This window comes from Gorilla gorilla, chromosome 4, assembly GCF_029281585.2.
Source record: "Gorilla gorilla gorilla isolate KB3781 chromosome 4, NHGRI_mGorGor1-v2.1_pri, whole genome shotgun sequence".
Taxonomy (NCBI): domain Eukaryota; kingdom Metazoa; phylum Chordata; class Mammalia; order Primates; family Hominidae; genus Gorilla; species Gorilla gorilla.
Window position 1 is genome coordinate 99,613,612 of NC_073228.2, and position 1,153,433 is coordinate 100,767,044.

Consider the following 1,153,433-nt stretch of genomic DNA (forward strand, 5'->3'; position numbering starts at 1 on the left):
AACTTAACTATAGGATATTATCAATTTATATTATCTTAAAAAGTAACATCCTGACGCTGCTGGTTTAGAAAAGCCACATACATAAATCATGTAACCACATATTTTCTGTACAATAAATATGTAAGTGTCTGAAAATATTTTTAAAACCACAAATCCAAAGTGACAGTTTTTTCAAGTATGTAAAGAGCTTAAAAAAATAGATAACTGTGCTTTCAAGTTTTAAAATTTGAAATTTAGAAATTATGTCTGATATTGACACTATAAAGAAAACAAGACACTATTTTTGTTTTATTTCAGAAAGTTCAAGTCTTTCCATCATAATTGAAGGAATTGCATGATCAATTAAATATTATCAGCATTATTTTCCATTAATGTTTTTAAATGCCATTCACACACCTGAGTGTTTGGAATTATATAAACATATCCATTAGAGTCTAGACTCATCAACATTTATATTATGCTTTTTCAACAGAATCGGAGATGAATCACTAGATAAATAGGTTACAAGATTATCTGGATTTTATGATGAGTTGGTTTGCCGAACTTTAGAATTCATAGGAGGAATTCAATCTTTGAATTTGATTTTTAACAAAAGAAAATTGTGCATTGTGCTAATCTACTTTTGCATATTACATAGAAAATGGCTATTAAGGCTTTATTGTAAGGGATTACAGTAAAAGATATTCTATTGTGCACCATGCAAGATGCAGAAAATAATGGTTTACAAATAATGTTAAGCAACCAAGGCAATAATGGTTTTCCTTTCATTCTGGTTTTCCCAAATTAAATTTTTTTTTTTTTCAGATTAAAATCAGGTCTGGAGGTAACAGAAAATTGCATTCCTAACTTAAAAACTTCAACTTCTCTAGATTCCTTTAGAAAAGGAATAAATATCGTTTAAAAAAATGTTGCTTTGGGTAGAAGTCTTGATTCATTGCTTCATTCTTACAGCTTTTTCTTTGCTTCCTTACTATAAAATAATCCAATGTTATTGTGAGGACAATCTCTGATTCAGTTCCAATGCTCTTGTATCTCCATGAGTTTTGGCATTGTTTACCAGCACCTACGGGAAATCACATACAGGAATGTTAGTATTTTGTTTATTAACAATATCTATATTTTGATTCATTGAAGCCAAGTAATCGAAGGGCGGCAGTCTTGAAAAGGCAATATCAAACTACACTAGGAAAAGTGACTCTGTGCAATCTTTCAGTCACTTTTGCAGATATAAATTGTTTAAATGAAGCTAACATCAGAGAGATGCACAATTCATTCAAATTAGTATAGATGCCAACATTCTGATTGCTTTTTTTTTTTTTTTTTTAGACGGAGTCTCGCTCTGTCACCCAGGCTGGAGTGTAATCGTCTGATCTTGGCGGCTCACTGCAACCTCCACCTCCTGGGTTTGAGAGATTCTCCCACCTCAGCCTTCCAAGCAGCTGGGATTACAGGCGCCCACCACCACACCTGGCTAATTTTTGTATTTTTAGTAGAGATGGGGTTTCACCATGTTGGCCAGAGGCTGGTCTCAAACTTCTGACCTCAAGTAATCTGCTGGCCTTGGTCTCCCAAAGTGCTGGGATTACAGGCGTGAGGCACTGCGCCCAGCCTGATTGCTATCATTATTAGCACTGCATAAAATTAAAGGTTTTGTTTGTTGGCTTTGTTAATAATACTGTCACCTCTAAACCCTTACTCAAAAAGACTACTTTATGCATAGAACTGTTCAAATGAAATTGCTCCTCTTTGAAACCACAGCTCAGGATCTAGGCTATAGGTTCTAGGCTTTATCAATAATTTTCCATGATTTTACCTATTTCACAAACTAGAAGATTCAATTTCAGCTGATCCTTCATACTAAAACATTTTTTGGTTGTTCATTGTCAAGCACTGTGAAGGGTCTGAGATTCTGCTCTATTTGGAAGCTAACAAGTTAGCCTGCCACAGTTCCATAGATACTGCCAGAAGATACAGGATTTTTAGGCCACAGAGAAAAGTCTTCATTATTCAAGGTACGGAAACAGCATGAGCATCAACATATTTGCCTCTGTTCTTGTCCTCTCAGCCTGTGACGTGGATGGACTGATATAGTTTCCCACATATGCAGTCAGTTGCATTACAAGAAGGGAACCCTAAGCCTAGGATGCTTAATCTTTTATAATGGACAGGAATATCTACCCTTTGTTCTGGAGGGAGATACTATCTCTGTCTTCCAAGGATGTTCACTATACGAATATCTTTGAAAAGATAGACTAGAACAAAGAGTAATCAGGCCTCCTGCTCACAGGATATTTAGAAATGCAAGAGATCCATGGCGAACTGTCTCCCAACATTCATATATGTTCTACCTTTTTGATTTGGAATATGTTGATTACAATGCCTTTCTCCAAGCATTGTTTTCTTTACTATTTCTTTCAGCTTTTACGTTTCACCAAAAGGTAAACAGTATTTCAAAATGCTGTAGGTACTGAAAAAGCTTTTCAGTGATTTTCATTGTGTTTTTAAAATTGTTGGCTAAAGCTATGAAAATTTTAACCCAGTACATTTGTATATTCTCTACATTATTCAAAATAATTTTGGATACATATATATTTAGATGCCAGAGCCATACCATGAGAAGTAGAGTAGAAACTGTCACATGTATTTTATAATAAAGGCAAGAATAAGGCAAACAATTTTTTTAAAGATAATACGAACATTCCATTAGGATTCTGTTACCTCTAACTCCATCCTATCTGCCTATTTGCCTCCACTGCAATGGCTGCAAAAATACAACTAACACCTAGCAGACCAAGGATGCTGCCAAATATCCAACATTGCACAGGACACTACCCACCCTCAACCCACACCTAAGAAAAAATTGTGCATTCCACAATCTCAGTAGGTTGAGTTGAGATCTCTGAAGATGAGAAACTCTGGGTTAAAAAGACTATAAGGGGTATATCATATCCTGGTTTCAGGAAAAGAGAAATATAGGCAGGCAAAAATAGTATAATCATTGTGATGTTAATACAAGACCAGTGACAATTCATGCATGGACATTCTCTCCTTTGGTTTACCAGCTGGCCATTTTTACTTAGCCTTGCTTCTTGCTTAAATACAGTTAAAACCTTCAACTTCTTTAGAGTCCTTTCTTTCAAAAAGAAAAGGAATGAATAACTATAGTTTTAAACAAATGTCGCTTTGGGAAAAAGTCTTGATTCATTGCTTCATTCTACGGCTTTTTCTTTGCTTCCTTACTATAAAATAATCCAATGTTTATAAAAAACTGGACAAAATATTTTATCCATCAATTTATAAAGAAATAACAACGGTAAATAAATAATATGAAAGAAAGTGTAGTTAAGTCGTTCCCTTCTGGCCAAAAAAGGGAAAGAAAATGTTGATTTTTGATACTGCTTTAGGTTGGGTTTAGATGGTCATATATTTGTATTGTTATAAACTTCACTAGGTAAGGGCTTTAGATCAGCAGTTCACAACTTTTTACAAACCTCAGTACATTTAATGGATGATTTTTAAACTTGTGATGTTCTCATTGGTTCAAAGATAAAGTCCTGCAATTAGACAAGCTCCTTAAAATTCTACCCTTCTCTTTCACTTAAAAAAGCTTATAGGAATGCATTAATAGAGAGATATATAAAAATATCCATGAATCTGTTATATTTTATTACTGAAAATAAAAAAGTAAAACCATTTGTCACCTCTGGTTAGTATCTAATTACTTACAACATGCTTCACAACTGATCACGATCCCAAGGTTGTTGGCACTCAAAAAGTGTCAGATTTTGGAGCATTTCAGACTTTGGATTTTTAGATTAGGGATGCTCAACCTGTATAGTTTCCCCATATAAAGGCATCTTGTACATATACAGGTTAAATCAACATTAAACTTTTTTTAAACACAGGTTTTAACAGTTCTGTTATTTATGCCAAAGAGCCCCAGCTTTTGATGTTCTAATATCGAAAGGAGAATGTCATAACTAACCCATGGTAAGATACAAACTGTATATTTAACCTTTAAACCATGTGCATAAATATTTCTCATTTTCAACAGATGTAACAGTAGACATTGTAGTCTTTTATTAGCCAAAAAATTACAGTTTTTAAAAATTCAATCATAAAAGTGAAGTAACTTTGAACAATAACTCTAAAACCCTTAGATCAAAGATAAAACATTTTAAATAAAATCAATGCCTCAAACATTTTAAATAAAATCAATGCCTTACATCAATAAGCTCATAGTCATCTTTGGCATATAAGTGTCTCAGTAGGTACCAACGTGCAGTTGATGCAATAGATTTGGGATACCCAGGCTGATATACCACTCTTTCCAAAAGACGCCGTGTCTCTCTGGAAAAAAAAAATTTACATTTAGTCCAAAGCATGCAAATTACCATAAGATATTTCCTATACTAATCTCACACACACATTATCTTTCTCATATTTTTGCAGATGTGGTGTCTGATTATGATTTTTTAATTCAGATAACAATAAAGGTAATAATAGTTAATATCTATTGAGTGTTTATCATGCACTAGGTACCATGCTAAATGTTTATACATATGGCTGTATTTAATGTTCACAACCTTATTAGGTAGGTAGTTATTATTCCCATATGGCAGAGAAGTAAATTATTCCAAGTTATTCTCATTCCAAAGAGAATAGAGAGATAGTCGCTATTTTATAATCTACTTTGAGTGCTCTACCTCCAATCTTTTTGAAAAGTAGGCAGAAACTAAATAAGTCACTAAATAATGCAAGGGTGATAAAGAGTGGAACAAGAAATATTCAACGTCTACATTACAGGCTATGTATATCATATCAGGCTTTTAGCATATGTTTTCAAGGATGTGTATGATAATGTAAACCCATGTAATAACAGGCTGATTTACAGCTGTGTTCTAATTTTTTCTTTCCTAATTTACTAACATCTATGACTCCAAAACTTCTGTACTGCTAAAAACAACATAAACCATTAGTATATTCAGAACTGCTAAACAGAAAGATCTTCTAAGTAGCAATTAGTTTGAAGCAGGAACTAAATAACTTGTCTTGAAGATGCTTTTGCAGAGGGATCACGTAGTAAGCACGTTGTTTTTTTCTTGGACTGCATTTTTATTTGGGCTAGGTTTTGAAGGCAATAAAAATTATGGGAGGTGTTAACAAAGATTATTGGGGTAGGGGGTGAAGGGGAGATAGTACTCTCTGTTACCAACACTGAGCATGAGCAGAAGTAGTTCATTAGGAAGTTTAAATTATAGCCTAAAACATTTCTTAGTGAAATTAGTCACACACAAAAATGGCCCCAAATAAATAAATGTTAATAAATAGTGCTGGAGTTGCTAATCAGCCATATGGTCTTAATCTTCCACCATCCCTATTTTGTGATGTGTCTTTTGCTACATATTTATATGTACTAACCTCCATTTCTACCGTACCTATTCTGTTCCAGTGATGTTTGCTCCTCAATCACTGCTTTACTTACAGATGCTTTGTATTATATGTAGTATATATTAGAACTAGATATTTTCAAAATATTAAAGTATTCTTGCCTGTATTTTTTACCCATATGATCTTTAAGTAATTTTCTTCAAATTTAAGTACACTTCTTCCAACATAAACATTGCTATAGAATTTTTGTATTTTAATCAGAGCAGCTTTTGGATTTTCTAGATAGGAAACCACATCATTTATAAACAACATGTCTCTGCCTTTTCAATATTTATTACTTTTTTCATAGCTTATTACAATAGCAAGAACTGATAATGTAGCCTTGTATTGGGGTCTTTTGGTTTTGTTTGTTTCTAGAACCCACATCACATTGTTGGTGCCTCCTAACACAGTGAAGAACAAAAACTCCAAGACCTTCTTCACTGGAAATGCTATCATGCCAAACCCCTCATGCCCTATAAATATGTATCAAATTGCCTTTTTAAACAAATACAAGGCTTTGTTTCTCCCTTACTGGATTTCTGGAACCAGTTCTTCCAAAGTAGATACAGATATATAAATACCTCCCAAAGTTTGTTAAATTGGTCTGTTACAAACTTTAAAGTTTATAATCTTTCCTTGATTATTTCCTAGAAAGATTTAAAGTGAAGAAGCATTTATAAGAAAAAGATGACGATTCTTCATACCTTGCCCCCATTTTGCGTTTGAATTGTAACAAAGCTTGTAAAAGAACAGCCAGAGGACAAAAGCAAAGCTTCAAGGCCTCAGTTGTAGCCTCTTGAACCAAAGATGGCCAGTGATCATTGGAAATGTTAGCCTATAAAAATATAAGACAAATATTAACTCAAAGATTTGGCATATTTATTTGAAAAGTATTCAATTCGATTCTTTTTCTTTTTTTTTTTTTTTTTTGAGACGGAGTCTTGCTCTGTCACCCAGCCTGGAGTGCAGTGGCGCGATCTTGGCTCACTGCAAGCTCCGCCTCCCAGGTTCCCGCCATTCTCCTGCCTCAGCCTCCGGAGTAGCTGGGACTACACGCGCCCGCCACCACGCCCGGCTAATTTTTTTGTATTTTTAGTAGAGATGGGGTTTCACCATGTTAGCCAGGATGGTCTCGATCTCCTGACCTCGTGATCCGCCCACCTCGGCCTCCCAAAGTGCTGGGATTACAGGCGTGAGCCACCGCGCCCCGCCAACAATTCAATTCTTATTGAGTACCTATTTGAGCAAGTCACCATATAAATAATACAAAGAGTATAATTACTACAAAGAGATTTAAGATCTGATCCCTGCTCTAAAGGAGCTACAAAATGGGGTAGACTGGGATAAAGGAGGTTTTCAAAGAGGAGATATTTAAAAAACACTAAAATATTTGTTTAAAGAAAATGCACTATTATACTACATAGGTGAATAAAATCTATCAGTCTTGTGTCTACCAAATATACAAAACTCAATTTAACATAATTGATTCTTTAACTGGTAGTGATAAATATAGAGTTCTACATTTCAAAAATTATCTAAGGAGAGAGGAAAGGCTGAAATAAAGTATTTTAATAAATTCCCAATATAAAAAAGTACAAAACAGATCAGAGATAAAGGTATTAAATCAAAGTAATCAGTACTAAAAACTTTTTAAAAATTTTACTTTATGGCTAAGATATTAATGTATCTATATATTACTTGAGTTACAAGCTTTATTCTCATATTAGGTACTGACTCAGAAATAACAAAGGTAAGTATTTCTGAAGAAACAGTAACAAACTAAAGTGATGAACACTTTACTGAATTATGTAAAGAGAAAAAAATGCATTAAAAAGTTTCATTTAAAAAATCTCAAATTTTGACGAAGATTTCATAACCACAAGTATCTAAAATATGTATTTAATAAAGTCAATATAGTGAGTCAATATATATAGTCTATTTCAAACACTAAATTATATAACAAAAATTAGAGCAATTATCTCTGAGTGCACTATAGGCAATAGCAATTTGTATAATCAAGTAAGAGGAAGCTATAATGAATGTGAAAATAGACAATAGTGGTTATGATGCATCTTCTATAAATAGTGGCTACTTTGGGTACATCTGACAAAGAAAGTAAGGCAAAGCACATTCTAATACAATTATTCTTAACATCTTATTAAAAACCAGTAACATAAAACTCTCACTGGATGCTTTTAATAATATACTCTCTAAATTCTATGAAATCATATAAAACACTCTGTAAAGTTAGCCCAAAGATGACTTTGTAAGGAAAAAGTTACTATATATACCTGGCATATTAAACAAAGTGATCAGAATGCACTTCTATTTTCTTTTCCTACTACCTGTTCAACATTTATTTGAGAGATACTTTTTCTGTGTCCCTGGATGTAAATTACATTAGGCCCCATGAGTCTTATTCCATTTTTCTTACATTCATCCACAAATAGTCTCAATTAGAATGTCCTCTTTTTTTTTTCAACACTTCAGTCTTTGCTGAAAAGTAATATTTGCACATACTTCCCTGCCCCGCCCCAATTCCCCTCAGCTCCCAGCATAGAGTATGGTTACAGGCAGTAGCGGGTGGCTGGTTCCTTTTCCCTAGTACTCCCAACTCCTGTGGCTAATTGTAGCTTCAGGACCCTACTGAAATACTAGAAATTTGCATTTAACTGGTGCCATTGTAAGGTGGTGCCAAGCTCTCCAGGGTTGACAGATATTTAAAGCTCTTTTTCTCAACCTGGCTTTAGCAGAGACTCCCAACTTCATGGGTAGTCTCTCATCTGCAGGCCCAGCAACATAAGCTGTGGGGCCCAGTGCAAAATAAAGTGTAGGGCCCTTTGTTTAAAAATTATGAAGAGTTTCAAGATAGCAACTACAGAACATTAAATCAAGTATGATGCCCTGTGTAACTGTAGAGGCTGCAAGCCCATGAAGCCAGCCCTGCTCATCTGCAGTTCCACTAATCTAGCAAATGTATTCTATTCTTCTCACTCTCTCCACATCCTCTAGCAATGTGGAAACTTCAGATTCCTTTCTGCTGACATCCCATCATCCCTCTAGGTGGCCTTAGTGAACAGGATCTAGGATAACTCCTACACCAACCCACTCTCACCACTGGCATTGCTCATTTCTGGATCTAACAAACTCTGAGAGTGTTGCTAATTCTGTCTGTAACAACTCTCCTTCATTCCTTCCTCCCTATAGCACAAGGAGATACTCCTGCCTACCCTTGGGATTAATCTACTGTTGACCATTCTCTCCCAGAAACATGGGATCACTTTCTAAAACGCTAGCAACTCTCCTCTTCTCTGTCCTAACACCTAAGACTGAGTGCCACCGTCTCTGAAACATGTTAGATACCTGTTTATATGCTTCTAGACACATGCTTCCAGGACCCCGGAGGACACAGATTGAAGCCTCCCTCTCTCTGGTAGGACCCCCTTCCTCAACTTTGTGTGTATCTGTCTGTAGAAACATGCCAGGGGGAAAATGGGTGAGGTAACAGCCCTCTCCAAAGAAATGTCTTCACAAATCCTTCTCTAACTCCACTCTCCTGATGCCTTTTTTTTTTTTTTTTAAGTTTAACTTCAGATACAGAGGATACACGTGCAGGTTTGCTCCATGGGTATATTGCATCCAGTTAGGGAGCATAATACCCAACAGGTAGTTTATCAATCCCTGTCCCACTCCTTCACCCTCAGTGGTCCACAGTGTCTGTTGTTCCCATGTTTATGTTCACGTGTGCTCAATGTTTAGCTCCCACTTACAAGTGAGAACATGCAGTATTTGATTTTCTGTCCCTGTGTTAATTCACTTAGAATTATGGCCTTCAGTTCCATCCATGTTGCTGCAAGGGACATGATTTCGTTCTTTTTTTTATGGCTGTATAGTATTTCCATGGTGTATATGTACCACATTTTCTTTATCTAATCCACTATATGGCACCGAGGTTGATTCCATGTCTCTGCATTGTGAATAGTGCGGTGATAAACACATGAATGCATGTATCTTCATGGTATGATGATCTATTTTCCTTTGAGTGTATACTCAGTAATAGGATTGCTGGGTCAAATGGTAGCTTTAAGTTGAGATATCTACAAACTGCTTTCCACAGTGGCTGAACTAATTTACATCTCCACCAACAGTATATAAGCATTTAAGCATTCCCTTTTCTCTGCAGCTTCACCAGCACCTGTTATTTTTGTTGTTATTGTTTGTTTGTTTGTTTGAGACAGGGTCTCAAGCTCTGTGGCCCGGGAGAGAGTGAGAAGGCAAGATCTCAGCTCACTGCAGTCCCAACCTCCCAAGCTCAGGTGATTCTCCCACTTCTGCCTCCCAAGTAGCTGGGACTACAGGTGCATGCCACTACGCCTGGCTAATTTTTTCTGTAGAGATGGGGTTTTGCCAAGTTGTCCAGGCTGGTCTTGAACTCCTGGGCTCAAGTGATCCACCCGCTTTGGCCTCCCAAAGTGCTGGGATTACAGGCATAAGCCACCACATCCAGCTTGTTATTTTTTGACTTTTTAATAATAGCCATTCTGACTGGTGTGAAATGGTGTTTCAGCGTGGTTTTTATTCGCATTTCTCTGATGATTAATAGGGATGAGCATTTTTTCATATGTTTGTTGGCCACTTATATGTCTTCTTTTGAGAAGTGTTTGTTAATGTCCTTTAACTGTTTGTTAATGGGGTTATGTTTCTTGCTTGCTGATTTACGTTCCTTATTGATTCTGGATATTAGACCTTTGTCAGATGCATAGTTTGTGAATATTTATTTCCCATACTGTAGGTTGTCTGTTTACTCTGTACATAGTTTGTTTTGCTGTGCAGAAGCTCTTTAATTAGGTCCCACTTTTCAATTTTTGTTTTTCTTGCAACTGCTTTTGGAGGCTTAGCCAAAAAATTCTTTGCCAAGGCCGATGTCAAAAAAGGTATTTCCTAGGTTTTCTTTTAGAATTTTAATAGTGTGAGGTCTTGCATTTAAATCTTTAATCCATCTTGAGTTAGTTTGTATATATGCTGAAAGCTAAGGGTCTAATTTCATTCTTCTGCAAATGACTAGCCAGTTGACCCAATGCAATTTATTGAATAGGGGAGTCCTTTCTCCATTGCTTCTTTTTGTCAGCCTTGTCAAAGATCAGATGGTTGTAGGTGTACAGCTTTATTTCTGAGTTTTCTATTCTATTCCATTGGTCGATGTGTCTGTTTTTGTACTAGTACCAATGAATTCCCTCAGTATTTGCTTGCCCTTCACTTATTTAGTTTAGTTTCGTGGGATATGAAATTCTCAGTCAGAATTTCTTTTCATTAAGGATGCTTCAAAACAAGAAAATAAAGAAAAGAAAAAAGAAAAAAAGGATGCTGAAAATAGGTGCCAAACTCTTCTGCTTCTAGCTCATAACATTTCTGCAGAGAGGTCTGCTGCTAGCCTGATGGGATTCCTCTGTATGTAATTTGACCCTCCTCTCTAGCTGCCTTTAAGACTTCTTCTTCTTTTGCATTCACCTTGGTAAATCTCATGCTATGTGCCCTGGGGATGATCATCTTGTACAGTACATAGCTGGGGTTTTCTGTATTTCTTGGATTTCTATGTCAACCTCTTTAGCAAATTTAGGAAAATTTTTGTGGACTAATATACATTTTCCAAGTTGCTCATCCTCTCTCAGGAATGCCAATGAGTTGTAGATTTGGTCTCTTTACATAATCCCATATTTCTCAGAGGTTTTGTTCATTTTAAAACATTCGCTTTTCATTATTTTTGTCTGACTGAATTGATTAAAAGAACCACTTTGTGAGCTCTGAAATTCTTTCCTCAGCTTGATGTATTCTTCTTTTAACGCTTCCAATTGTATTATGAAATTCTTGTAGTGAATTTTTCAGCTCTGGAAGTTCAGTTTGGTTCTTTCTTAGGATGACTATTTCACATTTCAGCTCTTGGATTATTTTACTGGATTCCTTGGATTGGGTTACAACTTTCCCCCAAATCTTGACAAGCTTCCTTGCCATCCAGATTCTGAATTCTATGTCTGCCATTTCAGTCACTTCAGATTGGTTAAGAACCATTGCTGGGGAACCAGTAGGCTACATTTGGAGGTACAGGGACACTCTGGCTGCTTGAATTGCCAGAGTTCTTGTGCTGATTCTTTCTCATCTGGGAGGGTTGGTGATATGGCTTGGATCTGTGTCCCAGCCCAAATCTCACGTTGAACTGTAATCCCCAATGTTGGAAGTGGGGCCTGGTGGGAGGTGATTGGATCATGGAGGCGGAGTTCTCATGAATAGTTTAGCACCATTCCCCCTTGGTACTATACACTGACTGAGTTCTCAAGAGATCTGGTTTTCAAAAGTTTGTGGTACATCCCCCCTCTCTCTCTTGCTCCTGCTCTGACCATGTAAGACGTGCCTGCTTCCCCTTTGCCTTCCACCATGATTGTAAGTTTCCTGAGGTCTCCCCAGAAGCAGAAGCCGCTATGCTTACCATACAGCCTGTGGAACTATGAGCCAATTAAAACTCTTCTGTTTATAAATGACCCTATCTCAGGTATTTCTTTATAGCAATGCAACAGACGAATACAGTTGGTGTTCCTTTAACTGTGGTATAAATTGAGTATAGTCAGTTGGCTTATTTCTGGATGCTTCCAAAGAGCCAGGGCTCTGTACAGGATCTTTATATGAAGGTGAATTCTTGCACTTGGTTTCACAGGCGTATACATTAGCAAGATAATTTTTGGTGTTGTAGTTTGGGCTGCAATCCAGTAGATAGATAGTGCATAAGAGTAACGGTGGGTAACTAGGCTAACACTTAGCCACATGGCTCTTCTGTACTTCTTCACATTCACAGGCATGCTCTTCAGTGGCGATGGCGGGGACAGGATAGAAAGGACCCCCTCACCAGCTCTGCTCCAGGGCCTTAGGGGAAGCCCCCTCTGATCATTCACTCCATGCCCACATTACTTTTGTTAGGTGATTTGGGTTGCGGGGTCCCCTTGTGCAGGGACTATGACAGGGAGATATGCCAAAACTTTTCTGGACTGGCCCTGCAAAGGGAGGCATGCCCCACTCTTGTCCTTGCCCAGGAACCCATGCATCTCACCCCTCTTAGCTCTTGAGGGTAGGGGCTCCTCCCCAACTCAAGTGCCAGCCACAGATCTCAGCTCTGTACTCCTAAGTTGAATGCCGCAGCCCTGGGGGCACTGGAATGTCCCATGGCTCAAGGCTGAGTTCAGGTTATACTGGAGGATTCTATATGCTACAGCAATCTATCTTGATCTGATATCTCACTTTGGAATCTGATATCTAGTATCTTAGCCAACTTGTCAATTTTACATCCAGATCACATATTATCACATACAATAAAACTTTCAAATAAAGACTTTTATAAATGTCTTATTTTAATATATCCATCCTCCCCATACTGCCAGCTGTTTACCATAGAAATATGGCATACCTTTTATTCCTTTATAATTATTGGATGTCAAATGTTTTTTCAAGAACAAATTGGATTGATAGCACTTTAAGGTTTACAAAGGCACGTGTAAACATTCCTTCATTATTCAAACAATGCCACAAGAAGGTAAAATAGGTATTCTGATCTCCACTACTAAGGGCTTTAAACAGTTTAACTGGCTGACGGTTTCACAGGTAGTAAATGGCAGAACCAGAACATGGGCTCTTAGAGAAAATACTTCCGTGGTGTAGTACAGGTAAAGGTGGGGTGGGGGATTCGGGGGGACAGGTATACATGGGTATTACTGAACTGCAAGCTAATTTCTTCATCTGTCAGATAGGGTTATTGTGATTATTAAATAAGTTAATAAGAGTAAAGCACTTATAACAGAACCTAGAGCAGACTAAGTGCTATAGTTCGCTATTATTAAAACTATTATTAATTTGTTCTATTCCAGGTCAGATTTAATTTCCCAGCATTAATAAAAATCAATAAATAATACTGAAAAGTAACAAGTAATAAGTTATGCTAAAAGAGTGTCTACTTCTCCAGTTCACAAATTGAAGGGCATGTTATAGGTACTATGTGCAGCTTCTGTGGCTCACCAGTTACCAAGGTCAAAGACCTTTGCTATATACAAATATGGGGCAAACAAAACAAAATAGTGAACTACAATTAGTTGGCCACATTATTATTATTTGTCCATTCATTCAAAACTATTTATAGAGAACCCCCTATGCACAAGGCAGACTGACAGAGCAAGGAAGCAAAAATGAACAGAAATAGCCCCTGACATAAGAATCTCTTAAATGTGCTCTACAGTAATGGCACCAAAGCCAAAAAAAAGGCCTAATTCTACATTTCATTATCAAATGCCTAGTTAAAGTGAATAACTAACATTCTCATGGATTACTATGGTAAAAACAAGAGTTACTTTAGGGCTGTCTAGGATAATTTCTTCTAACCATGTCAAACCAAAAGAATAACAATTTAACTTTTAATTACAAAATAATAAGGAACGACAAAAAAATCCAAACACTATCAAAAGATATAAAATGAAAAATTCTCCTCTACCATCCTTTAAAACCCCCAGTCCCCTTCTCCAAATAACTGCCATTATATTTCTTATATATGTTTCCATATAATTATATCTTCGTGCTTTAAGCATATGCACAAACACCCATGGTGTATTTAGAGATATACATTCTTAAAAATTCATACCACATATATGAACACTCCATTAGAATTATATCATACATCCTGCTCTGCAGTTTGCCCTCACTCCCACTTAAACATGTATCTTGACAAATTTTCCCTACCAGCATGTAAAACTTTCAGATTCATATACGTAAACTGGTATCAGAAAATAGCTTGTTAGGTCGTAAGTTACTAGAAATCCCTCTTAGAGAATGTTGAAATGAGAATGACCGAAATGTTCACTATTAACATTTTTGTCACAGTTGAGTAGTTAAATTTAATTCCAATACAATTTGTTTCACCAAGAAACAAAAATGTATATCCTAATATAACTCAACTTTTAAAACTGTAATCTTTTTTCCCCAAACATCGACAATATTCTGCTGTAGTCTATAGATTTATGTTGCTCTATGTCCATCACAAACCCAAAATACAAAGTGTATCAAGAAGCCACACTAGAAGACAATGAAACAACAGGACTTCAATTGAATATTACTATGTAAAAAGCCTTCACGTCAAAGAAAGATAAAAAATCAATTTTTCATGATCATAATTATAACATGATCTTACCATACAGACTTTTAATGCAAGTAGTGCTAGTCTCAACAGACTTGAGAGCTTCCCACTCCAACTGCCCTGTTGGGATGCCACTTGTAGACTCTTTCTGTAACACATCTCTGCAGCTCTCATCATTCCTTGGGATTGATACACATGTGCCAGCCACTAAGAAACAAAAAAGGAGAAGGAGGCAAAGGATTTTAGTTTACTATGCAGTCTGTTACCCCTACTTCCAATAAATTCAGTAAACTTTGTCGTAGTAAAAATGTTTTTAGTTATTGTAAGTTCTGTGCCCAAAAAACAATTACAGGTCAAAAAAGGGCTGTCATATTGTCAATTCTTTTAACAACAGCTGCCTATTAGCAAATTGACTCCAGCAATATATAAAAACAATAATATACAATGATCAACTAGGGCTTATTCTAAGAATGCAAAGTTGGCTTAATATATGAGAATCAATGTAATCTACCACATTAACAGAATAAAGAAAAAGATTAATAGATGCCATTAAAAAAGCTTTAATAAAATTCAAGACCCATTATTTTTTAAGAAAAAATTCTCTTAGCATATTCAAAGTAGAATCTTCTTAATCTGATAAGGATATTTATAAAAACCTATAGCAAACACCATACTTAGTAATGAAATAGTCAATGCTTTCCACCTGAGGTAAGAAGAAGACAAGAATGTTTACTTATCACCACTTTTGACATTGTATTAAAGGTTCCAGACAGTACAATAAAGCAAAACAAACAAATCAACAAAAAACCTTAACATGTAAATATTGGGAAGAAAAAAGTAAAAGAGGCATAACTATATACAAAATCCAAAACCTTTCAAAGAATAAGTGAATTTAGCAAGGTGCTGGAAAGTCAACGTATAAAAATCAACTGAATTTTTAAATGTTTAGAGATGATTTAAACACACACACACAATGGAACAACAACAAAAAATACCAAATACCTAGAAATAAATTTAACACAAAAGTATAAAAGACCTGTAGGTTGAAAATTGCAAAACAATGCTGTGAGAAATTTCAAACTAAATTAAATAGAGGAATATACCACATTTGTGGACAGAAAATATTCAGTAGAGTATTACTTTGTCAATTGTCCCCAAATTAAACTATAGATTCTAAACAATCTCAATTAAGATCCCAGCAGAGCTTTGTTGGGTGAGAATTAACAATTTACAGTAGACACTCTCCTTAACTGTGGTTTCAGTTACCTGTGGTACAACACAATAAAATACTCTGAGAGCAAGAGGGAGACCACATTCATATAACTTTTATTATAATATAGTGCTATAACTTTTATTATTAGTTATTGTTGTTAATCTCTTATTGTGCCTAATTTATAAATTAAACTTTATCATAGGTATGTATGTATGTATAGGAAAAAACACTGTGTGTGTGTGTGTGTGTGTGTGTGTGTATGTGTGTATAGTTCATTACTATTTGCGGTTTCAGGCATCTACTAAGGGTGTTGGGACATCTCCCCTGCAGATAAGGTAGGACTACTGCATTTGGAAATGCAAAAGACCTAAGACAAACTTGAAGGAGAACAAAAAGTTGGAGGTTTTAATGTTACCACATATTAAGACTAATTATAAAGCTATACTCAAGAATAAAAAAACAAAAGATTAAAAAATAGACCACTGGAAAATAAGGAGGCCTGAAGACCCATACATACACAGCTGATTTATGACAAAGGCATCACTGTAATTCAATGGGGACTGAATAGTCTTTTCAAAGATTGGTACTATGTTAATTACGGGTAAAAATAAACCTCAACTCCTGCAATATTCACAAAGATTAATCCAGGATAAATTATAGACCTAAACATGAAAAGTAAAACAATAAAATTTCTAAAACAAAATATTAAAAAAAATTCATGAACCTAGAGTAAGCAAAAAGTTCTTAAATAGAATATCCCAATAAAGCATTAACCATAATCAGACTTCATTAGAATTAAGAACTATTCATCAAAAAATAACATTAATAAAGGCAGCCATAGGTGTAAGAAAATATTTTCAATAAAAATATCCAAAAATGTGCTCAGATTCAGGAAATATAATAAATTCCAATAATTCAGTAAGTAAAAAATGAAAAGTCCATTAAAAATTATGCAAAGCACTTTACACAGAGGATATCCAAAGGCTCAATAAGCATACGAAAAGTTGTTTGATGTCATTAGATATCAGGTAAACACAAGTTAAAATCACTACAATATATTATTACCTACATATTCACCAAAATGGGGGAAAAACACAACAATCTAGCAATATCAGCACCTGGAATGCTCATGCACTGCTGGTGCAAGTGTAAACTGGTATAACCATTTTAGATAACTCTTTGGCAGGATCTACTAAATTAACCATACATATACCCTATGTACCACCAAAAAGCATGACCAAGAATGGTCACAGCAGCATTATTCATGCTAGACAAAACCTGGAAACACCCAAATGCGCATCAACAGTAAAATGAATAAATATTATCGTATGTTCATAAAATGAAATGAAAAAAATTATGGCTACATGAAACCACCAAATGAATCTCACAGACATCCTGTTGAGTGAAAGTAACCAGATACAAAAGAGTACTACTCCATTGATATGAAGTTCAAAAACAGGAAAAACTAAATAGAAGTCAGAATAGAGGATTTCCTTGTTTTGGGGTGGGGGGAGTCAAGCAAGAAGATCAACTGACAGAGGCCTAGGGGAAGCAGTTGGGTTGCTAGAACTGTTCTGTATCTTGATATGGGAGGTGTTAAACAGGTATGTCATATATAGAGTAGTACTTTTAAGATTTTTACACTTTATTCCTTGTGAATTATATCACAATATAAAAGAAAACACACACATACACACACACATGCAGTCTCTTAAGACTTTACTTACTGATATGGTTTGGCTGTGTCCCCACCCAAATCTCATCTTGAATTCCCATGTGTTATGGGAGGGATCTGGTAGAAGGTAATTGAATCATGAGGGGAGGTCTTTCCTGTGCTGTTCTCATGATAGCGAATAAGTCTCACAAGATCTGATAGTTTTAAAAAGGGGAGTTTCCCTGCACAAGCTCTCTCTCTTGTCTGCCGCCATGTGAGACGTGCCTTCCTCCTTCCATCATGATTGTAAGGCCTCCCCAGCCACAGAGAACTGTAAGTCCATTAAACCTCTTTCTTCTGTAAATTGCCCAGTCTCGGGTGTCTTTATCAGCAGTGTGAAAATAGACTAATACACTTATGATATAATTTATCCTTCAATTTTTCCCTTTTAGTTTGACAATGTATTTCTCCCTTTGATAATGAATATGAAATCAACAACATCTAGTTGTTGATTAAGTATCTAAGGTCAGCTAGATGTTCTGAGGTCAACTAGATGTTGATCTTAAATCCTAAATCTCATACAGAAAACTTACTCTAAGAAAGGGGAAAAAAGAATTACAGTAAAAGGGAGGCTTAGTTTTCATAATCCAGTAATTTTATGCTAGATAATTTTTTCAAATTATCTAAAGCAGGGATATAAAAAAGCTGATATAATAAAAGATCAGAATAAAAAACAAATTATAGTAAGATAATAAGTGTCTATAAATCTATATCAAAAAGCCCTTTTGATACTTTCTCTGGGGCACAGAGAAAATATAATAAATTGTATAAAATAATTATGTGCTTCCTTGTATTTTAATATCAATAAGAACAAAGCACACAGTGATCATTGTGCATTTGTCACTGTGGATAACCAGAGCCACCTGAAAGAGCAGATGATCTGTTGATTCAAGCATCAATCCTGAAAATAATTATTTCTAAAAGCACTAAATACAGGTTATCTGTAAAGTAGCTAGGGAGAAACTATACATATCTCCTCTAAAAGCAGAGTTAAACACCATTATGATACCCTTATTATAAAATGTCTATAACATATCAACCCATATAAAAGACAGTATTTTCATCACTGTTTTAAAGTGAGAAAATTTAGAATCAATAACTTAAAAAGCTTTAAATCATCATTGTAGCAGATCCGAAACTAGTATTAAACTTCCTTAGTTCCTCTAACCACAATACCTTTTAGATCTTGAAACTAAAAGATAACATGGTGAGAGTGACAGCAAGCCAAATAAAAATGGAGCATAGCCCTGACATTAACTAATATTATGAAGTGTTTTAATTGAAGACTCAAGTAAGAAAGGAGAAAACTTACCTGCCAAGCTGGAACAGAGGTTGAGTTGGACATGACTGTTTTTTGTAGTTCTTCAAGTACAGCATCTGGGAGTGGCTTTTGTGACTCCAGGAGTGGTTTACACTGAACTTGTCTCAAAAGTAAGATAACGGCTGGCTGATCAGGGTTACTTTTTAAATTCTAGAAATCAAATCCCAAAGAGGAATACATCAAATAGGTTCTTAAGTGTTAAAAGTAAAAGGCATTATTCTCCAAGTTGGGAAAATAAAATTCTGAAGGTTTATACCTTTTCTTATTAAAGAGAAAACAACTGCAAAAATTAAATAAACAAAACAATGAACAGCCTGTAAATATCAAACTTTACATTTAAATAACCTTTAAAATCAGTAATGCTATTACTGTAGTCTACATGTATTTCCCTTTGACTTAGTTTACTCTTAAGTGATATCCTGAAAAATTTAGGTTCTAAATGTAAGTAAATAGTTGAACTAAGAAAATATAAATATAAAATTAAGTGGGAATGCTATCACTATTCCATACTGGAATAAACTATACTATGTAAGAAGAAAAGAGGCATACATTTTTTTCTTTCTTAACCTCTTAACAAAGGTATTCACTCTACATGTCTTTCTTCTAGCACAGCCTTTTCAAGTACTGCGAGTAAGTAAAATGACCTATTTTCCCCATTTCCTTAAGCTACTGTTTATATCTTAAAATAATTACCTACATACATACATAAATGTATTGTATATACTTATATTCTCTGTATGTGTATATATTTTTATATATATGAAGAATTTCTGTAAACAAGTCCTCCCACTATTGTTTCAAATATTTCTTTATTGCTTGTCCCTCAATAGCATACTTTTCTATTTTTTACTCATTAGATCTTAAATGTATTTCTAAAATTTATTTGATTGCTTTCTTCTAAGTAAGAGATTGCAACAACAAACCAACAAGGAAAGGTTCATTAGGCATCACTTATTCTATCAGAGGGCACATAGCAACTGTCAATTTAAGCTTAGTAAACACTTACTGTGTAATACCCTGTCCTGAACTTAGATGGAATTCCTTAAATAAAAGAAAAAATGTATCACTCTGCTTTTCATAGAATTTAAAAACCAAAGAAGTCTTCAAAAGTCCATTCTTCTTTCTCTGTAAAATGTATACTGATCTTTCCAAAAAAATTACACAACCTCCATGGTAAGCAATTATGAAATAAGATGTTTTCAGGAAAAGTCACGTTCAAAACTCTCTTTAACCATTACATTATTTCTAAGTGAGCTTTGGAAACTAATTCATTCTTTCAGTAAATATTTATTGAGCCCCTACTATGTTCTAGGCAAGGTAATACACATTTATTCACAGAGCCTGCAAGCATAGAGCCCTCCAATCCTGGCATGTAAAAACAGACTACTGAGTAGATTCCAGTCACCCACTTGACAATCTCCACAGTCATTCTACGTGATCCAGAACTTTGGAAAACTGAAGGGATACTGGAAAATATAGCATTAAGAAGGAATCAATCAGAAATCAAAGGAAAATACTGCCTCTCTAATGACACCCAAATAAAAAATTTTTTAAAGACCTATAATAAGAGCTTAAGTCCTAGAGTCAGACAAATGTGAGTTCAAATCACAACTCTATCCACTCCTAATTGTAAGTTCCTGTGCACATTACTTATCCTCTTTAAGTCTTAGTTTTTCTCATCTGTAAAAATGAGGATAATAATAAATACCTATATATAAGATTGTTGTGAAGTTCAAATACAAAATGCTAAATGCAGTGACTGGTTTGTGGCAAGTACAGTAATCAATAAATTTTAGTTGTTATCATCATAATTGTCATCACCACCACTACCTGCTCTTTAAACAACATGCATTCCTCTTTTTTTTTTTTTTTTTTTTTTTTTTTCCAGACAGGATCTCGTTCTGTTGCCCAGGCTGGAGTGTAGTGGTGTGATCATGGCTCACTGCAACCTCAAATTCCTGGGCTCAAGCAATTCTCCTGCCTTAGCCTCTCGAGTAGCAAGAACTACAGGCATGTGTCACCAGGACCGGTTACTTTTTTAATTTTTTGTAGAGACAGCCTCTCGCTATGTTGCCTAGTCGTCTCAAACTCGTGGCCTCAAGTGATCCTCCCATCTCAGTCTCCCAAAGTGCCAGGAATACAGGAGTGAGCCACCACATCTAGCCTCATACATTCCATTTTTGAAGTTATTTTCCCAGTAAGATAAGAATCCATGAGTTTCAATGCACATTCCATAAAATACCTTTGTGCAGAGAGTTTCAGCTTCAGATATTCTTCCTGTGTCTATTAGACCAGTGACAGCTTGTGACAGAGACCACTTTTCAAGAGACTGGTTGTAATTTTCAAAGAATTTTTTGTCTTTAACTGTAAACAAAAAATGTCAATGTTACTTTCTTTTGCAATTTATAATGTGTTCTTAGAGGAGTAACTGGTTGCTAAAAAAATTACCGTTAGACTTATCATCCATACACAGTTTTTCAAAGTTACATGTGCCACATGTACCATAGACTATCCTGACAAGTGGCAGGTTTCTGAAAAGTTTCATGGCAGGAGTATTTGTGGCTAAATAACTCAAAGCCTCATATAATTGTGACTTCTAAAGAAACAATAAAATAATTTGCTGAAAACATGTAAAGATTTACTGTGATATAATTGATGTAAAATAAGCTGCACATTTTCAAACTATACAATCTGATGATATTTGACATGTATATCAGTGAAACCACAATCATGATAATGAACATATTCAGCATTATCAAAATTTTCCTCTTGTCCCTTTGTAACCACTTTTGTCCCCAACCTACTCCATCCTCCCTTAGCCTCTGTCCCCAGTCAGCTCCTAATCTGTTTTCTGTCACACAGGCCAATTTGCATTTCCACAAATTTCATATAAGTGGAATCATATAGTATAAACTCTTTGGCATCTTTCACAGGTGCTAATATGGCAAATTATATTCATTTTCAAATGGTACATCAACCTTGCATTCCTGGGATAAACCATAATTGATCATAATATATTATTATCATTTTTATGTATTGCTGGATTTGAATTGGTGAAGTTTTGTTATGAATTTCTCCATCTACCTTCACAAGCAACGTTGTTCTTTGCCTGGTTTGGGTATTAGGGTAATGCTGGCCTCACAGAAGATGTCAGAAGTGTTACTATCTTAGATTTTCTGAAAGAATTTGAGTAGAATGGGTATTATTTTTCCTTAAATATTTGGTAAATTAACTAGTAAGTGAATTTAAGATAGCTATTCAAGATAGCTGATTAGATGCATTTGGTGCTTGCCTCATCCATGGAAAGGAACCAAATAGCAAGTAGATAATCACACTTCAGATATATTATCTAAGAAAGCACACTGGACCTCAACAGAAAAGTGACAGGAAACACCAAAAGCAAGGAAGGAGAGGGGAGTGAGGTCGTCTTCTCAGCTGGGATCAGCTGGGAGCCTAGAAAGGCTCCTGAATGCAGGGAAAGGATAGGAAAGAGACCCCTAACAGTTTACATTCCTACCATGGACTCTTGATAATTCTAGCCATAAGACAACCTCGTGACCCTTGCAGGCCCTAAAACTAATATAGGGAGTACATAATAATGGCATTGGTCCAAAGTGGGAGCTCACGCTGAGTCCCACAAACCCCTGAGTCCTAAGCAGCTAGAGTGAGGCACTATTTTGAGAGCCCAGCCCTCTACCAGGCTGTGTCTTGCCATGCAGCCCAACAGCCCCTGTATCTCCACAGTCCTGGAGCCCCACTGATATTCCTTGCCCACAGCCACTGCTGCTGGAGCTGAGGTGAGAGCCACTGTCAACCACCATGAGCTGCTGGTAAGGAGCAGCCATGCATCTTCAAGTGCCCTGAGAACAAATTCCACTGCCCTGCAGCTACCACTGCATTGGAATACAGTAGAGCTGAGGCATGACTGAAGCCTGCAACCCTATGGCTGCTCACACTGAAAGCAACCCCACCCTACCTAGTAGCAGGGTCACAGTGCAGCAGCTGCTGCTCCCAACAAAGCATTTGCTGGCAGCCCGGCATCACTCTGCCCCTGCCTATCACAGCCAGGGCCCGCATGCACCACCAGGGAACCTAAGGACAGTCTACCTGGCCTGGCTCCATTCCCCAGAGTACCCAAGCATACCCTCCTGGGGCCTGGGGATTGCCCAGCTCAGACCACCACCATTAGCATTTGAGCACTCCTCTGGGGTCTGAGGCTGGGCCCATCCAATCTGCCACTAACACCGCAGCTGGCACTCACTTACATGTATCACATTGTTGGCCTGGAGACTGGTGTGCTCAGTCCATTGCAGCCACCATCAATGCCAGTATGGACTGCTTGGGTCCCAGAGGGTTGGTCCCACTGCCACTACCACCACCCACACCACGTGTGCTGCCCAGGGACTCAAGAACACACCCACCTACCCAGCCGAATTGTGATGGTTAATACTGAGTGTCAACTTGACTGGACTGAAGGATACAAAGTATTAATCCTGGGTGTGTCTGTGCGGGTGTTGCCAAAAGAGAATAACATGTGAGTCAGTGGGCTGAGGAAGGCAGATCCACCCTTAATCTGGTGGGCACAATCTAATCAGCTTCCAGCAAATATAAAGCAAGCAGAAAAACACGAAAAAGTGAGACCGGCCTAGCCTCCCACCCTACATCTTTCTCCCATGCTGGATGCTTCCTGCCCTCAAACATCAGACTTCAAGTTTTTCAGTGTGGGGGCTGGGACTGGCTCTCCTTGCTCCTCAGCTTGCAAACAGCCTGTTGTGGGACCTTGTGATCCTGTAAGTTAATACTTAATGAACTCCCCATATATATATCTCCTATTAGTTCTGTCCCTCTAGGAGAACCCTAATACACCAATGCTGCCATTCCTGGAACCTGGGCAATCCATCTAATAGAGGCACAAGAATGGGCCTGTCTAAACCCACTAACACCAGGACATTGCTCTGGCATCCAAGGACAGACAAGCTTAGCCAACTGCTGCCACCACTAGGACCCAAAGACTGGCCTATCTGGCATCCCAGGCCCCACCATAACTTCACCAAGCCTCCACTAACAAGTACATCCTAATAAACCAAAGAAATCACAAATATCACTGATGCTGTCTACAGCCAAAGAAATCAGAGACTACATTCAGTATCAAAGCCAAAGTGACCTATCCAAACAACACCATGGATACGTCTTCAGGAAAAAGTGCTCCCCTACGAAAGAAAATTCCAAAATTGGAAGTGACTGTTAGACTAGATATGCATATATCAATGTAAGGACAAAGGAAACAAGAAAAAGCAAGGAAATATGACACTTCCAAAGGAACATAATAATTCTACAGCAACAGATCTCAATCAAAAAGAAATTTATGAAATCCTAGGGGAAAAATTCAAAATATTGATAATAAAGCAGCTCAGTAAGATACAAGAGAATACTAAAAACCAGTACAAAGAAATTAGAAAAAGCAATTTAGGACACTAATGAAAAATTTACCAAACAGATGGATATCATAAGAAATAACCAAACAGAAATTCTAGAAATGAAGAATTCATTGAATGAAATACAAAATATATCTGAAAGCTTCAACAACAGACTAGATCAAGCAGAAGAGCCTCAGAACTTGAAGACAGATCTTTTCAAATAACCTAGTGAGACAAAAATGTAAAAGAATAAGCAAAGCCTACATGACATATGGAACACCATAAAACACCCAAATATTTAAATTTTCAGTGTCCTAGAAGGCAAAAAGAAAACACAATTATATTGTTTAAAAAACTATTTAACAAAATAATAGATGAAAATATCCCAATTCTAGCAAGAGATTTAGACATCTGAAAACATGAGGAGGCTTAGAGATGCACAAATATTTACAATTCCAAAAGATGTTCTCCATGGCACACTATAGGTAACCCATCAAAAGTCAAAGGCAGAGAATACTAAAAACATAAAGAGAAAAGCATACTACTCATAAATGAACACCCATCAGACTAACAGCAGATCTGTCAGCAGAAATCTTACAGGCCAGTAGAGAATAAGATAATATACCCAAACTGCTGAAAAGAAAAAAAAACTGTCAGCCAAGGACACTATACCCAGCAAAGTTATTCTTCATAAATGAGGGGAAAATAAAGTTTTCCCAGACAAGTAAAAGTTGAATATCACCACTAGACCAGTCCTACAAGAAATGCTCAATTGAATCTAAACCTAAAAGAGAACAGACAACATTTACCATCATGAAAACACACAAAAGTAAAAACTCACTGGTAAAGCAAACATACAAAAGAGGAAGAGAAAGAACACAAATGGTACAACTACAGAAAAGCACCAAAATACAATAACACACAACAAAGAGAGAAAGAAATAAAGAATATACCAAAAAAAAAATCAACTAATTAAACAACAGAAATAAGGCAACACACATCAATGATAACCTTGAATGTAAATGAATTAAACTTTCCGTTGAAAATATATGGATTAGCTGAATGGATTAAAAAAAATTACCCAACATATGCTGCATACAAGAAACTAGTCTCACCTATTACAACACATATAGGCTGGATGTGGTGGCTCACACCTGTAATCCCAATACTTTAGGAGGCCAAAACATGAGGACTGCTTGAGCCTTGGAGTTTGAGACCAGCTTGAGCAACATAGCAAGACCTCATTTCTAAAATAAAAAATTAGTTGGGCATAGTGACTTGTACCTATGACTTGGGAGGCTGAGGCAGGAGTATTACTTGAGCCCAGGAGTTTGAGGTCAGTCTGGGCAACACAGCAAGACCTCATCTCATAAAAAAAAAAAAAAAAAACTAAAATAATGATAGCAACAATGTATTTGATTATGTGTGCTTACGTGTGTGTGGATGTATACAGACTCGTATGCTTATGTGTAAGCAAAAGAGCAATGACATAAAGGACAATAATTAGGATTGTTTTACTATAAGGACTTGCACTATCCATAAAGCAGTATAGTGTTAGTTGAAAATGGAGTTGGATTAATTCTAAATGTATATTGCAACCAGTAAAAAAAAAAAAAAAAAAGTAGAAAAGGAAATACAACTGACATGCTAACAAAGAAGAGAAAATAGCATCAAATAAAATGCACAATTAAAACTACAAAACACAGAAAAATAGTTGGACAAAAATGGAAACAAAAAACAAAGGCAACAAATAGAAAGTGGTAAAATATATGATAGATACTAAACCAATTATATCAACAATCACTTCAAACACCTATAGTCTAAACATAACCAATGAAAGACAAGAGATTGTCAATGTGGATAAAAAATAAAAATAGGTAGATTGTTGTTTCTTTTAATCTGAAGAGCATGGCTTCAAAATAACTATGTTATAGGTATTTCTGAATTACCACTTAATAAATTCATTTTATTAAAATATTTCAATCTAATATAATCTAATACCATTAAACAAAAGCCTACTTTTCTTAATTTGCCCTAGTAGTCAAAAGACAGGCAGTAATGATGCTTAACATTTACTAAAAAATGATTAATAACCTAAAATTAATTCAGTGAAAAGCTAATGTCCCAAGACAAAAGTAGGCTAATCTATTTATTAACTTAAGTAGGTTAATCTATGTCACTTTTCAGTGAAGAAATTTATAAATTTACAAAACAATGTTAACTAAATCTGATTAGATTAACAGCTTATTCTGACCAAGACTCCCAGGAGGAATCATGGGACAATTTCAATGCTGGCTTCAGTAAAGGACTCTTTCCAGGTCACCTTTATCCTAAAATGCCGGTAAAGTCTCAAAGTAAGTAAATGCTACAAAACAAAGATTTCAGCTAACAGAACCCATTGGGCTTTTAAGCTATCTGGAAGAGAAAATACATATGCTTATCACACTTCTGTACAAACATTTTACTATGGATTTTTAATGAATATATATATACATTATTTAAATATATATATTCATTAAATAATGTATATATATTCATAAAAAATATATATATATATATTTTTTTGAGACGGAGTCTCACTCTGTCACCCAGGCTGGAGTGCGATGGCGCAATTTCGGCTCATTGCAAGCTCCGCCCCCCGGGTTCATGCCATTCTCCTGCCTCAGCCTCCAGAGTAGCTAGGACTATAGGTGCCCGCCAGCACGCTCAGCTAATTTTTTGTATTTTTTAGTAGAGATGGGGTTTCACCATGTTAGCGAGGATGGTCTCGATCTCCTGACCTCGTGATCTGCCCATCTCGGCCTCCCAAAGTGCTGGGATTACAGGCGTGAGCCACCATGCCCGGCCTAATGAATATATTTTTTATAACAACATATGCTGAAGCCGTTTGTATTCTGGATTTAACCATTCAAGAAATCTGAATTAAATCATGTATAAAGATGCTTTTTAAAACTTACTTGAAGCAGAAACAGCAGATAACAGTGCCAAGTATAAATCTATCCTCTTTGGCTGAGTGTTGTTCACTAAGGCCAGTTTATCATCAGCGTGACAGGCTGCCATTAGCCCAGCCCAGATAGCAGGATCACCTGAAAACAGGAAATACACAGTGATAAGTCTTGTTAAAATCAACATGTTGCTTAAAAACTATCAAAAATGAGATTAAGAGTTTACAAGTTAAAAAAAAATTGTATCTAAAAAAAAATTTCACTTTCTCAAAGGAAAATTAAATTGCACTTGTTTTCAGAGACACATTGCTACATTCATCTTTCCAGATTTGCCAATTTTTCCAAACATATCAGAGGATGATAAACATCCTATTAAGCTGTTCATCCATGGCTGGTTAGCTCAGCTGCCTAGAGTGCTGTATTACTGTGGAAAGGGCAATTAGATTCACTTTCACTGGACACCAAGGACAAGTCTCACTCATCTTCATGACTTAGTAGTTGCTGTTTTAAAGACTCAGTCCTAGACAAGGAAGATAACACAATTTTTCGGTTCTTAAGAAAAGTTTAAGCCAAAGGAAAGGCTCAAGATTTTAATTATATTCTAATAGGCAAGCAGAAAAGTCACTTCATCATTCCAAGTGAAGCATTTATATGACTATCTATCCCTCATTCATTTGATCTTTTCTTCTTTCCTTCATCCTTCACAGCAGCTTCAGGGTAGGGAGAAGGAGAAAAGTCCAACAGCAGTGAGTTGGAAGGGAACTTTTTATGCATAGAAAAGATTATGCATAATGACTTCTCTTTTTAAGAAAGCTGTGAAAAAAAGAAACGTGAAGGGAATATGGAATTTAGAAGTTTTTTCTTTTCATTTGTTTGGTCATTTATTTTTATAAATCTTATTTTGCCGTTTACTTCAACAAGTTAATATTTTAGTCCTGCTACTCTTAAAAAAACAAATGAATGCTTTTAACATCTCACAAGGGGGTGCTAGTTAACAATATAGTCACTTGATCATACTTATTAGCTTTAGTTTTCTATTTTTTCTTATCTGACCACCCCACCCAATATATGTTTCTTATCATATATCTGAAATATATATCTACTTCAGTTATAGGTGACCAGTATTATTGCTAAAAGTACAAAAATCAACAAAATTACAAGAATCATTAAAATCTTATGCAGATCAAATACTTTTACAAAAAGTTAAATGCATACCTCCATATTATGAAACAATTTCTGCTCCAAATAATAACTACCTTATTTTAAGGAACACAGACATCATCAAATTCCAGAATAAACAAATGGGGACTATTTCCTAGAATTTATGATGAAATCTGATTACTATATAAAGAAAGGCACATGACAGCCTTAGATCTGGGTTTCAGGTCTAGCCATGCCACTAATTAATGTGTGGTAGTTCTTCCTTTAGGATTCATTTTCCTATAAAACAAGACAACTAAACTAGATAATAGCTGAGGTGCCATAGGGTCTTAAATTCTATGATTCCAACTGAAGTGGACTCAATCTCTGAATATTAACTTAATCCTAAGATTAAGGGGATAGCTACTTTAGGGATCTTACAGTATTGTATAGTTTGCATTTCTGATTGGAGAATGGACAATAGCTGGCAGCAATTTCTTCTATCACAACACAAAATAATTACTGTTTCCATGAACTCTTCCATAGATAACCAGCAACCCAAATTCCCTATAAAGTGACTCTAAGATAATATATAAACTACAAACCTAAAAATTTTAAAATATAGCTTGCTAAAGATAACTTTTAGTATCACAGAAGCACTAATCGAGCAGAAATTGGATTTTTTTCCATTCAGTTCTAAATTCTTGGAATTATCTTTAAATTCCTGACAAGACTCCCTGGAATAGCATCTATCAAAACTGTGCTTTGTTCATCTAAAGATCTACAAGGACTAAGTGTACAGCCACTACACATAACTACAGTTATATTCATTTTCACTGGACTCGAAGGACAAGTCTCAAACAGGCACTCATCTTTGCCACTCAGTCACTGTTTTAGCATCTTATGTGATGTCTCTGCTTCCTTGAGTATGTATTTATCCAGATAATCTGGGAACATCAGAGATCATTAGAGAGGACCTAATCTGGGCAATCACACCTTTCTAAAGTTTATGTCCTTACACAATCAAAGGCTAATAGATCTTTTATCATTCTGGATCCACGATAAGAATTATTGAGAGTAAGTCTATCTAATATCTGCTTGAGAACTCTAAAAATAAAAAACCTACCAATATATATATAACATAGACAAATCAAAATGTTTAGTCGCTTTTTGTTTCTATGTCAAAATGAAAGAAAAGATAAACAACAGAATATTGACTTTTTTTACTTAGTTTACAAAATAATCCCTGAAATGTTAGCTATTTTGCCGCTTAATGAGGGTCTTTACAATTTATTGTGAAGATAACATTGAACTTGTTCTTGGTGTAATTTTTTTCCCAACAGTGCTTAGGCAAAAGCAATAGCATTCTGATCTAACCATCTGAAGAGTTAAAAGGGAATACATTTAATACATTATTTCATATTTAAAATAATATTATATTATGTAAAAATATACCTTATAACCCTATACTGCTAGACATTCCAGTCTTCTATGGCATTTTTCCAGTAGTGGTGATGGAACACGCTTAAGTAACATTCCTCAGTACCTTTGTGATCAACAGCCTACATATGACACAGTTAGCTCAGGTGAGGCCATAACTGTGGCATTTCTAACAGTTACCACACAAGATACATCCCCATCCTTCAAGAAGCTAACTACACATAAAAATATCTAAATATGTATGTTAAAAAATTTAGTAACTATAGGTAAAACTCTTTAAATCATATTGATGCAAAATGGAAATAAAACTGTTTCTTGAAAATATGTGTATAGTTCAGATTTTCAGTACCAGGTAATAAAGTATCATTAAGCAGACATTCCTTTAGGCCTCTTTCAATAATTGGTGCTCTCTTAATAATCAGTAGCCAAAAGCAGATAATCAAATGATATGCAAAATCTTGAAATATTTTCTTAAAATTCCCTTTTGCCTTATTTCATGGAAATATAAACTTTGCTCCTATAAATCACAAATAAATGCAAGATTGATAGAATCTAAATTCAAGAATATAAATGTACTGAATTATCACATGCACCTTGAAACTATGTAAATCTATAATCCATCAATTTAAAAAGTCATTTCTGATAGCATTATATATTGTATTAAACACTTACATAGTGCAAAATACTTTAATCACCCAAACTCCTGTTGTAGAAGATCTAAATTATGCACATTTTTGTCTGGTATACACAATGCCAATAAAATATATATTGTGTGCAAGATTTTTCCCCCACTTACAAAATATGTATTTAGAAAAAAAAAGAATTGGAATTAATGAAATAGATATTATATGCACCTGGAGAAATGAGAGCTGCCTTCTGAATGGTCTTTAGCGCAATATTTTTTTCATCTTCTGCTGAACTGCTTCCCATAGCCAACTGATTTACCGCAGTGTACAGTAATGCCTTCTAAATAAGAGAAAAGATGTTAGCCAATTTTCCTGATAGCTCCCTCTCTTTCAAACTGACTAAAAGACTCTATTTGATATGACATAATCCCTAAGACTATGAAAACTATTATTCTTTCATCAATATTATTTAATAAATTCAACATTTCCTTTGTACTAGGACAAACTAACCTTTCCATGATTTGAGTCCAGAATATGAGCCACATTTCCTGCTACAACACCTCCCTAGAACAGAAAATATTGATGATTTATACAAATGCAAAAACTTTCATGAAAAAGAAAAAATTAAGATTGATAAGACCTTTCCACTAAATCACTGGAAAGGTTCAGTTTTACCACATTCACAACTCCTAAACTTCCTAAAAGTATCAATTTATTATTGCTGTTTGAAAAGACTAATAATCTTGTGAAAGGAAATCTTTTCTACTATGACCAACTCTACTTTCAAAATATTCATTCGAAGGTTCAAAAGTTATATAATTTTACCAATGAAATGTATACATTTTCTAACAATATAAAATATAAAGACTGAGAGAGATCACAAAGATAAACTAACATGGCTTACTATATGAAAATACATAGTATTTTTAAAACTTACATACTCTAGTAAAATAAATAAAGTTCAAGGCACCGTGAAGCTCATCATTGCTTCAATAATCAACTCAATACTAAAAATAAGAAAAATACACGTAGCATCACAGTGTTTTCATTAGGTCAATTTGAAATCTATAACTTTAAATAATTGCAACTACTTCAAATGGCTGTTGAGATTATAAAAATCCTGATAGCTGACACATAATAAAGCACTTTATTCAGGTAATTTTGGAGTTGAGTAACAATGGTCTTCCAGGTCCTTTGAGCCAACTTACTCACTAAAAATAACTAAAAATATGAAATAAAACCCTGCTGATCAAACTGTGGCTTGTGCATCTGCAGCGTCCACACTCTCTAAGAGGTTGTTAGATGTGCAGAATATTGGGTCCCATCTCAAGCCTACAGAATTAGAAGCTGCATTTTCACAAGATCACCAGGTGACTTCAGTTGCACATTAAAGTTTGAAAAGCACTGAGATAAAAGATTTTAAAAACATATTCTTAAAAGCACTGAAAAATTGACAAGATATTAAGGACTTACCAGGCCAAAACTGAAAGGGAAAACTGGAATTCAGAGAGACAAGTGAGCAAGGAAGCCGCTTCTGCCATTTGCAAATGCTAACAATTTCTTTCTTTTTTTTTTTTTTTAATAGATGGAGTCTTGCCCTGTCACCCAGGCTGGAGTGCGGTGGCACGATCTCGGCTCACTGCAACCTCCGCCTCCCGGGTTCAAGTGATTCTTCTGCCTCAGCCTCCCGAGTAGCTGGGACTACAGGCGTGCGCCACCACGCCCAGCTAATTTTTGTATTTTTAGTAGAGATGGGGTTTTACCATGTTAGCCAGGCTGGTCATGAACTCCTGACCTCAGGTAATCCGCCCTCCTTGGCCTTCCAAAGTGCTGGGATCATAGCCATGAGCCACCGTGCCTGGCCCAAATGCTAACAAATTTTAATTTTAATCCTGAAGGATGTATGGGCTAGTAGGACAAAAATTAAGGCCCAGGTTAACACAAGGAGGGGAGTATAGAGGAGACCTACATCAGAATAAGCTGAGACCCCAACAGGCCACACCCTAAGGTTCAAGGTGAATCGGAATTACTCCAGGTCTCAAGAACTAGCAACCCAAGCACAAAGTAGCCTGCTTTGTCCAAAAACCCCAAGTTCTAAACTTTGTATAACGTAGTCCCAGATTGATGGACCTCCCAAGCACCCAGCAGAAGCAAGTACAAATTATTTCTGTAGAAAGGCACCTTAATTCTAGGCCTCAAATTATTCCTACAAATAATTTTCAAGTACACACAATTGGGTAAACAAAGAAACAAAGCCACCAACAATGAAAATCAGTAGGAATAAGGAACAAGACTCACAGACGTCAAACAAGTCTGTGGGTCTTGCAGACTTCAGATGTTGGAATCATTAGTCGTGGTAAGTGTTCAAAACATTAGCTATTACCATTATGTTTACCAACTAGTGAAGTGAACTATGAGAGGATATATTAACCACAGAAGCTAATAGAAGAATAGACTCCTGAAAATATCTGGATGCTACAAACTAAAATATAGTATATAATCCTTCATAGAGTGTCAGTGACTTCATATTTATAATTACATTTTTGTATATTAGCAGTGTTCTAGTTCTTACTGCCTTATCTTTAAGTTGATTTTAAATAAAATTATATTTTGGGATTCAAAAACACATAGCTAATGATTACTATACGGCAGTGTTACATTACTTTATCACATATCATTAACATAATCTGCATGTGTTCAAAGAGATCTTCATACTTCTTTGTAGCTCCCACTTCTTTGTACTTCTTTGTAGCTCCCACAACATCTAGAACAGTGCAACCGTACATGGAGAAAACTCAGTCTAGTATTCGTTGAATGACTAATGGAAAATTTAGTTAATAACAGAACTTTCTTCATTGTATAAATTATCTTGCAGAAGAATAATGCCATAGTTTAAAATTATCATATTTACCATATCACAAGTTATTTTATCTTTTTGCTAGAATTTGAAACATTACTTTACCTTTGCATTTCGTTGAGCATACTGTGCAACAACTCGAGACAACAGAGACCAAAGAGCAGGGTCACCAGGGTTGCTAAAGGAATCAAAAGTAGCAGGCTTAGGGACAAGTTACTTTAACCACAAAATGTACAAGCAACCAACAATTTATTAAGTTTAAAACCTTTCTTAATATCTAAAATAAGTTCATATTAATTGCGCATGTTTGGTTGAAAGTATTTTTAGAAAACATACTTTATATCACCTATATACACCAACAGTCTTTATGAAAATAAGAAGAAAAAAATCAACAATGGATGATTATAAAGTCATGAGATAATTAAGAAAAGTTAAGGAAATTTAACACACTGTGTTCAAGCACAGAGATTAAAAATTATAGGATAAGTAATACTGCATGGCAGGAATATGACTACTAATAAAAATGACATAAGGAATAAGCTTTATATTAAAATAACTAAAAAAAACCCCAGCAAAGATTGTTAATAAAAATGAACTCTAAAAGGAAAAGAGACTACAGACATGACACTTTACTGCTAAAAATAAAACATAATAATTAACCACTGCTACTAATGACAGCTTCCTTTTATTAAACTTTTGAAGAAATTAATGAATCTTTAAACGGCTGAAAATTACTAAAACCATCAATCTAGACAGTACCAGACAACAGACTAAGAATATTACAAACTTGGGAATTAAGAACTTTAATAGTAAAACAAAGTTTGGGCCTTAACCTGACTAAGGGCCAAATTTATCAATTGAATTAAAAAAACACAATCCTTATAGGTAAAATAATATATACAGTCAGTTACCTGGTCCTGTGTAAAATTTCATAATACCAGGGTTTGGTTTTCAAATGTATATTCTTACCTTATTTTATAGCATTAATAAAGTCCAAATGTCAAATGCAACCATATCAAGTATAATTAGGTTCCAAGTTCACAAATACAGAATTTACCTGTGAACAGCTTTAGATACTTGTTTTTGCACAGCCACACTGCGGCCTTGGAGTGCATAAATCGCTGATGTAAGAAGGCACCTCTGATAATTACTGTCTTTGTGTTTTATGTGCTTCAGTAACTCATTAAGTGCTGCTTTTGACAGTGTAGCATCCTGCATTGCCAACCCTAGAGCACACAGGGCTTGAAGGCTTTCTGTGGTTGGTTCCTTTAAGATAGAGCTGTAAAGGTATTTTAAAATTACCCATTAGTTAGTCTTTTTTTTTTTTTTTTTTTTTTTTTTTTTTTGAGACGGAGTCTCGCTCTGTCGCCCAGCCTGGAGTGCAGTGGCACCATCTCGGCTCACTGCAAGCTCTGCCTCCCAGGTTCACGCCATTCTCCTGCCTCAGCCTCCCGAGTAGCTGGGACTACAGGCGCCCGCCATCACGCCCGGCTAAATTTTTGTATTTTTAGTAGAGACGGGGTTTCACCATGTTAGCTAGGATGGTCTCGATCTCCTGACCTCGTAATCCGCCCATCTCGGCCTCCCAAAGTGCTGGGATTACAGACGTGAGCCACCGCGCCCAGCCTATGACTAAAGTAGTCTTTATCTGTAACTATTAAAACATTATTTAGTATAAAAAGCAATTTACGTAAAGAGTCACCAAACTAAACTCAACTTTAAGATTAATATGAAAGCAAATTTCTTGGTGGTTAAGAGATAGCAATTTCCCTGACTGAAGCAGTTAAAAGCATCAATGACTTTTCACAGACCAACAAAAGCCAAACTTATTTTCTGGTCATTACACCTAAGTGATATGGTTTGGACCTGTGTCTCCGCCCAAATTCCATGTTGAATTGTAATCCCCAGTGTTGGCGGTGGGTCTAGTGGGAGGTGATTGGATCATGAGGCAGAGTTCTCATGAATGGTTTAGCACCACCTCCATTTGGTACTGTATAGTGAATTCTCACGTGATCTGGTTGTTTATAAGTGTGCAGCACTTTTCTCTTCCTCCTGCTCTGGCCATGTAAAACATCCCTGCTTCCCCTTCACTTCCTGTCATGATTGTAAGTTTCCTGAGGCCGCCCCAGAAGCAATGCTGCCATACTTCCTGTACAGCCTGCAGAACCTTGAGCCAATTTAACCTCTTTTCTCTGTAAATTACCCAGTCTCAGGTATTTCTTATAGCAGTGTGAGAACTAATACACTAAGTTTTAGAAACAAATATAAATTAGCTTCTTTGAGTTTCAGCTCCAGGTAAGTAATTAGCACAATTTTGCTAAAATGTTGAGTTCCAATAAAATCTTAGAAGGTATAAATAATAAAAAAAACTCTTCAATTAAAATATGATTTTTATCTTTCTGATAAAGATTTGTCCTATTTGCTCTATGGTATTGAAACCAGCACTTTACATAATAAGTACAAATTGTCTCTATATCCACTATACTCCAAACGAGTATTTTTATAATTTAAGGATAATTTACATTTTATAGGTAAACATCTAGCATTTTTTTTCCTCTTTCAACTATAAAATCTGACTTAGCCTTATGGAGGAAAATTCATTAATGTTTAGGAATCCCAGTTAATTTAAATAAAGAAAATCTTAGCTCTCCACTAACAACCAAACTTATAAGAATTATTATGAATTTTATACTGTAATAAAAATAAAGGAATTTTTTTAAAAACTTTTTTTTTTTTACTTAAGTAGTTTTATTTTATGTGCAAATAATGAACAGATGTTGTACCCATAAATTCTACTTTCCAAAAACAGGAGCTTTTTAAAAGAAAACCACATAATAACTTTTAAAAGGCGCTGGGATTCCTCTGCTTCTAGATCATTGCTAGGCTAGAAAAATAAAGTTTGCTGTACCAGGAATCACAAGTTAGAACTGAGTATTCTCCAAAGCAGAAATTCTAGAGTGTAGTATCACTAGAGACAAAGACTATTTGGTTTTCATCCCTAAATTCCTACCAGAAGGGTTAAACCAGGTCAAAACAGTCCAGCATAATTAGGCTTCATCATACAATGTCATTATGCTCTTCTAAGATGCAAATAAACCAAAACAGGAAATACTAAAATCAAAATAATACCTGACACTGTCATACAAATCGTTAGTTCCTTGTTGTATCCCGCCTTCTATAACATTAATAAAGGGAATATTTTACTCAAAGAACATTTTATTTTATACATCACTAACCATGAATTTTTGCCATTAGTTATTATACAAATGCTGCCTAGTGCCATTATCCAAACGGCATAACCATTTTACGTCCACAATTCACTTCTATAGTTATAAGTAGAATTTTCATGATTTATATAAGTACATCTATCGGTGAAGATTTAACACTGAGATACAATCTAACATCCGTAATATCTGATGTTTTGTAGATGGCAATGTAGGAAAGATATATTTTAATCACTTTTCATTTAAATGACCTTATATAACAAATTAATAATTTAGCAGGTCTAAGTTTTAAACAATGCTCACTGAAATATAACAGAAATATTTATAACATTATAAAATGTCACATATCTACCATTACGTCTTTGGACTATTTTTGGAAGGGGGAAATTAAAAGTTTTGTACTTCATTTTGACAAACAGGTATCAAATCATGAATTTTCTGAGGCAGTTCTGAAGTAAACAGCTTACTTAAAGTATCTATAGTAGCTCTTTTTACAATAAGAGTTAATACATATGTGTCCAAATATGGAAGTACGTCAGTCAGTGTCATGTCTAGCAAATAACCACATGGCTAATGGGTACAACTAAAAAAGCCAAAAAGCAGATAGTAAAATATAAATTTCAATATTGATGACAAAAAAAAGAAATTCTACTTTGTGCCTTGCTTAAAGGAAAAAAAATCTACCTACTTTAATACTTACTAATAAACAAAATCTAAATTATGACTGAAATGACTACATTCTAGTATTAAGCAAACACGTGCTGAATGCTCAATATCTGTATGTTGTCTTTTACCATGTTCTAAGGATTTTACACATGGTTACTTATTATCACAGTCTATAAAGTTGGTAACCAGACTTTTTTCCCATAATGAACTTAATCCTATTCCCCTTAAATCAGTGTCTAGTACACTGCTCAGTTCACAACATATGAATGCCAAACAACAGCAATATAGACTAAGGAACTGAGCTTTTTCATAGAATGAAAATCAAACAAAATAATGCCAATGGGTAGAGGTGGAAGCAGTTGGTAGTGTCAAGTTTGGGTGAAGACAGGCAGAAAATCAAAAAGAAAGAAAGAAACATAAAAAACAAAAAACCTAGGCTTGGATCCAACAACATAAAACATCGGGGTAAAGGTTTTCCTTCACATAGGAGAAGGGGAAAAAAAGAGAAAAAAGATTGTATATATATATAATTTTTCCCACTTTCATTTCCTGTCTTAAGCAATAACCAAAGACTAATCTAATGACTCTAATATGGGGTTACTTTTGCCCTTGATAACTGCAGTAATCATGAGTATCTACGATTCTTGTCACCAAGCCATTTGCAAATTTAAGTTCTTGGAACATGTTATATATAACGATAGATACATGTTAAAATGATATAGCCATGCAAAGTGACAGGATTTTCTTTTAAATGGGTTGGTTTTTCCTAACCAGCAAAGAGGAAGAAAAAAATTGCTTATTTATTAGACAAGGAAATGACTGTAATGGCACAGGATAGGACAAAGGCATTACATCAAATAAACAAACGTAAAGTTTATCCTATAGAACTGGTTCTCAACCAGTACCATCTAACCATCTCCATCCCCCCACCTTTGGAGATGGGGTAGTTACAGAGGCAATTTTTCTGATGTCACAATGACTGAGGATTGCTAATATTAGCACTTAGTGGGTGGGAGGCAAGGATATAAGCTTTTTGCAATGGGAGGATATCTCTGTACCATGAAGATTGGTATCACTCAAAAATGCCAATAAAACACTCACTGAGGCCACTGTTTAATAGCATACATTAATCACTACTGCTTGTGAAGGAATTCAGGTCACTTTTCAAAAAACCAATCTTCAGTGAAGTTAAAAAGTATTATATAAGTAACCACAAATAACACAGGTCATTATTTTATTAACCTACTCCAAAAACACAGAAATAGTTTTAAGTTTTGTTACACATTTTTAAAAAGATTTACCTTTAAATGAACCTTTTAACAGGTTATCTTGAAAAGGAAAGAAGAAAATATCTCTTTGGGAATCCAAGAAGCCAAAAGACAAGCCTTCATTACAACTATCTTCATTAAAATTTTAAGATACTAATTATCAGGTGATCAGTTTCTCTTTTAAAAAAACAAATAATATGCAACGGAGTGATGAACAGTTTCGAAGAATCCAATAGATCAAGGGATACGAATTAAATCACAATCTATAGCTCCACCTGTGACTATCAATTCAGAACCAGGTGGGCCCAATCCCTTTTGTTCACCCAAAAGTTTCTAAAACATGAAGAACTTACATTGCTCCAGTTCTCAACCCAAATATCTAAGTATCTGGTCATGTTAAGTATTGATGTCAACTATACATACCATTTAAATAGCAATGTCTTGGCTACATCCATTTTTCCTTGTTTATATTCAGTTATTGCCAGAGCTGTCAAGATATGGGCTTTGTCTTGCTCCGATTCAACAATAGACAAGGCTCTCTCATAGGCTGTTACATAGAAGTGAAAACAGACAAAACAATATAAAAGCCATCCTGATTGATGAAGCATGGGATTTTTCCTTTCCAAATTTTTCAGAAAGGTCTAAATACAATTATATCTTTGTATTCTCCTGTTCTCAAGCAGATAGAATAAAAATTTATAATAATCTAACTTGTTTTCACTGTTCCAAGGTGATTCTGAGGTATCATTAGGATCATTATGTGACAATCCCTAACTTCTACATTCGGAATCTATATGGGGATCTAGGTCACTGTCTTTAAGAGCCAACTTGGGTCAGAAGCAGAGGCCTGCAGCCACTGAGATATCACCAAAACTCCCACGTGCAGCCCAGCAACTCCATCAAGCAGTAGATATTTCAATGCTCTATACACATGTGGGCTAAGCCCATATATGTGAAAATGCATCATATAACATATTTGGAGAGATCAAAATCTATTACTAACAATGGTTGAGGTCTTCATTTATCAGAAATTAACATCTAAGCAGTGTAGAGTAGTAAACATTTATTTTCAAATGCTAAGTCACATTATTTGCCATAAGTGATCTTGGGCCCCAGTTTCCTCATCTGTATAATGAATACTCAGCTCATAACACTACTATAAAGACTATTCATCATAATAACATTCTAAATGAGGTAACAGATAAAAAAGTGCCTAGTATCGCTGCTGACTCCTAGTCAGATTTTAATAAACATTGCAACCCCCACCCCATCTCATTATTACATCTTTCTGTATGTATGCTCATCATGATTAAACTCGACTCTAAATGTGTCCTTAGCTTCAGAGCAATATACTTACCTTTGCTGCTCTCTTTATAAAGCCCCTTCATGAATAAAGCCAATGCAAAACCTATGATGTCTTCTAACTCTTCAAGGGGTGTTGACTTAAAAGCCTGGATAGCTTTATCATATTCACCAATGGAACTAGGAAGTAAAGCACAACTTACTTTTAATATCAAAAGTAATTCTGGTGTGTATCATCAAAATACTGAGATATAATTACACTAAGTTGGGCCAGACGCGGTGGCTCACATTTGTAATCCCAGCACTTTGGGAGGCCCAGGCGGGGGGTGGGGGTGGGGGGTGGGGGGAGGGGGTGGATCACAAGGTCAGGAGCTCGAGACCAGCCTGGCCAACATGGTGAAACCCCGTCTCTACTAAAAATACAAAAATTAGCCCGACGTGGTGGCACATGCCAATAATCCTAGCTGCTCAGTAGGCTGAGGCAGGAGAATTGCTTGAACCCAGGAGGCAGAGGTTGTAGTGAGCCGAGATTGCGCCACTGCACTCCAGCCTGGGCAAGACAGAACAAGACTGGTCTCAAAAAAAAAATTTACACTAAGTTTCTTTTGATAATTTCATGTGTACTTCCTTTTTTATAGTGGTCTACTAAATTACGAAGTGTCTCTTTTTTTTTTTTTAACAAGCTTTAATTAAAATCCCAAATTATAAAAATAATTTCAAGTTGACTTTAATATGGATCTCTAATTTTTTTAAGCTGAATACTTAATTAAATATTACCCTATGAGTATGATTCTAGCATCTTTGCCAAGCTTAACAAGTCATAAAATGCCTAGTCAGAATCAAACCTATCTTTTGTGTAAACTGTGTATCTGCACATTTTTTTTTTCTTTTTTGGAGGGCATACAGATACACTAAAATTCCACAAACAAAATATTATTCTTTTTTTGTGTTTAAGGGAGAGGAGGCCGGGCACAGTGGCTCACACCTGTAATCCCAGCACTTTGGGAGGCCAAGACAGGGGCATCACTTGAGGTCAGGAGTTCAAGACCAGCCTGGCCAACATGATGAAACCCCATCTCTAATAAAAAAAAAATACAAAAATTACCCGGGCATGGTGGTGGGTGCCTGTAATTCCAGCTACTGGAGAGGCTGAGGCAGGAGAATCACTTGAACCCGGGAGGCGGAGGTTGCAATGAGCTGAGATTGCATCACTGCACTCCAGCCTGGGTGACAAGAGAGAAACTCCATCTTAAAAAAAAAAGAGGGAGGAAAATATAAACTGTAATATATACTAAAGTGCAATACTTATTAATAACAGAAAAATAACTTGTTTTTGCCTAAAGATAAAAGGAACTTGTATAAGCTCAACTGCCATCATCTGAAGAGAAACACTATATCTTTGAGATTCTTCTTTCTGGTATCCATCACTATAACCTGAATCTGTTTTTATTTTTAATGTGTTGTGGAAATCTTTTTATAAAATCTTTTTAATCTTGGAGGATATGAATGGGGGCTAAAAATATAGGCAACCTTCACTTCTAAATAAGTTTTATAAAGGTGAAAGGAATTATAAAATCAATACTCAAATTTTGATAAAGGAAAGAGGACTACCTTAGATTGTTTTTGGATACATACATATATATTAAAAGTATTTCTTTAAATGAACACTATCTTCTAAGATGTGCATGCTTTTGTGGAGAAAATAATGGAACTACAGAAGGGAATGTGGGTGCTTCAACAAATCTATCTGAAATTTTTTGGAAAAAGTAACCTGAAGGCCGGGCACGGTGGCTCACGCCTGTAATTCCAGCACCTTGGGAGGCCAAGGCGGGCGACTCACGAGGTCAGGAGTTCGAGACCAGCCTGGCCAACACGGTGAAACTCCGTCTCTACTAAAAATACAAAAAATTAGCTGGGCGTGGTGGTGGGCACCTGTAATTCCAGCTACTCGGGAGGCTGAGGCAGGAGAATCTCTTGAACCCCGGAGGTGGAGGTTGCAGTGAGCCAAGATCGTGCCACTGCACTCCAGCTTGGGCAACAGCACGAGACTCCGTCCCAAAAAAAAAAAAAAAAAGAAAAAGTAACCTGAAGCAAGCTGACAGAATTTTAAGATATAATTTGATTGGTGACTTTTCATTAAATGATTCTATTACTTACTGCATGTTTGCACATTTCATACATTTCATAATAAAAGTAAACTTTAAAAAATCTGTTTTCAGTGGAAGGTATATATTTTCTTCTAAAATACTTACATTAGTACTTAGATTATATAAAACATCAAAACTAAAAAGAACAGATACTTTATTCTATACAATATCTGTCCTCTGCTTCAACAAAATCTTGGAACTGACAGCTCTATCAACTTTTAAGTATTTTTTTCAACTTTTAAATTTAACAGTTTAAAATAATTGAAAGGAGAGGCAGTCAGAACAGTTCAATTTTCCAATTTTGGATATAATTCAGGTACACAATTATAAAAGAAAATAACTGGCTACCTAAGGTCTGCCAGGTAGCTCCTTAAAAGATGTAGCACTAATCCTAAGACATCAAAGTATAGTTCTAACAGTGTTTTTCAAACTGTACCATTCAACTTTAGGGCAGCTCTAGGATGCTGCCTTAACTTGAATCAAAAACCTTCCTCCTACAATACTTCTATTCTCTGGTCCTAGTTCTACCCTCTAAAACAATTGGTTCTTAATCTTTCTTTCTTTTATTCTTTTTTAGAGTTAGAAGTCTCTGAAAAACTGAGGAAAGATATAGAGCTCCTTCCCCATCCCCAAAAGGTACCCACACAACAATTTTTGTGTACTATTTCAAAGGGGTTACTGGACCCCTAATGTCCCTCCCCAGTTTAATAATATATAGCAAATCAGAATAAATCTAATTCCTCTTCCAATTAACGAGGCTTCTACTGTTAGAGACAGTCACTACCTCTCTTCCAAATGTTCTCATCTCCAGTCAACAAACCATGAGTTCTAACTCTGCTCCACATAAAGCACACTGGGGTTGGTTACCATTATAGGTATAGGAAACTGTTAACAGAGCCTGTTTCTATGGAAATTATGTATCCTACATGTACCAGTATTCTAGGAACTAGTCAGCATATCACCAGTCCCATAGCTTTCACCAGAAAAATACAATCAATTGACAGAATTAATGGAGAAAAAATACGCTTACCATAACAATCTGCCGTAATTTCTTATTGCAACATTGTAAGTATCTTGGTCTTCTGCAGTCTGTAACAACAAAATTGCCCTTAAAAAAAAAAAGGTATTTTAATTTATCTCTGTGCAATAGCATTCTGTTACCTTCCTCTTTAGCTGAATCCACAGATTTTTGTTCATTTAATTCTACTAATTCTTTGGTGCTAGTTACAATAGCTTATTCATATTTTATTAAGTTGGTACCACAAAAGTACTTATATATATTTAGATTTTAGACTTTCAGGAAAATAACATCTAAATAACCTCTTAGTAAGTGAAATCATTTATGACATTTGAGTTCTAAATATTCCAAAAATCTAAATATAGGCAATGACTATGTCACAGTTTAAAGTTTTGACATATTTGGAGTTTATAGAAAACACCCTTGAAACTATTTATATATTAGTAGTTTGAGTTAGGAAGCCAGGAAATTGAATGCTTTCATGTGCCCTTGCTTGTACATACAGAAAAATATTTAAAGAAAAGTAAGTTGAGGGAAGGGGACTAGTCACTAGAAGTCCCTCAAGGATTGGAATAAATAACCTGCTGACAACGTGTATTTCCTTCTCATGCTCAGTTCCCTATGGGCAGGCAGGGAAATGTCTTAATGACTAAAAAGAGTTGGATATTTAACAAGATTTTTGGTTTTTATTTTCTTTCCCATTTAAAGATGACTGGCTAGGGAGAAATAGCCAAGAAAGATTTTTTATCTCCCTGATGTTGCATGAAAAACAAGAATTTGCTAGAGAAGCCTAAAGACAGTATTATAGAGATGAAAAACTATACCCTTATTTAGATTTATGCCTAATTTGTGGCTTCAACCATCAAATAGTTGTTTAAAGCAGAAAACAGCAGTGATGATCAATCAAGAAAGTGGTACATACACCCAAGTGACTGTGGAGATGCCATTTTAAGCCTAAGGTGTAACCAATGTTAGATTCACAATATCTGCAATAATAATGATATGTACCAAAAAAAAAAAAAAATAGCAAACACCCTAGCTGCCTAGTTTTCTCTGTTTAAAAATCTTGCTCACTATTGCAGTCTGTCATATTTATACAGTTTACTGGTAAGTTTGTTGGCTTTGAAAGAAGCAAAATAGTGGTTTTTCATATACACTTATTTTCATATACTTCTTTCCATACACACCTGGAAAAATAACTTCTTGATTACACAGGCTCCAGTACCATCTAGTGATTACTCCTTTGAACTATGGAGAGATCCATAAAAGCATATGGCAAAGCATTCAGGACACCTCAATTATTTTTTACCTGACAAGGCTTCTTGTAAATATTTATTTAGATTTAGGGCAATAATGTGCCTCAGAGATTAGGCAACCAGGTCTTTTTACTTTTCATCTAGTAGTTGGTCATGAGATCAACAGTTATTTTCTTATCACCTATCCATTAATTTACATAGAAATTTATGTAGATTTCATTTCCTACCACACTCCAGCTGGTCATTCCATTGTAGCACACTGGCTTTCTTATTTTGTAAACATGCCAAATCCACTCCTCCACTTCTCCACTTCTCTTGCTGTTCCTTCTGCCTAGAATGGTTCTGCCTAGAATGGTCCTGCCTAGATAAACAAGTGGCTTGTGGCCTTAGTTCACTGAAGTCAGGCCTCAACTGCCTCCTTAGTAAATCTATCCATTCTTAAACTCACCTGAAATGTCACTTCCTGCCCTGCATTCTCTGGCCCTTTTCCCTACTTTAATTTTCTTTCTTAGCAATTACTATCATCACAGATGTTTATTAGCTTATCATGTCTCTTCAGCCACAGAACACATGCTCCATGAGAACAGGGCCTTTGTCTTTTTTAATTTACTGCAAAATAGCCAGTGCCAGGAACACTGCTTGGCACGCAGTAGTCAAAAAATATTTATTAAATGAATAAATAAATACACAGTAGATATTAAAGTCATTCAAACAAACACATCACAGTGTTCTCATTTCTTGTCTCATTGAACACATGTTCAAATCTAATAAAGCTAGACAAGTTCTTAAAAGACGGACTTTTCTAAAAATCTGAGATTTTTGTTTTGTTTCTTCTTTCTTTTCTATCGATTTCTCTCTCTCAATTTCTCCACCCCACCTCCTTAAGATGAGCAACAAAAACCAAAATATAGCTGAAAATTTGGGAACACATCTTTTCATCTTCTAAGATGTAATAATAGTATACAATGAAACATCAGGAAAGGAGTCAAAACAATTATTTAGTACCTTTTTCCCGAGAATGAAACTAACATTTGAAAAGATAACCGATAAACAATGATAACATTGCAATTGACGTAGAACTTTGTTCCTTAGTTCAGCTAAAACCGGGTCCTTGTCACACAACCAGGAAAAGTTAGGCACGCAGACACACTGAAGGGTGAGGGGAATGGATTTATGGGGTGAAAAGGAAAAAAGAAAAAAAACCTCTCAGCAAAGCGAGAGGGGTTCCTGCTAACAGGCCCACATCTCACAGATTGATTCCAGGCCACGCACCCAAGAACTGAAGAGGCCAGGCTCCTCCCCACCTGCAAATGGCGTGAACTTCCCCTGGCTTCACCTGGTTCTCCCAACGCACAGGCCAGTCAGAGATTCTCCAGGAACCCTTCCCCTCATCTTCCTCCTGCATCTATCACAATTAAATGTAGTTTACCTTTGGTATGCATTTGCTGCTTCCTTTTTCAGTTGTAGATGTTCGTTTAAGTAACCCAACATTGTGAAAGCTGGGGCATAATTCTGAATTCTTTCTAGAAAATGAGAAATACCTTCATTTTAAATATGCCTACTGATGGTATTAACAAAATATTCGTTTTATTTTTTCAGTATCTTAAATATCAGATTACCTCTTGAGATCACTCACACTGTTAAGAATAGTGGCCTGATTTTATCTTGAATATAATATGTCAGTAAAAACTTTATTAACTCTAATTACTGAATAACGTTTAATAGTTATATTTGATTTTTAGTTGTATTTTAGAATTTAAACATTTTTATGCCCAAAGGTATAACAACTTGAAATTATAGTTCTTGTTAAAACCAGTCATGAGATTTATAAAGATATTCAGTTCTTTGGCTAATTACTTAAGCCTTCCTGTGATTAAATTTAGCAATAATTTCTCTTGGCGGTTCTGTTCCAACATGTATGTATTTAAAAAAAATAACAAAGTCAGTATTGTACACTAGAAACAGAAGGTAAGTTTGGTACTTTCGGTGCAGTATTTTGAAATTTTAATGTCAAAAAACATAATGTATCTGAAACCACCATTTCAAAACTATAACTGAGACAGTGACAGAAATCCAACCTAACTCCATCTTGCTTCTAACCTCCATGCTGTCCTCGTTCATTCCTGGGCGCAGGCTAAACTAACTTTGGGAGGAACTTGGTTTATAGTTTATAGTTTGAAACAAAGATGACAACAGCCCTTTCCCAAAACAAACCCCCTTCTTGCCTAGCGACTAGACCTGCCTTTGCAGAACTACTGAATTAGTCAAAAGATTAATTATGGTTTAGGAGTTATACAGCTGGAGGCTACAAGATTCTGACCCTCCCCAAATTGCTCCTGGGGATAACATCACTATTCAGAGCCTGCACTTGATGGATCAGCTGGCATCACCCAGATTGATAAACTGGCTCATCTGATCTTGTGGCCCCCACCCAGGAACTGACTGCGCAAGAAGACAGCTTCAACTCCCTGTGATTTCATCTCCGACCCAACTAATCAGCACTCCCTACTCACTGCCTGCCCACCACCATCCACCAAATTATTAAAAATGCTGATCCCCAAATGCTTGTTCGGGGAGACTGATTTCGGTAATAATAAAACTCTAGTCCTCCACACAGCCGGCTCTGCGTGAATTACTCTTTTTCTATTGCAATTCCCCTGTCTTGATATATTGGCTCTGTCTAGGCAGTGGGCAAAGTGAACCCATTGGGTGATTACCTATCTATGAAGGTAAAATGTAGAAAAAGAAACGTATCTGATCTAATGTACTTAAAAGTAGTAGTGGAAAGTAAGCCTTCAAATCCTTTAGATTATTTAACAAAGTACACTGTAACCGTATCTTTTGTGATTGTTAGGTTCTAAGATCAACAACTAAGGTGAAAATCAAATAGTCAAAGTTATTCTTGAAAAATCCTTAAAGTCACAAAAGAAAGAGTCAACAAAATTGAGTCATAATAAGCATGAGGGCCAGGTACAGTGGCTCACGCCTGTAATCCCAGCACTTTGGGAGGCCGAGGCGGGTGGATCACCAGGTCAGGAGATTGAGACCATCCTGGCTAATACAGTGAAACCCCATCTCTATTAAAAATATAAAAAATTAGCCGGGCGTGGTGGCACGCACCTGTAATGCCTACCTGCTAATCGGAAGGCTAAGGCAAGAGAATGGCTTGAACCTGGGAGGTGAAGTTGCAGTGAGCCGAGATTGCGCCACTGCACTCTAGCCTGGGTGACAGAGCGAGACTCCGTCTCAAAAAAAAAATAAATAAATACAAAATAAGCATGAGGAGATCCATGCCTTCACATGCCACACCCACCCTAAGGCAAACCCCCCCTAAGTGCTGACGTTTGTAAATTAATTGCCTAGTCTAGTGCCTCAGGCTAAATGCATGCAGAGTGCCACAATCCCCACAATATCTACAGTGAGGCATTTTCTCTCCTGTTTTTCACAATTTATCTGATTCTTTATATTATTTGACTGCCAATATTTACTGTTTTCAGTATTCTTGCTTAAACTCCTTGCTTCTTTATTAGCATTTTGTCAAAAGTTAATGAAACTAACATTTCTTGAGCATCTAGGATATGCCAGGCACCCTGCATAACATTTTGTACAAATCATCTTGTTTAAACACTAAGCAATAAATACTTTCCTGTTGAGAATTTTGGTAGCATGCCCAAGGTTTCAGTCAAGGCTACTAAGTGGTGGAGCAGAGATTAAAACTCAATGGTAGTTTTATTAAAAAAGACGGAATTATTACAACAGATGGTTAATAAAATTTCACCACTCTGTCAACTTCCTAAACCTAAATGTATCTTTCCAATATCTTCAAGAAAAATTAGGTGTTAAGTGGGGAAGCTAAAGGCACTGGGTTTGGCACTTCATTTATATTATCTCATCTAGTTCTCACAACTCTACAATCCAGGTATTGTTATATCCACTATCCAGAGAGTAAACAGAAGTTAAGGGTGGTACAACACTTGGCCTAAGACTGCAGAGAAAGTTAAAGGCAAAGCGAGAACAGCAGCAACTGTTCTAGTGTATAGTGTATAGTGGAGAGTGTATTAAAGCCTAATACAGGCCGGGCGCGGTGGCTCACGCCTGTAATCCCAGCACTTTGGGAGGCCGAGGCGGGTGGATCACGAGGTCAGGAGATCGAGACCATCCTGGCTAACACGGTGAAACCCCGTCTCTACTAAAAATACTAAAAAAAAATTAGCCGGGCGTGGTGGCGGGCGCCTGTAGTCCCAGCTACTCGGGAGGCTGAGGCAGGAGAATGGCGTGAACCCAGGAGGCGGAGCTTGCAGTGAGCCGAGATCGCGCCACTGCACTCCAGCCTGGGCGACAGAGCGAGACTCCGCCTCAAAAAAAAAAAAAAAAAAGCCTAATACACTCTCCACTATAACAAGGAAATTACTTTTTTCTTGCATCATTAGGTAACAATTTTTATCTTTCTTCAAAAGCCTTTATTAAAGTTTACAAAGTAAAGACTGCTTCACTGTTGCAAAAAGAAGGCAAATTCATGTCTTAAAGAACACCAATATTTAATTTGAAATGAATTAATTTTTAAAATTATTTAAATTATTTCAATAGTTACTCAAATATTTTGCTATTATATAACAGGTACCTTACCTACATATTTATTCAAAATAACTTGTGCTGCTGGAATAGCATTCATCTGGAGGATGTTGTATTGGTACAGCTCTGTTTCTCTGTTGCTTTTATCTTGCAATGTTGTGCAGACCCAATACGCATAACCTAATGCTCCTTCGGTCTTTAAAAAAGCCAACATTAAGCAGACATAGGATAATAAATGTGTCAATAAAAATTATAATAAGAAGTAAAACAATGCACTTCAATACAATAAATATCACATCTCAGTGTTCTTTAAGTCAATTGTTAAAAGTACCTTTAAATGAAGGGTCACTATGATAAAACACAGCAAAGAACATATTGAAATTATTTGCTCCAATCCTAACGAGAAGAATCAAACGGGATAAAATGCAGAAAACAGAGCCTTGCCTGATGGGCTGGCTTTCCCTTCCTCAGCACCATTGCCAAAGGTCAGACCAAAAAAAAAAAATGAATTCTAAAACATTTTCATAAATAATCTAGAAATGTCTACCATGCCTACTTCTTATCTCATGTCTATCTTTTTCCTAGAGTCTCAGTTTCTAGTCTATTAATATATGACTGCTACTATATCTATTAAATCTCAACGTCATTTCTTCACCAGCTCTTGAAAGTTGTAGAAAAAAGAAAAATGGTAGTTCTTTAATTCAAGACAACTAATCTGTTTCTAAGAAAGAATAAAGAATAAAAAAAACTGATGTCATTAACATCTAATACCACTATCTATTCATTTTCTTTTTCCTTTTCTTAGAGACAGAATCTTGCTCTGTTGCCCAGGCTGGAGTGCAATGGCATGATCATAGCTCACTGTATCCTGAAACTCCAGGACTCAATCCTCCTGCCTCAGCCTCCTGAGTAGCTAGGACTACAGGTATACACCATCATACCTAGCTAATTTTTATTTTTTTTTTAAGAGACAGGGTCTTGCTATATTGTCCAGGCTGGCCTCAAGCAATCCTCCTGCCTTGGCATCCCAAATCACTGGGATTACAGGCATAAGCCACTATGCCTAGCCCAATATCTATTCATTCCCTTAACAAGGATAACACTTTTCTCATTAATGAATCCTCAAGAAGAATGTTCAGATTCTTACATGCATATTTAGTTCTGTAGTGTGCCTGAAGAGATCCATGGTGTCATAACTTCCAATTGCCTCAGCAATAAGAGCCTATAAAAGGAAAAAAACAGACTCTTAATGTGTTTAAAAGACAGTAACAATAATAATACAAAATGAAACTGTCTAGAAGAACCAGAGGTTTACTAGCTGAGCTTAAAAGCAAAGTTAACCTAAGTTTTTCATTTCTATTGTTATTATTTTAACTAAATCTTCCAGTTGCCTGCTAAAATAAATTATTTTTAAAACCAAAAATACTTTTAAAATAAAAATTAAAAAGTGATTCTGATAATCATCTAAGATCTACTGAGCTAGAGCAGTACTACGCGAAGTGAGGTCCCTTGGACCAGCCTCATAATCATCACTTGGGAGCAGTTAGAATGCAAATTCTTGGACTCCCTGGGTTCAATGGCTGACACAGAGGCTAGCATAGTAACGCCACTGCTCCCAGATGCTACCACAGTGAATGGGAACAGGAGTTTGCCTTTCTAGCTCTGCTTGCTTCACCAATTAACTAGAATTAGGCCCAAGAATCTAAAATACAACAAAAGATCTCTAAACCCTGATTAATAATTTTCTGATAAGCAACTGACTGCTTACTAATTCATTATAATTTCTCAACCAGGCAAGAACTTCGAGGCCACTCAGTCTAATCCCCTTCTTTTTCAGGTGAGAAAATTAAAATCCAGAAAAGTGATATGCTAAGGTAAAAAAAGAAAAAAAAATCAGTAGGTAACAGACTCAGACTAGTAACAAAGTATCCTGATTCCTATTTGGCAGTACAAAAATCTGAATTTGGGGGAGGAAAGAATACTCATAAACAAGTGACAAACCAAATATGAAGATTTTACAGAAACATAATATTCAAAATGATCTTTGTAAATGTGCATTTTCTTTGTACATGTGAGTTAAACAATAAGAGTTCTGGGTTTATTTTTTAGGCACAGTAATGTCAGACTGGTAAGTGTTCAAAGGCCCCCCAAGTCAGAGTTAAATCCTTACAAGCTACGTGGCCTTAGGAATGACACTTAGGAGCTCTGAGTTTCTATTTCCACAACTATAAAGAGAGTATAACATCAACCATATCTCAAAGAATTGATGATTGATAGATTAACTGAAATAGTGTATACAAAGAGCTAAGCACAGTGACTGGCACAAAGTAAGCCCTCAAATGCTATCCGTTACCATTATTATCACTGTTATGCATATTAGTCAGTTATTGATATCAACAAGCTTATTAGTAACTATATGTTATATTTCTTACTTGTCCAATCCAGCACATTAAATAAGATGGATCAAGGGATTGGGCCATTTTGAAAGCTTCATGAGCTTGCTAGGAAAAAAAGGCAAAAAATATTACAGCAAGTCATTTTATAAACTTATTAAACCGCTTATGTTTAAAAAGCATAAAATAAGTCAAACCTCTCATCATAAATATGTATGAACATAAAATTTCACTGTTTAAGCATAATTAGCAATGCTTAAAGCAGTGTTTTAACTACACAGTTCTAGAACACTCCTGGGTGCAACAGATTTCTCCCCAGGTTAGGAGTTCTGAACCCTAGCAAAAAAGGGTTCTACCTTGTCATCTGCAGAACTTTTAACCAACCAATCATCCATCCATTAGATAGCCATAGGTTTGAAGGCAATGATTAAATAAGGCTATCTATTCCCCTTTCTTTTAGCTTAACTGGGAGGATAAGAACTCACAACCAATGAAGTCCTAGACATGTGTATACCTGCTACTAGAGAAGGAGTGATCAACAACATAATTCTGCATTAAGCAATCAGGAAACTTCAAACATATCTAATTTGGACACATTAACTTGGATGCTTTTTTTTCTGCTACAAAAAATAACTTTTTATTACATACTGCTTTATACTATTTTCTCAACAATCTATGTATGGCAGGAAACAGTCTTATTTTCCCTATTTTTCAAAAGTAAGCTCATGGGCAAAAACTATCCCATGCTACAATAAAACCACATCCATAGCTTATTAAGACATTGTTTTATTTAAATTTAAAAAAGTTCACGTATTTAAAAATCCAAATTAATATTTTCTTCAATCTATTTACAATTTTCTAAATCCAGTCTTTTTTGCAGGGACTTAATGTATCCTTGAGAATATTGAGAAAGCTTTTTGGGATGAGATTCAATATACCGGCTGAAACACAAAACAGTTCAGACATGGTATTACCTATAGATTTATGGAAACTTTCCAAACATGACCTATAAACATACTCCCAGTCACTTTAGTTCTAATTGCCTAATGTATAATTGCTCAAGTATGACAAATTACACTTGCTATTTAAAGAGATTAATATCTACTAAAGCCAAAATGTAAAGCATCCAAGAAAGGTTAAATTTAAGCTGCTAGAGAGTACTAACTGTCTCCCTTGCGCTCATCCACTCCACCTCCAACACTATCTACATAGGACTTCTCTTACATGTGTACAGATTTAAAAAAATGCTGAATTGATTCAGAATCGAACTGTTTTAATCTCTAAATGAAAAACCAACATAATCACAAAACCAGAAGTTTCTTGAAGGTCATAAAAAGGAAAACAAATCTTACACATTAATTATTCGACATAAATTGAATATCATCAATTAACTAGCATACTGGAGAGCATACTGGCTAGATAACGATGTGCAAAAACATTTCTCCACAAGAAGCTGAGCTATTAAGGAGACGATAACATAGAAAACATTCTTTGTTTTAAATATGACAGACAGGCAACATATTTACCTCAATATTTTCATTTGTGAGGTATAACACTCCCAAGTTGGTCCATGCAACAGCATTCTAAAAAATATAACATTTTTTTCCTTAAAATAGGCCCCTTGTCTAGTTGAAAGTCTCAGAAAATTAGTAATACTAAATTTTGAAGTTCTTTTTCATAGACACATAGAATACTCACAATTTGTTCTGACTGGATTGATTTGATGAAACAGTGCTGAGCAAGGGCATAATTTCCAATACCTGAAAAATACAAAACTTGATGAAACTGAACTTTGTTTGAAATACACAATCTTCTAAAAATATTGAAGTGTTACTCAATTCTCACCACTGTAACATGCAACCACACCAAGAGCATTCCAGTATAAGTGATTATTACTGTCGAGTCTCACTGCTTTTTTCAGACACTGAAAAGAAGTTAAATTAGATTAATTTTTATTTCTTGGAATAGCAGCATGTATATCAAGATATATGTGGTTTTATGTGAAAACACTATTTACTTCATCCAAAACAACTTCGAGAAAAGCATTGTTTTTGAAAAAGTTTATAAAAAATTTATTTATACCATACATGTAAAGATTTCTCCAGCAACTCCTTAAGATCATTCATGTTGCTGCCTGTTTCTGCTAGATGTTGTGCTTGGCGATAATAATTAATTCCAAGTTCACACCATGTATTAGATGTAGACATCAGTTTTAATGCACGACCATAACACCTATGGGAATATAAAAGTGAATGTTTTTTGTTACAATGCCTTAATTCAATTCAAATGTTATTAACTGGCAATCTTTGCAAATTACCTTCCTCCAAGGTGGAGGAGCTCATTTTTCTTTAATACTTGTTTTCCTTCTTTCTGACCTAGAAGGACTCCTAAAACATGAACATTCACTTTAGATGGTGAGACAGCATACAGACAGGTACAAGCATCCCCAGCTAGCTTCCAGAGGCAGGACACATCAGCTCGATGCTGTAGAGCACTAAAAAAAGAAACATTGTGATTCTTACAAATTATTTATAAAAAGCATGAAATTTATCTCCCTGATTCTTACTTAAAACAGAAAAACTGTACATTAAGCACTTTACTAGCCTCCTCCTAACTGAATTATATCATATCACCTCCCTAATAGGAAGGGAAGAAGAAAAGGAGAAAGGGAAGGAGGAAGGGATTACTTTAAGTGCCAGAAATTTTGTGGACACTTTTTTTTGTTACTCTTCACCATTTTTATTAGAAGTAGTAGCAATCACGCAAATAAATAAGTAAGTTTTCCAGGACAAATTTCCTTTTAATATTAAAATGTTAAAACTATGCTTTTTGTGTTTAAGCAATGACCAAGGCAGTAAAGTTCGTAACTCTCTTACAACTGACAATTGTAAACTCAGGTTTTTGCTTTTAGATCTTCTCTCATGCTGTGTAGTTTTGACTACATCCCTACAAAGCTCATGAGTTGGGAACTCAACCTCCAGGGCAACAATGTTGAGAAGTAGGACCTTTAAGAGGTGATGATGTCATGAGGGCTCTGCCTCCCTAAATGGATTAATACTGTCATTGTAGGAATGGGTTAGTTGTCACAGGAGTCAGCTCCTGATAAAAGGGTAGGTTCAGTCCCATTTTTTTTCTCTTGCATTCTGCCCTTCTGCCATAGGATGACCCTCACCAAGATGCCAGCACCATGCTCCTGGACTTATCAGCCTCCAGAACCAAGTCAAATAAACTTCTGTTCTTTGTAAATTAACCAGTCCATGGTATTCTGTTATGGCAGCAAAAAATTGATGAAGACACCTCAAATAAAATATACCAAATATATTTAGTAAGATCTGAAAGATTTTTGTAAATTTTATTTTTTAATTGGCATAACTATATATATTCATGAGGTACAGAGATGTTTTGATACATATAATGTATTGTGATCAGATCAGGGTAATTAGCATATTAATCATCTCAAAGATTTATAATTTCTTTGTGTTAGGAATGTTCACTATCCTCCTTCTAGCTATTTGAAACTATATATTATTGTTAACTACAGTCATCCTACAATGCTACAGAACACTAGAACTTATTCCTCCTATCTAGCTGTAATTTTGTGTCCTTTAACAAGTATTACCCATATATCCTTTCCCCCTACCCTTCCCAGCTTCTAGTATCCTCTGTTCTACTTTTTACTTCTATGAGATCAATTTTTTTTTTAGCTTCCACATATGAGTAAGCACATATGGTGGTTAACTTTCTGTTCCTGGCTTATTTCACTTAACATAATGTCCTCCAGTTCTATCCAAATTGCCTTAAATGATAGCATTTCATTCTTTTTTATGGCTGAATAGTATTCCATTGCATATAAATACCACATTTTCTTTATCCATTCATCTGTTGTTGAATATCTAGGTTGATTCCATATCTCGACTATTGTGAATAGTGCTGCAATAAACATGAGGGTACAGATGTCTCTTTGATATAATGATTTTCTTTCCTTTGGATAAGTTCCCAGTAGTGGGGTTGCTGGATCATACGGTAGTTCTATTTGCAGTTTTTTGAGAAAACTCCATACTGTTCTCCACAGTGGCTACACTAGTTTGCATTCCCATAAACCATATAAGAGTTCTCTCTTCTCCACATCCTTGCCAGCCTTTATTTTTTGTCTTTTGAATAACAGACATCCTAACTGGGGTGACATGATACCTTACTGTGGTTTTGATTTGCATTTTCCTGATGATTGGTGATGTTGAACATTAATACCCTGAGACCCAAAAAAAACAAAAATCTAAACATAAAAATCTGAAGAACTACATTTACCGAAACAAGAGCAGACTGAATGAACAAGCTCAAAAAGCAAAGAGAAATATTAATTATGGTGACAGAGGGCAATCAATTCCTTTTAGAATGAGAAAAACTTCAGCTATACATTTTTCTTCATTTTTCTCTTCTCGAGATCTTATAAATAAAACATGGCAATTTCATTTAAGCCAAGTCTCAATAATCAGCTATCACAAGCTGCTATGTTACTGGCAGATGGAAAAGCAGATGGAACATTTTTCATAGCCTTTTCTACTCATGGAGTCCAGCCAAAAATAATTTTCCAATGTCTTCCTAAGAAATAATATTAATTATTGTGGTCATGACTAAAAGCCCACTGAGAATCTGAAAGAAGGGCAATATGATTTGGAGTTCCTTTGCCTAAATATCTTAGCAAAATTTCTAAAATTGACAGCAAAAAATGAGAAGAGAGGAAAAAAGTGAAACAGGCGATTTTAAGAGCCTAAATTCTTATTTTGAGTTCAATAAAAATAAAATATCTATAAATTGAGGTAACTTATATCACCCTTACACAATAATTGTGATAGTATTAACGCCTTGTAAGTCTGGAAGTAAATATACATTTGGAGATTATAATTGTTTTATATGCCACCTTCTAATGGGTTATGTTACATGTTATCCAGAATAACATTTCCTAGGCTCAGAGAGGCAGTATTTATAGCTAAGGTACTGTCACCCAAAGGTTCACATTTACTCTTAAATAGCAGTTCAAATAAAGCATGCCCTTTACACAGTAACTTTCTCTTTAGAAAGAACTACATTATGTGAGACTTGAAACGTAGCAACAAAATTCAGTGAGATAAAAAAGGGTTAGGTTTTCATTTCATATTTGGTTCATATGAAAAGCAATTCTGGAACAACCAATAAATACAAAACAGAGGAGAAACCAAGTAGGAAAAGAGGGGAAGTAGAAGAAAGATGTTTAAGAGTTACAAAAAATTCAAATGTACATCTAACTTGTGGACTTTTGGAAGTCATCTACCACAGATAACACTTTTTCTGACCTAACCAATGAATTCACAGTTCTATAAAATGCCAAATCTACTCAAAATTTTCTGATTCCTTTCTTGTTATTAGACACATCACTTTTTTCCTTCACAGTTTCTCCTCAGGAGCAATCAGATTGTCATTTCCCCTTACTTCAAGACCTACTAATAATCCTACAATTGGCTCTTACCACTGAATGTATAGCATATTGAGCACCTGAAGCCCTATTTCCCAAACAGTTCCAATTAAAGATACTCATTTCCAGGCCTACTGAAAGAGAACACTAACACATGGTGTCAGAGCTGCTGTTCCACTAGCAGACTGCTCCTTCCTTCCTATTCTTTCCTATGCATCTAGGATGCCAGCCACTACTAAGAGCAGAAGAAATTATATGTTTCCCCAAGTGCAAAATTAATACAACATGTATGTTATAGAATTGGCTTGTCTGTTATTCTTTATGTTTGACATTCTGAGTAATTGCTACATCTAGCAGAATACATAAAATGATATTCTAAATTTGGCTTCATTTTAATATTACAAAAATAAACAATAAATAATAAGAATAATACGAACCAAGTAAAATATTCCAGTGCTTTTTCTATGTAGTCTACGGCTTTTCCATCAAGATAATCAACTAGAGCTGCTTTTGCCATCATAAGATGGCATTCACCCAAACCTAAAATCAGGTAAGTTTGTCACTGTTATTAAAACATATAAAATAAACACTTAAAATGAACTTCAAATAAAGTTATTGGTGTTATTTTAAAGCACTTTCCAGAAAATAAAATGAAATGGTGTGTTATAAAATTATCTTAAAGCATGATCCTACATTCACTCAATAAGAAATTCAAATGGAAGAATTCTGTTGGAGTAAACATGCACTAGAAGTTATAAAAAAGTTATCTACAGAACCCAAGAATTTCCTTGACTTTGGGCAAGTTACTTACCTGCTAAAACTCTGGCTACAAAAAATGTCGATATTATCTATATGTTACTCTCCATCCTATTACTACTTATTAACTATTGTGAAACAAGATATGATCTTTTTATATTAAAATCTGTATAGCAAGCTATACTATAAGAATTAAACGAAATAGTGATTACCTAAAGTTCCTAGTAAAGATTTCTTAAATGTGAGTTCTCCTTCTCTTGAGGAAAGAGTTTTACAAAATTAAAAAAAAAAGTTTCAAGCCCTAAGTTATATGTCATTTACAATATACTATTTATGTGCTCACTTCAGCAGCACATATACCAAAACCGGAATGATAAACAGAAGATTAGCATGGCTACTGAGCAAGGATGACACAAAAATTCATAAAGCATTCCTTAAGAAAAACAAACAGAAAAAAAAAAACCAGTTTCTTTAAAAAGGAGAAGGAAGGAAATGGAGGAGAGTAAGCATATATAATGAGCTCCCAGCTTTTTTAATACAATCATTACAAATGTAGGTTATATATGGATGGTGGTATTTTATTTTATATTACCAAAAATAACTGAGATAACTACAAAACAATGCAAGTTGTCTCTGAAGTTTAAAAAAAATTTAATGAGCTTGTATAATTTACAAAGTAATTAAAGGTATTAAGATATTCTGGAGACATGATGAATTAATTATCGAAATGTAAGAGTAGGGAAACATGTTTTAGAGATCAATTTTTAGATTTAATAGTTATACTGTTTGTCTAAAAGTTAAATCTCTATCACATTACTATTTATTAACTTATGAAACAAGATTTGATCTTTTTATATTCAAATTTATATAAGCTATACTGTAAGAGGTTCATATGGATGCTTGCTGTTGACTAAAGAAGTCCTTTTCAAGTTATTCAATACATTTAGGCAGGAAATCTACTCAAGGATTTTATACTTCAGGATCATAAAAGTCAAAGGAGCTACTAAAAATAAATTACCTTTTAAAGCAGGCACATAATCTTCTGTCTTTTTAATGATCATCTGGTATTGAGCTACAGCCTCCTTATATTTGCCTAGGATTTGCTGTATTGCTGCAACCTTAAACACACTGTATATGGATTCTGGGTTCAGCTCACTGGCTTTTGTGAAGGACTTCAAGGCTGTTGTGTAGCCTCCTCTGCTTAAGTATGCTTCTCCTAACGATTCCCAACAATTGAAGTCCTTTGGGTCTGCTCTTAATGCTGCCTGTAAACTAAAATTTAAAAAACCGTAAGAGAACTAAAAGTATGGAACTATCTCCAAATCTGAAAGGAAAATATAAAATAAATAATTCAAGTAAATATATATATCTGTGGTTCCTTCTACTTATAAAAGTGCTATTTAAAGCAGCTAAATTTGTTGCTTTTATGATTAATTTTTTTAATGCTAAGAAATGTTATTTTAATTTCAGAATAAGAATAAAATGCTTTTTTTGAAAAAGTGCTGAACAAAATTTCTTTTCCTTGATTATCTCAAAGAACTCGAGTTTTCTATCCTACCAGGACAGGTGTCCATCTCAGTTTGTCACATCAGCCCATAATCCCCCACCAGCAATCCTTTTACCAAACAGAAATACCACAGTTAAAATATGGAAACAATAGGCATGCTTTAAATATCTGATCAAATTCCATTTCCGTGAAAATGCCTGTACTCTAGATACTAACATAAACCAGAAACAATTTTATCTTGATTCAAATACATTTATTTACATTTAAGTACTGTTCAAATCAAATGACACAAATTGATCATATATGAGCTGCTCCCAATACCCTTTAAGCTGCCAAATGTCTCCCTTGCCAAAAAGAATGTGTGTCAGCAGAACAACAAAGATATGTACCTCAGCTTCTCATCATTAAAATTTCTATTGAGAACTACTATACATATTTATTAAGACTTCAATTCACTAATCTGGCTATCTCCTCTACAACAGGACACCATTTAATCCATCTCTGCAATTCCACTGCCCTGCAGACAATAAACACCAATCAATCATAAAGTAATTTCTTCTCTCAAAATACAACCTGGTAAGAGACATTTAAAATGCTTAATTTAAGGAACCGTTATGCTTGTCTAACATAGTTTAAATACAGTAAGGTGCCTTACTCAGCCACTGCTTGAGAATGCTGACCAGCTTTCAAATAGTATAGTCCTCGCCTAAGCCAGGCCCATTTTGCCGTTCCAGCACTTGCCTTTTGAGTTACTGTTGTTAGGATAGCTAAAGCCATTTCCTAATAATAAGAAAATACTAATATTAGATATATTGAACATTATAAAAAGACAGAACGCTCATGTAAAGTACACAAACATATTTTCATTTCTCACTTCCGATTTTTTAAACTTACACTGGTATACATCAAATTACAGTTTCAACAATAAGTGGTTAGTAATTTAATATCTGCCAATGGAAAAAAACTTCACTTACAGAGGCAAAAATATTTATATTGCACCTATAGAAAAAAAACTAATGATAACTTTCAAGTATACATATATAAAAATATTTTCATTTATATACTCAGGATAAAAAAACAAAAAGCAAAAGTGATTATTAGACATACCATATCTTCAAGCTCCACACTTAGGTCAACCGCTGCAGCTCCAGATTCAGCATCAGTGTCATCTAATTCAAAGGCTTTCCTATAACATCCACGAGCTCTGTTTTTATCTCCCACTACGTCTCTATAATAATGACCTAAATAGCAGAAAACTTTGCCCATATATGTATCCAGTCTTGCAGCCTTTGAAATAAATATTGATAATAACAGAACATTAAAAGTTCATTTAATGAGTATCTTTACAAATACAGAAGATAAATACACAGATTAAAGAAAAAAGAAATAATTTCATTAAACATACAAAAATATGCCAAAAAATCCTTCGATGTAAGATTTAAAACAGACAGGAAAGCTGTCCCTCACTGCTTACAGAAAGTAAACGGAAATATAAAAATATTTTCTTTTTTGGTAAAGGAAATGTGAAATTAGAGCTGTTACTGAATTAATCTGCTCTTACAAGTCAAGATAAGAATGTAGGACTTATAGATGTTAAACATCTAAAAAAACAGGAATTTAAACATCTAACTTGTATGCTCATAAAACTACAGTGAAAATTACCTAAAAAGTATTGTTTACAAGAGATAATTATGTCTCGTTTTCTACAACACATGCTTTTCAAAAAGTAACTTTCACATTTTATGTTTTAATTTTTTCCTTGAAAACTCATATAACACCATCACAAAACCTGACATATGAAAGATAAAGCACAAAAAACAGTTCAGTAAAGAGTAATTGTAACTAATGTATATGATTATTATTTATGATTTTATAATGCCATTTCAACTAGGAATTGAATTGTAGCACTTGCTTTACCTTCAGAAAGTGGGTAAGAGCCTTTGTTTTATCTTTTCTTGTCTCTTCACCCATGAACCAGTATGTTAATCCAAGTTGGTAATGATATTCTGCAACTTCGGTATCTTTCTCAAGAGCTCTCTGAAAACTAAGTCACCAAAGGGTAATAAAAAGAAATAGTAAAACAAATACACACACACCAACACGCAATATAGGAGACTCCCAGTTGGAACAATCAAAGTTTGAGTGATTCAGAGGTGCCAAATTAGAAACCAATCATCACTTTAGGATTTTTATTATCATAAGGAAAAAAGTGATTTGTTTTTGAAGAAGAGGATCTTAAAAAAGCACAGTGGCCTTTTAGCACTACCATGTGCTAAGTGTTCAGACTATACTGAACATTACATCTGCTTAGTGAACATTATGATCAGCTGATTAGATTTTTTTTTTTATTTTTTGAGTCCGAGTCTTGCTCTGTCATCCAGGCTGGAGTACAGTGGAATGGTCCTGGCTCACTGCAACCTCCACCCCCCAGGTTCAAGCAATTCTCGTGCCTCAGCCTCCTGAGAAGCAGGGACTACAGGCATGTGCCACCACGCCCAGCTACTTTTTGTATTTTTAGTAGAGATGGGGTTTCATCGTGTTGCCCAGGCTGGTCTTGAATTCCTGTGCTCAACAGATCACCTGCCTTGGCCTCCCAAAGTACTGAGATGACAGGTGTGAGCCACCACGCTCGGCCAAGATCACCTACTTAGATTTGAAACCCATCATGTAATTTTTTATAGCTACTGTACTACATGCTAAATACATTTCTTTAAAATACTAAAACTTAAAGCCTACAAAGATCAAATTCATGAAAAATCAAATCTTCATCAAGCCTACTCATTTTGAATTTTTCAGAAACATAAAGAACTAAGATGTAAATGTTTCTATGAGCAATTTATATATCCTTACCATTTTTCTGCTTGTAGATAGTCCTTTTTGGTGAAATGAATCAAAGCCTCAAGGGCATGAACTTCAGCTAGGTCAGGGTAAGAAGACAGAAGGTCTTCCATAATCTATAAAGTAGACACCTGTCAATTCTATAGCCAAATAAAAATGCTTTTAACTCAAAAAATGCTCAGTTTGAACAAAAAAGCCAACCTTTGCAGCTTCATCAAATGAACCTTTGTTCCGATAGGCCAAGCTTTTGAGAACCAAAAGTCCTGGGATATTATCTGCATCAGAAATCTAGAAAATAATTGTAAAGAACTGCTATAAATCTCCTTCAACACAACCACAGCAATGTTTGCTTTAATTAATGAACGAACACAGAAAAGCAGGGTCCTAATAGAATAAAGAAATAGAGGTCCTGATTTCTATCACTAATAACACATCTTCACTCTTCATAACCTTTTTATTAAGGAAAATCTCATATACATAAAAAAATTACAGAAACTAGTATAATAAACCCACATGTACCCATCATCCAGCTACAAAACCACAAACTCACAAGCAATCATTTTTTTCATCTATACCTCCACTAATTTTACCACACTTCTGCCCAGATTATTTTGACACAAATCCCAGATATTGTAACTTTTTACCTGTAATACTTCAGCATCTATATCTAAAAGTTCATTTCTAAGTTGCATAACCACATTACGATTATCATACCTAAACAAAACCAACAAACATCCTTAACACTATCAAATTTCTCAGTCGTCTCATATTTGAACAATTTTAAAAATTAAAATCTAAATAAGATACATACATTTGAACTGAATGACAATGCCTTGTCTCTTTTAATCAATAAGGTCCCCCTCCTTCTCTTTTTTTTTTCTTCCTTACAATTTAACTGTTGAAAAATATGGCCTATTTGTCACAGTTTCTCAGAGTCTGGATTTTGCTAAACGTATTCTCAAGGTGTTTAACATGTTCCTTGGTTCCCTGTATTTTCTGTATATTAGTAGTTGGGTTCAGAGGTTTGAAGATTCCCAAGGATACTTCAGGTCTTCAGGTATATTTGCACTTGGTTGTGTCTGACTGTCTTTTTTTTTTTTTTTTTTTTTTTTGGAGAGACAAGAGTCTCGCTTTGATGCCCAGGCTAGAGTGCAATGGTCTGATCTTGACTCACTGCAACCTCTGCTTTCTGGCTTCAAGCGATTCTCCTGCCTTAGCCTCCCAAGTAGCTGGGATTACAGGTGCGCACCACCAAGCCAGACTAATTTTTCTATTTTTAGTAGAGACAGAGTTTCACCATATTGGCTGGTCTCAAACTCCTGACCTCAAGTGATCCACCTGCCTCAGCCTCCCAAAGTGTTAGAGGCATGAGCCACTGTGCCCAGCCTGATTGCCTTTGTGTGATGTTAGTAGCCATTAACCCTTGATGCCTAGATCTGTTAATTCACTGGGGATTGCAAAATGGTGATTTTCTGTCATTTTCTCTTATTAGACAGAATACTTCAACAAAGGCAAATTTCTCCTACCTTCGTTATTTCATTATCCTGAGGAATGATTCAGATAAAGGCAGGATAAATGCCTTTATTCTTCATAGTTGGGTTCTTAGCATCCCCCCAAACATTTGTTTTCTTGAGGACATTTGCTGAGTTTTCTGAATCATCATGAACACATGGATTTAAAATATTTGATGTGTTTCAATATACCACATTAGTAATGCCCTTTTTAGCCAGTAAGAATCTCTTTATGCTAGCTCTTGAGCCCTTTTGTAGTCTGAGCCCTTTTATAGTTTCTTGCTTTCTAGCATGACAAGGTGTTCTTGGTTCATCTTGTACATTTTCTATCTCAGACCTGGACTCTGCTAGTTCTCCAAAATAGCAGTCATTTGTTTTTTTGTGAAAACATTATTTGAAAAACCTTTATAAAGCATTCACACAAAACACATTATTGGTGGGATGGCAAAAAGAAAACAAGAAAATATTAATTGTTGAAGGATGCCGACAACGGTTCTGATTTTAAAGAAATATTATGAAATACAAAGCCCTCTGAAATACATAAAACTGATTTAAAAACTCAATTTTAATTTTAGACCAGTAATAGTCTTTACCTGACAAAAATCTTTAGGGCATAATGCTATAATTCATAATTTACCAGTTATAGTTTTTTTCACTATGGACTTTCAAATTGCTTTAACTCAAAACACTAAGAAATAGGTTTTATTATGAAATATTAATCTTTCTTTGAATGAAACAAATAAACATTCTCTACCATGAAGCTAACAGTGTCCTTAATTATTCTTGTCAAATCTGCAGAACACTTCCTGAAGGAAAAAATTTGGAATCTCAAATTAATAATAATCAAGTAGTAATAACCTAAGAGGGCAAAAGGAAGAAACGAGAATGAAGTCTAGAACTAACGAAATAGTCTTATATGATGAGTACTGTAAGTCCTTAATCAAAAAGCAAACAAATAACTTTAGAAGTTCCCAAATGTATGAATGACTTACAAAAGTGCAGATGTGGTGAATTCATACCTCTAACACAAAACCCATATAAGTAAATTTTGTGGTAGGCAGAGAATGGTTGTTGCCTGGTCGATTGGAAACTAACTAGAGTTGAAGAAAAAAACTTGACAAGACTACCTGATCAAGCGTACGAATTGCTTCCTCTGAAGAGTCATAATCTGAGAGTTTAATCAAAGCCTCTGCTTTCAAACGAAGACAAAGATTCCTCTGATAAAGACGGTTACCAGACGCACCAAGATTATCTATGATCTTCAGAGCTGACAAAATTAAGGGTATCCAAATGAAGACAGCCATATCACTTCTGTTTATTTTTTCTTTTTTAAGGATGACATATAATAAATTGCAGATACAATAAGCATAAATTTCCAAAACAATATACATGAAGAATAACTCAAAGCAAAATATAAATTCTTCCCTGACTTCCTTATGGAAAGACCTGAATTTAAAACAGAACATATCTGAATTTAAAACCTCTATCTTCACACAACATATAATAAAGCTGAATATCCTAAAAAACGACAATGGCTATCTATATTTGCTAAACAATAAAGGTTAGCCCACAACCAAAGCACCTGTAACAAATATAAGAAATTAAGGATACTGGAAGGGGAAAGCAGCTGAATTAGAATGGACCAAGGTGAACTGTTTCTTAGTTACAGGGGGCAAGCTACCAGGTGGGTCAGAAACAGTGAACCACTTTCATGATTTCCTATCCCCACCCCTCACCCTGTCACATTCAAATAGGCTCCAAGATGCCTAAGGTTTCCCCTCTCTATATCAGAGAAATTAAGAACTCATGTGTCTTGGACACACCAGAAACTTCCTTATTACAAAGACAGAGGACCTCCACACCCAAGCCTAAACTGACTATGTCAATATTCCAAATGCAGGAAAATTTTGCTAAATATTCATTGTCAGTTTAAAAATAAACACACTAGTACACATGCATGCAGACTTTTATTTAACCTCATTGAAATTAAAATCAGCAATTTAAAATACAAAATATAGCATTTTGGTTTTTAAAATCACTATCTTTGTCCTTTAAGATAAAAACAAATAGGATTGGTCACCCTTATGTGTCAACTCAAAAAGTATCAAAAATACCTTGACTGCATGAAAGAACAGCTTCTTTAGGTCTATGCATTTTGACTTGGGCTTCTGCCAGATGATACCATCCACTTGTGCAGACAGGGCTTTCCTTTAACCCTAAAAGGATAAAAACAATCACAAAAAACAAGGTTTCTGTGACTACATAGATGAACAGCACCAATGCCTACTCTCCAAATCAGACTCCTCCCCTCTTCATCTCTCATATCTCATCAGTCACAAAGTCACACTGATTCTCTGCCTCAATTCATTCCCCACCATACATTTTTCTCCATCTCCACGTCAGTTCAGACCTCCACCATCTTTATCCCAAATCACTACAAGTGCTTGCCATCCACCCCAATGCATTCTTTACACTGTAGCTAGAATATCTCTAAAAAGACAAATCAGATTATAAAATTCCCCTGCTAAAAATCTTTTACTGATTACCCACTGTTGTCAGGATACTGTGCAAACTCCTTACCAAGGTCTTGCTAGGCCCTTCTACAATCTCACTTCTTGCCCCCTCCTGTACATACACTTCATTCTCAAACCCTGGTGAACTACCTGCAGTTCTCTGAACAACAGTTTTCTTCTTAGCTCAGGCTATTTCACAGATTCATCTCTGCCTAAAATGTTCTTCCCATTCCCTTCAACCACCTACCTGGCTTGTATTTACCATTCAGATCTATAATTTGAATGTAGGTTCTTCCAGAAACATCATACCTAGTAAGACTAAGTTAAAGCCTAAGTTCCTAATGCATATATATCTACATGTCTGCCTTCCTCCCTCCCTCCCTCCCTCTCCCTCCCGATTTACTTTTCGCTTTGCTTTCTTTCTTTTCTTTTTTTCTTTCTTTCTATATAGATATACCTATTTTACAAATGAAAACACTGACACGCAGTAAGTTTAACTCTTCTGAGGTCTTGAAATTAGTGATAAGCGAAGTCAGAGTTCAAACCTAAGCAGAGTCCAAGGTATGCAGGTACATTTTTTTCCCTTCCACCTTAGATAGACATTCCTTAAAGAAAGACTCAAAGATAAATGCCTACTGACTGAATAATAATTATACTTCATGTTACATGCCATACACTGTACATTTACCTTCTGTTAGGTTCCTAACAGCATCTTCATACTTTTTGTCTTGTAATGCTTTAATGCCTAAGCCAATGAGGCCTGGACCACTTTTTGAATCCATTTCCACTAATCTACAACAATACTGCTGCCCCTCATCAGTAAGATTTCCTGGAATTAAAAGAAAAGGTTATTAGTATACATATATCGAGTTTCTAAATGCCCAAACCCATATTCTTAAATCTCAAAATCTGCCTTTATATTCTTATGCATTCTTCACCACATGCTGACTCCAGAAATTCAAAACTTAAATAGACCAGCAAATGCAGAAAATATTAACATTTAATTTAAATAATTATGATTTTTCATCTTCTTAAATACTGGAAGTAGAAACCACTTTAGGATTTCAGACAAGAAACCTGCTACTTGCCAGTAGACTAAGCCACATAGCCTACTGCTTGCCAGCTGTAACAATTTGGTTGTTAAATGAAGGAGCCCTTGTCAAAGCAGAGTGTCTTCCTCAAGTTCTCTTCCTGGGCAACCATGCGCTGCTAGAGATATGACAGTCAGATCCAGCAGACTCTTCCAGCATCCAAGGATCACAAGATAGGCGGGTTACTCATCAGGACACTGCACAAAGACTTAGTCACATTCCTCTTAAGTCTACAAATTTACCAGTACATTTCCACATTTTTCTAAAACTATCTTTTTCTATATAAGTGAATTGTGACACTTATGAAATAGTCATCCAATGCCTACATTTATTTTATTTTCAAATTTATTTTGGTAAAATAGTTTAGAAAACATTATATATTTTGTAATATTTCCATTTTCCCCAATCTCAATCCCACAAAAGCATAAAAACAAGCAAAAAATTGTAATTTCTATTTTAGAATAAATTGTGAATAGCATTCACAAGTTTAATAAATCATTTAATCACATAGGAGAATTCTTAAAAAGACAGACTACAACTTGAAGCAATAAATATGGGAAACAAAAAAAATTCCTGAAAAAAAAAGACCTGATGCTTTAATAACTATATAAAACATAGAAGCCCAAACCACATATAGAACCACTGTTTCAGTTACAGATGTCAAAGGTAAATTATTTGCATAATACCATGTAGCTCATATATTTCAAATTTTGAAAACCATTTGCAAACCAATGTATAATCCATTAGTAATATGTAGTAATATGTTATATACTGATTTAGAAATCCAAGTTGGCACCAAAAATGAAAAGAATTAATAATGGCTAAAGAGTTAAAACTTCAGTATATTTGGCAAAACATGAAAACAAATTGGAAGAAATACTACTTTGATTAGTAAGCCAGTGAAAAAGACACAAGCCTGCTACTATTATGCTTCCAGGCATGAACTTCCTTGTCAATATTTTCTCACCATAGCTTCCATAAACATGAATTCCAAAAATAGATATGTCTAGTTCCATACATCCTATATCCTCCCAAGAAAACTAGCGGCTTTTTCCCTTTTGATCCAGTGGTATTGTCTAAACTAGACATCGTCTGCACTATCAGAATCACTTGGAAGACTTGTTAAAACACAGTCTGCTGAGCCCTATCCCTGAAGTTTATGGTTCAGTAGGTCTGTTTAAGACCTAAGAATTTGCATTTCTAAGAAGTTACCAGGTGATGCTGATGCTACTGGTCCAGAGATCATACTTAAAGACCATAGGTCTACAATATTTGCTAATACCATATATGACCTTTACTATTAGTCTTATAACATGTATATTCTGCCCTTATTGCCTCTGTGGCTAAATGGTAACCTCTGGAGAGTACAGACCAGCATGGCATCTGATATGTGGTAGGTGTTCATTAAATTTTGTGATGATCCTTTAAAAATACCATTATGAACTGATATTCAAAAAGGCTTAGTCTGTTAATAGGTAACAGCTGAAAATTACTACAAAAAATTAAAAATCTTCACCATCCTAAAAAAAAAATAGCTACCAAACTCTTATCTTTTATCTCTACCCATCTCAGTCTAAACACCCTGCCTCCATAGAAACATTATTTATGACAGACTACCCTGACTACATAAACTACCTGTATTACAGGAGATATAGCTGGGATGAAAATAGGAAAGAAAAATCATGCATCTCTCCAATGAACATCCATATTTAGGGTAGCTTAAACAACACATAGGCAATCAAAGTGTGGGTTGGTACACGAAAATAGTTTCCAAAAGGCTGAGATGAACATAAACGACTTTAAAAACAAGGTAAACCTTCCTAACATATTTCCTTTGCTAAAGCCTGGGAGCATAACAATAAAAACAAAATAAGATTTGGGGAGACTATGTTCATGTTCGGCCCTGGGTAACAATTCTCTGCATATGACCAAGTGGCACTGAGAGGAATTTTCTATAGTGTTCCCAAAACTAGCAACAGTAATAACAACACTAATGATCCTTGTATAAAGAGACAACGAATATTTCAGCTTCAACTATCAATCCTTCTCTTATTCATATTTATTCTTGTTGAGAATACTAGGTAAATAAATACCTTGGTGGAGGACAAAAACAGAGGAAATAGAATTCATTGCTTTTGAATCCTATTCATTGCAAATGAATAGAAAATCGTTTACTTAACTGCTCTTTTTAACATTCAAAGGATTCTAAGGTTCCACATTTAACAACTTTAAAACAGTTAGACAATATTATTTTTATTTCTCAAAAACGCAAGCCAGATTTGGGGCTGATGAATGCTCAAATTCCAAGGGTAGAGGGTATTCTGAAGAGGTCCGTGTTGGATGCCGAGTAATAACTACGAAATTCTGTTTCTTAAAGTTTACTACAAAAAGTCGGTTTTTAAAAACTTAATTTCTGACATCCCAAAAAAAGCTGATCAATACTATATAATTTTTCTTTTAAATAAACTTAGCTTGAGGGGGGAAAAAAACATGTACAATTTGATGGCATTCATATTTATCTTCACCTGGATTTTCTAATAGTTTTAAAGCACCAAATCTTAAACCAGGTCTTTTCTGCTTGAATTTGAAGAACCAAGCTTTTTTATCCTCCCCCATTTCAGTAACAAAGCAAAATAAGATAAATAAAAAAGTCATTTAGCATGAAAAAAAATTTCAACAGATGACAACTGTGAAAGCCATTCACTACTTGTTATATGAAGCTTTATAAACTGAGTCATTTTGAAAATGAATTTTCAATTCTCAACAGGCAAAGCAGGACAAAGGAGAATGAAATACATTTGTTCTCAGTGGAGGAGAACCCAGTGATTAACTGCTGTGAAGTAGCAAATTCTGTATATACTGAAGTACTTTGTGGGAGGGCGGCTCAGACTTCAGAGACCTTACAGATTCTCAGAAGTTCTCAATACACTGAAAGTCGGGTTTAGAGGAGCAGTAAAAACAAAAAAGCACAGATTCCTATTGTCCTACATTAACTATTGAACTTCCACCTCAAGAATACTACTTTAACTTGAAATGTACCTAAACCTAAATTTCTCAGTTCCACAAATTCCTGCAACCAACAATTCAGAAGGGAAAGAACTCTTCCCTGGTTTTACCATATCTGTAAATATCCACATATACACTCTTTTTGCTGTGATACAGACCTTCTTTTCTTTCCATTCTACATAATACAAATCCAGAACCTTACTCAAAAATGATTTTTTTCATTTAAACCAAGACACTTTCTAATCAATCAGTATAATCCCTTCACTATCTCTTTATCAGAGCACTTTGTCAACCACTGAATTTATATGCAAAACTCTGTAGACTATTGTTGATCCTATTTTTTTCTATTATTTTGTAGGCTTTTTAGAATATAAGGACAAGTCTACATTATAGGTACATTTATGCTTATTGAGAAAGCATTCTGTCAGTCCTCAAAAAGAATTTTCAAAGTATTCACTGTGTCATTTGGCATGTGAGCAAGGCCAAGGCTGAGGTAATGGTGAAAACCGTAAATAGCTGAATAGGAAATAAAGAGAAAAGAGTGAACACCAGCCATTAATTTTTCAATAACAACAGTAACAGCAGAATAGGGAAAAAGAATTGGTACCACAGGCCATACAATAAAGAAAATCAGCCTACTTATCTTTGGAACACACTGCGTCTTATATTAAAATTGGAAGGATCTGGGTGATTTTAGAACTAAGCCTCCTATCAGGAAAAAAAAAAAAAATCACAAGACTTCCTAAGTATGCTCCTTGTGCTTGGTGTACCTCATCCTCCTCAGCCTCAGTGCAACACTCTCATAATGTTAACTATCTAACCTACTAACTATTTCTTCTTACACCACTCCTGCCAGGCAGCTATTGCAGTTCTTCTCCCACCCCTCTAAAAGCTTACTATCCCCTCTGTGGGCTTCACTTTCTCATCCTACTACTCCCTAATGCACTTAGTCAAGTCCACTTTCCTTTGTATGCCTGCTTTTTCCTATTCTTTCCCCGTCACTGTAATCTAATTCAATCACTTTCATGTAAAAAGATAGCCTTAATAAAAAGCCTCACAATCATAAACTCAGTTGGCTCAATCTGTCAAGACAGACCATAATAATCTCACTTCTGAAATGCTCTTTCCCTGTCGTCTTGTGTTGCTTCTCGTCAGAGTCCACTTTCTTCTCTGACCTCATCCCTTCTCTTCCTTCACTTACTCCCTTTCTCTTTTTCATCTCTTTCCCTCCAAGCCAGCCAGCACTGCCCAAAGTACAGTTCTCAGTATTTTTCCCTTTAGTCCTCCTCTGATGGCAACCATTCCACGTCATTTTCACCCACGTGCAAATGACTTCCAAACCATATGTCTACCCTTAGTATTGATCTCTCATCTGCAAACCACTGATGGGCATTTCCCATTAACTGCCCCATTAACATCTCCTCTCAATAACCTACATTTCATACAAATCATCATGCCATATTGGGCCAACTTTTCAGGAGAGGTGAAAGTTAAAATTGATTTTTCTCTCTCTCCCTCTAAGAAATCACTTTCATTTTTTCATTCATCTGTTCCTTTCTATCTTCACTATCATACTCCTCGTTCATTCAAACCTACTGTCACCTAGTCTACTGGAGCTAGTCCACCTTCTATACAATCTATCCTGCACACCATGTTAGTTTAAGACTTTATACTCCACTCACTATACTTTTTATGTCCTCTTTCTTCTTATGATAGTAAAAAGTACTCTCCTAAGTCTATCTTTGACTCAGTTAAAGTAAGGCAAAGGGCATCTGCTTCTACCAAAACCAGAGCTGAAGGTAACAGGAATTTTTTTTTTTTTTTTTTTTTTTTTTTTTTTTTTTTTTTTTGAGGAGTCTTGCTCTTTCGCCCAGGCCGGAGTGCAGTGGCGCTATCGCGGCTCACTGCAACCTCCGCCTCCCGGGTTCACGCCATTCTCCTGCCTCAGCCTCCCGAGTAGCTGGGACTACAGGTGCCCGCCACCACGCCCGGCTAATTTTTTGTATTTTTAGTAGAGACGGGGTTTCACCGTGTTAGCCAGGATGGTCTCGATCTCCTGACCTCGTGATCCGCCCGCCTCGGCCTCCCAAAGTGCTGGGATTACAGGTGTGAGCCACCGCACCCGGCCGGTAACAGCATTTTTTTATTCAGACACCAGGAAAAAAAAAAAAAAGTAAAAGAGGACTTTAAAGGAGAGTTAAAATGAGGAGAACTGAGATAGGTGCAATGGTCATTTTCTACCAAGGAATTTTCCTTCACAGTTATCTTTAGCAGTAGTTTTCAACCCTTTTTTCACTATGACACATGTGAGGGTCATTCACATACAAAGCATTCTCATGTATCATTTAGCAACAAAGTGAAAAAAATTAAATGGATTAGTAAAGCTCCACAATAATTGACAATCACTACCACACTGGTGTACATACTAATATTTCTATTTCAGTGACTAACTTCTGTGAATTTGTTCACCTCAAGAGAATAAGGCATGAAATTCAGGTTATTTAAAAAAAAAAATCTATTCAGCACAGATACTGACCAAAAGGAAAGAGGCTGGTGGAAAAACCGATATAGCCAACCTCTTGCAAACTGGTGGAATACCAGCCCTGGACACAAGACTTCCACAGCTACAGGTTAGCCAACTCCCAGCAAGCTAGTTGTCATCAGTTCTCTCTTCCTCCCAAACAAAGTACATGAAGATACAAGAGCATGAAGTATACACAGAGACAAATTCTCCCATTTGAATATGCTCTATTTCATTAAAAAAGGAGATTCAGGAATTTAATTACTTTATAATATTACAGTATTCATAACAGTCTTCTTATGACACTGTGACATAACATCAACACTGAGGCAGCTAAACTTTCCAAAAATCCTTTCTGTGATATTCATAGCTCTGTGTAATATAGCCTGACCTATTTAGCCAAAATATATCTTAGTTATTTCTTCCACTATAACAAGCAAACCTATTTTACCATTCCTAAAAAATGCACCTAGCTCCACATCTCTGCTCATGCCAGCTGGAATACATTTCCCCTACTCCTGTTTACCTAGTTTCTATAAAAAATTCAAGACCCCCTCCAATTCCCACCATTAAAAAGATTTCACTGACTAACAATAAATCTGGCAACTCATAATTCTTCTGTATTACTGTACTTTCCTATATTTATTAGTCTTTTCATATACACAAAGACTACACATTATACTTCTTTTTATGTCCAGAAACACAGAAACAACACCTTAAACATGGTAGACACTAAAACATTTTTTGATTAATAACATCACTCACATAATCACACACCTCTAGGACACACACTATAATAAGGAAGAAATTACCTGATTCAATTAAATGCAAACAAAGCACTTCTAATGGATACTGTACAGTAGGATAGATGTTTATCATTCCTTCACAGGCCTTCTTCAATCTAGCAGACTCATGAGGAAACTTGAAAATACAAAAGCAAAATACACTACATTCTAGTAGTAGTAAAATGTATTTATGAACACTTTCCTAATTAGAAATACATACAAGTCACATTAGAGATTTAAAAAATCAACTTACTTTGGATAAACTCTGAATGAAATGCCTATAAAGTACTTGGTGATCTTCGCTAGGAATCTTATCTGATAATCCCAGTGCATTCTCAAAAGCAGTAAAAAGCTGAAACAAATAAAAAAGCTATCATCTGTATCATACTTAAATGACAAATGATTAAATGTATAAGACTCTCTTACACAAACTACACGTTCAATTAACTGCAAATGTATTCTACAGTCTAACCCTGACAACTTCAATGAGGAAAAAAATGTATATGTAAGTTCTGGAATGCATTCTAACTCCAACTGGCCAGCAAACTGCACTCAACTGGTAAGTAACAACTATACATTAACAACATTAATTTAACAAAACGCACTTCCGAGTGCCTGCTGTCTCCTACAAAGTAGTCAACCAGAGTATAGTCTTATATGCTAGTATAGCTGCTACTGCTCACATATCATTTTTAAAACAATTCTGAAATCACTAGCACGTTCTTTGAAGTATCTTCAATGATAGCAAATCTTCAACCTTTAAAAAGCAGTTATAAAGTTGGGTGATACTTTTGGTAAAAGAAAAGCAGAGATATGACTGAAGTGTTATGAAATCACTTCTCTTATGCAGTATTAGCTGACTCTGAAGAATATTCCATCACTTCTCTTATGCAGTATTAACTGGCTTTGAAGGCCAACAGGCCTTCTAAATATGTCTGGAATAAGAACAGCAATACTAGAATCCAAGGCAAGTGGTATAAAGCACTTCATACCACTCAGCTGGCTACACGTTCTGCATTTTAAAATGAATACTCATGACTTAATACCAAAAAGCCATAATGTAATTCAATATCTCAAATTTTCTTTGGAAAGTATGGTATAAAGTCTATGTAAATAAGTAAAATTTTGCTGCCCTGATAAAGTTAACAATCTTACAAAGAAGGAACATAGCTCAAAACAGTCTAGCATAAAAGATTTTTTAAAACAGTAATAAAATTATTCCTAATGAAAAATCTGTAATACATTTTTTTCTAAATACTCAGTATTCAAGGTAGGTAACAATAAATCCCCTCATCCTTTTATCTGTTACTAACAGTTAGAAATCGATTCTTAAAATCATAAGTACAATTAATTCTCTCTCATGGAGGAAGGTGGGATAGACCATCCAAAAAGTTATTTTACTTATTTTGAAATGTGTTTGATATACTGGTAACCTAAACTATTTTAAGGAAAATAATAAAGTTATATAATGATATTATACAATTTAAGAGAAACTGCTAAGCTACCTAATTTTGTCACTGCTCAATTTTTTCCACAACTGAATCTATGCACAGATAAATCATGTTATCACACAAAAAAGAAATCTTATTCTCACATTTTTATCCCCAGCTCTTAGGACCCTGCCTGACACATAATAGGTAGTCAATAAATATTTTCTGAATAAACAAATTAATGGGTGAACAAATGAACACATGAACAAATGAACACAAAGAAATGAACTTCCTATCCTATATAGAGTCTATATTTGTTTATTTAAAAATTCCACTCAATTTAACAAGTGTACATTAAGTAGCTATTTACTATAATAAGACATTAAGTTGACTTTTAAAGTTACAAATAAAAAAAGGAGAATGATAGACATATTTTCCAAATGTGGTTCAAAACCAATTATTTTTTAGTCTTTCAAAAATTCTTTTCAATTACTTTAAAATCTGCACCATAAAGACTTTTTTCTAGGTGAAAAATACTAAATATAAATATACTAAATACTAAATTTACTCTAAATACTAAATATAAATACTCTAAACAGTGGAATTGTTAAACCTCAAAGTAATTCAGTACTCTTAGTTCAGAAGTGTAAAGAAACACACCTTTAAAGGTATAACTTTTTAGACACCATAAGCAGTTTTGTGAAAGCCAATTCAGTTTCTTTTTTACAGTGATTAAGTTACTGATGTATTGCAGATTCTTATGAACACAGGAGAATGAAATTCTGATACCATAAGTACCAATTCCACTCCATCCAGACTCCGTATGAGACTACAGGCCAATAATTCTGACTTTATCAGAAGAGCCTCTGTGAATTTAAAATTGTACATTTACAAAACACCTAGTCTAACATACAATCCTTTTTTTTTGAGCATCCATTGAATTATCATTGAATGTCCTATTTCCAATGTAATTCATGGACTAATATCCAGAATCAATAAGGAACTTAAACAAATTAGCAAAAAAAAAAAAACAACAATCCCATCAAAAAGTTGGCTAAGGACATGAACAGAAAATTCTCAAAAGAAGATATACAAATGGCTGACAAACATATGAAAAAATGCTCAACATCACTAATGATCAGGGAAATGCAAATCAAAACCACAGTGCAATACCACCTTACTCCTGCAAGAATGACCATAATCAAAAAATAAAAAAAATAGATGTTGGTGTGGATGTGGTAAAAAGGAAACACTTCTACACTGCTGGTGGGAGTGTAAACTACTACAACCATTATGGAAAACAGTGCGGAGACTCCTTAAAGAACTAAAAGTAGGCTGGGCTCAGTGGCTCACGCCTGTAATCCCAACACTTTGGGGGGCTGAAGTGGGCGGGTCACTTGAGGTCAGGAGTTTGAGATCAGCCTGGCCAACATGGTGAAACCCCATCTGTACTGAAAATACAAAAATTAGCCAGGCATCTTGGCACATGCCTGTAATCCCAGCTACTTGTGAGGCTGAGGCAGGAGAATTGCTTGAATCTAGGAGGCAGAGGTTGCAGTGAGCCGAGATTGCACCACTGCACTCCAGCCTGGGCAACAGAGTGACACTCTGCCTCAAAAAAAAAAAAAAAAAAAAAGAATTAAAAGTAGAACTACGATTTGATCCAGAAATCCCTCTACTAGGTATCTACCCAGAGGAAAAGAAGTCATTATACAAAAAAGATACTTGCACATGCATGTTTATAGCGGCACAAGTCACAACTGCAAAAATACAGAACTAGCCCAAATGCCCATTGATCAATGAGTGGATAAAGAAATTGTCATATATATATAGATAGATAGACACAGACACACACATACACACACAATGGAATACTACTCAGCTATAAAAAGGAATGAATTAATAGCATTCGCAGCAACCTGGATGGAACTGGAGACTATTATTCTAAGTGAAGTAACTCAGGAATGATAAACCAAACATCGTATGTTCTCACTCATACGTGAACATATGATAAGAACATTGTATGTTCTCACTCTAAGCTATAAGGACACAAAGGCATAAGAATAATACAATGGACTTTGGGGACTTGGGGGAAGGTGAGGGACAAAAGACTATAAATTGGGTTCAGTGTACACTACTCGGGTGATGGGTGCACCAAAATCTCACAAATCACTACTAAAGAACTTACTCGTGACCAAATACCACCTGTTCCTCAAAAACTTATGAAAATTAAAAATTAAAAAAAACTCCATAAAAAGAAACAAACCCAATAAAAAATGAGCAAAGATGTGAACACACACTTCACCAAAGAAAATATACAGGTGCAAATAAACACATGAAAACATGTTCAACATTACTATGGAAATGGAAATTAAAATGACAATGATCAATTATGTTTCCATTTTCTAAATTCAATTAAATGATCAATTTTCATGAACAAACTTGAGGAATAAATGAGTCAATACCAATTGCTGAGTTTCATTATTCTGGTCCTCTGTACTTTCAGCCAGGAACTGAGTCAATTTTCTCCATAGTTGATGAAGCTCTTCATTTTCTGCACCTTGTTCCTGCCGTGTTTTTATCAACTTGTGCCATGTTCGAGCCACCTATTAAAGAAGGAGATTTTAAATTATTTTGTCCAAAATGTAAAAATGCCAATAAAAATGTAAAATCTGCAAATAAAAACATTTTTAATTTGTTAATATATAAAAATAGCAAAAGCATAGAACCCCATCTATTTTATTTATTTATTTTTTTTTTTTTGAGACGGAGTTTTGCTCTTGTTTCCCAGGCTGGAATGCAATGGCACAATCTCGGTTTACCACAACATCCGCCTCCTGGGTTGAAGGGATTCTCCTGCCTCAGCCTCCTGAGTAGCTGGTATTACAGGCATGCGCCACCATGCCCAGCTAATTTTGTATTTTTAGTAGAGACAGGGTTTCTCCATGTTGGTCTGGCTGGTCTCGAACTCCCGACCTCAGGTGATCTGCCAGCCTCAGCCTCCCAAAGTGCTGGGATTACAGATGTGAGTCACCGCGCCCAGCCCATCTATTATTAAAAGAAGTCAGAAAATCATTCACCAACCTCTAGGTGTTTCTTTTCTTGGTAATACAGATCCACAAGTTTCTTGCAGACATCACACCACTTCTGTTTGTCAACACTTAGAACAAAACAAAACACACACACACAAAAGGATTTTGAATCTGATTAATAAAAATAACCAAGGACTTAAAACACTAAAATTTAAGTATTCCAATAATAATTTCAGGTACTATTTTAAATTAGAACTTATCTTCTTTCATACTACAGTAAAATTTTCTAAAATGAGCTCCTCATAAAAAAGAAAAGGTTTAAGAAATATTATCTTCTATTATATTGACTGAAAATAATATCAAAGTTCCATAATTAGTCAATCCTCTTACTAGTAGTGTTTTGATTCTATTTTAATCACAAAAGATTCTATGACAAATGTTTGAAAAAAAAAAAAAAAAGCTTCACAATTCCCAGTAAATGCTGGAATACTTCTACATGATTTTTAATCAGTTTATTAAAATTCAAGCTTTGAAAGAAACTGGCCTTTCCTCATACATTTCTTACCTCTCATAAAGATCCATGAGCTTTTGGTAAACACCAGGCAAGTCATCCTTAGCATTTATGTGATTATATTTCTCATACAAGTTTGCTAACCCCTAAAAGAAGAAGTACTCATGATTATTCTTTTTCCTAAAACATTTGCTGTTCTCACATTCATTTATTTTGCTAAATAATATAATAATCTATAAAGATTATTTCTGAAAAAGGATTGTTATAATTTACAAATGAAATGATCTGTCTGAGATTTGCCTCTAAATATAATAGCTGGGGGTCGGAGGGCACAGGTAAAGTGGATATTGTTGAGTATGGGTGACAGGAATAAAGAGGTATATCATTCCCTTTTCTTTTGAAAATTCATTAGAAGTGCTTCACAATAATAAACACTTTTAATGGCTATTCTACAATCTTACCATCTAAGATTACTATATGACACTATTTTTTTTCAATTTCAGCATGTGATTTAAAGTGTTTTATTGTGATATCATTGACATATAAAAATTGTATGTTTTTAAGGTGTACAACTTGATGTTTTGATATATCTATTCACTGTGAAATGACCACCATAATCAAGCTAACTAGCATAACCATGCTACGTAGTTACCACTGGTGGCGGGGGAGGCAGGGGAGAGGTGAGAAGATTTAATTTTAAGATCTATGTGACACTACCTTTATGATATGATCAAACAAAAAAAATCAAGTAGTCTGTGAAAATTGTCATTTTTGCTTTAAAGAACGATCAGATATCTTAAACCACTCAGTCCATTATAAAAGCAGCAATTTCTCTAAGTGTGTTACCAGATATCCTCAAGTTCTTATTCATATGAACCTGAGACAAACAGGTTCACACTCTCCAGGGCCTACTACATCGTATTAATCAGTTTCAAAGGTGTGACTGAGATACCAAACAAAGTTATTAAATGTGAAAAAGTTGGAGAATCTAAGTAAAAACATTAAGGCCACTAAGTAAGAAAAAAGAATTTAACTTGCACTCAAAGATAGAAACATTAACATTTTTATATTATTTTATTTTTAGGAAACATTAAAAAACATTTCTTTTTCCTCAGGTAAGCATAAAGAATAATATTGTGGATAAGTCTTTTATATGCACATATAACTAAGGTAGAGATTTATATCTGAGTGCTCACATTAGAAATAATCCATTAGGTAGGATATTAAATAGTGTTAAACAACATCCTTTGCGCCACTTTTTTTTTTTTTAGGTTTAGAAAACCAATAAATTTAAATTTTTTCTTACATGGGGCAAATGTAGGTTTAAATGCTTAGTTTAATGTTGAAACCTGTATTTTGAAAAATGCAAAAAAAAAATCCATTTCCATAATACAGAAAAAAAAAATTTCTACATACCTGCCAAGCTAGTAATTGGTCTGGCTCTAATTCAGCAGCTTTTTTATACGCACTCTGGGCCTGATCAGGTTGTTCTAGTTCAGCTGCAGCAACACCAATAAAAACCCAGGCATTATAGTTATTTTTCTCTTGCTTTAACACTGTCTGATTTAAAAAAAATTAAAAGAGCAGGTTAGTAAATTTTCGAAGCAAATGAACTAACAATAACAGAAAGTCTAGTAGTATGAGTCAGGAAATCTATATCTACCACTTAACAGGGCAAACTTCAGAATGCCATTTAACCTATTTGGTTTCAGTTTCCTCAGGGGAAGGAGTTGGACTGTATGAGTGACCGTAATGGCTTTGAAATAACAGGTGGTTTCTTTTAAAGCTGCCCGAGGGATACTGACACCTCCACCAAATGTCTCCCCATGCTCTTTGAGAATACCGGGTATAAAAAGAACAATAACTACTCAATCATCCTGCCTGTCTCCATACTGCTACTGGTCAAACTCAAAAAGCTGTTCTCCATCTCATTTCACTTAATCCAACTCTCATATTTTCCTTCACCATGATAGTTTCCCCATATTAGACATATGGATTTTTCTCAAGATTAAGACTAGGAAAGTAGATTCACCCCGGTGTGATTATACCAAATATGTTCAAAATAAATAGTGGCAATGATGTTTAAACAACACCTGCCAACTGCAATAAAAATTATATGTAGAGATAATTGCTTTCAGAAATAACAGCTACTTGCTAAGGTAAAATAAAATAGCTTGAAGCAGTTAGCAAATATGTTCTAGGGAAAGAAAAACAAAACCAATAGCTAAAATGAAATTAGCCTCTTAAGGTTTTACATTATTCCAGAGAAAATAAGAACATTTCCATGAGTTAAGCGAGTCATACTATTAGACTTCAGTGTATCCACATAACACTTCTAATAATCTGTCCCTAATATGCAGTACAAGCTCCATTCTATCTGTGAACACACTGATTACACAAATTGGGTCATTCTTGTCACCTAAGTCAGGTAAAGGGAGCACCACGGGGAAAAGGCACTCAGGCCTCATAGCACCTGCTCCAAGATTTAAATTTTCCAAAAGCCCAGCTGCTGAGAGGGCCTGCTGTAACCCTAAGACCAGTTTTCCCCAGTAGCTGCCATGACTCTAAGTCTAGTTTTACCTACCATCGTCACTCACCAATCAGAGCCTGCCAGCTCCCAAAAGCTTCTCTAGTACCAGTGAGCTTTCTTTCAAAATAATACATAACATTTTTCTTTCCAATAAAATGGCCAACCTTCTCTTTGTTCTTCAGACATACAAAAGACCACTTAGCCTGTGTGTGTATGCCCCAAATTGCAATTCTTGCTTCCCAAAATAAAATTCAATTTCAATATTCGCTTCTCTATTTATTTTGACTTCAACATAATAATGCTGCCTCCTAACAAACCACAACAATGATGTAACTACCAAAGTTAAGCTCTAAACACTGGGGCCTTATTAACGCTTATGTTCCCAACACCAGGTACAATGGCTGGCACTTAACAGCTGAACAAAATGCCATACTCAACCAGCAATTAGTTAAGTACCAACTATCTGCCTGATGACCAGGTTTTCAGAATCCGAAATGGATGTTTAAGAAAATAATTATCAACAATGCGGTGAAGGCAGGTATGAGATTCTGAAAGAACATAGAGAAAAAAGTACCGAACTCTGCACAAACTGGAGAAGGCTTCCCTGAAGGGATACTCATACCATGTGATAAAGTGCCACAGGCAGACAAGGTGATGATCAGACAAAACCACAGCAAATGCAACATTCCTTTACTCAAAAATTCATTTAGTCTCAACCAATATTCTGGGTTACTACACATTAGTAATCAGGCATTTATAACTGATTAGCTATCCATTTGCATTTTCTAATTGGGTCTCTCTAGTATAAATTATTAACTATTTGGTGGAATTAATATCTGAATTTTGCAGAAAGTCTACAGGAAGAAGACAGCTATCGTGGTGCGGTATATAACTGAAACATGCATCAATTAGATAAACCTAGTGCTGAAGGAAACAGTCCTTCTTCCCTTCTTGTATTCCATCCACAACCTGTCCCCACTTGGAACACACTGCCCACCTTCTTCTATATCAAGATTAATACTATCACGGCCTTGCATCCCTGCTGGGCTCCATCAGTCACCACCAGAAACCTAAACTTCACAAGGGTATCCTTTACCTGTTTACTCCTTAGACTCATCCTCATATTGCCATGTGTACTGCCCAGTCTTGCCCAATTCCCTCCCTACCACTCTTCTAAATTCTTCATTGTGCCCTCTGGAATTCCCAATCTGGGTCAGCCAAGTTCCTTCCATATTTTTAACCTTTCTTTTAACCACACCAAGTTCTGCCTCAATGAAAACATGGCTAATTCCCCTATACATCCTACAGATTGCAGATGACTACTTTTACAGCTCACATGCCACAGGCCTAGAAGGTGAGAAACTGCTTCTCCTTACTCACACCTACAGTCCTCTACCGCTCCTTCGTCCTTCAGCAACCCCACTACCTTTGAAGCTCAGGCCATCCAACTATACTACTAAAAATTGCCTTCTTGTTGCTACAGTCTACCAACTTCCTAACTCCCCTTCCCTTCAGTGAAAATTCTGTATCCTTCTTTTCCACCTCAGTGCCTGTATTCATTCTAACATTCATGTTGATATCCCGTTGAACACTCTGGCCTCTCAGTTATGTGACCGCCACACTACTCACCCATCCAAAATCTGAATTTCCAGCACAGTACTATTTTCTGCTCCTCTCTAACCGTCCCAGTTCAATTACTGTAGTGGTCCCATGGTAACAAATCTTTAACCTTTGGTTACTCTAATTTTTTCTATCCTAAACCCTTTTTCCATTGCCTATCAGCCCACCTCTCATTTCTCATTCCTCTTTACCCATCTTAGACTCCAGGGCTCACCACTGTCATCACTCCCTTGTCATGTCTTTCCTTTGCATGTCTTTCCTCTCATCTTTCTCTCCATCCATACTTGAACCCCATCATGCCCATCTCCAAACCTGAGAACCTGAATACAAAGAGAAAAACTACAGCGGAGTTCACTAATTTCACTTTAATAGCTTGAAACTTCAAATGGGCAATCACTAGGGCCTGCTAATCTTTCCAATCCTTACTAGCAAGTTTCTTTTCCCACCATGAGAAAAAAAAAAAAAAAAACCAAAGAAAGAAACTATTTCATACCTTCTGCTATCTCAAACCTCCTAACCAATAACCAAGTCTTCTCCCAGTCTCATCTTATACTTTGCCAAGAAAATAGAAGCCATTAGAGAAGAAAGCTTTTCCCAACACCAAATCTACAAGCCCAACACTGTATGGATGGGCACCTATCTTCTCTCCTGCTAAGATGGAAGAAGGATTAAAGGGCTCCCTCAAGCTCTGGATCCCAGTGTGTCTCTCACCTACTGATGACTTCACTCCTACCACTACCCTCTGTCTCTCCCCCAAGTCCAATTTCTCCCTCTGAATGGAAACATACCCATCAGCATAAAAATAAGCTTGATAATCTTGGTCCTCTCGTCCACAAACCAAATAGAAATAGAACACTAACATGCCATTAAACAATGAAAACTTTAAGATACAGTAGCATTCCACGATACAACCATCAAAAGACATTTATGGGATATTCAGGTTTTAAGAACTTGGTTTTGGTAAGTTACCAATACAGAGAAAATTAAGTTTGGCAGAGGTAGTTTATCCTGCTAACTGGAGGTTAAAAGTCCAACCATTCTAATGGTTCTACTAAATGGCCTTACCACTTTTGCTGTTTGGACAGGAAATAATTCACATATTACAAATCAACAATGTTTATAAATGGGTAACATACTTTCATTGTGGAAGAAAAAAATACTGGTTACCTTACAGTGTTTCAAAGCTTCTTTGTATTCTTTGTTTCTGATTGCATCTCTAGCACTTTTTAGAGCAGTCTTCACTTCCTTGCTGGACATTCTGTCAAGGCAGAAAGCCTGAGTAAATCTACAGTAATACCTACCCAACCGTAAATGTTCCAACAAACTTAGCCATCTGAAAAGGGAACCTGGAAAAGGAAAAGACTCCTTGTCTCTGGAACAGTCTTCCCTCTAGAATATACACAGTTTATTCCTTAACCTCTTCAGATCTGTACTCAAATGTCACTTCCTCAATGAAACCTTCCTTTGACATGCTATTTAACATTTTAATCTTGCCATCCCCCTACTCTCAACAACCCATTATTTCCGGAACCCCTTCCATTGCTTTATTTTTCTTGAAAGCATTTGTCACATTTAATATACTACATATTCTACTTATTTATCCTGTTTATTTTCTGGGTCCCAACCCCACAAGAAGGTAAGTTCCATGCAGGCAAGACTTTTTTTTTTCACTGCCGCATCCCCAGGACCTAGTATCTTAAATTATAGATGATCAATTAATAAGTGTTGAAATTGAGTTATATTTTATTTACATTCATTCTCTATATATTTTGGCTAAAATACAAATGATCTTGTTGATCAGGACTCAAAACACATACCAATCTCAATCCAACTCTCCCACTCTATACAAAGCAAGATCCAGTAGAATAAGCCCAAGTCACAGATAAAACACTAACACAAATAATTTCAGTGACTGTGATATGAAAGTTTAAGAAAGCATTGTTTTAATGCTAGTTTCTGTGAAACATAAATCAAGATATTAACTTTCTTCACAATAAGGATTACTGTAGGTTTATTACCTGTACTTTTTCTAAAGAAATACAATGTTTAAACTTGAATGGAAGCAATGGATAATGCAAAAGGGTTGTACACTAATTTCAGCCATAAAAAGATATTTTAATTAGTAGAGAAAGTATTTCTTCATTTAGTCTTAAGATATATTAATTTTAAATAAATTAGCATATTTTAAGATTACACAACTTATTCTGGCTTACCTATAAACAAGTCTAATTCAGTCATAAGTCAATGTTGAAAAAAAGAAATATTTGTATTTTCTGTCAGCTCCTCTAATCTCACAGAAAGGTAAAACAAAGCCGGGGTAAATATTAAGTATTTATAGGCTTCAGGTGCTCAAGGGAGTAAAATGTACCAAAAAGATGAATCACTGACATAGTACACTGACAGTCCTTTATATCCAAAGAAGAAGCTAACACAGAAGTATGAGACCAAAGAAGTTTGAGAAGTTAGATACATATTTTTTAATCTTTTTGACTTAAAAAATGTTAGGATTCAAAATAATAGAAAAATTAAGATACCATAAAATCAATTTATCTACAGCTAGAACCAGATTCCCTAAATAGGCAGATAAGTAACTTTTTTGCCTAGTTACAATAATTATATAATTTAAAGCACCATATTTCATATGTTCTTGCTTTAGAAACTACTACCTTATCTGAAATTATCTTGGTATATATTTATAGGTGAAAGCTTCAGAATGATTTTTTTGTAGTTTGCAAATCTTGATTGGAGTAGGTAACAAATTTCAATGCTGATTTCACAATTTTCTCAAACCAGTTTCCTTTGGTTAAAAAAAGCCCTGCAGACTAAAAAGAAGAAAATAACATCAAGGATGATGACAACTGATCTAGATCAATAAAAAGAGACAAAAAGAGACACTCAAGTAAAAAAATCAAAAGATGTCCAAGTTGAAAAGGAACAAAAACAGTCTCAAATTAAAAACAAACAAAAGACCACAACCATTACTTAAGGAGGAAGTTCACCATCTCTTCTATCACCCAACATTCATGAGGGTATGTATACAAACAAGGTAGGACCAACCACTACTAAACTACATGCAGCCCCCAAGCTATTTGCTGTGCATGATATAAAAAATATATAAAGAATATAATCTAAATCAAGAGAAAGACTTAAGACATATAAGTCATTCAATAATCAAATGCTAAACTAAGGGTAATGAGTGGAAGTGCAATAGGAATTTAGAGAAGGAAAGGTGTGTGGTGTGATGTTATTAATGGCTTCTATTAATAGAAGATGACAAGACTTAAAAATGGAGTGAAGAAGGAAAATTGCTCTACTCAGAGGCAAATGCATTAGCAAAGTGAGAGAAGTGGGAATGAGTTGTGGCAAGTATAGGAAACAGTGAGAAAGCCAGGCTGAATGGGTCAGAAGGGACTTATTAAAGAGAAGAAAATTAGGTTGGGTAGGTAAATAGAGCCTCAGATTACAGATCCTGAAAGTCAAACAGACAAGTGTGAAGTTAAATACAGCAGCAAATAGGAAGCCATTAGGAATTTTTAAGTAGGTTGTTTTTAAAGACCACTATATAGAAACAAACACCATTTTTCTCTTGGTAATCAATTCTAATATTAAATATCCTTCAGTATCTGTATGTCTCCATATGTAATTACAATTCTTCATGCTACAATGGAACCCTCTATTCTCTTTCAATTCCTTCTTCATCTGATGCAACATTTAACACAATACGCTAGCACTGAGGTCCTCTCTCACTCATGCATACACACATATATGTACGTAAGTTTCAGAAGGTTAATTTGTAAAAAGACAAAATAATCTGCCCCTTTTCAACCCTAAAAACTACTACTTCCTTTTTTTTTAATTTTTATTTTTATTTTTGAGGGGAAAGGGAAACATCCATTCACCAATTTTCTAAACAAACCCTTATTGAGATCCAACCATCTACTAGGTACCACTTAAACCCATTTTCCTTCCAAGGGTAAAAACCTACTACCCAAAATGATTCCACGTAACCCCATACTCCTCTATTTTGGATATTTCCCTTGATTGTAAGGATTTCTAACACGTCAAAGAAACATCTAGCTCTCTTGCAAGAGAGGGAGATGTCTTTAATATTCTTCCACAATACAACTCCCTATTAATTCTTTCCGCCTTATACCTCTCCTCCCACTATTCTCCTCAAACTCAACTGACTTTTTTTAAATAAGAGTATTCATTTTGTACGTTTTCACTCAAGTTTTTCTACTACCAACCCAAAATATTTTTATCCAACATAATTCAAGCATAAAAAGTGGCAACAACTGCACTTAAAAAGAGTTAGAAAGTGACAGTCATGCCATAAAGGCAATGATATTCCTCAAAGACAACATATATATAGGTATGATATATATGTCCCCAGTTGAGGCTATGAAACCTTAAATAATATTCCAATATGCTCATACAAAGATTCCACAAAGCTAAAACAACAATAATAATAAATAGTAATGATAACAACAATGGAAGCTAATTACAGAAAGGAAAAAAACCGATATCTTTAAATCTAATAACAAAAGGTATTTTGTAATGACCCATAGTCTGACATTAAAAAAAAAAACTATGCCATTAAATCTTTCTTCTGAAAGGAATGAGTAAAAACAATCATTAAGTAAAAATAGATTCCAATTTATTATTTAGCATTGTAGACACTTACCTTTTACCAGTTATTACCACCTCTATATTCTTCCCGAATTGAATTTGATTGTTCCTTACCCATTTTCCATCTAAATTAAACAAAAACAAGTATGAGACAATCATATAAAAAGGATGACACCCACAACCCAAAACCTTCTAAACTTTTTAATGCATCAATTTTCATAATTCATAATTTAAAACATGAGAAATAATTATGTATAATTTTTAGTATTTTTATTCTTTCCCAGAGAGACACTATTCTTAATCTCCAAACTTCTGAATTGGTCTAAACTATATTCCTAGGGCCTCAGATGATAAAAGGAAACTTCTACAAGAGATCAGAAGGATTTTGAGACACCATTTCAGAAACCCAAAATACACTGATGTCAATATAAAAAAATAGAGCCAAAGAAGAATATCTACTATTTCTGTGCCATTTTTGCTTTGAATCAAGGACATGCACAGACAACTAAGGGTACTTATTTACACCCAATTTGCAGCCTAACTATATTAGAATAGAACTTTTCTCTAAGGAACATAAGGAGTATAATATAATACAATTATATTAGTTTGTAATCTAATGAAAACAGAGAAATTTTTTTAATGTTAATAATGCATTTAAATAGTCATTAAAAATAGTAACACAACTACACATCTACAAATTCTAAGGGTATTTTGACAGCATCACTGAAGTGGCTTCTGTCAAACAAAAAATAATCTAGAATGGTCCCTGCAGAGAATGGAAGTGGTTTTGAAAAACTGAATAAAGTGAAAAAAAACATGCTACTTCAGAACTAGGAAGTAAACAATGTTTAGGTGAGGCAGGTAGGGATGAACAAGGAATGAAAAGTTTCCCTAACCAAAACACTCATTAGTGATCTACCTAAATAGAAGTGTCAGTCCAACAGTAGAAAGTCTTACTGGTAAGAAAAGAAAGTATGGTAATCCAAACAATGTTTAGGAAAGTAAGATAATAGTTAAAAAAGAAAAAAAAGTACAAACTTGACTATTTCACTGGCTTCTTTAGCCCTGCTAACACTTGGCTGCCCTCCTCACCCAATCTAGTTTTACCACTCAGTCACTTCAACTCTGTTCTTACAAAGTACCCTAGATCCTGTCAGCCCCTTTACTCTGTCATATCCACCCACCAAGGCTTACCCTAGTTGAGAGTGAGCTTAGGAAATCAAATGGATCTAGGATCAAAGCCATTAGGCCTTGGGTACATGACTTCATTACTCAAAGCCCATTTCCTCACTGGTAAAGTAAGAATTACATCACTTACCTGATACACACATAGATGGAGTACTTGGACATAATCTATACTAATAATGTCCTATCTACTGTTATTCTCTCAATCAACTTTGCTACTTGCCATTCCTAAAACAACTAGTGTGATAACTCAGTGTTAAAAATTTTCTCTACACATTCAAATCCCCAACCGTCCTGCAACCTCCTTCTTCCTTGCTCTCTCAAGAAGTAAACTTCCTACCTATACAAACGGCCCCTGACTTACAAATGGTTGAACTTACAATTTTTTGACTTTATGATGGGCTTATCAGCATATTAAATGCATTTTGACCTACAATATTTTCAAGTTAAAATGGGTTTATCATGGTGTAACCCACCATAAGAAGCATCTGTATTCCTCAAGACAGCTATCATCAAACATGAGTATCCTCTTCATATTAGTTACTACACTACATGAATACTAGAGTACAGCCTACAACAGGGATCACTCCCTCCTCCAAACCTCCAAACTGAGCTACTCAACTGGAACTTAACAATTATTTTTTTTATTATCCTATATAGACATAACCTGTCTCCCAATTCAATAAATTCTTAGACGTAAGTCTTATATTTTCAGAGCTTCTTATATATCCAGCACTTACTGGATAATACATATTCAATAAATAGCTAATGATCTTCCAGCTTCCAAGGCTTACCAGTGTTAACAAAAAAATGAGTGACTGAGGGAAGTGTCTCAATCAGTAGACGTTTATTGAACCATACTTTGAGCACACGCCTGGGGAAAAACAAGCCACAGAAGCATCTGTGACCCACACTTTCCAAAGAGGGCTTTGGGAACTCAGTATTCTAGAGGAGAGCATGCAGGAGTGAAAAATGGTGGGAGGGAAGTAGGCAGTGAGGCAAATGGTTACATTCTCTTGAGTACCTTTTCTGATAGCATAGAATTACTGATTAGCAAAAATGTTGTATGTTCACAAAAGAGTAATCAAAACAATGAGGAAACCTGAAATTATGAGAACTAGCTGAAGAAACTGGGGACTAGGAAAAATAAATAAATGGTGGCGAGGGAGTTGGGGGAAGGACTGTTGAAAGGGAGAGATTATCCATGTAAAAGTGAAGAAAAATGCACTAATGAATGGTTAAAAATAGAGGAAGATTAACTTCAACTTAAAATAGGAACTTTTAATGAGACCTATATAAATGTGGAATGAGGTACTCAATGGAAGTGTTTCCCATCACTGGAGATGAAAAAGCACAGGCTGGACAATCCACTCAGCAGGAATGTTTTAGGATAAACTGAATGTCAGATGGGAAGTAGGACTAGAAGCCTCTTAGATTCTTCCAGCACAACGTCTCTAAGGCTCTAAAATATCTGTCTTGCTCCAAATCACTGCAGCACCTGCTCCTATTGACACTGCCAAGGGGAGAAAGAAAAAGATGTATTCTTGTAAGCCTGCCATCAGAGTACATGTCCTGTGGAAACAAGGCTGTAGAGAGTAAGCACAGTTTATGGAATCAGACACAAAATTAAATATAACTTTTATGAATTTAAATGTCAGTCAATATTGTCACTATGGTAGAAAACACGTTCTACATTCCAAATTAACTCAAAACAAATTTGTTTTTATGAGAGAGCCCACTTGTATTACCTTCCATGCTGTATTATTATTTCATGTATGCTTGGTTTTGCTTCCCTGAAATCTAAACTCATGTAAACTGAGACTATTGTTTAGGGTTTTTTTTTTTTTTTTTGAGACGGAGTTTTGCTCTTGTTGCCCAGGCGGAGTGCAATAGTGCGATCTCAGCTCACTGCAACCTCCACCTCCTGGGTTCAAGTGATTCTCCTGCCTCAGCCTCCCTAGTAGCTGGGATTACAGGCGCCAGCCACCACGCCCAGTATTTTGTGTATTTTTCGTAGAGACGGGGTTTCACCATGCTGGCCAGGCTGGTCTCGAACTCCTGACCTTCGGTGATCCGCCCGTCTCGGCCTCCCAAAGTGCTGGGATTACAGGCGTGAGCCACGCGCCCAACACTGTTTACGTTTTTGCATGCTCCCGCAGATCTTTATCATGCTGCTTGAGTAACAATTCTGCTACACTAACAGATAAACTAACTGCAGACAGAGCATTTAGTGAGTTACGGCGCAGACTCTTCAATTTTCAGTCGTGCTCTGACTGGCTCCCTGCGTAAACTCAGGCCAGTCATTTAACCTCTCTAAGCCTGTTTTCCTATCTGCAATATGGTGAAAGTGAGGATTATGGAAAATATTCCATATAAAAGTACCTGGCATGCAGCAGATGCTCAGTAAATGCTCAGTATAACGCTCAGCACCTAAGTGCCATGTGAGTATTAAATAAACAAATCTGTTCCTTACTACAATTATCTTAGCCAAAAAAAAACTGCCAGATATTAGTATTCAGTTGACTTAAGTAGTATAACTCCTCTTTTAACTGTCAGAATATTAAAACTACTAGTGTGATGTGCAAATTATATACCCGAAACTAGATACAGAAATTGGAATTTGGCTTTGGGACAGAAATCTGCTTCTTCCAGAACTCTCCAAAGGAATTCAACAGTCAAAAGAGACCGGTTTTTATTCTGCAGCAAAACAATGATATTCTGAACCTACGTCAACTAACTGAACATGTCACACAGCCCATTTCCCCCTCCAGTTTCGCTTATCTCCTTTGCTCTCTGAAGGCAAGGAACAGCTATGCTTTCCCCTGCCTACAGCCTGAAACTTCTTACTAGGCCCCGCTCCTCGCCCCATGGGAGCACAGTAAATCCTGACTGCACGGGGTAAGAGAAGCAGTAAGATGAGACAGGCTAGAGATTTCCCTGGGAAGGTATTCGGGGGGTCTAAGGCATTCACGGCGCACCTGAGGCGGTCCACCCAGAGGCCCCACAAGGCACCGCCCTATTCAACTTAAGTGACAGCCGCGCCGCCACCTCATCGCCGCCCAGTTCACGTTCTCGCCGAACACTCAGCCACGCTTGCGCGGCCCAAAATGAACAGCCCCGGCCCCGATCCTTTCTTTCTCTAAGTACCATTTCAATCGCCTTTAGGATCCCTTGTGCAAAACCGACAGAAATCCGAACCCACCTGGGGCAGATGCTCCTCTTCTACAAACGCCGAGGCTGCAACGAGAGCGCATGCGCCTTTCCCAGGACTCATTCACGTGACTGGAAGTGGCTGGGTTCTGATTTGCTCGGTATTTGATTAAAAGGTCTTAACGTGAGTAAAAGCGGAGATTTCTCTGTTGCGCATGTGCGCGCTCTCCGCCTGATAGGAGTTGTAGTTCTGCGGGTGAAGCTCGGCGTTACTATCAAGCAACCAAACTGCAAGCCTTGGGAGTTGTTCGCTGTCCCTGCCCTGCTCTGCTAGGGAGAGAACGCCAGAGGGAGACGGCTGGCCCGGCGGCAGGCTCTCAGAACCGCTACCGGCGATGCTACTGCTGTGGGTGTCGGTGGTCGCAGTCTTGGCGCTGGCGGTACTGGCCCCCGGAGCAGGGGAGCAGAGGCGGGGAGCAGCCAAAGCGTCCAATGTGGTGCTGGTCGTGAGCGACTCCTTCGTAAGTACCGCGAGGCAGGGGAGGGGCGCCCCGCTAGGGACCGGCGACCTCCCCGCCGCCGCCTGTGCTGCAGGCTTTGGGGAGCAGAACCTGAGACATTTTCAAACACCTTTTACCCCGATGCAAAGAAAGAAATACATTTTATGTGAGGCCCCGTGTACTCACACGTACACCACATACCTATGCAAACATGTAAAACAATAGTGAAACACTGAAAACATCTTTGCAGATCTTTTTTTTTTTTAAATACTGACCTCGATTCGCTAAATTATTTTACCACGACTAATGAACTTTCAGTCCATACCCCCGTTTGGTTTAATTGTGTGGTAAAATAACATTCTGCATCTCCATAAAAGCGTGTTAGCTTTCCAAAAGTCATTTTCCAGTTCACCTCAAGTTTGCAGGAATTCATGTTTGGGTGAGAAGTGAAGAAAGTTTATTTTTATTACCCAGGTCTGTGATAATCCTGTTAGTGCTGATTCAGATGGAATCGTTGGTATAACTTGATTAACTCCCCCGTATTCCAGGAATGTGTGTATGTGTGTGTGTTGGTAATGTGGCTGAATCCCAAACTTAAACAGTTTTTGAAACTTTCCCAAGCCAAAGGTGCTACTGTCAACCTTACCCGATGCTTTTAGGATGATCCATATTTTAAAAAGTGCTGCTTAGACAATTGTTTGGTTATTAATTGTAATATTAGTTTATTATCACTCGGTGTTACTGTGGTCACACAGATGTTGGCGTTAAGCATATCTGGCACTAAAGAATGTTTGTAATCATATGTTGTATTTCCTTTCTCGTAGATTCCTGATGATTAAAATTACATAGTCTGAATGTGCCCATGGGATTTTTTGAAAATATTACTTAAAGTTATCTTTGTGATTTAAACTTAGAGAATGGGCAGTACTGGAAATTGACTAGATGGCATTTTATTACAGAGTGCTCTTGTAATCAAAGGCAAATGAAGGAAGCAGGATTGTGCAGAGAAGCTGAATTTTGTTGCCATCTTATGAATGACAGTTCTCAAACTAGTATGGTGCTTCAGAGCTGCTTTCCAGTAGGAGTGAGGAGAACAGACCTTTCCACCTGCATGTTGGATGGCCACTGGTTGTGGGCTGCTCCTAGAATGGGGCATGATGTTGGGCAAAGCAGCTGTCTTCAGCAGAGGCAATTGTTCATTCCTAAAAGGGAATCCGAATGTGGATCACAGCATCCCAGAAACTTCCAAAGATGACTGAGATATATAGGTTTGTTATTTTTTTTAGTGTAGTATGAATGCATAGATTTTTCTGTATTTGTGCTTAAATTTTTTGCATTCACGGCCGGGCGCGGTGGCTCACGCCTGTAATCCCAGCACTTTGGGAGGCCGAGGTGGGCGGATCACGAGGTCAAGAGATCAAGACCATCCTGGCTAACACGGTGAAACCCCGTCTCTACTAAAAATACAAAAAAATTAGCCGGGCGTGGTTTCGGGCGCCTGTAGTCCCAGCTACTCGGGAGGCTGAAGCAGGAGAATGGCGTGAACCTGGGAGGCGGAGCTTGCAGTGACCTGAGATCGCACTACTGCACTCCATCCTGGGCGACAGAGCGAGAGTCCGTCTCTAAAAAAAATAAAAATAAAAATAAAAAAATTTTAAAAAAATAAAAAATAAAAAAAAATTTTGCATTCACATACTTGTTAATATTCAAACTGTCCTATCTTTGGCCAGTGGAAGCCCCTTCAAGGGTGGTTCTGAGTCCTTTTGACCCATCCCCATTAGTATTTGACAGCTTGCTTTAACAGAGTTCCATGTCCACAATGTATATTTCCTGTCCCATCTTGTATTTAGAGACCACAGTCTGAGTGTTAGGGTGTTCATTGCATCTAGACCTTTCCAGTGGACAAATCTAGAAAGTATATATATTTTAGAACGAGAAAAATAAATTGTGAGATCATACTGATACTTTCCATTCAAATTTAAGATTACAAGTTTATTCTTTGATTTTTATACTTATATCTTTTTTGTTTTATGCCAAATATTTTGGTCTAAATGCATTAATGCAATTACTTATTTGCTTTATCCAAACATATAATATGTATATGTCAATGTGTTTGAAAATAAGACTGTAATATTACTAGAAATAATGCTAGTCCTGAGTGCAGCTTACAGTTTCTTTGAAGTTTTTGTTTTAGGTATATTCAACTATATAGTAAAAATGTTGGTCTTTAAACTTAAAATAATTCCTCTCTCTATGATTATACCAGTTTGGTATGCTGTTAGATTCTTGACACTGTGATTTATCATTTCTAAAACTCTGCAGGCTAAGATAGAGCAGTTGAGCTGGATAATAATTGTAGGAAGAAAATAGCACATTGGTTTTACTTTCAGGATAGCAACGCAAGAGATCAACTTTTTGCATTTGTAGATCAACTCCCAAGAAAACAAGCAAACCAAATGAAAACTCATTTTTAAACTATACATAAAAACTATTAAATATTTGAAACACTTAAAGTGTCTGGAAACTGTCCTAAGGTCATACACCAAATGAAGAAACATTTATTCAAGAAAATCTACGAAAACTTGGTAAGAATAGCAAGAAGGGTCTGTGGCAGTGAACTATAGTTTTGACAGAGGTTTCACTCAGGTGGGTGTGGCCAAGAAGATAGGACTACTCCCCCGCGGCTCCCAATCACCGGTTATGGTATCTCACCAAAAGGGACAGGCTGTGAGATTTCTCATCTTCTCCTAATCCAAGTTGGAGAGGTTAAATTCCTAATGAATGCAGCTGAGAAGTTGAGGGCTCCCTTACTTCAGTCAGCCCCCACTTACAGGACAGAGGCTTTATGCCAGGTGCGGAAAGTTGAGAATACTAGGGCCCTAATTGCCCTGGCCCTAGCTCTCTAGTAGGACAGAGCTTCCATACCAGGAGAGACAAGCTGAGAAGACCAAACAAGCTTCTGCAAAGCAAGCAGAATGGAGGAAATAATAAGGATTAGGGCAGAAATTAAAGAAACAGAGGATAGAAAAATAGTAGAGAAAATCAATGAGACCAAAAATTGGTTCTTAGACAAAATCAGCAAAATTGACAAACCGTAGCTATACTGAACAAGAAAAAAGACAAAAGAGCTAGATGACTAAAATCATGAAAGAAAATGGGTACATTATCTTAAGAAATAAAAGAATTACAAGGGAATACTTACATACAATAACTGTATGTCATCAAATTAGATAAATGAAATGGACAAATTGCTAGGAAGGCAGAAACTACTGAAACTGACTCAAGAAGAAATAGGCAATCTGAATAGACCTATAAGAAGTAAAGAGAGTAAACTGGTAATTTTAAAACTACCAACAAAGAAAAGCACAGACCCAAACGGTTTCACTGATAAATTCTACCAAATACTTAAAGAATAATTAATACTAATTCTTCATCTACTCTTCCAAAAATTAGAAGAGAACACTTCCAAACTATAAGACCAGTTTGGCCAGGCGCGGTGGCTCACACCTGTAATCCCAGCACTTTGGGAGACCGAGGTGGGTGGATCACCTGAGATCAGGAGTTCCAGACCAGCCTGGCCAACATGGCGAAACCCCGTCTCTACTAAAAATACAAAAATTAGCCAGGCGTGGTGGCAGGCACCTGTAATCCCAGCTACTCAGGAGGCTGAGGCAGGGAGAATTGTTTGAACCCAGGAGGCAGAGGTTGAAGTGAGCCAAGACGTGCCATTGCACTCCAGCATGGACGAAAGAGCAAGACTCCATCTCAAAAAACAAAAACAAACAAAAAAACAGTTCGTGTCTGATTCCAAAGCCACGCATACATCACAAGGAAAGAAACCCACAGACCAGTATCCCTTAGGAATATAAGAGCAAAGATCCTCAACAAAATGAATTTGGCCCTCCATATTCACAGGTTCTGAATCCGTAGATTCCACCAACCTCAGATAAAAATATATGGTATTTATGGGATGTGGAACTCACAGAACTTAACTTTTCCTATCCATGGGTTCCACAGGGCTGACTGTGGGACTTGAGCCCGCAAAGATTTGGTATCCTTGGGAGGTCCTGGAAACAATCCCCTGCAGATACCAAGGGACAAATGTACTAGGAAACCAAATTCATTAATATGTAAGAAGGATTATTCACCGTTACCAAGTGGAATTTGTCCCCAAAATGTACAGTGAGTTTAATATCTGAAAATCAATTAATGTAATACATCATGTTGACTGAATAAAGGACAAAACCCATGTGATCATCTCAATAGATGCAGAAAAAGCATTTGAGAAGATTTGACAATCCTTATGCATTCAACTGGCTAGAAATAGAAGGGAAATAAAAGGCATCTACAAAAAAAGCCAGAACTTTACACTGAACGGTTAAAAGAAAAAAAAAATCAGTTTTCTGACTAAGATCAGGAAGAAGACAAGGATGTGTGTTCTCACCACTGCTATACAGCATTGTGCTGGGGGTTCTAGCCACAGAATTAGAAAAAAGATTAAATAAAAGGCATTCACATTGGAAAGGAAGAAGTAAAAGTATCTATACTTGCAGTAATCTTGTATGTAGGATTCTACGGCTCCACTACAAAACTATTGAACTAATAAATTAGTAAGGCTGTATACCAGGTCAGTGTACAAAAATAAATTGTATTTTATATACTTAATTGATTAACACACTTATAGTCAAATTAAGAAAACAGTTCCATTTAAAGTAACATCAGAATGGATGAAATACTTAAAATAAATCTAATCAAAGAAATATAGTTCTTATACTCCGAAAACTACAAAACATTGTTGAAAGAAATAAAAGAACATTTAAATAAATGAACAGACATCCCCTTTTCATGGATCAGAAGATTTAATATTGTTAATATAGCAGTACTCACCAAGTTGATCTACAGATTCAATTCAATGCCTGTCAAAATCCCTAGAACCTTTTTTTTTTCTGCAGAGATGGAAAAAGCCATCCTAAAATTCATATGGTAATTCAAGGGACCCAGAATAGCCAAAAATACATCTTGAAATAAAAAGAACAAAGTTGAAAGACATATACCTCCCAATTTTAAAGCTTACATCTTAACTACACCAATCAATGTAGTATGTTACTGGCTTAAGGATAGGTGACATACAGATCAATGGAATAGAATCTAAAGTCCAGAAATAAACTCTCATATTTATAGTAAATTGATTTTTTAACAAGGGTGCCAAGACCATTTAATAGGGAAAGAATGATCTTTTAAACAAATGGTGCTGGAAAAAAAAATATGAATGAAGTTGGACCCTGCCTTGCACCATACACACACACAAAAAAAACTTTAAGTAAATTGATTGATTAATCAAATGTAAAACTAAAAAACTCTTACAAGAAAACATAGGTGTAAGTCTTTGTGATTGTGGATTGGGCAAAAGATCTTTTTTTTTTTTTTTTTTTTGAGATGGAGTCTCGCTCTGTCACCCAGGCCGGAGTGCAGTGGCACAATCTCGGCTTACTGCAACTTCCGCCTCCCAGGTTCAAGCCATTCTCCTGCCTCAGTCTCCTGAGTAGCTGGGACTACAGGTGCCCGCCACCACACCCAGATAATTTTTTTATTTTTATTTTTAGTAGAGATGGGGTTTCACCGTATTAGCCAGGATGGTCTCGATCTCCTGACCTTGGGATATACCCGCCTAGGCCTCCCAAAGTGCTGGGATTACCGGCATGAGCCACCATGCCCGGCCAAAAGATCTTAATAGATATTTCTTTATAGAAGATATGCAGATGACCAATAAATACATGAAAAGATGCTCAACATCATTAATCATTCGGGAAATGTAAATCAAAACCACAGTGAGACACCAGTTATACCCACTGGGATGGTTATAATGAAAAAGACAATAACTAGAGTTGGCAACAATGTGGAGGAATTGCAACCCATACCCTGCTGGTAGGATCATGCAGCCATTGGAAATCAGTTTGGCAGTTTCTCGAATGGTTAACCATAGAGTTGCTGTATAATCCAGCAGTTTTACTCCTAGGTGTATATTCAAGGGAAATGAAAATATAAGTCTACACAAAAACTTCTACATGAATGTTCATAGCATTATAATGTTCATTATACATAATGGCCAAACAGTATAAACAACCCAAATGCCCATCAATTGATAAATGGATAAATAAAATTTGGTAATATTATTCAACAATAAAAAATATGGTATATGCTACAATGTAGATGAAACTTAAAAAGATTATGCTAAATGAAAGAAGCTAGTCACAAAGGACCACATATTGTATGATTCCATTCATATGAAATGTCCAGAAAAAGCAAATATGTAGAGCCGGAAAGTAGGTTAGTGGTTGCCTAGGCTTCAGGAAAATAGAGAGTAATGGCTAAAGAGTGCAGAATGTCTTTTGGGGATGATGAGAACATTCTAAAATCGACTATGGTAATGGTTGCACAGCTTTCTGAATACACTAAAAACCATTGAATTGTACACTTTAAATGGATGAGTTGTTTAGTGTGTTAATTATATCTTAATAAACCCATTTTTAAAAGAATAGAAAACAGGCCAGGCACAGTGGCTCACACCTGTAATACCAGCACTTTGGGAAGCCACGGCGAGCAGATCACCTGAGGTCAGAAGTTCGAGACCAGCCTGGCCAACATGGTGAAACCCCATCTCTACTAAGAATACAAAAATTAGCCAGGCATGGTGGTGGGCACCTGCCCAGCTACTCGGGAGGCTGAGTCAGGAGAATCGCTTAAACCTAGAATACAGAGGTTGCAGTGAACCGAGATTGTGCCACTGGACTCCAGCCTTGGTGACAGGGTGAGTCTCTGTCTCAAAAAAAATAAATAAAAATTTAAAAATTAAATAAATAATAGAAAAGAAGCATCTCTGCCTGGGTCTTAAAGGTCAGAGGCATCTTCTGCATCCCCACTCCTACTCCTACCTCTACTCCCTGCCACTGCACCTGTATCAGTTTTAGTTTTGCTGAGGTTTCAGGAGTGGCGGGGGAGAGTAGGTACAGGAGTGTTTACTAGAGAGTCTAGTGAGAATCTCATTCAGTCTGATGGACAGATCTGGGAAGAACACTATAAGCAGTCTTGCCATGCTGACATGGCAAATCAAAGTTGCTGTTACATTCTTTTATTAGGATGATTAATTCAAATCTAAACTTCTCTGATTCTGCATGGCCCATAATGATAAGGAACCGAGTACAAGCCATGGTTCAGAAGGAGCAATCAAAATCACAAAATTGTATCTACAAGAAGACTTACCCACCCCAAGGGGGAAAGATGTGTGGACCCATGAGAATTAATTAACAAGAGCAGAATGCAGCAACTAAAGGCAGTTGGTACCATTTCTGTAACTTTTGCAGAAAGCCAATTAATGGGTCATTTTTATTTCTTAAATGCCCAATTTTAGAGTGCTTAGTTTGTTTGAACCATAGGAATGGCCTTGAGAAAATTGAAATGGGCTATTAGTAAGTTATAGAAGTTATACCAAAAGCCATTTTTCAAGATTTTCTCTCCCAACTAAATTTGACAGAACTGTGTTTTCACTTATAACTGGCTATCCATTGTAAACCACATTAACATACTACGGAAAACTTACTTTCTCTCTTTTTCATCAGCCAGCTGTGTTAAGATGCCTTTCAGTTCAGAATGAAATATTCTATAGACCATCTCCCATTGATACCATTATCAGCAGTACTAGTAGTAGCCTAGTTTTTAAATGATTTGTTAGTGTGTAAAAACTACATGAAGTCAAAAACCAAAACTTCTAGAAAATTTTTAAATATTTTCTCTAATAACATTTTGGTCTTCGTTTAGAGTATTATTGATATTTCTGACATTGAGAATATGTATATCATAATTTAAATATTTCCTAGGAACCAAATTTTGTGATTGATATGCTTAATCCAGTTTATTAAGCTTTGCAAAAATACACTGTTGAATTTTGAGCATAAATTTGTCTTCTTTTTTAAATTGAACAAATCTCTGGATTAGAGATTCATTTCATTTCATTCACTGAATATTTGCATACCGCTCACTGCCTTATATATATCTCAGACAGCAATCTTAACATAGATCACCTTTCACTGATGGAATCGTTGGGAACTTTCCCACATGAGGGCAGTTGCCCCCTCCCTTTCTGGTTATCTCTGCCACTCTATTTCAAAGAGTCCTGCTTTCCAGCCTGCTTTTGATACAGATAATGTCCCTGTACTAGTCATAGAGATGAGTCAATAAATCACTAACATTGATTTTAATCTGACACATTAGTTATTGATATGCTGCAGTAGTCATTTGCAGTGGTAGTTACACTAATTTGAACCTAGCCTGCAGGACTTGGAGTCCAAATCCCTATATGTGAATTATATAGCACGTTTAAGACAGTTCTACCTTGTGACCTTCTGCTCCATCCCCCAACCGGGTAAGCCTGGGTCTAGATTCTTACTTAGGTAAGCCTAAGTCTAGATTCTAGGCAGTGGCCATAAATTGTTATCTCCCCATGTTCAAAAGATTGTAACCATAAGACATATACACATTTGGGATTTGTGAGGATAAATTTCTGAGAATTTGAATTTAAGGGCTTAAAGAAATTCTCATGAGGGAGGGCTATGCACTTTTTTTTTTTTTTTTTTTTTTGAGATGGAGTCTTGCTCTGTCACTCATGCTGAAGTGCAGTGGCACCATCTCAGCTCACTGCAACCTCTGCTTCCCGGATTCAAGTGATTCTCTTGCCTCAGCCTCCCGAGTAGCTGGGATCACAGGCACCTGCCACCACACCTAGCTAATTTTTGTATTTTTAGTAGAGACAAGGTTTCACCCTGTTGGCCTGACTGGCTTTGAACTCCTGACCTCAGGTGATCTGCCTGCCTCAGCCTCCCAAAGAGCTGGGATTACAGGCATGAGCCACTGTGCCTGGCCACTATGCACTTTTGTCTTCGCCTTTCTAGCTCATCATTGAGGAAATCAGTAGTTATTTGCTTAGCATTCAATGATTACTCTTGCTAGAAGTGGTAATTTATTTTGACATAAGACATGCATAATTTTCCCCATCTTAAAAAAAGAACTGACTTTAATCCCACATTTTCTTCCAGCTAACACACCATTCTCTAACATCCATCCCGTTTTTCTGTTTTGCTTTGCAAAATAACTTCTCAGAAGAGCTTTTCTTTTTTCCCCCTGCTGCCTCACTTTCCTGCCTCCCATTCCTTCCCCTTTCCAGTTTAGCTGTTCATCTTTACCACCCATTGAAAGTGCTCTTGTCAGGGTCACCAGCTGTCTCTATACTGCCAATTCCAATGTGCATTTTCTGGCCTCGTTTCAGGTGCATTCTCAACACAGCAGATGTTACCTCTTTCTTGGCACACTGTCTTCTCTCAGCTGTCATGGCACTCGGTCTCCTCACATCTTCCTCCCTTGGCCGTTCTTTCTCAGTTTCCCATGCTGCTTTCCCCTCTTATTTGGGACTCCTTATAGCTTCCTCTAGACCCTTTTCTTTCCCCTCCTTCTTCTCTCTCCCTGAAAGGTTTTATTTAATCTCACAGTTTTCAAAACCATGAATATGTTAAATGCTCCCAAGTTTTATTTTGCCAAGATAGACTTCTCTCAACTCCAGATTCCTATCTGTATCCAACAGCCTACTTTATATCTCTATTTGGGAATCTCAGCTATCTCAGGGATTTAGATATATTCTGTATTTTGGGTTGGCTCATGTTCTAAACTGGAATTTATTTATAATTATGTTGAAAACATATAATAGATAGAACCCCAGGACTGGAACATTCTTTTTTCTGTTCTTGCTATTTACCAACGTGAGTTCTTCAATTCCCAGTTCATCTCCAAAATGCATATCTCCAGCCCAAACATCTCCTAATCTTCAGACTCACTTATCAAGCTGCCTAATTTTTTTTGTAGAAACAGGGTCTCCCTGTGTTGCCCAGGCTGGTCTTGACCTCCTGAGCTCAAGCTATCCTCCCACCTCAGCCTCCCAAAGTGCTGGGATTATAGGCATGAGCCACCACACCCCACCCCAGCTGCCTAATTGATATCACCACTTCCATCTCACAGATATCTCAAACTTTGTATGTCCTTTAAATTCTTTGAATAGCTGGATCCTGTTCATTCTTTAGGTCTCATACATCCCAGAGAAGGCTTCCCTGTCCACACGGTCTAACGTAGTTCTCTCTTGTCCTTCTGTATCTAGGATTTTTTTTCAAAGCACATGTCATAATTTGTAATTATTCATAGTTTATTTGCCAGTATACTTTTTGCCTCTCCCACTAGACTGTAAGCTTCATGGGGCCTAAGACTCTGTTTTATTCACCATTGCATCCTCAGATTTTGCACAGTGACTGGCACATAGTTAAGTATTCAACAAATACTTAGTCAGTTCATCATCCCCCAAAAGAACGTTCCAGGAAGTCCTTTATTTACTGTAGTCAAATGAATACAAGTGTAACACTGCACTGAATTCTAGCTATTTATGTACCAGATACTGGAAACACCCTCTATACTTGTTTTGTTTTTATCTTTGGAGGATTCTTAAAATCATATTGAAGTCTTCTGCTATTGTAAATTTTATGGTTAAAGAAAATAATTTTCTTCTTTGGTAATGTAATCAATTTTAATTAAATTTCTTTATTTCCAGGATGGAAGGTTAACATTTCATCCAGGAAGTCAGGTAGTGAAACTTCCTTTTATCCACTTTATGAAGACACGTGGGACTTCCTTTCTGAATGCCTACACAAACTCTCCAATTTGTTGCCCATCACGCGCAGGTATGAACATCCTTAATATGAATGGGAGAAAGTGGCTACACACTGAAAATATATTCACAGTTTAAAAGATTATACCTAAAAGTAGAATAGTTCGTTGTATTTGGCCTCAATAAAATTGTTTTAATATAAAAGATGTGCATTTTAAGGTATATATTGGCTATTGGGGTTGTTCAAATTGTATTTTTCAAGAGTAGGAATTTTTATCATTTAGAAAGGTGTCTAGTTCATGTGTTACCATTTTATTTCCTTGTGACTGGGGACTAAGAATCTTTTGACCATCCAAGAAAATGAGGGAATACTCATATTTCCTAGAAGAGTTCTGTTTCCAGGGAAATTTTTCAGTAATGGTATAGGTAATTGGGAGGACTTCTATGAACATTAGAGTATACCATAAAGTAGTTACAACTTATATTCAGATTTACCTGAATTTTTTCTTATTATTTCAGATTACATACTTTACCTCTTTCTTTCCGTCTCAATTCACTTTTATCCCAAGTCAAATTGTTCACTTTTATTATTATAATTTAACAAATAGGCATAGTTTTATTGGCAGAATGTCAGTGACATTAAGCCATGAATAATTAACAAATAGGAAAAAACTGCCATTTTTATAAATTCTGTCTATTGTCTGATGGTTGTTTTCCTTTTCCCCTGTCTTCTGGTTTATGTTTGTTGCCTTGGAACCCATAAATGGCACTCAGTGATTTGGTTTGTCTGTAAATGAGATGATTTTCTCTGTGATTTGAGTTATAACTTCTTTCACCTATATTTTCAACACTAACAACTATATTATTACCAGTGAATAAAAGAAACTAAACTATATTATAAATGATATTTCAATAATGAAGGACCAGGCATATTAAAAAACAGTTTTGTTAACTGTAAAGTAGAATGAGCAGTGGGCTAGGGTGAGACAATGACCTGGATGCTAATCCTCAAGCAAGTCACTCAGTCTTCTTATCTGCAAATTGCTGTGTATACTGTGTACCTCACAGGGTTGTTCTGAGCATCACATTAAATAACGAATGAGAAAGTGGCCAATGAACCCTAGATGTCTCAAAATGTTAGATGTTGTTTTTCCTGGAAGAAGTATATTTTGAAGAGTAAGCGAGGTCAAATAATTTGTCAAAGACCACTCAGTAACTGGTGTTATTGGGATTCAAACCCAGGTAATCCCCCATCCCACCTCTCAGAAAACATCTTGCTAGATGAAAACAGAAAGCTTATTCTAACTTTCTATTTATGTACACAGAAATGGGAAAAGGAAAAAAAGTGTTTATTGAATAAACAATCATAGTTGTAGAAAGTGAGAGATAAGGCATAACACACTACGTTTTTCGTGGAAAGCCAGCAAAAGGACAGGGAATAAGGGAAGATCCTTAAGGATGTTGGGGAAATGAGATCTGTACTTCAATTGTCTGATTTAGAAAATTAACCAATAAATACTTAGGGATTGTTTTTATGATTGAAAGAGGCCTCTAGTCACACATGCTTTGTATTTAATTCCAGCTGTATTTACCTTAAGTATCTTAAGCACTAAGCGTTAGTCAACTCATCTGTAAAATGGAAATAGTAACTCCCCACAGAGTATCACTCTGATAAAATGAAGTAACAATCAGAAATGTTTGGTAAAGCACCTAATCTGGGTACGTCTTATTGCAGAGCATGAGCTCTTCACTAGTGGACTGCTCTCTCAGAGTAATTGTCCTAATAGTTAAATTGTTAAGCTTTACCTTAATCCCAATTCCTTTTTTTTTTTTTTTTCTCAGCAATGTGGAGTGGCCTCTTCACTCACTTAACAGAATCTTGGAATAATTTTAAGGGTCTAGATCCAAATTATACAACATGGATGGATGTCATGGAGAGGCATGGCTACCGAACACAGAAATTTGGGAAACTGGACTATACTTCAGGACATCACTCCATTAGGTAAAAATAAAACAAAAATAATCATCATGGACTGCCCTCTGCCATAGCGTGTACATGTACTCTTTTTGACTTTAATTTTTTTATTTTTCCACAAAGGTGAAAGTAAGTCTCTTAATCCCTTCATTGTGTTAATTAGGCTGAAATTTTAGCTTTCTTTCATCTTCCTAAAACATTAAAATGGCTAATATACTAGTCATTTTGTTTTTCTTAAGCATTAAAGGTCTATAAATAGTGTTTGTAAACTCGTTTAGCCCATGCTTTATTTTCATTGAATTTCCTTTAATGGCTACTGTATTATTAATTTTAAAATCTGTTTTTAAAACCATAGCCTTCTTGCTGCTTTCGTTGGTCAGTTCTAACTTGAGTCTATTGTAACTTTTTTTTTTCTTTCATTTTACTAAGTCCTCAAAAACCAGGCAGCCAAGCATAGTGGTTAAGAGTAGAGGTCAAGAATCAGATTGCCTGCTTTTGAATTATAGTTTCTGTTTACTACTAGCATTGTAGTAGTCTGATCTTGGACACATTGTCTAAATGTTGACACTGTACTTTAATTTCTTTGCTGTGAGGCTTAAATGTATCAGTAAGTTCAGAAAAGAGCTAACATAGGAGGCCTGAGACTGCTCTGCTTAGAAAGGCCTGCTTGGAAGGTTGGCCCCTGTCTGGCATCTAGGAACTAGGATTTCTGGCGTATTCCCACTATTCCTTAACTGATAAGAGTGGCCTATTGTGTGCCTGGAGCATTTGTGCATTGTGGTTTATGCCGAATACCAGCTTTCCTTCCAGGAGTCTGGAATTTTGGTATGTGCGAAGTAGAGGGTGCTTATATAATCAGCACCCCCGCCTAAAAAACTTGGGTACTGATTCTCTAATGAGCAGAAACAACACTTCACATGTGTCGTCGCAATTTGATGGTGGAAGAATTATGTCCTCTGTGACTCCAACCGGACACTTGTGCCTAGTTTCTTCTGGACTTTGCCCGAAGCACCTTTTCCCTTTGCTGATTTTGCTGTGTATCCTTTTATGTAATAAATTATAGCCATGAGTGCAGCTGTATTCTGGGTCCTGCAATTCCTCCTACTGAACTTCGGTGTGATCTTGGGATCCCCCAACACTTGTGAACCCCAACATAAATACATATTAGGGATTAGAGTGCCTCTTTCTTACCTAGGCAAGTGCTAATTGAGGGTTATTTGTAATGGTTGTTGTGATGGTGATGATGATACTAATGATGATGATAAGTAATAATAAGAAAAAATTAAGTTAACAAAAATAGTGATGAATGTAGTGAGTTGAATAATGTTCCCCCAAATTTCGTGACCACCTAGAAAGAACTTCAGAATGTGATCTTATTGGAAAATAGACCTTATTTGCAGATGTAATTAGTAAGGATCTCCAGATGAAATCATGACTGCTGTCTTTATTAGAAGAGGAACAAGGACATAGGCACACAGAGAAGAAAACAAATGTTAAGACAGAGGCAGAGATAGTAGTGAGGCAGCTACAAGCCAAAGAATGAAAGATTGCCAGGAGTCACCATAAGTTAGGAAGAGGCAAGGAAAAATTCTGCCAGAGTCTTCAGAGGGAATGTGTCTCTGCTGACACCTTGATTTTAGACTTATAGCTTCCACAACTGTGGGAGAACAGGTTCCTGTTGTTTTAAGCCACACAGTTTGCAATAATTTATTCTGACAGTTCTAGGAGATGAATACAGTGAGTTATGGGTAAACAGATACTAAAATAATCTAAAATAATCTGAACATTAAAATTGCTCTCCTAGTTACTGTTTAATTTCTTCCCTTTTCTGTCCTCCAAAATCTAAAAGATGGCAGTACAGGAAATGCAGAAGCAATCCTGACATTCCTATTCTTTACTCTGTCTTCTAATGCATTGCCAAATGTAGTCAGTTCTACTTCTGAATTATTTCTCCAACTTACTCACTTCTCACTCTCTCCACCAAGCTACTGTCATCTCTTGCCTAAACTATTAAAATGGGCTTCTACTTGGACTCTTCTTACTCTATCTGACCCATTTTCTATAGGCAACCAGAATGATCTTTCTTAGATGTATGTCTGATTACATGACACACTTGCTTAAGATCTTTCAACGGTTTTTCTCTTCAGGTTAGTTATAATCCCAAATCCACAACATGATTTATGAGACCCTACATGATCTAGCCCCTGTCTACCTCCAGTCTCATTTCATACCACTCTCTCCATCCCTCAGTATGCACCTGGTCTTTTAAAACTTTCCTTAATATGCTTTTTACTACCTCTGGACTATTGCATGAGCTAGTTTCTCTGTGCAAAATCCTGTTCCCCTACTCTTCCCTGCTAATATCAGAAAGAAAGGGAGGGAGAAGAAGTACATGTAGGAGGAGGAGCACAGGCTTTGTGTCCATCAGAGCAGTCAGATGCCCAGCTTCCCTGCTCACTATCCTTGTAACCTTGGGCAAGTTACTTGATATTGAGTGTCAGTGTTCTATAAGAATTCTTGGGCAAGTTACCTGGCATTAAGTGTCAGTGTTCTGTAAGTTATCTGTAAGAATTATGATGCCTATCTCATTGGATGACTGTGTTTTATATGAGTTAAAAGATACTATACAAGGATTAAGCGGAATAATATAAAATATTTAACAGTGCCTGGCACAGAGTAAGCATTTACTCAATGGAAAGATTATTATTATGAAAATGGCTTAACCAGAATTGCAGTCTAACATTTATATAACCATCTTTTTTTTTTTTTTTTGAGACACAGTCTCACTTTGTCACCCAGGCTGGAGTGCAATAGCATGATCTTGGCTCGCTGTAACCTCCGCCTCCCGGGTTCCAGCGATTCTCCTGCCTCAGCCTCCTGAGTAGCTGGGATCATAGGCATGCGCCACTACGCCCAACTAATTTTTGTATTTTCAGTAGAGATGGGGTTTCACCATGTTGGTCAGGCTGTTCTGGAACTCCTGACCTCATGATCTGCCTGCCTTGGCCTCCCAAAGTGTTGGGATTACAGGCGTAAGCCACTGCACCCGGCCATAACCATCATTTTTCTAAAGTGCTTTGCATTGCTAGTTACTTTATGGAGTTTCACAAATTTCTCTTTAAAATCTTTCTCCTTTTTAGAATGTAAGCTTAATCTAAAGTAAGATACAACTGTTTATAATAAAAGAAATCTAAGATTGAATGCCATATATTCCCTGTAACTTTTATTCTTCTATGTGACATGGTTAAAATATGACCTGACTTATATTCCGCAGCAGGATAATTATCCATGCAGAGCAAAGACCTTATCTCTTCTTCTCTGCTTTATTCCCATTTGCCAGCATAGTGCCAGTATGCTGTAGGTTCACAATTAAATTTTTGATGAATGAAAAAGTTATTTTGAAGTACCTACAGTTTATTATTTGATAAACATTGATATTCTGTGTAACACAGGATCATATCACTTGTTCATTATTAGTATTTTGTATATATCTACAACTAATAGAGGATATCCTGTTTTTAAGTTTTTAAAATTCTTTAAATATTAATATTTAGGAATTCTTTCTTTGTCATGTGGAATTCTAAAATTAGTAGAGAAAAAAACACTTAGATGTTGATGTTTGGGATGTCAAAGATGGTTTTCAGTGCAATACTTGCTTAAAGCATATTTTCATTTACTCACACTCTCATCAGAGCTTAGGAAATTGAAATAAGCCACCAGGAGTATTTTTATGAGCGCTGTATGTACCCACACAGACATTTGGCTGACAAATAGGTCAAGGTTGCTGTTAATAGCATGTCTGAAGGTTATATGAATTATATAGCACATTATTTTTCAGCGTAAACTTAAAAATGGGTCTCAGAACAAAACCTGGTCTCTCAATATCAAATTTCATAAATAGGGGCATTCAGTCTTGTTGATAGATTGACTTTCAAAATCAAAATGCAAGTTATTATAATTCTTTATTACTGAAATTGGCCATTTTTGAACCTGCTTATATTTTCAGCCAGAATTACAGGTTTCTTTATTATTATAATACTTCCATCTGTCTTTTTTAGGCATTGGTGATGCTTCCTTCTTGTACCAGTTTAGGAACACTAATTTAATTAAGTGTCCCTTATTATATATGACACACCACACCATACTAGGATCTCTATGGGCTGCACAGTTGTTTCATCTGGACAGTTGTTAAAGAGATACTGGTAGTATTACTCATAAAAATGCCATTTACTGATGATAAGACCTTGAGCAAGTAATTTATCTGCTTAGAATCCCAGTTTAGTCAGATGAGCTTTCACTAGATGACTTTAAAAGTTCTACTCTGAAATTCTATAACTCCAATGGAGTACAGTTAAGTGGTTTATAAATTTCTGATACTCATCTGCCCCTTCACATTATATGTATTGTGTTATAACAGGTTTAAGTTCAAATTTGCTGTCTTCTTATTCAATTGAAAGGAAACATTTGGGCTGGGCGCGGTGGCTCACGCCTGTAATCCCAGCACTTTGGGAGGCCGAGGCGGGCAGATCACGAGTTCAGGAGATCGAGACCATCTTGGCTAACACGGTGAAACCCCATCTCTACTAAAAATGCAAAAAATTAGCCGGGCGTGGTGGCGGGCCCCTGTAGTCCCAGCTCCTCGGGAGGCTGAGGCAGGAGAATGGGGTGAACCTGGGAGGCGGAGCTTGCAGCGAGCCGAGATTGCACTACTGCAGTCCGGCCTGGGTGAAAGAGCGAGACTCCGTCTCAAAAAAAAGAAAACATTTTTATTTGCCTTCAGGTAAAATTTTGTTGCCTATCTATTCCTAGAGTAGTGGTTTTCAACTGAGGGCAGTCACCCCTCCCCCCCATACACCCCCACCTCTACCCCTTGGCTGCCAAGAAGACATTTGACAATGTCTGGAGACATTTTTGGTTGATAACACCGGGGTTATTTTGCTGGCATCTGGTGGGTAGAGGCCAAGGTTGCTGCTAAACAGTCTATAATGCAGAAAACAGCCCCTTCCCTAACAAAGAATCATCAAGTCCAAAATGTCTTTAGTATAGAGATTGAGAAAACATGTCTAAAACTAAATATTTTATGCTCGTCAGCCTGGTCTTAGGAATGTCACACTTAAAATAATTGCCTACATTTTAAATATTGTTTATTCTTTCATATTATAAGGGATCAAATCCACTTGACACTATTACATCAATTTTTTTTAGAATTAACAAAAAAAGTATAGAATTGTGTATAGAAAGTGTATAGAATTAGGAGGTAATTGATTTTATACGGAAAATTTTAAAAACTAAATTTCTAACATCAGTATAATAAAAATTTTAATATAGTATTTAATGTAGTATCCACTAAGCTAATATTTTTGAGCCAGCTACTATGTGCCAGACATTATTTTTAGATGACGCAAATACAATAGCAATCACAACACAAAATTCTTCATGGAACTTACATTCTAATGCTATCAGAAGAGAAATTAAACAAGCTGCTGTGTTGTTTTTCCTAGCTTCTGTCTGTCTTGTTGAAAATCTAAAATCAAATTCCCTATCATCTTATCTTACCATTGTAATTATGTATGTTGTCTGCTCTTGTAGGTTAATTTTTTTTTTTGTAAGCCAAGTCAAAATAAGCAGTATTTTTAATTGTTGTATGTACATAGTAAGTATATAGACTTAGGGAGTACAGGAGATATTTTGGTACAGGCATATAATGCGTGATGAAAACATCAAGGTAAGTGGAGTGTCCATCCCCTCGAAGCATTTGTCCTTTGTGTTACAAACAATCCAATTATACTCTTAGTCATTTTAAAATGTACAATTAAATTATTGACTATAGTCACCCTGTCTTATTGTCAAATATTAGATCTTATCCTTTCCATTTTTTTTGTACCCATTAATCATTCCCACTGCCCCCACCCCAACTATTCTGCCCAGCCTTTGGTAAACCATCATTCTGCTTCGATTGTTTAATTTTCAGCTCCCACAAATAAGTGAGAACATGTGAAGTTTGCCTTTCTGTGCCTGGCTTATTTCACTTAACATAATGACCTCCAGTTCCATCCATGTTGTTGCAAATTACTGGATCTCATTCTTTTTTATAGCTGAATAGTACTCCATTGTGTATATGTACCACATTTTCTTTATCCATTTGTCTGTTGATGGACACTTTGGTTGCTTCCAAATCTTGGCTTATTGTAACTAGTACTGTAAGCAACATGGAAGTGTAGATCTTTGATATACAGATTTTCTTTCTTTTGGGTGTATACCTAGAGAGATTGCTGGATCATATGGCAACTCTATTTTTAGTATTTTGAGGAACCTCCAAATGGTTCCTCATGGTGGTTGTACTAATTTACATTCCCACCAACAGTGTATGAGGGTTCCCTTTGCTCCATATCCTCGCCAGCATTTGTTATTGCCTGACTTTTGGATAAAAGCCATTTTAGCTGAGACAATATCTCATTATAGTTTTGATTTGCATTTCTCTAATGATCAATGTTGCTGAGCATCTTTTCATGTATCTGTTTGCCATTTGTATGTCTTCTTTTAAGAAATGTCTGTTCAGATCTTTTGCCCATTATTTAATCCGATTATTAGATTTTTTTTCCTGTTAAGTTGTTTGAGCTCCTTATATATTCTGGTTATAAATATCTTGTCAGATGGATAGTTTTCAGATGTTTTCTCCCATCTGTGGGTTGTCTCTTCACTTTTTTTTTATTGTTTCCCTTGTTGTGCAGAAGCTTTTTAACTTGATGTGATCCCATTTGTCTATTTTTATTTTAGTTGTCCGTGTTTGTGGGGTATTACTCAAGAAATATTTGTCCAGTCCAGTGTCCTAGAGAGTTTCCCCAATGCTGTCTTTTAGTAATTTCATAGTTTGAGGTCTCAGATTTAAGTCTTTAATCCATTTTGATTTGATTTTTAATGTGGTAAGAGATAGAGATCCAGTTTCATTTTTCTGCATATGGATATCCAGTTTTCCCAGCACCATTTATTGAAGAGACTGTTCCTTCCCCAGTATATGTTCTTGGCACCTTTGTCAAAAATGAGTTCACTGTAGGTGTATGGAGTTGTTTCTGGGTTCTCTGTTCTGTTCCATTGGTCTTACGTGTCTGTTTTTATGCCAGTACCATGCTATTTTGGTTACTAAAGCTCTGTAGTATAATTTGAAGGCAGGTAATATGATGCCTCCAATTTTGTTCTTTTTGTTCAGGATAGCTTGGACTATGCTGGGTTGTTTTTGTTGTTTTTTGTTTGTTTGTTTTTTCTTTTTTGTGGTTCCATATAAATTTTAGGATTGTTTTTTCTATTTCTATGAAGAATGTTATTGGTATTTTGATATGGATTGCATTGAATCTGTAAATTGCTTTCAGTAGTATGGACATTTTAACAATATTGATTCTTCCAATTCATGAACATGGAATATCTTTTCAGTTTTTTGTGTCCTCTCAGTTGCGTTCATCAATATTTTATAGTGCTCATTGTAGGGATCTTTTACTTCTTTAATGAATTCCTAAGTATTTTTTTGTAGCTGTTACTTTCTTCATTTCTGAAGGATTACTTCGTGGGATGGGATTACTTTCTTCATTTCTTTTTCAGATTGTTTGCTGTTGGCATATAGAAATGCTACTGATCTTTGTTTGTTGATTTTGTGTCCTGCAACTTTACTGAACTTATCATCTCTAATAGTTTTTTGGTGGAGTCTTTATGTTTTTCCAAATGAAAGTTTACATCATCTGCAAACAAGAATAATTTGACTCCTTCCTTTTCAATTTGGATGCCCTTTATTTCTTTCTCTTATCTTATTAGCTAGGACTTCCAGTACTATGTTCAATAACAGTGGTGACAGTGGGCATTCTTGTTGTGTTCCAGATCTTAGAGGAAGTACTTTCAGTTTTTCCTCGTTCAGCATGATACTAGCTGTGGGTCTGTTGTATGTGTCTTTATGTTCAGGTATGTTCCTTCTATACCCAGTATTTTTTGTGGTGGGGGGTGGGTAATCACAAAGGGATGTTGAATTTTATTAAAAGCTTTTTCAGTATCAGTTGAAATGATCATATGGTTTTCGTCCTTCATTCTGTTGATATGATGTCTCACATAAGTATATACTTTTTTTTTTTTTTTGAGATGGATTCTTGCTCTGTCACTAGGCTGGAGTGCAGTGGCACGATCTCAGCTCACTGCAACCTTCACCTCCCAGGTTCAAACTATTCTCCTACCTTAGCCTCCTGAGTAGCTGGAACTACAGGCGCGCGCCACTACACCCGGCTAATTTTTTGTATTTTAGTAGAGATGGGGTTTCACAATGTTTGCCAGGATGGTCTCGATCTCCTGACCTCGTGATCTGCCCGCCTCGGCCTCCCAAATTGCTGGGATTACAGGCGTGAGCCATTGTGCCCAGCCAAGTCTATACTTTCCATGTCTTCTATTCTGAGACTTAAAAATTGACTGAGATTTGCACTTAGTACTCTCAATATGGTGATCATTTTCATTAAGTTTTTTGGATTGGGACTGGGCGTGGTAGCTCATGCCTGTAACCCCAGCACTTTGGGAGGCCAAGGCGGGCGGATCACTTGAGCTCAGGAGCTCGAGACCAGCCTGGCCAACATGGTGAAACCCTGTCTCTACTAGAAATACAAAAAACTACCCAGACTCTGGGTCTTCTCAGCTATATCACTTCTAATCCCAACTTTGACCTGCCAGACCCTTTTTGGCTCAAGTTCCATCTCCCTTGTGACTCTTTCTCTACCTCGTAGCTGCATCTTAAAAACCTCCAGTTACTGGATTATTTTCTTTCTAAATTTAAATTCTGTAAATAAGGATGATAGGCCTAACTTATATTTCATGCAAGACTCCATCATAAGTTAAGTGCTAGTGCTTACGTTAGGTGCCCATACCTGGCCAGTCGACAGGCTAGAAAGGGAGTTAAATCCTACATAATGTGGCCAACTAGGTCACTCCTTCAGCAAGAGCTGTGGATATGGTGATGTGTCTGCTGCAATGACTGCTTAGTAAATTCTATTAACAACAGATAATCTGGCAATAACCCACCCGCTTTATTTTTTCAGATTTGATGGCATTTTGTCTGGGTTACATTTTCTGTATAATATTGAAAAACAAAGGTTTACAAAAATTGTAAATGTTATAGTCAAATAGATATGTTAATTACTTTAAAAGCATTAGAAAAATAATTTCCTTTTGGATATAAAATGGTGAATGTGATCTAAACCTTTTTAGATTCATAGCTGAAGTATTTTGTTACAGTTTTTTCCATAAAGTAGCCTTTGGCATTTATTTTTAAAAGTACAATAGTAGGAGAGTTTTATGTCTGAGTGATTATGAGGTGGTAATACCAATTTGTTAGCTTAGCAAGTCTCATTAAGCACCTGCCTGGATCAATGTCTTGCATGTAGCACATATTCATTATTTCTTTAATTGAATCAGAAAGGCTGCCTTTGTTTAAGCTCAGACTACATTAAACATGTATACTCTGTCAAGGGCTATAGTCATCTAGGAATTCAAAGTTGTAAATATTGGTGCTTCCACAATGATGAATTCACAAGCAGACCAGAAAATGGCTAGGTGAGATTTCACAAGATAAAATCCCTGAATACTCACCTCCACACACACACACATGCAAACAAAACTTTTCTTTGAAATATATTTACTATCATTATTATCATATAACCAATATAATTTGTGATATAATTAATATTACTGTTTAATAGAGAAAAATCTGTGATTTTAATCATATTTGCAAAGAAATCCATGAATAAGAAAAGATTAAGGGGCATTAGCTATTATAATTTTACCAAAAAATGAAACAGTTGGAATTAATAAAAGTAATAAATGTAAAAGCATGCATATTTTGAGCGTTTAAATAACGTATATTTTAAAATGATGTTCCAACCTGAATTTGCCAGGATAGATGTTATTCAGTCAACTAAAACAGACTGTTTTTGGGAGTGATCATATGTAAAGAAGATGGATGACAGCCTTGTAAATCCTTTTAAAAATTGTATATGTGTTTCTCTCAAATTTGAGAGAAGAATTTTTTTTAAGAGATGAGGTCTCATTTTGTCACCTAGGCTGGAGTAAAGTGGCAGGATCATAGCTCACTGAAGCCTCAAACTCCTGACCATAAGTGATCCTCCCTGGTCAGCCTCCCAAGTAGCTAGGACCACAGGCACATACCACCATGCCCAGCGAAGGATTTTTTTTTTTTTTTTTTTTGTAGAGACAAGGTCTCACTATGCTGCCCTGACTGGTCTCAAACTCCTGGGCTCAAACAATCCTCCTACCTCAGCCTCCCAAAGCCCTGGGATTACAGATGTGAGCCCCCACACCAAGTCCAGAAAAGAGCATTTAATGGGAATGAATATAGATTCCTTTTTTTCTTACAGAATTTATTATGTCGATACAGAAATTTGCAAGGGCGTTTTTCAGAATCATCGTTTTTCCAATTTTTTGATTGTGAGACTTACCAGAAACACATTAGCTGCTATAATCCCATCAATAACAATGAGAAAAAGAGAGAGATCACAGAATTCTAAGTCTGAGATAGTTAATCATCTTCAGTAGACTCTTAGGAAGCTGAAGGTTTATGTTTAGGCTCCTACTTCATGTGGAAAGAAAACTGTGATAGTCTCATCATCAATTTTAAGGTATATTTTTTCAGATATAATTGTTACTATGTAAACTAATCCTGTGCTACTTGTAAACTGATTGTATCCAATATTTTAGCAGTAGAATTTGGCACACTGCCACAGAAAACCCACACAGTAATGGCAAATATACAAATTTATGTAATAATTAGTTGGTAATATGTTAAGTAGTTTTGTTTTTCATTTCTATTAGTGAGGAGTTTTTTGTTGTTAAAAATAACTAATTTAACTGCTGATTGTTGGTTAGTATATTTGGCTATCACCTGTTTTCTGGAATTGAACCAAGACAGAATAATTCTCCTATTTATAGGCTACTGTTGAAGCTCCATTTTGATTATCCTCCATTTTGATTGAATTTTGATTAAAATTTGAGGATTTTTGCAGAAAAAAAATCTTAAACTGTGCATCTCAAACCTTAATATACACACAAATGACTTGGGCATCTTCTTAGATGCCTTTGTGATTCAGTGAGTCTAGGATGGTGTATTAGTCTGTTCTCATGCTGCCATTAAAGACATACCCAAGACTGGGTAATTTAGAAAGAAAAGGAGGTTTAATGGACTCACAGTTCCACGTGGCTTGGGAGGCCTCACAGTCATGGTGGAAGGTGAAAGGCACATCTTACATGGCAGCAGGCAAAAGAGAATGAAAAATCAAGTGAAAGGGGAAAGCTTTTAAAAACCATCGGATCTCAGGAGACTTATTCACTACCACGAGAACAGTATGGGGGAAACCATCCCCATGATTCAATTACGATGAGTCCCATCAGGTCCCTCCCACAACATGTGGGAATTATGGGGTCTCCCAGGAGCTGCTGATGTTGCTGGTCCATGGACCACACTTGGAGTAGCAAGGATATAAAGAACTGGACCTCTGGTGGAAGTAGGACAAGATTCACAAATTGTGAATATCTTTATCAGAAATGTGTGATGATTATTTGTATCCCTTTGAGAAGAAAAGCCCCTCTTATATTTCTATAAAGAGTTGAAGTAGACATTGGGCCACTTAAGAGGGGCATGATATAATGAAACACTGAAGCCTCTCTAAGTTTGTAGAGGACAATCTTCTTCAAGATAGGTATGCTCCATATCTGAGCTCCTACCTGAGGATAGATTAGAGTGGTCTCTTCCACTGCGCACTGTGTGTAATGAGAGAATGAGAATGAAAAAGGTAATAACGTCTTACTGTTATTACGACAATAGTTTTGACCTCATGAGCTCACTGAGAGTGTCTTGGGAATCCTTAGGGATCCCTGTACTACACTTTGAGAGATGCTGGCGTAGAGGAAACTATACATTGCCTATTGCAAGCAGCAGGGTAAATTTATATTGAGAACAGCCATTGAATCATAAAATATCTGAGCCACAGGTAGTTTTGGATCCTCCTCATTGATGCAAGTCCTTTTTAATTATCCTGATTGAAACCATACTCTTGGTATTCTGGACAAAATACATAGAAAGGGAATGGTAAAAAATTGGTTCAAAATACCCCCAGTGGTTAAGTAATTAGAAAGCTTTTATTTGGAAAAAGTTATAGCAATTACTGGTGGCAGGGAAGAACACTTAGAACGATGAGACAAAGAAGTAGCTCTGAGCATATGAGCAAAAGATATGATTTCCAGATGCAATAGTTTAGCCTGATTAAGAGACCATCACTCTTGTAAGAAGGGGCTGGATACATTGGTTAGTAGAGAGAATTATAATGTCAAAAGAGTTATCTTATTATTGTAATTGTAAAGATTATGAAGTTGCATATTCATATTCTCATTCCATATTTTACTCGTTGGACTCACTGACTGGAAGGTAGCATGGGCTGGAAAGAGGGACTTTCTGGACTAAGAATTGCAGCTCCTGTAGCAGCCTACTGCTTAGGCTGCATCTACTCCTCTTATTGTGTTTCATGATGGCCCAGGAAGGTTGGGCTGGCCCAGGAAGTAATGAAAGTAGAATGGAGAGTCATTGATTATAATTATTAATCTTTTCTGAATACATTAAACAGTGCTAAATGATTTTAAAGTACTGTAGTATATTCATCTACTGAATACATCACTTTATACTCATGTTCTTCCTCACTAAGTCACAAAGAAATAAATTGTTATTTTACACTTTAGGCACAGTGAACGTGGGTCAACTAATCAAAGAAGTGAAAAAGTTTGAGAAAGGTAAAAATACCTTTTGCCTTTAACCATAATCTTGTCTCTGCTGCCTTAACAGTGCTTGAAATCATTTGTTATAACTCTACTTAAGTACCAGCAGTTATGGGAATCATGCTAAAGCCATACTTATGAAAAGGCAAGAGAGGATACCACTAAGATAATAGAGAATCACGTATTATTTAGTTAGAGGACAATCGCATATTATTTAGTTATAAAGCCAAGTTTGAAATCTGGCCATAATGATTAGAGTAGGCCAAAATTAACTTTATTTGAGCCATTTTACACTTAAGGGGACCTTGGTTAAAAGAATCTCAGGAACACAGTTAAAAAAAAATAAGGAGAAGGCATAAATTTATTACCAGAAAGGTTAAATGATGTCACACGTAATCACTGTTGTAGCAAAAGATGCAGCAAGCTGGGTTCAATATAGCCATCTTTCAAGGCTTGAAAATCTTTCTTTGAGATGGTCTAGACTCGCTCATGGTCTAGACTACATCGTGAAGTCCAGTGGTTAGGTCAGTTAGCACCATCAGGACAATAGTCTAACCTGAGTTAATCCAAGGAGTGGCAACTAATTAGGTTGTATTAAAAGCCTGCTTGTTGTAATAGTTTCTCAGCCATATTTTCTCATGTAATACTCTCTGATTGAAAAGAAAGTACTTTGGTTCCTAAACATAGAATATAAATCTGTGTCCTATTCCTTCTCTCAAAATCTGAGTTCTACCACACATACTGCTGGTGTTATAAACCCGTAAAATTCCACCTCTGCAACAATACTAATAGTCACATATAGTAAGAGTTTAGCTATGATTTAAGCAAAAGATGAGACGCCAATGTCAGATTGTTTTGATAGTGTGATGAATACAAAACTTCCTATTTTAGGGTTTCCCATCTGTTAGAATTAATTAGAATCTGTTAGATGTAATTCTGCTGAAATTATGGTTTTTATTATTTTTATCAAAATATATTGAATATCTACAAAGAAAAATGAATTTTTATTATAGCTATTTAAATTTATATACCTGCATTCAGAAGTCAGGGTATAAAATTTTTCTATTTTAGCTTATATATGGGTGGTTAGTCATTTTGTATGAATTGCAATTTCTCTTAAGTGGAGTATTATGTTTTAGTATAAAATATTTTTTATTTGTGAGTTGGTATCTGGATTTTTAAAACACTTTTCTCAATTGATAGATCACTTCAGAGATACCTATTTCAACAGAAACTTAAAAAGCAAGCTTCCCAGAAATGCCCAGGACTGCTTTCTAACCAATTATGTCAGCTACATATACTTAGAGCTTGATTGAGAAAAATCAAGCAGTCAGATAAAATAAAGATTTAGAGAAAGTGAATTAATTGTTTGAGAAAGTGAATTAATTGAATTATTTAATTTGTAAATCAGTAATAAAGAAAATATCTCTGGTTTATAATGGATATGAAATTTGTATCACTATTAGCTTAGATAGCTCAGATTATAGTTAAAATTGTTCTTTTAATAAAAAAAAGATAGAGCTGGAAACAATTTAAATCCTGAAACTTCAGCAACACATGAAGTATACATGGTAGGTAGATTTTTAAAACTATAAATATTTAGTGATAAAAGGAAATTATAGTCGCTTTGGTTAGGAATAATATCTTCTAAGTGAAAAAAAGAAAAATATTAGAAAATTCAGTAAATAAGGAGAAATACTAGAATCTGAAACATTTTGTTTAAATATCTTGCTGTAAGAAAAGTTAACCATTCTACATAATCTTTCATAGTTTTAAAGAACATATAAGTGAATATTCAATTCTTGGCTTCTTTTCTATTTTTTCAATTTGTAATGCTCAATAACTTTCTTTTTGAGATTTAATATAGTTATTCTGAACATTTACAAGACTGAGTCTAAAAATTGTTTTCCATGTTGTTTTCTTAGTGTATGCTTAGTATGTTTTTAAAAGTTTTTAATATACCTGACAATATATGTGTCTTTTTGCTCCCTCAGTAATCGTGTGGAAGCGTGGACAAGAGATGTTGCTTTCTTACTCAGACAAGAAGGCAGGCCCATGGTTAATCTTATCCGTAACAGGACTAAAGTCAGAGTGATGGAAAGGGATTGGCAGAATACAGACAAAGCAGTAAATTGGTTAAGAAAGGAAGCAATTAATTACACTGAACCATTTGTTATTTACTTGGGATTAAATTTACCACACCCTTACCCTTCACCATCTTCTGGAGAAAATTTTGGATCTTCAGCATTTCACACATCTCTTTATTGGCTTGAAAAAGTAAGTAACTACATTGTGTGTGCTCAAAAGTAGATTTATGTATGTGGCTTATTGGTATTTGCTCATTGTTTCTTTTATTATCACTTTTAAAGAAAAATTTGAAAATTGTATATCCAAACTTGACCAATAACTAGTATGATAAAAACTAAAGGGACAATTTTACAGAAATAAGTGTTAAAAGTCAGAAGCCTGCTTCTGGATTGAATTCATTTGCTAAGGATATGTCTATAAAAAGAGAAACTAAAAGGCATTCTCTTAGAAATGTAGGCAGCTCTCACTTTGCACCATTCCAGATTGTAAAAATGACCGTGCAAGATGAAACCATATAAAACAACCTTAATAAATGGGGAAAATGACCATTTTCTGGCACTTTTAAAAACATTTATCAAAATATTTTGAATTATGTTACTTTTGGTTAAAAATTGAAAAAGAAAAAATAAACTAATATTTATGTAGTGCACTATAATGAAAACACTAGAAACATTGAGAATTAAAGAGGGAATTTTTTTGGTTAAAAAAACTTACCAGTAGATTGAAGAGTGCTTGCCTTCTCATCATAAACCGTATGATACAGAGAAAGCATCTTTTCCAAGACTTGGCAAATTGTCATTATTTCTTTCTAAATTTGGATTACCTTCCAACATTTTAACTTTTGCACTTTCAATGTAATGATATATCTCCAAGTTCATTTAATGTGAAAAATTTTGCCAATATCGCTTTCTGTGGGACATCTTTATCCTTTTCTTCACAACAGCCTTCCTCATTTATGCTCGTAAATGTGCCTTCACTAAGTTCCTCTGGCTACATTTCTAGTGTCTCTTGAATGACAGCAGTGTCAACATTCCCATCAGCTAATTCTTCTATAACTTCATTTACATTTGATTTGAATTTCACTTCCAGCCTTGTCACTTTTCCTTTTTTTACTGCATGTTCATCTTTGTTGACTTCTCTTCATTATCTGTTTTTATAAAGTGTCACATTAATTTATCACTAGGATACAAGTACATGCTTTGTTGTCTGTGCATGTACCAGATAACTAATCACTGACACATTTTAAAAGAAACAATATGATTAGTCACTGAATGGCATACATATCTGTTGCATGCTCAGTGATTTATACTAAAGAGCTAGCAGCATATCCGTGTGAAAGTTTGTACTGCTTGCAGTTATTCACAGTTAACATACCCTGGTAACTGAAGTCTACCGGGGTAATTTTGTTAGGGGACTGGTATTATTTAACAATACTGTGATAACTGAAATTCATGCATATCAAACCACATGATGCATGTTCTACCTGTATTTTGAAATGTGTAATATTAAATCAATTTTAAGTTACTTTAAAAACTAATCAGTTAATTCAACTAAAAAGCCTCTGCACAGCAAAAGAAATAATCAGCATAATGAACAACCACAGAGTTTATGAGAAAATCTTCGCAATCTATACATATGACAAAAGACTAATATCCAGAACCTACAAGAAACTCAAACAGAGTAGCAAGAAAAAAAAAATCCCATCAAAAAGTGGGCTAAGGACATGAATAGGGCTCACGCCTGTAATCCCAGCACTTTGGAAAGCTGAGGCGGGTGGATCACCTGAGGTCAGGAGTTCGAGACCAGCCAGACCAACACGGTGAAACCCTGTCTCTACTAAAAATATGAAAATTAGCAGGTGTGGTGGTGTGTATCTGTAATCCCAGCTACTCAGGAGGCTAAGGCTGGAGAATCGCTTGAACCTGGGAGGCGGAGGTTACAGTGAACCGAGATTGCACCATTACACCCCAGCCTGGGCAACAAGAGCAAAACTCCATCTCAGAGAAAAAAGACATGAATAGACAGTTCTCAAAAGAAGATATACAAATGGCCAACAAATATATGAGAAAATGCTCAACATCACTAATGATCAGGGAAATGCAAATTAGAACCATAATGTGATACCACCTTACTCCTGCAAGAATGGTCATAATAAAAAAATAATAGATGTTGGCGGGGATGTGGTGAAAAGGGAACAATTTCACACTGCTGGTGGGAATGTAAACTAGTACAACCACGATGGAAAACAGTGTGGAGATTCCTTAGCTAAAAGGCGAACTACCTTCTGATCCAGCAATCCCACTACATGGTATCTACTCAGAGGAAAAGAAGTCATTATACGAAAAAGATACTTGCTCTCACGTGTTTATAGCAGCACGATTCACAATTTCAAAAATATAGAACCAGCCCAAATGCCCATCACTCAACCAGTGGATAAAGAAATTGTGGTATATATACCATGAAATACTACTCAGCCGTAAGAAAGGAATGAATCATTTGCAGCAACCTGGATGAAACTGGAGACCATTATTCTAAATGAAGTGACTCAGGAATGGAAAACCAAACATCATATGTTCTCACTAATAAGTGGGAGCTAAGCTATGAGGACGCAGAGGCATAAGAATAATACAGTGGACTTTGGGGACTGGTTGGGGAAAGGTGGATAGGGGTGAGGGATAAAAGACTACGTACAAATTGGGTACAGTGTATACTGCTTGGGTGATGAGTGCACCAAAATCTCAGAAATCACCCTAAAGAACTTATTCATGCAACCACGCCTGTTCCCCAAAAACCTGTGGAAATTAAAAGTTAGTTTAAAAAAACTAATCAGAAACACGATTTAGTCCATCCTATTTTAAAGAAAATAATGTCAGTGTTTTAGATACTTTATATCTTCTTTAAAAGTTCTAAGTGGTTTCATCTTCAAAACTTTGTTTGGAGTTAGTACCAGCCAAATGACATGAGTTAAATGACTTTCAACCAAATACTAAGTAAATGTTTGAACTTTTTGAAAGTTACATGACTAAAATATATATGAATTCAAGATCTAGTTCTAATTTTTTTACCAACACTGTACATAAGCATTTATATGTGTTAAAGAGTCATATTTGTTTTTCACAAGTGCTTGGCTATCTCACTAGATATTGTCATTTTTACTAGTGAATTATTGGAGAAAAGGAGTCCGTATTCTGAGGTTGTTGATTCTGAAGTTTTGGTCACACAACTATATATTAAAGTGCTTGGATACTTTTCTGGATTAGCATGTACTGTCTAATATAGCTCATATTTTTTATTGGCCTGTATAATTTTTAAAAATTTTACCACTATCTCATGATATATATACACATATTGATATATACCTTTTGTTATGACAGTATTAACAATTTGTTCCTATTGATTTACTATTTTATTTACATATTTACACTGTTCTTTTCTAGTATTCTAAGTAATTAAACATTGTTGATTTCACCATACATACTTATTGGAGGAAAGAAATAGCACTATTTTGCTAGCATAACTAAGTTTTTTCTCCCCTTTTTAGGTGTCTCATGATGCCATCAAAATCCCAAAGTGGTCACCTTTGTCAGAAATGCACCCTGTAGATTATTACTCTTCTTATACAAAAAACTGCACTGGAAGATTTACAAAAAAAGAAATAAAGAATATTAGAGCGTTTTATTATGCTATGTGTGCTGAGACAGATGCCATGCTTGGTAGGTGGTATAATTAATAAGCAATTACATGAAGAAAAAGTATAATATTTTTCCAACAGTCTGTAATCATGCTGCTTGGTGACTTGCATGAACAGCCTCAGATATTTCTTACAACGGTTGCTTATAACTATAGGAATCTTGACACTTATCAAAACTTGATAACTTGCGTTATTGATAGAATGAAAAGCTCTTTATATCTTAATGATTCAGAAATTCTCAGATTCATAAATGCTCAGATTTATTCGTACATAAAGAAAGGGTCACAGAAGGCTATCATCTACTTGAAATGTTTTACTGTCCTTAAACAGGAATCAGTATTCAGCCAAGCACAAGTACACATGTGATGGGTAATTGTAAGGCAGCTTAGGTTTCTAGAGATGAGAAAATTTACTTGTAGAATCTTGTGACTCCCCAAAACTTATAATAACCATGAAACAAATTCATTCTCCCCAGGCCCTTTAGAGCATGGCTTAACTAAAGTTTCTCCATGTATATTCTGGTCCAGAATCATACCGAATTTTCTTCCCTCATTCAAGCTCAAGACCACCTCAAAACTAAACCTGCCTTCATCACATGACTGTCAAGAACATTTTGCCTGTTCACTTATAGAGCTGTGGAAGTTTCCAGTTCATGTGTGGAAAAACCCTGGTTTAAAAATCTGTTTTATAACAAAAGTTATTTTCATAAAGTAATGTCATTTATTTTGCTGCACTTAGGAATGAAGCATAATTGTACTAGTGAAGCGTAGGTAGCACCTCTTCTGTACAGAGTAAACTTTGGAAGTGACAAGTGAATGTTTTTTGTTAAAAAAAAATTCACTGGGTAAAAATAGAAAAGTATACAGCAAGAAGCAAAAAGGCCATATGGACAAATTATTTATAATATAGCAAGTATAAAAATGTATTGGCCAGGTGCGGTGGCTCATGCCTATAATCCCAGCACTTTGGGAGGCTGAGGCAGGTGGATCACCTGAGGTCAGGAGTTCGAGACCAGCCTGGCCAACATGGTGAAACCCTGTCTCTACTAAAATACAAAAATTAGCCGGGTGTGGTGGTGCGCACGTGTGATCCCAGCTACTTGGGAGACTGAGGCGAGAGAATCACTTGAACCTGGGAGGCAGAGGTTGCAGTGAGTGGAGATCGTGCCACTGTACTCCAGCCTGGGTGACAGAGCAAGACTACGTCTCAAAAAAAAAAAAAAAAAAGTATTTAAGGACTCATAAGGACTTTCCAAGTACTCAATGCAAATAAGATCTTAAGTAATTTTCTTTAATCATGAGCACATCTGTCAAATTGTATTTCATTGACATTCTCTGATGTTAGAGAATGTCCTCCCATTTGCATACTAGAAATTGCATTTGAAAGTTTATAGCCATTCATTCATCTGTATCTATTAAAATGAAAGAATGTTGCTGTAGGGAGTGTGGGAATACTACTCTTGATGTCTCTTCAGAGAAGAAAAATATGTAGCAACTCCCTTACATCAAGTTACAAAATTTATGGAATATATTGTATCTTAATTTTTTTTTTTTTGAGATAGAGTCTAGTTCTGTCTCCAGGCTGGAGTGCAGTGGCGGGGTCTCTGCTTACTGTAACCTCTGCCTCTTGGGTTCAAGCGATTCTCCTGCCTCAGCCTCCCGAGTAGCTGGGATTATAGGCACGCGCCACCACACCCAGCTAATTTTTGTATTTTTAGTAGAGACGGGGTTTCACCATGTTGGTCAGGCTGGTCTCAATCTCCTGACCTCATGATCCTCCCAAAGTGCTGGGATTACAGGCATGAGCCACCGCAACTGGCCTGTAAATTTTTAAATCTACACCGGTCTTTTCGCCAAATAGTATTTAATACTGTTCATTGTGTTTGTTAACAAACATTAAGTACCTACTAGCTGTCAGGCACTATGTTGGGCACTGGGGGAGTATAGTATGTTGAATACTATTAAGAAATCACTCATTAATTAAAGACATTTGTGGCTCACGCCTGTAATCCCAGCACTTTGGGAGGCCGAGGCAAGCGGATCACAAGGTCAAGGGATCAAGACCATCCTGGCCAACATGATGAAACCCCATCTCTACTAAAAATACAAAAATTAGCTGGGTGTGGCAGTGTGCGCCTGTAGTCCCAGCTACTCAGGAGGCTGAGGCAGGAGAATCACTTGAACCCGGGAGGTGGAGGTTGCAGTGAACCAAGATCACACCACTGCACTCCAGCCTGGTGACAGAGTGAGACTCCGTCTCAAAAACAAACAAACAAACAAAAAATTAAAGACAATCTAGTGCCTTTTCCCACCTCAAGTTCTTATATTTTGTTTCATCTGCCTGGAACACCCTTCCCTTTGCTTTCTACGTGGCTGGCTTATTCTGTCTTTAGATCCCAGCTCAGTTGTTACCTCCTCAGGGATGTCTTCCCCAGCCACTCTAACTCAGTGTACCAGCTCCATCATTCTGCTTGCTTTATACCTTGTCAGGTTGTTTACATAGTAATACTAATTATTCATCTGTTTACCATCTGTCTCCCTAGAAGAACACAAGCTTCATGAGGGCAGGGACATTCTTTTATTTTTATTTTAAGTTCCAGGGTACATGTGCAGGGTATGCAGGTTTGTTACATAGGTAAACATGTGCATAGGTAAAAGGTGGTTTGCTGCACCTATCAACCCATCACCTAGGTATTAAGCCCAGCATGCATTAGCTATTTTTCCTAATGCTCTCCCTTCCCTGGCAGGCCCCAGTGTGTATTGTTCCCCTCCCTGTGTTCATGTGTTCTCATTGTTCAGCTCCTACTTATAAGTGAGAACATGCAGTGTTTGGTTTTCTGTTCCTGCGTTAGTTAGCTAAAGATAATGGCTTCTAGCTCCATCCATGTCCCCGCAAAGGACATGATCTCATTCCTTTTTATGGCTGCGTAGTATTGCATGGTGTAGATGTACCACATTTTCTTTATCCAGTCTATTGTTGGTGGGCATTTGTGTTGATTCCATGTCTTTGCTATTGTGAATAGTGCTGCAGTGAACACACATGTGCATGTATCTTTGTAATAGAATGATGTATATTCCTTTGGGTATATACCCAGTAATTGGATCGCTAGGTCAAATGGTGTTTCTGGTTCTAAATTTTTGAGGAATCGCCACACTGTCTTCCACAGTGGCTGAACTAATTTACATTCCCACCAACAATGTAAAAGCATTCCTATTTCTCCACAACCTCTCCAACATCTGTTGTTTCTTGACTTTGTAATAATTGCCATTCTAACTGGCAATTATTTATTGCCAGTTAGACATTTATTGAATGAGTATAATCGGTAAACATTTATTGAATGAGCATAAATGCTAAGAATTACAATGTGTTGTTGTAACTACAGTAATATGCAAGTTGTAGGCATCCTGAAGAACAAAGTGATTTACTCTACATAGAAGAGCAGGGAATGGTGCTTTGCTAGAGAGATAATGCATGTTTGAGCTGGGTCATAAAGGAAGAATAGGAATTTGTCAAGTAGACTGTGGGAGAAAGGGCATTCACCATAAATGGCAGAGTATATGCAGAGGCAAGAAAGCGTAAACTAATATGGTGTGTGTTTAGGAGGTTCTGAGCAGGTTAGGATTGTTGAAAGGTAAAGGTCTAGCAGGTAGCCGAGGGTGCTGAGTGTGGAGAGTGGACAGGGGCATTGCTTGCTATGCTAAAGAATTCGACAGTGGGCAGCTATGAAAAAGTTTCAAGCAGGGATGTGACACAATGGAGTGATTAGGTAATTTAGAAAGATAGACACCAGGATAGTACAAGCAGGGGAAAGAGGAGTAGGGGCAAGACCGATTAGTAAGTAATTCCATTTGTCCAGTTGAAAAATCAAGAGAGTCTCAACTCTGCGAATAACTCCATAGAGCAGTGAATGTCAATCCTGATTACACCTCAGAATCTGTAGGTTTTTAAATTAATATACACTCTTCTACCCAGATTCAGGAACTGCCAAAATAGGGATGACCCCTCTCTCTGGCCTGTGCTTTCTTGTGATTCTCTTAATTACAGTAGGAGGAAGTTCGAGAACACTGAGACAGGAACTGGTCAGAGGAATTTTACTCTCCCATTATTCCCTATCCAAGAAGATGCTAAATCAGACTTGTACACTATCTGTCCTGCTTCCAGCCCTTCTTCAAAGGTGGGATTTCCATAATCCTCAGATAACTTTATGAGCATGATCTGGTGATTGCTTGGAGATTGGGGAGAAAAAGTAGCAGAGAAGAGGAGTTCTGACTGCTCTTATCACTTCCTGTTGCACAGAAACTGTGGGTCAGAGGTGATACCAATCTTTTTATCATCTGAGACATGTAAAGTGCTCATATCCGACTGATCTTTCTTTTCTCATTCAAGGCACTAGGGGAAAATTTTTTTCCCCTATTCCCTGATAGAAACCTAGAAAACAAGCTGGCATGATCTCCAGATAAGCAGCTTTGAGCAAGAGTTCCCATGGGTATTATATTTTCTTCTTCCTCTAGTCAGCTGAAGAGCAAGCAGTAGACAGACCACTGTCAACTTTAGACTTAACTTGAGAACAGTAGGTAATATTCAGATGTTAAGAAGCATAGTGACAAACTCTTATAGGGTAGAGTGGTTATAAACTTAATGTGATAGAATAAAACATGAACTGAAAGTTTTAATCGGTTTATCATGATTTCTATTGTAGGTGAAATTATTTTGGCCCTTCATCAATTAGATCTTCTTCAGAAAACTATTGTCATATACTCCTCAGACCATGGAGAGCTGGCCATGGAACATCGACAGTTTTATAAAATGAGCATGTACGAGGCTAGTGCACATGTTCCGCTTTTGATGATGGGACCAGGAATTAAAGCCGGCCTACAAGTATCAAATGTGGTTTCTCTTGTGGATATTTACCCTACCATGCTTGGTAAGTAATGTAGTTCTGTAAATATTTATTTGTAATAATGCTGGAGAATGCAGCTGAAGAGGTCAGTTAGTCAGTCTTTCAGTTAGTAGTCAGAGGCCCTGCTGACTTGTTTATAACCCTGAGCAACTCATTCAACTGTGAGTCAAATCTGTACTCTGAAGAATGAAGAGATTGTTTTTCATGTCCCTGTGGCCTTCACTTACTATAGTCATTTTCCCTCAAAAGATTTGTATTCAGGATATGACTGTAAAGTAAGCCATGTAAGATATTCGGGTTCATAACCTTATAGATATGATTTGTACATCATTTGATTGTCTACCACCACCTCCTTAAAATGTAAGCATTTCCTTTCTGAATTATTCTATCCACTTTGAAACTAGTATGAACATATTCCTCCTCAGACTCTTTAGATAGTTCTGTACTATTTGCTTTACTAGCTTCTTAATGTCTACAAGCATAGCCATATGTCTAGAAAAGCAACATATGGATAAGGGTAGTTAGCAGTTTTTGTTGAAGATACTAGAATAACGACATAATCAAATTCAAAGGAAATCATAGAACTAACTTCTAGTTTCTATCTCATTTAGCAAAGTACTTTAAATTCATTAGCATTTAAACACTAGTTTCTCTGTTCTAAGGCACCATCAATTGGAAAAAGTACCCTCAATTCATAAATTTTGGTGAAAGAAAAAAAAATAGCACAAGATATGTTCTCTAATTTCAGAAATGTTAAAATGTGAAAGAAAGATGCATCTTAAAATCAAAGGAATCAGAGTTCTTTTTATCTGCTTCCTTCTGCCACAAAGTTCTTCCCTTAATTTGACTAAATTTATTTAGAGTTAATTTAAACCAGCGTCCTTTCCTTTTCTCTTTTATTTCATATCCCTTCTCATATAATTACACATACTTCTTTCCAGTTCCTTTTTTGTGTGTGTGTGTGATGGAGTTTCGCTTTTTCACCCAGGCTGGAGTGCAGTGGCGCGATTTCGGCTCACTGCAACCTCTGCCAAACAGTTTCAAGTGATTCTCCTGCCTCAGCCTCCTGAGTAGCTGGGATTACAGGCGCCTGCCACCATGTCCAGCTAATTTTTGTGTTTTTAGTAGAGATGGGGTTTCACCATGTTGGCCAGGCTGGTCTCAAACTCCTGACCTTGTGATCTGCCCACCTCAGCCTCCCAAAGTGCTGGGATTACAGGCATGAGCCACTAAGCCTGGCCAGTTCTTTGAATTTTTAATCTCTTCTGTTTCTTAGTCATCATTTGCTGGTTTCCCTTTATCCCAAAGTAATGATCACACTCAGCCATATCTTGGCCACTTTCTCATTCCATTAGTTTCTAGCCGATCACTATTACTTTTCCTCATTTCTGTGTTTTTTTAAAGAAGTTTATATAGAATTGTGTATATTTGGGTCTCTTTTATTAGCATATTTAGAGTTTTATGAATATATATGAATTTAGAGTTTTATGAATATATGCCTATATTCTTTACAATTTCCTTCCTTAATTTTTCTTCATGTAGAACTCTCCCTACCCTCCCCATTCCCAAAGAAAATCTTCCTTGGGTCATCTTTGCTTGACTTTTTAGCCTCATTCTGTTTTCTTAAGGTATAGTGACCAGAACTGCAAAAAGGTATTGTAAAAGATTACGGAAAGCTGGGGTGATTCTTTCTCCATTTTTCCCTCAGTATATTTCATAGTGATAGTTGCCATTTTATCTATTTGACTCTAGCAGCTAAATAGTTAAATATCTTTAGGGAGTTGTCTACAGTGAGCCCTATTCAATTCTTAGACATTCTGTCATCATATATGTTAGTTAATTAAAATGCATGGTTTAAATCATTTTTCTTTAAACATTATTTTATATTTGCCACAATGCAAATTTTGTACTCTACAATCTTGAGAAGATACCATTATTACTTCTTGCCATTTTATACATCATAAAAGTTAAAGGTCATCTGCAAACTAGCAGATTTCATAATGTATTTAACAGGTCATATAAGAAAATACTAAATAAAATTTGTTAGAATGGGGAAATTCTCATGCATCTACCTATCACTGCCTAATTTATGTTACTTGCTAATAAGAATTTCTCTAGCTAAGAAAATACTGTCTCAGAAACTCCTCTAAATTCCGTCCCAACTCTTCTGTAAATGATGTAAATTCCCTGCACCTGTAGGTTTTTTCCTGCAATTTGTCAATTATTATAATTTTCTAAAACTATAGTTTTATATAGATTTTTATTTTTCATAAGATTCTTGGTAATAGACTCCTTCTAAGTCACATTTCCCTGCAGAATATGTTTTATTAACAGCATTTAGATCATGTGTTGATTAGACCTCCTCAGTAAGAGTAAAGGAAATAAAGTCAAAAATAAATCTCTCCAATTCTAAACTGAAAAATTAACATCTTCGTGGCTTAGCACAGTTTATAATGTGTTTCACATTGATTATTATTTTTATTATCAGAAGAGGGAAAGCTACATTTAAATGATTTTTTTAGTTGGGGAAGAGTGAGTGGAGGAGAATACCTATGGATGGGTCTTTATATAAAACACTGAAACATTCTATTAACCAGATGTTAACCAGTGATAATGGTAGAAAGAGAACAATGCAACAAGAGCCTTATGCTGGAGCCAGGAGACAACATTGTAACACATTTACTTAAATTAATCTTTTTATAAATGATAAAGGTTTAATATTCATAGAGCTCTTATAAATCTGTAAGAAAAAGAGGAATACCTTATTAACAGATGGATCAAAAGAAATAAGCAATTCACAATAGAAAATATACACAAATGGCCAATATATTTTTAAAGAATCAAAGTCAGTGGTCATAAAAATATTAAAACAGAAAAATATTTTTCTTTCACACACAAAGTTTACAAAGGTTAAGAAGAATTAGAAAATCTTATATTAGAAATAGTCCTTCTTGCTGGGCACGGTGGCTCACGCCTGTAATCCCAACACTTTGGGAGGTGGAGGCGGGTAGATCACGAGGTCAGGAGATCGAGACCATCCTGGCTAACATGGTGAAACCCTGTCTCTACTAAAAATGCAAAAAATTAGCTGGCATGGTGGCAGGCGCCTGTAGTCCCAGCTACTTGAGAGGCTGAGGCAGGAGAATGGCGTGAACCTGGGAGGCGGAGCTTGCAGTGAGCCAAGATCGTGCCACTGCACTCCAGCCTGGGCGACAGAGCGAGACTCCATCTCAAACAAAAAAAAAAGAGAAAGAAATAGTCCTTCTCATATACTGCTACTGGGAATATAAACTGATACAAATGTTTTGTAGGCAAATGTGACGTTACATTTCATATTTCTTAGAAATGTGCATACGTTTTGACCTAGAAATCCTAATTTTAGGAAATAACCTGTAGATATGCACAAATATTTATCTCCCTGGATATTTATTACCATATTAAGAATTAGAAACAATATGAATATCTAGTAGTAATGATTGGATTAAAAATAGTCAATTCTAATGCAAATCAAAACCACAATGAGATATCATCTCACAACAGTAAAAATGGCAATTATTAAAAAGTCAAAAAGCAACAGATGTTGGTGAGGCTGCAGAGAAAGGGGAACACTTATACAGTGTTGGTGGGAGTGTAAATTAGTTCAGCCACTGTGGGAAGCAGTTTGGAGATTTCTCAAAAAACTTAAAACAGAGCTACCATTAGACCCAGCAATCCCATTACTGGGTACATACCAAAAAATACATAAATCATTCTACCAAAAAGACATGCACTTGCAGCACTATTCACAATAGTAAAGGCATGGAATCAACCTAGGTGCCCATTAGTGGTGGACTGAATAAAGAAAATGTGGCACATATACACCATGGAATACTACAAAGCCATAAAAAATGAAATAATGGCCTTTGCAGCAACATGAATGGAGCTGGAGGCCATTATCCTAGGCAAATTAACACAATAACAGAAAACCAAATACCGGATGTTCTCACTTATAAGTGAGAACTAAACATTGGTTACTCATGGACATAAAAATGCCAACAAGAAACACTGGGGACTACTAGAAGGGAGAGGGAGAGAGGGAGGGAGGGAGGGGGCCAGAGGGCCAGAGGTTGAAAAACTGTTGGGCACTATGCCCAGTACCTGGGTGATGCAATCATTCCTATCCCAAACCTCAACATCAAGTAATATACCCAGGGAACAAACCTGCACATGTACCCACTGAATCTAAAACGTTGAAAAAAAAAGTCAATTAATTTTAACAAGTGAAATGTGTGAAAATTGCCCCCATGTATTAAAAAGAAAATGAAGGCTTTAAAACTGTACAAATTGATGTTTTTGTTTTGTTTTGTTTCCTTTTTAGATACTGTGTCCATCTAATTTACTGTCCAAATTAGCAGGTTTTTAGAGTACTATTAACAATTACACCAGCATTAACAGGCAAAAATTGAGGCTGTTCTTTATTTAACAGCCTTAGGAGCCAACAAAACAAAGATCATTCTGATGGTCTACGTTTAATCTGATGGATCATTCAACCTTTTAAGATAAAACTCCTCAGTGCTGGAACAGTTTAAAGCTACTTTATTAGTGATTAATTCTAAAATTAGACCTGTGAGACAGTATGTTCTACTTCACCTCTGCTTAATAAACAAACTTATACATATTTTGATAAAACATCTACAAAGGACTTCTTATTTTGTTCTAACCAGTTAGGAGCTTAAAATAGATATAAGCCAGTATCTATTCTTAGAGCTCTCAAAGTCCTTTCTTTATTAGTTTAGCTGTAGCTTTATTATTTTGTATGAATCCCATTTACACACACAGAGGAGAAGCTTATAAAGAAAAATTATATAAAGAGAAAAATTTGTTCTGAAATTGATTTTTCAAGGATAAACTTTGCTTATAGTGTATTTGTCTTTTAAAATATTTGAGTCTTCTGGAAACTAAAAATGAAATTAAAATCCTGAAATGTCTGTTAAACAGAAAAAAACACTTCTGGTATCAAAAAATATATATATATCTCAAGCCAAAACCTCAAGCAATATTTCCTCCTCACTTCCATTCTGTGGATCTTAGAAATGTATAAAAGATGGTTATTCTACCTTCAATAGAAAGATATTGAATAGGAAAAACCAATTGGAATTCCTGTTTTAATAAACCTATCTTACTATCAAGAGGCTGTTGAAATTTAAGATGCAACAATACTTTATTTAAAAGTTTGAATTTACAAGTCATTTTTTAAAAGGTATTTTAAAAGAGTGGTTTTTTTTAAATAAAATATTTTATGATAAAATAGGAAGAATATGCTTAGTTTATTTGTGCTTTTGGATCAAATAAACTAATTCTATCACTAGTGTGATAGGATACTATTACATTATCATTTCCTAATACCAGCAGGAAAATGACATTTATGAATAGGAATTCTTTATAATATTAATATTAAAGTTGATATTATTTCTGAGATTATTTAAAAATTACTTCCCGAAATATTTTCTTCTCTAATACCTGGTATCAGCATCCTTTAGCTCAGTAAGAACTAAAGGTGTCTCGTTTTGTAGTTAAAATTGTTTTGATTTTTATTTTTAAGCTTATTTTCATGTGAATTGTTTTCTGTAATAGTCTTTCTGTAAAACACCTGCCTTTCTCCGCTTAAAAGATAAGTCTAGTTTTTTTAATTTTGAGAATGTAATTATACAAAAATGCAGTTGTAGTTAAAAGAATATTTCATTGCTAGTGATTTAAATTTCAAAACCCTTCTTGTTACAGGACCTTAGTGGAAGCCTGGGGGTTGGCAGGTGTTTTGCATAGATTCTTGTGTTTTTATTGGCTGAGGAATATTATGAAGTTGGCTAACTACAGTAAGGCAAGGTTTATGGTGTAGTATTAAAAGTACAGAGATTGTAAGGTCAGACTGCCTAAGTTCAAACCCCTCTTTACTCGTTACCAACTGCGTAATCTTGGGCAGGTTACTCAACATGTCTGGTCTTCAATTTTCTCATCAATGAAAATGGGGATAGGCCAGGCGTGGTGGCTCACGCCTGTAATCCCAGCACTTTGGGAGGCCAGGGTGGGCAGATCACTTGAGGTCAAGAGTTCAAGACCAGCCTGGCCAACATGGTGAAACCCCATTTCTACTAAAAATACAAAAATCAGCCAGGCGTGGTGATGTGCACCTGTAATCCCAGCTACTCAGGAGGCTGAGGCAGGAGAATCACTTGAACCTGGGAGGCAGAGGTTGCAGTGAGCCAAGATTGCACCACTGCACTCCAGCCTGGGTGACAGAGTGATACTCTGCCTCAAAAAAAAAAAAAAAACGGGGGTAATAGTGGCTATTTCATAGCTCAGAACAATGCCTGGAACATGGTAAACAATTAAATGTTAGATATGGTTATCATTAATATGTTTCATTCTTCTTAGATATGCTCTAAAAAATGTGTATATTAGTTTGCATCATTGCCATACCACTCAAATCCATTATGTACTGATATGGTCAGGAAGAAATATAATATCATCTCTCTTCAGGAGATCATCACACATATCCAGGCCTGCATTTTTACCATTTGTTTACTGTTTTACATTTAAGTCACTCTTGCTTAAGAACCCTGCGGTTACTTCTAGTCTGTGCTTATACTCCCATGAAAGATGAAGCTTATTTAAAATGGAGTTAGAATGACAGGTTTGCCAGGAGAAATAAATATGCAAAATGATTTTAAATAAAAAACAGCTTTTTGAAAAGCAGTCTAAGCTAAAGTGCTTTTAAGGGAATTATTGATAAATATATGAAAAATGAAAACCCAATTTTCTGAGGCACAGAAAAACCAATAAATACTTGAAGTATTTATTAAATATTATGGATATTTCACATGGGTTTTATCAATTTACAAAGGTATTTTATTCTATCAATAATAGACTGGAATCCCAAGTTCCCCTTATCTCTTGCCTGGATTCCTGCAATAGCTTCCTAACTCTCTCTACCTTCTGCCCTTACCTACTTTTAGTCAATTCACCATTCCGTTGTTAGTGTCAGACTGTCACACCTCTGCTCAAAACCCTCTACTGATTTCCCATTTCACCTAGAGTAAAAATTCAGTGTCTTTAATTAGGCTTTGAGAGTCCAACATGATCTCTTCTCTTCCCCAACTCATCTCTTATAATTTTATCCCTCACTTACTCTACTCCAGCCAAACAGGCCTGCTTGGTGTTTGGGGAGTAAACCAAGTAGGTTCCTGCCTTGGGGACTGTACACTTGCTATTTCCCTGGGGGAATGCCCTTTCCCCAGATAACTGTAGGGCTCACTCTAGCCCCTCTTCGGGACACTGTCTAAATGTGACCTTCTCAGAGGGGCCTTCCCTGACCACCCTATATAAAACAGCACATACGCACATGCCTGCCATCACTCTCTATCTACCTTACCCTGCTTTCTTCTTCTTCATTGCACTTACCACCATCTGACACAGCTGTTTCTGTCTGCCCACATTAGAATGTTAGCTCTGGGAGAGCTTTTCTGCCTTGTCCAGTGTTGTTTCCCTACAGCTAGAACAGCACCTGGTTTGCTGAATGAATTTTAAAAATGAACACTTGAATGGACTCTTTCCCAGTTTACTAATGACTTCTCATAAACACAGGAGAAACATAAGTTTCTTAGTCTTCCAAGCTTCCTTAGGAAAATTAAGAATGGTTCTAAAATAAGGCATTTCTAAGTATTAAAGGTTATTAAAATGCTGAGTACAAGAACTTGCCATAGTCATGAGTATGTGCCAGTTGGTTCCTGCCTCCCAACCTTCCTTAAAGACTTCTTCTCTCTCTTCCCATGCCTTGCTGGTGGTGCCTCCTGATGACTGACACACAGACCACCCTTACCCAGCCTCTTCCCTCACAGCCTTCTTTCCACTGCTTACAGTAGGTAGTCTCTATGTCTTGGAGCACAGTTAGTTTCACCCAGGCAAGCCTTCTCTCCCGGGCACATCCTCTTTAACCTCTTTTCTCCTCTTTTTGTTTTTAACCAGTCACCTCTGAAATACTCCTCTCTTCTTTCTTTCCTATCTCTGAACAAAAAAGCCACTAATTTTGATTGGTTGGCAGAAAATTAATACTTGTGATAGTCTTCTTCCAAGGAAAATGGAAGATACAAACTTTTTTTATCAAGTTACATATGAAACAACTACCTTCAGAAGATTTATAGCGGTCTCCATCTACTTCCCTATTATCCTTTAATTAACCTGTTTTTGTCAAAGATAGTCAAGTTAAATTTCTTATTCAATTTGGTTTAATTTCTAACATTACAGATATAATTCTATTTTTCATTGGAAATATTTATACATAAAATATGAACATTGAAACCAGAAAAGGGCTGGGGAAGACAACTGCAGACTCATTTTGGAACAACCCTAATTACCCAGACATAATTAATGGTAATTTTTCTATAGGAAGAGGGAAGTTTAAGGTCTAATTACCTTGAAAGCAATTTTTAAAAGTATAAGCTATTTTTCAGTTGAACATTTCTCATGCTGTTGTTCTATATGTCTATATTTGGTAAGTTAAAAATTATTTTTCCCTTCCTAAATATAATCCACAATTCCTGAAAGCATGTTTTTCAAGATGCTAGTCCCTCAAGATGCTACTTGAGAATGTAAAAAGCTCTGTTATCACATAACTTTGGGGCACATAGCATACTATATACCACTCCTGAAGGTTTATCATATACATCAGCAATAAATTTACATCTACAACAAATTTATGTATTTAATTTTGTTTAACCATTGTTTTGCAAACATATAAGACTACTAAACCCCTTTCTTGTATAAGACTTGTTAATATCCCATGAAAGAAACTTTGAGAAACAACTATGATTATTTAATCATTTAGAGAAAAAAGGACTAGTGATATTAACTATTTGTTGAAGGCTCCTATCTGCCAGGCATTGTCCTCAGAATTCTTAGAATTTTACATAAAGTATCTTATTTAAACCTAAAATGAACCTAATAAATACAAGTACTGTGGTCATCCCCTTCTTACAGATGAGAAAACTGAGGTTGAGATAAGTAAATGACTTGCTGAAGTACACATGGCCAGTGGGGTAAGCATGTGAATTTTAGCAGCCTGTTTACAAAATCCATATACAATCTCCAGTCTCCATGGCATTTAATGGTATGAAAAAATGTGAATGATGATATTTGTGAATGTTCAGCTAATAAAAGAATGAGCTATTTTAAGATATTTGGTTATTTTTGTTACATAGATATTGCTGGAATTCCTCTGCCTCAGAACCTGAGTGGATACTCTTTGTTGCCGTTATCATCAGAAACATTTAAGAATGAACATAAAGTCAAAAACCTGCATCCACCCTGGATTCTGAGTGAATTCCATGGATGTAATGTGAATGCCTCCACCTACATGCTTCGAACTAACCACTGGAAATATATAGCCTACTCAGATGGCGCATTAATATTGCCTCAACTCTTTGGTAAGTTTGTTAATATATTTTTAAGTGTAATATTATGTGTAATGAACTGCCCTATGTAGCATTGCTCAAGATATCCAATAATCCTTGTTAAATAAATGCATATCTGCTGCTTCTCATGCTAGGACGATCTACAAAAGGTTGCCCATGTGAGGAACAGCCTCTTTGCAGATCAGCAGCTGAATTTCAGAGAAAGTGTCCTAAGGCTTTTGATCTGGGTCTCATGACTGAAACCAGTTTTCTCTGATCAGGGCATCTTTCAGTACTCATGGTTATCTTTCCCAATTTGAAGTCAACACCTCATTGTACCTCATTGTTCTGAAGGATTAACACCTATCTTATGAAGCCTGACATTTTACATGTATTATTTAATGTTCACCACAACCCCACAAGATAGTACCATTATCCTCATTTTACAGAGGAGTCTATGAGAGAAATTTGGATACCTGTGTGAGGTCTCACAGCTAAGAAGTAGCAGAACTGAGATTTCAATGAAGCTGTGACTGTAAAATTGATGCTTCTTATAGCTTCTAAAAAATGTCTGCCAGCTTCACTACTCTATGAATTAATTTTTAAGCAGCATTTTTAGATTCAGGGTTTTACTCATCCTTTGTCCCCATTTAGTATATAAAATATGTGCTAAAGCCATAAGTAATATTTATGTCTCCCTAAGGCTCCTTCCCAGTTACAAATAGCAAAATTATTATCAAAATAATACTTTGGGGGCCAAACTGGCCAACCCCCTTCACTTGAAGAGTGGAGGATTCTTGGCTGAAAAAGGAAGTCTTTACATTTTCATCCTGATGAGTAATGGGCATCTCTTGCTTGTTCATTGGCCATTGTCAAATGAAATTTATGGGAGGCCATTGTTTTGAACTGAGTTCCTACACCAGGCTCAACAGACCACATCAAACCAGAATGGGGTCACTGACAGTAGGTGCCCCATAATCAAACTGAACTTTAGAAAAAAAAAAAAAAAGAGAATCACAATAACCAATCCGAAGGGGCTCATTTTACCTGAACCAGCATAAGGAAGTCTCCTCTGTTTTTACTGGACAAAGAAAGTAACACTATAATGACGAATCTGCTTTTTGTTCCATGTTTCTGGGACTTTTTCATCAGCCTTTTTCTGCCTATAAAGCCCACCTCCTCTGCTCAGCTCATCAGAATGCCTTTTCTAAATCTTTAGAGGGGTTGCTGCCCAATTCAGGAATCACTAAATAAAAGCCAATTTGATCTTTAAATTTGTTGAAATTTTGTTTTTTATACCATGTTCTACCAAAAAACTGATGTGACTATCAAAATGTCAGAAGTGGGGAATCAGCCTTTTCTGTACTTTTTAGGGCTTATTGATTTCCCTTTCCTAAAGATGTACCATCTGGAAATTACCTAGCAAAGTCACATATCTCTTCAGGGGCCTCTTGGCTAATGTACTTAAGTAGGCCCATAGAGGTTTTTCCCTCAACATACAGTGTTCATTTACTATCTGAAGTTAATTGTCATAAGATCTCTGACTTGCTGTTTTTCCAGTTAGATTCGTATACTAGTTATATCCCTGTCTTCCCACACCATATCTAAAAAGTATCTTTATGGATCTGAAATATTTATCATTATTTTCTTGCTGGCAGTGATTGAGAAGTTTGTATTTCCATGGCTGTTTGTTCAAATGGACAGTACTGATGAATGTAACTTTCAAAACTCCAAGCATAAGATACTAATATATAAAGAAAACTAGGACTAAGTAAAGTTGCAGGAACATGACTTGTCTATATAAAGAATTTGTAGAAAGTTTGAGGCTGTTAAAATGGTACAGTATAAGCATTACTGTATTCATTTCTGCCTGTCAAAGTAGGCAGGACATCAAAAACAGGAAGAACTTGTTCTAAACCAGCTTACTAATGATAAAAGTTTGACTTTTTCTGGCATTTAAGAAAAGAAAAAAAAAGTGGGATAGCTGGACAATGGTAGGAAGGAGGGAATTTGGGCATGCAACATAGGGTGTTTAACTCCTGGTATGTTATTTTACCATTTATACTGTCCTTCATTTTATTACACTAACAGGAACTGAAAATCTAAAAAAAAAATCTAATAAATTACCTGTCATAATGACATTCTAAAAAAATTTTTAGCAGGTCACTATTTTGACAGATACTTAATTTTTTTCTTTCAGATCTTTCCTCGGATCCAGATGAATTAACAAATGTTGCTGTAAAATTTCCAGAAATTACTTATTCTTTGGATCAGAAGCTTCGTTCCATTATAAACTACCCTAAAGTTTCTGCTTCTGTCCACCAGTATAATAAAGAGCAGTTTATCAAGTGGAAACAAAGTATAGGACAGAATTATTCAAACGTTATAGCAAATCTTAGGTGGCACCAAGACTGGCAGAAGGAACCAAGGAAGTATGAAAATGCAATCGATCAGTGGCTTAAAACCCATATGAATCCAAGAGCAGTTTGAACAAAAAGTTTAAAAATAGTGTTCTAGAGATACATATAAATATATTACAAGATCATAATCATGTATTTTAAATGAAACAGTTTTAATAATTACCAAGTTTTGGCCGGGCACAGTGGCTCACACCTGTAATCCCAGGACTTTGGGAGGCTGAGGAAGGCAGATCACAAGGTCAAGAGATTGAGACCATCCTGGCCAACATGGTGAAACACTGTCTCTACTAAAAATACAAAAATTAGCTGGGTGCGGTGGTGCACACCTATAGTCTCAGCTACTCACGAGGCTGAGGCAGGAGGATCGCTTGAACCCGGGAGGCAGCAGTTGCAGTGAGCTGAGATTGCGCCACTGTACTCCAGCCTGGCAACAGAGTGAGACTGTGTCGCAAAAAAATAAATAAAAATAAAATAATAATAATTACCAATTTTTCATTATTTTGTAAGAATGTAGTGTATTTTAAGATAAAATGCCAATGATTATAAAATCACATATTTTCAAAAATGGTTATTATTTAGACCTTTGTACTATTTCTAACAATTTAGTGGAAGTATCAAAAGGATTGAAGCAAATACTGTAACAGTTATGTTCCTTTAAATAATAGAGAATATAAAATATTGTAATAATATGTATCATAAAATAGTTGTGTGTGAGCATTTGATGCTCGATGAGTTACTTGTATTTGATGGGATTGTTTGGATGTATTTGATGGGAGTATTTGGAGTATTTAACGGGATGTAAACCCTGGATGTACCTGATTTTGTTACTGTTTTATTTTAATAGGTAATATATATACAGGTCAAAAGCTTCAAATGGTACAAAAGGGTTAACAGTGATCGTGAAGTCTCTGTCCTTTCCCTCTTCCCTGCCATCCAGTTCCCCCTCCAGGAAGCAAGTACCGAAACCACCTGCTTACGCATTTTTAGAGATTGGCCACAAATTTATAAACAAATGTATATATTCCTTTCCCCCTACACAAACGGTAACATACTGCACACATTGTTCTGCATGTTGCTTCTTTTTCCTTTTTTTTTCACTTAACAGTAGATATCTAGAGGTGAAATTACTGAGTCAAGACTATATTTAGCAAAATTACACTAGATACTACAAATTACCTCTAAAGAAGGTATACTGATAATCTCACCATCAATGCATGTCTTCTTATCCTTTGCCAACCTAACAGATAAAAATGTTCTATTTTTATTTTTCTTTTTATGAGTAAGGTAGAGCATATTTTCATGTATTTAACAGCCACTGGAATCTGCTTTACCATGGCCTTTCCTATTTCTATTCTTTGCCTATTTTTCTGTTGGTTGTTGGTCTTTGTTTTGTATTACAGGTGTGCTTTAGATATTAGCTTTTTGTAAGAGATCCTGCAAATATCTTCTTTCCAGTTTGTCATTGTCATTTGTCTTTTGACTTTGTTCTGGTATTTTTTGATATGTAGAAATTTTTATTTTCATGTAAGCAAATTTATGAATCTTTGTACCCCATAAGTAAATACAATTATGATTTGTCAATTAAAAATATTAGTACAAAATTTACAGATCTTTGCTTTTGTGGCTTTTGGGATTTTGTATCATATTTAGAATGGCCTTCTCCACTTGTCAATTTTTTTTTGAGACGGAGTCTCGCTCTGTCACCCAGGCTGGAGAGCAATGGCGCAATCCCGGTTTCAAGTGGTTCTCCTGCCTCAGCCTCCCGAGTAGCTGGATTACAGGCACCCACCACCACACCCAGCTAATTTTTTGTATTTTTAGTAGAGATGGGGTTTCACCGTGTTAGCCAGGATGATCTTGATCTCCTGACCTGGTGATCTGCCCACCTAGGCCTCCCAAAGTGCTGGGATTACAGGCGTGAGCCACTGCGCCCGGCCTCCACTTGTCTTCTTTTATAATTTTATTTTTCACCTTTGGATCTTTGACCCAGCTGGAATGTATTAAACATATTAGAAATCTAACTTTGGTTGTTTTTTTAAATATTCCTACCCATTGATCTTTTATTGAGTAAACTGTCTCTTCTCCCATTCGTAAAAATGTCACTTCATCATATAATACCTTTGGTTGAATACATTATCTTTTCCCCCATTGATTTGCGATGCCATTTTTATCTATACCAAAGTCCCATTTATACTTATGCCATTTCTGAACATTTTATTTTCCACTGGACCATTCTATTTTCTTTGTTTCTGTTTTGTCTTTTGTTTTTTTGAGACAGGGTCTTCCCTTGTCACTCAGGCTGGAGTGCAGTGGCACAATCACTGCTCACTGCAGCCTCAATCTCATAGGCTCAGGTGATCCTTGCACCTCAGCCTCCCTAGTAGCTGGGACCGCAGGCCCACGCCACAAAACTCAGCTAATTTTTTAAATTCTTATAGAGACAGGGTTTCGCTGCGTTGCCCAGACTGGTCTTAAAGTCCTGCACTGAAGCAACCTGACTGCCTCAGCCTTGCAAAGTGCTGGGATTACAGGCATGAGCCACCACACCCAGCCAGACCAGTCTATTTTATTAGTCTGGTAGACAGTATCTGGTAGGACTAGTCCCTTTGCAATAGTTTTCTTTTTTCAGAATTGTCCTTCCTAGCAACTCTTGATTTTTCCATACAAATTTAGAATAAGTTTGTGTAGTAACAAAAATGAAAAGTCCTGTTGGCTTTTAAATGAAATCATTAAATGTATAACCTACTTTAGAGAGAATTTAATTCTTTATGATAGTTATTCTAAATAATTAGTATGTTTTTCCTTTTATTCAAGTCTTCTTTTATATCCCTCAGTAGTAGTCTAAGTTTTCTTCATATAGATCAATTTCTCTGGAAAAATTTTTGAAAAGCAGGGACTTTAAAAAATACCCCCCTAGGCTCTACACTACACCAGTTGATTAGAGCTTCTGAGACTGCCTGGGCCTGCTATGCTATTATTGTTGTCTTGCTGGTCAATCCCTCTAGCCATGATTCTAATATGTAGCCAGAAGTGGGTTTATTTCCAGTTGTTTTATCAGTTATTGTGATTTTAAGTGAATCTTCCTTCCCTTATATCCTCTAAGAGAAGATCTTCTTGTTTATATGTGCACTCCATTTCCACATATTTATTTTATGCTGAATCACTTCATAGTAATAGTTTTTCAAGTGATATATTATTTTCCAAGTAAAAATCTTACCTGCAAATAATTTTACCCAACTTAATACTTCTTCAAACTGTCTTTGAAGTTTTCTTCATGAGTAAGTTCATCTCCTTTATTTATTTGTTTATCATTCTTCAGTGAATTTATATGAGCTTATCTTTGTAATTATGAATTTCTGAGAAATAATTTTACTTTTGAATATATCTGATTTTTATTACATATGTATATACACATGCATACACAAACACACATATTCTGAAGTGAAACCCTTAAAAAGAAAGACTGAGTATTAAGGTTAAAATTAAACTATACAAATCCACCATCCATCTCCTAAATAAGCCTAAAGAACACAAGTAGCTAAAGTATGGGTATATATGCTAATCATAGAGAGAAAAGCAATAATAATAGAAATGTGGTCCTGAAAATAGGCTTGTGAAGATAAATCTACTTCATTCTACCCAAACCCTTTAAGATACACATTCATTGTAAGAATTTACCAAGCATCTGCCATGTTTTAAGCATATTAAGTATAGGATCATAATTAGGTACAGTTGAATATTCAGGTCAATATCTAATTCAGAATGGTATCTAACAATCATGAAAACCGAAAATTAAGAAAAACGTACAAAATCAAGACAATTATCTAATGCCAGAATCTGAGAGGAACTGACACTAATTAGAAGCTGGAATGAGAATAACCTTTGGGCTTCCATTTTTACTACCTCCACTACTAACTTCTTGTTCTAATCCACCATGATCTGTGCTTGGAATTTTGCTGTTGACTCTTAAGAGGTCTCCATGAGTCTGTCCTTGGCTTCCTTCAGTCTGTTCTCAACAGCAGCCAGAGTGAGCCTGTCAAAATACAGATCACACCCCTGGATACTCAAAGCTCCCACTGGTTTCCCATCTTTTTCTGTAAAAGCCAGAGTCATTACAATAGCCTATGGGCCCCAAATAATCTGGTAGCATGTTCTCTCTAAGACCGCTTCTCCTCCTATACTCCTACCTGATTTACTGTGCTCCAGCCACATGCATCCCTGTTGCTTTCCAGACAGACACACCAGGCATGCACCACCAAGACCTCTTTGCACTTGTCAATTTTTTCTGCCTAGAGTGCAGTTCTTCCTTCAGATTTTTTCATGGCTCACTGTTATTTCCTTGAGGTCATGGCTCAAATGTCACCATCTCACAAGGACTTTCCCGCTTTATTTTTCTCCATAGAAATTATTACCATTTAATTTAGTGTGTGTTTTACATAATTAATGTGTTTGAGCTGTCTTTTACCCTTTCTGACGGTACTAGAATAAAAGCTCCAACCAGGCATGGCATTTTGTCCTTTTTCTCCATAAAGTATCTCAAATGCCTAACACATAGCAGAAGCTTAGTAAATACTTGTTGAATTAATTTACTGGGAATTACAGCTTTTCAAATATCACATTAGTTTAGAAAACCAACAAATTTGGGCTGTAGCAGGGTGGGGAGTAAAATGGAGTAGGCTTTTTTTTTTTTTTTTTTTTTGAGATGGAGTCTTGCTGTGTCACCCAGGCTGGAGTGCAGTGGCTCCATCTCAGCTCACTGCAACCTCCGCCTCCTGGGTTCAAGCCATTCTCCTGCCTCAGCCTCCCAAATAGCTAGGACTATAGGCATGTGCCACCACATCCGGCTAATTTTTGTATTTTTAGTAGAGATGAGGTTTCACCATGTTAGCCAGGCTGGTCTTGAACCCCTGACCTCAGGCAATCTGCCAACCTCGGTCTCCCAAAGTGCTAGGATTACAGGCATGAGCCACCGAGCCCGGCCAAGGGAGTAGTTTTCTTAATAAAACAAAGCCTTCTAGAAACAGTAAATTGTAGCAAAATTTTGCACAAAAGAGCTAACAAATAGACACTATCCCCCTTTGTTTTATCTTTTTAAAATCGACACATAATAATTCTACCTATTGGCCACGTGCGGTGGCTCACGCCTGTAATCCCAGCACTTTGAGAGGCCAAGGCTGGTGGATCACATGAGGTTGGTAGTTCAAGATCAGCCTGACCAAGCCTCTGCATGTCTTAGTAGAGACATGGAGAAACCCTGTCTCTACTAAAAATACTCTGTCTCTACTAAAAATTAGCCAGGTGTGGTGGCGCATGCCTATAGTCCCAGCTACTCGGGCGGCTGAGCCAGGAGAATCGTTTGAACCCGGGAGGCGAAGGGTGCCATGAACCGAGATTGCGCCATTGCACTCCAGCCTGGGCACAAGAGCGAAAATCCATCTCAAAATAAATAAATAAAATAATTATACCTATTTATGGACTACAGTATACCTCTATACATGTATACAAGGTGTAATGATCAAATCAGGGTGATCAGCATACCAATTACCTCAAACATTGATCATTTCTTTGTGTACATTCAAAATCTGTTCTATTTGAAAATATATAATAAATTATTGTTAATTACAGTCACTCCATAGTACTATAGAACACTAGAATGTCTTCCTCCTATCCTACTGTACTTTTGTATTCGTTAACCAATCTTTAGCTGTTCCTCTCTCCCCTTACCCATCCCCACCTCTAGTAACCACTGCTCTACTCTCTACCTCCATGAGATCAATGCTTTTTTACGCTTCTGCTTGTGAGTAAGAACATGCAGTATTTATCTTTCTGTGCCTGGCTCATTTCACTTAACGTAATGTTCTTCAATTTCATCCATGTTGCTGCAAATGATAGAATTTCATTCTTTTTACGGCTAAATAGTATTCCATTGTGTATATATACCACATTTGCTTTATCCATTCATCTGTTGATGGACACAGGTTGATTCCATACCTTGGCTATTGTGAATAGTGCTGCAGTAAACATGAGGTGCATGTATCCCTTTAATGTACTGATTTCCTTTCCTTTGGATATTTACCTAATAGTGACGTTGCTGGATCATGATAGTTCTATTTTTAGTTTTTTGAGGAACAATTTTACTGTTTTCCATAATGGCTGAACTAATTGACGTTCCCACCAACAGTGTAAGAGTTCCCCTTTCTCCTCATCCTGCTAGCATTTGTTATTTTTTGTCCTTTTGATAATAACCATTCTAACTGGAGTGAGATTACACCTCATTGTGATTTTATCTTTTTCTATTAAAAAAAGGCTAGATACTAAATATTTTAGGCTTTGTGAGCCATACGGTCTCTTTCACAACTACTCATCTCTACCGCTGAAGTGTGAAAGCAGCAAGACAATATGTAAACAAATGAGCGTGGTTATGTTCCAATATAGCTTTGTTTACGAAAATGCAGGATTTGCCTTGTGGGCCATAGTTTGCTCAATGCTGGGCTAGAATAGTTCGCAACCTTGCTGCAAATCGGAATCACCTGAAGATGTTTAAAAACTATTATTGCCTGGCTCCTACCCCAGGCTGCAGGAGTTTTAAAGCTTCCCAGCCTGTAATCCCAGAACTTTGGGAGGCTGAGGCAGGCGGATCACCTGAGGTCAGGAGTTCAAGACTAGCCTGGCCAACATGGTGAAACCCCGTCTCTACTAAAAATACAAAAATTAGACGGGCGTGGTGGCGCGTGCCTGTAATCCCAGCTACTCGGGAGACTGAGGCAGGAGCATCCCTTGAACTAGGAGGCAGAGGTTGCAGTGAGCTGAGATCATGCCACTGCACTCCAGCCTGGGTGACAGAAAAAAAGGCTCAAAAAAAAAAAAAAAAAAAAAAGCTTCCCAGGTGATTCTAATGTGCAGCAAAATCTGGGAACCACTAGTCTGGAACCTTGTTATTCAAACCACCATCCTCAGGAAAGAAGGATCCATATCGACTAGGAGCTTTATCTTGTTTTGGTTTTTGTTTTTTAATGGATTTTGTATTCTTTCTACTGTTGGTGGTTTTTCAATTTATTAGACCCAGGAGATCCTCGTAAAAACTACTAGAATGGATGGAATTTGTTAAATGGCTGCATATACAAAAATCAACGGTCAGGCGCGGTGGCTCATGCCTACAATCCCAGCATTTTGGGAGGGTGAGGTGGGGGGATCACCTGAGGTCAACACTTCAAGACCAGCCTGGCCAACATTGTGAAACCCATCTCTACTAAAAATACAAACAATTAGCTGGGTGTGGTGGCGGGCGCCTGTAATCCCAGCTACTTGGGAGCCTGAGGCAAGAGAATCATTTGAGGCAGAGGTTGCAGTGAGCTGAGATCACACCACTGCACTCCAGCCTGAGCAACAAGAGCGATATGTTCACTCAACATATATCTATAAGAGGAATCACTAGGTAAAAACAGAAATTAGAGAAAATATTACATTCATGTTATCCTATACATATTTATTTATTTGTTTACTTACTTATTTATTTTTGGTACAGGATCTTACTTTGTCACCCAGGTTTGGAGTGCAGTTGTGCGAACATGGCTCACTCACTGCAGTCTCAACCTCCTGGGCTCAAGTGATCTTCCTGCCTCAGCCCCCTGCGTAGCTGGGACCACAGGTGTGCATCACCATGCCCGGCTAATTTTTAAGTTCTTTCTAGAGATGAGGGTCTCACCATGTTGGTCAGGCTGGAAAATACTTTACATTTTAATGAGAGCTATACAAACCTAGATTTTTAAAACTATAAACTTCTATTGAAGTATATAAACAAAATATGAATATGCAATGACAGCATGTTCTTGGATGGGAAGATCTAATCTCAAAATATCACTTCCCCAAAATTAATGTATAAATTTTGTGCAATCCTGATTTTATTCCAGAAAAGAGATATTTTTGTTTGATTTTTTAAATTGAATGAAATGGTCTTATAGTTTTTATGGAAAAAATAATGTCTGAAATAAGTAATAAAATTATGGGAAAATAATATCGAGGTGGGATTAATATTACTGGCTATTAAAACATACTATAAACCACTGAATTAAACTAAGAACTTGGTAATGAGAGGCCATGAAGCAAAAAAGAGATGACTCAACACAAACTAGGTAGAAGAAGCTCATGTGGAAAGCAGACCATCTAGACCCATATTAGAACTATTATCCCCCTTCTACACTGGCCATACTCATTTGTGTGCATACACATATATATTGTTTACAATTATGTATGTATTATTTACAATTATGTATATTAAACTTTCATTAGGTAGAATTTTTACCGCCAAAAAAATTTTTTTGGAGGCAGCATCTCACTCTGTCACCCCAGCTAGAGTGCAGTGGTGCAATCATAGCCCACTGCAGCCTTCAATCTCCCAGGCTCAAGCAATCCTTCCACCTTAGTCTCCAAAGTAGCCAGGAGTATAGGTGTGCGCCACCGTGCCTGACTAATTTTTTTTATTTTTCAGAGACAGGGTCTCCCTATGTTGCCCAAGCTTGTCTCAAACTCCAGGACTCAAGCAATCCTCCTGTCTCAGCCTCCCAAAGTGCTCAGGCTACAGGCGTGAGGCACAGAGCCTGGCCTAACCCAATTATTTTTAATTTTAACATTAAAAAGCTGAGTCTTAAAAAATTCTTGAGTCAAAAAATTATAATTATATGCTATTTTAAAAGTAATAAAAATGAGAAAATTTAGATCAGTCATTCAGGATAGCATGGCTACAGACAAAAATAAGAACATTCAGAAAAATATATGATACAACCAAAACTATACTCAGAATAATATTCTTAGCCTTAAACTTTTTATTATTAAAGGAAATTTTAAAACTCTTCAGTGTTAAAAGTTAGAAAAAATATGCATAAATTTTGCAATATTTACGGTGAAGTTTTGATATCCTTAAATAATGGTTTGAGAATTGTATTTCCACTTAGGATAGACAAAGATGCAAGGGAATCCTGCTCCCATGTTAACAACAACAACCAAAAGAAAAAAATAAAGCCAGAAAATCTACAAAATCAAAACTTTTCTTGAGCCTATCAGAGAAAGGAGATTGCCAGGCAACAGGTGAACTGAATTCAAAAAGGTGGCAAGCACCTCCAAGGACAGGTGAGACCTCTGACAGAACACGGGAGGAAAAACTCACAGCCAAAAAAGTGGGTAAAAAAGCAACTGATATTTTGACATATACTTAAAGGCCAAATGCATGTGAAAATAACAGTAGAAACTCTGGGAACCCCCCACACACGGTGTGCCCACTGACTAACCAGCTTTCTTTCATGGACTTAATATGGTACTTAAAGAGAAAGACTAGGGGCAGAGCAGAAGACCTGATGGAGCCCCCTTAGTGGGATGGGTGTACAGACAGAGTGGCTGCCTCTTGAGGACAAGCATAAAACCCAGGACTTTTTGTCATACAAAGCAAAACACATCTGCCACTGGGGCAGGATCAGAAAACACTCTCACCCCCAGTCCTCAGCAAAAGGTCAGCTGTCACTGGGGAGGGGTAGATTACAGCGAAAGCTATCACTGCTAGGCAAGATGAAGAAACCTATTCATGCCCAGAATCTTTGTTACAAAGCAAAGGTTTCTCACAAAAAGGACAGAACCAAGAAATTTGCTCTTGGAAGTTACAAGACAGAATTCAGCTGCCATAGAGGGAAGGGACAGGATTATGGAGAAACTCCCACACTTGAGGCTCAGGCCCCCAGGGCCTGAATAAGACAAAGGTTGGAACAGGAAGGCCAAGAAAGCCACCCTGCCCCCATCATGGGCAGCAAACAGCACAGAACTTCTGGGAGAGGGGCCAAAGCCTGGAGAGAAACATCCCCGTCCCCTCCCCCACTCTGGCGGCCAAGTGTGAAGGGCCAGCTGAAAGTTGGGGATGGAGCAGAAACACTGAGAAAAACCTTCTACCATTCCAGGCCTCATAGGAAACACAAGATGTCAGTATGGAGGAATATGAAGTCAATAGTATAATAATGATAACTGTAGTAACAACAAAATCTAAACCTAGCTCAACTACTGATTAGATTTACCACCCTAGTAGCCTGATGGGTGAAGAGGCATGGCCATTTTCAGAAGTAAACACTATTTACATCAGTCACTCTTATTCTTTTATATATAATGTCTGGCACTCAGTAAAACTTACAAGGCAAAAGAGTTAAAGAGAAAAAAAAAAAAGAAGAAGCCAATTTTCAAGAGATAAAGCAGTAAACAGAACCAGACTGAGAGATGGCCCAGAGGTTGAAACTGTCAAAGTAACTGTAAAAATGCTATGATTACTATGTTAAAGGATTTAGTGGAAAATGTGGACCACATGCACGAACATATACAGAATTTCAGCAGAGATGGAAATGATTCAAAAAAGAATAAATTGGATACACTAGACATGAAAAACATGTTATTATGGATGAGGAATTCCTTCAATTGCCTTATCAGCAGACTAGAGATAGAAGAAAGAATTAGTAAACTTGACTACAGGTTAGAATAGAAAATTTTCAAAATAAAATCCTGAATTTCAAAAGGTGGCAAGCCCCTCTGAGGAGAGCTGGAACAGAGAGGGGAAAAAAGAGAAAAAGAAAAAGTGGAGAAAAATAGAGCATCCAAGAGCTGTGGGACAGTATGAAATGGCATAATATACATGTAATTCAAGTCACAGAAGGAGAATAGAAAGAGATAAAATGTCAGAAGAAATAATTGAAAAGATAATTGCTGAGAATTTTCCAAAATTAAAAAAAGACAACAAATCACCAACCTAAATGTTTAGAGAAGCCCAAGCAGAATATATACAAAGGGCTAGGCCCGGTGGCTCATGCCTGTAATCCCAACATTTTGAGAGGCCAAGGCAGGTGGATCACCTGAGGTCAAGAGTTTGAGATCAGCCTGGCCAACATGGTGAAACCCCATCTCTAACAAAAATACAAAAATTAGATGGGCATGGTGGTGCATGACTGTAGTCCCAGCTACTTGGGAGGCTGAGGCATGGGAATCACTTGAACCCAGGAGGCAGAGGTTGCAGTGAGGCAAAATAAGAGGAAAATCTTGAATGCAACCACAGAAAAAAAGAAACACTCCAAAAAAAGAAACCAGCCAGGCACGGTGGCTCATGCCTGTAATCTCAGCACTTTAGGAGGCATACCTGGGCAGATCACCTGAGGCCAGGAGTTTGAGACCAGCCTGGCCGCATGTGGCACTCACCTGTAATTCCAGCTACTTGGGAGGCTGAGGCATGAGAATCATTTGAACCCGGGAGACAGAGGTTGCAGTGAGCCAAGATTGCACCACTGCACTCCAGCCTGGGTGACAGAGCAAGACTCTGTCTCAAACAAATAAACAAACAAAAAGATAAGAATTACATCATTACAAAGATGAGCAAAATGTATCAAACACTATGCAAACTAGAAGACAATGGTGCAACTTCTTTCAAGTACTGAAAGAAAAACTCATCCTAGAATCCTATATGCCCAGCAAAAGTATCTTTCAAAAATGTAGGTAAAATAAAAACTTTATATGACGAAAAAAAAAAAAAAAAGAAAACTAAGAGAATGTGTTGCCAGCAGATCTGAACTATAAGAAATGTTAAAGGACATTCTTTAAGCAGAAGGAATATGATCCCAAATGAGAAACTGCATCTACACAAAGGGAGAAACTGGAAAACTCATACAATAATGGTGGGAAGGGCCCAGTCTCTATGGAAAACAGCTTGGCAGTTCCTCAAAAAGTTAAACATGAAATTCACATATGACTCAGCAATTTCACTCCTAGGAATATACTCTAGAGAATTGAAACAGGCATTCGCAGAAAAAACTTGTACACAAATATTCATAACAGAATTGTTCACTATAATGAAAACAACCAAAATGGAAACAGCCTAAAATAGAAACAACCCAAATATCCATCAGCTGATGAATGGATAAACAAAATTTGCTGTATCCACATAATGAAATATTATTTAGCCATAAATAATGAAATACTGTTACATACTACAATGTGGATGAAACTTAAAAACATTATTCAAAGCAAAAGAAACCAAAAACAAAAGGCTACATTATGTGATCGCATTTCTATGAAATGTCAAGAATAACCAAATCCATAGAGTCAAAGGAGACTAGTGGTTTCTAGGTGCTGGAAGAGGAAAATAATGTGTATGGGTTTATTTTGGGAATGATTTAAAAGTTCTGGAATTAGATAGTGGCAGTGGTTGCACAAACTTGTAAATATACTAAAAAGCACTGAATTGTATACTTTAAAATTCTAGATTTTATGATATATAAAGTATATCTCAATTTTTAAAATGAAGAAATAATGAAGTGTTTTCATCTATGAGAATGACAAACGCTGATGATGCTCATATTGTTGGGGCTATGGGGAAAAAGACACATACGTTGCTTGCGTCCCTTGTTGAGAATAACTCAGTACTATATGTTAAAATGCATTAAAAATGCTTTAAAAATGCATGTGCTCAGCCTCAGCAATTCCAATGACAGGATTTTATCATAAGGGAATAATTGAATGCATGTGCTAGGATGTAGGTGAAGAGATGTTCTTCACAGAATTATTTATAAAGTGAAAATGAGAAAAACTTTTGTCTAAAAATAGGGGGCTATTTAAATAATTGTAATCCATTCAACATTAAACAGATAATTATATCATATTATCACTGACATGGGAAGTGAACCAAATACACTCTTAGGTGAAATGAAAGCAGGATATGAAATGTTGTATGCAGTGTAATCTATTTCTGTAATATACAGATCTGGTCATTATAGCCTGAAATATATATCACTGAGTATTAACAACAGTTTTCTTTGAGCAGTATGTTAAGTGTTTTTTGTATGTGAATATGCATTGTCTAATTTTTCTGCAATTAATATGTACTGCTTATTTAATTAAAAACTACTGAGTTTTCAAAACATACATGCCAAACTTAATATCATCTATATTGAGACAACATCTATATTGAGACAAAGTGGCATTATGCACCCCAGAAATGATACACTTTTGACAGTATTACCTATGTAATGTTCCTGCCAGAAAAGTCAAATCCAAATTTAATTATGTGGAAACAAATACAATTTTAAGGATATTCCGCTAAACATGTGTCATGGACTCTTCAAATGTCAGCATCCCAAAAAGAAAAAGACAGGCTGGGAGGCTATTTAGGTAAAGGCCACTAAATAAGTATTACAATTAAATATAATTCATTATCTTTGATTATGCCCAGCACATTAGATAAAAATAAACCTATAGAAAAACATTTTTGTAAAATTGGTTAGAAAAAAGAGAATAATAACAAGCTTCCAGAAAGAAAAAAACAATGATCATATCTAAGCAAAACATGAATCAGATGGCTTCAGTCTTCTCAACACAAACACTTAGAAGCCAGAAAGGGAATGGAGCAATGCCTTCAAAATTCAGAAGGAAAAGATTTTCAAAAATAGGATTCCAAACCCAGCCAAATAATCAGTTAGGCAATAGGGTAGAATAAAGAAATTTTCAGACATGTGGGATCCCAAATAGTTACCCTCTCTCAAGAAGTCACTGAAAGGTGCTTTCTTCCAAAGCAAGAAAATAAACCAGGAAAGAAAAAAATCCATTAAATCAGAAAACAAGAGAACCAGCATGAGATAAGTGAAAGGAATCCCTAGGACGATGCTGACGTGAGATGCCAGGATGACCGCTGGCCCAGAGGGCAACATGTCCAGACAGAATCTGCATGACTCAAGTAAGGAGTACAATGAGGTCTCTTACCACTTAGTTCTCAGGCTTTGTACAACCTTGTAAACCTTATGAAATATTAGATGATGTGTTCTACCAAAAAGGAAGAAATCAAGGAGAAAGACCAGAGATCCAAGAAACAGGAACTGCAACCCAAGAGAAAGGCAGAAAGTTTCAATGACGACAACAAATGGAGGTCTGCAGATGGTAGTTACGCAGTAGGCCTTGGGAGAAATTAGCCCAAATAAGAGAAAAATGAAAGTCTCTGGTAAAGAGGTTTCCGTGAAAAAAAATTGGAGCTGCTGTATTACGTTTTGAAACTGACCTTGTGGAAATTGCATGGGGGGACTATTTGAGGGTACAGGAAGAATTAGCTATGATAACGATGAAAAGTAAGAAAAGGCAATTATTAACTTTAAAAATAACAAAAAATAATATTCACAATATACAACTCAACTGTGAATATTTTTGTTTCATAATAATATAAACACCAAATATAAGTCTAACCCAAAATTACAGTATTGTTCTAATGGTATGGGAAATGGAAATAGTGACAGAGGTGAGAGAGATAAGTCTTTAATAAGAAGTTAACAGATAATATATCAATTTGTTAAATCAATGAATAGCATTACACATATATTATTTGCTATGAATTAAGTCAATGCCAGAAGAAACAGCAAATAGAGTCTAAATTGGTTCCCTCTAGAAAGAGGGGATAAAGAAGTGGAGATGTATGGGACAGGGAACTCTTTATGTTATCAGCCTTCTAGTTCCATTTGACTTTCAAAACTATGTGCATGTATAATTTTAATAAGAATTAGTTTAGGCCAGGCCCAGTGGCTCATGCCTGTAATCCCAACACTTTGGGAGGCCGAGGTGGGCAGATTCTTGAGCCCAGGAGTTTAAAACTAGCCTGGGCAACATGGCAAAACTTAGCCTCTATAAAAAACACAAAACTTAGCTGGGTGTGGTGATGTCTGCCTACAGTCTCAGCTAGTTGGGAGGCTGAGGTGAGAGAATCACCTGAGCCCAGGAAGTCGAGGCTGCAGTGAGCTATGATCATGCCACTTCACTCCAGCCTGGGCAACAGAGTGAGACCCTGTCTCAAAAAGGGGGGGAAAAAAAAGAATTTGTTGAAAATCAATGTTTTATCAGATCTTACTAAAGTTCTGTGAAATTTCACTATAGTCATTTTGAAATGCTAATATATAAGAGCATTTCAACAAATATGAGACAAATGATAGACTATCTTGAGAAACACTGAAATGATATTGGCTAGGAAAATCACTGAATGATGAACATTGCTCAGAGAAGGCTCCCTGGAAGAAGTGCATTATAAACTGGGATGATGTGTGTGCATAGAAAAAGGCCTTGGATAAAAAGTTCTAAAGGGAGAGTATGAGAATCAAACCAGGATTTTAGATTTTCCAAGGCTATCACTCTAGCTTTCTTAAATGTCCCACCAGGAACACTTATTCCTATGTCTCCACAGAGCTTCCTTGGGCTCCTCTGGACAATACTGGCATAGTATAAAAGGAATTTTTTCTTAGGTGATGGATTTATAGTCAAGGCAGGCATTTATGCTCGAAGGTATCTGAAAAGCATCGTATATCCACTAATTCATCAACTCAACACATACCCACTGATAACTACAACCTGTCAGACCAGAGCGAGGCACCACAGAGATGATGATGAAAATAACCAAGGTTTCTGGCCAAAGGACAACAGCTTGGGAAATGGGATTCCTACAGCAGCTGGCAGGACTATCATGGAACCCACCAAATCTTCCTAGGCCATGAATCTTAAAGTTCCAAATGTTTCCTCAGACTGGGAATGTGAACCCCAGACAACACTCATACCTCCCTGGCCCCCAGGCCAGGAAGTACAGGAAATTCTACTTTCACCATGATTAACGTGGAGGGTGCATAAAAAGACAAATTGATGCTTCCAACAGGGAAACTAAAATGTGTTTGTGAGGATGCAAGGCTAAAATGAAAGCAGCAACATTTAATCTAAACCATTTCCTGTGACTTGGATTTCTTTTTTAAAAAAATTGGCCGCCTTATCACTTTCTTAGTCACCTTTTCTCTAGGCTTATTGGAGGCGTAGCCCCTCCTAGCAACTTCCCATCTGCTGGAAAACAGAATCAAGAGAATGAGGAGTGTGATGACGCATCCTTCACTGGATGAAAATATTAGGAGAAAAGCAATAAATGCACTACCATTTGCATAAAACCTATTAATGCCCTCTTCAGACTAATGAAATGAATTTTACATCACCAAGAAAGCAGCTGTGACCCACTGCTCCTAGTAATGAGAAGTATTTGGAACGATCTGCAACATTGCCACTCCTAAAAGCAACATCATTGACTTTAGTACCCTCTAATTAAAATACTTTCATTCTTGGACAGAGAAGACACATCTTGATCAAAATTCAGCTAATAGGTCTCCTCTTTGCTCAAAACGCTGTTAGGTTTCTTGTGTTCCTGTTTTTCTCATGCTCGTGCAGATCCATGGCATTTCAAACCTTTAAAATAAAAACTAACGTCTTTTCTATTTTTTTCCTACTGGCAATCACATTGGGGTGGTGGGGGCGTGTGGTACAATCTCAGTCAAGAGGTCCTCTCTTGTGTGGGTGCTGGCATAACACTGGCCGTATACAATGGCCAAGCAAAGCGACATTCTGTCCTGCTGTGCTTTACACGTAAATAGAGAATGGATGAGGTTCTCAGAGCCCAGGGGTCCGCGGCTTCCGCGAGGGTAGCGTCGGGGGCCGCTGCAGAGATTGGAAGAGTACCCGCCGGGAATGGGAGGGAAGACGCGGGGAAGGTGGAGAATAGGAATCATGTGTGTTCCTCGAGTGTACAACCCACATTTGAGTGACAAATCACGAGGACAATCGACAAAAACAACTAAGCGCAAAGCCGCCCGAATCCATCTCCCTCTCTGTGCGTGTGCCTTTTCAACTAACTTTGGGAACTCGTATAGACCCAGCGTCGCTCCCCGCGCCGCCTCGCCTCCACTTTGGTTTCCCGCGTCCTGCCCGCCCTCTTCGGTGCCTCCTCTTCCTCCGGGGCAAGGATGGAGGATCTCTTTAGCCCCTCAATTCTGCCGCCGGCGCCCAACCTCTCCGTGCCCATCTTGCTGGGCTGGGGTCTCAACCTGACCTTGGGGCAAGGAGCCCCTGCCTCTGGGCCGCCCAGCCGCCGCGTCCGCCTGGTGTTCCTGGGGGTCATCCTGGTGGTGGCGGTGGCAGGCAACACCACAGTGCTGTGCCGCCTGTGCGGCGGCGGCGGGCCCTGGGCGGGCCCCAAGCGTCGCAAGATGGACTTCCTGCTGGTGCAGCTGGCCCTGGCGGACCTGTACGCGTGCGGGGGCACGGCGCTGTCACAGCTGGCCTGGGAACTGCTGGGCGAGCCCCGCGCGGCCACGGGGGACCTGGCGTGCCGCTTCCTGCAGCTGCTGCAGGCATCCGGGCGGGGCGCCTCGGCCCACCTCGTGGTGCTCATCGCCCTCGAGCGCCGGCGCGCGGTGCGTCGTCCGCACGGCCGGCCGCTGCCCGCGCGTGCCCTCGCCGCCCTGGGCTGGCTGCTGGCGCTGCTGCTGGCGCTGCCCCCGGCCTTCGTGGTGCGCGGGGACTCCCCCTCGCCGCTGCCGCCGCCGCCGCCGCCAACGTCCCTGCAGCCAGGCGCGCCCCCGGCCGCCCGCGCCTGGCCGGGGGAGCGTCGCTGCCACGGGATCTTCGCGCCCCTGCCGCGCTGGCACCTGCAGGTCTACGCGTTCTACGAGGCCGTCGCGGGCTTCGCCGCGCCTGTTACGGTCCTGGGCGTCGCTTGCGGCCACCTACTCTCCGTCTGGTGGCGGTGCCGGCCGCAGGCCCCCGCGGCTGCAGCGCCCTGGTCGGCGAGCCCAGGTCGAGCCCCTGCGCCCAGCGCGCTGCCCCGCGCCAAGGTGCAGAGCCTGAAGATGAGCCTGCTGCTGGCGCTGCTGTTCGTGGGCTGCGAGCTGCCCTACTTTGCCGCCCGGCTGGCGGCCGCGTGGTCGTCCGGGCCCGTGGGAGACTGGGAGGGAGGGGGCCTGTCGGCGGCGCTGCGCGTGGTGGCGATGGCCAACAGCGCTCTCAATCCCTTCGTCTACCTCTTCTTCCAGGCGGGCGACTGCCGGCTCCGGCGACAGCTGCGGAAGCGCCTGGGCTCTCTGTGCTGCGCGCCGCAGGGAGGCGCGGAGGACGAGGAGGGGCCCCGGGGCCACCAGGCGCTCTACCGCCAACGCTGGCCCCACCCTCATTATCACCATGCTCGGCGGGAACCGCTGGACGAGGGCGGCTTGCGCCCACCCCCTCCGCGCCCCAGACCCCTGCCCTGCTCCTGCGAAAGTGCCTTCTAGGTGCTTGGTGGTCAGAGACGGGTCATCTGTCGCTAAGGCGCAACCTCCAGGGAACTCGAGGCCTGCCAGGGTCTGTCCAGATCACAAGGGGCAGGAGAGTCTGTGAGAGAGTGACACTGAAGTTGTCCCCTTCCTCCACTCCCCTATTCCCTTCTCATGTTTACATTTCCCTACGCTCTTCCAGTTTCTCTTCTTCCCTGCAGTTCCTCTCATATCTCCCCATTTGGAGACAGCGAGCCACTGGAAAGTTGTAAAAACAAAAACAGTTATTTTTGCAGTTTTCTTTCACGCATTTATAGTGCTCTGGATAATGCCATTTATTTTTGCTGAATTACCCAACTTTCAGTATTTGCTGTGTTATCATCTGTATTTACTTATTTTGAATCGTGCTTAAATCAAATGTACCTTCAGCACCTGCAAGTTTGCCTTTTCTTTCCAGGAGGAAAATCCCCACGTTGCTCTCCCTGGGGAGTCTGAGAATTATACCAGTGCTGTCAGAAATGTAATCATGCTGTCATTTCAGAGCCACAGAGTATTTGTAAAATAAAAACCTTTCCCACGGAGCAATTGGGACTTTTTTTTTTTAACATAGTAATGTATTTTCTCAGAAGAAAATCAGTGTGGCCTTTATTTCCAGTCTAGTTTCCACTTCAACAGAAGCTGAGGTTGTAGGAAGGAAACAAAAGCTTGACTTGGTGTCTTTCAAATATACTTGGTTTCTGTTGGAAATCGTCCCTGTGCCCCCAGCAGCCTCTAAAGGTGTAATGCTGTGCCCAGATGGAGCCTCTCCGTACAAAGTCCCCAGCAAACCAGAGAAAGGAAGCTTCAAGGTGGTGCATATGGGTGGGGCTCAGTGTCCCAGATGGAGCCTCAAAGAGATTTGCAGCTAGGAAGGAAGTCAAAACCTCAGAATGCTGCATGTGTATATAAAACTCCCTTGTTAAAAAAATGAATTCAATGCCTGTTGGTGTGGATAGCTGAGAACAAGGTCAAGAGCGGATTTGATCAGTAACCTCTTCCTCTCAACTGTTCTTGGTTCTAGACAGAAATGGCAGCACTTATGAACAATATATCCATGGGTTTATCAGTGATTTTTATATGAGGATCTAAAGCTTTCCATTATAGTGTTTCTTGTTCATGCACAAATGCAGGCCTAAGATGCAGAAAGGGGAAATGATTGTTTAAAGCTCTTTGTAGAGCCAATGCTGAGGGCTGTTTTGTTCACTAATATATTCCAAATGCTTAAACAATGCTTGACATGTAGTAGGCTCTCAATATATATTTGTTGAATAATTCATCATGTGAGTTAGAGATAGAACAAATAAAAGATATACGAAAGAAAATCTTTACTAAGCTTTCTTTACCTTCCTCCAAAATTTTGACAGCAGATGTTCCAGAGTTGTAGCTTTTCCTTCCTCTCTTTGCTCCTCCTTACCCTGTTGAGGATGCAATGGTCTGCAAAATACCAGGAATAAATCAGCCAAAGAGAGGATACAGTTGTCTTCATGAACACAAGTCTAGATTATACCATTATTTATTCATTAATAAACATTTATTACCTGCTTATTTTGTGCCAGTTAATAAGCTAGGCATTGGAGATGCTGAGATGAATAAGGCACATTTTTCCCTCAAAGACGTTATAGTCAAATGTAGGAAACGATCTGACAATTACACTGCAGTGTCACCTGTGTTATAACAGGGGAATTCAGTCAGGGTGCCAGAAGAACTGAAGAGGAGAATCTGACAATCTTGGGGGACTATGAGGGGACATTAGGAAAGACTCGCCAAAAGAAGCTCTTGAAGGCTGGTTTGGGGGTGACCCTTCAGGTCAGGAAAGGTGTTCTAGGCAACGGGAATAGCACTGCAAAGCATAGAAGAGACAGAACATAGCATAGTCAAGTAATGACAATAGCTTTAGGGTGCCTTTGGGGCCTGACCTAATGAGATACGTGGTCAGAGGAATTCAGCCTGGCCCCAGTGAAGACAGGTCTGTGTGCCAAGCCAAGAAAGCAAAAAGTAGCCTTTGAAGAATTTAATCAGTTATAATTTGACGAAATTTGAATTTTAGAAAGGTCATCTCAATGATGGCATGAAGGATCACCAAATGGAAGGGTAGGGGGAATTCTTAGACGAGAAATCAAGGCAGAATCTCAGAGAGTCTTCAGAATACGATTCCTAATGTTGGACCACTTCGAATGCGCTCAAGAGAGATAATAAATTTAAAGCAGCTGAGACAGGTTTTCTGTTTTCTGCAGTTAAGACTACCCTAACAGAAAAGCTTACTCATCTGGCTTCAACTTATTATTTCACATGACAAGAAGTCTGGTGGTAGGGCTGTGCCAGGGTTGGTTAAGTAAGTAGCTCAACTTCATAATCAAGGGCTGTGATGGTTAATTTTATGTGTCAACTTGACTGGGTTAAGGGATGCTCAGATAGCTGGTAAAACATCATTTCTGCATGTGCCTGTGAGGGTGTTTCCAGAAGAAATTAACATTCACATCAGTAGACTGAGTGAAGAAGATCAATCCTCACCAGAGGTGGCAAGCATCATCCCATCTGTTGAGGGCCCACCCAAATAGAACAAAAAGACAGAGGAAATGTGAATCCTCTCTCTCTCTTCTTGGGCTGCGACACCCATCTTCTCTTGTCCTTGGACAGTTCACTTCTGTTCTCGGGCCTTCAAACTCCAGGATTTATACCAGCAGCACAAACCCCCACAGCCCCCATTCTCAGGCCTTCAGACTCAGACTAAATTTTACCACCAGCTTTCCTGGTTCTCCAGCTTGCAGACAGTATATGGTAGGACTTTTGGGCCTTCATGGTCACATGAGCCAATTCCCGTAATACAGCTCCTCTTATATATCTATATAAATGCTATTGGTTCTGTTTTTCTGGAGCAGCCTCACTCATACAAGGGCTCAGATCCTTTTCCTCTTTCCAGTCTGCCATCTTGAGTGGTGGACTTGACACTCAGGCCAGTTCCCCTTGAGGTCACAAAATGGCTGCTGCAATTCCAGGCATCACATTCAAATGTAACAATGTCCAGAAGAAGAAGGATTTCTCTTTTTTGTACCCTTTATAGAAATGAAACAACATGTCTCAGAAGTCCCCAATAGACTCTCCTAAATGCTCATTTGCCAGAACTATATCACATGTCCATATTTAGACCTATCATTGCAAGAGAAATGGGGCCACCATGATTGGCTTGAACATGGAACTGAGCATATGAATTGTATTGAGGGAGGGATGAAAAAACTGAGGCTCTACAGTAAACAAAGAAGAGGAAATGCTAGTTAAAAAGGCAAGACTAAAACTTTTAAACTATTGCAAAGTGTTATCTAGATTGGTTTTTACAATACAACAGGGGTATTCAGCTCATTGTTACCTAGAAATTTTGAGAATTCTTCATCTGGGTTGGAAATATAGAATACCAACTCAAGAAGTTAATTTGAAATCCAATTAAACTGATGTTTTCCCAGATTTTGTAGATTTAGTTAAGCCCAATTTATACGGAAATGCTTCTCTTCTTTAAGCAAGGAATTTCCTCTAATTTTAACCATATCTGAAACTTGAATACATAACTAGATGACTTGGTTCCCATCCCTGGAGGCATTTGTAGGTTAGGAAATTTGAGATATTTCCTCAGGATGGCCATCCTATTGGTGTTGACCCTAATCTGCATTTCTAGAGGCAACACAGAGATTCAGCTGTGTCCTAGTCAAGGAGGCCCCTGAAGGTTATTCAGATTTAGACTCTTGCTAGAGTAGAACATAATATTCACATCACACAGCAAAGGCAAATACACAGGTTGACCCCAAAATTGCTCTCTTTTCTAGGTTATCACCCAAATAGGAAACGACTAGAAGAGAAACCAGATCTACATACTTGCAGTTTGGAAGAAATCAAAGTTGCCCTATAAAATAGAGACAAACCATTCCTCTATTCTCTACATTTTTTGGAGTTAGATTTTAACCAAACTACTGCACACAGGACTTCAGGGAGCACTTTTCATATTGATGAAGATGTGAACATCACCAGCAGAATTGAGCAATGTGGTGGTCCTGATTTTATAGAACTTTAAAGACTAGATGCAAAGAATTCTACATCTTAAAGAAAAACCTCGGCCGGGCGCGGTGGCTCACGCCTGTAATCCCAGCACTTTGGGAGGCCGAGGCGGGTGGATCACGAGGTCAGGAGATCGAGACCATCCTGGCTAACACGGTGAAACCCCATCTCTACTAAAAATACTAAAAATTAGCCGGGCGTGGTGGCGGGCGCCTGTAGTCCCAGCTACTCGGGAGGCTGAGGCAGGAGAATGGCGTGAACCCAGGAGGCGGAGCTTGCAGTGAGCCGAGATTGCGCCACTGCACTCCAGCCTGGGCGACAAAGCGAGACTCCGTCTCAAAAAAAAAAAAAAAAAAAGAAAAACCTCAGTAACATAAGGCCAAAATAAGTAAATGTGACTTATGTTGTAATTTGAAATGCAAAGAATGCAGAAAACATCCAGGAGGAATAAACCACACTAGTGATTAGTTATAAACAATATTCAAAAAATAGAATAGTCTGGCTCATCTTGTGGAAGACAGATTTAAAGCATTTTTTTCTAAGGTATGTCCTAAGAAACACAGAAGATGTTAGAAAATTTGAGGAGTTTGCCTTCTATTCCTAAAAATGTTCTGACTTGATCAAAGGGAAAATATTCTAATAAAAATGAATTGTTCTTCTTAAATTAAAATATATTTTGCTGAGTTGGGAGGCAATATAATATTGTGAAAAGAGTAGAATATTCAGAGTCTAAAGACCTGAACTTGACTTTCATCTGTACAGTTAGTAGCTGTGTGACTTCAGGTGGTTTGCTGAATATTTTTGAGAGTCTTGGTTTTCTCATCAAGAAAACAGGAGTTAATACTATGTCCTTCATAGGATAATGTATGCAAAATATTTGATTGGGTGGAGGTAAGGGGAATCTAGGTTTGTTTCTTCAGATTCCCTCAATACATGATAGCTAGTGTTATTTTCTAATACTGGCTATGAGGGATAAAAATCCAATTGAATAATATTACATGAAGGAAAGCAATAGATCTTGGAGAATTGTTATGGAAAATTAATGCAGCAATGGTAGCACTTAAAAGTAGGGAGTTGGGCCTTACAGAAGGAGTAGTGGGCATTGTTCATTGCCTTCCTAGCATTTATTTCTCCTTTTCTGACAGTTCTTAGATTCTTATTAGAATGTCTATACCTTTTATAAAAAGTCAGCACTTTGAGGAAACCTCAGTGCTCTCCAACTCCAAGACTGTGACTTGATTAGTCCATGCCACTGGAGTAATTTCTCATCCCTCTCACCACCATATCTTGCTCAGGAATGGTCATGGGATGCAATGAGAGTGAGGGAAGTTTTTTAGGGAATCTAGGAAGGAACCTTTTAACTCTTCTGGGAAAGCCATAGAAGTTAGCATGTTCAATGTCTGTTCACACTAAAGGTAAATGAGGGAGCATGTAACCCTAATGGCTGCTGGCAGCCACTTCTCACCAAGAGGGAAGCCAGCCACAAGAGTAAGTCAACATCGTGGATATGGCAAAGTGGAGAGATGAAAAGAACTTAGGTCCTTAATGAACTCACTGTGCTGACAAGACCAAACGCTACTGAGGCCTGGCTACTGGATGTCCTAGGAAATAAGCCAATACAATTTCTTATTGCTTAAAGCAGTTGAGTTGAATTTTTTGTTATTTGTAGCACAAAGAAATCTCTAACTGAAGTAGAAGTTTGGCAAGAAAAAGAGAGTCCCATTTTAGCCTATTGCATAATGGCTCATGTTCTTTATCAAAAAATAGGAATATTCCAAATATACTTTTATTTAGTCCATCAACCAGTATGTACTGAGGCACTGCATTGGACATTGCATTGGGCACAATGGGACAAATCCGAGAAAATCAGTTACAACTCTCATATTTTAAAAGCTATGTATTCTACAAAGAACTGTATTTTTTATGATAAGCATTTTGTTGAGAAACCTCAACCTACAATTATTATTATTTTTATTTTTAGAGACAGGGTCTCACTCTGTCACTCAGGCTGGAGTGTGGTGGGGCAATCACATAACACTTCAGTCTTGAACTCCTGGGCTCAAGCAATGCTTCAGCCTCAGCCTCCTGAGTACCTGGGATTGCAAGTGTGAGCCGCTGTGCCTGGCTTCAAACTACAATTATTAATGTTACAGAATATTATTTACAAACTCTTTCTATTGCTAATTTTATTAATTAACTCATTCAATTATTTGATACTTATAAAGATTCATTCTATGCAAAGCACTATATGACCTTTATTACATACATAGATATATATCACTTATCACAGATACATGTTTCATTTAAAAGTAGCTTTTGAGTGAAAACTTAGGACCAACTATTGCTATTATGCTGCCCTTTTCCATGGCCAGATTGGAAAGTGACAATAATAAAATGTGATGGGGTAGTGTATTAGTTCATTCTCATACCACTGTAAAGAAATACCTGAAGCTTGGTAATTTATAACGAAAAGAGGTTTAATTGGCTCACAGTCTGCAGGCTGTACAGGGAGCACGGTGGGGAGACCACAGGAAACTTACAATCTGCTCCTGGGGAGACCTCAGGAAACTTACAATCGTGGAGGAAGGCAAAGGAGAAGTAGGCACATCTTACATGACTGGAGCACGAGCAAGAGAGAGAGTAGGGGAGGTGCTGCACACTTTTAAACAACCAGATCTCATGAGAACTCATTCACTACACAGTACCAATGGGGAATGGTACTAAACCATTCATGAGAACTCTGCCCCCATGGTCCAATAACCTCCCAGCAGGCCCTACCTTCAACATTGGGAAATACAATTCAACATGAGATTTGGTGGGAACACAGATCCAAACCATATCATTCCACCTCTCGCCCCTCCAAATCTTATGTCCTTCTCACATTGCAAAATATAATCATGCCTTCCCAACAGTCCCCCAAAGTTTTAACTCATTCAAGCATTAACTCAAAAGTCCAAAGTTTCATCTGAGATAAGGCAAGTTCCTTCTTCCTATGAGCCTATAAAATCAAAAACGAGTTAATTACTAGCAAGATACAATAGTGGTAAAAGCACTGGGTAAATATTTCCCTTCCAAAAGGGAGAGATCAGCCAAAAGAAAGGGGCTACAAGCCCCATGCAAGTCCAAAACCCAGCAGGGCTGTCATTACATCTTAAAGCTCCAAAATAATCTCCTTTGACTGACTCCATGTCCCACATCCAGAGCACATTGACGCCAGGGATGGGCTCCCAAGGCCTTGGGCAGCTCTGCCTCTGTGGCTTTTCAGGATTCAGCCCCTGTAGCTGTTCTTAAGGGCTGGCATTGAGTGTCTGTGGCTTCTCTGGGCACAGAGTACAAGCAGTCAGTGGCTTTACCATCCTGGGGTCTGGAGGATGGTGGCCCTCTTCTCAAAGCTCCATTAGCAGTGCCCCACTGGGGACTGCATGGAGGCTCCAACCCCACATTTCCCCTCTGCACTTCCTTAGTAGAGGTTCTCAGTAAGGGCTCTGCCCGTGCAGCAGGTTTCTTCCTGGACATCCAGGCTTCTCCATACACGGTCTGAAATCTAGGCAGAGGCTCCCAAGCCTCAACTCTTGCATTCTCTGCACTCACAGGGTTAATACCATGTGGAAGCCACCAAGGCTTACAGCTTGCACCCTCTGAAGCAGCAGCCTGAGCTGTGTCTGGGCCCCTTTTAGCCATGACTAGAGCTGGGGCAGCCGGGATGCAGGGAGTAGTGTCCTTAGGCCGTGCAGGGCAGGGGGACCCTGAACCTGGCCCAGGAATTCATTCAGTCCTCCTAGGCCTCTGGGCCTGTAATGGGAAGGGCTGCCACAAGATTTGAAATGTCTTTGAGGCCTTTCCCCTATTGTCTTGGCTATCAGCACTTGCCTTCCTTTTAGTTATGCAAATTTCTGCAGGCTGCTTGAATTCCTCCCCTGAAAATGGGCTTTTCTTTTCTATCACATGGCCAGGCTACAAATTTTCCAAACTTTTACACTCTGCTTCCCTTTTAAATATGAGGTCCAGTTTCAGGTCATTTATTTGCTCATACATATAAGCACAGGTTGTTAAAAGCAGCAAGGTCACATTTCTAAGCTGCTTAGAAATTTCTTCCAGTAGATACCCTAAATCATTACTCTCAAGTTAGAAGTTTCACTGCTCCATAGGGAAGGGGCACAATGCCTCCAAGTTTTTTGCTAAAGCATAACAAAAGTAACCTTTGCTCCAGTTCCCAACAGGTTCCTCATTTCCATCTGAGACCTCTTCAGCCTGGACTTCATTGTCCATATTACTATCAGCATTTTGGTCACAAAAGTCACTAGGGAGTTCCAAATTTTCCTTCATCTTCCTGTCTTCTTCTGAGCCCTCCAAACTGTTTCAACCTCTGCCCATTACCCAGTTCCAAAGCTCTTTCCACATTTTCAGGTATCTTTATAGCAATCCCCGACTCATGATACCAATTTTCTGTACTAATCCATTCTTGCACTGCTGTAAAGAAATACCTGAGGCCGGGCATGGTGGCTCACACCTATAATCCCAGCACTTTGGGAAGCCGAGGCGGGCGGATCATCTGAGGTCAGGAGTTTGAGACCAGCCTGACCAACATAGAGAAACACCAACTCTACTAAAATACAAAATTAGCCGGGCGTGGTGGCACATGCCTGTAATCTCAGCTACTTGGGAGGCTGAGGCAGAAGAATTGCTTGAACCCAGAAGGCAGAGGTTGCAGTGAGCAGAGATTGTGCCGTTGCACTCCAGCCTGGGCAACAAGAGCAAAACTCCATCTCAAAGAAAAGAAAAGAAATACCTGAGACTGGGTAGCTTATAAAGAAAAGAGGTTTAATTGGCTTATGGTTCTGCAGGCTGTACAGGGAGCACAGTGACTTCTTTTTTGGGGAGGCCTCAGGAAACTTACAATCATGGCAGGAGGTGAAGGAGAAGCAGTCACATTTTACACGGCTGGAGCCGGAGCAAGAGAGAGAGTGGGGAGGTGCTGCACACTTAAACAACTAGATCTTGTGAGAAATCACACACTATACAATACCAAGGGGGATGGCTTTAAACCATTCATAAGAACTCCACCTCCATGATCCGATCACCTCCCACAAGGCCCCACCTTCAACACTGGGGAATATAATTCGATGTGAGATTTGGTGGGGGCACAGATCCAAACCATATTAGGTAGATTATTACACTAATGGCCCCCAACGAATAACTCCTCCTAATATCCACTCTTGGGTAATCTTTCCTCACACGGAGTCTGAATTTGGTCATGTGACCTTCTTTGGCCAATGGGGCATTGTGTACAGTTGTTTCACAAGTAGGAACTCAATAAACATTTATACATGACAGCTTGCCCTTTCAGAAAAGCTGATGGGAGATTGTCATGCTATGAAGACCATGTGGAAACAGAAGCCTAACCACTCAGCCATCCCAGCTGGGCATAGCCTCCAACTGACTCTCCAGCTATTAATAAATGCACCCGCATGAGTGGGCCCAGGGGAGATCAACAGAAGAACTGTTGAGCTAACACACAGAACTGTGAGACATAATAAATCATTTCAAGCGGGTAAGTTTCAGGGTGGTTTGTTTCACAGCAAAAGGTAACTAAATATCAATAGACTGGTAAAATGGTGGTGAATGCATTTAAAAAGGGAGTCAGAAAACCCAGATTTCAGAAGACCTGGATTCTAGTCTCCAATAACATGTCAAATTGGGATGTTTAACTGCTTATCATATAATTTGATGAGATTTCACACCAATAATGAAATGAGAGAGCTCCAAGGGGAAGGTTAAATTCAAGGGATAGAGTCAGGCCCTAACCAAATCCCCTTTTTTTCTTGTGATGAAGCTCCTGCTATTGACATACTTTGGCAGTTCTAGTATTGTTGTATTAAGCAAGATATTCAATAGGAATAATAATAATTGTTAAAATAATTAAATAGGAAGCCATTAGACTGATGTGTCTCTGATGCCCTGGGTTCCTACTTAAGCAAACAAAAAGCTAACTTAGAATTTAAAAGAAAATGAAACTTGAGCTCAGCCAATTACAGGAGGCCAACTGGGCATTAGTCATATTGTCTTGAACTTCCCACTGGGATAATCCAAATGAGGCAACTGCTTAAACTTTTACCAATCAAGTAATTTCTTTGCTCTGCTTCTGCATTCACCCTATAAAGGGCTTCCCCTTGAACCCTTTCAGAAGAGCCCAAGCCACTGCCAGTTTGGAGCTGCCTGACTCATGAATCACTGTCTGCCTAAATAAACTCGAAAATTGTAATGTGCCAAAGTTTATCTTTTAACATAATCCTAATAGCTAAAATGTGTTAAATGATTTCTATGAAGCAGGTATATGCTTGGCACTTTACAACCATTAACTAATTTAATCTTCATAGCAACCTGAAAGGCATATATCATAATCATCTCCAGTTTACACATAAGGATACAGATAAACAATTGGGGCTAAAGATAACTTGCTCAGCCTGTGTCATGTGCTTCCCCACCTCCTCTGAAAAGATAATAGCCAAGAAGTCAATCGTATCTTAAGCTACAGGTCTTGCTTTACGACCCTATGTATCTGTTAAAGTCTCAGCCAGGACACACAGTGAGAGAGTATTGGATAGAACATGGCTACCTGAAGAGCAAAATGCATTTTAGAAAAACAGTATACAATTATGTTAAGCATTTTCATCATTTCAACCCCCAAACAATCCAAGTAAATGATTCATTTGCTGGAAATGGAGAAGAATGTCAGTTGTCCACCAAAATCCATTCTCTCTTTCTTATGCACTGCTTGGCCAGAGACTACATTTCCCAGCCTACTTTTTACTTAGCTATAGCTGCATGGCTCAGTTCTCAGCAACAGGATATGAGCAAAAGTTACCAGTGTGTTTTCCGGGCTTGGCCTCCTTTATGTTCTCTTTCCCTTTCCTGTTGGCCAGAACACATGATGTGACAGTCACACACTGTGGCAGTGACTCAGGTTCAACCATGCAGATGAGGACAGCGTGCTAGTGCTAGAGTAGTAGCCAGGCAGACAAGAACAGGGCAGGAGAGGCCCCCTGCCAGGAATGTCAGGTGATCATCAGATGATAGTCAGGTGTTTGTTAAGTTGTCTCGCTAAAATAATAATTGGGCACACCCACCACCAGGGAAAGGCAGTCTCTTAGCAGATAGAAAACACCTGAACTCGTGATCAGCCGCTTCCTGAAAAAGATCTCAGAAGTTGGGCAAGCGGGCTCAAGCATGTGCACTAAGGCAAAATGGGGGAGTTGAACTGATATAAGACCTTCCTCTAGGAACACCTGACTGGTACGGGAAAAATGCCTCAAATGAGCATGTGAACAACTTCAGTAAACACACTGTACATGCTGACAGCCTGCTCCAAGGAAAAATCAAGGGAGAAGAAACACAAATCTCAGAACCATGACAATGTATAGAAACCCCAAGTCAAGTGTCGAACAGAGCGCTTGGATCTCTCTCTCTCTCTTTTTTTTTTTATTATACTTTAAGTTCTAGGGTACATGTGCACAACGTGCAGGTTTGTTACATACGTATACATGTGCCATGTTGGTGTGCTGCACCCATTAACTTGTCATTTACATTAGGTATATCTCCTAATGCTATCCCTCCCCACTCCCCCCACCCCACAAGGGGCCCCAGTGTGTGATGTTCCCCTTCCTGTGTGCAAGTGTTCTCATTGTTCAGTTCCCACCTATGAGTGAGAACATGCGGTGTTTGGTTTTCTGTCCTTATGATAGTTTGCTCAGAATGATGGTTTCCAGTTTCATCCATGTCCCTACAAAGGACATGAACTCATCATTTTTTATGGCTGCATAATATTCCATGGTGTATATGTGCCACATTTTCTTAATCCAGTCTATCATTGATGGACATTTGGGTTGGTTCCAAGTCTTTGCTATTGTGAATAGTGCTGCAATAAACATACGTGTGCATGTGTCTTTATAGCAGCATGATTTATAATCCGCTGGGTATATACCCAGTAATGGGATGGCTGGGTCAAATGGTATTTCTAGTTCTAGATCCTTGAGGAATCGCCACACTGTCTTCCACAATGGTTGAACTAGTTTACAGTCCCACCAACAGTGTAAAAGTGTTCCTATTTCTCCACATCCTCTCCAGCATCTGTTGTTTCCTGACTTTTTGATGATCGCCATTCTAACTGGTGTGAGATGGTATCTCATTGTGGTTTTGATTTGCATTTCTCTGATGACCAGTGATGATGAGCGTTTTTTCATGTGTCTGTTGGCTGCATAAATGTCTTCTTTTGAGGAGTGTCTGTTCATATCCTTCACCCACTTGTTGATGGGGGCACTTGGATCTCTCAAGTTGCCCACTGGGCCCTTTTCCAAGTGTACTTCACTTCCTTTTGTTCCTGCTCTGCAACTTTTTAATAAACTTTCATTCCTGCTGTAAACTTTGTCTTGGCCTCTCACTCTGCCTTATGCCCCTTGGCGAAATTCTTTCCTTTGAGGAGGCAAGAACTGAGTTGCTGCAGATGCATATAGATTTGCCGCTGCTAACACTGGGAGCTAGCAGAGTAACAACATAAAAGGAGTCTGGATTACTCCAGGATTTTGTGGAGTGGAGATAGCCTAAACAGGCAAGAAGATCACATGAGAAAGAAATGCTTTCATATCTTCTTTAAGCCACTGACTTTTGTGGGTCTGTTTGTTACAACAGATTTACTTTTTTTTTTTTTTGAGACAGTGTCACTTAGGGTGGAGTACAGTGGCACCATCTCAGCTCACTGCAGTCTCAACTTCCCAGGCTCAGGTGATTCTCTCACCTCAGCCTCCCAAGTAGTTGGAACCACAGTCATGTGCCACTAGGTGCAGCTACTTTTTTGTATTTTTTTGTAGAGAGGGAGTTTTGCCTTGTTGTCCAGGCTGGTCTCAAGCCCCTGGGCTCAAGTAATCCTCCCTCCTCGACCTTCCAAAGTGCTAGGATTACAGGCAAGAGCCATCATGCCAGGCCCCAGATTAGCCTTCATCTCAAATAATATTTTAAGTTGTTAAATTCAGTGAGGGTATGGGTTTTTTCTTCAGTGTTTTGTGCCAGGGACCCTGTGTGTGTTCCAGGGCAGGTTGGTGTGAATTCAGGCGAAACCATGTCTACAATGTGAAACTTCTCAGAGGTGAGAGGTGGCTGTAGCCAAATCATGCCTGTGGGATATATCTTATATTTGCCCCTAAGGAAGTTATTTAACCTCAGGAGACACCTTTCTTTCTTTCTTTTTTCTTTTTTTTTTTTTTTTTTTTGCCATCTAAAAGCTGGGAATGTTAAAGAAACCTCATGTCCACAGATAACAGTTCAGGAGCAGGCATCAGAAATGTGGCAGGCTCTGTATTGCCCACGTTAGCAGCCATTACTCTCCTGCCCTGCTAACAAACCCTGATTTTATTCAGGATCAACGTGTTCAGTTATCCGTTGTTGTGTAGCATAGTATCTCAAACTTTGTGGTATAAAGTAACCACCATTTTATTGTGTCCATGGATTCTGTGGAGCAGAAGTTTAGACAGAGTACAGAAGTCTGGCTTGTTTCTGTTCCATGATACATGGGGCCTCGGCAGCGAAGACTGAAATGGCTGGGGCTGGAATCACCTAGGAGCTTCTTCACTCGTATGTCTGGTGCCTGGGCTGGTGTATTCAAAAGCTGGGCTTATCGGGAACTATCGACCAGAACACTTCCATGTGGACCTCCATGTGGCTTTGGTTTTCTCACTGCAGGGTAGCCTTGGAGGAGTCAAGCTTCTTATAAGGCAGCTCAAGTTCCCAAAAGCAAGTGTCCTAGTGAACAAGTTAGAAGCCCCCTGGCTTCGTATAACCTTGACTCAGAAGTCACCTGGCATTACCTCCTTTGCGCTCTTGGTTGAAGCAGGCACAAACCAGCTCAGACTCAAAGGCAGGGAACATACACCCCATCTTCTTATAGAAGGAGTGTCAAAGAATTTGCCATCGTAGGTTAACGCTACCACATCAACCCTTAGAATTAAAATGCTTATTTAAAAAGTAATTCCTGACCATCCCTTCTCACCTTGAGACTGTAAGCAGTTTTTACTGCAGGTTTCAAATATGGCAGGCAGGCCTGAGGGACTGGCAAGGGGCAATCTTCCAGGGCTTATTTGCATAAGGGACCTTCAGGTCAAGATTTCATCCTAAGGGGAGAGAAAATAGAGACCAGTAATACGAGGACCGGAGGTTAGAGGAGTGAGTGAGTCTAAATCAGTTCAATGTCTGTTGGTCAAATTGTGCCCATCCAGATCCACCATGGTATCTTCCTTGAGTGTTTTAGTAAAATATCTACAGAACCCCAAGACAACAGTATTAGAGACACACAAGTCAGCCACAGACATACGTGACTCCACCTGGGTTTATCAAGCTATCTTTGGAGGAATTTAAAGGAAAGCTAGTATTCTCTGAGTGGTGAATTTGGGCTGGAATGGCTAAGTAGATGCTTTAATAAAATAATTTTTTTGCAGCTAGACTTACAGGGCTGAGGAAACACGGATTACAGCTAAAATTTATATTGTATAGTACAAAAAGCAGGATACTTTATCCTATAAACAGCTGCAAAATTCCATGAAGATTATGTTGGTAGTTATAATAATAATGAAAGAACACTATTTTCCCCCCACAGTGGTCATATTAATTACAGTTCTTAATTGTATTATTTCATAAAAGTGATGAGGAAAATGCTGTTTTAAATGTTTTTACTATTACCATCACTGTTATTTGGCTATTTGAAGAACCAGTGCCTTTTTTTTTAAGTCACAAAAAATACTGACTGATACATTCAAATTTTGTTTTGAAATTGAAAATTTCAAATTGAGTGACTTTTTTTCTAAATAAAGAAATAGAGATGGAGTTTCGCATGTTGCCCAGGCTAGTCTGGGACTCCTGAGCTCAAAGGATCCGCCTTCCTCAGCTTCCCAAAGTGCTGGGATTACAGGCATGAGCCACCGCACCTGTTTTGTCACCAACGCATGCACCATCATGCCTGACTAATTTTCCAATGTTTTATAGAGACAGAGTCTTGCTATGTTGTATAAGCTGGTCTTGAACTACTGGGTTCAAATGATCCTACCACCTCAACTTCCCAAAGTGCTGGGATTACAGGCATGAGCCACCACACCTGGCCCAAATTTAGTGACTCTTTAAGGGGAAAATAGAAGAGAGTTTTCTATCTTTTCCTAATATAATTCAGGACTTTTTAGTTGTCATGAACGAAAATCCAGTCAACCTGACTTAAACCAAAAGGAAATTTATAGGTTCTTGAAATCAAAAGGTCCAAGAACATAAAATTGCTTCAGGAAGAGCTGGATCCAGGTGCAGAGAATATGTTATCAGGAATCCGTCTCTCCCCATCTCTCAGGTCTCCTTTGCTCTGGGTTGGCTTCATTCTTAGACAGCCTACCTCCCTAGTGATGAAGGGGCTTCCAACAACACATACAGCCAGATTAATGAAGCCAGTAGAAAGGAAGCGCCTTGTTTCACATAATTTAAGCAAAATATCTATAATTGACTGCACTGAATTGGGTGCATGGTCAGATCTGCGTTATGTGTACACTCTTTGTATATGAAAGGGTGGGGGCAGGGGTGTGTATGTGGCCCACCTAGACCATGTAGAAGAAGTGTTGCCCAAGAGGAATTCCCTAAAAGAAACTTTTACCAGAAAAAGAGAAAGTAGATGACATCCAAATCAACTATACATCCCCAAATCTCCACTGAAGGAAATCAAATGATACACATTTATAAATGCTATGGATTCAGATTAAAAGTATAAATAATAATTTCATTAATCTTATTCTGTGTACTTTGCATCAATTATGCCTGCAAATTTTTCTTTACATCTCTTCCTGAGAGTGTTCTAACTGATCTATTATTTCATGTAGTTCTTTAAGCACAGAAGTATACAGATTATTAAAACTTTAGGGCCGGGCGTGGTGGCTCATGCCTGTAATCCCAGCACTTTGGGAGGCTGAGGCGGGTGGATCACCTGAGGTCAGGAGTTTGAGACCAGCCTGACCAACATGGAGAAACCCAGTCTCTACTAAAAATATAAAAATTAGTCGGGTATGGTAGTGTGCACCTGTACTCCCAGCTACTTGGGAGGCTGAGGCAGGAGAATTGCTTGAACCTGGAGGCGGAGTTTGCAGTGAGCCAAGATCATGCCATTGCACTCCAGCCTGGGTGCCAGAGCGAGACTCCATCTCAAAAACAAAAACAAAAGCAAAAACAAACAAACAAACAAAACTTTAGCCTGGATCATCATCCTTGAGGTTATACTAAGAGAAACATTTTGGGTAATGCCTACTAGACATTCAGGAATCTTTGTGCAAGCTTTGACCTTCATCTGTCTGGTCAATGAAGTCACACCACTATGTCAAGAGTATTAGACCTGCTCTTTCTAAGTTATTGAGATGGGCTTTTAGAGTGAATTTTGAATTTTCAAGAATATTTTTATTTTTCACTTAGCATTTATCATTATTGTATATTTTTAAATATAGCTACTAAGAACTTGCCCTAGCCACAGAGTGTACTCTAAGAAGTAGAAGATGCTTAATGTATTAATGTTATTATAAGGGGAACAAAGAGTTTCATAGTCAAGTGTTTGGAACACTAGGTTAAATACGCTTCTTTTTCTTTAACTTCTTATTATAAAGTTACAGAAAAGCTAACAGTAACACAAAAGAACACCCACACATTAACCACTAAAGTTCAGCATTTTGCCATCTTCATTTATATATATGTATATAGTTGTTTTTGCTGGTGAATAACTTGAAAATCAGTTGCAGACTCATGATAACATTACACTTCGCCTCCAAATACTTGAGCATGCATCTCCTAAGACATTCTTACATAACCATAGAAGCATTATAACACTTAAGAAAACTAACAATAATTTTCCATAATACCATGTAATACCCAGTCCATGTTCAAATTTTCCCTTTTTTTCTCAATACTACTTGTATAGATAACTTTTTCTTTTGAACTAAAATCTAATTAGAGTTCACACATTGCATTTGATTGTTACGTCTGTTTAGTGCCTTTTATTTTGAAACAGTCTTCCTGAACTTTTTAAAAAGAGTACTGTGTTTTTTATGAGACCAAGCCAGTTGTCTTGTATTAATAGAATATTCCACATTCTGGATTTTTCTGAATGTCTTCCCTTGACATCTTCTCATTTATTCTTCCCTTCTCAACCAGGTTTCTTTACAGCAGAAACTCTCAGAGCCTTTAAAGGTCAATGGGCAAAACTACTCTGCAAATGGACACCTTCTAGCAGCCTCTGCTATCTTCACAATAACCTTCCACGCTCAATGAAGCACACACATGCCAGAAACACCAGCCCTAGCAGAGGGTCAGATGGAAATACGCATGCCTTACCCCTTGAGTCTCATGCGAAAGGACTTCAATTTGACTCCCACTCCTGGATGCTCTCCTCTGTTGGGGCTACAGGGGCCCCATTGAAAATGAAACAACAACAACTTAAAAACAAAAACCGAAAACATCATATCTGGGCTCTAAACTAATGTCTAGGGGGAAATTGAGGCTCAGAAATTAAATTCTCTTGCAAGGTAAAGCCCAAAGTTATCAAAATCTGAAGGGTCAAAGTTCGAAAATCAAAATTTTCTGCACTTCTACGAAAAAAATCAGAGCTTTTCCTGTTTCTGATTCTGCACAGCCTCAGCTAGGGGGCTCCTGAAGCCTTAAGCAGCTGCAGCTACAGTCTATCTCTGAAGCTGTATTTGTTCATTTTCCATTTTCTGAGGAGCCTCACTCTTTTAAAGTGTTAAAAGTCTCAGCAGAAGCCAGAACGTTATTGTAGCACTAGCCTCTCACCTACCCACCAAAGTTAGGAAACAAACCATTCTCTGTCCCTGGAGCAATTGCCAAATAAAGATGTACTTCTAGAACCCAAAAACTCTAGCATAGGCTTGGAATCTGAGAGGAGAGACTCTGTGTCTCAGCTTCCTCAGGGTGGCTGTCAGTCAGTCAGTGAAGGCAATCCAAACCTATATTCTGTGCAGGTAAACTATTTGGGAGAAATCTTTTCATGAGAGGTTAATTTGGGCATTGTGCTGAACAAATCTGGGGGACGGGTGGGCAGAAGGAGAGCCATTCATAGACACAGGCAATAGTCATTCTGCCTTCCAACAAGTTTAGAAATTTACAAAGGTGGAGGCCCCAGTCTCCAAGTGTCTTTCACATCTTACCAATTAAAATTCTCTTCATCGCCATTTCCATTCTGAGCCCTTGTACTTAATTGAGCAAGATCTCTATCTAGTGACATGGAGCTCTCTTGGGAGCGTGTTTTCAATCCTGTGCCTCAGTGGCTGTTTTCAGTGGCAGGCTAAACAATCTGCCTTGAGCTACACTTTCTCCAGAGCTCTCTTGACTCCATGGATGATGTGGAGTGACTTTGAGCATGTGGACGTACTACAGGAATCCAGCGTTTGTCCTTCCACAGTTCCCTGTCTGGCCCAGAAGGCAGAATGAAATCTGAAGCTGTGCTGCCTCCCCAACCCCACATAGACAATTTCCAGTTAGGCACACGCGGAGCTCAGCCGCCTTACATTTTAAATGCAGCTGGGTATAGATTTAGGTGACGATGTGGGGAAGGGTTCTCTTTAAGAAAAAGATACAAAACAATACATTTAAAAATATATGTAAAAGCGAATATTTAATTAGAAAGAATGATCACAAAAAATACAAATATTTTAAAATGGCCATAACAGCAAACATTAATTGCCAGATATACCTCTATAATACTTTTTGCCTACAGTCTTGTCTACTTACTCTCTAGTCATCCCTTCACACAATAATTTTATGATAATATTTTATATAAATGGAACAGATAGATAATTCAATCTTTCCTACAGTATTAATCTTTTTTTAATTGATAGGAAGCATAAAACAAACTTAGTTTGTAGACCCGGTACAGGTTTGTGTACTTTAGACATAGGAGTTCTGATAAATTCTATTTCACGTGATTCCCATCAAAAAAGACGTGGTGGGTTTATAGTTTACATGATGTCATTATTAAGCACATTTCATGTGTACTGTCAATGAGAACAGAATCCCATACTTACAACATTACCGAACATCTGATGATAGAATTTTCTACAGCCTAATTTCTGGCTCCATCCATTTCAAATCTGGCTTCTGCTCTAGGACTCACATACTTCCATGTCGGGCACTGTCCCACCTTCACATTTTGAGAGAACCCTTGCCCTCACCCTCATTTGGGCATACAGGGAGAGTCACCACAGTGGGCAACTGGAGAATTCTTGGAAGCTATAAACCATACAACTATATCCCACTAAAACCAAACTAAATGTACTTCCAACTCAGACGCCCCTTAGCCAGGTCCCCAAAATGTCTGAGTGACAGAAGAAAAACAGACAATGCCCTTGATTCACAGAAGTTAAATTACCTTGCTTTTACACATTTTACAAAAACATTATTATCATTATTCCTCCCTGTCTTCTTTCTCCTTTCTGAACAATTCAGTCCTAAAGCCAGTAGGTGGGACAGAGCCGGGTAGACACACATGCTGGCTAGGGGGATGAGAAGGAGGAGTGACCAAGGTGGCTCACAGAGGAGTGTCAGAGCCCTAGTGGGATAGATGGCAACATGGTGTAGTGACATAGCATGGCCAGCTCAAGCCCAGTGGGAAGGGAATCAAGGGGCAGCCTACAGAGGCTCAAAGTCCAGTCTCTGTGATGTGCCTTCATTACCTGAATCTAATCAGGAGGAAACATCAGATGAACTAAAATTGAGGGACATTCTACAAAATGAATGGCCTGTAATCTTCAAAAATGCAAATATCATAAATGTTAAAGAAAGACTAAGGAGATACCTCAGACTGAAGAAAGCTAGAGACATGAAAACTAAACATACAATCTTGATTCTGAACTGAATTTGAGGATTAGATGGTAGTGTGTCACTGTTAACTTCCTGATTTGGATGGTTGTATTGTGGTTATGTAGAAGAATGTCCAGATTTGGAGAAAATACATACTAAAGCATTAGGGACTGACGGGGCATCAGATTGGTACTATATTCTCAAATGGGTGTTTGGGAATAGAGTTTCCCTGTATTTTTCTGTATTTTTGTGTTTGTTACCAAATTATATATAATTATATATGTGAGGGGTAGGGGTGAGAGAGAGAGCGAGAGCATATGACCATGTGAACACATTACTGGTGTCCCTCAGGACCTCAGGATCTTGGAAAGGCCCCATGCAAGTATGGGAACCTGAAGCTTCAGTTTCATCAATATCACTACCTCTAACTGCAGCAAACCTGACTCTACCCACTACTGTCTGAAAGGCCAAAGTCCTTAAAGACATAATTTAGACCTTGTCTTAGTTATACCTGCTTTCTTAGGTCTTTGTGGCCTCCCTATCTCTGCTAACACTCAGTGTAGCAGAATGAATATGTTCTGAATGTTGTTCAAGGTCAAGGAGCAGCAGCTTGCTCCCGAGGCCCACATCACCTAAAGCTCTCTGGGGTTTGCCTTTGCTGGGCCCACATAGCTCTGTTGTGTGTATTTGCTAAGCCTGGCTTGGTACAAATGGCCGGTGTTTTGCTTCAGGCTCAAGGTAGGTTCGGTGGTATTTGCTGATCAGACTCTCTTCTCCACACCCCCACTTACGTCAGCTGTGTATCATTTGCTTAATGCTCAGGACTTGGAGTCCCACCAGGAAGATAAAAATCAGGAGTGAACAAGAAGTGTTTCAGCTATTCAAATCTCCAACCTTCACTCACTTCTCCTGGTATGCTCAGCTTAGCTCCTTTCTTCTTTCTACAGATTTGTGTACCTGTAGAGAGGGTACAATCTAGTCTGTCCGCTAGAGAGGACAGTTTGAAGAGAGTTTTGATACATAAGTTTAATTCAGGAGGCTGTTAGTCCCTTTGGCTGCATGTTTAAGCCACCCCAATTGAGATGTTCATAATTAAATAAAGCTCACACCTTGATCTCTTTCTGTGTCTCTCAACTGGTTCCAAACTCAGGCAGAAAATAAAAGAAAGGTGTTATTGGGCCCTCTCAAAGTCCAACACAAATAAAAGATGATGGTACCTTCAGGGTGGTGATAGCAGATAAGGTAAGAAGCGGTGTAATTTCGGATACATTTTAGGAAGAATTGGCAGGACTCAGTGCTGGATTAGATATGGGGGCATATCAAGGGTCCCTAAGACCCCCTTCACATTTGGAGATTCACTAGATTCTGGGACTCATTACAGTTACGCTATTACAGAAACGTAGTAAGGATACACAGCTGGATTATAAAGAAAAAGACTCAGGCAGAGCACGGAAGACTTCGTGTGCAGGATTCCTAAGTGTTCTCCCTCTCGCGAGGGGTCACACAGACTGCATTCTTCCTCCAGAAATGAAAATGTAGAAACATGCCTGCAATGTTTTTGCCCGGGAAAGACTGAGCCTCAGCAGCCAGAGTTTTTACTGGGCATTGGTCACAGGCACCTCTGCCTAGCAGGTACCAAGTTCTAGAATCTCAGAAGGAAAAGCAAGTGCATTGTTTGTACAAATAGCTTACGCACGGTGAATCACTTTTATTATTTAGGGAAAGCTTTGTATGTGTAGGTGTAGGTGTCGGGTAAACTCACCTGATAGTAATAATTTATGCATACCCTCAGAATGACCCCATATGGCAGATGCACCTGAATGTATGTTCTGAGCTAGGGAATCTGGGAGTAGCTAACCTGAAGAGTCATTCTTTATCTATGAGAAACATCTAATATAGGGGACTGAGGCCCTGAATTTTGGGATACGTGAAGGTTGCCAGGTGGAGATTGTTAGGGGGAGGGTATAAAGTGAAAATACCATATAAACTGCATGATGGTTGCAGGCGGTTGCAGTTTTCCTGCCCAGCCCACCGCCACTGGACTCTGTAAGCACCTAATAAAACACCATGTTTTGTTTGCTAGCTCTAGGTCTCTTCTTCGGCCTCTTGAACCTGGTTCCTTTCCTACTGAGGTTAATAGGGCTTTGGCACAACAGTAAGTGACTTTACCTGCCAAGTTCTCACATGTCAGCGAAGGGCCAACCTTACAAGCAGACCTTTTAAGGATAGCAGTCTCAGGTCAGCTATGCGAACTCCTTTCTGTACGGACGGGCAGGAAGGGGTGCGGCAAGGAAAAGGGAAGAGTCAAGGAAGACATGCAGATTTCTCCCTTAAGCCTGAAGATGGACAGTGTTGTCACTTATGGAGATGGAGAAGACAAAGAAATGCAGATTTATGGGCGAGAACTAGTGTTTCGATTTTGAACACAATGAAATTAGAGATAGCTATGAATTATCAGGTTAAACTATTGTATGTTATAATAAAAAACAACCTTAAAATTCCAGGGGCCTTAACATAATAAAAATTTATTTCTCACTTAAGTTATGTGACTTTCATGGCTTAGTGGAAGTTAGGAAATTGGTGGGGAGATGTAGTCTCTGTTCTGCATAGTCACTCAGGGACCCAGGCTGGTGGAGGCTCCACCATCCAGAATGTTGTTAATTCTTATGACAGAAAAAGAGGCAACTGGAGAAGTCTCATCTCAGCTTTTCTATGCTTCAGTCTACAGCCCATTGTTCAAAACTGGCCATGTGGCCGCAACAAACTGTAAGTGGAGCTGGAAAATGTGGGGTAGTTGATGGGATGTCTGGTGAACACCACTGTTTCTGCCACAATAGCCCCATACAAATGTCAAGTAGGCATCCCCAACAAACGTATGTCTGGAGACATTCATTTAGGAGTCATAAGCACATAGGTGGTATTTAGAGCCACACTAACTGTCATGTAATCTGAGTTCCAGGGCCTATTAAGGGCAGTATTATCACCCTTTTCTGGTGTGAAGGAGCAGGAAATCCAGGTTGGTAGACACCCTTCAAACTTCCCTGTAGTGAAACTAGCAGCACACGGGTGCCCTCGCTAGCAGTCAAGACAGATTTTGGCTTAGGATTGAAGGCAAGTTTTTAACTTCTCTAAGAGGGGAGTCTTGGTGCCTGAAAAGTCTGCCTAGAAACAGCCTGATGCTCACGGCAGACGGACTAGGCTCACAACTTTCAGTTGAAACCATACATGAAGATATTGAGAGCCAAAATCAGGGGGAAAGCTGGCCACAGGAACCACTAGGTGTCACTAATAGGCCAAAGTTAGAAGCGCGGAAAAGGAAAGGCTAAAAGAACAAATGAAGGAAGGAAAGAAAAGGTAGTGTACCTGCCCTAAGATGGCCACAGGTGAAACTTAGTGGTAGCATTGCTAACATTGTTCTATTTAAAAAAAAAAAAAAAAAGGCAAAATAACAGTAGAAATCATGAACTTTATTCTGAACAATAATGACTTCCAAATAGACTGGATGGGTACTTGCTGTTACCTAATGTGCATGCCTGCGTGTGAATGATTTTGTGCATTCGTGTGTGTGTGCACTTGGGAAGTGGAGAAGGGTAGTTTATTCTGACCTCCATTATAGCTTTCCAAACATCACATGACTAACCATATGAATACTTTTGGTAGAGATAAAAGAAAGTTTCTCTTCTTTCATCCTACTTGTGTGTATATGCATGTATAACTACTGAGGTCTTCAGTTTATTCAATATCAAATTTAAGGTCGATGGATCTAAGATGTGTCCTTTTTTAATGCCCAGAATATGACAAAGCAAAAAAGGATTTCTAAAATGGCAAACCTTATTTAATCCTTCGATGACAAGCTGTGGACTACTAACACCTTCCATGTGCCAATAAAATCATTTGGGATGACTAGCAGATAATGGAAATTACAATAAATCAAAATATATTTTATATCTTTGATAACTGATACATCAAAACTAGATAGTTAATTTGTGTTTGGGTCAGTGAAAAAAATGGCCAAAAGGGAAATGACCCAATAAAATATTATTGATCACCCTAAAACTGTACTGAAGAGAAAAAAATCAGAAGAAACTAGCACTGGAAGCAAATTATTCTGAGCTATTCAACTTCTCACATGTTGAGGCTCATTTAAAAAATGGCATTTATATAGCACACTGAGGTAAATGGACAAAGTTCCTGGGTTTCGGCTGCCCCAGTTCATTGGGCCACCCTAGAGCCTGAGATCACTATGTCACCATACTAAATACAAGTTGTAGTGTTCAACCTTGGGTTCACACTGGAATCACTCAGGAAGTTAAAAACATATATTGAATCTGCCCACGCCCTCCCCACCCCAAATAATCTGTGTTTTATTTTGTTGGTCTGGCATACAGACTGGGCATTATGACTTTTCAAAACTCCCAAGCGACTCTAAGGCATAGCTAGGGTTAAGAATCACTGCATTGGAAAGTAGTCAAGGAAACTTTTAAAAACTTAGGCTCATCTAGTTTCCCAGCTCAGAACACAAATATGAGGGTTTTGGTAGTTTTCTTTGTTGTTGTTGTTGTCAATTCAGGGAAGTACAATGAGAAAAAAGCAAAATTGCAAAGTTCATAATATGAAAGTGAAAACTCTCCATCTCCTCCCAAAGCAACCACTATTGTTTCTTTTGATTTTTCGAGAAAAAGTTTATGTACATACCTGCATGTTTGTATTTCAAAAAATAATTTTTGTTTACATTAAAGAGAGCACACCATATATAGTATTCTTCGCTTTGCCTTTAATATTCACTACATCATGGACCTGTCCTTTGAGTATACAGTACTGGGATTACAGGCGTGAACCACCGCGCCAGGCCTTAACATCCTTATACATGGGTTACCAGCATCGCGACGACCTTCTGCAAATATTTTTATAGGGTAAATAACTGAATGAAGTCGCTGGGCACATCTAAAATTTGAATAAATGTAATGAGATCAACAAACAACTAAAAAGTAAACTGATGCTATCCACATTTGTCAAGCACACGAGTATGCCTGCCAGTTTGAAGGTGCTTGCGCGGCGCTGTCGGCCAGAGATCTCTATCAACCAGGGTCATCTGCCGGCAATGCCATAGAGGCGGTCCCGGGGGCGGGCCTTCTTGGGTCACGTGGACGGCCTCGCCCCGCCCCGTCGAGGCGCCGCGCATGTCTGGAGCTCTGGCTCGTGCAGTATCGTCACGCGGAGGCGGAGCGAGGACTCGGGGACAGTAAGTTCTGTTCTGGCCGCGCAGGGGCGGGCTGGCGGGACCAGCTGCTTCCGGCTGGGCTGCGGGCGTGGACTCCGCATTCCGGCTGTGGCCGCGCCGCTGCGAGGCCTGAGGCCCTCTTGGGTTTCGGTTCAGCGTTAGTTAACGGTTAACCCGCCAAGGCGGGCTTCCGCCCAGGCACAGGAGACCCACCGAGCTTGTTCACCTTGAAACTTGGGCCACACCTGAGACCTGCCACCTAAGGGGGGTACGCGGGTCGTTTTTAACAAGCTTTCATGGCATTTGTGCCATGAAAGCTCTAAAGTATAGAAGCTGCTCCAGGGCTTCCGCAGCCCCGGCCGTCCTGGAGATACTCGTCTCCTGGAGTCTGTGTCGAGAATTTACAGCACCTGGACAGCCACGTGCAGTCTCAGAACTGCAGGCGGTCTTTACCGAAATGTTAAACACAACTTGAAGTTAGGCAGGATAACTGCCAGAGCTGGATGGACCTTAGAGGTGCCAGCTAACGCGCTGTGAGCGTTTTCTGCGGTTAGGCCTGCTCTAAACATTTGACATGTGTTAAAGCATTTATGTGCTTTACCCACACCCCTATGTGGCGGGCCCTTCTTAAAGTAAAAGAAACTGCAGCACAGCGAAGTTAAGCAACTTGCCCCAAATCACGCAGAACTGGGATGCAAACCCAGGTCTGGCTCACTCATGATCACAGTTCAACATCATACGGTGGTGCTGATTTCCAGAGCAGCTCTGTGACTTTATATAAAATTATTGGGCAAGCGTTCAATTGTAAACATTCGTGAACATAGCTGTTGCACATTAGCGTTCCTTTTTTTTTTTTTTTAAATTCAGGACCATCTTTGGTGACAAATATAAATATCAATACTATATATATCACCAATATACATATTTGCTTTGCTAAAAGGTTTCTATGTCTTCAGGATAGTTTACTTGCAAGCCCCATGTTTTTATAAAAACGTGGGTGCTACTTGAATAAAACTAATGCCTACCCGTTGGCGGTTTTGTGAAGACTAATGAACTATTATATTCTAAGGGTCCAAGCAGTAGGCATTTACTGAAGGACAGCTAGTTTTATCTATTATTATTATGCCATTCAGAGAGATACCAAAACTACTCTCTAAGGCATTTCTCTTCCCTGCATGTAAAAGCAAGGGTGTCATACTTGAGATAAGCATTCTGATAATGTGTAGGCAAAGTTTCCACACTTGGTAAAAGCATCTTAGTCATGGTTCAAGACGAGTGACAAGTAAGTACGTTTCACTTCATGTTTCTTTTATCTCCCGTGTCTTGTGGAAATTTGAGTTACACTAAATATTTTTTTAAATTCCACTTGAATTTATTTCCTTTGTTGGAAAGGGATCTAATAGTGACCGAGTATCCATTTAGCTAATTTGTAATTTTATATGGAGTTAGCACCTTTAGAAACCAATTTTAGGGACAGGCCAAAAATTTTTCTCGAAGAGAACATGAAACACAACGACTAAGTTTTTCAGGGGGATGTTTTCATCTAGCCCCCAAACTGTATGAGTTCTTTAATTTTCTGTTTCATTCAGTTAAGATTCTACTATCTTAAAGTAGACTTAAAATCGAAATATATTGGGAGTTTATGAATAGTTCATCAAAATAACGATAATTAAGGTGAACACGTGGGCTTTCCCTATTGTGTGAATGGATCATGATATTCACAATAGTAAGAATAATATGGGTGTTAAATGTAAAAAGTCATCAAATAGTATAAATAGTACCATTTAAGATACATAGAGGAAACTATTATTTGACATATAAAATTATACTTTTCTAAGCAAAATGCACGGCCATAATCATAGTTCTCTGAAACCTTTATCATTTAGCCCCAGTCTTCTCTGCTCCTTTTTTTTATCAGTCCCGTAAAAGTTCACCAGTTTGTCGGGTTGGAGGCAAACCTTGCAAAAACTGTAAGTTTGTAGTGACTCAAATTTGAGAAAGACCTGTATTTGGTTCTCATTTATTTGGGAGTTGGGAAAACATAATTAACTTTTGATATTATACTACATCTCTTGCATTTCGTTACTTTTTGATAGTAGTACTTTTTTTTTTTTTTTTTTGCCTGGAGGAAAAAAAAAGAACTATTCATTTATTTCCTCCTTTGGTGCCAAGTTTTGAAATTAGCTGTACAAAATTCTCAAATAGTTCATTCATGACCTATGCACAGGCACATTCTCTGAGGATAGAAAGGGCAATTTTGTTCCATTTTTCTTGGATTTGGGGTCATTTGCTACATAAATATACATTAGGATACAACTTAAATCTTGAAAAGAATAATTTTAATTATAAGAAAAAAGTAAATATTTTTAGACATTTAAGAAATGTTTATTATCCCCTTGCTTTTCTTGATATATTTACCCTATAGTACATATATCCATGAATAATATACTGTTTGGTTTTGCCACTTTTGTGATAAAAACGGAAACATATTCTGAATTCCTTTTTAAATTTTTCACTTGCAATTATGTTTTTTGAAATTAAGCCAACTTGATGTAGAGATACATTTTTCACTGCTGTACAGCATTCCATTGAATGAACATACACATTTTCCATTCTACTGTTGATGGGTTTTGTGTTGTTTTTGTTTTTTGCTGTTATAACTGTTCTTGTGTATGTTTCCTGGTGTACCTGTGCGCATTTCTGTGGCATATACCCAAAGTGGGATTATTATTATTATGTTTAACTTTACTAGGTAATGCCAAATTGTGGTAGCACTAATTTATGTTATCACTAGCAGTTCCATATTTTCACTAATACTTGGTATAATTTTTTGTCAGCCCGGTGGATAGAAAATAGTATCACATTAATGGCCTTGCTTTGCATTTCCTTTGCGTTTTCCTACTAATGAGATTGAGTGTCTTTACATATACTGGCCATTCAGATTTTTTTATTTGTGAAATGTTTGTTCATGTCTTGCCCATTTTTCTATGATTATTTGTTCTTTTTTTACTGGCCTATAGGAGTTCTTCACATATTCTGAATCTCAAGCCTTTGTCAGTTATATGTATTGCAAATTCCACATTTCTTTCTTTTCTTTTTCTTTAGCCTATTTCCCCTTCTTTCAGTTCATTCCTTTGTCTGTTCCCATTTTTCTTATTACCCCTCTGTTCTGTCACAAAATGTGATGAAGGCTGCATGCCCAACTCTGAAGGCAAATACTACCACCTGATCAATTTGTGTTCTTTGAGTACCTGCCAAAATCAAATAAAACCAGATGATCATTCAGAGATAGTATTCTTGCCTCCTATCAGCCATAGCTAACCCAGAAAATCATGGCCATGGTCCTCTTTGCCTTTGCTTTAAAATAATAAATTTTTGCTTTTTTATTGTGAGATAATTTTTAAAAACAGCATATGTATTACTTTTCTATCCCCCCCTTTAAAAAAAAATTAGAGCAGAATTAAAAATGCAAACTTCAGAGTACAAATTTGACATCCCTATAATTTTCTAAGCTTGATGTGTGTAATGCCTTCTTTTATACATTGAATATCTCCCCATCAACACACATGCACACATGCACAAACATGCACACACATATCTCTCTACCTACACCTCAATTTTGGAGCCCAGACTTACAATGATATCTGATATCTGTCTTCCACATGGCTCAGAACTATTTATCTCAAAATAGTGACCTCAAAAATTCTCTTTTTCTAAAGCTCACTCCTAACACACTAACAGAGATTTTACTCTTAATAATTTTTGTTTTATAAACTCACTTTTTAAATGAACCATGCTCTTTTTCTGCTAACATTTTAAAACTTCCAATCAGTTATATGGGATTAAATAAATATTTAGAGAAGCCATCAGGAAAATTATCTGCAGAAGTCCTAAAGTCACTTGGCACTTCCATGAAAACAATTTCCCTTTTTTTGGGAAGGGACTGGCCCATAGTGTGTAACCATTCTAAGCTAGGTACACCGAGGTACAAATGCCTTCTTTAAAGAGGTTGGATAGGGCCGGGCATGGTGGCTCGCGCCTGTAATCCCAGCACATTGGGAGGCCGAGGCGGGCGGATCACGAGGTCAGGAGATCGAGACCATTCTGGCTAACATGGTGAAACCCCATCTCTACTAAAAATACAAAAAAATTAGCCGGGTGTGGTGGCGGGCGCCTGTAGTCCCAGCTACTTGGGAGGCTGAGGCAGGAGAATGACATGAACCCAGGAGGTGGAGCCTGCAGTGAGCCGAGATGGAGCCACTGCACTCCAGCCTGGGCTACAGAGCGAGACTCCATCTCAAAAAAAAAAAAAAAAAAGAAGTGGGATATATGTGTTTTTATGTAAAATGGTAACCTAAGACTTGAGTGGAATTACAATGCAGATTCCTTTTGATCAAGGAAAGGTACATTATCATGTTGCTTAACTCCTGTGAAATACTACAGTATTACTATATTTGAAGAAGGTGTGGATGATGAAATATCTTCCTAAAGTTAGAATATTTATTTGAAGTTGACAACTGATTTGTAATTTTGTTAAATATTTGTAGACAAGTGTGTGTTTAATATCTTGAGCATTCCACAGCAAACTTCTTTTTTAAAAAAAATATTTTTAGAGACAGGGTCTCACTCTGTTGCCCAGGCTGGAGTACAGTGGCATGATCATAGCTCACTGAAGCCTCAAACTCCTGGGCTCAAGTGATCCTCCTCCCTCAGCCTCCCAGGCAGCCAACCTTACAGGCAAGTACCAACCCACCTGGGTAATTTTTTAAAAACATTTTTATGTAGAGCTGGGTCTCGGTATGTTGCCTAGGCTGGTCTTGAATTCTTGGCAATTGATTTTCCCACCCAGGCCTCCCAAAGTGCTGGGATTACAGGTGTGAGCCACTGGCCTGAGTCATTATTTTGATTCAAGGACAGGATCAAACCTATAATCCTTAAGCCTGTTCCTAAAAATGATATTGAGATATTTTTTAGTCTTGATTTTTTTCCCACCTTTTAATTTCTATATTTGGCCAAAAGGATATTAAAGAGTGGAATAGGAGACAAACTTTAGAAATACAGGGAAAAGAGAGTAGTAATGGTTATATTCTGAATATAAGCTCTTACTTGGATACTAATCAGTATTTGATTTCTAGGAGGGTGGATGTATAGGGAGTAAGTGAACTTACAAAGAGAAAAGGGTACAGGGTAGGCCCAACTCTTTATAGAACAACCACAGTTTCAGGACAGTTTCCTAAGAACCTCAAGTTTTCTTCATGTATTATTTATTGTTTAGTACACAGACGTGACCAGCATTGGAATTTATTTGGCCTCATTGCCTGCCTTTTTTTTTCCAGGTTACCACCTATTTGCAATTCAAGGAGAATATAAGACAGAGAAGAAAGCTGTGAATGAATTTCATTTGATTAGCAATAGATTGGACACTCTACTGATCTTGCCTCTCTACAACCTCTCTTCCACCTGACCTCTAAATGTTGAAGTGCTTCAGGAATTGTCTTAGACCTTCTTCCTTATCTACACTTCCTCTCCAAGTGAGTCCATAGAATTCTATGACCTGGAAACTCCCCAGTTTTTCTCTCTAGAAATTCTCGACTTTAGTCTCATATATCTGGTTGTTGACTTGACATCTCTACTTGGATGTCTCTGAGATACCTTAAACTCAATATGTGTAAAATGTATATAGCTCTTGATTTTCCATTCTGCAAAAATACCATTCATTTCTTGGCCTTTCTCCTCACAGTCTTTGGCACTACAGTTCACCTAGCTGCACAAACCTAAAACTTGGGAGTCATCTTTATTTATTTTTCTGTAGCATCTTCATTCAAGTTCATCAACCCAACTTCTCTGTACTATAAAATTAAAATAATAATACCTTTTTAGTAACATGGAGGATTAAAGGAGTTAATAAATAAATGTAGCCTTTGAATAGTGCCTGGCACATAGTTAACACAATATAATTGTAGCTACTACTGCTACTGTTATTATTACTTTTTATCCCCTACAGCATCAACCCCCTGCGGCAAGCCACCATCTTTTTCATGGACCCCTAGCTTTCTGATTTCTGGGCATCCATTGTTGTTTTGCTATAATCCATTCTCCATAGAGCCGGGGGCATTCTTTCAAAAAGAAATTAATTCACACTTTCCTGCTTTATACTCTTTAGTGGCTTTCCTTTGCTCTTAGAGTAAAATCCATACACAGCACTGCACAACCTGGCTCCTGCCTGTTTACCAATCTTGCATATTATGTTCCAGTCTTCTGGAACACATTCACCAAGACTTTTCTTTCCTTCAGGCTTTTGTATTTGCTCTTCTTTCAGTATGGAATTCTCTTCCCCAAGCTGTTGGCATGTCTAGTTCATTTGCATTTTGGGCATTTCAGCTCAGCTGTCATCTCAGTGACCAGTTTTTATCTGAGGTAAGAAAATGAAAGGTTTTCATTCATACCCACCTTCTCTTGCTGTAATAGCTATCTGGTTGTGCCTGTAAGAGCCAACTGTGTACTCCAGGCAAAACCAAGTGGACCACCTTAGCCAAGAGGCTGAAGACTATTCAGACAATCAAAGAATCCTGCCTTCAGCAGAAGGCTGAAAACAATGCAGATAACTGAATGTTGTTTAGTGTTGAATTTGATAGGAAATAAAGGGATAGTGAAACTTAAATCTCTATGTTTTACAAGTTCTGAAATTTCCTTCTTGACCTTGAAATGAATCTAATACAACTCTAGCCTCAGACTGAGGAATCCTCCCTAATTTTGGCAGTCTTTAAGAGTCTCTAACGCAAAGTAATGACTACCTACTTAATATAATCCAGTATTTATGGCCGGGTGCAGTGGCTCACGCCTGTAATCCCAGCACTTTGGGAGACTGAGGTGGGTGGATTACTTGAGGTCAGGAGTTTGAGACCAGCCTGGCCAACACAGAGAAATCTGTCTCTACTAAAAATACAAAAATTAGCCAGGTGTGGTGGTGGGCTTCTGTAATCGCAGCTACTCGGGAGGCCAAGGCAGGAGAATCCCTTGAACCTGGGAGGCGGAGGTTGCAGTGAGCTGAGATCGTGCTACTGCACTCCAGCCTGGGTGACAGAGTGAGACTCTGTCTCAAAATAATAATAATCTAGTATTTATAAATGTTTTATATAGCTACAGAAAGTGCCTCCATTAATCTTGAAAAGTCCAAACTATTCATTCTTATGGTTATCTCCATTAAGCTGGAACCAAATTAGTGAATACTTCTTGTAACTTTCCTTCTTTATGTTCAACTAGCATGAATCTTGATGGCTCTGCACAAGATCCTGAAAAGAGGGAATATTCTTCTGTGTGTGTGGGCAGAGAAGATGACATTAAAAAATCTGAAAGAATGACAGCTGTTGTCCATGATAGAGAAGTGGTCATTTTCTACCACAAGGGAGAATATCATGCTATGGATATTCGCTGTTACCGTAAGATTTTATTTTTCATTTGTGAAACTTTAAACCATGAAACTATCAAAATTTCAGTTTTTTAGTGACTGCAGGTAATATTCAATTCCTTTTCAGACTCAGGAGGACCTTTACATTTGGGAGATATAGAGGTATGTAAAATTAAATTTATTTTCAGCAAATTCAGCAAATAAATATATTCAAAAATAATTTATAATTGGTTTGAACTATATTTTAATGCTTTGAATATAATTTCAAGTATTCTGGGAATTCATAAGATAAATGAGAAATATGCATATCTTTTGACCTAGCAATTATACTCTATATCTATTCTATGGCCGTAATTGCACGGATGTTTAAGTATTTGTATAGGAATGATTCGTTGTAGCATTATTTATTATAATGAACAATTGAAGGCAACCTAAATGTTTTAACAATCGGAAACTGGTTAAATAAATTATGATACAGCCATGCTGTGGAATAACTGTACCATGCAATCATTAAATTAATGAGGCAGATCTATATGGGTATGGAGAGATGTGAACAATGTATTTGTGACTGAAGAAAGCACGTCATAGGATGATAATAGTCTTATGAGATCTCTTTTTTCATCAAAAAGAATATTCACTTTTTACTGTATACACTCTGCATAATTTGAATTTTTAAAATGAGTATATATTATTTTTATAATATAACAAAAATATACAGTATAAATATATTTTTAAAGAAATAAACCACACTGTAGTCTTAACTGAGGAGGAACGGGGGAAGTTGTCTTTGCTTCCTTGGATTCCAAAACTAGTCACCTAATTTCTTGTTTCTTCATGAAATTGGTCTCTCTCTCTCTAACCGATGCAAAGTACAAGCTTGAACTTAGCATTCCACTCTCTCTACACTTGATGAGTGTACACACCTGTCCTCATGTTAAAGAACATATGTGTGTTTATTTTTTCTATTTTTTTCCCATTGTCCAAACCCACATATGTGAATCTTTGCTGACAGTTTTATGTAATGTAAATTATGAAAATGTGAATCTTTGCTGACAGTTTTATGAAAGTACAAATCAGTATTCCTGCACTTTTGGATATAGAGGGGAAAATGAAAGCACCCACTTACATGTGTGAGCTGATAATAGTTCCATAGAATTTTCTCCAGTTTCAGTCCATAATGAGAGCTTGAAGACCTTGCTCCTCAAACTGTTGTCCATAGACCAGCAACTTTGGTGTCACATGGGAGCTTCTTAGACATGCAGAATCTTGTCACCCCAACCCCTTAGACCTACTACATTTAAACAGAGAGACATGCATTGAAACAAGATCCAGGTGCTTCCTATGTCTTTTAAAGTTTGAGAAGCACTTCACCAAGACAGTTAAAAAGTTGAGAATTAACTACTTTGGATCACAAATTGCTCTTCTATTATCATATGCACTCATGCCTTTAGTAACTCCTTTTGAATTTATATCTGAACCTTACAGTTCTTCTAGAAGCTAGTGAAAATTCCTATAGAAGCACTTGAAGTCCTTGCCCCATTTCTGTCAAGGAGGCGACATTAACATCTCATAGATAACAGCACAGCTGCAGTCACATGGTTTAGTTGCCTGAGCATGTCAGTCTTCTGATAGAGCTCTAACTGGCTTTCTAATCAACTGTAAAAGAGCTTGATGACTCTTCTCAGATTAGGATCTGCTTTATGCTGAATAATTTGTACATAGGAGGAAAAAAGAAAAGCTAACCTGTTTTTTAACCTGGTTCTTCTGCAGCAGACTCTTCAGAGTCTATCAAGAACATTTGACATGTCAGAATATTAAATGAGTTATTCTCTTCCCCAGGATTTTGATGGACGACCGTGTATAGTTTGCCCCTGGCATAAATACAAAATTACTTTGGCAACAGGAGAAGGTCTGTACCAGTCTATAAACCCTAAAGATCCATCAGCAAAACCCAAGTGGTGCTCCAAAGGAATAAAGCAAAGGATTCACACAGTGACAGTAGACAACGGAAATATTTATGTGACTCTTTCTAATGAACCTTTTAAGTGTGACTCTGATTTTTATGCCACTGGAGACTTCAAAGTAATTAAGAGTTCTTCCTGATAAAAAATATATAGAAATGAAAAATATTGTGTATGCTTGAAAACATTTTTAGAATAACTCTGCTTCAGTTTTAAAGGTGATGAAATTTTTCAACATAGGCACAACTGTTTAAAATTCATATACATTTGAGAGGTTTAAGAGCACACATACTTAGTATGATGTAAGGATTATCATCAGGATCAATAGAATACATTTTATCGAATCTTCTGGATTAATTAGAAACCTGAAGGTTATAGGTTTGGGATGTTCTGTTTAAGAAGGATGAAAATAAATTTGGAGTAAACAAATAATAGGTAAAAATTAAGGATTAGTAAGAAAAAATTTTTTAATTTAAAAAATTTAATTTTTAAAATAGGAAAAAAAATCCCTGTTTGATGTAGCAGACTTAATTCTGGAAAAGTTTTAGTATATACAAAGTAAACAGACTATATAATGAACTTCCATCACTCAGCTTTAACAGTTATCAGCATTCTTCCATTCTTGTTTTATTTATACCTCTGTGGATTTGCTACCTCTCCTATTTGATTGTTATTTTTACATTTTTAGGAAAGTTTAAATACATTGAAATGTTCACATCTGAACTGTGCAACTTTCCTAAATAACAGACTTTTTATACTTAAAAAATGCCTCCAAAAATGAGATAGGTTTACCTGCTGAACTTGAAAATAAGAAACTTAACCACTGTTAAGTGATCTGTGATCAAGGCAGATCTTGAAGTAAGGAAGCCAGACACAGCTGCTGCCCAGCCATGAGAGATGTAAAGTCTCCTATTCAGTGAGCCAATGTTCTTTGAATGCCTATATGAAATTTTCAAATAAAGATTTTTAAAAACGTTTTAGAACTTTGTGAATGTACGCACAACTAAGTGTCTCCTATAAATATTATAGAGAGGAGATCTAGGGTTTTGTTCCTTGGAGTTCCCGGGCAAGGTTGATGTTCAGTTGGTTCACCCTGGTTTTATCATGTCAGTTATTTATGGTCAGTACTGTTCAGTTGCCTGGTGCTCATACCGTACCAGTTGTAATGTATTTAAAATAACACCCCAAGCACCCACCACGCAAAAATCAGCAGCACATAGTGGTGATTTTTGCATGGTCAGTGCTCATGCAAAAATCACCACTATGTGGGACCAGAAATAGCTAAAATGAGTAGATGATGAATTCAGAGTGAGAAGAACTGTCAAGATTGGAACCTAGTCTCAAAGCACAGTAGTATTTTTAAAGGAATAGAATTAAGAATCTAAATCTAATACTTAACATTCTAAGGAGCTGACCTGGACTCTTTCTCTTGGTTATTATAAAAATAGTAAATGAGTAAGGTCTGTATAGTAAAGACTCTGCTTACTTACCTTTACTACATATTATTACACTTCCTTTTCTGTTGGAGTTTGGATAGCATGAGTAGCACTTGGTCCTCATTTCTCAGACAACCAACGAACCAGACTTGGGCTTTTTATAGATACTGTTTGTGGTAGCAGCTACTTACTAAGTACAGAAAATGTACTATCTCTCAGGAAGGTACATCCCAGTCTATTCTATCATGTGATAATCCTTCAATGCCCAGTCAGGTCTTAACACATGTCCAGAATATAAAGTGTACAGAAGAAATCAAAGTACTTTCTTCAGGCAAAAACTGTAGCCCTGGTTTGCAGGAATAATTACAGAAATATTTTCTCATAGGTGCCACTGGCAATAATGAGCAGTGTGCACTTGATTTTTCATTCTAAATTTGTATCTCTAAATCTAGAAATAAAAATCATATCATGTACTGTCTTCATATACAGAAATCTTCTCATCACATTGGTAAGTAATATTTTGTTTTATAAATTTATGACATCTGTGAATTGCAAATCCTTCATAACTTTACAAGTGATTTACAAAATAATAATAGGCAGACTCAAACTCTCCAGTCTGCATATAAAAAATAAATATTCTTTTATTTTGATATGCACCATCTTGATGGGGCTTTTTTTCCTCCCAAGTAAAGAATTAGACACTCAAAACAAGTCTTTAATAAAAACATTAATGTATTATAAATATGCTTATATTATAAACCACAGTGTAAAGTCTAACCTACCAGAGGATGGATTTTCTTGTTCATTAAAAGTATGTAGTCAGTACATATATTCCACATCAATATTCATTTTATTTACTCTATCATGTAAATACTAGAAAATGACATTTTAATAGTAGCCCCCTTCTCTTTTTTTTAAGAAAGCAGAGCAATTCAGAATATGTAAACTAGACTCTGAGTTTTGTCAGTGAAATGTGCCATTAAATAGATAACTCTTAAGTTCTGTTCAGTGATATCTGTATTCAGATTTGCTCATTCATTTCAGCTGATTGGTCAAACACAGAATGTAAAACTTGGATGTTATTACTCTGCTTATTAGCAAGAAGCTTGGGGTAATCTGAAATGTCTGGCTTCTCCGGCAATGACCTATAAGGTTTTGCTTTGATTTCACCTTCAGCAAACATAGGCTCCGAAAGCACAGGCTCAGAAAAGGCTTTTCTACAATTTTCACTCTCCTCTCTGTTTTGCCTTATGGATTCTTCTTCCTGTAAGATGTTCTTTACCTTCTTCAGCACAGCATTAACGCAGACTGCCTATACAATAAAAAGAGTTTGTAAAGTAAAGTTTCTTTTTAAGCTACTAACCACAGATTAAAAACATACAATATAGTGTTCCACATAAAGTCATTTAATCTACATAATCTAATAAAAAACACTTCTTTTCAGGACCTTCAGGTACATAATATAATAAGCATTGGGAGATTGTTCTAAATAATACAGTACAATCTAGAGAGCAATTTAAAACCTAGTATGCTTCAATAAATATATGTTTTACATCTTTTTCCCCCAATTCATTAGCTGTTTTACATCTTTATTCTCTTGATGTAATTAAATGAAACATTTTCTGAGAGATGGAATTTGTCCTCAAACATGGTTTTTCTCAAAGCAGTTTTTTTGTTTTAATTTTCTTCCCCCTAGACTTTGCTTATACTTACATGTGCAATGAAAGGACATCAACATATCAGTAAGAATTTAGTAAGCTACTATCAGTGGTTTCTGAGCAAATATGTGATCCACTGTCCCCTCCAAAAATGTCACTCCGTACTTTAAGGAGAGGAGTGTCAAAAATAAAACAGAGAAAAATAACTTCAGAAATTCAGAACCACTAAGGACTGCATTAATTAAACTTACTCTGTAAGTTTACTAATGATGAAGATGATGATGATGCTAAGTATTCAAGGCACGCAGTGAGAATGGAAAATTCATGAAATATGAGAAGACTTAAACCAGTTTATTTCACCAAAGAGATGCCTCAAGGTAATATAAAGGATTATAAACACTTAGAAGGTTTTCCCAAAGAGGTAACAGCAAAAGGATTGAGGTCCTCAGGCTTGAACAGCCTCAACTTCCTCTTGCCCTCCTGCCTCCTGCCTCCTCCTCCTTGCCTGCCTCTTGCTATAGAATTGAGGAACACAGACACTTTCCCTCACTTCCCTGCAGTTAGTTCATTAGCTACCCTGTAACTAATGAAATAAAATGATATGTCTGCTGGGATAGAACTCAGAAAGGATTTTTGGAAAAGTTTTTCCTCCTATATAGACTGTCTTTTCCCTCTACCTATCTCCCTCTTCCTTCTTTGAACACTGATAGTACTGTGATGCTTGATCATGAGGCAACAAACCTAAGGACTAAAAAGTTTTTAGAAGAAAAAGAGGGAAAGACCCTGTTGTCTTAGACTTTTAGGGCTGCTGTAACAAAATACCATGAACTGAGTAGCTTACAAACAATAGAAATTTATTTCTCACAGTTCTGGAGAGTGGGAAATCCGAGATCAAGGCACTGGCAGATTCAGTGTCTGGTGAGGGCTGGTTTTCTGTTTCATAGATGGTACCTTCTATCTATGTCCTCATATGGTGGAAGGAACAAGGCAGCTGTCTCAGGCTTCATTTCTAAGGGCACTAATCCCATTCATGAGGACTCTGCTCTCATTACCTAATCACTTCCCAAAGGCCCCACTTGCTAATACCACCACCTTGGGATTCGATTTTAACATAAGAATTTGGGGGAAGCACAGACATTCAGACCTGGGCTTTGATAACATGTTGGACCTAATTGTACAAACCTGGGAATTGCCTAACTCCCAACTTCTAATTAAGATATTTAAATATCTTTATCGATTAAGGTACTGTCATTCAGATATCCTTTGTTACTTGCACTTTTATGTATCCAGACCCAGCACTAGAAACCTTTAAAGTCATGACCTTTAGCTGTAAACAGCCTCATCCATTTATCCAAAATATGATCATTCTCTGTGAATTCATGTTGCGAAAAAGGTTGGAAAGTTCTATCCTATTTGAAACATTCTCTCCTCCCTCACCAACAAAAAATTATATCTGTGCACATTCTAACCACCTTTTTCCCAGTCTCAGGAATGAACGGTCTTGATCAAGGTCAGTATCCTTCTATCTTTGTTTTTAACCTACATCCTACCATCTTCTCTATCAATTATTCCTTGTCTCTTCGGCCTCTTTACTCTTGACTGGATCTTCCCCTGCAATCTATAACATACTTGAGTATCTTCCATCCTAATATTTAAAAATTAAAAATCTCTGGGAATCTGCTTCTCTATTGACTGCTACACACTCTGTCTTCTTAGTCAAACCAGAGTCTGTTTCCACGTTATTACCTTCTGTTCACTCTGAAACCTGCTTATTTCTGTCTTCCTTATCCAGTTATGCCGCTGAAATCATTTTTGAGATGGTTAACCTTGACATCTTTACTACTATATCTAATGGACACTTCAAATCTTCATTTTACTTGACTTTTTCTGCTTGTATTTGACACTTAACTACTCACAACATCCTGAGTCTCTATTTCCTTGGCACTATTTCTCCTGATTTTCTTTCTGCCTTTCTGATTGTTGCTTCTTGTCTCCCAAATGGATTCTTTTTTAGCTCACTTAAATATTGCTGTTCTTCATATTTCTGTTGACTTACCTGTCTTTTCTCTTGATATGGTTCCACTCGTAGGACATTAACATCTAACATATATATTGCTTTCAAAACCAAAATTGTAACCTGACCTCTCCCAGGCCTTACATACATATGTGACCAATTATCAGATCACCAAAAATTTGTTTCTGTTACCTGCTTATAAAGTTCATGGTGTGATAAATTGTGTGAGATGATTTCAACAGCCTTTGAGAAATTGAAATCTAATTTTTGTGTTAGTCTAGTTTTTATTTCCCCATAGACATGTCATCCTGTTCATTTTGTGCAATGTATTTGCATCCTAGCTTAGTTGAATGCCAATTTTGTATAAGATTCACATTTAAAATATTGAGCACTTCTTGAAAATTTAAAACAGTGGCAAAATAGTTGATAAATATAGTTTTTAAAAAACTGAATTAATATGTTTAAAAGTAAGTTCTACCTTTTTGCAAGGATATTTAGCTATTCTTGACCCTATGCACTTCCCTATATATTTTAGAACTATCTAGTCAACTTACATACACACACATACACACACACATGCACACACCTGCTTGGCTCTTAATTGGGACTTCTTGTATGTTTTGATATATTAACATAAATGTGTAAGAATGCTAACAAAAAAACATAAAAATGATTAAAAGAAATTAAAGAATACCAAAATAAATAGAAGGATATATTATATTCATGAACCGGAAAGAGGACTTATTCTCCCAGTTATTAAGATATAAAGCTCCTGTAATTAATACAGTGCTCAATTGGTACAAGAATAGACACATAGACCAACTGAATAGAACAGAGAATCTATAAACAGACCTACATATAAAGGACACTTGATTTATGCAAAAAAGAGTATTCTAGGACAATAGAAAAAGGGCTTTTTTTAAAGAAAAAATAGATTAATTGGATACTCATGGGGAAAAATTTGACTCTTACCTCATATTAGTTCCAGATGGATTATAAATCTAAACGTGAAAGGTAAACTAATAAAGCTTCTAGAATACAACAGGAGAATATTTTCATGACCTTAGGTGTAAGTCAAGATTCTCTTTGACACAGAAAGCACGTAACATAAAGGAAAAGATTAATAAATTGGATGACATTAAAATTATGATATGCTTTTATTTATTTTAAGACTGGATCTCACTATTTTGCCCAAGCTGGTCTCAAACTCCTGGTCTCAAGGTATCCTCCTGCTTTAGCCTCCCCCATCAGCCTCCTGAGTAGCAGGGATTATAGGCACACACCACCATGCCTGGCTAAGAATTTCTTCCTTAAAAGACATTATTAAAAGAATGAAAAGGCAAGTCACGGAGTAAGAGAAGAAATTTGTCCATATATAATCAAAAAAGGACAGGCTGCTAGAATATGTTTTTTAAAGTAAAAATCAAAAATTGTTTTAAGAAAGACATCTCTCAATAGAAAAGCAAGAAGAGATTTTAACAGAAATTAACAAAGAGGATATCGAAATGTCCAACTAACATATGCAGAGGTACTCAATCTCATTAATAGTCAAGGAGATGCAAATTAAAACCATAATGTGATTATACTACATGCCCACAAAAATGGCTAAAATGGAGAAGATTGACAATACTGTCAGTAATGATGTGGAGCAACTTGGACTTAAAACTGAGATTTGTGTTAATTGTTAAAAAACCATTTTAGAAAACTCTTTGGCAATATCTACTAGGTATCAGCACATGCATACCTTATGGCCTAGCAGTTTCACCAAAAGATATGTACAGGAATATTTATAGCAACCTTATTCATAGTAGCCAAAATGAAATAACCCAAATGTCCATCAGCAGTAGAATAGATAAATAAATGTTGATGCAGTCAATCAGTTGAATACTACACAGCAGTGAAAACGAACAAACTACTGCTACAGGCAGTGAATGATCTTAAAACAGTGTTGGGCAAAAGACAAACAAAAGAATACGTACTATATGACTTTATTTATATAGAATTCAAGCAGTCAAACTATCAGTAGTATTACAAGTCAAAATAGTGATATCCTGTATAGGAAAGGGTAGTGATTGTGAGGGGCAAGAAAGAGGCTTCTGGAATTATGGTAATGTTTTATTTCTTGACCTAGGTAGTATAGAGCTTAATAGATTTTGTGATAATTCATTAAGCTGTACACTTTCTTTTTTGTGAGTTACAGTTTTTTTAAGTGGCTATTAATAGAAAATAAAACCCTTATAATTAAAAAATCTTTTATATTTTTCTCATGCACAGCACTTGTAATCCAAAATACACTAATACCTGCGTTCCCCAAAGCGAGAAACCCCAAATGTTAGAATACTGAACTTTAGCCAACCATGGTACAATGGCTGAAAAAAACAACTGTAGCTAAATAACAGTAAAAATTCTTGATCAAAAATATTCAAGTGGTAATAAACTTTATAAAAATAAAATTTTAGTTATTTAAGCAAACTGGGTTTTGGTGGATTGACCTGGCTCATCAGAAAAGGAAATTTTTAATATAAAATTGTTTTGTGTAATGAGACTGTGAATGGTAACATTAAATATTGTACAGTATACTGCTGCACAGTATTATTAACATTACACAAAATAAGTAGATTTATTTCTAGATTCTAATAATTTTCTTAACTTACCAAATAAATTAGTGCTGCATATGAAGCATATATTATGCTAGTTAAAGCAGTCTTTGCTGGAAAGGAGATGATTTCAAACAAAGAACCCTTTCTGACCTGAAAAACAGAAAAGATTTTCTTAATAAACAAACATTTTCAGTGTTTCAATGTCATATTGTAAAATGTTACTGTAAAATGAGAATTTATTTTTTTCTAAAGAAAGTCATCTACTTTAGAGCTATCTGGGCTTTTTCACATTGTGAAAATTATTTTTCCTTTTTTAACAAGAAGACACTTTCTTGTGCTAATCAAAACCTGTGACAAATCTATAAAAATCTTGCATTTCTGCGATATAAATGACTAATTTTTCCCAATTACCAACTGTGCACACTAGGAGGTGCTGCTGTGCATATTAGAAAAACAGTCTTTCCTTTGTTCAAATTCATGTAATCATTCTTTACTAATTATTCACAACCTCAATTAAGTAAACAGCAATCAAAAGAATAAGCTTTTCCTAGAGATTAATGACCTGCTTGTAAATGTTAATCATGAGACTGCTGAAGGCCAGCATTAACCTTAGATGATCATTAAGCTTCAGAAAATGTTCTGTGCTCATATGCAACAGGCTCTCATGAAACACAGAGAAGTTTAACACCAATAATGAAGTTGCCTCTCCTGTGTTTCTAGTTTCTGGCAGTAGGTGTACCGGCCTGAAACATATCAGCTTAACATACTTAGTTATACTGTCTCATGGGCCACCTTTGTTGCCTTGAGCAGGGTATGAAATGAGGACTTTAGGAAATACATTCCCTTTCCATTCAGCAGTGAAGTGACAGTTAGCCAGGCTCCTCTGAAGTAAGAGCCAAGCAACTTAATGGCTTCGATGAACTTCCAAAAGGTACAGGCTGTAGCTGATAAAATCATATAAATGCATGGTAAAAACATGCACATAATGTTCATTAGACAACGTTCATTAAAGAGTTATAACATTGAAAAAACTAAAACAATGATCGTTCATTAAAGAGTTATAACATTGAAAAAACTAAAACAATGATTCCAGAATAGTTAGGAAAATTATGTTATATCCACTCAGTGGTATATTATGCAATCTTTTTATTTTTTCATACCTTTTATGTATTTTTAATTGACACATTATAATGGTACATATTTAAGGAGTACAATTTGATGTTCCCATAGAAGTCTATGTTATATAATGATCCAATCAGCGTAGTTAGCATCTGTATCACATTGTGCATTTATCATTTCTTTGTGGTGAGAACATTAAAAGATCCTCTCTTCTAGCTATTTTGTAATACATAATATTTTACTGTTAACCGTAGTCACCCTACTGCGCAGTAGAACACCAGAATTTATTCTGCCTATCTAATTGTAATTTTGTACCCATTTAACAACCTCTCACCATCCTTCCCTTTTCCCCTTTCCCTACCTAGTCTCTGGTAACCACTGTTCTCCTCTCTGCTTCTATGTACCAACCTTTTGTTGTTGTGTTGTTAAAATTTCACGTGTGGGTGAGATCATGTGGTACTTGTCTTTCTGTGCCTGGCTTATTTCATTTAATGTGATCTCCAGATTCATCCTTGCCATCACAAATGACAGAATTCTTTTTAATGGTTAAATAGTATTCAATTGTGTATATAAACCACATTTTCTTTATCCATTCACCTGTGGTTGGACACGTAGGTTGATTCTATATCTAGGCTATTGTGAATAGTATGCAGCCTTTTAAAAGGTACTTCTGGGCCGGGCACAGTGGCTCACACCTGTAATCCCAGCCCTTTGGGAGACCAAGGCAGGTGGATCACCTGAGGTCAGGAGACCAGCCTGATCAACATGGTGAAACCCCATCTCTACTAAAAATACAAAAATTAGCCAGGCCTGATGGCGCATGCCTGTAATCCCAGCTACTTGGGAGGCTGAGGCAGGACAATCGCTTGAATCTGGGAGGCACAGGTTGCAGTGAGCTGAAATCATGCCATTGCACTCCAGCCTGGGCAACAAGAGCAAAACTCCATCTCAAAATAAATAAATAAAAGGTACTTCTGAAGAACATGTGATAACTTTTTGTTGAACGAACACTTCCCGTTCAATGTACTTTATAAGTATTCACATTTAATTCTTAAAACAATCCTATGAAGTTGGTATTATTATTATCCTCATTCCACAACTGGAAAGCAGAAAAAAGAAAAGTAGGCAACTTGCCCCTGATAATATAGCTGATAAGTAGCAAAGTGAGGTTTAAACTGGAAATAGTACTCTAGGGCCCAAGTTGTTAACCTGATCATTAAGCTATGCTGCCTTGGGATACACTACTGCTCATGAAGAGTGGTAAAGGACTGCATTACAGGGATGGACTCTGGAGTAAATAGATGTAGTTAATTTCTAGCCCCAGAGTTCTTGAGTAATGAAATCTTGGACAAATTAATTCTTTCCTCTAAGCTTTGTTTCCCTCATCTCCAAATTGAGAATAATAGCTAATGTTTATCTCATAGATTTGCTGTAAAAATAAGAAAATGCTTGTAAAATTTTTAGTAAAATGTCTGTGCATGGGTAGTATTAAGGGACATTAATAGTCCCTTATTAGAGAGGGAATATTAATAATAGTAATAATAATAGAGAAAGATCAAGGTTCAAAATAGTAAGCATAACAAGTATGATTGATTCCATTTATATAACATACAAAAACAAGCCAAACTATGCTGTTGGAGGAAAAGGAAACAATTATCCTAGCAAGGGTGAGAATTAGTGACTGTAAGGCAGCATGAGATTTCTTGAGTGCTGCTTACCAAGATGTGTTCAATCTATGAAAATTTATGGAGCTATACACTTAATTTGTGCACTATTCTGTATACTTCAGTATAAAGCTTAAAAATTCTACATCCCATGTTTTTATGATTAAACACAATTAACATTGCATAGAAGAAGTTTGGACAGAAATGCACCAAAAGTTTAATTGCTGTTATGATTTAGTTATGTGGCTTTGTATAGTTAACATTTGTAGAACACTCATTACATGCTAGGTTCTATTCTACTGGCTTTCCTTTCATTCTCTCATTTTATCCTCTAACAAACCTATGAAATAAGAACACAGGTTCAGAGAAATTAAATTCTTTCTTGTTTTCTATATTTTCTATGTTAGGTTGAAAGTACATATGGTATTTTGTAAATGAAATTATTAAAATATGTGTACATCTTGTTCTAGTATGCTCAGTGTTCGCTTAGTGCTGCCACTACTGAATGCAGAACAAAAATGCCCACTGCAATTTCCTTCTTCCCTCTTAAGTGATTTACAGAACAAGGAAACCAAGAATAGGATCTAGCCTAGTAGCTAAGAGTGGGGGGTGGGGGTGCTGGGGGTTGGGGAAAGGCTGTTTTCTTTCTTCCTCCTTTCTCTTCGGGCCGTACTAACTCCTAGATGTAGGGATAGGTAGGGAAAGTTTCTGCCCACTCCCTCCATAGGTCACCTGCAGCATTTCCCAGAATTCCTGGCTTCTGGAAAGAGTTTCCAGGAAATGAAGCAGCTGCTGCTTTTTCTCTCTAGAAAGAATCAAATTGATAGCATGCCTTTGAATCCCACTTTTAGGCTACACGGAGACAAATATACAAGTAGAGAGCAGACTCTCTAGGAGGAAGAAAAGCAGATATACCTCCTAGCAGAGTGAAAAGGTTCTTGAGCTTGTGAATATATGAATTCATAGTGGGAGGTCCATGTTCAATCATTGGTAGGCCATATACAATAAAAATAAAAGTTGTGTTGTATGGGTTGGATCTGTGTCCCCACCAAATCTCATGTTGAAAGGTAATGCCAAATACTGGAGGTGGGGTCTGGTGGGAGGTCATTGGATCATGGGGGCGGTTTCTCATGGTTTAACACCATCCCCCCTTGGTGCTGTCATCAGGATAGTGAGTTCTCATGAGATCTAGTTGTATAAAAGTGTATGGCCTCTCCCACCTCTCTCTCTTCCTCCTGTTCCAGCCATGTGAAGTGCTGGTTTCCCCTTTGCCTTCCACCTTGATTGTAAGTTCCCTGAGGCCTCCCCAGAAGCTGATGCTGCCATGCTTCCTATACAGCCTACAGAACCATGAGCCAATTAAACCTCTTTTCTTTATAAATTACCCAGACTCAGGTATTTCTTTATAGAAGTGCAAGAATGGACTAATACGGGTGTCTACATGAGAAATTACTCTTTCTGTTTTATTACATCTTTCTTTCTCAGGTTTTGTCCTTCACCTAAAAGTAATTAAAGCTGATTAGTTTCAAAATAAATTATGTACTTGATATATGGTATGCTTCTGAATAATTAATCTTTATATTGTTTAAGGGTCATATTTAAATATTTTAATGCTTTTAATAATTACTTTTTATTCCTGTAACAAGAAAATATATTTCCTCCAAAATATATGTGGCTCCTGGCAAGTAGCCATTTTTCAACTTTATGATTCACTTAAAAAACATGTTTTTCATATTATAAACCATGCTGTTTCATTTTTGTCTTGCTTTGAGCAGAAATAGTGTATGGTAAAAGCTAAGATAAAAAACAGGAGAAATTTGGTAAGTGACAGTCTTTAGATGATCTTGGCCTATTTCAAAATTTTTATCTCAACCTTGTTATATTAATTTCACTTTATGTGCATATTTGAGTTAAAAAATGTCTTGGTATCAATGTTATGTTCATATATTTCTTTTTAAATTTGGTCATGTAAAACATGTAAAATATATGGATATTTGAGCAGTAAAAACATTTTGCACTTTAATTCAACTTTTTCCACATAATTTTGACTGCCTTATCTCATAAAAGAAGTATGTGTGTTCATTTTATTTTCACTATTGAGATAAATCACACAAAAAACCCAACAGTGAGCAGTAAAGATTCACTTATACATGACCTGAAGGTTGGAGAATTACCAGGCCCCATGTAGTTTACATTGTCCAAAACCACCCTGACGAGAGTTACAAGGGGAGTCATAGGGGAAATTCTAACTCTCAGACAAATGTTGCAGGAAACACTGACTGCTACTTATAGAGAGGTCCAGGAAAAAAAGTATTCCTGTTAAGTTTGGAAAAGCTGCACAAATGTGTCTTTGCTTAGCAACTCACAACACCTTTGAATACAGGAAAGACTCCTGACTTTAAAGAAAGCTACCTGACTTTATTAACCCCAGTGTTAACATTCTGTAGAACATTGTTCTTAAACAAGCTTTTAATCCAGTGGTCCTGTAAAGGCTCAAATGTCCTAATCCCTTTGCCAACGTGGAGGAGTACTGTATGTCTTCAAGAGCCCAGGAGTTCTACTATCTAGGAAATATCCTCTTTCCCGGGGTCTAGGTTATACCAGCCAAGTTAGCCTAATGGCAGGCCCATGTGGGACCTACAGAACTTCCTGATATTTATGGGGTTTATAGTTTAAACCCCAAATTGGAGTCTAACTTAGAGGGTGGGGTAAGGAAGAAACTTTACATAGGTAAGTTTCTGATCCTTATCCTGAAAAAAGAACACGAGTTCACTGGGATCCACCTTACAGCCCAGGCATTGTAAACGCTGAGGATTTTCTTCACTTTGGTCCCTATCTTATTCTATACCATGCCGCAGTATGTATACAAAGTAAAAACAGTCAACTCTAATGCCATTATAGGGATGAGTCTATCACAGGAAGAGCTCTTGGTCCTGTGGCTCTGCATTGGCCTGCCAGAATCAACAATGATGTCTGGGAGCTGACGTGTCTTGGCTGAAGTCAGCATTCAAGGCGATTATCTAGGTCACTGCAGTCTAGAGCAGCTGTGGACTCAACTCAGGCAGGCAACTCACAAGGCTAAGCAGATGCACCATTCTGTAAATACTGGCACTGGAGATGTTGAAAACTACCAGGAAATTCTCTACTAAGAGTTTTCCATTCCTGAGGCTTTTTATAGAACTAGCCACAATTCTATCACTGCAGTCTCATTCCTGCAGAACCTGGAGGGGTTTGAGGAATAATTTTATTCAGCATCCATAGCGCCAAGTACAAAAGAACCCTCTTCTAACAAGGTGGCAAGCTGGAAAGGCTTGACCCCAACCATCTGTGCACATGTCTCAGGCCATTAGAATCGCTTTAGGCCATTCCTGCCAGTTGGGTCTTTGGGAGGCTTCTATTTGGCACAACATTTCAATACACTATGACATATTAAGCATGCTCTAGAGCTGAACATCCAATCAGAAAGGCCCGGGTGGATGGCAGAGGGAGCTCCTGAGCCAATGTCCATTCTTCACCTAGAGAAGAACATTAATGGATGCTGCATTTCAGAGCTCCCCATGTCGAAGAGCTGAAACACTATTCTAGTTATTGTTTGTATCCTAATGAAAATGTTCCTCTATTTCTTTGTTTCCAAAGGAAGTCACCTGCCTCACTGGTATTCTCAGCCATATAATAGAGAGTTTTGGTAGAGCTATTTAAGGTGCTCCAGCTACAAATGCATTTTTTCATCATTTGTCATCCACAAAACAGTGACCAGACAGAACACATCCAGAAGATATTTGAAAGACACCTTCAGGTAAGTTAACCAGGCCACTTACCTTCTTACAGCTAAGTTTTCCTAGAGTGATATCTTTCATGCATCCACAAAGCGTATCCCCTTGCATGGTCCTTCCAGCTTTCACCCCTTTTACTTCCCCACACAAAGCTCCATCTGAGACAGGCAGTTTGACAATTCTTAAAGGAATTCATGCTGGAATCCACTCTGGGTAAGCTGAACTCTGTCTGATGTGGCTTCTCATACTACTGCACTTTGCTCTCAGCACACTCTGGTACCATGGATGCACTCCATTTACAGACCAATCCATTGACCTCTGCCACATCTCATACATTCCGGTTGTACCTTTGACTCTCCAGGCCATTGTCCTCATAGTCAGTTCTGTTTCTGTCCTCACTGAGCCTTTGAGATTTGAGAGATGTTGTTTACTACAACTTAGTTTTCCCTCACTGGCAATTCTGATTATCAACCCTAGCTACTCTATACTCCCCACGTAAAGCTTCTTCCTAACCCCAGCCCCCAAGGACCCTGGAACCTCTGACCTGGGACTGTTCTCACTTGTCTCACTCCAGCCATACAGAACTACTTATGTTCTCCAAATAAGTCATGTTCTCGCTCACCTCAGTATCTTCATATATACTGTTCTTTTCTTGGAATGATTCTCCTACTTCTCATCTGGCTAATTCCTCCTCCAAGACTCAGATACAGTATCCTATCTCTAGAATGTCTACATGGACCACTCTTTGGAATGCTATGTCTCTTCTTGATGTTTCTGTAGTGTACTTTGCATACTTTGATCATCCACTTGCTACATCCTACTGACACTGTTTGCTTATTTGCCTGTGAGCCCCACAGTCCATAGGGCAAGGGTGAGACATCTCTGAGTCCCTGGTACCTAATCTAGTGATTTTGCATATCAGGTTTTCAATAACTCTTTTTTTGTTTTTGAGATGGAGTTTCGCTCTTGTTGCCCAGACTGGAGTGCAGTGGCACGATCTTGGCTCACTGCAACCTCGCCTCCAGGGTTCAAGCGATTCTCCTGCCTCAGCCTCCTGAGTAGCTGGGATTACAGGTGCCTGCCACCATGCCCAGCTAATGTTTGTATTTTTAGTAGAGACAGGGTTTCACCATGTTAGCCAGGCTGGTCTTGAACTTCTGACCTCAGGTGATCCACCACCTTGGCCTCCCAAAGTGCTGGGATTACAGGCATGAGCCACCACGCCTGGCCGCTATTTGTTGAATAAATAAAAATGTACAAGTATATTTCACTTCCAATAAATTTAATCATCTTAAAACTTGGAAGATATTAAGAAGTAAAACTGAAAAACATCTGGTTCCATACACATGGCAGACTGAGCTAATGTGGAGCATCTCACACAAAAACACCTAGAAATGTTTTAGGGTACATGTACCCTAAAACTTAAAGTATAATAAAAAAAAGTAAAAAAAAAAAAAAAAACAGAAATGCTATAAAAATGAAGTTCAAAAGATGTAATACAAAACTGAGCTTACAAAAAGGAAAGGGACCTTTCCCCCCACCCCCAATGCCACGAACAAAAAGGGAACTAAAAGCCAGAGCAGCAAGTGTGTGAGCTTATATCCCAGGAACTCTGGAGATGTTACTGGACCCTAAAATAATGGTTGGGTGCTTGAGTATTAATACAGAGACTGGATATGAGACTTGGGTAGATGTGAGGTGGGGATCAAGCCTTTGCAGAACTGCAATTTCAGTGAAACTGGGACTCAAACAATTGCATCCACCAGAACAGGAAGAAAGGAAGCTGGTCTCCATGTGGGACTCCCATGAGAGATTAAAATTCCAGGCTTTCCCCTTAATAAAGGGATCTGAATTTACCCTATCAGTGTGATGCAGGAAATCCTAAGCTGAAAAAAACATAAAGATTGGTCTCAGGTTGCTGGAACCCCTGGAGCAACAAGCACAATTTCTCTAGAGGGACAGTTTCACCACCAAGGCCAAAAGAGGTTTTTTTTTTTTTTTTTTTTTTAAATAAACAAAACTCTGAAGTTCTTTTCTTTTCAAGTTTCAGTTAAAATTATAACATAAGAAAATTATAAGTGAGATGCAATATAGATCACATAAGATAATTAGAATAAGGGCAAAGAAGAAGAGAGTTCATAGTCATGGATTTTAAATTAATGTCAGAAAAGATAGTCACAGTTAACATCCTGACCTTACACAAGTCACTTAGTCCCTAAGCCTGTTTTTCTTAGGTTCCTGGAATAAGTTATCACACTTGATCTCTAAATTTACCTCAGAAACTCATTATCAGTCAAAGTAAAAAGGCAAACAGATTATGTCTCTTAGTTCTCATTACTGGATAAAAACACACAAATTCAACTGGAAAGACAGATTTTTTTCTTGCCACTGAATTTTCATGAGTGTTGGGAGATAAGTCTCCATGGATTTCTCTCATTCCTGTGCAGATTGGCCCTTCTGAGCAAAGGACATGTTTGAATAGCAAACAGCGTTGCAGAGTAGAAAAAGTATATCCTTCTAGAGAGACATGTACCTCCCTGAACATGTCATAGGCCACTAAAAATAAAGCCCTCTCCTTTTTCCCTGAAACATGTACTTATATTCCAGGGTAATGAATAATTAATCTCTCTCTCTTTCTCCCTCTCTCTGTCTCTCCATCTGTATATCTTTTTGGAGAGGAGGCTAGGGAGATGTGCCAGTGTCCCTATAAAAAGTCCCCAGGGTCTCCTGATTTCAAGGTTCCTCTCTCCTGTGATGCAACGTACTGTGTGCACAGGCAACATTTGGCCCACATCACATTGCCCTAAGGAATTCAAGCTTAGGGAACCAGCACAAGATACTGCTCTGGCTGACGCTTTTGCTGTGAATAATAAACCATGTGTTCGTGACCCAAGGCTCGTTGTGTGTGTGTTTGTGTGTGTGTGTGTGTGTGCATGTGCATATATGTGTGTGTCCAATTGTGGCAGGCTAATTTGTTAGCTTGTGGGTAGTGTAAGATCTCAGATCCTTCACAGTTCTGACTTAGTAGAGAAGCAAAAAGGAAGACCCTGAATAGCATAATGGCCTGTGTCTTTAAAGATTATTTCATATTAAATACAGAAGTATTCTTCAAAAGACATTTCTTCTGCCAACCCTCTATAAAAAACTATAGGTTTGACAATGCAAGGAAAGAAACATGAAGTCAAAACATTAGGTTTAGAAAGATATTTCAGTGGGGATTTAAGATAATATGGTTTAGCTTTGTTTCTTTTTTGCTTTTTATTTTCCTTTTTTTTTCTTTTTCTTTTTTTCTTTTTTTTTTTTTTTTTAGACAGAGTCTTGCTCTGTTGCCCAGGCTAAAGTGCAGTGGTGCAATCTTTACTCACTACAACCTCTGCCTCCCAGTTCAAGTGATTCTCTTGCCTCAGCCTCCTGAGTAGCTGGGACTACAGGCACACCACCATGCTGGCTAATATTGTATTTTTAGTGGAGACAGGGTTTCGCCATGTTGGCCAGGCTGGTCTCAAACTCCTGAGCTCAAAGGATCCGCCCGCCTCAGCCTCCCAAAGTGCTGGGATTACAGGCATGAGCCACAGCTATGTTTATTTTCAGTGATCTAAAGATATAGGATTAAGGCTTGTAGTTCATAAAGAATCCAGTGGTTGGCAAACACAAACCATTTTTTACTTTCTCAGACATCAGAAATTATAAAAGAGCCTTTTATGAATGCTGCTCTCAGGCAATTTGTAGCTGAAATATATGATGCTTTCTAGAAATGTCAAAATCTTTCATTAAAGAGAGACTCCAACATAAAGGGTACTTGTTGATTTCAGCTATCCAGGATCCATTTTTTACCTTCTTGAAGCAACCCAGATTTTTGAGGATTCCCCCATTCCACACCACTCTCAGGTCATGTGGTCTGGACAGAGCTCCAACCCCAGCTCTAGGGATAAGCAGGTAATCAAGTTCTAGGCCAATCAGTGCATCTCATGTCCTTGGTTTAGAGGTAAGCACTGAGAACACAAGCCATGCTCTTGGAATGAACCTGGAGACTTTCCCGTTGGGGTCAGGGGTTTTCTCTCTCTTTTTCTTCTGCTGGAATTGAACCTGGAAGAATAGAGCCAAGGAACAGCTGCAAATTATCTTGCAACTGTGAGGGGAATGTCAGCCTAATAATGGAGTCAAGACAGAAAGCAGAACCAAGACACTGAGCAAAAGCGAGAAAGGATCCAGAAGGTATCGTTTGAATACCTGTATCCAGCCATGTCGGGAATCTTAACAGCTCTGGGTTGTTTATGGGAGCTAATACATCTTCTTTTTTGGTTTAACTCAATTGGAGCCCCATTTTCTTCTCCTTCAACAAAGAGTTCAAATTAATTTGTCCTGCAGTTTAGATGCCAAAATTGCAAAATTCTGAATCTTTTGTAGTGACATTTAGGATGCTTTGTATAATGCCCAAATTGAAAAACTCTGAGTTCTGTGCCGTGAAGTTTAGAAAGCAAGAAATTGATTCCAAAAAAGTTTTAAGAGTTGTTGTCCTCAACAAAATATAACAGAGCCTCAATAAGAATGTAGAAAACATAATTTAAATTTATAGGTAAATATACTCAATATATTATGTCAAACAAAGGTTGCCTTGGAAACATAACAAAGTTATGAGGAAAAACGAACAAAACACAATAATTTTTAAGGCTAGTTGTAAGATTTCTGTTAGATTTAACATAAATGGTAATTTACATGCATATATTTAAGTTGCACCATTTGAAATGGACAGTTTCATGTAGTTCAATTAAACAATAAGGTAGAAAAAAGTCCACATTGCACTATATTTTAAAAAGGCCCAACCATTCATTTCTCTTATCCAAGTATATCTGTTTTACACAGGACAATCAAGTTCACCACATTTTATTTTTCAAGTTTTGCAAATTTAAAAGTTTCTTAAAAAGGGGTACTTGTGCATATGCAGTATTCCCTTACCTGCATGTTACATAGGGGTTGCCTCGGCGCATTAACTTCCCTCAGCAGACGACCAGATATGTCCCTTAGCTCTAAAAGTCTGCATGCAAGCTGAGGATGCAGAAGTTTGGCCACTGATTTGGAGGATCTGGATATGCTGTTTAATCCGCGAATTAATGTTGCTAGATTAATCTTAGCTAAAGCAATAGCCATCCTGATTTTGGATGTTTTCTGCGCAGGTTCTCTTTTCTGAAAAATAGGCCTTTGAAAAGTAACTGATGTGTAATCTCCAGTGCATTATTAAAACTACTTCCGGCAGAGACTGACTACTATATAACTACATTGTGCATGGTGTCATGCATATATTCAACATCCAATATTTCTGTCCCCCCATGAAACCCCTTGAATTCCCTGCCATGTACTTAAATCTTTTTTTTTTTTTAATAGAATTTCATTCTTGTGGCCCAGGCTGGAGTGCAATGGCACGATCTCAGCTCACTGCAACTTCTGCCTCCCAGGTTCAAGCAATTTTCCTGACTCAGCCTCCCGAGTAACTGGGCATACACGCGAGCACCACCATGCCCATCTAATTTTTATAGTTTTAGTAGAGACCGAGTTTCACCATGCTGGTCAGGCTGGTCTCAAACGCCTGATCTCAGGTGATCTGCCTGCCTCAGCCTCCCAAAGTACTGGGATTACAGGTGTGAGACACCACACCCGGACTTTAAATCTTTATATATGTATTTTTTTTCCCTGGGATAAATATCAAGAATTGAAGTAACTAGCCAAAAGATACAAATGTTTCATTTTCCTCGTAGATTTACATATTTTGTGTACTGAATTTTTACTTAAAAAATTATTTTTTAATTTAAATAGGTTTTTGGGGAACAGCTGGTATTTGATTACATGAATACGTCCTTTTGTGGTAATTTCTTAGATTTTGCTGCACCCATCACCCGAGCAGTGTACACTGTACCAAATGCACACTGAATTTTTAAAGAGCTATTAAGTAAACAAGAATTCTTCTTAACTGATTTCTCCATTTGAGCTCTACTCTTTAAATATATATCTTGCTTTTCTTTTTTTATTTTCTTCTTGCTACAGCCATGCCCATTTCTTTGTCATAGGCAATTATAATGCTGAACTTTACTCTTCTATATCTGTCAAACTAGCCTGTCAGAAAATCTTACTAAATTCTTTCTCTACCTTGTCCCAGAATTTGACCACTTCTCATTACCCCCAGTACAGCACCCAGTCTATTATATTTGAATTCTACCATCATCTATTTTCCAGATTAGTGAATTTGCCTCCTAAGTGGTTTCTCTGCTTCCACCTTTGCCTATTTTCATTCTGTTCATCAATACACCAGCCAGAGAGATCTAATTAAAACTTATGTCAGATCATATTTTCCTTCTATTCAACTGCTTCAGTGGCTTCCAGTTGCTCTCAGTGTAAAAGCCAAAGTACATACTGTGGTCCACAAGGCCCTACAAAGGTTGTCTTTTCTTCACCTGTTCAGCCTCATCTTTTTCTCTTTCCTTCCCTTCCCTAAAAACTTGTCGAAGTTTTTAGGTGTCTGGGATTTTGCACTAGCTATGCCATTTGATTCCTCAAGCATCCCAAAGTTCACTCCCTCACTTCCTTCACATCTTCATTCAAGAATCACTTTCTCACTAAAACCTTCTTGGTCACTCTACCAAAATCATCAGTTGTGCTCTCTATCTCTGCACCTCGATTTTGCATCCCTTCTCTGCTATAGATTTTCTTCTCCTTAACACTTACACTAATGTACTATATTGTTTATTTTCCTTGTTCATTGTTTTTTACTTGACTGGAGTATAAATTGTAAGTGTTTTATATCCATTTAGCTTGCTTCTTTTTCTCCAGAGCCAAAGTAGTGTCTGGCATGTAATACACACTTGATCTTTGTCAGAATGAATGATTGAAGAGTATCAGAAAATAAAACAAATTAATCTTGAGAAACATCAAAAAATACCAAATATTACATTAGAAACCACACAGAAAGTTTTCAGTGCACAGTTCTATAACTTTCACAATAATGATAATTCTCCACAAGAAACAACTCACCAAAGACAAAAATATAATTGAATTAGCATTCTAGTGACAGTCATAGTCTCACTACTTTCAGAAACCTAAATGCCATTACAGGTAATTTCCAAACATCATTGGTGCCTTCTTAGCAGTTTTTTTCACACATTAACAATAACCAACAACAAAAAAAAAGCATAGAGAATTCAGAAAAGTACATCTAAGGGCATAAAACTCCAAAATTTTTGGCATGGATTCTAATATGTCCTGTCTACAACTTCTATTTTGTAGTATATATGCTTAAGTACAAGATAACAGAAAAAAGATATATTCATCTTTCATATTTAAAAACTCACAAAAATTGACTGTATTTATCCTAAAATATTTTTCTCTTATTCCAAGAATGAGCATCTAAATTAAAATTTTTTAGATACCCAATTGTACATAATTTAAAGGTTTACTAGTTTAAATTCATCATATGGAAATCTTTTGAAATTTGCAAGTGTAAACCTTTAAAAATTACTCTTTACTAAGGAAGTAGATACTAAGGCTATTATCTGGGCTGGTTGGGACAGAAGGGGTGGAAAGAACTGAACCCCAGAAGCCATTATCTCAAGCCAAGATTCTAAAATTAACTTTCTGGCCAGGCACCATGGCTCACGCCTGTAATCCCAGCACTTTGGGAGGCCAAGGCGGGCAGATCACTTGGAGTCAGGGGTTTGAGACCAGCCTGGCCAACCTGGTGAAACCCAGTCTCTACTAAAAATACAAAAATTAATCCAGCATGGTGGCAGGCACCTGTAATCCCAGCTATTTGGGAGGCTGAGGCAGGAGAATAGCTTGAACCCAGGAGGCAGAGGTTGCAGCGAGTGGAGATTGCGCTATTGCCCTTCATCCTGGGCGACAGAGCGAGACTCCATCTCAAAAAAATAAGTAAAATAAAATAATAGTAACTTTCCTAGCCTCAAAAAGAAAATTTCCTTCAAAATCTATCCAGGAAGAACGATTTAGTAATCATTATTCTGGTTGTATTCTAGGTATATTCCTCTATAAAAATTCCATCGTCACTCCCATCAAATCTTTTTTTGTTCTAGGCCAGCAAGATGGCCTTTTCGTAAATAAATACATGCCTGGGTGGCGCGGGGGAGGGGAGGAAGATTTAAATACTAATCACAAAATTTAGGATTTTAAGATACAACCCAGTTAATAAAGCCCTCTAAGAATTTTTAAGACCATTCCTTTCACTGTTTGGGAAGTATGGATCATCCTGGAAATAAAAAAAATTTGCAGCACTTACAATCTAACCTTTTAAAAATAATCTGCTTAACAACGGAGTATTAGTAATGTTTTCCACATAATTTATATTTGAAGGGTAAATAACTTCAAACATGTGATAATATCCCCTAACTACTCAAGTTTCTTGCCAATCTGAGCAACACATTCTTCAAAGGAAATAGTGGGAAAACAGCAATATTAAGTGTTTTGAAAATGAGAAAGAAAGTAACTAATTATGTTCCTATTTGAGTTGGCTAAAGTTCTATAAGGAAATTACTTCAATTAGTTGGAAATAAGAACTCACAGCTTTATCTTTAGGGATCACAATATTCAACTGATGTCACCATAAACCATGCTTATGGTTCTAATGGTAATGAGGCTATTCAGAAGGTAGAAATGAATGAATGAAGTTGCCATTTCTTTTATTAAATGAAACCCCAGTTTCTCTGATTTCAGCAATGGTGGGAGAATCAAAACTTGAAAACGATAACAAGGTTTTCCATGCCTGTCTCTGGCTTCCTAGGATTCACCCTGAGCCTTCTAAATAATTACTACTGTGCTGGCCTGAGCTATTTGACATTGACCAGGCATGTACATCTGCGCATCTCTTTCCTTCCTACTCCAGAGCATAGCCAAAATAGTTTCCATTGTTTCAAAAGACTTTATACCAAGGCTAGGGGAATGCAAAAAGGGGGAGCAACTGGATGCCAAGGCTAAGATACAGCATTAGAAAACCCAGTTTGCCCTCAGAAACTCTTAAGCCTTACCTCTCATGCTTAGCTGATCTGACCAGCACTTGGATGCCATGTTACTACTGTGCCTGCAGATTCCTACACTTTAGTATCACCCCTCCTCAAACACTAGACCCAAGAGAGGGCCGGTCAAAGGCAGAAAGCAGTTGCTTCCCCTGACACTAAGGCCAACCTTCCAAAAGTTCTGGTGTCCTGTATCCAATATGACCGCTTCTTCCTATGATGACTGATGCTGGGAATGTCCACTTCCCCCAGGGCTATTATCTTACAGGCTAAATCAGTATTGTCTTCTATTATAACATCTAGGAGTCCATCCTACAAGTCCCAGAACTCTACTATAGCTAAGGGAGTTCAGTAGGTCCTGACAGTTAAAACTCATCCGATTCAATGGTAAACAAGAATGCATATCAGTTAACTTTTTGTTTGTTTGTTTTTTTGAGACGGAGTCTCGCTCTGTCGCCCAGGCTGGAGTGCAGTGGCGCGATCTCGGCTCACTGCAACCTCCGCCTACAAGGTTCACGCCATTCTCCTGCCTCAGCCTCCCGAGGAGCTGGGACTACAGGCGCCCGCCACATCGCCTGGCTAATTTTTTGTATTTTTAGTAGAGACGGGGTTTCACCGTGTTAGCCAGGATGGTCTCCATCTCCTGACCTTGTGATCTGCCTGCCTCAGCCTCCCAAAGTGCTGGGATTACAGGCCTGAGCCACCGCGCCTGGCCCAGTTAACTTATTTTTAGAAATGTATAGGCTCAGTAATTTGAATCATCTGCATATATAACAATTACCTTCTATTCAGAACAGAACATTACTTTTGCTAAATAAGAGTTTAAGTCACAGCAACCATTACTGGTGAATGAGGGGTTCCACATAAGTAAATTTTCTGGGTAACTAAAATTTTTTCCACTTAGTGTTGGCTAAATTTTTACTGACATGCAAAATAACTTTAAAAAATGTATCCCATACTTGACGTCTTTGAGGATTCTGACTGCTGCTAATTCCTCTCTCCTTTTTTCTCTCCACTTCGATGGCTTTCATAGAATTTCATTCTCTTCATTCTCTTCTTTTCTCTGATGCCCTGCTAACTCTTTAAACAATGGCATTGTCGGGGGTTCTATCCTATGCCCTAATGTTACTGCACAATCTTCTTGAGCAGTGATGATTGCCATTTTGGTTTAAATGTACACTACAGTTAGTTAAATACATGGTTTAACTATACACTATAACAACACACTATACACTGATGATTCCCAAATATACATCTTCAGCCGGGCTTCTCTTGAGCTTCCAACCTACATATGCAATTTATAACTCAACTCCAAGGCTTGGACAGGATGTGGCATGACCCCTTAAACTGTGATCCAATCAAACTCATTATCTCCAAAGCTGCTCTTCCTCATCTTGTCTTTGGTCCTAGTTAACGGGATCACTATTCTTCTAGCCACCCACGAAATCCAGAATCTTCCTCAACCTTTACACATTCTCTCTCATCCCACACTGTCAGTTTCAAAATATGCTAAATATCTCTTGTGCTCAACCCATTCTATTCCCAATGTTAATGTCCTTGTTCTTAGCTGTCATTTGCAACAAAATCTTCCTAGAAGCTCTGCCTCCATTCGGATCTCATTACCACTAAAAAAGTACTTTCGTTGTGCAAACTGAATGTCATTTCCAAGCCCAAAACCTTTCTGTGGCTGATATCTGTGTTACCTATAAGGGAAAGTCCAGTCTTTTTCACATGGCATACAAAGACCTCCACCCCTTTTTCTACTATTTCCTATCTCAACTCTTCTATCCTACATGCCTTTAATTTATATTTATTTGACATTTTGGAAACATGCTATGCTGTTTCCTACTTTTTGGCCTAACCCCCACTGCCAGTGGAATATGCTTCCCTGCCCCTACCCACTGATCCCACCCTTTTCTTTACCTTGAAAACTACTATTCATCCGTTGGGACCCAACTTAAAAGCATGCTTCCTCCATGAAGCCTTCTTTGACCTTCCTCAGTAGAGTCATTCACTCCTCTAAATTAGATATAGAGATGTAACACTTACCATATTCTAATGCAATTACTCCTTTACAACTCTATCTCCATTAGATTAAGCTCATTGGTGGAAAGGATCACGTCTTGTTTATCTCTGTATTTCCTCTCTCCAGTCCCAAGCAGTAGTGAGGTGTTTACTAAATGTCTGATGGCTGGTTGTCTGCAGGCGTGGTTAAAGTTAGCTCTAATACCCCTCCTTTGGAATGAAATATGTATACTTTGTGATTACTGTGTTACTCAGAGTGCTTTTTGTTAACTGCCAGGTTTTGGTTATATACCTCATGTTTGACATTGCCAAGAGTCTGACTTCTGGATAAGTGGATTGTTCCTGTACCATGTACCTTCACAGCATATTCTATTCCAACTATGATCAAAATGACCGAACCACATTTTTCCATTAAGAGCTGTGTACCTTTGAGTAAATTAGGTTACATGTGTTCCCTAAACAAGTTGTTACTTTTTCCTGACTTTATGTCTCTTCAAAATATATACCTCCCTCCTCCTTCACTCCCAATATTTTATCTGTTTCAAATCCTTTTTGGAACAGAGGTTTAAAAAATGTACATGTATACCTTATTTAAATTGATACTACTGTTTTCTTTCCTTATTAAACACACATCCATATTGTATTTATCTTTCCATTGTTACAATTTATCTCAAGCTTTTGCACTGATTTAATTGACATAGATTTTTGCTAAAGTGTATCTAGGTATTTTTCTGATTTTACATTGCAATTGTAGTGTTGAGAGACTGCCAGGTGTTTACCCTAATGACATAGTTACTGTCTTTAAACTTAATTCTCAATCTACCTCACTTCTTGGTCCACAATCTCTCTGCTTCCCAAAGACCCCTCTTAATGAGTAATATTTGAAATTTGCTTTTCTGAGGCAAAATTAGTGTTTTCTAAAGTTTTGAGCACTGATCTCAAAATCAAGCATTAAATAATTGGTATGATACTAAAAATAGAATATATTTTTTCTATTCCTTTTAAAGGTTATAAAATCACATTACCTGATTAGACTGTGATAATCTTAGGATGGTGAGAAATTCGTCTTTAAACTCATCTACAAGGTCCATGATTGCTTTCTGGATCCCCTCGACTAAGACAAAAAGAGGTTAGGAAAAAGAAAACTTTGAAAACATCCCCTAAATGTTTCAAAAGAACACGAAACACTTGATCAAATTCCTAGATGACTGGGAAAGTAAAGGAACTCTAGGGGATCTTATTCCCAATTGTTCCCACACCCATACGCCCTTTACAACAAGATTGTGTGTACTTCTTCCAGAAAAGTTCTTCAACACCTGCCCATATATCCACCCAACAGGTTTGATTGGCATGGTGCGTTCTTGCTTGGGTTCCTAGTGCTTAACAAGCTTGCAGGCCTGGGTAATGCTTGTCCTAGTCTGCCATTAGTGAAAGATGAGGGTAGCCTTTCACTTGGGAAAGCCAGCAAGGACAGAACTCACAGCTCACTGCTGGAATTCTTTGTTACTGTACAATAGGCTTCCGAGAACCTGCTACAGAATCTTCTGACATCACTCTGGCAGTGAGAGGAAGAAGAGTGTGTTTGGAGGCATAAGGGAAGGAGTGAGGGGATTGAATAATAAAGTACACTAAGGAGTTCTATGATATAAGTTGAAATTTGTCCCAAATTCTGCAGTGATACCGCAAATAATGGATCATCTGAGAACAAAGGTCCCTTTGAAAAAAACTGGCATGTGCTTTAAAAGAAATGTTTTATATATGAGGCCAAATAGAAAAGAAACACCAGCAGTGAATTCAGAAAGACTTCTGAATAGATTGTTTTTGCTTCACCAATGAGGATCACTAGGTCAAACTCGGGCAAAACTGTAAAGTCTTTGGTTTCTCTGCTTTATAATCTCAATCTCTTTTCTTCATCTTTTACCCTCCTAGTACCCTCACACGTCAGATGACCATTAGTTCCCCCGATCAAATATGGGAAGAACTTGATACCATGCAGACTTGATTGGCTGCCTAGTTTTATATATATAGTTTGTTTGTTTGTTTGAGATGGAGTCTCGCCCTGTTGCCCAGGCTGGAGTGCAGTGGCGCGATCTTGGCTCACTGCAACCTCCGCCTCCCGGGTTCACACCATTCTCCTGTCTCAGCCTTCCGAGTAGCTGGGACTACAGACACCCACCACCACGCCCAGCTAACTTTTTGCATTTTTAGTAGAGATGGGGTTTCACCGTGTTAGCCAGGGTGGTCTCCATCTCCTGACCTCGTGATCCACCTGCCTCGGCCTCCCAAAGTGCTGGGATTACAGGCGTGAGCCACCACGCCCGGCCGACAGCCTAGTTATATTTTAGTGTGAATGAAATAGTTGGTTAACCTGAATCCCATTCTAATTTGAAGCCCTCATATTTAATTGCAGCTAGACCACTTTCTTCAGCAAGCATAAAGCCACGGCTGCTGAAAGTGTCTTCATGGGAACAGTTTGGGAAAGAGAAATCTTCATCCCAGGATTCCTCTAGCATGGGAAGCCTGAAAATCCCCAGCTCTCATGGTGTTCTTAGTCCACAATCTGCCTTAGAACACCCTCCGCCATACCACATTCACCTCTCCTAACCAAAATAGAACCTGCTTGCCTCTCATGACTCTCACGGTTAAGATAACTATGCCCTTAACATTTGGAAAGTGCAATCCATCGGTACAAAGAACATCATACTAGACAATGATGAATACACACGCTGGGAGTCTATGAGATAATGAAATACTTTATCTGTCCTAGCAAGATAGTTGGTCATCAGCGTCCACTGCAGAGGAACACCTGGCAGATCCTTCTCTTTCTGGTCTTCTTCCCTGTTCTCCATTCTCCTCCCTTCCACCATCCCCTAGTTCTTTTTATCCACTGATTCCAATGTCATTGCCCAACTGGTTTTACCCAATTTTCTTCTTTTTTCATCAGTCCTCTCCCTCCTATGCATCCTATAAAATTAACAAATCTAGAGGAAAAGCATTTCTCAGGCTAATGTTTACTGCACTTAAAGCATAAGCAGCTCTTTGTGTTTGCTAACAACGTCCTTTTTGTCTTTTCTTACTTAAGAGCCCTCTCCCCAGAAGTAGAGTGGTGAAAAACGACAGACGGTGATGGAGTAAGAGAATCTCACCCTGCAGCACTTACATTATGATCTTATAATATTTAGGTTTGTGTTTAATTATCTTCTTATGCCAATAATCTTATGCATCTTATGTTATTTCAGATAATAAACTTAGACAAAAGAAATAACCCACAATGTCTGTTTTTTTTCTTGTTAATTCTTCGTTATGTTATTCTTTAGAGTTCATAATAGAGTGCCCCATAATTATAAAATAGGAAACAATTAAAAGTATCTCCAAATAATTTTTATGACAGCTCTACAGATTTATCTGTACTTAAAAGGCTTTAATGCAGAAGAACAGAACTTTTGTTTTGCACACAGCTTTGAAGAAAATGAACATTTTACATAATTCACATATAGACAGTATAAACTTAGTGATAGAAATATAGAAATCTGGGGGTCAGTCAGACCTGGGTTTGAGTTTCAATTCTATCACTTACCAGGCTTTGCCATGGGCAAATTACATAAGTTCTATAAGCCTCTTACCTTTTAAAAAGGAAACAATACTTGATGAACATTAAATACCCAATAAGTGGCAGGTTTCATTAAATATGCACTGACCTTTTGGTTTTGGAAATTTTGCAAAACTTGGGTACAAGTCAATGCTGGGCTTGCCCGATTCACCTGGGCTTCAGCATTTTGATTTGCACCAAGCTGGCTAGAACCCTAACAACCTTCCTAATTGGATCCTTCCCTCAAACCTACTTCAAATTCAACAGAGATGAAGTCATAGTCCTCACTTCATGTATTACCTACCAATCCTCAAAACCTATCTGCCATGTGAGACTTCTTTAAGAATTGTTGTTGGCCTTAGATCAAGCATTTGGACTCGAAGTAGCCTCCTTTGGATGTCAACCCGATAAACAGATCAGTTCTATTGGTCCCAGTACTATGTCCTCCAGCTCACAGCGTGCTTTGTGACTATGCACATCTAAATGAGTGGCAAATGTTTAAAAACGTCAAAGTAATTTTAAAACTTATTGTCTGGAGGAAGAGAACTGATATAGATTAAAGTCCAACTAAGTACTAGTAACTGTGCTAGGGGCTAAGTTAACATCATTTATCTTTTTTAATTCACTTAACAATCCTATGAGTTAGGAATGTTTTGAACACAATCTAAAAGTATCAATACAAATACATTGGTATTACCAATATCAATTGTCAATCCTCAATGATAGTTTTTTCGTTTGTTTGTTTGTTTCTTTTGAGATGGAGTCTCACTCTCTCACCCAAGCTGAAATGCAGTGGCGCGATCTCGGCTCACTGCAACCTCTGCCTCCTGGGTTCAAGCGATTCTCCTGCCTCAGCCTCCTGAGTAGCTGGGACAGCAGGCACCGGCGACCACACCCGGCTAATTTTTGTATTTTTAGTAGAGGCAGGTAACCATGTTGGCCAGGCTGTTCTTGAACTCCTGATCTCTCTCAGGTGATCCACCCACTTCAGCCTCCCAAAGTGCTGGTATTACAGACGTGAGCCACCGTGCCCAGTCAATAATAGTTTTTATAATGATAGTTGTGTCATTATATGATATATGCAGGGCTATTCTGAATAGTATAGAATGGAAATAATTCAAATACCCAACATTCATTAAATGGTTGCTACCTCAAGACTATGGAAAAGTTTCTGTTCATTACGTTTGTAAGATGTGGATTCTATATTTAACTATGTAGGTAAAACTAATTTACAAAAAATTATGTAAAACAATATAGTTTATAAACATCCAAAATTATATGTACACAAATGAGACTTAGAAAGGAATCTAGTAGTAAAAAGCCCCCAAAACCTCCAAGTTAAAAAAAAAAAAACTAGGAAATATTATTTCCATAGGATTGTTCACTTATGTCTAATTAATTAAATAACAAGTTTATGACATGAATTGAAAGTATGATTGTGTATCACCTTGCTTAGAGACTAGTGAAAAGTTTTATATAAATCAATCGAGCGTGCAGAAGAAGTCTCAACATCTACTATTGAAGACTCAAACAGGTCCTGATGTTGGAGAACTGATGGGGCAACGTGATGAAATCCTACATGCATGAGACTGCAGGACCCTCCTGGTGGGGTAACTCAGATTCAGTGAGGCATCCCACTCTGAAAAATCCAATCTGGTAGCAATGCCTTAATAATCAGAGGAGAGATGTGATTCTGAGCACAGCCTGAGGTACGTCCCTCAGAGCTATCCTTGATCTCACATTCCACAGGGATTAGGAGTAGATGGCAGGAAAAGATAAGCCTTAAGTAGTCTTCCTAAACTTTCTAAGGCAGTGGAAACAAGTTAGCTATACAGCTAGGGTATTCCTTTCACGGACAGCAAAACAAAAAAGGGAAAAGAGGCATTCTCTCGGACTTTGCCAAAGATCTCTGGCTCTTTGAAAGTGTTGCTACATCAGTAGTGGTACCTATTGTGTCCAGAAAATAGCCAAAACTGAAGCAGATCCCAAAGGAAACATGAAGGTATTCACAGAAATAATTAAAAGGGCCAAGCAGATGCCACTTGCCAGGCTGCTTACCAGATTTGTTCCTGATAATTAGACACCCCATGGGAATTCCCAAAAATACTTAGGAGACAGCAGATTCAGGCCTTTGTAGAGACTTGAAGCTTTGCAGATGGGGCAAAGCCAGTGAAATCCAGGTTATCATTATTCTTGTGATCCCACTTTCAATCATAGGTTGGCCAAGCTTGGGAAATCCTGGGTCACAAGAGAAAATGTATAGACCCTCTCATTCTAATAAGAATTTGAAGCCTTTTGTGTGTAAATAGGAAATTTGTAAGTTGAATCATTTAAAATGTATTAGGGGAGTGTATTCTCTAAAAATAGCCCTAAATAAAATTCTCCTGTAAGGCAAATAATCATTTTAATAGCAAAAATAAATGCCTGCTACATAGCTCACAAATATGTTTAAAAACAGATATATTGATAACATTTTGATTCTTCTTAAAAATTCTTTAATTACCATATTTTACAATTTCAGTTGGGTACCATTAATAAGGAGCAGGCAATGGGAAAGACTAATGGATGTCTTCAAATAGTTATGGTAAAGTAACAGGCTATATAGAAGAGAGAATCGGCAACATTAGCATTGTTACCCAGGTTTGGGAGTTGCTGAGAGTTGGTTAGATGGTAGGAAGCAAAAATGGCCAGATTTATTTGTTGTCTGTTTCCCCTATCAGAATATAAGTTCCCTGAGTTCTGGGTCTTTGTTTTGTTCAAGGGTGTATTCCCAATACCTAGACAGTGCTTTTACATGATAGGCACTCAATAAATCTTTCCAGATGTTGGTGAGAATGCAGAGAAAATGGAACACTTATATATGGTTGGTGGTAATGTAAATTAGTACAACTTCTATGGACAACAGTATGGAGATTTTGCAAAGAACTAAAAATAGAACTACTACTCGATCTGGCAATCCCACTACCATGTGTCCACCCAAAGAAAAAGAAATTATTATATCAGAAAGATACCTGCATTCTTACATTCATTGCAGCACTTTTTACAATAGCAAAGACATCATCCTAAGTGTGCATGAATGTGTACTTGAATAAAGAAAATATGGTGTGTATATACCATAGAATACTATTCAGCCATAAAAAAGAATGAAATCTTGTCTCTTTTTTGTGAGACAGTATCTCTCTCTCACAAAGTGCAAGAGGTGCAGTGGTGCAGTGGTGTGATCAAAACTCACTGCAGCCCCAAACTCCTGGTTTCAAATGATCTTCCCACCTCAGCCTCCTAAGTAGCTAACTACAGGCATGTGCCATCATGCCTGGCTAATTTTCTAAAATTTTTATAGAGATGGGGTCTGGCTATGTTGCCCAGGCTGGTGTTGAACTCCTGACCTCAAGCAGTCCTCCCACCTTGGTCTCCTAATGTGCTTGGATTACAGGTATGACCACCTGGCTAGAAATCATGCATTTTACGCAACGTAGATGGAACTGGAGGCCATTATATTAAGTGAAATAACTCAGAAGCAGAAAGTAAATTACTGCATGTTCTCACTTATAAGTGGGAGCTAAATAATGCATAAACATGGACATATAGAGTGGAATAATAGACACTGGAGACTCAGAAAGGTGAGAAGGTAGAAGGGGGTGAGGGATGAGAAATTACCTAATGGGTACAATGTACAATATTTGGGTAATGATTGCACTCATAGCTTAACCTTCACCACTTCACAACATATCCATATAACAAAACTGCTCTAGTACTCCCTAAATATATAAAAATAATAATTTTAAAAACCTTCCTGAATGAATATAATAAAATCTGTTAGTTACATCTCAGCCAAGCTGAAAAATTTTATCATTAAAAAATTCATTATGGAGTCAACTAACATATATGTAAATGCAAGCACTGAAGACACATAAGACACACATATAAATACACATAGACACACATGTTTTATCAAACATTACAGAAAGAAAACTTTTTCTCCCACAAAACACTGCATTTTAAAAACTGTAACCCGTTATAGTGAATACTGGCTCATGTGACATATCCCAACAACATGATATGAGCTCCATAAGACCAGAAAACAGACACAATAAGAACATTTCCCTTTCTGCTGTTTCCTGGTAAATAACACTGACTACATTAATTGGAAACAGTCCATTGTTGTATATAATTAATTGCAGACAGTCTATTATTGTACATCTCTGAGACTAGAAAATAAATGTGTAGCAGGTTTATGAGGGTAGTATTGATAAATACATGAGTAAGGTAAATGTAGATATGTAATGCAGTAGAGATCAAAAGAATATACATGTAAACAATTTCAAAATACTTATTTTTAAAAAGCAATCCCTAAAATTTTTTTAAAGCTGTATATCAAATTGGTTATATAATAACACCTAGAAAGGATTTATTTGGAGTGAATTTAAAACACAGTACAAGACATTGCAAGGACAATAAACCAAAAAGACATGCTAAGTCTCATTCAGTCATTTTCTTGTTAGTATTAATATTGGTTTTGTTATTTGAAATTATTTTTCTTATAATGCAGGACAAACACATTATTGGGTTAATAATGTTAGGAATCAAAAATTTCAGTGTAAGAGAAGAGCCAATTAGAAGACATACTTGCAGCCACCAAGCATATGAAATTATGTTCAACATCACTAATAATTAGAGAAATGCAAATCAAAAACACAATGAGGTACCAGATAAAGAAAATGTGGTATATACCCACCATGGAATACTATGCAGCCATAAAAAAGAATGAGATAATGTTTTTTTGCAGCAGCATGGATAGAGCTGAAGGCCATTATCCTAAGCAAAATAATGCAGGAACAATAAATCAAATTTTACATGTTCTCACTTATAAGTTGGCACTAAGCAACAAGAATATATAGACACATAGAGGGGAACAACAGAGACTGGGGCTTTCTTGAGGGTGAAAGTTGGAAGGAGGGAGAGGATGAGAAAAAATATTGGGTACTATGCTTACTACCTGGGTAATGAAATAATCTGTACACCAAACCCCCCTGACAAGGGTTTACCTATATAGCAAACCTACACATGAACCGCTAAAATAAAAGTTAAAAAAAAAGAAGATCAAAGAACAATGTAAAATGCTGTAATGTTAAACAGAATTGGAAATATCATCGTAAACTCATGATTTTTAAGAATATATTTTTCCTAGATGTACAAGCTGAAATGGCTAGAATCATGGCCAACCCAGTAGAAAAGAGCACCCTGGTATCTAAATTCTGGGCTTTAATACCATTTGTTAGTACAATGAACCAGGACTCCTAAAGAAACATGTGATACCAAGTCTGGGGCAGGATAAGCACAAGGTGAGCCAGGGAGATCTTATGCCAAAAAGTTAGAATAATTTTGAAGATTAATGGAGTCCTTTTAAAAGGAAACTCAGGCCAGCTTGAGCTGGTTCCTACTGGTCTTAGTTGTGATGATTTGGGCTTTGCAATGGAAGAATCAGGCCATCATCATGCTAATCTAGTGGTCAATATTGACATCACTAATATGGGACAAACAGATATTATGGGTTTCCTAATGTAATGCAATATGAAGTATGTACCATCTATGATATATTCCAGCCAAAAAATTCCAGCATGATCTAACTTTTAGATTTATCTTCCAGTTTCCCAGAAATATAAGAGATAGATGAACAGCCTAAATAAGAGCTTCTCAAACTATAGTGAAGCCAATACTTTTATAGATTAAAAGCAAATTACCTTTTAAAAAACACATTTTTAAAAGACAAACAATATTTCTGGTTTATTTTTTAATCTATATATAGTCAAATAAAACTGTCTTTTCTTTTTAAAGCTTCTGATTTTCCTTTTAAGGAGTTTTTTTCTAGGCCCTCAGTTATACATGTAGTCTCTCTAATTTTCTTCTGTTTCTTTTATTTAAAAATTCATTTATTGGTGAAACCCCATCTCTACTAAAAATACAAAAAATTAGCTGGGCCTGGTGGCGGGTGCCTGTAGTACCAGCTACTCGGGAGGCTGAGGCAGGAGAACGGCGTGAACCCGGGAGGGGGAGCTTGCAGTGAGCCGAGATCGTGCCACTGCACTCCAGCCTGGGCTACAGAGCAAGACTCCGTCTCAAAAAAAAAAAAAAAAATCATTTATTATTTCAACATTTCCTTCCATTAACGCTTTATTTTTAATAGGCTGTTACTTTCATCCATCTGAATATCCAATTGTTTTAGTACCACAGATTAAATAAACTGTTGTTTTCTCATTGATACGAAATACCACTTTTGTCATATATGTTTATATATAAACACATACACACATATATGTTGGGAACTATTTCTGGGATTTCTATGCTGTCTCACGGATCTATTTGTCTCCTTCTGTGTCATCAAAATACTGATTTGACTACCGTGGCTTAATAGTATGTTTTACTTTCTGTTAAGGCAAGATTCTCACTCTTTCATTCTTTGTAGTAGTGTTTTTTTCCTTATGCTAATCTCACTTTTTCTGCTAATTTCTCAGATTTTCTACAAATTCAGTATCTTCAAGGGGTTAAAAAAGATATTTTTATCTCTTCTTTTTCCATGTTAATGCCAATTATTTTATTCTCCTATTTTATTGTGTTTGCTAGAACTTCTAAAACAGTTCTGAATAATTATTACAGCAGGATCACCTATGTTGTTCCTGTTTTCAATTAAAATGGCTTCAATATTATACTGTTTACTGAAGCCAACACCAAACATTATTCTAAATAATCTTTATCATATTTAGTTTCTTTCTATGCCGATTTTGGTTTCGTTTGTTTCTGCTGGGATTGATTATCGAATTTTATCAACTTCCATTTCATAATCTATGAATATGATCCCTTTTGCCCCTCAATTTGTTGACATAGCAAAGTATGTATTGGCTTTCCTGATATTTAAACTGTCTTTACATTTTTGGAAAAAAGAATTTGTATTTGATTACAGTGTATTCCTTTGATATCTTGCTAGATTTCATTTATAATTTTTGCCACTATATTCACAAGTGAGATTGGTCTATGGCTTTTTTTTGTACTTAACAGATTGGTATTAAATTTTTGTGAATATGAATTGAAAAGGTTTGCATCTTTCAGTGGTGCCTGAAATAATAACATCGGAATATTTCAAATTTCTTTTTCTTTCTTAAAAACGAGGCATAATTTACATATTTTTTAAAAAAGCTAGTTAGAACTCAGCTGTAGAAATATTTGGTCCTGATATCTTTTTAGAAGCTAGTATCACCAAGCTTCAAATTTTCACATGTGGCAATTTGTACATTAAAATTTTCTTATTTGGGGACCGGTTTTGGTGATTTATGTCTTACTAAGAAATACTCATGCAAAAATTTCAAATATGTTGCCACAGAACTGCATTTAATTTTTAGTCTTCTGGATCTATATTACTTCTAATCTTGTATATTTTTTCCTTTTTCTTTAATCTATGCTCAGGAAGAATTTAAGGTTAAGTACAAAGTTTCCTTACTTTTAGTTTTTCTTCTTTAATAATGAAAGTACTCTAAATATGCCTTTCACTATATCCCATTTATTTTTGAAAGAAGAGTTCTTTTCAATGCTTCCTTTGATTTCTTTTTGCTCCAAGGACTATCTTAATTACATTTTATAACTTCCCAGTAATTAAGGTTTAATATTATATTATTATTTCTTTCTACTTGATTGACTTTTAGATAAGAGAATATGGTCTATAAAATCTCCACTTTTTCTGATTTCAAGGTTTTCTTTGTAGCCAACTACATACCAATTTTTTCACAGATGTTCTAAATCATACAAAGGAGACATATTACTCTAGTCAAATAATGCAAGAATACGATACATTGAATTTATTGATTGTATTATTCAATTCTTTTATAGCCCACTAATTTTTGCCTGTTAAATATATTACTGAAAAAGAAATGTTAAAGTCTTCCACAAACTGTATTTTCATCAAGTTTTCCTTGCATTCTTCATTTTCTTCATTGTATTTGTATTATATCAAGGGCTAGCAACAATGTAGAGCTCAGGAATGCTCACGCACTGGTAGCGAGAATGTAAACTGGCATGCTTACTTTAAAAAACAATTAGTATCATCAAGTACAACTGAAGATACCCATAGCTGTGATCACTGCTTCCAAACCTAGAAATATCCCCACCAGCACCAGGAGACCTAGATGTGAGAATGTTCACTGCTACAATTGAAATATTAAGAAATTGTAAGCAACCCAAATATTCATCAACTGTAGAATTAATAAATAAAGCATAATATATCCATAATAGCTACTGTGCAGCAATAAAAATGAATGAATTATAACTACATGCAACATAATGAATAAATTTCAGGGATGTAATAATTTTGAATGAGAAAAAGCAAGGTACAGAAAAAAGGCACAAGATTTTATTTATATGAAGCTCAAAAACATTTAAAACTAAACAATATGTTAGAAGTACACACATATGTTGTAAAACTACAAAGAAAACCTTGAAAAACCATTTCTTTCATTAGTAACTTGCTCACATTTTGAGATGAATGTTTGATACCTGCATTCTGCAACACTTGAAAAAGTTAACTATATATAATATTAAATATTCCCCTGATTAAAAAATAGGTCTTATTTTAGCCTTAGAAAATTTTTTGTTATAAATATATTTTAAATTGACATCTTTCTCTTTTTTGGATCTTAACAATCTGTAGTCATCACTGTCTAGCTGAGTATCTCCTGATAGAATCTTCCATGTTGGAAATAGGCAAACTATAATTGAAGCATTTCAAGAAAAGCAAAGTCCAGACCAGGTGGCTCATACCTGTAAATTCCAGAACTTTGGGAGGCCAAGGCAGGAGGATTGCTTGAGCCCAGGATTCTGAGACCAGCCTGGGTAACACAGCGAGACCCCATCTCTTCAAAACATAAAAAAGTAGCCTGGTGTATAGCGTCACACACCTGTAGTCCTAGCTACTCTGGAGGCTGAGGTGGGAGGAACACTAGAGCCCAGGAGGTCAAGGCTGCAGTGACCCATGCTCACACCACTACACTCCAGCCTGGGAAAGAGAGCAAGAACTTGTCTCAAAAAAAAGGCAAATAAATAAGTATTGCATACATTTTAAGTATATATATGTAAGTATATATAAGCTCCATATATTGTTATGATCTTTAGTTAGAAGTCTTAGATTTATCTACTTAGATGGTAACCTCTGCAGAGCATGACTTAAAGTACAGATTTTGTATTTTAATCCCTTCAGCTATGGTCATAGAGTATATTACTTAATTACCTAGCTACTTAAGCAAATTTCCTTGGTCAAACCAACAATGTTGAAACATAAGGAAAAAGAAAACTGGTCATTTTATGTAAATCTACATAACTATAAAAAAGAAAAGTATCATGTTCACTCAACAGTGCTAAAAATAAAAATGCCAAAGGATGCATCCCACCCTTTCTTTTAAACCCAACACTGCCAGCAAGTTGATGATGATACCTCTTCAGGAGGGAGCCCAGACATGACATAATTCACTATGTGTGAATTTATTTAAATTTTCCATGAAACTAAATTTATTTTCAGCCAATATGAACCAATTATCTTAGAGATTTCTCAATTACTTTGTACAAAAATAATTCTTACATGTGAAGGATTGAAGAATATGCCACTTCAAAATATGCCACTTTGACATAAGAATTATTTTGAACTGAAGTCAATTAAAAAGAAACAGACACAAGAACAGCTCTCTGCCCTCCCCTTTCTACCAGGGAGGGCAGGATAATTCTTATTTGTCCAAGACAACTCTAGATTTAGTCCAGAGATGGCACCAGAGGAAGCTACATAACACACCAATCCAACAAAATAATAATATAGTAAAATCACTAATTATTGAAAGCTACTAATCTAAGTATTTAATATATGGAATAGGCATCATTTAAAAAAATTTAAGTGATGTGCTTCCAGATGTTAAAAAATATACAGTACATACAGTATGAAGTGTTTATACCACATCTACTGTATACATGCATGTGACAAAGGCTACTATATTTCAATATGAATTTCTGTATCTCATAGTGCTATTATAAATACTATTTTGTAGGTAAGAGTTTATGGTTATGAATAATAATAAAAGCAAGGCACATATTATCAACTCCTGAATAATGTCCTGCAGCTTTACCATGTCAAGTCAATATTTGTATTTCTAGAGCAGTAGTTCTCAAACTTTTTAGTTTTAAAAACACGTTTGGCCAGGTTCAGTGGCTCACGCCTGTAATCCCAGCACTTTGGGAGGCTGAGGCAGGCAGATTACTTGAGGTCGGGAGTTTGAGACCAGCCTGGCCAACATGGTGAACCCCTATCTCTACTACAAATACAAAAGTTAGCTGGGCATGGTGGCACGCACCTGCATTCCCAGCTACTTGGGAGGTTGAGGCAGTAGAATCGCTTGGACCCAGGAGGTGGAGGTTGCAGTGAGCTGAGATCACGCCACTGCACTCCAGCCTGGGCGATAGAGTGAGACCCTGACTCAAAAACAAACAAACAAACACATTTACACTCTTACATATTGTTGAGAACTCCCTAATAGCTTCTGTTTATGTGAGTTATATCTATTTATAATTATCTTATTAGAAACAAACACTGAGAAATGTATGAAATATTTGTTAAATCATATGATATGCAGCTTCTTAGATAGCCCAATGATCCCTGCCTCCTGGTCTTCATGCCCTGGTGTAATCCACTTCCCTTGAGTGTGGCCTGGACTTATTAATTCCCTTGAATACAGCAGAAATGATGGAATGTTACTTCAGATATTAGGTTACAAAAAGTCTTTGGCTTCTGTCTTGCTCGCTCTTTCTCTCTCTGAATCCCCATCACTCTCTAAGGAAAACCAGCTACCATGTTGAGAGCTGTCCTATGGAAAGATCCATGTGGCAAGGAACCAATGTCTCTGGCCAACAGCAATGAAGACCTGGGTCCTGTCAATAGCCATATAGAGCTTAAAAACAGATCCTCACCCAGTGAAGCCTTAAGATGACTGTCACCCCACTGACACTTAATTATAGCTTTGTGAGAGACCCTGAGCCAGAGATACCCAACTAAGCTGCACCTGGACTCCTGACCCACAGAAACAATAAGATAATAAATATCAACTGTTTTAAGCTGCTAAATCTTGTGGTAATTTTTACATAGTAAAATAAAACTAATACAATTCATTTAAAACTAACAAAATAATAACATTTTCTATGAAAAATAACTATTTTCTAAAATAAAAAATGTAGTTAGCTGAGTGGTACTGTTTGCATTTTTGCAAATCTCTTCAATGTCTAGTACCATAGAAAACATTTGTTTTCTATATCTGCTTCTGAATTTAAGCTGTTGAAGTACATTGTTTTGGGTGAAATACATAAAGAAAATCCTGCTTCACACTGATATGTAATTGTAAAAGAAAGGAGTATTGTAATAGTTTTTCCAGATAACAGTGGGCATTACTCTTTGATCCTACAGCAGCACTCAACAAATGATGCCTCGGCACGGTGGCTCATGCCTCTAATCCCAGCACTTTGGGAGCTCGAGGCAAGAGGACTGCTTGGGGTCAGGAGTTCGAGACCACCCTGAGCAACATAGCAAGATCCAGTCTTTACAACAAATTAAAAGAATTAATCTGGTGTGCAGGTGGCTGAGATGGGAGCAGCACTGAGTCTAGGAGTCCGAAGTTGCAGTGAACTAAGAGCTAGGATTGCACCACTGCACTCCAAGCCAGGGGACAGAGCAAGACCCTGTCTCTGAATGAAACAAAACAAAACAAAACAAAACAAAACAAAATGGTAATTTCTTAAAGATTAGGTGCAACCTAAATACCATATCAATGAACTTTTTATGCTCTGTTACATTAAAATTTATAAATCTATCCTCCACTTTGTCTCATTTACTAATGCATAATTTTATAACATCATGCATTGATTATCTGAATAATATTGGTTCTCTCAATATCTTTGCATAGCAAATTACTCCAACTCAGCAACTTAAAACAATAAACTTTTGTTATCTCACAGTTTCTTTGGGTAAGGAATTTAAGAGTGGCTTAGCTAGGTGGTTCTGGCTTGAAATCATTCAAGAGGTTGCAGTCAAAGTGTTGGCTGGGCTATGGTCTTCTTAGGACTCAACTGAGAGATGGTCCAATTCCAAGCTGACTCGTGTGCCTTTTGGCTGCTTCAGAAGATCTACTCCCAAGTTCACTCCCATGGTTGCTGGGAACCCTCAGTTCCTTACCATGTGGCCTCTCCATAGACTGCTTCAGTATGTCCTCAGCTGGCTTCCCTCTCTCAGGGCCACCTCACAACCTGGTGGATTGTCCCATGGTGAGCAGTTCAAAAGAAACAGGGGTGGCAAGGAGAGACACACAGAGAGAGAGAGACAGAGAGAGAACAAGATAGTCCGCTTAAGATGGGAGCCACAGTCATTTTATAACTAATCTCAGTACGATAGCTCATCACTAGAGACAATCAACTCCACAATCAAGGGGAGGGAAGGTAGCCTCCGCCTCTTGTAGGGCGCTGTATTGAAGAATGTGTAGCCACAGCTACAAAACCACCACAAATTGTCAAGCTCATCATTGTGGATGCAAGTTTTCCCGAGTTCTAATTTTTGCTTTAAAGCTCACATTTATCATTGGCAATAAACACTGTCAATTGTTTTCCTTGAAATGACAGACTCGCTTCTTTTACATTCGAGAAAATACCTGCCAAATACCCAGCTCCCTATAACCATAGTTGGGTGTTTTTGTCAGTCATTCTTTCAAGTGAAAATGACATTCCATGAAATGACATTCCATGAAAATGACATTCCATGAAAAAAAAAAGCAGCTCACAGCTCAATTACACAAGTACATTTCCTTGAGGCAATCATGTGTTTCAGTAAGCAGGAGAAGTGCCTATGCCTACTACTTCATATTTAATTACATGGAATGTTAAAAATGATGTGTACCCTGGGGTCAATATTTAATATATGTACTCAAGCTTCTTAAGTAAAACTGATTTCTTCTTTTTTCTTTTGGTACATAATAGAGTGCTTGGGACTTTCATTTGGGAAAATCACTGTGGGAAGGAATAAATAAGGCATTGCTTCATGGAAAAAGGTGTGCACTGCGATCAGATGGGAATTACATTGAGATTGGCAGAGAGAAGGAAACGTGGGAGAGGAAAATAAGCAGACAGTGGGGCTGGAATGAAATGAGCACGTTATGGTCTAGAGTAAAGAGAGGGAAGGCTAAGTTCACAGCAAGCTGTGTGGACTTGATGCAAGCATCTGTGAAGGGAGCCAGTCTGAAATTCTCACAGCAGGCTCCATCTGAAGGGACAGTGTCAGGCAGACTCCTAGACGCCCAGGGACTAGATTGTTATCTGGCCAGAAATGCAGTAGAAGGTTCCCGGAAGGCTTCCAAGAGACAAATAACCTCAGGTTATTTGCCACTCCTAAGGGCACCAATGTCAGTCATAACCATGCAGTTAAGTAAGAGCTTTTCCTATCTTACCTTTTCTCCTTCCCTCTTGCAGCTTTGAAGAGGCCAAAAGCAGAAACGGATGAGGGAGAAGGAGAGCTGAGGAGAGGAAAAGCAGCTGACCAAAGTTCCCTCACTCTTCCACTGTAGACTTCCAAGCCTGGAGCAAAACTCAGCGGGGAATGGGAAGAAGTTTTAAATGAAATGAGATTAACGTTTGGTTTATTACATCGAACTGGACTCAATTACAAAAATAAAAAGACTACTACTTATTACCTGAGAGCAACAACAAAATTATCTTTATTTATTTATTTATTACAGCAAACTCAACTCAATTACTAAAAAAAAGACTATTCATTTACTACCTGAATGCAACAACATAACTATAAAATCTCCCTGAGATTTGAAAGGGGTGGGAGTGGAGGACTATGAGCTGGAACAAATGGAAGGCGCAGGCTTGAAGGTCAGTGGGAGCTTTCAGCATGCACCCTGCTCAGTTCAACTCATTTAATAAAGTGCTTTCAATGCTGCGATTCATTGAGCTTCTATTTTTGCCAGGTTGAGGTTCTGCTGGGTATATTTTAATGAAGGAACAAAATGTATTTATATTTAGGAGAATGGTGTTTCATGATGATTGTAACCAGGCTAAGCTGAGTTCATATCCTGGCTCTGCTACTTAAACAATGTGGCACATTTGTAAATCTCTTGGGCCCTCGGTTTTCTCATCTATAAAATGGGGATAAATTATGCCTACTTTACAGGGCTATCATAAAGAGTAAATGAGATAATATATGTACAGTAAGTATCACAGTGCCTGGTATACAATGAGCACTCCATAGGCAGCATCAAGAATTATGATCATGCTCTTAGTGTGGTGACCTGGCCAATGGGAAACATTTACCAGGAACTAGTGCACAAAATAGACTGAAGAGGAATCAAGACTAAGAACAGGGAGAAAAATGAGAAACATTTAGCAACATCAACAAAAAATGCTAACACAGTAGCCATAGAAATGAAATAGAAGGGACAAATATAAAGGATATTTGAGAGGAAAATGGACATAAGAGATAACTGCTTAGACATATATGGTAAATAAAAGTGAAGGAAGAGTCCAAGGCAGCTTACATTTTAAAGGCTTGGTTGGATTGGAAAATAGTAGAAATGGGAGAAATACGGAAATTGCCAGAGTGAGCAAATTTGGTGGGTGAGCATAGTGGGAAGAAATACTGGTTTTGTTTTGCTATATTTTGAATTTAGAAGACTCTGAGAGTTTCAAGTACAAATATCTTATAGTTATTTGAAAAGTTATTCATTCATTCATTCTTTCATTCATCTAATATTTCTTGAAAGCCTACTTTGTGTCAGACACCATGCAAAGATCTAGCAAGAGCAATCTAGTAAAGAGTTGGAGTTTGAATGGGACATCTGGGCCAGACAGAAAGATCTGGGGACTTCAACATAGAGCTAGCCCCCGAAACCATGGATATTAATCAGTTTTCTATGAAGAGTGTCAAGAAGAAAAAACTTATGAAAATATTAACAGGGAGTCATGAGGAATGATCAAAGGGGTGAAAGCTAAAGCAGTGTCTCATGTTGTAATTATTTTTATATTAAATTCTAGCCACCTATAGTTTATAATATTTAATCATGTCAATAAAGCAATTTCATAGTAGCTATCTATATTTTTAAATTTTTATTTTACATAGTAGTGGGTGCCCATTTGCCCTTCATGCAGTTTCCCCCAATAACTACATTAAAAAATTTTTTTTTTGTTTGTTTACATGGAGTCTCACTCCATCACCCAGACTGGAGTGCAGTGATGCAATCTCAGCTCATTGCAACCTCCACCTCCCAGGTTCAAGCGATTCTCCTGCCTCAGCCTCCAGAGTAGCTGGGATTACAGGCACGCGCCACCATGGCTGGCTAATTTTTATATTTTTCATAGAGACGGGGTTTCACCACGTCGGTCAGGCTGGTCTCGATCTCCTGACCTCGTGATGTGCCCGCCTCAGCCTCCCAAAGTTCTGGGATTACAGACTTGAGCCACTGCGCCTGGCCAAAAAATTTTTTTTAGAGATGGGATTTTGCCATGTTGGCCAGGCTGGTCTCAAACTCCTGGCCTCAGTGATCTGCCCACCTCGGCCTCCCAAAGTGCTGGGATTACAGGCATGAGGCACTGTGCCCGGCCCCAATAACTACATCTTATATAACTATAGTACAATATCAAAACCAGGAACTTGACATTGCTATAAACCACTGACTTGATTCAGATTTCACCAGTTTTACATGTACTAGTGTGTGGTATGAGTGTAGTTCTAAGCCATGTTATCACATATACGGATTCATATAATTTTCATCTTTATTTCTTAAAATATTTTCCTTTTTATCACTTCAGTTACTTAGATGAGGTGAAGAATCCACACCACAAGAATTTGAAAAAACAAATTTTGTAGTTTACTGATACTCCCTAATGTTCAAACATTATAGCAAAGGCCACAAAGATTTTTAAAATAGTTAATTAACAAGTAACACATATGTATTTTACACTATTTTACAGTATTTTATCTGTAAAATGTGAGTTATGATTTCTGAAGTCCCTTATAACTCTGAAATTCTACAATTCTAGAATTCTAATTCCTAGGTCACTTAACCTCTTGATATAAAGCAGAAAATTGTGGCAACTGCAATAATTCTTTGGAGGCAGGGTCAGTCTCTTACCTTATCAGGACAGTGCCCAGTGGGACACAATTAATCACTGTCTTATTGTAGTAAAAACACTGCTAGCTTGGGAGATTTAACCAGGTTCCCACAGGAACCTGCTTCTCCAAGAGGGCTTGGTAAACCTTTGGTAAGGAGAGAATAAACTAATCAATAGTTTCTCTAACAAAAAATCTACCATTTTTTGTAATAAAAATATTTTTATCATATTGTTTTAATAATATTTTAACTAAAACATCTATACTGGTAGCATACAGTATATTAGTATTGAGCTTCATTCCCACTCACTTAAATCCAAATCTGTAGTATTCTGATCTTGGCTAGACAAAGAGAAAGCATCCTCAGTTTAGGAAGAAAATTATATTAAGCTAGTTGTCAAGAAAATCATTTATATACTAGATCCCCCCAACAGGTCTATAATTTATTTCATGAAAATAGTGAAAGCTTTTGTGCTTAGACAAAATGTTAGAAGATCCCTATAAGTAAGATCAGTGTCAGAACAAATATTTGCGTGTTGAGAAAACACCACTTTGTGAAAGTTGCCATGAGATGTAGACTTTGTACAACAGTTACATTTGAGAGCTTGACAGACTTCATATGTTTTACAGATTGATGGCAATACACAGCAATCATAAAGCTAGATTTCTAATTCAGTAATGTTCTAGAAAAAAACAGTAACAACAATAGTGGATTACATAATTTGATGATATTCTTTTACTGAACAAAAGTTAATGGAGTATATTTAAATCCTTAAAGGATTGTTCAGTAGCCTTTTCCATTTTAAACTGTACTAGTACTTCCATTTCATGATACCAAAATTCTCTCAAGGGGAAATTTAAGAGCACATAGTACTTGCTTTCAGTCAACAGAGTCAGTAGGGGAAGAAAACAAAAAGCCTTCTTACTAAGAGGAGTAAAACATGACACCATAAAGCCCAGGTGTTAAAAAAAAATTATGGCAAAACCAAAACACACACACACACACACACACACACACACACACACACACACACACACAATTTTTCATGTTATCTTCAAATTTTTGGTAGAGAACCACAGCAAATCCTGGGGCTCAAAAAGTAGTTTGTCCTCATATTTAAAAATACGTATCTAATTTGGAAATATCCATCAAGGGATAGAATTCACATAGAGACCATTTGCAGAGCACTTCCAGACACAACTCTGGGAGAGAGGCCTGAGTGTCCCCAGTTTACAGAAGCTCAGAGGCATCAAGTGACTTTACTCTACCACTCAGCTGCCCAGGGGCAGAAATAAAATAAGAACCAATTTGTCTAACTCAAAAATTTGCTGCTCTTAGATATATTCTACATTACCATCTACGAGTCATTCCTGTATCTTTATTTAAATAGTCAGAGGCCAGGCACGGTGGCTCACACCTGTAATCCCAGCACTTTCAGAGGCCAACGCAGGACCACCACTAGAGACCAGAAGTTCCAGACAAGCCTGGGCAACATAGCAAGACCCCATCCCTACCAAAAAAAAAAAGTTTTATAAATCAACTGGGCATGGTGGCACACACCTATAGTCCTAGTTACTTTGGAAGTTTAGGAAGGAGGTTTGCTTGAGCCCATGAGTTTGAAGCTGCAGTGAGCAATGATTGCACCACTACATTGCAGCCTGGGTGATAGAGCAAGACTCTGCTTCAAAAAAACAAAAATAAAAAAGAAATAGAGCAAAAACTCTACTGAGAAACATGCAGTACTTCACTCCTATAATTTGCATTGACTTCATTTATTTCTTTAAAATTTCCTATTAAGTACCATTTGCATTAAATCTGAAGTATTTTTCATTTGACTAAGTCTAACTATATGTTTGAGTATTATCTTCTGTTCTTTTGGTAAAGGAAAGTTTAAGTATAAGCAGGGGAAAACAGTATTTGGAACATATTTAGCAAAGGGCTGAAATCCTCACTTCATATGGAATTCATAAATGAGTACAAAAACATTTGAAATTAGGGAAAATGGCGAAGAACTTATACAGATGATCACAAAGTATTTGTCTGTTTCTTTAACAGATACTTTCTGAATGTCTACCATGCTGTGCTATGTATTAGGGATAGAATGAAAAAGTATTTATTGACTCCATGCTACATTGTTTAAAAAATGGTTTATTTAGGGCCAGGCACAGTGGTTTATGCCTGTAATCCCAGCACTTTTGGAGGCTGAGACAGGTGGATCCCTTGAGGTCATGAGTTCGAGACCAGCCTGGCCAAAATGGTGAAACCTTGTCTCCACTAAAAATACAGAAATTAGCTGGGCCTGGTGCCACATGCCAGTAGTCGCAGCTACTTGGGAGGCTGAGGCAGGAGAATTGCTTTAACCTGGGAGGTGGAGGCTGCAGTGGGCCGAGATTGCACCACTGCACTCCAGCCTGGGCAACCAGAGTGAGAGCCCATCTCAAAAAAAAGTAAAAAAAAAAAAAAATTCATTTTTAAAAAATATCTGGAAGGATATATAGCATATATTCATAAAAATATCTGGAAATGTGCATATCAAGTGATTATCAATGGGTGGTTGGATTTATTTATTTGAAACAAAATAGTAAACATGTATTTCTTTTGTAATAAAAGTTTCATAAAAATTAAAAACCTATAGGCATTAAATCACTCAATTATTTCACATATTGTTCAGAGTTTTTGGTAATAAAAATATATTTCTTTTTTCTTATACTTGGAAGATAGACTCCAATAGAAATGGACTTTTTCATTTTATACCACTATCATCCCCTTCCTGTATTCTACATTCAAGACCCAACAGACACACAAACACTGACAAACGTGCATGCAGATACACAAATAGAAGACTGTCTCCCTCACAGTGCATATACACACATACACACACACACACACACACACACACACACACACACACACACGCAGAGTCTCACTTTGATGTAAGTGAAAAGAGTCTGGCAGAGATCTGATGGTTTTGACCTTGGAAATAGTTTTCATTATTCTCTACATTTCTCTAGATTTTTCTTTCATTTACAACCCCTGAATGCAATATTTTTCATGTTTGTGTATTATAAAATGTATAAATTCTTTCATTGGAAAAATAGCTCTCTGTCTGACCCCTCTGTTTGTTTTTGTGCCTAAATAACCTATTCTATTAGCTCTGGGTATTAGTCAGTCTAAGGACACGTGGCAGACACATGACTGTAGCAGCTGCTAGTCTAAGGAGATGGCAAATCTTTCTGTGGAATCAAAACAGATTAACATGAAATAGTTGATAGGAGGTAGTAATTTTTTCCACTTAACTTTTATAATTATTTTATTTAGACTCATGTATAGAATGTTACATGTCAATCTATAAAAATAGTTTTAAATAAAATATAGGTCTCCTTTAAATGTTTAATAAAATCAAGTATCAATTAAAGAGTTAAAACCAGCCCCATAATATGTTCCTTATAAATATATTGCCTTAAAAATAAATAAAAATAAATAAATATATTGCCTTAGTCCATTTGTGCTGCTATAACATAGTACCTGAGACTGGGTAATTTACAAAGAACAGAAATTTATTTCTCACCGTTTTAGAGGCTGGGAAGTCCAAGATTGAGGCACTGACATTTTTTGAGGATCAGTCTCCTTTTCCAAGATGGTGCCTTATTGCTGCATCCTCTGGAAGGGAAGAATGCTGCATCCTCATATAGTGGATGAGACAGAGGGTCAAGAGAGTGTACCCTTCAAACTTGAGCCCTTTTATAGGGGTATTAATCCCATACATGAGGATAGAGTACTTTTTTTTTTTTTTTTTTTGAGACAGAGTCTCCCTGTCACCCAGGCTGGAGTGCAATGGCAAGATCTCAGCTCACTGCAGCCTCAACCTCCCAGGCTCAAGTGATCCTCCCACCTTTGCTTCCCGAGTAGCTGGAACTACAGGTGCACACCACCGCACCTGGCTATTTTATTTATTTATTTATTTTTATTTTTTGTATTTTTTGTAGAGATAAAGTTTTGCTATGTTGCCCAAGCTGGTCTCAAACTCCTAAGTTCAATGATTTGCCCACCTCAGCCTCCTAAAGTGCTGCGATTACAGGCGTGAGCCACCATGCCTAGCCAGGTTGGAGTACTTATGACTTAATCACCTGCCAAAGGCCACATCCCTTAATATGGTTGCGTTGGGGATAAAGTTTCAACATGAATTTTGGAGGGGACAGCATAATTTAATCCATAGCATATATAATTAAGTATTTCATTCATGAAATTCAATAATTCCATGTTACTAGCATGTCAACGACCATTTAAAAATATATTAATGGTTTAATCACAACAAAAGGTTTTCTGATTTTCAACTTTTTCAGTTTTATGTACAGAACTAAGTGATTAAAATTTTTCTTTAAAAATTCAGTAAAGGTCAGCTGGTAATAATGTGTATGAAGTACACTCCTCTAATATAACTTTATAAAAAGAAAATGAATTGAGTATTTGTGGGGAGCTTGCTTTAAACCCAACTCTATAATGATTATAAACTAGATTAAATTTTACTGTAATCTAATAGTTACCCAGTTTTTTACTTCAATATGAAAAGCCTTTTCATTTTCAATGATTATTTTACAGCTAATAACTGTCAAGAAACACACAAACATTAACTGACATCTCAACAAAAGAGTTGGTCAAAATCTATCTCAACAGAATTATATCTCTAGTGTTTTTCCATGGGTTTTTATTACTCAGAAACCTTCCCAGATTTTCTTTTTTGATATTCCAAAAGGATTTAGCTATCTCCTTACTTTTCTGTTTCTGTAAGGAAAGTAAGGGATGCTGGGAGGAGAAAGGGAGAAAAGACAAAATGTTACCTATAATGTTTTGGGGTTCAACAATTCCTAAAACATATCCATGGACCTCCTCCCACTCCCAGCAAAAACAAAAACCCATGTCCCAGACCTTTTTTTAGACTGGTTTGTAACAGATCCTTTAATGGCCCACTTGAGTCCATCAAGCTATGAAGTCTTCCTGAATAAGGAGAGGATTCACTTACTTCCTAGAGGCACTGCCCAGTTGATATGGTTTGGATTTTGTCCCCAGCCAAATCTCATGTCGAATTTTAATTCCCAGTGTTGGAGGAGGGGCCCGGTGGGAGGTGATTGGATCATGGCGGCGGATTTCCCCCTTGCTGATCTTGTGATAGTGAGTGAGTTCTCAGGAGATCTGGTTGGTTAAAAGTGTGTAGCACCTCCCCCTTCCCTCCCTTCCTCCTGCTCCAGCCACAAATGGGTGGAGACGTGCCTGCTTCCTTTTCACCTTCTGCCATGATTGGAAATTTCCTGAGGCCTCCCCAGAAGCAGAATCCTGTACAGCCTGCAGAATTGTGAGCCAATTAAATCTCTTTTCTTTATAAATTACCTAGTCGCAGGTATGTCTTTATAGTGTGTGAGACGAGACTAACACACCAGTAAATAATCTAAGGTAGATCTCCTTTACATCAGACAGGTAAATTAAGTTGTTTCTCTCCCTTCTCCTTCCTTTCATCATTTAAGTAAATTCTTAAATTCTAATTTTTTTCTTCAGTAACTAGAAAAGACGACAATTTCTCCCCTTCTGTCTTATCTAAACAGAAATTCTGAATACATTATCTAATCCTTCAACAATATTTATTGTTTTATATGCACAAATGCCACATTTGCATATATATATAATTTTGTATGCAAAGTATACCTTTATTAATATTTGTTTAATATTTTGATTTTAATGTTAAAGAGACAATAAGATCCCTGCTATCAGAAACAAGTCTTCTCAAGTTACTTGTATAACATAACAGGGCAATGTAGAGTTTGATTTTGTCCTTTTGACCCTATTGTTTTTGGCCCTGAGGGTATTTTGATAGAAAAGCATTTTTTAGTAAAAATATGTAAATCAGAAACTCACATTAGTGAATCTTAGAATTCTTAAGTCAGCTAAATTATCATTCAAGAATAAAAGTGAAATGAAAGCTTATTTTCAGACAGAAATCAGAAGAATTTACCATGAATAGGCCCTAGCTGTGAAAGAACTACTAAAGGAGGAATTTTAGGAACAAGGAAATCTTGGAGGAAGAATGAATGTGAGAAAGAATGATAAGAAAAGAGAGTGATTAACACATGGATTAGTTCAAACAGACATGGACCTTTAGAACAAGAATAATTGTTGTACCCGAGCGAGTTAGAAAAACGCCATACTTTGAGACGAATTAAGAGTCCTTTATTAGCCGGCGACCGAGAGACGGCTAACGCTCAAAATTCTCTCGGCCCCGAGGAAGGGGCTTGATTAACTTTTATACCTTGGTTTAGGAAGGGGGGGGGGCGGCTAGTTAAAACAATTTTACAGAAGTAAAGTAGTCAAAAAGTTAAAAGGATAAATGGTTACAGGAAAGTAAACAGTTCCAGGTGCAGGGGCTTTAAGACTATTACAAGGTGATAGACCCGGGGCTTTGGGCGTTATCAATCAGATGAATTCCTGGGAGCTGCAGATATAGCTTGCCACAGTATCTTATCAGTTAATTGCATTCTTGGATGTGCTGGGAGTCAGCTTGCACAAGTTAAGTCCTTGAGGAGGGGGCTGCCAGTGAAAGAGCCAAGATGGAGTCTGTCTGGCTCTCTTAGCTAAGGGAGAGTCAATTCAGGTGGAAAAAAGGCTAGGTGATTAAAGGAAAAGGGAGAGTCTAAAAACAGAGTTAGTAAAAACCAGGTTGGGCATTACATTCCCCACTTGTGTTTTTGGGGAATCAAATTGTTGATTCCTCAGTTATAACAAGGGGGGTTATATTGAGTCTTAAGATACATAAGTTTGACAGAAGCTATGCATTGTTTTAGAAAATTAAGAAACAAATTTAATATACAAGGCCCAAAAATTAAACTTAATAGTATGATGAAGAGAGGTCCAGCTAACTCAGTGATTAAAGTAGTTAGCCAGGGGTTCCAGTTGAACATGTTTTGATACCAGGGGATGTTATTTTCTCGTTCCTGTTGGTGCCTATCTAGATTTTCTCGAACTTTTGGAGTGTATCTTTTATGACTAAGAATGGTGGAGGAATAGTTAAATCAACTTTGTCAGGGGGTTTCTGGAACATAGGGTCACCTAGAGCAGTCAAAGGCCGGATTGGCTTGGGTGGGCTCCATGAGACCAGGATTTTTTTTTGGATGGTGAACATAGTGCCAACATTAAATCCTGGGATATAAAATCTTAATTCCCATGACATGCCATAATATTATTGAGTTGAATTAGGGTCATGGACAGTTATAGTAAGAGGATTACAATTTTTTCTAGTACATAATTTAGGACGAGAAGCACGAGTTATGGAATGAAGATCTGGTTAATCCCCCAAAGTAGGTGGCTAAAGTTACACATGTCCAATCAGGGCAGAAAAACTGATAAGTATCTCAACAGCTAGTGTCAGGGTGATTCCCAGGACAGAGGTAAAAGTCAACATTTTGGAGTTCTTTTTCTGTACCTTTGGAGCTTCCACATCCAGTTTGGCTCCCAGAGTGTCCAAATCCTGCTGCAAGGTCAACACTTTCTGCTCCTATGACCGGTAAGTTGTGTTGTTCTTCATGGGTGCGAGCTGGCTCTGGGAACAGTGCACATAAATCGACTGCAAAAGTGACTTCCTTGGAAGTACCGGCCCTCCAAGTAGTGTTGGCAAATACATGTCCTGTTGTGAAAGAGGTGAGGAGGAAGGAGTAAGAAGGCACAGAGGACATAATAGGTGAAAACAAACAAGAGAAGTAAATAAAAAGAATTAATCTAACAGTTTCACCCGACTTAGGCGCAGTTTTAAGGGGCCTGATCCAGCCTTGGGGGACCCATGTTTCTAGCTGGGCTCTGTTGGCCTTTTTGATGTGGGAGTGATGAATCCAAGCAGGAATTCAATCCACCTTCAGAGCCGTTGGCATCGTGAGGATGACGGTGTGAGGTCCCTTCCAAGCAGGAGTGAGTCCTTCTCTCTGGAACTTTTTAATAAACACTAGGTCTCCTGGCTGGAATGAATGGCAGGGCCCCATCTGTTCAGGAATTGGATTGGGATGGGCTCCTCGAACAAGTGGCAGAATAATATCTTGTACCTCTTGGAGAGACTGTTGGTACTGCAATAAATTAGCTTGTGATATTTCTGCCAAATGGGCTTCTCTTAGCTTAGGCAAGATAGGTGGCGCCTGCCCATACATAATTTCAAAAGGCGATAACCCAGCCTGATAAGGGGTGCACCTTACTCTAAGTAGGGCTAAAGGAAGGAGACTCACCCAATTTTCACCGGTTTTTAAAATTAATTTTGTCAGAGTGTTTTTTAGGATGCAGTTCATGCATTCTACCTGCCCAGAGCTCTGGGGTCAATAGGCACAATGGAACTTCCACTGAATGTTTAACGTCTTACTGACCGACTGAGCTATGGACGAGGTGAAGGCAGGTCCATTATCAGACCCTATGGCAGCAGGCAGCCCGTATCGAGGGATGATTTCATTAAGTAAGAACTTAACTACCGTATTGGCAGTTTCGTTTTTGGTAGCAAATGCTTCAGTCCATCCGGAGAAGGTGTCTACTAGTACTAGAAGGTATTTGTACCCAGCCCGGTGTGGTTTTACTTCTGTAAAGTCAATTTCCCACTTTTCTTCTGGCAAGTGTTTTCGGAAACAGTGGCCTGGGCTGGGTTTAGGACCTTGCTTGGCATTTACCTGGGCGCAGGTTGTGCACTGGAGAGCTGCTTGATCTGTTAGGCTTTGAAGATGGGGGATTCTTCTTTGTTTTTGATAGCCTTTCCTGCTGAGGTGAGTAGCCTGCGCTCCTGGTAGATGGCTCCATGTACATGCACAGTAGCAAAGGTGTACCTGCTGTCAGTGTAAACGTTAATACGTTTATCCTTACCCCATCGGAGAGCCTGAGTGAGGGCCATCAATTCAGCTTTTTGCGCTGAGGTGTTTGCTGGTAAAGCCTGAGCCCACAGCACATCTGTCTCCATGGTAACAGCTGCACCAGCCTTTCATACTCCCTGCTCGAGAAAGCTGCTACTGTATGTGAACACAGTGGCATCCGCCTTCTCTAGGGGCATATCTTGAAGATTGGGTGGGCCAGTTTCGGTAGTTTCTAACAGTTCCTGACAGTCATGGATAGTAGCTGGATTCAAACACCATGTGGGAGAGAGAAAGTCAAACGAGGCTGATCTAACAGTAAACTGATACTGCAGGATGCGAGCATTTGACATCCATTCGCCAGAAGCACTTTGAAGTAAAGTCTCTATGGCATGAGGAGTTGTAAGGGTTAAATTTTGGCCCAGAGTTAACTTATCAGCCTCTTGGACTAGGCTTGCTGTAGCTGTTACTGCTCGCAGACAACTTGGCCATCCAGAGGCCACAGGATCCAGTCTCTTAGATAAATAGGCCACTGGGCGTCTCCAGGGTCCTAAAGTCTGTGTAAGCACCCCTTTAGCAACTCCCTGGCTTTCACGGACAAACAGGTGAAACGGCTTTGAGATATTAGGGAGGGCTAAAGCAGAGGCTTCAGTTAATGCCTTTTTCAGGTTTCGAAAAGCCTGTTCTTCTGTGTCTGTCCAAATTAACGGGCCATTTCATTCTGTACCTCTTGGATAGCCGCCACTAAGATTTTTGTTTGTCCTTTGAATGCTTTATCAGCGGCCTTTTCAGCTGCCTGTGTTGCTTGTTTTTGTTTTTCAAACTCTCGGTTGTCAAAAACCTTTTGGGCTATTTCTAAAAGCTGACTGATATTCATTCCAGCAAATCTCTCCAGTTTTTGGAGTTTTCTTTTAATATCTGGGGCTGCCTGAGCCACAAATGCCAAATTAAGAGCACGGCTATTTTCGGGGGCCGCCGGGTCAAAAGGGGTGTAAATCCGATAAGCCTCCTGGAGGTGCTCTAAAAACGCTCCTGGTGACTCATCGGGCCCCTGGACGACTTCAGTCGCCTTAGACAAGTTTATGGGTTTCCGAGCGGCTCCCTTAATACCCGTGAGGAGATACCAGTGAAAATCGTCCAAAGTTCTCGTTCCACTTGAGGAATTTGGGTCCCAGTTAGGCCGGGTAGAGGAAAAGACCTCCTCAAGGAGGTCTCTAGCTTCCTCCTCCGGTCTATTGGCTGATGCAAGGAAGTGCTTTCTGGCCTCTCCCCAGATATGCTCCCTCTCCTCAGAGGTAAAGAGAGTTAAAAGGAGCGGTTGGCAGTCATCCCAGCGGGGCCCATGGGTCTGGAGTATGGACTCCATCAGTGAGGTCAAAGCCTGGGGCTTTTCAGAGAAGGCAGGATTTTGGGTTTTCTAATTATACAAGTCAGAAGTAGAAAAAGGGACATAAACCAAGAAGGGGGCTGAGCGCTCATCACCCGGAGGGACTTGTGCCTCTCTCAGTGGTAGTAGAGGGGCTGCTTCCTCCCGCCGCGGCCGCAGTCGAGAGGCAATGGGTGGCGAGCCCACAGGGGACGTCGTCAAGGAGACATGGGACGACCCTAAGGGAGCAAGTTGGTTGTAAGGCGGTGGGACTGGGTGAGGGAGACTCTCCTCTTCTTCAGAGGGAGGCAGTACAGGGGGAGCCGAACCGGCTGAGGGTTGAGGCGAAAACGCGGCCTGGCTCAGGAGGACTTTGGAGGTGGAATTGTGAATGGCGCATGAACGGAGCCATGGAGGAGGATTCCTGACCAAACTTAACCATTGATTTATATAGGGAAACTGATTAGGGTAGCCGGGAGCTTGGGTAACAACCCGCCACACGGCTTGAACAATTGTAGGATTCAATGACCCTTCAGAGGGCCACCCAACTCCAAACTTGGGCCATTCTACTTTACAGAGTGTCCGGAGCTTGCCTTTCTTAAGGCGGACTCCATAATCCTCTGAGAAACCAAGAGAAAAATTTTTCCGCATGCACTGGAGGGGGCTCCAACCCTTGCAAGGCCGGGACTCCATAAATGACTAAGTTTTACAGTTAAAAAAAAGAATGCTAAAGTACTGGACAACAATTACATGTAAGTTGGGCGTGGGGACATTCACATAAAATTTATATATTAACTAATAAATAATTGAGATTCAAATGATGGCAAGCTGTTTCATCCAATAACATGCATGTCAGATTACATTTTCCAAAGATGCTGCAACAATATTTCCTATCCCACAATGTGGCCTTGACACTCCTCTCATTAAGAAATGGGGTCTATGTCCTCGCCCCTTTAACCTGAGCCATCTTGTCTCTGAGTTGTAACTGGTAGAATGCAGCTGAAGTGACACTGTGTGAATTCTAAGACTAGGTTGTAAAAAGTGATGCAACTTCCTCCTTGTTCACTGGCACACTCACTTCTGTACCCCTGAGCCACCATGTAAGATGTCCAACTACCCTGAGGCCTCTATGCTATGAGGAATGCAAGGGCAGGGTATGTGTAGGGCATCTGGTTATCAGCCCCAGCTGAAGTCCTAGCCAACCGCAAGCATCAACTGTCAGACAAGAAAGTGAAGGTGCCTCAGGATGATTCCAGCCTGGAGTCACTGGGCCACTTGAAGATGTTGAATCACCACAAGTCATTTGAGTTTTCCCACCTGAGGCCCCAGACATCATGGAGCAGATACAAGCCACTCCTATTGTGTTCTGTCTAACCTCTGACCCACAGAATTTGTCAGTAAAATGAAATGGCTGTTTTAAGCCCCTAAACTTTAGGATAATTTTATTTGTTATCTTAATAGTAACTAGAACAAACAGGGAATGCCTTTTCCATGTTCAGTTTTTTTAATTACTTTTCTTATCAATGTTTAAAGTTTTCTTCATATAGATCTCATGCATTTCCTGTTAGTTGCATTCCAAGAGATTTTATCCTTTTTGTTATTACTGTAAGTGAAATATATTCTCCTATTAAGTTTGCAAGTGGGTGTTGTTTACATATATAGATTATGCATGCATACATTTGTTCCCAGACAATTTACTTAATTTTTCAATTTCTTTTAGTTGGTTTTCCTGTTGATTCTCCCACTCCCAGCAAAAACAAAAACCCATGTCCCAGACCTTTTTTTAGACTGGTTTGTAACAGATCCTTTTATGGCCCACTTGATTCCATCAAGCTATGAAGTCTTCCTGAATAAGGAGTGGATTCACTTACTTCCTAGAGGAACTGCCCAGTTGATATGGTTTGGATTTGTGTCCCCACCCAAATCTCATGTCGAATTTTAATTCCCAGTGTTGGAGGAGGGGCCCGGTGGGAGGTGATTGGATCATGGCGGCGGATTTCCCCCTTGCTGATCTTGTGATAGTGAGTGAGTTCTCAGGAGATCTGGTTGGTTAAAAGTGTGTAGCACCTCCCCCTTCCCTCCCTTCCTCCTGCTCCAGCCACAAATGGGTGGAGACGTGCCTGCTTCCTTTTCACCTTCTGCCATGATTGGAAATTTCCTGAGGCCTCCCCAGAAGCAGAATCCTGTACAGCCTGCAGAATTGTGAGCCAATTAAATCTCTTTTCTTTATAAATTACCTAGTCGCAGGTATGTCTTTATAGTGTGTGAGAAGAGACTAACACACCAGTAGATAATCTAAGGTAGATCTCCTTTATATCAGACAGGTAAATTAAGTTGTTTCTCTCCCTTCTCATTCCTTTCATCATTTAAGTAAATTCTTAAATTCCAATGTTTTTTTTTCTTCGGTAACTAGAAAAGAGGACAATTTCTCCTCTTCTCAATCTTATCTTCTAAACAGAAACTCTGAATACATTATCCAAACCTTCAACAATATTTATTGTTTTATATGCACACAAATACACATGTGCATATATATATAATTTTGTATGCAAAGTATACCTTTATTAATATTTGTTTAATATTTTGACTTTAAAGTCTCTTGGGACTTCCGGGCATACAATCATATCATCTGAAAATGATGATTTTATCCCTTTTCCCTAATTTTTTATATCTCTATTTTATTTTTCTTTTATATTTGCCTTGGGTAATATAAATTCTATACATGCTGAGTTTGCATAAATATATTATTTTTAGACAAAGTTAGCTAATTTTTATTATTAAGCTTGCTGGGGAAGGATCAACTGGGGATGACTAGGAAATTGGATATACAGGCTCGAGGCTCAAGAGAGTAATATGGGATCTGATAATTTGAAATCTGAGAGTCATCAATGTAGGAGCAATCACTGAAGCCATGAGAGCAGATGAAAGGGCTCCAGGAGGAACAATGTATAGCAAGAAGAGAGAAAAGAGTCTAGGACAGAACCCGAAGAAACATCAACATGTAGGAGACTGACTGAACAAGTAATCCTGCACCAGAGAAGTTGAAAAAACAAGAGTGTTTTGCAATAGAAGGAAAAAAAGATGGCATTTCAAAAAGGGGGAAAGGTCTGCAAGCTCTTGAGAAAGCTAAGGAGTGTCCTTCAGATTGGGCAATTTGAAGGCTGTTGGTGACCTTGAAACAGCAGTGTGACCGGAGTGGTGGAGGAAGAAAATTCGTTTGTAGTGAGTTGAGAAATGAATGGCATTTAAGAAAGAGAGAATCATTTTTAACAAACTTTGAGGAAGTTTGTCTTAATTATTAGAATTAATAATGGGACTTAGCAGAGTTATGAGGGCAAATCAATTTCAAAAAAAAAAAAAATCACTGTATTTTTATACACCAATAAGAAAGAGGTAGATGATGAAATAGGAAACCCTTCATATTCCCTTTATAATAACATCTAAAAATATCCAGTATGTAGGAATAAAACATTATTGAAGAACATTAAAGAAGACTTAAATAAGTGAAGAGATACATACTATGTTTATAAATTTGAAAACTGAATCCCATATTAATTCATTAATTAATTCATTAATTCACTTAATGCAATCCCAATTAAAATCTTAACTTCTTTTCTTTGTGTAACTTGACAGTCTGATTATAAAATTTATGTAAGATTGTGGCTGGGTGTGGTGGCTAATACCTGTAATCCCAGCACTTTGGGAGGCCAAGGCGGGCAGTTCACGAGGTCAGGAGATCAAGACCACCCTGACCAACATGGTGAAACCCCATCTCTACTGAAAATACAAAAATTAGCTGGGCATGGTGGTGCATGCCTGTAGTCCCAGCTACTCGGGAGGCTGAGGCAGGAGAATGGCATGAACCCGGGAGGCAGAGGTGACAGTGAGCTGAGATCATGCCACTGCACTCCAGCCTGGGGACAGAGAGAGATTCCATCTCAAAAAAAAAAAAAAAAAATTATGTAAGATTGCAAAGGGCCAAGACAAGACATATTTTTCAAAGGTGAAATAATTAAGGCAGCATAGTATTGACAGGATAACCAAGTAGACGAATAGAAAAGCACAGACACTTAACACATGAAGTAGATGACACTGCAGAGCAACAGGGAAAGGAAACTCTTTTCAAAAAATGAAATTCAAACAATAGAACATCCATATGGAGAAAAAGAAAATTGTTTTCCTGTTTTGTGTTATGTATAAAAATTACTTGCAGGTAGATTAAATACCTACATGTGAGAGGCAAAATATAACACTACTAAAAATAATATAGAAAAAATTTTATGATCTCAGGGTAGGGAATAATTTCTTTAACAAGACAGAAAAAGTCCTACTTATAAAGGAAAATATTGATAAATTTCATTTCATTAAACTAAAGAACTTCAGTTCAGCAAAACAAAGAAATTAAAAGATAAACTACAGAATTAGAAGCCATATGTAACAGATATAGCTAACAAAAACTAAAATCTAGAATACAGAAAGAATTTGTTCAGATCAAGAACAAAAACCACTCAATGTAAAATACAGACAAAAGATTTCAACAGATACCACATAAAAAGACAAATCCAAATGGCTAATAAAGCCAATGTTATTGTTGTCAAGGAAATGCAAATGAAAATCACTATGACTCACTGTCCACCAGAACTGGCAAAAATACAAAAGTGTGAAAACAACAGGATGGTTACTTTGGTGAGGATGGAGAGTAGAGAGGATAGAGAGTAACAGAATTGCTGTGTACTATGGGTGCAGTGTAAATTGAAGCTACCACTTTGGAAAATTGTCTGGCATTCTCTCATAAAATTAAATATATGTATATTTTATGATGTGGTAATTCCAATCCTACATATATGCCGTAGAGAAAATTGTGTATATAGATGCATATATCAAAATGTTCCTAGATGTATTGTTTATGATAGCTTAAATCAGGAAACAACACACATATTCATCAACATTAGAATGGATACATAAATCATGGTATATTCATGTATTAGAATTCTACACAGCAACAAAGATGAATGAACTGTTACATACAACAATATGGATGAAGCTTCTGTAAATAACACGGAACAAAGGAAGCACAACACAGGAAAATACACACCATGACTCCATTTATATCAAATTAAAAAGCAGGCAATTATATTGCTTAGTATTGCATGCTTGGAAAGTGTATTGGCATACTTAAGCTGAACAATTAAGGACTGTTTAATAAAAGGCATGGGCAGAGTTTAGGAAAAACTACAAGGAATGGTGCACGCCCTCGGGCTCATAACAACCAGAACCATAACCATTCCTAGGCCTGAAGAGTTGCATGGAAAGGTAAGTCTCGTACGAAATGTGGCCTTTTGGGCTGAGCAGTGGCTCATGCCTGTAATCCCAAATAACAAACAACAACAAACAAATAACAGTTGCAATGCCAAAATACTTGAATAAGGGGTCCAGATATTAGCTACTTTAAGCCATTTTAGTTAGGGAGAAGATTTGTAAAAAATGCAAAGCTCTCAGGACCCTAAATTAGGAGTGTGTTTGTGTGTGTGTTTGTGTGTGTGTGTGTGTTAAAAACAAAAGACAGAATTCTCTATTTCTAAAAAGGCCTATTAAATTTTTAATTGGGCCAGGTGTAGTGGCTCATGCCTGTAATCTCAACACTTTGGGAGGCCGAGGCGGGTGGATCACTTGAGGTCAGGAGTTCAAGACCAGCCTGCCCAACATGGCGAAACACTGTCTCTACTAAAAAAAAAAAAAAAAATTAGCTGGGTGTGGTGGTGATGTACACCAGTAGTCCAAACTACTTGGGAGACTGAGGCAGGAGAATCAGTTGAACCTAGGAGGCAGAGGTTGCAGAGAGCTGAGATCACACCACTGCACTCCAGCCTGGGCAACAGAGCGAGCCTCCATCTCAAAGAAATAGAAATGTGGCCTTTGGTTGGTGTGATGGTTAATTTTATGTGTCAGCTTGGCTGGTGATATGGTTTGGCTATGTCCCCACCCAAATCTCACCTTGAATTGTAGCTCCCATAATCCCCATGTGTCACAGGAGGGACCTGGTGGAAGGTAATTGACTCATGGGGGCAGGATTTTCCTGAGCTGTTTTCGTGATAGTGAATGAGTCTCATGAGATCTGATGGTTTTATAAAGTGGGCAATTCCCCTGCATACGTTCTTTTGTCTGCTGCCATGTAAGACATGCCTTTGCTCCTCCTTCACCTTGTGCCATGATTGTGAAGCCTCCTCAGCCATGTGAAACTGTGAGTCCATTAAACCTCTTTTTCTTTATAAATTACACAGTCTTAGGTATGTCTTTATTAGCAGCTTAAGAAGAGACTAATACAATAAATTGGTACCAGTAGAGTAGGGTGCTGCTGTAAAGATACATGAAAATCTGGAAGCGACTTTGGAACTGGGTAACAGGCAGAGGTTGAAACAGTTTGGAGGGCTCAGAAGAAGACAGGAAGATGTGGGGAAGTTTGGAACTTCCTAGAAACTTGTTGAATGGCTTTGAACAAAATGCTGATAATGATATGGACAATAAAGTCCAGGCTGAGGTGGTGTCAGATGGAGATGAGGAACTTGTTGGGAACTGGAGTAAATGTCACTCTTGCTATGCAAAGAGACTGCCGGCATTTTGCTTCTGTCCTAGAGATCTGTGGAACTTTGAACTTGAGAGAGATGATTTAGGGTATCTAGCAAAAGAAATTTCTAAGGAGCAAAGTGTTCAAGAGGAAGCAGAGCATAAAAGTCTGAAAAATTTGCAGTCTGACAATGCGACAGAAAAGAAAAACCCATTTTCTGGGGAGAAATTCAAGCCAGCTGCAGAAATTTGCATAAGTAAGGAGGAGCCAAATGTTAATCTGGTGACTAACAAAGACAGTGGGCAAAATGTCTCCAAGGCATGTCAGAGACCTTGCAGCAGCCTCTCCCCATCACAGGCGCAAGGACCAGAAGCGAAAAATGGTTTCCTGGGCCAGGCCCAGGGCCCCCCTGCTGTGTGCAGCCTACGGACTTGGTGCCCTGCATCCCAGCTGCTCCAGCCATGGCTAAAATGGGCCAAGGTACAGCTCAGGCTGTGGCTTAGAGTGTGTGAGCCCCAACCCTTGGCAGCTTCCATGTGGTGTTGAGCCTGCAGGTGCACAGAAGACAAGAATTGAGGTTTGGGAACCTCTGCCTAGATTTCAGAGGATGTATGGAAACACCTAGATGTCCAGGCAAAAGTTTGCTGCAGGGGCAGAGCACTCATGGAGAACCTCTGCTAGGGCAATGCAGAGGGAAATATGGGGTGGGAGCCCCCACACAGAGACCCCACTGGGGCATTGCCTAGTGGAGGTGTGAGAAGAGGGCTGCCATCCTCCAAACCCCAGAATGGTAGATCCACCGACAGCTTGCTCCGTGCACCTAGAAAAGCCACAGACGCTCAATGCCAGCCCATGAAAGCAGCCAGGAGTGGGGGTTACACCCTGCAAAGCCACATGGACAGAGCTGCCCAATGCCATGGGAGCCCACCTCTTGCATCAGTGTGACCTGCATGTGAGACATGGAGTCAAAAGAGATGATTTTAGAGTTTTAAGATTTGACTGCACCACTGGATTTAGGACTTGCATGGGGCCTGTAGCCCCTTCATTTTGGCCAGTTTCTCCCATTTGAAATAGTATATTTACCCAATGTCTGTACCCCCATTGTATCTAGAAAGTAACTAACTTGCTTTTGATTTTACAGGCTCCTAGGTGGAAGGTACTTGCCTTATCTCAGATGAGACTTTGGACTGGTGGACTTTTGAGTTAATGCTAAAATGAGTTAAGGCTTTGGGGAACTGTTGGGAAGGCATGATTTGCATTGAAATGTGGGGACATGAGATTTGGGAGGTGCCAGGGGTGGAATGATATGATTTGGCTGTGTCCCCAATAAAATTTCATCTTGAATTGCAGCTCCCATAATCCCCACGTGTCATGAGAGGGACCCAGTGGGAGGTAACTGAATCATGGGGGTGAGTTTTTCCCATGCTGTTCTCATGATAGTGAATAAGTCTCATGAGATCTGATGGTTTTATAAAGGGCAATTCTCCTGCAAACGTTCTCTTACCTGCCACCATGTAAGACATGCCTTTGCCCCTTCTTCACCTTCTGCCATGATTGTGAGTCCATTAAACCTCTTTCCTTTATAAATTATGCAGTCTCAGGTATGTCTTTATTAGCAGCATGAGAACAGACTAATACAGCTGGGTCATGGGGTCCATATATTCGGTTGCTTCTGTGAAGGTAATTTTGAATGAGATTAACATTTAAATTGCTGGACTTTGAATAAAGCAGATTACCCTCCGTAATGTGGATGGGACTCATCAAATCAGCCGAAGGCCTTAATAGAATAAAGATTGTCCTCCCTCAACCAAGAAGGATTTCAGCCAGCAGACTGCCTTTGAACTCAAACTGCAACTTTTCCCTAGGTCTCCAGCCTGCCAGCCTACCCTGTAGACTGTGGATTTATTTGAGTCTCCACAATTGCATGAGCCAATTCCTTAAAATAAATCTCTCTCTCTGTCTCTCTCTCAATATATAGATATGTGTGTGTATATGTGTGCATATGTGTGTGGGTACACACACACGTATCTATTTACATTATATACATGTATGTATATGTTTGTATATACACACACACTACACACACATATATATACACACATCGTGTTGGTTCTATTACTCCAGATAACTCAGCTAATACAGTTGGTGACAAAGGAGACTCTGAAGGGGAGGAGCCAGGGGAAGAAAATATCCTGTCTCATTCTGCTGCCTCTGATCTCTGCATTGACCAAACCTAACTAGAAGCCAGAGGCCAAAGGAATCTGTCGATATACAAGCTAGCTTCCCAGTGGATGGAGCAGGATGGAGAAGAGGAAGAACGGGCCTGGAGGGACAAACAAAGGGTTAAAAGAAAAGGTGAGGAATCATTATAATAAAATTCAGGATGGTGGTTGTCTCTAGAAGGGTGAGAAGATTGATTTAGAAGGGACATATAGGATGGGGTTATTTCCTTGATCTAAATGACATTTAAGCGGGTATTTGGTTTATAGTTATTCATTAAACTATACATTTATGTTTTATGCCTTTTGTATATTTTGTAATTTAAAAGTTTAAAGAAGAAAACAATGCTGAGCAACTAAGAACTTATAAAATATTTGAATGCTAAGTGGTAAATAATTTTCCAGGTGAGCAATTTTGTAGCATTTAAAACCAGTTTGCTTTAAACACTAGAAAGTATGTTATGGACCATTATACAAGTCTTAACAAGTGAAAAAGTTAAATAACCCTGAACTAAAAGATACTTTCCCTCTTTTTTTTTCTTTTAAAAAAAGTTGCTTCTAGCCGTATGGGGAAGAAAGAATAATAGCTAGAGACTTGCATATGTTTAAATGCTAACAGCAAGAGCAGTAGAGAGATAAGAGTTGAAGACAGGGGAGAAGAAAGGGGAAGTAGATGCAGTACAGTCCCTGCAAGTTAAAAGGTCTACACAAGGCACTATCAGAGGGATCAGCCTGAAATCAGATAAGGCATTCTTATTGAATTTTGACTGGAGGAAAAAGTAAAGAACGGATGTGGCTACATGCAAATTTGTTAGCTAATTGTGGGAAGCTGAGGGAAGTTCCCCAGCTGATGCCTCCGTTTTCTCTGACAGAAAACATGAGACTGAGGGAAGAGATATCCAAGTTAGAGACAGGGGTAAGTGAGAAGACTTGAACCACTTAGGAGAGCCAGGCAATACCAAATGCTCAATTGAAGTTGGAGGCCATGAATTTATAGTGCCATCAATATGCACTATTTTGAGATTTTCTACAGCAATATTTTACAACCCAGATATGGGAATTGAAAAATCACACACTAAGGTTGATCCAGGGTTGGGGTTTTAGACTGAAAAGCAATAGAATGGGACTATGAGAACAGAGACAAGAGATGCAGCATGAAATATCAGTCGGATAGGGAAGAAAACGAAGACAGAAGAGGTCTAGCAGAGAGGGAGAAAGCAGGAGGATCAAGAGTTAGGAGGTCCCAGGAGAGCACAAGCAGGGAACAACCGGATGATGGAAACAGGGTAGAAGGCTGCTTGTCCAAGTTGTTGGATAATTGAATGTGTTGTTTTAGATGTGGAGCTGTTGTAGGCAGTGATATTATCTAGGGTCTGCCCATGGTAAGGAGGTATAAAGTGGAGGGGAGGTGAAGGTGATCATGGAAAAAGAGGCTGAGATGTTGAGGATTTCATGAAGACATTGAGATCATAGAGGACATGGACATATCTGGGGTCGAGAGAAAGACAGAGGCTAGATACTGAGCATTTAATGAACAATGTGTGTGTTGAGGTTCCGGAATGAGGTTAGGTGGTTGACTGGGAGGTTGCTAAATGACAGCAACCGGAGAGAGACAGACGGGAGTATAGTAAATGTCTTCCTTGAATCTCAGAAGAACAGAAGTGCTTCAGGAGGATGAAAGAGTAATTAACTGGCTCTCCCTCTCTACCCAGATTGGAATTCCAGAAGGTGAACTAGAAAGATTCCGCAGGAAGCAAAGCATGGGTAAACCTAGATGGGTAAACCTAGATGGCCAAGATAAGTTACAGCTGGGCCTGTAATAAGGATATCAGGGAATGGGGCAAGTTAGGTTAAACTGGCTCTAAAATTTTCAAGAATTCATTTTAGTAATACCCTGATACTGGGTAGTGAGCAGTATTGGTCTAGCTCTGGAGATTCCAAGTTTTTACATCACTACTTGATATGAGAATCTAATAGTAAAAAACATATATACATTACATGCAATTATTTGCATACCTGTTCAGAGAGTTATAAGATTTCTTTGAACCATATTCAGAGACTGGCTTTGTGACTGTGGCTCTTGGATGATCCTTGTAGTTAATGCCATCATGCAGATAGGTCACCAATCTTTCCTAAATGGCTGAACCTGCCAATCAGAAGAGAAAATTTTAGAAAATTGGTCAAGGCATAAATTGGCTTAATGCAGTTTGCTCTGGAAATGATATCTCTCTGTGATAACTCGGTGTTGGTATAGTTCTAATAAAAGTGTTTATAGACACAAAACATCCTTGGGATCAAAATGACCTGTACTCCAGGTGCTTAAAAAATGTCTGTTGAACTGAAAAGATAATAATGGGCTTCCCATGTAGACTTTCCTATAAGGGAAGACAGTGTTTGCTACCTATTATAAGTTTCTACCCCTTTAATAGTCGAGAGTCTCATTACAAATGAGCAAATTAGTATTCTAGTTTACACATTGGCCTCTTGTGCATTGGATTGAGACAAACCTAGTCCCCTGAGTGTGATCAACCCTGGGCACCTTGACAAAATAAAGTTTCTGGACTTGCAAAACTGAAGAATGAGCCTTGGATAATGTGACTTAACAGGCAATGTCATCCTGAGGCCAGCCTGAGCAGCCCAGCTGGCCTCTCCCCATGACATTTCTAGCTCAGTTGTTTAGAATAGTGACTCTATTTAGATCAATTTCACTTCCTGCAATAAAAATATTTGAGATTATGATGGGGATCATTAGCAAAACGTTGTTGTAATCATAGTTAATGCAAAAGGACTGAGGAATTTATATTAGATCATACTGAGTTAATAAAATGCACTGGTTGAAAATGTCTCCTAATTCTAGAGTCTAGCATGGAGAGTTACTAATAGTGTACAATTTGTGCCTGTTTGTGGGTGGTGGCCTAGTAACAGACTGTTCCATTTCAAGGCTAAAGCTAGTGAGTACTAAAATGCTTGTGCTGAAACAAAATGAAGCAAAGTAAACTCTGCTTTTTTTTTTTGTCTGTTTTGTTTGTATTACATTATACGTCACTGCTTCTTATGTTATACCAGGGCTTCACATTTCTGAGTGTCTCATTCTTTTTATTCATAGATAGACTCATAGACTTTTCCCATGATTCTGAAGAGTTAGACATAATAATCAGTAAAAACAGATTTTTGCCAATATGACAAGCATTCTAGTAACGACTGATTATTCTTTTGTTTCTGTTCACCTACAAAAAGAACTGTGCACTAACTTGTTCAACAAAATGTCATTTGTTGCCATATTTTACCGAAGAAAAGGATTTTCTGGCTCTTTAGAATTTAATGGGTTCTTCTTATGATTTGTCAGTTTCTATGGTGGTAAACCAAAGTATATAAAAGAAAAGTCACAGTCTAAACATGACACATCCCTTAATTTTACCCGGTGGTAATTAATCCTTATTTCTATATTAAATCAATAAGGATACACCATGACTTAAAGGCAAAAAACCTTGGCAAGATTTTGAAGAAATCTGGGCTTGCACTGCATTATTTACATTGCAGCCTGAATGAGATTTTAGGGATGGGAATAGTGGAGGCTTTGTTCAGGTATCTCTAACTTAGTGAAGAAGTTTGAAAAGCTCTGCTTGCCACTGAAATTAATCCAGAAGGATCTTTGCTTGGCTGTCCGTACTTATCACATCACTGAGAAAGGTCTAAGTGTCTTTTAATGTAGATGGAGAGTGTCCTTGTCCTACCCAGGTCCTAGAACTGGAGGGAGCTGGTAACACAAGAACATGCTGAAGATGAACATTGAAAACACTCCTTCATTAGCAGAAACAGAATGGGCCTTGTCGGAGTCGTGACAGTTACTGACTGGGCAGGGGGTTTGGATCTGGCTAAATATAGCCAGGGGAAAGAAACTAGTAGTATAGCTGGAAAGATGGTAATGATTACACAAATGCATATGTTTTAATTTGAAGGTAAAAGAGGAGACAATATCAATCAGAGATATTACTGAGGTCCCAGCTTAATATTTTAAATATTTAAGGAGCTCTAAAGAGGAATATCTGATTCTACTGAGAGCATTAAAAAAAAAAAAAAAAAAGGAACATGAAGATCAGAATAAGTAAGAATGTGTCCAAGGGAATCTCAGGAGAGAGTAATGAGCAGGAAAAAAACAGAAAGTAAAAAAATGTCTGTAAGATAAGCCAAAATTGTTAAATGTTTCAGCTAGGTGATCTATTAGAATGCTAAAAGGACTATTCATGAGGGGTAGAACTGCCAACCTAATATATAATGGCATTAGCAGGGCTTTTCTCAAAAAAGGAAAAATCTCTAAGAAAATTTTAATTACTATTAACTGTAAAATCATTTTTAACTGCAGACAGGATTATAGAGTGAGAAGTGAAAAGTTATAAACAAGTTGAGAAAAATGAGGACCAAATGTATTGTGTGAGGGCAGACGAGGTCAGGGGAAATGATCTGTGATAGCTTCTGAATAAAAAAGGAGAACATTTCTAAGCATATTTGTAAAACGTGCCAGCTGGGATAGTACCCAATGGATGGCCATAGCAGAGATGCATGTAAACAACACAGCAAGCAAAGGGAGTGCAGGAGATGGGGAAGGCTTTTAGTACAGTTAAAACATGAGCCAAATTATAGCAATACTGAACAAAATCTATTTTTTAACATATTAGAGTTTGTTGAAAAGAAGATATACCAGCAAAGTATTATACCACTTAACTCTAACATACTGTATTTCTGTATGATTACAAATGGAAAACTTCCAAAAAATTATGCATAACTACATAATACACAATGGTGCTTGATAATAATACTTGTATTTATTTATATACATCCCTGGGGGTGGTATTTTATAATTTAAAAGAGGTTTTTTTTTTGAGATGGAGTCTCGCTCTGTCACCCGGGCTGCAGTTCAGTGGCGTGACCTTGGCTCACTGCAACCTCCGCCTCCTGGGTTCAAGCGATTCTCCTGCCTCAGCCTCCCAAGTAGCTGGGACTACAGGCTCCCGCCACCATGCCCGGCTAATTTTTGTATTTTTAGTAGAGGCAGGGTTTCACCTTGTTGGCCAGGCTGGTCTTGAACTCCTGTTGATCCTCCCACCTCGGCTTCCCAAAGTGCTGGGATTATAGGTGTGAGCCCCTGCGCCCAGCCTAAAAGAGTCTTATCGCTTTTCAAGAGCTAAATAACAGAGCAGGCATATTAAAGGCCAGATTACCAGATTTCTTTGGAGTTCAACCCTTTGAAAAATACTAGTAGAAACAGGGAGTTCTGATTCAAAGAAACATATGTTCTGCTATTTTTAAGTAATATTTTAACTGCAAAACCAAACAGTTGTTTTAAAAACATCACTGAGCACAATGATAGAGGTGGGTGGATAACAGAAATTCAAACAAAGAAACAAACATAGACATTTTCTGAAAGAGTTTAGGATAGCTGGATTTCACATGTACATAACATTCTAGATCAGGGCTTCCCTGGGCCACACTGGAAGAAAAAGAATTGTCTTGGGCCACACATAAACTACACTAACACCAACGATAGCTGATGAACTTAAAAAAAAAAAAAGATAGCAAAAAAATAAAAATCTCATAATGTTTTAAGAAAGTTCAAAAATTTGTGTTGGGCCACATTCAAAGCCATCCTGGGCCACATGCGGCCCTTAGGCCACAGGTTGGACAAGCTTACTCTAGATTCTCACTTTGACTTCTCCAAACACAACTGAGATTACAGCCTTGCAATTAAAAGAAATCGACAATTTAGAAGAAGACTGTAGGCTCCTTCTCTGGGAAGAATGACCCAGGGAATAAAATGAGTAAAGTCAGCTTTGCTGAAGACTGACTAAATGGTTATTGGCTTTGGTGAATGACTTTGCTTAGTTACTCTCATGAAGTACGTGCAAACTCTTGTTTTTTGTTTGTTTGTTTGTTTTTTTAAAAAAGCTAATCTTGAATTTTATAAATTTTGTGTAAATTTGCACACTTTATCTCCCATTAGATTAGTTAAAACAATACAAATACATTTTTCACAGAGCTGATTTCTAGGCAAGCGAGTCTGCAGCTTATCTGTGTTGCTTTTCCCTATCTCTCCTTTACTTCCTGTCTCGCAGCCTCCCTTACCACAGTAGCCAGCCCCAGTGCTGTGTTCTGCATCCCAGCAGTCCCAGCTTCACTGTGCTGTCTCTAAGCTTGTCCTCCAGAGCACAGCCCAAAGCACCAGCCAGGAGTCTCTGAACTTTTTTGACCGAGCACCCCATCAGGAAAAAATGTGAGCACACTCCCAAGGGCTATAAATTACATGCATATGTTACTGAGAATACAATAAAACACAAACAGAAAATTTTTAATAGATGAGATAAAGATCAAATCAATCATAGTTTAATGTATTAATGGTGATACATTATTTGATAACGATACATACATTATGAAATTTTCCTCTCAAAAGTTATTGTGAATAAAGCTTTACAGGGAGAAGGATAACTGAATATGTCTCATTTTAAAATCTTGGTTTATACTTTATGACACAGCAATACAGTTATCTGGTTTTATGATTAGTTTATTTAAAGGCTCTCTGAAAAGAACTTAAAAAGATATGTGGAATTTAATGAAGAGCTGCTTCATGATTCTCATTTTTCAGTCCCATTATGCAAAGGTTTTTGTTGATATTTGATGAATATATTTCCTGCTTGCAAAATGTTACTCATCTGTTTCTGAAACTAGTCAGAAGTGTAATACATTTTTACATGTTTAACACATAGTTTCAGAACTGACTGAAATTATATTTGGAAAATGTTTGGGGAGTTAGAAAATTCTATAAGGTAGAAGAGTTTTTATAGGTTACATGCATTGTTTTCAATCACAAACATTACATAATGAAGGAGTTAGTTTCAAACACTGGGTAAGGGCACAGACCCTGGGGCTAATTGTCTGAATTGGAATCCCAGCTCCTCTACTCCCTACTTGGGTAGCTGGGATTACAGGCTTCCACCACCACGCCCGGCTAATTTTTGTATTTTTAGTAGAGACGGGGTTTCAACATGTTGGCCAGGCTGGTTTCGAACGCCTGACCACAGGTAATCCACAAGTTTCTTGCCTCTTTTTTCAGGTGGCCAAGTTTCTTAACCACTTTGTGCCCCATTTTCTCTCCAGTAAATTAGGATAATAATAGAACCTACTCCATAGGGTGGCTGTGAGAATTAAATGAGTCAAAATTTGCAAAGCACTTAATGTAATGCCTGGTACATGATAAGTATACTTAAGTATATAAAGAATTATGGAGCTGGGCATGGTGGCATGCACCTGTAGTCCCAGCTACTTGGGAGGCTGAGGTGAGAGAATCAATTGAGTCTAGCCTAGTCAAAAAAGTGAGACCCCATGTCTTAAAAAAAAAAATTATGTTTAGAACCCTGGACATACACATGCCATGTGACCTAGCACACCCACAAATATACTATATTTTGAAGCAAAAGTGATCCTAGCAGCTTTGTTTATAATAGGCAAAAACCTGGGAATAGCCCACGAGTGCATCTACAATGGGATGGATAAATAAATGGTGGCATTTATTTTCATTGGATGCTATTCAGCAATGAAAAGGAGAAAAACAAACCACAGCTACATCAACACCATTGAATCTTACAAATGATGACGAATAAAAGAATCAAGGCACAAATACCTACAGTGTGATCCCACTTAGAGTTCAAAAGGAAGCAAAACCAAAAGATCTGTTTAGGAATGCATATAGAGGCTGTAAAAATCTAGTGAAAAATGAATAATCATTACAAAAGCCAGGCTCATTATTATCTCTGAGGGAAAGAGGAAGACGGCTGTAGCTGAAGAGGGGCGCCATGTGTGCATACACACAAGCGCACGCCTTTGTGTGAGCCCTGAGAATGTTCTCATTTTTGACCTGAGAGATTTTAGGAACATTTATTTTATAATTATTTATTAAATCATCTGTATAACTTTTCTGCACTTTTTTTATGTGTGTTGTATTGCACAACAAAAACTTTTTCAAGCTGCTATAAAATTCTTGTTTCCACAAAATTTACTACTTGTATAACCTCTTACAGTGCTGTGTATTCTGGCTCCAACTTCTTTGTTAAGATAAATTGCATAGGAGATAGGCTGTGAATGAATTTCATGTGGTTGCTCTCATTGTAATGTTAGCTTGGAATTCTTCTTTTTTTTTTTTTTAAATGTTTAGTCAAAACAACTAATCCATCAGTGGTTACATGTAAAGAAGTTTTGCATAAAACACAGTTTTTATTTTTAAACAGTCAATTATTGTTTACAGTATTGTCAAAAGATGTAGAAGAGAAAATATGTCTTCTCTACTACAGCTTTTCTTTAGTGGATCACAAAAAAGTTATTTCAAAATGTATTTCATTTATTGGAACACAATGTAGTAAATACTACACTGAAACAGAATTTCGCAAATACCATAAAGTGGAACATATTAAAAACATCTGTGCCTTCAGTTTAACCTTATAGTAAACTTCCCACATTGTTTAACTTGTTCAAATACTTATGACTGGAATTTTAGCAAAACTTCATGTGAATATTCTCAAGGTATTTGCTAACAAAGGAATGCAGTTGTTTTTTTCCATTTGCGTTCTATGTATTATTTTAGATATTTTTATCTTGGCAAGAAGAAAACTATTTCCCCAAGAGTGTGTTGCTTTTTGACTTTCATTTTTAAGACAGCTCAGAAGAGACTTTGTAGCATTTATTCTTGGTGACTTTTCTTGGAAGTATTGACTTGTATATAGTACACTACTTAAACATGCTAGAAACTTTATTGAGTTCGCCTTCAATACTTTGGTGTTTAGTTTTTAAGTTGCTAGCTAATTGTAATCAGTTCAGAATATCATTGTCTATTAACTATAATATGCACTTAGGGTGAAATCAATGTTAGCAAGAATGGTTGTAAATTCATACTTAAAACAGTGTTCTTTATAATCCATTATTTTGGTCAACTTCTTGGCAAATCTGATTAGTCGTCGGTTTTTTACCTTGCAATGTGGCTCCCAAAGAGTATCAGAAACATCAGCTTGGCTGGGTGTTTTTGCTTGTTCTTGCATTTTTAACACTGTCTCCCTTGGTTCCTGCTGTAACAGTAGTTTACTTAAATATCATTCATAAGTCTCCTTAGAAACAGAAACTGCAACATGTGGCAATATATTGAAAGTGAACAAAGGAGGCAGCCCTCCCACTGCCCCTCACTGTGTATCCTATTGCTGCCATGCCCCCAACACTCCTTGTATCTGCCCACTTACTGGTCAACCTGGGGTACCAGCATCAATCCCAACATTAACTAGTAGTAAAGCTTAATTTCGTTTCCCCCCTTTTTTTTCAGTAAAAAATAATGTGTGTGATTAGAAGTTTATTCTGGAATTTCAGGGATCATCTTCTGTACCCCACCTTGAAGACTCTGGCTCTAGATAAGTGGTCTTAAAAATTGCGTTTGTTTTTAACCTTAGAAAACCCATCTTTTTAATGAAAATGAATATGAAACTTTAATATTTTTTAAAAGACAGCAATAAGACTGCTCTGATTGGCTTTAAGATGCCGTTGTCAGAGTTCAGATCTCACTGCTTACTCTTTTTCTGCCACCTCCTCAAGCTGATTTGAAGATTCTTCTACGGAAACCTAGTTTTCCTTAAAACATAGTTAGAAAAAATCTTCTGCCAAGCCTAGATCTCTAGGCCTGCCCTCACCAATGCTTACTTCCTCTCCAGCTGTTAAGGAACCAACACGTTTTTCAAAAACTGGTATATGAATATTCACAGTTTGGGGACTAGTAATAGCCCACTGAATTACTTTACATGTCCTCACTGTACTTTATGCTACATCTTATTTAGGGATAAAAACATCTAATAGAGTAAATATGAAATGGTGGCATTTCAGCCACTAAAATAGGAAAAAAATATTGTTTGGGTTGGAAGCCCTTCCTGTGTGTTCCCCAGTGACCTTGAGGTTGGAGGACATGTGATATCTGTTCTGTTAACACTGGTAAAATAAAATTTTTTAAATGTGCTAATGAGAGAAACTGCAAATACATAAACCAAATAAAAATTTAAAATACAAGGGAAATAACTTTAAAAAAGTGGTCATAAGAAAATTATGAAAAGATCTTTAGGGTATCAGGAAATGGACCATCTGTGACATTCTTTTAGCCAAGATAAATAACACTAACTGCTGTGGTAATTGACCTCAAAATGTCTGGCTCAACTCACTGAAGATCTATTTATCACTCAAATCACAGTACAATGCATGCTGTGAGGAGGCTCTGCTGTAACTAGTCATTCAAGGACTGGTTCTACACTGCAGTGCTAATAGCTTCAAACACCTGGCTTCAAGGTTGACCTGACTTCATGTGGTTGAGACAGGAAGATAAAAGAGAATGGAGAGACACACTTCTCTACTGCTCAGCAGGGATCATATTCCGTTGATGAGAACTAATCATGTGGCCCTACCTATATGCACAAAATGTGAGAAACGTCATTTAGCTATCTTGGAAGAGAAAACAGGTTTGGTGAGTATGTAGCCAGGCTTTGTACCAGATACTCAATTTTGTAGCTTAAATATCACCAGGTATGACTCCAGAAATCTCTTGGGAAGCCTCCATCACTCTTTTTTCTGCCTGCTTTAATATAGAAACCTTCATGCCAGCACTAACTTCATCTCTTGCTGTTCCTAAGACAAGCCATGATCTTCCATTTCTTTATACCTTTGCATGTGACGTCTGTCCAGTTCTTTGAAATACTCCTTCCCTTCTAACCTCCTCTTCCTCCAAATCTAACAAATTCGTAATCTATTAAGACCTAAGACAATGTTTACTTTCTTTATGAACTTCTGACACAGAAAGCACAGATCTCTTCCTAACATTCACTGAACTTATCTTTTACTTTGTACCTATCTCTTTTACTGACTGCCTAGGCCTGTGGCATGATCACTTAAGGAACTAGAATGTTTTCAAAAGGATTGAGTGTGCTAATATTCACAAACTAATCAATATGTCAGAGGCGTTTGAACCAGAACGACTCCATCTTGAGTAGAGGCTGGGTACACCAAGGCTGAAACCTACTGGGCTGCATTCCTAGGAGGTTAGGCATTCTTAGCCACAGGATGAGATAGAAGGTCAGCACAGGATACAGGTCACAAAAACCTTGCTGATAAAACAGAATGTGGTAAAGAAGCCGGCCAAAACCCACCAAAACCAAGATGGTGGTGACAGTGACCTCTGGTCAACCTCACTGCTCATTATATGCTAATTATAATGCACTAGCATGCTAAAAGACACTCCTCCAGCACAATGAGTCTACAAATGTCACGGCAACGTCAGGAAGTTACCCTATATGGTCTAAAAAGCAGAGGAACTCTTAGTTCTAGGAAATGCCCACCCTTTCCAGAAAACTCATGAATAATCCACCCCTTGTTTAGCATATAATCAAGAAATAACTATAAGTATACTCAGTCGAGCAGCCCATGACACTGCTCTGCCTATGGAGTAGCCATTATTTTATTCCTTTACTTTCTTAATAAACTGGCTTTCACTTTATGGACTTGCCCTGAATTCTTCGCTGGAGGTCCAAGAACTCTCTTTTGGAGTCAGGATTGGGACCCCTTTCTGGTAACAAATTGCTTTAGCTTCTTAAGGTCAATGACCAAGTCTTACGTACCTTGGGATCTCCTATGCCTACCCAGCACAGGCTTGGCTCACCTATTCAGTAACTAAGGAAAAAATGAATACTTTCTCCCTTTCTGACACTTCCAAGTTGTCAGCAACTTTGGTGTCTATTTTTGTTTCATTTTTGTATTAATATTTTTATATTGTCATAAAATATAACAATAGTTACCATGTTAATCATGTTCTAGGGTTCAGTACACGCTCTAGTGTTTAGTTAATGATGTTCTAGCGTTCAGTTCTATAGTTCAGTATAGTACGAACTATATATGCACCTCATGCAACAGATCTCTATAACTTTTTCCTCCTGCAAACCTGAAACACTGTACCTGTTGAACAATGCCCCCTTTTCCCCTCTCCCCAGCGCCTGGTAACCATGATTCTACTTTCTGTTTCTAAGAGTTTGACTACTTTAGATACTTCATATAAATGGAATCACTTTTTGTGATTTGCAACTGGCTGATTCCACTTAGCACAAGGTCCTCAAGGTTCATCCATGTTGTAGTTTATGAAGGAATTTTCTTCTTTTTTAAACGCTAATCGTCCATTACATGTGTATACCACATTTTCTTTATCCATTCACCCATTCTAGTGTCTTTGTTTTTGACTTATGGGTTTCCGGAAAAGACTGATGAGAAAATATATTTTCTATTAACCCAAGAGAAAAAGTGATCCTGCATGCTGGAATTTTTAAGGATGGTTTAGGTTCTAGAGACTCAAAGAGAAATCGTAGAAAATGCAAAGGGAAATTAGATTAAAAAAAAAAAAACAGTGACCACATAAAGAATGTCTCCCATTATATCCTCTCTGAGCACGAGAAACTATTAAACTACTTTCAACCGAGCAATAAGGGCCCATAATAAAAAGCTGTTGCCCTAGGTTTTTTACTGCCCTACTCAATACCCCCTCTTTCATACCCTCAAAATAGCTCAGCTGAGAAAAGAAACAGTCCAATTTTACAGAAGGGAAAAATAAACAGATAAAAGGATAAGCAAGAACTCTTTTCAACACAGAGTAAGGTACTAGTTAGAATTTTAATACTGTATGGAGGAGTCTAACCCCAGAGTAATCCCTGGCCCATTTTGGTGTTAGTAAGTGGATCCCAGTGTTCGTTTGTATCGAGGTAGTTTGAAGCACGTTAGGGATATTCATAGCCTTTACTTCAGTGCATTATTATGAAAGAATCTAAAGTATCTTTGCATTTACATGATTATGTTTTCAGTTGGTCTGCGGAGCTATTATTAAATATGTGGCCATAACGTGTACAGAAAAATCTCCAAGTAAACTGGCATTTAACTTACCAACACGTTAAACCCCCATACATAACTTCCTTTAAAAACGATCACACTAAAAATCCCAGCATTTAAAATCCTTAAGTTTTCGGTAAAATACGCTAAATATAGCTTGAAATAGTAAATAATCCCCCCAAGGCGACATTAGCAAATTAATTGGTATGTGAACAAAGAACTCTTTCTGCAGCAGCATGAATGTTGCCTTTATTTTTTCTCACAAGTATGATTTTAGAAAACAGCTGTAGCGCATGTTGACAAATGACAAAGCGGCAGACGTGGTAAAGCACTTTCGGTCAAGGCCAAGAGGGGGGGAAATCGGGTTGCTGGGGCGGCACTCGGGCTGGAATCCCTAGCTTCCCTAACCTCCTTTTTCCAGTCCGGAGTGAGCGGGGGCCCCATCGCCCCACCCCCCTTTCCTGGCTCTGGTTACGGCCTTGCGAGTTGAACAAACTTGCTGCAGGCGGATTGGCGGCTGGGAGCTCTCGGGCTGGGGCGTTGTATTTATTAATTTATATTCCGCGGCGCCCCGCGCGGGCGGCTCCTTTGTGTCCAGCCGCCGCCACCGGAGCTCCCGGGGCCTCCGCGGGGAGCGCGTCCCCCGCGTCCGCCCGACCCCCGGGGCTGGCACGTGCTGCGCCCGGTCCGCCGAGGGGGCGGAGGCCCCGATCTCCCCGACCCCCCTTCTCTGCTTAGAGGAGGAGGAGCAGCGGCAGCGGCAGCAGGAGGCGACAGCTGCCAGCCGAGGAGGCGCGGCGGAGAGGGGACTGCGGTCAGCTGCGTCCACTTGGGGCTGTGCGGCGGTCCCGCGCCCGGCGATGTTCCCGGGCACTCCCTGAGTAGCGGCAGCTTGTCCCCCGCCTGCTAGCCCGCCCTGGTCCCCGGCTCGCTCGCTGGCTGGCGCGGCCCCGGCCCCGCTCTGCGTCGGCCCCGCCGCGGTGGAGGCGCGCGAGGGGGACGCGGCCGGGGATGAGCGGATTGCGGGTGAACTCGCCGCCCGGGGGCCCCGCGAAGCCGTGAGCCGCTGCTTTTCTCCGAGTCGCCGCCCTGCCCTTGGATTTGAGATCATGTACGTACGCGCCGCCGTCCTGCCATTGTCTCTCTCCAGCGCGTGCCGTGCGCCCCAGGGACAGGGGCTGGTGCCCATCCTCGCCGCGTGCTGTCCCCCGCACTTCCTCTTCCGAGGAGAGACCCGCGCGCTGACCGTGCTTCCCTTCTCCCCTCGCCCCCTCTGTCCGTGCAGGTCCATCCACATCGTGGCGCTGGGGAACGAGGGGGACACATTCCACCAGGACAACCGGCCGTCGGGGCTCATCCGCACTTACCTGGGGAGAAGCCCTCTGGTCTCCGGGGACGAGAGCAGCTTGTTGCTGAACGCGGCCAGCACGGTCGCGCGTCCGGTGTTCACCGAGTATCAGGCCAGTGCGTTTGGGAATGTCAAGCTGGTGGTCCACGACTGTCCCGTCTGGGTAAGGAACAGCAGCTGCTCCGCGCTGAGGCTGAAGAAGCTTTTCTTTCCTTTTTTTTCCCCCTCCCCCTTCTGCCCACTTCCGTGAGTGTGGAGTGTCCGCGTTACATGGGTCAAAATTTTAAACATTTTTGAGAAAATCTTTGGTCCTTTGTTTCACTGGGCAGGGAACAGCCCCGTCAGAGAACACTCTTAGGAAGATAGAAGGCCCCAGTGGGATGTGGAGCACTTACTGGTACACTTCACGACTGTGGGTTGACCCTTGGTAGGCAGCAGACAGTTGAATGTGCCAACTCCAAGGGACGGGGTCACTAAGTTTCATCAGCAAAAAGCAGTGTTTTTTTATGCCTACCCTATGGCTGATAGTGTAATATTGGTATTCTAAAAATACATCCCTCTCAAAGCTCAACACAGGCAAAAATACTTTTCACTGGGACAGTTCAGAAATAGTTCCTCTGGAAAGCGGAGGAAAAGACAGGGACTGGGAGTTAATTTTAAATGACTCATTTATAGCACTATTAATTGATCCCTGAAAACTTAATTTTAATAATGCAAATACTCTATGTGTTAGCCATTTGTCTTAGTGACTCATAAATCAGAAATAATATTACTAATGTTGTTTGGAAAACTTTTAAAAAATTAAAATTTGTAATAATTGAACAAAATAGTAGTGAAGTGGATAAATTATAGTCCGATTCTTGAGTGTTTGATTAAGGGAGAAAGGAACTTACTGACACATATAAATATTTTCAGCATACAATAACATTATGTTTGAATGTTTTCCTTTAATCTTATTTGAAAATCTTTGATTCTTTACTGATATTGGAGTTACGTATGTTTCAGCTAAATGTTACATTTAATAACAGAATAAAGCTTAGTGCCTGAAAAAATACAAATTATCATTGTGTAAGATTTCACATTTAAACAGCAATATTAAAAAAACTGAATTAGGACTATAGGAAACTATCACGCCATTCTAAAAAATGTGTAGAATATACTTGGAAAAATTTCTTATGCAAAGTTCCACATAACAGAACGAAAAGATCACTCGCTCGTGTAAGTTTTCAGTTAAAGAAGAAAGTTATGTTAATTTGGTAAAATAAAAAACAGGCCTTTTCAATTAAGAGATACTATTAAATCCCTGGTTATGATAGTGATGATGCTGTTCATAAGAAGTATTGATGGAGAACTTACTGGCCAGAGTCTATGCAGGCAAATGAAACACTTCTTATACTTGGGCTCTTTCGTTGTGAAAGATCTTACAGCCTAAAAACATAACGGTTCAACATGCAGTTGAATAAATGTTTAGCGAATCGAGTAAATGTAGGGAAAATAAAACTAGCTACATTAGGATGTTAGGATTGCTTTCCCTGTATTTAATTTGAGCTGTTAACACTTTCCTGTTTATACTGTTAATTTCGCAAACGGTAATGCTTGTGATCCCATACACTTTGTCTAGTAAAATGAAATCTTCCAAATGGAGAAAATAAGCCTCTGTAGTACGGATTTTTGCCGTATGCTGGTTGTTACGGTTTATCTTGCTAATCACTTTTTGTTTGGTTAGACTCTGGCCCTATTTAAGGCACCAAGTTTGTAACCAGGTACAATTTTCTAGGTTATAATGATCTTCAGATATGAGATTCCATTTCTAGAGTTGCTCTTTATAAGGTGCTTTTCTTCACTTGGTGGTAAGTAAAGCCCATCAGAGATTCTAAAGCTGATTGCATTAATCAACTGTTATTTGACGTATGTACGGAACCAGAATATTAAATATAGCAGAGCAGATAGAGCATAGCCTTTGATATCAAAAGGATCTGATTTCAGATTCCCACACTGCCATTTCAGGTCTGTGTGTCCTTGTTAAATCACTTACCTTCTCTCAGCCTTATTTTCCCTATCTATAAAATAATATGCCTCCTAGAGCTGTGCTGAGAAGCGAATGAGAAACTAGCGCGTGTCAAGTTCTAAGTATAGAGGCTGGCATTTAGTAGATGCTCTATAAGTGGTAGCTAATATAAAAATAAAGTGTTATAACTTTAGTATAGTTATGTATCACTTATATTAATACTAAGCAAAAGTAAGATTTTCACAGGTCATTCAAGATTTATACAACTACAGTACCAGTACACTGGGGCAGTGATGTTCATACTTCATACATGCAGCCCCACAATCAAGTAAAATAAAATAGTTTCACTGTAGAAATTCAGATTTTTTTTTTTTTTAAAGATGAGTTCCATTCTCCAAATGTGGCTCCAAGCCTTGTGTTGCATAACCCCCTAGAGGAAATCCTGGAACTGATTTACAAGGGGTGGGAGAATTTGATTTTCTTCATAATTCTAGAAATCTTTGGAGTATTTTCTCTTTGGCATAGTTTGAGAAGAGATGTGTTGTTGTTGCCTTGAAGTTGAAATGAGGTAGCTGTGTTTCTCTTCCCTAGTTCTCTTCTATAGATCCTTAGCCTTACCCTGGATCCTTGCCTTATATACTTGGCACTTTTAAAACAAATGTGCTGCAGATTCATTAGACGTAGCTCATTATTTAGTGTGTCTTTCTCTCTCTTTCCCATCCGTTTTTTTAGTGTGGTACATTATTATTTCATTTCACGTTTCTGTATCTTTTACTGTTTATTAAAAATATTCCACAAAAAGCAGTGAGGTAGTTTAATAGATTTACAGTTTTCTTTGCAGGGTTTGAAGCTCTGATTTGGATTACAAATAAAGTATTTATAGTCTTCACATCCTCAATCCCACAGAGTTAAAGATGCCCAGACCCATTTTTTCATAACATTTTCCCTTAAAGGTCCTCCCCTTCCCCGGATACCTCTTCAGTAACTCTGGAATTTTGAACTATTTGGAATTCAAAAAGCAGCTACTTTTGATTTATTCTCTCAGAGTTAAATGGCTGCTTAATATTGGCCCCACTGTTGTTTAGTTTTTTATCTCATTTGTCTTCCTTGTTATACTTACACACTCTGTTATACTTGTATACTTTGAACTTGAACGCTATAACAGATGCAGTTGGAACTGAATAGGCTGTGTGGTTTGGGATTTGGCAGTTTGAGAGTTCTGCTGGGAAGCTTTCCCATTTTTTTGCACTGTGTCCCATTTCCCTTCTGCCCCCTTGCACCCTCTACCAAGTTCAACCCTTTGCCTTTGTTGTTTATAGTCCATATTTTGCCTTTTTTTTTGTTTCTTTTACCTCCCTTCAAAAATACTGTACACATCCCAGTTTTGATAGGGTATTCATGACAAAAAATTCTGCAGTTCTTGTTACTCTGAGTGTACTTGTGGGAAATGAGTGGCTGGGAGGGTATGGGGAACTGGGGGAGGCACTGATGAGAAGAAGCTCTCTCTTCAGAAGGGCATTGCTGTGTGATACTCCTCCAGAATGTGCCATCGTAGGATAAAAGCTCTGTCACATAGACCTTGGTTGGCTGATTCAAACACTGTTAACCCTGTTTTAGACTCATATTTCAAAGTTTGAACTTTCTTAGCTCAACAGCTTTTGGACCTGTTAGTCAGACCTAGCTATTTTCTTAATCTAGCTTTATTACATCCTAGAAATGTGTACCAAAGGCCACATAAAAAGACAAATGATTAATAGTTAACTAGAATGTGAGAAGAAAACTACTTGTACATTATTTGGTAGTGGAGTTAAGATACCTAAAGATATTTTCCTTACATCACTATTCATACAGAAACTGAAAAATTATATTTAAAATATCAACCCAGGCCAGGCACGGTGGCTCATGCCTGTAATCCTCACACTTTGGGAGACCGAAGTGGGCAGACTGCCTGAGCTCAGAAGCTGGAGATCAACCTGAGCATCATGGTTGAAACCCCATCTCTGCTAAAGTACAAAAAAATTAGCCGGGATGGTGGTACACACCTGTAGTCCCAGCTACTCGGGAGGCTGAGGCACAGGAATTGCTTGAACTTGGGAGGCGGAGGCTGCAGTGAGCCGAGATCGTACCACTGGACTCCATGCTGGGTGACAGAAAAAAAAATCAAAACATTATATTTTTAAGGAATAGTGTTTGTAATAAATTACTTACTGGCCCCAGTTCTAAATAAATATAAATGTTATTAGCTGTAGCACAAAAGTAAATATTTCAGAACTAGAAGAGTTTATCCTGAATTTTTAATTTATGTAGGCAAAATACGTGAATTGAAAATATATTCCTTACCATGTTAACACCTTGTAATACACAGTATCTCTTTTTTTAATAAAGGAATTTCTCCCTCACCCCACATTCATACTCTTTATATACAGTACTGTCCAAAGGATGGATAAAGTTGAAAAGTATACATGAATTCTGAAAATATGAATAAAGTATATGGAACTTCACAGAATTTAAAATGTATTGCAGTTCAGAACACTGAAAATCCTGCAGTGTCTAACTGGGTCAGAGGAAAACCTTTGAAGCTTCGTTACTCATACTGTTGCTCTTCCATCTAATGCCATAATGTTACACTTTTGAATTTATGAGGTGATAAAAATATAGTGTAATTTTAAAACAAAGGGCTTATTTTTAAGTGCAAATAGTGAAAGAGGTTGCTTATTTTATCTGACTCTCAAGAATTCTCAGGTTCTCCTGTTTAACCATTACATAATTGTCCAGGCTACATGAGTAAGTAAACATTTTTAAAAAGAGAGTTGGCAGACTGCAACACTTTTAATTTTATGTAGTTACTTATTTTAAAATAATTTTTTATGAATTCCAAAAATTAATGTCATAAATTATTTCAGGATTGATTGGACGATAAGTAGACTAAAGATGGCTATTTGCATTTTGGTTTAGGACATATTTGACAGTGATTGGTACACTTCTCGAAATCTAATTGGGGGCGCTGACATCATTGTGATCAAATACAACGTTAATGACAAGTTTTCATTCCATGAAGTAAAGGATAATTATATTCCAGTGATAAAAAGAGCATTAAATTCAGTTCCAGTAATTATTGCTGCTGTTGGTACCAGACAAAATGGTAAGTATTTAATATTCTTTTTTGTAGTGAGCATGCAAATATTATATATACTTTAAATAGTGCTAAGTTTATTAATGGATAATAGGGTTTGTTTTTGAAAACCAAAATGACTTTGGTTCAATGCGAGCTGCTATCGCTTCATCATTTGATACGATAAAAAAACAACAAAGGAGAGGATCATGAACTTCTGCTGTGATTCCACTGGGTGCAAATCTGTCTTCTAAATGGCTCTTCTACAGTAGTGATGGAAGTCAGCAATTGTATTATTTTGACATATGAGAGGTATTAGGCTGATGCTGAGCCCTAGAAAACTCTTTTTGATGATCTGAAGGTCTACCCGATTGGGAAGGATAGATTGTTCACATGAAGATGTGGGCTTAGGAGCAGGATTTTTAGGTAGATAACAATGAGTGAGCTGGAAACACTGACAGTGCTGCCTAAAAGAAAGGATTGCTTATTCCATGGCTGATAGATTCATTGGGTTCGGGCTGCTTCAGCCATTGCTGCTGTGCATATTATTGTCAGATATCTTAGGGCCAACTCAGGATTCAGTTTGATTTGGTGGTATTTTACAGATCTTCTTAGTGGTATTTCCTAGTAAAGCTATTTTTAAAATTTTATTTTTACACATTATTCTAAAAACTTTTAAATGGAGGTATTGCGAAGTAAAGGACATAAGGTTTACTCATCTTAGAGTGCAGCTAAATGCATTTTTACCTATGTATACAGCCGCGCAGCCCACATAGATCAAGGTATAGAACATTTGCAGCACTTGAGAAGGCTCCCTCATGCTCTTCCCAGTTAATAATGCTCCTCCTCAGAGGTAACTGCTATTCTGACTTCTAACAACACAGATTAGTTTTACCTATTTCTGAACTTCATACAAATGAAATTACATGGTATGTAGTAGTGCCTTAGGTTAGGCTAATTTCAGTTAGCATAATACTTTTGAGATTTGTCCATGTTGTGTTTATCTGTAGTTTGTTTTTTGTATTAGTATATATTAGTCCATTGTATGAATATGCCATAATTTATTTATCCATTCTTCTTTTGAGGATGCTTAGGTCGTTACCCAGGAGCGGGATTGTTGGGTCAGAGGGCAGGTATATATATAGCATTAGTAGATACAAGTAAGGCAGGCATGACCTACCCGTGACCCCATATCCCCTCTACTTCCCTATCTTTCTTTTTATTTCTGGTCATGATTCATAAAAGAGTTATCTGCACTTCCTGAGTCCATTTCCTATTCATTCTTCAGTCCACTACAGTCTGACTTTGACTTTCACAAGTGCACCAAGTTTGTTCTCACTCAGGGTCTCCAGTTGCTGTGGTCTGAATTTGTTCCCCAAAGTTCATGTGATGGGCACAGTGTTGGGCAGTGAGACTTTAGGAGGTAATTAGGGCAAGAGGACTCTGCCCTCGTAAATGGATTGATGCTATTATCTTTAAAGTGGGTTAATTATCATGGGAGTGGGCTCCTGATAAAAGGATGAGTTTGGCCCCCTTTTTCCCTCTGTCTTGTGAGCTCTCTTGTACTTCTGCCTTCCACCATGGGACGATGCAGCAGGAAGGTCTCACCAGATGCTAGCACCTTGATATTGGACATCTCAGCCTCCAGAACTGTGAGAAATAAATTTCTTTTCTTTGTAAATTACCCAGTCTGTGGTGTTCCATTATAGAAGCATAAAACGGACTAAGACACCACTTATGTCCTCGTTAGCCAAATTTAATACACTTTAATAACAATTATCTCTTATTGAAGAGATAAGATAATAATACTTATCTCTTATTGAAATTATTGAAACATACCTCTCCCTCCATTTAATAAAGCTACTGGTTCTTTTAACTATCTGTCTCCTTTGCCTTTCTCCCATCCTCCCACACACACAGCAGAATTATTTCCCAGGGTTCCGTCCTTTGACCTCACCTGTTCTTACTCTTCAGCCAAACCATTAACCTGCTAATCTGTTGTCCTGGCTTCTCCTATATAAACACCGATAACTGTTCAGTCTGTCTCTCTGGCTTTAGTCTTGCTCCTGACACATATCACCATAGACATCATCTTCCTCTGGCCAAATTTCCTGTCTTGGTGAATGATGCCAGTCCTATCCATTCACCCAAACAAGAATCATCCTAGACCCAGCCCAATTCCCCATATCCAGTTGATTAAGAAGCCCTTTTGCTTTTACATTTTAAATAAATCTCAAACTCATTACTTTCTCTTCATCTCCATTGGATTTTGCATTCTAGTCATTTAGTTATTTGTCATGGTGGCCTTCCTTTTGGCCCCTTTAAGGGATGGTTTCAGATTTTGTAGGGCCTCAAACTTACACAATTTGGGAGGTCCTTCGTAAGGAAAAATCCCACAAAATAACAGATATGTATATGTACAAAAGTAAATATTTAGAATGATAAATGAAAGCACAACAAATTACAACTAAAAAGTTGTCAAATACTACAGACATTTTAAAATGTATGTATATATTTTTGAGACAGGGTCTTGCTCTGTTGCCCAGGCTGGAGTGCAGTGGCATGATCATAGCTCACTGCAGCCTGGACCTCCTGGGCTTGAACGATGCCCCCCACCTCAGCCTCCTGAGTAGCAAGGACTACAGGCACATGCCACCACACCCAGCCAGTTTTTTTATAGAAACGAAATTCTGCCGTGTTGCTCAGGCTGGTCTCCATCTCCTAGACTCAAGCCATCTGCCCACCTCAGCCTCCCAAAGTGCTGGGGTTACAGGCGTGAGCCACCACACCTGGCAACAGATCTTTTTAACAGCCTGATATTTCTTCAGCTTTTCTTATATTTTTTGGGTGACCACAGTCTTTGGTCATCTCTTCATATGATAACCACCGATAGGTTATGGCTGTGTCCCCACACAAATCTCACATTGAATTGTCATAATCCCCATGTGTCATAGGAGGGACCTGGTGGGAGGTGGTTGAATCATGGGAGCGGGTTTTTCCTGTGCTATTCTCATGATAGTGAGTAAGTCTCATGAGATCTGATGGTTTTATAAAAGGGCAGTTCTGGTCATGCTCTCTTGCCTGCTGCCATGTAAGATGTAACTTTGCTCCTCCTTCACCTTCCATCATGATCATGAGGCCTCCCCAGCCATGTGGAACTATAAGTCCATTAAACCTCCTTTTCTTTATAAATTACCCAGTCTCAGGTATGTCTTTGCTAGCAGCATGAGAAAAGACTAATACAACCACTTTATGATATTTTCTACAGAGATGAGAATGATAATCAGTTTTTCTTTCAGCATATTTCTTCTCTTTCCACATCTTTCTGGTCCTGGGCACCAGAGTTTGTGTTGTATTCCTATTTCAGCTCAGGATTCTTGTCATGACAACAAGTAAGTGTGCACTGTGGGTGGCAGAAGCATTTCTGAAAGTCATACATGTATTAGGATAGTTATCAAACACTCAACTATACAGGGAAGTGACTATAAACCACAAATAGTTCATTAAGCCTAAGGTTAAATTCCCTTTAGCAGCATCCCCCAAATGCCCATAGTTATTCTAGAGCTGCCTGATACAAGATTTGGAGTGGAAAGAGACAATAGTCTTGACTAAATATCTTAGTTTGCAAATTTTACAAAAGAATATGACCATGTGAAGATATATTGCTCAGGTTCTTCCTGGGGCTTGGAAAGGATCCACAAGAAAAGAGTCTTGAAGCTTGAGCTTCATCAGCTTTATGGAAAATTGGCCTCTGGTGTGCTATTCCTGGTTTGTCTCTTTCTGAAATAAATTCTCTCAGAATAGTCATCCTAGAATACAAGTCAGATCATGGCGCTCAATGCTTTGAATTCTTTAAGAACTTTCTTCTTTGCCTCTTATTTTGCAAAATTTCAAACCTAAGAAAGTTGACAAGAATAAGACATTGAACCCTAGATTTTATAAACACACACACACACACACACACACTTTTTTGTGGCTGAACTATTTGAGAGTGAATTGTAAACATTATGAGATTTCTTTATTCCTAATTACTTTAGCATGTATCATCTAAGAACAAGGCCGTTATCTTATTAAGCCTAATACAATCATCAATCAAGAAATCTAACATACTATTACATTTTTACTATTATTTAAGATATAATCCGGCCAGGCGCAGTGGCTCACACCTGTAATCCCAGCACTTTGGGAGGCCGACACGGGCGGATCACGAGGTCAGGAGATCGAGACCATCCTGGCTAACACGGTGAAACCCAGTCTCTACTAAAAATATGAAAAATTAGCCGGGCGTGGTGGCAGGTGCCTGTAGTCCCAGCTGTTTGGGAAGCTGAAGCAGGAGAATGGCACGAACCCAGGAGGCGGAGGTTGCAGTGAGCCGCGATCGCACCACTGCACTCCAGCCTGGATGACAGAGCGAGACTCTGACCAAAAAAAAAAAAAAGAGATAGAATCCATATTTACATTTCCCCGGTTGTTTCCTTATAATGTGCTTTATAGCTGGGGTTTATCGTTGTTGTCTTTTAACCAATCCAGGATGCAATTAAATATTACACATTGCATTTAGTTGTTATATCTCTCAATTCTCTTTTTTTTTCTTTATTTCCGGTTTTTTTTTTTTTTTAGAAGCAGGATCTTGCTGTGTTGCCTAGGCTGGTCTGGAACTCGGGCTTAAGCAATCCTCCTGCCACAGGCTCCCAAGTAGCTAGGATTATAGGCATGCATTACCACATCTGCCTTCTAATCTCTTTTAATCTGGAGCAGTACCCCCAATGGTTTTGGGGGGGAGGGACCATGTCTTTCATAATATTAACATTTTTAATGAACCCAGGCCCTTTAGTTTGCGTAATTCCTTCATTTATGATAAATGTGCTTGCAAAATAGTGATGTTTCTATCATTCTTCCTATACTTATTGGTTGATATTCTTCTGTAAATGGAGCTTTCCTTTTTCTCTGCTCCCAAATTTTTCTCTTAGAATTATTATGATTCATGGATTTGTATTTTAAATTCAGTATTTTGTAATCTCTTCTGATTATTCTTTTGGATGCTCACATTGCTCCATATTTGCTTGCAGGGAGTCATTTCAAGCTACCTCTAATCAGTTTTTAGCCCCTTCCTTATTTTCTGGCACAAGATATTCCAGGCTCAGACTTTGCCTATCCCAGTCCTAGAATCAGCCATTTCTTCAGGGAACTTTGGTTCCTTCTAGGGGGCAATGATATTTAGAAACCAAGGTCTGGGCTCTAGGATGCTCATGACTTTAGGTGTCTTTACTTCTGCACCCTTTAATTGGCTAGAGCCAGGGATTATACTTTTTATTTAAATTATGGGCACTGATGCCCTTATTTCAATCTGGTATTTGTATCTCATTTCAATAACTTTTTCTTGTAAAATCTTTACCTGAAATACAAGATCCTTCATGAGGTAGCCTCTGACTGTTTCTATAATCTTGCAGGGCACAATCCCCTGTCTTATGTGTCAGTCACACTGAACTACTTGAAAAACTTAATGTCTTTCTTTAGGTCTGGGAAAGTCTTAACTGTGTGACTTCAGATATCACCATCCATCCATTTTCTCTATTCTCTTCTTTTGGGACTTTTGTTAGACTGATGTTGAAACTTCTGGATCTCTTCTCTGATTATTTTATCTTTCTTTTATATTTCTTATTGCTTTATTTCTTTGTGTTGCATTATGGGAGAGTTCCTTGGCCTTTTCTTCTGGTTCACACATTAGTTCTGCTGGGTCTGTTCTGCTATTCTGCCTTATTAAATTTTTTATTTCAAAAGCTTTCCATACCGGATCTCTAATGGCTGTTTTCATAATTTCTTGTTCCAATCTTAAGGATGCAAACTTTTATTTTAAAAAACTCTCAGACCAGGCGCAGTGGCTCATGCCTGTAATCCCAGCACTTTGGGAGGCCGAGGCGGGCGGATCACGAGGTCAGGAGATCAAGACCATCCTGGCTAACACAGTGAAACCCTGTCTCTACTAAAAGTACAAAAATTAGCCAGGCGTGGTGGCGGGTGCCTGTAGTCCCAGCTACTCGGGAGGCTGAGGCAGGAGAATGGTGTGAACCTGGGAGGCGGAGGTTGCGGTGAGCCAAGATTGCGCCACTACACTCCAGCCTGGGGGACAGAGCAAGACTCCATCTCAAAAAATAAAAAATAAATTAAAAAACTCTCAGGATAATTAATGATGCTTAATAATTCAGTTTTGATTTTTCTATTGTTTGGTTTTAAGACGGCATTATAAGTCGTTCTACTTGACGAGATTTTATTTTATGGTATGGATACTTCTTAAACATTGGGGAATTCTTAATTTGCCTACTTTTGCAGTTGACTTTCCTTGTTGGATTGATGCCTTCCTCTTTCTCTGCCCAGCTGCTGTCTGGGGATGGGGGTGTAAGTAGGAAAACACCCAGGATCAACAGGCCTGGCTGCTTCCACTGGGGTTCTCCCACTCATCCCCAGTCATTTGCCTTTGGGCCGCCTCCTCCTTGTTGCTCCCTGCATTGTTGAGCAGGGAGCACTCTGGGTGTGGCTGCAGTGTGAGCCTGTACTCAGAGCTTCAGGAGGCCTCTTCGGTCCTGTGCTGCCTGCCTTCATTCTCTCAAGCACTCCTAGTTTCTGGGCTGATGAGGTTTCCCCTCTAGTTTTTGAGTGTTGCTGTGTATTCAGTCCTTCCTGCCTCCCTCCCTGTCTTTCTCCCTCCCTGTCTTTCTCCTTCCCCCTTCCTTCTTTCCTCCCCTCTTCCCTCCTTCCCCCCTTCTTCTCCTCCCCCCCATTTTTTTTTTTTTGAGACAGAGTGTCACTCTGTTGCCCAGGCTGGAGTGCAGTGGCACGATCTCAGCTCACTGCAACCTTCACCTCAGGTTCAAGTGATTCTCCTGCCTCAGCCTCCTAAGTAGCTGCAATTATAGGTATGAACCACCATGCCTGGGTAATTTTTGTATTTTTAGTAGAGGTGGAGTTTCATCATAGTGGCCAGGCTGGTCTCGAACTCCTGACCTCAAGTTATCCACCTGCCTCAGCCTCCCAAAGTGCTGGGATTACAGGCGTGAGACAATGCACCTGGCCCCTCTCCCCCTTCCTTCTTTCCTTCCTTCCTCCCTCCCTCTCTCCTTCCCTCTTCTCTCCTTCCCTCTCTTCTTTCTCTCCTCCCCACTTCCCCCTTTATTTCATCATCTCTGTGATTTGGCAGGGAGGGGAGATCACAGTGTGGGCTTAGCTTTCCATCTTGAAACTGGAAATGAATGTTTTCCTTTCTTCTCACATCCAGTCCCCTGTATATGCTGTATTCTTAACTGTAGTACCCCTCTACACAGCACCTATCATATCAGCATAGCAAATTCACACTTATCTTTTAAATCATTACACTTTCTGTGAAGCCTTCCGTAATCCCCCCAGACAGTTAACTTTCTCTCCTCTGTTCTGTGGTGGCTTTGGACATCTTTATTTCAGTGCTTATTATGTTATATTATAACTGTTTGCAGTCATGTCTATCTTCTCTCAGTTGACTATGAGTTTTTTTATCATTGCATTTTTATATCCCTGGTACTTGATGTGTGGTAGGTACTCACTAAACGTTTATTCCATGAGTGAATGGTTTTATGGATGATCTGAGTAAGTGAAAAAATCAATTTCACTAACAAGATGAAATTAATTTGCCATACAAGATGTAATTACAAAGTAATTACAAAGCTAAATCTGGCTATTCAACTCGAGGACCTATATTGGCTTCCCCCCATCCATCCCTTGGAATACATGAAACTGTGCTGGGTGCTCTCCTGGTAATTCCCTTGGAACTCTTTTTACCTTTTTGTTTGTTTGGTTTTTGTTTTAAATAGAGATGGGGCTGGCCACGGTGACTCACGCCTGTAATCCCAGCACTTTGGGAGACTGAGGTGGGAGGATCACTTGCGATCAGGAGTTCAGGACCAGCCTGGGCAACATGGTGAAACCCCATCTCTAGGAAAAATACAAAAATTTGCCAGGTGTGGTGATGCACACCAGTAGTTCCAGCCACTAGGTAGGGTGAGATGGGAGGATCACTTGAGCCTGGGGGAGGCAGAAGTTGAAGTGAGCAGAGATCATGCCACTGCACTCCAGCCTGGGCAGCAGAGTGAGACCCTGTCTCAAAATAAATAAATAAATACATAAAAATTTAAAAAAATAAAAAAAATGGAGATGGGATCTCACTATGTCGACCAAGCTGGCCCCCAACTCCTAGGTTCAAGGGATCCTCCCACTTCAGCCTCCCAAGTAGCTGGAATTAAGCACACGCCATCATGCTTAGCTTCTTGAAATTCTTTTTAAAGTTAAAAAGAATTCAGCAAGTATAATCCAGTCTCATTTCTTTCCTTTGTTACACGTTTTTGACAACTTTGACCCTATGGATGTCTTCATCATACTTGGCTCTGAATAAATTTTCGGCTTATACTAAATATTGAATCTATCTTGAAAAGAGAATTTTTTTTCAGAATGTGCTTAGAATGTATTCATAGCTTTAAGCTCCCAAAGACAGGCATCCTTTCAGTTATTTCTGAAGCTCTGGTAGAGCCTGGTCCTTTACTAGGCTAGAATTTTTGAAAAGAATTTCTAAAACTTCCAAGCAGTGGCAATGTTGTAAGAATTAACCTGCAGGTTCCCAAAGCCACTACTTTTCAAAGATGTTATCCATTTGAATGTCAGAGTTACATTGTGCTTGCTTTAAAAAAAAAAATAGACAGGATTTTATGATAACATCTTAAGCATGTAAGGGAAAAAAAAGACTATAATGTTAGCTAGAAGTGTAGCACTCATTCAGAGTCACGTGACCATGCGGCACCACAATTTAAAATTAGTTTGAATCCTCTGCTTGTTCCTGATTAAATGGTTAATGTAAATTAATTTAATTCAGGATCGGTTCTCCTGCTATAACCAATACAAGCCAGACTTCTACTTGGAATCTTAGGTCATATAGCTGACTGATATTGAAGAATATAGGAATGGTTCAAAAGAGAACCACAAAGTAACTATTTAGAAACAAAAGCCTCTCAAGAAGGTTTTAAGAAGTAAGATTTTAGAATCCAGATAAAGGGTAGGTAGCTAAGTGGCAACATAGTTACAGCATAATATGGTGTAGAAAGACTAGACATTTTTTCCTTTCTGGTGAGTGAACAAAAACAAGTGTCTTCAGTGACATAGAAGAGATACAGGGGCACTTTCTAGGAACATGTGTAGGTAAGTTGCTTACAACCACGCACGGTGGAAAAACCACCCTGCTAGCATAAACCTGAAATTAGTTGTATTTTCTCCCTCAAATCAGATTGTTAAAAATTATTTTACATTATGTTCACTTCACTTTTCCACTTGAAGCACTCCTGTCTCTGCTTGATTTCTGTCCAGAAATAAAGTTTAATAAGATGATCTGGCTACCCACTCCATTCCATCAACATAAGGAGACCTTTGTAGATATAAGAAGGCCTCTGTTTTCAGAAAATCAAAGGCACTGTTTAGGAAGGCTTTGTGAAGAATGTGAAATACCAACATGTTATTTTTCAAGATAGGCTAAATTCTGTATGAAAACTTTATTTGCTCCAAACTTAAAATGATCTTAGAAAAAGTAAAAGTAAAATCTCAAATTAGAATTTATGGCATAATTTAGAGAACTCAAGTTTAATTTTTAAATCACTGTATCTTTGGAATCAGTAATTCTCTACTAAAACTATATTTTTATTTTTCCTTTTGGTGTCACTTTTATTATCAGGTGGAGCAAGTAGCAGTGTTATGATTGCTTCTCTATCTCTAACCCACAAAGAGACTTGGAAAAGTCACATAACCTCTCTGAGCCTCAGTTTCTTCCTCTGCAAAATGAGAATATGAATATATGGCTTCTGAGCTCCAAAATGCTTTCAGTGAAGCTAAAATTATCTAAGCCATGTGTGTCTGTGTGTATGTGTATGTGCATTTTTACACACATGGTATGCATATGCACTAAATATATTTAGCGTATACCCGATATTTACATATATCTGCTCCATCTGTATGCAATTCATTCACAGGGAAGTTGCTGCATATGCGATGGGGGAGTTGCTCAAATGTCCTTTCAGGGCCAGTGTACTTACTCCCTCAGTTATTGGGGCTTGTTGGCTGCTGCTGATGCACATCTGAGCCCCTTTCCATGCATTACTCTGTGCTGATGGGAGCTGCCTTGCCCAAGTTATCCCTGCTCCAGGGGCTCAGCCCTTGTCTGATTGCTAGTCGATTTAGAGATAGGATACAGCTCAGCTACCTCCTTTCCCCAAATGAGGAACAACTCTAAAAGGCCATCTAAGCTCCAGAGCCCCCTGTAGGATCAGCTTTGGTCCCTGTTCCAACAGTACTGCAATTCCAATTTTCCCTCTACCCAGTCCTGCATTCCTCACCCCCGAGAAGCGTTATTCCCAAGATCACTCCCCAATTAACCTTCTCCACACCACTCTTCATCTTAGAGTCTGCCTCCCCACAGGAAGCCAATCTACAACAACATGCATTTCTAGAAATGAATTTACCCTCTTTTGATCTGGCAGCCTTTTTGAATGGTGACACGTCTGATGTTGTGGTCACGATACATAACAAATCTGGCTGACAAATATGGAGTTAAACATATATTTTTAGCCTTACTAGGGATGTTCTTATAGATAGATTGTTCTACCACCTTCCTAGCCATAGATGTATATACATGGTACAACTGTGAATTTTGGGACTTTCACTTTTTGAGTTAATACTTTTTATTTCTTCAGTTTTTAATTTTTTAATCTTAAAGAAAAAGATAAAGAATGATTGAACTTGTTCTCTGAAGTCGAATGCGTTAGAGTTTAATGATTGAAATGTCTGAATTAATAGGAATGTACTTCCTATAAAGTTTACAAAGAGAGTGACAATTTTGTTGCCTGGAAAATCAGGTCAAATTGAAGGTTCTGTTGCAATAGAAGTGTAAGGTTTACTCAAACTTTGTAAATAGATTTAAAGTTTACTATATTAAAAAAGCAAATCCACTGTTTTCCATGCTCTCCATGGCGATCAAGTTGTTAACATTTATCTTCTTTTCTACTGGCCTAGAAATACTGATATTCAGGATGTCAAGGTTGTGTAAAAAGAAGCAGGCCCACGAGTACTGGTTGTTTGTTAATATCCATTCACCTACTTTTAAATTTTTCTATTTTCTAAAATACTATTTATTATTCTTGCAGTGAATGCTTGTTTATTTAGGGAGTCATTGACACTTTGTATTCAGAGTTTAGTGGGTAGTGGATATACTGAATGCTTTTGAACTGTGGCTCTAGTATGAGCTCTTAGTTTGTTGTTTAATGTTCAGATTGTCTGTGTACCTTTTTTTTCCTGTTTAATTTCGAAACTCTTTGTTTTAAAATTTGTTTTCTCAGAAGAGTTACCTTGTACATGCCCACTATGTACCTCAGACAGAGGGAGCTGTGTTAGTACAACTGAAGGGATCCAACTTGCAAAAGAACTAGGAGCGACCTATCTTGAACTCCACAGCCTTGATGACTTCTACATAGGAAAGTATTTTGGAGGAGTGGTAAGTGGAAATTCCTGTTAAGTATAAAGTTATTTGTCAGGTTGCCTCTTTAGGTATTTTGTAGAACATCAGTTAGAACTTCAGCTTTAAAAGCATGGTTTGTCTTACTTAACCTTGAGAAATAAAATGAGAGTGAGTGGCAAAGGTTTTATCAGAATAAAATTATAATTTTATTTTTCTCTCCAGATGAAACCTTTTCTATTATCTAATATGATATTTTGGAATTTTTCATTTGGTGATCTTTAGTAGTCTTTGTTGTATGTATCAAAAGCATGTTTACTTAACCAAACCTGTGATGCCACTTTTAATAGTCATCTTTAGACAGCTGAATGAGCCTGGCAGCCTGAGCCAGCAGGCCCTGAAAGTTCTCTTTCATTTCCATCTACCAGTTGGAAAGAATAATTTTTCTTCCTCTGTGTGTGCTTTGGCAAAATTTTATATCCTCCCAATCTTGTTGTAGCTCAAACAGATTCAGAGGAACTACTTATACAAACAGCTGCTTGTTGGATATGTGGGAGCAAGTTTGCTTGCTTGGTTGCAGTGGCGCGTATTGGGTTCTGCGGTCATTTTGATGCTGATGTTAACACATAGCACCTCCCATATAGTATTAGGACTGTAATGTCCTTGGAGAATACTGTGGAGTTGTATCATTTAAGAATTTGCTGACATAGAAACTACATTTCCAAACCTCTAAGAAGCAACTCCTCTCAACAGACAAATCTGATATACACGGATGAGAAGTTAAAAGCAAAGAAAACCTACTTTAAGCAGGAGCACTTTGGCATCCACCATCGGTTCCCTAGCTCTTCACCAAGTACTCTTTCCAATACGCCCCAATATTCATTATGTAAATTCATGTTAAAATGTTGAGGTTCCACAGATGACTACAGAAATGCCATTTGTGTAAATGGGTAAAATAAAGACCAAATATAAATGCTGCTAATTTCCATCAAATATAAATGGCTTTTATTCACCCAATAATATAAAGAAACATTAATATTACAATGTTAAGGAAGATATACTCACAATATTGATATTATCGATGACTGTGAGAAACTTTTGTTGCATTCATTTATAGTGATGGGCAGTGAGTAGAAAGGTGGATAAGAGAAATTTAATCTTTCTGTCAAGCAGATTATATTCTAGTGGCTTTTAAAAAAATCTTAATTTGGTGAAGAATGGTGCATTTCCTAAAATACCTGGGAAGCTGGAGAGCAAAAAGATGGTTTGGTTTTGCTTATTGTGAAGGTTCATTTGTCAGATAGTTTTATGCATTAGATTTGGTTTCATTTGTTGAGGGGAGGCCGTTCCCTTGGAAGCCACAGGTCTCCTTGCTCCCTGTTCTAGGATCCTGAACCTGAAATTCCCAGGATCATTCTTCCCACTTTCCCACTCCCACTTTCTCTCCTCTCTTTCTCTTCTTCTGGCTCCTTTTTCTCTTTCTTCCTAATATCTAATGTTGCAATTAGGGTTAGAGGCATGATGAGGATTGATGTGGCCAAGGTTGGGAGAAAGACATGGCAGTTTCTTTTTACCTTAACTCAAGCCCTGTTGAGGATATGGAAACAAGATCAGAATGGTATCATTTTAGATGCTTTACTTTCTAGTAAAGTACAACTGGGATCTTGAGTGTAAAATAGAATGGCATTGGCAAACATATGGATGGAAATGATAATGTTAGAATGAAAGGAGCATTGAAAATCTGCATTTAAGGGTCAGAGTTGAAGAGCTGTGCAGTACTACCCTTAGACCTAGGCCAGAGAGAAAGCCGCCTGCCTTTCAGCTTTAGAGAGCTCCATCTGTCCGTCCTCCAGTTGCACCCCTCCCCACAGGGCACAAGTCAGTGGAGCCAAGGGTTGTGCCCACCTGGAGCTGGTGGGCTTCATTCCTTTCTAGACCTGTGCTGTCCAGTATGGCAGCCACTAGCTACATGTGGCTATTTATATTTAAATGAATTGAAATAAAACCAAGTAAAATTCAGTTCTTCAAGCATATGAACCATATTTTAGGTGCTCTATGGCTACATGTGGCTAGTGGCTACTGTATTATATAATGCATATATTACAGAACATTTCCATCAACACAGAAAGGTCTATGGAATAGTGCTAGGACTATGCTCCCAAATCCAGTATCCCAGAATTCTCTGGCCGCTGGTCCTGGGTCTGTTTCGGCCTGTGCAGGCCATTTTCCTGGGACAGTCCTCCTGATGGTGGACCACATTGCTGGTATATGCACCCCTAGGCTTGTGGGGTGGCCAAAGGGTGAGTCTTTATGGGGAATGGGGGAGGGGACAGTGGACAGAGCTTTGATGTCCACTTGTGTGCACAGAGCTCTTTAAAGCATGAGTTAGAGCAGGAGGTGAGAAGAGAATGGGTGGTCTTAGGGCTCAGGAATTAGGGATCAGCTCTCCTTTTGCTGTATGAACCTCTGAAGAATCTGAGAATTTGAATATAAATCTTGCCCGCCAGGCTTTTATGATGATGTATTTGTCAAAACAGAAGTATAGAATATCTTTTATATAACACTTTGTTTTCTTGATTTACAGCGTTTAAATATTTAGGTGTGTGGTGGGTGGGCCTCCATTTGGACTTTTGCCCCAGGCCTTGCAAGCTAGGGCACAGGCCTGAAGCTATGTAAATGCACCTGAGTGAGATTTTTAGTTTGTAAAGGACAGATTTTAAAGAAATTTGTTCAAGAGAAGAAAGCGAAGTTTCCTGGCTCATGGGAACATCTGTAGACATAGAGGCAGCTCTGTTCCTGCTTTAATTTCACTAATATTAACTGTGGTGGTTGCCCACTGAGAAAATTATTACCAGCCACACAATTGTAGTGCTTGGCTTTCTTGAGTATTCAAGAGAGTAGCTGCGTGGGATGGCATGCACTTATAATCCCAGTGACTTGGAAGGCTGAGGCGGGAGGATCCCTTGAGTCCAGGAGTTTGAGTCTAGCTTGAGCAACATAGTGATACTCCATTTCTAAAATTAAAAAAAAAGAATATATATATAGTATATATTATATATATACTATATATAGTATATATAATATATAATATATAATATACTATATATAGTATATATATTATATATTATATATTATATGTATAATATACTATATATTATATATACTATATATAGTATATATAATATACTATATATTATATATATACTATATATAGTATATATATAATATATAATATATATAATATATTATATATTATATATAATATATTATATATATTATATATATATTATATATTATATATTATATATAATATATTATATATATTATATATAATATATATACTATATATAGTATATATATATGTTAAATTTGAAAAAGAGAACCAACAATTCCTTCCTTGAAAAAAAACCTTTTATTTTAGGTTCAGGGGTACATATTTGTTATACGGGTAAATTGCATGTCACAGGGGTTTGGTGTTCAGATTATTTCACTAACCAGGTAATAAACATAGTACATGGTAGGTAGTTTTCTGATCCTCACCCTCCTCCCTCCCACCACCCTCTCAAGTAGGCTCTGGTGTCTGCTGGTCACTTCTTTGTGTCCATATGTACTCAATGTTTAGCTCCCACTTATAAGTGAGAACATGTGGTATTTGGTTTCTTGTTCCTGTTAGTTCGTTTATGATAACAGCCTCTAGCTCCATCTATTTTGCCTCAAAGGACATAGTTTCATTCTTTTTATGTCTGCATAGTATTCCATCGTGTATATGCGCCACGTTTTCTTTATCCAGTCTATCGGTGATGGACATTTAAGTTGACTCTATGTCATTGCTGTTGTGAATAGTGCATGTTTCTTTGTGGCAGAATGATTAATAACAGTTCCTTCTTGAGTAGATAGTTTATTTATGTTCAGAGAAGGCACAATCTGCTCCACTTGATTCATTTTTTAAATAAAAACATTGTTTATATGTGTTTGCTAATGCATACATATAAATGGTACTGACATTTAAAATGTTTGACAATTGTGACTTCGGATACAAATTTTCATGTTGGATATATAGTTTTGTTGGATCTTCAATTAAAATTTGATTCCTGTTTTAGTTGGAGTATTTTATGATTCAAGCCTTAAATCAGAAGACAAGTGAAAAAATGAAGAAAAGAAAAATGAGCAACTCATTTCATGGAATTAGACCACCTCAACTTGAACAACCAGGTGCATTTCTTAGCCAATGTCTAGACATTCATTAAACATTCATTACAGATCCTTTCTCACAGGTCTTAGAGCAATTATTCTCAAACTTGAGCATGCTCAGAGCTTACCTGACATTCTGATTCAGTCAACCTGGGATAGGGCCTAGAATCTGTGTTAATCAGCCTCCCAGGTGATGCAAAAGCAGATTGGTACTTGAATCACATTTTGAGAAATACTGCTTTAAAAATTGAGCCTATAGATCCTATGTGTCCTGGGTGGGAGCTGTTCTAGATTAAAGTCTAATGCTAAATAACTACTAAATGCAATGCATGAACCTTGATTGGATACTGGTTCAATAAAAACATCTAAAAGATGTTCTTGGGACATGGGTTAAATTTTAATACGGACTGGAAATTAGATTGTATCATGTAATTACTGTTAATTTTCTTATGCATCATAATGGTATTGTGATGAACAGGAGAATGTTCCTGTTCCCAGGAGATGAAGGTGAACGTAGAGTCCCGGGCGCGGTGGCTCACACCTGTAATCCCAGCACTTTGGGAGGCCGAGGCGGGAGGATCACGAGGTCAGGAGATCGAGACCATCCTGGCTAACACGGTGAAACCCCATCTCCACTAAAAATACAAAAAAATTAGCCAGGCGAGGTGGCAGGCGCCTGTAGTCCCAGCTACTCGGGAGGCTGAGGCAGGAGAATGACGTGAACCCAGGAGGCGGAGCTTGCAGTGAGCTGAGATTGTGGCACTGCACTGCACTCTGGCCTGGGCGACAGAGCAAGACTCTGTCTCAAAAAAAAAGAAAGTGTTGTAGAGCCAAAGCATCCTGATGTCTGCAACTTTTAAATATTTCAGCTGTGTGTATGTGTGTGTGTTGATGTGTGTATGTGTGTGTATGTGTGTGTGTGTGTGTGTGTGTGTCTTTCTGTCTCTCTAGAGATAAGGGGAAAATAAAAAATGTTAATACTTGCAAAATTCACGTGAGGGATATATGTGAAGGGTATATGTGTGTTCATTGCATCATTCTTTCAACTTTTTTGACTGTTTGAAAATATTTTTAATACAAAGTTCAGGGCAAATAAACTTTAAAATAAATAAATTATATCAACCGTTATCAGAATTTTCTGCATGATTTTGTAATAGAAATAGTAGAGTAGCACTTTGTTGGATCAATGTCCTTTGGAATTTAAGGGACCTCATCTCTTTAAAACAGTGCAGGTATATAGACCACATATATATATAAATGATACACACTTGGCTTTGAATTTCCTGGTGTGCAAAGTGAAAGGGGAGACATGGTCTATTAGGTTGCAAACCCTTGGGCCTTAAATCCTTTCTGGATTAGAAAATTGGTGGGAAATGACCACATAAATAATGTAGATAGTTAGTTCTTAGTTCTTATTAATCAAGAAGACAAAATATACCAGATCCTCAGAGAAAGCAAAACATTACATGTCATTTAGCTTTAAAAGAAAAGTCTTGGCCCAGGTATGGTGGCTCATGCCTATAATCCCAGCACTTTGGGAGGCCAAGGTGGGCAGATCACCAGGGGTCAGGAGTTCGAGACCAGTCTGGCCAACATGGTGAAACCCCGTTTCTACTAAAAATACAAAAATTAGCCGGGCATGATGGCGACGCCTGTAGTCCCAGCTACTCGGGAGGCTGAGGCAGAGCTGCATGAACCGGGGCGGCAGAGGTTGCAGTGAGCCAAGATCATACCACTGCACTCCAGTGAGACTCTGTCTCAAAAAAAAAAAAAAAAAAGGTGAAGAAAAATCTCTTGTGTGGGTCTTCATGTGAGGGCACTAAGTGATATAGTGGACAGGGCTTTCAAAAGTGTCTCTTCAGGAAATGCAGCCTCAGCGTTCACAAGGCTGTTTCTTGTACTCTTCTGTTAAGAGAGCTGTGTGTATAACACTAAAGATATTCCAGGGGTTCAGAATAATACAGTCTGGGTACATATTTGGGGCTGATTTGTTCCAAGGACGGATCCTGGGCTCTGGGGCACATGGCATTTAGAGTTCTGTAAAGGGGCCACAGGCAGTAGAAGGGAGGAGGGTGGACTGGAATACAGTGCAGGGAGAGCCTGGCCTCCAAAGGACTTCATTATTATCTGTTTTATAGGCTGGGGTTTGCTTTGGAATCAAGCATTTTTATTGCTAAAGAAGTTTGAATTCCACTGATTTAGACGGTTGCATACCCTTCAAACAACCCTTCACAAATGTCACTTTCCTCAGCTCCTCTTTGGATAAAAATGAGATGGCAGATGTTTTACAGTTAGGGTCTGTGGTAAGGGCATGGAGTGTAGGTATTCTGAGTTGATTGAGGGCTCATTTCTCTTTATTGGTGATCAAACTAGTAAACTGAAGGTTATATTCTCTTTTAGAAATTAGGGAGCTGAGTCAGCACTTTTGCTGAAGTGTTTTACTAGAAGGAAAAAATGCTAGTTTTGGAATCCAAATAAAGCGGTCAAAATGTTTTCAAACGATCGAGTTCAAGACTCTGAGCCTTGACTCTGAGAAGTTGCACAGTTTTAACAGCTCAGCCCTCTACCTCTACTTCTGGTCCCAGGAGGAAAAGGACTTCAGATGTGAGATTGGGCTCTTCGGAACTTATTCAGTACTTTGAATTTTTAAAATCAAAGGTAGAAGTAAAGAAGGATGACTATGAAATACTAAAGTTCAGTATTTGGCGGATTGTTTTATTTTGGGACACACAAGTAAGAAGAAATGTTATTTTATTGTTCCGTACGTCATTAGTGGGTTTTTCATTTGCTCTATAAAATGTAAATAAACATAGTATTTGTGTGTCTGTGTTATAAAATTGTACAGTTCCTGAATAGTTTATATATGTTTATAAATTAGGTTAAGCAGTAGAAAGTCACTGTTTTTGTGCATCAAAAAATGGTTAAATATTGGCTGTTTCTCATGCTTTAACCTAATAATATTTTAAAATATTATACAATTATATTTAAAGTAAACATGAAATTGTTGGGTCTGTAAACCTGAAAGGAGTTTATTATTTTTATTTTCTTTTTCAAAACAGAAAAAATGCCTGTCTTAAAGGCTGAAGCGTCACATTATAACTCTGACTTAAATAACTTGCTGTTCTGCTGCCAGTGTGTGGACGTGGTATTTTACAACCCTGATTTAAAGGAAGTTGTAGAGGCCCACAAGATCGTTCTCTGCGCTGTAAGCCATGTTTTCATGCTGCTTTTCAATGTGAAGAGTCCCACTGACATTCAGGATTCCAGTATCATCCGAACTACCCAGGATCTTTTTGCTATAAACAGAGATACTGCATTTCCAGGTGCTAGCCATGAATCTTCAGGCAACCCACCATTACGAGTCATTGTTAAAGACGCCCTCTTCTGTTCTTGTTTATCAGACATCCTTCGCTTCATTTATTCAGGTATCTTGTCAAGTGGTTCTGGTTACTTACAATCTCATAAGCTTTGGAAATGAAACGTGCCTGTGACACTCAAGGGTACTGGTTAGTTTTACAGTGATCTTTACCTACCATCTGAGATTAAGATTATACATGAAATATTATTTGCTTTATATATAAGAATTGGTCCAAGCTTTCTGGTTTCCTTACAAATGTACTTGCCTCATCTTTTCCCTATCAATTTCATTTTATTGTGGTAAAATACGTAGAACATAAATTTTACCATCTTAACCATTTTTAAGAACACAGTTCAGTGGAATTAAACACATTCATAATGTTGTGTAACTATCACCACCATCTGTGTCCATAATTCTTTTCATCTTATAAAACTGAAACTCTATACCCATTAAACAATGGTTCCCCATTCCGACCTCTTTCCAGCCCCTGACAGCCACCATTCTACTTTCTGTCTCTGTGATTTTAACTCTCCTAAGTGCCTCATGTAAGTGGAATCATACAGTATTTGTCATTTTGTGATTGATGTATTTTACTTAGCATAATGTCTTAAAGGTTCATCCACGTTGTGGCATGTATCAGGATTTTCTTCCTTTTAAGGTTGATAATATTCTGTAGTACATATAGACCACATTTTGTTTACCCATTCATTCATCCATGTACACTTGGGTTGCTTCCACTGTTTTAGCCATTGTGAATAATGCTGCTGTGAACATAGTGTACAAATATCTCTTTTGAGACTCTGCTTTTATTTTATTTTTTGCATATATACACAGAAGTGGAATTGCTGGATCACATGGTAATTCTATTTTTGATTTTTTACTGCCATACTGTTTTCCACACTAGCTATACCACTTTACGTGCCTACAAACTGTGCACAAGGGTTCCAATTTCTCCACATCCTTGCCAACACTTGCTGTTTATTTTTTTTTAATAGTAGCCATCTTAATGGGTATGATGGGGTATCTAATTCTGGTATTGATTTTCATTTCCCTAATGATTAGTGATATCAAGCATCTTTTCATATGTTTTTGTATTTGCCTTGGTTTTAAATCTACTTGTAAAAACCATAATCTGCCAAACAGGTATGTTAATATTTTATTTCTTTAAAAAACATCCAAAATATGAAATGTGAGAATTTATTGTCCAATTTAGTTTTAAAGACATAAAATATTCCAAGAGTAAATGAAATCAAGTGTCTATACCTTAAAACCTAGCTATTCACTCTTCGGTTTGACTCTTAGGTTTTGTAGGGCGTGAAAGAGAGAATTGCATTCAGCTTACAGACTGGAAATCAATATCCAGTGTTAGTTGAGGTCTAATTAACTTTGGCTATGACTATCATAGATGTTACTTTTTTTTTTTCCTTACTGTGCCCTTTCTTTTTAAGATTTAGCTTATCAAGTATTTTTCTCTTTGCCCTTTTAAAAACTCAGTAGCAACTATATTTTAAAGATAGAAGTTCTATCTGAGTCATTTTAGCAAATGAATTGAAGGTCTTACATCTAAGTGTCCCATGTAAGAATGGAAAAGAACAGATGTAAAATGAATTTTAATGTAAGCATCTAAATATAAGTTTTCTGAGAACTCCTGTCTTTAATTTTCTTTACCCACTTCAAATCATGTAGCGATAACCTGTTAGGCTAACGTCACTCCTGCTCTGCAGTGTGTCTGGAGAAACATTTATAATTAATTTGTTTTTAGGCTTCAAATAAAGCCTAATTGGGAACAGATAAAAGGTTTAAGGTTTGCAAGGCAAGTATCATTTCATACAGGTAGGGAAATTTGGGGCAGCCTTTATTTAAGTAATTGATGTTAAAAATAAGGTATTACTTTGTTCATGTGGGTTGTGGTCATGTAATTTTATATGTTAAAACTTAACTTATGATTTTGAAAAGTACAGTTGCAGCACGCAGACTTATGTGGATAAAAAATACATATTGGAGTAGAATGTGGTGCTAGGTTAGTGAAATATTGGCTTGGAAAAGGCATAAATTAAGCACCTGTACAGCACACACCCAGCACATTGCCTTCAACGGGTTCTCTGTAAATTTTAGTTGAATTAAAGAGTAGGCTCCAGTAGCCGGGCATCATCATATCAGTAAGCCAAACTATTTAAAGACTTCATTTAGTACTATAGATTTTGACGTTTAAACTTAGAATGTCACAGTTCAGAATTTAAGATTTTGAAAAACTAACATGTTTACATGTTAAGAGAAAAAAGATGTTTTTAATCATATGTTTAAGGAACTGTGAGGGATGTGACTTTTGTATGATAATTTTCTGTTGAAATTACATGAATTATTCAGTAGGCTTCCACAATTATTATTGACTACTTTCAAAGGCGTATGAGCACTCTGACGTCTTATATCCTTTTTAACATAGTAGCAGTAAAATAGCTAGATGTATCTCCAGTGGCTGGTCCTGCCTAGCTTTCTTCTAGGGGGAGTGCTTTATTTAATTGCAAAATTAATACAGGCAGATGGAAAAAAAGGGAAAGAAAAGAAAAAAGTTATCCTTCTACCCTAGATCCTTTCCCCGGAGTCATTTACCTGTTGTAATTTTTTTATGCATTCATTCTGATACCGTTTGAAAGAGATTAATATTCTGGGGACATTTGCATTAATAAAAATGTAATCCTAGGTAGCTGCTGCTTTCCAGGGATCACAGGCCGTTTCCCATGGCTGGAGCGTAGAGTGAAAGGCGATGGCTGGTGGGTGATGAGGTGGGCAAGGCCTGTGGAAGCTGTTCCTGCTGCTCTTAGACTTGTGCTAGAGTTTTAAGCATGATCAGACTGGGCTTTAGAAAGCTCATCTCTGGTTGTGGTTGCAGGGTGGAACAGTGCAGCCAAGACAGGCATTCAATCAGGAGGTCCCATTACTCTGGCGATCAGCCTCAGGAAGGCCAACATTCAGACAGTGGGTGGCCCTGCCATTGGCCCTTCATCGTCTAGACCAGTGCTTTTCAAACCTTAAAGTGTGTGCAGATCATCTGAGGATCTTGTTCCTGTGGAGATTCTGATTCAGTTACTTGGAGTGGGGCATGAGATTCTGCGTTTCTAGTAGTCTCCGAGGTGGTGCTGGATCTCTGGACTGCCAGAAGCAGCTGGAATACCTGCTTTTGGAAGAACTGGGAACCAGCCAAAGCCAGCAAACTAGGGCCTAGAATTCAGTGCAGAGGCCTAGGAAGGCTACCAAGTTATCAGCTTAGGATTCAAAGTAAAAATGGGGTGAGCTGTAAGGCTGACTGATGCAGAGCTATTCAGAACTGGGGCTCTCAGTGCCCTGTGTGTCCCCTGCCTGACGCGAGGAAAAGTGGATGCCTAGTGGTTGGGTGGAAATTAAGTAAGCCTGGAATAGGGATCGGAGGGCAGGCAGGCATGATGGTGTGGAGAGCCTGCTGAGCTACAGGTCTTCAACCAGTTCAGAGTCGTGGCTTCTTAACCTGACACTGACCCGTCCCATTTCGGCTGTGATCTCTCCTTGTACGTCACGGCCAAAGCCGGAGGTGCTGTCTGGTCTGAGCAGGGGCACGGGCCATTGACCTGGGGCTGTAGAGATCCAGATGCTGGTTAAGGAAAAGGGAAAATAACTGGTTCTGCAGGTATCTATTTATTATTCTTTAATTATTTACAGATTACAACCTCTGGCTCAAGGAAAAGTTTCATTTACATTATGTTAAAAAGAGATATCAAAGCTGTATTTGCACAGAAAAGACAATTTTGAAAAATGCTGAAAATTAAGAGAAAAAAATTTACCCAGATTCCACTATCAACAGAAAATGTTTAAACATTTATTGCTTTGTTTGATCCTCTAGTCATTTGTTTGTATATGAATAAGTGACACTGTTTTTGAAAAAATGTATTTTGTAATCAAATCAAACAAAAATTTTAAACATACGTTTTTCTCAGAGACTTCAGTAAATGGGCCAGGCTTGTTTTGTTTTGTTTTTGCTTTAACATTTTTAAACCTGTGAATAGAATACAAGTGTTAAGGCACAGTAATGCAGTGGTTTTCCCACAGAAGTGCTGTGGTCTGCCCTTGGGTTATGCTAGAGAACCATTGAAGACAGGAGTTGTTTGTTTGTGTTCCCATCAGATGGGTTGGTAAAGCAGAGGTTGAACTCCATCATGTGCTCAGGAATATTTGCCTTGAGCAAACACGGGCTAGAGAATTATAATAAGCCTATCTCCTGTCCTTGTTTTTCTTTTTTTAAAGAACAGATTACAAAGAATATCTTAATTTTTTTTAAATAACATGCTTTTTTTAACCTTTAGGAATTTGAAATTTGGTGTGTGTTATGTCACCATGAACATTTGGTTTGTTATTTAGGAGCGACCTGTTTAACAACAGTCCAGTTAACATTTTACATCTATCTATTCCTATTCAAATTTTTGATTCAGTAGACACAGTCAAGGTATATCTGTTTTGTATATGTTAGTTTTCTATTGAATAACAACAAACACTGCATAATGTATAAGTACTTAACTACTAATCCTAAGGAACGAGGAGTAATGTGATAAGTGAAGCCAGCCATTTCCTGGTCTTCAGGGAGTAATTCTTACATGGCATACAATTGTAACATTCTTATAATACTTGATACAGTGTTATGGTTGCACATTCTTGAGTCATATGATCTCAGATGGTTAGGAAGTGAAGTATTTGTAAGAACCTCAAGAATTTAGCTTTGAGCTCTTCCTGCCACAGATGGCCCTTAGAGTTTCACATCACTTATTGAAATGCCATCAGAGTAGACAAATATGTGGAAGCAAGCTTTCATCTTCAGTTTACATTCTTCAGTTCTTAGAATCATTACGTGGCATGCCCTTTTCTGTATTGCATAAAAACACAGCCTAGTATACATGAGTATACCATGCCCTCTGAAAGTCTAAGTGGATTCAGTGCTTTAAGAAGTTAACTAAAGAAAATCCCAGTCAGTGATGCAAGATGTCATCCTGCCCTTGTCTGCAGTTGATCAATCAGTAAAGTTATGCAAGATGAGTAAGTTCTGGAGACCTGCTGTATGACATTGTGCCTATTGTTAATGATATCGCATTATATACTTAAAGTTTTCTAAGAGGGTAAATCTGATGTTAAATGTTTTTACCACTGGAAAAATAAAAGGAAAGTCCCAGCCTTAGGATTATTGGTTTATTAGGACCTAAAAGTCTCAAAGATGACTTGATTAATGTTTCTAATTATGAAAACAGCCCAATCAGCAGTGTGCTCTTGAGAATTAGTCTTACTTTCATTTTCAGTGAGTGATTCTTCCTGTGTGTGTTCTCAGATAGTTCAGTGGCCTGTGGGGATTTACCTGCTACTAATTCCATCTATTTAGATTATTTGATGCTTGCTTGCTTTTAGATAATCTTCTGAATGAAGATATTTTATAGGTGTTTTTTAGTTAATATGCTTTTACTTAAATAACAATGTAACTTTTACATATATAAGTATGTAAAAGAACACAGAGACAGTACTTATGTTCTTCTTTAGATTGGATGAGTGCAGACAATAAAAAATACTTCCCTTTCCTGCATACCACTAACACTGGGTTTGGATAATGGCTGAAATTTCTTTCCTTTTTCCTCTTTTTTTTTTTTTTTTTTTTGAGACAGGGTCTCACTCTGTCACTCAGGCTGGAGTGCAGTGGCATGATCATGGCTCACTGAAATCTCCGCCTCCTGGGTTCAAGCGATTCTCCTGCCTCAGCCTCCCAGGTAGCTGGGATTACAGGCACACGCCACCATGCCCAGCTAATTTTTGTATTTTTAGTAGAGACAGGGTTTCCCCATGTTGGCCAGGCTGGTCTCGAACTCAGTGGTTGAAATTTCTAAAGGGAAAGCAGTGGCCGTCAGCAGCATACAATGCACATTAGGGTCACCAGGGAGAATTTTAAAACACTGATGCCAGGGGCTTCAGGCCCAGAAATTCTAATTCACTTGATCTGGAGATGAGACCTCCTCTGATGGTATTTTATAAAAGATCCCAGGTATTTATAATACACAGGTATGGTTGATAATCACTGGCATAGAGTAATTTTCTTGATCTGGGATCCATTGGCTTCTAAGGGGTTCTTACACTCTCACATTGTTATACTGACTTTAATGTTTGTGTGCACATGAAATTTTCTGGTCATACAATCCAAAGAATTTATGAGATGGGAAAAGAGGATGTGGCCACACAGTTAAAAAGCATTCATGCAGAAAGAGAAAAACAGAAATCATAGAGCTCTTCTACACTACACAGCTTTGAGAATTTGAGGAGGAAGGGGAGCAATCAGTGAAAGCATAAAAAGAGCTAGCAAAGGCAGAAAGAAGCAGTGGTGTGCTGGAGCTGGCACCAGCTTGTGAGAGCCCAGTTGTGTTTATCATCCCCATTTCCTTGTTCTGTGATGTCATGTTGATAGCATCACAGAAATGGCAAATGCTACATATCATTTGACTCCCTCCCGCAGGAGACACTGTAAGTATTAGGAAGGCCAGGTGGGGAGAAGTTGAAAGGATATGCATTAGTGCTTAGTGCTGCAGGGCTCAGCTGTAAGAGCCTGAGAGCTTCTGGACTTGCAATCTGCCCCTTCCAATTGGATTTGGTTTTAGTTGGTACAGACTGGCTGCAATTGCCTGATCTCATTGGTTTAATAAGTGTTTATGTGCCTGCCTCATTCCCCAATATCCATGAAGGCATCTGGTGAGTGCTGAATACGGGAATGAAAACATCAGAAGAAATGAACTGAGAGCAGATAAAAAAGGGTCTTGAATTACCCAGAGAGGTGAAGTGACTCGTCACACTAGTAGTTAATAGCTGAGGTAGAACTGGATCCTAGGTCTCCTAACTATACCGCCCACACTAGTCTTCTTGAATTATATTTTTATGAGATAGGACCTTCTATAAATCATAGGATGGATGTGTGTAATCTCTTAGAATGTCATGATCAGATTCGTGCTTTTGAAAACTCACCAGCTTTGAGTAATAGGATGGATTTGATGGGGAAAAGGCTGTTAGGAAGCAGGGAGGTTGGATAGGAGGTTGCTGCAGACCAAGTAAGAGAAGTCCTTGGGGAAAAGGTCAGTTTTTGCTGACCATAGAATAAGAATTTTGCAAGACATAGAGGAAAAGAGGCTGACAGAGTGGGAGAAGTGAAATGAGCCTAGGAAGAGAGTTTTGAAGTGGGCTAGGGAAAGGCAAAGGACAGTGGGGTGATTTTGCTCTGATAACATGAACTACATGGACGATGTAGCTCCCTTCCTCAGGTTGGTTTTGTAGAGTTGGCTCTCAAGCATCCCAGTCTGCCCCTGACAGTGCTTGAGACCTTCTGAATGCATTCCGTTGCTGCTGCATGTTCCTCTACCTGATGATAGTCACTGCTGCCCATAACTGGTAAGATTTAATTCACCCTTGGGAAAGACCACATCTACCTTTTTACTCAGGGCAAGTAAATAATTTGGGTGCTGGACCACTTGTCATGGGAACTCATATTCTGACCATTGCTGTTATCACTAGCTGCCCACCTATTGCAGAGAGGTAGCAGCAGTCCAGGGAGGAAGACTTCAGATTTTGAGAAATAATTTAGGGGAAGTTAAACTGATCTTTTTGAAATGTGAGTGCTGTTTAAATGTTTTAGTATAGTTATAAGGATGTATATCTGGTAAAGAAAAATTAAAGCACTAAAAAAAGGGAATGTTGTATTTAATAAGAGGTTTACTTTTGTTACTTCCTCATTTAACAGAAAAATCCAGCATGTACTAATTTGTTTACAGGTGCTTTTCAGTGGGAAGAATTGGAAGAAGATATCAGGAAGAAGTTGAAAGATTCTGGGGATGTTTCAGATGTAATCGAGAAAGTTAAATGCATTTTAAAAACACCAGGAAAGGTAAGTTGATTTGTTGTAAGTTAGTTTACTTTGACCCTCTGAATTATAACTCACATACTATGATGAATATAAAATTGAGTCGTTAGAAGAGTCAAATACTGTATAAATGTAAATGTTTTCCTTAAGTATATTTTGCCATTTAAATATTTAAAACATAAACATGGGTTATTTGTATCTTAGATTGTGTGTGTGTATGTGTGTGTGTGTGTGTGTGTGTGTGTGTGTGTGTGTGTGTGACAGGGTCTCACTGTGTTGCCCAGGTGGGAGTGCGATGGCGTGATCTTGGCTCACTGCAGCCTCCACCTCCTGGGCTCAAGTGATATCTCCCACCTCAGCCTCCCAAGGAGCTGGGACTATAGATATGCATCACCATACCCGGCTAATTTTTAAATTTTTTGTAGAGACGTGGTTTTTCCATGTTGCCCAGGCTAGTCTCAAACTGCTCGGTTCAAGCGATCTGCCCACCGTAGCCTCCCAAGGTGCTGGGATTACAGGCATGAGCCACCACACTCGGCCCTATCTTAGACTTTAATTTATGTAAGAATTAAAATACATGTGAGTCATGTCTTTAAAATGCTCGTTTGCGAATTCTGCCTTCTGAAACATTCCCCTGGAGCTCTGGGAATACACAATCTATATCAAGAATAAAAGGCTGTTTAATTTGTCCAGGTACAGTTAAGGTTATTAGAGAGGGTGCCTTCTCACTCCTCACAATTTAAGTCTCAAATAGTTTTTGAGAGGAAGGCAGTTTTGCATGTCCCTTTTTCAAGTGTTCTGAGAAATCTATTCAACGAGGTGGACAGTTAAGGATGATCTCATCAATTATAGGTTCAAAATTATAAATTAGATTCAAGTTTATAAAAACAGACTTTGTATATTGCCATAGACTGGTGCACATTACAACTCTAGTAACTTGGTATTGTGTAGTCTGTAAGGGCTTTAAAAAACATTTCAAAACTTTAAGACATTACACAATTTAGCCAGTGTATTTTTTTTTCTGATTTTGTGATAAACAAATTAGCTGCAGTAGATAAGTAAGGTAAGTTATATGCAATACTTAATAAAGGTATATATTAACTGTAAGAAAAATGATGATTCCTTTAATTTTTTAATACAGATGACTTTTCTGTTTTCTAAAACCTGTTAACATTTTAAAGTTAATGTTTTACAAAAATAAAACTGTACTAGCTTTTAGTGAAGATTCTTGATTGTTCTTTAGTTGAGAAAATAGTCTTTTTTGTAAACAAAGTAACGTGGAATTAAGGGGTAAGATTTTTTTTTTTTTAGTAACACATTGAAGCAGGTACACAGAAGCTGTCCAGTTTTACAAGTATATGGCAGGATGGTAGCTCTTGCAGTCTAATTCAACTAAATAATCATTTGTAAAAATTTGCACATATGCCTATATTCTCGTTTTCAAAACAGTTCATCTAGTTGTCTTGATTAACTTGTTTACGGACCAGTGAAAATGTACATCACGTACATTTGTGTTCTCTCAAACTTCTGCTCTCCCATTTTTTTCAAATTCAAAACAGAATTGATGAGGGAATCTGTTTATAGATTCTCTCCCTGTCTCTCCAGTTCTCTCATACATTCATGTGTAATATACATCTATAAAATATTCACAATATGCAAATTCATAACCTTTATATGGCTGACAAGTACAGAAATCTTGCCTTTTCTTCTAACCCTAAACCTTTTCTTGAGTCTTGATTCGGAACACATTCCTTTGAATACTGAGAATAAAATGAATTCTTACTGGGGAAAGGGAAGTCTGGGTGATACGATTCCATGGTATTGCGCTGAATTCCCTCCTCTGCACGGGGGGAAAGAAGAGTTATTTCACACCTTCTTCCTGTGCTTTCCCAGGGTAAGGGGCTGTCTCATTTACTGAGTACCACACAGGGAGGTAACCCTGAATTGGGACTTGGGAAATGTAGATTACAATTGTGAATCTGCCACAGATCATCTCTGTGGCTTTGAGCAAGTCAGGGCTTCCTATAAAATGAGGGATAAATTGGATCGTTTCTGAAGCCTCTGCGAGCTCTCCAATTCAGTGACGCTTTTTGTTTTTGCTTTTGTTTTTTGAGACAGAGTCTCGCTCTATCGCCCAGGCTGGAATGCAGTGGCGTGATCTCTGCTCACTGCAAGCTCCGCCTCCCGGGTTCATGCCATTCTCCTGCCTCAGCCTCCCGAGTAGTTGGGACTACAGGCGCCCGCCACCACACCCAGCTAATTTTTTTGTATTTTTAGTGGAGACGGGGTTTCACCGTGTTAGCCAGGATGGTCTCGATCTCCTGACCTTGTGATCCTCCTGCCTCGGCCTCCCAAAGTGCTGGGATTACAGGCATGAGCCACCGTGCCCAGCCCGGTGATGCTTTTTGACTGCTACTCTCGTTAAGCATGGCGGTCACTTGACTCCCATGCTTGAATTCCTTCCATGTGTATGATGGTTATGTTGTGTACAGGATCTCAGAATGACTTTATAGGACCAGGATTTGTATGATCCTGTTTTGCCTCTCTGTTTTGCTTATGGATACCATTCTGGAATGTTTTCTTCTGCCTTAGGAGGAAGAATAATATCATTTTTCCCCCCTCACTGAAGATTTTAAACTTCCCACCATAGTAGATTAATTTAGAGTAAGAAGTAGATGTCATTTATTCTTATTACTGCTGATGTTATATGTTTATTTCTTAGGGATAAAGCTTTCAGAGTTCCCTAGCTAGCCAAGCAGAGGATTAGCATTCTGACCAGGGCTCTCAGGCTCTGAGATTCAGCAGGGGGAATGGGTGGAGACATCAGAATTTAAAGTGAATAAAATATGATATTTCAATAAAAATCATAACTAAATCTTTCCAAATTAGGGAACAACATAGACTTTAGGCAAGATTGTGGTCCTAATGAACCTAGTATTTAAAATGACTTATTATTTCATCATCATTTGGGTAACACTACCTGAAAATATTCAGGCTTGTTTTGTTTATCCACTGTAAATAGACTAAAATTTAAAAAAAAAAAAAAAAAGAAAGAAAGAAAGCAAAGCAAAGAAAAAAGGGTGGAGGGTATGGAAAGGGAGGCCGGCCCTTGACTTCCAGGAGGGTTGGCACACAGGGGATGCCTGAAGACCACAGAAAGGATAAAGCACTGAGGCCTGAGTTAGACAGAGAGGCTGCTCCCGGAGCCACTAGCTCCAGCCAGGCGCGACAGGACAGACGAGTTATCAAGGGTGAGAGTCTCCGGAACGCCAGATCAAAAACCCAGGAAACTCTTTATAGGTTCTAGTGGGCTCTGCTGTGAGTAGGAAGGACAATTAGGATTATAAGATTGGAGATGAAGATGGAGGTGAACCAGCTGGGCCCGGTGGCTCACACCTGTAATCCTAGCATTTTGGGAGGTTAAGGTAGGCGGATTGCCTGAGGTTAAGAGTTTGAGACCAGCCTGGGAAAAATGGCAAAACCCTGTCTCTACAAAAAATCATCTGGGCGTGGTGGTGCATGCCTGTAGTCTCAGCTTCTCGGGAGGCTGAGGCACGAGAAGCACTTGAGCCTGGGAGGTGGAGGTTGCAGTGAGCCAATATCGCACCATTGCACTCTAGCCTGGGCCACAGAGCAAGACTCCATCTCAAAAAAGATGGAGGTGAACCACTTCATTACTCTAGGTTATTTTTTTAACTGTTCACTCCTTTAAGAGAAAGTGTTAAGCTAGTAAGTAGAAGAAGGATATGGTGTGATAAGGGAAAGTTGTATTTTTCTTTCTTTTTTTTTTTTTTGGAGACAGGGTTTCACTCTGTCGCCCAGGCTGGAGTGCAGTGGCATAATCTCAGTTTACTGCAGCCTCTGCCCCCCCGGGTTCAAGTGATTCTACTGCCTCAGCCTCCCGAGTAGCTGGTATTACAGGCACATGCCACCATGTCCAGCTAGTTTTTGTATTTTCAGTAGAAACAGGGTTTTGCTGTGTTGGCCAGGCTGGTCTCAAACTCCAGACCTCAAGTGCCCACCTTGGCCTCCAAAGTGCTGGGATTATAGGCATGAGCCACTGCACCTGGCCAAAAAATGTATTTTTCTTAATTACAAATCAAGGACTGTCTTAATGAACAAATTAGGTTGTACATGTAAACATATTTTAGTAGGCATTTGTATGGAGTTGGACTACTGTTGTCTGTTTCTCAACAAAGACTCATAGGGTTTCAGGACCTTGCAGCTTCTCAGCCATGGAGCTGAGTTTTCACTTAGGCAATTCGTTTACTGCTGTGAATGCCAAAGAGAGCAGTGTTGTTCACTGACAGGCAGCCCATACAGTTCTTAAAGGTAAGTTCCTTTGAAACCTGTGATCAGAGATGTCATAGAGTAGGGAATCATATTTCTTTTGAGATTTAGCATAATTTTCCAAATTCCTAGCCTAGCCTATATGTTATCAAAGCATGTTAAACAACCTTTCCCCTGTATTTTTGTTTTCCCTTATAGATTAATTGCCTAAGGAATTGCAAAACCTATCAAGCCAGAAAACCTCTGTGGTTTTATAACACTTCCCTCAAGTTTTTCCTTAATAAGCCGATGCTTGCCGATGTTGTCTTCGAAATTCAAGGTACGGATCAACTTTTACAAAGTTTATGATTCATTTTTATTTCTTGTTTTCTTTCCTTGCTTTCTACTTCAGGTTTGAATGTTTGGTGTGAAGGAATGATTATTCCCTACTGAGGTATGTAGATTAATACTACCTTAATGTCAACAAAATCTTCCAGGTAAATAGGAAGTATTTTATTAAAATGATAAAAGAAATTTATATTTCCCTTAGTATTTTTTCCTTTGCCATATGCTTCATCAACTTTTAGGGCCTAGCAAGGGATGGGATGATCTATAATACTTTATTATATATTTTTATGTGTATTTCTTTAAGATCCTAGTGTTTGCTGCATCTGGAGCTAACCCCCTTAAAATTATTTTATCTCTAGCTTATTTTATCCAGCTCTCTTCCTTTTTATTTGAGCAAAAGGAATTGACCATTATTTTATTCAGCTGTCTTCTGTTTCTTTTGAGCAAAAGGACTGAGGGTTATGCCTGGCCCACCTCAGGCACCCATAGATATTGCTACATTTATTTCTCCTAGCACTCTGAGAATTTTATCACCAGAGCAACTGAGAGCTGCTGCTTATCTCTCTAAGAAAGTAAGGCTACCTAATTTTAATGAAGATGAGCTGTTTGAGTGCCCATTATTGATCACTGGCTTGGATAATTTTGTCACTTTAGTAGATTAAGATCTAAAGAATGTGGTGGGAGCTGCCAGCACACAAGGTGCCACCAGGTGGGGGAGAGGCGGAGGGAGGGGACGTGGCTCATCACCATGTGCGTCTTGCATTCTGTCCCTCACTGGCCGCTGACCTGCCTGACTACACAAGCTCTGCCGCTGCCCCATAGAAATACTTGGATTGCCCAGTCTTTCCACAGACGAGACCAGGTTACTGGGATTCTCATCTCACTTGGGCTTATGCCAAACATGTAAAATTTGGTGCAGGTGCCTGAGCCTTAATTCTTCAAGGTGTCGACCTTTTAGCCGATGCCGTAGCTGCTACAGTGGGGCCGAAGGGAAGAACTGTGATTATTGAATGAAGCTAGGGAAGTCCCAGAGTAACAAAAGGTGGTGTGACTGTTACAAAGTCAATTGGCTTCAAGGATAAGTGTAAAAATATTGGAGCTAAGCTTGTTGCCAGTAACACTAAGATGTTGCCAGTAACACAAATGAAGAGGCTGGGGATGGCACCACCACTGCTACTGTACTTGCACTCCCTATGGTCAAGAAAGTCTTTGAGAAGATTAACAGAGGTGCTAATCCAGTGAAAATCAGGAAAGGTATGATGTTAGCTATTGATGCTCTAATTGCTGAACTTAAGAAGCAGTCTAAACCTATGACAACCCTTGAAGGAATTATTCAGTTTGCTATAATTTCCGCAAATAGAGATAAATCAGCAACATCATTTCTGAAGCAATGAAAAGGGTTGTCATCACAGTAAATGGTGGAAAAACACTGAATGGTGCATTAGAATCACCAGATCTAATTTTTGCATAACTTATTAATACATCAAAATTTTTGCATATCTTATTAATGTATCGAATAATTAGGCTAAATTTTTGCATAACTTATTAACACATCAAAAGGTCAAAAACATGAATTCAAGGATGCCTATGTTCTGTTGAGTGAAACAGAAATGTCTAGTGCCCAGTCTATTGTACCTACTCTTGAAATTGCCAGTGCTCACTATACACCTTTGGTTGTCATTGCTGAAGATGTTGATGGAGAAGCTCTATGAACCTTCCTGTTGAATAGGCTAAAAGCTGGTCCTCAGGTTATAGCAGTAAAAGCTCCGGGTTTGTTGACAATAGAAAGAACCAGCTTAAAGATATGGCTCTTGCTGTTGGTGGTGCAGTGTTTGGAGAAGAGGGGTAGGCCTCATAACACAGGAAAAGTTGGAGAGGTCATTGGGACCAAAGGTGATGCTATGCTCTTTAAAGGAAATGGTGACAAGTCTTGAATTGAAAATTGTATTCAAGAAATCATTGAGCAGTTAGATATTACAGCTAGTGAATATGAAAAGGGAAAAGTGAATGAATGGCAAAACTTTAAAATGGAGTAGCTGTGCTGAAGGTTGGTGTGACAAGTGATGTCAAAACTCATGAAAAGAAAGACAGAGTTACAGATGCCCTTAATGCTATAAGAGCTGCTACTGAAGAAGACATCATTCTGGGATGGGGTTGTGCCTTGCTTCAGTTCATTCCAGCCTTGGACTCATTAACTCCAACTAATAAAAATAAAAAATTGGTATAGAAATTATTAAAAGAATACTCAACATTCTGGCAGTGACCACTGCTAAGAATGCAGGTGTTGAAGGATCTTTGGTAGTTAAAACAATTGTGCAGCATTCCTCAGAAGTTGGTTATGAGCTATGGTTGGGGGTTTTGTGAATATGGTGGAAGAGGAATCATTGGCCCAACGAAGGATGTGAGAACTCCTTTATTAGATGCTGCTTGGGTGGCTTCTCCATTAATTACAGCAGAAGTCACAGAAATTCCTAAAGAAGAGAAGGACCCTGGAATGGGTGCGGTAGGTGGGATGGGAGGTGGCATTTCTGATTCCTAGAATAGGGCTTGACATTTATTAATGAACTGTGATAGGAAGCTCAAGGCAGTATTTCTCACCAGTAACTACAGAGAAGTCATTTGAAGAAAATGACTGAAGAAAACACTGGGTGATGTTTTTAAAAAATCACTACAACCATCAGTTACTGATTTCAGCTGACAATAAATAGCAGTTTACTGCTGTCATTGTCCATGCCTACAAATAATTTATTTTGTATTTTTGAATAAAAAGACATTTTTACATTCCTGATACTGGGTGAAAGAGCCACGTACCAATGTACTGCTTTCAGCTTAAATCACTGAGGCATTTTTACTACTATGCTGTTAAAATCAGGATTTTAGTGCTTGCTAACAGCAGATGAGAAGTTAAGAAGCAGCTTTTCTGTGGAGAGTAAGAATAATTGTGTACAAAGTAGAGGAATACCCAATTATGTGACAACCTTTATGTAATACAGATTTGTTTAAAGTTAAAAAAGAATGAATTGTCAGATACCTTCAGTTATGCAAGAAAGATCGAAGGAGCTGTTTTCCAGTGAAAATCTGAGTAGAACTTTAGATGGGCAATTACTAAAAGGAAGATATAATCTAATTTAATGGTAGAATTGTGTAGCAGCGAACAATAGTCATTTACTTTTAAAAATGTTTCCTCAGAAAGATGCACATTACTTTTAACTTTGGTCATCTGCCAAGACAGGGAAAGGGAAACTTTCCAATGTACCTTCCGACAAGCCACGGCCAGCCCCGTGTGCAGTGTGAGCCTGGGACGCTGAAAGTAGGGCAGCAAGAGTGACCTTGAGATACAGAAAAACAACTGGGAAAAAAGCTAACAAGAGGACACAGACTTTATATCATGCTTTTGTCATTTTAGAAAGACCTATAACTGGCTCTAAGCCCCTTATATGATCACACCTTGATTTATTTGTTGCCTAAATAAAGATCCAAAGTGTCTATCTAAAGACAACTTTCATAAATTACTCATTATAGGTAGGACACGCCTAGTCAGGGATAAAGCTCCTGGTGATTACAGAATTCTCTCATTAGCTTCTAGGAGAAAACTGTCTGTTGATAAAGACATTTACTAACAGTGTTTGGTACGCTCTATCCATACCAGAGAAACGCAGGAATAGATAATTTTGTACAATCATCTAAGAAGCTTCTCATTTCAACAGAAAAGACTACATCCATTGTTAAGAAGAAATATGATTGGTAAATTAAAAAGTATTTCCACCTTTCTAAAATTAGCTTTTAAAAGTCTAGTTTATGGAGATTGAATCAGTTTCTGCATTCCGAAAGAAGGAGAATGATGCCGCTGGAGATGGCTGAATGCTCTCTTCCAGATGACTTCCTGGCACTGGGGCACTGGGGTCACCTGTGATTTACGGTTGATTGGACTCACACTGAGCAGACTCCGCAAGATGGAGATAAGGTGGGGGCAAACCATTCCAGTGACCATTATAACAACCTAGGGCACTGCTTTTCATAACCAGAAAAAGAATTGGTAATCTGAAGGTTATATGGTGAACATATGAGAGAGAGTAGTGTCTAGTGGTGTTTGATCCAGGGCATGGTGAGTTCTGGTAGATGTCTTCCGTCCTATAACATAGTGTTGTATTAACCAGACCAAGCATCTCTGATCTTCCTGGATGTTCTAGGTACTGGTTCTATGGCCAGGGCTGACCAATCTCTTAACATTTGCACAATATTTGATACAAATTAGGTACAGCATACTCGATTAGGTATTTACTTCCTAGGTCGTGAGTATGTTTTAGTCCTCTGCCTGCTCTTTTTTTTTAACCTAGGTCCTCTTGATTGGAGTTTCGGATGTTCCCAAACCCCTCAGTCATCCCCTAAGACTCTGGAATTTTGGGTTATTCTCTAAATGAGTAATCTCATTCTTTGTGTGTGTGCTTTAGAAGTTTAACTGTGAGAAGGAAGCCATAATTCCTGGTCGCAGGAGGAAACTTAAAATTTCCACTAATAAAGGATCTATGTTGTTACATTGCTGTGTCTCCTACAGTCCCTAGAACTGTGACTTGCCTTTAATAAATGGCTATTGGTAGTAAGATTAATCATCCTAAACTTGGGAATCCACCACTGAAGCATAAATGCGCTTGAAGAAGACTTTGCCTTGTAATAAACTTGTGAAAGGAAAGAAGGTCCATCTCTTCGCCAGGGATGTTCATTTTGCAGTATAGTTTGAGAGCAATCTTTTTCAAGTAAATTGAATATGAATGCCTGGCCCCATCATACATTAATGAATTAGGGGTTGTCTCCCATCCCCACCTTTTCTCTTTTGCTGTGTTATAAAATAGCTACTAAATTTGCTTATAATTTGCATAGGAGGCATTGGCATCAAACATTATGTTAGCATAACTCACTGAAAAGATTTTCGAAGGGAATATGTAGCACATGAAAATATATGTCATATTAAAAAAGAGAGATAAGCAGTGATGTGGTGAATCCTTGCTCCTCCTAATCGCGTGCTTTTCTTCCATGATTCTACCTACTGCAGGCACCTGCTCCCCTTTCACCCTTTATGCAGAGCTGGGGTCAGGAAGGGCTGGCTGGATGTCTGTGCTGATGATGTGCAGCAACTGCTGTGGTGCTCTTCATTGCTTCCCTAGCTCTAAAACCAAGTCTTCTTAGGAGTCAGAAGCAAAGAACAGCAGGAATGGTGGAGGCAGGATCTGGCAGCAGCTTCTCTAAGGCCAGCTGTAGGCGAGGCACACCAGCTCCTGAGAGTTGGGGAGGGGAGCTGTAGACAGCAGCAGCAGTGTCATTTCCTCAGGATGGGCCCCAGTTCCAGCCTTGGTTTTGCGTCCTGACCAGTGTGTCTGTGGGCAAGTCACCTCACATTTCTTGTCTTCAAGTCTCATTTGTGAAGTGAAGAGGGTGACGAACCACACAGATAACAAGAGGTTCTTTTTAGTGTTAAGAGTTATGTAACTAATAGCCATCCTTCTTTGATTCTTCTTGCACTACTTGCAGGGTAGCAGTGAGAAAACTAAGAAGAAATTTTGAGTTAGAAGTTGAGTGAATTCTTGTTCCTTTCATGGTTAAAATATGTGACCACCAGCCCATTGAATGAAATGGAGCGTGTTTGAATTTGCCTCACTGTGGTCACTCTGGAAGCAGGCTTAGCTTACCAGGGCCATTTCTCTGATGTACTTTTGGAATTCTTCCAAAATGTATAGGGAGAAGTAGAAAAACCAGAGGCATTCTGAGTGAGGAAATAAGCAGATGACTCAGCAAATCACCAATCTACTTCATCTCCTTGAATAGCAAATAGTTGAATTTCATGAAGAAACTTTAATTTTTTCTTATTATGAAAGTCATATACAATTGTTTTAACCAAGTGTGCACAGAATGATCACACTTATAGAAAATGTCTGTTTTGTTCATAAGTGAATTAAAAAGGTCAGGAAAGATATATTCCATATTATGAACATTTTCTTTAGAAAATGAAATGGGCATGGTGATTAGAAAAATGTTGTAAGTGCTCATTGTAGGACAGTCAGATAATATATAAAGATGCAAAAAATAAAAAATAAAAATCACCCGTAATCCTATGCCCTAATAACAATCACAGTTTGATTTTGGCATAATTTCCTTCAAGTCAGTTTTCCTCTGCTTAGAAAAAGGGGCTGGGAAAATAGATACTGTCTACTCAATTATGTGTCTTTTATTTTTAAACATATGTCTTAAGCACTTTACACTGGATTAAAAACCCCTTGTTAACATTTTTAATGTCATTATATGGCTATATCCTATTTTTTTACTATAGGTGTAAATTTAGGTATCTTCTTTGTTTCCATTATTAGAAATAACAGCGGCATTGAAGATTTAATGTAAATATCTCACTCTGAAATTAGCATTATGTCCTTGGAATAGATTCCTTGTCAAAGAATAGGAACATCTGTAAGACATCATAAGTGCTATGAAATTGTATATGTCCAGAAACATTGTACTAATTTACATTCCCATTGGCAGTGTATGAAAGTGCTTGTTTTCATACAAACAAATCCTTGTCAGCATTAAGTATGCTTATATCTTAATTTTTCCTGCAAATTTGATACAACTGTGTGTTTTTAATGTTCTAGTCTAGAATCAAGAAGTCCAGACTGTGCAAATCAAAATCCAAATCTCTTCTGATCCATTGAATCTTTTAGTATTGAGACATTTGTATTATGTATATATATATGATAGCATTGACTCTGGCAGCAACTCTGCTAGAGATTATATATGTAAATCTCAAGTCTTGAAACAGTGTTGTATTTTGGTATTGGTATTCACAGCCCTACTTGCCACATGATGGTGGAGCATAGATTTTCACTTTAACTCAAAGGCGAGCGTGAGAGTGCTTAAAACACCTGGTTAGTGCACCTAGGAAAAATTAGATTGATTTCAGAATGGCACAATCATAACTGTTGCTCTATTTAAAGTCAAATTGCATTCTCTCATGTATCCTATTTTACATTCTTGTCATTATCTGAAAACTTATAAAGGTTAAGTACCCTTAGTCTAAAAACCCAAAATCCAAAATGCCCTAAAATCCACGATTTTTTGAGTGCTGATGTGGTGCTCAAAGAAAATGCTTATTGGAGCATTTTGGATTTTGGATTTTTGGATTAGAGTTGCTAAACTATTAAGGAGATTAGAGATCCTAAACTATTAAGAATGTGTGTATATATATATACATATATATATACTATTAAACATTCTTAATAATATATGTATATACATATCTCTCTCTTTCTCTCAAATATTCCAAAATCTAAAAAAAATGGAAATGTTGAAACATTTCTGGTCCCAAGCATTTCAGAAAAGGGCTACTCAACCTGTGCCAGGCATGAAGATTTGCTTTTTAGATCATGTTAATGCTTCTCAGTGTGACGGCCTTTGGGCTCTATGGTTTTGAGTTGTAGTTAAATTATTAACAGACAGCTAAATTTTAATGTCACTCTGAAAAATGAATGTCTAATTTTGGGGGCTGTAAATGGGAATAGCAATTGGAAGTATGAAAGTACTTCTCACTTTGTCATTCATGTGTAATTTAAATGTTTTACACCAAACCAAAAAAAAAAATTGGGAAGGAAAATATTTTTATATTTTAAATTTATGTCAAACTTAAGACAGACTCTCAAAGTAAGGATCAGTAATCAGTCTCAAATCTTAATTATAAACTTTTTTTAAGTTACAGTGAAGTCTTAAGATAAATTTACAATTTTTTTGCTATACACTTAAAATATTTATGATGCAAAATACACACTTCAAAAGATTCATAGTTGTGAAATAATTCACATTGGAATGTAACTTTGATATTATCAATACAAATTTATGGGAAGTAATTGGAATAATAATTTAAAAATTAGATGATTATCCATTTAAATGTAATGTTTTGGCTGGGCATGGTGACTCATGGCTGTAATCCCAGCACTTTTGGAGGCCAAGTTGGGTGGATCACCTGAGGTTGGGAGTTCCAGACCAGCCTGGCCAACATGGTGAAACCCCATCCCTATTAAAAATACAAAAATCAGCCAGGCAAGGTGGCACACGCCTATAATCCCAGCTACTCGGAAGGCTGAGGCACAAGAATCGCTTGAACCCAGGAAGCAGAGGAAGCTGTGAGCTAAGATCATACCACTTTACTCTAGCCAGAAGACAGAGTGAGACTCTGTCTCAAAAAAAAATAAAAATAAAAAATAAAAAATAAAATAAATTTTAAAAATGTAATTTATTTTATAATTATATTTTGTAATTATTTCAGACAATAATAATAAATTTGAAGTGACACATAGTAAGTCTTTGGCTTCTTTACTCCAGTTTTGAGCATGAATATTAACCTCACGAGAGGTTTAAGGAAAACTAAATGAGAATGGAATCTATGGAACAATTTACACCAGAACTGATATACTGAGGCACCTTGATGAGGTGGTAGTGCCATGGGTCAGAAAGGCCTGGTTAGGATCTTTGCTTGGATGCATACTTACTATGTAGGTTTGGCTATGTTACTTTACATTTCTGGTTCTTTTGGTTTTTTGCCTATAAAATAGGGATACTAATTTCTACTTTGTGATGTGGTCACGGGGGTTGAGATAGTGCATACAAAGGACTAGCAGAGGCTTCACCTGCAGACTCCACTCCTTTTCACCTGCAGTGGCAGCTAGTACTGGTGGATCGCTGTACTTTTTCCTGCTGAACCCACATTCGCAGTCAATCTTTCCTTTAAAGTGTCCCGGGCCTTCCCCAAAAACTGGCTGGAATTAGCCTAGGATAGAAAATGGGATACCATCCCCTGTAATAGGTGATCATCAAATATATATATTTTCTCTACCACTCCCAATTTCTTGTTTTGGCGTGTAAAAAAAAGTTACTATAGTAGTTCTAAAGTCAGTCCTGGTAAATATTTAGAGAGGTACGGATGTCCTTTTGATATGAGTCTGTGTCATATGAAGAGTTCTTTAGAAAATTACATTCCCTTCTGGTTTACTTAGCTAGTACATATTTTGGATCTCTCTTGAGCTAAGTAGGTATCCTTTTTTAGGAATGAAACCAAAAACAGTTCTAAAAATTTCACTTTTGAAACCTGGAAAATAGTATGAAGAAAGTGTGACAAATGTATTTTATTTTAGTAAACAGTCAAAACAAAGATTCTTGATAATCTATGTAAAGTGACTAGAAAACTTGGGCTTTTCATTTTTGTTTCACTCTTGTAGTTCTTTTCCTTAGAAAAAAATTCTTAAAATTGTAACATCAAATGAATACTACAAAGAAAAGATAGTTTGGCCTTGACGGTTTCAAGGAACATGATTATCTTTTAACTAGAAAATGCTATCTTCCATTTCCTTAAGTAATTTCTTTACCTGTATCCTATTGCCAGTTAGTACGTAAACCATAAACCGCATTATGTTCCTTCAGCATATTTTTATATATAGTGTTGAAAGATCTAACCATACTAAGGTATTGTATTACAGTTTCACAACAGAACAATTTATAACATCAAAACAGTAGTTTAAAGAGGTGAAAAACTGAAGTTGATGTTTTCTTAACAGGAAGTGTAATGGTTTTCCAAACTAAATTCCAACCTTGAAATAGGCTTAAAAATGCTTTAAGGTACAGTTGGCTGGGTGCAGTGGCTCACGCCTGTAATGCCGGCACTTTGAGAGGCTGAGGTGGGAGCATCACGTGAAGCCAGGAGTTCAAGACCAGCCTGGCCAACACAGCAAAACCCTGTCCCTAGTAAAAATACCAAAAAAGTTAGCCAGGCATGGTAGCGCATGCCTGTAATCTCAGCTACTCGGGAGGCTGAGGCACGAGAATCATTTGAACCTGGGAGGCGGAGGTTGTGGTGAGTGAGACTGTGCTACTGTACTCCAGCCTGGATGACAAAGCAAGACTCTATCTCAAAAAAAAAAAGTACAGTTGTTCCTTAATGTCCATAGGAGATTGGTTCCAAAGACCTCCTGCAGATACCCAGATCCGCTACGCTCAAGTTCGTGATATTAAATGGCTTAGTATTTGCATGTAACCTATGCGTATCCTCCTGCATACTGAAAATCATCTCTAGATTACTTACAATACCTAATACAATGTAAATGTTATATAAATAGTTGTTATACTGTATTGTTTAGGGAATAATGACAATTTTTTTAAAACTTTGTATATGTTCAATACAGTTGCAGGGTTTTTTTTTTTTCTGAATATTTTCCACTCTCTGTTGGTTCGATCTGTGGATGTGGAACCCATGGATTCGGAGAGCTAACTGTACTGAGTGTTTTGTTGCTGGGTTTTGCAACTCTGTTATAACCACATTATCAACAATTTCTGTTAAAATTTCAAGGTTACTTATCAAATTCTACCCCCATCAACTATCTACTTGGTATTTTTTGGTAGATCTTAAATCCCTGTGCTTAACCCAAGTGATAGATCATCCAGTTTATTTAAGTCATGCTTCTAATTTTTAAAAAAAATACTGCCTGTTTATCTTTAACATTTTAAAACCTTACAAGTCAAATGGCATGACCTGTTTGTATTCTTTATTAACTGCTGTATATCAATATAGCCAGCATGCTTTAATTATGGAAACTGGTCCTTCCCGGTGGAGGGACACTGTCACAGTGAGGCGAGGAGGGGAGTGTGCCTGCTAGGAGGTGAGTGTTGACTGGGTGGGAGGGCTTCCCAAGTTACTTCCCTGCTCCTCAGGTAGGTGTGGCTGTGCAAATGGCAGTGCCGAGCAGTAGACTCAGAGCTGGCAGTGCCAGGTGTTGATTATAGATTCTGAGTGATTATTGGCTTTGGAAAAAGCCACTGGGCTTAGATGTAACTCTTTTCTTCTTTCCTGAGACAGGAGATGTTTTGCTTGGATTTAAAAGGGATGAAGAACCCAATAATTGTAAATGCTTTAGAGAAGACTATATATCCCTGATGAGTATGAGATTTTAGAGATATGTGGGTAAACTCTTGGGCAGGGCTGAGTGGCTTGGTTTGGTTGGAGAGTTACTTCCTGGCATGCGACAGCTTTGTCACTCACACTGGCTGTGGTGTCTTCTACGAAAGTAAAAACTGCTCCAAAGCAGAGGTAGCTTTGTCTTCCTCCTCTTTGTGTCTTCAATTCCAAATGCAATGATTGGCACATGCTGATTCTCGGTAATAATCTGTTGAAGTGATCCAGGCTGAACTGAAGGCTGGCAGTGTGTATTCGTGGTTTTCTAAGGTGGTGGAAGTAGAGAGCCCTGGCCACTCACGGCCCTATCCAGCGCTGCCTTTGTGTGGTGCAGCAGTAGCCAGAGAGCCTAGCAAGCTTTTCCTAGAGAGTCAATTCAGTTCAGTGAGTTCAGTGAGCAGTATGGGCTGAGAGAGCCCTCAAAATTCAATGTAGCGCTGGCCCTCCCAGCAGCAGGCATTGTTCAGGTGAGACAGAATGGTTGCCTGAGGAAGTAGTGTGCTGGGGAGACTGCAGGGATTAAGGTCATCCTCTTCCAGATTTTCATCAAGTCTGAAATGCTCTCCTTGGCTCCACAAGAGATCCTCTTGCTATTCCTACTGTGGTGTATGGACAGCTTATGGTTTACTTCTTACAGTTTCCTGTTTCAGATAAGAGGAAGCATGGCCAAGATGGTTCTGTGAGTCAGGCCCAGAAGGGTAATGGGGTTGTTTTCTTGGGAGGCACATGGTCACGGGTAGTATTATTAATATTTCAAGCCAATTGGAAAGGATTGATGTTTCATTATAAAAATATGAAGCAAAATATTTCATTTCAGTGTTTCTATTTCTGGAAATACAAACTAAGTAACAAATAGTTGTCTTGACTTGCAAATTGTTGGTTTCAAGGTCAACATCTGAACTTTCTTTATTGCTCCCTTTAAAATTAAGAAGTTTCTGGATTAATGGTAGTTATCACTCCCAAATTCAGATTCTGCGTATCAGCCTAGCTGTCCCTAATGTAGTAGTCTAATTAGAAGGAAAATTGCTGGAATAACCCTGCAGGTTTATCTCACTTATTTCTTGTTTCCCTTTTGAACCTTTTAGGTACGACAGTGCCAGCCCACAGGGCCATCCTGGTGGCCCGTTGTGAAGTGATGGCAGCCATGTTTAATGGTAATTACATGGAAGCAAAGAGTGTCCTGATTCCTGTTTATGGTGTTTCCAAAGAGACTTTCTTGTCATTTTTAGAATACCTGTACACAGACTCCTGCTGCCCAGGTTAGCAATACAAATGTTGATAGTATCTCAGAATTCTTTCTTTCCTTGCCACCCGTTTTGTTAAATTGCATTCTGTGGAATCTATTTTCATTTAAGATTTATTAGTTGACATCACGGAATGTACTAAGCAGTTAGAGGTGGTGCTGGAACAACAATGAATTTTCATTCAGTTCAAGTGGAAGTGCAGTGATTGGGTGCCTTTTATGGGTCTCCGACGCCGGCACAAGTTCACATGTCCCAGCCAGCACCTACAGCATGGGGATCACTGTAGGCAACTGGAAATGGAGGTATCTTGTGGTACCCATGGCTACTGTAATTCTAGAGATCGGGGCAGATTGTTACTTGGAGTGCTGTCTCTTCCATAAGAAGAGGAGGGTTGCGCAACTGCTTTGATGTCTGTGACTTCTGATTGGGGCACTTTTAAGGACTTTCAATATTCTGAGACTTTTTTGGTCTTCCTTCTGCCCAGAGGATGTGGGATTTGTAAAGGCCTCCTTCTGACTTCTGCTAAAGTCAGAAACTCCTCAAACTGACTTCTCCGAAAACTTTTCTTGAGATGTTTAAAATACCCAGTGGACTATACGATTCATTTCCAAATTCACTGACCAAGGACTATCTTTGACCAGGAACCAAACATCTGTGACAGCTCTAGGTTGGAACAGATCCAGCAGGGTTCTTCTAGCTGGAGGCACTTGAAGAAATAGCAAAATTTTTTCTACAGGCCTGGAGCCTTGCTTGGGATGCTGGCAGGGAAGCCCTCTGTGAGTAGTCTTCAGCCTTTGGCCACCAGATGGCTCCCACCACAAGCACAACTAGATTTGGCCCCGTGGAGCTCAGTTCAGGAGCCTGAGACCTTGATTAGAGAACCTGGTCAGGCACCCTAATAAACATAAAAAGCAAACACATTTCAAGCCAGACCTCTCTTCAGATTCACTGCTTTAATTTTTAGAATGGAAAGGTTTCTTACATTGGGTATTGAAATAAGTTTTAAACAAGTCATGAGCCCTCTAGTGAAAGATTTTAGAAGTTCAAAAAGAAGCAAATGTATTTGTGTTGATTAAATTAATTCTGGGCTTGCAGCTTGCTGTAGAGTATTTTGGAGCCAGTTGCAGTTGTTTCTGTCAGTGTTAAAGACTGACTTACGGCCAGGTGCCGTAGCTCATGCCTGTAATCTGAGCACTTTGGAAGGCTGAGGCGAGCAGATCACCTGAAGTCAGGAGTTCAAAAACAGCCTGACCAACATGGTGAAACCCCGTCTCTACTAAAAATACAAAAATTAGCTGGGCATGGTGACGTGCGCCTGTAATCCCAGCTACGCGGGAGGCAGAGGCAGGAGAATCGCTTGAACCTGTGAGGCAGAGGTTGCAGTGAGCCAAGATGGCGCCACCACACTCCAGCTTGGGTGACAGAGTGAGACTCCGTCTCAAAAAAAGACTAACTTAGTATTTTTGCCTAATAAAAATGAAAGCATTTGTTCTTTTTGGAAATAAAGCTTATTGTTTATTATTTCATTGTTGGCAAATCTGTATATTAAATTTACAAATTGACCAGATTTGGAGTAATAGGAAAATTTGATTTTCAGTCATCCTCTCACTCAAGTAATTGAAGCTGCTAATATTAAGTTTTACCTTGCTAATTAGAAAATATTACAGAGGAAAGCAGTAATAATGATAGGATTTTTAAAAATTGGCAAAAGTGTGTTAGGGAAGAATGAGTCAAAATGAATAATCAAAAAGTTAAGCCAGATACTGGAATCTGTGCATTGGGAAGATCACAGAAGACAGATAATGTTATTATGTTAAGTATTCACCATACACAGTGTTCTTGGTTCCATAGCTACAAAAGAATGTAAGAATGTAAGGAGGGATAAGAACGAGAATTACATGAAAAACCAGATTTCTAGGGAAGTATTGAAAAAAAACCCCAGCCAAATTGGGTGGTTGCCAGGGGCTGGGGAAAGGGGGAAACAGGGAGTTAGTGTTTATTGGGTACAGAGTTTCAGTTTGGGAAGAAGAAACATGTTCTGGAGATGGTGGTGGTGATGACTGCACAGCAGTGTGAATGTACTTCATGCCAATGAATCATATACTTAAAAATGGTTAAAATGGGCCGGACGTGGCGGCTCATGCCTGTAATCCCAGCACTTTGGGAGGCCGAGGCAGGTGGATCACAGGGTCAGGAGATCGAGACCATCCTGGCTAACACGGGGAAACCCCGTCTTTACAAAAAATACAAAAAAAATTAGCTGGGCGTGGTGGTGGGCGCCTGTGCTCCCAGCTACTCGGGAGGCTGAGGCAGAAGAATGGCGTGAACCCAGGAGGAGGAGCTTGCAGTGAGCCAAGATCGCACCACTGCATTCCAGCCTGGATGACAGAGTGAGATTCCATCTCAAAAAAAAAAAAAAAAGGTTAAAATGGTAAATCTCATGTTATGTTTATTTTATCATAATAAAAACAAAACAACAAACCAACCAACCAACCTGAAGACTAATGTCAAGAAAAAAAAATGGCAAGGATCTAGTTTAGCTAACGGCAAGATTTACCAGATAGTCCTGGAATTAATTTTTAAGGGCAATTATAGAATCACCTTTTCTGAAGAATTAAAAAAAATAGATTCACTTCTGAGTATGAAGGCTTGAATGGATTCTTTTTATTTTTACTTTTTTATTTTATTTATTTATTTTTATTTTATTTTATTTTTATTTTTATTTTTTTGAGATGGAGTATCGCTCTATTGCCCAGGCTGCAGTGCAGTGGCATGATCTCCGCTCACTGCAACCTTCGCCTCCCAGGTTTTAGTGATTCTCCTGCCTCAGCCTCCCTAGTAGCTGAGACTACAGGTGCCCGCCACCACACCTGGCTAATTTTTTTTTATTTTTAGTAGAGATGAGGTTTCACCATGTCCGCCAGGATGGACTTGATTTCTTGACCTCGTGATCCGCCCACCTCGGCCTCCCAAAGTGCTGGGATTACAGGTGTGAGCCACTGCGCCCGGCCTTCTTTTTAAAATGGAATAATAAGCCGGGTGTGATGGCTCACATCTGTTATCCCAGCACTTTGGGAGGCCAAAGTAGGAGGATCATTTGAGCTCAGGAGTTCAAGACCAGCCTGGGCAACATAGTGAGACCTGTCTCTACAAAAAAAAAAAAAAAAAAAAAAAGAAGAAGAAGAAGAAAGGAAAGTAAAAAAAAGATAAAATGGAGTAAAAGTGCAGAATGCTGACTCCCTCGAGGCTTTTCCTAACCGTTCTATTCTATGGTGGATGCTACGGTCAGCATGTTTTTTTAATTGTTGTTTTTTGTTGGTGGGGGGTGTTTAGATCATTAAAGAAATGGTTTTATCATCCACTTTCTCTCATGTCCCTTTTCTCATCAGCTGGCATATTCCAGGCCATGTGTCTCCTGATCTGTGCCGAGATGTACCAAGTGTCCAGACTGCAGCACATCTGTGAGCTGTTCATCATTACCCAGCTGCAGAGCATGCCAAGCAGGGAACTGGCATCCATGAACCTTGATATAGTTGACCTGCTTAAAAAGGCCAAGGTAATTGACTCTGTGTATCTGATAGCCTAGTTTTTTATAAAATATTTTCAAATTATACTATTTTAAAATTTATCATTTTTTAACATACGTTAATACTAGTCTTAGTTTGGAAGTTTGGCTAATGACGCTAAAGTGCCTTCACAACAGTTTATCTGGCTAGATAATTTTGAAGCATTAGGGTTTGTGTGCAGTCCCTTTTATAAGGAGGCAAAATGTCCAGATACGGAATTTTTTTAACTAAATAGTGGCCCTTAGCAGAGTCATTTGAATGTGGTGCTATACTATGTCACATAGGCATTGTAGGAAATAGAATTTATGTTGAATTTCCCCAAACAATCACATCTTCAGGTTCCTAAAAGGGAAATGACAGAATTGGTCCATATATACTGATAGCGATGGTTAAGCTAAACTAATTTACTTCTTCATTTTTTCATCCATATAATGAACATGTTTTGAAGTTTCAGTTGTATGTAGGAGATATTGGTGTGCCTCATTTATCCTTGCAGAATGCCTTTTGTTTTCATGTCTCACCGTATTAGCAATCGCTGCCGTATATGTACATGCTTCTTCTGGGTCTCTTGTAAGCTCAGAGTCTTTTGTTTTCAATAATTATATCATTACTGATTTTAGAGAACGGGGGTGGGGGAGTTACATAATTAAGTTAATTTTAAGTAACTGCAGTTACAGAGGCCCTAAATTATGAATCGGAGCCAGGTCTGTAAATAAACTAGGACTACTTTGTTGAATCTACTTCCCAAACCCCCCAGATGTGCTCACAGTCAAAAACCTGCCAAATCCTTATTCCCACTTTCTTTCATTCCTGGAAGCAGAAAGCTTATTCAGATGGGCCATCCTACCGTTGGCCATTCTGCCATTCCATCCACTGCCCGAGACAGTTTCAGCACTTGTGGTAGTTATGGCACACTCTTGTGTACTCAACTTGTGGTAAGCCGAGCCCTCTAGGTTTTTTTCACAGGAATATATTTGTTCAATCACTACAGAGTGTCAGTACTTCTTGAAATATTATCTGGTATCCAACATATCTGTACCTATCAACTTTGACATCCAGGGTTACAAAAGCATGACAACTTTTATCTCCATCCACATTGCTAAAATGGAGCCACATGATGGGGCAAATTCCAGATCTGTGACAGCTGAATGCTTGCCTCCAAGCTGAAACGAATTCATTCATCAACACTTCTGTTTATAGAAGGGAATTTATTTGAAGCATCTAGGTCTTCTCCTACTATCTCCTTAACTATTTTGGACTTCATTTCTCTCATAATCAAGTCTTACGATCACATGTATTTAATTAGGGCTAAAAACAAATTTAAAAATTGAGTAGGGCCAGGCGTGGTGGCTTATGCCTGGAATCCCAGCACTTTGGGAGGCCGAGGCTGGCGGATCATGAGGTCAGGAGATCGAGACCATCCTGGCTAACACAGTGAAGCCCAGTCTCTACTAAAAATACAAAAAAAAAAATTAGCTGGGTGTAGTGGCGGGCGCCTGTAGTCCCAGCTACTTGGGAGGCTGAGGCAGGAGAATAGCGTGAACCCTGGAGGCGGAGCTTGCAGTGAGCCGAGATTGTGCCATTGCACTGCAGCCTGGATGACAGAGTGAGACTCCGTCTCAAAAAAAAAAAAATTGAGTAACACTGATCTCTTTTTGTAATATGTTTACATTCATCTCATGATAAATAGCTCCCCTCCAAATTTAGTTTACAATTTTTAAAATTCTTTCTAGTAGTTTCACAATCTCAGTTCATTTTTGATGTATCATTTTCATACTATTCTAACAAGTTGTTCATACTTTTTAAAAAATTGGACACAAGTTTCTTTTTCCTTATCTTTTAGTATCTTCTTAAATCGTTTATGTATAAGAGAACTTCCCGTGTGGTCACATTGATTTCTTTAGGTGCCTCCCCTCACTGCCCCCCTACCCTTGGTTCCTCATCAGAATCATTTTTGATTGCACTGTCAGAAATTCTTGACTTGTTTTCCCTGATTCTCTGGTTTCTGACTCTGTGATTATCCTTATCTTTTCCCCTTGAATTTCAAACAATCTAAGATACAAGCTCATTTTGAATTTTGTTTCTGAAGACTTTTTATTTTCTAAGATTAAGCCTAAATTTACCAGTTTTCCTGTATTCTTTTCCTGGTGGTTCCTAATTTGGCAATTGTGAATTCCAGATAACAGAAGTTTTCTTCCCAAGTTTTCTTTGAAGTTCCTAGTTTGAGATTTCACTTCACCAGTCAGTTCACCCTGTTGGTCAGAATTTGGTTAACTTTTCCCTTGCCATTTCTCTGACTTTTAGGAGTGAAATTGTCTTCTAGCAGAATTAGACTCCCAGTAGCTCTCCAAATAATCAAAATTTCTGAACACTCTGCCAGTTTTGTACTGTGTGTCAGGAAACATCATTCATACTTTCTTAGATAGATGAGCAGTGTGGGTATTCTCTCACTTCTCTGTCCATTTTCCCCTAACCTCTCTCAGTTCTCTACCATGATTTACCTTCAGGTTTCCATCAAGGAGGACTCTTAAAATACAAGAGTTGAGGTGGAGATTCCTAATCTCTACTCCTGTTTAAACCCTATCTGTTCAAACTTTGGTGATTCCTATGAAGTTGTATTTATTCTTGTATTAAAAATTTTAATGCGTCTTCTTATTTATAATCTATATGTTAATATTTGGCTATCTGAGGCACAAGTTGTATTTCTGAGAGTTTCCAGGTACTTTCTTGTGAGTTTACGGGTATTTTCTCCACGTTCTTCTTGTAGCTCTTAAGTTCTATTGCATTTGGTTTATGGTTTTTTAACACCTTTTTAAAAATTCTGTTGCTTATTTCAGTTTGAACCCATTTTCTTACGTCAACACATATCCTTCTAAAACCTAGTTTTTACAGTGAGACATGTTCCATTCCTGTTACAGAGTCCCTAGACTATGAATCTGGGCCAGGTCTGTACATTAGCTAGAACTGCTCTGTTGAAATCTACTTCCCAAACCCCCACATGTGCTACCAATTCCTCATTCCTCAGTTCTTTCATTCCTGGAAGCGGAAAGCTTATTCAGATGTGTCATCCTACTGTATTTAAGATATTTTGGATAATATCTTAAATCTTGGTCAAAAATAAAATTCTTCATTTTTAAGCATGCTTTGTAGCCAGCTGTTTATTTCTGTGACTTCCCTTTTCCTTCTCAGTCACAGCCCTTAAGGCAATGTCCTAACCTCCTGGTGTTTTGTTATCTGCTCTGGGTTAATCATGTAATAGTAGTGGTGGCTTCTCTAAAAAGCTGAAGGTTCTTTTTCTTTTCCCTTGAGATTGCACACATTCATCTGCTAAAAGATAAGGGGAGAAAAAAACTGTTAAAATGTTATGTGGGCTTAGATAAACTATAAAGTTATTTCCAGTTCAAAAATTGATTTTATATAATGAATATAAGCGGGACCTGTGAATTTGTGTTTAAATACTCTCACACTATACAGCTTTAAAAAAAAAAAAAGCAAATCCTTGTTTTTTTATTAAGGTTTGAGATTACTAATCTTTCTTCAATTTAGCATTACTTGTTGCTTATTTAATATTTTTGCATCTCCTTAGAAGAGCTGTACTTAGCCAAAAGGTGGAAACAACACAAACGTCCATTGACAGGTGAAGAGATAAACAAAATGTGGTATATATGTACAGTGGGATATTATTCAGCCTTAAGAAGGAGTGAAATTTTGATATCTGCTACAACATGGATGAAACTTGGAAAATATTACCCTAAATGAGCCAAACATAAAAGGACAAATATTTTAGAATTTCACTTATATGAGGTACCTAGAATAGTGAAATTCATAGAGACAGAAAGTAAAACAGTGGGTGCTAGGACCTGATAGGGATAGGGAGAAAACAGATTGTTTAATGGTGCAGAGTTTCAGTTTGGGGTGATAGAAAAGGCCTGGAAATGGATAGTGGTGTTGGGTTGCCCCACCATGTGTATGTACTTATTAATGACATTTAACTGTACACTTAAGGATTGTTAAAGTGGTAAATTTTATGTTACACATATTGTACCACAATAATAATAATGAAAAAAAGAGTTCTATACTCATGTACCAAAGTTGCCTGCCAGCAAGTTACTGTCATCTGCATTGGTGGTTGGATGGATCAGTGAGTGTCACTGGATGGGCACCAAGGTGATGATGTCAGTGGCCTGCTTGCTTGGAGTTTTCCCTCCATTAGCAGCTATTGGAACTCAGAATGAGGAGAATGGAGCTGGAAATCCTGCTCAGTTTACTGTACATCTCATTAAAAGCAAATATTTAGCCACAGCTTTCTCTTAGAAACATTTACACATTGAAACCCATGCCTTCGGCCGATGGTGTTTCCTCCTCAAAATATTTTCTGGCTTGCTCCTCAGGTGAACTTGTTTTAACATTGCTCACCATCATCTACTACACAGATACAGGTGCAGTTAGTGAAGTCCGTGGCTTCAGATTAAAATCTCAAATTAAATCTTCAAGAACCTCAGATGCAGCCATGCATTGCTTAAAGATGTTTGGCCACTCCGGCAGCCGTAGATTGTTATTCGCTGTTGGCTTGGCTTCTTCCGAGAATGTACTTTTAACGTTATTTGCTAATAGTGCTCCCTCATCCTGTTTGCTGTCACAGTAGACTGAAAGCTGCATCAGGTAAAGGCACATTAAACATGAATATGGGCTCTCCGTGATTGCTCCCAGGCCGTTCTCTTGATCTTATCATACTGGTGGCCATTATGTGCAATATTATTTCACTTTTCATTTTTCTTGCAGTTTCACCACTCTGATTGCCTTTCAACCTGGCTACTTCATTTCATTGCTACTAACTACCTCATCTTCAGTCAAAAGCCTGAATTTCAGGATCTTTCAGGTAGATTGCTAATTTCTGTTTTGAAAAGAAAGCTTTTTGTTCTTTGTCCTTAGATTTGAGACATAAGTTGTAGAAGTAGTACTTTTAGCAAAATAAGAATAGTCAATGTAATAAATTTCTTATAAATTATGCAGTGTGGTAATTGAGGAAACAATTTATAGTCACCTGTGTTACATAAGTGCCTTAACCTGTGTTACACAAGAAGTTTTCTAATGATTATTTTATAGCTCCATCCATTTTTAAATGCATTTTCTTTCCCTGAAATAGATAAGGTGACAAAATGTGTCCTCAGGTGGCATTTGGTTGTGAAAAATGATATCTTAGTTCTAACTACCTAAGTCAGCAGCAAAGTTTAAACAGTACAGATTTAAAAAATTTTTATAAAGGAATTTAACTCTTGTTAACTATATTATATTTAGCTTTATTGTACTGGATATCTGTATTTACTGAGTATATCTATATGGGAGTCCCTTATATTACTTTGGAATAACAGTTTTTCCTATATAAAAAATGTTGTGAAACTTACTGGGAGTGTATGTAATATGCTTTCTAAGGTAAATTATAAAAATTAAAACCAAAGTGTGAACTACTGAGTACTGCGTAAAAAGAAAAAAATGAAAATATAATAGTTGTCAGAATAGACAGTTTAGATGCAGTGGTTTGCTCATGTTATTATCTAGCATAGACTCAAGGAAAATTTGAGCTAAAAAGAAAAGGAAGTGAAAGATTACCTAATCAAGGAGTTTCACACTCTGGACAAATAAATCTCCGTGGAGATAACTGAAGTGTCTTCTAGGGTGGGGGACAGAAAGTAGGGAGTGGGTGAGGAGAAGGAGAGAGAGAAGGGAGTAAGGGAAAGGGAGAGAGAAGGCTAAAATTTACAGTTCTTGGACTCTTCCCTCCCTCCTTCAGTCATAGTAGTTCCACTTTATCTGTTTCATATCTTGAGTTCTACCTAAAATTTTACTTTGTAAAAAAGACTCTGCTGGTAAAAGATATAAAAATCATATGGTCAAGATGGTGATTCCACCTCGGTGTAATCCCAGCCAACTTGGGAGGCTGAGGCTAAAGGATCACTTGAACCCAGGAGTTTGAGTCCAGCCTGAGCAACATAACGAGACCTCTGTCTCTAAAAGAAAAAAGAGTAAAAATCTCTTGTTTTTATTCAGCTACTTGTGCAGTTAAAGAAAACCCAGAAACACACAATCTGTTTTTGGGAGATGTATTCAGCCGGTCAACAAACATTATATGTCTATTAGGAGCCTCCTTACATAAGTCAACTATTAGTACAGTAGAGAAGCATAATCACATCAAAACAAAACAACAGTTATTTATTAGCTATGTACTTTGTGCAAGGAAAAAACAGTCAGTTCATAAAGATAAGGCTTGCATATGCTTGCTGTCAGAAGGAACATTCTTCTATAGTTATTTAAGTAGCTGCTTATATAGTTATTTAAGAAGCTTGCTAAAAGTTAAATGAATTGCACTTTGGTCCTGGAGCCAGTTTCATTATGTTACCTTAGGTCACTCTTATTTGTAAGAGAAGAATAAGATTATTTTCTACTTACTATCTTGTATAGATATATGGTATATATGGAGTACTATTACAACCTTGGGAGAAAGATGCTCTATAAATCCTTTTAGTTATGAATTTTCATTATATGGTATTACCCAATTGCCTATAAAGTATGTTATGACACCTGGCATGGTGCAAAGCAGGACTTCCAGTGCGATGTGAGGTGGCAGGCTAAGGAGGAGACAATGTGTCGATGTTGCCTTCTGTTCCTTTGATGGGAATTAAAAGGGAATCATGAGAACTCTCATTCTGCAGTGCCTCTTCCTGTCCAGGGTCCTGCTATGAGGTGTCATCCTCTTGGGCAGAGGAAAAAAGCGCCTTTTGGATAAGGGAGAATTTAATTGTCTAAATCAATAGTTACTAACTGGCCATCTATGGTTTAGGTGTAGCCTGCCAACGTGTTTTATTGGGACCCCACAGTTAAAAATATATAGTACTGGTATTTAAAAATAACCATATTTTGGCTTCTTTTGAAAAATTGGAAGATCTGGCTACCCCAGGCCCATCATCCTAGTGGCAACATGTGGCTTGGCACTGGCGGTCCACCTAAAGGAGCATGCCCTCTCCAGAGGGTCGCAGTCACTTCTCTCCAGTGCTTTACACCTGGCCCACTGCACACGGTCACTTGAAGTTGGGAGAGGTTCTTGTCACGGTCACTCTACAGCTTCCTTATAGAACTGTCCATCTTCAGCTTGAAAAGTTCTCAAATTATTATTGGAATTCTACAACTTGTTTTCTGTTGACTGAGAATTTTTCATTTTTAGAGGTGTTTAGAAATCAAAAAGTGAGACTGGAAAAGATGTCATGTCAGTACAGGCACAGATACATCAGAACCCAGTTAAATAGATCATTAAGTATTAGGTTTTTATATACTGGACTCATGAACACAAACAGCAGTGCACAGGAATATGTTACCCTTGGCATTTATGGATTCATTATTCTCGCAGTTTAATTTAGCTCGATATTATGTGTTCTGTGTTACGGGGTTTTGGTTGTTTTGTTTTGCTGGCTGCCAGAGCTCATCTCTAATAACTTTTCTCTGGTTTTTAATATTTACTGAGGGAGTAGTGTCATGTCACCTTTGCTTCCTATTGAAACTTAGAGCTGAGCAGCTAGTTTGTATGGTCCTGCAGGCTGAATCAAGACCCTGTTAATCTGACTTATAATAGATGAGGTTAAACAGTAGATGGAGAATCAAGTAATTCTCCTGCCTCATCCTCCTCAGTAGCTGGGATTATAGGCATGTGCCGCCACACCCAGCTAATTTTTCTTTTCTTTTCTTTTTTTTTTTTTTTAGTAGAGACGGGGTTTTGCCATGTTGGCCAGGCTGGTCTCAAACTCTTGACCTCAAATAATCCGCCCGCCTCGGCCTCCCAAAGTGGTGGGATTACAGACATGAGCCATCGTGCCTGGCCTCCAGCAAGGTCTTTATGATCTATATCTTGAGTCGACCTCCTATCTCATTCTGTAACCTAGAATGCCTAACTGTCTGGGAATGCAGCCCAGTAGGTTTCAGCCTCATTGTCCCCAGCCCCTATTCAAGATGCAGTTGCTCTAGTTCAAATGCCTCTGACAGTTGTGCTTCACCAAACCTAGAGAATGAACAAAGCGAAAGACCTGGAGTTCAAGAATGGAGGGATCCAACTCCAAGGCAGGAAGCAGGTCCAGAAAGCAGGCAGGGCAGCAGCAACAGGAAAGAACAGCTTATCTGATGACTGGCTGGGTGGGAAGCACAACTGAGAGGACTTGAAGGACTTTGGAAGACTAAGTTAGCTACAAAGAAAACTAAGTATTATACCAAAAAAAATTATCCGGGCGTGGTGGCGGGTGCCTGTAGTCCCAGCTACTCGGGAGGCTGAGGCAGGAGAATGGCGTGAACCCGGAAGGCGGAGCTTGCAGTGAGTCCAGATTGCGCCACTGTGCTCCAGCTTGGGCGACAGAGCAAGACTCCGTCTCAGAAAAAAAAAGAAAAAGAAAAAGAAAAGAAAACTAAGTATTATAAATGGAAAAAAAAAATAAGTCCGTTATATCCAGGAAAAACAAAAGCTTTATTGGAAAAGAAAAGGAAGCCGGGCGTGGTGGCTCATGCCTGTAATCCTAGCACTTTGGGAGTCCAAGGCGGGCAGATCACAAGGTCAGGAGATCGAGACCATCCTGGCCAACAAGGTAAAACCCCGTCTCTACTAAAAATACAAAAAATTAGCTGGGCGTGGTGGCACACGCCTGTAGTCCCAACTACTCAGGAGGCTGAGGCAGGAGAATTGCTTGAACTGGGGAGGCAGAGGTTGCAGTGAGCTGAGATCACGCCACTGCACTCCAGCCTGGGCGACAGAGTGAGACTCCATCTCAAAAAAAAAAAAAAAAAGAAAAGGAAAATAATGAAATACTACTCGAAGTAGTGGACAAGATATATATAATTGTAAGTCACATAATAACTTAAATCCTGATACTAATTTAACCAAAATGGTGGTAAATTGTTTGGGAAAACTTGTGGGAATGGTAGGAGATGTATCACAGAGCTTGGATCTCATCTATTAAAGAGGAAATCAATAGCTGATATCTTAATTGATCCACAATAAAACATATTCGGTTAACATTATTTTTCTTAAAACTTCAGTGGAAGAACGCAGTTTTGTTGAAAAGCACAGATGGCCGTCGAATATGTACTTGAAGCAGCTTGCGGAATACAGGAAGTATATTCACTCCCGGAAATGTCGTTGCTTAGTAATGTAACCTGGAGCTTTTATACACTCATTTCTTTTTTATTATTATGAAGAATGGGATACCTCCAGGTTCCAGTAAAATTCTTCTGACCGAAACCAATGTGGGTGTTAGAAAAATTACCATATAGCTTAATATGTTTATTAGTTCTCTTTGGAAAAAAACTACCACTGTGGTCTTAAAAGGGAACAAAATATACCATAGGCTAAAACTAAGGCTTTCACTCTAGAATGCAAAGCTGTTTTGCAGCCGTTTTCCCTTAAAGATGTCCTGTTGCTTTAGTGATATTTAGACCCCTCTCAGTTAAGAAATGCTTAGATTAAAAAAAAAATTATGTAGGATTAATACAGAAATTTAATCATGTCTGATTAATTGCTCTATTAAAATAAGGGGCATTTAAAGACCCAGCATAACCATTTGTATAATGAGAAATCTAGGGGAAAACCAATCAGTCCAACATGAGATTTTAGGAATAGAAATTTGCCGGCCATTTGGAAAGTGAAATGCCACTTAGTTCTCAATTGGTGACAGTGTTTGAATCATCATAAAAAAATACCTGCTTTTCATCTGGACAACCCAATTGAGCCACTTTATCTCCTTTTGGCAATCTGAGTAGGCGGGGAACCTAGGCAGGGCTGGCTTTCTTAGCGTGTAACTTGTGTAGCAGCACAGGGCCCACACTTAGAGGGACCCCGCACTTGGTTCAAGGCTCTGCTATAGTGGAAATTCTTAATGATGTTTGAAGAAGGGCCCCATGATTTCATTTTGTGCTGAGCCCTCAAAATTATGTCTATTTCGTGGTGGGAAATATCCTATGTTTTCTTGCTCAAACACCTTTCTCTCTGAAAGCAGAAAAAGGCACTGATATAAAGGGAAGAGAAGGAGGCTCACAGGAGGGAAGAGAACATAGTGAAGATTCCCGCCTTTGGGGAGGTCTGAACCACCCAGGGCCTCCACTGCCACCTCGGCTGGCAAGGGAGAAATGTGTTGTGTTGTCTTAGCTTTAAAACAGTCACAGTTCTTGCTCTATCATAGATGAACAAATACTTTCTTGATCATTCTGTAAGATCAGGAGGTTGGTAAGAGTGACTAACCAGCCTAACTTTAATACACATGTATAAAGATGTTCACAGAGAAAGATGCTATGTAGAGAATTTGCTACCAAAGTTGGCTCAAGAATTTGTTTTTAGTGTTATTTACCAAGATTAGGACGTCAGTGGCTTAAATTCTTTGAATTCTTTTCAAGGACTGCAAGGTTATTTGATAAGGAGTAGCATGAATCTTGTCCTCTAATATTACACAGTAAGTTCAAAGAAAGGATATAAGTCAAAGACTTGTTACATAGAGGGAAAATGGACTGGGATAGAGGACAGAATGATAGTTTCTTTCTTTCACATCACATGTATAGAGAAATAATTATATCAGAAACTCACAAACCTAGACATGGAAAAACAGATTACTGTCTATTGTCAGCATCATTTTCATCTGTAAGTCACTACTGGAATATATTTTTCTTTTAATTTCCAGTGACTTTAGAATACACACAGTTTTTCCGACTTTTCAAAAATTTGATTAAATGGTTTTATAGTATAATATTGGGACCCCATACCGTTAGCCCTTGTATGTATACCAACACTGCCAAAGTAAAACATTAGGTCAGGCATGGTGGCTCAGGCCTGTAATCCCAGCATTTTGGGAGGCTGAGGCAAGTGGATAACTTGAGGTCACGAGTTCGAAACCAGCCTGGCCAAAACAGTGAAACCCCGTCTCTACTAAAAATACAAAATTAGCCAGATGTGGTGGTGCACACCTGTAATCCCAGCTACTCAGGAAGCTGAGGCAGGAAAATCGCTTGAACCTGGGAGGTGGAAGTTGCAGTGAGCCGAGATCGCACCACTGCGCTCCAGCCTGGGTGACAAGAGCGAAACTCCATCTCCAAAAAAAACAAAAAACAAAAACAAAGTGAAACATTAAAAATTCCCTATAGATATATTCCAGGAAATATTTTAATTGGGCTGATTTTAATTAGGCTGTATAATTGACGATTACTGGAATCGATTTTATGTCTTTTGTATTTTAATCACTTGAGTTTATCAACCACTGGCAAATCCCATTTGATAAGGATTAGCATTGTAAAAAATAGATACTGTGGTAGATTTCTAGAAATTCATTCACATTTAAGACTTTTAAAATGGAATAATAGCCTTTTGTTTTTCATGAGCATATTCGCACCCCTATATGAATTACAGCATTTAAAGTTCAAACTCAGTAACTTTTAATCTAGGAAATTGAAAAATATAAGTTGCAAAGCAAAAAAAGGTATTTTCTTGAAAATACTATTTAGTGTTTAACTAGACTATAGGTAGTTCCTTAAGGTTGTTTGACCTGAAGTGGAGTTGGGTTTGGAAGCTGGTGCCCAGTTGGTGTGGAGTGTGTAGTTTTGTTATGAAAGTTCTCTACCACCTACCTGTGTGAGTGACACCAACATCCAGATGTCACAGCTCTCCAGAGCTAGTCAGAAGAGAAATCAAATTAGTGTTTAAACCCATTTGCATATTGACTTGTCAGTACCTTTAACTCAATTTAATATAACAAGAAATCGTAAAATACTTGTAACCTATCTTAGAGAAATGAGTGCTGGTTTTGAGAGTTGTTTTTTAACTGAAAGATTATTTCTAGATGGGTAGTGCTTTGTGCTGGTTTCTGCTTCCATATATTTCCCAGTCATTTTAATTAGAGAAGATACTCTGTGGTAGAACTAAGGCCTTTCCTTTCTTGGCCAAAGTCTTTACCCTATTTAACCCTTTGTATATTTCTGACTGCTCACTGTTCATATTATAGGAGACCAGATTTGTAATATAGAACTCTCCATAACATGAATGAAATTAATTCTGTCCAAGCCAGCATGGTGGCTTCATATTAAGTAGTAACAGAAGTCTGAACAATTGGATAAATTTGACTTCCAAGACAGCTAAACTTTTCAACTGCAATTTTAAAAACTACACTACACTGTTATAGTTAATCTGACAAAAATGTCCTCAAAGAGTACTTTATTTTATTTAAAGCATCTGTTTAATTCAACCTTTAATAATTTTGCAAGGAAGGGTATGTGTGTATTTTAATATAGCCTGACCTGAATTTATATGTTTTTAGCTTTAGTATTTAACTTTTTGTAACAAATAAACCTTTTTTAAAACAAGTTTAACGAAGTGTCCTGTAATTATTTTACCTTGGATGTTGAAATACTGAAATGATTTGGAGAATGCTGCCTTGTATTTCTCAAGCATAATTATGCTTCATAGATAATTTTCATTATGTGTAAAATATCTAGAATGTTGCTGATACTATAGCTGACTAATATATGTGGTGAGATAAAGAAATTCATATTATCTTTAAAAGTCAAAACCAGAATTTATCTCAGCAAAATAACTGCCTTTATTTAGAAAAATGCTTTGATAATTAAACATAGAAGTGAGCCCCTTGTAGGCTTGAGTGTTGTCTGGGACCAAGGCTTGGGAAGTGGAGAAGCTGCTCTGCATAATAGATGGAAAAGAATTTGGAACTTCCCAGGGCTGAGGAGCCCAGGTAGGGAGGGGAAAGAGACAAGGCAGCCATACCATGAGAATGGATGGTGCATGGAATGATGCAGCCCCTCCCCAGCAGGTTCCCAAATTTTCAGTAAAGCCTACTAAACTCATGAAGGGCTCCACAGTTCCTTTGGAATTATGTTCCTAACACAGATCTGATCTGGACACACATCTTCATAGAAGAGCCCTATTGCCTTTAGTTACCTCCACAGTCCTCTTTGCCATGAGGCCTTTTATAACTTAGCCCTGTCTTTTCTGCCTGAGCACTCCTCCCCCAGGCAGAAAAGGTACTGCCATCTTGACACACTGCACTGTCCATTACGATTGTGTACTGGCAGACTTGAAACTCTTCCTATGGCTTGGGGTGGGTTGCCATTCCCTGTCTACTTTGTAAACTCCTGCATATCCTGAAAAGCCCATCTTAAATATCACTTCTCTTTTGTTTTCTGTGACTTTCCCAAGAAGAATTTGTTGCTTTTGTATGTGTCTTTCCTTAGCTCTTTATTCATACCTTTGTTATAGTGCTTACGGCATTTCTAGGTATTTGGGTATTGGTGGTCTCTACTGGGCTATTACTTGAGGGACAGGGACCATGTCTTGATTTTTCTTCGTGACCTGCTTCCCAGCCCTCCATCTAGCATAGGGCCTGGCATAACCTGTATAATACATGGAACTGAAAAGGCCAGATTGCTTCAGCTGGAACAATAATTGCAAACTCGCAAATGAAAATGAAAAGCATGCTAACACTTAAAACTGTTTGCTCAATATCAGGAGTAGCCAGTATCAGCCCGCATGTGGGACCAGGGTTATCAGGGAGGCCAAGTGTATGGGGAGTTGATGAACATATAGAATGGAAAAGTGATAAGTGATGGACCACTGAGGAGATGCAGAACATGAACAAAATAGTCCTGGGAGACATCTTTGCCTGGGAGTCTTCACTGGAGTTTGGGCAGTAAGATGAGATGGGGAGACAGAAGAGTTTTTGTTGGGCATAACGAAGTTGGAAATTCTCTTGGTGCTATACACAGTGTTTGACTGTATGCAGATGTTCCTTTAACTGCATGCACTTAATTTTCCATGTCATGAGGCAGGCTGTGTCTCAAAATCTCAGTTGTCCTCTACTGTTATAGCTTAATGTTCAACAGTAAACTAATGATCAGCATTATCATAAAAGTGTCTGTCATTCTCTCACGTGTTCAGAGCAAAGAGCTCTCTTATTTATAATTATTTAAGAAAATAGCATGCAATTTATGTCACAGCCCGACAAGTTCTTCCTGCCTGCTGCCTCCCAAAAAACCAATGCATTGAGAAGGGGGTCTCAGGACCAGGTGGTATCTCTTGGTCTGCCAAAATGCTAAATCTGAAAAACACCTGAAAAACCAGTTCTTTAGGTTTCAAAATAGTGATATTATCCATAGGAATAGATGGGGAAATTACGAATTTTGCAGCCTTCAGTTGCGTAACCCTGGGGCAGTAAGCAACTTATAGAAAAGCAAGTTAAGCAAACAATGGATGGTTATTGTTCACCCATGCCTATTCTTTAACAAAGTTCAGGCCCCTACCATAATTCTAATTATGACCTTGTGAGGTCATAATTAGGTAGAATTCTAATTCTACCTTGTGAACTTGTATGGTTTCAATTTTTGAACAAGGAAGAGATCGGTTCAAGGAGGGAAAGGACTGTTAACGATTTCCACACAAGAATGAGCAAAAGTACTTTAGACTGTTAGAAGCAAGATGGAGTCAGTTATATTAAATTTCCCTTACTACTATAATTTTTGCAAAGGCAGTTTCATTTAGTGGACACAGTATATTATTATTTTTTAATTAAGGAGAAAGGAATGGGGATCTCAACCTCTTCCTTTGTTGGGCACTTGGAAGATCTGAAGAACTTTTTAACTCTAAAACATATGAACAAAGGCCAAAACATTAACTTGCCTTGAAGGTCAAGCCCAGTCCCTCATCTTTGACTTAGTGCCTATCCTGTTTTGTTCATGCCCAAGCAAGATTCTGTTTCTTCCCCTACTACCTACATCACCACTAAAATGCTTTTGCTTTCAATACTTGTAACCTCTAGGACTCCAAAGGTCCCAGTGGTTTGATCTCTGACATGTCATATTCAAACTCAATGGTTCAACAGTCAGAAATTACTAAAAGGGGTCTCATTCTCTTTATTTTTTGATGGTTAACATTGTGTAAAAGGTAATATATTTGCCTGGCTCAAAGCTCAAAATAATATAAAAAGTCAACTTTGAGAAGAAAGTGCTAGCTCCCATTCCTTCCCCTCATGCCCCGCATCCTTCACAGGTATTCGGATTTATTAGTGTCTTGTGCATGAAAACTGTTTATTTATGTGAATACAAGCAAATGAAAGTGCATATTTCTCATCTTCCTCCCTATAGGAAACAGAATAATGGCCTCCCCAAAAATGTCCATATTCCTAATCCCCAGAACCTGTGAATAGGTTGCCTTTCATGGCAAAAGGGATTTTCTGATTTGACTAAGTTAAGGATCTTGAGATACAGAGATTGTTCTGAGAGGGTTCATTGTAATCATGAGGGCCTTTATGGGAGGCTGGCAATAGAATGAGCATTAGAGGCGAAGGCAGTGTAATGGCAAGAGATTTGAAGTGGCTGCCCTTTGCCCTCAGAGGCCCTGAGCCAAGGAATAAAGATGGGTTCTAGAAGCTGGAAATGCCAAGGGGATGAAGTGTCCCCTGAGCACCTCCAGAAGGAACCAACCTTGCTGAGACCTGGATTTTAGTCCAGTCATTCTGATTTTGGACTTCTGACCTCCAAAGATGTAAAGAGAATAAGTCTGTATTGTTTTAAGTCACTGTGTTTGTAATGATTTGTTACAGCAGCTCAGTCAGTCCAGTAAACAGTTGGTTTAATGAATTTCTTTGTGGTGTCTTAATAGCTGAAACACAGCATTTTGTTAATAAACAAGTTGTTCTCAAACTGTAGCAGTCATCAGAATCCCCTGAGGGGCTAATTAAAACAGGGGCTGGGTGTGGTGGAGTGTGCCTGTAGGCCCAGTCACTTTGGAGGCTGAGGTGAAGGATTGCTTGAGCCTGGGAGTTAGAGTACAGCCTGAGCAACACAGCGATACCTTGTCTCCTAAAAAATAAAATTAAGGCCGGGCACGGTGGCTCAAGCCTGTAATCCCAGCACTTTGGGAGGCCGAGGTGGGCGGATCACCTGAGGTCGGGAGTTCAAGACCAGTCTGACCAACATGGAGAAACCCCATCTCTACAAAAAATACAAAATTAGCCAGGTGTGGTGGCGCATGCCTGTAATCCCAGCTACTCGGGAGGCTGAGGCAGGAGAATCGCTTAAACCCAGGAGGCGGAGGTTGCAGTGAGCTGAGATCGCGCCATTGCACTCCAGCCTGGGCAAGAAGAGTGAAACTCCGTCTCAAAAAATAAATAAATAAAAATTAAATTAAAATACAATTTAAAAACCCAGAAACAGAATGCTGGACCTCAGTTGCAGAGTTCTGATTTTGTCCATCTGGGATGGGACCTGAGAATTTGCATTTATAAGAAGTTCCCAGGCGATGCTTATGCTGTTGGTCCACAGATCGTGCCTTGAGAACCCATAAGACAATTCATTTCAGTTCTCAGGTCTAGAGCAGCACCCAGCTCCTCGAGGGCCATTCCTTATCCTCCATTCACTGCCCCAGCCCACAGGGGCTTACAGGGGCTTCCCTTGCCCTTCCACCACCAGCGTGACTTTTGACCTCTAGACCCCAGGCTCCTTCTTTCTCCTTGATAGTTTTTCCAGTTCCATCACTCAACCCCCATTTTTCTAATTCTGTTTCACAAACATTTGACAAAAAGACCACACTTTTCCCTGAGGCCCAGGGCAGCCTAGTGGCTACCACCTCCCAAAATGATCTCTCTTTGTGAGAGGGTGGGTGGGAGCTGGGGGCTGACCTAGACCTTCTCAGGATCACACATTCAGCCCTGTGCCCTCCCTTCACATTTTGTTGACCTTATAATCTCTCCTGCTCAGGGTTTCTCTGGGCTTATACTGAGCGCTGGGTCCTTGACCCTTTGGACCAATCAATGACCCAGGGCTATGAATTCTTATAGAGTTGATACAGGAGTTATTAAGAAATAATTTTTAGGCAGATAGTAAGGTTCTCGGTGGAATTTTTCCTGTAATAAGAAACAACCCCTGAACCATCTCTTTCCTAACAGAAAATGTGGCTTGAAGGGCCAGGCCAGCAAGCTTTGATATGCCAATGCAGGCCCGTAAAAACTGGGCTCACTTAATATGGCGATTCCTGCCATCTTTTCCTTGTCACCAGGTGTACCAAATGTCATGGGCACCTCCAGATAACACCATGGGTTCAGAACATCATGGCGGCCCGCATTTGCATACTAAAGGGCTAAGGTGGGAGGGCCAGGCTTTTTGCGAGCTAGGTAAATGACACATCTGGTCAAACCAATCCACTGGGCCCTATGCAAACCAGACACCACCTCCTCCAGCATCGCAATATAAGCAGCCACTTTTCTGTGCACACAGGGTTTTCTCTTTGTTCGAATCCCCCCTCCCTCTGTGTCTGTACTGGAGAGCCACTTTCTTCTTCCTTCCTTGTTTCTTGCCTATTAAACTTTTTGCTCCTTAAAACCACTCCACGTGTGTTCATGTCATTAATCCTATTGGCTCGAGACCAAGAACCCTGGTGTTCCTCCAGTCATCAGAGCTGTATCAGAGTTAATGTAAAATTAAATTCTGAAAAAACTTAGAAACAGTCTTATATGAATTTTAAAGCATTTTAAACATGAAATGTGAGTCCCTCAATATTTTTTGTTTACAATGATAGAATTTTCTACCATCTCAGAATATATATTTTTACCTGAGTTTTCTACCTTTTTGTTAATTTCTGATTTTTAAAAAATATTCAGCTGCCTTGTAAGAATGAGAAGAAATACTGGAGCACAATCATAAATAATAATCTTTTTAAGCCTAAGAGCCTTGCAACACCAAATTTGGCTAAGCAAGTTCTAAAGAGAGTTACTGAGTAACCACTGTCCTCAGGCAGGCCGGCTTGGAACTCGAGAGTGCTTTTTCCTTCCTCCTCCCAAGTGGAAGTATCTTGCTTTTGCCTTTACTTTTCATAAATTTAAGGCTGAGGAAAAATGCAACATCCTCAGTTTCAGTTTCCATAAAATTAAAATTTATGTAGGCAATTTTCATTTTCCTCAAAATCTCTCATCTAATTCTCTCCCCATTGTCAAGCCTGAGTCACTGAACACACCATTGTTTTTGGGGCTTCTGTCCCATTGGTTGGAAGAGGACTAGTGACTTCCTCTGAGGAGTGGATGGCCTTTGAGGCAATGAAGCCATTCTAGTTTAAAGTAACTACATAACCAAAATCCCTGAGAAGCCACCTGGTAGAACCCTGATTGCAATGCTGCAGTGCCCAGGTGAGGTTAAAATGCTTTCTTTGACTAGACGGAAAGCAAAAGTTAAGAAAATTCCTTAGCAAGAACTCAGATATAAAGATTATGTACAAAAGCTAATAGGGGCTATTAAGTATGCCTGGGCATTTTGCTAAGCTGCACATCACCACCACCACCACCACCAATAACAACAAAACCTTCTCTTTTATAACCCTCACAATTTTTGTTTGTTTGTTTTGAGATAGAGTCTCACTCCATTGCCCAGGTGATCTCTGTTCACTTCAGCGTCTGCCTCCCAGGTTCAAGGGTTTCTCTTGCCTCAGCCTCCCGAGTAGCTGGGGTTACAGGCACCCGCCATCACACCTGGTTAATTTTTGTATTTTTAGTAGAGACAGGGTTTCACCATGTTGGCTGGGCTGGTCTTGAACTCCTGGCCTCAAGTGATCCACCTGCCTTGGCCTCCCAAAGTGCTAGGATTACAGGTGTGAGCCACAGCTCCCAGCCTGGCCCTCACGACTTTTAATGAATGTGGTAAGAAAGACTGATCTTGTATAGCACCTTAGTAGGCATTGGGTGGCCCTACGCTGCTAGAGGGTGTCCTTGTAAACATATTTGTTGTTTGTAACTTACTTTTTTGTTGTTGTTCACAAATGTCATTTGCTCAGACATCCAAAGAAGATGGGCTACCATTAGCTCTTACTTTTTGTGTGTCTTCTAACACTCTCTTCAAAATATAATAGTTGCTTAGGAAATGTCTATTGAATGTAACAGAACACAGCAGGGAACACAAAGTCACTGGTCTCCAAGTGGATGGTATTGACTGTTTGGGCCCAGATACCCATTTGTGCTTGGGGCCCAGGGAACTTGGCCAGAGGGCTCAGGGGAGAGGCCTAGGGGACACCAACATCAGTGGAAGGGTGAGGCACCACCTCAAGGGACTTCACAGGCAGGACCTCAGGGAGGGGCAAGTGTGAAAGGACAGGAGGTCCATGGGAGGCATCCCAGGAATAACTTCAGGAGACATTGGGGCCTGGTTTGGGAGCAGGCAAGAGGTGTTTGCATGAAGTCCATAAGCTGGTGAGGCCTGAGGAAATGGAAGTATTAGTTATTATTTCAATATCACCATTTATTGTGCTCTTACTGAGGGGCAGACATTCTGCGTACATGACTTCCTTCAGAAGAGCTGATATGGCACAGGAAAGTGGTCTGGTGGGGTGGTTGAGCATGTGATGAAGCCAGACTGCACAGGCAAATTCACATCCCAGCTCCAACCCTTACTGTGCGACCTCTGACAGGTAAAGTGACCTCTCTCTGGACTTTATCTGCTCATTATAACATGCAGCTAATGGACTATTAACCCGATAGTGTCACTGGGAGGAGTAAATGAGGTCATACGCATTAAGTGCTGAAACCAGTGCCTTGCACAGAGTTAGCACTCTGCAAGTATAACCACTCTTATTATCTCTATCATTTTATTGTCCCAGCAATCCAGTGACCAGGGGCTTTGCATGTCTGTATTCTAAAATGAGTACAGTGAGTAATAGCCTAAGGTCACATGGTTAATAAGTGGCAGAGCTGGGAAGAACTAGGACCTGACTCCAAAGCTCACATACCCTACTGACTAGCAAACAGCCTCCACAAGCATTCTAAGAAAAATGTACAATAATCCAGCAAACATGGAAGTCAATGTCCTCCTTTGAGGATGCTGTTGCATTGCTGTCTTTGGGCAATGTGAGGGAGGCTGGGCATGTTGCCGGGAGACACATTCTTTTAGTTGACTTGCAAGGCTGACTCTCCAAGGTCAAGGAGTTATTAAGGTCATCCTCCCTCCCCGCTTTCCTTCCCACCTCTGAGGAAACTATTCCAAAGTCTGACCTGATTAGGATTCTTCAAATGTTGTGACTTGTTAACACACCAACCTTGTGGTTAATATTTGACTCACCCCAAAACAGATCATAGGAAAAAACAGCATGCTTGGTAAGAAGTGTTTGGGGAGAATGGAGAGCTGGTTGCATGGCCCATTCAGCCGCAGGGAAGCCAGAGAGTGAGGTTTCCCTGTTAATCATCTTTAATTTTAATTTAATTAGTTAATTTAATTTTCATTATCCTTAATTCTTATAATAAAAAGCCAGACTAGAGAGATTTGCTTACCTACAGTCACACAGTTGGGAAATCACCTAACTGGGATTTGAATTCAGTCCACGTGGCTTCTAAACCATGAAAGGAGCAGGAATTTTAGATTCTAGGGCCAGTTCCTGTTAGGAGCTGAGCAGCTTAAACATTCCCTCATTGAAGAAAATATACTTCAATAAAGTTGTAGAAAAAGGAAGAAAGAGAGAAGAGAGAAAAGAAAGAAAGGAGGAAGAGAGGGCATGAGAGAAGGAAGGGAGGAAGAAAAGTATAGGTAGCTAGAAAAATGTGTTCTGACTGGTTCTGTAACCACTGTAGACCAGTGATGTGTTCAAAGCAAGGCCAGCAAAAGTGGATAAAAATGGAAAAATTTTGTTTCTGGGCAAATGCTTCTCACACCCTCTCGTGATCTTCTGAATTTATTACCCACCGTGACACCCACAATACAGCCTTGTGACACGGAATTCTACAATCCATGAAGAGCAAGTGCACCTTTTTGTGTTTGCTTTTGCTAACTGCTTGCTGCAGTTAGCAGGTCCTAGAATTTATGATTTTCCAGGAGAGTTCAATCTTAACGATGCCATTTATACAGTTGTCGTTGCTTGGGACTGTATTGATAAATCAGCTCTAACAGCTCTTAGCACAGACTTTGGTCTATAGTGATGCTTGAATTGAACCAGGAGATGAAGACTCTGATGGACTTTGTGTCATTATTGAGAAACTTGGGACTTATGCCAAGTTATCAGCTGAAACCGTAAATAAGTTACAGAATGCTGACAGAAGAAATGCCAGACATTGACATGATGCACCCATTCAGCATCTGTCTTAGGCTTTGGAGCTGCTATAACGAAATACCATAGACTGGGTAGCTTATAAACAACAGAAATATATTTCCCATAGTTCTGAAGGCTGGGAAGTCCAAGACCAAGTTCCTGGCTGCTTCAGTGTCTGAAGAGAACACATTTCCTGGCTTGTAGATAGTGCCTTCTCACTGTGTCCTCACATGGTAGAAAGGACAAACTAGCCCTCTGGGTCCTCTTTAAAAGGGCACTAATCCCATTCATGAGGGCTCCACCATCATGACCTAATCACCTCCCACAAGGTCCCACTTCCTAATACCATCACCTTAGGGGTTAGGATTTCAACATATGAATTTAGGAGGGGCACAAACATTCAGGCCATAAGAGCATTCCTTGCATGAAATGGTGTTAACTGTGGAAAAGCAAGTGAGAGCGGCAAAGGGGAGAGAAGTCAAAGCACAAAATATTAGCATTTCCAGTGCTTGTGACCCTTAAAATGAATTCTGAGAGAGGTGCTTCTTGAAAAAAGGATAGGTAAAATCTTTGAGATATAATGGGTACTTAGTCACTACTTTGGAAATTCACAATGCATGTTAACATATTAAAGGCTCTGGCAAGTTCCAAGGTCAAGCTTCCAGCCCAGCAGTCTTCACAAGCCTGTGTGAATGTCTGCTAAGTAAATTTACCAAGCTTGGGGTCTTTCCAGTGCTACCCCCTCACTCTGCTGCTAGTGTCCTGGACAAATGAAACATGTACTTCTTTCTTTCTTTTTTTTTTTTTTTTTTTTTGTCTGAGATGAAGTCTTACTTTGCCTGCCAGGCTGCAGTGCAGTGGCGTGATCTCTGCTCTCTGCTCACCGCAACCTCCGCCTCCCAGGTTCAAGCGATTCTCCTGCCTCAGCCTCCCGAGGAGCTGGGACTACAGGCGCACACCACCATGCCCGGCTTTTGGCTTTTTTTTTTTTTTTTTTGGAGACGGAGTCTCGCTCTGTCATCCAGGCTGGAGTACAATGGCACGATCCCGGCTCACTGCAACCTACACCTCCCAGGTTCAAGTGATTTTCCTGCCTCTGCCTCCCAAGTAGCTGGAATTACAGGTGCCCACCACCACACTGAGCTAATTTTTGTATTTTTAGTAGAGATGGGGTTTCGCCACGTTGGCCAGGCTGGTTTTGAACTCCTGACCTTAGATGATCCACCCGCATCGGCCTCCCAAAGTGCTGCGATTAACAGGCGTGAGCCACGGCGCCTGGCCTAATTTTTGTATTTTTAGTAGAGACAGGGTCTCACCATGTCAATCAGCATAGTCTAGAACTCCTGACCTCAAGTGATCTGCCCGTCTCGACTTCCCAGAGTGCTGGGATTACAGGCGTGAGCCACCATGCCCAGCCGAAACATCTACTTCTAACATGTTGCAGATACTAATTCCACAGTACTTCCAGAGTGTCTCAAGTGTAAGACTGGATTAGGAGCCCTGATTGAGCTCATCTGCTGCATGACTCCACATGACTGATGCCGTCTTCATCCCTCTAAGCTGGAGGTGCCTCTCAGGGATGCTGTTTTCCATCCATCCTCTGTTACCCTTTCCTATATCTCAGCAAAGGGAAAGAGGTAAATATTTTAAATGCTTTTGGGGTTTAATGAGGCTAAGAGTATCTGTTTTTAAAGTTTATCAGATAAAAGGCATAGACTCTAAAAATGAGCACAAGTCCTGCAGGCCAGCATCGTATAGCCCAGCATTTCCAAACTCATGGAGCCCATTTTTTCATCGAACATTTGCTGATGTGCCATGGACCCAGTGTTCTGAGACAGCTACTCTGGAGACTCTGAGCTGGAGTAGCTGGGATTACAGGCATGCGCCAGCCACCATGCCGGCTAATTTTTGTATTTTTAGTAGAGATGGGTTTTCGCCATGTTAGCCAGGCTGGTCTTGAATTCCTGACCTCAGGCAACCTCAAGTGATCCACCTGCCTTGGCCTCCCAAAGTGCTGTATATAGCCTCTTTAAATGCCTGGGAAACGCTGCTAAAGATTCCTTATACACTGACCTCAGTAGGAGTAGACCATTATTTGGTATTATCCTCACATGGCAGTGATTTGCTAGATTCTCTGTAAGTAGGAAACTTCAGAACTACCAGTGTCAGCCACCTCTTTGGTTCAGGGCAGTAATTTTCAACATTTCCAAGCTTGTAGACCCCCTTTTTTTTTGCCATAGTAAAAGATGGGGCCGACCACAGCCTCTCCACATATTCTGGTGTGTTTTTGCCATCAACTGAAAAAGCAGAATTGGTCAAAAGCTACTATGAATGCTGGGATACTTTTTTTAAAAAAGTAAATTAAATATTTTGAATAGATAATTATATGTACATGGCAGTTATCCTTGAACTGAGTTTATATTTTATTCCTTGCTGCTGCCGCCACACAGAAAATAAACCAGGAAAAACTTCTAACTGGGTAAATCAGCTGTTCACCTTTATCGAAATATTGGAAAAGGGCCAGGCATGGTGGCTCATGCATGTAATTCCAACACTTTGGAAGGCTGAGACAGGCAGATCACTTGAGGTCTGGAGTTCGAGACCAGCCTGACCAATATGGTGAAATCCTGTCTCTATTAAAAATACAAAAAATTAGTTGGGTGCCATGGCACACACCAGTAGTCCCAGCTGCTTGGGAGGCTGAGGCAGGAGAATTGCTTGAACCAGAGAGGCGGAGGTTGCAGTAAGCTGAGATGGTGCCATTGCACTCGAGCCTGGATGGCAGAGCAAGACTCCATCTCAAAAAAAAAAAAAGGAAAAAATAGATGCAGTTGAAGCTTTGTAGACTCATACCTCTTTATGTATACACAATGGAAAACAGGATATGTGTATTCTCTGATCCTTTCAATAGGCCTGAGGACCGCTCCTCACCAGAGTTCTACGGTGCACAGCGGCTCAATCAGAGGAGAAAAAGTCCTTGTACTAAAGCTCATGCTCCTTAGTGGGGATCACTTATCCCTCACTTACCAAATTCCTATAAAGGAGGAGAGATTTTTCTTCTTCTTCCAGCTCAGGGAGTGTTGAAGGGGCGCTTTGCATCCTTTGCTCCTTTTCTCACTTGGAGGAGGAGGATTCCTCTGGTTAGATTAAGGACAGTCTATCTGCCACTGGGCCACACCTTCACACAGGGGTGGGGAAACGGACTCAAAAATAACCTAAGGTGTGGCCACCCCTCCCTTGTGCTGCCAGCTAAAGCCTTCCTGGATGGAGAGGAGAACTAGGGCTCCTTGGTTTTCCTGTGGTTTACCTGTCTGTAGATGCCCACACTGTTCCCTTTCTGGGGGCAGCTGTCCCTGCCACCCCCTGAACTTTTTAATCGCACAGTGATTTGATGAGGCTAAAGGAGATATTCTATGCAGGGGGCTGGATGAAGGCACCCAGAGTCAGCTCTACACAAGGGTCGCATTCAAGATGTCGGGGGACAGCCCCCGTGGCCACAGGTTCCAGCCGTGCTCTTTAATTCTGTCTTCCCAGGAGTTGCTGGTCCTCCATTCCCAGAGTGGGTCCTTTGGTCCCCATTTAACACATCTGGCTAGAACCCTGGGCAGACTGTGTTAAAGATCATCCACACTCAGTTCTCAAGGATGACTTAATAATGGGAGGAAGCGCAAAATCTCCACCCCATAAACAGCTTGTAATTTTACATATGAAATGTTTTAAGTTTCACAAGGCACACAAGAGAATAGAAAGGAGGCATCTCTTCTTGCTTCTGAGAAAGCTCAGCTGCAGGTCCCCAGAGGCTTGAGCCCCGCCAACTAGGAGGGAGGAGTTGAGTGCGCTAGAAGAGTCCGTAAAAAACCCGAGAGCCCCAGCTTGCACGATGTTCTGTGCCGTCATTGGCTCTCCTAGTTCCCCTCTCTCTCCTACCTTCAGCTCTGCACAGCTCACCAGAAAAGTCGCCTGGAGACAGGAAGTATAAACTTGTGCATAAATATAGACCCATTTTTAAATATCCCTTGTGCTTAAAGGGACCAGGCCAGAATTCTCTTCCCCTAATGAGCAAGATTAAATTCTTCCCCTTCAAACATTCGGTGTATTTGGTAAGAAGACCCCTATTAATATAAGAAAGGAACTCTAAGTAAAATATCTCAGGATCCCAGTTCTTTACAATATTTCCCACGACCTGTGAACAATTATTATGGTGTAGTAAATTAGGGAGCATGGCTTTCTCTGGCAACCAAATGTCAAGATAATGACCTAATAATACTCACTGGGGATATAAATAGTGTGGTCTGGGCCACATAGATCCATTTACCACCAGTTTAGGAATTTACCATCAGTTTAAGAATTTACCACTTCTTTCTCCTTAAGGGGCATCTTTGGACAGCCTTGAATTGGAAGAAATGGCTGTCTGGAGTCTAGCCCAAAGGGCCAGGTTGGAGGAAGCAGAGAAGGTGGTTATTAAAATCAACAACGTTTGCAGGAGATTGGATCACTTGCTTTCTTCAGTAAACAGAAAGAGTAGAGCTTTGGCTGTGAATTTTTTGGTTGTTAATTTTTGCTGTTTTTTTCTGCCAGCCCCTAGTGCCAATCTCTCTCCATGTTCTTTGAAAGATCATTCCTTCTATCCTTGCTGATCACACAGAATTACTCAGCAAGGAGCAGGGCAGAAAACAGGAGGTTACATGAGAGTCTACACACTGGCCAGGAAGCTGCCAAGTCCCTTTTCCCTGCTTGGCAGCCAGAACCCTGAGGATGAGGCCCAACCCCCAGCTGTGAAGCTGGAGAGACTGAATGGCTCAAAAGAAAAGGTGTCCAGGAACCAATAATTGGGGGATCTCCCAGTGAGGCAACCAGATCTGTACCTGTTCATTTATTCTTTTATTTGTTTACTCAAGAAAGAGCCTACTATCTGCCAAGCAGTCTTGATGCTGCAGATACAGCGGTAAATAGACACCAATCCCTGACCTCAAGGCACTTATATTCTAATAGTGAAGAGACAGTAAACTAAATAAATCATACCATATATTAAAAGATAGACTGGGTGTGGTGGCTCATGCCTGTAATCTCAGCACTTTGGGAGGCCAAAGCAGGCGGATCACTTGAGCTCAGGAGTGTTGACCAGCCTGGGAAACAAGATGAAACCCTGTCTCTACCAAAAATACAAAAAATTAGGTGAGCCTCCATGGAGGCGTGCATCTGTGGTCCCAGCTACTCAGGTGGCTGAGGTGGGAGAATCGCTTGAATGTGGGAGGATTGCTTGAGCCCAGGAGGCAGAGGTTGCAGTGAGCTGAGATTGTGCCACTGCACTCCAGCTTGGATGACAGAGTAAGACCCCATCTCAAAAAAAAAGATAAATGCTATAGAAAAAAATAAATTGAAAAAGAGGGATAGGGAATGCTAAGTGAAAGTGAAAGGGAGAGTGTTAGATAGGGGGATGGGGGAGCCCTTGCTGAGAAGGTGACATTTGAACAAAGACGCTCTCTATGGTGAAGCTATCAGTTGGCAAGCCTAATCTATGCACACAAGTCTTCCAATCAGTTTTTTAGTGCCTCATTCTTTAAATATTTACAGATAGTCAGATCTCCAGACATTTGAGGAAGGCTTTCAAATGTAAAACAGAGAAAGAAAATTGGGGCTCAGAGGAAAAACAGTAAAAAAGAGAAAGATGCAGTTTGCTAACTTTCTTTCTATAGCCATTCTCCCCTTCTTTTGATATAGATCTCCTTGAGTTTTAGTGAGTTTTAGTTAGGTAAGAGGCTTCCCAGGCAGGGGCCCCTCTGCCTAGCCTACCCCGCAGCTGGTGGGGCTATGGCATTAAGTTCTGGCTAATGGGATGTGAGCAGAAGTGGTACATAGGACCCCTGGGTCAGTCATGACCCCTTGGAGCAAATGCCACCTGCCTGCCTCTGGAATTTTTTGATAAAGAAGCTTCTATCAGGCATTATATCTTTGTTATAGCAGCCTAGCATGTTGTGGGGGAAAGAAAGATAGACTGTTACTGTGTCTATGTAGAAAAAGGAAGACATAAGAAACTCCATTTTGATCTGTACTAAGAAAAATTCTTCTGCCTTGAGATGCTGTTAATCTGTAACCCTAACCCCAACCATGTGCTCGCAGAAACATGTGCTGTGGTGACTCAAGGTTTAATGGATTTAGGGCTGTGCAGGATGTGCTTTGTTAAAAATGTGTTTGCAGACAGTATGCTTGGTAAAAGTCATCACCATTCTCCAGTCTCCGGTACCCAGGGACACAGTGCACTGCGGAAGGCCACAGGGACCTCTGCCCAAGAAAGCCTGGGTATTGTCCAAGGTTTCCCCCCACTGAGACAGCCTGAGATATGGCCTCGTGGGAAGGGAAAGACCTGACTGTCCCCCAGCCCGACACCTGTAAAGGGTCTGTGCTGAGGAGGATTAGTGAAAGAGGAAGGCCTCTTTGCAGGTGAGATAAGAGGAAGGCATCTGTCTCCTGCTCATCCCTGGGAATGGAATGTCTTGGTGTAAAACCCGATCGTACATTCTATTTACTGAGATAGGAGAAAACCGCCTTATGGCTGGAGGTGAGACGTGCTGGCGGCAATACTGCTCTTTACTGCACTGAGATGTTTGCGTAAAGTCAAACATAAATTTGGCCTACGTGCACATCGAGGCACAGCATCTTTCCTTAAACTTATTTATGACACAGAGTCCTTTGCTCACATGTTTTCCTGCTGACCCTCTCCCCACCATTACCTATATAGTCCTGCCACATCTCCCTCGTCAAGATAGTAGAGATAGTGATCAATAAATACTGAGGGAACTCAGAGACCAGTGCCGGCGTGGGTCCTCCGTATGCTGAGCGCCGGTCCCTTGGGCCCGCTTTTCTTCCTGTATACTTTGTCTCTGTGTCTTATTTCTTTTCTCAGTCTCTCATCCCACCTGACGAGAAATACCCACAGGTGTGGAGGGGCTGGCCCCCTTCACATGTATTCTAACTCATACATGTGGGTCACAGGAAAGAGGAGATCCAACATAGGAGAGAAAAAGGGAATCCCCAGAATGACAGTGAAGGGAGATCCCAGATAGAGAACTCTGCCTGCCTCAGGACAGAGGGCAGCAGTCCAGATTGGAGCAGTGTAATTTTCCATGTTGAGGGTTCTCTGTAGTTGTATAGTTTTTAACTTGAGGACAGAAAGCTGAAATGGGCCTGAAGCAGATCCTTATCTGTACTTAGCTTGCCTGGTGCCGATGACATTTCCGTTCTCCCTGCTACACAGCTGGCCAGCTGAGGAGGTGTGGGTGTGCTTTGATCTCCTCCTGAAAGCTGGGGGCAGGGACATGCTGAGCTTAGAAGCAGAAAATGCAGAGCAGCCCTCTGCCGTTACCATATTTCTGGGGGACACCCCGTGCTTGGCTCACACAATAGCCTCCCTGATTGTGGGGTGCCGTGTTTCCAAGGACTCACTCAGCACCACTTCTGCTTCCCCAGAAGAGGCTCTGGAAAACTTCCAAGGGATGCTGAAGCCAGTCTATAACTCAGAGTCAATGTTCAGTTTACCTGTTCTTGGGATTGTTCGTCTAATTGTGATATCACCTTTTTCTTACACAGCTAGGTCGGTGTTATTGTTTTTCAAAAGTAAAATGTATTGCTTAGAGATATTACAAGGAGTAAAACTATAAAGTATCAGAATGATTACAAGAAAAATGAACTAGTGGTTACCTCTATGGAGGGATGAAGAGAGGGAATACCCTTGGGGAGGGGCACACAGCCCTGTAAGGTACTTTACCAGGACCTGGGTTTGAGGCAGATAGAGCAGGAAAGACTTTTAGTACTATTTGGCTTTTTAAATCGTATGCATATATTGCTTTGATAAAACAGCTCTTCTATGCTGGGAACTGGGTTTCCATAGTTAAGTCTAGGTTCTTGCCTTTGGGTACTTTTTTTTTTGAGACAGAGTCTCGCTCTGCTACCCAGGCTGGAGTGCAGTGGCACGATCTCAGCTCACTGCAACCTCCACCTCCCAGGTTCTAGTAATTCTTCTGCCTCAGCTTCCCGAGTAGGTGGGACTACAGGCACGTGCCACCACACCTGGCTAATTTTTGTACCTTTGGTAGAAATGGGGTTTCACCATATTGGCCAGGCTGGTCTTGAACTCCTGACCTCATGATCCACCCACCTGAGCCTCCCAAAGTGCTGGGATTACAGGTGTGAGCTGCCGCGCCCAGTCGCCTTTGGGTACTTCTGAATTTGGCAAGAGACCAATACAGATGATTAACTACAACATAGCCTGATAAGAGCTGTAGAGTATCTACATGCACAGTGTTTTTGAATTCCAGAAGAGGGAACGATGATTTTTCAGTCAAAAGGCCATGAGAGGAGAGAGAAAATATAGGGGAAACGATCTGTAAATCAGGCCTTGAACGAGGAGGAGTTTCAAAGTAAAACAAAGAAAAGGCATCTCAGGAGAAAGAAACACAATGAACATGGACAAAGGAGTGTGAAAGTGCAGGCAAGTGGTCCAGAGTGGATCAGATACTATAACCTCCGGTGGGGGGGCTTTCATATTGTGCAGTGTGTAAACTGAACAATTATCCATAGCAATCCTGGTTGAAGGGAGTGGTTAGGGCCCACAAAAGAAAGAAGCGAGAAGTACAAGGGCCTTAAGTGGGAAAATGGCAAAAAGGAATATGAAATGAAAAAGACTGTTATTAAACCCTAAGCATTATTCAGTAAGCCGGGGCTGGCATTTATTTCAATATGAAATTTCAAAATTATATCAACCATTTGTACTCAGTGAGTGACAGCAGCACGTGTCTTTATTTATAATGGCAGGGCCAAACATAAACACAGTTTTAAGTTAGTGTATTTCGCATAACTTTCCTTAATGTCTTGAGAACATGGAAATGAATTGGACAAAAATCACTGAATCATCTATAGGTATTTTTTTATTAGAAAAGAAATTAAGTGTTGTCACTAGAGACTGAAGGAAATTAATCTTACAATTCTAGAACAGGCAAACTTCATCATAAGGGATTCTTAAGTTTTCGAAGTGTAGGAGCTCTTTCACAGATACACTCTTGGTGTAGGGGGCTGTAAGTTTTCTCAGATGTTTTACATTTCATGCTTTAATCTTTGCTGGTAGTCTAAATAAAATAAATACACAGTGTTCAGGATTATCTGGATAGCCATCTTAAATAACAGAGTGTTCCGCATGACCACAGCCTCTGCACTTGTGCCTCTGATCCATATGACACCAAGACCAACTATGCTTTTCATATGATTTCTCCAATTGGGTCCTGTGACCTTTCACAGAATTGTTGAACATTTCCTATGAGATCTGTGGAGGACAAGGTGGAGAACACTGGTTCAGAGCAGTGATTTTCAAGGTGGGATGGGATGGGGTGGAGTTGAGTGGAGAGATGCATGTAGTTAGAAAGAACACATTCAAAATACCCACTGATTTCATAATACAGACTCCATAAAGTCAAGCAGCAAAATGATTTTAGCTAATGGGCAGTAGCAGATAACCAACTGTGGATTCATCATTGTGGAGAAGGAGTCTGGATAAACATAGTTGAAAAACACTGGCTTAGAGGTAGAGACATGCCGACACATGGAGAACAGTAAGAAACACGTGCCAAAGAGGACAATTGAGGGCCAGTGAGCGAATCCTGGGCCAGAACTTGTCACAGTCTTCTGAAAACCAAAGAGCACATCCAGAAGAGAACCAAGATGGCCCGTCAACCTTCTTGGCCCTGTGATTAAGAGCAAGTTGGTCCACTTTTAAATACTGAGCCAAAAGAGGAAAAAAGCTGTTTGTGCCCCCAAATTCATCCACCAGAAGTGCTGTCATCATTTGCAATGCCATCCAGCTCTTGAGGAGGGACGTCAGCATGGGGCCTGCTCTGCCAGGAAAGAAAGAAGGGATCTCCTTGTAAGGCAAAATCCTTCCTTTCTCTCATTACCAGAACACTTACACCTGCCATTTAAACACACACTGTTGCAGATGGCCTTGAGATGCAGCTGCCAGTAAAATACTGACAGCATAGAACACTGAAGGAAAAGGCCAAATGCAAATAAGGAGACTTTCTGAATATGGGGGACTCTAATGCCCACACCAAAATAGAAGCAGTTGGAGAAATAACATTTCCCATCTTCTCTCATTCTTAATCTAAGCCTAAATTGCTAAACATGTCCCAGAATAGGAAATATTTGGTACCACCATTAATTGGGTTTGAGTGCTTTTAGTACCAGTGGTAAGGCCAGGAAGTGAACTCAGACAGACATAGGGTGCACCTGCTGTGATGATATCGTAGAATTCTGATTAGAAGATTTATAGCATTGACTATTTCATTTCAGAGAAATCAGTGGTATTTTTTCAGACCTTTTTCCCCCTTCTGTTGCTATGCTGAGTAACCATCACAAATAATGTATACTCATTGCCCAAGAAATGAGTTATTAATTAGCAGGCAATAGATACCCCTCCAAAGAACATTTTGGTTAAAGAACCATTCATTTCTCCCTCAACTAAAGCAGCATTTACATCTCTCTGGGTACAGGTCTCTGAATTGGCCTGCTGGGGAGCTAGCTAGCGCTAGCTGTGCTGGGGAACTGGGGAGGAGCTCAGACTCCAAAACCATCACGGTTCCTTTCTGAAATGTTCATCACCCTGTGGTTTTCCACAGAGCCAAAGATCTCCTTTAAGGTTACTGATTTTAGAAAACTTTGTTTTGGCTTTTGGGAAGCCAATTAAATAGAGTTGATTTGCCAAGTGAACACAGGTAAGGTCAAAATGACCTGAGTTTCACATTGCGTTTTGAATAAATCCGAATTGTTTACCATGGCCTGGGTGCTCTGGCCCCTGCCCACCTTTCTCGCTATTCTTCCTTTTCACTGCACTTCATTCACTCTATTCCTGCTTTCTTTCTGTTCCACGAACATCCCTTACCTGTTGCCACCTCAGAGCCTTTGCACTTGCTATTCTCTCTGCCTGAAAAGCTCTTCTGCTTCATCTCTGCATAGCAGTCTCCTTGTTAACCAGGTCTCAGCTCAACCCTTCCTGAGAAAGGCCCTCCCTTACCATGTTAGCTCAGTTTTCTCCCCACTCCCTGACATATTCTGTCACATTATTCTATTCTATTTCAGGATTTGCTTGTTTTTGATCTGTCTACCTAAGCTCCAGGTTATCATTTTATGCATCATTATATTCTCATGTGTCTGGCACATGCTTAATAAATATTTGTTAAATGAAGGTTGAGTGAAAGGATTTCTCTCATTGACACGATCTCTTTGTAAAGTGTGAAATTCATAAGTGATTGACATCACCGTTCCTCAACTCACCCCAAATCATTTTTTCCCCAGCCAGAATGCTGTCCTACAGTATAACAAACCACGACAGAAGAATTCCATGTTCCTGGCCCAGCACCTCACCTGCCACTCACCTGTGGTTACTGCAGAGCTCCAATCTGCTTTAGCCGCGTCAGCAGTTCCCCACTCTGTTGCAAAGAGACTAGATCACTGCATCCGCCTATACAATCTTTACCGATAAAGACTCGAGGCACCTAAAAAAGCACACGACCCAGGACATTACTACATTACTAGATTAGAAAGAACATTTCTATCCTACCACTAAATATTTCCTGTGATTCCAAACTTTTCAAATCACTTTAAAACCTCCTTATGTATATGCTTACAGGACAGGACTTCCTTTCTGTTATAAGGGGTAACATTATTAACTCAAGAATGTTTTTACACCAGAAGAGTTTTCAAGTTGTGTGCTATGCATGAGCTTGTCCAACTTGTCAAAGGGCTTTAAAAATTTCACTCTACAGAAACATGTTTCAGAAGGAGAATTCTGATTGGCTGCAGTCAGACCACCTAGATTGAACTCTGCTTTCTCTGCGTCAGGGACCACACCTAAGATTGTAAACTGGGTCACGGCAATCAGGAAGGAAGGAGTTCGTTTCTAAATACAGCTGGAAAAGTATTTGCATTAAGTCTCTGATTTTTCAGGTCCACGGTTTATTAAATACAATCATCTCTCTGTGTTGTTAAAACACAGGTGAGGGCCAGGCACGGTGGCTCATGAATGTAATCCTACTACTTTTGCGAGGCTGAGGTGGGAGGGTCGCTTGAGCCCAGGAGTTCAAGACCAGCCTAGGTAACATAGTGAGACCCCGTCTCTACAAAAAATACAAAAATTAGCCAGGCATGGCGGTGCATGCCTGTAGTCCCAGCTACTCAGGAAGCTGAAGTGGAAGGATTGCTTTGGCCCGGGAGGTCGAGGCTGCAGTAAGCTGTGATGGTGCCATTGCACTCACACCTGGACGACAGAGCAAAACAAAGAAAGCAAAACAAAACAACACAGGTGAGCTCTGTCCTCAACCAGGGGGGTGTAGTGGTGTTTGAGTCTCCTTTAATCGCTGGTCCATCATAAGATGGTTAAGTCACCCCGGACGAGGGTGCATCACCCACGCCAAGCCACAGTCATGACACCTGCTGAATAGGCTCCTCTCTAGTTACACACTTCCTCCCTGCTGCTAGGAGCAGACACATTCCAGAATTCCAGAGGGCTTTTAGAATCGCGAGGGAGGAGGAAATACCCTCAACGTGGCTGAATTTCTAGGCCAAGGGTGTTCCACCAAGGCTGCCTGGCAGTGAAGAAACAAGCCCCATGGAGGTCACCGCGTCATCAGAGCCAGCGGGCCTCTCCCCTAGTACCAGGAACGCACTGGAGGGGAGGGAGAGGTGGAGGCAGAAAGCAATGAGACTATTTTTCAAAGCTTTGGGCTTTCCTCAGAAAGCATAATAATTGGAGCAAATTGTCCAAAAAGTGAGAAAGGTGAGAAAAGGGGCTTAATTATTGTGGATAAGTTCTTACAGCACTTTTATTAAAAAAGGGGTCTGGGTGAAGGTAGGCATTAAAAATAAAGTCTAAAAATTAAAAACAAATCTTGCACATTTCCATGGCTATTTCCTGTGCTCTCACAGGATAACTGAGGCTTTGAAAACCCACAGCCCTGGAGCTGCCCCCCAGCCTCCTGAGATGACCCTGAAATGTGACCAGGCTGCTCCCAGTGTGGCGTTTTGTGCTCAGTGTCTGGCAAAGAAGCGAAAGGCTCCTTTACCCTTACACCCATCCTCTAGTCTGGACAACTGCAAAACTGCCATAAATCGTATCAGTGAATGGTACCCCTAACGGGAGCTGAATGGCAGGCTGTACAGACGGCACGGGGGGGCTGTGGCAGTGAAACCAAAGCAAGAAGTACTGTTGATAACGCTGAGCAAAGAAGAGGAAATACCCTGTGCTGCTTCCCCTCCTGTCCCTTCCCGTCCCAGCCTCCTCTTTAGAGGAACTTGAGAGTCCACTACTGTCAAGGAGAGGAAAGAACTGCCACCCCAAAACGAGTTTGGTAATCCTGTGGTTCTTATTCTCCTGCAGTAGGTTTCCCCAGCCTCAGCCAGGCAGCATCTCCTGTACGCTAGCTAGGGTTACACAAATGCAACTACTCAAAAGCAATTTCTCAACACTCCTCGGCTACCTCCCTGGTATAAGCCACCTTCATTTGTCACCTGAATAACTGCTATAGCCTCCCAATGTCTCCCAGCTTCAACCTTCACCCTTGCCCTACTGTCTCTTCTCCCCACAGCTGCCAGAGTGGCCCTTTCAAAATGGGGTCAGATCAAGTGACTCGTCTGCTCAGCACCCACCAGGGGCATCTCATCTCACACCGAGTACTAGTCACAGTTCTTCCAAGCTCCCATTAGCTCTCAGACCTCACCTCCACTAACTCTCCTACTGGCTCACAGTGCTGCAACCATACTGGCTTCCTTACTATTCCACAAACCTGCCAGGCAAACATCTACCCCAGGACCTTTGCATTCACTCTACCTGTAAATTGTGTACACCCATCTCCCTCAGCTCCTATAGATATCTGCTCGAATGTTCCCTTCTCAGTGAGACCCAATGGCTCCATTTAAAACTGGGCCCTGCTGCTTCCTCCCTACCTTTCCTTCTTTTCCTCATAGCACGTGCCACTTACCAACTCCCAACATACTGTTTTATTACTGTATTTGTTTGTCTCCCCCACTAGAATATAGGTTCAACAAAGGCAGAAGGGTTTTTTTCATGGCAGAAAAGGCAGAATTTTTTCCCCAATGTCCATAAAAGTGTCTGGTACATAGTAGGTGCTTAAAAATATTTGTTGCATCCAGTAAAATCATCATTCAAATGTGAAGGAGAAATACTTTCTAAGGTAAACAAAACTTGAGGGAATGTGTTACCAATGGAATCACCTTGCAAGAAATGCCCAAAGAAGTTCTTCAGAGAGAAGGGAAATGATATAGGTCAGAAACTCAGATCTATGTAAAGAAAAGTGCATTAGAGGAGAAATAAATGAAGGCACTAATTTAGGAGCTGTGACTATAGCAAAACAAAAACAGGTTTTACCAACTACATGGCTTGATTGAAGCTACTAACTTTCCATAATCATGTCCTGCTGATTACCTACTAGATACAGCTACTTTATAGAATAATTAAGACTGCAAGTTCAGGCCGGGCGCGGTGGCTCACGCCTGTAATCCCAGCATTTTGGGAGGCTGAGGAGGGTGGATCACGAGGTCAGGAGATCGAGACCATCCTGGCTAACACGGTGAAAACCCGTCTCTACTAAACATACAAAAAATTAGCCAGGCGTGGTGGCAGACGCCTGTAGTCCCAGCTACTTGAGAGGCTGAGACAGGAGAATAGTGTGAACCCGGGAGGCGGAGCTTGCAGTGAGCTGAGATTGCGCCACTGCACTCCAGTCTGGGCACAGAGGGAGACTCCGTCTCAAAAAAAAAAAAAAAAAAAAAACCCTCAGGAGCTTTCAGACCCTTTGAATACAAACACTTCCCTGTTGGGTATCAAACATGCAGCTTTAAAAGACTTGTTCTTCCCCTAGGAGGAATGCACTCAGAATTCAAGAATCTGTGAAAAACATTTTTCTAAAAATGAAAAACATGCTTGTTGAGGTGGATTACGTCTGTAATCCCAGCACTTTGGGAAACTGAGGTGGGAGGATAGCTTGAGGCCAGGAGTTCAAGACCAGCCTGGGTAACATAACAAGACCCCCCCATCTGTACAAAAACTTAAAAAATTAGCTGGGTATGATGGCTCATGCCTGTAGTCCCAGCCACGGGAGGCTGAGGTGGGAGGGTCACTTGAGCCCAGGAGTTCGAGGCTGCAGTCAGCTATCATTGCACCACTGCACTCTAGCCTGGGTGACAGAGCAAGACTCTGTCTCTTAAAACAAACAAACAAACAAACAAACAAACAAAAACCTTAAAAGATTACTACAAGAAATATTGTTGTTCTACAAAGAAATGAAAAAGCAATTGTTGACCAGGTGTGGTGGCTCACACCTGCACTTTGGGAGGCTGAGGTGGGTGGATCACCTGATGTCAGGAGTTCGAGACCAGGTTGGCCAGCATGGTGAAACCCCGTCTCTAATAAAAATACAAAAATTAGCTAGGTGTGGTGGCAGGTGCCCGTAATCCCAGCTACTTGATTGCTTGAACCTGGGCGGTGGAGGTTGCAGTAAGCCAAAGTCACACCACTGCACTCCAGCCTGGGCGATAAGAGCGAAATTCCATCTCAAAAAAAAAAGCAATTGTTAAATGAACACATGAAGAGGTTTGCTTTACCTCCTGGAGAATAGATGCTGTTGGACTGAGAACAATAATCCCAATTGTGTTGCACATTGGAATCCCCAAGGGATTTTTCCAAATAGTAATGCTGGCCAGGTGTGGTGGCTCACCCGTGTAATCCCAGCACTCTGGGAGGCCGAGGTAGGTGGATTGCCTGAGGTCAGGAGTTCGACACCAGCCTGGCCAACATGGTGAAACCCCGTCTCTACTAAAAATACAAAAATTAGCTGGGCATGGTGGTGGGCGCCTGTAATCCCAGCTACTTGGGAGGTTGAGGAGAACCCAGGAGGCAGAGGTTGCAGTGAACCAAGATTGCACCATTGCACTCCAGCCTGGGTGACAAGAATGAAACTGTCTCAAAACAAACAAACAAACAAAACTAATGCTTGGCTCGCACCTCTGACATTGTGATTTAGTTATTGAGGGGCATAATTTGGGCATAAGGATTGTTTTAAAAGCTCTCTAGGTGATCCTAATGTGCAGCAAAGTTTGGGAACCAATGGCTAAAAGGTCCTCAGGGTGGCAGCCACAGTGGGGCCCATAGTAGTGTTTGCACTGCCCTTTACACCTCTCAGGGCCTGGGCATCCTATGCAGCTGGTGGTCCCACTAGGCAGCAAGAGCCTCTCTCGTCATTGTGTATACTCCAGGACCTCAGCACACAGCAGTAGGGTAACACACTAATCCCCCTTTCTGCACCAAAATGCTGACTTCTTATTAGAGAGAAGGGGAGAAGCAACCTCCAATGCTTTATACTCAGAACCCAGAGACAACCTTGTAAGTCAAACTAAAACTGAAATAGGATATGTGCTTGGCCCAACACTGTGCTGTAGAATTCGTGCATCGTAAAAGAGAACTTAGCTGAGCTGGTGGGACATTTCTCATCCCACCTCACAGCAGAACTGATACAGGTGATGTGGTTGGCATCCCTCCTGAAGCCCAGGACGCAAAGCCAAGGATGCTGAAGAGAGGGAAGTCTTTCGGATGGAGGAGAGCAATTTTTAGAGGGTCCCACAGTCTATTCGTAGCAAATGCGACTCTGAGGTCACCTAATCTGGTCTTGCAGCTGGGATCTTTGAGGACTACTGGGGTGGTGACTTGCCCAGGATCACACAGCCAGCCATTATAAGAGCCAGGCCAGAACTCCAGGCTGTGATTCCCTACAATGTGGGGCCTGGAAACACCCATAATTAATTTAGAACAAGGGGCAGATAATGGTACATTAGATTTTTCCAGTGGGAGGAATTAGATAAGGAAGAATGAGCAAATTAGAAAAAGAAAGCCTAGAGAAAAGAATGAAGAACATGAATCTCATGTTAAATAACAAACACATCACACCCGGCCCTCCACCCCAGCTTCCACCTCCAGCCCTGACAGCTGAAAACTGTCATTTCCTAGCAGTGCTTAAAACAAAGACTCTAGATAATTCCCCAGGGACTCACCGGCAAGCTGCTGGTCCCACTTACCCTGCCGCACAGCAGACATCAGCTGTACTCCCTCTTCTGCTCCGTGAAGACCTTTGGCTGCAGTGCCGCCGCTCATTCAAGTGACCGAGATCCTCTCTAAGGCGCCCTCCCCCACACCCCCCGCCCCGCACAGCCCTCTGGACGCCTTGAAGTACGGAGCCGCAGCCTTATCCTAAAGAAAGGCACAGCTCTGACAAGAAAAGGCAATCCGGGAGCCTTTCCCCAGCCGTTTAAAATGAAACTCACCGTTCTTGCTCCCGTGAGCTGTTGCAAATAATCTTGAATCTCGTTAGTGTGGTTGGTGGCTGTGATATCGACAAATTCCAGAAGCCCTTGTTTGATGGGCAATTGACTGAGGATCTCTTGGGCCCTCCTGCAGTACGGGCAGGTGGGCTTGATGAACACAACCACCTTCCCAGGCTGGATTTTGCAGTTCACAAACTCTTGAGCCATGCCGATGGGCTGCGGTCTCCCCGGGAAGAATCCTCAGTTGCAGGTATTGCTTGGGGTATTGAGCCCCGACCCAGCCAGTTGGCTCCTATTTAATAAGGAACCTCCCTGGAGGCGGAGTTTGCCTGGTAGCTTGCTCGAGTTTTAAAGGGACAGCTTCAAAGACATTTCCATCTGGTATACTTCACTAGTTAGCAATGCCTAGGAATGCAATACTTGCTATTTAATCATTGGTAGCTATGAAAGACACTCTGGGTATCTTTGTTGTCCTTGGACATTTGGGGAGTGCCTGCCCATTGGCAATGATCAGAGTTTAGTCACCTCTGGGGAAGCATAAAGTGCTTACTCACAAAGGGGCTGAGGAGGCAGTGACTTCTTAGAGCAAATTCTTGTTTTCCCTCTAGGAGATACAGTTGTATTTTAAAATGCAAACAGAATCACTTAAGAAACAGAACACTTTGAAATCTCTTTAGAGGAAGTGAAATTGAAACTGTGACTTTGCACTCCTCATGAAGGTTGCTCTCACAGCGTTTTGCTTGGACTGTATGGTGGGTGTTCGTTGTTGTGATCTTTTTAATGGAATTCATTCTCAGTATTTAAAAATCTGGAGGTCTCACAAAACAATTCGGACTTAAAACTTCTCTCTGAAAAGTCAGGTCGGGCAATACAGAGCTTGCACCTTTTAGTGGAAGCTGCTGGGGCTGACAGCTGTTGCCCCGTTTGTATAGGGCAAGTTGTGCCTTTGGTTTGCCACAGGTCCCAACGACAGGCCCATGCCTGAGACACCGGCTTCACCCCATAACCATTTGAGTTGGTAACCCTTGAACAGCAGTTTAATATGGAGGCAAATTCCAACACAATCCTTGATACAAAACTACAGATGAAATGAGAATCTTTTTTTCTGGTTGAGCCTATGTTTGTGACCCTCTGCTTTTAAGTGTTTGTGAGGGGAAGTAGTGTTGTAACTCAGACACCACATTCACTTCAAGTGTTATAAGACACGGGTTGTAACAGTAGGAAATCTTTCGCTCTTCCCCAGGGTGCCCATTCTCCTTATCCCGCAAAGCAAAGTCTTCTACTCCTGGGTCTAGTTCCGGCCCCCTCTAGTGTATGGTAGCTTAAATAAACAAATCAAGGAAAAACTATGTCCTTTAAACGTGAATCATCCTTTCCCCAGGAAGTTTTATGGTGAAACCAGAGTATCTTCAAAGAGGCGGGGCCAAGGCCAGAGCTGGACACCACCACTGCCACGTAAGAGGAATCCCAAGCATACTGTGATCAAGGGAAGGGAAGAATATCCACTCCCAGAAGCAGCTTTTTACTGTGACTCTCATCGTTACTAGAATTAAAATGGCAAAATGAGAAAGCCAGATTCTGAGTCACAGAGGGGGAGCTAAGTGACAGCTCTGTCCAGAGAAAAGGATGTGGCAGGGCTGGGCGGCCCCTCACGTGGTCAGGGCTCCGGACTTCCCACTTCCCTCCAAAGTAGGCTCTGCCACAGAGTCTGAGCCTCCTCTCTTTTTTCATTCTTTTACCTCAGAACCCTGTGGCCAGGCTCCTTCCAGAGGCCCCTGCCAGGAGGTCCAGGGTCTGTTTCAGGGCCCTCAGGCTGTTGCCTTAGGTTCCCTCAGCCTGAGGTTTATCCACACGACTTGCACTGCTACTCACTCAGAGCCTTTCTCTTCTCCGGTCTGTTGTTGGCTCCTCCCTTCCTGCTGCCTCTTCCTCAGCCTGCCACTGTGTTCAAGTTAAAAGCCACCACCACCACCACCACCACCACTCCCCATTTCCTGCTTTCCTGCCTCTGCCCTTTCATGAAATTTACTGTCTGTATCTTTCTCACCTCCATTCTCTCATTTTGTTGTCATCTGACCTTGTCAACCATTCTGCTGAATTGTTGGCAGACACTAATCATGGCCTCTATGTCACCAAATAACCATTTAGCTAGGTATCCTGACCTTTTGCAAATTAGTCACCTGCCCCAAGAGGCTGGGATCCAGGGAGACTATTATCTGCCTCTCACTCAGTCCCGGGGACTGCCTGGTGTCTGAAGCCTTAGGACAGATGGCCATAAGGCACAAGCTAAAGGCAATTTTTTGTGAGGCACCATGTGGAAAATGGGAGACAAACAGATGGCAAAGAGCGGGTGTCCTCTCCATTTCTCAGAAAATGCTGTGGCTTCAACTCAGTGAAAAATGACAAGCATAGAAGCCTCTATTGTACATTGTACAGCAGGAGCTGAAACCCAGCATGGACCTCAGGGCATCTCAATGGGAAGCCGCCATGGGGGCTGCAGATGCGTCAAATGCTGTGGATGGAAAGAGGGTGTGCGTGTGGACTAACACTTGTGGACTCTCCTTTGGCTTGCGTGAGACACTCCCAGGCACTCTCAGAAAATACACCTTGGAGGGTGGGAAGTGAGGGCATTTTTTAGGGGAGAATCAGTCCTGCTTTACAGATGGTTGGCAGCAAGCTAGTGAAACGTGTGGTTACTCTTTCTTTTTTTTTTTTTTTGAGACGGAGTCTCACTCTGTTGCCCAGGCTGGAGTGCAGTGGCACGATCTCTGCTCACTGCAAGCTCCGCCTCCCAGGTTCACACCATTCTCCTGCCTCAGCCTCCCGAGTAGCTGGGACTACAGGCGCCCGCCACCATACCCGGCTAATTTTTTGTATTTTTACTAGAGACGGGGTTTCACCGTGTTAGCCAGGATGGTCTCGATCTCCTGACCTTGTGATCTGCCCGCCTCAGCCTCCCAAAGTGCTGGGATTATAGGCGTGAGCCACCGTGCCCGGCCAATGTGACTTCATTTGTACTCACAGGCTGATGAGGGCTGCAAAAAATGTGGCCACAAACAAACATTCTTCAGGGTTTTTCCTTACTTACCCACTGTGCAGGATTTGACCTTGTAGATCACTGCAGGCCTCTGGAAGTTTTCCCAATGCCCATTGCAGCATGATCTTTTTGCTCTTTCTATTGGATATTGTCTCAGTCTCTTTGTTAAGAATTTTGCCTACACATATGGTCTATCTTGGGGCTTGATCTTCTCATTGTGTACACACCCACTCCTTGAGAGGTCGTAGCTCCACACATGACTCCAGCTGTCAGCTTTTTACTGATGAGCATCACGTGTTTTTCCTTATCTGGACCTCTCTCCTAAGCTTCAGGGATGGCTATCTCATTGCCTACTGAAAAGACCCACCTGGGGATTCCTTAGGCCTCTCAGCCCCTAGGAAACCAAAACTGAATCTCCCCTGAAGCCACCCTCTTTCCTCCATACCTGCTCATTGAGCCTGCATGCAACTTCATGTACCTTTTCGGCCAGGGTGGAAACCTGGCAGGCATCTGTGCTGGCCTCTGCTTTCACTTATGCATAGTGGTCAAACCCTACCAAGTTTGCCCCCTGAGTGCCTCCCTGGTCCGAACACCTGACTGCTCCTGCTGGTCCAGCCCTCATTAGTTCTTCACTCCCTCTTGTAGCACCTCCACCCTCGCCTCACTGCCTACTCCACAATGCTGCTGGGGCAATCTTTAAAAATACAGAACCTATCTTGTTCCCTCTTAAAACTAGTCCATGGGCTGGGCATGGTGGCTCATGCCTGTAATCCCAGCACTTTGGGAGGCTAAGACGAGCAGATCATGAGGTCAGGAGTTTGAGACCAGCCTGGCCAATATGGTGAAACCCCATCTCCACTAAAAATTAAAAAATTAGCTGGGCGTGGTGGCGTGTGCCTGTAGTCCCAGCTCTTTGGGAGGCTGAAACAGGAGAATCTCTTGAACCCGGGAGGCAGTGGTTGCAGTGAGCGGAGATTGTGCCACCGCACTCCAGCCTGGGTGACAGAGCAAGACTCCATCTCAAAAAACAAACAAACAAACAAAAAACTAGTCCATGTTTCCCCAGGACAAAATCCAGATTTCCCTATGGGGATGTGGCCCTGTGTGATGGGTCCTCCCTGCCTTGTTCATTGTATCCCAGCCTCCCCCTCAACATTTTAGAGACAGGAGGCAGCCAAGGGTCCCTGGTGAAACCCTGCCTCCAAGTCTAAAACAACCTGAAGGCTGAAAAACTGGACTGCTGTCCTAGTACTTTGGGAGGCCAAGGCAGGTGGATCACCTGAGGTCAGGAGTTCAAGACCAGCCTGGCCAACATGGTGAAACCCTATCTCTACTAAAAATACAAAAAAAATTAGCTGGGCGTGGTAACAGGTGCCTGTAATCCCAGCTACTTGGGAGGCTGAGGCAGGAGAATCGCTTGAACCCAGGAGGCGAAGGTTGCAGTGAGCCGAGATCGTGCCATTGCGCTCCAGCCTGGGCAACAAGAGCAAAATTCTGTCTCAAAAAATACCAGAAACAAAGACAAAAATTGGACTGCTGGTCCTGGATGAGGCCCGCCTTTTCCTGACTGATTCTTTCTGAATAATGCCCACCTGTGCACTGGGAAAGCGGAATGGAACTTTGGGAAGTTTGCACCGTTTGCAGCGAGGAGGAGCCTGGCCTCTCCTGTTCCTGTGTGCTGACCTGGAACTCAATCTGTGAGCCGGGAAACCTGCTATCAGGACTCTCTCTTGCTTTGCTGAGAATTATTTTTCCTTTTTCCTTTTCATCCAATAAATTCCATTTTCCTCACCCTTCTATGTGTCCGCAAGCCTAATCTTTCCTGGTCGTGTGACAAGAGCCCAGTTTTACCGGAACTAAGGGGAAAGTTCTGCAACAATTTCTCCTTTGCTCCAACTGTGTGGACTCTGAGCCATTTCCTCATTGCTGCTACTCACACTTTGGACCTGCTGCTCCCTGTGCCTAGGGTGCCCTTCCTCTTATTTCTGTGTGGCTGACTCCTGCTGGCCCAAAGGGATTCAGATCAGGATGGTGTGTTAGCACCTCTAGGAAGTACCCCAAAACACACACCTCTTTCCCCCAGGGGATGGGTGCCTCTCCATGGAGCTCACATGTCATACTGCGCCCTGACTCATCACATGTCATTGTTCCTTTGTATTAATTTTCTGTCATCTACAGTGAGTTCCTTGAGGGCAGGGAAAGGGCTTTTTATCTCTGCATTACCAGAGCCCAACGGATACACACTGGTTCTCATCCATCCACCCGTTCATGCAACAAACATTTATTAATCAGCTACTCTCAGCCAAACACGAACATCTATCATACAGCCCCAGGTCTTATGAGTTTATAGTTTAGTGGGCAATATAAACAAGGAAAATGGACACAAGTATTAGAAAGTGTTCTAGTTAACAGAAGTGTGTATGGGCATTAGGTTAACCAAAGGGAGTAGTCACTCCCACCTGGAGGGTGACTGGGGAAAGGGCCCATATCAAAGGAGAGCTAGGCTGAATCTTGAGGGATAAGAAGAAACTTCTGAGTGTCCAAGGAAGGGAAGGGCATTGCAGGCAGAAGGAGTAGGAAAAGAAAGAACAACATAAACGGTGCTCGACATTGAACATGGATAGAGCATTGGGGGTTTGCGTGGGGAGAGGAGAGACAACTGGAGAGCAGGCAGAGAATAGGGGAACTTTACCACACTGCAGAGGGAGGAGTTCACACACAGGCACCGAGGAGCTGGAACAGGTATACTTTATACATGGATAGATTTGTAGTCAAACGTTTGATGTATTAATGATGGTGTCACATCTCTCAAGTCACACAATGAGTACCTAAATGCAGTTTGATCACAGAAGGGCTCTAATGAGTGACAGGAATGCTTTGGAGCTGGCAAAACTTTCAGGGTCCCTCTGTGTTCACCCTGGGACCAGTCCTGGCTTCCACATGGCTTGAAGTGGTACGAAGGGGCGGCTCAGGGGGTGGTGGGCTGCCATTGCTCCAGCGGCCCTCAAGGCTGCTACACTAAGCATGGCTGCCCATGTGGCCCCTTAGGCATGCTGCTGTGGGGGCTCAGGTGAGAGAGCCTTGGTACCAGCTGCCCTTTTCAGCCTCAGACAATGAAGGTTCTGGTTTGGGGCCGTGCCTTGTTTTCAGAGTCTAATTCTTTAGGAAGCTCTCTCTGGCCCTCTCCAGATTTGACTGTGGGGGGCACTGACTCTGGCTCTAACTGCGGTCTCTCTGGACAGATGTTTCCTTGCCTTCTACCTCTATGCAGGGCTGTGTGATACTGAACTCAGTAACACTGACAGCTACCATTTACTATGTACCTACTGTGTGCTGGGCTCAGTGCTAAGAGCTTTATATGCATGATCTCTAATCATCACAGCAACTTTGAAAAGTTGATATTTTGGATCCCAAACTGACTAGAAGAATAAGGAAAATCTTCCTAACTTGAGGGACTTGAAGTTCAACCAAGGTCAGGAGTACGGGCTGCCTACCTACAGGCTCTGCCTTACATTTGGAAAGTCTCTCGTATTGCCCCGTGTCTGCAAACAAACATGTCCAGAGGAAATGGGAAAGCGTTATTCTAAAGTTTTCCCACACCAAACCTCCCCTTGTGTTATTGGTTAAATTGCATCACAGGCTCATTCCTAACCCAGAGACTAGCAAAAGGAATGGAGTGACCACCACTTTTGGAGAAAATGAGGCCCATTGCTAGATTAGAAATGGTTTGATTTCTTTTTTTTTTTTTTTGTACTTTAAGTTTTAGGGTACATGTGCACAATGTGCAGGTTAGTTACATATGTATACATGTGCCATGCTGGTGTGCTGCACTCATTAACTCGTCATTTAGCATTAGGTATATCTCCTAAAGCTATCCCTCCCCCTCCCCCACCCCACAACAGTCCCCAGAGTGTGATGTTCCCCTTCCTGTGTCCATGTGTTCTCATTGTTCAATTCCCACCTATGAGTGAGAATATGTGGTGTTTGGTTTTTTGTTCTTGCGATAGTTTACTGAGAATGATGATTTCCAATTTCATCCATGTCCCTACAAAGGACGTGAAATCATTTTTTATGGCTGCATAGTATTCCATGGTGTATATGTGCCACATTTTCTTAATCCAGTCTATCATTGTTGGACATTTGGGTTGGTTCCAAGTCTTTGCTATTGTGAACAGTGCCGCAGTAAACATATGTGTGCATGTGTCTTTATAGCAGCATGATTTATAGTCCTTTGGGTATATACCCAGCAATGGGATGGCTGGGTCAAATGGTATTTCTAGTTCTAGATCCCTGAGGAATCGCCACACTGATTTCCACAAGGGTTGAACTAGTTTACAGTCCCACCAACAGTGTAAAAGTGTTCCTATTTCTCCACATCCTCTCCAGCACCTGTTGTTTCCTGACTTTTTGGTGATTGCCATTCTAACTGGTGTGAGATGGTATCTCATTGTGGTTTTGATTTGCATTTCTCTGATGGCCAGTGATGGTGAGCATTTTTTCATCTGTTTTTTGGCTGCATAAATGTCTTCTTTTGAGAAGTGTCTGTTCATGTCCTTCGCCCACTTTTTGATGGGGTTGTTTGTTTTTTTCTTGTAAATTTGTTTGAGTTCATTGTGGATTCTGGATATTAGCCCTTTGTCAGAAGAGTAGGTTGTGAAAATTTTCTCCCATTTTGTAGGTTGCCTGTTCACTCTGATGGTAGTTTCTTTTGCTGTGCAGAAGCTCTTTAGTTTAAAGGGAGAGCTCTGATGGGGAGAAGTAGATTCCTTAGCAAACAGGAATTCCCTAGGAAGGAAGAAGAGAAAAATGGTTGTGGGGTAGGCAACCAACAGTGTTCATTGCCAACTCCTAGCACAAACTCCTTAGAACCAGTGAGCCACCAATAGGAACTTTATCTTGCTTAGACAGACAAAACTGAAAATACTGAAATAAAAGGTGGGGCTTGTGCTGTTGGGAAGAAGGTTTTATCTACTCCAGGCCTAAATGTTTTTCAGTGAGGTTATCGAAATGATATTTATTTAACAAATAAATATCCCATTACAGTAGGTATCAGTACCTGCCATTTGCAGGTAAGAAAACAGACCCAGGAAGGTTAGGAGACTTTGTCCCGGGCTTCCCAGCAAGGAAGCGGCAGATGTGGGATTCAAGCTCAGGTGTTGTGTCCAAAGCAGATGCTCTCTCTGCTGCTCTACAGAGCAAATTCCAAGGTCTTAAAGGAAGGATAACACAAGCCTGAAAGGGGTCCCGAAGACCATCTATTCTAACCCCCTCGTGAGCTTGCCTCCATGCCATGGCATTTTTCCCACTGGGCACTTGTCCAGCCTCCCCTTGAACCCCTCCATGGAACAGGCAGGAATTCACATCTATGAAAAGAATGCTGAGTGTCCCTCATGGAGCAGGAGCCCACTCCTCAGGGAAACTGAGTGCCTGCACCCAAGGCACACACAACTTTCAAGTAAGAGGGAACATGTCATAGTGTCGTTCAGGATCTCAGATCCAGGATCAGGGAGAGGCAGCACCTGTGTGCATGACATCATATGAGATAGAATCACAGCCTTGCTTGTGAGAAAGAAAAAGAGTGGTCCCAAACAGAAGTGAATTTAAATTCACATGGCAAGGCTTTTCTGAAAACACACCTGAGCACATTTCTGCTTGAAATCTATTCGTGATGTTTCTACCAGCTGGTGGTCTATGTGAGCACCAGCTCCATCCTAAGCTAGGCTTACTCCACACAGCTGATAGAGGTTCAGCAAAGCTTAACTAGGCCTGTCATAAACTCGCCCCACAACTAAAATGAGACATTCCTGTTATCTTATTCCTAGTCTAACTTTTATCTGGATAATTCTTTTTGTCTATACACATCCAACCCCCAGACAATCTATGAACTTCATATCTATGATATGAAGATATCCCAGAAGGATATCTTTTTGTTGTAAATAAAAAAATAAAACATCAACAAGTGTTCAACTTAAATACTCCTTAAAGGGGCACTAATTTAGAAATATATCAATATAATGAAATACTTAAAAATTTTTTTTAAAGAGGCAGAATTAAGTCAGTTGATATGAAATAATCTCTAAGATATTAAGATGCAGCACAGTGGCATCAGTATGCTAGCTACCATTTATGTTTAAAAAATGGTATATTGAGTGGGACTTTCTTGTTTGTTAGAGTAGAATTGGAAGGGGAAAGCTGAGGATTATGAAGGATAAATAATGCACCTTGTATAGAAAGTCACCAACAACAGGCCAGAATTCCTTTCTAGGGCTTTCTTAAAGATGAAACAACTGACCTTAACAGCTATCAGCACATACTCCCCACCTTCCCACCCTAGTTGGCCTAGTAAGGAGTGTTGGAGTTTTTCCTTTCCCACCACGGCCCCCTGCAAGCCACATGAAATGGGCCCCAAGAGAAACATCATTAAAGATTGGAGTTTACTTGAAGAAGAGGAGGCTGGTGCCTCATTTACCAGTTGGTCAGCTGCTTAGGTATAGTTGATGCATTGATCTGCCCTGTGCCTGCTGAGCAGGGGCAAAGAGCCTTGGGAGAAATTGCAGAGTCTGGCTTGAAAGGGACATGTGAGTCTCCCATGGGCAAGTGCACATGGAAGGTGACAGCCTTGAGTTGTCTTGTTTCCTATCACTGGGCAAGGAGAGCCCAGCATAAGAGGCTGTGGGGTGTACACAGAGGCAGAGGCTGAAGGGGCTGGAGGAGGTCAACCTGCAGCTTGATCTGCCACATTGGGGAAGCCATGTATGTGAGACAGCCTCTTTGAAGAACTTACCTGGCAGCCTCAAAGAGCCTGTTTTAGGGTGCCAGCTATTAAGATGGTTAGTGTTGGCCAGTGAGGCCGTGAGCATTCACAGAGAAAGAACCATAACATAGGAAGTTCAGTAAGGAAACAGTTACCCTCCCTCTCCATTGCCTCTCCCAGTCCCCAACTTTGATAAAGGAGGGGCAGGAGCTGTCATTGAACCTGATCATGACCCATCCCTCTCTACTCCAAGAGGAAAAGTGAAGGGACAGGAGTAAAAGACAGATATGCCCTCTGCCCACTGCAGGTGCCCCCAGGTCATGATGGGGGTGGGTGGTTTGAATAGATATGATTGTAATTTTAGACTCGATTAGACCACAATTTTTAACAGCTAAAAGTGAGAAGAAAGCTATGGGACCCCTCCATTTCTGCCTCCCTCATAGGGATGGGAGATTGGACAGAGCACAGTTGTAAGTGGTGATCAGTTAAACCCCCCCCACCGCCCCACATTTTAGGTTAGTTTCCCACAGCTCCATATATGTGATATGAGCAGACTATCTCTGGAAGGATAGAGAAGAAATGAGGAAATGCCTCTTGAAGAATGACTTGCAGACTGACCCCAGGCCAGGTATACTTCCCGCATATCTTTTGTGCTAGTTTTTGTTTGCTTGTTATCACATGCAAATATTACACAAAATAGGCAGAAGGCATGCCAAAGCAGTGAGAGGGAACAGGGAGGATGGAAGAATGGAGACAGGACCCTTATATCTCAGAAAAAATCAACCAAATTTATCTCTTTAAGGTAACAGGTTCACACTGAGGTGCAAAACTCATATCTATTATTTGCCCCAGAAGGAATGGGTGCCAGGGTGATGGAAGCTACTTTGCACACGGTTTGGTCCTGAGGGGCAGAGGAAGTGAGGATAAATGAGGATACTCACAGACAAGTTGCGTGCTAGAATTGGCCTGTCCGAGTGGCAGGAGACAGAAGAGACACTGAGATGCACACAGCCCTCCACCTGCCTGTCCTCTGCCTAAAGGAGTCTCTTAACCATGTCCTGGGTCATGAGAACATTCCAGAAAGTGGAACCTGACCCTGGCCTTCCCCGCCAGACTGCGTGCAAAGGAAAAATCACTTCATTCAAGGATGAGTAGTCAGAAAGCGCCATCACGAGATCTGTGTACAGATAATAACAGAGGAAAGGGGTGTGGGACAGGGAGAGAAGAAACATCACCACCGTATTACAGATATATGTACAGGATTCTCCCTGTGACACTGTTTGTAATAATGATAATAATAATAGTAACTTTAAAACTTCAGAATGGCCTAAATATCCATGAATAAGGAACTAATTATACAAATCATGGTACATCTATATAACTAGTTCTTTTGAAGCCTATTTTGTGTAATATTTGTATGTGATAACAAGCAAACAAAAACCAGCACAAAAGGTATGCCGGAAGTATACCTGACCTGGGGTCAGTCTGCAAGTCATTCCTCAAGAGGCTTTTCCTCATTTCTTCTGTATCCTTCCAGAGATAGTCTGCCCGTATCCACAAAATCATGAGTTCTGTCTGTACATGCTAATATGGAAAGATATTCAAGATATATAACTTTAAGTGATTTATTAAATAGGCAACATATAAACATAGTATAAAATCCTAATAATACAAAAGGGTATACAGTGCAAAGGAAGTTGCTCTTTTTTTTAAAACCACAAATATGTTTATTCCTCTAAAAACAGTATACCATCTTTCCAGTTTTCAAAATGTTATTATCAATTATCTGCAGATTACTCTCATTAATCTGATTTTTAAAAATCTCAGAGCAGAGCAGTTCACCAGCACCATCATCAAGCGAGCTACAAATCTATCCTTTACCAAAGCAAGGAGACACTTAAGATCAAGTCAAGAGAAGAGCTTTCAGTGTTTACATAAGGGGTACTCACATTCATTTGTCACACACTTCAGGGCCCCATATCCCCCTTTTAAATTGTCTAACTCCTAACCCGGTCTATTTTTATAGTCTGAAAACAAAGAGTCACCCAAGGGAGATATTCCTTCAGAGCACTGTTGAAAATGGATTAAACATGGAGATCCTCCAGATCCCTGTTCTCAAGTGTTAAAAATATTTTATATTAGCACATAGAATATCCTTAGATATATTCTGTTATGTTCTAAAGAGTTTGTGTTTCTCCCTTTTTGATGATGTCTTCAATTTCTTCTGAGACCTTTCCTGTATAGTCATTTGGTTCTATTGCTTTTAACTTCTCTTGATACTCCAGCGGCAAACCATTTTTATTTTTGCACCTATGCAAATAATCTTTTTATACTGTGAAGACGGAGGAGCACTTTCGTAATTTGTCATCAGATATCTTTGACAGGTTATTTCTCTTCCTTCTTGAGTTGAAACTTTAACTTCTATTACAACATATGTTCCTTTTTTTTTTTTTTTTTTTTTTTTTGAGACGGAGTCTCGCTCTGTCGCCAGGCTGGAGTGCAGTGGCGCAATCTCGGCTCACTGCAAGCTCCGCCTTCCGGGTTCAAGCAATTCTCCTGCCTCAGCCTCCTGGGTGGCTGGGACTACAGGCGCCCGCCACCACGCCCAGCTGTTTTGTATTTTTAGTAGAGACGGGGTTTCACCCTGTTGGCCAGGACGGTCTCGATCTGCATGCGGGCCACACAGAAGCCCGCCGCCGAGGGGTTTCGGAGGTGGATACTCTCGTCAGCCGGTTGCTACCGTAGGCGAAGTACAGAAAACTGTCCTCATCCGGGCCCGGGACGTCCCTGCAGCCCAAGTTCGCCATGTCCCACTGCTGCCTGCACGGGAGCCTGGAGCAGAGCTGTGAGGAGCCGCCAGACAGCGCAGCGCGGCGGCCCAGGACCCCGGCCCAGTGACTGCCTCGCCGCCGCCTCCAGGAAGTTGCACTTTTACCTCATCCCTCAACAGTTCAGATCCTCTCACCAGGGGCAACCCCTGTTTTTGGATTCTTGTGCTAGGATATGTTATCAAATTTTTTTAAAAAGGTCAGACCACCGTATGATTCCATATGTGTAAAATTTAGAAGATTACATATATATTTGCAGGTGTGGGTATGTGTACAATATATATATGTTATACATATACACAATACAATATATAAAATCAATATATATTATTTTTTCTAAAACGGGACTGATGACTCAATTAATTAATTAATAATTTCCCCATCAGTCAGATGGGGAAGGGGCTTTTTATTTTCCATCTTTCTTCATTGAATATTTACCATATGCACTTTCACTTGTATGTTTAATATTTTTATTTATTTAAAGTAGGTACTGGGATGTAGGGAGGTGGAGAAACCCGTTTGGACTAGACTTTAAAGAACTGTGGCAGAAGGGTATGAGATACAATAACAGCTTGAGGGAATAGCAGGATTAAGAAAAAGCATCTTTCATTTAAGGGAACCTCGACTATGTTTGTTTTATTTTTTCCCTTTTGCAGAGGAAGCAACTAGTTGAAGGCGGAAAATATGAGAGAGAGAGACAGAGAGAGAGAAAGACGATGCTTGATGGAGCAAAGTCACCAACAGCACTGGAGGAGGGGACAGAGGGCCAGGCAGTGGGGCTGACCTCAGAGAAGAGGGGTGCACCTTTGGAGGGTGCACCGGGAAGGGAGGGGACAAACAAGGAGGGTGCCGAGGCTGAGGATGGGCAAGCTAACTGGCCACAGTGCAAGCCCAAGGGGACGAGGGATTCCAGACTCTGGACACACGGCCGAAATAGCCAACTGTGGGCTCCTGGCTACAGAGGAGGTGAGTGGAGCCAGGAGAAGATGAGAGAAGAGAATGGAGAGGCATTAAGTCAAGATGAAGAATAAAAACTGGTTCAGTGCCAGGGTTTAAAAAAACAATAATATTTTTAAAACGTTATGCCCAGTGACAGGAAATTCAGGCTCTGGGTGACAGGAAATTCAGTAGGCACTCGGTGGCTGCTGGGCTGCATGACTCAATTTGTGTAGCAATGTCGAATGCTGAAACAAAACAATAAAAGTTTTTTAAAAAACACTTTCAAGGTTTTGGGAAATATAATTTTGGTTAACATGACCCCACAATTAAATGAGGTCTATTTAATTAGGGAGGCAGTACTTCTGGAGGAAAACAAATTGCCTAGGCTGTCAATTTATCAATGCAACAAAACATGAAATCAATAGTTTATTAATATCAGGTGTATGGGTATACACCTGCCTTATACAGAAGTAAGAGCAGCATTCACACACCTAGTTGCAAAGAAATTAAACATGAGCTGAGATGCTCAAAGAAAATGAATCACTTAGGGATAGAGCATCTCTAATTCGAAAGGACAGTTTGTCCCACCCAGAAACAATCTCTGGGCTCATGTGTAGATGGAACTGTCACTTGGAATGACTTGTCAAAAGGGCTTCAGGTAAAACTAAAGCTGAAACTGAAAGGTAAAACTCTGAGCTAATAATAACTATTGACCCACATCACCAGAAAGTTTTGGAAATGAATCAAGAGGAAACAACAGCCACTTAGCCCTTCCTCACCCAAGAATCCTCTCTGCCATTCCTTTCCATCCAGCACTTTTTCCCTGTGTAATAACTTTTGGCTTTCCTATTTCATTACTCCTCCACAGAATATGAGGTTCAATTACAGGACTCTCACACAGATAGATGAGAAGTGTACTTGTGACAAAATGTTCTCTAGTGGGCTTCTGGCTAATATATTTTTGGCACATCCAAATTATGAAAGAGGACACAATTGTTGGTAAAACCAAGGAAGGCATGTATGTGCTGAGTATTCTGTGTCTGAAATCAAAGTAGGCTGGGCACAGTGGCTCACGCCTGTAATCCCAGCACTTTGGGGGACCGAGGTGGGTGGATCATTTGAGGTCAGGAGTTCGAGATCAGCCTGGCCAACATGGTGAAACCCCATCTCTACCAAAAACACAAAACTTAGCTGGGTATGGTGGCATGTGCCTGTAATCCCAGCTACTTGGGAGGCTGAGGCAAGAGAATCGCTTGAATCCAGGAGGTGTAGGTTACAGTCAACTGAGATCACAGCACTGCACTCCAGCCTGGGCGATACAGTGAGACTCCATCTCAAAAAAAAAACCCAAAAAAACAAAAAAACAAAACAAAACCACTCACAAAAAAACAAAAAACAAAGTGCAGAACCATGTGTATAGGACAATCTCTTTTTTATGAATATAAAAGTCTAGGATATGAAAACATTATATAATGTGTGTGTATATGGTTATATATGAATGAGATAGAGCTGTATATCCTAACATGAAACAGTTCCAAGTGAAAAACATACTAAATTTGTTACTTTGCAAAGTAGTATCTACATCTAAAAAATGAAAAATAAAAAAATGACACCTGCACAGACGCATGTGCTGTGCAGTGTGGGTGCCTAGACAGGGGACTAGGAGGAGGCACAGCCAGCCGTGGGCAGTGCGACCTTGAGGAGGAGTGAACTGGAGCGGGATGGTGCAGGTTTTCAGCTTTGCTCTGTAAACTTCTATATTATTTGAAACTTATACAATCAGGATATATTCCTATATGACTTATGTAAGAAAATAAAGAGAAACAGTAAGCACCAAAAATGAAAAGTGTGTAATCAACTCTTTGAGGCCTTCATGGGAAACTGGAGAACCAGACAGGAGTTAATACAAACATGAAATGATACATCCAGGTCTACTAATCATGACTACACTGGGAAAGAGGGGACAGAGAATTTGGTAGTCGTGGCAGACCCAAGTATCTTACTTCTGCAGATTTGAGGAATACCAGAGAACTGTGAAGAGACTGAGCTTGAAAGTCCATCTCAAAAGCTCTTTGCCCTTCAGCAGTGACATGGCAGCGGGGAGGAAGGAAGAAAACAGGCTGTCTTTGTGTGGCTGGTGATGCCTAAGTGCTGGAGCGTGAGACAGTCCCCAGGCCCTGTGCCATAGCTGACATGCAGGAATAGGCGTTGGCACTGGTGAGAGCCAGTCTGCATGTGACAGAAGCAGCAGATGATCAGAAATGGAAGGCGCTTTCTGACAATGACACCATCATCCCACAGGGAAGGAACATCTGACTCTTGGCTCCCACTAAGATGCTGCCAGAGCGGCTGGTCTCAAAGGGCAAAACAACAGCCCCTGATGGAAAGTCTTCACGACGCAGCCTCCGAGGTCCTTCTGCTCAAGGTAAGAGCCCTGCTTGCCTGGCTCTAACTGGATTCCTGAAAACACTCAGGCACAGGGCAAGCTGAGGAAGGGGCGATGTGGGGCGGGGCGGTGGCAACAAGTCAGTCTTCTGAATCCCCTATCAAAAATCTGGGAAAGGTAGCTTTTTACAATGAGGGTTGGAAACACTGATACAGAGGATGCTGACTGGGGAGGTTTGGAGCCAACCATGGGACCAGGCCTGTCCATTACAATAGAACCAACAGGGCAACCTGAAGTCACATAGGCTAATTTAAACCAGCCTGACTGATCCCCATGTCCTTCCCAGGCCTTCACTGCTCCAAGAGTAATCAGTCACGTGTCTCAGTAGCAGGAATGAAATCTTTGACCTCACAGCAAGTGAAGCTGGTGAAGGAACAGAAGAGAAGTGAGAATGGGTCCATCTCCACAATGAGGGGAGGACAGCATGGAAGAGGGAGTCCAGGCCCTGCCAGCTGAGGAGATGGGGACATAAGGCACAGCTGTGGAAACCCTGGGCCACCACTCTCCAGCGTCTCCAAAGCCTGCTGTGGTACTCTGTGGCTGCCCTCTGCATCCTGTCTGGCTACCAAGGCGAAAGGGTCTCAGCTGTTTAGGCTAGTGCCAGCCATGCTCCCTCTAATGCCTAAGTGAGGGTTCCGAGGCCTCCACTTCAGCATCTGGGATACTACAAGGGGGACCCAGGAGGAGAAGGGGCCCTAAACATGAGCAAGGGATTTTGGCATCCAAATGTGTTGGCCTGGAGACTGTGGGGAGCATAGAAGCTTGGAGAACACACAGCAGGTGTTGATGTGAGGCTGGGCGATGGGGAAATGGAGACTGGGGTTGGGAAACCAACCCATGGAACAGAGGAAACACAACACCTCAGGCCTTTACATAACCAGCTTTCAACCTGTCTGCACAGGAGAGTCTCCTGGGAAGCTTTAAAAATACCTGTCTGGGCCCCAACCCGGAACAACTAAATTGGAACCCCAGGGGTCCTCTTGGACTTATGCTCCTTCTAGAGACCTTTCTTCCTCAGTGGAAAACCCACTCAAAGGTGTCTTTTCTGTCTTTGCTGGGAGGCAGAAAATTCACTTGGCACACAGGCTTCTCTGCCAAGTCTTGGGAAGTTTACCTACTCTGTGAGGTGCTGTTTCACTATGAAATTTACTCCCCTGTGACGTTCAATCCAGGAAACTGAGTCTCAGGGACCCTCGCTAACAACGGCCCTCATCTCCCTTTGGGTGTATCCCCATTTATTTATGGAAAGTATTTTCTGCCACGTGAAGCACAAAGATTTACTGAGAGGAGGGTGTAGCAGAGTGGTGGGTTAATCCTGAGTGGAGTTGCTTTGCTGTGCAGGTAACTTCCTCTTCCCCCTTACAGCATGAACAGACAGGCCTTTGTGTTCTGAGTTCTTGATTCCCTTGTCCTGGGTGTGGAATGGACAAACACTAAGCTCTTTTGCTTTTTAGAATGGAGACATTGGTTTGAAATGTAAGCTGGAGAAAGGTAGGGGACGGCAACTAGGCTTTGAGAAGAAGGGAGTGGCCTGGCTCTGATGGTAGAGAGAGGGTGGCCAGTCTTGAGTGGTGGGGACTTGCATGCCACTCACCATCCAGCACCCAAGTTGAGATGTACATCTCAGGTGAACTGAGTGAACTGAGGCCATGGACACCTGGGGATGAGACCCGGAGTCTCAGGAACTGGGAGCCGAGTGAAAGGGCCAAGGACCTCGCCTGACCTGGAGATGGTGGGGTCCACCAGAGGAGCCTGCAGATGGGGGCATCGTCCTGGGGGCCTGGACAATAAGCAGCTCACTGGCTACCATGCTGCACTAAAGGCTCCTGCCCAATGTTCCTGAATGGTGGAAACTCTAGGACTCTAGACTTCTTTGATCTTCCCAAGGGAGGGATAAGCACAAGGTGATTGGGGACTGGGCCAGATTTAATTTTCTTTAGAGAAATTAGGAAATGTGGCAATTCTTTTTTTTTTTTTTTTTTTTTGAGACAGAGTCTTACTCTGTCACCAGGCTGGAGTGCAGTGGCGTGATCTGGGCTCACTGCAATCTCCGCCTCCCGAGTTCAAGTGATTCTCCTGCCTCAGCCTCCTGAGTAGCTGGGACTACAGGCGCCCGCCACCACGCCCAGCTGATTTTTGTATTTTGGGTAGAGACGGGGTTTCACCATGTTGCCCAGGGTGGTCTCGATCCCTTGACCTCATGATCCACCCACCTCAGCCTCCCAAAGTGCTGGGATTACAGGCATGAGCTACCGCGCCCAGCCGAAATGTGGCAATTCTTATGCTCTAGGGTAGTGGAGTGATTCACACGACCTATATAGATTTGTTGGTTTAAGCAGATCATTGAGGGAGGGCGTTTCCATCCAGTGGCTTTGAAGAAGAGGGTAGAATTAAAGTCTGGTGTATGGCATGAAAAAACCCAACAGAGCCAAAGGGGTGATGCAGGAAAGCCAGGGGAGGAGATCCTGGTAGCAGGTGTTCTAAAAGGAACTTTGGAACCAGCAATAACTGGCATTTTCTGTGGGATGTGGATCTAAAGCTCTTCTGTTCCTCCTTTAGGGCATCTTCAGTGAAGCTGAACCTGGTTCCCCAAAGTTTACATGTGATGGCTTCTCTTACCCCAATTCCTCCTTGGAAATTTTTTAAAGTAGCTGTGATTTATTGTTACAAAAACTCGTATAAAAATGTGTACTTCCTCTCATTCCTGACCCCTAGCTTCAGTTCCTCCTGCCAAAAGCAACCACTGTTACCTGTTTCTCGTGTCTCCTTCTGGGGATGCCCTTCATGTATTTTTTCTTAAACAGTATCATTTCTGCTGCTGTTCCGCCCCAGCCCTGGTCACTTCACAATTGACCTTGAGCAGATGTACCCCTAACTCATTTTTAGAATGCTACTCACAACTCCATTTTGTGAATGTACCCTCATATATTCAACCAGTCTCCTGTTATTGGAGTTTCCAACATGACTTTCCTTTCTGTGTGAGTGTTTTCTTTTGGAGAGCTCAGAGGTACCTGGGGGGGACCCAGGAGCTTGAGGTCAGAGGACCCAGAGAGTTGAAATCCTGGTGAATTGCTAATATTGGGGAACTTTGGGGTTTCCCCAGCCAAGGCATTGGAGATTTGAGGTGATACTAAAAATATCTCAAGGGTTGATATTTCAGTTTTTTTCCCTCCTCTGAATCCCAGAAATTTCTGGACTAAGCTCCCCTTATGTGCATTAGTGGAGAGATGAAGAGAATGCACCTTTACATGCCCTGCAGTCTGACCCAGAGGCTCTCCATAAAATTGGATTGAATTGAATATACCTTATCTTTTGTGAACAAAAATATAGCATTTGTTGCACAGTTTTTTTTTCTCCTCTGAATCTTCCAGTAGAGAATGGCAATCCTTGCAAAGACCTTCCTATTAGTTTTGGGAATCAGCAGATGGTGTCCGACATGCACTTAATTTGTTTTTTCCTTCCCCCCAACTCCGGCCCCATCTTTTTTAGGCCCTGTTATTTTGCTGGGCTGAGCAGTATTCATGCCTTTCAACATCACCCTGAAGGCTCTGACCTGTGAGTACTGATTCATAGGCGGTGTTGGAGGCACTTTAAGATTCCTGCCATGTCATCCTGTTCCTCTTCTGACACAGGCAAGAGCAGTAATGTTCCAGTTGGGTGTTGGCTTCTTCCAGGACTGGGTCAACATTCAGGAATTATGAAACTAGTTGCCTCATTTCCTCATGATCTGAAAAACCAAAGGCAGTTCCCTCAGGAGGAACAAGTGGGTGGCTGCCATATAGACACCAGCTGGATATCCTCATAGTCGGAGTTTGAGATGAGGAAAGGGTGATGCCCCTTGATAGCAACTTAATGCACATGGGGCATTATTCTGACACACACAGTGACACACCTGGCTGTTGTTACTCCTCTTGGATTATTCCATCCCTTGTACTGAGAGCAAGGCCAGCCCCACCATGATGAAGCAATTGGTTGGGAGGAAGCTTTACATAAAAGAAAGGAGAAAGAGAATGATGCAATCTCCATTTTTGTTTCTTCCTCACCTAGTTGAATTCTGTAGCAACATTAGCAGAAACACTAGATCCTAGCTCAGGATTCCCAGTTGTGGTGGTGGGAGAGGTGCCCCCAGGAAGTATTGTAGGACTCCTGGAAGTATACACAGGGCTAATGCTAGGCTGCAGTTCAGCAGCATGCGGCAAGGACCAGCAGCAGTTCTGATTGGTTGGGGCCAACGCGATCTGGGGTGTTAATATTTTAAATATGTCTAGGTGTATTCTGATATTTAATATTACATAAACATTTTATATGTGGAAAATAAAGGAGGGGAATTTTGTAATTCAAACTACAGGAACTGGTAGGTGAGATGGAGTAATGCAAAAATCACAGTGGGAGGAAAGAAATCCCTGGGGACCATCCCAGCATTTGGGATGGTGGTAGTAAGAATTTTGCACATGTCAGAAGGGCACATGAGTAAAATATGGTTGAAAAACACTACATAAAATAGAGGTGGTTCTGGTTTGATACCAGCAGGGGCGATACACGAAGAAAACCCCTGTTATAAATCTTCCGTGCATGCCGTTGTGGGGTGGTGCGTTGTCAGACATAGAGATTGAAATCACTCAGCCTTGTGGTCATGAGGCGTGCCAATGGCTTTCCTGAGTCTTTGGGGGCTCCTGAGCAGTGTTCCAGGCACCCTCGTTTGTTCTCACCATTCTGTGATTTCAGGCTCACGTGTTGGAAAAGGGCTTCCTGAAGTAGAGGCCCACAGAAGGCACTACAGTGTGGTGGTGAAGAGCATGGTTTCAGTCCCAGGCAGACCCAGTCCCAGTTCCTCGGCTGCCACTCACTGGCCACAGAATGCAAGCGAGTGACTTAATCTCTCCGGCCCCCAGTTTCCTCTTTGGTGAGGGTCATAGGACTCACCGCAGAGGAGAGGGGAGGAGCATTTGAGATGATATACTGATAATGTGTTTTCCACAGGGCCTGGCCTAGAGTAGGTGCTTAGTAAGTGGTAGCTGGCACTGCCAGTGCACAGGAGTGAGAGAGCTTGTGAGTTCCACTTCAGCCACAGAAGAGGAGGCAGAAATGCCATGAAGGTTGAGAACTGGAAAAGGGTGATGATCAGGAATAATGACCCTAAGGAAGCAGGAAGTCTTCTGAATCCTCGAAGATTTCCCTGTCCCCAGTAAATCTCCAGTGCTGCTGAAGAAAAAAATCTTGTTTCTTGTTTTCGAGAGTGTCAGAAGTAGCTGGAAAGATGTGTCCTGTGCCTAGCCAACGTTAGGAGAAGAGAAAACACCTAGGAACCCAGAGGCAAAAAGAAAAAAAAAACCTGGAACCTGGGGCTTGCAGAAAGGCAAAAAAAAAAAAAAAAAAAATAGTAGCTGACAGTCAGCCAAGACTCAAAGTGTGGCCCCAGGGGCTTGGCCAACAAGAAGCCTGTGGCAATTCCTGACGCAGTAGTTCTGGGAAGTTGATTTACCCAATAAACCTCCCTGCATGGGCTCAGTTTAAGTTTGTGGCTTACTATAAATAAATGTTTGTTCAATGAACACAACTGAATGGGCAGGCTAGCTTGGCTAATAGTATCTATGATTTAGCTACTCTAGAGCCTTCCAAAGGTATCAGGTGTGCCTTATCCATTAGCACAGAGAGGCACAGGGCTGAGCAGGTGAAGGGAGTACACCGCTGTGGTTTGACCTGCTCAATATCCCTTCTTCCTGAAACAGAATCTATCTTTTCTTCTTGGGGAGCCACGCCTCCACTACTTTTAGCCCTTGGCTTAGGTTCCTCTTTTAAGACTCAATTCTACCAGGAGGTAACCTCTGGTAAATTCTCAAATCCCAGTGCCAGGGTTAGGCATGCGATCAAGGCAATATATCCAAGAAGGGGTATGGGAGGCAATTTGAGCCAATGAGATGCAACTCAATACCTGGAGCCCCTGGGCCAGAGACTTGGAGTTTGTATATCTGCAATTGTTGGGGTTTTGCCTTCTCTCCAAGAAAGCCTGAGTGAGGATGAAGACAACAGGATAAAGCAGAAACGAGAGGGAGAGATGGATTCCTCCTGACACCATTTGAGCTCCTCCTTCTCCAGCTGAGCGTGAGCTAGCCCTGCATTTTCCCGTTGCTTGGGCTCGTAAATTCTCTTTGTGCTTAAGTGGGTTTGAGGTGAGCATCTTTCACCTAAATACAATGGCAAACTGAGAGGGTACCTTCTGTTATCTCTTCACCAGCAGAGTGGAAAAGCAACAGAGTCCTCCTTGTGACCTGAATTATAGATTTCACAGCTCTTTTCAAGGGTTAGCCTCTGTGTTGACTTTTGGTCTTCCCAACTCAGGTGCTTGACTTAAGCTCTAGTCTGAAATTAATTCCACATTTTGTAAAATAAGGAGGAAACAGGAGCTGGTGAGGAGGCATCAACATTTTACAATAAGATCGATTTATATAAAATTTGCTAAACATCTGCCAGTGTATCCACTGCCGAGCCTGGATTATCATCTCCAGCATGGAGTACTGTCTTTTTCTTAACTGCATGGGAGCCATTCTGAGAAACAGTAGGAAATAACCTTTGTTAAAAGATGGAGAAGAGTCATCTGGACAATGGAAATTAGTATTCTATTACCTTTCAAGTTTGATGAGTATGGGTTTGGGGTTTAGTGAGTAGTAAATACAGTTTGCATGTCTGTGTCTCTGGCAAGAGGATATATATCTCTGAATAGAACTTGGTCAGCAAATATAAACTGCCTTTAGGTTCATATAGTTTGACAAACATGCTTTTCTAACCTGTGGGTCAGATGGAGATGTGGTTCTTTCTTGTTCCCTGCAGACACCCTGGTCTCCCTTTGTATTAGTCCATTTTCACACTGCTATAAAGAATACCTGAGACTGGGTAATTTGTTAAAAAAAAAAGAGGTTTAATTGACTCACAGTTGAGCATGGCTGGAGAGGCTGCAGGAAACTTACAATCATGGTGAAAGGCAAAGGGGGAAGCAAGGCGTGTCTTACATGGTGGGAGGAGAGAGAGAGACAGCAAGTGAAGGGTACGTGCTACACTTTTAAACCATCAGATCTCATAAGAACTCTCTCACTATCACAAGAACAGCATGGGGGAAACCACGCCCATGATCCAATCACCTCCCACCGGTTCCTCCCTCAACACTTAGGGATTATAATTCAAGATGAGATTTGGGTGGGGACAGAAAGCCAAACCATATCACCCTTCTTCTACATATCCAAAATGTTCCCTACCTTTTCAATTCAAGCCATGTGTGAGATTGGGAAAGTTCTCAATGTGCTTCAGTGATCTTATCTGTAAAATGAGGAGCTTGGCCTAGATCTATGGTTCCAACTTTAAAAAAAGGAGTAGAATTCTTTGTTCAAACAGAGCTTACACTGAACCCCCATAAATAAACAGATAAAACTGGAGCTATTGAAATGTGGGTGGGACCTGGAAGCCTCCTTAGTTGGCCTCAAGGATGGCTCTTGAGGTACCTTCATGAGCCTTTAAGACTCAGATGAACGGCCAGGCCTGGTGGCTCATGCCTGTAATCCCAGCACTTTGGGAGGCCATGGAGGGCGGCTGACCTGAGGTCAGGAGTTCGAGACCAGCCTGGCCAACTTGGCAAAACCTAGTCTCTATTAAAAATACAAAAATTAGCCAGGTGTGGTGGCGGGCAGCTGTAGTCCCAGCTACTCGGGAGGCTGAGGCAGGAGAATCTCTTGAACTCGGGAGGTAGAGGTTGCAGTGAGCCGAGATTGCACCACTGCACTCCAGCCTGGGTAACAGAGAGAGACTCCATCTCAAAAAAAAAAAAAAAAAAAAAAAAGACTCAGATGAACTATTTCAGAGCCTCAGACCAGACGTTCTCCAAGATCTTTTCCATCTCCCAACATTGCAGTCCTGTTTTTAAGTGCCACATCTTCTGTGAAGCCTTTTTAATACCCGGACTAATGCAGATTGCTTCTTTTTCTTTGCCACTTAGCGTTTGTGACTATGCACACACACTGCCCGTGTTTGTACACTGAACCACGTATGGAGATTGTCTTTCTTTGAAGCTTGTACCTCTATGCGTTTCTTTTGGAAACTGACTCAAAACTGACTAGTAAGGTACAGAATGTAACTGAAAGAACTCGGGAAATGGGGAGATAAATTTTGTTCACAGTCCAGGGAAAGGTCTGCCCTCCTGGGGCAAGTCGCCTGTGCTGGCAAATGGTGAGCTGCTAGCCCAAAGCAAATAAAATCTGGATAGATATGAAGCATGGGTACCAGGCACAGATGGGTGGGCACAGACCTAAGGTCCCCATAATTGGTCCGTCTCCCAGATCTTTTTTTCCTGGTGCTCGTGTTGGCCAAGCTGTGGTAGTTGGAAGGCCATGGAAAATGTTTGCATAGCCTCACCTTTCAGCGTCACTGGGCCAGCCACTGTAGTAGATGGTTAGGTTACTAGTAAAGACACCATCAGGGGGAAAAGCCTGGGCTTGTCTCTACTACCCCACCTGCCTTAGTTGTTTTCTTTCCACTGTGGGTCGAGTTCTGCTTTCCTGAATAGCGGGCTTTTTTACTGTCATCCTCAGTCTGGGGTTATGTGTAAACTTTAGGGAGCTTAGAAACATACCTCACACTGGATGTGATTTTTGCAAGACCAGCCATGTTCAGTGGGACCTACCCTAGGGCAGTATGTAGTGAACAGGTGCTGGAGGCTCAGGAAGAGACATTATGGCTGGAGCACCACCTAGTGGCAGTGAAGAACAGTGCGTGTGATGAACCAATGATCTTCCCAGTGAAGTGTAAATGGGTAAATATTAAGTTAAATCGCTTTCAGAGATTCCCTTTCTCCAAAAACAATCCCATTTAAAATATGCTTTAAAGCAAACACTATACTGGACATAATTTTTAGTCTTTTACTAATTATTCCAAATATATCAGTGTCATCATAATGAAGACTTATTATAGAGTTCTCAGTGATAAGATGCTTAATATTAGCCTGTAAATGATTGCTATCATTTACAAGAGGAATTAGGAGAAAGAATGTGGCTAATTCAGTGGAAACTCACTTCTGAAAATTATTCAGTTTGCCACAGATCTTTTGGAATATTGAATCTTAGAATCTTTGTGTTGTGAAAAGTCTCAAGGATACACTAGCCCTGTGCTGAACATTTTCTTAGCCATGGAACTCTTTCTTCTAATAAAATCTTATTCTGCCACCTGTATTACCTTCAAACCCTTAGAATGGTCAACAAGGGAAGCCATGCACTTGTCTATATGTTCGAATTTGAGGTACATATGAGGTATAGCTTATGCTGTGGTCATACTGAGCTTTTCCACAAACCTAATAAAACATATCCAAAAAATTATCACCACTAAAGGAGTCATCTTCAGAGGCAGTACTTTTATGCCAATATAACCACCACTGATGGAGACAATTTGGGGACTTCTCTTTTAAAATTGCCTTTGTATTAGTTTATACTGGTGACATGAAAATCATATTACATTACTTTGGGTCCTACTTGTTTGGAACAAAAAACTGCATTACACAGCTCAGTCCACTTTCTTAGTTATCAAATTGATCAGATATCCTCTATTTCTCAAAACTAAATCTTTCCAAAAGGTAAGAAGATGATGGTCATGGATTTTGCAGTACATCTCTGTGCCTCTCAAACTCTGGGAGATGATTTACCCTTGAAAGAGCTCAAGGTGATGACCTTTAAATGGTTTGCAGATACAAGGAGAGAGATAGATGGGCAAAGAAGTGCAATTCATTTTCGATTAGAAAATATTCCTCTAATTTCTAATTATAAAAGTTTTAAAGTGATGTAGAAGGTAAGACTAGGGTGAGTGGGGGTAATGAGAATGAGAAAGTCTTTAACAGGGGGACTATGAAAAGACTCACTCCTTCAGGATGGCTTTGGTATAATGTGTATGATTGTAGAGACAGACTTGATTCCTATGACAACAGATGTAAAAAAAAAAGAGGCAAATATTCCTATTTTTTTCATAAACTATCCAACATTTCACAGCAGTTTGCAAAGGTTAAAGTCGGATCTCAAGTTAAACCTGGTGTGTAGCCATAATACTAATCATACACAGTACTCTTTGTTCATTTAATTTAGTTGAAATTAAAAACAACTTTATAAGTATAATTTTAATAATGAATTATTTTAAATAGGCAACATACATATCAACAATTGGTTTCAAATCTGTGCTTGCTGGCTGAGAAGAGGGGTTAAGAGTGTGAGCTCTGACTTCCCAGGATTGAATTCTAGCTTGACCTTGGGCAAATCACATAATATTTCAGTGCCTTAGTCTCCAGCTCTGGAAAATGAGGATGATAATAATTGCACCCCCTTAAAAAGTTGTTGTGAGGAATGTAAAAGAACATTTTCTCCTTACAGGAGCATTTCTCAAGGATGGATCATAACTGACTATTGTGTGTCTCAAGGTTGGCTCCAAACCAGCAGAAGCTGAATAAAGAACCGTGAACTTGGAATGACTGTGGGACGCTAGGCTCTTACTGGTCCTAACTGAAGACTTTTTCCCAACAGCGAGCAATGGAGCTTCTTTTAACCAACTCTATTTACAACTTTAGATTCATTCCGTTCTTTCCAAAGTGCTGGATTTCAACACTTAATTAGCAATAACCACATGAACCTACCCTGGCAAGCCCTTTAACAACTCTGAATTTTCCCTCTCAGTGAGCTACTACTTAATTCAGTAAATTTCTCCCTATCCTGTATTCCTGTGGCTAGCAAGTCAATAGACTCAGCTTTTATTTTATTTTGAGATGGAGTCTCGCTCTGTCATTCAGGCTAGAGTGCAGCAGCTTCATTTTGGCTCACTGCAACCTCTGCCTCCCGGGTTCAAGCGATTCTCTTGCCTCAGCCTCCTGGGTAGCTGGGACTACAGGCATGTGCCACCATGCCCAGCTAATTTTTGCATTTCTAGTAGAGGTGGGGTTTCACCATGTTGGCCAGGCTGGTCTTGAACTCCTCACCTCAAGTGATCTACCCGCCTCGGCCTCCCAAAGTGCTGGGATTACAGGCATGAGCCACTGCTCCTGACCTCAACTTTTAATTTTTATCTATCGATCTAGTCTATTATTACCTGCTACTTACCTACCCATCCATCCATTCATCCATCCATCCATCTGCCCATCCTTTTTTTTGTTTATTAGCTCTGGTCTTTGTTATATTTGTTGATAGGCCCAAGTAAATTAGTATGTGTAAAACTCACTTAAAACAGTGCTTAGCACATGGTAAGCATAATATGTGATAGCCCTTATGATCTAGTAACTCACCAGTATCTTGTGTGTATTAGAACAATGTGTCTCTGAAATATTTTAATTATATCTCTATAAGAGCATACATAAATGATAATATATAAATCTCAATAACAGAATGTTTCTAACCCAAGTTTTAAGTAATGATGTGTGTTCAGGAATACTTCATCTGGCATCTAGGGGAATGGTTGGGAAGATTTTGAGCTTCTCCAGTGGGAAAAAGGCTGGCATATTCAGGTCTAACTTCAGAGTCAAAGTCTTTGAAGTTAGTAAATAGTTTTTAATTTTGAATAAAATAAAAACTATTTTTTTTAGTTTGAAGAACGACTATTCATTCTCCAGCTTATGAACTTTTTTTTTTTTTGAGACAGAGTCTCGCTCTGTCACCCAGGCTGGAGAGCAATGGCGCGATCTTGGCTCACTATAACCTCCACCTCCCGGGTTCAAGCAATTCTCCTGCCTCCACCTTCCGAGTAGCTAGGATTACAGGCACCCGCCACCACGTCCAGCTGATTTTTGTATTTTTGTATAAACGGGGTTTCACCATGTTGGCCAGACTGGTCCTGAACTCCTGACCTCAGGTGATCCACCCACCTTGGCCTCCCAAAATGCTGGGATTACAGGCGTGGGATACCATGCCCAGCCGAACTTAAGAACTTTTGAAAATTATAACTCTGAGCTTTTTAAGGACACAGGGTTAAAAGGCGGTTTGTTGGCAGATGGGCATCAGCAAAGCCTGTTTTGAAAGCTCAGCATGAGTGCACACATGCAATCAGCCTTGGCCTTGCACTGTAAATTTTTAGCAAAGTACACAAGTATGGGGTTTTGTTGCCAAGGAAATGGCTTTGTTTCTCTGAGGAAGAAGATATTGAGGACACTTCTCTGTAAGTGATCACCGAGCAAGGCCATATTGTTTCCCAGACCTGCTGTTCTGTACAACGTGAAGCTCTTTGGTCTTGTCTGTGCCTCTCTGGCCAGTCTTCATTACAGTGGCAGCAGGCAAGCCAGGCTTTTGCTGACATCTACCTTCCCTTTCTACTTGCCTAGGCAATTGTGGCTTGTGTTTGAACTGAACGATGAAGAAAGATCTCAGGCAGTTTTGAGTCAGCCTTCAGGTTCCTCAGAAACTTTAAACACAGGAATCAATGAGGTCACTGAGGTCAGGAACTCCAGGCGCCCCCGCCTCATGCTTGGAGCATCAGCTTCTGGAGGTCAAGGGTAGGACTATCAGGGGCTGCATGACGAAGATGATAGTAGTGAGAGGTGACAGCGTGCTGGCAGTCCTCACAGCCCTCGCTCGCTGTCAGCACCTCCTCTGCCTGGGCTCCCACTTTGGCGGCACTTGAGGAGCCCTTCAGCCCACCGCTGCACTGTGGGAGCCCCTTTCTGGGCTGGCCAAGGCCGAAGCCGGCTCCCTCAGCTTGCAGGGAGGTGTGGAGGGAGAGGCGCGAGCGGGAACCGGGGCTTTGCAGGCGGCGCTTGCGGGCCAGCTGGAGTTCCGGGTGGGCGTGGGCTTGGCGGGCCCTGTACTCGGAGCAGCCGAGTGGCCCTGCCGGCCCCGGGCAATGAGGGGCTTAGCACCCGGGCCAGCGGCTGCGGAGGGTGTACTGGGTCCCCTAGCAGTGCCGGCCCACCGGCGCTGCACTCGATTTCTCGCCAGGCCTTAGCTGCCTTCCCGCGGGGCAGGGCTCGGGACCTGCAGCCCGCCATGCCTGAGCCTCCCACCCCCTCCGTGGGCTCCTGTGCGGCCTGAGCCTCCCCGAGGAGCGCCACCCCCTGCTCCAGGGCTCCCAATCCCATCGACCACCGAAGGGCTGAGGAGTGCGGATGCACGGTGCGGGACTGGCAGGCAGTTCCACCTGCAGGCCAGGTGCGGGATCCACTGGGTGAAGCCAGCTGGGCTCCTGAGTCTGGTGGGGACGTGGAGAACCTTTATGTCTAGCTCAGGGATTGTAAATACACCAATCTACACTCTGTATCTAGCTACTCTGGTGGGGCCTTGGAGAAACTTTATGTCTAGCTCAGGGATTGTAAATGCACCAATCGGCACTCTGTATCTAGCTCAAGGTTTGTAAACACACCAATCAGCACCCTGTGCCTAGCTCAGGGTTTGTGAATGCACCAATCAACACTCTGTATCTAGCTACTCTGGTGGGGCCTTGGAGAACCTTTATGTCTAGTTCAGTGACATACACCAATCAGCACTCTGTATCTAGCTCAAGGTTTGTAAACACACCAATCAGCACCCTATGTCTAGCTGAGGGTTTGTGAATGCACCAATCCACACTCTGTATCTAGCTACTCTGGTGGGGACTTGGAGAACCTTTGTGTGGACACTCTGTATCTAGCTAATCTGGTGGGGACTTGGAGAACCTTTGTGTCTAGCTCACGGATTGTAAATGCACCAATCAGCGCCCTGTCAAAAAAGACCACTGGGCTCTACCAATCAGCAGGATGTGGGTGGGGCCAGATAAGAGAATAAAAGCAGGCTGCCCCAGCCACCACTGGCAACCCACTCCAGTCTCCTTCCACACTGTGGAAGCTTTGTTCTTTTGCTCTTTGCAATAAATCTTGCTACTGCTCACTCTTTGGGTCCACACTGCCTTTATGAGCTGTAACACTCACCGCGAAGGTCTGCAGCTTCACTCCTGAAGCCATCGAGAGTACAAGCCCACCGGGAAGAACGAACAACTCCAGACGTGCCGCCTTAAGAGCTGTAACACTCACCGCGAAGGTCCGGCAGCTTCACTCCTGAGCCAGCGAGACCACGAACCCACCAGAAGGAAGAAACTCCGAACACATCGGAACATCAGAAGGAACAAACTCCGGACACACTGCCTTTAAGAACTGTAATACTCACCGCGAGGGTCCGCGGCTTCATTCTTGAAGTCAGTGAGACCAAGAACCCACCAATTCCGGACACAGTGGGATCACAGAGAGAGCCAACAGTCCAGGCCATGACAAGCTGGGACCCAGCTCTGCTTCACATGTAAGTTATTCCTCTTCTAATTGTCCCGCTAGGTGAAATTAATTAATCATTTATTCAGAATCTCCACTTCCTGCTAGTTGTCCAACTGGCGTGGCTGTAGCTCCTTCCTGCAAGGCAATGTTGAAGAAGCTATGGAAGCAAGAAGGAAGCATGGATTCTAAAAACTGACAACAAACCACTTACCCCTATTGCTCTTCTTCCTAAAGCTAAAGGTAAATCCTGGCTGGAGTTGCAAATGGGAATGTTAGCAAATGGGAATAGGAATGGTGGTTCTAATGCTTGGGGCTCACCACCTTCCCTACCTTACACTCCTTTCCTGATGCAGAGTGCCAGAGTAGCCAATACCCCCTTTCAACAGGAGCTCACAGGACAGAAGAAGGTCAAAACTTAAGGAGGAAAATTACATTAAAAGAAAGATCAAAACTGCACAAGACAACAATACATACCACCCAAAGCAAAAATATTAGAGCAAACAGACCAAGGAATTTTTTTTTTTTTTTTGAGACGGAGTCTTGCTCTGTCGTTTAGGCTGGAGTGCAGTGGTGTGATCTCGGCTCACTGCAACCCCTGCCTCCCAGGTTCAAGCGATTCTCACACCTCCCTAGTAGCTGGGACTACAGACTATGACCAGCAGAACCCTAGGACCTTCAGGACACCATTTGAAAATTATTCATGGAGAACATGGCATCCTAGAATGAGAAATCCACATCTGGTACTGTCAGCCAGGGTTCCTAGCTTTCAGCAGAGAAAGAACTTATTAAAAATAGGATAGCATAGCTCACCCCACTCCTAAGAGGGAGAGATGACAAGCTTGGAGATAGGAAGAACGGCCTGGATTCACAATGCAGTGGAGATCCTGCTGCTGCCAGGCACAGCAAATCTGGCTCATATCACTAGACATGGTACCTGGCTGGGGGGCTCGTACCAGGAAGCCTGGACACAGGACCCTGCTGCTGGGGCTGTGGCTGCAGGGCTTCTGGAGGGTCTGTGTTGCTGAGACTCCAACTGCTGCCCCCACCCACTGGAATGGAGCCTGCCCCAGTTTCTGATTCACAGTTTGAGGCAGGAGTGTCTCACTGGAAGATCTTGCACCACGGGCCTGTACCTTAGCTTTAAAGAAGGCTGTGGAAAGGCATATATGGCATTTTTGTTTCTGTAATTTGAAGTAGCTCTACCTAATAAGACAGAAAATTCTCCAAAAGGAGAAGGAGGTTCAGATGCTAAGGGAGGAGGAAATAATGACAAATGCTTATTACAGGAACTTTGGCAAGTTGCTTTATCTCTGAGCATTATTCCTCTAGGAAAAATAATGGCCCTTCTAAGTCTTCCATCCATCCATCCACCCATCCATCTGTTTATCCATCCATAGCAAACATTTAGTAAGAGCTGTTCTAGCTACCGTTTCATAATAAATGACCCCAGCTTAGTGGCTGAAATAATCATTTCAAGGTATCTTATGACTTTTGTTGGTAAGGAACTCACACAGGACTCAGCTGGGTGATTCTGCTCCCTGCACAGTCAGCTGGAGTCCTTTGAGATATTCAAGTAGCAGCTGATCTGATCTGGACTTGTCAAAATGGCTTTGCCGACTTAGCTGATCCCTTGACCGGGATGGCTGGAAAGCTGGACTCCGCTGGGCTCCACTCCCTCTCCATGTGGTCTTAGGCCTTTCCACATGGACTCATCAGTAGGGTAGCTGGGCTTCTTACATGAAAGCTCAGGGCTCCAAGAGACCAGGTTTGCCTTAAGGCTAGGCTTAGAGGTGTCATAATGTCACTTCCACCATACTCAGTTGGTCAAAGCAGTCACAGGTTAGCCCAGATTCAAAAGGAGAAATAAAATACATAGACATCACCTCTGGATGGGAGGCATCAGTGAATTTGCGGTAAGAGCCTTTAATCCACTATAAGAACCAACTATGTGCCAGACAGTGTTAAGAGGGGGAGATACGAAACCGAGACATGGCCCTGTCTTCAAGGAGCTTGCAGTCATACAAGGTTACAAATGAAGGCAGTTAATGAGATAAATGTCAAGAAGCATTGTAAATTGTAAAACAATTTTAATATGAAGGATTGCTTTATCTCTGAGCTTTATTCCTAAATAATCCTAAAACTAGGATCTAACAAATCCCTCTAATGCTCAGAAGTATCAGTTACTATTTGTTGACTGTTCACCAAGAATCAGGCACTCAGCTAAGAATTGTTTTGATATAATTCTTCCCAATTCTCAAACCAATCTCACTGCAGTGATTTCTTTTTATTCTTTTTTTGAGACGGAGTCTTGCTCTGTCAGCCAGGCTGGAGTGCCGTGGCTCGATCTCGGCTCACTGCAAGCTCCGCCTCCCGGGTTCACGCCATTCTCCTGCCAAAGCCTCCCGAGTAGCTGGGGACTACAGGCGCCCGCCACCATGCCTGGCTAATTTTTTGTATTTTTAGTAGAAACGGGGTTTCACCATGTTGGCCAGGATGGTCTCGATCTCCTGACCTCAAGATCCGCCCGCCCCAGCCTCCCAAAGTGCTGGGATTACAGGCGTGAGCCACCGCGCCCAGCCCATTGCAGCAATTTCTACATGCCAAAGCCTTGCCCATGCTTCTTGTTTGATGACATGATATCTTGGGTTTGGTCTTATATCGGCACCCACCACTCTACCCATTGATGCCACTTCATAGATGCTTCTCGACATGCCCACGCAGGCCTCTAGCCACTTAAGGAGAGATTTTCAATTTACAGTGACCCAACCAACCACTCGTTAGATGCTCTGATCTGTTCCTCTCACAATTATTACTTTAATTTGCTGTCCTCTCTCGGGCCGTGAGGCGACAAGCTTGTAGGCTGCAAGGCAGACAGAGTTGAAGATGTATTTAAAAGTGCTTATGCGCTATTAGCAAAACTTACTAAATTCCTGCTGTGTTTAGGGAACTAGACCACAGAGCACTGTGAGCCAACACAGTTCCTGCCTCAGAGAATAGTCACCCAGACAAGATTTTAAAACTTTTCATTAGTTTTACCTGATTGATAAAATTAGAATGCAGAAAATCAGAAAAGTAAAAAATGAAAAAGCAGCTAGTCATAGTCTCACTATCCAAAAACGGTGCTATTCATATTTTGATTTATTGCCTTCTGTTTATTTATTTTTAGTTTTAAGAAAATTAATACACTTCATTTTTTAGAACAGTTTAAAGTTTATAGTAAAATTGAGCAGCTAGGACAGCTGTTTCCCTCTGCCCTCCTTCCCTGAACATAGTTCCCCCTATTATTAACATCGTGTAACAAAGATCTTGTATTAGTGCCATATATTTGTTACAATTAGTGAACCAATATTCATACATTATTATTAAATAAAGTCTATCATTTACTTTAAGGTTTATTCTCTGTGTTGTACAGTTCTGTGGGTTTTGACGAATGCAGGTCAGTATCCATTTCAGTATCCTACAGAATAGTTTCAGCATTTATCTTTTGTACCGTCAGCTCCTACCATCGTACACTCCTGCCTGCAGCTTTTTTTCTTGTTTCTTTATTTTTCATATGTGAGCCTAACACAAGCCTTCCTTTATGCTATTGTACCCTTCCTCCACATGTTTATAAACTCTCATAAACATCATGGGATACACCATTCTATACTTAACCATGCCCCTAATGTTGGACATTCATGTTGATGACAAGCGTTCAATTATCATATAGGATATTTTAAAATCATTTCGTGGAAATAGATTTCCAGGATCTAGATAGCATTCAGGGGAAAAAAATAATTTAGAAAGAAACAGCATTGTGTGGTGTCCCCCAGCACCTCCCAGACAAAAGGCTTTTGTCTGAAGGTTGGAGGCGTGTGCTGTCTTGGCCTAGTGAGTGCCAGTTTCCGCATGGCTGCCCCTCACCCTTGGGAAGGCTATGGGGGGAGGGGGGTGGGGCACAGTGCTGGCCTGGGTCTTAGTTCCCTGCTCCTGCAGGATGGTCTGGGCTTCCTCATTCACTCCCTTCTACTCTCATCCATCAGCACCTTCAAACCGAAACCTGGAACTATGGTATTCTCTTTGGCTCTTAGGACGGGTTGGCTTAATGGGGGAAATATTAATAGCACTGGTGTCGGTGGAAGTGACCTTGAGCCATGTAAGAAGATTTTGATAAAACGTGTCACTCTTGTTACCTATCAGGATCAAACTGCATCACGGAAGCTGCACATGATGACACCCTGTCTGGAAAGTTTTTGCCAGAGGGCAAAAGACTGCAAGCAGAATATCCCTTTGCCATTTCTCATGTAAGTGCACACCAGAACTAATAAGAATAATATGAGAATAAGAGTACTTTCTCTTTTTTTTTGCTGTGAAACTGATAACCATAAAATTTGATATCTAGAGTCCTGGAGTGTAACAGCTCCTTCTCATACATTAGCTTCCATTCATTACCCCACAACAGTTCTGCATGCTAGCTGGCGTTATTGCCACGTTACAGTGAGGGGCCTTGGCGTCTTGGGTTCCTGAGAGATGACATTGCCATATGTGGCTCTTCACGACTGTCCCACAGGCCCTCAGCTGGAATGTCGCAGAACTGGGAGCTGAATCCAGGACAGTGGTTTCCTCATCTGCTCTAGCCAGGAGTAGTCCAGGCCACCCTTCTGGACACAGTCTATCCCACGTGGGGACAGATTGGCCAGCCCCAGCCCGTGGGTCTCAACGCGGCCAGAGCTGCTGTGAGAAATCTTGTTTGTTTTAGCCTTTGGAGTCCTGTCTGTTCTCTGACCTCTGACCCAGAACTGTGTGTTCCAACCACTTCCCAGTCTGTTGTCCTGGCTCAAAATAAAGTGAACGAAAGCTCTTTCCTCAAGCCCTGCTCTCATACTCCAGGGCTCTGTGAAAATGAGTGGTATGGGCACGTGGCTGGTGAGTCACTGTGGCCCTAAAACGAGTGGGAAAATAGAGGGCAGGTCCGGGCCTCGCAGGGCACTAATGGCAGGGAAGCAGGAGGGTCAGCATCAGGAGCCTGGCCTTTGGCCTGCAGAGACCTGAATCCTCCCCTTACTCCTGAGCTGTGTAACCTTAGGCAGGGAACTTACCCCTCTGGGCCTCAGTTTCCTCATCGGGAAAGCAGGGCTGATCATAGTGCATGGCTTATAGAGCAGTTTTGAGGATTTCATGAACAAAAAAACAAAGGTAAAGCACTTAGCCTTCTGCCTGGCATGAGTAAACCCTCAGGAAACTGTAGTTATTATTTAGTAGCCAGGAAAATACAGAACACTTAATCTGTTGGCTCCCTGGTGTTTCTAGAACTGTCAGTAAACACTTCCACATCACCAACAAGCAGGGCCATTCATCAAACACCTTTGCCTTTGTCTGTCAGGCCTCCCACTTCAACAAGTGTCCCTGGGTTTAAGTCAGTAACCTCCTAGGCACGGAAAGTTGCCTCACGCATGTGACATGCGAGCACGTCTCTAAAGGAGCAGAGGATCTGGCAAAAACATAAACTCGCAACTTGTCTGTTTCCTGAGACACCCACAATTGGCCTCGTGGAAGTGGTTGACTTCTTCCCATAGCTGGCTGTGTCTTACTTCATCGCCTCCTCCAAGCCCAGGGCCAGCCCTGCCTGGCTGGGGGATCATGACAGTCTTTGTTCCCATATGGGCAAAGTCTTTTGAAAAGAGGGAAAGATCATTAGTTAGCTGTCAGCCTCCAGCGTGGTTAGGTCATGAGTAATTCTTCTAGAGAGCCAGAGCACTGGCAATTCATTTGGTGGAGAACGTTTCATCTACTTGAACGGCGTAGCGAGGAAATAAATGGAACAAGTTATATAAAAATCTCTGTCAACTGAACAATTCCTTACCAATCCAACAAGGAGTATGACGAGGATGCCACTTTTCCTACCTTTGAATGGTCGTGCACAGACACCGCACATGCACACACCACATTATACCCCCCCACCACAAATGGGTGTACCCCCTCTCCCTCCACATACTAACTGGTGCACATATACATGCCACACCACATTCTGTAGTGGGGAAAGGATCATGTGCAGCCTTAAGGGCTGGTTTGCGTAACGGGTGCATATTTCTGCTAGTGTTTTTGTTCTTGCAGTCAGGACTGGCCGTTGTCTGAAAGCAAACCTCAAGGACAGGACTTCTTGGACTCCGCAGCCACTCCAGGCTGCTGCTCCATCGCATGAAGTCCAGCAGGTGGCGCTGCACCCCGCGCGGACCCGGCTTGCCTCTCTCGGCCCCAGGGAGGTCGGTTGATGCGCAGTCGGGAAGTAGGTCTGCGCGAACCCAGCTGCAGCTGTGGCAAACGCAAATGATGACACACAGGCTTGACGAGGGCCTTTGTCAGAAGCAATGGGGATCTGGCGTCACCGCACAATGGAAAACAAAGTGCTTCTGCCTGGCTGGCCAGAATGCACGTTTGCTCACTATTGATGCCGGGGCATTTACAGGCAGAATGAGTTCATGTGAAATTTCAGGATCTGCCATGACTCAGATTCACTTTCTGTAAACCAGAGTCAACATTACATTTCCCTTTACTCTGGGCCATTCCTTGAATTTTTAGGTCACCAGTTGTTTTTGTACTAACTGAAGGGATTTGAGTATTTCACAAGCACCTTATTTTTATTAGCATTTTTAGGGCATTACCAATTTGGGACGGATCTGTAGTGTGAGAGATTGTTGTCACTCTTAGCTCCAAACATAGGTTGACTTTATATATTATTTACATGTTCAGAATTATACTGTGTAGGAATTCAAATGAAACTTGCAAAATACTTTTCTGGCAGGAAGCCCTGGAGAGGATCGTTCATGGAAACAAGGATGACGACTGGGGTAAAAAATGCAGGTGACTCGTGAGTGGTCAGGGAGTGGAAGAGAAGACGGCTGGAAGGTTTTAGCATTCAGAAAAAAAATGGAGACAACTAGAGTTGATCTGAAGATTATGGCAGAATTCAATATTGAGGGAAAGAAACAAGATGGGGGTTAGAAATTAGAAACAGCAGAGCTCCACAGGTTGGAAAGGTTGGAAAGGATTTGAGCAAGAGAACAAGAAGGAGCCTGCTAATAGCACCCTGGGTTTACATCAAGAGAAGCACCTGGAGAGAATTAACTCGGGAGGAGGTGGGGGCATGGGAAACCTTTTCATCTCCAAGAGCGGGCAGGAACAGCAGCTGGCCTGAACTTGAAGGTACACCAGGTAGCTTGCCTGGGCCAGGAGAAGATGATTCTCTTCTATGCCTCTCTCCAACGCCCTGCTTCTGATGCTGCTCCTCTACCTGTATTGAGGGGAAGATACATCCCATTCTTTGTTGTGGCTAACTGGTCTCCTAGGAATTTTTCTACTAATTTTCAATTCCCCTTCTCACCTGGTGAAATCTTAAATCTTACTGTTCAATAAAAGTTCTTCTACTGAAATTTCTATACCACGTTGAATTTTTTGTGTTTCCTTTGTTTTTAGTTCTTTGGGAGTTTTACTTAGAAAAAACGCCTCTGGGGACTAGATAAGGAAGGAAACCTTCATGTGGACTCTCTTGAGCTCTGTTTTCTTTCCTGGCCTCACTGGTGTGGGCTCTCTGGCTGCCCTGCTGATCTCTTGCTTTACTGGATTTGGGTGAGGACTGAGGAGAGGGACAGGAGTGTATTCACTGGATACTATTCAGACTAAAGGATTAGATGTCGCAGGTGAATAAGCAAGAAAGCAAATACATAAACAAAACATCTGAACGTTTTCAATCCAAGTGGAGCAGAATTTAGCTTTTCCAGCTAAACTGCCCCACCCCTGGCACCCAGGGAAAATGGTGCTTGTATTGTAATATGTTCTCCCATGGATGCATGCAATAGTATGAGTATTTTTTGCCTTGTGATGTAAATTCTCTTTCTTCCTCACTCAGAAAAACATATTGTGGTTGAAAGAAAAAAAAAAAAGAATTCTGGCCGGGCGCGGTGGCTCATGCCTGTAATCCCAGCACTTTGGGAGGCCCAGGCGGGTGAATCATCTGAAGTCAGAAGTTTGAGACCAGCCTGGCCAACATGGCGAAACCCCATCTCTACTAAAAATACAAAAATTAGCCGGGCATGGTGGCAGGTGCTTGTAATCCCAGCTACTCAGGAGGCTGAAGCAGGAGAATCGCTTGAACCTGGGAGGCAAAAATTGCAGTGAGCCGAGATTGTACCACTGCACTCCAGCCTGGGCGAGACTTAGTCTCAAAAAAAAAAAAAAAGAAAAGAAAAGAAAAAAGAATTCTGATCCTTTTTGAGTGTGTGTGTGTGTATGTGTTTTATGTGTGTGTGAGAGGACACAAATTCAAACTGAAACTTTGCTAAGTAATAGGTTTTAACTGATCTGGATACATCAGGGTAGTGAGAACAGTAAGTCTGGAAAAGAAAACAATAGTTATCAATACACATACACTCTCCCATACATAGAACAATGCCTAGGTCTACTGCATTTTAATATCCGCCGAGTAGGTAGCATGAATTCACATCATTTCAGCGATGGGGAAATGGAAACTCGCAGAGAGCTTAACTGAATTTCCTGAGACCATGGGATGTCAGAAGGGCCACTAAATCTTTCAACTTCCAACTTATACTTTAAACTCCTGCCTCTTATCCTTTTCGAAGTGACTGGGGAAGACCAGGTACAGATCTGTAAAATGCTTCATTCCATTTTCAGAGGAGCTGAGGTCAGGTGCCTCCTACAGTCGAGGTCTCGCTAAGAAGACGGTGGCCACGTTCCTCAATTCTCAGGCGAGTGTTTTGATGCCTGGGTGCTTCTGCCTGATGAGCCCAGCATTCATGAAGTACATGTGACAAGAGGATGGCTGGAATATTGCTCAATATTTTCAGGCCGATGGCACTGGCTGCATGTAATTTGAGAGGAGTGTAGAATGTCAGCCGGACTTTTATGACGCACCCCTCTCCTCTTCCTGAGAATTGTTTGCATGTGGAGATTTCCTGCCTATATTTTTAGCGTCAAATTTTTTTGTGGTTGCTCAAGTACCTTCGGCCATGTTTTAGTGACTTACACAGAAGCCCTGATGCCCCTGATAAAACTGATGACCATCGAATGGAAAGAAGTCAGTGTAGAAAGCCCAGGCATTGTCCCATAGCTGGCCCTGTGGGTTTGCACTGATTCCTCAGAATAAGTTTGCAGATAGCTTAACTTCCAGAATTCCTGAGTTTCACTAGTCCCCCTTCTTTATGATGAACTGGAAAAGGGTATATTCTGGGATAAAGCAAGAGGAAACTGGGTGCAGCAAAGATCCCTAGACCATTTTTCCCAGTGGCCCATTGCTCCTGCTGCTTTTTTCATACCAGCTGAATCTCCCCAAGCCCCACGTCTGCGGCAAAGTCTTCGTGGTGAAACAGGTGAGTCACACTTTTCTGCTTCTCTGCAATTACAAATGTTATCACCTCATCTGACACAGAGAGGGTGTTGGTTGGAAATACGCATTAGGAATAAGCTCTTTGGAAACAGCAAAACTGCCTTTGTGAAATGAAGACTTTTTTTTAGAAAGTCTGGAGCTAAAGTTATAAAAATAAAGAGGCGTCATCTCCCTTTCCTTCTCCTACAATAATGGAAATGAAATATCAAAGTAAACAGCACCACATGCATGTCCTCAGCACATGTGACTCGCTAACAGAACCATGCCAGCCACCCCATCCCTTCTCTCCCATATTCTCTGCTGTTCTCACTGTCTCTCAAGACCTGATTTAAAACCACCTTCACTAAGAAGTCTTCCTGTCCCCCTTCTGGTCCTTCACGGAATATTATTTTGCTTCTGAAACTTAAAAAAACAATTTTATTCTCAGGTCATTCTCTGTGTACATCCCATCTCATCCATCCTACAGATTAGATGTTCTTCCAGGGTAGAGGCGACCCCATCTCATGTCTTTTTATTCTCCCTCTGCTTTTTATTTCCACAGGCAGTCTTCAGTATAAGAAGCATCAATCTCAGATCTTACTCATTTCCAACATGTACCAATCAAAGGCCCTCCCAGCCAAGATAAAAGCAAAGTCTCCCTCCTCCGGAGCACATGGGAATGGACCCCCAATAGCTGGGGCATGAAAGCTAATGAAGTTTCATCTTCCACCTCTACCCAAATATGACCTTGCTGATACCATCTCCTATTAGATGACAAATCCGGATGTTTCTATTGCATGGTTGTTATTTGCCACATGCTTCCTGGACAAGTTTCTAGGTAACCTTAATGTCTGTGCTTCTGGGGAAGGAGGAGTAGAAAATAACTCACCTCTTCAGTAAGTGGTTTTAAAAATATAACAGTGTTTAAAAGCTTTTAGAGAGCAGCTCTCCTTCCGGCTGCTCCAGCTCTGTTTGCTTTGTGATAGGAGCCCCCGTAAAGCTTCGTGCTTGGCAACATCTGACGAGGACAGAAGGCAGGTTTAAAGCTGAGAAGATTGATTTTTCCTTTGTAGGGCTTTCCATGAGGGGCGTGGGAGAGAAGTCACTTGGGGAAGCAGTGGTCAGTGAGGTTTACTTCTCCATATGCTCTGCATTCGTGTGTAAGGCTAAACAAACGCGTTGTCTCCGCAAGCAAATCCCACACCACAGAGAGGAGCAGTTTGTCCTGGAGGTCCTAAGGAGGTGACCAGTGACCTGGAGGGTAAAAGGTTGGGGCTCCTGGGACCTTTCTTCCAACTCTCATTTCCATCCTAAACTGGCAGGGGAAATGTACCCAAATTGCCTGTGTGTTTCGATTTGATGTGGCCACACTGTGACCACTCAGGATCGCTCCGGTGCTGCTGAACTCCATGGTTCACATTAGGCCCAACTGTCTAGTTTTAGAAAGTGGGAGGAGATTTCCCCTCTGCCAGGGCTTGGGGTTTATGTTCCCCAGAGCATTGAGCAAGAGCCTCATGTTTACAGAAATCTCAGGCCCCATGATTTCTTCCTGTCGGGGTAGAAGGAGAAGGAGTAGGCACAGACTGTGGAGTAGATCTTGCCACTTCAGTCCCTTTGTTCTTGCCCAGCATGAGGTTACCAAGGAAAGGATACCTGGGGCGCTGGGGGTGAGGGTATGTATTGGTTGTTTGAACTCTGAAAATATAATTTTAAAATTGGCATCGTAAATCAAATCATTAGGTCTTCTGCATATAGTTTTATTTTTTCTAAAACTTCATAAAGCTGTCAAAAATACCTACACTATATTTTAAATGCTGTGGGCAATATAGTTTTTAAAATTTTATGGTGAAGTGCTGTTGTAATTCCTTTAAGAGATGTACACTGTCTACCTGGTTTATTTTTTGTGCAAATATGTATATATACACTGTATATATACGTATACATATACACACAACTATATACATACATGTATATATACACACATATATATTTCAAAGTTTTTTGAAATCTAGTGCTCACACAGCATTTGGTAGTAACTAACAGCTGCTAAGTCAACCCCTAATCTTCTCAACCTCATCTGGTGTGACTTAGAGCAGAAATGGTCCAACCAGCGCAGCAACCATGTACCCACCCAAGTTGACTCCTATGGGCGTATTGTCCACAGGTGCTTCTACCTTGGTGTGTCAACTCCATCTTACAATTTAGGAGAATTTGGTTACATAGCACCTACTAGGTCTTAAAATAAAAATATCAATGCCCATTTTATATAGTGGGTCTATGTAGGATCTAGTGAAAATACGCACCTAAGTCTTTTAGAAGACAGGAGAGATTGGGGTCATACAATTTTTTTTGCATATGTGAAGAGAGTAAATACTTAGTGTTCATCAACTCCATGAAAATGAAGATTCCAAACTACCACAAAACTAAGGAATAAAGCTTTATCATTTGGCTTTAAAGACTCTGAAATTACTGGGTTCTATTATTGCCTTAATTGTGGTCATGCAAGGGTGGAACAATAGGAGCTAAATAGTTCATGTTAAGGCAGATCAAGGCTTGACAAGTTCCAGATTTCCAGCAGGATTTAACTCCTGAGTCACATCAACTTGGGGTACAAGATTCACTGGGAAGCACGGAGGAGCAAAAATCAGTCTGTAGAACTCTAGAAAGCAGTACCTGATAAAGACCTTTAAAGTCTCCATGAATCAAAGATATTAAGATTCGTTTTCTGCTACCCCATCTTCAAAATAAAAGCTATTCAAAGCCACAACATAAATATAAAAATTTCTCCCATGGTAACCACCTGGTTGATTAAAATATGTTTAATTTTTCCTTTTCTTCTGTGAATTGCTGCTGCCCTAAGTATGTACGTGGTCTGCCTGTTAGCTTCCTAAGCACATCTGGCAAGGTGGGGTAGATGAAGAAGGGCAGCTATGGAGGTGGGCATTTGGGAGAATGTAAATGCAAGGCTGGGGACAGCTCTCACTGGAGGGTAGCATGACTGCCCAGCCAAGGGCCAAATTATAAAGGGACAGCCCCGGCAAGTGCTCCAGAGTAGGTGGATTTCACAACGTATGGAACCACTCCTTTTAGGTCCGAAGTGCTACATACTTAGTTTATGATTTGCAAACATTCATCTTCTGGCTGGAAGGCTGGAGACAGACAGCTCATTAGGAAAATAACCAAAGAGCTAAATAAAATGGAGGAAGTAGGCAGCAGATCCCAGGCAGACAAGTGTGGCTCACAGTCCTTCATGAGAGATCAGAGGCCAAGCCAAACCAATGTGTCCGTCCCTCAAAGGTCATTCGTCTAGGGCTTTGTCAAACCAGGAAGGGAAGGGAGTTTCAAAGGGCCTTTTGTGGAACACACACAGCTCTGGCCCCTGAGATTCAAATCAGGATCAGGAAACCTGTGTAGCAACTGGCTGCATGTACAATGCTTAGCGACCAGCCAGGGCCCTCCAGCCTCCTTTTCTTTTTATGAGCACGAAGTTTTCCCTGTAGATGGGAAAGAGATAATTAAAAAACAAAACAAAAATCTGTCCCAATTGCAATAAAAAACAACCAAGATCTGGAGTTATTTACTTATTTGTGAATAGAACCAAACATGTTAGATATTTTTTGTTGTATGTGATTCAACAAACTATATAGAAATTATATTTAAAAACCCAAGCCATTATTATTTGCATCATAGATCATACTATGTAGTGGCAGCATGAAAAATGCATTAAATATACATGCAGATATTATTTATATATTTATGTGTGTGTATATATATCAAAACAAAGCAAACCTATGAGTAGATCAGCAGTAAACTTTTTAAAAATTGAGATAGAACTTAAGGTAGATTCTCTGTTGTTTCTGATCTCCAGGTTCTTTTGCTGGATCCTACCTTTCATGTACATGATCATCTCTTTCTTTTCCTTAGAATGGCCAATGATCCTTCTCTGTCCTCTTCTCTCTTCTGTGAGTGTTATGAACATTAAGAGCTTTCCCAGAAAACTTGGGCATTATGCCTATATTTAGTTTTTGTTGTTGTTGTTTTGAGACGGAGTTTCACTCTTGTTGCCCAGGCTGGAGTGCAATGGTGCTATCTCGGCTCACTGCAACCTCTGCCTCCTGGGTTCAAGCGATTCTCCTGCCTCACCCTCCCACGTACCCGGGATTACAGGTGTGCACCACCATGTCTGGCTAATTTTTTGTATTTTTAGTAGAGATGGGATTTCACTATGTTGGCCAGGCTGGTCTTGAACTCCTGACCTCAGGTGATCCACCCGCATCAGGCTCCCGAAGTGCTGGGATTACAGGAGTGAGCCACCATGCCCAGCCTATATTTAGTATTTTGCTACTCAATCTCATTCACTTTTCAGTCAGCACACAGTTCTTTGTTTTTGTTTATGTCATTTTATTTAGTTTCACCAAAGGGCTCTGGGTTCCTCAGATGTTGTGTTGTGAGAAGAAGACCAGGCCCAGAGAGCAGAAGAATCCCCGGCCTGGGTCAGGACTTGCTTTCTCGTCTGAGGCCTCCAGCTGGTCCTTTACGTTCTCTGAGATTCAGCTTCTGCAACTGCTTACCTCACAGAGTTGCTATGGACATCAAACCAAATAATGACTATAAAAGCACTCATGTAAATTATGTGTTATTATTAGAAAAGTTTCCATTTTACACCAAGACAAAGGAACACTGTTATTCATTTGACATGTTTTCTTTTTATTCTTATTCATTTTACATGTTTTCCCCTTCTATTTCTGTCCATGGTTCTCTTCAAATTTTATAATTTAAAATGATATCATCATTATTGAGTCATAACTGAGTGAGCTATTGAGAATATGAATCAGCTGAAACTGAGGGAAAAATAATCTCAAGTCCAGTAGGACCTGACATTACAGAGTCAATTTCTGTTGGTGACAACCTTATTTCTTGTAAAGTTCTAAATGAAACCCTAAGTCAAAGTTATGTTAGAACTTCTAGGACAAGGAATCAGGGAACTCAATGGGCAATACATAGGGAGTCAGGGGAGTTCACAAAAGCTGCAGAGGGCAATTTTGAACCTGAAGGCCTAGTAACCTGTAATCATCCTTGAAGTCAAGAATATCATAATCTCAACAAGCTGAATAAAGGTGGCCAACTAGTGAATCAAGCCTGTGGTTATGCAATGGTTTGCCTTGCAGTTCTGAAAGCTTGCTGACAGTAGGTTCTCTTTATCTCCACCCTTTCACTGAAGCGTCTTAGCCCAGGAGGGTTGAACCCGTATTAGAAGCCCATGCCTAAATTAAATTTCTTAAGCATTGGCCATTATCATCCACCATGTTTCTGTTGTGATTGATGTATCTATAACTGACAATTCAAGATACCTAGTGCCGGGAGTGCCAATCTTTGATTTAAAAACATGGTGTCTTTTAGAAATCTTGTAGAACCCTTGACTCTTTCTCACAATGCTGTTTTTAAAAGCATAAAACTAAATACATAGAATACCAAAGAAACCAATTATATGGAAGAATAGTTATCAAATACTTTTTAAAAATATGTGATATAGTTAGATGCTTCATTAATACATTAAATAAGATCTACTGATGGATTTAAATAAGTATTGTATCTTCAAAATGGTGATGAACTTAAATGATGTTTCAAAGCATTAGCAACAACTGTTGGTGACTGAGTCACAGGTGTTGATTGTTGTTTGTTACTGCTATGGTTTGGATATGGTTTGTTTGGCTCCACTCAATCTCATTTTGAAATGTGACCCCCACTGTTGGGACTGGGTTCTGCTTGGGGGTATATGGGTCATGGGGATGGATCCCTCATGAATGGCTTGGTGCCATTCTTGCAGAAGTGAGTTCTCATTCTTAGTTCTCAAGAGAACTGGTTGTTGAAAAGAGCCTCTCTGGCCAGGCGTGGTGGCTGATGCCTGTAATCCCAGCACTTTAGGAGACCAAAGCAGGTGGATCATTTGAAGTCAGGAGTTTGAGACCAGCGTGGTCAACACGGTGAAACCCCGTCTCTACTAAAAATACACAAAAATTAGCCAGGTGTGGTGGCGGGAACCTGTAATCCCAGCTACTTGGGAGGCTGAGGCAGGAGAATTGCTTGAATTCAGGAGGCGGAGATTGCAGTGAGCCGAGATCGCGCCACTGAACTCCAGCCTGGGAAACAGAGACTCAGTCTCAAAAAAAAAAAAATAGAGCCTCTCACCTCCCTCTTTCTTTCTTGCTGCTTCTCTTGCCATGTGATCTGTGCACCTGTTGGTTCCCCACTGCCTTTTGCCTTCAGTGAAAGCAACCTGAAGCCCTCACAAGGAGCAGATGTTGGCACCATGCTTCTTATACAGCCCACAGAACCATGAGTCAATTAAACCTCTTTTCCTTATGAATTACCCAGACTTAGATATTTTTTTATAGCAACACAAATGGACTAAGACAGTTACCTGCCTTCTTAATTGAAAAAATTGCTAAATTTTAGTTACAGGTTAGTGAAAACAAATAAGTGGGTCTTTCCCCATCCAAGTTTATAGAACCTTGGAATTCTATCCAAGAGCCCCTTGGGTGTCTGCAGACCTCAAAGTCAGCCCCTCTGCCAGGATGGCTTCTTTGCTACTGGCCCAAAGGACAATCACAAGAACTAAAAAGAACAGTATTACCTGTATCTTCCTGGTATATCTGCTTATAAAACCCAAATTTCACAGCTTGTCCCCAACTGGCAGGCTTCTATAGTATAAGCTTAATGGCAAGAAATGATAAAATTCATGTGAGATCTACAGCCAATGTATATTTGCTTTGTGTTTTTGCTAAAGTGACCAGATATTTCTACAACAGATAGTCATGGCTTTAGACTATTTGTCAAAATAAACTTTTAGAGTTGTCTTCACTTTGATGCCTTCTAGGCCCCTTGAGGGAAGCTGAGAAGGCAAGTACAAAAGTGGGCTAACAGCTACATAAAAATAAGCTAAGGCCCACATCAAGATGTGGTGTGAGGCTGGGCATGGTGGCTCACGCCTGCAATCCCAACACTTTGGGAGGCTGAGGCCAGGAGTTCAAGACCAGCCTTGGCAACATAGCGAGACCTGCCCCCTCAAAAAAGAAAAAAAAAAGGCTGGGCATGGTGGCACACACCTGTAATTCCAGCTACTTGGGAGGCTGAGGTGGGAGGATCACCTGAGGTCAGGTGTTTGAGACCAGCCTGGCCAACATGGTGAAACCCCAGCTCTACTAAAAATACAAAAAAAATTAGCCAGGCATGGTGGCATGCACCTGTAGGCAGGAGGATTGCTTGAACTCAGGAAGTGGAGGTTGCAGTGATCCGACATCATGCCACTGCACTCCAGCCTGGGTGACAGAGCAAAACTCTGTCTCCAAAAAAAGAAAAAAAAAAAAAAAGAAAAGAAATAAAGAATGAAAAGTGGCATGAGAGTAGGAGCAGAAAGAGGCAAGAAATATTTGGGCTCAGGCACCAAAATAAGCCCAGGCTAAACCAAGTTTCACAAAACTTCATCCCCCAGCCCCAAGCCTGGGGAACCACAGTGTGGGCACAGTGAACACGTTTGCAGCCACTTCCTCAGCATGAGCTGAGATACCACATGAGAAGAAATCAAAACAAAACCTACCTCTTTTTTTTTTTGGCTTGAGGGAGCTAGTTTTATTTTAGGGGCTAAAAAGAGGAAAAGGATGTACTGATTTCCACAGTTAGGCAGTATCTGTACAGAATGTTTTAAGAAAGCAAAGAAGTTTAATAGGTGTTAGAAATAGTATGCTTTAACCTTTTCAAGTGGCATGGGTTTTAATTTTGGCATAACTATTAAAGGAGACATTGCTATCTTTTTTTTCTTTTAATGTGTACAACTTATGCAGTAAATTATAAGGGTGTTGGCGAACACATTTTATATATATACATATATATTTGTGTAAAAAATATATATGTAAATATTTTTCTGTTTTTGTCCTATTAGCTAATACATACAAAGAAGCTAGATACAAAAGCATCACTTCTAGAAAATAAAGGATACTAAACCAAAAAGATGATACAGGAGTGCTCATGCTTCCTTAGTTGTTTGTTATTGAGTCACTTACATGGTTTTTCCAGACAAATGTCTGAGGGAACTATACCTGCTTTGATAAGGGTTGAGTCAAAAGTAGACGAAGGAACTGCTATGAATAGAAAAAAGGAAACTCAAGCTGCTGGTAAGCTTAGGAAATGTGGAAATGAGATCATATTCAGAGAACAAATTTACTTTTAGTTTTGAAATAACCCCTTCTCTGAATGGGTAAGTTCTATGTAGTCCAGCCTGTGGAAAATACTCAGAGTGATTAAGGGGCTGCCAGTGGCTATGGGAAATGGACTTGGTTGGCTTCTACTGGAGGTGGGGGTTTGCTGCTCCTCCTGAGAAATGGGGCTGCTAAGGGAAGGAGTCAGCTCTGCAGGTCAGGCCCACGGATTCTCAGTGTTCAATGCCATGTGCTTCACAACAGTCTGAGTGTGACATTCTCAGTGTTGCTTTTGATTTCTATGTTTCTGAGAAGCAGTTAGTCTCATATTGATCTCAGCTTGGTGGTCCCTGGGTTTAGTGGGAACTCCCCAGCCATGGTTAATACCATCCTCTGCATCCGTGGTGACACTGGTTCATGGACTTGCCTCTTTCTTCATTCCCTTTCACAGAAGGCTGATGGTTAAAGTCCCAGCCATAATCCTACCCAGGAATATAGTTCCAAAATTTAACTATGGGAAAAACATGACCATAAGTTTCCCTAGAACTCATCTTTGCAGTGTTTTAAATGGAATTCTGGAACATTTGTGGTCTCTTGCTCCTGTGAAGAGGTTGTTTCCTGCTTTGCTTTATAGATGCCATTTCCTCCCTGGCACATTAAAAAAACACTGCATACAGCATTCTGGGAGCTATAGAAGGATTAAGAATGACCTTTAGCTGAGGAACGAGACAGCACAGCTACAGGAGATTCTGATCTATTTTCTTTTTACATGTATAGTGTTGCACCTCTATGGAAAGCACTGGCCAAGTTCCAAGCCAGCCTCAAGCAGACCCTAAATATTCCAAAGAAATAGCCTGCAGTCACTACAAAACTTGCCTAAAGACACGCCAGGGTAAAAACCCAGTTCAAATCTGCTAAAGGTGTCTCCCACTCAAAGGGTAGAGGGCAGGGATTTCTTTCTAAATGAGGGAACATAAGATAAGGTACACATTATGATAATACCATTTCCTACACTTGATGATAGTTTGAAAACCACTTTCACAATGGTTCTCTTATTTGTTTTTTGTGGGGTTTTTTTTTGGCCAGGAAAGTACAGTGTACATCATTTGCTTTTTAGACATAAGGTTAATAGAACAAGAGCAATGATACAGCTAAAAGTTATACAATCAATTACATAACAGATATACTTAACAAGAGGTAAGAACTTTTTTTTTTTTTTTTGACACAGAGTCTCATGCTATCACTCAGGCTGGAGTACACTGGCGCGATCTCAGCTCACCGCACTCCACCTCCCGGGTTCAAGCGACTCTCATGTCTCAGCCTCTCGAGTAGCTGGGATTACAGGCTTGAGCCAACACACCTAGCTAATGTTTGTATCTTTAGTAGAGATGGGGTTTCACTGCGTTGCCCAGGCTGGTCGTGAACTCCTGACCTCAAGTGATCTGCCTGCCTCGGCCTCCCAAAGTGCTGGAATTACAAGTGTGAGCCACCGCTCCCAGTCAGAACATTTGTTTTTTAAAAAGTCTTCATATATGTTAGATAGTTAATACAACAGATAATGGCAATTACGGAATGAAGCATGTTACGCAAGTAGACTTAATTTGGAAGGAAAATAAACATTTACAAAACAGCTACTATGAGCCAGGCATTGTGCAGGGATCTTGACATGCATTATTCCACTTGATCTTTACAGTAGGTTAGTAGTATTTGCTAATTTTCCAAAGAAAAAGAAAAAAACTCTAAAGTTCAAAGAACTCAGTGGTTACACTGAGGCACATGAAAATTGTACGATCTGAGAGGTGAGCCCATGTCTTGCCATTACACCACCCTACTTCATTACTTAGGATAAATGTTGCCCATGATTTCTTCTTTTTCCTTTTGATTTTACCATCCCTTCATCTGAATGTGATTACACTCATCTCACTCTTTGTGGCTCCTTTCACCATCATCATCACTGTCATAATAACAGTGATCGTTCATTGACCTCATTTAATGCATCTTATTATAGTTATAGATTTCTCTTCTTACCCATGTTAGTTATACCGTATGTTTCTTGAAAGTAGGTCTCAAGTCTTATTCATTTTTATATATTAAGCAGCATCTTACATACCATTTTACATCTATTCTCTTCCCAATAAGTGTTTTTTGAATGAACTAAGTGAAGCAAAATGGCATGCCTGCAGTCCTAGCTACTTGGGAGGCTGAGGTGGGAGGATCCCCTGAGCCTAGGAGTTTGAAGCTGCAGTTAGCTATTATCATGCCACTACACTCCAGCCTGGGTGACAGAGCAATACCTTGTCTCTAAACAAAAAAGAAAGAAAAGAAAAAAACCAGAGCAGAAATGACTTTTTACAACAGACTGAGAAAAAGATGACACATTTTTGTTTGTTACTGGACCATCATAACAGTCATGGTCAGTGAGTTAGGATGATAATCTGATGAAACTGATTTGCTCACGAGTGTCCTTTAGATTCTATTCCCATCCTGGCAGCACTTCTTGGGTACCATCCAGGACCTGCTGTCCACAGCCTCCAGCCTGAACCTCTTGCCTTGACCTGTTCATCCTGCTTCATCCTGTCATGCTCCGGACCAGATGGGCCTCCAATGTCATTGCTTGGTTTCTGGTTTCCATCTCTATCTCATCATTTGGACTTGATGCCTGACAGAGCTTTGGATTCTCCTCTCCTGTTGGTTGTCTCAGGACCGTTTGGAATGCTCTTCTGGGGACACTGATTTCCCATGCAGTGAAAAGACACAGGCTACATGAAACTTTTCTTTTCTCCTTCCTTCTTCCTTTCTTCTTTCTTTCTCCTTTCCTTTCCTTCCCTTTCCTTTCCTCCCTTTCCCCTTCCTTTCCTTTTTTTTTTTTTTTGGACAGTCTTGCTCTGTCGCCAGGCTAGAGTGCAGTGGTGTGATCTCAGTTCACTGCAACCTCCACCTCCCAGGTTCAAGCGATTTTCATGCCTCAGCCTCCTGAATATCTGGGATTACGGGCACGCACCACCACATCCAGCTAATTTTTGTATTTTTAGTAGAGATGGGGTTTTGCCATGTTGGCCAGGCTGCTCTCAAACTCCTGACTTCAAGTGATCTGCCCTTCTTGGCCTCCCAAAGTGCTGGGATTATAGGCATGAGCCACCGTGCCCGGCTAGCCACCACGCCCGGCTGATTTCTGAAAAAAGGAACTTATAACCTTAGGTCACTGGTCAATTTCCACACCAGTACTTAGTGATCAAAATTTACTATTTGTGGATTAATTTACAACTGGCACCAGTGATTACTCAAAAATCAGAGAACAACACTTTTAGCCTAGGGTGGTGAAGAACATGGACTCTGTAGCCAGACTGCCTGGGTTCAAAGTCCAGCTCTGTGACTTACTAGCTATTAATAGCTGTGTGGCCCTAAGAAAGTACTCAACCTTTCTGTGGCCCAGCCATACAATGGGGATAACATTTGTAGGTTATTATGAGGAGTAGCTGACTTAATTATTTTCAAAGTGCTTGCAGCAGTGCCAGACGTACAGCGAGAACTATATAAGTGTTTGTTAAAGAAAATGTTTGCTTTCTCTGTATTCTTCTCCTGGGAATGCTTGGCTCTGACATTCACAAACTGTTAGCCCATTGAGGGCAGGACTTTGTTTTGTTTACTGTGTTATCCTCAGTACCTAGAATGGTGTCACATGGGAAATGTGCCATAACTATTGGTTTTAATGAATGAATGGGGATTCTGGAGGCAAACCATCACAATCATAAGAGTTGATTATTTATTAGTCCTGTCTTCTCTCACATTTTTTTCTCTCCTTTATGTTTTTACATCAGATGCTTCTGCCTGGGACAGGCTGGCAGAGGCAAAACCTTGACTAATAGCATCATAGACTCTGTATCTCATTCAGCTGGAAATCAGCTAACACTCAACAGCTGATAAATAGAAAACTTCTCAGCAATAAGAAGAATCCCAATGCTAGTTTTTACAAAAACTCATAAGTTTAGGGCTGTGGTCCTATCCTAAAGGAAGTATTGCTAAAGGGAAGCTGTGAAGAGAAATGTTACTTAACAGCAGAATCTGCACTTCTGAAATTAGGTTGTAAAAGATGGTGGCTTCCATCTTAAGTGCGATCACTTGTGTTCTCTCTCTTTCAACGCTCACTTTGGGAGAAGCCAGCTGCCATGTGTCAGGACACTCAGGCAGCCTGTGGAAAGCTGCACATGGTGAGGAACAGAGGGCTCCAGTCAAACGACCAATGCCAACAACCATGTAAGTGAGCTCGGAAGTGGATTCCCCAGCCCCTGTCAAGCCTTGAGACAACTGCCATCCCAGTCAATAGCTTGGTTGCAACCTTGTATGAGATCCTGAATTCAAACCATCCAACTAAGCTGCTCCTAGAAACTGTGTGAGATAATAAATGCTTGTTGTTTTAAGCTGCTAAATTCTGGGGGAGATTTTTTTAGACAGTAATAGATGTACATTTGAAAAGTATTGTTTAGGACATTCAGTCCACTCTTGCAGAATTTCTGGGATGACTAGGTATTTATGAAGAATACTCATGAGACTAGGTAAAATAGGAAAATCACATTTCCAGAAATACTATATAATCTTTTAAAACATATGGCCATTACAAATTTCAGATTTTTATCTTAGATTTTACAGGAGGTAACAGTTGGAACAATGGCAGTTTTGGAGTTTTTCTTTGCACTTGCATAACTCTTCTGTGTACAGATAGTGCAAGGAGTTTTTAGAAAGAGAGATTTGCAGTAGTACCAACCTCTCTATTTTTTCATTTTAAAGATTATACCAAAGCTATCTATCTCTAATCTTCTAAAAGGGATTAAAAATAGATGGTGATAAATATTGATAAGTCATGAAACTATTAAAAGAGATGAAATGACACCACTGACTACAGTTGTGGGGAGGTAAAAATATACTCAAACTAATCAATTGTAATTGGGAACAAAACTCAATATTTAGTTTCTGACACAAGACAACACAGCGGGCACCAAAGTTCTCATTATCTAATTTAAGGAGGTACACTGGTTCACCCAGAGAGATATACATTTTCCCCAGCATAAACTCTAAGAAAACTTTATTATATAATTTTATAAAGGATGCTGGATAACAGAGCTGTTGAGAGCAACTGTACAATCAAACAGGGATGTTCCTCATATCACTCTTACAGGGGCCTTAGCTCTGATAAAGAGATGGCTTAAGAGGCAGGGAACTAGGCTGGGTGCGGTGGCTCACACCTGTAATCCCAGCACTTTGGGAGGCCGAGGTGGGTGGATCACTTGAGGCCAGGAGTTCAAGACCAGCCTGGCCAACATGGTGAAACCCCGTATCTACTAAAAATACAAAAATTAGCTGGGCTTGGTGGGGGGCACCTGTAGTCCCAGCTACTCAGGAGGCTGAGGGAGGAGACTTGCTTGAACCCGGGAGATGGAGGTTGCAGTGAGCCGAGATATTGTGCCACTGCACTCCAGCCTGGGCGAGAGAGAGACTCTGTCTCAAACAAACAAAAAAACCACCAACAACAAAAAAGAGGCAGTGAAGTAGAGCACAGGTGCATGGCATTCTGGGGACCTGACTTGCTGTAGAAATAGCTTTTCGCATAAAACCTTAAGTAGCACTTCCAAAATCTGTGTTCCTTGGAAAATTGATTCTAAGAGACTCTGATAAAAATGGGCACACTGTGGTCTCTATGCCCTCTTGGAGAACATTTCAGCATATTAAAGGTGTATAAAAGTCCTTCATAAAAATAAAAGTGTTGGCTGGGCACGGTGGCTCACGCCTGTAATCCCAGCACTTTGGGAGGCCGAGGCAGGCGGATCATGAGGTCAGGAGATAGAGACCATCCTGGCTAACACGGTGAAACCCCGTCTCTACTAAAAAATACAAAAAATTAGCTGGGCATGGTGATGGGCACCTGTATCCCAGCTAGTTGTGAGGCTGAGGCAGGAGAATGGTGTGAACCCGGGAGACAGAGGTTGCAGTGAGCCAAGATTACGCCACTGCACTCCAGCCTGGGTGACTGAGTGAGACTGTGTCTCTGAATAAATATTCAGAGTGTTAACTATTAAATCTAGCATTTTTCAAATGCTAAAAAGGCTACAGAACTCTTTTTGGGTAATGCCTACATTCCCCTGCAGTTATTTGGGAGATGCCAGTCTTACCTAGGAAGCTGATCCTCACTTTTCACCATTCATTTGAATCACCTGGTGAATTTTACAAACACCCTCTGCCTAGGCCTCACCCCAACAGATTCTGGTTCACTTGGTCTAGGTCGGGGCCTGGGCAATGGTGTGGTTAAAAAAAACTCCCCAGGTGATTCTAATGAACTAGATGGTGGAGCACACAAATAGCCTCAAGTAAGAATCACCTAGAGCACTAGTTAAAGCACTGATTGCTGGGTCCTACCCCATGAGTTTTCAGTTAAGCAGGTTTGGGGCAGAGCCTGACAATTTATATTTCTAACAGGTTCCCAGGTGCTGCTGTTGCTGCTGGGGGTCGGAGGATACCCTCTGAGAACTGGTGCTCTGACAAACAATGGGTAAGCATGGCTGTTGTTAGGCTATCCTTATCAGTGTCAGTACAGATCAGAACAAGGGTGTAGAACAGATTTCCTTTTGTTCTGAGCTGAATGCAAACAGCAATTACCATACGTTGCACCAATAGGTAGAAACTGAGTCTGGCCATGATGCATTGCATCCCACCTCCAGGCAGGATACAGGAGGAGGGGTGGTTACAATAGTGGGTGGGGGCCCTGAGGGCTGTCAAGTTATCTGTGGAATGGCCTCAACTCAAGGGTAATGTTAGCAGGAAGGGAGGCATTTTCACAGCAGATTGAGGTGTTTACCTGGTTGAAGAAGCCGAGGCAGTGAGGAATGCCTGGCCCACCCAGAGCAGGGCGATGGAAATGTTACCTCCTGTAAAAAGGGGTTTACATCAATACTCTTGGGAGAAAAACTTTCAAGGAGGCAGAACATGACTGGGCTGTAAGGAGACCTTACTAGGTCCCTTCAGTTACCAGGCCAATTTTGGGGCTCAGCACCAAGCCTGAGAGGATGAGCTCTTAAGGCAGGCTGACAGGAGGTGGGTACAGTGGGGGAGATAAGACCTGTGTTTGTTTTTTTTTTGAGACACTATCTCACTCTGTCACCCAGGCTGGAGTTGCAATGGCGTGATCTTGGCTCACTGCATCCTCCGCCTCCCGAGATGAAGTGATTCTCCTGCCCTAGCCTCCTGAGTAGCTAAGATCACAAGCGCCCGCCACCACGCCCGGCTCATTTTTGTATTTTTAGTAGAGAGAGGGTTTCACCAGCTTGGCCAGGCTGGTCTCGAACTCCTGACCTCAGGCAATCCGCCCGCCTTGGCCTCCCAAACTGCTGGGATTACAGGCCTAAGCTTCCACGCCCGGCCACGACCTGCATTCTTGTCTAGCGCTGATACCGATGGACCTTTCCTGGCCTGTTTCTTCTTGGTGGTTTATCCCACCTCATGCTAAAAATAGTTTAAAAGAAGGACCCATTGAGAACGCCTGGAAACATTTGTAAAAGGCATAAAGAGGCCGGGCGCGGTGGCTCACGCCTGTAATCCCAGCACTGTGGGAGGCCGAGGTGGGCGGATCACAAGGTCAGGAAATCGAGACCATCCTGGCTAACACGGTGAAACCCCGTCTCTACTAAAAATACAAAAAATTAGCCGAGCGTGGCTGTGGGCGCCTGTAGTCCCAGCTACTCGGGAGGCTGAGGCAGGAGAATGGCGTGAACCCGGAAGGCGGAGCTTGCAGTGAGCGGAGATCGCGCCATTGCACTCCAGCCTGGGAGAGACAGAGCAAGACTCCGTCTCAAAAAAAAAAAAAAAAAAAAAAGGCATAAAGCATTGATTGTCAAGTGGTCTAGTAAGAAAATACTTACTGCACTTCCTTACTTTTGCTCATTTTTCATTCCCAAAAGGGCTTCTTTTCAGTTTCTCTGACCCTCGGGCATCTTTCTCCCAGCCCCCTTGTTTCAGTTTCCTGCTTGCCCACCAATAACCTCGTTAGAGTCACACCACACACATGGTTCGCCTGCTGCTGACAACAGACAGAGCTCATGGGCAATTTTAATAGTACAGATGTTATTTCTCTTCTCAGAGAAACTGCCTCTGAGAGCCCCACAGTGATGGGGCTATAACCCCAGAAACCTCCACAAGGGAGGGGCCAGCCAGTCTCGGCTCTCTGCACTCACTGTGCACCAGCCTCTGGCCTCCGGGAAGACGGAGGGCGCTGGGGAAGGCAGTCATGGTTCCTCCCCAGCTCAAACTTTCCCATGTGAAATCCCGTGGGCCAGTTTGAGGTCCACTGGCCACTAAAATGCAATCTCTCTGTTTTGGAAACTTTCCTCAGAACTAATTAGCAACAAGAGAAGCTCACAGATAAGAACCTCAAATACCAAAACACCACTGATAAGGCACTAACCTGACATGCCTAGACCTGAGGAGGGAATCATGTCTGGGCTTCGTCTCCCCAGCAATGGGTAGTAAAGGCAAACAAGCCATTGAAGGAACAAGTTCAGCAACAAAAAAGCAAGGCCCTAAATAGCTTTTGTTAATGAGAAGTGATTTGGATACACATACATTCAGTGAGCCTAAAGTCCGTCTTACCTCGGGGCCTGTCTACCATGCTCTTTATGGAGCTCTCCCCTCAACAAATATTAGCTTTAGCCACCTCTTGGGGAAGCCTGACCCCACTCCCTCACTGTGCCACGTCCCCTTATTATTAATTCTCACAGCCAACCTTTTATTTTGGAGCATTTACCACAACTGGAATCAAGTTGTGTCATTTGCATTTCTCTTGTTCAATGGTGTATTCCCACCACCTAGCACAAAGTCTATGTAAATATTTGCAGAACAAATATGCACGGCTTCTATGACTGAGGAACTCACAAATATATATAAGACGGTTTCATGCAGGACTTGCTGACAGCTTTGGTTGAAGTCACAAGATGTGCCATCTACATCCACAACTTCCACACTGTAGTGTAACTCAGATTCTGAACCCTATATTGCAGGACTCACAGAGGGGAATAGTAAAAAAAAAAAAAGCCAGTTTTTCTCCCTTCACTTCTGGCTCCTCACTGGTGTAAAGGGGTGGAGGTAGAAAAGTCAGCCCATGTTAGAAATCAGGGTTTCTATAGAGGGTTGACAGTGAGCTTCCCTCTTGCCACAAGGCTAAAGAGAACAGCTTCATAAAGAGTACTTAGAAAAAGTAATTTGTGACACCTCAAGCTTGGGGGACACACAGGGCTGGTATGTGACTTGTGCCTGAAAATAAAGGTCTAGCAGAGTCAAGGATGCATTTGGAAGTGACTACACTCATGGATACCAGTCCAAAAGTGCTGACTGGTCTATGACTGGGGTGGGAGTGTGGGTGAGCGACCAGATGGGACACCTCGAGTTGGCATGTTGGTATGATCATTTTTAAATGGGCAGTAAGCTTACTAGCTTTTTGCCTGAAGTGACAGCAGTATGCTATTGGAGGCAGATGCTGAAGGCCACTGCGAGGGCCAGCCATAGGAGAGGTCAGAGGAGTCCGAGGCAACCAGGGTGGGCTTTGACAATGCCCAAAGGAAACCAAGGCCAAGGACTTCAAAGCTGTCATTCGAACAGCCCTCTCATGCTCCTTGTCTCTCCTCCCTACCTTCCCACCCTTTCATCCTGGGAAATGCTGGGTGGTGGGAGGAGTGGGGAGGATGGCAAAAAGCACTTGGCTTCCAGCCTAAAGCAGGCCTAAGCTGGACGAGGGGAGAATATTCAATTCTAAATGTATTTCAGAACTGTGGCTGTTACATGACTGGACTTGTAAGTTACTGAAATGAGGCCCTTGCTAAAAGTGAATACAGGACTTATTTAAAAGTAGCTGTCTCTGAGGAATTCTGGGAACCGCCAGAAATTTCATCTCTGAAGGCAAACAGCCCCCAAAAAGTGGATTTGTAGGGACACACATGACAATCGCTGTTGCTTTATGATTGTCCCTCATGGTCAATGTGACAGTGTTTAAACTTCACAGGCATTATCCTACATTACCAGGGATGAAAGAAAGAAGATCTAGGGGTTTAGGCAAATTGCCCTGGGTCAAAGGTAGGTGAATGTCACAACTGGAACTCAGGCCCAGGGTAGAGAACTCCATGTTCCGTTCTTTCCCCCAATACCACAAAGCATTTTCTATCTTCCCCAATTTTTCATGCTTTTAGGTCCCTATTTCTGACCTGGCCTTGTCACCATCTATATGTCAGGTCATTTTTAACCAAAGACAAGGGGAAAATGGTAAGATGTGGATGCTAACAGAAGAGGGGAGCCAGGGTCATTCACTCAGTCAAGAGGAGGGAGTGAAGAGAAGGGAGGAGCAGGTGGGGAGGGTGAGTTAAGGAAGGGAGGGGTGGATGATAATTGGCTACCACAGCAATAAAGATTTGTCAACAGGGGCAGAGAAAGAGGAGGGAAGGAGGAGGGTGGAGAAAAAGGTGGCTTTGCTGACGGTCCCTAGTGTCCCCTTACAGCTGTTCTCAGCTGCAGAGTTCTGAAGCTCAGGTGGCCACGAGACCCCTAGAGACCCTCTTGGCACTCCTTTGACAAGGCTGATTTAAATGAACTCTATCCTTGGGAGGAGAAGGAAAAACTTACAGGTGTAAGAAAGAGTGATTTTCACAGCAGCCTTTTATCCAAAGCATCTTACCTGTAATGAACAACTCCCTCTAGTAACTAGGTGGCAAGAAGCACTTAGGCTTCCAGACAAAAACGCTCTTTTAAAAACTGTCCTCTATAAAGACAACTGGAAAAGAGAATAGAGAGAATATTCAAAGTTCAGCTCAAGTTGAGAACAAATGCATCAGCACTGTGTCTAAGTTACTGGTAGCCAAGATGCCAAGAGAAGCTAATGTGGGACTTGAAAAGATTCACAGAGGGCCAGGCGTGGTGGCTCATGCCAGTGCTGCTAATCCCAGCACTTTGGGAGGCCAAGGTGGGCAGATCACGAGGTCAGGAGTTCAAGACCAGTGTGGCCAACATAGTGAAACCCTGTCTCTACTAAAAACACAAAAAATTAGCTGGGTATGGTGTTGTGTGCCTGTAATCCCAGCTACTCGGGAGGCTGAGGCAGGAGAATCGCATGAACCCGGGAGGCGGAGGTTGCAGGGAGCTGAGATCGTGCCACTGCACTCCAGCCTGGGCAACAGAATGAGACTCCCTCTTAAAAAAAAAAAAAAGATTCACAGGAAAAAAAAAAAAGTATTTCATAGAGAAATCTGATTTTTGATAGAGAAATCAATAGCAGAGCTTTTAAAATGTTCTGGGCTGTGTCCATTTACCGGGGAGCTCAATCAATCACTCTTATGCAAAAATCTAAATTAACCTAATAGGGTTGTTCAGCTCTGACTGGTTGCTTTGCTACATATATTGCTACAGAACTTTCCACCTCTGAATAAAAGATGGAAAGAAAGAATTTTAAAGTATCCAATAAAAATACATATAGTAAACTTATGAGGTGCCAGACACCTCTCTACGTATGTGTCAGCCCAGCAACCTCCAAGGCAGGTACTATCCTGTTCATGATGGGAAACAGAGGATCTGGGGCTTTATAAACATGCCCACAGTCTGTGGCTTGTGAGTGGCACAACAGGACTCTAAGCCAGGCTGTCTGGCAAGACTCCTTGCTCTGAAGCCCTGTGTCCACTGCTTGTGCTCTGGCACAGCTTGCCTGGCACTTTACCACTCCTTGCCTTCGTATCATTTTTTGGAAGTGGCTGCTGGGCTGTTCTCGGCACCACCTAGGAAGAGTGTGTAAGCTCCTGGGGTCCCATCCTGCCTTCCCATGTGCTGTCACTTAGACATCTTCATTTCACCATCTACAATGTGAAGGGTTGGGATTCCTGTAACTGGAGAACTAGCAGAGCCCATCAACAGCATTGGGCTCTGCTAGTTCTTGGAAGCACTTGGAAAATTACACAAATGCTAGGCATAAAATAAATATCAATAAAAACACGTGGCAAAAGGACTCGCAAAGTCAAGTGAGTGTCTTAGTCCATTTGCATTGCTATAAAGGAATACCTGAGGCTGGGTAATTTATAAAGACAAGACGTTGATTTGGCTTATGTTTCTGGAGGCTGTACAATAAGCATGGTGCTAGCATCCACTTCTGGGAAGGGCTTCAGGGAGCTTTTACTTATGGTGGAAGGCAAAGGGGGAGCAGGTATGACACATGGTGAGAGAGAGGAGATGCCAGGCTCTTTTTAACAACCAGATATCCCATGAACTTATTACCGAGGTGGGGTGGGGGGCGGGGTGGTGGGGACACCAAGCCATTCGTGAGGGATCTGTCTCCATAACCCAAACGCCTTCCACCAAGCCCCACCTCCAACACTGGTAATCACATTTCAACATTAGATTTGGAGGGGACAAATATCCAAACTCTATCAGTCGGTTTGTCATGGGCACCAGTCTGCCATCATTAACTGATTCCTAATCATGACTTTGGGAAGATAAAGTGGCAAGGAACACAAACTTGAATGAGATAGCAGATTCTTGCAGTAATCCAAATCCTTGGGCCACATGAATTTTAAATATGACCGATAGAAATAGTTTGCCTCATTCATTCTTTCAATAAATTATTACTGAGCACATTTTATATGGCAGACACTAGTCTAGAGGCTGGGGACACCCTGGTGAACAGGACAGTTTCTACTCCCACGGAACTTACTAATGCAATTAGTATCCAGTTATAATTATGATAAATGCCATAAAGGAGAAGTATAGAATGAAAGAGAGGATATACCCAGAGGACCTGGGTAGTATGGGGTGGGGGCAGGGGGGCGGTTAGGAAAGGCTTCCTGAAGGAAGTGATGCCTAAGTGGAGATCTTAAGGATATGGAAGACTTAGCTAAGTAAGGAAGGGATGGAGGGTGGTATTGGTGGTACAGAGTCTACTTAGCACATGAGGCCTTTGGGATAGGAGGAGCAAGGAGTACTGGAGAGCCTGAAGGAAGATGTGTGTGACTGGTGTGTGGAGAGTGGGAGGAACAGGCAGCGAGACTGGTAAGGTAGATCATGCTATCCATGTACTCCACAATGGGATTCTGTAAGCCTATTTGGAATTCAGGAAGTATGGAAGGGCAGTCAGCATGTTTCTAGAAGCCCCAGCTGTAGAACTCAAACATGCTGGCCAATTATGTGGGCTCATCTGCAGGAAGCACACTTCTACATTTATAGTCCCAGACAGACATGAAGTTCTTATTGTCCATCTACAAATGCTCACATTGTACCAACCATTTAATTACAGTAAGAAAAACCAGCCAGGTTGGTTTGAATGAGGCTTGAATGAGGCAAGCAGGAGTTGAAATGACACATCTCCACCATTGCACCTGGCAGAATCATCTGATCCCCAACTTGAGAATTAAGCAATCATATCAGAGCCTCCTACTGCCACTACCACTGTCAGCTTTCTGTCCCAGTCTCAGAAAGGTAAAACCAGTAGAGCAGGTACATGTACACCCAGCATTCAATAAAACAAACCCCAAACACCTCACCTTGAAACCTCTAGCTTCTGCCTTTGTCCCCTTTGCAATCAGTCAAAATGAGTTCATTCTCACATGGAAAGTAATGCTTCAAGAAACACTCCTTCTTGCATTCAGCCGATAATCTGTAAAGAACGATTTTTTTTCACAGAATTCCCATGTGCTTTTATAAACAATAGTGAAACCCCTCCATGCCTCAGTAAGAAAAGCATATTTTCATTTTACAGCTGAGGACAGGAGCCTGTTAAAGGTCCAGTGGGAGAAGGGACTGGGGAGGGCTCCTGACCGTCATGTTGTGAAACTCACTCATCCTTGAGGCTTCTTGTAAATATGACCAGAGGAACCGCCCACATTACTCACTCTGGGTTTTTAATACCAATGTTTGATTGAGGCTTTCTTCCCTTCCTCCTCCATTATTCTTTCAGAAGATTTTTAGAAACTGGAGGTTAAGGATTCAGCTGGGAGAATGCCCTTATGTCTTCTCAGACTGGATACCCCTAAGCTGGAATCTGTTCCTGAGATAGCCTTTTGGTATGAAGAGAAAATGATATGATTACGAGACTGTACCCTTTCCTCCTGCCTCCACCGCCCACTTTCAAATACCCCATTGTTAACACTGTACACTTCCAAAAGTAAAGCGAACATAGGGGAAACAACCTTTTCTCAACAAGTGTGCTAGTCTCCCTTCAAATGTATTCTGTGATTTCCGATAAATCAACTCCCCCAAAATAATCCACTAGAAATCACTCCGACCCCCACATTCTAGCCTTTGGAACCAAAAGGACTTATCTAGCATATGTGGTATCACTGGAATTGTCACTTTGAAAAGATTAGTCTTATCCTATATAAACATGTGAGGCCCAGGAAGGAGAAGTGGTTAGGAACACAGATGCTGTGGTCAGACTTCCCAGGCTCTGCCATTTACTAGCTGTGTGATAGGCAAGTTTCTTAACTTCTTTATGACTTAGTTTGCCCACCTGTAAAATGGAGATAACAGGTGGTGAGGAGAAATGGGATAATGCAGCAAAAATGTGTAACAAAAAGGAAACCTTCCATAAATGGTAACTATGATTATTGTTCCCCTAGTAGAAGTTGTCCCTGGAGGGCGTGTCCTACACTTAGAAAAAGACAGATCCCTGGAGCAAATTCCCTGCTCCCACTTCCTAGAGCCCTAACAAGTAATATCTCTGTGAATACTTTGTCATAGGCTCTGTTTGTTTTTAAGACAAAGAGGCTTGAAATGAGACAAAGGAAAAACAAGTACCAGAATTGCAAAGTTAACATTTTTATTGAACTGAAATTGGTGTAGAACAGGGGCTACCACAGCTGCTGAGCTCAGTAACAACTGAAAAGCCCCTGTGACATTTTACCTTTGAGAGTCCTAACACGGTTTGAGTGGAACAGCTGAGAAACAGCATATATATATTTTAACACCTCAAAATAGTTTGAAGTGAGCCTCACAGCCTTGTTCAATCTTCAGATTACAAATAACATTGATAGCATCTCCTGTGGCCTTCAGTTAGTAGTGCCAGTTAATATTGTTTCTGAAAACTTTCCTCTCAAAGTGCTGGCTATAATTTTTTCTCCATCCAGTACACATAAGAAAAGGATTTAGTAACACTTGGGCAAGTAATAAACTGTAGAACTTTAAAAGTAGTAAAGGCATATACCAAGCATACGTGACTCCACACATTGTCAGAAAGGCAGTGGACTGGCTAACGAGTTTCTGCCAAGTTTCAGAAGCAAAGAATGCACTAATGAAAAGGGTAAGGCATCCAAGCAGAGTGTCTGAATTGATGGACTATTTTTGTCTAAAACTAATTTCAATATCTTCCAATATGCAAGCAGGCATTTGTTTTACATAAGGTGAAACACTTTATAAGAGAAAAGAAAACTCCTATAAAGCTTATAAGATCAGAAAAAATTAATACTGAATTTTTATAACCAATGCATGGAGCAATGATATAAACTGACCATAACAATTTTGTGAGAACAAGTATAAAACTATCCATTACTACCTTAAAGAGTTGAAAGTTAACCCCTCTAAAGTATTCAAAGTGGAATAAATAACAAGGTAGGAAATGCAATACCTATATATTTTAAAAAGCCCACATCTAGTTAATGTTCTCTTAGTTTGTTTTAAATCAGTTGTTCATCCAACCTGGAGTTGATTTAAGGATGTTGGTAAAAATCTTCAAAAGTCCTTCAAATCACTTTAGATGAAATGTGATAGAAAAAACTATACAACTCATTCTCTAATCTTGCTATTTTTTACACCATCCTTCCAAAAAAGAAAAGAAAAAAAACTAGATAAATTCTTCCACCGGAGTAACTGACATTAAGTGGCCACTATTCCTGTAGTAATCATTTGTAAGAATCTAAAAGTCTTGCAGTAGGGGACGAAAAATGATTATAAATATTTTAGTAGGCTCATGCCTCATCTTCAAAAGGGATGAAACTTGGATAATAGCAGATTCAGAGATTTATAATTTTCAAATTTACAACTAATAGACAGACACACTTTTGCAAGGATCTGTCCAACACATACAACTAACATCTAAATTAAGGCTTTTACTGGTATGTGATCAGGTCTAAGGGTATGCAATGCTGGATTTCCATTTAGCATCTCCAGCTTTCATTGTTACCCAACTTGTAAACCAGAAGATGTGCTGATGTACAGGGTAGGAGCTCCAATGGCTAACCATTCACCAACTGGAAGGCTTGTTTGTAAACAGGTTCTGAAATAAGACTTGGCAGTGAAACAACTGAGGAGGTGCCTCAGATCATGCAAAGGGGAAAAGTGATTTGCACCTGCTGACATGATGGACATTAAAAAAAAAAAAAAAAAGCCAATAGTTGACCTTCAGTTCAAGATTTCAAGATTTACAGACCTAAAAGTTTAGAACTACATCCAAGCCAATGGTTCTCATACTTTAGCTTGCAAAAAGTCACCTACAAGAAACCTGTGAAAATGCAGATACTTGGGCCCTATACCTAGAGATTCTAACTCAGGTGATCCAAGTGGTCCAAGCACCTTTTGCTTTTGAGAAACCTTGCTCATAGCAAATAGCAGCACACAGTCTTTGATTAAAAGGCCAAGATGTCCAAGAAATAACACCAATGAGTTCATTACCTATAGACGAACCACTCAGGAGACTCTATCATAATAATATGATGCCTGAATTTATCCCCAATTAAGTTTCCCTTTCCTTTTTTCAATTAAAAAGTTTGAAATAAATTAACGTTTAATAATGATTGTACCAATTCTGAGGTAAAAAAAAGAGCACCAGGGATCTCAATGCTAAAAGAAACAGAATTCCTTAGGAGGTCCATGCTACATAGAACCAAAATTTCTGCGGTAATGTTATAGAGTTGTAGTGCAAAAGGGTCTTGTTTCAGTCTTTGTATAGTCTGTATACTTCTGTATACATTTAGTATATTATCTAATCTTTCCAGTTAATGTTTTAGAACTCCAAAGAGAAAAGTTAATCTACATGCTCTCTCAAGTTTTCTAGATAACCAACATTTTTCTGGTTTACAGTGATACACAACAAAGTTATTCATTTATTTTTCTGGATGCTGGAGACAAACATCTTTATTAAAGACACTACCAAAATTTTGGCAAACATTTCAAAACAGATTTGTAAACATAATGCTTCCCTTTTCAACTGGCAGCACTTTGAAAAGACAATACAATAAGACAATACAACTTGAATCAACATTAGTTCAAAATCCTTATATTTTTGACCACATAACTTATGTTCCCACATGATAAAACAAGTGACAGTTTAAATCAATGTCAACAGATAAACTCCATGAAATGAAAGTTTGTGCTGTTTGATGAATCACAGTATGTTATGGTTAAATATATCCACTCTTTTTTATATTCCTGGCACCAGGATGAAAAAAAAAATCTTTAAATATACATCTTATGTAGGTAATAGCTTCTTTGCATATCTCTCTTCAAAAAATACTTTATAGCAGTATATAAATAGGTTACCTACACATTTAATTTTATAATTTTGTCCCAAAACTATAGATCTGTTTCATTTTCATGACATATCAATTTTTGCCCAACATTAATAAAGCTGACAAACTTGTTGAAATGGAAATGCTTTTGTCTTCCACAACAAAAGTAGCAATTTGATAGAAAAAAAAACAACAAAAAAACAAAAAAACACCCTACAGTAACACTCGTCAGTTGTTTAACCTGAGCGTTTGGCCTACTAGGAGTAGCAGCTTTTTTTCCTTCATGCACGCTCACATCCACACCACCTCTGCACACATACAGATCGAGCACACACTTCCAGATGCTGGTAGGCCACAGTATGCTTCCCATTGCTCTAATCAAGTGGGAAGCAGTGTAGCTAATGATTAACCACACTATGTACACAACTAGCAAACACCTTAAGGCAACCATTGCAATGGGGGGTTAACTTGCAGGGCGGATTTAATGTTCTAGATCAAGTCAGCCTGTATATACATATGTGTATGTGAATCTATACACATACACCTTTCTATTTTTTAACCCTCCAAGACAATGTTTTTTTTTTTAATTTTGTGCAAATTTCTAAATATTCTACCATTTAAGGCAAAGAGTTTGCATTAAGAAAGGTCAGAAAATAGGCTTACGTTTATCCAAAAGCATTTCACCTTGCACATTACTGTTGTTGTTGTTTTTTAAACACATACAACTTTTAAGTGTGGACACTGGATCCCCAATATCTAAAAAATGATTTCTAATAACAAACACAAGTTTTTGAGGAAAAAAAACTGATTTGAAATATAGACAATGGATCCCCAATACCTAAAAAAATTATTTCTATTAACAAACACAAGTCTTGGGGGTGGGGTGGTGGGGAGGACCAGAAAGAGCAGCTTCGAAATGCAGGGAAGCAAAGTAAAATGGAAAAGAAAAAGTAACTCAAGTTTACTAATACTGAAACTTTCAACAGCCAAAGTTTCACCTTTTTAGAATCTAGAGCAACTCATTTGGAATTTTAAATAAATAAGCTTAAGTTTATTCACATCTTCTGGTCCAAGCAGAGTTCTAGGACCATGACTCTGCTTGCTGTTGGTCAAATTCACCTATTAGCCTTTTGATGTGAGCCAGCTTGTTATGAAGATATTCACATCTGTATTTTTCTTCATGGTAATTGGGACTAGACTGCAGATGAAAAAAAGAAAAAGAGGAATGAGATTGCAGAATTTACAACATTTTTCAACCACAGGTCAGAAAATCAACAGTGATGATACCTACCTGTTTTATCTTCTGATATTCTTGTAAGACTTCTTCATGAACATTCTACAAAATTAAATATTAGAAATCAGAAGAGAACAACTTCTTTTGTGTGTGGCAATACAAATAGATAACATGCATTCAGCAAGAGTATAGGAAATATTGACTGTGGGAATGTAACTTGAAACAATCTTTATGGAAGGCAATGTGGCAACAGCTATCAAAATAGTAAATGCAAAATTGACTCAGCAATTCTACTTATCCTATGGACACACTTGCTCCCCAGTGAATGACACATATACAAGATTATTCACTGTAGTGCTGTTTGTAAAGCAAAAGACAGTAAACAAAATTGAAATGTCCATCAATCTATACAAAGGATACTAAGAGGCCATTAAAACATGCCAAAGTGTTTTATGTACCAATATAAAAAAATTCTCTAAGATGCATTATATTGTTTAGTGAAAAAAGCAAAGTGCTGAACAATATGGACAGCTTGATACCATTTGTTTAAAAGAGAAAAACACAATAGTATTCTAAGAATTTCATTACTTGTAAGATGCCATTTCTCCCCATTTTAATGAAACCAGTACAAATAATAATGTATCATAATTTAAGTTATTGGGCATAAAACAATGGTGTATCTTACAAATGAAGAAACCTTAGATTCAATTAAATATGGTATATATGTTGAAATTACTTGTGTAGATATGTACATTTTATACCATGTGTACATATATGCACATATCACACACATAAACACACTTCAAAAGAATACACTGGAAACCAGTAACAGTGATTTTCTGTGGGGATTGGTGGGGGGGGGGGGGGGGGGCGGTGTCAGGTGCCTGGGGGGGATAATAGCCTAATGTATGTACCAAGTACCAGGCATGGATCCAGGCACTTTACTGTGCTTACTTATGTTTATTCCTCATAACTCAATGATTATCCCATTTTATGGATGGGGAATTCAAGGCAAAGAGGCATTAAGTTACTTGCCCAAGGCCACACAAATATTAACTGCTCCTAACCAAGTAATCCTTGGAATTATATTCTAGTTTCAGTATAATTATATACATTGATAAATGACTATATAGAAAAAAAAATAAACCCCAAACCACCATATCACCAACCTCTTGCACCTCTGAACACCGATTCTTCTGGCAGTCTCCTATAACTCTCGCCAGCTTGTTGAAAAAGATTAAGGCCCTCTAGTAGAAGACATAATGAATCTTGAGGACACAAATGCTCTCAGGCTGTTTACTGTTGTGGGAAAACTCATCCATTGTCTCACGTAGGTTCCAGCCTGAACACTGGTAGTGGGCTGGGACAGAGGCACCACTATACCACCTGTGTCCGTGAAGTGTGACAAAGTTATCTAGCCCACACGGGAGGGAAATACTCATTTCTATCAATCCCTTTGCTAAGAACTACAAAAATAATCAGGAGACAGGTCAGGCATCTCCTGCTCTTTGTCAGCTGTAGTAATATTACCACTTCAAGTAGGAAAGTGAAAACAGAGTAAGACTGGTTAACAAAGATCAGTCTTTGTAGCTAGAAGCAGCAAACTTCTTTACTTAAACCCCAAATCTCTGTGTATTAAGCCCTCTTTATTTCCTATGTTTGTATCTTCCCTATTCTATCTCAGATTGAGGTTTAAAGAAAAATACTTGAAATAGCACTGTTTTGGGATAGCACCAGACCTATGAGCTGTAGTCTAAGTTGGCAGTGTAATTAATCAAATCTTTAGCTGAATCTCAAGATCCAACTTTTTTTCCTATTTAGTTGTGTTTGGTATTTTTCTCAATATGTGATACGTTATAGTGGCACAAGGTTTTTTTCCACTGGTAGAAATACAGGTTTACTATGTTAATTTATTTTCAAGAACTATTTCAAATATTTAGTTTCCTAAAGCAGCAGCGAGGCTGGTCTGCAAGAGTACTTACTCTAAAGGCCACTGTGATGGCTGAGGTTGAGCAGGGCAGGGAAAGAAAGAAGGTAAAATATGAAAGTCAGCCCATCTAGTTACAAATCCATTTACCTGATACTCTTTTGAGCCTGGAGAAAGGCGCTTTCTTTGTGCATCTAGTTTGATAAATCTTCTAGCTACAGTCTCCATCCTGGCATGCAAAGCTCTGTACTCATCATACTCTGCATTGAAGTCATCCTTATAATTCTGGCGTTGCTCATAGGAGACAATAGCGATATATTTTCTAACAAGAAAAAAGATAAATGGAGAGTAGCTACCCAATAAACATGATTGCACAAGTCTGAGATTTAAACCAAATATTTAGAGATTAGATCCATGCATGTGTCACTAATGTTTAATGCCACTCTGCCACTGGTTGGCTGCCAGGTCACTCCTCCAAACATCTTCCAGGTAAAATTATTACACAGAGTTTGAGAGCTTCAACGGAGGACAGTAAATGTGGGAAAGACATGGTGGCAATGGAACTAAAATGCAACTAAGTAAAAAGAAAACAGTATTTACACAGATCTAGTTTCCTGAACCTTTCTCTATCCAAGATAATTCACTACCACACTAATGGTGGATGCTAACCCATCTGTTACAAGTCACAGAGAGACAGAAGGACTCAATGGGTAATGTGAAACCAGGAGAATGTCACGCAGTCAGTGAGTGCTGAAAGTCAAAGCTCTCTCTGGACCTACTGCTTTATGAGAGGCAGTCTGTTGCTTGGCCTTTCAGACATGCTGCCAGCAGACATCTTCAACAAAGTGCCTCAGGCTTGCTTCCTCTATCCCTTTCCTCATATTTCTGACCAAGCAAATATACGAAACACAAAAGGGAAATTACCAACCATTCTGTAAAATGAGGGTTAGACCAAAAAAAGGCATATTTCTCTAGTTCTTTTCAAACATTTAAATGTCATACTATGTTGAACAAAAGCCAGTGTTGTACTATTAGTCCAACTTACTTTCTTAATAAAATGCCATAAATCTGTGTTTTACTTTGGGATGTAAATTACTCTTAACTGGTAAGAGAAGACCATTTTCCTATTTTCCTAGAGCATCAGTTTATTCAATAATAAGTAAATTAAAACAGCATTTTATTATTAAACTTAGAATTAAAGTATTACTTTTTTTTTTTTTTGAGACGGTGTCTTGCTCTGTCGCCCAGGCCAGAGGGCAGTGGCGCAATCTCAGCTCACTGCAACCTCTACCTCCTGGGCTCAACCGATTCTCGTGCCTCAGCCTCCTGAGTAGCTGAGATTACAGGTACCTGCCACCATGCCTGGCTAATTTTTGTATTTTTAGTAGAGACAGGGTTTCGTCATGTTGCCCAGTCTGGTCTCGAACCCCTGGCCCCAAGTGATCCACCCGCGTCGGCCTCCCAAAGTGCTAGGATTATAGGCGTGAGCCACTGCGCCTGGCCTATTACATATTACAGTATTACTTATTTGTAGATCTGGGAACTGGGATCACATAAGGAACTGGCCTGGTTCTTTGCACTCTGTGTTCCTATCATTAATGCAAAATTCCCTTGAGTTTTTGAAATAAAAATTGAGATTTCAAAGCAATTTCAGGCAGGTGGCAGGAGCTTCAGGATGCCCCTTGGGGGTACACATATATTCTTCACTGCCATAAAATCTTGGAGTTCAGTCCTCTCCAAATGGTCTTATATAAGCCCATCAGTTTGTTTAAATTACTAATATCACAGAAGCCTAGCAGAAAATGTGAGAAAAGTGATGCAGTGAGCAAACTTAGTGTCCTCATTAATATTTTTATTCATGCTGAGTTAGACAGTGTAGAGGTTTAATTTTCTAAGTATAACTGAGACAGTGATAGTCTGCTGATGTAAAGCTGCCCTCCTTGGTGTCTTAGCTATAAAAGGTACACTGCCAGCCAAGCAGTGAAGCAGTCCTTCCTAGGCATGGGCTGTATTGACTGTACACCAGAGGGAGCCCCGGGGTAAAAAGAGGTTCCTGGGATAAGCATATATTAGCAACACAGCTAAACTGATCTTGAAACTTAGACTTAATTTGTTATATATTTATCGTGCTTTCTCAAAAGCATACCTTCAGTATTTTATTTAATAATTTCCTTAGGGAAATTATTCAATGACCACAGTTGTGTGGTCAACAACTGTGTTGCTATTATAGAAGAGATTATTTGGTTACACTGGCATTTTTAAGAAAAAAGTTTCCCTACTTTTACGAAAAATTGTTGTAGTTCTACAGTTGGCTGTTTATGTGGTGATGGAAAAAATTTTAAACAGTTTTGATAGCTTAACTACAAGTAAAAGTATTCTTATTACATAAAAATTAGAAATATTTTCGTTAAGTATGAATTATTCAAAGGTTGATAATTTAGGTTTTTTTTATAATTATTTTTTTGAGACGGTGTCTTGCTCTGTCGCCCAGGCTGGAGTGCAGTGGCACCATCTTGGCTCACTGCAAACTCTGCCTCCCGGGTTCACACCATTCTCCTGCCTCAGCCTCCTGAGTAGCTGGGAACCACAGGCACCTGCCACCATGCTCGACTAATTTTTTGTATTTTTAGTAGAGACGGGGTTTCACCATGTTAGCCAGGATGGTCTCGATCTCCTGACCTCGTGATCTGCCCACCTCGGCCTCCCAAAGTGCTGGGATTGCAGGCATGAGCCACCGCACCCGGCCTCGATCATTTAGGTTTCATAGTATATCCCTTTAGTTTTCTTATGAGGCAACTTAAGTTCTGTAGTTTTGGTAATTTTTCTGAAAATCCATGCTTTTTCACTATTTTTAGAAAATTTGCTATATCTATGTAAGACTAGTTTTTGGTTAATATAAATTGTGTTTATTTAAATAAATTAAGCGAACAATCACATAGTACTAGAAACATGACAAACATACAGAAACTCACCAAGGCAGATCCAGGAACCATCCTTAGATAAGTAACCTGAAAAAACCTTTTAAATATGGAATTAAGGCCAGGCTCACACCTGTAATCCCAGCACTTTGTGAGGCTTGAGGTGGGTGGATCACCTGAGGTCAGGAGTTCGAGACTAGCCTGGCCAATATGGTGAAACGCCATCTCTACTAAAAATACAAAAAATTACCCAGGCGTGGTAGTGGGCGCCTGTAATCCCAGCTACTTGGGAGGCTCCGCTTGAACCCTGGAGGTGGAGGTTGCAGTGAGCCGAGGTCGCATCATTGCACTCCAGCCTGGGCAACAAGAGCGAAATTCCGTCTCAAAAACAAAAAAAGGGGGGATTAACTAATGAACTTGGCAAAACACAACAGCCTTGAATCCATGGGGAAAAGTTTAGCATTGTTTTTTAGTTTCCCCCCATGATTTTGTCGTATATAATAAGTATATGTCACTATTATAAAAAAGAATTCAAAAAAGAACAAGAGCACTGCATTGGCAGTTGTTACTCAAGGGGGCTGACATTTAAAGACTTCTAAGGAGAAGTGGTTTGCAGTTAAAGAGGTGAACCCCCTCAGCAGCAGAGCCAGAGGCTGTCCTGGAAGACTGGCTGCAGACAACTGACCCTTCCTGGGCCAACTAAGTGGTAGGTGATAGCTGCCTTTCAAGGTCCTCCTAGAGAACTCTAAAACCATACACTACCTCAGATGAGAGGGTACTCAGCAAGGTTTTTCAAGTTCCTGTTAGTTAAGAGATGATAACCAGCATTATGGTTTCATACTGTATCATTCCCCAATAAGTATAGCTTTCACACTACTGTTAAGCAGAAGTAACACGTTTTAAATCTAAAATGATCTTTACTCTGGAAATGAAAAGGGCTAAACAGCATAGTTTAACATTGTCCACCATGAGATGCTACTAATAGAAAAAAAGTGTTCAGACAGCCCAGATTCCATTTTCCCTTTTACATTCTAGCTATTTTGCACATTTGTTCATTTTCAAAGCTATCCAAAGTCAGATTTGTTTGCTCTTTCCCTCTCCATTTTTCCAGGCTCTTGCAACTTAATTATTTTCTTCTTACAGAGGCCTTTTATTCTGTAAAAAAGCTAGAATTATGTGTCCAAGTTATAATTTCTGTGATAACCAGTTACAAAAATGTCCCCAGCTCAGCATTTAGCAACTTGTTGTCACAACGAGAAAACATTATAACAATTACTAAATTGAAATGATCAGATTTTACTCTTATCTCCTCTAAAAATTAATTTGAGGGCAGAACTTAAATAAAAATCAATCTATCTTTACACTTTGTATTATTATGTGCAGAGGTTCAAGCACTTTGTCAGCAATAAACCATCCCTTTGGGGGACCCAAGTGAATGACTGTGCATTGATAGACTGTCAGCTTTGAAGAGTCAGATCCCTAAAATCTTTCATAATCAAATGCTTAGCCTGGCCCCGGAACAAAGGACAGGATTCTCTATACTTAAAGGCCAACGAATACAGCTCAGAGCGGGGGGAGGCACAACCTGCTCATGCAGACAAGGGTAGATTTGGGATGAGCAGGCTAAATGGCAGCCTTTCAATTGCAGGGGTGGCTCCAGGACTCTATTTCTGGAACTTCTTACTTTTCTGATTTGCAAATTATGGGAAAAGAATTTGCAAACTTTCTAAAATTAAGCCGCTCTCTCCATTGGCAGACATATGAACTTACATCAAATAATCTGGGAGTTCAATTGCTGAAGGTTCCATGGAGGCAGTGCAATCCTCTTTAACTCCTATGAAGAAAAAAAACAAAATCAGAGCATTCATCAACTACGAAGGTTATCAAATGCCTGTAATTCTAAAATAGATTAGAAACATCTGGAACACTTTTCCTCAAATTCTATTCTTCCATCTCAATAAGCAACAGTGAGCAAGGAATACAATTGAACACGAACAATAGAGGCCCTATGACCAGCGCCAGCAGAACAGACGCCAGGCATTTAAAGCACCCTGGCTACTGCAGTGTCTGCACAATAAAGGAATTCCATCTTAACCCAAGGTCAGTCTTCTATTCTTTCAACAGCAGTTGTGGCATCTGCCCAGCAATTCAAAGATTGTGGTGGCAGATGCAGCCAGACAATGGGAGATACAAATTTTACATCAACATCTACTTTTCATGGGATTCAAACAAGGCGGATGAGACAATAGAGTCAGGTAGCAGACTGCTTTGGTCACTGTATTTTTATTGCCTCCCTTTTTTGTATGCAGACAGTGGAATTGGGTAGAAAGTTTTCCCATTGGTTTAAAGTAATTTAAAATAAGGTATTATTGAATGTCGATTTATATTCCTGTAATCTCTAGCACTCATAACACTAAACAGATTTTTTTTTTTTAAGGACAAAAGAAGTGCTAAACATTGTGGCTACACAGTGAAAGTATGTAAATCCCTCAGTATGCCATTTGCTTAAATGCACCACGTCCAGAGGATATGTTTAGATTCTTTATCAGGGTAATTTTTTATCACTGAAAGTAGGGTTAAACTGATAACTCAAACCCTAATCATGCCCACTGGCAAAACATATAAAAGTGAATGTTAGGTAATTTCTCGGTTTAATATTTTAAAGGACAAAGTACCCTAAACAAATATTAATACATAGACTCTGAGTGCATGCTGCTCACCTATAAATTCATGCTTGGGTAAAAGAACATGCTTTTACAATAGTCTGAGTCTTAAAGAGAAAGGCATCAAGTGCAGGTCACCTGGCTTCCCTTCTGTCATAGACACCAGATAAATTCCAAAAAATGCAGGGGATGTGGGTCTAGAGCTTTCCTAACTTTGTAATTATCCCAACTGGTTCTGAAAGTTACTATATCCTCAGTAAAGAATTCAAAGAGACTAAGTCTGCTTCTCCAGGTCTCCAACTCTGAGAACACTTGAAACTCTGATGTAGATCTCAACATACTGAAATCCAGTTTTCCTGTCTCTAGCCTTTGACTCAGAAGCACCACCTGAGGGTGGAAAGTGTGGAGAGTGGAGTTTACCCAGTGGCTTATGAACCCTGAACATAGAGTTCTACTTCATTTTTTTTCCTGACCTGACAAATTCAACTACAAGAGTGTTGAGGGAAAAAGCTTACACCTACCTTTTGTGCCATTACATAGTATTATATTGACTGCAATATTTAAACAGAAATGCTTTGACATGCAATGTATCCAATCTAGATCAAGAAAAGCACATATCATATCATATTCTACAGCGGCTTCTTTGGAAGTAACACTAAAAGAAAATAGAGCTTCTCTCATATGGCAAAGATGGTCAATTAAATCTAAGGATTACAGACTTTCAGAATCATGAGCAAAATACAGAAAGACAACACTCCTTATAACTCTACTCATTAAAGTAATTTTTCCAAAGCCATATTTTCCTATGGAATTTTGCCTTAGTTATTCTGGTTTTAAAACTGGCAGCAATGCCAAATGGTGAACTTGGATCTTCTATGTGGTGGCATGCAAGGAATTAAGTTTTAGAGGACATATTTTTTAAATAAGAAAAATCTAATTTTGTCAGTTTTTAACACTCAGGACATCTTAGGCAAGCAAGCTTTTCATGAATTAGCTTTTCTTTAGAGGTAAAGCTTTAAGTTTCTTTGGATCTCTAGATATTTAGCATTTAAGCTCCTAAAGCTTGAAATGGCTAATTTTACAAATAACAATTGATGTTAGTTCACTAAAACAGGACTCTCAAAATTGGGGGAAAAACCCCTAAACCTTAAGATCTATTAAGCAAACGCTAGCCAACAGTCTTGCAAAAGACAAAGTGTTTTCACTCTAAATAAAGATGATGTTATGAATCTGCAAATGAAATTTTATCTTGGCCTGATTCATTAAAAAGTTGACCTTTCCCCTGTGCTAATATTAATTGAAGCAAGGGTGACCCTGTTTCATTGAGAAAGAAGGAAATGAATATTCTTATTGCAAATTGTGTCTGGTTAAATCAGTTCAAGAATGGCATATAATAGGTCATGCTGAGGCTGCACAATATCATAACAGATATGGAAAAGAATGTTAAAGGTCCACCTTCCAAAAGGGAATCTCAAGTATGACAGTCATTTTCAAATGCCATTCTTATTAATATAGAAATCATGTTTAATAGTTGGCCAAAAAGAGATGGAAAACAACTGCTGTAAAATGAAAAAAAAAAAAAAAAAACTGCTCAAAAGCACAACACTAAGATCAATAATTAAATGAAACGTCATTTGCTAAAGAAATTACTATTTATAAACTGTGTAATTTCAAACTCATGATAGCATGCACTTCTGGTTCATCTAAAGGTAAAATACCTCCACTGGAATTTGGACTGGAGTTATTTAGCTTGGCAATTTCCTCTTCTCTCTTAAGATCTTCCTCCTTTTCCTCAATAGTCTCAATGTCGTGCTTTTTTATTTGGTCCTTTTCCTTATGTTTTTTAGACTTCTTTTTGGACTTTTTGTGAGACATTGAATGGTTTTCTTCCATAGGCTTTGGACACTTTAGTAGAATGGAACCAGGGGGTAAGGTTTCCAGAGAAGTCCTAGAGGTATATTTGTCTTGCTGGTCCTCATAGATACTATCGTTTTGACTAAAACTGTCAACAGGTAGGTCTTGAGTCCCCCGGCCTTCTGGAGTGCTAGGGGAGTTGGAGTTAGAATTTACAATCTGAGGAGGATGTGAGATGGGCAGATAGGTTGAAGGCAGCGGTGGAGGGGTGGGGATGGCAGCAGCCGCAGGGGGCAGCGGGAGGCCCGCAGCAGATTTTTCACTGGTGGGATTCAAATGACCATTTAGTGTTGGTGGTACTCTGTTCGTCAGGTGAGATATTCGGGCTTTTTTATTCATTAAAGGATCAATAAACTCTGAATCCAAAAGCCGTTTCTAGGGGAGGCAAAAGGAGAAAAGTGAGCCAGTTTGCACTAAAATTAAATAAATTCAATACATGCATGGCTGGTTAAACAACTAAGTAACCTTACTTACTATTAATATTACCAGGGTTGTAATATTACACGCTTTCTTCATGCTTAAGCAAAAAACAAACAAACAAACAAAAAACCCAAACAAAAACTAAACCAGAACAACAACAACACAAAACCAAATGTGAAATAAATTTTCATGTTTAATGTCAAAAAGCAGAATCTGGCAAATGTTTCTTGAAGTGCTTACTGAATTCTTTCTAATCATACAGCTTTACCCGAAGTTCCAAGAGAGACTATGCTGATTTATGTGGATTATACCACTCAGGAGAGTATTAAACAGAGGCAGTCACCCTCCATTGCTGGCTGTGGTTGACCTAGTTATATTAAATGAGAAGAGAAAGCAATTTGTACCGTTTGACTCTGTGAGAACTAACACAGCTAGGTAAAGGGCAATAGCCTGCACTTATTTTAATCTTTAATGGGCTAAAATGCTCCAGTTAAGAATATTTTGGCTGTCATTTATCATTCCACCTGTCTTAGAGTGGGAACAGCCAGCACTTTCAGAATAGTTTCTCTAATTATCTCTATCACTGTTGAAATGCTATTTAATTTTTTTTTTTTACCCTTACATATCTCTTTACCAGATTGGAAGATAAGTCTTAATAATTGGTCCATTAAAATTAGGTGGAAGTACTTTAAAAAAAATCATGGTAATAGTAGCCTAATCTGTCAACAACAATAATAGTATTTAAGTTAAAAAGGAAATTTAGATAGTTGAAAACTATAAAATATAAATTCACATTTATGCTTAAATGTAATGCTGTAGCTTGTATTCTGGCTTGAAAGAAAATAATGGTTAATCAACTAATTACTTTATTTTGTTTTCAATTTAACACCATTTATTTGGCACCTAGTATATAATTTGATCAGAGTAGAAGTAGTTTCATAATAGTTGGCATTAAAAGTGAGACTTCCACAGACATTGTACATATGCAAGGACAGACCTGCTTTTTTTCCTTTTTCTTTTTTGTTCCCCCTCTGTTCCTCACTAAGTTTCTAATATTTTCTGATGTGCGAATGGCCGTTTGCCCAGGGTATGCTTAGTGTTCTCCACACATCTGTGGGCTTCTCACTAATTCTTGGGAGTAAGGTCCAGAGAGAGAGAGGGAGGACACTGTGTCAGCAGTACTGGGGTGGGGAGGTCCATCCCACTGTCTGTCAAAAGCACCCAGAACACCGAGAGAGTTCTGAGTTTGGCCAATCAGCTGAGAATCAGGCAGGCTTCACTCTAGTACTGCCTAGGACCTTCTCACCTTTTTCTTGGATGAGCTGAATCTCTTGGGGAAAACTCTAAACTGGAGAAGAATCTGATTGGGAGTACTCTGATAAGGATCCAATTAAAAAGAAAACATGGAAACATGCCATCATTTTTGTTTATTTGTTGATTGTAAATCCATTTTCCCCTAAAAATATTCTTCTGGAACATGTTGACAGACAAAATTAAAATATCTTCAATTTTCCATATAATCTGATAATTGTTTGGGACTGGGTAAGTCTTCTAGTTAGTGACCAAATTGGAAAGTAGATAATCTTACAACAAAATGCAAACTTTAAAAATGGAAAGCAAGGTAGACATTAAGTACTCTGACAAGCAGTGCTGTGTAGTGGAGAAAGTTCTGGGCTGGAAGCCAAGACCTAAATTCTAGGCTAAGCTCAGCCATAACCAGATGGCTTTGGGCAGGCAAGCTGTCCAGCTTCTCCGGGTCTCATTTCCTTCACTTATACATCAGAGCACCTGATTAGAGGCCCCTAATATCTATGTCAGGTCTATAATTCTATAAGTTTATGACATACCTGAGGAGAAGATACAGCGTCTCTACTAGAACATACAGGAGATTCTGAATGGCTGGTGCCTGCAGCATTCTGAGATGGATTTAGTTTTCTGTAAAGGACACACATGTTATGTGTTAAGGAGATGATTTAAAAATGTTCATGATAGAAAGCTTGCCTTGCTTCCCTTCCCACCTTAACACTAAAATAACAATGACTAAAATAATGACTTATTTCCATAATTTTTAAAGAAACATATTTTTAAAAGCAAGAAAAAAAGAATTCACCTAGAGAGCACTGACTCCAATGACCGTCTGTCTATTTCACTGTATCCAGGCCAGTCTCTTTGAAGCTCTTTAAAAACATAATCCTTTAAGGTATATGAGAGGTCCTTAGAATTCAGATTGGCTACCTAGTATGAGGTATAAAAACAGAGCATTAGGTATTTTTACTATCATCTCCTAACCTAAAACAGGCAACCTTTAGGATTTACACTGAAAATAATTACATCAATTGGCCCCAAAGGGACTGCTAGTTTTGTATTATATGCCGGATCTCAATAAATGCCATTAACTTCATTTTGGGAATTAAAGCTTTATATACATAGCTAAATGTTTTTTTCCCTGAATGGCCATTGCATTTTTAATATTTCTAATCAGATAATAAGCCCATATTAGGAAAAAAGTGAAGACTTTAAAAAAATCAATTATTTTAGTCAAAGGAATCCAAAACAGTAGTACAGCAGTCCCCTCCTTATCTTCAAAGGATACACTCAAACACCCCCAGTCGATGCCTAAAAACTCCGATGGTAACGAACCCTATATATACTGTTTTTTTCTTATGCATACATACCTGATAGTTTAATTTGTAAATTAGGCATGGTAAGAGATTAACAATAACTACTAATAAAATAGAGCAATTATGCCAACATGCTGGCAACACTACTCTTGCGCTTTGGGGCCATTACTAAGTAAAATAAGGATTACTTGAACACAAGTACTGTGATATTACAACAGTCGATTTGAAAACGGAGATGGCTAGTGACTAATGGGGGACATACAGAGGGTTATCCGATCCACTGCTGTGGTATCACAGTGCATGTGTCCAGGTAACCCTTACTGCACTTAATAATGGCCCAAGATGGCTACTAAGTGACTAATGAGTGGGTAGCATCTACAATGTAAAGCTGAACAAAGGGATGATTCACATCCTGGGCGGGACAGAGCAGGACAATGTGAGGTCTCATCACGTTTCTCAGAACAGCGTGCTACTTAAAACTAACAAAATGTTTACTTCTGAAATTTTCCTTTTAATATTTTTGGATCATGGTTGACCATAGGTAACTGAAACCCCAGAAAGTGAAACCACGGATAAGGACTACTGTATTACCAACATCCTTATTTACTTCTGGGCAATTGAGTCCATTACTTTTGAGTCACAATAAAAATCCTTGATCACTTGTATTAAGTAGAAACCAAACAGTGCCCAAATGTTGGGTTACAAACTTTCCTTTCAGTCATCAACAAAACACTGTCTTCATAACTAGTATCAATTCTGATAACCTTGTCTGTCTTTCTTTGGATAACCACGCTTGCTCCTTGTATCTGCCAGTTCTCCTGAAGAACCACTTACTCAAAGTCCTTGAAATTCCCCAAACCAATAAATGAAAACACATGCCTAGAGAACCCCCAAATTACTGTTATTAGTCAGCCAGTTTATTCCGAAGTGTAATCTTTTCTTATCCCTTAACTGCAATTCCTAGAGTTTCGCGGCTTAGCCATTAACTAACTACACAAACATATGGGTTCACGTGCCAAACCAAAAGTAATTAATTTTTAAGGCTAGGAGAAAATTACTCTTGCTTATGACTTCCTACTGGAATAGATCATTCTTTCTGTGTCTTTTAAAAGTACTATCAAATATGATAGTTTATGCTTCTCACAACTTAGCTGAACACTATTCTAACATTAATGTTTCTATAAAGGAGAAAATAGGTTTATCTTAAAATTCAAATTTGCAAAATTCAAATTTGCAAATAAGTTAATATAGGACACAACCAGATTTCTTGAGGTGGAATAAACACAATCCATCAATTTTCTTTTCTTTTTCTTTCTTCTTACTCTTTTTCATTTTTTGAGATAAGGTCTCACTCTGTCACCCAGGCTGGAGTCCAGTGGCAGGAACATGGCTCACTGCAGCCTTGACTTCTTGGGCTCAGGTGGTACTCCCACCTCAGCCTCCTGAGTAGCTGGGACTACAGGTGGACACCACTATGCCCGGCTAGTTTTTGTATTTTGTATTTTTTGTAGAGATGGGGTTTCGCCATATTGTGTAGACTGGTCTCAAACTCCCGGGCTCAAGCAATCTTCCCTTGGCCTCCTAAAGTGCTGGGATTATAGGTGTGAGCCACTATGCCCCACTGGCAATGCTTCCATTTTCTTTTACCCCCAGCACTACACACATTGACACCCCTACCCCCACAGCAATCCATTTTCTAGGTTTTTGTAATAGGACATTCTCCTGGTTTCTGCCTCTCTTAGGACCTTTTTTTTTTTTTTTTTTCCCCGAGACAGAGTCTTGCTCTGTTGCCCAGGCTGGAGTGCAGTGGCATGATCTCAGCTCACTGCAACCTCTGCCTCCCAGATACAGGCAATTCTCCTGCCTCAGCCTCCTGAGTAGCTGGGATTACAGGCGCCTGTCACCATGCCCAGCTAATTTTTGTATTTTTAGTAGAGACAGAGTTTCACCATGTGTTTCACCATGTTGGCCAGGCTAGTCTCGAATTCGTGACCTCGTGATCCCCCCACCTCGGCCTCCTAAAGCGCTGGGATTACAGGGGTGAGCCACGGTGCCTGGCCTAGGACCTTTGTTTTTTAAGTCTCTGTTTCTCAATCCTCTATATGTTGAAATGCTAAAGTACTTAGTGCCGGTTTTCTGCTCTGTTTTCCTCATTCTCTTCATTTCCTCCTAAGATGATTTCATTAAGTTTGAAGACTTTCAATACCCAATACATATGCTGCTAATTCCTAAATTTATAACTCTAGCCCCAACTATCCTCTGACAACCACACCCTTACATATAACTATCTATTGACATCTATCTCCACTTGGATATGTCTAATAGATATCTTCCAAATGGAGTCTATATAAGACAGAATTCCTGATCCTCTTCTCCCCTTTAATCCTACTTCTTTTCCATCCCTCCGCATCTCAGTCAATGGCTCAATAATTGCTCAGCCAAAAACCTAGCTATAATCACAGATTCCGTTCTTCCCCTCATTGTCCCCCTAAACCTAACCGTTAGCAAGTCTTATCACAAAATATTAGGCTCTTTAAGTAGTCTCTCTCCTCTACTCCTGCCCCTCCAAGCCATTCTTGCTGTAGAAGTCTGAGTGATCTTATTAAACTTATAAATCAGATTACATCATATCTTTGTTTAAAACTATAATGAGTTCCCATCTCACTCAAAATAAAACCTAAGCTTCTTGACCATGGCCTAAAAAGATTCTCTGGGATTTAACCTCTGCCTCCTTCTTCTGTCTGCTCTGGCCTTCTCTGTCTTGAGCCCACCTACAAGTGCTGACTCATCTTCTTGTCTTTCACTCAGCATTTCAGTTAAAATGCAGCCATCTGAGAAAAGGTTCCCTGATCTCTCCACTTAAAGCAGAGGATTCCTTCCCCAGCTCCTTTCAACTCCTCACTGGTCCTGAAATTGTCTCATGAATAAGCTCCATGAGGGCAGGGTTTCTATTGGGGTTACTTTGGGATTCCAGCATTTAAAACAGTGTCTGGTGCACTGTAGGTACTTAATAAGTTGAATTGAATGAATGAATGAATGTTGACCTTGAGCCAAATATCCAAATGTTAAGCTGGAAACATTATTCAACTTTATCTAGTTTCTGATTGTTAAAATTTAGTTTTTCCATAAAAGGTCATTCTAAGAAAAAAAGGTTTTATTAATACATACCAGTTTAATAATAAACAGCAATAAACAAATTTCCTGGTGGATGTTAAGCACTTTCAAATTTAGGTACAAATTTTACTGGGAGCCAACATCTTAGTTTATTTTAAAAACCTATTACTTTGATGAATTAATAATGTCGACAGGGTTCTGAAAACTACTGTGTAAGTAACAAATAAGCAAATTATCTCTGCTGGCACAGGCAAAGCCTGATTAATTATTTTAGGTAACTTGTTTCCCAACTAGTTTGTCTGGGACAGAATAACCAATTTTGGGATGATTTGTATGTATCTTGCTGCTCTTCTTTTCTCTGGTGCCTACTTTTGGTCAGTTTTATTAGAGCAAAGTCATTTTATTTTTCTTGTTAGCTGCTAGCAATGTTCAGGAAAGGGAATTTAGGTATAATTGGTTTATGTCAAAGTTATGAATATGCCTGATATCTTTCTTGTGAGGATAAATGAGATCGTGCACGTGAAATGCCTAGCACTGTGCCTGGCACATAGTATATGCTCAAAAAATGGTCGATGTTGTTAGCCTTTCTGTGTTTTCACTAGGCCAGTGGTTTCAGCTTGTATATTAGAATCATTAGGGCATATAGAATATGAGTGCCTAGGCCCCACCTTCAGATACTTGGCTTTTGTTGGTCTCAGGTGGAGTTCAGGCACTGGCATGTTTTAAAGGCTACCCAAGGGATTCTAATATGTTACCAGGATGAGATGATGCTCTAGATTCTATCAAATGATCAACACTAATAACTCATGCCTCGCTTGGGGGTAAAGTTTATCTACACTTTGAGATACACACACACACACACACACACACGTATATATATATATATATATATATATATATTTAGATATCTATATGTATATACACAATCACATAACTACTGCCATATATCAATAGTAGTCTATGTGTGAATTGCCTCTGCAGTCATTTTGCCCTCTCCATTATCAAACTGAGAAGCTAATTCACAACTTTTCTGGAGAAGCAGTTACCAAATGTTTTGTGATTTGTAACCTGACTCTCACTGCTTCTCCAAATATCAAACTGAACACACACACCCTCATTCTCATTTATTCTCTCCTTTCTTTTGAGCTCTTAAAACTGCTATGTGACATATGGATTTAAATTATTTCCAAAAAGTGCTAAAGGACTTAATAAAGATCCTTAAGATTGATCGAGATACCTTGGGGACTGGCTAACCTGAATTGGAGACAATGGTCTTACCCTTTCATAACATTTAGTATTATGTTGTGAATGTAAGAGATAATGGATAAAAAAATAGACTTGAAATGTTACTCTTTGAATAACAGATCAAAACCTGTAGGGTTTTTTTTTTTTTTTTAAATGATGAAATTCAGAATAACTTCTTTGGAAATGTTATTTCTTTAGAAAAAATAAAAAAGATGGACCACCATTTATGGTGGATCTGAATGCTCATAAAGATTTATGACAGATGGACAGAAGGAAGGAAGAAAAAATATATAGGAGGTTATAGTCTAACAAACCACTGACTTTAAAAAGCAATGGCCTACTTTTTTACATGTAAGCTTGTGATAAGGTATGGGATCACTGCTAATACATTACAATTTCATATGCTTTTATGCAGACAAATGACTGATCTTGGCACACTTAGTGGCAGAAAAAGATAGAGTAATAAGGGCAGCACAAAGTATGTGGGGCAAGATACATTTTAAACTATTTAGTAGGCAAAAAATGTTCCGGCTTATACCAATCAAAGGCCAACAGAATACATTGCACAATTTCACTGACAATAATCAATACAAATTAAGGCAATACTTTAGTGTATTCAAGACTAAAAACAGATAACAAACACTTCTTACTTTCTTTTTAATGGAATTTGAGAACAAAATTTGTTGGTCCCAAATAAAGACAATGCTCACATTTCAACTAGTTTTTAATTAAGTGCTTAAAATAAGATGATTTAACTTAATATTCAGGAGTTGTATTTCACATACCACTGATCAGAATAATCCTAAAATTTCTCTATCTCAATGATAATGATAATAATGACAACAAGCTTTTTTAAATGAACATTTTAACAAGAAGGTAAGCAGGAAGGACCTCTCTCCAGCTGTCCTCACCTGTTGCAGAATTGCTCCCAGGGAGTTCTTGTCTTTTTGATTGACACCATCTTTCTGGAGTCTAGCAAGTAGCTCCGGTTTCTTGTAGGCCTTCAGGGCCAGTAAGTGAATCACCCTGTCCCTGTATGGCCTCTGAGAGACGGTGCTGCTGCTATGTGTCTTTCGAATTGTATTTGCAGGGTTCATGGGGGTTGACCTTTTCCTCTCAGGAACTGTATCTGAAACAGCTTGAGGTGCTTTCCGAATTTGCACTCTTTTCCCTAAAGTCCAGTGGAAATGACATTGTTACACAATTGTGGGTTACAATATGAGCATCTCAGTTTCCACAATTCTGATTTAGGTACCTCTTCATTTCTAGAGGAAATAATAATAAAGGCCACTTTATTTCAATCTTTAAGAAGGCATGCAAACAGAAAGCATTTTAAATAAATTGTCTAAAATTTGAATTAGAAATTATTTTAATAAAATCATTTCTTGGAAATAATATGTATAATGCATGTATTTTGGTCATTTTGCTACAGAAAGATAATAACTAGTAACACAAACTGTAACAACAGACTTGATAACTTATATCTTAAATAAATATATGCCATTTCTGAAAAGCAAACTATAATACAGAGAACATGGTGAAATGTCAGAAATACCTGTCAGACCTCTCTAAGAACACACTCTTGGCTGAGCATTACGTTAGTAATTTCACACGTTCAGAAGCCACAAAGAGGGGGGAGGTCAACATCATGAGGTATCCGTTAGTGATATATATATATATTTTTTTTTTTTTTACAGGCCGAGACAAATTTTAGGATTCATAAAACAAAACTAACCAACCAACCAGCCAGTCTCAGAGGGCACAAACAAATCTGTCCTCTGCAGTGCTGAGACTACACATGTGAGTTAGAGAAATGGAAAATGGTACAAAGGAGGCCTTCACACCATTCTCACATGGGCCAGTGCTGTTCATGTGGTTAACCCATTTGCTGTTTAGACTGAACACTGACACTTGGCAAGTGGCTACTTCTAGAACATGTGTGGGCTGAGGTGAACTGGGTATTATGTGTATGTGTGAAGCTATCCAGACACGCCTGGTCACTGACAATCCCAGCAACCGTTCCTTGCTGAAGAGACAAAAAGTAGCATGAAACTGTGTGAGACTCTCATTTTATGATTCTACAGGTGGAATCTTTTAGCTTGTTTAGGACACACTAAGCCCCAATTCTATGCCCTCTGGTTAAAGAAGGGGAAGAACTTGTAATGACATACGATGTGGACAAGTGCATTAGGAACAAGACTAACAACTAGAAATAATGGGTGGGTAAAAGCAGCTCCTATAAGCTGTGGTCTGGGGTGAAAACAGCTCACTGGGGCAGGAGCTTTACTGAATAGTAATTCTGTCCATGCTGGGCTCCCCAGGCCTGGTCAGAAGGCCTGTGTGTTTTGATTCCATCCTACCTCCAGTAAGGGAAAAAAGATGAATGCTCTCAAACTGAAACCTCTACTGGCTGGTATGTTTCTTTACTATCTGTACAAAACCAATTGCAAATATCAAACTATTACACAACAAAGGAACTCAACATTAAGGGGACACTGCCTAATGATAACAAAAACTAAAGTTATAATTAGAGTTTCAGAGATTTAGATTGGGGTTTCTGTATTTTTCTTATGTCAGCTGGATACTTATGCACCAATTATGTGGGGGACACTGTGCTAAGAGGTGCATACACATTATCTCACTAGGTTTCACAATAACCCGAAAAGGCAGGTACTGTCCCCTTTCACAGATGAGAAAACTGAGGCTTTTAATGGGATATGCTCAAAGGGTAAAATCCTCACTTACCATTTGGGAGGTTCTGTGATTTGATTAATACCTAATTTTCCTGCCTGTAAGTCTTTGTGGGAAAGGTTTTATGAACAAATGCCTAATGTTTGCTGTTGCTTTGTGTTAGGCTATAAGCTCTATGAGGGCAGGACAGTGGCTGCTTTGTCCACTAGCATGCCTTAAATCAGTATTTGATGACTAAATGAATGACAGCAAGAGAGCAAGTAAGCAGAGGAGCAGGAATCAACACAGTCCATATTTCCCCACGTTGCCAGGCTGCCAGAGTGTGAATACACACTGAAATTTCTAATGTGGCAAGGGGAAACCATTTAATCCACCATTTCCCAGTTGCAACAGCGTTAACAAATATTAGCATTCCTTAAAATTTTAATAGGAAATATTTTTTAAAAATAGAGTCAAGTTCACAAGTTTAGAAAATGCTATAAATTCCACACTCCCTCCCCCTTAACAAGTCTTGCAAAAAAGAAATTTGTTTAACTCTTTTCCAAACCAAGCTAACAGTGAAGCCCTTCTTTCTTTCTGGGAAAGGGGGATGGGCAGAGAATGTTTGTTAGCTAAGCTACACACACTAGGACTGGTCATTTAGGATGAATTCAAGCAGCAAGGCAAATAAAAATAAAAAGAGAAACTAACAGTACTGCCACTGTTTTCAGGTGCCCTACCTCCTCTGTACCTCTGATTCACCTCTGATCCTTGTCTCAGGAGGTCTCCAAGGTCTACTGGGTTTATCCCCATGCTTCCCCAAAGCAGGTATGGAGAAGACAAATAAGGGAGGCTAACTTTGCCCTTAAAAGGGATATAAGTATGATGTTTGGCAAGAAAGTAAGAGCCTGATTGAGTGAAGACAGAACTAGAGTTTTACTTGGGGCCCATTGCTAGACTGTCATCTCCCCATGAATCCCCTACCCCCAAAACACTCACTTTGTCCTTTACCTCATTTTTCTTTTAGACAGCAAGTTAGGGGTTAACTCATATTTCATTCAAATGCTTGAAAGAACAACTCAGCCACACTGGACCACTGAATTATACTCAAAGATCACTTGTTCACTACCTCCCCATCCCTTTTGTGCCTATTCGACAAGGAAGGAATCCTCTGGTTTAAGGAAAGACAGGCTACAGATGAAGAAAACATCAGTGATAAAGGTACTTACAGAATTGAGATGCTAAAAGAAAAAATGAAAAAGTAAAGCAAGAAAATGTCAGGTTCAAAGTGGGCAGAAGAAAGGATTTATTTTTTATATTTGCCTCAGAAAAAAGCCATTTTAATAAAACCTATGGGAGAACCTAATTCTCTTCCCAGACCCAAATGCTAATCAATTCCCTGGGCTCTTTATATAAACAGCAGCAGTGGGTCCGACAGCGTTGGGTAGTCTGGGACAACAACTAAATCGCTGTTTCATAACAAGGAGTCCAATTCTAGCTTCTTCATTTAATAAAGATAGCAAAAGTATTTACCCCTCAGTCTAATGGCTTTGAGTAAACAGTCTGAAAGGAAGGTGTTAAAACATCCATCACAAAGACAGAAGGGACTGCAGCCATCTTCTGCAGTTGTTTTTCCATTCTGTGGAACCTGACCAGAAGCCCTGGCAACACAGACCCAAGGCTTTAAAAACATCTGCAGGCTCATGACAATGACATGACTCTGTCATGGTTAACTACATAATCCATTGCAAGGGAAATCTCCACCACTTGGCATTTGTGACTACTTTTTCAAAAAGTTTACTACCAAAATATATATACTGAACATTCACAAAATGTTAGCACTATAAAGGACCTTAGATCTTGTCTAGTTCAAATACCCACCTTTTTTTTTTAATATTTGAGAAAAGTAAGATGTTAAATGATTTGTCTGTCATCAAAAATAAGGAGGTTTGTTCACAAAGAGTAGAAATTGAAAAAAATAATAAGGAGGGTGGGCTGGAAGTTGGAAAAATTGGAAACAGAATCCTAGAAATTAGACTGGTTATTTTGTACACCTAAACAAATATTAGTACATATAAAAATTCATAATTTAATATACTTCCAAAATTTAGGTAGAAGTCAGTGAGCAGACTTAAAATATTGGTGAATTAGAAGCAGTGGTGACGAGTGATTTTTTTTTTATATCAGTGTTTACCACTGATATAAATGTCATGACTACAAGTAAAAATATTACTGGAAGATAATGTTTTCTAGGTTAAAGCCTTTCCTGCTCCTCTCTAGGCAAATAGATTTTGGTTTCTTCTGCCCATGAGAGGGTTGCAGAAACTCATATTCCTGGGCAATGAGGCCAGGTGACCCCTAGGAACACAGTCTTCATTGCCTCAAACTGGCCTTCCTCCCTAGTCTAGCTGTCAGCCGGCATCACACTACCACCATGCCACAATGGGATCAGCATTATTCTCATTGGTCTTCTACCCAGGCTGACATTGTTGAAAGAAACCTTGTCCTGCAGGTACCTCGAAGCTGGCATAGGTAAACTTCTGGTGTCATTTTACGTGATATAGTCTATTATTAATTAAAGGGGTATATCTTACTGTCTTAAGAAAAGCACAGAACTTGTTAATGAGATCACACTCATATAATTTGCTATTTGCTGATACCAACAATTTGGTATGTAAAATACAGAGAGAATAATAACATTCTTCATAGGGTGATTATGAGATTCCAATGAGTAACTACATGTGAGTGCTAACCAGTGCCTTGTGCACAGCAAGCACTCAATAAGTGCTGGGTTTTATTAGTATTGAAGGGTGATTGATATTTTAAAGAACTGGATGAATCAGAGAGTTCTGAGACACCGAAAGAGGCAGGAAGATACAGACTGAGCTGCCTAGAAGGAAAACAATATATGAGAAAGAGCTGGCAATGGATAAGGTTAAAAGAAAAAGATCAAAACATGACCTAACAAAATACAGTAAAAAAAAAAAATCAAAACAGAAAACAAAAAAGCCAATCAGGATACTTGAATCCATTGCTCCCCTGTATTCAGAAATGATCACACTTTTTTTTTTTGAGACGGAGTCTCGCTCTGTCTCCAAGTTGGAGTGCAGTGGCACGATCTCGGCTCACTGCAACCTCCACCTCCCGGATTCAAGCGATACTCCTGCCTCAGCTTCCTGCTTAGCTGAGATTACAGGTGCACGCCATCATGCCCAGTTAATTTATTTTTGTATTTTTAGTAGAGACAGGGTTTCACCATGTTGGTGTTGGCCAGGATGGTCTCGATCTCTTGACCTCGTGATCCGCCCGCCTCGGCCTCCCAAAATGCTAAGATTACAGGCATGAGCCATCGCACTGGCCTTGCTCAGACTTTTAAGAATAGTGTGGCCAGTTTTGAACTCTGAGGTGAAGAATTGGAGGCAGTCCAGAGGAGAGCAATAAAATAATCAAGGGGTTGGGATACAGGCCATACTAAGAAAAGATAAAAGGAGCTGGGGTTATTTGACCTAGAGAATAAAAGGCTGAGGAGGTTAAGAAAAGATTTATGACCACAGAAGAACACTGTGCTGTGACGGTGAGTGGCTAGGACACTGAGGACAAAGCAAAGAGGAAAAAGCCTACAGAGTGCCCGGATTGGCAGAGATCGCTGCAAGCCTCTGCAGGGAGGAAGAGGGTGTACAGAGGGAGGCCAGCTCTTCTTAGGAGAGGGGAGGTGTAATTTGGTTCACATGTAAACTCTGATAACCTCAAATTTCCTGTGGTCACCTCCAAAATGTATGTAAATTATTTGTAGTACCTATAAGAAACCTTACAAGTTCTAAAATTCCCAGTACCATTAGGAAGTGTATGGACTGTGGGATTTTGGGTGTTGAAGTCTGTTGTGTAAGCTATAAACAAACTGTACCTGACTCTTTGAAAACAAACAAAAACACATGAACACAGATGACACCCAAGGACCATTCAATGGAAAAGTGCAGTCATCATTGCTGATTTTCAAGCTTTGGAATAAATCAAGGGGAGGGGTTTTTTTTCAGCTAGTTATATCAGGAAGGAAAAATATTGTTTTGATGGTTTCAGTCTTCTATTCCTTTGTCAAACACAACAATTTGCCTCACTGTTTATAAAATGGTGGTATTGGGCAGAGGAAAACAACATTTTCCAAGCAACAGGGGTAGATCATTCATAGTTTATACTTAAATGTAAGTGTAGTAGATCTTGTGTGTTTTAAAAACAATTTGAGATTTAGTCTACTAACCCAGAAAGTTAATTAAGTTACTTCTGAGGATAAAGGAGAAAGAAAGAAGGCTGGAAGTTGCTACCTCACTCAGCAGGAAAGAGAAGGTGAAAAGTCTCATTGCTAGTAACTTACTGAGCAGGGAACTAGGCCCCATGGGTACAAATATCTGGGGAGGGGATGAATTGTTGTTAAACCAAACTAAATGTATCTAAGCTAAGCACCAAGCCCCAGGAGCATTTGCTTTGTTCCAAAGAAGTACTTATTAAAGACACTAGTGGAGCTTCTCAAAGCTGAATGTACTGTAGCTGGATCAGCAGTGGGAAAATACAGAAGTAGAATGAAGCCAAACCCTGGAAAGATGCTAGTTAAGGGACTTGGTTCTTCAAGAGACTTTTTGTGAGCATTTAAGTTTCCAAATTAATATCCTTTCATCATTTACTATAGAGTGACTTGTGTTATTAAATTGACCAAGGACTCAAAGAGCTCCTCCTCACTCTTGATAATTCTGTTACCATGAATTGACTCCTTAAAGTTGTTAAGGTCACTGCTCATAAAGGAGAGACTCATCTTGCAAGTCTGGTCTTACTTCCCTTCAATCTGACAGACACTTGAGTGAGCTAATGATAAAAATGATGGGGGTCGGATAGGGTCTTAATTAATGGATAGATGAGGATGAGGATCACAACTGAGGAACCAAAGAGACATCACTCTAATGCTCTGTTGTAATGCTTTGCTATAAGCACATTTTATATTTTTGTAATGAAAAATCCTTGTTGTACAAAGATGCTCTGAAAATGTAAGCAAAATCTACAACAATGAGATTATCAACCCATAAATTCTACTAATAGATTTTACTATAAAAATAGCCCTACAAAAAGGCAAAACAAGAACCATAGTATCCATCACTGAAATTACATCATCTAGTGACAAAGAAAACACAACAGTACCACGATTGCAACTTCACGCAGTAATGTGACCAGATCCCAGTACTATAAAATAATAGTAAGTAGCCAACGAAGATTCAGGATTTAGGAAAGTCATAGAACTTTAAAATATGCTCTTCAATTTACTGGCAGTCTGAAGAGAACAAATAACTTTGTTTTCCTCACCATGTTATCCAAAATGTTCTGAAAACTAGTTTCTGTGTTTTCATTAAGTTAATATTACTGGTATTTACCTATGGTGATCTTGAATTACTCCAATCAATCAGCAAGAGGAAGAAAGATATCTATACAAACCTACATATGGTCCACCGGGTTTGATAACTTTTGTGCTTCGGTTGCGGGATTCCTCCTCTGCCTGGGTCATTCTTTCTCGGGTCATCTGATACGAGTCGTTTGTTGCACACACTGTAATTTTATCTTGTATAAATCCCAGGCAATTGAGCTGGGAGGCTCCAGAGCTGTCAAGTAAGTCAGTGGCTTTGTTAGACATGACCTTCATTTTGTACAATAAAGGCAAACAAGAATTATATAATCCTAAAATCAGCAGCCCAACTAAGTTTGCAATCCTAAAATAACTAATATTAATTTTTAAATGCAAATGCTATTTAAAATATCTAAGATCCTTCTCTTCACTTTTTTTCATATTCTTTATATAATGGATGAAGTGAGCTCTCAGAGACCAAATCCATAAAATTTTGAAAAAGAAAAAAAAAATCAGTATTTAGAGCGAGACCAGAGTTCTGATGGGCATTGTAGTTCTTTTATTTAACTGTTAACTATTTTAAAGAATTATCTAACACTGATATGAGGAAAGTTAAAAAGTTTACTTTTAGTAAAACCACAATATACATGCTCTGGACTGACTAGTTGAAACGGACTCACCACACATTCTTTTTTATTTTAAATAATATATTAATTTTAAGGCTAACATACTGACAAAAATTAAAGCTTACTTTAATATTATTAGTCCAAAAAGTTCCTAAAAAATTTGCAGAATTTGTATTTACTTTGTTAAATCTCTATATAAGATGACCTACTTATTAGCAAATGTTGAAGAAAACACAGGGCAAATGATTTTTATAGCAATTTTTTTTTAAGGCCAGGCACGGTGGCTCATCCCTGTAATCCCAACACTTTGGGAGGCCAAGGCAGGTGGATTGCTTGAGTTCAGGGGTTTGAGACCAGCCTGGGAAACATGGAGAAACCCCATCTCTACAAAAATTAGCTGGGCATGGTGGCGTGTGCCTGAAGTTCCAGCTAGTCAGGAGACTGAAGTGGGAGGGTCTCTTGAGCCCAGGAGGTGAAGGTTGCAGTAAGCTGAGATGGCGCCACTGCACTCCAGCCTGGGCAACAGAATGAGACCCCATCTCAAAAAAACAAAACAGAACAAAACACTTTTTATTGAAATAATCATGAATATTAACATGGACCTAGAAGATAGCTCTGTTTCAAAGTAACATGTTAATATTAGGGGGATCATGGTCATAGTCATAACTGGTATTTTATAAAGAAATTGCTATGGCCTGAAAACAAACTGGAATATAAAACTAATGAAAGTGACACTACAGCTCTGATCATCTATATCCAAACTTAATTAGAAGTAACTTTGTTATAATACAAAGAAATAAAGGTTGATAATTTTTTTTTGAGATGGAGTCTCACTCTGTTGCCAGGCTGGAGTGCAGTGGTGCAATCTTGGCTCACTGCAAGCTCCGCCTCCCGGGTTCAAGCGATTCTCCTGCCTCAGCCTCCCAAGTAGCTGGGACTACAGGCACATGCCACCATGCCCAGCTAATTTTTGTATTTTTAGTAGAGACAGGGTTTCACCATGTTGGCCAGGATGGTCTTGATCTCTTGACCTCATGAACACTCGCCTTGGCCTCCCAAAGTGCTGGGATTACAGGCGTGAGCCACCGCACCTGGCTGATAAAATCTTTATAAATTGCTAATAACTGTCTTTACAAATGCTATTTAAGAAAAACACACACAAAAAACCAGTTAATTCATCTCATAAATATTTATTATATGGACTGCATGCCTAGCAATGTGTGAAGCAGAGAGGTTGTGACAAGAATTAACAGTTGTGGTCCCTCTTTCAAGGAACTAATGGGTGACAAGGATGGACAAACTGGAAATCATAACACAGTGTGACAAATTCCAGGGAGCAGAGGACTCCCAGAAAGGTAATCTCACCTGGACTTCCCAGAGGAGGTGATGCCTGAGGTGATCTAGAAAGATGACTGGGCAAGGGGGAAGAAGAATGAAAGTGTTCAGGGAGGACAACTAATCTGTGCAGGGCCAGGAAGAGCAAAAAGAAGGTTTTCAAATTGTCCAAAGAAGTTGGGAAGGACAACTACAGCTGAAGCTGAAGAGGGAATGAGAAATACATCACAAAGGGCTCTGAGGGTCATGTGTTACACGTTTTGGACCTTATCCAAAGGATAACAAGAGGCTGAAATCAGGGGAGAGAAAATAACTCATTTGTATTGCAGAAAGCTCAATCTGGATGGAAGATAGATTGAGAGGAAGGGGGACACCAGAAGGAAAGAAGAGGCCAGTTAGGATGCTACTGAAGGATTACAGGCAAGCAGTGATGGCATGAACCAGAGTAGGGCAGTGAGAGTGTAGAATAGTACACAGCTTCCAGAGATAGTGAGGAAGTGGAACTGACAAAACGTGGTCAGTAGTTAGCCACAGTCAGAGAGAGGTGGGGGAAAAAATTAAAGATCATGCCCAGGTCACGAGGTATATGGAAGCTGCTATGTACTGAAACACTGAACACAAGATGAAGGACAGGTTGGAAGACAGGACTGGGACAAAGAACATAAGTTCAGTGTTGGAGATGGTGACCTTGAAGGAATGAGGAGAGAAGGGGTCTCAGGAGGGAACCAACTGTGAAGAACACTAGTATTTAAGCAAAAGGAAGAAAAGAAGACCACATGAGACTGAAAAGCCACAGCTATAGAGGTAGGAAGGAAACCAGAAGAGTACTGTGTAATGTAAGCCACTGGAACAGACGCTTCAAGCAGGAGAGAGTGGTCAACAGTGTGCAACACTGGCAACAAGTCCAGAATAATAAGGAACCAATAACACATCCACTGGATTTTGGGGGCAGGGAGGTCACAGCTCCCTTGGGGAAGCAGTTTCAGTGGAATGGTGGGCACTGAAGCCAGACTTTGGGTTGAGAAGTGAATGTAAGAGAGGTTGTTTTTGTTTTTTATTTTCTTTTTTAATAAGACAGACTTGAGCATGTTTGCATGCCAAAGGAAAAAAAAAACCCACTGACAGAGGAATGCTGAGAGAGGGGAAGGTAATCCTCAGAGGAAGTGGGAGAGGGGGGAGAGTGGGAGAAAATGACTGCAATAGAGTGAAAGTCTGGTGGCAGAAAGTTTGTATTTCAACATCTCTTCCTATTATTTACTAAGTAATTTACATAGTGAGAATAAGCTGAACATACTGCCCCTCATGCAAAGTCAGAAAACAGATCTTTATGCAAAACAAACGGAGCTAAATGCTGTAGGCAAGAAGGTACTCTCTAGAATTCTTCACTCATCCCTTCTCAACCGAGTTACCCTGAAAGTTTAAATACTTTAGACAAATGTATATAAATGCTCCCTTAGTCTTTCTTTAGCCTAGCTCACCATTTCCTTCGCTTAAGTGTGCATTATTATACACTATAGGTCCTAGACTATATATTTTTCACTAAGTCTGAAAATGGGTAGATTTAAGGAATTTTTGAAAGGCAATTTTGACTGTGAGATTGATTTCATTTTATATATGAGAAAAGTGAGAATCAAGGAAGTTTAAAAATATAGATAAGAAGACTAGTTAATTTGTATTTGTTGAACATTTATTTACTGAGCATCTGCTTTTACCCTTTTATCTCCAGGTTGAGTCAATAAGCATGTATTTTGAGCTCAGTCAGCACTGTGAAATTAGAAAAAGGGCATAAGAAAGCCTCTGACCTTGAAGAGCACGCACTGTGGTCAGAGAGAAAAGATCCATAAGGAAAATGGAAATTAAATTGAATGGAAAAGGTGGAGCCAGATTATGGACAGGTCAGCTTGCCAGGCTGTGAAGTGAAAGCCTGAGAACAAAAGCTAGTGCTTTTGTTTTCCTAGTGGCAGACTTCAATTTATACCCTTACTACCTCATTTTATAAGGCACCTTGGATTATACAGAGGGGATACATTTGCCCTAATATTTTCACAGTAAGTGTTTCTGTTCTCTTACTGTATCATATATAGTTTTGTAAGTGACCTTAAATCCTTTTCCAAACAAGGAAGGTAGAAATAACCACACAGGGTATTTATAATGTTAGAGTAAAGCCATATTACTTACAATGATATGAATGCTTTTGAAGAGAGGATTAAGCTCCTTAATAAAATTCCTAAGGGGACATTGTTCAATTTGATATCAAAATGTGCTCACTATAATAAAACAACAATCTAGAGACAAGCATCACAATTAAAAATTAGTGTACAATGTTGTGTGTAAAGAATACTGGGGCGGGAATTAGAAGAACTCGGTTCTCATTTAGCCTAGCCACTAACTAACCAGCTACATAACTCTGGATAAATCACCTGTGAAATGAAGGGATTGACTCACACAATCACTAAGGACCCTAATACTTGGTGATTCTATAATCTATCATAGTGCTGATCAATAGAACATTTTGCAAGAGTGAAAATGTTATATAACTGTGCTGTCTACTATGATAGTAACAGGTAGCTACTGAGACCATAAAATGTGGTTAGTTACTGTGAATGTGCAATGATGTTTTAAATTTTATTTAATTTTTTATCAGTTGAAATGTAAATAGCCAATGTGGCCAGTGGCCATCACAGTGGACAGCACAGAAAAGTCTATATAATCTACAATATAGCAATTTATGCCAAAACATTTAAGTTTGAAGGTGGGTAATTTTCAGAAAGCAACATGAATATATCCTCGGGGAAAATGACAGATTAAATAACAAAAAGTTACTTAGTCACCTTAAATGGGAGGATAAAGGTAAAACTCTGTCAGTGTCTTATTTTGTATCTCTGCCTCCTGTACCTGCTGGAAACACAACTTTGCTTCTTCTTTTCCCCCACATTGAGCAAGTACTTACATAGTTTCAAGTACTGCACAGATAAGTCACAGAGATATGCTGGTCTAGGGTACTTGGGGCTAATGTCAAAGCGTTACATGAGGAGGAAATGAGAGAGACCCTAACCTCCCCTGTCTATATCCAGGGGCAGAACAAACTCCTGCTCAAGGGCCTATTCTTTAATCAGAAACAACCAAAGCAATGAAGAGTGAAACAAGTGGCTTATTGTTTACAGAGGATCTAAGTAGATAAGCGTTCCATGGTACCCTAGGGTGTGGGTGTGTGTATATTCTTGTCTTCCTCCTCCTTTTTTTTTTTCCCCCTTTTTTTTTAAGAAGAAGGAGAGACTGCTTTACTGGGTTAATTTCTAGTTTCCATGCAGCTGTAGAATAAAGATGTTTAAAAATCTACCTTCTACCTTAGAACATGGCTTGAACAGGGAAGAAGGAAGAAAGCATGCAAGATGGATATTTTTAACTTCTTTACCCTGGAGTATGAGCCTCAAATATGCTATAAGATTCTTGCTTAAATTCAATGAATTAAATATTTCTAAAAAAAATCCTCAAATTGCCTTTAGTTTTTAAAAACTGCATTTTTATAGGTTAAAAAATATCTTCTGTACCTTAAAAGTCCCATTAGACCAAAAATCTTTGAACTGTTGTGATTATATCCCCATTACAAATGAAATTTCTATTACACAGTAGGTGCTTAATATTTTTCAGATAAATAAATGAGCTCTGTAATTCAATTTAATACACGTTTATGGATGAATATTATGTATTGTATTGTTTAATTTTCTAAAACCCTCTTAAATAAAAAATTTTTCCCCTTCAGTGTACCTTGAAAAGTACTTACCTGGAGAATGTTTGCTGGATGCAGTCAAAGCTGCCCTGAGGGTTGTCTTTGCCCACATTTGACAAATAAAAGTTAAAGTTATGAACTTCATTGATGGGATCATTTTTGGGAATTTTGACAAGCTAAAATGAGGGGAAAAGAGAGAAATGCCTCAAATTATAAATTTGCCATAGAAGAGTCTTAAGACTGACTTACTGGTTTTTCTAGTGAAAATCATTTTAGACCTAAGCCCTTTTGATATATACATCCTCACAGCATTTAAATGACCAAACAATTCAAGGAATCTGGCAAACATGCCTATAACTTACCAGATTCTTATTTCCATTTTCTACCTTTAAGTGTCAGTAATCACTTCTGCTCAACAGTTTCTATTAGTTTATAAGAGGAACCCTTTTCATTTCAAAGTAGCAAATGGTTACAGTTCTTATGAAAGAGTTATTAGTGAATTTGTAAAAAGCTCTTCCTCTTTTGAGCAATACAAGTTTTGTCTTTGGCTTACATGACCCCCTTCTAAATAGCTTCTATATATTGAAGCAATCTCTGAGATAGAGTCCATATCCGAATCTTTGGCTCTTATAATAAAAAAACACATTTCATTTTAATTCTTGCTTCTTAGAGTAGTATTTTTGAACTTCTTAGAGTAACAGCATAAGGTTAATGCCATAATTACATTCACAGGTAAAAACTGCTGCCCTAAGATGCCATTATACATCCTCATGTTTACAGAAACAGGGTCTGCAGCCTACAGAGATGATTGTGTAGGTCACTCCTAGGCTAAGCCCCAGGAAACACTGTGGAACAGGAAGATGTATTTTCTTTGTTGTTGTTGTTATTTTTATTTTTAAATTTTTAATATTTATTTATTTATTTATTTATTTATTTTTGAGATGGAGTCTCGCTCTGTTGCCCAGGCTGGACTGCAGTGGCGCGATCTTGGCTCACTGCAACCTCCACCTCCCCAGTTCAAGCAATTCTCTGCCTCAGCCTCCTGAGTAGCTGGGATTATAGGTGTCCGCCACCACGCCCAGCTAATTTTTTTGTATTTTTAGTAGAGACGGGGTTTCACCACAGGCAGATGTATTTTCTACACTCTTGTTCAAGGGCTCGCTTCCCTACTAGATGAGAAGTCCCAGGAGCAAAGGGACAGAGTTCTTAAAGACCACTGAGGTCCTGCATTGGCCACATTGTGTGATATGTAGTAGGGGCTCAAAAAAGGTGTGTACAATTGGAATCTTCTGTCCTTCAACTGCTCCACTCTTCCTAGTGTCTGAAACCTTTCCTCCCTTGGGTCTGCATGGTGTTAGGTGATAATTTAAAAAAAGGATTAGTTGGCAAGAATGTAAAATATGACTTAACCAAACTTCAGCTCCCAAACATACAGTCTTAGTAATTTAGCAGACAAGTAGGGAAGGGAAAAGTGTTTTATAATCCTCATTCTCCAAAAAATCTGTCCTTTCCATTATAAGATGAAGACTCAGCACTAACTTGCTGCTTAGCGTGTATGCACTCACACTCATGAATGGGCACAGGCATGGGCACAGGCATGTATGATTCCTGCCTTTGCTCTGCCCTGCAAGACAACCTGCAACCACTGAATTGCTGAATCTAAAAGTCTCCCAAACCTTGACCTATAGGAAAGAACTGCAGTCACCAATTCCTGCCTTCCCTTCCTCCCAACCCTGGAAAAAGGTAAAAAGAAAAAAAGGTAAGAAGGGAGACAATTGTAGTATCTGGCACATAGTAGACATATAATAAATATTTGTTGAAGGAATAAATGAACAAGAAGAAATAAGTCAAAGAAAAATGTTTTTTGAAAGGAGATTCAGACGACTTGTATAGAGCTTTAAAAGGTCAAATTTCACCAAAGATACTATAGATAGATAATACTCCATAGAGCCTCCATCATCCATGAATTTAAACTATCTTTGACTCCCTATTTGAAATTAGAGACAACTCCTGGCACAAATTTCTGTGTTTTTATCTATTTTATAAATATCTTTTGAGGGCCCTACGTTACTCTTTAATTCCCAAAACTTTCCCCAGTTCTAAAGTGCTGTAACTTTGTGAATAAGTCTTAATTTACTCTGTAGGTAGGTACTCATCAGGCTGTCTTACTGGGTGTGCACACTCAGCGCCTAGTTGGCATACATATATTGGCAACTTCTTAATCCTACAGCAGTAGAGGCAAACAGGAGCCAAAGGAATGCTTGCGTCAGGCACAAGAGAACATAAGGCTACCTGCATACTGGTATAACAGTACTCACTAATGTCTGCTTTTGTTTTTCTGGGAAGAGCAGGGTTCTGCTGACAGAGAAGGGATATGCCTAGATAGGTAAGAAAGGTGTGGACACCTGAATGAAATCCCCTCCCTAGGCATGACTCATTTAACTTCCATCCATCTCCTCCCCTAACCCTTCATCTAGATCTGCAGAACCTGGTTGGAGAAATTTTAAAAGTGGTTTTAAAGAGGTCTCATCTCCATATGATATTTCATCTTCCTATGAGGCTCCAGCTTCGGTTTAGATCTAAAGTTTTCCCTACTGCATAGCTCAGGTTTGGGAATATAGCAGTACTTCCATACCTATCAGAGAATGTAAGACCATCCCATCTGGTAGACTCTAAATTGCATTTTTTTTTTTTTTTTTTGAGACGTAATCTCTCTGTCGCCCAGGCTGGAGTGCAGTGGCATGATCTCAACTCACTGCAAGCTCCGCCTCCTGGTTCACACCATTCTCCTGCCTCAGCCTCCCAAGTAGCTGGGACTACAGGCACCCGCCACCACGCCCAGCTAATTTTTTTGTATTTTTAGTAGACACAGGGTTTCACTGTGCTAGCCCTGACGGTCTCGATCTCCTGACCTCATGATCTGCCGGCCTTGGCCTCCCAAAGTGCTGGGATTACAGGCGTGAGCCACTGCGCCTGGCCTAAATTGCATTTTTAAAAGGTTGAATTGTACAGTTTTTTTCCCCCTATTTTTCAAGAGTGATTAGAGTCTGTACTCAAATTCTGCAAATGTGCAGTGTTCTTTTAGTGAAAACTTTTAACTTAATGGCTGGAGTCCTTTAGTTCAAATGTCCACTAAACAGAGTGTTACAGAAAGCTCTTAACAAACCTTTGTTACTTAAATGTAGCTTTTTCCTTTCTCATCCTCCAAACCACCCAATCCTAACTTCTTAAGTAACATTTATGCTTTTTAAGGTAAAATAATTATCTTTCTATGCATTTTTTTCTCTTAAAGCATTATAGTTTGGCCTGATGGTGGACACAGAAGACTTTCATATTCTTGTTTTTTAAAAGTCTCTTCAGTAGGAAAAAAGCTACAGATTTAAAAAATATGATCATGACTAGAATAGAATCAGCTTAAAAAGAAACAAAGTTTTTAAAAAATCATAATCCATGCTATGTACTCACCAAAGTGTTTCGAAATTTGTGTTACACATAGATTAAAACAGTGGTTCTTAACAAGGGGCAATTTTGTCCCCCAGAGGACATTTGGTCTGGGAGGGTGCTGTTGGCATGTAGTGGGAGGCCAGAGATACTGCCAAACACCCTACACTGCACAGGACATTCCCTCCAATTACGCAGTACAAAATATCAGTAGGGCCAAGGCTGAGAAATTTTGGATTATAAACAGAAATAGGTCATCCCCTTAGAAAAGAAATCAGAGGCTGGGTGTGGTGACTTACACCTGTTATCCCAGCACTTTGGGAGGCTGAGGTGGGAGGATCACTTGAGCCTGGGAGTTCGAGACCAGCCCGGGCAACACAATGAGACCCTATGTCTATAAAAATAAAAAATAAAGTGAAAAAAAAAAAAAAGAAATACAAAGTAACTTATCTGCAGAGTGCTTTCAATCCCTACCATTTTTCCTTGTTCTTATCATATGCCACACACAATGATAAGATTCTCAGACTGCTAAAGATCAGTAACAAACCACCTCTGTCCTCACCTCTGATAGCAGAACTTCTCAACAGTCTCTCCTACCTGCGTGTAACACTATGGGTATATTTGAGCAGTACGCAGACAGGGCAGGGGCAGGCATCAGGGCAAATAGTGTTCACTTTGGGACCAAAGGGTGACTCTTGATGCACGTCATGAGTTTCTCTGCAGCTATGGAGCTGAAGTGGAGCTTAGAGGTTAGGGAACAAAGGGACGTGGAGCCCAGGCCAATCAGAGTTCTACATTGCCTTTTCTTGGTAGTTTCAGAGCAGCATCAATGCAGATGGTATGGTCTGAGCTAATCTGAAGCTTTTCAAGAGCAAGATGTTTTCAGGCAAATTTTACATCCTTAAAATTTCAAAAGGGTTTGTAGACTTAGTGCATCTAATTTCTTGAAGATGTATTAGACACAAAGTTAACTGTATCAATATCCAAGTATACTCTTAAGAATGAAATGGGTATATAAGGTAGCACTTATGTTTATGGCTGGTAAGGCTGTGTAACAATTTGGCCAATGGACAGGAAAGCAGGAGACTTATTGGAAAGAGCAGGTAATATATGACAATTAGGGCAGGTTGGTGAGAGAGAAGCTTTAGAACTAAATTATGGCAACTTCAGAGCAGACCAGAACCTGTGGGACTGTTGAAGGCCAGAGCTAGGGTGGGTTTGAGACCTTGTCTAATCTAGAGCCATTCAGGCAGAGTTTCAGAGGAACCTGTGGATATGCGTCAGCCCCCTCTGATATGCAGGAGCCTATTCCACTGTGTATCTACACAGTTCTTTTTTCCAAAATGGTTATAAAGCATTTTCTTAAAAACTAGCCTTCAGGTTCATGAAATACGAGGAGGAGGAAGTGAAAATGTACTGACTGCTACTGGTAGACCTAGGGTCAGCTTTGAGGACTGAGGTAACCACCACAGGAAATAAGTTTTGAGGTCTGATTTTGAAACAATATTGGAAGACCATTCCTTTGTGAGATAGAAACTTCTCTATTTTAATTTTAGTATTTTAAGCTTTTCCTACAGGTCAGTTGGGAATAACTTTTTATTTAGGGACTCACAATCTTGAATTTTTAGCTAAATGCCTTAAGAATAAAATATTATTTAAAAAGTATGAAAATGCTGTGATTCCAAACAGTTTCTTGTTCAAGATGAAGAATATAAAAATATACCACCATGTCTCGGCAACTGGAAAAGCAGATTTTAATTTTCATTCCAAAAATGAGAGACTGAAAATCAAAGGCTTAGGACCACAATCCACAACCCTCCTCCCAACCTCCTGTCTGTCTTTGATAAAAAGCTACAAAGAAAAAGTTTCAGGAAACTTTCAGACATTTATAATTAGCATAAACACTGTATACCAAGATGTGTAAGTCAAAACGTCTAATTACTCTGGGATACAAGCTCAGGCATGTGGCAACAGAATACTGCCTGAAAGGTCATTTCAACATCAAGTCACGGACGTCCTATTTACATAAGGATCTAGGGCAGAAGCACAATGTGCACACTGCTGCAACTTTCTCATATGTGAATGCTAACATCTGCTGAAAAGCTCTTGGTACCTTCACTGCAGGTTTCCTGTCCTTGAGTCAAATACTTTCTACTCAATATTGGATTGAGGTATACATTAGATTAAAAATAGAACCAGCAAGGGTTTTCTTCATTTATTTAAGTGTTTTGTTCTTCTGTGGGATTACAAATCATTCAAACTTACAGAACTCTTGTTTGACAGACACCTTTTCTGATAAGGTGATTGTAAATGCTCAATGAACCAGCAGTACCATGGTGTGACATGACAATTCCTGGTGTTAAAGTGGACTCATACAGCTGAGCGGGCCAAGATCATCTATAATTTCTTTTTTATAGATTAGGGACAATGAGGCTTAGTGATTTGTTCAAGTTAGAGCCATATTTAGATTGACAACCCCTGTACTACAAATCTGAGCCTGCTCCATGGCTGTCTGAAACACTCATTACCTTGTAATACTAACATATTATGTTTATAGTCTTTCTCCCTCCACTAGAATATAAGCTCTGCAAGGACAGAGGCTTTTGTCTGTTGTGTTCCCTGAATATATTGTCAGCACCTCAAGCGGTGCGTGGCACAAAGTAGTCACTCAATGCATATTTGTTAAATGAAAAGGTGGATTAATGCCTGAGCCAGGCCTAGAACTGAAGTGTTTGCTTTCTTTCCACCAGCATTTCTGAAGCATGCTGAAAAGTTTCCTTATGTGAAAGAGGGGTTCTTTCCTCAAATAAATTTAGGAAATGCCAAGTTAAACAAAATAACTTTCTTTGCTGTGGGTCTTTTCATACTGAATAGTTTCCCAATTTGTATGGCCTCAGAACCCACCTCCCCTCCGGCATCCCAGGAAGCCAGTCCATCTCTTAATTTTATCTAAAATCTATTATTTGACTATATATAGACTATATATTAGCTTAGATACAAACTTACTGCAAACATTTAAACATTAGAATTCTCTGTTGTTCTCAAATTATTTCTAGACTCTTGATTCTGTGATTTCCTTAAAATCTAGAAAATATACTTTAAGCTAGAGAAATATATTTGCATGTACTATTCAGGCTCCACAGTTTAGGGACAGAATAATCTAGAATCAGAACAGAAAATAGAAACCTCAACCTGAAAGCCACATGTGCTATTTTTTAAACTAGACCTGCAGTTATGACTTTAGGCCCAAACATTATGGGTTGAGGGGAGAAAAAAAAAAAGCCTCTCACATCAGCCCAGATGTGCAAACCAATGCTGAAGGGTGGAGTAGTAGGAAGGGGAGGGTAGCCTTCACTGGCAATAGAAAAAGTTAAGTATTAGAGAAATCAATAAGAGCTAAATATTCCTACTGACAGGGAAGGGGAGGGGGTAGAGAGGGTCCAACACATATTAGAGCCATCTGAAATTTCCATATGATAGCTATTTTACTGAAGAGAGTAGTGCAAAATGCCAAATTTTTCTAGCACAAAGAGAAATATTGGCAGTTATCCCCAAAATTCAGGTCATATAACAATAATTCAGGAATTATAATTAATAAACAATTCAGGAAAAATAAGTCCATTTATTTCCGTCCATTGTTCCTCTTTAGCAAGACGTATATTAAGCAAGGAAAAAGTAAAGTGAAATTGCTTTCCCTGTTATTTTTCACATGGTTCCCCTGGATCCAGTATTAAAATTTCTAGTTCTGGATTAAAGAGTAGAGCAGCCTAATACTGAGGTTTCCTATTTCTCTTATTTCTGTAGGATACAGTCTTATTAGAAAAATAATTCCTGAGAACTGCATTCTCATCCCTAATGTATTCTTTTAAATTTATGACCATTTTGGAGAAAATATCATCGACGGCAACATTTCAAAACCAATTTTAATTACAAATACACAATAACATCGATGGAAGTAAAGTACTAATTTTTAAAAATCAAATACACCCAATACACTCAGTTGCTATATAACTGAAATTACAAAAAACTACCTTGAGTAATTTTTGGCTCTCTTAATAAATATGGCTTCTCTATTAATATGAAACTAGCCTTCTAAATGTTAGTGTTTCTGGTAAGATGACATGGATTAATTTATTCTTTCATTTAATTCACTTATTCCACACATATTAACTGAGTACTACTGTGCTAGGCACTGTTTAGGTTTCTATGACATAGTAGTGAATAAAACTGACAAAGATTCCTGCCATTGTGGCACATATGTATAAAAGTCCAGGAATGAGATAATGATGCCTAGGACCAGGACAGGGAGAAATGGATGGATGTGGGATGTATTTTGCAGGTACAGGCAGCAGGATTCCTAGACATACTAAATATAAGGAATGAAGGGGAGAAATCAAGGATGACTCCAGGGTATTTTGCCTGGAAGAATGGAATTGTTTCAATATGTGTATGTGTATATATAGACATATATATACACACACACACACACACACACATATATATATATATATATATTTTACTTTGAATGTGATGAGCACCTTAATGTAAATGAATCCATTAACTGGTTAAGTGTACTTCTTATTTTTAAATACTGTACAACTGACCAATGTTGGTTTCGTCAGCTAAAAAGGGGCTTCAAAGGGAGTTTTCTTATGATTCATTTTTGTAGCTTCATGGCTAAAACGTATTTAGAAGAACCCAGGTGTCTGAGTGTGTGTTGTTTGGTAGTTGGGTATTTCCAGGAAAAAAAGGGGTGATGACAGTTACTGGCAGGGGAAAGATGGAAATAGCAGATTAGTACTAGAGATACTGCATCAGGGAAAAGGTATATAGACTATGGAGCATGAGAGAACAGAAACTTTGTTTAAAAATGAATGCAAAGTTGAACCAAGTGCCAAAGTGGTTTTGGAAGAGAAGTGAGACAGCCATCGAGAAAATCTAAATAGTTTCTTCAAAATGCAGTCATGGCTGGGCTAAGCCACAAGTTCTTCTTTGGTGGCAAAAACTAAAACCGCCCATTGGGTTCAGCAACTTATCATAAAGCTGCATTTCATTTTTGTTTTATTAACCAGTCCCTTCCAAAATTTAAATATACAAAGCTGATATAAACTAAATTATCATCTCGTTCCTAAATCTTTCCACCCTCCCACATTGCCCAGTTAATAAGCCATCATTCATTTAGTGCTGAGATTACTGGCATCCTGATGAGTGAAATTTGACTCCTCTTTCTCACACTACTCCACACCCCTCAACATCCACATAATCGTAAGACTTACTGCTTTTTCCTTCTGAAACATTTCTTAAATGTATATTCTTTCCTCTGCTTTGGCTCAGTATTACCTTTTGCTTGGACAACTTGGCTTTCGACCTCCACTTTTGAACCGTTCTCAATCCCATCATCTAATCATTCAGCTGCCATCCTCTAATCATTCAGTTTTTATCAACAACTATTCTTACAAAATGTCAGCATGACTCTGTCAGTCTCAATGGTCATTTACTTCTTCATGACTTTCTACTACTTACGGGTAGTAGATGTAAGCTTCTTAATAGTATATATAAGTTTCCTTGTTAGCACTCTTGCTACTAAACCAGTTTAACTGGGCCTCATCTCCACCTTGTATTTCATGTCCAGCAGCAATACCGTGCTTGCTGGGTGCCGGAACATGCTCCTCTGTGTCCCCACTTCTTGCCTTAGCTCATGCTAACTTAATGTGAGTTCAGCTTAGGAGTCCTTCCCTCAGGAGCTTTTGCTTTCTCAGTGAGGTGCGTTTAGAAGCCCGCTTTCTGAGTCCCCATGGTCCCCTCACCTCTAGGCGCTCATCGCTATTGCTGCCTTCACTACATTGTATATGCTAAGTACTCATTTATTTGCCTTTCTCTCCCACCAGACTGTGAGTTCTTTGGAGGCAAGGACCATGGTCTTACTCACTCTTTTTTTTTTTTTTTTTTTTTTTTTTGAGACAGAGTCTCGCTCTGTCGCCCAGGCTGGAGTGCAGCAGCGCGATCTCGGCTCACTGCAACCTCTGCCGCCTGGGTTCAAGCAATTCTCCTGCCTCAGCCTCCTGAGTAGCTGGGATTACAGGTGTGCACCACCACATCCGGCTAATTTTTGTATTTTTAGTAGAGACATGGTTTCACCATGTTGGTCAGGCTTGTCTCAAACTCCTGACCTCGTGATCTGCCCGCCTTGGCCTTCCAAAGTGCTGGGATTACAGGTGTGAGCCACTGTGCCCAGCCGGTCTTACCCACTTTTATATATATTTGAAACACAGTGGAGTAGATACCTAATAAATATTTGTTAGATTTATCTGAAGAAACTTAGATTAAATTCACTCAGAAGGTGCCTTATGTCAGGGATACTAAAAAATTATAAATGGATTTGAAATAGATGACTTAAGAATCTGTTGAGAACCAGGGTTCCCCAGAGAAGGTAAAAATAAATTACAAGATGAAAGGAAGGGTAAAAAAAAAAAAAACAACAAAAAACAAAAAAAACCCCACACAGCTGCCTGCTGTGTGGTACAAATGTCAGGATGAGAAAGTTTCTAACCTCCCTTGTGCTATGTTTAGCCCCAAAGCCTAGGCCAAGTGGCTTCCTGGGTTTGTGGGACTTAAGTTCATATTATACATTTTTCTTTCTAAAAAGTATCTTCATCTTTATTAAAATACTGGCCGAATACTCTGGCTTCACGAAATTCCATTTGAAAGTATGACCCAACCTCTTTAAAACCATTTTGTATTTTTAAAGAATTTAGAATGTAACCATACTAAATAATTCTAAGTTTAGTAATTCTTGTTGTCAAGTAGGAAGCAGAATTTTGTTTTAAAAAATGGTTTCTCAGAAACAAAGCCCAAACCTGAATTCTACAAGGAAAAAAAATCTTAAATATGAATGGCAACTTCCAATTCATTGCCAATCTCCTCTCCTTGTACCCTGGAGCCTTGAGCAATGTTCTTTTGCCTTATGCCAGGAAGAACTGCTGGCAAATGTAAGTGGGCTTAGAATTCATGACTGCAGTCAGCAGCAGTTGTGTAAATCTAGGGAGAGACTGGTATTTGACACCTGCAAATCCTCAAGGTTAACAGAAGTCTCAAAAAGCCCAAGCCCTAGATTTTGTAAAATACATGGTTTCACCCCAACCTAATCAATGTCACCAAGAAAACTTGTAAGTCCAATAAGACAAACAACAGTTAAGTCTGCAGAATATTTCCATATAGATTTAGAAGTATATTTAACTCTTAATTCTCTGCTTTCAATATCAATTGTTTTTGAGCCTTTTCTTGGGTAAAGTTACCGAATGCTTTTTTCAAAATAAGTCTTACGGGGAACTTATTTTATGTATTACAAACAGACTCAGAAATGCTCTAGTTAAGGAAGGAATGATGAGAGACTGGAATTGCTGAGGCAGCCACTGTGGTAAGTCCTCCCTGGGGACCAAAGGCACAAGACCACAGTCTATGCTAAAGAAGGAGAAACAGCAACAAGACATAGAATATTTGGGGTATATCATTTTAATTAATTAAATTGTAGTCAAATATTAAATGAACATTACAAAAGTGTGTGTGTAAAAATATGCACCATTTTGTGCCATTTTTTTTTTATGAGAATTGGTGCCAACTATTTGGAGAATACCAAAGGTAGGAAATGGTGTCCTGCTTTCTTGTTCTTTCTCCTTTTTAAAACACTTTCTTTAGAATTCTCCCTTTGCACTTCCAGTTCCAAGTTGTTTCTCAATGGTTTGAGAAGAAAGTGAAAACTTCTCTTTTACAAATGGATGAAAAGAGAGAGCCCTAATGAACCACATCTAGGATGCTAGATCATTGGGTCTGGAGCAAACTACCCAGTTTCCAACTCTGGCTCCAGAATCTACCATCTGTGTTACCTTGGGCAAATAACCTCAGTAATCCCTAGTTTCCATACTTGTAAAATGTAGATAATGATATTACCCACCTCATATGACTGATGTGAAGTTCAGAGATAACCCATCTAAGGTGTTTGGCACAAGGTCCGGTACACTGTAAGTGCCAAAAAATGTTTGCTTTGATAATACAAAGACAATATTGGGGAGCTCCCACTCCAATTCTGACCTGTTTGATTCTAACACACACATGCCTTCCTTACTATAATGAGATGTTTTATTTTTGAAGTAATTTCTGGTAACAAGCTCTTTGGATAATCAAAAGTTAACTATACTCATTCTGAATCTTCATAATTTAGAGAAAAATAAGGGGCTACAAGTCTTCTGGGTCAAAGCTTAAGTGTTAGTGTAAATGGAAGCCAAATAAGGTATCTGGAAAAATAAACAAATAATGAAAACAACTAGCAATATTTCCAACTGTCTCAAACTCAAAATACAGAAAGATAAGGTATGAGAATGAATCAGCTAAAACAGGTGTCCATGGAAGGCTGAAAAATTACAGATGCCTGCTGCTCCTCTAGAAGGGTAGCAAACACTGCTTCCCAAGTGCTCTATCCATAAAAAAAAAAAAAAAAAAAAAAATGCTGCTTTCAGATTCCCAGAGTCCCAGATACTAGCTACAGCACAACAAAGAAACAAAGAAAATAGAATTAAGGGTTCTCATGGGAATCACAACTTTATGACTCTAAAGCATTCAATCTTCATAAATACAAACAGTATTTTAAAGTCTGTGGGGGTGTTTTTTTTGTATCAAGCTATAGGTAGCCCTAAAAATGAACCAAACATATAGTATTTTAATTTTTATAAATCTGTTTCCGAACATCTACTCTGAAAATGCATTCCTGAGGCAGAGTCTGGTTTACTCCACAAAATTTATTTCTATTCAGTTTTAATAAGTCAAATTTGTTTGTTAATTTTCTTCAAGCCTATAAAGAAAATAAAACTATTTCAAATTTCACATGTATAAAGCTATTGATATGCACAACACATCAAGGGCTAAATTAGAGACTACAGTTCTGATTTCTAAGAGACTGGCATGTCTGATGTAAATAAGAGGGCCTGTCAAGTTTCTTAGATAGACTGATTTATAATTGCAAGAAATATAGGACCAAAAAGATTTCTAAGGATGGTTAGGCTATTGGCAAAGCCATCAAACCTATGCCTTCACATAGAGAAAGAGACACTTTGGCAAAAAAGGGCAAAGGTTTACATATGGGTAATTAAGGTAATTACTATATTTGAATAACTAATATTACAAAACTTTTGCTTATCTTTTAGATAGTTATTTAATTCTGCTAGGAGGTAGAACCACATACCACAGAGTCCCTCTAAAATAATGAAACTATATAAAGTAGTAAAACATTTTATCCCCTGGCCAATAACTCACAGCATTGCTCCATGAAAAAAAGAGATCCATACCGCTAGGCTTTGTGAGACGTTTGCAATGTTCTTTTAAAGAAGACAGGCATCTAAAGATGAAGGTAGAAATTCAAAAGCACTAAATGATTATGACCACAAACAATGGTAAAGAAAAATGTCAAAATAGCAAAATACAGTATGTAAAAAGTTATATAAATAGAATATTTTTAAAAGTTAGAGAAATAGAGTAATTTTGTCAAAGGGAGTCCATGAACTACTAAAATAAAAACTCTCCCCACCATATCGGGAGAAAGCATGAATAGTATAAAGGAATGAAAAACTCAAAACCACTCCTTCTAGCAATACCAGATGGAGACAACAAGGCACTGGATGTTACTTCAAGCTATCTTAAAACATTGCAGTATTTTATTCATGTCAGATTATAATCAAACAAATCACACTGTCAAACAGTTTTTAGACATTATCAAATGATTAATTTTGAAATTCAAAAAACACGTATCCAATATTGGCTGGGGAAAACCCCTTGTGACTGGCACTTTCGAACAGCTGTGGGAATATAAGGCAGCAGCAGCTTTCTGGGGGTGGGGGATTCAGATGGGATAAATGATTTGGTGACAGTTATTGAAAACTTTAAAAGTATTCTGACCTAATAAATGCCATATCTAGGAATCTATCCTGAGGAAATAAAGATAGCAATAATAATTTATGCACACGGATTTTAATCATACCATTATTGTTATACAGAAACCATACATGTAATAGGAGAATGGCTAAATGATAGTGCATCCATAAAATGAAATGTTAGGTAGCTATTTAAAAGCAACTTGTATTATTTAATAACATAGGAAAATGCTCATGATACATGCTAAATGAAAAAAGAATATAAAAAAGCAATAAACACACTAAGACTGCAATTTTAAAAATGTATGTGTGAGCAAGAAGAAAAGACTAGAAAGAAATTGAATAAAACTGTTTTTAACTATTAGGGACCCTTTTATTACTCATCTTTATTCTTATGTGTATTTTATACACTTTACAAATGTTTATTCACTTTGTTTTTCAATCAGAAAAACAATAAAGACTGCATAAAAATAATAACTAGATTTTAGGTTATCACTGATACTTGCCCTTTGACTCAATTACCTTAAATATTCTTGAAAGAGGTTAGAGATTTTTTTTTTTTTTTTTACAGAATCAGAAATTATGAAGTAAAAGACTTTATCCCAAATTAATCCTGGACTCATTATTCTATTCTTCAAGTTTTCTAAAGAAGGAACAAAACACTGTCTTCCTTTAGAAACAAAACACAAAACATCAAGCATCCCTAACAAAGTTTTCCGTTATAGCCAAATACAGAGCTTTCAAACAGCTGTGGAAATCTAAGTAAGCATCATCTTACTATTCAGTGGAAATGGAACACCCTCAAATACCTTCTTTCCTAATCTGAAAACTGACTTATAAATTACCAACATGACTAGATTAAGGAAAAACTAAAAAGCATTCAGATTAGTCATAACAAAAACTTCTAAGTATTGATTAGTAGAGTATTACTACCTTCATAAATATGGCTATGCCTTATATTCTTACTCTAATATAAGATATCCATAACATACCTTACTAAGTGGTTATTAAACCCTAGGCTTTTCATGTATTATAAAGAACTGCCCTTTTCCTATGGCTGCTTAGGTACCAACTCTCTACTGATGTGGGCCCAATTTAGTTCTTTAATCACTTGGCTATTGCATTCTGAGTTTTATTACCCTAAGCCCCCTAAGAACCTCATCTTTTAAAATTTGACCAACTGCTGCTTTTCATTCCCCTAATCTGTCCTTTCTAGACTGGACTTTTTCCTAGGACACTTTACAATGCCACTGCTCCAAAACATCAAGTGTTAACTCAGAAAGGAAAGTAACCTCTACTCCCACACCCTTGATAACACCAGCAACTCTGCCTGCACCTTCTTTCCACTGGAGAGAGAGATCACAGACAGAGAGAAAACTTTCTTTCTCCACTGATAGATGACAAAGCAACTCTATCAAGTAGTTGACTACCAAGATATTAGCTGGTGTCTAGCTCTAGATAACAAGACCTGCCTTCTCTGTTCTCCTTGTCAACTTGTTTTTTTAAACCTTTAATATCCAGTTTTTCTCCTTAGAGTCTTGTCATATTTGAACTTGGCATCTCCAAAAATTTCTTTTATGTTTCTCGAACAATTAGGAAATACAGATTTAAAATGCCTTTTTGGCATCTATTGAAACATGTTCTGGTTTTTCTTATTTAACCCATAAAGATGACAAATTATCTTTAATGATAATGAGAACACCTTTAACATATTTGTTTCTGCAAAATAAGTATAGCTTGATAGTTATGAAGTTCAATGTCATAATAAGAACCTGTAAACTCAAGAACTAGAATGTGAGCAATAACACATCCATCCATACTCCTCTCCTTTTCCCTCTGCCTGCCTTTCCCTTCATGGGTAACCACTGTTCTCATTTTCATAACTGTCATCCCTTTTTTGGTTTTTAATAATTTTATCACATACATAAACCTACAAATAGATTGTCTGATTATTCCTGTTATTAAACTTTATAAAAACGGCATCATACCGTATGTATTCTTCTGCCTGCTTAGAGTTATAAGTTACTGCTTTTCACTGTTGTATATTCTTCCACTAAATGAATATACCACACTTAATCTCTATTAGCCTGTCATTGTTCTTAATTAATATGGGCAAAACTTAACAAAAGGAGCTTCAAATTCCCTAAATATTAGTAATTAAAAGTAACAATAGTCATGCTTTCAGTATTCATATGTAAACCAGTATTCTTTAACAGCTAGAAAAAAAATTACTCTTTAAATAGGGCTTCACATCAGAATTTCATCTGTAAATCTACCTTTTCTTTCTTCTTACGACTAAAGTTCCAGGTATAATTAAACCCAATAAAATGTCCTTTAGAGTTGCTTTTTGAAAATCCTTTTGTTCCAATTCTCCAATGGGAATACCCCCTGGGCAGCTCCATTCTGATGGAATGAGGACTGGAGTGTAACCTGAACACCTCATGGATAACATGTTCTAAACCAAACACACCCATGTCTCCTGTCTCAACCTGCTCTTTTCCTCTATTTCAGATTTGAATAATGGCCTCACCACCTAACCAAACGCTCAAGTAATAAATACAGAGCCATCCTTATCTCTTCCTCTTCTTCTCCTCCCATATGTAAGGAATCCCATGTATAAGGAATGACTAAGTCAAGGCAGCCATTGGAGAAGCATGTTAAAATGCAAATCTGACCACATGACTCCCTGGCTAAAATTTTTTAAATAGTTGATAATCTCCTACCATGTTTGGTAAGCTATAATAGATTGTGACCCATTGGAAGGTCATGTCATTAATTTAGTGAATTGTGACTAGGATTCTTTTTAAATGAAAGAGAATGGAATAGAAAATATCAGGGTACATTGATGAAGTAAGGGTAAAGACTATGTTGTGGAACTTTTGTTTCAGTTGTGTGAATGTCTACATCTATATGTGTAAAGCTATGCGATGTAAAACAGTTTTGTCTGTGAATTATTTGTAAATGTATTTGAAGGCCACTCATTTACTGATGTAGTTTTCTCATATTAGAGAGGTCAGAGGTTACCCAGAAATTGATGGAAGTCATGAAGCTTCTTTTGAGAAGAGAATGTATATGTACCTATATATATGTATAGTCTCCAAACGTTGTTATGACAGTGAATCGAGCTATCCTAAGAATATCTGGGGGAAAAAAATTGTTTTAAGTCCAGGTTTCCAAAACTCATCATAGCTCTCCAGGGAAATTTTATAGATAAGAAGCACTGATCTCCAAGGTGAAACCTAACTCCTCAAGAAGGTGGGGCTGGGTGGTAGATCACCCCTGTAATCCCAGCACTTTGAGAGGCTGAGGCAGGAGGATCGCTTGAGTCCAGGAGTTGGAGACCAGGTTGGGCAATATAGGGAGACCGTGTCTCTTCAAAAAGTTAAAAAATTAGCAGAGTGTGGTAATGCGTGCCTATAGTCCCAGCTACCCAGTAGGCTGCAGTGAGCTATGATTGAGCCACTGCACTCCAACATAGGTGACAGAGTAAGGGATGATTAAATTTAAGGGACCACAAAGTATCATAGAATTGGTAAAATATTATTTTCCAAGCTTAAATAAGCGTGAGTACTATTAAAGTGATACTGCCTGCAATATAAATAACTCAATTCTACAAGTTCAGTTTTTGGTGGGAAACAAAAAAGCAAAGCCAATTAGTGACAAATTTTATTGACAAACAGATAATGTCAGGAATACAAATGGGCTATTTTACCTTGTCTACACAGCGTCTACCTGTCTATCATGGTGCCTGGTACACATCGCGTACTGACAAATGTTTGCTAAGTGAAGGCAGTAAGCTTAACTCATTGCTAAGAATACAATTTAAGGCAATTGTGGTAGCTTCAGATATTAGTTATAGCTCCAGCTGCTGCATTCCAAAGTGATGCAGTTTGGTGAAGGGCAGAGCAGGGTGAGCACCCTTGTTTGTGCTCATGCTTTGGAGGGCTTGTCTTGCTGTAGCTCACAGTGGGGCCTGTGTAAGGGTATGATCCGTGAGTACTTTGAGATAGTTTCCTCAGGCACCACAAACATACAATCAAAGTTATCCTCCCACACTGTGCTATTCTGAGCTCTTCAAGGGCAAGGGGTGGCCTAGACCGGGTACTCTAGTCAATTTACAATAGTTTCAAAGTATGATTCAATTATTGTGTGAGAACATATGCAGTTTCCAGAGTTCCCAGGGGCAGCCCATCTCCTGGGTAAAATGAGATTTTAAAAAATGTGCACTCCAGCCTGGGCGACAAAGCGAGACTCTGTCTCAAAAAAAAAAAAAGTGTGTGTGTACGTGTTGTGTGTGTGTATATATAAAAACTAAAATTTTTTTAAAATTAGGTAATTTGCTATTTTATTAACACCTTAGTAAATTAACATGTGGCTAAAGAGGTGTAATTCAGCAAAAATATTAGATGATATCTATGCATGTTAACCACTGTAATATTAAAAAAATTAAAACAGAACTACCATAAGAAAGAAATATAATTTTAACATTCTTCTAGTATTAATTACACTCAGAGCCAAGAGTATCAAGGTAGCTGTTAGTTGGCAACATTCAGAGCCGACTGACTAAACACAACCCTTGGCAAAACCAGTGGGCTAGCCAAACCAAAACGTCAAGGGAAAGAAGTCGGAGGGAAGGCATATTATCTAAGAAGGTATGGCAGTGCGGGGATTTATTTTTATCTTTGCTGTGTATTTCAAGCTGATAGTTATCTTTGCTTCCCCAGGAACCAAGTAGGGTAGGGAAGGACAATCTGCAGGAAGCATTTTCAAGGGGGTTGAAATTGCCTACTAACTTCAAATACTGTATAATTTTGTTTTTCAAACCCAATCTTCTCCACACCCCCCACAAAGTAAAATAAATAATTAACAAAATATCTCTGAAGGCTTTGCTAAGTTTGGGGATAAAAAAACAAGAAGAAAAATCCAACCCTCTGTTTAATGACTCTACTGAAAGAGTTTTATAGCACTATTCAAGCCTTTAAAGTTACCAGTTAAATGCCAATTTCATCTTCGGAAGGTCATTGTGCCTTTTTAGAAGGCATACATTTAGAACTTGTTTGGCTGGCTATTCCTCGTTCATTCTGGGAAAAGTGTGTGTGACTCAGTGTTTCACAGGAGATACTGCATGGTACTTATAGAAAATATTTTCTATTTTCAGTCCTCTTCTTAAATTCTTAAACATGATTTCTAAAAATTAGGCCCAGTATGGTGCTTTAAACCTGTAATCCCAGGTCTTTGGGGAGCCCAGTCAGGAGGATTGCTTGAAGCCAGGAATTTGAGGCCAGCCTGGGCAACACAGTGAGACCCATCTCTACAACAACAACAAAAAATTAGCCAGTCATGGCTGTGTATCTATAATCCTAGCTACTTGGGAGGCTAAGGAGGGAGGATTGCTTGAGCCCAGGAGTTCAAGGCTGCAGTAAGCTATGATTGTGTCACTTCACTCCAGCCTGGAGAGCAAGACCCTGTCTCAAAAAATAATTATTATTTTATTATTTCTAAAAATTATGTTATGTAAAACTATTTTCTAAAGCCTCTGGGATTGCTGAGTCTGAAAGTAAGCAACTAAATTAGAAAGAATTTAAGAATAATATTCTCATAACAAATACTGAGTTAATACCGAGGTCTAGAATCTCATATACTGTGACAAAGTTAGCATTATTTCTCACTGCCCTGGGGAAATCACTCCCTGGACATGAGTCCCTGAGGCCTGAGGCAAGTCCACTCTGTACGGCTACCACATGCCAGCAGATGTGGGCATTATTCACTATTGAAAACTTCGCCATTTCAGATTTTATCTCAATTATAACATACCACACACTTACCTTTGTGTGTGTGCACATGCATACACACACTTCTTAAATAGGTCTTCTGGAATTTTACACACCTATTGCCAAGATGTGACATTTTGTATCTACTAAAACCCTTGTTTAAAAGGCTATTTCATACCAATGAAAAATACACATATAAGCCTTGTTCCGGATAGTCCCCCATTTCCATAGAAGTTCTGAGTGGAGGGTTCTGGATGAATCCTACATTATGAATTATTTTCTAAGTATTAGTCTGTATGTGTTTGTTAAGACTGTGCGTTCTCTGAGGGTGGAGCCCATGCCATGCCCATCCCTGCATCTTTTCACACAAAGTACATAACAAGCACTTGGCACTACTAAAGGCTGAAAGAATGTTTGCACAGTGAATAAGAAAAAAGCAGAACAACAAATTAACCTATTAACACATTCATTGATTAGGCTACCTGTTTATAGTTTATTGCTTAGAACAATTATGTTGGTTGATAACTGCATCAGTAACAACTGCTATTACAGTATGGCAGGAAGAACTTCTCCCTAGCAGTGTGAAGACTAAGACTGTAGTTACAGCTCTGCCTCTATTAACTGTGTGTCTTTAGACAAGAAACTTTCAACAAGCATGCAAATACAGAGTTTAGTTTTTAAAAATGTACTGAAACACATCTGTGGAAAATTATCACCTGTCACATTTTCAGTACCAGATCAGTAGATAGAACTATCTTGATTTTTATAAAGCTTACTTCACAATAAAAATGTTGCTTTTGGAAATTGGGTGCATTATACCATTATACCCCTCTGAATGTTGTAACTTGAAGATCACAATGCAGTAGCCCATGTGAACGTACCGGCCACCATTTCTGTCTAAATATGCTGTTCTAGAGAGATTTATAATCCTAGTAAACCTTTAGTTGTAAGTATCTTAGGTACAGATTAGAACTGTGAGAATTGGTTGATTCACTCTCTTCAGAATCAGCAAAGCAATTTTGGATGATTTATTCACCTCCTGATATTCATGAGTTTAGAAATGAGAATCAACTGCTACCATAGATATTTCCTCATCTTTCTGAATCCAGAAAATGCCTTAAATGACCATCTAATTTTCTGAGCACCTTTTTCCATTAAGGAACAGGGGTAGAATGAACAGTGAAGTCACAATTTATATTTTTAATACTACAAAGGCTGCTGCCCAACTGTGATAATAAAAATCCAGGTAATCAATGACTTTCAGAATTTCTACTCTTTAGCAGCATATTGCTATACTTTAATATTTCAGTCTGCATTTATTTAGAAGAAAACTCCAACCTAAGAGAACATGTTCAGGCACAAAAGCAAATATGCTTAAAAGCTAACCAGCCAAGACCCAAATTCTGGCCTTCTAAAGACATCACTGAGGGAAAAAAATCTTATAATTAGTAACAAGGAAGAGCACAACCATGCAGTGCTTAGTGTGAGTCTCATCAGGGAAACAGAAAATGATTTTAACATTATATGTTCAGTTTTAAAACGATATTTTAACAATGCTTAGTTATACGTCAAATATGCCTATATATGACAGTATCATGACAGTTAAGGTACATTTTCAGTCATATTTGATGTAAAAAGACAAATAAAATTTCTCATTAAGGAAAAGTATCCTTTGTGGAAAATTTAAATTTAAATCTATTAATTTAAAGCCCTAAACATATTCCACGTAGGAAAACAATCTGTAAGCATATTTCTTCAGAGAGGATTTAAAGCAATCAGCAAAGCAACATTAAATTATCATGGCTCTCGAGAAAAACAGAGGAGCAGTGTACAGAAGACCCTCACATCGGTGGCCCTGCGTCTTCCCTGTGGGCTGTGCCAACCCACTCTCTCCCCAGTAATGATTCTTTGTTTTTACTAAGTCCCAAAGAGCTGGGGAGAGCTCTGCAAAAAGAAGGGGGGAGGGGTGGATGGAATGCAGCTGCAGGCTCTAAAACAATGCTGAGTCCATATATTTTGTTCCCAGTTAGAATAATGAAAAGAGTGGGGAGTTGAGACAGAATAAGCAAGGTAGGATCAAACATCCTATAGCTCTCAGTCTATAGTACCTCCACTCCTCATCTACTCTACCAAATCCAATCACCATTTGCTTGGGTTAAAAAGCTTATCTGTTAAAATTCAAACACCCATTAAGATTTAAACCCATCAGTCATTTATATCTAAATTGCTTCCATCAGTGAACTATACCAAGGCAAGGAATAAAGTAGGAAGAGAAAGTAGAGCAGGCAAAGATAAACTGAGGGCACTTGGACACATGGGACAGGAAAGCTACAGGGGGACATAGGTAGGAAAATTTAGAAAAGGTGGTCTAAGGTTTCAAATATAAACTGGCTGCTTTGCAATGCTGCTTAGGGCCCAGGGGCAACTAGTATGCTAGAGAAAACCATACTCCCTCCTAGACTGCTAAAAACTGCAAGGGTCAGAATGGAGAGTTTGGAAGCCTGCACATATTGGTGCCCCATAATTTAGGGTTTCGGCATAACTTGATGCCTCCTTAGAAAATATCCTTTACTTGCATTTCCCAGGAGAAAGAATTAAGGGAAGCATCAGCCCTAGAACCCTACTGCTCCTAGTAAGAGAAATGCAGCTCAAACCTTATACTCTTCCTCTAGCCCTCTTCTCCCAAGATAATCCTTTAGTGAAAATCCATGGAGCCCTCCAGGGCTGGTAGAATTAGGACTGACCCTGGCACATCTCTTCAGATATTATTGCTGCCATTAAAATTTGCAGGAAAACTCAAGAAGCCTTAAATAAACACCTGAACTAAGCCCTCAAATAGAAAATCAGCATGTGCTAATGACTACCTACTAAAAAGCTATACAACAAAATTCAGAAGAATACTTATTCCAATTAGGATCCCATTCATGAACACTTAGTCACTAAAGAGGAAAAACAGGACTTAATTGTAAAGCTGTCATGTAGAAGCAAAACTCTGACATCCACACAAACATCTCCTTCAAGTAAGCATTACAAAACACATTTAGAAGTACTCTTGGTCTGTGTTGAATGATGTAATTAATCTGACTCTTGAACTGTTTTCCAGTTATAAAGGTTAGAAAGACTATTTATTTAAATTGACACTTTTGCATTTTGTGACATAACAAAAATTCAGAAGTCTGTAGATTTACAATAATCAAGAATCTTCCTCCCTCAGCTTATGTTTTCTCTATAGCTCTAAAAATCCATTTACAGATATTACAAATTTCCATTTTATAGCTAATATACAGAGGCAAATATAGAATACATATTAATTTAAATGAAGAAGCAAAAAGAATAATTGAGTCTACTATTTATTTTATTACTATGAAATATTAATAGTAATAATTTTAAAGTACTGATTCTACTCCTGTAAACTTTATCATCTATCATAAAGACAAAATTCATAAGTCCATTTTATTAGGCATTATCATTTATTGCGCTTTTAAATGCAGTAATAAAATACACAGAAAATTTTGTTTATTCTGTATATATGAAAAACTCAATTTCTACTTACATATTTCATTTCCTGGTATATACAACTTAAAAACGTGCACACACAGCAAAATTTTATTAATAGTAAAAGCAATCACAATCATAACTTGCCTGAAATAAATAATCCCTTATGGATGTTAAGCTGTGATAAAACATACTCACATAATACCTTGATGTACGTTATACTTCAATAAAAAGGTTCAAACATGCAATTATCCATATTATGGATAAAAAAAACACTGTCAATATCAATAACCATATATGAATTTTTTAAAAGTAAGTTAAGAAAATAAGATAATTCAAGCATCTTAAAGATGTCAGAAATTTTCATTTAGTCACAAAGCTCACAGAATGAGTGGCTGATTATAATAAAAGGGTCAACTGAAAACGGATTTTAAAAGCTGAATAGCGTGCAAGAACATTAGATTTGTTTGTTAAATCAATAAGAGTACTCACCCCGTGGAGTCCTTGGAACTGAATTGAAGGTCGAAAAGGAATTAAATTCTATTAAAAGAAACAAAAGAAACAAACAGGTAAACCTTGGTTACTGTGACATAGAACTAAATGTTTAAACTTTAAATCTATGTTATTTGGGCCAGGCACAGTGACTCATGACTCTAATCCCAGCACTTTGGGAGGCTGAAGCAGGAGGATCACTTGAGGCTAGGAGTTCAAGACCAGCCTGGGCAATACAGTGAGACCTCCCCCTCCATCTCTATTAAAAAAAAAAAGAAAGAAAGAAAGAAAGAAAGAAAGAAAGAAATATATGTATTTGGTCAGTGTCATAATGTGTGAAAATCTCTTTTCATTATATACTTTCTTTTGCATGTTACTATATTAAGATGCCTTGGATGAACAATATCACACTATTTACATTTCTCTCTGAACCACACAAACAAAATATATTTTTTGGCAGTGCAGCTAATCATGTTTTTGAAATTGACCAACATGATTTGGCAAAAAATGGTTAGTATACCAATTCAATTTTACATTAAAAAAAACTGTATTGTTGCATAGTTTCCTGGTATATTTTTAATAGGGGTGGGAGGAGGGAAGAGATAATTGGAGGAACTTTGCAATACTGTAACAGGATGCTAGAAATATAAAATTAAATATTTGAGAATAAACCTGTTTGCTATTTTCTCACATTTTATCAGAGATTTGTTTTTAATTGAGAGCCAAACAGGTTACCAGTTCTCTCACATGATTCTCACCAGGAGAATGTAATTTCTAGATCAGTGTTTTTTATTATGAGCTTTTTCTTCTTGATAACTTCAATATTTTATCATAGAGTTGTGCATTTAGAAGAAAAGCTGTTATCGTAAGTGTCAGCCATAGTCTTTTGCATGATTTCCTGTATTCAACGTCACCAGCATATTTTTCTATGGGAAAGCTTTTCCAAATTGCCAACAGAAACCCATGAAGAAATCAGATTTGGGTAATGTTTAATGGTAGTACATCAGCCTATAAACTATTCACACCTTCATATTCAAATCCAATGTACAAAAACAGTGGTTTCTGGTCTCATCTCTATCCCAAATAAAAATATAGAGGCACTAATATGTTCCTCACCTCAGCTACAGCACATCACCTACTACATCCAAATGCTTCCCAAAACTTCTCTGCAGACTTAAAAGTTTACTAATAGGGATTATAATAAATGAAAGAGAAAGAGAAATAAAGATAAGAACTTCTTTAAAAGACAGACCACCTGAATGTAAAATCAAGTGTAACATTAGCTATCTTATTATTATTTATAAAAATGAATAAACAAATATCTTCTTGGAGAAAACATTATAATGGATACTGTTATTGTTCTACTACCATAAAAGATCATTTAACTTTAGACTTATCAGCAGAATCTAAGTACTACTGGGTAACAAATTCATTTATTGGTGTGGGAGAAGTGAGCTTTTTAAAAAGGAAAAATAAAAAGGTAGTACCTGAATTTTTAAAATCCAATTTTTTAGTAGATTTTCATTCTAATTCATGGTCTTTTATGAAAATGTAAATATAGATTAACTTTCTTAAGGTGAAAAATGCCACCCCCAAACTACTTTCCATGGCTAAACTCACTCTTCCCGAAGTAATGAAAGCATGCCCATAGGGGCCTAGGTAGCCCCTCTTCATGTGGAAGAGTAAGGTGGCCCTGCAATTGAGATTATACAGGTTCATGTTCCAGCTTTCACAATATTTCCATCAGTCCTGCTTTCTGAATGTCTCTCCAAATCAGAAGCACTGAACATAACCTCATTACACTTCCCTCATTACACTTCCCTCCTTGAATCCTGGCAACTCAGAGGTTGTCTTCAGCTCACCAATGAAATTTGAAATTCTCTCTCCAACAAGTTCATTGATTCTTCTTCGTCAGATAAATGCAAACTTCTCAGCTTTCAAATTGCTGATATCCCCACTGGATATCCATCAGTCCTCCCAGCTCTCTGATCACACCTTTCATTTCAAAAGGCTAGTGCCTTTCCTTTCCTCTTTCTAGATCCACTTCATCCTGGAGGCTCACTGAACCTGTTGGGTGATAACTCTGAATCTCTTCTCCATTCCTCAGCTGGCACCTCTGCATAGCCTGCTACTTACTACTGCTGATAGGACATTTTGCATTAGAAACTCACAATGGCAGCAAATCTCAATGACTGGCAAATACGAAACTAATTCCCCCATCCCCAGCCTTCCCAACCAAACTGTCACCTCTTTCTTACTTTTCTGGCAAAGGCACTTTTATCCTCTTGGTTCTCCAGGCTCGCCACCTTAAAATTAACTTACAGTCTCTTCTCTCCCCGACTTCATATTCTATTAGTCATTTACATACTACATGCCACTAGAATCACAGGATTCCAAATCCAGATGAGGCCTTAGAGATAATACAGTTGGTGCCTATGCCCCACAGGATGAGAACCCAAGACTCAATCTCCCTATTTTGCCATGCTGCTTTTCTTCTACTACCTTATGTTCCACACACATCTGTTAATGGGGTATTCAAGAGTGTGGGGGCATAATCCCTCATGCCAGAGAGTTCATCTTTTAGTTGGGGAAAATTTGAGAATGATTAAGTACTAGGCTAAGTAGCACTGGGAAGTGTAGTAAGAATTCTCAAAAAGGACAGTACGGGTTAGAACAGATAAATGTTTATCGAAAAGGTGGCTCTTGAATAGCAGTTTAGAAAAGGTAAGTTCCAAGGAGACAGAATACCCTGAGGAAAAAAGCAAGAAGACAGGAATGGACACTGTATGGTCAGAGGGCAGGTCTGTATGTGTACGCTTCTTTCCCACTTGAAATACAACAGCAAGGATGAGATCTGACCTGTAAATTCCTGCCTAATTTTTCCTTATCCTCAAAATGTGTCTTCATTTTTAGTTTCTATTTGCTACAGAATAGGGCAATAATTTAAGTTTCAGACCTCAGGATGACTCTGTCCAAAAAGTTTATCACTCTGAAATAATCCTGCCCTAATCCCCTCCCTAACCCCTCACTGATGGGTTTTACTCTTGCCTTTAACTTGATAAACTATTGGAGGCTCTCTCAATTTTTTGTATAAGAGAGTTGCTCAAAGAAGTGTTTTGGGGGAAGGCAGCTCTTTCAGTTATGTGTAAAACAGATGGAGAGAGATGGATCAGGGCAGGGCAGGGGTGGAGAAGTGAGCTAGTGCAGTCCGGGCGGATGCTTTAGAAATACACTGGAAGTGGTAATAAAGGCCTAAATTAGTATGACTGCATCTGCAGCTAACAGGGGATAGTGGACAGAGCAGATATTCCCCAGGAAAAATGATAAGATGTGCTGAAAGCTTGAATATCAGACACCAAAGAAAGATGATGCCAGCGTGGCTCCAGGGCTCCCAGTCACCAACTCTGGCCACTCTGCCCCAAACTCCCTCAAATTAAGTTCTTAGTCTCCATTTCAAAAGCAAGACCCTTATCAACTCACAACTAGACAATGGCTTTTTCCCTTCCTTGAAGTCTTTCCAAATTGTTCAAAGAGCCAGCAGAACCTCTCTCATATACCACTGTTGGCCCACAGTAGTTCTTACCACTGTCTGTCAAAACAAAGCCAACTACTAAATAGAAAACACATCCGCTATCAACCAAGATCAACCAGAATCAACCAAGTTCATCTTCCACTTCCTCCCAACAATAGCTCAGCTATGTTAACCTTTGTTTGTTTTGCAAAGACTTTCCTCTCTAACTCTTTCCTGTTCTTCCAACCTGGCATAAATTCCCAGGCTCTACTTTGCCAATCCATAGTTATTGCTTACTTAACATTCAAGCTCAACATTAATTTCCTCAGTGAGACCTTCCTTTGGATAAACCAGAAGTCAAACACTCAATGTTTCAATGTCTTCAAAGACCCAAAGGTCTTTGGAACAGATGGATGTAAGGCAACAAGGAGTGGTGAGTACCTGGAAAATGAATGCCCAAAGGAAAAAAATCCAAATTTAAAAATGTTAAACCTGTTTCTAGCCAAACAAAACTCTGGTGCCACCATTTTGCTTACTTGGAACTATGTAATTATGAGTTAAATCTCATTAGCTGTTTGTTCAGATCCCAGCATCTACTGTTCCACTACATAAGGTATATTTTTTCATAGGTTGTCTTATTCCTGATTGTTATGATACAGGAGTCTTAGGCATATGTAACTTACAAGTATTACGTGCTCAGCTAAAAAAAAAAAAGTATTGTAAAATCATTTTGTATATGTTCTCTTTATATATGAAGTATACCACTATACACACTGTACACATATGCAGATTACTATTCAGGGTTGTACAGACAAGACAATATGTACTATTCTTCACAACAATTTAGAAACTTGAAATTTTCACTATATACAATTTTTTTTTACCTCACGCCCTGAATTTAGAACTTGACTTCTTGACACGCTTATAGTTCTACCTGTACAGCTTGACTCCTCAACAAGAATAATTTTTATTTAGTTTTCTAATGTATGGCACAGAGCATTTTTATATCTATCGTCTCAAGTGAGCCTCCTAAAACCAGCCCTGGGTGGTAGGAAAGCATCATTATCCCCCATTTCAGAGACAGAATAAATAATGAGTCTCTAAGAGGTAGAGTACATCGCTTAGGATCACAGACCTGGTGATTAGCAGAGTTGGGCCTTAAATCCAGTCCTCTGAATTCCAAATACAGTACTCTTTCTTTCTCTCTTGCCTCTGAAATGTGTTACCCCCTAGTGCTAAATATTTAAAAGACCTTAAATGTTCACTCAGTTCTTTTGGCATTCTGTTTCCAAGGAAAATGAATTTCATAAAGTAATTATAATTTCCAAAAAAACTAAAGTATAATTTAGTTCAGTTTCTGATTAAAAACTGAAAAAAATAGTTTTTTTTCCTTTAAGGATGATGTATAGTGAAAGAACATAAATATTTGTTACCATTTTATTTAATACATAATAAAACCCTAATTTATGGAATAGTTGTATGTACTTATCCAAACGGGACAAACTAAGCTCATTGTTACTCAGAAATTCTTTTAAGATATCTAGCAATCTAGAAAAATATTTAAAAGAACCTCAAAGGCTTTACTGATTTTAATCCCAATTTTAGAAAAGAACATGTTAACTAGGCTGCAGCTCTTGAATGTTTTTAAAAATGCCATAAGGCCGGGCGTGGTTGCTCACGCCTGTAATCCCAGTACTTTGGGAGGCTGGGCAGATCAAGAGGTCAGGAGATAGAGACCATCCTGGCTAACATGGTGAAACCCCGTCTCTACTAAAAAAACGAAAAATTAGCCGGGCGTGGTGTGGGCACCTGTAATCCCAGCTACTCGGGAGGCTGAGGCAGGAGAATGGCGTGAACCCGGGAGGCGGAGCTTGCAGTGAGCCGAGACGGCGCCACTGCACTCCAGCCTGGGCAACAGAGCGAGACTCCGCCTTAAAAAAAAAAAAAAAAAGCCACAGGAAGAAACAGAACTCTACACCACTTATTTTGTATCTGATCACTCACTGTGTTATTAAGAGAGCCACCAGGAAAAAGTTTAGAAGTCAATACCATTATAAGCAAATGTCTAAAGCATGTTAGTTTTTTATCCAATTTTTTTTAGCCTAAGTTTAATTGTATAAACATGACCTCAACTCATTGTATCTTTAAACATTTGCTGAATACATTCCCATTAGAAATGAGTTTCAGGTAAGGCTTCAACTTTTGCTTTTAGCTTTAAGTAAATATTTTCACCAAGTAGCTCTTCTGAAAATCAAGTTGCTCTAGGGCTTAAGGGAATAGTATTTGAGCTATAAGTAAGAGAGTTATCTTGTATCTATTTCCAACCAAGAACACAAAGGCAGATTGTAATTGGCTAGGGAAACTCCTTCAACAACCTGATAAAAGTGATGGTTTGCAGTCAAAAGATTCTGTCAAATTTTAGTACTTTCACTGCTCTTAGAAGCTCCTTGAATTTACCCTTTATACCTCTTATGAAATGTTGGGCATTCCTAAGCACAGAATAGTAGTATAGGCAATGCTAAAATGCTCTTAAGTTTGGTTATACTCTTGACATCTGCATTTACAAGCCAATGCTACTGCAACAAGAATTGCTCTATGACCAAAGAGATCTATGTACACTTATTTCCAGGGACTATTCCTCACAATATATCAGAACTATAAAAGTAATATATAATTTACTGAGTCATTTTCCTAAGAAATATTCATTTTCCTAAGGAATATTAATTCTGACATGATTCCTTTGGGGTGGGAGAAGAGCACAGCTGCTTTTTTGGAGTTGAATAAAAAAGTTATCCTATAAAGGTAGTTTATAACCATCTCTTGATTATTTACATATTGCTTACCCATGTAAACAAATTAAATGTGTGGTTACCTTTCCCTTATCAACAACTGTCAGTTTTACAAATATACAAGTAAGAAATAGCATTCTGGGCCTAGAAAATAACAATATTTCTAAAAAATATTATAGAGATCTTTCCAACTTTATTCTTTAAGGTTACAGATGTTTTTGAGATACCTTTAGCTTCCCTTTTGAACCCATCATGGAACTTTGAGTTAACTAAAGGTTAACTCTTGAATTATTCCTTACTTAATTCAAGAATTCTTAAATTATTTGAAATCAATCAGCAAGTATTTATTAAATACTTGGTATCTACCTTTGTATCTAAGCTGCATTATAAGCCATGATAAAGATACTGCAAAAAAAAAAAAAATTCCAATGTCAAATATAATTTTGGAACTTTGCCCAAAACAAAAAAACTTTCTATAAGTGGTGATGGTTCAAGTGAGTACTTAAAGTGGATTGTTTAAAGAAACAGTTATAGCTAACCAGTTACTATTTGAGCGTTTACAATGTGTCAGGCACTATCCATTTTTACTACCACCTCTGGGAATTCTCAAAAGCACCCTTGTGGGGTAGATACTATTATTCTCATTTCTCAGGTAAGTTCTATGAATTACTGAAGGCTACACAGCTAATAAGTGACCTGGGGCTCAGAACTGTGCTCTTATTCAGCATTTTATATAGTTAGTCTTTCCTGCCCCTCTTCAACAATAGTAATATGAAATTTGAAACTGAAAGCCAGAGAATTAAGAATCACTTTTTTGGTTTTGCACTATGGCAGAAGGAAAATACCAGACAATTCGAGAACTTGTGTTTACTTGCACTAGTAAAAAGTAAATAAGTAGACACGCTTTTCCCTGGGATGCAACTTGGATAAAATAGATCATCTTTCTTTCCCCCTATGCTATTTAAGAACTGGTAGTAATGATTCTTTTGTTCAAGAGTCACTTTTTTCTTTGTTCTTTAGGACATCATCTGATAGAGAACCCAAAGAAGACTATTTAATAATTATATTTTAACCACTGTAATAAAAAATATCTAGGCAAGGAGAGAGGAAGAAGAAAGAAAATTGGAGTTAAAAGCAGAAAACAGCACAAGAAATCAGACAGTTGATCCTGAAGAAATAAAATACACTCAGCTCTTGTTAAAAGCCAATAATATGCTTAGAATAATACATGATATGAAATTTAGAAATAATCCAAAACTACTTTAAAAAATGGTATCTCCTCTTTGCCTCAAACCTTTTATTAGATGCCAAAAAGAAAGTCATTAAGCTTCACAAAACCAATCTAGTATTTTGCCCTGTGAGTCAATGTAACCTTAGATTCAAAAGAAATTCCTTTTCTGCAGATTTGGAAGAACCAGATTAAAGAACATATGAAGTAAAGAATAATTTCTTTCTAGCCACTACAGCATGGAAAGAGTGAAATATAAGGGATTATCAAAACCAACATCTATTTAGCACAATCCTTGTTTTGAAAGATAGCTTCTAGAAAACGGTGGCTATCTGATACATGCCAAGTTTTATTTATATATATATATATATATATAAAATCTTCATATATATATGGTTGTCTTAAATCTTAGGATTTCAAATAGCTCTTGAACATGGAAGGCAAAAATCTAAACCAAACAACCAGCCAAAAAGTTAGTTACTGTGAACCAGCCTTTAAATAAACAACACTTGGCCAGGCATGGTGGCTCACACCTGTAATCCCAGCACTTTGGGAGGCCGACATGGGTGGATCACAAGGTCAGGATATCGAGACCATCCTGGCTAACATGGTGAAACCCTGTTTCTACTAAAAATACAAAAAATTAGCCAGGCGTGGTGGTGGGCGCCTGTAGCCCCAGCTACTTGGGAGGCTGAGGCAGGAGAATGACGTGAACCCAGGAGGTGGAGCTTGCACTAAGCCGAGATTGTGCCACTGCACTCCAGCCTGGGGGATAGAGCGAGACTCCATCTCAAAAATAAAATAAATAAATAAACAAATAAATAAATAAATCAACAACACTTGAAGCATAGTATTCCACCATTTTTTTCCCCCAGATTTAATGTGGGCCTTATAATTGTATAATTAGCTTATATGTCAAATCTGACTGTAAATGCAAATAAAGATTTGTTTCCTGGGATCATGAACTCTAAAGCAGAAGTATAAGGAGAAGTGGTAAAATAAGCTTAGATTGGAAGATGAAGTTTTTTTTTTAAAACTAGAAATTAATAAAATGTGGCATCTAAAAACATTTTTTACAAAGGGAGCCATTGGGGGCTTGAAACTGGGAGACTACTTGATCATATTTAATGCTCTGAAAAGATCACTCTAGCTGCTGTGGATTATGGGGGAAGGGTAGAAACTTGAAGGCCACCTCGAAGTTTATGGCAGTGATCCTGAGGAGAGATGATGGTAACTGGGACTGGAATAGCAGTAATGGGTGGGGTTAGATTCAGGATATTTTGAAGGTTGACAGTACTTGCTGATAGATCAAATATGTCAAGAAAACAGGAGACAAATCAAGGGTTGCTAGTCAATTTCTAGGCAATTTGATAGAGAGTTCTGCCACTTACTGAGATAGGGAACACTTAGGTAGATAGAGATTTGAGGAGTAAAATCATGAGTTATTTTTAGAAACAGTGAAGATATGGAATCAACCTAAATGCCCATCAAAGGTAGACTGGATTAAGAAAAGGTGGTACATATATACCATGCAATACAACACAGCAACGAAAAAGAATGAGACCATGTCCTTTGCAGCAACATAGATGGAGCTGGAGGCCATTACCCTATGCAAACTAACACAGGAACAAAAAAACAAATACTGTATGTTTGCATTTATAAGTGAGAGCTAAACATTGAGTACGCATGGACATAAAGAGGGGAATAACAGACACTAGGGCCTACTTTGAGGGTGGAGGGTGGAAGGAGGGTGAGGATCAAAAAACTACCTATTGGGTACTATGCTTATTACCTGGGTGATGAAATAATCTGTACACCAAACCCCCATGACATGCAATTTACCTACATAACAAATCTGTACACATACCCCGAACCTAAAATAAAAGTTAAAAAAAAAATCTTACTTGATCCCTCATGGAATCTCATATCAACAAAGGAGAGGATCTTTTATAATAACAAAATCAGGTAACACTTTTATAATTTCCTTTATGTCTGTACTTATTGAAATAGTTGATTGTCAGAAGATAGTTTTCTCCTTGCAATGATTAGCCATACCCTTGAGAAAAACTCCTAAAAGGGTATAAAACACAGTTTGGATATGTAAGGTTTGAGATATCTATTAAACTTTGATGAGGAAGTATATTGGAAATCAGTACTTGGAGCTAGAGAAAAGGATAGATCTGGAGATAAATATTTGGGAGTCATTAATGTATAGATGACATTTAAATTCAAAGGACTAAATGAACTCACTTAGGGAGACTGAACAGATAAAGAGAAGAGAGAGATACCTCCAACATTCAGAGGCCAGTCAAACAGAGGAAAGTAGGCAAAGGAGAATGAGAAAGAATAGGCAGAGAGGTAGGAGGAAAATCAGGAAAGTGTTTCTAATAGGAAGAAATGGTCAAGAGAATGGAATACCACTGAGGTCTGGTAAGATGGAAACAAAGAGATGACCACTGTATTTTAACAGGGACCTTGGCAGGTATAACCTCACGGGTGTGGTGGAAACAACGGGCTAAGCAGAGGATGGCAGGTAAAGAAGACATCTCTTTGAACACAGACTTTATAGTGTTCATTTTTTTTCACATTTGCCTGCTTCTACTAAAATGACAAGCACTTTCTTGGCAGGGACCATTCATGACTTATTCAGCTTTCTATCTCCAATGCCTAGTTCTATCCCTGGCAAATGTCAGAAGATAAATACATGTTTGCTGAGTGAACAAACGAATATTTGGTAGTTTAACTCTTCTACTCTTAACTTTTTATTAAAGAAAAAACATCTTAAGATACTCAGCTGACTTTTTATTACATGGACACTTTTTCTGGTTCTTGAGGTATCATGGTTTCTAATAATGGAGCCAAAAGCAATGATATTAAATGTTATCTTAAAATATGCTAATACTTGTTTCTAGCTAAGCATATTTAAGTCTTAAAGTATCTCTGTGAATCTTATAAGAAAGTTCAAGCCTGGCTACACCCTTGAATAAGCTCACGGTTGAGTGAAAAAGTCTTCCAGACTAGGTTATCTCCCTGGATCAAGAACCAAGCGCTCATAGTAGTCAATTACAATGTGTATGTATAGCAAAAGTTTTATGCACTCATGATTCTTTTGTTTTGTTTTTCATAAGGAACTGCCAATAAAAAAGAAATAAAGGAATCAAAACACCAAAACAGAAATAGAGGTAATGTGAGGTAATTGAAAGCACTCCTTCAAGGACTTTAGGAATTATACTATTTCAAAATAAAACTTGAAATGTAAATCCAGGAACATTATATACAGTTACTTACGTTTCATTAACCAACAGGACAGAAACCACAGAAGGTCTGATTTCCATGTTAAAATAAAATTAGATTTCATATTATCAGTGCTTTATGATGGCCTTAAGTACAATTTATAGACGTTATTCAATAAAGAAAGTCTATAAAAATACAAACAAAATTTAAAATGCCCTGCTCAAAACCAAATTTTTTCCCAAAGAATTTCAACTTTCCTCAAAACATCAACAATCTCCAAAATTTCCATCCAAATAAAACAGTTTATATAAGACATGTTAAGTAATACAGCACTGTTTTATATATCTGTCTGCCTCAAACTCCTGAATATACTTCACAAATATAAAACATCTAATCAAACCCAAGTCTTTTCATTATCAATTAAAAGACTGAGTGAATGTTCACCAAAATATCACTCACATCTTTATCTCTCCTACCCCCAACTCCACTCTCCCAACTGCTTCCAATTTCCCTTTTTCTGTTAGGGGTACTCCTCCTAGTGCCAGTGGCTAGAAATCTCAATTCAATCCTGCTTCTTTAAAATATCTTGTTAAATTATTCTTTTTTTTTTTTTTTTTTTTTTTTAAGACAGAGTCTTGCTCTGTCGCCCAGGCTGGAGTGCAGTGGTGCGATGTTGGCTCACTGCAAGCTCTGCCTCCCGGGTTCACACCATTCTCCTGCCTCAGCCTCCCGAGTAGCTGGGACTACAGGCGCCTGCCACCACGCCTGGCTAATTTTCTTCTTTTTTTTTTTTTTGTATTTTAGTAGAGACAGGGTTTCACCATGTTAGCCAGGATGGTCTCGATTTCCTGATCTCGTGATGCACCCACCTCGGCCTCCCAAAGTGCTGGGATTACAGGCGTGAGCCACTGTGCCCGGCCAATATCTTGTTAAATTCTATAGACTCTATTCATCTCCTACCTCTCCCACCAACACCCTAGGGTGGACTCCAGTTATCTCTGGCCTGGACCACAAACTTCTTCCTAACTTGTCTATCTCCTTCCAGATTCACATTATAGTCATCCTGCACACCAGGGCCAGAATAATCCTAAAACGTAGATCAAATTACCTTATATTTCTACTCTGTTTACAGAATAAAATCCAAACTTCTTAGTAAGGTAATGAATCTGCTCTGACCTACTTTTTCTCTCTTAAACTCAACTACATTTTTCTCTTGCCCTTCATGTTAAGCAGAACAGGGTCTTTATGGCAATTCTTGGAGCTTGCCCTAGCTACCACTCTTCTTTGCTTACCTATGCCATTGTTTCTGCTGGAGATGTGGTCCCCATCCAGTTTCTGTCTGCTAAAATCTTGCTAAAATCCTTTAAGACCCAAGGATTTTAGACCAATAACATATAGGATCCCTGTGAAGGAAAGAAACTCATGCCATTTGTTTAACAATCTAGTTATTATGAAACCAGCAGCCAAATGCCCTTTCTGTAGAGGTCAATTCAAAGTGATAATTTTATTCATGAATCTTCAAGGAGCTTATAGCTTAATTAATAACATTCCCTTTTCTTATATCCTGAATTAAACCATGCAAATGCCAGTTTTGGTCTTTGCTGGCAAAGTATTAGTGGCAACTCTTAAACCAGTTCTTCCTGAAGATTTAACATTGGCTCTCAAGAGCCATAGTACTCCCACAGAAAAAAATAGGAAGGAAGGAAAGAAGGAAGGAGATAAAAAACAAAAGACAGAGATAGCAATCCTCACTGGTAACCTGACCCGAGTTATGCCGTATTTTCCAGCTTTAATTTGCTCTAAAGACATGGACATTAATTTATTATATTCTACTCCAGAACTGCGGGAAGTTTGTGCATAAGTTATAGGAAATTCTGTATGGAGCTGAGGTATGCAGGACAGTCATATGTTGGGTTATATACATGTTGTTTTCTTTATTGTAAGACTTAGTTCATCTTCAATGTAGGAATGTCCATAATATCACATTTTAGGGACATTTTCTCAAACAATCCAAAATACATTTGGCCCAATCTAGCAAATGGTGGGCTGGATCTAGTGCCGGGCTCCTAAGCTTCTCTGTTGCAGAGAAAAGGGTCATCACAAATTGTTAAAAGTGACCTAGCCTTGGTTCAGCTGAAATTCTCATTTTCCTCTCTCTCCTGGCTTTATCACCAATTACCTAATAAGCCTTATGAACACAGCTTCTGTAATTTTTCACAAGTGCAAATGGAGCAAATGGAAAGGCTGAATCTGGTGATTGTCCTTGGTAAGCTTTTCTGTAAGTCATTCCAAGAATTCTACGCCCCTTTCCTTTTAAATTCTTTTCTTGAACATGTTCCAATCCTTCACATATGTTCTTTCTTTCTCTTCCCAATTCTGGTGCCAAGCTTCCCTGTCTATCTTTTTAGGCAATCTGGCTACTACTTTTCTCAGGGAGGAACACCGTCCTTTGCATTGAGCAACTGGGCATCTGAATAAACTTTCCAAACACTGAAGGATGGGGCACAAACTTGACTTTACTTGATAAAAAGCATTTTAAAATCAAGCACAGACTGAAAATGGGTCTAAGTTAAAAGTCGATAGGATTAATTTATTTAAATTAAACTTGGCTACATTTTAAAAGTGGAGCAAATAGAATCTGCTAAAGCAAACCTCACTGTTTTACTTAATAAACATGTCCAACAGTGGTGGCAGTGCTGTGCTGGCAGGTCTGGATGCTCAAGTGGTGGCTTAAGAACAGTCTTCTGTATTTATAAGGCAGATTATTGAAAACACATACAAAATATGGGCAGGCAGAAAAAGAAAGAGAAAAAAGCAGAGTATGAGTCTTTTCTGTGTCTTAAACTATAATGAATCAAATGCTAAAAAGTTCACCTGGTAGAAAAAAAGGATAAGGCGAGGAAGTCACTTACCCTCTGACCTATGGACTCAGTGATTTAACAAAAGGTCAAGTAACACATTGAAGGGAGCTACTATGAAGGACAATAATTTTGGAGGCTTAAATAAGAACTTATGCTTTGTAAATAGCATCTAAAATTATGAAAAATTAAATGGCAATATATATGTACAAATTTTAAAAACATTATCACTTTCCTAGAAGACACTAACAAAGGCAGAAAAATGTATTTCAATCCAATGGAGTTGACAAGAGAAAGTGTTAGCAGAATCCCACTTAAAGGCATCTGCTTTCTGATCTTCAGGGATAGAGCAGGAGTAGCCCCTGCCCCCAAACACAACTATGCAAGACTTTTTATGTAATAGTCAGCAAACATGGTAGTATTATTTGAGCCACCACCTTTGAAACTTTGAGTAAACATTTTTTAAAAACTAAACTGACAGGCTCAGCAACAACAAAATCTGAAAATAATGCTTTGATATAGTTTTTGTTATAAAAGTAAGTTACTCAAACATCAAAATAAAGCCAGCCGCATTACTGAGGAACCTAGCTAAAATGTATTTTTAAATGTTGGATTTTAATTTTAAATATAGTTTTCCATTTGGGGGAAATATGTAATTACAGTAATATATGCTCATTTAAAATATGTAGAGCTTATATAGACCACACAATCACAGATAACAATTTAAAATGACTATAAAGTTGTAATTTGTGATTTTATTTATTTAGCAACTTTTCTCCTCATTCAAAATAATCTACATTTTAAAAGGTTAATATTGTAGATATCTGTATTATCATGTCTAAATTTTTCTGCCAATCATGAAAATAACTTTCCAGTTAACATGATATACAATCAACTTGAAACCATTTCTGTACTCAAAGTGAGTAGGAAAACAACTTTTAGAAGATATTTACTCCAACTATAACTCTCATTGCTGGACTCACAATGCCCCTCTGCCTGTTTAGAAAGGCTCCCAAGATCACTTCTCTAAAAATAGGAAACCTGAATAATGAAGGTCAAGTAGGATTATGTGTCTTTTGAAACAATGAGGAATTGTAATTTGAAAAAAAAACAAGATTTTAGAATTTTCATCAAATATTCTGTTTCCACGAACCCTAAGAACGCTGTAAATTTGCTCAATTACATCTAAAGAAGTTCTCTGTTCTGCCTAAATCATAGCTTCCTAAAATTTTTAAATTCACCTCTCTGAAGCCTTACGTCAAAGTGGGTTAATTTAGAAGAGTAACTCCAATAGACAAAATAATTTGGACAAAAAAAGAATTCTCTGATGCTTAATTTAGCAAATTAACCTGTTGAAATTTCTGGCTCTTAGTCATTAGAAGAGAGTAATAGTCATCACTTTACATAGGCCAGAGCTGCTTAGAGGCTACCTGCCATTAAGTACCCTCCTATATGAGTACAGGAATGGTGGCGGACAGTTTTATATGAGAAATTAAAACCATTTTCCCCCCAGAGAGAACAGGTTTGACCACTAGAAACCTCTTCCCAATTAGCCAATCCATGTGAACATGTTCCCAAACAGCAGCTTCAATTTAAAGTCATGAGCCCTATTTCTAATAATGATGGAAGACAAGAAAGACCAAATTAATATCCTTCCACTGGAGGATAAAAGCTCAGCCAGATGCCTACTGCTAGCAACTGTTACTGTGCCCATAGAGGTACACTGGTCTGGCTGAGACAGGAGGAGGGGCCCTGAGGACACACAGGTGGGTGGAGCCTGCAGTAAGTACCAACGGTACATTCAGTCACCAGAAAGGTATCTATCTCATTTTTTTGGTTTCTTCCCAGTTTTCATCCAACTGAGGTTGACAGTTTCACTCCAATTCCTGCTTGCTTGTCCACACCCCTTAAAAAGTGTTTCCATGGCTGAGCTGACAGTGAGTCCTGATAGGAGCTGGTTAAGGATGGTCAGCTTACGTACCATCCCCCCCATGCCACTGTTTCTACCACCAGTTTTGCAGGAGAAAAGGAATCCTAGGACTAATACAAGCAACCTGGCTCCATGCTTTAAGGTAGAGAGATCTGGAAAAAGTCTTCCTCCTTTCCCTTTGCTGCCTCTGTAGAGACCAACCAGACCCATAAATGGGCATGTACAGAAATGGAAAAAGTACTAGAAGCAGTCAGAAGCAAACAAAGCCATTGACGACTTTGGTACCTCTTAAAAAGTAATTTTTTTTTTTTTTAATTAAGAACTAAGTGGTGGGTTGGCAGAGAAAGAATTTTTGATCTTCTGTCTCCTGGAAGCTACTGGTATATAAATGCAGAGGCTTTTAGAGCACTGTAAACTTAATCCCAAATATGAAAACACTAGGGTATAGGAAGCAGAAATGAAGGCCATACAAAGGTAGGAAAACAAAACACTCCCTTCTGGGGCCTCCAGTGGTCATGCAGATCAGCAGGCACTGGGGGCATCTCTGTCACTTCACTTTCCCTTCCCCAAGTGGACCTCCTCATCTGCCCCCTTTCCCCACAAGTGTACACTGTCAATCTTGCTGTAATCAACTGTACAGTTTGCCTGTTGTTTTCCCAAGGTAGCTGGCTGACCTACTGCCCCCAGAGATGCCTCTTCCCACCCACTGTGTGTCAAGTCTTTCTCTGCTCCTCGGGTCTGCTCCTGAATAGGGGCTGGCTGCCTCCTGCTGACTTCTTTTTCTCTGGGCCTCTGGGTTTTCTCTTCACATCCCCAGACCTACCTTCTTCCCACAGCCATTCCTTCCCACGCCCTTCCCTTGGAACAGGCAAGCTTATCTTTCCATCTTGCAAGGCTGAGTTTCTCTCCAGAGTTTCTCTCCACTGTCTGCTTCTGTCCCTCTGCCTGTGTTTCTGGCTTCCCCCATATGGGCCTCCCACTCCGTCTGATGCTGGTCTCTTCACTGCAGGTGCACCTATCTAGGAGTAGCTATTGGCACATGCAGTTTTCTATTTCTTGTATCTCTCCCAGCCATTCTTGAGGTTTTCTCTCGAGATTTCACTGTATGTAGGACGGTACCTTTCTCCCTGTGCATGCACTCTTCCCTGACGCCCCCTCACCCCACCACACAAAGTCTGTGAGTCCTTTTCACCATATGCTTCTCTGGTTAGTAACACAAGTGTCCTAGCACGTACATTCATGTGTCCACCCAATTCTGTGAGTGCCTTCCTAACAATACACTCACCTCTGAGCCTCCACTGCTGTTTACAAATACCCTACCATGTGAGTTCATTTTCTATCCAAAGCGTGCACAACTAATGCCTTCCTCTCTGTGCACACTTATGGGGTAGGGGGGCTCTCTGAATACACTCCCAGTAAACCAGGGTTCACACCTCTCCTGCCGCTCTGCCTCAGGCTCTGCCTTCGCTCTATGTATTTAAAGTGCCTGGCACTAGTGGGAGCTCAACAGATGTCAATTCTTTTCCCCACTTTTAGCTGAATAACTATGTGAATCTGTGTCTCGGTGTTCTTCTGCCCCTCTGCCTGTTTTACGAGACCGGCTGGAGTGTGTTCCTCAGTACAGAATGGGCTATTTGTAAGATGCCCCGTGGGTTCTATCTCCCTTCCGACTCTCTCCTCTCCTGTAAAACGTTACAGGTTCCCCCATATGGCATATTCCTCCCTCACGCGATGTATCCACTCCGGTCTCCCACATAGGCACACAGTACTGCATGTCCATAAACTGTTTCCCCATGCACCCTGGTTACCGCGTCCCTTCTCGGTGCTTCCCTCTCTCTCCCATTTTTTTTTCCAACATGAAAGCGTCTGGATTTGTAGTCCAATTACAGTGTATGTGCGCCTATCTGAGCCTCTCTCTGTACTGGAGGGGTGTGTGTGTATGTGTGTGTGTCCATGGGCTTCTCTCGAAAACGAGGGGTGAGAGGCCCGAGTCTCTGCCCGGGATGCATTGTATCCTCCCCACACCTTCTGGCTCGTTCCCCGTTTACACTTCCCAGAGTCAGCCTAAGACGCCGGGAGCTTTTTCGGGTACGTTGAGCGTCCGTGAACCTCTCTCTCCAGAACCCGATGTCTTGCTCCCGGGGAGCGCTAAGTGTGCGTGAGTCCTCAGGTCTCTCCCCAGGGCCCTGTGTTGGTTTGTGTCCGTCCCGGACGCGGCGTGTCTCCAGTAACGCGATGCGCCGGTGTCCCGGAGTCCCTGGGAATGCAGGTGTGTCCCCTCCCCCCCCGTACGCGAAGCGCCAGTGTCCCCGCCGTTCCAGTGTGCGCCGCCCCCTTACACGGACTGCCTAAGTCCCTATCTCTATGAGTACACCGTGTGCCCCTCACCATGCGCCCGAGTCCCCATCCCTTCGAGCACACAGTGTGTCCCGATACGTGGAGCGCCTGTGTCCCCAAGTCCCTGGGAATACAAGGTGTGTCCCACCGCCACACGCAGAGCGCCTGTGTCCTGTCTCTTAGGATCCACCGTGCCTATGTAACTGGAAAACGCGGACAGCTGGTGCCCGCGAGTCGTCCCTGGTTCCTTGCCCATACGCTGCTCGCTACCCTCCTTCCCCGCCGAGGGTAGCGTGGTCATCTCACTTCTCTTATCGGGGCCTCTCTCCCTCCTTGGGACCCAACAAGCCAGGAAATCCTCGGGGGCCGTCGGAAAGCCCCGCAGCGGCAGCGCAGCCGACCCAGGGCTGCGGCTGCCTCGGCCCCGCCGCCAGGGGCCGCCCGACTGCCCGCTTCCCCAACGCCCAGGCTAGCCCGGGACCGCGGCGTCAGCCACCCTGCCCGGCCCTGCCCTGCCTGGCCGCTGCGGGCGCTGACGGCAGCAGCTGCCAGCCACGGCTCCGCCGGCCCCGCACCCGGCGCCCGGGCAGGGGGAGGCGCGGCCAGGCCGTGAGGGGTGCGCTCTGCCTCTCTGAGCCCAGCCTGCCGGCCGGCCCGCTCACCTTGTGGCTCTGGTAAGTCTCGAGCGCCCGGATCGCCGTCTCGGTGAGCTTCACATGCAGTACGGTGATGTTGTCCTGCCCCAGCCGTCCGCACGACAGCCCATAGCGCTGCTCCTCCCGCAGGACCCCTGTCCCCCCCGCCGCCATCTTAAACTCCCCGGGGTGCCGCCGCCGCCGCCGCTCCGGCTCTAGCCTCCACTGCGGCCGCGGCTGCTTGGGCTTCTGCAGCCGCCGCCACTGCTAGGGCCATCCCGCTGCTGACGTACTGTCATATACTGCGCGGAGCCAGACCTAGGACTGCCACCGCCGCCACGCGCCCCACCCTCCGGCCCCGCGCCCCGCCCCGGGCTCGTCTCATTGGTCTCGTTCCCTTCAGAACCGCCCTCATCGGCCGCCCTCCACTCTCACGGGGGCGGGCCCAAAGTCACTAGAGTTTTGCTCCTGGGACGGGACGTCCGAGAGGTAAGAGGCTGACGTCTAGGTGACGCGCCAACTTAATCATGTCTGACGTCACGTCTAGTCGTCTTGGCTAGCCGGCCGAGATTGGCCAGGCTGGCTTGGGGACTCCTCTGCTAATTGGAAGTCCAGGTTGCCTGGTCTGGTTACCTGGAGTTGGAGCCCCGCCCCTGTGGGGGATAGTAGTGAAAAGTCAGAACTGGGGAATCTCGCCCTACGCGGGTGGTCCTTGGAGAGGAGGATCTCCACCTCCACTATGTAAGGGGATGGCCGTGACCAAATAAGGACTTTGTTCCCCGACGGCTGCGGAAGCTGTGGAACTTGGTGCGTGCGTGTGGGGGAGGATGCAGCAGGAGGACTCGCTAGAGAGCTGCTCCTCAAAACTCCTAGTACTGTAGTTGAGCAGACGGCATTGGGAGGAAACTGCTCACTCTAAACTTGAAGTTGTCGGGTGCCACACGCAGAGCTTATAAAAACAAAAACAAAACCCAAAACCCTTGAAATTAGTGAGTCGACTCTTAGATGTGGGAGTTGTGTTAGATCTTGAGGAGCATCTTAAGGACAAAATCACGCGGGAGGTTAAATGCCTTTCGTATGGTGGGCATGGTATAATAGAGAATTGAGCTTCGAGGTCTTTCCTACGCCATGTCCTGTTGTGATTCTCTGGGATCACAACTGGTTGGGATGATATCTCCTTAAAAAGGACTCTAGAAGAAGAGTAAAACTGGCATTGATCTAAATTAAAAGAAATCTCGACAATTCTCATTCTCTAATTCAGTTTGAGTATTGTCCTTTTTATTTGATAGGGCTGTGTGAAAACCTAGCTAGGGTTTAAAGGTAAGAGGCTGTCGAGGTTAAACGAAGGAGATGGGGGCGTGAGGGGCGTGCAAAGGCCTGGCATACTTTCCATTCCATCCACAGGATGCTTCCTGTGTAGGCGTGGCTAAAAGAGGGAGCCTAATCTGGAATCCCTTGCAGATTGTGTGTGGATAGACTGACAGATGGGTTCCTGTCAGAGGATGGATTAATTGGTTGATCAGAAACACCAGATAAAACAAATCTTTGAAAGCTTTCAAACTGTTGAAAGGCAGTTTAAGAAAGTTCTTTTAATAAAAAAACTGAGACGCTTGTTTTTACCCTCGGCTTATAAAACCGTGTTCTGTTCTACTGGGATTCCCCGGGAAAGTTTACAGATATTTAATCAGTATTTTTCATTATTTTAAATGGATTAGGGCCATGATTCCATGTCCTCCCCTCCCAATAAATGCCTTCCCCACCGTACGGGTACACTCCTTTTTGATTCAGACCCTCAAACATAGGTGTATAATGTGAATTACAGAATGAATTGGATTAAGTGGAAACACCTGTATTAAGTGTTGCTCCATCACAGGAAGCAGTTTGTAAATTGACTTAATTTCAATCCACTAAGATTGGCTAGCTGTTAAGACGTGATTAACGCTTGCTAATTTCATTTACTTTAGTGATACAGCGTTATCTTAAATTCATGTAGTAGAGAAATTAAGGTAATCATCAAATTGGATTAAAAAGATTACTCTTAGAAGGGAAATAGAGGCTTTACTACCTAGTTTTCTCCGCTTTCCAAAAGTAGAAACCTTATTCAAATAGTTCATCTCTAAGCAGACTATAATCTAAAAATAATTCTGTACTTGAACTTTTCTTTTCTCTCTCTCTCTCTTTTTTTTTTTTTTTTTTTTTTTTGCTTTGATAGTAAAGGACTGAGCACATAGCTAAAGCCTTAATTATTTGGGAGGTGAGGGGGAAGGGAGGTTTGACCGGAACAAGTAAAACCTGTATCCCACTGCTTTTCCGGTGAATGTGGGTAAATCCCCACCCACATGATATCCTAACATGGCCTACTCTTACTCAGAATTTCTGATGACATCCAAGGGGGTGGGGGGAGGATTAAGGATGGTTTTCGTTGTAGTTTTCAAATATCTGACCTGTAGCTTCTTACTAGTAATTGATTTTTAAAAAAAATTATAATAGGAAAATTTTTCTCATGCCCTATTTTAGTGGGTAACAAATCTTTCACGGATTAATATGTTATTGTAGTGAGTTAATGTTTGTTTGTATTTTTCCCCTTTTGAGCTTTTCAACTGTGGAAGGAGGAAATGATCAAGTACAAAGTAATATGGTAATCTAGCAGTGTCTTTTCATTGATGTCTCACAGGCATAGTACACATTATGCCTGCCTGAATCAGATGGTCAAGTTATGATGCTGGTTAGGATAATTTATTTTGAGGAGGCTGATGAAAGGTGCTTTTTGGGAAGGTTGCCATTTTATACATATTTTCTGTATCTTTATCTGGTTTAAATAATTAAATAATCATTGAATACCAGTTAAGTATAACATGCTGTAGAGGATTTAAAAATTAAACTGTAAAGTCTCTAGAGGAATTTTCTGTTTCAGTGTGGCAAGTGAACCAGTAGAGTCAAAGCAAAGCAATTAGAAAATTAGTAAATGCTAATTTGGACGGTGTTGGTGATAAGCTCAAAAATTCAAAGAAAGGAGAAGTCTGAAGAGGTTTAATGGAGGTGGTAGAACTTGAACAGCTCTTGAGGGTTGAGTAGATTCTAGATAAGTTGGAGGTGGTATAGATGGAGACAGCCCAACTAAAAATGATCTTCATGATGATTCCAGGTGGACACATTCGTTTTATGAAGGAGGAACTGAGACCCCCATTTATTTAAAAGCAACCTGCCTAACATAACCAGGAGAGGCAGGGTCGGAATCAGCTCTTTAAATGTCCTTCCAGTCCTTATATACACTGAGTAGCTATGGATTAGATTTAATAACTGAGAAGAAATCTGTCATATAAGACAGTTCAGTGCAGGAAAAAGGCTAAAAGGAATTTGATGCAGGGCCTGCTCCATCTCTCATGTCTAGTATACAGTGCTGGCAAAGGATATGTGAATATCAAGGCCTTCTCTGGCCTTCAAATGCTGGGCCACCCCTCATTCCAGGTTGCTGCATATTTAATGACTGTTTTTCACATCTTTGGTACAGAGGTCACCAATTCAGATGCCTTCAGGGACCACTGGATATCCAAATGAGTGAAAAAGGGCAGATACAATGTCATAGGGACTGAAGATGCTGGACGGTAGTGAGCTGGGAGGTTTAAAGGGCTCAGTGATTTCTTGGTTCAGCTGATTGTTGCCAGGTGAACATAAGGTGGCCCAGTGTTGCCAGATCTTCTGTTTTTTTTTTTTAAAGCTGAGAAACAAAGATTTTTATGTAAATCTCCTAATATTTATTCTGTAACACTTAAGTTAAAAATTTTAATAAGCATTTTCTGGACACTAAAAAAGCTTTAGGCCAAAGTTAGCCCACAGGTTTCTAGTTTTCCAAATCTGCTGTAGTGACTGCCAATGCAGAAGGGCATTCTGTCTTATACTTGTATTAGCAGTTTTGTAGGTTATTTCTTAAACTCATCTATACAAAAAGTTAATTCTTATTAATGTCTTAATACAAGGCAATGGCTTCTGTTACAAAAAGAGAACATAGAACCTTATAGAGTTATAGCACAGAAGCTCTCTCAATGTAGAATTTCCAGAGAGAAAATCTTTCCCTTTTAAATTCTCTTCCCCGGTGCTGCTTGCTCCCTTGTGCAATGGTTGTGTTTAACCCAACCATTACACTGCTCTCCCTTCAAGACTTTGCCCAGCCATGTACTAAAATCTAAAATGTACTAAATTTCCTTGCCTTGGGCACAATTGAAGTAGAAGCTTGATAGTTTTAAAAGTACTTCAGCAGATATTCATAGAGAATAAAAGTAAGATACCTATAGTTAGGGCATAGATTTTGTTATGTAAATACAGGTTTTAAGTTGAATAATTTTTATTGTATTGTGTGAATATTTACTCTAAGTACAAGAAATGTTACATTGCATTATTATTATTATTATTATCATCATCATTATTGCTAAATTTGGCTCTGAGTTCCCCATCTGAGTAGTAGGACAGTTAATTTACAAGTCATACAAAGGCTCCAGAATATATGGGGAGGGCTCTCTAATCTAGGTCCATCTCTGCTGGTATAATCCTTTAGAGGCTCAAGAGTTTCTTTTTAGGAAGGGTTTGGGATGGAGCGCAACCTAGATAGAAGGAAATAGAGGACCTGAATTGAAAGTGTGTTTGCAGAGCAAACATACTGTGTTTACTTATGCTGTGTATTTTTATGGGGGTAGGGTTAAGTGGCACTGATGGGGATTATGAGAAGGGAGGCTGAAACCCTCCCTAGCCTTGTAATATGATGATGGACCATGTCCATATGATTTTCTGAAAGGAATTGCTTAACTGAGAACTTTGCTGAAACTGGCAGCCCTGGGGTACTAGCCTCAGCAAAGTCCAGCCTCCCTCCCCAGGTGTATACTTATTGAGGTACTGAAAGGACACTGGACTTGGGCTGTACCCTTCCTGGGGCTGGCAGCCTCTGCTTCTTCCCAGGATTAGGAGGTGTTATCCCATCTCTGGACATCTACCTGTACACTTTCTTAGTCTCCAAAGTTCCTTTCTCTTTCTAGAACAGTCTGGTTATTTAAAAAAAAAAATTGTGATTTGGAAGTAAGGAAAGTCCCTCCTCCCTTCCAGTTCAAAGCCCTTCTTCACTCTTAATGGGGCTGAGTAGAAGGCTAGGTGGCCAGGGCTATCTCTCCTTTCACATGTATTGAATACACATGCACGTTAGCTTCCTAAGATGGAGATACTCAGTCTTCATTAATACCTTTTTAGCTTTTTTCCCCTCTCTCTATTCCTTGCCTTTCTCCACATTAAGAGCGGTCTCTAGAAAGTTGTATGTCCTTTGGAGGCAAAAGGACTCAGATTTGATTCCTCTAAACACCAAGAAAATTCTCCCCTTCTTCCCTGATTGAAGAAAATGTCCTGTCCACAGAACTGAACTATGTCCAGCATAGTGACCAAAGTGGCCATTCTCCCAGATGATAATTGTTTTATGGCTATTCAGTGTAGTGCAGAGTGCCCTGAAAGATATCATATAGGCTCTGAAAAGGAGAAGAGTGGTAAAGAGTGACCTAACAACTCTTACCATTTCCATGCCGTTTTGTACTAAAAAGGAGCACATGTATTTCTGAATAAACTGAGGAGTTAGGAAGACATGGGGTGGGGAGGGAATGTTTGTTTAGCCTTTCACTTTTAAACATGCTAATAGTGGACCAAATGCCATCAGCCTCAAGAATGATTTTGATAATTAATAATAGCTTATTCTTGTCAGGTGCAGTTGTGCGATACTGTAGTCCCAGCTACTCAGGAGGCTGAGGCAGAAGGATTCTTTGAGTCCAGCAGTTTGAGGCTGCAGTCCACTATGATCCTTCCTATGAATAGACACTGCATTCCAGCCCAGACAATGTAGTGAGACCCTATTTTTAAAATAAATAAATAAATAAATAAATAAGTAAATTGATGTGGTTTGGCTGTGTCCACACCCAAATCTCATCCTGAATTGTAGTTCCCATAATCCCCACATGTTGTGGGAGGGACCCAATGGGAGGTAATTGAATCATGGGGACAGTTACCACCATGCTACTGTTCTTCTAACAGTGAGTGAGTTCTCACAAGATCTGATGGTTTCATAAGGAGTTTTCCCTCTTTGCTTGGCACTTCTCGTTGCTGTTGCCATGTGAAGAAGGACGTGTTTGCTTCCCCTTCCACCATGATTGTTAGTTTCCTGAGGCTTCCCCAGCCATGCTGAACTGTGAGTCAATTAAACCTCTTACCTTTATAAATTACCCAGTCTTGTTTATGTCTTCATTAGCAGCATGAGAACGGACTAATACATAAATAAAAAAGCTTATTCTTGATGGGGCTTTGAAGTTTAAAAGCAATTTAGTTACATTATCTCTGAATTTTCTGTGTAACTCTGAGGTAGCCATTGTTTTATACTATAGTTACCTTTTAGGTAACTGAGGCGCAGAAAGGGTATGTATCACTCACTTGATAAGTGACAGAGCCAGGCTAGAACCTGAGATTTCCTTTTCCAAATCTCGCATATCTACCTTTGAACATGGCTCTAAGGTCTGAGGAATTATAATGAATGTGTCAGGTTATCACAGTGAAATTAATAAAGAGAAAATGGTTGGTTCTACTTCCATGGGCAGGTTGGGGGCTGGTTTTTTTGTTGGTCTTGAAAGCAAGACTTAAGTCATTTGAATCACTCTTTCCACACAAACACCCAATATCCTTCTAAATAGCAACAAGGGAAATAAAATGATCCATTCAGCTTTGGTTTATTATAGCTAGCATATTGACTTTAAAGAGATTTATGAAAGTTAATTCTATTTTTTATGTGTGGTATATATAATTTGTGATATATTAGAACCCTTGGTATAACAAACATGCACAGCGCATAGGTGCCCATTTGAAAAAGCTCTGATTATGATTTTAAATTATTGGAAAGATTTACAGTTGTTGTATCTTTGTTTTTATTGCATGTTGTTCATATCTGTCGCTTATTTAATAAGGAATCTTTGGTCAAAAACACATCCCCTATAATATCACTTTTCCCATGGGACTATATCTCTCACTTTATGACATGGTTTCCAGAACATGTCATGACAAAAGGCAGAGAAGAAATATATCAACAAATACGGACACAGAAGACTTCTTTGTTTTGGCTTAGAATTGTAGCCCTAGCGGATTTCATTGTATTCTCATTCAGCTGTTTATTCAAGTATCATATTTATCATCTTTGACCTTTGCATCTGTTATGGCCTCCAATATTGGGAACGTTTGCTTTTGCCTTGGGTTTTGGAAAATTAAAAACCAATATGACCCTTATAGGTTAGCATATTTACAGAATTAGAAACAAGCAGTATAGTCTAATAGAGGATGTAAGAGGTGAAGATAAGACCTACTAGGTGAGAAGCACTATGCAGGGACTATTTCAGTGATGGAGGAGTTATGGATTGTGAGAACATATTCAGCTCAGGGTGTGGGGAAAAGCTCCATGGAAGAGTTAGCACTGGAATGTCAAAGTTTTCTAGCTGCGATAATGGGAGTATTAAAATATTCTAAGTTTAAGGATCTTATGAGCTATCATACAGTGTTTTGGGGGAAAGACAGTAATCTGTTTTCACAGGAATATGTGGTGCTCGAAGGTGATTGTGACAGATGGAGCCAATAAAGATGGATTGGGGACAGATTGTGAGGAGAGCTTTTAGTATTGGGTTAAGGAATATGGACTTTGATCCATTGTGAGCAATGGGGAACTGTTGGAGGCTTCTGAACAGGAAGTAGCATGATCTAATCTATATGTTAGGACTGTTCAGGTGACAAAAGTATAAGTAATGGATTGGAATGGATTCACTGTTGTAGGCAGTTTTTGGGAAGCCTGAAGGCACTTTGATTTGGGAAAGTAAAGGGAACAAAAGAGATTACTATGGGGAAAGTAAGCGGGGAGACCAGTGATCAGAGGAGGCTCTGTATCATTTGGGAATTTGAAATAAGGTACTACAAGTGGAGGGGGAGTGATTATGACAAAAAAGAGCAGAGTTAGGAGGCAAAAAGTAACGAGGCCTTGTACTAGGGTATTAATGATGGGAATGGAGAAAAGGAGAAGAATATCATGGCTCTGTGAAGGTAGAGTTGGCTGATTTGGCAGCTTTATTTGAGTATGAGAGGTGAGTGAGCATGAGGAATTAAAAGTAACTACTAGCTTCAAGTTTGGTTTACTAGAAGATAATATTATATGAAAAGAAACAAGGGAATCAGGAGAAAGACCTTGTTTAGGTTAGCTGTATCAGTGGATTAAATGTCTGGCAGGCATTTGAAAATGTGAGTCTTAGGCCTCAGAGTCAACCTATTGAGTAATAGTAGAGATTGTGAAATTGAGCAAGTTTTCTGAGGGCGGTTATGAGGAAAGAGGATGAGAGAAAGAATTGGGGAATATTCCTAAATTTCATGCCCACTCTAATGGCGACACACTTCCTTCTTATTTAGAATTATGACTATGGTGGGCCACTCTTACTGACACAGGTATCTTATGCTTGAGGGATGTTTGCATGTATCCCTGTGTATATTTCCAAGATTTTCCTAGTGATAACATCACTCTAAGTCACTTGCTTCACGCATGTTTTTTGAGTGAAGGAAAAAGCTTTGGAATTAATAACCACTCCTTAGGCATTGCACTTATTCGGTGCACACCCATCGTGATGTGTTGACCTTGCTTACCTTACTCATTGGGAATGGCAGAAAAGGCCATTCACTGTTGTAGGCAGTTATTGGGAAGCCTGAAGGCACTTTGATCTGGAAAGTAAAGAGAACAAAAGAGATTACTAGGGAGAAAGTAAGCAGAGAGATGAATGATCAGAGGAGGCTCTGTGTCATTTGGGAATTGGAAATAGGGTACTACCAGTGTAAATAATGAACAATGTGAAGCTTAAATGATAATTTGCAACAAGCATTTAATGAAAGATCATTGCTTTTGGTAGTAGCCACATACTGAATAAAGTTTGCTGAGTGTGCACTGAATATTATCTGTCCTAAATGACTCAACATTTCAGTTTGATCCTAGGGAATGTTATACATCTGGAAAAGGAAAGGAATACATTTATCTCTGAGAGCCGATATTATTGCATAGTACTAACAGAGATAAGGCCACACTTTCAAATTGTCATAGCAAATGAACTTTAATGATGACTAATGAACAGAAATGTGTTTAATAACCTGTGATCTGATTTTAGAAGCTGGGCTATTAACTGAGAATAAGGAGAACTGCTCTCTGTTTCTGATTCTGTCCCTCTAATCTTTGCCTTGAATAAATCACTCATGTATAAAATGATTCTGGATAATTTAAAAGCATCAAGTATTTGAATTGTGACTTTTCTCTCCAATATTTCTCAACTAAACCAGCACAAAAAAATATAAGAAGTATAAGGTATAATTTGATTTACCTGCAAAAAGAGTATTAGCCTCTAATGGGGATTATCCACATTTCTCAAAAACAACAGTTCATAATGTTGATGATCTATTATGACTGTGACCCCCTGATGAGTATACTGAGACTGGAGTCAACAGATTGTATTAAACTTCAATAGCATAGAAAGCCAAGCATCATGATTTAGCTTTGTCAAGTGTTGAAAAATTTTGTTTTTACATGGAGGAAGAAGTCTTTCCTAAATAGATTCTGACTTGGTATATTGACTAAGTATATTTGCCTCATTTTTACGTTCCTGAATCTCTTTTTTAAAGTTTGTATCTTGTGTTTTTAAAATTACCCTATATTTTACATACTCATTGTAAGCATATAGGCTTGCACAGATTAATTAAATGTAATTTTTGAATATTTGCCAAAACAGAAGCATGGCATTGGAAATGTACTTTAAAAATAGAAAATTTGAAGGCACTTTTGAGTTTGCAATGACAATTATCCCAGAAAATTTACTATAAAATATTTAAGTGTTAGCTCAGGTAACCTTTTTAAAATGTATTTTTAATTTACATACAGTAAAATTTACTCTTTTTGGTATATATTTTATATCAAAAATTCAACAAACAGAGCAATTCTATTACCTCCTCAAAGGAACTCCTTGAAAATACATTGTCCCTTTGTAGTCAGATCTTCCTGCCACCCACCCTTAACCCCTAACAACTACTGATCTATTTTCCATCACTATAGTTTGGCCTTTTCTAGGATGTCATACACATGGAATCATACATTATGTAGGCTTTTGAGTCTTGCTTCTTTCACTTAGCATAATGCATTTGAGATTCATCTGTGTTGTTGCAGGTACCCATAGTTTGTTCCTTTTTATTGCTCAATACTATTCCATTTATGGGTACTTCACGGTTTAGCTGCCAGTTGAAGGATATTTACATTATACCCAATTTTAGGTGATTGTAAATAAAGCTGTTACAAACATTCACAAATGGTTTTTATGTAAATATGTCTTCTTTGTTTATTTCTTTTCTTTCTTTCTTTCTTTTTTTTTTTTTTTTGAAACAGGGCCCCCCCCCCCCCCCCCCCCGCCCTCCGTTACCCAGGCTGGAGTGGAGTGGCTCAGTCATAGCTCACTGCAGCCTGAAAGTCCTGGCTTCAAGCCATTCTCACATCTCAGCCTCCCTAGTGGCTGGGACTACAGGGCATGCCACCAAACATAGCTAATTATTTTCTTTTTATTTTGTAGATATAAGGTCTCACTGTGTTGCCCAGGCTGGTCTCAAATAGCCTCCCAAAGTGTTGGGTTTACAGGTGTGAGCCACTATGTTCAGCCAAGTCTTATTTCCCTTGGGTAAATACTTAAGAGTGGGATTATTATGTATAGTAAGTGTATATTTAACATTATAGTAAGCTGCCCAGCTATTGCTCATAGTGACTGTACCATTTTGCATTTGAGAATTCAAGTTTTTCTGTGTACTTGTCAGCACTTGGCATTGTCAGGTTTTTTTTTTAAGTCATTCTAGAGCATACATAGTAGTATCTCATTGTGGTTTTGGTTTCCATTTCCCTAATGACTAGTAATATAGACCATATATCCATGTGTTTGTTTGCCATTAGTATATATTTTTTGTTGAAGTGTCTTTTCAGATCTTTTGTCCTTTTAAAAAAAAGAGTTGCTTTCATATTAAGGTTTGATGATTTTTATATAATCTAGATACATGATTCAAAAACATTTTCCCCCAGTCCCTGCCTTGTTTTTTCTTTCTCTTAAAGTATCTTTTGCAGAGCAAAAAAAGGTTTTTATTTTCCCGCATTGCCAAGTCAATCCTAAGCCAAAAGAACAAAGCTGGAGGCATCACACTACCTGACTTCAAACTATACTACAAGGCTACAGTAACCAAAACAGCATGGTACTGGTACCAAAACAGAGATATAGATCAATGGAACAGAACAGAGCCCTCAGAAATAACGCCGCATACCTACAACTATCTGATCTTTGACAAACCTGAGAAAAACAAGCAATGGGGAAAGGATTCCCTATTTAATAAATGGTGCTGGGAAAACTGGCTAGCCATATGTAGAAAGCTGAAACTGGATCCCTTCCTTACACCTTATACAAAAATCAATTCAAGATGGATTAAAGATTTAAACGTTAGACCTAAAACCATAAAAACCCTAGAAGAAAACCTAGGCATTACCATTCAGGACATAGGCGTGGGCAAGGACTTCATGTCCAAAACACCAAAAGCAATGGCAACAAAAGACAAAATTGACAAATGGGATCTAATTAAACTAAAGAGCTTCTGCACAGCAAAAGAAACTACCATCAGAGTGAACAGGCAACCTACAACATGGGAGAAAATTTTCGCAACCTACTCATCTGACAAAGGGCTAATATCCAGAATCTACAATGAACTCAAACAAATTTACAAGAAAAAAACAAACAACCCCATCAAAAAGTGGGCGAAGGATATGAACAGACACTTCTCAAAAGAAGACATTTATGCAGCCAAAAAACACATGAAAAAATGCTCATCATCACTGGCCATCAGAGAAATGCAAATCAAAACCACTATGAGATATCATCTCACACCAGTTAGAATGGCAATCATTAAAAAGTCAGGAAACAACAGGTGCTGGAGAGGATGTGGAGAAATAGGAACACTTTTACACTGTTGGTGGGACTGTAAACTAGTTCAACCATTGTGGAAGTCAGTGTGGCGATTCCTCAGGGATCTAGAACTAGAAATACCATTTGACCCAGCCATCCCATTACTGGGTATATACCCAAAGGACTATAAATCATGCTGCTATAAAGACACATGCACACGTATGTTTATTGCGGCATTATTCACAATAGCAAAGACTTGGAACCAACCCAAATGTCCAACAGTGATAGACTGGATTAAGAAAATGTGGCACATATACACCATGGAATACTATGCAGCCATAAAAAATGATGAGTTCATGTCCTTTGTAGGGACATGGATGAAATTGGAAACCATCATTCTCAGTAAACTATCGCAAGAACAAAAAACCAAACACCGCATATTCTCACTCATAGGTGGGAATTGAACAATGAGAACACATGGACACAGGAAGGGGAATATCACACTCTGGGGACTGTTGTGGGGTGGGGGGAGGGGGGAGGGATAGCATTGGGAGATATACCTAATGCTAGATGACGAGTTAGTGGGTGCAGCGCAACAGCATGGCACATGTATACATATGTAACTAACCTGCACAATGAGCACATGTACCCTAAAACTTAAAGTATAATAAAAAAATAAATAAATAAATAAAAAAAAAAAAAAAAAAAAAAAAGGTTTTTATTTTGATGAAGTCCAGTTTATCAATTTTTTTCCTTGTTCTGATAGTGCTTTTGGTGTTATATCTAAGAACTCTTTGCTTAGCTCAAGGTCACAAATATTTTCCTATACATTTTCTTCTAAGTGTTTTACAGTTTTACATTTACATTTAAGTTTATGGCCCATTTCAAGTTAATTTTTTATTAGCACAAGTACATTTCTTTACGAACCAAAGGGATGATCCTAATTAAACCAGCACTTTAAATTAATTGCACATAAGATACTTATGGAGGTTTGCTTGTTGAACTGAGCTTGTTCATTCTCTCAGCTAATTACTTTCCAAAGTGATGAAAGAATTTTTATTCTACTTTTTTGTAGACCTGAGTACAGGTGACATTGTTCAGGATGCAGTCCACCATTAATTTTCCATTTTTTAACTTTCTTGTTATTGTGCTTTCCTTTCCTTTCCATTCCTGATGTTGAACCAATGTGCCATGTATGAAGTTGTGGACAGTCTGTGTTTTTCTGCTATTAGCTGTAGTTTCTTCAAACTTCTCCACCAGGGTACAAGAGAACTGTGTTGGTTTCAGAGTGCTCTCAGTGTTTATGATGGTTTTTGCTGTCACAAGAGATGTTACAATCTGGTTGGGCCATTGCATGCATTTTTCACAGAACTATTCCCACTCCTAGTTCCATCTTGTATTCATCAAAGCATTTGCTGTCCACTCGATGCTATTGTCCTCCCAGCTGCTGAATGGTGGCCAGCATGGGTGTGTGAGCACAGTAGGGTCTGGCTTAGGGGTGGGGGCAGGATATTGAGCCAGGTTTTTTGTATAAGGTGTGAGATACGTGTCTGGGGTGATTTTTTGGCATTTGGGTTAGTACTATTTGTTAAAAAGACAATCTTTTTTCCATTGAACTGTATTTGCACCTAAGTAAAAAAATCAGTTGACTACAGTATTTGTATGGATGTATTTCTGCACTCTATGCTACATTGATCTACGTGTCTCTGCTTTCATCAGTACCCACTGTCATGATTATTGTAGCTTTATAGTATAATTAACTTTAGAACATCTCTGCGAGAAAGAAACAAATTCTCTCAAGCATCCTAATCAGTTTCCTTTTCAGTCTTCTTATCCAAGCAAATGGATTATTTCTCAACAATTTTATCTTCAATGTTCATTCAGTTTATATAGTGACTCAGAAAGGTTGTAGCTATACTTCTTGTAGCCTTTCCCTGGATAGAAAAAAGACCCGTGTACACTATAGCATTTAAGTTGAGTTTCTCTGCATCAAAGTCAAAATGCAAAAATTTGCACGCACACACACAAACACACACACACACACACACACACCCACTCACCCACCCAAACCAAAAACCATCTACTGAGCCTATCATCTGCAGACATTCCCTTAAGGGGCTTTCCAGGGAGCTACCAACTCTTACAGGCCCCATCACTCTGACCAAGCTGCCTGGACAGTGGTGACACCTTACCACCCACTGATAACCAGCTTCCTGTCTGGTGGAGTGTCAGTTGGTGGGAACCAGCTGTTATGATTCATCCCACTTAAGATTTCTGCCTTTTGACAAGTGACGCTAATAGACCTAGGCTGAATGGTGTCTGATTGGGAGAATTTTCTTTTTGAAAGTAGTTTGATTTCTAGTGCCTCAGCAACTGAACTTTTTATTTTAACAGGTACGCTCCAATTTCCAGTTTCTGTGGAAATTCAATAGAGAGATAAATGTTGTTTTCATCAAGTGTTTGTACCAGCTAGTATTTCTTCCTGAAAAACAAACAAGCAAGGTAACTTCTCTTAAAAAAGATACTTGTGTTATGAATTCTTTAATAGTTTTCCAAGCTTTCTGGCTTCTGATATTCTGCAAAAGGCAAAACATTTCCAGCCTAAGATATGACTTGTTACATTTGGATTTGGTGAAAGAATTATTAAGTGCTTGAGGGGATAGCTTCACATATCTTGAGGGGATGGCCTTTCTCTTGTGCTACTGAAGCCAGTTTCATCCTTTGCTTTGTTTTTGTCATTTTCTTACTCTGATAAGCTTATGAATATTATTTTAAAAAGTTTGTTAAGGGTCAACCCCTTATGGTTTACAACCATAAGGACAAGCTGTTGTAAATATAATGAAAGAACAATATAAGAAATATACATTTTAAAATATTGATAAGGGAAAGTTGTACTGGTTTTTATGAGTTATGCAAAATTAACATTGTCCTTACTTTTTTAAAAACAATTTTCAGCAGTTGCACATGGAATAACAATTGTCCTTACTTTAGAGATGAGGAGAGAGCAGAGCATGCCATGAAGCAGGAGGACTGTGATTACATTAGGGACATACCAATCATGGTACCAGTGGCATGCATGGGCAGAAGGGGAGCCTATTACCAGCAGCCTTCACAGGATGGGCCAGATTTCTTCAGCATCACTGCATATAAAGTCACACCCCTAAGTATGAGAAAGTCAAATTGTGATGGAAATTTTTCTAATGCTAAGAAGTGCTGGTTTCCTATAGCCGATTAGGTAGTGCTAGCAGTGCAACATTTTATAACATTTGGTAGTAACAAGTGATTTTATCTTTGGGTTGGCGATACCCTAGGGCAGACATTCTCAAACTTTAGTGTACATAAGAATCACCTGAGGAGCTTGTTAAACTTTAGGTCCCTGGGCCCCAGCCCTCAGAGGTTTTGATTTATTAGGTCTGGGGAGTGGACAAGAATCTGCATTTTAAAAACAAACCCACTCTGTTTGGCACCCTGACTCATTTCTCAAAAGGTTGCAAAATTCTCCTAACAAAAACTACTACCCTTCAATTGAATTTTTAAATTACCGTTCAACTGAATTTTTAAAATACTCTTTCACATAGTACAAGTAAGTGTTGTGAAATTCAATGATGGTTGAGCTTCGGGGTTCCAGAGAGGTTGGCAATAACTAGTTTAGATTCCCTAGGTGTGAACTAAGATATAACATGCAGTGAGCAGTATAAATATACTTAAGTTAAATTTCTTTCAATTAGAAGTTATTACTTACACAATTTCCATTTCCAGGTCATCTATGCATCCACAGATGGTATTAGATAAGGGAGCTAGACCAGGCATGGTCTACCTAGGGAATTTCACAAGGTTCTTTCATAATCATTTATTGCCTACTGTGCCCTTAATGATGTTACTCAGGATCCCATTAAGTTAGCCATGAATATAGTAATTGGTCCCCTGATGATAGCCAGGGGGAGTCAAATCTTGTGGCTCCACCCTATTCTGGTCATGTTGGAGGCAAGATAGAAATTGTTGCTTGTAATCTTCAAGGGCACTTTTCCTTTCTGGGGATAAGGTGCACTGTGCTCCCAAGCACATTTCTCAAAACACAGCAGGAGTCCCTAGAGAGTCCTCCCGCTCTAATTCAGGCTGGCACTTATGACTTACTTTTAAAAGTAATTTGAAAATCCCATCAAATACAAACAATCAAAATCCAGATTCTCCACCAGCTATTCTGTAGATCTAGTATTCCATTGTTTCCATCTGCCCACATCAACCACTTAAAAATGTTTTTGGACAAGGTTTTTCCTGCCTTTGTTGATACTTAGGTAAGATGGAGCATTTCTAGAGACTGGACCCAAAGCAAGTACACACATGAATATGATATAAACTAGTTCTGTGTTAGCAACGGGGAGTCAGATTTTGCTGATTTGGTGTTCATATTCAGACAAAGTTCTGCAGTTTGCGGAATTATAATACCAAACCAGAGGTTATTCCTGATTCATTTGAATGAATCCCTGTGCTTGTGGTTCATGTATATAGCTGGCTTTTGAAATTTTTCTAACTTTTCATGGCAAAACTTAAAGCAAAGAGAGTTATAGAATCTTCCAGATATGGAAAGTACTTTAAAGATCATACACTCCTATCTCTTGCTTATTATTTATTTATTTGTTTTGACATCCAGGATACACACTGGATTACCTAATTTTTAAAACTCATCTTCTACCTTAACTGTCACTGAATTGTCAGCTTTTTAAGGGAGAAGATTCTTTCTTACTCAAGTGTGTTTTTAATCACTGTGAGATTATATTACAGTGAGATTATAGTTCAGCTTCTTGAGGAAGAAGGCTTCATTTTGCACAACTGCCCTGAATAAATATTTTTTAATTTGATCATTCGGTTGGTAGATGTTTTTTCTCGTTCTCTGTTTTCCAGTTGGTGTATTTGGCTGCCATATTTCCTCAATTCTGACCCCTGCCCTATCACTTATTAACGTATGACTTTGGGCAAGTTATGTAACCTCTCTGTGCCTTAGTTTTCTTTTCTGTAAAATGACAATAACATGATGATGATGTTAGCTGTTGTCTTTGTGGGTATTTTTTAACATGATTAATATTTATGTGTCTAGATTAAGTAGATAACACTAATAATAGCTGCCGTATTTTGAGGACTTTCTTAGTACATTTCTGCTGCTATAACAAAATATTAATGCCACAAACTGGGCAACTTATAAACAATAGGAATGTATTTCTGACAGTTGTGGAGGCTAGGAAGCACTGGCAGATTCAGTGTTTGGTGAGGGCTTGTCCTACAGATGACATTTTCTTGCAGTGTCTGTGCAAAAGGGCAGAAGAAAACAAACCCACTACCTCAAGCCATTTTGTAAGGTCTCTAGTCCCATCCATGAGGGCTCTGCCCTCCTAACTTAATCACCTTCTAAAGGCTCTACCTCTTAATACCTTCACATTGTCAATTAAGTTGCGCCGCAAGTATTTTCGGGGAAATTCACACTGTGCTTATGCTTCCTGTCCTTTCATTTAATAGCCTAAGTTCTATCTGGAAAATACTATGGGAAAACAGAAGTTATTTGAAAGCTCTTGAAAGTAGGACATGTTAACAGTTACAATTAGTAAGTATATACTGTACACATTTTATTATGATAGATTCTTCCATGATTATAAGATAAGTGATTTTTCTTTTTTTTCAAGTTCAGGGGTACATGTGCAGGTTTGCTAAATAGGTAAACTCATGTCATGGGGGTTTGTTGTACAGGTTATTTCATCACCCAGGTATTAAGCCTAGTTCTCATTATCTGTTTTTCCTGATCCTCTCCAACCTCGCACCCTACACTCTCAGGAAGGACCCAGTATCTGTCATTCCCCTCTATGTGTCCATGTGTTCTCATCATTTAGCTCCCACTTCTAAGTGAGAACAGGTGGTATTTGGTTTTCTGTTCTTGCATTAGTTTGCTGGAGTCCGCCAGCTCCATCCATGTTCTTGCAAAGGACAGGATCTTGTTTTTTTTTTATGGCTGCATGGTATTCCACGGTGTGTATGTACCACATTTTCTTTATCCAGTCTACCACTGATGGACATTTAGGGTGATTCCATGTCTTTACTATTGTGAATAGTGCTGGATGAACACATGTGTGCATGTGTCTTTATGATAGAATGATTTATATTTTTTTGGGTATATACTCAGTAATGGGATTGCTGGGTTGACTGGTAGTTCTGTTTCTAGCTCTTTGAGGAATCTCCACACTGCTTTCCACAATGATTGAACTAATTTACACTTTTACCAACAGTGTATATGTGTTCCTCTTTCTCTGCAACATCACCAGCATCTGTTATGTTTTGACTTTTTAATTATAGCCATTCTGACTGGTGTGAGATGATATCTCATTATGGTTTTGATTTGCATCTCTCTAATGATCGGTGAAGTTGCACTTTTTTTCATATGCTTGTTGGTGACATGTATGTCTTGTTTTGAAAAGTATCTGTTCATTTCCTTTGCTCACTTTTTTATGTGGTTGTTTTTTTTTCCTGTAAATTTGTTTGTTTCCTTTAGATGCTGGATATTAGACCTTTGTCAGATGCATAGTTTGCAAACATTTTCTCCCATTCTGTTGGTTGTCTGTTTACTCTATTGATAGTGTCTTTTCCTGTGCAGAAGCTCTTTAATTTAATTAGATCCTATTTGTCAATTTTTGCTTTTGTTGCAATTGGATAAGCAATTTTTCAATTGAAACTATAACAAGGAGTTTTTAGGCTTCCTGGACCCACTGTTCTACAATATTATATGGAAATCATTGTCCTACAACATAATATTTTTTAAAAAAAACCTTCATGGTACACTTAACAAAATCAGGATACATATGCTGATGTAGCACAGAAGAATAAATTAATTGGGCATTTGAAGTCTGATGAGTTGCACTGACTCTTGCGTTATCAGGTGGTGACTTAATTATGCTACTAAATGAATTAACACTCCTTAAATGTGGGAAATTCACACTCAGCTTCATCACTCCTGTCAGTGAACTGGTGGCAGTATCCCAAAGAGCAAAGTACATTTCTGAAAAAAATCCAAGTGGTTCATATTAAAGAATAATGAGTATCAGATGCATTAGGGCTCTATCATGTAATGTTGCTAACGTTCCCTATAATATTCACTGCAGACAAACTGGGAAAATACAGACAAATAGAAAAAAGAAAACTAAAATCACCTACAATTCCACACCCTAAAACAACCATTACTAAGAACTTTATGTACCAATTCATCCCAGCCACAATTATATATATATAAATGCATGAGATTAAAATTGGGGTCATGCTACAGATAAAAATTTGCATTTATCCTATTAAACAAACTCACTGAGAACACCTTCCTAGACAAAATAACTTTTAAGCTTTTGCCTTCTCTTCAGTTACACATGACATATGCTAAGTAACATTATCAGTTCAGGATAGAGGATATAAGTAAAAGAGGATATAAGTAAAAGAGGATATAAGTAACATTATCAGCTCAGGATAGAGGATATAAGTAAAAGAGGATATAAGTAACATTATCAGTTCAGGATAGAGGATATAAGTAAAAGAAAGATTGACACTGCCCAGGATAGAGAAACAAGAGTATGAACAATAAATATGTGTGTTATTTCTGAATATAATTTTTTTAGTCATCAATAAATTATTTATGGGGAAGAGTTGAAAAAGGCAGGATTTAAAAATTATTTTTGGAAAAAGTATAGGATCTCAAAAATGCTTCAGAGAGAATTAGTTTAAGTTTACTAGTGATCTTTTTGGGAGGGCTCAGTGAGTACTTATTGTATGGATTAATTTAAGAAGATCTATACATATAAAAGTATGAACATATTCCTTATAACCTAAATCCTTTCTCTCCTTCCTCTAAGACTTATTCCAAAGTCCCATGTTTTTTCTATATTTAAAGCTGCATAGGAATTTTAATTTTTAAAAGTAGAAGTGTGGCAAGGCATGGTGGCTCAAGCCTGTTATCCCAGCACTTTGGGATGCTGAGATGGGTGGATCACCTTGGGTCAGGAGTTTGAGACCAGCCTGACCAACATGGTAAAGTCCTGTCTCTATTAAAAATATAAAAATTAGCCAGGCATGGTGGTGGGCACCTGTAATCCCAGCTACTTGGGAGGCTGAGGCAGGAGAATCGCTTGAACCTGGGAGGCGGAGGTTGCCGTGAGCCAAGGTCACGCCATCGCACTCTAACCTGGGCAATAGAGTGAGACTCCATCTCAAAACAAACAAACAAACAAACAGCAATAAATAAATAAATAAAAGTAGAAGTGTTACGCTGATTACTTTCTTTGTAGACATATATAGAAAATATGGAAGTATACCTAGGTACTGGCAGATATACAAAGAATTGGGAGATCTGTGCTTATAGTTCTTGGTGCTGGCTTATATTTTCTGTGATTGAAAGTCTCCTTTAATAAAAGGGGGATGAACAAACCTTTTGTTGCTGAAGGGTTCCTGGAGGCCATCTTCTAATGAATGCTGCTTTTGGTACCCATTAGAGTTCACCACTGGGCCCATGCATCTGCCAAATACAGCCTGAAAGTTCATCTTTTGATTCCAATGGCCTCTGTAGCACTGGCTACATCACTTGTGAGGCCCAGCGCAAAATGAAAATGTGGAGCCTCCTATTTAAAAAGCAAGAAAATTAAAATATGAAGCTTTTTCTGTTATTCCACAGTCTTTGCCTCAACCTATCATGGTGTTTTTATTTGCTATTTAATGTTGCACATTCTTAGGCATGGAAATACCTGCAGGATGAATGCAGATTCACATAGGACCTCGCTCTGTGACTAAGCCCTCACATCACCCACCATTAAGTTCTCCTACTGCCATCCACTTGCCCAACCCATTCCCTGGCAGGTGGCAGAGAAGGCATGTCAGGCATCTCCCTTTCCCTGTGCCCACCACCCATGCAATCCCATGGTGGCTGGGGACCCCCAAGAGTAGTGCCACCTCTATGCCAAACGTGCTAGATCAGAGGCAGGTAAGAGACTCCCTCCTGCCCACCAATACCCATGAACATGCCATGGTGCTGCCAGTCAGACAGGAATAGCTGCCACCATGCCTCACCCTGAGATGTCACAGGGAGCAATACAACCTCCTTCTGAGGCTGGAGGTCAGCAAAAATTGTTGGTGAGGACAGGCTGGAAAAGGCCTACGGGACCCAAAGTACAAGGGTACAGGGAAGTGGGGCAGCTGAGAACCCCACCCCAGCAAAGCAGAGAAGTGGGCTGGTTGGTGAGCTGAGGCTCCAAGCACCCTGTGTGTACTCTGTTGTCTCATTGGATTTCACTTATAAAACACAAACTCAAAAATAAAATTATTAAGAATTTCAAGGTAGAATATTAAACCTCATGGGGTAAAGGAGTTCTCTGAGCACGTATCCTGTGTGACTGAACTGGTTGTACACCAATGAGCAGGCCCTGGGCCTCCAGAACAACTTCTGCCCCTAAAATGAAGAAACTTTTTTTGTTTTGTGGCAGGATGAGAAATACTTGAATATCACTTTTATTTCTTGTATAACAATGCTTCTAAAGTTTAATGTGCATGTGAATCATCTGAGATTCTTGTTAAAATGCAGATTCTAATTTAGTAGGTCTGAGGTGGGACCTGAGGTTTTGCATTTCCAAGTTCCCAACTGATGCCAAAGCTGATCTGGAAACCACCTATCCCTTAAAAAGCATTTTGTGGCCCGGTGCAGTGGCTCACGCCTGTAATCCCAGCACTTTGGCAGGCCGAGGCGGGTGGCTCACGAGGTCAAGAGATTGAGACCTTCCTGGCCAACATAGTGAAACCCCATCTCTACTAAAAATACAAAAAATTAGCTGGGCATGGTGGCATGCGCCAGTAGTCCCAGCTACTCAGGAGGCTGAGGTAGGAGAATCACTTGAACCCGGGAGGTGGAGGTTGCAGTGAGCCGACATTGCACCACTGCACTCCAGCCTGGCAACAGAGCGAGACTCCATTTGAAAGAAAAAAAAAAGCATTTTATTTGGAAATAATTATAGACTAACAAGAAGTTGGAAAAATAGTACATAATTTCCATGTATACTTCACTCAACTCCCAGAGAAGCCATGTCAGGCATCTCCCTTTCCCTGTACTCACCACCAATGCAAACCCATGGTTTTGATATTGCATTACAGTTCGATTACATATTATATTGTATTACATATAAGATGTAATACTTTTATATGTAATATAAAATATAAAATAAGCATTTTACTGTATTACATATAAGATATAATACAGTATAATATGTAATCGAACTGTAATGCGATATCAAAACCAAGAAGTTAACATCAGTCCAATACTATTTTTTATCACTCGCCTCTGGGATCCAAGCTCCAATACTGTTAACTACAGACCTGATTCCATTTTCGCCATTTTTTACTTGCATTCAATTGTGTGTGTGTGTGTGTGTGTGTGTGTGTGTGTGTGTGTGTAGTTATATGCAATTTTATTCCATGTATAGATTTGTGTAACCACTAGTACAATCAAAATATAGAACTGTTCTATCACCACAGAGGAAACTCTCTTGGGCTGTTGCTTTGTTGAGGGTCCCCCAGGATGTATACAAACCTAAGGGTTAAAGATATTACTCTTAACCACTGTGTGATGTTGGCCAAGTGACTTATCATCTCCAGGCCTGTTTTCTTATCTGTAAATTGGTAGTAATTATAGAGCCTAACTTAATGGGTTGTTGGGCATGTAAAATGCAGAGAATAGTGCCTCGCAGAGTGTGTGTTCATTGTCAATTAATAGTATCATTCACATTAGGACTTGGTTGGCTTTGGGTGCAAATTGCACCAAATTTTGCTTCATATCCAGACTATGATCTTAACATATTTTACATTTGACATTTATAGATTTTTAAAGATAAAGGTTCTTTCATTCAGAATTCTGAAATAATTGATATTCCACCTAATTTTACGTTAGTAGTAGGATTACTTTTTAAGTTTTAAAAAATTAATTTATAAAGACTAATGCTCAAGATATTTTTACAACATTATTTATAATGATCAAAAAGCGTGAAAATAATTCGGTTTTTCATTTGGAAATTTGTTCAGTTCTATAGCATGAAAATGAAAGAATGAGGCAATTCTATATATGTTCACTAAGATGCCCCAAGATGTATTAAGTTAAAAATAAACAAATTTTGTAAATAAAAGCAGCCAGACACAAGAAAATACATATGGTATGGTTCTATTTACTTAAACTCTAATAACAGGCAAAGTTATAGTGCTTAATGATGTGTGCTTAGCGATAAAATTAACAAGGACAACAACAAGTTGATGACTCTAAAAGTCAGGATACTGGAAAGCTCTGAGAGAGAGGGTGAGAGGGGGTAGTGATTAGAAGTCCTGAAGAGGGCTGGCAGTACTCTGCTTTTTAACCTGAGTGGTTGTTGCAAGAGGGCTCACTTTGTTGTTTTGTACACTTACCTATGTATATATTAGATTTCACAATAAAAAGTATTTGAAAGCACATTTCATAACTCTGTTAGGCATAGTCTATATATATTTGTAGAAAAATTCACAAAAGATCCACACACACACACAAAGACACAACTATGGGCATTTTTTATTACTTTTGGGTTATGGGAATGTGGGGTAGGGAAAAATTTCACTTTGCATTTTACAATTTGCATTTTGTCCATAATCGTGTTACTTTAAAATACTCCATCAAATATTGTATGTGAATACAGATTACTCCATTTTTATGTGCTTCTGTATTATTTGAATTTTCTTCATAATCACATGTTACTTTAAAAATATTCTTTTAAAATTTGCGTATGTATTCATATGTGTGTACATATTTATATATGCTTGGAGGTTTTAGAATAATACTTCAACAGTGGTCACCTCTAAGGGGTGCACCTGGGGATAATGCATTAAGAGAGGGGGGAACATTTTCTTTTCAGACTTCTAATTTGCTTGAATATTTTCTTTTACAACAAACATGCTGATTTTTAATTTACAGCATACACCAAAAGTGGTATATAACATATTTCAGCAGATTTTGTCTTGCAGACAGAATAGATTTAGAGGGGTAAAAATGGGCTCATTTAAAAATGTAGATCCTGGGGGAAGGCTTTATAGGAAAAAATACCCTAGAATGCAAACCTATACTCCTGCCCCAACATACATGCCAGAGTCTCTGATAATGGGCTAACCTGATGAAATCTTTGAAATTAAACCATCAAGGCAGGAATCCTCAACACTAAGTACAGCTCCTGGTCTGTGGAAAGTATTCAAGAATTATTTGTTGAATTTATTGGAAAACAGAGTAGTGTTTAAAAATTTGACCTACTTTTCACTGCTTGTTGAGGCTGGAGGTGTTTTTCTTAGTGTGAGGTTTGAGAGGCATGCAACATGATTGATGAATGAAAGTAGGTAATTTTTGGAGAAAATAAAGTAAAATTCATTTACTTTAAATTTTACTTTCGCCTTTTAGGTCAGTTAGTATTTTCATCTGCTTTTTAAAAGCAGATGATACTTTTCAAGTTGTTGATTAACAGTGATACTCTATCCTAATTATCCTGTGAAGCTTACAGTAAGTGACCTAAAATTCAATGGGAATGACTCAGCCAGACAAGAAAAAGTCACTGGAAGACCACATCTACTATAGGGAAATAAATAGCACTGGTATTAATCAAAGGTCTGATACTGAAACTCTCTGAGAAATCCAAGTAGATTCTACACTTTGTTGCTGATAATTAGACATTCTCAACAAATAATAAACAATAATATATATTTTTTGGCAGCAGAGGCAGAGATACAGAAGTGAACTTCTCACCAAAATAGAGTGTCTTTGGAACAATGTCCAGCACTGGTATGACACTGCACTACCCTAAACAGTAGTAACTAGATACAAGTACTGAGTACTTGAAATGTGGCTAGTTTGAATCAAGATGCCTTGTGTCAAATATAAATCAGACATTGAACACCTACTTTGAAAAAGAGATAGTATCAAAATATTAATGTTTTTATATTGATTACATGTTGAATATTTTTATTCATAAAATATTAATGCTTTTATATTGATTATATGTTGAATGATATTTTGAATATACTGGATAAAGAGCATTATTAAAGCCAATTTTACCTGTTTCTTTTTTTTTTTTAAAGTGGTTTCTAAAAAATTTATAATTACCTATATGGCTGAAGGCCAGACATAGTGGCTCACATCCTGTAATCCCAGCACTTTGGGAGTTCAAGGAGGGAGGTTCCCTTGAGGCCAGGAGTTTGAGACCACCCTGGGCAACATTGCAAAACCCCATTTCTACACAAAAGTTTTAAAATTAGCTGGGCGTAGTAGCCTGCACCTGTAGTCTTAGCTATTTAGGAGACGGAGGTAGGAGGATCACTTGAGCCCAGGAGTTCAAGGCTGCAGTGAGCTGTGTTTGTGCCACTGTACTCCAGCCTGGGCAACAGATTAAGACCTTGTCTCTAAAAGAAACAACAACAAAAAAGAAATAAAATTACCTATGTGGCTTATGTTTGTGACTCCTTTATGTTTCTATTAATGCCAGTAAAGAAGATTTGAATAGAAGCAAACCAAGAGTCAGCATTTTAATTTCCCTTACTTTCCAGAAGGGGGAAAAGAATTCCAGCAAATGGAAATGCTCTGCTCAAAGGCACAAACCTGGTTGGAAAGAAGTGAGGAGTTGAGCTTTCATGTTTTGAGTCTGTGTCTCACGTTCCCTAAGTTACATAGCTGGCCCCTGATGGAAAATTCAAGGCCAGAGAAACAGACTTCCTTAGGACATTTACACATTGGACACCATGTTTCTTTAACCTTTTAAGATACAGTCAGTGATAATTTTAAGAATGTTCTGGGGATTTGCAATAGGATTGAAAGTAGATAGGAGTTAGGGGACTTTAATGTTCTATTTAATACCTCAGTGTTATTTTTAAACCTTGGGCACGTATTACTATTAAAGAAAAACTGGCCTAGGGGTTGGGAAAGCAGATTTAAAAGAAACTGTGGCTTGAAATTCAAATCTGGAGATATTTGAAGTGGCTTTTTCTGCCGTTATTTTCTTTGACATCTCTAAACACCCTCAGCTAATTCTTACTGCTCTCTTTGGGTTTTTTACTTTTTACATTACTAAAGCAAAATCAACTGGTACAAACTAATTTTTGAATCTGCAGCTGTAGCTCAAAAAACCTGTTTTTCCTACTTTTGCAAGCAGCAGACTCCTAAGAATGACTGGTGATTTTGTTTTAAAAGAATTTAAGTCTTGCTTTCTAAAGGGCACTTGCCAACAGAGTAGATGTTTCTATGTGAAGCTATTTGCTACCATCATACTTGAGATTTTTTTGCTTATGGCTTTCAGTGCTGTTACTTCTAAAGGCAGATTCTTGAACACAGGTTCGTTAGCTTCAGAACATACGCAGTCTCCTCATGGTAGCAGCTGTGCTGAGTTCCTGAATGGAGAGATGATTTCCACAGTACATTTTATAGCCACACATCATTCCTGAGGACAATCTAAAACACAAATTATTTTTATTTTTACTCCTTTATCGTATAAGAGAAAGAAATACTTAGCTAGTCTGAGTGATAATGTTTATAGCAGCATATTCTATTTTTGTGGCAGTTTCTTTCAAGCACTCTCGCCTAACCTAAGAGGGACAAATGTAGGTTGCCTGTACTTAACAGGACCCTTGGAGTACATATGGATATGGTATAAATTCCTCTTTTTAACTTTTTGTCAGTATTTTCATCTTCTCTTCTTACTTAATCACTTTCAAGGCTTTTCAGCTGCTGAAACAAAAAATAAGCCTGTCCTAGAGGCTGATATCGTCTTCTGGAGCCACCTTTCTGAGAAAAGTGCAAAGGTTCTGAAGGGATTTTTAAATTTGATTTCTTAAAGAATTATTTTTCACAGTTAGATATCTGAGCTCACCTAGAAGCTGAGTAGCCTCAGTAATCTTGAGTTCCCAAATCTACTTTTATTCATTTCACATTCATGATTGTAAGCATCTATTATGTGCCAGGGTAGGGTTATATCCATTGTAAGTAACCTTGGCAGAGTAAAAAATGCTGCACAGAGGCCTGTGGACCACTCCTAAGGACCTTTGGAGTGGCAGAAAGGAGATGGAGAGGATGAAGGAGACAAGCCTGGACAGCTGAGTGTTCCCACCTCTAGAAATAGTGAAGTACTGCACAGTCATAGCCTGTCTGCCCTTGGGCTTCTGATTGCTGCCTGGGGCTTTAAATCCCTGAGCTGAGCTTTCCTGACCTTCGGACCCTTGCTGCCCCCACAGCTCCAGAAGCTGGAGCATTTATCTATAACTCAACACCTGGGCCCCAGTCTCAGCTCTAATACAAACACCAGCTCTGTGACCTCACCTTAGCTTAGAGTAGCCTCTCTTGGTTTCATACTTTGATCTGTAAAACAAAGGAGTGCGACCCTTTTTTTTTTTCTCTCTCTCTCTCTCTTTCAGCACTAACCTGTTAACCATGCTTGAGAGAAGAGGTAGAACCTCATCACAACTACCTTTTGGAAATAGTTTTCCTGTACTAGAATAGGGGGCATCAGTCAACCTGATGATGTTGTACAGTGGAAATTTCGGAGATATGCACGTGCCTGGGCGCTGCCTCCAACCAATTAAACAAAAATTTCTGGGAAGTGGGACCTGGGGATGAGTATTTTTGAAGAGCACACCAACTAGTACACAGCCAGTGTTGAGAACCACAGGTTGTGTAAAAGCATCAGGCCTTGAGAGGGATAGATGTAGATGTGATATCCAGAATTTACTACTTATTAGTTGTAAATCCGTGGACAAGTCACTTAGTCTCTCTGAGCCTCAGTTTCTCTATCTGTAAAATTGGGACCAAATTGTATCTTCCTCAAAGGTAGCCATGTGGCACACAGTAGATACTCAATGAATTGTAATTGAGATGGGTCTACTGCTGTGCTGTCCAATATGATAGCCATTAGCTATACGTGACTATTTAAAAGTTAGATAAAGGTAAAAATTTGGTTCCCCAATTGCACTAGCCACATTTAAAGTGCTCAGCAGCCATATGTGACTAGGGGCTACCATATTGGACAGCAGAGATATCAAATGTTTCCTTCATTGCAGAAAGTTCTAGAGACTAGAAAGTGCTGATCTACATTCTACAGGATCTACTTTACTAAGATCCAAGTTTATTAAGGGAAAATTTATCTTTAACTCTGTTCTAGAAAATCCACTACATTAGCTTTTGTCAGGTAAGTAGCAAGACTTACGGCCTGGGCAGAAAAGTAAAGGAAATCCAGGAATCATCCCTTGTGTGGAGACATTTTTGCTTGTTTCTATATACCTATAAATGAATTTACCTAGAAGTAAACAAGCAAGTGGGAACATCTAATCGATTCTACAAATAATGATCTTTTCTCCCTTCCCTCCCATCAGTTCTGGGGCTACACTTACCATTTAATCCATTTGTTAAAGTGGAACATTAACTTCTTTCTGCCCTATTTGTTCCTACCACAGGCAGTATACAATGAAGCTGCCGGTATGTGTGTGTGTGTGTGCGTGAGTGTGTGTGATCAAGAGAAAGGGGTACAAGGTGAAAGAAGGAGCTGGCAATGATAAGGGAAGTCCCTAAATAAGTGTCTGTAACTGAGAAAATAAAAGTCATACATAGAACATGTTTTATGATTTTATTATCTGTAATGTTTTTTTCAGATATTTTGACAGCTCTTTTATTCAAAAAAACTCCATAGTATTGTTTTGATTTACCCATAGTGGAGACTCTGAAGTCAGATGGTCTGAGTGCAAACCATGCTCCAGTATTTGCTATAGCTAACTGATGTTGGATAGGTTTCTTTACCTTTCTAAGTCTCAGTCTTTCCATTTGCAAAATAGGGATAAATGTTGGTATCCATACCTCATAAGGTTATTGCAAAGATTAAGTGACAGAATACGCATAAAGTCTTTAGAATAGAATCTGACACCCGATAAATGCTCAGTGAATTTTTAAAAAATTATTTAGAAAGGACATTTTATCATCAGCAAACAGATGATATGACACTTTTAACTTCAGCAAGTAGAAGAAAATATACATTCCTCATAGGAATTTTGAAGCTATTTAAAAAACGTAATGCTCTTGTTTCTTTGTCATATCTTTTGGAACGAGTGGGCCTGTTTTTAAAAGAACATTTATAGTTCCTATGTTACATAAATGTTCCACTTGTGCTACTGTACTTGTTTAGTTAAGCACAGGCCTAGCAGCTGGGGAAGTGTCAAAGTCTAAAAAGCAAGGGATTGTTGATTTGAGGTACCCTGTGTTAAAAATTGCTAATATAACTAAGCCGCCTTAAAAACAAGGAAGGTAGTTGTTCTTGATGGAAAAGAGACTACCTCTTAAATTCACTTTATATTTGTTTTGTCTTCTTGCAATAATGTTTCTGTTGGCAAAGTTACTTTATTATTATTTTTTTAAATCTGAGAGCATGATATATCTTTTGGGTTTTTAATTATTTAGATGTTTCACACTCTTTTGTTTCATTATGCACTGTGACAGTGTGACATGCCTGAAGGACCAAGGACCAGCTCCCCAGTGAGTAGAAAGTGCTGTCATTTATTTTTAGAAAGGAAGCTGTATTGGTTCATATAAGCTGCTTTCCCAGCTGAAATAACATAGCAGATTGGTGCTGTTTGAACACTGCTAATTGCTGAACATTCTTAAACTAGTAAATAGGCCTGATTACCTGGACTCCAAACAGTAAGTCAAACAGACCAGATCACTTTTGATAAGAACACTCTATTAACCTTATATTCCCATTGGATTATCTTCCAGGGATATGAAATGTTAAGCTATAAATGTCTTCTTTTTTTTTTTATTTAGAAAGACTTTAGGAAAAATTGTTTGGGATATTTGAAGGTAAGTTAAAGATCATTATGTCCAATGTATGATTTAGTAGATAATTATCAGGTACTATACCATTAGCTGAGAGGTCAACAGTAAAGATGAACCCATTCAGAACAGAAAGTCCTGATTTACTAGATCTTGTTGTACCCTGCCATGTCTGTTTGGGCAACTGCAAGCAAACAGTAATAACTCTAACAAGGAAACAGTGAGCTTTTAATAAATAAAATGTAACATGAGTTCTTTATTAGACCCTTAAATCTCAAAACTAGAAAGCTTTTTAGAATAAAATTCCACTTCTACTCACCCTTTGAAATATTCACTGGAAACACAACTCTAAGATTCCTTCCATTTTCCAGATTGTAGAGCATTCATGTTAAAAATAAGCTTGAAATATTTTATTTAATAATTTAAAAATTATTTTAATTAAATCTTGCTGATGTGAACCATGTCTGTTCCCTTAAGCCTAGAAATGGAGTCTGGAACACAGCAAAAATGACCGAAATATAGTATCATGTCCAGAGTCAGGAAATGTCAGTTTTAGAGAATTGCCAACTTGCTTTGTGAGCTCAATTAGTTTAAAGGAAGTTTCCTTATCAATAGGAGATATAGGGAGTTTAAACAATTTGATGAGGAAGTTTCCTTATCAATAAAGTATAGGTAGGGGCAAACTAGTATTCCAAAGTTTTTTTTTTCTGGATCAAAAATTCAATAATAAGGTTTGTTTTTATAATATTAAAAATATCTTACTGTTTTCTTGGCTTACTATTGAAAAATAGTAGAAAGAAGAAAAAGGAAACATCTACAGTCCTACCAGTCACCTTTAAAATTATTATATTATCTTCTAGTGTTTTTGTTCTACACTTAAAAGAAATTAGAGTTGAGCTCATACAGCATATTATATATGCTTAACATTATAATGTCAAAAACTTTTTATAAACATTTAAAAATGATTATGTGAATATAAGCATTTATCTTCTTATTGGATATTTTACATAGTATCATTTTAAAAATTAATTACTTTTTTATCTTTATTTTTAGAGATGGTGTCTCACTGTCACCCAGGCTAGAATGCAGTGGTGTGATCATAGCTCACTATAGCCTTGAACTTCAGGGCTCAAGTGATACTCCCACCTCAGCCACCCAAAGCACTAGGATTACAGCTGTGAGCCACCACACCCAGCCCATTTTAGAAAAGTATTATAAGCAATGCTTTTGTGAAAATATTTGTACTTAAGGGTCACTCTTCCTTCTAACTCTAATTAGTGTTTTCTCCACAGGAGAGAGTCCCAGAAGTGGAAATACTAGGTGAAATATATGAATAATTTAAAGGTTCTTGTGCATTTGCTTTCCAAAAAAGTTAACTGTATTACCATCAAAAATTTATTGCTGCACAGAAAGATGCCCACTTTGCCACAACAAGGACATTGGATAATTTTCATAAAGAATTAAATATATGGTTCTCCTATGCTTGGTCTGTTAAGATTTGAAATTTTAACCAAGTATGAAGACATCAATTCCATATAGTCTATTCCTTTCACACAGAGAAAAGCTTTGTTTCACTATCACAGGCTGTATGTCTGCCAGCTGTTAGTGAACTTTAAGATTGCAGGTTGGCTTAGCACAGATTGTTATGATGACCATACTCTAAAGGTATTTTAAGGATAATAATCTAAATTTGTCTGTTTTTTCCAGGCTAGTTAATGGGTACAAACATACAGTTTGATAGAAGAAATACATTCTAATGTTCAGAGTAGAGTGACTATAGTTAACAACAAGTTTTGTTTTTTTTTTGTTTTTTTTTTTTTTTTTGAGACAAAGGTCTCACTCTGTCACCCAGGCTAGAGTGTGATGGTGTGATCTGGGCACACTGCAACCTCTGCCTCCAGGGCTCAAGCGAGTCTCATACCTCAGCCTCCTGAGTAACTGGGATTATAGGCACGTGCCATTGCACCCGGTTAATTTTTGTATTTTTAGTGGAGATGGGATCTCACCATGTTGGCCAGGCTGGTCTCGAACTCCTGAGCTCAAGTTAGTCACCCGCCTCAGCCTCCCAAAGTGCTGGGAATACAGGTGTGAGCCACCGTACCTGGCCAACAATATATTTTATATTTCAAAATTGCTAGAACAGAGGACTTGAAATGTGTCCAACATATAGAAATTATAAATACTCAAATACCTGATTTAATCACTACTTATTCTATGTGTGTAACAAAATATCACTTGTACTCCATAAATATGTACAAATACTATGTTTCAATATTTTTAAAAAAGTATTTGAGGCAATGTTGGGCTCTATTTTCAGTAACAGATGAATTAGATCTCACTGAACTACCCTTCTGCAGGTAAGAACTATAGACTCTGGGAAATGACATTAATAATATGCAGCAGCTACTTAAAGGTTCAGAAGAGTGAGCAGAAGCATATGGATCTTGATGAGAAATCCATGCTTGGAGGAGGCGAGGGAAATTAAAGAAAATTCTAAAGAGAATTCTCTAAATGGATTTTATGGATTGGAAAACTCCATGTTATTAAAATGACAATTCTCCTCCCAACCGATACATAGAATCATTTCAATTCCAATCAAAATCCTAGCAAGCATATAAAAAAGAAATTGACTTTAACATTATCAGTGATGTTATGTGGATATCAGGTGTCTCCTGATATTATGTGATGAGAGGGGTACTTCTCTATGCTTTTTTTTTTTTCCTTGAAAACCCATGGACCTAGTCTAATCATGAGAAAAACATCAGATAAACCAAACTGGGGGACATTGCACAAAATACCTGATCAATACTCTTCAAGATTGTTAAGGTCATGCATGAAAAACAAGGAAAGGCTGAGAACTGACACAGACCAGGATATTGGAGAGACAGGATGACTAAATGCAATGTGATATTCTAGATTAGATCTTGGAACAGAAAGAAGACATTCATGGAAAACTGGTGAAATCCAAATAAAGTATTTAGTTTAGTTAATAGTGATAATGCCAATGTTGGTTTCTTAGTTTTGACAGATGTACCACAGTAATGTAAGATAATAATATTAGGAGAAACTAAAACTGGGTGAGGGGTATGTGAGAACTATACCACTTTCACAAATTTTCTGCAAATCTAAAATTATTCCAAAATGAAAAGTTTATTTAAAAAAATTGTCGAGTTTATTCTAAAATTTATGGAAAGGCAAAGGACCTAGAAAATTCAAAACAATTTTGAAAAAAAATGAGGTATTTAGACTTTTTGACATCAGTGTAGTGTGGGAAGTAGAAAACACACTTTTTAAAAATTAAAATAGATTTCCTGATTTCATGACTTATTATACAGCTATAATAATCAAGACCATGTTATCAGCATAAAGATAGAGATATAGCAATGCAACACAATAGAGAGCTCAGAAATAGAGCTTTACTTATATGATCAACTGATTTTCAGCAAAAGCACCAAGGTAATTTGGTGGGGAAAAGGATAATTTTTCTAACAAATGACACTAGAACAATTGAATATCTTTATGGAAAAAATAAACCTTGATCCTTACCTTAGACCCTACACAGAAATTAATGTGGATTGTAAATTTAAATGTAAGGGCTAAAGCTAGAAAATTTAAATGTAAGAGCCAAAGCTAGAAAAAGAATTATAGGAGGAAATATTTGTAGTGTTGGGTTAAACCAGTGGTTCTTGCCAGGGGTGATTTTGTACTGCAAGGGACATTTGGCAATGTCTGGAGACATTTTTGGTTATCACAACTGGAGTGGAAAGGGTGCATTTGCTAGCCAGTGGGTGTGGCCCAAGATGCTGATAAACCTCCCGCAATGCACAAGGCAGCGCCTGCAACAAAGTTCAGTACGTGCCAAGTTTGAGAAAGCCTAGGTTAAGAAAGGATTTCTTAAATCACAAAAATGACTCTTACAAGAAAACAATCCACAATGGGCTTCCCCCAAATTTAAAATTTTATTTTGTGAAAGATACATTAAGAAAATGAAAAGGCAAGCCACAGACTGGGAGAAAGTATCAGCAAAACATATTTGACCAAATGCTTGAATTCAGAATATATAAAGAGCTCTTACAACCAATAATCAGAAAACAACTTTGGGCAGAGGATTTGAACAGACGCTTCAAAAAAGAACATCTATGTTTGCCCAGTAAGCACATGAAAAGGTACTCAACATCACTAGTTATCAGGGAAATGCAAATTAAAACTAATTTGCATTAATTTAAATTAAATTAATTTAAATTTAAATTAATTACTTTAAATTAAAGAGATACCACTACAAACTCACTAGAATGGCTAAAATTAAAAGCCTGGCAATCTCGAGCATTGACAAAGATGTGAGGCAACTGGAACTTCCTACTTTGCAAGTGGGTCTGCAAAGTGTTGAGCTACTCTGGAAAACGACTTGATACTGTCCATAGTAAGCATATGCTAACCATATGACCCAACACTCTCCTATTTTGTAGGTATTTGTCCAAGAGAAATGAAAATATGTGTCCATACAAAGAGTTGTGTGTGAGTGTTTATAACCACATTACTTGTAATGGTGTCTAATGAAACAATCCAATTATCCATCAACTGGGTAACTGATAAACAAATTGTGGTATAATCATACTATGGATTTCTATTTTGCAATAATAGAAATATTGATAACATGGATGAATTTCAAAAACCTTATGTTAAAAGGAATCACAACATTATATTCCATGTGATTCTATTCATAAGAAATTCTGGAAAAGGTAAAACTATAGGCTGAGGCTGGGTGTTAGGGGGAGGGTGGAGGAGGATCAGTGCAAAGAGGAAATTTTTTTGGGTGATGGAAATATTCTATGACTTGATTGTGGTGATGGTTACATGACTATATACAATTCTGATAACTCATCAAACCATATATTTAAAATAACTGAATTTTATGTTAAATTTAACTCAGAAATATACATTGAAAAAGGAATTTGAGACTGAAATTAATAACACACTATTAAAAGAAGATGAACCAAATAATAACGGAGAAAAAGTTAATTGTACCTAAAAGTTCAAGATAATTATTGCAGTTGAGCACTAAATTTAGCTTCCAGGTTCCTGGCAGATGATACAAAAATGAAAACTGCATGTGCTATATACTTTTTATTATGCCATAAATGGAAAAGTCAGAAACCTGTCAAAAGACTACACATTTTAACAAGCAGAAAGGAGTAGTTTTCTGTGAGAATCATCACATGAAGGACATTAAATATCACACTGGGCAATATTTTTCAAAAAGCTTTTAAGAAGTTAGAAATATTCTTCATATGGCTGACTCTCATACTGACCATGAATAAACCATTCTATCCCGAGGATCTAAAATAAAGTACATAACTTCCTGTTGTTTCAACCCTTGGAGCAGCTTCTCAGATGTCAATAACCTGACTAAGATAATTGATGTGAATTTAAGCACAAAGGAGGCATGGCTGAGCTCCATGGAGAAGGACTGAGGTATGATTTTTAAAATGAGGCTTATAACTGCTGACATTTTTATAAGAGTCAAACTGACCCCAGTGGAGCTCATCCCACACTGCATGGGGTCTATCTGCTTAAACGTATAGACAAGCATTCTGTTGAGTTCCTGATTTTTATATCCTGACAGAGAAGAAATAGCTTTGTCCTGAGAAATTCCATTGGTAAGAATCAATAGTTACCTGCTTCTTCTATCAAACTTTAATATGATTCATGTATAATGTTTTGATTTGAGCTGGTCTGCAGCCTGGTAAGCCTGCCAAGTTGCCTTCAAGATACAAGCTCAGATAATTACATGAGTTGACCTATTGAATTATTTCAGCAAATTTGAATACCGCTGAAATTTGTATGTGGAAAATGAAGATTTGGATCTTGGCATACTCGATATTGGATTGCTATTGATTTGAGAAGGAACAGATCAGCAGGTTCAGTTATGTCGTGTGGTCTCAGACCATTAGCAGAGGAAAGGATTCCTGAATTCCCATCTACCTATTGTTGTCAGGGTCCAGTGCAGAGCATTTACGTATGATAAAGGGGAGGAGGCTTTGGAAATAGTTATATGAAATCCTTTTGGGGGTTAGAATTTGTGTTGTGAAGTGCACATCCCTGTCCACTCCAAACAGCTCCTATATCCAATGCATGACCCAGATCTGGGCAATGAGAATACTGCATACCCCTGCCCACAGTAAGAAGCCATGGAGCAGGGTGGCGAAAAGCCTAGGTTCTGGAGATAGTCTATATGGTAGACATATGACATCGTAGTAACTCGAATAGTCTATATGGTAGACATATGACATCATAGTAGCTCAAAATCTTTTGATCTCCATATTTTCACAGTTCCCTGCGTTATGAACTTCACCACCTTCCCAAGGCAGCACAGAAACTAAAACCAAAGGCTATGTTTCCAAGTCTCCCCAAAACTAGTGTCCAGTTATGTGGCCTCAGTGAAACCACTCTGACGCACTGAGGAAGACTTTGACTCAGAAGTGAGATATAGGAAGATCAAGGCTGGTCACAAGGCATCATTTTGCTGGCTCCAGAGTGGATTGCAGACTTTAGGATCAGCAGTGGCAGCATCTACATTCAGCCAGTTCTGGAATGTGATACTGAATCCTAAGACAATGCCTCAAAACAGACCAGCTGGGCTTCAAGCTGTTGCTGCAAGGCCATCTCAAGTGTTTCCTCTATGATAACTTTCCTGATTCTGTGAGTCAGTCTCAGTCTCATCCTCCTTTGTGCCCACCTTTAACAGTGATAATTATTTTCATGATATTGATACTTTTATAATGGCTTCTTTGGATACTTTTAAATCTAGAAGCTTGTGTGTGTGTATAAAACATCAGCACTGAGAATATTATACAAGGGCACTCTGGCACATAATTACCACGGAAACAAATGGAGATGTCAGTTGTTATACATCTATTGTCTATTATTATACAAGTGTAACACTTGTTCATGATGTGTCTTTCTTATAATGGCAATGATTCTCAAACTTCAGTGTACATAATAATCATCTGTAAACCTGTTAAGATGTATATTACTTGGCTCTACCCACAGAGATTCTGATTCATTTGAGATAGAGTGGGTCCCAGGAATCTACATTTTAATATTTTTTCAGGTGATTTGGATGCACATGGTCCATAGATCACACTTTTATAAACACAGGATTATACCTGAACCCCGTACACATTTTTCATCCTTATTTCTCCTTATTTACTGATGTTAGTCCAGTGCCTGGCACATGGTTTACTATTAGTACAATGGCTAAATTTGATCATCACATAAGAAATAGTAAAACAAAAAAAAAGACAGGAATATTGAAAATAGTGATATTTTACATATTCATGTTGCTCAAAAATTTCAGAATGCTTTGGAACCAAAGAAGCAAACTTAATAGTATTTTTCCATACAATGACTCAACAGATTCTCCAAGGGTCGAACTTTTGATTCAGTGGGTTTCCCCCTAAAGTCAGGATTCATTTTCCATGCATGGTCAAACACAACACACTGTATATTGATTTTTGATTCACATATTTACCAGGGGAAACTGTGCCCACAGGTCTGACATGTTTATCTCTAAAGAGGGTGTCTTTATCTAGAACTTTAATGCTTGGGTTCTGGCAGGGCTTCTCCTACTGCTCTTCCAGCCCTCCTCTCTGTGACACTATCTCTGGGTGTCAGGAGCTTAAGTTTGAGAAAAACAGCATTTGTGAAATAGTACCTTCTAACACCCAATTAGATATTGATGATGTGGAGATAACTTAATCACAGTGCTCCAGATGAAAGCTCAATTATTTCTCCAGCTTCTGCTCTTTGTCTGCCCAAGTTTGTTTGAGTAGCTAGGTAAGATAACAGAGCTAACAGCAGGTGAACATGATTTGGCAAGAGAAGAGAAAGATCAGGAACAAAGATCCATAGCTCAAAGCACTCAGAATAGATGTATCTACCCACTGATCTCAGTCAAGGAGGCTTTGTACTGCTCATTTCCATCTGTGAGAGTTCTGTCATGCAATGTCCTGTTCAGATGACATCTTCTCCAGGAAGACTTTCTAGGTATTCCCCAACCTGCTCCAGTAGGATCTTGCCATCCTCAGAAACTCTATGCCATAGTTTTCTGAATCTTTCTCTTCTGCCAAACTGTCAGCATTCCGAGGGCAGGGTACCCCAACTGAATAAGGACTCTATAAAAATGCGAATGATCTGCTGTCAAAAGGCCCGCGTCTCACTGATGTAAATGGAAAGACTGGAACAAATATGCTAAAATGTACTATGGGCTTTTGAGAGAGGTGTTTTTTTTTTTTTTTTTTTTTTTTTTTTCCCTTGTGGGGTGGAGGTGAGGAGAGTAGACAGCTTCTGGAAATTGGTGGTATGTCCATATAATGGAATACTGAATGACAATGAAGAGAAGGATCTTCTCAAGGGTTTTATATATAGGGCAATGATACATTCACCTTTTTTTTTTAAATGACTGTAGTGAGGTATATTTTACATCTCATAAAATTCACCTATTTAAAGTGTACATTTTTTGGTTATTTTCCATACATATTCTGCTTATGTATCAAGTGACAATTTTCTGATTCTTAGTAACTTAAAATTTAAATTTTTTTTATATATTTAGGGGATACAAGTGTAGATTTCTTATATGCATATATTGTATAGTGGTAAAGTCTAGATTTTTAGTGTACCTATCACCTGAATAGTGATCATTGTACCCAATAGGTAATTTTTCAGCCCTCATCCCCTTGTCTTCATCCCACCTTCTGTAGACTCCAGTGTCTGTTATTCCACTCTGCATGTCCATGTACCCCAGTGCTTAGCTCCCACTTATAAGCGAGACCATGCAGTATTTGACTTTCTGTTTCTGAGTTATTTCACTTAGGCTAATGGCCTCCAGTTCCATCCATGTTGTCACAAATGACATGATTTCACTCTTTTTTATGGCTAAGTAGTATTCCATGGTATCTGTGTACCATACTTTATCTAATCCTGTATTGATAAATACTTAGGTTGATTTCATATCTTTGGTATTGTGAATAGTTCTGCAATAAACATACAAGTGCTGGTATCTTTGTGATAGAATGATTTCTTTGGGTAGATACCCAATAGTGGGATTGTTGGATCAAATGGTAGTTCTATTTTTAGTTCTTTGAGAACTCTCCATGCTGCTTTCCATAGAGGTTATACTAATTTACATTCCCACCAACAGTGTGTAAGCATTCCCTTTTTCCCCACATTCTCATTATCTGTTGTTTTTTGACATTTTAATAATAACCATTCTGACTGGTATAAGATGGTATCTCATTGTGGTTTTAATTTGCATTTCTCTGATGATTAGTGATGTTGAGCATTTTTTCACCTGTTTATTGGCTGTTTGTATGTCTTTTTTGAGATTTTTTTAGTGACTTTACTGAGTGATCAGTTTAAGAACATTTTTATTCTCCCAGTAAGACCCCCATGCCTATTTATAGTTATTCTCATTCCTATACCATGGCCCAGGCAACTACTAACCTACTTTCTGCTTATATATTTGCCTTTGCTGGACATTTAATATAAATGGAATTACGTGACATGTGTTCTTTTGTGTCTGGCTTGTTTTCCCTTGCATAACTTTTTGAGGTTCATCCATGACATAGCATTTATTGCTGAATAGTGTCTCATTGTATGGATATGCCATATTCAGTGTATCCATATATATATTTTTAAGAGACATAGTTTCATTCTATTGCCTGGGCTAGATTTGCTTGGTGTGATCATAGCTCACTGCAACCTCAAACTCCCAGGCTCAAACGATCCTCCCATCTTAGTCTCTTGAGTAGCTGGGACCACAGGCACCGGTCACTACACCTGGCTAATTTATTTTGTAGGAACAGGGTTTCGCTGTGTTTCCTAGGCTGGTCTCAAACTCCTGATTTCAAGCGATCCTCCTGTCTTGGTCTCCCAAAGTGCTGGGATTACAAGCATGAGCCATGGCACCAAGCTTACACACTGATTGATTGACATTTCAATTGTTTCCAATTTGGGGTTATTATTAATAATTCTGCTATGAACGTTCTTATGATAGTCTTTGTGCAGATACATGTTTTTATGTTTCTTCTGTAAATACTTAGGGCGGAATTGCTGGATCATTTCGTAGTTTTATGTTTAACTTTTTGAGAAACTGCCAAATTGTTTTTTAAAGTGGCTGCACCATTTTATATTTCCACTAACAACATATAAGAGTCCCCATTTCTCCACATTCTCAGCAACATTTGCTATTGTCGCCTTATTTATTATAACCATTTCAGTGGATTTGAAGTGGCATCTCATTTTTGTTTTAATTTGTTTCCCTAACTAAATGGTGCTGAACATCTTTTCATATTGTTATTAGCCATTACTATTTGCATATCTTCTTTAGTGAAATATCTGCTCATATATTTTATCCACTTTTTGATTGGGTCATTTGTCTTTTTTTAAAAATATGTCAAGATTTTTTTGTATAGTCTAGATATGTCCTTCATCAGATATGTGTTTTGCAAATACCTCTTACAGTCTATTGGTTGTCTTTTTATTTTCCTGGTGATATCTTTTGTAGTTACAAAAGTTTTAAATTTTGATGTCCAACTTATCAATTTTTTTATTTTATGGAACATGTTTTTAGTTTCATATCTAAAACCATCTTTGTCTAATTTAAGTTCTTCAAGGTTATCTCCTATGCTTTCTGTTATTTAGCTTCTACATTTAAGTTTACAATCCTTTTTGATTTACTTTTTGTATATAGTGTGAAGTAGGTGTCTAAACTTATCTTTTTGCATGTGGTTATCCAGTTGCCCACACTTGTTTCATAAACTGACATCTGTCGGGAGCTTTGCTGTGTAGTAGGCACTAGAGATACAAAAGTGAAAGATGGCAATTTCCAGCTTCAAGTATAGTCAAGAGAGGTATATGTCCATAACTACGGAGAGTAGAACACAGGGATGTACCAACTCAAGATCTGAAAACTTCAAGAAGAATGAGTCTGAGGTAAAATCAAGGGAGTGGCTTTGTTGTCTTCAGGGAAAAGACCTATATATGTTAGCCTAGTTTAGTGCAATGGCTTCACTTTCTTTGGCCTCTTAACATACTAGTTTGACATCATCTGTTTTGAGGTATATCTCAAAAAATTTATGACTAATAAAGAGTTCAGATATTGATGTTTGCTAATAATTATCTTTTTGTAAAAAAACGCAATTGATATTCTTAGAGTGGGGGCTGTAGTGATATCTTCAAATTGATCATACTTCAGGTTATATTTTAAGAAAATGTCTCCCAGGTAGACCTTATTAAAAATCGCTAAAAATTCTGGGTTAGTGGATGAACATTGGATTAGAATTCAAGAAACTTAGAGCTGGGACTACCACTAATTAGCTTTGTGTTCTTGACACATCATCTAAATTCTTAAACCCTCAGTTTGCTCCCAGTGTAAAGTGGCAGATCATTTCCAAGACCCTTTTCAGACTGAATGTTTTCTTTATTCATTAAGTCAACATTTATTGAGTACTCACTTTGTGCCAGACACTGTGAGGCACTCTTAAGCAAAGGTAAGAAAAAGATACCAGATGCTTTTATGGAGAGGGATGTGAAAACAAATCATTAAAAGATAATGTTGCATATTTTGTGCTAGTTATATGATTCACTGTGTCTAGAAACCTACATTTCTTCTGACCAAGAAGTTAACTGGGGAAGAAGAATCAAGAAGGAAAATGACCCCAAAGATCAGCTTAAGGAATGTGCCTGCAAGAGAGAATTCACATGTCAGACATGGGACAGAGGAATTTCAGCCTGCTAGCTACAACCAACTTTTGGATAATGAGATTTCTTCACACTGTGGTAAAAAAGTGTATTTACTTCCCTAAGAGAAATAAAAGAGAAAGGCACATAACACTTGGGACTGTATAAAGAACTTGGCTGATATTGAGTATCCAATTCTCTTTATTGTATTTGAAATCATAATGAGTATTTCTCATATTTCAGATTTTCCCTAAGAGCAAACCTACAGTGTAAGATATTTTATTAAGAAGTATGTTTTTATATTAATAGAACGTGAATCTCATATAAATTAACTTCATGCCCCCTACTCAAGACTTTTCTTTCAAATTCTGAATCACATTATCAAGTATACTTCCTGAGATTTCTTTATAAATACAGCACCTTCAAATCTGAATATTCTCTTATTCTTAACCTAATAGTCTTTTTGTGTAATGTACAGACACTGAGCCTACAGCTTTTGAAAGCTTTTCAGACAAGAGGAGTCTATGTTTCTTTGGCTGGAGATCCCCTCGAATTCTTCTGTTTCCCTCTGCATACATAGGCAGTTTCTCTTCTTGGCAATAGGCAGTCTAGGCCTGCTTATATGTGAGTAATGGAAATGTCTACAAAGTTATAAGAAAATTCAGCTTACATTTTATTCATATAACTTGATAATCTTTATTTGGCAAATGTACCATTTAGGAGCAACCATTGTTCAAGTGTACTTATATGAGCAACCATTGTTCAAGTGTACTTATATGAGCTTTAATTATACCATGCGTTTTGAAAAGGCCTTGCCCGATCTGTTGGGATGCTTGGTTGCAAGTGACAGAAATCCAGCTCGGATTAGCTCAAACAAAAAGAGAATTCATTGGCTCTTTTAACTAGGAAGTTTAGGTGTGGAATTAGCTTTAGAATAGCAGAATTCAGGGGCTTAGTAGGATTCCTGGCTCTCTTGTCCTCTGTCACTGAATTTATCATTTCTCTGGGTATTGGCATTCACAGACAGGTCCTCTGCATGTGGTAGTCAAAGATGGCCAATGGCTGCTCCAGTCTTAGCTGGTCTTTGTAAGTTGAAAGCAGAGGAAGAGAGACTCTTTGGGATCCATATACTGGATCTCATCTGGGGACCTGGTCCAGCTTGGGTGTAAAACTCACCTCTTGCCACCAATCTTTATGAACAGCAGAAGGTATAAAGATTGACTGGCCCGGGGACTGTCTTAGCTCCTGAAGCCAGAGGAGAGTAAGGTTCTCTGACTGAGAAACTCTCCATGCCCACACGGAGTGAATGGCTGGCAGACACAAACAATAGATGCCTACTACATTGGGTAAGGCGTTGTTAAACACTTTTAACTGAAAGGACCACTGACTTTCATCTGCCATAAAAATGCAAGGCTGCTCTGAATAATTTTGCAATATTTATTTATGTTTTTGAAACAATCTCAAATATTTTAGTTATCTATTTAACTCATTTTCTCTCAGTCTTTCTTATGGTAATATACTACCTTTTCACTGAGTTGACATTCATTTTCTTAGTATTTATTTTCAAATTTTGACCAGGCACAGTAGCTTATGCCTGTAATCCCAGCACTTTGGGAGGCCAAGGCAAGAGGATTGCTTGAGGCCAGGAGTTCAAGACTAGCCTGGGCAATGTAGCAAGATCCCATCTCTAAACACAAAATAAAAATAAGTTAGCCAGGTATGGTGGCAGGTGTCTATAGTCCCAGCTACTTGAGTGGCTGAGGCCTGGGGATTGCTAAAGCCTAGCAGTTCAAGGCTGCAGTGAGCCATGATCACACCACTGCACTCCATCCTGGGCGACAGAGCAAGATTCTGTCTCTTAAAAAAATCAAATTTTGACCAGGTGCGGTGGCTCACGCCTGTAATCCAGCACTTTGGGAGGCCGAGGAGGGCAGATCATGAGGTCAGGAGATCGAGACCATCCTGGCTAACACAGTGAAACCCCGTCTCTACTAAAAATATGAAAAATTAGCCGGGTGTGGTGGCGGGCGCCTGTAGTCCCAGCTACTTGGGAGACTGAGGCAGGAAAATAGTGTGAACCTGGGAGGCGGAGCTTGCAGTGAGCCGAGATGGCGCCACTGCACTCCAGCCTGGGTGACAGAGCGAGACTCCATCTCAAAAAAAAAAAAAAAAAATTAAATTTTATCAAGTTTTTATAAATATTCTCATTGTGATTGCTTGCACAGTTTGTTTCACAGTAAAAAATTACAAGTATCTTAGTTGACAGAGATCATTTAAAAATTAGTTATTCTTTAATAACTTAGATGTGTTGATGGTGTTTGATTATTTAGAATTAAAATAGTTTTTTCAATGAAATTTGTCTAAAATCCTTGCTGAAGACTAGAAAAGAGTTTTTAAGAGACCACAGTTAATAAGCTTTAGGTAAACCACATTTCCCTTGTATAGAACATTTTCAATTCTCAGATCTTGACCCTGATAAACTTTCTGATAGGGGAAAATTCCAAAACACATATGAAGGAGAGAATTATATTCAGGCGTTTTAAATAGCAAGTCCAAATACAGTCATCTTTTTTTCATACTCATAAATTAGGACAGCTCCCGCTTTTAAAATAGAGTAAGAAGAAGGGGTGGCATACATTCAGAGCAAACCAACATTTAAATATAGCACATTAGAATTCTTTGCATATCGAAGACCAGTAATAAGATGTAAGTTGATTTGGGCTTTAGAAAACATTCTGGATGTTGGATGGTCATGCCATGTGCTATGTTTTAGAACTTTATGGGGCCTCTGTCATAGGATGAAAGAAGAAGTGCAATCATATTACAAAAATGCTGTGGCTAATTGTTATCATTAAATCTCTTTGGACCATGTCCAGTGTAGATACATTATATACAGAATTTCTATGTTTATGGCTAATTTTAGCAAGAGCATATCTTGTTCCTTCAATCTACTGGTCATAAATTTAGAAAGATTATGTGAAAGGATGACTTGTTCCTAGGAAATGCACACTGAAATATTTATTGGTAAAGGTCATGATGTCTTCAACTTATTCTCAAATGGTTTAGAATGACAACATGACAAAATAACGTGATATTTTATTATATAAATGTTCTCTAATCTACTTAACCAGTCCTATGCTGGTAATTAAATGGGGAGACAGATGGATAAACTGGATAACTTCAACTCAAGTGATCAGGTTTTCTTCAAGTAGCTTTATTATTTGGCTTGAAATGCTATATACTCCAAAGTTTTAGGCCATATTTCAAAGTCAATATACATGCCATTAGAGTTGATAATTGGGTTTACTATACACTAAAAAAATATTACCTCAAAGAACTTCTGGTAAAATATGGGAATGTAGTCTTTAACAGATAAGAGATATCAACAAAATTTTTGAATATAGAAAACAGAGAGGAAGATGCTAGAACACAAGTCTCCAGGTTGAAAGTACCCACTGATTGCTTAGGACAGTGAATGAAGAGACCCTTGTAAAGCAACTCTTCAAAAAATCTCAGCTCCCTAGGATTAAAGAGAAAATGCTGCCAGCCTCCAGAGAGATCAGGTTACATACTGTAGGTCATTGAATGGCAGAGGACATTGCAACAGAAATATTGGCAATAGAGGACAATGGAGTAATGCCTCTAGAATTCTGAGAGAAAATATTTTTCATTCTAGAATTCTATACTTAGCCAAACCATTAATCAGTTGTGAGGGCAGAATAAAAACAGTTTTAGATAAGAAAAGTTTTAAAAACTCATCTTCTTTGAGTCTTGGGAAATGAATGACATATCTGTGCCAACAGAATGAGGGCACTACTCAAGAAAGATGAAGCCCCGAAGTCCAAGAGATAGATAGGGGATGAAACAGGAAATTGGTGAAGAAAATCTCAGCTAGGCATCAATCCTAGAGAGCCTACCAGTTACAGACTGGAACAAGAGAATGGACACTCTGGAATAGAAATAGAGGGAAGAAATGAAATGGATGGATTCTCTGGTAACACTAGATGGGTTAGAAAGTGCTGTTGACTGGTGTGTGATCTAATGGAGTATTTGGAAAAAATGATGAGATATCCTAATACTGATAAATGAAGGAAATTCAGGATATATATACATTATTTAGAAACAGAGAAGTAACTAGAAGAAATAGTTATACAGATGAAAATGATTACCATGGGGAAAAATGCAGCAAAGACTGATGAATTTGATTATCACCTTTTTAGTACTATTTGATTATATTATCAAGTATATCAGTTACGTTGATTAAAAGTAAAAAATCAAGTGAAAATAAAACCAATTCAAACTAAAATAAACTATTTAAACGTGTGATAGGGGAAACTGGGTGTAGGGTATATGGGAATTCTTTCTTCACAATTTTTATATAAATTTTATGTAAATCTGTTCTAAAAATAAAATATCTTTTTAAAAATCTAATTGGAGAAACAAGAAAAATGAAAGAGTACAACGTAATGCATACTCTAGAGTATATTAAGTGTAGTGCAATAAACTTAATGAACATCAAGATGTACGGAAAATAAAATTAGTTTTATTTTTGATTTTCAAGACAAAATTAAAAATAAGGTATTGTATCTTGTTTATAAATATTGTCTATATAGGTTTTAGATTTTGAGTTATTCAGTATTACCAATATCAGTTTATTCTTCCCAAAAATATGATTTTTAAAATGATGAGTGAATACCTAAGTTTAACTGGTTGACAGATATTTTTTCCATTAGTGGATTAATATAGATTTGGATTATGACTGTGCAAGTTCACCTTATAACCCTGTTTAAATATCCTAAGTCACATTAGAAGTTATGAAGGACTAGTTGGAGATGGGGTGGTCAATGAAAATATCTGGCTAGGCCACATCTTCAGAATGTACTCAGCAGGGGTGTCCAATCTTTTGGCTTCCCTGGGCCACAATGGAAGAAGAATTGTCTTGGGCCACACGATATACACTAACACTAACAATAGCTGATGAGCTAAAAAAGAAAAATCGCAAAAAAAAAAAAAAAACAAAAAAAAAACTCATAATGTTTTAAGAGTTTACAAATTTGTGTTGGGCCACACTCCAAGCCGTCCTGTCCAAGCCCACACATGCAGCCTGTAGGCCCAGGTTGTGTGCTGTGTCATCGAGCACAATCATTTACCTGTTCTTCTTCATCAGGGGAGTGGTAGTCCTATTTCATAGGATTAAGTGATTTATCTGCTGACTTCAGCTGAATGGGGCTTAGAAATCAAACCTTCTGATGCCAGGGTCAGGGGTGTCACTTTGTTCTGGGGCACCAAGGATATGTTGTGTCTGCTGTTGCTGTCATCAGAACAGGTACTAAACTTGAAAACTCCAGACAGTGGGATTGACCTTGAAGCAAAACCACGGCGAATGTACAGTGCTTGGACAGGGCTCTTCAGCATGTTTTAAGCAGGATTACTTATTTCCTTATTACTTTCTATACATTTCAAATTCTTTTTTATATTTTATATTTTAAGAACTGGACATTGCAGGAAACACCTCTCATACCCTGTTTTCACTCTGTGGATTCAGCAAACGAAAATGACAGCCTTGCAATAGCTAAATATCTAAGCTTTAAAAACCTATTTTTAAAAGCCCTAATTGGCATAATAACCTATAATTTTATTTTCTTTTTTGGTATCACCCATTTTATATCTTGTGCTTCCAGCTTCCCTCAATCACATAATTATCAGATATTCGTGTGGATTTTAAAAGGTGGTTTTAATGTCATATTCTTCAATTAATTGACCAGTTTGCTTCCATTAAGTGTAATCTCTTGTGCTTGGACTTCCTGCCTATGGGACAGAATTTACCTGAATAGTACCTTTGAGATTTGTTGACTTTACTAGTAGTTCCTGCTCAAAGCAGGAAATCTTGGAGGTGGTACAGAGTGTTCTTTTCATTGTATGTGCAGATTAAGCTTCCCTAAGAATAATGCTATTTCTGGGTGCAAGACTGGATTAACCATCCTTGATTCTGTTGACTTTCACTGTGTGAAGAATGACTAAATAAATTTCATTTCTTTGGCTATTTCTTTGACTTTTGAATTTAGTTATAACTCTTTTGCAGGCTTTTATGGACAGAATATTTGTATCTCCCTAACATTGCTATATTGAAACTCTAACCTCCAATGTGATGGTATCTAGAGGTGAGCCCCTTGAGAGGTAATTAGGTTTAGATGAGGTTATGAGGGTGGGGCTCTCGTGACGCGATGAAATTAGTGCCCTTTTAAGAAGAGGAAGATGTGCAGCACTGAAGAAAGGCCATGTGAGAGTGCAGTGAGAAGGTGGCTGTCTACAAGACAGAAAGAGGGCCTTCACCAAAAACTGAATCAGCTGGCATCTTGATCTTGGACTTCCCAGCCTCTAAAACTGTAAGAAATAAATGCCTGTTGTTTAAGTCACCCAGTCTATGGTATTTTGTTATAGCAACCTGAGCTAAGATGCAGACCTTCTCCAACTTCTCCAGTTTTTTGATTAAATGTAAACAGAACCGGGCAATTATCAAACCTTTATCAATATTGAGAATATGGAGGTGAAATTCTCCTACTTCCTTTATATCTATCACCTGTTCACTTTTCCTGTTACTATACTCTAAAACCAAATCCAAAAAATATATGATTTTTGAAGACAATGTCCTTATGTTTATATGCTCCTTGTTTATTTTTTCATTTGGTCATACATATCTTTTTTTGTCAACAACCTAGGTGAACGCTGTATGTATATGTCATTTTTTCTTTTTTCTGGTAACTATTCCTCCAACAACCTGGTTACAATGCTATGTTTTTTTTAGGGGGAGAAGGCACCTTTTCCCTTTCTCACTCTTTAATCTATGTGGTTGAAGGGAGGCTTACCTCATCCATGGTTTCAGGGATGAACATGCTATTCAAAACAAACAAGATAATCCGAGAAATACATTTTCCTAACCATGCCGACTGGTTCTGAAATAAACAAGTGACTCAATTCAGGCCAATGAGAGATAGGCCCAAATCTTTTGCTGAGATCATTCTAATGAGAAGCTCAAGCCTACATGGAGGAAAACAATGCTGAGATACAGAGAGAGCAGAAGAATCCTGGTGATATTATGTTTTGTTTTTAAAAACTTTGTTTATTTTAGATACAAGGAGTACATATGTAAGTTTGTTACATGGGTATATTGTGTGATGCTGAGGTTTGGAGTATGGATCCCATCATCCAGGTAGTGAGCATAGTATCCATTAGGTTTTTCAAACCATGCCCCACCCCACCTCTATTAGTCGACAGTGTTTATTGATTCCTGTGATTATGTCCATGTGTGCTCAGTGTTTAGTTCCCACTTATAAGTGAGAACATGCAGTATTTAGTTTTCTGTTCCTGTGTTAATTTGCTTAGGATTATGGCCTCTAGCTGCATCCATGTTGCTACAAAGTACATGATCTCATTCTTTTTATGGCTGCATAGTATTCCATGATATATATGTACCACATTTTCTCTATCCAATCCACCACTGATTAGCATCTAGGTTGGTTTACGTCTTTGCTATTGTGAATAGCATGGCAATGAACATACGAGTGAATGTATCTTTTTGGTAGAAAGATTTATTTTTCTTCAGGCAGATACTCAGTAGTAGGGTTGCTAGGTTAAATGGTAGCTCTGAGTTGTTTGACAAATCTCCAAACTGCTTTCCACAGTGACTGAACTAATTTACATTCCCACCAACAGTGTGTAATTGTTTCCTCTGCAGCCTCACCATCATCTGTTATTTTTTGACTTTTTAATAATAGTCATTCTACTGGTATGAGATGGTATCTCAGTGTGGTTCTGATTTGCATTTCTCTGATGGTCAGTGATGAGAGCATTTTTTTCATATTTGCTGGCTACCTATATGTCTTCTTTTGAGAAGTGTCTGTTCATGTCCTTTGCCCATTTTTTAATGAGGTTTTTTGTTTTTTGCTTGTTGATTGAATTTCCTTATAGATTCTGGATATTAGACCTTTGTTGGATGCGTAGTTTGCAAATATTATCTCCCATTCTGTAGGTTATCTGTTTACTGTGCTGATAGTTTCTTTTGCTGTACAGAAGCTCTTTAGTTTAATTAGATCCCACTTGTTAATTTTTGTTTTTGTTGCAATTGCTGTTGGGCACTTAGTCGAAAATTATTTGCCAGGTCGATGTCAAGAAGAGTATTTTATAGGTTTTCTTCTAGTATTTTTATGGTTTGAGGTCTTACATATAAGTCTTCAATCCGTCTTGAGCTGATTTTTGTATATGGTGAAAGGTAAGGGTCTAGTTCCATTCTTTTGTATATGGCTAGCCAGTTATCCCAGCACCATTTATTGAATAGAGAATCCTTTCCCCATTGCTTGTTTTTGTCAGCCTTGTCAAAGATCAGATGGTTATAGGCATGGGGCTTTATTTCTGAGTTTTCTATTTTATTTCATTGGTCTATGTGTCTGTTTTTTGTATAAGCACCACGCTTTTTTGGTTACTGTAGTCTTATAGTATAGCTTGAGGTTGGGTAGTGTGATCTCTCTGGCTTTGTTCTTTTGCTTAGGATTGCTTTGGCTATTCAAGCTCTTTTTTGATTCCATATGATTTTTAGAATATATTTTTTCTTTTGTGTGTGTGTGTCAGGGTCTCACTCTGTCACCCAGGCTGGAGTGCAATGGCACGATCTCAGCTCACTGCAATCTCTGCCTCCTGGGTTCAAGTGATTCTTGTGCCTCAGCCTCCCAATTAGCTGAGATTACAGCTGTCCACCACCACACCTGGCTAATTTTTGTATTTTTGGTAGAGGTGGGGTTTCACCATGTTGGCCAGGCTGGTCTAGAACTCTTGACCTGAAGTGATCTGCCCGCTCCGGCCTCCCAAAGTGTTGGGATTACAGGCGTGAGCCACCACACCAAGCCTAGAATATTTTTTTCTAATTCTGTAAAAAATGACATTGGTAGTTTGACAGGAATAGCATTGAATCTGTAAATTGCTTTGGACAGTATGACCATTTAAACAATATTGATTCTTCCAATCCATCAACAGAATGTTTTTCCATTCATTTGTGTCATCTCTGATTTCTTTCATCAGTGTCTTGTAATTTTCCTTGTAGAGACCTTTCACCATCTTGATTGGCTGTATTCTGAGCTATTTCATTTTCTTTGTGGCTATTGTAAATGGGATTGTGTTCTTGATTTGACTCTCAGCCTGGTCATTATTGGTATATAGAAATGTTACTGATTTTTGTACACTGATTTTGTATCCTGAAACTTTACTGAAGTTGTTCATCAGTTTTCAGAGCCCTTTGCTGGAGTTTTAAAGGTTTTCTAGGTATAGAATCATATTGTCAATAAAGAGAGATAGTTTAACTTCTTTGCCTATTTGGATGCCTTTTATTTCTTTCTCTGGCCTGATTGCTCTGGCAAAGACTTCCAGGTGATATTAAATTACCAGCATCCAATTGTATCTGAGTTTACAATGGACTTTTTGATTATGAAATTTCCTGTTTGGTTTAGGTCAGTTTAAATTTGGTCTTTATTAATACAACGGAAAGAGGGCTATATAATGTAATTACCAAATTCACAGACATTAAGGATCATGAAGAGATAGAGAATACATTAAATGACAGAATCAAAATCCAGAAAGCTCTTGGCTGAAAAGAAGGGCAACAACTAATAGGATAAAATATAGTAGTAATAAAATGTAAAGTCCTATACTTTGTGAAATCAATGGGGCAAAGTGAGGATGAAGCTGACATGGGTACATAGTTGCCCATATGAGAAAGATTTAGTTGTTTTAGTGAATTATTAGCTCAATCGCAATTATTAGTGTGATGACGCTGCCAGGAATATGTTGTGTCCTGTTCCATTAATGTATTCTCCTATCCTTGTGTCCATACCACACAGTACCACACTGTCTATTGTAAGTCTCAAAAATTAGATAATGTAACTCTGATGACTTTGTTCTTCTAGATTGTTGGCTTTGCATTTGCACATAAATTATATATTGTGAATTACCCCAAATTAAAAAGAATTAAGTAGGATTGCATAATTTTTCAAGCCAGTGGGACTAATGAATTGTAAGTCATTTTTAATGCCATTGCATCTTTAGCTGGTTGAAAATAATAATGCTTGTTATGGGAAAGTAAATATTGAATTATGCCAGGTGTTTAGAAATACATTCTTAGAGTAAGATGCAAATACTCTATATTTAACTACATAAACCTAGAATGCATAGTACATTTATGGAATAATACATAAGAAACTAGTAATAGTATTTTGCTTGGGGGAGATGTACTGGGTGTCTGGTATAGGAGAAAGATTTACTTTTTCGTTTATCTTTGAAGTCTTTTAAATTAAAAACAACTAATGAAAAAATTCAAAATAATAATGTAATATACACGGTTACTATTCATGTATGAGATCTATCTCTAAATCAGAGTTCTGTTCTATGAATAAAATCTGTCCTGATTTATGACTATGGGTGTTGTTTGTAGTTAATGTCACTGCAGTTCCTTCTCTTTATTTCCCAGGTCAGCCCATTACCAGGACTTTAAGGAAACTTTAATCAATCAGTCTTTTACATCATGCATTTAACAAATTCTTTTGATATACTTCTTAAGTTTTTTTTACAATGGGTCCTTACCCAAAGTAAATAATTATGCTTTAGGGGTTACAGCTCTTTTTTAGTCCTTCTGTTGTTGCTCAACTTAACTTACAGTTCCTTCTTTATCCTAACTTTACTTAATTTATCTGAGCCTCAGTTGCCTCATCTGTAAAAGACATAGGGTAACATATGGTCTGAAGTCTTTTCCAGTCCTATGAATTTTTAAGTCTCTATTCCATTCAATTCATGATCCATATAGGCAGTGATGACACAACTCTTCAGGACAAGATGTGACATGCATAGAGTGTTCAAGTTTAGAAAAGTTACACCTACTCTTTGCTACTTCTTAGACCTGTACACAGTTTTAGTTTTAGAATATTTCTGGTTGTCTAGTTATCAACTAGATGGATTGAATCATTGACCCCTCCCCAAATTTATACTTTTGCCATGGCTTCCTTGTGGGTAGTGTATTTCCTCAACCCTTGACTTGCTTTGGCTAATGGCATAGGGTTAGCAGTTGTGCCATTTTTTTTAGCATAGGACTTAAGAACCCTTGCATGCTTCCATTAGCTACCTTGTGCCTCTGTTTCTGCCAGTCCAAGGAGAATAATAGACATGGGAAGCTGGCCTACAGATCTGAGTAAGATGCAGAGTTATTCCAGGCACTGAAGCCTGAAGCAGTCTCTCAGTTGAGCCTAACTTGGATCAGCTGAGTTTCAGCTGAGCTGTAGGTCTTCAAGAATAAATCATTATTAAGTCTTGGTGTGGTCTGTGACAGCAGTTTTGTGACAACTGACACATCAGATACCATTAAATTACTTCTGTTAAAATGTATTTTTAAAACAGAAAACACATTCACTTGATTCAAAAATAAAAATATAAAAAGGTATTTTTTTTTTTTTGCTCCAAGCCCTGTTCCCTGTTCACAAGGTCTCATCCAATGTCCTACTACCACAAATTGCTCACATATAAATAGACATACATATATAATGATAATATAGAGAATATATATAATTAATATATAGCTCCCACTCCACCCATTTATACTTTTTGAATTCTTTGCTTTTTTCATTTATTATGTCTTGGATATATTCACATATCAGTATATGAAAAGCTTCCTTATTCCTTTTCATAGCTGCATAGTACTCCATTATATATCATAATGAGAGACAATCAAGTCCTCTATTGATGGTGCTGGGTTTGTTTTCTATCTTTCGCCATGATGTGATTATATACAGTCATGCGTTACTTAACATATGGGGACACCTTCTGAGAGATGTGTTGTTAGGTGATTTTATCATTGTACAAACATCATAGAGTATACTTACACAAACCTAGATAGTATAGCCCTACTACATACCTAGGCTATATGGTATATACAACAAACCTGTGCAGTATTTTATTGCACTGAATATTGTACAAAATTATAATACAATGGTAGGTATTTGTATACCTAAACATAAAAAAGTACAGTAAAAATAGAGTATAAACGATACAAAATTGCACATATGTATAGGGCATTTACTATGAACCACAATAAGACTGAACATTGCTCTGGGTGAGTCAATAAGTGAATAGTGAGTGAATGTGAAGGCCTAGGACATTATACTGTTGTAGACCTTACAAACACTGTACATTTAAGCTATACCAAATTTATTTAAAAAATTATTTCTTAATAATAAATTAACCTGAGCTTATTGTAACTATTTTACTTTGTAAACTTTTAATTTTTTTAACTTTTTGACTTTTTAATAATACTTAGCTTAAAACACAAATATATTATACAGCTGTACAATAATATTTTCTTAATATCCTTATTCTATATGCTTTTTTGTATTCATTTTTTTTTTTTACTTTAAAATTTTTTTTTGTTAAAAACTAAGACATGAACACACACATTAGCCTAGGCCTACACGGGGTCAGGATCATCAATATCACTCTCTTCTACTTCCACATCTTGTCCCACTGGAAGGTTATCAGGGGCAGTAACATGCATGCAACTGTGATCTCCTGTGATTAAAAATGGCTTCTTCTTCTGAAATACCTCATGAAGGATCTGCCTAAGTTAACTTTTTTTATTATATATTTATTATACTATACTTTTATTATACTATACTTTTTTAGTATATAAATATATAAATATATATATATACTCTCTATATATATATACTATATAAATATATACTATATAAATATATAGTATATAAATATATAGTATTTATTATACTATACTTTTCATCACTATTTTAGAGTGTACTCCTACTTAGAGTACACTCTAAAATAGTGATGAAAAGTATAGTATAGTTAATACATAAACAAGTAACATAGTCACTTATTATCATTGTAAAGTATCATGTACTATACATAATTGTGTATACTAGACTTTTATATGACTGGCAGCACAGTAGGTTTGTTTACACCAGCATCACCACAAACACATGAGTAATGCATTGTGCTATGGCACTATGATGGCTACACCATCACTAGGTAATAGGAATTTTTCAACTTCATTATAATCTTATGGGACACTCTCTCATATGCGGTCGGTTGTTATGCAGTGCATTATTGTATACAGATCTATGCAAGTAGGATAAACTCCAGTAGGGGGTTGGGGGTAGGAGAAGAGATGTATGCAGATGGGATTTTAATAATTACTGCCAAATTGTCCTTTATACAGGAATAAATAAATTTTAATTTGGAAGAGGTGTTCTAACAGCCTTTTCTGTTAGCCTGGAGGAAGAGTGTAATATTTCACACAGGAAGCCATCTAGTCGACTTTCCAGGAGGACGTTAAATGATCTTTTCAGAGCTCTAACACCTATATACTGGGAGGTTCCAAACATTTTACAGGTATCAGCTTTTTAAGTCCTCACCACACCCTGTAAAGTAGGTACTGTCACTACCCTGGCCTCAAAGATGAAGAGATTTATTAGGTGAGAAGCTAAGTAACTTCTCTCAGTTCATTCAGCTAGAAAGCAATGTAGCTCACGTAGACTTATCCCCAGCTAAGACAGCTAAGTCATGACTTCTCTGAAGTTATTTTTTAAAGGTATAATTAAACTAATATTAGTATAGTATCCTAAATATTTTCCTAAAATGTCCTATGTTGATGTAGCTTTTATTTTTTTAAAATCCATAAATTCTATTATATATGTGTATATGTGTATATTGCTATTTGACTGTACTTTCAGGGCACCAAAGAATTTCTACTATAAGACTAAAGGCAAGATATATAACAAAACCATTATGAACTGGACTCACTTTAAAAATTCTGTGATTATAATTGCTGTTTGAATTTTTAGAAAACATGTTTTAGAAAATATATTAAGTGTCCACAATTTCCTAGTGGCGAACTCACTTTTGGTACAATTTTTTTAAATCACCTGTAATATATATTCATTTAATACTCCTATCACTCCTGTTTTAGGTATTAATGTGCTGATTTTACAGATAAGGAAATTGAAGCTCAGAGAAAGGGACTGATTTGCCAACCTCATCCAGACAGTGAGGATGAACAGGGTAATGATGGTAATGCTTACTATTTATTATATGTCGAGCACATTGCTAGGCCCACTTTACAGGGAGCATTAACATTTTATTTAATCTTCACAATAATCCTCTGAGGTAGTTACTCTTACTATTCTCATTTTACAGATGAGAAAATAGGGATTTAAAGACATTCAGAAACTTTCTGGAGGCCACGCACAGCTAGGAAGTGGTATTGTGGGGAACTTCATCCAGGCTTGTTTTGATGGTGAGGTTGATGTGTCAATTTGACTATAGACTATAGTCTCCAGTGTAGTATTCAAACACTAGTCTAGGTGTTACTGTGAGGGTATTTTGTAGGTGTGATTCATGTCCATAGTTAGTTGGCTTTATGTAAGGGAGATTATCCTAGATAATCTGGGTGACCTAGCTTAAAGAGTTGAAAGGCAGAAGAGCAGAGCTGAGGCTTCCCTGAAGAAGAAATTCTGCCTATGGACTGCAGCTTCAGCTGCCTAGGAGATCAGCCTGCCCTTCATGATGGCCTATCCCAAGAACTTCATACTTGCTTTGCCAGCCTCACAATCATGTACGCCAATTCTTAGCAATGAATCTTTTAACACAGATCCCCTAGTAGTGTTTTTTCTCTGGTTGAACCATGAGTGATACATTCGTCTAAGTCCACAGCTCAAGTACTAACCAGAATGCTATACTCATTCTTTGTATATGGCAAATTAGGAATTTGAACCCAAGTCCAGAACTCTGTGCACATGCCACTGAATCATACATTATGTTTATCATACCCTGCCTTATCCTGTTAGTTTTTATATTTTGCACCCTGCAAGCTGATAAGCATTTTGAAAGCAGACCTCAGGTTCTCTTTATCTCCTTTCTCCTATACTGCATCATGCACACAGGACACAGCTGTCTTGTCAAAATAATATTTGTCATACCTGCACACGGCATATGTCATCTACATTCTTGTTTTTATACTTTCTCAAATTTATGTGCTAGTATTATTCTATCTTTCCTAACTTTTCTTTCACCTTTCTATTTTAATTCTTAATATACAGGCTTTTAAGAGTTGAGAACTTTGAGGGATAGCATTGGGAGATATACCTAATGCTAGATGACGAGTTAGTGGGTGCAGCGCACCAGAATGGCACATGTATACATATGTAACTAACCTGCACAATGTGCACATGTACCCTAAAACTTAACGTATAATAAAAAAAAAAAAAAGAAAAACTGTCAAAAAAAAAAAAAAGAGTTGAGAACTTTGGTCAGTGTTGCTGTCCCCTCTCTTATCAATTACTAGAAATTGCCCTTGATAATGTAAAACCTTAATGGGAGAAAGAGGTGACATTCTCTCAGAGTGCTGGATGGTGATTTGGTTATCTGGGTTTTTTTTTTTTTTTTTTGAGACGGAGTCTCCCTCTGTCACCCAGGCTAGAGTGCAGTGGCACAATCTTGGCTTACTGCAAGCTCTGCCTCCTGGGTTCACACCATTCTCCTGCCTCAGCCTCCCAACTAGCTGGGACTACAGGCGCCTGCCACCACGCGCAGCTAATTTTTTGTATTTTTAGTAGAGACAGAGTTTCACCGTGTTAGCCTGGATGGTCTCGATCTCCTGAACTCATGATCTACCCGCCTTGGTCTCCCAAAGTGCTGGGATTACAGGCGTGAGCCACCAAGGCCGGCTGGTTATCTGTTTTAATCTGCACCACAGTTCTTTCACGGCTGGACCTCTGACAAATATTGACAAGTAAAATTTTTCAATTCCCTAATAAGTATAGTTGGAATGGGAGGAACATGTGACTTACTATAGATAAATCCTAATTCCAAGATCAAAGTGTTATCAAAGCGCAGATCCTAGGGGTTGATTAAGGGACAAGTCCCAAAAGACAACACTTTTCTATTTTTGTCCTTCTCTATTTGTGTTTCATTTCTTAAGTAAGGTCTTTCTTTAACATTTTCTAACTTCACATCAATTAGGCTCAAAGTAAATACTCCACTAAAAGGTAAGGGGTTTTCCTCAGACCTTCTTATAACTTAACAGGCCCATTTTCATTTGTAACAAATTTCAGTTAAACTTTCAAATACTGTGGTCACATGTCTTTCATAGTCCTCAGACATATGGCTGATTTTAAAAATCATATAACAACTGGTAGTTATATAACACTTGACATCATTATCAAGAGTCAATAAATCTTTGTCTGGGGGCACACAAAAAATGTTGCTATTGTAAAGACTGAGGAAATGAGATATAAAAATATTAGGACCCCTCTTAGCATTTATATCAGTTAAAATTAAAACTAGAATTTAAATTTTTGAATGTGGCTAAGGATTAAGAAATTAATTTTATTTGTATAGGTGCAACAAGGTATATAAAGTGAGCCACAAAATATGAAATGTGTCTCATTCTTCTAAGGTTACAAAAATTTATATTAAAATTTATATAGGGTATGTTTATTTTATATGGAAAGTAAAACCACATCCATCTTGTTTTGAAAAATCCTGACACCAATATAAAAGCCCAGATGGTTATTTAAGTTTATTCCAGGTAATTTAACTACCAGTACTGATTGTGTTTCATGGCTTACTTTGTCTTGTGGAAAAAGTAGTTATCTATGCTCTTAATCCCCTTGCTAATCCTCTTCTGCAAGAAGTTTGTAAGGGAATACTCCTGTACATTGATGTCATGCAGAAGATATGTAAACATCCAACACATATTTGCAAATCTGAAAAGTATGAAGTTGAACACATTCAACTTTTCCCAATATAGACTACCAAGGAAAAAATGCAGATAAACTATTTTGAAATCTAAACCAGTAGGGCCCAATACAAACTATCAGAAGAACAAACCTCATTTATTTACTCCCAAATGCAAATTACTTGGTATGGAGGCCTGTTTAGATTAAGTAAGCATAGACATTGTGGCAGGGATGTCAGTGATTATTACTGTTGAGCATACAAGGTTATAGAGCATTTCATTAATACTGAAGTCAAATTATTTTCTAAAAGGGGTTCCATTTATTTCATCCCTAGACAATGCAAAAAAGGGCATTTGACCTCTGGAAATTAAATAAAAATTGTTGTTCTGCATTGCTCCCATTGGTAAAACATTTATTTGCTAACCCTGTGACTGTGAGCAAAGTTGCCTTGAAACTTTATAGTTTCCCCAACATTTCAGTATTTGGGGAAGACCTGCTGATGAACACTTTTTCAAGTAGAGAATGGAACTCTCTAAAAGATGTGACCCACTCCTGTTTCCTGAAATAAGTGACCACTTGGTAAGTGTACATTGCTATAATTCCTTGTAGTAAAGTACTGATGTTTTTTAAAAGAAAGAATCTCATATAATTCTTTGTTACTATTAGAAAAGCTTCCACTTCACTGTAGTTGAGAAAGTAAACAAAGTCTAAATTGGACAGTGTTAGTGTTCCATCAATTTTTCCATCTACAAGAAGTTTAAGTAAATCAGCATCATTCATACGTTTCCAGTGTAAATAAACGAGCTTGGGTGCTTGTAGAGGTTCTGGGAGTCACCATTATTCCCTGCCTAACAAGCTCATTCAAATTCAGAGTTCAATCTGGAAGATATTGCCACCATTTCTGCCACTTTCAGAAACCAAGGTAACAAATCAAGATAGAAAAAGGGAGGGGGAAGGAGAGCAGATTTTCCCAATGCACTCATAATGTAAACGTGGAAATGGAAATTTGTCATTAACACTTCCCGGTGATATTAGCTTATTCAGGAGGATCACAGTTACCCACAATCCCAAGATCTCTACTATTATTGTTAATGTGTTGTGTGTACTGGGACATTGAAGAAATATCATAGTTTCTGACCCTTATCTATTCAATACATGTGATTATGATAAATATCAGCACGTATGATTTCTAAAAAACTATGTAAAGCAATGCTTCTGTACATATAGAGCATTTGTTTTCTTATTGGCATCCCTTTATCCTCCCTCTGTATTATAGCCATTGGACTTGCTCTGGGGGAGCAAGGCAAAGGTGAGACTGTGGATAAAGGGGTCCTAATTCCACTCAACCAATCTAGATCACTCGGATGTTCTCTCTTGGAGTTTGACTATTGAGTGACAAAATGACTGAAACTATTGTAATGAAATCATTGAAGCAGCAAAACTCTGAAAAAAAATTCATCTGCTTCTGATATCTGGACTCCCCAGAACAACTCAATTCCTGAACTCTCCCAAAGGTCCTGGGGGTACCTAACTCCCTCCCATAAATTCATGTTCTACTTTAGTCCATTTCTGCTGGCTTATAACCACTAACTTCCTATATAATAAGCTTTTGTTTTTTATGTTTCACAAGGCTAATAAACATAAATAGACATTTTAAATGTCACTTAGTTTGAAAATATATTGAATGAGAAGATATATTTTCTTAGATCAGAACTTGAATGCTTTTGAGTAAATGTGATTTCCAAACTCTTAAGATGAGGATAATGTTTACCGCTTATTAAGCATGTGCCTCTTGCCAAGTACCATGATAAATGCTTTTTATAAAAATATGGATATGTGGAATATGTACAATTCATTTTTTTCTATATATATGTTTAAAATTTTATTTGGTGTTTCAATAACTCAGCAAGTAAGATATTATCCTCATTTACATATAAAGAAACTAAGGCTGCAAGTGGTTAGTTTGGCAAAGTCACACAGCTGGAAAGTGGTAGAGCTAGAATTTGTACTCAGCTCTGTTTGACTTAACCACCATAATATATTGCCTCCCATATCAGAATTGGTATGATTTCTTGGATTCCATTTTAAGCCAATATAAGCTTAGAAATTAAGGATATCTTCTTTTATAGTATGGCTCTGAGAGCAAAGCAGAACAAATGCTGATAAAAAATAAGCAGCAGATTTAAAAGTCATCTCAAAAGTTAAACCGGTTGTAAATAAATAGATGAGTCCTGTAGGGGTCCACAACCCCCGGGCCACAGACACCAGTCCCGTGGCCTGTTGGGAACTGGCTGCACAGCAGGAGGTGAGCAGCAGAGCTTCATCTGTACTTATAGCTGCTCCCCATCGCTCACATTACTGCCTGAGTTCCACCTCTTGTCAGATCAGCAGCTGCATTAGATTCTCACAGGAGCGCAAACCCTATTGTGAATTGCTCCTGCAATCTAGGTTGCATGCTCTTTGCGAGAATCTAATGCTTGATGATCTGTCACTGTCTCCCATTACCCCAGATCAGACTGTCTCGTTGCAGGAAAACAAGCTCAGGGCTGCCACTGATTCTACATTATGAGTTGTATAATTATTTCATTATATATTACAATGTGATAATAATAGAAATAAATTTTGCACAATAAATGTAATGTGCTTGAATCATCCCCAAACCATCCCCCACCCCCCACCCCCCAACCCATCTGTGGAAAAATTTTCTTCCATGAAACTGGTCCCTGGTACCAAAAAGGTTGGGAACTGCTGCTGTAGTCCTTTAACTTAATGACATTTGTTTCACATTCTATTTTCAAAAGAGAAATATTTAATTCAGTTATTCTAGATGATTCTAAGATTAGTCAGAAATTTAAATTTAAAAATATGTCATTTACATTTTAATTGAATTAGAATTTTATTTCCTATTTTATTAGAATCTGGTAGTTTTCCTTGTTTCTTTATATGAAGTATTAGAAATACAGAATGTGCATCATCCAATATAGTAGAGGGAAGCAATGTGATATTGTTTAGTTAAGGATCATTAGAAACTCTAGCATCATAGGATGAATGAAGAGAGGTTTATCTGTATAACTGTGTGCTTTCTGAAGTTCCTAAATATTTAATGGTTGAAAATTAGCTGACTTAATAGAAATTTTTCACACACAAAAATTTTTTTTAAATTATAGATGCCTCCCAGTATTTAGGATTCTAAAAGCATGCCCACAAGAAACCAGCTTAGTGCCTAAAGAGCTCCGCTGTTCAGTTGTTTCAAGTTAGTCTTATTTACAAGATCCTGTATTGATCAGCATTTTCTTTTTTTTTTTGAGATGGAGTCTCGCTCTGTTGCCCAGGCTGGAGTGCAGTGGCGCGATCTCTGCTCACTGCAAGCTCCGCCTCCTGGGTTCACGCCATTCTCCTGCCTTAGCCTCCCAAGTAGCTGGGACTACAGGTGCCCACCACCACGCCCAGCTAATTTTTTTTTGTATTTTTAGTAGAGGCGGGGTTTCACCGTGTTAGCCAGAATGGTCTTGATCTCCTGACTTTGTAATCCTCCCTCCTTGGCCTCCCAAAGTGTTGGGATTACAGGTGTGAGCCACTGCGCCTGGCTGATCAGCATTTTCCATTTTCACAAATCAGTTAGTTTTTGAAGTTTGTACAAAATTTTCTAGAAAATGGCCTCTTCATCTCAAAAGAATTACTCATTTTAAATTAACTTGAGTGATCGGATTACATATAATTACATCAAAAACAGTTGGTCTTGCCTATCATTGGATTCCACATCCATGGATTCAACCAAGGGTGGATTGAAGATATTCAGGGGGAAAAAAGGATGGTTACATCTGTACTGAACATAAACAGACATTTTTTCTTTCCATTATTATGAATAGTACAGTTTAATAATTATTTACATAGCATTTACATTGTGTTGGGTATTGTAAAGAATCTAGAGATGATTTAGAACATATGGGAGGATGTACATAGGTTATGTGCAAATACTGTGCCATTTTATATAAAGGGCTTGAGCATCTCCAGGTTTTGGTATCTTTGGTGGTCCTGGAACAAATTTTCCATGGATACCAAGGACAACTGTACATTTATACCTAAACACTGTTTAAACAAAATACATAGATGCCCAAATATATGTCATATTGTTAAGGATTATGGGTTCATATAACAAACAAAATCTAATTTCTATCATAAACATGTGTCAAAAATTGAGGCAGAAATTTGAGATCTTGCCTAGAGTGCAAATACTGTACAACTAAGTATTTAAAACAAGTAAAAAAATTATAGTAAAAGCACCTAGTGCAGTGATCTACCAGGTGTGCACAGCCAAACACTGGACAAAGTAATGTTCTGGTTTTCTCCAGGAATCCTCCCAAGTACTGAATGTAGTTCTTAGAACCATAGTTCCCCAATATGAACAGGCTGGTCTATTCATGACTCTTTCTTTTAATTCGCGACATACAATCCAATGAGGAAGAAGCAAGAATGGAATAAAGCTCTGTGTCAGTCAGGGTTCTTCCGAGAAACAGAACCAATATGTATATTACACATATACAAAGAGACTTAGTTTAAAGAATTGACTTCATACGATTGTGGGGGCTGATAAGTCCAGAATTTGTAGGGCAGGTAATCTGGCAGCCTAGAAACTGAGGCAGTAGTTGATGTTTCAGTCTTGTGGAATTCCTTCTTCTCCAGGAAACCTCTGTTTTCTGCTCTTAAGACCTTCAGCTGATTGGATGAGGGGCCCCCACTTATCAAGGGTAGTTGCTTTGTTTAAAGTCAACTGATTGTATGTTAATAATATCTACAAAATACCTTCACAGCAACACCTAGATTAGTGTTTGACTAAATAACCGGGATTAGCTAACAATCATGGTTACCTGTGTGGTAACCATGTTGGAGGAAACAAGTCAGGAAATTTTTCAGATATAACCCAATCTGCCCAAGAATGGCTGGGGAAAGGAGATGGAACAGATGTCATCTCTTGTCCTTCCCTCCAGACATCCTCAACACCACTTCCCTACTGCTTGTGCAGCCACGGGGATGAGCAAAAGGGAAGTTGTGCTCCAGATATGCTAGGAATTAGATCACTGCTAGGAAACCTGGATGTAAGAGGTCAATATCTAGATGATTTTATGATGGCTCTGGATAAATAGCTCTGTGGGGTCAGGGTGAAAGGCACTAATTTTTGGTGAAAATGATGCCCCTGGTTTCACTTTGCTAATCACAACCTAAATAAAGTTTTAGTTTGAAACGTTGAGTAGGGAAGCTATTTTGACCTCTTCTTTCACTTTGGCTCAAATGTATAATAACCTTCAGTAATAAATTGATACTATCATACTAGCAGACAGGCTGAAGTTTAGTGGGAGATCTGAGGTTTCCGGATCTCTCTTGCTTTCAGAGCCTCTGAAACATTGTTTTCTTCTTATGGCTACTTCATGCTAAAAACCTGTGAAATGGGACACAGAGATAAAGAACAGTAATGGAAAGATTGGGTCCTAGAGAGGTGTAAAATTATTCACTACGTAAAAGCATTGAAGGGATAATCCAGAATATGGGTCATGGAAAAATTTAAGGACATAGCAGTGTTATGAGTCAAGCTTACAGTCCTATTTTGTGTAACAGCCCAGTTAAATAAGAGGAGTAGGAATTAAAAAAAAAATAAGACATGCAACATGATAGATGAAATTTTTTGTTTCCAACTTTACTTTCAGAGGCCTGGATAGTTAATAAAATCCTATGGAAATTACTTTCCTTGTCTTTTCTTAATAAAATCCAAACATATGCAACATACAATGCATTACTGAAAAAATTAAAAAGTAAACAGACTTTTCTTTATTTCAGAGTAAGTTCAGCCAAGAAATGAAATTGCTAACAAAAACCACAGTTATCATCATCCAATGGAGGCAAAATATTTACTAAAACTGTAATCCCCATGAACTGAAAATACTACAGAAAGATTGAGCAGTGTTTGCCCCAAGTGACTTTTTATCAGTCTCCACCTGTTTGTTCTTCCTCTAGAATAGTAGAAAAGTTTATTTTGTTATTTTAAAGAAAGAATTTACTCGTATTGTGTCAAGATGAGCACTTAGCAAGTTCAGTTATTTTTTATTTACATATGGCTAAAAAATAATCCAGAAGGTAGCGGTGGGGAGGAAAACATATTTACATGATACTTTTGTAAAGGGAAAAAGTTAAAACTTTCTGCACTTGAAAATCACAGAACAATTTTAATAATCTTTCTCTTCCTGGTTGAGGCCAAGTAGAAAGCAATGTGTCAGTGATATTTGTAATTCCTAGAGACTGGACAAAGCTTCCATAGGATCCCTTCCTTGGCTCCTCTCAACCACAAAGAAAAGTGTTTTGTTTGTACCAAAGAACTTAACACAGAATCTTATCAGAAATATCTGCAATTTTTTTTTTCACAACAGATAAAACTGCTTGAAGTATGCTTTTTACAGCTAGAAGCAAGATAATAGTCTGTTACTAGGACCTCTACTTCTACTGCATTACTTGATAAAAACAAGTGAATTAGGCTCTCTGTGTCTAATACATTACTCTAATAAAAACAGATTAATGCTATTTTGTGTGAAGTAAAGACTTCAATGCAATTTTAGCCTTCTTTTCATGTGAAAAGAAAAGAAGTGCATATTTTTTCCTTCCCTGTTTCTAACACTACAAAATCAGGGTGTCCAACGCTCCCTTTCTCAGAACTTGATGGTACACTTTTTTTGCCAGGATAATCTCATTGATTCCAAGTAGAGGTCAGGCCTTCTGGCATGTTTAAATGTCATATTCTAGGTCATATTTTTGTTAATTTATTTCTAACCACATTAACACATTTTTCTGCTCCTGAGTCTCAGTAAGATTTCTGATTGGGCCAAAAGCCAGTGCTTGAACATTTGAGTTTGACTGTAATTAATCTGAAGCTTTTCCACATTTCTCCAAACTGACGGAATTTAACAAACTCCTTTTCTGCTGTCTTAGTCTGTTCAAGTTGCTGTAACAAATTACCGTAGGCTAGGGGGGTTTAAACTGCAAAAATTTATTTCTCACAGTTCTGGAGGCCGGGAAAGTCCAAGATCTAGGTGCCAGGGGATCCTATTTCTGGTTTCTATGAACCACTTCCTGGTTTACAGATGATCGTCTTCTCTTATCCTCACCTGGTGGGAAGCAGGGAGAGGATGCAAGTCCTTTCATGTCTTTTCTTATAAAGGCACTAATCTTATTCATGAAAGCTTCACCTTCATGACCTAATTATCCCCCAAAGACTCCACCCCCAATACCATCACATGGGAGATGAGGCTTCAATATAAATTTGGGGGGGACACAACAATCAGTCCGTAGCAAGTTCCATGAATGAATTAATTACATCTTGCGTATCTTCTATGTGCAAAACATGGGCTAAGCTCTGGGGATAAAATGGTGAGTCAAACACTCTCAGACATGGTCAAGTCAGTTGCTTTCCATGGAGGGAGGCACACATCAGTCCCATCACATAAATAAAGGTAAAATCGTTGTTCTGTTAAATAGAAAAACAAGCTGCAGGGACAAGAAGCTCAATACAGAGAGAATTTGAACTAACTGGGGCTGTCAAGGAAGGCTTTTCTTTGTGAAGTTACAACTGAGCTGAGATCTAAATAAGAGTTAAGTAGCATAGTGTCCCAGGCAGTGGGAGCAGCATGTGTAAAGTTGGACTATCCATCCCTCCTCGAGGGGATTCTGCTGTCTCCACAAGTAAAGTGTTATAACGTGTGAGAGTCTGAACTTTTCTTGTTCACATTCTAACTAAATCATAGAGGTGGGGTGTGGTGGCTCATGCCTGTATTCCCAGCACTTTGGGAGGCCAAGACAAGTGGATTGCTTAAGCCCCGGAGTTTAAGACTGGCTTGGGCAATATGGTGAGACCCTGTCTCTACAAAAAATAAATTAAAAAATTAGCCAGGCATGGTGGCATGCACCCGTGGTCCCAGCTGCTCAGGGCTTCAGCCTGGGAGGTCGAGGCTACAGTAAACCTTGATTGTGCTACTGTGCTCCAGCCTGGGTGACAGAGTGAGACCCTGTCTTAAATCAATCAATCAGTCAGTCAATCAGAGTGGCTGAAAGTGTAGATTAATCAATAGGGCCTTAAACTGGGTTATGGTGGGACAGTGATTTTGATGTGCTCTGAGACAATGGACTAATAAAGAGGAGAAGGAAATATAGACAGGTGAGCTCAGTACGATACTTGGATCTGGAAAACAGAGACTCTGGGCCCTCTTCTTCAGAGAGTCCCCAAATCAAAAATATATAAAACATATAAAAAGGAAATGATTTAAAAACCACAGGCACTCTGTCATGAAGCTTTCACCCTTGTGACTAACACTTAGGCCCCAGGGAAATTCTTTTCCACATCTTTTAACTGGCCTCCTGGAAATAAAAGGCAATTGTACTCGAACTCCATGAAGTATTGTAGATTTATGCTACATCCCAAATGAGAAAAGCGGAATGCTTCAGGGTCCAGGGAGGATTTGAACTGCGAAGCACTTAGGTAAAAGAAAAGATAAATTAATTAACTTGTCAAATCTTTCTTCTGGTAGTATAAATGCAATAAGTATTTACATAATAAAGTTTCATTTCCCACTACTGCTAAACATCCATTTTCTTGCTTCTCTTCATATAGATCAATTCATGGTCTGGAATTATTCCAGTTATGCTTAGTATTTGCAAATGTTACGTATGGTGGCCGAAGACTATTTTGCAATATTAAACAATTCATCTTACTCTTAAATTTGTATGCATCTGCTGGGCATAGTGGCTCATGCCTATAATTCTAGCAACTCAGGAGACTGAGAAGCAGGAGGATTGCTTGAGGCCAAGAGTTTGAGACCAGCCTGGGCAACATAGTGAGACCCTGTCTCTAAAAAAACCACAAAAATGAAAAAATTAGCTGGATGTGGTGGCACATGCCTGTAGTCCCAGCTACTTGGAAGCCTGAGGTGAACTATGATCATGCTACTGTACTCCACAGCCTGGATGATGGAACAACACCTTGTCAAAAAACAAAACAAAACAAAAACAAAAATTACCTATGTCTTGATATAATATGCTTAAACTGTGGTATCAACCCTTAATATCAGCAACTAGATGGACATTGATTACTGGAAATGCAAATAGTTTTATTTTTACAAAAATTTGTAATAAAATTTCAAAAATAAAAATAAAGATTTCAGCATTATTAATTTTGCTTTATAATTTGATATTCGTTATAGCTTTTTTACCTATTAATTTTAATAAGTTTGACCTTTTAGATCATTGAAAATGGGGGCCAGTGAAGAAATAGAGAATTGTGGTAGAAATACAGAATTTAAAAGTAGAGTTCAGAAAGAATCAAAGATTGGAAAAAAACAGGAAATATAAAATTTTTGAAAGAGAGAGTTCATTTAAATTAAAAATAACAATGTGGAAACAATGTAAATGAGCCAACTTCTGTTGAGCATGACTGTCATAGAATTTGCAAACAAGAGATCACACCAAGTTCTTATTTAATGAAGATTTAACTACTCAAAATAATGGAAATTAACAAGAACGTTATTCTCATCAAATCTACAATGTAAACAGATCAGACCAAAATATCCTTGCAACTTTATATTCTTTATTAAATGAAGATTTAATTACTAATTAAAACCATGAGAATAAAAAAGAGACTCAAATTTATATCAACTTCATAACCCAGACAACAAAAGCAACTGCGACCTGCCTGTTAGAAGATGGAGAAAATAAAGGTCTTGAAATCAGAAAATTAGGGAAGAAATCCTCCAGAACATTTGACTGGATGATGATCTTGAAAATGGAGATACGATATCCTTCTGAGAGTGTGAGAATATTGCTAGGAAAACACATTCCAATTCAAATGAATGATTAGGATTTTCTATTTCATTAACAAGGCAGAACTTTTAATATTTTATTCCAAATTCTTTCAAATAGGAGATTTTACAAACTCCTATTAGCCATTGAATGTTTTGTGACAGAAAACACTTAAATTCTCAATTAGAATTTTATGAAATTCCCTTTAAACACAAAAAATTACGGATATAATTACTAGAACTTAAAAAGGGTGAAATAAATAGCAAACAATTGATAGTATTCAAGAAATAAAAGCAAATATCAAACTAGTACATGGGAATAATTTTTTTCAGGTTTATTTGGGTATAATTGACAAAATTTGTACGGAATAATATTCTTTAAAGAATAATATTTTCAGGCAAGATCATAGGAGGTAAAAAAGAATATTATATATTCAATATTCAGCCAAGCTTAATTGATGTATTTCATGGCATACATACCAGCACAGTATTTACAGAACTTAATGGAAAATATCAAAGATTTATGGAGATAATTTTGAAATTTGGTGAAAAAATGACCCCAAATTTAAGATGGATAAAAACTGAAACAGATGATTCTCTAGTATGGTGCATTCAAAATAAAATTGTTAATGTAAGAGATGAGGAAATGAGATAAGAAATTATTCCTAAAATTGTTAAAAAACAAAAATTACTCAGTGTAAGTAGATTGTACCAGAAATAAGTCTTGCTAAATAAGTAACATTTATTTATGTTGAGCCATTAGGAGAGAATAATAAAAAAGCTGATGTTAATGAATATTTCATTGGTTTCATTCCTATTGTAAAAAGTATAGGTTTTTATCTAAGGGAAGAATTAAAAAAAACTTCAATTTTGGACTCTGATTTAAAAGATTGTTTAGAGTGAGACTGTGATACTGGTGATAACATGGTGGATAACAACAAAGGTGAGCACGCCACGATTTTGGAGAAAAATCTAGAAGTACATGCCATTTATGGCACACAGTTTGAATTGATTGCTAACACAGATGGCCTCAACACTGCTGATTTGATGACATTCTTTGGAACAGTTTAAACATTACCTACAATATCTTCAGGATCTGTCCAAATGTGGAACATTTTGAGAAAGATGTAAAATTTGATCTAATGAATACTCTAGGCTATACAATGGGAATACTGATGAAATGCTGTCAAAACAATCAAACAAAATTCAAAACGTACAATAGCAGTTAGGTGAAACAACTGAAAAATTTTCAAATAGTGAATTGTGGATTTTGGCAGATAATGAAACTAAATTTTAATATATCTATCCATATATTTGCTTGTTGTTAATAATATTAGCAAAAGCTTAGAAAAAACAGATATGACTTTGGCTATATCACTTTCAACAGTATTTTAAAACTCATAAAATGTAAAGAAAATATTTTATAGATAGAATGAAACTTCATGCGCAATATATAACAAAAGTGACAATCTGAAAAAATACAAGAAAATTAAAATGAGGAAATAAAAATGTTCACATGACCATGAAGGAGAAGCTTCATATGTAAAAAATATTTCGAAATGAATTTTTATAAAGTCTATTTTCTGACCAGTAGATATCAAGGTATCTTCCCAACCAAAGAAAGATTTGAATAAATTAAATAACATCTTACTCTTTTTTTTCCAAACGTTAAAAATGTGAAAGCAGAAGAATCAAGAAGTACTGTATGAATCTACATATTGTCTTAAGAGATTGTGGAACTCACAGTTGGAGCAACCTGTATGATGAAATTAAAACACTTTATAATATTTTGGGGGTTGTTAACTTCTCATATGCAAAAATCACATGTTTGAGTATGGCATGTGAAATTAATGTTCACTTCTGAACTAAGTATTGCTTTAAGAATTTTATTGACAATTCCAACTGCCACTGCCTCAGCCGGGCTGCCTCTGTAAATATAATTAATAAAACTCTGTAATAATTTTGAACCAAGAAAGGTTGTCTGACTTGACATTTCTTGTTAATAGAGCTCAAATTATGTGAGAATCTTGATTATAACAAATAATTAGTAATTTTGGTGAACTAAAAGCAAGACAAATATATTTAATAGAATAAATAATAGTATTTTATAAATTATTGATGTCTTCATTACTCATCCAAATATCACTATCCATCAACACACTATTTAGACAGGTGCAATAGTAATTACATTCAGTACTCTGTTACTTTACTGATTTTCAGAAATGTAAAACCAATAGCCTTACATATATTTAAACATTTTTTGTTGCTATGAAGTTTTGTTGTCAAGATAGGATGATAGAACATATTTTAGATAACATTTTATTAACCTGATTTATAACTTTTAAATGTGGACCTCCATTTGTGCTCTAGCACCAATCCTACAAATGATAGGGGTAGACCTAGGGAAATGCTTCTCTTCTGCGCATGAGATTTATGAAATAGCCAGCAATGAACTTGCCTGTCGGGCAGTAGCCTGGAGGCCTATGCTTGGTCAACCTCATTTAGGTTAATCACTGGTAGGGATAGGCTCATGAAAAGCTGGGAGTTAGGCTGTAAGTATGGACAACAAGCAAGCAATATTATTTGCAGCCCCTTTAAAAGATTTAGTACAGGCTGGAAAGAGCATAAGAATACCAGATGCCTGGGGATGAGGGTAAGGGGGAAGAGGTTACTCTTCATCACCTCTTCTCCACGCCTATTCTGGGATTTGCCATAGTAAAGAGCTAGATGCTATTACCTGGCCTTAGCCCTAATACTTTCAAAAACCATTTTTGGGCTATGTGCAGTAGCTCATGCCTGTAATCCTAGCATTTTGGGAGGCCCAAAAGGAGGATTACTTGAGGCCAGGAGTTTAAAACCAGTCTGTTCAACATAAAGAGACCTTGTCTCTATAAACAAGCAAACAAATAAAACATTTGTGCTCTTATCTCACCTGTCCAAGTTTACTCAATTAGAACTTGTAAGAATATTAACGTATTGTACTATATTGCTTTGATGGATTGGAGCTAAAAATAATTGTAAAATGCTTGGCAAAAATTAAGCCCAAATGAGTGTACCATGATAATATTTGGTATTCCTATAACACAATGAAAACTTACGTATCATGTGGTGATACTATTTGCCATATTTCCACTTTGTTGTTAATTACTTCCTTGGAAATGTTTTATATGGATAAATATTTATCAGATTTAATAAACTTTCTTCAGCCCAATTATAGACTTTTTCTTTTCCCAGAACATGACCAAAAAAAAAAAAAAAAAAGGAAAAATGTCTATCTACCTTGGATAGAGGAAGATTAAATTCCATTTATCTTCTCTTTTTCTAGTCTTCTGGTGGTAATTAACAGATGGTCCTTGTTTTCTATTTGATAGACCAATGAGCAAACATGTGCTTTATCTCTAGTGTGCAGAAGTAGTTTGTCATCTAATGCTTTATGTCATGACAACATTGAGCTTAATTTACAAAACCACTTTTGCCCGCTTGGTAGATTATTTTATTTCTCAGTCACACTGGTTCAAACATCAAATTCATAAAGATACTTTTCTTCACTTTGTAGTGGAAGTTACCTTGAACTGCTATTTTGGTTTTATTTTCAGAACCAGTCCTTAATAAAACAAATTAAAAAGTTAATAATATTTGGAAAGTGTAGCAAAAATCTTGCTTTTTCCTGCCTCTTGTGACTATGGTCTATATCAATGTAAATAACAATAGAGGCAAATGTCTACTGTTTTTGTTTTGTTTTTCTTCATCTGTATGATAGAAACCTATACTAGTTATATATTGATGTGTAACAGATTACTGTAACAATTAGTGGCTTAAAACAACAAACATGCATTATTTCATAGTTTCTGTGGATCAGGAATTTGGGAGTAGATCATCTGGGGGACTCTGACTTAGGATGTCTCATAAGGTTGGAATCAAGACATCAGCTAGGACTGCAATCATCTCAAGGTTTGACTGGGGCTGAGGGACCTGCTTCCAATATGGCTTATTGCCGTGACTTGTTATTTTACCATATGGGCCTTTCTGTAGAGTTGCTCAAGTGTCCCCACCACATGGTAACTGGTTTCCCCCAGAGTGAGTGCCCTAACCTTTGAAGTCACATTCCATCACTCTTTCTGTATTTTACTGGTGATACAGACCAATCCTGATACAATGTGAGAGGACAAATACCAGAGCATGAATAACAGGAGGCAGGATCACTGAGAGCCAGCCTGGAGACTAGCTACCACAAATGGGATTGTATTTGGAATACTCAGTAACTAGGGTTGAAGCCAAAATGCACCTAGGAAAAGTTGTGTCATTTGAGTTCTTAAATGCTTCTTAGCTTTTGAGATATATATGGGCTACCATTTGAGGCAATGGTAAAAAAAAGTTGGACTTGGAAGCCAAAAAGATCAGTTCAGTTCTAGGCCCTTACTACCTATGGAGGAGATTTGATTTAAATCTGGCTATCTCAGTTTGTTTTTCTTTAGAATAGAGAAATTAATACACACTTATCTATGCTTAATAGATTGTGGTACAAGAGAAAAAGTCTTAGTTCTAAGATAATGCCAGGCATACAGGAGCTAAACAAATGCTAGTTTCTTTTCCCCTTTCCTTCAAGATATCCAAGCAGAATTTTCCAAACATTGTGCCATGAAATACCACTTTGCCATTCCTCCAAAACCCCTAGGTCTGTTGCCTCTGGCTGAGAGTGCCTCCCTCAAATGTGCCAGACAAATATTCATATCCTATATATTTATCATTGTGAAAAACTTTTATATACCACTTCTCTAGAAGAGGATTTCTTTAAAATAGCCACTAGAAATTAATGTAGGACTAGAGGTCCTAGCCAGAGCAATTAGGCAAGAGAAAGAAATAAAAGGCCTCTAAATTGGAAAGAAAGAAGTTAAATTGTCCCTGTCTGCAGATGCCATGACCTCATGTATAGAAAACCCTAAAGACCCCACCAAAAAACTGTTAGCACTAATAAGCAAATTCAGTAAAGTTGCAGGATACACATCAACATACAAAAATAGTAGCATTTTCTATACTCTAACAGCAAACTATCTGAAAAAGAAATGAAGAAAACTATCCCATTTATAATACAAGTATCTACAAAAAATACTCAGGAATAAATTTAACTAAGGAGATGAAAGATCTCTACACTAAAAGTTATAAAATATTGATGGAGAGGACACAAATAACTGTAAGGATATCCCATGTTGATAGACTTGGGGAATTAAGTTGTTAAAATGTCCATACTACTCAAAGAGATCAACGTAATCCCTATGAAAATACCAATGACATTCTTCACAGAAATAAAAAAAAAATTTATGAAACCACAAAAACTCTGAATAGCCAAAGCAATCTTGAACAAAAAGAATAGAGGTAGAGGTATCATACTACCAGACTTCAAAATATACTACAAAGGTATGGTAACCAAAACAGCATGCTACTGACATAAAAACAAACACATTGACCAGTGGAATGGAATAGAAGGCCCCCAAGTAAATCCACACATATACAGACAATGATTTCCAACAAAGATACCAAGAACAAACAATAGGGAAAGAGCAATCTCTTCAAGAAATGGTGCTGGGAAAAGTAGATATTCACATGCAGAAGAATCACATTAGATCTGCATCTCATACCATATAAAAAAATCAAATCAGAGTGGATTAAAGACTTAAACATAAGACCTCAAACTATGAAACTACTAGAAGAAAATAGAGTTGAAAAAGCTCCATGACATTGGTCTGTGCAATGATTTTTTTAGACATGACCTCAAAAGCATCAGCAACAAAAGTGAAAATAGACAAATGGGATTACATGAATTAAAAAGTTTCTATGTGGCAAAGGAAACAAACAGATTGAAGAGACAACCTACATAATGGGAGAAAATATTAGCAAACTATGTATCTGATAAGGGGTTACTATCCAAAATATAGAAATAATTCAAACAACCCAATAACAAGAAAACAAATCACCCAATTAAAAAATGCAGAAGCTGGATACAGTGGCATGTGCCTGTAGTCCCAGCTACTGGGGATGCTGAGGCAGGAGGATTGCTTGAGCCCAGGAGTTTGAGGCCAGCCTGGACAACACAGTGAGACGCTGTTTCTAAATAAATAATAAATTTTAAAAAAATAAGTGGACAAAGTACCCAAACAGACATTTCTCAAAACAAGACATACAAATGACCAACAGGTATATGAAAAAATGCTCACTATCATTTATCATCAGAGAAATGCAAATTAAAATCACAGTGAGATATCATCACCTCACGTCTGTTAGAGTGGCCACTATAAAAATGAGAAAAGATAACTAGTGTTGATGAGGATGTGGAGAAAAAGGAACTCTCACACACTGTTGGTGGGAAGATAAATTAGTACAGCCATTATGGAAAACAGTATGGAGGTTTCTCAAATTAAACATAGAACTACCATAAGATCCAGCAATCCCACTACTGGGTATATATCATACATACACACAGACACACACACACACACACACACACACACACACACACACACACACGTGTGTGTGTATGTATCCATTATATATTCCATTATATATGTATAATGGAATGCCTAAATTAATCTAATTCACATATGCATTACCTAACATAGTTTTTTTCTTTTTTGGTGAGAACCCTACATCCACTCTCTTAGCATTTTTCAAGAATACAATATACTGTTAACAATAGTCACCATGCTGTACAATAGATCTCTTCAACATATTCCTCCTATCTAAATGAAATTTTGTATCCATTAACCAGCATCTCCCCAACACCCACTCCAACCACCCCGACCCCTGATAACCACATTCTACTCTCTACTTTTATAAGATTAACATTTTTAGTTTTCACATGTAACTGAGATCATGTGGTATTTGTCTTTCTATGCCTGGCTTAATACATACATTTAATGTCTCTAGGTTCATCCATGTTGTCACAAATGATAGAGCTTCCTTCTTTTGTATGACTGAGTAGTATTCCATTGTGTATATATGCTACATTTTTCTTCATCCATTCATTCAATGATGGACATTTAAGTTGTATTTAAGTATATATATATATATTTTAAGTATATATATACTTCAAGATATATATAATATTTTATATATTATATATACTTATTTTATACATATACTTCAAAATATATATTTTGAAGTATATGTATAAAATAAGTATATATAAAAAATATATTTAAGTATATATATATACTTCAAAACAGTATGTTGTACACAGTAAATACATACAGTTTTTTCCATTAATTAAAATTTTTTTAAATAATTGAGATAGTAAAAATATAGCAAGAAGGAAACACATCATAATCAGGTACTCCGTCTAATTATGATTACCTCTTCCTAAGAGAACTGTTTCAACACAATTATGAGAAAGTACCTAGCAACATCTTAGAACAGTCTTCCCAAAACTGTCTAATCCCCAAAGCAAAGGTTCTGACCTAAATTATAATCTCCAAGGGATGGAGCTGGGAATCTGTATTTTTAACAAGGAATCCTAAAATTCTTGTGATTAGGGAAGTCTAGAAAATACTACATCTGGTGAATTTATCTCTGGAAGGTGTAATATGGGGAGCGTAAAGAGTGGAATGGGGGGAACTGGGGTGGGATGAAGGTGGGAGGAATTAGGTACCTAGAAAAAATGAAAGGGAATGTTGAGATTTTCTCACTTAGAAATTCTGGCATTGTCACTGATTTAGCATTTCCAGGTCCGTGTGTGTCTGTGTGTTTGTGTGTTTGTGTGTGTGTGTGTGTGTAAAGCAGGGGGTGGAGCCGCTACCAGTCTGTGGATACTATATTTGCAATTCATTCAGTGTTAACTAGTATGTAGGATGTGCCCACTGTGTTTAGGACCTCTTAATATGGAAGTGGCTTCCCCATTCCCTGCTCAGCTACTTTGGTATGATGAACTAGGCAAAACAGCTCTCTTTGCCTACTCTGCATTTGATAATATTACTCTATCTGGAATTCAAATGCCTACCACGTCTGGGCATGAAAGGCAGAGTGAAACTGATTGGTTTAGGAAGATAGGGAAGATCTCCAAGTTTATTTTCAGTTAAAAAAAAAAAAAAAAGAGAGAGAGAAAAAGCAGGATGTATAATATTTTACCTTTGTAAAAAGGGGAGAAATAAGACTATCAATACATTTTTTTTTGGAATTTGCCTAAAGAGACAATAGAAGAATACACAAGAAACTAATATAAGAGATGACCTTGAGAAAAGTTGGGGGGAAATGGGGAGATAAGACACAGAGGTGGGAGTGAGACTATTTACTGTAAACACTTTTTTAAAAAAGATTTTGAACTAAATGAATTTATTCCCTTTTTAAGAAAATAAAAACAAAATATAACAATATGCAGGCCACACCAGATAAGACTATGGACTGAATTTGGCCCATAAACTGCCATTTGAGACCTCTATATTATACATATCCCTGTACTTATACCAGTGAAGTCTGAATCATTGTTAATTCATTCAGTAAATATTTACTGAGTACCTCCTGAGGTCCAATCTACATGTTTAGGTGCCAGGGCACTATCACTGCCCTCAAGGAGTCTCTGTCTCTAGACTCTCTAGTGGCCTTGCTTGGTGAATATTTAAAAACATATTATTTTTATTGCTTAGGAAACTTTAATTGATAACTGTTTTCAAGCTGAATCTCTAGTGAATAGGTCAGACTTGGTTGCAGATTAGCAATACCTGTTTGTATATACACAATTAATATTTAAGACCATACAAATATTTTGATCTTAACTATTTTGAAATAAGCCCTTCTTAGTCTTGTTTGCCCTGTTAATTTGTTAGGCCAATACTTATGTTCATTATCCCAAGATAAACTTAAACCCAAGCCAAGTCAAATAATTGCAAATTCTAGACAAAACAAATAAGTATTAATGAAATTTAAATGTATTTGTAAATAAAATGTCTGAGAGCAAACTGTTCTCAATGATAGGGAGGAAATATGAATAAAGAGAGGAGAGTCAGGAATAAAATGGAAATCTGATCTACCTTCCCTTGTGGAAAAAATAGATGTGACCTAGCCTCTTTGAATCTGGTAATCTAATCTTGACACTAATAATCTTATCTCTTCTGGAGCCATATTTTGGCTTCTTTCCCACAATCCCCACCACATTAACTCCCGGAAATGTACAGTGCATGTAGAAAAGCAATGACTTCTTCCCTGTGGTAGAATGGAGACCTGTGTTCCCCAATCCCATGTAAAGGTGCCAATAGAAGTTTAGATTGGCTCAGTTATAGAAATACATTTCCTACCATGACGCTGGGAAACGTTTCAGGTTTCTGTGTTCTTAAAGACTCTGCTGCCTGAACATTCTATTCAAAAGTCTACTTTGCTATGACTAATTGTTAGGCAAGCAGCAGAGTTACTCAAGACAAATATTACTGGTTTTGAACTGACATTAATATCTTTAGAAAGCCTAACTATCTGTGTGGGGCAACATTTTTAATCAGAATGTCACCTGAAGGCCTCCAGAAGTTAAATAACTTTATTATGTGAGAAGAAAAAGATTCATTAACATTTTGCCATGTATGTGTGGATAAATGATTCTTTCTGGGCAATGAAACAAGAATGCCAACACTATATATGTTTAATAAAACTTGTGCTAGGTTGGCAGTTAATATTATATCTAGTAGATTTTTGCATCTGTTTCAGTTGTCTTCTGTGACATCACAAAAAACCCCAACATTTAGTGGCTTAAAACAATTCACTGCTGTTGCTCATGGCTCTGTAGGTTGACCAGGCTCAACTCAGCTTGGAGTTCTTGTTTGGGACCTCTCATATGGTGGTGGTTTGATGGTGGCTGGGGCTAGAGTAATCTGAAGGCTTGCCTGGGGTGGATATCTAAGATGGCTTCCTGATGCACATCTTTGGCTCATTTTCTGGAATGACTGGAAGAGCTAGAGGTTGGTATCTTTCTCTGTCCACATGGCCTTTTCACATGACTATCTTCAGATTCATCGCAATGTTACAGTGTAACTGTGGAGTAGTTAGAGTTTTTATGAGAGAGTTTTCCTCCAGAGTGAGAATTCAAGAGACCCTGGCAGAAGCTGCAAGACTTTCTATGACCTAGCTTAGAAGGTCATGCATCCTCAGTTTTGTTGCATTCTATTTGTCAAAAAGCTAGTCATACACAGGAGCCAACTGAAAGAGCTCCCAATGGCCAAAGCTGGAACAATTTCAGAAACAAAAAAATAAAGTACTGTTAGATTATAGCCCAAAGTATGGGCTAGGAATCTTTGCACAAATGATCAAATAAATGAATAAATAAATGGATGAGAATAGACAAACATCCGTTGAAGAATTTAAATGATTTATGTAGATATTGCATCCTCATGGAGGGGAAGCATAAATACCCATTCCTTTTTTTTTAAATTATTATACTTTAAGTTCTGGGTTACATGTGAAGAACGTGCAGTTTTGTTACATAGGTATACACGTGCCATGGTAGTTTGCTGAGCCTGTCAACTTGTCACCGACATTAGGTATTTCTCCTAATGTTATCCCTCCTGTAGCCCCCCAACCCCCCGCAGGCCCTGGTGTGTGATGTTCCCCTCCCTGTGTCCATGTGTTCTCATTGTTCAGCTCCCACTTATGAGTGAGAACATGCGGTGTTTGCTTTTCTGATCTTGTAATACTTTGCTGAGAATGATGGTTTCCAGCTTCATCCATGTCCCTGCAAAGGACATGAACTCATCCTTTTTATGGCTGCATAGTATGCCATGGTGTATATGTGCCACATTTTCTTAATCCAGTCTATCATTGATGGACATCTGGGTTGGTTCCAAGCCTTTGCTATTGTGAATAGTGCTGCTGAAAACATAAGTGTGCACATGTCTTTGTCATAGAATGATTTATAATCCTTTGGGTATATGCCCAGTAATGAGATTGCTGGGTCAAATGGTATTTCTAGTTCTAGATCCTTGAGGAATCGCCACACTGTCTTCCACAATGGTGAAACTAATTTACATCCCCACCAACAGTGTAAAAGTGTTCCTATTTTTCCACAACCTCTCCAGCATCTGTTGTTTCCTGATATTTTAATGATCACCATTCTGAGTGGCATGAGATGGTATCTCATTGTGGTTTTGATTTGCATTTCTCTAATGACCAGTGATGATGAACATTTTTTAATATATCTGTTGGCTGCATAAATGTCTTCTTTTGCGAAGTGTCTGTTTATATCCTTTGCCCATTTTTTTGATGGGGTTATTTGCTTTTTTCTTGTAAACTTGTTTAAGTTCTTTGTAGATTCTGGGTATTAGCCCTTTGTCAGATGGATAGATTGCAAAATTTTTCTCCCATTCTGTAGGTTGTCCGTTCATGCTGATGATAGTTTCTTTTGCTGTGCAGAAGCTCTTTAGTTTAATTAGATCCAATTTGTCAATTTTGGCTTTTGTTGCCATTGCTTTTGGTGTTTTAGTCATGAAGTCTTTGCCCATGCCTATGTCCTGAATGTTATTGCCCAGGTTTTCTTCTATGATTTTTATGGTCCTAGGTCTTATGTTTAAGTCTTTTATCCATCTTGAGTGATTTTTGCATAAGGTGTAAGGAAGGAGTCCAGTTTCAGTTTTTTGCATATGGCTAGCCAGTTTTCCCAACACCATTTATTAAATAGGGAATCTTTTCCCTATTGCTTGTGTGTATCAAGTTTGTCAAAGATCAGATTGTGCTAGATGTGTGGTCTTATTTCTGAGGCCTCTGTTCTGTTCCATTGGTTTATATATCTGTTTTGATACCAGTATCATGCTGTTTTGGTTACTGTAGCCTTGTAGTATAGTTTGAAGTCAGGTAGCGTGATGCCTCCAGCATTGTTCTTCTTGCCCAGGATTATCTTGGCTATGCAGGCTCTTTTTTGGTTTCATAAGAAGTTTAAAGTAGTTTTTTCCAATTCTGTGGAGAAAGTCAGTGGTAGCTTGATGGGGATAGCATGAATCTATAAATTACTTTGGGCAGTAAGGCCATTTTCATGATATTGATCCTTCCTATCCATGAGCATAGAATGTTTTTACATTTGTTTGTGTCCTCTCTTATTTCCTTGAGTAGTGGTTTGTAGTTCTCCTTGAAGAGATCCTTCACATCCCTTGAAGTTGGATTCCTAGGTATTTTATTCTCTTAGTAGCAATTGTGAATAGGAGTTCACTCATGATTTGGCTCTCTGTTTGTCTGTTATTGGTGTATAGGAATGCTTGTGATTTTTGCACATTGATTTTGTATCCTGAGGCTTTGCTGAAGTTGCTTATCAGCTTGAGGAGATTTTGGGCTGGGACGATTGGGTTTTCTAAATATACAATCATGTCATCTGCAAACAGAGACAATTTGACTTCCTCTCTTCCTATTTGAATACCTTTTATTGCTTTCTTTTGCCTGACTGCCCTGGCCAGGACTTTCAATACTATGTTGAATAGGAGTGGTGAGAGAGGGCATCCTTGTCTTGTGCCAGTTTTTAAAGGGAGTGCTTCCAGGTTTTGCCCATTCAGTATGATATTGGCTGTGGGTTTGTCCTAAATAGCTCTTTTTATTTTGAGATACCTTCCATCAATACCTAGTTTATTGAGAGTTTTTAGCATGAAGGGCTGTTAAATTTTGTCAAAGGCCTTTTCTGCATCTATGGAGATAATCATGTGGTTTTTGTCATTGATTCTGTTTATGTGATGGATTACGTTTATTGATTTGCATATGTTGAACCAGCCTTGCATCCCAGGGAGGAAGCCGATTTGATCATGGTGGATAAGCTTTTTGATGTGCTTCTGAATTCGGTTTGCCAGTATTTTATTGAGATTTTTGCATCGATGTTCATCAGGGATATTAGCCTAAAATTCTCTTTTTTTGTTGTGTCTCTGCTAGGCTTTGGTATCAGGATGTTGCTGACCTCATAAAATGAGTTAGGCAGGATTCCCTCTTTTTCTATTGATCGGAATAGTCTCAGAAGGAATGCTACCAGCTCTTCTTTGTACCTCTGGTAGAATTCGGCTATGAATCCTTCTGGTCCTGGACATTTTTGGTTGGTAGGCTATTAATTATTGCCTCAATTTCAGAACCTGTTATTGGTCTATTCAGAGATTCAGCGTCTTCCTGGTTTAGTCTTGGGAGGCATAAATACCCATTCCTTAAGTGTGGGTTGCTCATAGTGACTTCTTTCTTAAGAGTACAGTATGGGGTTGGGGGTGGAAAAGAGTACTGCTGCCACAGATCAAGGCCATTATCAACAGTGATAAATCATATTGACAGTATATATTCTTGATTGGAGTCATAAAAATGACCCTTTATTTTTATGGTTCTCCTCCCCAAAACTGATAACGCTAGTCTAATCATGAGAAAAACATCAGACAAGTTCTGATAGGGGACATCCAACAAATACTTGACCAGTACTCCTAAAAATTGTCAAGGTTATCAAAAACAAAGAAGGTCTATCTGAGAACCTGTCATAGCCAAGAGAAGTCTAAGGAAACATGACAAGTAAATGTAATGTGATAGTCTAGATAAGACACAGGAACAAAAAACAATATTAGACAAAAAACTACGTAAATCTAAATAAACTACTGTGGACCTTAGTTAATAATAATGTATAAATATGAGCTCACTAACTATAACAATACAGGAGAAATTGAGTGAAGGAATACATGGGATCTCTCTGTACTATGGCCTAATTTTTTTCTATAAATCTAAAACTATTATAAAAAAAAGAGTCTGTTAGAAAAGATAGTCATAGGGCCAGCCCAGATTTGAGGGCAGGTTGTGAATAGTAGGAGGCATGGTTCTCTGGGGGACGATCTACAATAGTACCCATTTTACTGATTTTCTTCTGAGAATCTACCTTTCTACCCCTCCTCCCAGTTGATATGGCTGGAGCCTCACCCTTTAGTTCCAGAGGTAGAGCCAGTGACTCCTCTGTCACCACAATGGGGGATTTGCCTCTCCTTTGCCACAGGATAGTTTCAGAGGTGAGCAGGGACTTAAGACAGGGCAATCAAAGTAATTTTCAGTCTGCTGGAAAAGTCCTTCTGGCCTTGAACTTGAGTATACAAGAGGTGGGAGCTGCTTCCTCTTATTTTACCATCAGGAGGGAGGAACTTGGAGGTGCCAGTGCCCACTAAATAGAGTCTGAGAAAGAAGCCAACAAAATCAGGTAACTGGGTGGGATACAGCCAAAAGTTAGAAAAAAGCTGTGGGACATTATAGAGCCCAGAATCCAGCCCTGTTTGGAAGAGCTCTACCTCTAGAGATTTCCTAGTTATGCAAGCCAATAATCTTTTTGGGGGTCTTAAGTCAGTTTGATCTGACATTTTTTCTTGGTCTCTTGCAATGGAAAAAGTTCCCAAATGATAGAACAAAACAATGTATTGTCCTCCAGTTTATTTCTGTGTTAAAGATGATCAGAATATCCATTGATTTTCAGATTGCTACCCTATTTATTCCCAAATAATTCGCTGTTTATCTAAAAATAAACTTGCAAGGAGTAAATTGGTTGATAAGAGCTCTTAAATGGTTACATAGCAAATGGAAAGTACTCAGTAAGTGTTCGATATGATTAATTATTATTTCAGCTTACTTTAAAAAGTTAAATCTTTTTAGTGGAACCTCCCATTTAGCCTTAAATATGCCAATGATTATCATAGTAAAAAGTTAGAGGAGCTGTATGACAAAGTGGCTAAGAGTATGAGTTCTGTAATCTAATAGGTGTGGATTAAAATTCAAGCTCTGCTTCTCACTTGCTATGAATCCTAGAGTAAGTTACTTAATCTCTCTGAGCCTCAGTTTCATATTCTTAAAAATTAAAATAAAAATACCTCCCAGAAGTATAATTAAATAATGCTTGCAGAGGTTCAAGCTCAGTGCCTAATGCAGAATAGGTATTTCATCACATGTAATTATATTATTTTATACTGTGTGAAGATGAAATACTGAAATATTAGTCTAGAAAAGACTGGTCAAATAAACCAGAAGCCCATGGAAGTGACAATGCTGAGTATATTGTATCAATGTATGTATTGCCTACCCCAAAATTAAAATGAAAAAAGTCTTAAAATTTATAAAATTTGTTTATTATAGAAGATATGACTAATAGTATATCTGAAAATTTTGGCTTACCATACTTTTTCTAAAATACAAGATTAAAAACACTAACTCAAAATGTATCATGATATCCTTTACTTGGCAGATCATGTGTTCAAAATCAACTATGTTCTTCTGAAATTATGAATAAAAAGATTGCAGAATGCCGACCAGTAAGTTGAATAAGATGTCCATTTTTTCGATGGTCTCAGTGTCATAAAATTAACCTCATAGTCAATAAGGGACATCAAATTGAAATTATTTAAAACAAAATAGAGGGACTGAAAAATAGTCTGTTTAATACAAAATGCCTTTTAACAAACAAGTTAATGCAAGTGGTTTTGTTATTATAATGGGACCCTTTTGGTTGCAAATAAGAAAATCCAACTAAAACTATTTTCTCATCTAACAAATCTTGAGGTAGGCTCCTGGCTTAGTGGTATCATGAGGAACTCAAAGTTTCTTCATCTTTTATCTAACTGCCTCCCTGGTCACAAGTTGGCTGCAGTAATTCCTGTTATCATAGTCTCCCATTAACATCTAGAGGTAAGAAAAGAGGATCTCTTTCTTGTGTTTCTGTAGAAGAATGAAGAAACCTTTTTCAGAAGCAACTTCCCCATTGTCCCATTCTGTATAGACTTCCCTTCAAGTCTCACGGGCCAGAACAGGGTCATAAAGGAAATAAAAGTATCCTGATTGGTTTAGATGACTGAAGAGTCACCTTTAGGGGCTGAGGCTGGAACACTTGACTATGTGGCTGAATGCAGGTAATTCTGTCAGAATGGGAGAAGAGAAGAATGGATGCAGGGAAGGCAAACAAAAGCCCTGCTTCACTGACAAGCGCCATTCAAAAAAATTCAGAAAAAGAATTCAATGATGAAAGCATACTATCAAAAGCCATGCAATAGTTGGAAGGAATAAATGTATAGCAACATATATAGATCTTAGAAACACAATATTCAGTGAAAACAGTGGGAAATAACAGACCCTAATACAATATTTATGTTGCTTAGAAAAACACATATATTGGTACTTTCCCATGCTGCTGTTAGGAGTGAAAACTGGTGCAAGCACTTGGGAAAATCGTTCAGCAGTGCTATGGTTTGAATGTTTGTGTCCCATTCTCTCCCTTAATTCATGTGTTGAAACCTAACCCCCAAGGTGATGGTATTAGAAGGTTGTGACTTTGGAAGGTGATTAGGTCATAAGAGTGAAGCCCTCATGAATGGAATTAATGTTCTTATAAGAGGGACCCCGGAACTTTAAAAGGTTAAAACTTGCCCCTTCCACCATATAAAGACACAGCTAGAAGATCTATAAAAAACGGTCCTTCATCAGATACCAAATCTGCCAGTGTCTTGATTTTGGACTTTCTAGCCTCCAGTACTATGAGAAATAAATTTCTGTTTATAAACTATCCATGTAATGGTGTTTTTGTTATAGAAGCCTGAACAGACTAAGATAAGCAGGATCTAGTAAGGTTCAACAAAAGTATGCCCTACTTTCCTGCAATTCATCTTCTAAGTATATATACCTGCTTACCTATGTGTCCCAAAGACATGGATGAGAATATTCATAGTAGCACCATTCATAATAGTTCCAAACAGGGAACTACTCACCCAAGTGTCTATCAACTACAAAATGGATAAATAAATGGTGACATAGTCACACACCGGAATACTGTACTGGAATACAGTATTTGCTGGAATACTATACAGCAATGAGAATGAATGAATGACTGTCATGTGCTACACAGATGAAAGAAGTCAGTTACTAAAGAGTATATAATATATAATTCTATTTACATAAATTTCAAAACTAGGCAAAATTGATCTATAATCATAGAAGTCAAGAGAGTGGTTACCTTTGGGAAGTGAGCTGTAGTAACTGGGACAGGCTTTCTAGAGGTCTAATAATGTTTTTATTTCTTAGTATGGCTGGTGGTTTCATGGGTTTGTTTTTTGTGAAAATTCATAGAGCTGGCCGGGCGCAGTGGCTCATGCCTGTAATCCCAGCACTTTGGGAGGCTGAGGCGGATGGATCACCTGAGGTCAGGAGTTTGAGGCCAGCCTGGCCAACATGGTGAAACCCTGTCTCTACTAAAAAAGACAAAAATTTGCTGGGCGTGGTGGCAGGCGCCTGTAATACCAGCTACTCAGGAGGCTGAGTCAGGAGAATCGCTTGAACCCAGGAGGCGGAGGTCACAGTGAGCTGAGATGGCGCCATTGCACTCCAGCCTGGGCGACAAGAGTGAAACTCTGTCTCAAGAAAAAAAAAAAGAAAAGAAAATTCATAGAGCTGTACAATTTTGACTTAGTGCAGTTTTTTGTATGCATGTTATACTTAATAAACTTTTTTTCTTTGAAAAAACCATGCACTTGCAAAATAGCATTCACTTAATAAATATTCAGTGCTATTGCTAGGCACTGTCCAGTCACTGGTGATACAAAGTAAACTTTGTTCTTGACTTCATGGAGCTTATTTCTAATAATAAAATAAATGTGATAATAATGACAATAGATAATACTTAAATTTTGTGGATTGTGTGCCAGGTAAAATTGCAACCCTATGAGGCAGATACTATTATCATCCCTATTTTAGAGTTGAGAATTACCTGCTGAAGGTCACATAGTAAATAGCAGAGTGAAAATTCAAGCCTAGTAGGTCTAACTTTAGGGTTTTTAGGATTTAACCATGATGTCCTATTGCCTCTTATTTTAGTAAGAGGAGATAGACAAAAAAATATATAGGTACAAAAAAGTTTCTCTGGTGAGGCAATAACTGCAACTGTGAAAAATAAATCACAGTATGGAGACAGAAAGTGACAAGGGGGTATGTTACTTTTTAAAATAAGACAGTTAGGGAAGTTTCCTCCCCAATTTTTAACATAAAGAGACATTTAAACAAATACATGGAGTGGGCCATGTGGATAACTGAGCAATGCGTATTTCAGGCAGAAAAAAACAGAGCAAGTACAAAGTCCCTGAGGTACGTTTAGTAAGTTCAGGAAGTGGCTAGGAGGCCAGTGTGGCTGGAGTAGAATGAGATAGGGGAGAAGCGGAGGAGATGAAGTAACAGGGTTATCTAGTGCCAGATCATGGACAGCGTTGCAGGCCGTTGTATTTTATAAGGATATACACACATCCAATAATATATATAATAAACATATTAGAGTGAGTAGGGAGAAGAATGGGTGACAGGATCTTGAATAAAAGAAAGAAATAGAACAAGGGAGAGATCTAGCACCAACCTATTAGGCTGGAGTGCCACGAATTGAGTATTACTAACTCAACTCTGCACCTAAGTTGTGGGATAGGGGTGAGTACAATTCTGGCTTAGTCTTTAATTAAAGTGCACTCCACATTCCATCTTCACTCCACCATAAATTATCCAAAAATGTAACATAATTACATCAAATCTTCACTCCATGGAGGAAAGACATGCCCTAAGTGTGTTAAGACTTCCCCATTTCTGATAATTCATTCCCATATGGGCAGCAGTGTCTACAATGGATGGCACTGGCTCTGGCCTGCAATGTGGCAAGAAACTTCTTTACTTATTCACAAAATATTTTACAAAAGAGTAATAAGACATGGTGTATTAGTTCATTTCCACAGTGCTGATAAAGACATACCTGAGACTGAGAAGAAAAAGAGGTTTAATTGGACTTACGGTTCCACATGGCTGGGGAGGCCTCACAATCATGGTGGGAGGTGAAAGGCACTTCTTACGTGGCAGCAGCAAGAGAAAAATGAGGAAGAAGCAAAAGTGGAAACCCCTGATAAAACCATCAGATCTCGTGAAACTTATTCATTATCATGAGAATAGCACAGGAAAGACCAGCCCCCATGATTCAATTACCTCCCCCTGGGTCCCTCCCACAACATGTGGGAATTCTGGGAGATATAATTCAAGTTGAGATTTGGGTAGGGACACAGCCAAACCATATCACATCATTCCTAAAGAACCACATTAGCATAAGACTTCTAAAAAATATATAGCCTAATAGTTTTACTTTTACCTGGGAATGTCAGACATATCGACAAACTACATGTGTTGATGCTTAAAACATAGCAAGTTCTTCAAAACAAATATCTTGCAAGCTCATAGATAAGCCTCAAGAAGCATCATTTCTTATTCATATTTAAAAATTAAATAGGTTTTCATCCGTGGCAGGGGTACGTCTATATACTTCATTGGTAGTAAGAGAGATTTTGCTTTAGGTTAGAAAAGTTTTGATTTTTTCGGGTGAATTATGGCAAATTCTACTGCCCTCTGTTCTTTATTTTTGAAGTGTTTTTTTTTAAACAAAGTTTCTATAAGAACTCAAATGAAATAATATTTAAAAACATTGTATCCTGAAAGCCCAAAAGTTGTACTTCAGACTCTAACAAGGACTTTCAAAGAAAAAAGAAGAGTAGAAAGAGAATTGTCGTCTGTAATTTGTCTCTCACATGAGTTTCTAGGTTTCAGGGCTACATTAAAATAGAATTGTAAAATAGGTGGGCACTTTGAATACTAATTTATAATGCATTCATTCATCTATTAACTGTTTGTTGGGTGTCTACCGAATGTCAAACACTGTGCTAAGTACCTGGGATATATTGATGAGGGAAAACAGACACAGTCTCTGTCTTCATAGTGCTGCAAGCTAATAGGGCAGGGTAGTGGACATCAGTAAAATAATCACATAAGCATGTGTAAAACTGCAAGTGTGACAAGCACTGTGGAGAAGAGGCTCATGATGCAATGAGGGCAGCCTGCTCTGGAGACATGATGATTAAAGTCTGATTTGAAGGAAGAAGGTAGTAATGAACTTGCTTAAGGAGGAAAGGGAGAAGGCATGAAAAAGAGGGAACAACATGTGCAAAGCCAAGTGATTATAGGGAATATAGAACTGAAGGGAGGTCAAGGTGGCTGGAATTCTCAGTTAGAGAAAGCAGGGGTGTAGATGAAGGTCATACTCTTTCACTTGTTTCATCAATATTTGTTGAGCACCTATTATGCACTTAATATTGTTCTAAGTGCTGGGAATATTTAAGTGCTCAGTTTGTTATAAAAGTGAAGACACTGAAGAGTTTTAATCAGGCCAGGATGGGGGTGGAGTGGTGATAGGATCATATGATCATATTTGTGTTTTGCAAATATAACTAGCTCCAATATGGAGAATGGCTGAGAAAAGGCCAGAGTAAATTCTTTGGATGAGTTAGAGGCTACTACAGTAATTCAGCTAAGAGACAATGATAGCTTTGATGAGGAGGGTGATGCCAGAGATGACCAGAATAGGTGGCTTCAAGAGATAATTTCAGATGCAAAATAAGACATTATGATAGACTGAAGGGGCAGAAAGGGAAATGTTAAGGATTCGTTTTCATTTTCTAACTTGCACAGCTGAATAGATTTACATAAAATAATGGCAATAATAATAATAATCAACATTACCAGTAGCTTCCACCTAATTTTGGGGTGGTGAGGGGCTGTGGGTAGGAATTACTGAGATGTAGTCTTCAGTCAGAGTAGACTGAACTCGCCATAAATGACCTAAAATGATTGCCTCAAATCTCTTCCTGATTTTTTTTTTCTGGAACAGAGTGGACATGTCCCAAATATGTCAGAACTTCCCCATTTCTGATACTCCAGGTGAACAGCGAAGGCTTTCATGCATGGCTTTGGCCATGCAGTATTGCCAAGAGTCTTTTTTCCCCTTTAGACAAAGCTCCTTCTGAAAAGAGCAATAAGACGTAGTTCCCAAAGAGTAAATTAGGTATCCAATGGAAGGGGTGAAGCAAGGGCTGGAGAAGAATATACACCACACTCTCAGCCAGGAGCCATGTAGGATCAAAGTCTGGAGCATGGAGATACAGTGTGTGGGGCTGGAGCCAGGGTGAGTGAGAGGGCGTGGCTAAGAAAGGCTGAGGAAGCACGCTGAGCTGACATCCCCGGAGACCCTTTGTGCTTTGCTCAGGTTTGACTTTACCCTTAAAGGCAACAGGGAGACTTTGAAAAGGTTAGGAAAATATCAGGAGCAAGATTAGATTGGCATTTTAGAAAGACGACTTTATAATAATTTTTATGCTGTTCTTACTTTATGTACCTTTTCTGTATATGTGTTATTTTCACAATAAACATGATTTTTAAAAAAGAAGAGCTGATTTTGTCTGCAGTGTAGATGGGTTTAGACTCAGAATGTGAGACAAGATGCAGTTATTTTCCTTTTTGGGTCTCATTTATTTATTTGTAAAAATATGGGCAATAACACCTCCTGGCATTATGTATGTTATATTCCCAGCATATAGTACTCAAGTAAATATAGTTCTTATTAATTTTAATGATGAAAGGAGTCTGAATTAAGGCAAATGCAATGGGAGTGGAGAAAGGGAAATAGATGGCAGTGATGTTAAAGAGGTAGATTGTACAAGCGTCAGGGGCTGATTGAATGCCTTAGGGAGGCAGGGTGAGGGAGTTGCCATACTTCTCAGGGATCCCACTTGGGTGACTAGGCAGATGGTGATGTAATTTACTTAGAAAGAGAAAACAGGAAAAGTCCAGGGTTACTGGTGGAAGCTTGGGAATGAGAGGAATTATGAGCTCAGTGTAGAACTTGTTATACTTGGGATGCGCATGGAGATGCCTGGAGACAGTTGGCTCTGTGAGTCTGTAGCTCAGGGGAAGTTAAGCTCCAGGATGGATATTGGGGAGGTGGTATTTTCTAAGGAAAATGTGTGCAGAGTAATGAACAGAACTGAGAATAGAAGCATAGAGAGCATTTTAAGAGAGAAGCAACAGAACAGGAGGCAAAAAAAAAAAAAAAGGAGAAGAAGGAGATGAGGAAAAAATGGTCCTATATATTAAAAGTAGAAGGAATTATAAGACAAGAGAGGAGAAAATTGTTAAGAGGAAATGAGTAGTTAATATTGTCAGCTGCCACAGAGAGGTCAGCTAAGGTTTGCACTGGGAAAAAAAGAAGCAGTAGATTTAGTAACGATGGGGAGGGAGAATATCAGAGTTTTGCCAGAAACCCTTGAGTCTGGAGTGGTACGGCTGGAGTCCAGATTGCAGTCTGTGGAGGAGTGGACAGGAGGTAAGAAGTGGACATGAGGTTGAATTGCCCTCTGTTCTTTCAGGGAGCTTGGCTGTGAGGGGAAAAGAGAGACATAGGAATGGTGAAGTTTTGTTTGTTGATTTTAAGAAGTGAACCACTTGGATGTGCAGGGAAGTAGCCAAGCTAGAGACAGAAAGAATTCTGAAGTATAGGGTGGGAGGGGGTGGAATTTGCTAGCACAGGTGAAGGAATTAGCCAGAAACCTGAAAAGGGGGGGTCAATTCCTCTGTGATGAGAAGAAAGCTGGCACTGATCAGTGTGGATAAAAACAGATCAAAGTGTGGGTTGAGATGGGCATGTGTGGTAAGATGTTGAGGAAGTTCATGCTGATCATCTCAATAGTCTGCGAAGAGGTCTCTGAGGAGAATGGTACTGGCCATAGGGCAAAAGCATTAGGAAGAGTAGACGTGGTTTTATTAAGCTATTTGGGGGAGCAGCTGCTTAGAAGTGAGCTTAGACAGGAGTTGAATGCTCCAGTCCCTGCTGGGGTGGAAGGTGGCCAGTGGCTGGGTTTCCTGCAGTAGTACTCCCTCTTGCAGCTGTGGGATTGAGGAAGGGGATAGCAGATGGGAGCCAGTAGGAAGACAAGGGAGATCGATGGGTGAGTACTGGAGTGTGCAGAGGAGCGGGCTAGGAAATGTGGGTCCAGGGGCACTCCTGAACCCCCAGAATTTAGCAACTTTTAAAAACCTAATTAAAAATAAATGATTTATATAATTTGAGGTCTTTGGACAATGGGAACACAGAATAAATTTTAAAATACTGGTGAGACAAAGGCAGTATTTACACAGGTATTACAAACACTTTGGGCCCTTGGGCCCTATTCTAAATTAACTTAAAAAAATCATTGCAAGACAATGTATAGTTATCCTGTTTTTCCTCTTTTCCTAAATTTCCCTAAAGTGTTTATATCTGCTTGGTAAGGGGAAATAAAATGGGTTATAAGTGCTATTGATGCTTGATATTTCATTCAGGTGTGTGTGTGTGTGACACAGAGAGAGAGAGAGAGAGAGAGAGAGAGAAAATCAAGAAGTCTCTCTGCATTTTGTGACATTAGACGTCAAGTATGACTTCTAAACAACAATATATGTGGGAGTTGATATTGGTGTAGATCTATAGCTAAAATTCTCTTGGAGGGTGATTTTTTTTTCTGGTAGGAATAAAGTATTGAAGTCAAACTGTTCAGGAATTTGTCTTTCAAATAAACATATCTTTAAAATTCTGGCAGGAAGTAGGCAAGTTAAGCAGCTAGCCTGGGGCTGGGGGTAACTGCCAGGATAGTTCTGGAAGGAGCCAGTTATGTCAATAAATATTTGCTGCCAGGTGCTGCCTTTTAAAGGAGCGTTTGCCCCTTATAAAATTCTCCCCTAGGGCACTTTGAACTGGCCTGGATTGGCAGAGGAGGGGGAGAGAAATTAAGCCTTTTAGGGGAGACCGTCAATGACTCCTGTGAGTGATGAGGTTAGTGTGATGGCAGCCAGATTTCCTGCCAGAAATCGACCACCCCTGTGTTATAAAAATGTCAGGAAGAGTTTCATAATGCCACCGTTCTTAGTAGTCCCAAACTGGAAACAAAATGCCAATTCCAGGAGAATGGTTAAATGTATTATAGTTAATTAATTCTGTCATGAACGAGGAAGTACAGATACATACAACAACCAGATTAATCCTTGTCACAAAAGGATTGAGTAAAAATCTAAAATCCCAGAAAACCATTTATAATAGTACAATACCATTTTTGTAACATTCCAAAACAAGAGAAGGAATAATAAACACCAAATTTAGGATCGTGCTTACTCATGAGGGGGCGAGGGATAGAGAAGACAGCACAGGGGAGAGAATGTAAGTGATCCGAGTTATTGCTGATATCATTGTTTGAGTTAGTATGTTCATGGATGTTTATGTATTATTTAAAATAAAATATTAAATAAAGAGGGTCATACATTAATTGATGGAGTTAGTGCATTAGAAAGCAAAGAAGTATGCATTTCAAACAGCATGACATTGTGGGCATTAAATGTGACCATCACGCTTGCCCCTTTGGCAAGCCCAGCTCTTCTCAGTTGGTGGGCTAGACCGGTCAGACTCTTCCTACAGGGTTTCTCTTCTAGTGTTGAAGATGGACTACAAACAACTGAAGAGTTCAGAAAGTGATGAGTACAAGACACAACCATACAACCAAACCAATCAGGACAATATCTTCATGAGTAAATATGTAGGTATATCTCTGGCTAGGTGCCCAGGAATAGATTAATTGGATGAAAGAATATGTATATTTAGATTTTTTTATAGATGCTGCCAAATTACTCTCCAAAAAGGTTGTACTAATTTGTAAAACCTTGTTTCCCTACATCTCTGCCAACACTGGTGATTGTCAGTCTTTTGTCTTCGCCAACTGGCAAAAAATGGTATCTCATTGTTGCTTCAAATGATCAAATTTTAGATGAGCTTTTGGTGTGGAAATCATTAGTGAGTAGAGACTCTTGGGGCACATATTTCTGTTCCATTATTGATGGAAGAATAGCTGTAGTTGTACATGCCTAAATACTTTGGGAACAAGTGTGACATGTGATTAGGTCTATTTATTACTCTCTGATCCATTTGGTCAGGAAGTAGCTCTTGCTTAAAACACGTGGGAGAATGGGAGAGGAGGAGAGGAATATTTCTCTGGTGCTTTTGTGTGCCCTGTAGACAGTGGATTAGGTGCTTTTACATATCCTTTCATTGAGTTTATTCTTTAGAGCAGCCCTCTGAAGTGGTATGGCGACCCAGAAACTTGAAGATCTTGCTCTAGTCCTGCAGTTGGAAGGTGATTAAGCTAGCATTCTGATTCCCAAAGCCCATGCTCTCATTTCAAATGTTTATTTTTTCCCTGAAGCCTAACAGAAGACAGCACCAGCTTTAAGGATCTGGTCTTTTAATGGGTCTATTCCAGTGGTTCTCAATCTTGGCTATACATTGGAAACTCCTGAGGAGCCTGAAAAACTACTAATGCCCGTGTCCTGTCCTATTCCCAGAGATTCTGATGTAATTGGTCTGGGGTACAGCCTGGACATAAGGATTTTGAAAAGCTCCCAGGGGATTCTACTGTTCAGCCAAGGTTGAGAGCCATTGGTTTAATTCAATGACCTCTAGATTTCTTTTTAGATTTGTATTACCTATAATTTGATTTTGTGACACTCTTTTGGCACCTTATCTCCTAAAAGTTTTGTGAGTTTTTTCCTTGGTTTATTTTGAGACTTTTGGAAAATTTCCATGATAGACTTTGGAATAATTACAGATATCCTGGTGCAAGATGAATAGAAAGACTGCATTACTAAATTCAGGCTGGGAATTGCTGAGCTAATTATTTATCAGATCTTTATTTTGCAATTTAAAAAATCGGTAAACCAACTGCAGCATGACATAAGCAATCTTCTTGTAGGAGAGTATTAGCAAAATATCAGTATCACTTATGACTTTTCACAAATACATTTCATCTGTTACTAAACATTAAATAGGGCAGGAGAGAGAGCTCAAAAAAGAAAATATATCAGCTGTAGTAAATAACATTTTATTCAAATATTACTCAGTTTTTCTGGGAATCATTTACCTACTGTCTTATAAAAGTAAAATACTTTCTGGTTTTTGACCACATACATATGATGAGCTTAGTTGGTAAAAACATTTCTCCCACCTATGACACCAGGATGCCTCCCCCAACTCCACTACAGCTTTAGAAAAACTAAATAGTTATTTTGGCAGCTCAAAGGGGATCATAGTGCCTCTTACCTATGCAGTTGTTGTGGTTTATTCTTAATATGTGTTGACGTTTGATATTATATTTCTTGGTGGTGTGGGCAGCAGTTATAAGAGAGCTGTGTGGTGATTCTAATAGAGACCTTGTTTTTTCCTTTCCAAAGCACTTATTATTGTTGTTTTATTATTGCTGTTACTATTTTAACTTGTAGTTTTTTTCCAAACCAGTTTAATATAGCTCTGATTATGAGGGCCTATTCTATTTCTGTGTGTCTTGGGAGCTTTTTATTTTAAAAAAATTTATTTATTATAAAGACAGGTTTTTCTCTCTTGCCCAGACCGGAGTGCAGTGGCTAGTCACAGGCACGATCACAGCACGCTGTAGCTTTGAACTCCTGGACTTAAGCAATCCTCTGGCCTCAGCCTCAGCTTGTAGTTGGGACTACAGGAGCAAACCACCATGCCTGGCTTGTCCTGGGAGTTTTTCCCTTCTCCTTCCAGTTTTATTTTCTGTAAGTCTTATTCATCACGGCATAGTCCAGAGATCAGCTTTGCAAAAACCACGCACTGGGAAGGGACAAGAAAAGCCACACTTGGTAGGTTTTGCTTTTAATTCTGTGTCAGTGATTTCCTGTGGAAATTTGGTTTATTCTGTGTCATAATTTCCTTATCTATAAAAATGGAGATAATAGTTCCTGATTCCCCAGTTAAAATGAGGAACATACAATATTGCCGTATGTGAAAACACTTTGAAATATATAAAGTGTAGTTTAGTTCAATACTATTTATTTTGAGTGAGTGCATTTTCCTTCTAATATCTACAAAGTTGGTGGAAGAAACCTGAATCATCTTGGAGCTGCACTGTGGTGTGTGAAGAGCATGTGAAACTGGAGGTAGAAGGCCTGGTGTGAATCAGGGCCAATCATCTCATCCGAGCTTTAGTTTTCATCTTTAAAATGAGGATAGAAAGAAACCATCTCAGTGGGTGGATGGATTAAATACATATTTCATGAATATGAAAGTACTTCGTAAACAGCAAAGTACCTCACAAACATTAGCTATTCTTCATTCAAATTTGAGTGCATGCTCCCCATCGTTGAAGCCATGCAGATTTGCTCTTCAAGGCAGGTGTCTTTCTCCTTAGCCTCTAAACCCAGAATCTTGGTGTTATGGCCAGAATCCCCCCTTTCTCCCATTTTACTTCTCCTTTACCAGGTCCTCCCACCTGGACATCGCCACCTCAGACCTTCCCTCTTTCCCCTTCTTTACTCTCACCGCTCCCCCAAATCATATTGACATTTTCCTTCTCTGGGTTTTATTGTCTAAATTACGTAATTACAATTCTATTAACACAAATTAAGATGACATTATCTTTTTAGCAGCTGATTAACAGCTGCTATGGCTAGCATTTTAGATGACTAGTTTATTTGTTAAATGAATCCAAAATAAATGTTACTAGATGGTGTTGTTCCTTTGGAGAGCATGCTGTATTTTAGCAGTGACCAAGAGTACTAGAACCCAAAGGAATGATGAATGCAAATATTATATTTCAGGTCTGTATTCAATATAAGGTGAATGTTTAAGGACAGGTGTGCATTTTGTTACCATTCAAAGTATACCTTCTATTCAGCTCCTCACTCTGCTAAGCTATTATGCTGCTCTCAGATGGGAAGAAAACAAATGAACCAAAAACCATATTTTTTCTTTTGTGAATATAGATGAAAAGTTATTTAATAAGGCTTTGATAATTTTTCAGCAATTTTAATAACATTATATCATATAATATATACTTTACTTTTTTGGACACAGGAAATGCCTGGCAGGCTTTGCTTTAATTCTATATCAGTAATTTCCTGTGGAAATTTGGATTATTCTGTGTCATAATTTCCTTATCTATAAAAATGGAGATAATAGGTGAAGCTTTGTTGATGATAAACTTTTAAAATATCACACAAATCATCTGACACATATATGTAACATGACATTCACATCTTTACAAAAAAAAACCCAGCCAGTTCTTTTCCTATTTTAATAGTATTCTATAAGGTTTTCTACCCCCAAAACACCCCAGTATCCTCCTTTTGTTTCTTTTTGAAAACATCGTTTTAAAGGGATAAGCACAGAGTTCCTAAAATCAGCTTACCTTACCTCCCCCTAGTTATGTATACCTAACATTGAGCAGTTGGTTTTTGAAATTTTTCTATAAACTCACAGGAAAAAATACTAAACAAGTATCTCTGATTATCCTAGATATTTTTCTTTCTGGGAGTTAGGTTTTGCTTTCTTGCAGGTGTCTTACTAAGTCATAAATTTCAAAAACAAATGTATCTTCCATAACTACTTTGTACAGCCACAAAAAACATTGCTTCTTTGGGGTAACTAATGACTTTTAAGGCATTCTTAAAAACAATGCCTCCTTCCTTTGGGCTATAAGAATGTTTAGGCTGAAAGGAACTGACGGGCTATTTAGCCCCAACTCCTGTATTTTATTTCCAGATGCACGAACTGGCTCCAAAGACCTGATGTGGACTTAAATTCACACAGATGGGTTGTTTTATTGGGGAGTCCTTGAGAAAGAGTTTGAATCGGCATATTGAGTATGTGAGATTAGAAACATCTGAGTTGTATTGGTTAGAGCTTTGTGCCATTGCGTCTTTCAGATATTATTTGTCCATGCTTCTGTTTTCCTGGCAAGATGGAATGACAGTAGCAGCATTTCTGTCCTAATGCTGAGATGGGGAAAGTTTTATGTACATCATAGATATTCAAGTGAGAGATAAAGGTAAAGCCAGCCTCTGTTTTGAAATTTAGTTCTTCTCTGGCCTGAGATGGTCTCAATTCTTAACTCTTAGCCTTAGAAAAATAAGATTTTAAAGCATATGTGTGGGGAGACTTGGTATAATCTCTATCTAGTGAGGGATCTCTCTACCATCCCCAAGGAGTGCCTGGTCTTGGCTTGGACACTATTACAAAAATTTTTTTAGACAAATTAAATTTAGCAGTTATTTAGCAAAGAATGCTTCTCAGATTGGGCAGCCCCCAGAACCAGAACAGGTTCAGAGTGCCTCTGTGGCTGCTACATGGTTGGATAACTTTTATGGACAGAAAAAGGAAAGTGATGTATGGAAGATGGAAGTGAACTATAGAAACACTATAGCTGAATTGGTTTCAACTCAGCATTTGCCTTATTTGAACATGATTGAACATTCGGCAACCTGTGGTTGACTGAAACTCTGTGATTGCTATAAGAGTAGGTTACAATTCACAGTGTGTGGAGAAACCTTTAGGCAGAACTTAAAATACGTTAGGAGGCCGCTTTAGGCTAAACTTCATTTAACAACAGTTTTAGGCAGAGCCATCTCTGCTGGCTTCATTGTTGACAGCTCTATTTGTTTGAAAGTTTTTGACTATTTTGAGTTGAAATCTGCTCCCTGTAATTTCTGCCCACAAATTCTAGTCCTTTTTGGGGAAACCCAGACCCAATATACTATCAATTGACTTCTTTCTTTCTCATGAAGTCTTTTCCTTTCTGGAGTAATCACTTCCATCCCCTTCAGCTTTTCTTCATAAGGCATTATTTTCAGATTTCTGATTGATCTTCTTAGGACTCAGTTTGGTTTTTAAATTTTGTCTTTTAACATGTGAGGCTCAGAACTGAATACCTCTCCAGATGTGGTTGTCCATTATGGGATCTATGGCAAAACCATGACATCTGCTAGTGACACTGTATTTCTATTAATGGAGATAAAAATACATTTACTTTCTTGATAGTTGCCTTATACTCTTGACAAATACTAAACTTGGAAAGAACTAACCCTTCTGGATATTTTCTGCATGAAATGTTGTCACATCAGGTCTCCTCTAGTCTGTGCAATTAAAATTTGAACCTACATTTATCTATGTTAGATGTTATATTTTTGGTTTCATTGTGGCAAGAGCATTTAAATTCTTGACTCTGCCCTTGATTGAAATCATTTGCATACTTTTCTTATGGTAGAAGAACAATCTTCAGATTTTGAGCAGTGGGGTGCCTTATTTTTCTTAGAACTATCGAGCAAAAGATGCATTGATTCTTGACCTTATTCAGGGTCTTCTATTTAAAATATGTGTGTGTGTGTGTGTTGTACAGGTATGTGTGTAATGTGTATTTGTAGTTGTTGCTATGGTGCATTACCCAGATCTTCCCTTCAGAACCAAGTCACTGATTCTCTACTGATGGGAAATTAGAGACTGAGGCTCCTACACTGAGTCCCTCCCTGGGAATTCCCTTCAACCAAAGAGTGTCTCACAGGATCACAACACCTTCCCAGGGACAGCCTTCATACAATGATTGGCTGAGGCAGGGGAATAAAGGCTCAATCCTATTGCTTTGAGGATGGGCCATCCCAGCTCTAGAGATTCCCAGTGTTACAGCTGAATCTTTTGTGTTTGTGGCTGCATTGAAATTTAATACTTTTCTCTGGCCACACCTACTTCCTTCATTTTCCCACAGGTGTGGAACCCAAGGGTCCTCCTCAGTCAACTTCATGTTTTCAAATCTCCTTCAGAATCAGTTTCCCAGGGAAATTGACCTAAGAAATTTGGTACCAGAAGGGCTCTAAGAAAGCTGATTTTGGAGTGGGAATTTGGAGCTTGGTCACCGCAGTTGGCTAGCAACTGTGGATAATCTTTATTATGAAGTAGCCATCCAATGGTTAACGCTTTCACTGGTGAACTGGGATGGGATACCCAGGAAGGGAATGACTTGGCTGGTGCAACTTTTCAGATTTTTGAGAGGTACAAGTACTAATTGTAAGGACAGTGGAATTGGATGGCTGTTGCTGAGTTCCATTAATGCATAGGAGAAAGACAAAAAAGCCGAAGTGTGAAAGTCTGGCAGACCTCCTTAACAGAAATTAAAGTGACTCTTATCTCCTACAGCCTGAAGGCAAAAATGCTGAAAACCACACCCAGGATTTTATTTTAAGAGTAGCATATCTCCAGAAAAGATTACATTTTCAGCCCCAGCAAATTTGCTATGCCAAGGCCCAGGCTGAAAAAACAGAATGACTAAAACTTTAGCTGGAAACATGGGGCAATGTACCCAGCTCTCCCTAAACCTCCTGAGCTTACAGAAGTAGCCCTTTTTTTTTGTTGTTAGAGATGAGAACCCCATCCCTTACCTGAAGGCAATATAGAGACTTTTGCTTTGCAAAACTGCACCTACCCTCCTTGGGGGATCTGCTTCCACCTCCTGGCTACCTAGCATCATGCAAAACATAACCAGGTTAGGGAAGTGTGAGCTTGCTAAGCAAGGAAAGGGACTAAGCCATGGAGCTGCAGAACCCAGCAGGACGGATAATCAGGAGGCTGAGAGCAACCACCCTAGTGAAAAGCTACAATTCTTTGCCAAAGTTTTGGACCTGAGCCAGTTTTCAGACTTAGAAGTCATTAATTCAAAATAAGTCTGGGTCCTCAGGAAGAAGTCCCCTGCAATAATAGCACAGCAAATGATATGGCAGTGTTTCTTCAAGTTATCCCCTGAAGGACCTAAGGCTATTTACTCAGGTAACTATCCTGGGAAAAGAATACTCAGAATTTTAAGGGTTGTTAGATACAGGGTCCAAATTGACCTTGATACCTTAAGACCTATGGCTTCCTGTTAAGGGAGTGGTATGTGAAGGCCAGTAATAAATGGAATCCTGGCTCAAGTCTGGCTCATAATGTGTCCAATGGATCCAAAGATTCACTCTGTGGTCACTTCATGGGGCTCTGAATGTGTAATGGAATGGGCATATAGGTAGTCACTACGACCTCCACATTGCTTCTTGGCCTGTGGGGTGAGAGTAGTCATAGTAAGGAGGCCAAGTGGAAGCCTCTGAAAATACCCCTTAACCCTACTCAAGAGAGTGCATCAACAATATTATATTCCTAATGCAATAGGTAGAGACTAGTGCCACCCTTAAAGACCTAAAGGATGCAGGCAGTCCTTGTCCCTATTTCATTTATCAGCCTAGTCTAATAAATGAAAAAAACCATACAGATCCTGAAGGATTAGAGTAGAATACTGCAAACTCTACCAAGTAATAGCACAATTGTAGCAGCTGTGTCAGATGTGGTATCTTTGCTAGAACAAATTAACACAGCCTCAGGCACATAGTATATGAGCATTAATTTGGTATCTGTGTTCTTTTCTATCCCTAACAGGAAAGAGGATCAGAAACAGTTTGCATTCACTAGAATAATAATAGTTCTAAGGTTATGTTAACTCTCCCACCCTCTAACATTATATAGTCCAAAGGGACACATGCACCACCTGGATTTTCTGTAGTACGTCATCTTTGTCCTCTATATTCATGACACCATGTTAGTTGGACTGGATAAACAATAAATGGCAAGTATGTTGGAAGTGTTGGTAAAGACCCACATGCTATAGATGGTGGGAAATAAATCCTATGAAGATTCAGGTGCTTGTCACAATAGCAGAGTTTTCTGAGGTCTATTGGTTTGGGGCATGCTGGAATTTCCCTCCAAAATAAAGAACAAATTATTGCATTTCAAGCATCCTATCACCAAGAAAAGGTAAAACATCCACTAGGCCTCTTCGAGTTCTGGAAGCAGTATATGCAACACTTGGGAACATTTCTTCTACCTGTTAACTGAGTGATATAAAAGGCAGCCATCTCTGAGTAGGGCCCATAGCAGGAAAGGGCACGGTAGTCATTCTAGGCTGTGCTGCAGGTGGCTTTGCTACTCAGGCCATATGACTAGGCTGACTATATGATATAAGAGGTGTTAGTAGTGGAAAAAGATACCATGTGGAATTTGTGGAAAGCCCCCTGTATTAATCTGCTGGCATATTAAAATGCCATAGGCTGGGTGGCTTAAACAATAGAAATATTTATTCTCACTGTTCTGGTAGCTAGAAGTCCCAGGTCAAGGTCTAGCAGGGTGGATTTCTGGTGAAGGTGCTCTTCTTGGCTTGCAGATGGCTGGCTTCTCACTGTGTTCTCATATGGCCTTTTGTATGATATGTTTGTGGAAGAGAGAGAGTTGGAGCACTCTGGTATCTTTTCTTATAAAGACACTAAAACTATTGGATTAAGACCCAACCGTTAGGACTCCATTCAACCTTAATTACTTCCTTAGATGCCCCATCTGCAAATACAGCTACACTGAGGGTTCGGGCTTCAACAATTTTTGGAGGGGACACAAAATTCCACTCCTAACACCCCTAAAAAAGAATCACAATGCAGACTCCTAGGACATGCCTTCTGTAGCAGAGAATTATACACCATTCAATAAACAGCTCCTGGGCTGCTACTGAGCACTAGATAGTGGGATACCAAATGACCCTGCAGCCCGAATGGCCTATCGTGAACTGGATTGGGTCATACCACAAGTTAAAGTCTAGTGATCCCAGCAACAATCAAATATAAATAAAAGTGGTACGTTCACAAAGCCCATGCCATCTATCATTGTTTCAATGGCAGTTCTCTCCCAGCTTACATACAGGACTGTAGGGACCAGGGGTCCTTATGGCCAGCTAACAGAGAAGAAAAAAGGCCTGAACTTGACTCACAGATGAATTGATCTGGGTACAAGCCAAAAATAGACTTGGATGCACTATAGCCCCTCAGAGGTAGAGTGGCATTGTAATATCCTCCCAGTATGTAGAGCTGTTGGTGTGCCCTTGTTATTCGGTGTGTGTGTGTGTGTGTGTGTGTGCGTGTGCGTGTGTGTGTAAAGAGAAGTAGCCAGAAGTGAGAATACTTATGAAGTCATGGACTATGGAAAATGGTTTGTCTGGTTGGTCAGGGACATAGAAGGAGAATATGGAAGATAGAGGATAAGGAGGTCTGGGGAGAAGAATACAGATGCACACATGGGAGCAAGCCCTTAGTGTGAAGATATTTGTATTACACGTTAATCTCCACCAGAGAGCATCCATTATGGAAAAGGCACCATGAATGTCTAACCGAGTGGACAGAATGACTTAGCTGACATCAGCTAATCTCCATTCCCATTATGCAGTCTCCTATATGTTTGTTATATGGCACCATCCCTCAAGAAAACCAAACAATTGGTGACAGCCTGATTACACTGGACCCTTTTCACCTTGAAATCAGCATGTATTCTGGATGTGGGTTTTCCTTACCTTCTCACAGGGAAGTCAGCATCACTATCCAGCAGCTTAGAGAGTGTTTGATCCACCAGCTCAGGACTGGCATAACATTGTATCAGACCAAAGAACCCTTTACAGCAAAAGAGGAGTGAAAGTAGACACATGACCATAGGACCCACCAGCCTTATCAAATACCATACCAACCAGAAACTGCCTGTCTAGTAGAGTGATAGAATGACCTTGTGAAGACATAAGTGAAGTGTCAATTTGGAGATGATAACTTGTGAGGATGGGGTGTAAGTGCAGCATATCCCTTAACCATCATTGTATAGTGCTGTGTGTACAAGAGACAGAATGAATGGATCCAGGGACGAAGGCTTGAAAGTTGGAGTAGTGCCATTTACCATTTGAAGCCCATGTGAAGAATTTGGGCTTCCAGTCCCCACAGCTTTGGGATCTGTGGGTTTAGAGGTCCTGCTTCTCAGAAGATGAACACTTTTATCAACGGCCAGCTTAACAGTCCTATGAAACTTTAAGCTGTGGCTGCCACCCCATCACTTCAGGTTCCTCAGGCCAAGAGAACAGCAGTGAAAAGAAGGGGTCACCATCCTGGCAGGGATAATTGGTCCTGAAAGAAAATAGTAAGGCTGCTGCTACCCAATGGGGGTGTGGAAAAATCTGGTTGGCACTTAGGTGGCTCACTCAAGAGTTTCTTAGTACTCCTTTGCTCAATTTTGAGAGTGAATGGAAAAGTATAGAAGTTATGGCCTGAGAACATTTCCCGCAGTGATGAGGTCTGGGTCACCCCCCAAGTTAAGCTGCCTTGACCAGCAGAGACACTAGCTTGGGATGAAGAGGGTCAAGAATGAGGGGTCAAGAAGAGGGTCGAGATACAGTAGGAAAGCAATGCAATGAGTATCAGTTGTGGTCTTGACACCAGCTGCCCCACTAACACCTCCCTCTCTCACATACACTTCTTCAGGAAGAGATGACCAATAAGAATCTTGGTAGACTTCCCCACAGAGAAAGTACACCAGATCGAGTACAGCCCAACTGTTGTGCTACTTGTATTTCTGTACAAGTGGATATAAATCTGGTGTGCTGTCCACATCCTCCCTTCAGGACTGAGGGACTCATTCCCATAGTGGCTGGACTGCTGATGGCTGCTAGTTCTCAGCTGAATCTCCGCCTGGGTATTAGCTGAAGGGACCCATTCACTCAAGGTCATGACCCCTACCTGAGAGCAGCCCACAGCAAATGACTGGTCAATGTGGAGTTATAAAGTCTCAATCCCTTGAGACTTGGGTGGTCCAAGTCAGAAGGACCATCCCAGCTCCAGAGAACCCTGTAGGATTGGCTGAGTCTTTTGTCGCTATTGTAATACAGTTCAACTACTCCTTGTGCCCATTCCTATATCTTGTGCTCCTCCATAGTTGTTGATCCCAAGGATACTTTCCAAGAACTTTCCCTCCTGAAAATATTCATCTCAGAGTCTGTTTCCCAAGGAATGCATCTGAAGTCATACTGTTTCTTAGTCTGGTAAATCAGCAAAGAGCAGAGACCCCATTCAAACTCTTTACACACAGACACACAATGGTACTTCAGTATACGATTCTGGTGTGTAGTCTTATTTAGTTGGGGGCTGTTGTAAGTACTTTACATGTCTCAGTTTATTTCATCATTTCAACAATTCTGGGAGGTTGCTACGTGTCATTCCCAATTTACAGATGAGGAAATTGGGGCAGAGAGTTTAGGTGCCTTTCTGAATTCATACAAGTAGTTACTGTCAAAGGTGAGATTTGAGATTTATCATTCTGCCTCCTACTATGCTATGCTGTTGTAAAGCTTTTGGAACACAAGAAGGTGTGTGTGTGCTGGAGGCTCCTAAGCCATCATTAGTGTACGTGACAGTGTGAGTAAGAGCTTCCCAAGCATACATGATCCATTCCTCAGTTTACCTGTGGGGAAGCTAACCTAGTAGTCATCATGGTTTATTCTCAGGTGGAGACAGGGGAATAATTTAACTTGGTTACTTGTTAAAGATGCATTTAGCTATTACAGGATTTTAAGTGACCTAGATTTGTGTGTTTTATTGGCCATGAGAACAAAGAGGTAAATGGTAGCAAAGAGACAGTAGTTTTTTTTCTGCTTTGACTCCAGTATTTCTTGATGCTATTGACCAGGTGATAGTTAAAAGCCATGCTTGGTTCTCTTACCTCTTCTTACCCTCTATAAGAGTGAAGGTTGAATAGAGATTATTTCAGGGAGTGGAGAAAGTTAGAGACTCTCAACCTAGAGTTTCCAGCCTTGATCTAAATTGTTTTTGCACAAAGCTAACTTTGATTATATAATATTCTGTTACAAATAAAGTTGGCATTAGAGTACTGCAGACAGCTGTTGAATGATAGGCAAAAGTATGTAATTGCAGCCCTCATAAAGATTTCATTTTTGTACTTTCATTTAAATTGATAATTAAATTTAAAGACATCAATCTTTATTAATTACAGAATGTGCCTAAACCCTGACCATGAGGATAGTTATTGTGGTAAAGTCTCTTGGTGCTGTCTGTCCAGTTATGAAACTTTTCTTCATTCACTTGTGCCTGATTTTCACAAGTGATATTCATTGTAGTTTGTGCCTGTGGCCTACAGGAGAAGAAAGCCACCTGTTTAACTATTTAAATAGTTATAAGCCCATAGTTGCCTGAAATAACCTAGTCTTTCGTAGAAAGGTATGAAATTCCCTTTTCTGGGAATTGTTTTTTGTTTCTGATTCTTGCCCTTGGTAACATTTATGCTGCTATATTATTTCTATGCTATGTGCGTTAGTTAAACAAGCATAAAAATTAACAGAAGACTTCACAAAAAAGCCAGGCCAGATGTCCCCTTGCTTAGCTCCTTTTATCCTCTTTCCGCTGACTTCACATGTTGGTAATGGCTATGTATTTGGGTATATTTCTGGATTAAACATTTTAAAAGCTAATTGTTGTCTTCTGGTACTTGTTATTCCTGTTACCAATAGTTCCTAGTATTGTTAAAAAGTCCCTGATGAGTCAGTTCAAAAGGTTAGGGTTTAGTGAGAGGGATAGTACATTTCTTTTTGGTGTAAACTATTAACATATATAAGTCTTTGGCTTTTTTTTTCATCACTATTTCTTAAAACTTTGAAAGTATATTAATGAGTCAAATCAGCTTCCTTAAACATCAGTGAAATGTTTGGATTAACAATTTTTAAATTTTTATTTTAAAAAGCTTTAATATTGTGAGGAAAAAAATTACTGGGGGAGGTACTCAAGAGAGCCTTTTGGGGTCCTGGAAATTCTTTATATCATATGGTGGTTAATGATCTGTGTGTCTGTGTGTGTATGTGTGTGTGTGTGTGTATTTATATGTATATATGTAGAAATTAATTGAGCTGTATGTTTAAAACTTATTATCTATACTGTGTATATATTACAACACAGTAAGGCAAATTAATATTTTCTAGTTTTGAAGCATCTTTTATTTTAAAGCATTTAGAACATGAGATAAGGTAAGTGATAGGATTTTTTTAAAGTTGTAAAGCACTGTGCAACTAAAAGACACCACAATCTAGAAATATAAATAGCATATTTGGTATACAAAGTGGGTTGTCCTCCACCCTGTAGACATGGATCTTTTAAACCCTGGTTTAGCCCCTCAGCCTGTTGCCAGAGAGTGAATTCTCTTTGTGCTGAGATGACTCTTAGCTCTGCCCCTGCTGTGGGCCTTAAAGGTTTAATTCTAGGGCAATTAACCCACAGATCCTTTTCAAAGCTTGTCACCTTACTATGACTATGAAAGAGCACATATTGTCCCTGGTATGATCATGAACAAAGTTTCCAACAATTGAAGGGGAATTCAGTGGAGTCAGGAACTGTATTAAGGAAATATATTACAGGGGCAGAGAGAGCACCTCCTAAGAGTGTAATGAGGAAGAGAACAGACTAAAACACTCCCATTCCTGTTAAAGCTTTGTTAAGCATTTTATGACAGAAAACTGCTAGTGCAGGCAGGTTAATGAAGAGAGAAGATGAAAAACTGTTCTGTGAGTTTCAAACTAGGTCTATCATTAAAAGAGGTTTAAGTGTCACTTGCAAGCCAGTACTTTGGAGACTGAAAAGTTGTAGTATACCCTTTTAGTGTGAATCTTGCTGACAGGGTCAGCCTGAACAATAGGGCTTTGATAGACAGCCTGCATCCCTTTTGCTATGACAGGGTTTGATCTCTTATCTCTTATGATTTCTGACTCTCTTTTCCCCATTGACTCTGTACTGTTCCATTCATTCCCACTGCTTGCTATTTGATAATGATTTCTCTAACAACTTCTTTTTTTTTTCTTTTTTAATACCTCTGCACTTTCTGCCTATTTCTTTCCATTTTTAAGTCCTTTCTCTAGCTTGTTTTAAGCCAGTTTCAGGGCAAATTCTTGCCTGTCTTCCTCTCATCTGTTTCTCAGCTAGATCAGGTTTCATATCTCTTACTACTTCAGCCCATATAAGTTTTCCCTTTCCTGTTGTAGTTACCGTCTGACTTTCAATGTGGCACTTAATTATATAATTTCTGATCTTATTTGTTTTTTTAAATTTTTAAAAATTAAAAATTTTTTAGAGACAAGATCTCACTCTATTGCCTAGGCTGGAGTACAGTGGTGTGATCATACCTCACTGCAAGCTTGAACTCCTGGGCTCAAGCAATTCTCCCCCCTCAGTCTCCCTAGTAGCTAGGACTACAGGCATGCACCACCATGCCTGGCAAGTTAATAAAATTTTTTTTTTGTAGAGATGGGGTCTTAGTATGTTGCCCAGGCTGGTCCCAAACCCCTGGCTTCAGTTGATCCTCCAGCCTCAGCCTCCCAAAGTGCTGGAATTACAGGTGTGAAGTCACTGCACCCAGCCCTGTTATTTCTTAAGTGATTCATATTTATGCCTTATTTCTCCAGTTTTCTTGGAGGGAAAGCATCACCTTCATTTTCTATCTACTTTAGGGGATAACACAGTGCTTTACATATAGTAAGCAATAAAACTACATCTGTGGAATAAACAAATTTATATTCAAGTTCCTATAACGTCAGGTACTCAATCCTTTGTTTAAAGTTAATGCCATGTAAAAATAGGTAATAGGGGTATTATATTTGAATTTCAAGCAATCTTGTGCTTAAGGTTATATTCTGTATTTTCTTTTTATTTTCCTTTTACAATTTAATCTGACAGTGGGGCCAATTTTATAGGTGTAGGAAATCCTTTGTCAAATATAGTCTTCCAGTAAATACATGTTTTAAATAATGCAATGTGGATATGGCTCATTATAGTCTCTAAATAATTACCAGGGCCCTTCAGTAAGGGAAATACTTTTCTGATGGATCATTAGGAATACATTTGTGGCAGACTTTTAAACCATTACTAATCATAGAGATGGTCTTAATTGCTTTCGAAGTGAAGAATTCTTTGACATGTGAAGAATCACTTGCTAAACTATCTGATTTGCTAGATTAGATTTTCCTAAATTGGCCTAGTTTAAAATGGGCATACCTGTGCTTACAAAGGTCCAGAGACCTTCCACCTATCTGCAAATAGAAAATTAGCAGTAATAACTGACAATCAGCCTCCTTTCCCTCTGTCAGTTATAGGGACTATTTAAGGCTATATCTTTTTCATGCTCTTGAAGTAATGTGAGGTTTAGATTTGACTCCCTTTAATCTGAAACACTGACTTAGCTCCAAACCACTTAACAGCCTGCCATCTTGCACTGGGAGGGGAAAAACAGCAATGTAATTTACTGTCCACATTTTATAGTTTTTCCTTAAAAAAAAAAAAAAAAAAAACTTGCTTACACAGTTCCTGTATTTGCACAGACTAGAGAGTGAAATGGCTTTTAAATGCAGCCCTGGCTGGGCAATGCCAGGAACCCACAGCAGCTGACAGGCCACTCTAGCTGGGGAAAGGCAGTCAGAGGTAAAGAGCATCTCTGGGAATAAAGGTGTCAGGGAGAGAGTGTGAGGGAAGATGTAGGCGGCACAGGTGGGAAGGACAGAGGGTCATGGCTGGCCTACACTTCATAACTTACGTGCACATCTAGACACATCTTGATAACGATCCTGTCATCATTTTAGTCAGGCAGAAGCATTTCCTGGGTCCTGACTCATTGCTTGGGAATTTCTTCACCATTACCCTGTCTGAACCCTGTCTGAACCCTGGTCTCTTAGAGATCTAGCCAAAAGAACCTCTGGCCTTATATATTATCTCTATTACTGAATGAACAGTGTCTGTCTTGGGCCTTGTCTAGGAACACTGAATAAGAGGCAGGATTCTTGAAGTCTCACCTTCAGAATCATGCTCCACCCCACTAGAACCTTACCCTGACTCCTGGTCTCTGTGCCCCACTGCCTCACATTTTTCAGCTTCTCCTGCTCCATATTCCCTTCCAGCTCCATCCATTCATGGAGCAGTTACTGAACATCTACTATGGGAACCCACCCACTGGACTAGTAAGGAACCCTGTATTAGTCAGGGTTCTTCAGAGAAACAGAACCAATAGGATTATGTGTGTGTCTGTGTGTGTGTGTGTGTGTGTGTGTGTATAATATGTGTATGTATGCACCATGCCCAGTTAATTTTTAATTATGTTCATGTATATATAATTAAACATATATGTATATTAATTTACATATTTATATACATATGCATAGTAAATGTGTATGTAAATACATATATGCATATATTTAACTTAAATATATACACATGTGTGTATATGTATAAAATATATTTTATATATACACACACATGTATATATATACACACCTGTCTTCCTGTGTGTATATATACATATATACATACACCAATGTATACATTTTTACATATGGCTCTTGGTTTACATGTATACATACATGAAGACAAAATTGACAGGATGTATGCGTGTATGTATGTGTATATACGGATGTATATATGTATATATGTGTATGTATATATCCAGATACATGTGTGTGTGTGTGTATGTGTATATACAGATGTGTATATATATGTATACACATACACACACATCATGTTGATTCCGTCTTCATGTATGTATACATGTAAACCAAGAGCTGTATGTATATATATATACATTGGTGTATGTATATATGTATACATACACATGGGAAGACAGGTGTGTATATATACATATATATGTGTGTATGTATATAAAATATGTTTATATTACACATATATACACACATATATGTGTATTTTAAGAATTTAAGATTTATTTTAAGAAACTGGCTTATGTGATTGTGGAGACTGGAAAGCATGTGTGTATGTGTGTGTGTGTGTGTGTGTGTGTCTATGTGTGTGTGTGTGTGTATGCATACATACACATGCCCCAATAGTGTGTGTGTATCTATCTATCCATCTATCTATTTTTAATTAAAAAATTTTAAGAGACAGGGTCTTGCTCTGTCACCCAGGCTGGAGTGCAGTGGTGCAATCGTAGCTCACGGTAGCCTTCGCTCCTGGGCTCAAGTGGTCCTTCCACCTCAGCCTTCAGAATAACTAGCCCTACAGGTGTGTGCCACTACATCTGGGTAATTAAAAACTTTTTTTTTTTTTTTTTTTTTTGTAGAGAGGGAGGTCTTGCTGTGTTGCCTAGGCTGGTCTTGAACTCCAGGCCTAAAGCAATCCTCCTGCCTTCACTTCCCAATGCGCTGGGATTACAGGCATGAGCCACCACACCCAGCCTATCTATCTTGATTTGTTTTAAGGATTTGGCTCATGTAGATGCGGAGATTGGCAAATCCAAATTATGCAAGCCAGGCATGATGGTTCACACCTGTAATCTCAGCACTTTGGGTGGGCGATGTGAGAGGATCGCTTGAAGCCAGAGTTTGAGACTAGCTTGGGCAACAAAGCAAGACCCTGTCTCTACAAAAATAAACCAGGGAAGTGTTGAGGTTGAAGCTTAAGTCTGAAGACAATCTGGAGACATAATTCTCTCTTCCTTAGGGAAGGTCAGCCTTTATTCTCAGCCTTTATTCTATTAAAGCCCTCAAATGATTGGATGAGGCCCACCAACATTATGAGGGTAATATTCTTCACTTAAAGTTTCGTGATTTAAATATTAATCTCACTATCCCTAGTCAAGTAATTATTCCTTCCTCTCCATTTCCAAAGCCCTTTGTTTATAACTGCTATGGAACCTATCACAAGGCTCATAACTTGATTTATAGTTATTTATTTATGTAAGCATCTTCCTAACTAGACATTTATTAATCAAGGACAAGGGCCCATATTATTTTCCTTTGTCAGAGTCGCTATCTGTGATGACTGATTTTATGTATTAATTTGGGTAGGCTATAGTACCCACATATTGAAGGGACAGGATTCACAGTATGAGAAATTCTTCAAACACAGAATGCACGTTCACAAGATGCTGGGTGGCCACAAACATGCCTACGTTAGTGAGTGAAGGAGAGGGAGGAATCAAAACTGATTCCAAGTTTTCTCATTTAGCAGCTGGGTGATTGGCGATGTTGTGACCAAGGCAAGGAAAATGGGAGGACTAGATCTGCGGGACAGAAAGACAAAATTGAGTTTTTGTTTTTGAATACGTTGAATTGAAGATATGTGCAGCACATCAGTGTGGAGACAGTTGTACAATAGACAGAAATTTGGGTTCTAGGCTTAAAATAGCAGATAGGACTAGAGATATAAATTTCATAACCACCCTATAGATGTGGCAATAGACAAGGCTAAACAGGAAGTATGTAACCCTAGGAACATCTGCCCCAGAAGGGCAGGTGGAAGAGGAGGAATGCTCGCCCAAGGACTAAGGAGAACAAGTTGGGGAGGTATAAGGAGAATCCAAAGGCTGAGAAATCTACAGTGTCATGGAAATCAAAAGTGCAAAGGAAGAAGGTGGTGAGCAAGAAAGTGAAATGTTACAGAGAGATGAGTAGAGTGAGGACTAAGGGGCACTGGATTCCCCAGGCAGGAGGTCATTGGTGGTATGCAGAGGTGCTTTGCCTTAGGCCAAGATCACGACCCATTTAGGGTAGACAGTCACATGCTGTGGGCCTCTCCTCAGCCCTCACCAATATACAACATTCATCCTTTCGTACCCACCCTTCCCTCAGTCCCCGCAGTGTCCCTTCTCAAGCCCACTTCACCCTATATTTCCTAACAACCCTTCCCCAAACCAGCACCCCATTTGAGTCTCCGGTCCCAGCTCTATGCTTTCCCAGACACACCATTCCCCCAGCTACCACCACCATTACCATCTCTCTGTCTCCAGTCCCTTTCAGTTCTCTTTGGTATTTTTCTGATTGTAGAATCACTTGTCTAGCACTCGTATATCAGTCCCCAGGCATGAACCAGTTTCTCTGCTTCCCTTTTTCCCATCCCTATTCCTAGGCATCCTTCCTACCCACAAATGGCACTGTCATTTTCCCCAAAGTCCTACCAATACTTCATGGACCAGCCCTCACCTGTACCCAAAGTTTTCCTGGCACCAGGCCTATTGTTCTTAATCTTTGGAGACTTTCCTGGCCAGCCTAGACCTACTTTTCTTTGCTTGTCTCTCACCTTTCTGGTTTTTCCTCTCACTTGGGATGCTGTTTTACTCCCCGGATTATGGTCCTTCCTTACTTTTGTATCTATCCTTTTTCCTTATCTGCTAGTTTTTTAAAAAAAAGTTTTAAAAAGCCATTATCTTTCAGAGATACATAATGAAATATTTATTGATGCAATGCTATGACTGGGACTTAATTCAAAATATTTGGAAGTGGGGGCAAGTGAGTTGGTATAAATGAAGAAACGATTGGTCATAAGTTGAAGCTGGTCATGGGTCATTGTTGAAGCTGACTGGTACATGGGTACATAATTTATATTACTCTCTCTACTTTTATATATGTTTAAAATTTTCCAATGAAAGGTTTTAATGCAAATTAAATTGATACAAAGAAAACTAATATTGATTAGAAAAGAAAAATTGATAAAAAATATAATAATACAGATGTGGCAAAAGTCATGGAGGTAATATTTGAATGCCTGGTGTTGGGAAAACACTAAAACAATAGAAAAGGAGCTCAGAATGGGTGGGGTATGGAGCATTATACCTTGAGGAGGGAGGAAAGAAGCCTTGGTAGTTATATTGTTAAGGCCTGACCCTCGTGGTTGCGGAGTCCTTATACTCTTCAGGGAGTAAGGGGTTGAAGAACAGGTAGGACTTGAAAGAACAATTTTGAAACAGCCACTATGGGGAGGAGGAAGGAAGCCAGCCAAAGGTTAGCAGCAGCTGTGGCTGGAGAACATGAATTTGCAGGAGAGCTACTCACCAGTGTCTTCATGACTTAAATGTCTTCTAAGTGACTCTAGGAGCTTTTACAGGTGCTTCAGCCTTTCTGCAAAAAATGAGAAGCATTTTCCTTAAATCAACTAAGATGTAAACTGCCCATGAAACCCATTTGTCTCTTTAAAATCTGTTTTACATATTGAGTTTCAGGGAGGATTTCCATAGAAAAAAAGGTCCACTGTTAAAATAATTTGACGAGATCAGCAATATCCCTGGCATAGCTGTGTACTTTCTGGTGTGTTATGCATTTGCTGCTACTTTTGTTGTGGGTGTTAAGTAGGACACACTGTAGCATGAGGGATATTGAGTCAATCTCAAAGGAAAGAGAATGTTGAGAGTGGCTCTTGCTGTTTGGAGTGGTTTATAGGGCTTTATCTGCTCTCTTTGGTTAAGGCAGTGGTTTTCAACCTGTGCGTGTGCACACATATAATTTCAAGAGGTTCAAAGAGAAGAGATTCTAGTCAAAATCCCAAATCCAAGCCCTGTAGCAAGAAGGCTTCATGGGAACATGACCACTTGTGTTTAGCAAACAGAGGGCTTATTTGTGGCTTTCAGAAATGATGAGCAGTATTGTCATTGAGATTGTTTATTCAAGATTGTTTATTCCACAGGCCTCTAATGTTAAAATTTGACTTTCCTATCTTAGTCCAGGAGCACTTACCAAAAGTTTTTCATTTAAGTCTGACTCAAAGTCTGTTATCCCTTTGATGCCAGATAATTGCTTTACATACACAACACTGGTAACAGTATGACATGTCCACATAATGCAAGTTGTGTTTTATTTTATATTTTTAAAGAAAATTCTGTGTGTACAGACTTACATGGTGAATCAGTAGCCGTGGTGGCATGTTTAAGATGGAGAAGAGAGGTGACTGACATGTATTGAGCACTTAGGATACAGTAGGTGCTCTGTAACTTATTTAGTCCACGTAGGATTGTCATTAGGCTGATATCACTTTTTCTATTTGAAAATGCAATAACATTCGCAAATAGAAAATAATCAGAAAGTCTAATACGTTTGCCCAGAAGACCAGCTAATGAGTGGCTGAGTTGGCATTGAAACCCAGGTAGATCTGTCCTCTAAAGCAGCAGTCCCCCACCTTTTTGGCACCAAGGACCAGTTTCCTTGAAGACAATTTTTCCACGGATGGATGGCAGTGGGGTGGGGATGGCTTTGGGATGAAACTGTTCCATCTCAGGTCATCAGGCATTAGTTAGATTCTCATAAGGAGCCCACAACCTGGATCCCTTGCATGCACAGTTCACAATAGGGTTTCTCCTCCTGTGAGAATCTAATGCTGCCACTGATCTGAAAGAAGGTGGAGCTCAGGCGGTAATGCTCATTCGCCTGCTGCTCACCTTCTGCTGTGCGACCCTGTTCCTAACAGGCCATGGACCACTACCGGTTCTTTGCCTAGGGGTTGAGGACCCGTGTTCTAAAGTTCTTGCTTGATAGAGAACACTGGGTATTTATTGATTTTTAGCCACCTTGTATTCATATCTCTCTTCTTTAGAGAATTATTCTCCCATCATCCTCCCACCCCTGCCCCCATTCTATGGTGTGCCGTGAAACTATTTATCAAGGTTCCCGGCTGCATGACCCAAGCTAGGCTAATCACATTCTCTGTGAGTTGTTTGAATTTTATATCGAGAGACTCACAGACTGAAAAATTTGCTGGAACTAATTCTTTCTAGTGAACACCATGGAAGAGCTAACTGTTGGCACCTGCTACCTCGCTTCCCTGAACTACCCTATTGCTTCTCTAGACTTCTCTTTGTTTCTGTAAGTGATTCAATATCCTTTAACAAGCCCATTTCTTTTGTAGGTTAACTGATGTTTTGGCCTGGATAATGTTCCTTCAAAATACGTATGTTGAAGCTCTAACCGCCCCCCCCCCCCCATTGTGGTGGTATTTGGAGTTAGGGACCTTGGGAGGTAATCAGGTTGAGATGAGGTCATGAGGGTTGGACCTTCATAATGGAATTAGTGCCCTTACAAGAAGAGACACCTGAGAACCTGTTGCTGTCTCTTTGCCATGTGAAGACACAGTGAGAAGGTGGCCACTACAAGCTCAAGAGAGCCCTCACCAGAAACCAATTATGCTTGTACCCTTATCTCAGACTTCCAGCTGATGAGAAAATAAGTTGCTGTTGTTTAAGGCACCACAGTCTTTGGTATTTTGTGATGGCAGCCTGGGCTGGCTAGTACAGGTGGGAAGTTTCCATTGCTTCCCACAAAAGAATCTGACTATGCAAAATGATGAATGAGAAGGCATATTTTACCTTGTAGTACCTTGGCTCTGAGATGGGGAAGAAAGAAGGAGAAAGGTTAAACCAGCAAATTCAGTGACTTGCTATCATCTCTAGATAGGAAAAATTTGGTGAATAAGGAAGAGGTTGAAACTATTTCATAGTGTGTGATTTTGGAATTATTTATGGGTTATACTTATTCTTACTCTTCTGTATCTTGTTTGCATATTCCTCATTCCTAACTTAATCATGATTTAGCTCTTACATGGTGAATAAACCAGTGGAAACTTAGAAAATTAATTGGCCCAGGATATCTTTTTCTTTAGGCTGCAGAGCTGGCAAAATGAAAGCATATCTCCAGGAAGTGGTCTGCCAGGAAGAAAAGCTGCTCTGAAATGGGCATCTAAATTTTTCCTTCCTACTTGTTTGCTTTGGTCTTAAAGAATGTTTGAAATTCCTACTGCCGGAATTTGTTCATTGGCTCACAGTCACCTCTTCTAATATAGGTTCATCTTTTATTTTTAGAGTTTTGTTTTGATCTATATGTCTCTTAGTTCTCAGAGAAATGCATCCCATGAAATGATTCAGTTCTGAGAAATCAAGCCAGGTAAAGATGAAATGTAAGGCTTTACCAACTCTATAATACTTTTCATCTGCTTTTAAAGATATACACCCTCCCACTAGGATTTCTTGGCATCATCTACATGTTTTCCTATTAGTTACAGACATTTTGAGCTTTCATGGTATCCTAGTTATCACCCCTCTTGTCTTACAGATGAGGAAATAGATGTCTAGAGTGGTAACTGGCTTATCAATAATTATGTAATTAATTTGTGACTAAGTAGGGACTCGAAACCAATTTTTCAGATTTCCAGTTCAGCTTTCGTTCTACTTCCACAAACTGCCAATTAATTGACCAAGCCAAGAGAATAAAAGCAATTCGCATTCATCCCAAACTAAAGAAAAATATGGAAAAGAAGAAATAGAGTTTTCAGAGTATTGAGTTTCATTGAGCAAAAGGGGAAGATTTGGAGCCATGTTGAGGAAAGAGGCAGAGAGGTAATGCTTTCTGGAAGGATCATTTTTAAGCTTACTGCCAGATTGCTTTATTCCCTGGGCATGTGCCTGCATGTTTATTTCATGGGTTAAATGATCCCTTTAAGGTGAATGAAACACTGTCTCATTTCCTTGCAAACCAAAATTTAAATAAAATAATTTTTTCCCTTGGGAGTTTGTCACATTAAATCCACTAGGTTTAAGCATCTGTGTTGAAAACAGGCTAAGGGGAACTGGAACTTCATCTTATTTCTCTAATTGGTGTCTGTGCCTTCTTGCCTTTGGAGAAGTGAACGTTGTCTGGGCATCCTACTCATGTTTCAGCTCTAGAGTGAATGTCCAGGGTCTGCTTGATAACTCTTTTTCTTCCTGGACAACCACACCCTAGGTCAGGATGGTCTGTTTTCACTATGGGCCAGCTGTTCCAGGATTATTTTTTCAGGGTTGGAAACCACAATTTTGGACTCTGAGCCTGAGAATAAAAGTGCAAAGGAAAAGGTCGAATAACATTTTGTGGGATTATCTGCATTCTATTTGAAAACCAAGGAAGTCTATCTTCAGTGTTTTTTAGTACCCCTACTCTAAACATATTGCTCTAAACAACATATGATGAAAACTCATAAATATTTAGTAAAAACACACATTCCTCTTCTTTCCTCTAGGCAACAAAAGCAAATATCGAAAAGGAGTAGAACAGCTGGAATTTATAATCTTCCTTCTGAACTAACAGGTACTTCTTCATAACCCTAAGGGGCTCGGGTTCTGGGCCTGGACTCCCAAATCCTTCTGCGTGTAAATAAAAAACAATGCTTAAAGCAAATATTTTAGTGAGGAAAACAACTTTGGAGCCATCCTTACCATAATGGGCTGCTGGAGTTGAGTAATTAGTAGCTATAGCATTTAGGGCAGGGTTTTAGGAAGTCAGTCTCTGTAGTTGAAAGCATTTGCCATGTCATAAGAATTTGTGTCATAAGAATATTCAGTGAATTTTTGGAAACAAACAAAAGGAAAGTAATAACCATCAAGCTCAATGATTAAAATTGGTTGTATTTTGTGAAGTTGTTCATTTTTTTCTCCTTGTATTTAGATTATATTTACAAAGCTTTGAGTCCTAAATTCCCATTATTTTTAATAAATATCAACAATAATATAAGCAAACATTTAAAAGTTAATTAGTAATTGTATCTTCCCAATATGATATATATTTTTGCATAATAGTTTCTAATTCTTTTCATGCATATAGATTTTATAATATTTATAATAAAAATATTTTATATTATCTTTTTTATGTAACATTCTGTCTTGACATTAAAATTATCCATGTTTTTAGTCTTATTAACAATTGCTTCTTTAAATGACTGATTAATATTTCATAGTATCTATCCTAATTTGCTGACTGCTACTGGCAACTTAGCCTTCAACTTTATTAAAGTATATTATAGAAATGTAAATGTATATCATAAATAACATTGTATTGACATCTTAACATATATACCTTTTTATTTTATTATTCAGTTGAATTACTTTTTCATGAATAAATTCTCAGAAATGTTATAATGGTTAAGATTACGAACATCTTTAGGGTTCTTGCTATTTATTGACAAATACTTTTTAAAGTGTATATAGCATGACTGTATAACTTTCTCTGCAATTTTATGTATATCTGGTATTATCATTTATTTGCTTTAATTTGCATTTCTTTGATTATTAGGCGGATACACATTTTTCTTTGTGGATTTTATTGTTTTTGCTAGTTGTATTTATTTGCATGTGAATTCTGTGGTATCGTCTGGATATTTGATCCACCCAAACTTCATGTTGAAATTGTGGGGCTGCTTAGGTCGTGGGGCCAGATCCCTCATGGATAGATTAATGCCCTTCCTGATGAGGGGAGGGAGTTTGTAAGTTCTCCCTCTATTAGTCCCTGAAATAACTGGTTGTTAAAGGGTCTGACACCTTCCTTCTCCCTTTCATGCTTCCTCTCTTGCCCTGTGATACTGCACACACTGGCTCCCCTTCTCCTTCCACCATGAGCGGAAGCAGCCTGATGCCCTCACCGCAAGCAGATGCTGGTGCCATGCTTCCTGTACAGCCTGCAGAACCATAAGCCAAATAAACCCCTTTTCTTTATAAATTATCCAGCCTCAACATAAAATGAACTAACTTGTTTAACCTGTTTTACTATTTCTCTAAGGAACAGTACACTTTGACTACTGGATAGCTGGATTACCTATGCTATAGTAATCTTCAGACCAGGAACATTAGAACATTTTTTTCTTTTTTTCTTTTCTTTTTTTTTTTTTTTTTACCCTAAGCTTTTATTTATCAGAGGCTTAGAAAACATATAAAGCAAACTTGAATGCCTGCCACTTGCTAGAGCTTATCATTTTTTTCTTAGGTGAGATTTATCTGAAACCATCTCACTACATTTTACATTTAGCCGATGTAACTATTAAATTGGTATAATAAAGAAATTATCCTGCTTCTTGCTGTGCCCTCACATGGCAGAGGGAAAGAGAGCACAAGCTCTCTTGTCTCTTATTATAAAGGTACTAATTCCATCGTGACAGCCCAAGCCTCATGTCCTTATCTAAACCTAATTACCTTCCAGAGGCCCCATCTCTAGACACCATGACGTTGGGGTTTCAACATATGAATTTTGGGAGAGACACAAACATTTAGTTCTTAACACTCCCCTTCTCCCTCAGGCCACTTCAGTCTACCCAAGTACACAGCCTCCTAATTAAGGGGTACTTGGTGATTCTTAAAGACAGGGGTAAATTTTCGTGAACATCTGATCAAGCTTTTTTTTTTTTTTAGACGGAGTTTTGCTTTTGTTGCCCAGCCTGGAGTGCAATGGTGCAATCTCAGCTCACTGCAACCTCCACCTCCCAGGTTCAAGCAATTCTCCTGACTCAGCCTCCCAAGTAGCTGGGATCACAGGAATGTGCCACCACGCCCGGCTAACTTTTTCATATTTTAGTAGAGATGGGGTTTCACCATCTTGATCAAGCTTTTAAAAATTGAATTAATAGGTATAGAACACAATAAAACAAACCAAGAAAGAACAAGTGGAGAGAAAGTAGTTAGAGCACTTAATGTCAAGTTAAATCAATCACTAAGCATAATTTGTCTTGTGGGTATTGATGATGGCATGTGGTATGTGTGAGATTTAAGAATGTATTTCACAATGACATGGATGGAGCTGGAAACCATTATCCTTAACAAACTAACACAGGAACAGAAAACCAAGTATCGCATGTTCTCACTTATAAGTGGAAGCTGAATGATGAGAACATATGGACACATAGAGGGAAACAACACATACTGGGGCCTTTTGGAGGGTGCTGGGTGGGAGGCAGGAGAAGATCAGGAAGTATAATTAATGGGTTCTAGACTTAATACCTGGGTGATGAAATAATCTGTACAACAAAACCCCATGATACAAGTTTACCTATGTAACAAACCTGTATATGTACCCCTGCACTTAAAATAAAGTTAAAAAAAAAAAAAAAAAACCTATTTAAATGATAGGAAGGCTGTTCTTTACATCTTACAACTCACACATTTACCAAAGAGGAAGGTCCCATTACTGCAGGGATCTTAGCAGTACTGGGACCTACCTCTTTGGTACTTTCCCCTGGGCCCCCTTCATTTCACTCCCTACCCACACTCTTTGTCCTGAGCTCCCACTTATCAAATGGCATCAGGCTTGTTACTCATTTGGCTATTTTCTCTTGTGAGTCAGAAATGATTCAATATCCTGGCAAGGGTTAGGAAGGCTAGTCTTTTTAAAAAGCTATCTTATAGGTAAATACAAACATGATAACTTGTGTGTTTGACAACACTTTTAAGTATGTTTTTTACTAATTCTTAAGGTTGAAGAGATATCTTGGGATAAAAAAATTGCATTAGTTGACAATTTAAAAAATGTAGTTTGTAAAGTCTGAATAGCTCTTATTTGTATATGGTAAAAAGTGTAAATTACAAAAAAGATATACAATGAAAAATGAATTTCCTTCTCATTTCATATCCCTAGTTCTCTCTGTCTCCCTTCAGAGGCAACCACTACTAATTACTTGCTAGCACCCTTCCACAAACATTCTCTACATAATCAAACTTCAATATTGTTTATATAGCAACCTTTAAGAATCAATTAGGAACATACTATATACATCTTGGTTATTATTATTTTTAACTTAACCATGTTTTGTTTCTTAGAAATTTTTCTATATCAGCACAAATAGCTTTATCCTATTCTTTTAAATGGCCCTATGTTGAGGATATGCCTTAATTTATTAAAGTAGTCCTCTAATAATAGGTATTTAGGTTATTTCTAGTCTTTTAAAAAGCAAACCCCACTGCCTGAAAAGCCTTATATATACATATTCGTGCATTTGTGTGGTTTTGTAAGTATATTTGTAGTATATCTATAGGTTGAATAACAGCATGAAGAGAAATATGATCTTGTAGTGGTTAAAAGCATGATTATTATGGGTTTGACTGCCTGCTACCGGCCTATGACTTATTAGCCATATAACCTAGGACAAGTTACTCAACTTTCTGTACCTCAGTTTTCTTATCTGCAAAATGGGTATAAATAATAGTATATACCTTGAAGAGATGTTATGGGCATTAAAGGACCTAACAGAAGTACATCATGCTGATATCCACATATAATACATTCTACATAAGTTATCTTACTAGGATACTTTCCTGGAAAACAGGACTTTCTCTTTTAAAAACATTAATGCTATCATTGGAAGATAACTGTTTTTCTTCTTGAAACTTGACTAAATCTCACTACTAAGCTTATTACAAATGCTGATATAATTCATGCTCATTTTGGCTTGAAGGAGTTGGTTTGGCAGGGCAAATTGAGAGTAAAGTTCCTGACCATAGGTGTAAGTGAAAGTCTGAATTTAGTCTTAATTTGTTTTTGAACATTAGATTAAAGTTCATCATTTTGGACCTCAGTGTCCTTATCTGTTACATGCAGGGATTAGATTAGATGATCCGTAAAGTATCTTCCAGTTCCAACAATTATGTCTGTGCTTATTCCATTCTCAAAATGAGACATGATTTATGTGGCTTAGACAATTGTGGGAGATAAGTTTAAATCCTGACTCATCTAACTGTGACTTTGCACATGTTGTTCCCTGTGTGTGGAATGACCTTCCCCCTTGTCCGAGTGTTGAGCTGAGCTCTGATTCACCCTAGGAGACTCAACTCTGGCTGGGCCCTCTCTTTAAAGCCTTCCCCAAGTGCCCCAGCTGAGCTAGGCACAATTTCCCTTTGAGCTCTCTTAGCCCCTGTGTTATGTGGTAGGATAAGAGTCTGAAGCCTTAACTGATAACTTTTATATGTTATCAGCTTTGGTATTGTATTTTCGATGCACAAAGAAGAGATGGCACTTTCTTTTCTTGGATTGTAAGTTTCAAAAGTCTGGGTCCTATAAGGAATCAAAAGGCCTATGTGCCTAGATAAAATGATGACTGGGATAAATCACCCCCAAGCTTCCATGCTCCAGAGGACAGAAAGTTCTTCAGACAGAAGTAAGCAAAGGTTGAGTTGACACTGTGGATTCCTGACAAAGGAGTGAGACTCTCTGCCTTGTCCTTTCCCCTAGCTCAGCACAGGGAGAAGGAGAGTGACAGAGTTTGCCAAGAGGTATGTGGAATCTGAACACAGAGGGAATCCAGGTTTTCTTTCCTGTGTAGGGCCCAGGGAGGTAAGAGCCCAGAGTAGAAATGGCTGCACAGGGCATCCAGGTGGAGAGACCTGAGGGAGCTTGTGAAGTCCCATAGAGCTCAGCATGGCATTGGATCAGAGAACGATATTCTTGTGGTCAGGAGGAGCACGGAAGTGGGAAAGGGAAGAGGATAATCTTGCTGAGTTTCCTGAGGCCCAGTGTGGTGTGAGAGAACAGAATGATCCCATGTACCTTAAAGGGGCAAGGGAGTTTGTTAATAGAGAGCTGGGCCATTTTGTTCAGGGAACATGAACAGAATCAGCAGTAACTTGCGTAGACTGACTACTGAAGACCAGATGGAGGACAACTCAGAAAATAAACAGATGCTCACCCACTCCCAGCCTGCTTCAGAGAGATAGAGGGATCCCAGATCAGCAGATGAAGTCTTTGCAGCCTGGAGAAATGGACCTCCATTGTTAAAGTTAAGATACTTTGTTAGAATTCTTAAAAATTTAAGTAAAGATGTCTAGCCCTTCTAAAACTTCTCCACTGTAAATGATTTCTTGTCTAAGTCTCTGGATTGCAAGCTCTTTGAGGAAAGGCACAAAGTCTTTATTTATTTATTTATTTATTTATTTATTTATTTATTTTTGAGGCAGAGTCTCGCTCCGTCACCCAGGCTGGAGTGTAGCGGCATGATCTCGGCTCACTGCAACCTCTGCCTCCTGGGTTCAGGCGATTCTCCTGCCTCAGCCTCCCAAGTAGCTGGAACTACAGGCGCACGCTACCACACCTGGCTAATTTTTGTATTTTTAGTAGAGACGGGGTTTCACCATGTTGGTTAGGCTGGTCTCAAACTCTTGACCTCGTGATCTGCCCGCCTTGGCCTTCCAAAGTGCTGGGATTACAGGCATGAGCCACCACACCCAGCCCTTATTTTCTTTTTTATTTGTTCCTTTACCTTGCAAGTGCTGACACAGAGGAGGCCTACAGTAAGCTTTTTAAATGAGTAAATGGACATTTATTGGTTGGCTATTGTGTGCCACAACCTATCCTTGGTGCTTTCACAGCCCTATGGACTATGCATAATTATCTCCATTTTGCAGCTGAGAAAAAGCAGGGCGCGAGGAACTCACATAATCCATTCATGAGCAGCAGAAGGCAGATCTCTCATTCATTCACACTCTAGGTCCTCTGACACCAGACCGCCTTGCCAGGTGAAAATGAAGATTTTTCTCTTACTGTCTAAACTATGGAATAAGAAGGAAAATTCATTTCTACTTATTTTAGTAAATTTATATGTGTATCTTGCTTTACTGCTTCCAAAATGAAAAGCAGAGTGTTCTCTGCTCATTTTACTTTTATTATTAGTTATACATTTTTTTTAAAGTACCTAGTACAGTATGATCATGATCCCACAAGTATAATAAAGGTATGGACAAATCTTCTTTATAATGCTGCCTGGATTATTTATAAAAGAAATATATTCTCCATAGGAGGGAGGAAGAGCTTTTTTAAAAAGAAATATATGCTCTTTGTAGAAAAAAATTAAAATCAGAAAAGGCAAGAAAGAAATTAGAATTTCACTCCCTACAGATACCCACTATTAGCTTTCAGTTATCATTTGCTCTAATTTTAGAAACACTAAAATTCACCCTGATTTTAGAAACATTAAGTTAGAAATATTTAGAAACAATTGGTATCAATACTTTGTCTATGTGCCATTATTTCACTCAGTGTTCTCCATAGCATAGGGTATTTGGCTTTCATGAAACCAAGAGCCATCTGTTTAGATTGTAGCACTTAGTGGGAGAAGAAATTTTTGGAGTTAGGTCTAAACAGGTAAATTGAGATACTCAATATGCAAATTATTACTTTATATGCTCTTCCAGAAAACTTGTAAAGATTCAAGGGAAGTAAAAATGTTCATATAATGCAGCAAGACTGTTATGACTACGGTAAACTTTAATTGCCATTTGAAATACCAAAAAGAGAATAAAAATACTCTGAAGCAGGGTTTATGATGGTTTAACAATCCTAGAGAGAGGAGGGACATTGTGTTCTGGAGGGTTCTGACCACCTGGCCTCAGTGTATCATCCATACTCATAGTCAGGGTTTTATCACTTCAACTGTTGTCTTGAACCAAAGAGAGAGAAGTTAGCAAGTCAGCCATGAGGCAGCAACATCCTCCCTCCCTTTCCCAGAAGTGGTGACACACTGGGCTAAAACAAGGGGTAAAAGTTTACTGCTAGATTTACATTTCAGGCTTTCTAGAAAATTAACATGTCTATTTTAGGCCAATTAAAGAAGAAAGGCACCTACCACCAGGGCATTAGAATTTTCTCAATGTGAATGGAAACTACTGTAGAATTGTTTTGGCTTGTTTCCATGGTGTTTAAGAAAGTAGGAGGTCTGGAGGGCACCATAAATTGACTTGGTGTTTTTAGATTTTTGACATGTGGGGACTAATCTCATTTCCCTGTCAGTGTACCCTGTCAGCTGCTGCAGATGAAAATACGATTAGCCCTTCCCTTTAATTGCCCACGCAATAAACCCATCATCTCAAAACCATGGTGTGGTGGTTCGGGGCACAGACTTGGAGCCAGACTACTTGCATTACTACTTGCATTTGAATCCTGATTCTGCTGTTAACGAGACTTTTGGCAAGCTACTAAAGATGTTGCCTTATGTTTCTATTGCAGGGGTTTTTTACAATAAGGATTAAATGCGTTAAAATGTGTAAAGCATTTAGAACAATGCCTGGTGCATAGTAAGAACTATACAAGTGTTAAATAAAACATTATAATTAGGCTTCCTATGATTGCTGGTGAACCAGAGGTGAAACAACTGGCCAGGAGTGGGCTAATGACATATGGCTGACTTGGAAATCTTATAATAATAATAATAATAAAAAAGTTCCAATATTGTTATGGCAGAGTGGGTGGGTGGTTACAAGAGAAAAAGGAAGGTTAGGGCTGAACACTGCAGGGATCTTGAAACCTGTGGGTTGCTTTAGTAGGCAAGGTATGTTGGGGCTGGCCAGAGGGATGAATGTGGTAAACTGGGTTATTTTAGGAACAGGATGAATATTCAAAGAGGGATTGGGATTCTTCAGATTGCTTACCTAGATTGTGGAGTGGGTTAGTAGAGATAAAAGGAGCCTGGGGAATAGATTGGAGATATCCAGAGTTACTCCTTCTTGTTAGGCTTTTGGATAAATCAGATCGTATTTTAATCTTCAATTCACTGATTCTATCAGTTACCATTTGTTGGTCGCAGGCACCAGAATCCACTTCTGGCTAATTGGATCAGAGAAATAATTTATTGGAAGTGGGGACACTTAACCAAAAGAAAGGCAAGGAAAGAGACTTAGACCAGGAAGTAAAGGCCACTGGGAGGCTGGGAAGCAGGGACTGCTGAATGGTCACTTCAGGGCCAGTTAGCCCTGTCCCTCTGCTCAATGTTCATATTCCAGGGAGAGGAATCTGAATGACCTAGCTTGGGTCAGATCTCCAGCCCTTGGCAAGAGGAGGGCAGGGTAAACCTGAATATACCTGAAGTGGGTGGCCCTCCAAAGCAAAATCAGAGTGCTATTCCCAGAAGAAGGAAGAAAGGAAGCAGAGTGGACAAAAACAACAAATGTCCATGCTCACTACTGTATATGGCTTCAAGCAACCAGTGAGGAAGACAAAGGTATAAAGCGATAGGAAGGCCCTGAATTCTTTGACTTTTGATCTTTCTACCCCATTCCAGCTATCTTCTTCTCTAACCTTGAAGCTAGACACCTGAGCCTGTACTTAACCAGGAAGAATCCTACAGCTCTGATGAAGTCATCTCCTGATTCTAACACAGTCTGATTGAAAGAAAACAACTTAAAACACCCTAGATTTTTATCAAAATGATATTTATCTTTCATTAGGTACTTATTGAATGTCTACTGCCTATCAATTAAAAAAAAATAAAACTTATTCTCTTCCTGTCAGAAATTCTACCAGCCAGGGAAGCAAGACTGACACATAAGCAAATAAATTACATGATTACAACACAGTGTGAATAATACTATAATAGAGGAATGAAAATGAACTGCCTGAGGACTCAGTGGAGGTGGCATTTGAACTAGTTCTTGAGAAACAAATGAGCACTTATAATTTTAAATTGAGACATTTATTATAAAAGCAAATTTGTGACCCCAAATTATAAACATTATTTGCACTGCTGTCAGCAGCAATGATTTCATCCACTGGCAGCATACATATGGTTCAGTCTTAGAAGGCTAAGAACTGAGGTTGTAAATAATACCTTGAAAGTCAAAACGTGAGGAACAAATAAACCGTCACATTCCTAAATTACAACAATTTTTAAACAATGCCCTGTTTGCAATACTCATAGTTTCATGAGCTTAAGTAGATGTGAAATGTGCTAGGTCCCTCCAGGACTTCTCAAGCCCATCAGCAGCTGTCACTCATGGGCTTGGGCAGCTTGAAGGTCAGAGATGCTGCTGGATAGGGCAGGGGTCTTGGATCAGCTACCGACTTTTTAGTGTAGTGGCTACTTACATAATTAACATCCATATCTTGTCCAGAACTCGTTTACAGTGTGTCTTTGTGTTGGCAATGTCTCTGGATTTCAAACTTTTCTAGAAATCATAAAATGAGAGTAAGGAATATAGTGGTGTCATCATCCCTCTGTATCCACAAGGGATTGCTTCCAGGACCTCCCCTGAAAGATTCCAAAATCCATGAATGCTCAAGTCTCTAATACAAAACAGCATAGTATTTATATATGACCTATGTACATTTTTGCTGTATATTTTAAATCTCTAGATTGCTTATAATATCTAATACAATGTAAATACTATTTATATTTGTCATACTGTGTTTTTTAACTTATATTTTAAAAATGGTTGTATTGTTGGTTTTTATTTTATTTTTTAATCTTTTAGATCTGTAGTTGGATGAATCCCAGGATCAGAATCTGCAAATGGAGGGCCCATTTTAATAAATAACTCAAAATTAGTTTGAATAAGAAGTAGCTCATCACAAAGTAGGATGGTGAAGCCTCAACAATTAGCAGATTATTCTCAATTTGTAACAACATTGTCAGAATTTCTTATAATAAGAGTATGTTTTCCTGTGGCAAATGGATATTTCTAAAGCGTTGGGAAATATTTTTTCTCTTGGTATAAATCTTTACCAGGGTGCATTGCATGTATCTCTATAAACTACCTCAGATCACTTTTTAGACCAAAGTAGGAAAGCAAAGAGGAAATGAATGAATTTTTAAAAGCTCTAAAAATCTATTTAAATAATTGCATTATGAAGTTTGAGTTAATAAAAACTGTCCAAAGCCCTAAAAAATGGTTCCTTTGACACCATTATTTTGGTCCAGAGAGGCTGAGGGTTAGATGTCCTGAGCTTTCTCTCAGCTCTGTTTCTATCTGTCTGTGTAAACCTGGGTAAAATACCGGGATAACCCCGGTGAATTAGTTAGTTGACTTTTGAGATCACTTCTACATGAGATGGTTAGCCCTACCCTTCTAATCTGCCTTCAAATTAGTTATCAATTTATTTCAAGTAGTATCAAGTTACTACTACTTAAAATAAATTAATGAAATATATATCTGTGAGATATTAGTGCAGGCATATTTGGTTGAGGTCTACTTTTTATTTTAGTAAACATTCCTATTACCTGTTTTGGTTAAAACCTCTCTGAAACAAAATATAGTTTAAAGGGCGTGCAGACAAAAGAAGCAACTCTAAAAGTTGTTGGTAGACAGGGATAGATCCTAGGTTACCCAGAGATTTCCCACTTGTAGGAACTTAGAACAACTTGCTCAATAGTTACATGATTTGCTTTCATATAACTCTGATATTAGACAGTATTCCATAAGTGTTGGTGGGGAGAAATCCTCTAGCATAACATTTTGATAGATTCAGTTTATGCATTGGGTTATTTCATCAGAGGTTTCATTTACATTTTTTCCTGTAGTATATAATGGAGTCTATAACATAAGAGAACTAAGAGTGTGTGTGCATTTATTTTTTACACATTCCACCTAAAACTTGAAAAACCAATCTTCTTAAAATTCAAACTTCAGTTTAATTTTTTTCCATTTTTTTAAGATTCTAATCTTTTTCAACTTTCTACTTTTCATAGATTGTTGTTCATTCTTGCTTATGAAACTTTTCCCTATACCAGAAGTGCATAATAGAGGAAAGGCAGTGTCAGTGGAATGGAGGGAGACAGATAAATCGCAGAAATCCAAATTGAGCTGAATGACCCCTGGAATACAATATGAAGATGAGTGTTCCAAATTATTTTTTTCTCTGGATGACAGACTAATAAGAAATCAATCAATCACTCAGTCAAACTCAATCAATGAAGATGAAGCAAAGCTCATCTGAGTGGTGATGGATGGTACTTGAGAGTGAATTAGTGACTGATTTGGCGGGATTTCAGAGGAGTAGAGCTAACGATGGCAAATCAGGTTAACTTTTATATATAGCTAACAGGATGTAGGCTGGGCAACAGCAACCTCTACCCAGCAACCTCCAACTGTGAGGCTGACCCAGATGCTGCTTCAGATCAGATGGATTGAAACAAGTTCGTCTGAAATCATTCTTTCAGCCCTGTAATTTTTATAATAACATGTATCAAGCCAGGAAACCTACACTTAAGCATCAGAATGCATCTGCATAGAGGCAAACAACTCCCAACAATGCCTCCATGACAATATGCTGTTGGTTGCTAATTGGGAAAAACACAGGTAATAATTACAAGGCATTCTGCTGCTTGCTGGAAGACACCTAAGGGGTTAAAATACTCAGCTCTATACAGCAACCACCTGGTTTAAAAATCTTTGACAGGTGGTGTTAGTAATGCGTACTTACTTGTTGTTTTAGTTGTGTAATATTTGTGCACACGCTCAAAAAATAAAGCCAGGCTACAAACAATCCATTAATATGACTGCAACTGGGACCTCATCACTCCCTCCAGAGACAAATTACCCCTCATGTCAGTTAACCCTCGATGCCCATCTAAGCCACTGCTCTTTCTCTATGTCCTCTCCAGGCCATGGCTGCCAGTGTATTCTTTTTCCCAGATCTTGACAATCAACAGCTCAGCAAGTTGGTTGCCAAATAGAAGGGGAACATTTTATATTTGCATCCTGAAAGGATGGCAGACCCAGGCTTTTAGCAGACCCAAGTAAGGAGAGCTAAGACAACGAGAGAATGTGTGGCGGCAGAATTCTCTCAGCCTGTGAAGCCCAGGATTCCTGCCTGGATCCTACAAGTTGGATTGGTCTGCTCCACTGGATGAAGATATTAGTGTTGCAAATCCATCAGGGATTTATTTACTCTAGAAAGTTTTTATATAGTGGAAAATATAATGGAGGGTGTTTCATTTTTCTAGAATATCCATTTTCCTTTTGTTTCAGTACATCAGGAAGCACTGCCCAATACTTGTCAGTCTCTCTTTAGTGTTAGGTTTCTGATGTATTGTCCCTCCCCATGATTCTTTTCCCCGACAAACAGGGACAGACACTGGATTTTGAATGCTCCTGCTTGGGGCAGACATCCCTTCCTGGATCACAGCCTGGCCTGGCCTTGTTGTGCAGCAGGCTGGTGGGGTTGCTGGGATACCCAGGGGTGACTCTGACAGTGCTCTGGTGGATTGAGGTGATTAGTTACAGCCAACTGCTTGTTTTCAGGGATTTATTCCATTTTCCTACTTTGTCAGCATCATCTAATTGGGAATCAGATGCTTTCAGTCAGCATCCTTTGCAGTGCAAGGAGCTCCAAAATCTTTTTTTTTTTTTTTTTTTTTTTAACTCTGGGAATATGCCCAGGCCTGAGTAAATAAATTTCCCCTCTTCGCACTGAAGGAAGTGTATGACTTTTAAAGGAGTAGGTGAACACATAGGTGTTTTTCTTTTAAACACAGAATGCAACACTGTTTTGTAACAGTGGAGGAAGTAGGAATGAATATATATTTCGAGGATTATAAACCAGTGCATAGCCTTCTGGAGGCAATTTTGTTATGTTTATCAATATTTAAAATGCACATACTCTTGAGGGAGGAATTTTACTTCTGAGAATGTATCCCAAAAGTATACTAGCATATGTGTTCAAGGAAGAATGTACAAGGATATTTATATAGTATTGTTTACAAAGAAAAGGATGGAAAACAATTTAACAAAAGGTCCACTTAATAGAGGATGAGTTAAATAAGTTATCATACATCCATACAATAGATTATTTTAGTAATTGTTAAAAGGATAAGGTGGGTCTATGTGTTCCAATATGGAAAATTTCTATGATGTACTAGTTAACAAAGAAGGGGAAGACCAATACTGCCATTTGTGTTTAAAAAGGGCTGTATGTATACATGTGCGTGTTTTTGTTTGTGTATGTGTAGCCTTTCTTGACATATTATTACCAACAGTTGCCTCTGATGAAGGGAATTGGGAAATCAAGAGAGAAGGATTGAAGGAGTCTTACTTTTCACTGTATGCTTTTTTATAAAGCTTAAAATTTTTCTCTTGTGCATATAATTATTCTTCAAGTAAATAGGTAACTAAATAAACGACAAGTAAATAGGAGATGTTGATTTTTTATCTTCTCATTCGTATTTCTTCTTATTGCTTGCTTTCCACAGAAAGGATATTCTCTGACTGGGCTTTGGAGTCAGACCTTTAGTTCCTCCCCCACTAATTAGCTGTGTGACACTCTGCAAATTATTTGGTGGTATCCCAGTGTGCTAATCTTGTTTTTTTTCCTTCCCCCCGGTAAAAGAGATTAATAGTATCTCAAGAGTTATTGTGAAGGTTAAGTAAGGTCCCTAGCACAATGCCTAGGCCATAATCCTTAATCAAGCCTTGATGAAAGCTAATTCCCTTTCCCTTGCAAGGCTTCAGGTTGTTATGCTGGTGGGATATGGGTCTCTAGTACCTTATGGCAGCCAAAACTTGTTCCTTTGTCCTTCTTGAGAGCATGTCTTCCCCTTGCAGCTGACTGAAGATTCTATGGCTTACTAAGTTAACAACAAAAAGAGAGAACAAGGTACCACAAAGCAAATAAACAAAACCTCTACCAGTGTTGTAATTTAAAACAGTCTCTGAGCTGGTGTTAGAGCAGGTGGGGCCATTAGTTCCCACTGAGCTGGCAGCATCCTCCCCAGAACTCCCCAAGCTAGCTTCACACTTCTTAGTGGCTGTGACCGTTAGGCCTCTCTGGGGTCCTCTTAGTTCTGGCAGCTGTTTAGTTCAGGGGGACTAAACAGCCATGGAGCTACCTAGAATCTTTTTCCCTAAGGTCTCCTGGGGCCTTCACTTTCTGGAAGAGGTTGAAAATTTTTTTTAAAAGACTTTTTTATGTTTTGTTTTTAAAACATATATTAAAAATCATGTCTGTGTTGGTGAGAAGAAGAGGGTATTTTTAAAATAAAGTACCTTCTGAGGGAACTTCTGTGGAATGGAGTGTGTGTGTGTGCGTGTGTTTCTTTTGGGAGATCAGCAGAGAACAGGAAGCAACTAAAGTGTTTTGCTTTGGTTCCCCTGTGGCCTCCATCTAGTTGCTGTAGTTGTACACACATACATCAACTTCAGATGCTGCCGAAGCTTGAGGCCATGGCCTCGAGTCCACAGAGGAGGACTGAGTTCTTCTGAGCTCTAGTGAGAGACCAGATGCCCATCCATTGTTCCCAGCTTTTGGAATATGTTCCTGTGTGCAGGTTCCCAGGTGCATTTTGGTGAGGAGAGAGATGCCTGGGGGGAAGGTACATTACAGTAGATTGCACCTGTCTCCATTACTACTTATTGCCGTCTGTTTGTAGTGTAGGGTTGGGGTGGAGGCTGCTGGCTCTGTAGACAGACAGGCCTGGATTTGAAAGCCAGCCTTGCTCATTTTTAGCTGGGTAATCTCAGGCATGTTACTGAATCTCTCTCTCTTTTTTTTTTTTTTTTTTTTTGAGACAGACTCTCGCTCTGTCGCCCAGGCTGGAGTGCAGTGGCACAAGCTTGGCTCACTCCAACCTCTACCTCCCAGGTTCAAGCAATTCTCCTGCCTCAGCCTCCTGAGTAGCTGGGATTACAGTCACGCGCCACCATGCCTGGCTAATTTTTTTGTATTTTTAGTGGAGATGGGGTTTCTCCATGTTAGGCTGGCAGATCTTGAACTTCTGACCTCTGGTGATCCACCCACCTTGGCCTCCCAAAGTGCTGGAATTACAGGCATGAGCCACCATGCCTGGCCTTTTTTTTTTTTTTTTTTTTTTTTTTTTTGAGATAGGGTCTTACTCTGTCACCCAGGCTGGAGTGCAGTGGCACGATCAGGGCTCACTGTAGCTTTGCCCTCCCAGGCTCAAGTGATCCTCCCACCTCAGTCCCCCGAGTAGCTGGAACTACAGGTGTGCACCGTCACGCCCAGCTAATTTTTGTATTTTTAGTAGAGACAGGGTTTCACTATGTTGCCCAGACTAGTCTCAGCTCCTGGACCCATGATCCTCCTGCCTCAGCCTCCCAAAGTGCTGGGATTACAGGCATAAGCCATCGTACCTGGCCCTGAATCTCTTAAAGCCATGATTTCTTCATGTGATACAGGAATAACAATGGCACCTGCCTCATGGGGCTGGTGTGCTTAGTACCTGGCACACAGTGAGCACTCAATCAGGGACAGTACCAAATCAGACCTTGGCTGTCTCCATTTGATGGTGAGTTCTTGCAGGGAAGGTCTTTCCCTTTATCATAACCTAAGTGCCCAGCACATGACCTAAGCACTTGATAAATAAATGAGTGATGAATGAATGAATGAAATCCCCAAAGCAGAATCACACTGTGACTAATTTTGTGACACACTTACCATTCTCATTTGACTGACATCCTTTGAAGACACCCCTTTGACATCATTTTCTTCTTGTCTACTCCTCTCCCTTAGAAAACTCTCCTGCATATATGTATTGCTTTATAAATTATCTTTCACAGGTACCTTATTATAACTTGCTTTCTGTTTTTTATTCTTTCAAAGCAATGCTCTTATCCTCAAGACCACTGGAAAATAAAAAGAAATAAAAAAATTCTCAGGAATTTATGGCATATTTTGTTAGTATTTCTTACTGCTTAAAATATACATTTGACTAGAAAGCAGGAAAAACATTTGCTCTTTCAGGATTTATGTATAAAATTCTCTTGGGTCTCTAACGTGGCATTCAATATACATCCTCAACTCTTCCCCTTCCAAACTTGAGTTAGGCTTAAGTTTTCATGTAGCTTCATCGTGTAGCTTCATGACACCCAAATTTAAGATAGGCCATTACTGAGTTGGTTTAAAATATACATGATAACTCTCAAAGAGTGAAAATTAACCCATTGTCTCTTTTGTATTTGACCTAGAAGATTACTATAACATACTATCTCATAAAGGGGAATAATTTGAGGCCAGCTTTCCTAACTAATACTGTGATTATAAAGGGAAGACCCTGAAGCTTTTCTATTTCCTGAAGAAAAACCTCTTAAATTCTACTTTTCAGACATGATCAAACCAGGCTCTAATGCCACATTGGCAGCTTTAGAATCATAGAAAGAGCTGAAAGAGACCATAGTGTCACCCAGTCCAACCCCTTCATTTTGGAGAGACACCGTGTAGCTTAACTAGGATCACAGAGCTATTTAGCGGCAGAGTGGGGCCTAGAATCCAGATCTCCTTAATCATTGTTCGGCGATTTTTCCAATTCACCCAATGCCTTTTCTCCTACAGTCAAGATTTAGAGGTTTTATTGACACATATTCAGATATTGTCATTCTTAATTTAAAAAATTTAAAGATTGATGTGCGAAGATAGATATCATTGAGGAAATTCTATAGGCAGTGCTGGGGGTTGTGTCACATTTCTCAAATTAAAATAAAAAAAAATGAGGGACCAAACTACATGTGTTTGGGATCATATTTGGCATGAGGATCAGCATTCGGTGACCCAATTCTTTATTTAGTTATGGAGACAAGTCTAGGGCATATATGAAACAGGTGAACAATATACAGCTGTTTTGTTAAGTGATACAGTACATGGTACAGAGAAAATGTTTATTGAGCAGTGCAGGAGGAAGAAAAGGTTAAATCTAGGTCCTGAAGAATGAGTATGGCTTTGTGTGCATTTGGAGAAGCAGGGCATTCCACTAAGAGCCAGCAGCAGCTGTTAAGTAGTGAAGGGACAATGGGCAGGGTGGAGCATGTCTTGCGTGTTCATGGGTGCCTGGCGAGGAAGCCAGTCTGACTGGAAAATAAGCCCAGCTGGTAGGGTGCTGTAAGATTATGCAGGACCTTAGAAGTGTGGTAAAAGAGGTCAGACTTAGAGACCACAGGGAGCTGCACCTTGCATTTTGAGCTACAGCGTATCTTAACAGAGGCCTGTTTGATACTGTCACTTGGGCAGTGTTTGGCAGTATGGGTTTGAAGGGTCTGGAAAACTACTTATGAGGCCCATGGGTATCTAGGCAGGAGATGGTAAAATGAGAGAGATAAGTACAGATAGAAAAGAAGAAGAAACTATGAATATATTTCAAAGGGAAAATCACTAGGGTAATTGTTTAGATTTGGTAGATTGAGAGAAGAAACTATTCAAAGTTGGGTCCTAGGCTTTTTGCCTGGCTGACCAAGCTCAAAGAAGTTTGTGTCCTGAACTCCATTCCCTGCAAAGATTAGAGTTTGAGCTGATTGCTCTACTAGAACCTATTCCTGGTTGGCAATCTTCCTGTCCTCATGTTTCAGATTACAGAGCCCTTGTCTTAAAGGCATGCCTTATTTCCCTCAAGGAAAAACTATTTGTAAGGAAGTTAGTTGGTTACTTGCACCTACTGTCTGATTATTGACTTTGCCACTTAGTTATCTTGTTGTTGAATACACAGAAAAAGATCCCTGGAGCCCATTAGTCTCCACAGGTGGAAACGTATTTAATCTTTGGGAGAAAACCAAATTACTTACCTAGAATGTTTGTTCTCTGACTAATAATGTAGTCATGTTGATCCACCCGTTATGCCCAGTGAATTTCCAAAGATTTGGCATTGAGAGAGTGCCATTAGAAATTGTTTAACTCATAAATATGACTAAGGGAGCCAGTAATACTCACTAGGAGATTGATGAAATTTAAGAAGATTCTAAGGCACAAAGGACTGCAAATCTTTTACAGTAGGGTGACCTTTTTGTTTTTTCCTTTCTGGTCCAAGGGACATTTGATTCCATTACTGCCATATCTCCTTCTCCTGATATAGGCTGAAAATAAGATACACTTAGAAGAGAGCTGTGCTGCGAGTCTTTCTAATGCCAGCAAATATTTATGCAGTGAAATATTTAATACTTTCAGTGATCTTATAAGGTAGATAGAATTATCATTCCCATTTTACTGATAAAGATATGGAGAAAAGTTGAGAGAGGTGAAGTGAGCTGGGTGTTGAACGCTAGCTGTTTGACTTTAAATCATGACTTTTCCTCACTCTACTGTGAAGAGCTTGGGCAAGAAGTCAGGCTCAGCAAACCTGCCAACTTGTTTACATGTTTTATTTTTAAATTACGTGACATTGGTTCTCTACAGTTTGGACTTGTGTATTACAACAAGCAATTCAGAGGCTTGCATATTACTCTCCATTGGCTGTTAGCTCTTGTGAAGTAATTAGGCTACAAAAGTCTTCCTTATAGTTATTTAAATCATCCAGCGAACCCAAATTCTTGTTTTGCTTCTTATAATGGCCTGCTTGTCTTGAAAAAAATGAGTATTCCATTTCTCTTACTATATTTAGCTGCCTGGAATGGTAACTTCTTCTTGCTTTTTGGGACTTTGGCTCAGAGCCAAGGTCATTGTGCAAGAAAAGGGTGAAATGGTTGGATTTAGGCTGTGTCTTGTGTCAGTCATTTTTGCAAATGCAGCATTTTGACCAAAATGAAGCCACATGGCTCTAGGAAATGCTGGTTTGCAAACACACTTGGTGTGGTTTGCTGTTTTGTTTTTTCTCCCCCAATTAAGGTTTCTTGATCAGCTTGTCTTTAGAACACTTGTAAAAGTGTTCTAAGGTAGAATTCTGGCCAGGTGTAGTGGCTCACCTATAATCCCAGCCCAGGAGGCCCAGGTGAGAGGATCGCTGGAGGCCAGCCTGGGTGACATAGAGACACCCCTGTTTCTATATAAAAAAAAAAACAATTAGCCAGGTGCCTGTATTCCCAGCTACTTGGGAGGCTGAGGCAAGAGGATCATTTGCACTCAAGAGTTCCAGGCTGCAGTGAGGTATTATTGTGCCATTGCACTCCAGCCTGGGCAACAGAGACTCTGTTTCAAAAAAAAAAAAAAAAAAAAAAAAGGCCTATTATATGAAAGGGTGATACATTCTCTACTTTAACCTGTGGCAAATCATCAACATTACTCCTCATTTTAAGTTTGAAGAAGATATGCTAGGCACCAAAAAGAAATTGCATCTGAATATTATAGAATCATCACATTCCTTGACCAGAAGAGACCTTGGTTCTTTCTTCCTTGTCCCTATCTTCTTGACAAAGACCCATTGAAAACATCTTCAGAAAAGGCATAACATTAAAAAAAAATCCTTAAAGAGAGCCCAACTTTTCCTTATTATTAATTCTAGTGTTTAGCAACTTAGATTGTATTTAAATAACAGAAAAAAGCAGTTGTTGACAAGGTTGATCCAACTCTGTAACCATATTCCTCTTTGTTTTGGCCAAAATATAGCCAGTTGAATTGATTTTGTAGACATCAGCTATTCAGATGGAAGAAGATACCAGAATGGGTTATGTGGTACTCAGGTCACAGTGAAAGACCTAACCTCATTATCAGTAACTTCATCCTTTACCTAATCTCAATCATGGAAGATGTGATTCAAGTAAACTTCCTCTGAAGCTGCCCTAAAAGGAGGTAGAAATAGCTTTTTGCCATTTACTGTGCAGGGAACCTCCATGTATACTGGAAGATAAGGACAAGAAACTTTGGATCTTTAGAATAAATCATCAGAGGCTCCTTTGCTGCTCAAGTCATTCAAATGACCTAAAGTTGTTCATTAAATGAAATAATGCTTGTAAACAATTGAGGACAAAGCCCTACAGTCCTAAGGGCTTAGTAAAAGTTAACTGTTATTCTTATTTAGAGAGACTGGTCCCAGAGCTTTAACATCAGCCCTCCACTGTCTCAATCCCTGCCACACAGAAAAGGACAAAGGAAGGTGATAGAACAAGACCCAGGGAAAGGGAGGGGAACAAAGCCATTGGCCTAACCATTCCTGCTGAACAACTGTCATTACTTTAGGGAAGAGGAATTCTTAGTCACTACCCAAACCTCTCTGTGTGATAGCTGCAATCTTGTTTCCATTTTATTTAGCCATTTAGTAAGCTATTTCCTATATATCCACAGTTGACTGCATCATTCTCAAATCCTCTTGTTTGAAGGCCCAGTTTAAGACCCCACTCCATTACCATCTGCAGCAGAAGTGTCTGACTCCAGATGGCCTCTACCATCTGAATGAAGGGCTAGTTTTGGTTGGGTCCAGCAGATCCCTAAAGTACTTGATCACATGAAATGAAGTGACAACCCCACACTAGTGATCTAAACAGGGCAGTGGCATTGTCTCTGTCAGAGCTGGTGAAAGATGCTACTCTTGGAAAAAATTCTTGCCAATAGACTCCTGTTGGCAGTCTTTTGCATTTATTCATGCATATGAGTCATAAAGATCATCGAAATTCTCCAGGGTCCTTTTAAAAAAATATAATTTCCTTTGCACTGCCACCTGATATTTTGATTAAGTTTGACGTAGGACCCAGGAATATGTCTTAAAAGCTTTGTAGGTGATTCTAGGAGACTTTGATCTAAATAATTGAGCCTTTCCAAAGAAATGATTTCCAAAGAAATGATTTATCCTAAGTGAATGGGGAAGCTCTTTGAGCTTTCATAGTTTGCTCACTATGAGCTTTGGAGGGCTCTGATTTAGTTATAATATTAGCCTTTTTGAATTAGTTGTGTCTGCTGTGAAGTTCATGAGCCACACCCAGTTCTTCATTGGGATTTCAAGGTAGGATGAGCTCAAAGTCTTTTTTTTTTTTCTTTTTTAACTTTTACTTTAAGTTCAGGGGTACAAGTGCAGGTTTGTTATATAGGTAAACTTGTGCCATGGGGTTTGTTGTACAGATTATTTCATCACCCAGGTATTAAACCTAGTTCCCATTAGTTATTTTTCCTGATTCTTTCCCTCCTCCCCACTCTGAAGGCCACAGTGTGTTGTTCCCCTCTATATGTCCATGTATCCTCATCATTTAGCTCCTACTTACAAGTGACAACATGTGATATTTGGTTTTCTGTTCCTGTGTTAGTTTGCTAAGGGTAATGGCCTCCAGCTCCATCCATGTCCCTGCACAGGGCATCATCTCATTCTTTTTTATGGCTGCATAGTATTCCATGGTGTATATGTACCACATTTTGTTTATCTAGTCTATCATTGATGGGCATTTAGGTTGATTCCATGTTTTTGCTCTTGCAAATAGTGTTGCAATGAACATATGCATGCATGCATCTTTATAATAGGATGATTTATATTCCTCTGGGTACATACTCAGTAATGGGATTGCTGGGCTGAATGGTATTTCTGTCTTTAGGTCTTTAAGGAATCACCACACTGTCTTCCATAATGGTTGAACTAATTTACACTCCCACCAACAGTGTGTAAGTATTCCTTTTTCTCTACAACCTTACCATCATCTGTTATTTTTTGACTTATTAATAATAGCCATTCTGACTGGTGTGAGATGGTATCTCCTTGTGGTTTTGATTTGCATTTCTCTAATGATCAGTAATTTGAGCTTTTTCATGTAATTGTTGGGCACATGTATGTCTTCTTTAGAAAAGTGTCTGTTCATGTCCTTTGCCCACTTTTTAATGGGGTTTGTTTTTTCTTGTAAATTTGTTTAAGTTCCTTATAGATGCTAGATATTAGACCTTTGTCAGATGCATAGTTTGCAAATATTTTCTCCCATTCTGTAGGTTGTCTTTTTACTCTGTTGATAGTTTCTTTTGTGCAGAAGCTCTTTAATTTAATTGGATCCCATTTGTCTATTTTTGTTTTTGTTGCAATTGCTTTTAGTGTCTTTTATCATGAAATCTTTGCCTGTGCCTATGTCCTGAATGGTATTGCCAAGGTTGTCTTCTGGGATTTTCATAGTTTTTGGTTTTACGTTGAAGTCTTTAATCCATCTTGAGTTAATTTTTGTATGTGGTGTAAGGAAGGGGTCCAGTTTCAATCTTCTGCATATGGCTAGTCAGTTTTCCCAGCGCTATTTATTGGATAGGGAATCCTTTCACCATTGCTTATTTCTGTCAAGTTTGTCAAAGATCAGATGGTTGTAGGTGTGTGGTCTTATTTCTGGGTTCTCTATTCTGCTCCACTGGTCTAGGTAACTGTTTTTGTACCAGTACCATGCTTTTTTGGTTACTGTAGCCCTGTAGTATAGTTTGAAGTCGGGTGGTGTGATGCCTCCAGCTTTGTTCCTTTTGCTTAGGATTGCCTTGGCTATTCCAGTTCTTTTTTGGTTCCATATGAATTTTTAAGTGTTTTTGATATTTCTGTGAAGAATGGTCAATTGTAGTTTAATAAGAATAGTGTTGGATCTATAAATTGCTTTGGGCAGTATGGCCATTTTCACGATATTGATTTTTCCTATCCATGAGCATGGAATGTTTTGGCATTTGCTTCTTTCATCTCTGATTTGTTTGAGCAGTGGTTTGTAGTTCTCCTTGTAGAGATCTTTCACCTCCCTAGTGAGCTGTATTCCTAGGTATTTTATTCTTTTTGTGGCAATTGTGAATGAGACTTAGTTCCTGATTTGGCTCTTGGCCGGACTGTTGTTGGTGTATAGGAGTGCTAGTGATTTTTGGACATTAATTTTGTATCCTGAGACTTTTCTGAAGTTATTTATCAGTTTAAGAAGCTTTTGGGCTGAAACAATGGGGTTTTCTAGATACAGGATTATGTTGTCTGCAAACAAGGAGAGTTTGACTTCCTCTCTTCCTGTTTGGATGCCCTTTAATTTCTTTCTCTTGCCTGACTCCTCTGGCCAGGACTTCCAATATTATGTTGAATAAGAGTGGTGAGAGAGGGCATCTTTGTCTTGTGTTGATTTTCAAGGAGAATGCTTCCAACTTTTGCCTATTCAGTATGATATTGGCTGTGGGTTTGTCATATATGGATCTTATTATTTTGAGGTATATTCCTTCAGCACCTAGTTTATTGAGAGTTTTTAACATGAATGGATGCTGAACTTTATCAAAAGGTTTTTCTGCATCTATTAAGATAATTGTGTAGTTTTTGTCTTTAGTTCTGTTTATATGATGAATCACGTTTATTGATTTGCATGCGTTAAAACAAACTTGCATCCCAAGGATGAAGCCTACTTGATCATGGTTGATAAGCTTTTTGATGTGCTGCTAGATTTGGTTTGCCAGTATTTTGTTGAGGATTTTTGCATCGATGTTCATCAAGGATATTCGCCTGAAGTTTTCTTTTTTTGTTATATCTCTGCCAGGTTTTGGTATCAGGATGATAATGCTGGCCTCATAGAATGAGTTAGAAAGGAGTCCCTCCTCCTCAATTTTTTGGAATAGTTTCAGTAGGAATGGTACCACCTCTTCTTTGTATATCTGGTAGAATTCAGCTGTGACCCCTTCTGGTCCTGGCCTGTTTTGGGTTGGTAGGCTATTTATGACTGCCTTAATTTCAGAATTCGTTATTGATCTGTTCAGGGATTCAGTTTCTTCCTTGTTCAGTGTTGGGATGGTGCTCAGGCTCTTCTTAAGTCATCTTCAGTTTCTGAGCCCTGGGCTAGTGGAATGTATGAGGGCTAGCAATGCCTGATTAGCTGATCTTCCCAGGTACCCTGCTGCAGGTTTAGCCTCTTTCTTGCTACAGTACTGCACAGGCCTGGAAGTATGTCAGTGGCCTTAGTCTTATTTTCCCGCATCTGGCTTGAGTCCTACCACACACAGGTTGTATTTGGTGTATTAGATGTGAGTGCTGTGTGACTCTGTTGGAGCCTCTCCTTCCTTCCCCTGACATACTAGCTTCTGCCTCAGTTTACCAGCATAATGTTCCAGTTTTTCACTGGATCTGTGGTCTATCTTGAGCCTTAGCCCACAACTTTTAGCCCACTGACTCACTGCCTGGTTCTTGCCCCTTCTTGCCTATGGCCTGCTCTCTGGACTCTCTACCACTGACTGTTCCTATAGCACATGGAGTGGAGTATACTGTGTTGCCAGCAGCCAGCTCTGGATTTAAACTGCCTAGGTTGGAAGCTGGCTTGTGCACTTTCCACCTGGGTGGGCTTGGGCAAGTGACATAACCACACCGTAATTTCTTCATCTTATCTTCTTCATCTTTCTTACCTTAGTTTCTTCATCTGTAAGGCAAAGAAGTATAGTAATCCCTCAGTATCTGTTGGGGGTTGGTTCCAGGATCCCCCTTAGATACCAAAGTCTGAGGATGCTCAAGTCTTTTATATAAAATTATGAGGTATTTGCATATAGCCTACACATATCTTATATACTTATTAATCTCTAAATTGCTATGTAAATAATTGTTACACTATATATATTATATACAATATATATGAAATATAAGTAAATAAATATGTGTGTGTGTATATATATATATATATGTATTTTAAGAGACAGGGTCTCAATGTTGCCCAGGCTAGAATGCAGTGATGTGATCATAACTCACTGTAATTTCAAACTCCTGGGCTCAAGCAGTTCTTCTGCCTCAGCCATTGGGACTATAGGCACACATCACACCTGGCTAATTTTTAAAATTTTTGTAGAGACAGAGTCTTGCTTTGTTGCCCAGGATGGTCTTAAACTCCTGGCCTCAAGTGATCCTTCTGCCTTGGCCAAAGTGCTAGGATTACAGGCATCATCCACTGTGCCTGGCCATTTGTTTTGTTTGTATTTTGTTTACTGTATTTATTTATTTATTTTTGAATATTTTCTAGGTTGGTTGAATCTGAGTATGAGGAACCCCTGGATATGGAAGGCTGTGAGGACTTAGACTAAACTTAGACTAAATTGTCTAAGTTCCTTCAACTTCATAGGCTTATTTTCCATTCATTCAACATCTTATTGCCTCCAGTTTAAACCTTTTCCCAATCCTTTTCTCATTTAGTTGCTTAAGAAAATGAATAAGATCTCAAGAAACTGCCAATCTATTATGGGAGGCTTAATGAGAGGCTGCTCTTTTTGCAGTGGTGAAGATAAGAAAATAACTATGGGACAAGAAGAGAAAGAGTATTGCTATTAATTAGTGCCTATTAATATTTTGTTCCACGCACTGATCTAAGGGTTTAGGAGAATATCAGTAAATAAAATGGATAAAGATTCATGTCATAGAAATTCTGTCAAAGGTGGATACAAAATCAATAGTTGTTTTTTAATAAAAAATATTTTTATTAAAATTTGGAGGGCAGAAATATTTTAAGATATGTTAATGATTAAACATATTATCAAGGATGGGAATTATAACTTTTTTAAAAATTATTTTTATACTTTAAGTTTTAGGGTACATGTGCACAATGTGCAGGTTAGTTACTTATGTATACATGTGCCATGCTGGTGCGCTGCACCCACTAACTCGTCATCTAGCATTAGGTATATCTCCCAATGCTATCCCTCCCCCCTCCCCCCACCCCACAACAGTCCCCAGAGTGTGATGTTCCCCTTTCTGTGTCCATGTGTTCTCATTGTTCAATTCCCACCTATGAGTGAGAATATGCGGTGTTTGGTTTTTTGTTCTTGCAATAGTTTACTGAGAATGATGATTTCCAATTTCATCCATGTCCCTACAAAGGACATGAACTCATCATTTTTTATGGCTGCATAGTATTCCATGGTGTATATGTGCCACATTTTCTTAATCCAGTCTATCATTGTTGGACATTTGGGTTGGTTCCAAGTCTTTGCTATTGTGAATAATGCCGCAATAAACATACGTGTGCATGTGTCTTTATAGCAGCATGATTTATAGTCCTTTGGGTGTATACCCAGTAATGGGATGGCTGGGTCAAATGGTATTTCTAGTTCTAGATCCCTGAGGAATCGCCACACTGACTTCCACAAGGGTTGAACTAGTTTACAGTCCCACCAACAGTATAAAAGTGTTCCTATTTCTCCACATCCTCTCCAGCACCTGTTGTTTCCTGACTTTTTAATGATTGCCATTCTAACTGGTGTGAGATGGTATCTCACTGTGGTTTTGATTTGCATTTCTCTGATGGCCAGTGATGGTGAGCATTTTTTCATGGTGTGAAAATTTCACTGATGGCCAGTGATGGTGTGTTTTTTGGCTGCACAAATGTCTTCTTTTGAGAAGTGTCTGTTCATGTCCTTCGCCCACTTTTTGATGGGATTGTTTGTTTTTTTCTTGTAAATTTGTTTGAGTTCATTGTAGATTCTGGATATTAGCCCTTTGTCAGATGAGTAGGTTGTGAAAATTTTCTCCCATTTTGTAGGTTGCCTGTTCACTCTGATGGTAGTTTCTTTTGCTGTGCAGAAGCTCTTTAGTTTAATTACATCCCATTTGTCAATTTTGGCTTTTGTTGCCATTGCTTTTGGTGTTTTAGACATGAAGTCCTTGCCCATGCCTATGTCCTGAATGGTAATGCCTAGGTTTTCTTCTAGGGTTTTTATGGTTTTAGGTCTAACGTTTAAGTCTTTAATCCATCTTGAATTGACTTTTGTATAAGGTGTAAGGAAGGAATCCAGTTTCAGCTTTCTACATATGGCTAGCCAGTTTTCCCAGCACCATTTATTAAATAGGGAATCCTTTCCCCATTGCTTGTTTTTCTCAGGTTTGTCAAAGATCAGATAGTTGCAGATATGCGGCGTTATTTCTGAGGGCTCTGTTCTGTTCCTTTGATCTATATCTCTGTTTTGGTACCAGTACCATGCTGTTTTGGTTACTGTAGCCTTGTAGTATAGTTTGAAGTCAGGTAGCATGATGCCTCCAGCTTTGTTCTTTTGGCTTAGGATTGACTTGGCAATGTGGGCTCTTTTTTGGTTCCATATGAACTTTAAAGTAGTTTTGTCCAATTCTGTGAAGAAAGTCCTTGGTAGCTTGATGGGGATGGCATTGAATCTGTAAATTACCTTGGGCAGTATGGCCATTTTCATGATATTGATTCTTCCTACCCATGAGCATGGAATGTTCTTCCATTTGTTTGTATCCTCTTTTATTTCCTTGAGCAGTGGTTAGTAGTTCCCCTTGAAGAGGTCCTTCACATCCCTTGTAAGTTGGATTCCTAGGTATTTTATTCTCTTTGAAGCAATTGTGAATGGGAGTTCACTCATGATTTGGCTCTCTGTTTGTCTGTTGTTGGTGTATAAGAATGCTTGTGATTTTTGTACATTGATTTTGTATCCTGAGAGTTTGCTGAAGTTGCTTATCAGCTTAAGGAGATTTTGGGCTGAGACAGTGGGGTTTTCTAGATATACAATCATGTCATCTGCAAACAGGGACAATTTGACTATCTCTTTTCCTAATTGAATACCCTTTATTTCCTTCTCCTGCCTAATTGCCCTGGCCAGAGCTTCCAACACTGTGTTGAATAGGAGTGGTGAGAGAGGGCGTCCCTGTCTTTTGCCAGCTTTCAAAGGGAATGCATCCAGTTTTTGTCCATTCAGTATGATATTGGCTGTGGGTTTGTCATAGATAGCTCTTATTATTTTGAAATGTGTCCCATGAATACCTAATTTATTGAGAGTTTTTAGCATGAAGGTTGTTCAATTTTGTCAAAGGCCTTTTCTGCATCTATTGAGATAATCATGTGGTTTTTGTCTTTGGCTCTGTTTATATGCTGGATTACATTTCTTGATTTGCATATATTGAACCAGCCTTGCATCCCAGGGATGAAGCCCACTTGATCATGGTGGATAAGCTTTTTGATGTGCTGCTGGATTCGGTTTGCCAGTATTTTATTGAGGATTTTTGCATCAATGTTCATCAAGGATATTGGTCTAAAATTCTCTTTTTTTGTTGTGTCTCTGCCCGACTTTGGTATCAGGATGATGCTGGCCTCATAAAATGAGTTAGGGAGGATTCCCTCTTTTTGTATTGACTGGAATAGTTTCAGAAGGAATGGTACCAGTTCCTCCTTGTACCTCTGGTAGAATTCAGCTGTGAATCCATCTGGTACTGGACTCTTCTTGGTTGGTAAGCTATTGATTATTGCCACAATTTCAGATCCTGTTATTGGTCTATTCAGAGATTCAACTTCTTCCTGGTTTAGTCTTGGGAGAGTGTATGTGTCGAGGAATTTATCCATTTCATCTAGATTTTCTAGTTTATTTGCGTAGAGGTGTTTGTAGTATTCTCTGATGGTAGTTTGTATTTCTGTGGGATCGGTGGTGATATCCCCTTTATCATTTTGTATTGTGTCTATTTGATTCTTCTCTCTTTTTTTCTTTATTAATCTTGCTAGCGGTCTATCAATTTTGTTGATCCTTTCAAAAAACCAGCTCCTGGATTCATTAATTTTTTGTGTCTCTATTTCCTTCAGTTCTGCTCTGATTTTAGTTATTTCTTGCCTTCTGCTAGCTTTTGAATGTGTTTGCTCTTGCTTTTCTAGTTCTTTTAATTGTGATGTTAGGGTGTCAATTTTGGATCTTTCCTGCTTTCTCTTGTGGGCATTTAGTGCTATAAATTTCCCTCTACACACTGCTTTAAATGCGTCCCAGAGATTGTAGTATGTTGTGTCTTTGTTCTTGTTGGTTTCAAAGAACATCTTTATTTCTGCCTTCATTTCATTATGTACCCAGTAGTCATTCAGGAGCAGGTTGTTCAGTTTCCACGTAGTTGAGTGGCTTTGAGTGAGATTCTTAACCCTGAGTTCTAGTTTGATTGCACTGTGGTCTGAGAGACAGTTTGTTATAATTTCTGTTCTTTTACATTTGCTGAGGAGAGCTTTACTTCCAAGTATGTGGTCAATTTTGGAATAGGTGTGGTGTGGTGCTGAAAAAAATGTATATTCTGTTGATTTTGGGTGGAGAGTTCTGTAGATGTCTATTAGGTCCACTTGGTGTAGAGCTGAGTTCCATTTCTGGGTATCCTTGTTGACTTTCTGTCTCATTGATTTGTCTAATGTTGACAGTGGGGTGTTAAAGTCTCTCATTATTAATGTGTGGGAGTCTAAGTCTCTTTGTAGGTCACTCGGGACTTGCTTTATGAATCTGGGTGCTCCTGTATTGGGTGCATATATATTTAGGATAGTTAGCTCTTCTTGTTGAATTGATCCCTTTACCATTATGTAATGGCCTTCTTTGTCTCTTTTGATCTTTGTTGGTTTAAAGTCTGTTTTATCAGAGACTAGGATTGCAACCCCTGCCTTTTTTTGTTTTCCATTTGCTTGGTACATCTTCCTCCATCCTTTTATTTTGAGCCTATGTGTGTCTCTGCATGTGAGTTGGGTTTCCTGAATACAGCACACTGATGGGTCTTGACTCTTTATCCAATTTGCCAGTCTGTGTGTTTTAATTGGAGCATTTAGTCCATTTACATTTAAAGTTAATATTGTTATGTGTGAATTTGATCCTGTCATTATGATGTTAGCTGGTTATTTTGCTCATTAGTTGATGCAGTTTCTTCCTAGTCTCGATGGTCTTTACATTTTGGCATGATTTTGCAGCGGCTGGTACCGGTTGTTCCTTTCCATGTTTAGTGCTTCCTTCAGGAGCTCTTTTAGGGCAGGCCTAGTGGTGACAAAATCTCTCAGCATTTGCTGTTCTGTAAAGTATTTTGTTTCTCCTTCACTTATGAAGCTTAGTTTGGCTGGATATGAAATTCTGGATTGAAAATTCTTTTCTTTAAGAATGTTGAATATTGGCCCCCACTCTCTTCTGGCTTGTAGAGTTTCTGCCGAGAGATCAGCTGTCAGTCTGATGGGCTTCCCTTTGTGGGTAACCCGACCTTTCTCTCTGGCTGCCCTTAACATTTTTTCCTTCATTTCAACTTTGGTGAATCTGACAATTATGTGTCTTGGAGTTGCTCTTCTCGAGGAGTATCTTTGTGGCATTCTCTGTATTTCCTGAATCTGAATGTTGGCCTGCCTTGTTAGATTGGGGAAGTTCTCCTGGATAATATCCTGCAGAGTGTTTTCCAACTTGGTTCCATTCTCCCCATCACTTTCAGGTACACCAATCAGACATAGATTTGGTCTTTTCACATAGTCCCATATTTCTTGGAGTCTTTGTTTGTTTCTTTTTATTCTTTTTTATCTAAACTTCCCTTCTCGCTTCATTTCATTCATTTCATCTTCCATCGCTGATACCCTTTCTTCCAGTTGATCGCATCGGGTCCTGAGGCTTCTGCATTCTTCACGTAGTTCTCGAGCCTTGGTTTTCAGCTCCATCAGCTCCTTTAAGCACTTCTCTGTATTGGTTATTCTAGTTATACATTCTTCTAAATTTTTTTCAAAGTTTTCAACTTCTTTGCCTTTGGTTTGAATGTCCTCCCATAGCTTGGAGTAATTTGATCGTCTGAAGCCTTCTTCTCTCAGCTCGTCAAAATCATTGTCCGTCCAGCTTTGTTCCATTGCTGGTGAGGCACTGCGTTCCTTTGGAGGAGGAGAGGCCCTCTGCTTTTTAGAGTTTCCAGTTTTTCTGCTCTGTTTTTTCCCCATCTTTGTGGTTTTATCTACTTTTCGTCTTTAATGATGGTGATGTACAGATGGGTTTTTGGTGTGGATGTCCTTTCTGTTTGTTAGTTTTCCTTCTAACAGACAGGACCCTCAGCTGCAAGTCTGTTGGAGTACCCGGCCGTATGAGGTGTCAGTCTGCCCCTGCTGGGGGGTGCCTCCCAGTTAGGCTGCTCGGGGATCAGGGGTCAGGGACCCACTTGAGGAGGCAGTGTGCCTGTTCTCAGATCTCCAGCTGCGTGCTGGGAGAACCACTGCTCTCTTCAAAGCTGTCAGACAGGGACATTTAAGTCTGCAGAGGTTACTGCTGTCTTTTTGTTTGTCTGTGCCCTGCCCCCAGAGGTGGAGCCTACAGTGGCAGGCAGGCCTCCTTGAGCTGTGGTGGGCTCCACCCAGTTGGAGCTTGCTGGCTGCTTTGTTTACCTAAGCAAACCTGGGCAATGGCAGGTGCCCCTCCCCCAGCCTTGCTGCCACCTTGCAGTTGGATCTCAGACTCCTGTGCTAGCAATCGGCGAGACTCTGTGGGCGTAGGACCCTCCGAGCCAGGTGTGGGATATAATCTCCTGGTGCACCATTTTTTAAGCCCATCGGAAAAGCGCAGTATTTGGGTGGGAGTGACCCGATTTTCCACGTGCTGTCTATCACCCCTTTCTTTGACTAGGAAAGGGAACTCCCTGACCCCTTGCGCTTCCCGAGTGAGGCAATGCCTCGCCCTGCTTCGGCTCGCACACGATGCATGCACCCACTGACCTGCGCCCACTGTCTGGCACTCCCTATTGAGATGAACCCGGTACCTCAGATGGAAATGCAGAAATCACCCGTCTTCTCTGTCGCTCACACTGGGAGCTGTAGACCAGAGCTATTCCTATTCGGCCATCTTGGCTCCTCCCAACATGCTTTCTATCGGAATTATAACATTTTTAAACATGCTTGGCAAAAACACAGATGTTATTAGTGATATTTGCATTAGGAAATAATTATAATAAATAATAAATGTAATCAGTTTTACCTTGATATAAATTTTACATTTTCCAAAACCAAATTGTGTAATGAAAGCCATTACAATTTTTTCTTTGTAACCTGGAATCTTACTAGAAAATGTTGTTGAGGCTTTGAGACTCAAAGATAAATTGTTTGTTGTGGAATTTACAAATGCTTTTTGACAGTGATCAGTTGTCCTCTAAGAGTGTTTGGCAATCTTTTGGATTCAAAATGTTGGATCTTCACTTGCTAATATTTCTGAGCAGGAGTGGGGGTGATGTTCCCATCTGTGAAGAGTCAAGAGAGGCGGGAAGGAAGTGTTCTGGCTTGAAGATTGTATCTTCTGCACACCTATGTGGCAAAGTTGTCTGGTGGGTGGAGGATTTATTTGATGAGGGGGCAGCAAATTGAAAGAGGATGCAGAAGCGGTAGAGTAGTTTTCCCTGGGCTTTAAAAATACAAATTATTTGGGGAAGATACCACATCTTAATTCTTTATAAACTAACATCTTAATATCATAGGAAAGAAACCACATAAAACTGTGTTTCAAAATGGTTCTATTTTAGTATATTTAAAGTACATGTAAAAATGATTTTAAAAAGAAAAAAAATAAAGTGCCGCTTTTAGAAGAAATCGAGTGGAAATTTAGAAATTAGGAGTGAATGCAAGAAACTGTTATTGAAAATCCAGTCTGTGTCTAGCACTTTGCCAAGGCCCCTAGAATAAAAAAGTTGACTAAGATACATCTCCAGTTCCCAAAAACTCTCCATACATTAGAGAATGGGGTGACATACAACACCAAATAAATACTATTCAAGATTGCAGATGGTCTATCAGGATAGATTTCCACAAATTACAATGGGGGTGGCTGGTTCTGGGAAGTTTTATCATCAGGTTTTCTCTCTTGTTTTATTTACCCGTGTGCTTTTCTTGATCTTACAGTTTAATTGTATGTGTGGCTTTTTGTTCAAGTTATCTCAAATTCTTCTGAGAAGAAATATAGTTTCAAAACCAATGAATAAAGATAATCCTCTGATAAAGTAAGATCTGAATATACAAATCATGGTTACAGTAATCTTACCATTATATATAAATTACCTCTCAAACAAATGGGCCATTCAGAAAAAGGCTCAGAGTGAATTAGCTGGAGGGGTTGTCAAGGGTCATAGTTTTTACTGCTTTGAAGAGATTATCACTGGATGATTTCCTCACATTTATATAACTTCAGTCTCCTGTTCTTTTTACTCTGGCTGAGGTACAAGGAATCAGGAAAGAGAGGGCAACTGTGAGGAAGGAGTATTCTCCAGGTGGGAAGGTTAGTAAAATTAACCATACAATTACAGAATGGGGAAAATGAGGCCTGCCTTGGTGATTAGGGAAGGAGATGGTTACAAACTTGGAGATGTCTAATCTCAGTAAGCAGGTCAAAGAGGTCACCTTTCACCTAGCAGCTCCAGAGCACAATCAGATGAGTATAGCTAAACGTTTTCAATTCTAAAAAATCAAGTCAGGGAGAAATTTTGTTTGGGCCTAATGGGAAACAGTTTCTCTGCTCACAACATTTCTGACACCAAGTATATGGATTTTCTAGACCAAGAAATTCTTGAGTTCTCTTCAGAGACCAACTGGGGATCAACAATTCAATTTAATTCTGACATTACCCAAGGTGAGTGCAGACCCTACAGGTTAAGGGTTCAGTCCCACAAGACTGCTCCCCACTTCTGATGCCAATCACAAGTAGTGGGTCCCCAGGTTACCTATACTTCTGACCTGGCTACGTGGACCCCTCGTCAAGTCTGATAATTTGCTATAACCACTCACAGAACTCAGAGGAACACTTCGTATTACTGGTTTATTATAAAGGATATTCTAAAAGATACAAATAAACAGTATGACAGTCAGATGAATAGGTTCATAGGACAAAGTCCAGAACGGTCCTAGGTACAGGAACTTCTGTATCCATGGAGTTTGGGATGCATCACCTTCCTGGCAAGTGGACACATTCACCAACTTGGACACTTTCCCAATACCTTTGCTTAGGGGTTTTATGAAGGCTCTATTATGTAGGCATGATTGATTAAATCATTGGCCTTTGGTGATTAGCTCAATCTCCAGCTCCTCTTCCCTCCCCAGATGGGGCTGAAGGTTTCAATCCTCTAAACACACAGTTGGTTCCTCTGGTAACCAGCCTCCATCCTTCAAGACTCACCTCATTAGCATAAACTCAGGTGTGGTTGGAAGTGGCTTATTATGAACAATGAAAGATGCTGCTTTCACTTCTATTACTCAGGAAGTTGCTAGTGTTTTAGAAGCTTTGTGCCAGGAACTGGGGACAAAGACCAAATATTTATTTATTATTATATCACAACATCACAGTACCTAAGAAGCAAAGCTACATTAAGCAAGTACTGATGGGAGTCAAGGTTATATGTTGGAAGGCACCAATTTACTTGTATGGATTTGCTTTATTTATTTATTTTTGTAAGTAAATAAATTTGTCTTGCTATGTTTCCCAGGTTGGTCTCAAACTCCTGACCTCAAGCAGTCCTTCCACTTTGGCCTCCCAAAATGCTGGAGTTACAAGCATGAGCCACTGTACCCAGCTGTGCATTTTTTTAAACTTTATTTTATGTAGTTTTAAAACTATATATATTTTATATAGTTTTTTATAATTAGAAGTGTTAATGAGTAGTTTTCTATTTATATTATTAGTTTAATAAAAGCTTCTTTTATACAATAAGAAAAATGGACTCAATTATTAATATATTCTGTTATTAATATTCAATTATATTCTACATTACCAATTCTCAATTGTTAATATTCAATCAATAATAATATGTTAATATATTCTCAATTATTAATATTCTGAGAGGTGTGTCTGGGGAAAGCCAGTGGGAATATATTACCTAATTTAGGACTCCATTTTGTCCCCTAGCAACTATACAAATTGTAGGCATAGTGATCCTGCCTGGGAAGTAATAACCAGCCTTGTAAACTGGAACCTACTGAGTGAAAGTAAACATCAAATCATGGCAAAGATTGGTTGGCAATTACTGTAAATAAAAAATGGAACCTATTATATTGTGATTGCTTACTCCCATATCCTCCACTAGGAGGATAAATTTCATGAGAGCAGGGACTGTATTTGACTTATTTAAAGTTACATATATAGATCCTAACTGTGTATAATACGTAGTTGCTATTAAAGAAAAAATATTAAATGAATAACTGGGGTAAGTCATGAAGAGGGAAGCAGAAACGAGAGAAAATTGAACTATATTTAGAGATGTTCCTTCACTTACAAATGGGTTACATCCTGATAAACCCATTGTTAAGTTGAAAATATTGTATAAGTGGAAAATGCATTTAACACACCTCAGCTACCAAATAGCATAGCTTAGTCTAGCTATGATGAGCTGAAATGTGCTCAGAACATTTATGTTAGCCAACAATTGGACAAAATCATGTGACAACATAGTACAATGTAGAGTGTAGGTTGTTTACCCTCATGATCATGCGGCTGACTGGGAACTGTGGTTCATTGCTGCTGTCCAGCATGGCGGGAGATGGAGAGAGAGAATATCATATCTCTTTCTATTGAATGCACATCACTTGTGCACCATAGTGAAGTTAAAAAATTATGTCAGGGACCATCTGTATTTCCCAAATTTGTTTAGAATACTCCTTGGTTTCTCCCATAGATGGTTGATCCCATCTAGAAGGGCTTATTAAGTACCAAAGAAAGTCTTAAGTTTTGTTTCAAAGTATAGATTTATCTCTACATTGACAGCATGCTTCTTAACAGCAGGCTAGAAATTGGATTGGTGGTTTCTTTTAGTCTTAGAACTAAGACTTCAGGGCAAAGATGTGGAATTTGAGACCAAATTATGTCCTTCACCTAAAATGCACCAAATCAAATAAATTGTCTCTAGGTAACCCTTGGCATGCAGGCCTGTCTATTTTATAGAGAGTGGGTAATCCAACCCCTTCCTGAAAGTGCCTATTTAATTCATCTGAATTAAGTGGGAACAACAAACAGAAGTGTTTGAACCACAAGATAGAGTAACTGAATTGCAAAGCCAGGAATGAGTCCAGGTTAGTAGACACACATTAGGAAATGCACTGCAAAATATAAAGTGGGAGTCTTGCACCTTTGCAAGGATTAATGCTTTGAAAATATGACAGCTCAGAGAAAAAAAAAAGTTTTAGGAACTTAGTGCCATTAGGAACTTAAGGCCATTTTCTAAAGCAGCCATTCTCACCCAGAGGGCAAAAGACGCCTTTCAGCTGGAGTGGCTTTTGCCATTGCCTGGTGCCAGGGAGCTGAAGCCTTGGCAGCTGGTTGTACACAGCTCTTTCCTTGCAGGAGTGCCAGTAAGGAGAGGCTTCCAGAGCATGTCTGCACAGGAGACCAGAGAGCTCAGGTTTTTAAGTTCTAAATAAGGAGATTTATTCTGACTAAGACTCCTCCTTAGTCAATCCTTGATGACTCCAGAGATGGCAGGGCTGTTAGTTTCGTTATGTTATTTAAAAGAGTGTGTTGAAGAAAATGTTAATTGATCCAGATGACTATGTGCATTATATCACAAAAGAAAGTTCATTTTTCACGCTTTTGTCATCATCAGTCCCTCTATTTTTTATACTACTAGCCTGACCTCTTAGGCTCTTCTAGAATTTCAGAGAGCCAAGAAACATGTTTTTTAAAGTACCATTTTTCAACAATAAGTGTATGAAAATAAAAACAGTTTGATTATCTTCTCTCAGCAAAGGTAAAACATTTTTAGGCAGTAAGTTAATAGAAGGTTGTTTTAAGGTGCACTAAACCTGGGCAAGGAAAAGTATTCTGGAGACAAACAAGAGCAGGAGAGATAGTAGAAGCAGAGAAGAAATCTGGGTGGGATATTCTACAACCCTGTGACCCCTAGAGTGGTCTGTGGACCAGCAATGTCTACAACACCTGGCAGAATTCAGTCCTCTTATCCCTCCAACCCACTGAATCAGAATCTGATTCTTAAAAGGATTCCCAGGGGATTTGTATGTACATTGAAGTTTGAGAGCTCAGCTCTTGGAGCCCTGAGAGGAAGAGTTCTGAGTAAATCTGCCACCACTGAGGCTCTCAAACTTTGGTGAATATAGGAAACTCGTGAAAAGGTTACTAAAAAGGAGTGTTTACGGGTCAAAGAGGTTCTGATTCTATAGACTTGTGTGGTACCTTGAAAATCTGTATTTCTAACAAATTTTCCAGGGCTTCTGACACATATGATCATTGAACCACATGTTAAGAAACCTCTACTGCCGATTTCATGATTTAGTGAAGGAAGACTATGCTTACTAAATAATACCCACTGAAGCAACAGGCCATAAGAGGCTTTCTGCCTGGGAGAAGCGTAATGGAGTTCCCTGTCTAAGATACAGTTACTGGTTGCAGGAACCCTAAGACCTCATCTTTCTAGACTGATCTGTGTTCTAATCACATTGAGCTCTTCACTTTCCCAAAACTAGCCACATGCTTTGCAATGCTGTTTTCTCTGCTCAAGTTTCTGAGTCAGTTTGGATTCTTGTTTAAGGTATGTACTAGTTGTGTGACCTCAAGCAAGTGACTCACAATGTGTTACACTCAGTTTGCTCATATGTAAAATGGGTTCTGTAGTACCTGTCTCATGGGGTTATCGCAACAATTACAAGAGAAATGGCCCATGTAAAATATATAGATAGCAGAGTGTATAGCATTTAACAGATATTTAGTACATGATCATAACTATTGCTTGCATTCTTTCTTGTCTGAGGAACTCCCGTTTTTCCTCCAAAACTTAGTTGCTCTTTGTAAGTCCTTGACAAGCTCCCCACTACCACCATGAGGTTGCTCACACATCTGTGCTCTCAACAGTACTTAAATATTTCTCTCTTTGTGTCCCTTGTGATATGTTGTTATTCGTTCTCTTTCTTTCTGCTGAACTGTGAGCTCATCAAAACAAACAATAAAAACAAACCCTGTCTTATCTGTCTGTATAGTGTTAGCACCACACACCTAATGATAAAGGCAAGGTGATTGTTTATGGGCTAGGCCCTGTTCTAAGCACTTTTAATGAATTAGCTCATTGATTCCTCAGAACAACCCTATTAGGTAGGCATGGCTGTTACCTCCATTTTATAGATGGGGAAGCTGAAGCACAGATAAATAACTTGTCCAAGGTGATACTATTCAGTGGTAGACCTGTAATTAGAATCAATTTAATAGCAGTCTGGTTCCAGAGTTCAAGGCAGCAGACACTCACTCAATAAAGGCTTGTTGAATTGCATTACACTGTGAGTATACCAGCTTTAGATGTGGTCTTCCTGCTTTAAGAAATGGTGTTCTGAAGGTGACTAAGGAGAAAGTCAAATCATTGTTACAGTTTTCTGATGTGTCTTATTGACCTAAAACAATATCAAAACATATCACAGATGTACAGTGTTTAATGGGTTCATTCTGAAAGGACACCTCGAATCTGTTATGAAATTGTGAAGTACCCAGACTATTTCAAAGAGCAAGATTTTGTAGAACAACAGGAGGAAATGAAGACTTCCTGACATGGTCATTTCTTTCTTTTTTTTTTTTTTTTTAGCTTTATTGAGGTATGATTTACATAAAATAAATTTCTCTTTGAAGTATACAGTTTAATGAATTTTGGTAATTGTATATAGCTATTATAACTTTTACCATAATCAAGATATAGATAAATTATATTATTCTAGAAAGTAGCCTTTGTGCCCCTTTGCATTTTATCTGTTCTCCTGACCTCTGGCTCCAGGTAACCATTGATTTGCTTTCTGTCACTCTAGTTTTACCTTTTCCAGATTGTCATATACATGGAATCATACAATATGATCGTCTTCTTAGTCTGGATTGTTTTGCTTAATATAAAGCTTTTGAGATCCATCTGTATTATTGTTTTGATCAGTAGTTTTTTCTTTCTTATTGATAAGTACTATTTCATGTCATAGATATACTCTGATTTGTTTACCCACTCACCAGTTAATGGACATCTGGGTTATTTCCAGTATTTGGCAATTATCAATAATGCTGCTATGAGTATTCATGTAAAATTCTTTGTGTGGAAATATGTTTTCATTTCTCTTGGGTAAATACCTAGAAGTGGGTTTGCTGGGTCTGCCATACTGTTTCCCAGAGTGGCTATACTGTGTTGCACTCCCCAGCAATATATTAGAGTCTGGTTGTTCTTATCCTTGGCAACATATGATATTGTCAGTCTTTTTAACTTTAGCTATTCTAGTAGATGTTTAGTGGTCGTTCTTGTTGTAGTTTTAATGTACATTTTCTTGATGAGTAATGACATTGAGCATCTTTCTTAGGCTTATTGTTTATTTGCATATCATCATTTGCATATTGTTCATTTGCATGCCATTGTGCAAATCTTTAGCTTACTTTTTTAAAAAATTGGGTAGTGTATCTTCTTTCTACTGAGTTGTATGCATTTTTAAAAGTATTCCGGATTCAAGCTCTTTGTCAAATATATGGTTTGCAAATATTTTCTCAGAGTTTGTGGCTTGCATTTTTATTTTATTTTTAAATTATGGGGTTTTATTATGCATAGAAGGCTCATTCCTTCTTGACTACTTTCCACATGACAGCTTGAACTTTGTATGCTTGGCGGGGTGGCAGTGGTGGCTGTACCCTGGCTTGCTCATGTCTTGGTCACCCTGAAGCCTTTGTTAAGGATCTCCGCCTCGGAGGTGAGCAGCCCTGGCTGCTGCTTTCCAATGGCTTCATTTCCTTACTTGTGTCTTTGGAGAGCAAAAATGTTAAATTTTGATTAATTTCATTTTACCTATTTTTTTCTTTATTGTGCTAATTGTGTCTTGCTTAAGAAATTTTTGCCTAACCCAATGTCACAGAGATTTTATTCTAGAAGTTTAATAGTTTCTTATATTTAGGTCCACCATTTATTTCAAATTAATTTTGAATCTGACATAGAGATTTAAACCCTGCTTTCACAAGAGTCCTCTCTTCTTGGTGATGTACCACATAGCTCATCACATAACCCTGTCACGTTAACCATGTCCGTGTAGAAACTAGTATAAAATAGTGTGTGTGTGTGAGACTCAGGGAAACCTTTTAAAGCTGGTAGCTGTTCAGTTCTCAAGTTCGACAATAAATGGTATTGTTTAAATTAGGCTTGTGATTTTTTCCGCGTGTCAGATGCGCAGAAAGAACGTGCGGGAAATAACTTATGGTAGATATGAACTTCAGGTAATTTTTTAAAGTCATTAAACTCTGGGCAGATATGTTTGAAGCAAAGTTAACTGGATAGAATAAGGAATGACTGTAGTGCCCATTTATGCCTCCAAGTTTTGTTAAGTCTTAAATATTAGACCAAACGATATTGTTTTGCTTAGTTTTTACTTCTCTGCCCATTTCCAGGAAGCACCAACTCTTTATTTGAAAAGGACAAACTATTTTCTTATTTCTGCAAATCTGTTTGAAAAAGGGAAGAACCAATCTTGGGAAAAAATTTCAGCCTGATGTTCTTTTTCCTAGCATGCCTTTTGCCCATTACCACTTCCACATCCCCTGTTTCTAAGATAGTCTGAAATTTCAAAATGCCTACAAAAAGTTCTCTGTCTTTAGGTTGTTTGGAATTGTTAATTATTGGTGGCAATGGATGAGTGTTCAGCACCTTGGAACTTTCGCAAAAGAAACTTAATAAGGATACGTTTGCTGTAGTTGGAAAAGTATTTGATGAACAGCTGACCTTTCAAATGTTTACATGAGTTGAATCTCTGAACTGCTAATGTTTGGAAGGTCCAAGTTCCAGTTCAGACTTAGACACTGAATCCCTTTGTAGAGAAAGCTTTGAAATCTCTTCAGCTGTAGTTTTCTCTCTCTTTTTTTTTTTAAGGCCAACTTCACCTACCAGTTAATTGGTTAATGTTTGTGAATGCTTTGAGTAGGCAAAAAGCACTTTCTCAGGGCAGTGCCCCATTGTTCCCTCTCCCAATTGTGGTTTGCCATTCACCTGAGTAAGTGGGTAAGCCATGGGCCAAGTTTGCATTGTAGAAAGGAAATGATTCTACAGATACTTAGCCACGGGATGGAAAAATATGTTTCTTTCACGTAGAGTTTGTGAATAAAGCTTCCACTGTGCTGAGCAAAAAATGCAAAAGGAAGCCTTGTTGTCTGGATTAGGTCACTTATAAATACCTTAAAAATATTTACATAAATGTCTACTGACTAACCAATTCTCTGAGCACATTCCATAAAAATTTCTTCTCAACTGCATTTGGAAATTTGCTTTTTTTTTTTTGGTCCATTGTGTTCGTGGCCTGGTGTTCATGGTGCTCAGTTGACTTAAAGAAGCCAATCCATCTGAAAGAACTAGGAAGGCGGGCTGAGGAAGAAGGTTGGGGCTGGGAAAATTAACAAGAGCCTTCTTTCTAATTGTGGCTTTTTCCCCTGAGGTACTGTTTCAGCATACTTTTTTTTTTTTTTTTCTTAGCGTCAGTTACTTCTTTGCTTAAGTGACTCTTTTAGCTAAGTTCATGTGTTTCTCATGGGCTACTCCAATCAGCAGGGCAGTCTCACCCTAACTAGTTTCACAGCACTCCCTTTGTGGTACTGGACATTATACAGAGAGCAGCAAGCCAGGGTACTTCCGTATCTCCATTGGAAAATGTCGTTTTTAAATTGCTCTAAATGCATGCATCATTTTGTGCTTGCAGTTGGACTATAATGGGAATTATCAGAGAATCACATGTCTTTGCCATAGACTTAATCTGGTTCCCATGAGGGTAAAAAGGATTGTGTTGTTATTATTGGAAATAGGCAAAAGAAGTCTAGGGATCTCTATTGAGGTCTGATCACACCTTGAAGGTATTTGGAATGGAGACCAGAGAGGTCACACTTAGGTGTGTTGTTTGACCTATATAGAGTTGAAAAAAATTTTAAAAGTTTTCAGCATGGTGTTCAAAAATTAAAACGGAAGTAAAAACAAAAACAACCCAAACCCCAAAGTTTCCAGCATTTAAAATCTAGAGGTTTCACATTAAAAAAATCTGGAATCCCAGCTTCTTTTAAAAAATGGGAAGACCTGGGATCTCTAGATGTGCATTCCTAAGTGGCAAAATTGACTAGATCAGAGCAGCAGCTGCTTGTTTGGAAGGTCTGGGGCTCATATCACCAGCTTGTACCCTGGAGATATAAGCTGGAGGGTTTGCCTTAATCTGTTGCTAAAAGAATGAGTGACTATTTTGTTTTCACATATATATTTTCTGTTCAAAGGAAAGAAACTATCTAAAGAAAGTGAAAAGAATGATTTAAGATGACATATTTGAACCTTTATTCAGCTGTTTATAGTCAGAATGTCACAAGGTTATTCATCTATGAACCAGTTAAAATATACTTCCTTTGATTCTTCTGAAAGGAAGGTGTAGTAGATATGTGTTATGTATTATGTAGGCCTAAAAAGCAAATTAAATATTTTTCAAAATGGCATATCTAGAGATTTATGGCCTTTCAAGCAAAAACTTTGTGTGACCGCTCAGCAGCAAAATAATCTCCACGGCAGTCTGGTAAGAACCAGGATTATGTTTTTATCTAGAGAGGGTAAAATGACAGCTGGACATCGCCAGTATCTTTTTACTGAAAAGTATGTGTCAATTTGTGAAACATGTTTTATTCCGAGATATCTTTCACTTATAATTCTGCCTTTATCCACTAGATAGCAAATAGTATCTAATGGACATAAATAGCTTCCTAGTCTAGGCTTCTTAGCATTCATTCTTCCTTCCTATTAGCATCCAGGTTTCCTTTTGGGGTGTTATCTCTCTCCCACTGAGGGCAGTCCTGAGGAACTGGGGCTAATGAATAAAACTGCCTTGGGCTCCTGCTAGGGAAGCCCTTGATTCTCACCTTCTACTGTTGGGTATGAGCCAAGAAATGGGCATGTGACCTAAGCTTGGAAAGTTGGATTTTCCTGGTTAATTGAATCTTGAGTGGAATGGTGCAAAGCCGGAAGCAACAGTTGGAGCTCATGCATTCCAGAGATATTGCCCTGTAAGTAATCCCTGGCCTTGCTCCTATCCTGTTTGCAAGTCTGGTTTTCTATATTCCCTGTCAATTTCATGAGATTCACCAATATTCTGTGAGCTTTTTTTTCTTTTGGTAGAATGGTTCTCTGTTGCATATAATCAGAGAGCTCTAACTTATATGTTCAGGCTCTGACCCTGTGCCCTGCTATCACCCTTGTCCCTTCCCCATCATCTCTTGCCTGGAATATCGTAATAGCCTCCTCACTGATCAAAGCATATGTGTATATATAATATACATATATAATATATACATATAAATAATATATATTAATGTGCCAAGCACTTTTATATGTATATAATATACATATATATAATAATATACATACATATATATATATATAAACTTTTGTGACCTTATCTCTTTCTCCTTCCTTGCTATACCGATCTTCTTGCTGGTCCTCCTGGCCAGGCATAATCCTGCCCTAAGCCATTTTCACTGGCTTTTCCCTGTGCCTCAATTACTTTTTCTCCAGATAGCCACTTTGGCTTACTCTCTCACCTCCACCTTCATATCACAGGTGATATTCACTCGTGTTTCAATACCACGTACTTGGTGAGACCTTTCCTAGCCACCTTGTTTAAGAAGTCAAGACTCTCCCACTATAGGCATTATCTACCCATTTCCCATCTTATTTTAAATTTTATTTTATAGACTTTTATCACCATCTAAAATACCACATGATTTTCTTATTGATTTTTAAAAGAGTGCCTGTTTATGCCCACTGGAATGTAGGCTTCAAAAGGGCGTAGTGTTCACTGCTGTTAGCCCCAGCATATAAAATAGTGCTTGGCACATTAATTTGTTGAATAAATGATGTGGCTTTGGGGGAGCCCTTTTGTTTTATTTGACTTATATTCTTAAGATCAAGCACAGTGTATGGCACAGAATAGGCACATAATAAATTTTGTTTTTGTTGTTGTCCCTGGCTGCTAGGACTATTAAACAGGACAGTCTTCAGGATCTAATCCTTTCATAGTTTCACTCTGGTTGATAAGTGTTTTGTAATAATCATAGGGGCTAACTCCACCCAGTATTTGAGCTTGCATTCATTTTGATGAAAAAAAAAAAAAAGCAACCTGATCAGGATAGAACTTGCTTAAAGAAAGGCTCAGATTAGTTTCAGTGAGTTTACACAGTCAGCGTTTTGGCGGTGAGGCTCTGAAGTTGAATCAAGCCAAGAAATACAATTGATCATCCTAGTCTGCAAATTTCATTTGCAAGTTCAATTGAAGTGTAAGTGCAATGGGATCATGTTATTAGTTCTCTTAGAGGCAAAGATTTCCAGGATAGGAAAATTTGTGTATGCTTGCTGGGTCAGTGAGAAATGGGCTGGCAATGCAGTGTTCCTAGGGACACTCCTGGGATGGAAAGAGACATAGGAAGGGACTATTACTAAGCAAGGTGCTTTGATCCCTCTCTCCTTTTCTCCACCCACCCCCTGCCCACCCCTGCTCTTGATTGAAACAAATGATTGTGGTATTGTGACAAAAAAACAAATATAATTTTAATCCAAATTTAGTTCATTCTTTCAGTAAGAATATCTTTTCTTCCTTCTGCAATTAAGCATTCTAATTTTCTTTTTCCACTGCAAAATTGTGTCTTTTAGGTTGGCAGGGCTTCAAGTGGTATTAATTGTAATTTCTAATTATTTAAGCTATTTCAGTGATTAGTGAGAACTACTTCTATGATTATAGGATACTGTTGAACAATGGAGTTCTTTCAAAATCTCATTGGTCAGTTTCAATTTAGTTAGGAAAAAAATCACAAAGGCAAAAATACAAGTTTCGAGAAACTACCCTTTTTAGCTTCAAACATGCATTTGTGTTCTTCCTATCAGAAGTAGAGTAAAAATTTTGCTGTACACTTGAGAGAATACTTCTTGTGTTGAACTTCTTTATAATGCAAAGATAACTTTTCCTTTCTGAGCAAGTTTTGAAATGCTGAGATACTTTTTTTCCTTTATAACTCAACTCTGGAACCAAAAGTTTCTTCCTTGGATTTGTGAATTCCCAACCCCCAAGAGTATAGTCCAAATTTATTTTGAGCCTTTTTTCTATTCAATAAAAATAGTAAATGGCACTGGCAATATTTGAGTTAGATAAATTCCAGTTAAGGTAAAGTCGAACTTGTTTGAGACCTGCTATTCAAATCATAACCAGTTCGGGCTGGAGGTGGTTCTCTTGCTTCCATGTGTCTGAGGGGGTAGAAAGTTTATTCTCAAACTTCATGTGCACATATCAGTTGAAGAAATAAGATAATTATCTAAAAACTGAAAGCAAGAGTTTACTGTTTTATTTTGTTTTGGGTTTGCTTTTTGTTTTTTTCAAGCTGACATATTTATAGAAGTGAAATTTGTTATGTGGATGTTTAATGGATATTCAGATGGCAGCATCAGTTTTGTGTTTTTATTTTATGTCTGCTTCATGAGGTCAAATAAAGTAACTGTCCAGCTCATACAGTGCGATCATTTTCATTATTTGTCAGATAATATGCATTTATAGTCAGTGGAACAACTGTAAGCTCCAAATATTGAGTACCATTCTTATTAATTTTTCTATACGCAGAGCACAGGAAATATCTCCACAATGTTCAGGATGTAGTAGGCACTCTATACATGCTTAATGTGAATTAACTGAACTAATGGGATGGTTGTTGTTGTTTTATTGTGATCTAGTTTTTTGACCTATAGAAATGCATCAATGGTCTCTTTGATATGTTCTATTCTCATTATTATGCCATTGAGAGGTTCTTAGGATACACGTACTAGGCTTGTAATAATAGTTTCTTAAATTTGAATGACTTTAAGAGAAACACTCATATCCATTATTTTATCATGTTCTTACCACATCTCTGTGAAATTAGGAGGTATGGAAACCAAAAGTTTAAGTGATCATTTTTCATCATTATTTACTTGGACACCTGGGCCAGTTCTCCATTTTTTACTAACCATGTGGTGGGCATAATGAACACATTATTAATGTCTAATAAAAAGTTGTCTTCCTGAAGACTTGTTGATTGACAAGGTTAAAACAAAATCATGATGTGGAACTCAGAAATAAAGCTTCTGACACCTTTACATTATTGGCATGCATTTTAAGGCTTTATTTTAAGTAGCTATTTTCGAAATTGAAGGTTGGCCTGATGGAAAAGTCAACTCAGGGCTATCTACTTGAGGATTGTTTGCTTGATGGATTAGCAAAACAGTTGCTGGTTCATTCCAAGTTTGGCTTTTTACTGGGTACAACTGAAGGTTGGTATGTACCCACATTGCAAAATAGTTTTAACAGCAAATTCAACAAGATGGAAATGCCTTCTCAATTATACTAATGCACCTATGGTTCAACTCCCGAGTGGGAGAATTGAGAACCGATTTTAAATGAAAAACTTTACATTAAAACACTTATTTAAGGTCTGCAAACATATTAGAAAGAAATGGCCTATCGTTCCTTAAAATTGCTTAGATTTTTTTCCCCCTGCTTTGCCTATCTTATGGTCTTTCTCATTCTCTTTTTAGCATCACAAGGCCTGAGGTTCTATTCAAGTTACCTCTTGTTTCCGTACACAATTTTTGCAATTGGTTCCGTCAAAAAGATGGTCAATATTTAATTGACTGATGTTTCAGATTTTAGATCTGGAAAAGTCCTGTTTTTTCACCAAAATTTAATCATCCCAATCATTAAGGCTGTCCTTATGTTTGCTCAGATCAAACTTTCATTTCCTAAATTTTATTGCAGAGATAGAGCTTGGATTTTTGTTTGTTTTATTTTATCTTCTTTCAGTGATGGGGTCTGGCTATGTTGCACAGGCTGGAGCACAGCGGCTATCTGTAGGTGAGATCATGGTACACTGCAGCCCCAAACTCCTGGGCTCAAGGAATCCTCCTGCCTCAGCCTCCTGAATAGCTGAGACTGCAGGTCCATGCCACCATGCCCAGCTCTAAGACAGAGTTTATTAATGCCCTCAGAAACTTTTATTAAGACAGTTGAATTCTATTATACTTATTTTTCTCTAAATGATCTAACATAAAAATTTCAAGCATTTTTATTCTTCTTTTTAAACTCTGTGATTTTAAAAATCTTGAAACACATCCAACTATATGGTTGACTCAGATTTACTTGTAATTCATTATAACTTCCAATTTTTTTCATCTTAATGTATCAACCCTTTATGGACAGGGACCTTACTTTGTTCCATTTTCCTTTCGTTAATTCCTATCCTGTAGGATGTGCCTGTTATAGTCATAGGATGAGCTTCTTACATAGTTATTTACTTAATAAGCAAATTGATAGTAGTTTGTACCTGTATTTCTTAATAATGATGACCAACACTTTAAACATTGTTCTCATATAAATGTTAGATAAGTTAGTAAGAGTGGTAACAAAACAATGAAATTTTTTTACAGAACTGAGGGTTATAGCAACTATTGCACAATAATTTGTGTTGAAGATAATGAGAAAGTTATCTCAGTACCATTTTATGTCCACCTTGTTTACCCTGTCTTTTGATATTTGAATAGGACAGCAGTAGACTTTAAAGACTAGCCTTCTGTGGTTATCTTCTTTTCTCCCTTGATTAAATTTTTAAAAGAGTAGCCCAATTCTTAGAACAAAATTTTACCACTTGGTTGGGGCAAAGATATCTTAACCCACAAGAAGAGTTTATGTATATCATAACTGCCCATATCTTACCAAATGAGACTCTGATTCTATGTAGATTATTCTAAGCCTGTTATTTAGGAAGATTCGGCAGCCTTTGAGAGCAAAGCAGTCATGGGATGTATTCCTTAAGTTGGTGATAGGTTTTTGCTTAACATTTTAAATGGTGTCTAAAGTCCCTGTAAATTTAAAGAGTGACTGTTGGGTTGCTAGCCCAGTGATTAAGAACTCCATAAATGTCATATTTCATGGGTAGATATGAATAACTGTAACTTCTTATCTACAGTGACCTCAATAATTTTTCTCAGTGATGGAGCAGGCATCTAAAGGTTAGCTCTTTAAAGTTCAAAGCTAACTCAGATAGTGAGGCATTGGATCAGATGTGCAAGTGGATTTTTCATCTAATGTGCAGCAATGTCAAAGGGCTTTGGAGTTTGCCTGCCTGACTTTGAATTCTGGCTCTAGTATTTGCAAGCCCTGTGGAAATGCTAGTAAATGATTTAACATTTTTGTGTTTGTTTTCCTATTTGCATAAAGAGTATAATTATAGTACTATCCTCATAAGGTTGTTGCAAACTTAAAATGGTACACTCAGCTTAAAGTGCTCAGCACTCAATAACAGTCAGATATTATCATTCTTCCCTTTCTATGAGGTATTTCTGTATCTTTTTTTAGCCATCTGCTCAACTTTTCCAGGACATATCTGGCACAGGGACTACTTCAGTCTGCTCCCACAGACTTCCCCTCTCTTCCCTTTCTTCCTTTCCAAACTGGCAGTGGTGTGGAATGCAGTCTTTCTAATTTGTTGTCCCTTTCATTTTCAGGGTTTTGACATTGCTTACTAGGAGAAAACAGACTTTAACAAGCATGAGGAGGTGTTAAAGCTTAAATTCTACAGAGTACTTACAGTTATGATCTCTGGTATGATTCTTGCTTTCTTTGCAGAAATGTTCTTTATTCATTCAAAAATTACCTGCTTTCTCCTTTCTCCGTGAAGACCCTCTTTTAGAAGAATCAGTACAGAGTGTGTGTGCTTGTTTGATAGGGTAACAATTATAGATTTTCGCTCCATGCAGGAAAGGTTCCTTTGGGAATTCCTTTACAAACTCAGCACAAAGTCTGTTATATTAATAATTTCTCAAACTCAAAAAGTGCTTGTGGTTGCTCAGTATGGGACTTCTGAAAAAAAATGTGTAGCTGCAATTTGTGGGGAAGCTATACTGAGAAATAGGTTGTGAAATTTATCTTTTATAAGGGTTTTGTTGATGTTTTTGTTCCATTCGTTGTCCTCTTTTGAATAACTCTTGGGAAAAATTTCTATCTTGCTTTAGTATCAGTTGATTATTGATTTATTTTCCTAAGTCATTGTTCCATATTAGGACTCATACTATATATAACTGATAAAGCTCATCTTTTCTGATATTTTGCCTTTTTTAAAACCTCATCTTTTTTTTCCCTTTTTCTTTTTAGTGTTTACATTTTGACTTAGTGACTTTATATTTTAAATATCTTTGTAAGCTATCTTAAATAGTTCCTAAAACCAAGGTAGCTGTTGTATTTGTAAGTATTCAAACTAGGGCATCCTAAAATCCATAATTTCTTCACAATAATTATAGTTATTTGTTTATCTCCATGTACCACAAACTGTACAAAAACACTGTGTACAAAACACTGTATAAATCATCTTTTTTAGTCTCTATAATAGCGCTATGCAGAAGATATTATTTTCCTTTTTAGGTGAGAAAATTAAGGTATAAAAAGGTTAAGATCACAAAATTATGACCTTAGAAATTAGAAAGTCATATTTTGAATTCAGTGGGACCCAGAACTTGGGCTCTAGCCTCTACCATTTCTAATTACTTGAAAAAGGATGAAGTAAATAGATCCTCCATGTTTTGAAGGCTTATTGACTTATGACTTTTGTATGTTAGGGGCATAAGTATGTGGGCGATCCAAATCTTCGTTGGCAATGGTATTTGAACAGCTCAATGTCCAAGGACTTTAAAATATGTTGGAATAACTTAGCATTATTATCAAAAGTCAAGTTACAGATCAAGGTGAGCGTAATATACAGCTTTATTTGCAATCACCTCTGATAATTTTACCTGAATTTATTTTAAATGGTAGAGTGTGGCCAGAGGAGATTATTAGATGCGTCATTACAAATTACAACTTTTGTGAAATTGTGAAATTCAGTAATTGGTTGTGTGAAGAAAGATACTCTTAGGGATCAACTTTAATTGTTATTGTTGTTCACTGTATTTTATTTCATTTTAAAAATCTACCTGATAATTCAGACAGGTGGTGTTCATTTTAAAAATGAAATGTAAATTCATCTGAAAATGAGCTAATATCCTCAAGTGTTACCACTTGCTGTGTCTGAAAGCTGAGTACTTCACCCCAGCCACACCTCCTAGTTGTACTGATGAATTGTGAAGGAGAGAGGAGGGAAGAGCAGTTTGTTTTCATCTGTCCTTGATTGAGAAGTCCAAATATATTTTCTTTAGAGTATGCTTTATGGTCTTTCTACAGAATATTAAATTACAAGAGAAAAAAATGTTTCTTCTCTCTTTTTTTGTTCCCAATTTCCTTTAAAAAATTTTTTCCTAACAGTTTTGGAAAGCATTCTCCTTCCAAGCATTTAAAAGCTTTTTTGGCATCAAATGCTGCCAGTGTTAACACTGGCAATTGGTGCAACTTACAATAGTGCATTAAATATAAATCTAATTTTTATATCACTTGCTTAAAGTCGATTTGTGATAAACCCTGTTGGTAATGATATGAATTATATGGTATTATGAATTATTGCATGTGTGCCTCATGCAACTGAACTATATGGATGTAGGCATTTACATGTTAACTTCAGTATCAATGAAGCTCTACAGATTAATTTTTGTTGTGTCTTTTTCAGCTTTGAATAAGGTCATGATGAGTTTCTATGTCCTTGAGTTAGGTAATTTCCTGTCTGGGAAAGAGACACTGAGTAATTAAAATAAATTATTTTAAGCACTTTTTGGAATTTCAAATTAACTTCTGACATAAACCTTTCTCATCTGGATAACTTCTCAGTCTTGAGATTTTTAGTGGCATGCCCTGTTCCCTTCGTGTAATTAGAATATTGCAGGGTATTTGAGCATTTAGCAGGTTGTATCAAATGTTTTGAAGCCCCCTGAGGAATACACAGAAGCATAATATTTTCTAAACTTTTCTGGTCTGTCTCTTTTTGTGAACGGGAGCGTTTATTTTGGTTTTAACTACACTGTATTTGATTTTAGTCTGATTGATGTTTCCTCGGCCCTGGACTCTGCACAGTTATGTTTTGCTTAGAGCACTCACCTTCAGTGAGTCTAACTTTTCTCTTTGCTTCCTTAGTTCTCTAGAGACCTTTTGGCTTCTGGTTTATTTTTTATTGTTGTTCTAGGGTCTGTGCCTTTACCAAATTAGATTTTCCCCTCAATTTAACCTTGCTTTTTAAAACAGAAGGTGAAAGCGACACTATCCTCCAACCTTTCTCAACTTCGGCTGAGGTTCGCATGAGAGAAGCAAGCACTACTGAAAACGACTTCAGTAGTTGTTTTCTTGTCTCCTGAGAGTGGTACATAGGTAGTACCTATGCACAGAAGTGAAATTAATTCACTCCATTAACTGATGCCTCTGGACATTAGAGCTTAATTATCTTGCAGAACCCCAGTTCAGAAGGACAGTATAACTTGGTTTAAATGGATCCCCCAAAAATGGGTGGGATGAATACTGCTTCCTCACGGCCTACATTGCACAAGGTCATGTACAGGACATCTTAAGATGGATTATTTCATTTAATATGAGACTTCACTTGAAAAGCTGTGAAAATAGGGCCACTGAAAGAGCTTCAGTTAGACCTTTCATTATCTTTTATTTATTTTTTAAAAGGCTTACAGGAGACCCAGGCTAAATCAAGCATGTTGTTTTCTCTTGCAGCTGAAATGATAAATCAAAGACCTTAAGACCCTTGAGCTACCTAGCAATAGGGACCATGTCCATTTTGCACTCTTCTCTATCCTTAGCAAATAGAATTTCTGGCCTATTGCAGGTGTATGTTAAATATTTTTGTTAAAAGTCAGATGCAATCTAGACCAGATATACTGTGCATATTCATTCTTAATATCCCCCAAGACAGTTTTATATGCTTTCATTTAAAATGTATACAGATTGTAAATAGAATATGAATCTGTCTGTGGTCTGGCTGAGCCCCCAGATCTTTATTAAAGTGGGTGGATAAAAATTCAGAGAAGGCTAGGCCTGAGTGGATTTGTTTCGTGAACCTGGTGGGTGAGAGAGGCAAGCTTCAACAAGAGGAAGTCTTGTCCTGGAAGTCTGTCACAGGAAGCTCAGATTCTCTGGTTCCTGGGCCTCTGGCTGATGCTGCGCCAGGTAAATGAAGAAGGAATTACAATAGGACACACACTTCTCATCAGGAACTGTCATGAATCACTGCTTTATTGGGAAGAAATTGTTCAGTAATATGAGGAAATTGTTCACTTTTGACATAAGAGTGATCATCAGTGGCACAGTGATGCATGAAATAAAGTATTCACTACTATTTCCCGATCCATTTAAAAATAATTTAGGCTTAAAATGACATCAGAGATATTTTTCTGTATTATACATATTAAGAACGATATGACTTTGGTGAAAAGCACTCTAATAAAAACATGAAATCATTTAGAAAATGGAACAAAGCTTTGACAAGTAGAAAAGTTTATGATTTCAAATACTATGAAGCTATTTCTAAAAAGTATTAATTATAATAGCATTGCCTTGATTACCTTTGGTTTTTTACCCAGAGTGTGGTATTTTGAGGCATCCCTTATAACTAATTGTACTTTGTTGAAATCGGTATGCCAACTATGTGAGATTACATACAATTCCATATGAATAAATGCACCAGGTAAGAAAACACACACACTTTTTTTTTTTTTTTTTTTTTTTTTTTTTTTTTGAGATGGAGTCTTGCTGTCCCCTGGGCTGTAACTTTCTTCCAGAGTACCTGTGAAAAAAGCGTTAGTGGGGAAGAGTAACTTACAATGGAGAAACATAACAAACACTACCTCAGCCAAGTGATTAAGATCATCACCAAAAATGCTAAGTCATGTTGATAGAATGTATCTTCAATTTGATACAATTAAAATAGCACTTCCCATAACCCCAGTCCAATATGTGAAAAAAATCAGACAAATCCCAATTTACGGATATTCTACAAAATACCTGATTAGTCCTCCTCAAAACTGTCAAGGCCATAAAAAAACAAAGAAAGTCTGAGAAATTGTCACAGCACGAAGGAGCCTAAAGACACAGAAGATGTAACATGGTCTCCTGGATGGTACTCAGGAACAGAAAAAGGACATTAGGAAAAAAAAAACCTAAGGATATTATCTGAATAAAATATGGACTTTAATTAACAATAAAGTATCATACTGGTTCATTAATTGTGACAAGTATACCATATTAATATGAGATGTTAAGAATAGGAGAAACTGTATGGAGGGTATTGTTCTGCAAATCTAAAGCTGTGTTAAAATTACATGTTTATTTTTTAAAATTGCACATAAAAGATTACTAATTCTAAAATATAAAATATTACAAATCGAAAAGAGAAAAACAACTCAAAGAGAGGGAAAGGCTATTTAACAGGATATCTACAAGAGAGAAAATCCAAATGACCGTAAAATTTAACCAACAAACCAAAAGAAGATACTGACCTTATCTAATAAAAATTAAAACATGATACTCTTTTATAACCATCAGTTTAGCCTACAATTAAAAGAGTAAAAATATCCATTGCTTACAAGCATACAGAAAAATGGACGATCTCCTACATCGTTGAGTGAAGTGTGATTGCTATGACCTTTTACAAAGTATGAATAATATCTATCACAATAAGAAACATACATACACCTTTATCTAGCAATTGTAGTTTCCCAATCTATCCTACAGCAATAAAAGCAGCACAATGAAAATACATATGCATTGTTACATTGTAATGTTGTAAAACAACATTTTTAGTGGTGAAAAATAGAAACAAACTTAATGGCCATCAATAGGGTAATGGTTAAATAAATTATGGTATATATAGACTGTAAAATATTATGCAGTTATTAAAAAGAGTATATGTCTATTAACCTAGAGAGATGCTATGAAGTTATTTTAAGTGATGAAAGAAAATTGTAGAGTAACATGTACAGTGTGATAGTATTTTTAAAACCCTTTCTATGTGCCTCTAAGTTTAAATATTTTTGGAAGCCTGCACAACTGGCTGTTAACATCAGTTATCACAGGAGAATGGAATGCAGCTGTAAATTTAATATCTTGTTATTATACACACACACACACACACACACACACACACACATACATACTAAAATAAAATAAAACCTCAAGCATGATTGCCATATGTTACATTTAGCTGTGGGATGTTCAGGAAAAATAAATGGCAGAGCTGCAGCAATTGACTTACATGATTGCTGTCTAGCAGCATTTCTGTAACACAGTAAAATGAGAAGATATTCATTCTCCTTGGGATCACCGTAACCTACTTTTTACATTAAGAGAAAAAGCACCAAGGTATTTATTTTTATCAGTGACCTACATGAGAGAAATGAGCCCAGGAAGTCTGTACTTGCTCTCATATAGGTGAGACTGCTAACTTCCTAGAAGTTGGGAAGAGTTCACACCAACTTTTGATAATTCAGAAAAATAGCATTTTAGAAAATAAAATGAAGTCCCACAAACATAAGTATCAAATCATACACAGGGAGGACCCAAAACAAGAAATTCAATTCAGGTGATGTTGGCAGCCATGGGACATGTCTGAAACCAGTTCAATCAGCAAGAGTAGCAGGGTACATTGAAAAGACACAAACCCAACTGGATAAGTCTAGAAAGAAAAAGCCAGAAAATGGAAAATGTAGTAGAACATTTCAAAACTGTTCAATTTCTTCTACACACAACATAGTCAAAGCTTTATTCAGCTACACGAAGGAAAGATAGTATCTGAAGCTACTCAATCCAATCTTAAATGTATGGCTATACTTATAATCAAACACTGTTTAACACAAGCAGTGTCAATGAGTATGTTTTGACAGAAGGGAGGGAGGGAAAGAGGGAAGCAATTAAAAGTAAAGTTACAAAAGATAATGTTGAAAGCCTGCACTAGGGAAATAGCCATTTTTTCTTTTAAAAAATTTTATTGATACATAGCAATGGCATGTATTTATGGGGTACATGTGATATTTTGATACATTTGTACAATGCATAATGATCAAATTAGGGTAATTGAGGTATCTACCACCTCAAATATTTATTTCTTTGTGTTGAGAATATTTCAAATCTTCTAGGTATTTTTAAAAATACAATAAATTACTGATAACTATAGTCACCTTACTGTGCTATCAAACACTCCAGCTTATTCCTTCTATCTAACTGTACTTTTGTACCCACTAAACAACCTCTCTTCATTCTCGCCCCCCATTTTTCCCAACCTCTAATAACCACAATTCTACTCTCTACCTCTATGAGATCTGTTTTGGCTCCCACATATGAGTGAGAATGTGTGATAAGGAATAGCTCGTCTTTAATTTGAAAGACTATGGATATAGAAAGGCAGAACTTCTTGAGTCTTCATGGACTGAGAGAACAGACAGAAGGAAAATTATATAAATATTTATAGCCAAACTGGTTAACACAGTCTTGCAAATTGAAGGAAAATATGTCCCAGCTGTAGTAAACCTATAGAATGAGAGTTTTATGAGCAATCTTGAAGCATATCCACTGGACTTTATAGTAAGTTCTCTAGACATATGAATACAAGACAAGATGCTAAAAGGAACAGATACAAAGGAATCCACATGCCAGATAAGGATATCAGTGTATTTCAGATTAGAGCTTCAGAAATATTAAGATGACAGGCAAGAGTCAGGCCTCAGAAGTGGCAAAATTACAGTGCTTTCTTTTGTAACCAAGTCTGTCACATGAAGGGTACATCTTAACTCCAAAGATGTCAGGAAGAAACAGAAAGTGTTTTAAAAGGCTTACTTACACTCAAGGCATTTGCTGAAGCAAAAGAATAAAGTAGAAAAGAATAATATGCTGTGACCAGACAAAACAAAAATTAACATTAAGAGATTAGCAAATGTATCCACTCTGGCTTAAAGACCACTTTTGGTTCTGGTCATAGACCCCTCAAAACGCTTTGGAAAAAAAAAAAAAACCACACATGAGTTTTCCCTAGAAATGTTAAGCCTCCCTCAATGAGGTAATTTTGAGAGAAAAAGGATGTGGGGACAAGGCAGAATAATGGAAGGAGTGCCGGAACAAAAGTGAGAAACCTTAGGTTCTAGTCTTGGCTCTACCCCTGATTCACTGTGACACCCTGGGGTTTTCTGTAACATTCTTTATGACATGAGGGGGTGAAGTATTCCATTCCAATACTTTAAGTGGTATAACTGAAATGTGTTTCATTTTGCTTTAAATGGAAATTTACTTGTGCTTATGGTTCTGAGTTTGAGCCAGTTTCCCATATTTTCCTTCTGAAAATAAGGCTATAATAAAATCTTCATTACAAATTTTTGTAATATTTTAAATTCTTACCTGGAACTGCAATGGTCTAGGCAAGTGTTTACAAACTTGTTTTACAATGCACTTTGATCAACAGGCTGGTTACACAAAGACTGATGTACAAAATAGAAAAGGGGGGCTGCATTGGTGAAGATGAGAAGCCAGGGCATGGAGAACAGGAACAAGGGCTACAAAAGGTCAAGTTCTGCTCACTCAACTTCCCCACTGTGTTTTTGGAGAGGCCCTGTGGGCTGCTACTGAAGCCCTAAGACTCCTAAGATTAACAGTGAAAGTCAAGGTTCTGTGAGAGGTTTTACCCCAAACAAGTGATGTGGGCACACATATTTGGCAACAAACGTTGAGGAACACAACTCTGTTTAAACCACTGTAAAACCTCTGTTTCTACAGTGAGGGAACTAACACCATTTGGCCTTTAGTTGGTAACAATTAATCACAAATGCCTGTAAAGGACTGAAAAGGCCGCTACAGTGCTCTGTTACAGTTTTCCAGGTTACCCCAAATGTGCTCATGTGAATTTTTTGTTTACAGAACTATTAAAATGAAAATACAAACATAAAACCAAAACCATGTGACAACTGCAGACCCACAAGAATATGCCTTTCACCCCATAGAGTTCCTCTAACCTCTTTTTGATTAAAACTGATTTCAGAAAGGGCAATGCAATCTCCATTTTCTTTCTCAGAAGTCTTTAAGATATATATTACATCTGTGAAAAGTCGCTTTACTGAATAACTGGCACAGACTTCAATGATGAATACATCCAGAATCTCAGCTTCAGCCCAATCTGTACCTCTACTGGGATTCAGCTGCTCCTGGGCCTTTAGGGCGACCCAAGGGATTGCTCCCACCCACAGCCCACCTGAGGCCTGTTTGCATGAGTCAATTTGTAGGAAGTCTGGTGTGGAAGCAAGAAAGGGCTACACAAAAGTCAAGATATGGGGTAACAAGCCCTGTGGATTTCTCTAAGCCATAGGAAGAGAGAGGTGGCAGGCCAGTGGTTCCTAAAGGCACAGGAGAACATCTAAATAAAGAAGTCTCTCACCCAGTCAATATTTATGGAGTGCTTACTATACATTCCATGTATTGTTCCAGGCAGTGGCAATACAGCAGTGAAAGAGCCACGGTTTTCTGCCTCTAGTAGGAAGGAGAATAGTACATAAGTAAGTTGTAAATCTTAACAAGTGCTATGAAGGAAATAAAGAAAGCCTGTGGTAAGTGGGGACAACTTTGAATAAAATATAAAGGGAAGACCTCCACAAGGAGGGACATGGGAGCTGACAAGGAAAGATGAGAAAATGGAGTGAGAAGGAGAAAGACACTTCCAGGAAATAGCAAGAACACAAGTCCTATGGCAGGAGAAAGCTTGGCACTTGCAGGGACCAGAAGGCCGGCAGCATAGTGGGAGCCTATTGAGAGTGGGTGGTACAGCAGGACAGGCCAGGTTCCCTCCCACGCCATAAGGGTTTGCATTCAATCCTCAAAGCTATGGAAACCCACGGGATGACTTTAAACAAATAATTTATTTTACTTACTGCTTTAAAATATCACTCTGCTGTGAAAGGATGGAGTATACAAAGCAAGAGGGTGTAAAGGGAAAATAGAATTATCTTGAAGTCAGCCAGGAAGAAAATGATGGTGTCTGGGACCAGGGGTGGCAGTGAGAATGAGACAAGAAAATAGTTTCAAAGTTTATTTTGGAAATAGAATTGCTGATGGGTTGGTTATGGGAGGTAATGGAAAAGGCAAAATCAAGAATGACTCCTAGGTTTTAGCTTAAGTAATTGGATGTATGGTGGTGGTTTAGGTAAGGGGTAAGGGAGAAGTTAGCACAATCTGAGGAGAATAATATGAGATGTTGACTAATATTAACCAAACATTAGCTGGAGATTTCCAACTCTTAAGATCTAGGTAGGACAACCTTGAGATCTCAGATCTATATCCTGGGAAAGAGTAGATTCCAAGATTTCTCTTTTTTCCCAAGGGCTTTGGATCTCACCATTGTCTTGTGTTTCTGCCTTCTGTGTCCTCACCTCCAACCTCCATGCATCCCTCTCAGCCTTTTCCCTATTTTCTTTTTCTTTATTTTAAAAATGTGTATATGAGGCCAGGCATAGTGGCTCATGCCTGTAATCCCAGCACTTTGGGAGGCTGAGGTGGGCAGATCATGAGGTCAAGAGATAGAGACCATCCTGGCCAACCAACATGGTGAAACCCCATCTCTACTAAAAATACAAAAATTACCTGAGCGTAGTGGCACACACCTGTAGTCCCAGCTACTCGGGCGACTGAGGCAGGAGAATCGCTTGAACCCAGGAGGCGGAGGTTGTGGTGAGCTGAGATCACACCGCTGCACTCTGTGTGTAGCCCAAACACTTAAAGAATGGAGAGTTATGCTCAACCTCTTTTTGAGGGTCCAATGTCTACATAAATTATTTGTAATTCTTCTCTCAGTGAGATTGTTTGTTCTCTTCTCCCCTATTTATGTATTTCTTCAATCACTTATTTTTATCAATAGGTGCTGTAGACCAGTGGATGTTAATTTTATATTTTGGGTTCTAATTTGATATTATGTTATTTATTTTAGTGTTCCTCCTTCACCCCACTTATTAACTAAAAGAAATTTTTTCAGTTCGCTCCTGTCTCCTGTGCCCATTTGACATAATTGCACCTCTTTTGTTTTGTTTTGTTTTGTTTTTGAGCACTTCCTTAGCTTTCTGGGACTAAAGATACTCCAGGCTCAACTTGCATATTTTCTGTCCCAGTTCTAGAATCAGCCACTTCTCCAAGGAGCCCTGGTTCCTCTTATTGGATACTGTATTAGAAAACAAACAAACAAGCTAACATTTGGACACTAGATATGCCTGCTGCTGTGGCAGTGTCATTGCCTCAAGGCCACCTCAGCTGATAAAACAAGGAAATGTATCTATATATACATATATATATGAATATATTTTTCTATATGTAATCATCTGTCTATATTATACTCAATATGAGTTTATACTAACATCCACAATGCTAATTTATTACTACCTGTATAATTCTAGCCTCTTCCTCTTGCTCATCTGTAATCTCCCTCCAACAATGAGAAAAACTGGCTTTCCTCAGCTGTCATTCATTTTTTAATTTGTTGCATTATATATATGATATCAGAATTGTTAACCCATACTCGCAGGGGAAACAATTTTATCAACAAGAGTTCAATATTTATGACAGTTTTTTTGCCTTTAGTCTTACATATTCCACTTACTTCCGAAGCTATTTGGGTTAGCACTTTTTGTCCCCACTCCTTTCTGTGAAGTTGTTTCATAAATTTTTAATACAGTTAGACTGCTTTGTCACATTCTGCAGGCTATCCTGGTATCCTTTGAGCTCCTAAATTATATTTTTAAATTTTCATACCTTAAGGTTTACCCTTTGTGCTGTAAAGGTTTGGACCAACTCTCATGTATCTGCCATTTCAGTAATACAGAGGATAGTTTCAATGATCTGGAATATCTCTGGTGCTTCAGTTGTATGAGCTCCCTAACCACTGATCTTTTTATCTTCTCACTACTTTTGTCTTTTACAGAATGTGACAAAATTGGAATCATAGAGTAAGTAGTCTTCTCAGACTGGTATCTTTCACTTAGCCATGTGTATATAAGATTAATACATGTCTTTTCATGGGTTTATAGCTCTTTTTTTATTGCTCAATAATATTCCATTATATGGATATATTGCAGTTTGCTTATCCATTCATTTATTGAAGGATTTCTTACCATCTTCCAGATTTTGCTGATTATAAATACAACTTCTGAAAACATTCACGCTTAGGTTTTTTGCATGGACATAAATTGTCAATTAGGTAGATACCTAGGAGTGCAATTATCAGATCATATGGTAAGACCATATTTACCTTTGTAAAAAGCTGCCAAAATGTCTTCCAAAGTGGTTGTACCCATCAGCAATGAATGAGAATTCATATTGTTTTGCATCCTTGCTAGCAATAGGCATCATCAGTTTTTAGATTTTTAACTATTCTAGTAGATATATAGTGGTATCTTGTTGTTTTAATTTGTGACTTCCTAATGACAAATTATGTTGAGCAATTTTTCATATATTTATTTGCTATCTGTATATAATCTTTGGTGAGGTGTCTGTTCAGATCTTTTGTCTATTTTTTAGTTGGTCTGTTTTCCTATTGTTGATTTTTAAGTGTTCTTTCTATATTTTGAATTTAAATCCTTTATCAAATACATATTTCAATTTTTTTTCTCCCAGTAGTGGCTTGTCTTTTCATTTTCGTAACAGTGTCTTTCACAGAGCACACATTTTTAACTTTAACAAAGTCTAACTTACGAATTTCTCCCTTCATAGGTTGTGCTTTTGGTGTTATAAATGAAGTTCATCATTAAACCCAAGAACACAGATATTTTCCTATGTTTTCTTTTAGAAGTGTTATAATTTTGAATGTTACATTTAAGTCTGGGATCCAGTTGAATTAATTTTATGAAAGGTATGACGTATGAATTTAGGTTCTTTTTTTCTTTTAACATATGGTTATCTAACTGTTTCAGCACCATTTATTGAAAAGACAATCCTTTTTTTCATTGAATTGCCTTTGCTTCTTCCTCAAAGATAAAATGATCATATTTATGTAGGTCTATTTCTGTACTCTCTATTCTGTTGCATTGTCTATTATTTTTGTAATAACACATTGTTTTGATCTCTATAGCTTTATATTAAGGCTTTATATTAAGTCCTCCAACACTGTTCTTCTTCTTTAGTTATTGTGGTGGCAATTCTAGGTCTTTTGCCTTACCATATACACTGTAGAGTCAGTTTTTCAATAGAGACGAAATACCTTGCTGGGATTCTGGTTGGGGTTGCTTTAAAGTTACAGGCCAAGCTGGGAAGAATTGATATCTTAACAATGTGTGTTTTAATTCATAAACACAATATTTCTCCATTTATTTAGATGGTTTTTATTTCCTTCATCAGAATTTCATATTTTTTGATATATAGATTTTGTATATGTACATAAGTATTTTATTTTATTTTTTGGGTGCTATTTTAAATGGTATTATCTTTTAAGCTTCAGATTCCAATTGTTCATTGCTTTTATACAGAAAAAGAATTGGACTTGCTTATTAGTTTCAGGAATTTTGTTGTTATTGTTGTTTCTTTGGGATTTTCTACATGGACAATCATGCTATTTGTAAATACAGTTTTATTTCCTCATTTATAATTTGTTTATTTTTTATTTCCTATTTTTGTCTTATTGCACAAACTAAGACTTCTGGTACAATGCTTAAAGGAGTGGTGAGAGGAGGCATCCTCACCTTGCACCTAATTTAAAGGAGAAAGTGTCCAGATTTTCACCTATATGTGTGAAGTGAGCTGTGGGTCTTCTGTAGACGTTCTTTATAATTTTCATGAAGTTCTCCTCTATTCCTGGTTTGCTGTATGTCATCTATTTTGCAAATATCATTCCCATTCTATAATTTCTCTTTATATTTTATTTGATTTCTTGCCATATCTACATTTTATGCTTATTTAGTTTAATAATCTCCATTCTCCAAGATCTTCCTATATAAAGTCTCATATAAGCTTCAAGCTCCTTTTATAACTACCTCTTGCATTCTCCCTTTATTTCTTTCTCCAATGCCTAAGACTTCCTAGTGTTTTAGGGCTTAGTGTCGTATGGACCTAGGAGTCAGCATTTTCTGGGTTCAATTCCTAGATCTCCACTTACTAGTTACCTAATCTTGGAAAAATTATTTAACCTCTCTGAGTTTTAGTTTTCTCCTCTGAAAAAGTTGGGGTAGTATAGCTTTCTCACAATGTCCTTGTTATATATATATATATTTATATGTGCTTAACAAGTGGTTGCGGTTATGTTTATTTTTTATGAAGAAAGTTGCTGTATTTTTTTCATTCTGGAAAGCATTAAGGTGACATAATCAGTTTTGTGGCATATCTGGGGAACAAAAGTGGCCAGGATATAGCTCCATTTATGCAACTATTTTCTTCTGTAGGTAGATAATTATCTTTGTCATATTCTAGGTCCGACCATGTTATGTCACTGTTATAAATAATATTCCCCTTCTAATTACTAATTTTGACCTGAACAGTAGAAGTGGCATTAAATTTTTATTGCAGTAAAACTTTAAGAGGGTGGGAGGGCAAACTCTCATCAGACATAAATAAAATGTGGCTAGAACCTAGAAAGTTGATTGCTTAAATGCTTTACATCCATTGCAAGGAATAAAAAGGGTTACTAGCACACAAAAGAAAAGTCTTAGTGTACCATTATTTCATATTGATATTCAAATGGAGTTTGTAGTTCAGCACACACAGTTGGCTGTGGAGAAGTTGATGATGGCTGTTCTTCTTTGTCACAGTAGTCATTTTGTATTTCTTAGATTGACATCCTAAATTAGGAACCACTTGGCTAGAAATAGCTAGGGTTCTACTGGGGAGAGGATTTAATTGGGAATATGCTCTTGGAACTTCTGAATTTGAAGAAGTGTGGTTGTTGAAAGCATATCAAGTATTTGGATAGTAATATTTGCCAACCATGTGAAACCAACATTAGTCCTGGGCTGGAGATTGAGCTATTTGGGTACCAGGAGCCCATTGTTTCTCTTGCTTTAAATTGCTTAATCTTTCTTGATTTCTTCAGATATAAAAGTTATCATACTTTTCATTATTTAGATCACAGAATCTTGTGAGAACAGAATAGAATAATGCAGGTCTAAGATTCTTCATTTGCTTTCATTACTTATAGGCTGAAATCTCAATTCTTTTGGCAAACTCATGGTGGATGAAAGCACGGGTTTTAGAGTTAGATAAATGCTCTGAGCCCAGATTCTGACTCTGCCACACACAGCTATGGCCTTGGACAGTTTACTTGACCTCTCCAATCTTCAAATTTCTTACTTATAAAATGGAGATAATGATAGTCTCTTCCTGAGTTGGTTGGTGTGAGAGTTATGTTGGGTAATGTATTTACAGTGTAAGCACAGCACTTCATGCATTATCTGTGTTCAGTAGTGATAGCTGCTTGTATCCTCATCACCATGACACGTAATGCCTTTGTTACCTGGTCTTTCCAACTTCATCTGGCATCATTACCCCTATCAATTTATCCTTGTTCATCCTGAATATACTTCTCTATTGTAACACTCCTCACTCTATTGTAACACTCCTTACCTCCTGACTTTTATTCACCATTACACTGTGTCTTTTTGATATTAGAAATGTTACCTTATTCATAGCTGGATCTTCTTTAGTTAACATATAGTGGGATTGTAGCCAGTTAACTCGAGAAAATTATGCATAGAATTAAACTAATATAGGGATAATCATAAATATGTAGGAATTTGTCAGATAAATGTATATTCATTATACATTCAGATAAATGTATATTCATTATACATTAATGATTCACTGCATTCATGATTCAGTGAATGATAATTCCTATGTATGTAATACATCTTAAGCTCGTGGCCAATGGGCCAAATTAAGTATATTGACCTGTTTTGTTTGGATTTTTGATGTTAAAATAAATCAGGAGACTTTACAACAAACATCTGAATTTCTGGCTTCTCTTGAGAAGGTTAGTGAGCTAGCAACACTAAACCTCCATCGCATAGAAATGGTTGGCATTCTCCAATTAGATTCATTTTCTACTCAAATGATAAGTAACATAGACACCTCACACTAGTGGCTTTTCGTGTGGCCACCAGCTAAAAGTTCATCCTTTCCCCCAGAAAAAAACAATTTGATAAATGCAGAGTAGGGAATTGCATTCCTCTTTACTTATTCCCAGATGGGTGGGGTATAACTGCCCTACCTGAAGGAGCAAACGCGGACACCCACACCATGCCCCAGTTTGCCTAACCAATGTTCTTAAACAGGTTTGATCTTACTAAAGTCTATATCTCTATTGCTATGTATAGTCTTGCTATTGAAAATCCTATTCAAAGCTGCTATTGTTGATTTTATTCTGTGCTCTTCTGAGAAGTCCTACAGCTTGTGAAGATAAACTTGAGTTGTTTATGGAGATGGTTTGTGTTGGATGAGCTCTGTTCTCTTACCTACAACCCTACGACCAATGGGCACATGGTGTCAGCCACATAGTGACAGAGTGGAGGGGCGGCATGCGCTAATGTTAGGAGGGTGTGTAGCAGAGTATTTGACATTGGCATCAGGCCAGCTTACAAGTTTTTTCTTTTTGAGTGTACACATAAATGTTGACCATTTGAGGAGTTAAATGTTTGTTATCTTCTGTGGTTACAAGTTCATTCCATAAATGCCCATGCTTAGGAGAATCCCCAGAAAGAACAAAGGAAAATGATTTAGCAATAATCTCATTAATTTGGTCAATGTAGACATTCCAATTGGCTATATCATATTCCTTTTAAAATTTGAATTGGCCAGGCGCGGTGGCTCACGCCTGTAATCCCAGTACTGTGGGAGGTTGAGGCAGGCAGATCACAAGGTCAGGAGTTCGAGACAGCATGGCCAACATGGTGAAACCCCATCTCTACTAAAAAAATACAAAAATTAGCCAAGCATGGTGGCGTGTGCCTGTAATCCCAGCTACTTGGGAGGCTGAGAGGCAAGAGCATTGCTTGAACCTGGGAGGCGGAGGTTGCAGTGAGCTGAGATTGTGCCACTGCACTCCAGCCTGGGCAACACAGCAAGACTCCATCTCAAAAAAATTTTTGAGTTGTGCACTTTTTAATTGTTTACATCGACTAACACTTTATTCTGTATTTTACAGGCACAGCATAAAAAGCAGATCAAGCAAAGAGATAGTATTTTTCTCTGGGCAGAGTGTGGGAATTTGAAGCTCTTATCAGACTTTGATACCTATAAATGTTAAATTATACTAGGTTGGCACTTCCTGTATTTCCTTGTCATTGAATATATTTTCTTCTTCTTCAGCCCCAAGTGAACTTTCAACAATGTGTCTTTAATCTACTCACATGAGAAGAGGTATGGTGGAGGTGCAGTGGGAAAATACTTAAAAATGTACTAAAAATTGTGTATAATTGAGCTTAAATACAGGAATAAACATGATTTGTGTGAGGCTTGGCAGCTTCCCATTCCTCTTTCAAAATAAAGCACATCTGAAACACCTTCACAGGGCATGTACTAATTAGCTCTTGGTGTTTGCTAGTTATTGTGTTATTACCTAATCTTATCCAGTCAGACATCCAAAAGGAGGCCCATTTCCAAGAGGCAGTATGATTCAGTAGATTAGAAACAGACCCTGAAGTTTGACACTCTGGTGCTGCTGACTTACCAGATTCTTGGGAAAATCACTCCACGTTACAATGTCTGAGTTTCAATAAGGGAGAATGGTTTTCTTTCTTCCGACTTCAACATAATGATATTGTAACAACTAAAAGTAAATTGCTGTAAAAGACAATTCAATGACCATAATAAGAAGTAATTGGATGTGTATATAAACAATATTTATAAGAGGATGTAATAACAGTGATGCAATTTTCCTTCCCACATGACTCTATTACAGGCATGATTTCTCTTATAAAAACAGGAACTCTCACACAGTCTTCTTATCTGACCTGTGAAATGGACTTGCTGGGTTAACTGAGACTCCACTGAGGTGGGGATAGTGTGCCACCTGTATGCACTTTTAATCTATAGCTTAAATCTCCTCTGTGAAGCCTTCTCCAGCATCTTCCCCCATCTAATCCCCTGACCCAGTTGAATTTGCTCTCTTGCTATTGATACCACTTAACTTTTCTTACAGAAGCTGTGACCCAGAATTGAATTATCATTTTCATGTGGGCCGATTCCTAAACTGAGTGCCTTGAGGGCAGGACCAAGGGCAGGTAGAGTACCTGGTCCCCAGCTGCCTGCTAGATACATGTTTATTGAATGGATGAGTCTACCCATTAACAATGGTGCTTAGGTAAACATTTACTTTAATGAGGCTAAGTTATTTCAACTCTATAAACCTCAGATTTTTCCATCTGTGAATGAGGATTTGGACAAGCTAGTAAAAAAAAGTTCCCTTACAAGTCCAAATTTGAGTCTGATTTTGTATATTGTAAAACATGGCAAATATATATAACCAAATGCATTTATACAGCCTTTTTTGGATGATGTGAAAAACAAAGATTTGAGTTTCACTTATTGAAATGTTATTTTTAAATTTTTATTTATTAGTGTCTTTGTACTCATTTTTATTTCAGAAAGTATTGCTAAATAATGAGAATTAGGCAATCAGACACTTGAGGGGCTATTTGTTTCTATACATATACTTGGTAGGACAGCCTCTGAGAATTATAGCAAGAAAATGAACAATTACTTAATATACTTATGTAAAGTTAAATAATGAAAAATTGAAGCAGTAAAACATAATTAGGTGTCTTGATGGCCAGAACATAACAATTATGACTGTCACCAATGATTATTGTCCTAAGTGAAAATTCATCTGTTTTGGTGGAAACGTTAATATTTGAAAGTTATCATTAAGAATTTTGATATATTAAAAATTTCAGGTAGACAGAGGCTTCTATGTACATATAGAATTGACTTTCTGTTAATACCAGATGACCCATCTTGTTATAACATGACTACTGACTCCATTCTTTCAAAGATTGAAAGACTGACCAAAACGGAGTTTGAGACCTGCCCTTTCTTTAGCACCTTTTAAGGTACTGAAAGCCTTGTTTTTCCTCTTCCCAGACCTGACTTGCTTTGGGAAGCTCAAAGCTGCAGAGCCTGTTTAGCCGCTGCTATTTACATGACTAAGGTTTGTATCCCAATTGCTTCTAGTTGAGAAAGCACCTTTAAGACATTTAGTGATGCTTGTGCTTGGAGGTATTTATATTTGAAATTCTTCTTTATCACTTCTTTACTTCCACTTTGGCCTCTTTTGCTTCTTTCTTTGTTATGACTGTCATTCATTTGTTCGTTCATAAACACATACCCAGACACTATTTTTTTTTTGTTTTTTAGACGGAGTCTCATTGTGTCACCAAGCTGCAGTGCAGCAGCGTGATCTCGGCTCACTACAACCTCTGGGTTCAAGTGAATCCTGGTTCAAGCGATTATCCTGCCTCAGCCTCCTGAGTAGCTGGGACTACAGGTGCACGCCACCATGCCCAGCTAATTTTTTTTTTGTATTTTTAGTAGAGACGAGGTTTCACCATGTTTGCCACTTTTATATACCGAACACTTTGCTGGATTCTGGAGATAGAGAGATACGGGTATGCTCCTCACCCTCTGAAATTTACTGCCCATATAATTTTTCTGGGTTAGAGGTCTTTGCAAGTTGGTCTTTTGCTAGTTGTAGCCTCTCGGCATGTACTTATACTTTGAATGCTTAGCTTTTGACTCTTAGCTTTAAATAATTGATTCCTAAGTGCTGTAACATATTTGTGAACATCAACCTGCCCAAGCTGTCTTCAGCTATCAGTTAATAGCTATGATCACTTAATATTAGTTTATCTTTCATTTTGCAAGTATCTGTTTTCCCAAAGAAATTCAAAACTAGGATAATGCTTTTGCAGCTGTAAACTTTCTGGTAATCATGTTCTTGATCTTGTTTGATTACTACATTTAGGGATAAATGTGGAAAGGAGAATTTTTATTTAGGTTGCAAAATCTGACTCCTCCCTTAACTAAACTCTATTGAAATTCTCTGATGAGATTATGAACTTCTTGCTTCCATTTCTTTGTATTTCTCCTTAACAGTTATGGATGTAGAAGACAAAGACTCAGATGTCTATTTGACACCCATGGGATAGGTAGCAAAATTACTACAAGCTTCCAGAGCCAAGGTTGGAGAAACAACTTACATTTTTTTTAATGTAAGCCAAAGGAGAGGGAAATATTAGGAAAAGGTCATTGCAGGGAGCCATGTAAGTTAGTTTGTTTGAACCAGAGAGAAATTTTTGGTAAGTAGAACCTATTAAAATTTGACTTTAATAGTACTTTTCAAAAACAATAAAAGTGAATATTTGATTCTCTATTGCTTTATATCTTTCCTCTTCCCCTCAAACTTGGTGGTTTAAAATAATAGCCATTTTATTATATCTCCTAAATCTCTGGGCTGACTGTGTTCAACTGGGAGGTTCTTCTGCTTCACATAAAGTCATCTGGGGCTGTAGCAATCTCAGTTCAACTGGCCCAGGGCATGTAAGATGGCATACTTACATAGTGGATGGTTGATGCTAGCTGACAGCTGGTAGCTCAGTTGGGGCTGTCAGCTGGGGGTCTTAATTCTCCTTGAGGCTGCTTTTGCCTCCTCATAGCATGGAAGCTGCCAGTCCTCTTAAAGGCTAGGCTTACTGGCACAGCTTTACTTCTGCCACATTCCAATGGCCAAAGCAGTTACAGGCCCAACTTATATTCAAGGGGGTGGAGAAACAGATTCCACCTTTCAGTGGGGGCAGTGACAAAGAATTTGCAGTTATCTCTGATCTATATAGCAAGGCTATGTGCAATTAATCACTGTAAAAGCTGATATTTGAAAAAAAATGAGGGGCATAAAAAGTAGGAATTTGAACATAAGTTGTCTGCTGACCGCATGTGATATAAAGGGAGAAATTAGCTGCATGAGAATCACATTCAGGTGGACTCAAGGAAGAGCATCACATTCAGGTGGACTCAAGGAAAGGTTGCCTTAGACCAATTCCACCAGAATTACCAGGAAGATGTGTTAAAATGCGGATTGCTAGGACCCACTGCCAGAGTTTCTGATTCAGCAGGCCTCAGGCAGGGCCTGGGAATTTAAGTTTCTAACAAGTCTTCAGGTGATGCTGATGCTATTGGTCTTGGGAACTACACTTTGAGAACCACTGCTTTAGACTGTGCAGGACCAGGAAAAGTGAGAACATTTAAATAGACAAAAAAAGGAATATTATTTTTCCTCTAATGCTATTTTTAGAAGCCTAGTGTCAGTAGCTTAAATTTAAGTTCTAGGCCACAGCAAACACATTAACATACAGTCTTTTTTTTGTCAGGGTAACTAACCCTAGTGCTGCAACATCAACCCATGACATCTCATTAGCTTAACACAGCAAAGTTTTCTTCTCACTCATGTAAAGTTCATTGTGACTCAGCAGCTTCCCTGTCTGTGTCAGTATACCATCTGGAACATGTGGCTCTCAGTGTCGCTGAGGCAGGGGAAGAAAAGGGAAGAGAGTGAAGAATGAAGCACAGTGGCTCTTAACTGCCTCAGTCAAGAAGTGACACAGGTTACTTTGTATCAAAGTCCATTGGTCAGAACTAGTCATATGACCTCAATCTTAAGTGCAAAGGAAGCTGGGAAATGTAGGAGCGCACATGGATAGTTAGCAAGCCCTACCTGTCTCTACCACAGTACCAGATAAATTTAGTGCCCCATATTCTGCGATTATGCACAGCTGGAAGTGGAAAGAGTTTCATGAGCCCTCAGTTGTAGGTACACTTATAATTATTCCAACATTGTCATTATTACTTTTTAAATATTTATTATCATCTGTGAATAATTTATGGTTTTATTCGTAGTTTTCTATGTGGCATTAAACAGAATGCCTAATGACATCACTGTTTTGAAAGAAGATCTGTTGTAAAAACTACTTTTTCCCTTGTTACAAATAATTTGGGGCCGGGCGCGGTGGCTCACGCCTGTAATCCCAGCACTTTGGGAGGCCGAGGCGGGCGGATCACGAGGTCAGGAGATCCAGACCATCCTGGCTGACAGGGTGAAACCCCATCTCTATTAAAAATACAAAAATTAGCTGGGCATGGTGGCGGGCGCCTGTAGTCCCAGCTACTCGGGAGGCTGAGGCAGGAGAATGGCGTGAACCCAGGAGGCGGAGCTTGCAGTGAGCCGAGATCGCGCCACTGCACTCCAGCCTGGGCGACAGAGCGAGACTCCGTCTCAAAAAACAAACAAACAGAAACAAAAAAAAACAAAAAACAAAAAAACAAAAAAACAAATAATTTGGTAAGGCTTTGTTACATTATTCTAGCTGTTCTATTGAAGACTGATTAAAGAAGCCACCACCTCTTTTTCTTTCTCATTTTGCCAACCACACAATTCTTTAGGTAAGTGTCAAAGTGATTACTTATGCTGCCGTAGTCTAGATAGCCTGTGCTGATCAGCAACAGGACATTATCAGCACTTTAAAACCATCTTATGGTCATTTTTGAAAATAAAAAAAGAAATTAATTTTTATCCCATCCACATGAATCCCACTGTTAGCTCAGTATTAGAAAATGTGGTACAGAATATTGTCAGTGAGAAACAAAACAGAAGTTTGGTTCAATTTCATCATCGGACTTATTGCTATTGCCTATCTTTTGTCTGGAATTCTTTTCTTACGGTGACTTCACAAAATTGACACTGTGAGAGGGACTGTTGGTCACACAGGGACTCTTTGGTCATGAGAAAATAGTTCCTAGTTTTCTTCTGCTGATGGGAAGATTTCTTTGGCAGATAAAACCTCAGGAACATGCTATGTACCCAGTCTCAGCAGGTTTGAGGCAAATTTCCATTTTAATTTTGTCTCTCAAATTCTGTTGGCTTAATCAACACCTCTGATATGTTGAAACAATATGATAATGATTTTTTTTGTGGAAATATGCTTGATTGGTAGCAGTCACCTGTCTGTTAGGCACACTAAAATACTGTCTGTCATGATTATTAGAAAGCGTCTGAGTTATGTATTTTGATGCCTTCATTATATGGCTTTAGTTTATAATTAGAATCTTCATAAGCTTTTTCACCACAATTATTTGGTAGTTTCTAGGCAGGCAGTTTCTTTAAATGAATAAGTACAGATCAGCATTACTCTCCCCACTGAACAGATGAAGAAACTGAGACAATTTCATGCCTAGCCCAACACGTTCTGGTGAGTCAGAGTCAGCGTTAGGATAAGACTTCAGTTTATATGCTTAGGTCAACACATCTTGTGTAACTCTGAAGTTAAATTTCTGGAATCAGGGACACTCTTTTGGTTTAATATACGCTAGAGCAATAGAATGATGTGCAGTTATAAAAACTAGAAACTATTAAATCAAGTTATCTGATCCCTACCTGAGCTAGGTGAAGAAATGCCTAACTATACACGGAAGACTGAACACAGTGGAAAGAGCAAGAGGCTACAGTTGGAAGAAGCAGACTCCAGTGAGAAGAGCTGTGTGACCTTGGTCACGTCACTTAGCATCTTAAGAGCCTAGTATCTTTACTTGTAAAGTGTGGGGCATCTGAAGACACATTTTCTAAAGTCTAAATTTCTTTTGCAGAATTTTGAAACTGTTATATTTGTGTTTGGAAGAATCCTTCTTAGGTGAATCTTAATTCAATCAAAATTTCTATTCTCTTAAAGATTTCTTTTTAAGTGGAAATTATTACGAGAGACAGTTTCCTTGGCTTTGACTTGGCATATGGAATCTTCTCTCTGTCATCAGTTCTGCTGAAGAGCACAGAAGGGAATTGGGGAATGAGACTTGTCTGTGAGGAAGCTGTGTGTACACAGCAGGCACAAACTTGTAAGGCAAGTCTCCCTCCATAACTGCTTCCCATTCCTCCTGGGGCTGGAGGCCGAACTCTAAAACACCTCCTCCTACCCCACAGTGCCTTATTGATGGATAGAAGAAGTTTTCACATGGGGAGGATATTTGCTAGGCTATTTATCTAGCAGCTCTTGTTATCCATCACCATCCCTATGCACTTGGTCTATTTGTCATGGAATGAGTCTGGGGGAATTTGCTTTTTCAGCTTCTTTCTTCCTTCCCACGCTTTTGCCAAGTGAGAAGAACATGGCATCAGCCTCATTGAAATGCAGTGGTGCCTCCCTATTTTTCCAAGGCTGCCCCTGTGAAAAAGGAGCTTGATGAGACTCATTAAGGGTAAATCATGGGGGTTAGGGTTACTTTGAAGGGTTTTCTCTGCAGAGGTCCAGATTTATTTCTGAATATCACTGACCCAGAGGCCAGTTTCACATCCTGCAAAAAAAATGCTCTAAGAGAATGTGTCAGCAGAACTGGCATTGCATGTCTAGACAAAGAATTGACATTAGCATCATCAGCTAGCATCCAATCTGTTAATTCTTGTGTAAGCATTCGCTGTCTGAGCCTCAGGCATTTTTGGACTTTAAACAAAAACTTTAGCTCTAAGATTTAGACTTAGGTCTTTCAGGAGCTTCTTTCAGGGGAAGGAATAACAAGGTAACTTATTTCAAGATCAGATATTTTATTGATAAACATAAAAGTTCCCTCATCTTTTTTTTTCCTTCTTTAGTAAAATGGTGACAGTGTCATTACCATCTTCATCCTATTGTATATTTGTTGTCTCAAAAAATATTTGTTAAATACCCACTGGGAGTTTATGCAGGGCATTCTGCTGATACATTGGTGAATAAAACAGCCAAGGTCCCTACCTCCTGGAGTTTATAGCTTAATGGGGGAGACTGACCACAAACAAGTGTAAGAGGATCTCTCTGTCTCAGTTTTGGCTGAGGCACCAGAGAACAAAGCAGTAGGTATCAAGTCCCTTGGCTTTCTAAACTGAGGTGCTAGACTACCTCTGCAGACAGGTGGAAAAGGTACTGGTTCTGCCAGTCTGAACCCATCATCTACCTCCAGGGCTCCAGGGTTGAGGAGAAGGCTAGCGTTCTTGGAGGTTTCAGTGTTGGTAGAGGGGGTTTCTTGAGGAGAGTTGTCACTGTGCTGTGAGGTTCCCCTCACTGCAGGGAGGAGCTGTGTATCCCCCACTCTCAAAACTAGTAGGGAGGAGGCTTCCAGGGAACCACTCAGAGAGAGCGCTGTCCTGTGTTTCCTGAATCTGGGGGACTTGGGGACTGACATATGAGGCATCTCAAGGCAGAGGCAGGGGCAGTGGAGAGAAGAGGTGCTGTATTGAGAATGGCCAGCCCTTCCATAGTTGACTGGGCAAAAACTGACTCTGAGGAAGGAGCAGACTGGGTCATCTTGGCAGCAACTTGAGAGGGAGAAACTATGGAGTGAGGTGACTCTGGAAAGAGACAGGTCTCTAGAATGGAGTGGCAGAGTGGGATGGTGGGGAAGATTCTTAAGGGACCAACCAGAAAGAGTATTGCCTGGCAAAGCAGCTGTGGGGGGCAGGGCCTCTGAAAACCCCATAAAGAGCAGGCCTGGGAAGCTTGGTTATCTGCCAGATGCAGAGGTAAAAACCCCAGATTACAGTGACATCTGACAAGACAGACCTATATTCCCCTCTTCTCCGTCTGCTGCCCCAACCTTGAAGAGCCACAATCCACAACTACAAACATGGGAGGAGGTGGAGTGAGGAGAAAGCTGACAAGGCTGTCTTCCTGATGAGCTTCCTTGCCTGGAGCAGAAGCAGATCTGAGCTGGGAGAGGGGAGGAATCATTGGTTAACTTAGGTTTAGAGTTCTGATATTAGAATCACCCTAGAAAACAGACTATTTGTTTAAGACTTGGAAGTGACTGGGATAGCTATGGGACTGGTGGAGATTTTCATCTAGAGACAGGAAAGAACATATGAAGACAGCAGATTCAAAGGGGCAGAGGAAGGAGAGGATCAATTGCTTTCTGTCTGCACATACTGATTCCAGTTTCTTTACTATCCTAACTTGATTATGCTAGTAAATAAATAAAATGTAGAATTATAAAACCATGACACCAGGTGAGGTAGTGTGTGCCTGTAGTCCTAGCTTTTCAAGAGGTTGAGGCATGAGGATCACTTGAGTCCAGGAGTTCAAGTCCAGCCTGGGCAACATAGTGAGGCCCCATCTCTAAAAAATTAATAAGCAAATTAAAAAGAATCATAAAACTGCTCTTAAAGAATAGTGCAGAGGGTGGTAGTGGCGGAGACCTATTTAGACAGGGCAGCAAGGATTACCTCTCAAGAAACCATATGTAATGAATGAGCAGGAGTCAGCTGTGCTAAGTTCTTGGGGAGAGTTAGGGATGGAGGTTCCTCTAGGGTCCAGGCAGTGGGAACAGTGTGTATAATGTTTATGTGAACAGCATCCAATAAACATTTGAGTGGTTTTAACCAAGAATATTTTCATTCTTTGTGCAGGGCACTGAGTTAAAGTCTGTCTTATAAACAGGATAAATGCCTCCTTCACTGAAAACTGAGGCTTAATTGATCAATCTTGGAAAAAACCCCTTGGATAGAAGGTAATGTCTAAAGGCTATAAACAGCAAAGAGACTCTTGCCCTCTGTTCTAAGCTCCCAGTGACCCCAGAGAACATCCTTCTTTGATGAGTATTGTCATGACCAGCAGCCTCTCCTATGACACTAGTTCCCTTTTATGGAGTGCAGGGGATTCTGGGTGAAGAAACACAGAGCTCACCTGACAGTCTCAGGAGGAAGGAGGGAGGGAGGGAAAACCCTTGGCTCATTCTAGGGCTCTGTTTATGTGTAAGAGATAGAAAAGACTACTTGTTGGAAGCATGCCATGCAAAGTAATAGAGGTAAGATGTCAATGACTCCATCAGTAGGGGCAGGTGTAATCCCTTGCATTGACACACTGATTGGAAAAATGACTCACCTTTGCTGATATACATTTGCTCAGGAAATAAAAAGAGCAAAAAGATGAACTGGTGGCCTAGTGAAGGCCCAGGGAGAGTGTCTGCAGGAATGTGGACACATCCATTTAAAGCTTATATCCTGGGCAGACAGTGACCTCAGCAAGGCACCTTCCCAGGCTTCTCTGGGTTTCCGGCTGGCTTTCAGTCTCTACCAGGGAATGGAGCATCTCTGGGCAGAGGGCAATGCACCAAAGTTTGTGAGGGGTCCTAGGAGAGGAAGACTGACTGAGAGCCCCTGCTTTCAGGGAACTCTGTCCGGCTGGGAGACTGAACTGGTATCACTGACACATCTCACAATCACATATGCAGAACCAACCCAAGGAGGTGAAGAGAGAGGAAAAATGTGCTTCTGGTGAATACTAGGAAAATCAGTGCAATCTAAACTACCAGAGATTTCCACATCTCTAGCTTTTCATTATATCTATTTGCTTTCCCAGTAACACATGCTCAACAAAGAGACTGCCAAATACAGTGTAAAAAAATCAACTATTTTCATTTAAAAGATAATATTGTAAATAGAGAAGGAAGGAGTCTGTGTTAGGGCTTTCCTTTTCCCCATTGGTGCAAAGCAGTAACTTGCCCCATTAGAACCTGCACCACTTAGTGAGGAAGCAATCTCCAAAAAGGCTGCCTGACACACAGAAAGTTTCTGTAAGATGTATTTAAAAATCAAGTTGAGGAATTTAGAAATCTAAGCATTTTAAATTTTAAAAAATTGAATTAGGGTGCTTTGTAACTAGATGGCTTTGCCAGTATCATATCTGAATATCAGACCTTAAGATAGGCTCTTTGGTACTCAATTAAAAATACAAATAAAATGTGTGAAACATTTCAAAAATCAGCCTTCAAATTGATATTGTGGTCCTCGGGTGTATTTTTTTTCCTTGGCAGCATATTAGAGTAGAAAGAGCATAAGCATTTGTGTCAGGCAAATCTGTATTTGAACACCAGCCCTGCAGTCCTTAGACCTGGAGTCTGGGACCCTGCCCTAGATTCCCACCTTGGCTGGTTCACTCTGACTGTCTGAAAGATACAGCCCTCCTCACAGAGAGAGAGAGATATCTGGAGGGCCATGAACATCTGGAGTGCTGACTTGAGACCTCTGTCCCAGCGCACTCAGGTTCTGGAATTCCTTGACCAGGCATCTGGAAGCACACTTCCAGGGTCTGTCTAGGCCCAGGACAGGCTGGCTGGGCTGTCCTCTCTTCTGGTGCAGGATGGAGCTTGATGAGAGGAATGACAAGGGGAGTGGAGCAGCGGGCTGGAGGACCACCATTTTTATTCTTGCACTGGGCCCCAAAAATGTCAGGGGCAGGTCCTTGCAAGTGACTTCACCATTCTGAAGCTCATTTTCCTCCTTTAGAAAATGTGCATAAGAATTTCTATCTTACAGATTTTAAGGATCCAATTAGATTATTCTATAAACATAATTATACTGATTATAGTACACAAATACTTATCACTGCTATCAATCTAGAGTTTCAGGCTAGACTGAAAATCTCTGTTAAAGCCACCATATAACTGAAATGCATTATTAATTATATTACTAGCACTAATAGTATTTCAGGTACATAGTCTCTGACCTGAAGTCTTTGGGACCAAATGTTTTCAATATTCACAAGTTTTTTGATTTTAGAAATCCAAATGTTTCAAAATATATGCGTAAGGCAGATATTGCATTATATCTGAAATATTTGAGGCAGGGTCTCAATATGTTATTATTTGAAGTCATCAATACATTAATATTTCCACTGCAAAACTTAATGAATGAGGCCGGGCGTGGTGGCTTATGCCTGTAATCCCAGCACTTTGGGAGGATCACGAGGTCAGGAGATCGAGACCATCCTGGCTAAAATGGTGAAACCCCATCTCTACTAAAAAAAACGAAAAATTAGCCGGGTGTGGTGGTGGGTGCCTGTAGTCCCAGCTACTCGAGAGGCTGAGGCAGGAGAATGGTGTGAACCTGGGAGGGAGAGCTTGCAGTGAGCCAAGATAGCGCCACTGCACTCCAGCCTGGGCGACAGAGTGAGACTCCATCTCAAAAAACAACAACAACAAAAAAAAAAACGAAAAAAAACATAATGAATGAATATGTGTGATATGCAAAGACCATAAGCAGCCTTATTTAGGTCAGTTTTTAAAAAATAACTTAAAATTTTAGAACTGTTTTACATTTATAGGAAAATTGCTAAGATAGTACAGAAAGTTCCCATATGTTCTATATGTAGTTTTCCCTGTTGGTAACATTTGATATTACTATGGTACATTTGTCACAATTAATGAATCCATACTGATCCATTAACTAAAGTCTACACTATATCAAATTTGCTTAATTTTTACTTAATGTCCTTTTTTTCTGTTCCGGGATCCATCCAGGATACCCCGTTACATTTAGTTGCCGCATCCCCATAGATTCCTATTGGCTATTATGATTTCTCAGACTTTTCCTGTGTTTGACGACCTTGACTGTTTGAGGAGTACTGCTCCAGTACATGTAGAATGCACCTCAACTGGGATTTGTCTGGTGTTTTTCTTAGGAATAGACTGGGTTATAGGATTTTAGAGTTGAAGACCACAGAGGTAAAGTACCATTCTCATGATATAGTAAGGGGACACTCTAGCAACAGGAGTTATCACTGTTAATGATGACCATGTCAGGTTTCCCCACTATGAATGTACTCTTTCCTCTTCAGTTTTTATACTGTACCTTTTGGAAGGAAGCCACTTCCCCCACTTAAGCAGTGGGGAGCTATTTCCACCTCCTGGAGTGCAGAATGCTTATGTAAGTTATTCCAAATTCTTCTGCATGGGAGATGGGTCTCTTCTTCCCCGAGGGTCAGGTTTTGCTCTGTCATCAGGTTAGGAAATATTTTCTTTTTTCTTTTAAAGTTTTGGTGTTGTGAATAAGGGATTATGGGCCAGAGCCAGCATTATATCTAAATTTTAAAGTTCTTACAATGCGCTTTCACCCACTGTACCACGCTGGTGACAGAAGAGACTGACAATTCCTTATAATAAGAGAGAATCACAGGGACTAGTAGGCAGGGACAATGGCAGCCTAGAGAGCACTCCTGTTTCCCAGAGCCCTGGATGGTCCCCGCCCATTATGCATGGCTTGGCCAGACATTCCTACACAAGAAGTATGTTTGGCTGTTTCCACACCTTCATAACGAATTCAGCCTGAAGGGAAATACTGGGAAATACAGTGATGGCCAAGTTGATTATACATTTTAAAATAGAAAACAAAATTTCCCTTTTATGCATTTGTCAGGACTTTTTAAACATGCATTTTCGTGGAAACTCTTACATTGGTATTAGTTAGGACTGGGGGATATGTTCCGATGGAAATCTAGGAGGTTCATGCCTGGGGCTCACACAGCGTCACCAGGGGACCCACTGCATTTTCCTACGTTCTCACCTTCCTCTGAGGTGCTCCATACCCACTCCTAGGCAGCTCTACTTCCCACACAATCTCAGACTGAGTCCCATTTCTCCTCACCTCTCCTCTCCCTTCTCCCCTCCCAGCTATGTGAGACCCTCTTAGGATTTTTATTGTTATTCAATCCTTGCTCCTATGTGGTCTCTCTATGGCTTCTGCAACTTGCTTCTACCCAGTGGTAATAGTCCAAGATCTCACAGTCTATGCCCTAGGGCTGCAGCCAGGTCTTGTGCCAGGCCCTACCCTTTAGGTAGAGAGAGTCCTAAGGGGAGGGGGCCTCACTGAAGGATGGGGAGGGGCCCTGCAATAGCAGAGGACAGCAGCTATTCACCAACCTTGTCGAAGCCTTTTGCTACTTTAACATATGCGGAAAGTAAATCATTTTCAAGTGTATTTTATATCATATTGAACGTGGGAGCCTTCCAGAATTAAGCCCCAGCCTTCACAGTCATTACTGACATATTAATTACACACTCTCAGGCTGACTTTCCAACTTTGGAATCACTTGCTGAGGCCCCAAGAGGACATTCATTTAATTAGGGCAACAGTGACCTGATTGGTTTGTTGCTCTTCAGACTTACCCTTTAGTCCTAAGAGCCTATGCCATTATGGGCTTAGGGGTAACTCACGATGTGGTATGAGCCCTGGGCAGCACAGTATTTTTTTCAGAACTGACTGATTGGAATGTGTCTGTAGTAGGGTTTTTCCTAATTCAGTCTTCAAAGGAGACCAGTAGAAAGCATCTCTTCTATAACTTTCGTTTGGTCCCTATGACATCCTTGCCTAAAATTACATGCATCTCTTTAGTATAAGATGGGTGATCCTATTTCTTCCACCTAATTTAGAGGAGGAAAATGAATGTTTAGAAAATGGTACAAACTTCTGAGAAAAAGAAAGTTGTATATAATTTAGAAGATGAATAATCTTCAAATAACTCCCTAAATTTGAGCTCCAATTAGGGAGAAATAATTAAGCATATTGGCATTGAAGAAATAAAGTGTTTCAACTCACCCTCTGATCTTGGTTGTGTCTCTTTACGAACTCCAAAAATTAAACATAATGATGGACTAGATAAATAAGCTTATTACCCACCATTTGATTATGCCATTTGATGAATTGACTAAAGCTTCTCGGATATCTTTTCAAAGTTCCCCCAGGGGGCAAAATCCCTCCAGACCCAGTTTTTAGGGTGCCTTTGAACTGCCTACAGCAAAGGTCTGTAAACTTTTTTGGTCAAACTCCTCTATCCTTAAAAATTATTTGACTACTTAAGTCTTATGTTCACACATTTCCTATTAAAATAATATATGTTATAAAACTTTGTATAGTTCATTTGGAAATTTGTGTATTACCTTGTGACAAATCTTCTGTTGTATTTTGAATTGTTTTTTAAATAGTTAATTGTGATTTACACTGTCTTAGGTTTATATTTTTTCTCTGAACAGATTTATTAAACTGTCAAGGTCAAGAATTTTAAACAATTTATTCCCTGTTTTTAATACAGCCCTTTGATTAATTGATTTTTTTGGACCAGAAAGCCTCGGAGTTTTGTCTGGGTTTGCCCCACCTGTGTGATCACTAGCAAGCCAGTCAACATCCACGGGCCCTGGTGATCTCATCTGTAAAGGAAGTGGTTGGACTAGATGATTTCTAAGATCCTCCAGCTTTATAATTTGGATAATAGGATTTAATTTGGCAAATCTTCCAAAAGGATGTTCTCTAAGTTGGAGAAACCTGACCTAATTTTGACCACAGATGTTGTGGATTTGGAAAAACCTTTTTTAGAAAACTCCTCAAAGACAAAAGTATACTCATTGGCACTAAAGGTGTGGTGTCCTTACTATCTTTCCTAGCATAGATCTCCCTTACAGTGTGTCCAGGTGCACTGTGGAATGCCACACCCACAGCATACCTGAAGCAAGGGGCTGGTTACACATTAGAATCGTGAAACTGTTAGCAATGGAATTATTCATAAAAAGAACCTCAGCTGAGAGCTGAGTTCAATAATTTTTAGCCCAATTAGCCAGCAATTGGCCTTCTCACTTTCCTTGATTGCATTATTTTAAAAATCTTTGTTTGATTTTTCAAAACTGTGTCTCCAAGCTGTGGTGTTTAAAGAACTAGATGTATAAAAAATACAAATCAAAATGTCACATCCTGTAAACATACCATAAGCTGATTATGTTAAATGTTTTCTTTATTCAAGCACGTAGATTTAGGGCTTAGCAGTGGTAATAAACATTCGTCTGAAGAATAGATTTTGATCAAGGAAGTCTCCCATTTGTTCCATGTATGATCTTTATTCTGTTGGTTTTCCCAGGGTGAAAGTCACACAAAAGAAACAAACTACAGCTCTTGGAATATAATTCCAGTGCCCCCGTTACACCCCCCCAAAACAAACCAGAAAACAAACAAATACACACAAAAAAACCCAACACTAAAACTGGCCTAACAATGCAAACTACCGTGTAATAAGATCCTACCACACCTAGACAGCCACCCATATCCAATCTGTATCCTGGAAAGACTTATGACTAAGCAAAGAGAGGAGAGACCATGAAAAGAGTCAGTCATGGATTTTTAATTTGTAAGCACAGACTAATGCAGGGAAGACTTACAGCAAATTTTATTCTGATGCCTTTTATTCTTTTTTATCATGCAATCTGTGTCTGTCAGCAACAGCCTTTGATTGCTTCTTTAGCCATCTGAAATGCTAGGAGGATCCTTGTTTAACCAGTTTTTAATAACTGCATCTCTATGCCACCCTCACCATCATTTCATTTGCTTTCAGAACCAGAGTTTTTTACTCACTAGATAATATATTTAAAGATCTATAATAATATGATTAAATTCGGGGGGAGGACAGTAATTATAAAGGAAATGAAAACTCAAGAATCTTATATTTATTTCTGTTCCAGGCAAGTATCAGTTCTGCACAGCAGTCTCCTTTCCCTTGGGGATATTGTATGATAACATTGGTGAGAACACATTTGACACTTTATTTGTAAAAGGTGCTTTATGTTTGTCATCTAGAAAATGCTAATGTGCAGTAGGCATTGGCATCAGATGTGGATGCTGTGGCTAAACACAAGGGGAGATTTCCCATGAAAAATTGATAAATGTGTATTTCATGAAAATGATTGCCAGCACTATCTTAAGTGGGTAATGCTGCCCTTGGTAAGAAGAATATAGAATAAATACCAGTTTTTATTTCTTTTATGCCACAGTTTGTATGTTAAAAGTTAGGTTAATTACCCTGATTATATGATTAATGCTGAAATTGACTTAGCAACACGAGTTATATTGCATTTTGTGACCCTCTTTTGTTCAAGCCAGCTATTTTGCTTGCCAGGTGTGCTCAAACTGGAAAAAGGCAGAAGTCTAGGAGCCCCCTGGAATTTGATGTAGATTTTCCTTTAGGCTTAAAAAGAAAAATTTTAAATCATAAAATTCCACTGTGGGAAGTATACTGTCCTTTTTAAAATGCTAATGAAATGCTCACAGCATGTTCAGGACTAAGCAGAGACAATACAGATATGGTCAAGGCATTTGCATCCTTAACTCTTTACAGTCTGAGTATTTGGGAGGCTGTGAGTCAACACCCTCTCCTGGACACCCTCCCTCCTCATGCTGGGGTGGTGCCAGAGTGGGCAGGACTAGCCTTACCTGTGGGGACAGTAGGTGACTCTCCTTAAAATGCTATTTTCTCCGTATTAACTTGTCTATATTGGAATTTTTAAATTATAAAAGTGACTTTTTATAGGTCAAACAACGCAAAGTTGTATAAAGCAAAATGATGAAAAGATGTACAAAGAAAAAGCTAGTAACTTCCCTTCACCCCATCTTGAGGAAAGCAGTGTCCTCTTCTGCTATTTGTTCAGCCCTTCCCCATACTCATACAAACATATACAGGCAGATTAAGTTTATATAATGCAGATTTTTGGTTTTTACTTTATGGAAATAGGATAAAATACACATTACTGTATAAACTTAATTTTTTTTAGACTCAGCATAACCTTTCTTTAGTCCAGTAGATATACTTCACTATTTTTGTGTATTACCATTTAGTCCACTATTTTATGTTTTATTTTTATTTTTTGCTTTTTGCATGGAGAAGCTGTTTGTTTGTTTTAAAAATAACAGCTTTATCTAGCTGTAATTCACATGCCATACAATTCACCCTTTTAAAATGTAAATGGGCTCACACCTGTAATCTCAGCACTTTGGGAGGCTGAGGCGGGCAGATCACTTGAGGTCAGTTCGAGACCAGCCTAGCCAACATGATGAAACCTGTCTCTACTAAAAAAAAAAAAAAAATCAAAAATTAGCCGGGCATGGAGGCATGCACCTGTAATCCAAGCTACTTGGGAGCCTGAGGCATGAGAATCACTTGAACCTGGGAGGCAGAGGTTGCAGTGAGCCAAGATTGCACCACTGCACTCCAGCCTGGGAGAACAGAGCAAGACTCGTCGCAAAAGAAAAAAAAAATGTAAATGGCCTTTAGTATATTCACAGAGTCATACAACCATCACCACTATATAATTTTGGAACATCTCACCGCCCAAAAATGAAACCCCCTCTCTGTTAGCAGTCACTCTCTATTCCCCTCTCTTCAGCCCCTGGTAGCCACCAGATTACCTTCTGTTTGCATGGATTTGCATGTCCTGAACATTTAACATAACCAGACTCATACAACATGTAGCCTTATGTCTGACTTCATTCACTTAGCATAATGATTTCAAGGTTCATCCATGTTGTAGCAAGTATCAGTACTTTATTCCTTGTTATGGCTGAATAATATTCCATTGTATGAATATACAACATTTTGTCTATTCATTCATCTACCGATATACTTTTAGGTTGTTTTCACTTTTTGGCTATTATGAATACTGCTGCTGTAAACATTATGTTCAAGTTTTGAGTACACATATGTTTTCAAGTCTTCTGGGTATTTACCTAGGAGTGGAATTGCTGTACCATATGGTAACTCTATATTTAACATTTTTAGGAACTGCCAAACTGTTTCCCTAAGTAGTTACAACATTTTACAATCCTAATAGCAGTGTGTGAAGGTTCTAATTTCTCCATATCTTCATTAACACTTATTTTCTGTCTTTCTTATTATATTCACCCTACTGGGTGTGAAGTGGTGTCTATCTCACTGTGGGTTAGATTGGCATTTCCCCCAATGATTAATGATGAGCATTTTGTCATGTGCTTATTGGTCATTTGTATATTTTCTTTGGAGAACTGTCTGTTAATTACAATAATTTGCCCATCTTTTACTTCGGTTGTCTATTTATTATTCAATTGTAAGAGCCCTTTATATATTCTGGGTATAAGTCCCTTTGCAGATCTATGATTTGCAAATATTGTTTACCTTTCTGTATGTTGTTTTTTCACTTTCTTGATGGTGTCCTTTGAAGCTCAAAATTTTTTAAATTTGTGAAGACCAATTTATTTTTTCTTTTATCTCTTGTGCTGTCTCTTGATGTCATACCTAAGAAACCACTGCCTAAACTAAGGTCATGAAGATTTCCTCCTTTGTTTTCATCTAAAGAGTTTTATAGTTTTAGCTCTTATAATTAGGCCAGTTTTCTATTTTGAGTTAAATTTTGCACATAAAGTTTGGTAGGTGGTCCAACTTCATTCTTTTACATGTGCATATTGTTGAGTTGTAAAAGTTCTTTATATATTGTTCCAGAACCGTTTGTTGAAAATATTATTCTTTCTTTATTAAATGATCTTGGCACCTCTGTTGAAAACTAACCAACCATAAAAAAATGATTTATAGCTGAATCCTCAATTCTATTCTGTTGATCTATAGTCTGCTCTTATGCCAGTACCACACTGTTTTGCTTACTGTAACGTTATAGTAAATTTTAAAAGCAGGAGGTATGAGTCCTACTTTGTTCTTTTTCAAGATTGTTTTGGCTGTTCTTGCATTTCCATATGAATTTAGGATCAGCTTGCCAATTTCTGCAAGAAGACAGCTGAAGTTTTGATAGGGATTGTATTGAATCTGTAGATCAACTTGTGGAGTGTTGCTATCCTAATAATATTAAGTTTTCTGATCTATGAACATAGGGTATCTTTTCACTTGCTTATGTCTTTAATTTCTTTCAACAATGCATTGTAGTGTTTGAAGTGCAAATCTTGCTCTTCTTTTGTGAAACTTATTCCTAGGTATTTTATTCTTTTGCATGTTATTGTAAATAGAATTGTTTTCTTAATTTTATTTTTCAATTGTTCATTGCTAGCAGATAGAAATAAGATTGATTTTTGTGTATTGATATTATATCCTGCAATCTACTACACTTATGTATTAGTTCCAATGCTTCTCTTGTGGATGCCTTTGGATTTTCTGTATACAAGATCATCTTATCTGTAAACAGAGAACTTACACTTCTTCTTTTCCAATATAGATGCTTTTTGGTTTCTTTTTCTGCCTAATTGTTCTGGCTAGAACCTCTAGTACAATGTTGGATAGAAGTGGTAGGAGCCAACATCCATGTCTTGTTCCTGCTGTTAGGAGTAAAGCATTCAGTCTAGTATCATAAATTATGATATTAGCTATAGGTTTTTCCTAGGTGCCATTTATCATTTTGAGAAAGTCTCATTTCATTACCTTGTTGAATATTTTTTGTCATGAAAGATGTAGAATTTTTATAGAATGCTTTTCCTACATTTATTGCGATGATCATGTGATTTTTCTACTTCATTCTACTAGCACGGGATGGTATATTGTTTGTTTGTTTGTTTGTTTTTTTGAGACAGTGTCTTGCTCTGTCGCCCAGGCTGGAGTGCAGTGGGGTGATCTTGGCTCACTGCAACTTCTGCCTCCCGGGTTCAAGCAATTCTCCTGCCTTAGCCTCCTGAGTAGCTGGGATTACAGGCGTGTGCCACCACACCTGGCTAATTTTTGTATTTTTAGTAGAGACGCTGTTTCACCATGTTGGCCAAGCTGATCTCGAACTCCTGACCTGAGGTAATCCATCCGCCTCGGCTTCCCAAAGTACTGTGATTACAGGCATGAGCCACTGCACCCGGTCTGATTTTAATGTTACATCATCTTTCTATTCTTGGGATAGTTTATCATGGTGTATAACCCTTTTTAATGTATTGCTCTGATTTGGTTTGTTAATATTTGTTGATGATTTTTGTGTCTATATTGATAAGGGATATTGGTTTATAGTTTTCATGTCTTATGACATTTGGTCTGGTTTTATAATTAGGATAATATTGGTCTCTTGTAATGAGTTAAGAAATGTTTATTTTTCTTCTATTTTTCAGAAGAGTTTGCAAATTTCAGTTTTAATTTCAATGTTTAGTAGAATTCAATGGTGAATTCTACTGGGCTTTTCTTTGAGGGTAGCTTTTAAATTACTAATTCAACATCTTTCCTTTTAATAGGTTTATTCAGATTTTCTGCTTCTTGAGCCAGTTTTGTTAGTTTCTGTTTTTCTAGGAATTTGTCCATTTAATCTAGGATATCTCATTTGTTGGCATTCAGTTGTACATTGTCTTCTCTTATAATCCTTTTTATTTCTAGAGGATCAGTAGTGATGTTTCTGCTTTCATTCCTGATTTTAATAATTTGCATGTTCTTTCTTTTTTTTCTGTCAGTCTAGCTAAAGTTTTTCTGTCAGTCTAGCTAAAATTTCATTGACCTTTTAAAAGAACCAACTTTTGATTTTGTCGATCTTCTCTATTCTTTTTCTATTCCATAATTACTATTTAGCTATTGACAGACATTCAGGCTGTTTCCAATTTCTTGGTATTGCAGTTAATACCATAATAAATATCTTTGTTTGTATATTCTTGTGTTCTGATACTTAAAATTCTTCAGTGCAGATTTATGAAGTGGGATTTTTCTACATTTTTAATTTTAATAGCTATAGCTAGATTACTTTCTGAATAATGCCACTGGAAATGTAAAAGGATATTGTTTTTAACAGTAGATTTCTACTGCCCAGCCACTGGGCCTGAAATCCAATCAGGTATCAAGACTTAGGACATCCTTAGTACCAAATTTGGGGTCATCGTATTCATGGCCATTACTGGGATTGTTCCTTACCTACAATGCAATCTTGTGTAAGGTACTTAGTTTTCCTAGTCCCCATTTTCTCTGGCAGAATGGCGTCTGCCTACCCCATAAAACTGTTGCGAGGATCAGATGTAACATGAACAACATGGTCACTATGTAGAGTCACTGCCAACTCTGTGGGTTTGAATTCCAGCTCTGCTGCTTAAAAGGTATTTAACAATGGGCACATTACTTAGTATCTCTGTTTCTTCATCTGTAAAATGGGCATAATGACATTATATTAACTCATAGGATTGTTGTAAGAATTAGATGAATTGGTACATGAAAAAAAAAAAAACTTAGACTAGTGCCTGACTTCAATAGTAAGCACTTAATTGTCATTGGCTGAAAAATATTAATATGTATTTTTCACTCTGTCCTCTACGCTGTCTCTCACATACATATGTTTTGGGGAGGAAAAATATGCACACATACATACACATGTGTCTATTTATGTACATTTATATACAAGGTATGTTGTACATAAAGAAAGAATAGAAAGAATAAAAGCAAATATGTCAATCTCTGTTCACAGAAATGTATGAGAGATGAGACATATTCACTTATAAATGTAACACAAAGTAGAAAGTGTCAACTGAAATCAAAGGGACAGAGCTAAAGTACTCTTTCCTTTGAGTTAAAGAGAAGCTATATTCTGGGTGCAGCCTCATTTTGGCTTCAGTTTGGATAATTAGTCTGTCTAGCCTGTCACTGGCAGAATCCGAAATAATGGAACCCATAAGGAGTAAGATTTGCTGGAGGAGGCACTGCAAAGTAAGGTCAGGAAGACAGTTGACTGATGGTCAACAATCAGTTTGCAAACATTGATTGAATACCCACTCTGTGCCAGGCAATAGGGATATAGAAGAGAACAAGACAGATATAGTCTCTGCCCTATAATAGCCTGAAAGTTGTGTTAGTGAGGTGCATGAGCAACCACAGTACAGAAGGAAAGTGTGCAGAGAGAAAAAGTGCAGAGAAAAAAAGTGTAACTTTGATGGGTTACAGTTATGCCCTGGGTTGGCCAAGAATGTGAATAAATGCCATAAGCCTAGATCTAATATTTTCCTTTTCTTCTTTCTCTTTTTAGACTGATTCAGTGGGTTAAGTGGAAGTACTGGGAATGGTACTGGCAATGATTCTGGAATGGTGCAGAGCCTGGCATGGGAAAGGTGAGGGAAGGAGAAGGCAGCCTTGGTAGTGGGGTGGAACGTGAAGAATGGGAATTCTGGGAAGAGATGGGTATATACATTGTTCTATACTGAAGAGCTGTCATTTGATGGTTATATTTGTAAATATTTTGATTTTGAGAAGATTAGAAGTGGCTGAGGAGGAAGTGAGGGCTCTGAGAGCGGTCAGATAAGTGGGGGACAGGAGGGGAGAATGCAGCAGTGGAATCTGACATGACACCTCGACAGATTCCTTAGTCTTTTTTTTTCCCACTAGCTAAAATGACAGTGTCTTTGGGGCCTTGAAAAGAGAAGACAAATGAAATAGAGAAGGGGGATAGAGCTGGAGCCTTAGCCACAGCTGAGCTGAGTGCCTTTTTTTATTAGGGAGGATATATGTGTGCAGAGGGGTAGATAGACTAAGGATGGAGTTTAAACCAGAAAAGTCCATGTGGAAAAGTATTAAGAACTTTAAAGAGTTACAAAACGTAATCCACTGTATTTGTGCTTTTAGAAAGTACTGGGGTATAATTTCTTCTTTTTCCCTGCTGAATAACTACCCAATGGTATGTTGGTAAAGAAAAAAAATGCATATATATACATACACACATAACTTTATTATAAACTTTTCTGATATAAAGAATGTATATCATGCTATTTACAAGTAACAACATATATAATATTCTTTATTGGAAATTCCTTATAATCAATTGATTCTCACCGACTGCTTTTATTGATTTTTGCCAGACTTCTATATTCATAGCCAAACTGTGGTTGCATTTGATGAAAGTGTTCTGACATGAACATCACCTGTATTTTCATTTATGTTAACAAATAAAATAAAAGTGAATCAATAAAGACATCTGTTAGAACTTCATTCGTTTATCAGTGATGTGAATGACTTCTTTGCCGAACTAGAAAATAATTTTTGAAAACTGGAGGAATATTTATTAAGGTTTCTTCTTAAAGTTATTCACAGTGTAACAGCTACAAATAGGACACACTTTCACGTTTAATTTACATTAATATTTTCTCATTTTCATTATCCATTATTAACATTTCATCACTTTCTTAGTCTAGACAATGAACAAAACAATAAATCAAGTCCTGCTTGGTAGCTTTTGCCAATATCTGTGAGATGAGTTCTTCCACATGGCGCTCCTGAGTTTTCAGCTGGGAAGTGGTGGCCAGCAGCATGCCAGTCCACAGTGTTTCCCCCCTGCAGATAAAACAGATGTGAATAAACTCAAGAGCACAGACCACAGTAAATGTAGTAAAATAATTAGGAAATGATGTTTTAAGTAGGTAGTACCTTTATTTTAATTTTTTGATAATTTAATACCTTAATTTTAAATATAATTAATATAGTTGCAAGTTTATCTAACTTAATTTTTAATAACAGAAGTATTTAACAACAGGTTTGCAAAATTCCTGAAAATTTAACAGTCAGCCCTCATGGGCCAGAATGAGCCTACTTCAGCACACAATGCATCTGCCCATCCCTGCAGCAGTGTGTGCCCTTCAGCTCACATCTCGGTTTCTGTGTCCCAGGATACAGAAACACCATCCAGGGACCATCACAGCAAATAACTGATTTAAGTGCTCCAGGTATCTTTTCTTATTAAATAAAGCTTCCCAGCTATAATCATATTTAATGATTGAATTTATAATTATTTTTATTTTGAAAAAATTTGGAGAAAAATGTCTAATGAATATATAAATCTAGATAATCAATTGAAGAATAGCCTTGGCAATCATGAGGTTCATTTGAATAGCACACCCAAGAAGCTGGATCATACAGGACCCAAACTTCTTATCCTCATTCATGAATTCAGATTTCCAAGAAATTAATAGACATAATTTTGGGTGTTATATAGTAGTCCATGTCTTCTTATATTAATAAGAAAAATAAAACAAAATAGTGGTAAAGTGTTGGGACGGTGAAAATTTTTGGAGAGATAATGGGCGATGCTTCTCAGGGCTGCTTCCAGTGGGATTACGAGCGGCTTGGGAACCTAGAGTGGGAGAGATTAAGCTGAAGGAAGATTTTGTGGTAAGGGGCGATATTGTGGGAGTTGTTGGAAGAAACATTTGTCATATAGAATTATTGGTGATGGCCTGGATACGGTTTTGTATGAATTGAAAACCTAAAAGGAATAAGAGAAGGAGAGAAACAGGTATTAAAGTACTAAGAATTGGGAGGACCCAGGACATCCAATTAGAGTGCCCAAGGAGGTTCAGCATAGCCTTGCCAGCAAAGATTATTTATTTACTTTAAGAGTTAAGAGTGCTGGTTTGGGGATAGCACTGGGAGATATCAGCTGTGATGGCTTGGAGAAACAGTGTAAACCGGCAGTGTAAACAAGAGCAGGGCATTTATGTGAATGGTGAATAGGTGTATGACTAGACAGAAGATAGTAGGGATGACAAGTTTTTTGGGGCACAGTCCAAGTTGGTCTGGTGTCTGGAATAAGACTGGGGCCTAATAAAAAGGAGCGTCCATGCAGGAGCTCAAATGGGCTGTACCCTGTAGCATTCCAAGGACAGGCCCGAATTCTGAGAAGGGCAAGTGGTAAAAGTATTGTCCGGTCCTCTTTAAGTTGGTGGCTGAGCTTGGTGAGGTGTGTTTTTAAAAGACCATTAGTTCACTGAATACCAAGAGCCTGAAAAACTGCTTGGGTGATTTGACTAATAAAGGCTGGTCCATTATCAGACTGTATAGAGGTGGGAAGGCCAAACCGAGGAATTCTGTCTGACAGAAGGGAAGAAATGACGGCGGTGGCCTTCTCAGACCCTGTGGGAAAGGCCTCTACCCATCCAGTGAAAGTGTCTACCCAGACCAAGAGGTATTTTAGTTTCCTAACTCGAGGCATGTGAGTAAAGTCAATTTGCGAGCCCTGGGCGGGGCCAAATGCCCGAGCTTGATGTGTAGGGAAGGGGGGGGGGGGGGGCCTGAACAATCCCTGAGGAGTAGTAGAATAGCAGATGAAACACTGAGAAGTGATTTCCTTACGGATAGATTTCAACGATGGGAAGGAAATGAGAGGTTCTAAGAGGTGGGCTAGTAGCTTGTAACCTACATAGAAGAGGTTATGAAATGATGACAGAATAGAATGGGCCTGTGAGGCTGGAAGGAGATATTTTCCTTGGTCCAAGAACCATTTGCCTTGTGTGAGAAGAGATTGATAGGTGGAAGTTTCAGTGGGGGAGTAGGTGGGAGTGGCCAGATGAGAAGGAGAAAAACTGCCTTGAGGGATAGAAGTTGGAACGCTTGCTGCTTTTAGCTACCTTATCAGCATAAGCATTGTCTTGAGCAATGGGATCTGATGCCTTTTGATGGCCCTTGCAGTGAATGACTCCAGCTCTCTTTGGAAGTAAATTGGCCTTGAGAAGTGTTTTTATTAAAGAGGCATTAATGATGGAGGACCCTTGTGTAGTGAGGAAACCTCTTTCTGCCTATACAACAGCATGGTGGTGCAGGATATAGAAGGCATATTTAGAGTCAGTATAAATATTGACGCGTAATTCCTTTGCAAGAGTGAGGGCTTGAGTTGAGGCAATGAGTTCGGCTTGCTAAGAGGTAGTGGAGGGGGGCAGAGCGGTAGCCGCAATGATAGATGTGGAAGATACTATAGCATAGCCTGCCTTTGCTGGTGAGTGGCGATTAGGCCTGGTGGAACTGCCATCAATAATCCAAATGTGATCAGGGTGAGAAACAGGAAAGAAGGAAATATGGGGAAATGGGGTGAATGTCAGGTGGATTAGAGAGATACAGTCATGGGGGTCAGGTGTAGTATCTGGAATAATGTGTGAGGCTAGATTAAAGTCCAGGCCAGGAACAATGGTAATTGTGGGAGACTCAACAAAGAGTGAGTATAGCTGAAGGAGCTGGGAAGCAAAAAGTATATGTGTCAGGTGGGAGGAATAAAATAGATTTTGGAAGTTATGAGAATTGTAGAGAGTTAATTGAGCATAGTTTGTGATTTTGAGGGCCTCTAAAAGTATTAAGGAGCAGCAGCCACTACACGCAGACATGAGGGCTAGGCTAAAACAGTAAGGTCAAGTTGTTTGCATAAAAAGGCTACAAGGCGCGGTCCCGGCTCTTGTGTAAGAATTCTGACCGCACTAACCATGCCTAGGAAGGAAAGGAGTTGTTGTTTTGTAGAAGGGATTGGGGTTTGGGAGATTAGCCAGACACGAGCAGCAGGGAGAGCACGTGTGTTTTTATGAGAATTATGCTGAGATAGGTAACAGATGAGGATGAAATTTGGGCTTGACTGAGATAATGGGGGCTGTCTGTGAAGCCTTGCGGCAGTACAGCCTAGGTAATTTGCTGAGCCTGATGGGTGTCAGGGTCAGTCCAAGTGAAAGTGAAGAGTGGCTGGGATGAAGGGTGCAAAGGAATAGTAAAGAAAGCATGTTTGAGATCCAGAACAGAATAATGGGTTGTGGAGGGAGGTATTGAGGATAGGAGAGTATATGGGTTTGGCACCATGGGGTGGGTAGGCAAAACAATTTGGTTGATAAGGTGCAGATCCTGAACTAACTTGTAAGACTTGTCCGGTTTTTGGACAGGTAAAATGGGGGAATTGTAAGGAGAGTTTATAAGTTTTAGAAGCCCATGCTGTAGCAGGCGAGTGATAACAGGTTTTAATCCTTTTAAAGCGTGCTGTGGGATGGGATATTGGCGTTGAGTGGGGTAAGGGTGATTAGGTTTTAATGGGATGGTAAGGGGTGCATGATTGGTCACCAAGGAGGGAATAGAGGTGTGCTATATTTGTGGTTTAAGTTGGGGAGATACAAGGGGAGGATGTCAAGGAGGCTTTGAATTGGTGAAAAAGGAGACAATGAGGTGTGGCTGTAGCCCAGGAATAGTCAGGGAAGCAGATAATTTAGTTAAAATGTTTTGACCTAATAAGGGAGCTGGGCAGGTGGGGATAATTAAAAGGAGTGCTTAAAAGAGTATTGTCTAAGTTGGCATCAGAGTTGGGGAGTTTTAAGAGGTTTAGAAACCTGGCCGTCAATACCCACAACAGTTATGGAGGCAAAGGAACAAGGCCCTTGAAAAGAAGGTAATGTGGAGTGAGTAGCCTCTGTATTGATTAAGAAGGGTATGGACTTACCCTCCACTGTGAGAGTTACCCAAATCTTGGCGTCCGTGATGGTCTAGGGGGCTTCCGAGGCAATCGGGCAGTATCAGTCTTCAGCCGCTAAGCCGAGTAAATCTGGGAAGGAGTCAGTCAGAGAGCCTTGGGCCAGAGTTCCAGGGACTCTGGGAGTGGCTGCCAGGTGAGTTGAACAGTGGGGTCCTGCACAGATGGGACACGACTTAGGAGGAATCCCAGGCTGCAGGCATTCCTTGGCCCAGTGGCCAGATTTCTGGCACTTGTAGCAAGCTGGGGGAGGAGGTTCTGGAGGAACCCCTGGCAGCTGCGGTTCAGGCGTTTGGAGTTCTTGTGTGCTGGAGATGTGGTTGGGGTTTGTCTCACAGTGGAGGCAAGGAATTGCAACTCAGAAATACATTGCTACTTGGCTGCCTCAACTGTATTATTGTATACCTTGAAAGCGAGGTTAATTAAGTCCTATTATGGGGTTTGAGGGCTGGAATTTAATTTTTGGAGCTTTATTTAATGTCGGGAGCGGATTGGGTAATAAAATAAAGTGCATATTGAGACTAAAACGGCCTTCTGACCTTTCAGGGTCTAGGGCTGTAAAGCGTCTCAGGGTTGCTGCCAAACGAACCATGAACTGGGCTGGGTTTTTCATATTTGATGAGAAAGAGCCTAAACGCTAACTGATTTGGGAGAGGTTGGATAAAGGAAAAGGAGCATTAACCTTGACTATACCTTTAGCTCCAGCCACCTTTTTAAGAGGAAATTGCTGGGCAGGTGGGAGAGGGCTAGTTGCGGAACGAAACTGTAAGCCAGACTGGGTGTGAGGAGGAGAGGTGATAAAAGGATTATAGGGTGGAGGAGCAGAGGCTGAGGAAGAATTGGAACCTGGCTCAGCCTGGCGAGGAGCAGCCTGGGGAGGAGGGGAGAGGTCAGATGGGTCCGTAGAAAAGGAAGATTGGAGACTCAGCGACGCTTGGGGTTGGGACTGAGGGGACAGGTGGGAGGGAAAGAAGCAAGATTTGGGATGAGCTGCATTGGGAACAGAGACGAGGGAGGGACCAATGTGTAAAATAATGTCTGGACATCAGGCACCTTAGCCCGTTTGCCTATTTTATGACAAGAATTATTTAGGTCTTGTACGATGGAGAAATCGAAAGTGCCATTTTCTGGCCATTTAGGGCCATTGTCAAGTTTGTATTGGGGCCAAGCGGTGTTGCAGAAGAAAATAAGGCATTTAGGTTTTAGGTCTTAGGTCAGGTGTGAGTTGAAGAGGTTTTAAGTTTTTGAGAACACAGGCTAAGGGAGAAGAAGGAGGAATGGAGGGTGGAAGGTTGCCCATAGTGAAGGAGGCAAGCCCAGAGAAAAGAGAGGGTAGAGACATGGAGAAAAGGGGTGGGGAGCAGCCAAAGCAGGCGTCCCTGCAATTGACTTGCCACCAAGGGAATGTGGGTGAATGACCAAGGCAGGCGTCCCGGCGGTGATCAGACACCAATGAAACGTGGGTGAATAATCAGGCAGGTGTCCCTGCATAATTAAACACCAAGGGAAGACTGTCTTCCCAAGTCCGTGACCAGCGCCAGAGTTTTGGGTCCACGGATAAAATGTGTCTCCTTTGTCTTTACCAGAAAATGAAGGAACTGAAATTAAGAGAAGGGAGAGATTGAAGTGTGGCGCCAAGATTGAAAGGAGAAAGAGGTTGAGGGATAGTAAGAGAGGTTGGAGAAGAGAATAAAAAGAGGCCGCTTACCCGATTTAAAATTGGTGAGATGTTCCTTGGGCTGGTTGGTCTGAGGACCAGAAGTCATAAGTAGATCTTTCTCACGGAGCAAAGAGCAGGAGGACAGGGGATTGATCTCCCAAGGGAGGTCCCCACCCCCCCACGCCCCTGATCCGAGTCACGGCACCAAATTTCGGGACCAAATTTCACTCACATCCATGTGAAGAGACCGCCAAACAGGCTTTGTGTGAGCAATAAAGCTTTTTAATCACCTGGGTGCAGGCAGGCTGAGTCTCAAAAGAGAGTCAGTGAAGGGAGATGGGGTGGGGCCGTTTTATAGGATTTGGGTAGGTAAAGGAAAATTACAGTCAAAGGGGGTTGTTCTCTGGCTGGCAGGGGCGGGGATCACAAGGTGCTCAGTTGGGGAGCCTTTGAGCCAGGATGAGCCAGGGGAAGGAATTTCACAAGGTAATGTCATCAGTTAAGGCAGGGACTGGCCATTTTCACTTCTTTTGTGGTGGAATGTCATCCATTAAGGCAGGAACAGGCCATTTTCACTTCTTTTGTGATTCTTCAGTTACTTCAGCCATCTGGATGTATATGTGCAGGTCACAGGGGATATGATGGCTTAGCTTGGGTTCAGAAGCCTGACAGTCCAGACCATTGGGATTATTGAATATAACATTCTAGATTATTCAGTAGTGATTTCAAATATACATGGTATATGGCAATATGCAATTGTAATAATATGCAGTTTTTCTAAAGTGTGAATAACTTTCCGCAAAAGAAGGCCAGCTGCTACTTCTAGTGTTGGAGGTATGTGGAAAGGTTCCAGGACTAAGAAAGAAGTGGCCTTTGTACATGTCTTAAATATTTCAGAATAAATTAGAAGACAGAGGGAGAACAATAATTCTTAGATATATGAGTCAGTTTTCTGAGTTGCAAACAGATCCCTCTCTAGTTAGTTTAAACAGAAAATAAATTTATTGTAGGATATCATGTAGATTATAGATCCTCTAGGAGAGCCAGAATATTGAGCTTAGAGGCCATGCTTCCAGGAACAACGCTTAAATGACACTACTGATTGCTCCAGCAAAAGCCTCACTCCCACCATTTCTGGACACAGATACCATAACTTCCACTGCTGAGTCTGGTCAATGGATGCCAAGATTTCTACCATGGCTGCCCCCAAATTTTGGGCACATATGCCACTATGCTCATGAGAAAATAAATGTTAGGTGGTTCCTGGTAATGAAGCCACAGTGTTCTCTTACAAGTCCATGTTGCATATGGGTATTTCTTATTGTTAGATCTACATCCTACCTCTGGCATAGATACCGACTGGCTGGGAAGGTGAATTTCCAACTTCTGCTTTGTGGCGGCTTGACTACAAAGGCTGAGACTCCCCAAACACGGGAAAGATGTTCAAAATATCCTGGGTGACCACAAAAAGCAACTAAGATCTACTGCACTGGAACTAGAAAAAGTGAGATGTTAAATTGGATATAATGTTTCGTGTAAAGGAGCAGGAACTCTATGCCATCATATTATTTGCAGTTGTGAGATTTTGCAAGGGTCCGGGGTATAGTCCTCATAACTATCAAATATTTTTGTACTCTGACATATAATGTAAACATTTTGCAAAAAGTACACAAAGAACTGTCACCAGAATAATGGTACTTACAAGGAGCTTAATTGAAACTTGAAAGTTTAACATTTGGAGCAAAATACATAATAGAGTAATCCAATTGGAATACCCTCATGTAGTAATACCAGAAATTCTGAAAAATGTAAATAAACAGATAGATGTTATGACAGTATCTAAAGGATTGGTAACTATTTGGTACATGTGGTAGTAATTTACATTATATGGAGGTTTTCTTATAACTTCCTCTTTTGAACATAAATTCTGTTTGATATTTGGGGTATTATTTTTATCATTATATTAGCTTACGAATCTGAATCTCAGATAAATGAACTTTTTTTTTTCTTTTTTTTTTTGTAAGACGGAGTCTCTGTCGCCCAGGCTGGAATGCAGTGGCGCCATCTCGGCTCACTGCAAGCTCCGCCTCACCGGTTCACGCCATTCTCCTGCCTCAGCCGCCCGACTAGGTGGGACTAGGTGGTGCCAGCCACCACGCCCGGCTAATTTTTTTGTATTTTTAGTAGACACGGGGTTTTCCCGTGTTAGCCAGGATGGTCTCGATCACCTGACCGTGTGATCCTCCCGCCTTAGCCTCCCGAAGTGCTGGGATTACAGGTGTGAGCCACCACGCCCGGCCTGAACTTATTTTTTAAGTCATCTACTTGTTAAGTGACACATGAGTCTTGAACCCAGAGTTTTCACTTTTAATTTCATGAAGATAAAGAATCTGAGGAAGGTCCTCCTATCAAGCACAACATGGAGGAAGCTGTGCAAAGAGATGCTGAGATTCCCAGGAGCCTCTTTGGGCTGCCCAAACTTGCCAGTTTCCTTCTTTCTGGTTGTCTGGTCAATTTCCATTAAGGGAATTCCAGTTCTGATTCTTCTTGGGCCACACTTCTAGTTCAAGTTACTGCTATGAAGGATATTCTCCAATTTTCACAATTAGTCCATGAAACAATCATTAGACAGATATTTGTTGAGTAGCTGTGAACAAGGTCCTGCGCTGGGCGCTGCAATCATTCTTCCACTCCTCGGCAGACAGGTCGTTCGCCCTCTTGCTTATGTGGGGAAGGAAAGTCCAGTCAGAATCCTCTGTATGACAAGTCTACCACTAGTTGGATGATAAAGGTTTAATGTGCAGACACAGATTACAATTTTAGTTTTATAGGTTTCCCTCCTTGGTTAGAATTAGTAGTTTAATATTGGCACTGTTTTTTTGTTCTACTTTGTTTTAAGAATTTTTAGAGATGATACAGTTGTATACTCTCTCTCTCTTTCTAGCTTCTGGCTCATGATTTGTAATCTTGTTAATGTCTTTTCTAACCAATCAAAATAAGTAAAAATGTGTTTTTATAGTAGTGTTGCCATAGAATTAATGAGGCCTAACCATGTACAATCTCTGTGTGATTGGTCCCCAAAATAGTATTTGTGTGGTATTCTAACATTTCAGCAAATAATATATTTAAAGGTTTTCTTTTCAATCTTTAATGAAATCAAAAGCTTTCCTCCTCAATCTTTTTGTATTCATTTCAGATTTATCTAGGCAAACTGATATTAATAATTTTTATCAAGGTAATAGGAATACGATACTTTTTACTAGATTTTCTAATATATATGAAAAAATATTTAACTTCAGATTTTTTAAACTAATCCAGAAGAAAAGCAACTTAAGTTTTTAAATTTAGAAGACATAGATTTTTCTTATTTTTATTATTGGTATTCTAATAGTATACTAAGAAAATGTAATATAAGCTACTTATAAAATAGTACATGCAATTAAATGAAGTCAGTGTACTACACTATAATAGTTTGTCATTGGACAGAACTCATCAGTTGGCCGGTTAGTACATGTGAATTTTGCATGAAGTACAAGGGACTTTCAGTTCTGGGCAACCAGTGCCAGTGAAAGTACCCTACTGGCCAAGATGGAAATTACTTTGATTTTGAGGTTCCTTGTTTCACATGCATTAAAAAAAAATTATCGAGTATCTACTGAATGCCAAGGACTCATTTAGGCTCTGGAGGTATAAAGAACTAAATAAGACAAACAAGATCCCTGCTGTCATGGAAACTATTATTTAGTATGGAGAATTGAAAATAAACTAGTAAACACATAAATAATTGAGAGCATCTCAAAGAGATAGACATGTAATTTAGATGGTAAACAGGGCAATGGGCTATAAATTAATTGGGGTAACTTTACACAACGTTGGTCAGTGATGTCCTTTCTAAAAGGGTGACGTTGTTGCTGTGACCTGAATGATGTGAAGCAACTATCTATGGAACAATGTGTGTTAGTGTTTCACATGGATGCCATGCATATTTTTGTTTTAATGGTTAGACTAGAGTGATGCTTCCACTCAGTGAGATAGAGCAGTGTATTTAAATATGTGTTAGTTTGCTCAAACTTTTGTGATGCTTTTCTAATACATCCTGGTTATTTTTCTTAAATATTCCTATTCCAGCACTAAGAGTACAGAGTTAATTCCTTTATGAGGTCCTGTTTGAAGTGCAACTGCCGATGTATAATTTCACAAACATCATTCCGCCTCTAGTAATGTTATTTCCTTGCAGCAATAATAGTCCAAGTGGGTAAGTGCTACCATAGCGGAAATTACAGGGAGCTAAGGGCTTGTCTAGCTCTATTTTGGAGGCTAGGTAAGGCTTTCTGTAATAAGAGATTTCTAAACTGTGATCTGAAGGACAAAGAGAATTTTCCCAGGCCCAGGGAATAGGAGGACAAGACAGAAAAGTCTTCTACACAGAGGAACATGTGCAAAGGCCTTTGGAGAGAGAGAGAACGTGGTACATTTGGGGAACTGCCAATAATTTGCATTTGGCTGAAGTGTATAGTTCAAGAGATAAAGTGATAAAAGAGAAGGCAGTCTAGAGAAAGGAGCAGGAGCTGATTACAGATAAGCTTTGCTGAAGATTTTAGGCTGAGGAAAAGGACAACTTTTATTCATTAATTCAGCAAAACTTTATGAAGTGCCTTATGTGCTATGCACTGTTTTAGGCACTGGGAATACATCAGTGAACAGACAGAAGTCCCCACCTTCATTCTGTCTACATTCTAGGGGGCAAGGTAGATAGCAAACTAAGAAATTCTTAGGTAAGATGCCAAGTTTTTGAGGATTTTTGAGCTTGATGCAATATGGAAGCAATTTTTCAACTGGTAACACTAGAGAAGTCACAGGTTAACACCAAAGAATATGTATATTTTTGACAATGCCACTTGAGATTTTGGCATACTTTCACTTTTCTGAGTGAAACTAAACTAAAAGTTTATCAGTCACAAGGACTGGCTTTTCTTTCTTCCTGAGCCCCTTCTGATAAGGACCTTTTCATAACCCTGTATCGCGTGAGTTCTCAATGGTGTTAATTAAATTAGTAGAGCAGTAAATTGGTAGTGAGGCTGCTATTGCTTTCTTAAATAATTTGGAGCTCAATGGAATTACATTGTTTTGCAGAGATTCTTTAATAATGTGCCTTTAAGCTTAGGACTGCATCATCTAAATTTCTCTGTCATAGAACTTTTTGGAAATTGTACCAAACTGGGAGTATATGCTATTATAATACTTAAGAATTCAAATAACTTTTCATGTCTTAATGCATTTGCCCTAAAGTAAGAGTTGGTCACACATGTGAGTTGAATCTAAGAAGTTTAGTTTTGTGATTAAGCAAATTTATTATGATTATTATTATTATTAATTTTAGAGATGGTGAAATTATCCCTCATTAAAAAATCTACTCTGCACTTTACCAACGGAGTAGATTTTGCTGAAGTGCTAACAGATTGCTCTAAAGATACATTCCAAATTACCACCAACTTCCTATTTTGGGAAAAAAAGAAAGGAATCCAGTTTTAAGCCTCTGTCTCTTTAAAACAAAATGGGAGGTGGTGAACTATGTGGCACTTTTGATTATATGTTGAAACCACACTAAGTCCCTGAAATCCAAGAGAATATTGTACTCTGGTCCTTTGTGCAGAATGCTCACATGAGTGCTTACAGGAACCAATCCAGAAGCAAATTGCTGCTGATAGTAACTGACAGCATGAATTACTGCATTTTCAGAGACTCTGCCAGGATCAACCCGTATGATCTCACTTTTGCTCATATAGCAAGCTGAATATGTGCATGTGCTAGAACAAGCCTCCCAAGTTCAGGGAATGGCAAAGTCTCTCAGCAGTTTGAAAATAGCCAGCACCTTTGAAATGAATCACTGTGGCATCTAGTCAGCTCATACTTATAAAACCGGTTTTTCTTTGGTTAATTCTGACCTTAAGCATGTAAAATCTCTTAGAAAAAGGAGGAACTGATTCATCTGTTTATTTGTCGTGTGAAAACCAGACAAGTCAATGAGTGCTGAGGACAACATCAATTTCTCCTTAGCAAGCCAAGCTGCTTCTGGTTCTGCAACTCACTCTGGTCCATTTGGAGACGTTTTGCAGCTAGTGATTCACCTGTTGATTCTTAACAACTTTCAGAAATCTTCCTGTAATTTTGAACAAATAAGAACATTGAAGGAAGAACTGTACTCTTCGCTAGAAATACTCAATTGACATAAAATATATCTGATGGAAAATGCTCTAAAAATGAATTCATATTTTGTATACCAACACAACCAAGATCACTAAAATATAATTCAAACATGAGAAGAACTCATCTCAAATATACATATCTGGACATAAAAGTAGGAACTGGAAACATTTGTCCAAAAGATGAAACCATAGATTCAATATCCACAACCCAAGATCAGTCTCAAGATCTCTTCCATTATTTCAGGACATTATAAAACTCACCTAAATAGTAATAAAATTGCAGGGGAATCTGCATGATTTAATGCCTTTGCCCATCATTAGCAATGTAATCTACTATTTCTGGGAAAACATAGACCTTCTGAGGTCTTGAACTCTGTTCTTGGCAGACAAAAAGCCTTCCAGGTCATCTTTAAAGACATATTTATTTTTAATTCTTAGGTCTACACATGTTTTCTGTTAATAAGTTGGACTCTTAAGATTGTATTCGCTTCTTTATTTATTTAAAAAAATACTCAGTTCTCCTGAAACAATGGTGCCTTTGAAAATGAGGGGGCTAATAGAATAGAAGAAAAAAAAAGAAGCCTTTCCTTCTTTGGTCCATGTTTTGCTTTCTTTAGAAGGGGTGATGGGCTCTAGTCTTTGCAGGATATTTCTCAGTGAGTTAGCACTGCTCTAATGGTGGCCTCTGAGAGAAAGAGGAAAAGTGGGAGAGCCTTGTTTGTCATGGGGGAGCACTGGCTGGTTGAAGACAATCTGAAGGGGAGGTTTTTTATCTTGGAGAGCCCTTCCTGGGGAAAATCAGAGGTGGAGATAGACAATCCCAGCATGGTACATGGGATAATATGATGGAGTAATGGGTGCATAGATGAGAGAGCACTTATCTCTCAACTTGGACATTTTACAGGCCTCTTTCTACAGGCCTCATTCAACAGGTTCAAACTCAACTGATTACTTCTTGCTCCTCCTTCTGTGTTCCTGATCTCAATGAAGCCCCATCTTCCATCCCAGCAAGAAGACAGAGAAACTTAGGGGTTCCCTCTTGACTCTCTTTTGCCCTTGTACACCAATCAGTCACGAAGACCTGTCAATTATAACTCATTTATCTCTCTCAAGTTCTCAAATTTCATCTTCTTCTCATACTAAATACATATATGTCCTCTTCTTTACAAATAAGCCTGCTAACTGCCCCATCCTTGGTCTCTCCAATCTGATCTCTATCTACACTGTCTAAAACACACATATGACTATCTCATTCTTTTACTTAAAAGGCTCTCCATTGCGTTCAGGAAAAAAATAAAATCGAAACTCCCTTAAATGGAATATTTACCTCTCAATGAATATTCCCTGTCCCACCCTTGCTTCATCACAGGTTTTGTCTTGAATGCCCTCTCTCTGTCCTTTCTTCTCCTGGATAATTCCTATTTATCTTTCACATTTTGATTCAGCTATTACCTCCTCCTGGAAGACTTCCCCAAACCTCTTCCTGACCCTCATCACAAAAGGTTCCCAGTGTCCCTTGTTTTGACCACTGTACTAATACATCATGTATCTTGAGGGCAAGCGCAGGGTTTTCATTGTTTCCAACTCAGCAGCTAGCATAGTGTCTGGCACATTGTAGATGAATGAATATGGGGATTAATCAGACAAAGTGACACAGAGAAGGTGGAGTTGTGCTGACTCACACTTGAGGGAGGAATAGGACAAAGCAGAGAGGGGTATTTAAGTCAGAGGGAGCATGTGCAGGAGCACGAGAGCACTTGTCACGTTGAGAGAACGTTACACGGTTTAGAACTGCTAGAGCGTAGGCTGGGCGCGTGGCTCACACCTGTAATCCCAGCACTTTGGGAGGCCAAGGCGGGTGGATCACGAGGTCAGGAGATCGAGACCATCCTGGCTAACACGGTGAAACCTCATCTCTACTAAAAATACAAAAAAATTAGCCAGGCGTGGTGGCGGGTGCCATAGTCCCAGCTACTCCCGAGGCTGAGGCAGGAGAATGGCAGGAACCCGGGAGGTGGAGCTTGCAGTGAGCTGAGATTGCAGCCTGGGAGACAGAGCGAGACTCCATCTCAAAAAAAAAAAAAAAAAAAAAAAAAAGAACTGCTAGAGCGTAAAAGGTGAGATACAGACATCTGTGGCATGAGACATGTTCAGGAGTTGCACATTTGTTGTAATCTGAGGCCAGCTTTTCTCAAAGGTCAGAGAGGCTTCCTGAGGCTCTCAGTAGTTACGAATGATGAAATGTCCAAGCAGGATTATACCATGTGTGATAATCTTATACACTTACATTTAACAAATTAGCCCCTTCGACAGAAAAGTTACAATGCATTTTAATTTTGTTATTTATGGGAAATTATAGGATTTACATAAGAATATTTGTTCATAGTACACCAGGGGAGGTGTGATCAGAAAGTGTGAAACAAGTTTAAAGTTGTGAGATAAATGTCTTCTTAAAATATTGTAAGCATATCTCTGGGACCATATGTAGAGCCTCCTCACGAGGTAACATAAAAGTTAAACTTTGAGAACATCAGCTAAGAACCAAATGGTCCTTCACATTCTCAGTCCCTTGTTTTCCGCAACGATCATATGAAAACATTTTCATTTTAACTGCTTAGAAAATGAACAAAGAAATAAAATGTTAAAACGAGAAAAGGGAAAATTTGAAAAATAAGAACAGAAAGGGAAAGACACATGGAAAAATGTTTAGAAAAATGATTAAAATTAGGGTGGTAAATACTTTTTAAAAATAAAGTAAGGCATATTCACAATTTCAAGTAAAATAGGTCAGTAGCTCAATGGAAATATTTAATTACTGTAGTTGAGGGAAATTGTCTAGCTGTGATTTCTTCATGTAAACAGTGGATGCAAGAACAAGCAAACCAAGCTTGGAGCAACTCAGTGAGCAAATACACTTCCCTGATATGCTGGAAGGCTCAGCAAGGTTTAATTCATCCTCCAGAGTGTTGTGAAAGTTTAAACTGCATCTAGAACCAAATCCCCAAACAAAATGATCAATTTATTTAAGGTAATCCTACATGCTAATATGTAGATCTCCATACAGAGCTATTATTGAGTACTTTTCTTTTCATTTTTCTTATTTTTTAAACCATTTTATGGCAGATATTTTTTCTTCTGGCTGTCAGAAAGGAAGTCATGGGATGTCTCAGAATATTCACAACAGGAAACATGCTTACATTTATAAAATGAGCACGTTGTTATTTCTCCATTCCCTGATAGAATGACTTCAGCTCTTCATTTGGACTAAAATTTTCCAGATTACTTTTAGTTCCTGATTCAATTTTGTTAGAAAAGTACAAAATTTATATATCAGGATTTTTCTCCCTCAGGAGTCACTGCAATCTTCCTTCCCAGGGTGTGGTCAAATCCTGGGGAGATTCCAGATTCTGTGCATCAAAGCACAGCAACTTTGACCTTTGCCTCATGTTCTGCATCCTTCCTGGGGCTGCTGTCACTTTCTGAGTTAGACTTGGGACACGGAGCATCAAATGGTCTTGGAGAGCCACAGTCAACCTTCCAAACAGGTTAGCAAAATTTGCAAACCACTGTTGGCCATTTTTTCTCTCCATTGCATAGCTGTGACTCAGGTCTTTGCTTCTCAGAAGGAGACAACCGAGGTGCAGATAAATGGAGCATCACAGTAACTCGGGTAGAAACAGATTTAGGAAGAACACAGCTTCTTAACTTTTGCTTCTGTGTTTTAATTTTCATTTTTCACAATATTTGGTTTATGGTTATTTGTTCATTAGGGGAACTAGGGGAAATACCATTTTATACTTTAAGTGTACTTTATATAAAAATAACTTGAAAATATGGCCAAACTTGTAATATTTTATTTCTAGTTAGATGCATAAATATGCAGACATTAAAATAGATGAGTTAGAGGTTATTATAACATCAATTTTGTTATATAAACGTACTGAGGAAGATTAGAAGTAGTGGTTTCATTTATTACTTTTTAATCAACTGGAAAGCCTCAGTGGCACCAGTTTTCAAAACAGCATTTTTCTCGTTTCTATAAAATGGATAAGGACAACAAGAGCTATGTTAAATTCTTCTGCGTAACAGTCAAATAAAATACTCATGATTTAAAAATGTCTTTCATATTTAGTATGTATCTTTAACTTCTTCAGTGAGGGTCTTAATATTTATCTTGAAACACTTTGTAAGTTTCTGTCTCTTTTCTCTTCCTGATATGTACTTCATGTTTTAGGTCCCTGCAAATAGTCCTCTGGGTTAGAAGTTGCTTCCAGAATTCCTGGGGTGTCTGCTAGTTAACCTGTTTGATGTCTGTGGGGCATTGTTGGGAAGGCATTTGGTGATTTGAACTTGAGATCCTTGGCTGGTGGAGAAGTCCTTACTTGGGCTTGGAATTTGGGCCTGGAGTAAGGCATGAGTTTCCCCTTTGGAACCCTCCTATGAGTTGGAGTAAAGAAAGAAGGAAAAGAAGTATTCTTCTCTGAACAGGTTTTTGCTATCAGCTAGGATTTAATTACAGTATGATGTGGGTGTAAAGAAACACCTTTAATCGTGGAGTCTACTTTGGGGAAAGATGAATTGATTTTAAATCAAGTGTAGGTAAAAGTTTGTATCCATCCAAATGATGGTATTATATGTCAGACTTACCATATAAATATCAGATATAATGTGTGACATACAAAGATTGATGCAGAATTCCATTACAATATAGTATTAATTCATTTATTTATTCAACAAATATGTATTGGGTATATTCTATAAGCCAGATACTGTGATAGATGCTGAAGAACTCCTAAGCAAACACAACAGTCTACTTTTCTTCCATTTCTAATTTTTTTATTTTTTAGTTTTTGCGGGTGTTTGTTGCAGCACTGTTTATAATACAGTCTACTTTAATAATACAAGGTTTCTGGCCGGGCATGGTGGCTTACGCCTGTAATCCCAGCACTTTGGGAGGCCGAGGCGGCCGGATCACGAGGTCAGGAGATCGAGACCATCCTGGCTAACACAGTGAAACCCCGTCTCTACTAAAATTACAAAAAAATTAGCTGGGCGTGGTGGTAGGCGCCTGTAGTCCCAGCTCCTCGGGAGGCTGAGGCAGGAGAATGGCACGAACCCGGGAGGCAGAGCTTGCAGTAAGCCGAGATCGCGCGCCACTGCACTCCAGCCTGCGTGACAGAACAAGACACCGTCTCAAAAAAAAAAAAATAAATAAAATAATAATAATAATAATACAATGTTTCTGAATGTGCAATGTTAAGAAAAAGCAAGATAGTACATATTTTAAAAACATTTCCTGTTTGCTTTGATGAAGCAAAAATTATACATTGGTATGTAATTTGCTATTTACCAGTTTCCTGGCTACTTTATCTGACAGATTAAAAAATTATTAAAAATATTATTTAAAAGTTTAAATAATGTCATAATTAAAATAGTTTGAAAAGAAATATGTTGTATTTTGGGAGCCAATATATTTTGTCCAAGTAGAAAAGATCTTAAGAAAAAGACATCCCTTAAAAGCTATTTGGAATTTTTTTCAGAAACACTGGTAATTCTAGATCTATTACCAATAACAATTTTATTATGAAGCATTACTTCTTTTTTATTATCTTTGATTTTTTTTCCACATATTTATATCAGCATATTATTATCCAGAAGAAAGAGCTTCGGGACTTGCATTCAAAAACTTGGTTTAAGTTCAGAGTTTGCTCTTTGTGGTTGTGTAATTTTGGGGAGTCGCATTTACCCTCTTTTGGCCTTGTTTCTTCATCTGTAAAATGATACAATGGGACATATTGAATAATTGTCAAAGTCCCTTCCAATTTTAACATTCCCTCGTTCTTTAATCTTCTGGATTTGAGGGTGGAATGTAGGCACATGGACATGAACATTATGTTGAAATATGCTATTAAAAACATAAACAACCCAGAATTTTGGATTTAGCTGGAGTTATGAATTAGTTCTGGTTGCTTATACCACAATATCATATAGACTTCTGTCCACTGCTAGATTTATACTTTACTGATTAATATTTTCCAAAGAAAAATGCATATGTATGGGTAAGCGAGGCGTTTAGAATGAGGGTAGCATTTAATCACAGAAATTCAGGACCATCCCAAAGTATACATACTGACATTGTCTTTGGCCAGGATAGGTACAGCCCAGACAATGATGCTCTCAGATTAAGTCCCAAATCACAACTGCATCACAGCACTGCAGACATCCTGTTGACTCAAGACCCAGGATCCCAACTCATTTTTGACACCTCCTTATTTAGTCTTTCCTGATATCTTCCTAAGTTGGAAGCACTCTCTTACTTCTTTATGCTCCAGTTCACTTATTCAGTCTGGCACTAAAATAAACTACATACAACTCTCTCTTCTTTTTTCTTCAACTTTGATTTTAAGTTCAAGGGTACATATGCAGGATGTGCAATTTTGTTATATAGGTAAATTCGTGCCACGGTGGTTTGCTGCACAGATCATCCCATCACCTAGGTATTAAGCCCAGCATCCATTAGCTGTTCTTCCTGACGCTCTCCCCGACACCACCCCAACAGGCCCCAGTGTGTGTTGTTCCTGCCCATGTGTCCGTGTGTTCTCATCATTCAGCTCCTACTTATAAGTGAGGATGTGTGGTGTTTGGTTTTCTCTTCCTGTGTTAGTTTGCTGAGGGTAATGGCTTCCAAATCCATCCATGTCTCTGCAAAGGACATGATCTCATTCTTTTTTATGGCTGCATAGTATTCCATGGTGTATATGTACCACATTTTCTTTATCCATTCTATCATTAATGGGCATTTAGGTTGATTCCACGCCTTTGCTATTGTGAATAGTGCTGCAGTAAACATATGCATGCATGTATCTTTATAACAGAATGATATATATTCTTTTGGATATATACCCAGTAATGTGATTGCTAGGTCAAATGGTATTTCTGCCTCTAGGTTTTTGAGGAATCATCACACTGTCTTCCACAATAGCTGAATTAATTTACACTTCCACCAACAGCATAACTGCATTCCTTTTTCTCCACAACCTCACCAGCATCTGTTTTTTGACTTTTTAATAATCGCCATTCTGACTGGCATGAGATAGTATCTCATTGTGGTTTTGATTTGTATTTCTCTATCAGTGATGTTGAGCTTTTTCCATATTATTATTGGCCACGTGTATGTCTTCTTTTGAGAAGTTTCTGTTCATGTCCTTTGCCCACTTTTTAATGGAGTTGTTTGTTTTTTTCTTGTAAATTTGTTTAAGTTCCTTGTAGACTCTGGATATTAGACCTTTGTCAGATGAATACATTGCAAAAATTTTGTCTTATTCTGTAGGTTGTCTGTTCACTTTCATGATAGTTTATTTTGCTGTGCAGAAGCTCTTTAGTTGATTTGTATCCCATTTTGTCAATTTTTGCTTTGTTGCAATTGCTTTTGCTGTTTTCGTTATGAAATCTTTGCCCATGCCTATGTCCTGAATGATATTGCCTAGATTTTCTTCAAGGGTTTTTGTAGTTTTGGGTTTTACATTGAAGTCTTTAAGTCATCTTGAGTTAATTTTTGTATATGGCATAAGGAAGGGGTCCAGTTTCAATTTTCTGCATATGGCTAGCCAGCACTCTTAGCACCATTTATTAAATAGGGAGTCCTTTCTCCATTGCATGTTTTTGTCAAGTTTGTTAAACATCACATGGTTGTAGGTGTATGGTCTTATTTCTGAGTTCTCTATTCTGTTCAATTGGTCTGTGTGTCTGTTCTTGTACCAGTGCCATGCTGTTTTGGTTACTGCACCCTTGTAGTATAGTTTGAAGTTGGGTAGCATGATTCCTCCAGATTTGTTCTTTTTGCTTAGGGTTGTCTTGGCTATTTGGGCTCTTTTTTGGTTCCGTGTGAATTTTTAATTTTTTTTTGTAGTTCTGTGAAGAATGCTAATGGTAGTTTAAAGGGAATTGAATTGAATATATAAATTACTTGAAGCAGTATGGCCATTTTCAACATATTGATTCCTCCTATTCATGAGCATGAAATGTTTCTTCATTTGTTTGTGTCCTGTCTGATTTCTTTGTGCAGTGGTTTATAGTTATCCTTTAAAAGGTCCTTCACTTCCCATGTTAGCTGTATTCACAGATATTTTATTCTTTTTGTAGCAATTGTGAATGGGAATTCATTCATGATTTGGCTTTCTGCTTGTCTGTTGTTGGTGTATAGGAATGTTAGTGATTTTTGCACATTGATTTTATATTCTGAGATTTTGAAGTTGCTTATCAGCTTAAGAAACTTTTGGGCTGAGACAATGGGGTTTTCTAGATATAGGATCATGTCATCTGCAAACAAAGATAATTTGACTTCCTCGCTTCCTATTTGAATACCCTTCATTTCTTTCTCTTGCCTGATTGCCCTGGCTGGAACTTCCAATACTATGTTGGGTAGGAGTGGTGAGACAGGGCATCCTTGTCTTGTGCCAGTTTTCAAGGGGAATGCTTCCAGTTTTTGCACATTCAGTATGATATTGGCTGTGGGTTTGTCGTATATAACTCTTATTATTTTGATGTGTGTTCCTTCAATACCTAGTTTATTGAGAGTTTTTAACATGAAGAGATGTTGAATTTTATCAAAAGCTTTTTCTGCATCTATTGAGATAATTATGTGGTTTTTGACTTCAGTCTGTTTATATGATGAGTCACATTTATTGATTTGTGTTTATTTTGAACCAATCTTGCCTCCTGAGGATGAAGCCTACTTGATCATGGTTGATAAGCTTTTTGATGTGCTGGTACATTTGGTTTGCCAGTATTCGTTGAGGATTTTTGCATTGATGTTCATCAAGGATATTGGCCTGAAGCTTTCTTTTTTTGTTGTATCTCTGCCACGTTTTGGTATTAGGATGGTGCTGGCTTTATAGAATGAGTTAGGGAGGAGTCCCTCCTTTTCAATTATTTGGAATAGTATCAGTAGAAATGGTACTAGCTCTTATTTGTACATCCGGTAGAATTCAGCTGTGAATCCTTCTGGTCCTGGGCTTCGTTTTGTTGGTAGGATATTTATTACTGCCTCAATTTCAGAACTCGTTATTGGTCAGTTCAGGGATTCAGTTTCTTCCTGTTTCAGTCTTGGGAGGCTGTATGTGTCCAGGAGTTTATTCATTTCTTCTAGATTTTCTAATTTGTGTGCATAGAGGTGCTTATAGTATTCTCTAATAGTTGTTTGTATTTCTGTGGGATCAGTGGTGATATCCCCCGTATCATTTTTGGTTGTGTTTATTTGATTCTTCTCTCTTTTCTTCTTTATTAGTCTAGCTAGAAGTCTATTCTATTAATTTCTTTAAAAAAAAAACAGCTCCTGATTTGTTGATTTTTGAAGGGTTTTTCATGTCTGTCTCCCTCAGTTCAGCTCTGATCTTGGTTATTTCTTATGTTCTATAGCTTCAGGGTTTGTTTTCTCTTGGTTCTCTAGTTCTTCTAGTTGTGATGTTAGGTTGTTAACTTGAGATCTTTCTAGCTTTTTGATGGGGGCATTTAGTGCTATAAATTTTCTTCTTAACACTGCTTTAGCTGTGTCCCAGGGATTCTGGTACATTGTCTCTTTGGTCTCATTAGTTTCAAAGAACTTCTTGTTTTCTATCTTAATTTCATTGTTTACCCAAGAGTCATTCAGTAGCAGGAACAACTCTCTCTTGCTCAATGGTTTGTAAGCTCCCTGAGAGGACTGTGACTTGTTTATCTTTGTATTTCCCCTAGTGCCTTGCACAAAGTGGGCACTCAGAAATTTTTGTTGACGTAAATACTTCAGTAGTCGAGGCTACTGAGCTTAAAAACAGCTACCTAAGTGTTATGTTTTAGCTCTTCAAGTCCCAGTGCAAGGATAGAGCTTTCTTGACTGACTGTGGTGATGGTAGAATGACTACCTGTGAGCAGTCCCATCTCTACTGAGCTGTGGGAATCTTAGCAGCTTAGTTAAGCTGAAAACAAATATTTGCCTAGGATTCTGGGAGGGGACTTCACATGCCTTTGTAGTTACCCAAGGGATGGCATCACCTTTGGTCAGCCCACTCAGTGAGCCACTCACCCACCTGGGACTGCCACATTCTCCCACAGAACCTGGATATGGGTCCTATTATTTCATTTCATCATTCATTACTTGCTGTCTACATAGGTCTAAGCCTTTTTATTACACAAAATGATGCTAACCTGAAGAGAGATTGAGACACTAAATACAAAACCATCTACAGAAAGATTAGTTTATAGGAAGATTATAGAAAGATTATCTATACAAATATTTAGTAGTAAAATATACTGTTTTCTGCCCTTTTTGCAAATCTCATTCTTCTGAGTTAAAATTATTTTTAATTTTTTCCAATGGATCTTTCCATAAATTTGGTAATATGTTATATTATTATTTCTTGATTAGTCCACTTTAAATATGAGTGATGATTTTCTTCTCTAAATGTTGTGGATTTAACCTATTGAAACACTACTCAACTTTTTTCCCATTCTTTCTCCCAATGTTTGATATTATGTTATTAATTTTAGTTTTTCTTTGTTTTTGGTTGTAACTTTTTCTATGTCTGTGATAATTGTATATCCCATTTCTTGTTTCCTCAACTTTAGATATATCTGTTGAGTGAATACCATGTAAGATGGTAATAATAAAACCTGTGTCTTTCCCTCCCCCCTTTAATATCCATCAGCTATACCTTTTCTTTCACATTTTACATTTTATTCTGAAAATGTTATTAAATTTCCTATAATTGATTTTTAAAGCCAATGAAGTTTGTTTTTTACCTTCAGAACTGTATAAGTATTGAGTACTGTGGAGTTGAAGAAGGTGCTAGATTATACTTTCTTTTCATGGGTTTAATGTTATAACACTGATAAATAGTGTGTTTATCATCAAAGTCAAATAAATTGTCTTTTATTACACTTTTTAAAAGGTGTATCACATTTTGATTGCTTCATATTTAGAACTTATGTTTTTGTACACTAAATTTTAATTTCCATTTCTTTCTCTGGTTGAGAGAAGAAACATAGCTTCTTCACTCTATCACTGAAATGTTTCAGATTTGTGCTCATTTTCTCAGTTAAAGACTCAGTATGTTTTATCAACAATCTTCTCATAGCCTGCTGATTTTCTATTTTAATTTGGATGTTGCTTCTATGTCTGCTATGAACCATTACCCTGGGATTTCTTTTTATTTTCTTTTTGGATTTGTTCCACTGTTTCCTATATCCCACATCTTCATCTTTCTTGGTTTTCGCCTTTGCTTTGTTGAAGTATGTTTGCAAGTAATTTCATCAGAGAGGATTTGGTGAGGAGGAGGGCTAGGTGGATAATGGTCCTTTTTCTTTGTTCCTGAAAATTATTTTGCTTGTCCTCAGATTTGATTGCTATTTGGCTGGGGATATACTTCCTGGTTCAAATACTTTCCCCTCAGAGCACTGATGATATTGCTCCAGTGCCCTCTTGTCTTTATTCCTCAATATATGTCTAAATATCAGTTCCTTTAAATTCATCCTGCTGAGCAAATATTCAGTGGCCTTTTCAGTTTGATAGCTTATGTCTTCCTTCAGCTTTGAGATATTTTCTTCCTTTTTTCAAAAAAGTAATTTACTTTCCTCTATTTTCTCTGTTTGCTTTCTGGGACCCCAATTGGTTGAGCATTGAACTTTGTGGATTGATACTTTATGATTCTTATCTTCTCTGTCATCTGTTTCATCTTTTTGTGTTTCCTTTCCATGTTCTGAGACACTTTTTATTTTACTGCTTTTCTATAAATTTTTGATTTTTGCATTGGAAAAAACTTTTAACAGCTAGTTTTTTATTGTGCTCTATCACATTTTTATAGATTCATGTTTTTGTTTTTAACATTATTTAAAAACTCACAAGGAGTCAAATTAGAATTGTTTAGTTTAAGTTTTCTCCTATTCTTGCATGTTTACTATATTATCCTGGGTCAACTGCTCTTGTTTTTATCTTGATCTTTCTCTTTAATGCTATTGGTATTCCTCGTATGTCTGGTAGTCCTTGCTTATCAGTTCTTATTTTAGAATAAATGTTTAGATTGATTATTCCAAGTTGGGGGTATTATTTTTCTTGGCTGCTTGATAGGTAGTTTCTTTCTCCAGCTTGCTCTGCCCTGAATTGAAGATTCTTTGTATGCAGGAAGGGCTTAGTATGCAGAATTTGCACTGGGGGATTGAGGGGCAGCCAGGGTGGGGCTGGGGAACCAGGCCTGTCACTAGTAGCATGTACTTTTTTCAGGCAGCTCATTCAGTATCTTTAGGTGCCTGCGCTGGTTTTATCCTGCAAAGTGAATGCTGGGCTTCCTTTTATTCTGCATCAGAAGTCCTGGGGTATGTTGAGTGTGTGTGAGTGGGGAAGGGAGATCAGAAAGTGTAGGTTCTTTAATGAAGGACATTGAGTGACACCCTGTCTTCACTCTCCCCGACTCTGCCTGCCCACTCTGTGCCAAGAACCTTCCACAGAGTTCCCACTGGGGAATTAGGCGCCATCTTTGCTGTGGCCCCTTCTGCTGTCTCTGCTGCAGCCTCCCATACTCCATTTCACATGTCCGCAGGATTCTATCTGTGTTCTATTCCTTGGTATTTGTTGATTCATCTCTCTTCTTTTTGCTGTTAAGGCCTCATTCCCCTTTGAATTTCTTTATTGTCTTTTTGCGGCAACCTGTGTCCTCAGCTCACCATCTTTTAAAATTTATTTTTGGCAGTGTAATCCTTCATAGGTTTATTATTTTCATCCTTAATTTTTAATTTCAACCTTTTTTTAAATTCAGGAGTTACATGTGCAGGTTTATTACCTGAGTATATGGCATGATGCTGAGGTTTGGGTACGGATGGATGATCCTGTCACCCAGGTACTGAGCATAGTATCTAGTAGTTTTTCAACCCTTGTCCCTTCCTTCCTCTCTCCTCTAGTAGTCCCCAGTGTCTATTGTTGCCATCTTCATGTCAATGAGTACCTAATATTGAGCTCCCACTTATAAATGACAGTATGGGGTATTTGGTTTTCTGTTCCTGTATTAATTTGCTTAGGATAATGGCCTCCAGCTGCAACCATGTTGTTTCAAAGGATATGATTTCATTCTTTTTATATGGCTGCACAGTAGTCCATGGAGCTTACCATCTTGAACTAGAACTCCTTTCCCATATTTGTGCTGTGGGATGCTGGCTTCCAGTTTGCTGAGTATTTTAGCATGTGCTAAAGGAAATTATTCTTGGAAAAGAGGAGTGGGACTCAACAAGACTGTAAGAAATAGTACCTTCTGTATCTCAGCATAAGCAGAAAAACTACCATGGCCTGAGGCACTTTTGACTATATGTCCCAATATTAACAGACACTTGAGGTTACTTATATGCCAGGCATTGTTCTAAGTACTTTACATATATTAATTCATTCAGTCCTAACAATAACAGTAAAAGGAAAGTACTAATAATTGTCCCCATTTTACAGTTGAGTAAAAAGATAAGAGACTTGCCTGAAAGGTTAAATGACTCATAAGTAAAATAACCAAGATTCACATTTCATCTCCAGAGACTAAGCTTTTAGCCTCTCTGCTACATTGCTTCCCATAATTATGTCACTAGCAAATAAACTGTGAGGATATAATAAAGATGGAGTATCAAATAATAGCTGAGATGGAGTCTTGCTCTGTCGCCAGGCTCACTGCAACCTCTGCCTCCCAGGTTCAAGCGACTCTCCTCCCTCAGTCTCCCGAGTAGCTGGGACTGCAGGCGCACGCCACCACACCCAGCTAATTTTTGTATTTTTAGTAGAGATGGGGTTTCACCATGTTGGCCAGGATGGTCTCAATCTCTTGACCTCAGGATGTGCCCACCTCGGCCTCCCAAAGTGCTGGGATTACAGGCGTGTGCCACTGGGCCCAGCCTGCTGATGGAATTTTTTTTAAAAAAAAAAGATATTTTAAGAAGAGTCAAAAAACAAATATAATTTCACGGTGACAAGAATGGCTGAATTATGAAATTCTGACTACATAATTAAAAATATTTTCAATGGAACAAAAAATGGGAAAGTGGGTGAAGAACCCAGCATATTTGTGCTCCAAGTTGTCTAATAAGGCTGGAGGGCCTTTACGTAAATTATAGATGAGAAAACATATAACTAAGGAGGATATAAGGGAATAGAATGGGAATTTCAGGAGAGTTAAAGTCAAGGATTAGCTGAGGCTCACAAAAACCACTAGAGACAGCAGCAGCAATTTTTATAGCTATTTTCAGAACAATAGATAGATGAAAATTATAGGTCCAATGCTTGAGAATGATGGTATCATGTTAAAAGAAAACATTGCACTTCTGCTTTTCCTCTGTCTATACCAAGAATAATGATTGTTAAGCTGACAACATGGAAAGATTAATGCATTAAGATGTCTTTATAGCCATGATAAGAGAAGATTAACAATAACTTTAATATTTTAGATGAATTCAAACTTCTAGGCCCAGACAAATCACATTTTAGGAATAAACGATCTCATTGGGATGAACATAGAACTGTCATATCCTTTTGAGAAATTTTATAGAGTGGGAAAAATTCAAAAGAATGGAGAAAGGTACATATGACCCCAATTTTCAAAAGGAAGGATGTGATAGGTTGCATTAAGTGCTTAAAATATTTGCTACTTTTTTCTGCAGGCACCTTTCAGTGGGGCCTCTTTTTATGGGATGATTATACTTCCTACCCCATCAACGTCAGACTTGGCCATGTGTCTTGCTGGGGCCAGTGGAACGTGAGGAGTGACATTCCAAGCAAGAGCTACTTCCAAACAAAACCCTTAAGAACCACTGTGTTTCTGCCATCTTTCTTCTTTCTCTGCCACAAGACCAGTGGCATATTCCAGATAGGGGCTGCTTCTTCAGCCTGGGGTCTGGAATGAATGTGACATCAATTAGAGCGGCACAATGGGTATAAATCACAATGAGAAATACATGTTTGTTGTAAGCCACCGAGATTTTTAGGGTTGTTTATTAACATAGTACATTGTAGCCTATTGTAACTCTTATAGGAGGTAGATAGTAGATTATGAAAATTACTAACTAGTAATCTTAATGTTGATTTCCAGTAAATAAAAATTAATACATGCGTTTAATCAGAAAATTTGAGAGCTTATGGAAAAATTTTTATTGTCAATATAGTTTAAGCATATGTCAAACTACCATTATTCCTTTCTACTTTTTTTTTGTTTCTGATAGCATTCTTAGAGGTCTGTGGAATGTTACAGATGCAGTGAAGTATGTTTTAATGATGTATTTGAAAAAAATGCTTCATATTATCTTTTAATGTAAACTAATGTATATTTACTATGATATCATGTGGTATTTATTGTGACCATTTGTATTACGTCCTGCTGGGAACTGTAGCGATTTTAGATACGCTACGGATGAGAATATAGGTAGGTGATTTCACAGCTGGATGAACAAGATACTGGGAGGGAAAACTTTAGGAAATAATCCTTTTAAACTGTTGAAAAATACATTATCAATTATTTGAATGGCAGCATTGATGTTATATTTATCAAGTTTACATATGACCCATTACAGAAGATAGTCTCTGGAAAAGAGATTCAATGTGTTGTATGGCAAAATTCAAAGTGACTATGATTTCTCAAAAAGATACTAAAATCAATCTGATATAATTTGTAACTTGGGGTTGTATAACTTGAATAAATGTATAACTCAAAGTTGTATTTTTAAGTAACAGTGGGATTGGAAGAAGGAGATCTGGTTGTTGGAATTCAGGTGAAGCTAGATCGTTTGGATTGGTCCAAACATCAAAATAACATCAGCAGGATGTTGCTTCTGTAAAAGTGAAAGTGATCTTACGCTATATTAATAGATGTTTGCATCCAGATGAAGGGATTGTTATGTATTATTATGTAGTATTATGTCCAGTTCTGGATAATACTTTTTAACAGAAATATTGATAAAACCCAAGCGTTTTGGCATTAATGTATTGGATTCATTAATTTTTTAGGAAGAAGGAGGAAGAGTAGAGTTGAGCAGGTTGACCAATCATAGCTAAGCCTAAAGCAGAGGACACCTGGCCTGAGAAGAGAAAGACTAAAAGAGGAGCAGAGGATAAGAATTGCAGATATGACCATACCTTAAAGAACGCATGCTAAACATTTACAGATCGAGATCTCCCTGGCTGCTTGAATACACCTGACTAGACTCCTGCTCTTTGAACCCTGTTCCCTGATGATATTAAGTTATACATACATAGAAGAGACACACTGAGTAAATGCGCATCAGGAAAGTACTTTCCAAACCTGCATAATCATTGGAATCATTTGAGGAGCTTTTAAAAATGCAGATACTGAGACTCACCTCAGACCTACTGAACCATCATTTCTGGTGATGGGCCCTGGGAATCTGCATGTTCTTAAAACAGGCGATTTTAATGATTTAAGATTCTAATAATTTGTGAGCCATGGTATCTTATGATGTGATGGGTGTTGAAGAAGCAGAGGTAGAATTAGAGAACATTGGTATATCAGCGAAGGAAACACAGCTACGGCACTGGTTCCCAGATTTCAGTCTTCAAGGATAAGTACAATTCTAAAAGAAATAGAAATTCATCAACATAGGATTGCTGATTTTTTATTATAACAAACCTAGCAAACTATCTTTTATCCTTATAGTTTCATTTTTTAAAAAAAGAAATTAAATTTAAAAAGGGACTGGAGCAGGACATGATATAGAAAGTACAATCTTTTAGATTGAATAAACTTAGCCATATTGTTCTTATTTATTTTTCTCATTTCACCATGGACTGGTGACAATTTCCTCATATTGTGGCATAATTTGCCATATCAGCTTTTGAGGGCCACAGTGTAGGGTACATGCCACTCCATTGCTGTGCAGGGCCAAGTGGCCCATAAACTGGTTTAGGGACCTAGTTCTGGCAGTGGTGGAGAGGAAAGCCTTGGAAAGAGTGCATGGGTGGTTCAGTAAGATGCAGGCATACCTTGGATGATAAAAGATTTGAGAATAATTGTGGAAACCAGCTGTTTAGCTGTAGAGGAAAAGACTTGTGGGGGACCCGAAAGCTATATTAATACATGAGAGGCTTTCATATATAATAATCCTTGTTATGCCAGAGGGCAGAACTAGACCTATTCGAAGAAGTTGCTGGCAGACCCATTTCAGTTTAATATAAACAAAAGCTTTGGACAATCAGACTTTTCCAATAAAGGTTAACAAACTAGAGATGTGATTACCCTCCTCCAGAAGAGCCCAACGCACTTCTGAGTCACAATTCATTAGGAATGTGGATGGAGTGAGTTGGAGGTTGGAATAAAGTCACTATTTTCTCACCCTGGCAAGGCTTAATAAGACTTTGGAAGCCTTTTAAACAAATACTGATTCCTGGACCTCAACTTAGATCTGTAGGAACAGAATCTCCATGGACAGGGCTGAGGAATCCATATGTCCAGTGAGCTCCCAGGAAATTCTGTTAAGTTGTCTGCAGCCTTGGAAAACAGACAAAGTGAACTGCAAAATCTTGAAGTATCTGTGATGACAGATTCTATAAAATTCTTAAAGAGATAGCAATTTGTTATGGCATCAATATTTGAATATCTACTCAATATAACATTTTATTATTGGTTACTTACAAGTTATATTTGAAACAATCAGTTATCTGAACATCAACACAAACCAAAAGCATTTGATTGTTGTGAAACAAGGTTTACTTTGAGCTTGATAGAGGAATTAGACCCACATAATGAAAAGGAGTCATGACCGAATTATAAAACATGGATGCGCAAATTGCCAAACAGATAACATATTCATGCCAAGATTTTTTATTTACAAGATCAGCAACTCATTCTTTCCAGTCTCAAATCACATATTAGTTTAATATGGCATTAAATACAGGCATTTAATATGGCATTAAATTCCCTTGAAAGATCATTTTTATTGGGTCCTTTGTTATTTTGAAATGATTTTTCATTTTCATGAATTTTCATTCTGTTACATTCAATAGTTAGAGTGACTATTCTAGTAATTGAATAGGGCAGAATGGAAGCATAGCCCTATGTTCCTCTGATAGACTGGTTTTCAGAATCTGCAGTTTTGAACTGGACAGTTATCTCTATTAAGTTTCTATCCCAAACTCTGTGTAGATTGTCTGAAACGTTTTCAACCATTAATGGAAGGCTGGGATCTGAATTACAGGCATAAGAAACTAGACAGAAGCCATCAATCAATCGAATATCTAGATCATTGCTTAACATTTTTTGAATTTCTAACCACAGAGAAAAATTTTCCTAATACCCTTTCAACCATTCAAACCTTTTGAAGTATATTCTCATAAACACATTTTTCTTTTCTTCTTTTTGCGTCTAGGTTCTGTTTGCTTATTATTTATTTACTTATTCAACAGATACCTAATGGGAGCTTACTTTATGCCAGGCACAAAATACTAAGTGCTGAGTAAATAAGATCCCTGATCTCATGTATGTTCTAATAAGGGGAAAATGATAATAAACTTGCAGATAAATAAGAATTTTAGTTAGTGACAGATTATTGGGGGAGCCTTTTATAGATGGGGTAGTTTGAAAAAGGTAGTAATACTTGAGCCAGGACTTGAGCACTGTGAGCAGCTGTGAGGAAGAAATAGCCAGTGCAAAGGCCCTGAGGCAGGAACCAGCTGGGGAATGAAAGGACAGTGAAGCACCGTTACAATAAAAAAGTGGGGATACAAGATGAGGTCAAAAAGAAGGCAAGGGCCAGATAACGCAGGGTGCTGCAGGTCATGGTAGAAATTTGAATTTCTTCTAAATGTGATATATCTAATCAGGGAGCGAAATACCTTTTTACCTTATAAAAATAACTCAGGCTCTGTGTAGAGAATCGAGCATGGTCAGCTAAAAGTGGAGTGAGGAAGAGCAGCTAGCAGGCTGTTACATTAGTTCAGTCTAGGGATGATGACTGCTTGTTAGAGTAATGCTTTTGACTGAAGGAATGATATGAAAATCATGAATATGCCTCTTTTAACAGACATTCTCAATTAAGAAGGCCACAACTATGACTCTTACAAAATGATTCTTGAACTTGTATTTTTTGGCCTTTATGTTCACATGTTCAGCACTTTCATTAGTTTCATTTCTCCCTGCTGTTAGGCCACTGCCTCCTTCAGCTGAGAACCACCGGGTTAGGTGATAGGTCAGGGCAACTTACTTTTTATCAGGCTAAAGGCATCTGTCCCAGTTCAAATCCAGAGACCAACCCTTGCTTGTTTCTGCCATTCCCTTATTTTTTTCCCACAGCCTTCTCTTTCCTGGTTTCTCCTGCTTAATTTTCTGTCCCAAGTGGAACACAGTCTCCCAACTTCTCCCCTACTCAGCTGTCTACTCTGGAAAACACCCAGATGTCAGTTTTCATGCTGCTTTTCTGAGGGGTTTATTTTTGTTGTAGAGGAATACAGAGATGAATACAAATTTTAAAAACTGTAGAAAACTCCTCAAGTTATTTTACCCAAGGAAGGGAAAGTGGGGAAGTCATTCTCCTTTTCATTAAACCTTAAGTACAGCTGGAAGGGGCTGGACAGATTTTCAACACTTCTTTTTTTAAAAGGGAAGTCATATGTTGACATGACTGTCGACAAGAATATAATAAAACCTAACATTTACCGAGCCATTGCTATGTGCCAAGCATTGTTGTAGGTATCTTCAAACTGAGGCATGTCCTATTGCTACCCCCTTCACAAATGAGAAAACTGGGGCACAGGGACATTAAGTAATTGGCTCCAGGTGAGGGGCCAACCTAGACATTTTTTGGTGTGTGTGTGACAGTCTTGCTCTGTCACCCAGGCTGGAGTACAATGGCAGGATCATGGCTCACTGCAGCCTTAACCTTCTGGGCTCAAGTGATCCTCCCATCTCAGCCTCTCAAGTAGCTGGGACCACAGGTGTGCACCACCACACTTGGCTAATTTTTGTATTTTTTGTAGAGATGGGGTCTCACTATATTGCCCAGGCAATATAGTGTCAAAACTCCTGAGCTTGAGCTATCAGCCTGCCTTGGCCTCCCAATGTGTTGTGATTATAGGCGTGAATCACCGCGCTGGCCCAACCTAGAAATTAGACAGGTTTTTCCCTTCTCTAGGCAATGCTGCCTCTGCAGGTGAGATGATTTGGCAATCTGTAGAGAAGGCGGCCTTTGCAGAGATGGGCTGATGAGAGACTGGTCACACATCCTGCCTCCCAGGCCCTCCTCCTGTCTCTATCCCCTCCATGCTCAATCTGGTTTTACCTCTGGACTTCATTTAGTGTACCTCTCACTTAGGCTGTTTTTAATAAGTATCTCTATAAGTGAATAGTTGCAAAAATTAAAAGAAATATGCCCTTTCCCTTTGCCCCTCCCTTTGTCAGTGAATTTCTGACTTAGGCTGTCTCATACTTATTTGCTTTAATAGCTGCTCTCTGCTTCTCTGTGGATACTTACATTGTTTCTGAAGTGGGGACCAGGAAAGCAGCGTTCCCCAAGCTGTGGGGAGACAAGGCTTTCCTCCACATGGCTCTCCTCCTCCTTGTGTGCTGGGCACATTCATTTATCAGCCTGTCCTTCTCACAGGTATCCTCTTGGTCACAGCAGGCTCCAGGAGATTACTTGTCTCACTACTGAATTTTCTTTATATGATTTTTTTCTAAGTATGTATGAAATTATAGTCTTGAACTTTCCTTTTTCATACACAAACTAATCATTATGAAGCCCAATAATGATCCCTGAGGGAAAAACCACATGGAGCAAAAGGGCTCAGACGTGGAGTGAGGGTGTTTGACAAGACATCATTCCCGGACCTGTGGATACAATTCTCTCCAGGGGTCAGTAAACTACATTTTTATGACTTGAATTTGTTTTTCAGGATATTACATCATAGTTTCCCCAAAGCACAATTGTGTGCTGTCATATCCATTTTTCATGTTCCATATCATTCCTAGACTTAAAATTGTAAGCTCTGAGCATCATGTCTTACTGGTCTTATGACTTAAACACAGAAGAGGTGAAGGTTTAAAGAAAAACCAGACATACTCCATGAGCCAAAGGGACTGGTTTTCTATAATCTCTTTGATAAAAACCCTTTGACATTATTCTCATGGGTTATGTGACTATAAGGTGGTCAACTTGATTATTTTCCCTCGATTATAATAAAAGTGTGGAGGAGAGATTCTCTTTAAATTTGAGATTTAAGTATGATTTCTCTCTCACAAGATAGAAGATGGATATATCTCATCATTTTTGAGATAGAAAGGCTTTGGTGTTCATTGTTTAAGTTAAAGCAGTCCTGTTCTTGGGCCAAGAACAAGAAAAAAGAACAAAGGAAAGGACTGGAAACATTTACTTCTCAAAAAAGGATGAGAAATATTACTTTCTGTCTTCTAGTAAAAATCTGTTCTTCAGAAAGATTCAAGTATTCCTTCACACTAAAGTGAAAGTGACTGAACACAGCTTAAATATGATTTCTCCCAAAGGAAGTTGTAGGTTTACATAGACCAAATCTTTACAGAGGACTCTCCCAATTCTTGATGTACCTATTTTTTTGGTCTGTTTGCTTCTATTTAAAATACATAATGAATTTTGTTCCAGAAAAAAAATTTAAGGCCACATATTACACAATAAGAAAATAAATTTAAAAATAAGTAATTGAGAACATTAGGATGACTAAATATTCAGAGTTTTGGTTTTCAGAGAAAAGAGGAAATAACTGTATTTTGTTGTTGTTAGAAAACTCTTATTTTACCTTGAAATCTTAACAGAGCAGGGATGGGATGGGGTCACTAACTCCACCTACAGCAGACCAACCTTTCAACACATGTTAATAATTTTATGGTGAAAATATTTTTCTCTCTCAGCTTGTTTGAGCATTTAGTACAGTTTACTATTCCAGCTTTAGTTCTCTGGTAGCCTTCTCTTTGGTTACTTATTAACCTCCCTTTAAAGTACAACTTAGTCTAGAAAGGTACAAAGTTCAGTTACTGTTACTATTATTCTTGATTATGATAATAAATAAGGCCACTGTATAACTGGAAATGCCTTCTAAAACATATTTGTAGATAAAACAGCTAGGCTGGGGGCACCGGCTCTGAACACCAGCTTTCTCAGAGGTAACCCTGCAGTAACAGGACAAAGCTGCCCGTGTGATGGGAAGTTTGCATGATACCTGTACCCCAAATCGCCCATGTGCTTCACTCCCATCTTCCACCTTCTCCTTTCTCTATTATTATCCTTATAAGGATAGGATGTCAAAGGAGATCAAATATTGCCCCAGGGGAATCCAGAAGGAAGAAAGCAGTAGATGTCCTCCTCTCTATAGATATGTCTATTTTGAAATTCATTGAAGATGATGATTGCTCAGAATCCAGAATTCAAACCGAAAAAGGGGAAGTCAGTTTTCCCCCATTTGGAGTAGTGGAAAAAGTTGCCCTAGAACACTAGAGTAAGTTTCTAGGTGCTATATCTGCCAACCAGAAAGAGACTGTGTCCCTTACTTGCCTTCCCAGAACCTAGAACAGTACCTGGAACATCATATGTGTTCAATAAACAGATAATGAGTGTAATGGGAGCTCTAAGGTACTTTTTAGATACAGGATATCCTTTAATTCTTACCTGTTAATTGAACACAAATAAGCTCCTGCTGCTTCTTATACTGTGTTGATCAAGGATGCTCAACTCTGGAATCTAATTGCCTGCATTCAAAACATGTCTTCCTCACTTACTAGCTGTACAATATGGGGAAATTGCTTAGTTCCTCTGTGGCTTAGTTTCCTTACTGTAAAGGGGTTGTTAGGAGAAGTAAATGACATATTAAATGCTTAGCACAGCACTAGACACCCTTAGTCTAATAAATGTTGGCCAGCAGCCACAGTATGTTAGCCCCAGCTTAAGTCTGATCTACTATAAAACTATAAAGGAAGGTTCTTTTTGGCTAGAAATAATAGGAATTTAAAGGAGTTAAACACAGATTCACATCTACGTGTGGCTTTTCAAGTCATGTAATAATAAAAGAGCATTGAAAAGGACTGCTTTCCAGAGAAAAGTAGGCAGATATCCAAAGTATTTTTGAGTCAGGAATAAATGTTGGTGAATTAGTCTGTTCAAAGAGATGTTTAGAATTATCTGCAATAAAATGAATTATTTTCCTACTATAATAAAAAATAAAAATAATTTTAAAAGCTTTATGAGATTTCACTTTGAAGTTATTTTTCTTTAACAAATATGCCATTCACTCAACAACTATTTATTTAGCAACTGTGTGCTAAGTGTTGTGTTTGGTGCTAGTGCAGGAAAACGAAAAAGGAATAGAGCCTGTTTCTAATGAGTTTAGAGAATAAATATTTAGCTAAATAGTACTCTCCAAAATAGTTATCCTGGGATCCTGCACATTAATTCCAATATTGCTGCTGTTGCTCGACACTTTCAAACAACTCTTGGGCAATGCCTTCAGAATCAATGCACAAGCCACACAGAAACAGCAATGACCACTTTACTTTTTGAAAGGACCAATATTCAGTGGATATTAAAAACCCATATTCTCCTTTATTGGTTGGTAAATGCCACAGCTCAGAAACCCCAATGTGTCCACTCATCCCACTCCTACATTTTTCCCTATGGGACCACCTAGAACATTTCAAACACCTCGTAATCCAGCTACTGTAGAGTTAATACATGGATCTGGGTTAAGGTCCTCCAGGTCCCTGCTCCAATACCACCAGTTCTGACTGCTCGGTGTTCAGCCTTAGCTATTGTTGAATATGTTGAATATTACCACTAATATAAAGTGTCACAGTGCATCCCCCAATCTACTGTCCTGTCTACTTCTTTCTCCTTGATGCCCCCAGGGCCCCATCTCCTACGGTAGGTTGTTTTTAATTATTGATGAGACAAATCCAACTTTAAGGGGCAAAGTTTGGCTATCTTTTGAGATATTTGTTTAAAATAAGATGAAATAGCCTAAAGACAGTTCCAAAAGAGAGGTCCTAAAATTGTTCTGAGCAAAGGGAAATGTCATTGAAACTAGTCTGAGGTCTCCCAAGGTGACTACATAGAGGAGATGACATTCATTTTGTATGTAAATGCTGGTGCTTTTATGAATACAACCAATGATATCAGGCCAATTATTTTATCTTGCATATTAGATGAATGTCTAATTTTAGAAAAGTTGTATTTTAAAGTCACAAAATCTTCACTTAGGAGCATTCTTAAAACCTAATACATTTTTTTCCAGTTAATATGATATTATTAACATATAAAGGGTATGACAGACATATTTATCCCAGTAGCATTTTGGAATTCCTAATACCTACATATAAAAATAAAATAACAATGAATTTTTTTCCAGTGACATTATGATTCCGAATTATTCAACATTATATAAAATATGACATAATTGTGGAGGAAAGAGTTTTTCTCATGGGAAATGTAAATTCAGAAGAGAGTTGTAATAGATTATGCTTATTTTTAATAGGATGACTTGTATGAGAGGATTTATTTAATTTTGCTTTGTTATAAGACAAAAAAACAAAAATACAAATTAGCAAAACAAAACAAAACTTTCTGAAGACAAAATTTTTATTGATTGGTGGGACAGTTTTTGAGAGGCGTGAATATCTGGTATTTGTGCAAAAGATAGCATTGACTTTAGGTTGCATTGGCTGGAAAGTTGATAAATGGTGCTTAACCGAAAGTTTTACTCATTCAGCTGCTAAATCAGTGGTATGAAAATTAGATCTTTTTCCCTAATGATAGTGAATCCAGTAGATAGCATTAATTCCTCCTATAATATTGACTATTGAACTGAGATGTATTTGTTGAATGAATGAGTGCATAGTTGATCATTATTAAGAATTATATATCTTTTTGAATCCTTTCTTAGGACTTCATTTATTTTAAAGATAGTAATTTTTATTGATTTTTCTTGCAAAAATAATTACAAGTTCATATAAAATTTCTACAACTGAGATAAGCAAAAAGATTACTCACAGTTCCCACCATCTGTAAATAACCACCTTAGCATCTTTGTGTGTGTCTTGACATCTATTTTCTGTTTTTTTAGGTGTAGGTGTATATGTGACTGTGTTTGATTTACAAAAAAAGATCACATTATGCACAACCTTTTTTTTTACATAATATATCGTGATCATCTTTCCACATATGCCCTTAAATAGTCTTCTACAGCATTATGTTTAGTGACTGCATTGTTTCACCAGTCTTCTGTTATTGGGCATTTAGGTTGCTTTTAATCTTTTCATTATTATGGTGTAGAGACTTTTAGCTATTCCACAAATTTTTTTTTTGCTTTTTTGTAGAATTATTTCCTTGGACAGCTTAGTTAAGTCTGTGGATCCCTTCTCAGAATAATGTGTTCTTTTTCATAGAAAATACAGGGTTACTAAGGACACAAATTATATTGAAAGGGTTACAAAAATATTTTTTAAATTTGTGACATATGTGTTTATTTGTAAACATTTGATCTAGTGGCACATCTAATTTTAACTAGTGATGAGCATAAATGAATTTTGATATACCTGAAACAATTAAAATGCAATGTAAAAGTAGCTGCTGTTCTCTTTATTTCATTGTGATTTACTGCTTACATTAATAATAGAAGAAAATGCTAAATTTCAGTTAGAGGTTAATTAAAATAAATATATGCAATATTTTTCCTGCCTAAACTCATGGATCACTTGATTTTATCCACAAACCCTCATAGCCACATATCTCAGATTAAGAACCTCTGTGAATATATCAGATGAACTTGGAAGCATTTAATAATAATAATAAGGGAGAAGTACCTATGTTCCCCAAAGATGTGCAATATGGACTTTAAAAAGTTGGTACTAAACTTGGTGAAACTGATGGAGGTTGAGAAAACATAATCTGTAACACAAATAGACTGGGCTGATGAGTAATGGTGGAAGAAACCTAGGAGGAGTTGTGGGAAGCTAATTATGAGTAGGGTTTCGAAGGAATGGAACAGCAGAGAAAAACCCTGCTATTTCAGGCTTCTAATGAAAAGACATTGTGTTACTGAAAAGGGGAGAGTGATCTTTTCTCTTAACTTAGTAAAACCCAAATGTCCCAGTCTCAACAACCAATGACTGCCATATATTTTCTTATTTCCTCTTAATACCCAAGTGATATGAACCCCAGTCTCACAGACCAGCCTGATTGCAGGAAACTGGCCCCTTCCCTCATAGGTTTCATCCGCTTTCCAGCACCAAGCAGGTGCTGGTTTGAGTGTGTCCAGGATAGAGCAGCTGTTTCCTGATGTTTTATTTAGGCTTTCTACAAAGCTACCACACAGCTCTCTCTGTTGTAATGACCTTTGTGAGGTGTCTACACTGATGCACAAAGATGATTTTACCATCTCTATGACTCTTGGGTAAGAAGGACAGGGGTTCTCTTTGTAAACTTAGCTACTTTGTCCAAAGTGAAAACTAGGTCCTCCTAATTCCACACAGTAGAAACCAGGCTACAAGTTCCCACAGAACTTCATGGAGCATGGGGTGTAGGCAGGGGTAATGTTGGGAAGTACCACACAGAATAGATGACATCCAGGACATCCTCTAGCCCTGTCCCAGGGTTGCTAAAGGGACTGCTCACCCTCTAGCTCAGTCTGGGAGTATTTAAATCCTCCCAGGAGGCCCACAGAAAGAAGTGAGTTTTCCTTCTCCAGTGAAAGTCCCCCTGCCCCTGCCCCCAGAATCTGTATATTTTCAGTTCAGGCTTCTCCTAGGATTGACAGTGGTAATACCATATCAGGAAGACTCCAGCTGTACCTATAGAGGTTGGCCTACGATCTTCAGGGCTACACATAATTTGCATCAGAATTTATTAGTCCAGCATCTATATATTCTGGATTATTTAGTCCTCAATAGCATCATGAGTATGAATTCCAAAGTTCAGCCTGTTTCTTTTTTACATTTCCTTTCCAGTATGTGGTAAAGCTTATATCTGCATATCCTTTTTATAGTCTTTAAATTTAAGTCTTCTCAAACAACTGACGTGACAAGGACAAATACGCCATCTCTTTTGTTCATTTTCTAATCCAATGGTTTGTTTTTTCACTCTTGAGTTTTAAGAGTCCTTTATACATTCTACATACTAGCCCTTTGTTAAATATGTGGTTTGCAAGTATTTTCTCCCCAGTCTGTAGCTTGTCTTTTCAGCCTCTTTATGGTCTTTCACAGAGCAAACATTTTCATTTTGATGAAGCCCACTTTATCAATTTTTCCTTTTATGAATTGTGCCTCTGGTGTCAAGTCTAAGAACCCTTTCTTTAAACTTTTATTTCAGGCTCAGGGTACATTTGCAGGTTTGTTCTGTAGATAAATCGTGTGTTATGGGGGGTTAGTGTACATATGATTTCATCACTTAGGTAATAAGCATAGTACCTGATAGGCAGTTTTTTGATCCTCACCCTTCTCCCACCCTGCACAAGTAGGCCTCCGTGTCTCTTGTTCCCTTCTTAGTGTCTGTGTTTACTCAATGTTTAGCTCCCACTTATAAGTGAGAACATTTGGTGTTTGGTTTTCTGTTACTGTGTTAGTTCATTTAGGAAAATGGTCTCCTGCTCCATACATGTTGCTGCAAAGGACATGATCTCATTCTGTTTTTATAGCTGTGTAGTATTCTATGGTATATATGTACCACATTTTCTTTATCCAGCCTATGACTGATAGGCATTTAGGTTGATTACAGGTCTTTGCTATGGTGAATAGTACTTTGACAAACATACATGTGCATATGTCTTTATAGTAGAATGATTTATATTCCTTTGGGTATATACCCAATATGAGATTGCTGGGTGCTGGGTCAAATGGTAGCTCTATTTTTAAATACTTTGAGAAATCACCAAACTGCTTGAAATTAGTGGCTGAGCTAATTTACAACAGTGTGTAAGTGCTCCCTTTTCTCTGCAGCCTTGCCATCATCTGCTATTTTTTTTAAACATTTTAATAGCCATTCTGAATGATGTCAGATAGTATCTCATTGTGGTTTTAATTTGCATTTTTCTAATGATTAGGGATGTTGAGAATTTTTTGAATGCTTTGTGGCTGTGTATATAGCTTCTTTTGAAACGTGTTTATATCTTTTGCCCCCTTTTTAATGGTGTTATTTGTTTTTAGATTGTTAAGTACCTTATAGATTATAGATAGTAGACTTTGTCAGATGCATAGGGTGCAAATATTTTCTCCTGTTGTGTGAGTTGTCTATTTACTCTGTTGATAGTGTCTTTTGCTGTTCAGAAGCTCTTTAGTTTAATTAGGTCCCGCTTGTCAATTTTTGTTTTTCTTACAGTTGCTTCTGGCATCTTCATCATAAAATTTCTGCCAAGGCCTATGTCTAGAATGGTATTTCCTAGGTTTTCTTCTGGGATATTTATAATTTATTTTTGGTTTTATACTTAAGTCTTTAATCCTTCTTGAGTTGATTTTTGTATATGGTATAAGAAAGGGGTCCAGTTTCAATCTTCTGCATATGGCTAGCCAGTTCTCCCAGAACAGTTTATTTAATAGGCAATTCTTTCCCCATTGTTAATTTCTGTCAGTTGTGTCAAAGATCACATGGTTGTAGGTGTGTGGCTTTATTCCTGGGCTCTCTATTTTGGTCCTTTTGTCTATGTGTCTAATTTTGTACCAGTATCATGCTGCTTTAATTACTGTAGTCTTGTGGTACAGTTTGAAGACGGATAATGTGATGCCTCCGGCTTGTTCTTTTTGCTTAGGATTGTCGTGGCTATTTGGGCTCTTCATATTAGTTCTCTATGAAGTTTAAAATAGTTTTCTGTAATTCTGTGAAAAATGTCATTGGTAGTTTGATAGGAATAGCATTGAATCTGTAAATTGCTGTGGGCAGTATGGCCATTTTAACAATATTGATTCTTCCTATCCATGAGCATGGAATATTTTTCTATTCATTTGTGTCATCTCTGACTTCTTTGAGCAGTGTTTTGTAGTTCTTGTAGAGATCTTTCATCTCCCTGGTGAGCTTCATTCCTAGGTATTGTATTTTTTTGTGGCTATTGTGAATAGGATCACATTCTTGATTTGGCCCTCAGCTTGGACATTATTACTGAATAGAAATGCTACTGATTTTTGCACATTGATTTTGTATCCTGAAACTTTGCTGAAGTTGTTTATCAGATTTAGGAGCTTTTGGGCAGAGACTATAGGGTTTTCTCAGTATAGAATCATATCATTTGCAAACAGAGATAGTTTGACTTCCTCTCTTCCTATCTGGATGCCTTTTATTTCTTTCTCTTGCCTGGTAACTCTGGCTAGGATTTCCTGTACTGTGTTGAATAAGAGTGGTGAAAGGGGGCATCTTTGTCTTGTTCAGTAGGATGTTGGCTGTGAGTTTGTTATAGATAGCCCTTATTATTTTGGAATACGTTTCTTCGATGCCTGGTTTGTTGCAAGTTTTTAACATGAAGGGATGCTGAATTTTATTGACTGCCTTTTCTGCATCTATTGAGATGATCATGTGGTTTTTGTTTTTCATTCTGTTTATGTGATGAATCACATTAGTTTGTGTATGTTGCACCAACCTTGCATTCCAGGGATAAAGCCTACTTGATGGCAGTGGGTTAGCTTTTTGATGTGCTGCTGGATTTGGTTTGCTATTATTTTGTTGAGGATTTTTGCATCTATGTTCATCATGGATATTGGCCTGAAGTTTTTGTTGTTGTTGTGTCTCTGCCAGGTTTTGGTATCAGGATAATGCTGGCTTTATAGAATGAGTTGGGGAGGAGTCCCTCCTTTTCAACTTTTTGGAAAAGTTTAAGTAGAAATGGTATCAGCTCTTCTTTATGTGTCTAGTAGAATTCAGTGTGAATCCATCTGGTTCTGGGCTTTTTCTGGTTGTTAGGCTTTTTATTAGGGATTCCATTTTGGAACTCATTATTGGTATGTTCCAGGTTTGAATTGCTTCCTGGTTCAGTTTGGGAAGTTGTATGTTTTCATGAATTTAGCTCTTTCTTGCAGGTTTTCTAGTTTGTGTGCAGGTTTTCTAGTTTGTGTGCATACATGTGTTCATAATAGCCTCTGATTTTTTTTTTTTCTGTATTTATGTGGGGTCAGTGGTAATGACCCCTTTGTCATTTCTGATTGTGTTTATTTGGATCTTCTCCCTTTTTTTTTCTTTATTAGTCCAACTAGCAGTTAATCTATCTTATTTATTGTTTCAAATAGCCAACTTATGGTTTTATTGATCTTTTGTATGCTTTTCTGCATCTTAATTTCTTTTAGTTCAGTTCTGATTTGGGTTATTTCTTGTTCTGTTAGCTTTAGGATTGGTTTGCTCTTGTTTTTCTAGTGCCTCAAGGTGTGATGTTAGGTTACTAATATGAATGAGATCTTTTTAACTTTTCAGTGTGGGTGTTTGATGTTATAAACTTTCCTCTTAATACTGCTTTAACTGTGTCCCAGAGATTCTGGTATGCTATATCTTTGTTCTCATTAATTTCAGAGAATTTCCTGATTTTTGCTTTAATTTCATTGTTTACCCAAAAATCATTCCAGAGAAGACTGTTTAATTTCCATGTAATTGTATGGTTTTGAGTAATCTTCTTGGTACTGTTTTCCATTTTTATTGCACTATGGTCTGAGAGTGTGTTTGGTATGATTTTTTTTTCAATTTGCTGAAAATTGTCTTATGGCTGATTATATGATCAATTTTAGAGTATATGACATGTGCAGCTGAGAAGAATGTATGTTCTGCTCTTTTGGGGTACAGAGTTCTGTAGATATCTGTTAGGTCTATTTGGTTACATGTTGAGTTCAGGTCCTGAATATCTTTGTTAGTTTTCTGCCTTAATGATTTGTTTATTACTGTTGGTGGGATGTTGACATCTCCTATTATTATTGTATTGTTATCTATGTCTCTTCACAAGTCTCTAACAAGTTGTTTTATGAATCTGGGTGCTCCTGTGTTGGGTGCATATATATTTAGGGTAGTTAGGTCTTCCTGTTGAATTGAACCCCTTACCATTATGTAATGCCTTTGTCTCTTCTGATATTTGTTGGTTTAAAGTCTGTTTTGTCTGAAATTAGAATAGGAGCCCCTCCCTTTTTTTTCTGTTTTCCATTTGCTTGGTAGATTTTTTTCCATCCGTTTACTTTGAGCTTATTGTGTCATTGTATGAGATGGGTCTCTTGAAGACAGGATACAGTTAGGTCTTACTTCTGTATCCAACTTGCCACTCTGTGCTTTTTAATTGAGCATTTAGTACATTTACCTTCAAGATTAATATTGATATGTGCAGATTTGATCCTGTCATCATGTTGTTAGCTGGTTATTATGCAGACTTGATTGTGTAGTTGCTTTATAGTGTCAATGGTCTATGAAATTAGGTGTGTTTTTTTAGTGGCCAGTAAGTCTTTCATTTCCATATTTAGCACTCCCTTAAGGACCTCTTGTAAGGCAGGTCTGGTGATAATTAATTCCTTTAGTGTTTGCTTGTCTGAAAAGAATCTTATTTCTCCTTTACATATGACGTTTAGTTTGGCTGGATATGAAATTTTTTATTGGAGTTTCTTTTCTTTAAGAATATTGAATATAACTGCACCCCCCGCCCACCCCACCCAATCTCTTCTGGCATGTAGGATTTCTGCTGAAAAGTCCATTATTAGCCTGTCAAATTTCCCTTTGTAGGTGACCTTCCCCTTCTATCTTCTTTTATATTTTTCCTTTTATGTCAATCTTGGAAAATCTGAAGACTGTGTGTCTTGGGGTGGTTGTCTTGTACAGTATCTCACAGGCATTTTTTACATTTTCTGAATTTAAATATTGGCCTCTGTAGTGAGGTTGGGGAAATTTTCATGGATGATATATTCAAATATGTTTCCAAGTTGCTTATTTTCTCTCTCTCTTTCAGGGATGCCAATGAGTCATAGATTTGGTCTATTTATGTAATCCCATAATTCTCAGAGGTTTTTTTTTCATTAAGATATTGTCTTTTCTTTATATTTGTCTGACTGAGTCAGTTCAGACAACCAGTCTTTGAACTCTGAGAGTCATTCCTCAGCTGGGTCTATTTTGAAAATTATGGAATGCCTCATGAATATGTGTGTCATCCTTGTTCAAGGGCCATGCTAATCTTCTCTGTATCATTCCAGTTTTAGTATATGTGCTGCCAAAGAGAGCACAAATCTAAGAATTCTTTGCCTACAACTCAATCCCAAAATTTTCATCCAATTTTTTTCTAACACAGAATGCAAAACAGTTTTGCAAATTACACTTTAGTCTGCAATCCATTTTGGGTTAATTTTTATGTGTAATAAAATGTGAGGTGTATGTTGAGGTTCATATTTATTTATTTTCCTGTAGATGTGCAATTGCTCTAGTGCCATATATTGAAAAGGCTGTTCTTCCTCCATTGAATTGCTTTTGCACCTTCATCAAAAGTCAGTTAGGCATATTTGTTTGGCTCTATTTCTGGGTTTTCTGTTCAGTTCCACTGATATATGTGTTTGCCCTTCTACCAATATTATACAATTTTGATTACTATAGCTACATAATAAGTCTTGAAATTAAAAAGACTGATTTCTTTCACTTTATTAAAAAATTTAAAGCTGTTTTTCTTCCTTTACTTTTTTATATAAATGTTAGAAAGATGTTGCCCATATCTACAAAAATTCTGCCTGGGATTTTGAAAGGAATTGGATTAAACCTATATATCTATTTAGGGAAAATTAATATCCTTAATATGTTGAGTCTACCAGTCATTAAATACAGCCTGTCTCTCTATTTAGATTTTTTTTATTTCGTTCATCGGCATTTTGTAACTTTCAGCACATAAATACTGTTTATGTTTTGTTGAATTTACATTCAAGTACTTCATTTTTTGAGTGATTGTAAGTTGTATTTTTAATTTTGGTGTTTATGTGTTCATTGCTAGTATAATGAAATAGAATCCATTTTTGTATGTTGATTTTCTATCCTATGACCTTGTTGAACTCACTTAGTATTTTTAGGAGATTTCTTGTAGATTCCTTAGGAACTTTTGTGTAGACAATTATACCTAAAAATAGAATTAGTCTTGTTTCTTTCTTCCTAATCAATGTAATTTTTATTTCCTTTTCTTGATATATTGTATTGAATAGAACTTCCAGTAATATGGGTGAGTAAGAGTGATAAAAGCAGATGTCTTTGTTTTGTTTCTGATCTTTGAGGGAAAGCGTTAAATTTTTCATCATTAAGTATAATAGAGGCTTTAACCAGTTGAGGAAATTCACATCTGTTTCTAGTTTTCTGAGAGCTTTTGGTATGAATTAGTGTTGAATTTTTTCAAGTGCTCATTCTCAGGTGGAATGATCATGTGATATTTTTCTTTAGTCTGTTAAATGGTGGATTACACTGATTGATTTTCAAGTATTGAACTAACCTTACATCCCTGAAATTAGCCCACTTTGTCATGGAATATACTTAATTTCTCTAAAATATTATTGAATTCTATTTGCTTATATATTCTTAAGAACTTTTACATGTATTTTCATGAGTGATATTGGCTAATGATTTTCTTTTTTTATACTATCTCCCTATGATTTTGATATCAGGGTAATAATAGCTTCATAAAATGAATTAGGCATGTTATCTTATATTTTCTGGAGGAAAGTGTGTAAAGTTGGTGTTAATTCTTCTGTAAACATTGGGAATAATTCTCCAGTGAAACCATCTGGGCCTGATAATTTATTTTGGGAGAACTTTAAAATTATGAATTCAATTTTCTTAATAGTTATTAGACTACACAAATTATTTCATTCTGAATTAGTTGTTGTACTTTGTGATTTTCAAGGAATTGGCCTATTTCATCAAAATTGCTAGAGTTTTGCATGTAGAATTGCCACAGTATTCCCATATTATCTTTTTAATATCTGCAGGATCTGTCATGATATTCCCTGTTGTATTAGTATTGGTAATTTGTGGATTTTCTTTTTTTTCCCTTTGTCAGTCTTGCTAGAGTTTTGTCAATCTAATTGATCTTCTCAAAGGGTGAGGTTTTAGTTTTATTGATTTTTTGTATTGTTTTTCTGGTTTCACATTAATTTGTGATAAATGATTTCTGAATTTTATTTTCTTCTATTTATTTTGTGTTCATTTTTCTTTTCCTTATCTAGGTTCTTGAGGTAGGAGTTTAGGTTACTGATTTCAGACTGTTTCTCTGTTCTAATGTAAGCATTTAATGCTGTAAGTTTCCCTGCTTTAGCTGTGTCCCACAAATTTTTATATGCTGTACTTTCATTTTTATTCAGTTCTTTTGGAACTTCCTCTTTGATCCATGGATTATTTAGAAATGCATTGTTTATCATTCTGTTGTTGATTTCTAGTTTTCTTCCATTGTAGTCAGAGAACACACTTTGTATGGTTTCAATCCTTTAAATTTGTTGAGGTTTGTTTTATGGTCTAGGATATGATCTATCTCAGTACAGGTTCCATGGGCTCATGAGAAGAATGTATATTCTGCTGTTTGTCTGGTGGAGAGTTCCATAAATGTCTATTAGATCCTATTGGTTGATAGTGTTGTTGAGTTTTCTATATTCTTGCTGATTTTCTGTCCAGTTATTATATCAATTGTTGAAAGAGGGCTATTGAAGTTTACAACTGTAATTGTAGATTTGTCTATTTCTCTTTTCAGTTTCACCAGTTTTTGTTTCAGATATTTCATAACTCTGTTGCTTTTTGTACACACATTTACGACTTCTATGTTCTCTTGGTAGAATCACCCTTCTAACATTATGTAGGGCCAGGCTCAGACAATGATCCATGCCTGTAATCCCAGTGCTTTTGGAGGCCAAGGTAGGAGGACTGCTTGAGGCCAGGTATTTGAGGCCAGCCTGGGCAACAAGGTAATATCCTATCTCTACAAAAAATAAAATAAATTAGCCGGGCATGGTGGTGCACACCTGTAGTCCTAGCTACTCCAGCGGCTGAGGCAGGAGGATTGCTTCAGCCCAGGAGTTGAAGGCTATAGTGAGCTATGATCATGCCACTGCACTCCAGCCTGAGTGACAGAGTGATATGCTATCTCTAAAATAATAATAATAATAAATTTTAAAAAATATTGTGTAATGTCACTCTGTATCTGGTAAATTTCTCTGCTCATAAGTCTATTTTATCTGATATTAATATAACTATTGCCACTTTCTTTTGATTAACTTTTACATAATATGTCTTTTTCTATCCATTTACTTGTTATATTTATTTCAAATATTTGAAGTAAGTTCCTTGTAGACAGCAGGTAATTGAGTCATGTTTTTAATATGTTCTGCTAATCTTTGTCTCTTAATTGGTGTATGTGGACACACTTTTATCCATATAATTTACTTCTTTAAAATTCAATAATTAACTAATGCATACACAATGTATAAAATCTTAAAGATACTAAAGAGTATCTGATATTAAAAACATTGGACTGAGCATGGTGGTTTATGCCTATAATCCCAGCACTTTGAGAGGCAGAAGCAGAAGGATCATCTTGAGGCCAGGAGTTTGAGACCAGCTTGGGCAAGGTAGTGAGATCCTGTATCTCCAAAAATAATTATATACATATATAAGCTGGGTGTGATGGTACATGCCTGTAGTTCCAGCTACTTGGGTGGCCAACGTGGGGGAATCTCTTGAATCCAGAAGTTCAATGCTGTAGTAAGCTATGATCATACCATTGCACTCCAGCTTGGGTAGCAGAGCAAGACCTTGTCTCTAAAAAAGAAAAAAAATATATTAAAAGGTCAATCCCGTTCCATTCCACCTCTTTCCCCAGTCCTCCCATCCCCTTCCCAAGAGGTAACCATGTTTTCCAGTCTTATGTTGTCTTCTATCAGAGTTAGTCTACATAATGAAAACATATACAGGGCTATACAAAATACAAATGAGAACAAAGTATATATACTGTTCTACTTGTTGTCTTATATATAATTAATAGCACATCTTGAAGATCTTTTTGTATTGGTACATATAGAATTCTGGCAACATTTAAATAAAAATATTTCCTTCCAGCTTCAAAAGTCTTAGAAGTCAATCTCAGGAAGTATGTTCTCTTACAGAAGATTAAATCTAAAAATCTACATGAGTTGAAACATTTAAGGAGCAGAATGGAGATTGTAACTTATAATGAAATATGTAAATTGGTAAATATTTAGAGCTTGAATAAGAAATAATTTTGAAGAAACATGATGGCAGTCTATTTATAAGCCATACATTTCCGGAGAGTTGTGAAGTTACTTACCAGCAACTGCCTATATGGCTAACAATAATGGAGTAAGACCAAGAAAAGAAAAGGCAATATTTTAAGTCAAAATTTAGCTCTGGAAACTTTGCGAAATACTTCATGTCAGTATTACCTTATTATTGTTATTACCCAAATGGAGGAAAGCCTAATATTCCATGAAATAAAACAAAATTCTAGATCTTAGAACTTTTCTAAGTTCTGAATGAATTGCAAAATAAAGACTGGGCGATTCATCTATTTAAACAAAGACATAATAGCTACTTACTGTGTTTGAGACACAGTTCTAGTCAATGAATAAGATAGACAAGGTCTCTGCAATCTTGGAGCTTACATTCTGGGGAAGGTAGTGAGAGGAGAGAAAATTAAAACGTAAAAACAACACAAAACAAAAAAGCCAGATAGTGGTATGCACTGTGATAAGAACAAAGCAGGGTTATGTTTTACCAAGACACAAGAAGATTGTTTTATAGTATTTGGTGTTAGAAGATGATGTTACACTGAGAAGCCCAGGAAACCATATCCATAATCCGAGAAAAAGTCTTTTGCTTACATTTGTGAAGTTTGCTCTGTCCTCCTCTGACCTCTTTCTGGCCAAATTCTTAAAGCCATAGTGTAATTCCACATTCTTGGTAAAGCCTTCTAAAATATTCCTGCCAGGAAGAAGAGAGTGCACCTGATGTAGTAGCCACTGTAAGAACTGTATTGGAGAATGATCCGATTGGCCAGTGCAAGAGGGATTGCAGAGAAGAAGAAACCACAAGCAGAAAAACCAGATGAGGAAATTAAGCTAAATATTAACTATCTCAAGAATATTCCCAGAAGTGACTGCTAAATTTAAATTCCTGCTCACAATGAAATACTGTACAGCAGGGGTTCTCAAACTTTTTGGTCTTAGGACACTTACAGCCTTAAAAATTATTGAGAACTCCAAAGAACTTTCAATTATGTGGGTCATAACTACTGATACTTACTGTATTATAACTTGAAACTGAAAAATTTTTTAAATATTTATAAACATTTAAAAATAATAAACCCATTGTAAGCTAATGTAAATAGCATGTTTTTATTAAAAATCACTTTGTCCTGTAGTCCCAGCTACTCGGGAGGCTGAGGCAGGAGAATGGCGTGAACCCAGGAGGCGGAGCTTGCAGTGAGCCGAGATCGCGCCACTGCACTCCAGCCTGGGCGACAGAGCGAGACTCCGTCTCAAAAAAAAAAAAAAAAAAAAAAAAAAAAAATCACTTTGTTTTCCAAAGCAAAAAATTTAGTGAGAAGAGAGGCCTTCTTTTACATTTTAATATCTGGCTTATGAGAAAATAGCTGAGTTTCTCATTTCTGCTTCTCCATTTAATCTGTTGGTGTATATTTTATTTAAAGTACAGTTAACCCTTGAAGAACGTGGGTCTGAACTGTGCAGGTCCACTTATACATGGATTTTTTTCTAATAAAAGTTGCAAATATGCCTGTCTCTCCTACCTCCTTATTCACTACCTCTGCTTCTTCTGCCTCAACCACTCCTGAGTCAGCAAGACCAACTGTTCCTCTTCCTCCTCCTTCTCAATCTGCTCAGCATGAAGATGATGAGGATGAAGACGTTTATGATGATCCACTTTCACCTAATAAATAGTAAATGTATTTTTCTCTTATAATTTTCATTTATTTATGTATTCGTTGAGACAGAGTCTTGCTCTGTCACCCAGTCTGGAGTGCAGTAGCATGATCTCAGCTCACTGCAACCTCTGCCTCTCGGGTACAAGTGATTCTCATGTCTCAGCCTCCCGTGTAGCTGGGACTACAGGCACACGCCACCACGCCCAGCTAATTTTTGTATTTTTAGTAGAGATGGGTTTTTTCCATGTTGGCCAGGCTGGTCTCGAACTCCTGGCCTCAAGTGATCTGCTCACCTAAGCCTCCCAAAGTGCTGGAATTACAGGTGTGAGCCACTGTACCTGGCCATGATTTTCTTAATAAGATTTATTTTCTCTAGCTTGCTTTATTGTAAGAATACAGTATATAGGACATAAACAAAATATGTGATTTGACTGTTTATGTTATCAGTAAAGCTTCTGGTCAATAGTAGGCTATTAGCAGTTAAGTTTTGGGGGAGTCAAAAAAGTTATATGTGGATTTTCAACTGCAAAGAGGCCAGCTCCCCTAACCCCCACATTGTTCAAGGGTTAACTATATATGAAAAAAATCCAACCTCACACAAGTAAGTAATAAATTGCTTTTTAAAAATGTGGATATTCTTCTTTGATAATACACCAAGAGTTGAAAAGTGGTAGTGTCTTAAAGATTGGTTTCAGTATGGATTCTGAAACCATGTCAATGAACTTCCCATTTTCTATGAAATTAAAATCCACTGGTCTACCTTGTACTTTGAGTGGATCTTTTACCCACACATGATTTTGTGTTATACATTGGTGATTTGGGCAATATTCATTCACTGAATTACTCAGATCCTACAAATGTTTCAATATTTCTTTATATAATACTTTTTAAAATCAGGAAGTCTTCAAGATCATGGTGGTGGATATGTTTTTCAGAACTCTAATTTTAGTTTGAAAGCTCAAGTTTTATCATTAGCATCAAATGTTGACAGTTGCTTTTCTGGAAGTTACAGGCTCACTTCATTTATTTTTGAGAAAATGTTTGCCAAGTACCTAAGTCTGAATAACAACAGTTTTCCCGTCATTCCTTTAAATAAAATTGCTTTTCATGACAAAATTGACTAGTTTAACTTAACAACTCAACTGATTCTCCTCATGAGCTCTTTTTATCCATTGTGCTTTCTGTTGCAGAAGTATTTTATAAGCACTTTACATCACACACAAAATATTAAAAAGATGTGTACTCAAGAGTTGAGAAGTAATAAAATTATTATTTTTTTATTTTTAGTTTTTTAGAGACAAGGTCTCACTCAGTTGCCCAAGGTGGAGTGCAGTGGTGCAATCATAGCTCCTTGTAGTCTCGAACTCCTGGACTCAAGTGATCTTCCTACCTCAGCCTCCGAAATAGCTGGGACTACAGGTATACACCGCCATGCTAGCTAATTTTTTTTTTTTTTTTTTTTGTAGAGATGAGGTCTTGCTTTGTTGCCCAGGCTGGTCCTATACCCCTGGCTTCAAGTGATCCTCCTGCCTCAGCCTCCCAAAGTGCTGGGATCATAGGCATCAGCCACTGCGACTGGCCAAATTAAATTTTTTTTTTACCAGAACATTATTAAGTTAAACTAGCTTTATGGAAAATAATTGTTTCTTTCTGTTGATTGGTAGTGCATGGTGTTGAAAAATAAGACAGTGATGACTATAACCATTTGGTGCCGCTCCCTTGATTTGTGGTAAGGTACCAGCCATTTTTCCCACTATTGCTTTTGTGCTATCAGTGCAATGAAAAAGGCAAATTATGTGTTCCTGTACTTATGAAAATAGTTTACTTCTGGATCACACTTGTGAACCACACTTTGAGAACAGCTACTGGACAAAAATGTGAATGGATGATCTATTACTATGCACAACAATATGGATGAGTGTCAGAAATATAATGCTGAATGACGGAAGCCAGACCCAAAATAATACAGGCTCCAGGATCTTTTATATCTAAAGTACAGAAACAGGAAAAACTTAACTTTGGTGTTGGTAATTAGGAGAAGGGTTATCCTTAGGGATGCTGAGTGGAATGAGGCATGAGGCATGGTTTGCTGTGAATGTTCTTTCCTGAGCTAGACATTGGTTACGAGGGTCTGTTCAACTGTGAAATTCATTAGCTGTATGCTTATAATATGTACACTTTCTGTGTGTATGCTATATTTCAATGAAAAGTTCAGAAAATAATACTTATGTTCTTGTGTTTTGTCTCCTACCTCAGTTAATTGAAAGTTCTGGGGGGTGGCCTCTGAGTAGTAATAATCAAGAAAAAGTGACTTTTTGCTTTTTTCGATGCTAGCAATATTAGCTGTTTAAAAGGTTTTGCATGGGTTCAAATTACAGTCTGTCGTTTTTAGGACGCTATGTGACTCACACTAGGTGAACACTGACCATGTTTTCCTATAGAATTTTTTTAAATGCAGTATACGTGGTTGGATGCAAGCTGTCTATGGGTTTCTGACCTTCAATGCAATTTTATATTTTCAGTTGATTGTTGTATCTGGAAGGAGATCATAATGAAGCAGAGGCCCTATATTATGCCTGTGGTCTGGCAGAAGGGGCTGGCTGACATGGAAATAATGTATTATGTTTATTCATGCTATGGCATAATGAACTAAAAATATTCTGCTGGAGAGGTAGAATTAGAACCAAAAAACATTTTAGGCATTTGGCCTTCGCTAAAATAATATTTCTCTCCCAGTCTTCTCTTCCACCTTCCCTACACATTTAAGTTTTCTTCCTCTTCCAGCTTGGCTAAGGCCCTGCCTCACCCACAAAGCCTTTCCCAACTTCTGCCTGTGGCTACCTCCCATCTTCTGAACTCAGCACTCTTTTATATTGCCGACCCTCCAGTTTATTTGTTCATTAATTTAATTTATGTTGGTAAACTTATCTAACTCCTACATGTGCTGGGTTTAGGATCCAAAGACAAATATTTCAGACCAGCCGGATAGAAAGACAAGTGAAAAGCTCACTTCAATAAGGTCTGGCAAGTGTGACACTAGAGAGAGGCACAGCAGGCCAGGAGAACACACTGGGAGGCACCAAGTGGGTCAACATCAGGGGAAGTTTAGAGTCAGGCAGCCCTCAACTTGAGCCTTTGCTTTGTTATGTACTTTGTGGGGTGTTTGGCAAGTTACTTAAGGTCACTAAATCTCAGTTTCTTCAGCTGAAAAGTGGAGATATTAGGTGTTCCTATCTTAGGGGCATTGTGAGGAATAAATGAAGCTGTGTGCAGAACAGCTACGTAGTATATGCCTGGCACAGGATAAGTGCTCAGTTAATGTGAGGTATTATCGCTATTATTTTTTATGTGTATAATGTCATGGCCCATGTGGTGAATTGTTTGAGCTATGTCATGACAAATATATAATGTCAATTTAACTAAAAATTTTCATTTGTATTTCTTGAACTCATAGAGGTTCAGGCTTAGCACATAATCACACTCCTCAAGAACATCTCTTATTTTTCTTCCCCATCTACTTCTATTATGCATTCAGGAGCTGGCCTTCCTAAGACGCTTCATTCAAAACTATTTTTTGGTTCTCATCCATTTTGCCCCTGTCTCATAGCCCCAAAGTGGCTGTCACAAACCTATGAGACAGGCGTTATACCCATTTTATAGATAAAGGAAGTGAGCCTCAGAGAGCTACTAAATAACTGATCCAAGATTATACAGCTAATAAGTGGCATTGCCTAGTCCATGTCAAAGTTGCCAGCCTGGCCAGGCATGGTGGCCCACGCCTGTAATCCCAGCACTTCGGGAGGTTGAGGCAGAAGGATTGCTTGAGCCCAGGAGGTCAAGGCTTCAGTGAACCATGTTTGTGCCACTGCACTCTGGCCTGGGCAACAAAGTGAGGCCTTGTCTCAAATAAAAAGAAGGAAGGAAGGAAAGGAGGGAGGGAGGAAGGAGAAAGCAAGAAAGGGAAGGAAGGAAGGCAGGCAGGCAGGAAGGAAGAAAGGAAGGAAGGAAGGAGAGAAAGAAAGAAAGAAGAAAAAAGAAAAGGAAAAGAAAGAGAAAGGTAGGTGGTTGGCATGTTTAATATCTCTTAAATTCCTTCTCATTGTCTCCACAGAAGACCCCACTCTGTCTCCTGCTAAAGGTCTGTCACAGCCTGTACAAAGGTTTTAAGGTCACTTTCTTTTGGAGCAGGATGTCTGAAGCTGATGCTGTATGTTGCCCGATGAACAGCCATTCCTTTCCCATTTCTTCCTTGTTGTTAAAGCCTGTCTCCCACGACAGAGACTGAAAATGCTAAATACTAGTTTTCCCTGCCTCTTTGTTGCTATGGTGTGGGTCTGTGACTCAGTCCTGGCTAATGGGACATGAGGAGAAGTTTGCTCAGAGGCATCTGAAAAGGGTTTGTCTCCTTAGTACAAAGATATAAGAGGAGTCTCTACTCTCTTCCTACCCTTCCTGTTTTGAACATTGCTTTGTGAAGACATGATGCTTCGGGCTGTGGCAGCCATCTGGTGTCTATAATGTTTTGTGCCCCCTCTTCATGCATTTTAATCTCAGATGGTAAAAGACACCCTCAAGTACACTAGGACTTACCTATAATTAATTGAGCTATTCAGAACATGTTATGTAAATGTTAACATGACCATGGTAAAGAATAGAATATTTTAATAGAAATGTTTGTGAGGAGGAATAAACCTTTGAAATTATCTAGATTATCAACTCTTCATTTCACAGAAAAAAGAAACTGATACCCAAAGCATTTAAACATCTTTCCTAAAATTATACTTGGTTAGTGACAGAGTCTGGCATAGAAGCTAGGCCTTCTGACTCTGTTTCAAACATTATTTCTGTAAGACATTTCTTGATGAATAAGACATCACTCAGTTGGAGCTGTGCTACTTAAAATATTTGTGACGAGTAAGTGACCATCTGAAGTGATTCAACTTGTTTGATTCATTTTTTCTAAATAGTTCTAAGCTTAGTTGGCTATTTAGTGAGACTACCTGACATCCTTTTTTTCTGAGAGTCTTTCTTGAGTTTAGTAAGTTGTTTGAAACAAAAGTACCAAGATTTCAGTCATTCTGCAGCAGAGAAACAGGGCAACATTCTGTGATGCCCTTTGTCGGTATGATATTAGTCAGAGAAGGAAGAGTTGTATCACTCCCTAGTGCCATTATTTGTAATTGTGTGCTTCACTAAAGGAGATTACAATTAATTTTATTCACAACATATATTTTCATGTTAAATTTAACAGAGTTTAGCTCATTATGGATTACTTGAATGTCACTTTGCCCTCCCTTGGCCTGTTGTGGATTGATTTGTAGTCTCTAAGAACATATTCTGAAGTCCTAATCTCTGGTACCTAGAAACGTCACCTTATTTGGAAATAAGGTCTTCACAGATGTAGTCAAGTTAAGTATCCTTGTCATATTGAAGACAAGGATCTCCACTCTTACCACTCCTATTCAACATAATACTGGAAGTCCTAGCCAGAGCAATCAGGCAAGAGAAAAAAATAAAGGGCATTCGAATTGGAAAAGAGGAAGTAAAATTGTCTCTCTTTGCAGGTTCTTATGTTAAGAAAAACTAAAGGCTCCATCATAACACTCCTAGAGCTGGTAAACAAATTCAGTAAAGTTGCAGGATACAAAATCAATATACAAAAATCAGTAGTGTTTATATACACCAATAATGAAATAGCTGAAAAAGAAATCAACAAGGCAACCCCATTTGCAACAGCTGACAAAAAATAAAATATCTAAGAATAAAAGTAACCAAGGCAGTCAAAGATTGCTATAAGAAAAACTACAAAACACCGATGAAAGAAGCTGAAGAGGACACAAACAAATGGGAAAACAGTCCACACTCATGGACTAGAAGAGTCAATATCATTAAAATGACTGTGCTGCTCAAAGCAATATACATATTCAATGCAATCTCTATCAAAATACCAATGTCATCTTTCACAGAAATAGAAAAAAAATCCTAAAATTTATTTAGAACAAAAAAAGAGCCAGAAGAGTCAAAGGAATCTTGAGCAAAAAGAACAGAACTGGAGGTAACACACCACCTGACTTCAAAGTATATTACAAGGCTATAGTAACCAAAACAGCATCGTATTGGTATAAAAATAGACACACAGTCGACGAGGAACAGAATAGAGCACCCAGAAATAAATCCACATATTTACAGCCAACTGATTTTCAACAAAGGTGCCAAGAACATACACTGGGGAAAGGACATGCTTTTTAATAAATAGTGTTGGGAAAATTAAATATCCATATGCAGAATAATAAAACTGGACCTCTATCTCTCCCCACATACAAGAATCAACCCAAGATGGATTAAAGATTTAAATGTAGGACATGAAACTATAAACCTACTAGAAAAAACCATAGAGAAAATACTTCAGGACATATGGTCTAGGCAAAAATATTATGGCTAAGACCTCAAAAGCACAGCCAACTAAAACAAAAATAGACACATGGGACTATATTAAACTAAAAAGTATCATCAGAGCAAAGGAAACATCAACAGAGTGAAGAGACAACCTGTTGAATGGGAGAAAATATTTGCAAACTATTCATCAAACAAGGGACTAATATCCAAAATATACAAAGACCTCAAACAACACAACAATTAAAAAAGCAAATAATCCCATTAAAAATTGGACAAAGAACATGAATAAACAGTTCTCAAAAGAAGACATACAAATGGCCAACAGGTATACGACAAAATGCTCAACATCCCTAAGCATCAAGGAAATGAAAATTAAAACCACAATGAGATATCACCTTACCCCAGTCAGAATGACTATTATTAAAACGATAAAAATAATAGAGGCTGGTCAGGATGTGGAGAAAAATAAATTATTATACACCATTGATGGGAATGTAAGTTAGTACAACCATAATGAAAAAAAATACAGAGATTTCTCAAACTAAAAATAGAACTACCATATGACCCAGCAATCCCTCCCCTCTAATATATATCTATCCAAAGGAAATCAGTAAGTATATCAGAGTGATACCTGCACCCCTATGTTTATTGCAGCACCATTCACAATAGCATAGATATGGAATCAACCTAAGTGCCCATCAGTGGACAAATAAAGAGAACATGGTATATATACATAATTGAATACTATTCAGCCATGAAAAAGAATGAAATCATATCATTTGCAGCAACATGGATGGAACTGGAAGTCATTATGTTAAGTGAAATAAACCAGGCATGGAAAGACAAACTCTGCTTGTTCTCACTCATATCACTCATATGTGGGAGCTAAAAAACTTAACCTCATGGAGATAGGACTAGGAGAGATACCACAGGCTGAGAAAGGGTGTGAGGGTAGGAAGGGGAAATGAAGAGATGTTGGTGAATGGGTACAAACTTACAGTTACATAGAAGACATATATTCTAATGTCTGATAGCAGACTAGGGTGACCATAGTTAGCAAAAATAGATTACATGTTTCAAAGTAGAGAGATGAGAGGACTTGAAATGTTACCAACACAAATAAATATTAAATATTCAAGGTGATGTATTAAATAGTACTTTAAATGCATAGAATGTGTAATGATCAAGTCAGAGTATTTGGGGTATCACATGTACCCCATAATATGTAAAACATTATGTATCAATAAAGAAAAAAAATAGGTTATAGTGGATTAGGATGGGTCTATTTCAATGATTTCATGTCATTATGAGCAAAGGGAGATTTGAACAAGGATTGCCAGCAACCATCAGAAGCTAGGAGGAGTTCAGAAAGGATTTTTCCCTAGAATCTTTGGAGGGAGCATGGCCTTGCTGGCACTTAGACTTTAGACTTTACACTTCTAGCCTCCAAGACTGTGAATGAATAAATTGCTGTTGTTTTAAGCCACACCATTTGTGGTACTTTGTTATGGCAGCCCTAGGAGACTAACACATGGCTGCAGGTGTTCCTGGGTGGTATTGACCCTGCTTCTTCTCCATCTGTCCTTGAATTTATCTCTTGAGAGATCGTCAATGTCCTGGGCTCACCCTTTTGTGTAATAGATGTTAATAGACTAGGTAATTACTGTCATGAGAATTTTCTGAGAATATTAAAACTTTAATCTTTTCTGTACATCTTCATGGAATTAACAAGCAGGTTAACAACAAAATATGACCATGCTCTGATATTAGGTACAGAAAGAAATAGTGAGCTAAGCAATTGGTCTCGGCAGAGTGGATCCTATAGAAAAAGAATAGATTGTGATGGTTATAAAAAGGTAAAGAAAGGAGCCTGAATCTCTCTGATCCACAGAAAGAGAAAAAGGATATACATAATGTTACCCAGCACAAAAATACAGACTTAGAATCTCAACTAGAAGTCCTAAATCAGAACTGTCTTGGATCAAAGTGACTGAAAACTCAATTCAAACTGACAAATCTTGGGGCTCACAACTGAAAAGTCCAGGGATAAGTCATGTGGGGTGAAGAGTAATCCAGACATTTAGATAGTGTTGTCAGAACCCAGTGTCTCTACTTTTCTGTTGCCTTCTTTAGTAGGCTGTATAATGGCCACCCAAAGACATTAGGCCCTAATCTCTGGAACCTGTAAATATTACCTTTTAAGGAAAAAGGGGTCTTTTTAGATGTGATTAAGGTAAGCATCTTGACTTGGGGAGACTATTCTGTTGATCTGGGTGGGCCCTAAATCTAATCAATCACAACTGTCTTTAAGAGTGAGGCAGAGGAAGATTTGATACACACAGAAGAGGAGAGAGCAATGTGAAGATGGTGGCAGAGATGGGACTGATGAAGCCACCAGAAGCTGGAAGACATAAGGATCCAATTCTCCCCTGGAGCATCTGGAGGAAGCAAGGTCCTGTCAACATTGTGCTTTTAGTCATTGAAATGAATATTGAACAGAATCCTGTCCCCTAGGACTAGTAGAGAATAAAGTTATGTTGTTTTAAGCCACCAATTTATGATGATTTCTTATGGCAGCCACGGGATACTAATTTACCTTCTCAGATGATGCACGATGGCCAGATGGGTTGCCAGCAGCTCCCCTCTAGACTAAGTACAATGGAGAAAATAAAGCATTTCTTATTGTGACTTACACATGAGTTTCAGGATTCAAGATTTACTCTGAACTGGCCAACTCAGCTCATGTGCCCACCCCTAAATTAATTGGTGTATCTAGGAATTAGTTGTTCTAATTGTCCAGACCTAGGTCATGTGCTCCACTCCCTGATTCAAGGGTGAAGGCCCACCCATCATGTTGGCAGGCCTTACATGTTGATGGTGTGGAGGTAACTTTTCTAGCTTCGATCTTACATCAGACTCTAAGTTTAAAATCAATATCACATATGTGGAATCAAATTAAAATAACACCAATGTAGAGGCAATTGTACCACCTCTGTGTCATATACCAACAACAATATTTAATAAGTATTTATTGACTTTGTTGCTATTTGTTTTTTTCCTTCCTTTCCTTCTTTTTCCTTTCTTCCCTCCCTCCTTCCCTTCCTTTTTTTCCTTACTTTCTCTCTCTACCTTGTTTGGTTAAAACCCAAACAGATTTATGAAAATGTAGAATGATATATATACATTAGCAGTTTTGTGTTCAAGACAGTGTGTAAATGGGGGCATACAGGGATATAACAGCTGGAATTATAAAACTGTATGCAATTTATACTTTAAAAATACACAAAGATCATAGATAGAAAAGAGTTAAGTGGAAGTCTAAAAATAAAGACTGGAAAAAGCTCATTTATGTTGGGGGGAATTGGGTTTATTTGAAAAGCAGTGAAGGTAAAATTATAGATATGTTGGAAATTTTCTGAAAAGTTTTTACTGATGAGTTATCTTATACCCACCTTACTAATGTATATGTAAATAGCTATATTTTTCTCTATCTGAGATGATTTTCTTGAGAGTCTGTTGTGATTTCTGAGTCTTTGTAGATCTAACAGAAACAGAGGTAAAAGAATACAAATTATTACTCAAAGATAGACACATAATTGATAAACATTGTCTATGAGAAGTAAGTTGGATAAACCAAACACTTTATTCTTGGAGAGAGCTGTTCTATAATACAAATCTATTCAGGGAGAAAAACAAATTTAATTCTTGCCCCCCGCCTCACCATTCTTCTTCTCCTTTTTCTTCTTTCTCTTTTTCTATGAAATTCTACAGCTCATCAGTTACTGCACTATGTATCTTTGGGTCCCTCTGAGAAGGTCAAACTCCTAATAACTAATAAGTAACTAATAACTGTAGTTACTCTCTGATCAGCTTTTAACATGTCCCCACCTTGCACTTCTCAGACAGGGAGGTAAATAAAAATAGTGTCAATATGAGCATTTCCAAACCTGCAGAAATTCTTACCCAACGGTCTTAACTGCCCATTGGTTGTAGCTGCAGAGAATCAAGAAGGGGCAGAGTGGTTTCTTAGCCCCATATAGACTGGGTGTCTTCCCTTAGTTTATGTCCACCTGGCAATTGGTCCAAAGCCAGGGGACCAGGACCTTACAACCGTTGTACCAATGAACAGTAGGAACTCTTCAAAACATAACCAGCCTTCTGGGAGAAGGCAAATGGAGCATAAAAGATCTAATGTAGGCTGGGCGCGGTGGGTTATGCCTGTAATCCCAACACTTTGGGAGGCTGAGGTGGGCAGATTGCTTGAGCTCAGGAGTTCGAGACCAGCCTGGGCAACATGGCAAAACCCTGTCTCTATAAAAAATACAAAAAATTAGCCAGGGGTGGGGTGGTGGCACGTGCCTGTAGTCCCAGCTACTCAGGAGGCTGAGGTGGGAGGATCGGTCAAGCCTGGGAGGCAGAGGTTGCAGTGAGCCAAGATCACACCACTGCACTTCAGCCTGGGTGACAGAGTGAGACCCTGCCTCAAAAAAAGATTTTTAAAAAAATCAAATGTATTTTAAGAATCTGTTTTATTGCAGATAGTAATTCATGTTTTCACCTTTTCTGGCTTCTTGATTTCTAGGTTTAACTTTCTCCCCCACTCGTTCTACCCAACAGCCCTCTTGGCCGCTCCTCCCTGGAATCATTTCCTGTCATGACATTTTTAGAAACCAAAATAACAGCATTTACAATGTAACAGCTAAATATTCCCATAGAATATCTTGGTAAAACAAGCACTTTTGCATGGAAGTTTTTAACACACTATTGGCTATGTATTCAGACTGAACCTCTTCTGAGTGTCCACGGTTTCTAGCTAACCAATGGGCTGATTGCAGCATTGTTCGCTGTCGCTCTGTAATCACATCTGGCATACAAAGCTGGCGACATCCTGGCTTCCAGGCTCTTCTTGTGTAGTGTCTTGTTTTAATGTCAGAACACACAGTTTATTCAGAGAGTGAGGGGGAGGGTGCTTTTAATAATAAGAGGCAGCTGTGTAATTCTCTGTAAAAAATGAAGCAGAAGAAGTATATTGTAGTATTACATGAGATTATGAGATACCACAAATGGAATGTTAGTTGGACAAATTCAATACATTTTGAATTCTTTGGATTTTTTTAAAAGAAGATAATCACTTGTGCTTTTTTCAATAGAATTATTTACTTAGCCTTTTACATCTTGAATTTTCCAGTTTAAATTTAGTACAGCATAAACTCAGAGAGGTGCTGGGAAAAATTTCCAAAGTGTCTGTAGACAGTGTTCTTAAACCACGATGGCAAAACCTCAAAAATAGGTGCAGCTCCATCAAAGTTAAATTGAATGACTCAATGTCTGGACCGCTCAGGTTTTTTTCTAGTTAGGGAAGGAGAGAGACTGTTCACTGTAGAAATTCAGAATCCTGGATGGAGGAAGTTTGTTTTGTTTTTGTTTTTAGAGAGGGGGAAAAAGTGCCATCATGGGAAATTAGAATAAAAACAGAAGTCTCTTTAAAAGTGTAAAATAAGAGTCAGCTTCCTTGTTTTTTGTTACTTTTTATTTTCAAAAATTACATGGTAGCCTGGAGCTGTATCTTAGATATCAGTTTACCCAACTTCCACAATTTCTAGATAAAGGCTTGAGGCTCCCTTTTCCCTCGTGTGTCTTCCTTTGCAGTCACTTTCCCACACTCGCTTGTGTATCAGACAAGGGGTGGCAATGCGACTAAGTTTTGGCCAACAATGTGTAAGGGGAAGTATGGTGGATTGTGTCACTGTTAAAAATAAAAAGTGCCTTGATAAAAATGATTTTCAGCTTCACCGATTTCACATTTTTTGTAGTCTCCCTCTTTCTCTCTCTCTTTCTCTGTGTTTGTGTGTGTGTGTGTGCACGCACATGTGTATGTGTGTGTCTGTGATTACAAAGGCTAGAAATGGCTTCATGTTTTTGAATGGGAATGTGATGCTTAGAGCTTAGCGGCCATCTTGGACCTATGAGGTGGCAAGACTAAGACTAATGATGGAGAGAGAGCAGAGTAGGAGGATGGAAAGAGCTCGATTCAGCTAGCCACTGTACCAAATCTGGAACATCCTACCTCTGGATTTCTTTCTGTGTGAGACAATTAATTGTCTTTATTTCATAGGTCACTTGTAGCTTTCAGTCAGTTTTTCTGTTACTCATACCTCTGTACATTTCTAATTAATACACCCTGAAAGATTAATCTACCCAAGTTTATAAAATACACTGTAGCATAGTCTCAACTGGAATCCAGCTCTTCTAATTTCTTGTTTATTATCTTTCCCTCTCACTATCTGCCGCTGTTCTATCACCAGATTTGTCTCTACATGAATAAATGGGTTATTGTCTTGATTAAACCTGTTAAGTATGGTACTGCAGTAAATTGTATTTGTCCCCTAGATTCGTGCCTGCATTTGCAATCCTTTTTGCTAATAAGCATAAATTTTATAGCCTGTCTTTGCGTGAAAAGGCTTCACAAGTTAAGGATTAGTAGATGATTCATTTTCATATTGAAAGCCTTGATTTAACAAGAGGTAACCATTGTGAGTCATGTTAATATTGAGGGAATTTAATGTGTGTCAACATGCTTACAAAGTTGACTGTATTTCAAAACCTCAAATTCTTATCCTGAAAGGTGTTTTTAGGAACAAGTAGGTAAAATTATATCAAAATAGAAAAATGTAAGCAAATGTTTAGCAAAACTAAAGAGTAATAATAAAATATATAGGTAATAATATCTCAGAATATATGACATACTGTACCAAAATTATCTGAAAATTCATGCGCTCTTCCTGGATTTACCAATTATTTTTGTGTAATAAAAATCTTATCTGATTGGTTTTCCTCTACCTTTAGAATAACGATTTTATGTGACCATAGAATTCTAGGGTTGAAAAGATTCAAAAATCCATGTTACCTATTACCTGGCTTTGAGAGAGGACCCATCAAATCATTTTACCAGGTGAGAATGGATGATTTTCCAAAGATTCTATAGAAAAGAAAGTTGTAAGTTTTCTTTACAGAATAGAGAATAATCATGAACTGTATCACAAACACAAATGAAATCGTATTTTAGGAGCACTTTTAGTTAGTTATGTGAAGGATACTAGATACAAAGGATACTTTGCTCCTTCTCCTTAGAAGACATTCTGCTTTCCCATAGGCCATCAAATGACCTTTCACGCTTCAGCAGTGTTATGACTGCACTTGCTTTCCATCAACAATGCCTTTCAGAATGCTTTCACAGTACAATGACTTAGTTTAGAAAGCATCCATTGGAAAAAAAAGACACTATTTCCATGGCAGTGGCAGCACCATAAAGAAAATGAAGCTTGGAGAAGCACAGAGATGCAGATGTTAAACAGTGGTATCTTCCTAAGCCCGATAACCACAACAGTACTGCAGGAGTGTTGTATTGTAGAACAATCTTTTTTAAGTTAGAGTGAATTCTAAATTTAGTGAATGTATAGCTCAACACATCAAGTTGTTGACAGTGAACATTATGCATGATTATTCTGTATTGTGTTTTAAGGAATAATGTTTTAATACAGTGCGCCCCGTTTTTCACTCCTGTAATCTATTCTCTGAATTAGGAGACATTTCTTCTTTACATAATGTAAGAAATGTGAAGAGGAAAACTGAAAAAAATTCAAAATCCCTATGATGATAGTTAATTATTTGTTTATTTGATGAAGTTACTTTGACAAACCATCAATAAATTCTTCTTTTATCCTCCCCCCGTGTTCCTTCTGTTATAAAACAAGAGTATCCTTGTTGTCCTTCTCCCACCTGGACGCAGACAGCTGTTTATCAGTGACCTTTGTTGTTTAGCTATTGAACCTGAGAGGTGTCAGAGATAGTGACAAAGCAGACACTTTCTTGTGCTCAAACATACTACTATTTGGAGAAGGATAGACGTCCATTCTCATGGTGACAAGTGACCAAGCCTACATGGAAGAACTTCTTATAGAGCCTGAAAATGGGTTCTAGCTGATGTCCTGCAGTATGAGCACAGAGACTTAGGGTTTCTGACTTCTTTCCTATGGTCAGAAGCTGTTGGACCTGCATTGGAGTGTCCCCCAGGGATGCTCTAGGCAGAGGCAGAAAGTCTTCCTTTGACTTCTCTCCAATCCAGGTTCCCTACCTACTCTGTAAGTCCTTTTAGGTCCACTGTCTTCATTGGCACTGTCTTCTCTTTATCAATTTATCTGTGGTTAGTGTTAATGCCCAGAAGCCACTGCATAATCCTAATAATTATCATCTGTAAAATTAAATACTTGAAACTTCCCCCTTGATAGCTCTCTGATTATACCACTTTAAATCTCACTTTCCATTCATTCACATCTATAAAAATAATTATGATAATAAAACTCCTAGAAGAAAACACAGAAGTAAATCTTTATGATCTTTGGGTTAGGCAATGATTTCTTAGATATGACTCCAAAAATGTAAGCAATGAAAGTAGGATTGTTAACTTGGTCTTCACCAAGGTTAAAAACGTTTATGTTTCAAAGTACACCATCAGGAAGGTGAAAAGAAGGTCTATAGACTGGGAGACAATATTTGTAAATGACATATCTGAAAATGGGCTTGTATCCAACCCATATAAAGAACTCCTACAACTCCAAAAAGACAACTCAGTTTTTAAAACGGGGCAGATGATAAGAATAGACATTTCTTTAACGAAGATTTACAAATTATCAACAAACATATGAAAAGATGTTCGACATCATTAGCCATTAGGAAAATGCAAATCAAAACCACAATGAGACACTACTTCACATTCGCTAGAATAGTTATAATCAAGACAGTGACAAGTGCTGAAAGGATGTAGAAATATTGGAACCCTCATACTTTCCCGGTGGGAAAAAGTATGGTACAGTCACCTTGGAAAACAGTTTGGCAGTTTCTCAAAATGTTAAACGTAGATTTACCATATGATCTAGCAATTCTCCTTCTAGAATATACACCCAAGAGAATTGAAAACATGTCTAAACAACATCTTGTAAATGAATGTTCATAGAAATATAATTCATGATATCCAAAGAATAGGAACAACCGCAATGTTCATGAACTGATGAATAAATAGACAAAAATGTTTTATGTCCATAGAATAGAATGGTCTTTGGCCGCAAAAAGGAATGAAGTGCTGATATATGCTACAACATGGATGAACCTAAAAATATGTTGCATGAAGGAAGCCAGTCATAAGATACCACATATTGTATGATTTCATGTATTCACAAAACAGAATAGAATAAGCAAATCTATAGAGGCAGAAAATAATGCTTAACCAGGGTTTGCAGGAGAAGGAGAGAAAAGAATAGAAAGTGATTTTTCACGGGGATGGGTTTCTTTATGAGATGATGAAAATGTTTTAAAATTAGATTTGGGTGATGGTTGCACAACTCTGTAAATATTCTAAATACCATTGGATTGTACACTTAAACACACTTAAACAGGTGAAGTTTGTGGTATAAATTATATCTCAATAAAGCTGTTAGAATAATTATGATATAATATAAAAATAATTATGTTGGGTAATACTTTATTGTTTATTATCTTCATTGTGGAACAACAATTATTACTAGAAATAAAAACATAAAAAGGCAAAAAAAAGCACATTGAATTTTGGCAGTGGCCAAGTTATTTAGCTTCCATTACCACCAACATATACCATACTGTAGCTGGATATCAGAACTGAGGAGATTACCGGTAGGTTTTGGAAAATGAAAACTGGTTCATGATGCCAATCCCAATTGCAAGTGGATCCTAAGCTTTTTTTTCTGATCAGGGCTGGACTGGGGAGAAAGGGGGGTGCCAATAGGTCCATGGTGCTTTAAAGAAAATATGGTATGTGTTGGTGGTAAAAGAACTAAAATATTGGAGATTCAATAAAAATAACAATAAACTTTTCATACATACTATATTTATCTAGAAAAGTACTTCTTAAAGTTTTATCCGGGGTCAATTTCCATCAGAATTTTGGGGAGAAGATACTTACAAAAAATTGAAATTGATCAATCCCACCCTAAATCTATGAACTGATATCTCTGGAGGATGAGAGTGTTGGAAGCTGGGAATCTGCATTTCTAAAAATGTTACTAGGTGACTCTGATGCAAATAGAGAAAACTGATACAAAATTGAAAGGCCAATTTTCACAACTTATACTATGTGTGATACTGGAAGTCCTAGTTAACAAAATAACATAGAAAAAATAAATAAAAACTACAAGGATTGAAAACAAATAACATTGTCCTTACCCACAAATATGGTTGTCTGCAAGAAAATCTATGGGGATCTGCAGAAAAGGACATTTGGAAAACCTAAGAAAATCTATGGAGAAAAGATTGTTTTAGAATTTATGGTGTTCAGCAAGGTTGCAGAATACAAAATTAACAATCAAAATTTAATATGAAAAACTCAGTAGAATTTGTGTATAACAGCATAACCTTGTATAAATGCAATTTTAAAAAGAACAAAAAATTGAGGGGGATAGTTGGGGCCAAGAAAGAGAGAAATTATAAGGTTCCTATTAAAAATCTCACAAAAACTTTTCCTTTCTTCATGCATGAAATTACAAAACTTTATTTACAGACATAAAATAGATTATTTTCTAAGCCAATTGGAGAGCATACTATGTTCATGGATAGAAAGATTCATAAAAGTATTAATTTACTTCCAATTTATCTAGAAATGAATGAAAATTTCTAGAGGAAGTTTGTAAAAATGCACAAAGTGTATAGCAATTCTACTTCGAAACACAGTATTATATTTTAGAGAAACACTTGCATATGTTAACACAGATACTTATTACAGCAGTGCTTGGAATAGTAAAAAAGGGGAAACAACCTAATAACCCACCAGTAAGGGAATTAACAAATTAACTGTGGGTTATTACTATTTGACAGTTAAAATGAAGCACTTCAACCAATCTGCATCTATTCGTATTAAAAATTCAAAAACCAAAATATTCAATGTAAAATGCAAATTGCTATATGTAGATACAATATCAAATATATAAAATATAAAGACCCCAAAATACTATATTTTAATTCACGCATACATATGTAGTAAAATTATGCAAACTTTCGTGGAATTGATTCCCTAAAACTTCAGAACACCTCTGAGGAAACAGGAGAGGAAAGATATAGGACTGGGATTCAAGTTTTAGCTGTATCTAGAACACTTTATTAAAAGAATAAGTAAATAGGAAGCAAAAATGGACTAATATTAACAGGTCTATGTGGCAAGTAACTTGTGTTACATTACTCTGTATTTTAAAATACTTCAAAAAACAAAAATAAAAAAATTGATTCACAGAACAGAACATTCTATATGGATTAACTCTTTTAATTGAGTTGACATAAAGCCCTATATTGGTTTAGCTCCTCTCATCAATATTTTCCATAACTGAAATCTGGACAGATGGCAGATAACAATATTTTCTCTCCTTGACAGATGGATGAACTGGAAGGTTTAATTACTTTCTCCTAGTTACTTAATAAGTAGCTCTAGAAACAAAATATTTTGGTCAGTAACTTGGGTGTTTGGCTACCACACAGCATGTTAGAATACAATAATTAGCCTGTATAGTTTCGACTGCAAGATAACATATTTACATATGTGTTCTATTACATATATAAAACAGAAACCTTATATCTTCGTGTATAATCAGACACTGTAGAACAGGAAGAAATAATCTTAAAATTTTAATAATCTTAATTTTTTTCTAATGACGTTGTAGATAAGATTTTTCATTCTTACATAATTGCAAAAAAATTTTTTTAAAGTGAGAGTTTTTGATATTAAGTAAAAGCCAAGAATAAATTAGATCCTTTGGTTAGAGCATTTGATTTCCCTGCTTCAGAAGTGGGCACACACAAACAAAGAAGTGGGTACATAGGACAAAGATCACTTGGCTTATATTCAGGAAATGTAAATTTTCCTCTCAAGTCTTCCACTGGCTAACTGTAGCCTGCATCAATTCTTTGAATTTTTCAGGGTCTGTCAAAGTTTATGGAAGAAAGGATGTATCAGGTTGAGAGAAAAGCATTAGTCTTAAAATGTATTGCTTGTTTGAAACATGGCAAACAGCCTGCTGGGGCTGGAAGGAAGTGTTCATGGAAGGCCGTAGTAGGGAATGCGGCTAGAGATGCTTTAGATTTTACTCTACGGCAATTGAACATTTTTGAGGAATGGCATTGTAATATCTGCCTTACAGTTTGCATGGGAATATTGTCATTTGGTAATTGCAGGCAGCGACATATACACAAACCATACTATATCAGGTCAACCAAACAGGAATTTTTTTTCCTCCCAAAATAAGAAGTCAGGAGATGGACAGGCCACAGTTGGGGCAGCCTCTCAAGAAAGTCATGAAGGACCGAGTTTCCTTCTAGCTTTCCTGTTCCACCAGCCTCGGCTTGTGAATTTTGCCCTCATTCTCTCATGACAGCTGTTCCATTTCTATGCAGAAAGAAAAGGGAAATTCAAAAGTTAAATGTTCATCCAGACAAGTTTTCTCTTTTTCCAGTAAAATAATAACTTTAATGGATGTTCCATCCAGCAGACTTATGTTTATATCTCATTGGCCAGAAATGTATTACAACAAAGTCTGGGGAGGTGTGTGTGGGTTGTGTATGTGTGTATGTGTGTGTGTGTTTTACTGCTTTATTGAAGTATAATTTACATAAAATAAATTACATATGTAGAAAGTATGCATTTTGGTGAGTTTTGATATGTGTGTACACTTATGCAATGATTATCATAATGAAGATACCAAATATTTCAAGAAAGTATTCAAAAATGGGAACTTTGTTACCTGAATAAATCAAGTTTCTTTTAGCAAGAGGCAAATGGAAAAAATAGATTTTTGAGAGACAACTAGTAGTGTCTGCCACAATTTCTAGATTCATAAATTTTCCCAAAGGTGCCCCTCCAAGTGAGTCTCCTGGTTCATCTTGGTGGACCCCAGGAGAGCTTTAGGAAGAGAACCAGAGCAGGAGTTTGCCTTGGGATCATTTCTGGTCTAAGTCTGCCTTGGCAGGCAGTGTAATATAGATGAAAGCATGGTTTTTGGTGTCAAATTGGGGTTAAAATCCCAGCTCTCACACTAACTCATTGTGTGGCTTTGAACAATTCAGTTCAACAAAGCTTTAATGAGTATCAGCTATATAACAACTACTTTCCATTCCCTGGGCATACAGCAGTAAAAAGGACAGACGTAGTCCATCCCTTCACAGAGCTTGCTATCTGGTAGTGGCTGAGCCTTTTCTATAAATAGGAGCTGTGGCGAGGATAAATTTAGTTCTTACAACATGTGAATGTTAGTTTAATGGTAATTATTCAGGAGCTGTCCTAGATTTGGCTTCATTCTACTAATACTTGAATTTGGGAGCTTGAATCTCCCCACTAGAAGTTGTGCTTGATTTTGGATTAATCCCAAGAGTTCTGGGCTTTTTTTGGAGCTAATTAAGGTCAACTATCTTTTCTCTCCCCACACCATGGCCCTAAACCTCACTGGGTTAAGAGCACATGACCTAGTTTCCTCCCTCTGGGGGAAGAAAATTCTAAAAATCTCCTTAGAATCTCAGAAATTCCCTGCCTCTGAAAATCCTTCTGTTTTGAAGTCACTCAGGAGCTGGAGCCTATCTTCCACACCCGCTTCCAGTTCACTCCTCTGTGAGTAACTTGGGTTCCCAGATCTGCCTGAGGATACTAGAATTCATCCTAGACTATGGATACCCCTATTCCAGATCACAAGGTCCCAGATTTCTTCCAGGGGAATGAGAAAATGCTGTAAAGATCAACAGTTCTTCTTGTAATTTCTTTTGCTTTTCGATAGCATTGAAAATGTATTGGAATGTTATAATTACTTCTTATTAAGTAACCAGGATCTCTATGTCTGTCTATCTGTCTGTCTGTCTGTCTGTCTGTCTGTCTGTCTGTCTGTCTGTCTATCTATCTATCTATCTATCTATCTATCTATCTATCTATCTATCTATCTATCTATCCATCCATCTATCTACCTATCTATCTGTGGCTATTTTTGGAGTTGCCTCCTCTTGGGAAATATTTAACAGTTTTGTGGAAATCCCAAATACCATAATGGTAACTGCAATTCCTTTAAAACTCATAATTCAGTGATGCATCCAGGAAAAATGGCTGTCTTTGCCAAACTCCTGGATTCTCTGTCTTTGGCCTGACTGTTTGTTCCCTGACCTGGTCCCCCGTGAATCTGCCAGTTCCAAGAGCTTGGTGCACCCTGTGTCCTGGTAGAGACAGGAGCAAGGCTCACTACTTAAATTTGTCTCTAGGCTAGTACTGTCTCCTCGGGGACTCTAGAGTCTTCCCTTTCCTTTGCCCAGCATGAGTGGGTCTGAAATGTGCATAAATAGGCACTTCCGTGAATCCCGCTGAATTTTTAAGAGGATTTAAGGGGTAAGGAAGGAATGAAAGACTATACAAGTCATTCTCCGAATGCCCAAAATGCACGTGAAAGCATTTCTGCTGAACTTTCTGATAATCTACTCCTGGCCCTGTGGTGATTTCTCCCCAAATATTGCATGTTTCAGACATACTTATACTAAAAATCATTTATCTAAAATTCAAATCGAACTGGGTGGCCTATATGTTATCTGGCAGCCCTAAGTTAGACAATACTGTGTATTTATGACCATGATAACTTACTGGACCTGGGTTCTTCTTTGACTGTGAAATAAAGTACTCTGTTACATTCCTCTCCATGTGTAGTGTGATAATGCAACCCTGTCTTTGAAAAGCCAGCTCAAATGCCGTGGCCTCTTTCCTGATCCTTCATTTGTCCAGTCAGAAGTACTGTCTTCTTCCTCTGAATCCTATAGCCTGTCTCTTGTTTTGGTTGTATATTACAACTAAAGTTGTGTCAGCATTTCTCAAAGAGAAGCAGCTGAAACCCAGATTCTTCTGGTAAGTGAAGTTAGATGACAGTCATCTCCCCTTCAGTGACTTGAAATCACTGATGTTTAACAGAAACCAAAATGGCTTCAGGTCTGTCCACAGTGGGGTTTCATATCTTTGTGTTATGGGCTTAGGTGGCCCTAAAGAGGCTAATTCTGCAAGGAGAGAGAAGTACGGCCTGAGAGGAGGGTTCTGGAATAGTGAGCTACCCTAGAACCTTTGTATTGGTGTTAGTATCATGTGATTTGTCTCTGCTAGAATTTTGCTTATATAAGTCTTATTCAAATGTGAGTTTAGCCTTTTTTGGGGGGAGTAGGGGTAATATCTGTGTTCTACTTTTGTCTGATATGGGAATTAGGGATTTATTAGTTTCTAAAAATGGTGTCTAAAAGTTGCACATGTTTTCCTAGCCTGTAGAAGCGATTATTAATCGTTTGAAAATCACCGATTACTTGGAAAGTTTCTATAATTTGTATATAAAACTAAAGGGGCCTGGAACCATATTCTGGAAATAATCTTTGCCAAAGCTTTACATTGTTTTTGTCATCATTATCTATTCAGTTTGTCTATATCTTCTTAATTTGATTTTGGAAATTTGTATTTTTTTCTATAAACATGTAATTTCTATTGAGACTTTAAGTATATTTTCATAGAATTATATGTACATATTTTTAACAATTAAAAAAATCTACTCTCAATCTGTTAATTTTTCTACTTACGCGTTCCTAATTTTTCCTAAAGCTTATTTTTGTCCAAAGAATTTCTCATGGTTTTGTTTTTGATTCTGTCCTTTTCCAATTCCTAATTTATTAAAACAGATTTTAACTTTTAATTCCTTCTTTTTGCTTCCTTTAGGTTTACTTTATCCTCTAATTTATAAAAATTGTATGTTTAGTTAATATTATTATTTGTTGATTAAATAATGAAAGATTATATGAATGTTACCAAAAACATTATTAGTCATCTCTCATAATTAAACAAAATGAAATACAATGTTATTTTTTCAGATGATCTTCAGAAAAATAGAAACAAGAAAATAAAGAACACTCATAATTTAACTACTAAATTTGATACATTTTAACCTTTGAGACATATTCTTTTAGGTTGTTCTCTTTCCTCTGTTCTCTTTTTCTTTCTATACATATTTTTAAAAAATGACATCACACTATATTTAGGCAATTTTATATTTCTTTCCCTTTTAGATAATATTTTAATGTCAGAAAATGCAAATCTGTATCATCTTCTTCTTCTTCTTCTTCTTCTTTTTTTTAGACGGAGTTTTTGCTCTGTTGCCCAGGCTGGAGTGCAATGGTACCATCTGAGCTCACTGCAACCTCTGCCTCCCAGGTTCAAGTGATTCTCCTGCCTCAGCCTCCTGAGTAGCTGGGATTATAGGCACCTGCCACCACACCTGGCTAATTTTTTTTTTTTTTTTTTTTGTATTTTTAGTAGAGACGGTGTTTCACCATGTTGGCCAGGCTGGTCTCGAACCCCTGACCTCAAATGATCTGCCTGCCTTGGCCTGCCAAAGTGCTGGGATTACAGGCGTGAGCCACCGCGCCCAGCCTATATCTTCATTTTTAATAGCTGCATAGTTTTCTACAGCGTGGCTATACTATAATTTATTTAAACTACCCACTATTGATGAATATTAAAGTGTTTCCTGTTTCTATGTTAGTATCTTTACTATATAATGAGAGCTAAATAATTAATAAAGTAGAAACCAACAATATGTTGGATTGAAAATGATTGTACATACCTCCTTAATCAGCAAACTTATTATTCCTTTTGTGTGAGTTTCTAGACATAGAATTGTTTGGGAGTCATTGGGTATAGGTATATTAAATTTTCATAAATTTTTCCAAACTTCCTTTCAGATTGGTTGTGTTATTTGCACTCCTACCAACTTTGGTGAGAGTGTTTACTTCATATATCCTGGCACCATTGGCTATAATTAATATAATCATTGCCAATATGATAAAACTATTATTTTTAACAACTTCATTGTTTTTTAAATTTTAATTTTTTTAATTAATGGTAAGGTTAAATTTTTGATAAATGTATTGCCGAATTATGCAATGATTTATATATGTAAACATATGTAATATACTTAAGTCATTTAAATAGTACCTGGTATAAAATAAGTGCTATATAATGATTGCTGTTGTATTGTTTTATTATTAATTTTATTTTCATGTTGTAAATTGCCTGTGATTATTCTTTACTAATTTGCTATTGAGACTTATTTTTAAATTGTCTCCTGACAGGAGTTTTGAGTTCTCTTTGACCCTAGAGTTAATTAGGAGTGTGATATTTGAGGCTTTTTTGGGGGGAGTATAAACTTTATTAGATTTCTACCTTAATGTTTCTAGCTTTGCTTTTTTTCTACCTGCATGCATGTAGTACTCATTCTTCAATCCTGAAATGTTAAAATTTCAGGAGATGTGTGGTTTTTTTTCACTAATCTGCCCTTAGGGAGTCTTTTTGTCCTAACGTCTTTCAATTTTCTTGTATCACATCTTTACCTATTGCTTCTATCTCATTTTCTTCTGGTATTATCTGGAATATGAATTATTAATAACATTGAATTTTTCTTTTTATCATCCCTTTATAATATTATTTCTCTCATCTTTTAAATATCTGTTCTTTTTCTCTGCATTCTGAAAGAATCTTTTAAGTATATTCTTCACATCACTAGTTTTATTTTCTATAGTGTCAATTCTATCTTTACTGCCTTCATTCTAGATATGTGTTATAATTTTGCGTCTTTTGGACTTCTTACCTGCCCTTTTCTTTTTGCTGCCTTTTACCCAGGCACACTTATATCTAATTTGTAATTTAACCTCATTTGACCTTCAATAGTATATGTTTTTATAATTTTATTGGGAACATGAAACATAAGTTTCTAATATTTACCTCCTATTTCCTATATAGTAGGTAACTTGTAAATTTTGCTTTGTTTTTCCAGCTTGAATGTAATTAATTTATTATACCATAGATTATTTTCATAACTCAGTATCAGTATTTTTGTCTTGCTGCTTATCATTTTTATTTGAGCAATAGACTACCTGTGCTTGATATCTATCCACAAACTGGGTAGGTCAGACTTCAGCTTTCTGCTATTAAGCTTTACTACAGCTGGATTTCAATCATACTGTCAGTTCACAGATCTGTCTCCCACAGACTGAGAGGAGGAAGAAGGAAGGTACATCAGCAGAAGAATGTTGACTGTGCACAGTTTTCTCTCCATGTTTGGTGAAGCTGCTGGGCAAGCTTCTGATTTCTGGGTCCATCTTCTTTACTGTCTACTCTTAGCCAGCTTTCCTAATGCTTTATACAGTCTGCAGCTGTGTCCAGCTTCCTTCCCAGTTGAAATCTTACTGCATGTTATGGCCTCTGCAAGAATTGAGTGACTTCAAGAAATATTCATTTTTTTATTATTATTATTTTTTAGAGATAGGCTCTTGATCTGTCACCCAGGCTGGAGTGTAGTGGCATGATCATAGTTCACTGCAGCCTTGTACTCCTGGGCTCAAGCAATTGTGGTGCCTCAGCTTTCTGAGTGGCTGGGACCACAAGTGCGTGTCACCTTGCCCAGCTAACTTTCTTTTTTCTTTCTTTTTTTTTTCTGATGCAGTGAGTTAACTCTAGGAATTTATTTTACTGATAATTTTACATACTTTCAAAAGGACATTTATACCAGATTAGTCACTACAGAACTATTTGCTACATTAGAGGGATTGAAAACCATATAAATGTTTATTAAGAAGGAAATGGATAAAGTATACTTAATTCACATATTGAATACTATACAGCTACAATACAGAATGAAATTTATTATGTACTGATATCAGAATGTATAATATGCTACTATTTATATGATAAGCATGTATTTGTTTTATGTGCTTAAAATTTATCTGGAAGAATTTTTTTTAAATTTATTATTATACTTTAAGTTTTAGGGTACATGTGCACAATGTGCAGGTTAGTTACATATGTATACATGTGCCATGCTGGTGTGCTGCACCCATTAACTCGTCATCTAGCATTAGGTATATCTCCCAGTGCTATCCCTCCCCCCACCCCACAACAGTCCCCAGAGTGTGATGTTCCCCTTCCTGTGTCCATATGTTCTCATTGTTCAATTCCCACCTATGAGTGAGAATATGCGGTGTTTGGTTTTTGTTCTTGTGATAGTTTACTGAGAACAATGATTTCCAATTTCATCCATGTCCCTACAAAGGACATGAACTCATCATTTTTTATGGCTGCATAGTATTCCATGGTGTATATGTGCCACATTTTCTTAATCCAGTCTATCATTGTTGGACATTTGGGTTGGTTCCAAGTCTTTGCTATTGTGAATAATGCTGCAGTAAACATACATGTGCATGTGTCTTTATAGCAGCATGATTTATAGTCCTTTGGGTATATACCCAGTAATGGGATGGCTGGGTCAAATGGTATTTCCAGTTCTTGATCCCTGAGGAATCGCCACACTGACTTCCACAATGGTTGAACTAGTTTACAGTCCCACCAACAGTGTAAAAGTGTTCCTATTTCTCCACATCCTCTCCAACACCTGTTGTTTGCTGACTTTTTAATGATTGCCATTCTAACTGGTGTGAGATGGTATCTCATTGTGGTTTTGATTTGCATTTCTCTGATGGCCAGTGATGGTGAGCATTTTTTCATGTGTTTTTTGGCTGCATAAATGTCTTCTTTTGAGAAGTGTCTGTTCATGTCCTTTGCCCACTTTTTGATGGGGTTGTTTGTTTTTTTCTTGTAAATTTGTTTGAGTTCATTGTAGATTCTGGATATTAGCCCTTTGTCAGATGAGTAGATTGCAAAAATTTTCTCCCATTCTGTAGGTTGCCTGTTCACTCTGATGGTGGTTTCTTTTGCTGTGCAGAAGCTCTTGAGTTTAATTAGATCCCATTTGTCAATTTTGGCTTTGGTTGCCATTGCTTTTGGTGTTTTAGACGTGAAGTCCTTGCCCATGCCTATGTCCTGAATGGTAATGCCTAGGTTTTCTTCTAGGGTTTTTATGGTTTTAGGTCTAACATTTAAGTCTTTAATCCATCTTGAATTGATTTTTGTATAAGGTGTAAGGAAGGGATCCAGTTTCAGCCCAGCTAACTTTCACATATTTAAATTAATTAATTATTTATTTAGAGACAGGGTGTGGCTATGTTGCTTAGCCTAGTCTCAAACTTCTGGCCTCAAGTGATCTTCCCACCTCAGCCTCCCAAAGTGCCAACATTACCTGCATGAGCCACCATGTCCAGCTGAAATACTTCTTTTAAATGCTGATGATCACCCTCAGCAAATGGAAGCCAAAGAGGTGTGTTTGCTCTCTGCTGTCATGGAGCCTCCAGCTATCAGATCTTGTCCCTCCAATTAAGAGACTATGTACCGCAGAATTTGAGAGTTGTTCCTTGGTGACTGGTTTTATGTATTTCCTTTTTATCTGATCTACTTTATTTATAACTGAAACTCCTCCAGGTTTCTCTTTTGTGAATGGTGTCTCCATAGTTTCTAAATCTGAAGGTGATTTTCTTTTGTCTTTTATAACCCTGTCGACATTTCAGTGGAAATCTGAGAATAGGAGGTGTTAGGCATCTGTGCTATGATTCACATTTCCAGTTTTTAACATTGCCCTGTTGACTTGACCATAAAAGGTGGTCAAAAATAGCTGGTGACTGAACAAAGAATGAACATCATTTTGAGCCTAAGGGATACTAATTGCTTTATGTGACTTTTGTATTATTCTTGCATATGCTGAAATCATTGAGGTTTCTTCATATTTCTTTTTTGGATACATCAAATGGCAATAATGATAGTGTGGCATGATAAAAACTGGGACTACTCTATAAATAAGTTCAAAATTTATTCCTTAATTTGTAACATAAATCTTGGCTGCATTCCTTAAATTTCTGTGTTAGGCAGAACACATATAAGGATAAATAAGGTATGGTTTCCACCCTTCTCAAAGTACTTCCCATTATAATAGTATGATGATTTATCAGCAGCAACTGTTTTTTTTTTTTTCTTTACAGGTCAAACATTGGGATTATTTTTTAAAAATAGAAGTACTCAGCATAACTAAATGCCTTTTTTCTCTCTGGCAATGGAAGTTTTGTTTACTTAAGCAAATCAATAGAGAATTTTTTTTTTTTTTTACCAAGCTGTTACAAGAGACTGAAGAACGTTTTGCTCACTAATCCTAGGGTAATGGAAGAAGAATTTTCTTCCTCTATGGTTCCTAGACTTTGTGGAGTCAGAAAAGTTAAGCTTGACTGAATTTACATTTTTAAAATTTTTTTGGTTAAATACACATGATTTTTCCTTTTATTAGTAATGGCACCAATATGCAGTCACATATTTACTTTAAGTACTGCTATATCTCTATCCACATATAGTAAGAGAAAAAATATAGATGCAGTTTCTGGAGAAGAGGCTTTTTATTTCTGAACTTTCTAAATGCTGGTCAGTGAATGCCACCAATAAAAAATATTTTGCTCGCCAGAAATAGAGATATGCATCCCTCAGAGTCAGGCATGTGGGTTTCATCAAATGTAGTGGATTTTGTCTGTGGACATCTGTGGATTTTTTCTGCCCAGATTCATTTAACCCTACTTTGGGTAAAACTACCCTGACCTCTCCTTATTCCATCTTATCTTAATGGCAGTATCACATGAGGTACCCCTTCCCAAATGCATGGGCACTTGACTCAAGCCATACCTATGAGAGTGTTCTTTTCCTGAGAATTACCTACCTCATAAAACTATTGTATAGATTAATATGTTAATAACATGCAAAGTATTTAGAAGCATTACTGCATAGGGTAAGCAGTACATGAGTGCACTCTTATTATTCTTAAGCAGAGTGACGTAAGGTTAGAAGGTGGCTAGAGTTGGAATATTCTGACCACACTGCCCTAAGGCACTCCCTTAGTTCCTCTACCTTGATCCCCAGAACAGTGTAGTTTCTGTTCTTCCCAAAGTCTGATCATAAAGCATTTTTTCCAGTTCTATGAGCTACCTTGTATCTTTCCAATAAATTCAGTCAATAAATAAAACAACTTTCTATTTATTGAGATCCAATAATTTTGATAAATAAAGAGAAGCTTTCAGGAAAGCTCCAAACATTGCAATTAAGTAATATTCCACAAGACTTTAAATTATTTGTATTTTGCTTTGAATTATGATTTTTTATTCCTTCTAAATATAGTGTTGTATTGTTCTGGGAAATATGGTAAGCAAAATAATAAAACCATAGTAGAATTATCCGACACAGAAAAAGTTGGAAAATGAAAAATTATGGAAATAAATAGCTGTTTCACGGTAGCATTAATTCTTTAAGAAAACTCATCATCACCACCAAAATTATAGATACCGGACATTGTTTGGAGATTCACAGATATTATTTCTGATCTTTATAGCAAGTCTGTAAATAATATTTACCCCATTTTATACACTGGAAAGCTGAATGGTTGAGGCTTGTTCATTAGTTATCAGCTAACTAGAATTCCAGCCCAGTTCTGCTCACTACAAAGCCTGCACTTTTTCTACTATAACACATTTTCATTTTCTTAAATTGTAAAATTCTTTTTGTTTCTAAACTTGGGATGTTAATTTTTAAGTGGTGTGAAAATTTTTAAGTGGCGTCTATTCATTATTTCATTAAATATTTATTGAGTGACTATGTGGGTAATTAAGATATTCATGAGTGTGGGTAAATACAGCCTTAGGGGATATGTTTTAAAGTGAGGTGGCAAAATGGCATGCGGAGCAAAGAACTTTTGTAGATTATTTAGATTAAATCTAAAATATGTCTATCAAAAGCAATTATAACTATTCCTCTTTTTAGTAGAGGTAATCCACTCACAATTTATTTAAACAGACTACAAAAAATCTTCCTTCCTTGTTGTTCCCCTAACCCCAGTCCATCCTACTCAAATCACATACATTCATACTATGACATATTTAGAAAACTCTAAATTCTAGATAATTTTAGTTCACTAAATTTTAGGTTTATGCTATGCAGCAAAAGTGTAAAAGTTTTTTCTTTGCTGAAGAAAAACTGGATAGAGTCCCGAATATATCAATACTGGCAGTAAGGTTTTAGACACACTTGTATAGAACCAGAGATAAATAACCACAATACTAGCCTCCAAGGAGCTAGAAAGTAATGGTTGTGTGGAAACTTTTAGAGCATCTATAGTCAAAGCTGGCAACCACTTTATCTTTAACTGTTCTAACATTCATAACAGGGATCTCATAGGAGTGTACAGAAAACTGTAAATTTTTATCTTTTTCCTTCCCTTAGTTTCACACTATATACTCTCCCTGTTCAGCAACAGAAGGGAAGAGGTTAACAATTTGCCCCACTGACAACAGAGTTTACTTAGTTTCCACAGAAGAAATTTTCTGTATGTTCAGGGCTATCAGTGTTTGCTCTCTGTGTAATGGAAAAAAAAAAAAAACAACAAATAATGAGTAGACACTGGCAGCTGAAATACCAAAGAAGCATAACTAGGCTTTGGTTCTACACATGCAGGAAGGTTCTGCATATTCAAATCCATTACTAATGATTAGTTTTAGTTTAAAGACTTGGTCTATGTGAGATTGTATTTGGAAAATCCATGCAGTTGGGGGGACTTACGGCAAATGTTATTGTTTCTTGTTCTGTCTTAATGTCTTTGAACTTCTTAGGGTACTAGCTATGAGGCTGACTGGTCTTATATGGGAGAATGAACTCTGTGTGTTCACAGCGCAGGACCCGGCTGAATCTAAGTGTATCCCAGAAGCAGCACCAACTACCATTTGGATTGAGGAGGCAGGTGATTGTAAATCCTGAAGGTAGAGGTAGTTGAACTGAGAAGCCCAGGCACTCAGAGAACCTCTCAAAACCATAGCATCCCTGGTCAGAGGTTCCAAACTTGGCAGAGATTTAAAAAACACAGACTCCAGCATCCCAACCAAACCTTCCAAACTAGCATATCCAAGGGTGGATCCTGGAAACCTGTCTGTCTTCCTTTTTTTTTTTTTTTTTTTTTTTGAGACGGAGTCTTGTTCTGTCGCCCAGGCTGGAGTGCAGTGGCACGATCTCGGCTCACTGCAAGCTCCGCCTCCCGGGTTCAGGCCATTCTCCTGCCTCAGCCTCCCGAGTAGCTGGGACTACAGGCACCCGCCACCATGCCCGGCTAATTTCTTTTTGTATTTTCAGTAGAGACGGGGTTTCACTGTGTTACCCAGGATGGTCTCGATTTCCTGACCTTGTGGTCTGCCCGCCTCAGCTCCCAGAGTGCTGGGATTACAGGCGTGAGCCACCGCGGAAACCTGTTTTCTTAACAAGTAGCTCTGAGGATCAGCTAGAATTGTGAGCGAGCATTCTAAGTCCTTTATGAAGAAGAAATAGCCCACCTTTCTCACTCCACTGGCACAGTTGCTAGCTTGCAGGGTACAAGAACTGGTACCAATGTGTTCTTGAAGAGTAAGAGAGTAATTGGAAGCAAGTTTCTCAGTACATCTACCTTTTTAAGTCTCCTTTCCTCCCCTCAAATTGCCAGCTTCACTCCCCAGTAATTTGAATTTGACATATTTCACCCACTTTCACATTTCCTGGCTTGGCTTCGATCTGGCCAACTATTAGGTAGCTAGATAAGTGACCATGTACCTTAAAGGTAAATATTGAAGTATAATAATTTTAGTAATTAATAGAGGTTCTAGAAAATGGGGATTAACCTATGGAAGGATCAAAACTTTTTAAAAGAGTGTTAAAACTCCACTTCTTTTCATAGCAAGCATTAAACATTTGTATTTTTCTTCATGGTTTGGAAGTCTCATTACAAATATGGTTTATTTTACCATATTCTACAATATATCAAGAAAGTCATTAAGTATATAGATCATTTATTTCTATGAATTTTATTTGGGGTTTGATTGGTTTTGGTTTGCCTGTGTGGTGCCATAAGCTCTGTCTCTTTCTTAAGGGCCAGCTGTCCCGTAGCACTGTCACTATGTCTGACTGGGCAACACACATTCCTTTATTTTTCTGTTTCTAATCTTTGCAGGCGGTGGTACTAAATAGCCAAACCACATAGAATGAGGTCTTAATTGGAGTGAGTTGGATTCTGGGCAGAAGTCTGGCAATGTCTCCTGGGAGTGAGGGTTCCAACTTTGGGTTATGCATGTCATGATGTGTATTCTGGCTGCCTAGAAGGCTTTGTTTACTTGCTTGCCTTGCTTACTGGTGCATGGCTGTGTTTCACAGGACTCTAAGTGGTTGGAGCAGTTAGTTCTGAGTAACTCCAGAGTTCATGTGCGTAGCACCAAACTTGGAGTGAGCTTTTGTGCATGAGTGTCAGCAGATTGATGTGTAACATGTTCAAACTGGAGAGAAAAGAAGCACTGCCCAGCTGGAATGGGGAGCAAGTGCAAGTCAGAACACTGATTTTTTCTTTCCCTCTAAGGATATCAGCAATACTGGGTCCTGAGTTACAGCAGGAAGAGACTTGAATTCTCCTTCCTCTCATTTTATTTCTCTACCAGAAAATCACTTGGCAGCTATCACAGCAATACAAACCCTTGGCTGGTCGGTAGCTTAGAGAAACACAAGCCTTTTCTGTGTGCTGATAATCAGTGCAAAGAAAAGCATCTACAGTGTTATCTTATAGAAGCAAAGGATACCTAATTAATGCCCAATCTCCAGAGAAAACTGCCACCCTTCTGGCTGCTTTCCCAGGGAAGATGTTGGTGCCACAGAGCAGCCATGTGCAGAGATGCACTGCTTGGGTATAAGAGGAAGAATATTCCTGGCTTATAGCCTCAGCCCTCAGTAGCCACTCGGTGGGGACAGGCAGAGCCACTGCTTACAGGTAATATATTCAGCCAAGTATACCTTTGAGGTCAGTGAGAAGGGCTTCCTCTTGGCTTTCTGCTTTTTGCTATTAACACCATAAATACACCTACCGAAAATGCTAGTTGTCACCAAGCATTCTTGGCCTCCCCTTTAGTTATTTCTACAAATCTTATTGTTCTTTCTCTCTCTCTCCCCTTTGCTCTTTGTCCCTCTTGGACCCTTTTTGAAAGTGTGTTTCATTTAAACCACTTGATGCACACTGGCTGAGTGTAAAGAGAGGGAAATCTCTTTTAATGACCCAACAGGCTTTCAGTCTCTGCAGACAGCACAGTTCGGACTGAGCTAAATGAGATAGTATCCATGGTGAGAGGGGCGGAATGCGCCAGGCTTTTGTGCCAAAGGGAGATGAAACGTGTGCCATATATTTGGGCATGTTTAAAGGCAGTAATTTCAAAGTTCTGCTCCTGAGTTTAGCATTACTAATCAGCTTGAAGGAAAGAATAAGAATATTCAGGAATAAGTGGCAAGATGGGATAAAACTCCAAAAGACTTAAAACTAAAACCAGATAGAAATGGGTTAGAGTAAAATGATGCTCAATAATTAATGTTTAATTTGTTGTAATGTCAGTAACTTTTGTAAAAATAATTAAGCAGTCATTTCAGCTTTTAAAGGACAAATGTTAAATGCTAATGAGACATTACACATGTCTCATTATGGATAATAATTCACAATGAAATATTATAATGTGCCAACTTTTACATATTCATAGTTGTGTGTTAGCAAAGTTCTAAGAGAAAAGTTTGGATCCTTTACAAAAGACGTGTTTTGTTTATGAAATATTGAGTCAATGTTTGGCTTCTTAATTTTGTTGTCAGATGTATTATGAAAAATTATTGCCTGTTAATGCTTTTAAGATTTTCTAATCAGTTGTCATGCTTCTACTCATGTATTGTTAGGAGAAGGTTTGGCCTTCTGTTGGGGCTTCTCTACCTTCTGAAGGTACTTATAGCTGTTTGTGGAGAAAGATTGGCCTTATAGTCCCTCACTAGGGACTAAATATATGACCTTTGTCACATAGTTGCTACATGCTATTTTAACCTGTATTATTCCAGATTTGTTTGTCATGGGGTGATATTTAGAGACAAAGATAAAATTACATTGAACATGAAAGAAGAAAATATTGGTGGAGAAATATTTAACATTGACAGGATATCTGCCGTCATTATTTTTAATTTGATTTTATAGTACCTTTAGCTGATCTTTAGGTGGATATGCTTCTTTAAAGCCAGATATAGACTAGGCATGGAGGATCTAGTCTGCTCATGCAGGGATTCTGGAATCTGCTGAGTGCCAACTTTGGCATTACTCCCAGTCATATAATCTTGAAAAATGATTTAAATTCTCTGTGCCTTATTTTTCTTCTTTGGCAAAGGACATAATAATACTACTTTCCTCATAGGATTGTTGCAAAGTTATAGATATTCAATTTAAAGCATGTAGCTCAGTGCCCTGTACATAGTAAAGAGGCAACAAATATCTATAATGACCACTTAGGTTGTCCCAACTGCAAACAAGCCCATCATTTCTATATAAATTCGGACAAATTGAAGACATTTCCAAAACTAACTGAAAAGTCAGTCATTTTTGAAAGAGGCCTACAAGTGACATAAAAGTTAGCTAGATTAAACACAATAAACACAGCAAAGCAATAAAATCCACTTCACAGGGACGCAATCAATATTCACTGTATCAAACAGAAATGAATATTAGGCATTAGGAACTCATAGATTCATAGACTGTGTTGGGCGTGAAAATTTTAAGTAAATGTCACTACTGCCAACTGCCTCATTCAATGTTTTAATCTCCTCTACCATATTCCCATAGATTTGGCATTCATCCTATGCTTGAACCCTTCTAGCGATAGCAACCTACCCATGAGAAGCCAGAACTGGTTATTGGAAAGATATCTTAGGTTGGGCTGACATCTGCTTCTCCTGCTTTCACCTATCCTCCTGGTTTGGCTTCTGTGGCTCTCCATATGTCAGTGGCTTACATATCTGAATATAGCTATTTTCTAGTATTCTCCATTCCCTTCACTTCCCAAACATAAATCCACAGTTCCTTCACCCTTTCTCAAATGACATGATTTCAAGTTCTCTTATGTTGTGATTGATGAACTTCGGAACTGAACTTATTTCAGTTAGAAATTTTATTTAGTTGCAAGTAACAGAGATCACCAAACTAAAGGCTTTATATAAAAAAGGGTGTTCATTTTTCTCCCAGATAAAATAAATCCTGCATTAGACAAGCCAGAGCCAATGTGGTGACCCAGCAAATTCATCAGGGCCCCAGGACCTTCTAGGTTTCTTCCCTGTGTCATCCTAAAGATGCAATTCTTATCCTCAGGCTCTGAAGGTGACTGTTTCACTCCAGTTGTTGTGTTCCCATTCTGTTCCCATTCCAGGCAGGAGAAATGATAAGGGCAAAAGGCAACAGGGTGCAGCCTCCTGAGTCTGCCTCCCTGTTAGGGAGCTCTTCTGGACACATTAATGGCAACTCCTGCTTACTTCTTGTTGGTCAGAATTGCATCACATGCTCAATCCTAATGTAAGGAAAGCAAGGAATTATAGTTTTTAAGCAAGGTTTTCTTGCTATCGTGAATAAAAGCAGGGTTCTACTAATAAGCTGAAAGGGCAGACTAGATATAAGGTAGGCAACAGCAGTCTGCATCAGGATGACCTCTTTAAATATCCCCTTTGGAAATGCGGCTTCTCTACTTTAGCAATAGTCTAGATAGAAGAAAACCCTGAAGAGTAGAATAGGACTACATCTGTCTCTGGAAAGTTGACTTCTAGAAAAAGATGCTGATTAATTAAAATATCAGAGAAAAGGTACAGAGAAGGTATAGGGAAGCCCTTACTTGGGCAAAGCTTGTTCGTTCAATTCATGTACAAGGTACAGAAAAGGTACAGAGGTACAAAGGTACAGAAGGTACAGAGGTACAGAGGTACAGAGATACAAAGGTACGAAGGTACAAAGGTACAGAAAAGGTACAGAGAAGCCCTTACTTGGGCAAAGCTTTGTTCATCCAACTCATGTAAGCTCAGAGCCAATAATCTTAATATTTACCAAGGGTCCTTACCTGATAAAAGTTGAAAGCATCCTTTTTCCTGGACTGCTTTCTGTTCTGCACTGTAAATCTACAAATCTGCAAATGTAGTAGGTCCATAAACCAGCTTCGGCTGGGCTGATTTCTTCATAAGGATGTGATTTACTAAAATGCCTATCAGTTAAGTGGCATAGTTGTAACATTTTAGGAAGGTGTAAGTCCATGTATAAAGTTCTTTATTAAACATGTATTTAGTGCCATTGATATTTTAAGAAATTATTCAAGTGTAGTATAGAGTCTTGCTGGGAAGCATAGCACCTACAGGTTCATCTAACCACTTTGCTGTTAACTTTTCTTTCTGCCCCAAAGATCGCAGATTTCATTGGAAGGATGAGATTCCTCCCTCCCCTACATAGCTATTTAGGAATAACTATAAGTAAAACCAAAGAAAATGCATGCTTGATCTACAAGGAGTTGTGGAAATTTGCACCTGGTCTCTGAAAGTGAAAAGAGATGAGATAAGAAAAGTAATTGGTATATCACAGACATCAACTAATGTACGTACTCTGGCCACAGAGAAGCCCAGACCTAGCTAGTTCAAGTATAGTTGATAGCCAGATGTCAGTGATAAAAGCAATCAAGGGCCTTGTTGACTAAGTCTTATGAGTACAGGTAATGTAATTAGTAACTGACTTTTCCCCAAAAATCCTAGAGAAGAAACTCTAGTGGTTGATTCTCAGGGCTCAATAGTTAAGGAATGGTCTCAGCACTAAGAATGCTGACAATTAACATCACCTATAAGGCCAAATTAAAGACTATACTTTTTCTATTATTTCTCCATCTTTACGTTCAGTTAGAATTGAAATCCTGTAAACTCATCTATCTGGTTTCCCAAAGGCTTGTCTTTCTGAAATAGACAAGAATGAAATGTAAGGCCACACTCTAGGAATAGGTAGATGAGTGCAAATTGTGTCTGACCTCTCCATACTCTTATTTAACTCTGACAGAATTTTATCTGACAGTCACTGGAGACTTCTATTCAGCAGTTTCTCCACTGGCCTAAAGGAAGAAGTGGCAAAAATATGATCCAAAATACAATTACTGATTTCCTAAAGGCAATGGTAATTTTGGTGATGGAAAGGAAAAAGCCTAAGAATGCATTTTTACTATTACCTCCTAGTCATTACGCTATGTTTTCTGTGAATTTCAATTACTATTGTTTATTCATTCATTCACTCATCTTTTTAATGAATAGTATTCATTCAGTTAGTACCTACTATATGCTTGGCATTGAGCTAAATTCTGAGCATGCAAAAATCTATGAGAAGTTGTTTCTGCCCTCACAAAACTTACGACTAAATGACTATTGATTAATTTACCTTTGCATTGTTTTTTGAAGTTCTTCAAGTGCCCAGAATTTATACCAAAATCTCAAGGGAGTTAGAGTAGGTATTAACAGTCCTATTTTAAAACTGAGGAAATTGACGCTCACAGAGTTTAAGCAACCTGTTTGGATTGCACAGAAAGCTGTTAGCAAAAAGAGTTCAATGTCAATTCTTGATAAGCTTCACATTTTAACGTAATGAATTATTTATATATGAAATTTTATTATAACAACATTAGGTGAAGTCTATTTTTAACCTCTTTCAGTAATGATAATGTTCTGACCTAGATTTCTAAAATACAGGAAGTTCATCCCGGTTGATTCATGCATTGCAGATCTGAACTATTGATAAAATGGGATGAAGAGAAATGGCAAGTGAGTTTGTTGGTTCCTTCGTGGACTAAAATTTAGTGGTATCAGAATGACTGGAGTCTGACAGTTAAGGTTTAATTCCTATCATTTGCCAGCTGTTACGGACTTGGTAAACACATATGGGCTATTAAGAAGTGTGTATTTCAAAACATCAAGTCATATTTAAAGGATTATTTAAGAAAACGGGATCATATCTCCTGTGTTCTAAAGAGGCCAGATACTTTTTTAAAAAAATAACCAAAAGTAGAGACATTTTAGTCTTCTTTATTTTAAACTTTCTTTCCACACCGTTTTCATTTTTCATCACAAAGTAGATTTTGTGGTGGTTGCTAGCTTTCTTTACATAGTCCATTGCAATGGAGTTTAATCTATCCAGGGCTAAAACCTGAAAATATGGATATGGTCAGGAAATGACTTGTATTTGTTTCTCTTCACAGGAGGGAGAGGGTGTCTGGATCAGTGGTTATCAAACTTGGCACAAAACTGGCACATACTAAGATCACCTGGGGAGCTTGCAAAATAGGCTATTCCAAAACCATAAAATCTCTGGGGGTGGGACCCAGGCGTTGGTATTGTTTTTGAAATATCCGTGGGTTATAACGAGCAGCCAAGGTTGAGACTTGCTAGAAATTTTCACTTCTGTTGGAGAGCAAAGTAATCAAATTAAGCGAATTGCTAGTACAAAGTTAATGGCTTGTGTTATTCACATTTTCCAAATCAGTATCTAATGGAGATTCTGGCTAGTGTGACAAAGTGTAATGAAGACTGTCTCATCTAGTTTGCACAACTGCATAGTGCCTAGTACATAAACACTAAATATTACTGGCATCATTCTATTATTATTATTTAATAATTTGACAAAGGAAGGGAAAAGAAGGAAAATAAATATTGTTTGGAGATTAAAGATTTTTCAAATCTTGCATTTGTCCCAGTTGAATGTATTTGAAATAATTTGAATATCCAAAATGTAAAACCAAGAGATATGATGTAGCATATTTTATTTCCAAGGAATCCTACAAAATTTCACCTACTTTGGTACATACCTTATCAAAGTCATTTTATCTACCTCTAGCATTTTGTAGGAGAGGCTAGGGAATGTGTGCCCAGTGGTAAAAAAAGAGAGAAATGCACTTTTCTTTTGGCAAGTCACAGACATTCCTTGGGATTGGGGTGGGATGGGGTGGGTTAGGATGTCAACAAACCAGTAAACTGTTGCTGTGAACTCTAATTATTTTTTAAATATGATTTTCAGTTCTTATTTGAATGTTAATGGATTTTAAGTATTTATCTCTGAACTAATTTAGGGTGAGAGACAAAACCTTGGAGACAGCATATATAGAATGTCATGATCTTCCCAGTTGCTTCATGGAAATATTCATATACTGACCTACTCCTCTTACTTTCTCCAGGGCACAAAACTACCATATATATTTTCTTCTTCTAGTATGTCTTAGAATATTATTTCAGTGACTTTGTTATTACTTATTTCAGAAACAAAATACAAACAGAAACAATAAAGGTCTTAATCTAAAGACTAAAGTAATTCACAAAGAGCAGGAGTAGAAACTAAATTCCATACCTTTTCTCTTTTGACTTCTAATTTTCTTTCTTCAAGTAGCTTTTATTTCTCTCAATGCTTATTCTAATTCGAATAGCTTATTGCAATCTGTATCTATCTTTGCAATATTCCTTTCTTATTTAATTCCTACTTCCATGTCTACATTTTAAAAAGTGGTTCCTATATCCAGGAGTAATTTATTACTTAGCTCTTGAGAGAGAAAAGTGGCTATGTATGTACATTTTCTTAAAATGTGCTTTGAATTTTACTCCAGGGACAGTGGTTGAAATCTTGCCCAGAGTTATCATGTTAGTTACAAAGTAGACATGGACTGATGTATGATAGGAGAAGAGTTTCTGATATCAGGAATATTTGATTTTATTTTGGAATAGGTGATGATTGAGGGTTTTAAAAAAATTTCTGTCTTTAAGAATTTCCCATTGAAACACTATTTTTTAAATCTGTATCCAGAGCTGGAATTTTATATTGCTAAAACTATTACAGCCTATTCTCACTTTTATTCTCCTTTGTCGGGCATATTTGCTCATGTCTAAGTCTTTTCAGTTATTCTTAATCCTACTTAAAATCTTTGGGTGGATTAAAAGTTGCGTTTCCTTGTAGCTTATGTTGCAAGCATCAAATGATTAAAAAACAAAGATAATTTATTTTCCTACCATAAGCTTAATGACTCATATTCTGGAGCGGATGGGGGTTGGCAGGAGGAAGAAGAGAGGCAAAGAAAAGTAAAAAGTAAATAGCAGGCATGTTTCAGGAGAAACTCCAGCCAGGGCTGTTGGGTTGAACTTTATCGATGCTGCTTCATGATATGTGTCAAAATAAATGCAGGAAACAGCTTTTGCCTCAAAGCTTGGAATGTTGTGGTTAACTGATATTTAGGTAAAGGAATGTTACAATTGGAATAGCTGGCCTAAAACTCTTCCCAAAACCATCAATTTTATTTATTAAACTTGCTGAAAAGAAGAAAAGTGACAGGGAAAGGCACAGATCATTTATTTATTTGACAAGTTTCTCAGAGTTCTTTTCCTTGATAAAGCAGCAATGACGATGAATTTTATTATGCTTAGTGTATGTGTTTGCTTGGTTTAAATTATTTACATATTTACTGTTAGGGCAGTAATAAAACCAGGTCAGTCCAAATAACTTTTTTTGTCTTGGCTGTAGAACACTATGAAAGTTACATTTTTAATGGATGATGACCACAGTTGTTTTTAGGATTCCTGAATGAAGTCATGAAGTCTGAAAAATTTTGGAACCTAGAGTTTTAACTCATGTTACAATTTGAGTAACTGCTTTACAGAAAAGGGCATGGTCTAATTTTGAGCCTGTGGCTTGATTCTCACAAGTTTGATGCTCATTTCCCAAGGATAATATTTATAAGCCCATAATTAAGGCAGTACTTTAGTTAGACTTGAGTTGTGAAGAAAGAAATTCAGGTTACTTTAGGGTTCCATTCCTCAAATCTGGTGTTCTGTGCTATACTTTTACAGTTAAGTGTGCTACAAAATGAAGTCTTTGGGACCCTCTGTTAAATAGGTTTAAACTTTTTTGGAACAAGATTTCTAAGAGACTTAAATGTGCAAGTGAGCATTCTGACTGACTAAGAAAGGATAAGGCATGTAGCATTTCCAGACCATTAGCAAGCAGTATCTATTCTCATCTCTCAGAACTCTGTTTCTCAGAGCATGGTTAAGGGGAATTTTTATGTATATAAATGTATCACCATCAATAATCAAGGCAGAACTGTATATTTATATTTACATAGTATATATTACATATTATATATAAACTTACATATATACTATATAAACATATAATTTATACAGTATTTATGTGTTTATATGTAATATGTAATATATACTATATAAATATACAGTTTATACAGTATATTTGTGTGATATAAATATACGGTATATAAATATATAAATATACAGTATATAAATATACAGTAAAATATATATACTATATAAATATACAGTTATGCCTTGCTTATTAATGATGATACATTCTGAGAAATGTGTCATTAGGCAATTTTGTCATTGTGCTAACATCATATTTTGTATTTACACAAAATTAGATGGTATATTCTGCTATGTGGGTAGGCTATATTATAAAACCTATTGCTCCTAGGCTACAAATCTGTACAGCGTGTTACTGTACTGAATACTGTAGGCAGTTATAACACAATGCTAAGTATTTGTGTACCTAAACTTATCTAAACATAGAAAAGGTACCGTAAAAATATCGTATTATAATCTTATGGGACCACTGTCATATATGCAGTTGATTGAAATGTCATTAGGTGACACATGACTATATATAAATATATGATAAAATACATAAATATAATAATAGTATATACAACCTCTTTATTATTTTCCTGTTATTATTTAATCTAAGCCTAATGTTGTATTCCCTCTGCAGAAACCCACATCATAACGGGCCAGCACAGGGAGGGGCACCAGGAATCCAGGACCTGTTGGTTATTTAATTGATGACACTGGCAGATTATGGTCTCTTTTCCATGCATGAGACATGGTGCAGGTCTGCATGACGTCGTCTTCTTTTCCCTTGTGCATTCATAAGACAGATAGCCCAGATGGCGCTGTGATTCATTGTGAAGCAGGAAGGAGATAACGCAGCAGCATCTGCAGTGCTGCTGGGAGGAACACATCTGTAGCAATTGGGTGGATCTTTACTGCCTCTGGGCTGTTTCTCCCTGTGCTTAGGTGCAGGTCTTGATGAAGAAGAGAGTTCTGGGGGCAAGAGCAAAATTAATTTGTATCTTTATCTGAGTTTAGAAGGTTCCTGGGCTCCTGTTAATATACATCAAAGCAGTTCTAGAGTCATCTTAAACTTGCTCAACATTGCCAGTGTGCATGTGTAGAGGGATCTCTGTAACTCTATTGGGTTCTGATCAAATGCATTATAAATAATATGCAGGAATCTTAGCAGGGTTAAACATCCATCTTGGTTGGAAAAAAAAGAAATGTTTTCACTTGGGAGGCTTAAATATATCTATTAGATTATACTGAATTGTTAAATAAAGTGGGGATATCTTGGGATGGAAAGGATAAAAGGCAAGATTGCTGAATTGACGTTGATGTTGACATCAGTTGTTTAAAAGGATTGTTTGGGATTGCACTCCATTCAAAGCCAGATAGGGATAGTAAATTCAGGGAAGACATTCTCATGAGCCTTCTCCTAAGAACCCCACTACTCACCCTTCTTTTGACTAACATTCTGCACAGCAGCAATTTCATGCATTGTTCTTTATTGATTCATTGGGTAACTGCTGACCCCAGAACTAAGTGATAACACTGCTTTCCCTTTGGTCAGTTCTTTGTTCATGTATTCTTTACAGTTCTCCGAGGGCTTACTCACTATGGGTAAGGCACTATGCATGGCATCCAGGAAAACACAGCGGCGCACAAGGCGCACTCTTTTTGCCATCCACAGTCGTGTACACACTAAACATACTAAAAACTCTGTGTGATAAATTTCATACAAAGTCATGCAAAGGAAGTGGTTAACAGGTTTGTAGAATGTGATCATGAGTAGGCAGATTCCAGCCACTAAAGGCTCAGCATGGACCACCTTGTAAGTATGCTGCATAAGGATTCATGGTGAGTAACAGCTTAGCCACCTCATTTTTTTGGAAAAAAAAAAAAAAAAGAAAGAAAGAAAAAGGAAACTCACATTACTGTATTCTTTCAGGGCTTCATTTTGCAACTTTCATGCACTCTTGAAGTAAAGGCCATGACATCGTAACTTTGGTTTCTTTTCAATAGTTCACTTTCTGAGAGTGTAAGCGGGTACTTGGTGTATTATAGGCCATTATCAGACCTGGACATGATCGTGGGTTTGGTCTGTTGCTCACTGTTTCAGAGGCAGGTCTAAGCTATGCCTCCTCTGTTTCAGAAAAATTGTTCTGTGATTTATGATAATATTTTCATTAATGAGGTTTCTACCTTTTATTACTATTACCTTCATTTTGAAAAAATCATAGTCATTGATCACATTTCAACCATTTTAAGATAAATGCTTTTTCACATTTTAACATCTTTGAACTCAAATGTGTCTTGTAATCAATGGCATGTCATAGTTTAGTTGGCAGTATTCCTCCTCACCCTTTCAAAATTTTTCTTTAGAGGCACATGCCTCTACCTGTGAAGCATTGGAGACCCACCCCCCACCATGTTTCTGGTACATGACACATTAAAGGAATTCAGGGATGCATGACATTTGGGTCCCACAGTTGTGAGAAAACCAGGTCACTTTATCTGATATCTTGACATATTACTTTGTCCTCTCCTAATAGCATAGATATGATAAAATTGGCTTATGAAGTTATACTGTTTCATAATGAATTCATCTAACATTTAGTGAATGCTATAAAGCATGTTTTTCCCCTATGCACTATACACCATGGCCACATTTGAAGAGTATAACAGGTGAAAAATACAATCTTATATGATGAGTTAATCTTATAAAATGACTAAGGGAGGTGTCATAATACAATATACAAATAAGTACTAAATGAGAAGGTCAGACAAGATAAATCCCAAGTGGGAAGAAGTTACTTTGGGCTGAGAAAAGTTAATGGAAGATATGAGAGGTGAACTGGGCTTTGAAAGCTATAAAAATATGTATGAGTAAAAACGGAGGAAGGAGAAAGTATGTTTTTATTCTCAATTTTTTTAGCATCTATCTTTGGTCGACACAGCTGTACATGAATGCAAAGTGGAAGTGTATTTTTAGATTCAGAGCATGTATTTGAAAATACAGCATACATTTATGAGATTGGCTCTTTTACTAAGAACCAGTTAGAATGTCTGCTTTTCTGGGAATTCTGAACACTTCTTGCTAAATTAGGGTGGCAAAAGAAGACAGCAAAGCACTGACTCACATTTGAGATGGCACAGGAAGGATTGGCAGGGCAGATTTAATTCCAGGGAGGTTTCAAGGGGACTTGCTGTCTTAGATCTGAATGTGAATTGAGTATAAACCATGACTCAGAGAACACTCTTGAACTGAGTAACATGACTAAGCAGTTGTCGCCTAAAACAAGCTAGCATAGGTCACATTTGTTTATTTAGCAGGTAATTTTGAGGTCTTCTAAATAATGAAGCCATAGTTTTTGGAAGATAGCCTTAGATTCCCCTGTGGTCATGACACTTATACCTCCGATCACAGTGAGCCCTGTTCTTCCTGAGATAGGGCTGTGGGATGCTGTGCTACATACAGCACTTAGTTGAGGGGTGAATTTCTGTTCTTAAATGGGCCTAGCTTCCTCTTTCTCTTCTCCTTCATTTCCTTTCTCACTTCCTCTAACATTTTAGAGGTCAGTTTTAGCATTCCAGAGCAGTTTATCAATAAAGATTGATGCTATTTCTTTTACCTTTTGTGGTGCGTTTCTAAACTTTTAAATTGAGCGATGAAGACCCACTCCACAATTGTGAATACTAGATTACATTGCTTTTTTTTTTTTAATTATGTTTTCTGTTATCTTTTGGTCTTAATGACTGAAAGCCCTGCGTGAATACTTTTAAGAAGCTTTCTTCTATTTAACAATTTACTCCAGGCTTAGGACATCAGAGTCCCATTTTCCATCCTTTTCTTTTTTTTCCATACGCCAGAGGAGCAGTTCTCAACCCCGCAGACATTAGACACTTTCGCAAAATACTGTTTCCTGGGCTCCACCCACAGAGATCCTGATTTATTAGTGTGAACTAGGGTTTAAAACCAGATTAAAAAAACAACAACAAAACTTCCCAGATGAATAGAGAGCCAGGCTTGAGAACCATTGTGTTGGTATTGGAATCTGGTCAGAACTAGCGAAAATCTCTAAAACCGGAGAGCAAGGCTGATCCGGTCTAGAGAATCAGGAGGCAGAATTTCTCTAGCAGCTGTTGGAACAAAGACTTCTGTGGATACACAGAACATTCTTGGACCCCAATGCTGAAATTCCCCTAGTTTAAAGATTTCAACATCTTTGTCTGTTTTCTGTCCTTTAGCTTCAGAGTGAACCACTCACTCACCCCTGCAGCTAATGTAGAAAGTACCTTTGTGAAAGCTAAGGAAAGCCATCCATTTCTTAATACATTATTGTTATTTTCTGGGAAATTGTCAGAATAATATACTCATTTATAATGATAACATTGTAAATGGCATCTTATGGACTTGTACAGTGCACAGACTGCACAACCACACCCTGTGGCCCATCATGTTCTTGCTTTTCCTGCTTAAACAAATCATGATCTGAACTAGTGACCTGGAGACCATAGGCATCAGATGGCATTTATTGGCAGGCTGGCCTAGGCATGGCAATTAAGATAAAAGGCAACTTCAAAGTCTGAGATGATGGGTTAGATGATCTCAAAAGGCTCCCTGCCTCATAGCTCTTCCATGTTGCTTAATTTAGCCCAGGTTGTTTGGGAAATGAATTCAAAGTTGACCAAGTCAGTGTCTAAAAGCTGTGAGTGAATAATATATAAAACTTATGGCAAATATGCCTTTGCCTGACAACCTCGGATGGCTTTATTTGGTTACACAGAGCTAAAGACTAATGGAACCTGCTCATCCTCAGCAAAATTGCTGAGTAAGGGTGGGCTTATTTTGAGATTCCTGAGCATCTTCTCTCTTTTTTTGGTCCCTTTCTTCCTAGGAGTAGACACCAATAAAAAAAGGCATGTGTTTTGCATCTCATTACCTGGCCAGTGGGCTTCATGGATGATTCTCATCTTCCTTGTAGCTGCATTTAAGCAGGCTCTAGTGGTATATCAGCATTGCCCATCAGAATTTCCTATAATGATGAAAATGTTGTATTATCTGTTGTTCTGCCACGGGCAGGTCTATGTAAACCTACTCCAAAGTCTGAGAAAGCTAAGAGGCTGAAGAAAGAGGCTGACAAATCTGTTTTCTGAGAAAGAAACAATTAATAGAGACTTACAAACAGAAGCCATGTCTGTGTCTTGGGTGACAGTGGGACAAGATGATGGATCCCCATGCTATTACCCCCCGATCCAGGGCTTATATACCATAGGGAAAGGCTATAGATGATGCAGAAGGGATGTGCAGAACAATTGATCTACAATAACATCAAGATTGTTTGACCCAAGAGCAGGATTTACAGTAAGTACTTGCTGTTACACAAGGAACAACTGGAACTCTTAGAGGCCTTCCTGGAACAGCAGTTAATCAGAAGCTAACGTGGCAGATTAGCATCCAAGATGGAATTGCTTTGGCCTCCACATCTGTGCTGTGCAAACAAGGTATGTACTAGCTATATGTGGCCTTTCAGCACTTGAAATGTTGCTAGTGGAACCAAAAAAAGGCCCCTGAATTTTTAATTTTAAATACCTTTAGTTAATTTAAATTTAAACAGCTACATGTGGCTAGCGGCTGCCGTATTGGACAGTGCAGGTCTGAAAGATAGGTTTTATCCAAAGGGGGAGAAAACGAATATTTGTTATGCACCTTCCAATTTTCAGGAACATTCTTTTTATGATCACATCTAATCCTCACAAAACCTTTCGAGGTAGATATTATCATTTCCATTTTATAGATTGAAAATAACTGAAACTCAGAGAATCAATTACCCAAGGTCTTATAGCTAATAAATGATCAAATTAACCTTCAAACTTAGGTTTGATTCTAAAGCCTGCACTTGAAGTTTTCTTGGGGAAGTAGTCTTCCTTGTGATGAACTAGAAGCTAAATTCATAATAAAACAATAACAACAACTATTAAAACACTCCCATCAAACATCACTGTATAGTAAAAGTAGAATTCCTGAGAGGGAGTGAAAAGAGAAAGTGTGGTGGCCCAGGTCTGAGGCAGCACACGTAGCAGATGGGAGTGTGGTGCTGAAAGTGGGTTGGGAGGGAGGAGAAGGGTGCTGAAGCCACTGCACCGAGGAAAAACAGACTATTCTCACTATAGCTTCCTCAACTTTTCATATGCTGAGTGCTGTGCTCTGTCCTTACTCTGTCCTTTCTTCATGAGATTAAAATCAGGCTTTCATGCCCTTAGTAGAGCCAGCAGAAGCTCACTTGCTAGTAGCTACTTAGGACTGAGTAGAGGTATGTCTGAGGGCTGTCAGCTTCTTTTTTTGTTGTTGTTTTGTTTTTGTTTTTGTTTGAGACAGTGTCTTGCTCTGTCCTCCAAGCTGGAGTGCAGTGGTGCAATCTCGGCTCACTGCAAGCTCCGCCTCCCGGGTTCATGCCATTCTCCTGCCTCAGCCTCCCGAGTAGCTGGGACTACAGGCGCCTGCCACCACGCCCGGCTAATTTTTTGTGTGTGTATTTTTAGTAGAGATAGGGTTTCACCACATTAGCCAAGACGGTCTCGATCTCCTGACCTCGTGATCCGCCTGCCTCGGCTTCCCAAAGTGCTGGGATTACAGACATGAGCCACCACGCCCAGCCTACCAGCTTCTTTTTAGCAGGGCCCAATCCCTGACCAAGGATAGGTCTTCTTGCTCAACTGGTTTTTCTCTCCACCCCAACTCTTCCTCCTTTATGCCTCAAGATGCCCACAGTTTACACTTACAGCCTCTTCTCCTTTCTCCTATGTCCTGCTATATGTGTGGTCCTTCCCCACATCTAGTGAATACATTAATCCTCTAGGCAGTAGTTCTTAGCCCTGACTGTGTTGGAATTAAGTGGCACACTTTTAAAAATACAGCTGCCAGGGATCCATCCCAGACAAACCAAGTATGAATTTCTTGCAGTAGGGTATGGGCGTCAGTATATTTTAAAAGTTCCCCAAGTGATTCTAATGTGCAGACAGGGCTGAGAATCCCAGCCTTTGTTGATTTGCCATCTGCCTGTATCCCAGAGTTCTACTGCTTTCATATTTTTAAACCCAGGGCACGAGATAGGTAGATCTGTGGGTGGAGAAGGGTGGGGGTTGTGGGTGGTAAGTGATAAGCAGTTGGACAAGTGGCTCAAGGAAACTGAAAGTGAAGAAGAAAAAAGAAATGTGTCAAGGACCCCACTGAGAGTGATGAGCCATTATGGATGGATGGAGCACAAGAAATCCTGATGAAAGAGAGAGGTCTAGGATAAATGATCAATATGGGATGTTCTCCATTCAACAATCACCTGTTGAGAATTTTTGGTGCCAGCCTCTGCCACAGGGGCACAAAGAGAAAAGAAGGATCCTTACCATGGAAAAAGTTGTAGGATAGCGAATTAGAGAGACAGAGAGAGAGAGAGAGAGAGACTTGGTTGACCAAGTAAAAATAATCCTCATTTAACTACTTATATGTACTGTATTAGTCCATTTTTACACTGCTATAAAAATAGTACCTGAGACCAGGTAATTTATAAATAAAAGAGGTTTAATTGACCTACAGTTCCACATGGCTGGGGAGGCCTCAGGAAACTTACAATCATGGTGGAAGCCAAAGGAGAAGCAAGGCACGTCTTACATGGCACCAGGAGGAGAGACAAAGAGAACAAGCAAAGGGGAAGTGCCACACTTTAGGACCATCAGATCTTGTGATAACTCCCTCACTATCATGAGAACAGCATGGGAAAAACCACCCCCATGATCCAATCACTTCCCATCAGGTCCTTCCCTTGACATGTGGAGATTATAATTCAAAATGAGATTTGGGTGGGAACACAGAGCCAAACCATATCATGTGCCACTTGCTCTTTACCTAGCAAAATTAGCTTTCATACATATCACTAAATATGTGTCAGATTATCTTTGTTGTAAATTGTATTCAATTATAGCAATATCCTCTGTCGATGTCTTCTGACCTTTACGTGGTCTGTTTGTGCACAGTTTAAACAAATTAGAGGGAGTCTTAGCGCAATATTCACCTGCAACTTTTTTCATAAAGAGTATGGGTAAAGTAAATGTTTATAATAGTTCCTGGCAAATGTCTTGGTGTAAAACACATTAAATAAGTCTACTCGTATTCTTTATCACCGTACTTAATAACCCTTTCCTCTACCACATCACACCTAACTAGTTTTCATTTATAACTATAGCCTAAATCACAGTATTTCTGTGCTCTAATGGGAACATAAATGGGAAAAATGAAAGAAAAACCTCTTTCTTGATAGTCAGGGTCTGAGTTTGTGGGAATGACATTTTCTGTCCTGTGAGCAGCATTAAGTGTGTCTCCATGGCTTTGTGCCTTCTTATTCTCAGCTTCAGCAATAGCATTCATTTGAAAACTGTCTTAGTTTTATTGTGTGTAGTGCTTGTGGTGGGACCTTCTCATGGGAGAAGGGGAAAGTATGGAGGATGAATATTCGTATTCATCCTGTGGGTATTTGACTTCCTGTTTGCACCTTCGTGACATAAATAGCATACACATGACATTAGTTAGTTTCATCTGTTTTTGTACTTCATATAAATGGAATCTCACATGTATATGCTTTTATATCTGGCTTCTTTCATTTGACTCCATGTATGTGAGATTAATTCATATTTTTGTGCATAATTGTAGATGATTTACCTTCATAGTTGTAGAGTATTTGATTCTGTGAATGTACTCTGATACAATTATCCATTTAATTGGTGATGGACATTTGATAGTTTTTGATTTAAGGTTATGCTATAAACATTCCGGTCCATGTATTTAGGTGAATGTATGTATGCATTTCTGTTGGAAATATACCTAAAAATGGAATTGTCAGGTAACAGGGTATGTATGTATTCAGTCTAAATAGATAATGCTGAACAGATCTTCAAAGTATTTGTACCAAGTTTCCTTTCTATCAGTACCATATGAGAGTTCTGCTCTCTCCACTTGGCCTTTCACATCTTTTTAGATTTTAGGCACTCTGGTATAAATGTGTGTGTTAGTCAGTGTTCTCCGGAGAAACAGAACCAAAAGGAGTTGTGCGTGTGTGTGTACATATGTGTGTATGTAAATATATATATATTTTTAATATACATATATAAAATTTACTACATATATATGTATACATATGTAGTAAATTCCTTATATAAGGAATTGGAGACCCAGGAAAGCCAGTGATGTAAGTCATTCCAAGTCCAAAAGACCGAGAGCCATGGGGTAGAGGTTGGAGAAGGCCAGCTGGAGTCCTAAAGGCCTTAGAGAACCGGGAGCTCCAATGTCTGAGAACAGGAGATGACAGACATCCCAACTTAAGAAAGGAGGGGAAATTTGCCCTTCCTCTACCTTTTTGTTCTATTCAGGCCCTCAACGGATTGAATAATGAGGGAAGATCTTCTTTACTCAGTCTCTGATTCAAATGCTAATCACTTCTAGAAACACTCTTACAGACACACCCAGAAGTAATGTTTTACCAGTTATCTGGGCATCCCTTAGCCTAGTCAAGTTGACAAATAAAATTAACCATTCCAGTGTAGTACACACTGTGGTTTCATTTTCTTGGTGTCTATTGAAGTTGAAAACCCGTCTTGTTTGTTTGCCATCTACAAATAAATTTTGCTGTTTGTTTTAATGTGGTTATTCCAATAATATATAGACAAATTTCTTATCCTACTTTTTCACTTAGCAATTTTCATTAGTTAAAAAAAAACTGATACGATGTCATGGAAGAATCAAATTCCCATCACTTAGACTAACCTAATACAGTGATTTTCTCAAAATATTCAGTCTCCTGAGAGTAAAGGAGTAGGGGTCTTTTGGTTCCACAATGGCTTTGTAAAAGCAAGCTGGCTTCACTTCTTCCCATATAAAACAAGTATACATTACTGAGATTATAACCAGCAATATCCCAGAACTAAAATATGAGAATGAGACAGTTCCCAGGGCCACAAATAAGTGAAAAAGCCCTGAGCAGATGGTAAGAGAATCTGACTTTCATATTTGTAATGCCTCCTCCTAATCTGCCTGGCAATAAGAGTGATTAAAAATTTCCCCCAACCCATGGTTTCTACACTAGTAAAAGTGAGATCATAGGGGGTAACCAGCTTCCTCATCACCTTGGGTTCCATGCCAGGAGACCTTTCCCTGCTTGAACCCACAGGAAGCATCAGGAGTAACTGAATAAAGAAATATCCCTAAAGAGAGATAAAGGCAAAGGGGAGGGGGGCACTAGTAACCCCAGCCCTGGAAACTCTGCTCTGTACCTGGACCAAAGGAGACACCAAATCAGAGTGACTGTTAAGCAGCACTACACTGTAGAAAGTTCATTCTACAGGTCCCCTGGCTGGCACTCTGTTTACTAGAACTGAAGCAAACCTGGGCTTGAGGCACTATCTAGTGCTGAAAAGGAGGCAGAAACCTAAAGAAAAAAAGAGAAAGATAATCAACAGGTAAATTACAAAGAATCTCTAAGCAAACATATCCAGTAAAAACCCAAACAAGCCAGACAGAAGACTGAAATACATAACTAATTCATCAATGCAATGATATAGATGTACATTCATAATAAACAACAGCAAATAGAGCCATGACCTCTCCAGTGGACAAAAAAAGAAACCAGTGACTGACCACAATGAGATGGCAATATATGAACTCTTTGACCAAGAATGCAAAATAGCAGTTTTAAGGAAACTCAGTGATCTCCAAGATAAGGCAGAAAATCAATTCAGAATTTTTTCTGAGAAATTTAACAGAGATTGAAATAACTTTTAAAAATCAAACAGAGATATCAGAACTGAGAAATGCATTTGCTGAACTGAAAAATGTATTAGAGGCTCTCAATAGCAGAATGGATCAAGTAGAGGAAATAATTAGTGAGCCTGAAGACAGGCTATTTGAAAATATACAATCAAAGAGAAAAAATAAAAAAGAATGCAAAGGAATGAAAATCACCTACAAAGTATAGAAAATTGCCTCAAAAGACCAAATCTAAGAATTATTGATGTTCAAGAGGGAGTTGAGCAACAAAAAGGAGTAGAAAATGATTTAAATAAATAATAATGGAAGACTTTTCAAAACTTGAGAAAGAGATAAATATCCGGTTACCAGAAGGTCAGAGAACAGCAAACAGATTTGACCCAAATAAGACTGCCCCAAGGCATATAATAATCAAATTTTCAAAAATGAAGGACAGAGAGAGGATTCTAAAGGCATCAAGAGAAAGAAAGCAAATAACAAATAACAGAGCTCCAATTTGTTTGGCAACCTTCTCCTCAACGGAAACTATACAGGCCAAGATGGAGTGAGACAACATTTTCAAAGTGCTGAAAGAAAAGTCTGCCATCTAAGAGTATTGTATCCAGCAAAGCTATCCTTCAAATATGAAGAAGAGATAATGTTTCTCCACGACAAAGAAAAGCTGAGAGACTTCACCACCACCAGACCTGTCTTATAAGAAATGCTAAAGGGAAGATTTCAATCTGAGAAAAAAAAATCCCACTAATGTGCAAAAATAAAACATTTGGAAGTATAAAACCATAGGTAAAATTAAATACACTAACAAACCCAGAATACTCTACTGCTGTAATTGTGGTATGCAATCCACTCATAACTGTAGTATGAAGCATAAAAGATAAACAATAATGGCCATAGAAATCTCGAGATATAGGCAATATAAAACATGTAAACTGAGACAACATAAAGTCAAAATGTAGGAGGTATGGAGTTAAAGTATAGAGGTTTCTTCCTTTTTTCTCTGTTTCTATTCTTTATGATCTAAGATAAATTGTCATTTCTTTAAAATAACTTATTATATCTATAAGATGTCTTTTGTAAGCCTCATGGTAACCACAGTGTAAAAACCTCTACTAAATTCACTAAAAATAAAAAGTAATGAATTAAAACATACTACCAGAGAAAATAACCTAGCCACAAAGAAAGATAATAAAAAGGAAGAAAGGAAGAGAGGAGTTTCAAGACAACCCGAAAATAAGCAACAAAATGGAAGTAGTAAGTCCTTACTTATTAATAATAACACTGAATGTAAAAGCATTTAATTCTCCAACTAAAAGGCACAGAGGATTCAACTGCAGTGGCTCATTCCTATTATTCCAGCACTTTAGGAGGCTCAGATGGGAGAATTGCCTGAGGCAAGAAGTTTGGGCCCAGTCTGGGCAACATGGCAAAACCCCATCTCTACAAAAAAAAAAAATTTATAATTAGCTGAATATGGAGGTACATCTCTATAGTCCCAGTTACTTGGGAGGCTGAGACAGGAGGATCCCTTGAATCCATGAATTTGAGGCCACAGTGAGGTATGATTGCACCACTGCACTCCATTGCACCACTGCACTTCAGCCTGGGCAACAGAGCAAGATCCTATCTCTAAAAAATAAAAATAAATCAAAAATAAAAGGCACAGCATGGCTGAATGGATAAAGAAATAAGACCCAAATATATCCTGTCTACAAGAAACCACCTTCATCTTTAAAGACCACATATAGACTTAAAGTGAAGGAATGGAAAAATATATTCCATGAAACTGGAAACCCAAAAAGAGCAGGAGCAGCTATACTTTTATCAGATAAAGTAGACTGATATGGTTTGGCTCTGTGTCCCTACCCAAATCTCATCTCAAATTGTAATCCCCATGTGTAGGGGAGAGACCAAATGGGAGGTGATTAGATCATGGGAGCAGTTTCCCCCAATGCAGTTCTCATGAGAGTGAGTGAGTTCTCATGAGATCTGATGGTTTAAAAGTGTGGCAGTTACCCCCTTGTTCTCTCTTGCTACTGCTGCTGTGTAAGATGTGTCTTGCTTCCCCTCTGCCTTCCACCATGATTATAAATTTCCTGAGGCCCCTCTAGCCATGTGGAACTGTGAGTCAATTAAAGCTCTTTCTCTCTCTTTTTAAAAAATAAATTAGCCAGTCTCAGGTAGTTCTTTTTAGCAGTATGAAAATGGACTAATACATAGACTAAAAATCAAAGACTATAAAAAGAGACAAGGAAAATCATTATATAACGTGAAAGGGGACAATTCAGCAAGACAATATACAATTATAAATATCTATATACCCAACAATGGAGCTTCCAAGTATAAAAGCAAACATTAATAGATCTAAAGGGAGAGATAGGCTACAATACAATAAAAGTAGGGGATTCGACATCCTACTCTCAGTAATGGACAAATAAAATCAACAAAGAAACACTGGAGTTAAACTACACATGAGAACAAATGAGCCTAATTGACTTTTACAGAAAATTTCACCCAGCTGCTACAGAATACACATTCTTCTATCAGCACATGGAACATGAAAGACTCAAATAAATAAAATCATAAACAAAAGGGAAACATAACAACTGAAGCCACAGAAACATAGACAATAATTAGAGACTATTATGAACAACTATATATGCCAACAAATTGGAAAACCTAGAAAAATTTCTGGGCATATACAACCTACCAAGATTAAACCATGAGAAAATAGAAAACCTCAACAAATCAATAACAAGTATCAAGATCAAAGCTGTAATAAAAAGTATCCCATCAAAGAAAAGCCCAAGACCTGATGGCTTCACTGCTAAGTTACACAAAACATTTAAAGAAGAACTAATATCAGTTCTACTCAACCTCTTTAAAAAAAATTGAGAAGGAGGGAATACATTCTATGAGGTCAGTGTTACCCTTATACCAAAACTAGACAAGGACACAACAAAAAAGAAAACTACAGGCCAATATTACTGATAAATATTGATGCAAAAATTCTCAACAAAATACTAGCAAACTGAATTTAACAACACATTAAAAAGATCATTTATCATGATCAAGTAGGATTTATTCCAGGGATGCAAGGATGGCTCAATATATGCAAATCAATAAACATGATACATCACATTAACAGAACCTGGAACAAAAACCATATAATCATTTCAATAGATGCCGAAAAAAGCATTTGATACATTTCAACATCCCTCTATGACAAAAACCCCCAACAAACTGGAAATGGAAGGAATGTACCTCAAAATAATAAAGGTCATATATGACAAACTCACAGTTAATGTAGTACTAAATGGGAAACGATTGAAAGCCTTTCCTCTAAGATCTGGAACAAGACAAGGATGCCCACTTTTACCACTTTTATTTAACATAATACTGGAAGTCCTGGCCACAGCAATTATGCAAGACAAAGAAATAAAGGGCATCCAAATTGGAAAGGAAGAAATTGAATTACCCTTGTTTGCAGACAACATGATGTTATACTTAGAAAAACCTAAAGACTTCACCTATGGAATACTATGCAGCCATAAAAAGGAACAAGATCATGTTCTTTGCGGGGACATGGATGGAGTTGGAAGCCGTTATCCTCAGCAAACTAACACAGGAACAGAAAACCAAACACCACATGTTCTCACTTACAAGTGGGCACTGAATGATGAGAACACATGGGCACATGGTGGGGAGCAACACACACTGGGGCCTATCAGAGGGGATGAGGTTGGGGGAAAGAGAGCATCAGGAAGAGTAGCTAATGAATGCTGGGCTTAATTCCTGGGTGATGGGATGATCTGTGCAGCAAACCACCATGGCACACGTTTACCTATGTAACAAACCTGCACATCCTGCACACATACCCCTGCCCTTAAAAGATTAAGAAAAAAAAAAAGACTCCAAAAATAAACTGCTAGAATGGATAAAATAATGTAGTAAAGTTGCAGGATACAAAAGCAACACACAAAAAGCAGTAACATTTTATACACTAACAGCAAATAATATTTAAAAAAAACGAAGAAAGCAACCCCATTTACAATATCTACAAATAATATAAAATGATCCAGAAGTAGTTTAGCTGAAAAAGTGAAAGATCTATATAAGGAAAACTATAAAACACTGATTAAAGAAATTGAAGAAGACACAAAAAAGGAAAGATATTCTGTGTTCATGGTTTGGGAGAACTAATATTGTTAAAGTGACAATACTATCCAAAGCAACATACAGATTCAATGCAGAAATAGTAAAAAACAGTTCTAAAATGTATATGGAACCACATAAGGCCTCAAATAGCTAAAGCAACCCTAAGTAAAAAGAACAAAGCTGTAGGCATCACACTACCTCACTTCAAAATATACTACAAAGTTATAATAACCAAATCAGCATGGTACAAGCATACAAACAGACACATAGACCAATGGAACAGAATAGAGAACACAGATATAAATCCATGCATTTACAGCCAACTCATTTTTGACAAAGGCACCAAAGACATACAACGGAAAAAGGACAGTCTTCTCAATAAATGGTGCTGGGAAAACTGGATAACCATATGCAGAAGAATAAAACTAGATCCCTATCTCTCACGATGTACAAAAATCAAATAAAAATGGATTAAAGACTTAAACCTAAGACTTGAAACTATGAAACCACTAGGAAAAAAAAAAAAACATTGAAGAAATGCTCCAGGACATTGGTCTGGGCAAAGAATTTTTAGGTAAGATCTCAAAGCACAGGAAACCAAAGCAAAAAGAGACAAATGGAGTTATATGAAGCTAAAAACTTCTGCACAGCAAAAGAAACAATTAACAAAGTGAACAGACACCTCACAGAATGGGAGAAAATATTTGCAAACTACCCATCTGACAAAGGACTAATAAGCAGAATATATAAGGAGCATAAACAACCCAATAGCAAAAAAACAAATATTCTGACGTTTTAAAATGGACAAAAGATCCAAATAGACATTTCTCAATAGAAGACATACAAATGGCCATCAGATATATTTTTAAAATGCTCAACAGCACTAACCATCAGAGAAATGCAAATCAAAACCATAATGAGATATCACCTCACTCCAGTTAAAATAGCTTTCATAAAAAAGGGGGATAAAGAATGCCAACAAAGATGTGCAGAAAGGGAACCCTAGGACATTGTTGGTGGGAATGTGAATTAGTAAAGCCACTGTGCAAAAAACTCTATGGAGGTTCCTCAAAAAACTAAAAATAGAACTCCCATATGATCCAGTAATTTCACTACTGGGTATATATCAAAAGTAAGGAAATCAATATATTGAAGATATCTCTGTACTCCCATGTTTATTGTTGCAGCAGTATTCACGATAGCCAAAAGATCAAATCAAGGGAAGTGCCCACCCAGGGATGAATAAAAAAATGTGGTACATATACATAATAGAATATTATTTAACCGTAAAAAGAATGAAATCCTTTCATTTGAAGCAAGCAACATGGGAACTGGAGATCATAATGTTAAGTGAAATAACGGAAAGACAAATATTGCATGTTCTCATTCATATGTGAGAGCTAAAAAAGTGGATCTCATGAAGACAGAGAGTAGATAATGGTTATGAGAGGCCAAAAATGGTAGGGAGAGGGGGGATGAAGGGAGGCTAATTATTGGGTATAAATATGCAGTTTGATAGAAGAAATAAGATGTAGTGTTTGATAGATCAGTAGGGTGACTATAGTTTATAATATTCTATATTTCAAAATAGCTAGAAGGGAATAATTCAAAGGTTTCTGGCAAAAAGAAAAGACAAATAGTTAAGGTGATGGATATTCTAATCACACTGATTTGATCATTACAAATTATATGGATATATGAAATTATTTCATGTAGCCTCAAAATATCTACATCTATTTTATATCAATAAAAAATAAAGAGAATGACTTTCTGCCAAGTAAGAGGAGGATTTCATGGAAATCAATTATTTGATGTATAATAAATGTGAACAGGTTCAAGGAAAATAATGCATTGCTTTTAAGTATTTGAATAGCTGATATAAATCTTTAGATGAGATAAAATATTTTACACCAGTATACCTTCCTTAAATGTCAGCCCTAATGCTAAGAGAAGGAACAACCCTAGAAAAGAACTTGTCTTGATGGAGTTTGTTTTTTAAATGAGAACACAGTTCTAGGGTTGATATGACGTTGATAAACTTGATGTAAATAAAATGAGCTATTGTTTAAGATAACTTTTCTATTATTGGAATTCAAGGCTGCCAAGCTGTTCTGTGAAGTGCCATCATGGAACTTCAGAGAAGTCCTCCCCAGTTAGGTGAGCTGGATAAGCTTGTTAACCTAGCCAAGAGATTGGAGCATTTGAGACTGTGCAAAACCACAGGGGCAGTGTGACAGTTGAGGAAAGAATATCTAGAGAATAGCAGGAGTCAGAGAAATAGAATATCTAGAGAATAGTAGGAGTGAGAGAAATATAGGTAAGACTGTATCTCAAGTTTTCTCTTCTAAGCAAATGCACAGTAGATTTATGGCCTGTCGATGAATGACAAAGGTATATAGAAGTATTGGCTTTCCTTGTTGAAGAAAAAGGTTTTAGTTGGTTATATATTGCTGACTGAACCTTCTTATACTTTCAGGCATGTAAGATTTAAACTGATCCCATGCCTTTTCAAATTGCTTGTGTAGATATTTTTGTATGCAGAGAATATTTTAATGAAAATATCTAATTCAGGAACAGTTTTCTCAAAGCTGGAATTTCTTTACACTCTTTCATTTACTGGACAAGAGTAAACACAATGTAGATATCTCTTCACTGGTCTGTTCTGATTGCTCGAGTATCTCCTGGACTGGCCTTAGCAGTAAATAGATCAGTGAAGTACTGACAGGGCACTGAGGCTTGATCATATACCAACACATCCCTGTGCCTGTCATTCCTTAGAGCTTTAAAGGCTTTGCCGTTTTGGAGTTGCCTTTTAAAAATGCATATTCACCTGGGAGAGGACACACCTGAAATTTTTATTATTTGACATCTTAGCAAGAACTTGCCAAAAATAGACCCTGCTTGGGAAAAGGGAGATGGAAGGGATGGTGTGAGAGAAGAAATGAGTTAGAGCCCCAATTTTTTTTTTTCTTTTTGAGACAGAGTCTTACTCTGACGCCTAGGTTGGAGTGCAGTGGCGTGATCTTGGCTCATTGCAAGCTCCGCCTCCCGGGTTCATGCCATTCTCCTGCCTCAGCCTCCTGAGTAGCTGGGACTACAGGTGCCCACCACCACGCCTGGCTAATTTTTTGTATTTTTTAGTAGATACGGGGTTTCACTGTGTTAGCCAGGATGGTCTTGATCTCCTGACCTTGTAATCTGCCCACCCCGGCCTCCCAAAGTGCTGGGATTACAGGCATGAGCCACAGCGCCCAGCCTAGAGCCCCAGTTTTATAGTCCAGTGTCAATTCTGTCCAAATTTTACCAAAACCATGACTCCTGAAAGGTATGCATATATTTACTCCTTATTCTAAGAGCATCATAAATTTGAGGATGAAATGTATTTTGGAACAGACTTCAATAAATGTGTTCAATTCCAGTTTGTGTCACTATTAAAGTTGCCCTTAGGCCTCAAATAGATTTTGTGTGCGTGTCTACATTTTCACCCATTACATCCCAGAGATGATGGGTGCAACAATGAGAAGAGAGGAAGATAACTGATTAATTATTCTCTTTGTCGCTGGCCTATGCTTATTCTTCTGGTTGGTCAAACCGCTAGGCTCCCCTCTGACACTAAACAGCTCATGTTTCAAGAATATTTAAGAAAATTGTACAACTTTCTTTTTCATTCCGTTGTGGAAATGCCTGGCTCTATGTTCTGGAGAAACTTGACACAAATAATAAACAAAAAAGAAGGGTCTACAGAAAAGATCACCTGATAAACCTCCAGATCTGCTTGCCTATGCCCTCTTCTCCTTCCAATCTGGAAATGCCTGAATTATACCTTCGTGGGCAGTGAACAATTTATACTTTGAGGAAGGGGAGATGAGGTTCCGTTTGATATTTGCTGAAGTTAGTCAATTAACACGTTGAGGTGGTAGCAGATGCTATTCCCTGGAAGACATATTGACCTTTGATTTTTAAAGAAACCAGCCTTTAAAGTTTCAGATAATTGTGTCTGAGATAATTCACAGCTAGTCTGGGGCTCTTGCTTGTTTCGTTGAAAGTAAGCCGTATTTGAACTCATCCCCAGATGTACAAAGTCTATTCATTGACTCAATAAGTCACTAATTTTCTTTAAAGTTTCATTAAAACCAGAGACATTACTAAAGAGCTTGTATTAGTCACAATTTGATCAAGGTTCAGTTAGATATTTGAGGCAAGAATTGATAATATAACCAATGATGTCAAAAAAGGGAGGCTAATACAGCTATGTATTCTTCAATGTTCAGGTCCAACAGAAATTGAAAAATGTGACAGAGTTGTTGGAATGTCATCCAGTTGGCTGCTGTAACATGCAGTAGAAAGGATGGATATTAAATTATTGAAGATAATATGATAGTTTGTGTAAGCTCTCAGGTTTTCCCTGTCTCCACCTCCTTTCCCTGTCCTCATATCTACTATACCATTCTCTGCTCTCACCCCTTTCTTGTAAATAGCACATCTGCTCAAGACATAGAGTTTATTTTGAAGGACACAGGTAATTCAAAAGCTATTTATGTTCAGATATTACTTACCTAATTTACATAGCCCAGCAACAATCAAATACTAGCATGGCAGAATCTAAAATAGTTTTGTCCAGCTTATTAAGTTGTTATGATGCACATTACAGGCTCATTTGCTGTAATTAATTAGTGGAGAGAGGATAGAGCCTCCGCCTTAATTGCTTCTATCTAACAAATGTTTTCGAGGAGATTTTATTTATTAAGAAGAGCACAACTGAGAAGAATACCTGTGTTAAAAGCTCCTGTTGCTCTTCCTTCACTTTACATCCTTTTTCCAAAAGCTATTATTTAAAATACAAATTTTAAGCTCTAAGTAGAAGCATATATTTTGATTCTTAGCCAGTGGTCTTCTTCGTGAAACTGATGTTTCCTAACCCACCATGTTTACATGCAGTGTTTTTCTCCCAGTGGTTGCTGGTAGATCTTTGTGCTTTAACTCTGAAATCCTTAGAGTGTTTCAACGATAGATTTGGGAGGAATGATAGGGCCTGATTTTCTCCCTCTCCTTGTCAAGCCACCACCGCAGAATAAGATGACAAGAATAATTTTGCAGAGTCAAAATAGCCATATAAATACCCATAGTAAAAATGTACAATATGTTGATATTGGACCTCTGAACTAGCATTATTATATTTTATGGATATTCATATTTTACATGTCAACATACAAACAGCAATAAGTCTTTAAACTTTTTTTAAAGCTCTTAATGGTTTCCAACGTGGCTTTTTACATATGTTATTTTATTTGGTCATCTTTCAAACACTGAAGCAGGCTGGGGCAAAATGTTATTACCTTTCACTTACAAAGAAAAGAACTGAGATTGAAGATGGTAAAAAAATGTGTTCTAGAGGACATAACTGTCTGTAGCAGAGATCAGAAACAAGCTTGGCCTCTAAATGGTCAGCCAAACATATTCCTGTACTCTACTATTGCTGAATATTTTTAACATACAGAAAATAAGTGTAACAGATACTCGTGTATCCACCTCCTTAGATTTAACATGTTAGCCTTTTGTCTATTTGCTTCAGATCATTTTTGTTTGGGTAATTGCAAAGAAGTATTATGAATGCATCTAATATTATCCTTTTCCCATCTGTTTCCCATCCCTCATGCCCATCCTTGGGAATCACCACTCTTCTGAATTTGCTGGTAGCATTTTTATGAAGGTTTTCATGCTTTTGTTCTATGTATGTATGTTCATGAGCACATATATTATTTTGTGCTTTGAAAGTTTACATAGATGGAATCATATGTACCATTTTGCAACTTTAGATTGGTCCTGTCTCTTCAGTAGTATGCTTCTGAGATTTATCCATGAAGATCTGATTCATTCCTTTCAACAGCTGCATAGTATTCCATTGTATAAATAAACTACCATTTATTCATCCATTCCTTTCTTATGAACATTTAGGTTATTTTCCATTTTCCCCTGTTTCAAAACAGTGCAGTAAAAATCGTCTTTGTAGTTCTTCTTGGCCACAGGGACAAATTTTTTTCTAGGCCGGAAGGACATGTCTAGAAGTATAATTAATGTGCTATGCACATTTTTCAGTTTTTCTGGGGAGTGCCATATTACTCTCCAAAGTAGTTGTACTAATTTGTTCTTCCACAAGCAATGTCTAAATTCCCTTTCCCCACTTTCCCTCCAGCCATTGGTGTCCTCAGCTTTTATATTGTTTTTTTTTCCTGTGATTTCATTGGTGTGTGATGACTTCTACTTGTTTTAATTTGATCAGTAGTCAGTTTGCCTATCTTTTATATGCTTATTGGTCACTGAGATCTCATCTTCTGCAAATTAGCTGATTATATTATTTCATTGCTTATTTTTTCTATTAAACATGGCAAATAAGGATGACTAAATAAATATTCTCAAGTTTATTTTGTCTAAAAAAATTTTAAAAACCTAAGGTAGTGGGTGGGTGGGGATTGGAGAAGCTGTTAAGAATCCAGAAGTAAAATTCTAGATAATATCAGTGTGGAGAAGAGAGGAGTAGAAACTAAAGGGATGTGAGTGTGTGCTAAAAATATAGTCTCAAAATATACAAAACATCATCAAGTAAGGTTTTTTTTTTCCCACCAGAAGTATATGAATGGTCAACATTAGAAAATCTCAATGAATTTCAATGTATTTGTAGTCTTAAACATTAAAAAAAATTGTATGTTCATTTCAATTGATACAGGAAAATGATTTGATAATAGCAGCCAGCAGGCCATGAGTGGGGTGGTGGTGGGCAGGTAATGTAATAAGAAATTAACCATCCCCCTTCTCTGAAGGCTAGTGACCTTCCTGCTTACAGCTGTACTGTAACTGTACTGTACTGTACTGTACTGTAACTGGAGGGTGGGAAGTCTTAATTTTGAATTAAAATAGAGATTTTTTTTTTCAATTTTGTTTTGTCTTAGGTTGGGTTTTCTGGAAGCAGAGTCTGAGAGTGGGATTCAGGGGAGAACAAAATTTTAAGGAATGCTCTTCAGAAAAAGTCAGTAAGGTTAAGGATGAAGAAGAAGAAGCCAAGCAAGTATGTGATTTCAGGAGACATCTAGCCTTCCCTCATCTATGGGGGAGTGGTTTGTATGTAAGTTGCACAGCAGACTGTTCCTCCTAGAACCACAGGCTGGCCTTTTGTCCCTTTGTAATCAATATTTCATGTGTGTGTGTGTGGTGAGGGGGTCAAGATTTACCAGGCAGGATGGTACCTGCCAGCTAATGGCAGTTCTGAGAGAACACTCCGGAAACCATGCCTAGGTAATCTTCACAGCAACTGAGAGATGGGTGTACCTGCCTGGTAAATGGAATGGGGAATGGGGTGGAGAACATGGTAGCTTGTGCCACACTGGTTCATACATGCAGCTGGAATTTCTAGTATCTGAATCAAGGATTATATTTTACAACTTAAAGTGATTATAGGATTTTGTATATCCTAGGTATGCTTAGAAAAAGCATGGGATTGCTTATTTCCATCCAGGGGAAGAGGAAGATGTCCCCTGCCTACAAAAGACAGCAGAAGATAGAAAACAAAAGCAAAATGGCTTTTTGTGATTACACCTCTTGAGTCCTGCATGCTCAATATACCACTTGTGTATACACACACACATGCATATACACATACACTGTGCATGTATGCACATGCATTCATATTTCATCATGTATCATGCCACACACATGCAGTTACATGCATGTATATATACATATGCATAAATACATGCATACACATATTTCATCTACTATCTCTCATCATATCCTATAGCTTAAAAAATGTTGTAGTCTTATAATGACCATATAAGCAGCCACTGTTAGCACCATTATGTATAAACATTAAAATCTGTACAGCTATTAATGCTATATCAGAAGGGTGGATGATACTCATATTTTCTTGTCAGCATTCTATTTCTTTGAATTAGAGAAAGCTGAAAAGAGAGTATTTCTTTTTCTGCCAAATATCTGGAAACACTTGGTCTCTCGGGTGGACTTCCAGCCAAATGAGGATCTCCGTAGGAATGGAAGAAATCACACACTCTGCTCCAGGAGCCTCTGTTTGCCAGGTCACATTGCTTTACTTTGGATTTCTACCATTTGATCGAAGGTCAGTCCAGAGACTTGAGGCCCACTGTGGTGCTGCAGATGGCCCAGTCTTGCCAGGGAAATGTGTCCCCTTGTGTTTTTGCCAGCTGCGGATCTGAAGATGAGATGTTTGCATCTCTAACACCTCACTTTTTGTGCCAAACCAGGCCTGCACTGCAAGAAATCCCCCTGCCAATTTTCCTTTATTAAAAAGATACTCCTTTCCATGCCCAAGAATAATATTATGGAAAAGGATAACCATTTAGCCATGTTTGACCATGGTCCTAAGGAATTCAGCAGGATCCCACAGAATTCCAAACAACGTATTTTTTAATTCACAAGCAAAGGATGAAAGGCACATCAATAGACATGATAAGAACAGAAGATGGGTAATTCTTCTAGAAGGCTTTACAATGTCACTAGAGCACCATGTATCAATGTTCTGATTAATGTTCTTATACCACGGCTATACATGGTATACTTGCATTATATTTTGAGTAATAATAAAATATGCTTCTTGAGAAGTTATAAAAACTGAGCTGACCATTAAGGATTTGGCATCTTATTTTGCTGTATGGGAAGACATTTAGCATGTGGTTTCACACCCAGCCTGTAGGAGTTCATCCAAGTTCAGTGGTCCTAGACACAGTCAACATCCTCTTTTAGAGTTCAGATAGCCCCACTAACATTCAGAATCTCCAAGCACACACTGCACTATTGTTTTAAAGCACATCCTTTAGCGCCAGACAACAGGCAAACACTAATGAAGTTCCAGGTAGAGGCATGTTTATTTGTTTTCTGTGGTTCAGAAACCATTTCCGTTTGCTTGAATAACACATTGTCTAAAAGCAATTTCCTTTCTGTCTCCATGGCTCCTTGAAATGGTAAATTATTAAAATAATCAGGCCTACTGGTGCCATAATGAACAAGAGGTGATCTCGTATTGGAGGCACTAAGCAGAGAAAAAGATTTTTTAAATTAACATAAATTCATGCTCTGGTACTCAACGTTGTGGTTTTTGTCGCTGTTTGGTAGTTCCTAATTCCACTCCCCCACTCCCCACACACACACTCCTTGGTTCCAATATTGCATTATAAAGATGATTCATATTAGGATAAAGTTTTGTCTCTCAGCCTACATCACTTCTCAGGACAGGTAACGAGTAAGAAGAGAACAATGAAATGACTAACAATGAAGTAGAATTCACAAACAAAACTGAATGAAGTTGCTTGAAAAGAAAATTTTGCTTATAGGTAAGTCTCTGTACAGACAGAGCCAGTGCATCCAGATTCAACTGCTAATCAGAAAATCTGGGTTTTGGCCCCTGCTCTGACACCAACATGATTTTGGGTGAGACCCATACCCACACTAAGCCTCAGTTTCCACTTCTGTAAAATGGTAACACTAGTTACTCACTTTGCTTATTTAAGTATCAAATGAGATAATGTATGTGAAAATACTTCATGAACTATGAACCACTTTACTAATATAAAATACCAGTAGAACAGAACATGTGTTAAAGGTAGAGGTCAGGTTTTTTTTTTTTTTTCTTAACTGTTGTCCTTTTGTATGTATTCACACTAACACTAAGCCCCTGTTACCTCAATTCCTACTCCTAACTGGTCTCTGCGATTCCATTCCACCTTTCAAAATCCTTTCAGTCCCTCCTGTACTTTGAAGCCAGGTGAATCTTCCTGAATTATTAATTTCCAGGGAAATGTCTTCATAAGTCTTGCAAGCCTGTGGAGCTCCATGTGGTGTTTAAAATAATAGAAACAATATGCCCATGGCAAAGGAATAATGTGGATGATAATGTAATCCAGATGTCAGTTTAGACCTCTCTGTCTCTTGAGAATCTGGAGATATCAAGATAAATTGATTCTGACTCCCAATTCTAGAGCCCATAATTGGTCAAAATAATGTCATACACATTATTGAGAGCAATACTTCCTCATGGTTGCTAGATTCATCTGGACTTTTATTGTTGTTGTTGCAAATGACAGAAACTCAAGTTTTAACATCCTAAGCAACAAGTAAATAGGCTGGCTTATTTAACTGAAAAACTCAAAAGGTAGCATGACTTTAGGCATGACTAGAGCCGGTGACTCAAATTATATTAACAGAATTCTTTTTGTTTTTGCTCTGCCTTTCTCTGAGTTGTCTTCATGCTCAGGCGGTGTCTCTGTGTGTGGTGAACAGTTGATGAAGGCAATGAATTAACCAAGATTAATCAGCAGTTAATTACAGCTGCAAGTAACAGGAAAAATGCTAAGTGGCTTAAACAAGATAGTTTATTTCTCTCTCACATAAGGGTCTAGTTGTAAGCAATTCACGGCAAGTAAGACAATTATGTCCCCCAGAAGACTTCAGCTGCCTATCATTACAGTTTTCTGCCTTGCCATCTCTGGTTCACAATGGAGCTCCGGCCATGATGTCCATGTCCCAAGCAGCAGATGCGCGAGGAGAGAAGTAATGATGAAGGGTACAAAGCAACTGTTTCTTAAAAAAGGTATCTGAAAGCTCTCACATGACATTTTCACTTACATGGCATTTATGTGGCCACATGTAGCTACATTTTCCAAGGAAGGCTGGAAAATGTAGGCTTTTATTCTACCTATTGTGTAAGACCATTTGCCTAGCTGAAACTTTATTATTGTGAAAAAAAGAGGGAACAGATATTGGAGAACAATTCACATCTTCTGCTAGTAGAAATTCTATCAGCTTTATCAACTCCATGGAGAGAGCATCTTCTCAGGTCCTGTAAAAAACTCCTGGCAACGCTCTTATAGGCTCCACTTGAGTCCTATGTCCATTGTTGAACGATCACTTTCTGGGGTGGTTTGACCAGACCTAGCATGTGCTCACCCCCGTGGTGGTGATGAGGGTAGAGCCGGAAAGGTAACATACGCACCGCATGGGATGGATTCCTCCAGGAGAAAAGCTATGTGTGTATTGGCGGGGTGGGGTTGGGGTGTCTAATACCAGACAAAGGAGGTAGGGAAGCTGGATTGCTATAAATAACAGACATCCACCACAGCTTCTCTGTCTCCAGCTTCAGCATGAGAACATTCTGTTTTATCCTGTGTCAACTGAGAGGCAAAATTCAGTTCCTTCACTGAGTGAAAAAAAATCTACTTCCGCTATCATTTCTGTACAAAATGGTCAGAGGAACATCTTTCCACATATGTCTAAATATGACAAAAACCTTAATATTAGCTAGGCAATGAGATGTGAACAATGTATTAATGGAACAAATCCTTGGAGTTGTGCAGTGCATAACCTAAACAACCTTATGAGGCATCCCTAGATACTATTGTCAGAAATTTTATCCAAGTATCAATCACCAACTGGTATAGCACTAGGAAGGGTTTTTATTTTTTATGACTCTTGTAGGTAAATATTCATAAACACCGTAATTTTACCACTTATTGTATTTTAAAACACTTTTAAGTTTTCACCTATTAAAGACTAACAGTGAAAACTCCAACATTTGTCATTGTGGGGTTATCATAATTTTAAGAATAATTGCTAAATCTGCCATTCTAAAAAAATATGCTGATTTTATCAAGTTAGGGCTTTCCAACCTTGGCTGCAACTTAGAATCACCTGAGGGTTCATAGAAAAAAAATTTATTACAGGGTATAATCATTGTATCTAGGGGGTAGGGACTGGGCTCCATTTATTTATATAACATAGATTTCATCAGATTGGCTTCTACAAGCAACTGAAATTAACACTGATTGAATTTTATGTAGGCTAATTGGCCTTCCCTAAATAATATTTATCTAAAATAGAGTATAAGGGGCTTCAAAAGGCTCAAATATAAAGGGGTTCTGTATCTTACATCCAGGCACATACAGGACTAACTTTTCACAGATATTTTGGTCATCTGGAGATGCAGGAACTCAGATCACTTTCCTGGCCGCAGGCACTTAGACTGTTTCACAAGACGGATCCAAACTCCCTGTCCTTCCTTGATACTTTGATTGGCAAGTCTCATTCTGCTGTTTGAACCTGTGTTTCATCTTTACTGATGAACATTCTTACCATCATTTCTGTCTGGTCCAGACTAAAGTTCAACACAGCATCCACTGTTTAACAATTGGAAGGAATAACCTGAGTCCAGCCCTGTCCTCGGACACTTAGGTGAGGCTCCCATTTGTTTTATGTGCAGTGGACCGGCAGAGCCCAGAACTTGGCCTTATACCAAGGAAGTATTAATATATCTTGCTTGTAAAGTGTCGTAAATCCACCAATGAAACTATGTTTATTTAGCTTAGTTCCTTTCTCAAATGACTTCACAAACTGTTAGTAACGGAAGGTCAGGTTCAGACAGGATTTATTTTTATGGTCTGCTCAGCATTTGCAATGAAAGAAACTTATCAGAATCCCCCCACCCCTTCTCTTCACCATGGGTTGGAAGGAGTCTCAATGCTCTTACCATTGGACTGGGGTAGGGATGGGTGCTGTTATGCACCAGGTAAGAGGCAGCATTAGCACCAATGCTGGGAGGGATACAAGAGTCCTGAGGGCTCACCTTCTGCAACTGTTCACTACTGATTCATGAAACTGTATGTTTCACAGAGGAAAAAAGGAAAGAAGGAGCAGGGTGTGGAAATATAAGAAAGTACAGTATCCTTACAAAAATGTTTTGGTGTCTCTGATGAAGGAGGGAAAAAAGATCAATTTGTGCCTCTCAGTACCCCCAGGGACAGAGTCCTCCCAGAATAACTATTGGCTGGATCATTATTTTATTTCTTATCTCAATCCTAAATCAAGTGCTCTGGGATTTTCAGACACCCTGAAAGTGTCATGGATGCTGGGGTGCTAATAATCAGGTCTCCGGTTGCCCATACAGAGCCCCTAGACCACAACACCCCTGCAGCTAACCAGCATGGGGTTAACTATTACTGAATTCCCTTGTTAAGGGTGATGGTGGGCTCTATTTTGGGGCTCCCAGGGGCTGCCTCTAAGTCTCTCTAGCCAGGACTTCCATCGGGGTAGTGTGTTGGAGTGCAAAGAGCCTGGGCTTTGGAGCGTGATCGATCTGCAGCCTCCTTATTGTGAGTGGACAAATAGAAAATACTAGCATTGTGTAAAAAGGGCTCAATAAATGACATCTGTATGCCATACTAATTACATAGGGTAGAAAAGAAAATACCACGAGGAAAGTCATAAATACAAAGTGGGTGATGAGTCAACAAACACCTTCTCAGGGCAATTTAGTATAGGAAAGTGATTAAAGAGAAAAAGCTAAGAAACATTGACAGCTATAGTTTTAGAGAAGGACATGCACTTATTTCTTTTCTATCTTAAATGAGTCTTCATGGAAAGTGAAAATGAACTGATTCTGACAACAGTAAATCTTTCACTACCCATAGTTTGGTTCCTCTGTACAAGTCAGCAAAATAACACTAGAAGGGGACTTCTATTAGCCCTAACCTTTCTAATAGCTCTGGTAACTGTTTATACTGTCATAAATAATTTGGTCTTAGTTTTCTTATCTGTGAAGAGAGTAAGAAATACTTTTCTTTTTTTCCAGGAGGTTTCAAAGCTCAAATGAAATAGTATTTATCCATATATTTACCTGATTCATTCATTTAACACACACCTACTGTTCACTATGTGCCAAACATCGTTCCAGGTGCTGGGGATATAACAACACAGACTAAAGTTCCTGCTTTTATGGAGTTTACATTTTAACAGTAGGAAAAAGATGATAAAGAAATAAACCGATAAAGGTATATGTCACGTGTTGATAAGTGTGAAGAAAAAGAAATAGCTAAGGAGGATAGTATTACTAAAAAAAGCTTTATAAACTTTAAAGAACTGTACAAATTTCAGGTTTTAACCTCAGGCTTGATTGATTAACAGGATTAAGCTCCAGGTTTTTGGCACTGGAGGATTTATTTGATTCTTTAAAATGAGGGGAATTTGCATGATTACTCATTACAAGATTAGCCTTCTTTAAAAGGCCCTATTTCCCCCACCATTTCATAAGTCCTCATATTGGCATGAAGCTGCTGAGAAAGGACCCATTCCCCTTGAAAAAGAGAGAAACTTAAATCAGTGTCAGAAATATCTAGGATTTGAGTGTCTCCTGAATCCTCATCTCAGTTATTCGTCTTTCTTTGTGGAAAGTTCTTTCTCTTATTTTTGCCTTAATTCCTATTCTGGAAAATGGGAGCAATCTTTTTTAATGGATTACTCAGTGCTTTGTTTTGTTCCTAGGCTTGATGAAGATGGAATCAAGCTATCTTTATAAGTGCTAGGTATTAAATATTAATCTTCAATAGTGGTTATACTCAGTTCATTTTATGTAATTTCTTGATTAATGTTAAAAGCACACTTCTCAAACATTTATGAATGTGCCTCTAAATGGAAGGCATGTCATTGAATAGAGAGAATAGCAAATCACTCCATTCTCCCGCTGGGGTAGACACAATTGAATTACAAAGTGAGGCTGAAAAGCTAGTTGCAGGTTTTATTTTAACATAGAAACAGAGCAGTCTCACCTAAGAGGCTGAGTACTACCAACTCCAGTTGGAAAGACAGCTAAGATATAAGAGTTGCCATTGGGCATTAAGGTGCCAGTTTTGCAAAATCAAGGTAATGGAATTCAAATTAATTGAGATACTCATTCCATTAAGCTGGGCCATTTTCAAATGAAATTCTCTATGTTAACAGTAGTAACAGTTCATTATCTCTCATTCTAAGATGCTTTAAATACTCTAGTTGCCATAAAGGTAGCTGACCTATAGAAATATTTCTCAAGCCTATTAGCGGAGACAAGACATTACCTTTCTTGTCAATGAAAGAAGAGGTCGATGGATGGAAGCTGCAAACAATTATTTTAGAGAAATCTTCCTTCACTTGCTCCCTGGACTCAAAGAACAAATGTTAAAAGAATCAATAGAATGTTTTATAAGAGAATGAGCCCTTAAAGGGAGGGGCAAGATATGGACCGTGTTGTGACTTGGAAACACCATGCTTTGCACCAGTAACCAATATTGTTAGCTCTAAATTGTCCTTAAATCTTAAGAAATCCAGGAATTTTTTCCTAAGTTTGTTTCTCCAACAATGTTTGATTTGTCTGAAGTGGGGAAGACTGTTGCATTTTTATTTTTTTAATTGCTAAGAAGGCTAGAGATTAACATAACATTGAGATAATAAAACCTGAAATCCAATTTATAGTCTCAGCATGAGGGTATTTTTTAAAATAACATTTTTATTTATTATCATTTTTCTGCTTTCAATCTATTTTATTTTCTCTTACTAGAGTGATCTAAAGGTTAATTCCCTTGCAGTTAGAAGAAAACAAAGTTGTACATGATACAAATGTTAAAATTCACAGTAATTCAATTAGGTGTTTAAATATTTGCTGAAACATTATCCATTTTGTGAGTCCTAGTTTTAACAAAAATACTTATGTTGAAAAGTAGAATTTTCTTGTTTGTGTGTGCCTCATAATTTCAAGTATAAAACTCAACTTTTTTTAAATTGAGGGTTGTAGTCAAGTGGTCCATCCCATTTCCGTTTTCTTATTTTTCCTACTTTTTGTCTCTGGTTCTCAACAATTGTGTATTTGTGTACCTGAGATGAGACAAACATCTTTTTTTCATCTGATGAATGAAACTATGCTACCCAATTTATTGGCATAAGTGAGAGAAATTCTCTCAGGCACATTCTTCCCCGCTCCCCTTTCCTTCCACTGTCTTGACCAGAACTTCTCTCAACCCTTACTTCAATCTCATAATTGAAAAGAAAAAGAAAACATTGTTCCAGCTCATTCTGGCTTGAAATGGGCCTTTCAGCGGTATTTACAAAGAGTCATTTCCATGACAATATCAAAAGCCCTCAATTTCTATTCCATGTTATAAAGAGGAAAATTTCACATTCAAGTAACCCTTCAGACCTATATTTTTCCAAGGTGTGAGATTGATGTGAAATGAACCCATAAAGAAAATGGTTGGGAAAAACCAATAAGCATACCCTGGCTTTTTTTCTTCCCTGTGGTATTAACGGGTTCTGTGTGACCCTCAGATCTATTTGCATTTGTCCTCTGTTAAATATAAGAACTATATAAAACACTTCCAGTAAGGAAGTTGAAATTTTATCTACTTCTATTCTAGATTCTATTGAAAGTCCAGACACATCTAATAAAATAAAATCACACTTATATAGGTAGTGGCACATTTCTCAGGGGTCAAAAATTAAAATAACTGAAGAATTTGCATGATTTATGTTTAAAGTGCAGTTGTATATGTTGTCTCACAACAGAGCAAGACTCTGTCTCAAAAAAAAAAAAAAAAGAAAAAAAAGAAAGAACTGATGGAAGTCATCCTACAAAGGGAGCTTCAGCATTTTCTACAAACTTGAAACAGAAAATCTTTTTACGGTGGGATTTTTAAGTACTAATTCTGCTTCTGATATTTTTCAAGACATTAAGTGAAGAGAGTGAAATGAAACATAAATATGCTACACTTTTAAATATTTCACTTTTTAAAAAGCTGTTTTGGGCTACAGATGGAATTTCAGTCCTTTTCTTATTTTGTGGGAAGGGCTTTGGTTTTTAAATTGCACAGCAAATCTGACCCACAAGAGCAAGAAAATTGTGAATTGTGGGTGCACCTGGAAAGAATGCTGTAAATTTCACTTTTATGTCTTTATAAGCAAATACTCTGGAGAAAAATACATAGACACGGGGACTGTTTTTTCCTCCTCACATTTGGAGAGTAAAAAGTACTGTTGAATGTGAAGTTTCATAATAGTTGCATAATTATTTTTGTTTTCTCACCAATGCCAGCATGCTACTGGTGAGGTACAGAAATACCGAAAAGAAGTCATCTGAGAACCAAATTATGACTACCACTTAAAAAAAAATTTCCTGCAGCCATGCTCCTTTCCTCAGGTTTGCAATAAGCCATTTCAGAAGATTTCTGAGCAGTGACACGGCAGCAAAGAATGAAGTGATAAAATAGTAATTACATAATTTGAACTAGGTTAATTAACTCCAAAGCAAATGTACAAAAATAATAATTCTGCATCATTTTATAACCTTAAAAACATTTTTATATGGACTATCTTATTTTCCAAAAGACTGGGAAACCTTAGACATATGACTATGTTGCAAGAACAAGTAAAGTGCTGTATTTGAAGTCATCAGGCAAAATTTTTTGGCTAATCCCATTTATGCGGCCTAAGAAAAGTTGAATCCTTAGGCCTCAGTTCCTCTATTAAAGACATGGATAAAAAGACCTTTGGCACAGTACAGACGTTCAAAGGTTTCAAAGTTTTTCATCTACATCTGCAACTAGATGAGGTTGAGGAAATATGGTAGTTGAAGAATCCATGAAAAATGAAGGCTTCTGAGGGTTTCTCTTAGGTGAGCTGGTTAATGAGCAGGCTTTTTCCCTTACATCCTGCCCGAGCAATTTTGCAATCAATAGTTTGGACTGCAAAACCCACTGTATGGTAAGGAATTTTTTATTTGAAGTGTCACGTTCCATTTTCTGCTGCTGCTTTCCCACAATGCTCAGTTTTGGAGCGTATATGATTAAGAAAAAAAAAAACCCCTTAGAATATTTTGGGCACAGTGGGTACTTGTTAGAACTGATAATCATGGTAAATTATTTTTCTCCTTCTATGTTATACATAAAATGTTTTTATTGTAAATGTTTTCCTCAAAGTATCTGAATTTGCCTTGTGTTCAACAAAGAAGATCACTTTCTGGGATACAGTGTTCTTAAATGAACTCAGGCTGCACAGTTGGGAATTCTAATCCTGGCTGATATGGTTTGGCTGTGTCCCCACTCAAATCTCATCTTGAATTGTAGTTCCCATAATGCCCACGTGTTGTGGGAGGGACCTGGCAAGAGATAATTGAATCATGGGGGCGGTTTCCCTGAATACTGTTCTCGTGGTAGTGAATAAGTCTCATGAGATTTGATGGTTTTAATAAGGGGAAACCCCTTTCACTTGGTTCTCATTCTCTCTCTTCCCTGCCACCATGTAAGATGGGACTTGCTCCTCCTTGCCTTCTGCCATGATTGTGTGGCCTCCCCAGCCATGTGGTACCATAAGTCAATTAAGCCTCTTTTCTTTATAAATTACCCAGTCTTGGATACATCTTTATCAGCAGTGTGAAAACGAACAAACACACTGGCTTTACTAAATATCCTCGGGTAAGTTATTTAACCTTTCTGACCCTCAGGTTTCTCACGTGATAATTGGAAGTCATCATGCACAATCCTCAGCTTTGTTGAGAGACAAATAAATGAGGTGAAAAAATGTGCCTCAGTAGCGTTTGTCTTATAAATTATTTTATTGTTGTTGCTGTTCTTGATAGAGACAAGACTACTATATAATTTTGTTAAAAACTTCTTTGAAGGTTTTTTTTAAAAAGAACAGAATTGACTAAATGGAGTGATCCAATGGATTGAGTCATCCAATTGTTTTGTTTTATATAGATGAAAGTAATGATATTTTTGTCTTCTACTTCAAGCATTGGTTTAATTTTTATCAGAATACTTGGAAAGTAGAAATTTTGGACACGAGTCCAAAAACTCATGTGTGAAAGAAACATAACCTACATTAATTTTCTGCATCTTAATTTTAGCTTAAAGTCTCATTCTTCTGTTTAAGCTTCACCCATCTTTCCACGGTTATATGAAGGATTTAGGGGCTTATAGAATATCAAGGCACAGAAACAAAGAGTAGAAAAATTCTCCCTTAGTCATTGATGTACACTAGTTACTGTTGGGAATTCTTGGACAAAGCTCAGGAAAAAGTTCATTCTCTTTACCAGGCTCTAAGTTAGTTGACAATTTTCATAAGGCAATGAGTGAAAGGTTCAGGATTTTAAGAAACAGACTATTAGAAGAATTTTATAGCAATTCCCCTTTTATTTTCTATTCAAAATTAAATTAAATAAAACTCAGACTCATCCACATTGTTTTTTACGCATTGCTGATGAGGTGTCGTATTTATTTCTTGGGTCTAAGCAGTGACGATGAAGCTTCCCCTATGCATCTGATGCCTTGTCTTTGGGAAACCAGTGAAAACAAATGCATTCAGAGTGAAGCTCAAAGAACACAGTTTACTCACTGCTTCCCTTTGAGAGTGAAGCGAGCTGCTTTCCTGGTTTATATCTGAAATGGATGACAGGAATGACATTTAATTAGAATGTTTCCTTTCTCAGTTGGGGCAAGCATCCTTTACTCTCTAGTGGAAAGATTACGAAGTAGCAAGCTGTGGTAGCCAGCCTCTGAGATGGCACCTCACCTCCTGGTGTTCTTGGTCTTGTATAATCCCCTCTTGCTATCAGTAGGCTTTACGTGTGTAATCTATAGGACCTTGGGGGAAATGACAGTGAGCAACTTCTGAAGCTTGGTTATGAAAGAAAATGTGACTTCCACCTTGCCTTCTCTTGAATCTCTCCCTCTGGAGGAAAACAGCCACCATGTTCTGAGGATATTCAAGCAGCTTTACAGAGAAGAACTGAGGCTCTCCACCAGCAGACAAGGTGAACATACTAGCCATGTGAATGAATCATCTTGGAAACAGATCTTCCAGACACAATCAAACCTTCATATGACTGTAGTCTCAGCTGAAATCTTGACTCTTGAGAGAGCCTGAGCTAAAATGAAAGCTCAGCCACTCCTAAATTCTTGATCCACAGAAACTGTGTGAGGTAATAAACAATTATTATAATTTAAAGCCAGTGAGTTTTGGGATAATTTGTTATCCAGCTGTAGATAACTAATACACAAGCATATAAGCACTCCTATGAATAGATGCAAAGGCTTTGTCAATAACCCCCTGCTTTTTACTTCCCCTTGTAATGTGTACAAATTCTCTTTGGAGAATAGAATGGCTCAAGTTTCATGGTCCTCCATTCTACAAGATGACAGTTCATCTTTGTCAAATTCCTTTTTTTTTCCTGGAAGAAAGATGAACAAATGTCAAATGACCAAGAACTTTAGTCTTGGTCTTGGTCTTGCTGAGGCTAGACAGTTCAGAGTTCTCCTGTTGGTATCCACATGGCTCACTTAACTCATTCATTTCTCTCTCTTAATTCTATGCCAATCTTGGTGGAGGTGAATGGGGCTCAGGAAAATTTTTGCTATTTTTGTGCCAAGCTCTGGGGAGAGGGGAGCATGGAAGACTTAGCTTTCTATAGTTTCTTCTGCTTAGGCTTATCACAGTTATGCTTTCTCTCCAGGAGTCATAGACCCATAGGGTCCTCCCTGTAAGATCTTCCAAAGTCTCTGCTATTATGATCAATAGAAGACTGATTACCAGTCTGCGTGTGTGTGTGTGTGTGTGGTGGGGAAGGTGTGCCGATGACAGATACAGAATCTTTCTTTCCTGTTTCTTCCAAATATTTTGTCTCTACTCTGGCTATTTTCTACTTAAGTTCTTAGGTATTTGAAAGCCAAACCTAGAACAATTCAGACTTTTGTGCTTTCTGCCTTGTTTCACCCTTCTCCTTAGGATTACTCTCTGTTTGAATGAGAAGGAAAGAGGCAAACACTGGAAGAAAAAAGACACATATGTTAATATCTCAAAGATGGTATCACTACAAACAGAGGCTTCAGGCTTTACCCTGATTTTGTCCTAAAATTATATGTGAATAGATGCTATCCAAAGGTCAGAGTAGGCATCGAAAATGAAATTTAAACAGAGCTTCGAGACTTCTGTAGATCCTAGGTATTTTGGAAAACCCGTAACATCCATTCTTAGGACTCCATTTCCAATGAGAGCTTCTCAGTTGTATAACGTAAATATGTTTTAATGTCATAATAACTACTGAATTGTTTTAAACCTTTCACAAATGTAGACAAATTAGTTCTCAACGTTATCTGTTGAATGCGCAGGCCACTGGTCTTATCACCTGGAGAGTTGTTAAAATTGCTGGTGCCCAAGCTCTACCCCCAACAAGCCCAATTCAGACTGAATTGCCTCTGTTTTATCTAAGGTTGTGACTCTGAGATTATTCCTTAAGACTTATTCACCTACTAAATAATGGGTTAATGTTCTCACAAGGTGATTATGTTGATTTTGGAATTAATACTAAAGTTAGGAGAATGGGATGATTATTAACTGGGAGAATTTTGTCTTTTAGTAGCTCATACAGTGCTAAATAATTTACAAAGTTCTATCAGATAATGAGACTGACGTGCTGCCCACTGCGTCACAAGGATGACCCAAACACTGTCACAGAATTAGAGTCAACACAGAGGAAGTGGAGTGAAGGGATAGGGAGCGACACTTAATTCTGATGACAGCAGCTATTCACTTAAAGCCTGTATACATGAAACAATAAATTCCCTTTTTGATTAAGCCAGCTGGAGTTTGGTTTTCTGACGTCTTCATTAAAGAGTCCCAACTGATATAGTTCTCCACAAATAATGAATAAATGTTTGAATGGAAAATCAAAGTATGAATGGGGGTGGAGGAGTGCAAACAGCAGCCAACTCCTCCTAATATTCTTCTCTGGCCGGGATTCAACCCTGTCATGTTGCACAATTCCAGTGGCCTCCATTCACATGATCTAGAATATGAATGGTGCCAGCTCCTCCCCCAGAGGTGTACAAGGCAGCCCTGAGGGGAGGTTAGGGTGGAATGGCAGAAAATCTGTGGTTCTTAGTTCTTGAGCCTTTAGATCATGGAGTCCCATTTCCCAGAAGCAGAAAGGCTGGCCTCTAGATTTTGTTTGTTTGTTTGTTTTGAGACAGAGTTTCACTCTTTTTTCCCAGACTGGAGTGCAGTGGCACGATCTCAGCTCACTGCAACCTCTGCCTTCCGTTTCAAGTGATTCTCCTGTCTCAGCCTCCCGAGTAGCTGGGATTACAGGCACCCACCACCACGCCCCAGCTAATTTTTGTATTTTTAGTAGAGATGGGCTTTACCATGTTTGTCAGGCTGGTCTTGAACTCCTGACCTTGTGATCTGCCTGCCTCAGCCTCCCAAAGTGCTGGGATTACAGGCATGAGCCACCGCGCCTGGCCTCTAGGTTCTTTTGTGTTGTGAGTTCATTAATCTTTAGGGGTTCCTCTTTCTTCTCCTTCCAGAGAACCCTAGAAGCACTTAATTTGACTATACTAAGATAGTATTTAGAATATGTGTATTGTTTATAAAAGCTTAGGCCTCATCGTCATATAGTGATGCATAATATAAGTAAATGCCAGATTATTATTATTATTATTTTGAGACACAGTCTTGCTCTGTCGTCCAGACTGGTGTGCAGTAGCCCGATCTCAGCTCACTGCAACCTCTGCCTCCTGGGTTTTAAGCAATTCTCTCTGCCTCAGCCTCCCGAGTAGCTGGGATTACAGGCACCCAACACCACGCCCGGCTAATTTTTGTATTTTTAGTAGAGATGGGGTTTCACCATGTTGGCCAGGCTGGTCTTGAACTCCTGACCTCAGGTGATCCACCAGCCTCAGTCTCCCAAAGTGCTGGGATTACAGGCATGAGCCACTGTGCCTGGCCCTGGATTATTTTTATTGTAAGTTTCATTCTATTCAAATATTTATTTTACTGAGTCAACTCATTTTTGACTCAATGTATTGCTATGTAAAATGTTCAACTAGCTAACAACTTAAAAAAATTAGATCATGTGCTATCTCTGTGCATTGACTTGGGCTGTCTTTTCCTCTGCCTTTGTGTTTATTTCATTCCTATATATAACTCTTTTGGACTTAGAGTCACAATGGTTTGAAGAAAATATGCGGAAGAAAACTGACCTGTTGTTTTTATTTTTAAATTTGCAGTATGCTTCTTCAATGTAGCTCACCTCAGGGAGCATTTTAGAAGTCTTTTCCTGGAATCCGATGAACCCTATGGCATAGAGTTTTATAAATGACTGTTTTGGTTTGACTAGCATGGGTCCACCTGAACCAGTTCTCACTGTAATGTCCAGGAAGTTGATTTGCTTTTCTCTGTCTACACAGAAGAAACACATGTTGTGTAGAAAAGAAATTGCCAGTCTCTGAACATTTCCCTTTGCAGTGTCTAATATAGAAATCTGTAAGCATTTATGCAGATTCTAGAAATATTTGATCTTTCAATATTTTTGCAAGTGTCCAAACCTAAGTGATATGTTTATATACATTTTCTCATTTAAAACAACTAAGTCACCAGCTAAGGTTGCCAGCATTTCATTGACTATTTCTAGCCGCCAGGCTTTGGAAAGGTCACTCTACTTCACATGGTAGAGGAAAGTAAATAGTTCTGTGCAGCTGTCAGCATAGAGGCCTTCTCACTTGATGTTATTTTCATCCTGTATTGAAATGCTCTATTTCCTGTAACATTAAGTTTTCCAAAATAGAGGGAGAGCAAGGCATATAATATTTGTCTGCTCATGTCACCTTACCAAGGCTACTGGGCACATAAGCATCTCCAGAGGAAAGCTTCATTAGTTGATAGGGAAACAGTCACCAATGTTGTGTTTCTCTATCTGTGGATCATTCACTACAAAGGGAAAAGCTGCTTCCCTGTATTTGTTACTATGGAGAATACTGAAGCAAACAAACTAATAGAAATTCTCAGTAAGAGACTCAAATGCATAATGGAAATAACTTTGTTTTTTTCATGAAGAAAAATAATTGTTACCTTGAATAACTATAGTGCTTTTTGAATCTCTCTTTTGAATCGAATGCCCCCCATGGAGATGTAGTAAAAATGAACTACTGCTTTTGTGCCTGAGTGGGATAAGCTGATTTTCGAAGGAGACATGCTTGACTTTGGTCCATGTCACACTATTTAGAGGGTGATGGAAAAGTAGTACAATGCAACCTTTTTGAACCAATGAAATCACTGAGGACTTTATGCCCTGGGCATGACACACTTCTTTCAAAAATGGGATTTGATAATGACATTGACAGTGGTAAACAAAAGTGTCTCTTCACTAATTTGAAGACGAGACAAACGATATTTGGAACAAGAGGTTAGTTCCTTATTGCCTAACAGAATTGGGGTGTATCAAATCTTTACTAAATTAGTCATCTCTGAATATTTTAGTCTAGGAAACCAAAATATGTTCATATCGACCTACGAATATTTCTTCAGCTAATGATTATTTCTTTCAGACAATATAACTGGGGATTTATTTGCAATTTTTTCCTACTTGCCAGACATAATGGAGATTGAAAAAAATAAGTGTCAATGAAACGAGAATGACAAAAAGTCCTATGAGAAGTGTCACGTAAAGCAGACCGCTTGTTTCAAAATATTGAAAGTGGAAAAAATACACGAAATGGTATGAGCAGTAAGATGTCCAATTTTGTGTACAAAGGGCATCATGTATGCACACATATATATATGCACACACACATACACAGACTAAATTGAAAGACTCTGAGTTAACAGTTGTTATGTCTAAATGTGGTATTATAGAAGATTTTAACTCTCTTCTTTGTACTTTACTATATTTTTCAAATGTTCTACCATGAACAGTTGTTACTTTTATAATTAGAGAGAATATAAATGCTATAAAATTCCTAAAGTTTTGTGCAAATGTTTTCTATAGTTTTTCCTGTGTAAGAGGAGCTGTATTATTTCAAGTATAAAACTAGCCAACATGCAAAACATCTAATTGGATTTCAGATCCCACATTACAATGTTTCCTTCTGCAGGGTTTGCTACATTCTCCGGCCTGGTTAGATCCTCTTTTATTTCTCTACATCATGGTCTTTTCACTAGAAATAATACAGTATCTTTGACTTTGCTAGTACCTTCCATTCTTCCCACTGAAAATTGATGTCTGTTAAGTCCCTTTAAAATGTGTTACAAAACCATCTTCAGGAGGCCTTTTCTGGCTAAACCTATCCTAGTTTGATTACTTTCAAATGTAAATCTTCAGCTTATGTGTATTAAATTCATAAGATATTACTTTATGGTTGTTGTCATATTGTTTTATAATTCTTTGCAAATTATTTTCTGTTGAAGCATCCTTTTGTGTCTGGAGAATAAATTCTCAGATTATAGAGGATAGGTCTTTTCTATTTTTGTTACGTGCAAAACAACCTGAAGAGTGAATCTATACAAATTTCATGATGCTAAAAATAGATAGTATCAGATAAACCAAGAATCTTGTGAATTGAAACTGAGCAGAGATATTTGGGTAAATTTCTGACTCTTAGTTGCTGGTTGTGTTAACTCTCTGCTGATGTCTGCTCAACTGTGTTGGTTATATCCAGGCTATTGTAATACTGCAGGTTTGGAGGAAAATGTGTCTTTGCTATCTGTTCCTCAATTTTCATCATGGACTGGTTTTCAGTAACAGAAATGCTAGGAAGTTGTCCCAATTTCAGATTTCATAATGGCTTGCTGACTACCCTCTTGGGCCCTAACTGATGCTTTTCTATTGCTTCTCTACATTCGATAATATTTGGTAATTGGGTTTGCATTACTCTGAATTGTTTTTATGTCTTCTGGTGTCAGTTATAAAATCATAAGAGTTGTAAAACTGGAGTATATTTTCAGTGTGAACAATTAATTACATTCTCTTAGAAAGATTTTAATGCACAAGATAGAAATTAGTTCATTTTTTACACATTTAGGCAGCTTTCTGTTCCAGTAGGTTATTTTGTCACTGATGTGTAGCATTTGATAAAGAGTCAGAATTAGCTGGAAAGTTTTGAGCAGGGAATTAATATGACTGAGTGGTTGTCCTTTCCAGGAGAATGTTTTTGAAAGGGAAATTCAAGGAACAACAACTGCTTTATTGAAACGAATAATTTGAGGAAAAACTTGGTGGTAGAAAAGGAAGCAACCTAATAGACAATTTCTTATTTCTACTCTGAGTAAGGTTTTCCTCCATATCCAACCAGATGTAGCAGTGCATGTGTCTGGTGGCTTTGCTGTTGCTGTGGCAAGCTGCTGCTGGTGAGGGAGAGAACTGGGGTGATGTCATCCCTTCCTTCATCCCAACCTAGATGCTTGACATGAAACAGCTCTTGGGATGAGATTTTTGCAGCAACTCTATCAACCCATGGCACATTTTTTTATGCTCTCCTCATGTCTTGCTGTTAACTAAGCAGGAAGATAAACCTGAACCAGTGGGAATTAGAAATATATCCTTTGCTAGTGACAGAGGAGGCAAAGATGAACTAGGCTCAAGTAATCTGAAATAGCTATCATTTTTTGTTTGCTTTTATTCTTTTTTTTTCTTTATCTTAAGTAGTGGTATGGCTATGCCTGGCTTCCACGTTTTTAAATCCTAGTAGAACCAACAAAATTTTTCTTCACAGTTTATGGTGTCTTTCATATAAGACTCGGGAGCACTATATGCAGAACAATTTCTAAATAGAATGCTTGTAAGCAAGTTAGAAATGACTAGAGTTCATCTCCTATGGTCTTTTTTGTGGTGAATGTGCGGGTGCTCTCAGAGAATAGAGAAATGTAGAAGCATCTGATTCACATTCATTTCACTCCAGCCAAACTCCAGTCTTACCACATATACAGATCTGTTGCCACATGGTATTTGCTTAATGCTGAATAGAAATCTTGCTAAACTTTAAACATGTGCGTGTAGCCTGATGACCCTAGGCCCACAGGAATCTTACACAATTCATCCTGGACTTGTTGGAAAAGAAGCTTCTCTGTAGCAATGGTGCAAAACCTGTAAGCCACCATTACAAAACAGGATGTAAACAATCCAGAGGCCTGGGCTCAGAATATTCCTTTTCTCCTCTTTTGACTTTAAATCTATTTCTTTTAGTTTCTGCTTAGTAAGAAGTGCTCATAGCTGAGTAATACAGACCACCCTTGCTAGACAATCCAATAAATTAATCTTTGTTTCAAATTGCTATTTGGCCGTCATTAACACGGGATAACAGTAATTGGTCAACTAGATGGCAGAGACAGAATTCTGGATGCAGAAAGGGTATTTGACTTCATTTCTCACTGTTGAAGTAATTGTACTTACTTCTGTGTATTGCTGTGAAGTCCAAATAAGTTATTAAAAGTAAAGTGCTTGGGACAGGGCCTGGCAAATGGGAAGTTTAGCAATTATTATTAATTCTAAATATATTCTATTGGGAATATTAGTGTCATTTTTTTAGTGCCTGAGGACAAATTTGAACTACACTTAACAAATACATAGGCTTTTGAAAACCACTAACTACGGGTTAAGAAACTTTAGTCTGTATGTAGGCTTTTATATCCTTTTCCATCGAAATTGAAACAAATAACAGTTTAAGCCCAAAATACTTGAATAAGGGGTCCACATATTAGCTACTTTAAGCAATTTCAGTTAGGGAGAAGATTTGTGAAAAATGCTAAGCTCTCAGGACCCTAAATTAGGAGAGTGTGTGTGTGTGTGCCTTAAAAATTAAAGACAGAATTCTATTTCTAAAAAGGCCTAGTAAATTTTTAACTGGGCTGGGAGCAGTGGCTCACACCTGTAATCCCAGCACTTTGGGAGGCCGAGGTGGATGGATCACCTGAGGTCAAGAGTTCAAGACTAGCCTGGCCAACATGATGAAACTCCGTCTCTACTAAAAATACAAAAAAAAAAATTGGCTGGGCGTGGTGGTGGGCACCTGTAATCCCAGCTACTTGGGAGGCTGAGGCAGTAGAATTGCTTGAACCCGGGAAGCAGAGGTTGTAGTGAGCCAAGATCGCACCACTGCACTCCAGCCTGGGCAACAAGAGCAAAAAACTCAGTCTCAAAACAACAACAACAACAACAACAAAAAACATGTAATTGATTCATTAGCTGGATCTGGGATCAAAGGCAATGAAGCACCAAAAAAAGAAGGCAATAGAAAACGACTGAAATATTCTAGTAGTGTCACTTTAAAGTGGTTAGCCATGGCTTCCAGTAGCTAACTGAAACGGTTGGGGGAGCAAATCACAGTGTTAGAAAATATCACAATGCCCTTCTCTTTGGTAAAGTTGTACTTCTTGGCTCCCCTGCTCCCATGCTCCTGTTGAGTGCAATCCTCTTTCCTCCTCCACAGCACACTGGTCCCTGCTTTGCTGAAGCATGCATATTTCATAGAAGCACTACTACTAGAAGCTCTGGGTAAATGACACTGATATGAAGTAATATTTATCTTCAGCATTCACATATACATCCATAGCATGTGGTTTGGTAGAAAATTTGTCTAATAAGACTATGCTTTATAATTTCAGTGTTATGTGAATTTTATTTTCTATTGTATTTATTTTTATTATATATTGACAAGTTATAGTTGTATATATCTTTGAGGTACAAAGTGATGATGTGATTTTTTTTGTGGAATGATTAAATCAAGCTAATTAACATATCCATCACCTCAAATATTTAACAGTTTTTTAACAGTTATTTAACAGTTTAACAGGTTCCTTGCACATTTCTTTATCTAGTTATTTCTTTTCTTTACAGTTGTTTGAGTTGCTTATATATTTTGGATATTAATTCCTTATCAAATGTGTGGCTTGCAAATATTTTCTCTCAGTTTGTAGGTTATCTCTTGATGCTGTTGTTTCCTTTGTTGTGCAGAAGTTTCTTATTTTGTTGTAATCTCATTTACCTAGTTTTGCTTTTGTTGCCTATATTTTTGGGGTCAACTATAAAACATTATTGCACAGACCAATGTTGTATAGTTTCTTCCCTGCTTTCTCTAGTATTTTTATAGTTTCAAGTCTTATATTTAAGTCTTTAATCCATTTTGAGTTGATTTTGTATATGGTGAGATCAGGGTCCAATTTTATTCTTTTTTATATGAATATCCAGTTTTCCCAATACCATTTAATAAGGAGATTATTTGTTTCTCATTGAATATCCTTATCACATTCGTTGAAAATCAATTGACCATAGATATGTGTTCATTTCTGAGGCTCACTATTCTGTTCCATAGGTTGATGGAACTATTTTTATGCCGATACCATGCTGTTTTAATTACTGTTGCTTTGTAGTACAGTTTGAAATCAAGTAGTGTGATGCTTCCAGCTTTGTTTTTTTCAGCCAATGCTTGCCTTTGCCATTTTTTTTTTTTTGAGGTCCATAGACATGTTAGAATTTTTGTCTATATCCATGAAAAATGACATTGAAATTTTTACAGAAATTACATTGAATCCATAGATAACTTTGGATAGTATGAATATTTTAACAATATTAATTCTTTCTATCCATGAACGTGGGATATCTTTCTATTTATTTGTGTCTTCAATTTTTTTCATTAATGTTTTGTAGTTTTTAGCTTACAGGTATTTTACCTCTTTGGTTAAATTTATTCCTAAGCTTTTCTTTTTTTTTTTTTTTTTTAGTAATTGTAAATGAGATTGTTCTCTTGATCTTCTTTTTGGAAAGTTCACGTTAATATAGAGAAATGCTAATAATTTTTGTGTGTTGATTTTGTATCCTGCAACTTTACTAAACTTGCTTTATCAGGTCTGTATTAGTCCATTCTCACATTGCTATAAAGAACTACCTGAGACTGGGTAATTTATGAAGAAAAGCAGTTTAATTGACTCAGTATTCTCCAGGCTGTACATGAAACATGGCTGGAGAGGCCTAAGGAAACTTAGAATCATGGCAAAAGGCAAAAGGGAAGCTGACACATCCTACATGTCTGGAACAGGAGGAAGAAAGCAAAGGGGGAAGTGCCACACACTTTTAAACAACCAGATCTTATGAGAACTCACTTGCATTATGAGAGCAGCAAGGGAAAAGTCCACCCCCATGATCTAATCACCTCCCAACAAGCCCCTCCTCCAACATTGAGGATTACAATTTGACATGAGATTTGGCTGGGGACACAGAGCCAAATCATATTATCCTGCCCCTGGCCCCTCCCAAATCTCATGTCCTTCTTACATTTCCAAGCCTAATTATGCCTTTTCAACAGTCCCCCAAAGTCTTTTTTTTTTTTTTTTAAGTATACAGGCATTTTCTTTCTTTTTTTTTTTTTTGTTAATTATACTTTAAGTTTTAGGGTACATGTGCACAATGTGCAGGTTAGTTACATATGTATACATGTGCCATGCTGGTGCGCTGCACCCACTAACTGATCATCTAGCATTAGGTATATCTCCCAATGCTATCCCTCCCCCCTCCCCCCACCCCACCACAGTCCCCAGAGTGTGATGTTCCCCTTCCTGTGTCCATGTGATCTCATTGTTCAATTCCCACCTATGAGTGAGAATATGCGGTGTTTGGTTTTTTGTTCTTGCGGTAGTTTACTGAGAATGATGATTTCCAGTTTCATTCATGTCCCTACAAAGGACATGAACTCATCATTTTTTATGGCTGCATAGTATTCCATGGTGTATATGTGCCACATTTTCTTAATCCAGTCTATCATTGTTGGACATTTGGGTTGGTTCCAAGTCTTTGCTATTGTGAATAATGCCGCAATAAACATACGTGTGCATGTGTCTTTATAGCAGCATGATTTATAGTCCTTTGGGTATATACCCAGTAATGGGATGGCTGAGACAAATGGTATTTCTAGTTCTAGATCCCTGAGGAATCGCCACACTGACTTCCACAAGGGTTGAACTAGTTTACAGTCCCACCAACAGTGTAAAAGTGTTCCTATTTCTCCACATCCTCTCCAGCACCTGTTGTTTCCTGACTTTTTAATGATTGCCATTCTAACTGGTGTGAGATGGTATCTCATAGTGGTTTTGATTTGCATTTCTCTGATGGCCAGTGATGATGAGCATTTTTTCATGTGTTTTTTGGCTGCATAAATGTCTTCTTTTGAGAAGTGTCTGTTCATGTCCTTCGCCCACTTTTTGATGGGGTTGTTTTTTTTTTCTTGTAAATTTGTTTGAGTTCATTGTAGATTCTGGATATTAGCCCTTTGTCAGATGAGTAGGTTGCGAAAATTTTCTCCCATTTTGTAGGTTGCCTGTTCACTCTGATGGTAGTTTCTTTTGCTGTGCAGAAGCTCTTTAGTTTAATTAGATCCCATTTGTCAATTTTGGCTTTTGTTGCCATTGCTTTTGGTGTTTTGGACATGAAGTCCTTGCCCATGCCTATGTCCTGAATGGTAATGCCTAGGTTTTCTTCTAGGGTTTTTATGGTTTTAGGTCTAACATTTAAGTCTTTAATCCATCTTGAATTGATTTTTGTATAAGGTGTAAGGAAGGGATCCAGTTTCAGCTTTCTACATATGGCTAGCCAGTTTTCCCAGCACCATTTATTAAATAGGGAATCCTTTCCCCATTGCTTGTTTTTCTCAGGTTTGTCAAAGATCAGATAGTTGTAGGTATGCAGCGTTATTTCTGAGGGCTCTGTTCTGTTCCATTGATCTATATCTCTGTTTTGGTACCAGTACCATGCTGTTTTGGTTACTGTAGCCTTGTAGTATAATTTGAAGTCAGGTAGTGTGATGCCTCCAGCTTTGTTCTTTTGGCTTAGGATTGACTTGGCGATGCGGGCTCTTTTTTGGTTCCATATAAACTTTAAAGTAGTTTTTTCCAATTCTGTGAAGAAAGTCATTGGTAGCTTGATGGGGATGGCATTGAATCTGTAAATTACCTTGGGCAGTATGGCCATTTTCATGATATTGATTCTTCCTACCCATGAGCATGGAATGTTCTTCCATTTGTTTGTATCCTCTTTTATTTCCTTGAGCAGTGGTTTGTAGTTCTCCTTGAAGAGGTCCTTCACATCCCTTGTAAGTTGGATTCCTAGGTATTTGATTCTCTTTGAAGCAATTGTGAATGGGAGTTCACTCATGATTTGGCTCTCTGTTTGTCTGTTGTTGGTGTATAAGAATGCTTGTGATTTTTGTACATTGATTTTGTATCCTGAGACTTTGCTGAAGTTGCTTATCAGCTTAAGGAGATTTTGGGCTGAGACAATGGGGTTTTCTAGATATACAATCATGTCGTCTGTGAACAGGGACAATTTGACTTCCTGTTTTCCTAATTGAATACCCTTTATTTCCTTCTCCTGCCTAATTGCCCTGGCCAGAACTTCCAACATTATGTTGAATAGGAGTGGTGAGAGAGGGCGTCCCTGTCTTTTGACAGCTTTCAAAGGGAATGCATCCAGTTTTTGTCCATTCAGTATGATATTGGCTGTGGGTTTGTCATAGATAGCTCTTATTATTTTGAAATGTGTCCCATGAATACCTAATTTATTGACAGTTTTTAGCATGAAGGGTTGTTGAATTTTGTCAAAGGCTTTTTCTGCATCTATTGAGATAATCATGTGGTTTTTGTCTTTGGCTCTGTTTATATGCTGGATTACATTTATTGATTTGGGTATATTGAACCAGCCTTGCATCCCAGGGATGAAGCCCACTTGATCATGGTGGATAAGCTTTTTGATGTGCTGCTGGATTCGGTTTGCCAGTATTTTATTGAGGATTTTTGCATCAATGTTCATCAAGGATATTGGTCTAAAATTCTCTTTTTTGGTTGTGTCTCTGCCCAGCTTTGGCATCAGAATGATGCTGGCCTCATAAAATGAGTTAGGGAGGATTCCCTCTTTTTGTATTGATTGGAATAGTTTCAGAAGGAATGGTACCAGTTCCTCCTTGTACCTCTGGTAGAATTCAGCTGTGAATCCATCTGGTCCTGGACTCTTTTTGGTTGGTCAACTATTGATTATTGCCACAATTTCAGCTCCTGTTATTGGTCTATTCAGAGATTCAACTTTTTCCTGGTTTAGTCTTGGGAGAGTGTATGTGTCGAGGAATTTATCCATTTCTTCTAGATTTTCTAGTTTATTTGCGTAGAGGTGTTTGTAGTATTCTCTGATGGTAGTTTGTATTTCTGTGGGATCGGTGGTGATATCCCCTTTATCATTTTGTATTGTGTCTATTTGATTCTTCTCTCTTTTTTTCTTTATTAGTCTTGCTAGTGGTCTATCAATTTTGTTGATCCTTTCAAAAAACCAGCTCCTGGATTCATTGACTTTTTGAAGGGTTTTTTGTGTCTCTATTTCCTACAGTTCTGCTCTGATTTTAGTTATTTCTTGCCTTCTGCTAGCTTTTGAATGTGTTTGCTCTTGCTTTTCTAGTTCTTTTAATTGTGATGTTAAGGTGTCAATTTTGGATCTTTCCTGCTTTCTCTTGTGGGCATTTAGTGCTATAAATTTCCCTCTACACACTGCTTTGAATGCGTCCCAGAGATTCTGGTATGTTGTGTCTTTGTTCTTGTTGGTTTCAAAGAACATCTTTATTTCTGCCTTCATTTCGTTATGTACCCAGTAGTCATTCAGGAGCAGGTAGTTCAGTTTCCATGTAGTTGAGTGGCTTTGAGTGAGATTCTTAATCGTGAGTTCTAGTTTGATTGCACTGTGGTCTGAGAGATAGTTTGTTATAATTTCTGTTCTTTTACATTTGCTGAGGAGAGCTTTACTTCCAAGTATGTGGTCAATTTTGGAATAGGTGTGATGTGGTGCTGAAAAAAATGTATATTCTGTTGATTTGGGGTGGAGAGTTCTGGAGATGTCTATTAGGTCTGCTTGGTGCAGAGCTGAGTTCAATTCCTGGGTATCCTTGTTGACTTTCTGACTTGTTGATCTGTCTAATGTTGACAGTGGGGTGTTAAAGTCTCCCATTATTAATGTGTGGGAGTCTAAGTCTCTTTGTAGGTCACTCAGGACTTGCTTTATGAATCTGGGTGCTCCTGTATTGGGTGCATATATATTTAGGATAGTTAGCTCTTCTTGTTGAATTGATCCCTTTACCATTATATAATGGCCTTCTTTGTCTCTTTTGATCTTTGTTGGTTTAAAGTCTGTTTTATCAGAGACTAGGATTGCAACCCCTGCCTTTTTTTGTTTTCCATTTGCTTGGTACATCTTCCTCCATCCTTTTATTTTGAGCCTATGTGTGTCTCTGCACGTGAGATGGGTTTCCTGAATACAGCACACTGATGGGTCTTGACTCTTTATCCAATTTGCCAGTCTGTGTCTTTTAACTGGAGAATTTAGTCCATTTACATTTAAAGTTAATATTGTTATGTGTGAATTTGATCCTGTCATTATGATGTTAGCTGGTGATTTTGCTCATTAGTTGATGCAGTTTCTTCCTAGTCTCGACGGTCTTTACATTTTGGCATGATTTTGCAGCGGCTGGTACCGGTTGTTCCTTTCCATGTTTAGTGCTTCCTTCAGGAGCTCTTTTAGGGCAGGCCTGGTGGTGACAAAATCTCTCAGCATTTGCTTATCTGTAAAGTATTTTATTTCTCCTTCACTTCTGAAGCTTAGTTTGGCTGGATATGAAATTCTGGGTTGAAAATTCTTTTCTTTAAGAATGTTGAATATTGGCCCCCACTCTCTTCTGGCTTGTAGGGTTTCTGCCGAGAGATCAGCTGTTAGTCTGATGGGCTTCCCTTTGAGGGTAACCCGACCTTTCTCTCTGGCTGCCCTTAACATTTTTTCCTTCATTTCAACTTTGGTGAATCTGACAATTATGTGTCTTGGAGTTATTCTTCTCGAGGAGTATCTTTGTGGCATTCTCTGTATTTCCTGAATCTGAATGTTGGCCTGCCTTGCTAGATTGGGGAAGTTCTCCTGGATAATATCCTGCAGAGTGTTTTCCAACTTGGTTCCATTCTCCCCATCACTTTCAGGTACACCAATCAGACGTAGATTTGGTCTTATAGTCCCATATTTCTTGGAGGCTTTGCTCATTTCTTTTTATTCTTTTTTCTCTAAACTTCCCTTCTCACTTCATTTCATTCATTTCATCTTCCATTGCTGATACCCTTCCTTCCAGTTGATCGCATTGGCTCCTGAGGCTTCTGCATTCTTCACGTAGTTCTCGAGCCTTGGTTTTCAGCTCCATCAGCTCCTTTAAGCACTTCTCTGTATTGGTTATTCTAGTTATACATTCTTCTAAATTTTTTTCAAAGTTTTCAACTTCTTTGCCTTTGGTTTGAATGTCCTCCCGTAGCTCAGAGTAATTTGATCGTCTGAAGCCTTCTTCTCTCAGCTCGTCAAAGTCATTCTCCGTCCAGCTTTGTTCCGTTGCTGGTGAGGAACTGTGTTCCTTTGGAGGAGGAGAGACGCTCTGCGTTTTAGAGTTTCCAGTTTTTCTGTTCTGTTTTTTCCCCATCTTTGTGGTTTTATCTACTTTTGGTCTTTGATGATGGTGATGTACAGATGGGTTTTCGGTGTGGATGTCCTTTCTGTTTGTTAGTTTTCCTTCTAACAGACAGGACCCTCAGCTGCAGGTCTGTTGGAATACCCTGCCATGTGAGGTGTCAGTGTGCCCCTGCTGGGGGGTGCCTCCCAGTTAGGCTGCTGGGGGGTCAGGGGTCAGGGACCCACTTGAGGAGGCAGTCTGCCGGTTCTCAGATCTCCAGCTGCGTGCTGGGAGAACCACTGCTCTCTTCAAAGCTGTCAGGCAGGGACATTTAAGTCTGCAGAGGTTACTGCTGTCTTTTTGTTGGTCTGTGCCCTGCCCCCAGAGGTGGAGCCTACAGTGTCAGGCAGGCCTCCTTGAGCTGTGGTGGGCTCCACCCAGTTCGAGCTTCCTGGCTGCTTTGTTTACCTAAGCAAGCCTGGGCAATGGCAGGCACCCCTCCCCCAGCCTCGCTGCCGCCTTGCAGTTTGATCTCAGACTGCTGTGCTAGCAATCAGCGAGATTCCGTGGGCATAGGACCCTCTGAGCCAGGTGTGGGATATAGTCTCGTGGTGCGCCGTTTTTTAAGCCGGTCTGAAAAGCGCAATATTCATGTGGGAGTGACCCGATTTTCCAGGTGCGTCCGTCACCCCTTTCTTTGACTTGGAAAGGGAACTCCCTGACCCCTTGCGCTTCCCAGGTGAGGCAATGCCTTGCCCTGCTTCGGCTCGCGCACGGTACGCGCACCCACTGTCTGGCACTCCCTAGTGAGATGAACCCGGTACCTCAGATGGAAATGCAGAAATCACCCGTCCTCTGCGTCGCTCAGGCTGGGAGCTGTAGACCGGAGCTGTTCCTATTCGGCCATCTTGGCTCCTCCCTCCCAAAGTCTTAACTCATTCCATCATTAACCCAAAAGTCCAAGTCCAAAGTCTTATCTGAAACAAAGCAAGTCTCTTCCACCTATAAGGCTGTACAATCAAAAGCAAGTTAGTTATTTCCAAGATACAGTGGGGGTACAGGCATTGGGTAAATACACCCATTACAAGAGGGAGAAATCAGCCAAAACCAAGGGGCTATAGGCCCCATGCAAGTCCAAGCAGGGCAGTCATTAAATCTTAAAGCTCTAAAATCATCTCCTTTGACTTCCTGTCTCACATCCAGGCCACACTGATGCAAGGGGTGGGCTCGAAGGGCCTTGGACAGCTCCTCCCCTGTGGCCCTGCAGTGTACAGCCCCTGTAGCTGCTTTCATGGACTGTCATTGAGTGCCTGTGGCTTTTCCAGGAGCATGGTGCAAGCTGTTGGTGGATCTACCATTCGGGGATCTGGAGGACAGTGGCCCTCTTTTCATAGCTCCGCTAGGCATTGCTCCAGTGGGGACTCTATGTGGGCGCTTCAACCCAATGTTTCCTCTCCCCCTGCCCTAGTAGAGGTTCTCCATGAGGACACTACCCCTGCAGCAGACTTCTGCCTGGACATCCAGACATTTCCATACGACCTCTGAAATCTAGGTGGAGGATCCCAAGCCTCAACTCTTGCCCTTTGTGCACTTGCAGGCTTAATACCACGTGGAAGCCCTTGTGGCTTACAGCTTGCACCCTCTGGAGCAGTGGCCTGAGATGTATCTGGGGTCCTTTTAGCACAGCTGGAGCTGGAGCAGCTGGGACACAGGGCGCCATGTCCTGAGGCTGCAAAGAACAGCAGGGCACTGGGCCTGCTCACAAAACTATTTTTCCCTCCTAGACTTCCAGGGCTATGATAGGAGGGGCTGCCACAAAGGTCTCTGTAACACCTTGGAGGTATTTTCCCCATTGCAATGGCTGTTAACATTTGCTTCGTCTTTACTTATGCAAATTTCTGCAGCATTCCTGAATTCCTCCCCCAGAAAATGGGTTTTTCTTTTCTACCACATAGGCAGGCTGCAATTCCATTTATGCTCTGCTTCCCTTTTAAATATAAGTTCCACTTTCAGGTCATTTCTTTGTTTATGCAGATAAGCATAGGCTTTTAGAAGCAACCAGGTCAGTTCTTGAATGCTTTGCTGCTTAGAAATTTCTTTTGCCAGATATCCTAAATCATCTCTCTCAAGTTCAAAGTTCCATGGATCCCTAGAGCAGGGGCACAATGCCACCAGTCTCTTTGCTAAAGCATAGCAAGAAGGACCTTTATTGCAGTTCCCAATAAATTTCTTATCTGCATCTGAGACCACCTTAGCCTGGACTTCATTTACAATATCACTATCGGCATTTTTGTCACAACAATTTAACAAGGTCCAGAATGTTCCAAACTGTCCCTTATCTTCCTATCTTCTTCTGAGTCCTCCAAACTGTTCCAATCCCTGCCCCTTACCCACTTCCAAAGTCACTTCCACATTTTCAGATCTCTTTATAGCAATGCCCCACTTCTCCAGTATCGATTTTCTGTATTAGTCCATTCCCACATGGCTATAAAGAACTACCTGAGACTGTGTGATGTATAAAGAGAAGCAGTTCAACTGGCTTAAGGTTCCACAGACTGTACAGGAAGCATGCCTTAGGAAACTTAAATCATGGCGGAAGGTGAAGGGGAAGCTGGCACATCCTACATGGCTGGAGCAGGAGGAAGAGAGCAAAGGGGGAAGTCTTACACACTTTTAAACACCCAAATATTATGAGAACTCACTCACTATCGTAAGAACAACAAGGCATAAGTCTGCCCCCATGATCCAGTCACCTCCCACCAAGCCCCTCCTCCAAGATTGAGGATTACAATTCCACATGAAATTTCGACAGGGACACAGAGACAAATCATATACAGTCTTAACAGTTTTCTTTTGTGAAATATTTAGGATTTTCAATACATAACATCATTTCATCAACAAACAGGAATAGTTTCACTTCCTTTCATATTTGAATGCCATTTATTTATTTATAGTATATTTTAAGTTCTGGGGTACACGTGCAGAATGTGCAGGTTTGTTACATAGGTATACACGTACCATGGTGGTTTGCTGCACCCATCAACCTGTCATCTACATTAGGTATTTCTCCTAATGCTATCCCTCCCCTAGTCCCCCACCCCCTGGTTTGTGATGTTCCCCTCCCTGTGTCCATGTGTTCTCATTATTCAACTCCTATTTATGAGTGAGAACATGTGGTGTTTGGTTTTCTGTTCTTCTGTTAGTTTGCTGAGAATGAGGTTTCTAGCTTCATCCATATCCTTGAAAAAGACATGAACTCACCCTTTTTTATGGCTGCATAGTATGCCATGGTGTATATGAGCCACATTATATTTATCCAGTCTATCATTAATGGTCATTTGGGTTGGTTCCAAGTCTTTGCTATTGTGAACAGTGCCACAGTAAACATACGTGTGCTTAAGTCTTTATAGTAGAATGATTTATAATCCTTTGGGTATATACCCAAAGTAATAGAATTGCTGGGTCAAATGGTATTTCTAGTTCTAGATCCTTGAGGAATTGCCACACTGTCTTCCACAATGGTTGAACTAATTTACATTCCCACCAACAGTGTAAAAGCGTTCCTATTTCTCCACATCTTCTCCAGCATCTGTTGTTTCCTGACTTTTTAATGATCACCATTCTAACTGGCATGAGATGGTATCTCAAAGTGATTTTGATTTGCATTTCTCTAATGACAAGTGATGATGAGCTTTTTGTCATATGTTTTTGGCCACATAAATGTCTTCTTTTGAGATGTGTCTGTTCATATCCTTTGCCCACTTTTTGATGGGGTTGTTTGTTTTTTTCTTGTAAATTTGTTTAAGTTCTTTGTAGATTCTGGATATTAGCCCTTTGTCAGATGGACAGATTACAAAAATTTTCTCCCATTCTGTAGGTTGCCTGTTCACTCTGATGATAGTTTCTTTTGCTGTGCAGAAACTCTTTAGCTTAATTAGATCCCATTTGTCAATTTTGGCTTTTGTTGCCATTGCTTTAGGTATTTTAATCATGAAGTCCTTACCCATGCCTATGTCTTGAATGCTATTGCCTAGGTTTTCTTCTAGGGTTTTTATGGTTTTAGGTCTTACATTTAAGTCTTTAATCCATCTTGAGTTAATTTTTGTATAAGGCATAAGGAAGGGGTCCAATTTCAGCTTTCTGCATATGGCTATCCAGTTTTCCCAAGACCATTCATTAAATAGGGAATCCTTTCCCCATAGCTCGTTTTTGTCAGGTTTGTCAAAGATCAGATGGTTGGAGATGTGTGGTGTTATTTTGCAGGCCTCTGTTCTGTTCCATTGGTCTATATATCTGTTTTGGTACCAGTACCATGCTGTTTTGGTTACTGTAGCCTTGTAGTATAGTTTGAAGTCGGGTAGTATGATGCCTCCAGCTTTGTTCTTTTTGCTTCGGCTTGTCTTGGCTATGTGGGCTCTTTTTTGGTTCCATATAAAATTTAAAGTAGTCTTTTCCAATTCTGTGAAGAAAGTCAATGGTAGCTTGATGGGGATAGCACTGAATCTATAAATTACTTTGGGCAGTACGGCCATTTTCATGACATTGATTCTTCCTATCCATGAGCATGGAATGTTTTTCCATTTGTTTGTGTCCTCTCTTATTTCCTTGAGCAGTGGTTTGTAGTTCTCCTTGAAGAGGTCCTTCACATCCCTTGTAAGTTGGATTCCTAGGTATTTTATTCTCTTTGTAGCAACTGTGAATGGGAGTTCACTCATGATTTGGATCTCTGTCTCTTGTCTATTATTGGTGTATAGGAATGCTTGTGATTTTTGCACATTGATTTTGTATCCTGAGACTTTGCTGAAGTTGCTTATCAGCGTAAGGAGATTTGGGGCTGAGACAATGGGATTTTCTAAATATACAATCATGTCATCTGCAAACAAAGACAATTTGATTTTCTCTCTGCCTATTTGAATACACTTTATTGCTTTCTCTTGCCTGATTGACCTGGCCAGGACTTCCAACGCTATGTTGAATAGGAGTGGTGAGAGAGGGCATCCTTGTCTTGTGCCGGTTTTCAAAGGGAGTGCTTCCTGGTTTTGCCCATTCAGTATAATATTGGCTGTGGGTTTGTTGTAAATAGCTCTTATTATTTTGAGATACCTTCCATCAGTACCTAGTTTTTGAGAGTTTTTAGCATGAAAGGCTGTTGAATTTTGTCAAAGGCCTTTTCTGCATCTATGGAGATAATCATGTGGTTTTTGTCATTGGTTCTGTTTATGTGATGGATTATGTTTATTGATTTGTGTATATTGAGCCAGCCTTGCATCCCAGGGATGAAGCTGACTTGATTGTGGTGGATAAGCTATTTGATGTGCTTCTAGATTTGGTTTGCCAGTATTTTATTGAGGATTTTCACATCAATGTTCATCAGGGATATTGGCCTGAAATTTTCTGTTTCTGTTGTTTCTCTGCCAGGTTTTGGTATCAGGATGATACTGGCCTCATAAAATGTGTGAAGGAGGAGTCCCTCTTCTTCTGTTGCTTGGAATACTTTCTGAAGTACCAGCTCCACTTTGTACCTCTGTTAGAATTTGGCTGTGAATCCATCTGTTCCTAGACTTTTTTTGGTTGGTGGGCTATTAATTGCTGTCTCAATTTCAGAACTTGTTATTGGGTCTATTCAGGGATTCGACTTCTTCCTGGTTTAGTCTTGGGAGGGTATATGTTTTCAGGAATTTATTTCTTCTAGATTTTCTAGTTTATTTGCATGGAGGTGTTTATAGTATTGTCTGATGGTAGTTTGTATTTCTTTGGGATCGGTGGTGATATTCCCTTTATCATTTTTATAGTGTCTATTTGATTTTTCTCTCTTTTCTTGTTTATTAGTCTGGCTAGTGGTCTATCTATTTTGTTAATCTTTTCAAAAAAACCAACTCCTGGCCTCATTGACTTTTTTTGAAGGGTTTTTCATGTCTCTATGTCCTTCAGTTTTGCTCTGATCTTAGTTATTTCTTGTCTTCTGTTTGCTTTTGAGTTTGTTTGGTTTTGCTTCTCTGGTTCTTTTAATTGCAATGTTAGGATGTTGATTTTAGATCTTTCCTGCTTTCCCTTATGTGCATTTAGTGCTGTAAATTTCCCTCTACACACTGCTTTAAATGTGTCCCAGAGATTCTGGTACATTGTGTCTTTGTTTTCAGTGGTTTCAAAGAACTTATTTATTTCTGACTTAATTTTATTATTTACACAGTAGTCATTCAAGAGCAGGTTGTTCAGTTTTTATGTAATTGTGTGGTTTTGAGTGAGTTTCTGAATACTGAGTTCCAATTTGATTGCCTGGTGGTCTGAGAGACTGTTTGTTATGATTTTGTTTTCTTTTGCATTTGCTGAGGAGTGTTTTACTTTCAACTATGTGGTCAATTTTAGAATCAGTGCAACGTGGTGCTGAGAAGAATGTATATTCTGTTGGTTTGGCATGGAGAGTTCTGTAGATGTCTATTAGGTCGGCTTGTTCCAGAGCTGAGTTCAAGTCCTGGATATCTTTGTTAATTTTCTGTCTCCTTGATCTGTCTAATATTAAGAGTGGGGTGTTAAAGTCTCCCACTATTATTGTGTGGGAGTCTAAGTCTCTTTGTAGGTCTTTTAGAAGTTGCTTTATGAATCTGGATGCTCCTGTATTGGTTGCATATATATTTAGGATAGTTAGCTTTTCTTGTTGCTTTGATCCCTTTACCATTATGTAATGCCCTTCTTTGTCTCTTTTGATCTTTGTTGGTTTAAAATCTGTTTCATCAGAGACTAGGATTGTGACCCCTGCTCTTTTTTTGCCTTCCATGTGCTCAGTCAATATTCAGCCCTCCCTTTATTGTGAGCCTACGTGTGTCTTTGCACATGAGATGGGTCTCCTGAATACAGCACACAGATGGGTCTTGACTCTTCAACAAGTTTGCTCATCTGTGTCTTTTAATTGGGGCATCTAGCCCATTTACATTTAAGGTTACTATTGTTATGTGTGCATTTGATCCTGTCATTATGATGCTAGCTGGTTATTTTGCCTGTTAGTTGATGCAGTTTCTTCATCGTGTCTATGGTCTTTACAATTTGGCATGTTTGTGCAGTGGCTGGTACTGGCTGTTTCTTTCCATGTTTAGTGCTTCCTTCAGGAGCTCTTGTAAGGCAGGCCTGGTGGTGACAAAATCTCCCAGCATTTACTTGTCCATAAAGGATTTTATTTCTCCTTCACTTATGAAGCTTAGTTTGGCTGGATATGAAATTCTGGGTTGAAAAATTCTTTTCTTTAAGAATGTTGAATATTGGCCGCCACTCTATTCTGGCTTGTAGGGTTTCTCCCGAGAGATCCACTGCTAGTCTGATGGGCTTCCTTTTGTGGGTAACAAGACCTTTCTCTCTGACTGCCCTTAACATTTTTTCCTTTATTTCAACCTTGATGAATCTGATGAGTATGTGTCTTGGGATTGCTCTTCTTGAAGAGTATCTTTGTGGTGTTCTCTGCATTTCCTGAATTTGAATGTTGGCCTGCCTTGCTAGGTTGGGGAAGTTCTCCTGGATAATATCCTGCAGAGTGTCTTCCAACTTGGTTCCATTCTCCCCGTCACTTTCAGGTACACCAATCAAATGTAGATTTGATCTTTTCACATAGAACCATATTTCTTGGAGGCTTTGTTCATTTCTTTTCACTCTTTTTTCTCTAATCTTATCTTCTCACTTTATTTCATTGAGTTGATCTTCCATCTCTGATAGCCTTTCTTCTGCTTGGTCAATTCGGCTATTGATACTTCTGCATACTTCATGAAGTTCTTGTGCTGTGTTTTTCAGCTTCATCAGGTCATTTATGTTCTTCTCTACACTGGTTATTCTAGTTAGCAATACATCTAACCTTTTTTCTGAGGTTTTTAGCTTCCTTGCATTGGGTTAGAACATGCTCCTTTAGCTCTGGGGAATTTGTTATTACCCACCTTCTGAAGCCTACTTCTGTCAATTCATCAAACTCATTCTTTGTCCAGTTTTGTTCCCTTGCTGGAGAGGAGTTGTGATCCTTTGGGGGAGAGGAGGCGTTCTGGTTTTTGGAATTTTCAGCCTTTTTGCACTGGTTTCTCCCCATCTTCATGGATTTGTCTATCTTTGATCTTTGATGTTGGTGACCTTTGGATGAGGTCTCTGATTGGAAGTCCTTTTTGTTGATGCTGATACTTTTCCTTGTGTTTGTTAGTTTTCCTTCTAACAGTCAGGCCTCTCTGCTGCAGGTCTGCTGGAGTTTGCTGGAGGTCCACTCCAGACCCTGTTTGCCTGGGTATCACTAGCAGACGCTGCAAAACAACAAAGATTGCTGCCTGTTCCTTCCTCTGGAAGCTTTGTCCCAGAGGGGCACTCACCAGATGCCAGGCAGAGTTCTCCTGTATGAGGTGAGTGTCGGCCCCTACTGGGAGGTGTCTCCCAGTCAGGATACATGGGGGTCAGGGACCCACCTGAGGAGGCAGTCTGTCCCTTATCATAGCTCGAACACTGTGCTAGGATGTCCACTGCTCTCTTCAGAGCTGTCAGGCAGGAATATTTAAGTCTGCTGAAGCTGTGCCCACAGCCACCCCTTCCCCCCAGATGCTTTGTCCCAGGGAGATGGGGCTTTTATCTATAAGTCCCTGACTGGGGCTGCTGCCTTTGTTTCAGAGATGCACTGCCCAGAGAGGAGGAGTATAGAGAGAAGGTCTGAGCTACCTTGCTGAGCTGCAGTGGGCTCCGCCCAGTTCGAACTTCCTGGTGGCTTTGTTTACAATGTGAGGGTAAAACCGCCTACTCAAGCCTCAGCAATGGTGGATACCCTTCTCCCCACCAAGCTTGAGTGGCCCAGTTCAAGCTCAAACTGCTGTGCTGGCAGTGAGAATTTCAAGCCAGTGGATCTTAGCTTGCTGGGCCCCATAGGGGTGGGACCTGCCAAGCCAGACCACTTGGCTCCCTGGCTTCAGCCCTCTTTCCAGGGGAGTGAACGATTCTGTCTCACTAGCATTCCAGATGCCACTGGGGTATGAATAAAAATTCCTGCACCTAGTTCGGTGTCTGCCCAAATAGCCTCTTAGTTTTGTGCTTGAAACCCAGGGCGCTGGTGGCATAGGCACCGGAGGGAATCTCCTGGTCTGCTGGTTAGGAAGACCATGGAAAAAGCACAGTATCTGAGCGGGAGTGTACTGTTCCTCCCAGTACAGTCTCTCACAGCTTCCTTTGGGTAGGGGAGAGAATTCCCTGACCCCTTGTGCTTCTAGGGTAAGGTGATGCCCCACCCTGCTTCAGCTCACCTTCTGTGGGCTACACCCACTGTCCAACCAGTCCCAGTGAGATGAACTGGGTACCTCAGTTTGAAATGCAGAAATCACCCGCCTTCTGCGTTGATCTTGCTGGGAGCTACAGACCGGAGCTGTTCCTATTCGGCCATCTTTTGGATGCCTTTTAATTCTTTCTCTCACTTTATTGGTCTGCAAGGACTTCCAAACTGTTGAATGTTAAGTGGTGAGAGTGAGCATGCTTGTCTTGTACTAGATTCTAGAGGAAAGGGTTCCAGTTTTTCACCATTGAGTATAATGTTAGCCATGAGTTTCTTACATATCATCTTTACTGTGTTGAATTACTCTTATTCCATAGCTAATTTGTTGAGTGTTTTTATCATGAAAGAACATCATGAAAAATCTTGTCATGATGACATGATTATATAATTTTCTGTCCCTCATTCTGTTAATGTAGTCTATCACATTTATTGGTTTGTGAGTGTTGAATCATCCTTACATCCCAGGAATAAGTCTCACTTGATCATGGTGTGTGATCCTTTTAATGTGTAGTTGAATTTTGTCTGCTACTATTGTGATGAGGACTTTTGCACTGATGTTAATCAAAAATATTGTCTGGTAGCTTTCTTTACTTATGATGTCTTTGTCTGGCTTTGGTATCAGAACCATGCTAGCCTCATAAATAGGTCTGAAAATATTCCTTCCTCTAATTTTTTGTAAAAGTTTGTGGAGAATTGACATTAGTTGTTCTTTAAACGTTTGGTTAAATTCAGCAGTGAATCAATCAGGTCTTGGGCTTTTTTTTTTTTTTTAAATGGGAGACTATGGATTACTGACTTAATCTCTTAACTCATTATTGATTTATTCAGATTTCCTATTTCTTTATGATTCAGTGTTTGGAGGTTGTATGTGTCTAGGAATTTAACCATTTCTTCTAAGTTATCTAATTTTTTGGCATATAATTGTTCTTTTGATCCTTTGTATTTTTGTAGTATCAGTCATACTATCTCCTCTTTCATTTCTGGTTTTGTTTATTTGAATCTTTTCTCTTTTTCTCTTGGTTAGTCTAGCCAAAGATTTGTAAATTATGTCTTCTCAAAAAAAAAAAAAAAAGCCCCAACTTCTATTTGTGTTGATCTTTTGTATTATATTTCTAACTTCTATTTTATTTATTTCTGCTCTGATATGTATTATTTCTTTGCTTTACATAACATTGAGATTACTTTGTTCTTCTTTTTCTATTTCCTTGGGGCACAACATTGTTGTTTTTTGGCTACCTTCTTTTATGATGTAGGCATTTATTGCTATGAAGTTTCCTCTTACAACTGCTTTTGCTGCATCCCATACATTTTCATATGTTGTGTCTCTATTTTTGTTTGTCTCAAGATGTTCTTAAATTTCTCTTTTAATTTCTTTGTTGATTCATTGATTTTTCAGGAACATGTTGTTTCATTTCATATATTAATGAGTTTTCCTAGATTCCTTCTGTTATTAATTTCTTCTTTTATTGTGATCGGAAAGATACTTGATATGGTTTTAATCTTAAATTTGCTAAGACTTGTCTTGTGGCCTAACATGTTACCTATCCTGGAGAGTGTTCTATGTGCACTTGAGAAAAATGTGTATTCTGTTGCTGTTGGATGGAATGTTCTGTATATGCCTGTTAGGTCATTTATTCTAAAGTGTTGTTCAAGTCCAATGTTTCCACATGTCCATTACGAAAAGTGTTGTATTGAAGTCTCATATTATTACTGTATTGCAATCTATATCTCTCTAAATAGTCTTAATATTTGTTTTATATATTTAGGTGTTCCACTGTTGGGTGCATATGCATATATATTTATAATTGTTTAATCTTCTTGATGAAATCACCAGTTTATCATCACATAATATCCTTCTTTGTCTCTTTTTAGTTTTTAACTTAAAGTTTATTTTGTCTGACATAAGTATTGATATTCCTAGAAAACAAAAATTCTTTTTTTTTCTATTTGCATGAAATATTTTTCCATCCCTTCACTTTCATCTAAGCATGTCCTTAAAAGTGAAGTGAATTTCTTATAGGCAGCATATAATTGGGTCTTGGTTTTGTTTATCCATTTATTCACTCTATGTCTTTTTATTGGATAATTTAATCCATTTACATTCAGGTAATTATTTATAGATAAGGACTTATTATTACTGCAATTTTGTTAATTGTTTTCTGGTTGTTTTGTAGATACTTTGTTTCTTTTTTTCTCTCTTGCTGTCTTTCTTTGTGGCTTGATGGTTTTCTGTAGTAATATGTTTTGAATCTTTTTTTATTTTTGTTTTGTTTGTCTCCTACAGATTTTTGCTTTCTGGTTACCATGAGGCTTACACACAACATCTTATAACAGTTTATTTCAAGATGATAACAACTCAAATTTGATTGCACACAACAACCTTACACTTTTACTCTCCCATTGCTCCATTTTATGTTTTGGATGTCTGAATTTACAGCTAGATGAATTTTAAAGTTAATTTTCTCTACAGGCTCTCCTTTTATGAGTACCTGGTTGTAAACTTAGTGCCAGATGTCCTCTAAGATACCTCAGATTTCACAGTAGAAAATTAGTCTAAGGGTTACCCCATTGTTGTATTTCTTGAGACCCCCTGATTTTTTTCCTTCCCCTTTGACAAACATTTTATTGACTCAAATTAGCTATTCCTGAAAGAAGCACTGCCCTGTCTATTTAGGGAACACCTCAGGAATTTTACATCCCAACACCAAGGCTATCAAAACAAGGAAGATAAGAAATGTGTTTTTGAGAGGTAAGGCTGACTGCCCTGGTGAATTAGTCTTGGTTTTGTGGTTTGAAACTACTCTCTGTTAGTGTTCTAACTAAGAAAGCAAAAACAGCTGGTGCAGACACAAACTAGTAAAAGCAATCTTTCCATATTTTCCCTTTGTAGTATTCAGAATTACTTCATAAAATGAAAAAGTGCTCAAAAACATAGTTACTTGCCTACATTGTGCTAATATGCCTAAGTGTTCTCTTTTTACTAGTTTAATCTACATTAGCTATAAGTTCAATCAGAGTTCCTCATCTAAACCGTAAAACAGAGAAAATAACTTAAGTGACCTTTTCCTCAGTTTTCTCAAAGATGGTACATAAACTAGGACCTCTCTAGCTTCAGAGACGAGACATTTGTTCATTACATACTATGGATGTTGTAGTTATTAGGGCTTAATTCTCTCAAAACTGGCTGAAAATGGTTGATTGACATTCAAGTCTACCACTGGATATATAGGATATAAATTATTGCCAACAAAAGGATAAAGATCAAAAGCCTTCAGTAGTGAAAATGGTCAAACCATAATCAAACAAAAAATCAAGATACTGCTTTCTTCAACTCAAGTTTTTTTCTGTCTTAGACATAAAAGTTTATTTTGTTTTAAGATATAATTTATATACAATAAAATTCACTGTGTTTATGTGTACAATTCAATGAATTTTGGCAAATTTATACAGTCAGGTAACAATCACCAAAGTCAAGATATAGATTTATTTCCTCATGACCCTTTGTAGGAGTCAATCTGCCTCCTCCACTTCCAGACACTGGCAACCACTGATCAGATTTGTGTCTCATAGTTTTTTTCTTTTCCAAATATCATATGAATTGAATCATTCAATATGTATTCTTCTGAGTCTGGCTTCTTCCTCTTAGCATAATGCTTCCTAGATTCATCCATGCTGTTGTGTATATCAGTAGTTCTTTCCTTTTTATTGCTATATAGATATAACAATTTATTCACCAGTTGATAGACATTTTGGGTTGTTTCCAACTGTAAGCATTTATGAATAAGATTACTTAAACATCCATTTGCAGGTTTTTATGTGGACATAGGCTTTTAGTTCTCCAGGGTAAATACCTTCATGTAACCTTCACTTTATAAACTGCCAAACATTTTCCCAATATGGAAATCCCACCAGCAATATATAAACATTCAAGTTGGTTTGCATTCTCTTCAGCATTTGGCGCTGTCAGATTTTTTTTTTAATTTTGAGCCGTTCCAATAGGTGTGTCATGATACCTCATTTTGTCTTTCAAGTTTTAATAATTAGGTTTATAAAATCAGCTATGAAAAACACCAAATAATTGAAGGTGTATCAGACATCAAAAAGATGTTTCTGCTGTTTTGTTATCATTGAGTCTTGGCTCTTCACCATGTTTTCCTGTCCATTTTGGACCACTGAACTATCATTAATCCTAAATTACAAGTATGCAGTACCCAAATATACATGGCTTCTGTATGCACAGGAACCTGCTTTCTAGCTTGTTTGGGACCTTGCTATCATAGGATTTCTAATGGAATCGTTAGAAGAGTTTTTGCTCATTTCTTCACACAGTGGGTCAGAGAAATATTTTGCTGATTATCTCTAAAACTGAAAACTTGTAAATTATTTTCTGTAATCTTCCAAGCCAGTCTCATGTAGAAAATTGACTTTTGCCATAGTGAGAGGAGAATTAAAGTTGTGGGAGCTACAGCACCAATTTTCTTTTCATCCTTGCTGAAATTGGGCATCTTTCCTGTTGCCTTTATTTTGATTATTTGTTGGGCCTTGTGATCACTTGCTTTTGTTAGGCTTCCTCTTGCTGTTGCTAAATGTTGGGATGAATTAGGAACCTCATCCTTTCTATGTATTTGTAGCATGGGTGAAGCTGAGCAAATGGGGCTCCAGTGCCTCTTCTCCAGCTTTGACTAGACCAAGAGCCTTCTCTGCTACACAAACATGGCAGGATCCTTCATGACTGTTCATTTGTACAAGTTTGTTTATTTGTTTTTGTTTTCTGCTGAGAATGACTTTGGCTTCCTTTTCTGCCTGGGTAATTCTTACTTGTTCTTCAAGATCAGACCAAATATTACCTCCTTTATGATGTCAAATTCCCTAAGCCTTTTAAGTCATACCTGCTGAACCCTTTTCTTGTTTTATTTTAAGTCCTATTACGTTGCTCTGTGATAACCTGTTCACATTTCTGTATCCTTCCTAGAGGCTGAACTCCTCCCAGTCAAGAAGCACATGCTGATCGTTGCTGACTTAACATAAAGTACACACTCAATAAATACTTTTGACTGACCCTTTAAATTTGCAATATAGCTACATTTAAATGCAGAGGTTTTCTTTAACTTCAAAAAGGAATGATAGAAGCATTTGCTAAACAAGAAAGTTTGTTTAGTAGAAGCCATTTATATATTAATATATTTAGGCAAAGTGGTGATCATAGGATTTGATTGATCTCAGGACTGGATTCCTCTCACCCTCACGCAATCAGTGTGATTATAAACCACATGTTATGGGAAAGAAAAGTCAAAGAATTAAAATAATTCTGTGACTCTTGTCTCCATTGTTAAACTGTGATATGTGTATAAGTAATTGCTTTAATCGTGTCAGCAAAATATTAGGACTGTGGGATTAGACAATTGTTTAGTATAAGTATGTCCCATGCAATATTTGAGACTTTCTTATAATAATAAAAATGTTTGTTGTTTATCTTAAGTTCAAGTTTAACTACATACACCTTCTTTTATATGACAACCGTAGCCAAAGGGAAACCTCTGCACTTCACAGAGTGGGAGGACTGATAGGGAATACAGACAGTGCTCTTGGAAGCCAGTTCAGAAATGTATAGTGAACAATGTGAGGCCATGATTCCTTAGACTGGTCAGTATATGTCAACTCAGCAGCATGATCATCTTTGCCAGGGTAGAGAGCAAGACCAGAAACTGAGATCAGAAAGAGAAGTGGGAGTGGTGAAGTCACTGACCATATGGTCATTTGGGTCAAAGATGGAACCATTTAAAGGTCTGTAACTATGGTAGATTAGAGATAGCCACAAATTCTTTGCTACTATTTTTAGTAGAGGTCTATTGCCTTCCCTTTGAATGTGGATGGGCTCTGTAACTGCTTTGACCAATGGAATAATAGCAGAAGTGATACTGTGCCAGTTTTCTGAGCCCAGGCCCTAAACATCTGTAGGTTTTCGCTTTCTGTTTCTTAGAACACTATTTTTGAGATCTCTGAGCCTCCATATAAGAAGTCCAGCTTTCCTGAGACTGCCATGCTGGAGTACTCACATGTAGGCACTTTGGGTTGACAGATCCAGCTGAGCCCAGACTTCCTGCTGTCACCATCAAGTGACATGAGAGAGAAGCTGTTGTGGACCATTCAGACCACCTAAGGGTTGAATACCCCCAAGTGAACTCATTCAAGCCACGCAGAGAAAAAAAAAAAAAAACCCACCCAGCTGAGCCTGAGCCTTCTCTGAATTTCTGACCCATGACATCTGGAGATATAATTAAATGCTTGTCTGTTTAAGCTGCCAAGTTTTGTATGGCTTTGTAACATAGTAATAGGTAACCAGAATAGTGAATATAAACAGAAGTTTCCCTGACCACATGGTGACTTAAGAAAGAAGTACTTGCCATCATTTTAGTATGTAAACTTCTCCATTTGCTTGTTTGCCAAGAAAATCTTGCTTAGAAAGAAATCTTACCTAGAATGCAATATATAATAGAGCTCAAAGTCAAGCTGCCTGAGCTGAAGCATAGCTAGGAGTCCAGAGTCACATCTTCTCTGTCCTCTTGTCCTAAACTCCCCAGATGCCAGGAGATGTTCTGTAGCCCAGCTGAGAAAGATTGTGAGGTATGTCTAAGACCTAATCTAAGAGGCAGGGGAACCACAATAAGATGTGCAAACCTGGGACTAGATGCAGAGAATGTTACCATGGGAAGCACGGCAAAACTGTCAGCATCAGATAAAGCCCTGCTTAAATGTGCAGAGGAGATCAAGAAGTCAGGTTGAAAGCACCAACAGCTGAACATGTTGTAACAAAGAAACTTTCTAAAGGTAGAGGGGAACCGTGAGAGAATGCAGCCAGAATCTGAGAACCCCCACAGGGAGTGTCATCAGGAATCCCAAAGGATAATGATGCAAGAAGAGGACTCTGACCTAAGCCACCCAGGGCCAAAAGACTATACTAATTCCTTTGAGAGGAAAGATGAAATAAGACCACACCTGGGTTATATATGCTGTAATTACTGATATTTATCTAACTTAATTGCCAAGTAAATCTGTTTCTAGTTTTACTCTGGCTCTTCTCAAATTAAGTCTTTTGTTTTCCGAATATTACACATAAGATCTCTGTGTAGATAATGTTGAATAGAATGTTGAACTGGGAATGGTTGGCCTTAAAAGATTATCTAGTTATGTTCTTGGTACCTAAAGAGAGACTAGGTTTGAGTGAGCAAGGCCTCTGTATAAAAGATACTAGTTAGATAACATACACCGAAGGAGATACTTGTCCAGCTTGAACATTACCACACACATTTGACGTTTCAGAAAACTACTGGTTTATTTAAAGCAAGGCACACGTACATTATAAAGGTGTCATCCTGGCCAGGTGTGGTGGCTCATGCCTGTAATCCTAGCACTTTGGGAGGCCAAGGCAGGTGGATCACTTGAGCCCAGGAGTTCGAGACCAGCCTGGGCAACATGATGAAACTGTGTCTGTACCAAAAATACAACAAAAAAAAAAAAAAAAAATTAGCTGGGCATGGTGGTGCATGCCTGTAGTCCCAACTACTAGGGAGGCTGAGGCAGGAGACTCGCTTGAGCCCAGGAGGCAGAGGTTGCAGTGAGCTGAGATCATGCCACTGCATTCAAGCCTGGGCAACAGAGTGAGACTCCATCTCAAAAAAAAAAAAAAAAAGAATGGTGTCATCCTATTTTAGAATGAAAACCTTAAAACCTAGCATATTTTGTTCTGTATATACTTGAAAAATAATTTTATCTGATGAATATGTATGATGATCATAATAATTATTTAGTCATATTACATGAACCCTTCTTCCAAGGAAGTGCAAAGCTTTTAAACAAGCCACTTCTAAAAACTGTCACATCCTATTGCATGCAGCAACAATCAGAGAAGCCCTGACTTGGCATTTTAGTATATTAATAGGCTGAGTGAATTCCTAGCTTAACTGAGGTGGGCCCCTTGGAAGATCTTATGGGTGTTTTATTAGGAAACAAACCAAACATATAAAGGTTTGGTAACATCTGCACCCTGATATTATTCTCAATATGCGTCCGCAGCCTACAAAGCTAAAGCTCCTTCAGAGCCAATAATGCTGCATCCTGGAAAGCAGATCAGCAAATAGCTCAAATTTATTCCCAATCCATAATGCTGACCCTACAGCAACAGAAAAACAGCTATGATAATGCTATCATGGCGTGGTCAGTTGTTGTAACAGTAGCTCAATGGCTTGATAGCCTCAGCAGTAAAATATCTAGGCACCTGAACTTAAAAAAAAAAATCACAGCAATTTTTACTGAGAGCAGCAAAAACATATTTGTAACCGTAAGATGCTGATTCATTTTCTTGCCTGTTAACCTTCCTACTGGAGCAATTGCTCCCCTGGCTGGATTGCTGGATGATGAAGTGATCAATTTCTGGACACCCAGCAAGTTGCTATATATTTGAAACTCTCCACTGCTGGAGTAGGCAATTATTTTCACTTCCAGCTCAGCCTGGTATGTTTAACTGAACTCAAAGAACCTTCTATGGGAAGTGAATGCTTTTTGCCGATGTATTGGCACACATATTTCAGAGATAATGGTGATAGCTCCACAAGTTTTCAGGAACTGTGTTTCTGGACTGATTAATTTTATTCTTGCTCCCACAGCTTTTGGTTCCAGAGGGCCATAGTCTTCATATACTTCAGCACTCCATGAAGGCTTTCTTGGTACTGTTCAAAGTAAGATATAACAAGTTGCTGTGTTGCATACATCTTTACACCTTCATTGCTTGTTCTCCCAGGCATGCTATCATACCCAAGGCCACATGGTGAGATGGAAAGACACTGCATCTGAAGTCAAGGGACCAAGGTTTCAAATTCTCAATGTCCCCCTTGCATGATGGGCAACTGACATATCACTCCACACTTTGCTTGTTGATTTCTTCATTGAGTGACAGTAAAATGGTTGAGTCTGTTCCCAGCTGTCAGACTGCCAGGGATATCTAGTAGTTTGGTTTCCTCTTCTGGAAAATGACATTAGTAGTTAATGCTACAGTGTTTACTTTGTGCCAGGCCATTTCCTAAGTACTTTACATATATATTTACTCTTTTAAGTCTCATGACAACCCTATGAGGTAGTGTGTTAGTACATTTTGCATTGCTATAAAGGAATACCTAAGACTGGGTAATTTATAAAGAAAAGACATTTATTTGGCTCGTGGTTCTGCAGGCTGTAGAAGCATGGCACCAGCATCTGCTTGACTTCTTACGAGGCCTCAGGAAGCTTATAATTATGGCAGAAGGGGAAGGGGAAGCAGGCATGTCACATGGCAAGAGAGGGAGCAAGAGAGATGCCAGGCTCTGTTAAACAACTAACTCTCATGTGAACTAACAGTGAGAAATCACTCATTACTTCAAGAACAGCACCAAGACATTCACAAGGAATCTGCCTCCATGACCAAAACACCTCCCACCAAGCTCCATCTGCAACATTGGGGATCACATTTCAACATGAGACTGGGAGGGGATGCACATCCAAACCACATCAGGTAAATGCTATTATTCTCATTTTGCAGATGATGAAAATGAAACACAGAAAAATAAACTTGTCCAAGCTTGTACAGTTGATAAGAAACAACTTTGAACCCACGGATTTGAACCCAGGCAATCTGCTCCATAATCTGTGCTACACTACCTTCCCCATGGGTTGTTATATAGGTTAGTTGTACTATCAATGAAATGTGTATAGTAAGACCAATCCTACAGACTTCACAGGCGTGCTCTGTGTATCACAGTCACAATAGATGTGAAAACAATGTGAGATGAGCTGAAAGTGCTTTAGAAACCATAATGTATTGTTACCTTCTCTTCAAAGTTACCAGTAAGCAACCTCACCTTTGGGTTCTAGAACTTCCAGATGATATTAGGCGATAGAAGACTGAATCACTATTTAGTTATTTGAGAAAGTCCATGCCAGGCGCTCCAAAGTGAGTGTCTGCTGTCCAAGTCAGGTGTCTGAACCTAGGAAAAGGCCAGATAAAATTTCCATCAATGAGCAGTGAGAAGTCCAGGGCCAGCCGGGTGGTTTTTAATTAATGATACCAATGAGGAGCCTAGTTAGATATGAAGAGGTGTCAACACCTTTCCTCACTACTAGGCATAGCAGAGATCCCAAAAGGAAGTAGTGAGGAAAGGTGTTGACACCTCTTCATATCTAACCAGGCTCCTCATAGCAGAGATCTGTTGAATCCCTGTGTCGCCCTGCTGAAAAACAAATGTTTCTGGAGCCTTCACATTTCATGCCCTGGTGAAACATGAGGACTCTGCAGTAACTACTCCTCCTAAGAAAGTTATAGCATTCAAAGCAGCTGAGACTGACAGCTCATTAAAAAGGCTGTGGCCTCTTTTGGAAAGGCTTTTGGTTTTTTTTTTTTTTTTTGAGACGGAATTTTTGCCCAGGTTCCCAGACTGGAGTGCAATGGCATGATCTCAGCTCACTGCAACCTCTGCCTCCTGGGTTTGAGCAATTCTCCTGCCTAAGCCTCCCGAGTAGCTGGGATTACAGGCGCCTGCCACCACACCCGGCCAATTTTTGTATTTTTAGTAGAGATGGGGTTTCTCCATGTTGGCCAGGCTGGTCTTGAGCTCCTGACCTCAGGTGATCCGCCCGCCTCAGCCTCCCAAAGTGTTGGGATTACAGGCGTGAGTCACCGTGCCCGGTCGGCTTTTGTTTGATATTCTCTGAGCAGCACTGGGGCTCCTGGATTAAATCTGACTTAAAGGAAGAGAAAATCAAGTTGGCATTAACATAAACAAAACCTGAATATAGGCTAAATTCAAGATTGAATAAGAAAAACACATTTAACTTGCTGCTCCTCATCACTCACTGCATGTTTTTCCTAGTTGTACAACTAGACAGTCCCTTGCCCCTGAAAAACTATTTAACCTTATAGAATTGCAGAATAGTTCAAGTGGCCATGTTTCCTTTGAACAATTTCTCTTGCAGGCTAGGGGGATGCAGTTGGGTGTCTGCCATCTAAAACAGAGGTTGCCCACCAGCAGCCTGCAGTCTGAATCTGATAGTCCCCCTTCCCTCAGAAATTTAATATGTTAAAATAACTGGTGAGTCGTCACCATGATTCAGAAGTCAGATGAGTTCCTACAAAATCTAGATTGATGACAGGAGGAAATGGAGGATTGCAGCAGCAGGCCCTCATCCTTACATGGGCACAGCCTTGTAAAGGTGAGAGTGCTTATCTCTCCAGGTTACCTACCTGTTTCATCACTCAGCTATCTGCCTAGCCATTATATTCATAGCGCTCCACCTCGGCCCTAGTGACATTTGGGACCAGATAATTTTTTGTGGTGGAGACTGTCCTGTGTGTTATAAGATGTTTAAAAGAAGCCCTGGCCTCCACTTTCTAGATGCCAGTAACATCCTCCCACTCCTCAGCCTCTTACACCCCAACCCCACTCCAATTGTGACAACCAAAAATGTCTCCGGACATTGACTGGTGTCTCCTGCCTGAGGCAGTGAGAATGGCTTCTGGTTGATAACCACTTTGTTAGAGCCTGCAAACTCATAAAACAGTATTGCATATTCTGACACATTAATACTGCTGCCTTCTTATGCTCAAAGTGTCATAGTGATGAATAATTAGCAAAGTGTGTCTGGATGGTTGTCTTGAAATTTCTGACCAGACTGGAATGTTCTTTTCTTCTAAATGAGCATTCTTATAATCATGGTCCAAGATTATTGGGCCATTAATTGGCTCTTGAAGAATTTTACAAGTCACCAGTGTCCTCATTTTATAGGTAAGAAAACTGAGTCCCAAGGAGGCAAATTGCCCAAGGTCACATAACTGGCTAGTGACAGAGCTTGAACTGGAAGCTAGATTTGAATTCCTAGCTTGTTACTCTTTCCACATTATAAAACGTTTGAGTTATAAAGAAAAATGTAAGCATGACATACAGATGTCCTGGTGAGTATATTTAACTCTATTTATCATGGCTGCTCTTCTAGGTGACTTCAGGTCCATTGTTATTATTTCTGTATACTGCCATGCTATGGTATCTCCCTTCTCCAAGTAAACTGCTTTGTTAAACAAAACGAAACAAACCCAACAAGAGCTTTATTCACTGATTACCTATCTGGATGTCTTAGGTTAAATACTTGGGATTTAAATAATTAATCACAAACTACAATCCTTTCAAACCATCTATTGCCAGAATAATTTTTCTACTCCTTGGGGCCTGAAAGAATGGGTTCCCTTTGATGTGCAGTATCCATAGAAGGGAGTCTATTTTATCTGGTGTGCCCAATTTATTTGGTGGTCTACTATTGGAATTTACATCACTGCTTAACTTGGGAAACAAGAATACAAGTAGAACCTCAGAGTTGGGAATTGTGATTCTTCAGCTACATTTTGGGAGGCTGCTTGGTTGGCCCTGAGGGTGCTACAGAGGCTGGTATGCTGTGTAAGGAATCCCAGAGAAGAGAGCCTTGCCAGAGGTGCGGAAAGTGCTACGGTCATTTGCAGGGACACCAACAATGAACTTTACCTCCTGCCTCACAGCCTGCCCATCATCCCTCTCCAACCGGGAGCCACGGCCCTTATCTATTTACACCTGCTTGACAAGCTGCCTGTCACTGAATGACTCTTGTTTTCCCCTTTGAAAACGCCTTGCTGTTCATTCTTATGCAGCTTTTCTGGTGCCTAGGTGCTTGTGGAGAAAAGAGAACATGCCATCTGAGACCCTTGGGAAGGGCCCAGCAATTAGATGTTTCAGGGCTTCCCATCCACCCAAATGTGCAGCAGCTTCTGGCCCAGAGGAGAACAAGGGGACAGGGGCAGAAACTTTGAAAGAGACCCCATTGTTTGACTTTTTTGTTTCTCTCAGTTGCGTGTTTTCCTGCCGCAGCTTCTGATATCTTTATATTCAAGTTCTAAATAACCCCACATTGCCTCAACATATCAGAAAATTACTAGATTTTGTAAAATGCTTTCCCCCAACTCCACTACTACACTGATGATGGTAGAAACCAGAGGTGGCTGCTTTCTTCACCCTTACATTGCATTCTCCCAGTATGGTGGGCTTATAAGGAGGAGAAAGGGACTCTTACCTTACTTCTGCCATTATTCTTCCCACATGTTGCTTTTGTTTTGTTTTGGGTGAGTATACGGTGGCATGAAGGCTTTTGTCCCCTCCCTGCTTAACCTGCCTACCTTGCTTTTCGGCCTGAGGAAAATTGACTTTTGCAACTCTCTGCTCTGACCCTTCAGTTCCATTTGTGTAAACTTCAGCCTAGAAACTTCAGTCGATGTTCAGGTATTGAAGCCTTTTGGAGAAGTGGGAGGTAAATTGAGGTCCCAGCAAGCAGCTGTCTGTTCTGTCACTTGCCTCTGTGTACATAACACATTTGGTGCCTTTTTTCAAAGATGTTTTTACCTAACCACCAGAGTGTCTGATTAGCAAGGACACTTCCTAGTTTAACAAGTTACAGGGATTTTTAAGCTTTGGTTTCCAGAGAACATTGTCACTGAGGGGATTGAGCTTTGAGGTGAATGCTTTATGTTGTTTCTTATGACAAGGGGTATTTTGTCAATAGTTGTAGCTAGACCTCCTGTAACCATAAATTATCTGGTTACAAGTATCGGGAGCTGCAAAGAAAAATAAACCATAGTCCCCTGCTTTATTTTTCATTGCTATTTTCAGGTGCATGACTTAAGAAAATGGGACAATTCCTTCCATATTTTTCTTTTTAATTTTTTTCTTTAAAGTCAGGAGCTTTGATGCTTGTTGGTAGCTAGTCAATAGCAATAGCCAACAATGACCACTTATTGTTCTGGCCCAAGTGTTCATTTTTAGTTTTTAAGGGTTGTCATTGTCAAGGACCTGTGTTTATAATTCAAATTTCAGAGCTACAGGGAACCATAGAGGCTATACGGTTCAATCATCTCATTTTATAAATGAAGAAACTGGGGGCCCTGAAGAGAAGTGCTTCCTTCCGGTTAACACAGCTCATCTCTGGCAGAGGTGGAGGTAGAACCGGGTCCTTCCCTCTAGACCACATGCTCTTTTCCATGAACAGTGCAGTTCTCCTTTACCTTCTCCTTGCCTATTTCTGACCTTCTTTCTTCTTTCCTTCTCCCTGCCTATTTCTGACCTTCTTTCTGGCCTCTCTAAAATGTTATAGGACATGAAATTCCAAAAATCCTGTTAATTAGAGTTTTATTTTTTAGCAGATGGCCTTCAGATACTAACCCTGACTGCCTTAAAAAATAGCCCATATCTTATTGATAGAAATTCTCCAAGCTGATCTTTATTTAATTCACCTTTCCCTAGGACCCTTATCCTTTCCAGCTGGTTATTAATTATCAGGCAATATCCTCTTGAGCTGTCTCCATTTCTTAATTACCTTATTAATTGTAATCACATAAATTGATCTCTCTGACATTCTAAGTCTGACTCACTGAGGAAATAAGTCTAATACGCACAAGAGACTCCAACAATCTTACTACCTTAACTTATTATTTCCATTATGTAGAATGGTATCACTAGAAGCCAGATGTGACTGCTTAGCTGAACTGGCCTTTATCCTAATCGTAATTAGAATGTCCTTTAACAATTCTCACTTAGCCTTTCTTGCCTACTTAGACACACATGAGACATATCAGTTCATTTCCTCCCTACTTTCACTCTTTAGTCTTTAAAATAGAAGGAATGTTCCTCCTCATTTCATCTTGTGGTAATTCTTTATTTGTAATTCAAGGCATTTATGAGGAGAAAACATTAATATGAATGTATTTTAGTTTTTCAAGGTTTTTATTGTAACACTGCACCCTAAGGACCTGATACCCAATTAAACATTTTAAAAAATGGTCAAGCTTTTATATACAAAAATAGTCTCTTAATGTGTGTTATTTGAGAACTCATTTTTTTTTTCTTCATGACAAGGTACACTACTATAACCCTTACACTTTTCCCCAGGTGCCACTTAACTTTTATGAAGTGACAAGAGTAAACAGGTTCTTATATATAAGTTGGTCATTGTTCCATATGATCCTTTCTATATTTGTATAAGAAATGGTTGATTGGTCGCCAGGCACAGTGACTCATGCCTGTAATCCCAAACCTTTGGGATGCCGAAGTGGGTGAATCACTTGAGCTCAGGAGTTCAAGACTAGCCTTGCCAACATGGTGAAACCTCGTCTCTACTAAAAATACAAAAATTAGCTGGGTATGGTGGTGAGCATCTGTAATCTCAGTTACCTGAGAGGCTGAGGTGGGAGAATCGCTTGGGCCCAGGAGGTAGAGGTTGCAGTTACCTGAGATCACACCACTCCACTCCAGACTGGGTGACAGAGTGAGAGCCTGTCTCAAAAATAAAATAAAATAAAATGGTTGATTGGTAGGAAACTAAAGCTGAAGACTAGAATCTCTATGAAAAAAGAGAGTTAGAGAATTCCTACGCATGCTTATTTGCAGGCATATAAATAAATTTGGGATGTAAAATCAGCTCCAAGCAATCAATCAATCTTTCTTTCTTTTCTTTCTTTTTTATTTCTTTCTCTCTTTCTTTCTTTCTTTCTTTCTCTCTTTCTTTCCTTCTTTCTTTTCTTTTTCTTTCTTTTATTTTTTATTTATTTTATTTATTTATTTATTTATTTTTTGAGACGGAGTCTCACTCTGTTGCCCAGGCTGGGGTGCAGCGGTGTGATCTGAGCTCACTGAAATCTCCACCTCCCAGGCTCAAGCCATCCTCCCACTTCAGCCTCCCAAGTAGCTGGGACGACAGGTTCACGCTACCACGTCCGGCTAATTTTTGTATTTTTTGTGGAGACAGGGCTTCACCATGTTGTCCAGGCTGGTCTCAAACTCCTAAGCTCAAGCAATCTGCCTGTCTTGGCTTCCCGAGGTGCTCGGATTACAGATGTGAGCCACTGCACCCAGCCTCCGATCTCTTAGAAAGAAGCAATATAAATTAACAATGCCAATGTCTTTCATGGTGAGGAAAATGGCACAAATGGGTAGATGGCACCAATGGGTAGATTTCTGTTTTGGCTGGGTATACAAAGACCCAACTTGGCGATCCAGATGATACATTAAGTCTCTCCACGTGTCTAAGGGTCTGCAGAACATTCACCAATGGTGTGCTACAGATACCATCTCAAACTATTCCCAACGGAATACCTTTTCACCCAACTTGCTCATTCAGTCATCCAACCAAACCAAAAACTTGGATATCATCCACATGACTTTTCCCCACCCCCTATTACCTGCCAAACTGTCTCATCTAATCAGTCATTAAGTTAACTTATGTTGATTTGGTTCCCTTATTACCTTTCCTCTTTAACCCATTTCTTCTGGTGCTGCTGCTTTGCTGAGTTCCTAGTCCACCCTTTCCCAATCTATTGTGGTAATCTCCCTTCTGATTTCAATGGCATATCATCTCACGTTGAATGACCTACAAGGTCCTCCATGACCAGCCTCATTAGTCTAATGTCTCTGCTACCCTTACCCTCATCCTAAACTTTAGCGATGTTGAACTATTCACAGGTCCCCACTACATGTGTTTTTATATCCCATGGCTTTGAATGTTCTCCTCTTCTTTTCTTGGAGTATCATTCCCACATAATTTTATCTGTCAAACTCCTATTCCTACTTTAAGACCCAGCTCAAGCATCTTTTTCTAGAAAGCTTTTTTGGAACCCCAAACTGTTGATCATTCTCTTCACTGGGCCCCCTCTTTAATTTGTACATACCTCATTATTATACTTGTTAATGGTATTGCCATTGTTTGTTTGCAGGCCTGTATTTCCTTTAAAAATGTAAATTACTCAAAGGCAGGAACTATGGCTTTTCATTTTTTTTTTTTTTTTTTTTTTTTGTCTTCAGCATCTGTCGCATTATCTGGCACACAGCAGATTCTCAGTGAGTGTGTTAATTGAATGATTATGAATAGAGTTCATGATCACTTGAGATTTCACCAAGTTCTATTCTTCTATGATTTATGATGTTATACTTATTTTAGGTTTCAACGCTGATTCAAATGTCAGGGGCCAATTTGTTACTTAACCATTGTTTTTATCGGTCTGCTCAGAAGTGGTAACTGCTCCTTCTCTGGAACGGTTGAAGGGGGATGGAGCAGAAGCAATCACCTTGTGCAGCAATGGAAATGGTAAAGTTTGCCATCTATAGTGAGAGCATATCATGGGCAAGGGGATGGTTTTGGAGTGAAACTGATCTCAGTTTAATTTCAGTTCTGTTTCTTATTCCGTGTATGACTTTGGACAAGGTTATTTGACTTTCCTGAGTTTCACATTTGTCATCTGTAAAGTGGTAATAATAATAACACCTGAATCTCAAATTTGTTGTAAGGATTAGATCAGGTAGTATGTGTAAAGGACTTACTACAGTTTTTGGCATATAGTAACTTCTCAATAAATGGTAATTGTTATCATTATCATGACTTATTGCAGTAGCCACACAAGAGAAAAAAGCATGATACTGCCTTCTGATCCCCAAGGGATTCCTCCTTCAAAGATAAAGTATACTACTGGGATCCTTATTCAATCTACAGAACACAGAAAATTATTTGAGGAACTATTTTCTCATTTCTCTCGAGAATGGTAGCTAACCAGTGCCATCCTTTTTACAGGAAAGATGTTAATTCATGATTTACAAATAGTATTTTAGGGCATTAATTCTCTCCCCTTGAAAACGGCAGAGTGACCCCCAACACTCAGTGGAATAATGGGCTGAAAATGTAATTTTAGAATCAGTAATAAAGTTTTCAAGACACTTAGAGACATCTTGGATTAGCACAAAATAAACGAGAAGGTTTTCTTCGCATGTATCTTTTAACTGTGTTGTGCTTCTAAGGTAGAGAAGACAATTCTGTGACCAATGGATCAGAGATCAGAAGAGCGATTCAACAACTCACTCTAGGGATAACTTAGGGCAGTCGCTTATGCACCAGCAGCTTCCGTGTATTTATAATGAGGATAACACTCACTCTGTTGATCTCACTCAGCCTTGGGCATTTTAAATTACGTCATATATTTGGAAGTGCCTTACAATTTGTAAAGTGCTGTACAAATCTTAGTGATTATGAAGATGATTATTCTGCTTTCCTGCCATCCGGCTTCCTCCACCAGATGCCCCTAATGAGCCCAGATCTCTACCAGCAACTCAACTGGTTCTGAAATGAGGACACATGTAGCTTTGGTTGAAATAATCAACTTTTGTTTATTCTTTTGCTGCCTTTCATTCTTGTGAAGCTGGGCTTTCCTTGGCATTTCCACTGACGATTAAAGATCCCAGGTACTATTTCTTTCTAACTGCTCTTCTGAAAAATGTTAAAAACTCATGGCATCTGTCAGCTCCATCAGGCAACTTACTGGGTTCCCAAATCACAGGGAATTGCCCAGAAGGCCTGGATGAGTGTTTTATTGCACTGGATGGAGTTATCTTCTGATTTGTTTTTGCAGGTCAGAAGCATTAACAATGAATTTAGCTTGCTTTTTTCTCTGTCTGTCTTTCCTTCTCTCTCTCTCTCTCTCTCTCTCTCTCCTTGTGACATGGCTACAGAACTGAATATCCATTTGCTACTAGGTTTCCTTTCTGGGCGTTTGTGTACACTTTTCAGAGCAGCAGAAATCAAGGCAGATTCGGTGCCAGTTATTTTAATGAAGAAAAAGATTGACAAACCATCAGTCTTTCTCACTCGCTCACTGCAAGAAAAGATGTGACATGGCCTCCAATAGCATTTCAGACCATCTGACTTAAGACTTGAGTTAGTTAGGTTTTATCTCCTCCAAGAAAAATATTTGACCCTTCATTTCCAGCCAAGCTCTTCTATACTCACTAACTATCATGCCATTTCCTGCTTCTTGATCCTGGTTCTTCACTGGGTATAATTTACCTTCCCTTTCTCATTGTGGAAAAGTGAAGCAAAACAAGAAATCATCAGGTAAAGCTCCGCCTCCTCAGTTCTTTCCAGACCCCTCCAGTTTCCATCTGAGATTCCCTTTCTCCTTAGCCCTATGGCATTTATTATTCATATGGTATATTTTGAAATTATGAAGAATGTCCTATCTGTGTTTTATTTAGTAACTTTTAAAATAATTTATGAATTCTTTTTCTCCAACCCATATGGCAAGAATCATATCTTAAATTTTCTTTCTTGGCATAAAGTTTTAGCTGGCCTTATTATTACAAGCTTATTATTATTACTATCTATCATCTTCTATTAGTAGCAGTAATGCTTGTGGATTCATTGATAACTGAGGGTCCATTGGAGACCCTGGATCCTCTCTGAAACCACTTGGGTATGCGCAAGAGTGCAATTAGCCTCACTTTTGCACCAGGAATAGAAATGTTAAGAAAGCAGTGTGATAACGTGTGCTTTTAAATTGGTGAAAGTTGTGAATTTTAAAATGTCAGCATATTACTTCTCTTAATATTTTGACTCAACAACAAAGCTCTCTCTTATTAGGAATTTCAACTCATTATAAGAAACTGAAGCAAGCCCTTTCTGGCTCCCTCAGGAAAAAGCTGAACAAACAGATGGGCCTTGCTAGGAATGTCAATCAACAGGAGCCCTGCTCCTGCCCACAGATGCTGTAAATTTTACAGGGATCCCCCCTAGAACATAGGCCCCACTGCCCAGTTTCCCTGGGGAGCTACAGCTAGAAATAACAAAGCCAGAGTCGTATTTTACTGCATTATTGCTTTCTTTAGAAGGCCTCATGTCCAGTAGCACTAACACGAGAAGTCAGGCTACTGTTTATGCTCCTGACATTTTCTGCTCCTAACAAAGCTGTAATCGTTACTGTCAAGATTTAACAATTTCAGAAATGGTGCTGATGACCCAGATGCCTTTCTTTGTTAGCAAATAATTCCTGTGGCATTAGCTATTCTCCATGTATTGAAGGATTTCTCCCTCACTATCAGATTAATCTCAAGAAACTCTGCAAATATTCCTATATTCAGCAGTCTGTGCTTTGTACAAATTAGGCTCTGAGCAGAGATTTGTTAAATTGAATTCTGTAACAAGCATAACTCTATTTTCTGGGTTGGTTTAAAAGATATCTTGGAAGTTAAACATTTCTGTCTTTTTAGGACATTATTTTAATCATTAAGAATGGGCCAACTTGATTTCACAGTGAATTACCCATCTCTTGTCTTTTTCTCCAGAGTTAGTCATTTCTGCCAAAGAACAATGAGTCAGGAACACCTTGTCATTACCCAAATGGTTAGGATGTCCTGCTTTGGAGATATTGCATAGTTGAACCATATGAAATTGCTGATATTTGACCATTTTTAAAAAATTTACAAAGATGGCAGTTTTATATGGTTCCACCTAAGACATATTTTCTCCCTTGTTTGGTAAGAGTTAGCCAGACTCCAGGATGTGGACGGAAGAGAGGTGCTTCCCCTTGGCTTCCCCCACCATCTCTGTGTCAGTGAGGAAGGGAGAAGGTTCAGTGCCCACTCACCTCTCACTTAGCTTAGTAAGAACAGAGGAAACATGGTGATGTCTCAAGGGGCTTCATTTTATGGACAAATGTATCAGTTGGGGATTTTTTAATGGTCATACCTTTTCAATAGCTCATCGTTTTATTATTACTTCTTCTCACCCCCTTTTCCCCAGTTCCTATGCAGTTTATCAGCCTCTGTACATTTAGATGGCAATGAAAATCATGCTTTTAAGAAGCTTCTAACAATCAGCATATGACTTCAGTCGCTCTAAAGCTTCCCTTGATAGTGTCATGAGGAATTTTCCCTTTAGTCAAAGCTAATGAAAATAAGATGTGGGAGCTGGGCAAATCTAGTTTGTGAACATCCAAGAATTCTTTTATGATTTCATAACAGCAAAGGTGTTATGTCTTGTGTTCTGAACCCAGGGTTCCCTTCTTTTGAGAAGGTAGCCCATTATGTATGAGTGTGTGGACCCTGGAGTGACTTTGGGAGAGTGTGAAGAGTCATGGGTGCTCAGCATCAGGAGAGGAATAAGGAAAGCAGTAACTTCTGTGCTCATCTCTGTCACCTGGATCCATGCCACTGCATATCTGCTGGGATTTTCTGCCTGTGACAATAATAAAATACTAGATCAGGAAGTGACCTTAAAAATAATCTAGGACAACAGTTGATGACACTTGCAAATCAGATAAAAATTATGGATTCCATTTCCAGGAAAGATTTTTATGTTCAGTTTTAGAAGGTTTATGAAGCTGAGGGTGTGGACTACAGGTTAAGAAACCTTGACTCAGGAGTCCTATCACCTTATTTTACACATGAGAAAACTGAGGACCAGGGGAAGAGACTAAAACCCAGTTTAATGATTCCACATCTAGTTCTCCTTTATCTTTCCTTAAATGTCAGATTACCTCCGTTACTCTTGTTCCCTTTCTTACACACAGAACTCCATGAAACCAAACCAAAGGAGGAGGTAGGAGAAGATGACAAAGGGGAAGTATGTGGCATCCCCCACTTCTAAGTTATGCAACCGGGAAACACAGGCAGAGCCTGTACAAACAGCAGTAATGAACTCAATCAACTTGTTGAAAAACATTTCAGTTATTTTAAACAAAAATACTACATCATTCATGTTTTCAGTTATTTTAGGCAAAACACCAAATCATTCCTGTTTTTCAGTTCAATCAATCAGCTCATGCTGTATTGCAGTTTATTCTCCTTGTTTTTATATACTCACCAGCATATAAAAACATGCTTTTTAAATATGTTTTTATTCATTTTCTGCAAGTAACTAGCTGATTCAAAGGTCAGAGTTTAAGGAGATTATTTTGTTGACAACATTACGTATTTACTGAATCTCATCTTTATCCTGGCACTATCCCTGCCTGGTGGGTTTATAGACAGAAATGTCACAGATTTGGAAGGCTTTTCAATGCAGAGATTACTATGGATTAAATCCTTGTCTAACTGGTTTTGCTTTTTCAGCCTTAGATGATAGTGATATGGAGAGGAAAGATGGGGATATAATCATTCATGGGCCAAAGTTTGTTTCTTATCACACAGTCAACATGTCATTGGCAGAAGGTGGAACAGTCACTCCTGACACTTTTCTGCTTCTTCTATAAAAGAACTTTGTTAGGAGCCAGAAGCCCCTCATGGCTCACCTAATCACTGGCTCTGTAAGTGACTGGGATAAAGGAGGCCTCAGAGTCCCCCAGTTGTAAAATAGGAAAATCAAATATGCCCATCTGGAAAGTTTATACAAGAGATCAATAAAAGCCTTCTTCTCCCAAAACAAACAAAACAAAACAAACCTCAGGGGTAGCAACGGAGGGTAGGAGAATTCACACCATTTATTATAAGACCATGTTTCAGCCTTGTATTTTTCCTTCAGGCTCATGGTGAGACACAGCTCATTCTGCAGCCAATGTTGCCCCTTGATTGGGAGTACCTTGAGCAGCGTTTCCCAGACTTATGGCTGTTGTGTATCACCTTCATTAATTTTGCTGGAATACTTTTCTTTCTTTAAATTGATTTCGGCTTTTTTTTTTTTACTTTAGTAAATTTTTAAATGATAAATAAAATTAATATTGCTTATCCTAAGTAGTGGGTGATGATAAAAATATATTAAAATAAAAATGGTTGTGTACTTCTAAAATCATGTTGCATGCAGAATATTGTGCCTTCCTTTGAGATACCTGGTCTTACAAGTCCCAGAAACTGAGATGTGAGTCCAAACTTGAGGACAGAGCGACGACATGGAAGTCTACAAATGTGACATGATGGGGTAGTTTTATCTCTAGGTGCAAGTCGGGGGAGGATAATGAAGAAAACTGTCCGGCTAACACTTCAAACTGGTGACACTGCATAGGTTCCTTAGCAACTCCACAAGGACCTGCCGAGCTGTCCCACGCCTTCACATACACCCCATTGAGGCTTGAGTTTGCTGTAAAGGTATCCTAACAGCCTTTTCTGGCTCTGCCCAGCCCTGTTTTTCCCTCCTCCACACAAATTGGTCTCCTGGCTTGGGTTCCATCTGTACCTTTGACTCCAGCCAGGTGGTTTCCTTTTGGCCACTATCGCTCAGCGTGCTGATTGCTGCCTTGGTCCTTGTTGTTTGTCCTTTCTCTCTTTAAGGACCTGAGCTGCCAATTTTATAAGGGAAGAAGTTCTTGTCTTTTTATAGCGTCTCTCCTTGCCATTCCCTGATTCCATTAATATCCCATCAACGAAGTGCAAATTGTTGCCTTTCCCCTCCCACTTCTCGGTGTGAAGCGGTGACCCAGTTAACAGGGGCAGGGGCTTGGGGCTCCTCTGGCTCTGTCTGCACTTCCAGGACTCAGTGTGTGCCCGAGTTTGAGTGACCTGTACAGTGTGTTCCTGGTGAGACTTTAATACAGGGAGTCTTTTGCTGTTTTCTGCACGGTCAGATGAGGAGCTCTATGTTTGGAAAAGAGGCTTGGAAAAAGAAAAACCAGAATGAGCAGCCTTTTCCTGTTGACTTAGACGCCCTAGGTGGCCGGGCAAGTCTCTGGCCTGCTGGGAGGCCTCAGTTTCCTCCTGTGTGAGTGAAGTGAATGGAAGGGAATGGGGCCCCATGAGCCTTCTCACCTTTTTTTTCCTGCTTGGTCTTCCCGACTGAAACCAGCATCCTCCCTGTTCTGATCTGGGCAGCCTCCTGGAGTCAGGTGGGGCCAGGGACCAGGTCCAAAGCTGAAGCTCCTTCTTCCTGCTGTTGGAGGTCAGCTGTGGGTAGGGAACTGGACTGGTCAAGCTTCTGTGGTGAGACCTGGAGTTGGGGAGGCTTCTGTGCGGAGCAATAGTGGTGGGCGAGGGGTGTACTCAGCACAGTGATTGCTCAGGGGGGCTCTGGAAAGGGTGTCTGTTCCAACTGAAGGCAAAATGAGAGAGAACAGGCTGAAGCTCTGCTAAGCTGTGTGGCCTTAGATGCAACCCTTAGCCTCTCTGAGCTTCATTTATTCTGATTTTAAAAATACATGCAAAAGGAGTACAGTGCAGTTTCAACTGGAGCAAGCAGCAGGTCCCTTCCAACATCAACGTTCTTTGAGTTCATAAGTCTAAGACTCTATATTTTAAAAATATTTTTATGAGTCTCAGACCCTCACTTCAACACCCATTTCATATGCTCCTCACTATTAGCAAACTTGCTACCTACTTTGTTCAGAAAATTGAGTTGTATTAGGGCTGAAGTTTCTTTATAATACTCAGGTGCAAGAAATGTCATATAGCACAGTTTTGTTGTTGTTCATTGTTAATTCGAGTTTGAAATTCTCCCTCCAGAGTGTGGCAAGGGTCAGTAGCAGTCATTATTGGAGGTCCTGCTCTCCAGAGGCAGTCAGGCATCCTTGGAGGATTGCTCAGTGCAGAAAATTCTAGGAGAGACCTCTTTTCTCTAGCCTATCACAGTCACTGCTTAGTTGTTTATTGTCTGGGCCAGAAAGGTCCATTTAAAGGCTGGAGGTTCTATTCCTAAGCCTGCCCACCCACCTCCACTCCTAGTGCAACTTGGGTGAGGTGGCCTGGTTCTCACTACTGGGAGACTCAGGACCCTTCACATCCATAAGCCACACCATGGGAGGTTCTGCCATCTTCAGGGAACTGTATTGGAAGGGCCTGGTTTTCAGCCTGCTGCACAACTTTCTGCCACTGGCCCCTTTCTCTGTTCCAGAAAAGTCACCCCCACGGTCCTGTCACTCACTTCCTTCAACTACAATGCCACTTCCTCAGGTATGAATATAGCCACACAGTAGGCATAGTAGTGACTATTTGTAGAATCCCAATTAAATAACCACTTCAAACAAAAGCCTAGGATGGAGCTGCTACCTCAGTGTCCCAGAAACTCGTTTTTCTCCTAGAAGCACAAAAGTGATCCTTACCCTTGGAGGCAAGATCAGGAGCGCACAATACAAGGGCTGACTTGTTCATCCACTGGAGACTCTGCTACAGTATAAATGCAATATCAAAAATGATATCTAAATTCATTATCCTGCTATAGAGGCAAATGAGCATGAGCGCCTTCCATTTCTTGCCTCACCCACGCCTAGGAACAGAGCTCCACTCACACCCTGCATTATCGTCCTCCAATTTCAGAAGATGCATTGTCTCCTTTTGTTCAAGGCCGACCCCAGTTACACATGCCAAGACCAGGTTCCACAGCCATCCTCCCTCTTGAAACATCCACCTTTCCTCTTGCAGGGGTATGTCCTCTTCAGACTACAAGCTTACTCATCTCCTTCCCATTCATTAAAAAAGAAGTCTACCTTTGACCCCCATGTCCTCTTAGTGATGTCCTATCTCTTCTTCTATTTCATCCAAACATCTTTAAAGAGTTACCTATACTCAATGTGACCACTTCATGTGCCATTCACTCTGCATCCCCTGCAATCTGGCTTCTGCTTTTGGTAAGGCCACCCATATTGTAGCTGGAAAATCCAGTGGACATTTTCCAATCTTTGTCTCACTGTATGTTTCTGGGGCATTTGGCCATGTTGCTTGTGTGCACCACTCACTCTCTATGATAGTTATATTCTCTCAGCTTGCCTCATTTGTTTCTGTTCTTTCTCAACCATGGTCTCCTCTCCCTCCATCCACCACCCACATGCTGGGGTTACCTACCTTTCTGTTTTAGCCTACCGCTCTTCTCATTACTGATACTCTTCTTGGGTGGATTTTTCTACACTCAGGATTTCAGCTACCATCTGTATAGTAATGACTCTCTAGTTCAATCTCCATCTCCAATTTCTCCCCCAAGCTTTAGGCTCACCAATTCCATCACCTGCTAGGCAGCTTTTCTTGGGCACTCCAGACATTTCGGATTCAATTGCTCAAAAGCTACATGTATCACTTCCCTCCAACCTAAACCTCTATTTGTTCTGTTACCTTCTCTTTACCCAGTGACAAAAGTTATAAAATGTCTGCCTTGACTTTTTTCTTCTCCTCACTCCCTTTATCCAACTGATCATTACATCCTGATGTTTTCCCCTCCTATGCATTTCTCAAACCCATCCTCTCGTCTCCACTCCTACCACCACTACCCTATCTCAAATGCACCTTCTTTTAACTGGACCAATATAACAGTCTCTCAACTGGCTTCCTGGTTTCTAGATCTGGCCCACTCCATTCTCTCTCCAGAGCTACCTGAATGATTCATATATAAAACACTAATCTGACCCAGTCCCTCTCTTGCTAAAGTCATTCTGAATCTACACAAGGAAATTCAACCTCCTTTCCTGTGGCTGTCTCTTGTCTATCTCTTAAACCTTAGCTCCTACCACCCGCTGCCCCCTATTTTGACTCCAACTCTCAACCGGCAGTAGTTCTCTGCAAGTCTTCTGTTCTCTTTCTGTTCTTTACTTGCACATTTACCAATAAATATGTTTTACTCCAGTGTATTAGGTTAGTATTATAAGGGAAGTTTCAAGTTCATTTCATATTAAACATTAGAGCCTTCATGCTTAGGGAGAGAGGGAAAAAGAGAAAAAACCCATAGCTAAATACATAGTTAAGTCGCGTTCTTCTCCAGCGCAGCCAAAAATTGGACTGGGCCTGAGACATTTGTGTGCCCTGTTTGATTGAAAGCTGTTAGAAAGTATGCCAAACATTTTAGATGTTCACTCCCAGAGTTCTTGTAAACCCAGCAGAACTTGTCTGTTATGAAGAGTGGACTGCCCTCTAGAGGTTCCCATTGGAAGGAGCACATCAAACCCACAGTGTTAAGGCATTCTGCAGTTTCTTGTGAGGTTTTGCTGTAGACGTTTACTATGACTGTTCTTTGTCCCCAAAATGCTTTTCCAGATGTCTAATTCTGAGTCACACATTTTAAATTTACTTTGGGAATAGAGATTTGGGGTAAAGCACGTGATGGACCTCAAAACACTCAATTTGGAGTCAGGAGATGTGACTTTTAGTCCCGGTTCTTCCTTTAATATCTGAGGACTTAGATTTCATGTCTGTTAATCAAGTAGTAGAAGATCACACTTCAAAACTGTGAATCACCAGAAAGTATGTTTTAGGAGTAAAACTGGGAAGAGTTTCATTAATTCGGTAAATATTTAATATGCAAGACCCTGGGGTAAGAGCTGCTTTGCAGAAGCTAGGAGTTTACGTTTGATCTTTACAATGTTAGATGAAAAGTATTTGAAAAAAAGACACTTGGAAAACATTTGGGCTTGCAATTTAAATGGATGAGTTTAACCCTGATATCATAGAACCCTGAAAGTGAAACTGAGCTAAAACAAAGTAAAACTTACTCTGATTCCAAGGGTCTCTTCTGACATGAGAGTGGAAATGAATCACACAACCACACACACACACCCATAGACACCCTAATATGCCATTAAGCTCTGACCCAAACCCTTTTTAGCCTGGTTTCCCCTTTTCTATTTTCAATCAAGAGAGAAAAAAAAGGAAGTCTTTCATTTAATGGTAAGAACCAACTATGGTCTCTGTATGCTCATATAATACTAAAGAATTATAGGTAAAATTATATTTTATATACTTTATTATGGTACTATGTCAATTGACATTGAACTTCATAGTATACTGAAGAAAGGGAAAAAATATTAGGACACCATTTATGTCCGTAGTAACACTGGAATTAAGATGCCGCAAAGCTCAGGACACAGTAGCTAGGAAACAAGACGTCTGAATTCCTGTGATTCCACCCATGTTTGGAGGGATCTGGGGACACCAGGTGGATCTTCTGTAATGCAGGTAGCCACATCTGTGCACCATGGTTATGATGCTCACTTCTGTGGAGTTCAATGTTAATGTCCTCTTTGGCATCTACCTCCTCCAAGTTCAAAGCTGGACTGCTGTGCTGGGAATCCAGCAACCTGAACCTTTTTCTTCATTACAAATCTGGACATCTTTGGACTTGATTTCTGACATCAAATCAATGGTTTTACTTCTCTCTTCATTAGTTTACTGTCTGTCTTTACAAAGTCCTCTGGGCATTAGCAAAGAAAGACATGAACCTAACATAATACCTCTAACATTTTGAACACATATAAAACATTAGTACTTGAAATTTTTTCTTATGTTTCTATAGCTAAGGAAAACTTTTAATTTTTTTTTCTGTCTTAGCCTAGTCTATCCAGCATTCCTTGCTGGAGGCACAGCTAGGATGAAAGCTTTGGAATGAGAAATGAAAGGAGTAAATAGTCTTGACTTTACTAACAGTGTCCATGTTTTTATTCCTGAAAGTTATGACACAACAATTGTTAGACCATAATCATTAAGAAGTTCTTGTCATCATCTTCTCTTAGGTTGAAACGTTCAACAAACAAAACAACAAACCTATTTTTATTCTGCTTTCATATTTCAAATGCATTTATGCACTTCAAATTTCAGTTTCAAATATTCGTGAGAGTTTCAAAAACTCTGCATAGTTCTTTGACTTATGACTTAATGCTATATGCTGCCTTATGCTGTTTTACTTCTGCTTTCTTCATACTTTGCTTCATTTATTATCCTATTCTTTCCTTCCTTCTTCCTTTGTAATCCTTGTTTATGGTATTATTAGAACTTGTAAATTTCTGTAGGTAGTGGTTACAATATAGGTAACTCACAAGGCCTAACAGGTATATTTAGATAATAGAAAGTATTGAACTCTGAGTCTGGAGTGGGAAAAGTTGATCACATCACTTCTCCCCCCAAACAACTTTGCTCTGAGATTTAGTCTAAAGAGATTCACTTTTCAATATGTAGAAATGTGATTTGGTGGATAGCTTGCTGCTCATTCCAAAGTATATTATATTTCTCTTTCTGGAAGCGAACCCCTGGGAAGAGGGTGCTTGGTGAGCTGTGGATGCCCTGCCCGGAGGCCAGGGGTTTTTGGAAATGCCGCAGAACATCCTGTTCCTGGGAGCCCTTCTGCCTGGTTGTTTGTGCTCTAGAGACTTGGCTCCTGGTGTTCTTGCTCAGACCTTTGGACTTTGGCAAGGCTACTTCTCATGTTTCTGTCTTCCTCTGTGTGCCATTCTGGCTCTGTAGATGGTTTGGTTTTTTGTGTTGTGACAGTGGAGGCTGCTTGGAGTGCACTGCCAGGCATTGGCTCATGGGCACTCTGCTCCATTTCAGTAACAGCAACAGAACTTGGATTTGACTGGGAAATAATAACCATTACTGGAAGAAAAAAGTAGCAAAACATGTTTCCTAATATGTGCTAACATAATGAGGGGCCAGGTCTCCAGCTTTACGGGTGTTATTATAGTTTTTAATTGTTGCCAGTTACCAACACTAAGTACTTTAGCTGTGCAACTTGATTTGAACAGCATTGCCAGAAGAGCACCATCAAAGGCTTTTGATAACATGCTACCAAGAAAATATATGACACCAAGATAACATATGACCCCAAGAAAATTATTTAATCTTCTTGGTGCATCTATAAAAATAGAACCAAGTAGAAAAACAGTATAAAAAGCAAAACCTTTCTCACTGGGGTTTTGTGAAGGATACCAACTAACCCTCATGAAGTATTGTGAGTTTCCTGGAGGGAAGGCCTTTTGTAAGTTCAAGTTATTGCCATTCACTAATTATTGGTCATAACATTGCACATGATAGATGGGAAACGGAAGAGTGGGAGAATTAAGTGATTAAGCTAAAATCACACAGTGAGCTGGGGGAAAACCCAAAAGTGCGAAGAGATCTAAATTTGTTTCATTGGAAGAACACAGTTATATCTGGACAAAGCCCCAGAGTTTAAGTGACAAGGGCACCTAACATAAAACTTGAAGTCATAGGCATGTAGCCAAATAATACAAATATCCTTGTTGAATGCAAGTGTATCCATACCAGTTATGGATACACTTGTCCTTGGAGGAGAGCTAAGGTGAGTCCTGCTGAGGACAGGAACTCTTCTGTGTTTGATTTGCAGGTAGAGCGAGTAGTTGACCCTCTGAGCCCAAAGCTGCAGAGAACACAGTAAACCTAGTAAACTGAGTGTGGCTATCTCCCCAGGGTGGCCCTCTGAGAATCCCTCCTAGGTTCCTGAGAGAGACAGGTAGACAGGCTATAGGTGGAAAGAGACAAAGTGCCTTGAGCTCTGTGGGTTAGGAGCCTATCTTCAACCCCTAGACACTTAAAAGTCTTGCCTGAACTCATGGCCTTTCAATGAGGAAAGCATCACAGAAAGACTTTATGGTAATCGGACAGGAAAAAATGACTGGGTAAAATTTTTTAAGCAGTCAGTGTTAAGAGAAAGAAGGAAAGCCATGTCTTTGCTATTTACCTCAAGGTTATATTTTGCAGCATCTAATGCCAACTATTAAACAAGGATACACTCTTATCTAATTTGCGCTGTTGTCTTCCCAGGATCTGGAACATTGTCTGCGGGAGTCCACCTTTATCTCTAGAAGCCTCTGGCAAACTGTTTCATTTCAGCTCAGGTCCTTTTGTAGAAAGAACTTGATGCTGAAAGCAGCTCGCCCCTTCTGCCCTCAACCCCCACTCTCCCCCTACCCTCCCCACCATGGTTAACTTGTTTTTCATCTTTGTTCTGAGTTGCTTTGGCTGATTCAATTTTTATTTCCATTTTTAATGAGTTAGTAATTCAGTGATCTTGGCTTTGAATCTTTGGAACTGTGGGTTGTTAGTAAGGATTGAATCAGCTTGTTGGCTCCTAATAGACTCTGAAATCCAGTAATATTCGTGATGTGTTTGTTCACTCCGTTGACTGCCAGGTCCCGGTAGGAGCAATGGCCAGCAGAGAAGAATCGAGGTAAATCCTCCTTGGTTGCCTAAGAGCTGTTGTTGTTTACCCCAGTTTATAACCTCTTCACACTGAAGCATCACCCTTCAAAGGAGGATGTTGCTCCCCACTTTGATTATCATTTACTTGACTTTACAGGAAACTTTCACATCTTCCAAAACAGTAAGCTGTAAGATTTGCTCCAAGCTCTACGCAGTATATACTATGACTATTTTCCATTTAGAAATTAACTTACATTACAGCTGTAAGTCTATATACTGAACTTATGATGCTCGTTACTAAATGAATGATAATGGACATGAAATAGTCTGTAATTCATAGTCAAAATCTACCATTGCTATGTTTGTCTAAGGGAGCTTCAGTGAGTATACTTCAGATGCATATGAAGTTAGAAAAACAGTTAACAGAAATAGTTCAGTAGAGAAATCCTGATCCTAGGACTAATAAAACTAGATTTTCTTAAATCCAAATGCCTGTGAGATTATATGCAGAAGGATAATTTGTATCCAGCATGTAAATAATCATGATTCTCAGAAGGAATTATTTGCACTTTAATTGCTCTTAGTAATGGAGAGTTGTGTCTTCTTATTTGTCCCCTTGTCATTAGGAAGTATCACTTACCATACATTTAATTCAAGTTTTCATCTTAAGAAATGTTACTCTAGAAATCTTGATCACAATCTCCTTTCATTCCTGCCAACTCCCATCCTCCCACCCTCCACCCCACCCCTCCACCCTGCTTGGTTTTGGTTTGTTGTTTTGTTTTTTACAAATCAGTGTATAACTCACTAAGGCTCAAGATACTATGTTTGAAACCTGAAAGCCAGCCTGAAGGTCAAATTCGAAATAACAATTTTCTTTTTGAATTTGAAGTCTCATTAGTGTAAGTGCCAGGATAACAACCCACAGTCTTCTTAATATAGTGGTTCCCATTTACATACTGTATCCTTAAACCACCTCTATTATCCCTTTCTGGGTGTTTTTCTTTCAAATGGTGCTTGTTTTACTTAAATAAACTTTCTTTAGATTAAACTTGCAGATAATGACTTCAAGTGGAAAACCAGTATCCTCTGTCATAATAAATGATATCCAGGAAGAGAAGTAATGGTAAAAACAATAAAATATTATTGAATTCTAGCTAGAAACATGAGCCTACCACGGCACTGAGCCTAAATCTTTTTCTCCTTATGTTAAGTGTTAAAGATATATTGAATACACTAAATGGAGACTTTCTCTAGACATTATGATGAGTACAGGGAAGTTGAAAAGAACTTTCTCACAATATGATTTCATGGATTTAATACCTTCTCCCAGCCAAAAATTACCTTTACCTTAGAAAACAATGCCTTGATAAAATCAACTCAAATCCCCTAAGTTTATCAAGTGATGGTGGTAATGTACAGTCCTCAATGTGAGACCAAACTGAACCCAAGGCTGTATTCCCCAAGATTCTTCTTCCTCACTCATTCTCACTAATATAGAGTGGCTGCCGCCACCACCACCATGATGCCCTCCAGGTGTGCCCTCCTGGACATTCTGGCTCAAGCAAACACAGGCCTCCTTCCTTAATTCCTCTGAGGACACATGGGAAGAGCCTGGAAGTTTAAATATGACTTCATAGACAAATAGGATAATAAAAAGGAAATAAACAGAAAAACTTAACTCACCTGCTTTTTCATTGTTGGTTGGGGTTTTTTTTGAGGCAGTGGTTCCCCAACTTTTAGCACATATTGAAACCAGCTGGGGATTGTTAAAACAGAGTGCTGGGCCCACCCCCATATTTTCCAATTCAGCAGGGCTAGATTGGGGCCTGAGAATTTACATTTTGAACAAGTGCTTAGGTGAGGCTGGGGCTGCTGATCTGGAAGCCACACTTGGAGAACCACTGTCCTTAGGAGACGCATTGCTGCCTGGCTTCTGCCTACCTGCCTTTAAGCCAGGTCTATATTTCAGGTCTATTTGGAGACTTGTCAAAGGACAGACCCTAATTATAAAATGGAAAGGCAGCTAGTCCCATACATAAGATTGAATTGAATTCTCCTTTTCTTGCAAGCTAGCATAGATTGGCTCTTCCCTCATAGCTAGCCGTATGACTCCTTCTCATTGAGATCACCCAGCCATATCTCCTCAATTCTTTATTTCCCACATTTTCACATCTCTGAAAATGGGATGTGTTTCACAATCATGCCACAAACGCCCTGAGCCTACGGGAATCCTGTTGCACTTGTTCATAGTATCATTGCTTCACTGAGTTATGTGCATTTTTGGTACCTCATAAGTTGATTTCATTGCCATTTAAAATGTCTTTAAAATTATGATACTCTAATTGAGCATTGAGACAAAAAGTTATTGTGTATGAAGAAAGGTGTGGGAATAGGGCAATGAAGCTTACATTTGGTATTGAAGGAAATATTTTGTTTCTAGAAGAATGATCACAATTTCATATTTTTAAAAACAGCTATAACAGTTTTATTTTAAAATAGCAACATGTACAATGCACTCATACATAGTTTGCAATTGTTAAAATGATGATGAAAATCTTTAACCTCACTAAAAAAAAACACATTTACAGATTTTAAAAATTCTTTTAGGGGGTACACAAGATAAAAATTTAAAGACCTCAGCTGTAGATTGCAACTTTCCAAATGGATCTCACAATATTGGCACCTAGCCAAAATAAATTCTTTAACCAAAGATAGGAAAATGAGAAAGTAGGACAACTTATTGATTTTTTAATAAAATGGTGTTAAATGTTTTCAGTTTAAAGTTCTGTTCTATATTCTGAAATTAAGGTGCTTGCTACCTTTTTAGGGGTTGAGAGGAGTTTCGTTTGAAAATAATGATGTTAATATTAACATGCTTTTCTTTTTTCATTTCTACATTGCCTTTGAAAGCAACAGCTATGTGCTTTACAGGGCTTGCCTAAGGAGGCTACCTGTAAGGAGAAGAAGCTGAGTTTCATTTTGCTACTGAGAAACACACAAAGGATTGCCTTTAACTTCCTAAGCATTGCAACTGAAAGCAGAAGAAATTGCCAGATCCCTGCTGATTTATGAAATGCATTTCAAAGCCACAGAACTACCATTTTAGGCATTGCAGCACAATTTAATTGGCATTATTTTTCTTACTGGTCCAGAAAATAATGGTGTGATTTACAAATGTTGATGTCTTCAATTTGATCAGACACTGTATTTAAAATTGTATACCTCTTCCTGCTGATCTACTTTATCCTGCTCTACTGCACTATATGATTCACTAATTAACTCTAAATTTACCATCAGTCTCCTTCAGCTGGAAGATGAGCTCCTTGAAGGCAAGCATCTTTGTTTACTCATCGTAGGGTCTAGATAAACCAATGTTTAATACATAATTGTTGAATGAATTAATGACTGAAGGAATTGGATTGTAACCCCTACTTGAATGTAATTTTACACTTACCCTTGTGACCTTGATAGAACTAATAGTCCTGCCTTTGTCAGGCTGGCAGCTTTATGTCAAATCTACATTTTGGGTGAGTAGGAAGACTGGCCAAGGGACAATATCAAAGGCTAGTACCGCAAGCCCTAAAGCAATAGTGAAGAGTGACATAGTTTCTAGTGATGAGTCTGTATGTATAGGAGTGAAGTGGGCATTGGGATGAGGAAGGAATCAAGGATTATTCTCTTATAGCCATGGATATATTCAAATGTGTGGAATGAATGGATGAGTAAATGCAACATTTGACAATTTCTCCAAATATGGTTTTTTTTTTCTCATGTACTAATGGTTATATTTTTTAAGTGGTAATCTCATTACCTCTCCAAGACCAAGCAAGACATCAATCAAATTGTGTGAGAAGCAAATTCACGCATTAACTTAACCATGAAAGCAAGCAGTGGCTCATGTGCCATGAAAAGAATTCAGATTCGAAGGAATGAGAATCAGGTAGCAGGCTGAGTAAATATTCTCACAATCAGACTATTCTCACAATCAGACCTTGACCTAGTGAGAAATTAAACATACTCTACTTTTCCTTTAGTCTTCATTTATTTTTGCTTAAGTTTGTGGGGGATATGCTGGCTTAATTTGCATCTGATGATTGTATTTCTTCTTGGGAGAAATAGAACAAGTGACTAATACCTACCAGGTGGATGGCAGGTAGGCAGAAGTGAATGGAAGCAGAGCCAACACATTTTCTGTGCCAAGTACAATTCCCCAGGCTGAATTATATTTCAAATTTGTTTGCATTGGTTCTTTCATTATTGCTTACACAAATAAAGCTGAAAAACCAGATGGTTAAGTACAGAATACCGTGATATAATGACTTGTAGACACAAGGGGTCAGCATTTGAACACAGATGATTTGGTCGAAGTCTTGCCTTGTTCCCTTCTGCTGCTCTACTCTAGCTTGATGTGCTTATCTGTATGAGGGTAGATATGGAAATGAAATTCAATTTGTATTTTGCACATTGCTTTCTTTTCCAGTTTAGAATTTTGAGATCTCCCTTTTATATTTAATCAGTCTGTTATTGTCATGGGAGATGATATCTAACAAGGAGTCTTACCAGTCTCACTGGCCCCAATGGTTTCAGCAAACTTCAGTGACTTCCAGATATACGCTAATTTTCCTCTTCCCAAAAGAGCTTCTTAACCTAATCTACTCTTTTTTTAAGAGTCTTAACCTAACCTACTCTTTTTTGAAGAGTCCCTAATCTATGCTTGCTTAATACATGTGTTGGATGATACACTATTTTACTGACACAAATCTACCAGAAACAGGAGATTTGTGGTTGGAGAGATTGTATCTTGATTCTGAGCTTATTCTGAGCTTTTGACTTAGCATTGGGCTCCATTATAATTGCTCTGTCTTTGATCTGTCCTTTCACTTTCTACGTCTAACTCAGTGCAAATGCATGCTACAGTATCTCTTAAGAAACACTATATTATTCCCATAATTAAAAATTATTACAGTAAAATTCACTTTTTTGGGTGTACAGTTCCTTAGCTGGGTATCACTGGCTCAGGGTCTCATGAAGCTGTAATTGAGATGTCAGCCATAGCTGCTCTCCCATCTGAAGGCTTAACTGAGGGAGAATCCACATTTGCTCATGTGGCTATGGGTGGGATTCAGTTCCTCAGGGACTGCTGGACTAGGGACTTTAGTTCCCTGCTGGCTGTTGCTGGAGGCTTCCCTCAGTTCCTTGTCATATCTCCATAGGGCAGAGTGACCCAGATGACACAGCTTGTTTCCACACAGGTGAGAAAGTGAGAGACTGAGAGAAAGACGAAAGTCAGGGTGTTTTTGTAACCCATGTAGAAGTGACATCCCATCATGTTTACTGTATTCTATTTATTCGAAGCAAAAGTAGGGAGGATTACACAACAGTGTGAACATCAGAAGGCAGGGATCACTGGGGACCATTTTAGAGGTTGCCACCATAAAGGCTGTCACAATGATCCAACTGAGAAATGATGGAGTTTGCATTTGGGTGGTGTCAGTAGGCTAACAACCTCTGATTGCAAAATATGAGTGACATTTAGAAGAATAAAATTGCTAAAACATGATGGTTGATTGGCTATGGTAGATAAAGAAATAAAAATTTTTGAAGAAGACTCCAGATTTCGGGCTTGAGCTCCTGAGTAGATGGCAGTACTATTCACTTATAATGATATTCTGCAGGAAGGGAGAGATCGTGACTGCTCTTTCGGACATACTAGCTTGCAAGTACCTGTGAGGCATCTAATTTGAATATCAGGCAGGTGGTTAGATTTTCAGATTTTGAGCTTATAAGAAAGTTGTGGATCAGATAATAGATTTGGCTTTTGTCACTATAGAGATTGTAATTGAAGCCTGTCTTAGGTCCAGTTTCTAGGAGCACAAATTTCCCAAATAACAAGTGAGTCAGTAGGAATGAAGTGAACAGACTCTTTCTAGTTCTACCCCTTGACTCCTGGATTCGTATATTCTACCATTGGATACACAGTACCACATAATGACCATTGGTAGAAGGTATATACTACATCCTAAAGCAGCACCCAAACCTCATAATGTATCATCTCTAAGCTGGCACCTCAGTTGTGACTTTAAGAAACTGTTCCAATCTCTATCAAAATAGCAATATCTGGGCTATACAGTATGTGGGAATTGGTGGGTTCCATACTCACGCACCTGTTCTGTGACCCCCATCTGTCATAAGTTGGCTTCCTGGTCTGATGCAATATTATTCAGGATTCTGTGTCAGTAAATCAAGTACTCTGTGAGTCTTTGAATAGTAGGTGTGAATTAAGGCACTGCGGGCAGAAAGGCAAACCTATACCCAGAAAATATGCTATTCCTGGATAAGACAAATCACTTCCCTTTTCAAGGTAGAAAAGGAATTATTTGCAACTAAATGGTGTCTTCTTGAGAGATAGCATACTGGGCATCTTTCAGATGGGTTTCAGCAGTGGCAGTAACTAGATCAGCATTGGTGGGAGGGAGACCCTTCCACTGGGCTCACGCAGAGCCTCCATTTGAATATCCGTGACTATTCTTTGAGGAGGCCCAGTGTGCCAGCCCTGGTGTGGCCAGGGCTACCTGACTTTTACCAGTCAAGTCATCCTGTCCATCTAGTTTTGTAGAGCCTCTTCTACAGTGAATACTCCCTAATGGACATTAATGCATGATACACAGTTTGCCCATTCCTATAGGTCCATGAACCTGTTTCTGCTGCAGATCTCTTTGTTCCTAATCTTCCAATCCAAGTAGTCCAATTCCAAATGATCCATTCTGCACTGCTCAGAAGTCTGCTTATCCTTCCTTCAAGCCACTCTCTTCACACAAAGTGGATGACCAGGTGCACTCCTGTTCAAAGCTGGGACCTCTGTCATGCAGCAGCAGTCTATTTTTGTTTGTACTAGCATACCAAGCTGGTCTATCTGTAAATCAGACCTTGGTTTTTTTCTCTCCTTCATCACTGGTGGGTCCTCAGTTATTATACAGAACCATTTTGGCATACCTGCATCTTGGGCTTTTGAATCTCTTCCTTAGAACTCTGGCAAGACTACTCTGGTACCTCCACCTCATTTAATGTGAGTCAGCCTTATCACCCCACACCAAATTCCTAAGAGTCATCCCAGCAATGGAATAAGACCAGTTCTAAACCCCACAGGAAATCCTCTGAAGGGTCATTGGGAGCAAAAGTGAACTAAAACCAGGGAAGAGACACAGAGACTGGTAAAGATGATTTGAAGAGAGCTGTGCAGCCACTAACCGTGTCTACTATGAAGCCATCAGGGTGGATGATGTGGAGAGAGGGTGAAGTGAGAAGAACACAGTAGTTCAGAGAGAGCCCTCCCTACAAAACCCCCAAACCCCAATAGTTAATGATTAATGGAGAAAGTATTGCTTACAAATAAGACAGAAATTGAGTTGCAAAAGATGATGCCAGACAATGTTTTAAGTAAAGGATTATTTCATTGAATTGGCAGATGCTGAGTCATTAAGTAAGCTGAAAAGTTCAAATGCATTCATCGGATGTAGTATCATGGAGGTCAATGATGACCTTGTCAAGGGCAGTATCAGTGGCATGGTGGGCCCAGGAGCCAGATTTAGAGTGAAGAGTTGGAGGAAAGTAAATAAAGCCAAGTAAAGAAAGGTAACAGAAGAAGGAAGGGAAGAAATAGGATGATGGATGGAAAGGACTATAGGATTAAGGGAATATTTTATTCTACTCTTTGTTTTGTTTTTAAATTTGGAGAGACATGAATAATGCTAGTTTGAAGAAGACCTGGGAGAGAGAGGGAGAGGGAGAGAGACAGAGAGGGAGAGATAGAGAGATTTGTTGGTGCCTGATTCCTAAGGAGAAGACTCTAGGGAAAAAGATTCTAAGTCCGGATGAAGGAATTGCTTTTGATGGTAAGGGACAATCTCCATATCGCAACAGAAAGGTGGAGAAGATGATAGTTTTGGGATTTGATGGTGGGAAGTTGAGGCTATATAGTTCCAATCAGATGGTTTATTTTCCCCCAGTAGAAGATAGGGTCATTTGCTAAGAGTTCATGGGTTGGAGAAAGTAAGAGGATTGAGGATGGTGGACAATGTCTGAAAGAAAGGACAGATGGTGTACAGAGGAGGCAGATGGCAATGGCAATGAGGAAGACAGAGACTGTAAGCCTGGACTCAACAGGTCCAGGATTTACAGAGGCTGGAAAAATATTTGTCTGGAACATGAACCCACTTCCAGCCCTGCGATACTTGGGGAATTAGGAAATATGCCACTTCTATCAAAAGGGCTGTAACGGAAGTGGTGTTCCACATGGGAAGTTAGGGTTAATTATGAGCAGAAAGTGCAAGGAAGACATGTTTGAGAATGTAGAAGAATTGTTTCATAGAGCTGGGGTTTCTGAAGAGTAAAATGAAGATTTTGGGAGTTTGGAAAGGATTGGGACAGGGATTAAGTCAGGAAGGAGAAAACATAGAACATTACACAAACCAACAAAATATTCTATAATTTTTTTTTTCTGGTCTGTCTCTCATTTTTCTTTTCAACCAACAAGGACACTATATATTTTTTTTTTTTTGCTAGTTATCAGTATAAACTGTTCGCTATCCAAGGAAATTCAATTAGGACAATTTGCAAAATTGAACTAAAATAAATCTCAGCTGGAATTTAAGTTGACTGGTTGCTCTGGCCTAAATTGAGATACTGCTTTTAAGAATATATTCATGTTTGGGCATTAAGAGTTCACCATTTTCCTGTGATTATAATTAAATATTATTAACTTCTCTCTCCTTGACCTCTCTGTGGCATGATTATTTTGCTGTAATTTTAAAAAGATCTACTTTTAGCCTTTGGATGCAACACGTAACTATTCATCAAGGATCAACTGCAGGTATTTTTGTCTTTCATACCTATCAAGAGGCCTAATTGTTATCATGAGTCTATTAAAAACTCTTTGGAGTCAGCAAGACATTTACACTTATAAGGAAGAGTAGATAAATTTGTATCTTTCAAAATAAGAGGATGTTAGCTGCTGAAAAATTTTCACTATTTTCAATTGCATACTTCATTAAACCTAAGAAGGTGCATTGGAAAATAAAGACTAAAAAGTAGATTGACCTGTAGTTGTTGAGGAAAGGGTGTGCTTAGGAACTGGACATTATTTTGTAAGTGACAGGGAGCCAGTAAACTCCTTTCTGTTTGTGTAACTTTCACCATCAGAACTGAGCTTTAGTAAAATAGCTGCTATGTGGAAGTTGGAATGGAGAGAGAGAGAAATTGAAGGCAAGAAGGAAAGGAATAAGCTAGTGCAGTGGCTTAGGTGAGAAATAGCATCAGTCTAATCTACACAAATGACCAGGAATAGAAACGTGGTGTTGAAGTAAACTAGATAGATAACACACACTTGATTGACAATCGACTAAATTGCTTGATTTGTCAAATTATACTGGAAAGGTCATAATTCCTGACCTCATGTTTGTAAGCCAAAAAGTGTCTGAGACAGGTCTCAATCAATTTAGAAAGTTTATTTTGCCAAGGTTAATGACGTGTGCCCAGGAGGCAAGTCTGTGCCTTTCTCCAAAGATAATTTTAAGGGCTTCAGTATTTAAAGGGAAAAAGCAAATATTGGGGAAAGAGAAATAAATTGTTAGAAGGTGTGTGTAGATAAGAGACAAACAGTTGCACTCTTTTGAGTCTTTGATCAGCCTTTCACCAAATACACAATTTACATATGAGAAGGAGGTAGAGGAATAGTCACTTATGCCTTCATCTGGCTCCGTAAATCTGCATTTTACATCAGAGTAAGCAATCAGATATCCATTTATCTCAGGTGAGCAGAGGGAGGACAAAGTTCTGTCCTTTGTCCCCCACCTGTGAAGATAAGCTGTCAATTTACATTGTCAGGGTAAAATTCAACAGAATTGTTTTAGGGTGAAGATATTGGAGCCCGCAAGGAATTTCCTAGTGGGCAAATTGAAAGGGACGTATGTAGCTTTTTTCTCTTTGTGGCTATCTTATTTAGAAATAAAATAGGAGGCAGGTTTGCCTGACACAATTCCCAGCTTGACTTTTTTCTTTCGCTTAGTGATTTTGGGGTCCCGAGATTTATTTTCTTTTCACACATTTTTCACTATTCCACTCCAACTTCCTCCTTCTCCATGCGCCCCCAAATATCTTTCTGAGCCATAAAGAGTTAATGTTAAAAGGAACAGCACATTTCCTGACATCCATAACACTAGGGAAGAGGAATAGAACACAACTGCATAATTATCATTGCACAATCACAACTGGAACTGATTGTTTCAGCTTGAAAATGGCTCTTGATTTCCCCTGGTGACATTTTCAGACCTTCATTATAAGTGAAGAACCTTGGTAACCATGTCATGCATTTTTCTGTGGTCTGAAACATATCCATTTAATGAGATGATGACCTTTATTTATCTACAAAATGTGAAACCATTAGCTGTTAACCAAACATACAGAGTGAGGTTGAGACAGTAACTTAGGACTTTGAATCTCAGAATTTAGATGTTTTTCTAAACAACACTTAGACAAAGTGAACAGAAATTTCTTCTATTACTAGGGATTTTGATATAAAAACACATAACATCATAACTCTGTAGTTGAGTGTGTATAATGGATTGTATAACTGTTTACTAATATTCAGTGCCCCACCTGTAAGAAAAATTTGTAGTTATCTGACCCTTAGGTTTGGCCATGTGACTTGCTATGGCCAAAGAGATATAATGGCAGTGGCATGCATGTCCTTTTCAGGTGGAAGTTTAAGAACCAGTGCATTTTTTGCCACACTGTCTCTACACATTGCTTCAGCAATGGGTAATGTAAATTGTGTCCACTCTCTCAGGCTAGGTCTCTGGGTGAGGACAAAGTGACAGAAATCAGAACACTCAACTGGCACATGAGGGAAATGTATTATAAGCAAGAAATAAACTTTGCTGCTTTAGGCCACAGAGATGTAGGGTTGTTTGTTATCCCAGTATAATTAAGCTATCTCAGTTTGTTAAGGGTATATGTCTACTGCACACCTGTATTACATATCTGGAGTCATTTTTACAAGAAAGAAACACTGAGGGGAAAGGTAGTGTGGGTGTAATGAGAAAAAACTGGTAGAAAACAGTCTTTAAATTGTCACTAGAAATTGGTGAAAAAAAACTCACTGTTCTTTTATGTTTAACTATATACTGCTATAAAAATGATCAAATATTTTGTTTTAAGTGCTTAGGGATAGAGAAGAAGGTGGAGAAATTGGGAGTGCAAAATAATAAATGTAGAAAGAAATGGAAAGTTCTCCAGATTTTCTAAAAGGATCACAGAAAAGTTAACTAACAGAAATGCCTTTAATTGCGGAGACCAAAGTAACTGTTGGGTGGGTATTTTTGTGACTCCTTGTCTGGAATTAGCCTCTAGAGTGTACCTCACCATACAATCACATCGTAGAGGACCATTCCAACACTTAGAATATTAGGGAGGTCTATCAGATCTGCCCATAGTGTGATGGCCAAAGACTGGCTGGAACTCAAGAAAGTTCGTGAAGAGCCTTTCTCCAAGGTGCTTAAGACTTTATCATGTTTATACATGTCTTTTTGGTCAGAAAGAATTTGTTCTGTGTCTCTTGTTGTGTTCTTCAAAGTGAAATGTGTAAAGTGAATTAAAAAGTCTGATGGGAAAAAGTCTGGTGAGAGGATAAAATCAGGACCTTACTTCAGTGTTACTTTGAAGAAAGTAAGCAGGAGTTACTTCACCTGACTCATGAAATTTGCTTACGTTTCATTGTTTTGTATATGTGTTTGTGGAAGGGGCTCCAAGAAATTGAACATAACATAATTGACTAGCAATGTACCAGGCAACTGTTTCTAAGGGTTTCAGAAGGCTTTTTAAATTTTGTTGCTTGAGAATCTTGGCATCCATGATTCAGTGTGATAGGAGATCTGGTTTTAGCTTTTTCTCTATGTAGGAAGAATTTGTTTCCACCAACAGGGGTAACAACATTCCTTTTGACACAATTATCAAAATAAAATAAATCTGCATAAAGGAACCAAAGTCTCGGTAAGACGTGCTTAGGTTTTCTGGACAGGTATGCGGTTAATATGGTTTGGTTCTCTGTCCCCACCAAGATCTCATCTCAAACTGTAATACCCACATGTCAGGGGAGGGACCTGGTGGGAGGTGATTGGATGATGGGAGTGGATTTTCTCCATATTGTTCTCTTAATAGTGAGTGAGTTCTCATGAGACCTGATGATTTAAAAGTGTGGCACTTCCCCCCTTACTCTCTCTCCTGCTGCCATGTAAGACTTGCTTGCTTTCCCTTCGCCTTCTGCCATGATTGTAAGTTTCCTGAGGCCTCTCTAGTTATGCAGAACTGTGAGTCAATTAAACCTCTTTTCCCTATAAATTACCCAGTCTCAGGTAGTTCTTTATAGCAATGTGAAAATGGACTAATACAGCAGTCTTACATGAGCATGGTCAGGATTTGCTGACAATACCAGAAAGAGGCAAAAACTTACAAATACTGATTGATAAAAAAAAAAAACAATACTCGAAGACTTATTTTTGAACAAGCACATAAACAAAAACCAAGACTTACTTTATAATTACCTATAAAAGCAGGTGAACAATAACCATACTTTTTAGATGGGGGATGTAGGAAAGTGAAGAAACAAACCCAAATTTTATCTTCAGTTTAGCTAGTACAGCACTCCAGACTTGTGTATATAATTTGCCTACTAATCACTTCCACTTAGATGTTTAAGTGGCATCCAAACTTATATGACCTAACTGCACTCTTGATCTTCCTCCTTCCTTATCCTGCCGTGATGGTTAACTCTATGTGTCAACTTGACTGGGTTGCAGAGTGTCCAGATCGCTGGTAAAACATTGTTTCTGGGTGTGCACATGAGGGTGTTTTCAGAAGAAAATTAGAAGTTGAATCTGTAGACTGAGTAAAGAGAATCCACCTTCACCAATGTGAGTGTGCATCATCCAGTCTGTTGAGGGCCTGAATAGAACAAAAGGACAGATGAAGGATAAATTCACTCTTGTCTGCAGCTGTGATTTTCATCTCCTTCTGCCCTTGGATAGCAGTGCTTCTGGCTCTCAGGCCTTTGACCTTTAGGACTTAACACTATTCTTCTCCTTCCCCTACCCAAGGCTTTCAGCCTCAGACTGAATAACATTACAAACTTTCCTGGTTCTCCAGCTTGCAAACAGCATGTGGTGAATCATCTCAACCTCCATAATTGCATGAGCCAATTCTCATAATAAATCCCCTCTTATCTATCTATCTGTCTCTATCTCGATCATCTGTATCTATATCTCCTGTTGGTTTTATTTCCCTGGGGAACCTTGACTAATACCTGCTTTTCATATAGTCTTCCACATCTCAGGATATTGAAACTTCATCCTTCCAGCTTCTCAGGCCAGAAACCTTGGAGTCATGTTTGATTCTCTTCTTTCTCTCATATTCCACATTCAATACATTGGTAAACTTGGGCAGCTTTACTTTAAATACATATCAAGAATCTGACCAATTACCACCACCTCCATTGTTATCACTAAACCATCACCAGTCTCCTGAACCAAGTGAGAGCCCCTGCTCATTTTCCCCTTCCCAATCTTATCCTCCTAGTGATTCTTTTCCACAAAACAGCCAACAGGATTTTTAAAAACTTTTAAAACATAATTTAAAAGTATTTTTTAAAAATAAAGTACACATATACATAAAGAGTCAAATAATTTCACAAGGTTGTTACTACAATAGCAGTCCCTTACCACCCTCACCATCCCATCTATGTAGCTTCTCAGAGGCAGCCATTTTGAACTCCTTCAACTGATTGGTATTGACCGCATTTCATTAAATCAATAATGCCTGAGATTCTATAATGCAACAAATGCTGCCAGTTAAACTATGATACACCATGGGTTGAGACGTATCCTGATTATGGAGATGTTGAAATGTAAAAAAAAAAATGTATGTCTCAGAATTGATGAAATACGGTATTTTCATTTCTTTGAATAACATGTTTATATATGTATGTGTATGTATATTTACACATGCTTATGTACCTATAGACAGTATATATGTATATTATATATAATATAAATTATGCAATGTAAATATAATATATAAGATGTTATGCATATTATTAATTTTATATATATTTACGTATATATTTCTTTATTCTGGAGCTTAGGCAATAAATATTAACTTCCCACTGTGAAAGATGAAGGTCTAGAATGCTTTTATTTATTTATTTATTTATTTTTAATCAAACACTTAATTTACTTTTTATTTTTTCTTAATTTTTTAATATTGCATTTTCAATATCAGAGTATCTTCAGACACTAAAATATATTTTGGTCAGTACAGATTTCAAAAATTTTACCTATGTCTCTGGATGCTTCTCTTTTCATTCTTTATAGTTCTTTTTTTTATATAGTTTAAGTTCAGGGATACATGTGCAGAACGTGCAGGTTTTTTACATAGGTATAAATGTGCCATGGTGGTTTGCTGCACCCATTAACTCGTCATCTAGGTTTTAAGCCCCTCATGCATTAGGTATTCCTCCTAATGCTATCCCTCTCCTAGCCCCCCACCCCCTGACAGGCCCCAGTGTGTGATGTTCCCCTCCCTGTGTCCATGTGTTCTCCTTGTTCAGCTCCCACTTGTGAGTGAGAACATGTGGTGGTTGGTTTTCTGTTCCTGTGTTAGTTTGCTGAGAATGATGGTTTCCAGCTTCATCCATCTTCCTGCAAAGGGGATGAACTCATCCTTTTTTATGTCTGCATAGTATTCTGTGGTATATATTTGCCACATTTTCTTTATCCAGTCTATCATTAATGGCATTTGGGTTGGTTCCCAGTCTTTGCTATTGTGAACAGTGCTTCAATAAACATACGTGTGCATGTGTCTTTATAGTAGAATGATTTATAATCCTTTGGGTATATAGCCAGTAATAGGATAGCTGGATCAAATGGGATTTCTGGTTCTAGATCCTTGAGGAATCGCCACCCTGTCTTCCACAATAGTTGAAATAATTTACACTCCCACCAACAGTGTAAAAGCATTCCTATTTCTCCACATCCTCTCCAGCATCTGTTGTTTCCTGACGTTTTTTATTTTTTTTTTTTTGAGACGGCGTCTCGCTGTGTCACCAGTCTTGAGTGCAGTGACGTGATCTCGGCTCATTGCAACCTCTGCCTCCTGCGTTCAAGTGATTCTCCTGACCAAGCCTCCCGAGTAGCTGGGACTACAGGTGCACACCGCCACGCCCAGCTAATTTTTGTATTTTTAGTATAGATGGGGTTTCTCCACGTTGGCCAGGATGGTCTCGATCCCTTGACCTCATGATCCGCCCAGCTCGGCCTGCCAAAGTGCTGGGATTACAGGCATGAGCCACTGCACCTGGCCTGTTTCCTGACTTTTTAATGACTGCCATTCTAACTGGCATGAGATGGTATCTCATTGTATTTTTGATTTGCGTTTCTTTAATGACCAGTGATGATGAGCTTTTTTAAATATGTTTTTTGGCCACATAATTGTCTTCTTTTGAGAAGTGTCTGTTCATATCCTTTGTCCACTTTTTGATGGGGTTGTTTTATTCTTGTAAATTTGTTTAAGTTCCTTGTGGATTCTGGATATTAGCCCTTTGTCAGATGAATAGATTGCAAAAATTTTCTCTCATCCTGTAGGTTGCCTGTTCACTCTGAGGACAGTTTCTTTTGCTGTGTGGAAGCTCTTTAGTTTGATTAGATCCCATTTGTCAATTTTGGCTTTTGTTGCAATTGCTTTAGGTGTTTCAGTCATGAAGTCTTTGCCCATGCCTATGTCCTTAATGGTATTGCCCAGGTTTTATTCTAGGTTTTTATGGTTTTAGGTCTTACATTTAAGTCTTTAATCCATCTTGAGTTAATTTTTGTATAAGCTGTAAGGAAGGGGTCCAGTTTCAGTTTTCTGCATATGGCTAGCTAGTTTTTTCAACACCATTTATTAAATAGGGAATCATTTCCCCATTGCTTGTTTTTGTCAGGGTTGTCAAAGATCAGATGGTTGTAGATGTGTGGCATTATTTTTGAGGCCTCTGTTCTGTTCCATTGGTTATATATCTGTTTTGGTACCGGTACCATGCTGTTTTGATTACTGTAGCCTTGTAGTATAGTTTGAAGTCAGGTAGCGTGATGCCTCCAGCTTTGTTCTTTTTGCTTAGGATTGTCTTGGCTATACAGGCTCTTTTTTGCTTCTATATGAAATTTAAAGTAATTTTGTCTAATTCTGTTTAGAAAGTCAATGGTAGCTTGATGGGGATAGCATCGAATCTATAAATTACTTTGGGCAGTATGGCCATTTTCACAATATCGATTCTTCCTATCCTTGAGCATGAAATGTTTTTCCATTTGTTTGTGCCCTCTCTCATTTCCTTGAGCAGTGGTTTGTAATTCTCCTTGAAGAGGTCCTTCACATCCCTTGTAAGTTGTATTCCTAGGTATTTTATTCTCTTTGAGCAATTGTGAATGGGAGTTCACTCATGATCTGGCTCTCTGTTTGTCTATTATTGGTGTATAGGAATGCTTGTGATTTTTGCATATTGATTTTGTATCCTGAGACTTTGCTGAAGTTGCTTATCAGCATAAGGAGATTTGGGGCTGAGACGATGGGGTTTTCTAAATGTACAATCATGTCATCTGCAAACAGAGACAATTTGACTTCCTCTCTTCCTATTTGGATACCTTTATTTCTTTCTCTTGCCTGATTGCCCTGGTCAGAACTTCCAATTCTATGTTTGATAGAAGTGGTGACAAAGGGCATCCTTGTCTTGTGCTGGTTTTCAATGGGAGTGCTTCCACGTTTTGCCTATTCAGTACGATATTGACTGTGGGTTTGTCATAAACAGCTCTTATTATTTTGAGATACCTTCCAACGATACCTAGTTTATGAGAGTTTTTAGCATGAAAGGCTGTTGAATTTTGTCGAAGGCCTTTTCTGCATCTATTGAGATAATCATGTGGTTTTTGTCTTTGGTTCTGTTTATGTGATGGATTACATGTATTGATTTGTGTATGTTGAAGCAGCCTTGCATCCCAGGGATGAAGCCGAGTTGATTGTGGTGGATAAGCTTTTTGTTGTGCTGCTAGATTTGGTTTGCCAGTATTTTATTGAAATTTTCGCATTGATGTTCATCAGGGATATTGGCCTAAAATTCTCTTTTTTTGTTGTTTCTCAGCCAGGCTTTGGTATCAGGATGATGCTGGCCTCATATAATGAGTTAGATAGGAGTCTCTCTTTTGCTATTGTTTGGAATAGTTTCAGAAGGAATGGTACCAGCTCCTTTTTGTACCTCTGGTAGAATTCGGCTGTGAATCCATCTGGTCCTGAGCTTTTTTTGGTTGGTAGGCTATTAATTACTGCCTCAATTTCAGAACTTGTTATTGGTCTATTCAGAGATTCAACTTCTTCTTGGTTTAGTCTTGGGAGGGTGTGTGTGTCCAGGAATTTATCCATTTCTTCTAGATTTTCTAGTTTATTTGCATAGAGGTGTTTATAGTATTCTCTGATGGTAGTTTGTATTTCTGTGGGATCAGTGGTGATCTCCCCTCTATCATTTTTTGTTGTGTCTATTTAATTCTTATCTCTTTTCTTCTTTATTAATCTGGCTGGTGGTCTATCTATTTTGTTAATCTTTTCAAAAAACCAGTTCCTGGATTCATTGATTTTTTGAAGGGTTTTTCGAGTCTCTATCTCCTTTAGTTCTGCTCTGATCTTAGTTATTTCTTGTTTTCTGCTAGCTTTTGAATTTGCTGGTTCTTGCTTCTTTAGTTATTTTAGTTGTGATGTTAGGGTGTTGATTTTAGATCTCTCTTGCTTTATCTTGTGGGCATTTAGTGCTATAAATTTCCCCCTAAACACTGCTTTAGCTGTGTCCCAGAGATTCTGGTACATTGTGTTTTTTTTCTCATTGGTTTCAAGGAACTTACTTATTTCTGCCTTAATTTCATTATTTACCCAGTAGTCATTCAGGAGCAGGCTGTTCAGTTTCCACGTAGTCATGTGGTTTTGCTTGAGTTTCTTAATCCTGAGTTCTAATTTGATTGCAGTGTGGTCTAAGACACTGTTTGTTATAATTTCCATTCTTTTGCATTGGCTGAGGAGTGTTTTACTTCCAATTATGTGGTCAATTTTAGAATAAGTATGATGTGGTGCTGACAAGAATGTATATTCTGTTGATTTGTGGTGGAGCGTTCTGTAGATGTCTATTAGGTCTGCTTGGTCTAGAGAAGAGTTCAAGTCCTGAACATCCTTGTTAATTTTCTGTCTCATTGATCTGTCTAGTATTGACAGTGGGGTGTTAAAGTCTCCCACTATTATTGTGTGGGAGCCTAAGTCTCTTTGTAGGTGTTTAAGAACTTGCTTTATGAATCTGGGTGCTCCTTTATTGAGTGCGTATATATTTAGGATGGTTAGCTCTTCTTGTTGCATTGCTCCCTTTACATTATGTAATGTTCTTCTTTGTCTTTTTTACCTTTGTTGGTTGAAAGTCTGTTTTATCAGAAACTAGGATTGCAACCCCTGCTTTTTCTTGCTTTCCATTTGCTTGGTAAATATTTCTCCATCCCTTTATCTTGAGCCTATGTGTGTCTTTGCATGTGAGGTAGGTCTCCTGAATACAGCACACTGTTGGGTCTTGACTCTTTTTCCAATTTGCCAGTCTGTGTCTTTTAATTGGGACATTTAGCCCATTTACATTTAAGGTTAATATTGTTACGTGTGAATTTGATCTTGTCATTATGATGCTAGCTGGTTATTTTGCCCGTTAGTTGATGCAGTTTCCTCATAGTGTTGATGGTCTTTACAATTTGGTATGTTTTTGCACTGGCTGGTACCTGTTTTTCCTTTCCATATTTAGTGCTTCTTTCAGGAGCTCTTGTAAGGCAGGCCTGGTGGTGACAAAATCTCTCAGCATTTGCTTGTCTGTAAAGGACTTTATTTTTCCTTTGCTTATGAAACTTAGTATGACTGGATTTAAAATTCTGGGTTGAAAATTCTTTTCTTTAAGAATGTTGAATATTGGCCCCCACTCTATTCTGGCTTGTAGGGTTTCTGGAGAAAGATTCACTGTTAGGCTGATGGGCTTCCCTTTGTGGGTAACCCGACCTTTCTCTCTGACTGCCCTTAACATTTTTTCCTTCATTTCCACCTTTGTGAATCTGAAGATTATGTGTCTTGGGGTTGCTCATCTCAAAGAGTATCTTTGTGGTGTTCTCTGTATTTTCTGAGTTTGAATATTGGCCTGCCTTGCTAGGTTGGGGAAGTTCTCCTGGATAATATCCTGAAGGGTGTCTTCCAACTTGGTTCCATTCTCCCCATCACTTTCAGGTACACCAATCAAACATAGGTTTGGTCTTTTCACATAGTCTCATGTTTATTGGAGGCTTTGTTCATTCCTTTTCATTCTTTTTTCTATAACCTTGTCTTCACACTTTATTTCATTTAGCTGATCTTCAATCTCTGATATCCTTTCTTCTGCTTGATCGATTCAGCTATTGATAGTTGTGTGTGCTTCACAAAGTTCTCATGCTATGTTTTTCAGCATCATCAGGTCATTTATGTTCTTCTCTAAACTGGTTTTTGTAGTTAGCAATTCCTCTACCATTTTTTCAAGGTTCTTAGCCTCCTTGCATTGGGTTAGAACATGCTCCTTTAGCTCAGAGGAGTTTGTTATTACCCACCTTCTGAAGCCTACTTCTGTCAGTTTGTCAAACTCATCCTCCACCAGTTTGTTCCCTTCCTGGTGAGTAGTTGTGATCCTTCAGAGAAGAAGCATTCTGATCTTTGAATTTTCAGTCATATTGCACTGGTTTTTCCTCATCTTCATGGATTTATCTACCTTTGGTCTTTGATGTTGATGACCTTTGGATGGGGTTTTGGTGTGGACGTCCTTTTTGTTGATGTGGATGCTATTCCTTTCTGTTTGTTAGTTTTCCTCCTAACGGTCAGGCCCCTCTGCTGCAGGTCTGCTGCAGTTTGCTGGATGTCCATTCCAGATCCTCTTTGCCTGGGTATCACCAGCGGAGGCTGCAGAACAGCAAAGATTGCTGCCTGTTCCTTCCTCTGGAAGCTTCATCCCAGAGGGGCAACCACAAGATGCCAGCTGGAGCTCTCCTCTGTGAGGTGTCTGTCAACCCCTGCTGGGTGGTATCTCCAAGTCAGGAGGCACAAGGGTCAGGGAGCCACTTGGGGAAGCAGTCTGTCCCTTAGCAGAGCTCAAGAGCTGTGCTGGGAGATCCACTGCTCTCTTCAGAGTCAGCAGGCAGGAATGTTTAAGTCTGCTGAAACTGCACCCACAGCTGCCCCTTCCCCCGGGTGCTGTGTCCCAGCCAAGTGGGAGTTTTATCTATAAGCCCCTGACTGGGATTGCTGCCTTTTTTTCAGAGATGCCCTGCCTAGAGAGGAGGAATCTAGAGAAGCAGTCTGGCTACAGTGGCTTTGCTGAACTGCGGTGGGCTCTGCCACTCAGAATTCCTGGCAGCTTTGTTTACACTCATAGGGGAAAACTGCCTACTCGAGCCTCAGTAATGGTGGATGCCCCTCTTCACACCAAGCTCAAGTGTCCCAGGTCAACATCAGACTGCTCTGCTGGCAGCAAGAATTTCAAGCCAGTGGATCTTAGCTTGCTGGGCTCCGTGGGGGTGGGATCCGCTGAGCTAGACCACTTGGTTCCCTGGTTGCAGCCCCCTTTCCAGGGGAGTGAACAGTTCTCTTTCGCTGGCATTCCAGGCACCACTGGGGTATGAAAAAAAACTCCTGCAGCTAGCTCAGTGTCTGCCCAAATGGCTTCCCAGTTTTGTGCTTGAAACCCAGGGCCCTGGTGGTGTAGGCACCCAAGGGAATCTCCTGGTCTGCGGGTTGTGAAGTCCGTGGGAAAAGCATAGTATCTGGGCTGGAATGCACTGTTCCTCACGACATGGTCCCTCCTGGCTTCCCTTGGCTAGGGGAGGGAGTTCCCTGACCCCTTGCACTTCCCATGTGAGACGATGCCCCACCCTGCTTCAGCTCACCTTCCGTGGGCTGCACCCACTGTCTAACCAGTCCCATTGAGGTGACCCAGGTACCTCAGTTGGAAATGTGGAAATCTTCTGCCTTCTGGGTTGATCTCGGTGGGAGCTGCTGACAGGAGCTGTTTGTCTTCAGTCATTTTACCAGCCACACCCCTCTAGTATGCCTTTTTTCTTCTTCTTCTTTTCTTTTTTTTTTTACTTATACTTTAAGTTCTAGGGTACATGTGCACAACGTGCAGGTTCATTACATATGTATACATGTGCCATGTTGGTGTGCTGCACCCATTAACTTGTCATTTATATTAGGTATATCTCCTAATGCTATCTCTCCCCCTTCCCTGCACCCCACGACAGGCCCTGGTGTGTGATGTTCCTCTTCCTGTGTCCAAGTGTTCTCATTGTTCAATTCCCACCTGTGGGTGAGAACATGCGGTGTTTGGTTTTCTGTCCTTGCGATAGTTTGCTGAGAATGATGGTTTCTAGCTTCATCCATGTCCCTACAAAGGACATGAACTCATCCTTTTTTATGGCTGCATAGTGTTCCATGGTGTATATGTGCCACATTTTCTTAATCCAGTCTATCATTGGTGGACATTTGGGTTGGTTCCAAGTCTTTGCTATTGTGAACAGTGCCACAATAAACATATGTGTGCATGTGTCTTTATAGCAGCATGATTTATAATCCTTTGGGTATATCCCCAGTAATGGGATGGCTGGGTCAAATGGTATTTCTAATTCTAGCTCCTTGAGGAATCACCACACTGTCTTCCACAATGGCTGAACTACTTTACAGTCCCACCAACAGTGTAAAAGTGTTCCTATTTCTCCACATCCTCTCCAGCACCTGTTGTTTCCTGACTTTTTAATGATTGCCATTCTAACTGGTGTGAGATGGTATCTCATTGTGGTTTTGATTTGCATTTCTCTGATGGCCAGTGATGATGAGCATTTTTTCATGTGTCTGTTGGCTGCATAAATGTCTTCTTTTGAGAGGTGTCTGTTCATATACTTTACCCACTTTTTGATGGGGTTGTTTGTTTTTCTCTTGTAAATTATCTTGAGCTCTTTGTGGATTCTGGATATTAGCCCTTTGTCAGATGAGTAGATTGCAAAAATTTTCTCCCATTCTGTAGGTTGCCTGTTCACTCTGATGGTAGTTTCTTTTGCTGTGCAGAAGCTCTTTAGTTTAATTAGATCCCATTTGTCAATTTTGGCTTTTGTTGGCATTGCTTTTGGTGTTCTAGACATGAAGTCCTTGCCCATGCCTATGTCCTGAATGGTATTGCTAAGGTTTTCTTCTAGGGTTTTTATGATTTCAGGTCTAACATTTAAGTCTTTAATCCATCTTGAATTAATTTTTGTATAAGATGTAAGGAAGGGATCCAGTTTCAGCTTTCTACATATGGCTAGCCAATTTTCCCAGCACCATTTATTAAATAGGGAATCCTTTCCCCATTTCTTGTTTTTGTCAGGTTTGTCAAAGATCAGATGGTTGTAGATGTGTGGTATTATTTCTGAGGGCTCTGTTCTGTTCCATTGGTCTATATCTCTGTTTTGGTACCAGTACCATGCTGTTTTGGTTACTGTAGCCTTGTAGTATAGTTTGAAGTCGGGTAGTATGATGCCTCCAGCTTTGTTCTTTTGGCTTAGGATTGTCGTGGCAATGTGGGCTCTTTTTTGGTTCCATATGAACTTTAAAGTAGTTTTTTCCAATTCTGTGAAGAAAGTCATTGGTAGCTTGATAGGGATGGCATTGAATTTATAAATTACCTTGGGCAGTATGGCCATTTTCACGATATTGATTCTTCCTACCCATGAGGATGGAGTGTTCTTCCATTTGTTTGTGTCCTCTTTTATGTCGTTGAGCAGTGGTTTGTAGTTCTCCTTGAAGAGGTCCTTCATATCCCTTGTAAGTTGGATTCCTAGGTATTTTATTCTCTTTGAAGCAATTGTGAATGGGAGTTCACTCATGATTTGGCTCTCTGTTTGTCTGTTATTGGTGTATAAGAATGCTTTTGATTTTTGCACATTGATTTTGTATCCTGAGACTTCGCTGAAGTTGCTTATCAGCTTAAGGAGGTTTTGGGCTAAGACGATGGGGTTTTCTAAATATACAATCATGTCATTTGCAAACAGGGACAATTTGACTTCCTCTTTTCCTAATTGAATACCCTTTATTCAATTAGGCCTGATTGCCCTGGCCAGAACTTCCAACATTATGTTGAATAGGAGTGCTGAGAGAGAGCATCCCTGTCTTGTGCCAGTTTTCAAAGGGAATGCTTCCAGTTTTTGCCCATTCAGTATGATATTGGCTGTGGGTTTGTCATAAATAGCTCTTATTATTTTGAGATACATCCCATCAATACCTAATTTATAGAGAGTTTTTAGCATGAAGGGCTGTGAATTTTGTCGAAGGCCTTTTCTGCATCTATTGAGATAATCATCTGGTTTTTGTCTTTGGTTCTGTTTATATGCTGGATTACATTTATTGATTTTCGTATGTTGAACCAGACTTGCATCCCAGGGATGAAGATGACTTGATCATGGTGAATAAGCTTTTTGATGTGCTGCTGGATTTGGTTTGGCAGTATTTTATTGAGGATTTTTGCATCGATGTTCATCAGGGATATTGGTCTAAAATCTCTTTTTTTGTTGTGTCTCTGCCCGGCTTTTGTATCAGGATGATGCTGGCCTCATAAAATGAGTTAGGGAGGATTCCCTCTTTTTCTATTGATTGGAATAGTTTCAGAAGGAATGGTACCAGCTCCTTCTTGTAGAATTCGGCTGTGAATCCGTCTGGTCCTGAACTTTTTTTGGTTGGTAGGCTATTAATTATTGCCTCGACTTCAGAGCCTGTTATTGGCCTATTCAGGGATTCAACTTCTTCCTGGTTTAGTCTTGGGAGGATGTATGTGTTCAGGAATTTATCCATTTCTTCTAGATTTTCTAGTTTATGTGCATAGAGCTGTTTATAGTATTCTCTGATGGTAGTTTGTATTTCTGTGGGATCGGTAGTGATATCCCCTTTATCATTTTTTATTGCGTCTATTTGATTCTTCTCTCTTTTCTTCTTTATTAGTCTTGCTAGAGGTCTATCAATTTTGTTGATCTTTTCAAAAAACCAGTTCCTGGATTCATTGATTTTTGGAAGGGTTTTTTGTGTCTCTGTCTCCATCAGTTCTGCTCTGATCTTAGTTATTTCTTGCCTTCTGCTAGCTTTTGAATGTGTTTGCTCTTGCTTCTCTAGTTCTTTTAATTGTGATGCTAGGGTGTCAATTTTAGATCTTTCCTGCTTTCTCTTGTGGGCATTTAATGCTATAATTTTCCCTCTACACACTGCTTTAAATGTGTCCCAGAGATTCTGCTATGTTGTGTCTTTGTTTTCATTGGTTTCAAAGAACATCTTTATTTCTGCCTTCATTTCGTTAAGTACTTAGTAGTCATTCAGGAGCAGGTTGTTCAGTTTCCATGTAGTTGAGCGGTTTTGAGTGAGTTTCTTAATCCTGAGTTCTAGTTTGATTGCACTGGGGTCTGAGAGACAGTTTGTTATAATTTCTATTCTTTTACATTTGCTGAGGAGAGCTTTACTTCCAACTATGTGGTCGATTTTGGAATAAGTGTGATGTGCTGAGAAGAATGTATATTCTGTTGATTTGGGGTGAAGAGTTCTGTAGATGTCTATTAGGTCCGCTTGGTGCAGAGCTGAGTTCAATTCCCAGATATCCTTGTTAACGTTCTGTCTCGTTGATCTGTCTAATGTTGACAGTGGGGTGTTAAAGTCTCCCATTATTATTGTGTGGTAGTCTAAGTCTCTTTGTAGGTCTCTAAGGACTTACTTTATGAATCTGGGTGCTCTTGTATTGGGTGCATATATATTTAGGATAGTTAGCTCTTCTTGTTGAATTGATCACTTTACCATTATGTAATGGCCTTCTTTGTCTCTTTTGATCTTTGTTGGTTTAAAGTCTGTTTTATCAGAAACTAGGATTGCAGCCCCTGCCTTTTTTTGTTTTCCATTTGCTTGGTAGATCTTCCTCCATCCCTTTATTTTGAGCCTATGTGTGTCTCTGCACGTGAGATGGGTCTCCTGAATACAGCGCATTGATGGGTCTTGACTCTTTATCCAATTTGCCAGTCTGTGTCTTTTAATTGGAGCATTTAGCCCATTTACATTTAAAGTTAATATTGTTATGTGTGAATTTGATCCTGTCATTATGATGTTGTTACCTGGTTATTTTGCTCGTTAGTTGATGCAGTTTCTTCCTAGCATTGATAGTCTTTACAATTTGGCATGTTTTTGCAGTGGCTGGTACCAGTTGTTCCTTTCCATGTTTAGTGCTTCCTTCAGGAGCTCTTTTAGGGCAGGCCTGGTGGTGACAAAATCTCTCAGCATTTGCTTGTCTGTAAAGTATTTTATTTCTCCTTCACTTATGAAGCTTAATTTGGCTGGATATGAAATTCTGGGTTGAAAATTCTTTTCTTTAAGAATGTTGAATATTGGCCCCCACCCTCTTCTGGCTTGTAGAGTTTCTGCAGAGAGATCCGCTGTTAGTCTGATGGGCTTCCCTTTGTGGGTAACCCAACCTTTCTCTCTGGCTGCGCTTAACATTTTTTCCTTCATTTCAACTTTGGCGAATCTGACAATTATATGTCTTGGGGTTGCTCTTCTCGAGGAGTATCTTTGTGGCATTCTCTGTATTTCCTGAATTTGAATGTTGGCCTGCCTTGCTAGGTTGGGGAAGTTCTCCTGGATAATATCCTGCAGAGTGTTTTCCAATTTGGTTCCATTCTCCCCGTCACTTTCAGGTACACCAGTCAGATGTAGATTTGGTCTTTTCACATAGTCCCATATTTCTTGGAGGCTTTGTTCGTTTCTTTTTACTCCTTTTTCTCTAAACTTCTCTTCTCACTTCATTTCATTCATTTGATCTTCAGTCACTGATACCCTTTCTTCCAGTTGATCGAATCAGCTACTGAAGCTTGTGCATTCGTCATATAGTTCTTGTACCATGGTTTTCAGCTCCATCAGGTCATGTAAGTACTTCTCTACACTGGTTATTCTAGTTAGCCACTCATCTAATCTTTTTTCAAGGTTTTTAGCTTCTTTGCGATGGGTTCAAACTTCCTCCTTTAGCTCAGAGAAGTTTTATCGTCTGAAGCCTTCTTCTCTCAACATGTCAAAGTCATTCTCCGTCCAGCTTTGTTCTGTTGCTGGTGAGGAGCTGCATTGCTTTGGAGGGGGAGAGGCATTCTGATTTTTAGAATTTTCAGTTTTTCTGCTCTGTTTTTTCCCCATCTTTTTGGTTTTATCTACCTTTGGTCTTTGATGATGGTGATGTACAGATGTGGTTTTGGTGTGGATGTCCTTTCTGTTTGTTAGTTTTCCTTCTAACAGTCAGGACCCTTAGCTGCAGGTCTGTTGGAGTTTGCTTGAGGTCCACTCCAGACCTGTTTGCCTGGGTATCAGCAGCGGAGGCTGCAGAACAGTGAATATTGAACAGCAAATGCTGCTGCCTGATCGTTCCTCTGGAAGCTTCATCTCAGAGGGGTACCCGGCCATGTGAGGTGTCAGTCTGCCCCTACTGGGGGATGCCTCCCAGTTAGGCTACTCGGGGGTCAGGGACCCACTTGAGGGGGCAGTCTGTCCATTCTCAGATCTCAAACTCTGTGCTGGGAGAATCACTACTCTCTTCAAAGCTGTCAGACAGGGACATTTAAGTCTGCAGAGGTTTCTGCTGCCTTTTCTTTGGCTATGCCCTGCCCCCAGAGGTGGAGTCTACAGAGGCAGGGAGTCCTCCTTGAGCTGCGGTGGGTTCCACCCAGTTCGAGGTTCTGGGCTGCTTTGTTTACCTACTCAAGCCTCAGCAATGGTAGGCGCCCCTCCCCCAGACTTGCTGCCACCTTGCAGTTCGATCTCAGCCTGCTGTGCTGGCAATGAGCTAGGTTCTGTGGGTGTGGGACCCTCCATGCCAGGTGTGGGATATAATCTCCTGATGTGCCGTTTGCTAAGACCATTGGAAGGGTGGGAGTGACCCAATTTTCCAGGTGCCATCTGTCACAGCTTCCCTTGGCTAGGAAAGGGAATTCCCTGACCCCTTGTGCTTCCCGGGTGAGGGGATGCCTTGCCCTGCTTTGGCTCATGCTCGGTGGGCTGCACCCTCTGTCCTGCACCCACTGTCGGAAAAGCCCCAGTGAGATGAACCCAGTACCTCAGTTAGAAATGCAGAAATCACCCGTCTTCTGCATCGCTCATGCTGGGAGCTGTAGACTGGAGCTCTTCCTATTCGGCCATCTTGGAACTGCCCCCTCTAGTATGCTTTTATAACATGTTCCTCATTGTCCTTCTCACCCACTTACATAATTTGATTATATAAGTATCCAATATTTTCATAGTCTAATTATGCAAATGTGTTCATAACTGAACCTTATAGTATCCTTTAATTACTTTTCTTTTTTTTCCCCTTTCCTTTCCTTCCCTTCCCTTTCCTTTCTGCTTTTCCTTGGAGTTATTAATTACCAATTTTAAAAAATTGTTTAAATCTCTATAGAATTGGCTGGGCACGATAGCTCACTCCTGTAATACCAGCACTTTGGGTGGCCAATGCGGGTGGATCACCTTAGGTCAGGAGTTCGAGACCAGCCTGGCCAACATGGTGAAACCCTGTCTCTACTAAAAATGCAAAAATTAGCTGGGCATGGTGGCACATGCCTGTAATCCCAACTACTCAGGAGGCTGAGGCAGGAGAATCCTTTGAACCCAGGAGTTGGAGGTTGCAGTGAGCCAAAATTGCACCATTGCACTCTAGCCTGGGGCAACAAGAGTGAAACTCCATCTAAAAAAGAAAGAAAGAAAGAAAAAACCTATAGAATTATTCCCAAACTCCACATGTGTAAATCTCAGACACATTCAGTTCTTCCTCTTGGAGCCTTCTGATTCGCTCCAGTAGGAAATGGCTGATCTCTCAGCCTGCTGCAGAGCTGTGAGCTTGGTATTTCTGTCCACTATCTCTCTGGGATTCTTGTTTTCTCTCTTAACAAGCTCCTGTTCCTTGGATCCTATGTTTTCTTGAATTGCTCCTTGATATTGAGAGAATATTCTATTACTTTTTTGAAAAGTTTTGCAAAGTAATGTTTTTGAAACCTTGCTTGTCTAAAAATAATTTCCTTCTACCCACACCGTTAATTGGCTAGGTAAGAAATTTAAACCTGGAAAGAATTTCTCTTAGTATTTAGAAAGTGTTACTCCATTTTGCTCCTAAAGCTTGGTATTGCTGTTGCATGAAACCTGTTTTCTCACCCGTTTGAAAGTGATCTTTTCTTTGTGGTTAGAATTTTGAAACTTTACAATGATTTCTCAATAATCACTTCAATTATTTAATGATTATCTCATCCATGCACCCTCAATATTCTATATCTCTTTTTTAGACTTTTACTATTTGGGTGTTGACCTTATATTGTGTTTTTATCTATATATTTTATATATTTTTTCTATTTCTGATTTCTCATATATTTATTTAATTTTCTTTTAGATAAATTTTACTTAGTTCCTGATGGATTATTACATAAATCTCTTTATGAGTTTTTCATTTTTTATTCTCCAAATTAGCTTTTTAATATCTATAAGTATTTCTTCTCTTCTCTCTCTGAAACTATCAAACATTTTTGAAGTTTTCTTCTCCTTGTGAAATCTTTGTTTCTTCTAAGTTACTGTTTTTGCTTGTTGGCTTTGTCTTCTAACCTTCAGATTCGTGGCTGAAGTTTAGAAGAAGGTCTGGCAGCCCTTAGCTGCCTCTTGGTATTTAGCTATGGAGGACCAAAAAGCTTTCTCAGAAGCTATGTGGCAAAAATTCACTCTGACGTGATCTGGCTGGTTATTTTGTTAAATGAAAGCCAAAGGTAATTCCTTTAGATCTTTTCTCTTGGGAAGATGATCGTAGAAGAATATGAGAAGACCTTTTAATCTCCTTTCTGATATTTAATTACACAGCTGCCAAAAATCTGAAATCCAAGTAAGGAAATGTGGCTGAGAGTCTCAACATTCAGTAGGTACATTTTACTCAATTCTCCTTGTTTTAGTATGCCACTCCTCCCCTCAAGTGACTCTTTGTCTCTTTATTCTGTTTTATTTTCCTTCTAAGCTCTCTTCACTGCATGATCCACTATATTTTCATCTCTTAGTCTGTTTATTTTTGTCTTCAATTAGAATGTAAAGTCAATAATAACAAGTTTTATTTTTCTTCACTGTTGTATCCCCAATGTCTGACAACTATGCTTTGCCCATAGTAGCTGCTCAATAAAAATGTATGTCATGACTTAGGTTAAATAATATGAAATTTCTGCTATTCATCTGGTTTTGAACTTCAAAATGGAAATCTCTTACATTTCAAACTAAATAAAAGAGGATCTGAATGGCTAAGGATTGTCACCATTTTCCTTGTGATATGAAACTCATTATAGGAGGTATTAATATATTTTATAGTTTATTATATATAATTAATTTAAAAAATAGTAAGTGGAGAAATACAAACTCAGAGAAGTTAAATGTCTTGCTGACTTGCCTAAGATTACACAATATTAGGCAGTACTGTAGTAGAACCAGGACCAGAATTTTGTATGTACCAGGCACTGTTAGAGATTCTGGGGATGAAACAGCGACTATAATAGACTTCTGGGTATTTCTAGGAGTAAAAGAGACAAAAAAGAAGCAAGCAGCCATAACAGGGTAGTGAATGAAATTGTTCTTACTTTCTTGAAACTTTAAGGGTCCCAAACTGAGGACAATATGCAATATGGAACCTCATAAACTAAAGAGCAACATGGAGCTGCAAAACACCCCTTCACGGCCAGACTGGTTCTTTAATTTTCACCCCCCACAACTGCATCCAACCTGTATACACAGAAAACTGAAATTCACAGGGATAGCGGCACTGATTCACAGTAAGGGGTAGGCCTGGAAGTCAACAGTACTGTTGCTTTATTCCAGCTGTCTTCATATTCACGGTAGGGATAGGAAGAGTCTGGATCGTAAGTGCCTAGCCTGCCTGCTTGGACTACATTGTGCAACTATTGCTTCAGAGAGACCTGATGTGGTGGAATTATGAGAAAACATGTAAAGCAAATCCACAAGCAAAACAATAGAAGAAAGCACATCTAATTCCTATTTTCCCCGTAGAGAAACTGTGAGTAAACTTGAGGTGCTGTCTTAGGGATTCACCTGTTTATGACATAACTCAAATTGGAGAGCTCCCCAACTATGTAGACCTAAACGAAGCCAAGTTAATGCCCACAATACACTCACTCACACTTCCAATTCCGGGTACCTATCTTTATATTTAAAGGAAATGAAGAACATCCGTTAGCAGATGGTAGTCTACATAAGGGCCCATGAAATACACCTGTGTCTTGCAGACCCCAGTTACAAAGGAAACAGCTGTTGACCTGGACCAGCATTTGTTAGTTTTCCATTAGCTCATAGTGTTCACTAGGCCATCTGTAGCGTGGAACTAAGTAAATGGAGTCACTTTTCTATGGTTGGCTCATTTCCATAGCTCATTATGTAGGAAGGCTGATAAAGCATTATTGTGCCAAAGCATTAAAAAACTCAGGTTCTGGAAAAAGTTTCCAGAAAGGTCATCATTAACAGGGCTAGTCAATAAGCTCCCCACCTCATGTAGATGCTGTACTAATCCTGTGATAGCCCATGGGGGAGGAGACCTCTACTTGAATCGCTGTCAACTGTTGATGAGGAATGGGGCAGAGGCTTAGCATATTCACATTTATTTTCTGATAGCACACTTCCTGCCCTCTCTACCTTTCTTCCTTTCTTCTTCCAGAAACATTTATTGTCACTGACATGGAGATGAAGTATTTTGAACGCTCAAGGTGCAAAATTATACTTTCCTTTCATTATCTTCTATTAGGAGGCTCTGTGTCTCTTTCACTCACTGGACTATAAATCACAGGAAAGAAGGAACCATTCTGGGTGTTGGGTTCTTGTTACCTATCATACCATCTGGCACATAGTAGGTGTTCAATAAATACCCATTGGTTGAAAGTATGAAAAAGGAATTTTGATCATGAGCCTAGACAACCAGTCTATACTGGTCTTTAAAAGCACTCCAGATTTATAGGCTGAAAATGGGATTAAAAATCCAAAGACAAACAGAAGAAAAAAAACCTTAAACACAGCAGGATTTATGACCATTACAGAGCTAAAAGTACATTATATTCTAATACTAAGGCAGTATACCAGGCTGCCTTTGTTATCATTCATATAAACTCCTCTAGCTCACTTTCTGATTTTTCCTTCCAATAATTTGCCCTTGATTAACTTTCTTTTTTAAAACTAACATTTATTAAGTACCAATATTGTGCAGAAATGCTGTGCATTTGTTTTCTCCTGTAAATTACATGAAGCAACGTTCACCCCAATTTTGGAAATGGGAAAAATTGAAGCTCTCAGAGTTTAAGTAAGTTCTCACAGGTAGTAAATAGAATGGCTAGGATTGGAACCCAGGTTTATGGGCTGCTACAACACAGTTTGTTAAATATCAGGTGGCTCCTTCAGTGTTCCTTGCTATATACCTCACCCTTTTAAATTCCATTTTGGAAAAAAATTCCTGAGAACTCTGTTCTTCAGTCCATTATTTGTTTTTCTTTTGCCCATGAATCTGATTACATATAAGTTATACCCATGACCTTCAGTATTTTGCCAGACCTTGGCCAGGGGTGGCTCTTCTAGCCAATGGATATCATCATGGTGGCTGCCCTCAGAAGGCATGAGAACCTGCAGGAGGAGGACTTTGGAAATTTGGAACCCATTGGCCCAGGGAAAGAGCTGAATATTTCTAGGGAGGCCAGACCCACCAGGGACTGCTGCATTGGTCATAAATGTAATACTATGGGACTTAGGCAGAGAACAAGCAAGCCTGATCCCAGAGTTGAGGAATAGCCAGGGGGTTATGGCTCTTTCCAGATTCAAATACTGTCCCTGTCTCTACAAAAGCAATACATCTTTCTGGGGGGCCCCACACACCTTCCTGAGAATCCTGCCAGATTTCTGCCTTTCCTAAGGCTGCACCTTGGGAACCACTCTCTTATTTCCTTCATCTTCTGTGACCCTCTTTCCTGGCTTTATGGATATTTTCAGCAGGAGCCACCATCAATGCTGACTGAAAAGGACATCTTTTGCATCATCATCTGGGAAGATTGGCTCCGGGGTGTCTCTTTCATCAATTTATACTTAACCCAATGAAAAAGAGCTTCACAGATGATAGCACAATGTCCAGGCGCATCTAGGAAAGGACATTGCTAATTAGGATATATTAATATCCTCTCTTGAACTGATTCTCCAATTTTTTTTTTGCTTTCTTTCTAATGAAAAAATCCTTAGCATCTACTTGAATTCAAGCATGCATATTTTTCTGCTATAATACTTTCTTTTCATTTGACAGGCAGGATTGTCTTACAAGGAAAAGCTGAACACTCTGACAGCTGATTACGTTACATGCCTTTTTTATTCTGCTCCACAAAGAGAACTGGATGACAGTGATGATGACCTATGAAAAGCAATTAAGGCCTCAGGATCATTTCTACTTGTGGGCTGGAGATTAGATGACAGAGGGCACCAAGGGATTGTTTATAATGGATAATAGGTTCTTTGTGTAAGGTGCAGGGTAGGACATGAAATGTCTTAGATTCTGTAGCAATGTGTTATTTTTCTGTCCCAAAATACATAGACAAACCCAATAGAACTCTTTAGTGCTGGTAGATCAACTTAATCTTTTCTGCTTTTGCCAACAATATTTCACAGAGGATGTGTCCATTTGTCTTTTTCAGAAACAGCCAGTTTTCCTCTGTTACTGAGGTGTAGGACTTTCAGAAAATTGCTTCATATCCTGGATGCATTGCAGCCCTGTGGACATTTCCATAGGGAATAAAAGCAGCTATCCCTTCAAACACGGACTTGTGAATAACTTAACATCTAACAATAGAATCGTAATGCTTAAGAGCACTACCTAAGCAGTTTTATCATCTATGAGGCTGGTTGTGCTGGACATGGAGCATTTCATTTCTTCTTTTCTTTTCTTCTCTTTTTTTTTTTTGTTTCTAAGACAGGGTCTCAATGTGTTGCCCAGGCTGGACTACAGTGGCACAATCACAGCTCACTGCAGCCTCGAGCTCCTGGGGCTCAAGAAATCCTCCCAGCTCAGCCTCCAAAGTAGCTGGGACCACAGGTCCACACCACCATGCCTGGTTAATTTTTGGTATTTTTTGTAGAGACAGGATCTCACTTATCTACTTGAATTCATTGTTTTTGCTGAAAGACGTGATGTTTTGCCTGTTCTGATTGCGGGCAGCAGTATTTGCTGTTCAGTTTAGCATGTGGAGTTGGTATAAAACATGTAAAAACATTAAGATTTGGCACCTTATGTAGAAAACCTGCTACACTTCAAAGTAGAATAATTGCCAGCTACTCAGATAAACTTGGTGGGGAAAAGATGAGTTTCCATAACACCAAAGCAATGTCTGCCTGAACCATATGTTTTCCAATTCAAAAAACAGGTTTTTGGATTCAAAACGTCCTCCCTCTTTCTTTATTTTATTATTGGTAATATGACAAGTAGAAAAACAGCAGGCAACATTTAGGACCACATAATAGAGGGTCATTTCCAGAAAACAAACAAGTTCATTGGGACATTCCAGAAAGAAAACCTTGATATGCCCATGAATATTTGCTCTATTCTGGAACTTTTGACATAGAGGAGGTGTAATGGAAAGCATCCTGGACTGAAATAATTTCTGATTTCCACTCTTCAAGCTCAAGGTGTGAAAGGTAAGGATGATAAATAAGGAGAATACTGTACTATGCACTAGACTCTCTGCATCAATCTGTGTATTCATGAGTCGATGGGTACAGTAATTATTTGTGTGTGCTCAACATCTTTTGAAAATGCTCTCTTATGTCTTGTAGTTTTCCATCTTTTGAGTCCTGTCTCATCAAAGCATGCTGCAAAAACTGCATCAGAATCTTTTGCTACTTAAGGTACAAGCACGTGACCTAGGTTTCCTCATTCAGATGCACCCCTACCAAAGACCGATGAGAAAGAGACCCGTGTTAGGGTGTGGCCACAGAGAGATAGATTTTCTGGTAGTTGTGGTGGAAGAAAGGTTCCGTTTCTTCTGGGGTTGTGGCGCTGGAGTTTCCGGCTCTCAATCTCGGGTATGATCAGGGCTGAGCGGTGGGTGGTGGTAGCAGGGCTGTTTTCACTAATACATTTCCCCACAGGTAGAAGATGGGCATTGTTCCTGTATTTCTAGCTGTTTAGCATTTTAAGTCCAATTCTCTGACTCTTTGAGATTCTGACACTTTCTCATATATTCAATAAGTCTCATTTTGCTCAAATTAGTTAGAAATCATCCTGTGATTTTCAACTAAGAGTCTTGACCTGAATAATGGAGATAAGAAATAGTAACAGAGGGCCAGTTTAACCTCAGTTATGATAGCTAGAAAGGGCGTTGGAAATGGAATATTGGATGTGACCATAGAATAAAAGAATCTGATAGAGATTTTCAGGTGTCTTCAAATATGGAAGTTGTTTTCTTGCTTAAATAAAGGAATGTTTTCTCAACTTCCCCTATAGCTGTACAAGAAATAGCATTAAGGGAAAAAATCTTGAGCATTTACAAGAGATTGTTAAATAGCATAAAGAAAATAAGTCCTGAATCATCATCTGGGATAATTTATTATTTGCTTTTTGGTGTGTGTGTTTTTTTTTTTTTTTTACTATGCACATGAGTTTACTCTTATGAGTTTACTACACAATGTAGCTTCATTAAAAAAAAATTAGAAATATAAAAAACACAAAACCAAAGGAAAATTCTCCTGTGATGATTAATTTATGTGTCAACTGGCCAGGCTATATAGTTCCTAAAGTGATTTAATAAAACCTAACTTAGGTGTTACTGTGAAGATATTTTAGCAATGTGGTTAACATCTACAATCAGCTGACTTTAAGCAAAGGAGATTACCCTGTATAATGTGGGTTGGCCTTACCCGAGCAGTTGAAGGCCTTATAAGCAAAAACTGAAGGTTCCCACCGAATAAGAAATTCTGCCTCAAGACAGTCTTATAGAAATGCTGCCTATGTTTTTAGCCTACTGGCCTATCCTTTGAGTTTTAAACTTGCCAGCCCCCACAATCCTATAAACTAATTGCTTAAAATAAATCTCTCTCTCTATATATATAAATAAATATATAAATATATAAATATAAATATACATAAATATATAAATATATAAATATAAATATACATAAATATATAAATATAAATATATATAAATATATAAATATATAAATATAAATATACATAAATATATAAATATAAATATAAATATACATAAATATATAAATATAAATATATATAAATATATAAATATATATAAATATAAATATATATAAATATATAAATATATATAAATATAAATATATATAAATATAAATATATATAAATATATATAAATATAAATATATATAAATATAAATATATATAAATATATAAATATATATAAATATATAAATATATATAAATATATAAATATAAATATATATAAATATATATAAATATATATAAATATATATAAATATATATAAATATATATAAATATATAAATATATATAAATATAAATATATATAAATATAAATATATATAAATATATAAATATATATAAATATATAAATATAAATATATATAAATATATAAATATATAAAAATATAAATATATAAAAATATATAAAAATATAAATATATAAATATATATAAAAATATAAATATAAATAAATATAAATATATAAGTATAAATAAATATAAATATATAAATATAAATATATATATAATATATATATATATCTCCTATTAATTCTGTTTCCTGGAGAAACCTGACTGATACATTCACCCACAAGACCATCACCCTCTAATATCACATGCTAATATCATGGTATCTTTACTCATTTGTTTTTCTTTTCTTTTCTTTTCTTTTCTCAGACCTCTCAGGGTGAATTCATATTTTTTCTATATATATTTATACAGTCATATAATGCATAACAACATTTCAGCCAGTAATGGACCACATATACAATAGTGGTCCCATAAAATTAAAATGGAGTGGAAAAATTCCTATTGTACAACATTGTTGTAGCCATCCTAATATAGCACAATGCATTGCTCATGTGTTTGTGGTGATGCTAATGTAAAGAAAACCACTGTGCTTCCAGTGGTATAAAAGTATAGCACATATAATTATGTACAGTACAGAATGTTAGCTAATGATAATAAACAACTATGTTACTAGTTTATATGTTTACCATACTGTACTTTAAAAAAAATTGTTTCTATTTTTTTTTTTTTTTTTGAGACAGAGTCTCGCTCTGTCACCCAGGCTGGAGTGCAGTGGTGCAATCTCAGCTTGCTACAACCTCTGCCTCTTGGGTTCAAGTGATTCTCCAGCCTCAGCCTCCTGAATACCTGAGATTACAGGCATGCACCACTATGCCTGGTTAATTTTTGTATGTTTACTAGAGACAGAGTTTCACCATGTGGGCCAGGCCAGTCTTGAACTCTTGACCTCAAGTGATCTGCCTGCCTGGCCTCCCAAAGTGCTGGGATTGCAGAAGTTTGCCACCATACCCAGCCCCATACTATATTTTTAATCATTATTTTAGAGTGTACTTCTACATATATATAAAAAGAGTTAACTGTAAAACAGCCTCAGGTAGGTCCTTCAGGAGGTATTCCAGAAGAAGGCATTGTTATCATAGGAGATGACAGTTCCATGAGTGTCATTCCCCATAAAGCCCTTCCAGTGGGATAAGATGTGGAGGTGGAAGACAGTGATATTGATAATCCTGATTCTGTGTAGGCCTAGGCTGTGTGTGTTTGTGTACTATTTTTTAAGAAGAAAATTAAAAAGTAAAACAAAATAAATAAAATAGATAAAAATCTTATAGAATAAGGACATAAAGGAAGAATATATTTTTCTACAGCTGTACAATGTATGTTTTAAGCTAACTTATTACAAAAGAGCCAAATAAAAAAGTCAAACTTTCATTTTAAATTAAAATTTTAATTTTTAATTTTTTAAAAAATTAAATTTATAAAGTAAAAGTCTACAAGAAGCTAAGTTTAACTTATTATAGAACAAATAAAAATATCTATTTATGAATTTAGTGTAGGCTAAGTATACAGTGTTTATAAAGTCTACAGTAGTGTACAGTAGTGTCTTAGGCCCTCACATTCAATCACCACTTGCTGATTCACCCACAGCAACTTACAGTCCTGAAAGCTCTTTTCATGGTTAGATATACAGGTGAATCATTTTTTTCTCTTTTATACTGCATTTTAACCATGCCTTTTCTATATTTAGATATGCCTAGATATACAAATATTTACCATTGTGTTACAATTCCCTACAGTGTTCAGTATAGTAACATATTCTACAACTTTGTAGCCTAGGAGCAACAGGCTGTACCGGGTAGCCTAGATGTTTAATAGGCTATACCTTCCAGGCTTATGTCAATATACTTCATAATGTTCACACAATGATGAAATTGCCTAATGACATATTTCTTAGACTGTATTCCCATTGTTAAGTGATACATGACTGTATATATGTGCAACTATTTACCCATTTATTTAGGATAATGCTATTCACACTGTATGTTAGGATGCTTTTTTCCCCCACTCAACAGTTTACCTTGAATACATTTCCAAATCAATGAATATACTTTTAAAAACATCATTTTTAATTTATTGCTGCATTATTGATACTAATCAAGATATGTAAACAACCTAAATATTCATCAACCAATGAATGAATAAAGAAAAAATGTGGTATGTATATATACAATGGAATGTTCTTTAGCCTTACAAGAAGGCTATCCTGCCATCTGTGACCATATGGATGAACCTGGGGGACATTATACTGTATGAAATAAACTAGACACACAAACACAAATACTGCATGACTTCATTTATATGTGGAATCTAAGATAGTCAAACTTATTGAAGCAGATAGTGGAATGGTGTTTGCCAGGGAATAGGAAGGGGGAAAGTGGGAAGGAGAAATTGGGAGATGTCAGTCAAAACATATAAAGTTTCAGTTATACAAAATGAATAAATTCTGGAGATCTAATGTACAGTGTGGTGACTACAGTTAACAAATACCGTATTGTATACTTTACATTTTTTAAGCAGATAGGTCTTAAATGTTCTCACTGCACCAAAAAAGAGAAAAAAGAAAATAAGAATGGTAACTATGTGGGGTGATAGATATGTTAATTAGCTTGATTGGGATGATTATTTTACAGTGTATATGTATATCAAAACATCAAGTTGTACACTTAAATATATAGTTTTGATTTGTCAATTATACCTTGATAAACCTGAAAAATGTGTGCCAGTTTTATAAGCAAAAAACTAAAGAAACAAACTCAAGAAATAAACCCCATCATTTTTTAGGGCCAGTTTATTATCCCATTGGGTGAATAGTACAATTTCTGAAAATAGCTCTAAAGATATCCTTTAAAAGTCCTAGAATTAGAACTTCTGGATGAATAAAATTCCTATATTTAAAACTTTTGGTACATACTGCAAGTTGCCGTAAAGAAAAAGAATACCAACTTATACTCTTATTTATGAGTGTCCTTTCCCCACACTTTAACCAATTCATTTTATTATCATTCAAATTATTTTCTAGTTTAGAATTTTAAAAAACTAGCATGTGTTATTTAAAAATTTTATGTTGGTGTATATGTATTTTTACCTAATTGAGATTACAGTGTATGTATATGTGTAAGCAAATATATATTCTACTTTTAAAAATAGTTATTACAAATAATTTCTTATATTATAAAACTTTCGAATTCATTTTTAGTGACCTAATAACATTCCACTTCACAGATGTGCCATAATTGATTCATGCATTCTGCAATTAGTTATACTCTCTCATTTTTGCCAAAGTTTCTATTTCCTTAGGATATTTTCTCAGAATGGGATTATAGGATCAAAAATTAGGAATCTTTATGAGCTTTTGATACCAGTGAATGTTCTCATTAGTAGAATAAGTCTGTTTCACCACATTCATCGATTTTGAATATTGGCTTAAAAAGTGAGAAAAATGTTACAAATATATGTATGTATGTAAGAGCAAAGCAGGTATTGCATTAAAAATACTAATGAGGGTTAATTTTGGCCCTCATCTAGATTCATTTGCTATTTCTGTTTCTTGTTTTATAAATGAGAATGAGGGACTTGAAACAAGTATTTAGTGAATCCATTCACATTGGGAAAACTTTTCCCAGGTTGCTACGTTTGTATTAACTTACACTGTAGCACAGGAGAAATAGCTAGGGCAACAAAAATGGAGTTTATGAAGTATATAAATTGTAAATATAAATTCTGATAAATTACAGATATGAACATAAAAACCTTTTACAATTACCTGTCTTTTAGGGCCAGAGGAACTACTATCACAGAACCATTCTAGATGTGAGTTCCTAGTGTGAAAGGACTGGGAGTTAACAGAAGAGCCGCAGTGAGTGCTGTGTTTATATTTGCATCGAAGTTATTTTAAAATATTATTTTCTCTCTCCTGCACACAATATTTTTGATTCTATAGCATACATAGAATCTGTATGTTTGATTCTATAGCATAAGTTCATTTCTCCTCAATCAGCCCTTTTGGCCATTTTGTTAAAGATCATAGGTGTAGCCACATTAAGGAAAAGCACTCAAATCTGGGTTAGCCCTATCCATGGTGGCAGTTATTACCTGAGTGCCAGCGCCAGGATTGGATAGAGGGGGTATACAGCAGCCTGTCCCGAATGGTGTCTGAACAGGACCATTTCTGGTTCAATGTAGCCTTCCTTGGTTTTAACCTGTATCACATCGGCTTGCCTAAAAGGAACAATATCCCTTAATATTGAAAATTCGCTAACATGGCAATTCTTAAATTATCATCCACACAACCCTGGAAGTCCTGATATCTTTTCAGGGTGTCTGCAAAGCCGGCATGATTTTCGTAATAATCCTTACATGATTTGGCTTTTTCACTTTGTTGATATTTAGATTGATGGTACAAAAGCTATTGGTGGTACCTTAGTTACACCAAACTGTACTAGAAGTCATTTTATGCTTCACCCTTACATACTCATAATTTTTAAAAAAATTCCAGATGCAATTAAAAATACTCTTGGTGAAGCAGTAAAAATTAAATATAGACCCTCGAATATATGCCTTTTAAGTTGGGTGATGAAATGTGAAGTTTATATAAAGCACTTTACTGCATGCCAAATTATCAGGCTTTTCCTGAAGAAAAACATTTGTGTAATTGTTTGAGTTGCAGACTGAACTGGTGGCTTTTTCATCGAACATCATTTGTACTTGAAAAAGAAAAAGATTTATGGAAAAACTGTGGTTATTCTGACCTGAGTATTTGGCAGAAATTTTCTTGAAAATGAATAAAATGAGCCTATCACTTCAAGGAAAACAACTGATAGTCTTTGTTGCCAGTGATGAAGTTTGAGCTTTCAAGTGAAATTAAAGTTTCAGAAAACTTGTATCTACTACCATGAGGTTGATGGTTTCTTAATATTTAGAGGTTTTATTATGAAATTAGGAATATTAACTAATGCATTTTAAAAAATTATTGAATGATGAAATGTGTCAATATTTGGAACATTTGCATAACTCAGTGAATCAATGTTGTCCAAATAGCAATGCTTGGGGGTTACAAAATTATGCGTGGGTAAAAACTCTATTCAAAGTTCAAGATAGACCAATGGATTTTAATTTAGGAGAGCCCAAAAAGTTTATTGGTATAGGTTCAGAGTCTACATTGTATCTTTTAGAAAACAACTTGTTGAATCTTGGTGTAGTATCACAGGAGAATATCCACAACTATGTTCCTTCCTTTTTCAGCCATATCTTTGTGAAGCTGACTTTTCTTCATATACTTCAACCAAAATTTCATGTTGCAGCAGGTTGAATGCTGAAGTACATATCGGAATCCAGCATTCTTCTATTAAGCCAGACACAAGAGATTTGCAAAAATATAAAACAATGCAATTCTTCTCATTAACATTATGTTTTGGAAATATAATTATTTTTCATAAAAATATGTTATGTTAATATACAGTGGGTTTATTACTGTAATTTTAGAATTAATTAATAAGTAGATATTTAATTTTTTCCATTTTTAAATACAGAAAGTTTCAATAGATATAATTCACAAAAACCCTTTGGGGTCCTCAATAATGTTGAGTGTGAGTGGTGTATGATTCCAAAAACTTTAAGAACTGTTATCCTAATAAATTATTCTTGGATAATTTTGCATGTGAATATCATGAGGCTTTCCCAAGCAAGGTAATGTATTCAGCAATAGATTAGGATGACCTCCTGATTTGAATGTAAAATTGGGTATTATGGTCAATAACAGTCACACAAATAATTAATTAAGAGATGTCAAAAAGAAAAACACAGCTTTCAAAAGCCTCTTGAGTATTTCGCTCATGTGTGCCCGACTGTTGGACGTGGTTACTGAGGTGTGCTGGTGAGTGCAGCTCTTGGTCTCCTAGGGGAGCTGTTTGCTTTGCCTTGTCACACACATGCTCTTTTGATCTCAGATACTAGTCTCTGTCTGGCTTCCTTGTGGTTAATACATCTGACATATGGCTTGTTTCTTTGTCTACCTTTTATTGTGTTATTTCATCAGACTACTTTGAAATCAGTATAAGCAATAATCGGCAGACTACAATTCGGTTTTAAGTGCATTTTCTTATCAAGATACATAGAGTTATATGGCATTCTTATGATCCAGTGCTTCAACTGATGGCATATAATGTGGCGTTAAATAAATCTGTACAGCCTGACATAGTTAAGTGTACTATTAGCTGACATTGAACATAAAAACAGAAGAGTGAAAAAGGTGTATGAGGTCTTCTTAGATAACTAAGCAGTTGAATGAAAATACAGAAAGTTATTTCACTGCTGCTATTCTAATGTCGCTACTTCACTTTTTCTAAGCTTTGGATTTCTCTCCTCATTTCCTCTTTCCATAGGATTCTGTTCTCAGCTAGTGTTTGATACCACCTAAGGGTTCTGTCAGTTTAGTGCTCACACAGTTTATCATGCATCTTCACCACTTATTAGCTATACGACCTTGATCAGGTGAATTCTGCTGTTTGTGCTACTACTGTATTTCCCTCTCTGTACAGTGGGGGATATTAATAAGTGTATCTACAACACTGAATGAAGAATAAGTGAAACCATCCATGTACTGGGCTCAGCATCCTGACTACCAGCCCCAGTGGATCCTCCCTGGGTATCAGCTATTATTCTTCTCTACTTTTATTCATTGGCACTTTCATCTCATTTGCACAAAGAACTATATTAATTAATTAAACAAATACATATTTAATGGCTATTGCGTACCAGGCATTGTGCTAGGATGAGGGATACAACGATGAATAAAAACAGTGCCCATGAGAGCAGAGGGCATGTCCACATAGTATTTAATACATTATGCTATTTCTGGCCTCTATCACAGTGTCTGACAGAGAGTAGGTGTTTCCTCCAAATAAGCAAATGATCAACCCTATGAGGTAAGTGAAATTATTATTCCCATTTTACAGATGAAGAAACTGAGACTTAGAAAGGAAGAGTAATCCATCCAGTGACACCCAGGTAGCTAGTCACAAAATCCCTCCCTAGGGATCGAGGAAGAAAATGCTAACACTGCCAATTCATGCTGCTTGAGAAGGGTTAATCTGGCTTCCCAATTTCTAATTTCCAAAGCACATCATGGACCTGCAGATAAACTAAATGCTCAACAACACTGTCCATAAGTACTCATTGATGTTCACCTTGTGTACAAGACACGGTGCTAATCTTTGGGATACTGCAGTTAACCTGAGAGACATTAGAGGAGCTTACATTCCGTTCGGGGAGACAGCTATAAACAACTGGTTATGTGTGTGGTTGCCTTGTGATAAACACTGTGTAGACTCATATACCAGAGGTTCTGACTTAGGCTGGTATGATGGTCAGAAAGGCTTCCCTGAGGAAAGAATTTGTAAACTAAGCTCTGAAGGGTGAATAGGAAAGAAGTAACTAGAAAAGAAATGGAGGAAAAGCATTTCTAGCAGAATACCATGTTCAAGAACTTGGAACATTAGCATACTGGAGGAAGGCTAGTGTGCTAGTGTGCTAATGTGCTATACCCTGAGACTGAGTGGGGCAGGGAGATGACATGGAGCTATGGAAACAGGTTAGGGACAAATTGCCCAGGGCTTCAGACCCATGCTACGCATTTTGATTTTGTTTTGTTTTGTTTTTGTGGTGGAGTCTCGCTCTGTCGCCAGGCTGGAGTGCAATGGCACAATTTCGGCTCCCTGCAACCTTCACCTCCCAGGTTCAAGCAATTCTCTGCCTCAGCCTCCCAAGTAGCTGGGACTACAGGCGCAGGCCACCACGCCCAGCTAATTTTTTTGTATTTTTAGTAGAGATGAGGTTTCACCATGTTGGCCAGGATGGTCTTAATCTCCCGACCTCGTGATCTGCCTGCCTTGGCCTTCCAAAGTGCTGGGATTACAGGTGTGCATTTTGGTTTTATCCTAAGTACTCTTCAGTGAGTTTTCAAGAAGAGAGTGATGTGACAAGATATGCAATTTAGAAACATCACAGTATGAATGGAGACCAGGGGCACTCTGTTGCAATAGCAATGTGAAAGAAGATGGCAGTGTGGACCAGGATGGTAGCACTGGAGAAGAGTAAGTGGGCAGGCTTGAGAGATACTCAAGATGTTGAGTTCATAGACTTGTGACTTAGATCAGGGAGATGAGCAGGAGGCAGACCTGAGTTTTATGGGGTCTGAAGCTCATGGAACTGGAGAGGTCTTTCAGAAATGGATACTGGATATGGGAAGGTCCCAGGATGACTGTCCAGGTCCTAGGCATTTTATACAGGCACAGTGAGGTATGCACAAAGAAGAGGAGGTATCTCTTCTCTGCACCTCTTTTTATTAAGAAGCCACACTTTTCTCAGAATCCTCCCCAGCATTCCTTTCATGCGAAGGAAATTGGGTAGAAAATTAGATAATTCCTTCCAGTTCTGAGACTCAGTGATTGTGGTGGGAACAAAACATTTTAGGAAGCACAATTCTCATCAGCAAGCTGAGAAGACAGTCCACATCTGTACTCTAGTGACAAGATATAATTATTGTTCAATAAGATACTTTTGATATAATTATGCTGGGACAACAGGGATAAACGAAAGCTGTCCTTGACAAATTGGAACAATGACCACTCTATCTCCTATGGACATACGTGACTGGGTGAGTTCCCTCTCTTCTTCCCACCTCTGAGCTGTCTTCCCTGCCCTTGTATCCCTGCTGCTGGGCTATGACTCATCTTCCTCACTGACCACAGTTGGCACCTCTTTTCCATCAGCTGACTGGCACTGCAGCATTTTCCACTGGGGCAAGGAGAAGGCATGAGCTGTAAGCTCTCAGAAATAATCAGGAGCGTGGGGATTGTTAGCCTTGCTTCTGATGGAACCCAGACTCAGGCTGGGAAATTATTGACAGGATGTAGTTGGCTAGGAGATAGTGTCTTTCCAAGTGAGCCGAGAGAACACTGGTCCCTGAATATGCTCCAGGAGAAAGGGATTCTGTCTGGACAAATGCTGAAAAATGCACCACTAAAGAGTCTTAGTACACACTAGTATATATAAAAGGCTATTGAGAAGTCCTACAGTGAAAAAATGCAAAAAACTCAGGTTTTGTCCACAACTATGCAAGACTTGGGCATCCTTTTTAAACATACACACCCCACACCACTGATAAATATCCCAAAGAATAGACTTGGAGAAACTTTTTAAAAAGAAGACACATTAACATCAAGCCAGGAAGGCCAAGAAATGGGGAGACAAATAGAATGGCCCAACATACTAGAATACTCCTAGAGTCAATGTGCTGGTTATTAACATATCTTAGCATCCCTGGGGATGAGCCACACATGAGTTCATGGGATTGATTCTTCATCCAAATGTTGCTTGAGTTATTGGATTGGTCTGTTGCCTCCTAAGAACTTTGATTCCTTTCAAAATAGGTCAAGGAGTGATGATTGACAAGGACAACTTCTCTCACCCTTAAATTTGTTGGGGTTTCCAAAATTTGAAGAAGCGGTATAAACTCTCTAGGTGTTCCTGGAAGCATGAGATTGCTTATTAAGGCATCAGTTTGCAAAATTTGGAAGTAAAGCTAAAAAGTGAAACAGTGAAGGAGCAAAAAGATAGGGTTGGATAAACCAGTTTTAAAATTGCGGCTTAACTGTACAACCTTTGGCAAATGATTTAATCTTTCTGAATCTCAGTTTCCATATATGTAAAAATACTTCACTTGTAGAATAATGCAAGCATTAGAAACAACAAGTCTTATTCATGAATTATCATTATGAAAATATAGAAAGTGTGTGCTTAATGCAAAGAAAATGTTCAGTTAACAAAAGCTTTCCTATTATTTCAAATAACAGAAAAGAATCTGCAGTAGATTCCTATGGTTCAGGAAGGCATACTCTGTTCATGGAGCAGAAGGAGCAGAGTGGATGATTCAAACTGTCATGTATATTAATGCTATTGCCTTGCAAATTACAAGGCAGTTAGGAAAACATTTATCTTCCTTCTCATGAGTTTAAAATTGTTTTTAAGAATAAATATTTTTTCCATGCTATAAATATCTTCTAAAGTGTCATGTCACCTTTTTTGTCTTGCTAATATAAGGCATAGCTTGGATGCTGGAATTACTGCCAGGTTAAAATCTCAGCTCTACTCCTTGCTATCTGCATGACCTTAAGCAAGTAAACAAAACACGTTACACCTCAGTGTCTCACTTTCCCGTCCTCAAAATAAGGACAATAATATTATTTATCTCAGATTAGTTTTTACGATTCTTGTGAGAATTTAATTAAACAACGCACTGTGCTGTGAATATAGTTAAGAAAGAATCTGTTTTGTATTGTTATTATTGGCATCTCAATGCTTTAGAAATTTTTTTTTTGTTTGAAAATTGTTACTCCAATTTCTTTCTGGATGCTAGGAGAAATCCTTACCAATTGGATGTGAGACAAAAATTAAACAATGATTTTCTTTATTCAATATCTTCTTTTCCCTCACTTGTTGCCTCTGGCTTTCCTTAGTCCTGGGGAACTGCCTTTTGAGCCTCAACTGTCACTTCAAGGATTCCTCGTTGCAGTTCAGTCTACACTGGTGATGATTAACCCATTTCCAATGTGGCATTAGGAAAGGAAGGTTCACATTGGAATGACAATTCACGAGGCCACATAATCTTAGCCAGAGATATTTAACAGTATTTTCATCTTCTTCATCGATTCTTACATTTTCTCCTTTATTGGATTTGCAGATAAGAGCTACAAATTCAAATCTGTTTGGTTCTAAAGTCCGTTTTTGTTTTCATGACACCACAATAAAAACAACAATCTCACAAATAATGAAAACTAACATTTACTGAATATTTACTTTCTACAGAAACCATACTTTGCCAGGCACGGTGGCTCACGCCTATAATTCCAGCACTTTGTGAGGCCGAGGCGAGCAGATCACTTGAGGCCAGGAGTTTGAGACCAGCCTGGCCAACATGGCAAAACCCTGTCTCAACTGAAAATACAAAAATTAGCTGGGCATGGAGGTGGGCACCTGTAATCCCAGCTACTCAGGAGACTGAGACAGGAGAATCAGTTGAACCCAGGAAACAGAGGTTGCAGTGAGCCGAGATCATACCACTGCACTCCAGCCTGGGCAACAGAGCAAAACTCCATCTCAAAAACAAAAACAAAAACAAAACAAAACAAAACAAAAACAACTAAATTACTTCTCTGCATTATCTTATTTAATCCTAACAGCAAATGCATAAGAGGTAGACTTCATTGTTGTATATGAGTAAATAAGGCCCAGAAAGGTGAGGTAACCCGCTCAATGGCACATAGTTAGAAGGTGGTAGAGCCTGGATTCAGATTCATTTGTGGCTGACTCAAGAGTCCACACCTCTAGCCTTTAAGTTGTTAATATATTTTCAGACATTTTTGGCCCTTTAATGATTTGAATAGTATCATTTACAGCAACTGATTGAGAAAAGCTAAGGCTTGTGGCTTTTTGGTTTCTGTAAGTAAAAATAACAACAGCAGGTTCACGGCCATTCATTCATGTCCCAAAAGCTTATTAAGTGCTAGTAAAGAATGACCAGAGCCAAGGGCCTAGATGCTCAGATAAACAAGATGGGTTTGATCCACCTCTGAGACACCTGATGGGATGGATAGGACCTCATAGGTGGGCTTTCTTCCTTCTAATTCTCTCTGGCAAGAGAATTTGAAACAGCCCATAAATTTCTTTATTATTACAAATCTCTCTTATCTTAACATTTTGGGCTCAAAATTTATACTATTCAGTAAGCATTTTCTTATCCAAAACAGACTGGCATTAGGCACCCTGCCATGGAACGCTCAAATGATACTCTTTTCTATGAATGTGACTATGAACTGAAAATTATGCATGATATGTGGGGAGCACTGGACCCTCCCCAAGAATGAGTTTTGAGCTGAGCCCTGGTGGTGCCTGGAATAGGAGAAGTGATGATGCAAGAAGTGTTGTAAAATATGTAAGACAGAACTAAGGCCAAAGGCTACTCTCCTCTCACTGAGACATCATCGAGGTTTATAAATCACCTGTCACTGGGGCCACTAGGGACAGGGATACGGGAAATGAAGGGATCAATCATGACAACCCTGCAGGAAGAAATTCGAGGATGTTTTCCTCTATCCTCTTCTAAGAACAAGAATTCCTTTCAAGATTGGGCGTCCCTGTTCAGACACATATTTAATGAAGATACTCTCAATATGGGGGTGTATAGAGATGGGGTGCATATGGATGTGGAGGAGAGAGAAAGTGCTTTATGGCATTCCAGCCAAATTGACTGAAAGTGGCACACATGGTAGAGAGAACCAGTATAGAAACCAGGAAAGTGGTCTCTGCCTCCCTGGCACATGCCATGAGAATGATGGGCACATAATGACTTCGGTCACCTCCTTTTACTGGTACATTAATGATAGAGTAATGCTTATAAAATATGTACATATAGCAACAACATACAGGCTTAGTTAGACTGTTCTCTCTCAGGGTGGCTCTGCTTCGTGCTATGAGTTGGCTGGGCTTGGTTCCAGAATGTGGTTTTGATTTACATCTGGTTCATATACATCTGTTCTGGAAACCAGGCTTAAGGGGCAGTAGCTCCTGGGGCACACTCTCCTCACAGTGCTGGGTCACTGAAAAGCAAGGGCCAAGCCAAACTGTGCAAGCACATTTGAGGCCTCTGCTTGCATCACATTCATTAATATTCCATTGGCCAAAGTAGATTGCATGGTCAACATCAGTGGTCCAAGAAAGTATACTCTGTCCACAGGGGTAGAGGGAACAGAGTGGATAATTCAAACAATCATTTATATGAATGCTATAGCTTTGCAAATTACAAGGCAGTTGGAAGGCATTTCTCTTCCTCCTCATGAGTTTAAACTTGTATTTAAGAATTAATCTGTATCCTTTGTACACGTGCATGTATTTGTGTTTGTACTCACAGCATGTACATGGTTAATCCAATAGTTACCAGATGGACATTCAAAAGAAAGTAGAGAACATCTATGGAAATTGTTTTATGTACAACACAAACACACACAAACTATTTCTGTATATATATATATATATATATATATATATATATATGTATATATATACACACACATATGAAATTCAGCCTTTAAAAGGAGCTCTTGCCACTTGCAATAAATGAATGAACCTAGAGTATATTATGCTAAGAGAAATAAGCCAGACACAGAAAGAAAAATGCTGCATAATGTCACTTATATGTGGAATTTTTAAAAAGTCAAATAGATGGAAACATAGAGTAGAATGGTGGTTGCAGTGGGGTGGGAGAGGTGGGGGGAAATGGGGAAATATAGGTCAAATAGGATAATGTTGTAGTTATGTAGGATAAAAGTCTAGAGATGTGATGTACAGCATGAGGACTATAGTTAATAAAAATGTATTACATACTGGAAATTTGCTTAAAGAGTTTTCTTAGCATTTAGGTGCTTTTACCACAAAAGAAAAAAGGTAACTGAGAGAATGGATATGTTAATTTGCTTGACTGTAATCATCTTTTCACTATGTATTTATATATCACAATATCACATTGTACACCTTAAATATGTACAATCAATCAATTAATCGATTAATCAATGAAATGAAAATAGAGATATATCTTCAACTAATCCTGATGGAAAGAAGTCCTTCTGGAATTTCTGAAAGATCATTCTAGTTTTACTGAATGATTATGACTTAGGAGAAATGAATGGATTCTGGGGAAAAACCAGTTCCCAAGGGGAGAAAGGTCAGATTCTGAGATGGTGGGTCGAAATTCCAGGAATGGAAGTTTGAAGCAAGAGAGAGAAGTGGGCCTGAAGTTCAGAAATCAAAGTTGGGAATTGGGGCCTGGCACAGTAGCTGATGCCTGTAATCCCAGCACTTTGGGAGGCTGAGGCAGGTGGATCACCTGAGCCCAAAAGTTTGAGACCAGCCTGGGCAACATGACAAAACCTGTCCCTACAAAAAACACAAAAATTAGCTGGGTGTGGCGGTGCACACCTGTAGTCCCAGCTACGAGGGAGGCTGAGGTGGGAAGATCATTTGAGCCTGGGATGTGGAGGCTGCAGTGAGCCATGATCATGCCACTGCACTGCAGTCTGGGCAAAAGAGTGAGACTCTAGCAAAAAAAAAAAATGTTGGAACTTTGAGGGTTCTAATGAGAGAACCTCTGGGAAGGATTTCACACTTAGCTGCTTTACTCTAGCCTGTAAACTAAGTCCTATTTGGTGAAATGTTGGGAATCATTTCTCTTACATGTAGTAAGTCTGTTTAGTTTAGTTTAGATAGTTTGTTCATTTCTCAACATTTCAGTTAAGGCTCAGTCATACAGCTTTGCATGTTGTCAAGAAAGTGAAGGATGGGCTAGAGAGGAAAATAAAACATACCTCGTTCAGGTAGATTCTTAAATTGACTCCAAGAAAGCCCAATTTCCTAAAAAGGAATTAACTCCTTAATGTAAACTGTCAGCTTTTCTTTTGTGTAGTCCATTTGGGAAACACAATAAAAGAGGGAGATCTTGTTTGTGGTGGAAACATGAGCTTTTTTTCTTTTGACTTAGAAACAATTTATTTTTCTGATTTATAAGCATATTTTACATATTCTGGTCAATACATCAAATGTATAATGTGGAAGTTCCCTTAAGAATACCAAGACCACACATGTTAAACTCAGCTACATGTTGTATTAGGCTATTAGACAAATGTCACTTTTAATATCACAACACCTACATGTACTTTTTTTCATTGACAGAGGAACATGCCTTTCAAAAATATTTTATTGGGTGAAACTTTCTTATTCTCAGGAAAACTTTTGGTTCTTTAATATAATTTATTATGCTCTTTAAAATTCTGTTTGATAAAAGCATTGGTATATTATAAATACCTGTAAAGAAAATATAGTTTAAAATTTCAAGGGAAATAGTATATAAGTTTCCTCTTTGACATTTTCACAAAAATCCACACAGGCACTAAGAAAGACTGACAAAACTGTTTTATATCTGAATATTATACTCCAGGTTGGAAACATTCAATATGATTTTATTTAAATATTAAAGCTTCTTGAGAGTGAACCTTTGGCTACAACCCAATGAGTTGGCTGGGGTTTTAACCCAGAAAATATTTTGTTAGGAAGAATCAAAAGAAAGATTTATACATCTAGCACTAGATTGGGAATGGAAAAGTAATGAGTTTTCATTCTAACTCTTTATTGGCCTTTCTGGGCCAATCTAAGAATTCTCTGGTCCTTTTTAGTTTTAATACTTTTTGATATGCTCCAATATTGGAAATTCTATCTAACACTTTATATCAAACAATATATGAAACTTCCAAGGACAGAGTGATTCTGCAAGTCTTTTAGGAGAACATTCTCTAAGCATTATGGGCATTGCTCTGCAAACACCCTCGTTCTACACAAATTCAAATGGTAGAAGAGCAGGTGAAAATTTGTGTTACCAACCATACTTCAAGCCAAAGCAAATGACAGACTCTAGTGTTCTTTTCATGAACCAGTTCAATGCCATGAATTGCCTTATGAAGTTCAAATTTCATGGAAGAATTGCAAACAGCAAACTCAGTGGGAGAAAGCCAGCATTGTAGGTGACTGGAGACTTTGTAAGCATATTGAGAGAAGGAAGCTAGAAGGTTAGTAATAAATGAATTAGTATTAGTGAGCATCCAGGTGAGGCGAGATTACATAAGCAAACTCATAATTATTATTGTACAGATCCTGCCTAACAGAAGATGCGGGTAGTTTGTTTTTTCCTAATGCATTTACACTTTGTACACATTCGCTTAGTGTAGGAGTGGGCAAAATCAAATGCCTATTGGATACTGCCCAGCAAGGAATCAAGTGCCTGCTCTAGGTAACATGGAGCAGGGTGCCATGGGGACTGAGAGCTCATCTAATCAGGCAGCTGCTACTCAGCTCCAGCTAACTGTTGCCATGAGCAAAGATGGGTCCGAGAATGAGGTTTTATGTGAAACATCATATTTTCAATAACCACTCATATTTTAAAAACATTCTGCATACCAAACAAAATCTACCTGAGGGACAATTAAGGTCCATGGCCTGCCAGTTTCTGCTTCTGATTTGAAGCTTAGGAGCAATTTGGTGAGAATTTGGACACTATCAGTGATAGGATTGGAGAAGATCTTTAAGTATCAAGGAATAAACATTCAGTTTCAAAGACCTAGAACACTCTGTTCTAATGAACACAGTTGGAAAAAAAAACAAAAACAAAACTTCTCATGGTTTCTCCCTATTATGAGTATTTTTCTATTATTACATTAGGTCTCCATGTGATGAGTGGTCTCCTGTTACTGCTGAAAAAAATTGTGACTAGGAATTTGCCAAGTCCCAAGTGTAAGTTTTTTTTTTTTCTGGGAAAGTGGTATATATCATTTCTCCCAACATTTATTTTGTGGCTGAGAAAGGAGACAGGTATAGAAAACTTTCAGAAGAAGGAGAAACAGAGGAAAGACCAGGCATGCAGCACGAGTCATAACCACCTCTGGATCCACGGACGCCTCTGGCACCACAGACACGGTGCACCAGGCAAAGAATGTTCGAAAATTGCTCAAACCAGAGCATTCAGATTTCAAGATCTGTTTCTAGATCTAAATAATCCAGCTTTTGACCAACATGACCAGATTTTGACTACAGGAATGAGTGGCACTTTGGAATAGAAAGATCTAGGGAATGAGTCTTACAGTGAACTCCTTCATTAGGCCTACTAAATACTTTCTTGGCATCAAAATTTGAAGAACCACATGGACAAGACAGGGAACAAGCTACAGAAACAGTTTCTGACTCCTTCTCATTCTTTGCAGATTATGTTTTCAAATTAATTGATATCCCAGATTTTGCCTTTTCTTTTGAGAATTGAAATGGGCTCTAATGCAGTGTTCTAATGTAGTGTAAGAGCTTTTTGTCAACTGTGACTCCAGAAAGAACAAAACACTTCACTTGTGCAGACAGGAAAGATGTGTTTTGAAATACCTATGATCAATTCTGGAAGTTGAACTTCCTGCTTGAGCTCATCCCCTTCACATGTACAGTTTAGGGAGAAAAAGAAAAGGTACCACAAAGGATATTATAAGCATAAGAATTCATGACAAAACAACCACTTTAGACACAGGCAAAATCGCAGGGTAAGGAAGAAGCATGAATATTTCCAACATGGGACCACACACTTATTTTAATTTTCCTCATTCAGAATGTCCACCAGAGCTTGAAGCAGCCGGTCGTCTCTGTGCTTGTAAGGTTTAGTGTTATAAAAAACATCAACATAGTCATTATACAGACTGTCTTCAGAGTCTTTAAGCTGGGAAGGTTTGTTCAGCTTTTCCAGCGCTTCGTAGAAGTTTTCATAAGGGATGTTGAGCTTTGCACTTGGGGACTTCTTTGGTGATTGCTTTGGCGGTGCGTTTTTACTGAAAGCACTTTGCAGGAGTCGCAGCATGGCCTCGGAAGGGGCTCCCTCCTCCAACTCATCCCTGCGGCCCCCTACGCTGCTGCTGCTGGGGCTTTTGGACACCAGGGTATTCTCCTTAGGGTTCTCTTGTGTGGGCTGCTCCTAAAACATAGAATGCCATCCACAAAGGGAAGAAAGTTCATTATTTATGGCCAGGCAAGCTAGGTGCAACCCTACCACAGGAACGCTGCCTGCCGCTTGAGAGGCAATGAGGGGAGGGGAGAGAGTTCAAGACTGGGAGCCACATGGACTTGGGCTTCAACCCTCATTTGCCTACCCTCTGGGGTACCTTTAGCAACCTTTTTAATCTCCCTCAACTTCACCTGTCAGGTGGAATAAGAGTACCACCATTTGTGGTGGTTTTGAAGACTAGATGAGACTGTATAGGTAAGTACTCAGTACATGGTGGTTTTCTTTACTTGTCAGCCTGCTGTCATGGGATCCATTTTGGGAAGCAGAGGATATCAAAATATCTGACAAGTCATATAGAAGGCACCCACTGGTTGCGGTAGCATGGGGGTGCCTTCCTGAAGGCACTGGCTTTCAGAACTACCCTTTTAGCCACTGAGTTGTAAGAAGTGGTCAGGGGAGAGACTGAGGTGCTAGGCTGGGGAGGAGGGAGCTGGAGAGCTCAGAGAAGCTACCCATGGCCAACTGCTGTGGAAGTGTTTCAATATTCCAACACTCACAAGGTTAACCTGCTTCCCAGACTGTGAAGAAAAGTACTCAGGACTCAGGTCCTGGAGGGAAGCTGCTTTGAAGAATATAAATGGAACTAGAATTCAAGCTGAGGCCTTCACAGTTCATGTATAAGTTTCTTGAATATGTACTTTGCCTCTGTATCTTCCAAAACACCCAGCTCAGAGCTGGACCTATTCAGAGCAGGGCGTTCTGAAAATTCTGAAAACCTACCTATTACACCTGAGGCACTGTGCTAGATGCTGGGATACAGAGATAAAGAAAATGTGGGCTTTTCTCATCATCTGATAGAAGGAAGCCAGGAGCCATAGCAGGCTGAAACCCAGGAATGTGAACGACTTATTTTAGCTATCCTCTGAAATTTTTTGAGAAAAAGTGTGATCTATCGCTCCCCTTGGTGTTGCCAAGAAGTGTCAGTTAATGAATTAATAAAAAGAAGCCTACATGATTTGGCCATTTGAGCCTTGTTTTTCTTTCTGCAAAATGGATACACGAATGTCTATCCTTCCTAGGTTATAGGGATTATATGTTAATGAGACAATGTGGAAAATGCTTAAAAACAAAGCACAGTACAAATGTTAGATATATGTGATTGGGCATAAAGACAACTTTTTTTTCCATTTGTTATCTGTCATAAGTGGAGAAAATTCATGTTAGGAAATTTAATACTTTTGAATTCATTAATTGTGATTTCTAAGTTCTGGATAAAATATTGAATGAAAAAAATACAGTTTTATCCTATGGAAAAAAATAGTTTACCACTATCACTTCTTATCCTTCCCATCCATGTTTGACTTATTTCCTGCTTAGAAGTTGGGTACAGCTTCACTGACTACATTGTCTACCCCAGTTCAAAAGAGAGCATGCCAAGAACAGAGCCACACAGACCTCCCCTGGATCCACCATCTTCTCCACCCCTCTTCTGTCATTCTGAACAGTGTTGTAGGATGTGTACACACGAGGCTGCTTCATATGCTCTGGCTGAGAAGAGGTCCCGTGCAAAATCAGCTTCCAGTTCACAATTCTTCCTTCATTTTGAATTCTTCCAGACTAACAAATAAGCATACCTATATTTAGTATGTGTTTTAGATAATATAAAACAAATTCATTCAAAATAGCTAAAAAGGATTTCATTGTTAAAATCTCATTTTAAGATTCTGTGCATTTCATGTGAAAGAAACCATTGGATCCACTCTTGCTATAAAAATTGACAATTTGTAGGTTCAACAGTTTAGAAACTGATTGCTTCATAATCAAACATTTAATTTAAAAATCAGCAATCTCTATGTAAGTCTTCTTTTCCATATTGGATGTGTTCTTGAAAAGCTGACTGTACCTTCTATAAATATATTTCCCAATTATCAACTTATAGAAACATTCCACTGGGAAAAAAGTGAGCCTCTATGGAGTATTATAAACAACCTCTAGCATTAATAAGCCCTTAAAAATTGTGTGGCACATATGCACTGTGGAATACTATGCAGCCATAAAAAAGAGTGAGTTCATGTCCTCTGCAGGGACATGGATAAAGCTGGAAACCATCATTCTCAGCAAACCAACACAGGAACAGAAAACCAAACACCGCATGTTCTCACTCATAAGTGGGAGTTGAACAATGGGAACATATGGGCACAGGGAGGGGAACATCACACACCGGGGCCTGTCAGGGAGTAGGGGGCAAGGGGAGGGATAGCATTAGGAGAAATATCTAATGTAGATGATGGGTTGATGGGTGCAGCAAACCACCATGGCATGTGTATACCTATGTAACAAACCTGCACATTCTGTACATGTACTCCAGAACTTAAAGTATAATAAAAACTAAATAAAAGAGGTCTATAAAGTTCAATGACAAAAAATAAATTAAATAAATAAAAGAAGTCCATAAATTCAGTTACAAAAAGTTGCATATTTGGGGGAATAGTCATAATTTTCAAGGCTCAACAATTATAAATAATGTGTTAAAATCTAAAATATCTTTAAAAATTTAGAAGTGTAAGGTCAGATTTTGCAGACTTGACATGAAATAAATCCCACCTTGGCAAATAGATTTTCTTAGTTTCCTGATGGTGAAATTGAGTTGAAGAATAGAGGCCAAGTTCAAGAACAGGCCCATATGCTAAGAACATTCTTTTTTTGCTCTATGAGAGCAGGACATTTTACAACTTCCATTTCTAAATCACAATTTTAGCAGTCTTTAGGAGAAAGCTATCCTCAGAGAAAAAAATGTAACAAACGACTATAGAATTTGTATTAATTTAATTGACATCTCCAAGAACTTTAAATGATTTATTTTCAAAAAGTTATCTAGGCCGGGTGTGGTGGCTTACACCTGTAATCCCACCGATTTGGGAGGCCGAGGTGGGTAAATCACCTGAGGTGAGGAGCTCGAGACCAGCCTGACCAACATGGTGAAACCCCGTTTCTACTAAAAATACAAAAATTAGCCAGGCTTGGTGGTGGGTACCTGTATTTCCAGCTAGTCAGGAGGCTGAGGCAGGAGAATCGCTTGAACCCAGGAGGCAGAGGTTGCAGTGAGCCGAGACTGTGCCACTGCAACTCCAGCCTAGGTGACAGAGCAAGACTCCGTCTCAAAAAAAATAAATAAATAAAAAGTTACTTAGGCGTATAATTCTACACTGCTGATATTTATTACACTTTTGTCTCAGAAGAACTCAGAGCCAAAACATTATTCATTTATGTTCTCACCTACAGAGAATGTTGGAGAAATGATGCAAAAATAAATAATTAAGCTATATTTGGCTTTTTTCTAACTTTTGCTCTGTCCTTTCATTTTTGTGACTGTGTGTTAAAATTACAGAAGGATGTCAAAGAATGTTAGTAAACAGAATGAAAAAGAAATGAGAAATGCTTTCGGTTTGTTTCATGACTAAAACTGTTTAAAAAAGTCATATTAAATAAGATATCTCTCCAAACATTAAGCTACATCTAAATAGCTACTGCGGAATAATCGTAAGCTTGCCTTTAAGATGTGACTCTGGCAGAATGTCACACCAAAGTTGGTCTGAGCATTTAAGTATCTTTGTGAATATGATTGATTTTGTTGGCTGAATAGGTCAGATGGCTGGCTGCATGCAGACATGGGAACACCTGGATTTGTCCCACAGTCTGTCACATTGTTTATATAAGTGTTTTTTCACCTCTTATAGTATGGCTGAAGCCTAATCTTTCTTTTTGAATATTATCTACGTAACCAAGTGGTCAGGGCTTGAAACACTCTACTTTTCCCTTACTTCTACTAAGAAGGGGTACAATTCTTTAGGGCCCTAATTAATGATGAAATCAACCTTAAAAGTGCTTCAAAATGTTTAAAAGTAAGCTTGTGTTTTTTCATCCTCTCATTCACACTTACCATGTCTGTAATTCTCAAAGTCCAGGTACCTATAGGGTTCTCTCCCCATGTGTGAACAGACATGAAGTCCCAGTTCTTAAAGCCATTAGGAGATGTATCCCGTTCTCTTTCAGCCAAGAGCACAGTGCTAGTTCCTATGAAACAAATACAAGTTAATGAATGTCCTAATAGCTGTGATAGCAGGATACACTCTAGCATCTGATAACTGAAAATAAAAGGTGAAAAAGATGAGTTCTCCTAATTTTCTCTTCTAGTATAAGACCAGGATAGAGACACTCACAAGGAAAAAATATGATGTTTTTATCTATAGTGCTTAGCACATTGCCTGGCATATATAATAATGAATAATATTATTTGCCTCAATAAATATTGTGGAAAAAATAATGAATGAATGAATGAAAATGTTGACTAAGGTTTATTTAAATAAGGAAAGCTCAGCGAACTACATTTACAAATTGGAGAGTCAAAAATCTAAAAATATTTTAATGAAACTATCATTTCTGAAGTGTGAGAGGAAATCTTGAAAATTTAGTAGGTGCCTGGCTCCATAATGATTTAGACATAAAAATTATTATTTAATTTATTACACAATCATTAATAATCATAATTATTTAATTAATGTATTAATTTCTTAAAGATATATTAATTTAACAATCTCTTATATTAAAAGACAGGTTACCTGTAAATTTTTAAGTCCCAGCCCTTTCTAGATCAATTGATAATAGTTCTATGTGGAAGGGTTAAATAACTGCTGGTCTATCAATTAAAAAAGCATTCCACCAATATTTCAGGTTAATTCCAATACATCTAGAAAGCATAACTTCAAAATTAACAGAGCCTATTCCAAACCTCTAAGAATTAATATTCAGGAGGAAGATCATAGAGATAGCTCATCTTTCCTCACATATCACCCACAGAAACCAAATTTAGTCAGTTGAGTCCTGCTAAAACATAAAGGAGCATTGGGACTGCTCCTCCTGGTTAGATTATGGCTTATGGTTCACAAGCTCTTTCCCATCCACTATCTTATCTGAATTAGTGCCCTCGCAGGAAAAAGCAAATGTTCATACATCATATAAAATGGCCTTATTCATGTTACTATGATAAATTTGTTAATCTTCTCAATCTCCTCTAATCGATCTGAATTCCCAGTTTTCAATGGACTCCTTGTATGTTTTGGATATATCTGTGAGTTTGGTTAATTATCAGAGTAACTTTCACTAATTTATTATCTAAGAGAAAAGTGATAGGTCAGTAAAATGGAAAAGTAAACAGTTTGAAAATGCATGACTTCAAAAAAGTGTAATAATTAGCATTATTTGAAGGGGCCTCATTCTCTGCTTATCAAAGGATCAGTGGAAATGGGCAGGGCAGAGGGAGATCTAACACCAAGAAAAAGGAAAAAATAAGCATGTTTTTTAAGACCTGAAAATATCTATTAGGAGACTTTGTTCTATGAATAAACAAAAGCAATCAGTTATTTGAATCATTCAACTTACACGTAAAAATATAAATGGCTTAGAACTTTTTTCTTTTAATTTACCAGCAGCAGAAGTAAGTGTGACATGAAGGTCTCCTCTTCGGGAATATTCAATTGTTGCTTCAAATTGTACATGCTCCAGGGACTTGATAGCATTTTCTTGTCCTTCACAAGCTCTTGTTGGAATTTCAATGATAACTTCTCCATTAGCTTTCAGGGCTCTAAATACATTAAAGAATCAGCATTGAATAAAGTATATCCAAACTTCCTTGCATTTTATGCATATCTGCACGCATCAATCTTGACTAGATACTCAACTAAGCTTTTTGTCACTCCCTGTGATGTGTAGAACCTAATTCAGAATTATGTATACATGAATTTTAATGCATAAGAAAATGGTAAGGGACACTAATACTTAAATACAATGCTATTTGCTGTGGAGTCAAATTCAGGCAGATTTATTGTAGACCCATCAAAAAGCCCCTCTTAAGAAAAAAATGATTTTATCTAGAAGGCCTTCTGAAGGCATGCCCCAAGCCTCCCATCCTTGGATATTTTGTGTGAGCAGGTCTTCAGTATTATTTTGATTGCTTTGATAGAAATTACAAAACACTCCTAGTAGAAATTTCTTCCGTGACAAGATGTGGTGTGCTAGAGGGAGTCTATGTAAGTGTATGATAAAGAATCCCTCATGGAAGAAAAGCCATGAATCACACAGCACTGTGGCATGAAGCAAGGCTATTTTGCAAGCAGATTTTGGGTAAAACTGGTTGGCAAGTACTGCATTTCATCAACCCTAAGATGCATTTTAAAAAAATAGTTAAACACTGAATTTAGAATGAATCTTAAAACTGATGGGTGGTTGATCACAGTTTAATTGACAATAAAACAATGGTGCATCTTAGACTGGGTGCTATGTGGTAGGTGGACTACAAGAGGAACATGCAAATGGTTAACATGGTTTCTAGAGCTTTGGTCTCTCAGTTAGTCCCCATGGATACCCACAGAGAACACTAGAAAATTCCACCTCCATCTACTTCAGAAGGGTAGATACAAAAAAAATCAGGCAGAATGGCAAACATAGCAATGAAATTATGCCATGGGCACACATGTGTTTAAAATTCCAGGAGATACTTACCTGGGCTCAAAGTCATTGTCCTTTACAACACACTCTTTCTTCTCAGGCACACTCCTCCAGGTCCTGGGGTCAGCTAAATCCACCAGAGCTTTGGCATTTAGCAAGCCAAATCCAAATCGACTATTCACCATCAAGCCTGCTCCATTCTTTTTCCATCCAGGGTTATTGGCCAGCGGGTCATACTCAGAGGTCCAGACAACCAGGTGCTGCATATCTCGCCAGGTGAGATTTGGGCTGGAGGGGAAGTGACCCAAAGTGTCTTTCAGAGAAAAATGAAGTTTCCTTGCAAAAGCAAGTGCTAACAATAAGCATCTCCATTCAGGGATTATGAAGTGCCTTTTGCTATTGTAGTTATATTATTCTAGTGTCTATTACTGTTCATATATCTTTTCATTCAGAATTCAGAATACAGAGCTGAAAACTTCTCCCTGTAACATATAAGTTATGACTTCTCTCCAGAGCATATAAGCTTTTACTATGAGTAAAATTCAGTCCTCAGCAATATAGAAGTATAAAACTTTGTCCTTAATTTCTAATTACTTCCATTTAACTGAGCAAACATTTTAAATGGTAACACTTTCTTTATGCCCTCCAGTCTCATGCTGTCCATTAAAAGCCTTAGCACTTTCAGCATTATGAACCCACAGACGAGGCCTTGACTTCCTTCTTAGGAAGAGTGAGATGTTAAAGACACAGACTGGCTACCTGCTGTAAACATGTATTGCCTTTTTCTTTATCTATCAAAAGCGTCAAGAAACTCTTAGCTATTTGAGCTCACTCTTGCAAGGCACTATGCTAATACCGTGGGGATATTCAAGGATGTGTTTCTTGTCTTTTAGAAGTTTACAATCCAGTAAAAAGAATTAAGGCTTTTTATAACTCTATCTGGTGAGTGTTATATTCATAGCTTAATGCATTGTGGGAGTTTAGAGTAGAAAGAATTTCCATGGAATAGAAAGATCTAGGAAAACTTTGTGGGGGAGAAATATTTGAGCTGGACTTTGACAGGGGGTACAGTGTTAAGAAGTGGAGATAGAGAAGAAGGCCACTGGAGCAAAAGCACCAAAGTGGGACAGTACAGGTGTGGCCAGATGACAGCCTGGTTTGCTGGGGCAGGGGAGAGGCAGTGAGGAGTACTGGGCCAGAGCGATGAGAACCTGGCATGCCAGAAAGGGAGCTTATACTTTATCTTTTGGGCAGTGGGAATCAGTGAGAATTTTTGAGTAAGGAAATAGTAAAATCATAAGTCTTAGCAAGATTAATTTAGCAACACTATAAAGATAAATCAGAGATATAAGGGATTGTTGGATCTATTATACTATGATGAGGCCTTCCTTGATCAACCTATTTAAAATTTCCACTCTCCCGCATGGTCCCGAGCTCTCTTATTCTGCTATATGTGCATGTTCTCCTTCCATTGCACTTATAGGCTTCTAACATGCGGGAAACTCATTTGTATTGTGTTTTGTTAATGTCTCTCTCCCTGGTTCTAATTTAACCATGAGAAGTGGTGAGATCTTTATCTATCTTGTTCTCTGATGTGTAGCACCCAGAAGAATGCTGGGCACAGGGTATATGCTCAGCAGATATGGTTGGTTCAGAGACTGAACATGCCTAAGTGCTAACTAGCCCCAAATATAATTTTAAAACATATTGCTCCTAGTCATCAGTCAGATTCTCAAACTTCCTTGACTTTGAGACCTGTATTGTTCCCTGAAGCCAATCAAGCATTATGTAATAAGTAGATGCCCCAGTTTTTACTCCTCAGGTTTCCTGTCTCAGCACTCGGTTGGAGAACAATCATCAGGGGAGTCTGGCTCACTTTGCTGCCTTCTCCCCTGAGCCCATCATGTACTGGCTCAGTAATCCCCTGTGACAAGAAAGAGGCAGTGGACATTCCTAAACACTGAAGAGTCCGGCTCCTAGTTAAAAACCGTGTGTAATTTTTCAGGCCTGACCATAGGCGATTTCAAAGGTCTTACCTGGCACGACACATGGGGAAGCTGCCCTCCCCATGCAGACACAGTGCGCAGTTTGTGGCTCGCAGCCTCTGAGAGGAGTTTCCATGAAGGCCGCAGGCCCCCTGGCCCCTCATGTTCTTTCCATATTGACAATCCTAGCTGGTGAGAGCTTTCCTTCCTAGGTCCCTCGGTCAGGCCTCCTCGTGGAGAGAGGAGGGGAAACATCTAGACACTTTCCTCACTCAGACTCAGTGCCTGGTGCTTCTCCACTCCCGTACTCTCTTGGTCCCTCCCTGCCTCACACCTCAGAGTCCATAAAATTGCCAGAGCCTTTTGTTCGGGGCTCCCTCAGCAGTGAGATGACCCTCAAGTCTGTGCTGAGCCACTCAACCAGTATGCCAGGAACAGGGCGAGTAAGTGTTTTCTCCGGTTTCAGACTCTTGCTTATGTCATAGCAGTAAGTGACTAAAGGCTCAATGCTTTCATTTTTGGCTTGTTGAATTAATAGGCTACTCCACACCTGACAGCTCAGCTCACCTGAGCTGAGCTCCCGACAAACATACCACTTTACCCTGGAGAGTGACTGACAGAGGCCTTGGAAGGACACCAGTTTAGGGATCCTCAGTGAGTCCCAGAATGCTTACCTCATAATCACCTGGTACACTTGTAAATAGAATAGGACATTTTATTGAAATGCTTGCTTCCTTCCAGTCTTTTAAAAGGAGTTTTAGGTAAAAGCCTCTTATCAAGGCAGTCAATGGGCAACACACCAGTTTTCCGTTTGGATCATCAGTGTGTGCAGGTGCATGTGTGGAGGCAGAAAGGAGGAAGCGTACTGAGGAGGCTTAAGGCAAGGTGCTGATAATCATGATTATCACATATAGCATGTGTGTCCTATGTTTCTGTAGTAGAGCATTTATTTTATATGTAGTTGCAGGTTATTTTGTTTTAAAATTTTCCTTTATCTAGTCTCTGCAAAATATTAAGGAGCTTCATTGTCATGCAATTAGAAAAACCTATTTTTCTTTTTTTATTATTATTATACTTTAAGTTCTAGGGTACATGTGCACAACGTGCAGTTTTGTTACATATGTACACATGTGCCATGTTGGTGTGATGCACCCGTTAACTCGTCATTTACATTAGGTATATCTCCTAATGCTATCCCTCTCCACTCACCCCACCCCATGACAGGCCCCGGTGTATTTTTCTAACAGAGTTATTGTTCATTCGTGTGCTTGTATTTCATAAATGAAAAGGAGCTGCTAACAACAGTGCAACTCATTCCTGACAGCCTTCCTTTGTTAATTTGTGCTCAATGACATCCACGATAATTAAATTTTTAAACACTGCATTGAGTTGCTAATCAAAGATATGTTTACAGAAAATAAGGGTATGGAATTAAACACCGAATTAAGCATTGCTTCTAATTAGAAGAGATGTAGGTAATGTAATTTGGAGACAAAATTCCAGAGTGAAAAGTCTTAGGAGCTATCTGGTTCAGCCTCTAATCATACCTAAATTAGCCTAGATCTTAAAATTTTTCTAACTTGGACTTTCTAACATTTCACAACCCACTAAGTCAAGAATTTTTTGTTGTGATTTTTTTCCAAAGGTTTCATGCAGCATTGAAAGTCCATTTCTCTTTCTCCAGGTTTTAATAAGACCACAAGTTTGGCTTATCTGTTTGTTTAATATTTCCAAAGGTGTGAAGGGATTCAATGGTTCACTTCAGAATTTTCCTCACCTATTAAAAATTATTCTGATTCTTTTGATCTCTCCTCAGAAGGCTGAGGCTATTTTCTACAGCTAGGTATACTCACTACATAATAATAATAGTGCCACAAACATTTATGCAAGGAATTCCTTCTTCTCTTAGTATATTTATCTCCAAGATACACCTACTAACTACCCTAATGGGTTTCTACACAAACACAGGTGGATGAGGTTGTAGGAAAACACAGCGGTAAAAGTAACTCTTTATAGCATTTGTTTCTCAAAACTTGGTTAAGGTATTACTAGCATTAAAAAGTGCCTGGGAGATTTGTTAAAAAAGGAATTCCTAGGTTGAATACCAGAAACTCCTAGGCAGATACAAGGTCTGAATAGTTGCTGGCAAAATGACCTGGGAACCTGCATGTTAAATAAACTCCCCAGGTGATGACTATATATGCTGGCACTTGAGAAACATCGCTTTGGGGAAGGAAAGTATTTCTTTGTGAGTATTCAGCCAGAAACCATTCCTTCTCCTTTCCTTTTCTCCTCCCATTCCCCAATACTCTGGCTATATAACATTTAACACAGCATATTGAGTAGTCTGCTTGTGACAGAAAACTTATAAGAAACTCATAAATGCATGTTCATTTATCAGCCTCAATCTTCCGAACCCTCCTTTATTTGAGGAGATGATAGGCTGCCATTCAACATTGCCTCTCCCTCACAGGGCTGTGGGAGGCTGCAAGGTGTGGTTGCTGATAGCACAGCCTTTGCAGTCAGAGAGACTTGAGTTTGAATTTCTTTGTGGGATCTTGGTTATATATCTCAACCTCTCTAAGCCTTATTTTTTCCCATTTGTAGGTGAAATTAATAATTTCTATGTCATAAGAATGTTGTAAGGGTTATAATTAATATTGTATATAAAGAGGCCAGCTGTGTCTCATCTACAGTAAGAACCTAATCAATATTGGGTGCCATTATTCTTGATAAGTTTAGGCAAGGGCTCTTCAGTCTCCATAGTTGTTCCTGTGGGATGGCACATGATTAAATGATTTTCTCATTCTTGAGTGCCTTGTGATAAAGCTTGGTCACATGTCTAGAAATTCTGGCATTCAGCTTTGGTATAGACAATTGAATAGAGTTCAGAAAAATGTTCAGTTGAGAACAGAAACCTTAATAACCTCTATGTACCTTGGCAGTAAGGATATAAATGTTAAGATAGATCAGTCATACTTATTTTACTGATGAATTGAGTCAAAATGAAGGGAATTAAATTCTTATGATATGCACCTGGGAGATCATAGACTCTTAATATCTCTTAAATCACGAACACTGAGAATCTGGTGAAACCTATAAGCCATTCCCCAGAAATATGCCATACATACATTTATAAGCAATTCTGCATTTAGTTGCAAAGAGATTCGTGGACCCCTTGGAACCCATCTGAGTGTTTCACAGAAATGAAACACCTGCTTTAGAGACTGTCCATCAGAGACTGAGATTAATGAGGCTAGATCATTCCTAGATCATTTTCTCCTATATAGAAAAAAGAAGGATCAAATTAGCCAGGCATGGTGGCACATGCCTGTAATCCCAGCTACTCGGGAGGCTGAGGCATAAGAATTTCTTGAACCCGAGGGGTTGAGGTTGCAGTGAGCCGAGATTGTGCCACTGCACTCCAGCCTGGGTGACGGAGTGAGACACTGTCTCCAAAAGAAAAAGAAGAGGAAAGGATTATTTTCTGTATAGGGTCATTTTCTGCTATACAGAAAAAGAAGCCTTGAGGTTTTAGAAACCGAGGATTGCACTTTTACAATTTCAGCTCTTACATAAAATTGACATTACTTCTGTTCAGCAGATGGATATTTCTACTATATTGGTCACTATACAAGGATGGGCTAGGCACGGCTAGTTATATTTACATGCATCTGACAGGTGTTGGATAGAGAAGGAGGGCTCTAGACATAAAATTTTAAGATTGCTTTCTTTTAACAGCTCCCTGGGGTAGTAGTCTGTGTTTTGAAATCTTAAATATAATAAGTCTGTTGCACAGGATCCTATAATCCATAGGACCCTATTTTCTTCCGGTCCAGACCCCTCATCACTGACCCCAACAATTCATGTTGGATTACCTATACAGGCTGACATTTTCAATCTCAACTCTGAGAATCTTAGGAAGAGAAGAAGTTTGTAAAAAAAGGTCTCGTTTGACCCCTTCATTTTATAGATGGAAAGACTGAACCCCACAAGTAAATTAACTTGCCAAAGGCCACATAGCTAGTGGTAGAGCTAGAACTTGAAGCCAGGTGTTCCTTGCAATTTTCACTGCTTGGACAATTATTTCTCGGTTAATTTGGATCTGCTGATGCCAGTCTCAGCTTGTGTTCATAGATTTTTGTCTTTTGTCCATCTACTTCCTATTGTAAGTGAACTTAGATTCTAAACATAGCTTTTCTGGAGGGCCCAATATCTATTTCTAATTGAGCACCTTAATTTACTTCTTCCCTTACCAAACATCTTGCCAGCCCCTCCAAGTAGGTGGACTCTTGGTAAGAGCCTTGCTAGACTTCCTTGCTTAGCCACTGTAGCCATCTCACAGCCGAGATACCCAGGAATATACCCCATCTCCATAGAAAGCCCCAGGGATCCTAGAGATAAACTGGACTCTCCTGGACAAAGGCTCAGGAACCTCAGGGCTTTTCCAGTCATGGCAAAGGCCAAGATATTTTTCCTTTCTGTTATTACGAACTGAGTCTACTGAACATGACATCAGGACACTGCTTTTTTCTCTCTCTAGAGAATATGTAATTTATTCTAGGATAATCTCCTTATTAGGAAGGATAATAGTAATTTACAAGTTTAATCACTTCTTCTAATATGCAACCATAGCATCTGACTTGACATTTCAAGATTCACTGTCACCACACATCAGAAAGCAGGAATGAGGACACATAAAAAGCTGTGATGTGCAGTGTGAGACAGTTCAATTTTTTTCCTCTGTGTTAAGTATTGGACTATTGGGTAATTATGAGAAAAAAAAAGTTAAATCTTTTTTTAACATCATACACTAAAATAAATTCCAGAGGGATTTAGAATTCAAATATGGTAAAGAAACCATAATAAAAGACATATAAATAAATGTTTATCTAATTTGGGGTTGTGAAGATTTTTCTGAGCATAAAAGCAAAGGAAGAAGCCTTAAAGAAACAGACTGACAAACATAACTACATACATATTAACTACATTTCATTAAAAATTACATAGAAACAAATTAAAAGGTAAATGTCAAACTTATAAAGCATCTAGCTTTTGTGAACCAAGGCCATAAAACAAAACTAAGGCCATAAAGAAGCAACCCCAGAAGACAAAGAGCTGAAGGGTATGAAATATTGAGCTTCATTAGTAATTAAATACAAGCATATTAAAATGAGATACCGTTTTCACCTATCAACATAGCAAATATTTTAAAAGATAATAAAAGTAGTTTTGACAAGGGTTTTGGAAACTGGCACTTTCACACATATATTCCTGGAGGGAATATAAAATGGTATAGTCATTCAAGGCAGCATCTTGTCAATATATATCAAAATCATTAAAACATGCTTGCCCTTTGACCCAGAAATTCCAATTCTGAGTGTTTATCCTGAGGAAATTGTCAGAGATGACAACTAATATTTACTGACAATGGTGTCTGAGCATGATTAGATGACTTTAAGGAAATTTGTGTTTATACAATGGAGCACTGTGAAAATATAAAACTCCTGCCTTTAAATCTCATGTCCCCTGATGTGGTTATATCAGCTCCAGGACTAGGCTTACATATTCAAAGAAAGGAGTTTTTTAAACTTGTTCCTAATACTGCCCACTGGAAACTATTTAAACAAAATCCTGCCGGAAGAGAATAAACAAAAGGCGTTGTAGCTGAGTGGGAAGAAGACTTGAGGGATAGCATGAGTTTTAAAGGTCAAAGCATATTGATTTAGACAGGAGAAAGTATGTTTAATATATTGTAGAATGGGTTTTAAAAACAGATTACAAAATAATGTCTATATTAAGATCCCAATTTTGTAAGATGTGTGTGTATTAAATCTACATTGAGATGTTAACTATGGTTAGTGACCTCGAAGTGGCAGGAAAGAGCTTATCTTTATTTGCAGTATTCCAAAATTTCTTCTGTAACCATGTATTCAGAAAAAAAAGTGTTATTAAAAATAAGGAGAATCAGCCTTCGTAAAGGTGATTAGAAGCTTTCTGGGCCTTACTTTGCTTCCAGGGCCAGAGCGAAGATGCCAGCAGCCAGAGGTGCAGAGGCCGAGGTGCCTGTGTGCGTCTCCGTGCAGTCATTGTGCAGGTCAGCGCTCGTCTGGATGACGTCAGGAAGGAGAGAAAGGCAGGGAGAACACGTGAGGAGTGTGGGCCTGTCTTGGGGGTTAACTGTACCAAAGGCTGCATCTGCTATGACCAGGAAACTCAGCTGATTCGATTGCCTACTTTCTCCTCTAAACCACAGGCGGATGTTTGCCATCTGCTGATATTTTAGTTCACCCTCTATATGCAACTTCTCTATAATTCTGGCAGCAAGATGCCTTTTCTGGGAATGAAGTACTCCCACTATGAATATTTTCTTTTCTGAGATTCCCAAACGAAATGCTGTCTATAAAAAACAAAGTTTCAAAATCACTGTGAATCATGCTGGCCCATTAATCATCGGGTCCATTGTGTTTGGTCTGGCATATTTAGAAATTCTGTCTCATACAAAATTCCCTTTTGCCTTCAGATTGACATTTGGCTGCCTCTTCAGCCCAAGGATATGAAGACATCCTGGCCTTAGCCATTTGAACTACTTGCACAAAAAATGCTTAGTATGTAGTTTGCACTCACTGTTGAACTAGATTTGATACCTGTGAGTTGGTGTCCACATTTACACTTTGAGGAAAACGATGGGTCTTTAAAATGAAAAGTGTGCTGGACTTAGTTCTGGGTTCAAATTCTCTAACTGCTACTTAATAGAATTGTCCTCGGGCAAGTCATTTGGCTCCCCATCTGTAAAATGTGATTTATATTTTCTGACTCATATGCTGAGACTTACCCGAGATGTTCTCTGTGAAAGTAGTTTTACATAATTTTCTTGCAAGTAAGGAATTACCCTGGCTAACTTTAGGGTAATGAAGAGATTGCTGAGATGAAGGGAAGAAACTGAAAAGACTTCCTGTCTGCCTTAAGGACCACGGCGCTGCTGGTTGGGCCAAGGGATTACTAACAAGACACCCACCCAGGCTCCAGCACTGAAGTTCTAGCTCGAGATTTCGATGTGTGGGAGGGAGGTGTAAAAAAATAATTTGTTCTATTATCACCTCCATTGGCTTCCTGCTTGGAGTTGCTGAATTTCTCAAGTTATGATGGCTCTGCTCCTCAGAGGGCTGCGGAAGCAAGGTTGCCCTTTTTACCTGTTGACGCAAGCAAGCCCCCAGAGATGACTATGCTGAGGAAAAGGTTTGCGTAAGAAAAAGGTTATGTTACTGAGACTGTCTCAAATAGAATCCACCAGCTGTCTCTCCTAAGGCTGGCTTTCTTAAGGAGGGAGTTTTACAAAGATAGAAAATCTTTCTTCTGCTTCAGTGCAGGGTACCCAAGATAAGGAACAGTCTGTGAAATGGTGATTCTGAAATGCTCAACAGGCCATTTTCTAAAGGCAGCTCTGGACACCCAGGGAAATGACAACAGCCAGGGGCTCTGAAGACAAGTGGGGCAGATGTCTGATATGCCCCTTTCAAACCCTATAAAATGTGCCTGCCATAAAAACCCCTGGGTAGAATGCCACTGTCTATTACTTGAGTAGCTGAAGAGATGCGCGTGAGAAGCAGGCCCACACTTCTAAGTTGAGACCACAGCTTTACTGTCTAAACTAGCTTGCAGAAGTGATCCTGTATGAAGAAGATGTTCGTGTTGACAATTTTGTTGAGATGCCATTAATAGGAATCTTGCACACATTCCAAGGTCATTATTATAGGGTTCACCCACCCTCTAATTAGATCATGACCTGCTATTTCACTGAGATAGGATCTATATACTTTAGCTAGTTGGTCCTTTCTGTGTCAGGAGTTAAATTGGGGGCCTTACATTTTTTAAATTAAAAGTGCCTCCCTTTGTTCTCAAAGCCCCTAAATGCCCCTCCATCGTCATGCCCTTGAAGGGAAATCCAATAATTGCCCTTGGCCGTCTGACTCATGGAAGCAAAGGCACAGGCAAGCGTGGGCTGGAGGAGCTCTCTGAGCATACGACCTCCCCGAGCTGCTTACCCAGATGCTGAGCAGTTCACCTCAGGGGACACTGAAACTGCTATTTTCCTGCAGGTCATCCATTCTTAGGAGACATAGCTGGTGTAGACTCTGTATTTTTATCATCTGCTACAGGGCAGGTCAGACTATATCCCTGCTGTTAAAGGATCAGCAAGTACAAGGGTGATAAAGCCTCTACAACCCTGAAATCTCCTTTAAGGCTGTTTCCACGGAGGCATCAGACAAGCAGAAAAGACATTTGGAGTCTCCGCTGTGTGTAATGACAGGTTTGGTGGCTTCTCAAGGCTGGGTTTAAAAATGACAGAGGGGAAGATCATCTTGGCAGAAGTGTCATTATCCCTGGAGAGAAAACTTTCTGATGGATGCCAGCCTTTCAAGTGAGTAAGTGTGAGTTTCCCCAACTGAGACATCAAGCTTAAGCGAATCAATCGTACCAAAGGTCAGTTAGGGGAATCATTTCACATGCATGCCACGCTCTCCTAACTAAGCAGAGAGAATTAGACAAAAGCAACATACGATTCTCTGGTCGGTGTAATCTCCGCTGCTGTAAGAGGTGGCCAGTGTGGAGGAGCACTTCTCAGCGTACCAGGGGGATAGGCCTTGCTGGGAGGCACTGCTGATGGAGATGGTGTAGATGCTGTCTGTGTAGCCATCACAGTCACAATTATCTCCCTGACGCCCCCCGTTTCCCGAAGCCCAGACGAAGATGGACCCCTTCCCCTGTCTCCCCTAAAGGAAAAGCCAGAATGCATATTATCTGTTATCATCTATTGGGGTCATTGTTATATCCCAATAAAATCCCCAACGACTACATGTGTGAAATTCTCAGAGACAGCTATTTGGGATGTATTTTCAATTCCAGATCTTTTGGCTTCGATATTGGAAATCTCACAAGGCTGTGTATTATAAGCCACTGGACTCTGGCCCTGCCAGTCTCTGGGCCCTCCTGGGGTAGGGCTGAGCACACGCTTTTCTTTCTTATGCAGATTCATAATCTAGCGTTTTGCACTTGCTCATATTTTTCCACCCTTCTCTTAGTTTATGTCACTGCACTTAAATCTTTGAACTTCCTCTCTTTCTTTCTGCTTCAATCTTCTGGCTGACTGATAGAATGACAAAATTAGGAATTATTCAGATCTGCCTTGCAGCTGCATTAAAAGGGACTCTTCAATTGAATGGAACTCGTCAAAGCCGCCCTTTCTATGATTTTTCAATTTGTGCTCTCCAGAGTTTCTACTTTTGTTTCATCTTGTGGAGCACAAGGCTTTAGAATCTGTGCAAGAATACAGTAAACCCAAGTGACAGAGCAATCCAACCAAGGCACAGGTATTCAACAGGCACGTGCAGAGCAGAAGGCAACACGTTTCTATATCTGAAAAGCATTTCCGCGCTTGGAAGAAGTCTGGGTAGTTTTTTACTAGTGTAAAAACCCAAAAGCAGCAGGAAAATGAGTAAGGAGAAAGAAATGTCCAGAAGCACTTTTAAAATAAATATGCTAAAAGTAATAAATTTCCATTCAACCTGAGACCCAAATAGGGAAAATTCATTTTATTTATTTATATTTAGTTTTGAGGCAGGGTCTCACTCTGTCACCCAGGCTGGAGTGCAATGCTGCAATCTCAGCTCACTGCTACCTCCGCCTTCTGGGTTCAAGCAATTCTTGTGCCTCAGCCTCCCGAGTAGCTGGGACTATAGGCGTCTAAGTTGAGACCACAGTTTCACTGTCTAAACTAGGTTGCAGAACAGTGCAACCTAGTTACACCTGGCTAATTTTTGTGTTTTTAGTAGAGGTGGGGTTTCTCCATATTGGCCACTCCTGGCCTCAATTGATCTGCCTCCCTTGGCCATCGCGCCTGGCCACAAATAGGGAAAACTTTCTTAAGCCTTAACTCCCATCCCTCTGAAGAATGATTTGGCCCTCTAAGTGCATTTAAAATTGTAAAGGACTTTGTTAAGAAATCCACAACAATGTTATTCCATGTAACCTAAGTGTTCTTTCCTTCTCCTCATATCCAGATGGTCAGGTTTCATTTCATGTGGGTCTGTGTAAAGCATCTTACCTGTTTGACACCATATTCAAAAGCCTTCTGGGCTAGCCGGCCAGGCCCCTCCACAGTTTTCCCATCATCATTAGGGCCCCAGCTTGCACTGTAAATATCCACGTGTCCAGGATTGAATCCAATTGAACTGGCCTCAATAGCATCCGTCACAATGCCATCCAGCATTCTTATGCCTGAGAAACAAAATAAACAAACACACACAAAGGTTGATGTCAGTATGTACATGGACAAAAGCCCAATACTCTTACTATTTGTATTTTTAAAGGATTTTAAGAGTCAAAAACCAGGTAACTACTAGATAGATGTCCCCAATTTCTGTAACCCAGCTACTGACACCACAGAAGGAAGGAACATGTCGCTGCCCCCATAAGCTTTTTGGTCGCACTTTAGAGATAATACTATGCACTGTGTAGGCAGCTGTAATTTTTTTTTTTTTTTGGTCCCACTCAAGGCTCTCTTCCCAGCAAAAGCTCTGGGCATTGAGTCTGAAGTGGAGCAGCATCCTTGGATGAGAGGAAGTGGCCGTGATTGTTGTCAATTACAAAATGTTTGCCCTCCCTCCCACCCCAACTAAATGACAGACCAGCTTTCAGAAAGACCCTCCAAGCAGCCCTCCTGTGATGCACCTCCTCATGGCTGTCCCACAAATGGCTGTGGCCCAGTCTACGCCACACAAGGACTCTGGACAGGAAACATGTAGCTTCAAAAGATCTAGTCACGACAGGAAACTAACAAATAGGGAAAGCACTTTTGTTTCTAAGCCCTGATTAAAAATAACCCAGAGGCCATCCTTTCATGTGTTTGCTAAGAAACATTTTCAAGGAACATGCTTCCTATTCTTCTAAATAATCTCAAGGATGAAATCATTGCCATGGATTTCACCCCCAAGGGGAATCATTTTTCATCAGGACAATGTAGGTGCGGTAGCTCTTTGTGCTTTCCAACAGGCTGTCACCCGTCATCAGACTTATGAATTCAAGAGCCAGGAAGGCAAAAACAATCTGGACAGATTACAGGCAGCTACCTGGTTATTTCTGGCTTCAGGCTCATAATGCAATAAAGTGCACAGCCTTAGATTTTCACACTTATTTACTATGGAGCAAAGGTAAAATGATATGAAATTGATATGATCAGTGAAAGTTGTATTTGTAAAAAAGAAATTGTTCAAAAATGCATTTAGGGCCAGGCGCAGTGGCTCATGCCTTTAATACCAACACTTTGGGAGGCCAAGGTGGGTGGATCACTTGAGGCCAGGAGTTCAAGACCAGCCTGGCCAACATGGAGAAACCCCATCTTTACTAAAAATACAAAAATTAGTCGGGCATGCTGGCATGCACCTATAATCCCAGCTACTCAGGAGGCTGAGGCACAAGAAATGCTTGAACCCGGGAGGCAGAGGTTGCAGTGAGCTAAGGTTGCAACCACTGCACTCCAGCCTGGGCAACAGAGCAAGACTCTGTCTCAAAAAAAAAAAAATGCATTTAGAAAAAAAATCGACCAGGTGCGGTGGCTCACACCTGTAATCCCAGCACTTTGGGAGGCCGAGGCGGGCGGATCAGGAGGTCAAGAGATCGAGACCATCCTGGCTAACATGGTGAAACCCTGTCTCCACTAAAAATACAAAAAAAAAAAAAAAATTAGCCGGGCGTAGTGGCGGGTACCTGTAGTCCTAGCTACTCAGGAGGCTGAGGCAGGAGAATGGCGTGAACCCAGGAGGCGGAGCTTGCAGTGAGCCGAGATCGCGCCACTGCACTCCAGCCTGGGCGACAGAGTGAGACTCTGTCTAAAAAAAAAAAAAAAAAAAAATCCCAGCTCTGCTCTTACTAGCTGTGGAATCTTGGGCAAGCCAGTTAACCCTCTGTGCCTCAGTTTCTTCAACTGTAAAATAGGGATGATAATAACAGCTCATGTGCATTCATGATCGTCTATATGCAGCCACCAATCCACAGGCTTTACATGTATAAACTCATCTAAACCTTACAACCACCATTCGAGGTGGGTGCCGTAATTCTCCTCACTTTATAAATGGAGAGATTGAGGCCAGGGAGGGATAGTGACTTGCTCAAGGCCACATAGCTTGAAACTGGGGAGCCAGAATTTGAACCCTACAAATCTAGCTCCTAAATCTGTTAACCACCAGGATACACTGCCTATAATATTTGTAGAGTAATTAACTGACATACAATAGGTGCCTAATAAATGAAGATTATTGGTAAAAAATGCATTTGGGGCCAGACCATCAAAGGATGGAGTAATGGAAAACATCAGTAGGCTTGGAATCTTATGTTTCAGTTCTACACTGCCACAAACTTGCTTTCATTACCTTGAGCAGCTTGCTTCTGATTCTTTCTCTACAAAATGAAGGGATCAGATGATTCTTTCACAAACTATAGCTGTTTTGTTCATTATGACTAAAACAGTGAATTCTTTTACTAGCTGATTACATAATTTGTGCTTCTCCCTTCATTTTTTTAAAAAATTAACAGAACACTTTGAAGATGTTAGTATCAAAGGAATCAGGAATGACACTTAAAATTCTAAGAGTGCCCTATATTCACGAAAGATGCATTACATGTCACGATGTATATTTATTTGGTTTCTAAAAAGGAATGCATAACCTAATGCAAGGTATACTCATGTAGAGTTTAATGGGGTTTTATTGTAATTGAAATGTTCTACAATTGATTCTTTTTGTGATTATGGTTTTTGAAAACCAAACTAAACTTGAAGCTTATAACATAACATGAAAGCCTGAGGTAGGGATAGCATAAAGAGGAGAGACAGTTTTTTTCTTTTCTCTTGGCCCCTGCAGATTCACTTTCCACTCTTCTCCATTAGAACATGGACTGCATCAATGGGCTCTGTCTTCCCATTGGGTTCAGCCAACTGAAGACACCAGCAAGAGGGTGGGAATCAAGAGGAGAATGAGGTGCCTATACCCCTGAATCCCCTTCGCCTAGAAATGGCTCTGTTGTTGTACTCAAGGCCTATCCAGTGGCTCTCTCCTGTGATCACAGCTTTCCCTCTCTATTTTCTGCTGACTTCTTCCCTTTGCTCCTTGAGGCTAAAGGTGGTAACATCTGCCTACCACTTCTTAGCCCCTTGTTGGTTTTCTCTAATTCTTGTAAATCGTTTCTTTATTAAAATGTCCACAGTTGCCCTAATGCAACTTACCATGTGTTTCCCCATAAGGACACTGATGAAAACAATTAAATTCTACATCCTTGCTATAAAAGATAAAATTTGGCTATTTAATATAATAAGTATGTATTTTTTTTTAATTTTAAAGCTGTTCTTCTCTATAAAGTGAAGAACTTCTACAGAATTGAGAGGCAGGAAAAGTCTTTGCCTAAATTTACCTCCTCCTTCTGTTTCCTTAGCAAGCACTCAATAACAAACCATTCTAAATCAGAACATAGAGAAAATTAGATTTGGTTCAAATGCTATTCAACATTTCCACATTTTTTTTCCTGCAAAGATGTATAGGCTATATTCAACTATCCATTTTCTAGGAATCCATATCTATTGACTCGCTGGCAAATCATATTCAAGTCCTGTAGCAACTTTGGCATGGAACTAATTTGTTCCTCCAGTTGTTAAAAAGAAAAGCTCCCCTCCCCTATTTACAATGGGTGATGTAAGCTTCACATTAAAATGCCAAGCTATAGGGACAATCCTCTGTTTTACCTCCAACTTTGGAATTGTATGCAACTCCAACCCCGCATTTGTGATTATTTGCTTGCATGGCAATTTCTCCTGCACATCTGGTCCCGTGTCTGAGGATTGAAAAATAAGAATTATAAAACATACAGAAGAACAAACATTTGTTTTGCATATGAATGAATTAATGGGGCATAGGTATATTAACTTTTTGTCGGCCTTGTTACTGTTTTTGTTTGTTTGTTTGTTTTAAATTAGTATAACATAAAACTTATGTTCAGATGAAGGGCACAAGTATTAGAGAAAAAGTATGTGATTTCAAATTCTGGCTTCTGCCATTCACTGAGGGTGTGACCTTGGGTAAGTTACTTGTCTGCAAAGGCTTGGTCACATGACAAATTATATGTAAAACACTTAGAACAGTGGATGGCAGATAGTAAGAACACAGTGAGTGTTAACTATTGATACTATTATAAGAACTCTGACATTCAGAAACAATTTCAGAGAAATGGCTTCTGCTTTGTACTTTTTGGTAGCAAAGTGGCTCCTCACTTTTCTCCCTAGTGACTGCCTTGGATTAGATCATCCTTGATCAGCCTTAGTAGGATATCCTAGAACAAGTCCCCTATCAAGCCCTCCTCCTCTCCTCTAAATATATGCCACACTAAAATGTCTGAAGATTATCTGGTACCAAGAGGAGCTTGAGATATTTGGAAGACATTACCAGCTAATTGGAAAGCCAAGATGCTCCTGAAATCCCAACTGGGGCCAGAAGCCTGAACACGATTGGTTTTGCAGTCAAGCAAAGAGGGTAATTTATGATTTCAGAGTATTTGGAAGAAAAATGCATCTTCAAAACACCAAATTCCACCACTAAAGCATGTATTCTGAAATTCTGAGGATGATAATTGTCTTTTCCCACCACCATCCTGACTCAGGAGGGCCAATAAGCCAAAAGCACATTAATGTGAATTCATTTATTTCGTAATTTTATTCTATTGTGGAAACAACCTGTAATAGTGTGAAGGCTGTTGGTGGCTTGGAGGAGCCTACCAGATATACCAACATAGAGTGAAAGAGAGGAAGGGTTAGCTCGGAGCAATAACGTTGGCCAGTTACATTTCAATTCTACTATACTGGCCATCTATTAATTCAGCATAGCATGGAATATAAAATTCCTAAATTGACTGGCCATCAAGAAGAATTGTTCGACTTCTCTTTTTCCTAAAGTAGCAAAGATGATTTCCTAGTCTCCTTCCAAAAAATAAGATTCCTGCTCCTTCATGTTAATCCTGGCTAGGAATTCTAAGTCAGGACAATATAATTATCTTTAATTCAAGATCTTTCCTGATGCAGCAAACACCTGCTTCTTTTATGTATGCTAGCATTTTCCTGTTTGGGGAAGCAGCCCTCCTGACTTTTTGTGATTTTTTTCAATCATGGGGCCCCTCCTCTCAGACAACTTTCAAGGACTGATGTAGATTATAGGGAAGAAACCCCACTCTTTCTTGAGAATTATGAGCTTTAAGTTCCATGTGAGTCATATGGGTCTTGCTCTGCTAGGCAGGATTCTCTTGAAAGGGAAGCCAAGCAGAGGCGAGCAGCACTGGAGATGGAAACAGAGTGCTTGGTGTCCTGAGAACATATTGTTTGAGCTCTTGGATCTTGAAACATCAGAAACTAGAACATCACTTGGGTGAATATTTTTAAAATCCCTTTGTTACTTAATCTTTGAGTTAGGATTCTTTCATTTGCAACTGAAGCTGTCCTGACCACACCCATTCTCTGAGAAAAGTGCGCACATCTGAACATACAGAAGGCAACTTTGCTTTGTGGATGGATTAATGCTCTTTGCCTTAGTAGAAGGAGTAATTCAGTTGTCATCTCTGAGAAATGTACTTTCAGAAGTCACCACTGCCTTCTTATATATTTCCATGTATACAGGATGGGAGACAGGGCTCAGGTCAGCAAAAGAATCCAGTGCAGGTCTTCAGCCTGAGCCAACAGAATCGATCTGCTGACAGACATCCCCAGGTTTGTCCCTTTGTCCTAAAAAATGATGCAGTGTGACAGCACCTATTATTTATCTCTCCTTGTATATGGACGACTATTCTCTACTGAGAGCTGCAGGAGGATCATGGTACAAATATGCATTGACATGTTTTCCTCCTCTTATCCTCAGGTTCCACCTCCAAACGTTGAGAGAAAGAAAAGTGTTCCTATGTCATTCTTTATAGGCCGCAGCTCTTTTTCTTTTCTAAGTGAGGTGCTGCAGTAAAGGAACTTTCTATTATCTTAGAACAATGGTAGTAACTGGCATTTAAACAAAATGATTTGTTTAAAAATTATTCCATGAGATAGTTTAAATACTACCCTTATTCTGGTTAAAATATCCTTGTCACATTTGTTATTTAACTAGAAAAACAATCTGTAATTTGTGTTGAAATAATGAATACAGATTTATGCCAGCTTACTGGTAAGCATTACCTGCACTGTTAAGATTTTATTATTTAGTGATTCCTCTTTTGACTTTCAGAGTAGCATTCAAATGTAGCTTCTATTAATCTCATTTACATGGTAATAAAGAACAACAGCAATACTGATAGTTTGAAGAGATAATAACCTTGGAATTGGGGTATAATACCTCTCCAATTGCTGTAAAGGCCAAGACAAAATGGAGCCATTCATTTTCCAAACCTAAGGGCTTTATGTGTGACAACATGCTAGAAGGCAAATCTACTTTTTATTATACCTTCTGATAAATGATAAGGATGCCACCTTTTTGGTTGATAGTCAAGAGGATCCTGAGAAAGAGTTGCTCATTATGTCATTTCCAAATAGCAGATTCTGAATTGGCTCAGAAAATTGACTTGTCTCTGCTGCTCCCATCGGATGATATTATTCTTGTCATGTTGATTTCTCACTGAAAGAAGGTCTACCTCAGTTACTAAATGAGAAGCTGTGATCATTATCATCATCATCATCACCACAGCAAACACTTACTTAACTTTTTGTGTACCAGTGTCCAAGCCATATGTATGTGTATGTCCAAGCCAAATATCCTTGTCACACATGTTATTGAAGCCATATATATACATATGCACACATATACATATATGGCTTAAATAACAAGTGTGACAAGAATATTTTAACCAGAATAAGGGTAGTATTTAACTATCTTGTGGAATAATTTTTAAACAAATAAATTTGTTTAAATGCCAGATATACAGATATAGATATAGATAAATAATCTACCTCATTAAGTTAGAGGTATTAAATGAGTTTATATGTATATATATATTAAGTGAGATATATATATATAACCTCACTTAAACCCCTAACTCAATGAAGTATTATATATGTTATATAATACTTATTATATATATATATATATAAACTCACTTAATACCTCTCTCTCTCTCTCTCTCCCTCTCTCTCTCTCCCTCTCTCTCTCTCTATATATATATACACTCACTTAATACCTCTAACTCAACGAAGTAGAGATTCTTTTTCAAAAGATGATAAAACTTAAGCACAAAGAAGTTAAATAATTTGCTCAAGATCACCCAACTACTAAGTGGCAGATCTAAAATTTGACCTAAATTTGGCTCCCAAGTCTGCTCTTAACTGTTGGGCTATGACATGCTCTCTCAATGCTGTGTGGAAGATTCACAGCAGGCTATGATCTGGAAGCTCAGGGCTTTCAGGCACAAAACAAATAGCATTATATGGGCTGCTTCCCTGGGGCCTTTGCAGCTAACTCCCTGAGTCAGGGAAATTATATTTTATTTTAATTATTATATTCATATATATAAAACAACTATTATAAATGCTGTGCTGTGAGATCCCCTTTGTTTTGAGGAAGGTCTGAGTGTTCCATCTCCTGACTGGAAAAACTCCAGAGAATGTCATTTCATCAAGAATTTGCCCACTATGCAGCCATCGTACAAGTTATCACCCACACTGGATCCTGGGGCCAGACCCAGGATCTGCCTGGAAGGACCATATACTGCCTAGGAAAGAGCCAGTGCCTCCATCTAAGTCTCCTCAAGTGTCTGGGAACAGATTTCCCGTAGTCTTAACCAAGGGGGTGGAATGAAAGTTGTTTCTACTCCACTCTAAGAAGGCTTATTATTCCAAGTGCTTATTACCCATTTCCTCAGGAAGTTCATTTAAGAAACATAGGGAGAAGGTACGTTGTCACCCAGTTTAGGGGAAGAAAATGGAATAGAGGCAGAGAGAGGTAAGTGATTTCCCCAAGGTCACCCTCTACTCTGGGAATTGGCAAAGCCATAACTACACTGCAAGGCTGTGCCCCAAAAGAGTAGATGTCCTTACTGGTCCTGCATTATCCTGCTTCAGATATATAGCAAAAAGTTTGTCTGAGGGTCTGCTGTAAGCTCTCGAGACACTCCCACTTTGCTCCAAAGGTACTCTTGCCAGTGGTTCCTATTGTATTTTTACTGGAATGTTTTCACCTCTAAGGGATATTTGTGGTTAACCCCTTTACTCACCCTCAACGAAATAAATGGTACTGAAAGAAGTCATATCCCTGAACTATCCACAAGCCTCCCATTCTCCCCAAGGAAGAAATAAACACCCAGAAGTTGAGGCCAAGTCCATGTACCCCAGCCTCCCATCCTGGGGTTTGTTGGCTTTCTGGAGGGAAGACCATCCAAAGAAAGAAATAACTTTAGATCAATATTACTGCACCAGCCACTTGGGAGTTCTGAGGGAGAATAAGGAAGGGAGGGAGGGAGGGAGAGAGGAAGGAAGAGAGAGAGAGAGAGAGAGAGACAGAGAGAGAGACAGAGACAGACTTGTCTGACCCAAGTTGGGTAACAGTCCAAGAGACAGAGCCATCCAGAGAGAATAAAGAAGCACTTCATGTGACATATACCAAGAGCTATTAGATGCTTGGCTTTTTCCATCCTCACTTGTAGCAACAAGCCCTAATTTTGACCTTGGCTTTGATCATTTTGGTGCAAGTCTCTTCTGTGTAGAGAAAATGAAGAGGAAAGTTTGAATGTCTCCTCGATGTCTGTGAGAACATCGGTATGAACAAAGATGGTCTCTCCCATGGGCATGGACACTTTGAGGGTCCACATGCCTAGAGGGTGAAGTTTCTTTGGGGCTAGGAGAGAAGTTGAAAGTCTCTTGCCTCTGGGTCTTTCTTTCACCTCTCACTTTAGAAGATCTTGCTCTTGGCCTCTGTGGCTCTTGGCCTCTCTCACCATAATGTGGCTTCAAGGGACAGAGAGTTAATCTGGGAGTCGGGTGCTGTCTCCTCTCTCTTTCCTATGGCCTTATAGCAGCAGGAACTCTGGAGGAGACTTCCGGCTGGCTCAATGCCCTGGAGACTGTGTTGGATTCAGGGGCCAGACCTCAGAGGCATTTCTCTTGTCTGGAGTTTGGCCATGTTCTTCTGAGAGAACTGGTGAGGGTGACTGTAGCCACCGTCGGAAGTTGTGGGCATTGTTCATATCCATTTCTTTACATATATTTCTTTTCATGACTAACATAAAGCATGTTGCTAAGAGTAAAAGATTCATAGAGGAATTGAGGGGAGGGATGGGCTCAAAGTGTGTACTCTTTATTTCTCAAACATTCTTTCTAAAGCTACAACAGTTCAGTAACATTTGAGAGGAGAATTTCATAATGTAAGAAGTTTAATGAAAATATGTTTCTATAAACCGAAGGGAATATAAAAATAGAAACTTTGGTTTCTGTTTTAAAAGCAACAAAATATTGTGGTATGGATGTTGTGCATTAACATTTCCTGAGCACTGAAATGTGGATGAAATGTATGGTATAATTTTCTCAAACAAGATAAAAGCACTGTAAAGTACTTTATTTCACACAAATGCATATTTACTCACTTGTTCTCGTTTGTGGGATCGTATCGGGGAAATGGATCATGGTCATTATCATTAAAATCATAGCTAGCCTCTGGATCCTAAAGAGACAACAAAATATAACACCGTGGCAGCATTAAAAAAAAAAAAAAAGCATCACTTCCCAAGCCTCTTACCCTATGCCTTCCCATCCTGGCTGATAGCTCAAAAGCCTGCATTTTAGAGTATCTGGCCAAGTCACTGAATATTTATTTTACCCACAAACCAGGCAGAGATGATGAACACAGCCAGGTGAGCCAGCATTCAATTCTCAGTGAATGTTACCAAGCCTATGGTTCACAGGCACTCATGGGATATTGGAGTTGGAAGGAATTAGTTTACTGAGTTCAGTCATCTCAGTTTTCAGATGAGAAAATTGAGGTCCAGAGAAGTTAAATGACTTCCCTAAGGCCATAAAGCTAGTTAGTGACACTTTGACACTCATCTCTCTTATGAATATAGGTGCAAAGAAGTGGCTGAGGGTGGGACTCAGGTCCATGGTGCTCTCCTTCAGCCTCGAAGGCACACTAAGTAAATATGTAATTTAATTTGAGAGAGGGTGCTTGAAATTCAAGACAAGCTTCCAGGTTCCACTCCCTTTTCCAACCCAATAGCTACACTTAAAACGCCTCCCGCATACCTTACTGTTACTTTTCAATGCTTTCCGTATATTTCAATCATTCCTAATTTCTACTCTGTGCTACTATTTTTCCTTCTCTTTTCCTTGGCTCTTTAGCTTGGTGTTATAGCTGGGGAATGTTTGATAGGTGGAAAGGATGAGAGAAAAACAAGGGATAATCTTAAAGATGAAACACCAGCCTCCTAATCTAAAGACCTAAGATATATGATGATGTTCATATTATATTATAAACTTAATAAACAACGAAGCAAATTGTTTTTATTTATTTATTTTCCCATTTCTAGAAAACTTTTCCTTTCTCAGCTTGGCATAGGTGCATTGTGTGGTATTCACTTTGGATTTGCATGGAAGGAATCACATTCATATAATTTTACAATGTCAGGGATATAGACTCATAAAAGACGTGAGGAGTGAAACTGTGACAATGATCTCAGGCAAGGGGCTGGATTTGATTACTTTAATGCCCCAAACACTGAGCAACTCAAAGTCATCAGATTTTGGTAACTTAATTGGTGTACGCACTGCCCCTTCTTCTCCCAACACATATACTTTTGTACAATTTTTGATCCCACTGAATTATTTCAATGCCCACTGGTACAAAATAAATTCATATAAGCTAGTGGGAAGTGGGAGAAGGGACATAACCTTGGCCCATAATCCCAGAGACTGACACCAGAGCAGCATCCCCTTGAAAAGAAGGAAAGCCCTAACTGTGTGTCTGCACAGACAGCTCCCTAAGTCACAGTCATGAGAAGGCACACACTTACATAGTTGGCATAAATGTCCGTGTGATTCCACTCCAAACCATCATCCAGTACAGTGATAACAACTCCTTTGCCCGTAATGCCTTTTTGCCAAACAGGTATCACATGAAGGTCCAGCTTGGGCAGGGCTGCCGTCATCCTGGTATCTTGCTGGTAAAGAAAAACAAAGAAGCATTGGTAAAATCATCATTTGCTTGCTACAAAATGGGCACTTCAGTTCCAACCTGGAGACCCATCTTTCTTTTTCCTTGGGTCACTCTACTCTTTAGAAGAAGCCAATTCAGTGAAATGAGAAAACAAAGTTGAGAGTAGGGCCAAATGAACCCCCAGAGTGCTGCTCTTCTCCCGATTGTCCCAAATGGACATCACTTGAAAAGATGAATCACCTGTGCTCCTTCTCTTTGAACTACATGGCTTTGAAAAATTTTATCCCTAAATTTCTTTCATTTATAATAACATGCTCAACCCTTTCATCTATGGAAGCTCTATTTGATAGTCGATGTTTTCATCTCCCCCCAAATCCTGATTCTCCATTGCCACATTGAGCTCTCATTATATTGCCTGGTGCATAGTCGTTCATGAATGTTTTAGAATTTTTCTTCTAAAGGAAAAAGCAGAACCTGGAATGCTCAGGAGACTGTGATTGCCTCAGGAACTGCAATGTGATTGCCTATTTTTAAGTATGAGTGATTTAGGGGGTAAGTGTCTGTGAGAGGAGATTCAGGGTTTTCCTTTTCAAATACATTTTCTGATAGTCAGAGTGTGGGACTGTACAGGAGATAAGTACAGGGTAGCAAGGGAACACAGATATAAGCACATTTCTAAGCATGTGAGACAGAGACAGTAAAAGAATGCCAGGTACCCGGTGAAAGGGTCAATAAGAAATCTATAAATAACCACAATCAAAAGTGTCAGCGAAGGAGCTGCCCTCTTGCTTTTGTGCCCTCCTCCCCATAAAGAGGTTGGGGGGTGGGGTGACAAGTATTTGCCAGGCTGATATGAAGCTGAATCACAGGAGGCTGGAACTATACACAGATTGTTGGCCAAAGTCGGAGAAGAAGGCCTCTATGTCAGTTGCAGGAACAATTTTAGACTGTAGTTGTTAAGAGTATGGACTCTGGAGTCGTGAATTATAGTCCCACCACTAGCAGCCATGGATTTTGGCAACTTATTCTACTTTCCAATATCTCTGTTTTTCCAACTGTTAAATGGGCATAATTATTATTTCTACAACACAGACAATCATGAGAACAAAATGAATTAATTCATATCAAACATTTTAGAATAGTGTTTGTCACACAGGAAATGCACAAGTGTTAACTGATAAGTCTCTTCTGCTGCAATAAGCAAATACTTAAGATAGTGGCAAGAGGCCGGGTGCGGTGGCTCATGCCTGTAATCCCAACACTTTGGGAGGCCGAGGCGGGTGGATCACCTGAGGTCAGGAGTTTGAGACCAGCCTGACCAATGTGACAAAACCCCATCTCTATTAAAAATACAAAAATTAGCTGGGCATGGTGGCGGGCATCTGTAATCCAAGCTACTCCAGAGGCTGAGGCAGGAGAATCGCTTGAAGCCAGGAGACAGAGGTTGCAGTGAGCTGAGATCATGCCATTGCACTCCAGCCTGGGCAACAAGAGCAAAACTCTGTCAAAAAAAAAAAGATAAGAAAGAAAGAGAGAGAGAGAGAGGGAGAGAGAGAGAGAGAGAGAAAGGGAGAGAGAGAGAGAAAGAAAAGAAAGAAAGAAAGAAAGAAAGAAAGAAAGAAAGAAAGAAAACGTAGTGTCAAGAGAAACTGATCTCCTTTTCTATCCATTATGCAACAAGAGTATCTAAGTCTTAGCTTGTGTTTTTCAAGAGAAATAATCTTTTATAAAATTCTCAACAACAAATCCTTCTATTAGCCTACACTACTACCATACAGACATAACATTAAACAGAAGAGAGGACACCCTGCAGGTAGGCAGCAACACTTAACAATTTCTCCACTCAAGGATTTGGTAACTATCTTAAAGGTAGAATGGTTTGCAAGTCTAGACATTTGCAATAGACTTTTCTTGTGTTCCTTCTTTTAACCTCTTTCAGAGATTCTCATCTGTGTCATATAAGAATTGTCATTCAGGGTTGTATATGCCAAATTATGTTCACTATACTCTGTGAGTGCTTTAAAGGGTTCTAAAGAATAACTTTAACCAAATGAGATTTTTGCCATAAGTACTGTTTTTGGAAACCCTAACCTGCGAGATATTATTTTTCTGCATTTATCCCAAATAAACTTAAGAAGACAAAAAATACAACCTATTTTTTTCACAGCAGCTAAAGATATCTGTTTCCAACATCCTTACTCAGCAAAACAGAAGAGGTAGATCAAGAAGGTCCCATCAGCCCTAATCTCCAGACAATATAGCTCCCTATGAAATTCTCCATCATAAAAAAAAAATCCATGTTGCAAATGTAACAACATAAAGAAGCCAGGTACCAGGTCCCACCCACACAGTCCTTCTGTAGGTACTTACCAAGTACCATTGCTGATTCCACATGGGATCATTGAAGAGATTTAGTGCTGAGTCCCTTAGAGCTGAACGTTTACTTCTTTCTTTTTCATACTGTTGTTCAGCCCATATCACCTACAAGGATTTTTATAGCAAGAAAATCAAAAGTCAAATATCTACCTCTGTATACTTCCTCTAACTATCTCCAGTACCCTTCCCATCAGAGTTCAGGCAGCTCTGCAATATTTTCATTTGACTACAGATTAAACTGGCACCTCAGTGAGAAGAAGGGATTGCCCACTGGGGAGATAAATATTTCCTCTATTACAGTAAAGTGCACCTTTAGGGGGAGGAGAAGCAGTCAGTGAAATGATAATTCCCTCAAATTATTTACATTGTGGTTACAGTGGAAGCAAAAGTTCAGTCTGCTTTCATCAGCAAATGGACCATAATACTCATTTTTATATTGAGGTTTCAGGGCTCCATGGCTGAAAATTTGTCTGCTTTTATGGATTGAGTCAACAAGCCAAGAGACTGCTGTTATAATGCTTTTATAGATTAATTTCTCTGTCTTTACATACAACAGGTAGAAATTGCGAATATTTTATAAAGTAAGAATGGTGCTGTATCCATGCAAATTTGAAACTCCCTCCCCTGTGCTTCGACCTCTGCTTAAAAGTATTTAATATGAGACACAGATCCTGGGTGATGAATGAGCACTACTGACCATGCACACTTACCATTAATTCAGTCTCATGTATTATGCAAAGAGATCTGACAATACGAAAATTACCTGCCCCATATTTACAGCATAATCCTATTATACTTGAAGCCCTGAGAGAGTGAGGGGCTGCCTTGTAGTTATATTCATTATGAGATAATTCTATACTCTTATTTTTCTTGGCAACATGACTATTTCCTACCCCAAACACATCTTTTCTGCTGTATGCATGATGACAATTCAGTGTGTGGTGGAATATTGTTAATGTGAGAGTACTCGTGAATCAGCTCCAAAAATAAAAACCGAAAAATAATTTGCAACTGAAAGATAAAACCATCCACTAAGACTGCCCTCAATTTTCAATTAAAAATATACTGCAAACCTATTAAAAATAATGGGAAGAACTTGAAAGCTAGAAATTAGTCACTATGATTTATTTTTAAAGTGCTTGTATTTTCAAGCTTAATTGTTTTGGCTTAAAATACCTCAATGCTTGGAATGCTGCCTATCATCTGAGTTGATCTCTGGAAGCTGACTGCTAGGGAATAAGTACTAATCTTTGAGGTAGAGGGTCACTTACACTTGGAGATTTTATTAACAGACTTTTAAAGATAGACTATTGCTGCATTTCACAGGGCTGATTTGAAAGAATATTATCCTCCATCAAAAAAGAGCAATAAAATGAAAACCAAGAGCAATTTTTTAGAAATGGGATATAAGAAGAGGCACTCTGCCATCTGATCAGATAAACATTCAATTGTAGAAAACAGTGTTATGATTAATGTCATTAACTCAGAATCATGTATTAATCTCTAGAAGAGCAGGCTGAATGGTATAGAGGAAAATTGGTAGTGTCTTTCTATTATTCATTATAGGTATCATGTACTTAATTATAAATAATACTTTTGATCTGGAAAGAGCATTGAAGATCATCTACTTCAACCTTCCAATGCAAGTTTCTATGGTTCCAGAATGTTTCCTAAAATAAGATTATTCTTGGGCTAATTTTTTACAAAGTTATACCTGTGCTGGAGAATGAATTCTTAGCTTTTTTTCATAATGTCTTGAGATTCCACCCCTCCCCCACCAAATCAGCTATCAAGGGGATGTATAAAGAGTAGAATGGGCCATCTTCATTGTCATGAGATACTTTGAGTAAGAATAACAGTTAGGTATGCTCTATTCTGTGCAATTTTCTCCTATGAAAATGAGAAGGCAGGTCAGTTTGAGTTCTATGTGCATTAACGGGCATGCAGTTAGGGCATGCATTTAGGCAAAGAAGGAAATCTCTCTTCTGCTTAGCCCGGGGACTAAGCCTAGCCAGAGTGCTAGAAGTTATTCTGCTTTTCAGAGCCCACACACGATGAGCTCTCTCCCTTGAAGTGAGTAAGGGAAGACCTCAGTGGACAAGAAACTTCTGTAATAAGGTCCAGGGCCTCTGATTTGGTCTCCCACATCAAGCAATAACTTGACAAAAAAGAGCCTAGCAGTGGGTGTAGATGAGCTATAGGGTCACTGTCCGTGGTCCTAATACAGCATTGTCAGGATGTTGTTGTTTCTTTACATTCGAACACTGGTGACCCAGGCCATTCCCATTCCCCACCCTCATAATTTGTCTTTTTCTTCTCCTTTTAAAAATTCTATCAGTTTCAGAATGAATAAAAGGGCAAATTATCTTACAGTCCTCATGAATTTCATCTACTTTCAACAGTTCTATCACCTTTCTGTCACATATATATATATATATATACATATTTTCCCCCTGGGAAGTTGAAAGGATGTTTTTAATCCTCTCACCAAGAGGATCTCTCATTCTAATTCTCCAGGGTGTCCTAGGTAACAAAAATTATGTACACAGATATCAGGCGAATCAGGATAAATTTCTTACAGTATGGCATTTCTTTGAGAAAAGGCAACTGTATGAAAATTACAACACTCCCAACATAGTAAACATTTTCTAATATGTTTGTTGACCTTGAAAATAGACTTCAAAATCAGTAGGTACATTAGCTATCTATTCAAACTGCCTCTACCTTATTTACCTGTATTTATTTCTGCTGTAACCTAATCATTGAACCAAGATACAAATTAGGATGAAAAGAGATCAGATGGTTTGGATCCAACAATAGATTACTTATGGAAACATTTGCCTCATGAAGACATGGATTTACAGTTCTCTCATAAACACTAGCTCCTTATACAGCAAAACCAAATAGAAATAATAGACTTTTTTTTCAGTTATACTGAAATGTTATTGAAAGTAAGGCCGATGTATTTCTTTGAGCCCACATTGGTATTAAAGTGTTTGGTACATAATAGGTACCTAATAAAAGGTTGTTGATTGACTGTATTGTCAAACATTTTTATTAGTGCTGCCCTCTCATTTTAAATATTCACTTTCATGCTCTTAGACTGAATTTGTGAGTGTACATATAAAATTAACTTTAGATATATATGTAATTATATAATTAAACTGCGTATATATGTGTAAAATTAACTTTGGCTCAACCAATTCAACCCAATCTTGTTATTATGTGCCATTATAATTTTATGGGAAGAAATTAGAAATAATACAGATAAACAATCTTGGTCACAATAAAAAAGAACCACATTTGCAAAATGCTTCTGTTTTTATTAGAAATCATAAAGAAAGCAGATAAGTTAGAGTATTGGTTTGAAGACAAATGTACAACACTTACACGATCATCATCAGATAATCTCTTAGTGATATGAAAGGCACTCCTTCGAGACCTTCTGGGGTGGTTTTTATGTTTGAATAAGTAGTGATTTTCAAGTGAACCAATCTATAAAAGGAAAGAAATAAAATAAATATCCACTTTCCCAAACAAGTATATATGGACTAGTTTAAAACTCAGCTAACTTAGAGATAGGCAACTTTTATTAAGCCCATTCCTGGTATCTGAAATTAATATTTTTTTTCTTTTTTTAAACTTTTAAGTTCAGCAGTACAAGTACAGGCTTGTTACATAGATAAACTTGTGTCACGGGGTATTTTTTGTACAGATTATTTCATCACCCAGGTATTAAGCCAAATACCCATTAGTTATTTTTTTCTGATCCCTTCTCTTCTCCCACCCTCCACCCTCCAAAAGGCCCTAGTATATATTGTTCCCCTCTATGTATTTACGTGTTCTCATCATTTAGCTCTCACTTATGAGTGAGAACATGCGGTATTTGGTTTTCTGTTCCTGTGTTAGTTTGCCAACAATAATGGCCTCCAGTTCCATCCACATTCTTCATGAAGAAGGCACTGATAGAGGTCTTAAGATGACCCTCAGAATATTATTGCTTGAGTTCACAGTATATTCATTAGCTCACAGTAGGAGGCTAGTGATGCTTCTATTTTACACACATTGGAGGAAATACATCTTTTTCATGTGTGACAATATCATATTAAAATGCTCATTTAATCAAATATATCTGTTCAAAGAACAATTATTTGTGGTAAGCAGGCAAACACCTGGGATACTATCTATGGTCAGTGCCACTTTCCACTAAAATAAATTATCGTTGTTATAAAATGTAGCCATTGAATTCATAGTGATAAATTGCTATTCGCCACTATTAGTGATCGTTTGATTTTCCACTAATTCAAGGCTTTCAGAAAAGAACATGCTACATTTAGGGCAGTTGTCCCACTTTAGAGGGTGTATACTTCTCCGGGTATCTATTGACACCTTTGGTTCATTTAGGACTATATTCATTATTCTTTTGAGCTAGTCTCCCTTTACTCAGTACTAAATTTGAGGCCACCAAATCCTCTAGGTAACCCTGCATTTTTAAAATTAAGAAACAAACAATTGACAACAGTATATTACAGAAGAAACGTGTTCTTTAAATTGGTGATTCTCATCGCCCAGAGAATTTTAAAATAGAGAAGCTTAGGCCCTGCTCCAAGCCTGAATCTCAGTGAATCTTCCTATAAGCTGTGGATGGAACTGGGGAGAGAAATCAGCAGCTGCAGAAAAAGATCACCAGTGCTTAGCTCTGTTTTCTCTGCTGTCAACTGGTTTTTCTTCTTGTCACTACCTTAATCCAAGCTTTATCCTGAGGCAATAAGGTACCCAATATAGTAATGCTAAATTAGTGTAATTTTAGTAATATTAAACAAAAAGAGAAATAAGCAGAACCAGGAACGTGCTATCAGCCTTCTACAAAGAATTATTATTCTAATAAAATAATTTTGTTAAGTTTGTTTTAAAACTTTTGTTAGTAATGCCATTTTAACTAAAAATCGATAGAGGAAAGATAGTATTGTAAATCATATATAAATATAGATGTTTTCCCCCACTATTTGTTAATGCTTTTGTGACTATGCTATCCCTTACCCAAAGATCCTCCCAAGAATGATGATGTATTGTTTTTTACTATTAAGATTTATGTTTATTTATTTTGAAAAGCAGTTTTCACATTGAATGGTCTAGGTTTAGATGCATGCCTAGAGCTAACAGGTGGGGAAAAGAAGAGAGATTTAGTTTTTGCTGTCTTCCCCAGTCTCCTCCTACACGGTTACCAGTGCTATTTAGCCTTTCAGTAGCTGCTCAAGGAATACACAATTAAATCCCCAGTGTCCACCCCCATAGGTCATACATGATTTGTATGATGTCCACAGTACCCACCAGCACAATTTCATCTGCTACTCATACCCTCTTTGGGTCTCAAAAATTCCTAATAATTGCGTGCAATTCCCAGACTTACCACTAAACTGTATTATGTCTCACTGTTTTCCCACAAGCTGTTTTCTATGCCTAGACTGTCTTCTCCGATCTCATTATGTTCTCCTGGCAACCTCTGACTCCTCTTCCCGGAGCAAATGTTTTCTCCTTTGGGCAGTTTTCATTCACCCCTCCCAAATTCCCTACTACTTTCATTCCTTCAACCAATGAATATTGAGACTTCAAGTACAACTTCTATTATTACACAAATTACAATCAGTTGCAATCATTTATCTCTAAGCTAGTCTCCTCTAGATTCTTGATTACTTGAGAGCGTTTCTTTCCCTCCTCTTATTCCTCAGCCCCTAACACGGAGCCTGGCACGAGGGCAAGGGCTGGCCAAAAGCAAAAGACTCATCTGCTGCTGGGACACCAGGAAGCCAATCTGCATTGATTTTCCTTTCGGGCATTTCAAAGACAATTTGGTTTATAAAGTTGAGAATGAAGCCTCTAGCAAGAGCAGGCGAATTCCCCAGAGGGTTCGGTCTACAGAATCGCCAACGCCCCCGCCGATTACTCATCCGTGACTCCAGCGGCGTCTCAACCACCACCTCCAGAAAAAACGCGCCAAAATGTTTTACAACTGCCTCCACCCACGCTTCAATGCAGACCAACTTCCCAAGCAGGGGGCGAGGGCTTGATTCTGAGCCAAGGAAAGGAAAGCTCTAGACTAGAAGTCACACTCCCTAGGGTCCCCTCGGAATCGCTCAGCTATAAGCAGTCTCCCACTTAATGTCTTGACGCCCACCCACCTCCAACCAGCTACCTATTGACCAAGCCTTCACTTGGACAGGCAACAATAAGCTGAAATTCCCGGGAAAACGATTACGTACTTGGCTGAAGAACAAGAAAGAAATAGATCCCTTCCCCATAGTCAGTTCGGCATCTCGACCCTGCAGTGGGACTGGCCGGGCAAAGTTATGAAGCTTGGACTTTATAAGTTCCCAGTGAAAAGCCGGAGCTCCCTAGAGAGTCGCGGGGATAGATGGTCCCGTGTCTTTCACCCACCATTTCTCCCCCCAGCTTCCCAGGCTACTCCGCGGCCTCTCAACCTCCTGGTCGCGAGTCCCAGCAGCTGGCACTCTTCCAATGCCCTGGGCGTGCCCTTACAGGCTACCAGGGCGGACAGCCCCAAGCCTGCTTAGCTCCTTGCATCAGGACTTGGATCTGATGCTGCCATATTGAAAAGAAGGCAACAGCCGGCTCCTGACGCAGACCGCCTCAGTCCCGGGGGATGGAGCGCACTGCTTCTCCCGGGGGCGCTTGGTTGGTAAGAGCTTGAGTGTATCTCAAGTTCCCTGAACAAGCGTGGAGGGATTTTTCTTCCAAACCGCGCGGGAACGGATTTCAATTCTAGAGCGGCCAACAGTAAGCACAAGCCCTACCCAGCTGCAGCGGCTTCCTTCTGCTTGGCTGCGCCCAACCCAAACAGTAAATAATGCAAGCTTTCTCTCTCTCCAAGCGCGACAGGGGCGAGGGCTGGAGCAGCTCCTTGCTCTTTGCTACTCTGGGCTCTGGAGAGTGCAACCTGGGGCTCCCACTTGGAAGACCGCGCTTCAGTCCCGCCAGTCCCCTGGGGCCCCAGAAAGTTTCTTGAAAGTGGAAACTCTTACCTGACCCAAAAGGTCATAGCCCAGCTCCTCGGCGATGGCCGAGGCAGCTTCCGGGCCCCCGGGGATCTCCGCTGCCCATTCATTGACAAATTGCCTTTTCGCTTTTGCACTGTTCAGTGCACACCAAGCGCAAAAGAGGACGAAAGCAGTGCACTGCAGACTCCAGGCTCTTCGCTCCATAGCTCACACACTCGCTTGAACACGAGTGGGAAGGGAAGAGGAAAAAGAAGCAAGATAGGAGAAAAGCCAGACAGACTTCCCCTTCCCACCCTCGGGCTCTGGACCACTCCTGGCTCCCGGTTGCTCTGCGAAGAGCTAGGAGGCGCGCGAGGAGAGGCTGGGCGGCGGCGAGCGCTCAGTGAAGCGCTTCGGTCTCCAGGCTGAGTGGAGCCCCAGCCCTTCCCAGCCAGAATGGAAATGAGTGTTTACACGTCAAATCGACGAAAGCCATCTCTTGACGTCAGATCTACCTGGACTAAGATCTGAATGGTATTCCCGGCGGGGCGGAGAAGCGGCTAAAATAAGCAGCCAGGGATTAGGAAAAGGAAGGAACTGTTTGCTGGGATCAGTTAAGTCTGCTCCTTGTCTGCCCATAAATTCTGTACCGTGAGAAACATTTTCACTTTTCAAAGAGAAGTGCCCCACTTGAACATAACTACCAAGAATCAAAGGTTGGGAGTGCTTTCCCTCCCTTCCATCCATTTTCTCTGTATTTACTTTATTATCTCATGTGTGTGGCGGGGAGGGGGGAGGCTATAGGATTCTTATAATGGCCCTTTGGATATCAGCACCTGCTATGAAGAACAAGGCTCTTAGGTCTTTCAAAGAGAGAGGCTAGGAGAGTAAGGAGAAGAACGGAAGCTACTACTGCCCAAATTCTGTTCTAAATTGTCTGAGAAAATAAGCATGTCTATGTTAAAGCAATACTTTTAAAAATGAATTTTTAACCATTCAAGCCACCTTAGTTTACAAGTTTACTTCCCTCCTCCCCTTTGTTTCTCAACCTCAGTAAAACAATATCAGTAGTTATACTCCGATATTGCAAAGCCAGCGCCACCACCACCTTTTAGGGTGTTTATCAGTAAAATGATTAATCATGTGATTTAAAAAAAAAAACATATTTTTAAGAATTCGTCAACAAGGGGATCTAGGATCCCAAAAGCTGTTGTGTTGATTCAGGGAGGGAAAGAGCAGTTTTTATTTACCTCGACTTTCCCTTGTGCCTCAGTAGAGCTCTTCACTTTGGTGCTGAACTCGAGCTGTGCCATTACTTTCCCATAAAATGCACAATGCCTCTTTGTGGAAAAATGGTTTCCTGTGGGAGGAGAGCAAGCAAACATCTAAATGAATTCTCCACCCCTCACCCTAGGGAAGTGAGTTCAGTCTCCCATGGTGGAGCCTATTCGAACCCTGAGGGATTGCACCTGGCGGGAGATACCAGTGCCTAGTATTCAGCACCGAGGTCTGGACAGCGACACACGCAGGACTGCCGCAGGAGCTGCTCTCTCTTCTGAGCACCAAAGACCTCCACCCTTCTGCAGCTGGCCAGCACCAAGCTGTTTTCCTTTTGATATGTGCATTTCCCTCTTTTGAACAGCAAAATAGGAAATTGGCCGCAGGGGGGAGTGTGGTTAGGTTCATGATCGTGACAACTTGTGTCCAGCTCTTGGGAACGTGTTGGACTCAGGCCAAAAGTAAAATCGCCGGGAGGTGAAATTGAGAGAGTATGCTGCACCTGGGAAGTTGTTGTTTTTTTTTTTTAAAGCTCAACCGCCCGAGGGCGCGATCTATGCTGTAGAAATAGAAGAAAGGGGAGAAGGTTGGAAAGAAAGCATATGAACAAGTGGAGAAAGGAAGCAAGAGATGTTCCTTTCAAGAAGCAAATGAGACAAGACTTGGTGGAGGATCAGGCTCTGTAGTGCTAATTTTTCATTTGCCTCCACGTTTGCAGAAATGTGCACTACATAATTTCTTTAAACATAAAGCATCTTTACAAAATCAAATGCCAATGTTAATAAGCCATGTGACATGGTTAAGTGTTTTACAATAATGTAACTCACATGAGATGAAATGGAATGGGCTCCGATTGATAGCTATGTTGTCTGTTCTGTAAATCCACATGTGTGAATGTTGATGGCTGGGTAAGCTGTCTTCTTTTCCCTTCACACCTCGGCCTGAGTTGTGGCCTCAAGCTCTCAAGGGTGTTTCATTCTCACAGCAGACAGACACTAACTGTGCACTAGCAAGGCAAGAGAAGCCCAGGGCAAATGTTTTATAATGGTAGATGTGTCAGAGGAGGAACATATTTGTCCCTTTCTTATTATTGTTCAAGTAAATCAGTTTGGCAGAGTGTTGGCAATAGGGTCCGTGTCTCTCATTAATGAGGCATTTGTCTTAAATGGAGCACCATATAAGCCTGGAATAAACATTTGGTTTATATACCTAACAGGGCAAAGTAAACGCTCACTAAAAGAAGATAATATCCTCATCCACACAATACAGATATCAGTAAGTTAATCTGCTATTGTCTGATTTTTATCCTATGAACCTCTTTGCCAGAACTTCTGGCATGCAGAAGAAATAAATTTCTGCCAAGACTAGAGGTGCAAGTAGATTTAGAATCCATTTTAACTTTTTGTTTCAAGGGCTAGTCCTACCCTGATTTGTAGATCATGGTAGTGACCTCCAGGCCCATCAGTGTTATATTTCATATTATAAATTGGAAGAGCCAATTATCACCCTTAAGTTGGTTTTAATAGCATTTGATTCATGTGATTAATTTATATAGAAAACAGGATACTCCAGAAATTAAGAGAACGTGTTTCCATTATAAGTTATCAAGTGATTGCCATGCCTTTCATGATGCTCACAACTGCCCAGTGATACAGCTAATGAATGCTTATTCATTAAGGTTTCTTGGAGAGTAAAAGAAGCTACTAACAGCAGGAAGTAAGAATATGCTCAAAGGAGATCTATAGATCACCATATCTCTTTAGTCTTAGGAAACAAATGTTTTAAACATTTTGTTACTATGAAATAAAACATATACCCTTGGGCATACTAAACAATGTACCCAATATTTATCACAAAGTGGACACAGCGTAACCATTTGGGCCAAGAAAAACATTTCTAGACCCACAGAATAACAGAATAATATTCCTAGATCTTCAAGAGATGTTAAAGAATGGGTAAGGAAATAATGTAGGTTTAACATTTTCCAGTTATCATGTAGACTTGCCTGTTTGCTATGGGTAACATTAACTGCACATTAACTCAAAGGTGTAACAAATTAGTCTGTAATTAAATTAGAAGATTTTTGGTAGCAGAACACATTATAGGGGCAAACCTACCTATAGCAGTGTTTTCCAACATAGAAAATAACAATATTTGTGTGGCACACTTGGGTAAACTGGAGGAAATTTGAAGACATCTGTATGGAGCTGGGTGAAGAAATTCATAACATTTTCTTTACATGATACAATTATGATAACAAAATAAAATATAACATTTTGGGCAATACATTAAATTGCATATTAATAACTTTAAATTGAGAAATCTGAATATGCTTTCACCAATATAAGTTTTTATCTGAAGTTTTATGCTTAAAAAGGCTATATATCATTTCTAATTAAAACATTTTAATGACAAATGATCTTTTTATATTCTTAATAGCTGCTGTCAATGAAACTTTTTTGCAAAATTCTATTTTAAATAATATAGCAGTCTTTCTTTTTATTTTCTTGACAAATTTATCATTGGAGTTTTATATGAGAATGCATATAGATTCAGAATCCATCTAAATTTTACAGGTCAAGTATGACAAAATAATATTGAAATTGTAAATTGGAAAATACACACACCTTTTAGAGAAGTTACCATCTACCAACTTTACCACAAATTGAGAAAAGTATCTAGTATACACAAAGACTGATATTGGGGTTACCACTTAAAGATACACCTGCCAGAAGTCCCTGAATTACTTTCTCATGATATCTCCTCCCGTGACCAAATTTTGGTGGGTGTGCTATGCTAATTAAGTACTTAGAGTATGAACTCCTCCAGCAGATCCACGGACACTTTTCACATGATGGAAATAGACATGCTTGCAGCAGGTTGCTGAAGTAAATACAGCATCAAGGTGGTGGACACGACTTGGTTGAGTTCCAAGAGCTCAGCAACAAGCTACTCACCTGGCCTTCCCAAGTGATTAGAAGACCAAATATCTTGAGGGACATCTTTTATTGTACTGGTTGGGATGCTCTGACCTATAGAAATGGAAGTAAAAGAGTAAAAAAGCAAAGTCTATACACTGCAAAGGCTTTGAGGTGGATGAATAATTATGAAGGATTTTTGCTGAATGAACTAGATAAACACAAAATCTTGAATTTAATGTAGAATTGAATTGAATTATTAAAATGGAAGCAGTGAGTGCCATAAATTCCACTTGCTAGAAATAATTGATCTTTTCTAATGAAAATGGATAATGAAATGTGGCCATATACAAGTATTTAGGTTCTTTCTTTAACAGGTTCTTTTAAAATATGCATTTACTGAGTGAGTTTCAGAGCATCCCTGCTTCTGCTTGCAGGCAATGCTCTTGCTTCCTCTATGCTCTCAAACATTGCCATTTTCATATTAAAATCTCAGTGCATAACTGCTGTCTCTGCTCCTGAAGTATGTCTTTCTATGAGAATTATAGACTTTAGTGTTGAAAAGTGACCTTGAATATTATACAGCTCCTTGCTTCTCAAAGTCTTGTTCACATACCAGCATTATAGGCATCACTTGGAAGCTTGTTAGAAATGCAGACCCTCAACCCCCACCCCAGAACTACTGAATCAGAATCTGCATTGTTAATGAGTCCGTAGTGATTCATACCCAATTAAAGTTTGAGACGCACTGATCTACTTAACATGCCTGGTATACATGACACTCCTCTGTGATATTTTTTATCAGGTTGTTAGGCAATTCCTGGTCTCCCAAAGCAACCCATTCTTTGGTTTGGATTGGCTGAAATGGTTACAAAGTCCTTCCTTATAATGATATTATAAAACCTTTCCTCATTACTACCTCCAGTCAAGCATGCTAATTTTGCCCTCTAGTACCACACTGACAAGTCTCAATCTCTTTTATCCATGATAGCAATTCATACTTCGAAGGCAGATTGTTATATCTTGCCTAACTTTTTTCTGCTCTAGGTTAAACATCCCCAACCTTTTTAACACTTTGGCATTCTGCTTGCTCTTGTCCGGATAGGGTCTTTTAATAGAATTTTTTAAATGTGGCACCCAGAATGGAATATAGTATAGTTGGCCAACTAAAAAAAGATAATTTATTTTTCCAACTTTTTATTTTGAAATAACTTTATATTTACAGAAAATTAAGAAAAGACAGTACACAAAACTTGTGTATACCGTTCATGCAGCTTTCCCAGGGGTTTACATCTTGTGTAACCATATTACTATTAGCTAAACCAAAACATTAACATTGATACAATATTCTTAACTCATTTATAGACCTTTATATTTTTCCAACTGTTCTATTAGTATATCTTCTTTTATGGTCCAGTACTCAATTAAGACTCCCTATTGCATTTGGTTATTATGTCTCCTCCAAACTGGGATGTTTTGTCTTTGTCTCTCACAACCTTAAAACTTTTGAGGAGTACTATTCAGTTATTTTATATTATGGTTCTTAATTTTGGTTTGTCTGGTGTTTTCTAATGATTAGGCTGGGATTAAACATTTGTAGGAATAAGTGATGTTATGTCATTTTCATTGACTTGTATCAGGAGGTACATGGTGTCCATATGTCTAATTACTAGTGATGTTATCTCTGATCACTTGGTTAAGATGGTATCACATCAACCAGATTTCTCCACTGTAAAGTTACTATTTGAAAAATAATATTTTGGTGCAAAAATTATTGACAAACTTATGATGCAGAGAGCCATAATGTAGTAATACTCTCCAAATTTATATTTTTGGAGAAAATGAAAATAATTTTACTTTAATAGACATTTATGTCTGTGATATTCATAACTTCTCATTCCACATGTCAGGAGATTTTTCTGTGAGATTAAGTGAAATAATCCATTTAAGATACTTAGCAGAAGGGTGAGGACAGAGAAATCGCTTAGTTTGCTACTATTATTAATGCTATTAACCTATCACTTTCCACTTAATATACTGATATATTTCCATGTCAATAACTGTTCACTGGCATAATTTATAATGGTTGCATAGCTTTCCATTAAACGTGTTAAGTATACTTCAACTTATCAAGTAACAGGAGACACTTAGAGTGTATCTATTTGTTTGGCTACTATACTTTCAGGTAAAGTTGGTTGATTAAATATCTGTGTCTCCTTTCATGCCCCACTAAAACCCCTCAAAAACTACAAAGAAGGGATTTTTTTAAGGACATAACTTATGAAATGGGGAAAACAGGAGTAGAAGCAATCACAAAAAATTATGAAAGCAAAAAAGCAAATAATTTAGCAGACCCAAGAAAATAAAATGTTAATCCAGCAGCAAGGAAAGCCAAGAACTAACCCTTTCTATGCCTCAGAATTCCCCATGACTTAGGAATTGGCAGGCACCAAATAACTTGACATTAGGATGAAAATAGGTTGGAAAATAAAAAAAGATTGCTTTAAAGTCTGTTTCAAAAGCAATCTTCCCCAGCTTCCCTCATCACTCTTTATTGCAGAAAACTATCCCTTTGTCACCCAGCAAAGAGACTGAGGGTGTTTTCCCCAGAGACATCAGGCACAGTTAAAGGTGGAGGCTTCACACCCCCGAACCAACTGTAAGAAATTGGTCACGTCGGGGTTGCTTTCTAGCAGGTGCCACTGAGGGATAAATAATAATGGACTGATCCTAACTTCCCCTTTGTTTCTCACCTCCCTCCAGTGAACACAGGGATTAATCTGCTTGTTGTTTAAAATAATATAATCCTTGAAGCTGTTGTAAGCAAGTAGAGGAAAGAAGACCTTCAACAATTGTCCCTAATTATGGTTAGAAGAGGGACCAATCCTGATCCCAGTTATGACAGGCAAAAAAATTGTACAATCAGTAAAACTGTAAGAGAAAACAAAGGTACTAAAGCAGAAGTGGCCCACGGCACGTTACTTTAAAAGTTCTAAGTAAGCTTCTGATACTGAAACTCAGGAAATAGCTAACAAAAATCTGGTTTTCTGGCTTCTCTTTATAAACTAGAAAATGTTAGTCTGGAAACAGTGACCCCTACAATTCTCAGACACTGAGACAAAGTATGAATTTCTGCAATTATTTGTTTTTCCCACCTTTTTTTTTTTTCTTATAATGGAGTTCAGAAATCCTTAACTCTATAAGGGGAAAATAGTAGAGAGAATTGAGGATTTGGAGCTTCTCTCTTATGCCTGCCTTATTCCACTCAGTTATGGTATCTGCATGTCTCCTGTGAGCATCCGTGTCTCTAGCTCTTTCCTTGGACCCTGCTGTAGACTTGTACCTCTACTGTTCAGACCTAGCCACGCTGCAGCTGTAGCTGTTTACTCACAGCAAGAGAGAGAGGCTAAGACCAGCAAGCCCAGTGGGTGCCCCAACTCAAGCAAACATGTATTGGCCAGGTCTGAGTTGTTACATGCCAAGGAGAGGAGCAGGTAGCAAAAGTTTATTCTAAGCCCATGGACTTGGGAAAGTGATGGACTTGTGGGTGGGGGAGGTGGGTAGGATAAATGGCAGCAGGGTGAGGGGGTCCGTTTAAGGCTACTCAAGTTCTTCTGACTCTCCAGTCAGAATTACTCAATAATTTAGGGTAGGGCCATACATACACATGGGGGAAATGTCAGGGTTTGGCGTTAAGAAAGCTAGGAAAGAAATAGGTATGGGAAAGTATTTCATGGGTGCAATGGTTGATGATCCAGCATCTACTTTCCTAGTACTCTACAGCTGGAAAAGGCAGAGGCAATGGCTTTAATTTTATTTGCAAGGCTAGTTAAGAGTCGATGGAAGAACTGACACTATTTGATAAACTGTGCCCAAACTCTAGATGAACACTATTTCAAAGAGCATTAAGCACAGATATAAGAGCAGACTCAAAACAGACCACCTGGATTTGATTCTCAGCTCTGCCACTTACTAGCTGGGAACATCCAGACACATTTTGAACATGTCTTTGCTTTGGTTTCCTCATTTACAGAATGAGGGTATAATAGTAATTTACCTGTTGAAGTTATTATACATAACATACTTACAACATTGTCTGGTACAAGTAAATGATAGTTATTTTTATTGGGAAAATAGCACCCTAGTTACATAATAGTTTCTTACACAAGTTTGTCAAATTCTGGAGTAGGGAGGCATCTTGGACAGAGAGATGATTTCAAAGTGTAAAACTGACTAGCTCTGGCACTCAATTCTCACCTCTCTTTCTCCCTTTTTTCCTACTCACTAATTTTTAGTGTGTTCCCCTTCCTCTTTTTTTTCTTTCTCTCATAATTCTATACATTCCCAATTGACTTTTCCCACAAGCCCGTTGAGAGAGCCAGAGCAAGTTTTATTAACTCCAGTTCACTAAAATGCAGGCAAGTGAAGTAGTTTATCCACGGCTCACAGGGTGAACTTCACACATCTGACTTGAGAACCTGATCCTTCGTCTTGGAGCAATTTGCTTCTGATTTCTTGGTGGAGAATCAGTAGCGATGGGTTTAAGGGCTCTGGGAAGACTAGAAAGTTGCCCTCTCTAAACACATTTATTGAAAGTGGCACCTTAGAAAAAAAGGGACTATGTAAACTCAATATTATTAAGTATGCTGGAAACGTATAAAGTATGAAGAAAGCAGGCATTAGTACGTTTGACATTCAACATCAGTAGAGGTCAGATCCTGAGGCACACAGAGAAAATAGTCAAAAGGGGCACTTTTTTATAATGTGCTTGCTACTCCACCTTGCCCACCTCCTGGTATTAGAAACAGCCTTTCTGTGATTATGCCTATGGATGATTGAGTAGTAACACAATGACTTCATTTCCATTTCCCAGCTTCCTGTGGGAAGGTTTGGATCCAGCCTGCAAGAGCCATGATTGTAGGAGTATAATGATAACTGATGTTTATACAGTACTTTACAATTTTCACAAGGATTTCCATCTATTGTCTTCTCACTACACCATTATTACCATTCCCACTTCACAGGCAAGTAAACTGAGTCACAGGTAAGCAAGGCTAACAGAGTTTGCATAGATAATCTCACAGAGCTAACACCAGAACTCAGGTCTGTAGTGCTTCTACCTTCCACTTATGTGGAATAGTTTGATGTTTAATATTTTAAGCAGGTAAGTATTTGAGTCCTCTCTACCCCTTACCAGCACTGTTACCTGGAATAGCTCCTGAATCTTCAGCTTCCTCATGAAACAGAGGAAATAATACTATTTATGAGATTTGAATGGACTAAATTATGTAAAGCACTGAGAACATGGCTTAGCCCATAGTAAGTACTCAATAAAATCTAGCTGTCATTATGATTGGTCTGTCTTCTGCCATTTTCTTTGCTTTGCATTGAAGAGAACTGTCCATGATTTTAGATTACACTCAGAAGCCCTATGTTTCTAGGTTTATGTTATCCTAAAATATTATTACCATTTGTTGCTTTGGTAAGACTAGGAACTTGGAAACTACGTGAGTTAAATGGACAGTATCCCTGGCATTAATGCCCAACGTATTGTAGGACAATCATTTTCAAATGGTTTACTATGCATAATACTTACGTGGATTAAGTATCAAGGTAGTTTAAAATGCAGCTTCCTAAGCATCGCTCCTCCCATTCTGATTCTGGAATGGCCTGAGGCCCAGGAATCTACAAACTTCTACAGGTACCCTTGGAGGTCGTAAGGAGCGCTGTGAAAAGCCTTAACTGGCATTGGCCTTTACCCTACCACTGCTGCTGCTGTTGCTGCTGCTTCACTTTCTTTTTCTCCTCTTCTTCCTCCTGATCTACCTCCTGCTTCTTTTTCCCCACTTCCTCTTCTTCCTTCTTTATTATTGTCATCACCGTCATTCTCTTCATTCTCTTTGTCTTCCCCTCCATTTCTTCCATTCTTTTCTTTTTTCTCCTTCTTCTTTTTGTAACCATTTCTAATAGACTACTGGAGGTTATTTTCCGCTGTTAGGGTAGCTCTATTATTATCTTTCAGAGAAAATGCCACTGAACCTGGGGGAAAAAAACAGAGTAATGACTCAATGAAAATATGTTTATACATAACTTCCCAGGAGCCAATTAGGAAGATAATCACTAGGTTCAGGTGATCCTTTGCTCATGCATACATCTGTAAGGCTCTGGCCCTCTCACCAAGAGTAAAATAGCCCATTCTTGTTTCCAGAGCTTATTAATGCTGGATTTAAATATAATGCCCTGAAAGTACATTTTAAAACCTTTCTATGAAGATTATGAAGATGCATAACTAGACACAGGATCATTATTCTTACAATCCAATAAAACTTATGTATATCAATCTTTTGCTTCAAGCCAGCCAGGCACTCCAAGAACAATGTTAACAGTTTCTACATCCTGCCCCAACACCCAACCTATTACATCTAGATTCTGGGAACCTAGTCAAGAAAGCCACATGCCAATTATGAAGCTACTTAAACTAATCAATTGTGATCACCAATTTGGATACTATATCTGTATAGCTTCAAAGAAAGTATATGTTTTGTAATCACCAAATTTAAAAAGCATAAATAGGCATTGAAGTAACTTTATCAGTGGTTATTGATTATTGCTGCACTTAGTATCTTGAAAACAACACTGATGCCCTGGCCCTAAGCCCACAGATTGTGATTTAATTGGTGTGGCATGGGTCACACCAGGTGATTCTATTGGGCATCATTGATATACATGAATCAAATTTATTTAACAATTGCCTACGCTCTATATCCTTCTGCAAGTCACGGACAGAGATTAACCCTAGAAGTAAAACAAAGCAGAGAATTTTAAGAATACTTTAGTCTCAACTACATGCGTATTTTAGGGAAAGTGAAATATTAGTCTAGCATTTCTTCTTAACTATCTCAATTCTCTATTTCATGTTGCTAGGGTATGCTTGATCTTGTCAAAATATTTCCAGCATCTAATAACACATAGAACCTCAAGGGCATTCCAAATGAATCACAGCAATATAAGAAACGAAGGAAAAAGCAAATTAAGTTTGGTCAACAATTTCTTTTGGTTGAATCAGAGTTGTCACAGAAGCAGCCACAGGGGTTGAGAGTCCACCCCACCTTGCCCCTTATGGAGCTTGTAAAGACTAACTGGACTGACTCACATAAAGGGGCATTCTTTGCACTAGTCTGTGAGTCTAGGTTATGCCTTCACTTCTCATCAAAAACAGGTGCATTGAGATCATGACTTGCTAATAAGCCTCATGTAACAGATTTTTCACTGTATTGGTGATGGAAGTAAGACTCATTTAATTTAGTGTTTGAGAACTTGCTACCTGCCTTGATGTTCTGACACTTAAAGTTTTACTGTTTTCTATGTTTTGATGTTTAAAGAACTTTATAAATTGAATTATTCTCTCATTTTATCTCAAGCTGTACAATCTGCTGGTTTCTGTAATTTTAAATATCCTCTTTCCTTCAGATATTACCACCAAATCATTGTCTATGACAGATAAAAATTATTCTTTATCTTATTTACATTTTTTCTTTATGCCAAAATTTCTGAAAATTTTTTCTCAACTAGAGTTATTTTCTCCATCATATTGTTAATTTCTAAAATATCATTTTTATTTTATAAATGTTCCTTTTAATTTCTTCCTGTTCTTCTCTTATGGTTATATCTTCTCATGTCTGAGAATATTAATGCTAGGGGGTTTTATTTGTTTGCTTGTTTTGTTTTATTTATTTTTTTATTTTTTGCTTTTTTTCCTGCAAAAATAAGGTGACCACTATGGTGTTTTTTCCCCTATGGTTCAGTCCCTTTTCTCATGGTAAAGACATTCCTCAAATTTCCAGTTATCCATGTTGCTAGATCACATTTGAGAGCGAGAAAAGAAAATCCGTAATCATTTAAATGGGAACTGGCAACTGTGAGTTTTGCTGCAGGATGGCCTGGCCAGATAGAAGAGTTGAGAAAACCTCAATGCCAGAGTCTTTAAGTCTTTCCTCTTGGGTTAGTTGGATTCCAGAGAGAAGACTCCCTGACCTGCAATCTTCAGCAAAAAGGGCCAGCCACCAGAGGAAAAGGACAAGAACCCTGAGGACTGCACTCACTGTGCCTCACTTAGTTCCATGTTTCAGTGTGAAGCCTCCACACTTAACTGTGCCTGGTGTCTCTGGGGAAAACACCCTCAGTCTCTTTGCTGGGTGACAAAGGGATGGTTTTCTGGCAATAAAAAGTGATGAGAGAAGCTGGGGAAGATTGCTTCTGAAATAGACCTTTAAGCAATCTTTTTTATTTTCCCATCTATTTTCATCCCAATTTCAAGCTGTTTGGTGCCTGCCAATTCCTCAGTCATGGGGAATTCTGAGGCATAGAAAGAGTTAGTTCTTGGCTTTCCCTGCTGCTGGATTAACATTTCATTTTCTTGGGTCTGCTAAATTATTTGCTTTTTTGCTTTCATAATTTTTTTGTGATTGCTTCTACTCCTGTTCTCCCCATTTCATAAGTTTATGTCCATAAAAAATCCCTTCTCTGAGTTTTTGAGGGGTTTTAGTGGGGCATGAAAGGAGACACATATATTTAATCAACCAATTTTACCTGAAAGTATAGTAGCCAAACAAATAGATACACTCTAAGTGTCTCCTGTTACTTGATAAGTTGAAGTATACTTAACACATTTAATGGAAAGCTATGCAACCATTATAAATTATGCCAGTGAACAGTTATTGACATGGAAATATATCAGTATATTAAGTGGAAAGTGATAGGTTAATAGCATTAATAATAGTAGCAAACTAAGCGATTTCTCTGTCCTCGCCCTTCTGCTAAGTACCTCAAATGGATTATTTCACTTAATCTCACATAAAAATTCTATAAAGAAGCTACTGTTATTGTCCATTTTATAGATGGGGAAACTGGGGTTTAGAGATTAAGCAATTTGCCCAAGGTCGCAGTGTTTTTGGACCAGATTTGAGAAGACTATCACTGGACTCTAAATAAAAGAAATAGAACTTACAGGCAGCAATGAATTCTGTTCATAAGCTGTATCAAGCATCAAACGGGTAAGAGAACAACATTGACAAGGATGCATTTGACCAAGCGTGGGCTCTGGTGTTCTCCTACTTCTTCGCAGAGATGAGACAGTGGTCAGCAGCTTGTGCAAGTGAGATATCTGACAGGTCTTTAGAGGCCCACAAGAGTGGTCAGGCTTACTTTCTTTCCTGCTTTTCAGGCCGTTTCATTGCCCAGAGATAACTTATTCTACCATGTAAGGTAATAATTCTCCTAGTCAGTAATCCTGACATCCGGATCTTTGTCTGGGTTCTGGGTCTGGAGATTCTTATTCTAACACACTGATGTGATTTAACTTTATTGTGAGCCTGAATTTTGGGAATTTTCCATTTATATGCATTTAGTGGTTCTCTATAGACAGGTCTGCCACAGCCTGTTTTATACAGTTAATAAGCAAAGTTTGAAGGATATCATTCAATTCATGTAAAATAAAAGGAAACATTTTTCTGTAACCCGTATAAAATTCTTTTTGAAATTTCAAAAAGTGTACCTCCAGCTGTCCTTAGGATGTGTGTTAGAGTAGCGGACAGTGTTATCGGTTTCACTGTTCTTGCGGTCTGCCCTTTACAGCCTAATGTCCATGATAAAAACATTTACCAATGCCCATGGAGGAAGGAAACTCTTCCTTTTCTTTCTAAAGAAACACCTTGGCCATTGGTCCCCAAAATGAGCATATATACAGACTTAACGATGGTAAATTCAAAACATGCAGAGTGAGACTGGTTGAAGATTAAAAAATAAAGGCAATGTGGTGAAATCCCATCTCTACACAAAATATAAAATTTAGCTGGGCATGGTGGTGTGTACCTGTGGTCCCAGCAACTACGCAGGCTGAGGTGGGAGGATGGCATTAAGGCCAGGAGTTCAAGGCAGTAGTGAGCTATGAAAGAAAGAAAAAGAAAGGCTTTATGTAGCAACTTTATCTTCTTGCTCTGCAGAAAAGAACCGGACTCATTGCCCAGACACATAATGGGTCCCTTTTGAATGTATTCTAGACCTCCATGGGCAGTCATCTGAAATGGTTCCTGTTTTTCTAACTTTACCTCTCTTTTCCTCTTCATACAGTTTCTTCATAGATTTTAAAAAATCTTATCTCTTCTCCCAGTGTTCCACTCTTCTATTTTGGGAGCATGCCATGGCTCGCTCTGGAATTCTTAAGTTCCCAGTCAGGTCTTGTCCTGTAAATTTCCTCATTCTTGTGCATCTTTTGCAGATCACTGGCATTCTTTTTTCTGCTGTTTTTCATGCTGGGTTCTGAACAAAAAGAAGCCCAATGTCCATCCCATGGTATGTGTGAATCTGGGTAAACCCGGGGGTAATGGAGGTGAAGTGTTCTACTTAGAACTGCAAAATAACCTTTTTCTTTTGAGGCAGGGTCTTACTCTGGCACCCAGGCTGGAGTGCAGTGGCGGATCTGGGCTCACTGCGGCCTCGACCTCCAGGACTCAAGCAATCCTCACACTTCAGCCTGCTGAGTAGCTGGGACCATAGGCATGTGCCACCACTCCTGGCTAATTTTGTTTATTTTTTGTAGAGACGGGGTCTCTCTATGTTACCCAGGCTGTTCTCAAACTCCTCAGCTCAAGTTCAGACTTCCAAATGATATAGTGACTCTCTTTAAAGTGCTGCGATTACAGGCATCAGCCACCATGCACAGCTGCAAAATAATTTTTAGTGTACAAAAAAAAAAAAATCACAGAACTCCGTAGATTACCTTTCTGAGAAAACCCCTCATTTGGTCTACATAAGAATCCTATACTCTTATTGTTAATATAACTTGACTTTATTGTGGTACAAGAACTATTTTTTCATAACCATGTATTACACTGCAAACCGCTCTACCATTAACATGGCTTTAAGGGATATCATGGCCAATTGTGTCTCTGTAATTTTGGGGCTTTTTTCTGTGTTTGCAGAAAGGAGGGACTGGACAGCCCCATCACTCGTATGTTTGTGGCAGGATGAAATTTTGAGATATTAACCAGGGTTCCCCAAGCTCCTTTCCTACTCAGTCAGCAGCAGGAATTGCTTCAGAGAGGATGCAGGGTTTTAAGCCAAGAACACAAAAGGAGAATAAGCAGTCAGTGCTCAGCTTTTGAATCTCTAAAAATAACATTTAAATCTCACCGTGGAGATGGAAATCTATAAAGTCAAGGTCATTGATATTCAAGATCCAGTTTCTTTTGAGCAGCAAGAAGCCCAGCCCAAAGGAAGTCAGGCATAAGGTTTGTGCCATAAGCAATGGAATGGAAAGAGAATAGATGAAGAGTCAGGCTGCCGTATCCTAGAGACTGGATAAAGGTTGCCTGGGCTAGAAAAAAAGAGTTACCTTGAAGAAAAAGCATCTGTGGAATATGAGCATGCCACTTCAGTTTCTGTCCTCATCAGACCAACATCTAGAGAAGAAAGAGGGTGACTGAGCTTCCTGTCTTTTGGGGGATTTGGGAGGAAAGGTAGGATCCTAAGTACTCAACAAACAGAAAATCACAAGCACTGGCCAATTAGAAGAGATGCCCAGTTAATCCAAATGATCATTCTGGTGCATGTTGGTTAAATTACAGACCTGGAGAGGGCATGAATGCCTGGCTCCCATCGGAGAATTCAGTGTGGCAGCACTCTTGGATAGGTGCTGCACAGCATGGTGGCAAAGGAGGAATTAAACAAAATGAACTCAGGCGTAAGAAGCCATGAGACACAGCTTTGACTTTCTCTCAGACTTGCAAGTGATACAGTGACAGCTGAAAGCTTGCAGGCCCTAGGGGCCTTGGATGTGGCTGAGAGAGCACCAGTGGACTTGAGGAAGCTTAAACCCATGTTAGGACCTCAGGCAGTGGCAGAAGTCATGGGCATAAGGACCAATTTCCAGAGGCTAGGAAGTTAAATAGCAGCTCATGCCAGCAGAAGGCACAGAATAGCCACTGACTACATATACCCAGCACACACACCCACACACACCCATCCACACACTCACACACATCCACACACGTGCCTGCATGAGCCCTCTGTGGAATTTAAATGTTACTCACGGGCAGAAAATAGACAAGGGCAGAACCTTAAAATTGCCTGAGTTTAAAATGAAAATGACTGAGGAATAATTTGACTGGGTTTACTTGGGAACACTTGGTCAAAGCTTCTGATTTTAGAAGGAAACATGAGTTACAATAAAAATTACATTTATTTATAGAAAAGTAAAGTATATGTTACCCCTTGGATGCCTACTCAAGCATGTGGGAGTGGTGTGTGTAAAATATATCACATATATTTTTAATATATGTGATATCAGCTGAGGTGCCCTGTCAGTGACATTCTAATTAAATTGGCTCTAATGCTGTCCACTGTGTGTTGAAACCCCATGTCCACTCTGATCTTTATGGAAAACATAAAACAAGAAGTAAAAACCTGCCCTGCTAGAACAGCTCTGTCCTACATCAGTGATTTTCAAACATTTTGAGTGCTGGAGACATCATTCTGGATGGAACTCTCATATGTTTAAAAAAAAAAAAAAAAGATAAAACCAGGGCCATTCTGGCTGCGCAGAGATGAGGGACAAGAATCAGCTCAGGGCATCTGTCTGGAATATTTTTATGCAACTGAAATGCCCTTACAAAGAAAGGCATTTTGAAAGCTACTGCTCATTGCTATCCTAGGTGAATTCCAGAAAGAGTATTAACATGTCTGGGGGCTATAAATCTTAAAGCCTTAGGTTTGACTCCAAATGGAACAGGAAATCTATGCATAAAATATTTCTAATTATGTCCCTTGAGGTTTTGAGGCTAAGTGTTTGTGATGCTAGATTTAAAGGATAAGTGAAAGCAAGTGACCAAATGTTTTGCTCTGGCATTTGAAGACCATCCTGTCAGCTATCCAAAAAGCAACTTGCTATATTTCATTCATTCATTCATTCATTCACTCAACAAATGTATATCGCGCTTTTATCAAGTACTAGGCACCGTGCTAGCTGCAATGGAAACAGTTTCCGTGCCCCCTATAGACTGTTATAGCTTTACATGAATTCTTTGAACTATAATGTTTCTGCTGCTTGCTGCCTTTTCAGAACAGAACAAACTGAATGTTTGAATGTATTTCTCTTAGTGTGCAAACTCTTGAAGCTCTTGGTGGGTTTAGTCACTTTCAGGAAGATCAATACAGACACTCTAAATATCTAGAGTATGCCCAGGTTTACCATATTCACATAAGGGAGGAGTCTGGGCTAGTATACTGGACCGTAAACATCATATCACTGATCAAAAAATGTAGTCAAGCAGAGCTCTTCAAAGGCATTTCTATTTGCTGCCTAACTGGATCATATGCCATTTAAAAAATGCAACCATTCCCCAGACCTAAACTCCCTGGATAAATTGTGAAGAAAAATAGTATCTTTAAAAATACTTAGTGCTTTATTTATTTAGTTTATACACCTAGTTAGATCAATTACTTCTGCTAGGCTTATTATGAAAAACAACAATCCTCTGCCCTCCCCAGCCTGCCCCATATCCAGCTTCTCCAAGACAATCATCCCACTTTCATAGCTTTCAGCATTTTGCCTCCATATCTCTAAATAATATCATTTTCCTTTTTCTTGATAGTTTTTAGTTTTAGGCATTATGTAGTCTAAAAGCCTCTCTCTCCTTAACCACAAATGCAGTCTTGCCATCCACAGTAACTTCTGTCCCTTCATAGTTATATCACAATTCTGTATAGACACATACTCATTGTTCACATCAGGGGTCCCCAACCCTAAGGCCATGGAACAGTAAAGGTCTGTGACCTGTTAGGAACCAGGTGAGCTGCCAGTAAGGTGAGGTGCCAGTAAGCAAGCATGCCCACCTGAGCTCCGCCTCCTACTGCACATGCGAGGAATCTGGGTTTCATGCTCTTATGAGAATCTAATGTCTGATGATCTGAGATGGAAAAATTTCATTCTGAAACCATCCCCCAACCCTGCACACCATCCATGGAAAAATTGTCTTCCATGAAATCAGTCCCTGGTGCCAAAAATATTGGGAACCGCTGTTTTACATGATTAGGCTATGTAAAGCCTATTCACTCCTGAGGTATATAATTGACTATGATTGCTTTTTTCTTCTTAAATACTTTGCCATGTGTATTTTTGCTTAGTTTTCTATGTATTTCTCACCAATTCAACCCTAAATTCTCAGCCATTTGTCCAATCTTCTCTCACTATGTTCAAATGCGTTATGTAATCCATCAATGCCATCTTCCTGGGAACATTTTCCACAGACTGCTGGCCTGGACTGTTTGGACAGGACTCTCTTTATGTCTGTTGCACCTTGGTGTGAGAACCCTTCACCATCATCAAGTATTCTCTTACCACTCTCTTAAGATGGATTCAATATTCTGGACCCTATATCTCCTGCCATCTTGGTATTTTCCCTTGTTTTTATGGAGCACTTTTTAAAGTAGATTCCTGAGAAACAGTGTATGTCTGAAAATGCTTGAAATGTACCCCCATATTTGATTTCTCAAAGAACTAAAAATAGAATTACCCTTTGATCCAGCAATCCACTACTGGGTATCTCCCCAAAGGAAAAGAAATCATTTTTATCAAATGCACTTGTATGTTCATCACAGAGCTATTTACAACAGCAAAGTCATGGATTCCACCTAAGTGCCCATCAAGAGATGACAACTGGATTTTAAAAATGTGATATCTATCTATCTATATATCTGTATCTGGAGATAGATATATACATCATGGAACACTACTCAGCCAAAAAAAAATAAAATTATGTATTTTGCAGCAACATGGATAGAACTGGACATCATTATTCTTAGTGAAATGACTCAGAAGCAGAAAGTTCAAAACCTCATGTTCTCACAAGTGGGAGCTAAACAATGGGTACACACAGACATACAGAATGAAGTAACAGACACTGGAGACTCCAAAAGGTGGGAGGGTGAAAAGGAGGTGAGGGTTGAAATACTACCTATTGGGTACAATGTACATTATTCGAGTGATGGATATTCTAAAAGCCCAGACTTCACTACCAGGCAATATATCTATGTAACACAACTGCACGTGTCCCCCTAAACCCATATAAATAAATAAATAATCCTCATATTTAATTAAGGGATAGGCTAGATATACAATTCCACATCAGAAATATAATTTTCCCTGAATAATTGCAAACATTGCTCCAATGCCTTAATGCTGACAAAGTTTTTGTTGAGAACTTCATGACTATCTTCTGTATTTTCTTTCTGAAGGCTTTTTAAAAATTAAAAAATGCACCCCTAACATTGTGAAATTTCACAATGATGAGCCTCAGCACAGGTCTATTTTCATCCTCTGTGCCAGACATTTAGGGTATCTTTCAATCTGGAAGCTCATTTTTATTTCTGAGTCCCAGGTAGCTAATCTTAGCAGTCACTCAATAAATGATGATTGAATCAGACTAAACTGAATAAGAGTTCATATAAAGAAAATTCCCTCCTCCTGGGATGTCCTGCTTCTACAGCATCTTCATAAAGTGACATTCTGCCCATCCACCAAGATCTGACCTATGCCCTCTTCAATTCCTCCAATCTTTCCTTGCAGCACTTAATTGCACCTACCATTTGCTCCTGTGATATCTGTTTAATTGCTTATACGAAGTCTACGTAATCTTAGACTGTACACTCCTGGAGGGCAGACATCTAGTCTTACACATCTTTGTGTACTATCTACCACCTCCATACTACTTCCAAGAATCTAACCCAGGGCTTAGCACTATGCAGTTCTTAATAAATGTCTGTTGAATGAATAAATAAATAAGTAAAGTAATACATAAAAGAAATTAGAAAACTAGTGCCTTTCAGAAAAAATCCTGTCACACAAACCTGACAAAAACAAGCAATGAGGAAAGGATTCCCTATTTAATAAATGGTGTTGGGAAAATTGGCTAGCCATATGTGGAAAACAAACTGGACCCCTTCCTTACACCTTATACAAAAATTAACTCAAGATGGATTAAAGACTTAAACATAAGACCTAAAACCATAAAAACCCTAGAAGAAATCCTAGGCAATACCATTCAGGACATAGGCATAGGCAAAGACCTCATGACTAAAACACCAAAAGCAATGGCAACAAAAGCCAAAATTGACAAATGGGATCTAATTAAGCTAAAGAGCTTCTGCACAGCAAAAGAAACTATCATCAGAGTGAACAGGCAACCTACAGAATGGGAGAAAATTTTTTCAGTCTATCCGTTTGACAAAGGGCTAATATCCAGAATCTATAAAGAACTTAAACAGATTTACAAGAAAAAAACAACAACCCCATCAAAAAGTGGGCAAAGGATGTAAACAGACACTTCTCAAAAGAAGACATTTATGTGGCCAACAAACATGAAAAAAGACTCATCATCACTGGTCATTAGAGAAACGCAAATCAAAACCGCAGTGAGATACCATCTCACGCCAGTTAGAATGGCGAGCATTAAAAAGTCAGGAAACAACAGATGCTGGAGAGGATGTGGAGAAATAGGAACACTTTCACACTGTTGGTGGGAATGTAAATTAGTTCAACCATTGTGGAAGACAGTGTGGTGATTCCTCAAGGATCTAGAACCAGAAATACCATTTGACCCAGCAATCCCATTACTGAGTATATACCCAAAAGATTATAAATCATTCTACTATAAAGACATATGTACATGGATGTTTACTGAAGCACTGTTCACAATAGCAGAGACTTGGAACCAACCCAAATGCCCATCAATGATAGACTGGATAAAGAAAATATGGCACATATACACCATGGAATACTATGCAGCCATAAAAGAGGATAAGTTCATGTCCTTTTTCACGGACATGGATGAAGCTGGAAACCATCATTCTCAGCAAACTAACCCAGGAATAGAAAACCAAACACCACATGTTCTCACTCGTAAGTGGGAGTTGAACAATGAGAATACATGGACACAAGGAGGGGAACATCACACACTGGGGCCTGTCACGGGGTAGGAGGCCAGTGGAGAGATAGCATTAGGATAAATACCTAATGTAGATGACGTGTTGATGGGTGCAGCAAAGCACCATGGCACATGTATACCTAGGTTACAAACCTGCACATTCTGCACAGGTGTCCCAGAACTTAAAGTATAATAAAAAAAAAAAAAAAGAAGAAAGAAAAGAAAAAATCCTGTCACAGAAATTCCGAGTAACTAAGGAATGACTTCAGCTAATGAACAAATATGATCCCTACAGTTAAAAAGAAAAAAAAATCTGTTTATTTCAGTTAAGGAAGAATGCATATACAAAAATGGACCTGCAAGGTGTGATGAAAAGTAAATCCTTGAGTCATGTTTCTGAGTCTCAAAACACAGCAGAAACAGCTACTCGAAAATGTCAATTGGATACTTGTTTTTCTGTTAATTTTCACCACTGTGTGTATAATGCATTGAATTTTGAACTCTTTTGGCATTAACTTAGGCAGAGTTACTAATGTTATTTAAGGGAAGTGTGTAAGCAATAAGATTTACAATTGGTCTACAAAATTATTTTCCAGATTAGCTTTATTTTACCTATGTGTAGTGAAATGTAATATAATGCTTCTAGAGAAGACTGTAAGTATTGTAAACTGAATCTTAAGGCAATAAAATTTCTTTACGAAATCAAGAGTGGACTAATATAAAAAAGAAACATGCAGTCTTCAGTATATCACAATAATGTGTCAATGTAGCTACAGGAAGTGTGTCAGGCATTACCATCAAGCACTGATAGAAGAGATCCATCCAGTGTGGTTTTCCTATTGACCTATTGACTGCGACTGCTGTGCTCCTCTCAGTGGCAATGTTTAGCTCAGTCTGCATGTGATACTTGTTTCCAAAGCATGCATGGAATATGATTTGTTGACTTTTTCAGGTAACTAGACTCAATACAAAATGTTGATATATTGATCGAATCAGAATAAATGCTTCGGCATCAAGTAAAAATCTTAAATCTTAAAAGTAATTCTTCAATATACCAAACATCCTTAAGACAAAGATAGACAAAGTAGCATATTTGTTACTCCATATGAAAGCTCTAGCCAGATTGGAAGAAAAAAAAAGAGAAAAATTTAGAAAATGATCTACATGCATCCAGACCAAAACAACAACAATGCAAGCTGGCCTTAGTTGGTTCTACTGCGCAGGATTTTTGACCTGCAAGATCTGCATAATTTCCTCAAGATTTCTTTCTAACTTATATCCATAGATAAAAATTTTTTGTTTTGCCTAATTCTCCAAATATATCTTTTTCTTTTTCAACTGTTATATAAGACGAGGTCTTAGAGCTATTGTAGCCTATCTATGTGTTGTTCTTAAAACTAGCTCCAAATTAATGAACCCTACTACGTGGTAGCCATGTAATCTATGTTACCTCATTAATCCTGATAACATTCCTTTGAAAGGTGTCATCAGACCCATACTACAGACAAGAAAACTGAAGCCAGAGAGATCAAATAACCAGCCCAAGGTCTGAAATTAATGAGTTCCTAAGCCTATATTTGAACCTAGGTCCAAAGTCAATTCCCCTTTAAAATGCTACACTGCTACTTTTATGTTATTATTAACACAAAAGAGGTGCTGGTATTGACTGGCAACCATCCCAGCCCTATGATTTTATTTTCCAGCAGTTCAGTCATCTCATGACACCCTAATATTTGTAATAAAAATAAACACTTTTGTGGCTGTCTGCTAGAGGCAGTGGTGCAGTCTTCGCCATACACATCAAGGCAATTGCTGAGTGTCTGTCCTATACCCGGCCCTGTGCTGAGTCTAGCGGGAGCTACTCAACACTGGAAGACCCAGTTCCCTTCCTTGGTAAATTAAGCTGAACAGAGATTGTTTCGTTTGAAAATTCCTGTATTTCTCAAGTGTTTCACCAGTGGCAATTGGAATGATTTTAGGCGGCTCATTGATCTCTGAATTAAGTAATACTGAATCTCAAAGAGAGATGTATTCCCTTTTCTACCCTTCCAATAACCATCAAAGATAATGACTCAGTTCGGTGCTAATATGCTTTTAAAACTACTGCTAATCTCTTTTGCCAATAAAATGAAAGCAAGCGTTTGGCTCAGAGCCTTTGGCAAGCAACAGAGAATTTATTTTATTGGCATTTCTATTTATGACAATTGATGCTAATTTTCTATTTGTGATAGTGTTAAAATTTTCCTTTCTAAATGAATTTAGCATAAAAAGTGAGTCAATTAAAATAAAGGTATTTTAAAAATAATAACGCAGGCATATGGCAATAATACATATTAAACAACACAAGGATATGGCAAGAAAGTTCACTCTGTAAGATAAACTGAAACACGACCCAAAGGGAGTAGGCAGGGTCTTAGGAAACCTAGCCTGCATCCCCTCTTGGGACTGGGCTCATCCCAGCTCAATTGTAGGGAAAAGCTGTCTCCAACTTCTGTGAAGAAAGAAAAGTCAAAGATTCTTTTCAATAGAAGAGAAATTGTGCACTAAAAAATCAGTCATGTAAGCTTGTTCTCAGTAATTAGATGCTATCATAAATAAGCAGAGTGACCAACAGGTGACTTTTATTTTGGGCAAACTCTAAATGTCTTCTGGAAACAAGAGTTGTTTATACAAGATACAGATAATAAACCTTGGCAACACGGTTCCAATAATTAAAAAGAGTTTCATTTGAAGAGTTCAGACCAGAATAAGCAGGAAATCCATTTGCTACTTAGTTGCAACAGCTAAGGAGGGTCTTACCTCCTGTTTAACCTTTCTCCTTTCGTGAGCATGTCTACAACCTTTCTCCTCTCATGAGCATGTCAACAGTGCCGACCTCTGTCCACGCAGGACCTCAGTCCTGCCGTTCCCTCAGCTCCCAACCCTCTCCTTCCTGGCTTTTCGCATAGCTTAACCATTGCCTCCTCACAGAGGCCTCCGTTGAGCAACTTAATTCCATCTTCCCTCCATATTTTTTCTCTTTTGCTGCATACTGTTTTTCTTCGTAGTTTTTACCATAGCTTGGAATTATTTATGTGTTGATTTGTTCTTTTTTTCTGTCTCCTCTTGTATACCTTAAGGTCTCTGATGGCAAACGCTGCATCTATTTAGAGATGATCATATCTCCAGCACCCGGCCCAGGAGGCCTTCAACATGTGTTGCTGAAACAGCGACAACAAAAAATTCCCTCTGGGTCCAAAACAGAAAATGAAAGTGAGGAACAGGGCTGAGTATAACATGATAGAATAAACTTCCCCTCATTCTCGGTATTTGTAAGACAATAGGGAGTAGAGGGGATACCTAATGACCTGAAGAAAGGATGACCCGAGCCCCCTAAAGACAGTGGATGGAACTTAGCTCCATCTAATACTTGTGACGAAGAAAGAAGGAGCCAATAGGACCAGACGTTGATTTCTTCAAGAAAAGCTAGACATCTAAATGTTTATGTGAATTCTGCTTATTTTTAATGCTGGAAACTAAATCAAAGTGTTTAAAACTTTGTAGGGGCCAATATTTAGTGAGCTAAACATACATGTCTGGGCTTTCACATTGTGACCCACGCTATCATGAAAACCTCCATTCCCTTTGCAGGTTTTCCTAGAGGCAAAATCTCTTACAAGTATACAGTTACAGTAATATATAACTACTCCTCAGCACCCACTGCCACCATTTGGAAATCTAGATGGTTTAACATTCAACTTGTCCAAGAATACAAGAATATCAAGACTATTATTCTGAATTCTTGACTAATCCATGTTGGTTCGATAATCTCCCTTTAATATGCCCAATATATTTCATTCATTAATTTACTTAAACAATTGAGTGCCTACCCTGTACCAGGCACTGGCATAAAATTGTAAGTGATGTGGACATATTCTTGGCCTCCTTGGGCTTTTGTCTCATGAGGGATCTAGAGAGGTAGTGATATAGTCTGGCTGTGTCCCCACCTAAATCTCATCTTGAATTGTAGTTCCCATAATCCCCACTTGTTGTGGGAGGGACCAGGTGGAGATAACTGAATCATGGGGGCAATTCCCCCATCCTGTTCTCATGATAGTGAGTTCTCACGAGATCTGATGGCTTTATAAGGGGTTTTTGCCCCTTTTGCTTGGCATTTCTCCTTCCTACCATTGTGTGAAGAAGTATGTGTTTGCTTCCCCTTCTGCCATGATTGTAAGTTTCCTGAGGCCTTCCCAACCCTGTGGAACTGTGAGTCAATTAAATCTCTTTCCTTTATAAATTTCCCAGTGTCGAGTATGTCTTTATTAGCAGTGTGAGAACAGACTAATGCTGGTAGACAGCAGTTATATTGCTACCACCCAGAGGTTATTAGCACCCTCCCTGATTTCTCCTTCTCCATCATTCCTCACACGAAATCAATCCTCACATCTGACTAATTCTTAGATCTCTCAAAGCTCCCCATTCTTTGCTTCAGACCCATTTCCGTTGCTCTAGCCCAAGTCAACATCACTCTCATTTAAACTACCGAAACAACACTTTAAGTCACCTATCTCTCTTTCTACCCTTTGGCCATCTGCCATGGTCTGCCCTCAACACAACAGTCAGCATAATCCTCTTTAAAAAGGAGCTAAATCATGCCATCCTTCTAGTCAAAACTCTCCAATAACTTTCCATGTCGCTCGGAATACAGCTCTTAGATTGACTAACGAGGCCCTGGATATGGCTACGTTCCCTCCTCGTCTCCTCCCATGTTCCACCTCACCTATGTTGCTCCAGCCACCCTGGCTGCCTTCTCAAATGTACTAAACTCACTCCTGCCTCAGTGCCTTCGCCCTTGCTCTTCTCTCTACCTGGCATAGTCTTCTTCCCACCTGCACACTTTGCACAAGCAAATCTCTTGGCATTCTTGACTCTCTTTTCTCTTCCAATTTGAATTACATTTTTTGACGGAGTCTGGATGGTCTCTTATCTTCCTCAACCCAGAATGAACCGTCACGGTCCTCCACTTGGAAGCCACCACACCTAACAAAAGGATGCTGTGGGGACACATACCTGACCAAGGCCACATAGGAAGACAGCTGTCATGTTTCCCTATTATGGGTTTATGACTCATTTGTGCAGCTTGTAATTGGGTTTTAAAACTTAACTCATTTCATTCTTTTTACATTCCTGATTTTGCTTTGGAAAATTAATGAAGGATGACGTATATTTACATAAAAGGAAATTGTCAGGATAAGTCTTGCTGCTGACTTCATGGGTTAACAGCTCGCCCAGTCTGTTTTCATATAGAGCAGAGATTGGGAAACTATGGCTCCAGGACCAAATCTGTCCAGTCACCTATTTTTGTATAGCCACAAAGCTAAGAATGGTTGTTTCTTTTTAAAATAGTTGAAAAAAACTGAGACTAATAATAATATTTTGTAAGACAGAAAAAGTTAGAAAATTCAAATTTCAATGTTCATAATGAAATTTTATTGGAATGCAGCCACACTCATTTGTTTATATGTTGTCTATGGCTGCTTTTACACTATGCTGGCAGAGTCAAACAGTTGCAAAAGATACCGTATGGTCTGCAAAGTCTAAAATACTTACTATCTGGCTCTTTACAGAAACTTAGATCTGGAGAAGTCATTACTACACTTTGAGATTTCATGAATCCGTAAAATTTAAGGATGGAGGAGGAGGGTAAACACATAGTTGCCAACTTTCAGGTTTTTGCCAAGGAAAGACACAAACAAATCTTGCCATCTGTCATCACCCACCACAATTTAATAAAAGAAAGAATAGCACAAAAAAGTAAGAATGGATATAATTTCAGAAGAAAAGGGAATCCTACACAGTTAGAAGCTCAGGACTTTAGCATTAATTCTAACTACTTTGAGTCCAGGGTCCAGTTTTCTCCATGTGTGGGAAATGGGCCTCATTGTGCAACCCTTTTAATCTTTAACGTCCTTGATTTAAACTTTTAAGGGATGTCATAAGAATTTTCAGAAGTAATTCTTTTTTAGTATTATTAATTACTTCAATAAGCTGATAAGAGTCTAGGTTCCCCAACTTTTGCACATCATCTTTATCCAGCTCACACCCTCATATCTCACCCTACTAAAATTGCCCATAACGTGGGAGTGTATGACAGTTTTCGGCATTCAGCATATATTGCTTTTAATTATTTATTACCTTTATTTATGCATTCTAGGTACCAAATTAGTTTTAATGTCCTTGAAGGTGGTTTGAAGGTAGAGACTAAATGTGTAAACTTTTTCATGTTTTGGTACCTAATGTGATGCCAAGAATAAAGTGAGTGCTTCTATACTGTATACAGTTTGTCCCCAGGATCGAGCAATATCCTGGCTCCCAACACTGTCCCTTCTGCTTAATCCATGGAAAATGCTAAGAGTGAGAAGTGAATAAAATCATCAGTTCTTTCTCCTTAACAGAAATAAATGTCTGCTTTCTAGGGCTGGTTAGGGTGCTCCCGTCTTGGCAATACGAACATGACAGAAGGCCTCCTTGTGTTAAGGAGATGACCACCCTTTTTATATCATTCATTTCTCTCGTGGTCGTATATTGTAATGTAGATCTCAAACTCAGGAGCATTTTGCATGCCAACCATGTGGCACAAAGTTAGGTAAAGTCCCTGTCAAAATGGGGCACTGGGTGAATAAAGCCTGCGATCCTCCAGAAATAACATCAAGAGGAAAATTAATATAGTAGTTGAAATGTGTAATTTGCTGACTTAGAAAAAAGTGGGCCATGATGGCTTTTAAAAAAATTAAGTATAGTAATTACAGGATTCAGCTGCTTAAGCTTTAATTCAACAGAGGGCCAGAGAGCCCTCAGAACTCCCATGGAGTTTTCTCTCTTTCTCTCTGCTGGAGCTAACCCTGCAGAATAATTAAGAAATAATTTCTGAGTAGCCACACATGTAGGCAATCAGACCCAATATAGGAAACACCTGCTTTTACTTAATTCTGGACTGCTTACTAATAGAACATATTTGTCTTGGGACACTGTGTTTGCTTGTGTAATTATGCATAGCACATTTTTGGATTTTACTGCAGATTGGCTCTGAAATCAGTTTTGAGTGTGTCTAGGTAAGCAAGACACAAAAAGCCTCCCTCATCTTCTGTACAAACAGACGTAAGCAGAATAAGGCTCCATCTTCCCTTCTGCCCGTACCATACGGTGCAAACAGGAAGCAGTCAGTGAACAGCTTTGGTCTTTCCAGGCTTAGCAACCAGTGTTCTTTAGTTAACAATTCTAGACCCATCCAGCCAAAAGGGGTGGAAAATACACAGGTCAACAGCTAGACAAATAGCGCTGACAAATAGCCCTGACGCCACTGAAGTAGAAGAGGCTTTGATCCAGTGGGATGATCCTCTTCAAGTGGTTGGAGTTTCAATGTCCTGCATATTAGCTGCACTTTGACAAGGGTTTTCATGACATAACCCAGAAGAAGACTATTATGAGAGTCACAAAAGAATGAGAAGAGTCACTTGAGACCGTGGAGAACATGGACACAGAGAGAAGAATTGTAAGGAGAATATGATTAGAAAAGAAATAAAACTCAAATACAGGGAGGGGAACATGACACACTGGGGCCTGTCAGGTGGTTGGAGGGCAAAAGGGAGAGAGCATTAGGACAAATACCTAATGCATGTGGGGCTTAAAACCTAGATGATGGGTTGATAGGTGCAGCAAACCACCATGCACATGTATACCTATGTAACAAACCTGTACATTCTGCACATGTGTCCCAGAACTTAAAGTAAAATAAATAAATAAATTCTAAGTACAAAAAAAAACCAACCCTCAAATATAAAGAATCAGGTTAGAATTAAAAGTGACATTCGATAGCTCTGTTTGCATACTTAAATTGAAATAAGAACAGAGACAATGGAGTGGAAGAAATCATGCTTGCATAAAGTAGCTGCATATTTACAGTAAAAGTATTTTTAGGCTTCAATTATCTCACATTTTCCTCAATTTTATACTTGTTTGAGGTGGACAGAAATATGTGAACATATTAAACATAGTCATGATTTCTGTATAAACTACATGTCCATCGATAGACCACAAATTTTTTAGATAATAGCTTTATTGAGGTATAAGTCACATACTATAAAATTCACCACTTTAAAGTGTATTATTTAGTCGGCTAGTTGCATTGTGTGCGACTACCACACACTACCTGATTTTCGAACAATCATCTCCCTCCCCCAAAACCCCATACCCATTAGCAAGCAATCACTCTCCATTGCCTCCTCCTCCAGCTTCTGGCAATACTAGTCTGCTTTCTGTCTAGAGACATTGGAGATATTCCACACAAATGGAATCATACAATATATGGCATTTTATGTCTAGCTTCTTTCACTTAATGGAATGCTTTCAAGATTCCTTCATGCTGTAGCATATTTCATTACTTCATCCCTTTTTATGACTGAATAATGTCCATTTTATGGATATCTCACATATTGTTTACCCATTCATCAGCTGATGAACATTTGAATTGTTTCCACTTCTTGTCTATTACAAATAATGCTACTATGAACATGTGTAGACAAGTTTTTATCTGGACTTCTTTTTGGTTATCTTGGGTATGTAACGGTAGAATTGTCAGATCATATAGCACCTCTATATTTAACTTTTTGAGGAATTTTCTAGAACTGTTTCCACAGCAGCCACACCATTTTTCATTCTCATCAGGAAAGTAGGAAGACTCTAATATCTCCACATCCTCACTAACACTGGTCATTGCCCATCTTTTTAATGATAGCCATCCTAGTGAAGGTTTTAGATTAGATAGAATGATTCTGAATGAACCCTCGAGAATGGCCTACAGAGGTAAAACATGCCTGGGTCTCTCATTTTGTTTTATCGTCTGATCCGTGTTATTTGAGGGTTTTAGACTAAATTTACTAAATTAATAATATATTTTTTATCTTAACTTGAGGGTAGTTTTCCCTTCTCAACCATTAGTCAGTGAATATCGCAGGTCATGTTTTAATACTTATAATAGGCACAATACAAGCATGCTTTTATTTGAGAAGTCAAGTTTTGTGCTAAGTGCTGATGTACATCAAGTGATTAAGTCCCAGCTTGAAGTAGATAAGTGCTCCATTTGCCTGAGCATGACCAACGCTGACTGTAACTGCTCACTAATCAAACAGAGCAGCGCAGGTGGACAGCACTAATAATAGCTGATTAAGCCTTTTCCCTACGGAGGTACAATGAAGCAGTATAGCACGGGGTCTTGAAAAGAGCCCTGGCCTAGGAATCAAGGAATCTGGATGCCAGTTCTGTGAATGAACTGTACCCAACCCTGTTCCCCAGCACTGACTCTTCCCAACCAGGTTAGATATATCTGCTGTTTGCTTACCATAGTCTTCCTTTACTTACCCTAACAGTGCAAATTTTTATGTTATTGCTTTCTTAATTGATTGCTTTTGGCCCCTAGATTCTAAGCTCCATGAGGTCTGGGAACCACTTGTGTTTTGTCTACTATCACTTCTTTGGCACTTTAGCCCAGCACTTGACATCAAGTAGCTAGTCATTAAATATTGTGGAGATCTTGTATAAGCCACTAAACTACAATTTCCACTGAATATTAGTACAACAGGCTATCATTTACTTAAATAGTACCTCTCCTCTACAAATAAAGACTCTTATCTATAAAATGTAAAATAGGCATATTAGTAGTACATGCTTTCTTGGGTTGTTATAAGGACTTTATTAAATATAAATTAATACACTTAAATTGGTGGCATACAGTAAATAATCAATAAATATTCATCATCATTATTATTTTGACTCTCATTCCCAGGTATCCACTTCTCAATAAAAATTTAAAAGGGTTAAATGAGAGTCTCCCTAACATGCCTTTCTGCACCGATATTCTGATACATTTGCTAGCAAGATGATATGGTTTGGCTCTGTGTCCCCACTAAAATCTCATTTCGAATTGTAATCCCCATGTGTCAAGGGACAAACCTGGTGGGAGGTGATTGGATCATGGGGGCAGTTTCCTCCATGCTGTTCTCATGATAGTGAGGGAGTTCTCACTACCTGATGGTTTTATAAGTGTTCGGCGGTTCCTCCATCCCTGTCTTTCTCTTCCCTGCTGTCTTGTGAAGAAGGTCCTTGCTTCTCCTTTGCCTTCCGTCATGATTGTAAGTTTCCTGAGGCTTCCCCAGCCATGTGAAACTGTGAGTCAATTAAACCTCTTTCGTTTATAAATTACCGAGTCTCAGAAGTTTCTTTATAGCAGCATGAAAGTGGACTGATACACGTGATAACGTGTATCTAAGATATTTATTATTGTTTCTTATCTGGGAAAGGTGGTAAGGTGTCCCAGGTAGACATATGTATACAGCAGCTTGACGACAATGTAAGTGTCGAGTTTTATTCATGGAGACTAATTTACATTTGATGGCAGCTATTTTTCTCTAAATCATTTGTAATTTGAAACTCAGCTTCATTTCTCTCTTGTGTAATACACTGATGGTGCGCAGTGAATTAGGGCGGATTTGGAAAAGGTCCAGTAAATGTCAAGTGTTCTTTCCAGTGAAATCAAATCCTGTGTGTGGGTTGTTTTTTGATTTACAAAAGGACATTATCATGGAGCATTTCAAATTCTCAAAGTTAACTTTGAGAGCACACAGCTTCTTGGGGAAACCACATTGCAGGGAAGACACAGGTCCTTCCTGGTTTTCCAACTATGCTCTGCAACTCTAAGCTTAATTTCCTGATCTTATCCAGGACATAAACACAATACTAATTCCTGCTCTTCTGAAAGTATTTTCTTAAAAATACTTAACCTCCATTTACAGGAAATGGCTGTTTCACAGATTCAGTCTATTCTGACTGATATAAATTTGTGTTAAAGGACTATTTAAATGGCTTTGTCAGTCATATTTGGATTAGTGGGGTATAGAAGGTGGTACCCCACTTAAATCCCACAGATCGATTTCACCCCCCTCCATCTCTGCTTCTGCTTCTTCTCTGCCTTCCCTACCCATAACTAAACTCTCCTTCTCTTCCCCTTTATCTTTCTTTCTTTCACCACCTCTGTTCATTTGACTTTCATTTTATCTTCACCTCTTATTCTTTTTATGAACCTCTTGCATTTTTAACTTCTCTATTTTGACTTGAAGACACAGAAACAGATAAAGTGAGTCAGAAGTAAAAAGTAGAAGATGGAGAAGAAAATTTTGGAGGAGGATGTAGAAGCAAAGAAGATGATTATGATTGAGGGTGAAGTGAGGGAGAAAACAGGCTACCAAAATACTTTGAGAAACATGTGTGATAGATTTTCTGGGAAGACTAGGTCTAAAGGTTTTGTTTTGTTTTGGTTTGGTTTTTGTTTAAGATGCCCAGGCTAGATGTGAACACACTTTTACTGACATTGAGAAAAAAAAACTACAGAAAAGGTTCTGGTAAAAGAAACATGCTATCTAGCTTTTTAAAAAACTTATCTTCCTTTTGAAATAGATATTATAAACTGTTTTTCTATGTTATTTTTCTCTCACTATTACTCAGGAACTCCTTTGTTCAGTCAAAAATGACAGTATTTACTGTCTGTGACATATTGAAATGGGGCCTCACATAAAGGGTCATTACTTAATTGAATTCAAGGTCCAGGCCCAAGATACATATACAAAAGGTATTTAATAAAAGTCCTGGGTTTTACATAGTTCATTCTTACATGGTATTGTCAGTATACTTGAGATTTTTCTCAGCTAGTTCTACTCAGGTCAAGGAGCATTTAGCCAAAATACCACTGAGCAAATCGCATATTACATGGCTTTGAGCCATTTGCAGCCCAAACATTTAATACCCACAAATCAATCTTGGTTGAAATGACAGAAAGAGGGAATCATTTTTAATTTCCTTTTTCAAATGGCACTTTTATTGTGAAACGTAATACAGTAAAAATTGTCTATTCTCCCAAAAAAGTGCATAAGCATAAATGTATAACCTAATGTATATGGTAAACACCTGGGCAGTCATTAAATAGCTCAAGAAATACAACATTGCTGGCTACAGATTTGTAATGGCTTTGACATCCAATACAGCAAGTGCTCCCAAGTTGTTCTTTGGGAGTATTGTAGTTCTTCTTCACTCCTTGTTATTCCACTTAAATCTTAGGCACAGATTTTCAAGTTCCTAATAAAAATCCTGCTGGGATTTTGATTTTGACTGCATTGGATTTATAGATCAATATGGCAAGAATTTACTTCTTTATAGTATTGAGTCTTCTAATCTATGAACACAGTATATGTATCAATTATTTATTTAGGTCTGTTTTTCTCATAAATTTGTATAATCATCTCTGTATAAGTCTGGCATATCTTTTGGCAGATTTTTTTTCTAAGTATTTGATATTTTATAATAGTGTAAATGTTCTCTTTATTTAAATTTTATTCTTTTTATATTTTGTCATTTACAAATAACATTGAATTTTGTGTTTTTGTATATTTTTTATCCTGCAAATTTGCTCAGCTATCTTTTCAATTATAATAAGGACACTGTGGATTCTTTAGATTTTTAAACATACAAAACCATACATGTACAAATAATGATAATTTTGGCTCTTTATTTTTTATTCTTACACCGTTTCTTTTCTTGCCTTCCAGCACCAGGTAGGGCTTCCAGCACAATGTGAAATGGAAGTGTTGATGGAAGACAACCTGTCTTGAAAGGGAAACTTTCAGTATTTCTTTTTTATTCGCCAAATTCTTTTTTTAGCTTTCTTTTCATTAATACATAATAGATGTACATATTTTCAAAGTACATGTGATCATTTAATGCACTCATATAATTTGTAAGGATCAAATCAGTGTAACTGGGATTTTCATCACCTTAAACATTTGTCTTTTCTACTTTCAATATTTTGACCACTGAGCAGAATGTATGTTGTAGGTGTTACAGATATTCTTTGTCCAATTGAGGATGTTTATTTTATCCTTAGGTTACCATGAGGGTTTTTAAAAATCATGATGGATATGGAATTTCTCAAGATCTGGAACTAAGTTGCTCATTATTACTGGATTCTCATTGGTTCTAACCTTTTCAGTGAGCAGATCTAGGAATGGGCACAGCCATATATGTACATAGATCTATATCTATTTCTATATCTATTCATCTGTGTGTGTATATCCATGACTTGAGTTTATAACTGATACCTCCAATTCCAATCCAACATCACAGAATTCCTTCTAGTCTTCATCCTTTCCTTATTTGCAATTCCTTTCTCCAACAAGACTTCTGGACCACATTAGCCACAATATACATACTTGTTTTCTCAGTCATAGAGTACACATAAAGTAATTTTAGAATTTCTAACGCATACAATTGTGAAAAATAAATTCACTAACTAGAGTACTATCTGTATAGTTCATTTTGTCCTTAGCCTTAGAGTTATTAATTATTTTACAAAGTTACTTAGCTTTGTCCTTCTCTCCCCTCCCACCTCCTTGACTGGGATTATATTGTTGATTAGTATTTTAGTTAGGTATATTTGTTCACATTTTTATTCCATTTGGGGTTGCTTCCACATCTGAGATGAATTTAATTTTTCAAAACTGGAAGTACAATAAGATTTTGAAATAAAATGAGTGTGAAACATGACCATGGTTCTACAAGTCAGAACTGTATGAAAGAGCACACTCAGAGCAGAGCCACTAGTTACCTTCTGCCCTGCCTCGGTCCCTCGTGCTTGCCACCCTATTCCCACCCACACTTTGTAGTCATTATTTTCTCTTTTATTCTTCCTGGGTTGTTTTTTGTGTTTGTGTGGTTTTTTTTTTTTTCCACAAACAGGCAGACAAACTAAGATAGCTTACCGTAGATATGCTTTCATACTTTGCTTTTTATATACTTAATGGTATCCTGGAAACCACTTTCTATCAATTCATAAATATCTTCCTCATTAATTGTATTACTGCTGTATAGTACTCCATAATTTATCCAACTACTCTTCTTTATGTAGAAACTTATAATACCTCTAATATTTTGCAATGCATGCAATGGAATAATGAATAACCTTCTGAATGTGTATTTGTATTGCTGGAGGTATAGATTTCTAGAATTGGGATTGCCTGATCAAAAGGTAAGTGCCTATACAGCTTTGCTAGAAATGATCAACTTCTCTTAGAATGGTTGTACCAGTTTGCATTTGCACCAACAATTTATAATACTTTTTCCCTACATCTTTGCAAAAGAATGTGTTGTCATACATTTTAACAAGTGTTGATCAGATTGGCAAGAAATGTAATCTCAATGTTGTAATATTTATTTATCAAATTGTTAGTGACTGAACATCTTTTTATTTGCACAAGAGCTATTTTCATACCATTTTTTTCTGTAAATTGTCTTCCCTCTTTTCCTCATTTTCTATTGGTTTTGCCCCTTTGTCCCTCAAGTTTTAAGAGTTCTTTATACATTAGGGATGTTAGTCCTTGGTCTGTGATATATGTTGAAAATATATTCTATTAGTATATAAGTTGTCTTTTGACTTTGATGTGGTTTTTGCCATGCAATATTCTTTGTTATTGTTGCTATCAGGTTTTTTAAATTGTTTCTTTTATTCCTTCTGTATTTTGAAAAAGTTAGAAAGACTTCCCCTATACTGAGATTAAAAAGAAAATTACCCATGTTTTTCTTCTAGTCTTTGTATGGTTTTAGTTTTTACATTTTGATCCCTAATCCTCTTGGAGTTCCTTCTTATGTAGGGATCTAATTTCATATTTTTCCAAATGGCTTTCCGGTTTTCTTGGTATCATTTATTTAAAAGTCCATCCATCCAATTGCAGCATGGTACCCTGGATTTGATTCTGGACTTGATGTCTGAACCTCCATGTCCTTCTTGGTAATATGTGATAGTATCTTTTTATAAAATCTGTGTGCCCTTACTCAAGTCAGAATGGTCATTATTAAAAAGTAAAAAAAAACAATAGCTGTTGGCATGGATGTGGTAACAAGAAGGAACACAAATGCACTGCTAGTGGGGATGTAAATTAGTACAACCTCTATAAAAAAAACAGTACGGAGATTTCTCAAGGAACTAAAAGTAGATCTACTGTTCGATCCAGCAATCTCACTACTGGGTATCTACCCAAAGGAAAAAAAGTCGTTATATTAAAAAGGCACCTACATGCCTATGTTTATTGTAGCACAATTCACAATTGCAAAGATACGGAACCAACCTAAGCGCGCATCAACTGATGAGTGGATAGAGAAAAGTTGGTATATATATGCACCATGGAATACTACTCAGCCAAAAAAAGCCTCCAGCGCTATACAAGTTGCTGCAAAAGACATTATTTTATGGCTAAGTGAAGTAACTCAAGAATGAAAAACCAAATACTGTATGTTCTTATTTATAAGTAAGAGCTGAGCTATGGGTACACAAAGGCATTCGGAGTGGTATAATGGACACCGGAGATTCAGAAATGGGGAGTGTGGAGAGGAGTGAGAATAAAAAAATGGCACATGAGGTACAATGTATACTACTTGGGTGACAGGTGCGCTAAAATCTCAGACTTCACCGCTATACAATTCATCCATGTAACCAAAAACCACTTGTGCCTCCAAAGCTACGGAAATTTTTTGAAAGTACCAAAAAAATTCAGGTGTGCAATTTAAATGATATAACCTATACACCATGGTAGGTCCCTGATGAATGTTGGTGGGACTACAACCCAAGAAGCGTTAGCCTTAGGTGTGCCTATCTCATTCAATCCCATTGTAATGGCTACAAATATGCAAAGATTATAACCCAGGTAGAGCCATAAATCACCATATTCATAAAACAATTTTACATCAGTTACAGAGCAGTATGTCAGATAAAAACGCTGAAGATTTCAAAACTAAAAGTACAATTAAAGTTGATTTTAGCTAATTTGAACATGTAGTTTTTGAGGCAGATCATAAAGAAAATTAGGAGTGAGAATGTAAGAGGAGCAGTTGTGTTTGTGCATTCAGTGGCTCTTGGGCATGTTATTAAGCTGCTCAAACCAACACATCTTCCCCTTCTCTCTGACAACATGGAGAGAAAAGGTAGAAAAATGTATCTTTCCACTGGCCTTCCACAGCTAGTTGGGGAAAATAAAAGATAAAGGGGATCTCGTCTAAAATAGTTGCCTTTGAGCTTTAGTTAAACTAAAAATAATATGTGCTTGACTTACGCATAAACTTAAATTTTGTCCTGGCCCAGTTACTGACTTAAATAAACAGATTCCTGGCTAAAAACACATTTAATGTTTATAACTATTATAGAAGAACACTGTCTCTATGTCTTACTCCAATACTGAAATAGACAGCAGGTGACAGGGAGACCATAGCTATGATTCATTCACGATTATTGAGTATTGTGTCTAAAAGTAATTCTTGTGGCAACTCAACCACGGAGTGATTTCACATTTTTAAATAGATGGTAAAGTACATCAGCGTGATTAAACGCACTCCCACAAGAACAAGTGTTTGTTCTCAATATCATCATGTAGCCTATACAACTCTAATTTGAGAGTCTAGATATTCAAAAACACCTGTCACAATACATTGAATATGATTATGTTTTGTTCAGTGGGATGGTTTGTGAAAAGCTCAGGCTCTTGACTGAAGAATAAAATATGAAGTGGTCTCCTTTCTCCAATAGGAATTTGACTGCCAATGTGATTTTTTTTCCTATTGGCTAGGAACTTTTAAAGATTAGAAACCAATAGTTTGCATTTTTAGAACACTTGATTATTTTATTCCTGTTGGATTATTCCTCAGGTTGTTGACTCTGAGGGGTCAATTACAAACTGACATGAGAATTCCCCTTTTCTCTTACCAATGGAGAAAACAGAATGCATTGAAAGAGAACTGTCAAAATGATGTACAGATAATGCACACATACATATATGCATATATACATATGATTTACATCAAATACTGTTTTCTAGTTGGATGATACAATGTGGTCTTTTGAAAAGTATCTCTGTAAGGAAGCATCCCATGCATAATAGAAAGGGAGAAGAGTGAGAGAGGGAGAGAGAGGGAGAGGGAGAAAGAGAGAGGGAGAAATATATATATGTGTGTGTGTGTATGTATATATTATATATATATATTATATGTATATAATATATATATACACACACACATATTATATATATATAATATATATATATACACACACATATATATATAATATTTGTATAAATTGTCCAAGGAAGACACATGCTTAAGGGACACTAAAATTATTATAAACATGATGTAAATTAAAATGCAAAATGTAAGCATTACATTTTAAAAATGAATTAATGTTATATCTACTTTGTTCTATTTCATTATATTTCAGACTTTTTTAGTGTGGTCCTCTTTGGCAGGACCCAAGATCCCGGGCTCAACTTTCCCACTCATTTTCTACTTCCCAGATGAAAAATTAACTAGGTGAAAACAAAAAAAACTATCCTTAATAAATAAATGCTCACACACACACACACACACACGCACGCACAGAAAACTCTGAGTTTTTAAATGGTAGAATGGATGACTCATATTGAAACCACAGTTATATGTCTTTTATATTGAAAAATATATAAAGGTTAGTCATTACAAAAATTATGGAATTATGGCCAACAACATTGCCAATGCACATATGGATCATTATGCACTATAGCAGTAACCAAACTACCACAATAAATAAACAGATAATGGTAAAGCTAAAATAATAATATATTAGAATGGAGAGGAAACAAGACCAGCATCTGAAAATCACATATATTCTAAGACAACACTGGTGCTGTATCAATACCAGATTTCCGGTATTCAAATTATGAATATGCCTGAAACATTTCAGAGCACTGTGTGTCAACTGATCTTCAAAGTAGAATACTGAATTTAAGTCCTTGGTATGCTTAGTTAACGTGCTAATTTATTTTAGGAATAGCATATGTGAATAACTCTAATAGCTTACCCATTAATTTAGTCATAAATAGCCTTTGATTCTATGTAAAAGTAAAAATTTATAGATTTGTATATCTTTTACAGAGACTTGCCTTTTGAGAGAGTTGTGAACTATATTAGTAGTCTGCTTAGGACCTCCAGCTTACCTTAAGAGTCACTGGTGTACAGGACCAAAAGGAAAGTACATAATAGTACATAATATTTTTAAGTACTATAGCTATAAATCTAATATACGCAGATGTTGCAAATTGTTGAGATTCAGTGCTCAGTGAAACTGATAAAAATGACCTTAGGGCCTCTTCTCACAAAATCACATTCCAGAGTTGAGAAGGGCTTTGAGGTCATGGAGATAGGACATTCCTTACAATAGTCCTGCAGCCAGATTAAACAGACTTGGAGATCTTTGTAATTGTATAGGATCACAATAGCTCCAAGCAATCTGACTGATAGTCACAAACCAGATTGAAGACAGGTCAAATTTGCACAGTTCTATAATTTCCAAACATTGAATCAATAGCTCCCAGACTCATATTCTTCAGATATCAGGTGACAGAGAATAAAATATTTACCAAAATGTTTACCAGAAAATTCACACTGAAGCCATACCTCACCATAAACCTAAGTGGCCCCACTGAGATTACCGTAATACTCCTGGATTTCCTCAATCTTCAGCTAAAATTACATTCTCTCTCATCCTTTTACAATTGAATTGCAATTTAAAAAATTAATTTTGCTTGAACTAGCTAAAATATTCATGCAGGTGTGATCAGAGGAGTTTGCATAACATGAATTGAGATGCCTGGCATTTTTATGTAAAAACGACTGCTACACAAACTGAAGAATTTAGAGTTGTCACAGACACTGAAAACTTTATTAATCTGGAAAGCCGGTTTGCTGCATTACATTTGTTGCCAGTCCATTCCTGACTCTTACCAAATTTTAAAACTGGTTGAGATCAAAAGAATACTTTAAGTGACACACAGAAAATCATTCAAGATCTTGGTCTTATTTCAAACAAAAGCAAGATCTCAATTATCCTGTCTTTTGCCTGTTTAATTACCTTTTAATTATTAAGAAGTTATTCTTTCAAATGGAGTCTGTGTGTGTGTGTGTGTGTGTGTGTGTGTGTGTGTGTGTGTGTGTGTGATTTGCATATGCGTATTGGACTGAATAAGCTTTTAAATTTAGCTTACATTTTTTTTCTACCATTTCTCAGAAGATCAGCTAAAGACACATTCGGGCTCATGCCAGCCTTTATCTGGACAACTATCCACAGCTATTATTTTAGAGTTATGTACATCTTCCAACTTCTAGCTTTTACTCTCTAATGCAAAATAAAATTATTTGCTTCACGGCTGTATACTCTGAATTTGCGACTCTGATTTAGGCAGAAGAATGTCCTTAACTCTACCTGGACTTCAGCAGTATTTGGTACAGCAATAATACACTCAGCCCAACTCCTCTAACTGGGGTCTACAACTCCTGTGCTTTTTCAATATCAAAAGTAGAAAGACCTTTCAGCAGAGGTGAGTGGAGCAAATTGTTTACATGAGCTCCAAAGATAAGATACACACAATTGTGGAACTGCCTGAAAATCTGATGCTATGACTAGATTTAATCTGGAAGGATGGCAAATATATGGTAAGATGCCTCAATTCCTCCCTCCCATGTTTATGGAAGACATCTATAATCCATCACACCATTCTGTCCAATGTCAGCTCTTTGAGGGGCAAGTATTGATTGATTGGTTAACTGATTTTGCTCTTGCGTGTGTTGCTGTATTCCCAGGACCTAGAATAGTACCTTGAATATCACATTGTAGGCACTCAATAAATAAGTGTTGAATAAATGGAATAAATGACTCAAAAGTTGTTTCAGAATTCTTTGCAACACAACACTCTAGGCAAGCAAGATACAGTGTATTTTCCCTCCTTGGATAAGCCAGCCTTATTGTGAGGAGACAGAGCAAGAAGGCAGCCAATTGTTTCCTCACAAAGCAGGCTCAATATATTTTCTAGCTCTGATCTACCCCATGTAATGGCTTTAGGTCTGACTTGCTCTGAGGAAAATATTAATACTAAGGTTGGTACCTCTAATGTAAGAAGGTATGATGCAATTCTAAACAATGTAGGCATGATCACTATTTTAGATTCCAAATCTAATTACCAAGTGGGTCTGACTTAGAACAATAGAAGTATATACTGTCCTGGTTCTTGAGGCTAGAAGTCTGATATCAAGTATTGGCAGTATCATACTCCCTCTAGGAGAGAAGGCTTCCTTGCCTTTTTCAGTACATAGCAGCCTGAAGCATTCCTTGGCTTGTGGAAGCATATCTCCAATCTCTGCTCCCATAGCCACATGGCCTTCCCTGTATGGGTCTCTGTGTCCAGTTTCCCTCTCCTTTCTCTTGTACAGACACACTGGACTAGGGGCCACCCTAATTGAGTATTACTTTATCTTAACTTGATTACATCTGCAAAGACTCTATTTCCAAATAAGGTCACATTCAGAGGTACTAGGGGTTAGGATGGGAACATGTCTTTTTGGAGGACACCCACTCCAGTCACTGTCCTCATGGATCTTACAACTGAGGGTGACAATACAGATGAGTAAACAGGAAATTACAACTGAGTGATAATGTGTTTTCATAGGGGAAGTAAAAGATACTGTGAGAAAAATAAAAGGAGCTCCTAATCAGATTGCCTGAAGGGCTCAGAATTGCACTGGATGGCAGATAACAGAAATCTGACAATAAATTATATCACATTACATAACAAGAAATTGGAAGCAGGCAGTTTATGTCTGGTGCAACTGTTCCAGGAAGTCATTGAGAATCCAGGGTCCCCCTGATTTCTTTCTCCTCCAGTGTGGCTCTTGTTCTCATGGCCACAGAATGTCTGCCAACACCAGACATCACCTCTGCATTACAGATAAGAAGGAAAGGAATGGGGAAAGACACATGTGAACAGAGCCTGACTATATCGGGAAACCAATAGCATCCCACGGGCCACACCTGGTAGGCTTCTCCTTACAGGTCACTGGCCAGGACTGATTCTCATGGCCATTCAGTCTCTCCTGGTTTCCGAGAGACTTAGGAGGTGAGTACAACTGACTGGGCGCATGACTAGTCTGTACAAAATTGGAATTCTGTTAGTAAAGCAGAAGGGAAGAGGGGATGTAGGTGGGTAACTAGCAGATTCTGCTACAGAAACTGTCCCAATGATGGTGATGCAAAAACTGAAACTCAGAGGAAGAGTCAGTGTCCTCCCAGTGCAGAGGGTTTTTCAGACAAAGGGCAGAGCATTTGGAGAGACTGAGAGGTAAGAAAGAGCCAGGTGAGAAAAGACTTCCAATATAGCTGAACTGCAGCTTGCTATTGGGAAGTTAGGCTGAGATGAAGCAGGGGAGGAAAGGGGCGAAATCCTAAAAGACCCTGTAAGCCATGTGGATCAGGTAGGGCTTTAAGATGCAATTAGGAGCAAACTTTGGCCATTTTAAGCAGAAAATGAGAGTATTAAAATGTTCTTGGGCAGCTCACAGAATTTTCTAGGACTGCCAGGAACGAGGTCCAAATTATGATGCAGAACTGAGACAATGAGGCTGCTGTTGCCACCACAGCTAAGCACTGACCCCGCTTGCACCACACACAGAACACCACTGCTACCAAAACCCTAGCCTCTGAGGGCCCAGAACTTTCCTGCCCTAGAACTTCCTTGTCATCCACAGAAGCTTGTATCATCTCCATATTCAAAGTCTGAGCAACAGTGTCTAATGGTGGGAGGTGGGGGTGAGGGGTGGGGCCTGTTGTGTGCCTAAATTCTAGCCACAAGGAAGTGTGAATATTTGGCATTTATTACTTCTGACATAAAAATGTGGCTCTCTTTCTCATCAAGAAACTCCTCCAAACATGGGAAGAGGCCTCAGATGCTGAGCAGCCAGTGGATGACAATGGGCAGGTTTATTCTGAGTGCAGTGGGGTGTCCAGGAAGAGCTCAGAAGGCCATGGAAACTTCCAGGCCCCCCGCTTGTCACGCGAGTAACCAGCATTCTAGTAGGGGAGTAACCAGCCTTCTGGACAGATCCTTCTGGCTGCATGGTAAAAAACAGATTCATAGGAAGAAAGTGGAACAGCCAAGGTACTCTATGAGATACCGTCTTGGATATCTCGAGGGACTTATTCTCAGGGAATGCCTTTGAATAATGAGATGGTGTCAACATGGGGACCAGAAACTAAGTCTGGATTATGCCAGACTGCCTTATGGAAAGAGACAAATAACTATGCTATTTAGCCTTTCTGTGCTGATTAATATAATTAGAATAATAATATGTAAAACTGTGTTGTTTTGGTGAGAAGAAGGTAAAAGGAGGTAGGGCCTCTCCTGTTCTCTTGCCCTTTGGTTGGGGCTACTGGGCCAAAAGCAGCAGGCATGCCATACCTATGGCAAAGCACCTAGTCAGTCTCTCCTCATCCGTCCCTGCCCCCAGAGTGAGCCATGAGTGCAGCTGGCCAGTGGAGGTTCTGTCGGAGAGGCCCCTCATCCCAGTCTGGGGAAAAATGAAGAACCAAGACTGAGTGAGTAACTGTGGATACACCTGAGATCATGCCTTCCTGGCTTTGCTTCCCGTGGTGGTATCTTCATCGAAAATGAATTAATAAGGAGTTATTACCATGGTACTTTTCTCCCTCAGCACCTGAGAAACTAAAGTCTCTAAATCCCACTAAGATTAAGCCCTAGCTCTGGTTTCAAAGAGACATAAATAATGACAATCTCTGAATGTTGTCCTTTCAGTCTTGCACCAAACGATGAGAAAGAAACCTGGGTATTGACGTTTTAGCAGCTTTCAAGCCCAGCAGCTTTTCCTGTGAAATAGTACAAGGACAGAAAATTGCAAAACAGGCCAGATGCGCCGAGTACCCTGGTGTTGTCAGGGAAAAGAGCCTCTGTGTAGAGGTTTGCAGCAGTATGGGGTTGCCCTATTAAGCACATAGATTATTTTGGCGAAATCACTCAGTCCATGTGTAACAAGCAGGGGGTCTGGAAGTTTCCATGCCCTTCAGTGAAGGGATGTGAATTGGCAATGGTTTGGGGATGGAATAAGAGGCTGCTACAAAAGAGACTACAAAAGAGGGGACCTGTGGCTGGGACTTCAGATCCAAGAGTAGGTGGCAGCTCACCTTCTCAAATTGCAAGAATGACTTGTTGCAGGTCAAGGGTCACCCATGCAGGCAAAGAGTAGACCAGCCATATCACAGAAGAGAGAAATGGGGAGCCAGGGGACAGTCAGTGGATCTAAGACTCCAGTTGCCCTGCCGTAGAAATACAGATAGTTTCCCTTCATATACCAGGACTCCATTGCTCCATCTTGAGCAGGAAAAGAAAGCCATCCAAAAGTGGCCGTTGAGGCCGTTCTTCACTAGCTGTTGAACATTCAGAAACAAGGCAATTTAAACTAGAAGAAACTGAAAAGCTATTGACCAGCAAATCTTTTCCCTGAGAGCAGGGACCTCTTAAGTAAAATCAGTTCAGCCATCGAAAATAAAGAAGCTGTTGTTTTAGTGCACACTGGAGACTAGAGAAAGTAAACTTAATATGCAACTACATTTTCCATTAGAATTATTTTTATTGATTGTTTCACATTTAAGACTTTGTTTATTTTTAGATTATACCAAATTCATTTTCTCCATTTTTATGCTTGTTTGCATGACTTTATTATTTTGTAACAACATTCATTTGAAAAAGTCTCATGGTCATATGATGCCAAGTTCACCTCTTATCTGCCCTCCCAGCAATATTTCTAAAGTGATACTAGGAATTATCAAAATATTTAGGCAGAACTGTGGGCAGGAATTCCTTAAAAAGCTGGAACAGAACAACATCACTCTTTGCCTCAGCCTTTCTTGTTCTTTGCTTTTACACCCAAACACATGAAACATTCTTAAATGTAAGCTGCAAGGAAAATTATAAGCACGTTTCAAATACACCCAGTTCCTTGGCTAGCCACTTCTCTATACTTAGCCTGAAAGAGTAGCCATATGCATATCTCTTAAGACAGTCCTCATGTTCTTAACAAAGTATCTTAACTTTCAATACACCGGAAGAGAATTATGAAATTTGAGACGTTTCTTTTCTCTCATCCTCCCAAACACACACATATACACACTCTTAAAACATCTGCCTGCACATGCACTTCACAGTCATCTCTACATGAGTTGACAGTTCTTGTCTTAGTACAGCAGGAAATACTTTCAACACCAGTCATGATGTGGATGGCAAAAAAAAATACATAAATAAAGCGCTATTATCAGAACCCTTTTAATTAAGTCCAAAGATCTCAGCTAGACATCAATTTTCTGTTTCCTTCAGAGTTGTTGATCTATCTAGTAACTAACTGGTAGATCAATGTGCCAAAACACACACACACACACACACACACACACACACAAATTATCACAGTCTTAGCAAATCCAAAAGATTACTTTTAATGTTTCATAAGGCAGAGATAGAGTCTGCTGATAATTTGCAGGGCTTCCTTGGTCTAGGTAGGATGCTTATTATACCAGTTTAATGAGATTTCATCAGGCAATATATAGAAAGATGCAAGGTAGAGAGAAATAGAGATATATGCACGCACACACACACACACACACGCACACACACAGCTGGAGCATTTCTGGTCTCTCATGTGTGTGTGTGTTGCCATCCAGTTTTTCTTTTATTTTCCTAATTGAGCCATCAACTTTGGTTAACTAGTGACTCTGTTAAGCTTTCTTACACAGTAGTTACTTCTAGGGCTAATTCGGCAACCACTTTCACAATTTGCTTTAACAAAACGTTGTTATCAGCAATTACTCTTACCACAGTCACCATGGTATTTTGACCCATAGTGCTTCAACATTCAATAACGATGTCCAGTACTCCTAGGACATTATATTTGCTCTCAATGTGACTCCTGGGATATTTTAAGACATGTTAACACAAAAATCCGCATGTCCTTTTTCTCTACTCATCATTATCCCATCATTTCTTTTGCAGGTGAGAATATTCATTTTCTCTCACCAATTTGACTTAATTATCCAGGTTGCAAGTGCCGTGTTGGAACATATAATCAAGGGTTCTAAAAAGAGGATCAAGGGAATGAGAGAGGATCAGAGAGTAGGAGGGTAAACAGGCTTGTTGATTTTCCTCATCAAGCAAACCTTGGTAAGAAGACACCTTCAGATGTAGAGACTGGGAGGTGATAACTAGGCCAGAGGCAGTGCCATTAAAAAACACATGCTACCCAGACACACAAACCAAATGTTCAAATATCCATTTTCATGCCCCTGATACACATGGCTAATTTAAGCATTTCCTTTTAAGCAGAGATATAAGTATATTTCTGGATAATTGATTACTTAAAATCCTTATATATCTTGCTCTTTTTTAGATAGATTAATATTGTCTAAAAGCTCACAATTTTCACGATTTATTACAATTTGTTTTGTCAAAATCAAGCATTAGTCCTTTCCTCATACCTTTAAATAAATGAGTATATTATCTATCCTAAGAAAGTCCCAATAGGGAGTGATAGTATCCGCAAGAAGTAAAAATATTTATTTCATTCTTACTGTGAAAAAAAAACTTATAGAATTAAAAATAAGTGCATTTCATGCCTCATTTTAAATCACATTAAATTTGTGTGTCTGAAATATTCCACCGATATTGTATGATGCACATTTGATGCAGAATGCATATTGACCAAATTATAGGATTCAGATGTAAAGTGAAAAATACCCAATTATTTGTTTCCAGCCTCCTTGTCACACTCCATTCTTGTTTTTCTGTGCTGTCACTTCTCTGGAAGGTCAACAGTCCTTACCATTGGTTAAGGTAAAGCCTTACACCCTTTCACTCTTTGCTCTTTCTGTTGGTTAATTATTTGGCTGTGGTTGCAGGTGGTGCTTAATATACCTATACACAGTCTTTAAGAAACCACATTAAATGGATTAACATAAAGTAGAAAGACCATTCTCTCTTGTTTCGAACATCTGAATTTCTTTACTGACTTTTACCTAATGAGAAGTATTTACCACATGCCCTGAGCATGACAGGTGACAATGATATGTAGGAAGGGTCTGCACCCTCCAGAAACCATAAAATGGGCACTGACATTGGAGTTCAAAGCTCAACTCGGCCACTGCATATCTATATAATTAAAAACTAGTCTTAGTCTCTTCACTATTACATAGGGAGAGCACTGGCCAGGTCACAGGATAACTGATAGACTCAATTGAACACATGAAGTGGTGCATAGGGTAGGAGGTGAGAAAAGAAATAAAGTGCTAATTGGGTGTAACTGCGGAGGAGAACAATCATAGTAATTAAAGCAGTAGAAAGTGAGCACTGAGGAGGAGCCACATAAAGTAGGAGAGCAGCTGGCAGAGCCCAAATCAGGTCTCCCAGTCATCCAGGAATAGAGGGCATTTGGAAGCCTACGTGCTGACACCTGCTTAGTACAGGCTCTTCCCACGGCACTTGGACACTCATCTCTGTCAAGTCCACCGAAAGCTCAGAGTTCAATGTTGACACAAGAACTCGTATCACTGGTAGCTGCTTCTGGATCTGATTACCTAATGTAATTAGTGGACAATCAACTTTTTGACACTAGCTCAACAGAGCTCCTTGAAAGTAGAAACATGCATAGTGAGGATGTTTGGAATAAAGTTGCTGTGAAGTTAGACTTTGAAATATACTCAATCATTCAAAAAATATCTAGTGAGTAACTACCATTGGCCAGGCACTCTTTTTTTTTTTTTTTTTTTGAGATGGAGTCTTGCTATGTTGCCAGTCTGGAGTGCGGTGGCTCAATCTCAGCTCACTGCAACCTCTGCCTCCCAGGTTCAAGCGATTCTCCTGCCTCAACCTCCCCAGTAGCTGGGAGTATAGGCATGCACCACCATGCCCAGCTAATTTTTGTGTTTTGAGTAGGGACGGGGTTTCACCATGTTGGCCAGGATTGTCTTTATCTCTTGGCCTCGTGATCCGCCCTCCTTGGCCTCCCAAAGTGCTGGGATTACAGGTGTGAGCCATGGCACCCGGCTGGCACTCTTAAAGAGTAGATAATGTCCCTTGCCTCCATGGGCCTTAACAGTCTATGGAGTGGGGTGGGAATTGTAGTAAATTATAGGAAGAAAAATACAGCTGAGGCCTAAAGAAGAGTAATATTTTAACAGGCAAAGGAGGGTGGCAAGAGCACTCCAGGCAGCAGGAGCAGCACACGAAGATCCTCTAAGTTGAGGGACAGCTGAGCCCTTTGGAAGATCTGTGGGGAGAGGAGATTCTGGGTTTATCAAGAAAAGAAGCTGGAAAATTAAGAAGAGACCAGAACAAGTAGGCAATTTTAAGTCATGTTACAGAATTTGCATTTAATCCTAAGAGCTTTGGAAAAATATTAACCATTTCAGTGGGGAAAATAAAATGATCAAATTTACAGTAAAGAAAGATGATTCTGTCTGTAGGACGGAGCATAACTGTAGGGAAATAAGGCAGGTTGGAACAATTAGCATGCTATTGGGGAGGTTCAGGCAGGGAAATTTGGTGTTCAGGAATATGGTAGTAAAATGGAAACAGGAAGAATAGAATTGAATACAGAAAATAAGTACAATGTAGAGGCATTCAGAGGAATAATAGTAATCTGTTTTGAATTATTATGAATAAGGAACATAGGGTGTGTTTGGATGACTGGCTTGGGAAAGAGAGGATGTACTCGATTCTAGACAGATTGATTTTATAGTCCCTGCCATATATTGAAGTAGATATGTCTTGTAGACCATTGTCTCAATGGGTCTGCTCCTCCCATGAATAGGCTAAACTGGAGAAAGAGAAAGGAAAATTACTGACACTTAATAGAAACTGAGGTTATGGGGATGAATGACATCACCAGGGAAAGTGAGATATGGCCTAGAAATGAACTCTGAGCAAGAATTACATGCAAGAAACTAGCAGAGGACAAGAATTCCATCCAGAAGACAAAGAAAGAGTGGTTTAAAAGGTTGGAGGAAACCCAGATATTGTGGTACCATAGAAACGAAAAGAATAGAGTGCTTTAGGAAGAACAGGGTGGTCTATACTGTTAAGTTTTACAGAGAAGCAACCAGTGACCTTTTGAAGCAGTTTCAGTGAAATGGAACAGGCATAAGCCAAATTAGGGAGACAGTGGATTAGAGAGGATGGTGAGCAAATGGAGATAGCAGGAATAATTCAAGTATTTTGGACATAAAGGTAAAGAAAGAATTAGGGCAGTAGTTATGGAGGGGACAGATTATAGAGCACAGATAGCCAACCAAAGAACAAGATTGTCACTGAAGCTAAAGTTATTGAAGCTAATGGATACCTTTCACAGTCTTCTCAGGAGACAGGCTTACAGCCAAATTGGCATGTGGAGAGAAAAGCTCTCAATCAAAGTTTTTTTTTTTTAAAGGAGCTCCTCATTAGAAGAAATAATCACTAACACTCACTCATCATAGCATTGTCCTGTGTCCATACAGTCTTGATGTCCATTTCTCATGTGTCACACTGCACAGCTGCTTCTGTCTTTGCATGCTGACTGTGAATCTACTAAAAAAAAAACACCCCACAAATAACCATGTCACAGGTAGCTCTTGAGATAAGAGCCTTCTTTTAGATCCTTTAAACACAGTTTTGATATTTTCTAGCATTTTAAATAAATATGTTGATATCTAATTTGTAACACAAGAAAGCTAATTTTAAAATTCATTATTGCCTACCCACTCTAAGAGACAATTTGAGCTGAATCATTGAAAAGCTGGATTGTTGCTTGCTTGTGGTCCAATAAGAAACAGATGTATCCTAAGTGAGAATGTATTCATTTACAAAGCAAGCCATGTTTCAGTCTAGTCATAGCCATAACACTTCGGGAACTATCTTTAACATGATCTCTCCCTGGGAGCAAAGCATCTTTTCTCATGAGAAAATATGTGTAAGACATCTGGTTTCAAAATGGACTCAAACAACTTTCTCATCTGGAGAACACATGAAAAGGGAAATAAGTGGGAAAATGCTTTTGAAAACTTCCAATAAAGACATATATCTTTTTGTAGTCACAGAAAAGATTAAGTTGGTGGTGTTTAGTAACTAATGGCAAGACCCTATTGGTTAAAAAAATTGCCTACTCATGCCTGCAGGGGAAGTAATAAAGTATTATACCAATAAAAAGTAATAATCACAATCACTGTGGATCTATAAAACATTATTAAATATCCCTTGACAACTTAAAAAAACTCTAAGTAATTATGAAGCCTCATTTTAAATTAAAACCTGGCCTTGGTGCCCCACATCACTCTTACATGAGCATGGTAATGAAGTAGATTTATGATGCCTTTGTGTATATTGCTGCAGAGTTAGCTGGTTGGCCACCCTTATGATATAATCTCTTCTCTCTGCAATTTAATTAAAACAGTGAAAGATCTGACCTTTGCTGAAGATTTTCTTATCCATAGCACTAAAAATATCCCCTGGAAGCAATCTGTCAATATGATCTTTCAAACACAATCCTGCTGATACTGGGGAAGAAGAAAAAGACAATGAGAAATACCAGAATCCAAAAGGTTAGCACAGGTTAGTACATGGTTAGTTGCCATGAAACTGAAGTCAGAAGGCTGCCTATAAAAAGGGTAAAAAAATGAATTTAAGCCACCTAATTATGTGAAGCAATGAATGAAAATTCCCTATCTAGTATCCAGCTTATAATAAGGATACAATAATGAAAATTGTCTCTTATTCCTCCAGCTCTCTTAGAGGAATTATCCTGATGTCTATTATGCTTTGTATGGTGCTTATAGGCGTTAGTGCCTTGATATATAGATACCCATGGGAGTCTTACCTGTTCTCATAACCCCCAGAATTCTATGCATTCTGTAGTAAAATATTTTGCAATGAAGAAAAAAACTCCTCTTTATTGATGATAACAGATCACTACCAACTCTGATCTGGTGATTGTCATGTTCCTGTCTGGTCATAGGATAACTGTCATTTATATTCATAGCTGTGGTGAGAGAGGAAAGTTCCTCCTTTTCACTGTGTGAACGTGGCCTTCCATTCTGAACTACAATCTGATGGATGAAGAATTGAAGTGCTAGAGAGAAGTAGAGTATAACCCAAGGAAAAATGGAGCCCATGATGGGGAAAAAAATCCTGTTAAACATTCACTAGGAAATGGTTAAAAGCCCAAATTTGAGGTCAGACAGACCTGGGTTCAATTCCTTCACCATCCTAGTCACTATTCCTTGGAAAATACATCAATCACTTCTGAGCTCTTGGCTCAGCCTACAAAATAATAATAGTGTTACTTATTTTGTAAACATGTCAAGATAATAAGTTTTCTATATTATACATTTTATCATTTCATGTTTAATAACAAGTAGAAGAAAATATCAATGGTCAGCGAAAGAAAAAACAACACTAAAGAAACTATGGGTCAAGCTAGTAAGTCATAAATTTCCATTGAAATGTAAATGTAAGTTAGAGTCTATGAACCTCATGTGTGGGCAAAGGCTATGAGAAACTGTGTTGTATTAATCCTTTTATCTAGAGATGATAGTCAAAATCTTTAACAACCAGTATGAAACAAACATCAACAAATAAGAACGGGTGCTGACCATAGACAAGTAAAATAGCTGTGCCCATGTATACTGGATGTGTATCGGTCATGCACTTTTCCATGCCTAACACTGCACTTTGTACCTAGTAAGTTCTCAGTTAATATCTATTAGAGTAAATTCACACTGTATTAACCTGGCCATCTCACAAAAGTGAGGTTAATTTAAAAAACACTAAATTAATAATGATTTAGATTTATGATTAATAATAATGATTAATAAGGATTTATCAAAGAATTATTCTGACTTTTTATTTCCAGGAAAGTTTTTCACTTTTCATGGATGAGCTTCATTGTAAGTTGTCTGGCTTCAATCTGATCTTTCATTGTTTTTTCTTTTAATGAAATAACAATTTGGATACTTTACATGATAGGCTTTTTGTTGATTGATTATTAAAATCAATTTGTATCTTGACATTCTAAAAGAATATAAAATAGCTCTATCTTGATTTATAGTTTATGAAGAATTTTATTGGGATTCTTGTGACAACCCTTCAAAAATAAGAGGACAAGCTCAGAGAAGTTAAATGATTTTCCAGAATCAACTAGTGAAGTGCTGAGTCAAGACTCACACCCTAATCCTATGTTTCAAGTTCAGTGTTCTGTTCCCTCTACACCACGCAGCCTCTTGACCGCTTATGTGAACTTCCCACGAGGCCTTATTTGGGACAGATTCAAGCCTTACTAGCAATTAACTATCCTTAGTGCTGTGTCTACCTTCTTGTACTCCAAACTTCAGAACCTAGGACAGCACCTGCATAGCCACCTGTTTAATAAGTCTGTAGCTGTCATTGTGAGCATGATTTTGAGGACTCCTGCCAGCCTTTTTACATGACCACAACTCTCTGGTTCTGATGAGGAGATTGAATTTCTCTAAGCCTACTCCTCTCTTATACCCAAGGTTGCCATTACCAATGGCTGTGCATGCCATTATGACTAAGTTTCCCGAACACACTCCAGTTGTCACTCTTACGCACACTTTTAGCATAGCTAATGATTTCATATGACTAGATTAGAGTCGTTGGAAAAGTAAAAGCCAACACAATTTTAATTGTGATTAAACACTATACTTTGCCCTTCTACATCTGTTTTTAAATCAAGTACAAACTTTAATAATACACTCAGCAGAGGCATCTGGAAGATGTGTTGATCCTAGCTGGCAGCAGACACCAGATGGGTTAGTCAATCTGGAACAGATGGTAAATTGATATTAATTAATTATAAGCCTGGACTTTTCCACCATTCATGATTCTCAGTTTCTATGAATGTTCACCATTTTTGGTTAATCTCGGTTTACTAAATTCCTCTTTCTAACCTATGTGATTGTAAGAGAAAAAGAGGAGAAATTTTCTCTCTCACTAGAGAATATCTTGAGCTCTTGAAACACTCTGCAGTTGAAAAATGAACTCCAACGAGCTCATAACATCATGGTAGAGCTGGGAGGCTCATCATTAGCATGATCACAGGCCTAGGATTTTTCTATTCCTGCTCTGCCAATTAATGCTACTCTCTTCCCACAATTCTTCTCCCCTACTCTGTACTGTCAATAAAAGTACCTGTGAGAACTCTATGCAAAGAACAACAACCAAGTAAGTGTAAAGTTCACTCCCATCAATAGCTACACACATATCCACTGTTCAAATGTAGAGCTCTCTGGAAGGCAAAGATTGAAGTAAACAATTGAGAATTAAGTTCTGAGCAGAACTTCTACCACTTCTTATATTGTAATCTTGGGCTAAATGCATGGAGTAAGAAAATTGAGAGAAGAAAGGAGTGAGCTTTCAGGTTCTGTGGAGCAGCTTCTGATTCATGTTGAGAGAAATGGTCAAAATGTCACAGAGGATAGGCCATGGCCCCACTAAGTCTCATGGATTGAAAAGTGAGTGTGGATTAGGGAGTACTTTCTTACCTGAAGGAACAATACAAACACTCACAAGTCAATGTTGCCCAAGTTGACCAGTCAGATCATCAACTCCTCTTCTTTGAAGTGTGGAAAGAAAGATGGTAAGTCCTCACGTGGAGTGATGTTCAGAGTTCTAGAAAGTTCTTACCATCTTTAAAATTCTTATTCAACTCCCTGATGCCTAAGATTCTGCTAACATAATCAGCTTGCAATTTTATTTTAAATATTTTTGGTTAAAATTAAAAAGTAAAGCTAAAAGTAAAAAATCATAGAGCTGATTTGGTGGTCTAAAGAAGAGAGTAACAAGGCAGTGGGTACCAAAAGTGGAAGAAAGGATAGAAGGGAGAGAAGAGACACCCAAATATGAATAGTTCGAACCTGGGACTATTAACGAAAAACATGTTTTCCCTCAGGCTGGCCTTAGAAGTCAGAGAAGATATGGCAGAATCTTCTTGGTAATAGTCATATCAGCTGTTTAATTTATTTGTTGCCTACCCAAAGTGTACTTGTTCCAGGGAGGAAGGGAGAGAGCTCAGAGAATATATAATTCTTCAGCTTCACCCCAATCAAAAGTTTTTCTTTCTGTATTGAAAATAGACCACTCAGGACTCATGGAAGCATCCTTATTTGTGAACCATTCACCTTACAATTACTGGGGGTGTACAAAGACACACTACAACTAAAAGTTAAGGTTTTCTTTTGATCTCTTAGATTTTGTTGTATTTTTCCCTTTAATTGTACCTAGAGACAACTACAGAAATTAGATTGGTGGTCCCTGAGACCACAGCAGAGTGCCTCTGGACTTCCAGAGAGGTCCAAAAAAATACAATTTGCCTTTACTAAGTTAAACAACAAAATTAATACAGAGTAGATCAGGACAGCTATATAAAAACCCACCCTAATAATAGACGATGTGTTCAAAGGTAGGAGAGAGATAATTAAAAACACTACTGTGTCTAGTGAGCAGTGAGCAAGGTGTGGGGATGTGCACTTGAGCACCAAAGAGAATTTAGGATACTAGTATGGCAACGTACAGCCCCAGAAGCATGGTCCCAGGAAGGGAGGAGTAATCTTTCCCAATGCAGGAGTAACCTCATGCTTCTGAGGAAAAGGTAGCCAAGTCTGAATTCCTAGATCTAGAAACAGTTGTCATCTGCCATTGGAAACTCCTGAGCACACACTCCAGACAGAGACACACCATTTTACTAGGTAGAGTTTTGGCCTCAAATCCATGTGTCATTGTCTACCTTAATGAGCAGAAACAGCCAAACCCTGCATGAGCCTAGATCAGAGTTTTTAAAATTGTTATCCTTAGAACACTAAGGTTTCATGTAGCTATCTCATGGGGGACTGCCAAGGAAGTTGAGCAGACAGAGCGTCTCCCTCCAGCTGTCTCCTACCCTCCACTGCATCAGCATTTCTACCAAAGCACTTCACTCTTGTCTGAAGATTACACTGGAGTTCTATGTAGGATCTTTTGGGTTGGGGGGGCAGATTCTGCCAGTAAAAAATGTACCAAGATGCACTTACATTGATAACACAGGCCCTTAGAGCCTGCTCCTTGATTCTTCTCCATGTACTCTATCCTGATCCCCAGGTAGCCTCCTGTGAGACGTCCCTGGTTATCATATCATATCTGTGACATGGACCTCTAAGAGATTATCTAAAGAAAGAGAAGCATAAGGCCAAATAATCTAAGAAAAAAAGCCAATAAAAAATTGTGCATGCTGTGTAAAAGGAAAAGGTTTTATAATTTCTTGACTCTTTCCAACTGAGGCCCATTTGTGGACCTTAACTAGGAGTAGACTCCTTCCCCCCATGGGGCAGTGAAGAGTATGTGAGGGCACTTTTGGTTGTTGTAAAGATTGGAGAGCATCACTGTAATCTGTAGTAGGGGTCAGAAAAGAATAACATCCTGTAATATGTGGGGCAGTTCTGCACCACATATTACAGGTTGTGGTTGGACCTCCCCACCCACCACCAGAATGTCCATACCATATGTGTTTAAAAATACAACAGAGCCATGGCCTATTCTGCAACATAGTAAAATAATGGGTAATATTTCCAAGACTCTCCCTCGAGGCTAGACAATGCAGATACGTGTATTTTATATGAATGAGTACATCATGCTATCATAGCATAATAACATTTAACATACAATAAAATCACTATTTCGGAATCCCATACTTTCTGATCTTCTGATGCCTTTTCCATTTCCCACATCAGTTATAGTTTCATCATAAATTAATACATAAGCCATCTGATGTTTAGACATTGGTCTCTCATGAGCTTGGGTTAAAGTGAGTTGGTCCATGAGACAAATCTATTCTCAGACACTAACTGAATCAGGCATTAATGCCTATGGAACAAGACTCCTAGACCAAGGATAAGGATAACTCAAGTTTAAACAACTTCAGAGGGCTTTGGATAGCCACTGGCCTCTCCTTGTGACATTTCTCCAGTTAATTTGAACCTTCTTTAAGCCATAATTTAAATATTCCTCTTGAAGAAAGTACTTAGATAAGGGCAGATCCAAAATTTTATTCTGGAGTGTGACTTCTGAAAGCATGTGAATGAAACTCAATTTCTATTCTGTCATTGCTGTAAATCAGGGTAGCATCACGAAAGGGCACCAAACACATAATGTTAAGCAGAGGACTGGGGTATATGCCATTATACATTAGGAACAAAATGCAGACATTTTTATGTAAGATTTTTCTCCAGCATTCCACTAACCGTTAATAACCTCCTCCCATTGCTTTTATGTAACTTTACTCATGGGAATTTTATACAATGTGACTAACTCATAAAATTTTAATAGAATTGGACATATGGCTAAAAATATCATCTGTTACTGTAATTATTAAGCAACTTTATGCTTCAGAACAGAATCAAGTGAGGTTGGGAAAAACAAGTCCTTAGAGAAAAGTTACTTGCTTGCTAATTCAGTGTGTATGGACAGAGTTGTCCTTAACTCAATAGTCTAACACAGGTTTGAAGTAAGCATAAGAGACTTAGAGAATTTTAGTCCCTTTTCCTGGGGATTTAGTGTTCTGTGACAAATAGAACTCACATATTTCTTCTTGCATGATAAAAAGTCACCACCAGCATTTAATGATATCCAGAATTTTTAAAAAGAAACAGCTAAAAGAAAACCCTAAGTATTTGCAAAATATACATTGATGAACCTTCTCTTCCCTTATTTTACTATTTGTTTCATCTTATATTTTCAAAGTCAAAAAATGCAAAACTTCAAAACAGTGACAGCTTAATAATAACTGCCATTTCTTTAATGCTTAACAAGGCACATTGCCAAATACTTTACATATTGTCGTGAAGCTAGTGAGATGTAACTTTTTTCAGTCTTGAGAAGCTTCCAGATAGTTGTGTCTGAATGGAGGCAGCAGATCCCTTAGAGTAGATCTTCACTGGAGACGACTCCGTTTCCTTTCTTGGATTTTTGAAGGTATGCAAATGCACCACGAGTAAGTGGTAATCATTGTCTTCGAGGAAGGATGTAACAGAATCTTCTACAACCGAACAAAGTCTTCTCTTCCCAATGTCCTGGCATTAAGAAAAGTTTAGTAAATTTACTCAGAAAATTAAAAATGCTCATTTGGGGAGAAATAAGAACAAGATCCAAACTCTCTCTCTTTGAGGCTCAACTCTACTAAAATTTCAATGATAAATGAAAATGGCACAAACCAAGATATTTATGTAGGAAATGATACCAAGGACCACAAAGGGCAACTTGGCTTTAAGGAAGAGGGCATAGAATGGAGACCTGGATTTGACACCAGATCTGAACACTTTTGTGCAAACTTGACTTCAGAAGAACTTGTTACTAATAATTGGATTCAGAAAGCTCCTGGAAAACCCCTTTAGTTTACACAGCACATGCTCAGCCATCCAGCTCTTTGGACAGACTAAGGAAAAGAGAGGATTGAAGAGGATAATTACAAACTCTTGTCTTGTTTTTTGACGTGTAGATTTAGGTTCCAATAGAGACTCATCACCACAATTATTTCTGTTCTGCTTTTCAAGCCAAATTGAGGCAGATCAAAGGATGCCTGAAGAGTAACTTGGGCTGGCATCTTCTTCCATCAGTAAAGAAATTCATAATGGCAGCAGGGCTGCATTTACAAATGAGCTGATTGAGTAATGCACAACCACAGAGAGTGATGTCCTCATTGATTATGAAGGAAATAGCTCTCCTGGTTGATAATTGTGTATAATTCTCTACATTTTCAAAATTGTATGTATTATATATATGCATACACAGACTTACATATGCTACACAAATCCATAATCAGGAGAGGGTAGAGGACCCATGGACACTCAATATGAGCATATATGAATCCGGGCTCATATTGGATGTAAAAGTTATGTAGGACTCAATTTACATGCTTCTCTTCTCCTTCCTGTCTTTCCCAGCATGACCCCCTCCCCAAGACTATCAAAAACCACAGCTGTCTAGGGGATGTAGCTCTTCCTGTTTGCTGAGAGGCTATAAAGATACTACTTAGACAATAGGCTCCAACAACCCCGTGAAGATGCCCTGCTCTCTCTACACAGCTGGGCTATGAGACGGCATTCCCGTCACATAGATATAGAGGCCATTAAACTGACTGTGGGTTATTAGTACCACTTAGTCTAAGAACAATGAATTTGAGGCTGTGAATAAGAAAGGAGCTATGTTTTTGAGATGGACTTCACCCTCTAGAAGTCACTTCTATGTAATTTTAGATAGTAATGAAGAGGATAATGCAGCAGTAGACTGGACTTTATAAGAAATGACATCTGGACATATGTGCTTTCTGGATGCTTTACACTTCTACAAAGCAGAATTCTAGCTTCACAAAGCCAACCACTGGCAAGGGCCATATAAGTATGATCAACAATTGTCAACACTCCCCTGCTTCTCTCTGTTCTTGGAACAAAGTTCAAAATACCTAACATCCTCTTTTGTGCCCTGCCTTATCTAGGCCCACTTACCTTTCCAGCCTCCTCTGCCTGCAGTTGCCCACCTGCCATACACAAAGAACCCAACTGGCCCCTAACCAAGTGATCCAAATACTCAATACAATCCCAATACAAATTTCAGCAGAGGGGTGTTGTGTGTGTATGTGTGTGTCTGTGTGTGTGTGTGTGTGTGTGTGTGTATGTGTGTGTCTGTGTGTGTGTGTGTGTGTGTCTGTGTGTGTGTATGTAAACAGACAAATTGATATAGTAATCCAAAATGCATGTGAAATGCAAAGGACTAAGTATAGCAAGTCATAGTCAGTCTAGAAGAAGAACTGCAGAATTGGAAGAGGAGTTCTATCCACTGCCAAGGCAAATTATAAAGCTAGAGCAACAGTGTAGTATTGGCATAATCATATGCAAGTAGGCTAATAGAATAGAATAGGGAGTCCAGAAGCAGACCCACATATATAAGAATACAAATGACAAAAAATCATATAGCAGAGAAGTGGGGATTTGTCATCACAACAAATTATGTTAAATTAATTGCATACCTATATAGGAAAAACATAAATCTGAACCTCCTACCTGATACTACTAAAAAAATCAACTCCAGATAAATTGTAGATCTAAATATGAAGTGCAAAACAATACAACTTTCAGAGGAAAACATGAGAGATTATTTTGGAATAAATGAAAGTTTATTAAATAGGATACAAAAGGTACCAGAAATTTTAAAAATAAAAATGAAAAAGTTGTATTTATCTAAAAAACAAAACAAAAAACTAGTGGCCATGAAAAGGTAAGTCATTCGGTGGGAAATGGTATTTGCAACACAAATGTCTGACAAATGGCTCATATTTTTCAAGAATATATAACTCTTATAATCAATAAGGAAAAGACACACAAACCAACAGAAAAAAATAGGCAAAAGAGGCACTTTATGAAAGAGAATATCGAAACATGAAAGTATTCAACCTCATTAGCCAGAAATTGCAAATTAAAATTACATGTGATATATCTGTACACTCACCAGAGTGACATAAATTAAAAAGACCAGGCCGGGCGCGGTGGCTCAAGCCTGTAATTCCAGCACTTTGGGAGGCCGAGGCGGGTGGATCACGAGGTCAGGAGATCGAGACCATCCTGGCTAACACGGTGAAACCCCATCTCTACTAAAAAATACAAAAAAAAAAAAAAAAAAAAAAACAGCCAGGTGTGGTGGCGGGTGCCTGTAGTCCCAGCTACTCTGGAGGCTGAAGCAGGAGAATGGCGTGAACCCAGGAGGCGGAGCTTGCACTGAGCCGAGATCACGCCACTGCACTCCAGCCTGGGGGACAGAGCGAGACTCCGTCTCAAAAAAAAAAAAAAAAAAAATTAAGAAGACCAACAATACCATATCCCGATGAGGTTATGTACCGCAGGTGGCAATGTAAATAGAAATGACCATGTTAGAAAACTGACGGTATTTATTTAAGTTGATTATATTCCTGTGACTCAGTAATTCCATCCCTAGATATACGCCCAACAGGAATGTAAATAGGAATATGTGCATAGGAATAGTCATAGTAGCAGCATTTGTAATAACCCCAAATTAAAAACAATCCCAATGTCTATCAACAGTAGAATGATAAATTGTGCTACATCCCTATAATGGTGCACTATATGCAATGAAGATGAATGAACTAAAACTACAATGAATCTCTCAAACATAACTGGCGAGAAAGTTGCCAGATGCAACCTTGTACATAGTATACAATTCAATCACTTATATGAAGTTCTAAAACAGGCAAAACTAATGTATTGGGACAGAGCCAGTATAACATTCATCTCCAGAGGAGCTAATAACTAGAAGAAGGCACAGGGGGACTCTGGGATGCTGGTAATATTCTGTTTCTTGACCTAGGAGTTAGTCACAGAGATGCACGTAGTTAATAAAGGATCCTTGAGCTATACATTTTATTTGTGTATTTGTCTTTATGTATGCATGCATGCATGCTTAAATAAAATAATTCACCTTTTAAAAAAGCATTTTGTAGGAATCTTCAAGGCTGCCACTTACCCTCGTTTGAGGGAGGCTTTGATTCCCTTAAAGCTTGACCAGTTGAAATTGCAGGGAAGTCCTATTTAGAAGATAAAAAATTAAGAGATCCGTGGAAAGTGACAATTGCTTAAGTTGGGTCTTGAGTATATTTCATTACTTTCTATTGTCTCAATATATTAGTCTCTCTAGTTTTGTATGTTTTACATTTTCTATAATAAAAGCATTTTTTTTTTCCTGAAAATCTATGGAAGTTTTGCGTCCAACTCATATCAGCTACTGGGGTCTATTTCTATTCTATTTAGTATGTTAGCCCCCTAAGAAAACATTGTCATCAAAGCTTTTCGCTTACATAGGAAAGCTCTCCTCCTAGTTATTTGAATCTTTGGAAGTTATTTCTTGTGTATTCTGGTTTCTTTTTCTTCTTCTTAAAAATAAATATGATCGGGATTTCCTCTTGATCAAGACACCTACCAGCCAATTACCTTTCTTCCCACCCTCCTGTCATCACATAATGAATGACCAAATGACAAAAATAAACTCCAATGGAGAACACACATGGAAGTAGATAAAACTAAAAAATACGAGCTGAGAAGAGGAGACATCTATGTCTGGCTAAAGAGAGGCCCCATGCCAGATTAACTGAAAAGGAAATGATTAATTACAGCAATGTAGCAATAGAGATGCCCCAAGCGTTTCAGTGAAATCAAATGACGCAAGTTAGAGTCCAAAATAACAGGACGATTGACTTGGGAGTGGTGAAAACACTTTTAAAAATGTTTATGTCACATAAAAATGGCCCCGTTTTTACAAAAACAAACAAAAGAAATACTTTAAAAGGTCAATACAGTAAAGCTACAGATAAAAGCTACAGATAATTTTATTTTCTATACACCAAATGTTCTTCCTAAATTGGAGGATAGAAGCAGTGCTTTATAAGTCACTGATTTATTTTTTTAAACCATGGAAAAAGTGGTTACCATTCAGGAAGTCACAGATTCCTACATGTAAAAATATCTAACTCTGATCTATTTTTATTTTGGAATTACCATTTTTATATTCGTTTCATAACATTTTTTATGCCATTTTCACTTCTCTTTAAGGTTGAACTTTTGTTCATTTTTTTCTCCTCTTCAGCCTAGATAAAGTGCTGTGCCCTCCCAGGTAAGGAATAGAGTGAAGAGTCCCTTTGTCCTGCAATCTAGTTCTACCACCATCTTGCCTCTTCACAGAGAGAGAATAAGGAAAAGTGGCTCAGCTTTTTCACTAATTAAATTGCAACTCCCCAGTTGGAAGTTGGGCAGGCTGCAAAAATAAACTCCATTGTAGCTCAGTCCCTTGGAAATTCTAAACCAGTATGTATCCCCACCAACCCAAGCATCATGCTGGGTGTACTGTGAGACTCCAGGCTTGAATCTCAGCAGGAAGGAGGTTTAATGGTGTTACACAGGAAGTAGTTTACAGTCCATGTTTCTTTGCAATGAAGAAATTCATTGAAATTAACAAAGAAAAACATCAAAATATAAAACATGCCTGCTCTTTCTCTTCAGCAGTGCCTAAACTTATTTTAGGCCAGGAACAGTGTCTCATGCCTGTAATCCCAGCATTTTGGGAGGACAAGGTGGATCACCTGAGGTCAGGAGTTCGAGACCAGGCTGGTCAATATGGCAAAACCTTGTCTCTACTAAAAATACAAAAATTAGTCACTCACGGTGGTGCACACCTGTAATCACAGTTACTTGGGAGGCTGAGGCAGGAGAATCGCTTGAACCTGGGAGGCAGAGGCTGCAGTGAGCGAGATCATGCCCCTGCACTCCAGCCTGGGCAGCAGAACAAGACTCCGTCTCAAAATAACTAACTAACTAACTAACTAACTAACTAACTAAATAAATAAATAAATAAATAAATAAATAAACTTATTCTAATCCCTCATTGAATGGAGGTAAAGGACAGAGAACAGTTGGGGATAGCCCAACAAAAGCAATTCCAAGCAAACAGAGGCTGAACCATTCCCCAGATAACAAGAAAAGAACCTCAAGTTTCTCAGAGGCGATGAACTACCTTGTAGCAATGCAGTATAAAAGTAATGGTAACTTGTGGTGGGTAGCTTTCAGTATGTATGAAGGACCCCTCCTTATCCATAACTTTAAAAGAGCCAGAATTTAAAATAAGAGTTATCACTTAAGCTGAGGTTGAGATTTATTTTTTCCTGTAAGTGATAGTAAAAGTTTTGATATAAAGACATGGTGGCAAGGAGAGCATGGAATAGCAAGAACAGAATCAGACACTGAGGAACACCATTGGCTTTATGAAAGAGCCTACATGAGAGGCTAAGAATATTGTACACAAAGACTCTTGATATTCTTTAGCAAATCCCTAAAAATGAAGCATATAAAAAGCATACAGAACAGATTACAAATGACAAGCTGGCTATGGCTGAAGTGGAACCAGATGTTAAAGAACTAGAAGACCAACTTCAAGGTGGCCCAATAGAAGAGCGATTCTTCAGGCTGCAAATGAACTAAGTCTGGCAAGAAAAATAATGCAGTGGAAATTATGGGAACCATTAGTATAAGAGTTCCCACCAATCAGTGGGAATGACCAATACAATCATTAAATGATTTCAGCAGGTGGATGGGAAACCGATGTAACTAAATATTCTGTTATATTAAAAGTGTGTTGGCCGGGCGCAGTAGCTCACGCCTGTAATCCCAGCACTTTGGGAGGGCAAGGCGGGCGGATCACGAGGTCAGGAGATTGAGACCATCCTGGGTAACACAGTGAAACCCCGTCTCTACTAAAAATACAAAAAAATTAGCCAGGCGTGTTGGTGGGCGCCTGTAGTCTCAGCTACTCGGGAAGCTGAGGCAGTAAAATCGCTTGAACCCGGGAGGCGGAGGTTGTAGTGAGCCGAGATCGGAGATCGCACCATTGCACTCCAGCCTGGGCGACAGAGCGAGACTCCGTCTCAAAAAAAAAAAAAAAAAAGTGTGTCCATGTCATCAATATATTGTAATCAAGAAAACTCATGCAGAAAATATTTAGCAGACTTGTTAAAATAAGTGACTTGTAATACTGTTTTGTAGATCAACTGTTTTTTTTTTTTTTTTTTTTTTACTTTAAGTTCTGGGATGTATGTGCAGAACATGCAGGTTAGTTACACAGGTATACATGCGCCATGGTGGTCTGCTGCACCTATCAACCCGTCATCTAGGTTTTAAGCCCCGCATCCATTAGGTAGTTGTCCTAATGCTCTCCCTCCTCTTTCCCTCCACTCCCCAATAGGCCCTGATGTGTGATGTTCCCCTCCCTGTGTCCATGTGTTGTCATTGTTCAACTCCACTTATGAGTGAAAACATGTGGTGTTTGGTTTTCTGTTCCTGTGTTAGTTTGCTGAGAATGATGGTTTCCAGCTTCATCCATGTCCTTGCAAAGAACATGAACTCCTTCTTTTTTATGGCTACATAGTATTCCATGGTGTATATGTGCCACATTTTCTTTGTCCACTCTATGATTGATGGGCATTTGGGTTGGTTCCAAATCTTTGCTATTGTAAATAGTGCTGTAATAAACGTAAGTGTGCATGTGTCTTTACAGTAGAATTGTCTTGTGGATCAATTTTTGATTTGTATTCACAAAAATTATTTCAAGATAATATTTCTTTGAACAGAGAGGCTGTGGGAAGATTTGAAAATTAATTAAAATAATTGCTACAGATCTTCAATGCAGAGGCCATAATCAAGAAGTGAAGTTTCTTTAGCAGTATTTTCAATGTCCTTTAATTTTTTTATTGTCCTGAAAAAGAAAAGGCCTTTAATTATTATTGTCTAAATAAACTTATAGGTCACTGTTTGAAGTAAAGTAGTAAGAGTGAATATTTTCATATGTGATAAAAAAATACAAGTGGCTGGTCATAAAATTTGAAATTAACCTCCTTGGCTGTAATCTTATGTCTATAAAGTAAAATTTAAATATATAATTGTGTACTGATTACAAAATCCATAATAAATGTCATTTTATTTTAGTCTTTATTTGAATTATTATTCCATTTACTCTATTTTCATATAGTCTTAATTTTATCATATTTTGTTGTTACTCTATTATTTTAAAAAATCTTCAAATTATAATTCATTGTACAGTTGAAGAAATTGGTACTTGAAAGAAATATTTCTTATTGCACAGGGGTAGTTGGAAAAACTTTTCTTTTTGTTGCATTTAAGGAAATTAGCTTTCTGGCCCCTCAGCTTCTAATTTTCTTGATCAACCCTGTTACATCAAGATAGAGATGGAATTTCTGTAAAAGAAGAGACATTAACAGTTCCTGAAGTTTTTCTGGCATATGGATAGGCTTAGACTCAAAACATTTTGGTCATAAGGCTGCAAATTCAAAGTGGAATCACTAAGTAGTTTTTACTAAGTTTCTAATATGATTGCAGGTGGATATCAAAATAAGACAAATGCTGTTCAAGGAAAGAAAACATTGGCAAGCTTTTAAAGAAAGTGTGGATAGAACTTCTGCTTATACAGCACTGTGAAACATCTATTATCATCTATTCTATAGATGAAGAAACCGGTTAGGTTACTTGCCCAAATAACTTTTTTATTTATGGAAAATATTCGTCTTTAGAACTAGCATATTTATTGCAATTTGGGAGACAAATTAGACCTAGAAACACTGTTTTGTTTTTTTTTTTAGGGGTGTTAGTGCTGTATTTTTTTTTATTATACTTGAAGTTTTAGAGTACATGTGCACGACGTGCAGGTTAGTTACGTATGCATACATGTGCCATGTTGGTGTACTGCACCCAGTAACTCGTCATTTAACATTAGGTATATCTCCAAATGCTATCCCTCCCCCCTCCCCCCACCCCACAACAGGCCCCAGTGTGTGATGCTCCCCTTCCGGTGTCCATGTGTTCTCATTGTTCATTTCCCACCTATGAGTGATAACATGCGGTGTTTGGTTTTTTGTCCTTGCCATAGTTTGCTGAGAATGATGGTTTCCAGCTTCATCCATGTCCCTTCAAAGGACATGAACTCATCCTTTTTTATGGCTACATAGTATTCCATGGTGTATATGTGCCACATTTTCTTAACCCAGTTTATCATTGTTGGATATTTTGGCTTGGTTCCAAGTCTTTGCTATTGTGAATAGTGCCACAATAAACATACGTGTGCATGTGTCTTTATAGCAGCATGATTTATAATCCTTTGGGTATATACCCAGTAATGGGATTGCTGAGTCAAATGGTATTTCTAGTTGTAGATCCCTGAGGAATCGCCACACTGACTTCCACAATGTTTGAACTAGTTTACAGTCCCACCAGCAGTGTAAAAGTGTTCCTATTTCTCCACATCCTCTCCAGCACCTGTTGTTTCCTGACTTTTTAATGATTGCCATTCTAACTGGTGTGAGATGGTATCTCATTGTGGTTTTGATTTGCATTTCTCTGATGGCCAGTGATGATGAGCATTTTTTCATGTCTCTTTTGGCTGCATAAATGTCTTCTTTTGAGAAGTGTCTGTTCATATCCTTTGCCCACTTTTTGATGGGGTTGTTTGTTTTTTTCTTGTAAATTTGTTTGAGTTCATTGTAGATTCTGGATATTAGCCCTTTGTCAGATGAGTAGGTTGCAAAAATTTTCTCCCATTCTGTAGGTTGCCTGTTCACTCTGATGGTAGTTTCTTTTGCTGTGCAGAAGCTCTTTAGTTTCATTAGATCCCATTTGTCAATTTTGGCTTTTGTTACCCTTGCTTTTGGTGTTTTAGACATGAAGTCCTTGCCCATGAGTATGTCCTGAATGGTATTGCCTAGGTTTTCTTCTAGGGTTTTTATGATTTTAGGTCTAACATTTAAGTCTTTAATCCATGTTGAATTAATTTTTGTATAAGGTGTAAGAAAGGGATCCAATTTCAGCTTTCCACGTATGGCTAGCCAGTTTTCCCAGCACCATTTATTAAATAGGGAATCCTTTCCTTATTTCTTGTTTTTGTCAGGTTTGTCAAAGATCAGATGGTTGTAGATATGCGGCATTATTTCTGAGGGCTCTATTCTGTTCCATTGGTCTATATCTCTGTTTTGGTACCAGTGCCATGCTGTTTTGGTTACTGTAGCTGTGTAGTATAGTTTGAAGTCAGGTAGTGTGATGCCTCCAGCTTTGTTCTTTTGGCTTAGGATTGACTTGGCAATGTGGGCTCTTTTTTGGTTCCATATGAACTTTAAAGTAGTTTTTTCCAATTCTGTGAAGAAAGTCATTGGTAGCTTGATAGGGATGGCATTGAATCTATAAATTACCTTGAGCAGTATGGCCATTTTCTTTAAAAGGATAAACCTCAACTCCAATTAGCTACTTAGCTCTTAGCCATGTAATTGCTATTGCATGTAATTGCATTTTCCCTCTAGAATTCAATATTAGGTTTAAGGCTATGGATCTCTGACTTGAATAAAGTAGCAGTGTATAATAAAATATGTCAAGCAATAAGGATCAAGATAATACAATTGTACCATTTTATTTGTGGTAAATAATTATCTTGTTAACTAGTGATGCACCATTCAGATTTTCCTTCAGTGAAACAATGAACATCTTGTTGTCCTTACTGTTGCGAGTATGTCCGCTGCCACCCTTTCATAGCCAGCCCCTCTGAAATTGTGTTAACCCAGACTCCAGGTCCAAGGCTACATGGCTCACATTCAGTGACTGATGGACATGGGGCTACAAAGGACGAGTTATTTCTTTTGAACTCAAGACCACTATGGAGGACCATTCTTCTTCCAAATTTTTCCTGTGGGCTCAGTTTAGGATGTAGCTACCCAACACTTTCTTTCCCTTCTCCTTTACAGATGTTGATCCCAGAGATTTCTAATAAACACTGTGCAGGAAAAAGAAAAAGAAAAAAGAAAAAAAGAAAACATTGGCAAGCTTAGGGTTAAACAAAAATAAAATGAAAATAAAATAAATTTTAAAAAAGAACAGAATCAAACCAAAAATAGTCCTCTTAACCACACCTGCTAAACCTTTTTTAACGAGTTCCCTAGTGTGGAAGAATTGGGTAAAATATATAAATGAACATCAATCCTTTTCTAGACATTATATTTTTCTTTATATGAGCATACCTCTGAGATATTCTGGGTTTGGTTCCAGACCACTGCAATAAACAATTGAAATAATGCAAGTCACAAGAACTTTTGTTTCCAAGTGCATATAAAGTTATATTTGCACTATAGTGTAGTCTACTAGGTGTGCAATAGCATTTTGTCTTAAAAAACTGTGCATGTCTTAATTTTAAAACTACTTTATGCTAAAAAGATGCTAACAATTATCTGAGCCTTCTGTGAGTTGTAATCTTTTTGCTGATGGAGGGTCTTGCCTCCACATTCATGTCTACTGACTGATCAGGGTGGTGGTTGCTGAAGACTGAGGTGGCTGTGGCAATTTTTAAAAATAAGACAACAATGAAGTTTGTCTTATTGACTGACTCTTCCTTTTGTGAAAGATTTGTCTGTACTATGTGATGCTGTTGGATAGCATTTACCCATAGTAGAATTTATTTCAAAATTGGAGTCAATCCTCTCAAACCCTGCTGCTGCTTTATCAACTACATTTCTGTAACCTTCTAAATCCTTTGTTGCCATTTCAACAACTTGGCTAACTGGTGCAAGAGGCCTAGCTTTCAGCCTATCTCAGCTTTCAACACAACTTTCCTCACTAAGCTTAATCATTTCTAGCTTTTGATTTAAGCTAGATCAACACGTGAGTCTTCGTTTCACTTGAACACTTAGAGGTCATTGTTGGGATATTAACTGGCCTAATTTCAGTATTGTGTGCCTCAGGGAATAGGGAGACCAGAGGAGAGGGGCAGGGTCCTTGGAGCAGTCAGAACACCCACAACATTTATCAGATAAGTTCGCCGCCTCATATGGGAGCAGTTTGTGGCTCCCCAAAAAAATTACAGTAGTAGCATCAAAGATCACTGATCACAGATCACTATAACAGATAAAATAATGATGAAAACGTTTTGCAATGTTTTGAAAATTACCAAAATGTTACGCAAGGACAAAGTAAACACATGCTGTTGAAAAAGTGTGCCTATAGACTTGTTCAATGCAGGGTTGCCATAAACCTTCAATTTGTAAAAAATGCAATATCTGCAAAGCACATTAAAGAGAAGCACAATAAAACAAGGTATGCCTGTATAATTAACTGTATAGTAATATGTTTATTAACAGTTCCACTCTATAGTGGCTGCTCACATATTCTAAGCTACTTTGTTTTGTGCTGTTGGTAGAGGAATGTTTGTCTGTAATTGATGTCAACAACATTTGGATCTAGTTGTACTGGTTCTAGGACTGACATCATCAATAACCTAGGCTTTTCCACCTTTCTGCTCTTCACCACATTGATTTTCATCTTCAAGCTCGTTCACTTATGGTCACAGAGGGTGGTCTCAGTTTCAGATATTGCTTTTGTGTGCAATCACCTCCAAACACAGGAAGGCTAATTTCTCTCCTTATGTGTCCCTTTGTCTCAGAGAAAAACTTTTCTAAGAATCTCCCAGTGACTTTGTCTTACATAACATTAGCCAGAACAAAGTCATGTGCTTAAATGTATAACTAATCACCGTCTCGGGAAATGGGATCGTAGCTGTTAAGTGTGTAACTATGAAGTGCTAAGAACTTAAATGTGGGTTGTGATAATAGTCATGGAAATAGATGATGGAAAAGAGATATATTTTAAAGAACAATGTCAGATCATGTTGACTACAAAAGTCAGGAATGAAGATGAATCCAATGGCTAGAGCTTAGGAGACAAGAAATGCCTGGCTACTCCTCCCAGAGAAGTGGTGGCCCCAGGGACTGGAGGTGGAGTGGGCTGAAGAGTGTGGCACCAAGTGCAAATAAAAATAAAGTTAACAAAGTCAGGTAGAGTGCCTGGCTGAGGCATCAACCTGAAAACTTCGGCAGAATGGCCATATCTAGATTAAAAAGTTATGGGTCGGATACCAGAGGCATCAGACAAGGAAAGAGGTTACTGAATGAAAAGGCCTGAGACAACTATAAAATATTAAATAATACAGGACAAAAAAACCTTAAATATGTCAGTAACACAATAAATGTACATGGGCTAAACTCTTCATTTAAAGATTGGAAGTATAGATTTTTAAAAACTCTTATCTATAAACTATTAGTCAGAGACATACCTAAAAAGTAAAACAGGCATAATCATCTCATACTAGTTAAATATCAGTCAAAAAAAACTTGTGGAACAACATTAATATCTGACAAAATTTACTTTAAGATAAAAAGCATTACTAGGGATAGAAACGGTAACCATGCAATCATAAGAGGATCATTTCATCAGAAAGATATAAAAATTCTTAATTTGTGATAGCTGCAAAAATACAAAATGCAAAAATTGACCAGAGGAAAATGTGTTTTGTTTCTATATACACCAAATAAATCTCATTTTTTCTAAAGTAGAATAAACAGAGATAAATAATGCAATGAACCCATCACTCAATTTAAGTAATATTCAAAAGGAAATGGACAAATCCACCATTAGAACAGGAAATGTTAAAACACTTCTTTTGATATAGTCATGTGCCACATAACAGTTCAGTCAAGGACAGACCACATATACAACGGTGGTCCCATAGGATTATGATGGAGCTGAAAAATTCTTATTGCCTAGTGAATTGTTACAATTGTCTACAGTATTCAGTACAGTAACATGCTTTGTAGCGTATTGTGTGTAGGTGTGTAGTAGGCTATATTATCTAGGTTTGTATAAGAGGTGTACACCTATGATATACATACAACAACAAAGTCATCTAACAACACGTTTCCCAGAGCATGTCTCTGTTATTAAGTACACAGGACTTTATTTTTCTCACATAAAAAATAGTCTGCAAAGATTTGGAACATTTGAAAAAACACAATTGGCAAGATTGATGTGATAGTTCCACCCTGTAGATTTAACCTTTTTTCTCTCACAGTATTCATAACATAAATCCTGTACTTCAAATCTCTGACTACCTTCTCTTCCATCAAACAAAAATAACACATAATTCTACCCTCCTGCCTTGGCCCACATTGTTGTCCAGCCTCCAAAAGCAAAGAATATCTTGACATGTATTGTCATTTGTTTTTCTCTGGTTGCTTTTGTTTATATTATTATTTGAACTAGGTTGTAAGCTGTTTGATAGCAGAAACAGGATCTCAGGACAGGACTGAGTTCATAGCAGTATTTCTTTTTTAATTAAAGGACTTTAATTTTTAAAAATTCTTTAATTTTAATTAATTTTTTATTTCTTAAAATTAAAGATTAAAGAAATTGTTTAATTAAAAAACAATGCATGTTCATTGTCACAAATGAACAATTCAAAGATGTATTAAAAAAATTAATGCTTTTCCCCCATCCTACTCTGTTAAGATAATCAAGGTTAGCAAGTTACCTAGTCTTTCTTTCTTTCTTTCTTTCTTTCTTTCTTTCTTTCTTTCTTTCTTTCTTTCTTCTATCCATCTAAACATTGACCTCTATATGCTTTTGGGGGTGAGGTGGGAGTTTATGTTTTTTACTAAATATTAGATCTACTATATGTATTACTTAGAAACATTTGCAAGCATAAAAGACTATGGAAATTTTTGCCAGATTAATCAATATGACTCCAACTCACTTCTTTAAATATCTACATGGCACTCTATAATATAGATGCCCCATAATTCTTCATCCCTCTTTGATTCATGGTTCATGGCTTTGGGTTGTTTCCAGTTTTTCTGCCATCCAACAAGCTGGTGCTTTTCATTTCTGTGAGTTTAATTGCAAAGAGGAGGACTTGGGGGTCTTTTCTGATTTCTTTATAGGCTTAAAAAGCTAGTTGTTGGTTGCCTTACTAAAAGGCTACTGTAATTTACATTCCCACGAGCAGTATATGGAAGGCCTGCTCCTTGTCTTCAGAGTACTGTAATACCTTTCAATCTTTGTAAATTAGAAATGTAAAAACTGGTATTTCATGTTTGCTTTAGTTTGTATTTCACTAGTTACTAGGAGTTTCAAGCCTTTTCCTATATTGATTTTCACTTATATGTCCTTACCCATGAATTGTTTGTTTTTATTCTTGGCTCATTTTCCTCCTTTTTGCCTCAGAAGTACTTGTTCACAATATATTCTCCTATGTAAGGTGAAGGTGAAAGGGGGTGGCCAGCACAAATCCTCTTTGGCCTGAATTATTTGAGCTCTGCCTTAAACCTCCCTTTTTTCTTTGGCTGTGAAGACATGGTTCCATTTCTCTGGGAAATTGAATGCCCCCATTAAAAAGAAAAAGAAAAGAGAAGAAAGGGGGAAAGAAAGCTCTTACCCACCTCACATAATCCTCTTTGCTATCCACAAAGGCTGCTGCTGCTACACGATTCCCGTGGGATTTCTATTCCAGCAACCAAAGAGCATGGCATAAAACCCACCCACAGAGACCTCACAGTCTGAAGTGCCAGTGTTCAGAAACCATCCGCTTAATGTCGTGCTGCTCTATTGAAAAATGCGGACTCCTTCTGATAGTCTCACTTGAGGGAATAGAAGCCCAAGCGCAGCAGCCCAAATGACAGGGCTCACGCCTTCCCCTCCACCATGCTTTTATCCCACCTTTCCAACACCTCCACCCTCTTAGTCCTTCCCCTGGCCTGCACCCCACCTTTCATATTTCGTAAGAGCGCTTCACTCTCATTCCTGACATTAACGAGCTTCAAGCTGATTTTTGCAAAAAAGAAGAAGAAAATGGAAAAAGAAACCTCATCTTGCAGCCAATATGCCTCCAGCAGGCTTTCCCACAGAGAGAGAAGTGACTCTCCAGGCTGCAGGGAGGCTGACATGCAGGCCAGAAGGCAGCTGTCTGCTTTATTGAAATACCACCTTGACCATTGTGTGCTTTCTCTGAGGGCCGATTGATATTGTTTGAATGCACGGCCTATGACATGCTTTGTTTCTTATGTCCATTGGTCCTCTCAGCAGGCCAGCTGGAGGGAGGAGAATTCGAATCTTGCTGCCAGTCCTACCTTATCACTCTCCACCCTCTCCCCAGCTCTATCTGACCCCATCAGCTTTTTCAAAAAGACCTCACCGGCACATCCAGTTCAGCACAGATATTGTCTCTTTTCTCATTTCCCATACACGATGGCAGTTTATCCTGTGATCCTGTCAAAAAAAAGTCCTCCAAAGAATTCCAAGAGGTAACACAGATGTGCTTGCACATTTCCACCCACACAGGAATCAGCTTGAAATGTCAGATGATCACTGTGTTTGAGCAAATATTAATTTCCTCATGAGCAGATTTTAAATTTGCAATCATATCCCAAGGAAATAGTTTGTGCTTAGAATACTTGTTTTTTTTTAACCTAACGTGTTTTTTTGTTCATCTTAAAGACAGACCACTGCCTAAACAACATATTCCTCTTCCCCCTTCTCATAGATTTATTGAGGTATAATATAACCATAAAAGTCACCCACTTGAAATGTACAATTTGACAAGATTTGGTAATGGTACACACAGTTGTGCAACTGTCACCACAGTCCACTTTCCCCAAAGTCTTATCATCTCCAAAATTCCCTCTTGCCATTTGCTGTTGATTTCTGCTCCCACCTCAAATCCAGGCAACAAATGATGTGCTTTCTGTATCTGTTGTTTTGTCATTTCTAGAAATTTCGTATAAATGGAATAACACAATATGTAGCCTTTGTGTCTAGTGTGTTTTTGAGGTTCATTCACGTTGTTGCTCATATGAGTATTTTGTTATTTTTTAATAGTCAGCTACCAGTGTGGCCATTGTGGGTAGATCACATTTTGTTTATGCGTTCACCAGTTGATGGATCATTGATGTATTTCCAGTTTTTGACTATAGTGTCTCTGCTATGAACATTTCAATATAAGCCTTTGTGTGGACACATGTTTACATTTCTCTTGGGTAAATGTAAAGGAGCCAAACTGCTGGATCAAATGGTTAGCATGTGCTTAGCTTTCTAAAAAGCTGCCAAACTTCAAAATGTTAAAAAATAAAACCATGCCTCATTTTCAAGGTTGTATTGGCCATGAAATCACCCAATCTCAAAGAATAAATAAAAATTTTGAGCATAATTTAGCAAAGTTTTTAGACATAGAATCATGAGCAATAAAAGTAGTAGAACTTTAGCCGGGCATGGTGGCGGGTGCCTGTAATCCCAGCTGCTCAGGAGGCTGATGCAGGAGAATCACTGGAACCCGGGAGGTGGAGGTTGCAGTGAGCCGAGACCCGCCACTGCACTCCAGCCTGGGCAACAGAGTGAGACTCCGTCTCAAAAAATAATAAAAATAAATAAAATCTAAGGAAAATGAATATTATTAAATCCTCTTCTGTCACTGCTGAATCTTTAGCCCATAGAGAAGGGCCTTTTTTAGAACTCTGCTGACAAAGGAAAGGCATAGAATCACCACTGGTTCTCAGTTCTTTTGCCTCCACTTTCTGTGCCCTGCTTCTGTGCACTGAGCCTGAAGGGGCCTCTTTCAGAGATCTTAGGCTAAAATGACCCAGTTGAGGCTGCTCCTGAAGAGGTAAGAGCAGAAGGGTTTTGGGTGCACAGGCCTTGTCAGTCCTACTGCCACCAGCTGGGTGGAAGCTACATCCACAGGCTTCATCAACAGGGCACCTTATGGGTTTCCTCAGCCTCCTTCTAACAGCCTTCTCAATGCCTGGGAAGTGATAGACCAGGATTTCCCTGACCTTGGAGTACCTGAGGGTTCTAGATCCCTGGGATCAGAAAAGAAGCTAAACTCTGCCCTGGTGGTTTGGGATGACAAGGCCATGGCACCAGAGAAAGAAGAGATTTTTCCAATTTTATTTCTGCTACCTACAAGTTTTATGATCTTAAGCAAATTATGAACCTTTCTAGTTTTCCATTTTTCCCCGTCAGGATAGCTGTGAGGATGAAGTGGGATAATGAGAGGCTGCACATAACACAAGCTCTTTGATGGCAGGAATATTTGTATAGATCCCAAGAATCTAGAACAGTGCCAGGCACGTAGTAGGTATTTCAAAAATGTTCATGGAATGATTGAAGTACTTAGCAGAATTCCTGAAGAGATTCTTGGTTCATTTGTTCAATCTTTCGCATAATATTTATTGAGCACCTACTAATGTTTTAAAGAGCTAAGCTGAGGCACCAAGTATCAGAGCAGCTGATTAAGACAAGCTCAAATGAAAGTAACAATCAAACCTATAATCCCTTATTATAAGAGTATTAGCAAGAGGAAGTTGGAGGAAGCACCAACCCCCTTTCTGTTTCATTTTTCTCTGTGGAATGACACCAGTGAGGGTCAGATGGATCAACACATATGTGGGGAACTGTCTCACTATCAAGGGAGTCCTGACCAAAGATTCCTGCCATCTTATGGAACCAGAGGGAGGGGAGAGGAAGGGAAAGAGCTAATGTGGGAAAGTACTGAGTCAGAGTGGAGAGGCTTCTCCTCCCACTATGAGGAGGTCTCAGCAGTGGCACCTGAGAAAGTCTCTACTGAAGGACCCCAGTAAAAAGACCTCCACATAGAGGCTTCCTGGGCTAGGAATGCAGATACGTCTAAGAACAAGGCTGGCCAGGGGGCCTGAGGCTTTGACTGCAATTCCCTCAGAGGCTGCAATGCATGGGCCCATACACCAAGCCTGGTATGGGGAGGGCAGCTTCCATATGAGGCCTGGAAAATCACACACAGGTTTTGTCCAGGAGCCAAACTCCTAAAGATTGCTATTGAAGAGCAGATATGGCCTCTGCCCTCACTAAAGTGTGCAAACTATTGAGTAGGCCCACCATAACCAAATAAACACACAAATAAATACATAATTGCAAATTATGATGAGGGTGGGGTGAGGGTGGAGGGGATGAAAAACCAGAGCCCTCGGAGAGGATGACAAAACACTCCTGTATTGGCCTGAATGCTCAAGTCAGCACCCTCGGAGGGGAAATCCAAGCTGAGACCTGGGGATGAGAAGGAGCCAGCTGCATTCACGTCGGGGAGAAGAGGTTGGGAGAAAAGGGGCACATAAACTAAATATTCACTCTACCCTGTGTTACATCAGGCTGCCATGCTTGAGGGAACAAAGTGACTTACCCTGAGCTTCATCCAAATCTGTGTAATAAGTCATCACTTTGTAACCATTTTTTCTTTGATGTACGAAACCAGAGCATCCAGTCGAATCTTACCTGTGGTTAAACAGATCTTGAATACATATGAGTCAGGTGTTCCCAGGATCTCAACAAACTTTTATAAATGGGAATGAACCCACTTTGTGTAGGTCTGTGGAGAGCACCAGAAGAATAGTTTTCGCTGAGTGAAACTCCTTAGCGTTGTTGAGCCCTTTCTGAATATTAGAGCTGGGAGATGCTGCAGAAATCCGGGGTTACTTTTGACTTTAGGGAGAAAGGATGAGTCTATGACTATTTTCCTCACCTAAATAAGACTCTGAAAATTACCCAGGGTGCTCTGTCCTCCTGGGCCTGTATTTGTAAGCCTCTGATGCAAAGGTTATTGTCAAGAGTGGGGTAGGCTTTCCGGTAATTATGAAAAGCCATTAACACATAGTAAAGAAACACTAGCACTTACTGTAAATCTGAGTTTGTATCAAAATTTTTTAATCCACTCCCTTTCATGATCATTGTTTTCCATCAGTAGAAGGTGCCAATTCATTTCACAAAGCCCTAACACACATCTAAATTCACAAAACTTTGTTTCTAGAGTTCTCTTTGAACAACATTGGATTGTGCCACTAAACTAGTTATATCCCTGACTTATCATTATTATTATTATTATTATTATTTATGTTATGTAGAGACAGGGTCTTGCTAAGTTGCCCAGGCTGGTCTTGAACTCCTAGCCTTAAGGGATCCTCCCACCTTGGCCACCCAAAGTGCCGAGATTACAGAAGTGAATCATTACACCTGGCATGTTTTTTTTGTTGTGTTTTGTTTTGTGTTTTAAATGAGAAAATGATGCTGCAAAAGGAGAACGGACTTTGGAGCAAGGCAGGCCCAAATTCTAATCCTGACTCTGTCCCTTCCCAGCGTGTGACTCAGGCAACATCCTTGTTTCCCTGACTCTCAGTTCCTTCACAATTGGATTGGCTGCCTCTCCCAGGGATGTGGTAAAGATGAAAGATAATTCATTCAGAGTACCTAGTACTTCATATGTGTTTAATAAATTGTAGCTACGATTATAATAGGAGTAGATTGCAGTCACCATGCCTGCAACTTAAAGCATACTGAATTCACCACACTTTAAAATTTGAGACACCCAGTTGAATTTTGGGGAGTCCATAAAGTGAATTTCTGGAATTTTGTTCAACTCTCTTCTTACCCTAGATATGTGATTGGGAGAATGCAGCTTGTAAAGAAAAATTCTCTTAAAGGCCCATAGACAGTCTTATTGGCTAGTACAGGTTAGGCATGGGGTTAGAGAGGCGCTACATCGGGGAGGAGGTATTGTGGAAGTTGGAGGGTCTCAGGAAGGCACAGTTCCCCTTCCATCCCTCCTGAGAATAATGCCACCTTTGTTTCTTCCTGGGTCTTAATTAGAGTCATAAGCTTGTAAAGTGAAACATGGCAGAGTAGTTAAGGGTGCAGACTTATTAACTAAAATGGAGGGGAGAAAATATTGCCTTTGCTACTTCCCAATCATGTGACCTGAAGTAAGTTGCTTATCCAATCTATGTCTCACTTCCTTGCTTGTAAAGAGGAATTTAGAATAATAACATTTTCTATTTCAGATGGTTGTTTTGAGAGCGATTTAAACAGTTAATACATGTGCTTAAAATCATCAGGCCACAGGTAAGTGATATCATTGTCATAGGTGTAAAATTATCTTTCAAAGTGAATCCCAAAATATTCTCCATTGTAATTTTGAATTTCTAAATCTGTAATTTAAAGATAAAATACTTTAAATAATCTCTGTCACACATCGTGCAAAAGAGAAACAGCAATTACGATCAGCAAAGAACAGACCCAGTAAATAGCCAAGAGGGCTACAATCTGAGGAATAGGTCTTTGCAACCGGTGAAGTGACTGATCCATGCTTCCCTGCAGCACAACAACAGAGGTGTCAGGGTTAATTATTGTAAACTATCTAGTGGTTCAAATCCAATTTTAAATGGTCTGGATGTGTATAAGGCTCTGAATTTTAATTTGTCTTTGAAAAAGTACTATCTCAATTTTTAAAATCCCCCTGAGCTCTGTGACTCATACCACCAGAAATCTGACCTTTCAACCAAAGGGGGAAAAATCTAAGTTGTTACCTTGACAACAAAAGGTAAGCAGGATGCTTTGAGCTCTGGCGCTTCTGCTATAAATAATCCATCTTTGGCCAAAGAAATATAACATGAGCATGGAGGGGAGTAACCTGGATTGGCTATGGGAACAGTCTGCATTTCAGGAGATCATTTTAATCACAACTTTTAGGAATCATTCCCAGAGGCACTTTTGTGGCAATTAACCAAGAAATCAATAAGAAGGAATGAATTCAATTTCTAAAACTGGGAATTTACACAAATCAAGACTGATAATGCTTTTTCATGTGAGAGATTTCTCTGTATGTATTTGTACCGTTGTCTAACTTCTGTTGTTTTTCTTTAAAATAATTGTTCTCTGGTTTCCCAACAACCTCTAAACCAGAACAAAGAGATGCTAACAATGAACTTTGGTCCTTTAGCTGTAATTTACACGGTCTTACCCTACACAGTAGCAGGAAAGAAACAGCAATAAAGTTGGAGGACTTTTATAACGTTGTGGATTTTTTTTTAAAAAATAAGAAATCAAAGTCCTCTTTTGGTAAAAAGTCACAATATACTATTGAATTTTCTTAACCCAGCTGTACACATGGATAGATTTGAGATTTATAGTTGTGATTATCCTTTTGCTTGCTGACGTAAATTAGTCTTCTGGGAAGTCCAAGTTATTTCTCAATAAGCTGTAATAGTCTGTGAGTCAGAGTAGGTGCTGCTGATGAGTCTTGCAGGATTTATAGGAAGGCAACTGAGAAATTGAGGGGCACATTCATCCAATGGCCTTTGGAAATAGTGCATAAAAATATTTCCTGAATAAGAGTCTTTGCTCCAGTAGATTCTAGCTGCTTTTCAGTAAATACAATTCACCCAGGAAAATTTCCTAAAGTAACCTTCCAGTTTGGTGATATTCTCCACGATTATTAATGTTTCTTATTATTGTAGCAGGGTGAGAATATCTACGCTGAAGCTCTGGTGAGCAAAATAGGATAATGGTTTATTTTTTTCCCCACCGATCTTGTTTTGTTCTTAAGTTCCTACTCTTGATGATACAAGGGGACTGCTCTAGATTAAAAGACACTTAAGAGACATAATAACAAAATGCAGTAGGTGGATTAAATCCCCATTCAAACAAGCCAACTGCAGAAAGGCAATCCAAAACAATCAGGGACATTTAATATGAACTGTATATTAGATAATTCTTGAAACAATTGTTAATTGTTTAAGATGTGATAACAGCACTGTGGTAATGGTTAAAATTGCCTGTATTTTTTGACATGCACACTGACGTTTGTATGAATAAAATGACATTATGTCTGATATTTGATATTAAATACTCTATCCAAAAAAGGGGTGGATTATAGAAAAAACAAGACTGAGAAAAATCTAGAATATGAGTGAGGTATATGTGGGGTTTATTATACTATTTAATTTATGTGTATCTTTGAAAACATTCATCATTTTTTACAAGTCTCTTCCAGCCTAAAACTGTCCCTCTCTCCTCTCTCTGATTCTAATCCACTCCTGGCTTGTGTGGTCCACACTGTGGCTCTCAGCCACTGTCACATTGCTCCTCCCATAGCCTTTGTGTTTCTCCTTCATGAGTTAGTAAAACAACAAAACAAAACAAAAAACACACACAAAAAAACAAAGACTATATTCTTTATTTATTTTTTTAGACGGAATCTCGCTCTGTCACCAGGCTGGAGTGCAGTGGTGCGATCTCAGCTCACTGCAACCTCTGCCTCCCGGGTTCAAATGATTCTCCTGCCTCAGCCTCCTGAGTAGCTGGGACTACGGGCGCCCGCCACCACGCCCGGCTAATTTTTGTATTTTTAGTAGAGACGGGTTTCATCATGTTGGCCAGGATGGTCTCGATCTCTTGATCTCGTGATCTACCTGCCTCGGCCTCCCAAAGTGCTGGGATTACAGGCGTGAGCCACCGCACCCATCCACAAAGACTATATTCTATCCACAAGGTTTGAAATATAGTATGATGCTAGCATATTGTGTTATATTTCACCAGCAAGTACTCTCAGCTATTTCTGCATTCCACCACCCCTCTCCTAACCCCTCCTCTCCCAGACATGCAGGAACTTCTAGATCCCAACACTCCAGGGAAAAGTCTTGGAGAATCAGTGGAATAGAAAGGACATTTTATGCTATCCTTCAAGCACCTTTCTTAGCCAATTTTACTCTACTCCTAATTGCTCTGTTGGAGATAGTAGCTCAACACTAGCCTCTGGGCTTCTCTGAGAAGCATGCAATCTTTCCAGAATGACCTAGAGAAAGACAAATCAAGACTTTGGTTCCAAAATCACCCTAGATTTATCTGAGTGCTTCTCTCTCATCCTCCGAAGCTTGGTCCCCAGAGTAGCAGAGAAACGAAGTCCTTCACATCCAACCTCTTGCTCTTGTCTTTCTTTTCCTCCTGGCATGGTTACCTGGCACAGAAAGCCTTCTCAAAAGGAAATGGCATTGAAAACCATATGAGACTATCCCATTTGAGTATGTGTTCATTGTCTGTTTTCCTCACTAAAATGAAAGTTCTGTGAGTGCAGAAATTTTAATCTGCTTTGTTTGCAGTTGTATCTCTAGCACTAAAGCAGTGTTTGATATACAGGAGGTGCTCAATAAATATATATTGAACAGTAAATGAACAATCACTGTATACAGTTTTCCATAGTACTTATTTTAGAAATTGCACATGTATTAGTATAAACTTGATTAATGTTGATTTCTTCCACTAAAACTGTTACCAATGCATGCCTAATAAAAATGAACTTGCATGCTTGGTAGACATACAATTTCTGATTCTTTCCCTGAGATTGTGATTCTGTAGGTCTAGGCTGGAGCTTATAAACCTGTATATTTTGCAAGTGCCTCCCACCCTCAATCAGTAGGCCACTTCGGAAAACATGGCTCTAAGACATAAGTCCTAGAAGGGTAGTAGAGCTTATGATTGGAGATATATGGCACATAGTAGAACCTCATTAAGTTTTGTTAAATAGATGAATGACTGACGGATAGTGGTCTCTTTGTGACTTGGTATTCTCCTTTTAATAACTAGACAGATCTTTCCTATAAAAATTGGGTGAGTTAACTAATGAAAAACCATCATTTGATTTTCTAGCATCATATTATACTTCAAATCTTGTGGGTGGAATGTAGTCTTTTATTACTACTACCTCATTAACAAGAAACACAAAATGTGACTATCAAGATATCAGCCGTGTTCCTTTCCAAAGCTGAAGTTAAAGTATTTACTAAACCATAACAATTAAATCCTTAGTATTAATATCAGTAATTAAATCTTTAGTATGAATAATCATGAAAGAGGAAGTAAATCTCCTGTCACCTTTTCAGATATTAGGAACACAAACGAAGATTTTTTTCAGTTTTGTTCTGAAAACATGTAGCAGATGAGTAATTAGACATAATACATAATGGCTATCATTTCTCTATTACCATCTTGATATTTCTGTACTTAAGATCCAAGCACTATGACTACATGAGCAGGGAGGCAGTCTGAAACCACGGAACAATCATGGGACTTGGGAACAGAAAATCTGCTTATCACTCATTTGGGTCCTGATTATCACTCATTCTCAGGTCCTGATTATCACTCATTCGGCTGCTAATTGGTTGTATGACCTTTGTCAAGTCTTGTTCCCTCTGCCAGCCTGGTTAGTGGGGATTGCATTAGTGGATTTCTGAAATTTATCCCAGTTTTTGCATCCTGTAGCTTCTGTATTCATGAGCAAGCCACTGCTGTAGGCACTGGGGCTACCACAGCGAACAGAACAAACACATATCTGTCCTTGGAGAGTTTATATTCTAGCAGGAGGAGACAGACAATAAAAAGCACAGAAGTTAAAATAAATAGACAGATAGATGGGTTCCATGGGGAAACACAAAGCAGGGAAAAGAGTGCAGGGGTGATACCCTTGACTAGGATGGGCAGGGAAATCTCCACTGAGATTTGGGTAAATCAGTTACCCCCTAACAACAAATAAGTCACTGGTCAGTTGCATTAAGGAAGACTGTGGCCAGAAGCAGACAATGTAGCTAAAGGCAACTGGGTATAAATACAAATTCCTATAAGAGCCACAGAAAAGTAAGCCAGTCAAGTGCTACCTCTGGAGAAGATGGTAGTTACTCAGCTCCACCCTCATTGCCAGTCTTGCCAGATCTGCTCTGTTCCAAGAGAAAATGAAAGTCTGAATTTTTATATAAAAAGTCCTGATTTTTTTGAAAAATCTTAGCTTATTTGTTTCCTAGGGTTGCCATAACAAAGTACCACAAACTGGGCAGCTTAAAATAACAGATATTTATTCTCTCGCCGTTCTAGAGGCTAGAAGCCCCACATCAAGATGTCTGCAGGACCATGCTTTCTCTAGAACTGTGGGTAGAATCCTTTCTTGCCTTCTAGCTTCTGGCAGTGGTCAACAATCCTTGCCATTCCTCGGTTTGCAGCTGCATGAGTCAAATCTGTGCCTTGGCTGTCACAGAATACTTTTCTGTTTTATGTGTAGGTGTCAGTGCCTCTTCTCTTCTGTTTACAAGAACACCAGTCACGTTGGATGAAAGGCCCTCTGTGCTCCAGTATGACTTCATCTTAATAACTACACCTGCACTGACCCTATTTCTAAATAAGGTCACATTCTGAGGTATTGGGGGCTAAGGACTTCAACGCATATTTTTAGGGGCACAATTCAACCCATAATTGCTATCAGTTAGTTTAAATATTTTTTCATACTGCATTAGTTAACATTATGTAGGACAAACAAATTAAGTATGTGGTTCTCAGGTTATTCATTTATGAGTGCTGGACCAGAGGTTAAGGAGCCTGCAAAAATGAATGTAAGCTTGAGGAGGGCAGGCATAACTCTGTCTATTCACCCTTATACCCAGTACCTACCACAGTGCCTGCTCAAGTATTTGCTTATTATTTCTAATAAGTGAATGAATGAATGAATGAATGAATGATATTTCTTTTATATATCCAAACATCTGGAAGGGTATTCTATTACTAGAGAGAGAACCCAATCTTACTTGTAGTTGATCAAAACTATACTCAAATTTAATCATTTCTGCAGATTTCTACTCAAATTTAAATAGAGCTATATAAAATTATAACCCCCACCTTTAACCCAGCACTCCCTGCCTTGGATCCTACTGTATCATGAGACTTATGCCTGTGTCTGAGATGCCCCCCAGCCACTCTGTTGTGTTTGTGCTATTTCCTCTTCTTTGTTTGTTTGTTTGTTTGTTTTTTGTTTCAGACAGTGTCTCGCTCTATTGCCCAGGCCCAGGCTGGAGTGCAGTGGCACAATCTCTGCTCACTGCAACCTCCATCTCCAGGGTTCAAGCGATTCTCATGCCTCAGCCTCCCAAGTAGCTGGGATTTCAGGTGTGTGCCACCATGGCCAGCTAATTTTTGTATTTTTAGTAGGGACAGCATCTTGCCATGTTTCCCAGCTGGTCTCAAACTTCTGGTCTCAGGTGATCTGCCCACCCTGTCCTCCCTAAGTGCTGGAATTATAGGTGTAAGCCACTGTGCACGGCCAGTGCTATTTCTCAAATGTCAATCTTTCTCTTTTTCTGTGGTGGAGATTGTCCTTGGTTTGCCCAATACCCAATCTTCTCTTTTCTTAAACGCAGAAGGATGGGAGTGCTTCAAAAATGAAAAACCCAGGACAATTTGCCCAGCTGAAAAATAACACTTTTCAGCTGATTTTGTCAACAGGAATAGCCAATTAGACATAAGTTGGTAGTCCTGGGGATGCAAATATTGGGGAACAATGAAGGAGAAAGCGTATGGAAAGCTCTTTTTGTCCTGTCCATCTAGCCTGTTTCCTGCTTGAAAGGTGAGCGTGATAAATGGCACAACAGCAGTCATTTTGGGACCATAAAGTGATCTTGACAATGGCAGCCACACACTGTGAGTGGTAAAGCAGAAAGACAGAGAGGTTTGGCTTCCTGGTGCTATCTTGGAGCCACAGTATTCACGTCCAATATCTTACTTCCAGACTTCTTTTCTGTGAGAGGAAAAGCAACCCCTAATTTATTTCAGCCTCAGTGCCAGTAATATTTCTGTTTTCTCCTAGACTCACTCCTGCCCTTTTCAGTTCCACTCTGCATTTTAGGAAATGATGTTTCCCAGGCTCCCTTGCCTTCTGCCTTGCAGCAAGATTTAGTGAATGGGTTGGGTACCAGAGAGCAAGAGACAGGGAAAAGCCAGAGCATTTCTTCCCCTTCCTCCCTGCTCCTGAAGAGACTCTGGCAATGGGTACAAGTGCTCGACTCGTACACTTTCCCTGCCCTGAGACCAATTCACCCTTCTTTAAATTCTGTATTGGATCAAAACAAGAATCCAAAGTCCTCATTCCTCCAACATCTTCTGTAGGAAATCTTGGTTGGAACCACTGATAAACTCTCCTATTAAAGCATTCTTCTAGATTTCTAGTGAGACATAGTCTATTCTCTCACCTTATGGCCCTACACCACTCACCTTATAGCCCTTGACCACAAATTTCAGTGCTTGATTGCCTCTACCCACCTTGGTTTTTCTCTCTTAAGAGGATACACCAAGTGGCCCAACAGCTCAGGCTGGGTCTGAACATGATATTTTCTGCAGCAGTAGAGAGATGTTGGCTTTCTTCCCTTGGCATGGCCAGTTGCTCTACTGCAATTCACTAAAGCTCCCTCCCCCTATTTTGGAAGGCATAATCCCTTGCAAGAATAAGCACAAATGTATTTGTAAGGGATCATAATCATGCATGGAGTTTAGCGGATGGGTCAAAAAAATTTTTTTTATTATTCATTTGAAGGTTACCTTTAGTTTAGAAAGAATTCACCAGGAATGGACACTGAAAAACTCTTTTCCCCTTTGCCACTCTCTGTCCTTTCCTCAGGGCATAAGTGCTTCTCCTTGTGATTAATACCTGTACCCGCCTCTAGTCCAACAAACAAAGATGGATCCTTAAATTCTTCAGCGTGAAACACCTATAAGGTAAACAAACCTCTTTTTGGCTAATATTGATCACTTATAATATAATACAATTGCAAAGTATGCTTGTTCCAAAAGACATCCCTTCCCTTCTAGGGCAATAATGAGGACATTGAAGGTGACAGAAGACTTCATTCTGCTACAGAAAAAAATAAGAAAATGGATTAATTTTATAACAAAGAAAATCAGTAAAATTTAAGTTTCTAAAAGTTTTAGGGAACATGTAATTGGAATAAATAAAGATAGATAAGTCCAAACGATTTCTAAGAAATAGCCTATATTTAAGGGTTTTTTCCTTTAGTCTTTTTCTATATAATTGTTGTTTTATAAATAATATTTTTAAATTTAGTGTGCCACAATGCTTTTTAAAGAATTTCTATAAAGATAAATAGCTAGCTAGCTAGATAATGACAGATGGACAGACAAGTAGATAAACCCGCAATACATACCCAAGAATATCAATAATGATTTTGCATCAGAGTCACTAAGTTGCAGAAGAATTATCTGTGAAGAATAAAGCATCTCCTTAGATGGTGGCCACGCATTTCAGAGGGCAAAAATAATCATGTGCATATTCTTTCTATAAAAGCAATTATTTTTCTTCAAGTGAAAATTGTTTCAAGGGACATATAAATGCTGTGAACTGAAATGGAAAAACCAATACATTGCTCTGTTCAAAACATCTCTGCTCAGACCAATGATCTCCCACACTCCTGAGTAACATGGTAAACTTTCCAGTTATGTGAAAAAAAAAAAAGAGAGTTGTTTGGAATAATTTCTTATAGTTTTGACATGTTGGTTTTTTAATTACTATGGAACAAAGAAGCATGTTGGTGCATCTTTTGACATCCATTCTCATTTATCATGCAGAATTAGGAAGGTGAAAAAGTCTACATGTCAGTTAGTTTCTTAATGGTTGTTAGAGTTGTTTTGCAATGGCAGGATGATGTGCCCTAAATGACACAATGTTTTTGAAGAAGAAATGCAATTAATTCACTCTTAACTCCCTTTCCCCGCTATCAAAAAATTGTCCTTGTTTGATGAAAATGCTGGGGAACAATGAAGAAGAATGTGTATGATTAAGTCAGTTGGCTAGAGTTCACGACTTGACAAGTTATTTGACTCAGCTCTAAAAGAAACGCACTTCTACTTCTAACATGCATTTGTATTTTGGAAATATGACACACTATTCTCACAGTGAAATAGGATGCTCCTGGGGAAAATGCCCAGCTCTACTTTTTAGACTCCCAAAACATTAGATCTGAAAGGAACCACAGCAATGATTTTCTTTAACCCCTCAATGACATGACGAAGATGAGGATGGAGGTATCAGCCGACTGTTAGCAGTGTGCACACTAGGGTGAGCAATCATCTCGATTTCCCCAGCTCTCTCCTGGTTTTAGCAGTTAGAGTCTCATAAGCCAAGAAAATCTTCAGTCTTGGAATGGTTGTAGATCTAGATTTCAGATCTTCTGATTACTAACTCAGTAATATTTGTTCTACACATCTTTGTTTTTTTTAACTAAGAATCTAGTTTTTCTACTGTTAAAAGACAATTTGTATATATGTTTAAGTACTAATTACATGTTCCTTACTTATTTAAGCAATGAAATACAAATGCTAGCTTTGGTTTCCCATATAAGACATGACCTAAATATTATTTCACTTCATTTTCTCTCCCATCTCTTTCCTATTTATGCTTGGAAAGAAGTAGATTTGTGTTGTTATGCATGGCTTAGGCTGATAAATCAAATCAGGAGACGTTTCAAATAAACAAAATGAATTTGAGAGGTTATAAGTGTTTGCAAGTGTCACCGTGGAGACCAGAGAATGGATTGTTGCCATAGAGACTTACATAAACACTCTGACTGTGATTATTTCCATGTGAAATCAGATATAGAGGAGATCTGGGAAGGAGGATACATAAATGGAGCTGGCACTCATTGTAGCTGGAGACCAGTTGTGTCAGAAGGCTGGAGGATGCTAAAGCAAGTTGACAGTGTGAAATGTGTCTGTGCTCATTATTGCTCCATCGATGAGCAGGAAAACACCTTCAGGGAAAACCAAGTTTAGAGGGTCAGGTGGGTGTGCTCCATCAGCTACTAAAATACTATAGGATTGGAGGGGATTCCCATTCACTCTTTCCCTCATTCATTCACATTGGCACCTACCATTTTTATAATAACAAGTTCTACAGCGTTGTGATACAATAATAATGACAGCATGTCTTTATTAAAATGCTTACCACATTACAGAGACTGTGTTAAGCCCTTTGTGAATATTATGTCGTAGAAGCTGAACAACACTTATAAGGTAAAGCAAATATTATTCCCATTCTACCAACAAAGAAACTGAAACACAGAGAAGTTAATCACCTTGCCCAGGGGCACACAGCTAAAAAATGGTGAAGCCAGGATTCAAATCAGGTAGTCTGTTAGCAGAGCCCACATTCTTAAATATCACACTCTGATGAGAAGATGAAGTCTTTGTCTCTGAAGTACTTTACATCTAAATTTGGGAGAAAACATCATAGTAGTGAAGACTAACACTAGGATGACTATATGTAATTCTAGTCATCTATACACATTTTAGCTAGTATTTACTTATAGATTAACATCAACTTGAACCTCATACCCTTCCCTCTTCCTCCTCTACAGATATTATATCACTGAGATTCATATTTACAAAGAACACATTAGCTAGCCAAAAAGAAAAGAAATGCATTAGCATATCAATTAGATTATGGGATATCTGGGAGAGTGAGAGACTTGTGCTTCAACACCTTCCTACTTCAGTGTACACACAATTGTGATCAGCTTTGAATAAATTTTACCCTAAAATGTACATTTGAGCTTTCATATGAATTGACTCAAGGGTGGGACCCATTTACAATAACACTGAGTCTTCCCTATTAGCTGTATATCCTCACAGAACACCTGTGGACAGCATCCCATAGCCAAGCAGTTATAATGATTGCAAAGGTTTAGACATGGGATTCATGGTGACCGTAGCAGGCTTTGTTTGGGGCCAACCAACCTTTCATGAGAAGGAGTGATATTGAACCCTGCTCAACAGCAGGCATCAAAAGAGTTTATTGTAGTCTTAAAGAATCGCTGTGAGGGGCCAGGCACGGTGGCTCATGCCTGTAATCCCAGCACTTTAGGAGGCTGAGGCGGGTGGATCATGAGGTCAGGAGTTCAAGATCAGCCTGGCCAAGATGGTGAAACCACATTTCTACTAAAAATATTTTTTAAAAATTAGCCAGTCATGGTGGTGGGTGCCTGTAATCCCAGCTACTCAGGAGGCAGGAGGCTGAGGCAGAGAATTGTTTAAACCCAGGAGGCAGAGGCTGAGGCAGAGAATTGCTTAAACCCGGGAGGCAAAGGATGTAGTGAGCCGAGATCGCACCACAGCCCTCCAGCGTGGGTGACAGAGCTAAACTGTCTCACACACACACAAAAAAGAATGGCTGTGAGTATCAATAATTTTAGTTAATGTCCTTTGATTCAAATTTTCTGGAAGATTTCTTCACAGATTCTTGATACACAGAGGGTCAATCTTCATTTTGCACAGATGAGTACTTGGCAGAGATTGAAATATATAGAACCATCTTTCTCTGAAAAGAAATAAAAGGCAATGTAAAGTCCACTGGTTTGGGACCAAAACAGGACCAAGTTATTATGAATATTAAGTCAGAAAACAGGTATAGAGGCTGGCACCAAGCAAATATGCTGTAGCTGGTGGTTCGTTTTGTCCACCATATCTAACCCAATGGCTGCTCTGAAGGTGAACAGAATTCCAGACTCGGCTTGTGTAAATCAAATTGCAAGCAGCTAATTGTGTCTTTAAGTCTTTGGATGCTGTCAGTTGTGTAATTGTTTTCCTTTTCATTTTCCTTTTAATTGAAAGTTTGTCGCAAAATATGTGACCACCTCTATCTAGCAAATGCATAGAATTTCATGGCATGATTTTTAATATACTCCACACCTAGCTTCGTCTTACTTTTTTTTTTCGAGATGGGGTCTCACTCTGTTGTCCAGGCTGGAGTGCAGTGGCATGATCTCAGCTCACTGCAGCCTACATCTCCCGGGTTCAAGCGATTCTCCTGCCTCAGCCTCCCGAGTAGTTGGGACTACAGGTGCTCATGATCATGCTTTGCTAATTTTTGTATTTGTAGAAGGGATGGGGTTTCACCATGTTGGCCAGCCTGGTCTCAAACTCCCAACCTCAGGTGACCCACCCACCTTGGCCTTCCAAAGTGCTAGAATTACAGGCATGAGCCACTGCACCTGGCCTTACTTTCTAATCCTTATTTTCTCTTTCCCTTTTTAAAAAAAACTATTTATTTGCATTCTGTCTCACTGTGTTATATGAATGTTTTTGTATTTAAATCCCTTTTTGGAAAAAAGTTGTCCAACCACTTGGCTACTCCCATAATATCCTCAACAAAGCACCCTGATGTCCAAGATCCCCTCCTAGTCTTCATACGTCCAGGTTTTGTACTTGAGACTCCCTCAAAACCATTCCCTTTTTTGCCTGAGTTTTAGGCCAGCTGTGATTTTCTTAAATACAATGCATCTTTTATCTTTCAGAGGTTTCTCATTATTTCTAGTCCCTAAGCATCTCCCATTCTGTTTCCCAACACTGATTTGGATTTATTTTACTTTCTATTTGCTTCTGCTATGTCCGAGGGTGGGAGGGAGAGAATGGAGAATGTGCTCTGTCTGCTGTCTTCCTACAATGTCCTCTGCTCCCTTCTTCAGTTCAGATTTGTATTTCCAACAGTGTTCTGAACACATACACTCAGATGCCCCACAGGGGCCTCAACTCATAATGTCCAAAAGGAATGCTTCACCTCAACCAGACCTGACTCTGAGTGTATGTATGTCTGTGTGTCAGTGCGTGTGTTTGTGTCAGTGTGTGTGTGTCTGTGTGTGTTTGTGGCTATGTGTGTATGTGTGTGTGTCTGTGTGTGTGTGTCTGTGTACCTGTGTGTGTCTATGTATATGTGTGTGTGCTCTCTGCATAACCAAGAAGGAAAACATGTTGACATGTTAGATTCTGGTTTTTCCCCCTCTCAAATCTCTTTTACTGAATAAATGTCTAACTATCTAGTTATGCCATTCTAAATATTGAAATTCATAGTTCTTTGTCATCATTTCATTGCTATAACATAATCCACCTACTGTGCATGACAGAATCTACCTACTATGTACAGGCACCATTCCAGACACTGAATGGAGCAAGTTGACTTCATTCTTATTTTTAAAGTATATTTAATTTAATAGCTACCTCTATAATGTTTCCTAGGTGCCAGGAGCTCTATTAAAATTCCATGAAATCCCACTGTAGTAGAAAACACCAATTAGTTACATGAGTCCTTCAAGACTCAGTTTAGGGCCTCTTGGAACCTCTTCTGAATCTTTGGAAGATTCAGAAGTTTCAGGCTGCGCTAAGCCCAACACATCTTGTATAGACCACTACCCCAGCATGTTATGTTTGCCTCCTCCATGGACTGTGAGTTCCCTGAGGTGTGCTCTTCTTTTGATCCCTAGAACAGTGCTCAACACCAAATAGGAACTCAGTAAGTGTTGATTGAACACCTGTCAAACTAAGCCAATTTGATCATCTCACGCTGCTGCTTAAAACCCTTCAAAGAGTCACCACTAGTAAAAGCACGAGTCCAATTCCTCAGCACGGCACACAGTACTCTGCAGGCTGGCCCCATCTGTCCTTCTGGCCTCACCTTACCAGGTCCCGAGTCCTTCTCCCATTGCTCCAGGCACACCAAACTCTTTCTCACGTTCTCAAAGTAATGTTCTCCGTAGTTTCTCGAGGCCTAGTATGCAATTCCCTACCTGACTTGTGTGTCTTTGATAAAGTCTTCTATTTTGTTCATGACCAAACTCAAAGATCACGTATCCCCACACGTCACATGTTCCCCATAAGACTTGTGACTCTTGTTCCCACATGGTCACTTAGATTCATTTTTCACGTGATATTGCAATGATTTATTTATTTGTCTCTCACTCTCTCTCTCCTCACTCAATAGACCTTGAGTTCTTCTAGGATAAGAATTATATTTTACTCATCTTTGAATTTTCTCTGCTTTCATATGGCACATAATTCCTAGAATATAGCAGATGACCAAGTAATGTTTGATGTAATGAATTTATGAATGAATGGATTTGTGCAGCTCTTCACTGTGCTATATAAGATGACTAGGCCGGGTGCAGTGGCTCACAACTGTAATCCCAGCACTTTGGGAGGCCGAGGCAGGCGGATCATGAGGTCAGATTGAGACCATCCTGGCTAACATGGTGAAACCCCGTCTCTACTAAAAACACAAAAAAATTAGCCAGGCGTGGTGGCAGGCGCCTGTAGTCCCAGCTACTTGGGAGGCTCAGGCAGGAGAATTGTATGAACCCTGGAGGCGGAGCTTGCAGTGAGCCGAGCTCATGCCACTGCACTCCAGCCTGGGCGACAGAGCAAGACTCTGTCTCAAAAAAAAAAAAAAAATGACTAGAGAAAAGTCAAACCTCTGTTTATTTAATGTTTCTTCAGAAGGGAGGATCCAAGGCCTTAATTCTCAAATCGGATTGGGTAACTTTATTATCAAGTGCCTCTTCTAAATAAACACATTTGCTTTCTTGGCTAGCCACCCACTCTCCATTTTTGTTACTTTTACAATGTAGAAGATTATGTGTCCTTGGAGTGTTTTTTTCCCACTTCTAGTAGAATCCCATGTCAGAACCATCACCTACTTATTACCTCCTACACAGTCTATACATAAGACATTGTTTCTTCTAGGCAAAAATCTCTATTAACCAATTTACAACAGTTTTAGGACGCTGTAGCCTATGTCAAGTCCGTATATTGGTAAAATGAATGCTGCACAGTGAAAAAAACAATAGTCATCTGTAAAGAGACTTTAAGAAAATGTAGCCTATGCTTTTCCTGGGCCTCCTGAACCTCAGGGTGAAAAGGGGTCATGTTAATGATAATAAACTTTCTCTAGTGCTGACCCCCACTAACCATCATAGGACCTCAACCTTTTTGCAAAACTTTCCATTCCATTCGCAGGTATTTCTGGAGGGTCCCCACAGAGCTTTGCAATCAGCCCTGCACTGCCTGCCTGCCTGCAGACTTCTTCCACCCGAGAGAAATTAGCTCTTATCTTTAAAATAAACATAGTTATGAGTGATCCCAGCAGATATTTCTCAAGTGGCTGAGGAGCCTCCCGACATGGAAGTCATCCTAAGCAAAGGGAGAGTCGGGCACCCAAGCTTAGTGTGGTCACTGGGGCGAGTGGGGTGAGTCTGAGGATACTGAACATATTTCAAAATAATAAGTTATTTCAGCATTCATTCAGCATCCACCATTTCTCCTGGCCCCTCCTCACCTCTGCAGTTGCCTGCTGCTGAAGAGGAATGACTTCTGCTGCCCAGGTTGTTGGTCAAAGGGCAGCTATGCCACCTCTAGTGCTCCCAGTGCTACCGGAAAACCTCCATCCATTGGCTCAGCCTCCTGCTGCCTTGAAAGCTTTCCTCACCTGTGAGAGTTACTGGTGCCAGGAGGAGGTGCTGTCTGGTGTGCCCACACATGGCACTGCTGCTGACTGGTCCTAGAGCCACTGCCACCACCAACACTCTCTCCTCTTGCTCCCCATAGGGATGCCATGCAGGACCCCAAGCTGTATGGAAGGTGTTCCCAATCTCACCAAATATCTTAAGAAACATAATGAGTTTCATTCTAACTTTCAGACTCTTCTCATATTGTTATTTGAAACCAAGAAAGTCAAGTTTTGGAAATAAGCTAAGTGCTACATGTTCAGTATCCTCAGACTCACCCCACTTGCCCCAGTGACCACACTAAGCTTGTGTGCCCGACTCGCTCCTCAGCCACTTGAGAAATATCAGCTGGGATCGCTCATAAGAATGTTTATCTTAAAGATAATAGCTAAGGTGGAAGAAGTCTGCAGGCAGGCAGTGCAGGGCTGATTGTGAAGCTCTGTGAGTTGGTCACAGCCAGGACTATATCAGTCCTTCTGCTCTTCCACATTCAACATGCAATGTCCACTGAATGGCCCTGGGTCGCTGTTGGAGCCGTGGGCACTGTAACTGCATTCCAGCCAGCAGGAAAAAGGAAGGACAAAGAAAGATGTGTCCCTTCTTGAGGACACTTAACATACATAGAATTTACATACATTTCCACTTAACCTCCCATTGGGCAAAACTTGGCTGCAATGAATGCCACATTTAGCTGCAAAAGAAGCTGGGAAATGTAGTGTCTATTACCAGTATCCCGGTCTCCAGCTAAATCAGCAGTTCTACAAGGAAGAAAACAAGAGTATACATGTGAGGATAGCTGGGAATCTCTGCAAGAAGATACAGGTTTCTTTTGTCCTGCCTTTCTATGGATTTAAAACTAGTACAGGGAGCAGGGATAGATCATTGTATTTCTTGGGTCACACAGACAAATGTGTGACAGGACGATGTACTGAGAATGTGATTTGCATTTCATTCTCATACTGTTCATACAGTTCCCTTCCTCATACTGAAAAGGCCGCTAAGCCGTGTGTTCCCATGCCTAATAGACTCTTGAGTTTTGAGGCCAAAAGCAGAAGTTGCCAGGTATCCGGCAGATAAAACTGGTTTCTGATTTGTTTTCAAGGCATAAACTCACGAAGACAATGACAGTGAAGTATCTGAAAGTGGAAGGAAACTTCAAAGTTTGAATAAAGCAAACTTGGGTCAATTTGAGAAGTAGAGGGTCTTTAATACTTCCTGGAGGCTGAAGGGGTCAGGGACTCAGCATTCCAGCAGGGAGTGGAGACCAGGGCCACCATGCTCATGCTTGGCACTCTGGGACACCCACACATCCCATATGGGGACAGCCATGTGTTATGGCCCGGGAAGTGGGATATTGGCCTTGAAGCATCTCCCAACCTTGGAAACGGTTCCTATGCCCAAGCTGCCTATTTCTCAGAGAGCATGAGCAAGGGGAACCCAAAACTAGGGTGCCCTGCCCCTATATTCTGGATCTACCAGTCAGTTGAGACTGCAATTTAATACTAGGGAAGTAGAGGTGGCCCCCAAAAATGAGACCAAAGATGTATTTCCCACCACCACAGGCAGACAGAAGCTTAGGGAGAATCTTACTTTTCAAACACAATGTTTTAAGCCCACATGTTGGTTAATATTGATTCTTGCTATAAAGGGTAGAGCTCAAGTAGAGCTCAGGCCTCCTGGGTATTAACCTTCTGAAACGTTCTTGCCTAGCTCTGTTGTCTCTGAGGCTCCAAGACAGAAGTGGGAATGATATTGATTACTGAAGAGTGATTTGTCTTCACTCCTCATCTTGCTTCCTTGGCTCTTCATGTGTTCTGTTTTTCTATATGGATGTAATGCCACACAGTCACATTTTAGGCTGTAGACTCCTTGAGGGCAGGTCTATTCTGTGACATGGATCACAGGTGTGTTACATTGCTTAGAGAGCTGGTCATTTCACTGATGCTTTGTCAGATCATAATGGCTGCTGCAATACGTGAGCCAGGATTTTTTTGTTTGAGCTGAATTGCATACAGTACTTAGAAACCAGATCTGGGGCAAAGCTCTCTCTTTGGCAAAGTTGGGGTGCAGATGGAGGGATTGCTCTCTATTGGCTCTCATGATGGTTCTTTCCCTGTATCTGAGGCTTCTTACAGATTTATATGCCAGAACCAAGTCTCCAAGGGAAACCCAAGGTGTTACAGCCAGTGATACTGATGATTTAGTAGGTAATGTTCTTTTTGTACATTTTAAATGAAAACAGTGGGTTACGAGGAACCATCCTTCAGCTGAGTCATAAAAACCAGTTCCTGCCCTCTTGCAGTTAAAAATTCATGAAGCGTTTTCCAAAAGGCTGTTTCAAATCAGGCTTGATTATTTTCTTTCTCTCTCTACTTAAATATTATCTATATGTTAAATACTTTTAGAGGTCTTTACTTTTGCCAGCGAATTGTAATCCAGTGTTTCTGGATAATCAAGTATAAATGATTATCCTACTTACCACTTAGTTAAGTTAAAGAAAAATATAAGCATCATAGGAAACCAAACAACTACAAAAAAACTGTAAATGTGAGTTAGCTTTGCTGCGCTGTGCTGCAAAGGTTGGAAATCTTTGAAAATTGGCGTGCTGAGGTTGTCTTCCAAAGGTGGATAAACCTAATTGTCAACATGAGGCTGGAGGCATTCGTCAGCTGCTGTTTTTATTGTCTAGTGATAGTTCCTTCCAGAGGGAACTTTGATCCAGAGTGTGGGTGTAAGTGAGAGTGGGGTGGCAACTGATCCCCCTGACAATGAAAACTGTTCTGTCTGGTAATTGGCACACATGCCATCGGTTGGTGATGCCTGCACTAGTACCTCATAACTGGGTTTCAAATAACAGGTTTCACAACTGCAGTGTTCTCAAGAGATTTTTTCTTCTACCCTTCTAGGTTCTGTGGCTGTTCTAAGAATTAAATTAACATAAGACAAAGTAACAGGAGAAAAATAATTTTAATTTTGTATGTATCCATGGCAGTCCCACAAATACATGAGACTCCAGGAAGCAGCCAGATGACTGAGACTTATGTAGCATTCTGAGCTACAGGAAGGAATAGGGGTTTGGGGATTTGGAGAGCAGGGAGGAAGGTGCAGATAAATTATGGGAAGGTAGAGGTAGGAAAGGTATGGTGAATAAAGGATGCCTTGTAATGTAAATAAAAGTCTCTCAGGTGATAAACTTTTCTCTAAGTAGTTCTTTTCCTGGTAAAGTACCTTTACTAATAAAAGTTTTCTTTATAAATATAAATCTCCTTTACAAAAGGGGAAACTTATACTTTCTTTTAGGTAGTTGATGGGGAAGTAAAGAGCTTTTCCTTCACTGGTTTGTTCTCAATTTCCTTTACTTCAAAATAGTCAATATGCCAAAGTGGCATGTTTGGGGGTAACATGTTCTGAACCCATTCAGTCACATAACTTGCTGCCCTATTGCCATTAAAAATTAGTGAAGCATTCTCAGAAAGGCTCTTGGGAGGCAACACTGGACCCCAGGTTGCTCTGTGCCTTAACCCTTGTAAGCCAAAGTGTCTGAGACAGATCTCAATCAACTTAGAGGTTGATTTTGCCAAGGTTGAGGACACACCCAGGAAAAAGAGACACACGTTATAGTAGGATCTGTGGCCTGTGCTTTTTCCAAGGAGGGTTTTGAGGATTTCAATATTTAAAGGGCAAAGAGCAGCAGGAGAAGGAGAAAAGGAAAATGGGGGTGGGAATGGCACGGGTAGGTAGTGAGTCAAGTGGTCACATTCTTGTGAGGTTGTCTTAGCACTCACTGAGTCCACATGTTACCTGTGAAAGGAGCAGGGAGAGAAGCAGTCAATTATACATTCATCTGGCGCTCAGTAGATCTGCATTTTACATAGGATAAAGTAAGCACAGAGAACAGGAAGAAGTTAAATATACATTTATCTCAGGGTAGGTGGAGGGATGATTTCTAGTCTGTCTTCATTCTGTATCTGTGAAGATAAGCTACACATTTACATTATCAAGGTGAGATTCAACAGAACTGTGTTTTAGGGGGCCAATGAGGAATTTCCTTGTGAGTAACTTGTGAGGGAGGCCACCTGGGGAGATGTGTGGCCTTCTATCACTCTAGCTATCTGTTTAGGAACAAAAAGAAGGCAGCTTTTGCATGACTCAGTTTCCAAGCTTAATGTTTTCTGTTAGCATAGTGAGTTTGGACCCCCAAGATTTTTTTTCCTTTCACCCTCTGATCTCAGAGGTGCTAACCTGTGGGGTGTCCTATGGAGATTCTGAATTTGTCCCTTCCCTTTGCTCATGGAGAAGTTCAGTAAATCCCTGTCTATTTTGTGAGCAGTTCTGACTCCTCCCTCTACAGCAGGCTCATAGGTGATAAAAGCTAATGTCAGTATCGTTAAGAAAACCCAGAATAGTAATACACAATTAATAATGTAATAGTAATAGCAACAATAATAATGCCACTGCCCTTCTGAAACCTCTCAGAAAAGCAAGAACATTTCTTTCCCAGAAGTCTCAAACAATCACCTTAAATTTCATCAAACCAAATTTGACCACAAACCCATTCTAGAGCCAATATCCATGGCCATGAGGTGGGACTATGCTGATTAAGCTGGGCTTGAGCCAGGGCCCCCATGACTAGAACCAGAGGCATTTTGAGCCAAGAGTGTGTAGAGCTTCATTCAAACTTACGAAGACCTTCTAGGGGTAGGGATGCAAACCCAAACAAGAATGGCGTCATTTCCAAGAGAAAAGGGGATGAATGATGGGAAGATAGCCATAAAGTCCATAGCAACTAATACTATTTATTTAGTATTCATTGTATGTTACCACAGTTTTAAGAAGTTTTTTACTTCATTGTCACAAAGACAATTAAGTTTCTTGGACAGATTGCAAGTTTGTGCACATTTTCAGATGAGAATATTAACATTCAGAGAGGCTAAATGACTTGTTAAAGTCATACAGCTAGGAATTGGCAGAGCTAGTATTCAAATCTAGGTGGTCTGACTTCAGAGCTCAAACTCATTCAGCCTCATTCATAATAAAGCATTTTTAAGCTTAGCCAGAGCACGTTGAGGGAGACAGTGTCATCCTGGGCTTAGATCAAGGGACTCAGAGAATCAGATCCAATTAATTAGCACAACTTTCTCCCCACCTGTGGCTCTGTCATAGTCACCTCTCCAGGCAACCACTGGCCCCCCTTCCATTGGGCCCCTCCTACTTGCATTTATACCTCCCCTAGGACCAGAAGAAGGCCTTACAAGGTAAGTATTTCCTGTGAGCAATATCCCCATGGGATGGAGCAGCCTGCAGGAGGATACTGAAAAGGCTTCAACTGGCTCACAAGATGGTGGAGGACAAGAATAGATGCCCACCCCAAGCAGTTGCTTTCCCTTGGATGTGATAAGACAAGCTCTGATTACTACACAGAAATAGCTCTTATTACTACATCAGAAATAGGGTATTATGATAATTTCTAAGAATTGTTTTCATTAAAACCAAAAATTATAGCATGTAAGACATTAGCTAATAGCATTTGTAAGGTTGGCACAAGTGATTATTTCTAGTACCAAGAGATAATAGAAGGCTCTTGTAGTGATGACTAGACCACACAAAATATCACATCCACAGTCATGAATAGTATCTTATTCTGCCTGTCATTTCTCAAGTCGTATTTCTCTGCATAATCCAGTTTTTGTCCCTGTTTCTTCCCCGAAGAAGTGAGTGTTGGGAATTAAGCCAAGAGTCTGTAGCAGGACAATTGACATAAACCTGGTGACTACAACTCCTCCTGACAGTGAGATCTTCTCAATCCATCTGATCTATTTGGTGACATTTATTTGGCAGATTTAAAGGAGTGAAATACAGAGAGCTGTCTGGGTTTTGCAGGAAAGTCTTGCCTCTTTATTATTCCTGTGTTCTCAGGTGGTGTCATGATTCATAATTCATTTTAAGCTGAGTATTTGTGGCTCTTATCAAACAAACCTTGTTAATTTCATCAAGTTGGGTCAAGTAAGGATAAAAGGAAGAAACTAAGAGAAAGTTTAGTTGGAGCTATAAGCCTATAGACTGTTAGGAGTCATTCAGGAAGTGATAAATGCCAGTTAAAAGGTACTCATATTGTTTTCTGGTCTAAGCTGTGTTCATAAGCATTATAATCATTGGGTTTTTTTTTGGTTTCTTTTTTGTTTGTTTGCCAGTTTTATTGCAGTATAATTGATAGATAAAAATTATACATTTTAATTGAGCCGTGTTTAGGCTTCCAGTTTAAAAAATTAAATAAGCAATAAAATGAGTTGTTACAGTATTTTTGAGACCTGTTTAAGGCAAGTTTCAGATGATTATAAATAAGCTTTTTGAGATTTCAGCATTTAGTTATTTTGACCCTTTTATATGGTTTGGTTATATCTCCACTCAAATCTCATCTTGATTGTAGTTCCCATAATCCCCACGTGTCATGGGAGGGACTAGACGGAGATAACTGAATCATGGGGGCAGTTTCCCCCATCCTGTGATATCCTTGTGATAGTGAGTTAGTTCTCACGAGATATAATGGTTTTATGAGGGGCTTCCCCTTTGCTGGGCACTCATTCTGTCTTTCGCCACCCTGTGAAGAGGTGCCTTCTGCCATGATTGTAAGTTTCCTGAGGCCTTCCCAGCCATTCAGAACTGTGAGTCGATTAAACCTCTCTTATTTATAAATTACCCGGTCTTGGGTATTTTTTCATAGAACCGTGAGAATGGAAGAATACAGCCATTCTATATATATTTTGTGAGTTCTTCCTATGTGTCCAGCACCACGCTAGTGTTGGAAAAGCTGATAAATATGACCAAACAGTTCCTACCTGCAGTGGACCTCACTATCTAATAAGAAAGAGAAAAAGAAATAAACATAATAATTTCAAATTTGTAAAGTTCTATAAGGTTTAATAACAGAGTGTCAAGAGACAGACTAACATGGGAGGGAGGGAGGGAGGAAGGGAGCAGCCTTAGGTGGGGTAATCACGGAAGGCTTCTCTGGAGAGGAGGCTTGTAAATGGAGAGGGAGGTGGAACCATAGGAAGGATGAGAAGCCATGCAAATAGAGAAGAAAACAGTATTCCAGGAAGAGGAAACAGGATGTGAAAAGACCCTGCAGAGGTAAAGAGTCCTTTACTGAGCTACAGAAGCCTGAATACAGGCACTATATTGGAGAGGGTGATACTGGAAACCAATAATTGAAATATCTATGAAACATTGAAGTGGAAATGTCAAGTAGGCAATTGGATAAAGAGTCTGGAGTCCACAAATAAGGTCAGGGCGATGCACAGTAGAGACCTGTTAGCATGTCCATAAACACTTTAAAACAATGTAGTGAAAGATTGCCCAGGAAAAGAGTACAGAGAAGAAACTCAGATATTGAGCTATCAGTGCAGAAGTAGGAGCCCACAGAAGAGTCAGCCCAGGAGGAGAAAAACTGGAGGAACAGCTTCTTTGAGAAGCCAAAGGAAGGGAGAGAGGGACCAGTTCAGAATGGTGGAATGATGAGCACATGCATTTCTCCCCTTTCTATACCAAGACTCTAGCAAAAAATAGCAATTTTTTTTTAAATTTTCTTTTGAGAATGGCTCTTACTCTGTCTCCCAGGCTGGAGTACAGTGGCGCAATCCTGGCTCACTATAACATTGACCTCCCTGGGCTTAGGTGATCCTGCCACCTCAGCCTCCCTAGTAGCTGGTACTACAGGCATGCACCACCATGCCTAGATAATTTTTGTATTTTTTATATAGATGGGGCTTTGCCATGCTGGTCTGGAATTACTGAGCTCAAGTGATATGCTAGCCTTAGCCTCCCAAAGTACTGGGATTACAGGCATGAGTCACTGCACCCCACTGCAAATAATTTTTTTAAAGACAAAACCCACAACAACAAAGACATCAGGAGGCAAGCCATTACAATGGCTTCATGTCAATGATTTCTAGAGGATGGAAAGCAGATGGAAGAGTGATTGAGTGTGACAGAGGAGGCCACAGCTCACAGAACACATAGGGGTGGCAGGCTTAAGGAGAGACCCATTCTGTCCTGTGCAGCCCTGGAGCAGTCCAGAACATGCCACGGGTGAAAGAATAGAAGCAAGACTTGGGCTGGAAACAGGGAGATTGATTGGAAGGGAATGTACAGAACTGTTGGTATACCACCACACTCACCCCCACATTTTGAATTTCTGACACAAAAGAAAAATCCTCCATAGAAACTGAGACCTACACTCTCCAGCTTCTAGAGATTGCCTAGTATAAATAACATCTACCTTCCTAAGAAGCACTTTAATGTAAAATCCATAAGTTGGCAAGGCCTACCCATGTACTAACAGCTTTCAATTAACTTTTTAGTGTCTCATTCCTAAAGATAAATAGACAATTTAAGATCACAAGATTTTTTTAAGGAAAGCCTCCTACATAAAAGAAAAAGATCAAGATAAATCAACAGGTAAAGATGACACTGGAGGAAGTGAAAATTTAACATATGGAATAGAAAAGAAACTTCATTAAACTTTCTTTCATGTCTGCAGAGAGATTTAAGAAAATATTGCCTCGTAACACAAGAAAAGTTTGCTCTGAAAAAAGGAACCCTCAAAGCCTAAGAAAGATGTCTTGACTATTAAAATGTGACTTCAAAATAAAAAATTCAACAAAAGGAAAATTCAATGGGAACTGTACTCAGAAAGTAGGACAAAAAGTCAAAGAGATAGAAAATACTTAAAAATAAAAGTTAGAGCAGACGTAGTGGCATGCACCTGTAATCCCAGCCACTTGGGAGCCTGAGGCAAGAGAATTGCTTGAGCCCAGGAGTTTGAGTCCAGGCTAGGCAACAAAGCAAGACCTCCCCATCTCAAAATAACAAAGTTAGACATGTAGACTGAAAACCAAAGGATATTTCCAAGTGTTCCAACAACTGACTAAAGGAAGTTCCAGAAAAAAAAATGATAGAAAATAAATTATCAAAGAAATAATGCAAGGATATTTCAAACAACTGGGAGGCCTGACTGCAGATTTAAAGAGCCTACTGAGGGCTTATTGTGATGAATGAGAAACAAAGACTCTTGTCTTTGTTTGCACAAGATGTTGCACATCTTGTTGAAATTTAGCATCACTAAGGGTATAAACAAGGTCTGAAATTCTTTCACAATCAAGGTGTAAAGGAAACAACTTATAAAGAATCAAGAATCACCTTCTCAGTCAGAGCATGGTGGCTCATGCCTGTAATCCCAGCATTTTGGGAGGCCAAGGCCGGAGGATCACTTGAGCCTAGGAGTTTGAGACCAGCCTGGGCAACATAGTGAGACCCTGTCCCTACAAAAAATTTAAAAATTGGCCAGGCATCGTGGCCCACACCTGGAATCTCAGCACTTTGGAAGGCCAAGGCAGGCGGATCACCTGAGGTCAGGAGTTCAAGACCAGCATGGCCAACATGGTGAAATCCTGTCTCTACTAAAAATACAAAAATTAGCCAGGTGTGGTGGTGCACACCTGTAATTCCAGCTACTTGGGTGGCTGAAGCAGGAGAATCACTTGAACCTCGGAGGCAGAGGTTGCAGTGAGCTGAGATCGTGCCATTGCACTCCAGCCTGGCAATAAGAGCAAAACTCCATCTCAAAAAAAAAATTGTTTTTAATTAAAAAATCAGCCAGGATGGTGGTGCACACCTGTAGTCCCAGCTACTCGAGAGGCTGAGGTGGGAGGATTGCTTGAGCCTGGAAGGTTGAAGCTGCAGTGAGCCATGATTGTGCCACTGCACTCCAGCCTGGGTGACAGAGGGAGACCTGGTCTCAAAAAAAGAAAAAAACAAACAAATAAAAATAGAATCATCTTCTTGCCGACAAAATAGCAACAGTGAGCACTAGAAGACAACAGAGCAATGAGAAATTTTTAGTAGAAATTATTTTCAAACTATAATTCCATGTTCAGCTAACCCTTCATGTGTAAAGATGGAATTAATGAACTTTTATATATGCAAGGACTCAGAAAAATTTACTAACATATAAATTTTGTGCTGTAAGAAAACAAAGAGGTAAGAAACAACAAAAAGATAACCTGGAATCCTGAAAGCAACAGCTGTAATGCAGAACTACCAAGGAAAATCTCTGGATTAGAGCTCAGAGAGAAAAAAGAAGGCCCACAGAGGAAAGTCTCCAGTACCAAACTAGACTAATAGTTCCCTGATTGTGTCCCATGAATCCCTGGAGAACACCAATAACTTTTCAGGGAGTCTAAAATCAAAGCTATTTTATAATAATATTAAGACATAATATGCCTTTTTCACTGCTTTGAGATTTGCACTGATGGAGCATAAGCAATGCTGGCCAAAACTGCTGACACTTAGAAAAATTGCAGATACTTTAGCAAACCACGGCATGGTGGTACCAAGCAGTACATGTAGGCTCCAAATTTTCGGCCATGCACTTCCATAGAAAAAAACAAAATGCCACTTTTCATTCAGATGGTCATTGATGAAGCAGCAAAAATATTAACTTTATTAATCCTGACTCTTGAATATATATTTTTTTATATTCTCTGTGTCAAAACAAGAAGTGTGCATAAACTTCAGTCTACTCAAATATGTGAGTGTACCCGGGGATAGGCACTTGTGCAATTGTTTGAGTTGTGAGCTGAATTAGATACTTTGGCCATCCTACACCGTTTTTAATTGATTGGACAATTGCTAGACTATGGTCAGTCAAACTTAAAGTTTTAGCAGACATTTCCTAAAATAAATTAAATGAGCCTGTCACTTCCAAGAAAACAATTGACAGTATATATTGTCAATGATAAAATATAAACTTTCAAGCAGAAATTAGAATTTTGGAATATTTGCACCCACCAGTATGAACCTGACAGATTCCTAATACTTAAAGTTTTTTCTGATGAGCTCAGTAGTAATAGTAACAAATGTTATCTTTTGATAGTGTAAAATGAAATGTGTCAACATTTGGAGGATCTGCAAATCACATTGAATCGACATTTTCCAAATAACCAATGCATGATGTCACAAAATCATACACGAGCAAAAATCTATTTAAAGTATGAGATAGATTGATGGATTTAAATGTAACAGAGTATGAAAACTGCAACTATATGATGTCAGATTCCATATCACAGGTAACCTTTAAGAAACTGTTACTTGTCCTGTTTCTGTGAAGTATAAAAGAAAAATAGGCTGGGCACGGTGACTCACACCTGTAATCCCACCACTTTGGGAGGCTGAGGTGGGCGGATCACGAGGTCAAGAGTTCAAAACCAGTCTGACCAACATGGCGAAACCCCGTCTCTACTAAAAATACAAAAATTAGCCAGGTGTAGTGGTGCGTGCCTGTAATCCCAGCTACTCATGAGGCTGAGGCAGGAGAATCCCTTGAACCCAGGAGGCAGAGGTTGTAGTGAGCTGAGATCATGCCACTGCACTCCAGCCTGGGCGGCAAAGCGAGACTTCATCAAAGAAAGAAAGAGAGAGAGAGGAAGGAAGGAAGGAAGGAAGGAAGGAAGGAAGGAAGGAAGGAAGGAGAGAGACAGAGAGAGAGAGGGAGAGAGAGAGAGAGAGGGAGGGAGAGAGAGAGAGAGAGAAAGAAAGAAAGAAAAAAGAAAAGAAAGAAGGAAAGAAGGAAGGAAGGAGGGAGGGAGGGAAGGAAGGAGAAAGAAAGAAAAGAAAGAAAGAAGGAAAGAAGGAAGGAAAGAAAGAAAAGGAATAAAGAAAGAAAGAAAGAGAAAGAAAGGGAAAGAAAGAAAGAAAAAGAAAACCACAGTAGGCATTATTGGCTCTTCAGGGAACAATATTTACAAAGACACAATAATGTAAACATTTCATTGACTTTCAGTTTTTAGAATCAACTTGTAGGCCTAATTACTCTTACAGAACAAATGGCATATAGTATCAACCTTGTAGATTCAATAAATACAGAAAGCAGAGAATGAGAGGAACCAGTGGAAAAAAGAAAACGTGGGCAGAAGCCTAATTTCCCCACCTTAGCAAAAGTCAAAGAATGTTACCTAAGGTTGATGTAATAAGAATATGACAGTGTTGGCATTTTGCTAAATATTGTAAGGAAACAATAATTGGCACAGTGAATACTGAAAGCATAAGGAAGAGGGAAATGGGAAGAATATAAGGGAGCTAACTTTTCATTTATCATTGTGGAAGCAAAGATAAAATGTAAAAAATCAGTATTTTTAAAATGTTATTTAGAAATATGGAACTAAGTGAACAAACAGCTTTTTAAAATTAGAAAATATTGCCTCTGGGGAGGAAGAACAGGCATAGGATATGGTGGCATGAGTTGCCAGGTAAAATATAGGAGACTCGGCTAAATTTGAGTTTTATGTAAATAAACAATTTTTTTTTTTTTTTTTTTTTTTGAGACGGAGTCTCGCTCTGTTGCCCAGGCTGGAGTGCAGTGGCGCAATCTCGGCTCACTGCAAGCTCCGCCTCCTGGGTTCACGCCATTCTCCTGCCTCAGCCTCTTGAGTAGCTGGGACTACAGGCGCCCGCCACCAAGCCCGGCTAATTTTTTGTATTTTTGGTAGAGACGGGGTTTCACCGTGTTAGCCAGGATGGTCTCGATCTCCTGACCTCGTGATCCACCCGCCTCGGCCTCCCAAAGTGCTGGGATTACAGGCGTGAGCCACTGCACCTGGCCAAATAAACACTTTTTAAACCTAAGTATGTCCTCAGTGGTACCTACTTTTATTTGTTAAAACTGACAATTGAAGATACTGTTGTTTTGTTATGAGGAGCCCTTTAGTACATTTAAATCTTTTAACTATATGTTAAATAACCATATGTTAAATATTTAAGTTTTTTTTTTTTTTTAAAGAAAAAGGAGGAGGAGGGCTGAGTGCAGTGGCTCAGGCCTGTAATCCCAGCACTTTGGGAGGCCTAGGCGGGTGAATCACCTGAGGTCAGGAGTTCAAGCCTAGCCTGCCCAACATGATGAAATCCCATCTCTGCTAAAAATACAAAAAATTAGCCAGGCGTGGTGGCAGACGCCTGTAATACCAGTTACTAGGGAGGCTGAAGCAGGAGAATCACTTGAACCTGAGAGGTGGAGGTTACAGTGAGCCGAGATCGTGCCACTGTATTCCAGCCTGGGTGACAAGAGCAAAACTCCGTCTCCAAAAGAAAAAAAAAGGAGGAGGACAGTGGAACAACAGTATCCAAAGGCAGTGAGATGTTGAATAGATGAAGTTGTAGACGTGTCTGGTGTATTTGCGACATGGAGATCAATGATGTCTTTGGCAAGAAAATTTTACTGGAGTGATGGTGATGCAAGCTGGTCTGCAGAGGATTAATAGGCGAATAGAAGTAAGGAAGGAGAGGTAATTATAGAAGTGGAAAAGAGTAAGGTACAGGTGTGGCATTTGAAGAAAATCCATGGATTTCCAGAGTGATGATACATTTTTCTTTCTCTATATTCATCACATTTCTCAAGTAAATCTTTTTTGAGCTGTCCTATTAAATCTGTGCATTATGACAGCTTGGAAATTCTAATCATAATTTGGGATAATACCATGAGAAATGCTCCCCTCCCAAATAATTGAGTAGGTAATGGTCTGACATTTTGATGGAGGGATATTTGTAACAGTATAAATTTTTTTTATAGAAAGAAGGAAGCAAGTAAGAATATAACGTGTGATTTAAATCAGATATGGGGCTGGCATGGGAACTTCTGATCTCATTTCCACTGATAAAAGTTATTAAGCCAAGCTATCTTCTCCTATGAGCACCCAGAACTCTAATTCTCTTGTAATTTGAATCTACCCAGTGCTCAAATTAAGCACTTAATTATGTATGGTCTTGGAGAAATACAAATATGACGAAAATATGGAGGCTGCTTCTAAAGAAAAGAAGCTTTCAATACAGTGGCTGGAATATTTGAACTTCCCTGACTACCTGCTGCCTTGTTGGCTTCATGCCAGACTGAAGCCCACCCTTGCTGAGCTCTGTCCCATATCCTCTTCACCCAACTCAGTTACCATCCTTCACTTCGCCCAAAAGCTACTCTTACTCACAACTCTATTTGAACTGGATTCTTTACCAAAAGATTTAAAACCAGTCTGCCTGTTTTCAGCAGATTTTACTAAAATGTCTGAACACATTTTGCTAAAGTTGAAGCAATAGACTACCCCTCCTGCCCCCATTTAAGCTTTCCAAGTACTCTCTGTTCCCCTTCAGTTGTGCTATGATTTGAAAAAGCCATCTAATTTGTATTGCTGGAGTCACATATGTGTATGAAGAGCCATTGATGGCCTTGAGATGAGAACTTTTTATTAAAACACTTCAGTTACTATACTTCTGTGAGCAACACAGGAAGAGAAAAAAAAAATCTTATCTTTTCAACTCCCATGGCAACTGACTCATCATTTCCTCTCCAAAGAGGTTAACCTCATCTCATTTCACTGTTCTCCATGTCACTATAGACTCTGCCATCTTTGAAGCGGCAGAAAAACAAAGGGTGGATAACTTTCTCTTCCTTTGTTTTAGAAGTGCTGCTTCCAGGAGTAATCTGATTGTCACTCGGTCACTTGGGCCATGGTTCTTTCTTCCCAAGACCAGTCTTAGCACATTTTCCCCATCAAAACTGTAGATACCTAATTTTTATATTTGCTAATGTTTTTGAGGGGGGGAGCAAAATTATATTGTATATCATGTAGCAAAAGCATCCTTTATATCCATATTGATCCTGTCAACTCCTCCCCTAAAATATCTCCCTGTAGTAGCTTTCATGCTTTCAGCCCTCTCTTTCACTTGGCCTCATTCTTCTCCACCTCTCTAGTAGGCAGGCTCTATCTGTTTTCTCTCCCACCCCTCTGAAAACCCCAGTCAGAGCATGCAATCTACACACAAGGCAAACACTGGTCAAACAGCCAGCAAAAGAAAAACTATTTGTTAGACAAACCAGGTCACCTGGTGTCCTTCAAGCCTTCCAGCGAGTAGCTTCCTTTCAAACCTCCACATAGGTTATCAAGAGCAGTGTCAAGTTCTAGGGGTGGGCTCTTTAAAGGGATACAATTACCAGTTAATTTGAAGCATCTAGGAAAGGAGGTGAGTGAATAGTAATAGATAGAGGTATGAAACTACATAGCGATATGTGGATATGATCCTTATATCATACCTATCTGAAAGTAAAAGAATTTTACTTTTCTCATATTTATCTGTTAGAAAAGATAATGTTTGGAAAGCCTTTTGGAAATCAACTTGCTTTGGACATCACTGAAAAGCATGTAGATTAAAAACAACAAACACTAGGCTAGCAAAGTAAATGACCAATTACCTAAAAGCATTTGAAGATGTTATTAAACTTTGGAACATCTCTTGAATTTCTGAATTGATAATATAATCAGAATTAATGTGCAGATTTGGAGATGTTCAAGTAGTTAAAAATGGTCCTGGACTAACCTCAATCTTGTTTTGCAACATCTGTTTTTTTAAATTAAAAAAAACCAGAAAATGTAACATTGAAACACTGTCTCTTCACTCATACATAAGACCCCCCCCCCAACACACCGCTCCCTCAGCTACATGATCTTCTTGTCAGAAATGAAATGAGCTTTGGGATACTGTCTCTGTATCACATCATAAGACATAGAAATATCAAGTTACTCTAATTTGCAGTTTGGGGTTTAAAAAAAATCTCAGGAAGTGAAGATCAAAAATCAATATCAAATGACTCAGAGAGGCACTCTGCTGCTGTCATGTCACCCAAAGAGGAAGCACTTCATATTTGGTCAATATGGTAGCAGCATATCACCCTGAATTGTATAGGAAATAGACCACAGAACTTTCATTATAAAGATCTTGCTAAATCAATGACTAACATTTGCAGTTAAAACAAATCCAGACTCTGTTCTCTCTTATTTGTATTTTCTCATAAAAGTATGTATGAAGACAATCACAGCAAATGTCAAAATATCACTATTTTTTAAGATTCAGCAGAACTGACTCATAGTGTTCAAAGTTCAGGGATATAGTGAGTTGTTGAGAAAAACCGAAAAACTTAAGAGTCAAAGTCTTGAAACAACACACTTAGAGCCTATTCTAATGGGTAATGCAAACTTTATATCATGCCAATTGTTTGAAGTGGCAGCTTTTATTCTGTTATTAAGTGCATAAATGTTTAGAATTGCATGTCTTCTTAGTTAATTGACATTTTATTATTTTGTGAAGTGACAGTTTTTATTCTAAATAATTTTGTTTTTTGTGAAATTTACTTTGATATTAATATAGCCAAACTTTCTTTCGACTCATGTTTCTATGTCATCACTTTTCCATCCTTTTACTTTTAACCATCGCTTTTCATCCTTTTATTTTTGCTCTGTCTTGTAAAGTTCTATAGGTTTTGACAAACATATCATGTCATGTATCCATCATAATAGTATCACACAGAACAGTTTCACTGCCCTAAAAATTCCCTGCGTTTCACCTCTTCATCCCTGTCTCCTCCCCTGAGCCCCTTATATTAAAAGTGAGTTTCCTTGTATCAATAATAAATAAATAAAAAGTGAATCTAAAAGAATCGATTTCTCATGGACAGCACATAGTTTGATCTTCCTTTTTAAACCTAATCCTGCAATTGCTGGCTTTAATTGGTGTATTTACACCGTTTACATTTAATGTGACTACTGAGATGGTTGGATTTAAGTCTACCACCTTGTTTTCTATTTGGCCAATCTGTCCTTAGTTTATTTTTTTCTGCCTTATCATAAATTAATTATTTACATGATTTTATTTTTTCTTCTTTGGTGGCTTATTAGACATAGCTTTGTTTAATGGCTGTTTTAGTATTTATAGTATACCTCTTTATCTTACCATAGTATAGCTTCAAATATGTGTAGTATAAGAATCTTACAACAGTATATTCCCATTTCTCCCCTCCTAGCCTTATGCTATTGTTGGCTATAAATCTGTTTATACATATTAGCTCCACAATGTGTTGTTTCTATTTTTTTTGTTTTAAACAGTTAATTATATTTTTTAAATATTTAAATCATAAGGAAAAAAGTCAGCCCACGTAGTTACTGGTCGTATTGCTTTTCATTTCTTTTTATAATCCCTATCTCCATCTGTTATCATTCTCCTTCTGCCTAAAGGACTCTTTAAAACATTTTTTTTTCCTTATCGCACATTTCTGCTGTTTATGGATCCTTTCAGATTTTGTATGTCTGAAACAGTATTTATTTTACCTTTATTTTTATTCTTGCAGTAACTTTTTATTAATGACTTTATTTTTAGAGCAGTTTTAGATTTACAGAAAAAATAAGCAAATAGTACAGAAAGCTCTCATATATCCCCACATATACAGTTTCTCTATTATTAACATCTTACTTTAGGATAGTACATTTCTTAAAATGAGCAAACCAATGTTGATACATTATTAATTAAAATTCATAGTTTATTTAGATTGCTTTAGTTTTTACTTAATGTTCTTCTTCTGTTTCCAGATCTCATCCTTGATACTATGTAACTTGTGGTTCTCAGGTTTCCACAAGTTCCTCTAAGCTCTGGTAGTTTCTCAGACTTTTGTTGTTTCTGATGACCTTGACTGTTATGAGGAGTATTGGTCAGCTATGATGTAGGATGCTCCTCTATTGGAAACTGCCTGATATTTTTCTCATGCATAGTATAGAGGTATGGGTTTGGAGGAGAAAAATTACAGAAGTAAAGTGCCCTTTTCATTGTACATACTATCAACAACATTGATCGCTGATGATGTTGACCTTGATCTCCTGGCTGAAGTAGTTTTTGTCAGGTTTGTCCACTGTGAGGTTACCCTTTTTCCCCCTTTCCCATGTGCTCTTTGGCAAGAAGTCGCAATGCACAGAACATCCCCAAGGAGTGTAGAGTCACGTTTCCTTCCCTGTAGAGTGGAATATCTACATAACTTACTTGAAATTCTTTTGTATGAGAAACTTGTGTCCTCTCTCATTAATTAATTTATGAAATCATTTATGTGTATCATTATGGTCTCATGAATATCTATTTTATATTTTAGATTATAATCCAATACTACTTTATTTTTTGCTCAAATTGTTCTAGCTTTGGCTACTAAGAGTTCTTTCAGTTGACTCTTGCATTCTTTTAACATACATCAATGTGTTTGTCATTTTTTTAAAAAAAAAATTTGAGCATTTCTTTGTTTTTGACACTACAAGTTGCTAGGCTGCTCAGGTTCATATTGCATATTTTCTTCCCCAGTCCTAGAAATGGCCATTTCTTTTCTAGACTCAATCCCCTGACCTCCTAAATGATGTTTTTAATTTGCATACATGAAGGTTTGTTCTTTATGTTGTAAAGCTCTACAGGGTTTGACAAACACATCAGGTCATGTATTCACCATTATAGTATTATACAGAACAGTTTCACTGCCCCAAAAATCCACTGTGTTTCACCTATTCATTCCTGTCTCTTCCCCTAAACCTCTGGCAACCAGTGAGTTTTTACTGTTTGTATAGTTTTTTCCTTTTCCAGAATGTCACATAATTGAAATTACATAGTATATAGCCATTTCAGACTGATTTCTTTCACTTAGCAATATTATTTAAGCTTTCTCGGCATTGTTTTAGAGCTTGATATCTCATTTCCGAATTATAATGATGAATAATATTCCCTTGTATGCATATACCAGAGTTTATCTGCTCATCTATGGAAGAACATCTTGGTTGCTTCCAGTTTTTGGCAATTATTAGTAAAGTGGCTATGAAGATTCATGTGCGTGTTTTTGTGTAGACAGCTTTTAAATTCAGTTGGCTAAATACCTAGCAGTGCAATTGCGGGATCATATGTTAAGACAAAACTATTTTTGGAGGCCGGGCGCGGTGGCTCACGCCTGTAATCCCAGCACTTTGGGAGGCTGAGGCGGGTGGATCACGAGGTCAGGAGATCAAGACCATCCTGGCTAACACAGTGAAACCCCGTCTCTACTAAAAATACAAAAAATTAGCCGGGCGCCTGTAGTCCCAACTACTCAGGAGGCTGAGGCAGAAGAATGGCTTGAACCCCACGGGGCGGAGCCTGCAGTGAGCCGAGATCGCGCCACTGCACTCCAGCCTGGGTGACAGCAAGACTCAGTCTCAAAAAAAAAAAAAAAGACAAAACTATTTTTAGTTTTGTAAGAAACTGTCAAACTGCCTTCCAAAGTAGCTTTACCATTTTGCATTCCACTAGCAATGAATGAGAGTTCATATTGTTCCACATCCTCACCAGCATTTGGTATTGTCAGTTTTTTATTTTAGCTATTCTAATGTGTGTGTAGTGGTATCTAATGGCTGTTTTAATTGCAATCTTTTAATGACAAATGATTTGAACATCTTTTCATATGATTATTTGCCATAAGGCACCAAAGATGTGTGTATTTTCTTTCATGAGATATATGTTCTTATATTTTGCCCATTTAAACTTTTGTTCTATTTTGTTTTCTTATTGTTTAATTTTTAAGTGTTATTTATATATTTTAGATACAAGTTATTTATAAGACATATGTTTTACAACTAGTCTATGGCTTGTCTTTTCATTCAATTAACAGTGTCTTTTCCAACAAACATACGAAAAAAAGCTCATTATCACTGGTCATTAAAGAAATGCAAATCAAAACCATGATGAGATGCCATCTCACACTAGTTAGAATGGCGATCATTAAAAAGTCAGGAAACAGATGCTGGAGAGGATGTGGAGAAATAGTAACACTTTTACTGTTGGTGGGAGTATAAATTAGTTCAACCATTGTGGAAGACAGTGTGGTGATTCCTCAAGGATCTAGAACCAGAAATGACATTTGACCCAGCAATCCCATTACTGGATATATACCCAAAGGATTATCAATCATTCTACTATAAAGACACATGCACACATATGTTTATTGCAGCTCTTTTTACAATAGCAAAGACTTGGAACCAACCCAAATGCCCATCAATGATAGACTGGATAAAGAAAATGTGGCACATATACACCATGGAATACTATGCAGCCATAAAAAGAATGAGTTCATGTCCTTTGCAGGGACATGAATGAAGCTGGAAACCATCATTCTCAGCAAACTAACACAGGAACAGAAAACCAAGCACCACATGTTCTCACTCATAAGTGGGAGTTGAACAATGAGAACACATGGACACATGGAGGGGATCATCACACACTGGGGCATGTGGGGCTTGGGGGCAAGGGGAGGGATAACATTAGGAGAAATACCTAATACATGTGGGGCTTAAACCTAGATGATGGGTTGATGGATGCAGCAAACCACCATGGCACATGTATACCTATGTAACGAACCTGCACATTCTGCACATGTACCCCAGAACTTAAAGTATAATAAAAAATAAATAAATAAACTGTCTTTTACAGAACAGAAATTTTAATTTTAATAAGTCCAACTAATCAATGGTTTTTTTCATAGTCTGTGCTTTTGGTGTATGTAAAAATTTATTGACAAACCCAAAATCACCCAGAATTTCCCCCTACGTTATCTTCTAGAAGTTTAATGGTTTTAATTTTACATGTATGCCTATGATCCATTTGAGTTTGTTTTTGTTTGTTTGCACTTGGACATCCAATTGTTTCAATACCACTTGTTGAAAAGATTATTCTTTCTCTATTAAATTACCTTTGCTCCTATGTCAAGGATCAGTTGGTTATATTTGTATGAATCTGTTTCTGGGCTCTCTATTCTGTTCTATTGATCCATCTGTCTATTCTTTTGCCAGTACCCAATACCATACTCTCTTGGTCACTGTAGCTTTACAGTGAGTCTTGAAGTGAGGTAATGTCAGTCCTCCACCTTGCTTCTTCTTCAATGCTGTGTTGGCTATTCTGGGTCTTTGCCTTTCCATATAAACTTTAGAATTAGTGTGTCAATAACTAAAAACAGCTTGCTGAGATTTTATTGTGATTGCATTGAGTCTGTAGAGCAAATGGGGAAAAACTGATATCTTGACAACATCGAGTCTTCCAATCCATGAACATGGACTATCTCTCCATTTATTTAGATATTCTTTGTTGTTTTCTATTATTTTTTAGTTGTAGGCATATAGATCCTGTACATATTTTGCTAGATTTATACATATTTCATTTTATGCTCATGTAAATGTTATTGTGTTTTTAATTTCAAATTCCAATTGTTCATTGCTGGTATAAAGAAAAGTAATTACATTTGTATATTAACCTTGATTCCAGCCACATTGTTATAACCACTTATTAGTTCTGGAAGGACTAGAATGACTTGTTGATGATGACTCTTTGGGATTTTTTATATAGATGATCATGTTATCTGAGAACAAGTACAGTTCCTGTACTATCTGTGAAGTGGTATAGTGTTATGTAAGACTGGGATTAGATTAGTTGTAAATTTATATTATAATTTTAAGGAAACCATTAAAACATTAATAAAAAAGAAGTATAATTGATAAGCTGAGAGATAAAAATTGAATAATATAAAATTCTAATCAAAACCACAAAAGATAAAAGGAGATTAAAAAAAATAAGTGCAATGAATAGAAAAGAGTTAAAAATATGGTAGATATTAACCCAACATATTGATAATCACCTTCAATATGAAAGGTCTAAGTACAGCAATTAAAAACCAGAGAGTTTAGGAGTGGATAAAAAAAAAACACAACTATGTTGCCCACAAGAAACTCACTTTAAATATAAAGACCCAGATAGACTAAAAGTAAAGTTATGAAGAGAGATATATTGTAATAACACTAAGCAAAATTAAGTAGGAATTGCTATATTAATTTAAAAGAAAGAAGACTTCAGAACAGTTAAGATTATTAATGACAAACGGGGCATTATCTAATGATAAAGAGGTCAATTCTCCAAGAAAATACACCTTGGAAATTGTCTCCAGGAAGTAAGCTAGGGCAACTGTAGAGCTGACTTTCTTTCTCATCTCTCAAAGATCACTGTCTTTTGTTGTCTGATGTCCAAAGTCTAGAAAACAATTGTTTTATATATTTTATCTGGTCTCTTAATTATTTCATGTAGGAGGATAAATCCAATCAGTGTTACTCTATCTTGGTTGGAAGCAAGAATCTCCTAAGTATTCAGCAAACCAAGCAAACTTTTAATAAGAATCTGCATTTCCACATGGTGGGTATGTTAGCCCTATGGACATGGCCTCATTGCTGGACTTTCCTAGATATGAAATGAAGCAATGATATGGGGAATGCCTTGACAAAGGCATTCTTTCTGTGAGTTTACAGATAGTAGGGCTGCCAGAATCATTATGTGCAAGGAAGGCAAATCCATATACTGAATTTTTTCCATTCCAATAGAAATAAATCTCTGCCTTTCCATGATGGAAGAGGTCTAATCAATGTGCCACCAAGTGATTTGCCAGTTTCTCCAGGTAGTGATGCCATATCAGGGCTGTGTTGGTCTCTGCTGTTGATAGATTAGGCAGTCATTAGTAATGTTAGACAGGTCAGCCTTAGTAAGAAGTCTATACCGTTAAGCCCATACATAGCCTCTATCCATATCACCATGACCGCTTATTTCATAGGCCCATTAAGCAGCAACTGAAATGGCCAAGGAATGAGGCTGACTGACATACATGGAGTGTGTCATTTTTCTTCACTTGATTGTTAAGACCTCCTTTGAAGTGAATGTCCTTTGATAACCATTTACATGGCATACAAATACCTTCACCATCTGTGCCCATTCACTATCTTTAGTCTAACCACATCTCTTCCCTAGACTTCTTTGTCACCAGTTTCTCAACCTTGTTCCTTCTAAGTCACTGACCTTTATCCAAGCAGTTAGCCATTGCCTGTGAATACATTAATTTTTTGTTTCTGGCCATCTCTTACTACTGGAAAAGTGGATAATTAAATTTACTGCTTAAAGTTCTGGCCCCTGGGAGGATTTTCCTTTATTATAATCCTGTAGGGTTACCTCTGAGTGTGACGGTAGTATTATAGCTGTCCACTCTTGCATAGTGCCAACATAATGTGCAGACCCATCCATAAGTCAGATTTTTTTTTCTTCTTCAGATAGTTGGTGGTTTGGAACATCCCAGGAGGCCAAAGTCATAACTTGAGGGAGAGATGATGCAACCCTAACCCAGGTTAAAAGGTTCTGAGTCACCTGCTCAGTTTACTTATTGGCTCTGCCCAAGCCTGGTCTTTTATATTTTATTTCCACTTGATTATATATTGCTTCTTGCCCAGTCAACCTTATAGCTAGGTGTGTCAGAAACACCCAGTTCATAATGGAAAGCTCAGAACACATAGTTACCTGACGTCCCATGGTTAGAGATTCTATCTCTCTTCTAAGCTTAGTATTAAGACAGAAGCTGTTTCTCAAAATGGAAATAGTTATCTGAAAAAAAAAATGTGCTCCAAAATCCTACAGGTATTCTCTGTGACTTTCCCATTAATGCCTGCCAGAAGATCCACACAGCATCTCTATTTGTCACATACACTTCAAGTATCATTGGATCTAGTGAATCATAAGGTTTCTTATGTGACTCTATATGGATCAAAGAAGCACACTCAAATCCGGCATATAATGCCTCCAAAATACAAAAAGGCCCATCGAGTATTGTACCTTTTTTTCCACTCTATAGTTCTCACATGTCTTCCTAAGTGATTGCTATTTGTTGTGCATCATATTCAATTAACATAGTGTCATCAAAATAGTGAACCAATGTGATGGTTTCTGAAATGCAAAATGATCAAGATCTCTCCAGACTGTAGTATTGCAGAGAGCAGGAAAACTGACATAGCCCTAAAGCAAGGCTTTGAATGTGAACAATACCACACCAGGTAAAAGCAAACTGCTTTGGATGATCCTTGAAAATTGATATGGAGGAAAATATATTTTCCATGTTAAGGCTGGAAAACAAGTACTAGAGACACTATTCACTTTATGCAGTAAAAATATTATATTTGGGATAGCACCTGTGTATTCCCTGGGGTTCTCCAGAGAAATAGAACCAATAGGATTGATTATGGAAATTGGCTCATGAGATTTAATTATGGGTCCCAAAGAGTCCCATAATATGCCATACGCAAGCTGAAGAACCAGGAAAGCCAGTGATGCAATTCAGTATGAATCTGAAAGGCCTGAGGACAAGTATAACTCCCAGTTCAAGGCTGAAGGCATAAGAACCAGAAGGAAGGAGGGTGCCACTTGTGTAAGTCCTTGACTCTGAAGGCCCAAGGACCAGCCCAAGGGCAGGAGACAGATGTCCCAGCTCAAGGAGAGAAAGAATTCACCCTTCTTCTGCCTTTTTGTTCTATTTGGCCCTGAACAGATTGGATGAAGTTCACTAACACTGCTGTGGACTATCTTCTTTACTCATTTTATTGATTCAAATGCTAATTTCTGGAAACACCCTCACAGACACACTTAGAAACAATGTTTCACCAGCTGCCTTGACAATTTTTAACTCGGAGTAGTTGACATATAAAATTAATCATCTTAAACTGCAATTGGAGTCACTCCCTGATTAAGTTTGCGATAGTCCACAGTCATTCTCTGAGATCCTTTGACTTCCGTGCAGGCCAAACAGGTGAGTCAAATGGGGTTGTGATAGACTACTGTCCTTACTTCTTTCAAGTCTTTAATGGTGGCATTAATCTCAACTATTTGGGGGGTGGGGTACAGTATTGCTTTTGGTTCACAATCTTGGTAGGAAGTGGAAGAAAGTTCCAGGGTCTGAGATCCAATATGGGAATTCTGCCAATAACAAAGTATGTCTATTCCAATCTACATTCAAAAACTGGGCAAATAAACACAATGTAAGTCTTTGAGCCAACTTGAGCTAAGACTCCGTCTATTACCTGAAATCATAATCTCTCTGTTTGACAGACAGGCCACAGTGGCATTTTAGGTCCCCAGAAAGTAGACAATTCAGAGTGAGTATCCAAGTAATCTTCTCAAAGATCTGGGTATTTCTTTTTCTCCGGTACAAAATCACCATAGGTCCTCTAAGAAAAGCTTGGAGAAAGATTTACATTTATGTACTTTCAATTCTCAATGAGGCAACAAGACTCAGACCCCTTTTTAATCAAAAAGGATTTGGGGTTTATGAATTGACTTAGATCTGAAAACTGAGTGGAGGCTATGATTCTCCACTGTGGTAACTCAAGTCAGGCTTTTGACAAACATAGCTACAGACTTTTTAATATTATATAGATCAACCAATACTCTAGTAAATTGCCCATCTGTTTTGTTCTTAGGGGCACTGTGATCAATTAGCTACCACCAAGGATCCTGCAGAATAACACATTCTGATTACCAGGACTTTTTTGCTGTCCTTTGTGGTAGATGCACCCCCCGCCCCCCACCAACCCTTGTGTTTGGCTGTTAAGTGCTACTGTGGGCCTCTGCTACTCTGGGTGTCATTGTCCTCACTGAAATCAGGAAACTCCTATTTCAAATCAAAACCCCCAATGACAATATTATGCCTACAAAGGGGGAACAACCCTAGAATTTTCAAGGATGTTGGTACTCTTCTCTCTAGTTTATTTCTCAGTGCCTCAATAAAGGGAGCATCTTCTGGGTAGGGCTGCCAGATTTAGCCAAAAACAAACAAACAAACAAAAACAAAATATTTCCAGTTACATTTGAACATTGGATAAGTACAAAAATTCAGTATAAGTATGTCCCTGCTCTAGCCCTGAGTTTTCCCCAGGCCAGAGTTAGTTCATAGCTGTCAGGCAGAGTACAGAGAGCAGGGCAAGGAAGCAAAGACCAGGCCTGGCAAGCCTGAAGGTGAGCATCACTGGGTGACCCACATGCTACTGGCCACTGCAAGAAAATTACAAGGAACCAGGAAGAGAAGCGTCCTTACTGTGGTGACCTTCCAGCACTCTCTACTGGCAAGCGAAAATCTACTAGCTTACAGGAGCCAGCTCCAGTATCTCCAACAGGGCAATAAAGTGTAGAGTGAGAGCTACAAGGCAGCTGGTTTTAATTAACTGGCACAAGCACAAATGATAAAATTCTGTGCTACTAGCACATGAATACACAAGTCAATGGTATGGACCAAAATTTCAAAATAGACTCAAAGGCATGTTGGCATTTGGCATACAATGAATTAGGCATTTCAAATAAATGGAGGAATAGTGATTATTCCAAAATTGGAGCCATCAAAAAAATGAAACAAACTAGGCCCTTACTTTATTTATTTTACTAAAATTGTAGGTAGATAAAAATAAATAAATGTTTAAAAAATTAAACTGAAGATGGCCAAATAGGAACAGCTCTGGTCTATAGCTCCCAGTGAGATTGACACAGAAGATGGGTGATTTCTGCATTTCCAACTGAGGTACCTGGTTCATCTCATTGGGACTGGTTGGACAGTGGGTGCAGCCCATGGTGGGTGAGTGGAAGCAGGGTGGGGCATCACCTCACCCGGGAAGCACAGAGGGTCGGGGGATTTCCCTTTCCTAGCCAAGGGAAGCCATGAGTGACTGTACCTGGAGGAACAGTACACTCCTGCCCAAATACTGCACTTTTCCCATGGTCTTCGCAATTGGCAGACCAGGATATCCCCTTCTGTGCCTGGCTTGGCAGGTCCCATACCCATGGAGCCTTGCTCACTGATAGCGCAGCAGTCTGAAATCGACCTGGGACGTGGGAGCTTGGGAGGGATGTCCGCCATTGCTGAGGCTTCTGTAGGCAGTTCTATCCTCACAATGTAAACAAAGCTGCAGGGAAGCTTGAACTGGGCAGAGCCCACTGTAGCTTAACAAGGCCTACTGCCTCTCTAGATTCCACCTCTGGGGGCAGGGCATATATGAACAAAAGGCAGCAGAGAACTTCTCCAGACTTAAATGTCCCTGCCCGACAGCTCTCAAGAGAGCAGTAGTTCTCCCAGCACAGCGTATGAGCTCCGATAACGGTCAGACTGCTTCCTCAAGTGGGTCCCTGACCCCCGTGTAGCCTGACTGGGAGACACCTCCCAGTAGGGGCCGACAGACACCTCATACAGTCAGACACCCTTCTGGAATGAAGCCTCCAGAGAAAGGATCAGGCAGAAATATTTGCTGTTCTGTAGCCTCTGCTGGTGAAACCCAGGCAAACAGGATCTGGAGTGGACCTCCAGCAAACTGCAACAGACCTGCAGCTGAGAGGCCTGTCTGTTAGAAGGAAAACTAACAAACAGAAAGGAATAGCATCAACATCAACAAAAAGGACATCCACACCAAAACCTCATATGTAGGTCACCAACATCAAAGACCAAAGGTAGACAAAACCACAAAATGAGGAGAAACCAGAGCAGAAAGTCTAGAAATTCTAAAAACCAGAATGCCTCTTCTCCTCCAAAGGAACACAACTCCTCACCAGCAAGGGAGGAACAAAACTGGACAGAGAATGAGTTTGACGAGTTGACAGAAGTAGGCTTCAGAAGGTTGGTAATAATAAACTTCTCTGAGCTAAAAGAGCATTGTTCTAAACCATCTCAAGGAAGCTAAAAATCTTGAAAAAAGGTTAGACAAATGGCTAACTAGAATAACCAGTGTAGAGAAGAGCTTAAATGACCTGATGGAGCTGAAAACCACAGTACGAGAACTTCATAAAGCATACACAAGCTTCAATAGCCTATTCAATCAAGTGGAAGAAAGGATATCAGTGATTGAATATCAAATTGATGAAATGAAGCAAGAAGACAAGATTAGAGATAAAAGAGTGAAAAGAAATGAACAAAGCCTCCAAGAAATATGGGACTATGTGAAAAGACCAAATTTACATTTGATTAGTGTACCTGAAAGTCACGGGGGGAATGGAACCAAGTTAGAAAACACTCTTCAGGATATTATCCAGGAAAACTTCCCCAACCTAGCAAGGCAGGCCAACATTCAAATTCAGGGAATACAGAGAACACCACAAAGATACGCCTCGAGAAAAGCAACCCCAAGACACATAATTGTCAGATTCACCTAGGTTGAAATGAAGAAAAAAATGTTAAGGGCAGCCAGAGAGAAAGGTGGTGTTACCCACAAAGGGAAGCCCATCAGACTAACAGCAGATCTCTCTGCAGAAACCCTACAAGCCAGAAGAGAGTGGGGGCCAATATTTAACATTCTTAAATAAAAGAATTTTCAACCCAGAATTTCATATCCAGCCAAACTAAGCTTCATAAGTGAAGGAAAAACAAAATCCTTCACAGACAAGCAAATGCTGAGAGATTTTTGTCACCCCCAGGCCTGCCTTACAAGAGCTCCTGAAGGAAGCATGAAACATGGAAAGGAACAACTGGTACCAGCCACTGCAAAAACATGCCAAATTGTAAAGACCATCGACACTATGAAGAAACTGCATCAATTAATGGGTGAAATAACCAGCTAGCATCACAATGAAAGGATCAAATTCACACATAACAATATTAACCTTAAATGTAAATGGGCTAAATGCCCCAATTAAGAGACAAAGACTGGCAAATTGGATAAAGAGTCAAGACCCATCTGTGTTCTGTATTCAGGAGACCTATCTCGCATGCAAAGACACACACAGGCTCAAAATAAAGGGATGGAGAAAGATCTACCAAGAAAATAGAAAGCAAGAAAAAGCAGGGGTTGCAATTCTGTTCTCTGATAAAACAGACTTTAAACCAACAAAGATCAAAAGGACAAAGAAGTCCATTACATAATGGTAAAGGGATCAATTCAACAAGAAGAGCGAACTATCCTAAATATATATGCACCCAATAGAGGAGCACCCCGATTCATAAAGCAAGTTCTTAAAGACCTACAAAGAAACTTAGACTCCCACACAATAATAATGGGAGACTTTAACACCCCACTGTCAATATTAGACAGACCAATGAGACAGAAAATTAACAGGGATATCCACGACTTGAACTCAGCTCTGAGCCAAGCAGACCTAATAGACATCTACAGAACTCTCCACCCCAAATCAACAGAATATACTTTCTTCTCAGCACCACATCACACTTATTCTAAAATTGACCACAAATTGGAAGTAAAACACTCCTCAGTAAATCTAAAAGAACAGAAATCACAACAAACTCCATCTCAGACTACAGTGCAATCAAATTAGAACTCAGGATTAAGAATCTCACTCAAAACCACACAGCTACATGGAAACTGAACAACCGGCTCCTGAACGACTACTGGGTAAATACTGAAATGAAGGCAGAAATAAAGATGTTCTTTGAAGCCAATGAGAACAAAGATACAACATACCAGAATCTCTGGGAAACATAGAAAGCAGTGTGTAGAGGGAAATTTATAGCACTATATGCCCACAGGAGAAAGCAGGAGAGATCTAAAATTGATACCCTAACATCACAATTAAAAGAACTAAAGAAGCAAGAGCAAACAAATTCAAAAGCTAGCAGAAGACAAGAAATAGCTAAGATCAGAGAAGAACTGAAGGAGATAGAGACACAAAAAGCCCTTCAAAAAATCAGTGAATACAGGAGCTGGTTTTTTAAAAGATCAACAAAATAGACTGCTAGCAAGACTAACAAGAAAAGAGAGAAGAATCAAATAGACTCATTAAAAAATGATAAAGTGGGTATCACCACCAATCCCACAGAAATACACACTATGATCAGAGAATACTATAAACACCTCTACGCAAATAAACTAGAAAATCTAAAAGAAATGGATAAATTCCTGGACACATACACCCTCCCAAGACTAAACGAGGAAGAAGTTGAATCTCTGAATAGACCAATAACAAGTTCTGAAATTGAGGCAGTAATTAACAGCCTACTAACAAAAAAAAGTCCAGGACCAGACCGATTCACAGCTGAATTCTACCAGAGGTACAAAGAGGAGCTGGTATCATTCCTTCTGAAACTATTCTGATCAATAGAAATAGAGGGAATCCTCCCTAACTCATTTTATGAGGCCAGCATCATCCTAATACCAAAGCTTGGCAGAGACGCAACAAAAAAAAGAGAATTTTAGGCCAATATCCCTGATGAACATCTATGGGAAAATCCTCAATAAAATACTGGCAAACCGAATCCAGCAGCACATCAAAAAGCTTATCCACCACGATGAAGTTGGCTTCATCCCTGGGATGCAAGGCTGGTTCAACATATGCAAATCAATAGACATAATCCATCACATAAACAGAACCAATGACAAAAACCACATGATTATCTCAATAGATGCAGAAAAGGCCTTTCACAAAATTCAACAGCCTTTCATGCTAAAAACTCTCATAAACTAGTTATCGATGGAACATATCTCAACATAATAAGAGCTATTTATGACAAACCCACAACCAGTATCATACTGAATGTGTAAAAACTGGGAGCATTCCCTTTGAAAACCAGCACAAGGATGCCCTCTCTCACCACTCCTATTCAACATAGTATTGGAAGTTCTGGCCAGGGCAATCAGGCAAGAGAAAGCAATAAAGGTATTCAAATAAGTAGAGAGGAAGTCAAATTGTCTCTGTTTGCAGATGACATGATTGTATATTTAGAAAACCCCATCATCTCAGCCCAAAATCTCCTTAAGCTGATAAGCAACTTCAGCAAAATTTCAAGATGCAAAATCAATGTGCAAAAATCACAAGCATTCCTATACACCAATAACAGACAAACAGAGAGCCAAATCATGAGTTAACTCCCATTCTCAATTGCTACTAAGAGAATAAAATAGCTAGGAATCCAACTTACAAGGGATGTGAAGGACCTCTTCAAGGAGAACTACAAACCACTGCTCAAAGAAATAAGAGAGGACACAAACAAATGGAAAAACATTCCATGCTCATGGATAGGAAGAATCAGTAGTGTAAAAATGGCCTTACTGCCCAAAGTAATCTACAGATTCAATGCTATCCCCATCAAGCTACCACTCACTTTCTTCACAGAATTAGAAAAAACTACTTTAAACTTCATATGGAAACAAAAAAGAGCCTGCATAGCCAAGACAATCCTGGGCAAGAAGAACAAAGCCAGAGGCATCATGCTACCTGACTTCAAACTTTACTACAAGACTCCAGTAACCAAAACAGCATAGTACTGGTACAAAAACAGATATACAGACCAATGGAACAGAACAGAGGCCTCAGAAATAACACCACACATCTGCCACCATCTGATCTTTGACAAACTTGACACACACAAGCATTGGGGAAAAGATTCCCTATTTAATAAATGGTGTTGGGAAAACTGGCTAACCATATGCAGAAAACTGAAACTGGACCCCTTCCTTACACCTTACCCAAAAATCAACTCAAGATGGATCAAAGACTTAACTGTAAGACCTAGGACCATAAAAATCCTAGAAGAAAACCTGGGCAATAACATTCAGGACATAGGCATGGGCAAAGACTTCATGTCTAAAACACCAAAAGCAATGGCAACAAAAGCCAAAATTGACAAATTTGATCTAAGTCAACTAAAGAGCTTCTGCACAGCAAAAGAAACTATCATCAGAGTGAACAGGCAACCTACAGAATGAGAGAAAAATTTTCAATCTATCCTTTTGACAAAGGGCTAATATCCAGAATCCATAAAGAACTTTAAACAAATTTACAAGAAAAAAAACAACCCCAACAAAAAACGGGCAAAGCATATGAACAGACACTTCTCAAAAGAAGACATTTATGCAGCCAACAGACACAAGAAAAAATGCTCATCATCACTGGTCATTAGAAAAATGCAAATCAAAACCACAATGAGATACCATCTCACACCAGTTAGAATTGCGATCATTAAAAAGTCAGGAAACAACAGATACTGGAGAGGTTGTGGAAAAATAAGAGTGCTTTTACACTGTTGGTGGAAGTGTAAATTAGTTCAACCATTGTGGAAGACAGTGTGGCGATTCCTCAAGGATCTAGAACTAGAAATACCATTTGACCCAGCAATCCCATTACTGGGCATATACCCAAAGGCTTATAAATCATTTATGATAAAGACACATGCACACGTATGTTTATTATGGCACTATTCACAATAGCAAAGACTTGTAACCAACCCAAATGTCCATCAGTGATAGACTGGATTAAGAAAATGTAGCACATATACACCATGGAGTACTATGCAGCCATAAAAAAGGATGAGTTCGGAGGGTGGAGCCAAGATGGCTGAATAGGAACAGCTCCAGTCTACAGCTCCCAGCGTGAGCGACACAGAAGATGGGTGATTTCTGCATTTCCAACTGAGGTACCATGTTCATCTCACTGGGGAGTGTCAGACAGTGGGTGCAGGACAGTGGGTGCAGCGCACCCAGCATGAGCCGAAGCAGGGTGAAGCATCGCCTCACCCAGGAAGTGCAAGGGGTCAGGGAATTCCCTTTCCTAGTCAAAGAAAGAGGCGACAAACGGCACCTAGGAAATCAGGTCAGTCCCACCCTAATATTGCACTTTTCCAAAGGTCTTAGCAAACGGCACACCAGGAGATTATATCCCGCACATGGCTTGAAGGGTCCTACGCCCATGGAGCCTAGCTCATTGCTAGCATAGCAGTCTGAGATCTAACTGCAAGGCAGCAGCGAGGCTGAGGGAGGGGTGCCCGCCATTGCCGAGGCTTGAGTAGGTAAACAAAGCGGCCAAGACGCTCAAACTGGGTGGAGCCCACTACAGCTCAAGGAGGCCTGCCTGCCTCTGTAGACTCCACCTCTGGGGGCAGGGCATAGCCAAACAAAATGCAGCAGAAACCTCTGCAGACTTAAATGTCCCTGTCTGACAGCTTTGAAGAGAGTAGTGGTTCTCCCAGCACGCAGCTGGAGATCTGAGAATGGACAGACTGCCTCCTCAAGTGAGTAGCCTAACTGAGAGGCACCCGCCAGTAGGGGCAGACTGACATCTCACATGGCTGGGTACTCCTCTGAGACAAAACTTCCAGAGGAACAATCAGGCAGCAACATTTCATGTTCACCAATATCCGCTGTTCTGCAGCCTCTGCTGCTGATACCCAGGCAAACAGGGTCTGGAGTGGACCTCCAGCAAACTCCAACAGACCTGCAGCTGAGGGTCCTGACTGTTAGAAGGAAAACTAACAAACAGAAAGGACATCCACACCAAAACCCCATCTGTACATCTCCATCATCAAAGACCAAAGGTAGATAAAACCACAAAGATAGGGAAAAAACAGAGCAGAAAAACTGGAAACTCTAAAAAGCAGAGTGCCTCTCCTCCTCCAAAGGAACGCAGCTCCTCACCAGCAACAGAACAAAGCTGGACGGAGAATGACTTTGACGAGTTGAGAGAAGAAGGTTTCAGAAGATCAAACTACTCAGAGCTAAAGGAGGAAGTGCAAACCCATGGCAAAGAAGTTAAAAACCTTGAAAAAAAATTAGACAAATGGCTAACTAGAATAACCAATGCAGAGAAGTCCTTAAAGGACCTGTTGGAGCTGAAAACCACAGCACGAGAACTATGTGACGAATGCACAAGCCTCGGTAGCCAATATGATCAACTGGAAGAAAGGGTATCAGTGATGGAAGACCAAATGAATGAAATGAAGCGAGAAGAGAAGTTTAGAGAAAAAAGAATAAAAAGAAACGAACAAAGCCTCCAAGAAATATGGGACTATGTGAAAAGACCAAATCTACATCTGACTGGTGTACCTGAAAGTGACGGGGAGAATGGAACCAAGTTGGAAAACACTCTGCAGGATATTATCCAGGAAAACTTCCCCAATCTAGCAAGGCAGGCCAACATTCAAATTCAGGAAATACAGAGAACGCCACAAAGATACTCCTCAAGAAGAGCAACTCCAAGACACATTACTGTCAGATTCACCAAAGTTGAAATGAAGGAAAAAATGTTAAGGGCAGCCAGAAAGAAAGGTCGGGTTACCCACAAAGGGAAGCCCATCAGAATAACAGGGGATCTCTCGGCAGAAACTGTACAAGCCAGAAGACAGTGGCAGCCAATACTCAACATTCTTAAAGAAAAGAATTTTCAACCCAGAATTTCATATCCAGCCAAACTAAGCTTCATTAAGTGAAGGAGAAATAAAATACTTTACAGACAAGCAAATACTGAGAGATTTTGTTACCACCAGGCCTGCCTTACAAGAGCTCCTGAAGGAAGCACTAAACATGGAAAGGAACAACTGGTACCAGCCACTGCAAAAACATGCCAAATTGTAAAGACTATCGATGCTAGGAAGAAACTGCATCAACTAACGAGCAAAATCACCAGCTAACATCATAATGACAGGACCAAATTCACACATAACAATATTAACCTTAAATGTAAATGGGCTAAATGCTCCAATTAAAAGACACAGACTGGCAAACTGGATAAATAGTCAAGACCCATCAGTGTGCTGTATTCAGGAAACCCATCTCACGTGCAGACACACACAGGCTCAAAATAAAGGGATGGAGAAAGATCTATCAAGCAAATGGAAAACGAAAAAAAGGCAGGGGTTGCAATCCTAGTCTCTGATAAAACAGACTTTAAACCAACAAAGATCAAAAGAGACAAGGCCATTACATAATGGTAAAGGGATCAATTCAACAAGAACAGCTAACTATCCTAAATGTATATGCACCCAATACAGGAGCACCCAGATTCATAAAACAAGTCCTTAGAGACCTACAAAGAAACTCAGACTCCCACACAGTAATAATGGGAGACTTTAACACACCACTGTCAACATTAGACAGATCAACGAGACAGAAAGTTAACAAGGATATCCAGAAACTGAACTCAGCTCTGCACCAAGCAGACCTAACAGAAATCTACAGAACTCTCCACCCCAAATCAACACACTATACATTCTTTTCAGCACCACACCACACCTATTCCAAAACTGACCACATAGTTGGAAGTAAAACACTCCTCAGCAAATGTAAAATAACAGAAATTATAACAAACTTTGTCTCTCAGACCACAGTGCAATCAAACTAGAACTCAGGATTAAGAAACTCACTCAAAACCGCTCAACTACATGGAAACTGAACAACCTGATCCTGAATGACTACTGGGTACATAACGAAATGAAGGCAGAAATAAAGATGTTCTTTGAAACCAATGAGAATAAAGACACAACATATCAGAATCTCTGGGACACATTCAAAGCAATGTGTAGAGGGAAATTTATAGCACTAAATGCCCACAAGAGAAAGCAGGAAAGATCTAAAATTGACACCCTAACATCACAATTAAAAGAACTAGAGAAGCAAGAGCAAACACATTCAAAAGCTAGCAGAAGGCAAGAAATAACTAAGATCAGAGCAGAACTGAAGGAAATAGAGACACAAAAAACCCTTCAAAAAAATCAGTGAATCCAGGAGCTGGTTTTTTGAAAAGATCAACAAAATTGATAGACCACTAGCAAGACTAATAAAGAAGAAACGAGAGAAGAATCAAATAGATGCACTAAAAAATGATAAAGGGGATATCACCACCGATCCCACAGCAATACAAACTACCATCAGAGAATACTATAACCACCTCTACACAAATAAACTAGAAAATCTAGAAGAAATGGATAAATTCCTCGACACATACACCCTCCCAAGACTAAACCAGGAAGAAATTGAATGCCTGAATACATCAATGATTGGCTCTGAAATTGAGGCAATAATTAATAGCTTACCAATCAAAAAAGTCCAGGACCAGATGGATTAACAGCCGAATTCTACCAGAGGTACAAGGAGGAGCTAGTACCATTCCTTCTGAAACTATTCCAATCAATAGAAATAGAGGGAATCCTCCCTAACTCATTTATGAGGCCAGCATCATCCTGATACCAAAGCCTGGCAGAGACATCACAAAAAAAGAATTTTAGACCAATATCCCTGATGAACATTGATGCAAAAATCCTCAATAAAATACTGGCAAACCGAATCCAGCAGCACATCAAAAAGCTTATCCACCATAATCAAGTGGGCTTCATCCCTGGGATGCAAGGCTGGTTCAACATATGCAAATCGATAAACATAATCCAGCATATAAACAGAACCAATGACAAAAACCACATGATTATCTCAATAGATGCAGAAAAGGCCTTTCACAAAATTCAACAACCCTTCATGCTAAAAACTCTCAATAAATTAGGTATTGATGGGAAGTATCTCAAAATAATAAGAGCTATCTATGACAAACCCACAGCCAATATCATACTGAATGGGCAAAAACTGGAAGCATTCCCTTTGAAAACTGGCTAAAGACAGGGATGCCCTCTCTCACCACTCCTATTCAACATAGTGTTGGAAGTTCTGGCCAGGGCAATCAGGCAGGAGAAGGAAATAAGGGGTATTCAGTTAGGAAAGGAGGAAGTCAAATTGTCCCTGTTTGCAGATGACATGATTGTATATCTAGAAAACCCCACTGTCTCAGCCCAAAATCTCCTTAAGCTGATAGGCAACTTCAGCAAAGTCTCAGGATACAAAATCAATGTGCAAAAATCACAAGCATTCTTATACACCAATAACAAACAGAGAGCCAAATCATGAGTGACCTCCCATTCACAATTGCTTCAAAGAGAATAAAATACCTAGGAATCCAACTTACAAGGGACGTGAAGGACCCCTTCAAGGAGAACTACAAACCACTGCTCAAGGAAATAAAAGAGGATACAAACAAATGGAAGAACATTCCATGCTCATGGGTAGGAAGAATCAGTATCGTGAGAATGGCTATAGTGCCCAAGGTAATTTATAGATTCAATGCCATCCCCATCAAGCTACCAGTGACTTTCTTCACAGAATTGGAAAAAACTACTTTAAAGTTCATATGGAACCAAAAAAGAGCCCACATTGCCAAGTCAATCCTAAGCCTAAAGAACAAAGCTGGAGGCATCACGCTACCTGACTTCAAACTATACTTACAAGGCTACAGTAACCAAAACAGCATGGTACTGGTACCAAAACAGAGATATAGACCAATGGAACAGAATAGAGCCCTCAGAAATAATGCCGTATATCTACAACTATCTGATCTTTGACAAACCTGACAAAAACAAGAAATAGGGAAAGGGTTCCCTATTTAATAAATGGTGCTGGGAAAACTGGCTAGCCATATGTAGAAAGCTGAAACTGGATCCCTTCCTTACACCTTATACAAAAATCAATTCAAGATGGATTAAAGACTTAAATGTTAGACCTAAAACCATAAAAACCCTAGAAGAAAACCTAGGCAATACCATTCAGGACATAGGCATGGACAAGGACTTCATGTCTAAAACACCAAAAGCAATGGCAACAAAAGCCAAAATTGACAAATGGGATCTAATTAAACTAAAGAGCTTCTGCACAGCAAAAGAAACCATCATCAGAGTGAACAGGCAACCTGCAGAATGGGAGAAAATTTTTGCAATCTACTCATCTGACAAAGGGCTAATATCCAGAATCTACAATGAACTCAAACAAATTTACAAGAAAAAAACAACCCCATCAAAAAGTGGGCAAAGGATGTGAACAGACACTTCTCAAAAGAAGACATTTATGCAGCCAAAAGACACATGAAAAAATGCTCATCATCACTGGCCATCAGAGAAATGCAAATCAAAACCACAATGAGATACCAACTCACACCAGTTAGAATGGCAATCATTAAAAAGTCAGGAAACAACAGGTGCTGGAGAGGATGTGGAGAAATAGGAACACTTTTACACTGTTGTTGGGACTGTAAAGTAGTTCAACCATTGTGGAAGTCAGTGTGGCGATTCCTCAGGGATCTAGAACTAGAAATACCATTTGACCCAGCCATCCCATTACTGGGTATATACCCAAAGGATTATAAAACATGCTGCTATAAAGACACATGGACACATATGTTTATTGTGGCACTATTCACTACAGCAAAGACTTGGAACCTACCCAAATGTCCACCAATGATAGACTGGATTAAGAAAATGTGGCACATATACACCATGGAATACTATGCAGCCATAAAAAATGATGAGTTCATGTCCTTTGTAGGGACATGGATGAAGCTGGAAAGCATCATTCTCAGCAAACTATCACAAGGACAAAAAACCAAACACCACATGTTCTCATTCATAGGTGGGAGTTGAACAATGAGAACACATGGACACAGGAAGGGGAACATCACACACCAGGGCCTGTTGTGGGGTGGGGGGAGGGGAGACGGATAGCATTAGGAGATATACCTAATAATGTTAAATGATGAGTTAATGGATGCAGCACACCAACATGGCACATGTATACATATATAACAAACCTGCACTTTGTGTACGCGTACCCTAAAACTTAAAGTATAATAAAAAAAAGAAAAAAAAGGAAAATAAATTAAAAAATTAAAAAGAATGAGTTCATGTCCTTTGCAGGGACATGGATGAAGCTGGAAACCTTCATTCGCAGCAAACTATCACAAGATCAGAAAACCAAACACTCATGTTCTCACTCATAATGAGAGTTGAACAATGAGAACACATGGACAAAGGAAGGGGAACATCACACACCGGGGCCTGTTGGGGGTGGGGAGGTAGGGGAGGGATAACATTAGGAGGAATACCTAATGTAGATGATGGGCTGATGGGTGCAGCAAACCACCGTGGCACGTGTATACCTACGTAACAAACCTGCACGTTCTGCACATGTAACCCAGAACTTAAAGTACAATAAAAAAACTAAAGTATAAAAACATGAGAAGGATATATATGTCCATATATATGTATATATGTGTATTATATATATGTTTTTACATATGTATGTAAAATATCAAGAGTAGACTAGTCGTTTTAAATATAATGGAAAATTTAGAAGGCGTTAGTAAAACTTTTCATGCACACACACACACAAATCCATAGGGTAAAATATTATAAAAACTCAAGAGAAATGACAACTGAGAAAAATATTTGCAACTTATATCACAGGCAAATCAGTAAGAAATTAACAAACTAATAAATTATCAAAATTACATGAATAATAATTCATAGAACAATACAAATGCCTCTTTAATGTATGAAAAAAATGCTAAATTTCCCTCATAAGGGAAATGCTAATTAAAACCACAATGAAATACACATCTTTGCCTCTCAAACTGAGTACCAAGCAAAAAACTTGACAATACATTGTGATAGTAAGGGTGTGGGGAAACAAGAGCTGTCATACATATTGGGCGGGAGTACAAAATGATACAATCTTAATCATAAGCAATTATTCTGCAAAATTATCAAAATTACTTGTACACACACTATTTTACTCAGCACTTGCACATCTATAAATTTTACTATACATGTACTTGCATAGGTGTGAAATGACATATGGGCAAGGATACTCATTGCACTATTGTTTGTGATAGCAAAACATTGAAACTGCTTCCAATCTCCAGGAAGATGGGGCTGGTTAAATGCTTATGATATTTTCATTCAACGGAATACTATGTGGCTCATAAAAAAAACAAAATGAGGCAGCTCACTTGGAATGTGGAAGGATGTCTGACAGGATTCATGATATACTACCCCAAAAAATTTTAAGCTGTAGGAATTTGAGAAAACAGCAGAAGCAGGAAGTTTTCTCTGAACTTTTCCTGCCCTTCTCTCCTGAAGAAGGTCATAAAACTTAGGAAGGATTTTCTGTCCTCCCTCTAAAGCAGGTTATAAGACCCTCAAATGAGAGGTGCCCTCCCTATACCTGGAGGAAAGAAACATCCTTAACTCTGAAGACACAGATATGGCAAAAAGAATCTGAACAAACAGGCCTGCTAAGTTTACCCCAGTTTATTGCCATTAGATCATACTCTTTTCACCCCATTATAGTTCTTCATAACTATTCACTCTTCAACAAACCTCCCATAAAAAATAGTTAGGTTTAACTATTTCTTTGGGTCACCATTTCCTTGTGAAGACTCCAATGTCACATGAAGCTTATATTAAATACATTTGTATTATTTTCTCTTGCTAATCTGTCTTTTGTCATATGGTTCTCGGCCATGGACCCAGGATGAGTAGGAGGAAAAATATTTTTCTTCCCCTGCATATGTACAAAATCATTGTAAGTGAAAAAACGAAGTGCATAAAGTTTGCATAGTATTCCACTATTTCCATAAGTGCTTATATATATCTATATAAGATATATGCTTCAGATTCCCTGAAAAGAGAAACAAGAAATTGGCAATGGTAGTTTTCTCCAAGGAGGTGAACTGTTGACTGGGGCATGGAAGTGGGAGTGAAACATACTTGTCACTGTGTCTATCTTCAGATACTTTTTGAATTTTGTAGCATATTACATATATTACTTATAAAAAAAAAGCATTCTTTATTTTTAAAAATCTAAGATTACGGTATACGGTATACGGTATACGGTTCACTGCCGCACTTACTGAATTCCATTGCTAATTGGATTTTAAGGAGCACAGTTTTGCAAACAGCCTCCTCCAACGAAGCCCAGTCTGGCAGAGGACATTGGTGAGGTCTTCTGAGCCTAAACAGCCCTCAGCGTCTGATCTGATCTGCAGATACAAAGACGCAAGTGTTTTCTTGCCTTTTGCTTACCATTTTAGCAAGACTCAGGCTGTCAGCAGGCTATGAAACGTATTCATCTTAGAAGGTGCTGCTTTAATTTATGAGCTATGCACTGACACAGGCTCTGTAGGAAAGGACATTCCCAGGCCATTATAAATATCATTTTGGCTGCATGATGAGGTCCTGTTTCAGGAAGTATTTCATAAAGAACCCTGACCGCTGCATAATGGCTTTTGCCTCTACTTCTGAACAATGGTTGATATGCAGGAAAAAGATCCACTTTTATTAACCCACAGTCACCAATTACCTTCATTTTATAGGAAATAGGTACAGTGAGGAATCCTTTTATGCCCGACCAACTGTAAGGATCACAGAGAACTTATGTTCAGTACCTTTTTGTTAATTTGCTTTGGAATTACAACAGATGAATCTCTCAATATATCGATTCCAGAAAAAAGGTTAATTGACAACAAGATCTTCAAGCTGACTTTTTCACTTGGGCTGGCTCTGATTCCAAGAAAGTTTTCTGAAGTGTATTTTGTTTTCCAGATATTTTTCCTTTTCAAAACAGAATCCCATTCTACTCGCCAGAAAATGTGTTGTATTAAAGAGGATTAATACACATTCAAAGTGCAATCAGACTTTTATCCAGATAATACCTTGCTGTAACGGAAGTCCTTTATGTTAACCACAGCTCTGAATTGCTGAGACATTCTATTGGATAACACATCTGTGAAGGCTCCAACTTAAATGTCACCTATTTAGCGGGGTTCAGTGGCTCATGCCTGTAATCCCAGCACTTTGGGAGGCCGAGGTAGGCAGATCACTTGAGCTCAGATGTTCCAGACCAGCCTGGGCAACGTGGTGAAACCCCATCACTACAAAAAATTAGCCAGGTATGATGGCATGTGCCTGTAGTCTCAACTACTCAGGAGCCTGAGGTGGGAGGATCACTTGAGCCTGAGGTTGAGGCTGCAGTGAGCTGTGATTGTGCCACTGCACTCTAGCCTGGATGACTGAGTGAGACCCTGTCTCAGAAAAAAGTCACCTATTCTGCGAAGTATCTATGAGCTCACCCAGGCAGAGTGGAGTCAGTAAAAAGTGAATTAAGCCATGCCCTTAGTTTACTTTTTTAATTAAAATTCTAGGTAAATCAAAATAAATATTTTAAAAATTAAAGTATAAAAACACATGGGAAAGGTATGTGTGTGTGTGTGTGTGTGTGTGTGTGTGTGTGTAAAGTATCAGAGTGGACAAGTCTTTTTAAGTGTAATGGAAAATTTAGAAGCAATTAATAAAAATTTTCCCACACTAAAAAAAATAGCCTCTCCTTACTCTGAACTTTCAAAACATGCCCATACCTCAATTAAAATATATATCATATAGAGAGGATTTTAAATGATATGATAAATACGAAGAAATAAATATTTGAGGTGATAAATATGCTACTTAGCCTGATTTGATCATTCTACAAGGTATACATGTCTCGAAACATCACATTGTACCCACATATATATATACAACTAATATTTTCCAATAAAAAGATAAAACAAGTAGTACATCACATGGCATTATAAGCATTTATTCATACACCCTTTTTCCCTCCTTATTGGACACATCCCCAAATCATACTGTGAATGACTAGGGTACAAATTAGCAACTACACATGCTATTTAACATGATCCTTGGACCACTATAATTATTCTGCAATTAAATGAATGAGTGAATAAATGAAGTGGTACTGGGTCCACTCAGTGTAAGCATTTAAATCAGTGGTCCCCTGGGTGAGCTGGGAAGGGGACACTGAAAATAGACAATCTAATTTTTCCTAAGGCAGCCTGCCAGGCTAGAGAACGTGTAGGAGAAGACCGTGAGGGGAACGGCCATCTCCCCATGAGATGTACCGGGCAGAAGGGAATACCTGCTCTCCTACAGGGTAATTGGTGCTCAAATCAACCTAGAAATCCTATATTCTCTCTTCCTTTTTGTAGAAAGCCTCTCTGCCTGGCTAGAATTTCAACAGGCATATTTCCAACTGGCTTTATTATCGTGACCCAGATATAAATATCATGGCAGGAGCCCATGAGGTGGGAGCACAATTTATCCTAACTGAAAATAGAGGCGGAGAAGCATCAGCCCTAGTATCCCTGATACTAGAGTGAGGTTTCCATAGCAACCAGCTGAGTCACTAATGAAAAAGAACAGTTGCACTATGACTAGGCTGACATTCTGTGACATTCTCTTATTTTACTGTAGCTCTAATGATGTCTTCAGTGGGAATGACAGAGAGAAAAGGTTCTGACCTCTCAATTAAACCTGTAGCTGACTTGACATGCTCTGTCTTTAGCCTAATGAACGTGAATTTCTGTGTGCAAATTCTGCCTTGGAGAAAAGCAACTTTGGAATTTGTCTGAATCATATATTAGACTTGTTGATTCCATTGTTCCTTTAATGTAGTCCCTTCTTTTCCAAATTAAGATGGCAATGAAACAGATGGGTCCCAAAAGCAAAACAGGAAGGGAAAACATTAGTGAAAAGACGTGACAAGGTGATGCTAATCTATCACTGATGATGCAAAATTGAAGAAAACAACCAGAAGTGGTTCTCTCCCTTCTTCAAACAGGAGGAACCACAGGTTATAAAGCAAGAAAGCTAGGAATCTGCAAAGATGGAGGGGACCTGCTGAAGACAAGGTCTGAGAGGTCCATGACCCACTGTATTCACTTACTAGTCACCATATTCAGAGCACTGAGCTAGGCACTACAGGGTGTTGCAAAGCAGAATACCTCAAGTCATTTAAAGTCTAAAACTAAAGGAGGGGTGAGATAGATTCGCAATTTTAAAATGCACACAAACTACACATGACCCCTTCTGCTGACAAGAAACATATACAGAAACCAGCACATTGATGATACAAGTTTTAAAAATTCAAATTAATAAAATAAAAAGCTGCCACAACTTTGAGCATAGAAATGGAGTTTTAAAATAATCAAGATGGTCATTGAGTTTGTAAAACACTGAGAGTGCTTTACTTATGTTTTAGTTTTGTTTTGCTTTGTTTTGTTTCAAATGTACTTGTTTGCAAACACGTACCAACTTGTTTTAAGCCCAGCATTGGGTTCCTTTCATCTGCACAAGAAGGGCCACGAGGACTGGTGTCAGCATTTGCTGCAAATTATATGGGAGTTTCTGCATTTGAGTGTAGGCATCTGCATCTCCTTATCAGCAGAAAAGAAGAGAGCTCATTCATTATTAAAACAGCCTTCTAGCTACTCTCTTTCCTCAGCACAACACTGCCAGACAAATTTTCTTAGTCTAAGTAAGACTTGAATCATGTTTTTCCTCTCCTCAAGATCTTAATTTACTGCTTTCTTCATGGCACTCTCCTAGTTAAGAAGAGATGATGGTTCCACATTACAAATCAAACCACACCCAACTCTGCTGCTTGATTTATAACGCCCCCAACAGCTTCGCCTCAGCATATCTATCCATGCATATTTCCTATGCCTCCCAAGTGGCAGTCCTTCCTTCCTGCCAGACCGTCTCTTTCCTGACCACAAAAAGGCATTATTACTGATTCTCAGCTCCATTGCATTCCACCAGCAGGAATTGCCTTCTCACCACCTAATCAGTCCTAATTCATCCTTGAAGAAAGTGCAAATGCCACTTCCTCCATAAAGGTGTTCTCTGAGGGGCTGCTGCTTGTGTAAACAGGGACTTCCATTCTGTTTGTACTTAACCATTTTCCTAACCTACTCTTATTTTTTCTGTTGACTAAATTGTTGACCCCTTGAGATCAGGCTTCCCGTTCTTTTCTTCTTTTCATGTATAGATGCCCATAGTACATTTACAGCCAGTCACGTATTAATTCAGTAAGTATCTATGGAACATTCGGCCAGGAGAGATATAAAGACCCATAAGGAGGCTTCACCTGGACGTTTAGAGCTTGTAGTTGGGAATGTAGACAGGGGATGACAGGGACAAGGTAGTTCAGAACCAGACAATGTTGACATTTTAAAGCCCCCTCATGATTTTGGCCTTTTAATCTGCTTTGTCAGAGCTGCAGAGTTCCATGGAGGAGGAGAGGGTGGCAGGGGAGGCAGGATGCCTTCTTTATCCTGATCAGAGCTGCTTCATTTTTATCTGCTTCAGGGGTTTAGATTTCTTAGACTTTGGATTAAAACTTCATCTAAAAGGGTACTTTTTGACTGAACAAAGGCTGAAACCCTCTTTTCTGGGTAGTGAAGATCCTTTCGCATTTTTAGGTGTGTAAGAGCAAGCGTGTATCTGATGCTGGGTTGAGACTTAATCCATACCAGAAAGTTGGTGGATTGCTTAAACCCCCGTGACTCTCAAACTGTCATACGTTGCTGACAGATGTTCTTTCATCTATTTGTTTGCTATTAAGAGTCAGAAGGCCGGACACGGTGGCTCACGCCTGTAATCCCAGCACTTTGGGAGGCCGAAGCAGGCAGATCACTTGAGGTCAGGAGTTAGAGACCAGCCTGGCCAACATGCTAGAACCTTATCTCTATTAAAAATACAAAAATTAGCTGGGCATAGCAGGGGGTGCCTGTAATCCCAGCTACTTGGGAGGCTAAGGCAGGAGAATCACTTGAACCTGGGAGGCGGAGTTTGCAGTGAGCCAAGATTGCACCACTGCACTCCAGCCTGGGCGACAGAGCGAGACTCCATCTCAAAAAAAAAAAAAAAAAAAAAAAGAAGATAAGGGCAGTTGGTTTATATCTTTAATACTGAGGGAGTTTAAGAATATTCTGGCATTATATTTTGCCTCTGATTACTAAGAAATAAAGGTGCTCCTTCTTTGTGTGCATATTTTTTTGTTTTCATGGGAATATTTACTTTTTTTCCTTGTTGGACAGGGGAGTTATTTAAAGGAATGGTCAAAGAAAACTAAAAGGACCAGCTCTCCACCAATAGCTATAATAACTAAATCTATGCCTATGCAGAATCTTGTGAGAGAAAACCAAGCAGAAGGGACAATGGAAGTTGTATGGAAAGACAATAGCGTGGATGAGAAGTCAGCAGTGAAGCAGCTTTTGCTGTTGTGTTAGAGCAGAAAATAGAAGAGTGGGCTGGCACAAGGCAGCAGCTACACTCTGCTCAGACCAACTCTTCTCTGGACATTGCCACTCCAAGAACACAAACCCATGGTGGCCACCTCCTCAGCTGTTGCTGTGACACATTTTAGGATCATGAGTGGAAGGAACTCCCTGAGCATTTCTAGGTACCAAACCAACACAAACAAACTTCATTTTATGGAATTCCTACCTGCTGAAGTAGACATTCAAAAAACATTCGTAATGTCCCAGCTCTTGGAAGAAACAGATGCAATGAGAGACCTCCCACTCATGGGTCTGTTTCTGCCACAAAGGTATAGTGTGTGTGACAATCAAGAAGTATCATGTCAGAGTGGGAAGCATTCATGATGAAAAGTCAAACTGACCTGGGTTCAAATTCTGGCTCAGCTACTTGAAGATAGATGAATAATAAACAGGAATAATTTGTATATTTTTTAAAACGAAAGTCTACTGGGAAACCCACTGAATGCAATATTTCTAAGACCCAGATGCCAATCCTATGCCGCTGTTCTTATAAGCCACTTCTCTTTGCACCTGTTGCTGTTTGCTTCCCTCATCCCAAACATACCAGACTGTGCAGGCTCCCCTCCTCTGAGCCCCCATTACACCCTGTCAATTTCCACATCCATCTGCGATTTCCTGGTTTGTGATTCTCAGTTTCTTTTGTCTTACTGCTAACCTAGAAATACTAGAATTTAGGAAAGTCTCACTTGAAGGGACTAAAAGTCTCAACACAGCACTAAACAAGTCATCCATAGTGACAACACAATCACTGATCCAGTATAATATCTTATGGTGCCTAGAAAAGCACTCACAGCTATTACTTTCTCCTCAGCAATGTTTTCCTGTTTATTGCCTGCCTTCCCTCTTATATGTGCACAAAGCACATTTCTCCTGTGAGTCCGTAAACTAGACATCTGATTCGGCAGGGGTTTAACATTGTGCTTCACCTGTTTCATTCCCACAGAGAAGGTGGCACCTGGAGCTCAATCACATTTCCCAGTCTAAGACCTCCTCAATCTAATTCCATCTGACTGACATCATAGTGACAGGCTGTATCCTCAGAGAGAACAACAAAGAAAATCATACCCTGATCTAAAATCCGTTGCTCACTTGTGAATGTTTCACAGCACCATGGTTGAGAACCACAAGTTTATGAACTTGTCTGTCTGCCTAACATGACAATAAGATCCTTAATATCCTTAGGAAGAGGACTTGTCTTTTTCACCACTGTGTGTATGCCATGATGCTGGGCAGAGTAGGCACTCAAAAAGATTTATAAAATGAGTTTCAAGAGCAATAAAAATAATAGCATTTAGGTATTCACAGCTTCCCCCAACCATGTCAGCTGGTGAAGAAGGAAATACTCTTTGGTAATCATGGAGCCGTGGCCTGGATTACTGTTGTAGATATCAAGGTAATGGAAAGAGTGGCTGAAATGAAAGGATTAGGGAAAAGCTAAATTAGTGTACATTAGAATAGCCTAGAACTCAAAGAAGGGCAATTAATAATAAAGGTGAAATTAAGGAGAGAGAGGGAGTGAGGGAGAAAAGCCAAGAAAAATAGAGATGAAGAAGGGATGGATGAGAAAAGAGACATTTGAGCGGATTCCTTTCTGTAATGAATACAATGAAAATAGAATGAAGGTAAAGAGGATGCTTAAAACATGTAGAGTGTGCCCTATAGCGAGTTTCTCCCCTGTAGCATTTTTCCAAGCAACTTCGGTAAAGATTTAAATTAGTTTTTACTACTTTAGGAAAAATATTAAAGTGGTATCTCTTTTGAATGAATGCAATGCTGAAACATCATAAGGTAACCCAAATTTGAGTCACCTTCAACTCAAACCCAAGTTTGTTTGAGTTATAGATGGAACTGGAATAATTTCCTGGGTAAGTGGAGGGTGAATGCTGTCACAGACCAAGCAATCCAATGTGAATTCCTCTGACTTTTTATTGGCCGTGTCTGGTGCTCTCTCATAAGTTTGAACACTGTTATGAATTTGGGGCAATTCTGCATGATGATATTACACAGGGTGGAAACAAGTATATATTCAGAGGAGCAGGATGTAGCCAGCAGAGCTTCATTCTGGTGACTGTTGGAGTTTTCTTGACCTCTGACATTGAATGTCAAGATTGAGGAGTGGTCCAAGAATCCAGACCTGTCATCTGCAATGAGTCTGAGCTCAAAGCCATCTCTAATGTATTCAAATCTGGACCTTATTCCGGCTCCAAACCCTGCAGGGCTCTTCGCTTCCGCAGAGATAGGCAGCGCAGGGAGGACTAGAGGGTCTCATAAACCAATAGCCTAGTCACTTGTGCTTTTAAAAAACACCACAGAGGCTTAGTCTGATTGCTCATTAATACCTCTCCACTTTGACCAGTAGAAACTGCTCCACCCTTCCTCACACAAGCATTCTCTGGGCATCCTTTGTTAAAAAATTTATTTAGTATAACAATACTATTAATTTTCAAAATATTTCATAGTTATTGATGGGGCTTGTGGCAGAATTGAGTTATACAGAAACACATGTGTTCTGATCTAGGTCCATTCCTCTAAAGATGATCATAGTTACACAGTTAACTGAACCGACCATTGAATGGAGCTAGCATGCTTGATAGGTTTTCTGTTATCAACAATCATTCCAGGAAGCAAAGGGGAAAAGAATCATAAATTTCCAGTAGATTGCTCTCTCACATCTGTCAGGTCTCCATTCATTTGTGATCTCTCCAGAGGGGGTTTTTGACCAAAAATAGCATCTTGTGCCACCTTCTATATCCCTACCCTGCTTTACTTTCCTTTGTAGCTCTTATCACTCTGTCATTATAACGCATGCTTATCCACTTACTTATTGCCTGCCTCCCCAAATGGAATGTGAGTTACATTAGGGTTGGGACTTTACTGATGCACCCTAAAACAGTTTCTAACATATACAAAGTGCTCAATGTATATCACTAAATATATTGATGTTGAGTGAATAAATAAATTGTCCAATGAAATTAATAGAATGAATGAATGGACACATATAATGTGCCAGCAATGGTGGATAAATGGTTTACAAATAATAAACATTTAAATCAAGTTCAACCCTGTCAGGGAAGTGTTGCTTTCACCTGATTGACAGATGTAGAAAATGAGACTCAGAGAGGTAAAATAATTTGCCCAAAATATATGCACACAATAGGTTGCAGAACTAGGATTTGAACCTGGCTCTTTCCGATGACACAATTTGTGCTTTTTTTTTTTTTTTTTTTTTTGAGATGGAGTCTCACTGTGTCTCCCAGGCTGGAGTGCAGTGGCACGATCTCGGCTGACTGCAACCTCTGCCTCCTGGGTTCGAGCAATTCTCCTACCTCAGCCTCCCGAGTAGCTGGGATTACAGGCACACACCACCACACCCAGCTAATTTTTGTATTTTTGGTAGAGACGGGGTTTCGCCATGTTGGCCAGGCTAGTCTCGAACTCCTGACTTCAGGTGATCTGCCCACCTCGGCCTCCCAAAGTGCTGAGATTACAGGTGTGAGCCACTGCGCCCTGTCCCAACTTGTGCTATTTTTATAACACTTCACTTTGTGCAAAAGCTATAGGTCAGGCTAGTTTAATATCCTTCAAAACTATAATGCTGAAGAGAGTTCTTAAAGGAAATGATTTAATGACGCTTTAGTGTTGGGCTTGGTATCTCCTGGCCTTTTCTTCCATCTCCTACCTCCTCCCAGTTACATCTGACTTGGGCATCAAAACAAGACTTGCCTGGGTCCCTGGGCTGAAAAATAAAGCTTGCTTGTGCTGGTCTCTACACCTTGGGCAGGCTTTCTCTTTCCTCAGGCATGTGAAGAAAGCAGAACAGCCACAAGTCTATCAGAGCTGAGGGAGCTAGCTGTGTGTTTGTCTACTAAGTGTTGGCAGTCCTGGGAAGTATGGATGCACAGCATCATGCACAACCTGGTGGGACTCAGTAAGACAAAAGGAAGGAAGGTTAAGTGAGTAACAAGTGTGTTCACAACAAGATAGAAGTAAACCAGGCAGGGAGTCCAGTGTTGACAGGAAGAAGTTACTCGATGACTAATTGGAGAGAAGGACAAAGCTGTGATACTGAAGGACAAGAAGGAGCAATGCATGATGTAAGTAACTGTGTGGTTGCTGAGTCTACCCCATAAGGTAGTTGTTTACCTTTTATGGTTATGTTCTTGGATTGTGCACTAGGTTTGATGACTCAACTGGGTAAGGGCCAGATGGTTTTCTAACATATCTTTTGTCTCCAGAAGGACAGAAATTTGAGCTTTAAGCCATCTTGAGTTACCTTGAAATGTAATTTTTTCTTGTTTTTTTGTTTTATTTTTTATGCTTTGTTATTGAGGCATAATTTACATTAAATGACATGCACAAGCCAGACATGGTGGCTCACACCTGTAATCCCAACACTTTGGGAGGCTGAGGCAGGAGGATTGCTTGAGTTCAGGAGTTCGAGACCAGCCTGAGCAACATAGTAAGACCTCATCTCTACAAAATAAATAAATAAATAAATAAATAAATAATTAGCTAGTGTGATTGTGCATACCTGTAGTCCCAGACACTCAGGAGGCTAAAGTAGAAGAATGGCTTGAGCCCAAGGAGATCAAGGCTGCAGTGAGCTATGATCATGCCATTGCACTCTAGCCTGGGTGGCAGAGCAAGACCCTGTCTCAAAAAAAAAAAAATGACATGCACAGATCATAAATGCACAGTTTGGTGAATGCTGACATAGGCATATCCACATAACTCACACTGCAAACAAGATAGAGAATATTTACATAAATTTAAACAGTTCCCTTGTGCCCCTTCTCAGACAATTCAACTTTCTCAAACAACCACTCTTCTGATTTCCATCATGAGGGATGATTTTTGCCTGTTTTAGAACATCATATAAATGGAATCATATAGTATATTCTTTGTTTCTGGCCTGTTTTGATTATTATAATGTTTTTGAGATCTTCTATGATTTGTCTTCAGTATTTGATTCATTTTTATTGCTACGTAGTATTCCATTGGAAATACACCAAATTTGTTATCCAAACATCACACATTTGCCCACTTTCTAATTGGATTGATTCATTTTGTTCTGTCGGGTTTTGATAGCTTTTTTGTGTATCTTAGGTACTAGTCATTTATTGAACATATGGTCTGCTAATCTTTTCTCCATTGTGTAGCTTGTCTTTCATCTTTTTTCAACATGGGCTTTCACATAGCAATCGTTTTTATTTTGATGAAGTTCAATGCATCAATTTTTCCTTTTATGGATTGTATTTCATGCGTGGAGTCTAAGAACTCTTTGCCTAGCCCTAATTCTCAAATTTTCCTTGTGTTTTCCTAAAAGTTTTGTAATTTTACATTTTACATTTATGTTTACAATCCATTTTTGGTTAATTTTTCTTTGAGGCATGAAGTTTTCTTGCCTATGTTCATCTTGTTGGATATGGATGTCCAATTGCTCCAGGATTTGTCAAAAAGACTGCTATCCTCCCACATTAAATTGTTTTTGTACCTGTGCACCATATGAAACAGCACATTCCTATGGGTTTATTTCTGGGTTCTCTATTATGCTTCATTGTTATATGTGTCTATCTCTCTGCCCATGCCATTCCAAATAAACCATAGAATAGGTTTGTATATTTAATTAATTAATTAATAGTGAAAGAAATTGCATTAAACCTATAGATCAATTTGGAAAGAATTGAAATCTTTATTGGGTCTTCTAATCTAGCTATGTGATATGTCTCTCCATTTATTTAGTTTTTAAAAAATTTAATCTGCATTTTATAATTTCCAAGATATAGATCCTATAAAATATTTTGTCAAATGTATATTTAAATATTTTAATTTTTGGAGGAATTGCAATGGTATTGTATTTTTTCATTTCAGTTTCACATGTTATTGTTAATATATAAAAATGAGATTTATTTGTGTGTGTTGATCTTGTATGGAGTCATTGCTGAATTCACATTAATTCTAGAAGTATTTTTTGGTACATTTCTTGAAATTTCTACATAAACAACCATATCCTCTGCAAACAGAAATAATTTTATTCTTTTTCAATCTTTAGAATTTTATTTTTTTTTCTCAACTTATTGCAATGACTAGGACCTCTAGTACTATGTTGAGTAAGAATGGACAGAATGAACATCCTTGCCTTGTTACTGATCTTGGGGGAAAAGCGTTTAGTCCTTTACTATTAAGTATGATGTCAGCTGTAAGATTTTTGTAGATGCTACCTATCAAAGTGTGGTAATTCTCCTCTATCCTAACTAACTGGAAATTTTTATTATGAATGAGCATTGGATTTTTTCAAATGTTTTACAGTTTTTGTTTTTTGTTTTTTTTTTAAGATGGAGTCTCACTCTGTCACCCAGGCTGGAGTGAAGTGGCACAATCACTGCTCACTTTAGCCTCACTCTTCTGGGCTCAAGCAATCCTCCTACCTCAGACACTTGAGTACTTGGGGCTACAGGCACGTGCCTCGATGCCCAGCTAATTTTTTAACCATTTGTAGCAATGGGGTCACACTATGTTGCCCAGGTTGATCTTGCACTCCTGGGCTCAAGGGATCTTCCCACCTCGGCCTCCCAAATTGCTAGGGATACTGCACCAGGCTTTCAAATACATTTTCTGCTTCAATTGATATGACCATATAATTTTTCTTAAATGTTATCAACCTTGTTGATATGGTTGATTATACTGATTGATTTGGGAATGAGGAACCAGCCTTGCATACCCAGAATAAGTCCCACATGGTCATGGTGCACAATTCTTTTAAATCATTTTTAGATTTGATTTGCTGGTGTTTTGTTGAGGAAATTTTTGTCTAATTTCATAACAGATATTGTTCTGTTGTTTTCTTTTTTTACTATCTTTGTCTGATTTTGGTATCGGGGCAACACTGGCCAGATAAAATGAGTTGAAAAGTGTTCCTTCTTCTATTTTCTGGAGGATGTGGTTATAAAATTGGAGTTAATTTTTCCTTAAGTATTTGGTAGCATTCTCCAGTTAAATCATCTAGATCTAAAGTTTTGTTTTGTTTTGTTTTGTTTTGGTGACAGAGTCTCACTCTGTCACCCAGGCTGGAGTGCAGTGGCACAATCTTGGCTCACTGCAATCTCCTCCTTGGGGGTTCAAGTGATTCTCGTGCCTCAGCCTCCGGAGTAACTGGGGTTACAAGCACACATCACCATGCCCGGCTAATTTTTATACTTTTAGTAGAGATGGGGTTTAGCCATGTTGACCAGGCTGGTCTCGAACTTCTGGCCTCAAGTGATCCACTGGCCTCTACCTCCCAAAGTGCTGGGATTACAGGTGTGAGCCACCGCACCTGACATATATCTAAAGATTTTTTTCATATTTTTTATTATGAATTCAATTTTTTTAAATGTTGTAGGGCTATTTGTATTACCTATTTTATCTGGATTGAATTTTGGTTGTTTGTGGTATTTCTTTTTTGTTTTCGTTTTTGTTTTTTCTAATTATACAGCTTGTAAGTGGCCCTAATTGACCTTTTTCCAGTTTTATTTTTTAAGTTCCAAGGTACAAGTACAGGATGTGTAGGTTTGTTACATAGGTAAATGTGTGCCACGGTGGTTTGCTGCACCTAACAACCCATCGCCTAGGTATTAAGCCCATCATGCATTAGCTCTTTTCCCTAATGCTCTTCCCATCCTTCGCCCTCCCACAACAGGCCCCAGTGTGTGTCGTTCCCCTTCCTATGTCCATGTGTTCTCATTGCTCAGCTCCCACTTACAAGTGAGAACATGTGGGTTTGGTTTTCTGTTTCTGCCTTAGTTTGCTGAGGATAATGGCTTCCAGCTTCATCCATGTCCCAGTTTGTGGTTTTTCAGGAAATTGATTGATTTATATTCTAAGTTGTTAAATATATGATCATAAAGTTGGTCACAGAATTCCATTATTATCTTGTAGGATTTGTAATGATATAACTTTACTTTCTGCCTTTTCATTTTTGTTAGTCTTGGTGGAGGTTTATCAATTTTATTAATTTTTTTAAGAATTAGTTATTTTCATTGATTTTCTTTGTCATTTTGCTGCTTTAAATTTTATTTAATTCCACTCTGATCTTTATTATTTTCTTCTTTCTGCTTGTCTGGGGCTTATTTTTCTCTTACTTTTCTAGTTTCTTGAAGTAGGAACTTAAATTATTGATTTGAGACTTTTCCTTGTTTTTAATGTAAGCATTTAGTGCCATAAATTTCCCTCTCAGCACTATTTCAGATAGATCCCACATAATCTCATATGTTGTATTTTCATTTTCACTCAGTTCTGTATATTTTTAATTTCCTTTGAGACTCCCTGTTTGACCTATGAAATATTTAGAAGCATGTTATTTAGTTTCCTTATTTTTAGAAATTTTCCTGTCTTCTGTTATTGGTTTCTAGTTTGATTCTATTATCAACATACTCTGTATGATTTTAATTCTTTCAAATTTGTTGGTGTCTGTTTTATGGTCCAGCATACAGTTTGTCTTAGCATATGTTCTGTGTTCTCTTGAAAAGGGTACATAGTTTACCGTTTTGGGATGGAATCTTCGTTCTATTATGTTGATGCAAAAGTAATTGCAGTTTTTGCCATATATATATTTTTTGACATTAATATATATGTCATTAGATCCTGTTTGTGTATTGTGTTGTTCAGATCTTCTATATCCTTGCTGATTTTCTTTCTAGTCTTTCTGTCAGTTGCTGAGAGAAGGGTATGGAAGTCTTCAACTATAGTTGTGTGTGTGTCTATTTCTCCTTTCAGTTCTATTGGTTCTTGCCACGTGTATTTTGAAGTACTGTTGCTTGGTATGTAAACATATGACTTTCTAGTGAACTAATTCTTTTATCATTATGTAATGTCTCTCTTTGTTGTTAGCAATTTTCTTGGCTCTGGTGTCTAATTTATCAGATATAAATAAAGCCAATTCTGCCTTCTTTGTTAATGTTTGCATGATAATCTTTTTCCATTTTTTTTTATTTTCAACATACCTATGTCACTAAATTTGATGTGAGTTTCTTATGGACCGCATATAGTTGAGCATGAGCTTCCACTGGTTCCTGCTAGTATTGCTTGAAGAAAGTGGAAGGGGTTTCCCTAGACTAGGCTGCTTCTGTCTCTCCATGGAGGAAGAACTCAGGTCTCAGGGACAAAGAGGCTTTCTGGGGCAAACCGTTTGTGTGGCTGGGTCCTTTCTGCTGGTTCTGCCTGCCTGTTCCCATGTGTCCCAGTGGGGAAGGAGTCCCAGGCACGTGGAAGTGGAGGTGGGGAGCTTCCTAGGCCAGGTACCTACTATGGCATAATCCTCTTACAAATATGCCCCAGTGCTGCCCTGGTGTCCCTGGGCAGGGTCCTGAGCTCAAAGAGGCTTCCAGAGGCCTGGCCAATTGTTATGGCTGCATCCCTCTTGCCAGTTTCTCCCTCTAGCTTAGGTATATTTCGGCACAGGAGAATAGTCACCACCTGGCAGAAAAGGGGAGTGCTTCCCAGACACTTATTGTTAGCAGGGGTTCTAGCTCTATTCCTCTTGCCCTTCGTGTCACCTGGTTTCAGAGGGATATTTTCAGAGAGACTCTCTTTTGATGTGGGAGAGAAATGAGCCAACTGGAGCTATCTTCTATTGTAGGTTGGGGGTCAGGAAATGCCAAGTCTAGGTTGCCTTCTTGTGGCGGCTAGGGCCCATAAGATGCCGTTCCGCTGTGCTATTCCTCCTGACTAGTGTCCCACACCAGTTTTCCTTGTTCTTATCACCTTTCAGAGTTCTCTTTCAGCCATCTCTTGAGTAATTTCAAGGGTTTACAGTTCATTGTAGTTCATGGGGCAGAACAGGAAGAAACAAATTTACAACATCTTGTCCAGACCAGAGGTTCAGTATACTTTTGAAAAACAAATTGTCTTTGGCTCTCAGATGCCTTCTACTGCATTTAGAAACTTAGAAATATTATGGGCCTAGTCATCATTGCAGTAATGATTTCCAGGCACCGCTGCCGTGGGGCAATAACACAGTCCTAAGTTGATGTCTGGATCTATCATGCAAGCAGCTGGTGAGAACAAGGGGTCAAGAGGTGATTATTTTGTAAACAGGATCAAAGTCACTGTAGTACTTCCACATACATCGATATTTTCATGTAAGTGTTGTACATGATATCTTCTTCCTTCTCTTTTCCCATAAGGCTAGTCTTAAAATTAATCTTAACTGGATTTAATATGTCCATAAGACAAAGGAAAGTGAGTATAATGGGACTAATCTGGTGCCCTACCACACGTCTTTATTAAAAATTTTATATTAATTTCCCCAGAAACTGGGTAATAAGAGCTTCTACACTAAAATGTAGAAAAAGTATCATAAATCAGAATTATGAATTTAAATAAATGTGATGAAATTTAATGAAGATAATGACAAAATATTGCATTTAGGGACAAAATGTTCATGATTAACTAAAGAAACAGTTTACCAATAGTTTATCTGAAAACCAAATAGAGAACTTCATTACTGTGATCTACAAAACTTTAGTAATCTTAATGTAAATACTGAAGTCAGCAGCAGGAGTTATGGGCCCTTCATGCTCCACTATAGTGTTTCTCAAGTTTTAATGTGCATGCAGATTAGCTGGGTATCTTGTAAAACTTAAGATTCTGATTTAGCATATCTGGAGTAGGGCTTGGGATTCTGCAGTCTAATAAGCTTCGGGCTACGTTGGTTATGTTGGTCAATGGATTACATTTTGAGTAGCAAGGCCCTGCCTTATACGGATCACTTCTAGGGTGAGATATTTATTTATGAGAAAGCATCACATCTTAAGAGAATCACTGAAAAATGAATTTGTTCAGAAAAGGCAAGGCAAGGTAGTAAGAAGCTAGAAATTGCTATGGTATGAGTGTTTCTGTCTCCTCAAAAATCGTGTTGAAATCCTAGACCCTAAGGTAATGATATTGGGAGAGTTATGAAGATGGAGCCCTCAGGAACAGGATGACTGCTTCTATTGAAGAGGTCCAACGAAGCTCAATTGTCCCTTGCTCCATGTGAGGACACAATGAGAAGGCACCATCTATGAGAAAGCAGGCCCTCACCAACCACTGAATCTGCTGGTGCCTTGGTCTTGGATTTCCCAGCCTCTAGTACTGTGAGAAATAAGTTCATGTTGTTTATAAGCTACCCAGTTTATAACATTTTTTACAGCAGCCTGAAGGGCTAAAACAGAAACTAAGTTTTAACAGTAACAGTAGAAAGGTCAACCTTTAATTAGCTAAGAATTCTTTGAAATTTATAATATAAACCATCCAAAGAAAAAGAGGCCAACAAGTTAACCAAAAAGAGAAAAAAAATCACAGAAGACCAAACGCAGATAACAAACAAACATATGAAGAGATGTTTGACCTCAGCAGTGATCATGGCACACAAATTAAAATAACAATGGGATATTTTTTTCAGCCAGTACATAGGCAAAAGTTTGATAAAATCCAGTGGGAAAATAGTCACCATCATAAATTGTTGGGATATGAATTACCACAACCTTTTTGAAAAGTCATATAGCATTATCTATTTAAAAAAATCTTAAGTGCACACATATACTTTGGTTTGTCAATTCTACTTACAGGAGTCTTCTTTAATGAAATAAACTGAGAATTACATATATATATACAAATATGTTTACTGCAAAGCCTTAAAAACAACCTGAATAGCCAGGCACAGTGGCTCACGCCTGTAATCCCAGCACTTTGGGAGGCCGAGACGGGCGGATCACAAGCTCAGGAGATCGAGGCCATCCTGGCTAACACGGTGAAACCCCCGTCTCCACTAAAAATACAAAAAATTAGCTGGACGTGGTGGCAGGTGCCTGTAGTCCCAGCTACTCAGGAGGCTGAGGCAGGAGAATGGTGTGAACCCAGGAGGCGGAGCTTGCAGTGAGCTGAGACTGCACCACTCCACTCCAGCCTGGGCGACAGAGCGAGACTCTGTCTCAAAAAATAAATAAATAAATAAATAAATAAATAAATAAATAAACAAACAAACAAACAAACAATCTGAATACCCATCAACTAATAATTGACTAAACTGTAGCACATGCAATATAAGAGAACTTCCTAATAAATTCCTGCCTCCCAAGGGTGGGATGAGGAATTAGTAAACTCTTTGCAATAGAATGTTCAATCCGAGGTCATAAGAAATACTGTTTGGGAAATTCTCGCACAGGACATCTTGCAAGACACCAGCCTGCATTATTTCTAAGTTTCCTTCTGACTCTAAAACATATGTCTACAAATTAGGCAGAGTGACCTTCTTATGGTAAAGGAAAAGAAAAAGAAGAGAGGCAGATTTTTCACTTCATTTATATCTGCTCTCCTCATTTTAGAATTGAGGCTTTGGGAGTAGGTTTCAGGGGTAGAATATTTTCATTAGTATGTATAGAGGCCACAGACTGAAGCTATTTCATTTAGATACATAATAAATTTGGAAAAATGGTTATTGGTTTCTTTATCTCTAATTGTTCAAATAAGATCCGTATTTCAGAAAATGCCTCCTTCATATTCACAGTCACTCGTTGAAAGTGACTAATTTATGACTGGGCAGGGACACAGCGTCAAACACTCTGAGCATATGGATAAGTGACTCGCTGTGTGTCTAAGATCGATGGAGCCTGACGCCTGCTCCCTTGCCAGGAGCGTGGGCCAGCATAAATGTACTCAGGAAGGGGAGAATGGCATCTCATTATGTACTGGGACGGAGTGAGCAGTGCGCTGCTGGAAGCCTGCATTTCCCTCCATTAGCGGTTTGCAAACTGTAACCCTCCCTCAGAGTTGTTTCTGGGGCTCAGCAAGCATTTATTACAAGTGTTTAAAATATGTTTAAATAATTATTTTTAAAAAACTAATTAAAAACCAGAAAACACATTCAATGGAATATATGCCAAGTTTTAACACACTAGAAACCATTAAATATTAATATATATTCTTACTGATAGGCTGTTTAGAAAAGAATATGAATGTCAATGCATAAGTTTGTATAGAAAATACTGTTTTACCTATTTTGTGATTCATGATTTCATGATTTGTGATTTCTTTTGGAAAAAGCAAATTATGCTAGAATTTTTATAGACCCTTCCCAAAATCACAAGTTAGGGAAAGACAGAAAAGTAAGGGTGAAAGGAACAGAGCCTGAGAAATCGCTGTTAGAATGATTAGTGCATATATTGCCCAAACCTTTAATGGTTTTTATGGCTGTCCTTCAGAACGCCCCACCTTAAAAAAGTCTTTATTAAACTTAGAGCATTTAAGTGTATTTTATTCTTTTCAGAATTAGATAATTTTCTTCTCTTATTCTTATTTTTTTACTGTATTTTTTTTTGGCTGGGGGGGTTGATGCTAGGAGTTGTATTTGAATTGAATTTTTGGTGATAAGGTTTAATATGATTACTTGCTTGACAATTTCTGTTCAAAGGAGGGGGCTCTTCTCGAAACACTCAGTTCTTTCTCTATTATAAACATATTTTGAGACATTAAATGAGCTGGGAAAGTTTCCAGGACAAGGTCTGGAGTTTAAGCACATATGTTCAAATTCTAGATCCACTATCTTTAAAGTAAAGCTTAACATGGGCACAATTTCGAAGTTCTGGCTCAGTTTCCCTTTTTGTAAGATGAAGATAATAATAATATTGACACTATCAGGTTCTGGTAAGGACCAATGGACTCAATATATGTAAAATGTTTAACATGGTGTCTAGCACATGATAAGCATTCCACAAATGTTAGTACCATTATTATTTTCATACAACTTTTTGCCCACATTTACTATGAGAACTGTTAAGTAACAAACAGAAAAATAGAGAGGGAGACTAAAAGAAAAAGGAGATACCGTGTGCATCCATTTATATCATATACTCGTCAAAAAGACATTTGTATTGTTACTTGATTTTTCAGTAAATCCTGTGAGCTGTCCACTAGTGAGAACCAAGGTATTGAGAAGACACCAAACAGCAAGTGGTAGTGGTAGAGGGGGTAGACAGAAACAAGGGCTTTTGACTCCAAGTCCAGTACCCTTTCTTCCATGGTGTTCCTTCTCTCATAGATGCCAAGATTTATTAATGTTAGCCATGGGTTGCCAAATTTTTATTCTCTTCATTATTTTTGATAGGTATGGAATTCTGAAGACCCCTAGGTCAGTAGTCGCCAACCTTTTTGGGACCAGGGACCAGTTTTGTGGAAGACAATTTTTCCACAGACAAGGGGTGGGAGGAGATGGTTTCGAGATGAAACTGTTCCACCTTGGATGATCAGGCATTAGTTAAGTTCTCATAATGAGTCCACAACCTAGATCCTTGGCATGCACCTTTCCCAATAGGGCTGGTGCTCCTATGAGAACCTAATGCCGATGATGATCTGACAGGGGACACAGCTCAGGCAGTAATGCTGCCTCACCACTCAACTCCTGCTGCATGGCCCAGGTCCTAACAGGCCAGAGATCAGTATCAGTCCATGGCCAGGGGAGTGGGGACCCCTGACCTAGATGGTAACCGCCCATTCATTCACTCCTCTAATATTTGTTTTGTGTAAATATATATGACATTGGGCAGCACCTAAACTAGGTGGAGCAAAGTAGGAAAGAATTTAGCAAAGATATTGTATCAGGAAAACAAAACAAAATCACTCCAGTTATTTTAACAGACAAAATGTCATATAGGAAGTTGGTGTTAGAGGTCTGAAAAGGCAAGTAGGAACATGGACATAATATGGAGAAAGTGAGTGCAGCCTTCACCTCTAGGGATGGGAGAAACACAGGGAAGAAGCTAGGGTCATTAGAATCCAGAAGTTTAGAGGAGGAGTCTTTTCAAGTTAAACTCAAACTTCCCAGGAGAAGGCAGCTGATTAGTTGGCACTGGTGTTTCTGTGGGTGTATGAGGAGGAGGCTTCTGCAACGGAGAAAAACAACCGGAAACTGGAACAACGCAGGCTGCCAGGGCGAAAATGCACTGCTGGGTGATGCTGCAGGAACAGGAAACAAACAGGAAGGACTCGGTCACTTCCCTTTTCTCGAGTTTCCCGTCTCCCTCTAGCACCCTTTGGCAGAGTCTAGCATGGCACCATCAGGCCAAGCTGAAACGTGGTTTGCAGAGAGCCAGCCCCAGCATCGCAGATGAGTTTGGAACTGAGACAATAGATTAACAACTGGCAGATATATGCACATACTGTTATGGCTAATTGATATTAATATGCAAGTTGTGCTACAGAGGAAGAAACTATTTTTTTTACTGGGAAACTCCTAGACTCCATTATATCTAATTGGACTTTACGTCCTGATTTACTGTTTATCTTATATATTATCTCAGCTTCTTCAGCCCTTCTCCATTCCCACTCACAATGCTCCAGACTAAACCCGTATCATGTCTTAGTTGGCTTATTCCAGTTGATTTCCCCACCTCCAGGTTTACTACCTCCAGCCCATCCTACCTGCCAACAGAACAATTCCTATTACTCCACTCTTAAGGCCCTTAATTAACCTTTAACCTACAGAATAATATCTAAACTTGTTCATAGAATACAGGCTGCCTCTCCTTCCAACCTGCCCACCTCCTACCTCAGATCTCATCTGTAATAAAACTGCTCAAAACCTTTGCTTTAATATTATACCATAGCAAAGTTGAGGGGTAGGCTGGGGAGCTACGGAAAAGCAATATGTGTTTAGAATGAAAGAATTACCACAATCAAACACATCTATGATTAACTGCACCCAGCATTCTCTTGCTGGCAAAAGCATTAGGGGCTAACAGAAAGAAGGACATTGAGAGAGTTGCCCAGTCACCCAACAACTCATAAAAATCTGCCAAGGACTAGAAACCATATAAAAACAAACACACATATTTTAAAACTTTTGGATGTTTAATATTTCAAAAATATAAATAATAGCCAAGCAATGGTTTTTGAAAAAATATAGAGACGTGCAGGACAAATTTTCTCATCTTTGGTGTCCAAGGATTGTATTATTAACAACTTTCTTAGACACGAGTTGGTGAAACAGCTGGCGTTTCTATTAACAAAACAGTTTTAAAACGATTGTAATATCTTTCCAATAATGAAATGTCTTTTCAAAAGTAAAAACTAACAGCTAAGATATACTGAAAAATTTTATGTGTCAGGCTCTATTCTAGGCACTTACATATATTGTCTCATTTATTTTTCACCAGCTCCCTATAAAGTAGATACTTTTATTATCCCATTTTATAGATAAGGAAGCTGAGGCTCTATGAAGTTAATTATCTTGCCCACTACTAGGCGGTGGTACCACTAGCTCTTTGAGGGTCAATAAGGTGAAAAGTTAGTAACTACTTGTGAATGGCTCCTTTTTTTCCCCTGTGGCTAGAAATATTTTTTTGTATTTGGTTTAAATCTTCGTTTTGTTTAAATGGGGTTTTAAAGGTCCAGGGAAATAATTTTTTCAATGGGCTGTATCATATCATAATTTAACACTGGCAGGTGGCTTTTTAATTTAGTGGTTGATAGATACTATAATATAAATGAGCTCAATTGTGCCTTGATTAAACAAGAATAGTTACAGCCACAAGACAGAAGAGAAGCCACATTTCCTATCCTGGGAGTTCAATGTAGGTTAGAATCCAGGGGCTTAGCTACATCAGAGACAGATCTTGCTGAAGCAACAGTATGATGAGAAAGTTAGCTCATCAGAATAAGTTGGAAATCTAGTAACAATTTGGCAGAAGATTGCAATTCATAAAAGCAAATATTTCCAAAGGCAGCCACATCGGTGATAGATTTGACTCTTACAACCAACACCAAAGTAAAGAACTGCTGGTACAAAGTAAAAGTTCCAGTATAAATTATATACCTACCATGAGTTAACCACAGATTAATTCACAAAGAGTTGAGAAGACAATTAATAATCTTACTGTTTATCAGACATCTACTAGGTGTTAGCCAGGCACTCTGTTAAGCCCTCTATGTATGTGATCCCATTTTAACCTCAGATAAACCCCATGGAGCATTTTTATCTCCGTATTACAGATGAGGAAATAGAAGTAAATTAGAATAAGTAACATACTCAAGATCATCAAGGTAGGAAAACCACCTTCAAACCTAGATTTATTCAAGTTTAAAGCCTCTGCTCTTTCTACTACCTCACACTGCCTCAGCTATTATTGAACAGAGTCTTATTTATTTCTATAATAGTTCTGATTATTTAAGCAATAGAATTTTGTGTTCAGAAAATAGAACCCCTCATTTTCAATTCACCACATCAGCTAGAAAGGTTTGTACAGCACATTTTTTGCTATGAAAAGCAAAATTGACTTTAAGAGCAACCCATTACAGCCGCTCAGACATTTGTCCCTCTAGCTCAGAAGGTCTATAGCATGTGCCTAGAGTTTGCAAATCCTACACACCAATAGAATAATGCACTCCATCATTCAGGAGTAACATGCTAGGATTGAAGGTGGTTAGGCGGGGAGAATGGATGATTTCCTGACTAATGCAGGATAGTCATGCTGGTAAATATACAGAGAGGACTGGTATGGTGTTTTGATTAGTTGCTACTTACGTTAAGTAGGCAAATATTTTGAATATCATCTTTGTGATGAGAGGGTTGTTGGGACACAGAAGGTAAGTGATTGTTTCTTTAATTTGTAAAAGCTATCTTTTTGTAAGCAGAAAGACCAGTAGGAAATGGGTAACCAATAAGAATACTGAACATACTTAATCATGAAAAATGGTGAAGCTATTGCCAATTTCAGCTCTGTGGACACATTCTAGGAGGTTTTAACTGCAAGAAATGCTCAGTTATATTCAAATCAGGAGGAAATGCTGATTGAGAAACATTGAAGATCAACAAATTCCCCTTACTATTTAGGTAATAGTATTCTTTATTTTTGTTCCAATTATGCATGATATTTAAATAAGGAATATTCTGGAAGCTCTGCTTAACTGTTTCAGAGAGCTTCTATTTTTATTAACTGTGGTCTTTCTTAAAAATAATTATCTCTATGAGATCATATGTGCAAAGTGCCTATACTAGTGCCAGCTCGCTGAGGCAGCTCATGTAGCTCAGGTTTCTTTTCCTTACTGGCACTGTAGCTGTATAGAGTTTTGTTCCATGATCCAGTCATCACCTGGATGTAATTACCTCAACTGTAGTCACTTCAAAAGGAATAATAGTTTCTAGGGTGTTATTATTTTTTTCATAAACAAAACTGATGCAATTAATATGGATGTTATAAGCCATGTTAAATTCATATATTATTTTCTTTCTTTCTTTTTTTTTTTTTGAGATGGAGTCTCACTCTGTTGCCAGGCTGGAGTGCAGTGGTGCAATCTCAGCTCACTGCAACCTCTGCCTCCCAGGTTCAAGCAATTCTCCTGCCTCAGCCTCCCGAGTAGCTGGGACTACAGTCACACGCCACCATGCCCAGCTAATTTTTGTATTTTTAGTAGAGATGGGGCTTCACCATGTTGGCCAGGATGGCCTTGATCTCTTGACCTCATGATCTGCCTGCCTCGGCCTCCCAAAGTGCTGGGATTACAGGCATGAGCTACGGCACCCGGCTTAAATTCATATTTTCTTCATACAAACATAAGTTTACTGGGCTTTTTTATCTGATAACTATAGTGGTCTAATTCTTCAAATACACTTTTTTTAAAGCTGCTTTTTACCAATTGGATGAAATTACAATAAGATGGCCAGAAAAACGATTTATGATCAGAGCCCAAGAGAGTAATCAATTTACACTTTGAAGCATGAAGTCTGACTGCCCTTTTCTCTAATGTAACACACCATGTACTACAATTTATTGGCCATAAAACTACTCATCCATAGTCATTCACTTTGTCCCATGATTTCTCTATGCAATCTTCAAAGAAAGGATTCATGTGAAATTGGTTAACTATTTACTTCATATAGAAAAAGCTCCACCTACATTTTTTAATTCTGCTTAGGAAGAAGACTGCCATACATTGGTAATGGAATTCTGCAGTTAACGTTCATAATATATTTTATTCAATTGACTATTAATGTTTAGACCTCAAGAATTATCAATTTGTCTTCCCACATACTTTCTTTCTTCCCCAGGTTATAAAGTTAGACAACGATTTTCTTTTTCAGCTTTTCAAATTTACTACTACAACTACCCTTCCTTCCCAAAACAGTTTCATTCAGAAAATAAGATGATTTAATTTACATTACTCTAAAGATAACAGATATCTAAGTAATGTCAAACTCATTCCCCACTCTTCAATTTATGTTCAAAGGTCCAACTGATGCTCATATTACAAAGATTGATAGAGTAAATTGTCAAATGTTCAGTAAACTTTTCAAGGACATTCAAAAAAGATGCTTGGATCTTTTGTAAACATGTATTCTGGCAAAAATTTCCAAAATTTCTATAATTTGAATATGAATAGACGTATATTTCATTTTCAATATCATAGTATGTCAATCCTTTTTCTTCTTTAAAAACTGGTGTGTATTAAAAATGGAAAGTTTACATTTTTATTTTCAAAATCTTTTGAATCTTGGGAACTCTTTCCCTCTTTTAAAGACATTATAATAACACTTTTCACTTATCTTAAAGTCATTTTTGCACTTGCTTTTAAATTTATTTCCATTTGGAGATGGAACATATCACCTATCATCTCTGAATCTGCATTCATTGACAGAGAAACAATAATTTCTAGAACAAAAAGTTTTAGTTACAATTTGAGGAGAAAGGATATTTTGTTAAAGTTGAGTGATTCCTTTAATAGCATAACTTCTCTATAACAAGGACTAGGAGAATATAATAATTTTTAACATAATTATGCTTTTCTTTGAGTATGTTCAATCTAGCACAAAAGCCTTGCTAAATAATCAGCTATCACCTCTCATTCATAAGGGTCTTTCTTCAATTATAAGAAAAATAAATTTAGTAATAATTCTCTGCACTCCGGACAACTGTTCCTTATACAAGGAACTGCCCATTAAAATCACTTTAAAATAGGCTTTAGAGGGTTATCAAGAAGAACACTTTTGAAGTTTCTCAGATATTTCATATGTGAAACTGAACCAAGGCAGATTTAGTCAAATGAGAGTATTAGAGCACTTACAATTTGAAACAGCCTGGTTTATACTGTTTCTGATGCTCTGCTAACTAAATTTAAAAGTGAAGAAATTTCCTATGACTTGAATTCTTCTATAATTTTTCAGAGCAAGTTGTATTAATAAATCATCCAGTTCCCTATTACAAAAAAAATGCAGTCCATGAACCACACTGGCATCATCTGGGAACTTGTTAGAAATGCAGCATCTCAGACCTACTGAATCAGAATATGCATTTTTAGTGAGATACCCAGATGATACATAAGCATATAAAAATTTAAGAAGCATTGATATAGTTAACATTGATACTTGGAAGGGCTAAATATTCTTTATTACAGAGTTTTCCAATGTATGTGCTAGGAAAGGCTGTTGTGCTGCAAATGGTTTGCAGGTAAGGACTCACCTAAGGACTCTCTCAACCCTTGGAGCAGATGGGTGGAATTGACTTGGCCAGAACCCCCCAGAGCATCTCCTGCCACCTGCAAGTGGCCTTGTCCCTTAACCCCAGTGTGCCATACAGACACCATGTCCTAAATGTGCCACTACATGGAAAAGATAGCAAAGCACTGCTGTGATAAATTACGTTTAATCAAGGAATAATTTGATGGGACGAACCAGAGGGGAAAAGTAAATAGAAGTAGGAAGTCAAAGTTCTTGGGCAAAGGCAAATCAACAGTGAGGAAGTCAGGGTGAGACTGGAAACTGGTTCCTATTCTCCAACTCCTTGCAAAGTTAAATAAGTAAGATCTGCACAACAACTAAACAATGTTGGAAAAATAGTTCTTGGCTGGCAGAGTTAAGCTCTTGCTTTAAAAATGATTCGTCAATTAAAAATAATATTAATAAATATTAACTAGTTAATTAATTAAAAAGATAAACCAGCATAGCCAGCAACATGCATAGAATTGTTCCACAGTTAAACCTTTAGCAATGGCAACAGAAGGATTGCTTGACAGTGTTTCATGAATATTGCACAATCCCTGTTCTCTATAGTGAGAAAACTTCCAGTTTTCCCTCAGTATGGGCAGGTCCCTTTCACAGAAAAACAGAAGCATAAAGTGCTCCTCTCTTCCCTTACTAAAAGTACTGGTGGATACATTGACACCAATCCCATAGTTCTCGGAGAACAGCAAAAGAAGAGAAGAGAAGCAGAGCAAATAGCACTTATGAAACAGACGTCAGCCTAAATAACCAAAAGAGTCAGAATCTAGTTTAAAGAGAGTTTATTCAAGCACAAAGTTTGAGGATGGCTGCCTGCAAAACACAGATTCTGATGAATGGAAGTCAGTGCTCTGAAGTGTAGAAGTTTGGGGTTATTTTAGATAAAGCTTGGGGAAGGTGAACAGAATTTCAACATCTTTCTGTATAAGGCTTGATGTATAGTTACAATGATCTGATTAGTCGAGGTGGTCTTTTTCTTTCGAGAAGGCATATTTAAAATTCAACATTACAGATGTAACAGTCATGGGGTCTTTTTTGTCATCTGGTCTGAGTTAGGTACAGGACAATAAAGGAGGCAATTAATCTATAAAAAATATCAGTGACTGGAAGGCGAATAGGTCTGGCCTCTGGTTGTTTACAGAACAAGAACAATGAGGAAGAGAGCTAATTTATAATCTAAGAAGCAGAAGTTGCAAATATGCTCTGTGACTCAGTCTCCAGGGCTTAAATTCTTCCTTGGCATAATAAATTTAGAGGGTCCTGCAATTTTATTTTCTTTTACACAGAAAAGCCTCGAAGTAATAAATAAGTCATTGGTGGAGGCCATTTAGCAAAGCACATTGGAGAAAAGCAGTACTGTTTATAAGGATTCTGTGCTTACCAAAGACTGAACTTTGGAAAAAATTATCTAACAAGACTGGGTGGTCACTTTAGTTTGTATTGTAGCTCATAATAAAGAAGTCAATAGTTCAGTGCAGGTGGGTGTATGAGAAAAACAGTAGAAAATTCAGAAGAGGATCAGCAAGCCCAAATATCAAGAGAATAATAGAATATAGACCAAATTAGAGTAGACATTTCTCTTAGCCATGTTTGTCAAAGTGTTTGACCAGTGCTTTGAAGGAATGGCTTAGAAGTTGATATAAGAACCCAGCTATGGCCGGGTGCGGTGGCTCACGCCTGTGGTCCTGGCACTTTGGGAGGCTGAGGCGGGCGGATCATTTGGAATCAGGGGTTCGAGACCAGCCTGGCCTCTAGCAGAGACCACCCTGTCTCTGCCAGAAATACAGGGGGATTGGCCAGGTGTGGTGATGTGCGCCTTTGGTCCTAGCTGCTTGGGAGGCTGAGGCAGGAGAACAGTTTGAGCCCGGGAGGCAGAGGTTGCAGTAAGCCGAGATCACGCCACTGCACTCCAACCTAGGTGACAGAGCTAGACTTTGTCTCAAAAAAGGGGGGGGGGAGGGGGACCCAGCTATAGCAATTGTCATTGCTGTATGTGGCATTATGCCTTAATTTTTCAGCTAATATTTTATTTCATTCATTAATATGGTTCTTTCTCACTTTTTTATTTTAAAGAGAAAAAAACTAAAGAATCTCAGTTTTAGCTTCTCTCTTATAGCATAGCAATGACTTTAAGTTGGTTTCTCTCTATAGTTTTTTTCCAAACCTGTTTTCCACATAATTATTAAAGAAACTCTTTGAGAACAAATTATTTTGTGTCACCTTCCTGCTTCTATTGTTCCAATGACACTCGTAGCTTCCTGGATTGTTTAAATTCCTTCATTTGGCACTTACATTTCTGTTTTATTTTCCTTTTTTTTTCTTTTTTGAGACAGAGTCTTGCTCTGTCGCCCAGGCTGGAGTGCAGTGCCGTGATCTCTGCTCACTGCAAGCTCCGCCTCCTGGGTTCACGCCAATCTCCTGCCTCAGCCTCCCAAGTAGCTGGGACTACAGGCGCCTGCCACCATGCCTGGCTAATATTTTTGTATTTTTAGTAGAGACGGGGTTTCACCATGTTAGCCAGGATGGTCTCGATCTCCTGACCTCGTGATCCACCCGCCTCGGCCTCCCAAAGTCCTGGGATTACAGGCGTGAGCCACTGTGCCCAGCCTGGCACTTACATTTCTTTAGGATTTCTTAAATCTCAGCTTCCTTTGTGGCCCCATACCCATCTGCATCCAGTTCCATCAAACTGCTGTCGTCCCCCAAACACACAATGCTTTAGTGTGCCTTGTGCCGTTGCACCTGCTGTCACCCTACGAACATGCTCTTCTCCTTTGTTCACTTGCAAAATCTTTCTTATCCTTGAAGCTTCAGCTCCAGCATCACCTCATGTAGAAAGTCCTTCTCTCTTCTCTCCATCTTGTGACGTGTTCTCTAACCCTGAGCATGTCTTGATCATGGAATTTTTTAGAGGGTATTGCCATCAGGACCCGTTTCATGGGTGTGTGACCTATGCAGTATCATTGAGTCTTGCACCCTGAAGGGCCCCACACTTTATTTAATGCTCTGTTGCCATCATCTTGAAATTCTCAATAATTTTAGCTTTGATTTGTGTTTTGTAGCTGAAGTCCAATGGAACAATGAGGTATGCACATGAACAGAAGAGATATATGCAATATGTGTGCAATGGACTGAATGAGCAGAAGAGATACATGTAATGTGCATGTAAAATGTGTATATGAAATCCTAGCCCTCAATGTGATGATATTAGGAGATGTGAGGAAATTAGTCATGAGAGTGAATGCTTCATGAATAGGATTAGTGCCTTATTAAAGGGATCCCAGAGAGAGCTCTCTTGCCCTCTTTCCACCATGTGGGAATCCAGGAAGACAGCCATTTGCCACCCAGGAGCAGGCCCGCATCAGAGCCTGACCACACTGGCACGCTGATTTTGGACTTACAGCCTCCAGAAGTGTGAGAAATAGATTTCTGTTGTTTTTAAGCCACACTGTCTATGGCATTTTATTATAGCAGCTGAACTAAGCCAATGCATGTCAGCCATTCCTTACTGCCCCATTCGCATAAATAATTTGCAATGCCAAAGATCACAGAATTCCAGTGCCCCACAATGCAGGAGAGTTCAGCAAGACTCAAAATTATAGTACAAGGTAAGCATGTTACATGTACTACTGAGGAAGCAGTGGCACTTGCAATTCCAAGAGGCCATGCCTCACCTTCCAAATAGAACTTTCTCTGAATGCATAAAGAAAGCAACGATGTTGTAAGAAACATGAATGAGCAAGGAACTCTCGTTTTTTCCACCTCTTATTACTTCCCTATATTAGCCAACCACTCCTGCAGAAAATCATATAGAAGAAAGGGAAAGATAGGGCAACCCATAGTTCCTTTGCTTGCAGTTCATTACTCATTAGCAAACTAAAAGTAGAGTGTTGGTAGAATGCATGAATGTCAAGATGTAAACAGAAAAACAGTCGAGTTAGCCTTGTGGAGCATTTCTACTGTTCTGCCAAAAACAAAATACTACGATTATGTAATTTCGATGATTCTGCGTGAGTTTAATGTTGTCATATTTGAATTTAAAACTAGCGTTGTAGAATATAAAGATGGATGACAAAATTCATGCTAATAATTTAAATGTTAATTTTTTCTTAGAATATTAAACACCACATTAAAAAATACCATGCCAAGTCAAGATAACCTACAGAAAACAAAGAATTTTCAAATTTTAGTACTGCTTATGTCACCTTTTATCTGCTTTTTCAACAAGAGGTTTCAAATTTTTATTTTGCAGTAAATCCTACAAATGATATCACCGGCTATGATATTATAGTAAACTCTGTTTTTGTTTTCTATGCACCACATTAACTTAGGAGTTGCTTAAAGGTGAGGATTGTGGCAAGATTTTTTTTTCTCTTATTATTCCTGGTGTTTACATATAGCAAGCTCTCAAAAAATGGATTTCAAATGGCAATTGCAGTTAAGTTTAATGTTTCAAGAAAGGCAAGACCAAGGAAGCAGCTCTTTTTCCAGATGCATCTCAAGTATATTTTGTCCTGAGTGTGTCAAATATGGAATCTACAGAGTAAAACCAATTCCCCGGTCAATTGGCCTTGGATTTGAACACTGGCTAGGTCTATGTTAGGCACTGTGGGAGATTCACATTATATCTTGGAATCATTCTTGAAGCCCATCTGCTTACTCACAGAAACGTGGGATAGCAAGTGCAGAGGATCAGAGCTGGCAATGGACATGCACATGCAGGCATTAAATGGGCTGGGAGATTTGCCTCAGATACTAAACTGGATGTTTATCTAGGTAGATAAAAGCATGATTCCCCCACTGGCAACTCCAGTGGCTCAAGGTGAGGAAAAAGAGTTCCAACATATGGACTAGGACCAGCCACAAGTGTAGTCAGTGGCCTGGGTCCCCAGATTATTATCAAACAGGAATTACATGGACAGTTTATGTGAAACAACCTGGGAATTCGTCACTAGGGAAGCTGTGAATCAGCAGCAGAACTCCAGGCCTCAGGGAAGGGCCACCGAAGGGGAAGACAGGGCCCCAGTCATGGAGGGAAGTGGGGTCAGGGAATGTTCCCAGAACAAGACCTCGAAAGGACCAGAGCAGGAGCCTGACTCATAACCAATGCCAAGGGTGGGATGGGGAGCAAAGAAGCAGAGACAGTGATGGGCTCAGGCAGGCACTCAGTTGGATGACACAGAACCTGAAATGGATAGGGAGAATAAAGGAGAAGGCCACCTAGAGGCCAAAGAAAGTATTTCAGGGGAACAAGGAAGAAGAACATAGAGAAAATATGCAGAACTTAGATAAAAAATGTGTAGCTTGGTTAGAGAAAAAAGACAAATATATATGAAACAAAATAGAGTTAAAATTCAACATAACATATTAGACCCAAATAATGGAGTTCTTATTTAAGTACTATGAGAAGTCAAAGTGAGTTGGAGAAGGGAGAGAAGGCTTCCTGGAGGAGGTGGCGTGGCATAAGACCTGGATGTTCAAGGAAAAAATATTCAATCCACTCAGGAGGGATATACTGAGCCTGCAGAGAGCTGCAAATGGGGTGGTCTCTATAAGGGGTTTGTGCTTAGGAGTGTGAGGTGTAGGAATAGTATGGTAGGCTGAATCATGCCTCTTCCAAAGATGTCCATGTCCTAATCTCATCCCGCAGAACCTGTGAATATTGCCTAATATGGCAAAAGGAACTTTGCAGATGAGGTCAAGGGATTGAGATGGGTAGATTTTCCTGGATTAGCCAGGTAGGCCCAATACAATCACAGTTGTCCTTACAAGAGGGACACAAGAGGAGTCAGAGCCAGAGGAGAAGACTGACTCCTGAAGATGAAACCAGAGGCTGGAGCAATGTGTTTTGGAGAAGGAGGAAGTAACTACAAGCCAAGGAATACAGTCAGCCACTAAAAGCTGAAAAAAGCAAGGAGACAGATTCTCCCCTCAGAACCTCCAGAATGAACGACCCCACCAACCTCTTGATATTTGCTCAATCAAACTGATTTTTTGCTTTTGCCTCCAAAATGGTAAGAGAATAAATTTGTGTTGTTTGAGCCACTAAGTGTGTTGTAAATTGTTTCAGCAAAAATAGGAAACTAAAACCAGCAATAGGAAACAGGGACTAAGCTATAGAGCTCTTTGTGGTCACTACAGCCATGCTCATGAAAAACAAATGTAGCCAAGCATATGAGGGGACTTGCTGTGAGATGCTTTCTTCTGTGTTCATGATGGAACACAGCAGCCCACCTCGAGATAAGCCCTGGAGAGTGGAGGCTCCACTGAATTCAACCTACAGCACCATGTTGAGAATCCTCAGCTGCCAACAGGATTTTTCTCAGTCTGGAGGCTGGAAGTCTGAGACGAAGGTGCCAGCAGGGTTAGTTTCTAATGAGGGCTCTCTTTCTGACTTGTAGATGGTGATTTTCTCACTGTGTGCTCACATGGCCTTTTCTCTGAGCATGTGAGGAGAGAGAGATCTCTGTTGTCTCTTCCTCTTTTTATATGGACACCAGTTCTATCAGATTAGGGTCCAACCTCTGTGACCTCATTTAACCTTATTACCTCGTTAAAGGCTCTATCTCCTAATACAGTCATATTGGGCATTAGGGCTTTAACATGTGAATTTTGTGGGGGACACAGTTTAGTCCATAACAGGTGACAGTGATCAAGATGGCATCATCCTGTACTTTTAGGATCCACGACCTCATATATTTCATTGTTATGAAGAGCATATCAGAGAGCAAAATGAAAAATACTTGCAAAACATCTTTTAATTTTCATGCATTCTCAAGACTTTCCTAATGTCAGAATATGTCAAGGAATTCATCCATCTGCCCTAAAAAAGAAAAGGATACCAGGTGGGATACTGTGGCCTTTTCCCCCACTCACCTATGTGAAATACTAATTATAGAAAGTACAATGGAGAAAACATTTTGTGTAAAACCTTACAGCTGGGACCCTGCTGTCTGGATGTAATTATACAAACTGGAATTGATTTCAGGCAGGACATGAAGGCTACCATCCCAGCTACATGAAGTGCCTAGGGAGCTCCTCTAATTACCACTAACTAGAGATTTAGTCTTATATCTCTTTCAAATAACGTCAGCAGCAGCAGAGGCAACCTGCACCTTCCAACATCACACTCCTTCATTAGTTTGCTCTGACTCACCCTCCTCTCATCCTACCCATGATGAACTTTCCATTGAGTGATTTATTTTTCCATACACTGAGTAGCACTTTAGCAACTGCCTTCTTTTCGCCTTCTTTCTTTCCTACCAAATAATTATCGTGTCTCCTCTACGCAAGGACATTCATATATGCTATTTATTCAGGCCTCATTATAACCCTGCTAAGTAAATATCATCCGTCTAGATTTGTAAAGTGGGGGTCAGGGTGGTTTTGTGGCTTGACAACAGCATTGAGTCACCCCAGTGAGGATCTGGAGGGGTGGGAGAAGAAAAGAAAGGGGGAGAGAAAAATGGAAAAAGAAGGGGGGAGGGGGAGAGGCCAGCAGTACTAGGGGGCTGGCAGTAGTGAAGTCTGCAAGGCTCTATCTCTACCTCCCCACAGGGTCAAGATGACTCTACACACTCCCGAAGGTCCTGTGCTCAGAGACTAATTTCATGAAAATTCATTGTAATCAGAGCTTGTACAACCTGCTTGATGAAAATTCGCTGGACTTGCTGCCCATACATAACAAAATGGTAGTGCTTCTCTATAAATAAGCTCTGACTCCTCTGCCTAATGAGGGCTTACACTCAGCCTACAGGAAAACATGTTCTGTCTTTGCCATCAATTTCCTTTGCTGCCCAGTGCATGAAAATAACTTTTTTTTGCCTTTCTTTCATAGACTTCTCTCCAGCCAAATTAGAACAGGACCCCCAAATCTGCCCAAAGGCCAGCTAGTTCCCTGGGTCAGCCTCAGATATGACCAGAGCCAAGAAGTCCTGTCATATCCCACCCATCCAAGCACTGGGGAAAACTGGCTCCCCTCTCAGCTGCCCTGTCTCTAGGGCTGCAGCTTTTATGTCTTTGGGAAGATTTGCAATGGCCTGGCTCTACTTCTCTTATTTCTCTCTGTGGCCTCTGAGTTGGGTGACATGGGCTGGATCCCACAGGACAAATCAGTAAACATTGTCCTACCTCCGTTTTTCTATGAGAAAAATTGAAAATAATCACTGAGATAGTTAATTTTATATGTCAACTTGACTGGGCCATGCGGTGCCCAGGTATTTGGTCACACATTATTCCGGGTGTGTTTGTGAGGGTGTTTCTGGGTGAGATTAACATTTGAATCAGTAGACGGAGTAAAGCACATTCCCTCCCCAGTGTGGATGTCCCAATCAGATGAAGCCCTGAATAGAACAAAAACACTGACCCTCCCTCTAGTACGAGAGGACTCCTCCTGTCTGACTGCTTTGGCCTGGGACATTGTTTGTTGTTGTTTTGCCTGCCTTTGGACTCAAACTGAAACACTGGCTCTTCTTGGATCTTGACCCTGCCGGCTTTCAGCCTGGCACTATACCACAGGCTTCTCTGGTTCCTACATCTTCGGACCCAGAATGGAGGTCTCCAGCTTCTGACCGTGGATCTCTCAGACTCCATAATCACATGAACCAATTCCGTAGCATGGATACATACTCATTCTGTTTCTCTGAAGAACCCTGACTAATACAATCACTGATATACAGCTTTTGTGAAACTTTTAGAGTATGGCTATGTTTACAAAATATTTTCAAGTTGTCAGACAAATGCACAGTGTAAAAAACACAATTTGACCAAGGCCTATCTTAACTTAGGGGGTGAAAGAGAAGGAGGGACTGGCGGTTAGTGCACCAATCTGTCCTCAGACTGATCTTATTCACTGTTGGTCCCCAGTGCTGAAATCAATGCAGGTGGTATGATTTCTAGTCTCTAAATTCAGGAATTAGAAAATATCTGTTTCTTTATTTTCTCTAAATCAAGTGGAATATAAATGTATCTATCTAAGCAAGTTGTAATGTTAGAAATTCATCTACTGTAATATCGGGCTGACTTCCTATTCAAATCTAATAAGAACCTGGAAGTCTTAATTGTGCTTAGAAAATACCTCTATCCTTCAGTTGCTTTGGGGGTCTTCATTCTTCAGGCCATCATGAATGCCACTACATCTACATTGCCTAAGTGCCAGGTCCCTCACACTCTGGTAACTTTAAGTCAGGTCATCTTATGGCAGATACAAAAATGTTTGCAGAGACTGGAAATCCACCCCCCTCCATAGGCACCCCACTACCAACTCTGATGTGTCGCCACACACTTGGGGCACAGAATTAAGCTGCAGCAAATTTGAAATAAGCTATTTTCTTTCTATTAGTAATTGGGTCCAGGTACACCCACAACCCATACACTTTTCTCCTCACAAGAGGGAAGTCTTTTTCCTTTTTCTGCTCTTTCTCTCCTTTTCCTCAAAGAGCTTATTTAATTCCCACATTTCCCCTTCTCATTTATCCAAAATATCCTGTATTATTGCTTCATTAGGCAAAAAAACAAAACAAAACAAAAAAACCCTCAAGCTCTGTTGATTTCAGACTGCAAGTTTGAAGTGTTTTATATCATTTCTTCCAAAGGTAGTGGCTAGACAACTTTCAGGAGGGAAGTGTACTGGTAGTGGTTTGATTAGGTTGTATGGGCATTATTAAAGCCTTGTGTCTAAGAAGAAAAGGTATGGTTTGCCTTATGGGCATGGGGTAGAGTATATTGTTCTTGCCAATCAAGACCAACCAAGATGCCTTTTAGTTTTATTCTCTCCCTTTCTAGATACCTGGCAAACACACAGTCTAATATAGAAAGGTTTTATATATGCATTGCACCACATGGTCCTCCTTGTTTAATCAGATTTCTTTGAACTATGGTGGGCACCTAACCCAAGAGTAGCCAGTCTCTGACACAGCCTCAAGCAAGAGCCCTACCCAGTAAGGGAACATTATATGGATGACGATGGACCAAGTATGGACCCTTCATATTAGGAAGTTTGAATTCATAGACAAAAAATCATTGATAACAGGAGAAGTCACAGAAACGGAGAAAGAGAAGTGATGGGAATGAAGAACCAAAGAAAGAAAAACAGTTCCCTAGTGCTAACCTAGTGAAAAGACACCTAGTTATTAGAACTATGTTCTCACCTAAGAGGTCCTCCAACTCCTCTTTTTCTGAAAAGCCCAGCTCTATGTGTCCCTGTTTTCCTTCCTTACCTGCATATTCTTTCTGCATATCCTAATCCTCTGCGCAAAACTGAGCCTCTCTGTGTTTCTTGCAACCTGAAGGAAGCTCACTCACATTTATTTCAAGAAAAGCTTATAAGGCTTAAGCTTTATAAGCTTAAGAGTAAAGAGCAATAAATAATTTACTGATTGTTTAACATTCAAATTACAGATTATTTTATTCTAAAGTTTGAAGATTAAGAAATCCTAGAGAAATAGCCACCAATGAAAACATCTCAAAACATACTAACCTCTGCCCCTGCTCCTCCTTCTCTGGATTTTGGTCTCCCTCTGTTTTCCTTCTGCTTTTCTTCTGGTTTACGAACCTACCTCCCATCTCCCCCTCCACTATCTATCTTTCTCTGATGTGACTCCTTTTGTTTTCCTTTGGTCTCCTTGTTGTGTGAATGTTTCTCTCCCTCTCTCCTTCAACATCTCCTTCCCTTACTCCTCCTTTCACACTCTCTTCCTTTGCTAGGTGCCTCTATGACCATTTACCTATTACTTTCCTTACTACCACCCTTTAAAGACCACAAAATGGAAAGGAAATCTGTTTATTAGAATTTATTGTGTCTATCACATTTTGTGTCCTACTTTCTTTATTGAATGGCAGGTGACTTGAGCATTTCGTTTTTCGCCTAACAGAAGGAAATACCTAAACAATCTGCTTTTGCATGTGCTGCCTGATTGACTAATTTCCGCAGGATCTGTGACCGTGGCAGAAAATAAAGTCTCACCCAGGACTCTGCATAGAAGATTACTACGGAAACAATGGATTCTTTGATCCATTTATATTTGAAAGGATTTTTTAAATCCCTCTGGAGATTCAAGTTGAAAAGAGAAAAATGCAATAAATTATTTACTAAATTAGATTATTAATCCAAAAGGTACAAAGCTGTTATTGCAGTGAAAGTACCGATTTCAGTTTTATTATATAAAGATATCTCTCCTGGTGATACCCTGGAGCTGACATTAATCTTTCTACTAGATTGGTTTTTTAATGTTCCCACTTTGTACATTTCCTTTGTGAATCTGAAAATAAAGTTTCAGGATACATCTTACCCTCTATAGACCAAAAGTAAAGCTAACACCCTTATCATAATTCTTTTCATCCTGTCAAATAATTAAAATTTTTGTACATTTTATGTCAGCAGGGAAAGTTATCCGGCATTTGATAAGCACTGTAATGCTAATTGCTCCTGCTGTATCCAAAAGTATAGTCACCTGCCACCTAGTGTCTTAACTAAAAACTGCAGCAAAGGATCCACTCAGCTAAGGTCTTCCGGCTCCCTCTGGCCCTCCTCGTTGGACTCTCGGGGTTTAGCTTCAGACTCTCTTGAATGGCAGGCAGCTCTCTCTGTGAGAGGTGACTAGACCTGACTTACCCACTCTGAACAGCAGAATCCTGCCTGTCACAATAGAGTAGGGTCCCTCTGGTCTATATATGAGAATACTCAAAGGAGTGCTCTGACTCAAGACACCATGGGAGAGCAAAGGATGGTCGAGGATGGCTGAAACAGTAGTATGACATGACAAGTGTACATAGCTAATGTTATACTGCTATCTCAACAATAATTCCATGCAGTGATTGCAACGACATTTCAATTTAACATTTCACAAACCTTTACGTTTCTACTATGTGCTGGTCACTGTGCCAGGCCCTGGAATGAAGCAGCATCAGATAAGAGTCCTGCCCTCATAAAGCTTACATTCTATGGAGGAACACAGCAAATAAACATGATGAATCTGTATTGGGATAAATATTATAAAGGAACTAAACAGGGTCATGAGGCCAGGCACGGTGGCTCACGCCTGTAATCCCAGCATTTTGGGAGGCTGAGGCAGGCAGATCACCTGAGGTCAAAAGTTCGAGACCAGCCTGGTCACATGGTGAAACCCCATCTCTCCTAAAAACACAAAATTATCTAGGCATGGTGGTGCATGCCTGTAATCCCAGCTACTCAGGAGGCTGAGGCAGGAGAATCGCTTGAACCTGGGAGGCGGAGGTTGTAGTGAGCCAAATCACGCCATTACACTCTAGCCTGGGCAACAAGAGTGAAACACTGTCTCAAAAATAAATAAATAAATAACGGGGTCATGATAAACTTATGGGAGAAGACCATTTTGTTTAAGGTGGTGAAGGAAAGCCTTTCTGAGAAAGAGGCATTTGGGTGAGACTCAAATACGGAGAATATTCCAAATATAAAAATAGCTAGAATAAGTCATTCCAGGAGGAGGGATCAGCAAATGCAAAGGCCTGGAAGAAGAAAGGGGCCTCTGTGTTCAAGGACCAGGAAGAAGGAAAATACAGCTGAATCGTGATAAGTGGCAGATAGAATGGTGTTTGTTTTCTAAGCATTGCTGATTCAGGACGTGAAAAAAAGAATTGCCTTCCAAGGTTTAAATTTTGAAATCAATGCACAATGGATCATATATTTATTGAAATGCCTTTTGGTTTGTCAACCTAAATGAAGAACAGAGGATCTCTAAAAGAAAATGATATTTATTTAAGAATAGGGCATTGCAATGGGAATATGGGAATACCCATGCTATAGTAAACTACATGTGTATTCAGGGAGGTAAAAGAGGACAAATGTTGTAAAGATTCTTTTGTAATAACATTTAGCTTAAAAAGCAAATGCATTGTTCAGCTGTACAAAAATGTTTTCTTTCTTTATAATCATATCTTATAAGCTTTTTTCTATTTTTAAATTTTTAATTTTTTTAACCTTTTAAAAGCTTTCTTGTTAAAAACTAAGACACCAACACACACATTAGCCTAGGCCTACACAGGGCCAGGATCATCAATGTCACTGTCTTCTACCTCCACATCTTGTCCTACTGAGCTCTTCAGGGGCAATAACACCCATGGAGTTGTCATCTCCTATGATAGCAATGCCTTCTTCAGGAATATCTCTTGAAGGACCTGACTGGGGCTGTTTTACAGTTAACTTTTTTTAATAACTAGAAAGAGTACACTGTAAAATAACAATTAAAAGTATAATATAGCAAATACATAAACCTGTTACACAGTCATTATCAAGTATTATGTACTGTACATCATTGTATGTGCTGTACTCTTTTTTTTTTTTTTTTTTTTTTTGAGATGGGGATTGCTCTGTCGCCCAGACTGGAGTGCAGTGGCATGATCATGGCTCACTGCAGCTCAACCTCCAGGGCTCAAACAAGCCTTCCGTCTCAGCCTCCAGAGTAGCTGGGACTACAGGTGCATGCCACCATGCCAGGCTAATCTTATTTAGTTTTTGTAGAAACGTGCCCTCCCTACATTAACCAGGCTAGACTTGTACTCCTGTGCTCAAGCAATCTTCCCCCCTCAGCTTCCCAAAGTGCTGGGATTGCAGGCGTGAGCCACCCCACCTGGCCCCTTGTGCTATACATTTCTATGACTGGTAAGGCAGCATTTACACTAGCATCACCACGTGAGTAACGCATTGTGCTACAATATCATGGCTACAATATGGCTAAGCATTAGGAATTTTTCAGCTCCATATTAATCTTATGAGCCCACCTCCCTATATGCAGTCCTTGGTTGACCAAAACATTGTTATGTAACACAACACATGAACATACTCAGGATGGTCACTATCTACTATAATCACTTGATTCTCAATAATGTCTGAGTTCCATCATGTCTGGAATAAGGTGATGAATAAATTGGTTCCTATATTCAAGACCTTAGAAATTGAGACTAGAGTAGATAATAAACATGTGAATGCATACTCATGTCCAGCACCATATGGCAATTTTTAAACAATATGGCAGAGGTATTTCAGGAGAAAGTAATTCATTCTTACCAGAAATATGTAGAAAGAGGTCAGTGAGACCATCATAATGGAACTGGCTTTTGCAGGACTTGAGTAAGTAAAAGACGAAAAGTAATTCCAGGTACGGGGATAGGGCACATGAAAGGAGTGAACAAATGCTAAAGGATTCATTAAAGGAATATGGAATGATTGTGTAAGACTAAATTCTAGAATCCACTGGGATGGTGGTACAACAGAAATTTGGGGCTGATGCAAAAATTAGGCCAAAAGTCACAGAAGCCAGAATGTAGACTGCTTAATGTCCAGGCATGGGATTTAGGTTCTGCTTTGTAGCAATGGCAATCCATCAAAGGATGTGTGATATGTAAAATTCCTTTATCAGCAGCTCAGAAGAGTGGGCTCAGTAGGCAAAAGGCAGAGAAGACTAGAGGAAGGAGTATCCTTTCAGTGCTGCCTTGCCACTTGTCCAGGCAAAAGAAGATGAAAACTTGATTTATGTTGGTGTCTGTAGAGGCAGAGGAGAAGAGGTGGTTTTAAGAGACCCGGGACATAGAGAACCAACAACACCCTGTGATATGGAGAGGGAAGGAGATGGGACATTGAGGTTGACTCCAAGGTCTCTCACTACCTAGGGGGTCAAATGGTGATGATGCCACACACTGAAATAGAAAACTGAGGAGAAGGATACATTTAGGTTTCCAACACATTGAGTATGAAACTCTAGGGGAACATTCAGGTAGAGCTGTCCTACCTTTAATTAAAAGCCTAAGCCCCTTCTCCCTCCCCATCACTTTATTTCATATACTTATAGCTGCTTTTCACAGACTGCATACTGTATACTGCCTGCTAAGCTTCATGACAACTGATCTAGGCAGATGTCAACAGCCACGCATTGCAGAGAAGAAAAATGTGCACTCAGAGATGTTAAACTTGCACAAGATCACACAGCTGATAATGTGCAAAGCCAGATTTGAATCCAGTTTTGCCTAATTCTAAAGGCTTTATGTCTTCCAACATATTTTGCCTTCTCCTGATCTTGTAGCATTTTTCCCTTTTACCCTAAGAGACAATTCAGCCTACCTGTTTTAATTAGATGTATAAAACGTTGCCAGCCTGAAAAAAAATAGATTACTCACTTCATTCTTAGCCAGGGTAGAAGAAGAAATAATAAAAATACTTGCTCTGAGGCATATAGCTGAATTCTTCTGGAGTGTGGTAAGTCCAAACAAACAGATGAGAGTTTTGTGAGTTGAGCCCTAGAAACATAACTATCTTATTTCATAAGGTAAAGTGGATATTTTGTTAATAAGAAATCATTATTTATAAAACATTAATAAATTACCATCACCAATTCTTTGTTAAACAGTGGACTATAGAGAGAGAGTTTGGGCTCTACTTTCCTAAAGTAAATGCAGTTACTGTGTTGTGAAAATTCAGTATTTCAAGATTTCCCCACCTGTTAACATAGCTGTGATAACTGTATTTGCAAGAAGCTTTTAGAAGTCTCAGACAAAGCTGCTACTGGTGATAAGATTTAAAATTTTCCCTCAAATATCAAATATGGAGTTCACTCTGCCACTCCTTTGGGTCAATCTCAGAGAGTTGTGGGGGTAATAGAATTTTCTTAAATCTATGATGGAGTCACACAGGTACCCACAAAGTGGTGGCTCTCAACCCTGAAGCACATTTAAATCACCTGAAGAACAACAACAACAACAACAAAACACTGCCCAGGGCAGAGTGGGGCCCAGGCATCAGCCAACGTAGACAACCACGGCCCCAAGGTGGGCAGAACAGAGAAATGGGAAAGAGGTTTGGAAGCAGTTAACCAGTATTTAAACCGTACCTTACCACCTACTAACTTTGTCTTATTTGGTAAGTTATTTAATTTCTCTGAGTGTCAGATTTTTATCTGTATAAGAATACTACATACTTGATGGAGTGATCCTGAGGATCAGGAATAAAATGCATAGTGTACTCAGCCCAGGGCTGGATGCAGAAAGAGCCAGCGTGAGACACTGGGACTGGAGGACAGGCCTAGAGGAGGAACAGAAGCCTGAGCAGAGAGGCAGAAAAACAGGCCCACAAGGCAAACTTAGGCCTGCTTCAGCCTTATAAATATCTGTTTCCTGGTTCTCATATTCTTCTTGAAAGCCAGCAAGAGGCTGGCTCGGAAAAAAGGAGAAATTTTACCATGAGAAAGGCCTGCAATGTGGAAAAGCTGGATGCTCCCAATCACCTTTTTGTTTTTTTGTTTTTGTTTTTGACCATGGGAAGGTTTGTGCCACCTGTGCCCAACTTGAAACCTATCTCTAGGGATTTGGTGCTTACTCTAGAACATTATACTATCCTAGTGGTTCTTAGGGTGTAGTCCCCAGACCAGCAGCTTAGCATCTTATAAATGTATTAGAAGTGTGTTAGAAATGCAAAAGCCTTGGGGCCCTCCCCAGGCCAACTGAATCAGAAACTCTGGGAATAAGGCCCGCAATCTGTGTTTTTAAAAGCCCCCAGATGAATTTGATGTGTGCTAAAGTTTAAGAACCACTATATTGGCGGGCGCGGTAGCTCACGCCTGTAATCCCAGCGCTTTGGGAGGCCGAGGCGGGCGGATCACGAGGTCAGGAGATCAAGACCATCCTGGCTATCACAGGGAAACCCTATCTCTACTAAAAATGCAAAAAATTAGCCGGGCGTGGTGGTGGATGCCTGTAGTCCCAGCTACTCGGGAGGCTGAGGCAGGAGAATGGCGGGAACCCTTAAGGCGGAGCTTGCAGTGAGTCGAGATCGCACCACTGCACTCCAGCCTGGGC

At 38.7% G+C, this 1,153,433-nt stretch overlaps 9 protein-coding genes, 5 long non-coding RNA genes, 2 other non-coding genes and 4 pseudogenes across 38 annotated transcripts; 10 read left to right on the forward strand and 10 right to left on the reverse strand.

Moving 5' to 3' along the window:
* Positions 1-275: 275 nt before the first annotated feature.
* Positions 276-91,330, reverse strand: SKIC3 (SKI3 subunit of superkiller complex). Of its 2 annotated transcripts, none has more exons than XM_031011111.3 (43): positions 91,232-91,330; positions 86,900-86,969; positions 84,882-85,037; positions 83,383-83,561; positions 79,482-79,625; positions 78,120-78,211; positions 77,607-77,682; positions 76,988-77,128; positions 73,346-73,444; positions 73,120-73,228; positions 66,378-66,518; positions 65,291-65,392; positions 64,304-64,443; positions 61,867-61,953; positions 61,678-61,781; positions 60,745-60,871; positions 59,935-60,114; positions 59,483-59,607; positions 58,339-58,592; positions 57,002-57,104; positions 53,433-53,609; positions 53,203-53,347; positions 52,961-53,039; positions 52,814-52,875; positions 52,642-52,698; positions 51,155-51,223; positions 49,870-49,944; positions 48,777-48,918; positions 45,580-45,673; positions 42,907-42,984; positions 39,785-39,909; positions 38,851-38,974; positions 34,327-34,548; positions 33,375-33,447; positions 30,923-30,976; positions 30,641-30,752; positions 27,219-27,347; positions 21,087-21,208; positions 18,836-18,994; positions 14,651-14,803; positions 6,138-6,268; positions 4,227-4,350; positions 276-1,063 (listed from the first exon to the last, which is right to left on the reverse strand). In XM_031011111.3, exons 4-43 carry the CDS (start codon positions 83,470-83,472, stop codon positions 989-991), a joined length of 4,695 nt encoding a protein of 1,564 aa, XP_030866971.2. In that variant the 5' UTR covers positions 83,473-83,561; positions 84,882-85,037; positions 86,900-86,969; positions 91,232-91,330; the 3' UTR covers positions 276-988. The 2 variants fall into 2 exon arrangements, with proteins under 2 accessions (XP_030866971.2, XP_030866970.2); XM_031011110.3 differs by having other exon boundaries at positions 83,383-83,473; positions 91,232-91,324.
* On the forward strand, positions 57,656-57,762 carry LOC115934780 (U6 spliceosomal RNA). Its single transcript, XR_004070533.1, has one exon. It is a non-coding gene; the product is annotated as a U6 spliceosomal RNA (small nuclear RNA).
* ARSK (arylsulfatase family member K) lies at positions 91,298-141,282 on the forward strand. 3 transcript variants are annotated; one of them, XM_004042275.5, is made up of 8 exons: positions 91,298-91,700; positions 102,322-102,451; positions 104,221-104,380; positions 119,152-119,434; positions 122,787-122,958; positions 127,636-127,860; positions 137,070-137,294; positions 139,462-141,282. In XM_004042275.5, the coding sequence occupies exons 1-8, from the start codon at positions 91,575-91,577 to the stop codon at positions 139,749-139,751; spliced, it is 1,611 nt and encodes a 536-aa protein (XP_004042323.2). In that variant the 5' UTR covers positions 91,298-91,574; the 3' UTR covers positions 139,752-141,282. The 3 variants fall into 3 exon arrangements, with proteins under 3 accessions (XP_004042323.2, XP_055243142.2, XP_055243141.2); XM_055387167.2 differs by lacking the exon at positions 91,298-91,700 and adding an exon at positions 92,927-92,947; XM_055387166.2 differs by lacking the exon at positions 91,298-91,700 and adding an exon at positions 98,228-98,487.
* A 14,995-nt stretch (positions 141,283-156,277) lies between these two features.
* Positions 156,278-158,370, forward strand: GPR150 (G protein-coupled receptor 150). 3 transcript variants are annotated; one of them, XM_055387168.2, is made up of 2 exons: positions 156,278-157,330; positions 157,567-158,370. In XM_055387168.2, exons 1-2 carry the CDS (start codon positions 156,499-156,501, stop codon positions 158,055-158,057), a joined length of 1,323 nt encoding a protein of 440 aa, XP_055243143.2. In that variant the 5' UTR covers positions 156,278-156,498; the 3' UTR covers positions 158,058-158,370. The 3 variants fall into 3 exon arrangements, with proteins under 3 accessions (XP_055243143.2, XP_055243144.1, XP_004042324.1); XM_055387169.1 differs by having other exon boundaries at positions 156,278-157,368; positions 157,567-157,930; XM_004042276.5 differs by having other exon boundaries at positions 156,278-158,370.
* Positions 158,371-182,902: 24,532 nt separating this feature from the next.
* On the forward strand, positions 182,903-193,311 carry RFESD (Rieske Fe-S domain containing). Of its 4 annotated transcripts, none has more exons than XM_004042278.4 (6): positions 182,903-182,983; positions 188,299-188,493; positions 189,282-189,379; positions 190,226-190,401; positions 190,498-190,532; positions 192,210-193,311. In XM_004042278.4, the coding sequence occupies exons 2-6, from the start codon at positions 188,434-188,436 to the stop codon at positions 192,471-192,473; spliced, it is 633 nt and encodes a 210-aa protein (XP_004042326.1). In that variant the 5' UTR covers positions 182,903-182,983; positions 188,299-188,433; the 3' UTR covers positions 192,474-193,311. The 4 variants fall into 4 exon arrangements, with proteins under 4 accessions (XP_004042326.1, XP_004042327.1, XP_004042325.1 ...); XM_004042279.5 differs by lacking the exon at positions 182,903-182,983 and adding an exon at positions 183,012-184,244; XM_004042277.5 differs by lacking the exons at positions 182,903-182,983; positions 189,282-189,379 and adding an exon at positions 183,014-184,244.
* Positions 193,125-219,532, reverse strand: SPATA9 (spermatogenesis associated 9). 6 transcript variants are annotated; one of them, XM_063705879.1, is made up of 6 exons: positions 218,926-219,527; positions 218,660-218,748; positions 211,552-211,779; positions 200,094-200,189; positions 194,938-195,079; positions 193,125-193,270 (listed from the first exon to the last, which is right to left on the reverse strand). In XM_063705879.1, exons 1-6 carry the CDS (start codon positions 218,984-218,986, stop codon positions 193,245-193,247), a joined length of 642 nt encoding a protein of 213 aa, XP_063561949.1. In that variant the 5' UTR covers positions 218,987-219,527; the 3' UTR covers positions 193,125-193,244. The 6 variants fall into 6 exon arrangements, with proteins under 6 accessions (XP_063561949.1, XP_055243148.1, XP_030866504.2 ...); XM_055387173.2 differs by lacking the exon at positions 193,125-193,270 and adding an exon at positions 217,659-217,844 and having other exon boundaries at positions 194,599-195,079; positions 218,926-218,948; XM_031010644.3 differs by lacking the exon at positions 193,125-193,270 and having other exon boundaries at positions 194,599-195,079; positions 218,951-219,526.
* Positions 219,533-233,358: 13,826 nt separating this feature from the next.
* Positions 233,359-238,911, reverse strand: LOC129533591 (uncharacterized). The gene is made up of 4 exons (XR_010133631.1): positions 238,813-238,911; positions 237,417-237,541; positions 234,732-234,858; positions 233,359-233,541 (listed from the first exon to the last, which is right to left on the reverse strand). It is a non-coding gene; the product is annotated as an uncharacterized lncRNA (long non-coding RNA).
* A 2,050-nt stretch (positions 238,912-240,961) lies between these two features.
* Positions 240,962-258,549, reverse strand: LOC134758439 (uncharacterized). The gene is made up of 4 exons (XR_010133630.1): positions 258,420-258,549; positions 255,689-255,856; positions 244,864-245,064; positions 240,962-241,055 (listed from the first exon to the last, which is right to left on the reverse strand). It is a non-coding gene; the product is annotated as an uncharacterized lncRNA (long non-coding RNA).
* Positions 249,717-356,229, forward strand: RHOBTB3 (Rho related BTB domain containing 3). Of its 7 annotated transcripts, none has more exons than XM_055387176.2 (12): positions 249,717-249,821; positions 270,622-270,847; positions 275,648-275,834; positions 287,204-287,358; positions 291,420-291,531; positions 294,570-294,935; positions 302,683-302,795; positions 307,260-307,380; positions 319,455-319,628; positions 323,003-323,169; positions 327,962-328,058; positions 355,603-356,229. In XM_055387176.2, exons 1-12 carry the CDS (start codon positions 249,724-249,726, stop codon positions 355,620-355,622), a joined length of 1,836 nt encoding a protein of 611 aa, XP_055243151.1. In that variant the 5' UTR covers positions 249,717-249,723; the 3' UTR covers positions 355,623-356,229. The 7 variants fall into 7 exon arrangements, with proteins under 7 accessions (XP_055243151.1, XP_055243150.2, XP_055243152.2 ...); XM_055387175.2 differs by lacking the exon at positions 355,603-356,229 and adding an exon at positions 332,252-335,560 and having other exon boundaries at positions 249,727-249,821; XM_055387177.2 differs by lacking the exon at positions 355,603-356,229 and adding an exon at positions 332,252-335,560 and having other exon boundaries at positions 249,727-249,821; positions 319,455-319,523.
* Positions 307,850-319,448, forward strand: LOC109026984 (60 kDa heat shock protein, mitochondrial-like; annotated as a pseudogene).
* GLRX (glutaredoxin) lies at positions 353,165-363,526 on the reverse strand. 2 transcript variants are annotated; one of them, XM_004042282.4, is made up of 3 exons: positions 361,635-363,526; positions 355,679-355,798; positions 353,165-353,574 (listed from the first exon to the last, which is right to left on the reverse strand). In XM_004042282.4, the coding sequence occupies exons 1-2, from the start codon at positions 361,839-361,841 to the stop codon at positions 355,685-355,687; spliced, it is 321 nt and encodes a 106-aa protein (XP_004042330.1). In that variant the 5' UTR covers positions 361,842-363,526; the 3' UTR covers positions 353,165-353,574; positions 355,679-355,684. The 2 variants fall into 2 exon arrangements, with proteins under 2 accessions (XP_004042330.1, XP_004042331.1); XM_004042283.5 differs by having other exon boundaries at positions 353,165-354,142.
* A 32,233-nt stretch (positions 363,527-395,759) lies between these two features.
* LOC101127732 (uncharacterized) lies at positions 395,760-399,281 on the forward strand (annotated as a pseudogene).
* A 27,250-nt stretch (positions 399,282-426,531) lies between these two features.
* Positions 426,532-500,751, reverse strand: ELL2 (elongation factor for RNA polymerase II 2). 2 transcript variants are annotated; one of them, XM_031011141.3, is made up of 12 exons: positions 500,406-500,751; positions 481,857-481,904; positions 458,792-458,913; positions 453,139-453,302; positions 445,905-446,164; positions 440,124-440,248; positions 439,861-439,948; positions 437,398-437,968; positions 434,787-434,850; positions 430,249-430,420; positions 428,229-428,273; positions 426,532-428,135 (listed from the first exon to the last, which is right to left on the reverse strand). In XM_031011141.3, the coding sequence occupies exons 1-12, from the start codon at positions 500,550-500,552 to the stop codon at positions 428,019-428,021; spliced, it is 1,923 nt and encodes a 640-aa protein (XP_030867001.2). In that variant the 5' UTR covers positions 500,553-500,751; the 3' UTR covers positions 426,532-428,018. The 2 variants fall into 2 exon arrangements, with proteins under 2 accessions (XP_030867001.2, XP_055243186.2); XM_055387211.2 differs by lacking the exon at positions 500,406-500,751 and adding an exon at positions 471,485-471,566 and having other exon boundaries at positions 481,857-481,906.
* A 67-nt stretch (positions 500,752-500,818) lies between these two features.
* On the forward strand, positions 500,819-926,707 carry LOC134758441 (uncharacterized). The gene is made up of 6 exons (XR_010133633.1): positions 500,819-500,867; positions 514,781-514,888; positions 616,945-617,012; positions 863,563-863,634; positions 925,155-925,236; positions 926,622-926,707. It is a non-coding gene; the product is annotated as an uncharacterized lncRNA (long non-coding RNA).
* Positions 513,443-513,851, reverse strand: LOC101132781 (fatty acid-binding protein 5-like; annotated as a pseudogene).
* LOC129533594 (uncharacterized) lies at positions 704,893-711,397 on the reverse strand. The gene is made up of 3 exons (XR_008679854.2): positions 711,135-711,397; positions 709,397-709,582; positions 704,893-705,492 (listed from the first exon to the last, which is right to left on the reverse strand). It is a non-coding gene; the product is annotated as an uncharacterized lncRNA (long non-coding RNA).
* Positions 749,363-749,469, reverse strand: LOC115934720 (U6 spliceosomal RNA). Its single transcript, XR_004070484.1, has one exon. It is a non-coding gene; the product is annotated as a U6 spliceosomal RNA (small nuclear RNA).
* A 9,241-nt stretch (positions 926,708-935,948) lies between the features above and the next one.
* Positions 935,949-978,573, reverse strand: PCSK1 (proprotein convertase subtilisin/kexin type 1). 2 transcript variants are annotated; one of them, XM_004042287.4, is made up of 14 exons: positions 978,127-978,573; positions 974,477-974,581; positions 971,081-971,191; positions 968,568-968,714; positions 967,146-967,222; positions 961,294-961,382; positions 957,607-957,779; positions 956,063-956,275; positions 953,510-953,610; positions 945,571-945,804; positions 944,496-944,653; positions 942,953-943,086; positions 940,468-940,629; positions 935,949-938,982 (listed from the first exon to the last, which is right to left on the reverse strand). In XM_004042287.4, exons 1-14 carry the CDS (start codon positions 978,304-978,306, stop codon positions 938,605-938,607), a joined length of 2,262 nt encoding a protein of 753 aa, XP_004042335.3. In that variant the 5' UTR covers positions 978,307-978,573; the 3' UTR covers positions 935,949-938,604. The 2 variants fall into 2 exon arrangements, with proteins under 2 accessions (XP_004042335.3, XP_055243185.2); XM_055387210.2 differs by lacking the exon at positions 978,127-978,573 and adding an exon at positions 977,347-978,014.
* Positions 978,574-1,010,451: 31,878 nt separating this feature from the next.
* Positions 1,010,452-1,041,423, forward strand: LOC109026772 (NADH dehydrogenase [ubiquinone] 1 alpha subcomplex subunit 5-like; annotated as a pseudogene).
* A 10,830-nt stretch (positions 1,041,424-1,052,253) lies between these two features.
* LOC109026872 (uncharacterized) lies at positions 1,052,254-1,063,010 on the forward strand. The gene is made up of 3 exons (XR_002005925.3): positions 1,052,254-1,052,343; positions 1,055,546-1,055,606; positions 1,062,973-1,063,010. It is a non-coding gene; the product is annotated as an uncharacterized lncRNA (long non-coding RNA).
* Positions 1,063,011-1,153,433: the final 90,423 nt, after the last annotated feature.

Excerpts from the sequence above, each read along its gene's own strand:
- RFESD (XM_004042278.4), top strand. The coding sequence starts at position 188,434 with ATGTTGAAGTGCTTCAGGAATTGTCTTAGACCTTCTTCCTTATCTACA. Across the intron at positions 189,380-190,225 it reads GTGACCAGTTTTTATCTGAG|CATGAATCTTGATGGCTCTG; the intron begins GTAAGAAAATGA and ends ATGTTCAACTAG. Across the intron at positions 190,402-190,497 it reads TATGGATATTCGCTGTTACC|ACTCAGGAGGACCTTTACAT; the intron begins GTAAGATTTTAT and ends ATTCCTTTTCAG.
- ARSK (XM_004042275.5), top strand. The coding sequence starts at position 91,575 with ATGCTACTGCTGTGGGTGTCGGTGGTCGCAGTCTTGGCGCTGGCGGTA. Across the intron at positions 102,452-104,220 it reads TTGTTGCCCATCACGCGCAG|CAATGTGGAGTGGCCTCTTC; the intron begins GTATGAACATCC and ends TTTTTTTCTCAG. Across the intron at positions 119,435-122,786 it reads CTCTTTATTGGCTTGAAAAA|GTGTCTCATGATGCCATCAA; the intron begins GTAAGTAACTAC and ends TCCCCTTTTTAG.
- SPATA9 (XM_031010643.3), bottom strand. The coding sequence starts at position 218,986 with ATGCCAATCAAACCTGTTGGGTGGATATATGGGCAGGTGTTGAAGAAC. Across the intron at positions 218,749-218,925 it reads GAAGAACTTTTCTGGAAGAA|TCGAGGGGATCCAGAAAGCA; the intron begins GTACACACAATC and ends TTTTTGTCTTAG. Across the intron at positions 211,780-218,659 it reads GATTATCACAGTCTAATCAG|AAAAGAGAACCTGCGCAGAA; the intron begins GTAATGTGATTT and ends CCTATTTTTCAG.
- SKIC3 (XM_031011111.3), bottom strand. The coding sequence starts at position 83,472 with ATGTCCAGCAAGGAAGTGAAGACTGCTCTAAAAAGTGCTAGAGATGCA. Across the intron at positions 58,593-59,482 it reads CATTCTCAAGCAGTGGCTGA|TTTACAGGCAGCATTAAGAG; the intron begins GTAAGGCACCTT and ends TTTAAATTTTAG. Across the intron at positions 53,348-53,432 it reads CTCCTCCACCTTGGAGGAAG|GTGTTATGGTCGTGCATTAA; the intron begins GTAATTTGCAAA and ends ATATTCCCATAG.
- GPR150 (XM_055387168.2), top strand. The coding sequence starts at position 156,499 with ATGGAGGATCTCTTTAGCCCCTCAATTCTGCCGCCGGCGCCCAACCTC. Across the intron at positions 157,331-157,566 it reads GCCCTGGTCGGCGAGCCCAG|GCGGGCGACTGCCGGCTCCG; the intron begins GTCGAGCCCCTG and ends CTCTTCTTCCAG.
- GLRX (XM_004042282.4), bottom strand. The coding sequence starts at position 361,841 with ATGGCTCAAGAGTTTGTGAACTGCAAAATCCAGCCTGGGAAGGTGGTT. Across the intron at positions 355,799-361,634 it reads AGCTCACGGGAGCAAGAACG|GTGCCTCGAGTCTTTATCGG; the intron begins GTGAGTTTCATT and ends GTGCTTTTTTAG.
- ELL2 (XM_031011141.3), bottom strand. The coding sequence starts at position 500,552 with ATGGCGGCGGGGGGGACAGGGGTCCTGCGGGAGGAGCAGCGCTATGGG. Across the intron at positions 437,969-439,860 it reads ACGCTGTATCTTCTCCTCAG|AAACGGCTTTTGGATTCAGA; the intron begins GTATGTCATAAA and ends TGCCTCCCCTAG. Across the intron at positions 434,851-437,397 it reads CAGTCCAAATTCCAGTGGAG|GAGTTAAAGAGGATTGCACT; the intron begins GTATTTTACCTT and ends TTTTCTTCATAG.
- RHOBTB3 (XM_055387175.2), top strand. The coding sequence starts at position 249,763 with ATGATTGGAAATTTCCTGAGGCCTCCCCAGAAGCAGAATCCTGTACAG. Across the intron at positions 291,532-294,569 it reads ACCTCAACTTGAACAACCAG|AAAAAATGCCTGTCTTAAAG; the intron begins GTGCATTTCTTA and ends TTTTCAAAACAG. Across the intron at positions 323,170-327,961 it reads ACCTGCTTAAAAAGGCCAAG|TTTCACCACTCTGATTGCCT; the intron begins GTAATTGACTCT and ends TTTTTCTTGCAG.
- PCSK1 (XM_004042287.4), bottom strand. The coding sequence starts at position 978,306 with ATGGAGCGAAGAGCCTGGAGTCTGCAGTGCACTGCTTTCGTCCTCTTT. Across the intron at positions 953,611-956,062 it reads ATTACACCGACCAGAGAATC|ACGAGCGCTGACCTGCACAA; the intron begins GTATGTTGCTTT and ends GACGTCATCCAG. Across the intron at positions 945,805-953,509 it reads GCTCTGGCCCTGGAAGCAAA|CCCAAATCTCACCTGGCGAG; the intron begins GTAAGGCCCAGA and ends CTTCCCCTCCAG.